The following is an 882,094-nucleotide window of genomic DNA, read 5'->3' as shown; positions in this document are numbered from 1 at the left end:
CTTATCAGAGATTCGATAACTGACCCCGTGGTTATTTAATACTTTCCCAGCTCAAAACCAAACCTCAAAACCAACACCCAAGGATGACACAGGGCAGCACCAGCTGCACAGCTCGAGCTTTCTTCCTGCTTTTTCCCCACCATTTTTGTGCCAGAAATGAGGCGCAGCACGTGCGGAGAGCCCTCCAGCCCCTTGGGGCGGCTCAGGACCAACCTTGCCTTGCTGGCAGACATGAAACATGTTTCTTTTTTTTCACACAAGATCAGCCCCAGCTGGGCTGTGTGCATGGAAGGGGCTTCATGGAAAGGCAGTGTGTGCCCTGCTCTGGAAGCACCAGCGGTAGAAGGTCCCTGCCTCCACGGCCGGCAAAGCTCAGCTGAGCTTGCGGCATGCACTGTGGGCCCTACCTGGTTAAACGCCCCCCGCATTTGCTAAATAAAGCAATAATAATAATGATAACTGGGAAACTTGGCTAAATAATCCTAAGAGGCTTACAACAGGCTGCGCCGATTACGGCTCCCTGGCCGTGCCGCGATGCCGGTGCCCCGGCCCCCACTGCTCCTTGGTGTGAGCCCGGCCCGAGGTTATGTGCTCACCCAGGCCTTGCTCACGGCCATCACTGCACCAGATTTATCCAGCAATAATTACAAGCTGCGAATGAAGTCACAGTGGTAAAACACAGCCCATGTTCTATTACACAGAGCAGACACAAACAAACCATTTCAGAAAGCCTGCGAAGGGCAAATGGGGTTGAGAAGGAGCCCTTGCCCCCCAGAATAATGTTTAAGGTTCCCAGAGAGCTTATGAAACACCCAGCTAATGGCAAGGGTGGATGGCAGCCTTCTTGCCAGCACTGTGCTACCGCAGCTGAACCTTCAAGGATGCTTCCGAAAGGACGGGAGGCGGCAGGAAGGCATCTGCTCTCTGAGCATCTTCAGTGCCTTTCAGGATGGGCCCAGAATAGCTAAACTTTCGGCAGGGCCTGATGTGTAATGCGCAGCATATGTTGCCATTTCGATGTGAATCCCAAAATAGTTGGGTGTTTTGTTTTGTCATTTTAAAGCACTGGGTTTTGGAGTCCTGCGAGGCGCGCTGGTGGGCAGCAGCGCCCGGGTTGGGATCACGGGGCACGCCCCGGGATTTGGGGTCAGCCTTCGGAGGGCTTTGCCATCAGGAGGCCAGGCAGAGCCATTTTGGCCATTTTGGCCCCACCAGCACCCACGTTTTCCTAGGAGCTTTCACGTGGCCAGGCAGAGCCACCTGCATGCACCACGCCAGCTCTTCTCGCTACGTGCCTGCAAGCCGAACACAGAGCCGATCCCTTGCTTTCAAGGGAGAGGAGAGCTCTGTGCAGCATCAACTCCTATTAGGCTAATTTTATCTGCTCTCGGTGCCTTTCCGAGCTAGAGTCAGTGTCCTCTGAGATTATCCAGCCGACTTGTCTTAGTACTTTTACCCTTTTACCTCTTCCCCAGCGGCAGGATGTCAGCACCACTTCCCAGGAGCGAAGCCCGGTGGCGATCCTGCAGCACCTTACCTACGGCTCGGGCACGGCGCCCAGTGCGGCTGCCTGCCCACACGCCCGGCAATTTGGGCCCCGGAGATGTCCAGGAGCAGAGTTAACATCAGCATTTGGGGCCTGGCCCTGTTGCCATGGAAATTGATAGACTTTCTGCTTGCATTTTGGTGGGAGGCGGCGTTTTGGGAGTCACCACCAGCTTCCAGAGTTAACACGTGCGAAGCCAAGAGGAGGCAGGGAGCGACGGGAGGGCCGCCCGCCCCGCGCTCCCCAATAACCCACAGCACCAACGCTGCACGCCGAGCTCCGGGGATTCGTGAAATAACATCTTGGTTTTGCAGAATTAAAGAGCAATTTGGCTGCATTAAGGAAGCATTATAGCTGCTCCTCTCCCACGTACGCATCAGGCTAACGACATCCTGCCAGGAGCAATCCAAGCGGAGCCCCCGGTCGGTGCTGGTGCTAAGCCAACGTATCCATCGCAGCCCTGAGAGCTCCGGGCCGGCTGCTGCCCGGCTGTCCCCACACTGTGAAGCTCGTCCAGCCTCGGGGCCCCGCCACCAAATCCCAGCATCACGCTGAAATTTCAATAAGCAGCACACGTTAAAAAATGCAGCGCAAGATGTGCGGGCTGTCTAGCCGTGCAACCTCACGTCGCCCAGCCCAAGGCAGCAAATTTCCATTTTGCCGTGGGGAAGCCCTGGCACTTCCCAGCCCCGCGGTGAGCCAGGGAGAAGAAAACAGCAGAGAGAAAAACAAATGGGAGATGGAGGGAGAGGAGGACAGGTTTAAACCCCAGCGTCGTAATTACTCCCATCTGGGGGGACACCTCCCAGGTCATTAAGCAGCCAGAGGAGTCACTAGATGGCCCTGCTAGTCCTCTTCATCTGATCGCAGCGATGGATGTTCAGGATTGCTAGTCTAGCTGCTCTGCAGGTTTTTTGGGAAGCCTGCTCCGAGCCTCCCTCTGGGGAGAATGGGGTCCCCGGCACCTCGGCTGGACCACACAAGGACGTTCCCCAGGGACCTTCCTGGTGGCCCCTGGACCTGGGTGTCCCCTTTGCTCCCTGACACCGGCTCTGCTCGCTGATGACACCGCAAGTCTCTGCCTCAGCATAATCATGCTGACAGTGATGGGTGTAAGAGCCAGGGAACCATATTAATGAACATCGTGTCACCGGATAATCATGACATTAGCATTATTGGATTAGAACATTTGCATAATTTGGGCACGAGTAGCTACCTGCACCGAGACATATGTTTACATGAATTTACATCTATTTGCATCCCGATGAAGCTCTTCTGACCGCATCCTTGACAGCTTTTTGGGTGACCAGCCGTGGCCATTGGCAGCTCAGCCCCACGGCCCATCCCCTGCTGCCAGGAACAACGCCGGGCCACCCCGATGCCAACACGAGAGCAGCATCCCTCCTCCTCACACTGCTCACACCCGGCCGGGGACAGGGGCAACAATTTGGTGGCACTGTCAGCTCTGTGCTGCTGTACAAAACAAGCAGTTTGCACCCTGCCCTCCTCAGCAGGGCTCGCTGCACCATCAGAGTGCACCTCTGAGCGCAGCGCCCTGCAGCCCACCCACAAAATGACAGGGGGAGAGCCAGGCAGCGGGCAGCTGCCTCCAGAAACATCCCTGAGTGTTTTCCTAATGCAGCACACACGGGGAGCCTCTTTTCGCAGGACCAATAATTATGTGCCAGGACCAACTGGGAGCTGAGTGCTCGCTCCCCAGGCACCTCCAGCCCCCCAGATTGCCACCACACTCCTTCCAACACACAAAAAAAAAAACAACTAGAGAAAAGGCATTAAAACACTGCTCGCCTGGGGAATGTTGCCCCTGTGCTCCCAGCACGGCATTGCTGGAGGAGTCCCTGTCCGTGTCCACCAGTGAAGCAGGGAAAGGAGAGGAATTTGGCCGGTCCCAGCCTCGCGCAGCTCCCATGCACCTTCAAAGCCTGGCATTTAGCATCTCTCTGCTGTAATAACCCACGCTATTAAGTGGGTACGTTTCAAAAGTTTAAAAAACCACCTCAAGACCACTGCCTGGAGGGCAGCTGAGAAGCTCCACATGGCTTTGGCGAGCTGTTACCCTGTGCTTTAACTAGCGCACGTGGTATTTCACACCGAAGTGGAACCTTCTGGACTCAGTGCGTGAGAAATAGAGACAAACCTGGCTGAGAGGTCGGAGGGACCCGATCTCAATGGGAAAGAGAGAGAACCAGAATGTCTGGCTGACAAAACCCCACTCAGAGGAAGACCACATTTGCCCATGATTGTGCCATTGGGTGCCGATGCCACGCTAAAGCTGACTAACCCCATGCCACGAGCAGCAGAGGCAGGAGCCCAGCGCTGCAGCAGGAGGAGGGACGCCTCACGTGCTGCTGCTGGGACTGGGGACGCGCTGACATTATTTGTGACCACGCAGATGGGACGCTGAATGCAGACCGCTGAGTGTTTGATCAGCCCCGGGGCTGTCAGCATGGCTCACAGCTGGAGGCACCAGATAACGGGAGAAAATTAACCCCCTTCCCTCCCTCCCCTGCCGCTCCAGTGGGCATCTCTCAGAAAAGAAAGAGGCAGGGAAGCAAGCCCAGTAAATCAGCTCTGCTGCTGTACAGCCTCCAGCCCTGTTCCTCCTCGTGCACTGCCAGCAAGGGCCTCAGGCAGAACCCGGGGGAAGCAGGGGTGAGGGCTGGGGGATTCAGTCCCAGCTCTTTTTTCTGCTTCCCCACAAGCCCTGTGTGGAACCAATGCAAGGCAGCACAGTGAGAACAGAGCCAGTCCCAAATACACCAACGAGGGACTTGGCCTGGGCTACAAAAATCCAAGTCCTGTATCCTTCCCTCCCCACAGAGGCAGTGAAGTGAGCAACATCTGATTTCTTCCTCTCCTTTCCCATCTTTTCACCCTCCTTTCCCGATATTTGAGGAACAGATGCACCCATTCATAACCATGCAAAGGAAAAGTGCGCGTTTGCCTTTCCGACTGCAGTGCAGCTGGTGAGGCACAGGAGGGAAAATTATGTTTGGTATGAATACACAAATTATCCGCGCTGATCTTATTACACTTGAATGGCAAACTGACAGAAAAAGAAAACACGAAGGAGAAAGGCATTGTTTGGGCTGTGCCGATGTGACACCGTTATTGTTTATCCTCTCCAACCACTCCATCATCCTGATCCTGCCACACACAGCACGGGTGCAGACGCTGCCGGAATGAACCCAGGCAAGACACGGGGCCTGGGAGGCAGCAGCACCGCCGGACACCTCGCCTGAAATCCCCCAGCAGGCCTAGGCCAAGCCTCCAGTAACTCTCAGGCATTATCAGCGTTAAAAATATTCATGTTACAGCGGTGCCAATTAGCGTCAGAGCGCGAGAATACACAGGGGTGATATATAAACACGGGCGCAGGGACTCCCTAGCCCAAATCCTCGCAGAGATGTTCTTATTCATCGCACAAACAACTCCCCAAAGCCCAGAGCAGAGCTGTGCAAGAGGAGACGGAAGGAGAAGGGCAGCTCCATGCCCTGGGACCGTCCCCAGAGCAGGACCAGGCTCAGCACCTCACACCAGGGCCCTGGCTTTTGCTTTGCTGAAAGATCTTTGCGGTCCCTGAGGACCTAGGAGCCACAACACCCAGGTCCGCAGAGGGCTGGGGCGGGATGGTGCTGGCAGCTCCTCCCCGGTGCAGCAGAACAGTCACAAGGTGGGAATACAAACAGCTCGCAAGTCACCTGCTATCGAAACAGGGAAAATTTGGCAACTTTCCTACTTAGCACTTACTACACCAAGGCTGCTCAATGATGCTAATTAAACAGGTACCTCCCAGCCACAGCCAGAAAGATTTATATCCCCCATTTGCATTTCTCGGTTTATTTTTCCACCCTCCAAGGCTCCATTAGGATGTCCACAGTGCGATTGCTTGGAGGAGCTTAATTTTGCATGAGGATCATTTGTCCATCGTTGACTTGACTGTGGCTCACCCAGGGCCCAGACCCAGCAGACCCTTCCCAGCTCCTCGGAAAGATTTTCTCAGTCTCTTGAGCTTGGCTTCACCAGCAGAAAAATAAAATAATGAATGTGCTCCCAGCTCCAACCCCAAAAACCAAGCCCTGAAGGGAACAGCTCCAGGGCAGCTCCCACACAAGAGGGGTTGCTCCAGTGGGACAGGACAGAGGGGAGGTTTGTAACCGCAAACTAGATGAGATAATGACTCAGGGCTACCTCAGAAAGCAACAGCCAGTCCTGATGGGGTGGTGGGAAGGTCCCCTTACAGCCCCTGTGCTCAGACAGCCCCGAGCAGCAGAGCTCCAGCCCCCAGTGACACCCATGCCTGGCACTGCACCAGGTGGGAGACGTGCTGAGAAGGGGCGGAGGTGCTGCCCCTGGGCTGCATTTGATAACTGCAGGGTACCAGGGGTGCTTCAGGAGGAAAGTGGGGTCTGGGGGCGACGGAAGGGCTCAGAGCACAACAGCTGCTGTCCGACTGATACAGGCCACAACAAAATACTTTAAAACCCCAATCCATCTCTCCTGGCAAAATATAAACACATCATGTACAGCCACTCACTGCAGAGAGGGAAAACAAGAGCAATAATCCCTCCAAGATTTTACGAACAGCTTCCAGTGCCAGGCAGAAATCAGCAGAAGGAAAAAGAAAGGCAATGGATGCCCTCAAGTAAATGCACGAGACCTCTGCAAAGCACCAGGGACTCAAATTCATTTCTCAGAGGTGCAGAGCAGCACCCTCTGTGCCACACGGCTGGGCTGGCTCCTTTTCTGCTTTGCTATGAAGACAGTAGGAGGAAATTTCTGCAGTGCAAAGGCACAGAGCAGGGGTGCACGAGTACGTGGCTGCCTGCACACACAGCACACATCGTGCTCCCGTCTCCGTGCTGCTGTGGAGGGACACGACATTACCATCATCTTGTGCCTCCTGAGCATCGCAGGCATTTCCAGGGCTACCTGAACGCACTGCTAATCAGGCACGCCGGCCAGGAAGGAATGTGAATCAGCTCAAGGCAGAAGTCTCCCCCGAGATGCTTACCTGTCACCTGCCATCCTGCGCCGGCTCAAAGTCTCCATATTTAATTGCAGCACCGGCCCTTCCAAACAACTTCCCCATCTCTCCTCCCATCACACCCACCTGCAGGGGTGTGAGGAGGAGGGAAGAGCAACCTCTGGTAGGTTTTATTTTACAAATGAACATCAGAGATCCGCAGAGATTATCTGGCGTTTTGTGCCAACATCCAGGCACTCTGATAGTCTGAGGCCATCCACGTCCGATTCATTAATGGCCAGAAAAACATTGTCTGAACACCAGCTGGTAGTTGATTTGCTTCAGGTGCGCTGAGCCACTACACAGGGTTCCCACAGAGAAAGGGCCCCCTTTCCCCTCAACCTACAGCTGTAAAAAGTAGGTAAAAAAAATGTAGAAAACTCGGCAGGTCATGGCCAGTGTTGCTGACTCCGAGATCCCGCAGCCGACGTTCCCCTACAGCGGCTGTTGTCATGGCAAGCGGAGCGGGAAGGAACAGCACAAGAGGAGGTTAGTCCTTGACGTGCTCCATCCTTGGACTAATGGCAGCTCCCCAGCAAAACAATCCCAACAGCAATTATTGAGGCGCTTTTAAAAACGGGAAAAGCAAAACAGATTAAAAAGCCATTTGAAACCTTGAAGTTGAATGCAGAGCGGAAGGGAGCGCAGAGCAGCCAGGGCTGCACAAGCTGGGTGAACAATGCGAGAAGCAAAGACCCCGACTGTCACACCGGGATGAGACGAACCTTGGGAGGCTGCAGGGACAGCACATGACAGCATGACAGCCAGTGCTGTTTCATGCCTAGTGGTTACAACACTAAAAACCTTCCATGGAGGGGCTAAGGAGCAGACCTGTGTCCTCTGCTGAGGTACCAAAGAGGGGCGATAGACAAATGACAACTTTTGAGCGCAGAATTCAATTACGCTCCAGCCGTGTGAATCACCATTCCACTAGCTGGATTATTTTCTTTCCTCGCTGGAGCCAGCCCAAGGATTTGGAGAGTATCTGCAACCTGGGAATGGAAAAAAAGTTTTTACTGTGTCAAGAACGGTAAGCAGTTGTTACAGAGCCAAAGCTTTATTGTTTCCCGTAGTAAAACACTACATAAAAGTTGTAAGGGATGGAGAATGAGAACAACAAAATAATAAAAGCAACACAAACGATCAGAGTAGACTGAGCACACAGAGCCCTTCTTGCCCACCCTGAGCCAAGTGAAAAGGCCGTCAACTGGTGCAGGTTTAGGATTATATTCCAACCAAAGCTACAAAACACAACCAAGAGAGATGCAACAAAGGGAAAGGAGATCTTTAATAGAAAATATGTGCACAGAGCTAAGTACGTTTATCTATCACATTTGAATGTGGCTAGATCACATTCTCCTGGGCTAGAGACTTCCCTTGACCCACAGGGAGTTTTTCCATAGACAGCAGAATGGTTCTGTTCAAACTCAGGTGGAATTACTCCATGGAAGTAAAATATAGAGATAAGAAAGCATCATTTCTAGTCTTGCTGGTACAAAATAGCAGTCCCAAATTAATCTGTTTTGTAAAACTTGGTCTCAGTAAAAAATCAAAACCATGCCTTAAAGCAGCACAGTAAGCCAGCAGAGATGAACAGGTTCTTGTGTAGAGCTGGCAACCCACAGCTTGGTAAACAGACCTAAGAAGTGAAGATGAGGGTGAAAATATGACTAACCTGCCTGCACTGTCCAGGAATGAATCATAAGAAACACAAGGAGAGCTAGAAATGACGCGTTCAATTTTAAAAACTCTCTCCGACTCAGTGTAGGGTTTTTGATGAGAAAGTAACAGGTTTTAAGAAAATAGAATCATTTTTTTTAAGTGTCTTTTTCCTTCTCCTTCTTTTAAAGAATTAACTTAGGCTGGCAGACCAGACTGTCTCAGGCACAGCGGCAATGACAGAGCAAGAGAGCCTCAGTAGGACTGTCAAAAGCTCTAAGGCAGCACAGGATTTTTCTGGTGGCAGCACACTTCTGAAATTGAAGACCCTGCAACTCTCAGAAGAAACAGCATGACTTCAGCTCTGAAATCATACCAGCATTTCAGGAAAAGCTGACTTTTTTAATTTTTCAGAAACTGCTAACAATTTTGACATCACCCCTTTCAGCAATGTGGCTGATCAGAGCCTCGATGGCCAGGTTTAAACAACACAGACCACAACACTAGAAGCACCCCTCCGTGGAGAACAAGCTCATCCCTTGCTCTCTTCAACACTGACGGTGTGAAACCCACGTTCAGAGGCTTCTCTTTAGGCCACCTCGAGGAGCCCACATCATCCAAAGGCTTTGTTTTCGCTTGTCAAAGGGCAGAAGCAGATCACGGAGCTGGAAAGATTTTCTCAGCAACCTGCCATGGTGTGTTAGCTGGAAAAGCAGTACAGGAGCAGTGCTCTGTTGGACCGTGTTCATTTAGAAAGAAAGTCAAGGATTGATTTCCAATCTCCTGTTAGAGCATTCCAGTGCCCAATCTCATTTATCTTCTTACTGCAGCCATTTGTAAGAGCATATACTACATGCACACAAAGCACCCAGCAGCAAAGGAGAGCTGAACAAAAGAGTAATAACCAAGGGAACAGGCTGACATTAACAGGCATGAATTGCTTTTAAATCCACGACTCCGGAGGGGACTTTTTGGAATCCTTCATTTCTTCAGCAAAACACAGGTCAGATCCAAAGCATTTAATAAAAATCCACAGACTCCCACTTGCCTAGCGTGCGTTTTCGTTCAAGCCTCTAAAGATCTAATTGCTCTGGAGATGTCAGCTAATTTGATTGTTCTCATCTGCCAGGCCTTGGAGGGAAATTGCCCATCCTGGAGAAGAAGCAGGACATGGGCACAGAGCTTTCCACAGCCTGACTCATCATGACACCATCACGGCCGGCCAGATGCTCAAGACTTCCAGGAAAATGGCAAAATGCAGGCCCCTGCTCATGCAACAGATTATAAGGTGAGCATGTGGGAGGAGAATCTGCAGAGCTTAACGAGATAAAGTAATTGGAAAGCTTTTAGCTGACTTGGGTAATCGAAGGCAGCCAGCTGGCCGTGGGCTGGTAAGCGTTCTCCCACCCAGAGCCGCAGCGCACACACTGCCCATGACCCCGCCACCAAAGCATCACCCTTGTCACAGGACACACAGGCCAGCACGCAGCCAGGAGGACTGAAAAAGTCATTGCAAACGTCTCCAGGTGTTTCTTTACTCACTGAAGTGCCTCCCTGAGCAGACAGCCCTGTCTGGGAGGGATACCTCAGGGGAAGGGAGCTCAGCTTCAGCAGCTCGTTTGGGATGCCTCCACCAGACCCGTACCACCTCAAACCAGAACAACAAGGACAAGACATACAAGGAGTGACAACCCAGGCACATGGAGTCTAGTGCAAATCAGAGCCCCCTCTCACCCTCGGGGCTCACAGAGAGAAAATCACCCTTGGGTGAGAAGCACTACAGGGGCTGTGGTCTCCTCACACCCTATTTCAGGAGCACGGGGTGAATTCCCCTTTCCCCTGAAGAAATCAAAGCCAGGACTGTGAGGCCAGGAGCAGAACCCCGGGCTGAGTTTGGCAGGCCAGAAGAAGCAGCACACATTTCTTCAGCCCCAGTGAGCACTTTGCCCCTTCCAGCAGACACACAGCTGGGCCCCACGGCACGGCACCCTTCTCCCAGCATATGTCACGGGTAGGAGGGGAACCAAACGAAACCAAACCAGAAATCAGGTCAGCAAGGCAGGGAGGACAGGCCAGCACTTCCCCAGGTGCTGCTAATGTCTGTACAAGAGCCAGCGTCAAAGAAGTCCCTGCTGGTGGCAGTTGTTGTCTGGAGTGAGGTCTAAAGGAGTGGGCAAGTGTTGGATCCAGGCAAGCAGCTCCGTCTTCACCTCCGTCAGCAGCGGGTTCTGGTGTGAACGTACCGTTTGCCTTCAAAATAAAGACAGACAAAAGTTTTGTGTGAAAAGAAGCAAAGGGGAGAGACTTGACAAAGTTATTTTAAATTGCTTTTACCTCCTCGGTGCCATTTTAAGAGCTTCCTAAAAATAATAATCAAGAGAATGTCTGTGCATCATTACTCCACGCTCTGTCAGCAGTCAGGGCCCATTAAACTTTATTAAAGAAAGAAAAGACAGACAAATTGGGAAAGGAGGAGAAAGAAAGAGCTGTGCTGATGGAGCTGGTCCCCTCAGACTTCCAAGTTAGACAGAAAGCCAGGCCTCAGTCCCCAGAGGTTTCAAAGACAGGTGACAGCACCCACACACCACAGAGCAGGTCCTCCCCTCATCTTCCTGCCCTCTGCGTGCCCAAGGAGGCAGCTTTTTGACAAAGAGGAAGCCCTTGTACTCCCAAAGGCTCACGGTGACCACAGGAACCCGAGTGATCACTTCAGCAGAACTCGCTGCCTGCCAGACATGCTGCTGCCAGCGCAGGGCTGGTGAGGTGGAGGCCTCGGTATTCGTCCCTCTTCTGCTCCTCTGAACCGAAGGGGACACAAATTACATTGGCTCCTGACACTCTGCAGTCACCGCGTTCATGCAAAACGTTCAAGGCACGGGGAGTCCTGCAGATTCCTCCTACCAGCTCCCGGCAAATATCCCAGTTCAAAGATGACCTCCTGAGCCACAAAACCTCTCAATCTGTTTACAAAGACACCAAAATCCAGATTTCTAACTTCCATATTAGACTCCCATGCTCCTTCTTTTATGTTTTGTTTTGAAAGATTACATCAACTATTGCCCTCGGTGCTTTGTGCAAAATGCTCAATAGAAAGCTGGAAGCGTGAGGAGTAAACGTATTGCAAAGGGCAGAGAATAAGTCTAAGGACATGGGGACAGGAGGCCAGGCAGACTGTTTGATCAAAGACCAAAGTACAGACCTCTGCAGAGTGAAAGAAGGCACAAAAATAGGATTTTCATCCTCAGCAGCAGACTTGTTTCCAGATATATTGAGTGAAAGAGGCAAAAGAATGAGTCTTTGTTATTCCTCTATTTTCAAGGAAGAAGCCTTCAATTTTAAACTCCATGAAGAATTACAGAAATAGTGAAAGTAATTTATTTTATAGGTACTCAAGCCTTTATTCACTTAACTTCAAGGCAGACTCAAAGAGACGAAAATGTTTTGGTTCTACCACTTGAAGATGAAAATATTTTAATTCCTTAAAACATGGAAGGGGGCATACGCTTCTTCTAAGATTCATATTTACAAACGTATTGTACCTAAAACGCAAACCTGAATCATTCCTAACACCGTCACTACTGGAATACGTTTTATTTATAAATACAGCAGGATCATTTGGTGCTCTGCAGTACCGACACGAGAAGGCAGAGACAGCTCTGAGCCTCTCAGCCATGAAGGCACAACTCAGCTCCTTCACTGGTGGAAGAGGGACGACTCATCCTCATCCTCCGCAGAAATCTCAACCCTGTGGCAATGACAGCGAGCTCTGAGCACACGGGGGCAAACAAGACAGACCAGCAGTGGTGGGAGGCAGAGGCTGTGGGTCTGTCCCCGACATCTGACTCCAAAGCCCCCCCCTTCTCCTGTCCTGCGCCCTCGCTGCAGGCTGAGGCTGAAGGCAGAGGAGGAAGAGCTGGGGTTGTGAGCGTGGCTGCCAACCCATTCTGTCCCGCTGCAAAGCCAGCACTGGAAGACGATGCTGCCTGGCTGGAGCTCTTGTTCACGAGGGAACGAGCCGTCTGAAAACATTTAAGCAACCTTCTTGCCAAACTTGCAAAACAAAAGTCACCTCCCCAAAGACTGCCATGAAGAAAGTCATTAGAGAAATTACTATCTCATTCAGAGCCTAATTGCTGTTAGGACAATTTTTTTTCCGACATGGAACGGAGTAGTCAGACCCACTGAAGCAAAATGTTACCTCTTCAGCATCCCTGAGGGAGCAAAGCAGACATCTGAGAAACAGAAGGGAAGGAGAAAAAGAAGTTAATGCTTCAACTTCAAAGATGCCCTGAGAATTTCCTGCCATGAAAATAATGCAGGATGGCTCTGCCTGTCTCCTGTATTAACAGCTTGCATATTTATGAGCAAAAGTTGATGCCTACCCCAACCAGAGAGACACTGAGCCACGGAGAGAGTGACACCACCTCGCTTCTAAATCTAGCAAACTCCTGAAAGACAGAGCATAAATCTCCCCACATTAAGTGAGCTGAAAGCAGCGTTTCCTGCCCACCTCTCTCAGCTCCAGACCCTCTCCCTCAGTTCTGCTCGGCTGCTCCCAGCACGACAGCCACCAAGACAGCAGCCAGAGGGATGTAGCTGAAGCGGCAGCTCTGCCACCCTGGGAGAAGGGCCCAGGTTGGACCTTCGGGGTCCCTCTGGCTACCCCAACACCTGTGGCTGCAGCCACGACGTTTCTTACACCCCTGGGTGCTGCCGTCGCCGTCTCAGCTCCCAGGCTCAGAGACATCGCTGTGTAATGTGGCTCTGTTTAACTGCCAGCTGCTGCACCACTCTTTAAGTATTAATGATTTAGACAACACATTGGCACACAGGCAGAGATGGGGAGACTGTGATTTGCGCTCAGATGTATGCTACTCATTAATTAGCTTGTCTTGTGGCTGTTTTGCCAATATCCCCTTTTATGTCCAAACTACAACTTTCTGCACCCCCCCAGCCCACGCCAAGCCCCTCTCACCTTTCCTCCTTGCAAACTCTTCAGGTAGCCTGACCACACCTTGGCTGTTCCTCGGATAAGGTCCTCAGGAAACACTCTGTAAGGGGGACCCACCGAAGCAGAATTGCAGCCCAGCTGAGGGGAGATCCCCTGCGCTCTTAATCGCCCCCCTGCAGGAGCCAAGCCCAAACTCTAAGATGTGATTTCCACAAATAGCTCTCCATGGGCTAATGAAAACCACCATAAAGCATTGCTGATTTGTTTAATTCTGCTTAATATTCCCTCTCTTTAATAAAAATGTTGTAATTAAGAACAGCGAGGATTTCGCTCGTCTCTGATTGAGGCACCTCTTAGCACATCAGCTGTGCAGCCAGAGCAAAAGATTCACCTCCCTAGGTGGGGGAAAAGGAAGATCGGGCTTTTCCCATGTGCAATTTTCATTCTCTTAAATGGATAAAACGGATAAAATGCTCTCCATCCAAAACAGCGCATGGCCTTCCTATATGCACTACATCCACCCCATGGCACCCAGTGGAAAGAGGCAAGAGCCAGGGAAAGAGGGAGAATTAGCAGCCTCCTTAGCAGCCATCGCCTCGGAGCGGACACAAAATGGTTAAGGTTGGAAGGGACCTCTGGAGGCCTTCATCTGGTTCACCTCCAGGAACTGGAGCTTCAGAATGAGAAGGAAGCTCAGGCCCTCAGAAAACGACACTTTTGAAACCGTTTGAAAGCAGGTGGTAAAGAAAAAATAAAAATAAAAAATTGGCATCTTCTCAGCTCCCTGCTCTCTTCTCCAACTTTGGCTCACGGGCTGAGGTTGCCTAAATCCCAGTGCAGCACTGACAATGAGTCATTTCGTGACAAACCCCAGGCTTCATTATCTGCCTCACCAAACCCCAGCCGGAGCTGGAGCTGTGTGCTGGAAACCTGCAAGCCTCTTCTTAATAGCTCCTTATTTTCCCTTGGCCGTGCAACCATGCCATCGTCTCAGCCTTCGGGCTTAAGGAGCTCAGGACTGCGAGCAGCTGCCTTTGCAGTACCGCTCCCTGTGGCCCTGGATTTAAGGATGCTAAATCGTTCTACACAGTTAACTTGAGAGCTGAATTAGAGCAGAGGTGAGAAAAAGACAGAAAAAGAAAGCCGGTGGTAGAACAACACCTGAGGTGCTAATATAAAGCAAAAAATTGCTCCCTGTATGGCGTTAGAAAGTTTCAGAGCCTTTTAGAAAAGCTGTAGCAAAATCTCCCTTCTACGTCCTCATCCTGCCACTAAGGATCAGCTATTAAAAGGAGAGAGGATCTTTGCCCCTTGCTCTGCCCTTCCCTCCAGACACAGCAGAGCACGGGCACTGTCCCACAGCCAGGGAGACGCAGCACTGCGTTCTGCTGGCCTCGACACACAGGGCCCATCACCTCCAGCACCCCTTAAAGAGCTGAACAGCAGGAGCAGCCTCTGAGTTTTGGCAGAAAGTGGCATCCAAAGGGACCCATGGTGGAAAAAAAAAAAAAAAGCACAGACAGTGAGAAGCTCGGACCTATCTAAGGAGGGGGAGAGGCACCCAGGCTCCCAGCTCATCACTGCTGGAAGCATTTGCATGCCCCAGACCTCTGGCATCCCAGGGCACATGAACCCCTCCACACAGCGGCACGCTTCCTAGGGCACTACGGAGCTGGGTTTGCTCTTCTCTTTATTTTTTGGACTTGCTAGGCTGCTGGCAAAGCACCGGGGCATTCACTGCTGCAGCCTCCTGGACGTCTGACCTGCACAAACCACCTCGCTGCGCCACGCCAATTACCGAATTCCTACAAAACTCCTACACCACTGCAGCCCCTCTCCAGCTGGGCACGCTCCATGCTGACACAGCAAACAATTACTGATATCCTCACCCCCTGACACGTAACCTCCATCACTTCCCAGCCCGTTCCTGACGAAAGCAACCCCCAGCCCGGGCAGAAGGCAGCTTGCAGCCCTCCTGCCTGAACAGGACAGCCCCTGCTGCGGGGAGCCTGGGAAATAAGCAGCCCCAGCCGTAATGAAGATCTTCACAGGTATCCTCCAGTCGGCCAACCTGGCTTAACCTTTTTCTTAGCAGGATCCTCTCTGCGTCTCGGGGACTGTTTTAACTGGGCTCATGAGATCAGTGCAGTTCTCGTTTTTCAAATGTGTCCCCGCACTGCCTGTCATTTTCAGCTCTCTCCTGCCTAGCAAAGGGAGATCCACTGGAAAGCGTTGACCCCTTGTGCCAAGCTTTGCATAAGAGGTTTTTGCTGGAAAAAGGCATTTTCTGCCTCTCAGATGCTGTTTGCACCGTCATGGCCAGGTGGCAGCTGCTTCGAGTGGCTGGCAGGAAAGCTCCCAAGTGCTAAGCCCTGTACGAACACGCCATGCAGGATGGCCATCGCCTGCTTCCAGCCAGACTTCAGCACAGCCATGTAGCATCAACACTGGGGTCACACAGACCCCTTCCATCCCACAGAACAACCTGCTGCTCCACTCCAGCAGGCAGCAGAGCCAGCACACCACGGGAAACACCCATCCCTAATGCCACAGCGAGCAGAGGCTTAAATATAAACCCCCCAGGCTGGGGCAGCACTATAATCCAGACAGAGGACAGGCAGAGCAGAAGTACCACTCACCTGATTCGCTTTGAAAAAAAAAAAAAAAAAAAAATTAAAGAGAACTGCAAATCCACAGAACCTGTGGAGGGAGGGAAGAGCACAGAAACGATTTTATGCTGGCTATTTCCAGCAGGAAGCACGGGGAGGGGGACTGTGACTCCCTGTTGCACTGAAGGATAAACCTGCTCTCTCTAATCCAATTTACGCCTCAACACGCACAGCACAAAAACCACTCGGGAACAAAAGGAGTGGCAGATCGCAGGGCAGCAGGAACGCTCTGGGGGGAGCGGTGCTAAAGGATAACTTAAGGGGTTATTGAATAGATTAGCAAGAACCGAGGAGAGAACACATTTGCATCTCTTTCAGCTGCTCCAGATCAGACGTGATAGCAGCCTCTGCTCTCACAGTCACTTAATTGTTCCAAGGCTGTTGAGGGGGAATGAGTATCTCTATTTTGTTTTTGTCACTGCAGAGTTCTGGGAAGAGCCACTCTCTTTGAGAGCCACCTAACATTAGGAAAAAATTGTATTCAGTCTCACGAAGCTGCTGGGCTTCTGCTTTGCTCCACTACCAGCTCAGATCTGTGCTGCTGGCTCCGCAGGGCACGTGTGAGCTCCGGGCCCTCGTAAGGGGACAGACCCAGGCTGCTGCGGCTCCCACAGGCGGCTGTGGGCAGCTCCCACCCCAGACGATTACTCATGTTGCAGAATAGGTTCTGCACAAGGGAAGGAGTGAGCTGTAATGCTGTGACAGCATCTGCCACCAGCGAAACAGCAGGGAAAGTTGATGCTGGGCCACGGCATTGCCAGGTGCACTCCTGAGAGCCTTCTGCTTAGAGGGAGGTCAGCTCCTGCCCAGAAGAGGGGCGTCAACTTACCGGGGACTCTGCTGCCGACGTCGCTGTCGTGCCCCTCCGGCGGGTGGTCGCTCTGGCAGCTCTCGGTGGCGCTGAGGGCAGCCCCCTGCTCGCTGCCCAGGCCGCTGCAGCTCCCCGAGAGGGCAGGGGGGTGGGTGCTTGCCAGCACCCTGCCCGCGGGCCGGCTGGACTCCCCACTGGGTGCTGCGGGGACACAACAGAGAGAGGCTGCTGGGGGAGGGAGAAGCGGGTACAGATCCCAGACCAGGTCCTAAGAGAGCAGAAGTGTCCCTTCCCCCATCCAGGCACCTTTGGGAGCAGGACCAAAGCCCAATTCCCATGCTCCGCTCCCAAAATGGCACCAGTGATTCTGGTCAAGCGTGAGGAGCTGGCTGCAGATGTGCTGCCAGGCAGCCAGGAGCAGCTCTTGACCGCAAGGACAGCCCCTGACAGGCTGCAGGGAACAGTGACCCACCACCAGTTCGACCCATTGCTGCTATCTGAGTGATAACGGAGCAGACCCCAGCTGGAGCCACCGGGCTGCACCAGCACAGGGCAGCCAAGTTGGGGGCAAAACCCCCAAAACCAGGAGCCACATGTTCAAGCACTGCTCACTTCCCACCCTCCGGCCACAAGGAACAGCAGCTCCTTACCCAGTCCTGCTTGCTGCTTTCTGTCCTGCGAGCCTTTTGACCCCACAGGCGAGGGCTTCTCATCCAGGCTGGAGGAACTGAGCTCCGAGTCGCTCTCGCTGTCACTAGAAACCACTGCAGGAAAGATTGGGGGGGAGGAGAGGAGAGAGACAGTTATTCACAATGTTCATAACACTTGCAAAGAGGGTGCCAGATGGATCCAAATAAAACATGAACAAATGCTGACTCGATGATCATGTTCTCCCTCTCCAAAAAGAGCCCTACCTGCAGTTCCTCCACAGCTGTTCATGCTTCCTCTCAAACACGATGTGCTTTTACTTTTTCCAGGTGATTTGCAGTTGAGCTGCACACACCCCAGCAGCACCAACACCTGGAGCAGGTGCACGTACCACCAGCACGTCTCTCCCAGGCCCCGCTGGGACCACAGGGAGCACGCTGCTCCTGCTCTGTGCTTTACTGCCTGAAGCTTCCTGCTGGGGAGCGCAGTGCCCTGCAGCACGGCCAGCTGGAAGCCGGGGTTCTGCTACTGCCGACCTGTGTGTGTGCACACCAGAGCCCCTTCCTCCTGCAGTTTGCTGCCTCCTGCACAAAGCAATATGCTAAAGGCTGGGCAGGGTGCAAGGCAGGGTCCTGGCTCCAGAGTAATAGGATCCTAATAGGATCCACGTTTGAGTAATTCGGGAAGAGGGACTGGCTGCAGGTCCAGCCCTGGTCTCCTCTTCCAAGTGCAGCAGGACCCCTTTGGAGGCTCCAGGATCTCTGAGGAACACACCAGATAAATACGACGTGCATCAAGCAAAAAAGCCCTGCAGTGACTACGCAAAGAGCCAACCTTATTAGCCCATCACCCGTTCAGCAGATGCTCATCGCTATCAGCATGCTGCCTGGAGGTGTATTACTCCTATGTCCCCAAGGCTTAATAGGCAAGGGTCTCTCCATTTCCTCAAGGAGACTGTTCTCCACTTTCAAGGCCTCTTTATTTATCGTTTTTTAATTATTTTCCCCTGAATCTTGGCACTAATCCTGCTGCTTTCCACTCTCACAGTTTTCACACAAGCTGAGCGAGCCTCATTTTGCCAGACACAATCCGAGGACACTCCCCAGACCGGCAGGCTGTTTCCACTTTTCCATGCGATTATGCAAGCACCTCTCCTGCTTACGCCATTCGAAAAGGTACCTGGGCTGCCAACTGCAGCTGCCCGGCCTCACGGCGCTGCCAGGAGCAGGAGGGACGTGAGCGTGGTGGTATAAATAAGGTGACAGCACTGGGTAGCAAAGTCAGCTGTCAGTTCACCTCTCTTCACCCGCGTTAAAATTCACTGCACGCAGTCAGCAGTGCTACAAACCCTTTAACACTGCCCAGGGCACGAGGGCTGGTAGTCTTCCCCTGGCACAGGCAAGCACAAGCTGTCCAACGTTTCTGCCAAGGACCTCCGCAGACGCTCTTGTATTCAAGCAGCAATCTGTACTACACAAAATATTTTATAAAAAAAATAAATTAATACTTAAAATAGCTCTTTTCTGGAGTTAACATCTCTGAGGATATTAAACTGGCTGCCAGTGTTATTGCAAAATGTTCCTGAAGATGCCCTGGCAGGCAGCTCCCCACGAGGCGCTGTCTTAAAGACAGCTTCAGTACTTCCCCAGAGCTTCCCGGGGTTATCGGTAAGCACCATTAATAACAACCCACATGTACCAGGCTCTTTGCTACAAAACCCGAATCTCAGCTGCCAGAACCTTTCTGGCTGTCCAGTTGCCCAATTCCCTTGGCAAATACACTCCTGTCCCACTTGGTTATTTTTCTTTTTGTCCTCCTGGATTCACAAAATCCATCGCTTTATAACGGCTCCTTTCTCCACGAATCCTTTAAAAATGCTGGAAGTCAGGATTTATTTGGAGAAGGCCCTGATGACTCAATGGAGGTGACTTTAGCTGCCTTCCCTTATGCCACTCAGCAGTTCAGAGAGGTCCAGCACAAGAGGAGAAAGATATTAATGACACAGAGGCACTCGCACCACAGGAGCAGCCCTGTCTGCTCTTATTTCCTCTGCTCCCAGTAAGAGCGTGTTTTACCCACTGTACCAACGTTTCCCTTTAAGGTAATTTTTCTCCCAAAGCTCCCAGACCTTCTGCTGGCACTTTCCAGAGCCCAGAAGTCGTAAATCTGGTGTTCCAGCAGTTGCTGATATATCAATAAGAGTCGTTGGACGGCTGTACTTTCAGAGAACGTAACAGATTTATCCCTTTCCATCTCCAGCTGACTGAAAAAGCTCATAAAAAAAAAAAAAAGCCAAGATCAAGCTTGCAGGAAAAGCAATATTCCCATGGGGCTGGGTCACTTCTCGGGGGCCCGAGTGCCTCCGAGCAGGAGGTGCTGGAGCCCGGCAGTACGGGGAGGGCAGAGGGGAGCCGGGCTCCCCCCACAGCTCAGGGTGAGGGGAGAAATTGCCTCAGGGAAGGGAGCACTCAGCCAGGGCTCAGCTCTAATATTAAATGCATCCATCTGGCACAAGTGTGGCTGCGATGAGGATGGGTCCCTGGGCACCCCCCCCCAGAAACCCGACCCGCAGGAGGCTGGCAGCTCTGGGTCACAGCAGGCAGGAGGGTCACACACGAAGGGTTTTGTTCCAACCAAAGCCTCCTGCAGAGCGCAGGGATGTGTCCAAGCAGGAGGAGGGCACCAGGCACCTGCTCTCCCCTTCAGCAGCAGCACTTCAGCGCTGCCTAGGCTTGTAGAGAAGCTGGATAACGCTGTGGTGGCCTGCAAGGCTCGTGACCTGCCCCGGCACGCTGTCTCTGCTCCAGTGCTTGGGGATTCGGCCTCCAGCACCAGACAAACCCACTGCGTCCCGTGGCAGCCGCTGCTCCTGCACCTCCAACAGCACCGAGCCCAGCAGGCTGCACCGCCTGGCACAGCGTGACAGAGAAACTGCCGGGGACTGCTCGGAGCAGCAGACAGCCCTAGTGGCAAGCAGCACGAGTTTCAGGATCATACTTCTTTCTTCCACCCAGTTTCTTCCCGTTTTACTGCAGAACTCGGAGTTCGGAGGAAGCAGAGCCCTGCTGCTTGCTGCTCCCCACCCCCTGGGGGCCCCATCCCGCCCGACCCGGTGCAGAAACCCACCCACGTGCCACCACATGGAGCAGAGCTGTTCCCCGGCACAAGAAATATTACTGCTGTTCTCCCCACGACAATACATTTCTGCCTTAACTAATAACAGGGTTCCCATGGCAACTGCTTGTTTATTACAGAAAAACTAAAGGTAGCGGCAAATCCCAGCATTAGCGAGCGCGAGAGAAATAATGGGTGTGTAAAAATAAAACTTCTTCCCAGTGGGTTTGGCTTTCCTTCCATGAGGCACGTTCCTGCGGCCCCTCGGTCCCGCTGCAGCAGGCACAGCAGTGGCCCCACACAAACCCCTTCTCTAAAATGGACGCATGGGGGTTGTCCTGCCCCTGTTGAAAGGCAGGATGTGGAAGGGACGCCTGCTGCTCATCTCTCCTGGGCTCTGCAGGGGACACCCCTACGCATGTGCTGGCCCCACCTGGCTCGAGGCCCTCAGCCGCTGCGAGCCAGCTGCCTGGCACCTCAGGAGCGGAGCGGTGGGGTGAGACATGGCCGGCCAAGACCACAGGAACCCCACTGAGAGCAGATGACCAGAGCCCAGCACGTTAAATACCATCGCTCATTCCTGAGAACACCCTGCCAAAGAAGTGGCAGGGAAGGGATGCACTTGGTCGAGGGCGTACGAGGTGTTAGCTGGCACACGCCATCCACCACGCGGAGCTGAGACGTGGCCCTGTCAGCCAAGGCCTTGCCAAGCTCTGCCCAGGCCCAGCCGTGATTACGCTAGCAATATCCCGGCTACATCACGTCCACGTTGGGAAGGCCTGCCATGCACGGCACAGGGGGGTTCGGATGACAAACAGCAGAAGCCCCAGCGTTGGCAGGTATAAAAGAGTTAAAACAGAGGGGTGAGATGTCCAAGCTCCCAGCTTCAGGGATGAATTACAGCCAGCAGCGCCCATTGAAAGCCGTCCAGAGGACAGGCAGCCTAGCAGAGAACGACAAGGGAAGAAAGCACCAGGAAATAAAACTATAAATTGATATTATCCCGCCCATAGAACAGCAGCCAGCCAAAAATCAGAGTACAGGGAGAAAGGCAGCTTACAACCACATCATAGCCTACCGACAGTGGCTGCACTGTCCTCCACCTGCTCCCGCCGAGGCAGAAAGCACTCCCACAAAACAAGGCTCAACGAAAACGCGGGAAGTGTCCGGGCTCAACCTCTTTGACTCATAGTGTTTTCTGTATCGTGTGAATACCCCATCAATCAGTTCATTTGCTAAGACAGCACCTTCCAAGCGTCTCCTGGAGGGAAGCACAACCATCTATTCTTGATCTAATTTGTCTTTAATTACAAAAGTTACAGTCAGGCTGGGAGTGCTTTCCTGGGGCCTGAAGAGAAGACTTGTAAACCCGACCCTCCTGAGTCCTCTTTATTAAAAGGTTATTTCCCCCTGCAATACGGATAAGATTTAGCTTGAAGTGGAAGAGTGTATGCTGCTGGTACACTGGAGAGGTCTTCTCCAACTGAGGGGATCTAATAGCAAAAGACAGAACAGGAGAGAGGCCAGACAGATCTGCTAATCCACACCAGCAAGAAGTGAAGAGAAATCAAAGCAGACCGGCAACTGTTTTAATTCTGCAGCATCCATCCACTGCTGTGCTAATGACCCTGAATGCTCAGCTCCTCAAGGCTGTGCTGTTTCCCCCCAGTTCACTCCAGGCATGGCACTGGAGTGGGTGTATGAGCAGTGACAGGGAGGACAGATGGAAGAGAGGGGAGAAAAAAGCCCTACAAGGCAGCCCTGTGAATGGGATCTGATACAGCAGCGATCCAAGAAGCCACATGTGATACATCGGTCTACTTCAATCAAGGTCTACCTCAAAGAACAAGGATGTGAGCGCTGAAGCTGATAAATCTTCAGGCTTGTCAGTGCTCTGGCCCAGCTCTGAGCAGGGCTAAGTTAATGAACAGCTCCTCTGAGACTCATTTAAAGCACAACTCCCGCCTGAGTTCTCCATGCTGCAAACCCCAGCACCCTCTCCAATGCCTAGGGAGGGAGCTTCACCCTTTTCCAGCCTCAACTGGAGCACACAAGAGGACACAGCCAGCATGGGCTTGCTCCTGCCTACCCACTGCAGAAGAGCACCTCGCTTATCTCCCAGCAACCCTCCCCTGTTAGCTGCATCCTGCTAGCAGCAGCAGAAGCCAGGCCCTTTCTCCCCACTTGCCTCCTGGGCAAGGAGCCCCCAACCAACCTTTGCCCCTGGCCCAGGTGAAGGAACGGCTGGTCCCGACGCCCTCAGCCTCCGACACGGCTGGCTCGCTCTGCCGAGGCTGTGAGTGCACCTCGGTGGGTTTGCTGCTGCTCTTCAAAGGCGTGATGTACTTGGGCAGCCCCTTGTAGAACCACGCGCCAGACCTCTTCCAAACCTGTGGGAGACACAACCAACACCGTAAGTGTGGGTAAACAACTACTGCACCAGCTGGAGGAGCACCAAGTCCTGGCAGACCTCTCTCCCTTCCTGGGCCAGGTCCCTCAGCCTCTGTCCCTTTATCTCTCTGTCACTTATTTTTGTGAGGGTCAAAGACCTGCAGCAGCAGGCATACACAAATGGTCACGCTTGGACACCCAAAACACTGCCTTGTGAGGTTCTGAGCAGCACAACCTTGGCATTCACTTTGTGGAGCCAAGCCAGATCTTCAAACGGGTGTGCTTGAAACCCCCAGAACAAGAACAACACTTAAATAACCTGAACCTGCAGCAGGAAACGGACTGAGAGCACTAAACTGTAATATCTCCTGAAAGAACGCCCTCTACTCTTCAATTTAGTTTTAATGCAGCTTATGATGAAGGAGCTCTATTAAGTATATTTAATATAAAGCCTGCTGTGAGCCAGAGGAAGGGGAGAGGATGGCAGCTCAGACAAGGAGAAATGGTTTCTAAAAACCTCATTCTTTTATGCCTTCCAGCAGTCTAATAATGAGCTAATGAGACCGTCAGGGCAAAAATAAGTTAATATAATAAAAGTATTACTTTGCATTTCATGTAAGGGGATAGAAACCTTGCACTTCTGTTCAGAGTGAAGGAGATTGTAAGTGTCTGTACTCCAAGTTCCCAAAGCATTTTACATGTAGTATCACCATTGATGGCAGTGGGTGCAAATGCAGATTTCCCTAATTACAGCAATAAGCTTGCGACTTGCATTTTAACTACTGGGCTTAATCAAAGCAGAAGGCAGTGACAACACCTGACACTCATGACAAGCTCTTATGCAGGCACAAAAAGCAGGACACCACTGTTGCCATTTCACTGGTGGGAGGAGGTCTCTCTGCAGGTTGCCCGGTTCCTAATCCACAGCCATGAACGCAGATAGCTAAAATCTCTGTGTTCAGGGTCTTGAAACCCAAGTGAAGGCAATCTGGGTTCAGGGGGGAGCCTGGCAGTATGCTTTTAAAAAGAATAACACCCAGCAGAAGACAGCAGAGCAGCACCATGACCCAGCACACGTTGCAGTTACCGTAAGAGTGCAAGTCAGGAGCTCGCCTGCACCACAGCAGGATCTGGAAACCAAGAGGTGAGCGTGCCCTGCAATTACTCCGTTTCCCTGCTCAGTAGCAGCCCAGCAGGACGGTAAGGCTGCCATGCAAGCAAGAAGCTGGGAAGCCATTTCCTCAAGGGGGAGAAGACAGCAGGTTTTTCTTCCACAGGGGGTGCTCGGGCAGGCAGAGCACTTGACCCAGCCTCTGACCAGCATGCCAACAGCCCAAACAGCGACCCCACACAGTCCAGACACAAGCTGACACGGCTCCCCCTGCCCCCTCTGCTAGCACATAAGAACCACGCAGCGTTTGGTACAGCTTGTTCAACAGCACTCATCAGTGCCGCATAGAGACCTCGGAGGAACGAGCTCTGCTATCCTGGCAGAACCCATAGCTGGGAATGGCAACGTGTCTTAACTCCGGGACAGGCAACCCTACGTGGAGCCCACCCCACTGCAACCCACGTAACACGACGCAGCAGCTGCTGGCAGGGTGAACCCCAGGTTCCCTTGTCTCAGGGAGGCACACGCCGGGTACAGCGAGCAAAAGAGAGGCTCAGAGCAGGGGCTCCTGCAGCCAGGGGAGCTGCACCCCGCAGGGTGGTCCCCTGCTGCTCGAGGGGTAGCTGGGGCACACGCAGCTCCCACACACAAGCTGCTGGGGAGGAAGCAGCCTTTCTTTTGCAGTCGTTCTCCGAACAGACCTTGCAACATCTGTAATTTAATTTGAAGCACTGAAGAGACCTATTATCTTCAGGCGAAGTACAATTTAGGCAGACCATAAAACCAATCAGACACAGCAAGGACTGCGGTAAGAACAGGCTGGTCACCCCCAAGTTTCTCCCATTACCCCCACAGCGAGCCCAGTTAGAGAAAGAGTTAAACAATATAACACACCCAGCCCTGATGTAGTAATACCAATAGAAAATTGATGCTATGCATACATATTCACTTCAAATGGGTGCCTCTGATAGAGTTTGCTCTCACTGCAGCAGTACTGAAGTTGTTTTGAGACCAGTTCTAAAATAGCTGCAGCTGCAGGGGAGATGTTCTCCCCTGGAATAAACACATACATCTGCTCCCCCCAGGTTACCTGCACACTCCACCCAAAATGACCCACAGTTCACGTTCTGTTCTGCACTCGGGCACGCAGGTTGGCTTTAGCATCCCTGCATCAAAACGGATCGATGCTGCTGACTGCTCGTCATGCTAGTCTCATTGATTGCAAGTGGCCCAACAGCAAAGTTCCTGCTTGATTTTAAATTAATAAATCTATAACAGTGCTTCGCAGATAAAACTCCTCCTTATTAGCAGGAGTTCACTCTTCCCAAGAGGAAGAGTTTTCCTCCCACCAGTCCTGTTAGCACATTAGGAGAAATCCTGTCCCAGAGCAGCCTGAGTTTGGGCGGAACTGGGATCTCATCAGAGAGAGCAACAGCCAGCCACTTCCAGCCCCTTGCAAAAAAATAAAAAAAATCCACCTACTTTTAAATAACATTCAGCATCCCCTGCTCTGAGAGTGCTTGACAGAATAAAGAACTGCACCAGCACTACCCCAGACCAGGATGCAGAGGCCCAGTGCCTGGAAGGAACTTGCTGCAGTGGCTCGGGAGCAGTCCTGCTGCTGCTCCCCACCAGCCCAGCAAAACACAGCAGAAATCCATGCCAAATATTGACTACCTTCAGGCTCCTGTCCTTCTGCCTCCCCTGACACCTCATCTACGTGAAAGCAAAGCGGAGGAGGAGATCGGGGAGAGGAGATACTTGAGCAAGAGGCTCCTCTTTTTGTTATTTGAACCAATTTAATGGCTGTGGCCATGACAAGTCCAGAGAGCTCAATGCATTTTGTAACCCTGACAATATCCCTATTAAAATTGCATCAAGCCACCAGTACAAACACAGGATGAGACTCTATTCAGACAGTCAAAAGCAGATGTGTATTTTATCCAGCACATTCAAGTGCAGCCTGTTAACGTGACCTAAAGGAAAATCACGGGGCCCAGGTGAAACACATTACTGCTCAGGCTTCTCTCTCCTCTTTCCCTCCTCTCTGAGCACAGAAGTGCCAAAACAAGCTCCTAATCAGAGACAACATTAGGACTCGCTGATTGAGAGAGAGGAATCACAATGAACACTCGCAGCCCCTCCAGCCAGCTGCTGCTAGCCCCCCAGGAGTTCGCATCACCAAGCCATGAGTCCCCCAGACAGAGAGCCTTGGAAAGCCTCTTCCTGCAGAGCCAAACGCTGCTCTGCCCTCCACTGCTCGCCACGCAGCAGCTGTACTTATTCTGCAGCCCAGGTTGGGCTGTGCAAGAGGAAAACAGCCACCTTCAGCTTTCCATGCCAACAAAAGCGCTATCAGCTCAATCCCCCAGCCTCAGGGAGCAAGTTCTCATGGGCTCGACGCTTGATGAAGAGAAAGGCACCTGCAAAGGCAGCTTCTCCGAGAGGACTTTGTTGCCATTGCCCTCACGCAGCACATGCCCACACACTCACTTTGTCCCAGCTCCACGCCGCGGCTCTGGCACGCTGCAAACCACTGGCTGGGAAAAAGAGCGAGCGCTCCTCGGCTTCGTTATTTGCATTCATCTGCTTTTCCATAACACAGAGATTTCCAATTACATTATTTACAGCAATCTGTTGTCAACTCCCACATTCAGCACTTGAGGATGAAGAAAATTAAAAGGCAGTGAAATTGCTGTTCGGAGCTTTGTTTCCGGAATAGCAAAATGTATTGCACCTCTGACCCCAACGTTTCTCAAGCTGCAGTGGCTGCCAGCCTTCAACGATTTATCATTCCCCTTTCAATCAGGCCTTCTTTTTTTCCTGTGGCTCTATTCTAGAGGACACTATTTTGAGTCTAACCGCTTGCTACCACCCCCCAAAATAATATGGTAGGCTATTGATGAGTTCTCTGAATTGCAAACAGGTGCACATCACTTCGATTCAATCCAGAGTCACCCAAAATAAACACTCCCCTCCATCAGCACAGCATTTTGCCAAGAAATCATCATGCCAGGCAGGAATAACCCTGGGCTATGCTGGTTTATAATGTTCAAAATGGTACGAGCGTACATGCGAAAAGGGAAGCCCTGGGGGCAAAAAAGGGAGGAGACAATTCCATTCTTCCAGTGCGGTAATCTTCCTCTGCATGGTTTATTTTGATAAACCAAGAAATGCAGCCAGCCATGAAAATGTCATTTAGCGGAGAAGAAATTAAAGGGAAAGTGAAGCAGAGGGGGCAAATTAAAACTTTAGCAGGTCCCTGATAGCTGACATACTCTTTCATATTCGATGGGGTTTAAAAAAAGCTATTTATCTCCCCCCACCCTACTTTAACTGTTTTCATTATCACTACAATTTTGGATGTGTCAATTCAAATGTAAATGTGCATGAACGCTTCCAAGAGGATTTTAATTACGATGATAGCATCGCTAATTATGGATATAAAAAAAAATATATATATATATATAAAAAGTGGTAATTCAGGGAGGTACTTTGCACAACCTGGTGGTATCAGTCAAAACAAGACTGTGCAGAGAGTTACATGGGCGGGCAGGGATCAGACACAACGCAGCAGGGCAGAAGGTGACGACAGACTTCAGCCACACGCCACTGATTCAACGTGGGCATTGCTGCCCAAGCTGTTCTCCTGCTCACGTGCTCTGCCAGAGGCCTGGCAGCAGGGAATCATTCCTGCTGTATACATGTCGCTACAAACCCGTGGCCAACGTTTGCTGCAGTCTGGGATCAGCCTCCCCAGTCGTGCCACGGGATTTGATATGCATGCACTAACAGGCCTGCTCCTGGAAGGATCTGCCCACTGGCCCTCCACCTCAGTCTCCAGGAAGGCTCTGCAAGACGCACAGCTGAGCAAGGCAATGCAGTACAATGGGGAGGGAAGAAGGAAGGTTCTTGCCCTTGAAAGTAAACGTGAACTTCACTGAATTTGCTCCTAGCCTCACTCACATGAGCAATACAACACAATCCACACCTGCTTTAACTCCACCTCACTCAGAAGATGTTGCAAAAGGAAATGTCCACAGAAACCTGGAAGAAGAAAAGGGTTTTTTTCAATAGATGCCTCTGTAAACAGATGGGATAAGTGCTATCTCCAAAAGGCCAGGCTTAAAGCAGATCGGGTCTATCTTATTTCAGTAGGAAGAGAGGCACTTATCATGCAGGCGTGTCTGCTGGCCCTCGGGGATGTTCCCTTTGCCAGGAGGAGCACCCAGGCTCTGCCAGGTCCCAGCGATGTGACAATGTGTGACTTTCCTCCTACCACATCTCTGGCAGCTCGGAGACCCCCACCCTGCACACACACATCACGCTGGGCAGCCCCTGTGTTGCCGAACACGCTGCTTTGCTTCTGGATGCTTGGGACGCAAGCAGCAGGCAGAATCCATTAATCACCTCCACTCTCCAGAAATAAGACAGTGTCAGAGCAACTTGCTGCTCATTGCTATGCAGCACAGCCTTCCCAGAGGAGGTTTTCAAGGAAACAGAAAGCAGCAAAGAACACTTCTGAGTGGCTGAGGCTGGGATTCCCGAAGGGATCTATGGGCATCAAGCGTTCAACCTCCACTGAAAAACTGATGTAAACAATAGCTTGCTCCTTGGTCTTCATTTTGACCTAGGCACACACAGATGACTTAGTCATGACTGAAGCCAGCACAGATTTTGTCCACACAGCAAAGGAGCAAAGAAGATTACCACACCACTAAATTGTCAATAAAATTTCAAGCTTACGGGGATAAACAATGCCAAGGAGGGTGGAGGGATGAGAGCTTTACCATGTGTGCATGATGCTGCACACTTTGGCTGTTAGCTACTATATGTGAATGTCCAACCCCACCATGCTGGCTTTACATCCTGGTGGGCCACAAGACTCGCTCACTGAGTGCATAGCAGGGGCTAAAGGGGACAATTTCAGTCCCAGGCCCTTGTCCCAGCCAGATGACACTCATTAACTCTAGCCAACATCACTTAGTCCACCCAGGTTTCTGAATGACCTCCCTATCTCACTTCACTGCCTGGCAGTCTCTCAGTAACAGAGTTGAGAGCTTCATAAATATCATGCCCAAATAGCTAGGGCAGTGGTTCAGAAAATTACAGATTGCAAACACGGCCCTGATGCGGCAGAAATCACCTACCTTGGAAACATCACATCTCATCACACCTGCTGGGGGCTCACGTCTCTTCCTGGCAGGGAACACCACACCAATTACTGCCACCTCCACTCCGGACCAGCATCAAACACTCACCCACGAGAGCTGGCCAAGGCCAGGGCCCTGAGCACGGCCCTGCAAGCTGGGAGGCATTGCCTGAGCTCTGTGGCCTGGGACAAGCCTACTTTAAGCATGCACTTCATTAGCATGGGCTAAAGGAGAACTTTGCTTCATTACCGTGCTGTGCATTGAGAAGGGGCGAGAAGAAAGGTGATAGTGGCTGCTGGTGATGTTACTGCATCAACAACCAACGGGGTTTCGAAGCTTCCCGTCTGGATCCCAGGAAACATAACAGGGCCAGTACCTATACACCACGTACATCTCTGGTCAGAGCACCAGCACCACCACAAACAGGAAAGGAGACAGACCTGAACTGACCTTTAAAAGAATCAAGAAAAAATAAAGATGAAGTTTAGGGTTGCGAGGTAAGATGAGGCTATTTTTTAGGTAGTCTCCGAGGGAAAGTTCCATCCATTTTCATTAGAGAAGCACGTCGGCCCTATCTCAGGTTTCACGGAGAGAGTGATCTCTGAAGGTTACCGTTCCCTCACACACTGACCGCACGTAACACTTATTGGACAGGTTAATGTTCTTCTCTGTCCAGTGACCATGGCTCCTCATTATTTTTATAAGAAATATACATCGGCGGATGAGAAAAAATACGAGAAGAAGAGAAAAAAAGAAATGAAGTCAATTTCAGTCCCATACCCATCTCCCCACAGAACACAGAAACTGCCTTGACCTGCCACACTCCCCACTTTGGGACTGCCATCTGGATTTCAAAACACCTGGATGATTCAGTGCATCAAATTATTAGCAATACCCAGAGAGCTGAAAGGCTCTCTGCCTGCCCTAGTCACACTGCCACTCAAAAATTAAAGACAGAATCCATCATCTCACCCGAACACAAACTTTGCAAGTACTCGCACACAGATAATCCCCTCCTACTTAAAACCCAAGCAATGCTAAATCTCCACAATTAATACAAAAACATTCACCATCTCAAACACCTACAGAAACGCTCTCACTGCACTTCAAAAATTGACGGATCAAGCAGAGCACCCAGGTTTCACAGTTGGTTGCAGTGGTCGGGAATAGCTGCACTGGATTGATGTTCAAGGACCACAAGCAAAAGCTCAAAATAAATTGATGGGAACAAGTGAAAGTCCCTCTGTAATCACTGAACAAATTCACTGGCTTCACGGCACAGCAGCAAGCCTGAAGTTGGTGGATGCTGGCTGGCAGACAAGAACTGAGGCAGGCCATTACTTTTTGCAGTGTAAAGTCAAGAATAAAGGATATAAAAATTTAGAGACCTGCATCAGAAGTCTCACACGCTGGCAAGTTATGGAATTTGACAGGCAGCGGGAGGGGGGAACAGAGTTAAAAGCTGCAATCCTGGTTATTTTTAGAGGGACAAATATTGAAGCTAGGCTACAGATCTTTCCAGTTGTATTAAAGAACCAGCGTTAGCCAAGTTTATTTGCCACAGAGCTAGGAGGAAAACAGCAGCAAAAGGTAACAGTCTCCTTACAGCCATAGCTAGAAAAGCCCCACAAAACAATACAGGCTGGAGGGGCTGGTGGATTTTTTTTCCCCTCCATCCCATCACAAACCAAAATTGTCACCACTGTGAGTATCGGCTGAGCCTGCCAGGCCTCCCAAACCCCATATCCGAACCTCCCCACCCCATACCCAGGCAGAGGGATGAGCCCGTGCACACTCAGCACAGACCTAGGGCAGGTGACTGGGTGCTGCCGAGCCCCTCCTCCCCACAGTTAAATTTTACCTCTCTCTGTTCGCTGCAGATCTTGCACAACCAAAGAGGACGTTTCTGGGTTCCAAAGGTTTCTATGCCACATTTGGTACAAACTTTCTGAAACAAGGAGATAAAAGAAAAGGCTAGTGTGAGCAGCCCCCAGCAAAGAGAAGGCTGAGAAGCATCTGTCCCAACAGTTCTGGTTTGCTTTCCTTAAAAATATTAAACATGGCACAATTCTCTTATTTATCCCAGAGATACGCTGATCCTAAGAAGCTGCTTCAGGTCTATAAGGATGTTAAGACAAAGGCAAATCTACAGCATGGTCCCTGACTCCAGGGTGACAAGAGAACTGGACAGCGCAGATCAAAGCACACAACAAATAGGTATTTCTGGAGTGGTTTTTTTTTATTCTTCTAAATCCTAAAGCCCAGTCACCGTGGCACAGAAAGCAGCTGTAACCAAGCACAAAACGAGTGCGAGTTTGTGCAGGACTGTAAATCCTCTCCTCCCTTCCCTCACACACGTTGCCTGAAACCCCACGGCTTCCCCTCCATTTCGGCGAGCACTTGGCAGCTATTGATTTGTGGCTGCTTAGGGAGCGGGCACGACCGTGCCTACGTGCACGTTTCCTGAACAGAATGCTTGATAGCACCACACGGCATATATCCCTGCACGAGGGAGCTTCCACGTCTCCGCTGGCATTACAAGCCATTTACAACCCGAATCACCTATTATATAATGAAGCTGATGGGTATCAGGCTTGGCTTACAGTTGAATGAGAAATGGGATGAATGCTTTGATCCTCACAGAGCAAAAGCCACTCACAAGAGGGCCCTGGAGAGCAAATCCTTGCTTAGACAGACATAGGAATTTAGTCTTCCCAGCTGGGTTCCACCCATCTCCCCACCGAGGCTGCTCCCCCTCTAAGCCAGGAGCTCTGCTCTGCAGGATGGAGGCTCAGTGCTCACTCCGCCCTCAGTGTGCACACTCAGAGGAGACGAACAGCAGAAAGACAGTACCTGAGGAATGGCTTCACTGCATGAGCAAACGCACCTGAATATTTTGGTCAGCGCAGCCCAGAGGCAGAGCTCTCGGTTCTGCTAACAGCTCAACAGATGGCTTTTGTCAAGGATTTTGCTCTGTCTACGTCCCAATGGGCAGTTTAATGGTATTTTGGCTGGGATGCCTACAGTTTTTTAGGAAGGGCAGAGAAATAAGAAACAACCTGTTTGGTCTCGTGCATAGTGATATTCAAGATGGTGCTACCCAAGCCAAGAGGGACTGCAGATGCAAGCAGCAGGCAGTACCGCAGTTGGGAGGCACCTTCTGAAATACCCCAAATTCTCCCTTTTTCAGACCAAAACCTGAGGGAGTAACTCTGTCGTAAATACCCTCAAAGATCCCAAACCCCACATATATAGCACATTCAAACACTCCCCCTAGTGGAAGTTTCCCAACAATTTTACTCCTAGCCATAAATTTTGAAAGCTCCAACACAAAACAGGGCTCTCTTCCTCCCCTTCTCTGCAGACTAGCTGGGAAATCGAGCATCACCCACAACCCCTCAGAAGACATAAAAATCAAGGATGCTGAACACAGCCCTGTTCTTCATTAAATACAAGATAAAGCACTTTCTTCTCCTACTTCTATTTCACCTTTTATACATGATCCTGATACCCTCCGCATGGTAAATTGCACATTATGCTTCGTCTAACTACTGCTATTGTTAACACGGCTGTATTTGCATACATCTTTGTCTTGCCATAATGCATTTATTTCTAAGATAATAAAAACCAATATTAAAATCATTCTTCATTTTGACCTATAAATGCTAAAACAGAAAGTGGCACTTAGAAAATCCATCAGGCTACAAGAGCTACAGAGCCTCTATTCAGCAGAAGGGACTTGCAGAAGGTAAGTCCTCTGCTACATTTCAGATATATCATTACAGCAATCCCTGTTATTGAGCTAAAAAGGGCCGCAATGACTTTCCAATGAGATGGTAACAGAGCAAAGCTAGCAAAAAAAATATGAACTTTAAAAATCCATAATTCCCTGACAAGTCGTTGCTTATCACATTCAATGCTGTACAAGTGATGAATATCCCTGGGGACAAGCTTAAAGTAACTGCCCCCTCTGTGTGCTCTGCTGAAGGATCAACTGTTTTTGGGTTCACACCACTGCGTTACAAAGCAGGAAGGGGAAAAGCCCAGGGCACCCACTCAGCATTGCCCTGAGCTCGCACATGGCTGAGAAGTGCAGCCAAGCCGAAAGCAGCTGCAAAACGCACACTGGCAAAAACAGGATCTCACCTTAAATCAACCTCAGTGTGAATCCTCCTGAACTGCCCAACAGACTAAAAAGAGAATAATGAAAAAAACCCTACCCCAAAACCAACTAAACAATCCCCAAAAGAACCAGCCCTTCTTCGGGGCTTTCTGGTTACAGCCCCCCAGGAGCCTCAGGCACTCACAGCCTCACTAGCTCTGGGGGTTACTTCTGCAACTGCAAACGGGCAGAGCAGGGAAGGGTCTGCACCAGCTTTGCCTCCACGTGCTAGTGTATGGGGCTTACAGGAAGGAGGTTAGAAAGTGCTGCAGCACTGTGACCTAGCTGGCTTCAGACAAGGTGAGAGCAGAATCGCCAGGGGAAGGAGGCAAGAATACAGCACATCCTGTTATTCTGCATGCTTGAAATGCAGGAAACAGCTAGCCGCCTCCTGTCTGCCAAGCAGCCCTTTATTGTCCACAGACACGTCTGCACAGGGCCCGTGCTCCCCTCTGAGAGAGTTGCCCTGCAGCTCCCCTTTAAGCCAGACCCTTCAGATACTTCCCAGTATCTTCCTGCTGCTTCCTTTCCCAGCCCTTCCTAAAAGAGCTCCTTTCTTTCTGGCTGAGGACCCAGGGGCTCAGAAATGTGCGTTCACCTTCCCAGTCACTGCCTTACCCGTGATCTCTCGTATAACCCCTGCCTTGGTCGAGCTGCTTCTGAAACAGGAGCCGGTGGAGCAGCCCACTGCACAAAGGCAGCACTGCTCATGGCAGCTCCCTGAGCACGGCGGAGGTGTGCTGGGCCCTCGGTGCTGACTGTGAGACCTGCAGCCCACCAACTCCACCAGCGCCAGCGCAGAAGGTTCATCATGGCCTGCACAGCTGCACAGAGCTGCCAACACACGCCCCTACGTGGTAAAGGAGCGGGATTTACTCCGTGCTGCCCTGTGGGACTCCATGGGACAGCTCCGCAGTGATGGGGTGGGTGGCACGAGCAAGGGTCCCCTTGGCTCTGGTGCCCGCCAGGGACACCAGGCTGCTCCCTCCCACCCTGACACCAGCAAGTCAGAAGCACTCCTGCACCCACTGGGTACCCTCACCTCTCCCCAGGCACCGCTCTGAGGCGAAGGCACTCACACAGACATCTCCCCAGGGAAAGATGGGCTTCAAGTGCACCAGAAGCAGCCTCCCAGCAGAGGGAGGATAAGGTGGTTGCCTTGGAGATCCTCATCTCCGCAGCAATGCAGTTTAACCCCTGCTTGTCAGGGAGCCCAGACAAGCAATAATCACCCCACAGGGATGTAGGACATTATGTAGGACCTACACATTATGTAGGTCTCCCTACACGCCTGTGCTCCCTTCCAAACAGCACCCGTGCAGTGCTGCCAACGACACAGAGTCACTGATGCACAGGGTAATTTATGTACCATCAAGGTTGGAAACCTTACACTGGTTTGGAACTTAAAGATGGGTTTGAGCCTTTATTTCTCTGTAGAAACATGTTACTGGAAGGTCTAAGGGCAGACCTTGCAGGAAGGAGCAGTAAAGCACACAGACGTTTCTGTAGGTGCCTCTGACGGACGTACATTTCTTCCCTGTCTCTGGAACCCCGGTATCTACCAGGCTGATGCACACCATCTCAGCAGTAAGTGCAGATTAGGCACTTTAGGATCACAAGGAATAAGGTAAAAAGAGAAAACCCTGTGGATTGACAGCACCAACCCAATCAAACAGGACTAAGTTAACTCTACAGAGTGATCTACTTTCTGAGAGCCCCGGTGGCCTTGCCTGGGCAGATCTGCTACCAGGAACAGGCAGGAGCCCCTGTGCAAACCCACCTTTTTGCAGTCCTGACAGAAGACCGAGGTGCTCCCCAGCAGCCCGAGCAGCTCCCCGCAGAGCAAACACTGGGAGAGGCCGTTTCCCATCGCGTTCTTTCTCATGTTCTCCAGCCGCTCCACCAGGCGCCTGCAGGGAAGAAGGCCAGGCAGAGGTCACAGCAGGTCCTTGGGCACTGCAGAACGGCTCTGTGGCAATCTCAGATCTACAGGAAGAAGCTGTGCCAAAAACCTGCAGGTGTGTGCTCCAGCCTCAGCCTACCTGTGCCTCTCCTGTGCAGTTCTGAGCCCCTTGCTGGGACCGTATGTACTTTCGCTTCAGTCTCTGAGCTCAGTGTTTCCTATTAGCTGGCTCTTGGTCTTCAGGGAATAAAACCCCTGTAAGTCCACCTACTGGTGCTCACCGAGCCCAGAATAAGCAAAACTGGGAGCACCACTGGCAGGCATGGCTCAGCCAGTGGGCACAGGGCAGACAGCTCACAAGAAAGGCACCCAGTACCCTTCAGGAGCTCAGTGCCACCTTGGCAGCATGGTCTCAGCACAGTTATTTCCTGCCTGGGGAGCAGGAAAAGGGTTCAGTGCTCAGATCAGGGCAAGTCAGCACATGGAAAGGGCAGAGAGTTAGACTGTTAGACCTGCCAAGCCCTGCTCTGTTTTCACACGCACTCCCTGAAAGCAGCACTGCAGGCATGCGACTTACATCTCATTAGAAGCAGGAAGGCCAGACTGAAGCCATCAGACCAAAATGAGCCTGGCTACGGTACAAGAATGCCAGAAACTGCCCCCTGCTTCGTTCGACAGCCTGCTTGGAAGACAGGAAGCACATATGTATGCGCAACGTCCACAGCAGCAGGACCACGGAAGGGAAGGAAGGAGGGATAAGCAATTCGGATGCGAGATGCGGAGGGCATGCAGAGCGAGGCTGCTGTCGTGAGATTGCTGCGTGGCCATTGTCAGGCATCGATGGGGAGGATGACAAACAGCCAGCCCATTTCTCAGAGGCAGCAACCAGCCGCAGCCACGCGTGTGCACGTGGCTCAGTCCTGTTATCCTTGCATCCCCCTTCTCATTAGCGCTAATGTCCCACCAGCCAAGCCCCGCGCTGCGAGGACGGCAAGGTCTGTTTGGAAGAGGCACTGCCCGCGGTGACGAGGTCAGACAGCACAGCCAGGCTGAGCCATCGTTACCGGATTTATGATCCTTGACTTCAGCACAAGAGAACCCCCTGGAGTTAACACAGGCATTTCGGAGAACGCTTCAGCAGGGGAACAGCGAGGCTATCGCTGTGCACAGCTACACCAACATAGGAGCCATCAGCCCCTCGGGGTCGCTGGCTGCTTCCGGGGCTGCTGGGGTCTCCCATGCAACACACAAACAATCGCTGCTCGTCCTCATCAGCACTAACGTGCACTGTGCAGGGACAGAGCTGAGAGCAGGGGCATGAAGCTGGGCCTGCTGGGAAATGCTGCAGGACGGCTGAACTCTCCTGCTTTAAAGACCGTCAGCGCAGGTCAAGCACAGACACAGCTCAGGCCAGATCTCCAGCAGGACTGAGAGCAAATAGAAATCTGCAGCAGCAAAAAGGAAAAGGATGCCTGTAAATCAAATAATTCAAGCTAACAAACCCCATCCAGAGAACTCAGCCAAGTAGAACACAAACCCATTCACTGCTCCAGGCAAAATCCCAGGGGGCTGCTGTGGACAAGGGAAAACCTAACGGCACTGCCAGGAATGGTCTCTGAGCCGTGCCGTCCACCAGCAGTGGGTGCAGCTGCACAGCTTGGCGTCTCCCCAAGGCCCTTCCAGAGCCACTGGGGCAGCTGCCTTAGCACAGGCTGCATTTACCAGGGACTCTGTCAGTAGCTGCAACCACAGAAGTCCCAAGGCTCAAAGAAGGCATGAGAAAGGCCTGCGACATGGGAAGACGGAAAAAAGCTAAATCACATCCTTCCCAACATTCATCACCTCCAAACAAGCAACATGGGAGGGGAAAAGAACTGACCTAAGGGATGCTCTGACTGATGGAGGCTGAGCTCAGGCAGCCAGGAGAGCCACTTCTCCATCTGCACTGACCTTTCCCTCTGAAGGAAGGTGACAAACGAACGTGACTGTACCCTATGCGCTGCTGCTCGACGACGTCCAATTTCTCTGCCTTGCGGATGACTTCCAGAATGACCTCGAGTTCCTGCGGGCTCAGAGCCTGCATCTTCCTCTGCTTCTCCGTCTGGAACGTGTGCACTGACCAGCCCGTCTGGAGCCTGGGGGAAGGGGTGGAGGGAGGAATTAAGCTGTGAAAGGAAAGCACACTCCTCCATCCAGATCCCATGTTCCTAAGGGCCTCAGTTCAACCACACAAATCACCAGGCATATCTGGAAATAAACAGAAATTTGGAAACTTCCTCCCTTGGTCTACCCCAGGCCTGCAGGAACACTGTGGCAAGCCACTTCCCTCTATGCCTGTGTAGAACAGCTGACATTTCTCCTCAGCTCGCTTGGGGACAGGAGGGAGCTTTCACAGCTCAATTAATTACCATTCAGTAGGGGTTTAGAGGTCACTGGATAAACTCACGCTTGCCAGCAGAATCCAGGGCACAATCAGGCACAGCTGTTTTAATGAGGCTTTCAGGTGAAGGCAGGAGAAGTGGCAGTGGCATGCACCGTTCCCACTCAGCCAGTGCCCTCCCTCTGACACTGGGTGATCCCATATTTTCTAAAAGCCCGCAGTAGGCTGACCCCAGAGGTTCAGCCAGGAGCAGAGGTGGCAGGAGCAGAACACTGGCTGCCAGAGAAGGAAAGCATCCAAGAAACAAATGCAATTCCAGTGCTTGACTCACCTCCATCCCCTTGTCTTTAGGTCATGCGGTAATTGAACTTCAGTGGAAAATGAGATCAAATGACAAATTCCTAAAACAAAGGAGCTCTGGCAGCTGGGGGATGCTCTCAATTATATATAGGGTGGTGCAGAGATACAGCCTGCCTCCAAGCCCTTCCGGGAAGAGCTGGTGGAACACACTGATGGACTCCTAGAGGTACCAGCAGCACTGCACGCTCCCCTGCAGCCTGGCAGCTCCACGCCGCAGCCGAACACCGAGCCCCAGCTTAGCAGGCTCCTGCCCCGTCCACGCAGCTCACCCCGAGGGTGCAGAGGGGTTTGTGTGACAGGCAGCAACTCCTGCCTCGCAGCCAGGCTGCGGATGAGGCTGGTGCCCCACGCCACTAACTGGAAAGCGTTCAGGCCAGCGCCGAGGCTGGAAGGAGAGGAGGGCGACTCACTTGGCACGCAGAGCCAGCTGCCGGTCATTGGGGCACACCCACTGGCCCGTCCCGCTGCCAAAAATCGTGTCGGCCATGGCACCAGGCTGGGAGGAGGCAGGGGTCACACCTGTAAGAAGCAAACACCAGCATGAAGCGCAGCAGGGAAGCCCAGGGCAGCGCCTGGCACAGCCCCACCAGTCGTCCCCAAGGGATGTTGTTCCCAGCAAACACGATGGAGGTGATCTGCCGGCGTCACACTCGCTGGAAGCAGACTGACTCGCACCCACAGACAGCAATAAAAACATACCATCATCCTCGTGAAATATAAGCCAATAAATACCTTCTGATACTACATTAAGACAAGCCTGGAAGTTTAGATTTTATAGCACTGAAAAAAAGGCCGCAGACTCTTTGTCAGTTCCATTATTATTTTTCATTTCCAACCAGAGAAAAGTGTTGTTTGCAAGAACAATCTCTGCCCCATCACCTCTGGAGCCCTAACGCTGCAGTACTGACAGAGAAAGCCACTCTAAAGAGCACAAAGAAGCTACAGTTGCTGGGTTTTTACCTCCTAATGGGGTAACAAACAAAAGCCCACGCGACAATCAGAATGAATAGTGGCAAGTCACTTCGTTCATTAAAACTGCCTCCATAATAGCCTGATATTTATAACTACAGCCTACAATAGCAGCTTGTTTGCATTCGCTGATGTTTAAGACAGCACCTCTTTCAGCAGATCTCCTACTGGGGCTCCTGTAACCAGCACGGTCACACCAGTGATCCCCTGCGTTCGGTGACAGCTTCACCGTGAACCGCCTGCTAAAGGCAGCCAGAGCTGACTGCCACACGTTCACGGGAGAAACGCATCCCCAGAAGGGACAGCCTCAGCCCTACCGGCAGCTCAAATGAACAGGAAGCACCAAGGGGCAGAAGCAGCCAAAAGATTTCAGCAGAGGCAAACCCAGTCTTGACATACCAAGCTTTCTTCCAGCTGGATTTGCTCTCCAGCAGAGCAAGTGTCTCATGAGCCTTAATGCATAAATTTCTAGGTATTAATACTTACCCTTCCCAGAACAGACATTTGCCAGCTTTGAAACCATACCTGCTGGGCAGAGATAACGTGCTTAATGCTGTTTGGCAAACACAAATCAGATACAATAGCAGGCAAGTTATATCACCTGCCAACAGTGCAGTAATTCCCAAGAAAACACATGTTGCAGTCTCAATTCACAGCACACTTACCCCCGTGCTGCGGTTCAGCGTGCTGCACCTCCGCCTGCTATCTGCTGCTGACACACAGAGCCTTCTGCTTCTCTGCCAGGCACAGAGGCTTCGCAAGCTGCACGGCCTTGGCCCTTTTATACTCGGGCAGCTTGTGCAAATCGATCTCTCCCCGCGCTGAGCTCACATGTGCCACATGTGCCGCACTCGCTCCCCAGCGCAGAAACGCTGACCCGGGCTGCAGCACTGGCAGCTATCCCCTGCCAAACCCACGTCAGCCTCCAACCAGGGTGGCTGCAAACCACAACTCAGCAGCCTCCTCTCTGACCATCCAGCTTCTGGAGAGCCTGAAAACCCAGCTCTTACACCAGGCAGGAGGAGGAATTCCAGGCGAGGCACAGACTTCTTTCAGTGGAGGGGACAGACGTGTAAAACAGGTGAAGGCTCCAGCAGCTCCACACAACGCCCAGCAACGTGGCCTGACTACAGCAAAGCGAGGCAGGGATGCTGCAGGAAGGTTCAGCAGAGAAAGAGGTCAAAGCAGGAAGGACAGAGAGTTGTCACACAGTTTTTTAAACCTTTACTACATTAGCTAAGGGGACCACTCTTGAAAGGAGTCATCCCTATACGAAATCCTTGAACCCTGGCATCTTCTATTTACCAGACACTTTCCTCGCTTTCACTTATGCCTGCATTTCCATTTCGTACCAGAACACCTCCTGCTCGTCAGCCCCTTCGTGATCTCAGGCAGGGACAGAACACAGTCCCCGCATGTCCCACCGCAGCTCATGCACCTGGGAGCAATCGAGCATTAATGGCAAAGGAACACAGAGGCTCCCAACCCCAGGCCAGTGTTAAGAGGCAGAGAGAAGCTAAAATTTCACACAGCACAGCCGACCCGGGATTTTTCAGAGATTTTCCAAGCCTGTGATGCGTTGTTACAGGATTATATGCACATTTACCCCCCACACAAATGCATATATTAAATTACTCCTCAGCTGTACCACATTCTCTTCCCTCCCACTCAGGCACACCTGAAGAAAAGCACAGCCCACGCAATTGATGGCCACTGGCAAGGCTGAATGCATGCAACCAGACCGACGTGACCAGCACTTGGCAACTGTGGGATGTTTATCCTAAAACCTAGAGCTGGAGATCTGCCCCACAGCGCGGCCAGGGCAGAGGAGTTTGCTTTGCCAGCAGCTGTGCCTTCAGGGTGGACAACGGTGCCGAATCCATCCACCCCTCCTCTGCAGAGCTTTATCTGCTCTAACAGAGCTGAAGGCAAGTCAGAATAGAGCACATCAGCTAAGCATTTTTCTCAGGAGAGACCTAACCACATTCTCCAGCCTCATACCACAGTGCGCTTTTCTCAGCATGACTGAACAAAAACAAGCAATGTCATGCTCTTTTGCCTCTTGTTACTGAGCATACGCTTTCTGTTCTCCGCCATTCCCTGAGCAGCATCTGCAAAGAGAGAGGGAAAACAAAACAGCCTAGAGATCCATCATATCCCCAAGCAGTCTTCAGAGAGATTATTCCCTAAAATATTTACAGGAGCATTTTCTTTCAGCAGCAGCGAGTATCTGCTGCTCCCTCTGATGTACCCTGGCATTGCAGACGGCGTTGCACCTTTGCCTCTGGAAAAAGATCGAGGTGGTTTGACACAGGTACCTCCGAGAAGGCAACGAGAATGCCATGGGACTGCAGGCCACAGTCTGCTGGGGTGGAAACTGGAGCACTAACAGGGCTGGAGAGAAAGGAACATCTTGCACGGCCCCAGGACTGATGCCAGAGAAACGGTACCAGGAAGACATGAAGCACCCTCCCTCTTATCTCTGTACAGGACAAGAAGTACAGGGGAATCAGCCTCATCAGAAACACTGAGATAGCAAAACCTCGGCAGGCTGAGGAGTCATTTCTGTGGGCTGCGGTGAAACAAGCAGCCCTCTTGCAGCCAGCCCTCACTGCGTTACCTTTTAGAGACGCTGCAGTCAGCACCCACCTCCCTGAACATTCCCTCCCTGTCCTCCTCTCCTCTCCCCAAGGCAGAGAGTAGGGAAGCAGCTGGCCTCCAGCAGCGAGAGCAGGAGAAATCCACAGCTCTTGGCACTGCTGCAAGTACACCACATACAGAATAGAGGGGCAGCACAGGCACTGAGTGGTACAGACAGAAACGTTCCCACTCCACGATTCTGCTTTTTACTGGAATTAAGAATTACGAGGAAGCCCTTGTCTTGCCGGTACGAAATGACCTGCTTTAACAACCCTCCACCTGTTCGTTCCTTTCCTGCGATGGAGGAAGCCATGTGAAACAAAACCTCATTAAACCCGAGTCCACCTGGCTGCGCTTGGCGGAGAAGCGGTGGGGAGCGTGGCAGGGAAGGAGCGCTGCCCCGCCGTGAGCCACGAGCGGCCCGGGTATGTGTAGCTGAGCTCATCTCTGCCTGCTGCTCTAATAGAGAGCTGCTTCTGCTGCCTCTGTGACAAGACCTGGACCAGCCAGAGAACAAGGTGCCTGACAGCAGGGCCTCAGTCTGTGAGGGGAAATCTTCTGGCAAGGTCTGTGTGGAGGGAAAAGCAGCAGGGTCGTGCTGGTGGCTTGGACCCACAGCCCTGCGCGGTGACCGCAAGGCAGCGAAGGAGGAGGCCCTTCCCCTGTGTAGCCCCACTGAAGAAGGTGGTACTGCAGACACAGCCCTGTCAAAGCACTTCAGGCCCTTCTGAGAAAACCGGCCTTTCACGGCACAACAGCAGCCTCAATATAACTCATCCTTACCTTAATAACAGAAAAGAGCCTTGGCAGGTCATGCCAAAGGTCCAGTGAGCACGGTAGCTGCTATCTGACCAGCCCCAAGAGCAGATGCTTAGAGAAGAATAGAAGAACAGAGCACAACACAGTGATACTTTTCCAGAACATCCTCCCAGCCTCCAGAGATGCCTGCATCATGCACTCCCTGAGCCAGGCTGTAGCTCCGTATTTAACGCCCTTAACGCTCTTCCGTCCCAAATTTATCCACTTGCTTTTCCAGCTCATGTACGCTTTTAGTACTGTCTTGCTATGCTGAGCCCCTTCCCCGCTCCACCTTGAACACATTTTGACAGTACCTTGACTGCACCAACGTTAGAAACCGAAGGGTCCTGTTGATATTGAGGCAGTCACTGCAGCAGGCACCAGCTCCTCACGGCAGCGAAGGCACAGCTTGCACAAGCCCTCCTGTGGCTGGGCTGATTACAGGTGCCCACGAAGCATGAATCCCTTGGAGCCCTGCAAAAAACAAAAACGTCCTACACAGGCCCATAAGGAGCTCCCCAGCCGGCTTTCACTTGCCTGGTTATTTCGGCTAAGCAGCTCGTGTCTGTATTAATTTGTTTTTATAGGAAATTAATTAGGCAATTTTTTTTTTTTAAATACTTCATTAAAAAAAAATAAAAATTAAACAGTTGGCCAGAGCCGAGCTCCTGATCCCTGAGCTGAGCGGTGCCGGTGTAATTAACTCGCCTGCTCTGAGGGCGGCACTTCCCCCAGGACTCCCCGCTCGCATCAGGTGCGGTTCTGGCCTCGTTTTCCTTTTAGCTGCTGCTCCCTCAAAGACGCGGCGTAATTACTCTCTGCTCCGCACACCAGACCCCATTAGCCCCGGGAAACCTTAGCAACTAAGCGAGTGCTTGCTCTCGTTGCTATGACAGGGGATCAGCGAGGACGGAGGGAGATAAGGGCAACCCAGCGCCGCCAGGCCCGTTCCTCCCGGGAGGCGAGGGAAAGGCTCTTGGTCCAGACGCGGGTCTTCCCCTCGTGTGCTAAGGATCCTCGTGCCACTGCTGTATTTCAAAGCACGTGGCTCTTTCAGGGTGACAGAATAACCCCTGGGGCTGCAGGAGCGTGGCAGAAGACACGTAGGTCACTCTCAAGGTACAAAAAGTCTGAGAGTCGCCACTGGGCCTCTACAAGCACCGGCCTGAGTCGGGGCTGTACTTGTGTGCTCAAGCCACTCTGAGCTGCCCCCTCAGGCCCACAGCCAGCAGTCCCTCAGCCCTCCCGGTGGCCAGGAGCCCGCTGCAGGCACAGCCGCTTCCCAGGGGCTCATCAGGAAGCCAAGCAGTCCTCACCCTCCTGCTCTCGGGAAGGGACAGAGCCAGCTGGAGCACAGCACCCCGCGGTAAGGGGCTTTCTGCAGCGTCTTGCTGTGACAAGTCCCCGCCGTCAGTGCCAGCCCTTTGCAGCAGAGAGCCACACAACACAATCTGATCAGACTTGACTCGTGTTTCTGCGGCTTGGGCCAACAAAAGAACACGCAGCGTCCAAATAAGCACCACAAAGCCTTGGCAGGCTCAGGGACAACGTTTAAGGAACACACAGAGACACTTTCTCTCGGTCTGTCCCACTGCGACAGCTCAATCCAAGCAGTGCCAGCGGAACGGGGAAGACCTCGTTCAGAGCTATCTATTGGGTTCCGGCTGGCCCAGCTCTGATAAGCACAAACCAGTCTCAGCACACAGGAAAGGAGAGAAATGTTAGCACATAAGGCTAAGTGGGAAAAGGAGCAAGTGGGGATGAGGTTTGGGGGGGGGGGGGGGGGGGGGGGAGAAGGTTCCCACGCACCAGAGCTGCTTCGCAATCCTAGCAGCAGTGGCAAGAAGCCTAAGTGCTTTAAGACGGTGCTCGTTAAAGAGATTGTAAAACACAATGCCCTGGAGGTCCATGCCAGTCCTCTGAGTGGGAAGATAAAATCAGCTCTACAGGAAAACCGACATACGGTACCAACAAGCCCGTATTAATGAGAGGCACTTATTAGCGCGGCTACTTGATATATGGTAAGCTATAAAGAACCAGTTTTTGCCCTCGCAAATCAGTCTTCTGGCTCCCCAGCACCCTGCAATGCCAGGGAGGGAAGCCAGCGCTGTTCCACCTGCCAAGGTGTATCTTTATTTACCAGACTTTGGCCCCGGTTCCTTCTGATCCCCAGCCAGGCAGGTGCTCTGCACCAAGTGAATAATTCATGAAGGCAGCAGGCTCTGCTCTCTGACTCACATTCTGGGGCAGGTTGATCTGGCGTAGGCCTCGGGAGAAGCAAATTAGCATCTAAATGGCTAATTAGAGAGACTCGTTTCACTATTCTGATATGTTAAAAAGCTCAGGAGGCCTTATGTGGCGGGTGGCTGGCAGGGTGGAATCAGCACCTCCCAGCCTCCAGAGGAGCATCAAGTTTCTTAGAAAGAATTGGACGGAGCAAGGAAATGCTGAGCACAGGCCAGCGTTTGTCCAGGAATCCCTTGCAGGAGAACCCCGTGCCAGCCTGTTCCGCTGCTACAACCTCAAGTGAACCAGGAACAGCACTTCCATAGCCGGCGGAGAGACGGCTGCTGCGCAGCCCGGCCACGAGCCTCGCCAAAAACCTGCTACGGGCATGGCTCTGAGCTGCAGAGCAGCCATTCCACCTGGAGGGTGAAAATCCCTTTCTCAGCACCCCGAAGCTTTAGGCATCCCGGGAAGCGTTTGAGCCATATGTGGGCACGGCAGCAGTGCCTCCACGTCCAGCCCTGTTGTTGGTACGACCAGGAAGGAAGCCGTGGACTTTGACCGAGCTGCAGCAGCCCCAACACCCCGCACACTGCTGGGCTCGCTGGCACCCGGCGGCGCTCCCAGAACCACAGGGAGCACCCAAGGGCTGCAGGATGGATCCACGTAGCCGCTCCGTGCCAGGCACACAGCCCAGCTCACCAGGACTCACCACCTCCGCGAGGGGAGCCCGTCCAGCCCCGCACCGCTCACTTCTTTCCCCCGCACCTCCGCCACTTACGCTCGGTTCACCTGGCTGGGGAGCTTCCAGCAGCGTGCCCTCCCAACGGAGAGTCCTGGGGTGCTCCAGGGTGTTCCCAAAGGGGGCGCGGGGTGTCCCCAAAGTGGGTCTGGGGTGTTCCCAAAGGGGGTGCTGGGCTACCCAGGGGGAAGGGACCGGGAGCCCTGAGCCCCAGCAGCCACCCAGGGCCACCTGCCCTGAGCTCCGGGGCAGGGCACGGCGGGGCAGAACCGGGCAAAGCCCCACCGCCCTCCTCTTCTTCTTCTTCTTCCTCCTCCTCCTCCTCCTCCTCCCCCCCCCCCCGGCACCCACCTGCGCCTCCGCCGCGCTCCCGCACCGAGCCCCGGAGCCGCCCCCGGGCGCGGCGGAAGCGGAGCCACCTGCACCGCCCGGCCCCGGCCCCGCCGCTCCGCGCCCCGCGGGCCGGGCACCCCCTGGCGGCGGCAGCCCCCGGAGAGACCCCGCGGCCACGGCCCCGAGCGGGGAGGGGAGCGGGGTGGTCCCCCCTGAGCCCCCCCTCCCGGTGCGGAGAGAAGGGGACTGGGGATTGGGGATTGGGGATTGGGGATTGGGGGGGGCGGGCGTTGGACGGGAGGAAGGAAAGAAGACGGGAAAGGGGAAAAAAGGAGGAAAACTACAATAAAATAAAAATAAAAACAAAACAGAAATCAAACAGAACAAAACTAAACGAGAACAGAAAAGCAAAACCTCACGCAAACCCACAGCCACACACAAAACGCCAAAACAAACAAAAGACAAAAAACCACGCAAAACCAAACACAGAAAACAAAAACAAAAATCCCCAAACAAAAACCACACAAAAACAAAAACACAGAAAACAAAAACAAAAACCCCCAAACAAAAAACAAAAAGCACACACAAAAACAACAGAAACAAAACAAAAACCCCAAAACAAACAAACCCCAAAACTAAGCAAAGCAAAACCTCCCAAAAAAACAGCAAACCCAATAAACAACTCACATTAAAAAAAAAAATAAAAAAAAAAATCAGAAAATCTAAAAATCGGGGCCCAAAATCTGTACACATGACTCTAACAACAGGCACCGGCTACAGAAGGTGACCTGGAACCAGCAGCAAAATGTGGCTTTGGGAGGAAGGTGCAGGGCTGCTGCTGTGGGTTAGCGCAGGGAAAACCCCAATCACCACTGAATGCTGTGCTGCCTGCAGCAGGCTCACTCAAGCCGGGTGCTCCCGAATTAACGATTGGGGAAACAATCTAACCACCTCCGGTCTTCCCTGTGACGGGGAAATGCAGCCACGAGGACCACGCGATTGCTCCATTCCCAGGTCTGGAAGCCACGGCACTGTCTGGGCAGGAGGACAGGGGGTTGGGACCCACGTGCTGCTCTGGGCAGTGGCACTGGCTGCGTGTGATGCTGCTCGAGTGGCTCTGTGCAACCCTGAAGTGCCCAGGGGGCTGTAGAGCAATAGGTGACCCCAGGGCGGGCCGAGATGCTTGCAAGGAACTGCTGTGACGGCTGGGGGTATGCTCCTTGCCGTGTCTTGGAGGCGGATCACACCACAGCAGACAAGACAGGCCCTTCCCTAGGCTCTGGGAGTTAAAGCGATGTTATTTCCTTTTGCCTTCCCTGTCAGGACTGCTGTGAGAGGTCTCCCCGTGTCAGCAGAAGCTGGGTCCCCTCGAAGGACGGCACGGATGCAGGGCAAGATGGGGTGAGCCAGGCTGCTCCGCTCACCTTAGCATGCAGCTCTCCTGCTCTCCACAGCTGCTTCAAGCCCACTCCCTCATAGTTCATCACCATAAAACTTGTCTTGCCTCACATTCTGAAGACTCTCACAAATGCTAATTACTGCCAGAGAAAGAAAAAAGAAGAAAAAATAAATCCTCAGTCCATGCTTTTACTGCCTGCTCAGAGCCTGCTCATAAAAAGCCCAGCAGCCCTGCAAGCCCCATCCCTCCATACGTGCACACCTCATGGAATAAGCTTAGGCAACCTAAATTAACTTTTACATAAATCAAGCTCAAGTCTGAGCACATGCTTTGCTTTCTTTTGGGGTTAGGCAAACGTTGAAAAACATATTAGAGGAAGCAGTGTTTGCATTAATACAGAGCCTGTATTTCCATGGAAGAAAGCGTTTGAAGATGACGTTTCACACCAGGGTACTCCTCCACACAGTCAATAACATAAATAAATCAAACACACGGTTCAGCCAACTTCAGGAAAAAGATAAATTACCTTATTTAGCAAGCAGTACTGGCAGGAACAATAGGCACAGGAAACGACACACATCGCAGAGCCTGTATCCATTCTGCTGTCAAATCAGCTTGTCGAGATCCCCACAGAACCACGAATGCTTCAGAGTCCGACTGCAAAGCTGGGCCTTGAGAGCTGCAAGTCACAGGGAAAAAATATGACATTGCATAAAAGATTTAGAAAGGCTAAATATGAGTTTTATCTTGATAGCACAAAGTCAATTTTTAATACACTCATCTCTCAGAAAGCCGGCACTTCCAATTCCACCCAAAGAACCCTTCAAAACCTCTCTTTTATCGATGATGGGTTTCACTGAATTATTCACCAGCCCACAGCTGCCAAAGGTTTTAACTGTACACACGGCCGGGACTGTAGCGGGCAGCAAGCTGCTCCTGCAGGGCTGTCAGCGATGCTGTCAGAGCACTGCAGACGCCCCAGCTGATGCTGGCCAGCACTGGCACCTTCCCCTGCAACCCCCAGGCGGGCTCAGAACACCCTAAGCAATCCAAGGCCAAACCAGCTGGTTGCTCACCTCTGAAAGGCCACCTCCTAGGGACAGGCAGCCAGGAGGTGTCACACTCAGGGGACATTTGATGCTCCCTTCCTCGTCACCCTGACTGCTCCAGACCCATCTAGCTGCTTTGCAATTCACAGCAAGGAGCCCTTTTTTTTTTTTTTTTTTTTTCCCAAGCTACTGTTACTCTGATTGCAATTATTCAGTCCTCAGCAATTCAATTTGTACTTGTCCCTCTAATTATTATTCCTAAGCAAAAAGGTCAACGATTCAGTGACTAATCTGGCAAAGAAAAAAAAAAGTCTATAGAACACACCTGTTCAAGAATAAGACAAAGGAAAAGTTTAAAAAATACTGATGCTTCATAGCGAATTAAGATACTTCTTTACCCATTTTGAAGACAAACTCCCCACTTTGATCCACTGTTTTTATCATTTGCATGAACACATCTCAATTCTAATTCTCATTTCCCTGTTCAAGGTAAGTTTACAGCACCAGCTTTAATATTCCACAAGAAGACTTCCACGTTCACCCCAGCACCTGCAGCAGGACGTTTGTCTTGGTCATTACAACACATTACAAAATGATACTTATTGGGGTCTTAAGCATTTATATCCTAATAAATATATACATCACATTTGTGAGGATCTACTTTCTGACATTGTCTTAGGGCTTTGTATTGAAGGCTTGCCAATTTTCTTGCTTGTGTCCCCAGATCTATAGACTTGCTTAAAGAATGACTAACTTTTCCAGTCAGGATATAGGGCACACTCACACTTCTCCTCTGAGCAGCACTGGCCTGTTGCATTACCCAGGTTTGGCACCAAACTGGGGTCATCATAACACCCCTATCTCACCTGAGGAAACAAGTACAGCACTACCTTCACTTCAGGTAACACTCACAACATGGACAAGCTAAAACCAAAGAGGACAGTGAGAATATTCAAGCAAACTGAAAGACAAATCTCACAACCCTTACACGTACAGCTCTACTGCTTGAACACAATTACTTACTGGCGAGGGTTGCAAACTGGACTTTATGAAATCATGCTGTATTTCCTTTTAAAATACATATGCCTCCAAGACACAGTGAAATTCTCAGAGGACAGTGGAAAGTTTATTCTTCGTATTTTTCATGTGAATTGCATGTCCACTCACTAAGACTGGAGCCTGGCTTGAACAGAAAAGGGGGGGGGAGACGAAAGGCACAGAGAGCAGTAAGGGGGTATGGGATCTGCCTGGGGACAATGCACCTTCAGAATACACTTACCTGCTGCTGGAGAGCATCTTGCCACCCAGCTGCCTCTCAGCCAGCCTCAGCAGGGGCAGATTAACCAGGAAACGCTGCCGATGGTCCTGCCTGTCCGACATTCCAGGTATCAGAAGATGAGTCTCCTTCTGTGTGGACCAGGCCAGCCGCGACCACTGGGCTCTAATTTGGCTGGGAAGTCAGATTTTTGGCATAATAAAATGAAGGATGGCCACCACTACCTACAAGTAATCCCCTTCTCTCAGTCTGCAAAAATATTACACTCACTTTTCAGCCTGGATGAATTATTTACATCCCATCACTGCCGTTCCTGTTTGCCTTGCCTTTCTGCCCCGTGTCACCGTCCCTTTCATCTGCACGCACGCTCTGGAGACCTGCTGGCTGCTGTACAGCATTAGTAATAACCATCACTGCAAAATCCCTGCTGGTGACACTTTGAAATCAGACCATTAGCTGCAGTCGGAGAAGTGCTGCCTGCAGCCTGCGGAGCCTCTGTGGGAGCAGCCTCCTGGGAGGCCGATTTCATCACAACCTGTCTGAATGCAGCTGCGAGCATCTGCCAAATTTCACATCTAAATAGATCAGAAGGAGAGAAGGGAAGAGGAAGAGAGGAAGGGGGGGAACGCAACAAAACCAGAACTAAACCTCCCATTATATCCAGGGGCAGGAGGACAAATAAGGCGGTGCATTACTTTAGTGACTGCTGCAAAAGAGCCCGCGAATGCTTTTCATCCAGGCTCACCTCCCAGTTAAGTGCTCTCATCTCTCTCCCCAGCGAGGCTGTTAACAACTCGGCTCACCTCACAACAGGCTCACAGAGTGGCAGGAGAGCTGCGTGTTGCGCCGAGCTGAGCTCTGTTCCCCTCAGCAGCCATCCAAGGAGCCCGGCCATCGCCCTGCTTGGCGAGGTGGGCTAGGCAGAGGGGTTGAAGGGGCAGTTTCCCTTCAGGCCTTCATTGCTAAGTCTACGGTACCTCAGGGAAGCCTGGGCTTTCTGCCACAGCCAGGCACAGGGGGACGCAGTGATCACGGCCAGCACTGGGCCCTGGCCAAGCGGGCAGGCCCGGGCCGGCCCCCGCGCCATGACTGCCCTGGAGACCTCGCTGAGGCAGCGGAGGGGAAGGGGAAGGCCCTGGTGAGATGGAGGGGAAGGTGCCGAGAGGAGGAAAGGAGGGAGCAGGTGAGGAGAAAGGGAAGGTACTGAGGGGAGATGGGGTGCTGAGGGGAAGGGGAGAGCACTGAGAGGAGGGGAGATGGAGGAGGAAGCCGTTGAGGGAAGGGTAGGTGGAATGGCAATACCTGAGGGGAAACGGAGGGGGAAGGCATGAGAGGAGGGAAGGGAGACGGGGTCAAAACCTCAGGGGGATGTAGGGGAAAGTGCTGAGGGGAGGCGGAGGGTGTCACGGAGAAGGAGGGGATGCTGGGGTCACCGACTCTCCCACCCTCTTTCCCTCCCCAGCAGGCTCGGGGGCAGTGGCACGGGGCCATGCTGGAGCTCCTGCAGCAGCCATCGGGCAAGAGGGCAGCAAGGGCAGGCGGCGGGGGGCCAGGGGCTGCCCACAGGCCCCAGGTGCGAAGCCACCGCCGCCACCAAGCCAGAGCACTGCTGCCATGCGGGCAGGTGAGCTGGGCCAGGGGAAGGGTGCATGGGGAGAGGCGCCATGGGGCTTCCTCAGAGCCATCTGTGGCACTCGACATCTCTCAGTGTTCCAGTGCCTGTGCAGGGCTTTTAGTTTAGCCATGCAGCTTCATTTATAGCTCTGTGCATGCATACCTACACACCTATAACTAAAAGACTCAGTACATGTAACTGCACAGCATAAACAGTAGGAGGCATATGGCACCTGTCAAGAAGTTTCAAGAACTGCCGAAAATGCTGTAAATACCCAGCAGTTTTCTGTTGGTAGCTGCAGAGCAACTCCAACGCCCACCATCCCATGGGCCTGCGTTCAGCAGCAGCATGGTTGCGCCCCTCTGGTGTCTCAAAGCTTCCAGAAATGGTACTAAAAAAATCACATTGCTTGCCCTACGAATGGATGACAGCTTTGGAAAAATCCCTGTCAACAAAGATTGAATTTCCAGCGTAAATCAGGTTCAGTAAGCACAGTGAACTCGATGCCAGTGCAGAAGTGCTATTAATGCATTAATGGCCTCAATAAACACATTTGACAGGTGAGAGAATTGTTAGGTTAGCCAATCATATATATAAATATATTTCCCACTTGAAAGTAAAATTTTAGGCCATTAGTATTTTTAGTTCCTTATTACTGGGCATGCACAGGGCACAGCAAGCACTTATCTCATCATCCTCATTACAAAAAGCAGAAAAGCCTCAGTGACAAGGTAGAATTTTTTGCTGATTTATCACATTAACAGGTAAACACCATCACAAACCCCGAAAGCAGAAGGCTCGCTCCGCTGCACCGCCTGAAATCGTAAGTCATGGGAGGAACCCTGACTCAGCCCAAAACTACGCCAAAGGGATTCAGATGGAGGCAGAAGTAAACAAAGTTTTAGCATCAACTTCCACCGTTCTGGACTCCGGTCAAACAGATCTAGGTCTTTCTGCTCAGCTTAACGAAAGCCTTCGATGGGATGGGATTCTTGAGGACCCTGTGGCAGAGGAAGAAAGGCTGCGAATCTACAAGGTGAACAGGAGGAAACGGTACAGGTTGTATATCCAGCAACATTTGCCTCCTGAGCCATGCCCGACTGTCGGGCATTCCCCATTACTTCACGTCAGGGCTTCGTGCACAAGCAGCGATCAGACAGAATGCGAAGATTGCTGCAGTTATTTTCCAGGGGAGCAAATGTGAGCTTGTCCTGAATAGCGAACAACCCAACAGTCTCCAGGCTGCAATCAGAGCCGTCAAGAAAATCTCTCAACAAGCTCTGTAGTTCGGCGTTGATTGCTCGCTGTTTTGTGTCTGCGTGGAGAACAGAACATTTGCATTTTAAAAACAAACAAAGCAACCTGCTTGCTAAAATACAGATGCAACTTAGGCTACTCCAACAATTCAAAAGTGCTTCTGTCTGCCTATTTGTCTTGCAGGATCACTAGTCAATGCTACTTGTTTATGTCAAAGTAATGCTCATTGCCTGACACCTGAGCTTTTCAGGTATTCAGACACATTGTGAAATTAACAAGCATAGTCCTTGTGGCAGGCGCGGAAATTGCGCATGAGCAGCTGAAATGATGTTATCTTGTTTGAAGGCTGAAATCATCTGCAGGTACACAAACTTACTGAGTATTTGAAACTGAGCAAGCTGTGGAGTTTGGGAGTAGAATCCAGCCCTTGTCTCCTGGCTTGAGGGTTAATTGTTAAACACAGTCCTTTGTTACAGAAATTCACTGAAAGGGCCCCCAGATTTGACATTCTGAAGCATGGCATATACAAGGAAAACGGAATAGATCTCTAAACATGGGTTTATCCTCATCACTGCACATAACTAGAGAACCATCTGGCCGGTATAAATTAAACACATCAGGAAGCAGGCTGCTTTGTACCCACCTACTTCAACTTCTCATAGTAAAGCAACATCTATCATACACAGTGCTACTATAATATTAAGATAAATAGCCAAGAGTACACTAAAGGAGGTATTTGGAAGTTAGATGGCACATACAAAAGGGAAGTTTTCCAGTTTTCTGAAGCCCTCCTAAAAGATACCACTCTGATTTTTAAACCTTTTCGTAACGTCTCTTTGAATGCGTGATGTTTGAATGCAAGTGATGTTAATATATTTTTTCCTGCTGTTTAATACTTTAAACACTGCACGATGCTCAGATGCTTTCACAGACTTTCCAGGAGCAGGGATATGCTTCAGGATAGCTTCAAAGCTTCCTAGATCCCAATAATGTCATTACATGCAAATCTGGAGCTTTTGCAAGCAGATAACCAGATGAACAATAAAAAACAAGCAAAAAAAAACAAACTATTATGATTTATCTCATATTCTATTGCATCTATTTCTACTCTGCCAGGGATACCAATGAAATGAGCACGCCTGCAAATTCAGAAGGATTTAAACAACAGATTAAGTGTCTATAAAAACACCACAGCATTTCACTCAAAACAAGTTTGTCATCGTCTATTTCGTTTTTATGAAGTTTAATGCATAACACATTCTAGTCTTATTTTTATGCTGTATTTACTAATATAGCATTTGAGCATCTACACTTTTATTCAAAATGAACAAGAAATTCCTATCTAGTTAAATACTTGTTATATTTAAAAAGGACTACTGCTTCCACTTGTAGGATATACTGAAACCCATACCAGAAACTGTCTTTGGAAATAAAACTGTATCAGATGAAAGACACATACTAGAGGGGATTTTCAGCTGTCCTCAAAGCGCTTTTTCAAGTCTTACTAAACTGACAAAACCACATTTGTAATTTTTAAATACAGATGGTTTTATATAGGAAACGCCTTCCTAGAATATGTAACAAAAGTAGCCCATGATATAAGAGAAACAAGAGTGGAGGTTGTACTGGCAGGATATATTACATATTTATTTCTAAGTAAATACCGAAAACACCGAAAAGCTTTAAATGAAAAAAATGAAGAGACTTCCCTCTGTTACAGTTTTCAGATCATTTATTACCAGTAAAGTAAAAGACAATTTGAAAATTAGAGTGGGAAGACAGTAAACTTCACAGACATCAGTACACTTGCACAGAGCTAATCAGAGCTTTGCAAATGTTGGAACATAAATAATTTAAAAGGTATCTCTACCAATTAAAATATCTTAAAAAGCACGTAATGAAGTTTGCCTTATAAAAATCATGTGTTTTATCCTAAAGCCATACTGTAAGGATAATTTCATTTCTAATTTAACTAGGAATAATTAATGATTACAACTTAAAATAATCTTCTCTCAGATCTCCTGCAAACAAATTCATCGGAAGAACATTGTCAGAGCAATCCAGGGTCCGTGTTCTTCCTGGGTCCTGTGTCCAACCGTGGCCAGCACCACATTTCAGGAGCAAGGTACGTGAAACCACGAAGCGAGCAATGTTGCGATAGCTTTCCCAACGAGCAGTTTTGTCCGTTTGAAACCCGCACGCTTAGGGGTTGGGTTGTGCCTTCTCTTACACAAGTCTATCTTGGGGCAATGTTTAAGGGACAATCATGACGTGGACTTAAGACACATCCCCTAAACAGTGTAGTCTGAAACCAGTACATTTAATGACAAGACCATGCTGCTCTTAATAGTTTTGGAGCAAAGCCTACCTGAATTTGGCATCCTGTGTCACCCTGGAATTGTTTTTGGATCTGGTTTTCTGAGGCAAGTACCAAAGATTAAGGACATTCTGTTCTGAGCTAATAAATAAGTAAAAAACAAAACAACAACAAAAAAACAAACCATAACAAACTCAAGTCTGGCTTCTTGCTGCATTTTTAGGCTCCCAAATCAGTTCACACTACAGTATGCTTCCACACCACTCACCCCACGTGCACTTACATGCGCTAAGTACAGCTCAAGAACAGGCTCGTGAGTTTTTAACTCACCACAGACAAAATTCACCCTTGGGGCTACATGCTAAATCCTTGTTAAAAGCAGGTACAGAGCTGACATTGCACCAGAAGGTGACCTGCACCTCAGAGTTCTGGAATCCTTGAAAAAGCCACGGCCAGCTGAGTAAAGCCTCTGAGCTGCTACACCACCCTTGCCACCAACACAAGGCACACAACCAGAAACAGACGCTCTCCATACTACACCGCTCTCTGTGAACGCAGAAAAAAATATCTGGGTAAACTAAGAACTCTCCCCATTTTATTTTCATCAAACTCACCATAAACTAATGCACGTAACATCTGGGTAGGCTTTCATAGTATCTGAAGTTACTCCCTTTGGCCCCAAACCACTTCTGCCTCTTGCACGTGGGACTGGTGGGGTTATCCAGCAGCCTAAGGATAGGCAAATGCTACCCAATCCCACTGACATCCTGAGTACCAGAGGGGACATGGACCTTTGCAATGAAAACCTCAACAGGGAAGCAAAGCTACAGCTGTGGATTTTGCTACCCAATTAAAATTTGACTGACCTTTGTTACCATTTACCTCTTTCTCAGAAATCCTTTACAACCACCACCATGACAGCATCTCATGTCTGATCCCAACATCTCTGCCCCACTAGTTTCCTGTATACGCTGCACATTTCCTGAAACTTTCCTAATTCCAACTCCATTAGTGCAGACATGTTAGCATGGCATCGGTAAAAACCAGGCACTGGAGTTCTTCCAACACCACACTGTCAAGACCTGACTTTCCAACAACACAGGGATAATTTCTGGCCTGATAGTCTTCATTACCAGTCCTATTACAGGCACACAAATGTCAGCATGTTACACAGACTGCAGTGCTGTAGATGTCATTACAACAAGAAGTCATTACAGAAGATACATCGTGCCATTCATCTAAATAACTAGAATTACCTGATCCCTTCTCAAACTGCTTTTGCAGCTCCAGGCAGTGATCTCCTGTTCTACACTTCTTCCCAAATCACACCTTCAAACCAGACATGAATGCCATAGGATAAGGTTTTTGTATCTGTTAAATACAGAATTCCAGATTTTCTTTTTTTTTTTTTCCTCCAGCAAATTCCAGAGATTGTTCATCTGGAGGAAAGAGCCCCGTGATCTAAACCAAAATGCATGACAGCTCTGTTTATATATCATGAAACAACCCGGTAGATTTTCTGCAAGAGAGTGAACTGCCCTTATTTTTGCACATCCCCACAAAGCATAAAATACACTTCCACCTGCCAGACACTATTCCACATTCTTCCTCACCTGTAGTTTTTTCTCTAGGAAAATACTTCCCCTTATTTTCATCTGACTACTGCGCTGCAGGGTTGGGTAGGGGAGGGAACTCACGACCTTAAAGGTGAAGAAACAAGTTCCTTACAAAGTTACGTCCCAACAGAAAACTGCATTCAGGCCTTTCTGGTGCTTAAAGCAGGAATTATTAAGAGCTGAACAAGAGGTGGCGACAGGTAAGGTTCCCTCAGCCTGACTGCAAAGGTACGGACGGGCAGGACGTTAGGTGGGGCGGGGACGGATCGCAGCGAGGGGGCGGCTGGCAGTCAGCAGCCGTCCAGGACACAGTCGTTCCCGAGGTACTCGGCGGTTTCCAGCTCCACGCTGGAAAGGAACCGTCGCATGGACTTGCGGCAGTTGTAATCCAGGGTGGTGGTGTACACAGTCTTGGCGTGCTTCGGGTAGACGATGGTGGTGCTGGTGAAACGCTGGGGCTTGTTGCGGGGCTCGAAGTGGACCTCTGCTTTGTAACTGCGCCACGTGCAGTTAGGGACGCAGATGACCGTCTGACTGCAAGAGGAAACGCTCAGGCCCACCGGCATGTAGACATCGTCGATGAAGTGCTTCTCCGAGTCGTACTTGACCGAGGATGTGTACCTGAAACGTGAGAGGGAGATGTGAGCGAGCTCTGCTACGGAGCAGTGGGCTGCGGTTTCTGGAAAATGGAGCCATCGAGCATCTGGGTTACTCCTCGGCTCTGCACCTGGACACACAATGCAAAAACTGTCTGCTGGCGCCTCACTCATTTATGGGAAGAGAAAAAAGCCTTATGTTAGCAGCACACCTGGCCCTGTTACTGCTTTGCCAGCACCGTGAAACATTTTCTCAACCCTACCGTCCATCATTTTAAGGCTGAGGTGTATAAAGCCTAAGGACATCTTTCAAACTCCAGTGCCTAAATCCAGAGGCCTAGACTCGTGTTTAGGCTTTGCACACAAGCATCCTAATTCCTTGGAGCGCCGAGTCCATTGAAGCACACGTTATTTTCTCAGTTTTCCTCTGTCAGCAGTCACACAGGAGCTCTCTGCTATCACTCCCGGCATGGGGCACTGTCTGAAGGAAAACTTTAAAATTCAACCAACGGGAAAAATTTACACATCAAACTCCACCAACAAGAATATCCTCCACGTCTGGTCTACAGAGCAAAGCTTTCATCCTTTACCCCTCAACAGCTCTGGGTCTGCTTTCACCCGGTGCTAAGCGCCTTCAGCTCCAGCCCCAGGTGGGCTCCTTCCCCGCAGCAGGGCGGCCGGCGTTTTTTACCCTCTCCTGCCCTGGGCTTCCCTTTGATTGCAGCAGTAATCGACTGGGAACCTTCACTTCTCCTAACCATAAATCGTAACCTTCAAAGGAGTAACTCACGAGCTGCGAAGCGATGCAGTAAATAAAAAAACGATACACTCTCTTAATATTAACTCTTCTTTGAGTTCACACAAGCAGCCACAGTTGATAAAAGTACTTAGTATGAGGTTGGGAGAGCAAATCTTTTCCCCTAATAAAGCATTTCTAGAAAGATGGCTCTGAAGACCTCTCGTGACTACCTCTGGTTAATCAGTTGAGAGGCAACGTTTTGGAGCAGTGCAATGAAGTAAAAGCAGGACAGTAAAATACAAGAAGTCTTCCTGGAAAAAAAACATATGGGATTAAAAAGAGGCTGAACACTCCTTTAGCCTGTGCAAATGTCCAGGTCCAGGAATGTACAGCTGCATGAGCAATAGCTCTGCAAATAAATTAACTTGACTCACAGACACTGATAAGGCCTAGCTACTCCTTTACATGCTAACTCATTCCAAACTAGACACCTGTAACGTAATATTTACCTTATTTCCTTCGGTGGTAAAGGGTCAAACTCAACTCCTTCGCCAAAGGATAAAGGACACAGTCTTGGAGGGCAGCTGGCGAGAACAGGGCTGGGAGAGAACACGGAATTCTGCAAAAATGCAAAAATAATCCCTTTTATGTCCCAATTTGCTATATTCTGTCAAGGTTCGCGTTATGTACAAGGAAACCTGCCAGTCAGGGATGTGCCTACGGGCACCGCCTGCAGGATCCAACTCCACACACCAAGGATGGGGGCAAGGTAAGGATTTTGAAGACGAAGTCCTAACCCTGGGAGCTGACTTCAGAGAAGCCAACACTGGAAATGGAAAGGAAATAAAGTCCCTAGGTACAGCGTAATTTTCTGTAGCATAAACTACGACAATAAAACACAAACGTTCACATTTATGAGCTCACCTTCAACGCATAGTTAATGCTGCATCAGTCTAGGAGATAGCTTTTTGCCAAATTCACCAGACCTCCCCCCAGGGAGACCACAGCAGAGGATTACTACAGGCACCTCGCAGCGAGCAAACTTCAACTTGCAGCTGTGCCACGGCCCCCACGCACACCAGCCCAGTTCCCTCCCGGCCGCCTGGGCAGGATCTGCTCACCCTCACTGAGCAGGGTGCACCGGAGCACCCCTGAACCCCCCTGCCAAAGGGCAGGGCCGGGGGGCGCTGAGCCCACCGCCCTGTGGCTGGAAGGGGCCGGGGGGTCCCCAGGGACCCTGCAGCCGCTTCTGCGCCCGAGCTCCAGCACACGGCCGAGGAGGCTGAGGGGCAGTTTCCTCGTTCCCCCGCACAAAAGGAACGTGCCCCCCACGCCTGCGGTTCCCGAAGCGTCCCCCCCAGCAGCCCCACCCCTCCCAAACCCCCGGCACAGCCCGTGCGCCCCTGCCCGAGCCCCAGCGGCTCCCCGGCCCCCCCCGGGGGAAGCACCGGCGGCTCCTCCCCGAGCCGGCTGCCGCGAGCCCGGCGCCCCCCGGCCGCTTTCCGTCTCCTTTCCACACCCCCCCCCCCCCCCACCGAAGGCCGCTGCGGGGCCGCTACTCACCGCGGCGGGGGGCGCGGGGGGCTCGGGCTCGGCGGCGCGCTCGGGGCTGCCGGCGGCGAGCGGCCAGGGCGGGTGGGAGGGCCCGGGGCTGGGGGGCAGCCCGGAGTCGGGGCTGTCGAGGCCGGAGTCGCCCCGCTTCCTGGCGTCCGGCAGCTCGGGCACGTCCCGCAGGCTGAGCCGCCCCACCATGGCACCGCCACCGGCACCAGCACCGCCGCGGGGCTCCGCGCCCTGCGCCCGGGCGGCGGCGGGGAGGGGGCGTGGCCACGAGGAGGGGGCGTGGTTACGATGGGGGGCGTGGCCACGAGGGAGGGGTGTGGCCGCCATGAATGGGGCGTGAGCGCAGTGAATGAAGGCGGGGGCGTAGTGAAACGGGGCGTGGTTGTAGCAAAAGGGGCGGGGCGCGGGAAGGGGGCGGGGCTTGCCCCCGGCTCTTTCCCGCGTCCCTGTGCCGCAGCCCGCCGGGGTCAGCGCCCCCCGGACGGAGGGGTGGAAATGGGGCTGGGAGCTGCTGGGAGCTGCTGGGAGCTGCTGGGAGCTGCTGGGAGCTGCTCCCTGCCCGCACCCAGAACCCTCATCAACCCCACTCCCGGTGGGCAAGGGGCAACCTGTGGCCAGGGCAGACCCCAGCCGCCAGCACCGACCCCGCGGTGCCGCTGTAAGCAACAAATGCACCCAGTGGGTGCTGCAGGCTCCAGGTGCACCCACACCTGCCAATGCCGATGAGAACGTCTCACACGAGGCCGTGGATCTGCACTCACCAGAGCCTCGGAGCAGCACAGTGGGGCCATGTGTCGCACTATGCCGCCTCTTCCAAGTGCACGAGCCGCTGCTGCCAGCTTTGAGCAAACCAAGAGCGAGGCAGCGGCTGCTGCCAGGGCAGGAGCAGGACGGGAGCAGGGCCGTAACACTGCCTGGACCCCAGCAGGCAGCACACATTTGGCAGCACTGGTTGCAAACAAGGGCCTGCAGCAGGCTGTGACGCAGCAGCTTTTAGGCACCGGCTTGGTTCACCCCATGAGCTGACCTGGCCAGGCCACGTCAAAGCAGCTTGGCACGTCCAGAAAACAGTCGCAGGATCCAGGGCTGCGATAACTTGCCCTGAGCAAGCTGCAAGGGCTGAGTGTACACATGCACATGACCCCTTTTAAATAATTTTCCTACACAGATAGGATAGAAAACACTGAGCTGTGTCCCAGAGGTGGGGAAATGAAGACAGACTGAACGTTTGGCTGAAGTTTAACAGCGCCCTTCAAAACCCCCAAGTTCCCCCCCGAGCTGCTCTTTCTCAAACTCCCCTTGAAGATTTGGGCCCACGAAGCCGCGCTGCCGTCCTCAATCACATTTTTTTTTTTCAGGCAATGCTGCAGAAGGTGAAACAGGAAAACAAAAGCGGTCTTTTCTAGTGCTAGATGAGACTAATGGAAGGGTTTTTGGAAAATCCTAATGAAATAATTGCGCCATGTCATCAGATTCAGTGGGGGAATACTCTCGTGGAGGGAAAGCAAATGTCTGCAGCCAGCCAAAGTAAACAGTCCCCGGTGCAGTAACAAGCTGTCTGGCCTGATGGGCCCAGCACAAGTGAACCCAAACCCTTAAAAAGAATTCCTCCGCTGCCCCAAAATTAAAAGCAGAGCAGAGCTTTCAGCCGTAGGCGTCTGTGGTTTGCAGCTATGCGGTGCTGGGAACTCCGGATACTTCCTCCAGGAATTTACATTCCTTTGAAGAAATACTATGAGGCTGTTTGTCTTTGCTGAAAAACGCAGATGGAAACAAAAAGAACGTTAAGATTTTTTGATTGAAATCTTTGGGGTCTGAGCAAATGCACCAGACAGGTGTTTTGTTCCTTTTGATTTAAATACAATCCCCCCGAAAAGAGGGATTTTTGGTCTCCACAAGCAATGGGAAAGCTGATCGCTTCTCGCTCCAAAATCTCCCATAAAAACCCTTGATGAAATTAGACGCCTCAGAAGGCGCTGCAGCAGTTTCCAGATGAACGCGATTATTATTTCAGAGCTGCCACGGAGCTCCTGGGCTAAAAACCACTCTGCCAGTAATTGAGTTAGCGCAATTTAGGGGGGGAACCTGCGGTGTCTCCCAGCAGCTGCTCCTGCAGGGATCGGGGCCGATGCGTGCCGCAGGGATCAGGGCAGCGAGGTCTGAGGGTGAGGATCTCAGCGCCTGGGAACTGCACAGGACCATGGCTGGGATGCTGCAGAGCCATGCAGGCTTCTGGAAATCTTGCTGCTCTTTACTTACTAACCAAAAGACTCCCATGCTGGCCTGAGAGAATTTTTTTCTGCCCTTCCTGCATCTCGTTTCTGGGCTTGGCAGCTGAAACTGAAGTGTTTGGGCAGCCTGAGGTGGCTCTGCAGCCAGCTCTGCCTCCCGTGGTGCCAGTGTCCAGAGCTGACAACTTGTTTGCTAGGGCAAAAGCGAAGGGTTTAAGGAGAATTGTAGCTACCCGATAACCGAGCTACTCCCCTCTGAAAGCCTGTCTCTCTGTAAGCCTCCCATACAATGCGGATCTGTACAAACGCTGATGGCATTGGAAATCTTTTTCCCTGCCTGTTTGTCCACATTATTTACTTTCTAACTACCTGCACGCAGCTGGGACAGAGCAGATATGATACCTTATCAAGATCCTTCTTCCATAAAGGACTTTCCACTGGGGCTGGGCTCGCTCGGTTTAATCAGCAATCAAACAATAGCTACATTGACGGTGATCAGGGCTCCATCACTGTGTGCAGGGTGAAACAACTCAGGAGGACCCTGTGTTACTCGATAACGATGGAAAATTATTTCCAAATGATGGGAAATACCAGGCTGCTCCCGTGGGTGCCGACCACAAACCCGCCAGGCACCGACTCCTGCTCACAGCCAGGCTTTGAGGCAGCAGGATTAACACCAGCCCTGGGAGCGGTTCCGGTTCCTGCAGCTCGGCTGGAAGGACACTGAGGGCACCGAGCAGCGCCACCACCCCCGGCTGGCAAAATATCCAAGTCCACGCGCTCCCACCTGGACTCGGGCTCAGCACCAGCAGAGCTGTTCTGGCTGAGATGAACGAACGAGCGCAGGCTTTATACCGAGCAATTCTGGGTGACCTTAGCAATCGCTGCTGTAACCGGCCCCACCTACAGCGAGCCCACGGAGGAATGCATTCTGCTGAGCAGCTTGCAGACACAGCCCGAGCATGAAGGCTCCAGCTCATTGTCCCAAGAGCAGCGCGGCCACAGCACAGCATCCTGCCACCTGCCAAGCCGCAGCCAGGGAAAGGCTCGCGGAGGCTCAGACGTCGTCACTCGGATGCTCAGATTCATCGCTGTAAAATTTGGTGAAAGAAATAAACACCCACGTCACCTCACGCAGGCTTTCTCCTGCCTGACGATGGAGGGGGCAGGACCAGCAGAGCAGCAGGAGCAAAGCAAATGAGTCACTAAGTCTCCAAGCTAAAGGAACTCCTCCAGCATTATGTATCGTATGGAAAAAAGGCACTACCTCTTAATTAATTTCAAAGGAAAAAGTTGAGATCCCTCAGAAATCTTTCCAGCAGTTAGTCATCACAGATGATCCCATTCTTTATGGGCACGAGGTCAGCTCTCCCAGACTGCCTCCACCGTGCCGGGAGCTGCCACAAACGCCAATGCTGCCCGTGCCGGAGCTACAGAAGCCCCCGAGGTGGGGAAGCCAGGAGAGAGAAGAGCTATGAGAGAACTGCAGGCAGACAGCAGTGGCTCCCTGGCTGCAGCACGTTTTGGGAGTGGTGCGGCACGGCCCCATCCTGGCCGCTGCAGTTGTGGGACAGTCGGACAGAAAACGCCCAGCGGCTGAACGTCAGCAACCATTTAATTCATTGCAGTGTCACAGTCCAACGTACAGCCAGAATTACACCTCGGCCAAAAAACATTAGAAGTGGCATTTTATACAGAAAAAAAAAACTCTCCTTTATCCCACAGAGATGTAAATCCCCAAAAGCTAACATATATACATAGAGACGTGCCAAATCCGATAAATACCCAAGAGTCAGGGGGACGATATCCTTAAACGTGAAAGTAGAAAACTGCCAAGTTGCCCTCTAAAAGTAGAACTCGACTGTAACAGTCTTCAAAGGTTGAAACTAAAAATCCATTTTTTCTTTTATTTCTTATCTCCAGAATGAAATGCAGATAATGAAACAGGAGAAGCCTTCAGGGGAAGATATGTGACGATAACTTGAACATCATATTCAGCTATTCATAATTTAGTTAGAGAATCATCTAGAGTCATAGCAAAGAAAAAAATTAATCTAAAATAAATTATTTAGCCCCCCCGGGGAATAAGGAATCTCTGCAAAGCCGTGTTCCCTCCGCCCCAGCTGTTGTATCTGATAACGTGTGAGCCATCCTGCACACGCACCGTGAGATAGCGCGTCCTCTGGGAAAGGCTCTTCATAACCCCAACGCTCTTCCCAACACCCTTCCTTCTTTTGTCACCCGATGTGAAATCAGGAGAAGAAATAAATGAAGCTCAGCCGGACTTGGGAAGATTTGTAAAACTGGAGTGACGAGAAACTGCCGTCCCTCATAACTGCTGCTGGGGCATCACCGCAGCTGAGCACCCGCACGCTGCAGCCAGGGTCCAGACCTGGGGAGACCCCTGAAAACGTATCATAAAGAGACGGTGTGGGTGTACCTGTTAGCACACACCTCCCTGAAGCAGCAGATCGGTGTTAGGAATACCTGACTAGTGAGGATTTCATCTCTGCAGATTTATTCTTTCTGCTTGAATCCCGTGATCAAGTCCTGACTGTTCGGGCGCAGGCTGACTTGCTGGCTGTGCGGAAGGAGTACAGGGTTTTACCGAGTCAGGCACGAGATCTGCCCGCCCAAAACCACCCAGCCGAGGAGAGGGAAGGGGTGCAGCCCACACCCCTGCCACCACCCAGCCCCCTGCCCTGAGGGTGCACTGGGACAGCACCGAAACACAACCAGGTAGGCACAGGAACCTCTCATTCCCCCCCCCCCCCCCCCCCCCGGTTCTGATGAATCTCTGGGTGCACACAGCTCATTTTCCTGCAGTGTCTCACCCCTTCCTCCCTTCCGGATGTGCCACGGTGAATATTAAAATGCAGAGTGACCACAGCCCCCTAAAAACATAGTCCTAAGGCCCCAGCTTTATGTGGGGGGGAGCCCTCCTGAGAAGGCAGCGATTCCTCCCTGACAGCGTGATTACTCCTCACCTCCCAAACTGTTACACGACTTTTTATTTCCTGCAAATCCAAGTGAAGCTTGAGTTAAAATAAAGCAGGCACAACTGGTTTATCTGCCCCTAAATCCACGTGGGATTCAATTGTTTACCGATGGGGCATATGCCTCCCAAGAAAAGCACACAGAGGAGTTTAGGAAGAAATCCAGCGTCACTAACGAGGAGATGACATGTCCCTGCCTGAAACTCCCCTGGGAGGCTTACACAAGGGTCAGGGGAGGGATGCTGATGTCCACAGACCCCAAGCCAGACCCTGCTCTGTGCTGGCTTTGTGGCTGGGTGCCAGCATGAGCTGGACCCCCAGGAAGGGGGGCCCAGGTTATCTGAATTATTTCACCTCTGGTACTCCTCCTCTCCCCACGCAGAGGAGGAGAGGAAGGCCTTTGAAGTCTGAGGCTTGCGTAAGCATCCTGTCCGGGGAAGAGGCCCTGGCAGCTGCAGGCTCCAACATTTCCAGCATCTCTCCATGCAGGGCAGCAAAGGGGCCAAAGGGGCAGACCCAAGCCCTGGCCATGCCCCTTGGCATGAGAACCAGGGCTGGTGCCGTACCACACTTATCCCACTGGTACCGTAACACACTTACCCCATGCACAGCCCTCTGTGGATGGAGGGCGAGATGCAGCATGGGACCTCCCATCAGGGACAGGGGCCGAGCCCAGCACATGCGACAGAAATAACAAGGAGCTGGAGATGAGCTCCGCGGACGTTTAGTTTGGCCTCTAGGGTATCAGCCAAGGCTCAGAAGGCATTCATTCAGCCCTCTCCCCCTGTTCTGAAAAGGAGGTGCCTTGCTGTTTTCCTGGTGGTTTATGCGTGCCTGTTCTGGGAGCAGGGGTGAAACCTGCACTGGGCATTTCCAATGGTTTCAGTGGAACTGCAGGTGCCTGGAGCCCAGCTGTTAAAGGTTTTTTAGTCCCTTTAGTTTTTTTTTGTTTTGTTGTTGTTGCCCTCCCACCCCCCCCAATAAATAATGAAACAGAGGAACAGCTCTGAAAGCAGGGAGTGAGCAGTAACACCGAGTTCTTAGGCAAAAGCCTTAGTGCTGCAGCAGCAGAGCCTGGCCGGGCTGATGGCTGGGATGCCAAGCGTATCGCAGCCGGATATTCTCTGAATCCACCCAAACCGTGTCTGTAGCCGCTGACTTCCAGGTACCTGTTTTCTCCACCACACAGGGTTTCATTCATGCTAAGCTACCTAAAGGCAAACACCTTGGTCAGATTCTCCCTCGGTCTGAGCAGAGCTGCAGCGCCACGGTGTACGATGGTTAACAGATCACAGGGCACGACAATCACGGGACACGAATTTTTCAGCAGCAGCATTCTGAAAAACCTAAGTCCGAAGAGCTTTGCTCCTAGCGACTGCAGCCACTCCTGAGCAACAGCCCCTTCTTCTGCGGGCTTAGAGTCTTTTTTTGATGAGCTTCTCCAGCTTCCGTATCCGAGAGGACTCCTGCTCCGGCGTAGGAGTGCTCAGCGAGAGGGAGCCGGTGCTCTCCGCTCCAGAGGGCGGTGCCGGGAGGCGCTGGCGGAAGAGGTCCAGCATGCTGCTTTGCTCGCTCCTCTTCAGTCCCTGCGAGAGCAAAGAGCAGTGAAGCCATGAGGTTAGATTTCCCTGATCAAGGAACAGGCGTGCATGATGACAGCCACGGCAGAGCCTGTTTCAAACCTCGATCCTTTGTTTGCCCACCAAGTGCAGATCTCTGGGTGAGCCAGAGACAACTGAGCTCAGCCCCAGCATAGCTATAAGCAAAGTAACTGAACTGAGGAAGTATTCTTCAGTAGCAACTCTACACACTTTCACAGTACAGAGGATACACTTGCCTTAAAGAGTGCTTTTCCCACTCCCAAACCCCTCTATATTTCTACTGAAAAAGTCCCCAACAATCTCAACACTGCTCTAGCAAATGCAGGATTGGTTCTACCTTCATGTCTAGTATCTTCTGGAAAGTGTCTGTGCTGCAGTCAGCAAGGAGCTTGATGTAATTGTCAACAAATACAACCGGGGGCTCGTGCGGAGCCATGACCACCTGCCAAGACAAGAGGAAAAAAAAAGGATCAGATAACTTTTAGGAGTTAAAGCCACTGCTCAGTTCAGGCACAGGAGCGACAGCAGGACTGGTTTGTCATAAAATAAAATGCTTAAGGAACAGGAAAGATGTTGTATGTGCTGACAGTGACCGAGAGTGAAGAACAGCAAAGTAAAGAGCAGCCTAGGAGCAGAGAAGGGGTCTCCTCCTGCCCAGCCAGCAGCTCTCGGACCGAGGGGCTGCAGGAGCTGTGCATCGCATTGCAAAGAGCAGCAGGACTTTGTCTGCGTGCTTGTCAGCTGGCAGGCACTAGCGTGTTGTCAAAGCTCAAAATTCTATCTCGTTGCGTGGGGAAGCCTTGCTGGGCAGCCGGTGGTTGCTTGGGGAAGAAAGGCAGCGCTGGTGGCAGGGGGGCGCTTAGGGAGTCCCAAGCCCACCGGCAGATCGGGCAGCAGGCGGCTGGAGGCCATCCAGACCCTCCCTTCGGCTGTGCCTCCCTCCTGTGCAGAAGCAGAACAGACACAGCATCTCACAGGGTAACCTGACAGCGCTCTTCCTGCAGATGCTCCCTCCCCAGAACAGCGTGGGGCAGAGCGAGCTGCTTCGCAGCCCTCCTGCTTCGGAGCCGTACGTGTGCACTTGGCTGCTGCGTGCTTTGGGTGCAGCCCCTCCTGCACTCGCCTCTGGGGGGCTGGGATGCAGCGTGCACCCCTGCTGCCTTCTGCCGGAGCCCTGACCCTCCCCATCCCAACAACACGTCAGGTCAGGAATAAAATTAAAATGGGGACCTGGAGCTACGAAGACGATTACTGACTCATTGGTGTATTTTCCCTACACGAGCCGTGAGTTCCACAAAGAACACAGCTTTAGGGAATGCTCGGGAGCAGAAGCACCTCTCTGGGAAGTACGTACGCACATGCAGGGCAGAAACAGCCCAGGACCAGACTCTTCCCTGTCTCTGAAAACATTTCCATATGTTTCCACTGACCCATCTCACCCCACGCTGCGTTCTGTCACCGAGACGTTTCTTTCTTTCGCTGCACTTCAGACCAATGAAACATCATAGCCGTGTGTACACTTATAAAGCCTTAATTTACAGCCCTTGTAAAAATCGTATGCCAAGATGAAAAGCTGGAACTTCAGACAGCGGGGCCAGAGGAGAAAGGAAACAGCTCTGTGGGATGTGCGCGCTGAGATTCCCTCCTCCGTGCTCGCATCTGCGCTTTCTACGGCTTCAATGAAATAATTTGTTTGTGCCATCTACGGGCTTAACGATGCTCCCGCTGAATTAGCTGCGCTGGTACAAGGCAGGACACAGCACTGTGCGGTGGCACTGTGCGCAACGCAGGCATCGTTTCTGAACGGCCTCTGTACTGTGCAGGAGCCCTGAAAACCCCGAGGAGGAGGGCATTAGGCCGTACTTTGTGAAATGGTTCTTACAAAAAAGACTCTTTAATGGACAATTTGGAAGCAGCAGAGAGAGTCTGAGCACTGACAGAAAGAGACGACCCGCAAGGCAAACAGAGCGGACAAAGACAAACAGTCAGCTCCGGGCTCCTGCAAGCAAACCATCCTGCAGAAATACCGGTGGCCCAGCACGAACGGGCACTTCTGAGAGGCTCTTCTACCCCATAACCAAGAGACTGGTGCTGACACTAGCCCCAAGTGCTGGGCTGTGGGTTACCCAGACTTCGGGCAATCATGTTCAGCCACTACGATTAACAAATCTGCATCAGCCAACCATTCAGCCTGCTCGCCTGCTGATTATATGGGGCATTATTTTGTGAAATCTCTCTGCGGAGCATTGAACGCTACGAGCGTATCGCTGTTTAATTACTACCTGCTCTGACACCGAGCCCTCACTTGGGGCCGGCAGAAATGCTTTATGCAGCAGCACGGCAAGGATGGGATGTCTGAAAAAGCAGCCGTGCTGCTAATGCAGAGCCTGGGAACCTGCCACGCTTCCACCACTTGTGCTCGCTGCCCGAGGCCCAGGGCTCAACAGCAGCAATCCATCTATGCTGCCTTCACATCAGCCCCGATGAAGCCAGGGTGACATTAAGGGGACAGAAATTACTTCCACTACTTTTCTGATTGTGTATGCAAGCTTCAAGGAAAGACCTGATTGTGTATGCAGCAGACACCCATCTTCCTGCTCCTGTTAGCAATAAAAAGGAATTTTTCTCCAGGTCATTTCTACGAAAAATTTAGACTTGCTTTAACTCATCTACTAACACCTCAGTCGTTTTATTCCAAAAGCAGAGAATTTCAGAACTAATTTATGAAGTCAGAGTGCAAACTGACCAGTGACACTGCCTAGGGAGCAGAGCCACACTGAGCAGTGGGCAAGCAGAGGGAGCCCGGCCTCTGCACCCACAGAATCACAGAACTGTAGGGGTTGGAAGGGACCTCAAGAGATCACCGGGTCCAACCCCTCCTTGCCTTGGCCATGGTTTGTGCAAGGCTCTCGCTGCTGGCTGGCCATCCTGTCTGACACGGGGTGCCACCAAGTCACATCCCCACGGTGCTGAGAGCGAGCAGGGGACAAACCCCCTCTGCTCAGCAGAGCACTACTGCAAAGCTCCCAGGGCTTCCCTTGGGATCAAGCCTGACTTCTTATTTCAGAAACACAACAGCAGGGGGAAGGGGAGGCAGGGAGATCGCTTTGCTTGTTACGCTTTAAGAAGACAACACACTGCTTTTGGGTCATTTTCCAGGCACCAGGTCTGGAAAATGAAAAAGGACTCTGGTGAATACAGTAACCCAGACATGTTTGCACTGGCTGTTACACTAGACAGTAAACAGGTGACTCAAGCACGGCTTGGCTCCCCTGCGTGATGGAGTCTGCACAAAGGCCTGGAGTAACCTGAACTGGAGGCTTTGCCCTGAGGCAGACACTTATGGATGTTAGCTCCGATTTTCACGAGCTCCCAAGGAAATCTGGTGCCCTGACTCTTCTAGTAAGCAGAACTTGAGCGCTCAAGTTATCTTGAAAAATGAGGACCAAAACCCAAAGGCTAGGTTAAAAGGGAGCGGCAGCAAAACCAAGGCAGATCAGCCAGGTCTCTAGAACAGCTGGCAGCACACCCGTACGAGCACGCATACATTCACATGCGCTCTGCAACGCTGCGTTCAAAGGAAGGGCCCCCTGGAATTCGCTCGCTCCGGTTCCCAGCCCAGCAGTCTGGCTGGCAGCTTATCAAAAGTCTTGAGTTACCTTCAGGATCATTTCAGCCCGAGTCATGCCTTTCACCACTATCCGCGTGTAGCTGGCGGGAGCCTTCCTCACCACCTGGGACCCAATGGAGGGCAGATCCAGGAGAACCATCTTCAGTGAGTGGGTGTCCAGCAGCAGCTGCAACAGCAAATTGCACCCTGTTAGCCAGGCCCCCTAAACCAGGCTGCCTTAGCTACTATAATCCAACAGGCTTAAAAGTTTAACACTTCTCACACTGAAAACATCCTGGTAATTGGGCTGCAGGAGCAGAAGGAACCGACCCTTGTCATGGCACTTCAAGGAGACAAGATCACCCTCGGCTGTTTATCCCCACGGCTATTTATCAGCACCAGTTGTTGATTCTGACAGAGCGCTGCTCTGCTGCTTGCAGTGACTTGTGGCTGCAAAACACCTGGCACAGACGGATTTCTCCATCCTCTTCCCTTTGACAGCATAAACTGAAACACCTTGATTACCTGTAGCTGTGCCATTATTTAAATATCAAGGTCAAATGAATTAACACCATGCTTTCTCTTGCACCTAACCAGCAATTATATCAGGATTTCTGCATTTACTCAACCACTTGATTTTTTTTTTTTATTATTTTAAAGAAAACTGCAACGCAGAACTACACAATATCCTGTGCTATCTGACACACGAAGCTCACAGCCTGCTGTATGGTAGTTTTTACCAGACCAGCAGCTATACAAGCAGCAAACAGCAGCCACTAAATTCAGCAGAGTGCTCAACCACCGTCTGATAATGAAGTGGGTTAGAATATCATAGAGCAAGTTACCCCAAATACTGCACCCCCCTGATTACACTGGGTGTGTTTAAAGAGATGAGAAAAAACCGGTGGAGGCTAGAAATCTGAAAGTAGCAGCAAAGGGACTGAGCGATTACCTACTTTGAGAAAAATGGGACATAAAAACAGTCTGAGAAGGACCCGGGAGCTTCTTGCAGTAGTTTGTCATGAGCAACTTGCTTTTCCTTTCTATGATCACGCTGAGGACGATCTCACCATGACACATTAGGCAGGTGCTTAGGAGGTTTGTTGTTAGGGTGCTCTTGATACTTTGACTGGCAAAGGGAGAGCTCAGCTGCCTGGGGAGGTGCCTGTGACCTCCTCCCACGTTACAGGGTCAACTGTGGCCACACCACTACACACCTGCTTTAACCCTGCCCTCCACCAGAACGTACCCCTGTTGCCTTACACTGACTGTACAATTTCCAGACAACCACAGAGCACTCAGCTGTACCAAATTCAGGCCATATAACAGTTCTCGGCCCCTTTTTACCAACTGCCTTTTACGTCTGGAGCACAGAAGTGAAATACCACTGCCAATGCGACTGCTTGTTCTTACCTGTTCTGCTCCCACCATACTAATGGGTTTGCACTTGAAGAGGTGGTTAATGAACTTGGGAATGAAGGAGCTGCAGAGAAGAGACAAAATGACACAGATGTCAGCGTTTGGAGTCGTACAATATTCTGTGGTAACAACGCATGCAAAAACAGAACAGCACGGCTTTCCACAGAGACACAGTAAGCGCACGGTTCTCCATCTGACTGGGCACACTAAGAATACTAAATGCAAAAGAATTGTACCTGATTGTTTTTTTTTTTTATCTATGCTGATCTTAGAGTTGAGAAGTTGCACACATACTCTGTAAATAAATTCCTAGAGAGTACACATGAAGTATTACAGTACAAGTTCAAGAACAAGCAAACTATTGCACATGACAACTACAGCAACACACCAAGATTTGTACAGCTATTCATGGATTGGAAGTATCTTGATTGTATCCAGGACCTACATTTCACTGCATACTAGTAATTCCATAGCATGCACACTACAGACTGGACTTGAGGTCCAGCCAAGGCTGGAGGTCTGCTGGGCCCTGGACATTCGCACAGCGCGGCACTCTTCCAGACAGCTCCTAGCCAACGCAATCAGGACAATGAGAAGTTTTGTGAAAAGGAAAACACCATTACCCTCTTTTATTAACATGGGCTTTAGACTCCAAAAGATTATTAAATTACATACAAAACGGTGCAGAATTTGGCAAAGATAGAAGCTAAGCCCAACATTCATCACCTTGGGCAACGTCTTCCAGAACATCAGCTTTGGTTTTAGCCTTTTGCTTCTTGATACTAGGCTTGGTGGTAGCTTCGCCCTTCAGTGGGAAAGCCAATGCTCCCTTTTAGCAGAGGGGCTGGCAAGACAAGCTCCTGCCCTACCAAGCTGCAGCCCCAGGAAAACCCAGAAGTGAGTGTGAGGAGTCAGAGGCAGCAGTGCAAACCCCTCCGGATCGGGTGAGCCATCTGTCAGGACCACAACACCAATCCTGTTGTCTTCCTTTTACTGTTTTACTTCCTTTTACTTTGCTTTTACGACGTACTCTGACTCTTTCACATGGCCTTTGTTGGTTGAATGCCTGCAGGGCTCACGTTGTTTCCAGGGCCTTGTCCACGATCTGGTGGCAGGTCTTGGATTTCAGCATCTCCGTCCTAAGTTCTTGCAAGCTGGTCTGGTTTTTGTCCTCTTGAATGAGGTGCTGCGTACGGTGATGATCTAATTTCAGTGTGGTTCCCCCTTGCATCTGTCAAGCTGTTTCCTTTCCATGAACATGGGAGCATGGACAGCACCTTGTTTGTCCTGCCACCTGTTTTCCAAGCCAGGACTTTTATTTTTCAACCCTTTCTCATGAAAGAATGACAAAAGCGTAACTCAGGCAAGGAGTGTGCCAAGCTGCTAAGCAAATCAAAAGAAATGGCTCAACAAAGAATCTTTCCAAGCAAAGGCTCCTTCCCTCAGACACAGCCGCGACCTCTCTCACTGAATCATCTTTTCCTGGAAAGGTGTCAAGTCGAACGATTTCAAATCATTGCTGAGAACCAGCTACTGGGCTGCCCCAAACAGCTTTGAATTTGGCCACCAGAGAGACAACCTTGGCAACAAAAGCTAAGTAAGAGGAGGAAAAAAAGCCCCGTCTCCTCTTGCACTAAAGCATTAAAGCAGAGATATAACCTATCTTACAAGTCCATTTTTCAGGTGTATAAATAATTCCCAGAGGGCAATTAGAGAGTGCCAAGCACAGCTGGAGCTTAGGCAATCCTGCAAAGTGAACAATTGCCAGCAGTTCCGGATGCAGCAGCTTGCTATGAGTGGAAGAGCACAAGAGGTTAATTGTACCTTTGATCTTGCATGTGGGTCCAGCTCTCTCTCTCTGTAGGGTCAGGCACGGAGCTAACGCTCATGTTGTGCAGGAGAAACAGGGAGAGCCTTTCTTTCTGCAGGGTGGCAGACTGGTGGGCAAAGGAACCCTCCTGCTCTCCTCTTTTTCTATTTTTTTTGTGCTATATAACAACACGGTCTCCCACAGACAGCCCTCTCTTGCCTGAAACAATTCCCAGGCCTTTTAGGATGGCCACCCACAAGCACTGCAGCAGGGTAAAGCGACCTTCCATCCCAGCACGCCTGTTATTTCACGCTGTCTTATTGGAAACAGCTTCTCAACTCCGGCAGGACAGACAATACAAAACATCAGATCCAAGGACTGCTCTGGTTTTTTGAGGCTTTTTTTTTTTTTTTTTTGTCTAGCAAAGACCATCGAAAGCAGTTGCGCTTAAGTGAAAAATTTGCTCGAGTTTCTTGCCTGGGCTGGGCTCGACGTTTGGCTCTCGGAGCGTACAGCGGGCGATCCTGACGTGAGCAATACGTGCGTCTCCAGCGGTAAATGCTGCGCACACGGTTTTGTACTCCGAATGCCTTTACTCCCTGCACATCCACGGAGCTCGACTGGATGCCAGAAATCATTTACAGTTTCAGCTATAAAACGGAATCCAGCAAAACCTTCGCCATAGAAGCAGACAAGCCCCCAGCGTAATAATAAAGCAGTGCAAGGCAGAGCAGGAACCTAAAGCACAGAAACCCCAGCATCTGAGAGGCTTCCATCCAAGGGTGTGGCTCTGCCAAAGCCTGTGTTTTCTTTATCCCCTGTGCTGATGATGCATTTAACACAATGCTTTGCTACTAAGGCAGAGATGCAACCACAAGCTGTCTCCCCGGCGGGAGATGAGCTACTAGGGGATATCATTCCAGGCATCCTGGTGTCACTGTTTGCTTCACGCCGCCCTCGAGGCGGTGGCCAGCCCTCGCAGACTCACCCAGGCTTAGAAAACCAGCAGGAGCCTCCTCACTGCAATCCTTCTCCCGACTCCTCTCACTACAAGCAGGAGCCAAAGGCCAGGGTGGTCGCAGGGAGGTGCACTGCAGCTACCCACTGTGTTTAGCTGTTTGTGATTAACGCCCCGCTGTTCTGGCAAAGGGGAGAGCTGTTTGTTTTTCCTGCCTCTTGGATCTCAGCTCTTCGTCCCCGAGGTCAGGTCACCGAGTGCCCAAACGCACAACAGCAGAGCAGCCCCAGCCACACCGCTGTGGTTTCTGATTTCAGAGGATAAGGCCCGGGCTGCAGGGGAACAGAGCCCTTCAGCAGCCTGCCAGCACCTCCGGGACACCGGCTGCTTCAGCTGCTTCTCGCTGTTTGGAGGAGCGAGGGCTGCACGTTGGTCACAACAAAGCAAAAGCGACAGATTAGGTTAGAGGATTGATGCGATTTCGGGTGGCAATTTTTCTTCTCCCAGACTTGGCTCGGATCCCTCAGCTTTAAATTTAGTGACTTTCGATGCTGTCTCCCCTGTGGTCCCGTAACTCAATACTCGCCCTACACACAACCCATTAGAGCTGAGAAGCGGCTGCCAGTTCAGAGACACAGGCATTAACATACGGAGAAGCACGACGCCTGCTAAAAGGATTTTCAGTGTGGTGGAGCACACAAAAGGCCAGGTATTTATATGAGACAGACCAGCATATTCCATAAGAATTCAGAGCCTCAAACACATGAATTGTGTGCACATTAAAACATCAGAAGGATTTTAAGTAGATAACACACTCTTATCACTGTGATAGTTCTCCTGAAAAGCAAGTGGCACAGAACTCTAAACACTGTCTGGCAAAACCCCAATATTTAGGGATTGCTCTCATCGAACCCAATTTTCACTTCTGCACTTGATCTACAATGCAGTGAATTCTGGACTGTCTCTTAATTTTCATGTACCACCAATCAGGGCTGTAGTTCTATTAAAAAGATTTTAAAGTGAAGCAGCAGTTTTGTAGGTTTCTGTGGTCTTCCGTGGAGCAAGCTCTGAGGAAGGCCCTCAGTTTAGGTTTCAACGCTTCTCGAATGTGAGAGTTGGGTATTTTATCCGGAGTTTACTCGGTATGTGCTTAGCAATAAAGTTAAAAGGGAGACAACTAAGCTGAGGTATTAAGAGTGTGCTGTGAACAGCTGAGTAAATGTTTTTTTTATATTATTTATCACCATGTTAGCGATACAAAATTCAAGCGTAACCACACAGAAGGCTTAAGTGCAATAAATTTTGACTGGGACACTATTTCAAACAGTGATTATGGGCAATGTCATAATATGATTTATCAGTAACTGCTCCTTAATGCAAACTAATGAGTACCCAGAGATAGAAAGGGGGAATGAAACTCTCAGGCCAGCCTCCCCGCTGCGAAAGCTAACGGTTCTCACGAGAGCCTACTGCATCTTTTCCTGCTGAAGCAGGAACTGAGCTTCTGGTCTCAAACCCACACAGTAACTGCCAGGCCATACAGTTTATTTCAGGATGATTAGCTTATTAGAGATGAATGAAATGTTTAAGTATTTTAAAGAGTGACATATGATACGTGTGGTACTGCTCCCAAGCCTCTACCAGGACAGCCCCATGCAACCAGTTGTACACAACCGGCCAGCTCCTCCCGAGGCTTTTTCACGGGGCACTGGCATGCAGAGCTCAACTGGTCTCAGGAAAGCAGGAACGAGTTCAAAGTGTATTCCCAAAAAAAAGAATTTTGGTTTTGGACACAGCTTCCAAGTTTGGACCTCACCCTCAACCCTGATTCCAAAGGCAAGGGGAATTCCCGTCTCATCTTCCAGTTCCTTTCACCCTGCCCAACATCAAGTGACTTGCCAGGAAGACATTTGGAATAACCCTCAAAATCTAAATGTATATTTCCACTCCTTTCTGAAACATTTTTGCACAGAAAAGCAGATTTTAATCTGTTAACTTAGAATTTATTCATTACGCTTGCCATCCTTACAGTCCTACAATTGATACATAAGTTACTTTAAGGCAAATGATGCACCAAAATTTATGTGCTTGAAATACTTCAGCCTCTTAGCACTGAAGGATAAGTAGGTTTCCATAACAAGAGTTGTCAACTCCTCAGTAATAGTCCTCTATATTCCGCCTTTTTAAGATGTCCAGCCCCAAACCTTCCGTACTTGGCAAAAACTGACCACTGATCATCAAAATATTTTATGGAATGGTTTAGGCACGCAAGAAGGAACCAATCAGTGCAAACGTTTGAGAAAATCTGCCTCAGCAAGAAACTTGAGACAAGAAATTCAAGTGTCTTTCAACCTTGCCAGCAGCTGCTGGTGTTTGCTGCCCTGCCCCACCTCCCTCTGTGCTCTCCCTGGGTGGGAAGGGTCTTCGCCCAGGCACCGAGAAGGCAAATCGTCACGCACAGAGTAGTGAAACCAGAGGCCCTGAGGAATTCTTTACCGTGTGGGTAACTTACTTTGCAAACTTGATGCAGAACTGAGTGAAGTACTTCCTCGTGGATGCCAGGTTGTCGCGGATGATGGGGACGTTCTGCTTGATGTGGAGGATTACCGAGGTGACGTAAGGACTCTGATCGCCAACGTGTTCCACGTTCTGCCACTGCATCTGCACAAAGAGGAAAAAACAACCAAAAAGACTGCGTAACTCATTAGGGTTCAAGCGATATGCAAGGAAAACTGTATGAGCTTCCTGCCAAAGGATCTCTAAGGAATAATCAAGAGACTGCTTCTGCAATTCACCACTACCAAGGTCACGTTCTTCGTCACTACACTGACTGATCAAAACCATTCCCAGAACAAAACACAAAGGAGGGAAACCCAAAATGGCCCTTTTTGCACCAGAGCGGAGAGAGATTCTGCCTGGTAATGGGAAACATTAGCAGTAAAAAGGCTTTTGGAGCACCCTACACTGCTTCAATATGTAACAGTTCCCAGTTTTTTGGGATGAAGTGCCCATATAAATCCTGATTACAGGCATTTGAGAAAATAACTGCAAGCTTGCAAAGTCTGGATTCCTGTATGGCAGCCAAGACTTTAATACTGGTGAGACTGATGACAGATAGATGGAAGAGGTAGAAATAGTCTTGAAGTCCAAAACACTCTACACCAGCGTAGCTCACACTGAAAACACTTCTGGTGTACCAGCCAGCATGCCAACTTCACCTCAGCCCAAATACACATTAAAAAATAAAATGAGAGGTTGAGTAATTCCTTTCGTATTTTCATTTACCATCAGCAGAAATGCAACAGACTGTTCCCTGTTAGCCAGATATGTGGCTCCTTTGACTTCCTCAGAGCTTTATTTGAAAAAATACAGTGAGCACACAGTACAAGTTGTTTGAAAAAAAAAACAATTGGGTAGGGCCTTGATGTCCCTGGCAAAACATCTGTGTGTACAAAGTCTGCTGGATGTTCATGTTCCCCAGTGAAAGTGCTCTTAGCACCGCTACTGTTAGAGACGATGCACTCTGCAATGTGCTTCGTGTAGCAAGGTGGAGATGCAACTCCTCATCTTGGAAATGAAACAGGAATAAAGTGAATATGAAAATCAGGACAGAAAACTGTGCAGATGCAGAAGATGAGCTTTTTTCTTTTGATTGGGTTTGTCCTCCAACCTTTCTTCAAAAGTTCTGGATTTTGCATGCAACTTTTTTTTAATTCCCGTCTTTAATTTAGAAACGGCTACTTTGCCACCAAAACCCAGCTCGTTCAATTACACCCAAACATGCAGCATAAGTCACTTAATGGGAGAAGAAGCCAAATTCTTTGCAAAATCAGTGTCTGCCAGAGTCTACACACATCCTCTACCACAGCTATCCTTATCTAAGCCAAGCAAACAAAACCCCCAAAGTGCTCATCTCGCAGTAACGGGGTAGCTAGCAGGGAGATTTTTCATCATCTGCTCTACAAGTTATAATTCCGTCTTACTTTCAGCTGGAAGATTGCTCGGAAGACAACTGCTTTTCTACTGCTTGTGGCAATTTTCACAGCAGAAGAAAAGGCTCTGTGCCTGCCTCCCTGATGGATTTGCACACGGACTCCCAGCGCTGGCCATTCCCAAAGGAACGGAGCGTCCCCGTACACAGGAACGGCCAGAAAGTGGAAAGGGGCTGCTGAGCCGAATTATTACAACAACAACAAAACAGTAGCCTTCTCATTTTGTTGCTTTTCGCTCCAAAAGCAATACTTTACAACCAAGCCTTTAAAGCACGAGCAGTAAAAATAGCCCTTTGTGTGCGCGCGCGTGTGGGTGCGTTCCACCAGAAAAAAAAACAGTAGCTGCAATGAAAGAAATAGCACACATACTGAAAAGTCATCAGAAGAAATATGAGCCCAACTCTTCTGGTAAAGCTTTGTTCCTGTCATTTTAAATTTATTCCCCTTTTTCCCCCATCCTATGTTTTTCTTGGGATATCCACATAGCCTACACACAAAACCAGCCCAAAGGACAGAAGCAGGACAGGAGCAGAGGCATCGTGCTCAGCAGCCCAAGGGAGAAGCCTGGTGCCCGGGGAGCAGCCCCAAGCACCCGCATGCCCCAAGGACCTGGGTGACATGGCTGGCTGCACAGCAGGGACCCGTGATACCCTCAGAGTTGTTTTTCCATAGCACAAACACACAACCCTCAGGATTTTAGGGTGCTTTCTTAAGGAAGGAGAGGAGAAAAGAGAAACCGTGAGCAAAACTGGAGTGGTTTGGTATAAAACAAGAGCTGTACAACGTCCTGCGCATAGTGGAAGCCCTAAAGTGCTCCCAGGTCCATCTGGCTGTGAACCCGATGTCCCCACGTGTCCGTATGTCCCCAGAGAGCTGGGAGTGGGGTGAAAGGGCCAAACCAAGAACCACCAGGTCCCTGTGACATACCCAGTGCAGACACGGGTCTCTAGCTAAAGGGGTTGCTTTGTGGATTTAACCAGGGACAAATCAGTCTCCAGGTCTCCCCAAGCACAACAGCAACCCTACTCGTTAGAGTAGGGATGTAGAGAACATCGTTAGAGGCTCTGGTACCAGGCACAGGCAGCATCCACACCACCAGGCCAGTGCCTTCTGCCCTGACCTCGTGTCACAGGCAGGACAAGGTGGGAGGGTAGAGGAAGGCCAGAGGGTGATGCAGGCAGCAGATATCGCTGCCTTTGAAACCATTTTAGTTTGCACTCTGCTGTATGCTGCACCTTGTCTGCTGGCTGCAGTGCACTCACACTGACTTTTAATTAGCAGCTGGCAGCTCCAATCGCTCTGCTCTTGGGTTTTCCTTGGATGTTGTGGAGAGATCATTAAAGCTCTGTGCTTAAGCACTTGCTGTTGTCCACTCAATTGTAAGGAAGTGGGAAATTACAGCTGTGCCAGAAGGTTTTTTAGCAAAATATAAAAAACAGCAAGCAAGCTACATAAGGCACTAAAATATCCCCCAGTCCCACTTACATACACAGTTTTACATATAAATTGATGTTTAATTCAGCAAATAAATAAAACCTTATCCAGTGCAATCCATAAACTTAATTGGGGCAAAAATATCTCATGCAGCTTAGCAGTTCCTCTTCCCAACAATTAAAAAGCACACCAGGCAACTTAAATGCCACAACATGTTACAGTACTTTGTTATCCACAAAAAGTACTGTGCAGCAGCAAGTGATTTGCTGTCAGCACCCAAACTTCCCCAGTGGCTGCTGCTCCTTACCTCCAACCCTCCAGGTGCACACGCCAAATTCTGCAACCCCCAGGACAGCAGGGGAATTGCGTGTGCTCTGTCCCAGGGTACCACACCATTAGCAGTGGTACTTGTACCACACTGGTAGCCATGTCACCAGGAGGAAATTGTCTACATATTTGTTCTTCCCACGACAGTTTTCATGAGCTTGCTACTGAGAGCTACTGAGCCCCGCAGAGCAGCAGAGAACAAGGCCCCTTGGAGCTAACACAGCTGCTGGCTCTGCATCGGGGACAAACTATAGCTATCTGTGCCATCAGCAGCTCCAAAATACAGACATGCCTTTCTGGGAGCCCACGTTTATTTCAGAAGCAGCTCTGATATTGAAAATTGTAGTGAACAACTTTCACAACCAGCGAGCAAATGACCACAATCACTAAGCGACAAGAGCAAACCTCTTCACTTAGACATGGGGTGGTGCAGGTGGCAGGCTGAAGTGAGAGCAATGCACTTGCATAAAAGTACCCTATGAGATTTTTTCAAATACAGAATATGGCACCAGGGGTTTAGGGCAAACCCCTCCCCTATCCCACATTCCACTCCTATGGACATGTTTAATCATTCTACACCTGTTGTAGAATTTGAGTAAAGATTATCACCTACAAATTTTGTAAGACGGAGGTTTGTCATCACATCATTTACCCATTTCTTCCAGAACACCTAAGTTCAAGAATCAGCAAAACTGAGCACCATTGCCAGCTGAAAGCAATATCCATGATGCTGTATTCCCTGTTAACTCTCTCAAAGTCACCTGAAGCCAAAGCAGATTTAGAGGTGTAAGTATTTCTTAATTTACTTTTATAGTTACCAAACATTTTTGCAAGAAAAAAAAAGTCTAACTCACAAAGGATCAGCAATGTTCAATCTTGGAGAACATCAGAGTGAAGTAAATGAAAAGAAGGTAGTCAGTGGAAGGGCTCTAATGGAGCAGTGGTCTTGAGACAGACGTGCCTTCACATCACAGGAAAGTCGGAATAGATCAGCCAACCAGCATCGACTCCTTTAATATAGACTGAAATTTCACACTTCCAAATACTAACTGTGTGTTTGAATAATTATATGTATTTCTTACTCAACTGTCAGAATAATAAGCCAGACCTAAAGGAAAGGCTAGAGGAGGGCGAAGGAAAAAACTCCTGCACCAAACCCAGGTCTAGTAAAGATCATATAAAGGGACTCTGTCTGATGCAAATAGTGGAATGTGTGCACAAGTGACAAGTATTTATTTAGTTAATTTCACAGCACTTAACTTGTTTATATATCATCAGTCTCATCACATATGCTGCATTTTACTGGTGTTCCAAAGACAAAAATAAATGGCCCACCAGCTGCTGCTTTCTCAAGGCTGTGGTTTACTTGGGCGTAAACAGTTAGAGCTGAGTGATTCAAACACTGCTACACTAGGTGGGTTCAGGAGGAGATCTAAGGAACTGTCACAGCAAACAAGTGACACCTGCAGTGCCAAGCCTTTCCTAATGGTGATATTTTACTGGGAAAAAGAAATCCTCTTTCCATTTGGGACATGTACAAGCTCTATTGCTAGCTGCATTCCACTTCAAATATTAGCTGGGGGTGGCGGGGCTAGTTACAGCTGGAGTACATCATAAAGCAGAAAGTTATTAAAATTCATGGCAACAAGACAGTGTGTTGATCTGACAAAAACAGAGCTCTGTGTTTAATATTTCTAATTAAAAAAAAAGTTCAATCCACTTTTGTTGTCTTCACCTCTGTCTAAAGCAGTCTGGGTTTTCACAATACTTTGGCAAGAAACCACAGCTCTGCATTTCAAACACATAAAACCCAGCAGCGTAACTGCAACAAAATCCTTAAGCACTAATCACATGGGCCTCTCTAGGAATGGCTCCATATGTCCTCAAGAGGATCACAGAAGCAATAGGGCTCGATCCCAATTCCATATTACCCTTCAACTACCTCCATCTAACATCTAAAATTCCCCTCTCAAAGAAAATGAAGATAGCAAATGAGGTGTAGCATTTGAAGTTTCATGCTAAAAAAAAAAAGTTCTCCCAATCCTAAAGACTCTTGCTAGCATTAGGATTGGAAAGTCTGAAATAGACACTTGCAGAAAGTATTCTACTGTCTGTGTGTTTTAATGTGCTGCAAAAGAATGAAAGCTCTAACGTCAATTATAGTTTTTGGAGTGAAGGATATATTTATAGCTACAGCAATTGCTGCTCTAAGAAGCAATCAATATATTGATACATCTTAGGGCAGTGTAAAGAATATGTCAAGAGTGAAATCAAGCCATCAGCAGACTCTAAGTGTTACCTCTCCCCAAAACAAATCCACCCTTACCTTGCTCATCGCAGTCAGAGCAGGGTCACAGGCAGCATCCAGGTCCTGTACTAACAGCTGTATGCTGTTGGAGATCACGCTGAAAAAAAAATAAATCAAGCACAAGTTTTAGAACAGTATTCACACAGTATCAGAACTATCTTATTTGACCATGGAAGGAAGAAAATCCACTAGACGTAGCGTTACGCTGTGAATACACATGGCTAAAATTGCACTGAAAAGAACCCTGGAAAATCTGTATGCTGTTCATTAGGAAGCCACACAACATGCTTCAGCACAGAGCATATTGTTATACACACATTTTTACAGTTGACCTTTTTCTGTTTTGACATAGAAAAGGGGCTGGAGATCAAAGATGTCAGACTGGGCAACCCCCCTGCATCAGGAAGAGGAGAAACCCCTGAGTACTGATTGGGCCCAGACGGGAATTCTGCTTAAAATTTAATCCAGTCTGGAAAAAAAAAATTAATCAGCTATCCAGTCACAGTCAATATTCTACTACTTGCAGAAACTTGCAAAGATGATTTTAGGAAGTGCATCTATGTGAGTTCTGAGCGTGCCTCCCATTTGCGAAGATCAAGGCAGAAGCCTTATTTACGCTATGTCTAGGACTGCAGCCATCCATTGTTTGAGGTTCTCAAAGATATATACCAGACTAAAGGACACACTAGTCAAAGATTTCTTCTTTTCTATTTAAACAGCATAATGTTGCTTAGATATATTTGATCCTACTATGTAAGACTTAGAACCTAGTGATGTGCCTAAAGGTGTAACTGATCCTAAGGCAACGGTGAAGGAACGTGGTCTGCAGCAGCTCAGACCACCCTCAGGGGCACGTAACCCAGTGCTTGCACTGGAGACAGCTCCTGTTAAAAGCAAGAAGCGAGTGCATTTCACGAAGTATAGTTTTTAAACACAACTTAACTTTAAATCTGCTGCAGACGCCTGTTTACAGCTTCAGGATTATGTGCATAAAGCCATGTTTTACTCCTGCTCTTTCTCATGATGCTACCACAAATAGGAATTCCAGCACCAGTAGGAAATCTGATCAGTGAAATCGGATCCTTCAAACCAGCTTTCCTCCCCATCATCATCTTTGTGAAGGTCTGGGTACTAATCTAGAATTCACCGTTCAAAGTATTTTTAAGTGTCCAGCTCCTCGTGGAGACACGGTATCACCCGCTCACAGCTTCACGGCTGGCATCTGGCTGGTGCTCTTCACTGCAGCCCACTGAGCACGTCTGTTCCCTTTCCTAGGGCTCTAGCACAGAGACTGGAAGAGAATCCTAAATGTAAGACTGTGCCTTCAGAACAATTTGTTTGTAACGGCAAACTCATCCAAAATTAGTTGGAAAAATTACTACGGGAGATTAAGCAAACATTAGCTTCGAGTTTCATGATCCAAAACTTCCACTGGGATAAGAAACACCTGTGGCCATTTCTACTGGTGCCTCTGCTGCGCACCGCAGGGTTTGCTCCTTTGGGGGATTTCACCAGCTCAGGCAATGCCAAGAGAGGCAGACTGAAATAACTGGTCTCCTGGGCACAGCTGATTCCTGCAGGGCGGCTGCTGTCAGGAGGCTGTAGGAAAGAGTTGTGGTTCAGCACCAAAATGAAACACAACCCACTCCGTGGAAGGAAAGTGACTTCATAACTAGTCTCCACATGCCAGGAGTCAATCTAAAGCTGGGTCACCAAGCTCAGGCTCTTGCCCCAAAACCCACAAGATCGCAAACAGGGACAGAAACCAATTTGTCTACACTTCAAAATAAACACACCTGCTGCAGAAGGGTAACACCGCAGCAAATGCGTTGCAAATGCAAAACATCATGACATGCCAACAGAGCTTTGATCCTGGCTATGTTAGAAGCCACACAAAACCTCTGCCCCAGACAGTATTTAACAATACTTCAGCAGCAGCTAATGAATCCCCATACGATTCTGGGCAGATACACAGAAATTTGAAGACAAGGAAGCAGAGGCCACAAGCAAGCTGTTGGGGCTCTAAGAGAGCCCAGCGAGCTCAGGATTTCGGGGTCTCTGAATACTATCCATAACTTCAAAACAGATCAAAGGGGGTGAGGTGGGAAAGAACCATGGATTTCTGGATTTAAATGACCATAATTCTCCTTCTGTTGAGCTTCAAGAAGAGCCCGAAGAAAACGCCTAACCTCCACAGCAGTAAAACCCTCCCAGTCAATTACTTTAAAGGTGTTCGTGGTAGCTCTGCACTCTGTGTGAGGAAAGAAACACTTCCCAGGGTATGTAAGCAGCAACATTTTATCATTTGCTTTATGACCCTGCCTAAAAAGACATCAAATCCCAGAAGAAACAACTTGTTTGATGTTGAATGAGCAAATGCCAAAGAGAGTTTTATAGCTATGACTTAAACTGACAGGAGACTGAAAAAGTGCTCTATACTGGAACAGACTGAAAGTCAATTAAAAAGTCTTTTGTTACAAAATACATCAGGCCTGATGGTTTGCCAGGTTTGGACATCTTTAAAGTTAAACGCGAGCTATACAATGGAAGTTTCCAAAACACATGGTGTTAGCTGTCCACGACCGACCATCTTGAGGCAGCCACTGTGGAAACTGAGCAGTGACACAAGATAGCATCGCAACCCGAGCTTTCAGTCAGGGATTCAACCTTAAAAAGGTCTGAAAAATATCTAAAGGAAAGGGAGTCTCTGCAGCCTGGGATGGAGCCCAAGACCATGTGAAAAATATGGATGGAGATTCAGTGGGATCCTGCCCACTGGGGCAAGACAGGAGGTATCACAGGAAGGAAGTCTGGAAAAAAAAATCTTGCTGCTATCTGGGCTGAATCTTAGCTTTAGGGAGAATGAGAGTTGGTGATACAGATTATTTTCCCATCTTTGCCAAGGCTTTCTTTTGTCTGGCATGAGGCAAAACAATTTTTTTTTGCCTCAATTTCCTTCTCTCAAAAAATATTCTATATGTTTGTTAGTGGTGGAGAGGAGATGATGTTAGAGGGGAATATATTTAGCATCAATACATAAAAAGTTATTTTAATGAATGATAATCTTCTCTCAATTATAATCCCCAAATATAAGATTGGATCAGTCTTTTATGACATCTGAAATGGGGTTTGATCATACTGACAAGGCTGCTGATTAACAGTGGGAAGTTAGAGCAGGAAGGAATGTACTAAAATAGCTTCCTTTCTTGAAATGTAACAGCCACCTCACAGAGCTGCCAAGATGCAAATGATGTTTCAAATGGAAACTCACTATTTCCTTTCCTCTTTCCAGTGCTCTTGTTCCTTTGGCTAGGACGGTGGGGAACAACTACATCTGAAGTCTGTACTACTGCTGCTCCTGGACCAGCCAAGGAAGGACCATTCCTTCACCAGGCAAATGCCTTTACCTAGGCTGCATATCTGGGTGGATCCTACTGCTGGCTGGGATTTTGTGGCTGTATTACTCCAGCACCATCTGGCTGACAAACTAGGATGTTTGATATATTGTGGGAGGATGCATCTTCTGAACATACATGCTGAAAGTGTCTGTCTCTCCCGTCAGGTTGATCCTCTCCACTAGACTTGCATCCACTTTTTCTTTGAGTTTCTCTTCCAACTGTTAGGAAACAAAAAAGCAACAGAAAGGTCAGATTTCTTACTTGAAACAAACATTTTTGAAAACTTACATCCTGGAAAAGTCAGCTTCTTAAAAACTAAGCTGTGCTCAGACTGCATCCACAACTCAGCCAGTGGACAACGGAAATCTCTCCTTGCTGGACCCCCTAGACACACTGATCTGCCAGGATGGCCTATGGTGGCAGTCAAAGAAGTAAGCCTCCAACATCACATACGGAACTGTAGCATGACATGCTAATGTACAAGCTTAACACCGTGGCACCTGTCCTGCTAATAAAGATGTAGTCCAACACCCTGTCTGTGCCCAACCTGCAGAGAAGCAGGATTGCCAGTTCTCGTGGTGAGAGGCCTCGATACAGCCAAACATCACAGCTCATCTACTATCTGTGGCATTTTGAAAGTAACTGGATGTGAGGAGCACTGTGGCTGCAAAGCGTATCAGCATAAATACCTTCTCTCCTCATTCCACCTTGCCCCAATATTTCAGGCGAGCATTTCCCCAAGCCTACTTTGACTTACTGTTTTTCTTGTTCTTATAAAACAGAAATTATGAACCATGAGCAAATCCTTTTTTCCTCTCAATCCCATTAAAACGAACTATGTAGCAAGCACTGAAGGAGAGCATCCAAAACTGTGGCTACAGAGTAAGATTAAAAACATATGACTTCTCTCAGGTAGAAACAGCAAAATCAATACTTTTTTTTTCTATGAAATACTGATTATTGAGCTCTACATTCTTAGAACTATGCGATAATATGCAGAGCAGACACTACTATGCATATTTTAGTACTCCTGATTCCTCCAGTCTCCATAGCAGCCTATCCTAGCCTAGAGAGAACAGCACAGCATCTCATGACAGAAGAGGGACTGCTGCTGGGCATCATCTGAGAGGTGCTGTAGAGGAAAGCTCACCTGCTGGGTGGTCGCCAGGCAGTACTCTGCTGTACTAAGGATGCTGCAAATGAGGCAGAGTTCTTCTAAAGTAAACTTCGCCACTTCAGAGCCTTCCTTTTCTTTCAGCAAACTAGTGATGGTGAGCCCGCTACTGCTGCTAGTTGTCCTGGAAAAAAGAAAACCTGTAAGGCTTTTGGGTGTACACAGACACACATACTGCCAAAATACTCCTAGATTTCAATGCCATAAAAGGTCCTTATGACCACCAAGTCCAATGCTTTGTGCAACGAAGGGCAATGATCTGCAACCAAATTTGCATCAAACATGTAATTACTATTTTGGTTAGGGAGTATCTTTTAGAAAGACAAATGGAATTTGGTATTAAGTCTTCAGGCAAAAGGACAATTCACTCATTCACAACATGTCAGGTTAGGATGCCAGCTGAGTACAGCTTTCCCCAGCTAACTTCACCTTCACTGTCAGTTACTCAAAATCTAATTAAAATTTACACAAAAATCTCAATAACTAATCGAGCAACTTGTCGTATTTATCTTCTCAATACCAAACAGATGTCAGCATGTATTTGAAACTTTGGTAACCCATTTTAAAAACTGATGATATCAACATAGAAAATCATAGAAGATGCGGCTTCTTTCCACTGTGCTCCAGTGATTAACTGCTGTGTATCAACAGAGAAAGAATTAGAACAGTTTAGAGTCAGGAAACTCCCTACCTCTCAACTCTTCATAATCCAAAACCATTAAAAAAATAGGACAGTGATATTTATCTTGGACAGCAAAAATGGAGCACACAAAAAAAACGTGTACAAAGAATGCAACTGAGGTCTGATGGAGAATGCACATAAAATTTTATCTTTCCACTTCTCTGGATGTAACCCTCTCCCCTTCCATCTGTGAAAGATTTTACTGGCTTCAGAAACTCATTCTGCTGCTCCTAGGTTTACAAGGAAAACAAACTGAAGATGGCAAATAGCATACAAAATTATCTGTAGTTAAGTTGGCTGTATCTCAAAGACTTCCTTTAGCTTGTGCACTCACCTACATTAGTGTAAACCTCTAATGATTTCCTCTATTTTCACTGCATTTCCATCTACAAGTTTTATTCATGTATATATAAAATTTTACAAAGCAGAAAGTTACAGGTAAGCACTCCAGCATCACACAAATAAACCGCCTTCATTATAAGTTATATCTATGGGCAATGTTGAGCTTATATCACAAGGGAGCTAAGAATCAAAGCATGAACCTTTTCCCAAGCAGCAGGGTATGGGCAATATTGAAAGACAGATCTTTCTGACAAGACTTGGGCTGGCATTTCAAAAGGAACTTCAAGAAACAGTAACTCTGACTGTTAATCAAAGCCAAATATGAATTTAGCTTCCAGGGACCCTTAAAAAAATAAAAAAAAAATGCCATGACAGACCAGTTGGTCTCTTGCTGTTTCTCATAACAACAAACTGAACATTTGAGAAAATTGTGAAGTAAATGTAGTCACACTGCTGCTCTGTGCTTTCTTTCACAGTGAAAAATAAGCGTTAACAAGTATGTATTTATTAATTATCTTCATGAAGCATCTGCTCCTCACTGGAACGTCTCACCAGACTGTGTTGAAGCATTTGGGAAGCTAAACTCACTTGGGCAGGTTTCCAGACAGAATTTTCCAGGCATATTCCCTAAGGTACTTCTGGAATATGGTGGTGAGGGCTATCATCGGTTCGCCCGTGCTGAGCTGGGAGCACTGCACCATGCACTTCTTGTAGTAAACAAAGAGGTCGGCACAGCTGGGCAGGACAGCTCCTCCTTCATCCACGTTGGGCTTGGGAGGACCTTGAGCCTTGAAGTCAGCCACAAACCTGTCGATCAGCTCGCTGAGATTTCTAACGCAGGGAAACAACGGGAAGATATTTTAGTATGTTGGGGGAGGAAATGGATGGAAGAGAGAGTAATGCCTAAAACCAGATGCCCTGTCTTGTGACACCAATAAACACGTTTTAGCAGTTCAATAATCCAGCCCCTTCTCATCTCCACCCTCCCAGCACAAACCTCGTGCAGTAATGAAGACTGGGCGGATGAGTAACGACCCTTTGTACTCAGAGCTTTAGTGGCAGCTTCAATCTGTTCTCCAGTCACATAGAAAAGCTCGCAAGTGTGCCAGGACTGGGTTCAGCACATTCGATGCAAGTGCACAAAGCTTATGCTCGAGTTTCATTCCTGGCGCCGGCAGAAGGAGCAGTCGGACTGCCCATATCAGCGGCCTCGGGGATTGTGGCTTTCAAAAGGATGTGCTCAAAATGGTGTGCCACTTGCCACTGCTGGGGCCCATTTGGAAACCACCTGGTTTTGCATGACGTGACACATCCTTTACAGCAGTTTTATTTAGCATGAGCACAAAGCACACTTCCTACTTAAACTCTTTTTAAAAGCACAAAAAGCCCCACTATTGTCTCCAGTGATTCATTATAACCTGGTCCTTACTCAAATATTTTGGTCTTTATACAACAATAAACTTTACTCTGCTGTTTCATCTTGACAAAAAGGCTTTTTAGCATGGCAGAGGGCCAGAGCATACACAGAACAAACAGAAGCCCTCTGATCTTGGGGAGTTCTGCTGGTCCTGCTCCTCCAGAAGCTGCACATCTCTGTCTCTGGAATATATAGACATTTCAGATGACAAAATATCACTCCACTGACCAACATGAGTTGTGAAGCTCACATATTTTATACTCCTGTTTCCACTACAGTCTTGGTTCCGCTTCTTCCAGCTCTCCCTTTCCCGTGGCACAACCAGACACTTACTGCTGAGGGTTTATCACCAAAGCTTCTGGCTATGCTGTGCCATGATCCAAATTAAAAAAAAAATAATAGCCTGTCAAAGAGATTTAACTTAAAATATTCTCCCAGTCTTAGGCAAGTTCACAGAGTACCTAGCAGAGCACAAGAGTCCATGCAAAGGGACTGCATTAAGGCCTCCTGGGACGGGTACAGCCTTACTGACAACACTCTCACTTATTTCTGCCAAGGAAAGGGGAAAGAAACACCTACAAAAAAACTTCTCCCCACTTTCTATCCTTTCTTTCTACTCATCTTGTGAAAGAGAAAAAACATTCCCATTCCAATTTACCAGCAAATCCCACAACACTGCACAAGGGGAAGAGGTGACATGGCTCTTCTCCAATAAACCTACAGACTGCTGCACCATGGATGATCTGCCTGGGCCCAACTGATCTACAGAGCTGTGCTTGTAATGCCTGGGCTTTAAACTGCAAAGCAAGGCTCTTCGGCTTAAAATTGGCTCCTTGGCTATTCAAGTAGCCTTTCTTGATGCTTGTCGCTTTCTGCTTCGAGTACTTCACGTAGCTCTGATTCTACAAACGCAGTTCCTCAGCTTTGTTACAAGAACTGTAAAAAACATCAGGCTTGTCAACCGATGTGATAAATCTCTACACTGGCATGAGCGATTGAATGCTGAACTGAAGCATCAATTGGATTCGACCACAGCGGAGCAAAGCCCACCTCCCCCCCGAGCTGTACAATAGCCAAACAGACGGCTGCTGCAGGAGGGCTCCCACGTGCTACGAGCTGCAGCATTCCTCAGGTTCTCCAGCAAAGCAGACGTGGCGTGCTGCTGTCAGAAGTCCCGCTGAATTAAACAGCTGCATTTCCACCTCTGCATCTGTGCTTTGCTCCATCTGTGCAACAAAGTGGAGCTTTCTTAGCAGTCACCGGCCGCTTTTTTTTTTCCATATTCTAAAGGCAAAGTTAGGAATGTCGATGGCTTTTGTTTCTTTACGCTTCCTCCACATGTTCTCCTCCACTCCAAGGCGAAGTGAAACAGGTCTGCATTGCCCTGGTCCCCAAGGTCTTGTCAACTGGGGTGCGGGAGCAAACGCAGCTGTCCAAAACAGCCGGGAGAGGGGTGCTGCAACTTCGTGCTCGTTCTGATCCTAACCTGGACAAACTGCCTCTCAGAGGCAGGCCAAGAGGACCGCACTTATTTTAGCACGAGATGGACACAAGCAAAACATCAGGATATTGTTCACTAAGGGAACTAATATACTATTAATGCACCACTATTAATGCACACCTCAGCTGATGTCAACAAAGCTCTCATTAGTTTCAGCTGGCCCAAACACAAGATGAAGGCTAACAACCTTTTATGAACATGTTGGTTATACAATGGGAGCACAAAATTTGGCAGAAGAATCTGCTTGGGAGAAGAACCATGAAGAAGGCAGGAGAGCTACAGAAAACAAACATTTTCTCCATATAGGCTCTGCAAAAAAGCTCAAAGCAAATTCTCAGAATTATCACATCTGTGCTACCAAACTGTAGCATATTTACTGGGAGCAAGACCTGTCCTAATCTAACCAAGAGAAAACCTGAAACAAAATCATACAATTTTATTCTGGTTCTCAAATCCTTTCATTCCTCTTCTTATTTTCTTTCACTCAGCCTATTCAGAGGTTTTTCTGCATCTCTGGCAATCACAAGAGGAATTAGGCAGCACCTCAGAAACCAGCACGAGAGAAGAACACAGTGCTTAGTAAGTCGGTCTGTTCAGTGGTGTGAATGGCACTGAGCTATCTGGATTGTTTGCAGGATAGTTTCCACTGACTGAGTATTTTGGAAGTCCCTCTGCTCATGTGGCTGCAAACACCCACTGCAAAGTGTCAGTTTGCTGAACAATCTGAAGGACGCATGCCTTTTAGCACACTTAAACACAGCTCTGCATATTCGCAACACTGCAGACCCGACAGAGCTATTGCTCCTGCAGAACTGCTCAGCTCACTCATGTACACGTCTGTGGCTCTGACACACCACAAAGAAGAGCTGAAGACACATATCCCAAAGGGAAAGAAATGAAATATGCTTCGCTGTTAAGAAACCTGATATTTACATTGCAGTTAAGAGTGGAGAACAGCATCTTTATAGTCTTTCTTTCAGGTATCTCCTCTTAAATTGCTGCAGATTTTGGCACTGTGCTTCTTTAAATGGGTATGGAAACAATTTTTCAGAAGAAAAGGGCCAGGCTGGTTTCTGCCCCAAACTTAACACAACGGTGAACGGTGGGAACTGCCCCACTTCTCTCTCTGTTCAAAGCCCAAGCACACAATTATCTAAGCAACCCCTCATTTTCAGACATCAGTAACAGATTCCTCAAAAGTTCAATCAAAGGGGGAAGAAGAGCGAAAATCAAAGAAAAGCAACTTTGGCAGACAGGACAGCATGGGGAATACTGTGGCAGCTCTTCTTTGAACTTCTTGCAGCCTGTGGCTATAAAGCTAATATAAAACATCTCGGAACTGTAAAAGAAAAGGAAAAAACCCAACTGAAAGGAGTAGGAGCACACTGGGGTAGAATTACCAAAACGGGGATTAAAATGGCCCCCAGTGAGATGGGAAGAAGTATTCAAACAAGTTAGTGCTCAGATCACTGAGGTGGGAGGAGGCTAGGGAATCTGCTTCCCTTCGTTTTACTGCAGAGCGAAACCTAACCTTGGCATGACAAACCACTGCGCGAGGTTTTATTTACTTACTTACTTTAAGGCATAAAAGATTTGAGGGACATGGGAAACCTTTTTCAAGATTGCTATCTTGGAGTTTGGACAAAATCAGGACGCTAACTTTGACTTATAATCAAAGTCCACGTGGAAGTCCATGGAAGACAGAAGGGCATAAGATAGCTGAGGTACATGAGGCAGATTCTTGTTTTTCCTTTCTGGCCACTGACCTGGACTAAAAGACTATCGTCAACATTTTTTCAACCATCTCCTCTCCCAGCTGACAACTGCTGTTGTCAGAGTTGCTTTTTAAAAACCTGGTGTGAATAAAGGTGCACAAAAAAACGTGGGTGAGAGCTGTAAAAACTTCCCAGAGTTCTAAGCTGAAAGTTCGCCTCATCCAAGTTATTTTGCTGTAACTCAAAGAGGAAGATGAAGAAGGGTTCTAGGGATTAAAACCCCTAAACAAAGCCTGACAAAGTCCCAATCTGTGACCGATGATAATGCTATCTTACTGCCAGCTCATCTACAGCAGCTTTCATCTGAGGATCTCAAATAACTTATTTCTATAAAGCAAATCTTGAAACTCCTCTGCCATGAAGCCACTTGTGTATTTTACAGAAAAAGCAAACCTACTATTTGTGGAAGACATGAGACGAGAGAAAGGCTTATGTCTGCAGTGAGAATTGCAGAGGCAACAGAAGCAATTTCAGAAACACTAAGCCTCTTCCGCAAAGGCAGCGGGCATCATTCCTACAGGCTTTTGCAATTACAGATGAAACCAACATCCACAACCCTCTGAATGCTCATTTTTGCTTAAGCAAAGGCCTTACTCATTCTAACTTTCTTCAACCACGAGTGCTGCTCGTAATGAAATCAGAAATCAAATTTTCAATAAACTTCATTTTCTGGAGACAGAACCTCCTACAATGCAACAGTAATGCACGTCCAAAAGCAAAACTAAAAGAGCACACTGGCTACTCACTTGTCCTGGGACTCGATATACACATAAAGGTGAGGCTCAAAGCACTTGGAAACAATGCCATGGAAAGGATTGTCAGGGGCCTTTGGCTTCTTTGGCTGTAAGAAAACATTGAGAGTGTTAGTTTCCAACTTGCTCTGTAAACCTAGAAGAAATTGTAATACAACAGCACGGAGGATCTAAGCTCTCAGAAATACTACAACACTAAAGTTTGTTGTCAAATAATCAAAGGCATATAATCACCAGTATATACAAGGTCAGTGTGTCCCAGTCTTCCCTTGCTTTTACAGAGCTGTCAGTATTCCAAAGAATTATCTTTTCACTTTTAAAATACTATTAGCCTTCAAGGGAAGGCTGCTCCCTACTAAAAGACTTCAGTAGAAAAAAATCTTAAATGCAGTAACAGGACTCCCCAGGTCACCTCTGAAACGAAATGCAGCAGTTATTTGGAAGTAACATTGAAAAACCTCTACATTTTAGAACATTAAGGATAACAACTTGAAGCTATGGACTTCATCTGGATGACTTTTATTTAGATAAACAGAGTGTAATTACTGGAGCTGGAATTATACAGGCAACATTACAAGATTACTTTCACTGTAAAACATGTTTCTGGGGATGCAAAGACTTCTATTTTAAAAATCACAGAGTGTTAAGCACAGACGCCGTTTGGGAGTCATCCAGTTTACTCTCACTTTAGTTCAGTACTGTACTCTACGAAGTGGCCAAGCACATCTCACTGTAGCCACTGGGACTACTCATATGCTTAAATATGTGCATGTTTAACTATCAGGCCGGACAGGCTCTTTAAACTTGTCTTTGCCCTACAGCTAGATTTCATTTTATTTTTGAAATAATTTTCCTTGTTGCTGTCTGGCAAGCTGACAACTTTTCACTGCCTGCAGAGAGCTCTGGAATGGAATTCTTGCCTCTCTCCACAAAAAGCCAGGATCAGCTCCTAGCCAATGAAGATACAAATTTTTCCAGTTGATTTTTTTTTTTAAGCATAAAAAAGCAAAACAAGAGAGCCTAAAGGACGTTCTCTCCTATATAACAGAGATGATGGCACTAAGTCATCTGCAGAAATTGCTAGGCAAGTATTTCTCAGAAATAATTAAGGCTCAGAGACGTGATGAATACGAACATATGGCTGCAAACTTAAAGTGAGTGAACAGTTTTATGGAGGCCAGACCACCTCTATGAGACTGGCTTCATTAACCTTTTCACTAACAGCAGGGACGGAAAATGTAAGTTTTTTACAGCCTTGGGAGAGAGCCACTGCCCAGCATCCTCTACCCCAGCCGCTTTGCCAGTGCCTGCCCGTTCCTGCCGGATGCACACACTCATCAGAGCTGGGAGAAAAACAATAGGTGGTAATTACAGAAGCCTTCCAGTCGCCAAGGCTCCACAATGGCAGCGCCAGCACAAGGTTGCAGATTCATCATGTTTACGATTTACCAGGCTGGAAGAGCTGAATCCTAAGGCATAACTGGTTTTTTGCGTGCATGTGCCTCTGCATCATGCTGCTCCCAGCATGTCTGGTGGAGAGAATACTAAATCTTTTAACAGTAGCAGCGAAGCTGTATTTCTGAGCGTGCAATCCTGTCCAAAAGCTGCAGATGTTTAAGCTATTTCCTCCTTGAGTTTGATGGAAATAATAAAAGGTTACTGTTGTCACAGTAAGGAGGTCTGCAGCTGGCCCAGTTTCCTTTCATTACTATCCAAAGTAAACAGATTAAACCTAACTGCTAGGATCACTAAAAGAGGTTCTTTTTAATATGGATTCCTCCCCCCTCACTCTTAGGCTCCCTCTTACATTCACAAGTGTCTTGAATTCTCAGAACTGGTGTCTTGAAGGAGTTCTACCACTCAACCCTTCATCTTCAACCCTTCCTTTCCCTTCTCTTCTCCACCTGCTGACAGCAGAAAATGCAACCTGCAACCTGAACTCACTGGCACTAACCAATTCTTGGCATTTTGAAACAGAACTGTTGGGGCCTGTGGTGTCATGCAGGTGCTTCCGGCCAGGGCAGAGCGTTCCACTGTTCACTAAAACCAGCCCTAAACCACCTAAAAAGGCTTTGTGATTTATCTCTTCACTTGCATTCTGGCACTACTGCTTTCTCCCAGGATGTCCCCTCATCTCAACGCTGCATACCGGAGCCAACCTTCTTTCAGCCACTACAGAGAGCAGAAAGAAAGCTCTTCACAAAAAATACATCACACATGTCTCCCTGAGCTCCCAATCTCATTCTTCTAGATCACTGACAAAGTCTGGCCAGTACCAGCTCTCCACACTGCATTTTAATGGAAAAAACAAAACGTTGCTTTATCATTCTGCTTCAAGACTACTGTGTGGTGAGGCCAGAGGGCTGCCCTCCAGAGGGGATGCACTGCACCCAGCTGTGCTGATGGAAAGCTACCAGCCCACAAATTATTTTGGGGCATGGAAATGAGTAGGTCCTAGGTCCCCAGTCACGTATCAGGCTACCACCTGTAAACGGCCCGTGAACTCACTGAGCGAAGGGAGGGTACCTATCCCAAGCAACATATAATTGAATGCTTAGAAAATATCTGTCTGGTGAGTAAAAAATAGAGGGCTTGCAGACTTTGATACTGGTGCCAATTAAAACAAAAGTGCTTACTATTCACTCCTTTATTGTTTGCAGAGGGCTTTTGAAACCCAGCGCTTTTACAAGCAGTTAGGTGTTGCCAGCAACGCAGAGGTAATGGATGAAAAACACTACAGATATAAAAATCCCAGCAGTAATATATTTGGAGTGAAAACCTAAAACTGACACTTGAAAGTTCAATGAGCTGTCTGATGACTCCAGACTTAGTCTGCTTGGCTGACAAGGCAAAATATGAATTGCAACTCCTTGTAGTGGGAGCTCCTCCTGGGATCTGAAAACCCAACTATGCTAGTTCATCTTTCTTTGACAGAAGTCCTCCAGTTACATTTGAGCTGTTGCTGCATGGGCTAGAACTGAATCCTGCTTGCTCTCATGTGACTGGATTGTCTCTGCACTATTAACTGAAATAAAGATTGCTTTGGTTTCAGTGAAGCGAACCACAGCAAACCACAGTCATACTGGGAGCTTGTATGCTGCACAGAGAAACAAAACCGTGCTAAATGAATTGCTGCAAAAACAAACCCTTCGAATCAATGTCACAGGAAAAGCTTAGGTACCACCAGAGATTTTGACACAGAGACTGCCTCACTGGGGACAGGAGAGCTTCAGAAACTTACTTTTTCTGCATCACTTTTTTCAATTACAATCTCATCTGTCTCTGTCCCAGCTTCATCCTCGAGAAATGGGTTGGTAGAGGGAGGAGGCACTTCTGGCTTTTTCTGTGTTAAAGGTTAAAAAAAGGACACTCCTTAGAGAACAGTCTGTTTTGACCCACAGTCCACAGAGCCACATCCATGTTTTGCTTTACTAAGCCCTTCAAAGCACTGTACAGCAGTTTGTCTTCTCCAAGCACAGTGGTGACTGCAGACTTCAGTGTTTCACCTGTAAAGCCTACTCTTCTTACACCTACGCTCACCCAACTCTACCTCAATCATCCCTGGAAAGGGCATTTTGATCAATGTGAAATTCCCATTCTCTCAAACCCCATGCTCCAAAACACGTGGTCTCCATCAGGAAGACCCATCAGGGCTCCCTGCTGCTTCAGCAGCTCTCAGATGCAGAGCCCAGAAGGGTACAGAGAAGGCTCAAGCAGAGCTCAGAGTGGTTCCTCCAGCGGCATTTTTCTTTGTGTTCTCTTAGAGAGCCATGTGTCGTCAGGAAGCTTAGATGAGGTGGCCCCTGTGGTCTGACCATCCCCCTCTCTCCCAAAAAGAGGTTTCTGCTCAGGTTTTATTTAACTTGCAGGTAAAAGCATCTGAATTTACAATTCTAGCTGATGTCTTTCTCCTACGCAAGTAGAGGCACACGTGTCAGGGTGGCTCTTGCTCAGCTGTGACTTGCTCCTAAATCCTTTGAAAACACAACATGTAACTGCAGGACTGGTGACACCACCCCTGACAGAAGGCTCCAAAACTCTGCTGCTGCTGCAGTAAATCCTACGTTATTGCTCCCATGACACTGCTCATCCCCACTGTGTACTCACTAGATAGCCGTTTAAAATTATGGGCTTCATTTTGTGTTTAAAACAGGTCAGATGACGACATCTCGAGTGTCATAGCCTCTAGGTACATCACATAGACAGGAGGGGAAACTTTTTTTTCAAGCCGCACTCTCCCCTTCTGTCTATTTCATTTGTAACAGATTCTGTGCCTACCTCTTCCACAGGGATAACAACCCAGTGAAGTCAATTTAATTAAAGCTGCAAACCTTGTATGAAATTCGTCAGAAAAACAAAGCCAATATTCTTCAGAGATCTAAATTCAGCCAGGAAGAAATCCTTACAGGACTTCCCTTTTTAATTAGCAGCACCTGCTGATCCACAGCAAATTACAAACAGGCCCAGCAGGCTTGCCTCATAAACTGAATTATCACATCCAAGTAGGCTTTGAGAAACCAGCTGGCCAGAGCAGTGAACCTCAAACCAGTGGCTCCTGAGCCACATGTGGGCTCTGTGCTCCCAGGGCACTTGGCTGGCAGAGCACTTAGATGAGATTTCAGGCATAAAAAGCAGAGAGATGACCCCAGAGGTATTCACCGAGGTGTTTCTCTTGGCTCTGCCTTTACAGCCTACCAAACAAGACACTGAAAAGTGGAAGCTATCGACACCCCTGCAAGATAAATTAACCCAATGTGAGACTGGAAGTTGTTACCATGGGGTAAACGTGTGGTAACTAGAAATGAACAGAGGAGACGACTTTCAGTTATAATGTGTCATCGATATGCAGAGAACAAATATTATAATGCAGTCACCGTGCCATAATTACTTCGTGGTTCTCCATACCAATGTGGCTTCAGCTGCAAACAGCAGCGTCCAGGAGAACCAACAGAGTACACAGTCAGTGTAGTTTCCGTCTTGTGAGCCCTACACCATCCCCTCTACCGTAACTACAAGATCAGAAATCACTTTCTCAACTACAATCCACTGAATACAGTCACACTAAACATTCCACCTCCAGTGGATGCTGTAGCTTTTTGCAGCTTCCCATTACCATAGCTATGTGTAAGATCAGCTTTTTCCCCCCCAGGAAGACGTAGAAAGGGTTGCTCTTGCTTACCACTGTCCCATCACCTAGAGTGCAACCTGAGAAGCGTTTAGCCAGAAGCCCTTCAAAGTTGGTTGTCCTCTGAATTGCAAACAAAAGCAATTTGACCTCAATCTCCTTTGCTCTTGTACGCATTATCTTTGAGAGCTCAGTCCTGAAAGAGTGAGAAAATGGGGAAAATAAATGTGGTTTTCTATAAAGAAAAAGATCCAAAACCTAAGAATGAAATTCATTTTATTACCTAGAGGTGCTTTCACCACAAAACAAGCTAATTCCTAAGATGCTCTCTTTAACAACAAAACTGCTTTATAGATCACACATCAAACATAACCACAGTTGTTAAGAGCTTTGGGTAGCAGGACCCTGCCTCCAAACACCCAGAACACACTGCAGGCAGGAAACTCAGCAGCACCAAATCTTGGGAAGTGCAGTGACTAAGGAGGAACCCAGAACTCCTGCTGGAACCTTCCTCTGGTCCCCTGCCTCTGGCTTTCAAAGAACATAATCCAGAGCACTGACATCACAGTCTGCTCCCACCTTTTTTTCCCCACTTTCTTCTAATATTACTGATTTTTACCTCTGTACACTGAAAATCCATTTCCATACTGTCTTGCTCTCTCAACAGTAAATACAATTTTAGGGTTACTTCTGGGGTTGTTCACTCTCTACTCGCTTTTAATCACATGCAATTTACATACATATATATATACACAAGGAGATTGCCTTTAAAGCCCCATGACTATGTGATCAACCTGGCAAAAGACGTGCCCAATCTTTTGTTTCAAGGAAGGCGATGCTGCAAGGAAGCGCCACAAGCCCCCCTGCCCCACGCTCACCTTGTGACGTGACAAAACTCCACAGCGATGCGCTCTGTCATGCACCACTCCTGGGGAAACATGCGCCCATATTTCTCCTCATAGTCCACCAGCTGACGTTTTATCCAAGCATAGCGCCTGTCAATCTTATCCAGCCAGGCGACCTGAGATGGAGAGCAATATATTTAAGAACAGTACCTTTAACAGCAGCAGCTGTTAATACTCAGCCCGACTGCTTAACTGTACTGTTGTAGTTTCACAGACGAGCTCGGGCTACTGATCACAGTTAACTTGATCACTTTTAATAATCCTGAAGAATGACTTCTAGCATTTGAAAAGTGCCAAAACACATGCTAGACTGAATATCCTATCTTGTGAGAATTAAGAGCAAATTCTGTTGAACTGTTATTAAGGGTTTTGGGTTTGCAACTATTAAAATATGTTTTCAACACTTTACAGGGCAGAAAGTGTATCTAACTTGTATTTATTTGTTACAGTGCTGATCTATGAACTTAAAGAAGTTCATAGAAGCTCTAGAAGAGGAGGAAATCATCCTCGCATAAGACAACATTGCCTCCCAACTTATCAGCCAGTCCATATCGCACCAACAAGTCACTGCTTCCAAGCCCTCGGGTCAAAGACACTTTACCACAGGAAGCTGTGGAAACGTGAACTTTGCATCTTGCTCTGCAGGAGCATTTACAAAATTCAAATGTAGCTCGCAATGCTTCCCTTACATCTTGGTTCTCTTGGAAAAGGACCAGATACTCCGAGAGGTGTTGTTTAATAAATTTCTTGATGATTTCCTGTTTGATTCTGGGATCCAGGACATTTGCGACTAGACACGCATCACGCAGGACGTTGCTGGGTCCACCAGGCCTCTAACAAAATAAACAGGAACAAATGATTTAAGGTTGAATAGCTGAATGGGTGATTACAAATTGTACTGTATCCAAGTTATCTCGTTTTTATCCTTTCCCATTATTCTTCTCTTTTTGATGCTACTCTATTATTACTGAGGCATCTTTCTACCGTTGGATGAAATTGAGCTCCCTCCATTTCACTGGCCAAAAAGTTCTTCTGTTGCTCAACAGCCAGGAATCCGCCTACTGCAGAAGTGCAGCAACCTCCTTTACAGAAAAGAACCATAGTCCTAGCACTTCTGAAAATTCTTTCATTGTCCTAGATATTCAGAAGAACAGCTAAAGAGAAGTGGCTGACATGGAACAAGAAAACTTATTTTCTGCAAAACTGAAGGCCAAAATAATGGGGAAAAAGCAGTCTAGTGATGACCAGCAAGCAACACTTAAAGGAGAATCTGCTGGTCTGTATTGACCCCTATGATGACGTTAGGGGAAAATACAGAAAATTTAGAAGCATTAAAAATGCTCTTTTGAAGCTGCTTCGTGTGTACGTAGATTTGCCCTTCATGAAGAACCTGCTCCAAGTAGTTTCCTCATTTCTGTACTTCTGCTAGTTTTATGAAGAAACCAATAGAGCCGGCACTTTGGAAGACAAAACCAGTGTTTTCTTTAGAATAAATTCAAATTCACACCTACCCCCATGTTGTTTGCAAACATGTGGATGCATAATTTGGGGGAAGCACATTTGGTGCCTTAGCCCTAGCCCAGATTTGTATCTGTGCTGAGTAAACAAGAGACAAACTTGGTGGCAGTAGCATGTCAACAGACAGCTTGTGCTTGGCTTTCCCTGCATACAACACAGACTTTTTGTGCCCAACAGATAACCACAAACACAGGTGAGGAACACCTGGATTACATGCCAAGGGTGCAGGACCCCACTTTGGTCTATAGGGCCACACAGTGCTTGGTGTAATCCTTGACTGGCTCGCAGATCTCACTGCAACTGCTGTGTTTTAAGAACAGTCTGACTTTGAAAGTCACCGTGATGGGGTTCTCACCGATCAGTGCTTTTTCTGTCTGTGCAAATGATCAGTGTAACAGCACTTCTCAGCTAGACTCAAGATGCAGCGTTGACAGAGGAAGGGTGTTATTTCTCTCACACATTCGCTGGAGAGAAACAGTGAGAAATGTGTTCAGCACCCTGCAGCCTGGGAGACTCATTTGCTTTCTAAATTAGCTCCTGAAACAGAGAGATCAAGCCTAGATGTAAAATGAGATAAAAGCTGATGACAATGATGTTGGCTAGTTTTCAGCCACACTTTTCAATGGGAAGAAGAGGGGAAGAGCTTTACCTTTGTACCTTGAGAAGGAAAGGCTTCCTCAAAGTCAGCCAGGATCTGCTGTCCTAATTCATTTTGCGCTGCCTTCACCCTGATGAGGACAGAAGAAACAACTTTTGTTCCATTTTCTGCAAACTTGCCTACAAAGTGGACTGAAAACTAACAGCTACATAGGGTTCTCTTAAGGGACGAAATAAAAAGTATGCTAAAGAAAAAAAATCCACATTAAGAAGGCCTGCATGTCAAAACTGGGAAGGTATTTCCTCCACGAATGACACTTGGAAGACAGCTCCATCTGCACAGCATCAGCCCCTGAACTCTACTGGAACGAGTCCTCGATGCTCTCGCGCTGCTGCAATTTAGTATTTCAATAATGGCCACTTAATCAGCTGAGAAATCAGCAGGGCTCCCCTTTAACACCAAGGTGATCGATTTATAGCAGATCTTCATACTTGTTTCTGTTGATCAAGTTTCAAAAAGTATGAAGTTCTTGTGTTAAAAGCACAGAGTCTCAATCTTCATAGCGAACCTTTCACAGCTCCAGGTGCACTGACCTATTTTTAAATGCATCCATGTGCATGCTGTTGGCCGTGGTTTTATCCTATAAATCTTCTGTCTTAAGCAGCATAAGAGCAAAGGTATGAGACGGGTGAAAAAGTCCAAACAGATCACAATCTCGCTCTTTATTTAGCTGAGAGAATAAGGCTTCCAATTTCCAGAAATAAAAGTCAATATGGCTTAATTGATACTTCTAGGGAAATGGAAATGCCTACACGTACTGGAAGGAGCCAAAATAAATAGTTAGGCACTTACATCCCTCTGCAGCCCTCACATTCTTCCATCACTTTTTATTATACTGGAAACACTTTAAGGGCTAAATTGATTATTCAAAGCAGTGGATTTTTCCACTGAGATAGATATGTTAGAAAGAACGGCTACATTTACTTTTGTGAAAGCATTTCAGACTGTGGGAAGAATTTGGGTATTTTTTTGTTTACGACTCCTCAACTTCATCAAGGAATGATCTGTTTCTTTAATCTTCCCCTTTTAGGTCCATTAGTAGCGGAAATGCTCCGCTCCAAGCTGACCTGACAATGCTGGAGAATAGTCTGGATTCTTTAACGGTGCCAAATGCCAAAAATTCTAGTCCTTTAAAAGTCATGGCTGAAATATAACTTTGTATCTGTGATTTAACTGTAAGTGCGACCTGCCTTATGCAGGATTTATCTGGGGGGATCTTGCTTGAAAAGCTTCCTGCCTGCGATGTCAAACTTAATTCTCACTCAAGCTTTCTGTTTCACAGGATGTTTAGAAATCTTTCACCCTTCCAGGTACAGATCCACAGTTAACACCTTCGTAACTGTAAAACAAAAGGGATTCACTAATGTGCTGAAATAGATGGAGCAGAGAATTTAAGCGAGGAGGAGGAACTCAGCCAAGCAACCACAGCTACAGGCATACAGTAAGCATACTAACCCTGGGTTGAAAAATTTCATCTTTTCCGTGATCAACAAACAAAAAGCCTTTAGTTTTAGGAGTCACATGAATTAATGAGTTTGCATAAACACTGGACCCATGAGCTGTGGTATTTCTTGCCTTGCATACAGCAGGGGCCTTCCTGTTAGACAACAGCTGCAGCACGAGTACAGTGGGAGCACTGGAAAGAACAGCAGCCAGATTCCTCAAGCCTCAACAAATTTAATAGAGGCACTGTCAGGCAGTTAAAAGCTCTGTCCACGGGCTTTGTTGTTTTAGGCTTTGATTCAGGAAAGTACTTAAGGGTATCCTTAATGGGGATTCTCATATCCTTGAACTAAGAAACTTGCATGAATGCCTTGCTGAGCTGGGATGTCAAAGTAGTATTTTTTTAAACCTGTGCTGCTTAAAAATCTCTTGAAAGCAAACAAGGAAAATGAGTTTTTTATTTTTTTTAATGTTTTGAGAGATAAGGATGGGGCAGAGAAACCAAACCGGCCAAGGGTTTAAGCATGTGAGCAACAACCGGGTGCCTCAGCACCCTCCCAGTAATTATCGCTCTTTCTGTAAGCACACAATCCCACACAATTATTTTTTTTCCCCACCAGCACATGCAGAGAAACAAAAACATTTACGCCGTGTTTTTCCAGAAAGACTGCTTTAGGCGGAGAACACAGGACAGCACTTGCTTCAGCCACTGGAGCTTCCTGCTCCCCACGGAAAGCTCAGAGCCCTTCTGTAGCTGGGGACAACCTTCCTGCAGCAGGAATGGAAACTGCCGGGGTAAAAGCCTCAATCCCGGGGCGAGCTTCACTCATGTTCACCGCTGAAGGACCATTTGTGCGTGTCTAACAGAGCTTGTGTTCAAATACTTACAAGAAGTGAATTACCCACTGAGGCTCAGCAAGCTCAGGCACTCGCAGCTGGTAACAGATTTCGGATCTCTCCCCAGGCTGGTTTTGTACACATCTCCTTCCCTGACTGGATCCCTCCCGGCAGCCTGCTGGGGTGCCCAGCAGCCATCCTGGCTCACCGCAGCGGGGAATTGCTTTTTCCTGGGGTCGCTCACATGTGCCAAAACGTTTGGTTACACGAGCAGAGATTTTTGGTTTTCTGACTTTTGTTTTATTACTAGTGGCTTCTTGTACTGTTTCCCCACCATAAAAACAAACAAAAAAATCCTCACACTTATGCTTCAAACGACAAAAATTACTAGAAACCGCAATCCCTTTAGCCAAAGCTACCAGAAGTCTTAAACTACGCCTGGCAGCTCACTGAGATACAAAGAGGCTGAGCTAGCCTGTTCTGCTGGGGCAAACTTATAATCTTCCTTTTTCCCCCCAAATACTTTCCAAGCTTTTTTCCACTATCTGCAAGGCTTTTTTCATGGGTGGGTTTGTGACCACTAATTGTAAGCTCCCCCTACAGATAGGGAACAGAAGAGAATTGAGAGATAAAATTTTGCTATTTACTACAACAAACAACCTCCAATGCACCACAGCAGAAGTAGTTTTAGGAACACGATTAGGAGAATGCTCACATTTGGATGCGAATTATGTCATTTTTACATCAATACTCAACAGAATCTCTCCAAGAACCCAACTGAGAGCTCAGTCAGGTTTCCAATAAATACTTGCAGTGGGATTTTGCTTGGTTATTTTCAAGCAGCTGGAACAGGTAGAAAGCAACCTATAAAACTTAAGCAGGAACTTAGATTGAACCCCACATGACAAAGATCACATCTAACAGCGCTAAGCATCTAACATGGTCTCCCATTCATATTTGACTTCACTCCATTCACGCCGAGAAAGAGAGGCTCTGTATTAAATAAAGCAAGAGAATCCACTCGTCTAGCAGTGTATATAATAGATTTACTGTATGTGATACTTTGGTTACTGTCACAGTCTGCGCCAAAATCCACTAAAGCATTTCTTGCCTTCACAAACATCCAAAAGGCTTCACTTGTGCTATTAAACCAAATCCATGAGATACCAAACCCCAGTAATTTCAGCCTAAAAATAGCACTGCGAGAAGCCAGGCAAACTTCCTTTGATGTTTCGTGAATCGTGGAAGTATTTCCAAGCAACGAGAGAGAAGTCAACTCCAAACTGGGCCCCAGTAGGTAGATGGGCAGTCCAACTGCAGAGCAGATATTACCACGCTGGAGACCTCCCTGTAGTAATTTGCTGCCTGGATGTCAAAGTGGTAAAGAGACCCCAGCAACACCCTGGGTGCAGCTCTCCTCTCACCCCACAAGCAGCCACTTCTATCACTACCAGATGGTGCGACTCTTGCTGCGTAAACACTGGGAGGAAAGCCCCACAGAGGCACTGCTAAAAATAGGAGGAACAGCCTTTCTTGAGCTTTTCAGATCCTTATCTTGAAAGGAGAATAAAACAAAGGAAATTCTCCTCCGTGTCCCTGCCAATCTCTCTGGTGTGACTTGATACCACTGTGCCTTTTAGCATTGTGATGAATTGTTCTCTTTAATTACCAACAACTACAAAAGTAATAAATAATCATCCCCTAAAAAGCAAAAGCCAGCCAGAGTTCTGCACCAAGGCTTAAGTTGTACGTGGCTTTAAAACGGCCAGTGACAGCAGGTTTCTGTCATTACCAATCTGGAAGAAAACGAAGCAAGTTATCTTTCTGAGCATGAGGCTGGAATAGACAACAACCTAAATTCAGAAGAGCATTGACATATGTTTCTCTCTCTTTGATGTTCATGTTCATTTCAACAAATGCTTACGGTCAAATGCTTTGTTAAAACAAGGCTCCATCTTTTCTCTCTCAAGATTTAGGGTCGATCTTTATTTTGATCAGCTTCATTGATTCCATCTGGGTTTTCTGGAAGATGTATCCATACCATATAGAAGGTCCAACAGATTTACATGGAATTATTACAAACATATCACTCAAACACTTTTTCCCATCACTAAACAGCACAGGCAGCCAGCTGCCATCTTAGCAAAGGCAGTCACCACAAAATTAATTAGTCACCAAAACCCTAATTAATTAGAAGACTCCTTGAACTAACTCTATAATGAGCAAAGTAATCTCAGGCATCAAGAGGATGGTGGTGACAGATGTGTAATTTTCAAACTGAAAAGAAATGCTATCAGATACAGTTGTATCATTAAGAAGGTTCATCCCAAATGTTAATAGGCTGTTTGCACCTCTGAGCTGTGCTCAGCACTACTACAAGCTGCTAAGTAAACATCATCTGTGTGGTGCAAGGGAAAATAAGCCTGCTGTAAAGCAGGAAAAGTAGGTTTGGGCCAGGGACAGCAAGGTAGCCTAGAACAGGGAGGACCTTGTTCTCTTGACGCCCAGCTGTAAAGTCACAAGTGAGGACAGTAGGAAAGCTGGTGGCTTAGTCACCACTGAGCCTTCACATGCCACTGCCGAGAATGGTGGGCACTTGCTGCTGGAATTGCACTAAAACTCACCAAATTTAAATGCATAATTCCGCATTAGAAAATCAGGACTGTACAAACTCAGCACAAACGACTACAGCAGTCAGGCGTGGTGCATGTGATTTTGGGAGGATTCGCTACATGCCTCAGATCTCAGTAGAACTGGGCAACAGTGGCAGGTTTTGGCAGCAGAAACTCAATGTATGAGAAAGCACCACCTCGGGATTTACAACAAACACACCTGTATGTGAAGATCACATAAAACAATTTGCTCTTCCATGCATTACTCCAGGTAAGTAAGTTAAAAGCCAGTCAATGAGAAGCCCAGATCATTCATGAATTGCATCCATATTAATTACTGTTATTTAACAGAACAGGCTGCTCAAGATTTGAGCAAACTGTCCAGTTTTAACCTGTTTGTTTTGGCTGGAAAGAATTTCAAAGGGCCATGTCCAGCCTTTACATTCCTGAGGAACTGATTCTCTCTTGCATTTTCTAACTTTCCTTCCCAGCAGGCATGCAAGTACTCAGTGTTTGATGACTTTACCTTTCAGAAAGCTGCCGAATCTGAGGAATCCCCATGTATTTGTTGAAGTGCTCTAACACATTCACAACGCCTTGGAGGAGGTTGGCAACTTCCCCATACTGTCTCCTCCTGGTCATAGCCCTGTAAAGGAAATTAAAGATTCAACAAAGCAAGTCTGAGGAAAATCTTGGGTGGCAATTCCACAGGTTACCTCATCCATACCGGGTCATGCCAGTTTCTACTGACATTTATTTTTCTAAAATACACAACTCTTCATTAACATTCCAATGCAGCATTAAAATTTCACTTAACTGATGCTAAAATAAACCAATGCAGGACACATCTAACAAAGCTCCAGAAAACATAAATGTCAAAAGCAACATTTGGCAAAGAACATGTAAACTACTGAATGCATCCACTTCCCAGTATGGGTCCGGAGGCAGTAAATGTTATTTTACTATAATGACCTGAGTTAAGCCATTCGTCATCACACACAAAGTGTGAGTTAAAGCTTCACAGGGAGGAGAATCATTATGCTGAAAAGCCATTAGCCTTGACTTTTTTGTTAATAACTTTCACAGGGAACTTGCAGAAAAAAACAACTTTATTTTTATTTCATCCTTTAGGATCATTCCAATGGAGACAGCAGCCTAAGTAAAATTTAATTCTGAACACTTCGCAATCCAGCGTTCGTGCAGAATTTGCTACAATCCAAGAACAGGCTGTGCTTGGGTCTCACAACTTCACAGATGCAACATGTAAAAACTGAACTCCCTTAGCCCGTGTTTCTCAAGCACATTAAAAAAAGAAAACCACAAAGAATTATTAGAACCATCTAACCCCACTTCATACACAATGCAAGCTGTACGGCTGCTTTGAACTCGTTCTCAGAATTAGAGCAGACCTTCCAGAAAGAGAGATCCCATTCCAATTTAGGAAGAGACCGCTAAGAATCCCCCCAAACCCCTGAAGAGCACATCCCTGATGACGATACCTAACTGGACAGACTGCCTTACACTTTCATGAAGCCAGACTCTCATTCCCAACCTATTAAGTAAACTTCCCTCCAGAAAAATAAGCAGCTGTTACAGACCTACTCAGAGCACTGCACTGAAATTAAGAACTCAGCAGTGGTGTCAAAGTGCCACTAAAATTCATGTGCTTACTCCAGTGAGTCCACTCCTCCTGCCAGCATGTGCAGGTGATTGAGGGTGGTGATGGAGGTGGTCAGATGACGCTTGGCATGATCTAGCTGCTTGATATCCCGCGTGATATCTTTAACCTGGTGAACAAAAAAAACAAACAAACAGGAGTCTGGTTAAATATCAAGCCACTGCAACAAAGTTTTAAGGAGATGAAAAGGGCTCTCCCCATTTTAGCTCCAGCCACGTTAATGCAAGGCCAAGGGTACAGATGCAATGCATGCTTGATGGCAAATTACAAACCAGGCAGCAGCAAAGACAAAAATCAGTGCCCCCCTCCCCTTCAAAGACTAAGACGAAGCTGCCACTCACCATTTGTTCTGATTTTTCAGCCTTGTCTTTAATATCCTTAATTTTACCAAAGAGTTGCTGGATGGCTTTCTGAGCTTCTTCCAGGGCCTGAAAAAGAATCAAGGTCAGAGCAGAAAGAAAACCTGCAAGCAGTTTTCACCTCTAAGAAACATTCACGTGCCTGGTCTCAGTCAGTGGAGGGGAGCAGTTTTGTTACAAAGAAAATAATATCAGCCCAACAAAAGCTGGTGTACAACGATGCGCATAGTAGGATTTTATCCCAGGTGGACCAGTGCTTCAGTATTCATGTTACAACAATGTGCTGGCAAAATCTGATCAAGACATTCTGTGAAAGCACCTCTGTGACATGACCTGGAGGTTTAAGGTTACCGCAATAAATTTCCGTTCACTAAGCATAGAAAAATATGTAGTTACTCCTGATTAATATGCATTTAGAGTAGGGAAATGAAACCTCCACACAAAACCCCAATGTTCCATCAATCCTAAATCAAAAATACACATCACATACAGAACACTGAGTACTTGCCTAAAAACCTCGCTGAATTAGCAGGATATTATCCTGTTGGGAAACGCCCTGCTCATTTGGCAGATTGCTTTGGGGTGGGCAGTTCAGCCTGCCACCCACAGGCACGAGGAGCGGAGGCACCCGTCCCACGCACAGAGGTTCAGCAGGACCTACGGAGATCCAGCGAGGGAAACGGACTTGGCCCGCATTTTTTGTGCTGTTTTACTGCAGGTTGCTTTGGGGATCTGGTTGTCTTTATACAGCCATGGCGCATCTGACCTCACACGAGCAGCGTGAACCACACGTGGATGCGATGAGCGAAGCCACATGTCCGAAATCACATGTCCAAACTCTGACTTCTGAAGTAACTCAACACTTTTCGCCTTCCCGGCCTGATAACATTTCCAGCTCCAGCCCCGTTTTGTTTCCCCGCTGTTAAGTAGGATTCTAGTCCTCTTTTTATATCCAGCCCCATGACCAGGGTTACGGGGCTAGCTACAAGCTCCTTCAGCAAATAAATTTAACACATCTTCATTCTGAAATGTAGGAGCAAGCTATCTGCCAGGAGGTTTTGCTGGAACGTAGCTGCGTTATAATAAAAAGTATAAGAGTTGGAAACGTTTTATAATTCGTTTTCCAGAGGGGAAAAGTCTCTTCTGAAATATCTTCGGAATCATGTGAAAGTTAACACTTCACCCATTAGTGTCACACAGCTGTCAGATGGCATGTTTGGGAAGTGAAGTGAACACAAACGTGCTACAGGGACACCTCTATTAGAAATGACCACCACCACCTACCTTCTCATTTGGCTCCAGACTAGTCACCTTTCAGAATGAAGTTTTCTGTCCTGCTTAAAGGCATGTGGGTTAAACCCAAACCAAAGACCTGAAGAACACCCCTTGCCTCGTACGTAACTACAGGCTCTGCACCAGCCCCAGGGCACGGCTGCAGCACATCGCTCATGTGGAGCATGAAGCATGCAGCAACCACCCTGCGTATCCTGAGATGTGGATAGGTTTGGAAAATAAATAAATCAGTCTTCGATTCTTCACAGATGCCAATTGCTCGGCTTCCCTTTGATTCCACACCAACAATAAATGCTAATTTCTCTTATCCCAGGGAATTCAGCGGAGCTGCTGAATTTTCCAGCAGGAGAAGTGAGGATTTAACCCACCCAAAAAAAGATTCCCTGAGAAGAGACATTATCCAATTATCCTCCTTCATAGCCAAAGCCAAGGCAACCTCACAAAAATCATTCAATCTTTAGATCACCTCAAGCCAAGGTGCAGCAATAGGTCCAAGTCAGGACCTCAAGCAATCTGAACGGGGGAGGCAAGGTGAGAAGCCTGGGGAGGCCATGCATGCAATGCAGCATGACAGAGCGATCCTGGCACTCTGCAGGACCACTCCAAGTTCCCAACTACCCACGCACTTCTTAAACACATCTCGAATACCATTCCCCTCCCATACGGTTCTTTTTTCCAGATACAGGCTCAGACAGCGCCGCAGCTCTCCTTGCTGATGCACGGCTGCCAGCTGAACTCCAAGACCTTCAACCATCCTCTGCAATCCTTCCACGGCAACTCCAACTTGCTCTCCAAGAAAAGCAGTGCTCGAGCTGCTACTTTAAGCATCAATACCTGGTTCGAAGTCATTTGCTCTTGACAGCCTTCAGCAACTTCAGAGTCAACAAGACCATGAGTGAGGATTTCCATCTCAGGTCTTCAGAAGGGTTTTTACAAAAAAAATCCCTATCCACAAAGGAAAAACTATCTTATCTGTTTTCTTCATGAGACAGAACATCATCTAGTTGGATAAAAGGGACCTTTTCCAAAGTTCCTGCCCGTAATTTATCCTCAGAGAATGTCCCGATCCAACGAAGATTTAAAGCTGTTCGCATAGCAACAGCGAACAAAAGAGAAACCACACAATCTATTTTTCTAACGTACTATTAATAATGCTGTGACAAAAAAACAGCAGACTTTTTTTTTTTAACAGAAGACTGGTTTCTGCCTGAAGCCCACGTTCCTGCTGCTGGCTGTCCTGCGCTCTGGGGGCAACGGGCCTGCTCCCCTCCTCGAGGCTGCCCCTGGAGCAGCAAGCAAATTCAAGTGGGATTTTGTTCTTGTACGCCAAAAACTGCCAAAACAAGGTGAACTGGTGTCATCACCTGGTCCTGACACTTATTGCTTTTACCTCCTTAGAGTCTCGGGAAAAACACGAGAGACAACACATGCTCTGCTCCAGCCTGGTCAGTTAAAGATGTGAGGCCTCCTGCCGCTGTGCAAAATGGCCTGGCTGTAATTTGGGGAAAGACACGAACAGCAGCTGCCCCTCTGTCCAAGTTCTATGTTTCGTCTCTCAGAGAAGGGTATATGTTCCTACAGCTGTTAAAAAAACAACACAGAACTCAACAGCAACATTAACAGACCTGAGTAAACCAGAATTGCTCATAAACACTGCCTTCATTTCTTAAAACCTGCTTACAAACATTTGCTTAGCCATTAAGACAAATCTTCCACTAGTTCGAGGGCTACTCTCCTAAAAAGAGATGCATATTTGAGCTAGAAGAAACTAATTCATTGATGTGCTTGTTTTTTTTTAATGTAATTTACATAATAGAGATGAAAATATTTTTCTTCAAACACAAATAAGATTTGTTCAAAGTAGCATCGTGTAAAAATTTCTTTTTAGTCAGAGGGGCGCTACCAAAGAGATCTGAGGGAAAGCTCAGAACAAATCCAAAGTGTTATTTGTTGCACAAAGTCTACAATTAAACTTTTTTATGGTTCTTCTTATGGAAACCAATGAAAATTTTTTGGCTGTAACATTCCAAGTGCAGCGTCCAAAAGTAAAATATTGCACATAAAGGAAGGAAATAAGTAAAACCAATAATGGGGAAAAAACAACTTCACCATCCTGGTCACTGTGAAGACAGGGGAAAGAAAAGCGCAAAATCACCTCATGTTTGATAAATGGTGTTCATTATTAAGAAATATGAAACTGACATCTAAGGCAGGAAAGCAGGTCTAATTGTTCAAGGAATAATAAATAGATTTATTACTGTGCATAACGATTACTCTTTCGCCTGTAAAACGGGAGATGGGAAACTACAGACACGTAAAAAGACCACACTTGAGATATGGTAAGAATGCATTTCCTTCAGTAAATTCACACTGCTCCCATTAAGACAGCGAATCGTGAATTTTAAAAGCCTTTTCTTACTGCTTTTGTTGTTGTTTTATTAATAGAGGATTTATTGTGGACAGAAATTCTAAAACCAGAAGCGTATCAAGAGGAAAGGAATTGCTCTTTCTCTGACACAGCTGGTTTACACGATGAACAACACCCACCAATCTTGCTGTTGTGGCCTGACACAGGGGTCACCTTGCAATATTATTTACTGGTTTCCTCACCATACATGCAAATTTATGGCACTCCCAACTGGCCTGCAAAAGCTACGTTATTGTATTTCCTTCCCTAAAAGGGCAGTTCATTTCAAGGGCTGAGGACCACTAATAAATAAAGTGGATACATGATCTGTTATGCTTATAATGATACACGGATGTCAAAATTAAGCTTGCAATGCCCTGGACGAACACCGTATGACTCTAATCAGCAAGCGAGCCTGTAAGCTATGATTAACCCATCAGCATTATTTGTTAAAGCTTCGTGCAACCTCTGTGGTCCCTGGATGCCAGACACCAGCTGAGAAACACAACTCTGGCAGGACTCTGCCCGAGAGGGGAGCGATCAGTCATGGTGCCCAAGTGCCTTTTGCTGAGCTGTTTATCCCCAGGGCACCCCAGCTGCTCTGAAACCAGTGAATTTAGGAAGAGGGCAGGACCAGCAATGGAGCAAGATGGAGCGTGCGATGCAAGGCAACAGGCTTGGCTGCACATCGCTTGCCCCTTCTCTGGCATGGGGTGTCTCACCTGCCTGCCAGGCATGGGTCAGCACAGCCCCAGCACCTACAAACGAGGGACTGCAAACAGGCTCCTCAGCCAGTTCTTGCAGGGGGAAAGGGGTCTTCTAATTTAAGAACTGGATGGATTTTAAGCAACCCCATTTTCCAGCCAGTCTGTGTTTATACAGTGGAAACTCCCCTGCTCCTGCGTTAACAAAAGTGATTTAATGCAGAATGCTGAGAAGACGCACACAGGACTTGGAAAACCCAACTCTGTAGCACACGTCACCCCCAGGTAAGCTGGACAGACCTTGAGCTACACAGGTCTTCATCATCTTCTCCAAAGCAGGAGGGAAAAGCACAGCACATGAATCAGCTGCAGCTCTTTAACCCTCTTCACCTTGAGATGCAACAGGAAAGGAGTCCATCGAACACCAGTATGAAACAAGAGGGAGCAGTTAAAGCATGAATCACGAAGAAAAAGACGGCCTAAAAAATATTTCCTTGGCATCGTCCCAAGCAACTTCTAAGGTCAGTCTGCACATCGTCACTTGTGGCACCTTTTTATCTTGATCTTCCAACCAGCAAAAGGAGGAAATAAAACAAGCCAAGTGAGAAGCGGGATGAGACCAAGCCTAACGGAGCAATACTGGCACGAATTTAGAATTCAGCATTTCGAAGTGAAGCGTCCTTTGAAAGTTAACGTTCCCGCGACTTACAGTACGAAGTTCACACCACCAAAAACAGCATTAGCAACAGTGTTCGAGCCTAAAACCAAACTCAGTGAATTACAGCCTCTGCAAATCCCCAGAGCTGCTGCAAATGGGCATAGCATTCTCCTTCCCTCCCCACCCCAGGCACAGCTTCTGCCCCCTGCTACAGAGCCACCGCATCCCTCCAGCCGAGCAGCGGTGTCTCCTTGGTGGGTGTGCTGATTTCTAGACATTCATCCCATCAGGAATCTTGCGCAAGTAAACAAATACTGAAGTGCTAGAAAATATGCAAACAGAGGAATTAAAAGAGCGTGTTACTACAAAACATTGTTTATTTGGGGAAAGAACAAATTTTCAGAGGCAGTTTGCTTGCTTAGGAAACTCTGAGCTTTGGGACAATCTGAACCAACACTGTTCTGTCCCCAGCAAGGGTTTTAAAATACCTTGATAGGTTCCATATGCTCCCTGGTGTTGTTCTAGAAACGTGCTAGTTTTATTTCCTTCTAGCCAATATACATTTCAATTGGATGTCGCTACTCACATCAGAAAGCTGCCCTCTACTAAGTATTTTATAGACGCCTGACACATCTGCCAAATTCACAGCATCCAAATGTATTTTTAATGCTACAAATTGGGCTGTGGTCAGGATGCTGAGAATTTAACGCTCCTGGATCGGTCCCCACTCTTGAATACAGTGTGTTAATGCTTCTTTCATTTGCTGCCACACTTACAGCCCAGATCAATGAAAATCTGGACCATGACTAAAAATAAGTTCCCATCCCTGATTCTCAAAGGAGCCTCAGCTGCAGATTTCAAAGAAACCCTTGCATAGTGTGACCAGCCTAACAATTTCTGCCACTAAAATCCCACACAAATGAGTCCCTCCAGACCGAGAAAGGCTAGAAATACACTTTTATTCTCAGTCTGATTTCATTTTAGAGAAAGCTCTTAAGTTTTACAGCGATGGATAAACTGCTGCAGCTAAAGCCAAGAGGGCTTGTCCATTAGAGCACTGTGACAACACACCACAGATACCCAGATAATTCCCCTGAGCAGACAAACCTGTGAGACACTCATCACCCTTGGTTTTGATTTTAGCAAATTTCCACCCTAGGATTCATCAAATGCTATGTAACCACCACAATCGCCGCGAAAGAATGTAGTTTTCTGTCATCAGCTCTAGTCCTAACCTCTACAGCTGCACAGGAGGCTTTAAATCAAAGCAGATTACATCCAATACTGCACCGAGCTTAAAATTGCTACTCTTGTCCCTTCACTTAACCCTCCAAATCATACTCAGGAATCAAAATCCATGCTCTGAGTAGCTGCACGGACACTGGCAGACAGCAGATGTGAAGCAGGAGGCGATGTCCCACGTAGTGAGGGTTGAAACCTTGCAGCCCAGCTCCTGAAGCTCACTCCCGCGTTAAGCCAGCGCCCTTTTCAGCTGTCAGTTGTATGGCATCGCCCAGTCCTGCACGATGAAGAAAGGTGGTGTGCTGTAACTGACAGCAGTTTTATTGGTCTCTCTCACTCAGGTGACTAATTTTACCTGTCGCAGCAGCACAGGTTTTACATCCTGCAGCCAAGTTCAGCAACCCGTCGAGCTGGTGCTGCTCAGACTTCGCAAGGTGAATTCATAGTCAGGTTTAGACCTTAGGAGGCCAGATCTAGATGGGGAAATGGATGACTGCATCCCGAACCCTACAAATTGGGATTTCGGAATGGAAATGCTGACAGCTCACCTGCCACAGGCATGGAAACAGCACAGCTGGAACAAACACTGCCACTCACCAAAAATGGGAGACAACAAAAAAAAGGGGAGGAGGAAAAAATTCCATAGTAAGACAATCTCCTGCCTGTTATTGGGATTTCTATTTTCAGGCTGGGCTTCTCGCTTTGCTGGCACCCAAAACCAAGCAGCGCTGGCTGGGGAACAGCCCAGGCTTCCTTTGCAACCTGCCTTTAACACCATCACGAATAAAACATCTCTTACCAGCACAAAATGTGACCTGCTCCCCAGCCTCGGACAGCAGGACGACACGGCGCATTCATTACCTCTTGACCCAGAAGCACGAGGCAAGGTCACACTCGGACCCGCCTCGAACCAAGCTCTGCAGCAGATGGCAGAAGTTATGCCTGACCTCTTCGGGCAGTTGCAGATGCCAGTTTTAATGGCCAGTAGCCAAAAGAATAATAAACAGCACTATTTCTTCCTGGCGTGCCGTTCACCTGAAACCCTTTTCAATAAATATGTTCTGGGCTAGAAAGAGCTCGCCGTGTCTCCTAGATGGGAAGGACATTGTCCAGCTGTCATAATTCACTAGGGAAGTGACTCTAAATGAATATCACATTTGATTTATTCTGGCAGCTCAATTTCTGTTTATTATTCTCTGGTTACAAAAGAATATTGGGACTTCAGTCAGCGGGCTGGAGCCTTACAGAATCTGTGGCACGACTTTTTTTTTTTTTAATCTATAAAATTACATAGCCTCAGACACAGTATTTAACCCTCATCCATTCATCACCTTAAAACAGTGAAATCTAACATTTGCTTGTTTGTATTTCAGAACACTGAACCGTTCAATAAAAAATGAACAATACGGCTTAGCCCTGCGGGAGACAATAGGCCAGAGTCGGTGCCTACCACATCAGGGGTGGTGACACAGAAACGCCCCCAAGTATTTTTTAGACATAGGTTTAATTAGTTATTGAGCTCTCAAGGTGATTTTCCTTGTCTGCTCTCAATGCTCACACAAACAACCCCAGCAGAGCCCGGGCCCCTCATCGAGACACAGCAGCAGCACAGCAGTGCCGGCCACGAGCCAAACCTGCAGCCAAGGAAGCAGTGTGCACTTTGATGCCTGGAAGAGAGCACTTATTTAAATAAATGCAGAAACAAAATCAAAGTACCTACGGCAGGAGATCAGAAAGCATTGGCTACCTTAGCTGAGAGCCAAACACAACCTGTAGCCCAAAAAGCCACCTCTACACAAACAGGTGGAGGTCGGAAGGGAAGCTGAAGCAACAGCGCTGTTTAATCAGCGTGTTTATGCAAGCGCTGCACAAAATCAACTCTCTGCCTGCCAGGCTGCTGCTGCCTGTAAGCCAGCACTCGGAGCAGGGGAGGACAAGCTCCGACTCCAGAGACACCACCCACCGGCTGCCCTGCAGCTGAGGACGTGCCAGCTAAATGGGAACCCAGCAGCCAGGCTGACACCACCAGCAGGGGAGGGCCACGCTCCCTGCTGCTGCTCTCTGCCACTTGCAGCATCTGCACATCACTTTTTCTGCTCGCCGTCCGTCTTCGTTTCTTTTCCTCCCATCTTCATCTCTTCTCCTCTCTATATTGGTTCTGCAACACATTTCCTGATCACTATGGAAAACAACAGCCACATTTTACTGAATTCCAGCTATGACCTTGTAAAACCCAATAACCTGTGGGCATTTTTCTATGCCAGACACATCCTTCCCCTCCTTCCACAGCCTTAACGACCGCCAGACGCTGCAGCACGCGGGCAGAGAAGGCTGCCTGGGACTCACCGCAGCTGCAGAGCTGAGCCGTGTTTATTTTTACATGCAATGAGAAAGGACAGCAATGGTTACCCAGCCCGGGATGGCTAATTAAGCTGTCTACTGCTGCGCCGGGTTCAGGCTGAGCAACAAGAATATATTTGTATTCTTTAACCACAGCAGCTGCCACCCCTTTTTTGCACTGCTGTAGTTAAGAAGAAAACAACGTATTACTGTTCTCATGGAGCAAAGCAAAGAAGCAGGAGCCAAACAAAGCAATCCCAGTTATCAACTCGTATCTCCAGCCATGAGAAACACGCACAGCTTTTCCCAGCCCAGAGCACATCCCTTTCCTCTTTGAGTTAACACTTCACTCTGGTCTAGCACCGACCGAGGCAGGACCCTACCGCTCCAGGACACACCGAGTGCTAGGAGGCGTTTGGACACAGCCCTCATTAATAGGCTTTAACTTTTGGTTAGCCCTGCAGAGGTCGGGCAGTTGGACTACATCTTCAAAGGCTCCTTCCAACTGAATTATTCCGTTCTATAAGCAAAGCTTTTGTTTAAAACAGCCTTTACCCATTGAAATTCAGTTATTTACTTTGTGCGTGTGCACACGCACAGGGCAGGAAGGGAAAAATGGGCCACAGACAAAGAGGTTTTGTTTGTTTTAAGAGTCAAACTATGAAGCCACAAAACCACTGGGGATGTTGGAAAGCCCCTTGAGGTCTAAGTTCCTACCAAAACAGACTTCACACAAAGCTGCCTCACCTTTATTGACGCAAGCCCCTGTGCCCTGCTTGACACTGTTAAGGGTTAAACCAGACTGAAAATGCAGAGACTGCTTCATACAAGGGCAAGAGCAGGATAGGTGAAGCAGCTTCAGCCAAACAAGCAGTAAAGGCATGTCAGCTGCTGTCAAAAAAATTACAGCCAGTCCATGTAGAAGGTTCAGCAATAAACACAACTAAAAAGAGTGACAAATAGAAACGCACTGAGCGCGTTACACATCCAGTGGAAAAATCTATGGGAACTTTTTATACTACACCCTGGGGCGAAGAGGAAATTATACCACAACTGGACTGGAGCTCCTAGCAAGGTCAGCCCAGACTCCAGTCCAGCAGCAAATCTGAGAAAAACCTTACAAGAAAAAAAATCGGACAGCGCTGGCTCCCCAGAAAGTGCAGGCACAGCTCGAGCCACGTATTGTTACACCAGAACTACGGCAGCTCCTGCATTCCCAGCCTCTCCCAAGGCAGCAGAAATAGCCCAAGTCTGGGACTCCCAAGGAAAATTTTGTTACACCCTGCAGAGGAATGTTCCACCCACGGCTGTTGTTTCCTCCCATAAAAGGATCATTAGTGAGATAATTTCTGAAGTTCACGGCATTGTCTGCAGGCTCTACTGAAATACCGCACCAGGAAGGGGAAGCCAAATGAGCCAGACTATTTTAAGGCTCTCGCATTTGGAGGAAATTCTAGGGCAAAATTTCAAAAAGGCAGATGCTTTGAACTGAGAAACATTACGCTCCGTGGAGAGGAGAGAGCATTCTTGTCTTCAGAACTGCTTCAGTAACTCTTTTGGGGCCACATCCATTTGATTACTTTAGTTTTAGGTTTAGAACTTGCTTTTTCAGAGACCTAGGTACTACTTGCTATGAACTTGTGTATGTGATCAAGACGTTTAGGCAACTGCTTAAAGGTTAACGACTGATGACAAAAGCTGCATCCTTCACACACCTACGGTTCACCTCGAAGGCCCGCTCGCTCATCTCAGCACGCAGATGGAGCACAGACGTCATCCCCGGCGTTACAACCACCATGCTATCAGCCAGAAGTCTCAATCACAGGCAGTATCAGTGGCTGGATCTGCAATTAACATGTTGAACTCGCTAACCCTGAGGTCTCCTTTTCTTCACAGAGCACATTTCCATAGCCACATACAAGATACTCACCACTGTGCCTGACGGGGATTTCAACTGCTCCAGCTGGGAGAACAACACGCAGCACTATTCAGGCACCTCACCGGCAGAGCACTGCCCTGCCTCAAAAACGAGGCTGGGCTCCCCCCTCCTGGACAGCCACGAAGGTGCAGCTCTCAGCAGGGCTGAGTAAAAGCTCTGCTCCTCAGCACGAGGGGAAGGCGCTTTGCCAGCAGCTGCTTTGCTAAATGACCCCATACCCAAAGAGAAACCAAGTTGTGATGGGCTACACAGCCTCGGTTTGCCTTCTAGGAACCTGCTGGGTATCAATGGTTTCCAAATATGCTATAAAAATAAAGATTAGTCAGTAACAGCTCCCTGGCCCTTGAAGCAACAGCCTACACGAGATTCCCAATCCCCCGTTTGGCAGCTAAAGCTGCCAGGAGATGGAGAAGCCAAGGCTGAGCTCCCTGAATCAGCTTCTCCACCCACGGCGTGTGCTCTGCGAGGACAGCAGGGACGGCAACTGCTGGTGTGCGCAGCTCTGGCTGCCCCCCACGCACCCAGCACCAGAGGGGCGCAGCTACTGTGGAAAACGGAGAGAAGGGGACTCGGCAGGGAACCCTCTCCTGGCTTGCTTTGGCTCGCACAGGAACGTTTCTGTTGTTCTACCACTGGAGCTGAGGTTTGTGTTTCCTTGGGAAGGAAGTCAGGGATTGAGAGGATGTTTATAAAAACCGTGCTACTTACTCTCCAGACAAAAGCAGCTCCTTTAGCTCCGATATCAAGCGGTCGGGCAACCCTGGCAGATCCTGGTTACGGTTTGCACCACGTGGGGTTAGAAGAGAACACAACTGAAGAGGTATTTGCAAAACACCTGCCAGATCCAAGCTTACAGTAAATGCACAGGACCCTGAGCTGCCACTGAAATCCAAGCAGCTGTAACATCAGAATTCACAGGCACTTTTATTTACAGCACACGCTTTCAAGGAAAGGATGGATTGCGCCGTCCTTGGGTTTCAATGGGTCAATGGATGGAAATATGTCAAAAGCCAGGAATGGGTTTTTCAAAAGCTAGGTTGTTGCAAGTACTGCATCCTATGGGCTACGGACATCTCGCGGTAACAAGCCATTATAAAGGGAAAGATGTATTAAACTTCTTGCTGGGGCTGCTTCTAAGCTTTATTTCCAACCTATTGCAAAAGCTGGTTGCCACCCACTTCTTTATTAATTAAGGGTGTGGTAAATATCATAAATTGCAATAATGATCTTCACCCTGGGCTTCCTAAGGAGACGCTCACAGGATGATGACACTATCCATGTGTACGCTCCGTGCCAATTTCACAGGAAATATTAAAATCGTGAAGATTACAGTTTCCTACAAATTGAATGAGATCTGTAGAAGAGAGAACCTAACGTTACTGTAAGACCTTTCAAACTACAAACTACTACCAGAAAAGACAAAAAGGAAAAACACTTCAGATAGCACTGACCTCCTTCCTAGCAGAGCACTGTCTTGTCTTAAGGGCACCGTGCTTTCAGCTCTATTCAGACTTTCTTACCATGTATTGTAAAACAAAACCTCTGCCCTGAGTGGGAGAAGACAGGCCTCTCGCTCTATAAAAATTTAACGCCCTGCTCAACAGACACACCACAAACACATTCACATTTGAAGTTTTTTTTTTTTTTTTTTAAAACTTGGACAGAAATTTAATTGGTTCCTTTACAACCAAGCTAAACGAAGGGCTGCACGGAAGATTTGCCTCTCAAGTCTTCAGAGCAGGATACTGTCCAAGTCTGTCTCAACAGGCTTTGGGGACTTCAAAGGGATTAAAGAGTAAAAAGCACAGATGTACGGCAAAGCTCTAAACAACACTCGCTGCACCTCCGTAGCACAGGGAGGCTTTTGTCACCCTGCAAGCACCGCTGACTGTGGCACTGCTTCTTTTGTTTGTCTCTCACCCGGTGCATCCTTTGGACCTGTGAGTCCTGAGGCACTTTGGGCAAGTTGTACCCACAGCTCTACTTGATTTATTTATTTTGTTTAAAGCCTTCTCTGAATTTGTAGCCTTCTGAGCCTATTTGAGGCAACAGCTGTAGCAGCTTTCCCCGTCGCCACCAATCATATCCACACTCCGCAAGTGCTGGAGGAGTTTCCAGTCCCTCCTCAATCTCTGCAGTTGCTGCCCCCTTGATTTCTTGTCTCATCCCCGCAGTGACTGCGGGCAGCACTACTCCAAGGTGGGCTACGTCCCAGGAGTGTCCCCAGTTTAACAGCATTACTTGGGAAACCATGCAAACACCGAACTGGTTCTGCTAGGAGAGCAGACTCACATCTAGGTACGCAGCTCACATTTGCCCGAGAACAATACAAAGGCGCAGATAAGGTAAATAATTCACTCGATGCCAGACTCTGTGGCAGAGGCAGGATTAGAAACAAAAAGTTTTTCACCCCAAGCCCCGGTCTCCGTGTGTTCTCCGATGGAGTAACCTCTCTAAATCCCTTGGAGCACAAGGCTGCACACACGGCCTGTTGGAAGCCAGCCAGCGATGTACGTTTTCGTATTGGTCTTTTTCTGTTCTCCACGCAGAGCTCTTTTCACCACTTCCTGCAGGGGCTTCATGTCCCGTTTGCCCAGAACTTATTCTTTCAACACAACGGACTTTATAGGGGGGAAAAAAAAGTGAGAGTGGGGGCAGCGCTATCACAAGAGCAAATATGCGCCAACTGCTACCGCAGCAAGAAGTAGAATTGCTGGAAAAGCCTTGCTGGGGAGGGAACGACTATCCCAGCCCAGCAACCCCTTCTTAAATCCGGTATTAAAAAAGATCAATCAACAGACAGAGGAAGTACAGCCGCACCAAATGATACCTCACAATCAGATAACACGCGGACCAAGCTCAGCGTTCACAAACACCGTAGCCATGGCCGTGCTGTTCAATACTGCACTCCGAGCAAACACGTCTGTCAAGAAAGAGACAAATGGAAAACCTGGTGGCCGAATAAGGCACACAAGATGAACTGGCAGTCAGTCATCAAGCTTAGTCACTAGCTACTCGGGATACTTCAGCAAACAGCCTAGTTAGAAGGCTAAATAGCCTCTTATTGATTCTTACTCAATGGCAAATGTGTTTGTGCCTGTTTAATCCTGTTAGTTTATAATTAGCTTTAGAGAGACGCTACTGCAAGCCCCCTGGTTTTGCTTTTGATTTTTATAATCGATTTCTCATTCACTTCCCTTTGCAGGGTGATCAGAAGGCAGGACAGAACAGCTGCTCAGAAAGCAGCTCGGGAAGTCATTAGCGTAAAAGAGCAGAAACACCTCCCTAACGACGAGAGCAGGTTGCTGCTTGTCAGAGCCAAGCCTCAATTTAGCAGCACAAGATGAGAACCACTGGCTTTGCTCGAGATGAGATACACATACCTGCCTGCCATCCTGTCCCACGTTCGTCTGTCCCCTCACTACAGTTCGAATGTTGTCATCCAACCTCCTGCAGAAAACAATTTATAACGTCAAATCCATTCTCGATATGCCCGACCAAAATAATATCTGGGAACCTTTGAGAGCTACAAAACTGATTTAAAATCCAAAAGCTGGTGCTCCCAATGCTGAACTCATACTTCTTTCTCCCTCTCTCTGTAGGGCAATATCTTACACAATTTAAAGCTCCTGTTGCAAAAATAAAGAATTTACATAATCTAACTGGGGCTCCTTGCATTTCTCTTCCCTTAAGCAATATCACACATTCTCCCTTGTCGGTTTTCATTTCCACTTTTCATATATTAAAGCGCTGTCTCAACCTTTTTCAGGCTGCTGGTGCCAGACTGTGGAGAAACTTAGGTTTTCTCCTGCAGAGTTATTTTTATTTTACATTTACGATAAGAATAACAACAATAAAAACATAAAATGAGAGTTTTCACAATTGCTACTTTGACCTCACCAACAAAATAAATTCTCAGCAAGCAAGTATTCTGGGTAGTTTGTTCTCTCAGCCTTCAAATTGTACTAAAATTTGGTACTCATTGATTCCTAGTTCGTTGCAATCCACCATAAAACAACCTGAAAGGCAGATATTACACAATAGGGGCAGGATATTAAAAAAAACCCTCTAATTAGTGATACATTTTTGACTCTTTCCAACTCTATTAGGCTTCAGGTTGATCCTGTCCTTATCTTTTAAGCAAATTAAAAGCTCCAATTAGCCACAGCACAGGCTGTGCTTATGAAGCCTTGGTAAGAACCAGACTACCGCCCATCAGAGGTGCAATGAAAGGGAGAAACATTTACCTTATTTTCAATCTGATTTTGTTCACAACTTCATCGATGTTTGCCAAAGACTACAACATGAAAAACACAAAGGAAAGTTAACAGGTTTTCCCTCTTTACTTTGATACATACCAGCTGTGATACTCAGCACTTTCTCATACATCTTACTTCACAAAAAGGAGAGCACGACTTTGTTTTACAGGTGGAGGAACAGACACAGGGCAACTCAGAGGCTCTTCAGGTCACATAACAGCAGCAGAAGGCAGAGCAGTCCAGCCCTGCAGGCCCCTCTCAGCCCAAGACAAGCAGGGTGCTCCCTGCAATTCTCTTTTGGTGCTGCCGGGAGCCTGCAGTCAGGAGGAACAGCCCCAAAATGCCGTGGTGACAGTGACCTCCAGCGGGCAGTGCCGTGCAGAGCTCTCACCTTCCCTGGCCAGGACCCTCCCGCAGAGCCCAGGCACCCAGCGCACGGCTGGAGGAGGCCTGGCTGCTGCTGGAGCTGCAGGGGGGGGGGTTCGAGGGAGAAGAATACCTTTCCACCAGCAAAAAGGAGAAAGGAGAAGCCAGCACCACCAGCAAACTGAAGAGAGACACCGGAAGGCCAAAAAGCCAACCCCGCAGAGGGTCTTAAACATGGTAAAACCTGCGATGGAGCTGCCTCACAACCCAGTCCTCAGCCACGGAAACACCTTTTCACAATAGCTTACTTCAAAACTGCCCCGGGGCTGATCTGGGGAAGACCGAGTATGGATAATGACCCCACAGCAATCTCCTTCTTTACATCTCAAAAGAAACAATGGGTTACACACACAGATGACTCTTCAGTGACATTTCACACGCAACACCTGCCTTATGCGGTTAAACCCCTTGAGGATTCACTAATGATTAACACAGCACAGTTATGAGGTGTGCTGCTACACAAACCTCTGTGTATAAAGCTAATTTATGTCCACAGATCAAAGAACTTTGACTCCAGCAAGCACTTTGGGTACAAAGAAGATGCGTAACGAACAAACCTCATTAGATGAGGATTTAAGAAGTGATTGTTGTCACAGCATTACTACATACGCTATTGTTTGGAAGAAAAGGCTTTACAGGTTTAAACACTCCTTCAGTCGTTTACTATCAGGCTACTCCTTGCACCAAGGAGAGGGATTTACTGTGAGCACTACTTACTTGCTCAGTGGGAAAGAGAGTGTTAATGTACTCCACAGCATTGAAATCTGCTCTGTCCAGGGGATCTTGGCTGGGAAACACCTGAGGAGAGGGAAGGAAAAGATACAATCAGTAACATAAAATACAAAAAATACAATCAACTTTAATTTCTGTAACTTTACGTAATACCTGCTACTTCCAATTACTTCAGCACCCACTTCAGGTTGTGTTCAGCAGCACCGTCCTAGCAAGCCTGCACAAACGGCAGTCAGGCCTCTCCCCAGGAGTAAGATCTCCAGAGATCTCCGACCTACCAAAATTCCTGGGCATATCAGCCTGGGTAAACACAGATACCATCCGCGCGTGCTTCCACATGCAGGCCAAGCACAATCAGCCCCGTGCAAGGAATTCCCGAGACACGCGAGAGCCATTAATTATGCATCCCAAACCATTCTGAGCTTTGCAGTTGCCTGGAAATGATGACCCCTGCTGAGGCCTTGCCCTTATCTTCGCTTGACCTTTGCGAGGCCCCATGGTGAGAGGCAGAGGATTTGGTTTTCACAGCCATGTAATATGAAATACGATGAATTAAGAAATGGTTGTACAAGTTCTCTGGAGACTTGGGGTTTGCCACTCGCACATGAAAGAGAGGGAAAGAAATGGAATCGGCTGGATGATTCTTCCTACGCCCAGGAAAGGGAAGAGAGCAGCTGTGGTGCAGACAGATCTGTCTTCAGAAGTAGCTCAAACGATGCAAGTACAGCTGGCAAGCTTTGCTTTTTGTCTCCGCAGACTGAAACACGCTGCGTTCCCTTCTCTGGTACCGTATTTATTTCATATTCATACAGCCATCAGCTCGCTCTCAGCGGTCAAAACCACGCCAAGCGAGCACGGCGGCTCTCCCCATCACACTGCAGCACCACCTCCGCACGTCACCCCGGTCACGAAGCCCTCACAAAACCCTGTTTTAAGCGGGCGCGCGCGCCGTTCACTTTTCCGCACCTTCTCCAGAGTAAAAGCAGTGGTTGGGTCAGAGTCTTTAAACGAGAACAACTTCGCCCAGGAACAGGCCTCTTCAGCAGCTTTCACCTAGGGGCAGAGCTTCCCAGGCACCCGCCCAGCTCCACCATCACCCCCAGAATCAGAAAAGCTACGGCACGAGACGAGTAACGCCTCCACGAGACATCTCCACCGCCAGGAGCTGTCACACGCTGCTGCCGAGGGGAGGACAGAGCCGCAGTGCCACCTGCCCCTCCGCTCCGCAGCCGCGCTACAGCCCCCTCCTGCCCCGCCGCAAGCCCGCACGGCCCCCTGGGCCCGAGGCAGCCCCTCCTCCGGGCACAGCACAAGCGAGCAGACCGCCACCGCAGGGCCTGAAGGAGCCCGGAGGCCGCAGCGGCTCCGAGGAGGCTCCCAGAAGCCTGGGAGGGGCGACCCGAGCCGGTCAGGAGCCGCCTCTCAACGCGCAGGCGGCCGCACGAACCGCGCCGGGCGCTGCTCCCAGGGCCCCTCCCGGCCCCCTCAGCCCCGTCCCGGCCCCCCGGTCCCGGTCCCGTCCCCACCTGCTCGATCGCGGCCTGCACGGCGGGCGCCAGCTCCAGCGCCGCCTCCAGCCCCGCCGCCAGCTCGGGCTCGTCCTCCTCCATAGCGACCCGCCGCTTCCGGGCCGCGCGGCACGCCGGGAAACAGGAGGACCGAGGGGGGCGGGGCTTTAACGGCGAGGGGGGTGTGGCTTAACGGAGAGGGGGGCGGGGCTTGTGGGGGCGGGGCGGGGCGGGGGCGGGGCCTCGCGGCGCGCCCCGGCGGCGGGCGGTGGCGGCGGGCGGCGGCGGCGCGGGCCCCATGTGGCGGACGCTCGCCCTCGCCTCCGCCTTCTTCCCGGGGCTCTTCGCCCTCTGCACCCGGGCGCTGCGCTGGGCGGCCCCGGCATGGAGCCTCCGCGACCGCGTCCTGCTCAGCGGCAGGTACGGGGCTGGGGGGCTGGGGGGCGGGGGGGGGGGTGGGGGCCGAGCCCCGGTGCGGCGGCGGCGGTGGTGGTGGTGGTGGTGGTGCCGCCGGTGCCCGGCCCGGCCCGGTCCGGTCCGATCGGGGCCCGGCGAGCGCCGTGCGCGGCTCTGAGCCGCCTCCTCTCTGCCGCTTGCAGGCTGGTGTCGACGGTCCAAGCCACGATGGCGACGGTGTCGGGGCTCACGGTGGTGCTTAGCTGCGGGGATGTGGTGCGAGACAGGTAACGGGGGGGGCACGGGGGGCGGCACGGTGGGGGGGTCCCCGTTATTGCGAGCCCGCAGCCAGCCGGGGGTGGCTGGAGAGGGGCAGCCCAACGGACCCCGGAGCAGAAAGCCCGGGAGGGCGGCCGGCGTTGCTCGGGGAGCTGTCGTGGCCCTTCTGGGGTTTACGGGGCGGCCGCCCCCTGAGGAGCTCCGAGCAGAGCCACCCAGGGCAAGAGGCTTGAAGCCAGAGCTGAGAGCAGCAGAGAAAACGGAGGCAGGGAGGAGCCTTGTGTCGGATTTTGGCTTTTCGCGGTGTAAATCAGCGCAAAGGTTGGCGGCGAGAGCACCTGCACGGAGCCCGGACACCAGGTACACGACTGAGCATCCTTGTGCCCGCAGAGCATCGAGGGCCATTCAGGACGGCGAGCGGCCCCGGGTCACTGCAGTGCCTCAGGCACACGGGTACAAAAGGTCTCATCTCACTGCAGCAGGATCCCGATGAGCTAGACCTCAACCCTCTAAAGCCCGCCGTGTGGTCGGGGGAACAATCCCAGCCCCGCGGCGAGGAAGGCGGCTGCCAGCAGCCCCCGCGCTCAGGGCCAGCGGCTCTGTACAAAGACGCGGCCAGAGCCCCAAATTTTCCGTGTGTCTGGGGGAACCGCAGCACAGCGCTCGGCAGGGAAGGTCTCGGAGAAAGACAGCAAGACAGAGCCAGGAAGCACCACAAGGGCTGCAATAAAGCCTGCCGATTTATTTACACAGGCAGACAAGCATTGTACTGCTGGCACTGTAATTGCCCTCCGAAGCCCTGGGCGAGTTGTACCAACAAGGGCTGGTCCATCCCCCTCCCCGGGATATCCCCACATCTTGGATATCTTCCTGTCTGAAGTAAGAAATAATTCCTTGCGTGTGTTCCTGAGGCAGCAGGAGAGCAAGAGCGGATTTATTCAGGCCCCGAGCTATGTTTCTGTGAGCAGCAGCAGATTCCCTACTGGTGGTGGTTTCCCTGCCCCTGCAGCTCCGCTCAGTGCTTTTCGAGGAGCCCGGTCCCCGTGCCGAGCAGGGGTTACTGCAGCCGGGTTGTGCAACCGGGATTCCGACATAGTTTGGGAACATGCATCTGCGTGCAATTATTTCCCAACAGGCAAACGTCTCACAGGGATTTATCGCCTATATTAAACGTCTTGCACTTCACTCTCCCGAGTCTGAGCCAGGCATCTCCAGTTAACTCTGAGGTCTCCAGCTACGTTCGGACACTAACCCGGGCTGGGCAGCCGACAGGATGGGCACGCAGAAGGGACCCAGGCTCAGCATTTTATTCCCACCAGGTGTTGATTCCGGATGTCCCGGGGGGGCATTGCGTGCTGCAGGGCTGGCAGACGAGCCCTTGACGCGGGGAGGTGCCGTGCACCTGCCCTGCGCAGCTCTCCAGCCCTGGCACACACCTGCCTGCCGGGCTAATCGCTGTGTGTTTGTGCTTGGCCCTGCGGCGCCTGGCACAGCGAGCCACGACCGGGGCAGTGCCGAGGAAGTGTCCTTGGGGAAGGGGGTGCTGGGCCCCCAAATACTGCAGGGAATGGCTACGGTTCTGCAGACCAGACCCTGAGCAGCACTGGGCCCCTGAGCCCCCGGGTTCCTCAGGAGCTTGGGATCTCTGTCACTCGCCCCTGTGGCTTTCCTGCCTGATGCAAGGCTGATTGCGTGGCCCTACCAGAAACCTAAAGTCACCGCCTGGATAAACACGTCGCTTTTAGAGCACCGCTCACCTGCTGCCTTCGGGAATTACCTGTCGCTCCCCCTTCACTCCAAGTAGCACGGGTGCAGCAGCACAACCACCTACTTGGGCTCCGGGGTGCCCTCGGGCCGTGCTCTGCCTCGACTCCCCCTCGCTGCAGCGGCAGGCGTGGGTCTCCTCCACCGCCACACCTCTTTGTGCTGCTCCCTCCCCAGGCACTGGCTGGCCGTGGAGTACATCTGGGTCCTCGTTCCCTACATGACCTACGACATCTACGTCATGTACCTCTGCCACTGGCACAAGAGCCTGGAGAAGGGCGTAGCGGAGAAGAAGCACTCCCTGGCCAGCGTGCGGAGCTTCCTGCTGCGGGAGCGGCTCATGGTGACCCACCACCTCTTCATCCTCATCGTGCTCACCCCCGTCGCCCAGGTAAGGGCTGTGAATGCAGCCCCGCAGGGGGGTCCCTGGGTGTCACCGCGGATGGTTGCATCACAGCGGGTCCTTCCCTTGCCCAACGGGCCTCGTTCCCTGCGTCACTGCCTGTAGCTGCTCCTTGCCTCCTGTCCCCAGATGTCCCTGCCCTGGAGCACGGGGCATGAAGCACAGCTGGGTGTCGCCGCGTCCTGCCCCTTGCTCGCAGACAGGGCAGCGTCCTCCTTGCACCCTGAAAGCTTCCCGCGGAGGAGGGTGCCCACCTGCCCCAGAAGGGAGACGCCTCAGCACCTGCTCAGTGCTTTTCTCCCATCTCAGACCGACCTGCAGAGGGTCTCCGCTCGCAGGGTTACTTGGCTGGCATCACATTCAGCACCCGTGCAGCCGAGGCTGCGTCTGGCAAAGCATCGCTGGCAGGAGCCCTGAGCCCAGGGAGATGCTCAGAGTTAGCTCTCACCCACCTCTCCTGAAACCAGCTGGGCCCTGAGCGCAGAACATGCCACGGCGGGGAGGGCCCCGTGCTCACTGCTGTCTTTATTTGCAGCACTTCAGGGGAGAGCTGGGGGACTTCTTCGTGGGCTGCATCTTCACGGCAGAGCTGAGCACTCCTTTTGTATCGCTGGGCAAAATCCTCATGCAGGTACGCGAGGGGGGACGGGGCTCATCGCAGCCACCTCGGGGCCGGGCTCACCGGGTGGATGGGCCCCCGCTGCCCACGAAGGGGTTCGCAGCCCTTCCCCACCCCGCAGCGCCCCTCTCCCTCACGCAGCAGCATCCCATCCCCTCCCACCTCACCTTCCTGTTCCCTCCAAAGTGCTCCTCCCCATCCGCAGCCACTGGCTGCTCCTCCCCTGCTCCTTCCCGCAGCACCGGGGTGCAGGGGGCTGCGTTTGGAGCCCCTTCCACTCCCCCGCACCCAGCTCCTGGCCTGTAGGGCTGCGGGGCAGCACCGGCTCCTGCTGCTGCATCTCCACGCTCCGAGCACAGCCCTCACCTGCGCGCGCCTTCTTCCTTCCCCAGCTCAAGATGCAGGACACGCTCCTGCACAAGGTGAACGGGATCCTCATCCTGGTGACTTTCTTCCTCTGCCGCATTCTCCTCTTCCCCTTCATGTACGCGGCCTACGCCAGGCAGGCGGGGATCCCCCTGTACCTGGTGCCTTTCCGCATCCCCCTGCACTGCAACATCGCCAACGCCTCCCTCCTCGCCCCGCAGCTCTACTGGTTCGGGCTCATCTGCCGCAAGGCCGCCCGACTCTACGGCCGCTCGCCCGCCGACAAGAGCAGGTAATGGCCGGCAGAGGCAGCCGAGCGCGGGGGCTGGAGAAGGGCTGTGTCCCCCCCCCGCTCTTCTGCCTCCACGGCCAGCGCTGCAGGGACCGGTGCGGGGGCTGAGCAGCAGAAGCATCCATACCACGAGGCTGCTCTGGCGTGAGGCAGCCTTGCCAGGCAGCGCCGGCCGCAGCTGGGGGGACTTTCTGGGGGAAGTTTCCTCCCACGTTGCTCCTGCGCCTGGCGTCCTCCCGCCCGCAGGGGCCAGCGAGGAGGAGCTCTGCCCCAAGCACGACATTCCTTCTGGTCTTCAGCGCTGTGGCACCAAAGTAACGGTTACACGAGAGGGGCTGGTTACAAATCCCCCCTCTTTTGGGACTGACGCCAGCACAGAGCGAGGCGCGGCGCAAAGGGGCCTGCGGAGCAGCCTGGAGCGCGCCCAGCCCCACGCAGCAGCGCTGGGGCCGGGGGGAGCCGCGTGCTGTCCCTGCCACTGCTCAGAGCCACTCCTCCAGCTCCAGTTTACAGCCTCCGGCAGGGAGCAGAGCCGTGGTTCTGCACAGCCTGTGCCCAATCTTTACCAATGTTGCCCTTAAGCTACAGCTGCATCCAGCCTCCCACACGCACCTCCCTGATGCAGGGCTCAGACTCACTTCGGGCTCCCCGCTTACCCCACAGGGGCTTCTCACTACAACTGCCTGACGTGTGCGGCTGGCAGGTGGGGATGGGGTGGCTCCCGTGTCCCCAGCAGGGCTGGAGGGAGAAGTTGACACCGGGATCCTCAAACGGTTGCTCCTCACCCCTGCTCACCTCCAGCTGACACCAGCAGCACCCTGCGGGTGCCAGTACAGCCTGAGCTCAGGGTGTAGGGTCCATCCCTCCTGCCCCATCCTGTCCCCCCACAAAAGGAGGCCTGCCAGTAGCAGGGAAGGAACTGGTCAGTGCAAGAGGAACCAGGAACACCAGAGCAGGGTGCTGAGCTGTGTCCTTGATTGGTTCAGCTCATTCCTACCTTCAGTCCCAGTGGAAACAGGGAAAGGCTTCCCTGCTCACCCTGCACCATGGCTGCAGCGTGGGGTTAACAAGCCCGGCAGCTGCCCTCCCTTCCCTAGGCACGGGGCAAGCCAGCACAGCCCGCTCCTCCCTGCGGCTTCCTGCACACGCCTGCGGTTCCCTCTGCTGCAGGGCAGCTGAGAGACCGGTGGCCACTCTGTGCCTTTCATTCCGTCTAAAAGCCAAAAAGAATGGCTGGAAAGGGCTGGCACTGGGAGACCCATTTCTTTGGGGTATCAGGGCTTGTCCCAGCCATGGCTGCACAGGCTGGGAAGAAGACAAGAAAGGGCCTTTTCCAGCACGCAGTCGGTTATTGCAGAAACACTACTGCTACGTTAACTATCGAGATGTTATAACCCGCTTGCTACCCATTACAAATATTTGTATCTTGCTGGTTTTATTACAAATAACGTGCCTTACGTAAAGACAAAAAGGCCAATACGGCATCTCAGTTTGCACTAACACTGCCCTGTTTACTACTGCACCAACACTGCCCTGTTCACTATTGCACCTATCGGAAGAGACCAATAAATAAAGACTTCTTTCCTCAGTCGCGCCACCGGCTGCTTCTCCCCAACGTGCCATTCGTTGCTGGGTGGGGAGGCACCAAGGCAGCAGGTTACCCACACCTGCCCCGGGGCGGCCCACACCTACTGCCAGAGGTACCTGCCAGTCCCGCAGAGCGCTCGCCTGACTCGCTTTCCCCCCTCCGGCAGCATACAGCAAACACGGCAGCCTGCCCGCGACGAGGAGAGGGCTGGCGGCAGGGGAGCCGCAGGAAAAGTGATTTCCCTGATGCCAGAGGCTGCGAAGTCGGAGGCGCAGGACTGGCAGCAGTTGTGTTCGCAGCTATTCACGCTGGAAAAAAAAGAAAAAAGAGCTGCTCCCAGCCATCTTCATATGGCCCCTTCGTTGCTTAGGTTAGGAGAGAACACAGCAGGGGGGAAAGAAGTTCAAAAGAGAAAAATAGACAAGGTTTATTACAGATCTTACAGCTTTCCACATAGCAGCTCCCCTGCGGCAGGGCCGATGCTCTCCCCTGTTGCCCTCATTAGCTCCTTGTGCTGCCCCTGAGCGAGAGGGCTGCCTAAGCTCCCAGCTTGCTGAGCTTCTGCAGGAGGGTGCCGCGCAGCTCCTCGTCGCCGACGTTGTCCGTGATGGACTCCAGGAAGTGCCTCTCGTTGGCTCTCCGCAGCACGTTGCTGGGGGACTTGTCGGCGGAGCTGAACGCCTCGTACTGCGAGAGGATCTCCAACGCCACCACCACCAGCGGCTCGCTGCACCCGCTGTCCGGCGGCAGCATGGCGGCGACGTGCAGGAGGTGGCAGAACATCTGGATGCAGACAAAGGACACCTCCTCCGCGGGGCTCCTGTCCTCAGGGGGCTGCGAGGGTGACCCCGCGGCGCTCTTGATGGAGCTCAGCAGGTCCGTGAGGCTGCCGCAGTACAGCTGGACCACGTGGAGCCAAGCGTCTGCCGGCAGCCAGGTGGAGCAGCTGGAGCTGCAGAGGAGCTGGAAGCCCCGCAGGAAGAGCACGGAGAGCTGGAGGTAGCAGGCAAACGGCCGGAGGTTGAGCAGGGGCATGTACTGCACGTACTCCAGTGTGTAGGGCACGTGCAACACTTGCCTCGCCAGCAGGTTTGTGACCACGTGCACGAGCCTCTTCCATTCACTGTGGCTGCACCAAGGGAGGACCTGTATGAGGGCCACCAGGAAGCCTTTGCTGAAGAGATTCACCTCTTCAGGGTTGTCCACGTTGACCGTGAGGAGCGTCAGCATCGTCTCCCTGAGCGCTGCGGACACGCAGCAACACTCCATCCACGCCAGGAGCCCGCTGCCCGGCCCATAGGCTGACAAAGACCGGAATGTCCACTCGTCTTCGGGGAGCTTGCAGATCTCAAACAGCGTGGCTGGGACTTCGTTCTTAAAGTGGTCTCCGTAAAACTTCTTCAGACGGAGGCCGACGGTCCAGTCCAGTGACGCCACCTTCCTGTGAAGCCACGCCAGCGACTGGACCCACACCTCAGGGGAGGGAGCAGCTTCTGGTCTTATCGCCTCACAGAGCTGGCCAAGGGTGCTCAGCACCAGGTCTTTGGTCTCCAGTGAAGGGAAGGGCTGGTCCCTGGGCTGATGCCAGTACTTTGTGTAGCCATCTAGGAGCTTGCAAAGGCTGAGGAGAAGCGGGAACGGGTGGCAGGACTTGATCCAGTCCTCTTCTGGATAGGACTGTATCCCCAAAGCTTTACTGAGGATCTGCAGGCTCAGCTCCGTTTGAGCACAGTCTGATTTCAAATAGGGAAGGACAAAGGCTTTGGTCACCTCTGCAGGTGACACAAGTGGAGCAGCTGAGCTTGGCTGCATGAGAAAGGCCAAAAACTCAAGGAACTGCTCCTTCTCCCTTGCAGCGGAAAGCTTCTCCCATACTGCCTCCTTCAGGCACCGCACCACCAGGCTGTGTGGCCTGCCTGGATCGTCGTGTGTCTCCAGGAAGCTCAGCGCTGGGAGGGAGCAGAGGATTTGCGCAAGGAACTGGTGTGATCCTAGGTTGACAACGGCAAGACTACAAACCTGCTTGATAGTGGCCTCAGGGTACAGCAGAGTGAGCCTGGCCACAGAAGCCACAGCCCTGGTAAGGCCTTCGTCAGACGCACTCTTCGTGATCTGGTTCAAAGTCACATTGAGATCCTCCTGGAACCCCTCCACAACCACCTGCAAGTTCAGGGACAGACCTGGTCCCCCCCAAGATGCCAGGACGCCCGAGATCACTTGGTTTTTGTCAGTCAATGAAAGCTCGCTGTAACATTCCATGACGGCTTTGGTTACTTGCATCTGCATCTCTCGGGCCTCCCTGTCTTGGCAGGATTTGGCAAAGTTCACCAGAGTCTGCAACAATTTCAGAACTAGCTCTGGCTTCTGGAAGAGCTCTTTGTTTTTCACAAGGCAGTCAACCCAGCCCTCTGAAAAGACCCAGGTCTCTTCAGAAGCAAAGACGGAGCACATCTCTGCGTGCCGATGCAGCTTTTGCTCGATGATTGTCATGGCAACTGAAGACACGAGGCTGGTGTCTGAATCCTTGCTCTTCTGGCTGGTGCTGATCTCCTTGAGAAAGTCCTCGATGGTCTGTGGCAGCTCGAACGCTTTGTGCGTCTCATCCTTACTCAGGCCTCCATTCTCAGAGAAGCAAACCAGGTTCTTCCTGAAGGTGGTAAGCGTGTCGAGGAGCCGGTAGCTCTCGTAGCAGAGATCCTCCGAGCTGTTCAGGATGCCCTGCAGCTCCTCTCCCCAGGCATGCAGCAAGCTGCAGAGAAAGTCCAAACCCACAAAGAGCTCCTCACGCGAGAGCTTGGCCATGGACGAGAAGCTCATGCTTCTCTCAGCCTCCTTCACCTTTTCATCCATCGCCCTGTGGTGGTACTGGCTTTCAGCGTCGCTGCTCCAGAGGCTGACCACCGAGCTGACCTTGTCCAGGTACTCCGTGACAGGGAGGGGGCTGCCCTCTGCTGCCAGCTCGGTGAACACCGACAGCAGCTCCACCAGGTTGGCCAAGGCATAGCACTTCATGCGGGGCAGGGCAATGCTCCTGTAGGTTTCCTTTAACCCCTCTACCAGGGCCATGAGCAGGCTGGTGGCAGCAGGAGAGCCACTCAGAGAACCAGGGTCACCCTTGAACCGTTTTGGGGGCTGAAGACCATCGTCCGGAGAGGACTCACCCCCATGCTGATGCACGAGGGTGCTGAACGTGGAGATTGTTCTGTCTTCCTGCCCCTCCTCGTGTCTCATCATCTCCCACCAGACGTCCAGGAAGAACCTGATGTCCGACTGGGACGTCTCGTTTGCGACGTACTGCACCAAGCGCTCCAGCTCGTTCTGGCGCACAGCGTGGGGCAACGCCAGCAGCAGCTGCACAAAATGCCGGGGCTCGCCGAGGGCCTTGACCAGCTCGAACAGGACGGTGCGGTTAACGTCGGGGATCATCCTTCCCACGGAGAAAAACGCATCTTCCCTCCACTCCTGGTCCAGCGAGGCGGCAGGGGGGGCAGGCAGCAGCACCTTGGCCCAGACGACGGCCACAGCCTCCTTCTTCCAGAGGCTGCCCTGCGGCGGGGAAGGGCAGCGGGCGCCGATCTCCTTCAGGGCGTCGGTGATGGGGGGCCCCACGAGGGGCCACTCGCTTTTGCGCAGCTCGCTCAGCGCCCGCGGCTGGACGAGCCTGGAGGCGAGCAGGAAGGCGCCGTGCAGGATGGCCATCTCCTCGCACACGCCCCAGGGCCCTGCGGAGACACGCGGCGCACCGTTAACCGAGCCCCCCGGTACCCCCGGGACCCCGAACCCCCCGGGATCCCCCCGGGACCCCCGCTCCCACCTGGCTCCATGGCGGCGGCGGCGCGGGCGGCCAACGCTGCGCGCTCCGAGGCCGGTGCAGGCGGCCCCCCCCCGGCGGCTGCCGGCCCGCAGCGGCCCCTGGCGGTGGGGAGGTGGCGCTGCCCGCCCCCCCCCCCCCCCCGAGATTTTGGTTTGCCTCAAGGCGTCGAGGCCGAATTTAGGGGAAATCTGCCCTAAAAGGGCGCGGCGGGGGGCTGGAAGGACAGGAGGCGCACCCTCGTCACGAATCACCTTTATTCATGTAAAGGCCGACTGCCAGCACGGTTCAGGCTCAGCCTGATCAGTCTGTGATTCAGTCAACTGCATCAAAAAGGTAAACCAAAATCACATCGAGGGCTTTCCTCCCCCCCTTTAAACTCAGCCCATTCGCTACAGGCACCGACATGTCTCAGCGATTGCTCATGCTGTTGATTTTGCCTGCTTTTTCTGTGAAACTGAAGGCTTTCTCCAAGAAAGGTTAAAAACCACACCCGACATGCACCGTGTGGGTAATCACCCCCCACACCCCCAATTCTTGTTCCACTAGCAAAAGCCGAGTGATTTCATTCTGATGGAATAACCCTTGGACTGTTATTTCCGAGGGTAATTCCACATCAAAGCTAATTACAAAACCATTATATACTTATTTCGAGCTGCCTGCTGGCGCCTCGGCGGAACGCACAGCGCGGTTACACGCCCGGAACCTGAGACGCTCCGCGTGCAAGAGCCCAGAGCAACCTCGTGCAGCACGATCCCAGTGAGATCCACCACAGGCTTCTCGAGCGAACACCTCACCTTGAAAGCTGGGGAACACCTTGGCATGGAGCTGCTGTTTGTTCCAGACCAGCAGAGCTGCATGCTTCAACAAGATAATGACAGGGCTCTCAGGGAGGCGTTCGCTCCGACAGAAGCGCTCGAGTGGTCCACGAGCAGCACCCCCCTTCACCTGGCACCTCACCACCAAAGCGGGGTCTTTGCAATGGCTACCTGAAAGTCCCTGCCCTAAACCGCAAATCGGGACAGCTAAAGCCCATTAATTACACAACTGGATACTCTAATTAATCTAGCAGGCTCTTTTTCAAGCATAATCACACCAGGAATACGTAAGGTTCTCCTCTTAGCTGATGGCTCCTGTTTGGGAGCCACATGCCCAACCTATTCCTTAATTTTCACCCACATATGAAGGAGCACGTGACATTTGCTTGAGAAGAGAGAGCAGCAACAAGAGATACAAGCGTAAAACAAACAAAAAAACGCATGGGACATTACTGTGCCCTCCCACTGGAAGGGGCAACGCAACACGTCACAGATGATTGGCATTTTGCTCAGACAAAAACCAAGGCACGAATGACCAGCCAGTCCTGCCTCTTTCTCCAGCTAAGCAGACGCCTTCTTCTTCTTTTGCGCAGCAAACCACGAGTCACTCTTGTCTGCTTCCATGGCCTGCACAAAGAAAAGCACGAACATGTTCAGAACTGCAGCTGAGTCAGCCAAACGCCTGGCTGCCCACACTCGGTCCTACAAAACCGGATTGATTGTGAGAAACTCTAATCCAGGGGAAAGCTATTCTGATGGAGAAACTATTTTGTACATATACTAGCAATGAAAACGGGCACTGAAAACCAACATTCTCTGCTGCTGCAAAAACAGATGATTTGGTAATACAGCAATAAAACAGGAAGAGTTTCAACATCTTCCCACAGAGCTCATGCTCTACCAGAGCCCCTCAGCAGGGTGTTCATCTGCACTGATGTTACCGCTGCAATTCACAAGTCATTTTTCGTAATAAGGTACACGTGAGTGCTGCTGGCAAGTCCAACAGGACACACCACCGCCAGCTGCCCTGAGAGCGAGGCCGGAGAACATTGTCTAGCTGGGACACTGAAGTGAACTTTAAAAATTGATTTGTTTTCTTCAGTAGGACAGCAGCCCGAGCTAAACCACTGTATCACTTGCTTCTCATAAAACTCCAAGTGGAACTAAAAGGAGCCTCTGTGGCAAGAAAATTAGATTCTACAAGCATCTATAATCAGGATGAAAATAAATGTCAGTCTATTACTTACATCATCTAACAGTTTGTCACCATTAGGATCCACCTTGGACAGATCTCTAAACGCTTCGTCTCCCACAAAACAGATTTCATGGCCATCCTACACCAAATTTGACAGCAGGTAAGTTAGAAAACTGGGAGAGTGAAATTTGAATTGAGTTTATTATTATTTCCAGTACTACTCACAGGATCAGCCAGAATAATCACTTGCACTGTAGCTTTGCCGGGTGTGTCCAAGCTAACCAGAGGTGTTAAAATTTTCTGATTCTCCTTTTTCATCAGTGCTTCAATGTTTGGCAACTTAAACAGAAAACAAACAACATCAACCCCAGTCAGATGAAGCTCACCTGCAGTCAGGTTGTTCTCATCTACAGTTTCCTGTTACGTGCAACTTAATTGCATTCCTACCACCAGAAATATAACCAAGTATCTGTTCAGTGTTATTTTGTGCACATCTGAGATACTTTGCTAATACTAGAACTTAATCTCTCACTAGTCAGCTGGATGACAATAAGAGTAAGGGAAGTGTGATTACTACCTCTTCCTTTGCACAGGAAAAGGCAATCCGCCCAAACGCTGTCCCGTGATCCACTGCTCCTCCAACGGTCTTCAGCTCCAGCTTACACTGAAAGAAAACAAGAAAGCCTAACTTGCACGGACCTCCAGCTTTTAACTGTGGCAGACAATTTCAACGTTGCCCATCCAAGTATTACCCAATGAGTCAGAATTACTCAGAGCAAACCCTAGCTTTTAGCTACAAAATGCAGTTACGAGCCCCAGTGATTTAATTTCAGTGCAAAGAGTTAAGTTCACAGTTGCTTTTATCTAGAGATTTTCCTTTAAGACTTTGTTTTCACAGAGTGAGAGATTCCTATCACACACAACTCTTAAAGAATTGGAAAGTTTTCCAGGACTAACCTGGTTATCCGCGTAGCCTAGCAAGACCCTTTGTTTTTCCTCATCCTTCTCATATATTTTCATCCCAAGCAAATCAGACCAGTAGTTAACGGACTTATGCAGATCGGAGACGCCCAAGGTTACCTTCAGCACAGGATCTGTAAGATTGCAATAACTGAGGATTAGTTACAAATACATCGCAGTTGTAAACTTGCGGTTTTACATTCTTGAGAAGAAAAGTAACCGAGAAATAATAAAAATACATTCCTGTTCCATAAAATGCCAGAGACAAATGCACAGCCAATTCTAATACCCCACTCACAAATCTCTTTAGAACACAAAGGAGAGCGACTGTGTACGTTTCACCTTGCTTTAGCTGTTCCTTGTCTTCCAGGTAGAACTTGTAACCACCAGGTGCTTCGGTTTCAAAAACACCAGCTGTGACTTCCTTGAGGGGCCACCCCATCTTCTTTGCATTGCTTACAGCCTGGCTGGACACAAGGGTTATGCCCTGCCAAGAAGAGAACAGACATGCACAATTCCCTGGAGCAACAACGGCCGTGGAGCCACTTCTCCAGCCGCACTAACACTGCGCCTCCCCGTCACGTGCATCTGTGGGGAGAACTCGCTCTGCATCGCTTTCACCCTCGGGGCCCCATTGGCCACAATCGTTGCTCCAACCTGTGCTTGTGGTCAAGGAGATCTGACCATCGCAGACAGGGTGGATAGTGCGTAAGTCCTGCTTTTCAATAGTCTGCCTCTACAAATGACCAGAAACAAACCGGATTACTTTCTATAGCAGATGGACCCCACAATCTCCTGAGAAGCAGATATCTCGCTCCTAGAAAATAAGCTTATTCTAAGCTTGCACCTCCCATATACGTGGAATGCATTACTCTACCCCTCTTTCAACACAAAGGGAAATGTAAAGGAAAAGGAATTTAAAAGTCTGAGTCAATGCATTGTACAAACTGGGGGAAGAATATTAGCTCAGGGAAAACAATAAGCAAATACACTACAAAAATTTGTAGAAGAAATGAGATCTTTGCTGGCTATCAGCTATTAAAAAAAAAACAACAAGGAAATATGTAATAACAAATAGAAGTGTGTTTTTCTACAGCATGATCCTTCTTAGCGAATCATTTCAGGTTGGATCTGCCAGCAAACATCAGCTGTCCTACGCACAGCAACCACGAATTGGGAAGTGCTCAAGGAAGCCTTTCCTGGACCCTAAGTGAACACAAAGCTGCTCTACTTTTTGCTCTTCCAGCTTGGAGACAACTACAAAAGCAAGAATAAAAAGTGTCAGTATAAAAAACAACTGTTACAAGCTATATATGGAATAGACTCCTAAACAAAAAATAAAAAAGCTTATCATAAGGATAGAGAGTTTGCTTAGTTTAGCACTTACCAAAAAGTCATTGCCAAGGCGATATTCTCCAATACCATAGTTGTAAGTCAATTCTGCAACAAAGTGATTGTCTTCTGGTCCGTAGCCCACCATTGTTTTGCTCCATTTTCCATCATAAGGGCTAGAACATCCACATTTATTTTTAGTGAATATGAGAAATAAACACCAAGAATTGCAAGCATTAATATTTCAACAAAGAGCTGCATTTCTAGAACAAAGGCCACAGCCAATCTGGTGCCCCCCCCCATTAAGTGAGCAGGAGGTGATGCTTTGAAGAGTTCTTGAGGCAGCTTGTGGCGACCCTGCAGCATGCAGCAGACACGTTCCCACCCCCAGGAGCCGTACTCTTCGGCTGTTGCTCCTGCTCGGGTGACAGAGCCAATTCTACCTGCTAACACCTCACATGCTGCTCGTGCCTGCTTCTCCTCGGCTGGAATGACAGGAGCACAGAATCACAGAATCATCTAGGTTGGAAGAGACCTCCAAGATCATCTAGTCCAGCCTCTGACAGAGCAGGAAAAGAAAGCAGTGACGGGCCGCAAGAGCGCTGTCATCCATGGGAAGGGGGCTGACAGAAGCCTCGGGGGCTGCCAGTATGGATTTTTCACTCAAGCCTTGTGTCTATAAGGCAGTAGATAACTGAGTGTAATTCGGAGTGTAAGTTCAGGAACAATTTTACGATGGAGGATCAGTGTTACATTACAGATGTAATGCGGCAATATTTGCGTTCCAATGTAAACCCTCTATCTACACACAAAGCAGCACTACCCATTCCAAGGGAAGAATTTTTTTAAAAACCCCTAACTTACACAAAAAGCACTGACACGTAGCCGGCCACGACTGACAGAGGGCTTACGAGAAACGAGACCTCAGCGCTGGGGACGCGCGGCACTCACCCGTTGCAGCTGGCCTTACAGCCCTCCTCGAACTCCTCGTGCCTCAGAACCTGGCGGGGAGGAAACAAAACGGTTAGAGTGGGGCCTCCGGAAGGAGAAAACACGGCTCGGAGAACACACGGCTCTGCCCTGCCCGGGGTGCCGGGCAGGCGCCGTCCTCCCGTCAGGGGCCGCTCCCGTCAGGGGCCGCTCCCGTCAGGGGCCGCGCGCGCTTCCCGCCCTCGGGGGCCGCGCGCGCTTCCCGCCCGCAGCGCCGCGCGCCCCCCGCGCTCACGCTCATGCCCAGCAGCTGGCGGTAGAAGCGCGCGCTGCGCGGGCGGTCGCCCACTTTGAAGACGAAGTGCAGCGCCCGCCGCGCCCCCATGGCCCCGCCGCCGCTCCCCGCCGTCCCCGCGCGATGACGTCACGGCGCAGCGCTGACTGGGGGTGGGGGTGGGGGGGGAAGGAGGCGGTGCCGCAAGATGGCGGCGCTGGGGCTCGGGCGGGCGGCGGGGCGCGGCGGGGCCGTGGGGGCGGCGAGGGGGCGGCGCTGGGTGCGGGCGCTGAGGCGGAGCCCGGTGCGGGTCCTGCCGCCGCGGGAGGAGCCGGCTGAGGAGCGGCGGAGCCCGGTGGGGCCGCCGGCCGTGGAGCGGAGCTCGGCCGGGCCGGGGCTGTGGTACGAGAAGGCGGCGCCCGGCGACAGGAGGCTGGGGTGAGGCGCGGCCCGCGGGCGCCTGTGAGGCGGTGCCGGGGTCCCCGCCGCCTTCCTCCCCTCACGCTTTTCTCCCCTCCTCACCCCCAGGAAAGTGGTGACCGTCGCCAAGTCGCGGAGCTTTCGGGATCGCCACGGGAAGGTGCTGCTGGAGGGGCTGCGGCTCGTCAGGGACGCGCTGGAGGCCGGGGCCGTGCCGCAGAGTTTGTTCTTCAGCGCGGCCGGGCACCTGAAGGAGCTGCCCGAGGCGCGGCTAAAGCGAGCCAGCTTGGTGAAGGTGAAGTTTGAGGAGATCAAGAGCTGGTCTGACCTCGTAACGCCGCAGGGGGTTATAGGTGAGTTGCCTTAGGAACCGTCACAGCAGCGCTCAAAGGGAAACTTATCCTGCGCTTAATAAGGGGATAACAACCATCTCTGCACTGGCCTCCCCTAGGCAGGCTGGCACTGCGTCAAGAGTGGCATGGTTTGAGAGTTCTCTTCTTTTCGGCCTGCTGCAATAACTGAAAGTGGCTGCTAGAGTCAGTGGAGGTGCTAATGCGCATTTTTAATAGCACAGTGCTCACGCTCCGCTGGGAAATGGTTCTCGCTGTGAAGTGACAAACTCCTCACAAACTTCCTTTAAGCAGCGTTTTCCTAAGGCTTTCTCTATCTCATCTTCAGGGAAACCTGGGTCAGCTAAGACACAGTCCTCTGCTCAGCATGTATTACCCAGAAGCTCATCAGCACTTTGTCTCCTCAGGGATCTTTTCCAAGCCTGACCCTGCCAAGATGTCTTACCCTGCTGCTCAGCTCGCCAGCTCAGTGCCGGTGGTCCTCATCTGCGACAACATCCGGGATCCAGGAAACCTGGGCACCATTCTGAGGTCTGCAGCCGGAGCAGGGTGTGAAAAAGTGCTGCTCACCAAAGGTGAGAGCCTTTCTCTGGGGGAAAAAGTGCTTAGTGTGACAAATGTGGGGTAGGGCAGGTGCTTGAAGATGTTATTCCATGGAGTTTCTAAGCAGTGTCCAGCACAGACAGGTTTCACTGTGGGCAGCAGTTACTGAGTCTTTGTCAGAGCTGCTGCACTGTCCCTGTTTTCCTCCCCTCTTTCTCAGGGTGTGTGGATCCATGGGAGCCAAAGGTGCTTCGTGCAGGCATGGGAGCTCACTTTCGCATTCCCGTCATTGCCAACCTGGACTGGGAATCTGTCCCCAGCAACCTCCCTGCCGGCGTCCAGGTCTGCGTGGCCGACCACAAAGACCCGGGCGCTCAGGCTGAGGCAGAGCCCGTGTCGCAGGGAGCTGGCAGGTCTGGCTCCACTTCTGGCAACCCCGAGGCTCCTGTAAAATCCAAATCCAAGGCTGCTCCTCCCGAACACGAGGATGGGGAGGGAACGGCGGGTGGCTGCGCCCCAGAGCTCGCCGCGCAGTATTACTACGAGAGCTGGATCCGGGCTCCAGCGGCGGTAGTGGTTGGCGGAGAGACCCACGGCCTGAGCCCGGACGCGCTTCACCTCGCAGCCAGCACGGGTGGGAAGAGACTGGTCATCCCCATGGTGCCTGGCGTGGACAGCCTCAACTCTGCCGTAGCTGCTGCCATCGTGCTGTTTGAAGGGAGGAGGCAGTTGCTGCAGAGGAACAAGCAGGAAGACAAAAGGCAGAAGTTCCCCGTAGGGGGCTGAACCGCTGAGACTTGGGTGCTGAAGCAGCATCTTTTCCCTTTGGCACTCCCCAGAGGAGTTAATAAAATAGCACCTTGGTCTGTTTGGTTTGTAATAAATGAGTAAATTCTGTCAATAAATAGCTCTGGCAGAGGTGGAGCCAGCCCCACTTGCTCCATGCGAGTTCGAGTGAAACGTGAGCGGATTTGGGGCCCCAGCTTACCTGTCTGTGTGCTGAGGGTGGGATGAGAGCTTGCCCTGTGCCTCCCCAGGGTGGCAGAGGGGTTAAGGCTGTGCTCACACCAGCCCCACACGGCTCCGTCGGTGCCAGGATGCTGCTCCTCTCACAGCCTCAGCGCTGTGCCCCCTGGTGCTCCTGCGCTGCTTGTCGGGGGGCAGCGGGGCTGGCTGCAGGTGGTGTTTAGGGGTCGGGAAGGCTGCGTGGTGGCCACCAGAGCAGGTCCTGCCCATGCTTACACAAAGCCCGTGCCCTAACTGGTGCCAGGAGCTGCTCACCAAGCCCGGCTCTCCCTAGGTCTGGCTGCAGGGTGTCCGAGCTCCGGCACTCGTGCCCGTGCCGCTGCCGGGAGGTGGCAGTGTCTGGCCCCACGCAGCTGCCTGTGCGCCGCTCCGCAGCTGGGCCTCAGCGCGGATGAATTATGAATGAGGGACGGGAAGGGTGGGAAGAGGGAGCTGCGGGCACTGCTGCTCGCCCCGAGCGCCCGTCGGAGGGGAACAAGGGTCGGGGCGCTGGGAAGGAGCCCCAGTGGACCGCCCCCCCCACGGATGCAGGAGCGGGGGCTCCCACCCGGGGCTGCACAACGCTCAGATCCGCTGACAGCTGCGCGCCGATGGACGGCTCCTGTGGCAGCGCTGGCTGCCACCTGTCTTGCTGTGCATTGAAAAAAGCCTCCTCGGCACTGGCTGTGAGCCGCACAATGAGCTGCTCACCGCCAGCCCGCTGTCTCTGCTGGCTCCTGTTTCCCGTTACCACACCGAAAGCATCGATGGCGTCGTGTCCGCTCGAGAGAGACCCGCAGAGATTCAGCCTCTTCTGTGCCTGAACCCTGGTAGCTGAGGGGCTGAGCAGGCATTAGCTCAAGACTGAAACTGCTCCAGCCAACCACTTTTAGCTCCAGAGACCAGTTCCAGCTCTCTTCCCATCAAGCTGACCAAAAATGACCCAGTTCTCAGGCAGAAAATTGCTGCTTCGCTCCAGTTCCAGCAGCTACCGGCGCGGCTGTGGCATCGCTGCCGCTCTGCGCTCACGGCCTCTCTGGGAGCCCGAACCACAATGTCCAGAGGGGAGCGAGTGTGGGTTCTCCCTGTCCAAAAAAATCAGCCGCTGCTGTATGACCAAACAGCGCAGACACCGCGGTCCCGGTTCCAGCCTCGCTCTCATTGTCCTTCAAACCACAAACACATCGAGATCGCCCCCAAACCAGCAGGAGCCCGCGGCGCACAGACAGCGCGCGCTAGGTGGCAGTGGGGTCTGGAGGCGCTTCTGTTGTGCACAGCGTGAGCCGAGGCAGAGATCGCTCCGCACGCTCCCTTAACCCTGAGGTGGACCTGAGGTGGACGGCAACTCACTGCAGCTCCCAGCTCGGCCCCGCTGTCGCCGTTGTGCTCGCACCGGCTCCTGCCCGCAGCTCGGCCCCACGCGGCCTCCCTGAGCTCACCCTGCGCCGCCGGGGGCTGCCGCTTCCTGAGCGTCTCACGAGTTAATCGCCACCGAACGCGAGAACCTGAAACGTGCAGAACACGGCACGGTTTATACGATTCCTGCCCTTCCGCACCGCCTGCTCCTCCCAGCTCCCGCCAGGGCAGGTTACGGCGTAAGGGTGATAAAAGGGGAGAGGCTGTACGCCTGCCACCGCTGACAAACGAGCTGAAAGGAAACGCGGCGGCTCGCACAACACCCGCTATTCAGCACGGCTCCAGGACACCGCCCTGCCGCAGGACACCCATGGAAGCGGTCGTGGGGGGCCAGGCAGGCGCGGCGAGGCTGCGTCCCCCTCCCCGTGCCTCTGAAACAACAGCTCACGGGGGCGCGGAGGAGTCACCGGCCTCGAGTGAAGGTCCTTTGCGCGGGGCATCCCGCCCTCACCCCGACAGCAGGACGCGGCAATCGGCACCTCGGAGGTCTCGGTTATTAGCTCAGTTTTATTACAAAGTTCCAATCACCATGTACAGTTTTTACAATGTCACTTTTCAGGGGCTTGGCTGTGCTGCTAGGGACTGGGGAGGGATTTTTTTGTGTGTGTGGTTTTTTTCTTTTTTCTTTTTTTTTTTTTTTTTTTAAAGAACAGCACCATTAATGTCGGGTTTGGGACACGCCTACGAAAAAACAGCTCAATCAACTAACATAGAGGGGCGGACAATTCATACCAGAGAGAAGGAGCGAGAGGGAGAGGGGACAGGGAGAGCACAAAGGTGAGACCACGGGGAATCAAGGGCAGCCTGGTGGGGTTCCTCCTCCTGGCTCAGAGCAGGAGGGGGACATCCGTGCGCCACGGAGGGGTGGACTTCCCCCCGACGTGCGTGGCCAACGCTTCGTAAGGCTGTCGGTGTGCGGGGCGGGAGGTGGGAAAACTACCCAGGAAGTTCTCACCCCGAGGAGGAAAAGCTCGGCTGCGCTGCGGTCTTTCAGAGGTTGTCAGCAGTTAAGACTTTGTCTTGGCCTCGTCAGGGCACTGTTACTTGAGTGGGAAGGAAAAGTGGGGCAAGGGACAATTTCCTTATTGCTTCCTTAAAGTAATTTAGTCAGCAGAGATTGTAGGAAAGGAAAGAAGTGGGAGAAGGAGAAGAAAAGAGCCCCGAGAACCCCATCCACTGCCTGATGCATATGTTGGGAAGAACACCATGCAAAAAAAGATTTGCCTGCTAGCTAGTGCCGTGTATAAAATAAGGATACGGTAACAGTTCTGGCCTGGTTATTAGAGAATATATCACCATGAAGCACAAGCGAAGTCTCCAAACGCCAACGACTCCCTGCTGAAAGTGCATCTCAAGGAGTTTGCTTAGGAGAAGGATTCACTGCGTAAAACAAGGCACCACAAGAAGGTTGGATACTGGGTCGGGCGTGAGAACACGCTGGAGAATCCATGAGCGGCGGAAGAGAGACCTAGTTTTAAATAACGTCTGTTGGCGCAGAACCCCCCTTAGATGGGCTCGGGTTTTAGCTTGTCTGCTAGAAAGTCGCTGACAAAGGCTTCCACGATCTCCGGCGTGATCTCCTCCACATCCATCACGTACTTGGCCCTGGCCGACATGTCCAGGATGGTGAGCAGGGGCGCGGCCTCGGGCAGGTTGGTGTAATCCCGCAGGGAGTCGGTCATGTCGTCCTGGAGGCCAAAACGAGAGGAAGAGAGGAGCCATCAGCGGAGCCAGGACAACCACAAGGCGCCCCTCCAGCCCTCCCCACGCAGAGCCCAGCCCCGGCTCCCCACACCGACCCCCCCGGGTGGGGGAACGCGTTTCGGCTTTCACCGCTGGAGACTGTTTCCCCATCACAGCCACGATCTCACGGGCTCTGCAGTCACCCGCCTCCAGTCACCGCTCCCCGCAGAGCCCCTCTGTCCAGCGCAAGGGGTTCAAGGTCTCAGCAGCAACGCCACGACGGGGCCGGCTCTCCCCACCGGCACCAACCGCTGTGCCCCCCCAGGCAGAGTGGCACCGGTCCCCTTCTCCACGCTGATCCCTGCCACTGCCCAGAGAGTGAACCCACAATCGCCCAGCGCTGTTTCTCACCCCTCTCCGGCCCCTTTCCTCCCCTCCTTCAGGCACAAGCACCCCCAGGCACCCCCTCACCCTCAGCCCCCCAAGTCCAGAGGAGCCAGAGGCCACCGCGGCCCCTGCCTCACCCCTCCCAGCAGCCCACACAGGGCCTCGAGCGTGCACACGGGGCAGATCAGAAAACGGGAACAACACAAAAAGCGCTAAGTTTGAGCCAGCAGCGGGACTCCAAAGGCAGACCCATGGGGTCTGAGGGCACAAAGGACGGAGCACACCTGAGCAACGCGCTCAGCACCAGCTGCCTTCACTGCGGCCCCACAAATCGCAGCTCTGGGCAAAGGGGGAAAACTCATTTGTCACTGCCGGGGCTGTGGAATTCAACCGCCAGCGCTGGGGTGATTCGTCTCCCGCAGCTGACACTGACCACGGCGGGGAGATACAGGGGGATGCAGACCAGGGCTGACCCCAGAACGTGTGGCATTCGGAACCAGGCATTTCTCCGAGCCGTTTTCCAACGGGAGCGATGGAAATAAACGAATCCAGAGGCAGCTGGTGGCTCTGCAGCGCGAGGCGGTGGCCGGCAGGGTGGTTCCTATCGCGCCTCCCCTTCCACTGCAGGGGTTTCTGGCGCAGGACCACGTGGCGGGGAAGGGAGAGCGGGGCCGGGCCTGGGACCTCAGTGCTGGGGCGCTCGGCCGCCCCCGACGCTTCCCACCTCTGGGGCCAGCCCGGAGCCGAGGTGTTGGGACGCCTCGCCCTTTATTTGATCGCTGAAAAGCAACTGAAACGTTTTAATCAATGCAAAACCGGCCCGGAAGGCGCCGGGAGAGGAATGGGAGGCGCCTGCTCCGGCCGTGGCCAGGCTGCTTTGTGCGCTGGGGCCGGCGGAGACCCGGGGCCAGCAGCCAGGGCTATTGAGGTGACGGATGAATGGGACGTGCCGGATGCTCCCCATTCTTCGTCCCCGCTGCCGCAGGGACGTCGGGAGCCGCATGAATAGCAGCAATGTTTCAGCTGCAGCCGGCGAGCGGGAGGAAAACGCTTCGCAGGCTCTGGGGGTGGGGGGCAGGTCCCGGACCCTCCCAAAGCAGCCTTCCCAACAAGGGGCTTATTCAGGGGCACGGGGCCGAGCTGGGATGCTCGGAGACCCGTCACGGGAGCGGGAACGCCCGGGCGGAGGGGGCCGAAGGGGCTGCGGGTGGCAGTGGTGGGGGGGGCTCACCTCGCGGGGGGAGCCTGGGTGCGGCATCGCAGCCCCTTTGTGCACCGGGCGGCTGCGGGGGACCGCTCGCACTGCGGCGGTGACGTGAGCGGAGGCCGGCCGTGCGCGGCAGGCAAGCAGGCGCGCGGCAGCTCAGCGGCTCCCACCTGCCTGGGTGCCGCAGGAGGGGAGCCAGGAGCTTTCTAGAGCCTTGCACAAAGCCTTTCGAGTTCTCAAGCCTGCGGCAGGGCAAAGGGCTGCATGGGAGACAAGAGCATCCCGTTCCCCTGAAGGCCAACAGCAGACCCCCACATCGATACACGCACATCGCGACCACCAACCCAGCTGCCAGCAGCGTGGCGGCTCAGCACACTCCTCGTTCCACACGGGGACAGGCCCAAGAGGAGGGAGCACTGCCACAAAACACCCAGCACCACGGCAGCCAAGCCCCAGGGCTTGCAGTTCTGCTCTCCGGGCAGCCCCTGGCTGTCCCCACGGGCAGTTTTGTCTGGTATCATGGCACAGAAACCAGCCCAGCCCATGGGATCGGGGCTGCCTCCCGCTGCAGCCCATCCTCTGCTGGAAGCAGGCAGGCACCGGCACGCTGCAGGATGCCCAAACCAGCCGTGGGCCAGGCTCCCCCACAGCCAGGGGCCACCCCATCAGCCAGGGGAGTGCACCCCGAGGTCCCTCCTCCTCCTCACCGGACAGCCGGGATGAGGAAACCCCCTCTCCAGCAACCCGGGAGGGCTCTGCCCTGGCAGCCTCTCCCCCTCCGGGCAGCCCGGGCTGGCCTGGCCCGGCTCCCGGCAGAGCCCACGCCGCCTGCTCGCGCTGGCACCGCCGCGCTGACTTTGGGCGGCTGCCAACCCATTAGGGAAGAGCCTGGAGCGCCGGTCCCTTCCCACTGCTCGGTCCCTTCCCACTGCTCAGTCCCTTCCCGCTGCTTGGGGTGGCAAGAACAGCAGCAGCACGGCAGCGAGGAGGGAAGCACGGCGAGGCCGACCTGGCCGCCAGCACGGACTGAAGGCAGAGCCCGGCCGGGTTTCCTGCCCGCGCAGCCGACACACAGAGCCCAGGATTTGAAGCGGCCACACGGGGCTGGGAGCCACAGCGTGGGAGCTCGCTGCTCCCTCCCGCCTCCCAGGGCCTGTCCCTGCCTGTCCCCGCTGGCATTGAGGCTCTTCTGCCTCTGAACAAGCGCAGGAGTCAAAGTGCCGAGGATGATCTACAGCAAAACCTGGGAAAGAGCCCCTCAGCTGCTTTAATCCAAGGCAGGCTGCACGGGGACCGAGCCAGGACTCAGGTCCAGCTTTGCTCTATGTCCCCGGCTGGCTGCAGCAGCTCCGTGCCTCAGTTTGCCCACCTGGAGAGCAGGGACAACACCACCCAACACAGCTCGGACCTGGCAGGAAGCACAGCGAGGCTCCAGCCCAGCGGCTACCAAGAGGCCTGGCTCGGCAGCACGACTGCCGGAGATTGCCCCGTGTGCCCCGGCCTCGGAGGGGCAGGACGCAGCCCTGTGCTCGCAGGGAGCTCTGACATTCTCCTCCCGCTTACCTCGCCTGCCACAAAGAAGAGCAATGGTGCCTCCTCGTCTTTGGCTTTGTACTTGGCAATGATTTTTTCGGCTATGGGCTGAATCAGTTGTTTCGCTGCCTCCGACTCTCCGTCGTCCTCTGAATCTGCAGGGCGCAGACGTGGGGAGACGAAACAAAGAGAAGACACAAAGAGGAGGTTAGGATCAAATGGATGCGAACAGGCCGGGGCGCAGGCAGCTCCATCCCACAGCAGCACCACGGAGGAAACAGGAGCCCGAATGCGCAAGGCCAACTTCAAAGCCAAGCGGCTGTGTAGCAATTAGGGAGCCGCTGAAACGCACTTTTCATGTGAGACAGGGCAACATGTCACAGAGGAGCAGCTTCTGCTCCCAAATATTTTACCGCTCACTCCCCTGGTGCTGCTGCTGAAGCACGGGGACAAACAGGCGCAAAAAAAAAAAAAAAAAAAAAAAGCTGGCCTGCAGCTTGAAAAGCATCAGGATGTTTTGAAGACCAAACGAACGAGCTGATCTGAGGCTGCCTGCCACCCCTGCCCGCCACCCACCACCCCTCCACCTTGGGACGGCTGCTCGGCGGCTTTGCTGCTCGAGTCTCCGCTGCAGCGGCTCTGTGAAGGCAGCTTTGATTTGACAGAGGTAGAGTAGAAAGAGATGGAAACATCAATCAAATGCCAGCCACCACTGAAGTTCAAATACCGAGTCGGAAAGAGGAGAGACAGCGTCCTTGAACAGCACCTAGATGAAACGATTTCAATTTGGGGACAACTTTGAGCATTAAAAAGAAAATAAAAATAATAATAAAAAGCAAGGAACGGGCTCCCGGTCCCCCGGTAGCGTGCAGCTTGTGTGGGCCTCGACGCAACCACCCGGCAGGCGCTGCCCACCACCAAAGCTCTGCCTGCGCTTCCCTCCCTGGAGAAGGGGATGCCGAGGACACCGCCCGCTGCCTCCTGGGGTCTGTCCTGCGTGGGTGACAGTGATAAATACGCAGAGCTGCGGGGCTTAGGCAGTGATTGATTTTTCTGCTAACAAATGCTGCTGGCTGGGCTCCAGGCCAGCCCTCGACACTCTGGCTAACCTAGCCCCAAACTCTCCCGCGGCGGACGCACATCGTTCGTGATTTATCCCCGCCCGATGCTCGTTGAGCCCGCTGACACAGCCCCGACCTCACACGCGCTGCGCTCAGCGCATCCCGGCTCCCTCCCCAGGGCTTTGGGCCGCTTTCTGCTGGGGGTGCTGCTGCCTGCAGGCATCGCCCCTGCTGGGCTCCCCGCAAAAGCTGGGTCCGGGCTACCCAGGCACCAGCCGACCTCGGACTTACGGCCTCAAAGCTCAGGTAGCAAAGTGGCACGTGCAGCTACAAAGAACGAGTGAGCTCCAAATTGCCACCAAGAGCAACGATGCCCCTGGGGCTCTCCCAGCAGGGCACAGGCTGGCCTGGAGCCTCCGTCCCCACGTCCCCGGTGCGTGCCTTGGTGCTGCACCAGCTGTATCTGCCTGAGCACAGCGGCTTCCACCAAGGCTGAGCATCCTCTTGGAGCTGAGCGAGAGCTACTCTAGAGCCCTCTCCCAACAAGCTGTTTGCAGAAAGGTGATAGAAAAACTTCGCTCAGAGCAAGCCGAAAATAACCCTTTCCAGAGGCCTGCAGCGACGGCCCCCATCAATCACACTCAGCGTGGCGAGCCAGTCCTCCCAGCTTGAGGAGAGTATTTTTGGCTCTGTGCTCACATCCCCTGCTGGGTTCTACTGAATAAATAATCAGGGTCAAAAGGAAATCTGAAAGGGAAGATGGGAAAGAGTAAGAGCCACTTTATAAACGCTGCAGAAAAAGGGGGTTTTGCTAACAAAGGGTGTGTGAGGAAGCAGGACGAGCCCTGCCTGTGTCCCAGCAGCCCCCGCATCCCGATGGGCAGGCTCAGGGGGATGCAGGCTCTCCAGCAAAGCCCACCGCGCTCTGCACAGCGTCCCAGGGACAGGCACGCTTTGAGAATCAGGGTAATTGCAGCTTCTTGTTGAGCACCCAGAGCTCCCTTGCTGGCCGGGCCGCTGTGCCTGGAGCACACGCCATCAAAGCCAAAGCGCTGGCGGGATTTCACCATCTGTTGCTGGAGGGAAGGGGCCGGGACAGCCCAGCTGTGCTCCAGATGAGCTCTAGGCCCATTTCCAACCGCGGCTGAGCTTCATGGGTGGGTTAGCAGTGGCAGAGGGACACCAGCTTTCAGGGGGAAGCCTGCTCTGTCCTGCAGCCAGCTCCCCACGGAGAGGGGATACCCAAGAAGCAGCAGAGCCTGCAAGCCGCCCTCCGCCACGGCCTCGCTCAGCCCAGGAATTCGAGCCCTGAGCTGTGGTTTCCAGCACAGAGCTGCAGTCCCTTCTGGAGGCGCTTCCCAGCCCATCCTCTGCCTCCTCCGAAACATCCCCCGAGCCTGAGGTCTCAGCTCCAGGAAAGGCCCTTCTCGTCCCAACCACCACCAGCGTATTTCCAGCGCTCTTCAACGCTAATCAGCGTTCCCCACCGCAGCCACCACCGAAGCGTCTTCTGTGACAGCTCCTCTCGGCTGCAAATTGCTGCTCCGCCGCATCCCTCGCACTGCGGGCTGGAGCTGCAGGAGAATTATGGAGACGAGGCCGTGCCACGAGCATGGCTCCGGCAAATCCCTGCGAGCTGCACCAGCTCTTACAGGCCAGGCTGTAGGACTGTCACCCTCTTGAGTCCCTGGAGGGAACACAGCGAGCTGCCAAGCCCCCGGGTCACCCAGACCCTTCCCCGTCAGGATTCTGCTCCGACCCCAGCGCGGCTCCGTACCTACGAAGAGAACGAGGCAGGGCCCCTCGTTCAGCTGCACAGCGTTGGAGTCCGTCAGCTCCAGCACGGGCTTGGGGTGCCAGGGGAACTCTCGGCACTCGACGTCGTTCAGCACCTCCACCCGCCCCTGCCGCGTGATCACCTCGCCCTGGGAGTCCAGCACGATGAGCGTCGGGATGCCTGCGACGGGAGAAAAACACGGGGTTAGTGCCAAAGCATTAATACGGGAACGAGAAGGCGTGGGGGGAAGGATCCGTCCTGTTGCCTCAGGTCTGGCAGAAGCCCAGTTCAACGCTGCCATCACAGCTCGCGGGGTGGGAAGCAGGGTCCCGGGATCCTGTTTCTGTCCGAGGAAAGCACTGTGACTGAGGAGGCAGAGCAGGAAGCTGGGAGACGGCCTCTGCCATCGCCTTCCCTTCCCTGTCTGAGTGCGGGGAGAGGTCACTGCTGCCTGACGCCGACGTTCCTGCATACAGGCAGTGGCTGACCCTGCCCAGAAGCACTGGGCAGAAACCTCCTGCGTGCACGGCAGAGCTGGCACGTCCAGGCACCACCACCCCTGCTTTGAGACACACAACTCACAGCAACACACACAAACCTTCTCGCAGGGCGGACTGCACGCAGCGGTGGCCAGAAAGCATGGCGAGTTCGCTCCCAGTAGAAACCCCCACGTTTCAGCAGCCGGGAACTCCTCCGCGACCCTCCCACCCCCCTTCTGACCCTCAGAAATAATTGCCCAGTCATTTTCACAGCACGCAGATGTGTCTGCCCGGCCATGGATGTTACGCGGCTGGGATACCGAACCGCACTGGGATACCGAACCGCGAGGCAGACACGGAGGCTGCAATTACCGACTGCACCCCCTCCGTCACCGGTCCTTGACCTGCGAGGAAGCGGCACGCTGAGCAGGAACAAAGCCAGGGAGCTCCAGTGGCTCTGCTGGCACGGCTGGCCCCAGCCCGACGCAGCAGGGACGCAGTACCCACGGTACGGGGCTCACGGAAAGGGAATTTTGCTGCAGACAGAGCCCCGGTGCCCTGGTCGGCAACCTTGTGCCTCCGGCACGGCAAAGCCAGCAAGCAAAGTGCCCGAGGCAGCTGCCAGCTCCCAGGGAAGCACTTCTGTAACACATAGGCAGGTTAAAACGTTTCTCGGGAGAAAAACAACCACCACGGGCTATTAAACACAAAGATGCGGACCTCACCCCAGCTCTGCAACCCCCGAGCTGCAGCCTGCCAGTGGCTAGGAGTGGGGGAAGCCAGACCCGGTGTCATTTTATTTGTGCTGCTCTTTCCTTCCCTGAGCCCCCACCGGACCGAGAGCCTCCCTCTGACGACAGCCCCGGAGCCGCTGGCTACCTCCCGCACTTCAAATCCATTTTGCAGATAATCACTTCACCTTTTATTGCTTTGGAGCCAGCTCCTAGGTTATTAGAAATGCCGTCCTGACGGGTTTGCACATTGCAGTTCCAGCTGCGTGTGTTTGCACCAGCAGCTGCTCAGAGCGCAGAACACCCCATTACTGCAGTCCCCCAGATGGCACAGGGACTACAGGGAGCTGTGCCCTTAGCCAAAAAAAGAGCCTGAAATCTAGGATGGAAAGCAGGCATCCAATAAACGGGTGTAGGTGTGCAGCAGAACAGCAAGATTCAGGGTGCGTGCATACGCGCTGACACCAGGAGACTTTGCTGAGTCTTCCCCGGCCGTGCCACCAGCCTGCAGGATGACGGCAGCGCCTCTGGGCAGTGCCACGTCCCTGCCGGGGACAGCACAGGGACAGCCAGGGGAAGCTGAGAATGCCTCGCACACCGGTGCTGGGCTGCAGATCGCTGGCACACAACCAGACTCGTTTCCCCAGCTGGGGCCCGGAGCACAGCGTGCCTCCTCCAGCCCCGGCACCGCCTGCCTGTGGGACGGAGGGCCCGGGTTCCTTCCTTCTGCAACGGCAGCCCCTGGGAGAGGGAGGAACACAGGCACTCTGCTTCGTTTGGGAAAGAAAAAAGAAAAAGGAGAGATAATCCGTTAAACATGTCCCTCCATACAAAGAGGGACAGGGCAGAGCTGCCCCAGCCCTCCCAGGGATAAAGAGGCTGTGCAGGATCCTCCAGGACCTGCTGGATCCGGCACTGCGCAGGATGGGGCTGGGGGTGTCTGAGCGTCCCGGCTCGGGGCAGAGCACCATTCTGCCCCAACGTGGTAAAACAACAGCCTTGCATTAAAACGAGCACCTGGAAACGCAGCCAGGGTGGGTGTGGGAAGAGGAGAGGAGAAGAAGGGCTCCCAGCAGTCACTAATGGACGTTTTTTCTTCCTGGGATTACTGCAATTTGGGTGCAGTGGGCGTAGCGTTCATTCATCCTGCCTGGCTGCAGCAGACGTCTTAAGAATGGTCTTCCAGGCAGTTTTAAGCACATATTTTAGTGCTACGACAACACAGCAAAGGCATGGGCCAGTTCTGCTTCTAATCCTGCCTGAAAGGAGCCCTGTGCTGCCCTCCCTAGAAGGGGCACTCGTCCAGCCACACCGGGCTCTCCCCTCTGCAATACCTGGGCAAGCATCTCACGCAGGACGACACCTGCGAGTATCAGGGTGAGCCTGGCCGTGGCGAGGGGCCGAGCCAGGCACACCGAGGCAGCGGCGCAGGGCTGGGGTTTGCAAACACGGGGCTCATTTTTGGAACCAGCTGGATTTTGCTCAACAAGCCCGTGTTTGTCTCAATTGGAACAGATGCAACGCGGACCTGCTCAGAACCATCACTTTTCAAATCAGGACCAGCAGCAGCGGCGCCCTAAGGAAGCCCAGGTCCAACTGTTTGCCTAAATGGGATGCTTCGAGTGCACGGCCTCAGCCCCGGGGCTCACTGGGTGTGACAAAGCGAGGAGAAGGTGCTCACAGCTGAGATTTAGCACAAGGCACCTACTGCCAACCGGCCGGGCTGGCACCATGCAGCGGGGACACCAGCTGGTGGCCGTCCCATCCGATACCGCCCCGAGGAGGCTTTCAGGATGCACAGCCACAGTTGTGACAAGTCCCCATAACGCGGCTCCAGGGAATGAATGGTGTTGAATGTCAGGGGGATGCCGCTCTCAGGACGTGCCTGGCCTTTACGTGGAATGCCTGGGTTTGCACTAACAGTGCCATCAGCTGTCCCTGACCTGCACGAGGCTGCCCCGGCCGCCCCCCAAACTGCAGGAGTGGCACTGAAAGTCAACAGGAGTGGCTCACGCTGGTGACTTCATCTGGAAAACACACCGTTCCTCCCTCATCGAGGGGACAAAAAAACATCCCGAAAGGAAGGAAGAGGGAGACAATTTGATATCAGGCACCGAGAGCCAGGGGTCAAGCGGCCAGCGTTACTGCCAGGCTCTGCTGTCAGATCCTCGTCACTTGGTCTTTGACCCAATTGCTGTCAGGCATCACCTCACCTCCTCCACCCAGCAACAGCCTCCGAATCACAGTCAGCAAACTGAGGCAGCTCAAATCCTCCTACCCTCACCTCTCAGCACAAAGATTAATTTTAAAAACCGCATTTGTTAGCAATACTCCACCGGGCTGTTTTCTGTGCAGGAGAGACCAGCGTGCTCTTCCCCTGCAGCTACTGCCAGCTCCCAGCACTGCGCTCCTGTGTTTGTACAACAGTGGGTTACTCACGAGCCCTCTGAATTCGAGGCATTTCTCTAGGAAATACACGGACGTCTGTCTGGCCTGGCCTGCCTGCAGGTCCGGGCGAGCAGCTGCATTCCCCTCATTCCAGCCCAGACAGCGCCGCTCACATTCCTCCCCATGCGCGGGGCTGCACGCGCCGGCTTAGCTGCGAGAGCCACGCAGGAACAGCGTGATGGCTGGGCTTGCAAATCCTAAGGGTATGCCAAGAAAGCGATTTTCTATCACAGAAAGGCTTATTCATTACCTGCTGGTATTCCAAATAGCTCTAAGGCAGGGAGAGGTTAAACAGACTGGAAGGAATTGGGAAATCTCACGCTGGCCCTATCCTGCAAGGCACAAAGTATCACGAAATGCTACTGCAGCCAAGACAAGCACATGATGATCAGCATCCCACATGATTCGGATCTTTATCCTTTTATAATTCCCACCCCTGTCCCAAACGCTTGCCTTTCAGTTCTCCCCAGACCCGCATCACACATCCAGGAGACGCAGCCAGCCTGCAGCGCTGGGACCGTGGGCTCAGCTCTCAGCGAGGCCACGGCCACTCCTGCACCTCCTCTGGCCAGCCAGCCTGGCAAATCCGGCACACCGGAGTGGAGATTGCAAACGAGCTTTGCTGACTTGGGAAAACTCAGGGCTTGGTTTAGACACGGGTTGTTCTGTTAGACCTATCCCACAGCCACCAGTGATTTCATCTGCTATGTGAACCATTTACTGACCTGATTTCCATATGCACATACACACCAAAGCACCCAGCCACCGAAGCTTCCAGCTGCAAGTACAAAACTGACCCAGAAAACAAAACTCTGATAAATCACCCTGGGTTTAACACGTTTGGGAAATGCCAGTAACACATCAGAAAACTTGGGGCTGATTTCGTGATTTTCCTTCTGTTAGGAGATGGGCGACGTGCTGGATCCGTGCATTTCACCTTTTCCCTGGCACCAGAAGCTCCCCACAAAGCTCTGGCTTCGTTTCTGGTCCCGTGTGGTGAAGGCTGAGGCTGCTGCAACACATCTGCCCCTGCTGCCACTGCCGCCCTGTTCCCGAGCATTGCCGAGCGCTCTCCCGTCTTCCCAGGCTCCGTCCTTAAACACCTCACCCACACCTGCTAGCCCTGGTATTCCCCCCTCCCTCCTCACCTACAGCCACCACTTGTTATTTTAGTGCCTTTTGGGGGCTCTGGTAATTGCCGTGAGTCATAACTCCAGAATTTCCTTATCAAGAAGAATCACAGATCACACATTCCGCAATGAATATTGTATAAGCTTTAGATGAGAATTAGCATAGACGGGCTCAGTTTGACTTTACGCATTAGAAAATGGATTCGGTTCTCATGGGGCTAGCATCTTATGAAAACACAGGGGCCAAATGATTTGTTACTGAGCCTGGTAACACCTTTATTTATTTATATATTAAAACCCATATCCGACATGGAAATCTCATCTGCATTAAGTCTGTTGGCGGAGCAATCTAAATCACCATGAACAAAACGCTCAGAGAATACACCACTGGGTTTTATTGCTGTTTTTTCACCTCCTTAGAAGAAAGCTCCAGAAACCCGGTACAGGAAACCTCTGCTGGCAGTGACTTCCCAGTCGGGCTGTGGAGCGGCCGCCGGGTGTCTGGAACAGAGCCCAGGGCAGGGGTGAAACAACAGGTTTTGAAGTTCCCCCGAGCAACTGCAAATCCCACAGAACCTCAACAGAGCCCACAGGAAACTTCCAGGAGCCCCAAATCTCTCCTAAGACACACAACATGGGGCAATTCCCACCCGAGCACAGCGTTTGCTACTGCTCCCGGTCCCCCAGGGAGAGATAGGGGACTTCATCCACGGCAGGCACCACGCAGCCCAGGAGCAGCGCACACAATGGAGAATTATTTCCAAGCAGCCACGACACAAGAAACGACTCTCTCTCAAGATAGTGCTGCACCCAGCGGCAATTTAATATAGGTGGGTATGGCACAGCCCACTGACTGCACGGGGTTATGAATAGAGGCATTCAAGCAAACCCAAATAAAGGCCAATAACTCAACTGACGTCTTACACTAAGGTTTTGAATGCTGTAGGGGCCAACGGAGGACTAAACCAACACGAGGTCTGACCGTCTTGCTGCTTTCCCCGCTCAGCAGCTTAGCGCTGTGCAGGAAGACAAGTTCTTTTGTTGTCCCAGCTCCCGGAAAAGCTCCGCCAGCCTTACAAAAATGAGAGGAAAACCCACCCTGCAGGCACAACCCAAGGCACGTGCTCCTGCGCAGAGGCTGCCCGGCGCAGGAGGCCAACAGGGAAGGCAGGGCTGCACGGACGCGCGGCGCGAGGACCGAGAACAAAGGCAGCTCCGGGGAGCAGCGCGGCGTTGTCCAAGTTTCGCAGGAAACAGGGAAAGCCAAGCAGGCACTCGAAGAGCAAAACCAGAAGCACAGCAACAAATAAACCGAGGGATGCTGGAGGTGAACAGTAGCATTTTTAAGTTTTACTGGAGGTTCAGGAAAAAGACAAAGTTAGCACGGCCATTAAAAAGACAGAAGAGAGGAACTGCAGGAAGTTGTTTCTTTGCATCAGGCAAAGACGACCGGAGATGAGATCAGTAACACCGATCTGAAAACCCAGCGCTGTGTGAAACCACCACGATGGTCACTTGGACGTTTAACAGGTTACACGCCGCTGCTGGCATGGAGTTGCAGCTCCAAAGGGGGCACCCAGAGGTGCAGTTACAGAGGGCTTAGATGATGTTTGGCAGCATGAGAGCCACCCGTTTGAGGAAAGGCAGATCAGATTACATGCAGCTGATTTTTCATTTAGGTGGAATAACCACCAGTGGTGATGAGACGAGCCCGTGACATATAGCTCTGCTTGCAGAAAGCTTTGGACACGGCCAGCGTGGCAGCATGCTGCGGCAGCCCAGACTGCAAACCGGCAGGCACCTGCCTGCTGCTGCGCTCCCACAATCACTCCAAAATCAGCAGAAGATGAGGAGTCATTGCCTGTGCAGGGATAAACAACCACCCAGAGCCCCCAGGAAGCAGCACAAGGTTCCCCCCAAAGCCTCCTTCCCTCCTCTCCCAGTGCACAGGGTAGGAACCGGTCCCCTTCCGTGTTTCAAAGTGACTCTGTGCGTCGCGCTTTGTCCTTGCAGAGAGGTTCCTACTGCATGGGAAAACCGTGACAGTGAAGCAGGGCTTGCAGTCAAACATGCCCAGATCCCAGGGTCAGTGTCCCTGGAAAAGCACCCCTGCCGTGCAGAACCAGAGGGGTAATATGGGAGCTGTGCCGGCGAGGAAGGGAGCAGGGCACAGGGGAATAGCAAATATTTACATTTTCGGGTCAGCACACAACAAAGAGAGACATTTAAGGAGACAGCGGCTGGAGTTAAAGGGAAAGCTGTTGTCACTGTTTCCCTGGCTACAGCACACTCAGTGCTGAAGTATCCGTGTCTGGACACCTTATTTACAGAAAGTCCCAGTGAAACTGGCAGCAGTCCTGCAGAGCTCAGCCGAAACCGGCACTGGAGAGGTTTGTGAGCGGGCCGGGAAAAAGACAGATGGATTTGGAAAGCTTTTGCCTCATGGGAAGGTAATTAAGAAGCAAACTGATGGCTATTTAAAGCTTCCTAACAGTTATTCTTGGTTTGAGGTCAGAGAACAGAGCGCAGCGATGGCACCTGAGCTCACCCCAGAAGGGGTGTTCGGGGAGGGTTCCAAGGAGGATTATTTCCCCTGCCCACTGGGCTTCAGCCAAATGCTCATATCAGCAAAACTACCCCAGTTAAGTCAACGCGGATGAATAACCTGAACTAAACGCTCAAGGGTTTGGTCACTCCGGGACCCTTCTGCTGATGAGGCTTTGCAAAAGCAATACAGGCAAATAGAGAAGGGTGGGACCACCGGGAGGGTCCCCAGGCCCTGGGGCACCTTTGGCAACACTCCTGCTCCTCTGTCCCGCTCACCGGCGTTGCACTGAAACATTTGAGAAACGCACACACTGCAGCAAGACCAGCAGCTCTTTATCTTCCAGTCCCTTAACCGCAGGTAGAAACTCTGTGTATACGTGGAAGGCTTCCTCGACAGCTATTTACCTTGCGTGTCTCTGCTGTGCAGCTTGGGCCTGCGTGAACAATGCACTGGTCCCCAGGAGGGCTGCTGGGAGCTTTTATCATATTCAGGACACTTTGAAAACACCCAGACAGAGTGAGCCTCTCCCCTGCCCCTCCGTGCAGCCGAGGCTGCTGGATTCTGGCACTGACACATACAGTAAAGGCAAAGCCATGGTTTACATCAAACATGCGCTCCTCTGTAATTCATGTTACTAACATAAACCAGATGCCATCTTCCTCAGCCTCTGCAGAGAATGATCGCCTGCCTTTGCGTTACATAAAACAGCAAGAAAATGAAATTTAAACCTTCAAGAAAAAGCAAAATAAATAACTCAGCAATTAGGCAAAAAACATCCAAGCCAAAAACAGCTTCCAAGTTTCCAGGAAGAATTAGGTTGTTTATGGAAGTCCTGTTTCAACTAACAGCCTGCCTGGCAGGTGGTAGGAATGTGAGTTTGTGGAGAGCAGAAACATGAGGCAGCTCTGCCTGGGGCACTGTGCTTTGCTTTGCTGTTTTCTTGTTTTAGTTAAACAAGAGGAGACATCACAAATATTCAACAAAAGCAGCAGAAAGGAGAGCCGCAGGGGCCTTTCCTACCTTGTATGCCGTAGAGTCGATTCAGGCGTGATCGTCTGGCCTCATCAGCATACGGGACCGCTACCCAGGGCATCTCGCTGAAATACTGCTTGAAGGAGTCCTCTGACCTGTGCAACGGGAACAGCACAGGGGATCCTGAGTGCAGCCCCTCTCCCTGCCACACTACTTTCCCTTTTCCTCGTTAAAAACCTGGCCAGCAAGGGCCTTGCTCCATTTCATCAAACCCACCAGGCGAGGGCTGCTAGGAGGCATAAACCTGGGGAGAGCCAGACTAAAAGCCCTCAGTCCCTCAAGAAGGGGTCTGCACTGCATTTTTTTTCTGATATTTCAAACCCTCCAAGACTGGTTGCCGTGGGGCGGTCAGCTCTGCCTGCACCAAGCGTTACCGCTCCGTTACCTGTCTGCACTAACGAAGAGGATCTCAAACTTCTGGCCCGCCTCCTTGATTTTCCGGTAGGACTCCACCAGGACCCTCGTGAGGCTTCGGCAGGGTGGGCACTGCAAAACAACACGCACGTGAGGACGCTGTCTCCCACCTCGTTCACGGGGCCAGGCTCGCACCCCAGCAGGTCTAGACGATCTGGCCATCCCTGAAAGCCAGACACGATCTCTTCTCTTCTGGAGCCAGGAAGCAGCCTTGAAAGTGGCCGGTGCTTATGGTAAGAGGTCACTGACTGCTTAAATTGCCAAGGAAACCTCTCCCACTTTTAAAATCTAAAAATTCTTTCCCTTCTGAAGGGTCAGCTGAGGGTGACCCGCAACTGCAATGCTGCTGGCTTCTCCCAAAAGGACCAGGACATCTTAACTGCTTAAACACCAACCAGCCCGAGGTCTTCACCCTTCACCTTGCCTGAGGGCTGCAAAAGGGATGCCCAGAGCTCCAAGTCTGCCCTGAGCTCACTGCAGTTGCTCTGCAGAGCACAAACCACTCACCCAGTGTGCGGAGAAGTAGACCCCAACGTGAGAGCCCTCCAGGGCGCTGCTGTCTAGCGTCTGGCCATTGTTCCTTAGCAGAGGCCCGGCAACAACTTCACTGAAGGGTTTTGGCCCCCAGGGGAACTCCAGACCTAGAGGAGGTTGGGATGAGGGTGGAAAAAAAAAAAAAATCACTCCACAAAATAGCAAGACAGACACGCAGCATTTACAGTTTCGAAAAGTTCCACTAAAAAAAAATAAAAATCTGCCTTTAACAGATATGTGGGATGCTATCTGAGGCATCCTGCCAAGGTTCATCCCCATCTGAGGGGGATGCAGAGCTGCTCAGCTGCCTGGGCACCACCACGACCCTCCCCCAAGCTCAGCATCACACCCGGGGCCACCTCTTTTTCACAGGTACCTCTGCATCCTTGCCCAAGTCAGAGCAACTTCTGCTTGATGAAGCCTGCTCTGGTTTTGTGCCCGATAATGCATCTTTGCCTTATCCACAGTGTTTGCTTTAATAACAGGGGCAAGGTGGTACGTGCTCAGGAATGCAGTCAGACTGTTTGCCCCTTCCAGATAAAGCTGCTTTGCCGATTCCAGGCCTCACACCCACCCTGCCTCCCGACCAGCTGCCTTTCCACGCAAACAGGGAAGCAGATGGTGCAGGACACATCCTCACAGCCCTCATTCCTCTGTATTTAGGGCTTTAATCGTATCGATTACCCATATCACTGGGCTGTTTTTTTCTGAAGTTGGACGCAGGGACTTGTAGAACATAAACTAATCCTCTGCACCCCGAAGAAAGCACGTGTGCACACGCAAACACACGTGCTCCAAATCATCTGCTGCCAGCTCCCACGGCAATCGATCCAGCCATCGAGCCAGAGATGAGGAAACATCACAGATGGCTCAGGCCACAACTGGTACTTGCTGCACAGTTTCTGCCACCGGCCACCACGTTCAATATCTACTGCATGGAGAAATGATGGCTGTCATGTGAGGTAACACGTTCGACTGGTCAGGTTAACAGCTGAACGTCAGGCTTGCAGAATCTGGGAGTGAGGGCACACATCCTGCACATCTGATGCACATTTTTGCAAATTTGAAGAAGATGGATTTAATATTAACTCCCAACCCACCTTCACAAACTGAGAATGGTGACATTTTTCTGTCTTGTTTGTAAATAACGGGGAATTCACTACCCTACCAAAGCTCTGGTGTCAATGATAAGCGCCCACCCTGTATTTTGGAAAGATTTGGCTCCCAAGGTATGGAAAGTCTGGGCGCTCGGTCTGTCTAGCCATGCACCTCCATCACGGAAAATCTAAACTTCATGTTTCACTTAGTCTAAATTTTTCCTCATTAGCACTTCAGACAAAAATCCTGGAGGGGAAGTCTTTGTTCTCTTCAACAAGCAAAACCAAAACACAAGATCTGGCAGGAACGATGCAGAAAATGTTACACTGAAAATAATACAGTGCCTCGATTAGTTGAGTATGACAATAGTTGTTTCCTTTTTTTCTTTTTTTTTTTTGTTTCTTTTTAAACCTCCAACGCAATTCTGAATGAACCAAAATAGCAAGGCAATTGCATGCCAGTGTTTCCAGGGCACATAGGACTCCAGGTCTTACCTTCTGGGTCATCGCGGATTACCAGGAGGCCGTTCCTGCAAACCACCTTCCCGGTGGAAGCATCGATAAATATCAGGGAAGGAATGTTGGAGACTCTGTACTTGTTCCACAGCTTCAGCTGTAAAAGAGATCAGGAAGGGAGAGGAAGAAAGGTAAGCTTGGCAGCATGAACGGGAAGATCTCGGGGCATTAGCATCTTTCAGACAAGAGGTCAGAGGTAAGCAAAGAGATGGAGCTGATGCTTCAGCAATATATTTGGAAGCGTCTCTCCGTGGCCCCTGGCACAGCCTGTCCTTCCAGCTCCTGCAGAGCCGTGCCCCATCCTGCCATCCCTCAGCACCGCGGGCTGGGTGAAAAGTGCCGGGAGCCACGACCGCGCCGTCTCCCTCCTGCTGCAGGCTTGCACAGGGGCGTAGGTAAAGGGCTTCTCCTCCGACCACATCTGCCTCTTTGCAAGTAAGATGGGGCTAATACTTACCAGCCCTGTTCTGTACTTTGAGGTCTTTGTTTAGAAGACATGGTAAGCACAAATGCTTTTAATGCCACTGCTCTGAAGCAATTTGTAATGCTTCCCTGGCTGCTTCCTCCTCTCCCATTTCGATGTTCATTAAACAAACTTAACAATCCCTGCCAAGACACAGCCACGCTCAAAACAAGGCCAAAACACAGAAACACGACTCTTCTGCAATTGGGGCTTCCCAGTTTTGTTCCCGGGAGCTGCTTAATAGGTTTGGCATCGGCCTGGGGGCTGCACGGCACAGCTCATCTGTAACGCACTGCCAGCCTCACCGCAGTCCTCCGCCGGCCACGAACAAAAGCCCTGCATGCGGTAACGGTCTCGTGCTGCACGTCCTGGGCTAGATTTTGCTGTTTCCTGGTCATTTTGGCTGAGCAGTGAACTATCAAACTCCTGAATAAATCTAAACCGTAGCACGGTGCCCGAGGGGAAGGAAATGAATCACTCCCTTCCCCTAGCATCAGGCAGTGCTCTGCAAAGCCCAGAGGCTCCCGAGATTTACACCACTGGCATGGGCCAGCAGGGAACAAAAACCAGCAATGGGAGAACTGCAGAGACCATTTCAAGTCCCACCAAACGCCACAGGTAGTGACACTGCACTGGCATCACCCGACACTGCATCAGGCCTGGAGAAACCCTCACCACGCGTGCTGCTGCTTACTTCAGCATCTTACATGGAAAATGGACCCACATCTCCCAAAGAGGCCACAATGCTGCAGATCGCTGTCTCTAGCTTCCAAACAGAGGCAATCCCATTTCTTAAGATATAGATGATTTTGGGAACAAGACACATGAGTGCATGAAAGGGATGCGGCGTTCAGGCAAAGCAACCTGACCTCTCTGCACACTCTCCAGAGATCTGGTGAAGGGGAAAAGTTGCACCCACATTGAGGTTTCGATGGCACTATATTAAATACTTTTTTTAACATCTCTTTATAAAAGATACCTGGGTGAGTTACAACAGTTAACCTACTTCCAATGCGGTGTACTCAAAATCCTCTTGGGTCTAAAGGAAAGTGTTAACACTGATCTAGGAAGACGCAATTGATCTCCAGCTACTAGGACCTGGAGAATGACTGGGTTTTGCGCTCTACCCACCAGCATTAGGTTTCTGACAGACACATTTCTTGGGACATATCAACTCATTCATAATGCTGATTCACAAACCAAATGGCCCTGGGCATAAAAAAGAACAAAAATCAGACTAAATGCAAAACAGCCCCCTTGCACTGAGTGTGGTCAAACCACAGAAGGTAAACCCCAGTTCTGTGAAGTTTAAAGGGTGGGGAAAAGCTCTTTATAAGGATCACAAGCACTTAAGAGGGTGCTGCAAACAAAGGGGAAATTACAGCTAGCAATTGGATAGTTCTCCTTAAATAGTTGCTTACATTTCACTTCATTTCGCCAAGCCCTTTGTATATGGAAAGCAGCTCCCCGTAGGGCACCGCGGCGTTTTGTAGCAGTTCAGCTTGGCTGAGGGAGCCGGCAAGGACTGCACATCACAGCCAAGCAGGCAAAATCAGCTCGCTGCCTCGAAGGAATGGGGCTGGGGCAGCCCAGAGCAGGGGATAAAAGGTTTTACCTTGCATCTGCACAAAAGCCGCAACTATCGCACGTCTCTCGACACCACCACGCAGCAATCCTGGGCCGCCCCAAACGTTTCAGAGCTTCGTCCATGCTGAGCAGTGCTAACTATCTGCAGCAATTTGAAACCACACCAATGTCCCGAACAGCTTCAAGTGGGGGATGAAAACCTGTAATAGCACCCTGCTCCCTGCCTCGATGTGGAGATCCAGGAGGTTGGAGCACTTCAGGTTGCTAAAAAGCACTGCGCTGATTCTCGGAGATCATCCCCTTGACGGAAGGCGCTCAGCTGCAGATACTGCCGGGGCCGTCATTTACACCATCACACGACACGGATGAACAAACGCGACAATTGCCTGCAAGACAACCTGAATTGGGTTGCCATTTTAAGGCTGGTTATAAAAGGCTTGAATTGCAAATTGGTGGTCTTGAAGCACTAACCACATTAATTTTGATGTCTGTATCAGAAAGCACACGAACGCGCTGTTTAAAGTCAGAGCAGTTTGACTCGATGATTCTCCTGTGCATTACGAAAGCTGATTGGAAATGAGAAACGCATGCGCCGAAGGACGAGCGCCAAGATTTACCACCAGTCCCGCGGCGAGGGCCCCTTCCTCCAGGCTCGGCTTTCCAAAGCACATCAGGCACTACTGAGGAGCGAACCCAATGGCTCCTGTTCCTGCAGGTCTGACCAGGAGGAACACAACCTTGGTAGGAACTGGGCTTCGTGACTTTCTCCTGTATTTACTAGTATTTATGGAATTCACACACCCGTTCATTATTCTCCCTCCAAGCACGCTTTAAGGAGGAGACTGCTCAGCGTTGTGTTGGAGGCGCCCGCTGCCACCTCTGCTTTTGCCCTTGAACCAGAATTTTAAACATTTTGTTAGTCCCAGAAATCTATTTGTTAATATCTTAATGGAATAACCATGCTACAAAAGATACTTGAGGTACGCTGGCAGCATTTAGATGCCTTACACAACAAAAACTCAGTGAGCTTCTTACAAGAGACCCTTTAGCAGGGCTTTTGGATAAAGCAGCCCTGGATATCTCCCCTCGAGGATTCCCACACCAAGCCACTCTTTTGTGGTCAAGCTGCAGCTTCCAATAAAGACACCCAACCTCCAGGTAAAGCCTCTGAACAAAAGGACCACCTCTCAGTAAGTTACTCTACCAGTTAGGTGTCCTCGGAGCACAAAGCTGAGGATTTTCACTCACGCAATCAGGAAAGAAGCCTGAGCTCCCTGCTCGGCCAGGTTTGCCTCTGTGGTGTCAGCCGGCCGTGGCGCTGTGCTGAAAGGTGACAAGGGCTGCAAGATGTTACGTACTACGAAAGCCAACCACAACATCAACTCCTCAGCACCAGCAAAGCTTGGGGTGCAAGGAGCAAGCGAGACGCGAAGCCAACGCTTGGGCGCACCCCCGTACAGTCACCATGCGGCGCTTGGCAAGGTCCTGCCCAACACTCGGCTAAGTCCTCAAGGGTGGCACACGGGAAGGGAGGAATCCGGCCACTCTCCAAGCACCACACAGGACACCAGCAATGCTCAAGAAGGCGAGCCCAAGAGAAAAAAGGCAGCGGTTGTGCAGGTACCTGAGCAAACGCACGCAGACGCACACCTCTCCGAGGACCGCATGTCGGGCTAGGCGTGGGATGTGGAACACAAATTACGACTCGCTCTGAAACCACAGGAAGATCGGATGATAGCTCGGGCAGCAGAGCTGAGTGCTGCCTCAGCAACTTTCCAAAGCTGTTTTTCCTGTCTTGAAGAGGATGACATAGAAATAACACACTCCACACTCAGAGGATTTGATCATCCATTTAAAGAGGGGATCTCTGCTCTGCTTCCCAACAGCTGTTGCAAATCTGCGGGATCAAGCCAAAGCTAACACAGATGTGGAAATAATCTACAGACTATTCAGCCCCAAATCAGCTGATGCTCTCTGAGTGCTCTTCAGTCCTGATCACGGTGCACGCCTGCTGAATTCGACACTCAACCCCAACCGCCTGCTGGAGAAGGAGTGGGGAAACGCAGCCCCTCTCAAGATGCCATGTAGGCTGATTGGCTTTACAGAAACCAATCTGGCTCCTGTGCAGGTGGTTAAGTCAAGAAGTCCAGTGGAAAAAACAGAGTCACCAGATTCCTCTGGTAACCTTATTCATAACGCAAAGCATCGCCATGCCGTGCTGGAGGAGCTGGAAACCACAGCCCTGGGTTTCTCTGCGACTCCATCCACAAGCAGCTGCAAAAGGCTTTAGAATAACCATTTATTATTTGAGGTCTGAGGGTCCTAACCATCTGGGACCTGAGAAGCGATGTTATCAGCTCCATTACGTCCTGTCACCTCCGGCAGGTGACGGGCAGCCCCAGACCACAGGCACTACAGCAGCACAAAGCATCCGCGCTGGTTGTGAGCAGCTCAATGCACCAGCGCCAACTCCTGCATCCCTGGAGGACTTGGGAATACCTCACCACGAGGCACATTTCAGTAATTTTTCCAAATAAAGGTGTCAAACTAGAGGCCACCCCACCAGCAAACCATTGTTTTCTGTGCACAGCAGAAGACCGGCTGGAATCCGGCCGGGGCAGACAAAATCCCCTCCTGCTCAGCGCGCTGCTGGGAAAGGGAACCCCTTCTCCTAACAGCTGCGGGTCGCTATTTCTGGGCGTGCTGATTGATTTATCAGCCCTGGTCGCATTAACTTACGAGCATAAATCCTGAGCTGTAGCGGTTAACGCTGGCAAAGATAAAACACAACTGTTCGCAGCGTGGCTGAAGGGAGCAGGATGCAGCAGTTGCTGTCACGGGAGGTTTGCTCGCCAGCGGCCGCTCCCCTAGGAGCTGAGTTTCTGCGCCGCTGCGGGAAGTGGGACTGCAACAGATGCCACCCCTCCATCCTCCCCTGCATGAGGGGCTGCCTCCATCCAGAAGCGAGGGATTCCAGAGGTACCTGCCCGTGCCAGCAGCAAGGGAAGCATTAATTCTGCACATTTTGCAGCCCTCCCACAGCTCTTATTTGTTGCAGATACCGTGACTGATCCTGTTTGGATTCCCCCCTCTCCTCCCTCAGTGCAGGGCACGGCAGCCCCGTCACAAGCACACGGAACAGGAGGCAAGGCTGACCAACACGCATCAGTCAAGGGGCACGAAGCTCCCGTGGCCAACAAAAATAACCAGCAAATCTGCTTCAGCAGGGGGGAACGGGGGAGGCCGCGAGCCGCTGGGACCCGCACCGCCCTGCTCTCACAGCCCCGCGCTGCAGGGACCCCTCTGTCCTCACTCGCTCCCCATGTTAAATCGCAGCTTTCACAGCGCTCCTGACAGGGCTTACAAGTGCCAGGGGCCACCCAGGCTCCGCGAAAAGCAGGCACAGGGCCGCAGAACAACAGGCTGCTCCCTCGCCCCATGGGTTTAAATCCAGTTAACGCCTGTCCTGGCGATTCAGGCTGAGCTGAGGAGAAGGCCTCCCCTCCAGGCCGCCCTCGCCTCCCGCAACAGGAACCCCTCGGCAGGAACGGGGCACGGCGAGGGAGCAAAACCCAGCCCAATACAGGGGGGAGTTTGGGGGCAGTTGGTGCCTGCAAGGTCTGACCTTGTGCAGGAGACCGAGCGAGCGGGCTTGATGTGAATTCCTGCCTGTTGTGCTGCTGCTTCTCTCTGAAAGGAAATTAAAATCTAATTACAAAACACAATGGTGAGAGAGATGCTGGCTCCGTTAATAAGCTGAGGAGGGAGGATTTGGAGTCGCAGTAAACACAATTGCTGTGAACAACCCGTCGCACGCACTTCCCCCCAGTGGCCACGTCCCGACTGCCTAAGCTGTACAAGAGAAAACCCAAAACGAAGCCCCAAAGGTCGCTTGTCACAGCTGCCTCCCTCCTTGCTGTGGGGCTGACCCAGGCCCACGGGCCCGTGCCCCTCACAGGCTCCAGAGAGCCCGGCACTGCCACGCTTTCGGCCGGGGCTTTTGTTCTGCCCCGCCGCACACAAGGACAAATGCTTTGGAGGCGAAGCAGAAGGAAACCCTCTCAGTAGGGTTTTCTGGCAAAGCCCCTGCCAGCGGAGGACTGCTCTTTATGTATTTCCAAGGAGCTTCGCAGCCAAAGTCCTCAAACGAGGGGACCGGGGCCAGCACAGTCCCCTGCTCCCAGGACGCCATTTCCCTCTCTTATCACCCGTCTCCCAGTCATGCTGCGCACCAGCTCCAGCACCACTGGTACCAGTAAGGGGAATAGGAACAGGGGTACACAGGCTCTGTCCCCACCACAGCCCTGTCGGCCTCATCCCACAACCAAGTGTTTTTCTTTCTCCATATTAAATCCCATTAGGATTTGCACCGCGACTCCACCCGGACCCTCTGTCACCCTGCTGTCCCCCACCAAGGTGACAGCACGTTTATTCTCCTGATGAAGTGCCCCAATTACTGCTCCCTGCGATTTAAAGGATTAAGCAGGCAAGGCGACCGCGAGCTGAGCATTTTATTTCGGGGCAGCAAAGCATATGGCTGCCAGGCCCTGGCGCGCACGCCAGACTCGGAGCACAAGCTGCCTTATTTCCTCCTGACACACATTCAGGCTGACAGACTGGATCTTCCGCAACCCACATCTGATATGAAAACATTTAATTTGAGCAGGACTTAAGGGCGGTTAACATGATCTATGGCGAGCAGAGCCCCGGGGCCTGGCGCAGGAGGCGGAGGTGGCGGGCCTGCCTCGCATGTGCTGGGCTGGCGGCTCCACTGCAGCCGAGGATCGGGGCAAAGCAGCGTCTGTCTCAGCACCCAGGTAACAGCACAGGCAGCAAATCACGTAGGGAGGATGCTACAGACAGGCTGGTCTGTCAGTGATACAGAATATGTCCTTTATAAAGCCCCTTTTTCCAGGTGATCCTCAGTTGTTCTGAACAGCCTGAAGACGATGCAGAATTTAGGGACAGAGTCACAGCCAGCACTAGGAAATAAACCTCCACGCATTCCTGAGAAATGCCCTTTTTTCTCCAAGCACATGACTTGGTTTACCTCTTAAAAGGCCATTTATACGTAAGCCTCTGAAGACACTTTATAAACAATCCCGCAGTTCCGCTTTGGGTTAAGTGATTTCCCCTTACCCACAGGACAACAGAGGCCTGGGGCTCACGCAGAAACCCACAGCAGAGATGGGTGCGGGACCCAGGAGGCCTGTCAGCACCTGTAACCCACCTTCTGTTACCTGTTTGTCACAAATAATTGTTCAGGGTCTTCGGGGAGGTCCCAGCGCAGTTTTCAAGCAGCTCACCTGATTCAAGTCCCCTCCACCAGCCCGAGCGGTGAGAGGATCCCTCAGCACCCAGGTGTGCAGTACGTAGGCACCGCACCACTTCAGGGGCTGCCTCCAGCAGGCAGATACACCCCGATGGGAAGCACCAGCATCATTTCTGGCATTTACCAACACCAGCTAATCAGCCACAAAATCAAAACCTGACTGAGGATGAAGACTGAGCCACCCATCACCCCCTCCCAAGCCGTGTGCCAGGACTGGAACCCAAAGGGTCTGCGTGTCGCTGCTTCGTGGGACACAGCTGCTGGTAAAGCCCTGCTCTGCCTGCACTCAGTCGTCCCCTTACCAGAGCTCTGGAGGTAAGACAGCAAGACAAACACATAAAAAGCAGTGAGGATGGAGGGAGTTCAAGTGTTTGTGGGAAAAATTCAAGACACATGTAGAAGTGTATCATACGTGGCCCCTATAAATTATGCCCGCAAATGACTACCACTGAGTAAGAAACAGCTATGTAAACACTAAGGTAATAAGAAAAAATAATAATTTCTCTCTCTCTATGGGGAAGGAATATTTTTCCATCTATTTAGAGGAAAGGCAAGAAGTGGGGTGGTAGTCTGGGACGTTGAATCGAAGTTCAGGGTCTCTCCTGGTCCCAAGTCTCATCTGTCATCCGAAGCGGGCTGGCTGCCAGAGTTACCTCACTGCTGCAGCGCGGATTTCCTATCGGCCACGTTTGCTTTCGCTGCTACCGTTCGCTTGAAGGTAGCCAGCATCCAGTGCTGATAGTAATCTCGAGGTCAAACGCCTCGCAATCCCAGATCACTAAGAAAGAAACTCGTTTGAAAAGCCCCATGTTTAGACAGAGTTCCCACCGAACACAAAAGCCTTTTAAATCTGCAGGGAAATGGGGATTTTTTTGTTTTGTTTTGTTTAATACACACAATGAGGTATTGGTGGTTTCTGTTTTGTTTTCAGTGGTTAATCCAAAAGGGAACCTTACACAATCAGATAAAAAACAACTAAAAACACCCTCGCTGAGAAGACAATAGGGTATTTGTTAGGACTGCAGTGAACCCAGGGGCAGCGAGGGCTTCAGGACGCCCCAGCCGCGGGGGCCTGGTGGGCAGTGAGCGCCCCAAGCACCACAACGTCCCGCGGACTGGCCTCCACCACCGCCCCAATCCCACGGCCTCTGCAGAACGAGGATGCTGCCAAAGCAAGATATGGAGTGTTTCGCTAGCATCTTCACCCATGCTAATATCTAGCCAAAGAGTGAGCTGAAAGTTATTTTAGACTTGTTTTCATTTAAATATACACATATATGGCTTTAAAAAAGTGTAACACTGAGGATGTCAGCAGTATACGTATGCCCTAAGCAAATGAAGTCACATTTCAAATATAATAAAAATTAGCGCATTCAGCCAACTCATGTAACATCTTCAGAAATCCAAAGGCAAGGAGACTCGAGCGGCGTGGAAGCTCACCGCAGCTTGGACAGACAGAACTGGCAATCGCTTGCATGAAGTTTTGGTGCCCACCTAGCTGTCACTTTGCTCAAATGTCTTAGTTTCTTCCTTTCCAATTCAAAAACCATGTAGAAACTTAGAAGCTCCTCAGACACCGTTAAGCTTAGTACAGACGAGCAGTCTGCAGTTATTTTAGCACCGAGCATCACTGGAGACCCTTGTAAAACCACCAAGGCATCTGCCCACTGCTGCTGACGCTGTGAGCACATCCAGGGGATGGGAAACCTGCTCATTCCTTGCACAAAACAAAGCACTTATGTAATTACAAACCCTCACGCTACTAAAAGCGATTACTTTCCTGCAGGTGGATGTAGGAGAGGGTGGATGGTTACAGCACGCCGGGCCGGCCCCCTCTGCAGCCACGTCCACCCCAGCCTCCCAGGGATGCCAGCACTGACTCCAAGGCTGGCAGCGCTCCCGGCGAGCAACCCAAGGAGCCTTTTCACGCAAAGGCTACGCAGCGGCAGAGCTAGGAAGGGACTTACCGCAGCCCTGCGCGTTCTCACAGCCCCAGCTGACCTGAGCAGCGCTGGGGTCTGCGTGCAGAACTGGCACCGAGCTCTCATGGCTCAATGGGGTTTTACGGCCCAAGAGACTCACTCTGTAACCACACTCTGATCTCAGTCTGCTCGAATTAAGCAGCCCCATGGGCTCCCAAACACCGCTGTGGGAGCGGTTCCCCCCCATGACAGCACCGGGATACCCGGGGGCTTCTCATCGCCTGAAGGCAGCGGCAGCTCAGGGCCCGCCACGCCACGTTGCCGTGCTCCCCTCTTCCTCCTGCGTCCCAAACCGAAACTCAGTCCTTCCTCAGCAAGGCTGCGGGCTGGAAATGGAAACCCAATGGGAGTGACGTCTAAATATGAAAATGCAACTGCGAGTCCAGCATTAGCAATTAATCGACTGCACATGTTAAAAACCAGACCTGAATAACCCTAAACACGGCTCCAAGGAAGCCAACACCAAAACAGCAGCAAAAGCCAGTATGGGAGATGAGAGAAACCCTCTCCTCATGTGGCTGCTCCCTTATGGACAGGCTCACTGCACTCTCTTCTAGCTCTTTACAGGATTAAGAGCGAGTGACAGGGAAACAACGCGGGACGAGGATGGAGCAGAGCTGGGCGCCTGGCTGAGCTGCCCACACGCACGGACCCAGGCCCCTCGGGCAGTGCCCAGCAGTGGGGTCCACAACCCCACATCCATTGTTGGTAGGTCAGGGTGGCCCCATCTTCATTTTAAGCCTTGAGCGACGTTTTGCAACTGCTGAAGCAATTAAAAAAAAAAAAAAAAAAAAGAGGGTGGTGATAAATCAGGAGAAGGGTCAAAAGCTCCAGCTACATCCTGACTCGACTCACAGAAGTCACTAGATATACGGTTTCTGAGAGCAGCGGGAGTCCATCAGTCAGCGTTCAGACACGATGTGACATCTGGGAGGCCACCACCGACCCCGCCGAGCAGCCTCCCTGTCCCCGGGCTGCTATTTCAAACGGAGACACGGCCCGGTGCGAAAGCAGCCGCAGCGACCCGCCATCAACGAGACGCCGCTTCCAGGAACCGATGACAACGCGAATCCCACGGGGGCAGTCAAAATGTCAGATAAGATGCAGAGTATTCATTACCTCCTCCGACAGCCAGAGCCAGCTGGAGGCTGGGAAGCAGAGGTTTCCCCGTGCAGAGCCTGCCCGTCGCCGCTCTGCCGTGGATCAGCTTTGAACCCGGAGGTGCTGCGGGCTGAACGGCAGAGCACAGCCTTGGCTTCTTGGAAATAAAGAGGATTCTGTGCACAAGAAAGAGCCGAGCATGTGTTCCTTTATAAACTGCCCAACGCTGCTGTGCACTGGCAGCAGCCTTCCTCAGATGTGGCTGACTTTCAGCTGTTACTATATTCAGAGCTTGTAAAATGCTTTGGGATGATAAAAATCACTGCAGAAATGGTTACTGAAACTGTTTCCAGGAAATCGATCTGTGGAGACAGCGAAAGAGAAAGTCTTGGATTTTCACAAAAGCTTCGACTAGACAAATACCGCAGCTCAGGAAGTTTGGTTTCCTTGTCTTTTCGGCAATAAACATGAGCTGCACCGGGGTTTTATTCCATTCGCAGTGAACAAAACGAGCTAAGTCACGGAGCTCTCCGCAAAGCTACAAAGGCTCAGCACGTCCACGGCACCGCCCCGGAGCTCGAGCAGACGCCGTCCCTCGCCACCGAGCTGCCCACCAGGCTGCAGACCCAACGGAGGGAGATGAGAGGGGCTGGAGGACAGTGCTGAGCGATTTGGGAGGAAATCCCCAGCTACAAATTCCCATTCATTTGTGGAACACGAGCGTGCCTTGTCCTGGCACAGCCTTGGCCACAAAGACAGGGCGAGCCACAGAGCCGGCCGGAGACGAGGTGAAGGAACTGCCTTGAGACAAACCGGGCGACGCAGGAATCTCGAATAGTTTGCACTTTTCAACACAGCCCAACCCTCAGATCGAGAGGGAGCCTGTTCCAACAGTGGCAGAAAACCCCTCGGGGTCACCTGGAGCTGGGGGCTTTCCGGCTCAAGCTGTGGATTTGTTTGGGTTCCTGCTTCGCCCCATTGGGTTTTGTGATTACTGATTGTCTGGATCGAGGTCCCAGGCTAACGAAATGCACGCTGCAGGAACAGTGCTTTTATACGTGGAAATAACGCAAGCCATCTTCAGAGCGTGTTGAGCTTCCTCCTCCTCCAAACTCAGTGCCAGGAAGCAGCGTGCTCGGAGTTGGACGAGCTACAGGAAACACAAGCAAGTCATCTGCTTGCGTCCCAGCGGCTTCCTCCAAGGATCTGCCGTCAAGTTTCGGGCTGGTCACCCCCTCTCCACCCCTCAGTCAGAGCTGATTAGATGCAGCCACAGAGTCAAACTCCAACATATTCATCTCATTTGGCAGCTCTGCAGTTAGACTATTAGCTCCAAGCTTTTTCCCTCTCCCTCCTTCTTGTTCAATTATCTGGCTTCATCTTTATTCCGTTTCCAGGAACACTTAGCAACAGGCTCTTGCAATCAGCCGCCAGCAGGCGAGGATCTGAGGAGCAGATTCGGCAGTTGCTGATGACCTTTTACTACACTCATGCAAATTTTAAAGAAAGTATGTGAACAATTTGCCTTTTAAGTATCCTCTGGTTCCATTCTCCACGAGTTAATTCTCCTTCTGTTTTAGAGGCATCGCAAACACCAGATCTTAGGATTTTACACTAATGAGAACAAAACCCGCGGCTTAATTTCCGTTTATTTGGTGGAATTTTGTTCCGTATCTCACGTGGGATCAGACATTGGGATCAGACCTCGAACAGGCGAAAATTCGTCGGCACCACCTACCCGACCACACCTCTGAACACCAAACCCTGGCTGCGACCCCAGGACTCCTCTCCGCAGCAGGACAAAGCACGGGTGCTTCTCTTGGCCTCTGGCTTTTACTGGCAGAAATCTGAAGCCTTCGCTCCAGGACACCCCAAGGGTACGTCTGGGGCCTGGCACAGCCTGCGGCGTCCCAAGGAAAATCCAGCAGCTGTGATCTCATGGGTTAGAGCTTCTCAGCCAAGGCAGAGACAAATGAGCAGGTCGGTGGTGACAGACATTCCCAGGGGACTCGCCGTGGAGATGCCAGGGGAGCTCCTGCCAAGTCCGGGGACTTAGGCAAGCGTTTCTGAGGACCTCTCCACGTCAGAAACAACGCACCAAACACCGCGAGGCTCCCAGAGGCTGGCAGCACCGACAGCCCTGTAGATGGGAAGCAGGTAAACAGCAAACCTGGCTCTGGCAGATCCCAACACGCAGCAGTCTTGGCAGCTGTGTCAACTCGTACCGGCAGCTGACCAGGCTGGGCGTTCAGCGGACGTAAATCCCAGGAGCTTTCCTGCATCTTCCCTGTTGCTCGGTGAGTTTCCCACGTATACAAACGAGTTTGCAGACACGCAGAAAGCACGCACGAGGACAGCCTGCTCAGCAGGCTGCACAAAGGGGCATCACTGCATTAAGTCCCTTCTCCTTGAAATGAATTCTTTCTATTCGTTTGGTGCAAGAATTCCTCTATTTCTGGCAACGACAAGGACCTGGAGGGACCAGGAGCGTATCGAGGAAGACAGCTTGCTTCCTGCTGCTTCCTGAATGGCGTTTAGAAATAGGGAAATCATCTGCAGTCATCCCCTCTGAAAAGAGGGGGAAAAAAGGCTGGCAGATTCCTGATACTTAAGATGATCTTAAAAAGTATAATCTACTTTTTTCCTTCTTTAAAAAGCTGAAAAATCTGAATAAGCATGTCGTTGATCTGCTTGCTGGGAACAGCATCTGGAACATCAGGCTCTGCCTGAGACTGCAGAAGCTGCACAAGAGTTCAAAGCAGCCAAGACTGCTCTTGAACCAGATGCTGCTCGCTCTCAGAGAAACGCCTGTGGATCTGTGTGAAAATGATTAAGCAAAACTGCTCCCTCTTTTTTTTTCAAATTTGTAACTCCAATCTGTTTTCTCTTAGGGGGCAGATGCTCATTACGCACACAGAGCACATCAAAGGGCAGGAAGCGCAGGACAGCCGCCCCGCCACCGCACCCCGGGGCACGCGTACCGCCGGACCTGGCTACGGCCGCCCGCTGCGCTCGCCCCGATCCTGCACAGAACAAGAGTCTGATAGCGGCCCTTGAAGGAGACAGAAATCCTCAGACCTGAAGGCTTGTGGTCTGGCAGCTGCTGCAGTGCCACATCTTCACCTCCGAGCTCCGGCGTGGCTGCAGAGGGAGCCCAGCAACGGGGTGAGCCCGAGGGGGACGCCTGCCCTCGACCGAACGCTGCCACGTGGGCCGAGTGTCCAAGCAGTGCTTCCAGAAAAAGGTGAGTTTCCGGTCCTGGGAATCGGCCGAGGGGCTCCCGGGCTTCAGATCGGGCTCCCACCCTCTCCAGTGCCACTGGGGACTCCGGAAGATGAAGTGCTCTGGGTGCATCCCCACGCGACCTGCCACACGCCCCAACAAAACGTCACCGCAGCAGCGGTGTCAGCAGCAGATTAAACGAGGTTGGGACCCCAGGCTGCCCGTCATCATAAAACACCACCCTGTAACCACCAAGGACTGTGAAATAGTGAGACATGTCAGGCTGCATTCAGGGAACAAGCTGATGCTGGGGCTTACTGGTTCTCACTGGTAAGCCAGCCTTGAGAGTCAGGCTGTCAGAAAGGCCTCTGCCTTGCCAAAGCTCCAAGTCTGCTTCCAGTTCTGATCTTCAGAAAATAAACACCACTGAGAGGTCCCTTTGAGCCCTGTTTCGCCACGTGGCTTCTCCGAGCCTCTGTCCTCTCTCAGTGACACTACAAAGGCAGGCAGCCAGGGGCTACTCCAGCAGCAGCAGTGACAGTAAAAACCGGTAATGTGTTTCTGTAGGGAAGTCTCTTGATGCTTCACGATTCAAGTCCTGCTGTTACAGCATCCCTGAGGAGCCCCACGCATCGGGTGCAAGCCGAGCGTCTCTCCAGGATGGGAAATGCGCTTCCTCTCATTAACTGAGCCCAGGCTTGCTAAGCAAAACATGAGAGACCCGCAACTTCCCCAGCCGGCACCGACAGCGAGCCAGCACCTTCCAATAAGGCCTCTTCAGAGGCTCATTAACGAAATAACAACATTAAGAGAGCATTGCGCAAAGAAATCGGTGCCAGGAATCTCTCAATCATCTGCAAGAGGCTGATCCAAGAGGCAGGACAGGGAGGACTTGCTTGCACAAGCCGGCAGGCAAGGAACAATTTATCCAGAGCCGGGCTGAGCACTGCTGACGGACGGCTGAGAGCCGGCCCTGCCCCAGCTCCTCTGCATTTCAGCACAACAGCTCGCTAAGTGCGATGCGAAGTGAATCCTGACTGCACGTGGGTACCAGTGAACTCCATCATCGGTTCTCCAGACAACGCCTTCCCCCTCACCTCAAACAGGGCCTTGTCCTCACAAACGGGACAAAATGCTGGGGCTCCGGCACAGCCGTTTCCCCGTACCCAAGGGTCTCGCATCTTCAGCTGCGTGTTTGCTCTTGGCGATCAGCTGAGCCCCTCTTTAAAACCAGAATTTGTTAAATGCCTACAAGTGCGACGATGCCACGGCACGTCCCCATACTACAGACGCACCACGTTGACCCGAGCGCTGGCTTTCATCCCACAGGTGCCAGCCTGAAAATCGCCTTTCCCAGCAGCGAAGCCCCTTCCTGTGCTGCCCACCTAAAGCACGCTGAATGGTATCCGAAGAGTCCTGAGAAACTTCTCCCCGGAGGTTCAAATCTGGGATGCAGATGAGACACATCCCAGTTCTGTGAAACCTTGCACAACGACGCGCAAGTGAAGAACCTGAAATCCTCGAGCCTGAACCCAAACACAGCATCGCTTCTTACCCAAAGCCTGCTCTGCCCCTTCTTTACCCTCACATTGCATGGGGTGATGCTCAGGTCTAAAACTGCTTTCTCAGATCTTAGCCAGCCTCTGCAAACAGCAGGCAGCTTCTGCAGGCTGATCAGGACGTGACCCGAGGGGCACCAAACTTTGTGCATTTAATCCCTCACCTGACTCAAAGCCTTGCCCTAAGAGGTGAGAGGTGAGCGCCTGATCAAAGGCCTCATCCCCAGAGCCTCTCATTTATCCCAGTTCAAAGAGCTCAGCGAACTCAAGGCAACAAGTCGCCGGCTCAGATATTTAAAGAGGAGCTCGGGGAAGGGCGCCTGCGAAGCAGGAAGCACAAAACTTGTTTGGGCCTGGAGCTACATTGCTGTTAAACAGCATCGCGCTCAGGCAGGGCTCTGCAGCGACCGTGCTCAGCCATTAAAACAAGCAATTGAGCAGAATTCGAGTTAAATGTGCAGCACAGGAAATGCCCGAGTGCACACGTACCTCCCGGTGAAGGCGATGCTTGGGATGCTTTCCTCCCCCCGCAGCGCATCCGCAGCCCAGCGGCACCGAAGGATGGCCAGGAAGGGGGGGGGGACTGATGCAGCAACGTGCAGGCGGAGCTGGCAAGCCACGAGGAGCCAGATCAAAGAGATGCTGAGTTGTAACTTCTTCAAAAACAGCTACCCAACAGCTGCGCAAACTTCTCTCTCCCTGGCAAATGCTGAAGAGGCACAAAAGATCTCTAGCTGTGCTGGTGGCACGGGTTTGCAGTAGCGACTGGTTGCGTTCTTCCACCCCAAGAGGCTGCGAGCCCGGCACAAAGCCTGGGGTGCGTCTGTTTCTGCTGCGGCTTTCTGCAGGACACAACATACAGCCTTAAAAAACGAGGCCTGGATGAGAGGAGTAAGGCTCACCTCATGTCAGTAAGCACCCGGACGGGCACAACGCCGTTGTCACGGTCCGGCTGCCCGAGCGGACCCCTTCCTTCCAGCGTAAGGACGAGCAGCGGTGTTAAGCAGCCCGAGGACAGGCAAGCCTCCGTCCTCCCGTGTCCCCTGCCCTGGGTGGGCGTTGGGGACGAGCCCCCAGCCCACTGACCACCTCTGTGCCCTGTGGCTGAGACCAAGGCTGCCAGGAGGCAACGCCACCTAAGACGCGAGGGAGGTGGGATGCAGCTGGGCTCCTCTTCAACTGCTTCTGCCAGGCAGCCCAGCGCCTCATCCATCTTAATCTCTGACCACTGAGAGATGAGAACAATTTATCCTCATTCCCTGCTCTTACTGAGAAGTTACAAGAAATAAAAGTAAAACTAAAACAAAGATCAATGTTATCCTCCTTCTCAGGCAATCCGTTAGTGACCTGGTCTTTCTCAGCATCCCTTTTATCTAGCAAGGTGTTTTGGCTAAAGCTTTGCAGAGAAAAGCCATGTGAGCAAGCCAGTTAAAAACCTGGTACTTTCATGTTTATACAGCCAACTAAGCAGCACAGCACAAAGACTTTTATTCCAAGTCTCTACTGACAAGCCAGCATTGATAAACTAACAAAAATCACCCAAGAGCTAAGAGGTACAGGGGAGGGGAAAAAAGCAGTTCCCTAGGTGTAAGGGCTCAGAAACCCAAGACTCAAGTGAACAACAAGGAAAAGCCTGTACAAAAACCACCCTGAGATTGGGGGGACAATTTGTTTGGACTAAAAGCGGAGAACGAACACCACTGAAGATGCAGACAAACCCATCGTCTCCGAGAACTCACCACGTCCAGAGGTGAACCCGACAGATTTCAAAGGTCTAGCTGCATCTCCTCTCCTAGATGCGCCCCCTTCTAGATAAAAAATAATCTGGAACAACCCCGTGAGCGCTAGCGAGCGGCTGGGGACGTGAGAGGAGCCGTGCTGCCCAGCTGCGGAGGTGTAACGCAAACCACAGGCACACAGCGATGAGTAAACACCGACAAAGGAACGCAGCGGAAACTTCCCAAAGTCCCCCATCGCGGCGGACTCGGTGCGCTGAGCCGTGTGCTGCATCCTGTTGGTTTACATACTGTAAATGCGAGAGCCAGGAAAAATCCATCTTCTTTGTCATAACAAACCCTAAGGTAAACAGAAAGGCAAGGCCAAGCGTATTATCCAATTAAACAGGCATGTGAAGGAGAACGAGTGCGCCGGCCATCCGGACACTCCTGATTTTTGCTGTTTCTCAGCGAGTGCAGACAAACAGACCACGGCACGAAGGGTGCGGGGGAAGTGGGGTGTGCTCCCCCCACGTGGCTGAACCCGCTTCTCCTGAGCAAAAAGCAAAGGAGCTCTGCGAGAGGCACCAGCGTTTCGCAGTCGCTGCAGCATCGCTCCCACCTGCCCTGCAGCAGGCAGCGAGCGGGCTCTGGCTCCCTGGCAGACGCGTGCCCCAGGGGCTGCGTTGGGCTCGGCAGTTTGTATAAACACCCAAACCCAGGAAATTCCCGGAGCAACCCGAATGGAGCCGGCTGGTTTGCAGAACTCAACTCCTACTCGGAAACAGTTTGCGAAGCCGGTGGCGCTGCTCTGCGCGTCGCGGTTTTGTGAGGCGGTGTCGGGGGGCCCAGCTGCCAGCTCACTGGCGGCACCGCTCGCCGGGACAAGAGGTCCCCCTGCACTGACCCGGCTGCAGGGACAAACGGACACGCAGGACAAAGCTCAGCCACTGCTGGCCCTGTCTGCTTGGTCTCCTCCAGCAGGGCTCTCTCCATGGGGCACCATTGCAGACTGGAAGCTTACGCTCTGTGCACAAATGCACGATGCTTCGGATTCCCGACTTCAACCAAGAGGTGGAGAAAAGCGTTCTGGGGTCACCTCTTGCTCCCCGACAGGCACCGGGAGCCAGCAGCTCCACTCGATGCTCCCAGACCCCCTGGCACGCTGGGTCCCAGCCCACACCTCCGCCCCAGCAGAGCCCCAGGTACACGAGATCCGAATTTACAAAGAAATGACGGGGAAAGACTTAGAAACTTCTACCGAAAGGTGCTTCTAAGCACAGCACAAAACCTCTTCCAAGCCTGGACATGCTTACAAAAAGAGCAAGGGACTTAAACCCAGCCCATTAGTGAAAAAAATAGGTACACGTCCCAAACTCCGTTCTGAACTGCGCTCCACATCTCACACCTCCCAGGGAGTCAGCAGGTGGTGGATTGCTGGAGTCTGAACAATGCTATTGCAGGTCTGCGGGCTGAAATCGCCAAAGCATCCCCCTTCCCCCTCTGCAGGTCTAAGGAGGGCCACGGAGAAGATTTAGCACGCGCAGCGAAGGCAGCGGGTTGTTGCGGTTACCTTTCATTCAATTCAAAAGAATACTGCAGCGCGTCCCCAAAGGGAGGCCATAAATAGCGAAGGATTCTGCTTTAATCCCCTATCTATTCCTACCTGGATAATATGGCATTTTGACAAGCACTGCCAAAACGCAAATTTATGGCAAAGCTGAGATTTTTGCATGGCCAGCACATGCTCCGCGAACTCTGGATTCCAAGAAATAAACACAAGCCTCTTGCAGGAGACGTACGGCTTTTCGGATTCGGAAGCCTCACGCAGCTACGGAACTGCTTTCGCGAATTCTGCCTCCCTCCTTCCATCCCAGGTGGAAGCACGTTTTCACCACCATCTTCCTCCACACCTGCCGTCGACGACCGACTCTGACACCACCACGTGCTTTTCTGCTCGCTTTTCCTTTCCTCGCTAACACTTTGAAGCCCCACTTCGGGCACCCTGCAAATCCAGCGTGGTTCAGACCGGCGAGCACCCAGAACACGGCCACGTCACACCTGGAGTGCCCCCTGGAAGGAAAACGAGCGGGTCACCATCATCCAGCCTCCCACCTGGCTCTTTGCTTTCGTTCACTGTTCCAGGCGAGGGGTTTCCCCACGCCTCACAGCCCCCCAGGCTTCGGGAGCATCACCCGTTATCAGACCAGCTCCCGACTTCGTTGCTGACAGCAAAGAATGTGCTGACCACAGGAAAAAGGGCTGCAAACCCACAGCTGACAAGCACGACAGTCGTCACCGCCATGCTGCAGACACCCAGGAGTTGTGTGTTCTTAAAAGCCCCTTGATGTACTTCAAAAAATCCCCAAAGCAGCAGCTTTTCAAACAACGCAGTGCTGCTGGGACCGGTTTTCGTAATGGAAATGCTGAGAAGCACCCTAACAATGGAGGCACTGTGCTGCAAGGGGCTGAGTGCAGCCGGCCCCCTCCCCACCAACACCTCGCCTCTGGGGAAGGAGCCGGTGCCGGGCAGAGCCGGGCACCCCGGAGGGGCTGCACGGGGTGTTTGGCCCGGGCAGGGACACCAGCGGGCACAGGCACTTCCACCCGCTGCACAGGGCTGGGAGTGTGGCCGCAGAGACAGCAGGTTGGAGGCGCGCTGCAAAGGGCATCCTGGAAAAAAAAGGGAATGTCAGGATCAGAAGGAAGGGGGAAACCTCCTGAGAGCTTACCTTCCCCTGGGAGATGCATCTTAAAACCAGGCACCGAAACGAAAAGGAAAACGGTGGAGGCAGAAATTCAGTGCACGTGCACGGTAAGTGCAAGCGAATACATTTTGCCCAGCCAAAAAATCAACCCTGGAAATTCACGTCCATCCCCACAGGCACCAGGCAGGATTGTTTCCTGCTCTGTGCTCTCCAGGTGTAACTTTAAATCACTCGCCGATGCGGATTGCTACACACCTCCCCTGGGAGCCTACGCCACAGCCCAGCACAGAGCACGTATCCTGCTGGCCTCAGCGATCAGAGCAGCTAGGTACAGCAGCAGGATGGGGAAAGTGCACACCAGATTACAAAAAAGACACAAAAAGCCATTTCTGACAAAGGGGAAGTGCTGCATCCTTGCCAAATAGCTGTTGTTGGCCACATACCCCTAGGATTCTGTCTACTTGCAAGCAAAATATGAAGTCAAGGATATTTGTTTGAAACCCACAGGCGGACACTGCAATTCTATTAAAAAAAAATACAACTGGCATTAATTCTAAAAACTTCCCAGCACTGGGACTGGGATTCAAAACCAGCAATGGACAGCGAGGCCAAAACACACTCGGAGCAGACGCCTGCAAAAGATTCCAAGGGAAATTAGTTGTGTGGTTTTCATAACAAAAGTAAAATAAAATCCAACGTTCTAAAAAGGATTAAAAAAAAAAAAAAAAGGCAGCTTCTCTAGCAGACGGTGCCGCAGCACACCGCGCTGTTCGGGGATCGCTCCGGACCTGTCGAGGTGGGAGGCTTGCTGCAGCCCCCGCGTGTCCCCGTGCAGCTCTCAGACGGTGCAGCGAGGGGAAAGGCAAACGTAAAGCCCCGAGCGGGCAGCAGGTCCTCCCCGTCCCCACGGCTTTTACAGGGAAGAGCACAGCTCACGAGGCAGCACCAGCTCTTCTGCGGCTGCAGGAAGGCCCCTCGCTGTCCGTCTGTCTGTCCCCACCAGCAGCCGGGAGCTGTCACCTCCCAGCTTCTCCCAGCGCTGCTCTCCCCAGACAAGCGCAGGGTGGGCTGGGGCTGGACGACCCGCGGGATTTACAGACGGCCCCGACTTCCCTCGTTCTTGTGCGCTCAAGTCAGCCTTATGCCATAAACCTCTTTTTTTTTTTTTTTCCTAAGTCATTTTTTTGTAGCTGAGTCACACTGAGCTTCCGCCAGGAATTTTTATAATTAGTGAATGAGAGCAAGGTTTTGCCTGAGCACGCCTGACAACATCTGCTGATGGAAGAGAGCTGCGCTCAGAACCTCGCGCAGCCCCGAGGAGCGCGGCTGAGCCCTTCCTCGCCGCGGCACGGCTGACGGGGCTCTTCTTGCCGGTGTGGCATGAAACGTGCCGCTTCTCCTAATCCACATTTTGAGGGGATGGAGATAAACTGGAGCGAAGTCCAGAGGGTAAGAGAGAAGGGAGAGAAACGTGGGCTGCCTCTCGGCTTAGCAAGCGCCTTGCGAGAGCATCCCTATGACAGCGTCGGCAGCTATGCGCCTCGCCATCGAGCTGCATAGCTGCAAAGCCATCGTGCGTCACATCTTCCTTAGAGACAGGCGACGGTATAAAGTTCCAGAAAACCACAGAAAAAATAACTTCCTTAACCTCTGTCTTCGATGGACACGGGAGCTGTTTTGCAAGTGAAACTCCAACCTAAAGATCAAGCAAAAGCCACGTCCGATAAGCCAAAAGCAGACATCTGGCGTCAGCAGCCTCAGCTATGCACAGGATCCTTCCTGGGCGATCCCAAACCCTCAGCTTTCTACTACAGGTCAGAAAAGCAAACGAATTACCACCCTAAGGATGAAGTCTCCCTGTAGGGTATCCTACAGAGCGATGCTTGTACCCTCCACACACAACTCCTTCCTCACTTGGTCCTGTCATTGATATCGTCTTACATCTGTAGGGCTGCATTACAAAAATGTGAAGGCTGCCAAACCAAGCTCTACAAAGCAAGGATGTGCTGGAAATACATTTTCTCTGTAGCTTTGATCTGGTCCACCTGTGCATGGTCCTTACCATACGGACACATACCACACGTGCATGAAGTTCTGACGCAGATGGTACCAAGAACAGAAGATGCTCCTCGGGTGAGGAATTACCCGGCCGTTCACTGCGGTGCTGAGCCCTCTTCACTTCACACTTCTCACGTGCTGCTCCAAGGCAAAAGTGAAGGCATTTAGCCGCTGCCAAACTGGGATACTTCTCAAAGGATGTGAATTTATTTTCACAAAATCCTAGAGAGCTATGTTCCTAACGCCTCCATTTTGTAGCTGAAGAAAGGAGGCATAAAGGAGCTTCGGGCATCCAGGTCCAGATCAGCCTACAGCTCGCTTTTTAAAAAATAAATAGCGGTGAGTAGCGTGTTACATGTTTGACGTGCCACTTCCCGTGAGACCATCTGCAGCAGGAGCACACCAAACGTCTGTAAACCAGCCCTCGGACTGGGACCCAGGAAATAAAGGCACCAGTTGTGCAGGAAGGGCAACAAACGCCATGCGAACACGAATCCTGCGGCAGAAGCGCAGCAGGACGCCCATCTCCTTAACCATGACTTTACCCTTCCTGGCTTTCCACAACTCTCCTCGCTCTGGATCCCGTGCCATACAGGGCAGAGGTCCTACATACACAACTGGCCACCTCCATTTCCCTCGCTGAGCTCTGCCCGTCCTGTACGAGCAGTGAGGGCAGGGATGCCACGGAAAAACACAGCCCATGATCCCATAATTAGAAACTGCTTTGTAACGCGTACAGGGGGCTGAATTAAGTTTGCAGAGGAATACTGTAAATTGGATGCACATTTCTTGTTCCATTTTACTGCCTTTTTTTTTTTTTTTTGCCCTCCCCCTTATTTGGCTTTGGCTGCACTTCAGATTAAGCTCCTAATAAGGGCTGGAGTTGGACGGGGTTTTTCAGCCCATCAGATTGCAGCCTTCCAAGCCATTGAAATTAGATTCAAGCTGAACTTGAATTTTCAATAGTTTGGCCTAAAGGCAAGGGTGTTAACAACAGACCTGCCAACACCTTCTCTATGAGAAATGTCTGAAAACATGTCTGCACATCAAATACTGCTCAGGCTCTGGTAGACAAAAGCCACAAAGCTAACATCTCGAACCCACTGCTAACTTGCTCAGCCAGTTCTCCTGTCCGTACAGCCCATACGTTTTCTCTGAAGAAGCAGAGGACCTCTATATTCTCTCTAGGAAAACTCTTCCCCACCGCCAACAGCACGAAGTCCTGCCGTAGTTTCATTATGACAAGGTAAGAGGGAATGAGGAGCGGTCAGGATATCCCAGTGGACGTGCAGGAGCAGACAGATCCACACCAGTTCACCCAGTGCAGGATCCTTCAATCACACACGTTGCTGAGATCGAAGCTATCCCACCAACATCCAACTGGAAGAGCCATCAGGAAACAGCACGTCCTGCAGCCAACTGCTCCTACAAGCAGCAGAAGCTAAGCGTAAGCTTTCTTTTCCTTGCTAAACACACTTCTCTTTTTTTAATCTACACTCTCGGATGGCATGAAAAGGTTAGCCCAAATCCTAAAACCAAGGCAAATGTGTCAGGAGTGGAACACGTCCCTAGTGTTAGATGAAGTGTGCGCCTTCAGATCCTGGCTTCCGTGGAGGAGGGTTTCCAGCAAGACCTCTGCCGGTATCCTGAGCAGGTTTTGTTTCATGTTTTTTAAATTACTGAAGTATGTTTTCTTGAGGACACGGAGGCTTTGACCTCCCTATTACCAAGATCTTTTCAAATTCACATTGCTGGTGTCATGGGTCTGAAGAGCAGCCCCGGCCGGCTGCTCTCCCCAGCTCTGGAGGCAGCAGGGAAGCAGAGCACTCCTCTCGCTTTGATGATGAACGATAAAGAAAAGGAACGATGGTTTCTTGAACTGCATCCAAGGGAAAGTAACCCTGCTAGAGTGCCTGGCAGGGCATCAGCAGCAATGGAAATTTCAGCTTTCAAAGAACAGCAATAAGACTCCAAAAAGGGGGCGGGGAGACCCTGCAGGAGCTGAGGTGCCACTAATTCCACAGATTGTTTTACAGACCCCTGCTTCTCTCCCATGAAATTATATCCTCGGCAGGAAAACCATCTGGCTCCGAGCTCTTTTGGTAAGTGGAGCGTAAACGGCATGGAAAAGAGCTCATACCTGAGCGAAAACAAGGCTTGGATGGGATGCGCCAGGCTGGTCCTGGACAGGCAGGAGGCCGGAGGGAGGGCAGCCAGACCACCAGGACTTTGTTCCTTTCTTCCGATGACTGCGGCAGGGGCTTTGCAGCCCCCGAACAGGCAGAGCTCGTCCATCACAACAGGAGAGCGCTGGCTGGGATGGCACGGTGCAGCGCAAAGAAGAGCACGGCGACTCCTGCAAAAATGCCTGGGCTTGATTAAATTTATTTTCTTAGTAACATTCGGTTCAGCAAGGTGAAAAAACCTGCTGTGCTCTTCAATAGCTCTTAACAGGGAAGGCTGGAGCGTGATCATTCATTCACACGAGAGCTGTGAGTGCAGGATGTGTTAGCTGAACAACGGGGTCTGTGCTGCAGCCGGCACTGGTCACGTTAATACCCGTTTCTCTGTCAGTACGTGCTTCCACCGGTAACAACGAGGCACCGAAAAAATGCACGTAAACGGCAGTTCCCAACTTTGAAATCAGGAGCTGCCTGGCAGCTTTGCATAGCATGGCATGACCTCGATGAGAATTACGCACCGTTGCGTCTTCGCCCTGCTCGACACCCCTGGTTTGTATAGCTTGAAGCTCCGGACGAAGCAAACGCTCTGAGTAATGAGAGAGGAAAACAGAACAAAAGCACAAGAGATGCGGCTGCCCAAGCTCGGGCGAGGCAGAGGCCGTCCTCTGCCACCTCCCCGGCAGTGTCTCATTCGCTCAGTTCCAGGAGTGTCATTTTCTTCATCTTCTTGTTCACAGAGCACGAGTCGTCAGCGTCGCTCCAGGAGCAGGGGCACGGGCAGCCACGGCTGTGAGCGCGCACCACCAGGAGCAATGATTCACATCGTGCTACCTCTTCAGCCTGGGCTTGTGCTTTTGCATAAAGCTGGTTTCTTCCCATGGCCAGCAAACCCTGAGAAGCACACACGGAGCAGCAAAGGCAAGGCACAATCTGTAACCGCGCTAATTGCTGGAATAATTACAAAGTGAAAGAGCAGGCTAAATACCAGAGGGCTGAGCATCAGCACAGAATCGCCTTCCTTCTCAGGAGCTGCCTCACACACACGACCTTCCTCACCACGAGCTGTACCTGCTAAGCCATTTCCCTGGTTCTGAGCAGATGACAAAATAAATAAATAAATAAATCGGTAATTCTTCTTTTCAATAGATTTGACCTTAGTTTCTCCTTAGTGCGGCAGGATGAAAAGCCATTCCTATTGAGCAATTGAGTTTTTCCTGCAACAGACATGAGCGGGCATGTTCTGAGCATTGAGGATTTCAAACTCAATTAAGTAAAATAACAAATGCTGCACCTAAGGGTTTCCCAGCCCCCAGGAGGAAACGCTTTATACATACCCAGATTTTTCCTAACTTCACCACCGCATGCCTGAGACGCGGATTGAGGGATGAATCACGTTTTCAGATTCTTCACTACAACGCTGAAAGAAACCCTGAATGTCCTAACCTCCACCTGTGCCACCAAGCAGCAGTTCGACTGCGTCACGCTGGGCTCTCCTGCCTTGCTCCGTGTCACCCGGCGTCCGTCTGTCCTGGAGGCGTGCGGCTGGGGGAAGGATTGGCTCTGGATAACCCACGATGGCCATCAGGAGTTGCTTTGTTTGCTGTGTCACTTCCCAACAGCAGTAAAGGGGGAGGATGTTGTGCCACATGTTGCAGGGGGTCCCACGGAGCCCCAGCTGGGCTGCTCCCCGCCTGCACAGCACCGACACCCCCAAAAATAAGCAGCTTTACCCCAAGGGCTGCCTCTCCTTGTGTGTTTGTGCATACATGGCCCAGCACAACAGCCCCGAGCCCCAGGTGGGCCCGCAAGCTGCGCCCAGGGGTGTTAATTCAGTAATTAGAGGGATGGCCACAGACAGAGGTGGCGTTCGGTGGCCTCTCATCCTATCAAGTTTTATCCTAGCAAGGCTTTCACACCAGCCGCGCCGCTTTTTCAGCTGTGAAGCCTGCAGTAAATCCTCACGGAGACCAACATCAAAAAGAGGACGCTGGACGGGGCCCAGAGCAGGGCGGCCGGTCAGGCAGCCCGAGCCAAAAGGCACGGCTCACGGGGCATTTTATTCTTCAACAGACTAAAATCTGGATCACTTCTGCAATTCAAAGTCAAGCTGCCTGGAGCGCGGCGCCTTCCCAGCCAAGGCAGCGCTGCTGCTGGTCCTGTCCTGTCCCCGTCCCTCTGCTCACCTTGCCCCTGGGGACGAGGCTCCTCCTGTCACCACGCTTCCACCCCGAGAGACACCGGCAGGGATTTGTCCGCAGGGAAAGGCAGGGACACCCACGTCCCCTTCTGTTTTACAACCTGGCAATTAACTGGCTCGAAAACTGCCTCTCTAGGCATAAAACCCATCCTGGGAGCGACTGGGGCAGCAGACGCCGCTGCGCGCACAGCTCAAGCCATAAACACCTCGTGCCAAACGGGGCCCTGGGTGCTCCCGTCACACAAAATCATTGAACTTACGGCCAGGAGGCGTGAGAGCGACTGTCAAGAAAGCACTGCAACGGAGGTGGCCGACAAGGCTCTAAGGACAAGCGTGTCATGAGGGGAGGAAAAACTGCTCATCAGCAGCCCTTAGCTTTTTCCATTCCTTTAAAAAAAATAAAAAGGAATCAAAGCTACGCCATACGTTAGCGCTTAAGTAGTCCCTGCCCTCAATTTCCAGCCACCCGTACCACTCTCTGGAACCCCCTACTCATTAAATGTATTTCTGTGCATCTCCACCAAAACCAGAGACCTAAATGTCAGTAACCTTGGTGGCAGGCACCCAGCAGCTCTGCCCCATCGCAGGAATAAAACCTATTTGTGCACACTCGCACCGTGAAAGCCAGGCAGCAAATCTTCCTATGAAAAACTTCCCATGCTTTCAGATTAGCAGATCAAGCTCAAGGCATTAAGACCTTTCCCGTTACGTGTCTGTGAAATCCAGCTCTGAGGACACAAAACCGGGTCTTTTCTAACCCTGGAACGAAGCGATTTTGGGAGCGTGCAGCGCAGCGGCGGGGGGCAGGCTGGGCTCACGGCGCACGGGGCTGGGAAGTCACGGCGGGGCTGGAAAAGCCGCCGGCACCCGGCAGGGGCGAGGAGGCTGCTGCTCTGCTTCCCTTCCCTCCAGACAACAGGCACGGCAGCTTAATTTGAGCTCCAAATAAAAGCGTGGAAAACAAACTCTCAGGACGGTGCTCTGGCCATACCTGTCAGACGAGCAGCGTCGCATTTGTTTAAGATGGGGCTTTTCCTTCGTGCACAGCGGAGGCACGACGCTGCTCCACGCCAGCGATCGCCCGTGCTGCTGGCAGCCTGCACCCGGAGCAGCCACCGCAGGCTCCCCGGGCAGCCCCCCCAGCACCAAGCCCCTCTCCTTCCTACCTGCCAGGCCAAGGCAACGCCATCAGCACTTCCCTAGCACGATTTGCAAAGCTCCCCGAGCACGGAGATGACGGGGAAGAGGTGGTTATGAGCAGCTGGTAATGGAGCAGCAATGCTGTCTCTGTGCTACTGCCGCGAAGCAGAATTAGAGAGGGAGCAGCCTGCAAAATAAACGTGGGGAGTCATCAGCTTAGGATGCAATCAGCGTAACTCCTCGCCCTGTTAAACAGTAGCTATCAGTTGATAAAGCAGCGCATTCCTGGATGCTGAGCGCCCAGGCAGTACTTGTACGGCAGGATTTGTAACCTGGTGCCCTTCAACCCGCCCTAAAAGCACCAGAGCGGCATCCAGAAAAACTTGAAGAAAAAAAAAACTCCGACATCAAGAAGACTCCTAAAGCGCCGGGGATCTGCCGTCTCACCTGATCACCGGAGCCGTCCAGCTGGTGGAGGCTGAAATAAGGGCTGCGGGAAAGCCACGTGCAAACCACCAAATAATTCAGTGCTCAGGCGGGCACGAGGGCACAGGGGCCAGCAGGATCGCCCAGCGCCCACATCCCCTCGACGAGAGGCCACGAGCGGATGCCTAGCTCCAAATAAAACAGCACAACCCACACACAAAACGCCCCACGCACACCTCCAGCCTAGCACGCCATCTTGACTAGCAGCGGGCAGGAGGGGATGGAACTGAAATCACTGGCAGCCCTACTAAAACCACGATTCCCCTCTTTTTTGGGAAGGGTCACACTAGTCCTTCTGAACCATCACAGAGGGCAGGGGAGAGCCAACGTCACTTCAGACTCACCCGTTTGGATCTTGCCGTTTCGGCTCCCCATCCTTCCCAACGGGTGCGAAAGGTCTCCAGCCTTTCTTTGGAGACTTCGCCCTTACGCAGGGCCTTTCAGCGGAGGATCTCGGAGCACCTTACAACCATTTAATTAAAGCTTACGGCCCGGCCCTGCCAGGGAGCCACGGGAACAGCCTCCAGCTCACACGGCAGCTCAGCGGCACAAGCAGCTCTTTCTTCTGCACTGCCGTGACACCCCGCTCAACCGCGAGTGGGACCCCGCAGAGCTGGTGAATATGGCCCGAGCAGCACGCAGCCTTTGGCAGGACGGAGCGGGGGTCTCTGGGGGCAGGAGGGGAGATAGGGACCAGAGGGGGACAGCACCCAGACCCAGGAAGGGCACAGAAAAGCGACCAGAGTGCAGGGGAGAGGAAGGCAGAGCCGCAGCAGCGAGATGGGGGCTTGTGCTGGAGCGAAGGCTGGTCCGGTTAAACTTGTGCCCCTTTGTCATTTAAATACCAGACATTTCCCCAGCACAGCATCACCAGGGACCTGTCCAGCCACCTAACAGCCCTGGAAGGCAGGTAAAATGGAAAACCACACTTTTTTTTTTTTTCCCCTGCTTACCTATGGGGTGAGACTTTTGCTTGTTGACATAAATCCGTTTAAACAAAAGTAGGTTCAGACATCTGCCTGTGTACAGTGTCAGCTGCAAGAAATGAGCTAACATCCAGATGCAGTGGCATGTCAGGATTAGCCCGGGCTGGGGCACGAACGCTTCCATGTATGGAAAAATATTGGAGCACTGAAACCATAAGCTTGGAGCAGAGCAAAGTGAGAGGCCCTGTCAATGAAGCTGTGGGCTCAGGTTTAGAGGATTTAGCAGCCCAGATCCGCCACGAGATCCTCAGCACGTATTACCATAAATTTCACACTTTTTCCAAAAGGGACTCCCCTAGCAGTGCGGCGAGGGGGAGATCCTAAACCCGTTTGTTTGCTCTGGAAGCGGGGCTCACACCGCTGGGTGCAATTACCGCTCCCCGCGCGGGGCACGGGCTCGGGCGGTGATGGAGCAGCTCTGGCAGCTCGCGCTCAGGCGCCTACAAGGCGGCTGCTCGTACCTGCCTGCCCACCCGTCTCTGCAAGGGGGCAACGTCCTCTTCGGCTGGTCCGGCACGAATCGAGAGGGCTCATTTGTCAGCACGCTGAGTTCCTGCTCGTGAAGTAAGGGCTATGACTTCATCTTGCCAGTGGAAGTCTCTCGGGAACGACGGAGAAGTAGGACGTCTCCCTCCGGCTCGCTCGCACAGTTGCGATTAGTTCCAGTTGTGTCCTACTCCCTCCCGCAAACATTACCTAATTCTCACCCAGATTCCTAAATCCTTGCACTGAAACGTAAAACAAGGCTCCTTCCTCAGCTCCCTCCCTTCTGGGGCTGCTGCTGGATCCCGCTGTCACCGCCGTGTCACCCCGAGCCAGCCCGGCCACCACACCTGGGCACCCCAGGATGCCACCAGCTTTTTTTTCTTTTTCCTTTAATGCCTTGGGCACAAGCTAAAAATCTGGTAACTCTTGGCAAATTAATTTTAAATAGATAATAATTTAATTTTTAAATTCCTCATCCCAAGCACTCCGCCGGTTCTGAGCGAGCTCTGCGAGGTTCGCTGCGCCCCGAGTTTGCTTTCCTGCGATTCCACCGAGCAGGCTCCTGCCCTCGCTCTCCTACGGGGCTGGCAGCACAGCTCGTGGTCCCCACGGCTCCTTAGGGGCACACTTGGGGCTTCGCTCTGCGGACCAGCTTCTCCCCGACGCTGTCTCCACCGCTCGCCGTCCCGGCGCAGGCAGCAGGAGCATCCTGGGGGCTCTCCCGTCTTTGTTTTGCGAGCAGAGGGGCTCGCTGTGCTCCGGGCAGGGGGCTGATCCCGCTGCAGCATGTCAGCCGATGCCCTGACGCGACAGCAGCAGTCCGTCAGTCAGTCAGGCTAAATAAAGCCCGCAAATTCTTTGCATATTAATTGTCGGTTTCGATTGTTCACGGTGTTGAAAGACGGACGTGAGAATATGCAGAAAACATTCCTGCATCTGTTTAGTTCCACCCTTTCATTAATTCGGCGCGCTCTGAGCCCAATCAACACGACACTGCGTTTTCTTTGGAAAACTTACGATGATGATCTGATGAGCCATCGTACAGCGGGACGCACGCACAAGGCGCCCGTGTTGTAATCTGAAATACTTGCACAAATTCTCTAGTGGGAAAGAGAATTTAACGTATTTATGTCTTTTTGCTTACTCATCACCTCCTCGTTTCACTGCCAGCTTCTCCACCGGCCTTATCTTTACTTCGGGACCTTCGGATTTAACCCGCAGTTGTATTTTTTGGCTGTGTAACTTTAGCAGTGGGACCCAGCACGAGAAGGAAGCCGCACCGAGCAGAGGAAGGGACGGCAGCGCCCCGAGCACAGCTCACCACGATGCCACCACGCGGGGAGCTCAGGCCCCCTGAAGCCAGGCTGCCCACGCACAGCTGGGGGGACAGAGCCCTCCTGCCCCCCTGAAAGGGGATCCCAGAAAGGGGACGATGCCGGGCTGCGGGCACTAGTCTGGAATTTATCCGGATTTGGCACAGGTTTCGTGCACGGCTTTTCCGGATTGTTAATCTCCCCGTGCCTTTTGTTCACGTCGCCTGTTCAAATAACAGGCTCATCGAGGTAGGAGTCTAACACCTGCAGCAGCACGGGTTTGATTTTTGCAGCCTTGGACAGGTCCCCGAAGTGTCTGCGACTGCAGCTGCTCGCCTGTGAAATACATGGCTGTAATGAAGCGCGTCCCAGAGCGGGGCTGCGCGACGTCGCCGGGATTCGAACGCATCAGCCATCCCCTGCCGAAAGTTCAAATAAAAGCCCAACGCGGCGGCGTTAAGGCATAAAGATCAGAAGGGAGGGGAGGAAACGAGAGGAAATTACTGTATACAAAGCACAAGTCACAAGGAAGCCAAACACCCTCACGATGTTTGCGGTGCTCTTCCCTTCCCGACTGTCAGCGCACGGCGGTGGCACTATCACAAAGCGACCTGCCTGGAGAACGCATCGAATACCTCGTGTGTTACACCACGACGTGTTACGGAGCTGGCTTAAAGGACACGTACAGCTAGAAAGCCGCGATTATTCAGTATTCAAGCCAGCCTGAAAGCTCAGGAGTCAGCTTGTTATTTGCTGAAAGCAGGGGGCCTGAAATTATCCGTGAATAGTTCAAAGCCGCAGTTAATTCAACATCTCTCCTTTCAAAAGCACAAAAATCACAGATTCCTGGAGCGTGTAAGCTTCTTAAAAATGACAAACTACCAACTGTCAAATCAAAGCAGCAAACAGAAATCCACATGGCTGATAAGACACATAGTTGCATTTTAAAGAGTAATTAAATATCACTTCGGAATATTTTGCTTGGAACTTGTTTCCCTGATAAAAAATGGGAGGGGAGGGAGAAAGAGGAGGAGGAGGAAGCAACCCATGTGCACCAAGGAGCTTTTTGCAAGGTAAATGCTCAGGCAAATGCTGCCCAGCCTCATTTCTTCAGCCCAGGGCAGCCCCTGGCACCCCTTGATGCTGCCTGGAGCCCTGCAGCCCAACTCCAACAGCTCGCCCTGTCCACCCTGCCCTGTCCCCGCGTGGGGCAAGGGCGAGCAGCAGCCTGGGCTGATCCCCCCCCCCGAAGTATCTTTTGACTTTGCCGAGATTAAAACCATAACCCAACTTGTATGCTGGGAACGTTGCTGAAAAAACAGGAATGCAAAACACAGAAGAAGTGAAACCTTATCCCAGGCAGCATTAGCTGACCTCGCCGTGCGCCGCTTTGAAACATTAAAAGCGCGTCCATGAGAAGGGATCAGAAACCTCCAGAAAATCCCTCGACCCTCTCAGAAACTGTAACATTTCACACAAACTGCCCCAGGACTAAGAAGCGCCTACAGACAGCTAGAGGTGATGGCACAAAAGGCTTGTTTCGAGTCCTGGAAAAGGAGACGGCTTCGTGCGTTTCAAACCCCAGCGGTATCGAACTGCTCCAAAAATCTGGAGCGGGCTGAGTCACGACCCAAGGCCTAGGGCAGCTTTTTTGGGCAGGACCTGCAGAGGCCAGCTCCCGAGCCAGCTGCACGGCAGAGCAGTCAGAGCTCCTGCTGCTTCCCCCTGCCGTAAAGCTGGGAGGACGCGAACAAAGCGCGGGCCTGATCCAGATACCCCCGAGGTCTACGGAAAGACGTCCAAGGGCTTTCAGAGCAGGGCCTCGAATAGCTGCAATTATCAGCCGAAGGACGCAATAAACAACCCGGCAGATGACACACCAGCGAGACACGCAGAACATTAATTTTCCCCCGGGGAAAGCGCTCAGGCGGGCGGCGTTTGGGATGTATGGGGAAATCCAGCCTCCGAGGACGTCGGCGACGTTATTGCAGGACCTGGATTTTACACCCGGACTTGGGGGCTGCTCATCCTGGGATTCCAGTGCAAGACTGGGGGCTTTGCACAGGAGACGGCTGTTAACTGCACGGAGGGTCACTGCAGAGCTGTACGAAATACGCTCAGAAATCATCTGGAAAAGCGTCATCAACACAGGTTAGAGAATGTTTTGGCTTTGGTGCTGTCCTCACAACGTGCAAATACCGCGTAGCTATTCCTCGGCCATATTTAAAGCTCTCTGCTGCGCCTCTCCAGCATCGCCCTGTATTTTGCACCTTCTTTTGTGAAAGAGTTACACGCTCAGCTTGCGAAAGAATGCATTGCTGGGGAGGAACTGCGCTGAGCGCTGTAAAGAAGAAAGTTGCTGTGCTTCGTTCTGCAACCTGAGAGTAACAAATGAAACGTCAGCCGGGCATTTTTCAATGGACGTTTTCATTTCAACATCTGGATTAAGATGCCACAATGAAAAACAGCATGCAGGCTCCCCTTCGCTGCTTTCAGAGATCTCCCATTCTTCTGTTTCAGAACCAGTGAGTTTCGAAGCAAACAAAGAATCAGTTGGTGCTGCTAATGCCTCGCTCCTTACTCAATAGCCTGATGTCATGAGAAGACCAGATTTTTCAAATCTACATCTCCTCGAGCCAAAGATTTCACATACATTCCCACCCCAAAAACACCAAGTCAGGAATACAGCTGAAAGTGATTACCTCGATATTTTTATGTGATGAAACTCAAAAACTGCCTCGACTGCCTTACAAAATCCTCTGTCAGACAAATCCCCCATCTGTGCTGACCGCCTGCCTCCCAGGGCTCAGCAGAAGGCGACTGCAAGAAGAAAACTTACGAGTCCCTGAAAATCTGGGTGTAACCTCACCTGTAACCAAGGGTTCGAGCCCTCCTCCCCCCAGTAGCTAATACCATCTAATTTAATGGTGTTTCCACCTCCTCCCCACCGTTTCCTGCACAGACCTGGCCCCCACCTGCTCACCCAGCAGAGCTGCAACGCCGGCATCCTGCTGCACACCTGCAGCACCTCACCCATCCGTCTGGGGTGTCCTACTAGCAAAGCTCCTACAGCTGATGGCCTTTTTAAGCAGAGAGAAAAAGCCTTTTTCTTGAAACGACAGCGGGCTGAAAGCATGATTTAAAAAAAAAAAAAAAAAAAAAAGGGTATTTGTAGAAATCTTAACAAGAGGTCGGTCACATTTCACCACCCTAAGACCAACTTTTTAGCTGCAGCGATGAAGACAAAGTGCCCCCAACTCACAAGAGGTTCTTCTACCCACGCCCAGCTCAGATCACCCATCGCCTTTGTCAAGCAACTGAAGCGACACCGCCAAAGCTAAGAACACGCTCCTCTCCCTCTCCGTAGGGTGAGACGGAGCAGCCGTTTTCCTCGCACACAGAGAAAGACCGCATGCCCCTCTGTCACTGAGCTCAGCAAGAGACACGTTTTGTATTAGTACGGGAGATGATACCCAGACCAGGATACGCAAATCCAGCTTTAGGATAAAGGAAAACCACTCTCTCCCAAGCAAAACATATTTACCAGCATGAGCAAAGAGAGATCTTAAAACTGTTTTCAGAGACTTCACTGAGTAATCACAGAAATGTAATAAACGTGTTCTGCATTCGTTTAAAACCAGAAGAGAACTATTTCGGCTCCAGTGGAAACAGTTTGGCCTTCCCAGGAAGCATCTGGGCAGCGTTCAAGCAGATGCATAAATGCAGTGGAAAGAAAACAGAGAGTGCAAGGCGAAGCACACAGCGCTGCGCACGAGAGCGGCCACACCAAGAAAGAGGAGTTAGGAAAATGGGGATTAAAAAGAACGAGGAAGGTGACTGAGCCATGTAACAGGTAGAAACAAAAGCAAGGGCAAATAAACAGCAGCAGCACATAAACTGCTTCTCTCCCAACGCAGATCCTTTTCTCCTCCAGTGCAGGGACCCTTCCTGCACCCTTCCGTATGCAAGGATGCGTGCCAGCACCTTCTCAACCCAGAAAGCGGCCAGTTTCTTAGCGGAAAGCACCCAGATGGCACATAGCACCGCAGCCAGCAGGGACAGCACGCTCCTGCGCAAGGCTCCGCGCCACCAACGCTCCAACAGCCCCCAAATGCCCCCCATGGGCTGAGCACCCGGGAGCTGGGGGATGCTGGTGCTCCCGTGGATGGGGCACACGGGGCACATAGGCAGCTGGGGCTGTTGACATTGCCGAGCTCCTCGGTGCCTTGGGCAGCCGTCAGGAATTAATGCCGTCATTAAAGCAACCCTCCAAAACTTGAGCAGCTGTTCGTGCAAGCGGCTAACGACAGGGTGATGTTAAACCAAAACCCCAACTAAAACAAAAGGGACGGCTCGACATCTCTCTCTCGTGCTCCGCTCAGCAACTCCAGGCTCTATCGGGAGACAAATCAATTACCAACAGCTGCGCATAGCTCCCCAAACCCCGGCCTGAACGCCTTAATTGAGGGATGTGTACCAAAAGTTGAAGGCCTCCAATCTCATTTGGTAATGGTTTTGTTCTTGAAAAAAAAACAACAAATAATAGGGCTGTCTGTGGCTCAGACAGAGGCACAGCGCCATCCTCCTCGTTAATCAAAGGCCTTCCCCACGTCCAGATGTTTGCTGACTTCTCTGGCTCTTTTATTACTGGTTTGGAGACGGAAATCTCTGCTAAAGTTACCCAAATTTAACCGGTTGCTGCAGGACGCACGGACTGCTACGCCCTCGGCCCTGCAACCTGGCATTCCTGAGCTCCCGAGGAATTCCGTGAGAGCGGCTGCTTTCTTGGACAGCCCACGCTACTCGCACCAATATCCACGGGAGTAAGAGGTTATTTTACTTTCAGGACTGTGGGAATTTTACTGCAAGCCCAGAAAGGAGGCTGGTTTTTCAAACCTAGCAACGTTCAGTGCCTGGGCTTTGGAAAAGGGAGAAAATTGAAAAAAATAATAACATGGAGTGCACCAGGGAAAGGTGATGGGTACACTGATAAATATTTCAGTAGTCTGACAAGCAGGAAACTGTAATAGCTGTATTATTCAGTAATTCTGGGCAACAAAACTGATGCTACAGCCAATACGGGACAGTAAGTCATCGCCCCCCAAAGCTTTCACAACCTCAGACCAACTAACGAGCCCGCAGAGGTCACTGCTGGCTGCAGGGACCTCCGGAGGCCTTCCAGCCGCAGTCACCAACACGAAACAGCCGCGGCTTCGCCCGGCCAAGCTCCGAGGACGAGAGCCCACAGCCCCTCCGGGCCGAGGCTGCAAGCTCAGCTCAGTTCCCTGCCTGATTTTCCCACGTCTCTCCCTCCCTTTTACCCCTCTTCTGTATCTACACGATGCTTTTCTTCCAGTAAATCTGTAATTCTCTGGGGCTTGTCTCACATCGGGTTTAAGAATAGCTTTTAGAGCAAAAGAGCCATAACTCAAAAGGACTGTCTACATTTTTCTAATGCTTTTGTTTTAAACAAATTAAGCCTGCAAGGTACCGAACATATGCTAGACATCCCCAGCTCTTGCTGGCATGTAGCTGAAAAATAGAAAGTTTGTGCTTTTCTGGAGAGTCAGGTCATTAGCCCGACTATTTAAAAACCAGACTATTATACAAGGAAACTTCTATCTGCCTGAACTACAGATTATAAATCTCCTGTTTAGAAATCTGATATCCCGACATAATTGCCCTTATAACTTACAAATAGGTTCTCTGTTATCCATAGATTAAGCTTCCTCCAAAGCCACATCACATCTGCTTAGTTTTGAAAATATACAGCACAAGCTTCAATTACTTTACACTCTGCACAAAAATAATCCTGAATTTAACTCAGGGTTTCTTGAAATAAGAATTTAAGACCCTATAATCTTTTTATTTCATGTTTTCTCGCAATCTAATAGATGGAAGTATTGGCCAGAACGTAAAATTAATGCCACCTTCCACTCCAACTACTTCCCAACAATTTAATTATGTTATAGTGGAATTTTTAAAGCAAATACGGCGAAGCAAAAAGCCCCACCACCTAAATAATCTGAAATGTTCTGCAGGGAAATGGCCAGCTACTAATTGGAACCACAATCTTTTCATGCCCCTGTAGTAAGAGGTTTGGGTTTTAAAGGCACCGGCATTAAAACCTAATTCCTCTGAGGGACAAAGCAACTCGCCTTGTTAAGCAAACTGACCACAGCCTGTGCTCACGGCTCCCACTGAGACGCGCCTTGGGTTCAAGGGGGGAAGCTGGGGGTCTTCAGCAGCAGCACCCGGGTGCGTCAAGCTGGACATGAGGAACCTGAGGCTTAGTGACAAGAATGACAGCAAACAAGCCAAAATCACACCACCTATACTTCTCAGAAGAGGGGACATCCAACAACGAGCCCAGATGACAGAAAACGTTTCCAAAGATGACTCCGGTGCCTAACGCGCCACGCCGATGCAGACAGCGGAGGGCTCGGGGTCCTGGTCAGGAAGGAGAAGCCTCGTCCACCCCAGCAGAGCCCACGTTTGAGAGGGTTGCCCCCCGGGCTCCCGAGGCATGGGATTTAAGCCCAGCTCCAGGCGAAGGGCTGGGGGCGAGCCCACCTCCTCCAGGGCTGAGCAAGCGCCCGCTTGGCCGCCGCCAGCGGCTGACAAAGAGAGAGGACTTCGCTCACCGCGCAGCCCAGCAGCACCCGTGGCTTTCAAACAGCCAGCTGCAATTACGCTCCAGAAAGATGTTTAGAAATGACACTGTGGGGCTCCATCTTTTTAATTATTGCTCAACAGCTTTCAGAGAAGATTACGTTTGTAAAGACTTTTTTTTTTTTTCCCTTAAACTACCAACACTGAGAACTCGCTGAATCTGAAAATCTGGTCTTTGCCCTTCCGTCCCTTGCAGCCTTGGATCTCAGGGTTTTACAGAGCTCTTTTTGTCTGGTATTTTTCAGTGTTTCAGATGAAACTCTTTAGATTAAGGACTGTAACATGTAGTACACCAAAAATATCAGCTGTTAAATAAATACGAAAAAAGAACAGCACCAATTCAGCCAGCTGCTTTGCCAGGAACTCCCAAACTGGCTCCAGTCCTCTTTTAGACCACCAAATGTCCCCTTACAGCTGACGGAAACCACAGACCCCATCAATGCTGTCCCCAAATCCTTGCCAACATCCCAAAGGTCCCCTGGGGACGCTGCCTGGCGCTCCCAGCGCCGAGCTGCCCCGCGTCCCTCGGCCGGGCAGAGCCACCCGCCAGGTCCAGCCCGTAGCACAAAGTTTACGTCTCGAGGAGCAAATCGCACGGAAGCCAGACGGCTACGAGCACCCCACGCTCACATCGCTTACAAAAGACCCGCTTTTACCTAAGAACCGGGTTCCACACCCAGCAGACGCCCCGTTCTTCGAGGGGCCAGCCAAGGCCGGGGCACGGCCAACACCCGCCGGCCCCAGCCACGGCCTCGCGGTCCCACCGCGGGCTGTCCTCGGCCCCGGGCTCGCTCCCCTTCCCTCACATCCGTGACTCAAGAAACCGTCCTCAGCAGCTCCCCTAAGCCCGATTTCAGCCTCAGCATCCCCTATGAGCGTGGCGAAACCCAACAGCGACGAACGGCACAACCCCAGCCACCCGCTCGTGGCCCCCCTCCGCCCCCCGCCCGCTGCCCCGGCCGTGCCCCGGCCCCTGGGGGAGCACAGGAACTTTCTGGGAGGCTCCGAGCCCGCAGCCCCACCGCGCCCCCCTTTCATCCCCCCGGGACAAACCCCGGCACGCCCCACCCGGGGCCGCCCCCCCCCCCCCCCCGACCACCACCACCACCACCACCGGAGCTCCCCGCTCGCAGCCCCGCTGCGGTCTCACCTTGCGGTGCTTGTCGGCGAAGGGCAGCGCCAGCCAGGGCATGGCCCGCACGGCCTCCTGCCACTGCTGCTGCTCCTGCTCCGCCGACACGAAGACGATCTCGAGGCGCTGAGCTCCGGCCGCCGCCGCCTCCCCCCTGAAGCGCCCGTAGAAGGCGGCCAGGCTGGCGCCGAGCTGCGCGCAGGGGCCGCTGAGGCTGCAGCCGAAGTAGAGCCCCACCAGCGAGACCCCGCGGGCCGCCAGCGCCGCCACCGCCACCTCCTCCCCGTCGGCGGCCACCAGCACCTCGCCCAGCACCTCCGACAGGGCGCCCGCCATCCCGCTCCGAGCCCTCCTTCTCCTTCTTCCCCCCCGCAGCCAGCGCCGGCCGAGCCGAGCCCCGCTCTGCGCCGCGCCCGGCCCGCCCGGCCCGCCAGGGGGCGCTGCCGTGAGGCGCGGCCTCCGCCCGCCCCCGCCGCCTCCGCCGCCGCCGCTCCGGGGCCCGGCCCGGCCTCCCCGGGGCCCGTGAGGGGAAGCCGGGGTGGGGCGGGGGGGGGGGTTGAGGCGGATGGGCCCTGCCTCGCCTCACGGGGTCTGGACGGTCTCAGACAGTTCCTGTCACAGCCCCGCTGGCCTCTCGGCTGTCCCCTTGGGTCGCTGCCCGAGGCTCGGCCGAGGGGGAAAGCGCTCTTTGTTCGCAAAATTGCGGGGCAAGGTCTTGTTTAGCCCGGCCGACGGGCGGACCCCAAAACCCGAAAGCGGATCCGGAGGTGTAAACACGAGGAAATGTGGCTGCGTTGAATCACGCCGTCTGGCTGGGAGGAAATAAAGCGTAAACGGGGACATGCAAAGCAGGCTTGAAAACGTATCTCCTCTTCATAACCAGAGCCTGCAACCTGCGAGCACGCAGAATGCAGGGCAGCAAGGTCACCAGCAGCCCTACACCCATGTCACTGCTCTGAGCCCGAGCCACACACTTTCGAGCGGCCGCCCTGCGAGGCCACGGCCAGCCCCAGCCTCCAGGGGCCTGAATCCAAGACTTCAGCTTCAGAGCATCCACACACACACGTCTCCAAACGCACAGAGCTCCCCTGGTGCCGCGCAAGCACACTTTGGTGAGGAAAGTGTGCTTGTGCAGGTCGGCCCCCTGCTCCCGGACTGCTTTCCTAGGAGAGCCCCCAAACAACAGCCCTACATCTTGCTGGCTACTGTAAAAGACGCTTATCTTTACAACCCTTCCTTACTTGGCTTTTCGCTTGGCTTCTTGTTATTGCTGCTTTCAATTGTATTTAAAATTGTTGTATAGCATCCAGAGCCATTAGGGGATGCTTTACAAATACAATTAATTATCATTATTATTATTACAGCATTACAATCTCTCTTTTCCTTTGCCAAGACCTGCTCCCTAGAGGTGGTTCAAAGCAAGAGGCGTTTTGTCTTGTTTTTATTTGTCCTGCCTTATCTGCTTTAATTAAGCATTTGGGCTCATTAGGGCAAGGAATCTGTTTTTTAAGTCGGTGGCCCTGAGCTCAACAAACCTATGTGGCAATATAAATATTCTGCTGTAAAAATGATATTTATAGCTGCAGTCAACTAAAAATGACCTCTTTTTTAGCGAACCAAGCAGAAATAAGATGCCCTGAAACACAGAACGAGAAAAAGTGAGGGAGCAGCTGGACCTGTCCAAGCAGCATCCCCAAGGTGGGGCTGCCCAAAATGGGGTGAACCTGTGCGAATTCTGGTAGGTCCGGCTGCGAGTGGCCATCAGCTCACGCACAGACCCCGCAGCATCACCCTGAGGGGCCAGAATTAAAGAGGCACAAAGACAGTGAGGGGCTTTCACCCAACAGTTTATTGTCTGCAAAGCGATATTGCCAATCTGCTTTTTTCTACTATTCATTTTTAGAGCCACCGCTTTTAAAACTGCACCGCCCGCGTACCGTACCTTTCTCTAAAGTATTTGGCAAATATTTTGCCAAACTATTTGGCAAATAGCATTTGGCAAATATTTCTACTGGCCTTGTGGTTGGTTTCCCCACAATCGGTGTTTATTGGGGTCTTTTCCACAAGAAAGGAAATACCGAACAAGTGGTCCGAAGGAGGGTGAAACCGATGAGTCCCAAAGTGCCAAACAAAGAAGAGAAACCCTGGGGAAAAAAAAAAAAAAAAAAAAAAAAAAAAAGGATTTCATCCCCGGCTCCCTCCTGCTCGTCTCTGCTCTGCATGGAAGCGAGGAAAGCTCGGCGTGTTGGAGGTTCCCGAGCCTCAAGTGACACCTACCGGCAGCGGGGCTCGGGCTCCTGCGGCCCCGGCGGGCGAGGGGCAGCCGGTGCCAGCCGCTGCCCGGTCCCCGGTATCCCGGTGGGGCAGGAGGGATGCAGGTTGGGCTGCGGGAGGTGCAAGCCCAGCTCAGCTCACGCTTCCTGTCTCAATCGGAGAAGCTCTTCACGCTTTATGGCTTCTGCCCAAAGTCGGTGATGCGAGGGCGTGGTGGTAGATGCTCATCAGCCCGAGAAAATTAAGCCCATGGCATTAAAAAAAAAAAAAAAAAAAAAAAAAAAAGGTGTGCTCAGGGTGTTTCCTTTAGCAGCAGTAGCCTGATTAACCTAAAACCATAGGTTAAAGAAGCCACCAAAGAAAACTCCTGTCCACCAGCAGCCTGGTTATCGTGGGAAGTGCTCCAGCAGGGTTCCCAGCATGCGGGTGGCAGCAGCACGCGGCGGTGGGTGCATGGCGGTGCCAAGGCAGGAGGACTCGCGGGTGCCAGCGGGACTCTGGATTTCTCATTGCTTTTGTGAAACAGGCAACTGCCTTTTGGAGAAATTCCATCCATTGTGAACAGCAGCTTCCAGCCTCTCTGTAACCCTTCTTACAGAGGCATGTCTGCACTGGTGATACGGGACAACAGGGTGAGCAGTTCTTTTGTTGTGACCCCAGAAATACAACCTGCCCGATACCCTCTTGAACATGAGAAGGCTGATTGCATTAGAGATCAGGTGAGCATCCTGAGCTGCAACAGGATGTTCCTGCCATCCCCCCTTCTTTTCTACTCCTTCAATCCTCTTTCTTACTGATATCTCTCCTCTGAGATCAGAGGACGCAGCTACAGGGCACAGCTCTGATCACGTGCTCCCGAGGTATGGCACTTAAAAACTGATTTCATTGCAAAAGGCTCCTTAGTTTTTAATTTAGCTGTGTTCTGAACTCCAGATGACGCAGGGAGGAGTGGATTTTCCACGGTATCTGGACATTAGCCAGTAGCCAAGTCTTTTAAAAGAAAGGGGGGGGGCTCTTCAAACAGTTGAGCATTTGACACAAATCCATCGTGTTCTGAGATTTTTCTTATTTGGTAACTCTTAATCTTAATGGTTCCAGACACGGTACATTTGTGAGGTTTATTTTAGTAACGTGATGTTGGCTGTATTTCAAAATACGGACATATATATCTAGAGAAACCCCTGGGTAGCCATCCTGCTGGAAATCTGCAGAGAAAGGGCCTGATTCTGCTCTCCTGACGATGTGTGCAATTGCAACCCTTCTCCCTTCAGCTGCATTCTTCTGGATTTACATCAGCATTGCTGGGAACGCCACGGGGGCCCAGCTGTTGAAACCAGCTCCAACAGGGCAGGCCATCTGTGTGCTCCAGACGGTTCGTAGCCAGTCACACATTAACTCCTTTAAACAGGTCTGTGCTGAGGTACCGGGCTTCCTCAGCACGGCTTCACGTTGTCTGGAGGTCTACACTGAGCGAGTTCGACGATGTTACACCCCGAAGGAATTTGACCCTTCAAATTCTTCCAGCCGGTGTTGCAACAGAGTTAACATCCGGATTGCTGGGGGCAGCTGGGGTCAAGGCTAGCCCTACCTTTGACCCTGCCCATCTGTATGGGGCTCTGGCAGAAGAGCCCTGCTGAACCTTGCGGGGCAGCTGGCAATGTCCTTGTGCCCGTGATGGAAAGGGAAGGAGCAAATGTGCCAGCACGAGGCTCAGCTTGCACAGCCCCTCGTCCTCTCCTGCCGGCAGTGGGACAGCACGGTCCCAACCCGGAGATGTCCCTGACCCTGCTCATCACACCCAGTCTGCTTCCCAGCAAGATCAGGATCCACATGTGACCATGAAAACAGAACAACTCTTCTGAAAATAAATACTTTATTTCAAACAGCAGCAGCAAAACACAAGAAGTGTGTGTGTGTGCATGTGTGTGTCCATCCGTCCGTCCATCACAGACCCTCTATACATGTTTGGCTCTGCAGAGACTAGCCCAGGACCTGGCTCCTGGGGCTGGAAGGTATCATTTCCCCCCCTAAGCCTGAAACAAAAGAGTTTTATTCCTCTCATAGTCCTTTTCCCCAGGTTTCTGCCTGGTTCTCTCCCTCCTCCTTGCCAGCCCTGGGTCTTGATCTCAGCAGGGTCACCAGCAAACTTCAAAGTGACTCACACTTGCGCTGTTTGTTGAGGACTGAATGGCACCATCTGAGCCTTATCTGTCCCCTCCTGCCTACCGGCACCGCAGGAACCCTCTAGCCATCAGGCAGCCGACTTACAACTGCCAGGCAGGATGCACCTTGTTCACTGCCAACAAATTCTATTTCTTCATAGCTGCCAAAAAAAAGTGCTGCCTCGCAGGCAGCACAGACTCCTGCACGAGCACCAAGTGATGTGAACACTGCCTAAGGAAGAGGAAACTGTCCCAAGAATTAAAATAAACTTGGGAACTTTACACTGAACTTTACATTGTTCTCTCCTCATTTGTGAAAAGGTTTTGTTGATCGGTGAACGAAAACCTCTGCAGTGAAACACGCGTTTCTTGACGAAACGAATTCAGGTGAATTTTGCAAGGTGCCTTTTCCCCCTTGAGTACCACCAAAATCAAAAGGAACTGGAGGACCAGATCACAGCAGGATCAGACACTCCATTGTCCTGCAGTGCCCGGATTTTAACATGGCACATCAAATCCCCAAGGCTGTGACTCACCACCGCTACAACCCAGCTTTCCATGATGTCACGTTATAGCTGAAGCAGCAAGGGGGTAAGTGACACATTAACAAGGTTTTACATTTCTGGTTGGTGGCATCACAGCTGTAGGGCACTGAGACAGCATTTAAGCAGCTCTAAAACACGCCTCACTTTCCACTGTAAAATTCCACACATTGGAAACAGATTTTGTTACAGCTACTTGGTTACGAGCACCTGTGCAGAGGTAAAATCTCACTCACCTAACGGCCCAGATCCCACCCAAAGCAGGGCCCCTTTTCTCACCAGGTGCCAGGCAAACACAGCCACGGGCACCCCAGCCCAGACGTGGTCCCACCTTCAAATATTTACTCCCCTGCACCACTGCTGAAGCGTTTCAGCGCCTGACTGGTGGACGGGAAATCCCTGTTTTGGAGGGTGATTCCCCAGGTGCCCCTACAGGTGAGATGTCCATGGGATGGATGGAGCAGCCTAGGGCCAGCTGCCCTTATCTTACTGCTGATGGCAGAACGAACATCCCTGGAGGATGCGCTGAGAAATCCCTGCCTTTGATGAGCAAACCTTGTTGAGGGGCTCTCGGCAGACCCGCATCCCCCTGTGTGTGTGTGACCTTGGGACATTTTTACAGGGTCCCAGCCCTACCCCTGAGCTGGGGGAGGCAGCCCACGCGTGTCCCCATCCCACAGACGCTGCTTAACAAACCCACGCCTAGGGGGCTCCCCAGCCTCCCCAAACCCCATGCTGGGCTGCGGCCAACACCTCTGCCTATGTGGAATGCCCCCCTCAAGCTCAGCCCGGCGGGGCCCCGACTCCAAGCCCATGCAGGGCGGCGAGGCCCCAGCCCCCGCCGTGCCGAGCCGAGCCGTGCCGGCCCGCACCGCCCACAGCCGGCACCCCCACGGCCCCGGGGGCGGGGAGGCGGCCCGGGCCGTGCCCATAAGGCGGGCGGGCGGCACCGGGGGAGGGAGATCGGCGGCTCAGCCCATGGCGACGGCGGCGGCGGGCGGTCTGGCGGCGCGGTGCCTGCGGGGAGCCCGGCGCCTCCTCCCCGCGGGCGTCCGGCGGGAGAGCCGGGAGCTGGCCCGGCTGGCGGGGCCGGTGGTGAGAGCCGGGGGCCTGAGGGGATGGAGGGGGCCGCCGAGAGAAACCGGGCGCGGGCGGGAGGGCGGGTAACGGCGGCGGCGCTGAGGGGAGCGGGGCGCTGAGGGGAGCGGGGCGCTGCCCGCCCTCAGCCTGCCCCGCGGGGAGAGGCAGGCTCCGAAGCCTCCGTTTTCACCTCCCCTCGCTCATGCTCACCGGGGCTGGCTCGGCTCCGTGCTCCTCTGCACCCGGTGGGCTGGGATTAAAGCATTAAACCGCCACCATTTAGCCCTTCGCTGGCACACGGGTGCTTGCTTGCTGTCACAGGGCTTCCTCATCCTGCTCGCCCCGTGGAGCCAGTGCTGGCTCTGGCAGCCCCTTCCCATCATCTCCCAGCCCAGGTCTGGCAGCACAGCCCTCAGCAGGGTCCTTGTCCAAGGGCAGGAACAGACCCCGGCCTGAATCCCTCAGACACGAAACTTTGTAACTGAAGCCTTCTGCTCTACGTGGTAGCTAAGGACCAGCTTCAGGACATCGCTGAGATGCCCTCGTTGACATCTCACACCGACCTGGTGCAAAAGGACAGCAGAGGAAGTAACGACTGGTTTCTGTTTCTGTAGCAGAATGCATCAGCCCTAGTCCCGTGCCCCCAGCGCTTCTACCTTTGGCACAGTGCGCTGCTCTGTGGGCGTCGATAACCTCAAAACCAAACCTACAGCTGTCTTCCAGGTGTAGGTCTTCTTAGTTCACACTCATTTCGTGTCAAACCCTGCGCTGGAGCAATCTGTACAGACCTCTCCTGCGGGGATTACTCACAGCCTAGACATGGCGGGGCCTGAGAGGATGCTGCATCTGTAGGCAGCAGCGGGAGGTCGGGGCAGGAGAAGGTTTTGTTAGGTTCTTCCTTGGGCCCCACAGGAGCTGGTTCTCCAGCGGTCTGGGCTTGCCGACTGCTGGGAGGAAAGGAGCAAGAGCAGCCCCATGGTCGCCAGCCATGCCCGCCTGTCAGTGGGTCTCTAGCTCTTCCCATCCAATCCTAGCTGTGCCACAGCTCTGTGCCTCGCGTGCTGGAGCGGGGCTGTCCTCTTGCCAAGGGAAAATGAGGGCTCGAGCCCAGTCTCTGCAACAGCATCGCCAAGTCTTGCTGTAGCCCCTGGCAAGGAACAAGCAGGCTGGACTTAGCATCTCTGCAGGAGGAGAGGACAGTGTGGTTTGTGGAGCTGAGCTTTTCCCAGATGCATGGAAGCACTGGGATTTTTTATTTTCTTTCTACTTGGTTTTCATGATGGAAAAGAGGCTTTCTAGGGGAGCCGTTATGCCCCAGCTAAACAAAGACATCTGGCAAATTGACTGCAACACCAAAATACCATTGGAGGCAGCAGTCGGTGTTGAAAGACAAAACCACTGGGAGCCTGTGGGAGGCATACAGCTGTTGGTCCAAACCTGACCAGTCATGGTCCAAACCCGAATGACTGGTCATGGTCCAGCTGCAGGGGAGGGATGGTGCTCATCAGGTCTGAATGGGTGCTCACCTCACCGTTCCTCTTCCCACCCGAGTTTGTAGCCCAGCTGCTGGGGTTCCTGATCAACGTGGTCAGCTCCATATTCTGCGGCCATCTGGGAAAAGCCGAGCTGGATGCCGTGACGCTGGCTGTGTCTGTATGTATTACTCTGCTTCTCCTCTGATTTAAAGCATGTAAATTGAGACATCAAAAAGAAGTCTTGTAGGAATGTTTATCTGATGACCCTGTGTATCAGCACGGCCTGATGCAATGCAAACATTGCATCCACCAAATTGTTCCTTCCTTTGCCCTGAACAGAGGCAGGAGATGGGAGCTGAGCAGTAATGACTGTGCTGGTGCAAGGCCAACAGCTGGTCAGGGAGCTGGAGCTGCCAGACCTAGGTGTGTGTGCGCTGAGGAGCAGCACTGTTTGTAGTCCTTTAGATATTCACCCTGTGGTAAAGATTCCTTTTCACATCAGAACAGGGAAGAGACTATTTAGGTAACATGAATGTGTTATTCTGAGAAACAGAGAAAGACTGGAAACTTCCCAAAAACCCATAGCTGAACTGTCTCCCCACCCAGCTGGGAGGGACACAGTGCTTAGGGACAGGTCTTCCCTTGCAACCCAAGTCACTTGTGTCTCCTCCAGGTCATCAATGTGACAGGCATCTCCATCGGTTCTGGTTTGGCCTCAGCATGTGACACACTGATGTCCCAGGTAAGTTGCAGCTCCCCCTTTCTTGTACCTGGTGGGGTTGGGTTGGGAACATCTCACCTACGCAGCGTGGTCTGGGTACAAAGGGTGGGAGGATGGCAGCTTCCAGCCAGCCTGGGGCTACACGCACTGTCTGGAGCGTGCTCCCTCTGCATGGGGCAGGAGGGGTACAGGCAAGGGATGGAGCTGAGATGGGCTCCCAAGGGAGCACTGGGTCATGCCTGGGTAGCAAAGGGAGGTGCAATCCATCTGAGAAACAGCTAAACCCAACCAGCCTGGTGCTAGCCACTCCTGGGAGCAGGGGGGAAAGGTATTTAATCAGTCTATTGCTCCAGTCTTGAGCACTTGCCCAGATCCTTTGGCTCTTCATAACTCTCACCTTGGTCCTCTGTCCTCATGCAGACGTATGGTGGCAAGAACCTGAAACAGGTGGGCACCATCCTGCAGCGAGGGATCCTCATCCTGCTGCTGTTCTGCTTCCCTTGCTGGGCACTCTTCATCAACACAGAGCGGCTCCTCCTGCTCATCCAGCAGGACCCTGAGGTCTCCAGGTCAGGGGTGAGATTGAATCCGATCCCTCTTTGGTCAGCAGCGTGTCAGGTCTCAGCCCTCCAAGCCCCTGGCTCAGAACAGGGTGACTTCTGGGACCTTGCTTGCTAGCAGAGCCAACAGAAACCCCCATTAACAGGTGAAAGAGTCCCTGAACCTTCCCTGGGCCAGTCTGCCTGGGATTTGAGGCCTCTGTGTCCTCTGCAGCTGGAGGACTGCAGTGGGTGCCCATCAGCTCTCCGCTTGCTAGCAGTGGCAGTGGCTGATGTATCTCCTCCAGCCCTCCTGGGCTGGGCATTTGGCTGTGGCTGGGTTGCTGGGTAGTCTTGAAGTCAAGGCTCCGTGGAGCTCAAATGCAGTGCTGCTTGGTTTGGCTCTTGCTTTCCTGTATCGTTAACTGAGTAAACATCTTTCTTTCCAGGTTAACTCAGGTCTACGTGATGATCTTTATTCCAGCTCTTCCTGTAAGTTGCTGCTAAAGCTATTAGAAGCTCTGTATCCCTTTAACATGGGGAAAGGAGGAAGGATCCTTGCACTGCGGATCACAGGGCAGCATGATTTCAGGTTTTACAATGTGCACCTTGATCTTAGGCCTTAGTGGATGTGCACCGACCAGTAGCTGCTGGACCAGCAAACATGCAGCCTTTCATCTTAGTGTGCAGAGGCTTTTACTACAGGCCACGTCTCTGCCCAACAAGTAACAAGCTCTGGACATTGGAACCAGCGGCTGCAGGGCTCACTCAGCTCTGTGATAAAAGCTGCAGCTCACTCTTAGCACATGCAGCCACTGGGCTCTTGGCTGCTTACTCAGCCTCTCTGAAGAGGCTCCTCTAAGTTGGAGCAGTACCCCTGGAGAGTAAGTGCCAGTAGGTTAATGCTTTCTGCCAAGGTTTCCAGACTCTGCTCTCCCATGCTGATGAGGAAGCATGGGAGATCTCCCGTTTGGAGGCTGATCTCTGTGCCTAGCAGGAACGGGACTGGTGCCTGTTGTTACTCTTGGCCTGTGGTGCATCCAGTACCAGCAGACACCAAACTTAACACAGAGCACAAGGTTTCAGGCATCGTGCTGGGCTGTGGCACCCTGACACGGCCGTGTGAGAGCCCTGGGAAGGACCTAGCTGCAGGTGTTAAATTGTAGCTGGCTGCTGAACCATGGTATGGCAGTGCTGATGAAATGAATCCTGACTTTTACAGGCGGCGTTTCTGTACCAGCTGCAGACAAGATATTTACTAAGTCAGGTATTGTGTAACTAACTGGGCTCTGGGCCATGGGTTAAAGGTATTCCTAGCAACATGGATAAAGTTGAGGATCTAAATTCTTCCTGTCGTGGTGAGAGCTGGGCTGAGGAATGTGTGAACCACAGCCTCCAGCTGGCCCTGCGGGACAGGGAGAGCTCATGGGAACCACCCTTGGGTTGCTCCATTCCCCCACTGCTTCCTCCCAGCTCTGCACCAGCTCTTGAGCCCTGCATGCTGCCTTCTGTGTGTCTAACACAATCCAGCCTTACCTGAAGTGAGAGCCACCTTCTTGGCTTTCTCCTTGAACACTGCTGAAGGTCTCCCTAGTATTCCATGGGTGGTGGCTGCAGGTTTGGGGGCTTGGACAGTGCTGGGGAAGCAAACTCCAAAGTCTCTCCTTGGCTTCCAGGCGATCATTTTACCTCAGGTGGTGACAGGAATTGCAGCCAACATCCTCAATGTGGTCATGAACGCCTTCTTCCTGTATGCACTGAAGCTGGGCATGGTGTAAGTGTGAGCAGAGGTGGTGACAGCCCCTCTGGGGGTGCAGGGGTTTGCTCAGGGCTGTAGGGGTTTTTCTTTGGGTGCCCAGTTCTGCAGTGTTCTGCCCAAAGTCAGCCAACTTGGACAGATAAGGCAGGGGGGTGATTTTGCTCCGTATCTGCAGTGAGACTTACATGGGTGCCACCAGGTCCCCTGCTGGAGCTGAGGAGTGGCTGAGGGCGGTGTTTGTAATCTGCCTGTTTCTCTCCCCAGGGGCTCGGCTTGGGCCAACACTGTTTCTCAGTACACCCAGGCCATTCTCCTCTTCCTTTATGTGCGGTGGAAGAAGATCCATATGGAGACCTGGGGAGGTACTGTTTGTGGGTTAGGCCTTCAAAATACCAGCGTCTGGCCCTGGGGATTTGGCACAGTCACCAGCACCTGAGGTGTAGGTCTGACAAAGGCATTACCACCCCCTGACTGTGAGGCGAGGCTGTAGACATGATCGTAAGGCCTTTCTGGGGAACCAGGTTCATTCTTGATCACCTTACCTACCTCAGGGATGCACTGCAGTACAGCAAGACTAAGCTGATGTGCTGGGAGCTGTGGCTGGGATGCTGTCCTGCAGCGTCCAGAAAAGTGTGTGGCTCCCCTTTGGGGGATGAGAGAGAGTGCACTCACGCTGCTTCACTCCTACCTTGCAGGTTGGACCAGGGACTGCCTCCTGGACTGGGGCTCCTTCATCCAGCTGGCTGTGCCCAGCATGCTCATGATGTGCATTGAGTGGTGGACCTTCGAGATCGGGAGCTTCTTGGCAGGTGAGTCCCAGTCCTCTTCCTCTGGTGCAGCAGGGCATCCTCCAGCCATGCCTGCCCTAGTGGCCACCTCTTCTGTGTCCCTGAGCATCTCCTGCCAGCAGCGTCCTTGTCTCCAGGGCTGATTCTGTAGGATGCTGCATCTATGAGATGGGAACCATGTAGTCACTGCCTCCTTGTCAGCAAAGGAGGAGTTTTAACTCTGACCTAATGAAGGAAGTGCTGAATCTTTTCCAGGACTGCTCAGTGTGGTGGAGCTGGGTGCGCAGTCAGTCATCTACGAGCTCTCTTCTGCAGCTTACATGGTAAGGGCTGGGTGCATTAAACTGGGATCAGCTTGGGAGGATGCCCCAGACAATGGTGCTGCAGACCAAGGCTGGGGAGGGAAGCAGGAATCAATACCAATACCAGGCAGGTGATAACTCTCAAGCCTACTGTGTAGCTGCACATCCAGGGCTGTGCTGGAGATGAAAAAATCCCTTTACTGCATCTGCCCGTCCTTGCGCAGAGAATATCCAAACTGCTCACACTGATGTCATTGTGTTCGTGTGTGTGACTGCTTCACCGAAGTGTGTGTGTGTGGGGGGGGGGGCGGGGGGGTCTGTTTCAATTCCAGCCTGCTCTGGTGCTTCCCAAAAGATTCTGCACATTGGGCAGGGAGTAGTGTGGGGGTGGGTGTTAGCAATTTGCCCCAGATTCCCTACTGGGGAAGAAGAAAATTTGGTGCAGGCTTTAATTGCCACTCACCTCCTCTTTGTCTCCTGATACTCAGGTGCCTCTGGGCTTCAGCGTGGCTGTGAGTGTCAGAGTGGGCAATGCCTTGGGATCAGGGGATGTAATGCAAGCCAAGACCTCCTGCATCACTGCCCTGCTGTGTACAGGTCAGCCTAAGCCCCTGCAGAGGGGAATAAAAGACAGATATCAGCACCGGGTTCAGTTCACCTCTCACAGGGCTGGGGGCACCCCACCAACAACCCCAACCCACTTGCCACTTGCTTGGGCCCTCTGGGCAGGGTGGGACCCTGGCTCTTCTGCTCTGTTAAGAACCTGGTGCAAAGGCTCCAATAAAAAATGCAATTTAGCATTCTGCCTTCCACCTCTAGAAGGTGGATGGAGCATCTGGGCAGAAAGTGGAGAAAACAGACTTGTCTTCTATTGCAGTAACAGCTGGAGGTCAGCCAAGCCCAGTTCCCATCACATGAAGCCCCGGAGGTCTGGGCCTGGCCAGGAGCATGCTGCCTTTGAGGCAAGCTGTTCCACTATTTCTTTTTCTTGTAGAAGTTCTTGCTGTGGTGGTTGCAACGTTACTGGGAACCCTAAAGGACGTGGTGGGCTACATCTTTACCAATGACAAGTGAGTTAACAGCTTTTGGAGTATTGGTAACTTTCCGGAGAATGCGATCTGCCCCGGAAGCAACTCAGAGGGATACAGTTCATAAACATCCATCTGGCAAATGTGTTCCCCAAAGGTTCCTCCCCACCACCAGGTGTCATTGGGCAGCGTGGATGCTGCTGAGGGTGGGACGATACCATACCCAAGCTGTATGCACTCCCCACAAGTCTCGTGGGCCGGGAGCAGGCTTTGCAGTGGGCCAGGAGATGTGTCAGAACCAGAGTTCCTTGGGACCAGGCATGCTGCTTTCCCTGATCAGTACATACATCGTCTCCACAGGGAGATCGTTACCTTGGTGTCCAAAGTGATGATCATCTTTGCTCCGTTCCACTTGTTTGATGCAGCAGCAGTGAGTATTCCAGCACATGGAGCGATCCCTCTCTGCAGACTGGGGTGCAATGGATAGCACAAGGCTGACTTAAGCTCTTTCTTGATCTGTTAAAATGATACAGAGAAGCACTCTGAAAAAGCTGTCACAGCAGCTACTTGCATTACCTGTAGCACCTCAGTGTCCCCTGTGCTTGCAGATGCCTACTGGCATTGCTGCAGAACAGCCCAGTTCTTCCTCTTTTCCTCCTGTCAAGCTTTTTACTACCTTTTCAGAGCAAAACAAGCAAACTTCTGACATCTCTGAAGATCCAGCTCTCACAGCACAGTGGCAGTGCTCGTAGAACTCATTAGAAAGCAGCGTCAGTCTGCTTTCTTCTGTCGTGTCCCTGGGAGGGAGATGTAGGCAGTGTGGACAGCATGCTGAAGTCTGCCGCTCACCCCTCGGTGCCTGCAAATGGCTCCGTGCTCTCTGCCTGGCTCAGCAGCCGGGAGGAGAGGAAACCATGCTGTCTGTGACCTGGTTTTGGTCCCTCTGGGCTCTGTGGGACGGTTCTCTGGGCTCCCCTGTTTGCAGGGCTGTGCCAATACCCCAGCTGCCCTGTGGCGGTACCAGTCATGACACGTGCTGCCCATGTGTTCACCCTCTGCCTGCTTTCCTTAGGCGACCTGTGGCGGTGTGCTGAGAGGCACAGGGAAGCAGAAGCTGGGTGCCATCGCCAATGCTGTCGGCTATTATGCCATCGGGCTGCCCATCGGCATCTCGCTGATGTTTGCAGCTAAGATGGGGGTGTTAGGTAGGTGCATCCTGCGTTTGGCATCGGGAGTCTGGCTGGGTAGGAGCTGCAGGGCCAAACCCTGCACCTTGAGCAAAGGTTCAGCCCTGGGACTTGAGATCCTCCCTCGGGTCGGTGGGGCCGAAGTACACACTGATGTGTTTTGCTGAGGCAGGCTCTGCGTTGCTTCCAGCAACTGGGAAATCTGAGCTTGCTCCCAGCACAGGACCTACCCAGGCGTTGCTCCTCCTCACTGCCTCTCAGGGCAGCCCTGTTTCTCTTGGGGATGATGATCTCACCCCACTGAAGTCCTAGGGCCTTTTAGCAGTGATTGGCAAAAGCTGGGTTTCCTCAAGCCCATGCTAAAATACCTCTCCATTTTTACAGGTCTGTGGGTGGGGATGATCGTTTGCATCTCCTTGCAATCCCTGTCCTTCTCAGCTTTTGTCATCCGCATGGATTGGAAGAAAGCTGCAGAAGAGGTGAGACTGGTGCTTTCCTGCAGCAACTCTTCAAAGGTGTTAGGCTGGCTCCTGCCCCAGTATGGTACAGCTGTCTGGGGGGGAGCAAAGCGACACAGGATCTGTCCCTCTGCTGTAGCACAGGAGTAGTTTGGTGCTGAGCATGGTTTCTTTGAGAGGGTGGAGGAAGGAGGCTCAAGTTTGCTTGGCTGGGCAGCACATCTCTGCTCTGAGAACGACAACTCTTCAACGTGTTTTTAGGCTCAGATCCGAGCTGGACTGAAAAAACAGCTAGAAGATGTGAACTCCAACGGCACAGCTGCTAACAAAACATCTGCTGTGGGTATGTAACCAGGCCTGACAACAGGGAGGGAGCCCTAATTCTCCACCCATCCCTTCCTCTCCTTCAGGGTCATGCCAGTGGTGTCTCTCCTGTCAGCCCCTATGGCTGGAGAGACCACAGTGTCTGGCACCAGTCCCCGTTACCCTTGTCACCACCCTGGCTGCTCCAGGGAAGAGCCAGAGCACACCTGTCCCTGTTACTGCTGCGTGTCCCAGCCTCCGTGAGCCTTGGCAGAGGACCCTCAGGACTGTCACTGGTGCTCCCAGCTTCAGACTTGGGAGCTCCTGACTGCACCTTGGCTTCCCTGCCACACTCACCTCTCTTGCACAGATTACATCTCCGTGGACATAGACACCTTAGACACCGTGGTACTGCCTGACACCATGGTGGGAGGTGAGAGGCACCCCGACCACGAGCTCATCACACAAGAGGAACCTGCGGCCATCTCTGCTCCTCCTCCTGTGGCGTGGAGGGCCCTGATCGTCCGCCGGGTGCTGGCTGCTGCTGCTGCCCTCGCTGTGCTGCTGGCAGGCGTGCTGGTCCGGCTTCTGACCGCTAACAGCTAGAGGCAGCACCAGTGTGCCACTGGGAAAGTGGCTGCGTGTGCAGGAGGGCAGGTGCTAATGTCCCAGGGGGACGGTGCAGGAAGGGATTTCCCCCTCAGCACCTGGTAGAGACACTTGGCTCCATCGCTGGTTAACTGAAAATATCTTACGCTACATCTGTAGTTCTTAAAGGAGGTGAGCGTGCAGTACCTGGGCTGGACGTGTGTAAGAGCTGGTCGCTTCTCCAGCACTGCCTGGGGGATGTCACTTGGGGGAGGCTGGAGCCTGCCTTGGGGCTGGCCAGGGATGGAGACAGGGACCTTATGCTGCTGTCCTGCTTCCTCCTGGGAGCATTTGTCCACAGCATTTGCTAATAGCAGAGGCTTGTGCTGCCTGCACAGCACCGTCCCTCACACACCACCCTGTGCCTGTGTCTCGGTGCGTCAGAGCCCACTCTCTGTTGCTGCAGCAGTGCTGTGCAGGGCCAATTGTGTGGGAAAAGGGCTGATGACTCTGCCAGGTCTCTGACCCTGTTCTACCTGGTGTGTGACAGGCACAGGGCCTAAATCAGCTCTTCTTTGCACTTCTGTAATGTGGGCTTTTAATACAATAAAGTTTTCTGAATAAACCTTGGGCTGTTAATGTGGTATGAACATGACCTGGGTGGGTCACTGGCACATCCAAGCTCTTGGCACAGAGACGCATGTCGAGGGGGTGCTGAATGACCAGTTTTCATGAGAATAGCCCTAAAAGCAGCCTCAAACTCCTGGTCCAGGGGCTTGAAGCTGGCTTTGGCTGTAGCCACAGCCAGGACCTTGCACACCTTCCTCACTCTATGTTGCTGCTGAGCCACACGGGTTGGGTGGTGTCGTACCCCGCTGCGGTACTGCCAAGGGAATGCCTTGGGTCCTTGTGCACTGCCCACCCCCCTGACATTTACACCGAGCCCTGTCCCACGTTCCTGCTCTTACCTGGAGCTGTGTGGAGCAGCGATGCCGTAGGTTCTGCAGCACAGCCAGTACTCAGAGATGGGCACCACATCCAGTGGTGGATGGCGTCACCCGTCAGGCTGCGCTGGGTGCCTGTGGATGAAGAGAAGAGGCCATGCAGGAGTTCAGAGCAGGTGGTAAACACGGTCTTGCAGTGCCCGGGTGTTGGAGGATGCAGAAGGCATGCTCGCAGTCCTGGTAGTTCTGGCAGCACAGCCCTGGAGAGCAGGACAGTCCCTTGCTCTGCCACATGGGCACAGAGCCCCCAGCTTCTCTGCGCCAGAGAGGGTCTGCACCCATGGTGACAGCTTCTGAGCCCCCCCGGCTCCCTGCGCCAGGCTGAGGCAGGATGCTATATTTGGCCTGGCAGAGTGGTGACGGTGAAATCTGACGCTGCCGTGCTGTGCGAGGCTGACAGCTGGAGCCAATGGGGCCGGCTTGTCTTGGCCACCTCTGCTGGGATGAGAGGGGCCCAGCAACTGCTGGCAAAGCACTTGGAGTCAGGAGCTGACAGCAGACGGACCCATGAACCCTTCATCTCCGCTGGAAGAGGAGGCCGACCGTCTTGCTCATGGGCCGGCAGAGCCACAGCGGAGCAGGGTATGAGCACTCACAGGGGTGATTTGGGAAGTCTCAGCCCCTACCCCAGCTTAGGGCAGGCTGTGAGCACCTTGCACGGCATGCCTGGGCTCCTCTGCACTGCCCACAGTGGGACGCAGGATCCGCGCTGCTCCCAGCCCTGTGCCCTGCCCTGACCCTACCTGCGCTCCCCATCGCTGCCAGCCGCAGGGCACACGCAGCCAGCTCGCCTGGGTGAAGTTCACACCCCGGGTTACACATTGCTCGCCCTGGAGGAGCCACGGCACACGGCAGCATTAACAGAGCGCAGAGGAAGGGGTCGTTTCACTCCCTGGCAGAGCGGCAGCATGAAGCGGGTGAGCCTCCCGGAGGAGAACGGCTTCAGCGAGCCGATGGCCACCGGGCAGCACGCGCTCCCAGCCGGTGGCTGCAGGAAGAAACGCTGCTGGCTTCAGCGCCTGGTACCGGACAACTTCTGGGAGGACACGAAGAAGCTGCTGGTACTGGCAGGGCCGCTGGTAAGGACCCCGGGAGGCGAGCACCGGGGCTGCACCGACCACAGCCGACACAGCGAGGAGCAGGGACCTCGGCCAGCGGAGCCTTCAACAGCTCCTGGATGAAATGAACCCCCAGGGCTGCTAAACACACTGCCCTCCTGTCCCCTAGCCCTGAGGTGTCCCCCGCAGAGGCACCCCTGCTCACCTCCGCCTCTTCTCTCTGCACTCAGATCCTGATCCAGCTGATGATTTTCCTGATACACCTCGTCAGCTCCATATTCTGCGGCCACCTGGGCAAGGTCGAGCTGGCCTCCGTCACGCTGGCCATTGCGGTAAGAATGCTGCAGGGCTGCCCCAGTGCTGGGTACCAGCCCCGACCCGCTAATGCTGGGGTGGGATATGGGGACAGAGCTGGGGCTGCCTGTGACCTGCAGGGACAGAGGAGACCTCAGACTTCTCTCTTTCCTTTTAGCTGCTCTCCCTCTCTCCCTCCCTGAAAGCCTTAAATACTCCCCTGTTGTCATTTCTTATTCCCTTTTCCAGGTTATAAATGTTACTGCCATCTCTGTAGGATACGGTTTGTCTTCAGCATGTGACACCTTGATATCACAGGTGGGTAACACTGCCACTTACCCTAAAGACACAGGGGTTTCTGGCATTACCTGTTGCTGCCCAGGCACTGCAGAGCCCCAGCAGCCACCCCATAACAGGGAGTGCTGAGCTCCCAAAGAAATTCCCAGTCCTTCCCAGGCAGTGCCCAGCGTGCTCAGGACCAGCACTCACTGCCATCCTCTCACCCGCAGACCTACGGCAGCAAGAACCTGCTGCGCGTGGGGGTGATCCTGCAACGTGCCACCCTCATCCTCCTGCTCTGCTGCTTCCCCTGCTGTGCCATCCTCATCAACATCGAGCAGCTCCTGCTCCTCCTCCACCAGGACCCCGAGGTCTCCAGGTCAGGTGGTCTCCAGGGGACCCTGCTTTGTCCCTCCCCAGCATGATGGGGGGATGGTGGCCATGGTCCCTCACTGACCGTGGCTCTCGTGTCCCCCAGGTTAACCCAGCTCTACGTGATGGCATTTGTCCCCGCTCTCCCGGTAAGTCCTGGGTGCTGGCCACACATTTTCCACTTCTGCAGCCCAGCCTGCACTCAGAGCCAGCCCTGGCTCATGCACCCCTTTGCTTTCCAGGCGGTTTTTCTGTACAACCTGGAGACAAGGTACCTGCAGAACCAGGTGGGTCCCGCAGCCCTGAGCCCATGGAGGATCCTCCCAGCTCAGGGATCCCTCAACCACACGTGGATTTTCATCCACGCCACTCCCCATGGCAAGGCAGCATTTGTCTAAGGCACCACAGAGCAGCTCTGCCCTGGACATCGCCCCATCACACAGACAACTGCATCCCTCTGCCTGATGAACTTCCCTTCCCGTGTCCCCATGTTGGGATTTTACGTTCAAAGTGCTCATTTTCCAAGCTGGCGACAACATCAGAAGTTTCCTCTCTCTGGCTGTGAAAGCTGCGGGGATTGGGGTTGGCGAGGGCCTCCCCGCAGCTGCTGCAGCCCCATCCCCTCCTGTTTGCAGATGATCATGTGGCCCCTGGTGCTGAGCGGGATCGTCGGTAACATCGTCAACGTGATCGCCAACTGCATCTTCCTCTACGTGTTCCACCTGGGAATCACGTGAGTAGTGCCCCTGGGGGTAAAAACAACACAAAAAAAGTGATTTTGTGGGGAAATCAGCACCACAAGCTGTAGCTGCTGCTCATGGGGCATGGTGGGACCCTGGGTTCCAGCACCCTGCTCCTGGGGAGGTGTGAGTGTGATGCTAACGACCGTTCTCATTTCCTTTCCAGGGGCTCTGCCTGGGCCAACACTGTTGCTCAGTATTCTCAAACCATTTTCTTGTTCCTGTATATTGTAGGCAAGAAGCTCCACGTGAAGACGTGGGGAGGTAAGGCATCGCTGACCGGTTCCTGCTTTACACACGTTCCTAAATCTTCCAGCAATTCTTCTGAGTGACTGATGTTAGTCCTGGAGGGGAAACATTAACCCCAGCCCAGGAACGCAGCGCCGCTTTGGTGGCAGCTCGTCATGTGAGCGCTGGCCGAGTGCCGCGCAGTAAACATTAATTCTGGAGGAAGGAAACCTCCTGCCGAGGTGTTGAGGGTTCAGCCCCAAAGCCGGATGAGCACAGACGTAGGCGCGAAGTTGTCCTCAGATGCTCTGCTCGGGGAAGGCTGAGCTGGGCGTTGCACTGCTCCGCTCCACCAGTGGCGCTCCTGAGTGCATGCTCTGTGGCCGGAGGTGCCACGAAGCCCACAGGTGTTGTGCTGGGGATCTGCAAACAGGTCCCGGTGCGAGTGGCATGTCCAGCTGCCTTGGGCACCCTCAGGGGTGACACTTTGTCACTCTGGTCTCCATCGGGTGACGTGTCTCCTCTCCACAGGCTGGTCCAGCGAGTGCCTGCTGGAATGGGACAGCTTCACCTCCCTGGCTATCCCCAGCATGCTCATGATGTGCATCGAGTGGTGGACCTACGAAATTGGGAGCTTCTTGATAGGTCAGCGGGGAGGGGGGCTGCCAGGGTGCGATGGGGCACCACAGGCAGCGTGGGGGCTGAGATGGCACTTTGGGGGTGCCTGAACGCGGCGCTGAGCCCTTCTGTCCCCAGGGCTGCTGAGTGTCGTAGAGCTCTCGGCGCAGTCCATCATCTACGAGGTGTCCGTCGTCGCCTTCATGGTAAGGGTTGGGGGTTTTTAGTTCAGACCGGGCTCCCTAAGGGGAATCCCAGCATGGATACGCAGCCAAAATCAACTCCAGCCAACTCCGGTCTCCACATCTCCCCCCTCTCTCCTTGCTCCTGCCTCCCCCTCCCACAGAGATATCCTAAATTAAACCCCGCTCTCCTTCTCCCTTTGCTGCTGCTGTCGTTGCACTGGCCCCATTACCTGGCCAAAACCCTGTGGTTGCAGATCCCGCTGGGGCTCGGCACAGCTGCCAGCGTGCAGGTGGGGAACGCACTGGGCGCCGGCGACGTTGAGACATCCAAGAGGTCCTCCTCCACCAGCCTGCTCTGCACAGGTCAGGGCTGTGCCGCGGCTGGCACAGCAGGAGCAGGTGGTGGTGCCATCCCCTGATCTTTCCCTCCACCTGCCCCGGGCTCCCCGTCGCTGTCAGGATGCTCTCACCTCTTGGCTCTGTTTTCCAGGGTTATTTTGCGTAGCCATGGGGGCCATTTTAGCCGCCACAAAGGACGTGCTGGGATATATCTTTACCAGCGACAAGTGAGTGTCCCCAGCTCCTGGCCCCGGCGCACGGATGTTTGTTCCTAAAAGCAACCGCTGGCTCTTCTCTGTCCCCAGGGAGATCGTTGACTTGGTGGCCTGGGTCATGCCTGTCTACGTCGTCTTCCATTTGTTCGAAGCCATGTGTGTAAGTCCCCGGGGACATTGCTACTGTCACTAGGGGACCTCGGTGTTGAAAATCAACTACCTGGGAGTACCCATTAGAAAACACCAAGCTCATGTAAAGATGCCATCCCTCAGGATGGGGCAGAGACACAGAAATAGCCATCAGAGGCATGGGAAGCCTTGTCCTCAGGGTCTGTTCAGCACCCTGGGGCAGCAGCACAGCCCCGAATTCGGCCCCAGGTGCACCACATGGCCCCAGCCTCCCTCCCTCTCCCCACAGGGCGCCTGCAGTGGGGTGCTCAGAGGCATAGGCAAGCAGAAATTCGGCGCCATCCTCAACGCCGTGAGCTACTACGGCATGGGCCTGCCCCTGGCAGTCGTGCTGCTCTTCGTGGCCAGGATCGGTGTCATAGGTACCAGCCCCAGGGGTGGGAAGCTCTGCACCCCCAAAATCTTCTCCCCTCGGATGGATGCAGCTCCCCCTGCACCACCACTAGCTTGCCATGACCCCTGCCTGGCTCTGCAGGGCTGCTGGGGACTGGGCACACTAGGGCGGACTGGGATGGTCCCTGCAACTGGTGGGAGCTCTAAATCACACTGGGGAAAAGCATTTCTGCTGGGCAGCCCCATCCCAATGTCCCTGCTGACCTCAGTGATGTCCCCGTTGGGTTTGTCTGGTGGTGGTGCCCAGCTGATGCCAGCATGCCCTCGCAGGGCTGTGGCTCAGCATGCTCGTCTGCGTCGCCATGCTCTGCACCTGCTTCATCGTCTACATCTCCCGCATGGACTGGAGGAAGGCGGCCGAGGAGGTAACCGCACACCGCGGCAGCATGCCCACCCTGCTGGATGGTCCCCAGCAGCCTCACTGTGATTGTGGCGGGCTGGGATGGCAAAACCCAGGGTTCTGCATCCGGGACCACAGCCACTTCCCTGCGCTCGGCTGTTCCCCCAGGCTCAGCACCGCGCAGGAGTGACCCCGTTGCCACTAGAGGAGCTGCACCCGGGCCCCGAACCCCCCTGCAAAGCACTGCCCTCTGGTACAGAACCGACCCCACCACCCCACGTTCACCTCCCAGCTGCTGCAGTGCGGGGCTGCGTAGGTACGGCTGAGGGCTGGGGCTGTCCGCGTGCCTGCGGTGCTCGTACAGCACTGTCAGACCTCAGGCAAAACCCTCGAGCCCAGAAGCCTTTGCTGACCCCATCCCCTTGTCGTTGCAGCGGGGGTGGAAGCGCAGAACGGCGTGGTGCTCACGGGCATCACCAGGCTGGAGGGAGCCACCTTCCAGCCGGAGCCCCAGGGAGAGCCACCGGGCAGCGCCATGTCCACCAAGGAGCTGATCGTCCGGCGCGGGCTGGCAGTGGCTGCAGCCATCACCGTGCTTGCGCTCGGCATCGTAATAAAGCTCATGACCAGCAAACACTGACTTGCACCTGGGACTCCAGGGACTTTCCTCTGGGGACGGAGACCCCTCCTGACTGATGGATGCACAAAGCACAGACCAGCCAGCAAAAGAATCCAGCACCCGCATGTCCCATCAGAGCAGATGTGTTTAGCCTTTGGCAGCATCTCCTCAGATCCTGCTTGGGACCGAGCTCTACAGCTGCTCCAACACCCAAAACACTGCTCTGGGCTGCCCGACACACACCGAGCATGCGGGTAGCCCCTTCCCTGCCCACACTGCCAACTGCTGCCTGCCGACCGGAGCTGCACAGCCCGGCTCACACTGCTGCTCCGACAAACGCCAAATAAAGAATAAACCCAGCCGGGCTCAGGCTGGCTCCTTTGGGTCCTGTGCCTGGCACCTGCTGCCCTGCCCCTCATAGCCCCAGGCCCCACGTGGCTTTCGTGGTAAAAGAAAGGTTTTATTCAGCAAGGGTCAGGCTTCCAGTTACAGTCTCAGAGGTAAAAGACTACCAGTACACCAAAAATCAGAAATGAAATTATGCGCAAGATCACCAGCTGCTCAGGCTCTTCCTTAGAGCTGGGTCACAGCAGCTCCCCCTTGCTGGTGCCCAGCACCAGATGCTGTGCACCAACAGTGCCATGTCCCTGGCGCTCCTGCGGTCCCCATCTGTCACACTCATTTTGTCAGGCTTCCCGCTGCTATGAGACAGCTTTATATAGGGATCACAGGAGACACGTTACATAGATGATGGGCTCAGTAACATGTGGCTTTCCTTTGATGTGCTTGTGGCATGATCCCCCCCATGCCCAAGAGCTTTTCCATGGGCTCCTATTTGGAGAGCAGGACAGAGACACTACCTCCTTCCCACCTGCACTGCTGAGGCAGGACCGATGGCTTCAGTCTGCATCAGTCCAGCAGACCGATTACCTCTTCATTAACTGGGGTTCATTTGCTTCTGCCTCATCAGTGGGTCAGATGCCTTGGAAGAGAAGTTGCAGCAAGAATAGGAATGCAGGACGAGAATGCTGAGTTACGGGCCCGATGTGCAGCTGAGTACAGAGCACCCCTCATCACAGGAACATCACCTAAAGGGGCACAGAAATGTGGCTGAGTCCCACAGAGAGGGAACAGAGCCCTGTAGGGCCATCAGTGAGGCCCGAGGCAATGGTGGATGGAGGCTGGGACGTGGTGAGGCTCAGGGGATGCAGCTGGGAACACACTCAGGTAGAGAGCAAAGAGCCAAAGCTCACCTTTATCACCACCGCTGCCACAACCCCCAGCAGGGCCAAGAAGATCAGTCCCAAGCGGACCTTGTTAAACCGCTTCAAAACGAAGAACTTGACCCAATCCAGCTTCTTCTGGCTGTTAGGCGGATACCGGAGTTTGTTCATACCCTCCATCTTCAGGTCCTTGATCAAGCAGGCACGGTGGTGGGAGAAGGTCTCAAAGCTGTGCTTGCCGTGGTAGGCGCCCATCCCGCTGTTCCCTGGGACACACAACCCGGCCAGGTCACACCACAGGTTTGGCAGGCCAAGCCTCTCACTCATTATGACAGCTGCATTTCTTAACTTCTGTGTTGCAGCCCCAAGGACACAGGGAAAGCTTGCTCACTGTGCTTCTCACACTTGAGAACAGCTGCTGTGCTCCCCTAGGGCAGAGAAGCAACAAGCAGCTCTAACAACCAGCCAGAAATAAGCGAGGACAGCTCGCTGCCTTGAACTGCTGCTGCAGCTCAGGCTGGCTCTGTGCACACACCCTTGAAATTACAAGGTCACCAGCTCTCTCCTCCCAAGGACGAGTCCTGCATTTCCCACTAAATCTATGCTGGGGTGCGGGAGGGGAGGGACGGAGGCTGTTCTTTCACACGGTGGGACGTAAAGAGGACATACAGCAACCTGCTGTCAGAAACACCCAAGAGCTCAGCCCACTGCCCACAGCCAGGTTGTCTCTGCCACAAAGCCACGGAGGTTCAACCAGCTGCTCATCCCTGGGCAACTTCACCCTGCATGGGGGAACTGGAGCCACGCAGATGTGCCAGAGTTTTCCTCTCAGGGCCAGCACCAATGCTACTCCAACCACTAATAAGCCATTTCACAAAGGTACCCACTATGGAAATGTATTTAATGGAAAATGCAGCTAAAAGATCCTAAATTGCCAAATGGGGATGACAGAACTAGGATCAGACACTGCCACTGGGGCACGAAAATCAAGTACGTGTAACGGGGGCTTACCCACGCCGCCGAAGGGCAGATCCAGGACCGTGGAGTGCATGAGGACGTCGTTGGCAGTCATACCGCCGCTAGAGGTCTCCGATATCACTCTTTTGATCAGCTAAACCAAAATGAGAGGTGGCACAGAATAGAGGAAAATCAAGACAGGCCACCATCCCCCGTGCTCTTACAAAGGGCACACGGGTGTCAGGGTTGTGCTTGTATCCATTCACACCACATCAGGTAAATATTATAGCTTCAGCAGCTGCTGCTGTCGTATTGGAGAGCCAACAGGGCTGTCCCACCAGACACAGGAGCCATGGGTGCCTACAGAAAGTGCTCTGTGCGTGACACGGCTCAGGGCAGGCCTTGGTGGGATACCTCAGTCAGATGACACCTAAAGACACGGCCACACGTGGCGGACTTCTGCCAGCTGCAGCAGCAGCCCTAAAACATCGCCTGGCTCAGGGCCAGTGGACAGGGAAGGGGCTCAATGAAGCAGAGTCAATCACGGACACTGAACACAAACCCAGACCCAAAAGGTTTTGTTGGGGGTACCCTACGTGTTGTTGACTCAGTTTTACATTACTTAAGCAGCAGATCAGCACCAGCTGGGCAAAGCTCAGCCCTCCCACACACCGTGCGGTGGTGTTGTGTCAGTGCCGATCCCTGACCTGAATTCCTGAACCAGCACCTGATCCTGCATGGGGTCAGGGGACTTGTGAGGAAGCAGCACCTAGCCGAGACATGGGGAAAGGTGCAAGACCAGGGCCCTTCGAGCATGTGCCTGGGGGGCTCTGGCAACTCTGGGGACACATCTGACCCAGAGGACACAAATGCTGCAATCCACCCACAAACAGCAGCCAACAGGGCCCAGCACTGAGCCATGCCTGGAATGGCTGCACCCAGCATCGAGCCACACAGAGCCTCCTCTGGGGGAAGCACATCCCTGACCCACCTTCTTGTCATTGGAGAAGACATAGAGGGCAAGGGGCTTCTCCCGACTGTTGATGAACTCAATGGCTTCGTCCACACCCTTCACTGACAAAATCGGAAGCACCGGGCCAAAGATCTCCTCCTCCATCACCTTGGACTCCGGAGAAACGTCCGTCAGGATGGTGGGTGCTGAGGCAAGCGGGAGGGCACAGGACACGCGGTCAGCAGCACAGCAAGCAGGATCCATCACAGGGCCCCTGCCCAACACGCGCCACAGCTACCTATAAAGCAGGAGGCCTCATCCGTCTCTCCACCATGGGCGATCTTCTGGCCTTCCAGCAGGCTCACGATCCTTTTGAAGTGACGCTTGTTGACGATCCTCTCGTAATCCGGAGACTTCTTCACATCTTCCCCGTAGAACTCCTGACAAAGGGCAGAGCAGAACCAAAGCCCTTCACGCACCTGCAGCACGGCCGCAGCTCCGGGGCCACCATTTCACAAACTCACACCTCTGAGGTAACGGGGTCGGTGGCCACAGCACAAGAGCCTCCGCGCTCACCTGCAGAGTCGCCTTAATGTACTCCACCACCTGGCTCTGGATGGACGGCTCGCACAGGACATAGTCCGGGGCAATGCAGGTTTGCCCACAGTTCATGTACTTCCCCCACGTTATCCGCCTACAGCAAGAGGGAGACTCAGCCCCTTCCAGTCCCCAGCACCACCACAGCATTACCCATGGGCCCACAGCGGCCAGGACACATCCACCTGCCCCAACCCCACCGTTCAGCCCCTGCCCTGGGACCGTGACAGCCCAACCTGCAGGCGACGGCCAGGTCGCAGTTCTTGTCGATGTAGCAGGGGCTCTTCCCACCCAGCTCCAGGGTGACGGGCGTCAGGTGCTTGGCAGCCGCTGCCATCACGATTTTGCCCACGGCGCTGTTCCCGGTGTAGAGGATGTGGTCAAATCTCTGCGTCAGCAGCTCCGTTGTCTCAGGCACTCCTCCCGTGACCACTGGGTACAGCTCCTGTGGGGACAAGTGACAGCCTTATATCAACCCTCACAGCCTCACTGCCCATAACATGAAACTCCACTTATCACACTGCCCCATGCAAACTCAGAAGAAACAGAGTTGGAGGCCAGGGCTGAGTCAGGCTGCGGAGCTGCTTGCACACTTTGAAACCTACAGCACAGGTGACCACCAGGCTCTCCTCTTCCTCAGCTCTCCCTCCTCACCTAGAGAACACGTTAGTTCCTGAGAGCAAATTGTACAGCAGAGCCGTGCTGTAAGTGGAACAGCCTCACTGGAACAGGGCAATTGATGTCAGACAAGTGGAGAAGAAACAAAGCTCTATGCTCTAAGCACAGCAGGATGTGAAAAGTGAAGGTTGACAGCCACTAAGCAAACAGCCCCTGATTCTCAGGAAGAGCTAAGCACAGCCAGAATTCGACACAAAATCATGCTTACCTACAGGCCAGCAACCCATACAGCAGCTATTGCAGTGAGAAACACCTGCACAGGCCTTTATACTGTGATGTACGTCAAAAAGACAGGAAGACTATGTAGGCCCAATAGGCTACGTGAAAGCAGGAAGAATATATCAGTGCATCCCTGTACACTAAGACTAATTCAACCCTTCCCACATCTCTCATTTTATGCCCTTTTGGAGATAGCAGGCAACTGATTCACCTCTAAAAAAAATGGGCCCTTGAAAGCAAGGCAGGTGTTTCCTCAAGACAGTCCCAACATCAGGCACAGAGCCACACTCACCTGGTCCAGGTACTGGGGGAAGATATCAGCGATCAGCTGGGAGGTGTGCTCACTGACCTCCGACGGCTTCACCACCACTGCATTGCCTGGGAGACAAACCCAGCACGGCTGCTCAGTCTTTGCACCCTTCTCACCTCCCACAGCCCCCACACAGACCCCACAGAGACCCCACAGGTTACTTGGACTTGGGCCACACGCGGGTCCCCACCTGCTGCGATGGCCCCGATCAGCGGCTGCACAATCAGGGTGAAGGGGTAGTTCCAGGCCCCGATCACCAGCACCACCCCCAGCGGCTCGGGGTATATGTACGCCTCGTCCCGCATTGTCAGCAGGTTCTTCTTCACTGGCTGAGGGGCCGCCCAGGACGGCAGCTTCTCCATGACCAGGGCCAGCTCCCACAACACGCCTAGGATCTCGTGGCTGTACGCGTTGTGCCCAGACTGCAACGACAGGCAGCTCACTGAGGGTGTGGACAACAGGCACCCACCTCCCGAGCCCACCATATCAGCCAGGAGAGGCCACTGAGCTCATCCAGGTCCATGTGGGACATCAGGAGAAACCCAGCAGGGCAAAGGCCGCCCCAGGGGTTGCTGCTTTTCCCTCAGCCGGCAACTGCCCCTGCCCACAGACCTTGTGCAGATCCGACTGCAGGGCCGCCAGGATCTCCTTCTCCTTCTCCCGCACCATCCGCTCCAGGTTCTTCAGCTGCTGCATCCTGAACTCCAGCGAGCGGCACCGTCCCGAGCTGAAGGCCGCCCTGGCCCGCCCCACGACCTGCTGCATCCTCTCCATGGCTGCTGGGCGCTGCGGGGAGAGCAGCGAACTCACCACACCGCAGGGCCCCAGGCAGACTGCACAAACTGCCAGGAGGCAGAGGCGGCTTCTCCAGTGCTGGGAACGCTCAACATGGGGCCACCACTGAGCAATGTTGCACCCAGAGCAAGGCTGGGATGTGCTCACCTTGTTGGGTGTTCTCCTGCTCCTGAGGCAGCCACGTGGAGCAGCCCACCCTCCTCCTCAGCCTGAGGGCTCCTCTCACAGCAAGCTCTGAGGACAGCTGGTGAATCTCCCTGCAGGTGCTTTCTCCTGGCTTAAATTACCCACTGCCCTCCCCTCTGCTCACAGGTGTGTTCTAAGGAGCCGTATCATGGAGATCACTGTGTCCTGCATGGCAGCAGCTGCAGTCTGAGCTGTGTGCCAGCAACCAGCCCACTGCGGCACAACTGTGAGGCCCTCACATGACGCTGCCATTAGGTAACATCATGGAGGCTTCATCCTGCCTCCCAGGGCAGCGTTTCGGCTTTAGTTGGGACAAGAAGTCTGCTCACAATCCCTGCCTCACAAAATGAAGTTTTAAGGTTCCCTTGCACCCACTACAATCTGCCCTTCCCAATTCTCTTCCACCGTTGCACAACACCAACCTGAGGCCAACCAAGAAAGGAGATGACTCATTAAAAAAAAGGAAAAAAGGAAAGTTACCTTCAGAGCAGCTTCTCTCCCAGCTGGTCTCCCAGTGCAAGCACGAGCAGGGACAAGCCCTTCCCCTGACACAGCTGGAGCGCTCTCCTCCCACAACCAAATATCTGGCTCAGGCCCAGGGCTCTTGCTTAGATACAAGGCACCCTTTACCCAGATATATCCTCGTGCTGCGAATACACAAGCCTTGAATCACAGCTCGTTGCTCTGCATGGGAGGAAGCACTGCTCCTTTTTGTCCTTTTTGTCTCGGGTTCGCTGAAGGATCGGGACGGGCAGCAGGGACCCTCGATGGCCTCTCCAGCACAGGGCGCAGCCACGCTACTGCGCGTTGTTTACCAGCAAGAGGCACACAAGCAGACGTGCTCGTCCCAGGAGGACTGGCTGTGCTGCAATGGCAGTGTTTCAGCTGGGGCAGTGACTCAGAGGCCTGTGCCTGATTGTGAGACCACGTGGCTTTGCTCTGATTCAGAGCATGAAGCCAGGGGATGTTTTCGTGTGCTGCTGCAGCTGTCGGGAGTCAACAACACAGAGCCTGCGCTATCGTTCAGGTGAGAGCAAATCCCAAACTGGCATTTGCAGGTGGGAGACACCGGATGGATGGATTTCCACAGGGCAGGAACAGAAATGGTCCAGCCAGTCATACCATTCATTCCCCAAGAGCAGGGAGACCACTGCGCTGAGGATCTGTGTTCCTGTCCTGGGGCACATCTGTTGATCAGCTTGACACCTTGCAACACATCTGTGATGTTTGGCCGGAACCAGGAGTGGCAGAGGACAGGCAGGATTCCACAGGAGACTGCAGTGACTTACCACACTTACTTCATTATTTAAATTCAGAGTTTATTTTGTACTTGCAAAATATATCATTAAAAATACTTATCATATGGATTTTCACCAGACATGAAGAAGTCCCACCTCTTGCACAGCGAATACAATTTTCTAAGAATTACATCCTCTTCCTCTCATCATTTTAAATTTTCTTTAAACAACATTTACTAGGTCCTTTCATCTCAAGTTTCTCCAATATTGTCTCCCCAAGCTAGAACAGGTCCCATATTATAACCCAGTGCAAGATTACAGCAGACCCAGAAGCTCAAATACAAAGCAGTACACACACTTTCTGTAATTGTTTTCCCTTCAAGGACTCTGACCAGGAACAGGTTTTTCATGATTACCACTTCTCTCTACAGGCCACAAAGTTGTTTTTTTTTTTTTTGTACAAGCATAAGATATTCTTATTAGTAAAACACAAGCAATGCATATATCTTCTTTGTTATTTTCTAATTGTCAAATAATTGTTAACAGGCATGCGATGAAAACTAGAGCCCCAAAAAGGGTGGCAGCCTACATCACCTGACCAGCTATGGACGATTCTCGCTCATAGGGATCCAGGAATATTTCCCCTCAATTAGAAGGCAAGCTTGGTTTATTCATAACCATCACTATTGGCACAAATCATTAGCCAGCACAGCAGGAGCACAGCCTGTCTCAGACTTGTCACTAAGAGGGTGGCTCTTTGGAGCACGACAGAAGAGCAACCATCCCAAAAACTGCAGGGAAAACAATGTCAGCCCAGCTACAGCTGAAATGTGAGCTCTTGTTTGTCACTGAAGGAAGCTAAGCAGTTTGGTGTAAGACACAGGGTGTATGTTCCTGGAAGCAGTGCTCTGCATGGCACGGGGTGGTGGTAGGTACTGGTATTTCTTGCTCTTCAGTTTTCCTTTTGAAAGCTTGTACCCAAAGGTCCCTTTCTTTCATTATGGCCTTTTAGTAAACAAGAGTCCAAGGCTTCTCCCTGTTTAGTGCCTTTCCAGGGCTACTCTTTGTGCTCAACAGCTCACTGAAATAACCCAGCTCAAAAGGAAAAAAAAAAAAAAAAAAAACAGACATGAAGAAACAGACACAAAGTGAGCACTCAAAATATCTTGCACACGGGTTATGGTGCCTTCTCCTCTCTTCAGTAGTAAGCCATCTGTGAAAGCAAAACACAACACCACCATCCTGTGATGAAGTTGCTGAAACAAAACCATTTGTCTTTTTAGAACAGCATGAAGCAAAGCCCCTTCGCTCCCCTCTGCTTCCCCAGGGTGTCACTGGCAGCAGCTCACCTGCCTCCTGTTCCCTTGGCATGCACACACTGCTGGTTATCTTGGACACTGAATGAGCTCCGACTGCTGCCAGGGAAAGCATTGCTCTCTGGTGCCAGGGGGAACCTCTCCAAACCCCACATTCACTACTCTAACAAAGTTTCACCCAATTTCAAACCAGGTCTGCACACAGGAAAAGAAAAAGATGCCTACCTCACTGTAACAGCAACAGCAGTGCTCTGAAACCTGCTTCTCCTTAACACCCACTGAGCCAGCCCAGCCTCTGAACAGCCAGCACAATCAAGAGAGCTTTTCTCTTCAGCACAGACTGGTGATTCTGAGAAAACCCAAATGATTTCAAGATGCTGTGAGTTCCCCCTCTTCACTGAGGAGTCATTCACCTAGACAGGGCTTGCTTCCCTGGCTGTTACTTCAAGGCCTGAGCCAGTTGTTGGCTCTTGCGCTTCCTCCTGCACTCAAATGTGGAGACTGGTCATTTCCTCCTGCTGGTTGGGCTCCTGCACCTCCCCTCACAGCAGTAACAACAGAGAACAACGAACTGTCATCTCCTTTTTGAGCAATGGCTGCTCCCTTAAGGCTACTAAATCCCCAGGGCAGGGCCAGGAAGGATGCTCAGCTGAGCTTTGTGAGGAGCAGACAGTGCAGGCACACATAGTGCCTGCTCTGCCAGCCACAGAGAACCAACAGGAGGCACTCTTGGAGTTTCAGATCCTATTGCTCCACCTCCGGAGGCACCCTGAGTCCTCCAGCTGCAGCTAGCAGGCTTCTGCTTCCTGCACAGACACGAGGACATCCAACCCTTCCTCACTACCCAACTGGAAACAGGGGAGGAAAGAGAAATAACTGAGCTGAGGTCAGAAAGGGACTGCAACCAGGCAACGAACAAGAGCTTGTTATAGACCTCAGCTTTATATCACAGCCTCCCCTCTGCACTGACCTGCTGAAGCAAGCCCTGAAAATGAAATCACACCTGAGAGACCTGTCCAAAATACACCAACCTCCGTGTACCTCTGCAGGGAGTTTCTCAGAGGTGTCACCACCCAGGGCAGAGCAAGAAATAGTACAGAAGCCTACCTAGGAGATATCTCTAAGGACATTCCTATTCTAGATACCATTTGCAAGAGTGAACAGATATTAGTAATTACAGATAGGCCAGATATCGTGTCAGGACAAAAAAAAAAAAACAAAAAAAAAAAACAGGCCAGGCTCTAAGAAAGGACTGCAATTGCAAAGAAAGAACTGGCTACAGATAAGATGAATTGCACATGCACTCAGGTAGAGAGCAAAGAGCCAAAGCTAACCTTTATCACCACCGCTGCCACAACCCCCAGCAGGGCCAAGAAGATCAGTCCCAAGCGGACCTTGTTAAACCGCTTCAAAACGAAGAACTTGGTCCAATCCAGCTTCTTCTGGCTGTTAGGCGGATACCGGAATTTGTTCATACCCTCCATCTTCAGGTCCTTGATCAAGCAGGCACGGAGGTGGGAGAAGGTCTCAAAGCTGTGCTTGCCGTGGTAGGCGCCCATCCCGCTGTTCCCTGGGACACACAACCCAGCCAGGTCACACCACAGGCTTGGCAGGCCAAGCCTTTGGCTACTTGTGGCCACCAGCACGGCAAGCAGAAACACAGGAAAGTTTCCATTGCTTGCCAGCTGCAGTGCAAGTTACCTATCGGGATTTTGGCTTGCTACAGTTCTAAAGCATAACTTTTCCCCTATATTCCTGCAGAGAGGATGTGTCCTTCTCCACAGAACTTCTCAGTCCCTAAGATGTCCATCTGCATTCCATTTCTCCTCTTCCCCACCCTCCTTTGACTGCACAAACTCCAGGGTTTCAGGGTGTCCCTGTAGGTGCTGTTCCCTATGCATCTGAGCCATGCCCAGCACTCCCCTGGATCTTGCTTCCTCCCTCAAAACACCACATGTGCCTCTGAGACCCAACCTATACTGAGTGAAAAGGGTTTCTCTTGAGTTCCCTTGCAGGGTACACCTCTGCTTCTCAGTCCCAACACAGCACGTGATGGTCACAGCAGCAGAACGCCGCTGCCTCACCATCAGTTTGTGAGCACCGTAGCATCCAAACCTTTTTCTGGAAAGCTCAACTAGCTTTCTGGAAAACTAATAAAAAGAAATTACATGAATCAGCACTAAATGCTTCAATCCTCCCAACAACACGTACCAAACGTATTTCCCTCTCTTGGCCCCTCTCCTAAGAGACTTGTAGAATTTGTTGTTGTTATTGAGACCTGCTATACAGAGGTCCTTCACATGTGACAGGCGCAGGAGTACCCTCCTGCACACAGGACAGCCACTGCAGTGCCATGGCACAACAAGCAGCAAGTCACAATGCTTCAGGAGCCCCAGCAACTTACCGACACCACCAAAGGGTAAGGTTGAGAGGAAGAAATGCATGATGACGTCATTTACAGTGACGCCCCCACTGGAGGTTTCTGAGATGACTCTCTTGATTACCTGACAGAAGAAAAAATGACAACAACAACAAAATTACAAAGGCCCAGCAGAGACCAGACGTCACCAAGCAGCACTGGGAAGGGAGCCATGGGACAACAGGCTCTCACATTCACTTTCTCTGTCTGACACCTCAGACAAGCCCTCTCCACACAACACTAATTGAAATGAAAAAGCTGGAAACACAGGAACTCTCCTCCACAGCAAAATATTAAAAGTCCCTAGGATCACCTACAGCTGCATGGCGAGCTAGATCCCAAGCAGGAAATTCAGCCTTTTATCCACCCCTCTGTTTCGCGATGCCATATAGATGCTGAGTGCTTCAGCATGTGCCTGGGAGGTTCTGGCAACTCTGCCTGCGGACACGTCTGTCCCACAGGAGACAAAAACTGCAATCCTCCCACAAACAGCAGCCAACAGGGCCCAGCACCAAGCTGTGCCTGGGGAGGCCGCACCCAGCATCGAGCCGCACGGAGCCCTGACCCACCTTCTTGTCATTGGAGAAGACATAGAGGGCAAGGGGCTTCTCCCGACTGTTGATGAACTCAATGGCTTCGTCCACACCCTTCACTGACAAAATCGGAAGCACCGGGCCAAAGATCTCCTCCTCCATCACCTTGGACTCCGGAGAAACGTCCGTCAGGACGGTGGGTGCTGAGGCAAGCGGGAGGGCACAGGACACGCGGTCAGCAGCACAGCAAGCAGGATCCATCACAGGGCCCCTGCCCAACACGCGCCACAGCTACCTATAAAGCAGGAGGCCTCATCCGTCTCTCCACCGTGGGCGATCTTCTGGCCTTCCAGCAGGCTCACGATCCTTTTGAAGTGACGCTTGTTGACGATCCTCTCGTAATCCGGAGACTTCTTCACATCTTCCCCGTAGAACTCCTGACAAAGGGCAGAGCAGAACCAAAGCCCTTCACGCACCTGCAGCACGGCCGCAGCTCCGGGGCCACCATTTCACAAACTCACACCTCTGAGGTAACGGGGTCGGTGGCCACAGCACAAGAGCCTCCGCGCTCACCTGCAGAGTCGCCTTAATGTACTCCACCACCTGGCTCTGGATGGACGGCTCGCACAGGACATAGTCCGGGGCAAGGCAGGTTTGCCCACAGTTCACGTACTTCCCCCACGTTATCCGCCTACAGCAAGAGGGAGACTCAGCCCCTTCCAGTCCCCAGCACCACCACACCGTTACCCATGGGCCCACAGCGGCCCAGACATGTTCACCATCCCCATCCCCACTGTTCAGCCCCTGCCCTGGGACCGTGACAGCCCAACCTGCAGGCGACGGCCAGGTCGCAGTTCTTGTCGATGTAGCAGGGGCTCTTCCCACCCAGCTCCAGGGTGACGGGCGTCAGGTGCTTGGCAGCCGCTGCCATCACGATTTTGCCCACAGCGCTGTTCCCGGTGTAGAGGATGTGGTCGAATCTCTGCGTCAGCAGCTCCGTTGTCTCAGGCACTCCTCCCGTGACCACTGGGTACAGCTCCTGTGGGGACAAGTGACAGCCTTATATCGACCCTCACAGCCTCACTGCCCATAACATGAAACTCCACTTATCACACTGCCCCATGCAAACTCAGAAGAAACAGAGTTGGAGGCCAGGGCTGAGTCAGGCTGTGGAGCTGCTTCCACACTTCGAAGCCTCCAGCACGGGTGACCACCAGGCTCCCTCTTGGCCTGGGGCAGCTGCACTGGAGGAGCCACAAGATGTCAATGAACAACACGCCCTATGCAAAGCTGCACTCACCTGATCCAGGTACTGGGGGAGGATATCGGCGATCAGCTGGGACGTGTGTTCGCTGACCTCTGACGGCTTCACCACCACTGCATTGCCTAGGACACAAGCCCAGCATGGCTGCTCAGTCCTCGTGCTACTCTCACCTCCCATGGGCTCCCACGCAGACCCTTCAGGGGACTCGGGCCACACGCGGGTCCCCACCTGCTGCGATGGCCCCGACCAGCGGCAGCATGACCAGGATGAAGGGGTAGTTCCAGGCTCCAATCACCAGCACCACCCCCAGCGGCTCAGGGTAGACGTACGCCTCGTCCCGTATCGTCAGCAGGTTCTTCTTCACCGGCTGCGGGGCTGCCCACGATGGCAGCTTCTCCATGACCAGGGCCAGCTCCCCCAGCACGCTCAGGATCTCGTGGGTGTACGCGTTGCGCCCAGACTGCGACGACAGACAGCTTGCAAGGGGTGCTGACAGCGGGCACCCAGGGGTGGCCACGGAGCTCACCCAGCCACACAAGCGCCATTCAAGGCCAGGCCGGGTGGGTCCTGCCCATCCTGATCCCGTGGGCGCCACCCTGCCCACGGCAGGGGGTCGGAGCTGGATGACCTCTAAGGCCCCTTCCAGCCCAAGCCGTTTCGCGATTCGACGACCAGGACAAAACCCGGGGGGGTTTCGCTTTTCCCCCAGCTGGCAACCCGCCCCGCCCGGCGGAAGGACCCCATCCCGCTGACCTTGTGCAGATCCGACCGCAGGGCCGCCGCGATCTCCTTCTCCTTCTCCCGCACCATCCGCTCCAGGTTCTGCAGCTGCTGCATCCTGAACTCCAGCGAGCGGCACCGTCCCGAGCTGAAGGCCGCCCGGGCCCGCCCCACGACCTGCTGCATCCCCTCCATGCCCGCTGGGCGCTGCTCCCCGCTCAGGGCAGCGCGGGGCCGGACGGGGCCGTGCGGGCAGAGGCCGCTCCCCAGACGCCCCCCGGACGCCCCGCCCCGCCCCGGCTCCTGCCCAATCGGCGCTGGGAGGGCGGCGGAGCGGCCGGGCCCATCCCGTACGGGTGTGTGTGTGGGGGGGGGTACAGCGGGGCCGCCCCCCTCCGGCCGGAATGGAAGCGGCGAGAGGGGCGCGGCTAAGGTAAAGGGGCGTGGCTAGGAACAACGGGGGCGCGGCTTTGGGCACGGGGGGCGGGGCCAGGGCGCGGCGGTTCCCGCGGTTCCAGGTCCCCGCGCCCCGCTGGAGGCCGGCAGCCGCTGGCAGCGCCGTGGCAGGGGCAAAGTCCCCCCCCTGCGGGCTCCCTTATCTAAGCAGGGGAAGTGGCACTGCGCGGCCTTTCCCCCGGACTCCCCCCGGCACCGCGTCTCTGAGCCTGGTGCTGCTGGAAGCAGCGTGGGGCCCTTCCAGCTCCCCCTGCTCGGGTGGGGGGGGGGGGGGGCGGACGCAGAGGCTGCGGTCACAGTGAGCCAAGGGAGAGCAGGGCGCTGAAAACACACGTGGGGGATACGGAGGCAAAAGAAGCAAGAGCAGGAGGCTGATCAGCGTAACCTTGCCGCAGCACTCACGTGGTGAACGCGAGTCACACATCCAGGGAATGGCACTGACACAAGGCCGGGCTAATTCCAGTTAAATCAGTCCCGCCCCAGCTTCCAAGAACTGCAGCGGATTATTGGGAACTTAGCGCAGAGCTGTTACTCGCTATCATTTCAGACACCGCAGTTCCTCAGGCAGCATACCCAACGCTCTTACAGGGGCCATACGTATTACTCCAAAGCTCCTCAGCCAAAACCATGCCCAGCTAATCCTGTACCTGGTCACTCACCTCTGTGCCGTGCAGGGCCACCAGCCAGGTGCTTGTGCCCCTGAGATGGAGATGGAGCCAAGCACGCACTGCCCCGCAGCTCCCAGGCTGCCCCAGAACCCTACATCCAGGCCCAGAGCCTCCGTGGCCCCTGCTCCCCTCACATCAGCTCCAGCTCCATGATGCTTTCCCAGATCAGGGTCTCTCCCAGGGTCTGCCCCCTGTAGGGGGCAAGCTTAAGCCCAACGCGCTGTGCCTGAGCCACCGCTCCCCCAACACAAAGCCTGGCTGTCCTGCAGCCGGGTGGCTTTGCAAACAACTTGCGGGTTGCGGCTCAGCCAGCACATGAACATTTCACAAGTGATTGTATAAACCTCAGCAGTAACCAGTCTGCTGTGGAAAAGAGTGATGAGCAACTGCCCCTACTTGCACGCAGCAGGCACTATGTAAAGAAAAACAGGCTGGGCTTGATGGCTCCCTTGCACTGTGATACATGAAAAGGAGCTGAGTTCACACTCAAGACGACACAAGGAGGAAAAGCGGGAACTTTTCTCATAAGAGCATCACCTTGTTAACATGCTCTCCTTTATCCTATTTAACATGCTTGCACACAGGTTATGTCGAAGCTCTGTCCGCATGCCATGCTGCCTGAGAGTCCAACGAAAATTAGACAAGGGGCTCATGCTACTGCAGCTAGAGGAAGAGTCTGTGAACTCTTGGAGTATTACATTGTGTCCTGGGTGTCAGCACTGCAACGCATTCTCTGCAGTCAGCACACCCACAAGAGGATGGCTGCAGGAACATCGAGACCGTTACTTACCCATGCTTTCCACAGTGGCTGATTTCCAGAGTCTGCTCTCCTGCTTGAAAATTCTCACCCTTCAGCCAGAGGATTTCCATGCCATTGCAGTGCTGCTTGTGCTTGGCAGCACACAGAGCAGGCAAACGTCCCAGCTGCGTCTCATCCTGGGGCCAGGAGACTGCTACCGGGCCTTGCTTTCACAGAAACCTGAGGCTCCTCTGTATTGACAGGAATGACAGAGCAGCACCGTGATGCCAGCCTGGGAGATGGCCCCTCGTCCTTGGCAGGGACATCTTTTAGCCAGCTATGGACCAGAAACAAGCTGAGGTTGCTTTAAGTGTTGCAAAACATCAGCTGAGTCACCCCAGAGTGGCGCTGGGTGAGAACTTCCCTGGTGACAAGCATTTCTAAACAAATAATGCCGACTTGCATCCCTGTGGTACTAGCATAAGCAAAAAAAACCACCCAATGTAATAGCTTTATTCCCCTTTGAGCCACTTGTTCTCTTTCTATTTTATATAGAAAATATTATGAAATTCATTAGTTGGTTAAATGACAAATCTACCCCGTCTGTTTAGGTATTACATGAACAGGTAAACATCCCGATCAAGATTCACATTTTCCAGTATAATACAAGAAAGATGTCAGGCACTTCTGATGAATATCAATTCCATTTCAAACTAGCAGAAACTTTGTCTGAAAAGATGTGGCAAAAAGGGGCCTTATTAATAACCATGCTGACTGCAAAGATGCAATAAATGTTCATCTCCTTCACGTGGTATCTTTCGTATCTAATGAGCCACAAACATGAAATTCACAATAATCACTTCAATGACAGTCCAACTCGAACCTTGTTAAACCGCTTCAAAACGAAGAACTTGGTCCAATCCAGCTTCTTCTGGCTGTTAGGCGGGTACCGGAATTTGTTCATACCCTCCATCTTCAGGTCCTTGATCAAGCAGGCACGGAGGTGGGAGAAGGTCTCAAAGCTGTGCTTGCCGTGGTAGGCGCCCATCCCGCTGTTCCCTGGGACACACAACCCGGCCAGGTCACACCACAGGCTTGGCAGGCCAAGCCTTTGGCTACTTGTGGCCACCAGCACAGCAAGCAGAAACACAGGAAAGTTTCCATTGCTTGCCAGCTGCAGTGCAAGTTACCTACCCGCATTTCTGCTTGCTGCAGTTTTAAAACATAACTTTTCCCCTACATTCCTGCAGTGAGGATGTGTCCTTCCTCTCCACAGAACTTCCCAGTCTGTAAGGTGTCCGTCTGCACCCTCCCTCCAGCAGTTACTGCTGATCACCCTGGTTGCAACTAATGGTTTGAAAACACCTTTCACATTAGTCTATGCTAAATACTTCAATACTCCCAACAACACATACCAAACATATTTTCCTCTCTTATTCTCTCATATTTCCCCACTCCTAAGAGACTTGTAGAATTTGTTGTTGTTATTGAGACCTGCTATACAGAGGTCCTTCACATGTGACAGGCGCAGGAGTACCCGGGCGCAAGCCAACCACTGCAGTGCCATGGCACAAGAAGCAGCAAGGTACAATGCTTCAGGAGCCCCAGAAACTTACCGATACCACCAAAGGGTAAACTTGAGAGCAAGTAATGCATGATGACATAATTTCCAGTAACACCCCTACTGGAGGTTTCTGAGATGACTCTCTTGATTATCTGACAGAAGAAAAAATGACAACAACAACATTACAAAGGCCCAGCAGAGACCAACAGGCCCTCGCTTTCACTTTCTCTGGCTGACACCTCAGACAAGCCCACTCCACACAACACGAACTGAAAAGGAAAAGCTGGAAACACAGGAACTCTCCTCCACAGCAAAATATTAAAAGTCCCTAGGATCACCTACAGCTGCATGGCGAGCTAGATCCCAAGCAGGAAATTCAGCCTTTTATCCACCCCTCTGTTTCACAATGCCATACAGCTCCTGAGCGCTGCAGTATGTGCCTGGGGGGCTCTGGCAACTCTGTCTGGGGATACGTCTGACCCACAGGACACAAACGCGACAATCCTCCCACAAACAGCGGCCAACAGGGCCCAATGCCTGGGACAGCAGCCACAGCACGAGAGCCTCCGTGCTCACCTGCAGAGTCGCCTTAATGTACTCCACCACCTGGCTCTGGATGGACGGCTCGCACAGGACATAGTCCGGGGCAAGGCAGGTTTGCCCACAGTTCATGTACTTCCCCCATGTTATCCACCTACAGGAGGAGGGAGATGGTTCCTCCACACTCAGCCCCTTCCAGCCCCCAGCACCACCACAGCATTACCCATGGGCCCACAGCGGCCCAGACATGTTCACCATCCCCATCCCCACTGTTCAGCCCCTGCCCTGGGACCGTGACAGCCCGACCTGCAGGCGACGGCCAGGTCGCAGTCCTTGTCGATGTAGCAGGGGCTCTTCCCACCCAGCTCCAGGGTGACGGGCGTCAGGTGCTTGGCAGCCGCTGCCATCACGATTTTGCCCACGGTGCTGTTCCCGGTGTAGAGGATGTGGTCAAATCTCTGCGTCAGCAGCTCCATTGTCTCAGGCACTCCTCCTGTGACCACCGGGTACAGCTCCTATGGGGACAAGTGACAGCCTTATATCGACCCTGACTCAAATGAATTACATCTAGTGAGCAGCTCTCCACAAGGCAGACTCGCTTGTGGGCTAGTCTGCAAGCTCTGCTCCTTCTAATAACATGAAACTCCACTTATCACGCTGCCCCATGCAAACTCAGAAGAAACAGAATTGGAGGCCAGGGCTGAGTTAGGCTGCGGAGCTGCTTCCACACTTCGAAGCCTATGGCACCAGGCTCTCCCCTTCCTCAGCTCTCTCTCCCCACCTAGAGAACGTATTAGTTCCTGAGAGCAAATTGTACAGCAGAGCCGTGCTGTAAGTGGAACAGCCGCACTGGAACAGGACAATGGATGTCAGACAGTGCTACAGCTCCTGGGGGTATACGAGCATGTTGGGGTTCCACTGGCCTGGAGCAGCTGCACTGGAGCAGCCACGAGATGGCGTGGAACAACGCGTGCTATGCAGAGCGACACTCACCTGGTCCAGGTACTGAGGGAGGAGATCTGCCAACAGCTGGGACGTGTGCTCACTGACCTCTGACAGCTTCACCACCACTGCATTGCCTGGGAGACAAACCCAGCACGGCTGCTCAGTCTTTGCACCCTTCTCACCTCCCACAGCCCCCACACAGACCCAGGCCACATGCAGGTCCCCACCTGCTGCAATGGCCCCGATCAGCAGCTGCACGACCAGCATGAAGGGGTAGTTCCAGGCCCCGATCACCAGCACCACCCCCAGCGGCTTGGGGTAGACGTACGCCTTGTCAGCAGGTTCTTCTTCACCGGCTGAGGGGCTGCCCACGACGGCAGACTCTCCATGGCCAGGGCCAGCTTCCCCAGCACACCCATGACCTCGTGGCTGTACGTGTTGTGCCCACACTGCAATGACAGGCAGCTCACTGAGGGTGCTGACAATGGACACCCACCTCCTGCACCCAGGGGTGGCCACGGAGCTCACCCAGCCGCACAAGCGCCATTCAAGGCCAGGCCGGGTGGGTCCTGCCCATCCTGATCCCGTGGGTGCCACCCTGCCCACGGCAGGGGGTCAGAGCTGGATGATCTTTAAGGCCCCTTCCAGCCCAAGCTGTTTCGCGATTCAATGAGTAGGATAAAACCCGGGGGGTTTCGCTTTTCCCTCAGCTGGCAACTGCCCCTGCCCACAGACCTTGTGCAGATCCGACTGCAGGGCCGCCGCGATCTCCTTCTCCTTCTCCCGCACCATCCGCTCCAGGTTCTTCAGCTGCTGCATCCTGAACTCCAGCGAGCGGCACCGTCCCGAGCTGAAGGCCGCCCGGGCCCGCCCCACGACCTGCTGCATCCCCTCCATGCCCGCTGGGCGCTGCGGGGAACCGGAGCCTGCCCGTGTGCGCCTGCGAGCCCCCGACACCCCCAAGTGTGCGGGACCGGCCAGGCGCGGGGCCGCTCCCCGCTCCCGGGGGAATGGAAGCAGCGGGCGGGGCTCGGGGGCGGGGCCTGTGGGCTTGGGGGGCGGGGCCAAGTGCATGGGGGCGGGGCCAGAGGGTCAAACTCGCGGGAAAAGGCCCCGAAGGAGGGGGTGCAGGGGCAGCGCCCCCAGCCCCCGGCGGCTGCCGGTCGGGGCCCGGCCTCCGGTGCTGCCGGTGCCGGCTCCCCGCGGGCTGTGCCCGGCTGGACGAAGGCAGAGACCCCGTCTGGAGGCCGGCAGCCGCTGGGCGAGGCTGGCAGCCCTGGGGCAACGGCAAAGTGCCCCCCCGGTTCCCGAGAAGTCCGGGGTGCGGAGGAGGAGGAGGAAGGGGGGGGGGAATGCCCCAGGAGGCAGCAGCGAGACGCGTGGGTCTCAGCGTGCTCCTTCCGCCTCGGAGCTGACAGCGTTTTCTATTTTTATTCGGCCACTAAGGAACAATGAAGGAGGGAACTATTTATGGGGAAGTCATTACCGCCAGGAGAAGCGGGAGGTAAGCAGTGCGGGAGGTGCTCTGATCGCCAGGACTTGGCACAGAGCGGCAGGAGATGTTTGATTGAGAATCTGAGCTGCTGCCGCCCCTCTTCTCTTCCCTCCTTGCCTAGCAGCCTCTTGCTCCAGGTCCCCTCCTGGAGTCAGCTCTAAGCAAGGCACCGCGGTTAATTCCCGTCCCCAACAGCAGCCAGTAGATCCTGGTGAAGGAGGACTTCGCCTAACAGGATAAGATATGCGGTATTTGCTTTCAAGAGTCCACCAAATAACGCAGCTATTCTATACATACACACATAGCTCACACGCCACCCGGACATAACCAAGTTTTTAGCCAGGCTGGCAATCCTAAATTTCTGCTTAAATGCGTATCCTGTGTACGGCTCCAAGTGTTTACTCCTAAATCACCTAATCTGGGCAGTGGCACAACAAGCCAGGTAGATACAAAAGCCCAAATAGCACTCCATCAGAAAAGCGGGTGCAGAAAATTAACAACAGGGAGTAGCTTTAAGGAACCTACAAGAATAAATGCGGCTCAGTTCATTTATGGCATCACTTGTTTTGAAAGCTGAGGCTGATCTCACATTTGCAAGAACAAGATACTCTGCAGTACAAAGCCGTGGTCTGTGGGCTGCGTTGTAGACATAGCTGGAGCACGGAAAATGTGAAAGAGCCACAAAGAAACAATGAAAATGATTGGCACGAAGACTGCAACAAGACTCAACAGCACCACTGGCATTTAGTTTGCTTTCAGCTAAAGAGGAGGGGGGAGCCTGCCACATACAAAAGGCTATTGAAAAGGTGTTTGTCCAAAGCAGCAGTGCCAAGAGTTAGGGAGACCGGGCTCCAACCGACTGAAAGACTTCAAGAGAGGGGTTACTGAGATATACTTCGCTGACCTACAGAAAGGAGGAGCAAAGCATGCAGTTATATTAAAAAGCCACAGCGAGGGTTATGGCTCAGGTTGGACAGCCAAAAAAAAAGTCAGTGACAAGCAGAGTTCCGAGCAGATGACAAAAAGTCAAAGGATCAAAATTAAAAAACCAATCAAACCAAACAAACAAAAACAGAAGAAGCAGCATGAGTCAAACAAGAGGCAGGTCACAAGCCAGATCACAAGTCAGCCTGTCTGAATTTCAAAGCCTCAACAAGCTCTGAAACCAAGTGTCCAGCTTTACTTGATCTACAGGAAGGAGAAAGCTTCCCTTTTCAGTGCCCCTGGACTGTACACTGCACAGTGCTGTGGTACCAATGGATCACAACAATTACTGCCTCTGAACCCATAAGGTGACAACAGGAATATCTTGATGTTGCTGGATAAAGTAGCAAGAGCAATGCAGAACCTAGCGAGTCCCAGGACCAACAACTCACATCTCAACTGAAAAATGTTTCTTAAGTAATTTGTAATAGATCAGCTGTGAGTTACATCAACTAGATTTCATCCTCTGTATCAGAGGAAAGGTCAAGAATTAATCTTGCATATAAAAAGCAGCAAACGTCAGAATCAAGCTACATTTTAGATTTCTCAGTCAATTGTACACATCATGGAGAAAGTGAAAATATGGAAGTACAGAAGAACATGGCGCTCTCGAGTAGATGCTAGAGTTGAACTAGAAAAGCGGTACATCAAGTATCTCCTTTCAAGTTCTATCTTTCAAAAGGCTAAAACAACAACAACAACAACAACAACAAAAAACAAACCAAGCACCTGCTGTTCAGTGTGGAGAGCTGAAGACAGAGGACAGCTTCAGGATCTCTTTGGAATGAGCTTATGCAGAAAGACAGGCCATGAGCATTGGCCTCCTCCTGCTGAAGACAGCGAGCAAGAATAGCCCTTTTCTTCTCCTGTTTGCACAGCTGTAGTCTCACTGGCAGGAGTGAGGAGAATGAACTCGAATCCTGAGGGAAAAAAAAGAAAACCAATAAAAAATCATGAGGCTGCTTTTCCCAAGAACTATCTCCTAGACTTGTGCTTTAAGGCTTTCACTGCGTTCCTAGATTCATGTTCAGATATTTCATTAGCATTCCCTGCTCACTCACTCCTCATCTTTTATTATGTGCCAGTCATAAGCGCAGGTTTTATTTTTTTAATAAAATGGAAAAAAATGATAGTACAACTAAGAAATACAACAGCTGTATACCAGCTATCACAGCACACCTCAGCTGGGGAGAGGATATTAGCTACAAGCTGGAGGAAACCTGCTTTTTGTAAGGCTTGGACAGAAATTGTAACTTACTGCCATTTTTTTTTCTATCACTATTTATTTATTTTTAGTTCTATACGTGCTGTTTTGGCAGCCCAGTCAGCTCCTCTTTGCTAGAGGCAACAAACAAGCACCTCGCTGAAAGAATGTACAACTGTTACCTAAGAATGTACTTAACATATTTGTTTTCAAAGCTGTTTAAAAAAAAAACACAAAAAACCAAAAAACCAACCACCACCAAACCCCACAAACAAAAAACCTCACGACAAACAACAAAGCAAGGTAAACTGTTTTCCCAAAGCAACTGAAAACAAACTTGGGGACACTTTGTGCCAGGGTTATCCAGAGATAATGAGCTCATTGCCCCGTCGCCATGAGGTGAGCATCTCTTGACCCAAGTAGATTCAGCTTCCAGGCAACATTCAGCAATTGATTTAATGAGCCAAGTACAGACAGTTGGTTTTGTTCCCCCCCCCCCGAATTAACACCACTGATCTTTGGTTACAGACACACACAAACTCGACTTTACCATAGAAACACTTCTAGTGTCAGTATTTATTTTACCTTAATATACATTTATACAGGCCATAATAAAAAGGCTATTACACAACAGTTCAGTGAGTTATTACCTAGTTTCAAGAATAATGCATGCAATTACAAAGGAGAGGTAGAAACACCGTATTAAAGACCTAAAAATACAAACATTATATAAACAAACACTTTCAAATTAACTGTTGGAATTTCATACAGATAAATAAGGTAAAAAGTACATTACTCTGTCAAAGTAAAGGAAACACATGGTTATCCAAACACTGAAAGAGTATTTTGATGTGTAAGCCCTGTACAACTTTGTCAAATAGTTCAGACCACTGTGTTTAAGAGGATTAAAATGATTTTGTCCTGGAGAATGGTTTATTCAAGTATTCAAGCAGTTGAGTAACAAAAAAGTCCCAAAAATAAAGGAACCATTTCCAGAGAAGCTGATCTGCTTAAATACTTTGCAAATCGCTGTCCTGATAATCTCATGGGATGCTTGAAATGATAATGCCTATAAGGCTAAATGAAGCTTCCCACCTCTCCCCCAAAATGCACACAAAATAATCCTGATTCTTCACACACACTATGTAGATATTCTACATCAATTTATCAGCATCTCAAATCCCAACATTATTTTCTGGTTTTGCATGGTTCCTTGCAGAACCTCTCAGTTTACAGTATTTCTTGTAATACTGCCCAAGAAGCAAGACTACTGAGAACTGTCATTACACCCCTAGAGACTGCAGGCATTAATGCACATTTCGCATGCACAACAAAAGATGCAACCAAATCTATATAAAAAGCAAACAACCAGCAACTCAACATTGCTATCACTGAGAAAGTCCAGAGCAGTAGTTACTCAAGTATTAGACAAATAGGTATAAAATGGAAAGGTTCACATGAATACAAGTTTTTACAGTTTGTTTGAAAGTCTTCTAGAAGCTACATTTGAAATTCTGAAAAGAATTTTATGTACACTGAAATGAAATTCAGCCAAGTCCATTGTGCCTTCTCTCTCTTTTTTTTTTTTTTTTAATATAGTTCTTCAAAAATGAATATACAGTTGCTTTAGTAAATTAGTGCAAAACAAAGTGTTTTGGAAGAAGATCTTCAAATTGTATCCACATCAGCTGAAAACCCACTGAGGATTTTGCACAGATGGAGCGCAATTTCTTCCATTACCATTTTCCCCCCCAATAAAAGAACACTTTCTCACCATCCCTTCACAAGACAAGCTGAGCCATGTTTACAACATGCGAGCTCAGATACAAGCCAGCTTAACCCCAAAAGCTTTGAACAGCACTTGCACATGGTTAGGGCTTCCCAGATTCAGTCAGATACATTTTACTGACTATTTTAAAACTTTTTTTTCCACAAACTTTTGAGGGACTCTTCTGAGGGAAATGTCTTTTTGTACCTGATGCAGAAGGATCCAGTCTCTATAGACCTCATGAGGAAAAAAAACCCTGATCATTCAAGTCAAAACACACGTACAAGGATCTGTTTGAAATGTGAAGACAGATTCTTTTAAATTCTGTTGCTAGGAAGAAAAAGGAGCTGCTGGATCTGTAAGGCAAGTTTTCTACAAATGTACTTTTGGAATTTCTCCTCTTTGAGTATGCTGCTGTTTCTTTGGTAGTCACCACAGAAATGTAAGAATCATCTTCCACGTGGGGCAGAACAAGGACAACAATTAAGCTGTAGTGAAAAAGTGCAGTATCACTGAAGTGGTCCCTTATGTTCACACCATCTGGTCCTTGGGATATTCCTACTGCTCATATACAGCCACTGTGCTATAGCAAAGTGCAGAAAGCCTTCGCTCGATGCTAGACTTATCTGAAAACAGAAAGGTCAAAAACAGGAAAAAAGTGATGAATTCAGTGTTATAATTAAATTCTGTATAATTTTCGATATTTTCATCATTCAGCATAAACTTACACTTGTGTACATTTTCTATATCTGCAGGGTCTTGCAGTATTTTAGTCAGTCCTTCCAGCAGCAAGGCTGCTTTGTGGTATCGATATGTAATATCTTCAGTTTGCTGAAACATCTCATCTAGAGCTGCTGACTGAACCTGGAATCATTCAGTAGATTCAGTTACATAAATTGCTTTAGGCAACTACTGAAATGAAAAATTCAGAATGGATTACATTAAAGTGCCATTAATAAACTATTTTTGAGCCTTAATTAAGCTGATCTGTTTTTATGACAATAAGACAACAAAACGCAGTCAGAAAACAGAGCCCCTGTGCTGTATTAGCAAAGGATGTTCTGCACATAAGCTGTAAAAGCACTTTTTGATCTCGTGTGTTTGTGTGTTACAACATATTTTAAAATTACAACAATATATGAATAAGTAAACTCATTCTCATACCTATATTCTCTTGTAAAGAAGTCAAATTAATTGTGCAAGACCACACCATTATCAGGGTTAAGCACAATATTTGCTGGTACCTTTTTTGTGACACCTGTGGTAAAAAAGACTTCCCTCTCAACAAAAAAAGCTTTTAAGTTTCTAGTATACTTATTGTACCTGCTCTCTGGCAGATATAAAGTTTCTCAATTACATAAAAAAGCTTCCACATGTTTGGTGCCATATTTGCTTTGTATGAACAAGGCCGGTGTTCCTCAAATCGACCTGATGGACTGAGAAAGTTTCTTCTGTTGTTTCTGTGCTTTAGTAAACCATACTGGATAGTATTTCAGCATACCGGGCACTTTTAGAGGCTGCGTGGCTTAGGAGTTCATTTCCTAGTGTTTATGTATCAAATGTGCTGATGGAGGGGAAATACCCCTGAGGAACAGTATCTGCTTTAGCCACAGTTAAGGGAGGGCAGGACGGAAAGTGAAAGACTAACAAAAATTACTATGAACAGAAATCTGGAAACATACATTTTATTTTCTGGTTACGAATAAGAGGTATGTGAGAAAAGGAATCAATGTGTTATTGATCTCAATGTCCTATCATTTAGGTAAAAGGAGTGACTTACCATTTCTACAGCACAGCTGTAAATGAGTTTCTCTGCAGTTACACTGTTGATTTCATCAATGAATCTCTGCTTATCCGAAAAGAAACGATTCAACTTTTCTGTCAGTTTCTTGCACATGCTGATACAGAATTTGTATCTCTCATTGAGGCTTTTCACAACTGGGAAAAAAAAGAAATTAAACAACAATAACAAAACCACAAACAGCTTAAGTACAACTTCCCCAATGCTAGGCAAAATTAATCTGTTTAATCTTGTGTTTCTAATGTTTACTTACTCTGCTACTAGTACGAATGAAGTATCAAATATATCAAATCTTAATGCTTCAAATTAAAAACCATCCATTTCTTAACAGTTGCTAGTTGTATCTGTTTACTATCAGAATTGTGCAACTGTACAGATCTACAATGCTCTTGTACAGAAGACAACAAAAATGCTGCAACTTCAGCTTTTTGAGTGACATATAACTAAAGAAAATTCACAAGCCAAGAAAGTGAGATTATATTGCACCTACCTTGCTTAACAGCAGTGGATGGGTTCAGTTTCCCTGATTTGACCTGTGCTTTGGCAAGATGCAGAGAAGATGCCAGTAACTGGGCTGCTTTCATATACAGCACAAGCTGCTCTACTTGTCTGGGGGAAAATAGGTGTAATTATATATCAAAAAACCTCTCTCAAACACATCCAAGCCTTAGGCAAACACCACTTTTTATCACAATCCTACACAAGACCCAGCAGCAGCAGAAAAAACAGATGTTTTAAATGCAACTCCACCCCTCCTTTCCCTCCACAAACACCCTGTGTCACGGGTTGAGAGTACATCTGCACATCCAGTAATTGCAGCAGCAAATACAAACTGCTTTAACGTAGACATTTTTAAAAGGAACCCTTCTTCGAGGGGACTGAATGCCTGAGGTCAAGGTCTTACCACAAGCAACTGGCTGTGCTTTTCTTGCAGTGTCATTTCCTATGCCCCCAGTATTCTCACAGTTGTGAAAAGCAAACATTTTGCAGGGATTTTTTTTTCTTTTCCTTTTTTTTTCCCAGAAAGGCAGAAAGTAGAACTGCCCTTTTCCACTGCTCCAAATTTCTCCCATTTCTCCTTGTTTCTGATTTTGTATTAGGTCTGATTTGCTACACTGATTAAAGGTCAAAGTTGGACACTCCTTCCCAACCTCCACCTCAGTGCTGCTGCTACAGCTTGGTCAACAGGATCGCAGAGGACTTGGATTTGAAACAAGATGGTACATAGATTTCTAGGTTCAGAAAAAAACTACTTCAACACAAGTTTGCAATCCTCGCCACTTTCCCCAGCTTATGTGGCAGGCCAGAAAACATGGTCCTCATCTATCTATTAGCATATCTCTCTCTATCCTTTGCTGTACCTTTCTCATGTCTTCACTTGTTAAAAATGTATTCCTAAATAACATTCTATGTAGTAAATAATCACTCCAAACAAAAAGAGGGCATAGGTTGTCCAAAAACATTTTTGATGCATCTGGTTTTTACTAATTCTCTTGATACTATTTGACCACATACTTACCCCCACTCTTTGCTTAGTTGGCTAATCTGATCAACAACTATGCTCTCTTGGATTTGGTACAGTGATACTGCAGAAGTACACAGGTCTGGGTTCCCTCCCCGTACTGCTGTCAGATCCAGAACACATTCTGTAAATGTCAGCATCATGTTCAGATGACGCAGTGTATCTGTATGTTCTCTCTGTCAGAGGAAAAGGAGATGACAATTTAACCACTATAAGCCATAAGGCAAACAAGTACACTTAAAATTCTTTTTAAGCACTCGAGGATTTTTTGATATGTTAATTTTATGCAGAAATCGCATAGTAGAGTCAGCACTAGAGACTGCAGAACCAAATGGATCCAAAACGATCAACAGATATTAATTGGTTCTTTCCTAATGATTTCAAGATACTGTAAGCTTATACTTCAGAGTCTTTCGACAAAGCCAAAGGAACTGGGACATGGACTTCTATGTTTGTTGAAACCTGAGCAACTAAGGGAATCACAAGTGAGACGTATTACTCGTTATTATATTATCAGCAACCCAGAAATATGCTTGGTACTCATATGAGAAGCCAGGAGGAATGTTTGGCTTTTATTATATAACAGACTTAATACCTACAAAAGAACTGATCTGAAGCTTCATGCTTATCTGCTTCATTCCAGTTTACACTTAGATCTAGAATTAAATTCTATTAAAAGGTGGCTGTTGCCAAAGTTTGCCTTTTAAACCAAACAACTTAAACTGGAGTTAACAACTCACTGGTTGTTGGTGACTAAAACAGACACTACATGCATAGTCCCTGCTCAGAAAGAATATCAGCCTTCAAAACTAAACAAACACATCTTAGCAATATTTATAATCTTTTCATTAGTAATGCAGGTCTAAATAAATTTTAAACTCTATCTGTGGGAAGAATACAGTGCACTGTCAAACATTCATGTTATAACATATAGATTCAATAAGTAACCAAACACCTTCCAGCTAGATGTGAATGAGAGAACGGAACAGCAATCTGCCTTGAGAAATTTATAGTCCAACGATAGCATTCTGGTGAAGGACCACACCAACATGTGTTTTTAAAGCACCACTCCTCCACACATTTAAAAAAATATAGGACACTCTTCCCACAAGTAGGATTTAATGTCATCTACTGACTGCGAAGAAGCAGTTAAATACAATGCCTAGAACGACATTGCTTCTGTCAGCACCCACGTCCAAAGTCTTGGCATTAAAACAGAGGCCTCTTTGGAAGGCTCTGGTGAACAAAAGCAGTCATGTTCCTTTGGTTACCTATTCATATACAAGAAATGCCAGGAATAACTATCAAAGAGAAATGGTCACATTTGCTACAGGGATATTTTCAAGGTCTTAAAAAGGAATATCTGAGATAGTGAAGAGGAAACTACCAAGTGCACTGAGCAGTCCTGTTTTTACCATGTCTCTGTTTTAGCAGCATTAAACATTATAAAACATTAAATTATTTTTTTTATACCTCCATTAAAGTTTCCTCAGGCAATTCGGGAGCTTCAAAAGTGATAAAGCCCTCTAAGCTGGGAGGCGAAGTACCATAAGGCATGTACTTCAGACTTGGAGCTGCCTCGGCTCCCGGAGGAGAAGAACCCATATAAATACCAGGAGGGGAGCCCATATATACACGGCCACTAGTAGAGCAGAGAGACCCTCCAGAACTGTTTGATCCAACTACAAGAAAAATAACACACACATTCAGTCTAATAGGTTGTTCCATTTTGTAGCTCTGGGGCTGCACACGATAGCAAGTGACAAATCAGTAATCACCACAGATTCACTCCTGGGAGGATCTCTTCTTTGCTCCTTGCATCACTCTGTAGAGAATGCAAGGGCTGCACCTTAATACAGCGACGATTTATAAAACAGATTTTGGAAACTGGCTGACAAGGATTCCAAGGCAGGCAGCCCAATAGGACAGACCAAAGGTTGTGCTATAGTTCACAAAAGCACACTGCTGCAAATATAGACTCCTGCTCATCCTGAGCAGATGCAGGCATTTACCTTGGGATCTTTGATATTTGACAATGTAGCCAACATGCTAAAATGCAGTCAGCTCATTTTGGATGTTGCTTCTGGTAAAATGCATAACAGTGGGCAAAAATGCAGAATAAGAGATCTAATTGTTCCTCTCCACCTTTGTCATAGGTGCTGTTAAATCTCCCTATGGTGGAGCAAAACAGTGTACACAAGATGTTATACACTGCTGGACGGTAAATCAGTGCCTCTGGCCTTCTCTTTAGTAGAGAAAAGGCAGAACTCCAGGATTTATCTCAACTTTACAAAGCACTTTTTTGTATGGGCTAGAGGACCTACTGTGCATGGCAGCAAGCAGATTACCATCTCAAGAAGTGGGCAAGCCTGAATATTGTTTGATAGCAGTCCAGAGCTGCCAGGGAAGTCTTACCTGAGGTGGTTCTTGTTCTGAGGACCATATGGGTGCAGGTAGGAGGGGTGGCACTGCTTGGAGGAGACCCAACGGTAAACATGACAGCTCGAGAACTTGCCCCACTTCCCATGGAAGGAGGTGCCACTGCAATTCCATAGGCCCCTGCTGGAGCTGGGAGATAAAATTTTCACACGTTAGTCCCTATTGCATACAGTCATACCGTTTTGTAATTATATGCAGCAAACTGGAGTACTGCAACACAACATGCTTTGATGTAAGTCCAAGAATAGTTGTAAGTTCTGACAACAAATAAAACAAGCTGAGTGGACAATCTTGGCGATACAAAAAAAGAACCAAGATGCGGCCTGCATACATCTTTTTATTTTCCATCTCTCTACCCCTACCTAAAGAAAAACAACAGGGGCTCTCTCCGAGAGCCTGAGAACATCAGTCCTTCAGCAAAAGACAAAACAGAAAAATTCTAAATGCAGACCATGGCAGGTCTGAAGGCTAAAGACTAGCCCCGTCTGCAGAACTTCTTCCATCTGCTCAAAAACAAGGTGAGAACTCCTGTTGGCCACTTGTGGCAAGGCAGTAACTGTGGGGGAGGAGGAAGAAGAGGAAAAAAAAAGTTGAAAAAAATGAACATGAAAAATGTAGAAAAATGAACATGAAAGAAGTCATCACATAAGCTGACTTTCAGATGAAAACGAGCTGGAATTTTGAAATGAAGCAGCCACAAATGTGGTATTAAAAAAAACAACACACACACAAAACCCTCTAGCTACTATAGGCAGCAGCGATGTTCCTGTATTTAGCACAGAGATACTTTCCCGTCTCACTTATTTTTAAAGCTATGTTAAGGAACTGGAACATATTCCCTTAAAGATAATTTAAAAAAGGCTTCTGTACTGACACTAAAAATTATTGCAACCAACTACTGAAGTTGGAAGCAGAACAAGATCTAGATGGCACTCCATAAAAAAAAACTAGCACATAAAGTCCATTTGAATGTATCAGTCTGTTCCTTACCTGTATCCATTGGTCGCTCTGTATTGAGGCTGTCTGTACTGCCTTGATATAACTGGCCGCCAAGGGTAGTCTTTACTTGTTGATCTGAGAGCTTCCCGGTACTAACAGATCTAGACAGGAAAACATGAATGCACAACAAGATTTTTCAGTAAGTTCCTCCTATCTAACTCACAGCAGAGGCTGGCTTTCAGATTCTTGGTATTATATTGGTTATAGAGAATTCTTCAAGAGAAGTACAAAAAGCCTTGAAATCTCACTGTTCATCATGGCCCTATTGAAACAGGGCCAACCATAAAGGGACCTTTTTCCCTTAAACATTTATATTACAAATTTTGCCATATAGATTTTGAAGCAAAACTGAACAGGCTTCACAGAGGCAATGAGACTTCCTTATTCAGATAACCAAAACAACAGGGAACTAGACAGCAACACAAAGTGCTTCAGGAAGTCCATGCTATATTTATACACAGTACTGAGAGTTTGTTATGTACAATAAACATCAGCATATCCTCACAGCTCATTTGCTGCATGCTCTGCCCCTCCAGATTGCTGTGTGAAACGTACATTCTTCTGCCAAGTTACCTACCCAGTTTTCCAGGTCATAAATACTACAATGCCTACCTGCCGAATGTAGCTTTACTGTGCTGCTCTCCTGCTTGCTTTTCACTTCCTTGCGTCAAGTGGAAATGTGTGAAATCCCTTGGTTCGCTGATGTCTTTAGGCTGCAATGGTGCATCTACAGACCCTTGGCGATTAGCCAGAGCCAGCAAGTTTGAGGATGCTTGTGTTTTAGGTATTTTGAAAGGAGCTGTAGCCTTAAAGAAACAAAAAACAAGAACATATATAAAAAATAAGGTTAGCACCCAAAAATATTCTTGAGAATGGTTTCAGACAATGTATTACCACTTCACATTTTACAGACATTGGTAAACTTAACAGACCTTAGTAGGAGAGCCAATGATCGTTGGTAATGGAGTTTTGAACAGCCAGTCTGAACTCCTAGGTGACGATCCCATATGTTTGGTAGGTGATGTTCCCAGACTACCTGGCCTACTTGGTTGTGGAGAATGACTGTATCCATACCCAGCATAAGATGGGCATACTGGGTCTGAATGCTGCTTTCTGAGCTTCTGCTTGTTTTGGTAAATATCTGTGAGAGTTGGAGCACTTTGCAACCTAGCTCCCATCAAAAGTGACTGTGGAGACTGAGATGGTGGTATCGGAGAACCTGTAAGGACAAAAAACAATCAAGTAAAATGCTACTTGCAGTGCTTGGAAATGTAGCAATGAAACCCAAAACACTAGAGATCAATGTTAATCTGTAAACAGATGGGGCTGCAGTACTGTGAGATATGTTTGATCATCAACTCACTAGATGGCAAAGAGAATGGATTTAGCATGTCGGCTATTTGGACTAAGGCTACATACACTGATGAGATGATGCTTGTGTTCAAGCTGCCAAAAAGGAAAGATTTCAGGGTGACAGCTGTACTGGCAGCTGCAGTACTTCTGGCAACCTGCATCAAGACAAATAAAGTATTTGGATTCAGCAGGAATGGCATAAACAATACTGAAATTTCAAATGCAGCCACCAAGACTCTAGGTTGAATAGAGGTTCTCAAGTACTGGAATTATATTCCTGCAAACAGCAATATGAATGCAACATTGCATGTTAACGACTTGTTTTGTTTGTAATAATTTAATCTGCAGGCTGAAAAGACAGCTCCTCTCATGGCTTTTGCAAGAAAAGTAGGTATTAAAAAACAGAAAAATATTTATATATATTCAGATGAAACAGTTTGGGATCATTACTTAGGGCAGTCATTTATTTTTAGTCTGTCAGAACATGTTTTTCAAAAGTTCATTATGTACAAAGGAAGTCCACACTTGAATATGAACTCAAAATTTCTCCTAAAGCACAAAGTCTTGGAAGAGCTATAAACAGTCATTTAAGCAGAGGGCTTTAGACAAACATCTCCTATGAACATCTCACCTACTCTGAGATACCGTTCCTCTTTCAAAATAAGGAACCTGAAATTTGATTAAGTGGTCTCTTCTCTGTGATAGTTTTATTTTTCATAATGAGGAACTGTGCAAAGTTACAAACACCATGCAAGACTTCAGTTTTGTAGACAGCTTCCCAGATAAAACGTGTATCTTTGTAACCTCAAAGAACTGACATTGAAGTGACAATTTCACTCGCCTTTAAAAAAAATGGCAAAAGTTTAAATAAACTATTCTAACTAGTTTTTCCCTAAGCTGTGCTGTAACTTAGTATATAAGATTCCTAAGAGCTGGCCAAGGCAATCTTTTGATATCGATTCCATTTCATAAATGTATGCTTTAAAAACCATCGTAAACTTCTTGCAGTTTGCTCAGTAAAGTGCCCAGCTGTTAAGACACATCTTCCAGCCTTCTTAGGCCTGCGTTTTTCTAGTTAGACTTTGAATAAGAGCCACTTCATCTTGATTCCATTCCTCTCCATTTAAACAATGTGCTATAGAGTAGCCTTTCTGCCTGCAGCTCCAACAGAGTACTCGTCTATTCCTCACTAAATTCCCAGCTGAGAATTTGCCTGTTTGAAATCAGTCTACTTGTCTGTCTCATAGCATTGAAACCTGTCATTTCAGAAAGCAGTCTTAAATTTCTTTGGTGGTTGTTCTATTGTCAGCACCACCACTGGGAAGGGTTCTCAATCCAAAGTTTCTTCCCTGCTGTCACTGACAGCAAGAGTAACTCAACTCATTCAGAAGCTACATTAAGACAGACATCCTAGAAAATCTCAGTACAGATTATCTCGCTTCACCCAGAAGCAAAGAACTTCCCATATCCATTTAAATGCTGAAAAACAGACATGCTGCGATTTGTGATATTTTACAAATAGAAATACCACTGCAGTCGTTTGAAATTTAGAAACAATAAAGTAGGAATAGAATGCAGGAAACAGATGAAGTGAAACATTCAGAACTCTGCAGAAGCTTTACCAAAATCATACTGGTTACTTTGTCCAGTCTCTCACCTGAGAAGTTTCTGCTCCTCGATTCATGCCCTTGAAGCTGTCCACAACAACAGTGTCCAAGCTGCTCAGGTATTGTTCCAACTAAGCAAATAAAATCAAAATGTGAATTTATGCTTCATACTTCATCCACAAATGAAGGTGAAGGAAAATAAAACCTATTTATCTTACTTCTACCAGCCATTTTAACAGAAATGGATTGCTGTATATGTGACTGCTTGAGTGTAAGAAAATCTTTGCAGAGGGATCTGGATAAGTTAGATCAATGGGCTGAGTCCAATTGTGTGACATTCAACAAGGGTGTCGGGTCTTGCATTTAGGTCATAACAACCCAATGCAGTAGTATCGGCTTGGGGAGGAGTGGCCGGAAAGCTGCCCAGCAGAAAAGGACCTGTGGGTGCTTGTCAACAGCCAGCTAAACATGAGCCAGCAGCGTGTCCAGGTGGCCAAGAAGGCCAATGCCAGGACTAGAGAAGTGCAGCCAGCAGGGCTAGAGAAGAGTGACCATCCTCTTGTATGCAGAACTGGTGAAACCATGATCTAGTTGAGCAGATTTCAGTTTAAGGCAATTTCAAGCGAGAATTAGTGTTCTGAAAAACTGTTCCAGATAAACCTTCCTGAAGAATTTATGGGCTTACCTAGTGGTGAGGGAGAATATGGTCTTGAAGATCCTGTGGATAATCGGCGCCCAACACCCTGCGCAGTGTCAGCTGGTACTGGAGAACAGGAACCCATCTTCATGAAGCCCATCGGACTAGTATTTGAGCGTCTCACAACCCCAGCTCTAACAAGATGAAAAGAATGGTTATGCATGCTATAGCAACTGTGGATCCCTGAGATGAGGTTCAGAATCCCCTAACGAGTATAATGATCAATTAAAAAAAAGATATTTTCAGAGAAAGCCATGAAGCTGAAGCTTATTAAGGTAATAACTTAAGCTAAGCCTTCCATTCAGAAAACAAGAAAAATAAAATTCCTTTTGTTCCCACTACGATTGTAGCTTTCAAAGCCATAGCAGTCTGTTAACTGGAGAAATTAAAAACAGATATATCCCTTAGTACATGAATTACTGATATTCAGACAACTAGGCATTTAATTTTGAATTTTACAACTGAGTGAAATGCATTGACACAAACGTTCATTTTTATGGTTGGAAAAAGAAGGAACCTACAAAAAAAGATTAGGACAAAGTTTTAAGTATTGGACCTGGTGTAAAGTGCAGCTACTGAGAACAGTTTATTTTAGGGAAAGGCATGCCCTCAAGTGTAGAAACAACTGTAAAATCAAAGATCTTGAAAAAAAGCAAGGAACCATGTTTTTTTTTTTTTTTTTAAAAAATGATTTCCAGAGATCTCAGAGTTTGAGTCTTTGACCTTCACCATCCCAATCCTGTAGATCACAAGGCATAGAATAAGTCTAGCACACTAGAGCCTTGTATTAAGGCAAGCTGGTTAACTAGTATGCCAAAAACTGTTTCCTTGATATTCTACAGAACAACGCATTCATCATTGCATGTGTGAAAACAAGATTTATTACTTTCTAGTTTATGATGTAACGCTGCATAATACACAAAGGAGGGAAAAAAGCGACACCGTCTTTTTATCTTCTTTAGTTGCAGTTGCCTAAAAGAACAAGCTTATTTTGTTTTAGTGAAAAATTTCAACTGCCCGTTCAACAACCTTGAGATTGCGAAGGACTATTACTTGTTATCATTAAAATGCCTCCTTAGTATGGTCTTGTGCAGAAAAAAAGTGACATCAGTAAGAAAGCATGGACATCTGTGAAGGTACAAATACAAACTAGAACCAAGCAAAAGGAGTTAGAATACTCACCTTGGTGATCCGTGGGGGTTTGACACAGGGCTGGCAGTAGAGGAGAGGTTCTGTTCTATACGCTGGTAATTCCGGAGCTGAGTGGGAACTGGGATAGGTGCTGTTTCACTGCGTGGGGATACTGAAGGCTGACAATGCCTGAAGTAGAAAGGTATGGAGAGAGGAGATAAATAGAGGTAGACAGATCTCTCTCTAAATTGTACCATTCTCAAAAGTTCGAGAAAATCCGTGAAACTGGCAAATAAACTGATTCTAAACTCCCCACATGCAGTGTGATCTTAGCTTGTCCTAATCTAACTCTGACACTTCACAGAGGAAGACAAAGAACTGTTCATTACTACCTACCTTTCTTATACTGGCTAGTACCAGATCGAGCTGAGATTGCAGTACTAGCTGAAGCATTTCGTCATGCATCACAGCGATCTACCGATCCCTCCGACTTCCTGCCAATCAGCCCGCTCTGTTTACCACACTTCAAAATAGCGTTCTAGGAAAACCCACTGTGCTAAGAACAGGAAGTTCAGCAGCAGGGTTGGAATGTGTACAAAAGCCACTAAAGCACAGAGATATCCCATGAGACACAGTGAACTTGCAAAAGGAAAACATGTTATGTAACCAACCCTTGACAAGATGACCAAAACCACACACCTGAACATTAATCCACAGACGCAAACTGCAGATTAGCATTGCCCAAGTTCAACCAAGTGTCAGTGACCCGGTTTACCTCAGTGTACTGCCTGATAAGGGAATCAAACCACCGCAGTGTAAGCAGCCACCAACACTTTTAAAAGAATTAGACCGAAAGAATTTCGAACTAAATGACTTTTGGGAATATAATCAGCTTAGTATCAGGCCCCTTATTGATTAGTTTTTCAGAAAACAGGCAAAGATTAGAGATTCTCAGAGGAAATGTGAAAGAAATCCTACCACTCCTACTTAAAAGCTCTAGAAAACAAGCCGTTACACCATTTACTGCATGGATACAGCTGAACAGAAATCTTGGTTTCTGACTCTGTATCACATCCCTTTTGCAACCTCTGAGAATGAAATACTACTTCCTAATATGCATGGTCCTTTCTTAGCAAAAGAAAACAAGTTTGTCCTTTTATTGCCACCCAGGTTCTAGAGACTACTGAGTAATTTTGAAAAGCAGCTTGAACAAGCCTCAATAGATCTGTACCAACATTTTTTCCGCAGCCTCATCAGTTTCACTGAATTTAAACCCATGCTCACTAAGTTTCTCAGCTGTGCCTGACAGAAGTCCTAAGTCTGCTGTGCCACATGGGCCAGCCTGGCAGAAGATGGGACAAATCTGCAGCTGTGACCACACAGGCAGTGGAAAGCCTGAAAGCTTCCACACAAGGAGAAGGTCTCACAAGTAGAAACCACACAAAGGCAGTAGGCAGCCTGCTATGACTAACACAACAAGCTGAGGCAGCACAGGGAGGCTCCCCAGGCCTGACCTGGATAGGGGAAATCCAAACTGTAGCAGTACCACTGAGGAGGCCATGAAGGCACTTCAACTTTTAAAGTACTCAGCATGGAATATGCCTTCCCCTGCTGTCACACAGCCTTACAGGTAGGTCCTGTGAGCTAAGTGCCATGTTAGCGTGGTGGTATAGCACTTGGCCTTCTTCAGGGCTCCCCGGCTCAGGCCCAAAGCCACGCTCTGGTTAGGCATCCCCTAGTCTTATGTGGTTTGCTACTGGTTAGAGAAAGGGGCAATACAGAAGCGTGCAGAGTTGCATGCAAATCTTGTATCTGTGGGATCTAGAGAACAAAATTAGGAATTAACCACAGAAGAGGGAACCGCCTCCACCTATTGTGCCGGTTCTGGCTGGAGCATGAGAAGCATCACAGCTTCTTCTGCTCGCCACAAAACAGCGTAACTATGGGTACCATTCATGCAGTTCTATCATATAATCAAAAAAAAAAAAACGCTGTATCACAGGGCATAACATTTTGTAAAAAAAAAAAAAATCACGCGCTATGAAAGAACACTTTTCAGCAGCGAATAACCAAAAAAACAAAGCAGCGTCTGGTAGATTATCTGCTACCTTGAGACAATGTCCCAAAGCAGTCAGTCACTGAATTTACTCAACGAATACCTAAATCAAACTTTCGCAGTACAAACTCTGACTGTGTGAACAGTAGGCACCTGTTTCTAATCACACAACCATTTAGCTCTTAACTTACTAACATACAGATAACGTAACTGGCATATTTTCATAAAACCTGTAACTCTAAAAACCGTGACACATGATGATATAAGACAGGAAATTACCATAACTTATAATATTCTGTACACAGCCAATCCATAGCAAACAGATCTTTACAACCAAACCATTCAAACTGGCTGCCCTTAAACACAAAAGTTAAGACTACAGCTTTATTGATAGCCCAGGTCAGCAGATTTTGCAAACTGCAACAAGATCAGCACAAAGTAGCAAACTTTCCTGGTGACAAGCATTTCTAAACAAATAATGCTGACTTGCAGTCCTGTAGTACTAGTATAAGCCAAAAATACACCCAACATAACAGCTTTATTCCCCTTTTAGCCACTCGTCCTCTTTCTATTTTGTATCGAAAAACTTTATGAAATTCATTATTTGGTCAAATGACAAATCTACCCCGTCTATTTAGCTATTACATGAATAGTTAAGCATCCTGGTTAAGATTTACATTTTCCAGTATAATACAGGAAAGATGTCAGGCACTACTGACAAATATCAATTCCATTTCAAACTGGCAGAAACTTTGTCTACAAAGATGTGGCAGAAAGGGGCCTTATTAACAGCCCTGCTGATCGAAAAGCTGCAATAAATGTTCAACACTTTTATGGGCTTCTTTGGGTATCTTGTGAGCCACAAACACAAAATTCACAATAATTGCTTGCACAGAGGCCACATCCAGTTATTGGATGCAAGATAATCCAGTCCTGAGACAAATCCACAGCAAACTGTGCTTTCTAAATCCCTCTTTTCAAGACGTAGTTGTGTGAGAAGTAAACTGCTTTTAACATCTTGACTCAGTAAACAAAGAACATGCTGTGCTTCATAACACAAAGAGGTCAAGTTAGTTATGTGTCTGAAGTTTCTGCCTTTAGACAGTTCAAAATTTAAGCAGACAAAAGAATGCTGTCTTTCCTTAAGGAAATCTTCTTGGGATGCATCCAAGCAGAAGTTAGCTACGCAACCATCAGCTATTACAATGCACAAAGTGTAGAGAGCCTGGAAAAAACAGGTCTAGCTTCTATTTCAATTCAGTTTCCAGCAGTAATCTAAAATTAAAACAAAACCAAAACAAAACAAAAAAAATACAGTAACAGAACTTTTTTTAAAGAGAGGAAATACTAAGCCTTCATCATGCACCTGTTAGTTGTAGCAGAAGCAGTACTTCGAGAAGAGGCTGAGGATGGCTTCTGTACAGTTCCTGAGCTTCCAGAAATAGTTAATGGTGACTGCCTGTAGGAACAAGAAACATTGTCAAAAGACAGTTCACATCAGAAACTACCTGCTTTGCAGCAAAACTTTCTGAATTCAAGCTGTTTACATATTCATATTAAATTCAACTTGTCGTATTAACCTTTAAGAAAAGTTCACTCACAGCTGTGTAAACCCATCACTGCCAAAAAACCCAACCACCTCTTCTATAGCATCCATTTCAGAACATGAGACTTCTTTTGGATAAAGCTCAGCACACCTACCCTCCACACATCAAGAACTCGCTTGAAGCACGCCTGCCAGCTGCTCCCAATGGTATATCATCTACAGTAAGCAGAAGAACACATTGAAAACCCACATCATGAACTAGAATCTTAAAAAAATAAAAATGAAAAATCTCCTATATTACTGTTGTAGAAATAATTGCTTCTGACAAGCTTCTGTGAATATATACAAGTTTTATACAAGTTTTATACAAACTGTTTTGTGTATGAAATTACCTCAACAAAAACAGGGAAAGTAGTTCTTTAACATTTTTCTTTTTGCTATACTCATAATAATTATGAAATTAAATCTACTTTTAAGAGTACAATGTATCAGCATTGGGAAATTTATAATAGTGAAAGACAGAAATGCTTCAGAGATCAAGGTGCTAATTTAGCCAAATATATAACATGAGTTGGTGGCACTGTACAGAAGTCAGATAACTAGCTTCCTAGTGGCAATTCAGGTTTAGAAAATGTAATATGGCAATGTGCAACATCCGAGTCTTTCTGCTGTATAAGCCCAGTCTGATGCCTAACCTTTCATGTTAAACATTTTGTATGTTTTTACCTCCACTTGTTTATTATCTAAAGCTCTATAAAATGGACTAAACATTCAGTTAGTCTGGATGTGACTTTCTCATTAAGAGAATCCTTGGGCTTCTTATCAGCAGCTGTTTACAATTGACTCTTTTCTTCTACTGCCAAAATCCAACATTTTCCACGACTTTAAGTGACCTTGGTGTCTTTGGCGTATCTGGCCACTCAATTGCAGGTGAAAATGTCCCAGATGGACATGTACATATACCAAATAGTCTCCCTTCAAAAACTAACTCAAACTGATGCAATTAGTTCCAAGGTGAACTGAGACACATTTAGAGAAAAGAGAGCCAGATAATAACAATGCATGGAGGTATGCTATGAGTGGGAAGTGTTTTAAAATATGAAAATAAGGAAGGTTCTTACATGAGTGGTCTGAAGAGATGTTGTGTGGGACAAGAACAAAGTCATCTGTGTCACAAGAAGAGTTCTTGCTACTGGTACTGGCAGAGTCTTTAGACACTTGAAGATAGTTTGGAGGACCCAATGGAGGGGAAGACAAATTTTCTTCTTGAATATGCTGCATGTCTGGAAGAGACTAAAGAAGAGGGGGAGGGGAGTAAAAAAAAACACTATAAATTCAGTGATTCAGAAGGTAAAGTTGCTCTTTTAACTCTGAAGCCTCTAACGTAGGAATTATCACTAACGTACCAAATAAATAAATAGATGAATTTATATTTCACACTGTTTAAGTCTTTAGAAATATAAAATATATTTGATTTTTGGAAATTTTAAATGCCAGATAACACTGTCATGTAAATTTAGGCAGTTCTATAGCACCATAGCAAATAGGCTGTGAATATAATTGACTTAATTTGTTCAGTCATTCACGATGATACAGATTCAACTCTTCCAAATACCTTATAAAATTAAAATCACCAGTTCATACCAACATAAGGAGTGTCAACCAAAAAGGCCAATTCAAGAAATCTTGGGTAAGCATTACAGAAAATATTTTCTAGAGATTGTTTTGAAAAACAGAGAACTTACTGGAGGAGAAGCAAAACGGCAGGAAGGGGAGCTTCCACAGGAACTGCCAGAGACTGAGCCAGCATATGTGGGCACTGGTACAGGACAAGCTAAAAGAGGAAAACCCAGACAGAAAAAAAATTAAAAAATGCAACTAACCGTCTGAAAGGCTGAATTGCAAACAAACTAATTTCCTCACTGCTTTTCATTCATAAACCCTTATACTTATAAGCACAGCACATCCTTAAGCACACAATAGTATTTAAGTTTAGTTGAAATATGAAAGGAATTAGCAAACAAGCGTCATATCTCAGTGATAGTTCAAAAAAGGATTCAACTCTAAGGTTCACAATAGGATAGAACAGCCAGACGCAGGAAATTGTCTCATGAACATTTAGCATGATACTTGGCACATTTTTCTTCCCCACTAGCCCCCAACATTCATCATTTACACAAATAGATGGAAAAAAACAAACTACTTACACTTTTTGACTGTTGAAACCTGATCCAGGAAAGGGTGGTTGAAAAATGCTTCTGTAAAACAAGAAACAACCACCACTGTGAATTAATGTACAAATAACACAGAATTTGTAGATTACATTGCAGACAGTGGTAAATGGTTGCCTTCCCAGAATCAATATTCACAGCCAGAGGATGAAAAGCTTACAACATGGAAGGCTTTAATCTCTTATATGTTGCTACAGCATTTGGAAAGGAAACAAAATCAATTTAATAAATTCCAAGAACAGCCTGCAAGGCAAATCAGACAAACTTATTAAAGGACATTTTATAACTTGATGATAACATGAACTTAAGGATCATATACATAAGAAGCTTTCCTATATACATCATGAAATTATGTTTGCAATGTACAACACAGTACTTGTACAGTTTTAATTTGCTCTTCAAAATGATGAGCTTCTTTTACATCAAACATTGAAAGTATTTTCACTTCTGCCTTTCCCACGAACAGACACTTGTTTTTTGAACCCATTAATGCTACTCCTTCCGTGGTTGAAGATCACAACAAAGCAGCAGCCATTCTCCTTCCCACTTCCCAACAGAACACAACCTGCGCAGCTGGTTCAGTTTAAAGCAGAAGTAAACATCGCTCTCTTTAACAATTTCCTCAGCTAACTTGTTACTGTTTCAACAATAGAAACATTTGCTTTTGTTATAAATGGATGTTCTCAGATGGATTTAATTGACCTAGCATAATCAGTTGGCTAACAGTGTACATGTAAAGTTCTCTTTTACAAGAGACCTTCATATCATTAGGGAAAACTGATGGTTAGTGGAAACTAACTGCTGAACTTTGTGAACTTCAATGTTCTAACAGTTGAGGAAAAACAATACTGTTCATCAGACCTAACCAAATAACAAGGAAAAAAAAAAAACTACCACCACCAAAAAAAACCAAACACCTGAGGCCTGCACCATCTCTTCTTCCTTCAACAACACTTTCTTCCACAACGTGATAAGGAAGGGAGGCTAGCAATAACACAAGAACAATATAATGATTAACTTTAACATGAGGATCAGGTGTTCTTGAGCTTTTGTACAACACCTGCTGTTCTACTTTATATTACTAAACGATCAGCAAGATTTCCAATGCTATTTTTATTTTAACAACAGGCAACTGGGCTCAGTTATACACTCTCCCTTTCACTCCCTTTGCTAAGCACATTCCAGAGCAGCCCCTTTGAGGCCCTTCGAACGGCTCAGCCAAGGGAAACATGACTTTCACCACTACCATTCTGCTTTGTTTTTTTCTTTCTTAGCAAAAATGCATTCTCACACTACCACAATGTTACAGCGAATTTCCCACGTTTGAAGAAACTGTGGAGATCAGCACACTCAGCGTGCAGGTGGTATCAATTACTCAAAGTCCACATTTGAGACATATTGATTCTTCTATAAAACAGATTTAAAAATTAACATCTGAATACTGTCAGCATCATCTGGACATTTTACCCAAATATCCTGAGTTTTCTTCTATATCTGATTTCTTCTCAAGTTCCTACATATAGCAGTTAAAGCACATTATTTCAGTCACATCTACACATGCAAAAAAAACCATGCCTGGTTATCAGAACAGTAATTATTCCAGTGTCAATGCTTTAAGTGTCAAATTATTAAAAAAAAGTTCAATATCTGTTGGAGAAATATCAGAAACTGAAAAGGAAAAAAAATGTAGTCATAAGAAGTCCTGCACTTTAAGTAAACAACCCAGATACCTTTTGAATTCTCGTCTCTCCACAGCCCATTGAATATAGTCTTCTTATCACAAATGCACAAGAACCACATGTGATGAATGAGTCAATTTGTGTATTTCAGTACTGCGTCAAAACCAAGCTTGCATGCATAACTAAACAGGAACGTGAAGTTTCATAAGCAGAAGGGAAACTGAGCATGTCTCAAGGTTGTAACTCACCCTTAGATCTCAGCATCACAAGAGCTAATAGTTAATGGTAAGGAAAGAACTCTCTCGTCTGCAAGGAGCGTGAAGAGATTTTAAGCATTAAGCTCTTTCTCACTATTCCATAGATTAAACTTGATGGATTCACCTATCTTGCTGCTAAAAACAAATCTCAGTATAAAACACATTGTTATTTTCATTGTGTTAAAATTAACACGAAGTTAATTTTACTTAGCTAAGCTAGCTTTAATTAGCTAAAAGATCAACATTTCCTCGGATTTATGATAAAACTGCAATAACAAACTGTTAGCTAACCAAAAAACTACCAATAAAAGTCTTTTCAGTACTGACGTAAACAGACAATCCAGTCAATACAGAGCACACACAAACCTAAACTATACTCCTGACTAATTTTGAAGAGACAGCAGTTGCAGCCATTCTGAGTGATTCAATAGCACCAATTGGAGGCTTTGAAATCTTAAGAAGTTAGCACAATGTTCTGCAACCAAAGACCTCCAGCTAAAAAGGAAAACCCAAATGCAGCAGTAAGCTGGGACCAATGCAGCAGCCACTGGAGCCACAAGTTCATTTTTTTAAAGCAGTATCAACCTGGTTTGTGCTAGGCTTAACTTCCCAAATAATTCAATGTGCAGTCCTGTGCAGACTTTGCAGTAATCTAACAGTATGCAAACTTCAGTCACTACACAGTTTAAATATTCTAAAATTTTAGGATTTATGAAATATAAAGATACAACTGTTGATTCTATTGATTTTTGACTTTAAAAAGCAGTGAAAATATTTCACTAAAAGAAGTCTCTATAGCTAGCAGCACCTAAGCACAATACTAGCAATTAATCTTTGTAAATATGAGGAATTTTGATTTAACGTTACCTCTCTCATTGCCCTCCAGTAAACATACATACAGCTTTCAATGTCAAATCAAATATACACAATTTGTACCACCATTAACACAGTTAGGACCTTTGCAGTCTGCAGAAGAAAGTAATGGCAAAGAAACAACTTAAAGCAACTTTGTTTCCAAAGTTGGTTATTCCATTACTTTGTTACATTTCTGTAAGCTAAACCACACACAGATCAGAGATGTCTGCTCTTAGACAGAAGACAAACAGCAGTTAAATGAAAATACTGTGACATGAAATTTAAGGCATGTCAATAAACAAGAGGGGGAAGCCACAGCTGAAAGCATTAAGCTTATCTATATTTCACTTCTCAACAAGAAAGTCAGATTTTATACACTTAATACTGACAGTAATCACCTAATATTTTTTTTTTGGCTCCTTTATGATAACACAGAAGAAAAAAAAACTTCACTTTTCATGTAATTGCCTACAGATAGAAGGTCAGGAGAGTTATTTTGGTCACATGTATACAATTAACAGGTCAAGAAATCAAAAGGAAAAGTTACATACCAAAGTCCATTCTGTCTTTTTGGTTTCTCTGAAGCAAACCCAACAGCAGGTCAGCCAGATAAGTTGACGTTTCCCTAGGGATACTGCATATAAAAGGAAGCAAAGCATGCATTAAATTTCACACGTGCATTAAAAAATGCATAATGCATTAAATCTCACGAAGTCAGCATTCTGCCATGTCCCTAAGTCTTGACTACACATGCTCCATAGCCTTTGTATAGGACACTCAAATCAGCAAGATACAATGAAGGCAAGATGCAATGTGAGTCACTGGTATCATACTATTTTCTTGTCAATATAGCAACATCAAATATTTTTATGAATCCCAGGCATTCCCAAAGATGAAAAAGTGTTCAATCAACAAATGCAAGTAACAGGAAAGGCCACGGTGACATACCTAGGAATCAAATTCCTGTTCTTTTCATAAAACATTCTCAAATCTTGAGGACTATTGGCCTGTCAAATAAAAATGTACATTAATTAAAGCTCAGTTTAATGGAGAAAGTAGCTATTGTACCTATGCACACATACAAAAAAAGGCTTTTGCATATGGGCATTAAAGGAGAAAACACCGAGCACAGCCCTGACTTCAGTACTGAGTATTCTTATACATTTGCCCTGGATTCAACACACTGATGTCAAAGACTAAGTACAAACAATTTCTCCTTTGGTATCCTCAAGCTACCTGGCCTTTCAAGCATCGACACTCAGACATCACTACTTACTTCTGTTTTCATGCCTAGAAGGAAAAGTCTAGGAACTTCCATTAGACTGTGAAGAGTAATAGAAAGAGGAAATGGGAAATAAAGTGTTACCTGAAAAGGTGGTTTGCCAACAAGACACTGATAAATCACTGTTCCTATGCTCCACAGGTCTGCTTTAGCATCGTAGTGTTGAGACATAATCACTTCAGGGGCCTGGAAAGTACAGGAATATCTCAGAAGGAAAAGCAAAAAGCAAAGCCATGGGAACAGAAATTACACACAGTGGTATTAATAGACAGCAACTTTTTGTAAAGAGTAAAATATTTTAATACAAAATATTTAATAGAAAATGCAAGAATTGTAGTCTGTCATTGCATGACTTGAAAGGTAATAGTATAAGACTATCTGAAATGAAAGTTACATATCAGAAACAGAAAACTAGAAATACTGATGTTCTGAAGAAAGAAGTTCATGATCTATACCTATGGGAATAAGAAGTAAGCATTATTTACTTGGTTGGTGCAGTCCTTCTGTGGGTAAGTAGCCAAGGATTTCACAATGAATATAATTATCACCATATTAAAGTATTTTACATATTAAATATTTTCATTTAATATTAAAGATTAAAAAATAAGTTTATTTTAATATTTTAATTTTAATAAATTAATTTAGTATTTAAGTTTTACAAATTAAATATTTTACATATTGAAAAACAAGACATGGGAAAGCAAAATGATTTTCCCATGACCACACTGCACAGTAGTGGCAGTGCTAAGGACAGACAGCTCAGTGCTGAAATGACTACCACACTACTTAAAAATAATGGCAATTAACTTCAAATTGTTTAAAAAAAGGACAAAAAAAGAAGGAAAAAAAATAAATGAATAAATCAAACCCCACATTTGAGAGAATATATATAAAAGAAATGAAACAAAAACATTTAGTAGTTTTTTTTGTTTGTTTGACACTACTGATGTAAAGATCTTATAGAAAATTACCAAATACAGGCTATTTCCTTAGAAACTTGGAAGGGGATAAAAAAAGTATGTATGTGGGAATGAAACTACTTTATGAGGCAAAAAAGTAACGCTAAGGTGTATTGCCTTTTTTGATTTTTCCTCCCTGCAGCACTAAGAAATGTTTAATGTCTCTCATTCCTTTTCATTTCAACCATTGCAATCTTCAAATCACAAGAAAAAAAGAAGCCAGTAAAACTACGGAAGGTGAATTGCATGCTGCCCCTAATACTTCCAATGCAACATTAGGCATCTGCCAATCTGCCAGCCATAAATTATTTTGTTCTCGTAGTAGAATATTTGAGATAAGCCACAATCTGAAAAATGCTGCCACTCACCATATACATAGGTGAACCACACAGAGTTGCGGCCATCATGTTGCTATGCAGATAACGAGCAAAACCAAAGTCAGCTGTGTGAAGAAACATTTGTCAATGAAAAGAAAGAATTTTCAAACTTTTGTAATATAGGAATGATCTTTTCTGATGGAAATCTGCTACAATCATCAGTTAGAAAACAAAAACTAGGCATAATATATAGCCATCTTCATGGAATAGCAAAATCTATGTTATATGCTGAAAGAATTATCTTCTAAACAGCAAGTCAAGAAACAGCGGTGGCATCATTTGTACAAACTGCTGCTCAGCCATCTCCACAGGTGCAGAGCATGCTGTCTGGCAGCAGTAGGAAAGGATTAAAATCAGTGGCTAAATATAAACGGTTCATTAAGAGTGATGAATATACTATCTGCTTCAGTGAAATTACTTCAGGTAGAAGTTTTAGATATCCAACTTCAGATGCCTGAGCTTTCCACGTAGGCAACATCTGAAATTATCAAGTAAGGGCAGTAAGAGAGGAAGTTTTCTGTGATGTTCAGAAGATGGACTGAGTTGGAACTGACCTCAGAATTTGGTTAAGCAAAAGCACAGACAAGAAACTTGCCAAAACCAAAGTCTTTTCATATGGACACTTAACAGGGAGAGCAATGAGAGATTAAAACCCCTGAAGTCTCCCACAAGAGGAGTTCGGTAGTACCCTGAACAGCTGCCACCTCTCCTCAGTTACAATGCCAAACCTCCTTCTGTCAAAAATAGGTCATAACCTACATTTTCAAACTTTTCAAAAACCCTTAGGAGGGTCTACAATAAAAACAGCCCAGTTAGAACTGTGACTGGAGTCTTGCATACAGTTTTGAAATGGGCTAAAGGCTACTCAACATTTCAAAGGTTACAGATTTGTGTCTAATTAAAGTAGTTTAATATTAGAAACATCAGCTTTATAGTGGCAGCTTTTTCCTACAGATTTAATCAAAAGGGTCTTTCTGACTTTTTTTTTATACTGAAAAACCACATTACAGCATAAAGCTCATTCTGGACTTACTGACTTGATTTACATCAATTTAATACACAACATAGACAGTACACCCTCTGCGTTTTAACTACAAAGACACTTCTGAGCAGGGAAATGACTCAGTAATGATGATTTACCTTCAGATCAGAGAAAAGCACATTTACCTATTTTGATGCGTATGCCACTGACACTTGACTTCCTACGACTGGCATAAGACAGTAAAATATTCTGTGGTTTAAGATCCCTATGAATGATTCCTTTACTGTGCAGAATACGCATAGCTGCTGCAATCTGCTGGAGGAACACTCGGATGGTATCTTCGCTGAGAGTTCCTTTAGCTGAAAATAACACACACAATAGCAGACGAGAAAATATGCATCATTATTTTGGGGCAAAAAGCAACAAAATTCACAGAGATAAATGTGAAAACAATAAAGGCAATCAAATCATAGTGAATTATATTCAAAATAATCCAATTTCTATCTTTCTACAAATGTATATTATTTTAACAATATATCCAAGTTTTACAATAGTTACTGTACTCTGAATTATCTGCTTTTACAATAGTTTATTCAACTCAGTAGCATAATAATTTTAGAACATTCTTAACCACTATCAAATCCTAAACTCTCTAAAAAGAACCACAGGAGCCAGTGAAATTAAAGAACTCCCACAGTTTATAACACTAAATGTATCTGTGATCATGCTACAGCCTGAAGCTGAAAACCTGTTCTTTCTTTAAAGAAATTGTTATGGGGACACAGACAACCACACTGCTCACAGATTTTATCCACGATAAAATTTATTTTGAGGGGAAAAAGGTATACTTTGGAAAGTCTCTTCAGAAGTTATTAGCTCATTCTTCAGTCTGAAAATGTACCGAATGCAGGAGCTGGATTATACTGTATGAGTCTTTCCAAGGATTTTAATGGGAAGTAAATTAGGCTTTTAATATACACGGTTACCATAACAATAGCAGCTCACAAAAAGATTCCTTAAACACACCGCTGATACAGAGGCAAGCAGAAGAATATTTTCATCAGAAAAATGTGGAGATTAATATATCTCCTCAAAATTTTATTTGTAATAAGGATTAGTTTGAAGGGTGGCACAGAAAGCAGGTGGAATCAAAAACCAGGAGATGACCTTACTACCTCTGAATGCAACATTCCCAGCATTGGTTCAAAACTGTTCCTATAAAGCAGCTAATGTAGAACTGATTAGTGAATTCAATTAATCATATAAAGAGGTTACTTTAAAAGCACACCAGAGTAAACAAGCACTGTGGATTCACAGACATTTCATAAACAGGAAAATTTTTAAACCACAAGCAAAAATTTCAGAGAAACTTCAACGGATTATACAAACATAGAATATAAACATGTAATGCAATAGCTTCCTAATAGGGAAATACAGAAATCAATTACCTTGTAAGTAATCTGCCAAATCCCCACCATTGCAGTACTGTTAAAAAGAAAGGTTTTTTATTCAAAATACAAGGTCTGAAACACTTGCTGTGATGATTTTTGCTTTCTAATCTTTTCAATAAAATTAGAAGACCCTTTCCAGCTGTTTAACTTTGTCAATTATTTGTAATTACTAATTTGAGGTGTAACACCTTCATTGATGCTTACAGTATCATAAAATAAAAATGAATTTATGGTACAAACACTGCTGATAAACTTAGGACTGCAGAGAAAATTAATAATCTAGCTTTCAGAATTACCTGTTATTTTGCAGCTATGCAAAGGATTTTTTTTTTTCTAAAAATCATTTTTTAAAATCAACCAGAAAGAAACACATACGCTAACACATACCTCCATCACCAAAAAGACAGAATTGGGCATTTCCTAAAAGAGAAGAAAACTCAGTTTAAGAATGTGACAAGACAGAGCCTTCAACACCTGCATTAACCATTATATAAGATGAGATTTTTCAAGTCAGATGAGAGATCTTATGTTAAAGTCACTGTGGGTAACAAATAAATATGTTTACTAAAAATCAATTGCAGATACAGATATTCCTTAAGGTTTTCGAGTTATCAAGAATATATATTGAAATCAACACTAAGTAAAGCCAGTTTTGTCAGGCAAAACTAGACAAACATAAAACGAGCATGAAAAAATGAGAGCCAAATGGCTTCACAGCAAAAATTCTCTTTCCTGAGAGGGAATATTACACTCAAAACCTGCTGAAGTGTCAAGTGATGTTATTTTATAAGAAGGAAGACCAAAAGTTTATGAGAGTTTTGAACATTAACTCCTAAGCTACTGCCAAATATTGCTGCTGTTCACATGATTGTGATTAAAACGACACCTAATGCACACACAACTGCATGAATAAGTAGTTTAAGATGAGCCAGATGCGTTAAGGTTAATTCAAGACTACATTAGGCTGTTTCACTTTCTGGAAGCGTTTAGTTTAGCCATTCTCATCTGTGTTACAGAAAGGCACTTGAGGGTTTTTCCAGCTCAGAACATCAAGCACTTTACAGATTTGTTTACATTTTGAAATTAGTTTCAAAGAAAGCATGTTTCTAGGAACGTTAGGCAAATCTGTTGGGAATGAAGGGTGTGCTCCAACCAACATAGAATATTAAAGCAGCAGTAGATCACATTTCAGGAAGTCCCAATTGTTCAATGTTTCTGTAACAGCTGTGGCCAACATGAACCATAATTTGAAATCCTATAAATGCCTCAAAACCTAAGTGCATTTTATCAGGAAGGGCATTTTATCATTAAAGCAAAATACACCACCACTACCACAAATACCTGTCCTGTAAATTACTGACAATACATAACTATAAATCTTGTTTCTTTCTACACTGTTCCTTTGCAACAATTTCTTCCAAGATAGAAACTGATCTTTCAGGAACTCAAGGATGTCAAACAGTAACCCATATCTGGAATTAGCTTTCAAGTTGTCTATCAGCACTAATTAAACTAATTGCAAACAACTTTCATCACTTTGCCCGCAAAGGCCAGTCTTGTGTTGAAGAAAAAAGAAAGAAGCCAAGACACCTGCTCCCACTCCCATCTCTGACATAGCGGCACTGCAAGTGCCAGTAAAGCCTCCCTGACGCCTTCCTCAGAGCTCGACAAAAAGACATCAAGCTGTAATCATGGGAAGAAATTCACCATTTCAGAATGCTCTGAAATCTTTGGAACAGGAATGATAACAAAATGAGCAAACAGAAAGCTATCACCACTTGTCATTAAATTCTCTTGTACTTCAGCCTGTAACCGACCAAGTGACACCCTGAGCTCCCCAGTGATCAAACCCCAAATTCTGCCAGCTGAGGAGCACTTCTCTTACAGGACAACTGCCATGTGTAAAATAACAACACTTCTAAGAAGCATGGAAATCGTCTGTTCTCCAGTGACAAGAAGAAAGCTCAGCTATTGGATTTCCACCCAAACATAGCAATCCCATGAATCAGAAATAGATGTTCCACAGCGTCAGTGCCTCAGCTACACAACACACTGTACAAAAACAGCAGCTTACTGCAGCATGTAGCGCTCAGCTCATGACAGACTTGCATTCATCACAGAACTAAGAGAATGTGTTGTCTGGATTGTCTTGGACACAAAGTCCTTTCAGATGAAGCTGCTCCCCTCCAAAACACAGAGCTGATCTGCCCTGTCACACCAGCCCTCACCTCTCCAGGCGAGGAAACCAGAACCTACAGGTGAACATATCACTTAAGTCAGAGCACGTATGTCACAGCACAGTTATTTTGGCCACCCTCAGGCAGCTGGAGAAGCACACGGGGCCAGAGAGTCTGTGTGAAAGGAAGATCACAAATGTATGTTCAGATTCGGCAGAAATGGAGCCGTGTCACATCAAGCCTGCACAGGCTTTCTTCTGCCAGCCACCCCCGAAAGCAGGCTCTGCTGACTCGTGTGTACAGGTAACGACATCAATTTGGTATTTGGGTTTGGGAAATCAGGGCAAACTGGCAACAGATTACAAACCCCGTATCAAATACCCACCTGTCACAAATCCTCTAAACAGTTTTAAATGAATGACTGAACTAACCCATCAAATCTCTGCTGCAATTTCTAAATCTGTCCAAATGAACCCCTGAATATTTAATTTCCATAAAACGTTGGTGTTCAAAAATCTGTATATATCACATTAAAGTTTTAATTAAAGCCTTACCCTGGCTACAGTATTATCAGAGTTATTTTGAGAGTGTTAACTAAAACCAAATACTCGATTAGGGTGATTTGATTGTATATATATCAATTCCATTTATAATGAAAATATAAAACGTTTACTATAATTTACTCTAAAAGTTTAGATTTTTATTCAAATATTATCTGCTTACACCATGTAAAAATTTACCCACCATATTCAAATTACCCATTCTAGTCTATTCTCCAAATACCTGGGACTTGCTCTACAACTTACTAGTCACTGAACAGATCACCAAGGCTTTTAAAGCCCAACATGCACCATTCTTAAAAAAAAAAACCTAACTCATTTAATTATTTCATTGTACTATCGTGGTTTTATCCTTCATAATTGGCATTTTCAACTGGAAAAGGGAGCTTCTCAACAATACCACTTAGGAATATGAAAAACAACCAAGATTACATACTGTTTCCAACTGCTGTTTAAAGAAAGTCGTTCCTACAGACTACACCAGATTTTCCTTGGCTAGCATTACTCAGCTTTTACTGATGGATATTATTGATTAACAATAGTCAAGTCATTGGGTTAAAGTCATAGTAAGAAGTAGAGTGTTTTTATTGTGGATTGGATATAAATCTTTTTAATTTTTATTTTTGAAAATATCAGGTTAGAGGTTTCACAAAGACATTTTCCTAGCCTGGTCAAAAGCTGTATCTAATTGGTACTGCAGAAGAAATATTTTGTGCAGTACGGGTACCAAGCTCCCCAGCCACACTTGATCCCAACTTTAACTCATAACTACATGCACTTTTCAATATCCCACCAATGCAAGCAAAACAGCTTCAAAACAGCTGAAGTTTTTCATCCCTTCACAGTTGTTCACATTTTGCATTCCTGTTCTTGCCCAGCCTGACTGGGAACATGATCTCTGTTTTGGGAATACATTCAGAAAACACAAGTCAATTCTGTAGATGCATTTCTCCCTAATAAATTATTTTGCTGAAAAATAAAGCGATCCCTATCATCACATTCTCCAGATGAGCGATTCCTGTTGACTAGCTAGGCAGAGAAAAGTGCTCAAAAAGGGAAAGATAAGTAAACCACCACGTTTCAGATTTAACATTCAGGAATAAAGCTGACCTAGCAAGCTATTTTAAACTGCTTCTTGAAACAGATAGCAACGCTTTCAAAAATTTACATTCACATACATGTCATAAAATCACAACAGCTGGAGCTGCTCTGGCCTACACTTCTACCTAGAAAAATAATCAAGCAAAACAAATGTATGCTGTGTTTAAACAATTATGGAACATTTTCCCAGCATACCTTGCCTTATTTACTCAAAATTTTCTTGACAAAAACCTACTTTTACTTCTTATTCTGAATCGAAGTTTACTTGCAAGATAAAGTAGAAGATAACAAACGTTAATAGGAAACCATTTTACAACTCTGAAAGCTAACAGGTAAACCTACCAGACAAAGATTAGGAGGCAACATATTTGCCAAAAATTGCCGTGTTTTAATTCCAGACTTCCACAGTTGTCTCAAGGGATGTGAAGTTCCAACCCAAATCACAGGCTCAGTGCAGTAGTTCCATTTAAAAGACATTAATTGAAAAAGAAGTCAAAACATTCATGGTTACTTCTGACAGCTGTTTTTAGAACTCTAGCACACTGGCAGAAACATACCCGAGATTTCTTTTTGGATAGGAAGTCCTCCTTTAGAAAAAGATAAAAGTCTGCAGTGAGTATTTAGTGAGCTGCCAAAGGAGAAACCGTGGCAAGTAATTAGTTACTCTGCTTTTGCTCAGTTTGTAGATTCTGTTTAGCTGCAGTTTATGATCTGAGTCCCAAGAGCGTGCAAGTTAGCCTGACAGCTTATGCATTGCTGTTATCTGATTTTCTGACATGTTAATTTGTGCTATATTTGCTTATTTATTTTTTGGCCAGGAACACACTCCTCATTTTTTGGAGCATTAGATACATTTGGCAAAAGTTCTAATGATTTAGTGAAAAGGGACTGGTCCAGATCTTTTTAAGGCTATTTCTGACTGCATTACAGACACTCTCACTTTGCTTTACAAGTGCACTGCACCGGCAGCTTCTAACGTGTTCAGCTCCGATCACGTCCAAAGGCCTGAACATTTTGTTAGTTCTCACTAAATGTTAAGTCTCGGACTAAATGTCAGTTGACACGTGCCCATAGGATTCAAATAGCGTGCACGCTGCCAATTATTCACATAAAAGAGCAATCAGCCATGGGATATGTACCACAACAGCAGTACCACTCATTTGCTGGTATGTGAATTGCTGTACTTAAGTAATATGTATGGGGGACAGTGAAAGAGGCTGGCGACTGCACAACACAAAGGAAAGGCAAAATTGTTCATGGCACACCAAGCACTTAACATGCTCAAATACTTAAAGATCATCTGAAACAATTTTGAAATACAGATTACAGCATCCAGGCATAGCAAAGGAGTTAAGGACTATGTAGCAACTCCAAACCTTTGGTTCTGGTGGTTAAAACTAACTAACTGGCTATCCCTAACCTTCAACACCTAGGCTAGTGTCATTCCTTGCAGTCTGATATTGTTACCCGCCTTCCAGTTTGCACCAACTACACGGTGGTATTTCAGAACCTATGCGTTTTCTAAAGGGCGGGATTTTCCTTTTTGTTTAAAAACATTTGTCACGTGGCGGGGAAATACAAACCCAGAAAAATGGTCTGGAAAGCGTGTTTTCCTATGACTACATCCATGCACAGTAAGGATGGATGCTGTCAAATCAAGAGGCCTCAATCAAACAGCTGAAGAAAAAAAAGACATTGAGACATCCTCATTTAAAAGATGATGGTTCAGAAACAGCTATGATGAGAGCACAGAGGCAATCAAAGCTGTGACACACCAAGATCAAGAGCACACACCAGAATGCCTGAAGCCACCGCCTCAGGAAACATGCAATACGACCAGACCAGCTGGAGTCCTTGAGTAACCCAGACAGGAGCACTTAATCCCTTCAGTAAAACAGGAGCCATAGATAAACACCATTCCGTCCACAAGCATCCCTAGTAGGAACTGACGGGCACTTGTATGGGAAAGGCCGAGGAATAGGTACCAAAGGATCACTGGCTTTGTTCCCACTAGCTTTCGCTGCTTTCAAGGACAGGAGAAGCAGCTGCAGTTATTTTGTCTGCTCTGCGTCAACGAGCTAAGACAAGAAACAATTTATGGTCAGATACTCTTTCTCCAGTAACAAACTAGAAATTCGTTCTCTCTATACTAGTGCTCAAATCGCAAACTTCAGACTCCATACAGCGAAGACTAATTCATTCTTCTAAAGCGCTATCTCCAAGATACATTACAGGCTTTCATCCTGACGGCTGACACTCTAAAGAGGTTTTGAATTAAATTATTTGCTAAAACAGGCACTGTCTGGCACTGTGTGAGATTAGTTCTACTCGGCACACACTTGGGATCATGAACTGCAGAAAACCGTAAATTCGTGGCCTAAGTATAGCACATTCCAAATAACTTACTGATACCTTCGGTGCAGTACAATATTTTATCCCAGGACCACAATGCACTTCATGCTGCTGAGTTAGAGGTTATTGTAGACTCCTTTTGCTTTTGAGAAACAAGGCTCCATTTTCCCAATTAATGTGATCCAAGACTCTCAGATCTTCTTTTGCAGGATGAATGATATCTCACAGCACCACCACAGGACAAGAGCTGCATTCCTATACCGTTGCAGTGACTCAGGTGGTTTTTATTTTTGAAAAATACCAACCTCCTGCCCAAGAATATAAGTAAAAAATGTCTCAACAGGTTACGTTTTAGAATCCATCTATTGCACTCTGCTTTTTGCTTCATGAAAAAAGTAATTTCACCTTGACAGGTGAGCTGCATTTTTTTTTCCAAAGCCCTCCTACAGCAAAACATTTCCCTCTCACAGACTGAAAGCTCATATTTAAGCATCTCCACAAACGCCTTCAGTCTTAGAACCATTCATCTCCAAACTCAGTTTTGTGCAGCTCCCTGGACTTCTGAGCTGGCACAAAAAACATACTCTGCTTACATCAAATGCATAACTGCAGACCAAACCTGCCAGAACCGCACGTGACCACCTTATGGAAATTGAGGGCAATTATTGTGCTGGCAACAGAACAAAAGATTTTAATGCTGACCAATACATATTCAACTCTAATGGCACACCAGTTCTTTTGGGGATGTCTCCAGATGAACGGTCATTTCCAGTAATTTAACTTAGTGGACCCTATATATATTAAGGAATATAAAAAATGGTGTTCATAAGAAACTGAAGCAACAGCACTGTAGGTTTTCAAGTGTTCATATCCTAACGTTAGAAAGGCTCACAAGTTCTCCTTAGATCCAATCAAAGCCTTAACAGTGTATGTCTTTTTATTACACTCACTTGTGTGACTGGTCGCAGGTGCAACAGGAACACAACCATAAATGATCAGAAATGAAAGAGAAGGAATGTGTGTAATTACCTCATGTGAAAACAATTCTAAATGAAGCCTTTTGCAATATGTAAAATATTAACTACCCTTTCTTTCTAAAGCTTAAAAGATATATTTCAAATTGCTATGCAGGCTTACAGCTTTAATCTCCAAGTACCACCATTGAGCACAAATAATTTCACTTAATATTGTGAGATGTAAAAAATATTTATTATTCATTGCAATTAATACACCTTTTTTTCACTTATTTTTGCCACTTGCATTGCACACCAGCTTTTTTTTTTTTTTTTTTTATCTGAACACTTGGTACAACAAACAGTTCTTCAATTATTCAGATAAACGGTCTGCCTAGGAGTGCATTTGAAATGTGAGCATTTAAGAAAAACTTCAGACCAGCAGATCTATAAAAATAAAACATACTCCCAGTCACACTGAGAACTCCCTACTATGACACAGACCCCACTGGCTCCAGCATAGAGTAAAAAAAATAGTTTCTATAACTTAAATATTGTTTAAATTCCTAAATTCTTATCTACTATACTGTATGTCCATGTACACAATACTATGACAAACAAAAAGAGCAGTACATGCTAGAACATGAAATGCTAGAGAAAATTAGTAGGTGTAGCAGCCTACTAGACATGTGAATGCCTTGCATAGTGTTCATTCTTGCTGGGTTATAAATTAATATAATCATACAAGTTAATGACGTATAATATTTCACAAACAAAGCCCTGTGCAGAAAGGGAAAAGCTTATTTGTGCAAGTGTCACATCCTCTGGACCATATTTTGCACAGCAATTTCTTCTATAGAAGTAGCATTATACTGCCAAGCCTTATGTTTGCCATGAATGTATTTGAAATATATCCAAGGTATGAGACACTTTTTCCCTTCTCTCTGCTGTAGCTGTTCTTTTTATTGAAGCGCAATGGCCAGTGACAAACAGGAACATCTCAAAAGGAGAATACAGGGCTGACCAATCATAAAGTACTGTCACTTATAGGGGCACCCTTTTCTGTGGTAGAATATAAAAGCATGAAAAATGTGTTTCTAAATTACTTTTAGGTGAAGAAATAAACAAGTATATAGCTCTGTCCTTTCTTCCCTTTTGAATGTTCTGTATAGAAATAATAAGAAACGAGAGCTGCTCCAAAGCTTCAAATTAGAAGATGATGTTAAATCATCACAATACATTACATCTGGTCAACTACCTTCAGGTGGAGCTGCAAAGCTTAATAAGTAATCTTCACATGAAACAACTGTAAATGATAAATCCAAAATTCAGCTGCTTACTCACACGCCAACATCCTCCGTCAACAACTCCAGTTTCTTTTAAGGTGTGCGTATACACTAAATTCAGGATGCTGACAGATTATTTCCATTTAGCATTACTGAGGAAAGCCTGGTCTCTTTGAGAGACTGCACTTTCCCTTTCAGAGCAGCTAATATCATTCAAAATGCAGAGTTCTGAAGTCAGGACCCAAAAAGGGAAAGGAAAGACCTCAGGAAAGAGTGTACACATCCAAATGGGAAGTTTTGAAGCATAATCTGTTATTACTTGAAACCATCACTTTGTATCATAGGTCAACGGAAGCTGATACATGTCCTGCAGTACTAAACACAATAAAACCTGACTTTACCTGGCGTATATCCTCTGAACACAGATTTCTGTAGCCACACAAGATAACACATCTACACGTAAGCTGAAAACCTTTTAGGATGCAAACATGTAAAGACAAAATAGTTGAATACTGTAAAAATTTCTATTTTGTACTGCTTTATCTACGCCATGCCCCAAGGGCGGCTCTTAATAATTTTATTCATAAATGTAATTCTGTATTTAAGATTAGAATTGAGGCCAGGAGACAAATGTATAGTTCTTATTCAAGTCGAACAAATGGCTGCACACCTTACATCATCTCATATTTAGCCATTACTCAACACTTGCAGGCCTTACAATACAAAAAATGTACTTCCTGCTAAGTAGAATGCACTACTCTGGATAGGCTAGAAAAGAAACACCTTCACCTTGTCAGGCAGAATCCTGGGAATAAAAAGAGGAAGACAACTTGAAGCCACCTAATCCTTATTTCTCCTAATCAAAAAGATCCAAATGTCTGGTTGGCTTTTATACTTTATCCCCCCCCATTGGAACACAGGTATGTAACAGCAACATACCCACATGATGGTGATCTTCTGCTTCCCTCAGTTCTCCCTCACCATGACACAGGGCTATACAATATATGTCTTTGCCACAGATGCCTCAAAAACACTGCTCCTTTTCTACAACAGTATTTTCAGTTATGTTGACTTCTTAATGTCACTTTGCTTCATCCTTTCAGATCAACTCCTACTAGCACATTTTCCTTTGGGTGTAATCAGTCATTAACCGCAAACATCCACTTTCCAATTAAATTAGAGGGCCAAAGAAACAATGCTAATTCAGGAGAATAGTTACTGCCACTGATACAGCTCCCAGCCCAGCCAGCTGATGCTTCTCTCTGGAGACAGGACCAGACTACACAAACAGTCTCTGCAGAGATTATCAGGCTTCCATTTGCTCCCGTGCCTGGAACTAAACCAGATTCCTCACACATTTCTACCCCAAAAAGAGACAATATAAAATAAGTGTGTAATGTGTTGAATATGAGAACATCCCCCCGCCACTGCCAGGAAAATGGATTTCTTTTTCTAAATACCGCATTGATTACAGAAAAAAAAATATGGCTACTTTGATCTACTTGATATTTATAGGCATTATATTTTAATAAATAAAATTTAAAGAAAAAGGCATCAAGGTATATTTTTACCTGGACATCATACAGAGCTACAATGTTCTCATGCTGAAGTTCCTGTAAAACAAAATATTTATATTATGGCAATAGCCTGATATTATTTTAAATTTAATATACCAGGTAATAATAAAAGATAGCCAAGTTTTACAAAGAAAGGTAGTATATTTTTAGACCATTCGATGGAATTTGGAGGAAATCCCAGCTATTTAGTCTATATATTACACTGATAGAAAATTAGACAGTATCTTCCGAGGTCAAAAAACATCTGGTTCAAGAATATATTTTCTACATCTTGTTATAGAAAATATTACAACACACGATCCTTTAACAAATACTGAAAACTAAATTTAATTATAGTGTCAAACAATTTCTTGTTTAGGGGAGTAACCAACTATGCTATTTTCAAGCCAACCTTCTTATTTTACAATAAAGTGGAAAACAAGCCAAATAACATCAACTACAACTTGCATGACAACTCACGCAATTATTTGTAACTGTTCAAAACAAAAGCAACTCTTTGCTAAGCACTTGCAGCACACAGACCCAATGCTGCAATTTCTAGTGTGTAATATATAAACTAGAATATATACTCGCATATAAAATAGAAATATATCTCAAGAAAGTTGGAAACAGCACTAAACTTGACAGCAGTATTGATTATTACTGCAAAGGTACATCAGATGAGATGCAGTGAAGTTCAGAGAGCAGAGTGTGATAAGACACTATCCAAGCAGACATTTCTATAAAACAGCACTGAAGAACTAAATGATGCTCTATTTCCTTCATTAAAGCCACACTACACTTTTGAAGTGAATTAACTCAGAAGTGGGAAGTCTGCCCCAGGAATCATATTCAGCATGCCAATTTTAGTTTTCGAGGCATCTTTGAGGAGAAAAAAAAAAAAAACAAAAAGGATCAAGGACCTGTATTTTACCCTCTGCTGTGACTGTACAGCTTGGGAAAGGTGGTGCAACACTAGGCATCCTGAACGACAAAGCTTTCTGTATGTGCAATAAAAGCACATACTGGTTCTACAACAGTTTTTCACTTATAACAACAAAAACATGCCCTTAACCTGTTCTGAGAGCATTTCCAGAACTAAAAAAGTATCTCTTCTTTTTTTGTTTTCTTAGTTCTGAATTTCTTCTGGAACTAATAAAGATGCAAAAGGCATAGCAACAATTACTGTGATACTGCACATGACCCAGAATGAACTGCGTCAAAAGTCTCTTTTCCTTTTCAAGTAAAGCAGCTTTAAAAATCACTGCAATTAACATACCTTTAAGATTTTTATTTCTTTTCCAAGTAGGATTTGTGACTTTGACAAGTTCTTTTTGTTAATACTCTTTATGGCTACTTCCCAATCCGTTTTCTGCAAACAACCAAAAAAGTATTGTCAGTTTAACATATATATATATGTTTTTTAATTTTATCCACTAAAAAGTATCTAGTGAAGCACAAGAGAAAGAGCAGAGAGATCACCCCTACTCTACCCACCGGTGATTACTACATCACATGACACCATTAAGAACTATTTCATTCCACAACAGTGAAGGCAGCTATTAAAATCCAGCTGCAGCTAGACTGCATTTTCATGGATTTAAAAGCATTACAAAAAAATATTAAAACAAAAATAATCATATCCCATTCGTTCTTCAGTCCCATCCCCATGACGAAGTCACTTTTATTCTCTGTTAGACTTCCCAGTTTTGACCTTCTTGAACTCCACAGCTGAAAACTATACGAGCATTTGGTTTTTAAGTAAATATATAGTTTATTTATTGTATGTTTATATACTGCCTAAAAATAAATTGTCTTTGGCATCATCTCCATTGGCCCTCAAAGCTTCTAATGCCTTTTTTTTTTTTTTTTAAACTCAAAAATCTCTGTGGTGTGCCCTTCCAAGTTCTTCCCCGATGCTCCCGCAGGGTCAGCGTGAAGACTTATTTTCTGGAAAGCACAGCACTTCAGGCACCAGCCCCAGAATAAACTCTCGCAGCATCAAGAAACCATAACCCAACTATGAATATCCGGGGTGATCGGCGAGCCACGCCAGGAAACCAGACACCTCTGAATTTCAGAAATCTTCCTCCAGTCCCCCAGGAGACAATTTTCCACCGGGTCCCTCGCTCCCCAGCGAGATAAACATGCCCCTCCTGACAAACAAAGGGCTCGGCTCCCCTGCAGCTGCAACTCCCGGCTCGCCGTTATGTTAGGAAGCTACCAAACAGCAGGGAGGAGAGGTGAGAACAGGGCTTAGCCGAGCTTTTTGTTGATGTTTTATTAAACCATCATCATGATAATAAAAGAGAAATCGCTTGGCGAGGCCGGGTGACGGCGGCTCGGCTCAGGCCGCCGCAGGGCCCACCTCTGGGCTCCACCGCCCCCGGCCCGCTACCTCAGAGCCCACTCCACACCTTTTTGTCTTTTTGTCTTTTTTTTTTTTATTTTATTTTCCCTCCCCCCAACCCCAGAAGTCCCCGAAGGCCCCCGGTAGCTGTCACCCCCCGGCACGGGCTCCTCAGAGCCGCGGCCCCACCGAGCGACCCCGGCCCGGCGGGGGTTGTGTAACCGGCTGCGGGCCGAGCCCGCCGCTGTGGTATTTACCTTGCGGTGGCGACCTTTGAAGACCACAGCAAAGGCTCCGTGTCCTATCAGGTCCTTCTTGCTGTACTCAAAGTCCCCCACCACCTCCATCATCCCTCAGGGGGGCATGAAGCCCCGGGAAGGGGTTGGGGGCGGGGGGGGGGGGGGGGAGGAAAACAAAGGGGCTCTTCCTCCAGCCGAGGCAGCTACAGCCGCCTCACGGCAGCCGGCGGCGGGCTGGGAGCCTGCCCCTCTCCTGGCTGCCCCCGGCGGCCGGGGCAGCTCCTCTCATCCCGCGGGGGCAGCCGCAGACCCCCGGGCCGGCGGGGCTGCTGCAGGGCGTCTCCGAGGCGAGGGGCTCCGTCAGGCATGGGGAGGGGAAGGGAGGCTCTCAGGGGCCGGCCGTGAGGGGACAGCTCGGCATCGGTGCCGGGACGCGGGGGCTTGCTCAGCGGGGAAGGGGGCTCGGCGCCCTGCCGCTGCCCGCCCCCATGGCCCCACCACAGCGGGGGCTGCCGGCGCCGCGGCCCCTCTCAGGGAGCGAGACCCAGAGCATCCAGCGGGGCGAGGGGGGGGAGGCGCGGCCCGCGGCTCCGAGGGGGGCTGGCGCTGTCTCCTCGCCCCCCGAGGGAGAGGAGCGAGCAGGGAGGGTGCAGATGGGGGGCTCTCAGGCCGCCGCCACCGCCGCCTTCCGGGGCTCCCGCCGCTCGGCCAAGCGCCTCCTCTTCGATCCGCACCCCGCCAGCCCCAGCTCCGACTGCCCGCAGCTCCGCGCCTTTTATAGGCCGCATCGCGCAGGCCCCAGCGCTCGGCTTCTTCCGCCGGCGGCCAAAAAGTGCCTCACCCCGTTTAACCCGGCGGGAGCGCGAGGCGCGGTCCGTCCGCCGCCATCTCCTCAGGAGTCCGGCGTCGCCTCAGGGCCCCACCGCCATCACCTCAGGGCTCCGGCGGCGCCTCAGGGCCCCCCGCGCCCCCACACCCGGCGCTGGGGGAGCCACGGCTGCTGGGCACAGGCCCCCATCCCCTCAGGGAGCACCGGGGCCGCACACACGTCCTCGTCCCGGCACGTGGGAGGGACCAGGCTGAGGCCAAACTCGAGTTTCAGCCCCTGCCTTCCCTGGAAATCGCTCCTAACGCGAGCTGCGTTCCCCTTGGGCCACTTCCTCAGCCACCTCAGGCCTGCCTGAAATGAGGGACAAAGCTGAGGGGCCACCAGGAGAGGGGGGGGCCTGCCCACACCACAGATCGAGGCAGGGTGAGGAGCCACATTGTGAGGCAGCAGCAGAGGTAGGAACGCAGAGGTTAGCTCATCCCACCCAGCACCGCTGCCAGGATGGCGATACTGCTTACCCAGCACCTCAGGGCTCACCCTCAGCCCTGACCCTGCTCCATTAGTAAGCAAGATTCTACATCAGAAGAAACTTAAAGGAATGGAGAAGCAACTGAGGAACACACAGGCAAAATGCTAATACAGGTAAGTGCCCTAAGCCAAAGACACTTCTCATGTTGCTCGCTCTCTTCATGCAGAGAACGGCCACTCTTAATTTGCACCCTCTTCCCCCCAGCACTTCTAGATCAGCCTTGGGCAGTTTTCAGCAACAAATACAAACAAAAAAAAACACCCTCCAACAAAAAAAAACAAACAAAAAATCACACCATACACCAGTCACATGGAGACTTTGACCTTCACCTCCAGATCTACATAATTATGCTCCTTTCCTTTCCTCACTGTGCTCTTTCATTTCCTCTCTGCATTTTCCATCATGCCACCTCAGCATCCAGGTTTCACGTGTACGAGACGTTTCAGGCCACCCAAATATCCCCATCTGCCCCGGATCCCGTTGGCACTCTGGTCACTACACATGGCAGCAGCAATGATTAACCCTCCTGGCTGTGTGCCGTCAAAGGGGCAGCAGGCAGCTGCCAGACACAGCACTACTTGGGATTTGGGCACTTACAGACACCACAAGGTGCGCTTTGGGATCTTGTTGGGCCAGAGCTCAGACCCCACACACCTGTACTGCTCCTTCTCTCTTGGGATCTGCTTTCAGTGCTGCTAGATGAAAATAGTGACCTAGCAGAGAGTTACACAGTTGGCCCTCTCATTATTCTTTACTTATCTCCCTTCACTTTCTGTAACTCAAAACCAAGAACTACTAGAGTGGTGCGCCGTGTCAAAAACTCCACAGCTAAAGACTTCTCCAAAGATAACACACCTGCATAAGAAATATTTAGCAAGAGATGAGGGAATATTGACAGCTTTATGAAGGATATTTTAAGCTCTAAACATTACATAGAGGCATCAGAAGAATCCTAACACATCTATTTTGTGCCACAGAGAATTAAGAACTTTAAAAAAATCCCTCAAGATCAAATTCACCCTTTATTTTCTGCAGTTCTGAGCACCTATGCAAAATTCCTTTGTGGCACTAACCTAACAAGTAAACAAAAAAACAAAGTGAAGCTGGCCAAATAATTTCAGCAGCTCAGAACACCACTGTGGAAGGAATAAATGAGATGTAAAAATATTCTAAGTTAATCATAAATTAAGGTGTTGGTAGTAACACAAGCACTTTCTAGGATGTATTCACAATGCCCCTTTAAAACCAGGAAAAAGCCCACAAGTCTCAATGTGTTAAATATTCTGACTCACAAAATAATTTCCCTCAGAACTGGCTGTTTATTGCCATCCACTGATTCTCACATTCAGTATTAATCCTCTCAGCATCAGTGTGTATCTTCACCCCAAAGTCTAAGTCACAAACTGCATTTTAGGGAACATAAAAAAACAAAAAAATAGAAAGATCCCTTCTGAACTGAGAAAGCCACTTTAGGAATTTCTAAACCACCTGCTCTGCATTACACTTCAAAAATGAGACACGTTTCCCTTTGGTAGCAGCCTGTCTGATGTCCTTTTGTCCTCATAACAGGGCTGGAGCCCTCAAGCAGGTTTATTTCAGCACAGCAAGGACAAAACAGCAAGGAGATTTGACCAGAATAACTAAATACACTGGCGTAGCACTGGGATTTGAACAGGATCTGAGGGGCTGAAATCTGAGAAAGCACTCAATGAAGGGCTGTGAGATTTGCATGCAGGTCACTCATTTGAGCTGTCTCCTTGATAAGTCTTTGGGAGAGTTTCTAGGTGTCAATATTTCCAGCGTTATGCCTACAACAAACCTATTTACAGACAGCACCTTCCCTTGCTTTTGCTACTGCAAGAGGTTGGAGATGAAGCAGACTGTATTTGCCCGCCTTTCCTAGAGAGCCTTGTTGCTGGAGATGCTGGGAGAGCAACACATGACAACCCGCAGGGCTCGTGCTGCTCCTCCCTCACCCAGAACACACGCAGAAATTCACCAGTTAGCACTATCAGGCAGCAGCAGCCCTGCAGCACTCGGAGGGATGCAGCTTTCTGCTCTGACAAAGTCATGCAGCAGGACAATAAATTACCCAGTGCACTCGAAAGGCATGGCTGGGCAGTGGGCACTAGCACTGCAGTCTGAGAGGCCATGGTGATTCTTCAAAAGCAGAGTACTGCGTGCCGAGTTTATTTCTTTAATATCATTGCCTGGGCAATGGCCGGACTTACACAAACTATCAGCCAGCTGCAGCTCAGCAAGGACAACCAACCTTCACGGTGAGGGAGAGGAAAACAGAAAATAACATTACTGGAGAGGTATTTGTGGCTTTCTCCTGGCTGCACTACATTGGTTTGGCCAAATTAGCCCCTCAGATGTGAGCTGGGACTCGTGATCACGAGGCACAGATCTGGGAAGGAATTAGCACCTTCCACATTGCTTGCCTGAGCACACAAGAGAAGTGTGCTTTCATCTGGCAGGAGTTCCCCACTATACAGACATCACTGTTTTGAGTTTCTGTAGTACTTTCATCAAAAGCATTGATGGCCTTTATGGTAAGCCCTTTTCTGCCATACCGCCAAAATGCAGCCATTTCTGAGGGAAACATTGCCTGAATGGTGCCTAGGTTCACCCAAAGAAAAGCAGAGAGAAGATTGTTTCTCCTAATACTCATGCAGAATAAAGATGATGCTGATTTTCTTCCTGTTCATCAAAAGATCTTTTTTGCATCTCTCTCCAGACAATAAGTATGCACATGGAAGTTAAATTACTGATCTGGGAAAATAATCAAGAGATCAGCTGAGTCAAGCAGAACATGAACGCGTGACTGCAAGGAACCAGGATCTCGGGAGCACAACTTGCAGCACCACTTCACCAGCTTTCCTGCCTGGGTAAGCAGAACACACAGCCCTGAGAATGATTTTCAGAGGGATGCTAAAGCCCCACTTATCTAAATCTACCCCCAAGGGACAGGAACCTGCCACCTTTCCCACTCCTCTCAGCTCTATCCTGGTCTGCCTGCTTCACTCTAGGTGCGCTCACTGTTCTCTTCTCTCCTTCCCTCCCTCCATCATACCCAGGAATTTAATCAAGACAGGTAAGCCTTTCTCAGCAGACTGGCATGCTTCCCAGTCCTTATCACCACTGTCCTCCCTACTGGGGATTTGTAGTAAAATTAATGGTGGCACAAGCTGAGTTATCACAGCTTTTAAAGGAGAAAGTGTCCGATGGCTCTGTGGCAGAAGCACTGTATCAGCGGAATATGCTTTAAATTATTCTTACAGTATCAGTGAAAAATAAGGTCCTTTTGGTAGAGGCATACCTGTGTGGTATGCTTAATAAGTAACCTGGGTGAAACTGGATTGAAACACAGCAGTACATCCTGAGTTTCCTATTGCACTGGGTTTGAAAACTTCAGGTGTTACAGCAAGTTTTTTGGTAAGTGTAGCTATAGGTACAAAGCCATTAAAGCTCATGCTTGGCCTTTGACAAAAAGTAACATCTTATCCACTAATAACACCATCAAGCCAAATCTGCAACCGCAACTCTAAAAATTAGCTAATTAAAGCTCCCATCGCCAGGAGAGAGAGGGTGATCAAGTGCTACTTTGTCTCCTGCCAGAAAGGAGCCACCCCCGAAGCAAAGGGCAGCAGCTGTTTCCCAGCACACAAGTCAGTAAACTGTAGAGCGCGGCCCGAGAAATGCCACTTCCAAATAAAACGGGGAGGAGTGTTATGGGATTGCTTGGGAATACAGCTGGAAAGGGGCCAGCAATTAGTATGCATGAAGGCTGGTCCTGTATGAATGATAGAAACGGGAGCAGCTGCTTAGGATAGGAAAATACGATTTGGTCTCTGTGAGAACTCATCACATGGTGTGGTTCAAAATCGACTCACTATCAGGTCAAAGAACGATTAAGGTAGGTTTGGTTTTGTTTTGTTTTGTTTTTTTTCTTTGGCGTGAACTTACAGGCCCTCTCTTCAAGAGTTCTCATTTTGCTTTGGAAAAGGTTTGTGCCCCAGCACAAAGTGGGTTTTAGTCAGGCTCTGCTCTGTGCCTAATATTACAGAAGTAGAGTCTGAAGGGATGGCAGGAGCTAACCTATGTCAGAGGGCACAGCAATGGCTTTGCTTTGGAAATCAGTGGACAAGGAATTGGTCTTTAAGTACACAAACACGGGCGAACCAGTACCTGCAGGATCACTTCCCCCACCTTGGAAAAATCACCACTTCCAACACAAAATGCGTCGCAGATCAGTGGGGCACAGTGACCCTGTGCAGCCCAAAGAGAGTAACACACTACCAGGAGCTGCAGAGGCTCCTGCTTGCAGCAAGTCAAACCACAGGACAGAGCTGAACTCCAGAAGATGGGTTGTTTCCCCTACAAAACTGCACAACAAAGACTTTTCGTCTGTGACCAGAGCTCTGCCACCTGCATGCATGCTCCTCTCCTTCCCAAGGGCATAGCAGTCTGGAGGGGACAGAATTATCAGCTACAGTTTTAAATCATCCTCTGCCCTAACGTTTACCTTAGCAAATTACGAAAGGCTTTGTTTATGCAGATAGACGCAACATGGCCTTCAGTGTCAGCAAGAACCAGCTAAAGGAAGCATATGAATGAAAGAGCAGGTACAGGATATTGAGTCCTTCTCAAAAGATCCCATGAAGATAGAGCCCGCTGATTTGCCTGGCTGAGAAAGACACTAACAACAAAAGGAACCAGTTTGTGTTCTCAGTTGTATTAAAGATGTAACACTTCGTTCCAGTGCTTTGCTCATCTGAACACTTCCAGACAAGCAAACAGTCATGACTGCACCATCCCCTTTTAATTCTCCAAAGAAATCCTGCCAGCAGGAATAAAATCCTAAAATGCATCTTCTGCAACTGGGAACTCTGTTCTGAGTGGCAGTTATCACTGAGTAGCAACCACAGTATGAGGGTGATGCAGAATGTTTTGGTCTTCATGCTAATTTGCTGCAGTTAAAATCTGACAATATAGTCTCTACTCCTTATTAATCACCTCCTGATTTTCACTGTTTTATAACCATCCTGGAAATAAAAACTTAAATCCAGATCTATTTGCCTCATGACTGTTGGAAGCCTGAAGTGACTTATAAAAAGGCTCGTAAGCAAGCTTACAAATATATAAAACTGACAGTGAATCCCTCTCACCCACTGGGCAAGTAAACACACTTGAGAAACTCCAGAAGGAGCCAACTCTGTGCAATAGAAGTTTTGCCATTTACTGTGACAACCCCAGCCCTGCTGTCAGCACGTATCCAGGGCAAGGGCCATGCAACAACCAGAATGCCTGCTCCATCCTTCCCCCTCTCCATCCCTTCCTTATTTCCTCCCTAGCAGTGGATGGGAAATGAGCACGCTGTTCAGAGGCACAAATGTCTCATTTTCTCATTTCCAAGAGCCACTGAGACCTGGAAACTCAGCACAGCTCTAGCAGTAGTTTGCAGTTCATGCCTGTTGCACCCAGGCCTGAACGGATGAGCGAATAGTTAGCTGTTGTCGACGAGGAGGATCACTGACAGATAATGCTTGGCACAGCTCATGGGCATGTAGGCTGAGTGGAAAGGCAAAACCTTACTGGAATAACGAGGAACCCCCGAGACCTTATTCTCAGCAGATCTTTGTCCCAGGCAAGCAGCAGAGCACAATTCTGCAACGTAATGATGTGCTGTATTTTCCCCTTCCTCTCCCTCACTCTGAAAGCCACACAGATAACCCTTTCTGTTCCCACCAAAAGCCTTCATGCCTGCAGGATTCTTCACATGGCAAGGAAGAGCATGAGCTGTCCCCACCCTTTGCTTTTACCTTCAAGAGGGCAGAACACTGTAAGGCTGAAATTTCAAGAAAAAGCGGGCTGAGATCGAGACAGATGAGATATCCCTCCTGTAATGTTCAGAGGAAATAATCCCACAAAGCACAGCTCTTAATAAGAACCGGAATTAAAATTTCCGTAAATAAATATAAGGAAACGGTCCATGAGGGAGAGCAGGTAACAGGAACAAGGAGATGTGCTCAGGTCAGCCCCTGCTGTCCATCACCTTCTGATCTCCCAGACGGATCGAGCCGACGGGCAGGGCAGCTTAGGACAGGAACGGTGGCTTCGTGTCGCTCCTCCTATCTACGCCATCTGTGGACAGAAAGAGCTGTTGAGTCTCTGTGGTCTGGCACCAGTGCTGCTGCACGGCCCAGCAGGTGCTGGACGAGAGCAGCACAGCAAGGACCTTGGGACCAGGTTCCTTCGTCAGCTGTGCTCAAATGGCAATCGGCTCACAGGAATTTGTCTGTCTGCATAACTGGGAGACACAGCAAGGTGAGAAAGGAAGGCTCTGACCGATTGGTACAACTGCTCCTTTCCCCCTCCAGCACTCTGCGGGAGGCAAAATATCTGAGTCAAGTTTCACCACTGACGGCTCGGTTGGAGGGACTCTGCTTTCTAGTCATCTCCCAGGGGACAGCAGCAGTCCCTGCACTGAGGCAGGTCAGGTCTCTGAGCTGGGATGTGGCCTGCGCTGTACTCTCAGAAAGGAGAGAGCATGCCCTAACCGTGCAGGTCTCTGCAACGGAACTGCAGATGTGGAGTGGCTGTGACTTTCGTCATGAACGGACCACAGGTTACTTACATCCGCAAACACTTATCCTTCCCTCCGCTCGCTACTCTTTGTCCGTCTGGGCTCCAATCTGTTGCAAACACCTAGCACAGGGAAAGACCCAGTTAATTCTGCTGTCCCTGGAGGAGTCAACATTCCTACCCCTCTCAAGCACCTCGGCTTGACCACTCACCTCGTCCGCATGGCCAGGAAGATCAATGGCCAGTTTCTTTGTCTCAGCATCCCAAACCTTCAGCGTGCTGTCGCTGCTCCCGCTCACCAGCAAGCGGCTGTCGGCTGACCAGGCGATCTGATACACAGCCGAGACGTGTCCCCTCAGCGCCGTCAGGTACCTGGGGCAGAGGTGGCATGACCAAAAATTGAAACAGATTTGTTTCAAACCTGCCCTTGCCTTGTCTTCATGCTTCTACCCTGGTTGCAAGCAAGTGCTTTGGAGCCCAGAACACTCCGATCCATCTCACACTTTGCACACGTAAGGCAGTCAATTGCAAAGTCAATTCAATCTGTCTAAAACTCCTCCCAGACAGGCTCAGAGCCTTCTTGAAGACAGGCCCTTCATCTCAACTCCTCCAAGAAACCTTTATCCAGCTGCAACATTGCAGCCTCACTGGACAGGTAACTCCTTCCTCTCTATCTGAGCAGAAACATGCCTGGATGTAGAAAGACCATTAAATTACTGACGTTAAGCCAGAGCTCATCGGTACAAAGGAGAACAAGGGAAGGACTGCTGCCCCACGGAGCTCACCAACACTCTAGCAGAAGGTTAAAAGCTGGATTACAGGGACATCCAAACACCAACAGCACCACTTGTAACTACATGAATTTGCATCATCCAGAACAAGCTGTTCCCTGGCACGGGCACTGTTTAAACTGGGTCAGTCTACAGCGTGCAACGCACACATCTTCAGGAGAGCAGCCGAGTGGAACATCCCACCCCATCGCAGCTGTGCCTGCCCCAGAGAACCGGCCCTGCAGCAGACAGCACATGCCACATGGGTGCCAGGCAGCACTGTGGCTGAGTAACAGCAGAATCCCATGCACTTGGCTAAGCACAGGCCCTACAACATGAGGAGCCCACCAAGGGACTTCCCAAGGGCAAAGAAACAGGAGTAGAATTTTTTTGTGTGAGGTTAAGGCTACAGAGATGCTGAACACAGCAGGGAGCTGCTGACAATGACACTGGGGCACTGCCCATCTCTGTGTAACCTGCACATCACAGGCAGACCCAACACAAAAACCACCTCTGTAAGAGGACAGAAAAACTCACTTTCCTGTCCTGCCATCCCACAGCTTTATTGACTTGTCAAAGGAAGCACTAGCTATTATCCGCGTGTCTGGTGAGAACAGGACTTGGTTAATCAGTGCCTGGTGGCCTGTCATTCTCTCCAGTGGCTTCTTGTCTTCTGCTGGCTTCCAAAGAAACAGCGTGAAATCATCTGACCCCGAGACGAGCCTTTCTGGTCCTGAGCCCTGAGAAAGGGATGACAGAACCCAATTCTTGTAAGAGCCAGGTGTGGAGTGCCTGGAAACACACCCAACAGCCAACTGTGCGCATTTACTGCTTCCGCCAGCACTAGTGTTAAAAACCACGGCAAGGGCAAACTTTGCAATGGGACTTACCCTGACTTTTTCATACCTCTGCTGTGCCTTTTCCTTCAGTTCTGCCACTAAAAGAGAAAGGGAGAGGACTAAGAAGAAAGACTTGAAACTGTGGGGAGAAAAGCAACATTATAATCCTATGATGCCAATTCCAGTCCTGACTCTGTGGGCCAAGCAAACACATTTGTGACTGTTCAGCCTCTTCCTCTTTGCCAAGGACCACACTGGGAACTGAAGCCCCTGAACTCAAGGTGGTCTTCTCATCCCCCAGACTGCTCAACTCCGTGCATGCACAAGGAGTATCACAGCTGTCAGCATGACCGACACCGGCACAGGGTCTGCTCCCAGCTCTGAAGACTGCTTCAGCTCCTGGCAGCATTAAGAGACACCAGGTCTCGCCACCTCCTCCACCCTACAACGCAGCGCTGCACTTACAGGAGCCGCTCACATCCTGCGGGTTGATGGTGGCTTCAGCAGGTTCGAAGGCACCGGTGCGGAGAACGTAGTCGGTGCTAAGGGCCATGGTGTTCACCCAGTGAGCGTGGCCCTGCAGGGTGCGGCAGAGGACGCCCTGGATACAAAACCACATGCTTAGAGAGGGACGGGCAGCACAGGGCCAGACAACCCATGCCAGGAGGAGCGGACAAAGCTCCAACGCTGCGTGCGGCCCCCTTGGTCAGCAGGCCACATGGCTGCCCAGCCCACTTACGTCCTGGCTCCTCCAGACTTTGATGGTTCTGTCCTGGGAGGAGGAGTAGAGCAAGCCATCGCCACCCCACTTCACGCACGTCACCGACTGCGTGTGGCCCGTCAGGATTTTGTCACACCTGCCCATCACCGTGTCCCAGATGCGGACACTGCCATCTTTGGAGGCACTTGCCAGGTAGCGGCACTCCGGGTTTCTGGGAAAAAAAGACCATCAAACCCATTTGCACTGCAGGCACAGCTAAGATCTTACTCCATCAGCCTCAGAGGATTTAAGAGCCCCAAAGTTTCTAAAATACAACATTCTCTTTTGGCTTAACACCAGAGAGAGGCCAGGCAGAGGCAACTACAGAGAACCTGATCCCACAGGCAGGGGATCAGCAGACAGATGCTTCCCTCCAGACCAACTCTTGGGCTGAAAATGACACTTGCTGGCTCCTGCTACAACGCTGCTCTCAGGAGTTTCCCTTTTGTTTCCCTTTATCTGGCTGCTGACAGCAAACCATCCTCAAAGAAAAAGCAAAAACAAGCAGCACACTAAGCCAAGCAGTCTGGAGACTTAGTAACAACTGACAGCACCACTGGCAGTGCTGGGGTGAGGAAGAACACAGCCCTTCCTCTTGTGCAGCTGGCTGGAGACAGGGAAGTCGAGCTCTGGCAGGGTTGTCTCCCTGCTCTCCATTTCCTGATCCTCCTTTATAATCAGTTTTTGCAAATCCAATTAATTGTTTGCTGGAGTTTCCTACCGGCAAATTCAATTTGCAGGGCTCTGCTCTGAAGGGACCCTTTTTTTCCTTCTTTATTTCTACAATGTCTTGGATTATTGGCTAATAACTGTCCCCCCTCACCCATCTCTCCCAGACAGAGCTTTAGCCGATCCAAGGGATAAGGAGATTGCAGAGTTAATCAGCCCTCAAGATAAACAAACAGAGGCAATCAGGATGCAAGAGGGCAGAACAGGAGTGCTCTGCAGAGGCTGAGCTCAGGCTCCACGCATGCAGGCTTTCCTGCTCCCATCTCAGCACGCTGAGCAGCTTGTCCAGCACTGTGAAAACATTAAGCCCTTTCCACTGGCTGGTACCTCAATTATTTGGGGTGAGGGGAGCAGAGGCACAGCCCAACAGCAGCTTCCCCAGCGCCCTCACAGGGACTGCGAGCAGCAGCTGCGACTCCTGAGCTGGATGCATTTTTCCTGCCCCACCTCACAGGACGTTCTGCTGCACACGCTCCCTCTGCGCACCGTAACGAGAAAAAGGCAAACAGGAGAAATGCCCTTCAGGTCAAGCTGGTCTTTACCTTAAAAGTAACAGGGAAGAAGGGCTGGGCTGGCCCCTCACTTACATGTGGAGCGGCTCCCAGCACAGGCACGTGATCCATCTGGAGTGGCCGGCGAGAACCCGACCGATCTGATTGCCGGTGGCTGGGTCCCAGAGAAATATCTGCCCGAGAGAAAGCAAGAGGGTCGTGTCAGGCCACACATCACATGAATCCCAGGAACGCTGAGGCTCCATTTAGAAAGGATAGGTGTCCCCAGTCTTGCGGGGCTGGGATTTACGTTGGCAGATAGAGCAGAACGGGAGGAGAGCAGGAGGACTGGATGCCTTTGCAGATCCCAGCAGCAATCAGCTGATGTCTCAGAGCATGAGACCTGATCGCCCTCCTCTCTGCTTTAGATGCTGCTGTTACAAAAATATCTGCCTCAACCCAAAAGCAATCCAGGTCTCCAGAAAGCCAGCCTGAGCCTTTGACACTCTGCACCAGAGAGTTGGTGAATGTTTAAAGAGCATGATGAAAGCCAGAGAGTGCTAAATGCTACTTATTATCGGATTCTGTGGGCGGGACACATGCTAGTTTTCTGTTGTTTTTTCCCTCTCTATATAAATGCTCATCCAAAGAGCCAAGGCATTAGTCATCTGCTACTTAAGAACCTGGGAAAACCAGAGAACAAGCAGCTCCCTGGGTTAAACTGAAGCCACAACCTGCCTGTTTCCTTGGGCTCGTGTCACAGTGGCCTTCCAGAGCAGCTGCGCAGAGAGCGAGCCCGGGACAGCGCCGCTTGGCAGCTCTGCGGCCACCCTCCGTGCTCCCAGACCGTCCGAAGGTCAGAGCAAGCCAAGGTCCCGCTGCAGCCCAGCAAGTAACTGACTTGCTTGTAATTGCAAGCAAGTGCTCCCGCTTCCCCAGGCATTTCTGGAAGCTGCTTAGGCACATGTATTTTGCCCCATAGCTGGGGAAGGGTCCCCTTTGCATTCCTGTAAGAGGGAATTTGTCTGTGTCTGAGCAGGAGCAGTGAAACAGGCTGCCACTGCATGTCTGGGTCATGCAAACAGCAACCCTGGCTTGGCCGCGCAACACCCTGCTTGCTCCAGACACCTCCCTCGTGATGGAGCCGTCTGCCAAGGGCCATGTCCAAATCCTGGACTCTTTCCTGTACAGAGGCAAAAGCATCTGCCACGAGACAGCAGGGCTCGGCGGCGAGACTGCTGCAACAGAAACAAAGCCCTGCCTGGCACAGCTGAGGCACAGGCCAGCTTGGAGCCACTACTTGCAGCCACCGGGATGCATCCACATGCACAGCTCCTCCAGGGCATAGGAAATCCTGCTACGAACAACCGGACACTTGCCTTACCCAACCAAGCTGCCAAAGAAAACAAGTCTTCGCCCCTAAAGCCCCCAGAGCCCACTTGGCAGGTTGCATTTCGCTTCAGATCAGACCTGCGCAGGGTCTCCTGGGCAAGGCCACTCCGCACTCCCCCAGATTCCCCCCAGCCCAGCTGCTGGGGCACCAAGAGACCATGGTGCCAGCACCCACCTGGCTGTTCTTGCAGCCTGAGGCCAGCTTCTTGCCATCAGGAGACCAGGCGATGCTGAGCACCCAGTGTCGGTGACCTGGCAGAGAAAGGGTGAGCAAGAGTGAGCGGAGAGCTGCACCGACCTGGCCCCAGCACGCCACACCCCCAGGACAGGGGAGAGAATCCTGCACATTCCTTCTTCACTCTTTACTTCAGTAGTGGAAGAGAGCAACTCCCCTCCAAGGGAGGGTGCCATGTGGCTGGCACAGCACCCGAGGGCTGCTCTGTGTCCCTCTGAGCAGGCAGAAGGATCCCTGCGGGCCTTCAGGAACTGCTCCCCTGGCACACCCCACACCCACCTTTGGCTGTGAACTGCGGCGTCTCCGTGCTGAGGTCCCAGAAGCGGACCGTGGTGTCTCCAGAGCCGCTCGCCAGGTACCTACAACAGAAGAAAGTCAGGCTCAGCACGGTGACCGTGGGTGGGCCAGTGGCTGCTGCTGAGCCCCCCGCCTGCACCCAGCCCCTCGTACTTTCCCGTGGGGCTGAAGGCGACGGAGATGACGGCCTCGGTGTGCCCCTCCAGGGAGCTGGTGCAGCGGGTCACCGCCCGCACCCTGAACACCGCCTGCGGCTGGTAGACGATGTCGAGGACCTTCTCTGTCTCCACCGCCTGCCCCGCCAGGGTCTTCTCCAGCGACACCACGATCTCGGCATCGCGGAAGAAGAAGGCCAACGGCACCGGGTCGTCCTGGAAGAGAAGGGGCAGGAGCGGTGGCGCGGGGCAGCCCGGGTGCCAGGACGCCCGGTGCCCCGGGGCGGGCGGCCTCACCTCCTGCAGCAGCGCGTTGCACACCAGCTGCAGCTCGCCCGGCGTGATGCGGAGCGGGACGTCGAAGGGGGACCCCAGGGGCTCCCCGGCCTCATCGCGGAACTGGATCAGGAGCCGCTCCACGTCCTCGGGAGGCGCCGTGCCCTGCGGGACAGCGGGCTCAGCGCCGGGACCCCGGCAGCACAGCCCGGGGGCACGGCAGGGCCCAGACCCCCAGGGCCGGGCCGGCAGCGGCCCCCCTTAGCGGGCACCCCACCGAGGGGAGGTGCCCTACACGGGACCCCCACGGCAGCCAGGAGGCCCCGGAGCGCCCCATCCCGCCCGGTGCCGCTCCCGGTGCCCCGCTCACCGCCATGTGCGCGCTGCCGCCTGCGTGCGCCGGAAGCGGCCGCGCCGCCGGGGCGGGACCGGGGGGCCCGGGAGCGGCGCTGCTGCCCCCCGGCGGCGGCGGCTTGGGGGAGCCGCGGGTTCGAGACCCCTCCCGGCGCCTTCCCCCCACCCCGCAGCACAACCCCGGCCCCCGCCGGTCGTGGCCTTTCCTGTAGTGGCCACCGAAATTCTTTTTAATACCTTTCTGAAATGAAACGCTGTGAAAACATAAGGAGGTTCCTAGATTCTCACATTGCCACGTAAAAAAATAAGGTAATGCTGCAGCCTGCGCCTTGCCCGTGTTAGTAGGAGGGCTGGGCTGCAAACTAAAGTGTTTTATCTGCCATATAAAAACAGTCAGGGAGGGAGGCAGGGAGGAATGTACCCCACCAAGGACAGAGACTCAACCCTGCTATGCAAATCTGAAATGTAGCAAGCAAGAAATACAGCCTCTCCTGTCCCACCCGGCACAAACCAGTGACAAGCATGGCAAGCATCAGGTGTCCATAGCCCCCAGCGATCAGCATGCCATCGAAATTCAATACTGCCTACGCACAGAAGAGGGAAACTAAACCAACCGCGGAATACTGCTTTACCAGTTTGCCACCATTCAAACAAATCAGCTTAGAGAAATTACCCAAAGCAAGGGCTCGACCTGTCAGTGACTGGCCCCAGGGCCATGCCTGTGCCCTAGAGGAGCAGGCTGGCCCCGTGAGGGAGGTGGGGCCCTGTCAGCCATTTCTCCCTAGTTTTTGTTCCACTTTTTCTGATCAGGCCCTAGAATTTATAGAAATGATTCTTAGTACACTACATCTTCCATTTAAAGATTAATTAATGTTTGCAAATGTATCAAGGACAAACATTTCAGATAGTTGTTTCTTTTATGAACCTGTAAGGAACACATTTAGAAAACATGTAAACTCAAATCCCATCAAAACAGAAAACTGACACAAGTTTTAATATTTATATATTTTAAATCAAAACACAATTAAATATAGTATGCTTTAAGTACATGAATACTTGGGCATGAGAGAAATAAGAGGTGGTACATAGTACCAAAAACCTATACACAGCCTTTTTTGCTTTTTTTTTTTTTATAGACAATACGGTGTCTCTATACAATCAAATATTGCAACAGTATAACACTTGCTAGTCAATCAAGATACTCTGAACATTGGAGATGATTTCTTTGCAAAGTGATTTTTTGCACAAGTTCAAGGAAAAAAAGCAATCATAAGAGTTAAATAAAAACCAAAATAGAAGTGTTGTATACTAAAAATGCAGCGATAACATAACAGTGACACACTGAGTGTTTTTGATACTCTGCAAAATCAATTCACTTGGAAAAATAGAGGTGCTGTGTCACACCGTGGCTTTTTACTTAAACTAAGGGTTTTGCAAGTTGCAAGTGTTGACAACGTCAGGAAAAAGGCGGCCGAAGGTCATTAAAAATTATTTTTCTTTGTAAACCAAACCTCTGGAATTAGATACTATGCTGGTTTGAGGACAACAAGCTATGGAGAATGGCAGCAACACATGGCAGTAATCACTTTTTTCCTTGCTTATGGGACAGAAAGAAAAAAGATGGAGCAGGCTACTGGCTACGATCTCCTCAAAGCATGGGCTGCATTCAGAGCCAACGCTCAGGAACAGAGGGCTACACAAGCACAAGACTGGCTTTCAAGTCTGCTCGAGTCGGCCGTGTGTCTGAAGCAGGGGATGAGTGAATGCAGGTGTAAGAGCTCGACAAGGAAAAGTTACGCTGTCCAGGCTTCGCTCCTGATCATTCTACACTGCCTTCAAGGTTAATGGAGTTATGAAGTAAAATACATTTATCTTACAGTTGAATGCTCATCTATTTCAAGTAAGGAAAAATAAAACTTAAAACTTTTTAGGTCATTCACTGCCAATAAATTCACCATTTCAGGTTCACTTCTCCAATGGCCAATGTCAGGGACACATCCCATGACATTTGCAGTTATACAATTAAAAATTACAGGTAGAACTAGAAACTACAGCAAAACCTCCCCCTCCTTGTGGCTTGTGTCCCATTCCAGATATTTTGCTTAAAAGTCTTTTTGAGACAGGGTCAAGTATTTGTGAAGTTGATTACAGTTACTCAGTGACGCGTTCATAAATGGTGTCTTCCTCTCTAAAAACCATCATTGTGAATGCCACATACAACAGGAAAAAGTGTTTCTTCACGCTCTGCAGTGGAGGTACAGGATTGCTTCTTTTTAATTCTTCCTTATCAACGAGGGAGATATCAGCGGTTGGAGTAACAGTGCTTTGTTTTTATTGGCTGTGTTAAAGAATCCACCCAAAGGGAAAGTTCACTCATTCTCAAAGCAGAAAGCCAGATTTCCTGTTCTGGCATTTCTAAAATCATAGCTGAAAAAGGAAGAGAACAGGGTTAGAGTTCATCTTACCCTAAAACATACACATCAATCACTCAACAGAAAGACATTTTGTGTTTACAAGTGATGAAGCCAGGTATGCTTATGAATTTGGGAGAGAAGAAATGCTACTCTCAATCTTCCAATTATAGTAACTATGCTTGCTTAATTGAATCCAGAACATCTGCAGCCACTTGACATTTCTAAATATTGTGCTGAGTGACCTTTTCATCCAGTCAGACTGGAATTATAGAATTAAGTGAAATTATTATAAGTCATTTAAATATAACTATTCAAAAAAAAACTACAAAGAAACTATGGACCATCCATTCAAGCCTAGTCATTAGGCTTTGGCACACGTTTACTTTCAATAATTAAGAATAAGTAACTTGAAAGAGTCAGATGCGCAAATGCTCAAAAGCCAGGAGTATCAGATTCTATACTTGATAAACTACTATCTTCATTATTTCACAAAGTTTGGTACATCAGAACTTTTTTTTTTTTAAATGACAACACGTAAATTTTAGTGGTAATTTAGGCAAATACACTATTTTATGGTAAAGAACGCTGGTAAGCGTGAACTCAAAGAAGGAATTGCAGTACTGATCCTGCAGCACATAGCACCTTTTTACCTAATAAGGCAGTTAGTAAATACTCGAACAAAGACAATTTCAAGATTTGCACAGGACAAGCACCACAGGTGGTACAGCAAGAGCTCTGCTCTTCCCACACTGGCTCAAGCCAGATAAAGGCGCACAGCTTTTCCACCCTCTTACCTTTGTAATCTTCTCTGAACGCTGTTCACATTGTGCCTGCTGCATAACATCATTGACTATCATCTTTGCTATCCTCCAAGCCATCTCTTCTTGAGCCTGCCATAGCAAAAACATCCCAAATACAGACGGTTTGAAGTTCGTAAAATAATGCAGTGCCCTCAACATAGTTCATGCAATCAACCTTGGGTACGCAGTTAGCTTTCACAACTCAGTGACTTGGAGTAAGCATATCCTCCCTTGATGTAAATGCACCTTGGTTTCCAAGTACAGCATTAACTTCAATTAACATGAACATTTACTGCTTGATGCAATTTCCAAGACATTTGGTAAAGTTTTTAGACTTATCCATTAGGAACACGTCCAAGCCCCTCCAGAGGGGAGAAATGCAGCCTGCAACCCACATACAGTGGTCACTTCACAGTAAAACCAAAGAACAACAGTACCTCCACACTTACTTGTGGATCTATCTTAAAACACTATAATAAGAAACCCCTTGACTGCAAGCACACAATTAACCATTTTATTAAACTATCCAGCACTGGCAAAAAAAACAAACAAATTGTTTCACAGGTGCATGCAATTTAATGATACTTATCACAGAGTCACAGTTCTGGTTGGTGTGTCAGAGCTATTCAGAATCTGAACACTTCATTTCCCCAATCTGTATGGTAAAGTATGTCACAAGGACAAGATAAAAAAGAGTACACACCTCATCTGTGTTTCCTTGAACCCATTTCTTCATTGCTTGTGAAAACATGGACCCTAGTTGAGATAAAAAACAGCAAACAAGGTATATTAGCAAGCTCTGTGGCACATCTCTACAAAAGCTACTTCCTACTATCCTTCTGAAGGGTTTGCACTGCTGGTGTTAGAGAACACAGAAAAGAGAATAAAAGACAAGGGATTACAGGGAGCCATGGTTCACTAGACACTGACTCCAAATAATTCATTTTTACCAGAAAGAGTTGAAAAGCAGCATTAACAGCAGATCCCAAACTGAGTGGGAAGCACGTGGAGAGCTGAAGTTCTTTTTCATCTTGAGACCAAATCTTTCAATGTTTGATCATCAACTCAGCTGCTAGCAGCTTTCATCCCTGCCAGGTTCCATTGACAGCTCCAACCCCCACAGGCTGCTCATGTTCCCAGGAGTCCAGCTGGACCAGAAAAGCACAATTCGGCTAGGGAACCAGGCCAGGGATGGGTTTTGCCTCAGTACAGGACAATTCCCTAAACATCTCTATTTGTCTTTAAACAGAGCTGGAAAGAGACAAGAATCTTGCTTATCTTGACTGAAGCAAGGAAGAGAAAAGTTTTGCAGATGTGTATTGAAATTGAAAGAGGAAAGCAAACCTTTTGATTTTTTGACATCAGGCTCAGGTTCAGATTCTCTGATAAACTGTCCCAGGTCACTGACTCGTCCGAATGTCATCTTCCTGCAGAGAGAAGAAAGAAAGGGACCACAAAGGTTATCAAAAGAACTTTAGTACTAGGGAAAGTTCTCAGAGAAACAAACAAACAAACAAAAAAAAGAGTCTACAATACAATAAAGACTCTAGTGTCAGAAAAAATGGCATTTTACCAATTACAACCGTTTCCACCTACAAATGATGTACTGGGAAAAATTTCCCGTTCTCCTTGTGTATCTGAATTCAGAGTCTATCTTAAAAATTCTAGAAACTACAAGTAGGCAAATGATTCAACTCAACCATAACATCAACAGGCAGAGCTAGCAAGTGCTCTACGCTATTATAAAACACATCATTAGGAGAAAACAGTTTACAGTACTTAAAGGGACAGAAGAGTAGCATGCAATAGCAAAGCAACTATAGAAACAAAGAATTTCTCTGAGATCCACAGAGCAGAAGAGCTTTATAACAAAGAGCAACTTAAGAAACAGGAAAATAGCAGTGCAGTCTGCTAATGAAGTACAAGCCCTTCTCTACCATGGAAGTAGGGAGAAATTGAAGATGTTCATTACAGTATCAAATGCACCTGAGCTTATTCTTTTTCTTTTGCAACCCCAAAGAGGAACTACTTGGCTATATTTTGGAGTCAGAGGAATAATAGCTAGGAGAAAAAAAAATCCGTTGGAAATATTTTTCTGGCTGCCATTCTGGTCAGAGAAACGTTCACTATGATGTTGGTATTAAATCACACTAATGAAATAAAATTACTTTCAAATACTAAGATGTACTATTAATGCAACACTTAGTATTTATGCATACTTTCAGCGCAGAAAGACACAGCAAAAATGAAACATGAGAAGTACGCTACAAAGAATGAGATGCACTGAATGAGCCTTACCCTGCATATGTTCGTTGATACAAAGATTCTGGATCCAGACTTGCAGCATCTACAATTATTGCTTCATCAAAATTTTTCAGGATTTTAACATTAGCCTTTTTGACATTGGACTACAAATAAAAATTCTAAGTATTAGCGCCCAATGCAAACAACTTGTAGCTTAACAAAATTACTATTTTAGTGCTTTAACATTTAGATAAAAAACTCCATAACGTCCATGCAAGCATAAAAGAATTATAGAGCGTCTACACAACAATGAATTGCTAACACAGTATGACATTGTTTTGAAACAGAGGATGACAAAGTTGCATGACCAGAGCCAAAGACAACGTGCAGGTCAGCATACATACATGTAAAGACTGCTGTCTAAACATTATCAACTGAATAGATCTGTGTGTGCATGCATATTATTTGTTTGAGTATTAACACTGAACTACCTCAAAAGCTGAAGCAGCTTCACTCATCCCTCTCATGCACCTGGTAAGCAATTCCTATTAAATACTCTATGCGTTCCCCACAAACAGAGAACAAATGTTTATCTTTTGGCCTGAAGTATTCATACAGGAACATGGAAAAACAAAGAAACGTTTGAGCAACAGCAGGGAGAGCACAAATGCATAGCAATCTATTAGCACCTTAACTCAGAACAGAAACATTTATGGCAGCTGCCTTGCAAACACCTTTCCTGTTGGTCTGCGCAAGTGCTGTTCTTTATGCAAAAATATGCAGAGATCTGACTAGGAGCATCTCCAGTTCAGTAGGAATGCATACCACAAAATGCAGCACTTCCTTCCCAAACATTCCAAGCAGACCAATTACCAGAAGTTTCTCCTCCTACTACTATCAGGAGACAGGATAGTTCAAGATGTCAGAACAGATTTCATTCCCCACTTTTTAACTTGGTTGGGAGGTATAAAAACATTACAAGCAAGTAGTACAGCTTCCAGGTTGCTTGAAACGCAGCATGTTGGTATTGTTGGTCTACATTCCAGATTTAAACCCCCTGGTAACACTGCAGCATTCAATAAAAGCAACTCAGCAGAAGCAGTTCTCGCTTAGCTTTTCTGCTCTCAGCTGGGCTTGCAGTTTGAAAGCTGAGCTGGTTACAGATAAGCTAGAATCTGCTTATCCTCTCCCTCAACCACATTTGAATCAAGCAAAGCTGGAAGTTTTGGAACAGACAACTCTTTGTTAAAAAACATCTCTTTGATGTTGCTTGCATGGTTACCGAATGTCATGTGCTCCACTGCCCACGTCTGAGACTAGGCCCACACAGGAACCCAGCAACACATAAGGCAATAAAAAAAAAAGATGCTGGCCTGTGACTAGGGCACAGAGCAAATAGCCAGTGAACACCAGTGAAACTGGAAAGGTAAGAGCCAAAGAAACCCAGCCACATTCTTGTTTCTACACAGTACTGCAAAGGAACAGCCACAGAGCCCTAATCATGCTTAATGAATGAAAAGAATGCCCTACCCAGCAATAAACTGTTTTTTTATTGCCAACTTTACATCAAATGATAGATATGCAAACAACACCCCCCAAATCACTGCATCTCGGTGGAAGTAGTGTCTGAAGTATGTATTTCTATGAAAATACAGTGTCAAAAGTATGTATTTCCACCACCGTGCAAGAGCTCTCGCTTGATAAGGTCAGGAGTCTGCCCATCTTCTACCAGACCAACTCAACCAGCTACCCTAAGGATTACAGTATGGAAATGTCTGCTGAGGCAAACTAGTGAACACCAGCTGGGAGAGATTAACTGTCATTACTCTACGTGTGAATTGAGAGATGACTTAAACACTAGAACTGAGGGAAATTCTTTGTATAGAGATATGTCACTTTAATGACACTGTGCGCACATTTGAATGTTTGTATTTAAATTCTATAATATATTCTTGTGTCAAATTTGCCCAAAGTTGTAACTGGGGTGTTGTTCCCCCCATATGCCATTTTTAAACGTTCTTTAAAATGTTTATAAAGAAAATGTTTATTTAAAATGTTCTTAAGTGTTACAGCACTATGAAACAGTCTTCAGTGAATATTAACAACTTAATGAAAAACATAACTTTGATTCAAAGAACTAAAAGCAGTGCAAGACTCCAAGGACAACGAATATGATAGATACAGTCCCGTGCCAACATTGTGTTTCAACTTAGGGCATGTTTAGTCTGCCTCCTGCTAATATAACACAAGATTTAGTAGCGTTTAGTAATGAAAAAGAGAATCAGGAAGCTTACAATTACAAGAAACCCTCACAGGGGATGAACTCATATCAAGACAGGAAAGTGACTGCAGCGTTTACTAGAACAGAATTAAACCAAGACAGACATACCTGGGAGGCAGAGCCATCTGGGCCCCCTATGGAATCACTATCAGGAGAACTGCCGGGCCCTTGAATGTTCAGTGCAATATTCCCTCCTGGAAATTCATCTCCTCGTACAGAATGGATGAGATCATTCAAGTATTTGTAATAAAGGTTGCTGGACAAGAAACCAGGCAAAAAAACCTGAGAGACAGAAGAAGTCCTCTTTAATCACGGCAGGCCTGCATGACTGCTGTAGATCATTTGTAAAACAGAAGAGACACACAAACATCTCAGTCCTTGTGCAGACGGTACACAAGTAAAAGCGTCCAGGTATGGAACTATTCTAGATTAGCTACTGAATTGTTTTCAGGCCTACTGCAAAATGAGACAGCAAAAAATAGTTATGTATTAACTAAATTCCCCACAAACTGGAACTAAAGTTAAGATTTTTCTTCTTCTAGAAAGGCCTGATAACCCCACAGACTTAGAGCTATCTTACCATACTGTTCAGAAACCAGCAGCAGCTCAAGAATCAAGCCATCAATCTAGTATCCTGTATCCCACAGTTACGCTGTTATCCACAGCACTGGTATTACACCTGCAAACAACTACTACTAGCACTTGCAAACAAGTATTACTAGCATGAAGGAAAGTTTTCTAAAAAATGTAAAATAAGCTGTTGATAACAATTCACGCATGGGGGAATTCTGTTACTTCCATTAATATGCAACAATTTGCATATTAACCACTTTGTGGTATCTTTCCACAGTAGGCTGGGGAAAATACCAAATTTTACTAATTCTATTATTCAAATAATAATTCAGTAAATTTTAATAAGAGGACAAGTCAGAGATGACAAATGCAATGCCTGATGCTACAAGATCTTCCTGTTATCTTTACTAACTGCCAAAACCATTCTGAAGAGGGTGTCTCACCGTCTCCATGGTAGTCCACGCCTGCCGTAAGGGAGTAGTGAAACAGTTAGGGAGAGGGCCACCTTCCCTGCAGATGTTGGATTCAATCTCTAACCTCACAGAGTCATCAAACCCAAGAGGATGCGTGGCTTGAAGGGAGAAGTACCTGCAGCACCAGACAGGGGAAGAAGACAACAAAAAAAGGCTTTGCAAAATTTGGCAGTGTCAGTACCTACCCTTTTCCACTGGATGCCATTAACCATGCTGCAGCCACTAGATGGTGCTGGCTTCAAAATGTACGTACAACTGACAGTAACTAAGTGCAGGGAGAAAAAAGTCCCCAATTCACAGAAACATTTTTTGATAAAGCCTTGCCCTGAAGATACAGATAAAAGAAACAGAGCATCACGTGATTACTGATGAGCAGAATTTTACACAGCTTTGTAACAGAGAAGCAGGAATGAAGCAGAGGACACCCAGAACTCTGAAGCAGCATTTGCTCATCATTAAAAACAGAGTTTGACAATGAAGGATAACAGGGGTGTGTGACTAACAGAAGTGAGTTCTTTGCTTCCTCTCCAAATTTTATTTCCTGTCAGGACAGTAACTCAAGAAGCTTATGTCTACAAGTCTTACACTTAAGCTTCTGGAAGCACTTATGTCCATCTTCCAGTTGCACTGTTGGTAAGCTGAAGCACAAAAAGGAAAGAAGTTACACTACTGAGAGTGAAAATGACCATAAAAGGGGTCTGGTTGCTTCCTTACCAAAATAACAACCATCTTTTGAAATATTAAGAACAAGCTCTATGTGGCTTTTACTACGTGTGGTAAAAGCACTTGTAGCCTACGTTAAATGGCTAAGAGTACCTGAAATTAAAGATTTTTCTACGCTTACACTTCTGCTATAAGGTTTAGAACTTACATGTTTTCAGATAGCAACCAAGTGGCTTCGGTATTTCATGGCCAAACATTAACTCAAAAAATCAAGCCCCGAAAATTCTGATTTTTGTTTAAGAACAAAGTCTTTATAAGGATCTATCTAAAAAGGAAACATTCTAAGAGTTGTTGTACATACACACATACACTGGAGGTCACCTAAATAAAATGCATTTCAGCAAAACGATGCAAGACTGCACAGCATTTGAAAATTAAAAGTTCCTCTTGCACACCGCAACACAGAAGTGCAAAGACAAAATTAGAGCTTCAGAAACATAATTGTTGAACTCCCTCACTTGTCATATAAAATCATGGCGTCATTCTGTGCTTCTTGCCCATCATACTGGCCTTTTTTGGCAGCAAGTTGAGACTGGAAGTTATCTGCTGCCAACCAGAACTGCAATACATTAACTGCTTCTTCTTTCTCCATGTACTAGAAGGGAAATTAAAAATAAAGTTTTAGCAAGAAAACACAACAAGCACAAACCAACTTACTCCATCCCACTTAAAGTAAGAAACAGACCATAAATTTGTGACAAAAAGTTATCACGAAGGCATATAAATACTTTGAATTGTCTGATAGTGCTGCAGACAGAATTAGCTTGTTGCATTCAGTTTGTTAAAAAAAGAGCTCATGAAATTTCTTTTTTGTACAGATTTTTGCATTTAGTTTCCAAACAATTACTTGTTTATATCATAGTGAAAGACAGAGGAAAAGCCATTTTCATGCTATACTTAGTTTACAGCATGTCTCAGCTTCCCAGCTTGCCGTTCCAAACTATATTGGCTTGTCAGACTATCAGGACAATTATCTTACTCCTGACAGATGATTCCCTAGAGGTACAGGACCCCACAGCTGTAAAACCTTACATTTATCCTACCATACACGAGGCTGGTACCCTCTCTAATTAAGACAAGACTTTTTCTTTACCTGTGCTTAAGGCTTTCAAAGTCAGTGCTTCATTTGGCAAGATTAAGAAGTCTATGTCAAAGCTTCTACAAAGCGAAGAGACACTTAGAAGCGCTCTCTAAACTGGAGAAGACATGTGTGAATACTCATCTTACAATACGGTGTACAGGTTTGAACATTTGAAATTTTTCCACACAGGGGCAAGAACAGTTTAATGCATTTAATCCCAGAAAAAAACAGATACACCTCATCTCTTTGGTTATATTTAAGGTGCTTGGTTATATTTATTTTGTTATATTTAAGATATTTTCCATGTGATAGAATGGAATCAAAAAAAAAACAACAAATCACAACCCCAATACTGACCTCAGAGAAATAGAACAGGGCTGATTCACAGAAAAGTATGTCAGCTAGATAAACAGTCCCACTAGTCAGCACCTCGATCTGATATTTACAGAAATGATGACTTCGCAAAAATTCACTAAAGTGCCTGCACACAAAATAACAATTAGTCATTAAGGGCCAACAGCATTCAACACACTTTGTGAACCTATTAGTTCTTGCCCCAGAAGTCTTACTATTTCAGTCCAACAAAAGTAAAACGGGCAAGAAAAAAACAGGCAGGTAATACAAATGACATGGGAACAATATAAAGAACGCAGTAATAGCATGCAAATACAATTTCAGCAAGCAATCACAAGAACAGATTTGGAGGAAGAGGTCTGAGCACTGTTTCAATTATAGGAGGCTATACAGAACAGCAATTTTATGGTCGTCTTCATAAGCATTTTAAATGAACCACCTTTTGCAAAAGGACAACATGAACAAGAAGCCAAACCATTCCTTCAACTTACTCTTGTTCCATTGCATTAAACACTATTGACTGTGCTGTAACAAAGCAGTTAGGATCCACTTGTCCATCTTCCCCACAAATCTTTGCTGCAAAGAAAGACCGGGTTAATTTTAACACGTTTGGTTTATCAAGCTGAAAAGACGTGAGCAATGACTAGTTAATGAAAAACTGCAGTTCAAATCTGCTAGAATCAGCTGGTCCTGACTGCACAAAAAAAGCTGCTAAGAGGCACTAGCACTGCCTTCTTCACACTGCAGATAGCTGAATGATACTATTACGGCTAAAATATTTGATGAAGACTCAGTTTGGATTCCTCCTATAACTGCTACGAATTCTTTCACTAATTTAAGCAAAGTTTCTGCAAGTTCTTACGTGGATATTGCACAAAATTACTGAAATTTTTCAGGGGGGAAGCATTCTGCAATAATCAGGTACATGTTTAACTATCTTTTTAAAACTAACTTTAAAATTCAGAAAAATAAGCGCGTGTGGTACTAACGATACCTACGGTGAAAGAAGCAGCTCTAAAATGAGCAGGCAGTATGCATTCTTACCAACTATGTCATTTCTCATCGCTTCTGTAATAGGTATTGGTTTAGCAGCATCTGGAGAAATATATTTGGTAAAAGTACTAACTGCATCCCGTTCTATACCTACAAGGAAGAAATACAGAGTCAAACTTTGTATCCATTGGTACAGGTTTAAAAAGAAGAGTGAATAACTTGCTTTCCTGAAGAGCAGATGTTTGTATCTAATTAACAATGACAGTCTGCTTCCCATGAAGCTTTCAGAGTTTCTTGCTCGATACTTTGCTATCAGCAATCTAGCACGACTGTTAGCTCCAGCCAGGTCACAATAAGCCCAGCATGGACCACCTAGTGAGATGGAATACAGGAACATAGCTCCAAATCCCCCCCACTGAACAAGACAGCACCCTCTGCCTCAGCTGCACACCTTAGCACCAGTAGTAACACCCATGTGGCATGAACTGCAGTGAAGTTCCCAGTTTCTAGCTCTCATCATACAGAACAGAAAACACTTGCATTATAAAGGAATTAAAGGGGAAAAATAATCAGAAAATGGGATTCCTCAGAACAAGTTGTACACTTTGCATGTCACCTTCCAAACAAGTTAGGACACTGCCTCATAGAGAGGGAAAAAATTGTACTCCAGACTTTCCAGATTTCTCAAAAAGGACCTGGTCCTTTCAAATTATTTTAATGTTAGAAATCAGAGGTGTTTTTCATGACTATAGTACCATCGTTTGCTTATGATATTTTGGGGCTGAGGTTACATATTCTGGAGACATATGATAAATAGCTATACAAGAAAGGCACATAGCAAGAGAAAAGGATGTAACATAAGGAAACAGTTGAGCAAACAAAAGGAATCGATACGAAGAAAGGAGTGCTTCCTTTTTGTCTGTGTACTTGCACAAATGAGGGCGGACTGAGTAGATGCAGATTACAGAAACAGGTGCATGTAGCTCACTATCAAAAATAAATATTTTAATTTCATCCTTATTTCCAGTCGCCTCTGAAGAGGTGGACTCCGAATGAGAATAATCAGTTACAAGGGAAGGAACTCTATCAAATAAATCCAAGAACAGAAACAGCACATTCCATACAAAATCTCTACAAGTCTTTTGTAACCAATACTTACGCCATTTTACGTGATACAGGATATTTACCTTCCACGGGCAGTTTATTATCAATTCTCAGCCCCATCATCCAAATTTTCTGCAATTCTTTTAAGTTGTGGGGTGGGATGGGTAAGGGAAGAACGGGACATTGCAATGTTCATCTTCGTTTCTTAAGATTACACATGTAGGAACAGCATATTTATTTTTAAACAACCAGTCAAAACAAATACATAGCTCTTAAACTGCCTATCCACTTACACAGTAAGTTACCAAAATACAAAATGATTTTCCTCCTCACAGCACCATACCAAACTTACTAAGAACACATGAGAACCAAGGCAGCTCACCATAAAAAGCAAGCAGTAGCTTGTATATTCCCCATCTGCCCACCTTTTTCAAGAAAGGGGATACGTGACACTTACTTTTCATTAGTTTTCCTGACAAGTCCTTTAGTGCAGATGAGGGGCTGTTTCTATTTGATACTGTAAGGTTGGAAGATTCTTGCTGATCAGCTGCAACAGAATGCATCCCTGTCTCAGATTTTCTTAGACAAACAACACTGGTATTATCCCTCTCTTGACCCAAGAGCACGTGGTTCTGGCTGTTGCTAGTTCTGTTGTTCTTATCTGGAGCCACTGATTTGGTCCTGAGCAGACGCATGGTGCTAGAATCCTCCAGTCTCTCCTCAAGCAATCCAGGCGGAGAAGATGCCATTTCCTCCTGCTTCGAGGGTGACACCGGCTCTGCCAACGAACTCTGCTTAACTGTGTTCAGGCTGTGCGCTCTTATGCGGGACCATGTTGTGGAGTGAAAGCTTTCAGCCTCTAACCAAAACTTAACCAAATGTTCCATTCTGCGCAGTTCCATAAACTGGATAAAATAAGGGAGGGCTACATTGTCCTGCAGAACTTGTTCAAGGGTCTTTGAAAGGCTTGATTTGGTCTCTTGAGCCTGATAATTCAGACACGATCTGCCTAAAGGAAAATATTAAGAGAATAACTCTGTATTGTGTTATAAACATTTCAATTGAATACAAAAATGTCTTGGAATGCAGCTAGTGAAGAGATTATTCCAACCTAATGGTGGTACACAAGACAAAGGAATCTCTTTTAACCAAAACCAAAGAGGCAATGAATTTACCGCCCATTCAAAACCCTTCCAGGCTATAACAGATGCAACTGAAATGGCAGTATTGATTTTTTTTTTTTTAGTTACTTAATTTACTTGACTGAAAACCAACAAGTGGTGAGCATACCAATAACATCCATAGGGGGAAAAAAAGAAGAAAGGAATTGCTGATAGTATTACAGAGCAGATAAAGCCTTACCTAAGTCTCCAAAGTGAGCAGCTTCCATGTGACTTGGCTGCTTCTTAAGAGCAGCTGTCCGACTGCTAGAGAAAGAGTCCATGTTGGCAGAGATGGCATTAATTGCCACATGGCTTGGTCCTGCAGCCTCCAGCAAGGCATGATTTCTAGTGCTTCTTTGAGGGGAATGTACAGGTATTGGAGCTGGAATCAAGACAGCAGTGATTAAAAGAAAAGGATCCTCACACCATTCCTATGTATTATTGAATGGTGAGTGCTCCCCAAATAAGCCAGAGGTTGCACGAATCAATCTTATTAAAAACCTTATGGAACCACTGCACGTCATCTTGGATCAAGGGTCTGATATGATTTAAGATTACAGAAATAAACAAGTTTTATGGCAAGAATAATCTCGCTTCCAACAGATCTGAGTGGTACCCACCCCCCTATATCCTCCTTATTCAGTAGCTAATCAAAAGCCAACAAATATAAGTGTACATGTGAAATATTCCTGAGTCTTCCTGCTTCCTTTATAACCTCTACAATGACAGTTTCATACTTTGTCAGCAATGTAGTATAGTTGCACTATTCTTGGCAAATTCACTTCCTTACCTTTTTAAAGGTTTAAATGCATTAAAAAAACTGAACTACAGAACTGAGTGTTTTAACAAGAATATCTTTCAAAAATATTTTGTCTCTACCCAAGTTTTAAGAGGGGAATAAAGCAATAAGGAAACATCTGTGATGAAACAGATTATAAACCTTAATCTCCCTTGGCCATTTCAGAACATGGCTGGCTATTTGAGCCTAAAGAGAACAAAGAAGAACTTCCTCATGCAAAACCATCTGTAAAAAAGCATCAACTGGTTGTTAATTGATGACAAAGCTGGAACAAAACAAAACACAGCAATACCAGTTTCAAAAGCTCTCAGGAAATTACATTTGATTAGGACGTCACGCAAGGACATCTTACACCTCTGACGGTTAAAAATAAAGCGAGTCAGATGACACTATCTCAGCACACTGCTTCACAATGATGTGTTTCATCAAGGTGTTAAGAAAGTTGTTTTTTTTTTTATGACTTTCATGCTGCGTAACTTTATTTTTATGCACAATTTAACGTGATGACAGAAGCTGGCGATTTCACACTTGAATATCATGGTAGCAGATACCTGGAAGCAACAGTACAGGTGAGCTGAAACGTTGATGCTATCCTAAAGTGTTTCTGCAGTTAAAGTATTTGGTACTGAGATACTGCTCACCATCTTTTACAAAGCCTTTATTATTTAATACCAGAAATAATGGAAAACCTGCAGTTTTCCCCATGCCAATGGATGGTAGCCAGACACCTGGCTGATGACAGTAACTGAGGGAAACCGGCTGGAGGCTACTCATGTAGAACCAGAGCCACGCTGCTCGTAATGGTTTAAGCTTTTGTGAAATAGATTCAAATTGAATTTCGTATGACAAACATTTGAAGCAAAATTGTTCTACTTAATCTAAGCATCAAGCACTTGTTCCAAGACCTCTGGATAGCACTAATCTCTAACCTAACATCACACGGACTGTGGAGCAGCTGTTTGCCCAACTCGAAGGATGCTCCCTGTTTGCAGCAGCTTGTATGTAATACAGGAAGTTTTCAACTTTATCTTTACTCTCATGGTGACCAAACCGCAGCCTCTCCCTGGCAGCCTCTGTCAGCTAGTCCCTGGGAACCACACTTGCACTAAAATAATGGGGTGCACTATGAAACAGATGCAAGTGTTTCCTATTTTGACTTGAGAGAGACACCACGATGAAATAATCCTTTAATTTTCTCTTGTTATCCAGATAGCACATTCACAAGTGCAGAAACAGGATTTTGTCTGAGGACATAAAAGTAACAGGCCAGATTTACACGGACTACCTCAGCTCCTTTTAGCGCTGCACTAAAAACTGATAGCATAAATAACCTTGTTTTCCCACACTTTATAAACTTCTTTCCCATCAAGACTTTGTCTCCCAACAGATTTAGCAGCAAGACTTCTGTATCACATGGAGAAGCATTAGAATAGCTATTCATTCTGAACAAGATTCCCATCTGCAGTCTCACAAGACACATCAGTCAGAGCTAGATCAGACACTGGCACCCTCTTTGGCCAATTAGACAGTTAAGCTGCATCTTCAAAACCACAAAGGACACTACAAATAAGCAAGAAACTTCACAAGCAACTCATCGTAGATAAGGAATAACCACTGTCTGCAAGGTGACCGAGTTTTACCATCCCTTTGAATTAAAGCTCACGTCTGACATAATTTAATAACCTTCTGTACTTACAGATTCAGCAAGATGGCTAGAAAAGATTAGTTGCTATAAATACTCAGGAACAGAATTAACTTTTGGTTCTGTTTTGCTTTTAAGGCTTAGATCAGGTTTGCGCCCAATTGTAAGGAAATTATTCCACTAGTTACAATAAAAATGTCAGATGATATTAGATAACTGAATTTACAAACAAAGTATCGCTCTTACTTTTAATTGCTTTCACATCTGTGGTCTTTTCTTGTTCTTTACCTTTCACTGTAAAATATAAAGGAAAATGTTGACGTTATTTTGGGTGACTAATGACTTACCAGAGAAGGAATATAAAATTCCCAACTTCAGCAAGTATCAAAGAAGATGCACACCATCGTTTTGTTAAAAGTGATCTCACATTTAAATCCGCACAACTAGTAACTGACAGATTTTCAACGCTTCTGTGTTGCTTTCCTTTCAAAACCAAAACCTTCTCATTCACGAGTTAAGTTCAATGAAATACACTACGTTAGAATTAACATTCAGAAAGACGCTTGCTGTCTATATGATCAAAGCAAGGCTACACTCAAGGTTACTTTAATAAACAGCATTAACTGGAAAGAAAGGGATAGATGTGTTCTAGGAGCAGGACACTGGCAGGTGCTCTCTGAACTACAAATTGCATGCCCCAAAACAAGCAGCAGACCAGTGTAACGTGGACGGCTGGGGAGGTGCATGTGGAACCTGGGACAGCCTGTGACTCCTCCACCGTGCATGGGTACCACAGAAATGTTCTGGAAGGACACCGAGAAGAGTTAATTACCTCATAAATAATATTGCTCAACTATCACCAAAGGCTATGGCAAACAATTGATGGGAAGATCACAGTTAAAAAAACAACTTGTGATGAAAAAGTGCCTTTTAAAAAAATTATTCTTAAAAGAAGCTCCTAAAGGAAGAGAATGAGGAGATCTATTTAAAACAAAAATAAAGAGACCAAAGGAGTTCATAAGCAGGATGGCACGAGAAATTAACTGGTGACATTGCAGAATACAATCTACTAGAGGAGCGTTCCACAGCCGCTACAGGCTGGGATTATTACTACAAATAGGTCATCTCTGAACACCGATTCTGGAGTCCTTCCAAACATAACCACAAATCGTAGCTGAATAGAATCAAACATTTGCATTACGGAACACCGGTAGATTAGAAAATGCTTCCTATTTGGACCTAAGCATTTTAAATATTTTAAAGGGAAACTTCAAGCTCTCATTACATAATTGCCTGCTCGATCGCGGCCGCAGCGCTGCCACGCTGCCAGCCTTCCCTGCGAGCAACACGGATGCTGCAGATCTCAACTGGCACCTCAGCGATTAAGAGTTAAGCTAGCAGCTTCCACGCTCTCCCCGAGACAAAAAGGTTTAAGCCTCAGCTAAAAGAACTGGGTTCCTTTTAAACTGAGCTCTTACAGCCAGATGTAACTGCACATGAATGGTGAGAACAGCCCAGCTTTTACATAACTGACTGCGTGCTGATGAGCAGGAGAGAAACCACTGAAAAAGTCTGCACGCCTGAAATAACCCTGAGCTACAGCAGGCACGAAGCAATTCCCTTCATCACTAAGCCCACAACCTTAGGAACTCTGCATCTCTCTAGAACGATTCCAACAGTTTGCTCAACTGATACTTAACTACTGGCAACAGTTCCCGAGCTTCAGCAGAAGGGCCCTCCACACACCTATTTTCTGTTCCAATGTACTTGTTCCTTCTCACCAACTTGTCAGTTCCTCACTGCCTTACTACCAGTAATACAAACTCCCGGGCCACACCGTAACCTCTTTGTACACCAGCTTCTTTTGTCACTGCCAGCTTCAAGCAGAACAAGATTAAGGAGCACCAGCGGAGAATAAAGGAACACTGCTGTACGTGAGGAGACCACGTTACGGAGGGTGAAGCTCCACTGAAGGAATTTACTTTCACTTTCCTCACAAAAACGGATGTCATTTGGTCTGCGTGAAGCCAGACAGATAACTGCGGTACACAACTACCGAGACCCAGAGGTCTGTGACAATTTCCAGTAGCGTTGCCCTGTTGTGAATGGGGTTTGCATCAAACCAACTCCAGCTGACCACAAGAGATTTGAAAATGTTGATTCATTCATATCTCGAATGACAGAAGGATGAATGAAAGACAGAAGGATGAACGAGCCCAAGCTGCTCATGCATGTACGTGTAGGAAAAGCAACACAACTTCAGAGGTCAGCCAGCTGGTAGGACAGCGTACATCATTTCCAAAACATCCCCCATGAATGAGCATGGAGTCCGAGTGTTCTCACTGATAACGGTTCCATAATCTGCCCTCAAGCCCCCTGGCTCCTGGCCCAACTGTTATTATTTCTCTACTGATTATCCAACCTTAGTTTTATAGACCTCTTTTTTATAGACCATTCTAAAAGATATGCTTTGCTGTATTTTTGAGACTTTTCTACATGTTAGTAGCTCTAGCATCCCTGCTATGATTTCATTTGAAAACAACTGTTATAATTTTTACCCAATGTTGTATCTGCTTAAACAAGAATAATCTAACCCAAAAACACTGACACTTTTGGCCAGTGTTGGACTGCATGTGTCAAGTCTACAGAGGTTTATCATAAGCCTTTAACTGTCACTTTTCTCCCAGCTGCAGTTTAAGATCTTCTCTAAAAGTCAGTGTCTATAACGGAGATACACAAAACAGTATTATTTATGTACAACCCAGATGAGAGCTTACTTTTCTCCTTCCTTCAGCAGTGCCTCTGTTGGGCATTCAGCTCTGACTGTGCTTCTCTGACCAAAGATGCTGTAATCAAAGCTCCAGACAGATACCCAGTCAGATACTTCACTACCTTCACAAGAAAGTTTTCACCAAAGCTCACGCTGTTCCTATGGTTAAGCATCAGGAGGGAACATCAGCTCCATGACTCTTTTCATCTACAAAGCAGCAGAAGCTATTTTTGAGCAGTTTGTTTATAAGCAGCGTGAAAGTTTTATTCTGCAGCTCCATATCAGTACATAAACAGCCTGAAAATCATTAAACACTTGCAAAACCCTCAGCGAATTTCAGGGAGCCTTCATCGCTGCTAGTACGAACAGAAGCTGACACTCTCCACCAAAACCGAAATTTTCAGCACTGCTACTTTGGCTCAGAAAGCTTACAACAGAACTTGTCAGCCGAGTGCAGAAAGGTCGGCTCAGACGACGCATTATTCCCCCCAGCTTACGGCCTTATCTCCCAGGACGTACAGCTTGACTTGCAGAAACCGAGAGAGCGCTTTGGGAGGGCGTCGTATCGCTGCAGAGCGGCGGTCACAGCGCCGACAGCAGGGCTGCCTTCCCAAAGGGCCCTTCCTAAGTAGCGCCGCTTCCAGCGAACCCCCGGGGACCGCACACCGCGCACCCGGCAGCGCACCCCCGCGCGTTTCATCGCATCGCTGCCGCACCGGTACCTTCGGCAGGTCCCGCGGTCAGAGACCCGCGCCGAGCCGCGCCGCAGCACCGCCCGGAGCATTCGGGGCTCCTCACTCCCAAGCCTCCCCTCCCACCCGTGCCCCTGCAGCCACGCCGCAACCGACGAACCCCCTGCCGGCGCCTCCCCCGGCGTTCCTACGAGGGGCTGGGCACGGCGCGGCTCCCCTCGCGGTTCGGGCTGAGGCCCCGCAGCACGCGGCCCCCCCCCAAGGCCCTTCCCCCGCCGGGCCGAGCGGCGGCTCCCGGCCGGCCCCGACGCTGAGGGCCCCCGAGGGCCCCGGGGCCCGGTGCCGGCCCTACCTTTCCGCCTGAAGAAGGACATGGCGCCGGGCAGGGGGCGAGGCGGCCGCCGGGCGGGGGCCGCGGGAGCGGGCAGCGAGCCGGGCCCCTAGGAGCGGGGCTGCGCCCCCCGCCCGCCGCCGCCGCTCCCTCCGCCTCTTCCTCCCGCGGGGCCGCCAGCGGCCGCCATGTTGTCAACAACCGCCCCGCTCCCTCTTCCGGCCGGCCGGCGGCGCGCGCGGCACCACGGGACGCGGCCGCGGTCCCCGCCTCGTTCGGCATGGCCGCGGCGGCGTCAGCCCGCTCGGCCAATCCGCGGGGCGCGGCGGGGCGGCCCTCTTGGGTGAGGGCAAGAAGCTGCTGGGGGCGCGCGGCGGCCGGGAGTCATCTTTGGTTAGGGCGAGGGGCGCCGGGCGGACCGAGGCGCCATCTTTGGTGAGGGCAGGAGGACGCGGGGAGCTCGGGGCCGGGCCGGGCAGGGCCGTGCGGGGCGCCCGGGGGGCTCCGGTCCCCTGCGGCCATCTCGGGCCCGCGAAACGTAGCGTGTGGTACAGCTGCTTCACAAACGCTGTCGTTGTAACTTCTGGTTCGTGTACGGGCAAACCGAGACACGGCGCCAGAAAGCAGCCGTCCCAAAGTCCCGCAGCCACCCCAACCCGCGCGGCGACCCGTCCGGCCGCCTGCCGTTGGCGTTGCTGTGAGTGCGGGGGGAGCGGCTGGGAGCAGCGAGGGGCAGCGGCGACGAGCACGGAACAAACGCAAACCTCACCCGCTTCCCTGCGGGCTGCGGCGCGCCGTGCCAGCGGGCAGGAATGGCCTTCCCAAATACACGGCTCGGCCCAGTTCCTGTTCAAACTCCCTCGTTCCGTGACATTTCTGCCTCACCTGGGCTGGATCCCGGTGGCCTTGTTGCATGGGGCCCTGTTAGCAAGGCAGCACCACGAGGGGCCCGAAACGAACCCCACGGGTTGTGCAGGGACCGCGGGAGGCGGCTGCACCTCTCCCGTTCCATCGCCGTGTCAGGATGGATCAGTGCAGCGCCGTCCCTCTGCGCTGTAACTGTCCTGCTGCCGGTGTTTGGGCCATAAGGAAATTATGTAGTCAATAATCACCGTGTGGATTCCTGGAGCATCTTTCATCCGAGTGCTCCAAAGCTCTTTACAAACACTCATTAATTAAGACTCGTAAACTGCATAAAGGGTATGTGGGGATCTCTTTGGGACTGAGATGAAGCCATCTCAGGGGCACCATGTTGCAGCTGATTAACACCCTACAGCAACTCCATTATGTCTTTTAATATTATTTTTGCTAACTGATGCTCTTTGATACCTTTTTGTACACGTGCCCAGAGGCTGGTTTGAGGAAGTCTTTTTTTTGCATAATGAGCTGAATTATTTAATTGGCACATACCCTAAGAGGTTGATAAACTAAAATATTCAAAAGGTGAGCAAATTTGAAAGAACGGGCTAAATCACATAGGGGACATTAAGTTAACATCTTCTGTCAAAAAATCTTTGCACCCAGACCTCTACAAACGTGTATAACAACCTGCAGTACAAAGGCAGCGCTAATACGACCGGTCTGATCCTCCAGTATGCTGCACACAGACTTCTCCTTTCTGCGTGACGCTGTGTGATTAAAGGGTCAAGTTTGCAGACCAGGCTGTAAGTTTCAATTTGTGTGCAGGGGTTGAAGCAGAACACGATGTATTGCAGAATCCTGGTCTCACATGCTGGCTGAGTTGCCATCAGTGGTAAATTTCCTGTGGAAGTCTGATCCTTTTTCTGACCGTACATACAGGTCTTCTACCGCCAAGCCCAAACATCGCAACCAGCATAGCTCCTCTGGCTGAGCAATGGGAGAAGGAGGCAAGTTTTCTACAAAACAGGTTTGTTTGGCTATGCGTATCTGCTTCAATTAGCCCAGACCCTTTCATGCCGGGACACGCAGTCTCAGGAGAATGCACTGCCAGCTGTGAAGTGGCGATTGCTACCATCGATAAGGCGAGGCTGTCAGAAACCTGGCCAGCTGGCAATGTGATTTTTGGGTGGGTAAATTGAAGGTATCCCTCATCACACTCAATGAGAAAGACCTTCTATTTTGCAATTAATTTTCAAGCAGCAGCTCCTTTTCCAAAAAAACTAATCCAAAATCTGTCAAAGGCTTTGGGATAATTCAATTATCTTTGTATGAGATCCTAGATAATTGATGAAACCTCAAACTACAAGTATGTTTGGCATGAGTTATGTTTGCTGGACTGAAATTATGTCTCCCTTTTGGGAAAATGCAGAAGGGCTGAAGCTCCAATCCACAGCTCATCACAGCCTCAGACCGTAGAGATCTGAACCGGAAGCATGAAAAGATCAGGTTCTGGAGTTTTTAACAGATTTTAACAGAATGTGACAGTTTAATTAACTGAGTAATCAGTTGAAATATGACTTCAGGACACATAGGTTGGCTGACATCAGAGAAACTGGAAGACACCTCCCTAAATTCAGGTATTCAAAGAAAAAATGCTTCATTGCTTGGTGATTTTCCCCTCTCCATAGATAGGAAAATAAGCAGACTTTGAAAAGCTTTAAATGGGATGCACTTGTTTGGACAGAATTAATAAAGCAGAACAAGACTTTTTTGAAAGCTTGGCGTCTTTGACTCACAGATAATTAATCACAGGGAACTGCTCTGCTCAATTGCAGCATTCAAAAAAACCACAAATGTACAAATCACGTTAGAGACTTTCTGGTGCTCACATCTTTGGGACAGAACAGTCTGTTCATTTATTTACACACGTTTACGTGGCGTTGGATTCTATCTCATATGTAGACTTCTCACTACTTTGGGAATACAATAACGAAAATGTATATCAATATGGGGTTTAACAGCCTAGATCTTATTCTGCAATCAATAATAATGCCCAAATTTTTTAAGGAGTCAAAGATGCCTTTACAGTAATACAGAACAAGCTTTAAAATCACATATTCTAAATATTACCATTAGTATTGTTAAAATTGTTAATTCAAATGAATTAGATATCTTAGATGACTTTGCAAAATAAGCAATACAAATATTAATCACTAAGAATCCAAGAATTAATAGTGAGGAAGAGTGGGAAAGATGCTGCACTCACATATAATGGTGCACAACAGGACTCTGTAAAAGCTGTAAAATCAAGAAGACACGACTGATACAGCAACTTCAATTACAGTCTTGTCTTTTTCTTTCTTTTTTCTTTTTTTTCTTTTTTAATGGGAAAACAAGTGGCTGCATGCGCACATAAAATTCATTGCAAATTTCAGTGTGGCTGACCTCAGTCCATTAGCCTTAATGGGAATGGGAGGGTTGATGCTGCCTTCTCAGATGTGCCGACGATTTCAAAGAAGGGAATTATCCTGTATCCCAGCCAGGCAAAAATTAACCGATTTTATTAAAACATTGTAATCCCTCCTTGTCTCCTTTCACTGAGTGCATGCTCAAGGAGGAAGCCTCGCTCCTCCATGCCTGGAGGTTGGGTTGCCCAGAGGGACTCTTTCACAAATACGGGGCAAGGGGTTCCTGCCTGACTTGCAGTGGGTTTGTGGGTGGTCAAAGCCTGAACCATGAAGTGTGATGCAGAACACAGTGAAAAAAAATAAGCATCACTCACAGCAGGATGAGCTGCAGCAGTGACTTGCTGATGAAGATCTGGGCATCTGAGCTCTGGGCAAGGAGCACTGCACAGAAGCAAAGAAAAGGGAAACAGAGAAGCCCTCACATCAATTTCACAGCTTTTCCCAGGTCCAACACTGCTGCATCAGTTTGTTCCTTGATGGTTTTGCTAGGCTTTCATCCCACTCTGGAATCATTCTGCTTTACTGCAAACAAACTGGATCATTCCTACCTCCAGTCTGTCCAGGCAGCGTTGCCATCACCTCAGACAACCTTTCTCTAATTTCAGTTTTATTTCCAAATTCGTGGCCATTTATGGTGTCATAAATATTTGAATAAAAGCAAGTAAAAAATAAAATCTAGGTTTAAACCTCTGCCTCTGGTTCTCCATTTACGCTTTTTCCCCTTTTGTTTTCCTAAATGCCTCAATGAGAACGAGAAGTGCTGAAGTACGTAACAGTAGCTGGGAACTTCTGCAAACCTGGGATACGAGGACAAGAAGACTTGGTGTGATTTTTTGCTCCTTCTAAACTTTCCTAGAAGTTAAAGCACGCACCTTTTTAAACTCGAGGAAAAGCCACGCTCGCGGGCTGGAGGCCGGTCCCCTGCTCGCCCGCAGTCCCGGCGCGCAGCGGCAGAGGGAGCCAAGCCCCCGCCTGCTGCGCCCCGCTCGCTGCCCCCAGCGAAGTCCCGGGCTGCGACTGCCGCCGGAGCGCCGAACCCAGACCGGCAGGGAAAGCTCCTTTTTCTTTTTTTTCATTAAAAAAAAATATGCCCAAACACCCTTACCTCTGTTTCAGCCGTATGGGCAATAACTGCCTGAAGCCCACCTGAGGCAGGATAAATAATTTGGTGCCGTATTTATACAGGCTCTGCCTCCCCGTGCTGGCGTTTGGGGCCGTGGGCACCGCTGGGAGAGAGCCGAGCTGCTGGGGCCGGTAAAAGGCAGCGACATCAGCAGGACACGGGCACAAGCCCGTCGCTTGGCGCTGCACAGCGACCGGGGCAGAGCAGGAACAAGACCTGGCTGACCCACCAAGTTTCCGAGCGACCGCTAGAAAAGCTCGGCGGCGCCGGGCGGCGCAGCTTTTCCGTTTAAATAAGCCCAAATTCCCGGGCAAACGTTCTGCGTCGCTCTTCAGGCGGCGTTTCCAACTCGATGGGGAAACCTAAACCTAGACGATTAAAGGGTAAAATTAACATCGGTCGAGCGATCGGACTCTCACTAAGAGGTGTCCAGAGGCGGACACCGGCGGCACCCGGGGCGCCTCTCCCCCAGCCGCCGCGCTCCGGGTGCCCGCCCGGTGCGGGCGGTGCTGACCCCCCGAGCCGTGCAGGGCGGCAGAGCGGGGAACCCCTGCCCGGGGAACCCCCGCCCAGCTCCAAACCACAGCGCTTTGGGGTGCCGCTCTCCGCCGCCCCCCCCGTGTGCGTGTTTGGGGTGAGACCCCCCCCGCTGCCGCCCGCCGCCGAGCAGCTCCCTGCGGCCACAGCCGGCCGGGCGGGGAGCCCCCAAAACGTGCGTGCAGGTGGGGGGGCCCCGCTGCCCCCCTGCCCCCGCGGGGCTCCCCCGCCCCACCCCGCCCGGCCTCAGCCGCGCCCCGCGGAGGAAGGGGGGGGGGGGGGCGGCGCGCAGGCAGCGCGCAAGGAGCGCGCAAGGAGCGCGCAAGGGGCGCGGGCAGCGCTGCCGGCCCCGCGCCCGGCCGCGGCGGCTGCGCGGCCGCGCTGCGGCGCCGCCGATGCTGTCGGTGCCGGTGGCGGTGCCGGTGGCGGGGGCGGCGCGGGGCGCGGGCTCCCTGCCCCGCCGGCGCACCATGTGCAGCGGCGTCGGCTGCTTCTGGGCGCTGCTCTCCGCCGGCCTCTTGGCCGCCTGCGCCGCCGCCTTCCTCTCCCCGGCCTGGCTGCTGCCGCCCGGCCGAGCCGCCGCCGGCTTCGGCTTGTTGTGGCGCTGCGCCGGGCCGCCCCGCGGCTGCCACGGCTCCGCCGGTCCCGGCGGCTTCGGAGACATCCCCTCCGGCTCCTGGCAGGTGAGCGCCTCCGGCCCGCCGCGCCCCCCGCGACCTCCCCCGGCCTCCCCGGTGTTCCCCCGTCACCTCGCCGGCATCCCCCCGTCCCTCCCCGGGCCCTCCGGCAACCCCCCAGCACCTCCCCGGCATCCCTCAACCCAGTCCCGGGCTCTCCGGCATCCCCTCCATCATCCCTCCTGCATCCCCGAGGACCTGCCCCATGCTCTCCGGTATTTCTCTGCCCTTCTCCTCGCCTCCCTAAGCTCCCCCTGTTATCCCCCGTTTGGATCCAGGCTGCCCAGCATCCCCTCACCCTGTCCCCCAGACCCGCCCCAGCATCTCTGTCCTGCCCTGAGCATCCCCGACATCCCTCATGCTTCCCCCGAGCATCCCCTGCATCCCCCAATGCTGCTCTCGAGCATCCCATCCATCCCCTGCATCCACCCAGTCCTGCCCCTGAGCACCCCCCCAGCACCTCCCAGGTGTCCCTTGGACCCCGTGGTGCTGCTTCCCCCCGGGGGGTTCCTGGTTGTGCTTGGCATGCTGCATGGAAACCTCCCGGGTGCCTTCGTGCAGGTGTGGCAGGCAGTGCAGCCCGAGTGCTGCTGTGCTGCCCATCCTGGCCGTGGCCCCAGCGGTGCCACAGGTCTGACCCTGCTGCCTGCCCCTTCGGGGCTCCCGGCTGTGCCTTGCTGCCTTGACCCCAAACCTTCCTGACCTGCCCGGGCGAGCTGCTGCATAACGTGCGGGATGGAGTCGGGGGTCAGACAGGTCAGGTTTGGTGCTCCCCAGCGGGGCTTTGAGCATCGCGTGCCAGCTGAGTTTGCTAAGTGTAAAGGGAACAGGGAGGTGGCCAAAACTGCTGCCTCTGGGACACGCGGCTCCAGAGACTGAGCCTGGACGCAGGGACTGCTGCCATTCCCCGCCTGGCCAGCTCCAGGTGATGCCCTTGCCAGGTTTTGGGAGAAGGAGGCCAAGGCCTCCCTGCTTGCCCTCACCAGCCCCAGGGCCCAGGGTTGCTGCGGTGTCCTGGTGTGACAAAGGCCGCCTGTCCCTGGTGGGTGTGCACCAGAACCACGCAGCACACAAAGCCCGGACCTGGCGCCTGCTGGCCGCTTGCCCTTGCCCCTTCTTCCTCCTCTCCTCTCCTTTTTTTTTTTTTTTCTTTTACTTTTAGCTTCTTACCCTGAGCTTTTATGATTTTGCTGCTGCTGCTGCCCAAAACACACGAGCTCTGATTTGCTCCAGGTTGCTATGCTGCAGAAATCCCAATATGGGGGCTAAATCCCAGCGAGGTCGTGGCTGCACCCAGCACAATGGGTGTCAGTAGTTGGATTTCTCAGCCTGTTGTGGAGCTGCGCTGCTCGCTCTCCAAGGATGCCAGGTCTGCGTGCGATTGCTTAAATCCTGTCACGGTCCTTAAAACTGTCATTAAAGACAAATATTGTGAATTGCAAAGAAAAGAACCGGCTGCTTAAAATCCTTCCTATTTATATAAAAACATGCAAAAATGCTGTCGTTTCCATAAGTTGGCCTTTGTTCAGATGTTTTTGCAAATGTAATTCAGATAAACACTTCCAAGCAATAACAAACTTTCAAGATAAGAATGAAGCTCAGCAGTGACTCATTTGAACAAGCTTCAGCTACAGCCTCAGCCATCTAATAGCCTCTGAAAAGCCTTTAGATCCAGAATATCATGTAAAGCAAAGCCTCTGAGCTCCCGAGGTTGGGCTGTGGTTAGGATGAACAATGTCACGGTATTGTGTGGGGTTTACAGGGGATTTTGGTGACACATCTTTGTCACCTTAATTAATACCACCCAAATAATTGACGAACAACAAACAGTGCAGTCTGTTTCAGGGAAAAGTGCTCCCCTACCAGCTTTCTGCCATGGCAAGGATGCGAATACCTGTTGTGATGGTTATTTGATGGTGTACGACGTAATGAAGCACTCGTGGCAGCTTTGCTAAGGCAGGCGACAGCTTTGGCTCCCTTGCCTGCGCAGCCTCCTGCACCTGCACGAGTCGGTGCTCAGCACGGGGGAGCTGAGCACTGTGAGCCCTGCCTGAGTTCAAGCAGGAGATTCTCCTTTTTGGAGAGATGGGGGAGGTCATGAACTGGGGAAACCATGGTTCTTTTTTCTTTGCTTTCAGAACATGTGACATTCATTTCCAATCTTTCAAGGAATCTTGTGGGCGGCTCCTTTAAATGAAAGCCAAGATCCTAACGTGGAGGAGAATCTAAGAGCTTTTGATAGCAGCCACCAGCCTTTTGATGAAGGGTTTGAAGCTGTGGCTGTGGGGAGTGAAGCAAGCAAAAGCTGACACAGGGCTCAGGAGCTCTTCTAGTGTGGAGCTGGTGGCACACCCGGGGAGGATGCTGAGAGCACACCTGGGGTGGACGCCCACCTGCAGAGCACAGGGGTGGGAGCAGCCACAGCCAGGATGTCCAATCCTTGGGGACGAGATTCTTTTTGTTCCCTGAAATGTGCACGGTTACCATGTGTCAAATCACCCCCTGCTCAAATGTGCTGATTCGATGAAGGGGAGGGGAGCATTCAGCCTGGAGAATGATCGTTAATGCCAGTTTTGTGTTTGCACTTGGGGGATTATGTTAATCATGCTACAAATGATTCTTTGAATCATGTCTAGAGGTTAATTAACACGCCTTTTTTCTCTTAAGAGGGCCTTCATGTCTGCTTAGAGTTGCTGGCTTTTTTCTGCTTCCTTTCGTAATTACTTTGCAGCTTTCTAATATCATGGGTACCTTTAATTTAACCCTCTCGGTACTCAGGCTGCTCGGGTTTTGCACTGTGCTCAGCATCACTGGTACCCGGTGATGTGGCCGACACTCAGGCAGCTCACACAGGATGAGACCCTTCAGGGGCAGATGGAAACTGGGCAGGGGCTGGTGGCTGCCAGGTGAGGAGAGAGGACGGTGACACTGCCCAGGGGCCAATGCTGATTTATGAGCGAGGCCCTTACACAGACAACTGATGGCAAGGAGGATCTGTCATGGGAGGACCTGGAGCTGCCAGGGCATCCTGAGGGGTGCAGGCGCCACGGGGAAACAAGATTGTTCTTGGGAGCCCAACTGCTAGAGATGGGAAAAACAGGCAAGCTTTGGAGCTCTGAGCTGCTTCATTGCATCTCACCGTTTCTTTTTTTGGTGCCAGATCCCTGTCTGCGTATGAGAGCATGCAAAATAGTGCTTTATGCTGAGCTAATTTATTTTCTCTTTCAGTGGGAGCATTTGGCTCATGGGTTCGTATGTCAGTGCTGCACTTCGGAAGCTAGTGCTGCTTCATTTCAAATTACTATTTTTATTTTTCAGATAGTCTCCAATTATTTTCAGGCTTTGCCAAGCACATAATCTAAAATAACAGGAGCTGATCAGCCCATGATATTCAGGTTGAAAACACATTGACCATTTGCTTATGAAGCCAGTGAGTGCCCTGCTGGAGCACAGCACAAAATAACCCACCTAGGATGAGGGTGAAGGTTTTGCACAGCCCCATGAGGTACCTGGGTGGGTCTGTCCCGGGTTGCTGTCCATAGCAGGGCTTGAAAAGATTCAGTGAAGCCTAGTGAAAAGGCATAGTACACCTGCTTACCCTTGTATTAGAAGATGCTGAAAGGTTTCATACACCTCCACTGCCAGTTTATTGTGGTTTCATTGTCAGTTTCTTGTTCAGTTCAGCCACTGGGTTCCCAGTGTGATCTTAGGTTTGTTCATAGGGGTCAGATTTGCAGAGCTGTGCAGTAGCTCCATTCCCAGTGAAAAAGCATGTGGAGTGCCCCTCTACATGGGAAAGAAAGGATTTTAGAAAATGCATTGCTCCTCTGTTAGCACAGGCTCTGGCACAAGGAGGAGCTGAGCATCTTGGGCGTACCTGGGTTGCCATTCCTGGGCAGAGCCTGCTGTTCCTCCGAGGGCCATGTATGAGGCCGACATGTTAATTTGGGGTTATCAGGAAATCAACTTTCAGCTCCTCATCAAAGACCTTCCCAAGAGAACAGATTCTTCCTGGCCTACTCTATCAGATAGTTGATTTTTAATTGCATTTACACAGCCTTGGCAAAAAGCATAAGCGCTCAGCAAGTCTTGAAATCACCATCTTCCTCTTCATGTGTGTTACTTTGCAGTAGACTTTATCTCCTTTTGTTAGCCACCCAGAGCTTTTTGACCCATATTAATATAACAGAAAATACCCAGTGCTGGGGAAACCTGTGACTTTGGCTCCACGCTTCAATGCCCGAGTAGCAGATGATAGCTAGGACTTACCAGCCAGGGAGCCGCTCACCAGTAAGCAGGGCTGAAATGCCTCCCCAGCTGCTGAGACCAGAACTCATGGGTGGGCCATGGAAGGTCAAGTTGACTGAAAATACATGCAGCCTGCTCTAGGGATTATTTCTAACTGCTCCAGTCTCAAAAGGAGGCAGAAGCTGCTTTACTTACACAAAGGCACGGAGAGGTGGGTATTAGCTGCAACGTCGCTGGTTGTGGCTGGGCAGCAGGCAGGGCTTAGCTGAGAAGCGGCCACTCATGACGGTGATAACTAGCTCGTGCTGAGTCACTTTCCCCAAAATGCTCTGGACAAACAAAAACAGGGAGCCCTGAACCCTGCCCTGAAGGGCAGGGCCTTCACCTGTGTGCTCTGGGCACATTTTGGGCTGAATGTTGCTCTTCTCCTTTGTGGGACCCAGAGCAGAGTCGGGTGCAAGTTGGTGGGGACATGGCAGGGACATTTTGGTGGCACGAAGTTCCCTCCATCCCCCTTGAGGCTGCAAGTTCCGCTGGTGGCTTTGTAGGGAGAAGCAGATGGGAGAGCTGGGAGACCTGAGGGGAGCTCCACAGCCCCGGACGATGAGCCTGGCTTTGTCATCAATGCCAGAAAAGGGCTTATCCCGAGGAAGAATAATGACTGAGTGCGGGTGAGAAGGTCTGATCTGGTACCCGGCGACAGTGCACTGCTTGCTGCCTAATTAAAATTTCATTAAGTTGGTTCGCATCCCTTGATGGAGGTCACAGGCACACCATTGATGTGCTAATGTCTTACTTCTCCCCCTTTTTTTTATTTTAACCACTATCCATCATCCTCTTAGATAAAGCAGTGCCATTAAGAGGTGCTTTCCAGCGTCCCCAGATGCAATGGCACTGGAAGAAAGACAGCCATAATTCATCAGGCGTATTATCTATTTTCTCCCTAATTAAAATGATGCTTTTTTTTCTTTTTTCCCTTCAATCAGTTTGGGCATTAACCTTTCTGGCGTTCATGTTGAAAACACCGATTAGCTTGAAGGTGGGAAAGTTACCCGAAAGGCCAGGACTGGCTGAGCTGTGGCTACAGGATTTTTGCTGAATTTTGTGTATGAGCAGCTAAATCTGAGCTGGTGAGGAGCACCCCCTGTGCATGCTGTGGTGCTGACAGGTCCTCATTGACCAAAACCTTCATTCAAATGGGAAGAAAAGAAGACTGGAGACTCGTTGCCTCCTCTGTATCCTTGTGCCCCAGCACACACGTCCCAGCCAAAAGCACCCCAGCTCAGGGCACTCTTAGACATCAGCCACCCCCATCAGCGTCCTGCCTGGGGCTCCACGTTACTGCAGGGCTGGTTTGGGAGGTTGCACCTACTCCCATGTCCCCATCAGATGACACCTGGCACTTCCCAGTGCTGCTTAGCAGGGAACAGCATCTGCATGGGAACAGGATGGGGATGGAATATCAAACAGGAAGGTGAAAGCTCTCAGATGGTGCCGAAAGGAAGGTAATTGCTGGGGAGGAGAAGATGAGGACGTGTGGGATCCTCTTCCCGGCCGCTGCTATAATGCCGACCAGATGGCGGATGTTTGTTTCTGTGACTTGTGTGTGGGAAATACGAACAAGCTGCGAGCCTTGATCCACCCACCCCTCTGCACGCAGCGTCTCCTGCAAAGACAGATGCCTCTCTCTTGCACCCAGGTGGATATTCGTGGTTTTCTACCAAGATTCCCTCCTGTGCCCTTGCCCAAGGAAAAGGCGCTACTATTTCAGGAGCAGGGCGGCCTCACCTAGTGGGGTCTGGATGAAAAGCAGTGATTATATGGTTCAATGCAAAACTCACGGAAATTTTTGGGAAGACCTTGTGGCCGCATGGTGCCGGCGGCTGCAACTCTTGCATGGTGCAGGTGTGTGCACAGACCCCTTGGGCACTGGGTTGGAGAGAAGACAGCTTTGCTGCTGCCCTGCAGATAGACACCAGTCTGAGTATTTGCAGCCAATCCTCCCCAGCCCTCTTCCTTCACCCTCCAACAGCTGGTGGTGATGGTTCCTCCTCCACCCGGAGCCCAGCCAGGGGCATCTCAGGCCCCGCAGCAGGGATGAGCCCAGCTGCCAACATCTGGAGCCACTTCCCAGTATCAGCTCCCAGTGCAGCCTCCTGTGTTCTTGCCAGTGCTGCTGCAAGCCCCAGACCCTGCACTCCCAGCCAGCACCTCTGCCCAGCGCTGATTCATTTTAACAAGGTTAAAACCCCAGTGTCCATTTGGTTTCTGCCTCCCTAGGCACAGCGCTACCCAGTTTGACCCCAAAACATCTTCTGCACATGAATATTTAATCACACAGAGCTCAGATGGGAAGGGACTGCATGGAAAAAAAGAGAAGGGTTTGATAAATTTTGCCCCCTTTTACTTGCTATTGCTTTTCAAGCCAGTGTTCCCCCGGCTCATTCAGGGTTTTCTCAGACCTTTTCTGCCTCAACAGATAACCCCAGAAAGCCAAACGGGCTCTGACCTTCACTCTTTTCCTTTTGTCAGTTAGCACCTGGCTTTATTTCCTAATTATTTAGTGTATTTACTTTCTGCCCATTTGCAAAGATGCTTGAGAATTTCAGCAGGGCTGAAACACCCAAGCAATCCGTAACCTTGTCTTCAGCCTGCTGCTCTGTGTACCACGGGGCCCATCTGGGATGGCAGCTCTCAGGGTGGTCAAGCTGCAATTAATAAATTGCATTAATAAACTAATGGGTGGCGTGGTGTGACCCAGCATGCAGGACGTGATTGTGGGAGCTCTGCTCAACTTCCATCTCTGCAGGAAAGATCCCAATGCAAGGGACAAAATGGTTTATCTCCATTGAGCCAATCGCCAAGTACCACTTCCCAGCACCAGCTCACTGGATTTTTTTTTCTCCCTTTGCTCTTTTCATTTTAAGCAACAAAGATCATGGATGCTGGATTCAAAGGATGAGTTAACTGTTTTTTAAACTTTTCATTAGGGACATTAAGTGATTCTCCCCAGGGTGGTCGTTGTGTGATGTTTTAATTTTGATTTTTTTCGTGAATGGAATGGTGTCTTCAGCAGATTTATTGCTTAGTGAATGGCATAGCTATGGTGCGTGTCAGACCTGTAAAATATTAAAATAATGGGTAGGGGATTGTTGTTAATCGGAATTTACTACGCTACATAAAGACAAATTTACAGTCCCACCAGGGGACTATTAATTTGTTTGGGGATAAACAATTAATCTCTCCAGGAGTGGGAGCAGAAAATGTGACACGGTTTTATGTCTCCCGGCACGGCAGAGGCAGGATTGTTCACAGCCCGGGCAGCAGCAGCCACAGGGCACGAGGTCCTGCTTCTCCACGGCCAGTTTTGCAGTGGGAGCTGTGCCTTCTGTGTGATGAATGGGCTTTTTCCTGCCCCCGCCTGAGCTGGGCCTGATGTATCGTGATTGTTTCCCCCCCCATCTATTTCTGGTTTTCAGCCTTTGCATCCTGTTTCCTGCATCCTCTCCTTTCCGCTCAAGATGCAGCAGGCACAAACAGAGAGAAGAGAGGGAGGTGCAGTGCAGCTGGCAGGAGAGGCTTTATAGCTGCCACTATTTCGTACCTTTGTTCCATGAACTTTTTCAAACTTAGGGCTTGTTATTTTCCTTCGGAAGAGGCTGTTGATCTGCAGGTGCAATTCCAGTACAGGGCAGGAGCGTTTGTGTTTAATTTCCAGACAAGTTCCTGTAAAGAAAACAAAAAAAATCTGTTTTACAGGAGTGTATCCAGGGCTTTGGGAGGTAATGCCAACATGCTAGGGAAAGAAGTTTGCACCTTGTGTTTAAGCAGCTGTGTATATTGCATACCAGGATAATGTGGGAGCCAGACTAAGACCAGCAGCTTGCAGTGGGGTCTCTTGCCATCTGCACTGAAACACCCTGTGCCTGCACCTTTTGCCACCCATTTCAGGGCCAGCAGCGCCACTGCTGTCACTTGTGCCCCATGGCAAAACCACTCAGCTGTTACCCACCCTGCCCCAAGGTCACTCGGCAGCTCAGCATCCTGTGCCTCCGTCCAAAGCTCACTGTTTACCTACTCCTCCTGCCCACTGAAGTTCTATTCAGAGCATGACCTCAGATCCTCTGGCAAAGGGATTGGTTGGATGTTTTGGCCACCACTGTGTGCACCAGGGTGCTGCCAGCACCAGGACTCACATTCTTGCCTGTGCAAACCCCAATGTCAGGATCTGAACCAGTCTGGCTCTTCTTTCAGTACAAGACTCACCTGCACTGATCCTATTTGTGCCTTTTCTCCTGGCGCTGTGGCCTGAAAAATACTTTGTCCCTTTGCACCTTTCCACGGGGATTAGCAGCCTGAGCAGCTATAAGGTTGCTTCCAGCAGGAGCTGCAAGTTTTTAGGGGAGTTGCGCCAACATAATTATGATGAACCTTGATCATTAAAAACAGTATGCTTCACACGGGAGAGGAGCAGGCCTGCTTCACAAGACCCCTTTCTGCTGAAAAATTCATTGCTCTAAATAATTAATGGTTCCTGCAAAGGAGGATGGTTTTGCATGTTGCTGGGTGGAAGGTGAAATTCAGACGCCAGCTAGAGTATTTTTTTTTAATGGGTACACATTTCTTTGCCATGCTGCCGCTCTCTGGGTCCTTCAGGGGCTACAATGGGGCCAGGGGCTGGTCACCAGCAGGCTGTCCCCTGTCCTGAGGCAGCACTTGTCTCTGGTGTCTCAGTGTCTTGAGAGGCAGCAGAGAGGAGCAGATTCCACAGTCCCTGACTAAGCACCCTCTCCATTTCTTTTGGCGGCTGCTTGCACTGCCGTGCCTTTTCCATTGCATGTCAGGAATTAATGTATTGCCGGGACAGCATTTGCATTGCTTGTGTAGTGTAAAAATAGCCCATAAATTAAATGCTGATTTTTAATCACTGCACAGCACTGGGGGAAGCGCTCGCACTGGGGTGCCAGGGTGGCGCCCAGCAGCATCCTCGCCAGCGCCTGCGTGTCCCTGTGTGGAGCGGTGGCAGCTCCTGGTTTGGCCTGGCAGGCAGTGGCTCTGCTGCCCCAGCACCTCAAGGATGGCTCAGGTGCTAAAAAAACAGCTCAGTGGGAAGTAACACAGGTAGAGGCAGGGCAGCATCAGACCTGTGGGGCAGCACCGCTAGTCACAGGGGGACAGGGAGATTTTCTTTGCTGTTTGGACCCACCATAGCCATCAGAGGGGAAACCCAATTCCTCCTCACCCCCCCCAGCCCGCCTGTGGTTCCTGCAGCACAACACACATTTAATAGGTTATACTCCTGATTTATAACCTCTTTGGTGAGGGGCACCAAATGGAAATGTTTATTGGGTTTGTTTCTATAGTAACCATGGTTGCCCGAAAGCTTGACTGTTGGGGGAAGAGTAAAAAAAAGGAAAACTGCATTTCTAACCAGAACATCTCAGCAGGGTGAGAGGGCTGGATATGAGCGGGTGGAGGTGGACCTGAGCTCCTTGTGGCTCCCACATGGGTTATGAAAATGAGTCTTGTTAGGAAAACTGGGACAAGACCCGTCTTACAGGAGCACTGCGCTACGGAGCCAAGGCACGGATGTTACTGCTGGGTGACTCACCAAAGCCAGAAACATTTCATGGAATTTGCCATAAAATGCTATGAAATAACAGGACTTGATGTGCCTGCAGCAATGCCGGGACTGAGGTGCCCTCGCACTGTTTGAACAGTGCCAGGAGCTGGGTGCTGGAGGAGGAAGCACCCATCGTGGTACCTCCCCACCCAGCCACACCATGCTGCTGGCCGGGCTGGCACGCGTCCCCGCCGCTGCCAGCACCATCCCCTGGGCAGAGATGGAAATGCCACCTGTAACGGGGACAGAAACTGCAGCAGTGCAGCTAGCAGGCACCCATACGCACGGGTGAGCTGGTTTTGCTGTAAATTAATGCTCTTCTCAGTTTTAGATGCTGATGCAAGTTGTGTGTTATGGCCAGAATATTAAATAGCAAAACTGCTTCCACACCAGCTGGGCAGTGGCTGAGCCAGGCTGCAGGCTGTGCTGGCCTCCCCTTCACCTATCCAGAAAATGCTGCCACTGGGCGCTCCTGGAGCCACCAGCACCCCAAAGCATCATCACACAGCATGGGCTGGAGTTGAATTCCAGCCTCAAATGACTGAGTTTTGTTGCTGAAGAGGCTAAATCAAAGACCAGGGAGCAGCCCGGTGTTTTGGTGGGAGCCAGCTGCAATTAAACCTTTGCAGCAGTGGGCTCCCCACTGCGGAGCACTGGCAAAATACCTTCTAATTGCTGGGCTTGCAGGGGCAGGTGCCGTCATGAGATGTGTTTCAACTCTCAGTGGAGGCACTGACACGCATTGCAGGCATCTAATGGCACTTGTATTAATGACGTAGCCCTTCATGCATGTAATACATTTGCTATTATCACCATTGCCCGAATACTAATAACCCCCGGGACCAGGTGACGGGTGAACCGTGGGCTCTAGATTCAATGGTGAATTTAAACAGCAGAAAGAGGAAGAAGTGGGAGAAGGCACCCGTGCGGGGCCCTGCTCCTCACTCCAAGGAGGGAGAGGGGGAATTCGTGGGGAGGTTTCAAGGGGGTGGCAGGGGACACTGCCTCACTGACTGCCCTGTGTCCTTCCAGACGAGCGCCGTGCTGTGCGCAGGTGGCTGTGTCCTGCTGGCCCTCAGCTCGCTGCTGGCCATCGTCGCCGTCCTGCTGCCCAGCGGAGCCTGCGAGAGGCGAGTGTGCACCCTGGCTGGCTACATGCAGACAGCAGCAGGCAAGTGACGGGGACTTGGCTCTTTGGGGTGGAAGGACAGGGTTTCCCTGGGGTACTGCTCAGCTACCCAGGTCTGTGTAGCCCACAGCATCCTGGCTCCCAGCAGCAAGAGGCTTTGGCAAACCCTAACCAATGCTGGGACAAAAGAGAACAGAGAGAACAGCAATTGCCTTCTGTATTTGTGCTTATAAAACAGGCCACCTTTGAGGTTAAGCCTCTGGAGGCATTTTCTTCCATATGCTTTATACCCAGGACTGGATGTCACCTTTCCTAGCCCACATTTCCCGCTGGCCTCTCCAGGCACCCTACCTGATGCCCTATTAGATTACATTTCCATTGCATTCTTTTATGTGTCTGCCTTGGAGAAGCACTAGCGTGGAGGGGAAGGGCTGTCCCCGTGCTGTGCTCCCTGCAGGGCACAAAACCCACCCCAAGCCTGTTGGCCCTGCAGGGAGCTGTGTCTTGGGTTCTGAAGCACTGCACTGAGCAGCCCGAACGCCCCAGCGCAGCACCAGCCATGAGCTGCAGCAGGGGCTTTAAAGCACCCCCTCGTGTCTGTGCCCAAGAATAAACTTCTTTCCTTGGAGAAATCCTCGGGGCCAGCCAGGCTTCGTTATCAGCCTGCCAGCATTCAAGCAGCTTTTGGGGGAAATCCTGTTAGGCGCTTTCCTCGCTGCGACTCATCCCACGGGAGCCAATCTGGGGACAGATGGAGGGGCCCGGCCTGACAGCGACGGCTGCTGGAGCTCAGCCACAGGCAGAGCCAGCTGCTCGTGCCCCTGTCCCATCGCTGGTGACCAACGCGTCCCTTGGAGGCCACAGTTTGGGGGTTCCCATCACCTCCGTGCATCAGCTGGTGGTGTGGCCAGGGTGGGTCCTCTGAGTACAGGACAGAGGGGTCTCAGCCCCAACCAGGACACGGCGCGGGTCACCTGGGACCTGGCTCAGAGGGGTCTCCATGTGGGAACAAAGCGGGATGGAAAGGGGTCACCCTGCATCACCTTTGCCCAGCGGGGTGCCACATCTGGCTCTGCAATGAGAGGCACAAGTGGGTGTAAAGTGAGGGATGAGGAAGCATCCCTGGAAAGGAAACCGACTGTGTTAGATAAATACAAATCTGAGGGGGCTTGGTAATATTGAACAGGCTGTAAATAAACTGTAGGCTTTAAGCATTATTGACAAATGAAAATTTACTGTGTACATTTGAGCAAGCTAATGCGCTGCTTTAAACCCTGGTGGTGCCTTGCTAAGCATTTTGTATTGCACTTTTTAATTTTGGTTCACTGTAGATTAATTCCTATTCAGAGCAAGGCAGCCCTGAGTCAACAGAATTAAGTGGTTTAATGTATTTGGATTCAGAAATGCTGCCCCCCTCTCCCTTGTAATTTCTCTCCCTGTTCTCCCCCCCTCTCCAGGAGGAAGCTCTTCATTAGAGATCAGCTGCAGCCCAGCCAGCAGCTGGGTGACAGCAAGAGAAGCTCCTCCTCAAAATTACATTATCTCAGAGAGAAAAAGCAGGTTTGGGGGAAGACAGATGAATTTATGTGGAAGAGAGGGTAAGCAGAGCAAGCCCATGAGTTTTGGGAGAGCAGCCTGCTGGTGGGGTCAGCTCTGTCCCTGTTGCAGTGCCAGCTCTGCTGGGGTAAAGCCCTGTCAGACCACCACGAGATGCCAGCATAGCAGTAGGATGGAGGACGGGGCCACATTTCTCCCAACCCCAGGTTTCCCTGCAGCGCAGCAGGTCCCACAGGTGTCATCCCTCTGTCTGCCCTGACTTCTCCCCCCTGAAATCAGAACTTTGCTGCTGTTTTCCCATGCCACAACAACAACTCAGGGAATTTGGCAGAGTACCACAGGCATGAGCTCTATACTACCAAACACTGAGCCAGGCCACCACATTTTCTAGTAAAGGGCCAGGTGCATTCAGCCAGGAGCACAAAACCTGCCATAAAGTGCATGAGCAGCGGCATGGGCAGATCCAGGAACAGCCCCTGCACCACATCAGACCAGCACCCTGAGCCACACTCACATAACCCAGGTACAGAGACCAAACCGAATGAGGCCCAGTCCTGGGAGCAGCCCACAGCAAGTGGCAGGGAGGCTCAGGCTGCGTCTTTAACATTTTCCTGCTATTTTTAGAGAACCAAGTCATGCCTTTTCCAGCCCCAGGTGGAAGGAAGATAGAAAATTCGTGCAGATAGAACAGAGCACTAATTGCAGACACAGACATGTCATCAGGGTTCAGAGTTGGGCTAATTGCCAGCATACGTTGAACACATGATTCCTGATGCCTGGCACCCACTCTATAGAAAAAAAACACACATATCCACACAAATGACAAGAGGATGATCCCTAACGAGAGTAAACGAACAGCAGAGCAATAGAGGACGAATATTTGCTCAGCTCTCACACCCTACAAGAAAGGCAAAACTGCCTCTCAGAGATTAGAGATATGGCTCACTCTCCAAGCACAGTGCCATCTCACTAAAATTACCTTTAAATTACCTTTCTGCTGTAGTGCCTCCTCAGCAGCCCACATCACAGCACTCCTGGGGTGGGGGGGGACACAGCCTAACTGGCCCCATTTATATATTGGGCAGCAGGGCCCAGCTGCAGCCCATTGCTGAAGGTGGAGAGGGACAGGGCATGCAAATGGCTGCACAGCTGAAATCCTGCTACGGTCCTTTTTCAGCAAAAGCCTCTTTGCTAGTATTTGTAAATCGGGAGTTAATTCCAGGGGGAAATGTCTCCTAACAGGGGGCTGTAAGGGAAGGGCCAGGGATGTTCTCCAGGCTGGCTGTGGCTGCACAGCCTCTCCAGTGGCTTCCAGGTGCTGTGCCAGGGGGCCTGGGGCTCACAGCTGGACATTTCGGGTTACCTCTGCAAAGCTCTCAGACCGGTTTTCATGTGATTGCCAGTGGCAAAGCTGCTGGAAGGAGCGTGGGGTGATCGCAGTGTGTCAGGCACCAGCTTCACCCATGGCACCCATCGGTGATGCCCCAGGGAGCCCCTGGGCCCCACTCAGAGCCATGACAGCCCACACAATCCCCAGCTACATTGCCACATTGGGGGAGAAGATTAGAGCCATATGCCGCTGCAGATTGGCAGTGTTTTTATGTTTCTATCCCCACCGCAAGCAGGTTTTGCTCTGCCGAACACAGCCCCTCGGCAGTGCTGAAACCTGAGGTCCTTGAGCTGCAGAGTGGTGCAAACCACGGGGTAGTGTCCTTACATCACTGCTAGGGGAAAATCCCCCAGGGAACTTGCTCCTGCGGATGATGTTCATCTGCCAGTGGAAACAGGGATCGCAACCAAGGCTGAGTAAACCCCATCAAACAGCAAATCTGGGCAGTTTTCTGCTTTGGGGGCTTGGGAGACTAAGGGAAGGATTACAGGCCTGTTGCCGGATTAAGCTGCTGGCAGATGTGCTCTGGCACCAAAGCGGATTGCATCTGCTGCTTAGGAAAAGCAACAGGTCTTCAAAAGTGGGCAGCAGGGACCAGCAGCCTCTACCCAGAGCTCCTTCTGCTCCCCTAAAAGCCTTGATAAAAGCCAGGATTGTTGCTTTTTGGAAGCTTTCCATCATACGCTTCTCAGGCAAAGGGCTCCTGCTTTGCCGATCCATCAGCAGTTGGTAACTGGCTGCCCCCTCTGCTCCCCCCAGCCTCTCCCAGACGTGCTGGCCCCGCGTGGCAGGAGGAGGCTGCAGAGCTTTGCACCTTGGCGAGGGCACAGGCACGGCTGAGCACGAGGGAAGCCTTTGGGGAGAGTTTTGCTTTCACCCCACGCTGCTCTCTGTCTAATCCTGCCACCATCAACTAACTGCTCAAGACAAGCCAAGTGCTGAGGGCAAATGATCCTGACCTGCCTGCGCCTTTCTAAGGTTCTTTTAGTTTCAAAGAGCCATTTCCCAGCATCGCTATGACAGAATCAGAACAGTCCTAAGACTCCAGTAAGACAGGCAAAAGCCCCCAGTTATGCAATTCCCTTACTTAACCTCATTTTAATCCTAAGTTTCATGGTAGTCCTGAGAGCTTCCTCCTACAAAATTTGATCGCATTTTGCAGCTGAAGTCCCTCTGGCTGGCACAAATAACCCAGTGGCATTAGAGACGTAGCCACAGCTTGCTTTTGGTTAGTCAAGCAGCAAAGCAAAATGCAGGAGACCTTGTGCTTTTGGAAGTAGCCTCTGATTACTTAAGACACTGATCATCGGGTAAGAACACAGAAAAAGGAAGAATCATTCATTTTCCAATCAGAGTGAATCTTTTAAATGCATTGCGTCCCAAGGGCTGCAAAGCAACCAGGACCAAACAGGCTGTGGCAGCACCCAGGCGTGCTGTGGGATGGGCAGGAGTTTTGCCCCAGCATCAGGGTGCAGGTGTGTGCTAGGAGGCAGCACGGAGACGGCAGGTCCCTGGCCAGGAGGCTGGCCTGGCAGCGGTGTCACAGAGTTATTTAGGAAGGCAGTGTGAGCTCGCTGCCCCCATCATGCAGCCTGGCCCTCCCTGTGTCTCAGCCCACCTTTGGGATCGATGGTGCCCTGATTTTCGCAGCTTGTGCAGGCTCTGAATGGCAAACAGCACTGTCCTCCACGTCCCTATTGATTTCTCAGACTAGTATTGATCAGCCTGGTGACATATAGGTAATGTGTAATTAGTAAGTTACATAAAAATAGTACCAAGAGAGCGTATGGCCAAGCTGCCAGGGTACTTCAACCTTCCTAGCATCTCCAGGGTGGCAGCAAATAGGGGGGTCATGGCTGCCTGCTAATTGCTTAAAAACACCGTGAAGGTCCCCCCTTTCCTGCTGCCATCGCTACCACCCAAGGTGGTTTTGGAGCACTGCCTGATGGGGTCTGTGATGAGCGGGCCACTGGATGGAGGGGATGTGCCCACCAGTCCCAGAGCGCAAGCAGTGTCACGGCATGGCCCCCGCAGCACCTCTTTGAGGAGACATAAATGGAGCAAACAACTGTCCAAGGCAGTTGTCAGGTTGGGTCTGGGCAACCAAAGCTGTGACCAATGTTAAAATGCTCAGGGCTAAAAATGTCCAAAAAGAGAAAGGTCCAAGACCATACAGCCTTTCCCATCCTCCTTCCATGCAGCCCAAGCCAGAGCCAATGCAAATAGTTTCCTGATTATTTTTTTTTTGGCAGCAGTGGCAGAGGGGAGCAGCACCCTGCTGTCCAGGCACTGATTTGATTTAAAGTCACCCAAAATGTCTTTATCAGTCCCCTATCCCTGACATAAAAAGAGCATCTTGGCTTTTACCACAGAGCCCTGGCAACCCCTCTCCTTGAAGCAGTAGTGTCTTGCCAAGACCTAATGAGATGACCTTGCTGGCTGGCTGGGTCTGACCACCAGGGCACCATTTAAAAACTGGTGTCATAAAGCCGTTTCCAGCCATCCATAAAAGAGTTCCCCAGAACTGCAAGATTTGGCTAAGCAAGAGGAGAAGCACCAAAAATAAAGCAGAGTTCAGCCTTGTTGCAAGGTGTTTAGGCAAGCAAGTAAAAAGCAGCAGCTTCACACGTGAACCCAGCTCCTGTGTTCCAAGGGCACCTCTTCTGCTTCTCCCTTGTCTTTTGTTGGAAAGAGCAGTGCTCCCATCACAGCTGGAAGTAATTGCATGGTCCTTGTCACTGCACAGGTCCCCATTGCCAGCTTTACTTTCTCCCTTCCACATTTCACATTTTGTCCTTGCGATAGTGACAGTAAGCAACAACATCAAAAGCTCCGGTTCCTTCCCTGTGCAAGGCTTTTTCCCCCTGCTTTCTTTAATTACATTAACAACGTCAAAAAACTGCCTGTGGCACATTATTATTCAGCCAGTGAACTCTCACTAATTCCTGACACAACCAATAAATATCTGTGGGCAGGCACCCATGCCACTGCGCCAAGCACTGCCACTGGGGCGCTGGAGAGGAGCCTCCGCGGCAGCGCAGCCCACGCTTTGCTCCGCTCCGGCGCCGGCATTGCTCACGCCTGACTTACACCTTCTCATGTTTTGCTGATGCAGCCCTCTGATTTGCTGCATTTTTTGCCAAGTCGCTCTGGAATTCAGCTCAGTACAAGCAGGCTATAAAGCCCATGAACTTGCCTTGTTTGCCCAGGGTGAGGTCCCACATCTGTGCCGCCATCTCACTCACGTCCCCACCATCCTGGGCCGGCGGCTGGCATGTCCTGCAGCAGGGATAACACTGAGCCCTCTGGGGATACTGGGCACCAGCACCATAGGCCAGATGATGTTGTTCCACCAATCTCTGCATTTTTAAGAATGTGATGAACTTCCTTGTCAAAAAGAACAATTTATTTATTTTTTTAACTGGCTAACTTCCAGCTGTTGCCAACCAGGAGGATGTTGTGGGACAGCAAAATGATCTTGCCAGATCCTCAGACCGATGAGCAATGAAAGTGGGACCACAGACATTGACTTACGTTCAGTCTTTCACTGGAGAACATTTTCACTTGTGCTGCAGGAGAAATTTCTCCATGCTCACTTTGGTGTATACAGTTGAGTGGCAGATAGTGTTGGTTTGAGAGCCGCTCTGTGATTTTGCTTTCAAAACCTAAAATCTTCAGCACAGAGCCAGGCCATTAAACTTAGCAGTAAAAGGGAGAGTGTCTGGCAGCTTTCCTAATGGCCAGGCTCCCGGCCACAGGTTAAGTGTGGGCTCGTCTTCCCCCCCAAGATTTAAACACATTTCATACAAGGTGTAGAGCTGCTGAAGGAGAAGGGGCCAGATCCTGGCTGTGCTACAGAGCAGCTGAGCCCTACTCCGTCCTCAGCGAGGGAAGCTAGGGATTCACTTCCATCCGACATTTGGACAGTTTCTTTCCTCTGCTTAGATCTCAAACTCTGGTTTGGTTTTCTCCACAAACAGTTTTGCCATTTGGCGCCAAGATGCTCACGTGGTGCCTTCGGGCTGGGGACACAGCGGTAGCAGTGTGCCTGGGCTAGTGCCGGGAGCAGCATATTTCTCAGTAGCCTCATTTAAAGAATAAACCAGCCATATCCTTTCATTGGTTTCTTAGAGAGGGGCAATACATTTCCAGTGGCATCAGTGACAGAAGCAATATCCTTTCATTGCTATCATTGGAAAAGAGCAGTTTTATACTGTAAGAAAGAACAAGTTCACTTGTATGAGACATATTTTCTATTCCCTTAAACCTGGGGAAATCCTAGGGTTATTAATACGTGGTAGAATTGCTTCTCTTTCAGCAGTTCTCCTAGGGATTTGAGTTTAGACTAGTTATTGCACATGAATGCAGTAACTATACATAAAATGTATGGTTTGTAAATAATAACAGTGCTTTGTAATAAATGGGAACAACAAATAACCAGCTCCCCTGGGGCTCCCAAGCTGCTTCCCCCGAGGAAATACCAGCCAACCCCAAGGAGCCCAGCACTGTGCCAGGCCCCTTATTTCAGACAGGAAAATTCACGCTTCATTTTCCAAGGGAGTTTGCTTCCCTTTGCCTGTGCCTCTCCATTCAGCCGTTTGCTCTCAGAATTCTGATATTTTCAAGGTACCAGTGATGCTCAGGGAGCTCTCCAAGCCATGCCTTCCCAAGCAGGCTCATCGCATGAGTTTCTGGGAAGAGATGGCTTTGATTATGGTTTACATTTCATGGACATTAGCTGTGCTTGTTGGCTGTTCCTGGAAGGGTCCTTCCTCTGCAAGTGCAGGTTGCTGGTAGCACAACTGGGATGTGATAAACCAGATCCTGCAAAGCTTTGGAGCATCTATCATTTAACAGCTGTCATTACTGTCTGCACAGCCCACCTTTTGCATGCCCACAGTGTTGAGAAGGAGCACATCTTATCTCCCTGCTATGTGATTAGGTGTTTTGGCTGATGTTTCTTTTCATAAAGGGGTTGACTTTTCCCTTTTTTCCTCTGGCTTGGCTCACATTTGTATCTGTTGTTGCTGGGAAGATGGACACAGACCCTTGCAAACCACCTCAGGGCCACCTGAATGTGCAAATGTCCCTCACTGTGCAAATGGAGCTCCTAGCTGAATTTCATGCATCCTGAAGCAATTGTGTAGAAGTCGCATCATCTTTACTGACTCATCCATCTCGACTGAATGTATAGTGTAAAGCTGGGGAAAAAAAAAAAAGTCCCCATTCTCTCTGATGATAACAGGGAGCTGGGGACTGTCATGGGCAGTTTCCAGTTCAGTTTGCTCAGTAGAAGGATGCTTGCACTTTAGGGGGGCATTGTCAACCTAAACATCCAGCCCTCCCTTTCTGTCAGTGTTGGAAGTTCTTGGCCTTTTAGTATGATGTGCTAAACTGATAGTAGCAGCATGGAAGACAGTCTCTAGCCTTGGTGTCAGACATATATGTCTGGTGAGATCCTGGCTGTAATTTAACAGGCATCTGAACATGGGGACAGGGAGCTGTCAGTGCACAGAGAGGAGCAGCATATAGCTGTGACAGCAGCATGTACACTCATTTACCAGCAGCAACATGCTGCCCCAAACATGAAAGTTGATATCAGATTAGGTTGAAGCCCCCAAATGCCTTGAAATTTGTTTTCTTGAGATTAGATGAAGCTCATGCCATCTGTAGATCTGCCTGGGAAGTCATTACTAGACCTTGCACTCTTGGTGCACAGCAGAGAAGCGTTGGCTGGACTTGGTGAGCAAGGTGATAAATCTGGGCTGCAGCTGCTCACTGTCCTTTGTGTTGCAAATTGCCTAGGCAGTTAGAATTGGCTGTGTTAATGCATCAGCCAGTCCTGCTTTAAGAGAAGGCAAGCACAGAGATAGGATTTCTCTGAGAAAGGTGCCAGGAAGATCTGACAAACTTTCTGGTAGCTACAGCCCTGTCTGACCTGCACAGCACAGCCCCGGCTGCGTGGCTCAGACCCTTCGGTGGGACACAAGATGTTTCAGTCCTGCTTCGCTTGCTCTGGATGAATGCTTGGCTTCAGCATCCCAAGTAACTGCTCTATGATCTGGGTGAGCTGGGAAGCCAGCCCTGAGAGCGGATGTGTGAGTGGTGGCTCTGGGCCAGTTGCAGCTTCCTTTTTGCACAGTCTGATAATGCAGTTTGGTCTGGCAGAGGTCTCCATCCACGTGTGGGCACGTAGCACAGCTCCCAAGTGAGCACTGTTCAGAAATGTTTTGCTCTGCTTTCTAGTCTGAGTCTATGCTGAGTTGTATTTCCTTACTGGTAAGGAACAGATCTGCTAGGAGGAGAAATTTACCCTGCAAGGAGTGTAAACACAGATGGAAACATGGTGAAGCCCTTTTCAAAGTCAAGGGAATAAATCTGCTTAAATATTGAACATCTGGGGCAGTGAGAGAGCAGGTGGAGAACTGACCCAAGAAAGGGCAGCGGTGCTAAAGGAAGGTTGTCTGTGGAGAGGGCACAAACTGTAGGATAGCGGAAGTGTCTGTAGTAGGAAAATTACCACAAAGAGCAGCAGAAAGCTCCAGCGAGGTTACTGCTTTTGATCTTTTAAAGACTCCTTGATTTTTTTGAGGCCTGCATCCCAGGCACTTTAGATGGAGCAAGTTGGCAGGCTTTTCCACTGAACTAATCTCATCTGACCTTTCTATGGCAGCACACAAGGGATGCAACCCTGCATTTCCTCCAGATGCTGGGATAAGCAGGATTTTGCTCCTAGTTAGGCAGCCATCACTGTGCTGCAGAAACCGCTCTGTGCATTGCCCTGGAGGGGCAGGACTGGCACATTTATGCCACTGAGGATCAGCCTCATGCTGATGGTTTGGCCTTGTTCTGTCTTTGATTTTCACCTGCCACTCTGAAAGTTCTAACTGGAGAGCCAGGCTCTGAGTAGCCATCAGGGAGGGGAGGACTGACCATGCTGGTCAGCTCTTCTGTTCCCAACCAGAGCATTTGCTACGCTCTGCAAGAAGAGTACTCTTGAGCAGGGGTTTGGGAACTGCAGCTGGCCCAGGGGCTGCACAGGAGACACTAGCAGGAGCTGGCCCTTACTGGTAGCTGAGAAAATGTTAAATTGTGTTCTTCTCCCAGCCATGACCTTGGCGGAGGCACAGCCCTGGCTGCTGAAGCCCATAAAATGAACAGCCCCTGTTGCCTCCTGATAGGGGTGTAAAAATATAATTACTTGAAGAGTGACTTACGATTCAGTGAAACAAGGACCTTCTCCTTTTTGATTGAATTACGCAGCGGTATTCCTAGAAGACTGGAAGCAGATGGCGAGCTCTGGCCAGGCATTTAACAGCCTGAGTTACTGCTGTGTAGAGGGGATGGAGCCGAGCATGGCTGCAACGTGCTGCTCCTATATTACCACTTGCTTTGGGCCACCATCATGGTGCATTCCCTAAGAAGAGAGAGGCTGGAGGATGGGGCAGGATAGTTTGCAGCAGTGGATGGAGATGTGCAGTGTGTCCAGTAGCAAAATACTTGTTTTGCAGCAGTGGCATACAGCTCAAGTAGCAACAAAGGGAGGCAAAAATTGTCTTTCTGTAAACCCAAGCTGAGTGCTGCTGTGGTTCCAGGTAGGCACATCTTGAGTGTGTCAATAAAATCAATCCAACTATTAGCAGCTTGTTGTGTTATCAGCTGTGGACAGCGGTGTGTGTTAGGCAGCCGCAGCCGTGCAGTCTGCATTTTACGAGGCAACCTGCTCATACCACTGCTGGGGTTGCAGCGATTATCACATCCTCTCACAGCTGGGGCATACTACAGCTTTTATGAGCTCCCCTAAATCAAAGGCCCTGTCTTTTTACAGCCAAATTAACAACTCTCTTTTTTTTTTTTTTTTTTTAATGGCTTAACAGCCAGCTGACTACCAGGTGAGATGCAAATCTTGTTGTTGAGTTGCGCCTACCACATTGTCTTTTTGATTATTTTTATTGAATAAGCAAATGTTCTTTTGGAGCTCTGAAGCCCTTATGAGGGAGACTCATTTTCTGCTGCTGTGATCTCTTTGTTGCAGGTGGGTGATGTATGAAAAGGAATTGCAAATAGCTGTTTACAGCAAGCAAAGTCACGGAACAGCCCACTTTAATTTCTGCTATCTGTCGGAAACCGTTGTTGGTGATGGTCAAAATTAATTAAGCAGGAAGGAAGAGAGCTGGGAGGCACTGTGCATCCAGTTCTGACATTGAAATATTAATGGTGAGCTAATCAAGAAAGAGTATCTATGAATAGCTAATCAGCTTACAGTTTGCATTTTTAGTGATGCAGTGAACTTCCGGGCAACGGCCCTTTGCAGGAGAGTCAGCGCGGAGGCGGGCTGCCTGCTGCCTGATCGCTCAATTTGGAAATAAACAAAGAGCTCGTGCCTGTGTTGGGGCTGAGGCATGTTTGCCTTTTGCATCTCGCAGCGCTGCTGCTGCTGGATGCTGCCAATTGGCGGTGGCCTGTATCCCTCCCACTGTCGCCTGTGGCAGCCAGGTCAGAGGGTCCAGCCAGAGTGACCCTGGTGCTGCGTTCCTTCCTCCCAAGTGTCAGAGGGCTCAGCTCCTCCAGGACAGAGCTGCAGCATCTGTCCACCAACAGGTCCTGTGCAAATGCTCAAAACATGCCTTGAATGTGGGAGCTTGTCCTCTCCTTCCATGCCCAGCACTGGGTACCCCATGGGAGGCAGCAGCCGGTGTTCCTGTGTCTCCTGCCGATGTGTGACTGGCATTGCTAAGGCGAGTTTCCAGGCTGTTCTGGGGGATACAGAAGGTGATGACTGCGAGGAAAATTATGAGGAAACGATCCCATGACAAAGCTGGGCTGATTCCAAAGTCACAAAAGTAAATGTCACCTTTGGGTGCCAGAAGGAGTCAAGCAGCATTTCTCCCTTTGACGTCAGCATAATGAGGACTGTGGCTTTAGAGATTTGTATTGCTGTGTTTCTGCAAACAGTTCCCTCCCCTAACCTCTTGGAAATTGGATTTCGTGGGGCTGAGCAGTTTGTGTGCAGAAGATAGCAGCGGGACTGATAAGCAGAAACCTGTTTACACACTCATAGCTAATGCTGCAATTGGGCAGGAAACTGCCTGGATTTGTTTTTTTTTTGATTTTTTTTAAACACTCAATCAAATGTAATCCTTGTGGCTGAATGTCTCATTGCTGCTTAACAGGGGGAAATATGAACTGGGCAGTTTTAATGGGTAACAAATATGGAATTGGCTTCACATGAAGCAAAAGGACAAAGGCAGTAACTAAATGTTAAATGATAATAAGGGAGAATCAAGTGGTGATTGGTAAGGAATAGCTTATCTATGCTCTCCCATGCGAGGCTGTATTTCACATGTTGCCAAGTTAGCAGGAACGACCCAAAATGCAGAAATGAGAGAGTCCTGACATGTCACTCTCGCAGCAGAGGGGATGTTCTGGGAAAGGAAAATGGAAAGATGATGGTGTCAGTTAAGAACAGCACGAACGTCTCAGGGATGTCCAGGGGCACGGTGGAGCCCAGTGGTTGTGTCTGGCTCCCGTGTCCCACGGGAGGTGAGGAACCCCCTTTGCTGCAGGAAGGCAGGTGCCACAATGCCCAGCTACAGCTCCCAGGGGCTGGCGGTGGAGTGAGCAGCAGGGTTTTCTCCAGGAGGAGCACTCTGACACACGCTTCTCTGTTGCTCCAGTGTAACCCAAATCTGTCAGCCTTTAGCGCTTGCTGTGAAGGTCATCTGCGAGCAAGACTAATTATTTCAAGCAAAGCAGCAGGTTAATGCTACTAACCTGCTCCCAGGAACCAAGCTCTGCCCTGTGCCTTGACTGTGTAGCTGCACATGAGCTACAGGGAATTACAGATGCATGAAGGTGTACATTAAGCCCACAGATCTAAACAGATCCTACTGGTATGTACCTTAAGCACAGAGGGAAACATTTTTCATAGCTGATTCATTCAGTTGTCATGAAAATGCTGTTTCCAGCTGAAAAGTAGTAGTATCTTTTATTTCTGCTGCTTAATTTTCTTTAATCTGCTCTTGACATTTATTGAAAGGAGTGTTTTGCGCACATCAAAGCCAAAGGTTTCAAAACACCACAAGAAAGAAAAAAATAAGGTCTGCTCAGGGGAGGATATGCTAGCAAACATGAGATGAAAGGCTCGGGTTTCTACAAGGAGGGTCTGTGCAAAACAAGAGGTCATGCTGATCCGTGGTCTGAGGGTGCTTTGTTGGCACCTCTGACACTACCTGCAAGTGCTGGGTTTTGTATGTTGTGACACGCTCAGTAACATAAGCAAGGCTGTCCTTACTAGGAACAGATTTAAAAGTACAGGATGCCTTGATAACTTGACTCTTCAGGAGCCTCTTCATGTGGGCAAAGAGTTTCCCGTGACTCTGCCCGGCACTGTCCCAACTCGCTTTGCCCAGAGGCAGAGCTGCTGGCCCCAGGAGCAGCACAAAGCTCCCAGGGCTGCGGGTGAAGCTGAGCCATGCTTTGCATGCACTCTCCATAAGCGAGTGTCACAAGATTAAATGAGCACTTGAGAAGCTGAACAAGCTGCTGAAAACAAACCCAGTGGTGGGGCTGACCCTGCAGGACACCTCCCAATGTATTGAATGGTCCTGAATGCTAAAACTGAAGGAGAAGTATAAAAGATCCCTAGAAAACTTCTGGTTTTGGTTCATTTTACACAGGTAGAGGTAACAAGATGACACAGGTTAATGTATAGCTCAGTTGTATGCTGATTGCAAAGTACACATTTCCATCCACAAGTCATTAGTAAATTACTTTCCCACCACTTCTCTTGGCATGTAAAAGAAATTTCTCTCTCTCTGACATTTAAAAAAAATCCTAATAAGTTATACACTCCATGACTTTATAGCATTTTTAATATTTAAAAGAAGGCTAGAATCTATAACCTCAACCTTTAACAAATGTACAATAATGTGATAACAAATTTGCCTCGAACAGCTGCTATCTTGGTACCAACTGGCATGAAGGAGGGAAGTAATTGGCTTGTTTTCAGATAATTACCATAATTGTAGTGACACCATTTGGATCACATCTAACTGTGTTCCTGCTGCAAGTTGGATAATTTAATAATTGGCAGAATTTAGACTGACAGTAAAGGTAAAGTCAGCGTATGGTGGGGAAATTGGCGCACACATCCCTGCGTTGCTAGTGCAGGCTCTGCTGCTCTTGCTATGAAATTTTTATTTTTTTTATTTTTAGATCTTGCTGCTTTTCTTAAACCCTGTGACCAGCTCATGTCTTTGTTCCTTTTCTGATGCTTGACCCGATGAGACCATGTTTTACACCTTTTGATTTGAGATAAATCACTTGGGTTCAGCCCTACCCAAATTATTATTTTCTCCATGCACTGAGTATTTTTAGCTGTCCTAGTTCTGCTGGGGGCCTGTCAGAGCTCTGCTCTGAAAGTGGATTAAACTGTAGTCACGTGCTTACAGGCAGCAGCCAAATGCCTTTCCTGGAGGTTGAACCCCGAACCTGTGGAGCAGCGCTTGTTTCCCTGGCCCAGGCAGCGGCTGTGGTGGGCTGCAGAGCATGCCGGACCCAGCACGACGCACTGGAGGGAACTTGTTCCCCTTGCGCCTTCTTGTGCTTGCTGCTTGTGGCCAGTGTGAAGGGGACTTTGCATCTCCTGTGACTCCAGTCCTGAGAGCTGCCCTGTCACTCTCAGGAGCAGGGGGACTGAAAGGTAAGGCTGAGAGATGGCTGCGGCTACTGGGGAAAAGACAGAAAGGTTTTATCAGAGATCAACTGGGTGCTTTTGCCAGGGAGTTGCAAAATGTAGCAGAGCACTGAGCTGCTGCCCTGCAGGGTTTGTGTGGCTACTGAGAACTCTCCTGCAGCACCTGCCTTGCTTTGCATATGTCCATGGCCTTGCTCACCACCAATTCCACTTTGCAGAGCAGAGGTTAAGACACCCAACAGCAACACTAATAGTGCCTGAGAGGTGTCTCTGGAGTTTTTCTAGGCCCCAAACAAGAGATACTCTTTAGGCACATCTGCTTATTTTGCTTCATGTCCCTGCGGCTCTTTGTGGCTCTTGTGCTTTCCCCAGTCTGAACCCAGACACCCTTGTCAAACAACAGAGAGGTCGAGGAGGCTGCACCAGATTTGCAGGGTGAGCGGAATTAATGCCCATTGCCAGGGGCAAAACAGAGTTCACATCTTTCCACCTGCACCAGTTGCTGGCAGGGCCGTGCTCTGCCACAGCTTGGGCTGAACCAGGACCTCCAGCCCATCCCAGCCAGCAGGTGAGGTGCCTGCTGATGCAGGAGCTGTAGGTCTGCGACGCAGCCCGTGCCTGGGGGATGCCCAGCTCATCACACGCTGGGGAGGACTTTGGCACAGAGCAGGCAAAGCGCTCATCTCTAATAAACCCATCTGCCGAGATGAGGTTGCCAGCTCTGTCCCAGCCTCCGGTGTCTGGGCACACGTGCAACAATCACACAGAGCGAAGGGGAGGGGGGTGACTAAAGCAGCAAATCTTCTCTGTTTCCCTGGCTCAGGGAGGTGGTCTCTGGTGTGGCTGTTGGAAGGAGCAGGAGTGCGTGCTGGACCGGGTTTGTGATGCGGGGGCTACATGCCTGGGAGCGGCTGGCTGATCCCACACATCCCATCTCCCTACCCCTCGCACAGAAACTGCAGGGTAACCATTTCCTCACTGCATTCCCTCCCCCTCTGTGATTTATTGCTGCCAGGAGGCTGTGCATGTGGAGGTGGCATAAATCTCACCTAAAAGAGAGGGAGAAGGAGGAAATTTGCATTCACTCCCTTGCTGGCATATTGAATGCAGCTTTCCAGTTCACTGCTGAAACCCTGAGCGGGTCCTGGGCAGGAGGCCCAGGCACTTCCCTCAGGATTAAACACGGTCAGTGCCGGGGCTCCCTGCCCCACCAGGGGAGGTTCCCACAGCCAGCAAGGAGCAACTGCCCCCACTCAGCCCAATTATACCTACATTAATTTCAATCTGCTCGTATTTATATTCCACAGCATCACCCTACCTAATTTGGTGATGTTTGCAGGCTTTGAGCATTCACTGTGCTCCCCTCTACCAACCACTACAAGCCCTTTAAATAGCTTTTTCCTCACTCGTGGCTGCCCATCCCCCTAGTCACTTCTGCTGTGTTTCTCCCACCACTCTCCCAGTTGCTCGCATCCTTCTCCCTTTGTGCAATGCCTCCAAAGCACTCCCTGGGCTGACAGTCAGTGTGCTGCAGTTAAAATCCTGTGAGCTGCTACTGGCGAGCAGATTGAAGGAAATAACTGGGGAGATTATAGAGAGACCATGGTCACACTGCTGCAGTTGGTCTGGATGTCCTGTCATGAGCAGCCTGTCTGGAGCAAGAGGCTTTCAAATAATAGAACATGAGCAAAGAGGGAACAGTGGCAATTATTGTCGCTGGGATTACGTTTTCACTGGAAGTCCATCAGTGTTTTCATGTGTCAAGAGTAAACTGGCGACAAAGCAAACCAAGAAATGTAAGAAAGGAAGGAGGAAGAAAGGTAGATACAAGGCATTAATCAGCAGCAAAAGTTGAAGGGAGTCTGCTCACCTCCGCTTCTGCATGGGCTGACAGCTGTAAATAGCATACTGAAGCAATGGAGGAAGTAAAAAATTAATTACAGTTCTGAGACCCAATCCCACTTCCAGCCACAGACAGCATTTATTAAGATCTCACTGAGGCAGGAAAGATTGAACAAGGGACTCAGGGGACTATGAAGGAGAAAAGAATTAATCAGTTTGTCTCAGGAGACTGGAGAAGTCAGATTAAATAAAAACTAGAGTGAAATGAAGGGGGGAAAAAGGTAGTTGGGAACCTGGACCTATTTGAAGTCTGCTCTGGAGGCAGTCTGGGAGGAGTCCTAGGAGTCCTTCACTATGGAAGCTGGGAAGCTTTGGGGATAAAGGCTAAAAATATACCTATTCAGGGACTCAAGGCAAAGAAATCACATATTTAGGGCTCTTGCATCTTTTGCTTGTCAGAAGACCACACAAGGCAGCCCCAGCTCTCCCACCTCTGATCCTTGCTCCAGTGCATCATAAGATGCCTGGCTCCCCCACACCCTAATGCCACTGGGACCTGAAGGCCATTCCCCTACCTGCGTGAAATTCCCTGGAAGTGGGGGATCAGGAGGGAAAGCAGGAAGGGGAGCTGAACCCGGGTAGATGTCCAAACCCCATATGTCCCACAACCAATGCTCTAAAAGGAAAATCTTTGTCCATGCCTGTTGTCAGCTCAGTGTTTTCCATCACAATAACATTCAATTATTTCTCTTCTGAAGTGTACAACATTTTCTTCCCTCTTTTGTGTAGCTGCTTTTCTGCCTGTCCCCCTGGGAAAGGTCACCAGGCTTCCAGGTTCCTGCTGGGTAATGAGCTGTGACAAATACTGCCGATAGTGACCAGTGCTGAGGTTGGAGTTTTAGTGGGTGTTGAACACCAATGTCACGGGGAGGGGGCCTGTCTCTGACCTGCAAATGGGCATCCCATTGCTGAGCTCCCTCCCCTCTGCTCAGCTCAGTGGCAGAAACTTCATGGAAGCCAGATGAGATACTTTTGTATTCTCCCCCCTTGAAAATCCCAAGCCTGATAGAGAGCCATAAATAAAAACCTCTTGTGTAATCAAGCAGTGAATGAGGGAACACATTTTTTCCTCCTGAAGTTTTTGTCTACAGGAAAGCATTCCTATTTTTCTGGTATATCCATATCTGATATATGTTCTTCAGAGAGAGTCCTTATGGAAATGCAAAGTGCATATCCCAGAGGACTGTTTCTTCAAACCCAAAGGGCATTGATTCAGAAGACAGGCACCAAAGACCTCCTTGGTTATTGGCTGTTACTTTTAACACCTTCCTGATAAAACTACTGTCTAGAAAGTTTATGACTTTATCATTTCTTTAGCAGAAGGCTGCTTGAAGCATGGCTCTGTGCCTTTTTTTTTTTTTAGTAAGTTTCCAAGTTACTGGTAGTAGTAAAGCACAAAACTTAGCAGGTTGCAATGAAAAGAGGCTATCTTAACAGCTGCATTGGGTAATATCCTTAGGATATTAGAAAGCTTCACAGCAGGATGTTTTATTTTTGTATTATGCCAAAGAGCAGTCAAAGAAAAGGTATATTCTGCTGATTCTGTAGTGGTATTTCCTAGCAAAACCACTAAATACTGTTTGGTATGTTAGCTGGAGCTTAATATGTGAGAACAGTGGTGGGGAGGGATGTGCACAGCAAATTTTTATCCTGGACCTTCAAAACCAGGACTACCTATAAAGATACATCTCATCTATCTGCCAGTGAAATAGGATGTTTTTCAGCATTTTTTCAGTGTATTTATTTGTCCAGTCCAGTTTTAAATATATCAGTATATCAAAGGACAAAGTATTTTTCACAAGGTGAGGCCAAGATGGAATAAACACCACACTAAAACCTGTACGAAATGTGGGGACGCTAGAGACTTTATGAGGGAAAGTCCAATGAACTTCTGCATTATGATTTTCATCACGAAAATCACTGAAAATAATAAATCATATTGTGTGCCTCTCATATTTTGGGTATTTCAAGCAAGAAAGATAGGGAACAGCAGCTATTAATTAAGAAAACGAGACTGCCTTCTCTGTACAGGCAGGAACAAGTTTAACAAATTGTTTAAGGTCACTAACTCATCTCATGGATGCAAAATAATGAAAGCAACCAAAAGACATTTTGACAAGATGTGAATCACTATATTATGGCTAATAGTTTTTGAAACCTGGCACCTGAATGCAGCATATGCATCTTAGTGCACATAATGCATCTCTGCCATCTCAGCTCCCTGGTGCCCAACAGTGGCACAGCCTAACTGACCCTCCTCAGCCTGACTGGGCCCTAGCACCTGGCAAAGTGGTGTCAGCCCCTTCCCCTCAAGGCAGATTTGACCTCAGTTTTAAGGTGAATGAACCACCAAGCTGCAGCTGCAGGCAAGACTTCAAGGGAAAAAAAAAAAAGAAAAAAAAGTATGTTTTCCAACACAGGCATTATTTTTTCCAAACAGGAACCAGAACTGAAATACGAAACCAGAGCAGAAACATGTTTTTCTCCTTCAGAAAACTAGTGAAAAGAATGCTAGCTTGGGGTTACGGATAAGACAGGACATTGTTTATATTCTATTTACCCCTAGATTGGAGGTAGAACCTGAAAGCCAGAGCAGAAACAGCCTCCCTGAGCCATCTCTGCCTCCTATGGGCCAGAGAGGCCCCCGTTTCAAGGACACGGAGCCAATTGCACCCATCCGGTTTTTCTGCAGTTGCTGCTGTCCGGTGATGCTTCACACATAAACCAAGATGTCCACGGCCATTAGCCAACCAAGAAAAGTCAAAAATCTTCCCATCACTTTCCAGGCATGTTTTTCACCCATGATGGTGAAAGATCCAAGGCATGCCAATGTCCCTAGAGTTTGACGGATCCCAAAATTAGAACAGCATACCCAGGCAGGCTCAGAAGTCTAGCTAGGCTCATTACTTTAATGAAACGCTAATTGCTGCTTCTGCAGTCTAAAAACGTGCCTTTGGTCCACAGCAGTTTCAGCTAGGCAGTGCTAATTGCCAAAGCTAACTATCTTGCTGTTGCTCCTAGATACTGGTTCGGGTTAGGTCTACAAACACCAAGAACAGCAGCCAAACTGCCACAGCCTAGCTGGCGTGAGCTGCGTGAGGCTGCGGCTCTGCACGGGGCCAACTGAAGGCATCACCCTGCTCTCAGTGCTGTTTGTGCACAGCTCGGCAGGGGACAGGGGCTGCGTCCCAAGCCAAAGCCACCCACTCGGCAGGACAGGACCAAGGAGGTGACAGATTTCTAGACGAGAGACCCCACTGCAAGTCTTCTTGCATAAGTTTTAGGATTTCCCTTTTGAGGGAAAAAATGCTGAAAAAAACATTGGATTTCCTCATTTCCATAGGTGTAGGTTTTATTAATCTCTTTAAAGAGCTGTTCTAAAAGGGCCTGAAACTTCTTCTGTGTTGTAGTTAGTGCAAAGCAAGAAGTAAACAGAAAATTTAGCGTTTACCTCCAGAGAAAGAAGCTTCAAACACCCTTTTGGTTGAACCTCACGTCTGTTTTCATCTATAAAATTCCCACCTGAAAAGGGGCGTTAAATCAGTTAAACTACCAGAAATTTCTAGTACCTTTCTGAAAAACAAGGCTACTGTTAGGATGAAGCATTTGCTGGTTAGAGCAGCCCCAGCAGCCTGGTGTAATTGCTCCAAAGGGGTTACACTTGGCCAGGCACCTTGGAAACCACTGCTTTGGGAATGGAGGCAGAAACAGCCCTGAATTGGCAGCTGTGCCGCTGCTGCAAAAAACAGCCCCAAAAAATTCACCAAAACACTGTCAGCTCAGAGCTGATAGCTGGACAGGAGCGACCCAGAAAAGCCATGAAGAATATTTGTCATGGGCTTGGCCAGGCTGCCTTACTGCTCTCTTCCATGGGGCAGGAGAGTAGCAAAACAAATAGGGCAATGCTATAGGGTATTGTTCTGGAGAGGACCTTCCAGCATCCTGCTTAGGGAGCATGCGGGAAAATAGATTTTTATCTCAGATCCAATTAACAGCTGAGTTACGGGACTCGAGTGAAATAAAGGGCAGTGAGTCTCCAAGTCTCTATTTACATGATTTATTAGAATATGGTTGTCTGCAGGAACAGGAGGCAGCCGTTACGCTTAATTTATGAGGACACAAGGGGGAAAAGGCTCAGCTACCAAGCTGTTGAGGGGTTCCTACCCCAGCAGCACAAAAAACTCTCCTCCTGCAACAAAGGCACGAAACCCTCCTCGCACAACCGGCACTGGCTGCTCACAGGACTAAGCAGCAACATCAGCTGTGGTTTGCCAGCCAGGCTTGGCAGACCGGCAGGTGGAAACGCACCGTTCATTTCCTCTGACTAGTTTTAAGGTTTGTGCAGAGGGAAGAGCCAAAGCTTGGAGATCGAAAGGAAAAAGATAGCTGAATTCCCAGTCTTTCAGCTGAACTGCCAGCAAGGGGCAATGCACATAGTGGGAGTTTTCACAGCAAGCGTGAAGATGGTGAAACATGAGTCCTCTCATCTCTCTCTCTCTCTCTGAAACTTCTCATTTTAAGCATCTTCCAGGCCAGAAAAGGATATCTGAGCTGTCAGCCTTGGAAGAGCTCCACCATTTGATGTTTGTGTTTGTAGAAGAAGCACAGAAGGATTTTCAGTGACAGATGAAATCTGCAGTCCTTCTAACACACCAGTTAAAGTGATTTTGCCTCTTGAAAGCCAAACTATAAGGTTTCTATCAAAGAGATGTTTGATACCAGGAAACTAAGTATTGTGAGAAAAATAAGGCACCCATAGTTTTCTCACATTGCAATCAGTATTCGTATAAAATAGCTGCCTTCTCTGTCTTGCATAGCAATGCACAGTGATCAGACCAGCTGCTGTTTAATTTTTTTTTTTTTAAAGAAGCTGCTGATGTACAATAGTAGGGAAATACAACCACGGATAATGTAACTGTCTACAATTGGCTGTTCTCAAGAACAGCATGAAGTTATTTTGCTTTTTTGTTGTTGTTGTTACACTTCAGTGCGGTTCTGAATGTCTATTAAGAAGAGAGGCTCTGATGCCCTGTTGTATCACTATTGCAAAATTGGATGCTCCAGAGAGAAGGAGCCTAATTAGGTTTATTATTTATTGTTAGAACAGCCTTGGATTTGGCAAATCCCCTCCCAGCAAGACTGTGTTCAGTTCTAGCATATGTTGTTTGGATCCATAATATGAACTTAAAAGCTAAAAGTACTTTTTTCTAATGGGTAGATGTGAGCCTTCTTCCAAATATCTACAGGAGGTGGAAGACTCTCCCAGGGGGGTTGCCTTTTTCTGTTAAGTGTTTCTCTAATGGGTTCAGTGAGAAGCAATACTGACACAGAGCAGAAGGATCCCAAATCAGCATTACAGTCGCAGTTTAAAGCCTCTGCTCCCAACCACCTTCTCAGCCTCTCTGTACACCTTATTCACTCAGTCTGATCTCTCATTAGAAAAGCAGCGGCCTCCCTTGCTTCTTTCCAAAAGCCGACTTAGATAACATTTTTTAATGTTCATAACTACAGTTTAAATATAATTTACAGAGTAAGAGGCATCCAATAGAAATGAAGAAATTAGGTTGCTACATTTAGTTTTCTCCTGCCAGTTAGGGAGCCAAGGATGCTGTCAGGCTGCTTGTAAAGTGAACTTCAAGTGAGACCAAGTTTAACTGAGTCATTTGTGCACCTTGCTACCTAAAATGCAGCCATACGAGCATCTCCAAGCTTTGGTGTTCCTGAATGACTGTTAACGCAGCTCAGAGGCACCCGAAACACAATGCAACAAGAAAAATGAGCCGTATGGGGAGTTCTAGGCAATTGCTCTTGCTGCCAAAGATGTGATTTCTCATGTCCCAATTTAGCGAGCACAAGAGAAATGGCAGAAAGCGTGGCTTTAAATGAAAGGCAAGAAAAACGTTACATAAATGCATCAGTAGCTAAGTCTTTGCCACAGAAAGCTGCTGCAATATTTTTCTACCAATATTTCATCCAGTTCCTAGGTCTAAGACAATAAACTCTACTGTTCATAATAAGCACGCTTATTTTAATAAGGGATCTGCTTCTGATGGAGCTTTGGTATAGACCCCACTTACAATTCCACTATGCTGAAGTAGTACACACTTATTTTTACTTTTGAGAAAGTGGCAGCACACAGTGCTAACCCCCCAAAAAAGCAGAAATGGGTACGGTTGCCTCTTTCAGGAATGGTAATGCTGCAGTTTCACTAGAAATCAGAAGAGAGAATTAAGCCTCTCAGGAACATAGGGCTGTATTTGGAATTAAACCCAGGTCTCCTGAGCCACAGGCAATGCTATGCCAACCACTCCATATTAGAAAGGGTCATTTTCTCATTTCCCTCATCCAGATTCATAACAGCAAGGGAGATGATGCCTGCAAATTTAGCTAAAAGCTTCCAATGACATTCCCAGGAGCACCAGTTCAATGGCTGTTGCACACAGGTGCCAAAAAAGCGTGATTGGAAATACAGAATGTTTTCAGAGTACAGGACAGAAAGCAATTTGTTTTAATACCTCCACAGCCCTCTCCCCTTCACTGGCCCTTTCAGTGGAGATCCCGTAGGCTTTGGTGGACCCAGATGGGAAGCTGCTCTCCAAATATCCTACCCTGCTCCCTGGAGAGGAGAACTGATGCTGTTCTAAATGAGGGCTGGGCAAGGAGCTCCCCTTCTATCCTACCTGAACAATTCTGCCAGCAAGGAAGCATTAGGAGCAAAATAGCTCCTCTGGTGCCTTTTCAAGGTCTTTATTTGGTCACAGAAACCACTTTATCATATCGCTTCAGGACAAAGTCAGTATTCAATCCAGAGTGAGTTCTAGAAGAGTCGGTGCAACACGTCAGGGTTTCAATTTTATCAAGTTATTCAAAGTTTGGCAGCTGAGGAGTGACTGTGAACAAACAGCAATTAGCACTGTTTTTTATTTACTATCCCTGAGTGTCCAGGATTGCACAGCCCACAGCAGAAGGGAGAAATAGAAAGGCACAGCTTAGATTTAGCCAATAGCAAGAACATAGAGCATTTCCTACGACCTCCCTCCCATCAAAGTCACTGTGAGCTCCGATAGGTGCTGCTAAGAATGTAAGCTCTTAGTTTGAGAACAGAAATTAAATCCTTAGCAAGAGCAAGCCCAAGGCACCCGAGTGCCACCTATGAGGCAGCAGAGAACCTGGCTCAGCTCTCCCAAGCAGCTTAAGCTACCACACAGTTAGTGCCAGGGCAGCTCTGGCTGACTTGTCCAAGGGGCAGGTACCATGACTCAGATGACAAGCAGTACCACGACCTGGGATTGCTTGATGACTTGCGATCATCTCTCCATGCTTATACAGCCACACACAGCTTTGAGAACCCACAGCAGCTCCTCTCCCTGACTTAGCACCTCTCCTCCCCTGCCCCAGCACTCACAGCTTGCTCCTGGGGTGCTCTAAGGGGTACTTGTAAGACCCCCAGCTCAATTCTTCATCAAGCTCCCCCCACCCCGCCAATAAACTCATTTTTAAAAATTGTGTCAGCTGCGAGGATGCAGATGGTCGCATTTGCATCAAACAACTTTTAAATTATCATTCAAATTAAATTAAATTGAAATGCAATGAGCTGTTCCTGTAGATCTAGGCACACAAAGACGAGTTAATGAAGGTCACGTTTGTAACCAGTGAAGAACATTTAAACTGTATCATGCCTTGCATGGAATGCCATTAGAATAACATGCCTTTCTAAATAAGGATAAATTACTCTTGAAGGCCTTGTGCAGGATTGCTCCCCACCCCCAGGAAAGGCTGGTCTTTGGGAACTTTGTGGTTAAAACAGGGAGGAGTTGTGCTGGGTCCAGCAGAGCACCAGCAAAACTTGTTGGCCTTGTGGTGCAAGGCCTCTAGCATCAATTTGGGCTGTGCAGATCCTGCCTACTCTCCTCCTTGCCTGAATGCAAAACCAGGCAAGCCTGGAAAGCCCTGCATAACGTGGCTGAGAGGCACGTCTTCAAACAAGAGAGCTGTAGTTTTGCAAATATGCGCCCTGCATGCCTCTGGTTGTAATTGACTCATTTACACACACAAAACTGTGTCTTTTGCCTTGTGCTGTGTTTGTAGTCATCTTTGACAAACTGCCCTGTAATGGCTTTTGTGACATCCGTCATCTTCACAGCTCTGTGTTGTCACAACGATGTCATACAAATTAACCATACCATTTCCATGTGCTGAGATGAAAAATGAAACCCATTCGGCCTGCAAGTGGCAGAGCCCACGCTGCCTCCCTGCTGAGGCTTCCCATGGGCCAGCTGCTGCTCTGGCACCAGGTCTGGCCCCAACAAGACAGTGTGCAAGTGCAGGAACTGGCCGCTGACCGAGTGACCCAAGTCCAGGCAACCACCGAGCCATAACCAGAGTAACCCAACGTGAAGCACAAATTTTTAGGCACTGCTCTTTCCCTCTCCTTTGCATGATACTGCACCTCACCTACAGCTGCTGTGAACCACGTTACACATTTCTTCCTGAGAAATGAACTATCATTTAGTATAAGGAAATAAATAGCAAAATTACATACCAAATGCTTCTTAGCAACAAAGCTCTTGTTTTCACACATTGTCTGTTCCATACTCAGGTGTGAAGTCAGAAGCTCAGAGATCAGAGAAACCTGTGAAACGGAGAGTAATAATTGGCAAGATTTTTGGCATCTGGCGACAGTTCTTGCAAGCAAAGGCTTAAGAGCTGCAGGTTTGCTTCAGTGATAGCCTGTTCTCTCACAGGAAAAAATTAAACACCTGCCATCAAAAGGGGACTAATATACTTGCTTTAATTAGTCACTGAGTTTTAGTATATCCAACAACACGGTTGCTTGAAAATGACTGGGTGCATCCAAAATCTTGGAAAGCAAATGTTACAAAATCTGCCCAGCACAAATGGGGCCATGTTTCTGATGTATTATTACTAAAGCAGTCAAATCACAGCTGAATACACTTGATAATCCCTTGCAACAAGAAGCACCAGGTTCAGTTACTGAGCTGAGGACACTGGATAAGTGAGTTAACCCCATCCTCAAAGTGTGCTGCTGGGAGGTGGTGATGCACACTCTGAGAAGAGCATTGCTCAGATTTTTTCTTAAACACTGATAATGGTTCTAGATCTGAGGAAAGCCCTTTTGACCTCAGTGAGTGATGGCTGAATTTGTATCAGCACAATTGAGAACAAACTCTGTACCTGAGTGTTCTACTTGGAGAAAGCTTTTGTGTGATGGCATCTGAGAAACTGCAACAACTGGAATTAAAGTATTTTACATATCCATTCATAAGACACAGCCCATAAATAATAGTAGGAAAACAAAATGTCAGCCAAACTGATCAAAAAACAAGTTTGAAAACTGCCTTACAAATGAAAGGCACAGTAGTAGCTTAGTGGTGAATGGTGATTTACTTTCTGATTTGTAAACCATTTTACTTATCAATAGTTGAAGTTAAAAGATTATGCAAAAATAACAAAGTCAAAAATATGTGACTAGAAGGAATATATTATTGCTGCTGCCTGTCTGGATTCAACAAAGGAATTTTAGCCTTTGTCTTGTTTTTGATCACTGCAGGACAACTCCCCATCTAAAAACACAGTTGCCGTCTAGGCATGGGAGCAGACTTTTAGCCTCAGTTTCTGCACCCCCTCTTCACCAGCTCTAGGGGATTGAGTTAAATGGCCCCGATTAAGGAGGTCATCGGCTTCATGGGGTTTACGGGTGCAGCAGTACGTGACAAGCTTATGGTGCGGACACGGCTCAGTTACTAACCCCTGAAAATTCAATGACTTCTCAGAGAAGCCAAAGACTTTGAGTCCTGCCATTTTCTCTTGCACAGCATCAAAGTGTTGCAAATAGGAGCCTTTGCACTGTCAGTTCACTTTTTCCTAGGAATCTCTATGGGAAAGAAATTTTTCCTCTTTAACTGTTCCATTAGAAACTGCTGATGCAGAATCCATCAAACCCATTAAAAGTCCATTAAGTCTGCAAGGCTGCTTTTTGTTTTCCTGTACTGTCTAAAGAATTTGGAAGGCTACAAGCCGTATGTTGCCTGTGGCAGATTAACCCGCGCTGGCTGGATATGGCTTATGGCTGCAATATCCTATATGCAATATGGACATGTGGTTTTGAAAGCTGAGAGGATACAAGGCACTATTACTATACCAGGATTGCTAGGCCAGTGCCTTTGAATTATGTTACAGAAAAATGACAGCAGTGTATGACAGACAACAAATGAAGGCCAAGACATATAGCCCAAAATACACCATGCCACTGTGCATCAGAACAACTTTGAATCTGAGGCATTTGCTCTTTAGTCAGCTGTGAACTGTTCACTCTTCCCTGTCTTCAACAAAGGACACAAATTATAACCATGCATATAATAAAATAAGTTGAAGATCAATGGTACTGAGTATGACAACTATCATGTATCTTAGCCTGAATGAAAAACCACATAGGATGAATGTCCCAGAGCATTTTATGAACTTGTATTAACGCATCAATTTCAAGAAATATGCAAAGGCTAATTTCAGGTAACACCAGGAAATAGCTATTTCTAAAATAAACCAAAGCACAGAGATCCTGTGCAACCTAGAATGGCCAGGGGCTTTTGGCAGAGCAGACTTTGGCTAGGACACAGGAATAATCTTTGTAAGCCAGTGTCACACCGTATGAAAGGTCTAAGCCACGGTTATCCCAGCAAGCACTATGCAGTGATGATACTTTGATGAAACCTCATAGCAGCCTGTTGTGACCTGGTGATGTTGAATAAACATGCAGCAACTCAGCCACTTGCAGTAGCACGCAGACACACCTGGTAGAGCGCAGAGGTCAGACACCAAGTGTGTGAGATGCTTGTCTAGCTTGTTACGGCCTCCTGGGAAATGTGTTTGGGTTTGGTTAACTTGACTTTTAAATGCAGGCATCCTATGGAAGGAAACTTCCGTGAATGACAAGTCTGATGTAGTTAGACAAAACCTGCATTTTGAAACGCAGAACTCCAAATGTGATTAAAATGCAGGTTTTCCAATGTATATTTCATTAAGGCTAACCATGAGCAATCCTTTTAAAATATTTCCTTTGATGGCTGGCTGTTTATATGGATTCAATGAATGCAGGTTTGGTGAAAGAGGGTGTCAAACAGGTCAAGAGGCGAGACAGACACTGTGCCCTGGAAATTCAAGCCTTTATTATCTGGTCTCCATGGGATTTCCTTTCCTACATGGAAAAATGTGTGGTAATGCCATAGCAACAACAAAGGCACAAACATAGCAGGACATGTCTTTGCTGTTTAAGGCTTAGTAGGCTGGATTTTTTAAATGACTGCATTTCCACAACAGTTATTTTGCTTAAAGTAGTATAAACAATGAAAATCTGAACTAAAAGCACAAGAAATAAGGATGAACGGCTTTCCATCTTCTCTTTGAGGATCTGTCTGTGAGGCAAAGGAAGCCCTATAAATGCTAAGGACAAGTTGAAAAATCCTTGTTTTAATTTTAAACTGATTCCTCCTCCTCATCTCCTCCCAAACTAATGAAAGAAGCATCCTTAAACCCAATGATAACCCCCTCACCCTGTGTGCGTAAGCACAGCTGCCTGCAGCTACACGTATTCTCTGCTAGCCAGTTCCCACAGACAAAATCTACTGCCTGCTTGCTGTGCAAAGGGACTTTGATTAAGGATTCAGGGGCTAAATGGCTGAGGACATCTGGGATGTCTATGGAGACTCACAAAACTGGAAGAGGCTCCACACACTATAAAAATGGAGAAAAGCCTTCAAGTGCCAACCCTGAAGGCTGGGCAGCTCCCTAGGGGCAAAGTCCCTCCCTCAGATGGCAAAGGCCAGTTTCTGTGCAGTATATATGCCAGCAGGACATGTAGGAAGGCATAAGCTGTTTTTTTCATATGCAATTCATCCAGTATTTCACAGGAATCCATGACTCACAAACAGCATTTTGAAGCCTTTGCAAATGGTAGAGCAACATGATTTATCAAAATCAGGTAATAATCATGACACAGATCTGTCAGCAGCTCCAGAGGGAAGTTTTGCAGCCCTCCTATAACCTTTAAGATCCTTGACATGAAATGCAAGGCTTCCTGAGCTGTTTCATAACCTTTTTCGTAACCTTCCTTTCACAAGCCATTATTCTTCACACAGCAAGCCCAGATAGCAGGGCCCATCAGCACCTGTCACAGAAGAGGTCTCAGCTTAAAACTCACAGTTTAGCTGTCTTATTTCAAACCAGCTCTTTATCAGAGGAGACCAAAGTCATGCCAAGATAAGGCATAAGATGAATGTGTGTAAGAAAGAAAAAAAATCAATTCAATTTTCAGGAAAAACTACTAACTACATTTCGTAGAGTTACTCAGTTTGTGCTGGAGTAAATCCAAGACTAGATTCCAGTGCCTTCATTTGCAAATCTATTCTACATACTCGTCATGGTCTCTGCAATACAGTTCCTCTGACGTCAACTTCTGCCCACTCATTCTGGTCTGCCCAGGAACCTCAATTAGTCATTGGATATAGCGCTGTAGTAACTGCTTAGTAGTTTAACTGTTTCACTCAGATCACCCCTCAAGGGAGGGCACCGAGCATCCAAAATTCCCTGCTGATATGCAGAGGGGACAAGTGCTCAATATCTTCCCAGGACCAAACCCTTCAATCATCTTCTTTGAAGCCTAAATCTTAGTTCATTCAGGCTCTCATCACAGAACGCCAGTGTTTAATCTGTAATTTACCTAGGATGTATTATACTGCCTCTGATTGCACTATATGCTCCTTTGAAAAGAATAGCCGAAGTTGGGCAGTATCCAGAGCCCGTCAAAAAAGCCAATGGCAAGAGGTCCTAACATGCCTTGATGTGAGCAACTGACCGACAAACTCACAGATAGGGTTTCGTTCAAAAGGTTCCTTCATAAAGAATAATAACTGCACTAATAAAATGGATTCTCTAATAGCTCAAAACATGTTAAAATTGTTTCAGTAGGCATAAAAAGAAATATTGTGAGATTAACACTTAACAGATTGAAAACATCTGGGTTTAGAAAATGGATTGGTGAGACAGCCAGCTTTTGCAGGGCTTTGCAGGGTTATTTCCCCCTTTGGATTAATCTACTTGACTACAGAATAAGTATTTTTCTGACCTGCCAGCAGAGACAATATTAATAGTTTCTAATTCTTTAGTCAGCAGAACAATAAGGTGAATGCATGCCTGGGATTGGGTAGAGGGGAGTCTTTACGATCCTCCAGCATCCCTTTAAATTCTCCTTCTGTCACTTGCAACAAAACAGGCACTTTTTGGTATGGAAAACACATGGTACACAAAGAAAAAGGAAAAATAAGCCTGCCAGCTTTAAATGCAGAACTGCACTCAGATTTATGGGGTTATGTCTCAGAAACAGAATAACAGTTGATATCTTTTTATGGGTGATTGGGAAAAAGTAAATGTATTTCATGCTATAATACAATGGTTAGTGATCTCGGAGAGATAATAGATGGATTTTTTTTCATTAAAATGCCATTTGCAAATGGAATAGGTGGGTGGAGTCATTGACTTGATAGTGGTAAATGACCTGATCACAGGTGAATAATAATAATTGTGCACTGGCAATGATTGGTGCCAACTTGACAGATAGCTCGGATCTGACCTGTAATATTTGGCATCAAACCTCATTTCTATGCATCCAGCTTCATGCCTTCTATCTTTATTACCCAGTGCATTTTCTTTTCTGAGAGCAGTCTGATTGCTACTAATCTTCTAGCCTGTAACCTAATGCTCTCTCCCTAAATGAAGTCCCCATATTGTTGATAAAGAGTCATTGTGTTCGCTTATCTCCCTCCTCTCCAGAAGTGATAGCAAGAAATCTGACTTCTCAATTAACCTGTGCTGAATTAGAATCTTTATGATCGAATTGGTTGACGTGATTTTTTTTTAATCTGGATTGCTTGAAACTCAGTGAGAATTAGGGCTTGTGAAACTCACCAGAGCCTCTTTCTGTGTGTCAGAGCGCTGTGGTGTACACAAATGAGAAGCCATTTTTCTGTCATTCTTACAAATTGCTTTTCTTTCCGAGATTTTATAAGGAGGAATGAACATGGCACTGTGTTGCAGGGAAAGCAACAGAAATGAGATCACTTACACAATGGAAAAATAATGGATGTTTTACAGATATAGCAAACAAAGGTGAATACAGCATAAATCTGTCTATAAGACAGACCCTCCACAAATTAATTAAAATGATAATTTAGAAGGTATTTTTCTGGGGTGCAATATATGTTGGCATGTAAGAATGAAGACATTCAAAACCCAGTGTGCTTATGTCACCTGCATGTTTTCCGAAATATTGTTTTCTGATTAAAATAATCTATGTCTCACAAATGCCACATCACATTCGGGAATCTCATCAAAGGTTATGTAAAAAGTAAACAAGTAATTAGCCCAGAGAGGCAGGAGTTTCCAGCTGAGCCAGGCCAGGAGGCACATGGCCTGCTGGGCTGGGAGCACGTCCAGCCCATCAGCCCTGACACAGCACAAATGCATGGGCTTTCCTTTGCTCTGCCCCACTGCAGCTGCATGGGCTCTTTGGTATACAGGCATCCTTCTGCTCTCACAACTGCTTTATCAGATGAGACCTGGCGTTAGACGCTGTCTTCCCTGTGTGTCTTTGAGCTTAACCTGCAGGCATAAGGCTTGCTCTAATTCCTTGGCATTTTACATAGATAAACCAAGATGTTTAACTACAGAATGTTTAATTAGAGACTGTATTTAAGATCATCAAAATGTCTCCTACATTAAAAAGCATATTAATTCCATTAAAATATGGATACCTAAGGAAAAAAAAAAAAAAAGATTTAGAGGCTAAATGGAACCTCTCTCATTACAACTTCTCTTTATTGATGCTGTTTGAGTTTTGACGGGAAGGGCACTGGCAGCAGGTCCAAGTCTGATAAATACATTTCCATTTAAGATTCCACCTGTAATTATCCACTGTAGGAACACGAGGACTTAAATCAGCGTGTCCTGGATAACTCCTCTTTTCACCAAGTAGATACTTCAAATATTTTTCTTGTTCAAACAGGGATGCGTAGCTATAGCTGCATGGAGGGCTCATCTCCATTATTGTTAATCTGGTGAGAGAAAGCCTGCACTAATACACACAGAGGTGGGTACGAATCAGATTTTTCCATATCTCCATGGCAGATTGAAGCTCAAACTGAAACTAATGCCATAACACAAAACAACAACAAAAATAGGGACACAACACTAAAGTTTAGTCTGTATTTAAAAAAAAAAAAGTGAGGATGTCACAGAAATGTGATGGAAAGGACGGAAAGAGACTGATGTGCCAACAGAAGTCAGAGATCATAGAATCATAGAGATAATCCTGAGTAAGTCACAGTATAGCAGCAGATGTAAAACTAGAGGAAAGAAAACATGAAAGCCCGTAAGAAAGAAAACATCGGAGTGGGATTGCATAGGTGTAAGATAAAATTAAACACAGGATTATGTAGAGCTTTGAAGAGGACTGGAAATCGGTAAAGGTTTTTGACATTTGCTTCAAAAATTGAGACACTGCCTTGAAAAATTAGCTCTTGCTTTCTGAAGATTATGGCTGAATAATGACATTGCTTTGCAATGGTTTTTAGGTAGTCGTGATTGTGGGTGAAAATTCTTACTAATCTTTACACTTCGTACATAGATCTCTCCATCAGGAATTGGTGCCTGAATACACACTCACCCTGACTCCCATGCAGAATATACCCTGTAAAACTCTAGCTTAGAAGTGAATATTTTAATAAAAATACTACTTTGCCGAAGATTTCAGCAGATTTCAATGAATGCTTTCTCTTCCAACCAGGATTTATGATTTCTGTTTTAGATCCTGTTTAAATTCACATTATTTCAGGATCATTTTATAATGTTTGCATAGCATTTCAAAGCACCTCCCAGTAAAAAGGCATCGAGGTAATCTATGGCACTATAAATAAGAACCTTTTTTAAGAAAGTCCTTGAGTCATTTTGCTGTAATGACAGCAGGCCTCATTAAACAGCTGCATATACGGCACAGATTGGGGACATTTGAAATGCTGGTGTGCCTGCATTTTATAACAGCCCCAAATGTGACCCCTGGGAACACAGCAGCAACAGAGATGCAGGACTCAAATTTGATTGCAAAAGGAGCAAAAGTGTCAAAGTTGGCCTCTCCCTGTGGTGTGGGATAGTCTGGGCAATGGCTAGGTGCTGCTTCCCTTCACCTCTGCTTAATGCTTCATTACTCACCTCCCCCTAACCCACTGTGCTCAGCAGGGTGACATTGTCTTGTGTGTGACAGCCACACAAGGCTCTTTTCCTAAAGGAAATCCCATAGCTGTTTTGTCCAGGGTCTCCCAAGTGGTGCGTGTCAGTGCCTTTCATGCAAGCACTTAGCTCTGGACGAGCACGTGTTTCAGATGTGCAGTTTTTGCGTAGTGACTGCTGCAAAAAGCGGGCTGCGGGCCTAGTGTGTAAAGGTGCACCTTACATCTGGCCTTACTGCTTCTGTGAAATGAAGTGTCCAGTTCACCTGCTTATCAGGAATAGTAGGACCATGCTTGCTCTGAAGGGCATACTCCAACTCCCGATACGGGTGCTCACGGCATGTACCACCTTCCTGGCATCCTCCTCATGGGTCAAGGTGTGCAGATTATATAGATATAGATGCAGAACTGAGAGAAAGGATCTAATCTTTTCTTAAATTGGTGAAATTTTTACATTTCTCTTTGACAGTCTCTTTCAGTCTTTAGAAATCCAGGGCTGTGCTAGGCTCACCGTGGCAGCCTTATACATGTATAATAGTGCTCAGTGCACTATTTATTTATTAACAGTATTTTATAAACCATTTCAAAGAACACAAATACATGGAAAGTCAAATCACCACTGGAGGTCTTTTCCAACCTTAACGATTCTACGATTGCTATAGAAACTACTTGATAAAAACAGCTGTCTGCCTTGCACACAAAAGCTGACCTACTCCCAGTGCACAGGTTGTCCTGGCACTGGCCCCAAAGCCAGCAATATACTGCCTCACTCGGATGAATTCCCTGGAAAAATGGTTTGTGTCAATGCTGATAAGGGAAGTGGTGTGAGGGGCAGGCAACAGATGTCACAATTTAAGCCCCTAAATCCTACTGATATTAGTCTGGAGAGAGGAAGGAAGTTTTTCTGACTCAGTGGTAGGTTGAGGCTTTAAGGAGAATACCAAATACACCTGGAGCTGTGGCACACTCAATGCAGGGTATGCAAGATCATGGCATGGATACAGCTGTGTACTCTACACTGCCCATATCTCTTGCCCATAGAAGGAGCCTGCTCAGTCATCCTGCTCTGAAGTTGTCCAAAAAGCAGCAAGAGCAATGCAGGTGCTGGATTCACTGATAATTGTTTGTGTATTCTAGCTACGCCATCCCTCAGCAAAATAACTGTTAGGAAAAAACTCGTAGAAATGTAAGAACAGGAGACCACAATTTTAAAATGCAGTTTGTTGTATACGTGATTGAGAAATCAAGCTTGAGAGGATCTTATGAGAAGAGGCCGAGAGAATCCAGTCAAGCACTTGTTCACTTAAGCTGCTGAAAGTTCAACTCTTCATTCTATGGCGGCAAAACATTTGAGTCCGGACATCCAGGGGATTAACTTTGTAATTTGGCACTGGGCAATCTGGACTACAAATTTATCTGCAAGTCGTTGTACAAGGGCTGAGGGGTTTGATCCTCCATGGGTCACTGAACACAGGTAAGTAATTTTATAAAATAATGTTCCTTCACCCCTTCACTGTGTACAGAATACCAGGCTTCCAGACTGTTGAATTAAAGCTGTAAATTTGAACTGTCAAAGCCAAAAGATGTTGGACCAGGCAGCAGGTACTTTTATGACATTTTCTTATTACAAGCACTGAGATGCAATTGCTCAGAGAGAGCATTAAATCAAATCGTGGACGGAAGCTGCGACAGAAACACCCCAGCTTCCTGCCTTACCACAGGCACTGCCAAAATACTTGCTATTAACCTGCGGGGCCGGGGAGCTGGAAAGTGAAGATGCTTTTCTTTTGGATGGATTTCGCTGTTCTAAGTTTAACAGCGCACTTGTGTCTAACCAGTTACACGTATCTTGATGAACTTAAGCCTATGAAGTAACTACTCAATCACACTTTTAGAACAGCATCTCCTGCACTGCCCGGTCATGTACATGGTGAGAGACACTATGCTCCCAAAATAGCATCAGCCATAGAGGAGCAAGCATGGCTGCTAGCCATGTTTAAAAACAAAGCAGAAAGAATGATTTGACAGAATGAATGATGCAGATACTGTTAGAAGACTATACTGTGCTGAACTGACTACATTTTGGTTATACAGCTATGGGTTTGTAACTTCCGCAATCCAAGTAGTCCTCAATAGCCGCATATAGCAGAGCACTGTTGTTGAGAGAAGTTTAATTGTTTGCATGGAGTTAAAGTTTTTCTGTGGACACATCTCTTGGGACAGCAGAGAGAGATACTGTGCTATCAGCATCATTCAGCCAGGCCTTGGGTTCCCAATCAAAGGAGTTTACTTGCGTTTTGTTGTTAATTGCTCCACTTGTTCCTTCTTTGTAGTCAATCAAATTTACTTCTGTCTGTAGATCCAGTAATTACATGTTCTTGTTTTTATGCAGGGCTAATAGACCACCTAAGGCTTTGTGTAAATTAGTTAATGTTTTCTCCTCCAACGCTGGCATTTCTCCTGTATTATGGTGACAGGTGCAAAATGTTCCTTGTAAAAGCATATGGCAAATTGATGAAGTACAGCAAATGCTTATGGGTTTTTGAAGGACAGGGTTAAAGAAGCACGTTCTTCATGATATCAATGAGCACAGTGTTGATTTTGTAGTTCTTCAGTAGCCTGAAATGCCTTAAAGTTGCTGCTGCAAAAGCAGATATCTCAGGAAAAAATGTTATAACAAACATGGAGGGGAAAATAATTTCAAGAGGTGCTTAAGCCAAGTGGGAGTGGCCACATTGGGCAAACAGGCTAAAAAGGAGCATGGATCAGTATCTGTCTTGCATTAAAAAGCAAAACTGTGGAGCAGAGTTTTTAAGCCATCCAAATAAAAATAAAGTATTGTGTTGGGGAAGATAAAGTGTAAGTACTTTGTCACTGTAGCTTTGAAAATGCCTGTTGTTGTTGAATATTAATCTGCTAGTCATGTTGCAAGAGAACTGTGGTTCTCTGTAGATATCTGGGGGCAAAACCTGGCCTAATGAGGTCAGTGGCAACACTCCTGTTGACTCAGTACAGGCAGGATTTTATTCCAATTCTTTAACTGTTTTTATTTCCTGTAAATAATCCCTGCTCGAATTGGAAAAATTTAAAGTGAGGTTTTATTCCTGAGTGCATAACTATAATGCATTAATAAATCAGGAGCCAAACTAAATATCTGCTGTTTTCCAATTATGTTTCAGCCTTCCCATTTATTTCTGTTTTTCCTCTTTCTCATGCTATTTTGAAAACAAAAAATCCACATTTTCTGACAGTTTTGGGATGCCCATAAGGGGGAACACATACTCCTTACTCCACCAAAAAAATCCCCACTGTGTGCTCAGGCAGCACTGGATTCAAAAGTACAGCTTTTTTTTCAGTTCAGCTTTGGTTCCCTTCATTTTCTGCTGATCCCATGAAATTGAAAAAGCAAGTGGAAAAAAGCTGAAAGATCCCATCACATTTTCTCCAATTTAAAGTACTAACTATCATGTTATGTAAAAGCCTGAGGTAAGCCTCAAAGTTGGATCTCTTACACAGCAATTTCCTTGAAGAGTTATTGGATCGCATTTTCATATGGCTTTTTTCTGCATACAAGTATTTTATTGCATCTGTTTATCCCAGTGACCTGGAATTCATTTATTTGACAAAGACATTTCCACAGCTGAGCTTCCAAATGTACAGAGAAAAGTATGACACATCTGCTTTTAGCTTGTTCTCTCTGTGGCTCATTTGCAAATGAACACTAGAGAAATACGTGTGCAGCACAGAGGTTACACATCGTTACTAGCAAACACCAGGTAGCAAACTTCAAGGTGGCAACAACCGTGCCAAACCACAAAATTAATATGACTGTGATGGAGTGTGGGAAGGACTGCAGTCAGTTGGGCATGCAGTGTTTCTAGGGTACTAAAAACCTGATGAAAAATCCTTTAAATCTTCTAACTTGTTCCCAAGACCCTTCCACTGTAATCAGATACTGTAGTGGGGACCTTATGTCCTCCCCCTCTCTAAGCAAGCAGCAGCGATTTCTTAGTTTGGAAGTTGACTCGCATACATTTACAGCTGCTGAAATGAACGTGGGGCCTCTTTATGCCTTCATGAGACAAAACCCTAAAGGAATTAGGATGGAGAACAAGTGCCATTATATCCCAGCGCTGTGCAGAAACTTATTCCTTTCTTGGAGGGAAAAATAGTTAAACGAATGGAAACTTTTGAACCCTGACGGCTGCTGTATGCATTTAAGATTCATCATTTGCCTTGCCTTGATGCACATCACTTCTGGCAGAACAAATGAGTATTTCCTTGATTAATCAGCAGTCCTCAGGGAACTGCTCTTTCTGCACATACATTATGATCATTAAGAAGTCATACTGTCCTGTGCTTTTTGCAGCATATGGAAAATGCAAAGTAAATTGTGCAAAATATACTACGTTTATTAGATACATTTCTCTGTATCTCTTTCAGTTACAGTGTAATTTGGTATCCTGAGATGATGAATGATGTAATTAACTTAATTTTTTTCTGTGCTGCCCCATAAATGTTATTAACTCAAACATGCAAGAAGATGGAGATGCAACGGAGTTATTTTTGTCATCCCTGAAGGAAGCCCTTGTCACGCACTAACCAGCCCAGACACAGTGCCTGCCTGGGGCATTTCTCCTTGCTGTGTTGTAGGGCTGGCAGTGCCAGTGCTGGTGCCTGCAGCAAAATGGGGATCCCAGCTCTCAGCAGGGTGGCAGGGAGCTGGGCAGGCACAGCTGAGCAGGGATGCCTGAAGCCAGGCTGCACTCACCTCTAGAGTCAGGAAAACCCAGCTGCATCGTGGGCGTTCCTCCCAACAGCATCCTTACACCCCCCACAGACACACAGCAACCTGCCAAACTCCAGCACAGACTCACCAAAGGCTTTGCCAGGCTCCCACTGCTCTCCTGGCTCAGCCAACCCTACCCACACCTGAAATCCCCCAGGGGACAGCTGTGATTGGCAGCATCTTTGGCAGGACTAGCATAGCTTGGGCCCAGCTGTGACACAGGGGCAGGGCAGAGGGTAGAAACCTTTACTATATTGGAAACAACTGCTTTCACTTTGCAGGCAAATTACTGGTTAAATCACATTTGACAGACTCCAGAGTAATTGCTGTGTGAGCAGCCCGTGGATTTAGGAGGCAGGCGCGATGGTATGTTCAGCTGACAATTAGGTGGCTCACCCCATCAAAGGAAGCGTCTCTTGCCATTGTATGGTATTGGACACCTAATTAAATAGCAAATGAAAGTGAACAGGTCCCCCTTGCACTAGCAAAACTACCTAATTCTGGTACAGCACAAGGCTTGTGCTACTGAAACATAGATACTTGCTTTTGGGCCATGGGGTGCATCTCCTGCCTGCCAAGCACATGATCACTTCTGAAGAGGAGCCATCATGCTCTAGAGAGCATGGAGCAGTTCTTTTCTTTCTTTCCTTTCCTCCATCTTCAGGGTCTGCTTTCCATGGAAAGGAGACTCAGGCCTGCAGGGCGAACAGACACATTTCAGTAGGCACTGATGAGAACAGCCAATGCAAGGCTGTTTTCTGTGTCCTGGGCTGAGACAGATGGAGAGAAAGGTGTCCCAGGGCTGGCTGGCAGCAGGACCTTTTACTTTGCTCTGTCTAACACACGTGAGCATCAGCAGATCCTGCTGCCAACAGTTATCGCTTGCTGAGACTGAGCTGAGAGGTGGCTGCACAGGAAAGCAGCCATTAAATGCTGCCTGCGTCTCCTCTGCAATCACAGTGCTTGAGTGGCCCTGCCACTCTGAGCTCTGCAAGGCACTTGGAACCAAAATGAAAGGAAATGGGAAACTGCGGCTCCATTATTTCAACACAGATTGCACAGAAGTTAGTGTGCTGCTAGAGGAAGAGCTTTGGTCCTTCCCAGCTGACCTGAGACCTGTGCTCATCTGCAATCATCTTTTGTTTTAGGAAAATGAACAGAACCAAACCTGCTGACAGGGAGAAACTTCCACAAATCTTGTCTCATAGAAGAATTTCCACTAATGCTTTTCTCACATGAAAGAGAATTCGTCTGTGTAATATTGTTCCCTGATGGGCTTATATTGATTTCTTTTTTAAAGATGAAAATATATGATGCAATATTTTTGAAAAATTAGAAAAACAAATCAGTCTGTAGCTCAACATAATATATCACTTAAAAATGCTAACTAAAGATCAAGTGAAAGGGAAGAGAAGTACGAATTTTTTATTACAAGCTAAAGACTGAGCTTAGAAATTAGCTTCACTTCCCTGACCTGCTGGACTGGAGGGCACTGCATTTCTGGCGCTCATATGTTAACAAGGTCATCTGCACTCCCAGGAGAAACTCAGAATTCATATCTGAAGTTTCAGCAGACAAAAAAAACAGAGCAGAGTGATTTGCAGTTTCTCTACATACAAATATACTCAGATTTCCAGTGCACATGTCCCTCTCTATGATCGGGGGGGCGTCTTAAGTAGTTTGTTTATTAAGAAAGGTCAATGCTTGTTTTACTTAAGCACTTCAGCTCCCCTTAAAAAAGGAAGTATAGAAAATAAATACATTTCAATGTCAGAAGATCCATAGCAGTGCTATTCTCTGTATTAATAAAACAAAGGGAATAATACAGATGTCCTTGAGAGTAACTGTTTCTTACAGAGATAAGATGGTGATTAATGGGAAATTTGTTCTTGCCAGAGGTGGCTATCAAGTAAAGTAAATAAATGGTATGGTTCTATTCTTGCAGTCTACCTATCATAAATATTATTACTCTGGAAATAGGAAACTGTAATACTACTGGCCAATCAAAGGTTCAAGATTCTGAAAACATCCTTGCCCCTTAGGTTATTCTATTGGTGCCATCATTTACCATGATGCCACACGGAAAAAAAAATGGCGTGGCAACCAATTCAATTTAGTTTTAAAATAATTTCTAGGATATAATGTTATTTTCTGATGGTGTCACTGCACCTTGTCAAAATTAGCTAAATATGTTAACCTTAAGAAATGGAACAGCCTTTATGAAGCTGGATTTTAAACCTGATAAAGTGTTAAAAAAATAATAATACAGGCTATGTCCCTTCTAATGCATTTTTAAGAGATCTGCCTATAGAGTCCTGCGGCAGCTCACCTTCTTCCTAAGCACTCAGCAGGATGCAGAATACTGCTAGGAGGCACCAGCCTCCTGCAGTTCTTCTCAGCATTTGTCTGAAGTTACTTGCACAAGAGACAGAGGATTTTCAGTGCTAGCTTAACTGGAGATATTAAAAAAACCTCCCCCACAAAGAGGGGGATTCAATCGTCCTCATAGTTTATTTATAGATTTTGTATTTCATGGTCCAAATATATTAACTAAGTTATTCTGTCAAGAAGTATAAATGATGATCATTTGTTAGCTGAACCACTTGAATAATTGTATCAAAGTGTAATAAAGTTATTGAAGGGATTTATTAACCTGATGAAGTAACTCATTAAATCCTTCAAATGCATTAATGAAGGAGGAAGCATGGGTCCTTTCAGTATAACTGAAGATGGAAAATTGTGCAGCAGAGCCAACCTGATAAAAATGGTCAGATACCCCAAATCACTTTTATTTAGCTAGTCGTTTTGGGCATTTCTATCACTACGGTGGATTTCTATATTATTTTTCTAACCTAAGTATCTCTGCCTCAGAACTCAAATACTTCTTTTCTTTTACTATGACCTAAAGTTACATAAATTGTGTCTGCAGTGGCAGGTAAAGAGTCTGGAGGGCTGGAGCCAAAATGTTAGCATTAATTCATTTGCACAGCTGGCAATCAGTATAAGCAACCTCTGCTCAGAAAAAGCTGGACAGTAGAAAGAGCGTGCATTGACTGAAGAAGGACAGGTCAGAGTGCAGCACGCTGGCAGACTTTTCTGAGGATCGGACCTGGGATGACCTGCAGAGTTGCCAGGCTGCTCTCAGTGAATTAGCAGTTGCATTCCCATTTCCTATCTGCTGAACATCTAGGGTTAAGCCACAGGTGATTCTATTTATAACAGTTTTAAAGATTAGGAAAACCACTGCATTGATACAATCTGCACTTTTCAAGTTTGCAGCATTCCAAAAAAAAAAACCTTCCAAGTACACAGGTAGTATTTACTGTTGGAGGTGCAGCTATAACTGACTTCAGTAGGATGTAGCCAACCATATGGCTACAGCTGTGGCACCTGGGCTGTAAAAAGAGGGGAGCTCTGGAGAAGACAATTATTTCCAGCGTTACTTGTGGTGCTGCTGATTTATTGTGTGCTGGAATCAGTAGCGTGAAATGAGGGTTGTTACAGAACTGTTTTTTATGGTCAGGTGGCAGTACATGTACTTCTGCTGAGTGATGACATTCACAGGACTAGGATGTCTGAGAAACAGAAAACTCTAGTTTCGACCCCCTGTCAAAGAGTTTTTATTATGAGATACGAAAACATGCAATTTGTGTCTTCCTGGCAATTCCTGTGTCCTGGGAAAATGGAAGCTGATCTTTGTAGCTTAAATCAATTAGAAGAAGGATCTAGGATGCCTTTTTTGTTTTAAGCATGTATTTTTCATGGTTGCATTCCATATAAAATGCTGTTTTGTCAGGGATTCTGATCACCATTCAGCCATTTATGTAAAATACGTCTCTGAAAGAGGTAATGAATGCGATATCCCTGAGGCTTGAAGACTGTTGGGATGTAAAGTGCAACTGTAACGAAGTGAGATGTGGGCATTACTCTCAGGCATCAGGCCTCCTGCTACCACTGACTCAGCTGCCACATCGTGCATCTCAGTGATGTGGGTGACAAGATATAGAATGTGCAAAGTCAAAATAAATTCACTGTATGATGCCTTTACAATAAGGTCACCTCTGATGTAAGGCTAGCATTTAATGGCTACCAGCTTCATTATAAATCTGTTTTCATGAGCGTCTGCTCTGCTTAAATTGTGAGTCTTGGAAGAGGTGAAAAAATTGATTTAAAACAGACCTGTGAGGTCTGAGCAGGTTGGGAAGAGAAGGGAGCAAATGTGTCATGTCGAATCATGACATTTCAGGTGATCTACACATCACTGCCCATCTTTTGGACCTCATCCCCTCCTCTAAATAGCTATTTAAGAACTTGGAATTGACAGCCAGAGCAGGAGCCAAGACCTGCTGCATGTAGGCTGTGCAGAATCTCCCCTTCCCAGGCAAGCTGGATACTTGGGAGAGACAATATGCTACAAGGAGACGTGTCCGCTCCCCCACTGCTTCCAGCTGCACATGGACCCAGGCTGATACTATTTCTTGCTAGGGAATGCATTGGATGGTGAGTTGAAGCTGCATTTGTTCTTAGCCAAAAGATCACAAGAAGAAGTATTGATTAAATTTTCAGTTATCAATTTCATTGCCTGCCTGTGCTGGACAGCATGCTAGTTCTGGCATGGATAGGTTAATTAACAGAAGCAAAGCATTTGCCACCTTTATTTCTATCAGTAGAAATGGAGCTGAGCAGCTAACCAATGTGCATTGCTTAGAAAATATGTACCATATTATGTTTACCTAAAATAGAGCAACTGAAATATGCATTTTTTATTAGAACTTCTTAATTGTTGAATAAAATTTAACATAGATAAGGGAATGCAGGCACATTGCAGGCACAATACATTCTGAGCATGCTGCTCTCATCTAAAGGATCCAACACTTAAATGTGTCAATATTATATTATTACTCTGCTTCTGTGTTTGGTGTTCTGAAAGAGATGAAGTGAGCATGACTTACACGATTTCCAATAAATTAAATAGAAAATATAAATATTTATTGAAGCAATTAAAAAAATAGGAAAATTGTAATGGCTTCCAAATTAGAGTGCCTCTGACAGTCCCCATTTCTTAACTCTCTGAGCCTTGTAAAATTCTGTGCAACAATCTGCTATTCTGAGAACCACTAGCTCTTGTCTCTCCCTTTTACAGTCTGCTAAATAGGCTGTATATCTTCTAACCTTGCTGATGACAAAATGCACTCCTTCACCATAGTCCACACAGTGCTAGATCATTTCAGCCTTTTTGAGTAAATGGCATGCAACTCTATAACTGCATGATTAGGCCCGTAGATTACCAGATTACAACAATAAATCTTCACCATAGCTACCACTCACTTGGCAGAAATACTGAAGTTTCATCATTTGTTCTCATGTAGAAAACATGCTGTGAAACGCAACCTCAAAGGTCACTGGGATGGCATTTTCTTTTGTGGCCCTTAATAAACTTGTAGCTAATGCAGCAATTACCAAGGCCAATTACCTCTATGTTGTCTTCAGAGAATTTCTTTTCCAAAGTCTGGATAGTTAGATTCCACTTCCTTCAGTTAAAATGTGGGGTAGATTTAGCTACACATTTCTGTAACAGGCTGTTTGTGCACTAAGGGCCTGTCTGCATGAGGAAGCTATGCCAACAGAACTTGAGTGGGGTATTTAAGTGGTACTAAAAAGATTTCTGCAAAAAAGGTGTGTGGACACTCTTATTTCAGTGTTAGTTTTATTTAAAATAACCTCTTCCTGTTACACCTCAGCTAAATACAGATAAACTGAAATGCTATAGTAATATTGTCCAGCTTTTTACATACATATATTTCTCAGTAGTTTTGCATATATATACATATATAAAAATATAAGCTACTATATCTGATGCAGTACCTCAGCCTGTGAGCTGTAGTAACATACTTAGCATTTATTTATACACAGACTGAAACATTGTACAAACCAGTACATATCCTTTGTTAGCTAAGAAAGGATTTAGACATGCTACGTAGCTTTCTTTATAACCACATTTATTTTATAGCTGAGAAGTGCTAACTTGTGAGTTGCACCATTTAGAAAAGCTAGAAAAAGAACTGGTATAATCTACTTATTTGGCAGCAGTCCAGGACTGATACATGTTCTTCAAATCACAACATGTTTGACTGAAATGAAGCCAATGAAATAATTCTTTAAAAAGGAGAAGAGCTAAACTGTAATATGTTAGAAGTGACTGTATCATTATAACTAGTTCCAGGTCTTTTTCAGAGGAGGACAGCTTCATTTTGATACCAAGTATATGGATATTATTATCACTTTTCCCTTCTCTCCACTTTGCTTTCTTTGGAGAAAACAATTGCTAGGGCTGTTTTCAAGAGTTTGAATTACGGGTACCTGACTTGCACCTGGGATGGCATTTAATGGTGGTCCCTGTTTGCCTCACCCCTCAAATGTTTTGTTTCCATAACAGCAAGATTTTGTCTGCTTTAGTTTTATCTTTAATAAATCACTTTTCCAACCATTTTATTTATACTTAATTGACATTTAAAATGAGGCCTGCTGATCTTAGATGTATTTCAGCTTTCACCAAATTTAGTCTAGGTAATTCCTCCTCTTCTGAAGTAGCCAGAGAAAATTGCTAATCTGTGGATAGCCCCAAAATGCCTCTTGTTTCTGCTTGTACACTCACGTGCAGCTATTAGCATGGAGAACAACAATTGTGACCTTGGATTTTATTTAGCATTGTCTTAAGGCTTCCAGTTGTTAGAAAAGACTTAAATATATTTCATTTTTGTACAGGGGAACTTGCACCATGTACGTACAAAATATCCTAAATGTAGTGACCCTTCAGGCATGCTATAAAAATACTTGCTAGGGAAGACTGCTGGAAATTACTAAGAGTAGCTTAGCCAGTGCAGTAGGAAAAGAGATGATGCCTTTGAAGATTTCTGGCTGATTTACTGGTTAAAGGTTTTTCTCAGTGCAGCTCAGATATTAGCTGTATTTCTGGCTTTGTGTTAGGGTGTCTGTGGCTTTGGATCAGCAACTACCTTCTTATTTAAAATTATATTAGTAAAATCAAATAAACATAAAGAAAAAGCTTAAGAGAAGCTAATAAAATTATTAGAGAACACTGTATAAACCTGAGGAAATGTTACTCAAAGTCAGCTGAGTGTGCCTAAGAATTGCCAGCTTTAAGGAGAGAGAAAATGGATTATAAGTAAGAGGAAACTCCTTGATGAGATGAGTGAGAAAGTACAGCTGCTTTGGTAGATTAAGTTTTGTCAATAAAAATGTTCCAAGAATAGATAAGATGGTAAAGTAATCTGTAACACATTTGGAAGAATACTCTTACTGGCATACGATTCAGCCCTAACTCTCATGATTGATGAGAAGTCCTACACTCTTGCAATTAAACCATCATAGTTACAAGTATCAGGAATATAATTTACTCCTAAAGTAAGCAAGTAAGCAAAAAGAACTTCTAAGACCAAATAATCTTCTTACAGCAGGTAATTCCAGGAAGATAATTCAGGCACACAGCGTATTTTACTACTAGTAATCATTGTTACACATCATTTAAACACATTAACAAATACAATAAAATAAAACAATACCCCCTACATGGTTCTTTTTGACCCTTATATCTGTGGACCATTTCTGGATTTTCATCTCCAATTCTTTTCAGAGTTTAAACATTTGTATGGAAGGATACACATAATCTTAACCAAGTTTTCACACTCCTGCCTCATGATACAGAAAGCTGTTAAATTGTTTCATATCTTGAAAACTCCAGCAGTCTTGGGGAAAGAAGTGGAAATGGAAATAGCCATTTTTTTGTGCATGGTATTTAAGACAGTTGTACATTAGTGCCCTCTGCACATACTCTAGAGAACTGCATTACTTTGGTTTGTCTGGTTTAAAATTAACAGGAAAACACATTGTGATTGATTTAAATACTTAAATAGTACTTCAGAAGATTAATAAAATGATTGAACCTGTGCAATGACAAAAAATTAAAATTTATTGTATTTTAAAATAGCAGAAAATGCTGCTTTTCCCTGAGTAGCAGTGATATTAACTCAGTATTATTTCCAATTATAATTTACAACTTTTTGTATAGAATGCTCTGTTTTCCATAAAAAGGACTCTAATGATAACCTGTTCCTGATAATAAAGTTATTTTATTTAGAAATTAACAAACTCAGGTAGCTTTTTTTTTTTTTTAAGAGGAAAACATTTTTAAAGCCTTGGGTCTGCAACAGGGAACAAGAGCACAGCCCAGGGGTACTGCCTTGTTCAGCAAACCCTTCAGAGGAGAAACTGTCAGTTACCATCTGGCTGCAGGACACCAGTGAAGTACAGAGGACAAGAGAGGAAGAGAGTGAGACTGTAACTTTTGGCAGGGCAGAAGGTTAGAAAGCAGAAATTAAAAGTGACTTACAGCTGAATCAGTGCACGTGGACTTGACTATAAACTGACTTGCATTCAGCAGTGGCTGTGACATTTGGTGGTGGCCTGTGAGAACTCAGGTGATAATGTCCTAGCAATAACAAATACCATGTGTTAGATACTAAAACAACAACAACAAGAAGCATGTTTCTAACAAGACACGGTAGTTTATGGCAGATAAGTATCAAAAAAACAGTCTGAGGAACCAAATGATCAGTCAAGCCATGTTAAAAAATGAAATCCAACCATCCATTTTACCAGCAAGTCTGCTCTACACTCCATATGTTTCATATTATAGAAGTAGCCCAAATATGTTGTCTTGCCTTCTCATGATCTTCTATGGCAGTGGGATTACACTGCGTATAATGGTAATACACACACACTGCTGTAGTCTGACACCTTTCAAAGAGATGTTTGTTGTTGGAAAACTGCAGAGGCATAAGTGCTATATGAGGTGCCTAAATGGAGTCGCACTGTTTCTTTGTGTGTTCTCCCAGCTAACTGCACTGCTGATAGACAGCACCATTAAGCAGTCATTAGCACCATGTCTGAAAGCTTGGCTTCTGCTGATAATAACAGGCTATTCAATATTTTGAGCCTTTGTAAGAAGGAGGGCACCTAAATGAGAATAATGAGGCCATTCTGTGACATGCCTGAGGATATGAAACCATGAGTAACTTTTTAGCCCATTTGATATGTGAACACATTACATTCGACTGTCACAGATTATTTCTATCCTAAAAAAAAAAAAAAAGCTTCTTCTATTAAATCAAACTATAAAAACAAAAACATCAGTACCAAGTAGCATTCAAAACATTAGTGTCACTGTAAAGCACAACCTTCAAAATAATTCTGTAGCTGGGTTACCCAACAAAAAAGAAAACATACATGGACAGATTTATGAAGTAGAGCAGGAGGGCTGAGATTCTAGCAGAAAATCAGCAAATTCTAACAGCAAAGCTTAAAGGGATTTTATGATAAAAAGATTACTTCCAATTGTGCATAATGACTTGTTTGGCTGAATGGGATGTGTGGATTATTTTGGCTTTGAAAAGGTGAATGAACTGAAATTTAGCTTTTAGACCTGATTCTTTCTTAGAATTAGATTTTCTTATATTCTTAGATTAGATTTCTTAGATTCTTTATTAGAGCAGTTGCTATTTCTCTTAAAACTCATTTGCTTTCCTTTGCAAATGGCTCTAGCATTTTACAGTTTTTCCACCATATGGCTGTTTCGAGATTCTTCACGCAGTCGTGCAGTGCGGGTTCTGAGTGGGGCTGTGCTGCAAATCCACTTTACATCACAGTCTCTTCAATAGCATGTTGTTCTACTTCCCGTATGAGCCCTCAAGCAAATGCTACAGCCTAAATAGGTCTATGGGTTGATACCAGTTTAGCATATGGCTCAGCTTAGACGTTTAATATTCAAACTTTACAATAACATTAGGAAAAGTCCTTCTCTGTTTGTTCTCCAAGGTTGCTTTCTATGTTCCTTTCTACAGAGATGGTGGAATTTTCTTGGGCATGCAAGTGTGCCACAACTTTTTACTGAACAAAGGAAGTGTGCTGGCCCTTAGCTCTTTTTCTTCTTTTGGGAAAGCTCAGTGACCTTTGCTAGATAAGAGGATTGTGTATATGTCTAGTTTAGCTTCATTTCGTATTAATTTTTTGTACTGTTTTAAGTGGTCTAATGTGTGCAGTTAAGGTAGCTCTGCATAATACAACTAATTTCTTTGTATTTAGCTTCTGTTTCTGTATGTTTGTTTAACAGTAGAGCCTGAGCACACAAGCACAGCTGCTAAGAACTGTACAGTGCTCAGCATCTTGGGCTCCCTCTGGTTAAATGTCATGGAATGCAAGGCATGTGCTGAAGATGTTGGCTGGGCTGGGAAGGACCTTGCATGTAGCATCGTCACCTTCATACACCTTAAGCCTGGAAAGAGGGGAAAGCCACTGTGTTCTTTCCTTGTGAATCACTGTAACCTTACCATTCACAAAGGCTTAAAGGGAATGAGAGTGGGTGTGGGAGCAAAGGAAAGGCACCTGCTCTCAGAGAACTCCACTTACTGGCAAGCAGTTTCTCTTTGTACCCTTACAAGAATTACCCTAGAGGGAAACAGACTTGCAAGTTTGCCTCTGTTCCAGTTTCTCTCCTTTTAATTTCTATTTTCTTGGTCTTATTGTTTTTTACAAGGATTAACTCAGTGGTTCCACTTAGACTAGAAGAAAATGTTTTTTTCAAATTATTAAGGGACTTTACAAGCTGAGCATGTTAAACCTTTTGAGTTCAAGTAGCCTACAAACTTAAAGTTTTTTTAATTAAAAAAGATTAATGACTGATTGTTGTTTTTAGTGGATACATCTAAGATTTAGCCTCTCCAATATTATAATTGGAGTAATATGCACATGCCCTACCTTAAAGGCAATTACAAATTCAGAGAATAGTATGTAGTGTTTGTTTTATCATCTTAATGTTTCATTAAATGTTTGCTGGTTATGAATTATCTATTAGCTCAAATGTAACAGTTAATTCTGATTACCACTATTCTTGGATTACTAATAATACACCTTGAATTTGAACTAAATGCTATTCTGGAAGAACAGGAGTTTGGAATAGGGTCTGCCTCATAATTATCCTTCTAAAAAGCATAAAATAAAGCCTTTTAAAATACACTACAGATTTTAAATACAGCAGTAATTCATTAGCACAAAACAAACAAAGAAAATTAAAATAATAATTTCTCAGTGTTCTTTTAAACAAGAAGTATATACAATGGCTGGGATGGCAAAAGCCTTCATATCAGCCTCGGTCAGCCCCTCTTGACTTCCAAGGTGGACAAAACCAGGTCCTGAGCATTGTACCTGGAGTATTTTAATGCATCTCTATCAGAGCCATGATTTACACCTTGACAGACTTATTTTCAAAGCTGGAAAAGTAGTTCTACTGTTCATTAATTGCATAAACCATGTTATTTAAATAAAAAAGGTATTCATTAAAGACTAAAATCTGTGAAGTTCTATTAAAAGCTAACAGATAATACACACTGTAATTGTGAGTGGCAAGTCTGGCTTTCAAACATCAAGATGTAGCTTAAGCTTTGCTTGTATTTTAGATACATTTCCTCATTATACGCTGAATTAATCTGCTAGTGTATTTGGCTTAAGGGAATAAAAAACTCACTGGTTTCCTCTTACTTTAAATTTGTGCATTTACACTGAAACTCCAGATTCTACAGCACGTCTTGTTATCTTCATTCTATGGTTTTAAACCCAAGCTGTCAAAACTAGATAATATGGGAAATTTAGGTCTTAATTTTTTAGGTTACAACCCTAGGTTGAAAATGAAAAGTTCTCATGAAAAAATATCCCAATGCCACCTTGCTGCCATGTTATGACACTGCTGTCCATCAGAGGTAATTATGAAAAGGAAAACAATATGACAATTGAAAGGTTCTTTTTTAAGCTATAACTTTTCCCATTGATTTTAATGTAACATTTGCCTTTCTAAAACAAGGATTTTTTTTTCAAAGGAATTAAATGTTCAATAATAACTGTGTTTTTCTCCTCTTCTCTAGTGTTCATAATGGCTTCTGGGCTTTTGGTTTACCCTTTTGGTTTCAACTCTGCTACTGTGAAGAGATTCTGTGAGAATTCAGACATCTACTATGCAGGAGACTGCCAGATTGGATGGGGGTATATGCTGGCAATTGTTGGGGTCATGCTGTCTGTCTTTTTACCATTCTTTGCAAAATATGCACCAAAAGAGCACATATCTCCAACTCCAATACCTACTATTTTATAGTATTTTATTACTGTATAAGAACAGAACATTCCTGTCTACAGGCAATGGGCAAAAATTATTATAGCACTTCCATTTAGCTGTATTGCTAAAAAGAAGGGGAAAAAAAAAAAAAGGAGATGGGAGAGAAGGTCAGATCCACAAAGACCAAAAGTGCATTGATAGTCTTCCGTATGTATAAGTAGCGAACACTCTGGAATTGAACTAAGATTAATCAGCAGCCTTTTTACTGCTCTAAACATACAGTGGCATAATGCCTTAGACAAAAAAAAAAATCTGTTTATCCTCAAAACATCTGTCTACCTCCCAAACAGTTTCATTTGTGTCTCAAATGCGTAAGTCTTTTAAAAGCTTCAATTCACTTTTTATATATTATTAAATGTCAAAACTTTTATGAACCCAATAGTTTTAAAACCGATAATGATATTTTGTTATAATTATTTTGATTAGTGAAAAAAGACTACTAGTAGCCATGGCCTAAAATTAAGCTTGATAACTAAAAAGAATTGTATACAAGAAAAAGTTTCTTTTTAGTCTATATGTATTAGTAACACTTCCATATTGTAAATTGTCAGCACACTTTTTAATACCAATCTAATCTTCAAGATTTACAGTCATCTTTATGAAGATAAATTTTAGATGACTTTTTTCAGAGAGACAGAGAGAGAAAGTGATCTAACTACTTCTAAGGGCTCCATGATGATATAACAGGTTACCAACAGAAAAAAAGAAAAAAAAAACATATTTCTTAGGATTGTAACTTTATGTGGAATTTTACAAAATGACTTGAACTATGACAACAGTAAGTTTTTTGTTGTTGTTTGTTTTTAAGGCTGTAAAGAAAAACCTGTGTTTACAAAATGTATGTGCCCTATGGCCCTTGTATGTAGTGACAATATAAGCCAGAATTAACTAGATTCTAATATTTCCATTCATATTAAGATCCCACTATTGTAAAAAAAACAACAAAAAAATGCTACTGAACACAACAAACGAGAAGAATCTAATTCTGTGTCAGAACTAGCACATGGACATATTTCATGGACTTATATGTGAAATCTGTCTAGTTTCCTCGGTAGCATCGGATTCATTACTGTCAAGGACTGAAATAAGTGCACTTGATTGTCTTAAGCAAAACATTGGGTTCTAATCTCACCCCACTGTTATGTTTTTCATTTAAAATAAAATTTGAATTTTAATTCTATTCTCATATTTTATATTTTATTATTTATTAACAAAAAGATAGATTATATTTAATTCAGAGCTGTACTTCTCAGTTTTGTATTTTGGCAAAAAACAAGTGATCAAATTTATTATTTTTCACTTAAGTGAGCCCAACTAATTCCTGAATTTAGTTTGCTTGTGTTTTTTTTGTGTGTTTTTTTTTTTTTTTAATGGAAAGTGTACATGAAGGGACAGACAGAGAGACATGTTGAGGATGTATAAGAAAATGCAAACAGATAGAACAATCACTGTGTTATTTTAATACGTCAAAGACTTCTATAGTCTAGTTTACATTCCTCACGCTTATAAACTTCAATGGAACATTGAGTTATTTTTCAAGATAACAGTCCGTTGTCACGCACTCTAAAGGCAAATTCTGCACATAAACTTAGTAAGTTCCATTACTAATCTTTGAATACAGATTTCAAAGTAGAATTAAGTACATTGAAAACGAGAGAGAATGAGAGCACTATGTGGTTTTGCTCTCACTAAGGAATTGTATCTTTCAAATATTTAATAAAGTAGGTTGAAGGAACGTCTCTAAAATAAGCAGAAGAGATTTCCATCATTTCTGTATAGTAATGTGCTTTTCAGTAATGTCTTAAACTTTTGTTTTAAAAGAATAGCTGAAATTGATAATTTTCATATAAAAGTCAGAAAAGTGAGGAATAACAAACGACAGGTAAGAAGATCATCACCACAAAGTAGAGAGAGACAGAGAGGCAGGCTTTTCTTTCCTAACCAACCTGTGCCTTTACACTAGTACCATTATACAAGACAGGATCAATATGGATAAAAAAAATCAACAACTGAAAAATGTTGAGTAATGTGTATAAACTGTATTATGTAGGGTTTTTTCTGTTTTGTGTAATGTTTACGACTGTCACTTAATGTTTCACTAGAAAAGTGATTTGTTAGTGTAAAATAGAAATATTTTTTTCTTGCAAAGATCTAAATACTGGAAGTAAAATTAATTTAGATTTTTATTAACATCCATAACATACTTAGTAGACACAAATGATCTACTCCTATCATTGCTTATTAACATAAGTTTTACATATGCAGAACTGGAACTATCAATCAATCAACTGAAATCATTAGGACTACATTTGTGTGACGTTGATTACACACACACAGGTCTGGTCCCATAGTTCAAGCTTCCTTTGTAACTTTGACTTACTGTTATAATGGAGTCCTACAATTTACAACACCGCTGTAACAAATCCTTTACTTCTTAAAACTCAAACTCTTCTGTTGTGAGTATTGTCAAATTCTACTTCCTGCAATATTCTTCACCATTTACAAGTTAAACTAATGCTTCCATTTGGAACTTTCTTTAATATTTTATAATATATAAAGGAAATCAAGTATATGTATATCACCCTTACAACTGGATAGACAAAAACTTTCCTTTAAACATCCATGCTCAGAACCAGCTTAGCACAGAACGTAGAGATAATAATGCAAGTGATTCTTACTACAGTTAAGAAACTAAGCTAGTGACTTTAGCTTCTCAACTGACAGATTTAGAGGGTGTTGCTAACAATACATGTGCTAACACTGACAGATCACTTTTTTAAATAAAGACTGCGAGTTAAACTGTGTAAAGCGTTTTCTTGTTAAAAGTCAAAAAAAAATTCTGGGATCAGGTTCAAGTTTTATTCTAAATATATATAATTTTTTTAAGTGTAACTAAAAGCTGTATTTTCCATTAATGTGTTTCTGCGTTGATTAGCTGGCTCCTTTTTAGAATATTAACTGTTTTCTGTATTTGACTTGTTGGATACAATATTTCAATTATTTTAAATGTGAAATTTCCAATTGCCAACACTGTATAATAATAATAAAAAAATCACACTGTTCAGTAATTTGATATCTTTTTTAAAAATAATAATAAAATAAAACAACAAACACACAAACAAAACACACACAAAAAACCAATTCCCCACAGATTTGGTAGAAAGCTATTGAAGTAGGGAGAAAAAGAAATAGAAACAGCAGGGATAATCTATGAAAGTCAATGTTTGAAGGCAAAGACACATAAACATGTACACGGTCAATCCCTCAGATGATGTTCCTATGGCAAAGGAAAGGAAGTTTTGTGTTTAAGTAATTATTTCTCTCCAACTTCCTATGTGCCCTTGAACAATGTCCCTACAGCTTCAAGGTATGTTGCTATTTTATACAGGTGTTATAATGATTCATAGTTTTTAAAGAAAAATATAATCTGATAACATAACAATGGCAACCATATGAATACCTAAAATATGTAGCTGTATCCTGTGAAATTTTTCTTCTGTGTCTATTTTGTTCATTTCTAAAAGATATTCTACACATATTTTTGTTATTCAGCAAAGGAAAGGGAACCCATTAGTTGGAATTGAAGTGGAATACACTGTCTTCTTACATTCTGCCAAAGAGTAATTTTAATGCAATTACACAGAGCCAAAGAGAACTTTGTTGATGTTTGATAGCTACTAAACTTTGACCAAACAAATACTTAAAGGAAGTATACAGTCAACATTTTGAAAATAGGTATTGAAGGAAATTCTAAAAATTGAAGATAAAAAGCAATAGTAATCTGAATTAGTTTTGATAAGATCATTTTTTAAGACACTTGAACTACTGAGAGAGTCAGGTTTGTGGTTTTGTTTCAATTACCTGCATTTGCAAATGGCCAGGTATTATAAAATTTAGAAATAAAATTTCACTCTCATCAAATTGTTGGTAAAGGTCTAGATTGATTGTTTCTATTCAACAAACAAATTAAAAAAAAACTACCAACAGTGGAAAACAGTTGTCTGTAGATGATTTACTTGGGAAGTCAGAGTTGTCTCAGAGAAGTAGGGGCTTGATGCCCAAATTTTCAATACGTATTTGAGAATTCCTGCACACTGAGGCCATCTCTGAAAAGGAGATATAATTTTCCATTCCCTTTAGCCACCTGTGATTCTGCCTCATTTCTCCTTCTCATGCCTCAAAGATAGTTCTACTGTTAAGTGTTTTCTTCACTGACTGGTCACTAATCCACCTGTTCTGCTTTTAATGATCTGAATCCACTAGGAATAACAGACAAAAGAGCTATGAATGGGGTATCCCTTATGATTTTCACAGTGAAAAAGATCCATGGATGGTGAGGGTTTTTTTTTTTTTTGATGAAATTGATTAAACAGTCCATTTCTTTCCAACAAAATAGAACTTGACTCATCCTAGTTAAGCAGGAACAGTTCATATAAATAAGTTATGTACATATAAGCAACTTCAACATTTTAATTCAAAATTTTTCCAGTAAAATCTAATCAGCTACATAACAAAACCTGCACAGATAATTAGAAAATATGAACTATGAAAAGTAATAGTGGAAACAAAACATTGTCATTAACATTTGTTGGATAACATAGCATAGTAATATTTGCAATTGTTTAATCACATTTTCAGTATTAGTTTGGCGAAATGCTTTAGGATGTCCAGCCTTTTTGGTAGTGAGTAGTGAGGAATGAAAATGGGTTTCAGACAGCCATTCTGACTGTTTTAAATTTCATTCATTGTTTTTACATATGCTGTCATCTCAACATCTGCAATTTTAACAAATTCTTGGAAAGTGTTTTGTTCTGGAATAGTTGCTGGTCTTACAGAGACGCACTTGAAAATATTCCTTTTTGTGTCATAGTTTCCCATACATCTGTGCACTCGACCTCTAATTAGTCTTGGGAGCTCGCGGTCCTTCATCAAAAGCATAATAAACAAAAAATTATATCACCTTTCTAACATGAAAACTTTCAACATGTCTGGTTGTTAATGTATTTCTGATGACTATATCAAACACAGAAGGAATTTATAACAGCTTTTTTGCTATTATCAACTATTTAGGAGTTGAACTGAAAGTCCCACCTGGATCATCAATATTTTTGGTGAAACAGAAGTCTGAAGATGCCTAAATAGTGGTTGCATTATTGCTCTACAACAGTTTGGAAACGATAAGGTATAAACATCTAGCCTTTCTTTTACACAGTAATTTTCTGTTTCATCAGAACAGCATATTATTAACTTCTTAAAAGGGATTGTAGGTAGTGGTGTTTGTGTTGTGTATAGGAGTGGGAATACTTACAATTTCATAAAAAACACAAGGCAGACTCTCCTTTCCATCTCTCAAAAGAAAATTCTTTGCTCCATATGCTCCAGATGTGACTGCAGAATCAAGTGTGCCTACAACATATAGCAATGACAAACTATGATGTAAACATCAGAGCAGTACTAAATAAGATACAAAAATATCACGACAACATTTCCTACACAAAACCACAAAGATACATAAATCAGCATCCTATCACAATTCGTGCTGACAGCACTGGAAGTTCCAATACGAGTTAGAGGCTTTACAGTAAGATTGTATATGAAGTCTGTCTAAACCGAGTGATAAAATGCCATTTTCACAACTGTCATAGTAAATGGGTTATTCTCCTGTTAATCAGAGCAAAACTAAATTCTCTAAGTTTTATTGATCCTCATTTAAAATCGTCTTTAAGCATTACAAATATTTGTAGCCTTGTCAAAATTATAGTTTCTGAGATGCCATTACATTGTATATTCTTATTCATCTTGATTTAGAGTTTGTCATCTTTTGTCATGTTCATTTCTCAGATGATGTCACTTAAAATGCAAAGTGAAACACACTAAAAGTCATCTTCATTTAGAAGCACTCCAGGCTTGAATTTATTCCCTGATTAATTAAAGATTATTGTAAATCTGTACCCCCCTACAGAAGGTTCTTTTTTAAATAAGAAAATGTATAGAATGTATTGTAACATGAAAAGTAAAGAAACAGGGTAGAAAGAGCTTAAATGTTGATGGATGACTATTTTAATAATTTTGCTCCTATTTCAATCACCTTTGATAGCTGAGTAGATCTCCCAGCAGGAAAATTAAATAGTGCCAGTATTTTGCGTTTTTAATTATTTCAGCTATTGTTCCTTAACAGTTAATAACACATTTTCTCTTGGCTGTTGTCCTACCATTATTATTGGTTGTAGCACAACCTATAACACTTACCTAAAACTTCAAATAATAGTACAGTTTTGTAAGCATATTGACTCCAGTGCTTCATACTTTCAATGACTGCAGATATGATTCGCAAAGAATTCCTTTTTTCTTTACGTTTTAATTCAGTTGATGAAACCTCCTTTCAGAGGAAGATGAACACTCAAGTTAGATACACACTTTCAGAATTTAAAAGGCAGATAGATGTTTATGTAATATTGTTATATATCTGACATTTACATTACAGTATTTGTTCAGACTATACAAATAACCCCTTCCAATCTGTACGATCATGCTGAAGACTGAAGGCTATTATAATATCAAAATCTCAGTTTCAAACTTTTAGAAACTTAAGGGTTTATTAAGGCTGCTAGGACTGCTGAAAGCCTCATTTTTCCTCAACTTTCTTTTTCTTTACGGTTTTCTTCATTGTATCTTTCTATTAATTCTCTCCAGAAATTTACCTGAATTTTGTCTTCTGGAACACAATCAAATTGTTTTTCATTCATGTTACTTTGCTGACTGTTGCAGTTAAATTTATGTGCCAGACCATGATCCTGAAGACTTCTTGGTACAGTGTTAGGTTTCACTGGCCATTGTCCTGTACGTGCATGTGGTTGGTTAGTTGCTCTTGTTTTGATATGCTGAGGTGAATTACAGTTATCAGGTTTTTTTTGCTGCTGAACAGTTTTCAAAGTATTTGAAGGGTTCTCAAACTTTCGAATAGTTCCACTATCAGATATTAAATCTGTTCTGTTACTTAGAGGAGTATACTCATTTCTGTTCCAAACTTTAGTACTAGGAGTCTTCTCTTCTGCCCTGCAGCGTAACATAAGACACAATTCAGTATCAGAATATCTATTCTGAATACTCAGACATGTAATTACAGTATATAAAAGCAACCTATGTATTGTTTCAGTTTTAAATATCTGTTAAACATTTAGACTCAATAAACATTTGAACATACATTTAAATTTATCCATATACAGAATAGTGATTACACACTTGCTTAAATCCCACTGAATTCAATGTGACTGAAATATGAATTTAATATGACTGAAAAATTGTAGTCCGAAGCTAGGAAATAAATTGTCCTACAGAGGGATCTTTCTTGACCTAAGATTTACTATTTTCCATAAATTTCATAACTCACAAGTTTTGATTGAACGTTTCCATATATAGTTGCCCTACTGTACACTGATAGAAACTATCGATAGTCTGTTGATGAATGATTCCTAGAATTCTCCTTCCGAAGTTCTCTCCTGGCTCTAAGTTGATCCCCCTTCCTCATACAATTATTCGTATGAATCCCAATTAAACCCAGAGATTTAGATACATACTTGAGTACTTTGTCAATGTGAAACCATTACGATAAAAAATAAAAAATTAAAAAGGCTATATATTAGGCCTCATTAGGTGCACTGGAAAGATACTCCATTTCAGTTGCTTTTGGCTCATAAGCAGAATGTAATTTTTTAGGACTATGGTGATGACCTGAGAATTAAAAGGGTCTCTCTGAATGCTACTAGAATATGGAATAATGCAAGGTGTATCACACCAGAATAAAAACAATTTTGGATAAGGGTAGTAAAAATTGAAGACTTCACTAACCTGCAGACATAGAAGTTTTTGCCAGCATTTGCTAAATTAGAATTTGATGCATTTGGTGGTTTCATAAGAGAAAGAGCCATCTCACGTTCTCCTCGGCTTTAAAAGATAAGTTAAAACATCAGTGACAGAGTAGCAGCTTTATTTTAAGACAGGCACATGGCTCATAGGTTGTGAAACTAATAGATAGTACCCAAATAAAATCAGTAAATAACAAATAATCCAGTTTTACATACCCATCGTTCACTGCTTTCTGTAGTTCAGCTACTTCTGCGTTTGCAGTTCCCCAGCCTAATTATCAAAAGACAAAGGATTGAATATATGTACAAACTGAAAAGATTGAAAGGTCTGCTTAGGCCTCCTACTTTTTATCTGCCTTATGTTCCACACATAGTCTCGCTCAGGAGGAAAAAAAAAAAGGGGGTTGCGGGGTGATCCTTTGATATCTATAATTATAAGGCAACTTCTAACAAGTTGCTTTTCTAGATAATGCTTAACTTACAAACATTAGACATTTCTTATTAGCACAGAGATTCTTACTTCAAGAAAAGCATCATGAAAATAATAAAGATTGAACTCTGCATAGTTCTTTCTAGGGACAATTTGAAAAAAAAAGTTTTCTTCTCAGTTACAAGAAAGACATCTTATAAATGTTTCTTCTTGTAACACAAGGCCTGAATTTTGATTGAAATAAACTGAAAACAAAAGGTCAGAGTTTCAAGAGACTCTATTTAAATGCCAGTGCTACTTCATTCTCTAACACACAGAGTTGACCTCCCTCTAGGCACAAAGTAAAAAAGCTCAATTGTATAGAGGAGAAAGGAACTTCCTGGAGGACATTTTTTACATAATGAACTTTTCAGAAATAAATATAAAGGATGCATATAGTTCTTTATAAATACAATATCTAGTTTAACAATAATAATTAAAAAAATAACATTTAATTAGATTTAGAGCCATTAAAAATATACGTATCTTATTTACAATGATGTGGGAGAAAAGTCATAAGTACAAGTCATAGAACTGGTACCTGTCTCATTTTTAAGTGGATTTGAAGTGAGGGGCTGTCTATTTCTTTTTTTCTGATTGAACAGAGGTACAGGCAGACAACCTAAAATTAAAATTCACATAATAATGTTATACCAACAGCAAAAGGATACACAATCTATACTAAAATATGTAAATAGTAATTATCTAGCAATTCTTTTATTTTACATCATCCATAGGAATTATACTTCATAAACACATAACATAGACCAGACGTTGCTTCACAGAATTTATATCTCTAGACCTCAATCCTGCAAATCAGTCTGTGAGTTAAACATTTCACTTAGTGACTAATCCCATTACTCCAAAATTTTGCACTGTGCTGTAATAACATAGAAATTCAAACAAGTCTACTCAGGAAATGGTGTTCTAGGATATAAGCATAAAAATGCTTGAACTGTAAAGCACAAAAGAATGAATAGTACCTGCTGTGGTGCGAGTTGAAGTGTCAGATAAACTCCTTTTCATTTCTGTGCTGTATTTTAATAGGCAACACTGTATTGATTACTTCAAATTTGCTGTATGAAAGGTAAATGGAAAAAGTAAACTAATTCATATTGTAAACACATTCAAATTTTACGTTACTTTATGGCAGTTTGTCTTAATTCTCTGTATAACTCTGTTATACACATCACTTTAGAGAAACCTATAATGTGTGAGAATTTGAACCAAATTTAGAAGATTCACAGGTACGCAAATAGCGTGCAATTGGTCTTTGCAGATTAATGACCCAAATTATTACATTCTTGCACTAAAAATTATATTCTCTGTTACTTGCATGCTGTAAAAAATACTGAATTCACTTTTGAATTTAAAAGTAAATATACATTCAAACATAAAAAACATTTCTGAATTCATGTAGATACAATGCTAATAAAAATAAATACTTAAGCATTGGTGCAAAACATGAAGACAAGGTATATTGCTTTGAAAAAAAAACACCTCATGATTTAACTACATGTGAGATACTATGTAGGTTTTTGTCATGCTTTAAAAAATAACCTTTTCTGTACTGTATTGTACAGACTTAAAATATTTCACCAAATTCCTCAGAGAAAGTATTTCACACATCAAAAACCATTACTGCCAAAGATTCTTTAAAAGATTATGACCAAAAAAATATAAATTAGTATCTTAAATATAGATAGTTTACTATATTTGCTTGCTGATTAAAGTACTTTTATAGTAAATATCCATATATTATTGCATGCATTGAAGATACTACATAGACAGTTGTGTGGCATTTTTTGCTATTCTATCAGTTAGTTACTGATTTGTATCACTTTTAGTGGTTCATGAATAATACCACATACTTATGCACAAATAACATAAAACATTGCCTTTATACTTATTTTGTTGATTTGGCAGTTAACTGTATGCAGCTGTTACATACCTTGATAAAAATTAAGCCCAAGTACCTATCACAGCTGAATCAATTTACTCTTTAATTCTGTAATACACACTAACTACACATGACATTGCAGCAGCTTCTACTTTATTGCTGTTACCTAATTTATATTTAAAATGCATTGGTAGCTCTATAAAGCTTAATGACCATCAGTAAATAATACACTTGTCAAATAAAATCCCATAAACCTGACATTTCAGCTTTTGAAGTCAGTTTTTGTCTTGTGTAAGATTTCAGATTATCTTGCTTTGCTTTTTGTCTTCTCCTGAAGATGAGCAAGCCAAAGCCCCGAGCTAAAAAAAAAAAAAAAAAAAAAAAAAAAAAAAGTAAAACTAAAGATGGGTAAGGGGAGATACCGAGATAAGCCTCCTCAGAATCTCACACAAGAGCAGCACCCCTCGCAGGCGAACAGAAACGACTGGCCAGGGGCTGACGGCGGGGGCTTAGGTGAAGCCCGCCAAAAGTAACGGACCAAACCACCACGCCCTCGCTGAGGCGCGAGGAGGCAAAAGGGCGGGAAAGCGCCGATTCCTTGCGACCGCCGCTGCCGGCGCCAGTGGTCATGAGCGGCTGCTACTGAGCGCCCTGGGGCACTGGCGGGCCTGGGAACTCATCCCCGTTCAGTAACAATATAGGAACAATAAATCGGTGTCTCTAGAATTTAATTAGGTATCTTTGCCCTCAGATATCAACCCACGTGTTTGGGGCTCGCAGAACCCTGGGCACAAGCTGAATATCCACAAATGGTGAACACAAGCACGGCTACAAATAAAGCTATCTCCATTCTTCATGCTGGGTTTTTAACACAGCTGTTTGCAACCGTGTAATTTCTGACAGGCTCCTGTGTTAAATTTTAGCTTTCAGATCAAAGCGGATTCAGTCTCAAATTGCTAGCTTTGGAGTGCTCCTGAGTTTTAGATCAGGTCACCTCAGCGGAAAGGGAGGGATTATTAGCAAATGTAGTGTTGTCATTAATAACTTATTTTCTCCACTCCTTAGTCATAAACTAAGTCAAAACTCTTGTTGCAAAAAAAAAGCAGTACTTCTAATATTGAATTTTTAATAAACCAAATATGTTCCTATGTAATTGTCAAAATGCAAGTATTGGCAAAGCATAGGAAAAAGGGAAATCAGAAAATTGAAAACATTTCAAGTGTCTACATTTATGCCACATATTCATGGGTGTTTGTAATGTCCCGGGAGACCAGGAGTTAAAAACTCTTTGGAAGTTAACTTGCTCTAAGGGTATAAAAGAAGCTTCCATGGCTTTAGTTCCTAAACTCTTTTGGAAATGCACAGTATCTGTCCTAAGAGAGCTCTTAGGAAACAAACTTCTTGCATGTTAAGTGAGGTAAGTGCACAAACGATCTCTGTATTTCATTCAACATTTTGCAAGGAATTATAACCATTTCAGCACCATCAGCAACGAGAGATAAAGTATGTGTACTAGTACTGCATATTTGAATTTTGCCGTTTACTCTTCAAACTGCTGTGGTGTTTAAATTCAACAAACCAAGATTCAGAGCACGAGTCATTTTTTTTCAAGCAGCGTGTAAATAGCCATTTTGGCACCTTCGCTAAAGAGACCAAGGTCAAAGGACAGTACAGACTGTCCAGTGCTGTAAAATAGAGCTTTACTGCTTTGCTTAATAAATTACTTACTGTGATTAAATAGCTGACAGCTTACAACAGTCATACAGCGACAAAGTAAGCAGTCTATCTATATTAACTTGCTAAAAGGTTCAGCAAATCTGTAGACATAAGCTGCAATATAGAGAATAACATTCGTAGGAAGTATATGACTGGCAGAACTTGTCTAGGTAAGTCCTATGTTTAGCTTTGTTTTCATAGACATATAATCTATCAACCTGGGTTATAAAACCTCTCACAGATACTAGCCAAATACTCTCTCAGTTACTGGAGTATATTCTTAATAAAATAGAATTGTTTGATAAACATTTTCTATTCCCTTACAGTTTAACATTTTTATATCTATTTTGTGTGCTGGACACTAGCTGTAAATAATTGTCATTTACAGCAATAAGACTTTGTTTGTTGTTATCAAGATCCTTCTTCTAAATGTTTAGCTGAAGTTTCCTTTCAGAAATCCTACCTGAATGCTTTTGGAAGTGGAAGAAGTTGTTGACTAAGTTTTTTGGGGGGGAGAAAACTATTGTCCTGCTGTGGTCTGTATCAATTTCCTTTTTTATAAGGGGTTGCAGATATTAGAAGGGGTCTTCACCAGGTCTTCACCAAGTTGTCATAGAGATCTGTGTTAGCAGATCCCAAGACACAACTAGAGCCAGGAATACTAGGTGACTTGTGGGTATATTGCACTTTAATTTCAGATAGTGTTCGTTCTGATCATTGTTCTTTAGATATTATAAAACAAAAAAGGTCATACAAGCAACAACATGCTTTGAGGAACTCAGCTGTTCTTGTTTTTTTAGATGGAAGTACTTGATGTTTCAGCATTATGTGTTGATCTAGAGCCAAGACATGATTCATATTTTACTATTTTTTTCTCATTTTAAATCATTCTGCTCTTTAAATCATTCTGCTCTGTATACTTAACGTTTATGTAATGTAAAACACACAGGAATATACTTGTTACCCATAGCTTGCAATGCAAAAATATTAGATGTTTAATTACATTCTCAAAGTATGCATTAAAAAAAGTTTCTTCATACTTTCATAGCACATTATTTACCTATATATCACATATTAATAGAGCTAGCCGGGAAAAAGTTAACTTTTGAACTGTCTAACAGTACCATTACCAGCCTTGGAGGTATTACTAAATATGGTAAATGAAGGGGAGGGCTCCTTGAGAGGGAGGAGAGTCCGATGAGCAACTCCCTGCCTCACAACAGGAATCTGAAACTAGTAGAGAAATGTTAATTCGCTTCGTTCACGTCTGACCTAAACAGGCGTAAATAATTTCCTATTAAAAAAAAAAAAAAGTTATTTTTCTTGGTGACACAAGCTTTACTTTACCATCATTTTCTGTTTTGCTTTCAGCAATTCTTATAGCTGCTGAAAAGCATGACTTCCTGTTCTGTTGTTCATAAACCTCCAGTCAGAAGGGTTGCTATCTTTGGAGGAACTCATGGTAATGAATTATCAGGGATATTTTTGGTCAAGCACTGGCAAGAGAATGGAGCTGAAATTCAAAGAACAGGAATGGAAGTGAAACCATTTCTTACTAACCCAAGAGCTGTGAAGAAGTGTACTAGATACATTGACTGTGATCTGAACCGTGTTTTTGACCCTGATAATCTTGGGTAAGAATAGTCATACTTTCTGTTGTTTTAATTTTCTCTTTTTTTAAATTGTAAAGTGCTTCTTTTCCAGATTAAACTGTTAACACAAGTTCCACTACTATTTTAACTGTAGAGTCACATAACTTAAATTATTGACCTTTAACCCAAAAAGAACAAATTGCGTGTTAGCAGTTTCATTTTAGATTTGTCGCTAGTAGAATGAGTCTCAAACCAACACATAGTCTTAAACATAGCATTTTAAATTAGTACGAGATTAGCTGTGTTTGTGTAAACTTAAGTATTGCTGTTCTGAGTTGTGAAGTCATTATTTCTCATGTCTTCTAGTGCAATGAAGTTCTGGAGCTCTTCTGAATATAATTATACTTGCAGTAATATAGAATATGTGAAAACATGAAACAATCTAAATGTAGACCCCAGTATCTGAAAAAATGGCATATAAATTGGGATACAATTTAATTTCAGTTACATATAATAAAAGATGAAAATTTGAAATTAGGTGTGAGAAATAAAGAAATCAATGGCAAAAAGATCAGCAAAAATTCAATAATTTAACTGACTCCTTACATTGGAGAAGTACAATCTATAATTACTGTACAGTAGTAATTGATTTCACATTTTTAATGGGATTTTATGTTTCTCTGCTTTCAAGACATCTATTCCAGAGGTGTACTTTGTGGTATGAACCAAACATTTTTAATGCTTGGTATAGTTGCATGCTGAACAGGTAATTATGTATCAGAAAGGTCTTAGTGGTGAAAATGAATATTACTGAAAGAAAAATGTATCACGTTTATTTTGTAATCAAGGTTATTCTTACCATGCATGCTTTTTCACCTGGTTGTCATCTAACAATTTTATTGCTGGTTATAAAATTAGATTTAAAAAAATTACACAGAAATGTTAAGGCCATTCTTTTATTTGCTTACTTAGGACAAACATATAAAAAAAAAGTTGTTTTTGAACACAGGAAATTTGGAAAAAAAAACAGATTAAAACACCTCCAGGTTGTCATCATTTTTAAAAATAATATTCCTTTGTATATCCTATTAAATTACTCAGTCCTTTTACAGCAGTAGTAAATATATTTGAATGATTTTCACCTAATCACTTTACTACTGAAAGGAACGGTGGGAGTCCTATTGGCTTCGACAAGAAGTATTTAACAGTTTTATGTGAAGGAACCCCAAATTTCAAAGATGGAACTAGAGAATACAATAATAGATTCTGTGATACACAGAATTGTAAAAATAGGGAGCTTGAGAGGCTCAAGTAAGAATTCTTACATCACATCCCACCAGTAGATCAAGTTCACGTCACCATTCATAACAGATTATCTTGCCATTTCTTTTACTTCAGCAGAGCTGATCCCATAATTTTCCTCAGCAACCTCTTCTGATGCTTAAATATCTGTGCAGTTAGGAAGATATTTTGCCATTTTTTAACAAACCTTTCTTTATGCAACTTAATACCAGTATTTCTTACATAATTAAAACCTTACAAAGCTTGAGCTGTATGGAGAAAGAAAACTGAATTTAGCACAAAAGATACTAGATGTTTCTGGATTGTACTTGGGTAGCATCCCAAGCCTGTCAACAATACCAAATCTGCTGTGTATGCAGAACAAGTCTGAACTGCAGCAGCTTTTTACACTGTTTATATGTAAGTAAGGTATCTTGGCATCGTATATCAGTTTCCTATACATCCCCTATAAAGACAAGAAGCAGATGATCTCAGACCATTCCTTAGGCTAAGACCATTTTTAAAGTCTACTACAGATATAGCCACCTGAGACTGAAGGTATTAAAACTTTGGAAGAACAGATTTGAGGTAGCAAAATCTTCTATGAGCTTTGAAGGCCAACAGGACTCAAAACAAGAGGCTGTAACAAAATCTGATCAGAACACAAGAATATATGAAATCGGGTTATGAAAGACCTTGTAACTGAGGTCCATGACAAAAGGGCACGAACCAATGTCCAAATACCATCTTCAGTAGAAGCTGGATTCAGGCTTGGAAATGGCTTAAGTTGTTGATAAATTTGGGGTTAGTTTTCTGCATGGAGGTAAATTTTGAGATGTATGGAATAGAAGTCAATGTAAAGAAATAAGAGAGAAGTAAATAGTCTATAGCTAAAATCAGATAAAAAAATCTGCACGAGATATTAATAGTAAGATCTGTTTTTCATTAACAATCATATTCACTTCAAGCACAAACACCATATTTTATGTAAGGCACTTAAATAGGCAATTTCAACTCCAGTCAATTATGGAATTAAAGTGAAAAGAAAAGGATATACGTATTTTGTTGACTGTAAAGCCATGGAATGAGTTTACTAATTTCTTTGTACTAATATTAACAGCAGGACAGTGGTGGAAGATATTCCATATGAAGTGAGAAGGGCTCAGGAAATCAATCATATATTTGGTCCAAAAGGTAGTGATGATGCCTATGACCTTATTTTTGACCTTCACAACACCACTTCTAACATGGGTGGTACCCTTATTCTTGAAAACTCCAGTGATGACTTTACAATTCAAATGTTTCATTATATCAAGGTAAAACTAATTTAAATGAACTATTAAAATAGATTATTGTTTGTAATGTATTACTATATATTATTTCTTAGTTTCTTTAAATATTCTATTTTTTATTTTGCAAAACTGTTTAAAATATTTAATCACTCAGGATTTTTAAAATCAGAGATAATTAATAATCTTATTATAACATCAGATAATTCAGATTTGACCTCATTCATAATCTTCATGTATTAAAGTGAGTCCTAGTAAGACTGATGGGCAGAGAGTAATGCTTAGAATAAAATCTATGAAAATACATGTAATTTAATCTGATGCCACACTGATCTGTCAGGAATTTAAATAAATTTGGGTCACACATACTAAATAGTTAAACACTAATTTTATGAAATAAAGACATGGAAAACTAATGGAACCAGGTAACAAGTAATGTTCCCCTTGCTGCTATTTATAGGAATAGTAATATGCTTTTGAAACCTATTTGATTCTGCTATTCCTGGAGCTGAAAAATTTCGGTGAAGTGAGGTTTGCAGAAGTGCTGGTTTAAGTAATCTGGTTGTAGCTATTGATGACCTAGACAATGAGTGAAGAAATAAAGGTTAGGTCAATGATGTGCACTTAGATGATGATGATGATTATTATTATTATTATTTACCTTAGAAGCAAGGCATATTTTAACATTTGATTTGATCTATCTAATTTAAATCTTAATAAAACATTTGAAGATATAGAACGTTTATGGCTAAAATTATATGAAGAGCAATGGTAGGCAGTAATTGGAATAGAGGCCTGAAATAGGATTCCATGTCAAAAATAGGATTCTATTCAAAAAAAAAAAAAAAAAAAAAAGGCCTAATTCACAATCTATGTCTCCATAAGAGAATTTAAGTGTAGAAATAACAACAACAAGATTTGCTTAGAAATCTGCTTTAAAGTATTTTGCTTATAAATTCTGCAACACTGACGCGTAGATTTTTCTTCCTGTTAGCAATTTAAGACCAGCACTATTTTCAGTTATATTAGGAGACAGCAAAGTTCAGTGGACCATGCCTGGCATGAGTTAATGGAAAGAAGACCAACAAATACAGCTTTGTATGTTTTCTAAAGATGTCCTACTTCTTTGAGCACGGTGAAATAAAGGCAACATATTGAACACATTGTGTAAATCACTTCTGCATCAGTAGTCTTTTGTGGCACAACATTTTAAAATATTTGCATAACAAAGACATTTTTAAACAATCTCCACAGAATGCTTTGGCTCCAGAATGCTGTCCTGTTTTGCTGATTGAACATCCTAACTTGAAATATGCAACAACCCGATCTGTAGCAAAACATCCTGTTGGTAAATATGAAAAATAATGACCATTTTTAACTTACCAGAAATTATATAAAAATGTCTGTTTCCAGATCAGTTCATTACATTATACAGTGTGCTCCGATCACCAGTAGCTATTTGTTTGACAATGTATTTTACCAAATCAAATGTTTATGATTTTCTCTTCTAAAGTGCACTGATTTTTACTTGGCTTACAAAATACAGAAACCAGATGGAAATTTATAAACTTAGTTAACCCACTGTTTTCAGAAAATATTTACAATATATGAGGATAAGGAAGAAGTAACAGCTTCAGAAAAGAAATGTTTAATTCCTCTAAATAAGCCTTGCCTGAAACACTGGGTGCTAGCCAAGAAGGGAAAAAAAGATGATGTAATAAAGGAAGGTGAAAATGATCTTCCACATGTAAGTTGTTAATTTTTTCATTTATGGAATCAAAATCATAACTATAGGTAAAAGGAAAAAAAAAAAACCACGTTATTTTGCCTGTCATACTAAACAGTGAATTCTCTAAAATGCATCATGGAAAGACAATTTAAAAAAAGAGTAAGAGAAATGAACATATGTAGTAACCATCTCCCTTACCTGAGGAGCACATTCAAAAATGTATGTATGGTTCTTTGAACTGATCCTTACTCATGAGCTAAATTTCCTGCTTGCCTTCCAAAATCATGTAACTGTGTAGTTTAAAGTTTGTCTTAAACATAAAACACAGACCCAATCAGACATGTATTTTTCCTTTGTAGTCTAAGTATGTGATATATTATGGCTATATTAATAATCTCCCTGATCTGTAAACAGGTGTGGAGGTGGGTCCCCAGCCACAAGGTGTTGTTAGAGCTGATACTTTGGACAAAATGAGGAAGATTGTCAAATATGGCCTTGATTTTGTTCAACTTTTTAATGAAGGTAGAGTAAGTAATGAAAGAATAAAACCCCCTGTGTCATGTCAGTGGACTATTTCAAGAGAGTAGTTTTTCAAAAAAGAAAATAGGTTGAGCTACAACACTTTACAGTTAAACAAGTAAAATTGAAGGGGATACAGAGGAGGTGTTGTCTAGATTACCTAATTTCAGCATCAGAAGAAGGTCCAAAGTATTCTTTATAGCACCTTTGGGTAGCTTTAAGGATATTTCCCCTTAACAAAGATTCAATATGTGTACTTGATCTTTAAATTGCTTTGAGAATCTGAAATAGCTAACTATTTGTGTAGCAGTACGTACATTGAGAACACTGTGTACGTAAATTAAGAAGGTGTTTAATTTACATATTTTCTGTGCATTATCTCAAATTACAGTCAAGAAATCTTGTAAGATTCTTGTTATTACTTGTGTACACCTGTGTACTATCTAAAACATACTGACAAAAATAGGTGTTGAAAATTCTACTGGAGTACATTTGTCAGTAGGCTATATTTGGAAGTTGAAGGAAAAGAATTTAATTGTGCATGTCGGAATCTACATTATTGTGCTGGAATTGTAAAGATTAAACAGCACTGACACCGTTCTGTATTATGCAATGCTACCAAACATAGGCCTTTCAACGGTATCTTCATCTACAAAATAAGTATTTTTAAGTATATAGTGAAATGCCACGTTTCAGCACCACTGATCAAATTTAGATCAGGGCTATGTATGCGACAATACACCACAGAATTATCTTTGTGTAACTTGGATTCTAGGGGAAGAAACACCTGGAACTAGACACGCTTTTGATGTTTATCAAATCACTAATCACTAGTGTGCAAACCTTGACAATGTACAACCTAATAATTTAAGTCATTCTACAGAGAATAAGTAATGCATTGTTCTTTTTAACAGTCAGTTGTTCATTTTGACATTAAACCACATTTATTCTTTCTAGGAAAAGAATTTCCACCATGTACAATTGAGGTTTATAAAATAATGGAGAAAGTAGATTATCCCAGGAATAAAAATGATGAAGTTATTGCTATTATTCACCCTAAACTGCAGGTAAATTCTATAGAAGTTTCCATTTACACCATTTTATAAGTATTCCTGTGTAGCTCCTGCTACATTATCGTATATTTTTAATAGTAAATAAGATATTTAATATGAGAATATTGCCAGTGGGTTTACTGAATACTTTAGATCTTCCCTATAGTAAGTTCTATCACTAAGGTCATACAGTATTTCAGTAACTGATTTGTAGATAACTGAATCTAAAATCATTTTTAAACATAAAACTGAAAAGAACATGACAATAGGATAGCTTATATTTTAAAATGTAAATCTAATTTTGAATTCTAAAGTGAGGGTCTTTTTCAATCAATTGTTACCATACATGGTTTCCCTTTAGTTCACCTTTACCAGTAAGTTAATTCTATGCAAACCTGAAAATGAAGGCCAGAAACCCAACATTATGTAATTAAAAGGAATTATTTTAGAAGCTTTTGCCATCAACTGTAGGGAATATAATTATTGACCATAAATTTAGAATTCACTTTCAATTTTTTTTAAATGTTCATGCAAATATATCCTATTTATTTTCTTTCTCTAAGGATCAAGATTGGCAGCCACTGAACAACGGTGATCCTCTATTTTTAACTCTTGATGGAGAAGTAATTGTATATAAAGGGGACTGTACAGTCTATCCAACATTTATTAATGAAGCTGCGTATTATGAAAAGAAACAAGCTTTTGTAAAAACAATCAAAATGGAACTCACTGCAGAACACATCAGATCCTCAGTTTTAGACCGGAACACTTCCTGAAAGCTTTTTACAAGTGATCCTTAAAAATAGTGGATTTCTTCTCGGTGAAATTCAGTGCCACTCAGTAGTTATTCAAGGACTAAATATATGCAGAATCTAATTTTAAATTGTAATTTAATTAACATTGTTGAGAACTTTTAAGATGAAAGATAATGTCATAATGCTAATTATGGCTACTATTTACTTGTTCTAATAGATTACTATAGATACAAATAATATTTTTATGAAGTTTGATAGTTCATGCTATATAAAATGATTAAACAATGTACAAGATATATTGATGAGTAGCTATAAAGCATCTATCCAGAATTACATAGAAAGTAAAAGTTAACCCCCCAAACTACATGATATAGAAAAAAATACAGCAATTTTTTACTTTATAAGCCCAAACATCCAGTAACCAACAGTTTTTAAAATGGGGTGATCCTTGAAAAGAATTGCTCAGATAAACTGTATAAAATGTGAGACGAAGGAAATAAGCTAGAGGGAAAGAGACATTGAAAGGGGATGTAAATTAAAATTCTTTTGTATTATCGGCATATGTTATTAACTCTTACTGCGCTGAAATGGAGGCCTTGGGTTTGTTTTCATGAAGACATAAAATAAGCTAAAAACACGATTTCAGAAAAAATATACTAAAATAAAACACTGTTTAAATTGAAACTACTACAAGATTAATTCAAGCTGTTTCTGACTTATCTTTAAAGACAAAATGGGGTTGGATTTAGCAAGTGACCAGTAGTCTGAAACACCTACTGCGTTAGGTGTCTCCACCTCCTGCCTGTAACATTTCCAAATAAAGTTTACATCAAGTGTTGTACCCTGAAAGGTTTCAAAGAACAAGGCAGGATTTAGGTAATTATGCAGGCTGTGTTGAAGAACAATGCACTAATCATACCTGACTATCTCAGAATGGAAATTAAGAAGAAATCTGTATGGGGAGACTTCTCAGAATTTCGAGACTGACTTGTTCTGTATTTGTAGAAAGAAAGCCTGTCATACTAGCTGAAAGAGAGAAGAAAATTAGGATTTAATTAACTTTTTACGGATGTTTTAAATGTATTTGACGATAATCAGAGACAGAAAAAACTTTAAGAACTTTGCATAAATTCTGAAAGCACACAATAATTAGCTGTTTACTAAACGATTCATTACCAACATAACCCCTAAAGTATATACTTCAAAAAGTGATGTCCTCCTTATTCGCTACTAAGCCAAAAACCTTTTTAGCTTCCTTTGTGTAACTTTACGGAAATAAAATAAAAATACAGGACAGAATGAGATGTTTATTGAAGTACATTTTATTTCTTTATGTTGAAATAAATATTGTATAAAAAGTACAGACGGATCTGCTGTAGTCATTTTTCAGCGTTCTTGATAAGAGCCTTGAGATAGGAGACAACTGGTATGTGGCAGGACTCTATGGCCACAAAGGCAAGGTATTTTCTCAGTGAAGAACTTTTAGAAACAATCCCGCCCACCCACCCCCTTCCTCATTACCCCCTTCCTCACATAGGTTTGTACCTGGACATGGCTACAGCACGTTCCTTACATTTTTTGTGTCTTCCCTGTTTTATGGCTGTGCCTACAGAGTGACCTCAATACAGTGCAGAGACATCTGAACTTGTTTTCAGTGACAAGTCTATCCATAACAATATGGAGTACAGCACAAACTCATTTATTCTGGTTCCTGAGTATATGTGACGAGGTATTTTTTTTTCATACAAAAACTGGCACTCAAAAGAATCCAAACGGAACTGCATAGTCCTAAGACAATATTCTTTGTTGTCAGTTTCAATGCAAAATCAACCAGCAGAGATGAAAGATTCTGGAATATAGGATTTTTTCTTCTCATACTCACATATCCTGCTAAGAAGGTCAAACAATGCTCAGATACTACATCGGTATATTGATATGCATGAATGTCCTTCCCCTGGAATTCCTATGCACTGTAAAAAAGTAACTGAAGATTTCAACTTGATCCCATCCATCCAAGCCATACACCGTAGCAAATGCCTGATAGGACATCTGTAGAAGACCAGTTTGGTAGCAAGACACATGTTCACCATCCCTGCAAATAGCTTTGCACTATTCTTTCCGATGGAGAGCTCCCTCACGTTCTCTTCTGTGTTAAGAAAGTTTTTTGGACCATTTTGCGTACTTCAGGCTTAGCTGTAAGAATCCAATGCAATTCATATTATCATTCAAACACAAAACAGAATTTACCTGTTTCCTAAATAGCACCTTTAAAACAGGCACCAAATGTATATATGACAAAAATCCAAGACAATAAAGATACGTATTGTAATAATTGAAATCTAAAGGTACACAGGACAAGTATTTCTTTTTATACATACACGAATAGAAAAATAAAAAATATAATTTATAGTACTAGGTCATCACAAGTAATGAAATAAAAAGTGCTACGGAAATGTATTACACAGTCCTCTGAATTAAAAAAATAAAAAAAAATTAAAGTCTGCAATTATATTGCATTTAACTTATTTTGTTTCTTTGGGAAGAAATATTGACTTTCATCTTTCTGAAGTGGTTGAATGTAGAAATTAATTTAATTAAACCTGAAAACTTCCAATGTGATAGCAAGATTCACCGGTATGGAAAAAGTAGAAACAGGAAAAATAAAGACATTGTGAGTTGACCAAACTCAGAAATTCTCCATTGTGAATTGTGTTTCTGCCCTATTATTTTATGGGAAATCACATATATAAATAATGAATAAAAATCCACATATGACCCACATGAATAAAGACCACATTTGTACCCTAGGTATTATACACAGGAAAACAGATCACAAAGCTAATGAGACCCGAAGGGGCTATTTTTCCACTTGAGGCTTTCTCCAAATTGTGGGATAAAGCTTTCAGTAACACTGACAGTCAATACAAAAGCTTCAAATGTTTCCAGAACATTGTTATTTCAAAATAACATTCTTCATTTAGTAGTCTTCAAAATTGAAATGCCTTTCTTTTCTCCATGACAAGAACTTAAGTTTTTTCAGAATACAATATGTTTCTCATGAGTTAAAGATTTGAAAACAAAAGATATCAGACTGGGAACACAAAGATCTCAGTTTTCCACAAAAGGAAGAAGGATCTCACATTCGACCTTTTTTTTTTTTTAACCAGTACACAGTCTAGGTCCAAGTTTGAATAGGCACACAAACTTGGACAGCAATGGTTTTTAAGAGGCTCAAAACTGAACCAGTGAAATAGTCCATTTTATTTCAGCTTAGCTGCACTGATTAAACGGGTTAAAGTCATCAGACCATGTCACTGAAAGTTTATGTTCCAGCTGGTTACAGCTGTCCAAAATATTAAAAAAGCTTTCAACATCAGCTTCTGATGCTTTTAACCTCCAAAATATCCACATATGAAATACAGAACAACTAAACAGAAGTTTCAGGCAAATCATCCATTTCTTCAAACGTATTCAGGGTTGTTTTGCTATTAGTTCTTGAATTATCTTGAACTTTGCTTGGATCTGCAAAAAAGTGCATTATAAACAAAACGGGATATGGTAGAAACTGTATATGCAAGACCAAATTTTTGCAAAACTAATTTTTTTTTAAACACATGCATTTATTTAAACAGTAAGTTGTCAGTTTGCTACCATATCTTATACAAAGTTTTCTGTCTGCCCCTTTTCATTGTTGCTGTTATCATTCTACTAAGCAATATAAATGTTAATTGACTAAAGAACAAACTGCAAAACAAATCTCTCAGATCCTCACATGCCCTTATCATACACTCTGATGTTTGTTCCCAGAAGGACATCTGACACCTCAAAGTTAGGTCATTTCTCTATTACACTTCCAACACTGTCAGCAGATTGGTATCTTGAATTTCCTGGTTAACATTTACAAGGAGCCATTTGTCATCCAATGTATATCGCAAAACAAACATGAATGTTCTAGGGCTAAAACATAGCAAACTACTGTATTGTTAGGTAGAATCAGTCTGATTTCTTGCTAAATTTTGCAATGCTATCTGTAACTATTCAAGGAGGAAATTAATGTAGTTTGTGACAGCTGTTTCAGAACAAAAAATATTTTGTCTGTTTAAAAGTTCTTCACTCTTATACCGTTCAAATACCTTAAGAAAATGTAAAACTTAGATCAAGTGTAACTGCTTAGAGAAATATAAATATGGTAACATCACCATGTTTCAGTACCAAGGCATAAATAATGAGAGTTGTAACCAAACCTCTCTCCAAATTTTTAAAAATAATTTAACACCCCTACCATACTAGCCATGAGTTTCCCTAGCAGTAAACAGAGTTTTTGAATATCTAGGTTACACAAGTTTATATTTTTTAAGGTATAAAACTACATCAAGGCATTTCTAAGGAAAAAAAGATTTCACAAATACGGCGGTGTAAAATTCAGCAGTACCTGTTGGCCCTGGATCTTCATTAATAAATGAAACATGCGTTTTCCACTCGGTCCATCTCACTTCATTAATCCTGTTTATATTGTATATAAATTATGTTATTAGCACGCATTCTCTCCTAGCTACATAGCTGCACTTCCCCTTTTATTTCCTCATTCCGTCTTGGGATTGCCATGGTTTACCATCAACACCTGCCTTACTAACACTAAAAAGCTGACTGTCTTTTGCAGTGTTACGCATTGTATGTAGATGGGAATGATACTCAGACTATTTTGTAATTCCATACGTTATGAGTATAGTCTTGAAACTCCCATTGAATATTTGAGTGTTTTTCATAAAACAGCATAGAAACATTTTCTTCAATATGCTAATCATATCTATTAGCAATTAATTCTAAATATAATTACTTTTAAGTTAACATTCAAAGGTGATTATGACAAAAATGATATCTCCTGCAAGCAAATCTGACACTTCTACATTAAAAACATATCTGAGGTTGAAAATCGGTTTTCTTATAAAACATTGTCTACACAAAAAACTTATGTGTTTTCCCTTTTCTTAAGCAATAGATCACAACTGAAAAACCCAAATGGGGTTTTTGTACAGTTAATGTATTTACTATTTCTTCTTATAAAAAGCTATGTATTAAAAGCAGAAGATATTTTGTACAGATGTATAAATATTTCAGTCTTTTGAAGAGAAATAACCTTGAAGAGAGATACAGAGCATAATCAACAGCACAATATTCTAACTTTGCTTTACCTTAAGCACACCCTCGTGTCATTTTCAGCCACTTTACACCGTTCTCCCAGTTGAAATTTTTTCCTCAAAGATTTTGGTAAGAATTTTTCAAATTCCAAAATGGTTCTAGCTCGCTATTAACAATAAATAGTAACATGAGTATGGTTAACTATATTCAGAAATGTCTGCATATGCAGTTTTTGAGCTCCATCTTTCCTTACAACATGTTATACCCTCCCATCCACCATCTATAATTGATACAGACATCAGCAGTAGTAAATAATATGTAATGTCACTTGTTATTTGGCATATGCAATTAGGTAGTCCACAACTTCCTCTAGTTAGACCCAGCTCAGGAGGCACGCTCAAAGTAGACTCAGTGGTTAGGGTTTAACACCAATACCTTCATACCAACACTCTGCCATAGGGCTATATATCCTTCAGTGGGATGCTGCCCATCACTGAAAGCAACTCCAGTCCTAATTCTGACTGCATTCGTGATTACAGTTTGGGACTCAGAAAGCATGCTTAGGTGAAATATGAGAAATCAGAGTGAACTCATGCATTGTGCAAGTTCAAGGGATGAAATAGCAAAGTATGCTGTGTTACAGATTTCTGGGCAGATAGTGAAACACGCCTTCCTGGTGACGTACCTATGGGAATGAAAGTCACAAAGCTACGTGACAGCACGTGGGATTGAAAATTCAAGCCATAAGATTACCTTTAGGATAGCTATTAATTCTGAAGTTATCAGGATATCCTTATACTAAACATACATATTTCCATTTTTTGTACACATATGCAAATGGAGATTCTCAGTGTCAATACCTGTCCCCTTCTATCAGCACAATAAGTGACCACAGATACAGCTTAGAAGATTTTGGCCAATGCATCAATTCTTCATTAAGCAAGCTAACTCACAAACAAACCTGGAGTTTCCAGATGTGCTCACTCTCTTTAGAAATATCTTCCACTGTTTCTCCCATTAATGCAATAAGCATGTTCAAGAGAAGAACAAAAGTCAACACAACGTAAGTTATGAGGAGCAGAAGAAATAGCACAGGATACTTTGAATTTTGCTGGATCTCCAGATCACCCAGTCCTAGAGTGAGCTTAAAAAGATCCATCAGAACAGGTCCCAGACTGCTGTTGGAATGGCACTCATTGCCGTTTTGGCAAGTTTCAATCAATGCAGCAAGAGCTGAGGAAAAAGCATGAGAAAATTTTAATCACAATAATGCTTTATTTATACATCACATTTTATCCTGAAGAATTCGAAAAGCACTGCATAATAAAGAGCTACAGCTGCCCAGCAACATACGCACCAGCAGCTAGATGACAGATTACCAAAAGGAAACAGAAAGTGCCCACATGCAAATGAAATTGCAAGCAATTGATCAAAAGCCAAATTACTTATCTGTTCAGATAGTTTCTAGGTAGACTTAAAATCTCTAAACTTGGCTTTTTAATGTCCAGAAGAAACCCCAACATGAGCTCTCATCATGACAATAGGGTTCTTATTCATAATAATGCCAAAATTTTTACTCACACGGAGCACCAGTGCTTTTCTCCAGTAATATTTACCTACGCCAAATCCCAGCAAAAACACGATATAGACAACTAAAAATTTTATCACATCTTGCAGGATGACCTAAAAATTAAATTAAATATTTATCAGGAATTAAAATTGAGAACTAGTTTTATGCTTATATATTCTGCCAGCATACATGTGCAGTACACACTGAAGTATCAGATTGTTTTCATTAAGCAAACTGATTGTAGCCTCAGTGGGAAGAGAAGACTTAGGTCTGATATATTTTTAATCTTGCAAGTAAGAGCCTGGTACGTTGTGTACTTCTAATTGTGACTGTAACTGCACAATATAGGCATTAAACCTATGATGAAATTAAATAACAGAACTCTTTTATTTGAAAATCACAAACACAAATTACTTGCATATTTAACAAAATAAAATCTTACTTTTAAGATTCAAGGTAGTCTCTGCTATTGAAGTTACACAGTAGATTATATACATTATTTCAGCAGAATGCAAAAATAAGAAATTTCAATATGAATTATAAAATACATCCAAATTGTTGAACATGCTTCATTAGGGTTATATAGATAAGCAATCACTGTAACAAGGCAGATAAAAAAACAAACAAACAACAACAACAAAAAAAACACAAACCAATACTTGCCTTTTGAATCATAACGCTGTATATTCCCATGGACTGGAAACCTCTGGTGAAATAGAGCATATTAGCCCATCCTAGGGCCATTGCCAAAACAAGACACACGAGGTGTTCTTTGTAGGAAAACAAGTACAAAAAGACAGAGAAGATCACAAGCAAAGCTTGTATAAAACTGTTAAAAAAACACACGTATGTAAAAGGGAAATTACTAGAACAAAACCAACAGCATCACGGAAAAATACGAAAATGACTTGTTTCTTATGCTTGAATTCTAATTTCATATTGCATTCCATTCCCCGTTATGAACATAACCTATATAATTTAACAATAAAATAGATGACTTAAGAAAGTGTAAGTATATTAATATATCATGATTATGTTTATTAAAGCTTAATTTAAGTAAACCCTTCTCCCCAGAATAGCTGGCCAATTGATTTTGCTGACAAGATATTAGGAATTCTTAATACCATCTCTTGAAGCAGCTTAATTAAAGCTCTAGTCTAACAAAATGTTTCTATGAAACTCTCTGCAAGGAAAACACTAAGAGAACACGTGATGCACTCTGATAGGGTATAGACCAGATCCTTGGAAGCTCAAGATTGATATTAGCATGATTGCAGAAAGAGAAAGAAGAGTATAGTTAAGACACCTCTTTTTACTGATCACACAATCTTATTCTAGAAAGGAGAGGGAATCGTCTGTGATCAAGACCAGCTGATGGGATACTCCCATCAGCCAGCTGAACCAGCTTTATGTTATTTTTCCTTCCTGGAGGAGTTAAAAACTAGATCTGGTTTATTAAAAAGATTTCTTAAACACATTTCTCTATATACAGCATGAAGAGATACAGCACCTGGAGGAGATAAAGACAGTCTGTACTTTGGGGAAAAATACAGCCTGTACACATCAACGCCCAGTATTGTTATTGATCAGTGAAAGCACTAGTGTGTGAATACAGAAAAGCTGCATGGAAGATTACATCCATCCCTCTGAAAACTAATAATCTAAAGAAAATTGAGCATCTGCTCCAGGAATCATTCTCTGTGACCACAGGATAGGTAAGTATTATATAGAGAGTATAAAATATATGCATGACAGACTTACAATGCAAAGTGGAACCACGCATCTGAGAGAATTGACTGCAGGTCTGAGGGCCTAAGCAGAAAGATGGCTACACTCTATGTAAACAGATAAATATAATACAGAAATGGTAGTAAGAAAAAGCAGGGCTCAAAATCATTTTTTTCAAAATCATGCATTTGAAGTTGGTCTTCTAAAAATCTATTGATAAGACAAGATGATAGCTTCTAGAATTAAAAACATTTTACGGGGCTGTAACAGCAGAGTCTCAATTTCTATCATCTTTGGCATAATTTAACAACTAGATACTGTTTTTAATTACTGATAGTATATGGTAAAAATTATGCCCTGCTTTTTTCTGTTATAGGTTCTAATTCAACACTGTACTTAATCCCAGTAATTAGACAACATTAGTGTCATATAAATATAAAATCTCTTTGCCTTAAGAATTCCAAAGGAGAATCCCTCACATATTTACACACAGAGCAATACAGCCATATTCAAATAAATATCTAGGGTCATTCAGAATGAGTGATGTATTCTGCCGAATACTTTTAGACATTACACAAATCATCAGCATATTCATAAATCTAGACAAGTTCTTTACCTACTTTGTTATGTATTTGTTATTTAAAAGTCTTACCTCTTTTATGGCTAAAAATATTGCTCCTAACATAACCATCACCTGTCCTGATAACTGCAGCCATCCCACACCACGCGTTAGAGCTAGTGGGTAAGGTGGAGCCTGCAAGATAGGTCCAAAATGAAAGACTGAGTTCCATATCTGAAGGGAAAAAGGCAAAGTAACCAGAAGCTTCATGTATTTAGCTCTCTGGGTACCCAATTTCTGCCATTACACTGAGAGTTTAATTCATGGTGGATTTACAGGGAATAGCAGAGGTTTCTTTCCTAAAAGAAAAGCAAAACCCCTCCCCACACTTCTAGAAACTTAACTGTTTTTGTATTATGTGGCTTTTGGGTCACTTTCACAAAACGCAAATATGATTATTTCCTCTGTTACGTCTCTTCCTTCCAGATGCAAAGACCTGATCTGGGAGAACCTGGTCTCACTGTAGCCAGATAATCTGATATCTGGTTCTGGTGTTTTTTTTGTACTCACCAGCATTTTAAAAACAGATCAGGAAGTACTATTGCATTTTAAAGCAGTAAAGTTTGTTAAGTTACTGTACTCACTTCATTTTCATTAGGTCTGTGGTAGGAAACTAACGTCAGTGTTACATTGTATAGGAAATAAAAACAACATGACATAAAAAACATGTGTCGTGCAAACTTCTTCCATTTCATTCGCAGCAGTGAATTCAGAGGCTCCAAAGTCAGCATTTCATGACGATTCTGTAGAAAACAAACAAACAAACAATTAAGATTTGAACTTTCCCCCTGGAAGGAAACTCAGATGATTTCAGGTATGTATTTTATAAATTTCATTCAGTATCTTGCTGATCTAGAAACACATTTGTACTCAAATATATACATCAGACCCTAAATTTACAAGATACAATGGGCCAACTCCAATTCAAGCTGTGATAACCTGCCATGCTTTGGTAAACTGTGATTGTGATAAAACTGTAGTGTGAACTTCTGCACTTGCTTTGTACAGAAGTTTTATGACAGTTTTTTTATTTAGCAAATGTCAAATTCTGGCTTTGAAAAGCTAAAGTTTTGTGATAAGGTTCTACCCTAGATGCCTAAAATACATATATGTGAGGTAAAGTTTTTATTAAGTAAATATACAACCCTATGGCTTCCATGACTGTTAATAGCACCTTCTTTTAGAACATCTGTATACAATACATAAGTTAATTGTAGTAATTGTATTAATAGGACAAAATAGGGTGTTGTTCTGACAGCCTAAGAACACTTCATATGCCATGAAAAGAAACAGTAGCACGGCAATAATGGTATTAGTAAAGACAGGGAACTGCTGTCCACAGGCTTTTATGGGTGCTAAGCATTTCATCAGGGCACAGAACAGAAAACACCACCCCTGCCTCCAAAACCTGATGAGACGCAATTTGCTGAGGACAGGTGGAGTATCCTGTGAATGCATTGCTGTTTGCTTGCCCTGTTCTCAAGAGCTTTCTTAGGCAGCTGCCAGTGACCAAACCATGGAGGAATTATACTAGTTTTGGTCTGACCATGCTTCAAATGTAGAAAAAGAAACACTCCCAAAATACTTAGCCAAAGTTTAAGGATCTGAATCCATATTCACTTACAGCTGAGAATCTACAGAGATATAAAATTAACCTTGCTCCCAATACAAAACTAAGAAGCAGAAGTTATCATTTACTGTTTTACAAATTCTTCAGTCAAATGTGTAGGCTAACGCACCTGAAATGAGTATACTGCTAGAAAATATATGAATTTTAGTAATAGACAACTTACACCAATATTCGTATTATAAACAATAATCTCCAATACTGAATTGTCCGTGGTGGTATCTAGTTCTGTCAGATCATAAAGAGAAGACTGAACGGGACCATAAGCCCAGTCTGTGAATTTTCTTGACAGGCTCCTGTTAGGCTTATCTCTTATCTCTCTGCTCAGGATGTATTTCAGAATCTAAAACATTAACATAATCATTCGTAAGCAGCTGCATTCTTCATGGGAAAGGAGAAAGCACACTGATATACTTGCTAAAACCCATACCTTATATATACTGTCACATTTGTTAGAGCAGTGCAATTCAATATATTTGTAATTCCGTCATTTAATAAGTGGTGTTAGAGGTTACAGACCTCCAGGAAATAAATATAGTATTTTAATGCCTCTGGCTTTTCTATCAGAGAGATTTTTCTACAGGATGAAAGCACAATTTTCCATGAGTTCACATTTCCCTTAACTTAATCAATTACTTTCTAAATTAACCCATTGTCAACTCTTTACCACAACACAGATGATATATGGGGGCCAAATTCCACAGCAGCCTAAGAGAGCAGTACTAGTGAGTCTTCTGAAATTATACGAAGATTTTATATTGTATAATAGTAGTTTTGTAATCAATGCAATACTTCTGAGTTTCAGTACAATAGAAAGGTTTGCAAGGCTGTTTTTAAATAGCATGGATACAGAAAGGTGTTGTCAGAGGAAAGCCTTGAAGAGCAGAAGCAACATTCAATAGAAATTTTTGCTTTTATTTTGAACAAAATTGTCTCACTGAATGCTACTGATATATAGTACAGCATAACCAGCATGTAAAACTATATGCTAGAGCACTAATGTCTGAGTACATGGTTGGCCTTGACTCTCTCTATACTTAATTTCTCTTAGATACTACTGAACTAATACTTACCTCTAATTTCCCAGTTTTTGCAGCTAATTGTAGTGGTGTCAAACCATCCTTGTTCCTTGCTGTTTCCAAATTTCTGTCTTTACTTTTCAACAAAATCATATCATACATTCTGATTACGAAGTCATTCTGAGTTTTAAAGTCCTCTGCAACAGTAACTAATGCATGCAAGATATTGTTTCCTCTGGAATCCTGAGAAGTAATATTAGTCCTGGTATTGTCCATTAACAGCTGAATTATGTCTGGTTGATTGGTACATGCAGCTAACGCCAGTGCAGTTTCACCTACAAAATTATAAAATGTAACATCTGTTCGTGTTTTATTATAAGAATTAAAATTGTATTATAGGATTGACTGTACTAAGAACCTTTGTATTTGAAAGCACATTTAAATATTGATTATTTTTAATTTGGCTCTTGGTTTAGAAAAACTTAATTTGCATGAAAACATTATTTGGAGAAAATCTTCAGATTCAAATCTGTGCCGTTTTATTTGCTATTCAGCATTTAATAATTGTTTTACAAGTATTTCTGAGGGTTTATAATACATTGTACTCTGGCAAGTTACTTTACATAAGGTACTGTGATGTTTTTATATCTTGTGATGTGACTTTCTTAATGTAGGTTTAGCTAATAGTAATGATCCACACTTGCCCATCTTCCATACTGTCTTACTTGTTTGGGTATTCCTTCCTGCCCTTTGGAGAGAGATCACGTTTCTACTTACCAAAATAAAAGCCTTCATGCTTATGTTTGGGATTAAAGAAAATACCCTGGGCGTGAGCATTGACATCAGCTCCTTTTTCTATAAGGCTCTGAGTGATTTCATATTGTCTTCTTTCAATGGCAATATTTAGAGCTGTCTGGCCTGAAACAGCAGACGCAGGTATTTAGTGTGAAATCTCTTAAGCACATTATGAAACATTAATGATGTTTCACAACAGATAGCACCAGTAACAATGAATAAAAGTTGTTTAAGGAATTTAAATCATTCTTAGAATGTTGGAAGAAAACATTACATTTATTGATGGTATATTTAACCATATGCCTGAATTGGTATAAGATGGCAGTACCTTTATACGCCTCTTCTGTGTATGCTGCATTGATAAACCTCTCCAAAATACCATTTTCTTCTGCAAAGGAGAGTAGCGTATTCACGATCTCATTTGTGTTTTGGTTGATGTTCAGTAGAGCTTTCATCAGACACGTTTTGCCAGTATCTGAAGCTGTGAATTTTTTCATCAGATAATCTGCAAGAAAAAATTTTGAGATTAGGTCATGTTAGGCTTCATTATTTAAGTGGAAGAAAAATAATTCTAACCTTTTGTTTATTTGGGGTGGGACCTGGAGGATATATATGATATTATTTAGCAAGCAATTACTTCTTGTTCACTCTCTATTTGAGCTACTTTGTGAGATGATACATTCAGAGATGTGGTACTGATTAATAAAGTAGCCAGTGTATTTGGTTTCTTTTTCAGATATCCCACTGCCATGGTAAATCCAGACAAACCCCAAACCCTTTCGTAACTTCCCTACCCACTCTGCCATGCTAACATATACATCACAAACCCTCTCTATACTGCAATTAGACTGACTACAGGGTGATAGAGACATCAGCTTTGAGTCTCATACTGCAAAAGGCTAACTTAGGTACGGCTCTGGGAATACTGTGCAGATAGACCCTCAGCATATCATAAACAGTGGACAAATATTCTCCAGTGTTGCCTCAGAGGCAGCAAGGAGGTAGCTTTTTGAGTATCTTAATCTTTCATTTAGAAATAAGAAATGGCATATATTTAATTGAAAACAAGTGACTTCAAATTCACTTGCAAGTAGCTGCTGCATTTCCTAGTTTTAGACTATACATATGCTGCCGGAAGTGGTATCAGTATTCCTTCAGGTAACTCCACTGCTTACCTGGCACAGTCATGTTTGTACATGCATTTGATCTTTCCTTCAGCTCTGCGAGCAGACCTTGCAATTCTTCTACATTCCCCTCAGATACTGCTCGAAATATGTATCTTTTCAACTTCTTCCGGGCACTTGTCTGCTCAGGACCTTGTGATATGTTAGCACTGAATTATCAAAAATAATAATGAAATTGCTGAATCAGTTTAGTTGGGTTTATTTTATTTTCTGCACAAGAGGAAGAAGAAATGCAATTACTTACACCAGACTACATATACTGGCCCTATTCCCATATATATGTATATATATAACTTGGCATAGATCTGTTTCTGTAGATTGCTTATTTGCAGAGAAGTGGCTATTGAGAGCTTTTTATAATGACAATGTACATTTTTCAAGTGATTTTGTTTTGCATTTTTGTTAGTTTGTCCATTTTTCTAAAACAAAGGCTGAGAAATACTAATGAATGTGGTTCTTTCCACTTTTCTTTATAGCGTCTTCAGTATTACTCCCCTCTGTGCTTCTCTGACCTGTCTACAACTTTATGACTTCAGTGCCTGAAGTTATCTGATGCTGCACTCCAGCTGCACCCAACCCACTCACAGCAGAAGATTGTTTTTAATCTCACATCTTCTTACACAACTTTCCTGGTCATACGTTACTCTGGAATGATTTAATACTTAACCCCCAGTCAGAAATACTCCCAGCTGATTTCCTTTGGAAGCCTCATTAATGCATCAGCTATGTATCTTCTCTTCACAGTGAGATTAGTTACCAGGATTACTAGTCCTCAGAAGTGTTAAGAAAGTACATTTTGTTCATTCCATCAAGCTAACAAAGATTTCTTAATACTGATTGAAATAGAGGGCAGTGTTTCACCTCTAAAAGAAATATTTTCTAGCTCATGAGAGTTGGCTTTTGAAGGAAAAATACATTGTACATTGTATGGTTGCTAAACAATACTGATTTCTGGGCATTTTCTCATGCCTTTTTGTACATAAGGGTTTGGATCCTGTGTTGTTATCTACGAAACGGAAATTATATATGAAGAATCCTCATACTAAATATGAGATTTGAGAAAAGCAGAAGTTAGAGTTGTTCACTTCAAAGTTTAATTATTGAAGATTAAGAAAGGCATAGGTATCTTACTTCTGAAAAATGTCAAACAAAATTGGTGATATCTACCCTATGATAGACTTAATCTGTAGAAAATGTACTACTCACCAACTGTCTACGTTAGGGCTATATTCAGTCACGTCATCCTGAAGAGACTGTGGGGAATCCATATCTTCCCCATTTCCAGATGCACTGCAGAAAACAAAAAGCATAACTGCTAAGTCAAGAAGATATTGGAAGACATTTTGCCAAATTGCATGAAGAATCAGTTAATACTAGGAAGCAGTATCTACAGTAGAACTGAAATTAATCTAATTTGACACTGACATTAATTTTATCATTTTATCTCCCTTGTATATTTTCGAATGAGTGGTAAGAAGGATGAGACCCAAAGGATTTTATTATATTTAAAAAAATCCTTAGGAAAGCCACATGTTTTGTGTTTTACTATGTTATTTCATACATTTTACTATGTTATTTTACTATGTTATTTCATTATAGATCTGTGGGAGATTTTTTCTTCTTTTTTTTTTTAAATGTTCAGTGCTCGTTATGCAACATCCTGAGTGCTGCACCTTGAAGCTTACATTCTTCCTTTTCACATCCTTAATTTGTCATCTGACACAAAACAAGTGTTAAATCAGTATGGGTTGCAAACAAACAACGAAAGTGATTTAAACATTTACTACGCAGTACACTGTAGGCAACTCAAGAACATTTTGCAGCTGACTGAGATGGAAGCCTCAGCTAAGAGAAATCGAAGACGGGGCTCTAAATACATATTTAGGTAATAAATTTAAAGGATCTCAGTGCCATTAGTATTTTGTAATTACTTATGCCATTTCCAGACATTCCTAAAGGCAGATCTGACTTAAAAATGAATTGATGGCAATTTTTTTTCACTTGTAATTTTGTTTTCTATAATGTTCAGATTTGATGAACTATCACCGGTTAATAACTCCGGGAGACTAAACTATTAGCTATTGACAAAGTGGATGTACGGACAAAAATGCAAGCATTTAACATTGCCCTGCAGATATTTATTTGAAACAAAGGTGGTCGCTCAGAGTCCATTCTTATTCAGTCCATCACTTCTCTGCAGAAAACCGTGAGGAATCCGGTGACAAAGCATATGTGTGTCTTGTGCAGGTTTGTCCCTGAATGAGAGGCAGAAACTTTGATACCCTTCCTTTGAAACCAAAATAAAATGGTCAGCTAATTCCAAGAAGCTGACCAGATATCCATCAAACACAAAAACATTTGATAATTCTGAGCTTATGCTAAATTTGATGCATTTTCCCTTATTCATAATCACTGGCTTTTAGTACCACTCAAATTTTTAAAAATTTGGTGCACTCTAGCCAGTCATATTTTTTCTCTATTCATTCAGTGTAAATGGCTGCCTTAAATATCTCAGACTCAGTATCTTCATGTTGTTTGGTAGTTAATGAGCAACAGAGCAAAGATATTAGCACACAGAGCTGGGAATGTGGTTTGCTAAATTAAGCTGTGGTTTTCACCTAGCAGAAAACACACAAAGGTGTGTATGGCATTTGTACTAACATATCCCAAATAAGGGGCTTAGAAAAAAATAAAAGAAGATAGTATTGATTTTAAATTAATTCAAATTTGAGGCCTGATTTATTCGCTGTAAATGATAGCAGTAGATAAAGGTAAATTATCTAGCAACAACTGACCTCCAATGGAGATCCGTCTTTGAAGTGACCAAAATCTATGAAAAGCCATGTGAAATTTTAGCTCTGAAGTATAAGGAGAAATATGGAGTAGCTGCTGAAAATAAAATAGATATATTTGCAATATGACTACTGCATATGCACCTATAACTTACCATGGACGAATATTTGAATCCATTGGTTTTGAAAACACAGGGGGAGATGTGTTATTTGGAGTTGCATTGCTTTCAAAACCATCGATCTCCAGAAAGAAGTGTGAACTGTTGAACACATTGCATTAAAAATATTAGTTAAAAAAAGCAAACTGAACCATAAAATAAACAAAGCAGTACATGTAAATGCCTGGGACAATGCTGACAGTTTAAATTTGCTGGCATTATATCTAATAAGATGATGGAAAGAGGCTTGTCTATTTTTGCCTGGGAGGATCCCAGACTCCAACATTTAGGCAGCGTCCAGTACTTACATGCTGGCAGATGGGCGAAAGATCCCAAGATATTTTTAGGAGGCATGGCATCAGGTCCTGACATGTCTAAGCAACTACACCATCAGCCTAAAAACAGCCTTGCATCTGACTTCTGTGCAAAGGGCTAAATGCAAAGCCATACATTTATTGAACAGACATACATATATGCATACACACACAGATATGTGAATATGCTCGCTCTTCTACTGCAGCCCCTATTTCTCCAGCCAGGAGCCATCAAATTACATCATTCCAAACCCATCAGCAGTGATAAACATTAAATCAGAAAGTTTGAAAGGTCACATGTTTAATGACATAAGACATTTTCACCCTCCAGAACTGAATCTTGTCAGTCAGTGCATGACATTTAACAATGTCTAGCTAACGAATAACTATTTATAGGAAAAAGGAATGAAATTTGAAACAACACAGAAAAGCGAATATGAGAAGAATTGGAAGATTTAGCCTTTTAAAAGCCTGCGGAGCTGGGAGGCAAAGTCAATGGGTTGTTATTACTAGATCTCATTAATCCACACTACATTTCATCTAAGACAGGGGAGTTTCGGTGGTGAACGTAGTGACTCCCACAAGGCTTCTCATTCAGAAACTGTCTTACATATCTAAAATGTTCCAGTAGTCACCTGAAAAATATCTCCAATTCACCTAATATACGTGGTTTAGTCCCTAGGGTATTTCTTCCTTTCTTTTAACTGCATCTCTCCCAAAGAATCCTGTTGAATCAAAGTACACATACTGATGCTAAAATGCAGTATGTTATTAGGACACTACTGAACAACCCATTGACATCTGCTAAAAATAGCACGATCTAATAATGGCCCTAGTTCATATCATTTTCCAAGCTCTTGGGGATCCCAGTGTTAATTCACTGTGTGTAGGTGTTTAAACTTATATGACCTTTTAACATTCAAGATGTGCCACTTCTGCCTAGCATGACAGTGTCCCTGAAATTACCTAGGCATAGAGTACTCTTCAGAGTACAGGAAAAAACCTAGACAGAAACAGGACCATTGCCATCACTTCTACCACACTCACCAGATTCGCAGCTGCTGTAAATCACTGTTGTTTCACTGGGATCTTGGCAGAGAGACTAAGGAGGGGTGAAAACACCATGGGTTCATCTTGCTTTTGCATTCCCTGGCTATGATGTGCAGGATCTGTCCCAACAGCTGTTGGAGACTACAATGAATCTACAGAAAGCCAGAAGTGCTGCACTTCAGGCTTAGCTGGACCATCCCACCTGCACTTGGCTCAGCACCAGGAGGAGATGGTGTGCTACAGGCTGATGTCTCTCCCAGGAGTGTGTTCATGTGCAACCAAAAGCTATACAACAGCTATGAAGTAGGCCCTGTTTTGGAGGCTGACATACCTAACCTATATTGGTATGTGGGTTATGTGGGGATAACATGGGAGGAAGGGGAGGGAGAACAAAAACCACCATGCAAAGTGGACAACTGCCAAAAAATAACCAAGTGCGTACGTGGCCATGGTGCATACTGTCAGGAACACTGCCCACAAACATAATCAGGCTCTGACAACGTTGGCAGCACTCCTCCCCAGCATGCCTGTTGGTTTTCCTGTGCTTAATTACATACTGCCAGTCCACCCAAATACCAGCAGCTTCAAGAAGGGGAAGTCACTGTCTTTTCATAAAGTACACATGGCCAATACATTTGCCAAATGAGAAATGCTACCCATGGAAATGCACTAGCTGCTCAGTGGCACAGTATACCAGAAGGAAGCATTTTGAAGCAATAGAAGTACAGCAGCATGGAAACATGTAATTAATAGAACACGTTAAACCACTGCATTAAAATTCACGTGATCTTCATTCCTTATACTACAGGAATGTTGGTGGTCACACCCTGAGCTGCTGGTAAAGAGATGGCAAAACCCCCAAGGTTACTGTTACTGATGCCACAAAACTGAATGGGAGATAGGAGATTAACTAAGTGAAGGGTAGTATTTGCCACTGTTTGCCAGTATTTGTTTTAACTATAAATCTTCCATGGAATTGCCCATTTTTGGAGTACTAGGTATATTGCAAGCTGTTCAGATACCTCATCTCCCCATTCTACAAGCAAAGTGCAGCAATTCAAATGAAGAGCTTCTCTTTTTAAATTTAATGACAGGAGGAGAAATTGGGCCACCCAGGCAGTGGGTCTCAAATAACTTACGACACCTTTTCTGTAGAAAGTGATTCCTCTGATTATTAAGAAATTATAAATGTCAGAACAGCCACAATTGCCTAGGCCTTCAGAGGTTCAAAAATTACTATAATAGCTAGTAATTAGCCACAGAGTGAAAAGTTTATGAATGAAAATCCATCCTCAGTCTACAATAACTTAGGTAATTTCAATAACGTAGTATCATGGATGAATTACTGCTTCTATTTCTCTATTCATATTAAATGCAAACCCTTAATCATTGTATTAATTCTCTAGCATAAAATACGAATTAAAGTGAATATTTTATAAAATAAGAAATCTCATTAATCAGAATTACGAAAAATAGACTGAATTCAGGTTTCTGTTTGTAATAGGATTTCCCAAACCTCCTGCTCTACCCAGCCCTTATTCTTTAATTCCACCTCTGTCTCCCCATAATCTTTTACATTCTCATGTGATGCTGAATTTGAAATGTCCCTTTTTTTTCGGGCCAGCATCTTTTATATGAAACCTGGTGTACCCTGCCATGTGATCACTTTACATTCTCCTATTGAAATGCTGACCATTAATAGACCACAATCTCGTAAGTTTATACAGGTATATAGATTGGATGCAGAAAGCCTAGCTGATAGGAGACACTAACTTAGGCTGGTGCTTGAGTCTGATGTCTCTAGGATAGGGGTCACGTATTTGTCCCATCAGGGTGAACACATTATACGTCTAAGTAAGCAGGATACTCTTCCACTTACAAACAGTATAAGCACACCATTTTTTGAAGGCACCTTCTGTTTATCAGGTCTATCTCATCCATATATGTAGCATGAATAAAGATGTTAGTGATACTGCAGTGCAAATATCTACTATAGTAGATATAACAGGGAGTTGTAATGTTTTAGAGTGAGCGAGAGTCCTACCTTTTCTTTGTGGGAGTGCTCTCAGTTGGCTTTTTCTCTTGCTGGTTTGAAGGGGGAATACCAGATGGATTTGTTTTCTTGCCCATTAGTGGAACAATTTCTTTGTTATCTTTAATCATATTTCTGCAGTAGATAGAATCACAGTTACTTAACACTTGTACATTTCAAGAAAGTATAGTGACGAAATCGCCTGTTTACAATCTCTTCACATGTGAACACGCAACTCTTAGTATTTTTTCATTTTTCAGTTATCAGGCACATACATGTTATTTTGTGTGTCAAGGCTGGAGGGTTATAGTCAAGACTGATTAAATTACATTCTAGGAGAAGTTCCATTACAAGTGGAAAATCCACACCATAAATCCAGGAGAACTGAAACTTCAAGTATGTGCCCAAATTAAACTGAAGGATGTTTGTCAGTCACAACGCCAGTATATCTTATATAGAGAAATGCAAAGAGCACAATGTTCTCTTTGGCTTTCATAAGTTGCCCTAAAATGGGTGCATATTTACAGTTATTCTAAGTAGTCAGTTCTTAAAGAATGTAACTTTAGAAAAGTGGCATATTTCAGAAAGATCTGTGCAGCAGGTACGATGTGGAAAGGGAGGTTTCATACATGAAGGGTAGTGAACACAGAAAAAAGCCCTGAAATTTTTGAATGCATGAGAACAGCAGAAGCAGAAGTCAGACTCTAAATACTGTACACAGCCTGAACTCAGCTAAACAAATGGTCACATGAATGACATCGAGGACTTTTGTGTGCTGTCAACATTTCTCAACATTTCTTTGGGGAAAAAAAAAAAAGTTATGACTCTGCTGTATGGAAATGATTGCCAGCACATAACATAAACAGATGTTAATGCATGTTATCTGCTTATAAACGCTCATAACATGAATTCTGTAATTAATGAAGAATAATTATCTTCCTGTTTCTCAACATAATACTCAAGGGCATCATTTTAAATCACCAACGATAACCTAAAAGCAAAAAAGGTGAATTTAGGATCCTTTAAAATTCACTGAATGTAGAAACAGTAAGTTTTGCGAGGTCATGGTTCCATTCCCAAGCAAATCAGGGGAGTGTCCTCCATACCCAAGGATTTTATAAAAATCATTTGCATGCAGGATTGAACAAAAAGAACTACATGTTCTTCCTTTCCTACATCCATTTCCCACAACGTGACAAATGTACATACAAACTTTCTACTTCTGTCTCAAGATACAGCAAGTAGATTGTGAAGCATGTTTGAAAAGACATGACACCTAGTGTGGAAAAGGAGACAGGCATATCAAATATTTGAATATAAATCCGTTAATGTATATATGATAGATGTTTACATATAGGACATTTTCCATCCCAAATACAGAGAACTGAGACTTTATAAGGCCCAAATACATGGAAGTGCAGTTGTTATTTCTTTTCACTAACTCAGAGAAAAAATCTGAAATATTGGAAAGTACTGCCTAACTTGAAAGGGTTGGCGTAAAAAACAATAATGAAAATAAAATTTTGTGTTTTCTACCACCGGTAGACATGTTTACAAGACAGATGTGATATCATACCAGTGCAACTCAGAAATATGCCACGTAGATGCATGTCCTAAGAACTCATATCACAGTATTCATAGAAATAATTTATAAAGGACAAATTTGATTTACTTAGTACACTTGCATACAAAGGAAATGGTAGCTTGCACCACAATTAGTGAACAGAAAAACTGAACTTGGGTATTACATATTTGAAGTAGGAAAAAAGTTTTGTCCATGCCTTTGAAAACGTAGTTCATACAGTTTTCAGACACATGTTGTATGAGTTAATAGACAGATAAACGTTTTATCTTAGCACAGCTAAAGCAAGTTATTGTTGTGCTTAGTTCATAAATAATTCTGCGATTTACTTCTTACCAAGTGATTTTAGAATACACAGCAGTTTATGAGCAGAGAAAAGACATTTCCCATCCGGAGGAAGAGGCAAATGTGGTATTTGACATAAATAAATTACAGGGGACTACAATAAGATGGAGATGGGCACTAAACAGCTTTACAAAAGCAGCGACTTCATAGGAAAAGAATAGTTGGAAACAGACCAGTAGGTCAAAAAATGTGTCAACAAAATGTGATGCCAAGTTGAGAGGGACACAGCTGGCACATGTCAAAGTTACAGGGGTCAGAGGGAGCAGTTGCAAGAGCTGGAGAAAATAAAGACCAAAGTTAAAATCTGTAAAACACAATGGACACAGGGAAGAGCCTTTGATTTGTGAGCAATGCTAGAGCTGCTCAGATATAGCACCACATTTCTGCATGGCCCACCTACAGGGGGAGCAATACAAAAGCCCCACCTGCAGCTAATTTTCACTGCAGACATTTTAGCAATGACTTGAGAGCAGGCAACATCATTTAAGAGAGGTGAAAATAGTCAAAGGTAGTACTGAAGTTTATTTAGGTGATGAAAGACTACTGAACCATCAGTGATTTAACGAAACAATTTAGGGAGGAAAAGAGGAAAGGTTCATTTTTGAACACATGGACTACTGCTTTCAAAGGTACATCTAAGATTTGACTCTCAGCCACAGAGACTATTTTAAATGAGATGTCAGAGTGCACACAAGTAAATAACTGCAGGCACTATGGTAGAAGTACCTTGCTACAGTGCTGAAGTAGCGTCTGCTTCTCATTTTTAATCACGATTAATTGCATGTCTAGATGAAAACTGAGCCTGGGCTTTTGACAGTATGTCCTACAGAACTCAGTTCCTGTTTTAGCTATACTCATGCAAATCTCATGAAAGTTAACAGAGCTTTTTTATGCTTATCAGCTTCTTCCCTCCCTCTGTCTTGTTAGTTTAATGACCAACTGCTTTCATCATCATCTTCCTGTGCACTACCATTTTATGTAATCTATGAGGTACGGAGAAAAACAGTGCAACAGTCTGGAGAAGGTCAGGTAATAAATATTGTAGCCTACGTAACCTGATACAGAATGTCATCTTTTGTTGTAACTTTTTTTTTTTCATAATCTGGTTAATTGTTGCTTACAGGCTGTCAAAGAAGCGGTCTATTTGAAGTGGGCAGTGAGACAAAAATACCGTGTTAATTTTAGTATTAAGAATTATTTTGGGGAGTATTCTGAGAACGCTGAGGACTCGATACGTCACCTCCAGTGTGGTGGGGATATGGAAAGGACATTTATCTGTAATGATGAATGGGACTCTGCCACTTTTTCAGTATGTTACGTGCTATCACAGACTCACCTTGTGCTTACCTGAGACAAAGAAAAATCATACATATTAGTATCTCTATAGATCAATGACAGTATAAACACAGTGGCTAAAAAGAGAATCGTACAAATAAAAAGAAACATTTATCTGTGCTATCATGGCACAAAGGTCTCTTCTTCCTTAGGAGCAGAGGAGAGGAAGTGATTACCAATAGCTGTTTCATTCACAGGACCCTTCAAACATCCACAGCACAGACCGTGATGCTTTCGAGCACCTATGAAATAATTCTTACTACCTCATAAAAAGAAATCCCCTTTCCCAGAGGAACTGTAGTAAAAGTCCATTTTGAATTTTGTGCGCTATTTATGGTATATAAATCCGATCAGCAGAAATCACACTTGATAAAAAGAGATTCACCTTTCTGTAAGATTTTCAAACTTTCTGTAAGATTTTCTAACTTTTGAGGGGCTGTAGTAAACCTCAAGCACTATGAAAAAGTCATTTTCTTCTTTGTGAGAATTTTTTTCTTTTCCTATGAAGGTTTTACCTAACAGGAATTTTAAAAGTCTCTGTGAAAAAACAATGTTCTTCTGTGTGGAAAGTCCTTTAAAATTATTTACCTGTTTATCTCCAAATTTAATAAAAAGAAGAAATTTTAGTGAGCTGAAATAAAGACTATTCTGCTCAGCCAGGTATTCTGCTTTTGACAGTCACAACAGTGACTGAACCTTTCAGTAGGAGATGAAAATGCTTTTTAAGGTTAGCCTGTATGTCACTATATTTTGGATCCCCTTACCACAGAAATTAGGAAGTATCACAATGCATCAGGCCGAGAAGTATAAATGAAATTAACTACATATTTCATAACTTCTGAATGCCTGAGGAGTTCATGTGGCACATCTTGGGAGAAAGACTGATTTATAAATTTGAAAAACAGCAACAAGCACAATAGAAAAGTATTCTCCAGTTGAAAGATATATTCAGTGAAGATAGTTTAGCAGATTTCATTCTCCGCAAAAGCATCACACCTACACCAAACACCCACAGAAGCTCTCAGAGAACTTACCCTGCTTACAAAACTTGCATTTCAGTATAAAGAAGGCAGCTCCAAATGGTACGAATGAAGTTCAGGTTTAGGGCCCACTGACGCTTCGACAACATCCAAAGAGACTGATCTGCCAAATGAGTAAAGCTATATTCAAGCTCAAAACTATCCTAAAAACGCAAAAACACCCTTCTTCAGTCATCCGGTTTGCTCAGCTGTTGGAAAGCACAGATAAGTACAGCACTGGAGTACTGCAGCCTTACAGGGTTTGTTACATCTGAAATTAGGCAGCAGAGAGAAACTTGCTAGACAACAAACTCTTTACTTCATAGCTGCCAAAGTGGGATGACACACACACACGCAATAATTATATACTGAAATATTACTAAAGCTGAGTCGCTTACAGATGACTTAATAGTAGCAGTAGAATATCTCAAACGATCACAGTGCTCTGCAGTTTACATACTGTATTCAAAAGAAAATGGTTATGCACATGCATTTGGGTTGTAAATGACATCCCTTAATGTCATGCTTAGTTTATTATATATTACGGAACTATTCAGAAAGCACAAAGCAAAAATGAGAAAATGATCCTGCTAAGTGCTCCAGAAAGCAAACATTTCTGTTATCACTTTGAAAAAGTAGAAATGGGCTTAGAAAATATTACACTTTCATAGCGATAATGTCAGTGAAAACATGGTGGGTGTGTTTAGATCTTTCCCTATCTGCATATTTTCTGATGAATGTGTACCCTTAGGGTCTGTGAGGATACAAACAGGCGTTTCACATAAACAGTGCTAGTGTTACTTCTTGCTATGCGAACTACGGGGAGTGGCGTTTTTCAGCTTTGCTAGTTTTGAGCTGTCGAGCAATGGTTAATGCAGACTCCTTTTTTGGGACATGCCAGAAGAGTAACCATAAGTTCTTCTGCTCTCCTAATAGAATATTTCCACTATCACCAGAAATAGTACACTTAAAATTTGTATGTCTTTGCAGTGAGGCCAAAGAGATGGATATAGAGCTCCTCTTTCCTTTACTTGATTAAAAGGTGTGAGTTCAAGGGGAACTGTGCAGGCCTGAAAACCAGAAATCTTTCTCCAGCTGTAAATAAGGTAAGAAAGAGTCAAGTGTATTTTTTTTGTGTTTCCCTTTTTTTTTTTTTTGGTAGGAAATGGATAGAGAATTTGGAAATACAAACATAAAATACCTTTAGGATGTTTCTGGTAATGAATCAGCTTCCACAGAACAGCATGGTGAAAAGGGCCATGCCTACGCCAGTTTGATTTGGCATTAGGAGAGCATTGGTTGGATGAGCTGAGCACAAATCCAGCTTTGCCTGACACAAATTTATGATGATATATTCCAAACCCTGCACTGGGTAAAGTTGTTCACGCCTTGTCAAATGACTGCCTAAGCTAATATGCTGCAGTCTAGAGTCAGTTGCTTTGATGGACTCTTAGCTGCTTGTCTAACCACCTGGAATAAGGACTGAATACTGGCATTTAATCTTGCCTGGGAGAACATCGGCTTAGTTCTCCACATAAACTACAAGAGACTGTTTAATTGAAGTCACTCTGAGCTGGAGTACTGCATGTGAAAATAGGCAAAGTCAGATTAAATCTGGTGAGGGTGCATTTAAGGACTCTTTGCTTTAACTCTCCTATAAACCACAGTAGAAGAGCAGTTAAATTCCTTTGCTATGGAGAGAAAATTAGTTTGGCAGCAAGCAGTACTTTGAACTTAGAAAGCTATATCTGAAAGCACCCAGACCTGTGTGGTTTAGCAGAATATAGGACCTATCAGTGTGGTCTATTTATAACATCATGGCAGTTATCCAAAACGAAAAACTGGGACAAGCTACAGCAAGAGTCAGAGCCCTGTATCAAACCTGCCTATGAAAAGGTGTAGAAGACTGTAAGAGCTGTAAAAATTCACACGCCCAAGAATTACACTTCACCCTGGCTGGTATACGTTAACAGCTTCTCCTTCCATTATGAGGACAGCCTTGGCTTGCTAAACCTAAGTGTGGCCTTTTCCATGCAATTGTCAGATTCACAAACCATGAGCACAGACTGTTTCTAGCTAATCTTCCTGAAAACAGGTAAGAACGTCATGTGCTACACATAGGTGTTGTGAGCCTGAACAGAGAATTTTTAAGGGTAAACTTAAAAGACAGGAAATGAGAGGCAGAACTATAGTAAGTCACATCTGTGCAACCATTTTCTTATAGTTTTAATTATTAACCCACTTAACCTTTATGTTCCCTGACCTGTTCCACTCTGAGATTTCTGACAAGCCATGAAACGTTTTGCAATAGTCTGTATCACGGCTATGCAGACCACTTTATAGAGTTTTACAACGGCTACCAGATGCTTCAGTTAGAGATATGCCATAAAGTTCAAGAACATTAATAACTAGGCACATATCTATGAAAAATTACTTCAAGACCTTAGATCTGGATAGTCTGCACAGCACCAATAAGCAGCAGACGCCTTATCTGGCATTCATTATTTTGTTTTTCTAGCAAGTGCTAGACTCACTAGAAAATAAAATGAACAAGATGAAGGAAGCCCCAGATGGGAGGGATTGAGCATTTGGAGAGCTGCCATTTGACACCAGCGAGTCAGAATTGCATTTTGTGTTCTGCTGACATGTGACATAATCTGAGTTAAACCTGAATTAGGAAGTTATTCAGATTTTATATTTAATTCTGTGATTTTCAGTACCCCAACAGGGAGTCACTACGAGGAAAAGTCATTGTCTAAAAAGCATTGTTAACATTAACAGGTAACAGCATGGATAATTGTAAATTACTTATTGTCAGCATTCCATTCCCCAAGCTCCTTAAAACCTTAAGTACTAAAACACTATGCATGCCAACTACCAGTAGCAGCCCAATTCCCCTGAGCATAGTGTTTAATTGATTCATAAGAGTCTTTCATGATTTTTTCACTGTGGAAAAAATGAACTTAAATTCTCTTTGTTTCTGTGAAAAGGGATTCAGAGGTGTTGGTCTGTTGTGGGAAGACTCCAAAAGATCTATGGTTTTAAAAGAATGTATGTGCATTTAATGCAAGTAATACATTTTATACTGAAGAACCACATGAAGATGTACTTCTGTAGGGTATGCTAAGAAGGGTAAGATACTATCAGTTTCCCACAGACTTTCCAGCTAACTTTCCAGCAGATGAAGAGACAGAAAGGATGTGGGAGAGAACAGGAAAATCACAAGTGTGGCCACGGTGCTACTCTAACAGAGCTCAGAAAGGCTGCTTTGCTGCTCACTGTGTTTTAAGGTAGTGTAAATGCTGCAGTTGTTCCAGGGGAAGTGATGCTGTAACAAGGCAGAGATCTGATCTCAGTGGCTTGCTTGCTAATATTGAACTCCTGATTTGGGGAGCCAGATTTTTTTAGTACTTATTCATTCCCCAGCCTTAATAGGATTCACGCTATTGATTTCTCTTCAGTCAGCTATGATAAGGAGTCAGTTGTCTCTCTTGCAACATCTTTTTTATATCACCAGTAAAAAGATATGTCGTCCCATCTCAAATTGACAGATTGACCTTGATCCTTAGCACCTTCCTTCAGTTTTACACAAACTTTATAAGAGAAAAATAATAAAACAGCTATTGCTTAATAGATCAGTGTTACTGTCCCTCATTTTCCCCTACAAAAGAATGGAATCACATAGAATTCTATGTGAATTCAAAGAGATGTTTTTTGCATTTTAAAGGCTGCTTTTTCTCTTCTCACAATACAAGTATCATCTCAGATGGAAAACCTCCCCTATATTTGCATGCCAGCATTTCCCCATTTTAAAGATAAATTCAGTCAGTTCTGTAAATGCTTTAGTCTTTTTTTTAAAAAAATTAAGAATTATACATGATTTTTCACCTTGAAAAATCATACCTTGATTTACAGATGTTGTTAAAGGTTTCTGTTCCTCACTTTTTTTTTTAAACTATTCTTACTCTGAGGAGTTGAGAATAAAGGACTATGAGGAACATCAGAAGTCTGTACTGACTTTGTACAGTGCTAACACTTTTGGACACATATTTTGCTTTATAAAAGCAACTAGTAATAAACATTTTCAGATTCATAGACTTCAGCTTGAAGAATTAAAATAGTATACTCCTGACTGCTCTTCAAGAACATAGCTTCAGTAATATTTTCATAAAATGTTCTCCCGTTCCTCCACTCAAAGTTGAGCTTGTTCCAGGATCATATCTGTGTGCTGCTTCACACACGTATGAAGAGCTTTGCCTACTGCTTCAAACAACTGAATAGCATTTGCAAATATTTAAGTAGCATGCTTACAAACCATGAGATAAGAGATTGTTTTGTGCAGCTGAGCAACAGAGAAATAAATTAGCCTGTAAGTGTTTGACCATCATCTAACAGGAAACAGCCTGGGGGAAGAATCCTTCCAGAAAAATACTGGGATATCGCCTGCCAGTTGGTACAGTCCAGACTGCAGGGGCAAGTCAGCCTCTTCAGCAATATCATTATGTTCATTTGCATAACGTTCAGGCCTGGATATTTTATTCCTCAGAGATTCCTGCCATAAAAGAGCAATCCCATTCCCAAATTGATAGAGAAGTTACTGTAGGCTCCATCACAAGTATACTCCCTGCAACTATGTCTCTGTGCATCTTATTTTTCCTTCAGGCAAACACGAGAGATGAGCCTGATGCACTGAAAGAACAGCATTATTGTTGGGACTGCCAGAATCACCGAACAGTCAGACACCCCATTTATTTCCTATTTCCCCAAACTACTTTTTATGGACCCAATTCAAGCAGCTTTCTCTAGCTGCAGTTCTGATACCCCTAGACATTCCTCAGCCAGTCTGAGTAGATCCTAGCACAGCAGTGCCCTGAACCATGGCTACAGCTCACAGGGGCTACTCTAATATAGAAAAAGTAGGAGAAGGAAAAAAAAAAAAAAAAAAGCAGATCCCATATCTCAGCTGCTACCCATTCCCTCATGGAAAGGAAAAGGAGGAATACCTTCCTTCCTCCCGCTCCTTATATTCTTTTACCACCTGCTAATGTGGTCACTTCCAGCTGAATCTCTCTAATTCCCCCAGCTGTGGCCCATTCTCTATATAGGCACGAGCTCAGTCCTAAATGAGTCGAAATCAGTGTAGTAAAAATCCACGTCATATGAGTAGCATTGGAATTTGACTTCAGGTCACGTTTATCCCCTCTCCTGGCAAAGTTACAGGGGACTACGTAAGCACAAGATAATAATAAGTGATAGGATGAATGACTTTTTCTTGCTCGTTTTCCTGTATCTGTGCTACTGGTAGCATCCCCTGCCACTCCCAAGGCACATAGTAACAGCGCAGACCTACAAAGACCTTTGTCAGTCGTCAGTCCATCGATGAGTGCTGTGCTGGGCACTTCTTGTGTCTGTCTTGTGTGCACGTGCTGTCTTCTGGTGCTGTAGGTCACAGGCTATGCAGGGTCAGTGGTGGAGGCTCGCTTGGGTATGAAACCTTCTGAGGTTTCTATTTGAGGAAAGAAATAAAAACAGTTTTAAGACCATAAAACAGGCAATTTTCCCTTCCACTGATTCTGACTTAGGGGTCACCCAGAAAGGCACCACATCTCCTACAGGAACCAACGCGTAACACCTCATTGCAAGCTTTCAAAGCACAAACTTGGCTGTTCTGAGCCTCACAGTCCCAACTAGGTCAGGGTTGTTCTACAGCTATTTCAGAGCGAGTCTGTACCCTTAGTAAATCTTCAGTTGTGGTGCATAGTTTCTGGTAACGCTTAGCAGCGCAGGGGAATTAAGCAATATGAAAATGCCTCAAGGAATACACCGTGAACAAAGCGTGCCACACCTATACGCTACATTTTTTTTGCTCACATCTGTTCGGCTGTTGTTTGACTTATTAGCCTTTCCAGGCTAATCATCAAAACTGGTCAGGAACCTTAATGTTATAATAATTTCACATTGAACTAGTAGTTTGGTCATTTGATGGTTCAGTCAAAGGAGCATCAAATCTCCTTCTTTAAAAGAAAAAAAAAATCATCAGTCTCATCCATCTGCATCTGTGGAATAGTTCTTTCCCCTTCAAAGATCTAGTTAGAGATTGAGAAAAAAAATGAGGGAAACAAAAATTCACCCACTCGCAGGTTATATACTGAGATCTAAACTTCACTTCAACTGTAGCAGCCTATCAGATGCTCATTAACAAAATAAAGTCCCTGCAGGTCCCTTCCACTTGCTGTCAAGCTCTTTCTGGGAAATAAGTGAAGCAGAATTCAAGGCGAACATTGACAAGTTGAAATAAATCCTCTGATACTTTGTTTCCCCAAAATGAGAGAGCTAAATCTGTAGGTCCCATGTTGCCATGGTCAGCATGACACCGGATGTATTTGCATACATGGCCTGAAGTTTGAATCTTCCAGTGTTTTCAAAGGGAGTTCTTTGAGAAGATACACATCGTATGTGCCCCATGGACAGATCACCTTGTTCAGGATACATTTTCTCTGTCCTAATTTCAAACGATTATTCTCATTAAAACCTCTTTCATTATGCAGATCATGTCCTCTCTTTGTCAATGCTTCTATTTTCTGTCATTCAGTCCTTAGCTAAGATATAGCTAACTGCTTCCATTTATCATTGCAAATCAGTCTCTTGAGAACCCTCTGCCCATTTCCAGCCCTAATCGTCACTGTTCTGTATCTTGCTGGTAATGAGGGACATTGCCTTTACTGTGTCCTGCTCTATACCAACTGAACACTCTTGGCTTTCCCCCTCTAAAGGAAACTGAGGACATGATCCCTTTTCTCTGAGTGGTTCATTATTCACATTCTCCTTTGGAATAAGAGGAATTGTCTAGGTTACACCTATTATATCAGCTTGGAAATAAATGGCTTCCATTTGATGACTTGGCTTAAAACTGCTCTTTCTGGCTGAGTGAGTAGGACACTTCCTTTCAGTTCCTGTAACTGGGAGTTGCTCTCCCTGTCTGCTCCACCGTCAGCTGACATGGCAATTCCAAGCGACATAACCTTTCATAGCAACATTTAGGGTGACTAAAACCTTCAGGGAGGTTGATTACAACAACAACAGAGAAGTACAATTCTGGACGATGACGGAATTTGAAAACCTCAGTGATTCTGTAAACGTTTATGTCTCCATACCCACTCATTGCCTGCATACTGAAACAGGAAGCGTTACTAATAGTGATGCAGCTCAGCCAGTTTCACAAACACACCAGAAAGGCAGAAGTCTCACAAGATCATTTGATTTCCTCTCCTTCCCGGAGAAATAACTATTTCTCTCCATCATCTATTTTGAAGTGTTTTGTACAGTTTAACATCTGATGTAGGAGAAATTCAGTCCATATTTTCTCTGTGGAAACTATTCCAGAGTCAGAAGTAACCCCAGTCTGCATGATGTGGGTGATGGGAAGCACTTCAGAGCCCTGTAACCACATCAGAAGACTCAGAATCTCTATGCTGCATCTGGCAATGTCAATTAAGACATCTTCTTTCCAGGCCCCAGTAAATCCATGCCTATTGCCTAATGGAGCAAGAAAGATTCATAAGAAGTACCTTCGTTACAAGAAGATTCTCTCTAATGCACCAAAAGATACAAGCTGATATTAAATATCCAAACACACTGGCCACAGGGGTTGTTCCAAACATCACCTTATCTGGGATTTTTAATGTACATAGATTCTTTTGAATTTGGCAGATTTACCACAACAGTGTTTTTTGTTTGTTTTTGTTTTTTTCTTTTTTTCCTAAAACATATCAAATTCCTACTGACAGTGTTCTGAAAACTTCCAGCATCAGAACCTGAGTCCACTGGCTTTATCCCATAAGGTTATGGGTTTGGCAGGACACCCTGTGTTTTGCAGCAGTACAGCAGTTGTTGGGCAAACACCTTGGGGATTTTTGAGTACCAGGGACTCCAGCAAAGATGCCTGATTGAGTAACGTGTTAGCGTGACACAGATGTTTGCCATGGAAGAGCAATGGGATTACCTGGCATTTGGCAAAGATAAAAATGATTCTGCATAATGAATCTGATTAGGGGCAGCAAAGCAGGACAAAGTGGTGTCAGAGGGAGAGCAGCATTCCTGGGGCAAGGCAGCTATGGGGTACTCCAGAGGTATTGGGAAGCATCCCTGCACATAGCTAGGGGGCCCTCTTGTGGGCTGTGGAGTTTTCCATGGACTTTACCAAAAAACTGCCTATATGCTGCCTGAGAAGGGATTAACATTAGTGTTTAATTAAGACAAGGGCTATTCAGGCTCCAATGCCAGCTGTTGCAAGAGGACACAGTAAGCACACTCTTAATACAGGCTGTATGGCTTCATGTTTTTCAGGTAGGATATATATTTTTCTCAACTAATTCAGAAATTACTGGAGCTTGAAAGATGCAGCAGCTTACATGACTTACTAGGCACAAGTCGTAGGTATAGCAGTGCTGTAACACACTGAGACCACAGTTTGGCTTTTACACATTCAACAGCCTGTGTTCAATTCAACTCACCTTAGTCCAACTCACCTCTTTTTGCTATCTCTTATCACACACACACATTTATGCTCATTACTAATTACAGTCACCCACAGACAGGAGATGTGAGCACATGAGCACCCTTCATTTCCTTTGCTTTTGAGCCAGTGTGGTTATTGGGAGCTGGCGGATATATACAGTTGTTGAACCTGGTCATCTTCTATTAAGCACTTACTGTGGACACAAATTAATGTGACTAATAACTGAGAGGACAGATTTTTACCACCCGCAAACCTCAAGGAATAGCATGGGAATAGAAGCCACGTGCTGCTTCTAACCATGTTGAGTGTGGAATAATTATTCAAACTTCAGACTGAAAAAATCCCCAAGTACTCAATACACAGATTCTGTAGGACCATGGCAAAATATGGCTGCCAAGTTAAGCAGAACGTCCACAAAACAAACCCCGCCCCCCCCCCCCCAAAAAATAGCTTAATTTATTGCGAAGCCGCACTCCTCCTCAGACAGTGGAGGTGTCTAGTAGTAGAAATAACAGCTTGCCGATTCTAGCAAAGCCATTCTTAAAGCACAAATACTTCCTGACAAGCCACGTCTCTTCCCTTGGGGTTAGTCGCAACCCTCCACCATGAGAGTAAGTCTGTGTGTTCTCTGTTCAGAACCAGCATGTCCCCTGTAGGCATCCTACTCAGTCTGCCTTAGCAGGGACACACCTTGATTTACAAAACAGTTCTATGCACGTAGGTGCAATGAAGATGAAGGAAGTAAATTGTGGCAAACAGAGCCGTGGCCAAGTGAGTCTAAATAAACGTGTGTGACACCAGGTTGGAGTGCCAAGCTATACTGGCCCAGCTCTGGGAAACAAATTTCTGTCCGTGGAAAAAAAATGAGTGATGATATAGACAGAAATTCTGACAGGTTGGTAATAACTTACTTTAGGAAAGTGGGATTTTTTTTTCCTCCCAAAGAAGGCTAAGGGATTTATAAAAAATACAACCAAAAAGCCACCAGCACCACCCTATCCCACAAATACAGGCCATTTACGTTTTCAACCACAGCATTATACTGATATATATTTTAACTCCAAATTTCAGCATTTAATTTTTTTTTCATAAAAAGTCCCTTGTGCTCTGGGTAATCCTGTTGGAACAGAAAAGGATAGGAAGGCAGAGATCAACATTCTGTTCAGGTTATACACCGCAGCTGATCAATCCTCCTGGACAGGCCCTTCATGTAAATGAAGGCAGAATTTAACCAGTAAGATTAGGTCTCTATACAAGCAGATAATTACGAGAAATGGATCCCTCACAGGGAATTATGAAACTTCAGGAATGCTTTCCAGATAGATAACATTCCCCACATGCATTTGTGCATAAATTTGCGCTGGCACATAAAGGCTTGGAGGCAATGAACCTATGTTTTTCTGGTTGGCCCCTTTCTACATTTATTATTAACAGTTGGAGTTTAGCTGCCTCAACCTGTCTTGTTTACTTAGCTGTACTTGTTTTATATACAGATTGCCTCTTGCTATGTTCAGTGCGGAGCATAATCAAGTCTTGCGTAGAACCTACAGAGAGTCCTGCCAAGTGCTTAGAGATACACCTTTATAACGGTATACCATTCAACATCCCAACTTTGAACATCTTTTGTGGTCTCCCTGTCCTCGAGAGACAAAGCTTGTTGGCTTTAAATTCTGATTTTTGTGAAACAATTATTTCAAATCCTTTAGCAAGTTTTTATGTGTATGCCCTGCAAAACTCTATCAAAAAAGTGACATTTGTCCTAAATGACTTAGTTAACAAAAGAATCAAGTATTATGAGTCCTCTAGATGGTGCTACCATTTCAAATAAGCTAAATGCTTTAAGATTTGTTGAACTCTATTGCTTTAGTACCCTGTCAAAAAGCAGCACTGTCAGAAATCCTGACCCTGGTAAAAGAAAACTCCAAACAACCCAGAATCCACCTAACAGTGTTAGCAGTGGAGGGCAGTCTGTATGTAAATACATTAATTGCTTCTCTTAAAAAATAGTGAATGTTTCAGTATCTTAGTAAAAGCAGAAAAAAAAAAGATATTTTGAAAATTATCTTTCAAAGGCTGACTCACTTTTCTACATCTTTGATTTCAAGTTTCCCAATGATTTGCTACTGACCCATCTATCGTACCACTTTTCAACCACAATGACTCATGAATGTTATCTGACCGCAAACTTTGGATGCGTCAGAGGCCAAGCATGACGGGCTCTCCCTGACAAAAGGCTGTGTGCACTCTGGCTGAATTTCACAGAAGTGCTTTAGCACAACTGTACTTTGAATGCAGCCAGAGAAACAGTGCACATGCTCAAACTGGAACCCGTGCTTAAAAACCTTGTTGACTTAAGGATATTTGTACACGCATAATCTACTTGGACATTAAAAGCTGTTAGGTCTATGTGTTTTAGTGATACATAACAAGTAAAGAAGGTAAAACAATTTACCTTTTCTTGCCCAACAGGATTGCACAGGTCCATCACTGGATTATTGGGCCAGTTGTCTAAGACAAATTTTCTTATCTTTACTTTCTGTCCAGTCACTTTTCACGAGGATGCCAAGTCCCTCCTATTCTTTCCTCTCATTCCAGGTTTCTATCTGTAGTTTCAGAAAATTTGCCTATTTTGCCTCTCAGACATTTTTCCTGATTCTCTTTGTAAGTCCAGCCAGATGGATTTGCAGCATCAGATTTCTTTCCTCCTGTTGTTGCTGTTAAAGTCAAGAACAAAAACTATGATTTCAAGATAATTATTGTTATATGCTGTTATACATCTGACCTTCGAAACATATATTCTCTATAACCACTGTCTCTTACTTAATGCAAAGTTAATCTGTTATCTAAATAAATGTCAAATTTGGGATCTTGTGAAGCCTTTGGCCTCAGTAACAATAACTGTGAATTCTGGAGTTTACTCAGACACTGTAAGAGAAACACTTAATTGATTTTGACTATCCAGCCTTTAAAATTTCACAGAGTATATTTATTCTTGTGTTATGAGAAAAGAGTAATATCTTTAGATCATTCATTTTCTACTCTTTCACTGTGTCCCCCCATTTATCTCCTTTACAAGGAACATTCTTCACAACAACATACCTCTGGTCTCTTGGCATTTTTTTACTGCTCTTTTATGAGTCCTTCTCCAGTTTTGTTATAGTATGGCTAGTTAGTTTTCAAGGCTGGGAAGTCACGAAATCGGGGCCTGTAGCTGCTCACAAAAACACTTTTTTAAAAGAGAATCTAAAAGCAGACAAAGTATGAAATCCATTATGTCCAGAGTGTTGAGTGCTAACCATTTTTCTATAGGCCTTTTGTTATTTTTGTATTATCAACAAAATACCCGCCATTATTGGCCACTTGCACCAACCCACAAAACTTAGCAAAGCTCCTGTTAGCTAACAATGAATATGTCAGCTCAGATCTCAGAAACGCATGAGAGCACTTTCAAAGAGCGAAAGAAATGGATGAAGACTGGGAAAAAACCTGCAGCAAAAAAGAGCTCACCATCTTACAGACAGCTCTGAATTGTGGGAAATTCTCAATGCATTTAATTAAAACAAACAAACCAGTAAAAAAAATACAGGAATTATTTCTAACACTTCATGAGACAGCCTAGATGCAAATATCTAGCCAAGTAAATACAAACCAGGTAGTAAATAGCCACTTTCTTGCAGATTCATATTAAAAATAACCATGAAGACATGAGCTTAAACAACAAGTAGTTTATTTAGCATACTTAATGAATCCTTGCACACAGTCATTTCCTTAGTCCTTTGATCTGTTTCAATAAATCTCTGTTCTTATGAAGGAAGTGCTCTAATTGCCCTGCTTTGTGAGGACCAGCACAGGCAACCAGAATTAACCTTCTGAAAAACAAAATAAGATTAGACTGACTTTGGAAGAGATTCCTTCAATGTCTCAGAATCCTCCGGCTCATAATACGGCTCCAAAATGGGTTTTAACTTGATTTCTTCTGGTAGTTTTTGTGTCTCTTCTCTCCTGCTCCCATCTCTTAAAAGCGGAACCAAAGTTTTCCAGTTTTTTCCTGAAACTAAAAAGGAAAGGAATGGTTATTTTTTTCTCCTCCATAGAAACAAAAGAAACACATGCAAGCAGTTTTTATAGAAAACTGATGAAAGGAGGAAGAAAGGGCCTTGTGTTGTGTCCTCCCACCCCCACTGTTCCAAGAGTTTTTCATATTTCATCTGGCAAGCACAGCAGAGACTGTCTTAGGGTTAAACACTCAGCTGGATTCCCCCAAGCTATAGGAAGCTTTATTTGTGGCCTCCAAAGTAGCTTGTTGGCTGTCTTTCTACCATCATACACTGTCCCAAGTCCTCAGAATTTGCACATATTATCCGCCTTATAAAAATCTAAAATCAGAATGATGAATCCATGAGACTTTTATTCCAGCCAGTAAAACCACCATGTGAATAATGAACCTATTTAGTCCTTTACACTTCATGTTGACTGAAAAAAAAAAAAAAAACACATTAACTTATCTACTATCCTTAAGTGTATAAATTGACTGTCCTCTAACAATCAATCTGTACTGCTTTTGTCACTAGAATCTAGGTCCCTGTAACACTCACCTCTGCCAGGCTTAATAGAGTAACTGGGATTTCTTTTGAGGTCTCCAGAGTATCCAGGATCTTCGTTGATTATGCCCAGATTAGTATTCCACGTGGACCAGTTCACTTCATCAACCCTGGGGAGAGAACAACAAAAACAATAACTATTCTAAACATTAACAGACAACTCCAGGATTAGTTTGTATCACATATTGAGACGGTGCTAGTACACTGCTTGTCAGAGGACTGCTCCAGAGGGAACGTTCTGCTTCCCAGTACCCATTATCAGATACCTTCATCTTGTTTGTCTATAAAAGATTGATCATTTGACATACAAGCAGGTTACCTAAAGCACCATCTGTAATCATCTTGGCCATCAGGCGTGACCCCCACCAAGACTTGCTTTCCAGACCGGAACGAGCGCCTCACACAGTTCAAGTAGCTGTTTTCAATATCCAAGATTGTGATGGCTCTCTAACAGGTAAAAGAAAGCAGACCACTGAGAAGCTGCTGTTTCAGTCATGCAAATCCTGAATTCTGCCTTTATAAAAAAACAAAAAACAATCACTTATCATTTTCATCATCTTAAAGAAGGCATTGCACCCATCTCTGAAATATCACCTCTGTTAACACGGGATTTAAAGTGCTGAATTACTGCCCTGTGGTTGGTACTATGAAGTTCCCTTTCTTACCCCCAAACAAAAGCAGATATGCCTTTGTCTGAGATTCTGGAAAAAAATGTTTTATTGTCCCTTGCATAATCTCTGTCTTCATACGCTGATCAGGATTTTCCATCATAAAAGCCCAAATAATTCTGTCTAATTACAGAAGTACTTTTCTTAAATTCCGAACATGTGTGCAACTCTGGGAACATCTGCTCAGACAAAACATCAAATATACATGGAAAAGGAACCGATATACTTTTTGAGGGGGGAACTGTTTGGGGGAATCAGAAAGAAGCAGTGGCCTATTATGTAGAAACATGTCAGCTTCTACAGATTCTCTCTTATGATTCCCCACACCCTCCTTCTCGGATAACCTCATAGAACCAATATACCTGAAGTTTCCAGATGCTCTTGCTCTCCTGTGCAATTTTGCTCACAGTTTCTCCCATGAGTGCGATAAGCATGTTGAGCAGAAGGATGTACGTAAGGATGACATAGAGAACCAAAAGGATGACAAACACAGACTTGAACCTGTAGTTCTCTGTGAACTCCAGGTCTCCCATCCCAATAGTGAACTTGAAAAGCTCCAAGCAGGTGTAATATAGACTATTATAGGATGTGCGGCCTCGTTTCGTATGGCAACATCGGGTATATTCAGAGGTATTGGCGTCCTGCCCCTCATTGTCATCTTCAATTAAAGTCACCACAGCTATTACAAAAGAAGAATACCATACAAGATGAAAATATAATTTGAAATCTTAATTCTCCTGCAAGCAATGAAAATAAGCATAAAGGTATCAGATATGACACACTATCTTCATGACACCTTGTCCCCAATGAAACCGCTCTATAAAATATTCCCCATTACTGACACCATTTCAGATGCGTTGTCTCAGTTTTGTCTACACAGAACAGGCTGACTTTTTCCATTCAGTTTTCCTAAGCAGTTTGAGATCCAAGTTACTACACATAATTGTTAGTCTGAAGAGATTTTTGTAATAAGGTTGATTTTAATTTCTAATTGAAAATAAATATTCTAAGCCACTTGAAACATATAATTTTCTGAGATTGAAGATAAAAAATAACCTCAAGTATTATATTACCTGTGGAAAATCCCAAGAGGAATACTAGATAGACAAACATGAAGCGACATAAATCTCTAAGGATCATCTGTAATGCAGAAATACAAAATTTATATATTGTAAAAACTCAAATATAAACTGAAACAAAAATTAGTAGAAAATACTCCTTCAGCTCAAGAAGACACTTGCTGTGAACTGGCTGCTCATGCATTAAACAGTTATTTATCCCACTGAGATAATCAATGTTAATAAGAAAACATTTTTCTGTCATTCAAGCAACAGTTTACACACATATGAAAGACATATGCATGACAAATAGTTTCATCTTCGTGAGTACAGACCACATTAAAACAATTGCCTCTTTCTTCTCCTCTTGGGCTAGCTGGCTACGTCATACATAGAGGTTTATTAGCCAGCTACTGCCTCTCAGCTAATTGCTGTTTGGTAAGATTTAAACTATTCCTAAGGAAACTTCCAGCTGGTAGAAAGCTGTGCCACTTCATACCACATGAGTCTGCACTATTCTCACAGTCTACTTAAATCCACATCTATCCAACTGTTATTTTGAAGTATAATAATAAAAATAGAATGCATCAAGACTGCTATAAAACACATGGATGAGGAGCAGGTGTTTTTTCTATGTGACTTAAAATGTGCATCTCTTTGCTCAGAAAATAAAGGCTGATTATAATAGACTGATACAGGCCTTCCCGTGGAAGGCAAACATGGAAACGTGGTGACTTCTCTCCTGGAAATGGGGCTGTTGGCAGCAGTTTCTGATCCGAGCTCTCTGGCCTCACCACCCACTGACTGACCTTTGCAATCATGACAGAGTAAATGCCCATCTGCTGGAAGCCACGGGTGTAGTACAGCATGTTAGCCCAGCCCAGCGCCAAGGAGAAGACCATGGAAGCCACATACAGTTCCTGGCCACAGAAGTACAGCACCACAGAGCTCAGGAGGAGCAAAGAGTGAACAAAGCTGAAAGACAAGCAAGGAATAGGAGGATGTCTGCACATCCAGTGCATACACTGTATTGCAAGTCCACCTTGGAGATCTATTTCTAACTCTGCTGCAGGACACATTCACCACACTTCTAAACACTTCATTTGCTTTACCTCCAAAGGAGGTTAGTGATACAGGTACACTTGTTCAACTGCTATTTTGTAAGGACCTATGAAATTATAGCAAAGTATCTTTAAAGGTCTAGAGAGAAAAACATACGAGGAGCAGCTGAAGTCACTTGGTTCATTCAACCTTGAGAAGAGGAGAACTAGGGGAGACCTCACGGTGGCCTACTGCTTCCTCACAAGTGGGAGTGGAGGGGAAGGCTCTGATCTCTGCTCTCTGGTGACCAGCAGTAGGACCTAAGGGAATAGCATGAAGATGCAACAGGGGAGATTCAGGCTGGATATTGTGAAAAGGTTCTTCATGTTTGGGCACTGGAACAGGCTCTCCAAGGAAGTGGTCACAGCACCAAGCCTGCTGGAGTTCAAGAAGCACTTGGACAACACTCTCAGACATATGGTCTGATTTCTGGGTGGTCCTATAGTGGAGCTAGGAGTTGGACTCTGTGATCCTTGTGGGTCCTTTCCAACTTGGGATATTCTATAACTCTATACTTATCAGGATTGGTTTAAGCCAAGCATGCAGATCTCACACACTCATGTGTTTCATGCCGGAATACAATCAGACACTGGCACTTACAAAAGAACCTCACTGTAGCTGTCAACTATCAGCGTCTTCAATGATGGGCGCCTCTGCACAAAATACTGTATCTGAAAGGGAAAAAAAATGGCATAGCAGGCTGGAGGGCGGATAAAGACCAAGTTTGCATCCAAGGAAGGGAGTAAATATCCCATGGGAATGCATCAACTAAGTGCTGGTATCTATACCAGGGAGCTGGTACTCGTTCAGCATCGCAAAAGAATAGCTCAAACAACACTTGAAAGATCCAGGAAGGACTCTTTTCATAACACTAGATTTCCTTCACATCTAGGGCCTCTCTTGATGACACCAACCTCTTCAAGTCAGTGGTCTGAGGACCTGTGATTCACTAGATACTATCAATTGGCTGCCAAGAGAAAGAAGACTGCCTTTAAGCTAAAACAGAATCTTTAATGTAGGCTTAGCTACTTGCAAAACCCATGCTTAAGGTTTGGCTAGCGTAATTACTCAGATGCCCATTGACTTCTTAAGGACTTCTTTTTTATACAATAGATAAAACTGTACCTCAGCCTGAGGGCTTGTTAGTAACCTAACCAGGCCAAGGAAAAAGCTTTGTAGCTCTCAGCTAAAATATGGATTATCTTGGCAACCAATTTTAATGAATGCAAAAGGCAGGCTTGGTTTTCACCTACACTTACCCAACCAGCAAAAAGGAAAAGTTTCAAAAATCTTACCCCTCTGAAAAAAAAATAGAGTCCTCCCAGTACACTCAAGATCTCTCCAGTCACTCGAAAATATTCTCCAGTGCTGTGACCAAACGTGAAGGGAGGCTGTGTAAGACAGAAGACAGAGATGTTCAGGAGAACTGGAGATAGGAAAGACCTGTCCTTGCCAGCAGCTGAAAGCAACTTCTTTTCTGAGGGAACAGGTTAAGTTTCTGAATGTACTGCACCAAGGGGCAAGGCTTGCCAGGAAAGCAAGCGGGGCCAAAATCTCCCTCCTAACTTCAGGAAAGGCAGAAAACTGACCCTAGGAGCACACACTGAAATGGGAGGCTGATCTGGGATAACACGCGCTGTGTGGTTCCCCTGATGTGTGACAGGAGTAACATACCTTTTCTTTCTTATCCACAGGTCTGTAGTAGGCAGCTGCAGTGAGAATGATGATATGCATGGTATAGACAAAGAAGTTGAAGTAAAATAAGTGTTTGACAAACCGGTCCCACTTGTCTTGCAGCAGCCTGTTGAGGGGTTCCACCAGCAGCATCTCATGACGATTCTGAATGAAAGGATAAAGAGAATCTTGACAGGACCAGTACGCACAGGGCTTTGAAAATAGCAAATGATACTCAACTTCAGCAAACGTTTTCTCTAATACCCTTAAACATAGGAAAGAAGATTGCTGTTTTACAGCAATGACACAAAGATACACTGTGTAGAACATGGAGCTCTTCCCCAGCAGTCCCCAGACTGCAAATAAAATGCCAAGGAGGTGCATACTTACCGGCGTTTCACTGCTGTAGGCAATAATCTCAAGCACTGAATTTTTCTCACATGTGTCTATACAGGACAGGTCATAAAGAGATGAGTGGACAGGCCCATAAGCCCATTCAGTGAACTTCCTAGACAAGTGCCTGCACTCAGGGTCTTTGATCTCTCGTCTGAGGATGTAAGCGAAAATCTAATTGCAAAAGAACAATACAAACAACATTTCAAACAACATTTCAGTGCTAATGGGCTTTTAGTTCCTCAGTATCTCTGTAAGAGAGGATTGCTTTAATTTAGATTAACACAATTTAACTATGCTGAAGTCAATCTGCTGGAGCACTGCAGAGATCAAAGTCTGAAGTAAACAATATTAATTTACTCACTGTATGCTAGTGGATGAAAAATATAAATGTGGAAGGAAGCCCATTTCTTTGCTTTCTACCACTTACAACTTGCCATTATCTGTTTCAACCCACAAGAAAAATACAGAGATGTACATTACACATCTCTTGGCGTACAGTCACACTGAATGGGAACTTTTGGTCAGTCAAAAGTACAAGACCTCTAGTTCAGGTAATAGCAGAAGCCCACTTTCTGTTTCCACCTGGGCTGTCTTGTATACTGCTAGCATGTACATAATGCCAGTTGGGTAGGTGTGCATGTGCACACACACACCCCTCACAGGCTTTAAGTACTATGCGGTTTTGCATGTTAAACTGCAGCATTAACTCCTCTTAACTGAAAAGCCCCAGCAATAAGCAGTGATAAAACCTGTCCTGCATAAATGTTTTGCATGTACTCTGTATAACTTGATGCAGTGATGGGACAGCTGGACACATTTGCTCACCTACCCCTATCTTCCCTGTTTTAGCTGCCAGAGTTAATGGAGTCAGCCCTTTCTTGTTGGTGAGTTCTTCTAGCTTCAGGATTGGATTAATTTTGGCACCAAGGATCAATATGTTGTTATACATCTTGGTAACAAACTTGGTATTATCCTTAGTATTGTCTGCAATCTCCACCAGGGTATGCAGGACCATATTGCCCATGGAGTCCTCAGCGGCAATGTTGGCAGCCTGGTACGGGTTCTCCAGGAGGAATTTCACAATGCAGAGCTGGTTGGTACAGGCAGCCAGGGATAGAGGCAGCTCTCCTATGGATAAGCAATGAGAATGAGTGGTCAGAAACCCCACCGCATTTGCAAGCCTTACTACACATCCAAAAACAGAAAGGAGACCATGTTGTTTTCAACTTTCACCATGAGAAAAAGAGGTGAAGAGGAGAATTTCTCTATCTAAAATAGCATCAATTCTTCTGATAGCTGTTTGAATCACATTTTCTTTGGTTTAACTGCACTACAGAAACATGGCTGCCTAGAAAAGCACCAAAACAAAGACCAGTGGAAGGTTACAACCTTTCAAAGGATATAATGCCCAGAAAACAAATGGATACATACACCAAGCTGACACTGAATACCATCAACTACCAACTGTGTTTCTTTATAATCTCAGCCTTTGGGAGTAAGTGTCTTGACTAAGCGGTGGATTAAACCATTTACGACTTCTGAGCCTCCAGTCTCACATGAACAGGATTATTTAACAGTTTGCACTTGGGATAATTCTAGGATAACTCAATCAATAAAGCCCATGCTATGCTTACTCTTACCGAAATAAAAACCAGGTTTCCCTTTGATTTTCCTGAAGAACTCCCCACAGGCCCTTGCATGAACATCTGCTCCATTCTGGACCAAGAGCTTCACCAGGTACATGTTCCTTCTCTCAATGGCAATGTGGAGTGCAGTCTGGCCTACAGAGACACTCATCAGAGAGAAATCTTAAGCATTTAATACAGACTGAGAGCTTTCAGGCACCACAATTCATTCAGCTCCATGTAAGATGGTAGAATCGAGAGCTCTTTAGACTGAAAAACTCTAGAATTAAACAAAAAAGATGGCACAGACAGCAAATGCAAGTCCCCTAACTTGCTGTTAAATCACTGTCACAAAGAGCAGAATACTGCACCTGTCTAACAAAAGACTGCCCTAGCATGAATGCACTGATTGTTAATCACACACTGGAACTTTCGATGCTGCATCCTCAGGCATAAGACCTCATGCAAAAGACCGTTTGAGAGCCCTGCCTTACCCTATCTTCAGTCTTATCAGCAACGGTATTCACAGTATTCACTGCTCTCTTACCCTTGTAGTAGTTGTCGGTATACTCTGCATTAACAAACTCTTTCAGAGTTCCAGTTTTCTTTGCAATATCCAGCAGCAAGGGAATGGTATCATTTTTCCCATCATGTAGATTCAGCATGGCTTTAAGTAAGCAGGTTTTCCCAGTTTCTGGTTCTGTAACAAACAAGATTATAGCTACATAGAAGCGACTAGAAACCCACCATCTACTTCCAGACATATAGCAATTAATGAGATTGTTATGAAAACACAAGAAAACCCATTCAGAATTTCACAAACTTCAACTTTTCTGATTCCTCTTATAACTTTACAATCAATGGGCTGCTCAGTCAGTAGGGATATACAGGCTATTAGAGGACCTTGTGCAGCTACTTCACACTTAATAGCAATGTTGTTTTGTGTGTTGTTTTTTTTTGTCCATCTGCCTTCTTCCTCCCCCCCCCCATCTCAGTAGTACTACTGGAAGAAGACAAGGGCAACTTAAGGTATGTGACACTAAGTGTTACCTTTGAATTCATCATCTGTGAGATGCTTCAAGGTCCTATTAAGATAGAGTAGCAGATCATCCAGGTCCCTTGTGTTGCCTTGGGCTACAGCATCAAAGATCCTTCTGCGGTCATAAAATCTGAAAGCTTTTTCAGAGCAGCCTGTGATGGAATCTGTAGATAGGAGCCTAACGAGAGAAAATTTCAGTTTAAGTCACATATTTAGCAGTCTTTTTATGAACTACCAGAAAACTATTTTCCTTTTGCTTGTATGAAATAGCAACCACTGCTGATTAGTATAGATGGGTCTGCAAAATGTACAAAATAATGTCTGCAAGCAATTGTCCTGACAAAGTGTTTACTGCTGAAAAGCTGAAAACAAGACTTAAAAGATGCACTGAAGTATGACAGTCTAACTGCAGGCCTGGGTGCCAGGCAATCCTATGTTATTCTGAGTGATGTCCACTTACTGAGCAGCTTTGAGCATGTGAACTAAGGCTAATCACTAACTTTGGGCAAGACAACCATGGACTAAATTTTCAGAGATGCCAAGAGACAACAGCTATTATCAGTTTCAGATAAAACACTCCTTCCTTTGGGCACTAAAAATAGTGAAACTGAGAAAACAGGTATGCAAATGCAGAGTGAATACATACTGCTCTAAGAAGCACAGACTACAACTGTCATAATACGTCCAGTACAAACCACACCTTACAACACAAACTTACTTGTGAAGTCTCCCTCTCTCCAAATTGGTGTGAAATTTGATGACAGAAGGTGCCATCAGGTGATCCATCTGGTAGAAGGAATCCATGGGAGCCATGTCCTTGTCACTATCCCCCATAACAAACCGCCCACGTCTTGCAAAGATGTTGCTTTTAGGTGGCTGCACCTTGGTGCTGAGCGTACCCTGGAGGCTGTCAGGTGTTTCCAGTGCAGAGTCCTCACCATCCGTGTGTTCATCTGTCACTTCAGATTCCTCCAGGTCAGAACTGCCAAATTTCTTCATCTTCCCAAGAATGGAAGACATGATGAACAGGCAGTCTGTGAGGAACCACAAAAACACCTTAAGTAAGCACTTCAGAGCACCATCTATTTTCTGTTTTGTGCCACAATATAGTCTCAGGATTATATCAGGCCTTTAAGAAAAGCTTGATATCATGGTGCCATAACCTCATTTTAACGATCATGAGCAGAGGGCTTACTGCATACAGGAAAATTATCACTTAATGGCTTTACCAGAGTTACAACAGTGCTAGATGAAAGTTGGGGCATGTGATTTTTGTGAGATTAGTGTCACCTCAGACATGAGACTGGAAAACAGAGAGGAAAAGGTTACCACAGATAAGAGATTACTGTAAGACCACAGGTCTGATCATGTGTGATTTACAACCACAAATAATTTGACACAAGTTAACAAACAGGCCATACTGAAGGTATGAGCAGGGATTTTTTTTTCTGCCTTCTTATCAAACTGCTTTGAACAGCCAAATGTTTGCATTCATATCACTGAATGCAAAGCATTCTGTAACTCCAGCAATGGAGGCAGGAATACTTCATACTGGAACTGCTACATAGCTGACTTTTAGAAGGAGCTGAACAGCTTTAGAAACACATTCCAAAATTCTAGATTGGTTCAGAATCTTACGGCTCTGAACACAGGAGCGTTACAAAACCTTCAAAAAGCCTTCAATTATAAACCAATTACAGTGGTCCATAATCATCTCTGTACAATCAGTTTGAAATCAATGTCATAAATAAGCGTTGAGGTTTTTTCTCTTCGCAAAAATTTTCTGAGGGATTACCTGCAAACCTACATTGTATATTAAAGCTAGATTTTCAGTTCTCTGGGACTAGTTAATATTTACATAAAGGATCACTTACATTTTCATGTGCATGTAGGATGAGAAAAAGTCTTTTCTTACGCATTTGCACTTTCTGTAGTTTTGTATAACACACATGTAAAGAAAACATCAATTTGCAAATTTGCATATTTACGGTAACCGAAAGCAAAATAGCATAGTATAGATGAAATACTAAAGGCTGCAGTTTAACTTGCTGTGTCCTCTGTGCTCACCATTCAAGTTTTTTGTGTACAACCACTCTGAAAGAATAACATAATACCTTATAAACTTAATTGTTCTATAATAAAGAAGTAATCTAAAGAAAAATACTCTCATTTGGAATATGATACTAAAAATATGGAAGAACAATTACTTTAGGGAAAAAGTTACAAAAACAACTTTTATAAAGAAATGGAAAAAATACACTGGGAATACAGCCATGTTTGATTTTCATTTTTGGTCTCATTTAAATCAATGTGGATTGAGCCAAAAATGTCAGGGAGATGGCTATGCAGAATGGAATAATGTATTTTCTACAGAGTAAGTACAATATTAGAATCAGCAGAATGGATTTAATCCTGTCCTCCTGAAAATCTACTCAAACCTCTTTCAGTTATAATTATTATTATTCAATTTATTTCTAATGTCCATTGGTAGCATCTTTGATAATGAGGACAAAACTGCATTTCCTTGTACGTATGAATTTGCACACAAAATAATCTTTAAATTCTATGAAAAGATTCTTAAAATAAATTAAAAAACAATAATAAAATAATATTATCTATCCTGGAAAAACACATAAACCTACCTAACTCTCGGAATCCTATGTACATCAAAGCTTGATTCAATAAATGAGTAAATATTTTTTTTAAGAAGGTCTAACTGAATCACAACTTATAATAAATACTTAAGAGTTTACAAAGAACTAGCAAGCATGCTATTCAAATATACATACAGAACTTACAAATATTGTAAAAAAAATCCTGTCTTCCACAAAATAGTCCAGTCTCAGTTAACAATCTCTGTTCTACAGGAATTTGGTGCCAGAGATTCTTCCTCCTAGGTGCCTGGGCTGCAAAGACCTCAGAGCTTGCTTCTCCACTTCGTCTGGAAAATTGTTCTATGTGTTGCTGACTCTTTAGAATCAAGGGAAATTCACTAGAAGAACAGAAAATAGAGTAATAAAATCATTAAGAACAATTCTGGAATGAGAAGCATCAGTAGCTTCTATTCCCAGGAGCTTAGCAAAGCTCTTTACAAGAATCACAGCAAGTTGTTTTTGTCCCCACCACCACCATCACGCTAATTGCATTTAGTAATGGATCCTCCTCTACAGATTTCCTCTTTGTAGATACACTCAAGCTTTTTAAAAAAAAAAAAAAAGCAATTGTTTCTGTGGGCCACAGTTTCATTTCACTTGACAAAACTTTGTAAAATATGCCACAGCCCTTCTCTGAGATCATTCATCTTTCTGGACACTCTTGGGTGGCTGCTGTAAAGCCCCACGAAGTATTTTAAAGACAAGCTGATTCTGAACAGAGTAGAAGGAGAACCCAACAATAATAGTCTTAAGGACATTTTATCATTCCACATTCCTACTATGCTTTATTTAAATAATATATATGTAACAGAAAGCTTTTAAATATTAATATCATGAGGAAAAAAAGTCTTATCTAATCCAGAACTGATCTAACACAATTAAAATGAAGACCTGTGTTAAATGTATCATTTATGTAGTATCTTTCTAACAAAGACTAGGCTAGAGAGAGAAATTTCCACAAAGCTAAGCCAGCAGACTATAACTATTAGGCTAGGAGAAACCACCAGACCTCTAGCTCCTGAGGTCTGGAGTTAGATATGAAATTATTCAATGAAATTATCTGGTTTATGTTTTGCAAAAGGTAACTATAGGATCATAAGAGATCTTTCTAGTCTTTCCATCTATCGATATATAAAAGAATAATATATTTGCCTATTTAATAGCAAACTAATTATACCACTTAAAACACCTTATGGCATTATACTCAAAAGAAATAAAATGCCTGTTTATTAATGCATAAGTATGGATTACCAATAAGTCAGGTCCTTGGCTGACCCTCCTGGAACTTTGCTGCGCAGAGAATCTGCTTCAACATTACCATTAACTCCTTCACCACTTCCAAGGCACAGCTCAGTAACAAAACCATAAAGCTCAGAGGAGAGTCTCCCGTATTCAGTTTCTAGCTTCTTCCTTGCTGCTTTTGCTGAATGCTCCTTCTTTCTCTTCTCCTGTTCCTGGCATCAGCTCCTCTCAGTCTTCCCATGCTCTTGTGTACACAGTTTGGGAGCTTGCTGTCGCTTTCTGAGCTTTGATGTCTTTCATCAGCCTCCTTGGTATCTGTTTCTTGTGAAGATGTTACTTCCTTCTTACCAGCAGCAATTCCGTTACTTTTTGCTACAGTTGTTGGAGATATCATATTCTGCTTCAGCAGGGACCTCGTTTATAGGTGTGAGCTTGTAAGAATGTGTGAATGCTTATCAAAACACACCAACAGCATTATTCCTTTTCTTGGGCCGGCATCCCATAGCTTTCCATGGTACATAGACTTCACACAACTTCTGTGCTCAAGAGTGTTTAACAACTAAAAACCCTCTCCATTGCTGCAAATGGAAAAGCACCAGCAAGGAAGCATGCTAGAGATCTTTAAGATGTATCCAAGACTACTCTGCAGGTCAAATATATTCTTGCCTTTGCTAAGAGAACCTAAAACCAGGCCACAATTTTACCAGTTTCTGGTAAATACCCTGTGAATGCATTTTCTGCTACGATATAAGCCTTGCCTACCAGGTATTGCAAGTCATTTTACTGTCCTAGTCATTCCTTTGACCTTAGTCCACTCCAACAGACCTGAGTAGTCACAGAAATAACATTCTATGGTTTATTTTGATTGTTTTGTCGACACACAAGCCAAGGCTGGATTCCATTTTTACGGAGACAACACGCAATGCATGAGAACTGGCATTCATTTTGTGAAGAGCCACCAAGATCCTCAAATAAAACTGGTATCTTGGTCTGTTGCCTGTATGTATGTATACCGTGAGAAACCATAAAGACAAGAATTCTCTAGTGAAAGCATCAGACTAAGTTACAAAAGCTGCCCATTTCTCCCAGCCCTCCTAAACATACTTCCTACCAGGAAAATGAGCCTCCCATGAAGTATCATCTTATGCAGAAAGTTAATGGATTTTTCCTTGTCACTCAGTCAAATTTAATGTGATAATTATGTCTCATTTCACAAATGGGAATGACAGAGCAAGGAAATGGAAGACCCTGTGTATGCCCAGGAGCAGAAACAGACATTAAATACAAGCTGTGTTTTCCATTGTAATGAGTAAGATGACACACTGAATACAACTCCAGAAAAAGTGAGGAAGTGAAAGGAAACACTGTACAGCCAATAAAAACAAAAAAAAAGGACAATGCATCTCAGGCCACTCTAAACAATAACTTTATTTTCTGTGGAACATCACCATGGCAGCCCCCACAGCAGCATCGACATCCTTCCCATAAACCACAGGGAATGGAAAAATCCTTTCCACTTCCTGCCTCAGCACCTCATTCCTGGCGAGGGCACTCCCACTCCCCAGAATTCTGCTCACTCCTGTCTCCATCAGATGTTGCACCGGTAACATGGAACAGAGGTTTTGAACGATGCCGCGGCACAGAGCTCTGGTTACATGACCCAAGGAGAGCTCAGAGACAGCAATACTGGTCACTGAAGCCAACTGCTCAGGAACGTGTCTCTCTCCAAATATGGTTGGGTGGATTGAGAGTTTGCTGTCATCTTGGGCCAAAGCTGCTTTGATTATCTTTGCATAGATGGCAGACTCCTGAACCTGAAGTCCTGCAGATGGGAAATACCATGTTACTCAGCTGAAGGGATCTAGTATATCTTACATGTGGAGACTTAAAATAGGCACTGATCCACTTGTTCAGCAAAATACTGGATACATTTTTCCCCTGTATCAAAGGTAATTGTTTTTCCAGGATTACAAGCCCCAGTTCTCCCATCCAACTGTATCTAATATCTGTAATACTAGAAATCTTTTTCTGATCAGAACCAACATCTCTAAAGGTACTAATGACAGACTTCGTATGCAAGCCAGCTACCGAAGCTGAACGCAGAGTTCACTTCAAGAACTCACAGAAAGAATGATTTCAGAACTTATTTCTGCACTGCAAAACCCAGGAGATTTTATATGTGTGTGTGTGTGTGTAAAACACTCAAATTTAATGTGATAATTACTTCTCATTTCACAAATGGGAATGACAGAGCACAGAAATGGAGGACCCTATGTATACCCAGGAGAAAAAATAGACATTAAATACAAGCTGCTTTTTCCTTTGTAATGAGTAAGATGACATATCAAATACAACTCCAGAAAAAGTGAGGAAGTTATATAATAACAAAAACAAACAAACCACCATGAGTGCAAAGTCCATGTTTAAAGCACTTAGAAGACACTATGTGAGTTTTAGCCTTAAAATCCATTAGACTGCTGCAAAATATGCAGTAAAAGGCAACTGATACAATCAAGGGACACTTTCTGATTGCAGTCACAGGAAATCAGTGGCTGTCCTCAAATTTGCTGACCTTTCCTTTTAAAAACAACTTGCAAAAATATTCTTGTGTTCTTAAAAAAAAAAGAAAACCCAAAACCTAGAAGCAAAGTGAATGTGGAGTCCAAGGACGACTGTCCCAGCATGTTCATTAGCTTCAGAAGGAAATTCTAGACATCTGGGAAATATGACCCAGGAATTATATCCTCATTCCTTCTATGGCATGAAGAAACAGCTCTATACTTGTTCCTTTGTCTGAGCTTCCCTTCACCTTGTTGATCAACCTCAATTTTAAGCCTTAACAATCCTTAACGAGCTTACCCAGCTCTTCCATCCACCGTGACACCATGTCCACAAATGTTGCTAGCACATTGCCTCCATTAAGTGATGCTGCCACTGCCAAGTAGTCACCGTTGAAGTAGGGAAAGTAAGTAACAGCCGACGAAGGATCTGGCGTCTCTGGAGGCTGGAAACCAGGGGGCATTGAGATGGTCAGCTGAGCAGAGGTACTGATATTAAGAACTAGAACACAATAGAAAAAAAAGAATCAGTGTTTTACTAGGCTACCCTGAAGGTAGACAATGAGAAAACAAAGAAAGATACCAAAATGATCATACCTGCATCAGTCCTTTCAGTCAGACAGGAATAAACAGAGCACTGGAAATCTCCCAGAGCAATTCCTACTTCTGTTCCCTTGGGTATTCCATGCCATGCACAGATTGTCTTCCCCGCAATACTGCCAGGGTCTCCCACCTCTGGTAGCAAGTGAAGAGGAAAGCCGGACTTTTTCAATCTACAATCAGAACAATATTGTTGCAGGAAAGTAGTACAGGAACATGCAGCATGGCTACAAGGACCTCTCTGAAGTCGCAGACGAAGCTGGCCATATATCTGCGGCTGCTGGATTTATGGATGCTTTCGCTTCTCTAGAAAGTTTTGTCTTGGGCAGCATTCCAGTTCAATGGGCGGGGTGCACTAGAATATTCTGGAAGAATAAACTGCTTTTCGTGGTATGCAATCTGATTACCTGGGATTATACAGGAGTACACGTTCACCAAGTTTAACCTACTGATGTCACACGGACAAGCAGTTCCAAGGTTAAGGGACAACCACAAAAATTCAACTTTTAAGCGTCAAAAAACTTTGAACTGTCATGCAGTTAGTATCTCAAAACCAAATCACAGAGGTAAGTCCAACAAACTCCTTACACAAACTGCAAGATACCATATGTTGCTACAGCAAAAACACCAGATTAGTGAAAATGCAAGTTTCTGTCACTCTTAAGGCATTGGATAGTAAATTACCTTTATGAGCAGATCTTGGAATTCTGGCCTAACCTAAACTCTGAAATACATACAGCCTTAGGATTCTGCCCTGAAAGAGCAAATCGTTAAAAATAAATAAACAAAAACAGTTTTCTGTAAGACTCCCTGTAGCCTACCAAACTTTAATAAATCACAAGTAAATCGTAGCAGTTACAAAGGAGCTCAGCCAAAAGAAGGAGACAGTAGTAACTGTCTTTTGCCATTGCAGCCTTGGCTACAGCATTCACTTCCCCATCTCCTCCCACCATCACACCCCAGAAAGGGACAAGAACGGTTTGGTATACAAGGCCTCATTGATGAGCCTCTCAGCTCTGCTGTCTTAGGTATTTCTAAAAACATAGTGCTAGATTCTATACAACTTCAAATATATTTACCTTACAAACCAGAGCAAACGCCCAAGAGTCCTTCAGTACAGACCACACCACACAATTGATTAGGAACAACTTTCGATCACTTCCTATCCGTAACACATTCATACTTAGGGCCCTAAGAGATGTTCACGTTGCCTGACACAAGCAAAGCATAAAATCCATGGAATGACCTCAGCACTTACACATCAGTATTCCAGCTTTTGTTTCTGGCATTAAAATATCCCCAGCTGGCGGCATTCTGGACGGACATGAGTGGCTTCTTCAGGTCACACAACATGGCAACCACATAGTCATGGATAGTGCCAGCTGCATCGTAAGACTTCAGAAAATCTGGACTTTTAAACAAAACATTTTAAAAACAAAAACAATGAGTGGTGCTTTAAGACAGGCAGAGCAAGTTTACGTCCAGTGCTATAGGGAACTTTAGATGTGTGTGGCCTCACCTCCTAAAAACAAAACTGCAAACTCAGTGTCTCAATGATCAACTTGTATTTTGTGGGTTATTATTTTTTTTTAATGGGATTTATTTTCCAAGCTTTTACCACAGTAGCAATTCTTATCTGCTCATGGAAGACAGAGAGACAGTGGCTTTAAGGAATGAGTTATCTGGATTTGAAAGCATACCACCGCAAAACATGCCAGGAAGGTTGTAATTGTTTGTACAAAAATGTCACTTTGTTGATTCCGGAGCATTTGAGAAAAATTAGTCAATTCCTGCAGTCGCTTTAGGATTCACAGGTTATATGAATGGAAATGTACCAAGTGGTGAAACGGAACAGAAACAAACCAAAGCAGCTTGGACTCATGAGCTGTACAGCTCTAAAGCAAGATCACGTCACATTCTAGGTATCTGCTGAACATATGTTGAGGGAAAACCAAGATGTAGTAAGTTTTTCCCTACTAATTTAACTTGAACTCACTGCTGAGGAAGATAATGTCTCTGAGAAACATAGCATGCTACAGATGAGACCAAATCATGCTGATGCCAAGTCATAAGTGAAAAATTACATCCTCTGCAAAAATGCCACAGCAAAGCAGAGCATCAGTAACACCTCATAAGAATCCAGTGTCTAAAGAAGGAAGAAACTGAAATTAATTTAGGGATTGTTTCTTTCAGCATCTGGCAGCAACCAGCCAAAGCAACTCTGTTACTGTTTTAGGCATGTTTGTACTTTCCACAATCTGCACAAGCCAAAATTATAGCGTTCAAGCTACATTAGCAGACCTCCTCTGAGCAGCAGATTGGACTCGAATATTATGATACTTTAAAACTTCTGTTTCTATATGGTCAAAAGATTTTATTTTTATTAAAAAGATCTGTACTACTTTTATGAGGTCAGAGAGACTTGTGTGCTGTTACACATTGCTTACAGAATACTGCCATTATAAACATTCTTTGACTAATTAATATTATGATTAGAGAGAAAACGCACACCCTGAGCTTGTAGTTGTTTTACCATGCCACAGGAATCCTAATTGTCACACAAATTCAAGAGGAGAAACTGACAGTGAAACAGCCTGATATAACTGCCCATTTGAGAAACAATGTACCTTTTCTTTAAATACCAGTAGACTGTGGCACACCCAAATCCTGTAGCCAGGCTGATGTGTGACTGGGGCAGTGGAAGAGAAGCGAGGAAGGCAGGACTGCAGCGGCCGTCCTGCCACGTAACCAGATGACTGACCTCCTCTGGCTCAAAGGTAGGGCCAGTACCACACTCTGTCCACCTGCAACCTGAAACACAACAGTGCCTGAGAAATCCCGTGATTCCCGTCATTTTTCCTTACTAGACACTCTGATAATTTGTCAAATATATTGGGAAAAGAACAGAAACGGAGCCAGTAGCGGTTGTAATTAAATTAACTAGTCATAGTTTCAGTCTCAGATAACGTCATAATTCCAGTCATCCTGGAAAAAAATTGCAATTCTGCTACGAGAGGTAAGGAGCTGACATGACAAAACTTGAACAGCCACATCATGACCACGAGCACACAGAATTTGTAACGACTGTCTATGATGGATAGGGCACAGTTTCTTCCACCTTTTGACTCAAAGCAACAGGAAACCTGTATCTGTACGTATTAAGCAACAGACTGCAAACTAAAGAATATCCCTCACCTGTACCTTGCAATAAAGCTTCACCAGAAGTAGAGAAGGATTTAATTCAGTTTTATCAGTCTAGCACATTTGCTTTGAACAGAGGTTGCCACACCTTTGGTGAAGCCATCACATGCTTCTACGCAAAGGCCTCAGCTAAATTAGGGCAACCTCTTGGTGCTGCACGGAGCCTTCTCAGCAATGTCTGCTACTGCTCCAGCCCAGCGCGCTGCTCCCTGCCCTGACATGCTTCCCACAAGCAGTTCTGCTAAGGCAGGTTACAGACCTGCCAGAGCAGCAAACTGAGCAGATGCTGAGCTCAAGCACTGGCCCGTGATATTTGCTGGCACACTCTACAGCTCAGCTTCAGCCTCTGACAACTACTGCTCTCCCAGGTGATGCAGGGCCACAAGATAGGGATAGGACAGGCCACACACTGTCTGCAGCTGGCTCCATTTCTTTTTTTAGTGAGGGGTGGCAGGAGAGTTTCAAGCTGTGCTGTGCCACTTGTCCTACAGGTCAGAGTAGAGACCCAGCTGCTTAACTGACTAGCACAAATATGACTAAAAGAGTCTTTCTTGGGCTGCATACAGGGATTTAAAGTCACACACACAATAAAAAGCAGCCATGAAAGCAGGAAGTACTATGTGAAACACGCAAAGCAAACATACCTTTGTTGTTCTCTTAATTCCCTGTTCTATCAAGTCTGTTTGAAATGATTTTCAAATTGGCTTGTTTTTCTAGTTTTGAATGGTTTCAAAGAAATATTATTAACCATAAATCCAACCCTAAAGGATGCTATTAAAAATCTAATTTGTGTCCCAAAGCGCATGGATTCATTTAGTCTACTCAAAACAAATGAGAGCAAACACCCTCTTTCACTGGACAGAAATGAAACAAAAGTGGTGTGTGGCTTTGGGAAATAAAATATTAACCAATATCACGTAAGGAACTGTCTATCATGAACCCATGAGGCTTTGTTATGCAGCCCTTGGGACAGCTGGAAAGCAAGCAACAGCTCCTTCCCATCAGCCTTTGGATTTCTTTCTTTGCAATCATTTTTGTGTTTAAGGTAAAATTACAGCCAGTAATGAATAGCCCTGTGTCTCTTTAAGCAATTAAGACCCCGAAAACTTTTGATAGGCAGTGACCAGCACTTCTGGAAAATCTATTCTGCAGTTTACAATAAATCTTTGCTTAATCTGTAACTTTTATTATTATTTTAAGATCTGTATAATTGCTCAGATGTGCACACCGTAAGGTAAAGAGAAAAAAAACACAGAACCACATTTTGAAACCTGAACCTTGGACTTTAGAAGGTTTACGTCAGCTTAGCCAAGAAAAGAATCCATACCTATCTCACAGAGCTAGAAATCCAAGGCTTGAATTTTTCAAACATCTTCACTGTCACAATCAAGCTCCATGTGACTACCTTACTGTGGCTGACTTTGTTTCTGAGGTCTTGGCCCTTCAGTCTACAAGCAGCTGCATATTCAGAATCAAGACCACAATCCTTTTCAGCTCCTAACAGAAGCACAAGCAGGCAAGATGAATGCAACATGCCAGTCTACAACTTACTAGAAAAAAATGCTTTGAGATTTTCATAAAAGATAACAACAAAAGACTGAAATAATATTTTACTGAACGTCATTTTTTCCTCTTACTGTACTTTCAAACAGCGTGTCAGATTAGCATAGCAATGTTCATTACTGGATAGCTACTGCTGTACACATTCTAACATAAAGATCAAGTACAGCTTATTTTTCAAGGCATACATAGAACTGCTAATACTACTACTGCAGAATCACTGGAAGGTATTGAGATACTGGACACCAAGTAGTTAAGTGCTTTATGAGGTGAGTAACATTTAAGAAAAAAGGAATTCACATGGTCTCCGGAAGTTCTTTCAACTGGCAGCAGATAGCATATGATGGACAAACAATAGACAAGCCACAGATATGTAATTCCTCCTTCATACTATTAACTGTGCTCACTCTGCAGGGATCTCACAAGACCAAATCCTTCAACTGATATGTGTAAACAACATGGTTAACTACTGTCAGTAGCTGAAATTCCAGTAATTAAAGCAAAATTGACACACAAGATAATCTTGTTAATTCTGTTTTACAGAAGATCAAGGTGAACATGCAGCAGTTTCCTACAGATCACTTCAGTGCTGAAGATTTATTTTTCTGTATCATGGTACTCTAAACAGGAATGCCAAAAAATTAATGTTACCTTGATCTCTTTTCCAAAATACAATCCCGTGCATTTGCCCTGAAATTCCAATGTGACTGACTCTTTGAAGCTGCTGCTGAGGTAGAGCAGCAAGGCATTCGTTCAGTGCTGTTATTATTCTCTGGACATTCTGCTCCATTCCCTGTAATCATGAAGCATTATACCAAGATGAAGCCATTAGGACTCACTGTATTTATTAAACAAGGCTACTCTAGTCAGAAGTGAAGAACAGAATTCATTTAGGTAAATAACATGCATTACAGTAACATTCACTACTAAATTGAAAGAAAGTTTGCAAAAAAACCAACAGAACACAACACACACAAAACCCCCAAAACAATACTAGCATGTTGAGAATAAATAACAGCATCTTAGGCTGAAGGCCGTATAATCCTTGACTTATTTTCTTAAGACACTACTCAAACACACCTTTTAAAAAATCCATTAACACTCACCACATACTTTCATTAGTTCAACTTCTGCATTGCTCTTTTTTTTTTTCCACGGAGGATTATCCACATGTTCTCAGTTGCATGCAGATTCATGTCTCACAACCTCCTAAAGTCTCACAACCTCCTAAAGCCTCTACACACTGTTGACTTGGATGATGCTGATACTTCATTTCTAGATACTCTTTTCCCAGAATTGCCAAGCAAACTACATAGATCTACTCAGTAAACTGACCAAGCCCTGCCACAAGATAAGCTGCATTACAGCTTTCACCCTTTTGAAAATTCAGACCACTTTGACAGACCAGAATAAAGATTATAAGCAAAAGTATTTACATATATCCTACACATAGCTGTGAACTGTTGTGGGCATGTGTACTTCTAGCTGCATAAATGTGACTGTAGGGAGAAGCATTGGCCTGTCCAGTATCTTCGCTCAGAAATGAGTCCCTGGAAACACTACAATACTAGGCCACAGGAATGTTGATACATAATGTTTATGATTTTGATTCATTCTTTATTTGATTGAACAACATAATGAACCTAAAGCCCTTTAACAGGAATATACATTCCTGGTTATTTCCACAGGGAATTTCCAGTTATGATTCCATCTCACGTTAAAGTGCAACATACCCTTTAAGTTGGCAAGTGGTTGCTGTTTCCTGAACTGACAGCATCAAAGACAAAGGCATTGTTCGTGGAAGAATAGTTTTAGATTGTCTTGTGACATCTCTGAGGCCACAATGGAAGCACAAGCAGACTTTCTGCAGGTCTGTACGTTCTCAGAAGAGAAAGTTGAGCTTGGGCTGCCATCTCAGAAGCGTGGGAGGCTCCAGCAGTGGCAATTAGTTTGACTCAGTGGTGCCACTTACAGAATGTTCCTGGCAGCTGCCTCCATTTTGAAATGAGGTAAGAAAAGAGGGAACGAGTTCCTAAGAGTTATTATTCATCTAACAAACCCATTGACTCCACTACTATCCTAATTTGACATGACTATTTGAGTACTTAACCAGCAGCTTTTCAAAAGCTGTGTCTTTCTTAAAACAGTCAGCTTTACTTGGCTTTCTTGAACAGAAACCAGATAGCATTTTAATTCCCATTTCAGACATCCAGACACACATAGCAACCATCTCTGTCACTCTACGCACACACACAAAACAAGCCCAAACAACCAAAAAACCAACCAAACAAGAAATCCGTCAAAATCAACATAACATAGCAAGACAACCCAACTGCTACAAGGCAATGCTGCTATCCTGAAACCGCCGGCAGTGCTTTCTGCCACCCCTTACCTGCGGTCCAGCTTCCAGGCTGCTGGTGTATGCCTGTGTCTCCCTGGAGCAGCTCTCTGCCACCACATGCCCTCGCTCTGTCCCTACCAGCAGGGCAGCCTTAACAGATGTCGTGCCCAGGTCTATGCCCAGCACGCAGGATGCCTCGCTGCCCGCCATGGCCCTGGCGAGTTGCCTTCACCTCCCTCACACACTCTAGTCTCTCTAGGCGGTACTCTGACCAACATCCACTGTGTTGAGCCCTTATGTTTTTCCTCGCTGCCTTTGAAGGAGCACCTGCCCCGAGAGGGCACAAACACCACAGGCTACTGCTCCAGCAGCATGCAGGGACTGGGGTGAGTGGCCAAACTGGGCCGAGAGAGAGCCTGGACTCTGCCCTCTGACTGAAAATGTCTCCCTTCAGCACTTGAGCAATGCCCCTCCATCTTGAGAGTGGCAAAACCATCCCTTCCCCAGCCCTCCCCAGCGACCTTTGCAACTTGGAACAAAACTCCAGCGAGCAGCTGAAGCACCGAGTCCCCCCTCCCCGGCCCTCAGCGACCCCTCCTCACAGAGCCGCCGGCCCCAGCCCGGCGCCCGCCCCGCTCTGCCACACCCAAGATGGCGCCTCCGGGCGGCCACAGCGGCGCACACGCGCGAAGGGGGCGTTAGGCGGGGAGGCGATAGGCGGCCGCCTCACGTGAGGAGCTGAAAAGGGAAGAGCTCGGGGTGTGTGGGACGGAGTTGCAGTGTTGAGAGGAGGTAGGTGTTTTTTTTCCTCTTAGTGCCGCTTCCTTGGTATTAGCGTGCCCTAAGGTGTGGGATGGCGCTGCCTCACCGTACCTTCTGAGGGGAGAGTGTTGGGGACTACAAGTCCCAGCGTGCACCGCGCCCCTTCTGCTACAGGTGGGGAGGGTGGGGGGGCGCAGTGGTTGCTGAGATTTGTAGTCCTGCAAAGGGGGGGGATACCTCAGGGGACGGTAGCAGAGTGGCAGGAGCAGGATAAGCTTTGAGGGGGGAAGGCTTTGTCAGGGGAGCGTGGGCAGACAGAGGCTGAAAGCCCAGTGTCCTTTGGAGGGTGCTGAGGGCCCTTCAGCTAGGCTGGGCCAGGGGCTGTGGTGCTGAGGAGGGAGCCATTTTGCAGTGGGGAGCAGGCTGGTACCCTCTTAAAGTTTGTAGAACCTGAGCAAGGCCTTCTCGTTTTTTCTGCAGCTCTGCCACCATGAGGATGAGATATCTGTTCCCTCCTCTACTGTACCTCATGCCTGTGCTGCTGGGGAGTGGTGGTGTTTGGTCATCCCTGCTTGGGCCTGCAGACCAGCTCCAGAGTGGTAAGAGGTGAACAAGGGTAGCTCCTCAGTATCCCTAGTCATCCTCTGGGGAGATCTGTGCCATGTTGCCCATCAGCTCTTCTTTCACATGCTGTCTTTGACTTCATGTGCTCATGCTGAGGCACTCTAGTGATGGAGCACTAGGAGAGTGCAGACACTCCCCTCAGTTGAAGGAGGTTAAATACTGACTGGTACAGTCAGGGATGAACTAGGGAGCTCTCCTGCATTTAAATAACTTCTTAAGAATGCTGTGTAATATAAGGTAACAAGAAAGATGCTCGTCACTGCAGATAATGCCTATGTAACTTCCTGCAAGAAGCAGCTTTCATATTTGATTCTTATAAAGAAAATATTTTCCACTTCTTTCCAAATATGTCTGCTTTCAGAAGGTAGACAGTACTCAAAACTGTTATGTGAGGATCCTGGCAGTGTAGGGATTCACAGTTATTCTTACCTCAGAGGCTAACTGCTGGCGTTTGCTACTTCACTGTATCCAGCCCATGTATTTCCAGTTCATTATTTCAGTTCTAGCTTTCTTGAACCCTACAGTTCAGGAGACAAAATAGGGTGTCCATTACTAAACACAATATTAAAAATAATAAAAAAAAAAATCAGGACAACCTCTATTGCTCTTTTTCTGGTCTTAAATAGATTTGTTGTTCTTGTCTGTCATTTTTGACCTTTAAACTAAAAAACTTTTTAAACTTTTAACTAAAATATAGGAAAAGACTTGGATTCCAAAATTGATGATGCACGACTGGTTTATGGTTTTGATGTCAATTGTATTGGCGTTGTAATATGACCCCCTCTCAAAACATGACACGCTATACCATAGCTGTACTGTTGCAAAGCGTGCCCTATAACAGCAATGCATCTGACCACTATAGCAAGGCACTTGTGATTCTTGAAGTATTATAATTGTAAATATACATTATTTGAAACATCTGGGGACATGAAGAATTTGTCACTCAAGCAGTAACTTTAAATTTTGAGTATTGTGACTTCCAAGTTGCTGGGATTGTATCAAGAAACAAGTAGCGAGTTTTAAGTATTCTATAGCTTTGTCTTGGCACCAACTCTTGCTGCAAATCAAATATTTAAATTGCTTCCTTGTAACTTGTTCAAGTGGCGGTTACTTAGTTCTCCTTTTAGGTTGTTTAGTTCCCTTGAAATAAGCTGTACTCCCTTTGCTGTTTGGTGAAAGTGTACTGGCGTTGTGTTGTTTTCTGTTTTTAATCTGACACTCCAGGTAGTAATGGACAAATTTTTGTTTATTTCCTCCCAGATGGAGTCATTGTATTGTCTGTCCCAGAAGTGGTTTTGTTAGAAAATGGAAGTTCAACAAATGTCACGATATCTCTGAGGTAAAATCATGGTTACAACTTTGTTTTCCCTTTGAAATAGGGAATAACAAGAGGGTAAAACGTAGTTATATAGTTAAATTTCCCTGCAAACTTGGTTAACTTTTTTTATACAGAGGGACTTCTACCTGTGTGTGACTGGCTACTTCTAGACCAGTAAATCACTTAGTACCAGTTTGGACCAAGACAGTGCAGCAGTCTCTGAAATGGCCTTGTATAGTTGGTCTCTGGTAATATCCCATGCCATTTTTATGGGAAGTCAAGCAGGAAAAAACATTTTATACTGTCTATCTTGTATTAGCTTATTGAACTGTCTCCCATATGTGAACCTGCAGCTTCTCTATTTCTAAAAACTGATGCTTGAGAGGAACTTGCACTTCTTAGAAAGATCTCAAAAAATTACCAAGCAAGCAGAGCTCACTTTCTAGCAAAGAAAGGCAGCTACCCCAGAGTAGCAGCTGATGCATCTTAGTCATATTGTTTAATACAATGCACTGCTTAGCTGTGTTTTTGTTGTCAGCCTCTTGCCAGGAAAGAAGCATTAAATACTTAGACTTTGTCATCTGACTGTTCCCTTCACACACACCCCTACCTTTGGGATCTCAGTGTAAGAATTGTGACGAAGGGGAAAATAGCAAGACATGGCTGCAACAGTCCAGAACTCTTAATTCTGCAAAGTAGTATGTGGTACTGTGATCTCCTTCATGGACAAGTACAGGCATTTGAACCTTATGATAATCTACGTACTGCTGTGCAGCTAAACCTCCTGGACAAATGCTTAGTGGAGCTCTGGGGGAAAGCTTTGCAGGGCTATTTTACTTGTTTGTTTTTAATCTTGCATCATGCCCATGACTTCTGCCTGTCATCACCCCAGTACATGTCCATCATTTCTGCCCCTCTTAGTCCCCAGAATCCTACCATTGTAGGATTTTGCTGTAATGCTCTTCTCTGCCATTTGTGTGGGGTACAGGGAGGCAAAATGTGGGTATGTAACTGTTTAATGCCAGTTGCTTTTTCAGTTAAAAGAAATAGTATAGTGCTAACAATCTGGTGTTGGTGTTCCTCTGAGTACTACATAGGTACTGTACTGTTGTGTATGGACTGCCCACTACATTTGCTGCAGCTGTGTGGAGTTAGTAGATACTTTCCCACAGCCCTGAAGCAATCTTTGTGAACTCAGGCACCAGTCTAACTTGGCTCGTCTGTCTTTTCAGGGCTCCATTAAATGAGACACTGGTGATAACTCTTAATATTACACACTCATCAAAACACAGCACCATTGTTGAACTACCTGACAAAGTAAGTGACAGAATAGACTGCTGACCTTATGCAAAAGCCTAGAGCTGGTATGGTGCAACTCTCCTTTCTTCCCTCCACTTTGCCTTGCAGGTGCATTTGCCTGCAGGTCACACTGAGGCAGACTTCCAAGTGAAAGCAGATGATGTTGGACAAATAACAGTTTATCTTTGTACCAGTAATTTCAACTTAACTGGGTGAGAAACTGGTTTTTAATTCTACTTAGTATCCTACTGCTTCATAAACTCTGGCGTAATTATTTCCTCCCTATAGTTAAGTAGTTGCTGGGACATGGACAGTATATAATTGAGAAGATGTAGTGACCCTCCAGTAATCCCCGAGGTATTCAGATAAACATAAAGTATGGAAGCAGAATGGTAATCTTGGTATTTTAAACTTATATCTAGATGACTGTGACCTCTTATGGCTCCTTAGTCTGGTTTTAATAGCCCTTCTCCAAAGTTTCAAAACTACGTGTCCTGATCCAGGAAGCATTTGGTTGTCAATGTCTACATGGATGCTATTCTTATATTCTTACTGTCCAGAGCTTGTTCTGGAGTACTAATAGCCTTGTACAGCTGAGTACCCACATCCTTGTCAGGAGATGCAGGTGTTTTCCTCCCTAGTTAGCGGAGCCATCTGTTCACCAATGCTAGTCCTCTCTAACAGGAAAACAGTCTAGCAAGATGGAGAAAACTGGATTGTATTTCCTTGTCCAGATGCTACTCATCAACAGGCTACTCCTGTATTACTTCCTCATTTCACTTCTCTTTTTAAGACTCGCAGGAATTGCAGAGGTAACCATATTTGTGAAGTGATCAACAGGACAGGCCTGATCATGAGGCTTTGCTGGCAGGGCATGAAAAGTGAAACTGCTCTTGCATAACAGACCCCGTGCTATGACACTGGAAGCCATAGGCATGAGATGACCTTTTTGAATAATAATAATAGAAATGAAGAGTGGAACAGGAAGAAAAGGCTAGGTTGAATGGCAGATGTTTAAAACTTAACAGGGACACTAAAGAAAGGGAGGAAAAACTCAACTGAAACCAACACTGAATCTTTATCTTGTCTCCATGCCTCAGTTCTGTTTTTTCTCAAAGCAGAACAAGGCAAATGGTCCTGAAAATAAGTGTGAGCAGAGAAAATAACTCTGTTTGCATTAACCTTCAGACCTAGGATTCAATTTCAAGTGATTCACAGCATCATAGTGAAATATGCTGATGAAGTGATTGGCTGGATCTATTTCCTGGCTTGGTCTATCTCCTTCTATCCTCAACTGTTTGAGAACTGGCGACGAAAAAGGTAAGGAGACTTAAGATGTGTTTTCAAGTCCCTTAAGCGCATCCGAGAACAATATTCCTGGTCTCACTTTCATCCACCTTGGTTCTTGTGAATTATGTATGGAAAAACTGGGGCAGGAGGAGAAGCAGGGCAAAAACAAGGCCTGAATAAATGCAGCCCCAGTGCACTTTTTGTATGTGCAGGTCAGAGGAATTTACTTACATTCTACAGACACCTAATGCTAAGGTTTGGCATCCAGTAATAACTACTGATGGAGGATGCTTTCTGCGTTCCCTTTGGTGTTATGTTGTATATCACCTGACCAAGCCACTTGTGCTGACACCTTCACAGTTGACTTACCTTGTGAGCTGCTTATCAGACAGCTCCTTGTAGTGTTATCATTAGACTAGCTCCCCTTAACCTAAACGACTGCAAGTAGAAAGGTTATCATACATGAAAACTAAAGCATTCACTTTGGCAAAGATGCACTACTGCTACGGATTTAGGCTGGCATGGCTTTATCAGGCTGGCTGAGCTCATGGAAGGGTGAAGTTAAACAGCAGCAACAAACTTGGCAGTGAGAACTGTTGTGAATGGCATATGAAGGATATTTCACCTTCCTTCCCAAGAAACTCCACATCATGTTGTCAGAATGCCTACAGCTTTGGCTTGCATCAAAAATTGCCTATCAGTCAGCATGTTCTAAGGATAAGCCATCCCTGGAGCTGCCTATAACGCTCTCATTTCTCCTACTTTTTTTTTTTAATTCTCTTTCCTTCTCTAGCGTTGTCGGACTAAGCTTTGACTACATTGCATTAAACCTTACTGGCTTCATAGCATACAGCGTGTTTAATGTTGGACTCTTCTGGATTCCTTTAATTAAGGTAAGCACAATTTTCCCTAATATTTTTAGGGGGCGTGGGTGTCTACATAAGGGAGTTATAACACTTAGCCTGTTTTGGTTTACCTTATGCTTAGGAGGAATTCTTACTCAGTTATCCCAGTGGAGTGAACCCTGTGGCTATCAATGATGTTTTCTTCAGCCTCCATGCAGTAGCTCTGACACTCCTCATCATAATTCAGTGTTGCATCTATGAGGTATGTCTCAGTGCTGGCCTGACCTGGTAGCTCTGGCAGAGCTCCCTCTGCTGGATGCCTCACCTCTCACTGTGCTCAGATCCACTCCTTTTGGGCCCTGAAGTCATCTTCACTGCTTCTCTGTTCCTTGACTTTTCTAGAAGCCAGGCATCACAGTCCAGCTGCCTTATCTTTCTTGAGCTAATAGCTGCTCCAGTAAGCTTTGGTACTTCAGCCTCATGGATGTTCTGAGCTTATAAGTAGACTCCTTAGACTCAAAATAACTAAGGTAAACAGCCAAGTTCATAAAGTTTTCGAACAGATTTCTAGCCAGCACATGGATTACAGTTCTACACAGTACAAATGCTCATACATGCTTTCTGTTTCCTCACCTTTTGAAGATGCCTTGAGCCAGGAGATGTCCTTAGTGATTCCTTACAACTCAAATATTCAGCTTTTGAGTGCAGATGTATTTAGTGGGTAGCATTTTCTCTCCACCTCCCCACTTTTTCTTACCTGAAACAGCTGCAAAGGCCTATTTATAATTCCCACTCCCTTCTCAGGTGAGACTGATTGTTAAGTCAGGTGCTCATTGTAAAACCTCTGATCTGAACAGATCGTTTGTTCTAGATAGCAACCCAAAACAGAAATAAATACTTCCTCTGATAATGCTAAACCCAAAACTCTAATAGCATATTTATCAACAATGAGTGTGATAGTCTTTTCTAGTAAAGAACAGGGAGACAACTATGACTTTTACCATAATGGTCTCAGCTCAGCAGCCTTTTGCATTTGTGTTGATAACTTCAGACTAAACTCAGGAGATTGTTACAGATGTGGCACTGAATCATAGACATCATAAATCTTCAAAAAATACTGCAGCAATATTTTTTTCCACTTGCTTATGGACAATAGTATTCTGAACAAATGCTTTTGAATATTGTACATAAGCTTTTGCAAACCTGCAGCTGATTGCTTCAAGTTTCCTTGTGGTATGTACCTAACTGGTACAACAATGGGTGAGGACTAACCTTGCATAGTACTGAGCATATTCGATACCTTACAATGTGCCTGGGGACATAGGGCCTAGATTGGTCCAAGTATATCTGCACTTCTCTTTCAGAGAGCAGACCAGAAAGTATCCAAAGTTGTTGTTGGACTACTGGCACTTGCATGGATCTTCACATTTACAACACTGTTTCTTGCTGCAGCTGAGGAGATGACATGGCTACAGTTCTTATTTTGCTTCTCTTACATCAAGTTAGCAGTCACGTTGATAAAATATTTTCCACAGGTAAGCCTGAACTTTTCTCGTTCTATGCTATGTTACTGTCACTCTAAGCCTGAAGTACGTTCTCAAAGGTCTGACTAGACTAAACCAGCAATGGTTATTTATTAGTTTTTCACAGAAAAAACAGTATAAAGCTCCTATATAGTTTAACAATTAAGTCTTCTGTATATCTCAAAATGTTTACTTTTTGGGATTGCTCAGGGTACTAAGAGGTATCCCAACTAAGAAAAAGCCCAAGTGAACATAGACATCAACTGTGAGCTTTCTTTCCAAATTGGAGTATCTTTACCTCATTTGAAGACTGGAACAAGACTTCCACTAACTAACATGATACCACAGTAGAAAGCAGAGTCCTGTGTGGTCTTAGTCCTGGCTAGGTGCTGAACAAACAGGTACTACAACACATTAAACTTCTCATTATGCCCTCAGGCATACATGAATTTCCGTCGGAAGAGTACTGAGGGATGGAGCATTGGAAATGTATTACTAGACTTCACTGGTGGAACCTTCAGCCTCCTGCAGATGTTTTTGCAGTCATACAACAATGGTAAGGCTGGAACTGAACTGGTGGGGGCTTAATGGGGTGGGAGAACTTCATTACAAAGCAAAAACCCTGTAGGTTATCTTGGGAGACTTATGCTACAGCGTGGGTAGCTGTCTTTATGCTAAGACTAAAAGTCTATTTTGCTTAGAGATTGAAAAATACTTAGCTATTCTGAAGAAACCACAGGAACAGTTATTAGCTTTGCACAAGCTGTACAGGTCAGTCTCAAGGAGTGTTTAAGTAGTCTGGGTAACAAACACGAACTTCTTTAATATGTCTATCATCTTGTAGTCTCAAGATAAGACTAACCTCTTAGTCATAACACTCTAATCTTGTGTTTGACAGATGAATGGAAATTAATCTTTGGAGATCCAACCAAGTTTGGCCTGGGTGTCTTCTCCATCATCTTTGATATTGTTTTTATGGTTCAGCACTACTGCCTTTATAGGAGATGGGGGTATGAACCTTGTGAATAACATCTCTGAAGACAAAAACTTTTAAATTGAACTTGCCCCTATCCTGGCAAAGGGATTTCAAGATGTCTACTAGCAGCTATCAGAAATACTGACTCTGATCTCTGTTTATTCTTTGATCTGCCCTGGTATGGAATACAAGCTGCCTTGCCCAATGCTGATTGCCAGGTGCCTTGAAGGACATCAAGCTATCTAGCCTCTACTTGCAGATGGAAGGTTCGTGCCTGTTGAAGCTGCAAAGCCAGCTTAGCTTGAGCTGTCCCAGCAGCATGTGGCTCTCTTCCACTATCAACAGGAAAGAGACCAGAATTGTCTTTTTGATTGTGCATCACTTCCAAAGAGCCAAAGTTCTGGCTTCCAAGAAGTTGAGATCATGTTGATGCAACCACTTAATAACTAAAGCAGGTCTGTGAACTTCAGTGCTGCTGACTCCTTACAGACCAAACCATGCTGTAACATCAGTCATGTTGGCTGGCAACAGCAATAATGGTACCTGAAGGAACAATGAAGTTCCTAGCAAAAAAAAGACAAATACAAATGTTAACTCTAAGAGGGAAAATAAAAACACTGAGAATAACCTGAAAATATATTCCTAACTCACTTGAAGCTCTTTCAGAGGTGCTAAGACAAGTGCTCAGATAACTGCCTGAATACTTGTGGTGTACTATCTTAATCTTTCTAGGTTCCACTGACATGCCTTGAACCCTAAACTGTGGATAGTAAAGATCAGATTGTCAAAGGGATTGTTTCAAAGTGGATCATGTTCATTAACAGCCCATTAATTAAAGGTCTTAAGCACATATTTTTGTTTCTGTGCTACTTTCTAACTACATGTGGTATGTTGCAGGTAGAAATCAAGGTAAGCATTATAACCTTTTAAAGTAACTTGAGGGGAATCCAACAAATACTTGAATGCTTTGTGTTCATGTAGACCACAATCCACTATGAGCCAGAAAAGAGGTCTCAGGTGGAGGCATTCAAGTGATATGGCCTTCCTTCAATGTAAAGAGGAACAGCTCGGGTAATCCAACTCTTGTTTATTGCGTGTAAAATCAAGTGAAATAGCAGTACAAATAGGAGTATCTTTACAGTAACAAAAATAACTTCAACTTGAAAGCCTTAAAACTTACCACTGAATTCTTAAGTTACAAAATTCAAAAGCAGTACTGAAGTAATTCAAATAGATATAAAAATGGTAAGTAGGTATCTGCTGGTGTGTACAGAAGTCTGAGATTGATACAACATGTAAATGGCACAGCAGTAACATACTGAATAAGTTAGACTGCCCCCTTCTTATGTTCTATTTACAAGCTTACCTGAAGACTGCTTAAGGAAAGTACAGATATGTATCAACTGAGGTGGATTAAAAATGCCAGGTTTTAGCTAGTTAAACCACTAGGAAGCCAGATAATTAACTCAGTGGTGCAGCAAAAATCTTAAATCCTGTGGCATGTTGATTTAAACAATGTAGTAGCTTACCAGAAATTTAAATTTGGTTAAGAGGCACTTTGACAAGTTACTGGCATATTCATCTCTTCAATCAACAAATCAGTGATTTGAACAGTCTTATGGAAAAGAGACCAAAATCTACCCCGATAGTCTGATACAAGTGGAATGAAGAACTGAAGACTCTGGATACAAGCAGCTCTCTTGGTAAGTTTAGCAACAGCACTTTCTCTACCTGCTCATCCTGGTCCATAGTGTTTTTTTAAACTTGATTCATTTGATGTTACAAATTACTTTTGAACAAAGAGAATCAAGTTCTCTGACAATGAAGCTGAACTGTACTGTCTAGAACTCTTTAATACCTGTGAAATGCACTAAAACTATCCCAGGTATTAATAACTGTTACTCAGCTTTTTTTGTCTGAAGAGGCTGCTCTGTACCAAAAGTCTTTGCAGTAAGCCATAATGCCCCAAACCCTTCAGCAAGCTCTGTCTACCTAACACACAGTGTGAGATTAGTACAGTGCTCTTCCCCACAGCAGTGTGCAACTTTTAATCCTGGCATTTTAACTTGATAGCATAGGAGGACACAACAGCTCACTTCTATAAGTGTAAACACAGCAAAAGCCTCTTATCGTCCTTGGTAGAAACCAAATTCCTGTTGAAACAGAAAACCTTCGTGCTCCAGAAAAATCCTGTCAAAAGTGAGGCTTCTCCAGTTTTTTCCTTAAATAAAAGGGTTTGTCCTGTCTTCCTGAAAGCCATGACTATTATAAAGCCTTCCCGTGTACCTGCAGGGAAGACTTTAGTCCTCTCGGAGTGCTTCTCTAAAGTTTAACTATTGTCAATTACACCAGAGAAAATAAGAGTAGTGTTTACCACAGTTAGGAACGTATATTCCTTCCAGACAATCTGTTCAGCTCTAGCCTTTGCTCCCTTGCTTGATATCCAGTCTATGCATCTCCCTCCCCAACCCCTCCCCAACTTCATGATTGATTAGGACAGCATGGATTGCTGCACAGCCTTCTGCAGAGATTGCCTGGTCACCAGCAGCCGCACCACTTCTTCATTTCTTTTTGTCAGCCTCTTCCTAGCTTGGTCATGGGTCACCATTGTCATATCCCAGCCATTCACCTAGGAAAGAACATAAAAGGCTTCAACAGGCAAAGAGCAAGTCTTAAAGCAAGCTAGGGCAAGGCTGTATGGACTCGGTGTCCTGTAACTGTCCTGTAAGTATATCTAGTACATCATTCTTATGCCACAACTCTGTTTATTTGTAAGCCCTACAAACTGCCCTGGAAAGTACCCAGAAGACAGAAGTTCTCCCAGCAGAAGCTTATCTGTAGTGTGTACCTGGTACTGGATTGGTACTCGTCTTAACTTGGCATTTACCTGCATGATCTTATCACCGATCTGAAGTCCTGCAACTTCTGCTGGGCCTCCTTCTGTCACCCTTGTTACATAAATGCCCTGGAAAAACAAAAATTGAGTGTTACAATGAATAGCTCTTATGGAAGGGCTGTTCTACTGGCAATGCAGAAATGCTTTGTAGCACACTACAGGATTTTAGTTAAGAACAGGTTTGTGCAGTGTTGGAGAGAATAAAAGGTGGAGAGCTGGGTAAGTTAAACACAAGCTTAGCCTGCAAAGGATAACAACAATAACTTTAGTCAACTGTGTTAGAGGGCAGAATACAGATGCACTCCAGTAGTGCTTGCTCAGCCTAATTGCTATAAAAAAAACACTGCCTCTGACCTTGTCAGTCTTATCTTCAGAGAAAGGATTTTGAGTAGGATCCTGATCAATGCCACCTCCAATGCTGAATCCCAGAATCAAGTTGTCACCTTGGCGAAGCTTATGTATTTCAATTCTTTGCTAAAAAGAGAAGATAAGAGTACTGTGATCACTGAAATGAATTGCAAGAAATCTTAAGACCTAGTTACACTGAGCTATCAGAGATACCATAAGCTTCCAGTACCTCTACGAGAGAAGGCTGTATGACAGTTTTGTAAGAGTAATAGCCATCCATCAAACCTGCACCCAGGGTAAGCAAACAGCTCTAAAACCTGCTGGCAGCACATAACTATCACATAGCACTTGTCATCTGTCAGCTGCATGCAGCCTTGAAGTGACAACAGTTGGTTCTGATCTGTTCTCAGCCCTACCCCAAACACCAGAACAGGAGGGGATCTGCAAGTACAAGGGCTGTCATGCCATTGTATGGCTAAGTGCCTAGTCACTGTATTACCTCTGCCCTGAGAAACGAGGGGGAAAACATTAAAAAGGAAGCAGATCTCCATAAACACAAGTCAGGTCTTGCTGACGAATAGTCACTCGTATCTTGAATCATCTCAGGGTTTTATCAGAGTGCCTCCTGTTCCTGCCTCACCCTGTCAGTGAGAATAGCAGCCTGTTAGTGGGATGGATAACTTATCAACACTGCTGCAATCCAGAGGTCGGTTCCTTGCTGTCTGGTGACCGCAGGCATCTGACAAATGCTACCCACTGCCTAAGCACCATACAGCTGCCAGCTCTTACAATTCTTGAGCTGACATAAAAATCCCAGGCCTTAACTCAAACAGTAACGACTCAGGGGGCTCTTCTTGAACACCTCCATCAGGGTGCAAAGTGTGGGGTGAGGCGGCTGCCCCGTGCCTGGGGGCTCCCACACAGACAAGTGGTGCAGCAAACCCTGGCTGGGTTAGTGGTGAAGCCGCCCGAGGCGGTTACACTCGCTTACATCCCAACTAGGGGAGGAAACACCAAAAGGCCTCACTCGCGCTGCTCCCATTAAGGCAATTACCGCGCTGTAAAAGACAATTAATGCACCGCAGCCGCTCTCCTCCACCACCCTTGGCCAGCCGCTCGCCCAGCCCTTGCCCGCAGCCCGGCACAAGGCTGCAGGCCCGGGGAGCGCCGCCCGGTGCCGAGCTGCCGGCACGGGCACAGCCTCGCCGGGGAACGAGAAGCGATCGCGTCGGGCCCGGTCCCGCCCGGCGCCCAGCAGCGGGGTCTGCCGGGGCCGGTCCCCCTCGGGTCCCCCCCTCCCTACAGCAGCCCCCGCCCCGCCCCGCGCCTCACCACGACGGCGGTGACCGGCTGTCCCGGCACGTACGACATCGCCCCGGCCGCGCTCCCGGTCCCAGCCCCGCCGCCGCCGCCCGAACAAAAGCCTCGCCCGGCTCCGCCCCGCCCCGCCCTGCCGTGGGGCCCGGCCCCGCTTCGCCCCGGCGGCCCCCGCGCTAAGATGGCCGCCGGCAGCTTCCGGCGGGCGGCTCCAGGCCCCGCGGCGTTGAGCGCTGAGCTCTGACCCCCGGCAGGCCGCGAGCCGTGAGGGGCCGGCCCGGCGCGGGGCCCCGCGGAGCAGCGCGGAGCCGGGCGTGAGGTACGGGGGGGAGCGGGAGGGCGCTGAGGGACGGAGCCGGGCCCCTGAGGGCGGCTCCTGAGGGAGCGCGGCCTGAGGCGGGGCGCCCCGCGCCGCTCTCGCTGTGTCCGTGCGTCCATCCGCGTGTCTGTCCGTGTGCCCCCCCCCAGCCTCGTCCCGGAGCCCGGCAGGGAGCCATGGCCGCCCCGGCGGCGGCCGCCAGGCGCGAGGGGCCGCAGTTCATCAGCGAGGCGGCCGTGAGGGGCAACGCGGCCGTGCTGGACTACTGCCGCACGTCGGTCTCGGCCCTGTCGGGCGCCACCGCCGGGATCCTCGGCCTGAGCGGGCTGCACGGCTTCGTCTTCTACTTCTTGGCCTCCGTCCTGCTCTCCGTGCTCCTGGTGCTAAAAGCCGGCCGCCGGTGGAACAAGTACTTCAAGTCGCGACGGCCGCTGTTCACGGGGGGGCTCATCGGGGGGCTCTTCACCTACGTCCTCTTCTGGACTTTCCTCTACGGCATGGTGCACGTCTACTGAAGCGGCCGGGAGCCGCGCTAGCTGCGGGGGTTTGTAACGAAGCGGGAGGACCGTTGCCAAAAGTCACCCCCACGCCTCGGCCAGCTCACCTTTTAAACCGTTGTTCATCGCTCGTGTCGTCAATACCGTCAGTAAATTATGTCCAACTACAAATGAATCGGTAGTACTGTGCTAATTAAACTGAATGTGAAAGCGCTCGGATGCCTCCCATGGATATTTGGTGGCTGAAGAACAATTTCTGTCCTTAATTGCAGTCACATCTGCAGATTCTGATTACTTTAGTTCCTTGTATCCTCAGCGTTTTGGGTAAGAAATACCAATTACCCCCCGCCCCTTCTCTAGTTGCTGCCTGCCCAGTTATAACAGCACTCTAAAAATAATCCACTGACACAGGGAAATATTTCACAGCAGCATGTAATTAACTGTATGTAAAGGTTTGATACAGAAATGTGTTTGAGTTGCTAGTGCAAATGTTATCTTCCACAGTTGCTGTATTTACACCTGATAAATAAATGACATTGTCATGGAGACTCTTCACCGGCATGGACAAAAGTCGCTAAGTGATGCTCTCACAAGCCAAACACTGCTGTGTTTAATGCCATTGTGTCCAGTGAAATACAGGCACCAAAATGCACACAGTGTCTTATTGCCTGTTAGCTTTGCCTTGTGTAAGCAGCAGGATTCCTGCAACTGAGTGGTGTGTTGCGGTGCCATGTCTGGTAGGGACAGAAAGGACAACTTGATCACCCACTACAGAGGTAATGTGTCTTTGCTCTAGAGCTGCTTGTGCAAACAGTGCTTGGAGCCTCTCACCTACAACTAGCACTCACGCTTGCACAACAACTGGGTTTTGTTGTGTACTTTCTTCTACAACCCCACATTGCTTCGTCTGGTTAACTGAGGCCATCATTGATTCACCAGCCCCTTATAAAAGATTAACTGTTACACAAAGGTTTTAAGACATTAGATTCTGTTTTCAAAGATACTTTACAGAAAAGTCAAGTTCTGGTGAAATGCAGGGTTATACAAGAAGGTGGATCTGAAACTATAAACACTGCTTAAGTCATGTATCTTTTTTTGGGGGGCGGTCACATTCTCAATTCCCTCAGTTGTATGCTTTGACAGATTCATACCATCAGAAAACAGCCACCACTTTTCACGCATTAATGAATATCGTTTAAACATCTGCACCACTGAAATACTTTCTAGACTCTTACTTGAATTGCTTAACGTAAGTACATGTGACAAAGAGAAATGGATATGTGCAACCTAGAGAACATGTTTTGTAGAGGCATCTTAGAGAGCACTGCCCTAACGTGACACAGTTTATTGCTGTACATCAAAGACAAGAAAAAAATCAAACTCAAGAAACGAGCTCCTAAGGAGAAGTCTGGTTGTTTTATTAATCACAACTGTTGTGCAAATTGCATTAAATGAACGGTATAAAGAAGGGAAAAACATTCTAGTGAATTTTGGGGTGCTAAAGTCCCCTGAAGACTTAAATTCAGGAAATAGCTTTGGTCTGTTTTGTCACGTTGAAGCACTGGCTTCAGTAGAACACAGCTTTACTGTTAGGATGAGCTATTTGGTCTCAGTGATGCCTTGGCCTTCCCCATGTGTTTCACCATCTAGAAATTATTTAAACAGAATGAAGGCCTGACAGCCAAAGTTTGAGCTGTTTCACTGGCATGGTGGTTTCAAAAGGCCTGCCTAGGGCAGCCTGTCCGTTGTACACAGGGTGACTCACCTTTGCCTAGAGAGATTTTGGCTGTAGCTATAGCATCAGAGGTACATAGCTCATCCTAAATTACTTTATCTTCAGTGCTTAACTCCATTTTTAGCTACATGTTAGACTAGTTAATATTTACTTGCAGCTGAGCAGGAGCAGAGGGAGTGAATGAGACTGGGTGGGGTTTGCTACCAATGACTGAACTCAGACCTTGCCACTGCTAACACAGGTGAGTTCTCATTTAGAGTCAAACAGTCTCAGAGTAATCACTTCGGAGAAGTTAAAGCAGAGGTAGGTGGGGCTCGCTGTTTCCCTCTGTGTGTAACAGATCACAGCAGCCTTCTGTAATGCCATCCTCTCTACACCTGTCCTGACAATACATGAGTGTGCTGCAGCAGGAGTCCTTTAAATCCTGATAGTCAAAAGAGTGGATGGAAACACTATCAGAACAACTGGTTAACAGTGACCAGTGGCATTTACAGAACACTGATCAGTTTGTGCCAAGCCATGGTGCAGAGGCTTGAAGTGAAAGGACTAATATGTCAGGGACAGGAACGGTCACCTACCGTCTTCAGGAGCTGGTGAGTCAGTTCCTGCTAGCTCAAACAAACACCAACTTTAAAAGAAAGCAATGCTATTATTATTAATTTTCATCTTAGAGTAGTTGCAGCCCCACTTGAGCATAAATTCACAAAATGGGCTGCCGTTACTTAGTTTTATCCTGAGAAACAACAAACCACAAATGATTCTTGAAAGATACCGAAGCGTTGAAATAGTGGACATCTGTCTTCTATTTTTTCTTCCTGTTAGTATATTTGGAAGAACCTGGCAAAGTCTGTTTTACCTGACAGCTCCCCTTTTCAATCTCCACAGTACTACCAGTACTTTCAGGGTACTACAAAAAGGGCAGAAGCACGAAGTGCCCCATCCAGATCTCTCTCCACCATGAGCAATTAGTAAGTGATACAGAAAGCATAATCACTAGCAAATGAAACCAGGCACTAAACAAAGAAGGGAGAACCTAGCACCATCTCCATGCACATATTGCCAGCACCATGTTGTTTTTCAGTATGCTGAAACCCTTTTCACTAACCACAAAAGCACCTGTCCCTGTCTTGCTTCAAAATACCCCTCTGCACGTGTTACCTTCTCTGTGCTCTGAAATACTGGTTGGTTATCTGGTTAACTACAAACAGAGAATCTGGGTAGCAGATGAGGTAGCTGGGACCCCGCCGTGGCTGAAATCAATTCCCCGCTCAGAGCTGTGGCAGGCTCAGTCTCCTGACATTCCAAGGAGAAAGGAGCAGAGCACTGTGGCAGCTGTTGTAAAGGCTTTCCCTGGAGGAGCTCTGCTTCCACCCCTAACAGTTACAACACAGACACAGCAGTGAAAGCAATTGCCCTCCAAAACAGGCCCACTTGGTGTGGGTGGTGTAGGATAATAAAGCACTTTCTTCTGGCCTCTGAGAGTTGCTGAAATGTTGCATTTCCTTGCACTTCCTAACAAGAGCAGTCCTGCTGCTTTATATCTAATCTTGCAAATAACAAAAGCGGGAGTTGGAAGCCATGGCTGCAAGCCAGTGGAGCAGGAGACGGGTTGATTCTTGGCCTCAGCCCTCCTCAAAATGTCACTGGTGTTTCACATTACCGCTCTTTCACACTTAAAAGCAAAGCACGGCCACAGGAGAATGCTGGCTATTAACGTAGGTACAGATATATCTATCAATAAATATAAAAACATTCATTTGGTGCCTTCTTTTTCCTCTTATAAAATAGTCTTATAAATCCATAGTGACAACACAGGTGTTGCAAGCTCAGGATACCAGAGAACATCTCAGGGAAAGACGGGTGTTCTTTAAAGGATTTTTTCCCTCTGGGAATCCCAACAATAGATCGTAGATTTCATCTGGGTATCTCCACTTCCCAGTCCCAGTGTCATCTCACACCTGTGTGGTTTTCCTGGAACGTGATTCCAGTTGACGGCCCCATCACTGTGCCTAGAGCCCACCGAGTTGGTCAGGGCTCTGATTCCCATTCAGAGTAGGGCTAGATAATGATTTCCTGGAACTGGACCTGAGGAGACAAGCAAGGATGACAGAAAATGCAAGCAGGCTATTTCCGTTTCAGGAAGCAACACAGAAGAGGTTCCCAGCCAGGCCTTACCACACCTTATCACAAAGGCCATCACACCTAAAGCTCCAATTCTCAGTTTCATGAGGCTCTGGAGCCCTTGGAGCTGGCCCAATTCCATCTGCAGTCATTACGGACTGACAGTGCAAGGCCATTTATAGACCAACCATGATACAGCAGCTTCCCTTGTTTCCCAGCTAACTGCAGCGATGAATGAGGGAGGGAGTAACTTGGCTAAACTCATTTGGAGGAATATGATTTCCTGGAATTGGCCTTTGTTTGCCATTAAAGTTTACTGCATTCCCGTATCTCCTTCTATTTCTATTAGTCATAACAATAAAGCCATTACATTTAAAACACAAAAGCCAAGCCTGCTTACTTTACTTCCTCATACTTTTTGCCTCGATAAAAATTACTCTTTTTAATCAGATACAGCAGCACCAGGTCACAAAAGAAAGCTCCCTGCAAAAACAGAAAGAATTTGTCATGGCCTGTAACAACGACATTTGTCATGGAGCAAACCCATCTCCCCACAGGGACACTGCTGTCCTCCACCCCAAACTCTCCCAGGCTGCATAACATTCAACAAACTCTCCTCCTGGGTAATGTGCTGGGCCTGCAGTTACTCATCCTTGCTCCAAGTTCTCTTTAATGCATTTGTTTTCTCCCTAGGTGCTTAGATCTTATGGTCTTTGCACCAAATTTGAGGAACACTGTAGCCACCAGGGACAGGTTAGACCTGCCGTGGTACAAATACTTCATTTCCCACCTCAATCTTTTCAAGTCATCAGTCACTTCTTTTAGAAGAGGCACAATGCAGGCAGAGCTGACAGGTGAGCTACTAAACACTGGAATATCTCACTCAAGAGCTAATGCATAATTGGAATTGGAGGGCAGGCATGGAGAAAAACTCTGCTTGAGGTATTTTATGGCCATCAGGGTGTAGTAATTGAGCACATCACAGTCTTCACAGTGTTTGCCCTTTCCATGGTAACAGAGCTGAAATCAGCCAGCACAGTTCAGGTTTTTTACACTACCATGTTTTATCTTTAAAGTAGAGAAGGATATGTTCAGATCTAAATTGCAATGAACATTAAAGAAGAATAATTTGTAGGAGACTACAAGATACAAATGCCTTTAGGACAGGACACAGACATACACCTGACTGAGCAGCCAAAGTAGCAAAGCCTCTGCCGGAGAAAACACAAACAAACGGTCCCATTTTATTCTCCTAACAGCTAAGTGACAGATCTGGGTCCCAATATGTTACTGTAAGAAAATACATCAACTTACCGCCCCCATGAGAGCAAGCCCTGAACCGATATTGATAACGGTGGGAATGATGTTAAATTTCCCTGCCTAAAAGAAAAACGGGTCATGAAATATTCAGTGAAAGCACAATCCAAGAAACAAACTTAAGGGTGTGGTATTACACAGGGGAAGCTACTAGTGCCTGTGGGTGTGTTTTGTTAGCAACCAGCAAGCATAACCACAAAAAGATTTGCAGTGAACAATCTTCGAGGCTAAAGCTCTGTCTGTGTCTCAGTGCCAACTGCTCATGGCTGCATTTCTGTGCTTGCGTCATCTCTGGATTAGGCTTCTCTTTCTCCAGCACATGCACATGGAAATCAAGTCTCTGGGGCATATTTACATCTGCTGGATGAGACTGTTTTTAGGTGTAAGAGATGCAGACTGCTGACCTTTACCTCGTCCGCACCCCAGGTCACCTCCTGTCTTATGCAGGGTTAGCTCCACATAGATGAATGGCAAGAGCTCTTTCCTACAAGAAGCCAGAGAGGCTGTTCTCACCCCAAAGCTGCCTTTTCACTGAGTAGTGTCTCTCCCCTTCTTCCACTCCAGGCTAAGAAATACTCTGGCCTGGAACCTCACCTTGCCATTCACCATCACATCAAAACGGATTCCATATGCTTTAAAGAGTGTCCGGTAGTCAACCCCTTCAGCATCCCGGTAATATTTGGCAAACCTGGAATGGAACAATGCTGATTTTAACTCCATCATCTGTCCCCACACACAAGAACCTATCCAAGTTCACCCATCTGTTCAAATGGATCTATTCCTCTATCAAAAGCAGCTTTATCTTTCAAGCCTGGTTCCCACACCTAGGTGTTTCTTAGCTGATGGTATCTGAAAGCCACTCAGATTGGGAAGTGTCTGCACGCGGTTATAGCAGAGTTGCAGCTTCCCTGGACATTTATTTCTCATTGCCACGTGGAGTATGGAAAGGAAACGTACTGCAACAGAGATATCATGGCCTGAACCTATGGGTCTTGCCTGCAGTTAATTGACTGGGAATCAGGCAGAGGAGCAGTGGGTAGTACCAATTATGAAGAGACTGGCAGAGGTCATAAATGATCTTGGTTTTCAAAGCTGGAAATTACAGCACTTGTATCAGGAATGTGGTGCAGGCAGCACACGGAGGGTAATTGCTTGGGCAAGTGCCTGGGAAGTGTGCAGCTTGCCATGGGCATAACTCCCTCCCTCCCTCCCTCCCCTGAAGCAGTGTGCCTGGCTGGGGCAGTGCCTGGCACAGTCCAGTCTGGTAGTACCTCGCTGCCAACCTCCAGCACCGGTGAGTCAGACCAGCTCAGCCTGACTGTGGGTACTGCATCATATTCTCCTCTTTACTTACCTGAAGTTGTACCCAGAAGAGATAGACTTTTCTGCAAACTTGTTATCCAGCCGGCTAAAAGAATAGTGAGGATTACATTCAGAAGGGGCTTTATCAAGATCACAGTTCCATTCAATCTGAATTCCTATCACACCACCCTTGACGAAAGAGAGAGACAGTGTGAGTTTTTAAGCTTAGTTCAACCAGTGTGTCTTCAACTTTGTCAGATCCTAGGGCAAGTTCTCCCAGGAGACAAGGACAGATGCATTTCTGAACACACGACTGTGGACAGACTAAGTTTATGTTTATGACAATAATCACATTACTCTTCACACAACCCTAGTTTTGCTTGTGCTGGGATCCCATGAGGAGGCTTCCCATCCTGATTTCATTAAGTGCCTATAACATACTTCAGTGGAGAAGACACTCTTTAACGCGGGGATAAAGTTCACAAGTGCAAAAGCCAGCACAAAGCCTGCACTCCTCACCCCATGCTTCCCAGGATGCCTCAGACCGACTCCAACTCCCTGCCCTGTGCTACAACCAGGTTGCAGCCTGGTTGGCGCTGCAATCCCAGGCATCCCTGCAGAAACGTGTCTGTTCACCTGACTCTCCCCGCAAAGGTAATCTTATGGGGTGTTTTCAGAGCAGGGGGAGCCCAACTGACATCCCAGAGTTCTGTGTTTAAGCCAGTGGTTTAGTAATCTTAAACAGCATTTTCTAAGCAGCCCTAAATAACAGAAACCTGACCCAAACATCTCTTCCAGAGGACCTATGTTGCCCTGTCTCCCATTCCCTGGGAACAGGATAAATGGGACCAGGGTGATTTTAAGAAACAGCATCTACTTTTCTGCAAGCCTGGATGGGAGGCAGACCCCTGGGCCTCACAGCCACCCAGTGAGCAGTACAGTGAGCTGGAAAAAACACACTCCTACCTCCAAAGCCATTTCATGGAAGTCGCTCCCGGCCCATCTGACAATGTTCCCCAGGAGGAAGATGGGGCAGTAGGGATGCTCCGTGCTGTAGCGGCAGCTTTTCAGGTAGGACTCATTGTCGGTTGCCAACACATTCATCCTGCATGTGGGGAAGAGGGGAAGCCACCTTGTGTCCCTCTTTGCTTGCCTACACAGCCTACACCCCCAAGGCTGCAGAGACAAAAGGTTTCTTCAGCATCCCACAAGCAGAACAGAAATGGCACCTTGCCACCAGCTTTTCTTTTTTTTTGTCACCCTGCGAGCTTCTCTACTGCTGCCCTAGGGAAAACAGTCAGCTCACACAAAAAAGACCTGCAGCCTAGATGGGGACTTGGTCAGCTGAATCTAGGCTCAAAGAGGGACTTACGTGGAGCAGGCTGATAGAGTGCTCCAGGACCATTTACTCTTCTCCAGTTAAAAAAATAAGGATACTAGAAATGTCTAGCTGAGCCCGGCAGAACAGCAAAACCACACTTCTTTCTACACGCTCTTTCTTTCTGTCTTATTGTAGCAAGAGCTGCAGCAGCAAACACAAACGGATCTTTAAGTTTACATTTTCCCAGCCTTCATTTTTATGGAAGAGGAGGAATATCTGGGAACAGAAACAGCTCAGAAACCTGACTATGTACTGGCTGAGGGACAGCTCCATTGCCTTAAGAGCATTCCCCAGCTGCATACCATGCTGTAGGAGCCATCACAGACCACGTTTGGTGATGGATAGCCTTATCAACTTACTCTCACACAGTCTGTGCCTCAGAAGAGGAAACATTCACTTCCCCATCCCATTCCTCAGGCAGGAGAAGGACAATGGAGCAAATCAGGATTACTGGCTCTGTGATGGAGAAGATACAGGGACCTCTGAGCACCTGCACTTACTTGGAGAACTTAAACTTGGGGAACCGGATCGAATTCTTGATGTAAACAGTGAAGTTTTCTGCACTGGCAAGAAGTGGTTTCCTGGAAGAGAAGGGTTTGTTCCACATTTTACGTTTGTACTCTGCGCACATGTTTAACTGGAATTGCCATTTAAGAAACAGCTAGGTACCATCCTGTGGTGCTTCTGCAGGTGCATCCTCCGCTCAGAGCTTAGAGCTTCAGCAGCCAGATTCTGCACCTCCACAGCCAGATCCCAGCTCTGCCCTTTCCTTGGCAGACAAGCCACTTACTTACGCCACACTGCCAGCAAGGTGTTAGTGAGGAGCATGCAGGCTGAGAGGGAGCACTGAGAGCTGGACACAGCCCCGGGATAGCCAGTGAGCCAAGCAGGGGGAGCAGAGGACCAGTCCTGCTGAGGGCCAAGCAGAGCTCCCTCCTGCACCGGAACAGCTGACATTCAAGCAAACATCCAAGCAGAGGGAACCCAGACACTGCCCTGAATGACACACAAGCCAAGCAACTTGAGCTTGGAAACAGCATAGGACAGCCACATACTTGGGCTTGGATCTTTTCTCCACTGGGCACCAGGCCAGTATCTCGCAAGTCCCTCTGATGCTGTCCCTTTCTTTCAAACAACGGCCAGTCTTAACTCCTGCAGCACAGACAGCACAGAAACGGTCACACAGAGCAGCTGCTGCCTCGCCTTGCCTATGGGGTAAATGAAAATCATGCTTTTCATCGCCACCCTAAGCCCTCCTCCCTGCCGTGAAAGGGCCCCTCGGCTGGAACAACCACTCTCTTGTTGCTTCTCTGAGCAGCCTGGGGTTCTTTTGGTCTAGCCACCACAGAGCTGTAAACAAGGCAAAAATCTTAATGAAAGATAGCAAAGAAAATAAAGTTATTGTTGCTTTCTGAAGTCAGAGATCTCTGGGGTTGTAAACCAGGCCGATGTCTCCGAAGAAGCCTGTCTCTACCAGAAACAGTACAGAAGGAGGGCCCTTTTCCTTACCATTGCCAGCCACCACTGCTTGCCCTGCCAGGCAGTCCCCATCCTTGTAACACAGGGCATCAGGAATGCTGACACTCTGCGAAGTGGAAGAGGACAGAAGTGAGACCTGTGACAGGACACAAGACAGCAGCAGAGCTGTGCACATTTCACTGCACAAACAAGCTGAGGAGGCACCTGAGCAGGCAGGAGAGGAGAGGGCAGGCAGCCACACAGAAGGGCTGCATCAGACCTCACACTGCTCATGCATAACCTGGCTGGGAGCAGGTACTTGATCAGTGAGCAAAGCATGGGGATGTTCTCCCCAGCACTGAGGGCATAAATCTACAAACTCCAGGAAATCCTAGTCTCACTCTCCAGGCTAGTTCAGTTCAGTGATGCTCCTGAGACCGACTCAGAGCGGTAATTAAGTACCACTGTTGTAGGGTGAATCAGGATGGTGAACAGTGAAAATGTGCAGCTGAAGCAGTAACTGCAGGCTGGGTGCAAATATCTTGGCAGTGGCACAGCGCCAGCAACACGACACTTTAGCTAAGATGTCCTGCTTTTGGCCTCTGCTCAATCTGTAGAGGGACAAGCTGTGGAAAAAACCAGGCACCACTTCCCACCAGTCACCAAAAATAAGCAGGAGACCGCAGGACTCCACCTTAAGAGATAACTGTATCTTTGATTTAAGCAACAAGTTCTGGGAGCCCAAGACTGCCCTTCTCTTGGCTGCATGCTGGGTTAATGCAGCCACTAGAGGACAGCCGTGTCCTTAACGAGCTCTGCTTTTGGGCCTGTGTTACCCCTGTGCTTGTGATAAGGAAAATTAATCATTGCTACATGCCGACAACACTCCTTGTATGGCCAGCATCCTCGTCCTCCAGGCTCCAGCCCATTCTGAACCATGTCTCCAAAAAGGTCATTTAAATATGACAGGGTTTAAAACCTTGTGCTTTTGGCCCGTAAGACACATTCTGGAAGGTGCTAAGCATCCTCACAGTGTCCTAAAAGTAGTGAAAGCCTGAATGTTCAGCCCTTTGCAGGATGGGACTCTTAGAAAGTCTCCTCTACCAGTAAACAGACTGAGTCACCTCCAAGTTGTTTTCCCATGGCCTTTTCTGACCCTAAATAATCACTATTCTGGTCTCATCTCCAGCTGGGCAGGCATCCAACACCTTCAACTAAAGTCAAGCAAGACTCTACACGATCAGTGCCTCTGGAAATCAAGAGGATTGAACCTCCCAGGTTTGCAGTAACCAGTTCCACTTTCCCAACTGAGATATACTACAGAGAAAAAGTGTTCGCCTTTTATCCTTCCCGTGTTCGCTGCTCCCTGGGTGTCCTCTGCCAGTTCTTACCCCCAGTTTTGTAGGGGTCTGGGGGCCAGGGGGCTCAGTTCTTCCTACCTCAGGACATGTGGCTTGCCTCTGGTTTGGGGTCACGATCAGATTCGTCATGACAAAGAAGACGTTTTCACCCTAGAATAAACAAAGTAAGGCAAGAAGGGTCAGAAAACCTATTTTAGAGAACCTCTTACAAGAAAGATGCAGTTCTCTGCAGACCAGTAACACTTCCCTCTCTCCTGGTGCTTTTCAAGCTGGGATGCAACAGAGCTCTGTCTGAGTATTTGTTTGGATGAGTTTAGATATTGCCAGTCACTCACACAGCTGGGGAAGCTCTGGCACAGGGAGGTGCAGTGATCTGTCAGTTACAAAAAGCAGGCGAGGGCTGAAAACACAGCAAGCTGCAGCTGCCTCAGGTTAAGGTGCTACATTGGCATTCACAGCCCACTGAAGTTGCTGTGTTTCACTGGGAGCCCAGGGTCTAACATCGCCATGGTTGTGCTGGATTCCACATTGTAGCCTGATTGCCCAGCCACATTTGAGTTCTTGGTGCTGTAGCCCAGATATCCGTGTTATCTGGGCACACCAGCCCAGAGGCAGAGCTGGCTATATTTACTCAGCGTGCCTCACTACAAGGACTCCCAGTAAAAAGACCAGTGCTTGAGTCACAGAAGAAACATCTGGCAAGTTAAAATACTGGTCAACACCAGCATTTAATTTCTGGGTATGCACAACCAGCCACATGCTAAGGGTCCCATGGCTCCCACGTAGCTTGAACAAGAGGCACTGCAAGCCTGCTGCCTGGCCTTCCAGCTGCACAGCACATGTTGGTCAGAGATCAACAGCTGGCAGCGAGGCTTTGTGTTAAAACTGGTGGAGATGCAGAGCACAAATCTACAGATCTGAGCAAACAAGGGATGCAGCAGAAAGAAGGTGAAGCCTTATTCTTACGTACAGACACGTAAATTGTTCAATTTACAGCTTTCTGCCTCGTCAGCACAGCATCACGATTTCCCCTCATGCCCTTTCACACACATATGGCAGATGCTAGCAGGGGAAGCACACAAACAAGCAGCCCCTAGCAAGCACAGTTCAGCAGTTTCCAACATGATAGCAGGCCCCATCTGCTGTTCTCTTACCCTTAAGCGGCAGCTATACAACTCACTGTCCAAGCCAACGAAGCAGCAAGGCAGGTTTAGCCATGTGCATGTCAAGTATCATTCAATTTCCACCACATTTTTTTTCCCCCCTATCTCCCACCTCCTCTGGGCTGCCCCATGCACATCTGCTCTAGCCCAAGAAAGGAGGTTCAGCTGAGCAGTCCCACTGAAATCCATGGGACTTCTGCTGACGGGTTGTGTTTGCCAAGTATTGTCCTTTGTGAGATAGACAAGGTTGCTCTCATATTTGCAGGGAAGTCCTAAGAGTAGGCACAGAATTACTCTCTTCTGGCCAATCTCCTGCTTATTCACAGGAAAGACCTGGGCACATCACTTCAGCCTTTCCACCAGCACCCACACTGGAACATGCCTTTCTACCTGATTGGTAGAAGCGGGGTGATGCCAACCTGCGGTGGGATAACGTAGTCTGCAACATCCCACAGCCTCTCCCCCAGCTCCGAGGTGTTGGTGAAGGCCACCCCCTTCAGCTTGGTGATGACAGAGCTCTGGAGGGATGTGTCTATGTCCTGATAGCCTTTCTTGACAACAAACACCCACCTGCAAAGAACACAGCAGGCAGCAGCATTAGCGAGTAACATCAGAAAACAAGTTAGCTAGAGGTTTACACTAAGGCCAAACACTGTTCAAGGGCAAATCAAAATATTTGAATGACACCAAACCCTCTGTAACTACTACTGCAGTTTCAGAATGAACTAGTCACAAGCTGCTCTTATCTACAGCACTGGAGGAAGAGTCAGGACTAAGACCACCTGCACAGGAAAAGGTGCAGAAACTGGTTAGTGGGTGTAAAACCAAGCCTCGCACCTCCATGTCCTGCGCTATGCTCAGTGACCTTGGTGGGAAGAGGGGAGGACAGTGCTCTGTGTTCCTCAAGGTGAAAAATAACAAAAGCTTTTGCAAGTTGCAGTGAAAAATGTGGTTGGTTTCACAAGTAAATGATTCAATCCCATTTTAACAGCTTGCTGTTAGGCTATGAGTCCACCAACAGATCACAACTGGTGAGATGCGATGCAAGCAGGTGAACTGAATATCGCTGAGATCTGCAGGGAGTATTCTCAGCTGGAAACGGGATCTGTTGTAAGCCAGTGCAATGGTAACAACATGACTGCACCCGGGGCTGTGCTCCGGCTTCTCAAAAGCACACCTGGAAGAGCTGCTTCCTCTCTAATCAGCCCACGGAAGGACTTCACTCACTTCTTCCCACTGGAAGCGGCAAGAACTCCCTGTTATAGGGCGAAAACCTCTCTGGCTTGAATGAAATGTTTCCTGTTTCTGCACAGTATTGTCAAAATCACCTACCAAGGCAATAAATCACCAAGACCCTTGAAGAAGCTAATGGTGCTGGGGCAGGTTTTGAGGGAGGGACACAGGCTGCATCTGCTGGCACAGCTCCCCTTTGCAGTGCACAGACCTGGACTGCACTATCCCAGAAAGCAAAAGCAGCCATCTCAGGAGCTGAGCAGCACTGACACACGCTGCTCGTGACAAACCTGAGTAATAACATTCACCACCCCTATTAAGTTTCCCACTTTCCTGTTTTTCCAAGAACACTCTTCTTCTCTCCTAGGAAGGCTTAAAAAGAGACTCTTAAGTGTCCCTCAGTGAATCTGGGAGGGAATGGCAGCTACATGCAACCAGTCCAGAGGGGTTGGATGAGCACAGCTGCCTAGCCAGCCTCTGAACAGGTACAGGTACATAACCGAGCAGCCACGCAGCAGGCTAATGCAAACCACCTCTGGGATGAAGCTGCAAGCCCCAGCCACAAAGGAGGCACCGCAGGCACCGCCGGTGACAGTGCCAAAAGGTCTGCAGAAGGCAACACATGCCTGTGAAAGAAAATAGCCTGTATGGCCCAGACAGTCTCTGAACATTCACAGTCACTTCCTGCTATATCCCTCTTGAATGGAGGACGTGTGCTCAGCAACATTATCTACAGGACTCCTCCTTTAGCAGCTAATACATACCAGACTGCTGAGACTCCATCTCTGTCCTGCTAACTAAAGCTCTGAAACTGTACACCTTTCTATAAATAAACCCAGCATGCTAAAATGACCCTACTATATTTAATCGATGAAAACATGAGGCGAAAGAAAGGTGAGGGGACTCAAAAGCACAGACAGTGAGGGTGAGGCTTACGAATCACATTCTGAAAAGCCCCAGAAACGCAAAAAGCAACGTCAGAGGCTTCATGAAGGCTGGATAATTCCACATCTCAGCCTGCAAGCTGCAAGGAGTACGACTGTGTTCGTTACATGTCACTTCTCTGGCAGAACTGGGCCTTTTCTGAGAGGTGCTCTAGCTATCTCCATGCCAACCTGCCCAGCTCAGAAAAATGCAAGGCAGCTGACATTCACGCTGCCTCATCCTCCACGATCCTGGCTGCTGCAGCCCACTCCCACAAAGAAATTTGCCACTTTGTGCTTGGTTCCCTCCCATTTAGACTTGGGCACGTTATGCAGCCGTGCAGACAAGCCAGGTTTGTCCCAAGACTCAGCAACCATGGCCCTAAATGCTATTGTCTCCTATGAATCAAGTATTAAGGTTTGGCATCTTTCCTACCAAATACAGAAATAAAGGCGTAAATAATGCAGTACAGAGCCCTAGTGCCATTTGATCTATTTTTAACACAGCATTAATCTGGAAGGTAGAGATGAATCTAGCAATCCCTAGCAGGTGAAAAATCAGATACGAGTTCATTAGACATTAAAAAACAGCAGTTATAAATAAACTTAACTATCCGCATTGACATAGCAAGCTGTCACCGTATGCAGAGCATCCTACATCAATCTTCCTCACTACACAGCAAGCAAAGGCAACCACAGCAGCACATTAAACACAGAGCGATTCTTACCCCACCAGGTAAGCCAGGATGGAGAGCTGCACCACTCGGTAGAGAATCCCCACCTTCTTGTTCTTTGCAATGACGTATTTCTCTGTTTTATAATCAAAAAGCGAGAGGAACAAACCCTTCCAAGCCACCTGCCCCATTCTCCCAGCTCACTCCCTACCGGTGGCTGAAGCAGGGAGCAGCGTTTGCAGCTTGCATTACCCACACGTGCTCTGCATGGCAACCTGACACACCAACCCCTCTGAGCGAGAGGCTGATCTCCTCCCTCCTGTCAGCTGCTCGCTGGCAGCAGCACTCAGGTTCGAAACTGGCAGCTGCAGCAACACGATATCCTCCCCTGGCTGCTTTCCAGATGAGTTATTCTCTGGGGAAGCCCCCACCTCGGTTTTGCTCCTGTGCTTCATTCTCTCCCCCCAGTCAGCAGGTGTTTATAATGACACGTTATAGCATGAAGCCATGTTAAGGCATTCAAGGTGACAGAGCCACAGTATCTCACTGGTAAGAATTAAAGCCTGCCTTCAGCCTTCGCATGATGGCAAAACACCTGTTTAAGTTTTTAATTTCTTAAGCATTTGCATGAGCAATGAGAGCTTGGGTCCTTAACAGCCACCCAAAATACTTGCCTGGCTACTGCATCATCCCACAAAACAAACAAACAAAACAATTTAAGAAACTAATAAATAAATTCTGCATGTAATTAAGGGATCAATCACCATCGAGTCTCATCCAAATGCACAGCGAGTGCTGAGCTAGGTGCATTTAGATACAAAACATACCACCTGATGCAATACCAAAGGGAGAGGAATAGATTTTGTCCTCACTGAGATGAGAGTTGTTTACTAGCCAGTAGTACAAGAGATGATTCCTAGTCAAGGACATGAAATGACCATTATTTAAACCAAGGAGGGAGGATATAGAATGAGCTTTGAGGAGGAAAATGAAGTTAGCCAGCATCTTCCAGCAGCCCAGCTAAAAGAGCTGACCTTCCTCACCAAGAGAAGCTCCAGCAGCACGCGGGGACCTGAACTGGAGTGTGCCCTCTCCAGGGGGATCCCATACACATGCACTGATGGGAGATGTCTCCCAGAGGTTGCTCTGAGACGGGACTGCCCACAGGCTGGATCTATTACAAAGTGTTTGTCAGAGAGAGGAGGTGGTGTATCAGGCGTAAACTGCAGGGTTTACTGCATTCATGCACGAGCACCTAATTAGCTCAGACCTGAGCACTCAATTAGCTCAGGGGGATCTGTCAGGTCCAGAAAGGCCCTTGAGATTTCACAGCAAGTACCTGTGATACACACCTGGACAGAGGTCAGGAGAGGGGGTCATAGCCACCCACTGGATGTGCAGAACACTGCCACGTTATCAAGGCTGCAGGCAGTGCAGCGGGGTGATCTGCTCCAGCACACACACGTCCTCCTTGTGCAACTCATTTCCTAGGGAGAAGCATTTCTCAAGATCCCAGGTTTTATGGAATTGTAGAAATTTTACCTTTCATTCTCCTTAAATTCTGTATCAAACTTAAACAGATGGATCAGACATTTAGTGAATATGTGCCAAGACTGCTCCAAATCACAAGAGAATCACGAACAGTTTAATAACGAATATCCTCATAATACCTCATTTTGTCCCTCATCCTACAGCCATCCCTAGAGTTTCCTACCACAAAGTGAAAGAAACCTTTCTCCAGCAACTGCAAAACTAGAACAGAAATCAGCCGGTGAGCTCTTTTTAACCCAGAGGCTGCTCCACTCTCCTAGTGCCAGCCCCATGGCACAAGATTATTTCAGCACCCAGCTCTCCCCCGAGGAGGCTCCTGGGCAACACGCAGCCCACGGGCACCCTCTGAACTCTGCCCTCTGGCTTGGGATTAGCCCCAAGCCCCCTCCCAAACTTTGCAGCCACCCTTCAGCCTCAGCAGAGGTAAGAGGCTGCTCTTGCTCACCTCCCACTCGCCAGGACCCCTCCTTTCCCTATCTGCACACCCCAAATGGGCAGTATCTTTCTACCTCACACCACCAATCTCACAAAACATGTTTTTTTGCTTCCCAAGCTCCTCCTGGAACCCTCTTTCTCACTCTAGAGTTCATGGTTTCCCAGTTCCTCAAATGGTATCTGGTGATTGTATCTACTCCTCTTTACCAGATGCCTGCAGACCAGGCTGTCACCGCTGGCAGTTCTAGAGATCCTCTCTGTGAAAGCCTGAAGCACAAATAAAAACTCTTACAACATATAGTAACCCAAGGAAATAAAACTCTCCAAGAACACACACTTCTGCAGGGAGGAAGGAGACCACAGCGGTCAGAGGGGCCAGAAACAAGTACGGAAGAAATGCAGGCTGAAGGAGCCACCACCTGATCTTCTGTTCACCTGCTCCTAAATCAGACAAGTCCACAAGCACAAGCCACTGGGTGACAGCTAAGCCCAGCCGCACAACAGCAAGTATACCCCGTGTCTCAGGGCTACATGCCATTGGATCATGACTGCCTCCAGCACTGCTCCTGTTGCACTAAGAATATTCAAAGTCATGAACAAAGAAAGTACTGGATAGTGAAGACAAGTCAGCCCTTGGTGCTGTCTAGAGACCCCTCTCTCCATCCTCATCTTCCCTGGAGGCACATCCTTATCTGTCTGGGTGACTGCACAGGCTACAGTCAGACCAGGAACCACGCTAACAGTTAAATAGTGTGTTGCCTCCTGGCCTGGTTTAACTCAGTGGCACAGACATAGGTCTGCTATGAGTTTTTCCAATTACTTTCCAGGTTAATTAATCTGAGAATGGATTTACACAGGTTAGAAAAAATGCTGCTTAGAGAGAGAAGTGTTCCTGTTACAGACATGACCTGAAGAAGATGTCAACCACACTTGATCACTACTGAAAAAGAGCATGAAAAACGACTTTGTTTTGTTTTGTTTTTAGAGCCATCAAGTAGAAGCATAGTTGCAACTGCTCTTTTTGAATAAGAAGTTTCAATTTTTATCAAATGTACCTGAGAATATTCTGAACTTTACTTGACACAGGAAAAGATTTCTGCTGACAACAGTGCTGCTGGCATGCTCTTGCAGATATTGATTTCATCACCTTGTAGTTCTCACAACCTTATTTTTTTCTTGCTTGGAAAGCAAGATGACTAGCGTGTTTCCCAAAGTATCCATGGGCTGTTCAAACATAAGCAGTTTCATGAACATGGGGGGGGGGGAAGCAGGAAGTAAATAACTTAAAATCTAACCATCAGTTACAGACAAAGAAAAGTAGTTTCTCTGTGTCCTTCTCAAGGGACTCAGGCTGGTTCTCTTCTGCAAGATATCTCCCTTCTTGAGTCCAACATTTTGGACAGCATTGGACTTCCATTTCCCATGGAAAAACAAACAGTTCTGCTCCTTTCCCATGAGGGCTATTTACTCAGTCTGGAGATTCTCACAGGGATGATTTATCCTCCACTACTGAAACTCTCCCATTCTCTCTTTTTATTCCTGACATACACCTGCATGTAACTCCTTGTACTGCGCTCAGTAATTACTTTCTCATTATTCACATGTAGGCATAAGACACATCTCGTCTGCCCAGACTGCTACTCACCTACGTTTCTCTCCATCTGCCAGGAGCTCTTTGGTGTTAATCCACCCCACAGCTGATTTCAGTCCAGTCATGAGCCCGTAAAGGCCACGTGCAGGGACTTTGGAAATTTAACTTCAGACCCTTGCCCTGACATAGTGACATTCAAAACGTACAAAGGTCACATCTGTCTCTTTATGGCACTGTAGGATAGAAACATTTCACATTCAACCCAGTAACATGGTCTAGTGCTACCTTTAAGTGACGCCCAAAAGAGACCACGTATTTTCCAAGCAATAGCAGACAACCCCGACGAGTACAGACCTCAAGTGGCTGTTGGAGGTACCCATTTTAGGCACTTGTGTTGTCCTCTTTCAGTTCCAAATGATCATTCTCCAGGCATTACTGCTCTCTGTGATCCCCAGTCCACCCTTTACTGGGCTACCAAGTGCAACAGAAAGCATCAGCTCCCATATGCATGACAGCTGACTCACAAAACACTCAGACATTTCTGAAGCACTGAAAATGCTCCTGCAGCAAATGCCTGAGCAATGCAGATGCATCATCCAGAGAGGCGCCAGACCAGCTACTGAAATAGAAAGGAGGCAAGGAGCAGAGGACGTAAATAAGAGATAAACTATTTTGGCAAGGAAATGAACAGTGAAAAAGGGAGAGGTCAGCTCTCCGTTAACATTTTGTTTTTCTTTCTCACAGTAATCATACCTTTAGGTCAACATCGAAGGAAAACAAGGTGAAGAGTTTAACAGGTTGAAAGAGGAAATTGCTTCTAAACCACAGCACATGCACACTGAAACACAGGAAATCAGCAACATCAGCCACAAGCTGCATTCTGAAAACGAGTTTGAGAACAAAGAAACGTGCAACCTGCAGTGAAAAATGTTCCATTCAACTTCCTTTTTAATCCTTGCTGTGACTTTGCAGTGTAAATAAGAAATAGGTTAGTACTTGCCAGTGAAAAATTGACAGAAATCAGCCTCAGTATTTGTGCTCCTAACTGGCACTTCTGCACACCCAGCCACAATGGAAAACGAAATCTTTCTTTCAGGAGTTACTAGAAAAACAATCAGACAAACTTTTTGCTTCTTTGCCAAGGTGCATCATCCCTGGCCTGGAAGGGTATGAACAGGTCCTGGCTGGAGAGCTGTTACCAGAGGCTGCCTGCCTTGCAGCAAGTGCTGAGGAGAAACCTTCATCCCCTTTGGCCAGCGGAGAATTTCATCACGTAAACACCCAGAAAGTCGAGACTGAGGCCTCTGCCCTTCCCTCTCTGGAATTACCAATTGGCAACTCTTTCCAGTTGTAGGAAAACATGCATGGCACTTAGACTTGACCCACAAAGGAAAAGGTTCCAATAGCAACACCCTCAGCCAACCAGCCCGGCACCCGACTTTGCCTTAGCTCTGGAGGCTGATGGTGCTCTAAGCCCTTACCTGTTACCACAGCTGATGTGTCCCATGCACACTCAGACAACAGAGCCACACCACACAGAGCAGCGGAGCATGGACATACCGGAGCTGCTCTGGCCAAGCTGGCAGTGTCGAAGCAACCCCTAGCAGCTGCACGGCTCCATTCCAGCTCATCCATCCTGTTATAATAAGAGACAGGAAATTTCTTTTTTGAGAGCGTAATCCAATTAACCTCCAAGTAAATGTGCCCCAACAGGCTCTCAAGCCTAACAAAGCACTTCATTGCTCCTATCTGATGCTCTTACGTCAGCACCCAGCACTTAATGAAGAACTACTTATGCCGTTTTTCTGATAAGCTTTCCTGAACAGCAGACTTCCATTTTACTTACTCCTGCTAACCACCAAGCTGCCCGCACTCCCAGAGTCCAATACATGAACCTGCCAGCTTCTGACCAGGAAGGAATTATAACCCAAGGTTTGTGAATCTTCCTGGCATATGAGAAAGACATAAGCAGCTGATACCACTCCTGATTAAGATAGCATTACAAAATGTATCCATCCTCCCCTTCAAGATAAAAAAATAAAAAGCTACTTCAGATACAGCAATTCTTGTCAGCTAACACCCACTGTCATACCTCCTACTCCTTGGCTATATATCACAGCAAAAAATAGCCAAAATCTGTCAGGCCGAGCTGACCTACTAGAAGATAATATTCAAACCTGGAACGATTTAGAGCCAGGACCAGAGCTAAGACAGCTGGTGTGATGGGGATGGGTGATCAGCACCCATCAAAGGGTAGAGAACAAACAAATGCTCTTGCTTTCCTGGGCTACCAACAGCACTGAGAGTTGTTTCTCCCCAAAACAGCAAGACAAATGAAGAATAACAAGTCCCTCCAGCCTAACGAGTGCTGTTAGAACATACCTGAACAGAAAAGAATTTAGGACACAATCCATTCTAGTCTGTATGTCCTACTCAAGAGTAAAGATACCCTCTCTCCCTCAAGAAGCTTTGGGTCTGCAGACACTCTTCCATATGTGCGTGATGTACAAAGATCATTCATTAATGACCCTTACAGCTCAGAAGCCTCCAAGATGTCTGCAGCAGCTTCTCCACCGTCACACCTGGACCCCAAACATCCTGCTAATGCGTGAAGCTGGCAATTAATGATTCCAAAGGAGGCACTTGCAAATCTTTTGTCATCCAAGGAGATGGCATAACTGTGCCACTGTCAGAGTGCACTGAAGTCAGGGCTATACAGCAGGGCCACAATGTTGACAAGGCTTTTGCACAGGGGATTTTATTCAAAACGCAAATCACAAATAAATTTAGAAGCAGACACAGCAAGACTTCCATGGAAACAGCACAAAAACCCAGCTGTGGCTTGGATGACTGAAAAATCTTGGCCGTCTTCACTAATCCCTTAAGTGCCATCCAATTACTGCAAATGTGTTTGGCATCTACTACAGCAATTGTGAAGAATTAAATGATCGAATGGCACTCATTGGAAATTACAAGTCACAGAACACTGTAATGCATTTAAGAAAAAAACATCTAAAAAGTAAAATAGCATAACCCACTGCAAGAACTGACCTCTTTGAGAGCCTTAAGGGACAACAAAAGGAATCCGAGTAATGAGGGATAGTTAATTCAGAGAAAAACCTAGAAGAAGAAGAAAAAAAAAACTGAAAAAGAGGGAGTATAACAAGATTGGCTGAAGGAGCTGGGCTTGTTTAGCCTCAAGAAGAGAAAACTCTCCTTGCAACTCCTTATTCTTAGCACAAACTTATACAATTAACAATCTTTCCTAAGGGAAAGTAATCAAAAAACTACCAACAGCTTTTTTTCTGTGCAAAACCTTACCAAGTGTGATCTGACTGTAGATATCTCTAGGTGCTTCAGAACAGATAGGACTTTGGTATGAAACAGTGAAGGTCTGTTAGGGAGGATGGGCTAGACGGCTCCTAGGGAGACTGGCAGCAAAAGCACGGCTGCTGGTATATCGCAGTCCTTTCACAACAGCACAGCTGTCTGTACCAAGTGTCGCTCAGTACAAGACCTGTCTAGAGCTGTGGAAAAAGCAGACAAATTTTCTTCTAAGAAAAGCCAACATGGCCCACAACTTAAAAATAAATTAGTAAGTGAATAAATAAGGAAGCTATGAAAAAGTAGGTGGCTTCTTTACAATGCCGCCACCTCAGTCGCTACCATGCTCAGCTGCTCTCTTGCCTGAAGCTCTTCAAAGGCATTCTCTCTCCACCCAGCATATTCTGCTTTTCATGTACTTAATGCCTCATCGAGGTCCATCCACTCAGGAACATGCAAATTGTTCTACCAAAACATGGACTGAGAGATGGACAGTAGCTCCAGAGACGTGCAATGCTACCTGGGAAATGGTACGACAAAATAGACAAACCACCTTTAATCATGAAGTGTTAAACACAGGCAGGGTTCTTTTGAAAGAATTTATTTTAAAAAAGAAAAAATAAAATATTACAAAAAAAGAGGAGTACCACAGTTAGGGGGGACAGTAAAGCCACTCAAACCAGACAAAGCACGTTCTTTCCAAATGGTACAGAGCTGTTATGATAAAAAAACCCTGCCATAAGTGATTCTTTGATTCAGATGAGACTTTTCTTTCTGAACCTATTAAGTCTCAATCCCTGACACTTGTAAACAGACTTGGAGTGACTCACACCCTGTATGCAGCTCCAAGGAACTCTACAATCAGCCAGAGGAGAGAAAAAATCAAGAAAGAATGAGTTGACTGAGCTGGTCCACAGCACAAGTTCTCACCACCTCTCTGTCTTATACAGCTGAAACTGACATGGGGGCCTTACATTCCTCAGCTAATACCTTCCTCTGGTTGTTTTTTCTTTTGTGCTAAGCAGGCAGGCCAGTGTGCTTAGCACCTTTAACTTCCACCTGTTTGGCAGCCAAATTTAGAGGTGGGACATATCCAGAGTTGTACAGCCTGCAGAATGCCCAACGCATCATGAAAGTGATCTCTGTAATAGCTTTGAAGAGATATATTAATAGCACTATCCAAGTACTAAACACAAATTACACAAGGAAACTGAAGGGCAGACCACAGCTTGTTAACTTTAGTTTTCCATCAGGCAATACTGGTTAAGCCAAAGGAGATAGTGAACAGTTTTGCCTTCTGAAGGTCTGGACAAAAATCTGTGTTTATTCTACTGCTGTGTGTAAATACATATTAGATTTGTGAGGTTTTTGGTTAGCCAAACATGACAGAAAAAGCCAAGAGGAGACATTTCATACAAGAGGAGACAGCCTAAATTGACAATTAGGCCCATAATGCAAATTTTTATTTGTGACCATATCAGGATCTGAAAGCAACTGAAAATGCAAAACCAGAAATGACCCTGTAAAGTACAATACCCAAATCACCACATATATACTTATCATTCCAAGAACCAGAGATATCAAGGAACATATTCTACTGTATTAAAATAGACAAATTTATATATATATTCTCATATATAAGTATATACACTTATATGCAAAATGCTTGTCTCTACATTTTCATTAGCAATAGCAGAATAGGAAGCTTCCACTAATCTATTTCTATTTTAATCTATTCTGAAGCTACTCAGTATTAAAATCATTTTAAGAACCACTCGGCATCACAATTAAGACTATAATCCAATATAACAGGCTCCAAGCTGATTTTTTCCTAGCATTTCTACATTAAAGCAAAATATGTCATGGGGAGTCTAGTTTATCAATGCCAGACAGCCCTTCTATGATGAGTGGTGAGCTCAAATGAAACAAGCACACAACTAGATTGCCCAAAAGCGCAGGGCCCCTATGGTCAGAACAGGAACTTGGAGGAGTCCCAAAGTCTGGAGTCCTATAGATCTATCCCAGCTCAGGGAACAAGAATCATTTTGCATCTTAGCCAGACTTTGACTCTGGTATTTCCAAAAAGACGGTGACAGAATGCAGAGGGTTCTGCTTTGGCCAGCTTAGTCTTCAGGAAGTATCTTCTTGCTCCATCATGATCTTATATTTTCTTTTGAAAAAGCCAAGCTGAGGAAAAAAAAAAAAAAGAACTTGTTAAGTCTTTGTGAATGCACTGATTTTTCCCTTTTCTTAAAAAGAAGAAGAAAATTCCAAGTTTTTCCCTGTCAGAGTCGCAGTAAGTGAATGAATAAATGCAGGATGCAACCCAGGTATGACTTCTGACAGAACTATAAGCCTAAAGGCTGACATTGTTCAAAACTCTTCAGAACATCTATAACACCTCAAAACATTCAAGCATTCGGGAAAGCACTTCAAAATAGGTCTTTAGAGGCTATACTGCAACGCTTAAAATAGCTCAAAATGTAAGATCGAGGTCTTACAACAGTAAGTGGCAGAGGTCCTTCAATGAGCATTTGAGAAAACTGCTTTCATACTTGGAGAAATCTTAAAAACATGCATGCATCTAACAAAACAATATCTGTTTTGTTGTGTATGCGTGAAGGATACCCACCTTCCAGAGGAGCAGAATAATGAACAACAGCAAGAGAAGTCCACCAATAGAGCTTCCTATGACAGTAGGTACAGGATCAAACACTTCCTCTTTCAGGAAGATAAGAGTTATCTGAAACAGAATCAAGGCCAAATTATCACACACTGAAGCCCAGTTATCTTTTTCTCATCAGCTTTTAACTGAGAAAGCTATTTAGTTTGAGCTAGCATTCAAACTTTAAACTCTATGCTAGATGCCTCATTAATCTACCTCTGCAGGTACTTTGTAATACAGTATGAAAGGGTTTTGTTTGTTTGTTTTTTATTATTATTCCAAGACTAGTCAAGGGAATTAAATTTACTAAGTCTTCATTATGAGTTTACAGTGATTACAAAAGTCACCAGTGACAATCTTCAGAATAAAAACCATGAGTTTCCAAGGGAAAGAGGAGGATTATTCATGTTGAAATCCTTGAGAAGACAAGAGGTCTCTGTGTTAGCCAGACATGTTAGAGGACAGAGTTCAACATAGAACTTCTCAGATTGTTGACACGCACTAGCAAACATCCTCCCTTTGTTTTTGTCCTATGATCAAAACCTGATTTCACTAAACTCAATAGTGGAAAAGCTGTTTGCTTTAAAGGTCCCAGGATTTAATTCTGGGGACTTCATTGGTTCTCTGGGTTCAGCAAAACCAGCTGGATTTCTCACTTGTTCCTGCCCCTAAAGAGGACCAAGCTGCCTGCACAATGCTCAGATACCTCAGCATTATGTTCCTCTTCTTTCAGCCCCTGATATAGTTGCCTGTTGAAGGTGATTTTTCCAGGGATCAGGAGGTCAATTCTTCTTTTCAAGAACTATGGAGTAAGAAGTAGAAGGAGCAAAACATGAGTTACTTTTCAGTCTTTTCTGGAGGGGGGAAAAAAAAAAAAAAGCATTGCATGTTGCAACAGCAAATCCCTCTTCAGACTGTGAGAACTACCCTGTATAGTGCTGCCACCAAGCTGAACACTGCATACATCTCTTTCCATGCAACTATCAGTAATGAGAAATTGTCTAGACCAAAGCTTGTGATACTGAAACAATCATTTCACATGCAGCAATTTCTGAAGGAAGTAAGGAGAATGCAGCAGCTCTTTTAAGAGCCAAGTGCCTCCTGGGAGGCTCTGCCATGAATAAAACATCACTTTTGTTCCACAGGGTCAGAAAATAGCATCATATACAGAAGAGCAAAATCTCTGCTGGGATGCAGAAGAAATCCTTGCATGAAACCCCTGGCAGCTAGCAGATTTTAGCAAACAAACCCAGAGAAGTGCAGTCTTTCGCATATACCTGGTCTGCGTTAATTAAGGACAATTCAGCTGCCACGGTGATGTTTTCATTATCTGCTTGGATGGAACAATACACGCACTGATACTCCACGTCCTGTATGACCTGCAACGAGAGGGATGTCAACCGCGGGTAAACTCCCTGGATGCCACGGGTACCCATCCTGTCACCTCGTGGTAAACTGCTGCAACAGCAGCAGGGACCAACCCGGCTCACCTCTAGTTCTGCGCTGTTGGAATAGTCCCTTAGATGAGGCACCAGTTCATCGCTGACTCTGCACTCTGTTGTACCCTGAAGTTGAACAGTTACAGCTCAGTGCCTTGGCCACGATGCCGATGCGTGTACAGAGCAGTGTGGTGATGCTGCGAAGGCTGGGACAGCCCCAGCCCAGAGGAATCACAGAATCATTAAGGTTGGAGAAGACCTTCAAGATCATCTGGTCCAATCATTCCCCTACCACCAATATCACCCACTGAACCATGTCCCTAAGCACCACGTCCAACCTCTCCTTGAACACCCCCAGGGCCGGTGACTCCACCACCTCCCTGGGCAACCTGTTCCAATGTCTGACTACTCTTTCTGAGAAGAAACGTCTCCTAATTTCCAACTTGTACCTCCCCTGAGGCAACTTGAGGCCATTCCCTCTAGTCCTATCACTGGCTATCTGCAAGAAGAGGCCAACCCCCAGCTCCCCACCATTTCCCTTAAGGTAGATGTAGAGAGCAATAAGGTCTCCCCTGAGCCTCCTCTTCTCCAGACTAAACGACCCCAGTTCCCTCAGCCACTCCTCACAGGACTTGTGTTCCAGGACCTTCAACAGCTTTGTGGCCCTTCTCCAGACACGTTCCAGGGCCTTGATGTCCTTCTTGTACTGAGGGGCCCAAAACTGAACTGAGTTGTGGCCTCACCAGAGCAGAATACAAGGGGACAATCACCTCCATGCTCCTGCTGGCCACACTATTCCTGACCCGAGTCAGGATACCATTGGCCTTCTTGGCCACCTGGGCACACTGTGGGCTCACACTCAGGCGAGCACCGACCAACACCCCAGCTCCTTTTCCTTCCCAGCCACTCCTCCCACAGCCCATAGCACAAGAACTGGGCTGCATTTGGAAGAGTGTTGCTAGCAGGCTAAGGGAGGTGATCCTACCCCTCTACTCAGCCCCGGTGAGGCCACACCTGGAGTGCTGTGTCCAGTTGTGGGCTTCCTGGTACAAGTAGGGCATGGAACTACTGGAGTGAGCTCAGAGAGGGCTACTAAGACAATTAAGAGGACTGGAGCACCTGTCATATGAGGATAGGCTGAAAGAACCAGGCCTGTTTAGCCTGAAAAAGGGAAGACTGATTGCAGACCTCATTAATATACATGAATGTCTGAGGGAAAGGTGTTGAGAAGATGGAGCTGGTCTCTCTTTAGTTGTGCCCAGTGACAGGACGAGAGGCAACAGGCACAAACTGAAGCACAGAAGGTTCCAGGTCAACATAAGGGGGACACTTCCTTCCTGTGAGGGTGACAGAGCGCTGGGACAGGCTGCTCATAGAGGCTGGGGATTCTCCTCTGGAGATATCCAAAACCCGCCTGAACACCACCCTGCGCAAGGTGCTCGGGGCGACTCTGCTCAGCAGGGGGCGACCACCGTACGATCTCCGCAGCTCCGTTCCACCATCCGCCATTTTGAGCCTGTGGCCGCCCCGCCCCGCCCCGCTCCCGCCCGCCGCCCTCCCGCAGTCTCGCGAGGCCCCGTTTGAAACGGCGGCGTGCGGGCGCCGCGGCTCCCCTCGGGCAGGCCCAGCCAGGCCATGCCGGTACAGCCGCGGCTGCTCCGCACGTACTCGCGGCGCGGCGGCCACCTCCGCCTGCTGCCGCAGCCCGCTCGCTGGATTTCGCCGCCTCAGGACCGCAGGCGGCTCTTCAGCTCCACCTCGGCCGGCTCCAGCTCCGCCTGCTCCAGCGCCCTCTCCGCCGCCTCGGACGACCCCGACTTCTCTCCGCCCGGGAAGCGCCGCCGGCAGCCGCTGTGCGAGCGCCCCGCCCGGGCTCGGTGTCTGCGGAGCCGGCGCGGCGCCGCCAGCGAGGAGAAGGATGAGAAGGAGAACCGGCCGCCCGCCCCGGCCGTCCTGAGCTCCCCGTCGCCCTCCCCGCTGCCGCCCGCCGCCGCCCGCCGCCGCCGCCGCCAGGGGCCGTCCCACGGGGCTCGGCGCCCCCTGCTCTGCAGCACCCCGCACTTGGCGCCCCGCCGCAGCCGCCGCCCGCCGCCGGCCGAGCTCAGCAGCAGGCTGGAGGGAGGCTCGGGGCTGCAGGGCAGCCTGGAGCTCTTCTCGTCGCCCCGAAAGGGGCGGGACGCCTCGCTGGGCAGCGGGCCCAGCACGCCCCAGTCGTTGAGGGGAGATGCGGAGGAGGGGGAGGCGTCGCCGAGCGGGAGCAAGAAGGGGAGGGGGCTGGCTTGGTCCAAAGCCTTGGGTGGGTGCGGTGAGAGGGGCTTGTCACAAAGGGCCAGCAGGGTTCTGAGGGCGTCCGTGCGGGGACCCCTGTTCCTGCAGCAAAGCACAAGCACTCCTCCCGCTAACAGCGAGCCCCTGCACTCCACCCCGTATGCTGGTGCCAGGGCTGAAGAACCACGCGATGATGTAGAGAGAGATTCAACGGAAGGAAGCCTGAGCGGTCAGAGAGGCAAAACCAAGCACCAGCCTATGCCAGTGGTGGTCTTGAACCGTCAGGAGGTGTCGCTGTGGCTGACAAGCATGCAAGCTGACAAAAAGGCAGACGCTCAACCTTCCTGCCAGAAGCCAGTGTCGCCTTTGGGCCCTCAAGGAATGGTAGAGTATAAAAATAAAAACACCAAGGTCAGTTCTGCAGAGGGAAGTGCCTGTAGAAGAGCTTGCATCAGTGGCTTCAGTGCCAGGCGGTGGGATAGGCAAATGAGGCTCTGTCCCCAAAGACTCAAAAATAGGAGACAGCAGCACACTAATAACTCTTTTTTCAGACCACAACTGAGACCAAAAGGAAGGAAGAAGGGTGGTCAGGAGATGCCTGTAGATACAAGAGACAACGATTCTTCATTCCTCAATAACTCCCATACCTGGGGTAGACTTCGAGCGTCTCTGTCCTTCCATAAGAAAAAGAAAGTTACTGCAGACGAGTGTTCCTACAATAGCATCCTTTGTACCCCTTTTGTGAATTCCGAGGTTACAGGGCACCAAGAAACCCCAACTTCTAGTATGACTCAGTACTGTGCTTTGTCTGCTTCTTCCATGGTACTGCTGGCTCCCAGGAATTCCTGTTCAGTCCTGGAGGTAATGCTTACGGATGCAGAGAAGGTGTTTGGGGAATGCCACCAGGAGAGACCTATCACTTTTGAGGAATGCATTCCCTTAGATAAGATGAAAGATTGCAAGAAAATTGGAGAAGGGGTGTTTGGAGAGGTTTTCCAGATTGACAGTAAGAGAGGACCTGTGGCCTTAAAAATAATTCCCATTGAGGGGACTGAAAGAGTGAATGGTGAATCTCAAAAAAGCTTTGGGGAGATTCTACCAGAGATAATAATTTCAAAGGAACTCAGTCTTCTATCTGAAGAGTCTGTGAACAGGACTGTAGGGTTCGTTAGGTTGTACTCCGTGCACTGTGTTCAAGGGGCCTATCCTAAGTATCTCTTAGAAGCTTGGGACAAATACGACAAAGTAACAGGATCAGAAAATGATCGGCCAGACCTTTTTGGGAAAGAGCAACTCTTCATGGTTCTGGAGTTTGAATTTGGAGGCAGTGACTTGGAGAACATGAGAAACAGCTTGAGTTCGGTAGCTTCAGCAAAAAGCATTTTGCACCAGGTGACTGCTTCCCTGGCTGTGGCAGAACAGGAACTGCACTTTGAGCACAGAGACTTACACTGGGGGAATGTGCTGGTAAAGAAAACAGATGTCAAAGAGCTTAATTATGTGTTGAATGGGATGATGTGCACAATCCCCACAAGAGGTATCCATGTCAACATCATAGATTATACCTTGTCTCGGCTGGAGAAAGATGGGTTAACTGTTTTTTGTGACCTTTCCACTGATGAAGAGCTGTTCCAAGGCACAGGAGACTACCAGTTTGATATCTACAGGCAAATGAAAGCAGAGAACTCCAACAGCTGGACTGACTATCATCCACACAGCAATGTCCTCTGGTTGCACTATTTGTCAGATAAACTTTTGAAAGATATGGCTTACAAGAAAAAAGAATCAACTTCTGCCATGAGAAAAATAAAGCAGCAGCTCGTTAAGTTCCATAAAGAAGTACTGACCTTTGGGTCTGCCAGTGAAGTTTTGCATAGCAGCAGCCTCTTCCAGTGAGTAAAGGAGCACAGTGCTTCCAAGAACTAAGTCACCGATGCCCCTTTCCCCTTTGTCATTTTTCTGTATGGTCTTTTTAAATGTTGGCACGATGAAGAAATGTTATGATCAGTTACCAGTATGTAAAGTAAGCTATGAAAAATGTGTAAAAATGCACAAAAAAAGCCACGTGCTTTAAGATGTTTCCGTATGTACTTTTTTGAGGGGTAAGGGTGGAAGGGAACAGACTTGACAGTGGAGGTGGAGGGAAAAGATTTCTTCAGACTTAGTTCATGTCCTGAATTCCACTTAGATTATTAGAAGTTCTTCCCTTACTATATTTATTTCTTACAAATTAAAACAAACAAAAAGATGGACAAAGGTAAATATTGTTAGCCCAGTTAGGGATACAAAGGGAGGAAAAACCTACCTTTTGACTTAGTTTTTAAAATGAACTTTTGCTCAGTTTGGTCCAACATGTACTTGGAATAATGCTATAAAATGTAATTTCCTGAAGTTTCTGTAGTGTAGCTTTAAAAAAATCCTAATCTGCAATAAACAACCTTTTTTCCTCTGTAAGGGCCAGTGAAGAGGTATTGTGTTATGGAAAAAAAAAAAAAGAAGTACCTGTGTTCCTGATGCATTTTTGACAGTTGCTATGTTCTGACCTTGTACACTGACAGGAACCCAAATCTGTAACTTGATGGTAGCATTAAAGGGGTTTTCTCCATTTATCTACGGAATAAAATGCACAAGGTAAGTGTTCTTTCTTCCTGATTGCAGACAGATGAGATGAACTAAATTTGAAGCTATACTTACATTAAATTTAAATTCTTTGTTTTCAAGTAGTCCTTGGCGAACGTTCATGTACATTAAAGAAACTGGCCTGTAGAAGAAGATAAATTAAAACTAAGTGAACATTGAATTTAATTATTATTGAACATTAGTATATCCAATGACCCACATGCATTAAGTAATAAGGAGGTAGCATGATCAAATTTGTTAAACAGGAATGTTAGCTACACAGTCTATATACGGGCATATATACAGTCTATCAATTAGATGCATCTTTGAGGCAGTCTTGAAGGTATTTTTTAATCAGTTAAATAGTTAAGGGTTTATATTTGACCCTAGTTATCTCCCTATGATGTTTTGTTGTTCCGTCTTCCAGACTCTTGCTGTCTTATACCACAGAAAGCAACTTGACAATCTGCAGTGCTTGAAACTATTAAGATGGAAATTGTGCTGGAATCCTGCCAGGCATCCTCTCAACCCTTTTTCCTCTAATTGACTAAAGTAATATAATGCAATTGAATATTCTTAAAACTTACTTGGTAAGAACTGCAGTGAACGCATATCTGACATCAAGGACATGTTTTTCAGTCAGAATGGTGCTATTTTCATTTATGCTTTAAAAGAAAAAAAAAGGATTGATGAAACAGCTTTATCATCTGCCTGCTTTGGTTTTCTATTTCTATGGTTTCCAAATTGTGGATACTGGCTATACAAGAGGGATGGAAACACAGAGTGCAGTAACTTATGAAAGGAGGGGTGCCATCCTGCTCTCCTATGGGTTAACGTACTGAAGGGCTACTCCAACATTACTGCATTATTATGGATTTTGGAAGCTGCCGTTGCCTTGGAATATTTCCCCACAAAGCAGCATTAATCTGTGAATATGTAATAATGCTTTAATTAATCAAAATTTAAAAGCTTCTACCCTTCAAAAAAACTGGACATTAAACTCATGTATAAACCTTTGCCTTAAAGTGTGCTTGCAATGAAGTTGCCAGAGATGAGTCCTCATTTCCTTTTTAAAAATGCTGTTTAATAAAGTGCTGTTTGCTAATCAGTCCCATTCAAGTTAATGAGAGGAACGTGACAAGAAAGGAATAGTAACTTCCCCATACTAGAAAGCCCCGATCGAGAAAAATAATATGAATACATCCTCATCCTGACTATTTGGAATAATAGTTCTACTTGGAACAGAGCTGGATTATGTTACTTGTCTGTTTTCTCTGATAACAAAGGAGGATGTCAGAACCAAGTTTTCTAGTTCAGGAAACACAAGGTTTTAAATATATACTATACTTAAATTAGGAACTTAAGGGATATTCTATCTTTTACTGAAATAAAGTAAGAGCAAAGCTAAAATAATAAAGGAAAGATTTTTTTTATATGGGTCCAAACACTTTAGAAGGTCGAAAAGGACAAGTACAATTTTGTGAAGCCAGTGACTGATAAATAGTATGGATACTGAATAGGAATTATAGAATTTCTTTTACAGTGTATTTAGTGGTGAAAATAGCAATACTCACTTGGTGATATTAACAGTGATTGCAGACTTATTTGGGAATACACTTTCATCTAATTGCCAAATCACAGAGAAGTTGGCCTATTTTGAGGAAAGAGAAAGATATAACAAAATATTGATTACCCTGTAAATACAGTCTTTAACTCACCAGGATACTGTTAAAACATGACGGCTAATGTATTTTCTGCTCAGCATTCCTCTGTGGAAGAGTTAATGTACAGGAATTTGGAAATTATCACTTGTCTTGAGAAAACGCATGTGGGTGACAAGCTGAATTTGAAAGCAGAGAGGCTATGGCCTAACTGTAAAGATAGGGGATGCCAGCACAGCTACTCAAAGTACCATTTAGAGGAAGGGAGAAATGAAAATTATCATCTCTACTTACAGTTGTCTTCTTGAACACTGGATGCCCAATTCTGCAGTTCAAGGATAACTCCACAGAAGTGAAGGGTATTGGCTGGCCACAGTGAATAGCAGGAGAGGATGGCTGCCAACAGAACAAGGAGGCTTTTGTTGGGAAATTCAATTCTGTCTGCTCCCATAAAACAAATTAGGTGCAAGTAGCCCAATAAAAGCTTGGGAGTCTTAGATAAATCTAGTAATTCAGGCTGTATTTCTGACAACTGAAATACTGTCCCTCCCCCAACCTTGATTCAAGATTTACTTAGGTAGTAAATGAATGGGAGGCTGAGTTGTGTTTTCTTTCAGCACTGTTTTCTTTCTGCAACTAGCTGAAGAGTTGTTCTATGATCTTACCTCGGCTGTCACCTTCTTAAAATGGAGATTTTTAGGATAGTTCAAGACCATAGTTGTCATGTATGAGTCATCTCCACTGTTATTTAGTAAAAAATTCATGGACACTTCTTTAGTGTAGCCCACCACTAATTCTCTTCTAGAAGCAGAGAGAAAAATGTTAGGTTACATGTAATTTCCTAAGCTTTGTTAGTAAATAAGAGACCCATTTTGGTTCTGGTAATTACTCCCTTGAAGTACTTTCACACATAGGATAACACAACAGCCCAATTAATTATTCATTATTATTCAGGGTGTGTAGGAAAATGCTTTCTTCTTAATAAATAAATAAAGCAGTTATCTCCAAACTTTAGGTAACATTTTTTCATTTCTCTTTTACATGAGCAGCTTTTAAACATTGTTCCAGTTGATTAGCTTTCCAGTGAATCTCCAGGGTAACTTTTTACAGTGAAGCAAACAAAATGCCTTATGCACAAAGATGACCTGTCATATGAATGCTAAATAAAAAATCCAAGTAATACAGCTACATTGACTCACTGGATCTGACTTGTCAAAGTTAAATGAGCAGTACAGATGGTCTTGTTGCAGTCCTTCTTGTAAGGCAACTGAAAGCAAACACAGATCAAGTTAAAATTTAACAGTCCTGATTTTTCCAAGGTAGCAGGTTTAGCAGATCTTTACGTATGCACATACATACGGGGGTCCTTCTCTGAAAATCAAAATTCCCATGACCTCGATTAAGGAGAAGTTGGACATAAAGGACCCTCTAGTGATGTAGTAAGTAGTGAAGTTTGTAATTTAACTCCCAGGAAAAGTTCTGTTTTCATTAGGACATGAAGTCTTCAGTGGGGGTAAGGTCTTGTTAAATAATTGCCAGCTGTTTATACCTTGGTTGCCACAGGACAACAATGTTAATTTCTATTCCAGGGACAATGTGTTTTTCTTGAATAAACATTTTCATATGCTATGCCATTTTACAGGCACACTATTTTGTAGCGATGAGGTTACTTCCTTTAGCAATAGTTTTATTAAATAATAAAAATCTACTGTCTGTGGCTGATGTTTCTGCAGAAGTTCAGTGAAAATTAATAGTTAGCTGTTGGGTGCACAAGTAATAAGCAATACTGACCAACAGTCAAGAATATCATGAATTATTGTTAGGGTATAAATGTATCATCATAATCCCTAAGACTACAGCAACTATGGTGATTAGTGTTCATTATTGCTCAGTGCTAAGTTATACTAACTTTTCTGTCCTATGCTTTATTGACTGCTAATTAAATATTGAATTGTGGTTTAAGACACCTATTAAGTAGCAAAAAGATGCGTCTTTACAGAGCTTTGTGATTTGGATTTTAGACTAACTGTGAAAAAGAGCCAGATTAGCTTGTACTGAACTGCAAGTGAGGAAACAGGATATCAAACTTAAAGGTTCAGTTTATTGGGAGTTTGCAGCCTTCCAACTATTGCTTTGAAACAAGTAAACCTAAACAAATTATATATGTATACCTAATTTTCATTATTTTTAAAATCCATTCACTCAAAAGTTTTGTAGGTGTTACTACTAAATACACCATTCAAATAACGAAAAGTACTTCACAAAACATAAAACCCATCTGCCTTGGTCACAGGTAGCATCTAATCTCATTTTAAACAGAGGCCCAAGAGGAATGTGGTCAAAAGTAAAGGTTGGATCTTAGAGAGGAGATTCTCTTAATAGTCTAAGAGTATCTCTTTTGGGGAAACCCCAGCCTAAAGTCTACCTGGAATACAACAACAATAACTAGAAAAGTTAGCAGAGGGGAGAAGGCAACATACAAAGGCTAAGAAAAACATGATTATTATTTTTTTAATAGTAATTACTTTGCATTCTGGAAAGAGAAGAGCTCTTCAGTATTTTATTACCTGAAAATGCATTTCTGATGGCTGATATTTATCAAGCACAGGAACAGCAAACTCCGTACTATCGTTTTTCTCACAGAGCTCATATTTAACTCTCAGATAAACATTGGAAAAACAGTCAAAGTCACATGGCTACAAGAAAGGAAGAACATGAAACTGAGAAAATATCTGGGCATTAAAATGCAAAACAGTCTTCACACATTATCTCTGTTTCAGCTTCCGTCAGGTGGCATATTTAGGGACCTTCTGACTCAGATGTTGCCTTTGGGCCACTGATTTTAGTAGCCATCAGTGGACCATAAATTTGTCAAATGTTTTTTGAGGGATTTTATACATTTGGATCCCATGACATCCTCTGGGTAATGCGTTCCTCGATTCAGTTATACATTGTAAAAAATGGTTTCCTTTATGTTTGTTTTAATCCTTTAGAGCTTCATGACTCTGACAATTCTTGCATTATAAATACTTCACACATACCCAAAAGGATGACAGTTTGATTTATAGGAATACAGATCAAAATGGTACACATCCCCCTCAGCTATAAAACATGCTCAGCAAGTCTAACACCCAAAAAACCACCCAATTATAGTAATTTTGCATTTCAAGGAAGATTAATCATCGTACAGATTCCATTGAAAATCCTTTCCTCTTAACCCTTCTTTCTGTAGTAAGTCTGACCAACATCACCTACCAGCGTGAAAAGCTGCAGCTCAGAGCATGATGTGTGCTCTCTGACTAAGAGCTTTCCACTTGTTGTGGTGTTCTGATCCTTAAACTGTAATCTCTTCTTTGCCATTTTCACATCTAAGTCCACCGTGTAGAGAATGTATAACTGTGAAAACACTGGAAACACAGATGGGAATTTCTTGTGTGCTCAGAACAAAGCAATTGCAAAGAGTCAGTGAATGAAGGGGAACAGAGTTCTGATCTGTAGCTCCAGCATTCACAGAGGAGGAAAAAACATGGTGATATATTTCCAACATCTTCCCACAAGTCAAGCAAAACGGAAAAGCTTTTACATTGACCCCTACATTGCCTACTCATGCACCCTACAAAGGATCTGAAAGTTTAGACTGAGATACAATATGCAAGATTTTCAAAATTTGTTAGATGTACCAGAAGTTGTCTACAATGCCAAGTTTCTAATATGGTGTAGGACCATAGATTTTAGTCTGATCACAATTCCCATTTATTACCTTGTTGAGACACTGGTAAAGCTGAGATTATATTGAAACACAGTTTTGCTGTAACAATGCTGCTGTTCTGGAAAATTAATATTCTCTCAGGGTTGAACCTCATACTGGTGAGAAAGTGAACAACTGGTCTCGAGCTAGTCAGTGAAGAACAAATAAGAAACAGAATTAAATTTTTGAAACATTCAGGAAAAAAATATTTTAAGAAATCCTGGCAGCAAGCTTAAAAAGTGCTCAGCTTTTCCATGATATTTCACCTGGACCAAGCTAGCCTATTTACAGAAGTTCCAGTTTCTGCTGGGAACATTGAGAATGTACAAAATCCCATGAGCCTGAAGGAACAGACAGCCAAAATACACCAATATAGCTAGAGTTTCAGAATTAAACTCACTGTTTATGTTTCCATTAGATGAACTCATTATCTAGTGGTAAAAATTCTCTCTTTATCAACAATTTGTTTCCAAATACAAAACGCAAGAACAAAATCAAATCTGCCCATCATGTCTTAGCCCTTGCAAACTCCACAAGTCATTCAGCTACCAGACATCTGATTGAAAATAAGACAAGGTCTGTCAAGAAGATTTTTTTGTCTAAATGACAAACCATCAGTGCTGAATTGCAGATGTTAACCAATTAACATAGATCTTAATGTTCATATCTCATACTTGCTCAAAGCCTTAGGCATTCAAAGGCAAAAGCCTTTGCAACTTGAGCTAACAGCTTTACATTTTATATGATTTCTTCTAGCACTGGGAAAGATTTTTTTTTTATGTCCGTCCAATGCCAAATTAAAAATAGAATCATTACACAGTGCTTAGAACACAGATTCTAAATTTGTCTTTGAAACATTTCCCCAACATACTAAAAAGTAGCACTCATTACCTACCGGAGTACAACTACATTCTCCAGTGATCCTACTGCAATATCTTGGAGACCATCATTAGTGAAATCAAAGCCACCATCAATGGATTGTCCAAAATACTGGAGTCCTGCTGATATTTCAGAGGCTTTTACTCTCTAATAGGAGAGACACAACAGCAAATATAAGTCAGGATCTCCCTCCTGTCCTTTGAAAAATACACTTTCTTTCATAAGGCTGTTGTGAGGTTGATTTTACAACACTCCTGACACCAAAATATTGGCTATTAACTTCCTGTAATAGATGGGCAGGCTTGCAAAAGAATATATTTTTCTATAGGCAGCACATGAATCCAGGTCTAATCCAGGCCTAAGCAGACAAGTGAATAACTGCAATTAAGGAGCAGGTCTGCTGCAGAAGCCTGTGGACTTACATAAACCATTCAACACCTGCAAATTTCTCACTCATCAATGGGAATGTAATGTGAAAGTCCTTCCTCCCAGCCTGTTGCTACAGAAATACAAGCTTTTCCCTCCCATAGTGGACTGGTGGCAAGTCCCAACAAGACACATACTTGAGAAAAAGAGCTCTTGATCTTGTCCTTTTCACCATTAAAGATGTAAATGCTGCCAAAAGAGGAACTGTTTGAAAGATGATCTTCAAGGGGGGCTCCAACTGCAATATCCTCATATCCATCCCCGTTGATGTCTCCAATGCTGGCCACAGTAAACCCAAATCTTGCAAACTGAGTGGTCACCTGCACATTTAAATGTCCTTCCAAGGTGAATGAACCAGTCTGAAATATACCCAAGAAAGAAATCCCTTTAGAACAATTGTAACCCCTAAACAATATAATAAGAAATTCAAGATAACAGCTAATTTTCAGACCAAAAGCTTGATCCAACTGCATGCAAATTCTCCCACAGAAGCAGTGTCCCTGGACAGCCCTATGCAAGTAGACACACTTAAGGTACTATCTGTTTTTAAATCATGAGCAGATTGAGTTGATCCACTGCTTATTTCGAGACAAACTTGTTTCTCCACCACGTTACAGAAATAAGCCACAAGAGGGTGCAAGTTGTTTGAATTCTCATGGACGCCCAGACTGTTTTCTGCTTCCAACAATTTGGTATGTTCCCTGAGCAAATGTTAGCAGTGCACCAACGAGAGCTTACCCTGGTCTGCACGTTAAGTTCTCACTCAAAATGACGCAATTAACTTATATCCTGGATATATGCATCTGGTATACTGGATCCAGTAGCTGGGCTCACAAAACATTTTGTTTTCTGCAAGTCCTGGGAAGTGAAGTTTTAGCAGCTACCAATGTATACATTTATTGCAAACATTGCAAAAAACATTGTTTGGAAGAGCAAAGTGTACACCAAAAAATTGCCTATGTACAGGCAAAAGACATGATTTTATCACACTGTGATATCAGTGTACCTTAGCTACAGAATGGTTTTATTTATTTTTTTCTCTTTCATATTCTAATGACTAAGACAGGACTGCTGGCTTCATCCTGCAGTCCTCTACCATACAGGGAGCGCACACTCAGTGAGAGCACAAAGGAGGAATGTTTTATTTGTCACTACTTAGGCATGGTTGGAAAATCCCCAACATGGAGGTTTACGCTACCAGTGTTTTTACCTCTGTCTCCAGGCGATAGACGTAAACCCTTCCTTCTTCCCCTTGGATGTGATAAAATGGAGCTCCAACAAGGAGAAGATCTGTCTCCCCATCACGGTTCACATCAAGTGGGCAGAGCTCAGAGCCAAAATAAGATCCGACCTGGGCTCCAGAAAAAGACAAGCAGCTCTTTCACTGGAATTCTCTATATATAGCTTTGTAGAATTAGCGTCCTTTGCAACAGTAAGGCAATTTTTAGAACAAAACATCACATATCTACTTATATGTGGATCACTTCACTATTATTTATTACATTACTGCCATCCTCAGGGACAGATCCTGTAACCAGCATAACAGTACCAAAATTATTCAACAATGTGACAGAATAAAAAGCAGAATAACACAGTTGATGACGTCTTTCCCATGAGCCATGAGAACAGAACATAAATATAGTACACCCCACTTAGCTAAATGTCTTCCCAGTCTTTTTCCAAATTTCATGATTTCTTCTGGTATTCCCAAAGTATTATGGAGTGAACTAAGACTGTGTAATCCACAGCTAGCTAAATCAGATGCTTGGCAGTTCCCTGATTCCTACTTGTGAGACCTCTAACCAATGAAAACATGGTGAGGTGAGTGCCAGTACCCTCCAGCAGCCTGCTGTGAGCAGTTGAACTTTGATAATTTCCCCCAGCTGAGCAACTTGTCCCAGAAGCTCAGACTTCAACAGATCTCATTTGAAAAAATGAGGCTGCCTGACCATAGTGGGTTTAACAGTATAATAAGGCTAATGGATTTATTCAAACATTTATAATGGCTTTACTCTTGCTTCAAAGGATGTAAATTTGTCTGGAGAAAATGAGGCTGTTGCTTGAGCAACCTAGATGTATGCTGTGCCCCTGACCCCTACTGACCTGCTTGCCCGTGTGAGTGAAGCACAGTACCTGTTCTCCTTGCAGGGTTTGTTTCAAGTGGCCATCCTGAAACACCAATACCTTCCCTGTCATGCTGTGCCGCGGAGCTCCAGCCACATACAAAGGTCCGTAGCCTGTGCGCACCACTGCCACGCTGTATCCTGGTGCATTCACACGAGGAACAAAAAGATCATACATGTCAGTACCATACTCTACGCCTGAAGGAAAAAGCCCACAGAGCTTGGACTTAGACATGGGCCTACATATTTCAGTGAGATCCAAGAGTTTGCACCACGTCAAGTTGTTGTGGCCCATGTTTTTGATTACAGACCAGCTCATCAGAATATTGATTAGGAAACAGCAGGTAACTTTCCTGAGAGAAAAGCCAGCAAAGCTGAGGTTTTCTTCTCTTAACAGCTTGTGAGGTAATTGAATAAACTGCTGCTCTGAAAAACCTGCTTGAACTCTTGAGGACTTTTCTTAGCATTTGTCACAGTTCCTGAATGCTTATCCAATATACACACTTTTTTTTTTTCTTTTTTTATTATCTCTGCAAGCTAGCAGGCTTAGAATCCTTCATAGAAGTGAAGGAAACATTATACTCCATATAAAATGCAAAAATAGATCTGTTACGGGGCTTTTGTAACAGGGAGGTAATGACAGAAGGATTATCCTGACACAGCCAGTCCACAGCACCTCATATGACCTAGAAGAACTTTAAGACCAAGGCTACAGTCAGGAGATACAGGGACCGTAAGGCTACAAAGCACTAGGGTGAATAAGCAAGGTCTTATTTGTCACTATGCCAAGAAGAGATTGATTCACAAACTGTTTCTTCTCCACACTCACAGCAAGTCAATATTATACTTATCAGCTCACAAAAATGCCCTTCACTGTGTTCTTATACTGCGAAACCAAATGGATGTGTTAACAGAATAGCACCACAATGCATCATAACTCATAAGAACAAATAGGCTGTACAGGGAGACAGTGTTTGCATTAGAATCTCTGTCCCTGTTATGGAAAATATTAAAAATTCAGTTAGATGCTGCAGGAGATGATCTTCACATAAATGCTGTCAGTGCCAGAACACACTGCCCTACTATAAACAAACCAAACAAAATTGCAGCCAGGTTGTCACTGATCTCAAGAGAGGGAAAGCTGCTTACCTAGGTAACTGTACTTTGCTTTTTTGGCTTCTTCTTTTGATTCATTCAAGAAAACAGCTGTCTTGGTTGCCAGATCATACAGCAGAATTCCACCAGACCAGTCAAAGGCACCCACAGCACCAAACATTAAGACTCGCTGCAGAAATAACATAGTGCAAATTAAAATGGAGGAACACAGGGCAATTGCCAGTGCTAGTGACCTCTATCAGTCTGCAAAGCTGCTTAGTAGGTTGCAATGTTTTCTGGATTACAACTCCTGCATTCTTTCCTAGACCATGTAGCATGGACATTTTTACTAGCTCCTAGTATTGAAGGTACAAGATGACTGCCCAACATCAGAGAAGCAGCTGTACATCTCCCAGTTCTCTACATGTCATTGTTTGCAAAATCCAATTACTGTTATCCTTACAGCCAATGCTGCTAAATGTTCATTAGCTTCCTCAGTTTCCACTGTTCTCCCCTCCTGACAAGGACAGAGATCATGCTTGTCTTGGATGGACCAGTGTTTTAAGCCAGAGGATTCTGAAAGAGCAAAATTATTTTATTTGCAACATGATGGAGTCCCTGGACTTGTACACTGGAGACACAAATGCCAACTAAATCAAAGCTGTCAACTGAAGTTAGCTCTTTTGTGCATTAGAATGAAAAGGATCCAGTAGTTATAACAGGGGTTATGTGAGATAGGCCCCATCCTAAAATAAAATTCACAACCGACATTTAAAAAGTGGTATTTTTTACTTATCTAACACATTCAAAGCAAGCAATGGCTTGCAAATGAGATTTGACTACATAGTTCTCAAACTTCTGTATCAGCATCATTTCTTGTATAAGACCTTCTGAATCCTTACAGGTATTAAAACAGCAACAGCATACAACCATTTAGCAGGGTTAAATACAGAACACTTGCCTTATCCAAAATCTGCACACTGAAACCAGATTGTGCCAGTTCATATTCCAGAGCATCACCTTGAGTACCTGACGATGCAATAGAAATAGGGTGAGCCACTTTTTCCTTATTCCTCAAAAGATAGCAATGAAATAGAAAAGCTTCTGTTTACCTTCTATCCCAATAATACTCTGCTGCAGGGTTGAAAGCAGCCCATCTAATGCTGAATAATTGGTCACCTGAAATACATTAGTGTCATCTGGACCAGATGCAATTAGCCGCAACTCATTCAGGGCCTTTGGTTTTTTGAAGGCATCCCCCACCTGCAGAAGAGATGCAAATAATCAGAAGAAGCAACCTTTAGAGTCTTCTTATTCCCACGTACTTAAGGATGGAATCACTCGAGTTGGTGGTAAAAATCTCAGCTTCAACCACCCTATGTAAACCCAGAAATACTAATTGATTTGGAAGTCAATGAATTAGACAATCTGAGTGTCTCCTGGAACCAGACCTTTACAAAACATCTTCATGTAACTGGCTGGTGCAGTATTTGGTGTATACAACTTTGTTGTACCCAACAACTAAGTTTGGAAATCAGTAAGTCACAAGGCATCATAACAAAAAACATCTTCCTCTGTAAGAGAAAGAATGAGAAGATAGCTGAATGACATTACTAGAAGGCAAGGGTGATAATGTGAGAAGAAACCTACCAGAGACTTGAACTGAGAAACTCTCATGCCTGACATACTTTTTGATCACATTTGTTTATTCTTTATTGTTTAACAGTTCATCATAGCTTTATCTTTCATATATTTATTTTATATGTGCTCATTCCCTTATTTACTGGAGACACACATGGTTCAGTTCTCCTTTTCTTCCCCTGCCCGGTGCTACCCAGAAATGGAAGGAAGATATGATCCAAGTAGGTTCCCAACTCACCCCAATAGCATAGCGCTCAACTCCTGCCATTTTGGGCGAATTTATCACTGTTGTCAAGTTCATTTCATCCAGGAGTATTTCCCCATCTGTAAGCACAATCATGATCTTGGCTGCATCCTTCCGGGATCCGTGACTTTCAATGAAGATAGAATCCCTGTTAAAACATCAAAAAATGAAACATTTGCAGCTAACAGTCATAGCAAGGAGACAAGAAATTTTCTTTCACATTCATTTATCTTAAAATCGCCAGGTGCTGTCTCATTCTATAGCTTCCTGAGCCCTGTCATACCAGAAATTACACACTGACAGATGACTTTTACAACCTTCTAAAATATGGCACAGAAACTGCTGCCTGCCATTCAACCTCTTCCAAATAAACAGGACTGCTTTCAGGACCTGAATGTTCATGGAAGTCCCTCTCCCTTACTGATGAAATGCCCCAGAAATCACCTTCATTATTTCTTGAGCTCCTTTTTTCTGTTACTTACAGGGCATGTTGCATGGCAGATGCTGTTTTTGTCACATTGCACACCTGCACAATATCAAGTACTTTCTGGAGGGTGGCATTTGGATTCCAGTTTTCTCGCAGGTCAAACTCAGTTTTGATTTCAAAGCCATACTGCACCACTGCAAAATCACACTGGAAGAAAGCAGCAGGTAAGCATCTGCTTGTGACAACTGTTGATTCAGAGAATGAGAGCTCTCTGCAACAACTAGCCCATAAACCCCAAAAGAAAATATTATCCAGACTATGTAGAAAGAACATATTTTTCATGAGCAAGTGGCTTTTAAATATGTGTATTGCAGAAACAAGGATTGTTATAATATATTATAGGCGAGGAAAATTAAAACACTGTCAGTACAGGCAGAAAAAATTGGTTTGGGAAACGCTAATTTGTATTTAAGTACTTGCATTTTCCTGTTATGTTTCTGGCACATGTGCAGGTTTCAGAGAGGATTATCTGTGATATTACTGCATTGTTCCTTCATTTTCCAGGATGATCTGATTATCATTGCTTTTGTGCTTGTGGGTATAGATGTTAACGATACAGGAACAGAGACAGGAAACAACAAGAAAGTCATGACTGTCACCTCGTGTGAAGGGAGAGATGGTGCTCACTGGGCTCCAAGCATGGCAGTCATAGCAGGGCTAGGGATTTCTAAGCAAACAAATCACAGACTTTTCTCTCTACAGTGCTGTTAGGATCAAGACTGAAGATGTACTGCTATGTAAGCAAAATTACATCAAGAACACATGCAAGTTATGGAAGTGCTTTCCCATCCTAATGGAAATTAACCTGCACAGTCCCAAATTCTGGTGAAAAGGCAGCTTAAATGAAGCACAGCACACTTTGTACTTTTAGCCTGCTGAAGAGAGTAGGGAGTACCTCAAAGCACTTCTCATACAGTGTTTTCATCATCTTGTGGATAAATGCTTTTGCTCTTTCAAAATCGTCTGGTTCAATGCTCCCTGATCCATCCAAAATAAAAGCAATCTCTGTCCCAGAGCCTGCCAGGATATGGAAGATAAAGGAGTAAGGAGAAGGCTCCCTGGAGCTCAGTAATGTTGGTCAGGACCAAGTTCTTTATCCAGTGCTATCAATCAACACACAAATAATCTCACTCCAACAAGCAACTGAATGGCACCAAGACTGCCCACTGTCATTTCAGCGTGAGCCACAGCTCAGCTCTGGAAGCTTACAGCACAGCAACCCCCCAGATTTCATCAGTCCATGACAGTCCACAGCATGATTCTGTTAAAAGATACTTCACTACGTACGCAAGCCATTTTCCTCCTCCTCCTCTTTGTCGCTCTCCATCCAGGAAGGGAGCGTGCTGCCACCATTGTCATTAATGTTTCTGTGTCCTGGTGTCTCAGTTGGAATATTTTCAGCTGAAACAGGAAAAAAAATTGAATGTAGGTGACAGGGAACAGGGAGAGAAAACAGTGAACTGAAACCTTGCATTATTGCCCCATACAGTGTTCCTGCACCTTGCTGCCTGATAGCTGAACTCTTCCTCATCCCTGCAGTATGTAGCGGATCATACTGCTTTCAGGTTCAAGAGTATGAGTGCTATGGAAAAAATTGTGAGTTTTGAAGGCTGTGGGGATCAGGTCTTCATCTTAAAAAAACAGCTACAGTTTAATAGAAATAAACTGCTCCAAGTACACACAGAATTATAAGTATCATAACAGAAACACTGAAGGGAAGGTGAATGTGTACATTTTAAAGCACCTATTGCAGTCCATCTGTCTTTCCATACTAATGTTTTGGCTGCAGGTCACAGATACAGAATATGACCTCTTATCCTCCTGGTTGGCTGGCTAAGGAGGACTGTTATGAATGTAACAGAAATAATTTTTTTGTTTTACTGTTGCTGGGCAGGTGACTGCAAGAACAGGCTAAGACCTGGATGGATGTATTTACATTCCTTAAGCCATGAAGCTACCCACCATCGCAGATCCACTCTATAAGTTACAGTGAAGGGAGATGTGTGAGGAGTGGAATTTCTGCTACCGGACTCAATCAGAGTGTCTCTCTGCAGCTCTGAAAGGAAACTGTCAAAATCTTCATATGGCAGACGACATGAACCAGTCACTTCTATCCTTCTGCAGCTCTTCTGGGACCAGTGGTTGCTAATGAACTCTCCAATCTAGGGAGAAAAGCCAAACAGCCGTGGAGACTGCATGTTTCATACACACACACACAATTGCCTTAATAAAAACTTGACAGCCTGAAAGGGAGTTTCTGAAAGCTTGGTAAAGCAGCCCTGATCCTAGATTGCACAGTAAACCTATTGCAAAGAAAAAGCTACAAAAGCTCTAGAGCCACAAGATTATACAAGTCAGACACTTTTATTCTATAAACTTATCCTTAACACCCTCCAAAACAAGCTCTCTGGAATCAAGACGACAGAGGCCTGGGCAAGCAAGGGAGCCACCAGAGCATCTCAGATGGACATCCTGCATGTCTAATGCAACACTTTTTCTTCCACCCACTGCTAAAGCATTGAAGTGGACACATGGGTGGATGGAAACATCTCTCTCCGACATATGAGCTTAGAAGCAAAAAAATGTAGCTTTGACATTTCTTCCTACTCACCTTAGGAGCACAGAGTTTGACCTTAGCCATTTTGAGAGAGTTCATCACATTTCTCAATTGATGGTTTTCTAAAAACACTTGTCCAGATACCATGACAATGATTATCTTGTCAGTCTGTCTGGAGTCATGGCTGTCATTAAAGACTTTATCCCTGTAGAAAAACAAGCCTAGAGGTATTTTATGGGAAAAACTATGTCTTCAGAGTCAGAAATCTCAGTGCTACTGGCAGGGTGCTGATGTTCATTGAACTCTCAGCACACGAGAGTCTGTACAGTACAGACATGCAAAGCAAACGCGCACATTATACTTCCAGGGATGTTGGCTATCCACAACTGGTAGCTCTGCCTTCACAAGTAGCACACGGGGCATTTTTACAATGAAGTTCAGTATTGTCAGAGTCATGCTATTGGGAAGAAAATAGAGTCGAGGAAAGCAAGACTCCCAGGGAGACACAGCAGATGGGTGAAAAAGATGGGAAAGGCCTCAGGTGTACAAACAAGCACATGCTGAAAGCAAGACCCAGGTGACTGCATTTTCATGCTGATGCCCCTATGTCAGCAGGAAGGACTTCACACTTTGCCTCTTGGCAATTTCTCCTTGTGAAAGCCAGAGTTAGACCTGACAGACCCCCAGACAGATTCATTCACGGCCTCTGTTGGCAGAGTCTGTCACTAAGAGGAAGCATTGGGAAAGTGATAGTTGTGAGGGTGTGAGAACAAGAAGAATAGAGAGGAGGTGCAGGAGGCTGTATTGATGTACATGAAATGCAAGGAATCATTTGAGTGTCCCAGGAGCTTCCTGAGACACGTGAACTCACAATACATGCTGCAGTGTGGCTGCAATGTCAGTCTGTGAACTCTGCTGTTTCATATTTGGACCTTGAAGAGAGCAGTTAATCTGTTGCAGCTTTCTTGCAGGCTCAGTTCAGTTTGGTCTGTTCTCCATACTGCACACCACAGCAAACCTGACCTGGAGAAAGAAAATGGCAAGCCGTGTTGGTTAGACAAGATCTAAGGCAGGATCCCTAAGTCCCTCAGAGTGTCAAGTTTAGTCCCAAACTTTACTGCACAAACATGGAAGGCCTACATTGCAAATGGAAGGCAGATCACCTATCTTTATCTCTCCGTCACACATTTGTATTCTGGTGATCCCTTTTGGATCAACTCCAGGAACTGACTTCATTTTCTTTGGCTTAAAATGATTTCTCTGTCTGAACTTTCTGTATTTATCTGTCCGGCCAGATCTTTCGAGACCACATGGCTCAGCCTCACTTTGTCCCCAAATATCAGGCTTTATTTAAATCATTCAAAGTAATGGCTTATAAGCCTCACTCATTTGTATGTCTACTGTTTCAAGGTGTCCTGAGAGATTTGTCTGGTAAAATATCTAGGCATGCTACTGGCGTGAAAACTCACTCCTAGATCTTCCACTCCACTCTTCAGCTACTTCTCATCCTTGGATCACTAACATTTAACTCTTGCATTACAATATGTAGAATTATTACCAGCATCACTGCGAGTAGTTTAAACAGCAGTAAGTATGAGAACTGGGGGACTCTCTCCCATTCTTTGTTAGAGCTCTGGTCATCCTGCCTACCAGAAAACAAGACTAAGCAGTTTCACACACCTTTGAGCATTTCTGCCACGTGACTTCATCATATTGATGACTGAGTTCTTGGTGCTTTGGAAATCATCTGACTTGGTGTTCTCTGATCCACCCAGAATGACAGCAATCTCTGTTCCCGGTTCTGTCAATGCAGTTAAATATAAAAGAACATTTGAAAAAGCACCGAAACATCTAACATTTAGCAAGAGTTCAAGAACATTGACATAAACAACAAATTAGAAAAAAAACAACCATTTTTTTACCACTTCCAGCCATTCTGAAAGCAGGTCTAGCTGATGATGTAGTAATAAGTTTGATTTTTAAAAATTCTCAGTTAATGATGATGGTAATAATCACTGAATTTTACCATAACCTTCAAAACCTCAACCTTTCCCTCCCTGTCTTCCCCACATGAATACAAGCTGCTTTCAAGGAAGTAATGTTTGTTCATGTCCAGTACTTACCTTTGCACATGTGGTTGCTCCATGCACTGCCAAAGTGCTCACCACAAGTAATGCTGACGTTGTTTGTGCTCATAGAGCTGCTGGTGGCAGTAAACTTGCCTTTGCTGTTTCTGTTTTGAATGCCGCTTAATTTGGTCTCAACTAAAAAATGTAAAAAGCAAGAACAAAAAAGACAGTCTACATTTTAAAAATACTCTTCTAATTAACACACCTTAAAATCAGGATCTGTTTCCTAGTGAAGATGAAATGAGACCATATAGGTTTCTAATGTAATCTTCTCAGCTTCTTTACAGTGACTGCAAGAAGCAGAGCAAGGCCACGCAACCAGCTCTCTGCTACCTTGATTAAATGCCACAATAGCTCAGTCAAGTTGGAATGAACAACCTTGACTGATCGAGCATTTTTAAAAATCCCAGTGGATGTCTGTCATATCCATTTGCTAAGAATATAAATGCTTTTCTAAATCCAGGCTTAAGAGCTGGATCTTGGTACGCACGGGACACCACAACAGAAAATCCCTGGTGCTTTGTGCTAGCCTTCAAGGCTGAACCTTGTAACCCTGTTGAAGTCAGTATAATACATCATAAAATTCAACTCTTAAGTCTCCCCCAGCGGACCATTGACCTTCCTGGTTAGGAACTCAGAAGGCCCCTGCTGTTAGGTCAGAGCCTCATGCTGCTATTTCTGTCCCTCTGCAAAGGCACTATGCTGGCTGTGCTCCTGTACCCATCTTGGTGAGGTTGAGGAAAGCCGTGCTGCGCAAGTCGGCGGTGAGCAGAGTACAGACTCCATTCAGGTCCTCCGTAGTGGTGAAGGCCCGGCGATGCTTCTTCTGCAGGCAAGCCTGTGTGGGTGGCAGGGAAGGCTAATGAATAACGAGCAGAGCCATAGACAGAGGATGAATGAAGATGCCATCTGGTGAACGTTCAGTATCCCCTGCACAGCACTAAAGGCCTCCTAGCAAGAGTCAAAAAGCAAGCGGTGACCCCCTTCCCTGCTGTGACCCCTGCTGCATCAGGTTAGCCAGGACCTGAGCTCCACAAAGTGTGAGGCTGGGGTACCACCAGGCTGAAGGTGTCAGTCTCCAAGTCAGTGGCTCTCAAGCCTTCCCTGCCAATCTTCCCTTCTCCTCTGAGTGGGGCTGGCTGCAGTGAAGTACAAGGTCCACTGCAGTCCTTAGCTGATGAAAATGAAAGGGCCTTCTGAGTTTTCTCTCTTGGCTGGCAAGGCACCAGCTGGCTTTCCAACCAATCAGTATCCAGCCAAGAGCTTTCGGCTTTTGTCCTTCTGTTATGTCTGCTCATTTGTATTTCCCTGCAAACATACACAGTGTTTTGGAAAAATCCAGTCATTCCCAGCCATGGATGTTTTCGGTCCCTTACCAGGATCCAGTCGGAATTCCTGTCAATAGCTATGCCACCATCCTGGATGTTTTTGGAGCCTTAATTTTTCCTGAAATTGAATGAATGATTGAATGAATGAGGGAGGGAGGAGGGGAGAACAGTGTGGGTGAAAAAAAATTGAAATGGATATGGTACTTATCAGCCTTGGGCAGACAGAATAAGAATGTTATCAGCAGTTTTAGCAGTAATGAATATGTCGGAAACAAAAAACTTTGCCTCTACTTCAGCAAAGATTAGGCAAAGACCTAGGCCATGGCAGAAGAGGTCTTGCAGCCCCCAAAGACATCACTCCAACCTCTGGGACAATGGGTTTGCATTTCTTGCCAAGAAGTGCTGAGCTAAGGGACCTAGCAATGTGCTCAGTACTCTCTGAAACACCTTGCTTCCGCACATCCTCATGCCCATGTCAAATCAAGTATTGGGAAGGGGAAGTAGGACTGTACCTTGCAAAGGCATCTCCTTGCACTGGATCTTGTCCTGCAAAACAGTGCACTTCTCAGCCTGCCCAACCCCTTGTCTACTGAGGAAGTAACCAAAATCCTGTGGAACAAGAGAAAAAAAGCGGAAAAGAGGGAAGGTGGCACAATCAGGAAGAGTCCTTTGATACTGAAGAGTGCTGAAAAAACATCTGTGGGCTAGGGTGCCACACCTTATCCTGACAACATGTCTCTTAATTAATTGGACACTGGTGTGGTTTTGAGCTGAACCAGCTACTAAGAAACACTTATTTCCTCCTACAAATCTTCAACCTTCCCATTTGTTCTGCTAAAGCCTCCAAACTGATAGTACTCCAAGCTGGTTGCACACCCAGACATCACTAGAAGACACCACTAGCAAATTTCATTTTCGGAAATCGGAACATACAATATCCACACCACCGAGTTTGTTCAGTTTCTCTTCCAGATCCTTGAGGAAGGGAAGAATGAGGTTCTCCCTCATCACACTCTGCTGTCCCAAACGGGCTCTGTCTGGGCTGTTGGCAGGGGAAGTTTCCACCACACAGCCAGCAGCTCTTCTGCAGCAATCTCTGGTCACAGCAGACAGGAGTTTTGCCACTGACTGAACTGGGTTAAAGAAGGGGTTTACTCTCATCCCCCACTTCTCTGTCACTGCAAGTAGGATTTGATCTGAACAATGAATTCAGGAAAGCTAGCCCAGACCAAGGGAGAGGTCTGGAAGTGACTTGTCCATAAAATGTTGGAGATAAAAGGAGGCTAGAATGCAGTAAGGAAGTCCAAACCCCATCCTAGGAAATGGCAGCACTGTCATATGAAATGGAGACTGCTCTGTGAGTCAGCCGCTTTGTGCTGACAGGATAGGAAAGGTTTCTTTACTCCAGAGCTATCTGCTGCACAGCCTTACTACTTTGCTAAGCGTAATATAGGTTATCTCTATAGCAACCACTTGTGGTTGGCTTCTATTCACCAGCCTAGCTATCCTTTTCTGTCCCCCTACAAACCCCACAGTCAAAATATAGCAGTTTCTAGCTCTTTATGGTCTTCAGACTAAGCTCACAACATAACTTTTGGCAGCTGGTGGGCAGACATGACTGCTGCAGCCCCCGAAACCACACGATATACCAGGGAGCTCTGCAGAAAAACAGTTGCTTGCTTCTGCCATCTGGTTAAAAGAGCAGATAGCCTTTTTTGTACAGTGCTATGACTTAGCAGAGGGTGAGGGGAGAAGCATCATGAAGGCTAACAAGCTGACAATGGACACCTAATGCTGATGAAACTTTAATATCAGCCCCTAAGAACCAAAGAACAGTTCTGGGTCCCAGGCAGAGGAACCTGTGATAACAGTTGTAGAAATGAGAAGCTACGTGAGCTCGGACCACAATCATTCACAAAGACCTGGGAAGCCTGGATATGTTTTTCTTTCTTCTGTTCCTTACATGGTTGTGTTCCCATCTGAGTGCTGAAGAACCTTGGGCCACAACAGAGAGTCTGTGTGTGGTGTGATCCACTTCTTGCCAGTGTCAACATTAAAGCTCCTCAAGGACTTGATCACTGAAAATAAAAATAAATGAGCACAGATGGTGACCTGTAGAGTCCTCGTTACCAGCACAAGCTCTTGAGCCAGCTGTCCCTGAACCCTACCCATCATGACGGCACAGAGACAGCTGGTGGGAGGGAGAGTTACCAAGCTATGGAGATTTCATTCATTTAGATTAGCAAATAATTTTCTTGCCCAACCTAATGGAAGATAAAGTAATGCAAGTCCTGTTTTGGCATCCAAGGTCAACCTTTATAACAGAACAAAACATTCCTACTACTGAAGCTCAAACACGCATTTAGACAGGAGAGGAAACAAAACTCCATGGCTTGTGGAAGTGACATGCCACTTCAGGATGGCACCAGTGGAATCATGTCTTGTAAAGTTGATATTCAACAGACCAGGACACAGAAACCATCAGATTAAAGAAAGAGCTCTTCGGATAGCAGCAGGGATTATTCCCCACAAGATTAACATTGCTGTAAACATGGTAAAGAGAGGTGAACATAGATTTTTTGTTGTGTTTTTTTTTTTAAACAAAAAAAAAAAGCTTTGCAGCAAGAGAATAAATTCGTGCCTCATATGTGATGGATATTCTGCTGGGGATGCAGCTCTGCTACAGTCCAATAAATTCTCAAAACTGATACAAAATGGCCATCAAAAAAGAGAAACTTCTCATCCACAGAGCTGTAACTGAACTGCATCCTAAAGGTTTTTGTTTTATGAATGCACTTTCTTTGTGCAAGGCAGCCCACAAAAATGGGGCTGATATATTGGTGTTTTAACTGTCAGATTCTGTGGCAAGCCAACCTTTGTTGCTGTTCACATCTCAGCTCTTGATTTCTTGCACAGGCTGGGAACAAGGTGCTTTGATAAATGCTGTGAGTTCCAGCACTGAGCTGTGCTGTATAACCAAATCCCTGTCAACGATGTGACGGCCTAAGGGTTTGAAAACCTTGTACTAACCTCAAATGTCTGTGGCCACAAACTCCATGCCTGACTGAAACTAGTAAAGAACAAAATGCGAATTGTATCCATCTAGAACCTCTCCTGATTCTAACTTCACTCAGAGCTGAATATGAGGTTATTCAGTTAATTCCATATCATTTCCCAGCCTGGCTACGAATGCACAGGTGGAAGAAGTAAAATACCACAGTCAGGGCAAAGACATGCAATGTGCCCTGGCTGCAGTGCATTTTCAGTCTGCTTCTGCTTCCTGAAACATCCCATACTTCAGGGCCATGGCATGCATCCCTTTCAGAGGGTAGGCAAACCATCCTGAACTGCCTCCTTACTTTGCTTATCTCATTTTACCAACTAAAGGCCTAAATTAACTCAGAGATGCTTCTAGACATCCGTATATGCTTTCGCTGTAATAGTCTAAAATTCCATACATTTACAAAGGCCTCCAGTAAAACTTCTTAAAGCAAAACTGAAATGGAGCTCCAGATATGCTGGAACGAGTTCAGCTGTCTTTGAAGTAAGGGACAACTCTCAAGCAGATAACAAAAAGAAAAAATGATTGCCACAGATGATCTCACTCCTGAATATTCCTGTGCTCACACGGTATTTGGCCTGGGAACAGGACTCTTCAACTCTGCACCTAGTTCTCCTGCTCTCATGCTGCAAAGTCACGTTATTTAAACTTTTTGCTCCTGACTCCCTGTTCGCAGGGATTTCCAACACAAATGACTCAGCTTTCAGCCATTCAGGTATTCGAATTAAGTGTACTGTACTTAACCTGAGGGGAAAAAATGTGTGTAATAGATTAACCAACTATACAAGCAAATTATTTGTAGTTTACATGCTTACACCCTCGGCACAGATCTTTCAGATAAGGTCCAAGAACCTAACCGAGACCCACCAAGACAGACAACTGCACTTTGCTGCACTGCCACTTTCAACAGCAAAACCCACAAAAGCTAAAAAGCTTGCTAAAGGAGAGTGATAGAAAAGAGCAACTGAAGCACACAAGGAGGGAAGCCTCCACCAATTACTCCACCTTACTTTTGCATAACCCAGATGAAGGTAGATCAAGATTTGAAAAAAAAAAATTAGTAAGTTCTGTGGGCACCTCCGTTAATAATTTATATGTTTAACAAAGCTGGGAGCTACCTAAGCACCTTACGATAAACACAAGAACAGGGGTATTAGCAGAAATAAAACATCATCATCTAACATGTAGAAGTCAAACGCAAATAAGGAAAATAGTAGAGCATAAACCCTGATATTAAATCTATAATCACAGCAAAACAAGTTACAGAGAACTTTGATTGACATCTCATTAAACAAATAAAATTAATAGCATATTTTTTCCCAAACACATTCGAAATACAAAGCTTGCCAGAAAGTCTGTGATGCTGATCAGGGCATGAAATGAATACTTAAACAATATTCTTTCTGTACAGATGGAGTAGATCTATACACTATTGAGTCTTTTGAAAAAGAAACCAGACAAACAAATTCTGCCATACAGGATCCAACTAGCATTTACTTGTGCAGTTGCTGGAAGTGAGGCCGGTAACATGCCAAGTGCAGTTGTCAATTGCTGGAGCTAACAGAGCAGCACCAGAAGGGTGTCACCCTTTCTGGGACAAGCAGCTAGAGACGACTTCATGACAGAATTGTCCCCACTGGGCTACAGGACAGAACGCTGTGGATACTGATGCTGACTTGGGAAATATTCCTAACTCATCTCATACCTATACCTTACTTTATGCATTCTTATTCTCACACAAAGGTTCTAAATTTTCTTGTAAAAAAATCCTATTCTAGAGCACTTATTAAGGAGATCAATAAGCCAAAACTCATGGGAAGTCTCTCTGATAGCACACACTGCTTAATCCACAGTGCACCCACCTACTTCATGATGAGCAAACATCCAAAGAAATAAAAAATTATAGAAGGCCAGACATTGCTTCTTGTTTTGTATTTGAGTGGAATTTCACCCAACAGCCACTTTTCTCCCACTAAGGATGAGCACTATAAAACTCTCTCCATCCAAACATGCAGATTTCTGTGAAAAAGTAGAAACCCACGTTACAAACTAAGGACTTTTATTCCATACAAGTCCCAAACATCCTGACCTTCCTACATAAGAATCATTTTATCGGCTCACATGAAGGGAGTGATCCAAGTCTCCAGAAATTACTTTGTTTCTAGACTAAGATTTTTCATTTTCTAATAAAGACTTTTTAAGACTTTTATTTTCTAATGCATGGAAAATAAATGCAGAGATAAGACTCACTCATTAGGAAGAGCAGGTACAAGAACAACCTCATGGTTCCCAGCTTTAAGATGAAGTGAGGAGGAGGACTGGAGGTACCAGGCAAAAGCAGCTCTCTTCCTCTGATGATTCTCCAGATCTGCACGTCTCATTGTGCTCGCTGAGACAAGTGACTCTACTGTAGATTGCCTAACTGAGGTTTCAAGGCGTACACTAGTGACATTTTAATAAAACTGCAGATACAAAGAGCTACTGAAAGGCAAACTTATGTTACTGAAAGGTAATTTTTAGCATTTCCATACGTCTCTATCAGCACCCTTAGTATACCTAGCATGATAGGATACATCTGGAAAAGCCTCTAGGGCTTTTGTACTGTTCGCTTTCTCCTTTGGTGCTTGCTACGTGGACATGTCACATAAAATAGAAATTTGCAGACAGATCCACTTGAGTGAACTCACAGCAATGATTTAAGAAAGATATCAGCTCTCAGATGCCCCTCATCATATTAATTTTTTAATGCAGAAGTTAAATTCCCCCCATCACACACACACGGAGAGCACTGGTGTTCCCTTTTTATTTAACATATTATTATTAACAGAAATATTGACACCTTGTGGCAGGATGTCTGGGGTATGTATGATCCTGCACATTTCTACTTCCTGTACCAACAATTCTTTGGCTTCTATTAATCCCTCAACTCTCTGTATTGTTGCCCCTAGTTTGGAGCAGACTAGCACAAAATTAATCCCAGATAGTTCACACTATCATAGTACTGCACAGCAAGTAGTATTTGTATGCAGGCTGTTGTTATTACAAGTGCAATGGTGAATGTTATTCACCGGTGAAGTAGTAAATAGTAAATATACATTAGTGAAATCGAAATAGTAAATGTTAAGCAATCAGAAGAGTTAACTGCACAGAAAATCCTTTGCAAAGGTTGGACCAGGGAAGAGAAGAAAGCCATTCCAGAGACATGGTGCTCTTTGCCCAGGAAGTGTGAATTTTCCAAATATTCTTAGAAAATAGTGCAATGTGTACTTTTTCTAGCCACCTCCAACTCCCTTCCTTTAAGGACTCACTGTGTTTAACAACATGCAACAACCACCAGAGCCTCACGGTCCAGAAGGGCCGTTAAGTACTCCATATTTCACATACCTGAATTGAAAAAGGTTACATCAAAACAAGCAAAGAAAACACTCCTTGCACTCCGATTTTAATAACAGTTAGATGCCAGCCATGAGGCAGCCACAGTCACACCTTTCTGATGCTTTGCTGCCAAAGCAGCCAGGAGGTGGCAAAAGTGAACAGTTTTCTTTAAAATGCCTTTTTTTTTTAAATTTTATTTTTAGTCCCAGAGCAACAAATGATATTTCTTTAAGTAGAGCAAAGAACAAAACCGATCACTAATAACGAGAACAGTCCAGCTGAGAAATCGGCCAGCCACCTTGCTTTGGAAATAGCTCTTTGTGGCTGATGTAGACAATATATAAAGCATCTGTTCTTTGTCTCAGCCCTTTTGCTTGTCACATTTTAAAGACTCCTTTAGCCAGCTACAGAGGCAATGGAAAGTATGCTCAGTTGCACATCGGGTCATGAAGAGATGAAGAGAGAAGGAATCAGCCAGACAGATACATACACCTCCTCATACTGGCTTCAGCCTCAGAGCATGCTTTGAAAAAACAGGGAAAGGAACAACAATAAAACATGCACAGCATTTGAGTGACAAGAAAAAACTGCTTGAAACCTTACCCCTGAGGAAAACAGCCTTATGGGGAGTTAGGAACTATACAAACCGGGCATGAAGCTTATTTTAAGAAAATTACTCAGATAAGCAGTGAAATGGATCACTGTGCAGTGGGAGACATTTGAAGCTTGGTAGAGAGGCCACAGGAAGCAACGACCTGGCAAAGTGTGACTGAGAAGTAGTTTGGAAGCAATACAGTCTTGCATTCATCTCCCAACTGTACCAGGCACCAGGCAACTTAGACCAAATTACACAGGGGAGGATTTGAGCATCCATAACCCTGCAGGGGAGGTAATGAGAGCTGCTGGTGTCTTTTCTCCGTGGCATGGCTGGGCTTTCAGTGCCTTTATGGCTCATACATAGAGAAGACAGAGGAGAGAAACTGCAGATATACATTCACAGAGGTTTGAGATTATTTTTTTTTATGAGAACATTGCAAAGCCTCCCACTTAGCACAGGGACAGATATAAGACAGGTTCCATGTAGGTGTGTAGGTAAATACAAGAGGCAGAAGGGAGAGGACACTTCACCATTTGATAATTTCTTGAGTAACGGACTGAAGAGTTCCTTGACAAAACATTATGATCTCTTAGGAGTGGATCCCAGAACTCTGTCGGGCCTTCAAATCCACGAAGTTGCTTGTAATTCCTTCCTCTTCCAAGGAACAGCAGACATCCCACAAAGTAAACCCCAGACAGCCTACCTGTTTGTTACGTGACCAAAATGGGAAGTGGCTTAGATGGTGAAACCAAAGGGAGCCTCGTGCATTGATTGAGGATACAAAAAACCTAGGAGGTTACTGATGTTGATCTCAATAGTACTGACTCACCTCAGCTTTGTAGGAGGACCCCACTGCAGAAAGGGAACTCCTCAAAAATCTCCTTTTTTTTCCATGAACACAAATAACTGTACAACAGTCTGGGCATTGCTAAGCCTTCTGACCAACTTGATGCAGTTGCTTGCTGCAGCTGCCTGTCCCTGTCTACTGTTCATCATCTTTCGTGAGCTTCAGAGGGCTGGGACTGGTGTTCTGCGCAGTGACTGTGAAACACGAGGAATAGCAAGCTCCTGTTTCACAGTAAGCATTACAATTATAGATTTTTTTATTATTATTATTTTTTTTTGATGCAGATCAAAATATTAGCATGCTTAAGAAAGTGATTTAAAAAGAAGCAGGTTCAAGGAAAGTTTGAAGAAGCAGGTAATCTTGAAAGCAAGCTGTCACAGCCCACAGCTATCAAAATCACTGCCAACAAGCACAATTTCTCTCTTGTTGTATTAAGACTCCAGGCACAGATGGCATATCTGATTCTGCATTTCTTGAGAATCTCAAAGTGTCCCTACTACAGCAAAGCACCATGCACAGCAATAGATTACCATGTCAGATGATCCTTTTGTGCAATATGAGCACCTTGCCAAATCTTGGGAACACTTAGGACAAAGCCATAGATGGAAAAAGCAGCTGAAGGTTTTACAAAGCAAGAAGACAGCAGGAGCTGGAGTGAGAAATGTTAGTTACAATTCAGATACCCAACAGAGTGAAGCTGCAAAGGGAATTGCCCAGCACAGGGGAAGAATCTGTTTGAAGTGACAGGGAATAAACTGTAAAAGCAATGCTTTTGCTGCCAGTCATGTAGGTGTAAGTAAGCAACAGGATTAAAATGGTTGTCTCCAAAAGAGAAGCCTCCTAGGTTCGTTTGCTCAGAGTAGAAATGAGAGACAGGAGATCTTGACTTGCATAGTTTATCTTACTGAAGGAAAGGTGCTGCCAGCATTTGTAGTCTGCAGCTTTTTCAAGTTTATCACTATCCATTCCTCCTACGAAGCATGCATCCAATGCAACATAGTCTGTTACAGTTTCAGATGTGGCTGCATAAACTGGCATGAGGCATGGAAAACAAGAATTAACCTGCATGGCAGCGAGGTCATCACAGTACTGAGTGAAATATAACAAGGAATTTGGTAACACCTAATAGTCCACACTGATCACATCTTCTATTTCTTTTTGGAAGAGGCTGAGGCTCTGAAAATACATCCAAGGATGAACACTTTCAATTAAATAAAGTTGCTATACTGATAGTTTACAGAAATATTACGTTATTTTTAAATACAGGCTGGAAGTGAGACAGTTTCTTTTTTTTTTTTTTTTCTCCTCTCAGAGTTTAAGATGTTACCCACCATGAAGTGGTGGGAAACAATTAAGTTCTTGTAGCCATTTACAACAGGGTAAGAAACCCACTAAGACTGACAGGAAATGTTAACCACATGAAGCATTTTGGCCCCTCTCTCTCTCAGAAGCGATGTGCAGGATTCTACTGCTGTTTTCTACAGAGAGAAAGCAATCTCTTAAGGGCAGATGTTTCAGAAATTCACCTTATGAGGTTACAGTTCCAGAAGATTCACATCACTTCTGTGTTTTTAAGTGATGTGCACATCGTGCAAATGCTTTCAGTACCATACCATAAAACGGGAAATCTGATGTGGTCTAAACACCCAGCTCTGCAGACACTAAGACAAAGACTTAGTAGGTACTAAGACAAAGATTTAGTATGGCTCTTGATGACTGAAGCTAGAATATTTGTCCATTCACATCTCACACCAGTAGTGTTTTGCAGAGAAACCAGCTACATCCTTGGCAACTCTTGACGCCTCTAAAATACTCTTTATTCCAAAGCACTTCAGTGCAGTCTTTTGTGACAAAAGAATAAGTCAACCCATTCTTAGGCAGGTCAACTCCATCCTTCACTTCTTTATGGCAAACAGCATTATTTCTATGCAGCTGACAAAGCACTGCCCTCCCAAAGGCCACTCCCCACTGCCACTATGATCTTGCTCTTGCACCTTTAAACATAGTAATAAGAAAGTGTCAGGCAGAGAAGGTTGAGATAAAATGGCTTCTTCAGAGGAAATTCATAATTAAAGTGCATGAAAACACTTAAAGCCACAGGCTGAACCACAGTCTTCGGTGAAATGCACTTTAATACTGACAATGCCTTCAATTCTTCAAGCTGCTATAGGAAGACTACTCCTTTGAAGACGCTAAAGATTTCTGGTTTGTCCCTCTAGAGGCATCATCTCAGTTGCTGATAGCTGGGGCTGCAGTAGTGACTGCTCCTCTGAAACAGCTGATCTCAGTTGTTTCTGTGGCACCTGTTTCCTTGATCTTGTCTCTATAGCAGGAGACATAAAAACAGCAGCCCTTTGTCAGCAGGAAGCTGGCAAAGGGATCCAGTTTTTAGAAGAGTGCAGGTTTAGGGAAAACCCAACACATACTAGATAAATTACTTTAAGTGCTGTAACCTCCCCATTCCTAGAATACCAGCATCAAGGAAGAACTTTTGCTGAAGGAGCAGGAGGCTGTGCTTAACTCCAGTAGAGATTCTGACCAAGTTCCACCACTGAGTAAAATATTTCTAGTGAAATTAACAGCTCCCCATTCTCCACAGAGAGCTGCTTCCCAGGTATAAGGAGGGAAGCAAACACAACGATCTAAGGCAGAATTTGTCAAAGTTGCCAGCATTAGTTCCCTGACTTATGTTGTAAAAGCTTTGATTTTTAACATTTGCGGTATGAGTGGACCTAAATTTTACCTTTCTTACCAAAAGCAACATGCATTTTGGCTGCTGATCCAAGTCAGAGGGAAGAACACCTCTCGTATCTCTCAGCAGCACTTCCACCAGGGATAAATTGGAATGGCATGTCCTTCGTTCTCATTGTTTTTTCCTGAACTCCAACCAGGCACATACCTACTCTGATTCTTTATTTGCTCAGCTCACAAGTGATGCTACTATTGAGGGATACTTTGAAGCAATCTCAGGAGCTGGCCTGCCTAAAATTTGTTACCGAAGACATAACATGCAAAGAATAGTTGCCGAGCAGGAAACCAAAAGGATACTGAAGAACTTTCTTCATGATTTGGTTTACCTTCTGGATTTATTTCTGAATCACTGGTGTTTCCAGGGTCCTCCTTAAGAACTCCCACCTCCTTTGCCCAATTTGTCCATTTAATTTCCTCTACTCTGGAGAAACAAAATGCAAAAGACACTGATGCATGGAACACAGCATTTCAGCCCAGATCTCATTGTCCTGCAGCATCCCAACCCAGCTCCATCCTGCCAACACAGTCCCAATGTAGCAATGGCACCTACAGAGCTTTTCCTTGAGTAAAGATCTTCTGTAGTCTAAGCTCTGTGAGGTAAGTATCTATCCCCCTGCATTTGGTATGCTGGTCTATGTAATTTGGTTGTTTTAAAGTACTCCAGTTCCTCCCAGGGAATATACTTAATACAAAGGAGCATCTTAGATTCCACTTGCTATACTCGTTTCACAGCACATAACGCCCTCAAGTTACAGAAGTGGTGCTAGCGTTTTGTTTTGCTGGGTGGAAAAAAGTTCATCTGCTCTTCCAGCCCCCATGCGAGGGGAGGAGTGCTGCCCCCTCGTGTTGCTCTCATGTTGCATGCTCCTGAGCTAAGGGGCTACCAGCCTGCAGACCTCCCACTACAGCCCGCTCTGCACGCGGCTTTACTCGCAGCAGAGAAGAAAGCATCCTTGCAGACACCCAGCCACCATAACCACCTGCACAGATGCAGGTTAGGCAGCACACGTCTTGGTGACTTGCTTTTGAACTTCCAGCGCTGCAATCACCAGCCAATTTCCACGTACCCAGGAACATGTGATTGGGTCCCTCTGCCAAGTCAGCCCTGATTGATGTTCACTGTGGTGGTTCAGGGGAATCCATTACTAGGCTGGAGTTTAAGGGGTACTGGTACATCTGTCTTACCTGAAGCACCATCTCTCATCTTTCTTATTGAGGCCCACTGACATAAAGCAGCCAGATCTCCTCTTCCCACCTTGGCGCCACAACCAGGCCTTCTCTATTTCCAGAATAGCAATAGCCCTCTGAAAGAAGAAGTCCATGTCAGGGAGAAAACAGGGCGTACAGAGCCCAGCCCCTCATTTTGATTAAACTTTCCTGAATCAGCAAGTACTTTGACTTGGAAAATCACTCAGCTCAACCCCAAAGTGTTCCTTAGCTTAACATTATCAGACAAAAAAATATAATTCTCTCAAGTTTATTATGCATGTGGATCTGAACAGACTAGTAGTCAGGCAAACAGTATGAATTTCAAATAAAATGATGTTAGGGTTTATCCTCCCAGTAGTAAATTTATATAAAAAAGAGAATTTTATAACTGAGGTTCAGGACAAGGTACTGTCACCTCTAATTTTATGAGACTCAAGTAGGAGTTTGGACCATGACAAAACTGCTGAGCAGCACTGTCTCTCACCTGCAGCTTCCAGACGCTTTTGCTATCACCAGAAATATCAGTGACAGTCTCACTCATGAGCGCAATCAGCATGTTGAGCAAAAGAACATAAGTGAGGATCACGAAAAGCAGCAGCAGAAGCATGACGAAGTATCTGAATCTGGCATGTTCCTGGAAATCCAGGTCACCCATCCCAATGGTGATCTTGAAGAGCTCCAGGGAGACGCTGAGCAGCCCCCCGTACATAGCATGGCTTCCAGCATTCTCCATCTGAGCAACAGACTTGTTCTGAGACAGTGAAGGAGCATCCCCCATCAGGGTAACCAGAGCTATGAGAAAAAAAAAAATTAATCCTCCTTAGAAAAACGTTACTTCTTGCAGCCCAGCCTATAACATGATGTTGATTTAAGTTGTTACCTGCAGCAAAGCCAAAGAGGAAGATCATATAAACCAAGAGGAAACGCAGCAGATCTCTCAGGATAGTCTAAAATAAATCAGAAGGAAACGCCATTCTTTATCTCACATGAAATCACCAAGAGTATCTCCTGTTCTCACAAGTCATAAAACAAACCCCTGTAACAATGCCAACACAAAAAGCAAGCAGAAAATGCCTTTGTTCAGTTTAAGAAACTACCAGCGCATGTTACTTCCTCATGTAAGTAACAGTTTTGAGAACTTAACCTGAGAGCACTACAAGAACATATTTGTTTTTATATTTGTATGAATAGGCTCTTTGAAACTAATAAATAATTGTGTCAATTCCCCAGTACGGCTGTTTCCAAATCACTTCAACGCACATGGCTCTTTCTTTTCTATTTCCATTGGGTTTCACACAAGTGGTGATTAGAATCCTTCTCTGGCACCTCATTTCACTTCTGCTCTACCTTGCCTTTCTAATCCCAGACTCCCATATAGACCTGAAAACACTTCTCAGCCCAAGCGTAACAGTTCCAGGGAACTCATGCTGACTTTGACTGTTAGTTTTGAATCGCTTTCTGACTAAAAGGTAAGTGTCAGCTGCTCTAACTTGCTATAATCAAAGATAATAAAACTAGTGGCTTGCTACAACTATGCTTCCTTGAAGAAATCAATCTAATCTCCTTCTGCAACTTCTTTGTTTCCAGACTCAGTATATCAATTCTATTATGGTTTTCATGGTCCTGAGAGAATAAACATAATTGCAGCACTTCTATTAGTTCTCCACACCTAAAAGTTTTTCACAAAGTTTCTTCCAAGTACTGACCTTCTGTATCATGACACTGTAAATCCCGGTGCGCTGAAAGCCCCGAGTGTAATACAGCATGTTCACCCATCCCAAAAGCAGGGAGAACACCATCACCGCCACGTAGTTTTCTGAACTTGCACCATACAGGACTGCTGACAACAGCAATGAGAAAGCCTGGATGAAGCTGGAGAGAAGAAGAGTGAGTGACACACTGACTTACTTCAACAAAAAGGCCCATTTGCAGATCTGTTCTGTTATGCAAGGAAAAGCAAACACATTTTTCCAGGCTACGTGGAGCATATAAAGTCACAGCTAATCAGACACATAGTTTATATAAGCAAATCCTGTTATAACCAAACCCATACGCTGTTGCAGTTTTGTTATGAACTGGTTAATCTCACAGTACAGAAACTCTTAACTGTTTGCTATAACAAATGCAACTACTATGAAATACAAAAGAATTTTCACGTATGAATACATGCAAATATACATGCAAACACATGCATCTGAACATTTCTCTACAGGAAAATGAGAAATTATCTCCTTTTGATGAAACCTGAGCCACAGAGGCTGTGCGATTAAAAACTTGAGTTCTTTTTCTAACTTTTTTTTTTTAACTGTCAAATAATTGAAGACCTGGCCTTTACTATGTTCTGACCAAATCCAAAGACAGACCCTACCCAGAAAAGTCCATTACAACAAAGTATCGGGTTACGACAAGATGCAGCAGGTAGGAGAAACAAGCAGGGTAGGGATGGAAAGAGGAGACAGTGGCAGAGAATCAATCTTTCCTGCTCACCATCTCTCTAGTAATGTTAGGGCAACTTAGCTGCACACAGCAGAGAACCAATTTCACCCGTGCTTTCATTGCACTAAAAACCTCAAGAGACATACATCAAGATCTCAATACAGCTGTCAGAACACATAGTCTTCAGGGACTGGCGTCTCCTCCGCAGGTACAGACTCTAAGAGAGAAAAATCAATGGTAGCCATTCATTAGAACAACAAAGCACGTTTGAGGTTGATTCCTGCCTGGCATAGCTTATTGAACAGGAGAGAGACTTGCTCTATAAGCTTCTCCTCAAGCTTTCATTTTCAAGATCCCAAATTTCCCACTCTTCCAAGATGAAAACAAGGCCATAATTTATAAAAGATCAAGGACAAACAAGGGCTAACTAACGGCTCAGCCCTATAGGTTTATCAATAGCATTAATAGCATTAAATGCTAAGGATGCATTTTAGTATTGTAAATCACAAAAGCCCCTCCTAATTATTTACTGTTGTGAGCCTATTTTTCCTCTTGTGCAGGAACCTGGCTTGTGCCACCCTGTCATTGCTAGATCCCACTGATACTGTGTCTCAGAGCAGGATCCTCTCCTGCCATCCACTTGCACATCCTAATGTCAGGAGAACCAAATCTGTTGCCCTTATGTCAGTAATGTTTCGTTTTGTGTTTTCTTTCTTACAATGAAACTAGATGAGAGATCCCAATACCTGAGCAAAAATTAAATAAATGCCTCCTAGCAAGATAATTATCAGTCCAGAGACCCACAGGAAGCCTCCGGCCGTGAACTCCACTGGAAATGAAGGCTGCAAGAAAAGAAAAAAAAAATACTGAAGACAGACAGCAGTAGTGATGATAACCACCCCAAGCCTTTTAAAACACATCTCCATCCATCCAGGCCTTGCTAGATAAAAGAACACTGGGCTTACCTTTACCCGTAAGGGCTGATAGTAGGCAATGGCTGTAAATATGATCATGAATGACAAGTATGAGATAAAACTGAAGTAGAATCTCTTGGAAGCAAATGTTTCCCACTTTTGCTGAAGCAATTTGTTCAGTGGCTCCAAAACCACCATCTTGTACCGATTCTATAAAGAAGAAAAAAACAATCAAACCAGAAAAACACCACCACCAACAATAAATGCATCTATGTGTCAACAGGAATGCAAATTCACCAGTTGATTGTCTTTTTTGGTGTTAGAGTTCAGTGGCTGCAATTAGGGTATCCCTAAGCGTTTATTCAATCAGGCCTTTCAGCATGAAGAAAATCAACCATTCCGTAGGAATTTAATTCTGCTTGGCTTCACCATGGTATTTGAACAAACGTCAGCTTAGGACAACCAAAGGATCAAAAACACCTCTCATTTTATAGATTATCAGAGGCATTCTAAACAAATTACAAACAATAAGATATGCAAATACTTCACCATGCATTTGTTTTCCAGAGAAATGACCATACAGAAGATCACATTAACTTGAAATTTGCATAATTAAATAGCAACAATATAAACAGGTAGAAAAAAAATGTTGCTGTCTTCAACTTTTAGTAAAAAGCACTCACCGGCGTGTCACTGCTGTATGCCAGAATCTCCAGCACAGAGTTTTCCTCAAAGCTGTCTAGAGAGGACAAGTCATAGAGGGAGACGTGGATGGGCCCATATGTCCATTCGGTGAACTTGCGTGACAGGTGCCTGTACACTGGGTCTTTGATCTCTCTTTGGATGATGTGTTTGAAGATCTGAAGAGAAACCAGACTCATACCAGAAAAATGTGTATTTGAGGAAGATACAGACTAACCCAAGCATACACAAATCACCTTCAAACAAAGAATGTCTTGCTTTTTGCATTATACACTTTGTTGTATCCAAACACCAGACTGGCTAAAAGCAGGCAACCTAACTACACCTTGTATTAGCTCTTCCAGGAGCAGAACCAATTTCAGACCAGACTGGCTACCTTGGCTGGGACACAGCAGCAGCAGCCAGCTGGGGCTCAGCAGGACACTGACTGGAGCAGCCAGGAGGAGGCCTCCTTTATGTCTCCTGTGGGACTGCCACTATCAGCAGCTTTACGACAGGTTGGGTGCAAGGCAATGCTACATCAAACTGCTAGGCTGAGTATGTGTGCTACAGTCACCCTCGTTTCTCAGCAACCCCAGGAATTCCCTCTACTTGTCTTTACCTCCACTTTGCCTGTCTTGGCAGCAAGCTGCAGAGGATTTAATCCGTCATAATTCACTATCTCCTCCAGTTTCCATGTTGGGTCAACCTTCACACCTGCCTTCAAGATCTCAACGTATACTGTGCTCACAAACTTGGTGTTCTCCTCAGTGTCATCTGCAATCATCACCAGGGCATGCAGAACTGTATTGCCCTGTGTATCTTGCTCCTGGAGCCTGGCTTTTTGGTGAGGGTTGTTTAGAAGATATTCTACCACCTCAAGCTGGTTGGTACAAGCAGCCAGGGAGAGGGGAAGTTCACCTGAAGAGATTAGGACAGTAGTTAGAGGGGAAGCAGGAAGGGCAAAAACAAATTTAAAGCAATAAAAAAGCAATCCTGGGAAAATATAGCCTGCAGTTTTACCACTGGACCACAGAACAAATTCTTTTCCAGCATCTCTAGATTTATTAAGGATTCTACAGTAAACAGTTACTCCTTATTTTTGGGAGCATTTTCCCAGACTCTTAATTTGACTGCACTAACCTTGCATTTGTCTCTGTCTGAAGCCCCTTGGATGAGATTAAATACATAAAACCAAACATGATGTCAAATGCTCATTGGACACCTTGGTCTGTGAAATCCAGCCATTCAATTAAGTGAAGAGCTCCTTGATTGCAGGACAGTGAAGATGGTAATTCATGCACAGAGGGACAAACCCAGCTAGAACTAGTGTCATTGAATAAGGCATTAAAAAAACAAAGGAATGTGTTCCACACTGACTCACCAAAATAAAAGCAAACTCCCTCTTTCTTCTTCCTGAAGAATTCGCCATGGGCTCTGGCATGGACATCAGCTCCATTCTCTACCAGAAGTTTCACTAAGTCCAGGCTCCTTTTTTCTATGGCAATATGGAGTGCTGTCTGGCCTACAGAAACAAGCAAAACCTGTAACTCATTGCCAATACCCGAGGGAACAGGCAAAGGACTCTTCAGTAAAACACTGTTTCCATAGCTGCTTTATGTTCTGCACAGCAATCCTACAGTCTCAGTGCTGGGCAGGGGGTGGGTGACAACTGATAACTTTCAAAAACTTTATTGGAAGAGCACACTGCAAACACAGAGCTAGAAAACAAGCCCCAGGACTATCAGGAATTCAGTGCAAAACCAGACAATTCCCCCTGTCTGGTACTAAAATTCCAAAGAGCTATGAGAGGAGGATAAAGACAACCATACATGTACATGACTATGTTGCATATCTGCTATTAAAAGGATAACCTAGCGAGCAGAACTCATTCTTTAACAGCTATACAGTATTCCTTTTTCACTTTTAGAAATGCTTTCTAGGCTTTCCTATTTCCTAAGCAAATCCTCTCATTTGTGGGTTCATTAAACATGTATCATTTCTGTTTTATAGACTAAAACCAAAGTTGTAGAATTGAAGTGTGTAACTCAAGGCTGAAAATGACAGTACCAGAACCAGAAATCAGATCTAAAGGGTGAGCAGGCTGTTACTGTAATTGCTCCAGAACTCTGGAATGGCATTGCACATAAACACCAGTTCCCTTTCTTTTCGTTGTATTGGCACATCTCACCTGCCTGATGGGAAGACTCAGCTGACACAGCATCAGCAAAACCTTACCTCTGTAGTAACAGTCAGAGCATGCCACATTGACGAGTGGCCTGGGATTCTGTGTCTTTTGGTCTATTTCCAGCAACAGTGGGATTGTGTCATTTTTTCCATTTTTTAAATTCAGCAGGGCTTTCATTAAGCAGGTCTTCCCAGTCTTTGCATCTAGTAGGAAAAAAAGCAAACAGTTTATGGATGTGCTTCACACACACCTGTATTACCTGATTCAGTGTGCCCTGGACTTAACTGTCACTGTAGGACCAAACACAACAGTTACTTTAAGGGCCTCAGTATTTTCAGTCTGCAGTAGAGCCGTAGGAAATATATAATTAATGGCATTCTCCGACCTCAGATGGACATTAGGAAAATAAAAGAATAGACAGAAAGCTGGAGAAAGTAAAAAAAAAAAAAAAAAAAAAAAAAATAAAGCAAGAGCAAATTGCCTTGCTTTCCAGTCCTACATTAACAAGTGCTACCTCTGCTCACCCATTTTATGAAGTACTGAGTAGGAATCTACCTGTGTATTCAGAATTGGTGAGAAATTTCGAGGTCCTCCTCAAGTACTCAAGTAAGCCGTTCAGTGCCTCAGGGCTGCCTCTCGAGACTGCGCTGAAAAGCCTGTCTCTGTCAAAGCGATTGGGGTCCTTCTGACTGCAGAAGAGATGCAAAGTGTTAAGAAGTTCTGGAGAGCACAATACAAGAGTGCGCAATAAGTTTTAGAGGGCTGGTATAAGAAAGGAGGGAGGCAAAAGAGTTTGACATAAAAACAACTATTTTATTTTTGAGTTAAAGGAAAAATAGAGACAGTTATTTCCCACAATGCTTTTAAGTGACTGCTGTTTCCATCAGCTGGAGCTCGTCCCAGACCCAGTCTGATGTGCAACCCTGGAACATATCCAGAGCACAGAAGGAGAAGCTCAAGATAGCTACAGGATCAGAATCAGTCCCATCACAGGGTGTGAAGCGCTGTATAAGCTAGCTAGTTTACATCCCTCCCCGGCAAGAACAGTTCAGTTGTATAGGGCTCCATGCTAAGTTGCTCTTACACCCAACTTGGCTTATTTGGTACTATTTGGTTCGGATAAACCCCAAATACACGACACACACCATACACTTACCTTCCAGGTGCAGAGGAAAAAGGCTGATATGTTCCCTTCTACCTTTTACTACCTCCCACAAGATGCCTATAATATTCCTGAATTGGCAATTTTACTTTCCATTTTTGTAAAGCTTATTGGCAAGGGACAGGATATATTATATCAGCACGGGTCAGTACAGATCAACAGGAATCCCACCCTTGTCAAATAACCAACAGTCACTCACTTGCTGACAAGTCCAGGCCGATAGTTCAGATTAATCTTGACTTGAGGAGGGAAGTCACTGCTTTCCTTCTGGTAAGGTGTCTCCAAGGGCTGAGGCTCTCCTTTCTTTCCATGTAGCCCTGACCTTTCTTCCTTTTTACTAGATGTAGGTTTATCTTCAGGGATACTGTCATCTGTTTCTAGCAACCCCATCAACCTGTTCCGCTGACCTGGGCCTGGCTGCCCGTTTGTGAAGTTATCCATTTCTAGCAGAGATGGTCTTGCAGATCACCAGACGTTCCCCACGGGGAGATTAAACCTGTAAGGGAGTGGGAGAATTTACACAATTTGTTCACAAACCTAGAATGTGTACTGTGTGGCAAAGACATACAGAAAAGCATGTTTCCACATCCAGTGTTCCTACAATTGGCTACGTGTCTCTTGAGAGAGATATTCAGTAAAACTCTGCACAATTGGGAGTATTTGAGTAAAGGATCAAGGTCTTAAACGGGGTACCCCTGAAGTAGTAGTCCAAAAGCAGTACACGAAATACAGGCTATTCATCTGCAGAACATCTGAACCCCCTTTGTGAGATTACCTCACCTGTTGGCAACAGCACAGGTTCCTTACATAAAAGGCAAAGAGAGTGGATCTTTAGGAGACCATGATCGTTGTTCTTGTCTCTGTGCAGCCAATGCAGGCCAGTCACCAAGTGGCTAAAAAGATAAGACTAACTGTAGGCTTCCTTTGGAACAGAGTACTAAGTTTGTTCATGTTTCCTGCCGGTCATAATATGCAGTATTTCTACAGGGAAAACATATGCACAAATTATGTTCCTCTCAAGTATTTTTACAGTGCATACTGGAGCAAAATGTGAGAGATCTTCCCGGTGTTGGCTATCCCTGTGAGTGTGGGTTTGAACTTTCAGCTCCACAGCACAGGAATATACACACCCCAGGTGCTGCATGGATATTCGGAGCCTTAACACAGCTCAGCACCCACAAGAGCAAAGCTGGACCCAGATCTGCTGTAAAGACTGCCTCAGTATTCACCAGAGCACCCAGCCAGCCCACTTGTCTTGTCTAATATGGCCTGAACTCCATTTTTACCCTTTTGAAACATCTCCTCATATTTATCTGGGTACATCTCAGGTCCACACCCAACTCAAGCTATCTGCAGTCAGGATATGACAAAATATTCACACAGTTCATGAGGCAGCAAGGAAACATCCACGATTACCAACCTGAACCAGAGCTTAAGAACTCCGTCTTATTCGCATGTACTCCCTCCAAATGGTTAACAGATTTTCTCTGAAGAGAAATCTCCCTTGCTGGGACTACAGCCAGACTCCATAGCCTATACCAGCAAAGAGGTAAACGGACACAGCATAAGCATTCTGTCTTAGATTAGGATGCAGGGAAGCATAGTTAGATTTAGGCAGAAAACAGCTACAAAACATCTTTATGCAGCTCACAGCAAGAAATCCAAGGGCTGATTCCATGACGAACCATTATAAGTCAGCCATTCAGTTTAGTCTGTACTCTAATGACAAACATTCCTCTGTACACACAAGCATACACCCTACAATCCCGTTTCAGTCTTATTTTCTCCGCAGAAACACTTACTGGTACATTTGCCAATCCTTCAGAGGGCTATTTGTACTTCCATAATAGTTTGCTTGTGGTTTTCTGTCTTCCTTTCCCCAAAATCATTTCTCAGCTGCAGTTTCCATTTCTCCACAGCGCTCAAGAGAGTTATTTATTGTCAGTCTTTTACAGACAGAATGTCTGGTTTAAAAGCAAGAGCAAGATGGTTCTTGGAAAAAAAAAAAGACCCCGTAATATATACATCCACTTTGTGTTTTCCTAGGAAACAGACAGCTCACTCTGTCAGCTCAACTTTCACTTCTCTACTCAAGAGCTGTTTCCTTCTGCGACTTTACCAAGCCATTTTGAGTAGTGCAGCACAAAAAAAGCCCTGCTGTCAAAAGAGGAAGAGCACAGCACTTACCCCAAGTTGCTGCAAGCTCCACCCAAGAACTGATCTGACGGGGAATCCCAACTGATCCTTCAGAGGTTAAATAATCTCTCCGTAGAAACCAAGTCAAGTAAGTGTTAATAAGCATGAAAGCAGACCCAAAATTATTTACATCCATGGGTGAGAGCCCTCTTCTTCTGCAGAGAAGACCACGCTCATATTAGCATTCTTTTGATGGTGCAGCGTTGAACTTCTAGTTGGTGGTGGTCCATGAGAGAATCCAGGCTGCCTGTGAGAAGAAATAACCGCTGACTGTTATTATTTACTCAACTGTATAGCTTTTTGCAAAGTGAAGAAGGGCTTGCACAGGAAATGACTAGATAGATTTCTCAGTAAAAGAGAGAGCCAATGAGTGCAGTGCTCTTATATGGGAAAGCTGGCTGGCTATTGCAAATTCATAATGCTTAACCCCTGCCTGCACACACAGAGAGGCGACATCTTGTGGCTTTCAACAACATCCCGCTTAGATCTCAAGGCAGGAGGCTGACTGGACCCTGACAGTGCTAGAGCCTGCGGCTTAGCTGTGAGGTTTGTCACAAGACCCTCAGCCCCAGGGCAAGAATGCAAAGAAACATGTGAAGTCAACTGTTTCTGTGGGAAGTCAATTCTCACACAACGTCACACACCACAGTTACGAGGCACAGGAAACCATGGCAGCCAAACTAGCCAGAACGTTAGCCTAAGCATCAGCTGCTCATCACAAGGACAAGAGAATTCATGAAGCAGCCCCACTTCCTAAACACTTCAGCTGCTGGTTACTTAATTTGCCACTGGTGCCCACTTCTTAACTTGCTGGTTCTCCAAAGGAAGGGAAGTTTTGGAGAGGCTGCTTCTGGGAAAACGGACATACAACTGGTCGTAGTTGAGACCATGCATGCAAACTAGCACCCTTTCACTTATCACTCCCAAAACAGGACCCCTGGGCACAGAAAACCTCAGACCACACAAAGTGTCTTAGCTCTTTCTGTCCTACTTTTAACTGAATTGAGACCTGAGGAAACAGCATGATCGTTATTTCCAGCAGCATTGAGGCAGGGTGACATTCAGCACCTTCAACGGCCTTCCCCAGAACAAAATGGCTGAGGAGTGATTTCTCACCCACACTCTGTAGAGGACTGGTGGTTTACAAAGCCATGTATGTGATCTAGAGCTCTTCTAGAAAATGTCATTAACTAACAAAACGGTACCGAGCTCTTTTAATCAACAGCTTGATAACAGGGGCACATCCCACAAGAAGTTTCAAAAACTTCGTCAACAATTGGTCCAAAAACATTGAGAACGTATGTGCCACATCATTACATGCTGAACTCTGCCTACGAATTTCTTCTTCCAAAGCTACCACAAGCCCAAACAGAACCCAAATCAATTCGCTTTTGGCAGGACTGCAGGATGGTGTGGGGTCTCCTGGAATGTGGCCACGTTGCACTTAATTTACTTAGGTACCAGACATAAAATCAGGCCTGGGAGTTTAGCTCAGACTTAATGGATTTCAATCCTCTTGGGCTTTTCCCCCAGCTTTCATGAGAGTCAGCCCACCATTCTAACTAAGGAATGAACTCAGCCCACAAAAGTGCACCATAACAGATTTCTTTCTGCGCATCTGGTTTTAATAGCTTACACAGAGGAAGGGGAATGTGCAGCTTGCTGGGAAAGGAGTCACTGCCAGCTGAGAGGTCAATGCAGCAAAACAGAAACATGGAGCTGCTGGGAGAACACAGAAACCTTGGTATGCGAGCACACATGCGCACATGCTTTCACAGGGAGGACACTATGGTAAACACTCCCATTTCCATTTCAGAGGAGGGAGAAGCAAGGCATAAAAACCACAAGATCTGTCCCGATGCCTACTTGTCAGCAACTGAGCATTCTGAGGCCAGTAACGTGATTATGTCACTGCTGTGCACTAGCTAGGTGAGCTAGTTATAATGCTTTAAAAGTATCTTGCCACCAATATTTAAAGTCCTGATAGCTGTTAGGACTCAGGAGAAAGCTATCCAAAGCTACATATGAGGAGAATAAAAGAAGCAATTTATTTTCACCTATGTGCTCGCATGAATTTTCAAAAGCAACATATGACCCTCTTGCCTTCTGAGGCTTTTATTTGGGGGAACAAGGAGGAATCTTGCAATTGATCGGTACTTATTCCACTGATGAAAACAATTCTGATGTCACATAAGTTTCTCCTAACAGGAGATACATTCTGTGGAAACCCTGAATCCAGGAAGACAAAAGTCAAATTTTAAACTTCTAAGTGAAATTTTAAGTCAAATCAAATGAAGCATTTCATAATCATAATTACAGTAAAAGTATAGACATCATACGCTCTATGAAGAAGCACAGTAATCCACGGCAGGAAAAACAATGACCAGAACCTGCTTAAAGAGAAAGCAACAGGAAGCATAAAGAAGACTGCTTTCTGCAAAGATGTGAACACGCACACCTCCTAAAATATGTATTCTCTGTTCACCTATGTGCCCACCAAATACTGAAAAATGTAATGCTCTTATGGTCAATACCACATTTTCTGTATGCTGTAAATAGAAAATCAAAGGCACTTACAGATGTTTGCAGTTTAATTCCAGCATTGATCTAGCATCACCATCTTCACAGGAGAAGGAAGTCTGTAATAGCAACATGCAGACCAGACCATTAATGTTTTCTCCAGAACAGGTGGGCAAACACTTCATTCAAAACACATGCAGATCACAGGGCTAAAAGAGAAGACTGTTTCTTTTAAAGCTGTACTTTCAGGCCTGGAGAAATATCAGTTATTTTTGCAATGCCAGACATTTTTTCTTACAACTGTTATGGAAAACCCACACTGAATTGAATGAATTTTAGCAGCTTGATTTATTATAGTTACAGATGGAATCTTGTATAATTAGAGGGATCAGTCACTGCTCCATTTAAAATCTAAATATTCCTAAATATAATACCTTGTCAAAACTTGTCTGATGGCCCCGGTGACTCAATTTATTTACATGACAGTATTTTGTCAACCGCTAGACTTATATCATTATATTTAAACGCTCCCATCTACATACTTCTCAAGCCTTTGAAGGAAGTATCCACTTCTTATATTCTTTAAATTGCAGTATCTTTGTACTCGATTCATCCTTTTCTGTAGGATTACAGCCTGAAGAAATAACTATCAAAAACAGGAAAACACGAAATCCAACAGGAGTGTCAGATGACACTTTTGTGGAGCAATAGTGACACCCAGTGGTCACCACGTGAACCTCAATTCTTGCTGCTTAAGAAAACAGCCTCTACAAGACATGCTTGAAAAAAGCAAAAGTAGTTGTAGGCATGCACTTCTGAGAAATAGTCATTCACTTACTCTTTATATTAAAATAGTTATCAGTAACTTATCTAATTTAGAAACTCAAGTTCCAAATAAGGCTGGTTTTGATGTTACCTGAAGAACTTTCCATAAATACAAAATTGTGCAGCCGAGCATCTTTGAATGCAGACACTACACAGTGACTTTGGAACAGGAGACAACACAAAAATACCGAGGTATTTTCAATGTTTCCTTGCCTTAACCCTCGTTTTCGCTATAGAAAGTTCCCTTTGGGGCACTTGCTAGCACAGGACACCACTGAACATATCCAAAACCCAGTATAACAGCATTATCTCATTTGTCTTCTTAAAAGAGGTTGAAGGTAGGTTTGGTTTTGTTTTGTTTTGTTTTTTTTAAGCCCAAAGAACAAAAAACATGAAGTCCTGGAATTAAAGCGAGTGCACACAGAGCTAGAAATTAACTGAAGCATAAGAAAAAATGCAAAGGCCAGTCACAAAGCTCAAGTTGCAGCAGGATAAAAGACGTAACCGGAATCTGTAGTCTATGTGGGGGCATTAGGATTATTCTATTTTAATAGCACTTACATTCTGGCTAAAGCCTATTAAACTCTTAACTTTTTATATACATTTCCCTAATTCACATAATTTAGGATAAATTTAAAGTGTTTATTATTATTATTATTATTATTATTATTAATGAAGAAATCCCTTGCAGTCTCCTATTCCACCTAGTGAGATCCTAGTTAGCTAGCTGGGAGACCAGAAACCACAGCTCCTACAAGAGAAACGGGAACTCCAACACAAGCATCCCTGCGTTCTCGCAGTGAGCCCTTTCAGTCTGGCTCAGACTGCCCCTCCCTCATCCAGAGTAGCACTGCAACGTGACAGCATCTCTGAATTTCACTTCTTGTCATTTTGCTGGTTCTGTGCCATTTCTAGTAAACCGAATGCAGAGCTAGTTAACTTTCAGCACGGCCCTCACTTAAGGAATCTTCCTAGCAGGCTGGGGAAAACAGCCCATTGCCACATTCATAGCTGCACACAACCAGTTCAGGCTGCCTACACCAGGCCCGAGCTGCTCCCCAGTCACAGTGTCTCAACGTTCCTCCCTCACCACATGGCCTAGTGCCTTGGGTGCAACAACAGCCTGAAGCAGGATCTGTACATGGGGCTCTGCTGGTGAGCCATCCACTAACGGCAGTGCCAACGGCTCAACCCAGGCTTGGCTTGGGCTAAATAAAGGCAGAGTGAGCATACGCTGGGGAAGCTGGTGCAGACCCACTCTGGTATCTACAAATGACGTTCCAAGGGTCTCCACTCTTGCAGAGGATGTCTGGATTCTACACTGCATTTGAACAACACTTCAGCAACAGTTCTCATTTAGTAATTGACTCTGGAAAGAAAGAAAGAAAAAAAAAAGATACCTGTCACTTACTGAATTCTGTCTAACCAAAACCAAACAAAATACCCTTGAACCTGCAGCCTCTATTATTTGATTAGTTAGCAACTGCATCTGTTACCATACAGCATAGTTTAATGATTAAAAGAATTGAGAAAGGACATCTATTAATTATGAGCCATGAAAGATAAAGCAGCTGGTTTTACTATGGAGCAAATCAGTAGCAGAAAGAGATAAGTAATGTAAATTTATTTAATGCCATATCTCCTCTGGACTGTAAATTGCTCACGGAATTTGTCCACTAAGGACAGCTGGGCTATTAAAACATGCTGAAGTGTCTAAAGTCTAAGAAGCAAAAAAATAAAAAAAATATTAAAGAAAAAGGTATTGCAGGAAATCAGTAAATTGAAGGAAAGCATCTCTAACGATAGAAATACCAATTGTTCTTTGAACTTAGGTTTCTGCTAGCACAGCTACATACAGCAGTCAGGGAATCAAATGTTGCTAAAAAACTATCACCACTGTAACCAGCAATACTATGCTTAACTTAGTTACAATGGGTAGTTTAACTTTTTTCTTTCCCTATGATTGCATCCTTATTAAGAACACATTGCTAATATGGGAGCATTACTACACCAGGCATCTCCAGTAGATGCTCATTAACATTAAACTGAAAATTGAAATTTAAGTGGAACAAGCTAGGGCACTAAAGTGGACAAGAAAGTCTAGATGGTGCATAACACAAAGTACCAGTAAGGTACAAAGCGCATCAGCACAGCACTGCACACACAGATACCAAAACTCAATTTGAACAGCTAAGCAGCTATCAAAATTCAGTAAATACCTTGAAAGCCACAATCCTTACAACCTTGGGAAGGCTCCATAAAAGAGCACATGAATAACTACACGCATTTTTTAAGACCCACCATTATACATTGAATCTAACCAGTCTCAACGTCACCTTAAGTCTCCCAACACCCATTTGGACGGAAGATTCCTTGACAAACCCATATTCAAAAAGCATTTCTGTGCTAACTCCCTAGCTTTCAGCATTAAATATGCTTTTGTAAAATGCAACCCAAGGAAACCCTCTTGTACCCAATGCTTCACTTTTCAAGGAAACCATTTTCAGAGCTCAGTATATACGCATGCCTCCAAAGTGCATGCAACACAATAGTGCTTGCTGCAGTTAGTCCTTCCCCAAGTGTACCAGATGAGTCAACAGCGTAACACCCCACCTCCATTTTATACAACTCACTTTGAACAGGTTACTTCTGGAACAGACACACTACAGTTTCTCTCCATTAAAAAACACCTAGCTAGCAAGTTCACCTACATAGCTTACACAAAGGTTAATGAAGTGTGAATTCACCTTATGTCAGTGTCAGGCAACATAATTACTTACTTCTCAGAACAATTAACCCATTTAAAGATACTGCAGTTTACAAACTATGGTAAATCCACCCTATGGAATTGAGTCCTACAACCTTTGCTTGGTTTGGTAGCAGCTTTCTGGAGCCTTTAACAGAATGCAGTATCCTTCCTGGAAATAAATTGTGTCAAGTTCTAGGTAGAATTAATAAAGTATTTCTGCTTAAATTAAGACTTTAATCCATGTATGTTTCATCTACGATGTCATTATCCATGAAAAGAGGCTTAAACCACCATGGAAATAAGCCAACATGAGCATGTCACTTAAATATACTGGGTTTACTAGCTTAAACTGAGACAAGACTACAAATTGTGATGTGCAACAGAAAACTTTATTAGCATTACAACACACAGTTCAGCAGTTACTTAAGCTTGCATTAACTTTGCATTTAATTTAAGACATTAGAAGGACTACAGTGCAAACACAAGTGCTATCAGCAATCTCATCAAGCAAGATGCACAGCGACTAACAGCCACCCCTCAGGCGCAGCACAAGGTGCAGGGTGGATTCCTTCTGGATGTTGTAGTCAGACAGCGTGCGCCCGTCTTCCAGCTGCTTGCCAGCGAAGATCAGCCTCTGCTGGTCAGGAGGAATGCCTTCCTTGTCCTGGATTTTGGCCTTCACATTCTCAATGGTGTCACTAGGCTCAACCTCAAGCGTGATGGTCTTGCCAGTCAGGGTCTTCACAAAGATCTGCATGCCACCCCTCAGGCGCAGCACAAGGTGCAAGGTGGATTCCTTCTGGATGTTGTAGTCAGACAGGGTGCGCCCATCTTCCAGCTGCTTGCCAGCGAAGATCAGCCTCTGCTGGTCAGGAGGAATGCCTTCCTTGTCCTGGATCTTGGCCTTCACATTCTCAATGGTATCGCTGGGCTCAACCTCAAGAGTGATGGTCTTGCCAGTCAAAGTCTTCACGAAGATCTGCATGCCACCCCTCAGGCGCAGCACAAGGTGTAGGGTGGATTCCTTCTGGATGTTGTAGTCAGACAGGGTGCGCCCGTCTTCCAGCTGCTTGCCAGCGAAGATCAGCCTCTGCTGGTCAGGAGGAATGCCTTCCTTGTCCTGGATCTTGGCCTTCACATTCTCAATGGTGTCACTAGGCTCAACCTCAAGGGTGATGGTCTTGCCAGTTAGGGTCTTCACAAAGATCTGCATGCCACCCCTCAGACGCAGCACAAGGTGTAGGGTGGACTCCTTCTGGATGTTGTAGTCAGACAGGGTGCGCCCGTCTTCCAGCTGCTTGCCAGCGAAGATCAGCCTCTGCTGGTCAGGAGGAATGCCTTCCTTGTCCTGGATCTTGGCCTTCACATTCTCAATGGTATCGCTGGGCTCAACCTCAAGAGTGATGGTCTTGCCAGTCAGGGTCTTCACAAAGATCTGCATGCCACCCCTCAGGCGCAGCACAAGGTGCAAGGTGGATTCCTTCTGGATGTTGTAGTCAGACAGGGTGCGCCCGTCTTCCAGCTGCTTGCCAGCGAAGATCAGCCTCTGCTGGTCAGGAGGAATGCCTTCCTTGTCCTGGATCTTGGCCTTCACATTCTCAATGGTATCGCTGGGCTCAACCTCAAGAGTGATGGTCTTGCCAGTCAGGGTCTTCACAAAGATCTGCATGCCACCCCTCAGGCGCAGCACAAGGTGCAAGGTGGATTCCTTCTGGATGTTGTAGTCAGACAGGGTGCGCCCGTCTTCCAGCTGCTTGCCAGCAAAGATCAGCCTCTGCTGGTCAGGAGGAATGCCTTCCTTGTCCTGGATCTTGGCCTTCACATTCTCAATGGTATCGCTGGGCTCAACCTCAAGAGTGATGGTCTTGCCAGTCAGGGTCTTCACAAAGATCTGCATGTTGAACTGCAAAACATACAGAAATTTCAACCTTAAGTAGTCAGTAAAATACAGTCTCAAAACTGTGATTTCTAAATACAACAACTTCTGCCGTTTTGCATTACATAAATAGTATTTAGAGTTTTTCTATTTTATTATTGACCATACGAATTCTATAATCTTTCTCTAACTGTTGCTGTTAAAGTAACGATCTTTTCTAACCGTCTATCTCCTCAGGACAGACCTCTGATGCGGTCCCCGGGCGGATGGCCCCCAGCTGCCAGCCCCTTCCCCTCCCAGCCGCAGCAATGCGGCAGAGGAACCCAGCAGGGGCCGCAGCACCGCCCCGCGCCCTCCCGCGCAGCTGCCGCAGGGCTTCAGGCGAACAACCCGTGACAGCAGCGCGGTGCCGCCGCCCGCTCCGGCCGTGACTCAGCGCCTGCTTCCGGCGCAGACGGCAGGCTCCGCCATTTTCCCTCAACTACTCCCTCTTCCTCACCGGGCGGTTACGCGGCCACCCCCCACCCGTTTGTAACATCGATCAGGCATTTAGAGCCGCTCCCTACCTCACCGCCACCAACCAGGAATACAGAAATACCGCCCGACAACCCCCCGGCTCCGCTTTCTGCCTCTCTGCCCACAAACGCAAGGGTTTTCCCCCCCCGATTCCCCCCTGCCGCCCGACTCACGTCTCCGGCCCTGAGCGCCGCTCCCTCCGAACTCAGTTCCTTTTTCTCTCCAGCTGTGATCTGCGCGGTGACGCGCCCCTGCCCGTATTTATGCAGTTCCTGTCAGGCAGGCCCCGCCCCCGAACGTTGACGTGTCCATCCGCCTCTCAAAATAGTCCCAAGCAAAAGACCCCTGTTGATCGAAGCACCCGCCGTTGTTCCTCGGCCGTCCCCCTTACATTAGCGAGGGGGGTCCCGGGCTCTTCGCCTTAGGCCCCAGCTCCTCAAGAATCCCCAAATTTTTGGGAGCGCGGATGGATCTGGAGGTGCGGTGAAGCGGCCACTGCCAGTAACGAAAAGCTCGGCATTGATTGGTGCAGCAGGAAGAAAGGCGGGTGCTGATTGGCTGACCGGAATGGAGGGTGGGGGTGCTCGCAAGGAAAACTCTGGAAGATTCGGGAGCTGCCGAGTTCTGATTGGTGCGCGGTGAAGTCAGCCCTGTTGCTAGGGCGGCCCCTGTGGCGGGGCAGATTTCGGTAAGGGCGGGGGAGAGCGCATGCGCATAGAGGGTTCGTGGGCTTGGGGTCCCTTTTGGGGCCGACTTTGTGGGGTCTGCCTCTGTGGGGTCGCCTCGCCTCCCCTCCCCCATCAGTGCCTAGGGCCTGGCAGGGAGAGGGGGAAGGTACCCCGGGAAGGGACGGGTTACCTCTGGTGTCAGCCTTCTGTTGGCCTCTAGAGTCCCTGCAGTACCTCGCTGGCCCTTTCCCTGAAGGACACAAAGCGTTTCTGTCAGGGCCTGGCATAGTCCCATTGCGTGGGGCTGTGAGGGAAAGCCAGGGAGAGCAGAAGTGTGTTAGAAATGCTGGAAAATGCTGGCACTTAGAAATTTGGCAAGTGTTTGTGTCTCCCAGTGCGTCACATGCTATGGGCTGAGTGTGCGCCCTGTCATGAGGCCACTTCCTGAGCTGCCCTTTGAGCCAGTTTTGGGCAGCTGATGGCTTTTTAACACGAGGCTGCAAAGCAAGCCCTCTGATGAAATGCTGACGTTTGAAATTGAAATGGCTGTTTACTTGCCTTCAGAACAGGAAGCCTTGAACAGGTTATGGAATAACTTCCTGCTGCAAACTGATGTGGCGATGTGCTTCACGTTAATTAAAGCTCATTAGACCTTTCAGACTGGCTCATAACTCAATTTATATCATAACTGGAGTATGCAAAAACAAAAAAGGTTTTTGTGTTGTTTCATTTGCTGCTAGCTCCCTCGGTGAACCCAGATGAACTTTCTGGTAAATCCTCTACTCAGGAAGCATGAGCATGCATGTGAATAGGCAGGATTTAATACAGAGCTATGTGCTATATTTCCATTCAAACAAACAAACAAAAAAAAACCTTTGGTTTCTTCTAGCAAGGCTTGTGTCTGCTAGCACTTCCTGTTTTACAGTAAAAAGAAAATAAATCTTCTTAACAATTATTCACAATGTAGAGACAGGAAGGGAGGAAAACAGTAACTGGAAAATTCAGAGACTGTTCTGTGGCAATAACCAGCCTCTGGAATATTATTCAGCTACATAAACTTAGAGCAAATGGCAGACTTGAGCAATACTACATTTGTTTTCATTATGCTGCCAGTTTTGCTCAGTGTTTCCAATAGGTTCTTTTTGTTTGCATAGTGCCAAGGTGGAAGATGTTTGATCCAGAGCAGCCAAATAATACCTTGGAGCCTTGAGAGGAACTAAAAGTAATATTTACAATTGTGAAAGGCCACGTCTGCTAAACTGAAGATTAACCACATGCTAATCTTAAAGCCTTGAACTGTGTTTGTGCACATCAGGCTTGCATTAAGGATTTCACTGTGTATTTCCAGAAAATACTGGAGCCCTTCCCTCCTCTGTTTTTTCTAAGTATGGCTCAAGCCTATGACTAAACAGCTTGTGAAAGCAGTTGTTTGTTTTCTGGTTAAATATTCAAATCAATAGATAAGAATAAAATCCCAGCAAGATGGCTCTACCACAGGCAGTTCTTTAAATATGTTGTTAACAACGGCTCCTGAAAGTCATTCTTCAAGGAAATGACATTACCCAAGGCAAGCACAGGCAGCAAAACGCTGCCATTGAATGTAGGCTCTGTTTAGAAACAACAATGGATTGTATTTGTCAGTTCCATGCAAAAAGTCTCGTTATTTTCCTCAGGTATCCCTCTGTCAAGAGATAAACAAAAGAGTTTGGCTTTGTCTGCACAACTCCAAGGCCTAGCAGAATTAAACTAATCTCCATAGCCTGCTGGCAAGCTACTCTATGCAGGCCATCGTTAGCATTTTTCAGCCTCCACTGATTGGATTTGTTTAATTCTCCTAACTATTAAGCTGGGATAGACATCTACGTGCCTGTACAAACCCCACCTCTTTTGTTTCTGGGACAATACAGAGATCTTAAACATCTTTTTTCCTGCTCCTTTGCTTTTTCTCTGTGGTAAATCCATGTACACTGACAGTTACACATTTCCTATCTGCACAGATTCGTTATTGTACTTTAATATTTTATCATCAGGCTGAAAGGTACATTTTTTTTGAAGTCATAATGCAGTTTTTATACATTGCAGGCCAGATTCTGCCTCGTTTTCACACATTATGTGTACAGAACAATCTCCCAAGCTGATAGTAACACTCTCATGACTTAATTTTACTGAATTTCAGCATTACGTCAGAATTTCTTCAGAAAATATTTTACTACCCAAGCTTGATACAGAGGAGACATGTTTGTTCTTAAATGGTGTACTGTTACTGTTGTGGTTATTCAAAGCACAAGTATTTAGCATATATACTGCCCTTCCTTCAGTTCTAGATGAGTAAGAATCAGCAAGCGGCTGACTGTGGACTGCATATAAATAAATGCAAACCTGAAAAAGCAGAAATCCGTATCTTGTGACTGGCCTGACTGCACAGGTGGTTCCAGCCTCTGCCAGGGTATGGGGCCTGCCTTTGGGGACACATATTTCTTGCTGAGTGGTTTCAAAAGTAGGTCACTGGGCAGTAGTATAAAATAACCTGCTTTCAGAAGAGAAGAACCGGGGGTCAGAGAAATGTTTCCAATGAATCTGTACATTCTAGAACACAATGTCCGTTTTTTATGTACACTACTAGGTCTGTTTTTATGTACACTAATGCCCTAGCAACAGCATAGCATTTCGACGTGAGCAATGTCAAATGAAGCAATCTGTTTATCTTTAGCTACAAGGGTTTAACTTGGGACAGCCAGCAAATCAGAGGATTTGAGTAGGAGTAGCAAGTTCAGTACTTTTCCTTTGTTCAGATAAAAATAGGGCTATTTGCCACCAGGAAAAGCAATGTATTTTTCTACCTCATAATATTACTCATACCTATGTCAGGTCTCTTTCACTGCGTATGACGCAGGATAATTATACTTACCTATTTATGCTTATGGAGATAAATATTTTCTCCCTAAACCTGTAACACTGCAATAAGGCCCAGTCTGCTGAAGTTCCAGTCTTCAGGCAAATAGAGCTGTGGCATGTTACTGCTTGTCCTTGTACTGCCAAGCTCAAGGGTTATAAAAATAACGAGTCACAAATTCAAAGTACGGTAAGATTGACTGTAATATTGAGATTACCAAAAAAAGACAACTCTCCGAGTTTTGTTTTTTTTAAGCCTTATGCTAAAAATACCTTAATAAACAAAATCCTTAACAAGCTACCAACTTCAGGAGCTGAAAACTTAAGAAAAACAAATAGCTACATTTGTAATAAAACAGGGGAAATGGGCAATACTAATTTGTTTCTTTGTTTAAAGCATAGTTTGACTGCAAGACACATGGATACAGCTTTGCTTTCAGATCTGTGCTGCCACCATGAACATGTTTGGGCGCGTCCTTCTCTGTAGGTCTAAATAACCCAGGGAAACGTGTCAATTCACATGCTTCTGATGTAAGGAGACTTTTGAAGGGCATCTTATAAATACATCATCAGCCTAAAATCACAGGTTTGTGCCTGCACGTTATGCCAGTGAAAGCAACAATAACTAGGTCTATTCTAAAAATTACGTGTCTGCGTCTTTGCAGTCTATCTCCTGCTTATGAGTCTCTTGGATCCGATCCAAACTGCACTGCAGTTGAAGGAGCTCTCTTTGTTCCCATTCTCTCTGCTGTGTCTGAGCTGCTTGAGCATGTGGTTTCTGGGGTGAGGATTTTCAGCAGTATAGCAGAGAAGCATCCTGACAAAACAGAAAGATAGAAGGAATAATTCTACAATGCTGTTAATAATTATTAATATGTTTCAATTAAGCCTCTCTAACAGTAAACAAAACCAAGTATTGTCAAGGCCATTCTGAACAGCCTTCCTCCATCAGCCCCTTTGTCTTCAGATCCAGCTTGGATCCCTCGATGGTAAGGAGAATGGCCAGAAAGCTTCCCCTTTCATAATATTGAGACTAAAATCCAAGCATGGCTATTTTTCTCCTCTGTACAAACTATGTGGTACTAACTACCTTAGTTCTTTTAAATATGGTGCTAGCTATAAACTGCTTCTAGTTCCCTGCTTGTTAGATGAAAAGCATCCACAGCTCCTAATTTACCTTAAACCCACAAACATGTAGGTGCTTTTAGTGCTGCTTTTGCTGTGAAAATGCCCTCACAGACAGAATCTCGGTGCAGGCTGCAAGCCAGGTCTTCATAGCTGAGTCATTGTTATACAAGCAGAGCTGGATGGCACAGAAAAGCACCTATGTACTTTAACACTGAAACACGTCAGCTGTTGAACTTTGAATATCACAATACACCTAAAGAGACAAGTGATTGACTAGACTTTTCTTCCTCTTGTCTTTCCCGTCCTCCTTCTGAATAATTCTTCTTCTTCCACTTTGTCTCAGAAGCTTAAGAACAAAACATTCTTCACCAAGCTACTTATTTCTACTAAAGTTTGGCAAGCCTTGCATCAGGTTTGGAAGTAATCAATATCCTAGTGAAAGCTGTTAACTCTTTGAGCAATGCCCAACACCCATGTATACTGACAATACAACATGCAATGACTGTAATTTAGGACTTGCAGTCAGAATACCAGTGAAATTTATCATCAGCCAGAGACCTACTAAAAAGCTCTTGTATTGTTTATTTATGTGACACCCAATTTTGAGCTTTAAGAGTTCTTTGTAATAAAACATGAAACAAATGAAGAAGTAGAAAGAATATTTTGTCTATAACTTTCTGAAACAAGACTGCATTTTGCTCGTCCAGTTTTGTCTTGTAGTTCTTTTTCTTGAAACAGAATTTGCCTTCTCGAAATGCCTTCTACATTTAAAATGGGGTGAACTAGTTGTGGAGGTGAGCTGAGAGCGACATATTTGCATATATTACACAGACTCATTACACATTCACTCTGGTTTTCACACAGGAACTGCTTTTTCAGAGCAGACAAATTTTAGTATTTGCTCATCCTGCAGACAGGAGGCCATTTGATCAGCTCCTAAAATATGCTCTGCCTTTCAGTTCAGTGCAGGCCCTATTTTCAGAGGACAGAGCATGGTACGCTGAAACCTGCAACTGCTGCGGGCCATGCCCCGCACTGCAGGCAGATGAAGCCATGGTGCAAACTACACAGAGTCAGTTTCAGCTCACGATCTCCAGTTTCATCTCAGTGACTTTTCCTCCCAAAATATAAGGTGATTAACATGAAATCTAGCGTGACTAAAGGAGATCTGGGAGTGGCTCAGATCAGGAGCTACAGATGAACATGCTGGCATGGACGAGAGCTTGTCACGTACAGTGTATTTAAAATGGTTCCATTAGGATGAATAGTGAGTACAGAGGTTCACATGAGGAATAACAGGAAATTGTAACTCAGTACCCTTTCCTATCATCAGAGAAGGGATGTGCTGAGCCACAGGATTGTTATTCGAGTCCTGGTATGTGCCATCTAAGGAGGCAGCCTACACACTATAGTCGCGTGTTTTTAAAGCTGTTTTCCAGATCAGAGAGTGCTGATGGTTGCTTCATCATCGTCCAGTTGCTTTGCTGTCTTCGTGGACAAGACAGGGCCTTCTGCCCCATACCAAACTGGCAGCTCTCTTGTTTACATCTCTCCCTGTTCCTCATCTTGAGAAGAGCAAGACATAAAGAACTGTTGAAAATACAAGTTATTGATTATAACTCAGACAAAATAAACTTCCACTCGTGCAGCACTGGGCATTCAGCCTTAGAGTGATTTTATTTTTCCTACCAAATGCAAATTGAATGCCAACAAGTTTTATACTTCTCCTCTGCACTGAACAATTTTACCTGAGAAGCAGCTTTTTCCTACAAGTGTGCAATAATCTTTTCTAGGTTATTTACCACTAAAGAGGTGCTTTCAGAAGTGGTGGTTGTTGTTGTTTCTTTGTTTTGTTTTAAGGTCTGTACTATCTTGAACATTTCCTTTTTTAACTTAAAGACTCTGGTGACTTTATTTCTGAAAAGTTGTCTAGTGGGATTCAGGTTAAAATCTGTTTCTCTGTGAGGCTGCTGTAATGATTTCAAACCTTAAGGAAGGACAGGGACTCAACGAACCTGCTTCCAAAGGTGCATACTGATACACTGGAGCACTGTTAAATAGCAGCCTTGTTTTTAAATGATGGTGGGTGCATTGCAGAGATGTGAAGCCACATAGTTTTAATAGCACCTCAGATGTGCAAAACACCTGAATACATGAGGTGAGGCACATTATGTTTATAATTAAAGACAAAACCTCACGCTATCACTTGTGAATAACTGGCGTTCCTACCATTACAGGGTGTTCTACGAGCCAGCAGGCACACTGAGCTCGACACCCTGCCGCTCTGAATCTTCACCTCACAATATTCATTGGGGCAAGAGGGAGCACCCTGGGGCTCGGACCTATGGCGGCGTGAGGGACTTTTGTCCGCCCGCCGCCCCTGCCCCCTCAGCTGGGCCTTTCCTCGGCTGCCCCCTGGCGGCCGCGCCTCAGCCGGGCCGCGGGCCGCATGGGGCGTGCCGCGGCGGGCCGGGCGCGGCGGTCTCGGGGGGGCAGCGCCGCCGCCGCCGCCTCCCCCGGGGCCGGGAGCCGCGGGGGGCGAGGGAAGAAGGCGGGAGGCTCCCGGGCAGGGCCCGGGGAGAAGGAGGTGCCCCCCGGGCCCGACGCCTTCGATCTGGGGGCGCAGAGCGGGCGCTGGGCCGCCTTCCGTGAGCGGCACCGGCTGAGCTGTGAGGAGGCGGCGCGGCTGCTGCTGGACGCCTTGTGAGTGAGTAGGAACACGGAGAGCTGCCGGGCAGGGGGATCCCCCTCACGCAAAAAGCGGGTGTCCTGTGAAGTCTGCAGAGCCTCGGGGCCCTCCTTTCACAAATGCCCTTGGGGCTGTGCGAGGCTCACCTCCCAAATCTCCACCCCTGCGCTGCCGTTGCGGAGCACAGCACAACATCACCAGGCTACCACCAGCGGCTGGCTTTGAAAGAAAAATTTGAAAAGAAAAGGGTTTTCCTCTGTAGTTGGCGTTTGACCTGGCACGTTCGTGCTGCCGAGTTGCTATGGAGGCGCCCTAGGGGAGAGGGAGAAGCGCAAGCTCGGAGATTCCTTGATTCCATGAAGTTCCTCTGCAATCAAAATACAAAATGTGTTTGAAACGCTATGGGAGCCGACTGATCTCTGCTCATCCCAGCTTTTAAATGGAGGAGTATGAGTGGTACTGGAGCAGCTGTGGAAAAACTGGGGGAAAATTCCTTTCCCAGTTCCAAGAGGGCTGTCTTGTGATAATACCGCTCGTTTCCATGCATTGCTGATTGTGCTGCAGCTGAGGTCAGCATTTTGACCTGGACTGTGGCAGGGTAGCACATGTTCTGTATTGCAGGCAGAGCGTACTCTACTTGAACTGTAGTTCTTCTTTCCTTTTCTTATCGCCGTTTTAATTAAACCAGAAATGCAATTGCTGCAGAGGACAAAAAACCATTCTCTACCTCACTCTGGAGCTTTTTATTTAAATGCATTTGAGTGGATACATTTCCAGTTGTTCTGCAAGCGCTCAAAGCAGAATTGAATAATTTAGTAGGCCATCAAAAATTGCATGCTTACATAATCTCTCTGTTGCTTATCTCTCCAGTGAATACAGAGGTTTGGTCAAACACACAGGAGGCTGTCACTGTGGAGCCATCCGCTTTGAAGTCTGGGCTTCAGCAGATCTGCATGTTTTTAACTGCAAGTGAGTTTTTTTGGTTCCCTATTCTCATAGATGAATACAAGCTCATACGCTTTTCCAATCAATGCTTTACAGCGAAAACAACATAAAACAACTGCAGAACATCCTCTGATCTGTTTCCATAGAGTGGATGCCTAATTATGTCCTGATCCAATATGGGATCAGTGCTGGAGATTTCAGATGCTGCATCTGTGGGCTGGACTTCAGGTCTCACATCCATGCTCATGCAGAAAGCGTTGGGAAAGATCTGATGACTACAGGTGCTCAGCCATCTGCTTTATGTTTCCTCTAAGTACAGCGTACTCAAAGCACATCAATCCTTTTTTTAACTTGGTCTTCTCAAGTGAACATTACATTTCTGACCACATGTGCTTCAAACTACAACAGTGTCTGATTTCAGCAGTGATTCCTCCCCTTGCCTGCAATTAGTTTGCATCCAGCTCACGAGTAGGCTCTGTATCTCACTTCCATGTTTGCAAGGTAATTAACGTTGGCAAAGTTGGCAAACTCTGGTATAAAAGATTAAATGGATTTCTCGGGGCTACAGTTTGTCCTTGATATGTCTACTGAGAATTGCATATGCGAATAAAAATAGCATATAATGTTTGCTCTGAGCAAATACCCTATTGGTTTACCTGCGTAGGGTTAGTCTGTTCCATAGGCATGCTTAGCCAAACACTGCTACCTTGAGTCCACTTTTGCCACTTACCTCTGATGCCAACAAGGAGCCGTTTTAGCTGTCAGTGGAATTTCAGTTGTCAAGAGGTCTGAGCTAGATCTGATTGCTGCACTACAACTTGTCTGCTGCTTCTAGAAAGGTCTTCTCTTTCTTTTACAGCTGCAGCATTTGCACAAAGAAACAGAACAGACACTTCATTGTCCCAGCTTCGCGTTTCAAGTTGCTGAAGGTAGAGTAAGTTTGCAGTAAGAACATGGCCATGAACACTAGCAGAAAGAAACTATCTAATCCATCTAATCCAGTATTATCCTCAAAGATGCAAGTGGCAGCCAGTTTTCTTGTCCTAAATTTGCCTTTGGCTGACTGGGGAAAAATATATGGATTTTATGCTGTTTGCCGTTAGTGTGTTAGTGCATCTTATTTACTTAGCTGACATTAAAGCTCTTGGAGTTCTGAGCCTTGACCAGGATGGCCATGTGTATACACAAAGCACAGGGGTTCAGGAATGGAGCATGAATGCAAAATTCTGTATCTCAAGTAAAGTCAGGAAGAAGGTGGTATTTTTAGTTTTACATTTTTAGCTACAAACCCATAGAAAGTAATTAATCTATTTATGTAGAAAACCTATATTGCTTTTCATTTCTGCTTAGGGTGCTGATAATTTGACAACGTACACCTTCAACACACATCGTGCCCAGCACACATTCTGCAAGACCTGTGGTGTACAGAGCTTTTATACTCCTCGCTCTAATCCCGATGGTTATGGTAGGTAGAAACAGTAAACCTGGCAAACTGCAGTAACCAAAGTTAACCTCCAAGCAAAGCTTGGATGAAGACTCCACTGGCTGCTAACATGACAGCAGTGAGCAGGCATGGGCCTTCAGAGTTTTTTCCTCAATTGATAAACATCTAGAACTGCAGCCTGAACCTGCAGCTGCTCCATATGAAAGTCTCACCTATGATTTGTGGGCTTCAGTCCATGACATTTCTCTCAGCCTTTTAGCAACAGCTAGACTGACAGCATTAACTGTCAGTCCCTGAGATGCCCCATCCACAGAGTGCAGCCATGCAGGCATCTCCCGCTCTTTAGCTACGAAAAGCAGGTTTCTATGTACTCTCTCTTTCTTCAGGAATAGCTCCCCATTGTCTGGATGAAGGCACCGTGCACAGCATTGTTACGGAGGATATCAATGGCAAGGAATGGGAGAAGGCAGTGAAGGAACATAAGACCATAAGAGACATGTCAAAACCCTGACATACCCTTCCAGCAGCTGAACTTGGAGCACTGCCACGGAAACGTAGCTTGGGCTTTCCTGGGTGGTGACGTTACCTGTTTTTTGTTTCTTAAGTAAATCTTTCTATGCTGCCTGTCCCATTCATTTGTGACTTTCAGTTTTCAAACTACCTCTGTTCCATAAACTACCCCAGGGGTGGTATTTTGGTAGTTTGCCTTCAGCTATGGTAAAGTTTAAATCAAAATAAACAGAACAAAGTTTAAAAAAAAATCTAGTCTTGGTTTGTATGCATATTTCCTGTGTTTCAAGTCTGGCTTATAAAAATGTCCTACGTAAGATAATCTCTTGCTTAGAACATAATACTAGCTTACACCACTTTTTCTCCATTGACCTGAATGAATTTATAAAGATTTAGAGTTAAAGGGGATTAGAAAGAGCTTACTAGGCCCAAGTTCAGTAAAGCATTTATACAGGTGCTTAGCTGTGTGCCACAGAGGGACCACTGATGTTAGTCATGTGATTAAGTACTGTTTTGCTGAAGCCTGGACTCGCTCATGGTTTTAAGGCTGAGTAGGGATATGCTTAGGCACTGACTCAGGGCCAGGGCACGTAATTCATCAATGTCAAACTCTTATAACAACGGACACAGGCTTTAGTACAACCAGGAGCTCACCTGTTGTCTTCAGCAGGAGGAGGGGGATGCGCTCACAGCAACAGATCAGGATCTGCAATCTGGGCTCTAATCTTGACTATGCAATGACTAGCAGTGCAGATGCATGGAAGATGCCTCCTGCAGATATGAGCCTACATTAATGAGTGCAAAGGCCTACAGAAATGTGAAGCATTGCTGACTTTGCTATACATAGAATCCCAAATCACTAGTAAAATCTCTCTATAATCTAAGGAATTAAATCACTGAAAACTGATTTCTCCTTCACTTACCTTTTAACATGAAGGGAGAGGATCTTGCAGTTGTCTTTTAGGTAAGTTGAACTGCTTTTGAAACATCTCTTGCAATTTTTATATCTCCATATATGTTCTACAAAAGGTCTCTTGCAACTCATTCTTACATCGTGTTGAGACTTTTCTGAGTTGATCTCAAGCCCCATGTTCTGAAGCAAGAAGAAATGCTCATGTTTTGTGAGGGAAACTCTGGGAAGGAAGAACCTGCAACACAGTGTGTCTGAAAGAAGCAGTAGCAGCTTTATGAGTGCAATTAGAGAAAATTGAGTAATTTCTGATGCTTTATTCATAAGCTTTGGCTTTTTGAAGTTCTGACTGAGTAAGACAGGTCTTGTGGTTCTGGTTTTATCAGTGGAGATAGCATGATACAGAAGTCTCTCCTGATATTTGGACTTTACAAAAGCACCAAGAGGAAAAGTTCCCAGCCATCTTTGCAGCTGTATCTTCCTGGGGAAAAACTGTGTGCGCTATATCTTCTCTAATGCAGAATACTCCTGCGTTTGACTCTTAACTAGGTTAATTCAAATTTCTTATCCTATTTAAGCTTCTGCAGTGAGAAAATAGAGCAGCTGTTAAACCCGCTTCATCTCAATGTATCAGGCGACAAGATATTCAGGAGAAAGTTTATACAAACTGTTTTTTGTAGTCTGAAAGAATGCTACATAGAGAGAATCCTGTCCTCTTGAGTATGTAACAGTTGAGTTTCCTCCAGTAACCACTGGCACAGTCTTTTTTGGCTCATTCTTTCACTCTTGAAGTTGTGAGCGTCGTCTTTTACAGAAGACGGAGTGAATTGATCACCATATAACGCGAGAAAAGCATATAGACACGGCGAAACCAGAGCAGCTGGCTGCGATGACACCGCATGGCTCTCTAGAAGGACAAATAGTTGAGAAACCATTAAAAAAACATTCCTGACCTAATGTGAGGGCAGTTTTCAAAGCCTCCTGTGAAGTTCACTGCCAATTTACAGGACAGCTGATTTCAATGAGCAGGGAAGTTTTAAGAGGCAGAACGCTGCCTGCTCTGAGGCCAAAGGGCAGGGAGAGGCCTGTCTGCCCCAGAGTAGCTGGTGTGCTGCCTAGTGTCCAGAGAGGTCCTGCTAGAAAGGATGTTATCAGCTGCAGATTGGTGCTGTGACAGTTTTGTCCCGTAACTATTCCTCCCTACATGGTATCTCATGCCCGGGTGTTCACATGCTGGGGAAGCAGAAACGTGATAGGTGTGCATCTGAGAACACACAGTGTGCTGCTTCCGATCATAAGCTGCCAGCTGAAACTTAATCTATTTATAGTGCGCCAGCTTAAAAAGTTCAGATTTCAGAAACAAAAACCACAAGGGAATAATGTCACCCTTATCAGAGCAATTTCCATACATAACACTGGCTTTTAGCAGCCTCAAAAAGCAGGCAAGTTTCCCTACATCTTACATCCGGACCCAGCGTAAAACTCAGCGCACTGAAGATCTCTGACCTGTAAATCTGCTCGGCCCTGTCCTGCGATCTACACAGCACTTGAAGCAACCCGTCTTGTCTTTTTGCGTTTCACAAATCACTGAAGATTATTCACTAATGACACTTATAATCCATGTATGTAATTATTTGTGAAGTTCTCTGTGTATACAACACTTCTGACTAAAGCTTTCACAATGACGATGAGCTATTCAAACAGGCTAAGCAGGTATCAAGCATCTCACCCTGGCTTGCTCAGTCTCCTCCTCTGTGAGTATGAAGAGTGCATCGCTGGGCAGGAGGCAGGACAGGGGGACATCCAGGACCGAGAGGTACTTTCGGAACAGATTTACTGACTCAAGTACAAGCACACGGCACCCTAGACAGAGAAAGAGGAGAAATATTTCAAAAACAATGATATTGCTGTGCACATCGTAAGGTGCTCATCTCTCCGGGCTCAGCAGGCCTTTGCAGGCTCCTCTGTGTTGCTGGTAATACGGATCCTTTCTGCATAAAAGGGGAGTAAATGCTACTCATGCTTCTGCCAGGATTGTGTGGAGTGTGTGTCCATGACCATTCGTACTTGTGGTCTGTAAAAGGCACAGCTAGCTCTGAAGAGCAGAGTGGTTTTTTGCTTATAATTTAAATTATTTCTACATGTTTAGGCTTCAAGGAAAAAGCAGAGGATGGCTTTCTGAATGCTGGTACTGTATCTTATAATGAAAATTTAAAATAACTGTCTCTGGTTCATTGACAAAAATGGCATTTCCTCTTTCTACTCCAATTCTTAGCTACAGAAAAAAAATAATTACAAGATTCAGGAATTACTGTATCAAATATTAACTCAGGCAGGCAGTTACAGTTTAACAGAATTCCAGGATACATTGTTCAGATGTTTGTGCTGAAGCAGATTAAGCGAATGTATATAAAAATTCTACTGACATTTACTTTTATTTTTTTCTTTTAAAGAGCCTCTTGAACTCAAAAATTGCTTGTTTGTTTTTCTTTTTGAAACTATGGCTAAATTGTCTTCACTGATGAGCTAAGAGCTACTGATGGTATCATTAGGAGCCTGCAGCTCTTGAGGGAAGGAGCTGCTTTGGGACTTCTTAGGGCTCAGAGGCTGCTGTCATTATGCTCCACACTTCAGACGTTAAAGACAGAAGAAACCAAAGTCACAGTTTACACAGGTGGTCAGATGTGCAATTAGATTTGCAATGAGATTTTTTTCAGCCTGCCCTTGAACAGTGAAATTGTACAAAGGAGACAAAGAACAATGCTGAATTGCTACAAAGGCTGCCTAATGGACCATTTCAGCGGGAGCCTATGCTCACATCCAATACTGCTTAAGCTGTTACGTCCCAAGCACAACACGCATTGGTGACCGCTCAAATCCCTCTCGGCTCTAAAATGTAGGCACAGCTTGTGTCACCTTAAGGGAGAAGATTCTCCAGGACAGGGGCAGAAGCAAAAATCTTCTCGAAGAATAATTATGCAAGGTGTTTTTTTGAGAGAGATGATGGTGCCTTTGCTAGGAGATGTGCGTGCAGATCAGCTTCTGCTCAAGAATCTTAACCCAGGAGGGTCTGAACAGTCGACGTGCTGCTAACCTCCCTACTTTGGATGTTTGGTAGATCCTGCAGTTTAGCCTTTACAAAGAACGAGATAGGAAAACAAAACTTACTGCTCTTATGGTGAATGAATTTCCTGGAGACACAAGGGAAGAAGCTACCAGAGGTCTCCATGGTAGAGCATGGTAATCAAAGATACCCCACCAGCATCACTCCTCTCCCAGGCAGGGCCTGTGACACACTGCACCCAGGAGCAGACAGCGTACACAGGATGATCCCCCACAAATCCCCTCGCAAGTAATTTGTGCCCCCTGCCTCTTCCCAGTGACACTAACTCACTTTGCTGCAGTGACAAGCTTCGCTTTTATTCAGGCCAAAGCCTGCAATAGCAGGACAGGGCAGCCCTCATCGACTCCCTCCAGCACATCTCCCAGTCTTTCAATTCCTTTCTTCTCTCTCCTTCAGAAGAACGACACACAATTTGTCCTTGCTTTCGAACAGCCTTTTCCACTCATAAAACTGGTGACTTTTTTTTCCCCAGCACCACGGAGGGTTCCAGGACCACGCTCCCCTTCCAGTCCTCTTTTTGGACTGATCCTAGACCACGAGTCCCCGGCAGGCTGGATGCAGCAGAGCAGGCACTCAAAGTAGAGTGCTTTTCTCCTGCTCTGGGCACTAAGGGGCAGGGTCAGAGGAGTCCCAGGACACCACTGGCACTTCCATACTGCCAGACTCCAACACTACTAGCCCGTGCCGTGCCAGGAACCGGAGGAAAACCCTCCTGCAGCCCCCAGCAGCTGCTGCAGCCCCGGGCTGCCGGGAGATGGCGGTGTGCGGCAGCTGCGAGCAGGCACCGGGCTGCCCGGGCTTGGCTCGCTTTTGGCACCCCTCTGCCCTCCTGCCTTATCTGTGTCAGCGCTGCTCCCTGCTGTGGCCTCAGCCGTCCGGCCCTTGCAAGGTCATCATCTCCGTCCCTGCAGAGCAGCAGCTGTGCGACGCCATCTGGAAGGGCCGGTGGCGGTGCCAAGCTCCCTGCAGCGAGTCCTGGGACGTGCAGGAGCGCAGGCAGCGTGTGACCTGCACAGCCTGGGCTGCTTTCTGACCTCCTGCTGCGCTCCGCCTCAACACGTGAGTTGCCACGAGGGTCCAGCTTGCTGCTGTGAAGGATGCTCTGCAGTCCGAAATGTGCTGCTGCTGCACACAGAACTGCCCTGGCAGTTCTCAGGCGCTCACTAAAGACTCTTCTTGCTTCCAAGTAGCACACTTGTCCTCTTTTTACCCTAATGTGCCAATACTCACACGTGTAAGGCTTGTAGGTCGTGTGCCTGCTGTACACAGACCTAGGAGAAACCGAACCTGGTGATACGCCGCCAGTAGGGCTGTGGCAGGGACTGTTCTCTCCCATCACTGCAGAGATCCTCAGGGCTGCCCAGCAGCCGCCTCTGCTCGGTGTGTAGTTTCAGAGGGTTTTTTTGGTGCTGCACTATGGCTCAGCAGAGGAAAGGCACTGACGCTGATCCTCTTGCTCTCGTAGTCGGCATTCCTACCTGCTTGCATTTTAGTCTTTAAGCGGGGAGGACAGAATTAGAGCAAACATGGTGCAATGGGTCTTGCCTTTCCTGGACCCTGGCAATGCCTCATGAATTCCTGTTTGCAAGGCCTGGTGTAGGGTTATCCACCACCAATCTTTAAAGCCTGGGCTGCTCTGTTAAACAGAGCTCTGTGCTCTCTGCGCTCTCTTTCCTCACCATTTTTCCCCAAGAAATACTAATGCATGCAGCAACTGCCCCCTTCAGTTCCCCAAAGCTCAGCAGTAAGGCCCCAAAACAACTGGAGGTGAACTCGGAATTGATCAGTCTGGCTTTCTGGGCCCCCATCAGCCAGCCAGGCAAAGCAATGGGTATTCAAGCTGCACAAAATGACAGGCACCGTGAGAGTCATCTGTGCTAGTGATATGACAAGGATCTCCACGTGCTGACAGCAGAGGCTGCTCTGCATGAGAACGTGAGATGAAATGAAGCAGGGAAGGAATGTACAGTCCAGCGAGAGATGGAAAAGGGTTCAGAGAAACAGGCTGCTCCCTGCCAACCAGGGTAAGAGAAGTGCTGCCATTGATGAGTCCACTCCTGTGACACCAGCAGGTGAAGCTTTTTGGAGCCTGTTGTGCCTGTGACCTGGGCAGGATGGGATTAACAGTGTAATACAACCTCTCTAGGTTGGCAGAAAGGGCAAGATCAATATAGCTGGTGGATTAGGCCTAGAATAGAAGTGCATGAAGCCTGAAGCCTATTTGGCTTGGCTTTCTACTTCCAAATCACTTATGCAGCAAGTATGCCTAGAATGAGAAGATTATTAACAGATCTGTGTGTGCTAAAGGCTTGTACTGCTCCTGACAGGCGTTAGCACACCAATTCTTTTGAAAGAGTGGTGGTTATAGCCGGACAGGGCCAGCAGTAGGGGTGGATGCATATCCAGCAGCTGTCTCGTCTTCTTGAAACAAGCCTACGTGCTCACCCCTGACCTGGAGAACTTGATTGCAGATTATAAAAAGCCTGTTGTCTTTATGCTGGCTAAGGGTATTAGAAAGCAAAGCAGGATATTTAGGGTGCTCATTTGCATATCAGTGAGGCAATGCAATGCTTAGCTGGTTTTGCATTTGCAGAGAGATTTTCTCTGGATTCCCCGATCACATGGGCTTACACAGGTTCACCTGCAAATACTTCCCTCTTACCAACAAGAGAGCAGGACATTTCCATGGCCTGAACATGCCTTTCAGCTCTCTCCAGACAGCCTCAATCCCAGCATCACTCTTGTTTCATTAAGCCCCTCTGATGCACAGCCCTGCACGCCTGCCAGATCAAATTATAAATACCAGGAATTTCAATGAGACTGGAACTATATTTGGAAAGGCTTAGCGTAAGCAGCAGCATGGGAGCTCCCCGTTCCTTTGGCGTTTGTAGGTCATGTCAGATGTGATGTAATCAGAGCAGCAAGGCTTTCATATAGCTTCAGGAGTTTCTTGATGCTGCTGGAGAGATGGAAATATTATCTGTATGTGGGTCTGTTTCAAACCTGAACCAATTTGATGCACAGCCCATCCAGCACCACAGTGCATCTACCAGACCAGCATGAACAGAGCATGAAACTGGTTCAGTCTAGATAAGGCCTGACATCCAGCAGTGACATCCACCACTGCAGTTCCTTGTTCCTTCTCCTTACTGCACACAGCACATACGCAGCTCTTTGCTGCATCCCAAAGCTGAACAAATTGAACTTCCTGGGAAATTAGTTGGCATTAATATCCACGTTTCACAGACGGGGGAATTGAAGAGACTAGAGTGAGAATTCAGTCAGGGCTTTGTGCCATACTGGCTCCAGCCCTCTCCACTAGACCTTGGCCTGCAATGTGTTACTAGCAGGGAATTAAAACTGATTTTGGACTTATATTCAAGCAAGACATCAACAAACATAGAGCAAACACTGAGTCACACCACTGACACAACCCCAAAGGACAGGAAAGACACCAACTCCTCAAACCAGACAGCAAAGTGACTGTGGAGGAGCCTGAGCTGGTGAAAAGCTGCAGGGATATAAAAGAGCGAGGAAGAGTTCAGCTGTGGGTTTCATTTGCATTTCAAATAGAGCTGAGTTAGGCACATGAAACCCTGGACAGAACATGCATGTAAAAGGTTGCTTAATGCCTGCAGGGTCATGGATGTTTTGTGTGACGTACCTTCAGGTAACTTCTGCTCTGAATGCAGGTACCTGTGAATGAAGAGATAAATGTAGGTAAATAATCAATGAAGTTACTCAAATCCTGATTTTACAGGTATGAACTCTGTATGCTAAATTAATCCCTTTCTCTTAATACACACATTTACAATGGCTGATCTTAAAAGAAAGTTCAGGAGCAGACACCGGATGCATATGTCAGGTAGTGGTAAGCCTCATTCCCCACAATTCTGCCATTACTTTTCTCATGCTGGCTGCTGGGACACAGCACAAATAACTTCCATATATCCAATTCACTCTCAAATGCCTCATATTGTACTAAGGGAAACTGTAGGAGGCTGCCAAAGGCTATTCATCTCTGAGAGCATTTGCTCTTTAAAGTCCTTGCTTACTGCCCAGGGACATAGCTGACAGTTCCTGCTTGGGGACCAGCTTCCTTTTGTCTAACCCATGTTGGCACTGGAACATCCAAGAAGCTCTGACTTGTTGCTCACTAAGACTTTGATCTTTTCATTACTTTTTCCTGGGAAGTTTCTGTATAAAAATGTGTTCCGTGGAAACAGAATGAGGGGTCAAGCACAGGACGCGTGAAAAGTGATGGTACTCCCATTAAGAAGTGTAAGCAAGTGATCCTGATACGCTGAAAGTGTCTGAGGGTGTTAGCTTCAATTCCTTTTTAATTTTCATGATTTTCCTGTTCTAGTCTGTGGTTTGTGGCCTCAAAGCACTTAGGCTTACATCACCACTTGCACTGCCTCCAGATTTGGCCCATCACAGGGATGGGAGGAAGCAGGCCTCCAGCAGATGGCACTCAGAGCTGTCCCACACCCAGGCTTGGTCTTCCGTAAGAAGAAAAATCCAAACAATGGAACATTTGCCAAAAAGAGAAAGGAAATAAAAAAAGGAAAATTATTTAACCCTGTGTAATATTCAAAAAGATTGTTATCATCTTATAGTGGGGTATTTAACGAAGGACAATGTGACAGTTCATGTGTAAATCAACCAGGATAAAACATACATTATATGTAAACTGTTATGTTTCTCTAGTCACTTTCAAACTAGGATTATCTCTGGCTATTGGTTAAGTTCAAGGAAAAGGATTAGCTACACAGGTGTAGACAAAATAGGAAGCACTGAGTAATGAATACCCAAAGCAATTCAAAGCAAAAGTCAAGCCAGAAATGCAGGTCATGACAGAACTCAAACAGCAATCAGAAGACATATGCCTTAAATAGATTCTCCTGCTGATGCTCTCTTCTTCTCCAGAGCCAAAGATCTGCAAGCAATACCATTTTACACTAAACAATGGCCTTGTAATACTGACTTGGCCACTTTCTACCCCACTGCTGAAGCCCTACTGTTCAGACATTGCCAGCAATTTTTCAGGGCTGGGAGGAAAGGTTTAAGAATCTCCATTAATGTCGGCTCTTCTCTTCTGCTCCAGGCTTCTTTCCCCCCAGCGAGGATGTGGCCACCCAAAGAGGTGATTCAGCACTTGGTAAAGCTAGCAGGGTGGGAACTTTTTAAAACAACCTTGAAGAGAGAAAGCAGTGAGAGGTTGTGAAATTTGGCTAACTATCCCAAGTTCTAGTACCTGTTCTATAGAGGGAACTTCAAAGCACTAACTGACAACAAAATAAAGGTTGTGAAGAGCTGCTCGATCAGTGAACAAATAATAACTATCCCTGCCCACTAGAAACAGAAACAAAGAGTTTCCAGTCCATATGGAAAAGTTTCAGCAGGAGCAGAGGGTATCTTCAACAGAAGGAAAGTTTTTATCCAGCAGAAAATTAAGGAGCTTGTGTTTCTATAAAGGTTCAGAGAGACACAAAGTATTTGGTTACTGAAAGGTCCTTAATGCTACAGCCAGGCAGACATGACACTGATCTGGAAGAATAGGCACAGAGAAACTCTGGTTCTCTCCTTATCCTTTTAGTCCTGAGCCAAATGCTTCAGTACTCGGCAAGGCTCCATGCAGAGGTCTGGGAATGGGCTCCACCCAGATGCAGAGGAATTGCAGCCTTGTTCATCTGTATTTCTCAGGCTAGAGATGGCAACGAACTGTGGTTGCAGAGAGAGAGAGAGAGCACAACACAAAACTTTTCCTCCTGCACACATTCATAAAACTAGCCAATCCTCTCCCAAATCAATCTCTTGCTCCCATCTCCACCCTGCTGGAGCTGTCTCCATGGGACGCTTCCAAGTAGGGGAGAGGTTGCAGCTGTCTGTTGTTGCCATTTTGGGAATGTTGTTTTATAGATTGGACTTGCTGTGGTTTGGGTGAAATGAAAGAGTTTGGCATAAAATCTCGACAAGTCAAACACAAACAGGCTCTTTTTCTGGAGCTTTTTCCATTATTTTTTCTTCCAGACAGACCTTTTATAAATTGTTTTTCTTTTTAAATACAAAGTGATCTAAGGTGGCTTGTTCCCACCCACCCACCAAGTGCTAGAGACCAGCCAACTACAGGACACCTCCCACTGCACCCCCTTCACTACACCTGTAGGAGGTTTCAGACCCATGTCTGAAGGGAACTGAGACCCTCTGCAATGAGCTCTAAGAGGCAGTGAGACCTGCGATGGCACCCGCCAACTCTGCACTGCAAGGACTCAGCCCCAGCTCCCCCCTTCAGGACCAGCAGCTATCTGAAAGCTATTGCTGTCTGTAGCTATTACCTGTGTCTGCCCAGCAGAAAAACTGCAATGGTCCAACGACCCCCCTCCTGCAAACTGCAGAGCTGAGTCAGCTCCCAGATTCCCTGTCTTTATTCAGTCAACCTCAAGGAAAGCTGTGAGCAAAGCGGGCGGGCTAGCTCCCAAGTACAGACCACTGGTACCTCCCCGTGATGGCAAGAAGGAACGAGTCGAGATGGAGCTGAGACCTCGGTGCTGGGGAACGCAGAACTCCTCCGGGGTAGAAGCAGGACTGACGCCCTGGTGGGTGGACTGCAGTTTTGGTGATGTTCTCCTCAGGGAGAAATTATTCACTGAAATCAATGACTTCACTCTCCAATTAGTCTCCTGTGCCAAAGGCAAAAACCTTCACTGTGCTGGGCTGGATGCTGTACAGCAGTGGGGAAATGCAGTTTTCAAAAGCATGGCAAAAGAATGGACAATCTCGAAGTTATCTTGGGGCTCCATTCAGGATCCTAACCTCTAATCTGCCCAATTAATCTGATGAAACAGATGTGAAAGAGGAAGAACAGTCAGTCTCCTAGGAATCTCTGAGACATGAGAGGGATATACTTGCCAGATGTTGAGTGTTTACTATCTGGAACGCCTCCCCCCACCCTAACCGGACTTTCTGGCTGCCTTTCCGTGCACCCTGAAATACACCAAGTAACAACATGCAGCTTTTTAAACACTGTTCAGGCACTCCGTACTCATGTGTGCTGCAGCGGCAAAAGATGGTTCTGCCAGTCAGAAAAAAAAGGAGGCGATTCAGAGATTTTCCAGTTGACAGAGCTTCTCTTTGGCTCTGTGCTTTGGTCCCTGAACAGTCTGGGAGAAGAACATGCAGTGTCACTGCTCCAGTCATGCTGCTAGCAGCCTAGTGATGCTGGGAAGGGCATTCCTTGAGGCTGTTTCTTTGGAAAAAAAATACTTCTTGGAGGGGGGAATCCCTGCTGACTACCAACAATAGGATGCCCTGAGCTCAGCTTTACCCTAATGGCTCTCAACAAGATCACTGAAGGGCACTGGGGTGAAGGAGCTTAGTCAAATTAAGGAAGGAGGGAGCAGGGACAAAGGAATGAGATAAAATCTAGGAGGAAATACCCAGCTAGATACCAACAGAATGTATGCCAGGCATGGGGCGGTCACACAAGGGGAAAGGACAGAGAATCAGATGGTAAAAAGAGGAGGACATTTCTGCCCTGACCTTATGAGCACAGTGTGGGTGCAATCCCAGCCACCATTCATAAATTCCCCTATTACTTAAGACAATTAAGACCATTAAAACAAACACCAGGAGTGAGCTGGACTGTCAAAGGACAAACAGAAACATATGATACTGGAAGCTGTTATTTCTTCAACACTGCTCTTTATTTTGCAGAGACCCTAAAACTCTGCCAGGGCCTAAACAATCCCAAACACACACGCCAGGGACATGGGAAATCCTTTTCCAAGGTGGAACAAATAATAGTCAGTTTGGAAAAAGGATTTTCTGGGAAAAGGCAAGGGAAATGCAAGACTGCAGTCTGCTTTGAAAACATAAATGAGATGTCACTGATTTGAAATGCGTGGGCTACAGCTGCTTAGAAGGAGTGAGAGCAGAGTCCCATTCTAGCCCTGCACTGTAAGAAGATAACCAATAAAAATGGTAGATGGTGTCCCATTCACTATCATCAAGCTAATCATTGAAGAAACAACTTGCTTCTTGCTCAGTGTGTCCTTGACCTGACCTTGGAGACTCAATCTGAGCAGAACTGTGCTTTGTAGGGGTGTAATCCGGTTGCTGGCTTTTGAGAGCTGTACCCACTGAGTCTGTGGGATTTGTCTGGACAATGCACTGGTCATTGTTTTGATATACTTACATGTAACTGGCATTTAACCAATCCTCCTCTTTCAAGGAGCCCTGGTGCAACCCACCTGCGTGACGCTATGTCCCATGGCATTCATAAATGGGGCGTTCAAAAGTCAAGCTGTCACACCTAAGTGCAAAAAGGCATCGGTGGCACTCAAGCTGCATCATAATCAACTCAAGAGAGATAAAGCACTAAGCTCACAAATATCACCTCTGCACAGTCTTATTTACAACCTACCACTGAGCTGACGGATGGTAAGAAACATCCTGCAGGACTGAGAGGTGTTTTTCCAAATGGAGTTGACGAGAATAGGCTCAGCTAATGATTCTTTGATGTAGCTTTTTATACGGCATCGTTGATATAAGATTTATGGATGCAGTTGCTATAACAACATAATGCACAGTGGTTAAATATAGCACCTCCTATTTTCCACTCAGTTTGCTCTGCCCTAAGCAGACAAGGACTATTCTTTACTGTTCTAGCTGGGCTGAAATGGATTTGATTGCTCACTGAAGAAAACAAGTGGTACGGTCCTGCCTCTCCCTCACAAAGACCATTCCTCTCCACCTTAAGCAAGCCAACAACAAAATCAACAGCCCTCCATTTGCTAGGCTACTGGGCAAGGGGGCTTGTATAAAATCAAAATGCACGATGACGTGCAAAATTAAAACTCCTTGATATTACATGTGATCTCAGTGCAAAGACTGTCATTTCAAATAGCAGGAAAGAGAGGTTCTCAAATATTCCTGTCACGTAGTATTTACCACGCTTATTATTGTAGTGCCTAGTTACTGACCCAATGCTGAGAAAGGGAGTTAAGTGACCGTCATGTCACTCGAGACCTGCTCTTCCTTGTGGATGTGTGTACAGGGTCCAGCCTCTCTTGGCTAGAGGGAAAGCTCCTGTCGCGGGGATAAGAGAATGATGTTGCCAAGTCAAGGCCATGGGGAAAGAAACAGAGCTACAGAGGCCTGTGTCCAATTCTCCCTTCTTTGCTGTAGTGGGTTGTTTGTTTTTTTGGTGTTCTTTTTTTTTGACTTTTTTTTTCCAGTCTGGAAGGCAGAACTGAAATACTCCCAGGGGAGAATGAAATCAAATAGAAATCTGTTCCTCAGCAATCCTCCTCTTTTTTTTTTCCTTATTTTTCCCTTGCAAAGGAACAAATCCACCCTCGAACTTTGGCATGGCATAGATCTGAAGCCTAGGCACGTAACAGCAGTTGGACTCCCCACAAGGTGTCAAGAGGATGTTTAGTGCAAGTGTAAGGCACACTGATTCCAAATAGTTCCTGCTCCTCTGAACACAACCTCTGTCCCAGACCCTAGGAAGGATATTTACACCCTTAGCAGATAATGCTGAGTATCTGCTCGGTTATGACCATTTCCTGAACTGTTTTGTTCCTTGATGCTGTTCAATAATTTCTAACTCCTGAAGCAAGCACTTGCAGGTTGGATATGTCCTGTTGTACCTCTGCTCCTGCAGCAAGAAACCTCTTAGTGGACATAAGGCAGATCCCCCATAGACTGGGAGCATCCCAAAGAGCTGAGAATCGCTGCACCAGCCCTCTGCTTCACACTTTCCACTTACAGCCACAGTGGAGGCAGAACCCTGCGGACCTTGTTTAAAGATGGTTAATAAATACATTGCACATGATACCGGGAGGGAAGAGTTCATTTGCCTTTTTCTTGCCATGTAGCACTGGGGCCCTGGGGGAAGCAAGCACTGTTTTGCAAAGCCCTGCTAGCAGGGAGGTATGTGAGAAGCCTCAGCATATGCTCCCAGTGCTGCCTGCACTAGCTGATACGCGAGAATTCATCAGGGTACTGAAAATCAGGAGTGATACAGTCACGCTCTACTTCCTCCATGACACAAACTGAAAAATAATGAGAGCAAGCAAGCCACTAAAAATAAACTTAACCTTTCAGTGGCCACAGCATCACTCCTGCCAAATGCAGATGACTGGGCTGCCACGCTTATTTCTGCTGATTCAGGACCGGAAAAGAGACAAGACACAAACCAGCCCTTAGTTACTGAGAGCTGCTTATACCCCAGTGGCCATTATCAGCAGACATCCCATCTGCCCAGGACAATATTCTGCTGTAGACTAAGGACTAATACAAAGATCTGAGCTCAAGGTGCTTGCAGATAATGAATACTTCCTAGTAACAAACTCTGAGACAAGAAAAAGGTTAATAGCCCAGTGCACACTCAGGAAACCTGAAGTACGAAGGTGGGGAAGTGATTTCTGCACAGCCACAAAGCGAGACAGCAGAAGAGCTGGGATCAAAATTGAGAGCTCTTCCTAAACATTTTCTACACAGTTCAGCTGCTAGCTTGTTTTCCCTGTATCTCTTCAGGATGTAGGGGAATACCTCATAGTCTGTCCTCTATTCCTATTTGCTGGCTGTATGGCAACTGACTAGCAAACACTAAGGTCCAGGCAGCTGGAAGCTCTCTCCTCCCTCTGTGCCAACGGTGTGAGCATTGGCCATCAATCTTTGTCCTTCACTCACTCCACAAACAACATTGTGCTGGAAAGCATCTCCCTGCTTAACGCAAACACACACACTGTTTGCTTTAACTTCACCTCCTTTCTTTCCGTTAGGATATTTCAGAAGTTGCTGGAAAAGGACATGATCTAACACTGAGTTCTAGGCATCAGATAGGATCAAAAACTCTCAGCATCTTCCCAGAGGAGCTCCATGGGTCACATAAGGGTTATGTGGCACTGCCGCTTTCGTCAGGCAAGCGAGAAAGGCAAATGACTGTGATGTTGCAGAGCCAGAGTTATTTGAATCGCACAGATGATTCAGAAAACAAATGGGTGCTAAAAATACAAGATATACTTGCAAAGAGTTCTTCTCATACCTGGAAAAGGCAGGGGCAGCTCTGGGGGAGATCTCTCTAGGACACAATGAAGTCTGACTGAACAGACAGTTAAAATACAGTTGTCTTGCCAGGAAACATTTGGGTGATTTTAATACAAGAGACTTTAGTCTAGCATCCTTCCTACATCACAGCACAGAGACAGAAGCTCTCAGAATTTAAAGAATAAAGCGGTAAAACAATGAATTGACTTATGAGGAGCAGTAAATAGGAACTGCTCTAGTGAAAGAGCAATATCCTTGGCCCAAAGTGGTAAATGCAGATACCCAGCTGGGATGGCAACATCCTCTGGAACAATGGTGCAAACCTCTCCAAAATCCACCAACTAGCCCCAGCTCTGGCATCAGCTATTCACACACACTACTCAAACCAGAAATGCAAAGTGATCTGTTGCATATTTTAGTGGAATTGCATCCACTAAGCAGTGCTAAGAATCAGAAGGTCCTGGAGCACTGGGACCAAGAACAGGAAGAGCAAAAGAGGCCCCAGGGAAAGGAATACTAGCAAAGCAGCAGCAGGTGGAATAATAAAGGATGCTGTGGGTCATTTACAACACTGTGGGACTTCCTCCAAATAGTATCATGTCCCATGGCCTGGAACTCAGGTGTAACAGCGAAGTTAATACTTCTGTTGGCTCTAGCTAGTCATTATCTGCTGACACAAAAACACCCTGTTCACTTGCTGTAATGCTACAGCGAGGCCTCCAACGAAACACGCAGAACACTGTACCTTAAAGCAGTGTAAAGAGAAATGTGGTTAGCATGACCACTCACTCCTCCCGCATCAAAGCTTACCACCTGCAAAACAAAACCACAGAAACAATAAATGTTTTGAAGAAGAAAGAGCGCAGTAACCAACTTCAACATCTAAAGCAGCACTGCCCCAGCCCATTGTCTCTAAAGAGTTGTTTTCGTGTTGCACAACAAGGCCTTGTGTGTGAACTCATGCTATAGAAACACAACTAAACAAGCAAGTGAAGACACTTTGGAACTAATGACTACCTAGTCTAAGAGCTTAAACAACAGGAAAAGGAGAAGGATCATGTTCCCAGCGGCAGGATGCACTTGTTACTTATGGTCCGAAGGCTACTTTCAGAGTGATCTGATGCAAACTTGGTCTTGACCCAAGTGGTCCAGCTCCATAAATCACCCTCTCCTGGATCTGAGAACATACCAGAATGCCTGTGGATTGCAAGGTGAAGGCTATAGTTTGCTCTGTTGTGAGTCAGGACATATTGCTCTAACAACAGGAACACAATTATGTATTACTGTCCTGATTGTAACGAGGTTTCATCACAGGATAACATAGTGATAATCTGGTATGAGATGAAGCCTTTTTAAAGAATTGTCTGACTTCACTTTTTGTACAACCAAGTCAGGCTGTTAGCTGAATGTGAAGATCCTGTTGTTTTTTTGCTTCTCTGCAGGGAGAAATGGGAACTCCATAATGCAGAAGTAATGTGCGAATACAGCATTAACAAGTCACTGTCCAAAGCACAGAGTACCCTTGGCTCCCTGCCCTCAAACCTACCAATAATGTGTTAGGGGTGAAGCACCCACCCAAAGGGCTCACTCTGCCCAGTACTGTGAAGACGGTATTTAAAAGCTCCTGCTCCGAACCTGGAAGACAAACTGGCAGCACAGAGTGTAGAGCAGGCAGGGTATTTGTGGTGCTACTGGTACGCTTTCCAGATGGTGAACAGCCTACAGTTAGGTTTTCACTGAGGGAGAGGCCAAGCAGCAGAGTTCTTCACAGCTCCCTTCCCTGTGACCAGGAAGAAATTATAACCTCCCTACATTTCAATCAATATCTGCTTCCTTGCCAGCTTGTTCTCTCTTCAGGGACGGAAATGCTATTGCCTTGCTTAGTCACCACAGCTCCCTTCTCAAAATCTATTCTTTAAGCAGGGCCTGAAGTACTGGGTTAAAGATCAAGGAAGATCAAAAGCTACCCTGCCCGTCCTGCAACTTTCTACTCCACCCTCCAACAGGAGAGGCCCTCAAACACAGGAGATACTGTGTAAAGAGGGAGAGGAAACACTGAGACAGTGATAAGAAACACTTCAAAACCAAAAACTCCAGACAAACCTGCTTATAAACCCACCCACCCAGTACAGGTCCACAGTTAGACTTTCCACTTTGCTCAGTGGCTGTAGCAATGTTGCCACCAAGCAGCAAGAAGTCAGGGGACCCAATGTGGTTTTGTTCAGGTACTAAGAAGCATTTCCTGGTCATCCCCTTTATAAGAAAAAATATGTCTTCTGCTTGGGCTGCTTTTTTTTTTTGTACCTCAGCATTACCTGAGAGGCTCTCTGCAGGGACTGCGTGGTCTGGCATGGTGCTTGGGCCTCCCTAGGATTATCAGCTTTCTGAGCAACTCATCTGGGAAAGATGTTATTAAATCCTGCACAGTTCAGGGAGCCAGCATAGCACCCTGTATTTTACAGATAAGAAAAGACATGCTTGAAGTCACTTCTACCTAGAGTGGCACTCTCCTAAGATGCCAATGTATTCATCTCACCGCGCAGAATAAATTCCAAAGCAGGTGATTAACAGTGCGAGTCTGCTCCGGGTTGGGCTTGTGCTAACCTTTTAACTTAACAGGGACAAAGAGAGGTTTTGTCTCTTCTGCCTGACCATTTCTGTCCATGTAACCTGTACAAATACAACATCTTTGAGATTACTACTCTGCTGTCAAATGTGGTTGAAACTGGCTAATGGGCTCTGAAGTCTTTTGAAACGTGCACATGCACACACATGTAAATACAATTGCAAAACTCTTGTTTCCTTGGGAAACCAAGCTGAAAACTCAAGCCAAAGTACACATTTTCTCTTCTACGGGGAACATGAGAGAACAAACCAAAGATCAAGATAAGAGACTGCAGTGAGCAGATGAAATAAGCTTAACATTGTTTTGACAAAACTGTCTCAGGCCAACTTTTGGGTTAGGAAACTTCGTGTTGGAAGCATGAAGCTGGGTTAGTAAATATTCTTGACGTGGAAATTATCTGTTTAGAAACACCTTTGGAGGTTTTCCTTCTCCACATCTGTTTTGAAATAGGAGCTGCTGTTCTTAGTGCTGCTGCAGTTATGTAACGTCTGAACCAACTAAAGGGATCGCATGAAGTTAATTTTCAAATGATGTTGTCTAATTTACTGTTAGGACATTTGCAACTGAATAGCCTCCCTCCTCAGGTATACAAATCTGTGCGCACAATTACCTGCACACTGACCTGGCCACAGTGGCATTCACTTTATCTGCAAAGAGGTCATCTCTGAAGCACTGGCCCTTGCCCTTAGATCCTTCAGGCTGACTCAGACCAAGTCGTGATGTCCCACCTATCCAGTGTGGAGCTTCTAGGTCTGTGGTCTAATGAGGCACTGATTCTGCAGCATCCCTGTGGTACTCCTGACTTAAAGCAGGCAGCAATCACATGGAAATATATTCCTCTGGCTTCAGGGATTAATTTCATTGATAACAAATCTGAATTTCTTTCTCACATGCTAAAGATATTTTCACATGGGAGCATTTGCTTCTTCCACATGGTGCAGCTAGCTGGTGTGCTTGCTTTGAACATATAACCTGAACCAGGCTGCTGAGGAAATCAAGCAAACAATCAGGCCAGGATGAAAAAACCTGAACATCTTGAAACTGTCTGGGTTAAAAACAGGCTTAGCCAGTTCTGGGAGCAAAAGGCTAGGATAGGAAATACACTTGATGTGGAAATTATTGCTCAATGAAATCTTCAGGGCAAGAGGGAGTTCCCTCCCCGCACCTGTTCTGAAATGGGAGCTGCTGCCATTGGTGTTGCTGGGTTTTCTTCTGGGTGACCTTGGTATTCAGGAAATAGAGCTTTCACTAGTGGAAACTAGAGCAGCAGCCAAGACAAACAGGTCCGCAAATCCCTTCCGGAGGGGGGAGAGCACAGAGGAAATTACTCAATTGCGAGCAGAAGAGAAAACTCCTGAGAGGTCTGTAGTCCATGATCCCTCCACATACCATGTGTATTGGAGAAGAAAAGCACTCAAAGCTGTGGGTCTCCTTCACTCTTTCTGGCATCATCTAGTGCTTCAAACAGAGAACACATCTGCTCAAGTACACTGGTGGGGATAGAAATGTCTTTCCTTCTCAAAATAGGCCATCTCATAAAATGCTACAGCAAGAAACTCCATTTCTAATAGCTTTCCTCTGAACATCATGTCGTAGTCCCAATTTACATTGCAGAGGCCAGTGACATTCAAGCTCCCTTTGATCCTTGATTGTGAGGGTGTTTTTTTTGAGTTGTTTCTTATTGCTACTAAACTAGAGAAGCTAAAGATTAAAAAGAATGGACAATTGGATGACAGAAAAAAAAAATGAAACACTATCAACAATCTAACGTCCATTGTGTTTGAACAGCAAGAGTCAAACTCATGTATCAGCTCTTAGAACAAAAGGTCCTGGGGGTCTTCCACTCACATATCCCAAAGCGCAATTCAGGATACTGCAGCATAGGTGAAGAAGGGAGGAAACGGGATACCAAAGTCTGTCCCAGCTTTGCTGCTTTCACTAGGCAAACGTCACATGCTACACCGCATATCCGCTGTTCTGTAAAAGCACTGAAAACTGTGCATAGACATCAAACATTCAAATGCTCCTGAATTTTAGGGCAGTGTGGAGTCCAAGATCAAAAGCATCAAAGCTGAACTCACCCTCTAAGACACAAGCTCTTATCTGAACGCGATTTGTAGAAAAGCCTGGCTTTCTTGACTGATTTGGAGCTGACCAAAGACAATGGGACTCTTTCACAAGCAGTTGAATGGACGATGTTTCCCTCAATCCATAGCGGCCGGCATCTTACAAGAACGTGGTATTGCTGAATGCTGGTCTTGGCACTGCATCTGCTCCAAACACAGTCTGAATGTTACTTCCTAATCTAAGCTCTGCTATCACCAAACCTGAGATCCTGAAGAGCAGAATTTCATAGTCCAGAGGCTGCCTGGGGCCCGCACTGCACTACATAACTTGTTTTTAACACACCAAATACTTTCTAATATGGACTGAGACACACTATCCTTGGCTGCCTCTCCCAGCAACACTGGGTTTTGCTTAGAAATACTGCAGGCAGGAAATAATTTCCAAAGCCTGTAAATTAGTTTTGGCATTGAGTACACCACCCGTTAATTTCCATGTCTGCACTATTTAATATACAGCTTGGATGAAATATGTCCCTGTAGCTCTCAAAAAGATTGAGTTACCCTTGGACTTCCAGGGCAATTGAGGAAATGAGTAACTATGCAATGGAACAAAAATATGCATAGCATGGTGTAACTCCATGCCTTGCAATCTTTCCAACACGTTGGAATTGCAGCCTGCTTCTCCACTGCCAGATGACACACGTGTTCTGTAAATAAAAGATATCATTGTCTACGATAAGACTACAGGGAGAACTGGGGAAAGTTGTCCCATTGGGATAACTAAGACAATATGTATCTTCCAATCATGTTAACTCCACTGTTAGCTTGCTGGGTTTGAAGCCCTGTTAACTTACATTTTGACAAGGTTCTGTTAACATTTTTAGTTAATTCTACCAATGTCAACATTAGTGAAAAATAGACTCAGTTTACCCTTCAAGACAAGGCCGTTGTCTCAGAACAGCAGAGATGCTCAAAGACTGGCAAACAGCAAGTTCTGAATTTTGAAAATGCGGAATGTCGGACAAAGGCAATTAGGTGCTTGCTTTCCATTGTTGGCAGACTAGGTCTGTTCCTTCCTGAAAGGTATTACAGCAGACATCTGAGACCTGTGTGATTATCTGTGACACTTAAAATAATGCAAGTTTACAGAGTGCTTCATTACCATCACTCCCATGAAGATGCTTCATGGGCCACTGATGCTGCTGACGTGTTCTGCTACAGTAATTTGTCCTCACTGCTGCTCAGGGAACTGCTGAGGGGAATGCAACGGGCCCTGCCACAGTGCTCCTCATTACTAAAGCTACACCCTCCACCAGCAGCACAGCAGGGTGAGCACTAGTGGTTGTGCATATTTCTTGCTTTGAAACCCCCACACCGGATTTTTCAGCTCACTCTATGTAAGTACCAGACTCCTGCCTTCCCAAGCACAAACAGCTTGAGTTTAATTTCCTCTGAGGCAAAGATCTAACCCTCTCTAACCGTCTAGAGAAAGTTTAAGTGTTTTCAGAGTTTCTGCTGGGATTCTGGTGCACTTGTCCTAGTGCCCAGGAGAGTCACAAACATGCAATACAAATCCTCTTGTGTTAGGAGCTTTCAGATCAGATTAAAACTTTTCTATTCACTGGATCAAAAGGCACAAAAGGACTCCAGGAAAACTGGATTTTTCTCTGTGCACAGCAATGTATTTCATGGAAAATTAAACATAGAATCAATACAGAATTGGACGCATGTTGCTGTTTTTCGTTCTTATGGGGCTTTCATGCTACAGGAGATGTGGCTTCTTGTTTTGTAAATTGCTGCAAGGCTTTAAGGGTTTTGTGATTTTGCTGCTAATCAGTGTGTGACAGTGACATGCATGATCACAGCAAGGTTCAGCAGAAAAGAACAGAGCGCAACTTTTTCCGTACCTTTTCCCCGTTCTGTGGAAAAAACTCTATTCCTAGGAACTGTGGTTCAATACCCTTCAATCCTGACCGATATGCCTGCTAAACTAGCCCTCTAATACATGACTGCCAATGCACTTCAAATCTAAGCCTAAACCTAAGCCTAAATCCCAGACAGACCTTCTTCATCATCAAAAGCTAGCAACAGTGGCAAAATACTGCTTTAAAACATTGAAAACATTTGAGGAGTTACTAAAGCAAAGAAGCAAAACCTTAACTTTGAAGATTTCAAAGAAAGCTTTCAGAGTGAAGGGAAAGCCTAGAACACTAGCTCAAAAGTGCTGTGGAAACTGCCCATGAGGTAGGGAATTTCACATTACCAGGTTGATGTTATTGTCTTCTATATGCTTCAGCACAAAGGCAGCGAGGAGCTGTGCGTCCCATTCAACAGAAGGATTATCTGGAAGATCCCTAAAAAATGATAAGTGCAATTAGTCACTTAACTCCTGAGAACTTTATAAAGACTATGCCAGAAAAGAGAGATCCTCTTATCAGAGACTGAAATCAAGAAAAATTTATTTACCATATAAAGCCACCAAACCTTACGTAAGAGTCTTACAAGCTTGTATACTGGGGGAGTTGGAAGCGAAACAACAGAGAACACCCTTCTCATAGAAGCTCTCTCTCGTACCATTATGGTAGACTTTCTGACTGCTTTACTTCAAGCAACACCTATTTTGTTCAATAATTCTTGTTCTCTGTTCATTCCTGTCAAATTTCTCTCTATATACACAAAGAAATAACTACTAGATCTTTATTTAAAAGCCCTTTCAAAACTCATTTTCCCCAAAGACTTTCCAATTGTAATCTGCTGGTGAATTACATATGAAAAGTAACTATCAAAGTGCTACTCCTTTGTACAGGAATAATCCATTAACCTCAACCAAAGGACAACATAGCTGTAATTACATTGCATGGATTTGATAGTAGTTCTTCATCCAATTTTTTAATCTTTGCATACCAACTCATCTGTGACTGAACACTCTGCCTGGGTATTTCAGATTGCAAGCTCCTAGGGGCAGGGACCATGAGCCAAATGCAAAATAACACCAGGAAGCCAACAGAATTATTCCATATTTACACAACTGAGAGCTGAATTTGACCCCCCCAGTAATTATGTATGAATGATGCCAAGAAAACACTGCTTGCAAAGTTAGGTTATTAGTAACAACAGCATAACGTGCAGCTGCTAAACACCAATGATGACATGTTAAACTGACTGGTCTTTTTCTCAGACCTTTTCCGTCCTCTGATAGTCTGATAATTGCTGTGAGGTGGTTTAGCAAAAATGACTACACAGCCTTCTCACACAGACACACCGGGTTGGACTCTGAAGTGATCCAGCTGTTTGCTGCAGCGAGCAGCAGCACCACTTCCCAACGCTCTTAGTGCCTTGCTGACTCCCCAGATAGCAAGAACTTTAACATCTGCAACAAAACAACAGGAAAATGTCTCCTTGGCACATTCCAAAATAAAGCTCAGCCTGGGTTTTCACAAGAGGTCTTCTGGCCACAGATTTTCCCCCTGTTGTTAATAGTAATTGTAGTAAAAGGAGGAGCCTAAAGTACAAACTGGCCATTAGGATATTAACCACTGTATTACATACCCATGGTCAGCATGGGCCAAAATAATGTGCTGTTAGAAACCTCTGCAACAAGAGACGGTGTTTCTACAGTAATAACATTATACCATTCTAGTTATGGTCCCAGTAGTGACATTACCAGCAACAGAAATTTTTCTTGCTGTTTGCCATTCCCTCTTGTGCAGACAGCATCCTCGTCTGATGTATACAAGGCGTAGATTTTCATCACAGGAAAGGTTCTTTGGTACATCTAGCGGCTGTCTTATCAGGTTAACAAATCTGCATCTAATCTGCTCGAGACAAAAACTTTCACATCTCGTGTTTGAAGATGAAGTGGCCCTGAAGGTATTACAAGTCCCACCATGTCACAGCAAGCTTTGAACAGAGCACATTTTAAAAATGTGCTTCAACTAAAATACCCCAAGTAATGTGCACACTGAGCAGAGTCTAAGTGCAAGTCTAAGACCGCTCCAGTTACCCGAATGGTACCTTTGAGGTTGTGTGAAGGCTTAATCAGATAATATTAAAGTGGTAAATTAGTCTAAAAGGGATTCTCCACTGGCCACTTACAATGCAAATACCATGCCCATTTTGGACAGTGGATATATGGAGCTGTGGAAGAAGCAAAGAGTCTCATTAAAGCAGGAATGGTGTTCCAACAGCAAGAGGTCAGAAAAAAAACAGGGCTTGGAATTTATGATGTCCAGGAGGCTCTTGGTGTCAGAGCCACTGCACTCAGCTTTATTGGGCTGTCTCCAAAAAGGCTGTCGGGTAGTGGAGCAGGTTTTAACTAGTTTAGACAGATAAAGATCATCCTCCTTCAATGGAAATGAACAGCTGGAGGCAAGGGTTTAGAATCCCTGGAAACAAAACAATCTGAAGGCATGAGCAAATTAACTCCGTGAACACCAAACTGATTAAGCAGGAGTATTCTGCAAGAAAAATCTACTTCTACCCACTTTCTGCTGCTCACTCACTCCCAGTAAGGAAAATATTTTTTTCCTTGCATTGTACCATTTGTCAAGCACCAAAGACAGAGTAGCTGATCCTGCCAAACCAGACACACATGTACATAAGCATATTTATAACTCATTAATAGCTACGATGGCCCACTGATGTATTCTTAGCTCATTCTGCAAACATGAAAAGTGGCATGCAGGTTAAATGACATGCCCAAAGTCACCCAGAGAAGCCAGGAGCGGAGCAGCCAATACATCAATCTCACTCCTCCAGAATTTTTATTTTTATTTTTATTTATTTTTATTTTTTGTAAGAGTTTGCATAATACTTTGTAAAGTCAAAAATTTAAGCGTTACCATGATAGTAGGGACCCCACGGAAACCAAGAGACCAATGGCTTTCTGCCTGTGCTCTGGAGATCAATAATGGAGCCCAGCTAAGGACAAAAAGGTGACAAAGACAACCAAGTTCACATACACCGTATGGCAATGCACACAGATGTTCTTACAGGAGGTCTCTGCATGCTCTGGGAACTTTGTAGGTGCATACAAAGTTTGAAAACTGTTGTACTTCACAACTCACCTATTCAGTAGAAATATTTTTTCCTAATATTCTGAATCAGTGCTCGCCAAACCCGAGAAGTCCACTGGTTTCCTGAACTATTCAAATAAGTTGCATCCGTAATGCATATACTTTCAGGACTTAGTATCAGAAACATTCAGCATTTCAATGGTTAATTCCGCAGGCTGCCTTTCTGGCTAAGGCAGATAATGCTTCAGAGCTGAAGGTCGAAGGGCTGAGATAAAGGACTACAAAGGAGTGAAAACTAGCACATTCCCTGGAGCAGACTGGAGCTTGTCCCAGGAGACAGCATTCCCCACGCTCTCCCTCCCCGTCCTCTGCCCCAGAGAGCTCCTTGTTGCTGCTGTCAGTCACCGAGACAGACAGAGATATAAATCCTGCATGGGAAGGCCTCCCAGGTCACGCTGCTGGGGGTGCTGGCGGGAAGGGTACAGAGGTTTGGTCACTTGGCTTCATTTCCACCAAACGCTTACGGCCTGGGAGCGATGTTTATGGGATTCCACATGAGTGACAGTGAATGCAGGTGGCTGCTTGGATCCAGCCTGTGTTGACCTGGGAAAAATAGGGAGATGCATGGAAGAGGCAAAAATATTTTTAATGATTTCATTAGGTTTCTCTCCAGAAATGTTGCATTTTTCCAGCTGTTTTCAGTGGAATGCATGTTGTGCACAGCACAGGGAACTGACAGCTTTGCCAAGGGATCTACAGACTATAGGGAGAGAGAAATGGAGAAATATGAAGCTGCAGCTTCTGCAGCATGGAGTAGTGTCTGTCTCTGCTCACTGATTTCAGCAGACCCAGTCACAGGAAACATTGTGCTTCTGAAAACAAGAATACTCTAGCTTTCCATTGATCCACCCTAGGCAACACCACCATCGGCGGTGAGAACCCCACGGGACTCCCTGGTTTCCTCCCTCTCACCTCCTTTCTCTCCTCCTTGCCAAGCTCAGCAGGCAGAGCAGATGCTGGTATCTGCAGTTCCCCTCCCCAGGGTCTGCATAGGAAGAACACCACAGTGGGGAGCCACAGCAAATCCTATCAGCAAGTTAAACCAAAATTCAACCTTGTGCAGATCTTGCCCAGCAGTCTTACAGCTGGCTGGCTGAAAGAAACATAAAAAATCATTGCTTGATGCCAGCTCCTCTCCAGGCCTCCTCCCCTTGCCTGCTGGGGAGCGTAGCTCATCTTCTGCCTCAGCCTTGGCCATTAAAACACTGCGCATGTTGCCAGTGATGCTGCCCCCGCCAGTAGCCCTGACGATTCGTCGGGTCATCTTTCTAGGAATGTTTAGGCTGAAGACAGCTAGATTCCTGTCATTGGGAAGGCTTCTTTCGGCCAAGACAGAGTTCTAAAAACCTTCACAGAGATATATTACCAAGTGACAACTGTCTTTCATGATATACTGCTTACTCCGTGTCCAATTTTCCACTGCTTATCTTCCACAGGTCTTCTAGCAACAGCCAGTGCATTTATACAATCTTCTTTCAAAGCCTTCCACGGAATTTATTCTGCTCATGAACTAAGCTCTCATGACTACCCTAAAGGTTAAGTGAAATGAGCGGTCCACGTGATGTCCACGTGCCTTGACAAGGAGCGAATGGGCTGTCCTACACGGGACACTTACAGTCAGAGATCTGTCTGTCCTGCAACACGTTGAATCGGGCAACCTCCAGGCCCCTGGGTGCACTCGGAAGCTGTGCGGGTGATGTTTACCGTGGTGGAAACTGGCAAGCACCATCTCTGCCTTGACATGAAACCTTTATAGGTTACAACTCTATAAGGTTCCTTCTAGACGGCACCTAGTTCTACATCAATACATTATGAAACACCACAGCAAACCTTTCAAGGTACTAACAAGATTTTCTATTCCGCTACACACCAAAAGGGTCAAGATGAAAGAGCTTTCCTATTTCTTATCGCCTTTTTATCCTGCAGCATGATCTTAATCAATCCAAGGCTGGGGACCAGGAAACATTTTTGCACAATTTCTCCTTAGCCCTCCTCTCCCCATTGAACGATTTTACATTAAACCAGCACAAAGGTCGGGAGATGGATGGCGGATTACATAGGAAACAGGTGAAGTGCTGTGCAATAGGTTCCCAGCTGAGAACAATGACCGCAATGTGTTTGCTGGAACAAAGGATGCCCTTTGTATAAAGTTAACTGTATAAAATGAACATCTGGGCAATTGAAACTGGATCAAAAAGCAAAAGATCCCACAGAACAAAATGACGTGAGTGCACAATTAGTGAAAAAGCCATGTGATGACTAGAGGCAATCAGTGACCTTTATATCATAGCATCAAAGTAATTGAAAAAAAACGAGTAAACAGAAATTATTTCATGCTCCCTAAAGTAGAGCAGAGAACTTTTATTTTTGAGATTATGCTAAGATAAGTTAAGACACGCTAGCCCTAGGTCTTGAAGCAGAGCCCCTAAATCCCTCCTTCAATAACTATTTATAAATTTCTCTTCCTATAATGGACAATTACAAACAGGAGGGAGGCACTGCTGTTAGGCTGCATGTACATCTCAGATACAAATGAAACAATCCCACTTAGACAAACGAGCAGCATCTCACGCCATCATGCTGAACAGAGGAGAGATGCTGTGTGCCTGTTGGAATGTAACCATCTACAATTTAGGAGAGGGAATAAAGCGGGGTGCTAATTGTCAAATGATCAAATTAAAGCCACCTAAGACAGAGAAGCCCACGGTGCAGTTTTTACACTGGCAGCTTCCTCCCTTTTCCCATAGTAGGGAAACCCAAATTATTCTGAGATTTGTCTTTTAAGAATGGAAGTAAGAATCTCAAGTTTTTGTGTAGGTAGAGGACAAAGGACGTGGAAAAATGTCACTGACTACAATATTTCGAAATTCAATGCATTTTAAATATTTCACAAAAGCAAAAAAAAAGCAGAACAGACATAATCCTTTTCTCCCATTCTTAACTTCTGTAATGTATAATTTTGGGCCTACTTTACTCAAATTTCAAAGGTAAGTTAAGTAAGTTTAGATGCCTACAAGACAAGTAAGTGCTGACCTCACTAATGTGGCCATAGCAGGCAAAAGTCATGCATAAAGGGAAAGCAGACAACGAGAGCACTTCATTCAGCTTCCTCGGGTGTGCAGGCAAGCAGTACGCGCTTCTCCACTGAGCTACGTAAAAACACAGCGCAGCTCCTTCGGACGGTGCTCCACGTCCCTCCGGACCTCCCCAGAAGTAACAGGTAATTAGGGCTCTAGGGAACAAACTTTTTGACGTGGGCACGATCACGTTTGTCTGAGAAATAATCATAGAACCATATCACAGAATATCCCAAGTTGGAGGGGACCCCAAGGATCACGGAGTCCTACCCCTGGCTCCGCATGGGACAACCCAAAAATCAGAACCCATGTCTACTTCTTGAATCCCGGCAGGCTCGGTGCCGTGACCTCTGCCCTAGGGAGCCTGTGGCAGTGCCCGACCACTCTTCTTCACCCAGTAAAGAACCTTTTCCCAGCCTGAACCTGCCCTGCCGCAGCTCCACGCCGCTCCCTCGGGTCCTACTGCTGGTCACCAGAGAGAAGAGACCAGCGCCTGCCTCTCCGATCCCCCTTGTGAGGAAAATAAGCATCCTTTCGGTTTAAATTCCAAGGAATTATTACAGAACACAGGACCGCTTGTTTGCAAGACCCATCCAAATGTCCCTGTACTCATTTATTTTTGTAATGAATTATTGATGATTTCTCAGCAGAGTTTAATGTCTATTCACAGAGATGACACAATTGCTTATCATAATTTGAAATCTGGTATTCATTTGACGTCTGTGCCTCAGTGCCCTGTTGATAAATTACAGCACAAAGCTCTGTAGGAACAAGTTCATATTCAGTGTCTTTAAACAAAAACAATTGATGGTACCTTTCAAGAACAGAAATGCATAGAAACTACAGTGGCTAAAGCTAGTTTAAAAAAGTAACTTTTAAAACCTAGTTTACAGGTGGCATCAGGCCCAGCTGTGTAAGGCAGGAAACAAAACTCAGCGCAACTAAACCTGAGCTGATCACTGATTTAGTCGCAGCTTTCCTATCTTCTACTTGTCATGCCTGTGAAATAGAAATAATTATTTGTTCAAACCTATGTAAAGCAGTTTGAGATCCTTCGAAGAAAAGTGTTATGGCCCACAACATACGAAAGTCCGCAAAAAGCTCCAAAATATAGAGCACAGTGAACAGCTCTGCCCCTGTGGCGCAGAGGAACTCTGCAACAAGGGTAATGTCTTCTGGAGCAGTTAGCACTTCCTTAGGGGCTGGCGCCAAACAGAGAACAAACTCCCAAATCAGATGTCATCACAAATCACTTTGCTCTCAGCTGCAAATACCAGGAATACTCCCTGGAACATATCCTTTCTAGCAGAAACACAGCAATATTTAAAGTTTAAAATACCCCAGACACTGGGCCAAGTGTTATCCCAACAATGGAGACCCTGCTCGCCAAGGCACGTGGCGGGGATTTGGGTGTGTCACCTGCTGGGCGCCTTGCTCTGGTCATGTAGCAAGGTGTCACCACGCAACGCTGCAGCTAAGGAACAGATTCCCAGCATACATCTCCAACTCCAAGGTTAGATCCTTGGTCTCACCCAGCAAATCTCATCTCTGCCTCTTGAGAGAGCCACCAACGCCATGCTGCAAACATGCGACAAGAGGAGAAACATGACTTGGGAGTCTCGTGCAAGTGCCGCACTCGGGTGTGACACTCATGTTATAACTGTGCTGCTGGAATGTGCTCAGCGACTGTGTGGTCATCGCTACTGATTGATCAACTGCCCATGGCAATGAGCACCACACACCTCGGTGTCATGCACAGCTTTGAATTCAGCTGCCAGTGAAAGGATAGGCCTCTAGTTCAGCTGCTTCAATCCACGCTGAGAAGCCCCAGCTTCAATTTAAGCAGAAATCTGCAGTGGATGTTTTGCAAGAACCATGCAGTGCCACAGCTTGTGTCAGGAACCCTGGTGAGACTGGTAGTAACAAAACAATCAAGTTCAAGTCCCTAAAGAAAACTCAATTATGGAAAAATAGAGCAGGTCCTCTCCCATACCTTTCACCCTCAAGCTGGGTGCTGTGTTTTCAGCTACGTTCCCAACTTTCTTTCAAGTATGAGTTGCATTCATTTTGCACACCCACTACATGCCATGCCAAGGCCATTTACAGCCCTTTTTCCCTGACAGCCGTGATGCGACCAGAATATACTGTGTGCACCTGGACTGAGTGGGGCCCAGAGGTGCCACACCAGTGGCCTGTTTTCAGCCACGCACCATTTAACATGTTTCTGCAGCACCGCAGACTCACCAGCAGCGACTCGCCAAGTGCTGGGCAAGAAGCCTCCCTTTCATTTCATAGAAGCTGGACTTCTGCGTGATTTGTTGCGGGCCATTATAGAGTTCACTGAAAATATGTCAGAAGCCAGACTTAGTAGTCTCGGGAGGTTTGGGGCTGCCATGCTGAATTATGAGTCAGCACTTCTTCCTCTGGCCCACTGAAATGTGGTTTGGGCAGCAGACAATAGCGCAGTGTGAAATCAAACCAATTCCTTTTACATCTCAGAGAGGTACACAGGAAAGCAGATCACTGAAGTTCCTAGCTAGTTCAGAAAAACGTGCCAGGAAAACAAGAAGTCTCCAGCATTTTTGTGTCTGTTGGTAAAGTGCATTTCTGGCATTTGTCTCAAGTGGCTGACAAATAACATCTATCAGCATTATCTGGCAATCTCATCTGCAGCCTTCCAATAAAAGAAACATCTTCAGACACTCAGTTATCTGGCATGCTGGAGCACAACTGCTGGGCAAAGGCATACCCAAAACAGCACTTCAGTTCTATGCCTTCCTATGGCCAAGACGACGCGTGATGGAAACACTGAGTGGAGAGCTTGAGCAGCACGCATGGACTACAGCAGTTGGTAGCCTTTGGCAACTTTGCTGCACATTCCCAGAACAATCTGCTCTTGTCTGTGTCAGCTCTCAGATGGGGGATAAACTGATCTGAAACCAAAAAATGATGGACTCGCCTCATCAATACCTAGCTCTTGGACCCAATTGTTGACTACTTCAGCATGTCTGTGCACACTCTGGTATTTCTGACAGTAATGGGGAAGAACATGGACCGCATCTCTCCAAAATCACCAACTGTACTGTAAGAAATGAGCATCGTAAGGCCTAGATGGAGTGATCAGGCAGCTCCCGGAATAGCTCACAGCAGTGCTCACTTCCTCATTATTAATACTGGCTTTACCATAGTGCCTAGGAATTAATCTGGGGCCTGACAGTCTAAGCTGTCCCGAGTGAGAACAAAAAGCCAGGCAACCTTACAATTAAAACTTATGTTTTAAATTTGAAATACAAATCACCAACAAAATTAGGACTCTGAGGAGCAGACCACAGGACTTTACTCTTCCCTTACTCATTTCTTTTGTTTTGCAAAATGCTTTGAAAGAAGAGCAGAGCAGCATGGCACAGCCTGGGACATAGCACATTAATCCATGCACAGAGAAACTGTCTCCCACCACCAAGAATTGCCTTCCCCAGTTCTGGCACCACTGGTTCAAGGACAGATGCCCAGTTTCAGAAGGCAGGGCAGGAGGGCTCACTCTCCTGGCAGAGATGCAGGAAGCAGATAAGTGGAACGGGAAGGCAGTGTGTTCTCCCTAGCTATGATTTTACTACAGTACTGGCACTTGAAGTTCCCAACGCACATCGTAACGTGCCCAGCGGAAAGGGTACAAACCCATGGGCAAGGAACAGAAAGTCTCTCACAACAGCCAGCAAAATCCTTCAGAGGCAAATGACTGAAATACCACAATCTGTACGTGCCACTTCATGGTAACAACAATAGCCAATCTTGGAATAATAAATACATCATACTGTACAGGAAAGAACCGCAGTTCCGATCCTGCCCCAGGTAAGTCATACAGAATGTTGCTGCTGACTCAATGACCTGAGCCAGACCCCCAAAGAGAAGAAAAGACAGAAGTGTAACTGTCTCTACCAAAAATATGGGCCTTGGTCAATTTCATGTAACACGCAAATGCTGTCAAAAGCCTTTGGAAAAAGCCTGTAGCCAAGTCAATTCCTCGGCCATTTCAATTAATCATCTAGGAAAAGAAAGTGCAGAATAGTCACTTCGTGGACATTTATTTCTCATGCCAAAACTCACGTAAATGCAGATGCAACTTCAGCAGAGATCTCAACAGGATGATGGCCTAATTCCAAACGCAGCTTCCCATGTCATATTTCAGCTTCCCTGTACCAATTCCATCCAAAGAGAGGTTTCCCAAATCCCCAAACTCCCACAACAACCATCTCCTGCAATCCATTTGACCTAAGTAATGAGAAAGGAGCATTATTTCTTGAAAGCACGGCATAGCCACCCTTTATAACGCCGAGGTTCTGATGCCCTGAGCTCTCTAGCTAGGTGCCAATTTTGTTATAATCATCAAATCACTTCCTTTTATAAGACAACTTGTATCTAGAAGTTAAACATCTCTCTCAACTGCGAGCTTGATCCCACAAACTTTACTGACATGCAAAGTTTCTACTCATGCAAACGATCCTCTGCAGGCACTGTCTTGCCAGCCCCATTCATGTGAATGCCCCAATTAAACGATTACATGAGCGAGCTCCAGGCCAGGTCCCGCTCATTCCCTGGAGCCGGTGAATAGCTGTGCTGCCTTCCACAGCAGCCCAGCCAGAAACTATGCTTGGAACTTGATTTGCAACAGCTAAGTGGGACTCAGCAACAATGCACAAAACGAGTACAACGCGACGACCTTTATCGGGTGGCCTTCCTCTCCTCCTCGCTCGGATTTAATGCGAGCGTTATGCAATGGCTTTGCTATAGCAACAGCTCCGGCGATCGGCAGTAACCCCGGCGCTGCCCGGCGCTGCCGCAGGGCCGTGATGCAGCTGCTGAACTTTGGCCCACTAGCGAGCCTCCCACTCGCCTGGCACCGCGCTCCGGCCTGTTTACACTGCTCACATGATGGGAGGCTCCTGGCAGCCTTCTGCAGCCAGCAGGATTTCTAGGACCAGGCCAAGATTGCCAAAGGCTTGAAACGATTAACTCTTGCGAGCAGGGGCTGCACGCTCCAGCTGCTGCCTGCGAAGGGCCCAGGAGAAAGGAAGCGGCGCAGTGGGAGGGGAGCTTCACTCTGCCAACACCGCTGGATGCTGAGTGCGATGAAGACACTCAGAGAGGGGAGGAGGGTGGTAAGGAAATCAATAAGCTTTAGAGAAAGAACAGGATCTTTTTTTCTTAATGAGCAGCAGATGAGCGAGGATAATGAACTGGAGCTGGGAACTTAATACCCTCGTCGAGCACCGCATGCTGCGAATTGCACGTACCTGGGTCGCACAGGGAGGGGCATGAAACTACCGGTGCCCAGCTGTGATCCTGCAGGCTCTGAGCCCTGGCCTCTGCAGCGCTGCACATACCGGGGGGCACAGGGAGTACCTGGGAGGCAGGGAGGCTGTGCTCTACAAATGCCTTTAAAATGGCTGTTAGAATCTTACAGCACAATCCCGTACCAAAAGGCTGCAGATGACCAGCCTGCAGCCACGCCACCACTGCACGAACAGGAGCACTGACACTTTACCACTTCAGCAGCATTTCTTTCCGCACAGTAAGAACTCATTAACTAACCCCCCTAGAAGTCTGGCATGGGGAAGTAAGCACGTAATAACCTCCACATTTTATAATGAACGAATAAAGAGCTCAGGTAGCTCTCCCTTGAGAGCCTGAGGCAAGAGAGCAGAGTCTGGAATGGAGCACGTGAGTCCCGGAGCACACGGCCGCAGCCCAGAGCTGCAACACCCACACTCACTCCAGGAATACACTCGCCTGCCTGGGGCAAATAATTCATTTTTCAACAGGCCTCTCATAGGTGCTCTGCAGAACCTCAGGTATTCCTGGGCACTTGGATTGCACAGAAAATTCCTTAACGGCCACACGTTGACAGCTGCAAATTATCCACCAACATCATAGAAGCTGCTTAGAAGAACCCTTCAAAACCTGCCAGTGGTCAAAGTGTTGACCTCTGTCTGCATCACCTAACTGCGCTCTGGACTGCACTGAGAACACAGCGCTGGATGACTACTTCTGTCAATATTCTTGGCCACTTTTTCTTACGTACTTGTTAGTTAGGAGTAGTATACATAACCTCTTGTATGCAGTATTTTAGGGCATTTCTCCAATAAAATCTTGTTCCCAGTAGAAGGTTGTGTGCATTTCTCTTCTTCGCTATGATGACAAGTTCATTATAGCAAGACTGGACTCTGCAGAATCAGCACTATAAAGAGCTCCCTTTGACAGCTAGATGTTCATCCACGGTTATATCTACATCTAAATATAACTGGTTCATAAAAACTGAGGAAGGGAAATCTGTTAGGTCTGGCTAAAAATCAAAGCACTGCAAAACTTCGAATCTTATACTGAGAGTCGGTGACTCAGTCTCATCTTTGCAGCATGAGGATCATTGCAACAAACTTCTCTGCCCCTTACTGGTATGGCTGGCTGAATTCGCTGCTTTTCATGGATGAGCTCTGCATGTAGCACTCCCATTCAACCCTCAATCTATTAGCACAAATTCTGCAAACCCTTCTCCTCTCTTCCCCACAGATCAAACCTCCGCCTGCCAATGTTTTATCTTGCAGTATTATAGAATCTTCTCCAAGACAAATGATAAACCAGCCTTGGCAGCCCTTCATGTGGCTACTTACGAGAATAAGAGAAATGCTGAATCTTTGGCTTGGGAAACAGAAATGCAGGAAGAAAATATTTATAACAGTGCTACTGTTTAAATGAGAGACCATAATTTATTACAGATGTGACCCTTCCTTCTAGTACGAAGGTCTAATCTTGCTGATGCCGTGTAATGACATGAACTAGAATGGACTTAATGAAGAATACATCCAACTTAAATTGTGAATTGCCCCCTTCTATTTCCTGCCATTTTGTACTCCAAAACGAGCACGCTTTGCTCCTTTCAAGCATCATTTGCCAGACATTTCAGTGCTCAGAAGACCTAAGAACTGATTTACAGGAAAACATTCATCTGAAAACAGACTAAATACTTAATACTTTTAGCAAAACTCAGTTAAATATTAACAATTAAAGAAGATAAAATGGCACATAACTCAGCCAAGATTTGTTAAGCTTACAGTGACAAAAAATACACGAAATGTGCATGGAGGGGAGGCTATGTAACCAGCTGAATGGTTGCAACACAAATATTAATTGCAGAGAACCTGACTGCAACACTGAAATGAGAGAGTATTGAAACTACTGCATAAGGAGCATGGCAGGCAGAATGAGATAGTTAATATGTGACTTGTTAAAGGGGGCCATGACTTGGCATGGAACTGTAATCAAACTGTTTTCATTTAATGGTTCAGTTGGTACAGAAGGATCAGATAACAAAATCTTCAGCCCAAATCCAAACCCCATTTCAGCTTTTAAAAATCTATTTCAGTTTCCTGCACTGCAGTAAAAAATATATTTTTCTTCCTTCTAATCAAATCTGATTAAAGAAGCTACAGCAGGAAAAATACTCAAAGATGTCCAGCAAACAATCATTTCTCACGTTCCTGATATGTTGTGCAATAAAACTAAGGTCATGTATCTTAAAACACCATCACAGATTTGCAAAATTTCATATGCATTACGTATGTGGCAAACAAAAACATACACTTCCTATTTGCAACAAGTTCTGTTTTCTTCTTTTAAAAAAGCTGGTGTTGCATCAGCAAAACAGCCACGTTTTTCCTACAGAACAAATTGTGCAAATGCTCAAAATTGGCTTTAATATCTCCCCCAAGAACAACAGCAATACTCCATGAGCAAACTAGTAAATCCCACCCCACTACTCTGACATACTAAGCATCTTTTATACAGTTTTATTCATAATAATGAAAACACCTATATCTTTTCTAACAATTTATCAGCACTACTTACCTCCTCACAGACTATCTTGTTCTATTCATAGCTGTGTTATGTTGGGAATTCTGGATTGCTGGCACTCTTTGGTGGTGGGTTGGGTTCTTTTAAACAAAATTCCTATTTGGTGGTGGGGTTATGTTAAACATACTCCCAACCTAGCAACTGTCCCTTTAAGGAACTTTTTTTTTTTTTATTAGTCTGCTCTAATCTGAAGTACCGCGCCCACCAATTTCTATTTCAAGCTTACACTGGAACAGAAAAACTTCTTAATTTCATGTATACTGATTGAACTAAGGCCAAAGGGAATAAAACCATTTAGCTTTTCACATGAACTCAAAAGAAGAAAGGCCTCCTTGGCAATATAATTACACAGCACAGATCTTCTAAGAGGAAATGAATGACAGGGATTTATATGATTAGACTTTATTTTTCCCCTTTTTTATGATGGCTAGGGCTCTCCTTCGCTCACCCCTTCCAGTCTAACAGCATACAATAAGGAAACTCTTACCAGGCAGAACTGGGACTGTTACAGAGAGACGTTTCATTGGGTTGGAACACTTGGTTCCCTAGAGAAGGGTGAGCCCTTCTCATGTTGCCATACAAACGCTGGCAACGCTCAGGCCTGTGGCTGGCAATGCTCAAGGGCGGTGACCAGTTTACTGAGCTGTGCTGGCAACGCTGTGGTTGACCTGGGTGAGACTAACCCCCATCGGGCTGACTAAAGCATCCTAAGCAGAAGGAAACCATTGCAACAAATGGCAGAGCTAATTAAAGTAGGTTCCTCCACTAAAAGGCCTTTATCAAACTTCTGCGTCTCACGTTTACAATCTTGGGCCTACCTAAGCATTCAACCAAGTAACTTATCAACATTTCCTGTGTACTACGTGCCATTGATCTGTACATCTTTATTACCTGCAGGCTCCCTAGGGCTTCCACAAAAAGCAGTCAGGTGATAAACACCTACTTTCACTGTGTCACAAGCCCAGGATCTCCGCTGATGGCCTGTCAGTTACAAGGTACAACGTGAAGTGCATGTTTTACCTGTTAAGTTAAAGTGGGTTTAAACCTGCTAACTTTAAAAGGCCGCCCTTATATATACAATAATGCAGCTGTAGAGATCATTGGAGACACTAAACATAATGGCTCCCTGAGGTGATCTCAAGGGAGCTGGATAAAGGGCTTTTTTGCAAGAACCTGGACAGCAGAACCTGCTTCTGTTTGGCTTTTAAGCCTGCCTTGTTCTCCTAGGAGAACCAGCAGGACAGCGCTCTGCAAGGGATTGGTATCGTACGCCTGGCCATCGGCCCTAAACAGTGCTGCTTGTCTTTGTAATAATTACACGGAATGCTCAATGGAGATGTTTTATAAATTGAAATAAACAGTATCAAGGCTTGAGTTAACTGCACTGTCACACAGCATGAATAAAACAGTCCGATGGATACTCTTGGCAAGTATTCAACAGGGATTTGGTCACTGCTATTGCTATGCAAACTGCATTTTGAATGGCGCACCAGCAGTTTAAAAATCTCATTTCTGTCTACTGTTATTACAAGTAACTCCTAAGACTCCTCAAATAGAAAGAGCTGCATTATGTATTTCTGTCACACAGCATAAAGGAAGAAAAAGAAACATTTCAGAAAATAGATACGTTCTGCTGTAAAGCCATAACACTGGATAGGGCTCTAGGGGACAAGGTACTACATAAAAATTACTCAACACATTTTTAAAAGTTAACTTCACATTATCTGAATTTTGTTTATGCAATTTTCTAGCACCAGACTATCCCTCATTTTGCATGCTGCATGATGAATTTTGATATAGCAAATGCCTGGACTTCTATTTGGCTTTACAATTTATATATCCTTTAGAGGATTTCACAAAATTATGACAAAATTTCTAAACATGGTCATTTCCCTTGTCATCCCAAACAGATGAAGGTTGTTTCAGTTCACTGCTAAGGCACTGAAGCATGTACAGATCTCAGCTGATTACAGAGAGCCTGTAACGCCCTGAGGCAGGAGAGACTGTCAACACAGCTGTCCTTGTGTACTAAGGCAAATGTCCTGCTGGGCAACCTCTGAATCAGAATGGAAAAGCATCTTCTGAAATGGATTAGGGGCAAGGGCAAAGACTGTAAATGGGCCAGGCAGAAAAAAAAAAAATATATGGAGTTTCTATTGAGTTGTTAGAAAGTACCTTGACCCTGGTACTGTTTTGCCAGTCTAAGTACTCTTAAGTATTTTATTTCTCGTCACCTGTTGCTAGCAGAAGTGTATCTAAATGAACATCCCCTGAGCCTGTCTTGCTTTAGACACACAAGACTACAAAGAATACATAAAAAGCTGAAGAGATTCAGAGAGAATAAATCAGATTCAGAGAAATGAAGAGAGATTCAGAGATCTGCATGCTAATGGCATCATTAATTCTTGCAAGACGAGCAGTCTTGCTGCATCAGTGCAGAGCAGCTCGCATACCTGTCTGCCCAGCCGAGAGGCAGGGATAATTCACCCGCGCGGGGCCGTGCTCATGCAGCAGTACTGCTCGGGGACCCCCCTCGTCACTTACCCCCACGTGGCAATATTCTGGGGCACACCCCCATGCACGTACCTGTCCTCATCTCGGGGAGGACAGTCCCTCTGTCCCTCTCTTCCTTCCCGCCTGTTCTGCTAAATAAGAGATGAACAGAGACCGTTCTAATGGAAACGTGCTGCTCTACCAAACCTTTCATTGAGAGATCTCCAAGTCTTAACAGCCACCTCGTCCTCCTTTTGAGGTATAGCAGAGATTATGCATGGCACTGTATGGCAATAACGTGACTTGGAGAGGACAGAAAACCTAGCGCTGCTGCAGCCAATGGCAAAAACCCTGCTCCTTAGTGGGGCTTTGCTTAGGGACTCGTCTCACATGACACACTGGGCAGCAGAAGCAAACTGGAGTAATCCTGTCTTCCAGTCTGTCTGTAACCATTGAAGAAGAATATCTCCTGAATTTAAATCCTGAGGGTTAAACATCCCGAAATACATTACTGTTAATGAAGATCGTTTTAAGGCCAAACTAATCTGGGCTACATGTTTAAACATTAAGTTCTGTAGGTTTACTTTCCTAATCTCTCTCTTTTTTCTTTTTAATTAATTTTCTGGTCATCTGTGACTTAGAAAATGATTGATTCAGTAGATATCTACTCCCACATCTGGGCTTTCTTTAAACAAAGTCACAAAAATGACGAATCTTCCCCTCCATAATACTTTATTGCTTCCTATGTCCACGCTTTCGGTATTTAATCATAACTAGTGGATCACACACTCACATCTCAGCAAGTACAGTTCACGGGATAAGCCAAAAAGGATTTTAAGTTGAAGGCTTGCCCAGACATCTCTTATCACAAAAATATGGAATTTTCTTTTGCTCCAAGACACTGATAAAAAATTTACTTCATGGAACATTTGAAGAAGAGGGGGGAAGAAAGAAAAACAGCCACTGTAAATCAGAATCTCTGAAACCAGGCAAAAGACTGGCAGGGAGCATTTCAGGTCCTCTGCCCTGTCTCTCTCAATTAGGCTGCTCAGATGGCCAGCGACTGCCCCTGACATTAGCGAAGTGGGTGCCTTACAGGCAATTTCCAACAATAACGTGAGAAATGCCCAACATGGCAACTCAAGCACCTTAAACATCCCATTATTGGGCCTCTTTTCCACATCTGTCATCATTCTGGTGGCTGTTTCCCAATTATTTTTCAAATGTCAACATCTTTTTTTTTTTTTTAAAATATAGGCTTTAGACCAAGATAAGGAACCTGAACAAGAGACTCCCAAACAATATGTGAAGAGGCCATAACATCTCCTGACTCCTGTCACTCCCTTGTTCACACAGTCCCATTCACATTCCTAGCTACAGATTTGCCCTGGGTGATGATGTTTAACTGCCTACCTGCAGTTATTCCCTGGGAGCTTTTCAGTGTCACTTCACACAGTCAGCATGCCCAAGAGCTTCACCTGGAGATACTTTAATGACTAACTTTTAACAGATGAATGAATGACTTTGTATTTGACTGTAAATGGTTATATACATTTGTCAATATAGTCACTTTCTCAGAATAGTTTTTGCTATTTGTAACTCACTAGTTTGCTGATAGGTTCCCAGGTTTTGGGTTTGGTTTTTGAAAACTGAGAAATACATATGCACAGGTGAAGAGATTTGTTAAGTGACACCGCAAAGCATCCACTGAGCCAGGCTTGGCTTAAAATAAAGGAATCTTGGCTCTCATTTCCGTGTTCAGGTTACTGAACACACTGCCTCAAGCAAATGAGTGTGTAATAACTACTTCAACCCCTTCATCTGTTTAAGTAGTTGTGGGTACAGATGAAAACAGCTCAAAGATGCAGCATCAGCAGATCAGACAGGTACCTCCTGCAGCCATCAAGTTCATTTGCCTGGCGTGATAAAGAACTGATACCCCTGCATCTGCCTGCAGATCTGCCTGCAGGTTCTGCTGAGAGGGCAAAAAGAGCCATTGGCCATTACCTTTCCACTACTGAACCAAAGCACGTGAACTCACTCATATGGATTCAGTATTTGCCCTTGAACTGGTGTGGGCTGCATTTGGCACTCCGCTGTTAGATCAATATATAACCCAAGCGTAATCTTATCTGGCAGGAACGGGGATATTAGGGGGAGGAGCACAGGCTCTAGAGGTGAGGAGAGCAGCTCTTCTAAATGTTAATGGGTTAAGAATAGAAAGGTCAAATGCCTGCCTTATCAGAAGGCCCCATGTGTAAACAGGCACCGAGCTGCAGCAATCAAAGCACAAGCTAGATATAAATGTCAGGAGTTAGTTACTGTAGCTGTAAACAGCAAAAGCAGAATGGTGGAACTGGGAAACCTCCGGAGACATTTGTAGCTAATACAGGTCAGTGGGAAAGACCAACTGCCCAGACTGGCTGGAGATCACTTGGGTATAGTAACTGCTGCAGAGCCAGACATCACTTGTGAGCTGGGTGAAGGCCCCAGCAAGGATACTGTGAAGGGAACAGTATCAACAGAATGAGCCAGTGTAGAAGGGGGTATCGACATCCTGTGCTGGCAGAGCATGGCTCCAGATTGCTCTTGCAAGAGCATATCCGTCCTGGAATAAGGATATATGACAATGGAGACAAGAAGTCCTTCCCTACCTCCTTGTAGATACAGAGAGCACTAAACAGAGCAGAAGCTGTATGAGGACTCTGCACAGAGGGTCTGCAGAGCTTCAGCTCCGCTCTGCAATACCACTTTGAGCATAATGCACAAAGGATTAGGGTGGAATAAGAGATGACACAGCACAGGAAAGGATATATCTCCCTTAACTACAATACATTTTTAGCCCTGTTCTAACTAATCCTCTTAGTGGCATCCAAGGAAAGAGGCCGAAAGTTGCATCACATTGGACAGTAATCTTCTTGCAGATACAAGCAATCAATTTGAAGCAACAACAGAATATACCAACATGCACCATTGTATAAGAGCTACACCCTGGGGAGTAACGCTGCCTGGGACCTATATCTACAGTTCACCAGTACTTTCAGTCTGGCACCTTTTGCTTGCAATAAGTTTTCGTTGAAAGCAATCAACCAGCCACCTTTCCTTCTCAGAAAAGCTCAGCAGTGAGCAGCCATGTTTAAGAGTGCTACTCCCTCTGTCCTGGTACAGGGATCGCCCCAGGAGATGGCTACCTGGGCTTGGGAAACAGATACAGGATAGCTACCTGGCATGGTTCCCTCCTTACTGCAGAACAAAGAGCACCATTCTTCTTAGCCTGTTCCCAGCTGTAAACAACTATCAAAGGACATGGTTAATTACTGGTTAAAACACTAAGAAGGAATAATAACTACAAATAATGCAAGGCTAAATATATTTTATCCCACAAAAGGGATAAACAAGGTTTGTCCTCATAGCTCAGAGATCATATTCTAATAGTTAGTTTAATTGGGAAAGATAGTATTACATTGAAGAACAACAACAAAAAAACACACGTATGAAGCCACTGCTCACTAAAATACAATTTTAGTTCAGTGCCCTCATGTTTGTTCCACAGAGCACCTACTCTGCAGTTAACTGGACTAGCCTCTAACCCCAGCCATAGGAGAGAACATCATAACCCACTTAAATTTGCAGGCTGCATCCTTTCTGCAGCAGAGCTCCCAAATGGGCACAAACGGCTTATTTTGTGCACCAGCATTACTCGGCATCTGTTTATCCTGCAGTCTTCTGCAAGCATCTGTTCATTTGCTGACATAGATGCTCTGCTCTTCTGCATTACCAACCCCATTTTCTGTCTCAAAACTTTACAGTTTATTAATTTGAAAGAGCGCTTATATACAGCAGCAGACATTTTTCATACGCCTGGTATTACTGAGTGCTATTAACAGCTGATGTTTCAACCCAGAGGCTATTGTATTTTCAGTGATAGCTCCAGTATGCTAATGATTTGTGACGTTTTCAGTGGGGGGACAAAAAGCCTTTGTAAATATGGAGGATTTTATGCTTGTTACTCACAGCAAGAATGACCAGCCGTCTTTAGTGTGAGTCACATCCCAAAAGCTTCATGTGACTGACAGCCTCAAGAGACGTAACATACGTTCTGGAGAGTTTCCACAGGAGAAGAAGCTCCAGGAATAGTTCACAGGTGGGAAACGGAGTACATTTTGTTTCTCTGTGGAAGGCAACAAGAAGGGAAAGTGCCCGGATGCCAGGGATCTAGCCCTTGCACAGAAGTCCCGCTGGAATTGTTCTGCTCAGATTGAGCCACTCCTGTGGCCCAGGAGCCTGATATTAACTTAAGCCCTACCTCCTCTAAGATTTACAGTGACCTAATCTGAGAAACTCCTACCAACAACCCATCCTCCTCATGTAGGAAACAAAATAAATCTCGCAATCTGAAAAGTGTTAGTGTTTTTCTTTGATAAGCTCCATGTTCCTGTTCTAGACTCAATATTTTTCTTTACTTCTGAGCCTGAAGGCTGCAGTACTTTCCCATTTCCATAACCAATCATATCTGTGCAAAGTGAGGCAAGAAAAAAAAAGTGCGTAACTCTTATTTCACTGTGCAGAGGAAGATGTACTGAAAAAGTTCACAGGTGCTGCACAGCCTATTGCTTTAAGAGTCTGTTCTCAGCAGGATGAAGACCACTGACTGTGCAGGAGTGGATTCAAGATAAACAGTCCAGGAAGTCACTTCTAACTCTCATTTCTTGAGCTAGGCGTTTAATTCAACTTAGTTCAATTCAGAGAGTAAGAAATACAATCCAAGCCTTCCAGCAACCTAGTGACATTTTCTGAGTCGCTACAAAGTTGAATGAAGGAATTCTTCATCCCTGGATGAAGCTATGGAGATTCTCCTACAGCTCTTTCTGTCTTCATTATGTAGAAGGCACTATTCAAAATGCTGTGTCAGCTCAGATCTTTACTGTGAGTACGTGTCTGCCTGCTACAAGTCCTCTGAATGCCTCTAAGTCTGACGTGCGCTGTCATTTTCTTGGCTCTCAGTCCCAGATGCCAACAGTGTAAGAGCACAATGGTATTACAGAACTTTCTTCACCCCCATTTAACATTGCACATTTCAAAAGACGATTGTACGAGAGTATTTATTGCAGCCAGAAGTGTTTAAAGATTCAAAGGCATTGGACAACTAAAACATCCAGCCTAGCACAACATTAAAAGCATGCTCAGGGGAGACAGTATGCAATTTTCTGACCTGTATTATTTCCATGCTGTCATTATTTTGAGGCATTGGATATTCTGCTCTTCAGTTTAAACCCAAGAATGGCACTTGAAATTTTACCATAATAAACTTTTTCAACAGACTTTGCATTTTCATTATTCTGTCCATGTAAGCCACAAGGATATTTTTCCTCCCTAAATGCCCACTCTGCAGGGAATGGTTGTGAAACTCCATTATTTCCAGGAACTGCTGGCAATCTACTGCTGTCTGTTCTTCTCAGTATTGCCTGTATTTTCCTTGTTCAGCTTTAAAAGCCAAACTTGGTTTGCAAAAATGTCTGGACTTCTCAATGCCAGAACTGAATAAAGACTAGAACAGGACAGAATTAGATGTTTTTATTATGCTGAAAAGCCTTTCAATCACATTAAAGTCCATAAAACAACATGAATATAAAACTGGAAATCGATGCTCAGCCTTAAATCCTATTATTCAGAAATTTTTGTAGACTTTACAAATAGCCTTTCTAAGCTCCATCTTACCTGAGCCCTATGACCAGGACGAAGTACAACTTTTGAAGTTATAAGCACTTGGATTTTGATTATTCAGTAAAGTCAAATTAATTTGCAGAGAGAGGCTGCTTGAGTTCTCCAACATGCATGATGTCTGCTACCATTTGGTCTTCAATAAGCAGAAGTAAAGAACGTTGAAATCTATTCTCAGCTACCCATGAAGAAAATACTCTCCAAGGTATATGGTAAAGAAAGCTGTGAGATCTGAAAAAGATTCTGGATGATTCAAATCTTTTATCAGTCATGATCTGAAAGTTATAATTGAAAATTCCCTATCTGTTATCTGTCACACTGTGATCTCAGCCACACACTGCAGTAGCTTCAAAGAATACAAGGGCTTTACTCCAAATTTACTTCAGCAGGACAAAGATTGGAATCTAGCCCCGTCCAAACAAAAACCAGACAATGGTACAGACTAGAAGAACAATCATCAGTGGATAGGGTCTAAAAATAATGGAGACCTCTGTGATTCTGAAGCGCCTCAGTAACTGAAAAGATTCCAGCCCTATTGTTCTTCCTCTCTAAAATATCTTGGACTTCATTCTGTGCTCCTGAGGCACTCCTGACAGCTCTAAAAACGAATCTAAGAAACTCACAATTGCTTGAGTTCCTATGGCTAAATATTCTCTTGATTTCAATTTGGGAAAGCTATAATGTATGGAGAGATGTCTGAGGCCTGCTTTCTGGGAAGAGGAAATCAACCATACACAATGTCAACTGAGTTCATTCCTAAATGCAAACCACATTGGGCTGTAGAGCACGATAATAAAAACCTGCTGACCTAGTTTCCTGCAGAACAAAATCCTCTGTCTCCCTCCTCCCATTCCAAACCTAAATCTGATCTCCTTCTTTGGCAAAAGAAATTAACCCTTTGGCTAGAAAGGAAAACTCTAATAATGAGCTTTAACACTCACACAGCATTTGACACTATTAAAATAGCATATAAACAGTAACTGGTCCATCCCCACAGCTCTGCAAAAAGTTAGGGTTATTAGAGGGTGAAAGTGAGACACACGCAACTTAAAATTTCTCTTCCTTCAAAAGGATTTTGTAGTGTGAAACTCCATGCTCTAAGCACTGCTTGGTAACCCATCTACATTCTCTTTATGCAAAGATAAAACCTTCATTCATGATGTGGCAAAACAATAACGGCACAGCTGAGCTTTTTCAAAAGCTGCTCCATCAAACCACTCAAGAAAGGACTATTGTCCTTCCCAAATTCTGCACTGTCAACTTACAAGTCCATTCTGGTAGATGAGAGCTGACTGAATTTGCTCCAAGTGTTTGGCGAAAGCATTCACTTTTAATGGCTTCACTTCCTCAGTGATGCAATGCTTCATTTAAAGAGATGCCTGGGGGAACTTCAGAATGGACACAGAATGCAAAAATAACTGGGCATATCGCAACAAACTCAGCCAAGAAAATACAGATGGGAATTCTCTGATAGGATGCTTCAAAAGGCAGCTCTGGATGACGCTGCCGCAAAGCAGCAGTCAGCCAGCAGTGTTTGGGGAGCCTCAGATTCTAGACTGCTGCGAACACCTTTACTACTTCACACTGAAATGGTCAACTGGAGCTTTCAATCGCCTGTCAAACTGGCTTTTATTAAAGAAAGAACAGAGATAAAAATGCTATGCTTAACTGCTAAATAGCTTTACAAGCAGTCTTTTACAACGAGGTGGCAAAGTGCAACCTGCAAGTGAAATTGCTAACAGAGCTCTGTACTGCAGCCAGGGCTTTCATCATCATTCTGAGCAAGGAAACGCTGCAGTAAGTACAGTTTCATCACGCCTTGCTCCTTTACAAAGTGAGATAGCTTCGCCAACATCCAGACAGCACACGATACCCCAGGACCTGAAACCCCTCCATCACCACACGCTCCACTGGCATCTGTTCCACAAAAGGCGCAGCAGCTGAGTTCCTGACGAGCTTCCAAATAGGAATCTCTGTAAGGCAAAGTTTGGGAGTCTCTGCTTTAGAAAGCAAGAAGACAGCCTCATTTACTAGCATACCGCTGGAGAAAAGACTGGCAAGTGGTAGCTAACAGGCATGCTAGCAGTGCCTTTCCACCTGTGAAGGTACTGTCTCTCTCACTTTGTCAGGCTGCAGGGAAGCTGTTACGAGAACGGCTTGCAGAGCACAGACAGCGCTTCACATGGTGCACTGCAGCTATGCAGTACCCTTCAGGTAGTTTGAAAGTAAAGGACAGAGAACCTGGATTAAACAGCTCTGCAAAGGTTGTCGCAATTATGTCTGTTCTCTGGCTGCTGCATTTTCACAAGTAAACACCATACAAGTTTCTGCTCCAACTTTGAAATGAGGAAGGCAAAATTCTGAGTTCTCATTGAGTCATTACTAACATTGGTCAGGGTTAGGAATGTGGTGATGGAAAAAGAGCATCTTTATTCATCATATCTGGCCCCTGAGGGGTTATGAGTTGTATATGCTTATTTTATTGACACAAACAAGTTTTAATTTCTATTGTCTTGCAGAGGAAGAGCAGGCTGAATTCAATTCTGGCTCACACATCATCTGCAATCCTAGCCAAATCCCAGACACACAACTTTTATTACTGGGAGGATGTCAGAGGCAAAAGACACAGCTGGATATTCAGATCCCAGTCTGAGTTTTGCTGTGTTGGCAGTTAGACAAACCAGCTTTTGATTTGTATGTAAACAGAGCCAATCTGAACTGGAAGGTCATTAAGAGAAACCATATTTTACACAACATCCATTGTACAATTGCTTTTCCAACTTTCCCCATACTAACATTTTTTTAAAAACATCTTTGTCTTCTTTTGTTGACTGTTTCAGTGCCAATTTCTGGTCCTACTGAAGTCAATGGCCAACTCCTACTGATTTTGATGGACCAGAAGATTGCCCTCAGGAAAGAGAGAAACAAGTCCAAGTTTCTACGGCTCCCATTCTACCACCTATGCAGAAGAACTGAGTTGATGTAGACCCAAAACAAATGTTTTATAAAAAACAGAATTTGTAAGTCTACACAAACAGAAGCATCCTCACAAAAATTCCACTGAGTTTTTACAGTGTCTGCTGTCTAAGCATTGTTTACTTTCATCTTGATTAAAGTCTTTTATTTTTCATAGGAATACCGATCTCGTTTTATTACCCAGAAGCGACATCCACAAAGAAAATCTTTTTTTCTGTCCTGACTCCATCTCTTTAAGTAAAAAAAAAAAAAAAAAAGAAAAAGAAAAAAAAAGAAAGGTCCCACTGAATGCCCTGAAATTTTTAAGGGAGGTGCAAATTCTCAGGAATTTCCTTCATGCCACAATCCTGTCCCTAAGCCCCCTATATTGAGGATGCCCTTCTGCAGCACATCAACTCAACCCTTTGAGCCTGTCATAGAAGGGGATGCTTCCCACCCATCCCTCCGGCACTGTACGTACTACTTCCCAAGTTCTTTTACCAGCTGTCAGCGTAGGAGATGCCCTCTGACTTCAATGGGAATTTTGAAACTGAAGTGAAGAAATGAGGATTATACTGCTGGCATTCAGCAAGACAGCATATCGTGGCATTTAAAGTGGCCCAACAGCCTTTGACACTACGCCTTGTAATCGGAAACATTCTGTGCTTAACCAGCCTAATAAAGGCCTCGCTCACAAGGCTCAGATATTGATTATTCCATAATTTTTCTAGTGACTGTCTGAACTAGCCAAGTTAGATGAAGGGAATGGGAATAAAACAACTGTTTTTAATGTCATAAGGCCCTTGGACACACTGAAACTTCTTGTCTCCCAGAGACTGAGGCAATTCCAGGGAAGTTACTGCAACTACCTCCAATTAAAGTGTGAACACACACACACACACTAGCTGCAAGTGCTACTTAGTACACCCAGGGTACTGGCCTTTAGGAAAATCAGGAATTGAGGGAATTGCCCTTCGCTAGACTGAATCCCAAAGGGGAGGTTTGACCAAGAGAGGCTGCAAATCCCCTTCCTCTGTTTTCCTGCACAGTAACTATCTTACAGTCAGAAAATGCATGTCCATTGCAAATGCAACTGCATGTTTCCAAACCATGTCATAGCCTCAGATCTCACAGCCCTGTTTCAACTGAGGCACTCAGCGTTTTGTACTTTAGCTACAATTAAATTAAGATTATAAGAACACAGAAAGAAACCACACAATTCTTGTGAACAAGGCGTTAACGCCCAGTCCATTATTGTAAGAAGGCTTTTAAGAGTGTTCCCAGTATAAATCAGAATACATTTTCCCTGAGTAAGCTGGGTGGAATGCAGAGATTCAAAAGCTTAAGTTCAATCCGTGCTAGAATTTTTTGCTTGTTCCTCCCTTTAATTAACTTACTGTGACTACTTGGTGTAACTGCTACTCTTTAAGGAAAAGAGTTAACCATTTTCTCTTCTCTGATAAAAGACCCCAGCCTGCCTCTAATTATCAGCAAGGCATTTGCAGCTCTAGGTTAAAATGAGCGACTAGCAGAGATGCTGCTGGGCATCGCAGTATGGATTACCAAAGCAGTGAACCTTCCAGGGGCAGGGAGGAAACGCCTGTCATTCTCCATTAGTCCCCCAGAGTGTCTGTTAGCAGAACATGCTGCATTGTTCCACTGGCAAAATAATTAGCTTGTTATACTTTGTCATGCTTAAAAGGCAACACTTGGGCATAACTGTTAAAAAAATAATCTCATGACTGTATCTTTCTAAATTGGTAGTTTACTAGCATCATAAAGAAAGTCCACTCCAAATATTTAACTCTGAAAACCTTACATTTTATACTGGAAACCAGAACACCCAAAGACACTTCTTTCTGCATGGACACAAGTGGTCTAGTTACAAAATCGCTCCAGTCGGCACATCTGTGCTAGCAGGAGACATCAGCTCAGGATGTGAACCACCAGCAAATGCAGAATGGGTCGCTGACGTTATCTTTGCTCCAAAGAAGATGCCTGTCTTTAACATATGTGGAGCACTTCTAAAAGCCATGAATGAGAGAATAGTAAAAGGCATTTCTGAGGGTACAAAATATGTGAGAACAAAAAAATGATTTCTAGTGGATTGTCCTGTCCTAGTGCATTTCCCTGTCTTCAGCCCTAGCCAGTTTTGCCAGACTTCTGAAACACTGTCATTATACACAGCCTAATTTATTTTATTTTCTTACTATCAATGTACCAGTGCTGATGGTTTTTGAGTCGAATCAAGATTGCATCAGTTTAGTGGGATGACTGGGATCCCTATTCTCATATTTCATGTTTTAGGATAAGTATTGAAGTCTATTCTGCTAAAATAATCTTGAGCGTTAAAAGTATAAATCTCGAAAGTTTTTGATCTCAGTGTATTTTGATTAGATTTCCGTAAGGACACATACCTAATCAGTACTTCTTCACTTCCCCCAGCATTTATTCATAGCCCTTGGAGATGGACTACTGCTCATTGCTCTACAGAGGTAAGCTGGGGGACACGTCCCTTTAGCATTGAAAAGATCATTTCCCCTTTCACCACAGACCCTTCCCCCTTTTTGTACAGCAAGAAAGTTATTTGTGCTAGAACGCTGAGAAAGGACCTGATTCACAGAAGCCTCCGGGAAGCAAAAAGGGCAATTTTCCTTATTGAGGAAAATGGCTTACTTACATCAAAATAGCTAAACCTACTTACTGCAATACAAGCCTTTGTTTCAGAAAGCAGCTTTCCTAGAGGGCAGACAGAAGAATTTCCAGAATTCAATTTCAGAATTTCAATCCCCAGAAGAATTTCCTCTTAAATTATTGCACAGAGCAACACTTACAATAGCAGAAGCCTGAAAGCAGATTTCGATGTAAGCCTTTGCATAAAGTGTTCTGATGACCTAAAATATCAGTAAAAAGCATTTGTATTCAGGATGATTATGGGTATGCTTCATTCAGAAAATGCAGATTGATTTCAATGTAACACACACTGAATGTGCAACCAATTTTCATCTAAGATTTTCTGTTCCCCCTGACGTCATTCTTAATTAGAGAAAACTCTGCAAAAAAATGAAGAACTTTATGGCATGGCTGAGATGGATAAGAACAAGGGAATCCCGTCACTCACTAATGAAATACGCAGCGCTACTAGAAAAATTGCACCACAGCAATTGCAATCAGCACATAACTCAGTGCTTTAGAATTAGCAATAAAATAAAATGTCAAAGTATAATACCAGGAGGAACATAGGAAAACAAAATGCAACTAATTACCACAATTACTGTAGCAGAATAAAAGCTATTAAACACTGGTCCCAAAGCACAACGTACAAGAACCGGGAAAGAAGAAACATCAGGAAATAATATAAACTTTCTGATTAGAAACATGTAAGTAAAATAAATGCATTTAAAAGAAAAATCTCAGATACATTCAGCAAGATGCCAGAGGTCTGCATATGAGTGAGTTAGAAACTGGTATGAAATCACTGATGGTTTTCCCACCAGGCTTAGCAGCCAGGATTTTGTTGTTGAACTTCTCCTGGTGCCCTCAGTTTTCAGGCAAGCTTTCATAATTGCAGTACGTACTCTCACTACACAGCTCACGTATTCAGCTCACATGCACTCAGCATGTTGCATTCAAATCCATAAAACCATCAAAGAACAACCTAAGTACAGCAAAACCAAACTGGATCAATTGGACCTACTCCTTAACTGTCTATATGCATGCTTTTGAATTCTAATCCAAAGGTTTTCAATTATGTATTTCATTCTCCGAAGGGTCCAACTGTTTTTATATCTTTCTTATTGTCACAGTCAGATACATACACTATTTATTTAAGGATATATTTTTCCCATGACCTTACAGACACGTCTCTGACATGGAGAGCTTGGGGAAGGAAGTTTGTTGCAAGTTAAACGTGAGGAAGTACAGTATAAGCCTATTTACCTTGTATGGAAAAAAAAAAAAGACCACCTACAAAGAATAATTATATTAAAAAATAACAAAAAATAGCTTCTCTGCTGTCTCAAAACTTGCAGTTAGCCTGTGAATCTGCATGGGAAAATGTCCTCTCTCCAGAGCATTGTCTAACTAGAGCCCTTTTGGACTTAAGTGAAATAATAATAATAAAAAGTGTATGCAATGCAATTTCCATGGAAACTCAGAAATAGATCTAACATTACTTGCAGTAAGTCTTTGTACTGTGAGTGGAAAATTTTCCAGTTTACACAAATCCCAGCTATTATTTTCTTTGCAGTGCAAACACAGGCCAAATATTTTCTGTCATATTAAAGATACAAATGGTCAGTTTTACTTTCTGTCCAGTACAAATGTGCACAAAAGGTTCAAAAGCTGCAGTAAAATTTCTGATGCTTATCTTTCCATTAACCCAAAACAGATATTAGGAAAAAAAAAAGAATAATTTTGGATTTCTTTTCACTTGTTCTTTTCAGAAAGTGAAAACAGCTTAAAAAACATCTCCTGTTTACATGCAACATTACAGACTGGAAGACAGCCAGAGCATTGGCAGATGTGCCCAGCGTTAATGGGAGCTTAACTAACTCTTCATATTAGATCAATTAGATGCTAATGTTTTCCATATACAAGGAGAGAGAGCTTGCTAGCTCAGGAGCATCTATTCAGATTAATTACTTACAGATATGTATCAAAATCGTTGTATTTCACGAACTTTAACTGCTCATGAAAAGCTAATGCAATAAAACTACTCCTGATAGGCCACCTTTCTATGCTGCCAGCCCCAGTGCTGCCATCACTGAATTAAAATCTATCATATAGATGATGTTTGTGCTCACAGTATTTTTGCTATCTTTGGAGAACCTACGGCTTTACGGAAATAACGGGTATTATATGAAAGTCCCATAGCTGACATATACTTAGGACTTTCAAATAACCAATTCTTCCTTTCTTTTATTATTGTACTAAGCACAGACACAGAATCAATGACTGTGAATTTACTGGACTTTCAGAGGTACTTGGTAGTTTGCATGCAAAGAAAACAAATGTACTAGAAGATTATAGCAAAGAGTGCGTTAAAGGCAAGTTTGTTTCTGTTTTCAAAGTTGGAATTTTCATAGCAAGACAAAACCCTTCTCAGTAGTATTTTGCGAACTGGAAAACTGTAAGTACTACTGACTGGGCTAAATGATAATGTATTTCTGTGTTGTATTACATCTCCTTATACTCTGTTATCTGCGAGCCTACCCTAGAAAAGCAATGAATTCAGAAAGGCAGTCTGACCTGTGAACCATATAACTGATAACATTAAAATTTGGCAGTCAGTGGGTGTGGGCTAAAAAAGAGGTATGTCTATGATTAGCAAGACTTTGTTAGGATGAATCAAGATTTACTTGTGAACAAGAGCTTACAAAGAAATCCAGTTTCAAAACACCATATTAGTATCCTTGTTAGGAAGGTAAAAGCGAGAAGCACACTGTCATACTGGATCCAGAAGGTCTAAATTGCATTTTAACTCACAGATCAAAACCCTTTGCTCTACACAACTGAAATGAGCAGGGGATTATGCACAACTGCTCTTTGTGACTGTTTAGAAAAAAAAAAAAAAAAAAGCTTGCTTAGATTACAGTAATTCAAACTGTAGTTCTCAAAGTCCTTAAAATTCCATTTACCAAAGACAGCGTTTTCAGGATGTGAGCAGAGGAAGCTGCCCATTGAGCCTGTAAAGGAAGGGCATGATATCTAAGGCACTGAACATCACCTGCAAAATGCTGAGTACTGCAAATCAAAGAGACCTCAGTCAAACTGGAACATGTCCAGCCTATCCTTGGGCTGGATTTTAACAAAACGTTCAAAGGAACTTTTTTGATGCAACCATATAATCTCAATTAAAATTGTTCATGTAATTGTTCATCAAGTCGTGTGATTTTTTTTCCTCCAATCTCATCTGTTCTGGCTTTCTCAACCAGAAGCGAACTCCCTACAAAACAGACTTTCAAGTCCAAAACCATTGCAATGACTTGTGACCTAATAAATGGTTTTGGAGACTAGAGCATTTTCTTTTCACTGTGTTCTCAAGACCAGGCAGAGCAACAACCATGAAAGCATGCGGGAGTGCCACATCAAAGAACAGCACCCAAATCAGCCCTTATGTAAACATTTTTATCCTCACTTTGTTACTGAATCATTCCTTCCTGCATATTCTAAAGTAAAAGAAAGGAAGACAAAGCATCTGTGTGTTTTAAGGTAAATGAGGACTTGCTTTTTACTTGTGGAAGCTCTCTTCTTGCTAAGCTGAACCTTGTCTTTGCCCCACATCTCACAGTAAGATCACTTACTCAGACTTGTTCTCCTAAAGATGGAAGGAGTTCTGCTCTGCTCAACAAATACTCATGTCCTTCACGCAGATCATTTGCTCCTGTATTACCAGAGCAATTTAAACTTTAAACCACAGCTGGCAGCAAAGCCTAAAACATGCCGAAAGAACGACAGAACTTTTGGCAAAACTTAGCTGTCCCTTTTTTGTTTGCGGTACAGTCAAATGCTTCATAAATTGGATCCTTCTGCAACCACAGAAATGTCCAGCACTGGAGCTGCCTACTATTTTAGACGTATCATGGTAGCAGATTTGCCAGTTGAGTTAGTCTTTGTGTTTGTAATAGAATTATCATTCTAATTAGAATAATTAGAATTATTTACCTTTCCTATTTTAGCTATATTCACTTTACCTTCACTGCAAATCTGCAGAACTACAGCAGTTTCTGTGAAAATCAAATTAGTACCATGCCACTGTAAGATAAAGCCATCAATCTTCCATTTTTATAGCCACAAGAAGGTCCGTTCTTGCAACACATAAAATGATCAAAATGTGCCAAAAGCACAGAGTTTACACTGCCATTTCTATCATTAATGAAGTGACTTTTCTCTTACATTTTTTCAAACCTCACTCCCTTGCTACTCTTCCCTCATCCAGCACCAGAAATAATTGCGGCAGTCCAGAAATTAACTCTGTACAGTGCAGGTCCTAGTTCTGAGCTGGGCTGCTCCATTTATTAAGCGTACTGTGGGAATGGTAACAGAAAGTGGGCTGTAAAACTTTTCTCCTGCAAAATCAGCTCTTCACTTGGTGTAGTGCTGGTGCTATGATAACTACACGCCAGCTCAGGAAACATCTCTGCAAGTGTGGTGTCTGACCTGTACTATTCACAAGTAGGAAGAGCCCAGTGCTCTAAACTAAAATAGTCCAAAACAGGCTGGCTGCACATCAATCTGCTCGTCTACAATAACCGCATGCTACACGGTCATGCATGTCCCTTTATGCTCCTAGATATGCCCACTACAACAAAAGGACTTTTCTACATGAGATTCACACGGGCCTCCATTATCTAGGGTTGAAATGTGGGTACGGTTTGTGACTATATTTGTGCAGATTTTACTTGTCTTTAACTGAGGGAACAAATATAGTAACTACATCAAATACACACTGAAGAATCAGTGCAAAGTAGTTGTCTGATAGAGACTGAACTAGCCCTGACCTAGGAATCCCGGCTATACTTGAGAGAGTCATTGTTTAAGGCAAAGGACTGCTTAATAAGGCTTTGGTCTTTAACACAGATTGCATCACAGATTGACTGACTGAAGCTTCTCTTTACAAGTTCACACACAACTCAAAATGTCATGTTGATTTTATACCTGCCTGGCCAAGTGAGATTACAGAGCAAGTCAATCACCTTGCCTTTCAGACAGATTTCCCCTTTTACATCTTGAAAATTCTACTCACTCACTTGTAGATTATGCAAAGAAAGAGGAAGCAGCATGACTCAGCTCCACACTACAATGGCTGGAGCAGATCCAGACCTAGCAATCCTTTGGGCTTTCCTTACCAAAATACAAGTCTGCAGCTTGGATAATGTAAAGCATGCAGTGTTTGCATAAGAAATGTTAGATGGCAGCATGCCAGCTACAGTCCTTAAGCATTGTGCTAGTGCTTTTCATTTATGGAACATTATCTTCTGCAGAGATAGGATGAGAACAAAAAAAAAAACAAAGGGGTCTGATTTTAAAGAGTGCCTATAGAAGACAAAACGCTGAAGAGGAACGGCCCTCTCAACCATATTCCCTCGACATGAATTTCTGTGGAAACCTAGTGGTAGACAACATTAATTTACCAAGTTTCACATCATGCCATATTGGCAAATATTTTTGCATATTGTGTAAATTAGAGAAGGGGAAGCAGAGGTATAGAAAGCTACTGACCTTAAGAAAACCAGGAACTCTGAGTAAGTTTAAAGAACCTTGAGTCCCAGTGCTTTGTCTAAACTACTGGAAAATACAGCTACTTCAAAAATTCAGTGTCATCTCAAAATCATTCCTGATCTTCTACCATTTTGCTAATACCTGATCCACAGCTGTTTTTTCATAAAGCGTGCCCAAAAGATGAGCTATTGCAGAGCATATAACGCACTGTAAACACACTTAGCTGCTCTGTATAAACAAGCTCTGAGCAAAATTCAGCAAGAACTTCAGCTGACTCCCTGAATGCACAACAAAGTTAGATGATTTGATGGTTATCTCACAGCAATCTACCATCTGAGATAAAGGCCTCAAATCTAAACTGTTTTTTCAGAACAGTATTTTACGTCCTAGTCCCATGTCCAAAAGCTCTGGGAAATGGCATGCATCTGTCTTTTCAAGCACTGCATCCGCTGGTAGAAATTACGTATCGGTCACTGTTTTCACAGATGTGCATCACAGTAGCAATGAAAGTAATAAGGAGGCATGATCCAAGCTATTTCTCTGGTATTACTTGCAGAAAGCAGCCCGCTGGACTGTGTACATTGGGGGATGATTGAGCAGTATCGGGAAACCTGCATCACATACTAACCAACCTCACATTGCATTAGAGGATGAAACGCCAGTAGGCTGCTGGGCACCGTGGAAATTTCAAAAGACAGTTCATTTAGCAAACTTTATGCTTAGCAAAGCTTAGCGGCTTTTCTCCTTATTCCCCCAGAAAAGTTCTGGGCATTGTCATATGATTGCACTACAAAACATGAAGTTATCCAAAGCCAGTTCATGAGAAGTGAGCGGAAACATCTCTTTTCGTTCCAAAGGAAAAACAACTCCTATGCTGTTTTCCTAAGTGAGCTGAAAACTTGGAGAGAAACCTAAAGCTAAAAAAAGCAAAGAACTCAAGAGGATTCATATTCTGGACTGTGGTTTCTGTTGCCTTAGCTCAAGGGAAAATATGTTCATGGGAAAAAGGCCTGCCTGGAGCCAGATTTTTTTCAACTCTGACTTTTCTAGTTGGCATGGCTTTAAATCAGTCTGTTTCTATTAAAGTTACTTCTTCATAACCAAAAATGTTCTTTATGGATTTTATGATAGCTGTTTACAATTGAAACAACCAGTTGTGTCTCCCCAAAAAGCACACACAGAGAAGTTTCTGCTGTCAGAGTGGCTTCTTTGACTGGACAGGACTACTTTTGAAAAACTGCTCTGTTAGAGTGGTGGCTATCAAAAATACACAGGGCACTGTATTGTTTTATAGTCAGCACGACAGCAGATCTGTTTATATTGTTATCTTATCATGGAATTCAGACTTAAGCATAAGTTATCTGTAACTACATTATAATCACGTGAGAGAATAAGTGCAACCTAATGATAGTGCCAATCCTCTGAACAGTTTTATTTTCAGCCACTGGCAATGCAGAGAAGACTTCTCTGTAAGCGTCTTTGATAACAATGCGAAAACTGTAACATAATGTGACCATATTGCCCAAACAGACCTTGCCAGACCCCTACAACTAGGGCTATCATTAATCAAAGTGCTGTATCAACACAGTTTACCCGAAGAACACCAATCCGCATTACACACTTGAATCGTCTTCTCTATTAATTAGATTTCCTGAAGTTAAGAGTTGACAAAAATTTATTATATGGTCTTTTTTTCAGATTCCTTGGAACTTTATAGAACGATACAGTAAGCTTTCATGGAACGTTAAAGCGAACTCCACCCCTTATTTAAAAGCTGCAACTAAATTATGCTAAAAATGAAAACTTCTTACCTGTGATCAACAACTGTTACATTGGAAGCAGGAATTCCCAAAAGAGAACAACTCTGTTCCAGTTCTTTCTTACGAATCTCTCCTTGATTGTAGTAGTTTCCTGAAAATAACAAACAGCAACATCGTCTAGTTTAGTTTAGGTCACCTCAAAACAGTAAGCATGAGCATTACATTAAATAAAAGGGCATAATTTCAGGAACGGCATCATTGAAGAGGAGAAACTCCATAAACTTTGCTAAGTAAAACCCAGCTCAATTCAGGCAAAAATGCTGAGGCAAACTTCTGCCAACCTTTACTACATGAGCTTGTTTGGCAAAGGCATCAGAAGCTGCCATGTCTAATCAGATCAGTTGTACAAGAAGCCCAGTATCTTCCTTCTAGTAGAGGCCAAAGTCATGCTTCTGCTAAAGACATGGGAGATCTTCCAAAAAACAACTCTGGAATAATCAGCTTAGGCAACTGCTTCCAACCACCTGTTTGATTAGTGGTATCTTATTCCTTGAAACATCAAAACTTCTAGCTCTTCTTCTCTTCTTTTTTTTTTTTTTAATTTGGGCTGTTTTATTTTTGTACATACCTAATCCTCTTCTGAGTATTGTTAATTTTCAGCAATATTTAATAGCTCTTTTGATGAATTCCAAAGGCTAGCTATACTTTGTGACAAAACAAGGAATCTTCTAACGGAGTATACATGGACTGTTTACACATTTGAACGCAAGTCACCAGTATACTACAAAAGAATTGAGCAAGATCTTTTCATAAACACGGGAGAAACGTCCTTTCTAGTGAGGTGACTAAAAGTTGTTATCACTGGCAAATTTCCAGGTTGTCTCTGTGAAAGAGGTCATTGGGCCTTAGTCCACTTTAAAGACAGGTTTATTCACAACAAATCAGTAATAATTAACCTTCTCAGGATGAGCCAAAGAGTCACTCCTCCTTCACCATTAGAGATGGTGCCATGAACTCCCTCCTGTACCCTTAACAGCACAAGCCCGCAGAGCCAAGTTGAACAGCAAGTCCAAAGTCCTTGGAAAAGAACTGTCCCGAGGTGTATTCTTTAAGTGACTAAAGTTTATAGTATATCCTGGACCACTGCTAATAAATAGAAGTTGTCATATAACACTAAGACATCACAACAGAAGACGGTGATGAAAATAAAGGATTTTAGGAAATAAGTAATTCCATCATAAAAATCTGTTTTGAGATAAGGATTTCTCAGAAATCTGCATCATTCACAGAGGAAATTCTGGCAGAAGCTATGATTGCAAAGAACTTATAGAACCAAAAAAAAAAAAAAAAAAAAGACTAAATTTAATTGAGATAAAGCACTTTGGAAAAGTTACAACATAATAATAGATATCCTCAGACCAACAACTAGTAGGGAAACACTTAAAACACTGCCTCCTTTTTCTCTGAATTCTTTTCTTCTCATCCTGCCCTCACATTACCTTCCCTTTTCTTTGTATCAGCCATGCAAAGTCCATGCCAGAGCTGCAAAGGCCCCTTCCAGAATGTTACCCCATGCAAAGCAATACTTGCAAACCAATTTTAACTTTGAAGTAAAAAAAAATGGAAATATACAGCAGAGTATTAATGTATGATTCAAGTCTGTAGTCAGCTGTCTTGAATTACACTAGAACTTTTTTTATTGTTGTGGGTGTGAGTCATCTAAATCTAGCATTTCTCTATAGCAGTGTTGCAATCTGAGCACTCGCTAGCAAGCTTTGTATAATATGCAAAGAGGTGAAAAATAACCAGAAAAACAAACAAACAAAAAAACCTCTTCTTGCAGACTGGGAGTGAATGATTTTACGAAACTATGACAATGATTATCTGTGGGTTTGCTGAAGAACACATCAGCTTGGTCTGCAGCAGGCAGCTTGGATCACAAGTTCCAGCTGAGCAGAGTTAATTTAAGTGTGCACCTTCCCTGGATGAATTACATGAGTCCTGCAGGGCTTATTTTAGACTGATTTCTTTCACGGCCTTTAATGACACTCGTGTTTTAAGATAATGTATCTTATGCTGCAATGCAGTGTAGTAACAGACTGCACGTAATATTTTATCCAAATGGTACCACTGTTCTCAAAATACCTAACTTTCACTGAACTCAAACAAACAGATCCGTGTTCCACAGTTTGATAAATGTGTTAGGACGTTACGAATATATAACGCTAACAAGAAAAAATGGGCAGCTATTGAGAGCAAAACCAGCTGAATAGCTGATGCCGCTGGACCTCATCCACGGAGCACTCACAATAGAGAGTCAGCTACTACAGAGAGCAAAGCACATTTATACAGTTATTAGTTCAATCAAAGATTACTCAGTGTGGAGAAGACTGTTTTCTTTCACAGGCCTGTAACTCTGATTCATTTCTAAGGCATTTTGATTGATATCTGAGAACTGCATTACAACGGATCCTAAGTAATGATTGTGTTTCAGTGTCACAATTTACAGAGTCTTTGATCAACTCACTTGTCATCATCAATCATACAAACAATGACAGGATGAGCCATCTGAATCACCCAAAAGACTATTAAGAGGCACAAGAAAAGCTGTTAGCTCAGTGAATGCATTTTCCTATATGGGCTGCTAGTTCCATTACGAAGGCATGCAAGCCATGCAATAGAAGACAGTGTCAAACATGCTTAATGTTTCATGTCACTGAATCGAGAGTGCCATAAAGAACAATAAAAAAGAGAATCTGAATAAAATAAGCAGAAGCACAATACTTCTTTGGAAAGTTTTCTAATTGCAGCAATGTTTTAGTCCTGAAAACTGCAACGGCAGAGTTGCACGTCAATAATCTCTTCATAGCTCTGAAAAATCCAAACAGGATCCACGGAGTTTTGTACCTCAGCAAAGAGGACTGAAAGCGTGCTCTGCTCTGCACTAAATCTTGAATAGGAGGGATACAGCGATCAGTAAATTCATTGCAACATCAGAGTTCAGCAATACCTTAATCTTGGTCTTCTCACCACGACAGTCTGTTACGACAGAAAGGTGGGGGAACAAAGAACAAGAGTTGGCAGTGAACAAGCTGGAGCTTTCCAAACTAGAGGTCCCTTTTCCCAAATACAAGTCGCCGTCACTGTGAGAAGGAAATGTTTGTAGCCTAAGATACTCCTCCCAACAAACATAAAGTTATCTTTAGCTTTCACCACAGACTTATGAATTCTGGTACAGCAGTATGGGTCTGAAAGATCATTTAAGATGCGGTTGCTTCCCATACCCAAAAAACTGAACGAGGTAATCATAATGAAATGCAGAACAGTAGCGTTGCATCAGGCACAACAGCACAACCTTGAATTCATCAGAAGAATAACTAAGTATCAGTTGTACATTAAAAAAAGGTAATCTTGATTTTTAGTAGATTATGAGAAGAACACAAGACAACGGTGTCAAGCACTGTGAAAGTCCCTTGTGATATTTGTCCTCTGAGAAACCCTCCATTCAATTCAGCCCCAGACGAGCCTCAGTGGGACTAACAATTTGACTCTTTGGTTACTGTGCTTCAAAAAAAGATGTGAGCCAACTGGAAGAGAGTCCAAAGGAGAGCAACGAGAATGACCAGAAGTTCAGAAAACGGGATTTATGAGGAAGATTGAAAGAAATTGTGTTGTTTAGTCTAGAGAAGATAAGACAGGAAAGGCAGATAACAGCCTTAAAAAAAAAAGTCGGAAGCTGCTATGGAGGGATACTCTGATTGCCACATTCACGGCAGATCGAACAAATAAACAAGCTTAAATCACTCCAATGATTCAGGAGAAAGTGATTTGAAGAAAAGCTAAGGTAGCACTGAAACAGACCACACAGACTAAGGAACCTCCCTGGAGGTACTGGAGAACATTCCTCTCCAAGAAACGAGGACATCACTGAGGCTGCCTTTGAGCCAGCTGATGGACAGCATGACCTCAGCTTCTCTTTGGGGCTGTTCTTCTCTGATTAGACTGATATGCAACTGGTATCTTTAGATGTGTTACTGTGAATGTATCGTTACGGTGTGTTAAAACCGGATCACCTAAAGCAAGTCCTCTACGAGACCACAGAATTACATGATGCAAAGAATAAAACAATGCTTTTATACAACTTAATGACATTTCCATGCAATTTGAAAGTGTGTCACTGCTGCAGCATGAGATTTGACTGCGGAACCATAATGATTTGGATACGTAAGGGGATTTTAACACTTCTCAAGCTACTAAAACGCTGCAGGAAGCAGCATTTTGGCCGCAGACACGTACACATGGTCACTCCAAGGGGTGGCAGGACAGGACGCCATGCCACAGCCCAGAATAGTGCCCAAACCCCAAGACGAGAGGCACGGCAGGGCCTTTGCTGCACAGTTCTTCCCCAGCAGCCGCCTGCTGCCATTGCAACGGAGGCCGAGAGGGTCAACACAGCAATGACGTCACGCGGGGGGGCACCACGATGACGTCACAGCCCTTACAGCCCCGCGCTGACGTCACGGCCGGGCCGACACCTAAAGGGGGAAGGTGGAGGGGGGGCAGCCGGCTGTCCCCGCCGCGTCCCCCCGTCCCCTCACCTGCGGAGCAGCACAGCACCGCGGGGCGGCCGCCGGCCCTGCCCAAGGCGAGCAGCGTGGGGGCGAAGAACATGGCCTCGTCATCAGGGTGCGCCGTCAGCACCAAGGCGCGGGCGCCAGCGGCCTCCCCCGCCGCGCTTCCCCTCGGGGCGGCCGCGAAATGGCTGCGCAGGCGGCGGGCGCCCCCGAGCAGCACCAGGACCAGGACCAGGACCAGCACCAGGACCAGCACCGGCAGCCCCCAGCCCCACCACCCCGCTGCCATAGCGACCGGCGTCTCACGCTGCTCCCCCGGCGGACCCGCGAGGGCCCGCACGAAGGTTCCGCGGCACCAAAGGTCCCCCCCGCCTCCACCTCCTCCTCCTCCTCCCCGCCCATCTCTGTCCCGCCTCCGGGCGGGGCCGCGCACCGGCTGCTCAGCTCCAGGGCTGGCCAGGGAAACGAGAGCTCAGGGGGCACCCCGGCTTGGTCCAGCCGGGGACAGGACCCCTCAGGAGGGGCTATAATAGGGGCCAGGCCCGTTAGTGTGGGAAGCCAAGGAGAAAGAGGCCAGCCAGCCCTGCCTGATCCTATGTGGACGTTAACGAGTAATAAGCAGCAGTGACAAACTCAGGCTGTGCTGCGTGTACCTTCTGTCCCTGTGGTGTGCGGCTGCAGAAGACGCACAAGCGAAAGCTCAGAAGCAGGGCACAAGGAGCACATCTTCAGAGACACTTTCTGCTGTCTGCAAATCTGTCGGCTATCCTGAGCGCAGCTACAAGGGAAAAAAATGTTTGGATATGTCTCAGAAGTGAAGTCAACCGCTGGAGAAGGTTACAGAGCAAAAGAAGGCAGGAAGTAGTAAAATAAATATGCAAAAGGCAGTCATACACGGTGGCTTGGAAGCTTTGCTGTTGAAGACAAATAGGCAACATGGAAGACAAGCACATTACCTCAGCCATGGAGCGTGGCAGCAGGTCAGGTTCAAAGAGTCAAATGGGAAAGCAATTTAGCAGAATTCAGCATCTGAAGAACACCTAAAACCTCTCAAGATGCTTGCCTGACTTGCCCTCATGCTTCTATTTGGATATCTATATCGTTAAAGTGAATTGAGGCAGTCATCCTGTGTATTGGGATCAAAGACTGCAACCACTTCGCCTTGGGGACGCCTCATGTCATACTAACGTAGCACTTAGCAGAGTGGAACTCAGCTCTGGTACTAACGACAGACTTCATAAAATCTATGTTTTATAAGTAAAAGTCACCTGTTTGCCACAGGGTGAGCCCCTGCTTTATTACTCTGAGCAAATAACTGTGCGGACGCACATCCCACGTGTAGGGTATGACTTCTGGTATTTAGTTGAAGCTGTAACGATACAAAAACATTTTCTCAGTGGGATGATTTAATCTCGTGTAATGGTATTTTTCCCATTGTAAACCTGATAAGAGAACCATTTGTGATCCCAACGCATCCAGAATTACACATTTGCAGATAAAACGTCGCGAGGATTTAAAAACCTTATTAAAACAGCTACCTGCACCACATTTTCCTCACTCAAGGAAAGGGAAAAAGCACCCAAGACATTCAAGATTTTAAACCTCTCCCGTTTTTCCAAAGCCAGCCATCGCTCGGGGCTGAGGCCCATCACGTGGGTGCCCGGGGGAGGGGGTCCCGGAGCCCTCCGGGCCCTCAGGCTGGATCCCACAGCCCCACTCCGAGGGTCCCGAAGCTCCGGAGCCCCCCTTCGTCCCCTCAGCCGCAGCCTGAGGGCTCGGCGGCCGTCTCCCGTTAATTGTGATTATTATTTTTATTCATTTAAACCGCTTCGCCCTTTTTTTCGCCTCCGGGCCCCTCAGCAGCACCCCCTGCCCCGCTCCCCTCAGCGCCTCCCGCCTCATGGCGGCCGCCCCCCTCAGATCCCCTCAGCGCTGGGGGGAGGCGGGGGGGGGGAGCGAGAGCCTTTCCCCGCCGCCGCACCGGCCAGCGGGTCCTGGAAGGAGCATAACAACCCGCCCTCTCACCCCGGGGCCCGCCCCCCGTTCCTAGCGAGCTGCCGCCACCCGAGCGACGCCACGCCGGCTGCACGTCGGGAGGAAGGGGCGAGTCTCCCTCCGCCGGGAGAAAGCGCCGAGGAGCGGCGCTGCCGTTCTCTCGCTAGCTGCCAGGACCTGGCGGGCCGGGGCGGAGCGCGGCGAGCCGGGGGAGGGGAGGCAAGATGGCGGCGGCGGTGGCGCTGAGGTTGAGGTGAGAGGCTGCGAGCGCCCAGCCCCGCCGGAGCCCGCCGCCGGGCCGCCCCCGCGCCGCGCCGTCGGTAAGGGCAGGGGGCCTGGCGGGGCGGCGAGCGGGGCTGGCAGGGCCCGGAGGGGGGGTAGCGGGGCCTTTAGCGCCTCCGCCGTGAGGAGGAGGAGAAGGAGGAGGAGGGGGAAGAGGCGGGGGCCCCGGCCATCCCTTCCTCCTCCTCCTTCTCCTCCTCCTCCTCACCGGGGACGGGGCCGCTCTCGGGCCCGAGGGGAGGGCGCTGGAGCCGGGGGGGTCCTGAGGGAGGAGGCGGGGGAGGTGGGCGGGTCAGGTGTGGCTTGGGGTGGGGGGTGCCCCCTGCCCCGGGTGCTTTTTTATTTTATTTTATTTTTTTTTCCCTTATTTTCCCCACTCTTTGTGCGCCCCGAGGTCCGGAGGGGCTGCGGGTGGGCGGCAAGGATGGCCCTTGAGGGGAAGTTTGGGGAGAAAGTGTGGAGCATCGCTGTGTTGGGTGCCTATCTCTTTCCTGTAGGTAGGAGAAGTGCGATTTAAACCAACAAACCAGTAATAATTAAAATATGTCCAAATCAGCCCCTTGGAAGCTTGGGCAGGAGTGCATCAGTTCCTGGAGATGTCCTACTCGCGGCCCCACGCTGGGGCTGTCAGTGGTGGGGAGCTGCTGCTGACACTGAGTTATCCATTTCAGACCCGTAAACATCCCCAGCTTCTGCCGTCCGGGCTGCTGGAGGGCGCAGTGCAGGGGCTTTTCTGGAGTTACTCTGACTCGATGGTAAAAAAGTTTGTTTTTCTGCACTTAAAAGGCTGTCAGTATCAAGTCAGTTGCAGTTGGACCAGGTTCCAGATGGACGTGTGTGCTCTTATTATTAGGCTCAAGTTTGTAAATAACGAAGTTGGTGATCTGAGCAGTCTGCTGCTGTCCAAAATACGCTTCTTCACGTTTAACATACCAATATTGTACCTGTTCATGACTGTAAATATTGGTGCAACATAATAATAATAAAAAGGATAATCTCCTACAATGACAGGGGTGTCTAGGTTTGAGTACCCGCTTTTGTAGCGGTATTCTTGTATTGTGCAGTATTTTTAGGTATAATAATAGAGCTACAAGCTGCTAGAGCTCAGGCAAGGCTCTTTATTTCAGGCTTTATGATTTGAGGGAGAAATGGTGCTATTGTAAAAGAAACATTATGGTAGTACATAGGATGACTGAGGGAACAGCTCAAGTGCCTGGATAAGTGGACACACAGCGTTGTGGCATGGTGCATAAGGACCGTGCAGATCTGTTGCAGTTCTGCACTGGAGTTTTACTCTGCTGAATGTTGTTATTCCTGATTAACTAAACAGCCTTGACATTTGGAAAGGAAGTATGTAATGTTTGATGGGGATTTCTAGTTAGCTGAAATGTAGTGTCTTGTGTTGGGGGATGAAAGACCTTCGTGCTCAAAAGTTCAGAGGAAACAAGCCAACTGCAGTGACCCTTCTTGTGATAACACAGTTAATTTTTTCTTGACATTGCTCTTCCATGTGATAGAATATAGGCTGCCTAGGAAACAAAATTGTTTTGTGCTTTATATGTAGTTTGATTTGTCTGCTGATAATATCCTGTTCGATATAGGTTGCTGAAATACTTGTTGCTGATGCAGGGGAAGGGGTACCATTTTTGGGATCTTCTTTCCAAGAGTTAAAATGAACATTTGTTAGTGTATGGAGAGGATATTCCAAATGTTTGCTTCCACAAGTGTTAGTTCTCTCTAGCTTTTTAGTAAGTGTACAAACCAATTAAAGGTAACTCTCCAAATTTAAATAAAATCTACAAAGTTGAGGTATATTCACTGTTCTATGTTATGCTGCTGCTGATTTATTCTGAATACATTTTACATGTACAACCACTCATTTTAGTTACTCTTTCCGGGCACACGTGTTCTGCATCATGAAGGGTCTAGAAAACTGAAAAACTGAGGTAAAAGTAGTGACAGACTTGAAAGCTTCTTTTCGATTTCCTCCTCTGGTCCCCTTCCCCAGTTCTTGTGGTTCTATTACTGCGTCTTCTAAGTTGCCTCATTTCTCAGTTACAGCATGAGCAAGTGATGCTTGCAGGGAGAGGAAGCTGATTGCTTCAACTACTGCTAATACTTTTCCAGTTACCTTTCTGCATTTCGGTATCAGAAAAAATATAATCTTTTTTTGTCTGTATTATGATGTTCTTAACAGTAGCATTTAATTTTTTCAAAGCTCTCGGTCAAAGTTTTGGTGAAATGCTTTTCTTCTTCTTCTGTGCTTATCTACAAAATGGTTTCAGTGAAGGTTTTCCTGTGTGATCAAAAATACTGTTCAGAGTTCTTGTGTGTGTAGCTACTTAAAGTTAAGATTTTAATAATTGTTTGAGTTGGAACAGATCTATGCCTCATGCAGGTGCAGTGCAACACAGTACAATCTTGAGAACAGACTACTAACCAGACAGTGGTTTCATAATGCAAACAAACGTTTCCTGGATGCAGTCTTGAATTCTTCAAGTCATTTGTATTCTTCAGTCAGATGTGAATTGGTGTTTCAGATGACAAGCAATTAACTGAACGTGTTACCTGGTCTCTGTACTGTAAATGTTCCAGCTAAAAATTCTGACCTGTGCAGACTGCTCTCTGTAAATATTTACTTTAGGCTATTTCTAAATTATGCAAATAGATGGGAATGTGCTGAATATGTCTTTGGTTTGAGTTTCTCTACCCTTCAGTGAGTCTCCATCTAGTAATGATGTTTTGTGACGTTCCCTTCCTCTTCTGTACCAGTTCAGCATTTATCCACCATCTGTTAAATGCTTACCCCAATCCGGGCCTACTGGGGCTTGAGTTTAGTGAGCTGGGGTGCGTGCAGGAAGCTCGAACTTACCTTGCAGCTAAGTTTCCTCCCAATATCCTGAGAGAGATTTCTGTGTCCTTGAATAGCTTCACATCTAAACCACTCGTGTAATGCTGCCACTCCCAGACTGATTTGATATGCAGTTTTCTCTTCAGGCTTAAGGAGGATGTTGGTCTATGTGGTTTTGAAGTCAGTGACATCACCTGCTCATGATTACAGAGGCTATTGCAAAATCGAGGTACTGTAGTGGTACAAAGATGCATCGCCCACCTCTGAAAAATCCTATTGTTCAAAACTCTCAGCAGTAAAAAAAAAAAACCTCAGGAATGAAATTTTTGTGCAGACATTATCTGGACAAACTGTTGACCAGGACTTAAAAATTCTGTGCGCGTGGACTGGTCTTGGGTAAAACCAAAATTACATTCATAAAGAGTGAGGGGAAGAAGGCCTGTAAATGAAAAAGGACAAGGCAAAGTACAAAATATGCTTAAACTAATATAATGTCTCTTTAGCTGTCCCTCTTGTGCCGTACGTTTAGCTGTGGCTTACCGGGAAAGTACATTCGGTCGATTCTGTTTGTAGCTGTCGTGGAGTCAGAGGCCTGCTTGTCCCGAGGAGAGCTGAAAACGGCCATGGTGCAACTCATGGAGTTCCCGCAGTGCAGGCACTCCCTGGGCAGTTCCTGGTGGGGATCCTGGGCAAACCTGGGGCTGCTTTGGGAAGTGGCTGCTCTCCTAAATGAATTAAAGTACCTTCGTGTTTCAAGGAAGGTGCCTAACAAATGGGGATATAAATCAACTCATGCAGGAAGTCTACTAGGAAATACACTTGCCACTTTCTTCTAATGAACCTGTTGATTCCGCTCTGTTAGTGTTAGAAAATTAAGCCCATGTAAGTTCATTACAAGTTCAAGTGCTGTTCTCTGAACTAGGTGAGTATGTTATTACAGTTCAGCTGTGGCCTTCACCTCAGTAATAGTGGCTTTGGGGAAAAATTAGAGGAATTAGTTTAAAAATGATATATATCTACTTGGTTATTTACCATAGAGTTTTGTCTCAGAGTCACATTCTTCACTTATGGTTTCTGCTCGTTATGCCATTTAAAATGCTTTGCCATCAGAGAAGGGCTGTGTGAAAGGTGTGAATTCTCCTACGTAGTAAGTGTAACTTCATGATTTACCTTTCTTGGAATGTTATTCCCAAAACCGTTTCACATAGAAGTGGTCACTTACCCGTGCCATCTATAGCAGTTATTTTGTAGGTGCTGATGTTTCACTGTGGTTTCATAAGAGTAAGCTTGTGTGCATCTAGAACCTTGACGTTTTGGGGTTTTTTACACCCTCCCCAAGGCTATTGAAGTTTCATTACACCATTCATAGTTTGAGATCCCTTCCATTCTTCACCATTTTCTGTGACTGAGAGGCTGTTGTGTAAGCTTCAGTGAGGAATTGTGTTTTTATATGTTGGTGCGTTCTGTGTGAAGTAGAACATCTCAAACTTAATCATAAATGCCAATAAATCACAGTTGCACATATGTCAGAATAAACTTTGCTTCCAGAAGGTGATTGTGCATATCCTGTGCAGTATCTGAATAGGCCTAGACACTAAAAATTGCTGTCTTGAAATAATACTTTATGCATAGCGTATAATATATATGTAGTTTGAGATCGTCATAATTATTTGTAATCATGGGTGAAATGGGAAGAATTAGGTGGATTCAGGTAAACCTCAGTGATTTGTTGTCACTGACTGGTGAGTGAGAATGACTCGAGGAAGGTTGTCTAGTTCTTATCACTGCTGTTGCGTAGCATCTCTGGAGCCTCTTGCATGCTACGAACTGATGAATTGGAGGATACTTAGTGTGGTTTCTGTTTCACCTTACAGCTTCGCGGGTTAAGTTTGAATGCTTCAGCTGATGTTTCATAACCAGTTGAATTAGCCCATGGCAGGGCTTGGGTTCTTCAAAAGGGGTAAGGTGAATATCTGGGCTGTGGGAGCTGCTGCACTTGCCTTAAGAGGGGGAGAAGTGCTTTCAACATTCAGTTCTGTAGACTTGGTTTCTGGTCGTTGTCTCATGAAAATTTTCTGTGGTGTACAGTAATTGTGTACTATTTGCTGTCTTGGGACAACCAGGAATGAGAATCTGGTGTTGCTGAGAAAAACAAGATGTTTTAAGTGTTTTTAGGAGGAAAGTAGATAGCTTGTATTCTAAAGACATGTTTTTGAAACCAGAAAACCTTGTGAGGTTTGTATCCTTCTTTGGTTTAAATCATTGCTCAGCAGTACTTTTAGTGAAGGAAATGTTTCCATCCCTCACTTCCATTTTTTGAATGGAGGACTTTCTCCTGCCTCTTTTGGATAGTTCTGGTGTTAGTGTGACCCTCCTTGGCAGAAGAGAGCTGGGAAGGTTCCTGCAGGATCAGGAAGTGCTGTTCCTCGATAAAACTCAGGAGCGAAAAGATTTCATCTCCTGGGGGACTCTCTGAATCCACTAAATGAGAAACTAGAAACTGACTCTTTCTCCTGCACGTTAGATTTTTAACAACTGGTGAGCAGACTCTGAAAATATTTACTTTTCTTTGAAATATATGTGCTCAGCACTTTTTTTTTTTGGTGAGGAAAGTGGGTAGCTGATTAGAAACTTCCTAAGATGTTAATGCAGCCGTAGTTTGTCCTGTTCTGATCCCCCGTATAATGGTAATGTTGTGTATACCCTAGGCCTTGATAACACTTGTTAGCAACTTTTCTTTAAGCTCATAAATTACAGAAGAGAGATTAAAATAGAATTTCCTGGAGAAGAGTGTCTTGTCAGCTGAATTTGATCGACCCCATTTGCTAGAGCACTAATTCTACAAATACAGTAGCTAGAAACAGGAGAAAGAGAAACTGTTATTTAAACATGAACTGTAAAAATGCGATCTTGAGATTTGGTAGCAAGTTTTGGTTGCAGATTGCACGTGCAATTAAGTAATATTTATCTTTTGGTATGGCAACAAAAATCCTTTGGAAGTACTCTTTTCTAACTTAATCAATATTTAGTGTTCCAAAAGCTATTACTTAAGTACCTTGAGGAGTTGGAAGGCTCTTAATGGAAACCTCTTTCTATTAAAATTTGAAGTGTAAAATCCTGTTTTCATTTTTGAGCTACCTTGATGCAGATGGAAAAGTCGTGCTAATAGAGAGTAAATGTGACATCTTGAATGGGCTGCTGTAATGCTCCTTGACTTCTGTCACTTCTGTAATTGGCTAAATTAAAGGATACCATGCTTCCATGTCATGTAGAATCTGAGTCAGACGCTGTATAGCATAATTGTAAGTTTATGCTGTGGACGTTCAGAAATAAAACACTGTTGTACGCTAGTAGAAATTTCAAGGTATGAGAAGGGGTCAAGTTCAGATGTTTGGGCATTTCTTAACCTTTTTCTTTCTCCCCCATTTTTTTTTTTTTTTACTGTATTTCTAGCAGGGTAGAAATAGCAATTTTCTACGTCAATAGCCTTGTGAAAAGAGGGAGTGCACCTACACAAGATTAAAATTCTCAAGAATTTATCATACATTCTAAACATCTTTTGCAGAAGAAGAAAAGCGGTTTGCATGCGTGGAATTGTCATGAAAATTCAACAGGTTGTTTTCAACTTAAAGAAAACATGTTCACTGTTTTTATTCACTCATCCTAATAGCATATGTCCGTATGCTTCGACTGTTAGCTTTGGAGTGTTCTGCAGCATAAAACTGAGTGGACGGAGATTTCAAAAAGGGTGGAAGAGGTCCCGAGCTTTGGGGGTGGTGTCTCTGCTTGTTTCCTAAAAATGGGAGGCAGTATATTCTGCAGCTTGTTTAAAGAGCTGTTACTTAAATTGTCATTCATCTTGGAGTTGACTTGCTACATTTTTGATTGCAGCATGTAAAGAATCCTTGTTTGTAGCATGTAAAGAATCCTTCATGTCTTCTGGGGTATCCCCAGCAGATTTTCATACTTACCAGCACACCTGGTAGCTTGGGCACTGTAGCTGGAATACGATTCCTTCAATTCTTGTTGTAAAGCACAAATTTATCATACATCTGCTCAAGTGTCAGCCTTCTGGAAGGTTCTTGAGTGAAAATCCGTTACGTTTGAGGGTTGTCCAGTCCTGTCCTTTGGCTGGTTTTCTCCCTTAGCGTTCCATCCCGTTACTTTGCAGAACGTTGTGTAGTTAGACCTGAAGGGTTAACATAGACCATGGCATCAAAAAGGTTGGAAAAGGTCTCTGAGATCATCAGGTCTAACCCAAACATTTTTCTTTGTCACTAACTCTTTTCACTGTTGTTTTTCTGAATAACTGTCTTATGACTGTGCTCATAGCGGGGCATTAAGGCCGTGACTGAGGGACTAATACCTGCTCTTGAAATGTCTGGTGCTTTTTTTAGTTGAGGCCGAGGCTGCTAAGTCAGTCCTAGCTTCTGACTGTTCTGTTAGTGTGCCGAGCAGTTAGGTTTTAGATGGTAAGTAAAATTTACCCTTTTACTGTATCTATTGGTTGATCAAATAGCTTTTTTATATGGAGGTTGGACATACTCCACTGTTTTAGAAATCTGTTGAAAATGTGCGTGTTAGTTTTCTCTTGTATATCCCCGACATGCAAATTTGATGTTTTTGGACAAGTGCTTAAACAGACTTATGATTATCTGACAAAATAAAAATACTAGGAAGGTTTGTTTTGCACATCCAGCAGGGTATTTGAAGGGCTTACTTGTGTGATTCTCAACTTGTGATTTTGTGTTATTGTCTGTGAGTTGGAGCGTTCACTGACTTGAAGGTACGAACACAGGTCTGTTTAGTTCATGAAATCTCTTCTTGTTGTTTGCTTTAATAGGTTGGTTGTTCAGTACAGCCTGTTTTGGGGTTTTGTTTTCCCTCGTAATACTCACTTTTTATGAAGTGAAATCACAGAACGGATTATTCACGGGTATTATTATCATGCTTCGGATAAAACCTTTCTAACCACTGCTGAAGCAGTCTCTTCACTGGAAGTTTCATTTTATGCTGGAGTGAAATTTTAATAAATATCCCCGACTTAACTTAGTGATGGGTTGTAGGCCACCCCCCGCCTAAGGCCGAGCCTTCTTTGTTTTGTTATAGGCTGGTTGCATCAGAGCTTGATTTACTGAGGCTGCTGATTTATTTATTTTTAGAAAACAACTTGATTTAAGCCTTCTTTAACTGTAATCTAACTCTTTGCACTCTTTATATCACGTAGTTTGCTCAAAAACAAGATGAGGAAAATCCCCGCAAAGGATGTGAAATTTAATTAGCAAATGTTGGTTAAAGGCTTCAAGATGGCACAAAAATTACCCTAAATGCAGGAGTTCTGGCTTGTTCTGTGCATGTGGAGAAAACCAGAACCCACCCCTGCACCTGGTCTTTCCCCACGGCGCCGAGCGTGCGAGTGGTAGACGGGGTAACCCTGCGAGGGGCGATTCTGCCCTCTGACCGCTTCCCTCTGCTGCTGCACACACTTGGGTGGCCACAAGTTGAGTGTTTTGGGGACCTGGCCTGCTAAAAATAGTTCCTGCTTTTAACCTGCCATGTTTTCCCAAGGGAAGAACTGCTTTTCTCTGTGGCAGCACTGGCTTTTGCCGGCTTAAAACGCCATGGATCCACAAGCTGGGGCTTGGGGACTTGAGTCTTAGTTCTGATTCGGTCGCTGACTATTTCCTGGGTAGCCTTTGATAGATTTCTTAACCTTTCAGTGACTCATTTTCCCATGTGCATGCTGAGGATAGCGCGTACTTACGTGTCTTTCTGAAGCATTTTGAGACCTGCAGATCAGGAGATGCTGTTCAAATTAGTATTGCCTCTTGGAACCAGATCTGAAATGAAGCTATGACTGTTGCTCTTGTAATATCCGCTTCTAAATGATTTGTAACTTACTCAATATTCTCTGCATATGAAAATGTAAGTGTGAACGGTAGCTTTTAAGGGAAAGTTTGAATCGGGTCTTTTCAGTAGTTTGAGCTGGCCAAAGAGACAAACGTCGTACATTTAGAAATAAACAATCGTTTCCTTGTCTGAGGAGCTTGAATTATCGCAGGACTAAGCGTGTCTTCCCACCTCCTGAAACTTATCACTGCTTTTTCTCATCTAGGTATCTTCAGACCCAGCATTTTCTTTTTTGGCTCTTTACTCCAAGTTCCCCTGTATTTTTTTTTAATATTATCCATTTAACACTACAGGGTTTCCCCATCCCTTGTATGATTTACCACAGAGTCCGGGAATGTCAGTCATGACCTGGGACACTGTAGGAGAAGAATGGATTGAGTTATGAAGCAGAGAATAAAAAATACTTATTTCTGCCCCTTCTGATTGTCTGTATTCAGTGAGACAGACGATCGGCCAGCATGGTTGGCAGCTGTATGAAAGAATTCGTGACCTAACTTTATCTTTGTCAGACATTTAAGGCAGAATTCCAAAGTCTGTAACAGTTCTTATAAATGTTTATATGAGAAAGCTCCGAGATCTGCAGAAGAACATGAGAAGATGGTATGAAAATACTGGTCTGAAAAAACAGTCTTGTCTTCATTGAGTGAGCAGAAATGGAAGCTGATTTCTTGTGTCGTAGTTTGCCAAGGATGCTAAAAATGAAAATGAGCAGCCTCTGGTCTGGCGTGGGAGCAGGAACTGGTGGAAGGATCGGAGAGGCAGCGAGAGCTGATAGCAGTGAGCTGTACAGGGAGATCCTGGTCGCATCTGAGTAGAGGAAGACAAGGTTTGTCATGATGAACAAAAAGAAACAGTGGTGAGGAAAGCCTGGATGAGATTGTTTACAGTCTCTACACACAGTTATAATTTGATGCAAGAAGACTGCCATATTTAAATGTAATCTGAACGTATGGAACATGGAGAAGTGACAGCAGGAAGGTGGCATTACCCTCCCTGACCAAGAAATAGATTGATGGAGAATATTCTGTCTGCCGGATGCACGTAAGCAAATGCTGGAGGGAGAGGCAGATGCTGCTACGTGTGAGGTTGGAGGGTGCCTGCACCTACGGAGTTGAAGTCAAGTGCATGCATCCACAGCTGCAGAGTTGGGTAATAAAGCAGAGATAAGCAGAATGGTGGTGGTAATTCTACAGGCAAATGCCAGCACCGCCACCCCCCTGCATATGACAGAATGTAAATATGCTCATACCAAGAGATCAGCAGATAAGATGGGATCTGCAGGGCATGTAAAGAGGTCAAATTAGGAGAGCGTGCAGGCACGTCTGAATGCCTGTGACAAGAATAGGAGGTTTAGAGGGGAGAGGAATGTTGCATTTCAGCGTCATTTTACATGCTCTTGTACCACAATGTCATTCGTGTCCTAAAAGGAGTGAGATCTTGTACAGGATCCCCATCCTTTAGCTCCTGCTGCACCTTTGCAGTGCCAGTGTGTAGCCACGTGCCTCCTCTGCTGTTACGCCCTGCTCTCTTCCTCCTGTCTTATCAGTGCCTTCCCGTGTGGCTGAGGGTGGGGGATAAGGCACCCCCCCACTTACAGCTTCATCTTTCCTTTTTTTCTTCACTTCCACCTCTCATTGACCACAATTATAGCCTCTAATTGTGTTTCTGTTGCTTTCTGCTGTTGGTAGATTTTTTTTGTTTGTTTGTTTGAGGTTATGGTGCTCCAAATGTGGTCATTCTCCCAGTTCTCAGAAGGCCATTAGACTAAATGTTTTCATGTGTATTGCATAGACTGAATAGGTTATGAGATGTGGGGCTTGCATTAGTGTGGTTGGATGGATGAAGGACATTCATGCTTGTGTGTTGTGTCCCGCTCCTGTCCCTCTTCTTTCTGCTTTTTCCACTTCTAGTACAGAATCTGGAGAGACGGTTAGGACCTCTCTTTGCTGCTGGATGAGTGGTGATATTTAAAAATTCAAGAAATATGCAAGTGCACATATGTTATTTTTTATCACTTCCTTTTGTTTTTAACTGCCTTAAAAAAGGATCTTATTAATCTAAAATTATATTATTTCCAGTAAAGTTGGCTATTTTAATATTTATTTCTGTTGTTACTACAGTTTGACTTAGTTATTCTCAAGCACAATCACAGGGAAGTAAGAATCTGTAGTTTGGGTCCATGCAGTTTGCAAATTTTGACATCTTTGTCTTGGTGATCCCCAGGGATCACTTTTGGGGTTGCCAGGGTCATGGAATGTGGAAGATGAACGTTGGGGCACTCTTGGTTTAAAGATGTTTGCTAGTCAAGCTTTAAGGTTTTAAATTGTTTCTAAGAAATTCTGAGCTGTTAAAATTTATGGCAGGTGTACAAGTATAAATTTTGGCTAGGGCTGAATACTGCATGAAGAATTTGAGTGATACTTGCAATGACCCGGCTGAATCACTCTTTCCTTCCTCCTTCCCTGGGTAAAACTTATTCCCTAGATAAGCAGAGGGATTTCAGGTGTCTGCATCACCACTGTCCAGGATCTATGATTTCCTAGCCATGGGCAGGTGTGATTTCAAGACTAACAATTGTAACACAGACGTAGCAACCTGCACACTGAAGCTGTTGTGAATGGAGAAAAAACCTTTGCAGCATCATACAAGTGAGCGTGGACTGAACTTTCAGCACCTGGGTTAATGATCAACTTGCTGGTTTGACTGAACATAGAGAAAAGAAGATGCAACGTGACAGAGATGAACTAGAAAGGACCTTGAATCGTGTAGTAGTTGGCCTATATTTATGTGTTATTTTCAAATGGCTGTTCCTCTGATCCTCTGCGTCTCCGGATTCCTCAGATCTGCCTGACTTGCCAGCATGCCAGGGAAGAGGAGAGGAACAGGATGAGTATTTACTGGTGCTCTCCCAGAATGTTTCTGGCTCCCTGTGCCTCAGCGTGGGCGCCCCAGAAATAGAGAAGATTTGGAAGTGGGTTGACAAGGAACAACTAAGCAGACTAGGGGATCAGTGTGGAATAGATAGGACTAAAGGGATATGAAAGAATTCTGTGGAATCACATGTGCAGTGGAAAAAAAAAATAAGGAATGAGATGTTTGGTCTGTTCCAATGCCAAAACTGGAGATAGCAAATGAAGGTAGCAGGTCCAAAGCAAACAAAAGCTGGTGGTTTCTCATGTGAAATGTCACTAAGCTGTAGAAGTGCTAAGAGCAGTTGTGAATGCTGAGAACTTAGTCTGGTTCAGAAAACAGCTGGACAAACCGATGGAAGAGAAAGCAACTAAGAAATGTGAAACAGAAGGGCTCCAGCTCCAGAGGTCCCAGAATCACGAGTTGCTAAAAGGCTGGAGAATTTATTGGGAAAGTACTGCTGTGTGCTTGCCTTTCCTCTTTTATATTTTACCCTAAATGCCTGCTACCAATCATTGTCGGTTACAGCTTATGGGGCTAAAGGAGCTTTGATCAGATACAGTATTACTGTCTGTATTCCTCGCTGAAGTTTTTTCAGTGTATCAAGCATAAATATGATATCAAATTCAGTTGGACATCTTCCACGTATTTATGAAGACTGCATATGACAATACAAGGCTGGAGAGACAGTACAAGTTAAGGCATCAACAGTTCATTAAACTAAGATTTGTACTCCTGTAAACTGAAATTGAGTATCCTTCTACCCTGGACCCAGTTACTCATTTAATAATAAAATGTTCTCCAGCCTTTGATGGGAGTGGTTATCACATTAGCAAACATTTGATCAAGCTGGCAATTAACTGTATGCCAAAATTTTATGTGGACTTACATGGAAATTGAGAGAGAAAAATCAGACGTTTTCTTTTTGCTGTAGCTTGGACTCAGGAATAGTGAACACTCAGAATGAGTGTTCAGGTAGCTTGCAGCTATGTAGCACGATATATTACCTAAAATTGCTTGCTTGCTGAGGTTTCTTATTAAATGGAGTACATACAACTCAGATCTATTAGACCATCACATAGTTTGTAAAGATGTACTCTAGTGAATGCAGTGAAGAATAGTAAATGTTAACGATGAATAATTCTTTATATTAGAACTTGTCACTCGGACATGAATTACAGGTACAGTATGAGATGTAGAAGTACTATAAAGCACGCAACTAGTGATTTGTAGTATAGCTTTGAAAGCAAAGCTGTAGGCTTTTCTTTAATTCTTCATGCCTGAAAATCAGGCTAAAAATTATAATCTATGAAATCTAATATCTGAAAAACAAGTAAATCTAAATTTGTCTCGTTATTCTGATAATCCAATCTATAAAACTGTTTCTTAGGTGGAAAAGAAACTTCTCAGGACAGAAGTGACAAAATATGTTAGATAAACTTTAAGACTTCTTTGTATAGCTTTCTGTGTCTGATCCTTCCCTGAGCTGATTTTGTCTATTGACTGTTAATGGAAAATGCAGTTCAGAAGTGTAACTTTACATGTGGTGTTTGTGAAAGGTTGCAATCGAATACACTTAGAAATGAAGCTACCTAGGCAGGGATCAGCAGGTACTTTATTTGAAGGCCTGGTGTGTCTGCCAGGCTCTGGACCAGAGGCGGAGACCAGAGATGGACCAGAGGTTGCTGCAGGTCTGATAGAATTCTGTAGTTAATACATAGACTCCAGGGGCTGCCTCTTCTGGGCTATCAGAGAGAACCATACTGTGCTTTAAAAAAACAAATAAAACAAAAATCTCACTCTTAGTTAGAGCCATTGGTCACTTGCATAGCAAAGTGCTCAAAGCACTGGTGGACATAGTGTGTAGGTAGCTGTCTTCTGGTCTTCAGCAGATGGTTTTGGCAGCTGAATCTATATACAGAGCTTCATAGATGTTTGGACTTTGTTAGTGAATGCTTTTTTCAGTGTTTAAATCTTCCTCAGATCAGTATACATTTAAGTGTCCACTGTTAATCTGCAGCTGAGAACGCAATAGAGGCAAATCATTCGTTGAATGTCAACTGAGCAGGATTGTTTTAAGGTTTCATAGTATATTCAGTTGCTGGCATCCCTATAAGAAGAAGTATGCTGTCAATTGTGCTAGTGTTTTTTCCTCTTAGTTCCTTTTTTACTAAGAACTGTCTTTGTCAAGTTGCTGTTAGATGGTGGTAATATTGTATGGCCTGACTAATGCATTGTGGTTTAATGAACTGTAGGCGGCATCGAGTCAAGCAACCCTAAGACTACCTGAAAGTAGGAAAGAGTTCATAGAGTCCAAAAACTGTAGAAGAAACGAAAGTGAACTTCATGTTGTGCTAAAGAAACTTACTGTAAATTGTGAGTCCATCTATAGACTATTATAACCTCTTTAACACCTATTTAAGTGACCTACTTTTCTTTTAAAATCCTATTAATTCAACTGGTAACTGGTAAAACGATGTTTTCTGACAATGTAATACTCAAATCTTTGTGTGGACAATGCTGACATATCTGGTTTTGAGCCCATTTAAGACCTGTTAACATGTTTCAGACTAGAGTAACCTATTAAATAAATACATCAGGAAAAGCTTTTACTGGTAATGGTTGTTTTGCTTAGGTGACTATGGCTGTAATGTATTGTGAGTACATCTGGTACTTCAGTGCTTATCAGTGATCTTTTTTCCTTTAGGCGGTTTCCTAGAAACATGATTGCTTGCTGGTCTTGATCTCACAGCTTTGTGAAGACTTCTTCTCTGATAATGTCAAGTTCAGGCTACCCTCCTAACCAAGGAGCATTCAGCACAGAACAGAGTCGTTATCCTACTCACTCTGTCCAGTACACCTTCCCTAGCACCCGACACCAGCAGGTAAGCAGTCATTAGGGTTACAATTTTTATCAAGAGTGTAATTCAGATGTTTGCTGTGCCAAATGGGATTTTTTTTTACCACTATAATACAAGTTGTTACACAGATTTCCCCAGTCAGTTTCACCTGGGCATATTGGTCTGCATCTGCTCTGTTTTCACATGAACAATGTTGTTTGTACCCTTGAAGTTTGGCTCTTGCATCAAGGCTGATGGGTGCACTTATTCAAGTATATTCCTCTTTAAATGAGGGTCTGACTATGGTGTAACTTCTGGAAAGTATAATCGGTAGTAATGTACTGCTCCCTGGCTCCTTCCTAAGTATTAACTTGAAAGGATATAATTACCTGTTGAATTATGCCTTCCTGCAGTGCTGTAGCTGAAATTACTAAAATCCTTGACTGCAATTTTGGCTTTTTAAAGTTCAGTTTTTGCTTGTTCTTTTTTCTTTCCCTCCCCTTATTTCTTTTTACATAGACTAGTATTAAAAAATACTCTATAAAATTGTGAAGGTACCCTAAATAAAACCCTATAGCTTGTTGTCTTGACAGTATTTCCTATTACTTAATATTTGTGAATCTAATAAAAATAGCTAGATACTTTTAAAAAAAAATTAGCCTGTCTTAAAGACTGTATGTTGATGCTCTTGTCTTCTCAATATGTTAAATCTTTTTGATTCTTTCTTCTTCTCATCTTTAATGTTGAAAAATGAAATGTAAAAACAAAAAAAAATATTGAAGTGGCAAAGGAAGTGTTTTGGCTGCTGAGGAGACCTGCTGCTCGTGTTGTTTAGATAAATAATTGTCTTCCCTGCCTCCCCTCCATCTTTTTTGCTAAAAGCACTGGATTTTATTTTTTCAAGTTTATATAAGTAACACCTCTTTGACTTTTTTGACAGAAAACTGAGTTTTGTAATTCTTTATCGTGAAGAATTAATATTGTGAAGAATTAATATAAAATTCATTTTTTTATCATTGGTTTTTCCTAGTTTGAATAAGTTCATTAGAGATTGTATTTGTAAACTTTTGTTTTAGCTTTGCTTTAATATAATATGTTTAATCATCATACTAAATGTGTTCAGTGTAAGTGTGGCTGAGTCTATGTGCATTGATAGCAATAATTTTCCAAGACTATGCGAATAGTCTGTCTACAGTCACTATGCGTTTAATATGAATGCAGAGTTCTGAGTGTCACAAATCCCTAGAGAGGGTGGGCTCTTAGAACATTTGTGGGCACTAAATTTGTATGTGGAATTAATTTCCTATCAGGCCTAGGAATGTTCCGAGAAGGTAAGAAGTAAACCTGTAGTTACCTTCCTGTCCTTTAAGGAGTATTGGGCTAGATTTTCTATAAGCTGATGCAGTACTTGATAAAATCTGTGTGCAAGGTGGAGAATGTGAATCTGAAATGTACAAAACTGTACACCCCAAGCTTTTTCTGAAGCAGCTGTTGTAGTGCTTCCAGGCAATTGTGTTCTGCTAGCCACAATTAGGGGAATAGAGTTCTAAGAATCTCCTGTTTGGTCGTTTTTACCAAGCATTTATTCATAGAATGTTTTGGGTTGGAAGGGACCTTCCAACTGCAGCCAATCCCACTGTCCATGTCAATGACAAAGACGTTAAACAGCACTGAACCCATTATCAGCCCCTGAGGATCACCACTCATCACTGGTCTCCACTTGGACATTGAACTGTTGGGTCTGACCATCCAGCCAATTCCTTATCCACTGGGTGGTCTGTCCACTCCAATTTAGAGACAAGGATGCCACTCCAATTTAGAGACAAGGATGTCATGTGGGACAGTGTCAAATGCTTTGCACAAGTCCAGGTAGAGAATGTCAGTTTCTCTTCCCTTATCCATCAGCGCTGATGATCTGTCTTGGTGTGTTTTTAACAGCTTGAGAAATGATCATTTCATGACACCAGACACTTCTGATCCTGTCTTCTGTACCTTTTGTTTCTGTTAACACCTGAACTGTGTTTCACTTAGGAATTTGCAGTTCCCGATTATCGTTCGTCTCACTTGGAAGTCAGTCAGGCAACCCAGCTCTTGCAGCAGCAGCAGCAACAGCAGCAGCAACTTCGGCGCCGGCCTTCTTTGCTTTCCGAATTTCACCCAGGCTCTGACAGGTTAGGATACTGTTTCGTTTTTTAATATGTGAAGAAGAATCTTTTATGAGTCTGTGTTTTCTGTAAAGTCTAATTTTAACTTTTGAATAGAAAGGTTTTTGGGTTTCACTATTTTTGCCTCTGTATTTGACATGATTAATCAGTGCTCCATCACTGAACACTGGAATTTGATTGTTGTAGGACTGCCTGGTATTAATCTGCTTTGTAATTCCTTAGTCCTTTGCTTTAACTGCATGTTTGTTTCACAGAAAGGAAACAAGTCAAGAAAGCACAGTTTGTTTCACTCTCCCCACAGAAAGCTTCTAGGACCCTATTGCATACTGCAAACTTCTTAATGTTTAGGCTAAAAGTGCGTAGAGTTTCTATCTTTGGATAATTTAATCTCAACAAAATTGAGGCAACAAATGCAAAAATCGTTACAGTGTGAATATTACTTGTCGTATTTCCTAGATCACACTGGGAAAAAATTCCTAGGTTTGCATGTTCTACAGGTAGTATTTTTGTGTCTGGGTAAGAAAAAAAAACAATGGAGCTATTTGGGTATTTGAGTTGTGAGAATTGTAGAAGACAGAAATGTGACTTTTAAGCACAGATGACTACCCTACTTTAGCAAGACACATGACATCTTACTGTTTTTTTGAAGTACCCTTTCTTTTGGTCTGGTGTACCATTCCTGTCTCTGTCTAAATAGATGCAACTGATCTGGGTCCAGTAGGTTAACTGAGGAGAAGTACAGTGGACAACTACAGTGAATTGTTGTCATTTAGTGTCAGATTGGTAATATCCTACTTCTCAGTAAAATAGGTTACTTTACAGTCAATATTGGTGAATGTTCAAATGTACTGTAATATTACATTACATATCCGCTAGGAGTAAATTCATATGCTGTGTGAGTGCTAGCAGTTTATTTTGGCTATATCTGAGGTTTACAGTTATATTTTTGAAGATCATACTTAAAAGCGTTTGTCTGCCTCACTGATTAGAAGGAGTTTTGCTAAATTGCATTTAATGTATATTTGGAAAGAGTTGATGAACAGAAAATGGTTTTACAGTGTGGAACGTGCATATTTTAATAGTTTATTTCTCTGTATACTAGGCCTCAGGAAAGAAGAACTGGATATGAACAGCAGTTTCATCCAGGTCCATCTCAGACAGATCATGATTCACTGGAATCTAAGCGACCACGTCTCGAACAAGTTTCTGATTCCCATTTTCAGCGTGTCAGTGCAGCTACTGTCTTGCCTTTAGTACATCCTCTGCAGGAAGGGTTGAGATCTGCAGATATTAAGAAGGTGAAGGCATTTTCTGTTATAATACTGAAGGTGTAACTTCCTGTCTTGTGGTGAGCTAATCAATTTTTTTTTTCTTAGGTAAATTTTACATTTCCTTATGTTCAGTCTTACAAATTTTGCATGTTACCACAAACTGTAGTCATGATTTGGGGTGTTACTCATTCATAAAAAGTCCGTGTTTTTCTTTAATGAATAATTGTACCAAACAGTCAAAATATATCCCTCCTCTCCCTTTTAAGCATCAGAAATGAATCTGCTAATTTATATAATGCTAATTATATCTGTCACTGTCTCATTTTGGATAAATCTAGGGCAATAAGGATAAGTCTAGTTTGCTGTGGATATTTTCTATTGTAGATATAAATGTATCTTAAATTAATACGGAATCTCTTCTCTCGTGCACTCACCTAAGCGGACAGGCCTACGTGCCAAAAAGGTGGAGTGCAGTGGGCATGACATTAAAGAAAAAATCTACCATACGGATTCAAAAGCTAGTAGGCATCACATTTTTAAAGTAGAATACTTATATTGCCTTGTCTTTACTATTCCTTCTATTGTGTAAGTAAACTATATGTGAAATAAAACAAAATTATGATAGCATGTGATTCTTAGTAACTTGCTGTACTGCGTAACAAAGATAAGAGCAAAGGGGGCTGTTGGAGAAACCAAATTAAGGTATGCAATGTTAACATGCTTGCATGTAACTGAATTTTTATGCAGGCGCTACATATAGAAATTTGCTGTCTCAATTTAGAAACGTAGCCCAGTGCTCTCTTGAGAAGTGGTATTGGGACACAATATTTTAGTCAAATTTGGCTTGATGGAGGAATGTATTTACTGAGCTAGCATTTGCCAGCTAGGTAGTTGTGGAGCACGATATTCTAAGGGCATAAACAAAAACAAGGTACAACAGTGCTGACATATTTCAACATATTCCATGTTCTAATATCTTTTGGAAACAGACAAATAAAAACATGATGAAAAAGAAAAGTCTTTGAAGTCATCACTCTGAGAGAATGCAAATAACCCAGAATGTACTCTTGACAGGCTAGTCGCAGTTATGTTGAAGAATATTCTCATCAGCATGTGTGCAGAGTATTGAGGATTAGCTCTCAACCCTATATTTAAAAATAAAAGTTACTATTTACATTTTTGAAGATATATTGTATATTGAAAGGGAGATGTTTTGGTCTTCTTTTCATGATAAATATTGAAATGTGCTGTTAATTATTTTTAAAGGTAGACTTTGAAATTGTAGTGTCATATATGGGATGTCAGTTAATTCTAAGATATTTAGAGCACTGATAAACTGAAGGTCTTAAACTTTCTCTCTGTTAAGGAGCTACCTAAGCTATAGATAACTGGAAATTCTTGTTTAATTCATGCATGCTAGTGTGGTTACTGAACACTCATTTGCACGTTATTAATATGACTGATTTTGTTCAATTCTGCCCTGTCTCCTGTCCCCATGAAAGGACCCTGCTTTTGGAGGAAAGCATGAGGGACCATCATCTCCAATTTCTGGTCAGCCTTGTGGGGAGGACCAGAATGCTTCGCCTTCAAAGCTGTCGAAGGAAGAACTGATACAGAGCATGGACCGTGTAGATCGTGAAATTGCGAAAGTTGAACAGCAAATCCTTAAACTGAAGAAAAAGCAAGTAAGTATAGCAGACGCTACTGTTGTTATCTGTCAGTGAAAAAGGTGTGGAAAAGCTTCTTGTGGTGGTGAATTTTTTGGTTACATGAACCAAATGAACCAGTTAAAAAGGGAAGGTTGTGTATGTGGTTTTGCTAGAACATTTAAATAGATTGGGAGTGATATAGTTTTAAACTTTTTTGAAAATGTGAGCCAAGTAGGAACACCAGAAACAGATGGCTTTATATTTTAAACTCTTGTTAGATGACTAGGGAAACAAGGGTGCTGTGACTGTAATTTCGGCTTTAAAGATGACTACTGTTTAGGGGATGGCTATTGTCTTTCTTCTTTCACGCTTCTGTGCAAGGGGATAATCTCTTGCTTGCCTCTCCAAAACCAGTGCTTGTACAAAAGTCCCTCAATCATCTTTCACAAGGGCAAGAAACCCTAATGTCTGGAGCAAAGGTCACCTTCAGGGAAAGTGTAGTAGGAGGAGTATAAGTAAACAGAGCAGAGAAATAAAGGGAGAAATAGCACTTCTTAGTATGGTCCTGGCTATGCCTCACGACACAGAACTGCACTTCAGCCAGTGGGTGCAAAGGCAATGTTTGTTGGCAGTATTTGTTGCCTTCCCTGTAGATGTTGTGGCTAACTAAAACCACTCTGCAATCTAGGCATCTGATACTCGCTGACTAAAACAAAGTCCTTGTTCTCTTTTTCTGACTTTCAAAGATCCTGATAGGAGTAGCGCCAGCTTTAAGTCTTGTTAGTGGGAACTCTGTAGGAAATGATAGTTATGCTGTACGATTTGTAACCTGTAGGTCCAGGGTAACAAATATACAACTGTTTAGAGCCATATATTTTTATGGTCTGGAAGCATTTAATTACTTCTGAATTTTAATGACCTGTAAAATGACTTTCAGTAGAAAAACAAAAAAGGATTTCACTAACTACCTGACTGTGTTAAGGGTGCTGGATATTTTTGTTTGCTTGCTTGCTAAATTTTCCACAAAATCAGCAAGTACTTTTGATTATGCATATCATCTGTGAAAGTACATTTGGGCACGTTTGTACTCTTACTGGACTTAAAGAATTACAAAGTTGCTGTTGTTTTCAATAACTAAGCCTGCTTATTATGGCATTCTGCAAAAAAATATTAGCTTTTGAATTCTTACGCAAGAGTATAGCACACCCCAGCCAGTACTGATCAAACGTTCATCAAACGTTCTTTATTGTATGTTTGTGGTAGGCATGAATGAAGGATATTTACAGTTAAAGAATGAAAACGTAACTAAGCTGTATTTATTTGAAGTGAAAGCAAACCACATCGTTATAACAGTTAGGAAAATTATAATGAGGCATTTTGCTTGCTTGATATTGTAACAATCTGTGAACTTCAGTACGCATGGAGTGATTCGTGCCTACTGCAAAGTATTTTTCAGTGATGTTTTCTGTTTTGCTAGAAGGATTTTTGCATCTTTTAAAAAATAAAACAGTGATAATGACACTTAGGTGTCTACATTGTAGACAAACATGTATGGGGCTTATTTCTTCTGTGGGAAGGCAGGCTTTCTCTGAAGTTCAAGTTCTTGTTTAAAGTTACATAGTGATAACATACAATGCTACAGTGGCTTTAAGTGTCAAGCTGAAGCAAGTCTGATTCAATGCAAGTGAATCTAATAAACAGCTGGTTTGGTTTACCAGTAGCACAGAATGGTCTTGTTACTATCCCCATGGGCATTAAAACCATTCAATTCGTACCTTGTCAGTTAAAAAAAAAGAAATAACAGGCAGTGCGAGCCGTTGATCGGATGCATATTTTATCTGGTGACTAATTACTGGTAAGGGTAGCATGGTGCGGATGGCTGATTTTCTTTCTCTCGTTTCTTAGCAACAACTTGAAGAAGAAGCTGCTAAGCCTCCAGAGCCGGAGAGGCCTGTCTCCCCTCCTCCAGTGGAACAGAAGCACCGCAGTATTGTCCAAATTATTTACGATGAAAATCGGGTAAGCATGCTTTTCAATTGAATGAGTGTAGTAGCGAGTCTTACCAAATGTACTAAAATTCATTAGTTCACTCCTGTGGGGCAATTTTTACTACTTGTATTTTATTCATTTTGGCCCCCACCCTCCTTTCATTTAAAGAAGTAAATGAATTTTGTAAATGAAAGATTCCTGCACAACATCTTTATTCTTGATCGCAGGATCTTCTATCTTACAAACATTCTAGGGAAATGCATCTATGGCTCTCATCCCTAGACCTCTGTGTTGATGTGTGTGCGTGTATGCATACACATCATTTATATAAATGTGTGTATTCAGAAAGTTGTTTTGAATTATTTTTTCCTCACATAAATACTAACAAGTTTGGCTGAAGACCCATCATTAAATTAGCCGAAGGAGAAAACCCGCCTTAAAATCATATAATCACCTTAGAAGACTGACTTAAGCTGAGTTTCATGGTGGGTAGCAGGCAAAATTAGGCTGTATTTGAAAAAGTCTTAATGGGCTGCTGTGGAACTCTTTCTCTACTAACCTTGTTTGCAGGTGGCTTATACAAGAGAATTTTGAAGTTACTGTTGCATTCTCCACATTATGTATGTGCCAGTAGATAGGGAAAAGTGTTTCTATATTAATCAAGATGGAGTAATGTGTCAGTATGTACTCATCTATTAGCTGCTTCTGTGTGGCTCTTCATATAGCAATCTATATAGCAAGGGAAGTACCAGGCTTGGTGTGTTTGTGAATCCACTTAGCAGTTGGTTTGAGCTCTCATTATCAGGAATTACATTTACTGTAGAATGGCAGTATCAATGGGGGTTAATACAAATATCACGCATCAGTACCTACTGTCTTATTTTAAATGATTATTAAAGAAATGCTAAGCCATTTGCGTACACAGTACTGGTTTGGTATCTTTTCTTCTGCAGTTGTACAAGAGGACAGTCCCCTTGGCAGCTTTCATCCTCAAACCATACAGTTTAAGATAATTACTTCTAATATTCAACTACAGTTGGCTAAAATTTGATTCAAGTAATAGGCTGGAGTTCAGTTTTAAATGTTTTCAGACCAAACAAACCATTCTAGCAGGGTTATAGTATAATATTGCCTTGATATATAATTATTTTGTACAGCTGTGAGTTCCAAAGAATATCTCAAGATTGAAATTACATGTAAAGAAGTTAGAACTTAGCAGAATGCTTTCTAATCACAACTGCTTTATGGATTAGTTTCTCCTATATTTTTTGTTTGTAGGCATCTACTCTTAGGCCTAGTGTGTACAGCTATTAGTGAGAAAGAAGCAAATTTGAACTAGTATCCTGGATCTTTTCAGATAGCCTTGTCTGCAGACAAAGGGCTTTGGAAGATCGTACAGGCTTGAAATGAATTTGGGCAAGCCAACTGTCTTATCCAGTGCTGCCTCCGTGAAGTTTGGAATTACTTTGGAGCATTTACGTAGTGTGAGGGAACGAAGATCTTTGGCATAGTTCTTCGTATGTGTATGTACATGTTGATTCACAATCCCAGACTTTGCAAATGGAGAATTTTAGTCTGTAGTTTCATTTTTCAGAGCTATACTCATTATTTTTTTCTGAATAGCTTTCCTCTTCTTAGTAACTTTTGCTATATTATTTATTAACTGCATGTACTTTTTGAATCATAGAGGAGGTCAGTGTTGTTTTTCTCATCTCCATGTTTTTAAATTGAGAGAGCATTGTAGTAACTGTAGAATTCAGGTACAGGTTTCTTGATTTGCTGAGGCAGCGTTGCAGAAGTAGGTTAAGAAGGATATAATACGGTCAGACAGGGCTTTAGCAGTTGAACTGAGTGAAAGAGTTCACTTGTACTTCTGACATCCTAACTACAGAGGATTTACTGACACTATATATATAAAAAATCCTTTTTTTTTTCTTTTTTTACAGAAAAAAACAGAAGAAGCTCACAAGATTTTTGAAGGTCTTGGTCCAAAAGTTGAACTGGTAAGTTGTCTTTTTTTATTCTATTTTCTGTGTTGCCAGTGTAGCTTTCATGTCTGTAATTCTGTTGTGGTAAACATGTAGTTCTGTGTTTGTGTATAAAAGAACATTATAGGGTGACTTAATCTTTTGGTTTGGGGAGGGAGGGGTTGGACTTCTTTTCCTTTTCACTTGGTGCCTGATATTTTATATTAGTTTTGAACTCCTGTGCCTGTCCGTTTCTCAGACTAAAACTTGTTTGAACGTCTCGGGTATTAAATACTGGAATCAGGTAGTGTAGCTATACATGAGAGAGTATAGATTAAATATACATGATCTTTTTGTCTTCCTGAAATTGTAAACAAGGCATTTTAAGAGCATATTTCAAGTAAAAGTTGCATTCATCCCTGCTTTCATCTTTAATACTGAAGAACACTGATAGCAATTAAGCTTGTATCTTATTTTCACAAGTTTATATTAGTGTGTGTTTAAATACACTCATGAATTGGGGCTTGAGTGAACTGGCTGTGCAAGTAAGTATAGCTTTTAAAAATAGATTTGAATCTGTTTGAGAGAACAGGGTTGAAATATGACAAAAATTAAATACTATTGTATACATAGTTATTACGATCTGATTTTAAATAATGAAATCTGTGTCTTGAGTATCATAAACTTATTGTCACTTCAGATTGCTGCATCTCAGTTTGAGTACATTGTAGGCAGAATGTTTTAATATTGTTAAACATAATACATATACTTTAGAATTAAAAAGTTGAAAAGTACTAAGTGTATCTTTCTAATCCAAAATTGTAGCCACTTTACAACCAACCATCAGACACAAAGGTCTACCATGAAAACATCAAAACGTAAGTGCTTTAGTATCTTGTCCTTGTCCATTTTAAGGAGTCTGGACTTAAAGTTTCACTCAGTTTTTCACTGCTATGGTTTCCAGATATGTGTGCACTTTAACTGTGTTTAAAACTTTCCAATTAATGTAATCTTGAGACTCCTATGTTGTAGAATAGTGCTGCAAGGAATGTGGTACATGTACTGCGGACAATGGGACACAATGACTTTCCATCGTAAATTAAAGACAAAAATAAGTAAACTTTTTTTTTAAATTAGTAATACTTGTGTTTTTTCAAAACCTGAAATACCATGTTTGACCTAGGTATGCCTTGTCAGCTTTTCAAAAGTTATTGCTGTCAGTAAATGGTAGGAGGAGTTTGTTTATTTATTGATTTTACCATGTACTCATTTTCTGTCATGGGCTGTGAGCAGAGTTACTATATGCTATGTTTACTTGTTATTTATGGCAAACAATTTACTGATTTGAAGTAAACTAGTTGTCTTCTGTAAAAACTGTGAATTTGGAGGAAAATTAATTTTTCTTTTCTTTTTAATATAGAACTCTTCTCAAATTTGAATTAGTTCTTCTAAGTTCACTGAAGCAAGTATTGATTATTAACTAAAATAATTGTTAATAGATTCATTTTTAAATGTGTTTAATTGAATTAATTTATGCCCAACTTTAAATGTTCATAAAAGAGACTACCTGTATGGGAAAATCATTGATAACATGGAACAAAACTTTAATTTTTAAGTGGTTATGCCAAGCCAATATTAATTTTGCTCTGTAGCAATGTTATAGAATACTGAAATAATGATCAATATTGCAACAAAATTCAACTTCTTTTCAAAATATGTATTGCCTCTAGACTTTGGTGAAAATAATTGCTGAGCTGTAATTACTGCAGAAGTACGTTTTTCTTACAAATTAGCTTTGAGGAAATCCCACTCAGCTCTGCTACGAGGACAGCTATGAAGACCGAAGCCTTTTCATGGCTTCTCTAGGATGATAACTGCGAATGCTTACTTTCATGTCTTGCTCTGCAACTCTGTTTCTGAGACAAACATGACATACTACTGCTATAGCATGATTACCAAATTTAAACCAGTATAAAGAACAACACTATCTTAATAAGACTCTTTTAATAAATCGATTTCTGCACTACCGGTTTTTACAAAAGAAGAAATAAACTGCTAGTTTCAGATGTGAAGAAATTAATAGTGAGTTATGTGCATATTGCTGTCATAACATTTAATTCTATTTTATAATTTTTTTGTAAGTACAGAAAAAATACTACTTTAAAATGCTTTTCATCAGAAAAAAGTACTTCTTATTCTTCTCCTTTAAATGTAGCTATATCTCAGTTCCGCAGTACTGAGAGGGTTTTTTTTAAGACAGTACCAAATTTTGAGGATTTTAGGATTGAGTTGCAACGACGCTTCTTTTTCTTTTCCAAAGTATAAGAACTTTACCAAATTTACTCATTTTAACATCTTTAGGAGAGAACCTAGCTTGAAATTGGAAGCTTTTATGTCTTTCTTGCTTATTTCAATCATCTTTGAGAATTTTTTCTCTTAGATAAAATACAGTATAAATTAAATGATTGTTACATTGGGAATTTTCCCTGTTTTTCTACATCTAGGAATATTTTTCACAATAACAATCTGGCATCTTAAATCTATGCGGGCTTTGTTGAGTAGATTTGAAGTTCCTGAATCTTATGTGGTTCACTTTTTTTTTCCAATTTTGTTTTCTAGAAACCAGGTGATGAGGAAAAAGTTAATACTATTTTTTAAAAGAAGAAATCATGCAAGAAAACAACGGGTAATACTACTATGTTTTTGTAAAACGATTGCTTTTTTTTGTTTGTTTGTCTGGATCCTTGATATAGTTTCTCAAATGTCATGTAAATTCAATTGATTAGTTAAATAAGGTCTTAAATTATGTTGAGTTGTTTGCAAATAAACTGCACGCTTATAACCATAGTTTGCTAGTTATCTGAAACAAGGAAAAACCTTTATTTTTTTCCTTTCCTTCCTGTTCTTTTCTTAGAATATGAAGAAAGAAGGTGAAAAATCCTTAACTGTCATGCCTGGCCCCTCCCTGAGCTTTTCTTGTATAGTAGCTATAGTATCTGAAAGAAAATGAGGCAGATCTGATTCTGAAGTCTGACAGCATTTTTAATCAAATGTGTGCATGTTGGATATCAGCATTAACTAAATTAATGCTTTCTCTTGCGTACCACTATATCAAGTGGCATACCTTTTTTGGGGGGTGGTATCCAAAAGAATATTTCAATTATTAAGAATAGCTGAAGGTTAAACATTGAATTCTACCATGAAAATGTAATGAAGTATTTTTCTTCTTACGGTCCTAGTCTTTTTTATGTAGGAGCATAATCCTCAAAATCTACATTTACTTTTCCCTCTGCTGAAAATTGGTTTTATGTTGTCTTCAAAATGTAAAGCCACTGCTGCCGGATATAAATCTGTCTATGAAATGCCTACGTTAGGTGTTCTGATCGCTTGGTATATTTGTGTTTAGTTAAAAGTTTACTTCCGGAATTTTAACAGGAACAGAAAATCTGTCAACGTTATGATCAGCTGATGGAAGCATGGGAGAAAAAAGTTGACAGGATAGAAAATAATCCACGCAGAAAAGCTAAGGAGAGCAAAACAAGAGAGTACTATGAAAAACAATTTCCAGAAATCCGGAAGCAAAGAGAACAGCAAGAACGATTTCAAAGGTATTCCCATGGATTTGAAACATACTTAGAAAGTATCTCTTAGTTTTTTGAAATTAAGCTGAAGCATTTTTATAAATAATGGATAATATGTTTATTCATATTAAGTAATTAGGTGTATTGTTCACTACATTTCATGGTGTTGAGCACAATTTTCAGTTCACATCCTAAGGATCTTCATTAACGTATGAACATTAGTATGAACGTTTCTCATAGTAAGTGGAATCATGCTGGTCAACGGCTTGCAATGTAATCCTTTTTTGATGTTGACTCAAGCATGACATTTTGCAGAGCCTTGCAAATTCACCTGTAAAACTGGGCAGTTGCTGGAAATTACAGTACATGGCAGAGTTTGTACTCTTTAGACTTCTTGAGAAAGAACAGTCCTAACTAACTAATTTGGTTAGTTAGGTAACACCATTTTAAGAATTTTGGAGGCTGTCATTGTTATGCACAAATCTGAAAATAATTGCTGTTTTCCACTTTATCCTTACTACTTCTGTTTTCCCCTAACTCTAGAGTTGGTCAAAGAGGGGCTGGACTTTCAGCAACTATTGCTAGAAGCGAACATGAGATTTCTGAAATCATTGATGGACTTTCTGAGCAGGAGGTGAGGCTATTGTCTATTCTTTGCTATAGAAGCATAACAAATGACTCAATATCCCTTTCCTGGCTGGCAATTAAAGGTCTCTTTCAAAAGGTTTGTTTTTTGAGAGGAAGAGAAACTTTTTTGGGCTGGTTTGGGAGAGTCTGTGTGAACTTTGGCTTGAAGTAGGTCTTAGAAATACTTCTCGTTTATGGGTCATGCTTCCTAATTGCATTTGTCCTAGATTTTTCTTGCGTGTCTGTTTCATTGCAGGTGTGTTGCAACCAACTTTCTTTTTACAGCTGTAAGAAATGTGTGCAAATTTTGTTTCTAAAGCCCTGCACCATTTTATTTTTTCGTAGTATGACACTATCTCCTGTTCCCTTTAGCTTTGTTCATTGGGATAGTGACAGCTTCTAGAAGAGTTAAGAAGTAGATAGAAAAAATGTTTGAAGCTACCTGTGAATGTATACTGTGGTGGAGCTTTAAAGCATTGTGTAATTCAACAAATGTAAACATTAGTAGCAACTTCTTGTATTCTTTACTTTTTGTTTTATTCTTTGCCTGTAGAATAATGAAAAACAAATGCGTCAGCTCTCAGTCATTCCTCCCATGATGTTTGATGCAGAACAAAGACGAGTGAAGTTTATTAATATGAATGGTCTGATGGAGGATCCCATGAAAGTTTATAAAGACAGACAATTCATGAATGTCTGGACCGACCATGAGAAAGAGATTTTTAAGGAAAAGTAATGGGCTTTCTTCTCTCTTATTTTTATTGCATTGCAGATAACAGTTAAACACCTAACCCCACAGTAAACATCAGTTAAATTAGAAATTCTGAAGGTTTTGTGCAGTGATATTTGATAATGTTCTTAGTTGGATGAATGAAATGTTGCAGAAGGTTTAGACTGCTCCAAATATTTTTGAACTGTGTAGGCTTGCATCCATTTAGTCTGTAGATAAGAAATTCTTTAAAATGCCTTAGTTTTCTGATAGGATAAAAATGTGAAGCGTAGGTATACAATCTCATTATATTAGTTAATTGCTAATTTTAAGTGCTTAGTTCTAAATTTGTTCAATTTGAAAACTAGACTTTTTAGACTAATTTCAATTGCAAAATCGAGGGAGTGCTGGTGGCACAGATTGTTTAGAGGACTGCTTTGCTTATTTGATCATGAATTATGTTGTTAAACTTAAATAATTTCTGATTTGTAAAAGGTTTGTCCAACATCCCAAGAACTTTGGTCTAATTGCTTCCTACCTGGAACGAAAGGTAAGACCTTTTTTAATATAAGTAGAGCCTAGGGTGGGATCCCTAACTTTCCAAATGTAAGTCATTTATTCCAGCATCATTTTACCTTCTTGGAAAAAATGTGTAATTCCATAAAAATTATTGCTTTGACAAAATTTCATAGTGCTTGATCAGTAACACCATCAGTGCATGCAAACATATAACAAAAGTTAGCGGAATGACACTATTGACAGCAGTAAAAGAAAATGACACTTCATTTAGTTTTGATCTTACTTTCTTTTTGAAGCAGGTAAGCTGCTTAACAATCTTACTTGTTAGATAAGGGCATAATTGGCTCTGCTGAGCCACTGTGTTACCTCTAAGAAACTTTGCCTCCACCTTTCAAGTCAGTGGGATCCTACTGCTGGCTAAATTAGTCTTTAGATCTGATTTTTTTAGTCTTTAGAACTGACTTTACAGAGCTGATGTAAAAAGTGATGGAGAGTTAGGATTTTTTTAAAACTTATAGCAGAATCTTGAATACATAGGACTATTATGATAAATAGAAGCTTTTGCGTTTGTGAATTGTTTATTATATGTTAAATCACACAGACTGAGGTAGCTGAGAGATATTATTAATATAGGAGACCTGTGTTTAACACAGTCTAATTTTATGCATGGTTATGTTGCTACGTTTGTGTATGACTTCGCTTCTCTACTGATCAAACAAATATACTAGTGTTTTATTTTAGTCTAGGGACTGAATAGTTTTCAGCATTAAATTAAATAATAAAAATGTATTTTTTTTGTAGGAGTGAAACTTTTTTTTTGCTTTTTCACTTTAGAATGTTCCCGACTGTGTATTATATTATTATTTGACTAAGAAAAATGAAAATTACAAAGCACTTGTGCGAAGGAATTACGGTAAACGCAGAGGAAGAAATCAGGTATCTAAAATGCATTTGTCACTTGAATATTATCATTTTATTGTTTCATATTTACAACTGTTCATATTTACAACTGTCTTGCAATCCTGTATAGAAAGCAAGTTATATGCATGAAGTGGAAAAAAAGGGAAAAGTAATTTTTCCACTAGTACACTCTTATCCCCTTTAAATATAAGGAATCCTGACATCGAGGGTTTTTTTTTGGTTAGCTAGTTTTTAATTCTGTGGAATATCTCCTTCCTTTGCACGTTTGTGACTTTTCTAACATGACAGCTCATTTTATTTGAGGATCCTGCCATAGACATGGAGGTTGAATCCATCATCAAATCCCATGGTGGAGCCAACAGAAATAAGGTTATACATGTGACTTGCAGTGGAAAAAATATAATCGCTTTATAATGCCAGTGTTTGTCAAAAAGCAGAAATTAATGGTGATCGTTATATGGTGGTCAGGCTCAAAGTCAAACTGGAACTTAACAGCAAGAAAAAAGAGACCAATTTAATGCATGCAAATTAAAAATTCTGCTGATTCAGGAAGAATTCATTTGGAAGTCTTGGAAGCCTTTGGAGGGGAAAAGAGCAGCATATTACAAGGAATATATACATTTGCTAGGCTACCAGGGTTAGTGTGGATATTGGAAAACAAATGTAATTTAAGAAACTCAGACTTTTTCTTAGTTAGGAAAATGGGAAGAGTGCTGTATGTTCTCTGAATGTGTCCCTGCTCTTCCCATTTTGATTTCCCCTTGCATCTAACAGCATTCTGAAAACAGAATAAAAGATACATTAGTAATGAGATTGGGAAGGAGGGTCGTATATGTAATAAAATACATGAACAAAGAAAAAGTTGTAAAGATGAAGCCTGCAGGTGTTTTGAGTTTGTATCCTTAAAACGAATTTAACAGCTACAAATCAGTATGGATACAAAGTGCTGAAGAAACATTCAGTATTTTGTTAGAACTGAAGCTTGTTGGGGGGGGGGGGGCGGGTACAGGAAAGGAAGGTCCTATAAAATTCAGGATTTTTGAAGTCCTTAGACCTTAAAATCTGAAAAGTTGTGATTTATTGGATTTAGTCATATCCCAGCAGCAATACTAAAGAGAAAATACTAAAGAGACTTTGAGTTATTGTGACTGCGCAAACCTGTATTGAACTACAAAACAGTGAATTAAGTAAATAATGCATTTCAGAATATGTGAATACTTTTTTTTCCTAGTAATGTAAGCTTTGTGAGAGTCCCAGTAAATGTATTAGTTATATAGAGTAAAATTACTGCATGACGACTTCAGCTGATGAGTTGATCCTGTTGGCTAAAACTGGTCAGCATGTTATGCTTCTATGGTGTTGTTGTACTTGAGCCTTTTGAGTTGTGGTCTGGTATTCTAAAAAAAGAGATTGTGTTGATGAAGACTTACTTCTCTGTACCCCCACAAATTATGGACAGCTTGGGTGAAGGTAATTTTCATTATGCAAAGGACTTTGCAGGTAGTGACAGTAGAAGTTCTGACTTCTGTAATGGGAGAAAATGTTTGCAATGTGTCCTGTATTTTGCCAGAACTTCTATTAGACTTTAAGTCTAATAATGCTTTCTTAATAGGAAAATGTGTTGTTGTGTGTCTGGTAGTGGTAAAAGATTAAACCAAGGATGTATGGTAAATACAAAGCAGATAAGTCTCTTTTCTTGTCCAAAAGAGACTTCTAGACAGTTGCTGTGAGAACTAAGTGCAGAGAATGTTGCTGTTTTAAGTGGCTTAGTTTTTATAAAATGAGATTGGCATGATCACAGTAAGTATATATATGCTGAGCAATATCTTCACCATATGGTGTTCTGTTGCAGCTGTTCTAAGAGGTAAAGAGACATAACTGGTTCAAGCTGTAACATAACGTAACTTTAAGTTTTGATGTATTCAGAAGATCGTAATTGTATATTTACATGTCTTTCAGCTTTGTTGCATTTTAGAATATCAAAACTGGTAGAATTCAAAATTTGGATGATTTCTCAACCCACAAATTGTTTGCTTTCCGTGAGTAATGATTTTAATCAGGGAAGATTTTAATTAGTTTTGTACAGAAGTGAATAAGACTTGTGAGCTTAGCTAACAATAAAATGAAACTGAAGGTGCTCTGCTGGGCTTTACAGCTGCTCTTGTGAATACTTATTTCTACATAAATAACAGTAAGTATGTGCGTAGGAGCACTGAAGTTGCTCTAGTTGTTCGTTGGACTCGGATCACTTGCTCTTTGAATTTTAAGAGTTGTAGGTCTTAGTTGCTAGTTGTTAATCCACAGTAAGTACATTGCTAAACTGTTCAATGGGCAACTGCTAGACTTAATGTGTGCTCTATGGTGAGGATGCAGATAAGTGTCAGGCTTCATAGATCTGAAGACTTAAAGAATACTTGCAAAGTCAAGGAAATTCTCTAAACAACCAAAATGGGGGAAATCTTACCATTTCTGGAAGTTTATATTCAGGAGTATTATAATTAGTGTTTAGTGATGCTATAGAAAGGAATTAGATGGTACCAAAAATTATGTTTAATCATTAATAAAACTAAGAAATACAATTAACAACATCTATGTAAGCTAGTCAAAAAAAACACTTGAGAGTGTTGAACTGTCTTGCTTGCCAGAACTTTTATCTTAAGGTTGCAGAATGTAATTCATTCCCCGTGTCCCTCCCTCACCCCAGCTTTGTTTGAAGCTGATATTTTTTGTTTCTCTGAGTAGCAATCTGAAACTTCCTTGCTGATTGGCAAATACAAGATATGTAAGATTTATGATGTGCTCCAAGATGTGCTTATGCCTGCCAATAACAGGTGCTTCAGCTTGAACTCGTAAGAGTTCATATATTTTTGTAAATTAGAAGGCAAGCAAGAAGAATGGTGCAGTAGAGAAGATATAAATTATGGTAATGATGTTGAAATGCTTAAGAGAATTTTTTTTAGTGAGTACAACTTGACTCAAATTTCAGCAGAGGCTTTTACTTTAAAGAAGCTAACTGCTAAATTAAGGCATATAAGGTTAAGATATGTAAGGCTAATTGAATTCTGGTACGCTTTTGTCCTTAAATAGGCTTAGAAAGGACTTCTTATTAAATGCTGCCTAAACTGTTATAGAATGCACACAGAGGCAACTGAACAGGTGTGTCTTAAACCAAATGTGACTTAAAATGAAGAGCAAATTTTTGACATAGTATTAAAAGAAAGCATGGCTATACAAAACACCGCCCACAGATAGTTTGTGGGGCTGTCACTTCGCAAGTTCGGTCAGTGAATGCTGGGAGTTCATGCAGCAAAGACATCAGTGCTTTTGCACTGGTTTCATTACAGATAATTGCATAAATAATTCATTGAGAGGAGGTTCTTTCTGCGTAAAGTTTCTCGTTGCAATTTGGTGGCAGAGCAGGAGTGAGGGGGGTGACTTTTTTGCAGTCTAGCTGCCTGGTCAGCATAAACCAGTGTCCGTGGATCAACCCGCATGGCTCTGCAGCAGGTGGGACAGCCCAGTGATCTGACAGGACAGAAATTTGCTGTACTTGTGGGACGGCCAATCGTGCTGAGCTCCCTGGGGATTACCTCGGGTGACCCCAGGGAGATTAAAAGGTTGTATGTGAGACGGGCAACTCTTCTGTAGGCAGCTTAAGTGGCAGAATGACACAATTTCCTGGAATAAACATGTTGCTGGGTCAGGCAGCTGCTGCTAAAGAGCCGTGTGATGTTGGTGCTGTTGTGGGTTTTGTCCTTTTGAATCTTATCCTGAATTAAAGCCCGTCCCCTTGCCTGGATAGTAAAAGTTTTAAGCAACAGATGAATGTGCAGGTACGTCGCTGACTGAGGCTTCAGCTGTTTTAAGGTTTGTGTTTAACCTGCCCTTGACCTATTGATTATGCATGTTCACTAAATTCTCTGTCAAACAGAGAATCCTGTTGTTTACAAAACGTAATGTTAAGGTAACCAAGCAAAAACAACAGAAGATTTTCAGCATCTGTTTTGTAAATGTAAAATACAGAATGTGAATGTAAAATACAGATTTTTTTTGTCTGAAAATGCATATTTTAACTCCTCAATTTGAGGCCAGTCTGTCTAGGACAATGGAAATAATTTACTTTAGCACGTGTCTCTGACGTCTTTATTGAAGGAATGTTTTGGATAACCAAGTAATGCAATATCTTATGTGCTAATAATTTGCAGGAAGATAATAGTGGTTAGCATTTGGGGTTTCTGCTCCAATTCACATTATTAAAATGTCAAAAACAAGTCCTTTCTGTGACTATTTGCAGGCTCAGTTTTGTTAATGAAATGGTGACACCTGCTGCTACACTTACAAGAAGGTTCTTCTGTAAAAAAGAAAGCCTATTTTGAGGAATTTTTCAGTGGGCTATAAACTATCTAGCGAACTCCTAAAACAGCAGTCTTCTGGATCTCTGTCCTTGTCTTTCTATGAATTCCAAGTGTATGTTGGGCATTTCTTTGGAAGGTAGCCTTATATAAATATTACGTGTATTTTGCTTTTCAAGGTTGATTTGCAGAGTCTTAAGACCCAGTAAGGAACAACTCAGTTCTGCATGCATCAGATTTGAGTGGATAGCATCTAGGTATGGCAGTTCTTCTGAATTGGTGACTCTGGCTGAAGCGGTTTGTTTAACCCATTCACGCTCAAGCCCCTTCGGTGTAAATCCCTGTGAATGGTTCCCTCTGCGTGGCCATGTCTGACTCTCCACCCTCTCTATGTACTGTAGTTTCTTTTGAAAGCGTATTTAAGGCAGAACTTAAACTGCAATCATTTATTTAAGATCTTAGGTGTTTTCAGAGGGGGGGAAGAAAGCTTTTTCTTCCTCCTCCCTCTCCCCTTGCCTTTGACTGGAGTTCTGCCCACCACAACTCGTGTGGTGTCTCCCGTTTTTGTTGTGTTGTGCCCAGTCCAGCAGGCTTGGCTTTTTCTGCGGCACTTGGAGGATCACCCTGTTACGATGCTTTTCAGCATGAATGGGCAAAATGGGTTAAGCTCTGCATACTCGGTGTGGACTTGTTGGCTTTTGAAGCCCATCAGAATTCATTTGCTTCGTGTAATGGTTCTGGGAATTTTGGGAGTTACATGATTTATTTAGTGGCAGCCTTACTGCTTGGTGCTTTACTCTGGAGAGGGAGGAATTTGCAAGCAAGCCATGGGCATAGAAATTCCGCAGTGTTGGGAAGTGTAAGATGTGTTTGTCGTGTGCAGGTTGATTTTTATGGATAGTAAACGGCAATAGTTAGGCTCCTTTTATGCTGAAAAGGGTGCGTGGCCTATGCTGCTGGACTGACCAGCCTTTTATCTGGTTAATAGTCAGTGACTTAAAAAAGATCCAAAGGGGAAGTATCCCACACAAATAAATACTTGCTATGTAATCTGTATTTAAGAGAATTTCTATTCCACATTATCTTTTCAGGCATAAGACCTGATTTTTTGTGTAATTAGTGCTTCCATGCATACAAACTCCCCAATTATGTTTGTAACACTATGAAGTGTAGTAGAGATTACAAAGCATCAGCTATGTTACCAGCTTGATTTTTTTTTTTACCTTGACTGGTCCATTTCAGAAAAGCTGTTTTGAGAGCTGAAGTCTTCAAAGTACTGGGAAGCAACACAGTAGGAAGAAAAAATATGCTAAAACGTAAACAATTTCTTCTGTTTCCATATTTGATGTAGTTTTCTCAAAATATAACTTTTCTGTGTGAATACATGTATTTTTCTAATGCTTTCTTAAAACGTCGCAGGATATTTAGCTTCTCTAATGCTAGGGTACCTCTAACAGCTAAGTCAGACAGCGAATGCCACGGGTAGTTTATTTTTTTGTGTGATAAGGAATAGCAAAAACAATGCCATGTTCTTGCATTTTTGAGACTTTATTTCCCTTCTTAGCAGTTGTAAGTGGCCATCCTGGTAATTCTTTGTGATTATATGAAGTAACAGAAATTCCTTGCATTAATTCCTGTTTGAAGTAGATCATGTCTTCTGGAAAGTTTAAGTCAAATTTATCTGCTTTCTAAAATGAGATATTTTTTCCACATGGCAGTCATCTGGATTCACTCTGAGAGATAAGGAGTGAGTGTCCCTTAACAGAGAATACGTAAATAGTATTTTGTGCTGTTCTCTGTAGGATAACAGTGGGTAATGGTAATTACTGTGTCTTTTGTTGGTACTTATATGCGTGCAGAACTATAATCTCAATACAGGCTATAGTGTATAAAAAAAAATAATCTAGGTTATAATTTTCCTTCTGCACAACATAAATTCACTAGAAATATAAATCTAAAATTCCTGACCTTTTTTGAACAATTATATTTCGTAATTACTAATAACAGCCTTGAGAAAGGTGGCTTAGATTTGGTCTTATTGTTCATGCTACAATATCTTCTGCTTTCAAGTTGTGAGCTGTCGTGTTTTGCTTTTTTCAAATGTACAACATTAAAAATGAGATTTGAGGGGAGCAACAACATTACTACACAAGATGTTAGACCTTTCCTAGGCACTTCTAATGATGTGGCCGTTCATTTTTAGTACAATGTACAATAACACATTTATTTGTTACCATGTACAAGTGTATGTTATCATGTCCGTGCTCACAACCCGTACCTCCATTGAATTTATAAGAGAAAATACAATATCTGAATAGAACAGCTGAACAGAAGAAACTCAAGAGAAAATAAGCTGATAGGTACTGAGGATATACAGCTAATATGTAGAAACTGAATATTCTGTGGCAGAGAAGATTTTGAATTCTGGGAAATATGCTTAATTCATTATAGTTCCAGGGTGTAGATAGGTATTACAGTTTTTGGCAGAGGTGTTTTACTGTTTTGTTGACAGATGTGCAGTGACTGTAACTTAAAATATTATTGCAGTGACTGCAACTTAAAATACTATTGGGTTGCAGGTAAGTTAATATCAGTGTTTGTGTTGCTCTTGAGTATGAGTTGCTGTATCTTTCTACATACTGTTGTTAAAACATGTAAATTCCATTTTATTTTAGCAACAAATTGCTCGTCCTTCTCAAGAAGAAAAGGTAGAAGAAAAGGTAGAAGAGGAAAAAGCGGAAAAAGCAGACAAAAAAGAGGAGGAAAAGAAAGATGAGGAGGAAAAGGATGAGAAGGAGGAATCAAAGTAAGTATATATGGATTGAAAACACACTAATTCATTCCTGATTGCAGCAACTTTTTATTACAAAGAGCAAAATGGAGTTGCTATTAGTCTAACAGTGAAATCTGGACTGAAAACTTTCTATTTAGGTTAGTTCTTTTGCATTAAGCTTTTTTTGATTTATAAATTTTTGTCTTGCCGATATAATCAGGCTGGTACAAAAAGCCAGTGTGTTTTTTCTGTTTTTTTTTTTCACGTGTAACACTTTGCATCTCATTGGCTTAGTTTTTTTTAATGTTCCGTCACAATGTGTGTATCTTCTTTACAGTTGATAATGTCATACATCTGTTATTCTCTAGCAATTCTGACTTTTGGGCAGTAAGTGAATTCTGTTTCACTGTTAAGGTGTCTTTTGGTGTTGTTTTCTTCCAAGTCAAAATGGGAAGTAAGATCTGATGCATAGTTTTTAAAATCGTGTTCAGGAATATCTGTCCATAAGGGCTATCTGAATGAGTCTGAATTACTTTTGTTAACTATTTTCAGAGAGAATACCAAAGAAAAGGACAAAACTGAAGTTGCACCAGAGGAAACAGAGGAAAGGGAACAGGCCACTCCTAGGGGCCGAAAAACTGCCAATAGTCAAGGTCGTCGTAAGGGCAGAATCACCAGATCAATGACAAATGAAGCTGCACAAGCAAATGCTGCTGCAGCTGCAGCCACTGAAGAACCACCACCGCCTCTTCCACCCCCACCAGAACCTTGTGAGTAGCATTTATAGGACACTTGGGGACCCATCTGGTAGTCAGGCTCTTCACTGAAATAAAGCTGTGCTCTGTGCATGGAGTGCATTTTGGGGTTGTTTTTTTTGTTTAGTATTACGTCTTTATCCTTAGGCCTGCTCATAATTTTGTGACTGGTACTGCTAAACTTCATGAATGTAACTGAATGGTATGTGTGTAATCAGATGAGTCTGTTAAAACCACGTGTGGGGCAGGGGGAGCCAGATAAGCGTTTCTGTGATAACTACTTTTTGTCTGTTTGCAGGGTTAATGCTGTATCCATAGAGATCCAAATGCATTTGACAAAGATTGACTTACAGGCTGTAGCTCACAGAAGTTGTTGTTAAATAAGTAGACCTGATATTTGAGTACTTTGGGGAGTTTCATAATCTGAAATAGATCCTAGCAATTAATTTTTGTTGTTGTTTCTGTATTAGATGGCAAGAGAATTCTTTAAAATAGAAGTGTTACTCTGTTGGCATGTATTGTTAGATAAAACTACGCTATCTCTAGCTGCATGTCTAAAAAGGCTGACATAATCTGTGGTGGCGCAGAAACACTATCATACAAAATACCTTGTGGCTAGTAAATAATTATTTAGGGTGGTGTGGCAATTTTTTTTTCCTGCAGTGCTCTGCTGTAGCAAAGTTTATTGCTCTTAGCTCTTCAGCTGTGTAGTTACAGGCAGCTAGATACTCTTACAGACGTTATAACAACTTTCTATTACTCAAATATTCAGGAAGTACAGAGTAAGTGGGCATGGCAGTTCACCTGTAGCTTAAATTATCAGAAATGGACGTTTTGCTCAGTTGATAAACTTCTTTGTCAGCTGCTGAACTAAGACAATAGTTTTTTTCTTTATTTTGATGAGATTTTCTGGAAATCCAGAATAGCTTTTGAGTGCATCAGATATTTTATAGTGTCCTACTTGTATTGTTTGTTAATGGAAGTTGTTGAATACCCACTAATTGATAAGTAACCATTTCAGTCCTTTCTGCAGTAGTCAGTGAAATAGGATGGAACTAGCTCATAGCACACTGGATTGTGAGAAAAGTGCAGAACTCCTTTTGGAGAAGCTACTGTGTTTTGCCTCCTTCCCTCCAGTTGTGAACAATATTAAAATCAATGAAATACTGCTGTGTTTTGTATTTTACCCTGAGTTGATTACATACTTGCTATGTAAGGTCAGGGTTAAATTACAGTTGAGAATCAGTTTTATTTCTTCAGGCCCCATTGTAGTCAATGTACTGATTAAGACAATCATATGGGCAGTAAGAGCACAGAAAGTTCTTTTGTGATTTTTAGAAGAATATAGCATGTTTGAGTTACAGTAATATCTAAATTTAAGGAACCTTGCCAGATACATAGAAAAGAATGGATCACAAGGGAGAAAAAGGGCACTGCTGAGAATGTACATTTATATCTTGGTTTAAAGGAGGCTGACTATTTCCCACTGACAAGAGCAGTTTTTTCTGAGTGACTTGAATAAGCCTTAATGTAAACAGGATAATAGATTATGGGATGGTCATAAAAGTGGCTCTTAGTCTTTTCTCTGATCAGTCATTGTTTTTCTTTCAGCTTCTGCAGAACCTGTGGAGACATCCCGCTGGACAGAAGAAGAAATGGAAGTTGCTAAAAAAGGTAAACCTTGTAAAACTTCTATTTTACTTCAGAATACTTGTATTCACTGAATTATTGAAAACATATTTACTTCAAATTCTACAAGTCCAAATTCATTGCAGCGCTACACGAATGAATAACTTGAAATTTGCTGGTTTTTTTTTGTTTTTAACACAAACATCTTTAACAGAAAAATGCATTTTTTTGGGGATGTGTTGACTTATTTCATATGGCCTACTTAGAGCTATTTGATGTTGTACTTGGTCCACAGAAGCCTGAGAAACAGATGTGAAGATATGTATGTTGTATGTAAATCTTCAAAGTAATGTGTTTAAAGTTTAGAAAATGTCCTTTTGTATAAGGCATTCTTCAAGCAGAAAAGTTAGTGTATTTTATAACTTGTTACTTGGTAGATACTGTCATCTGTAAATATTATGCATAAAATAAACATTTTAGCAAAGGCGTTATGTATTAGCAACAGCAAAGAGTTGAGTTGGAAGGCTTTATTAGCAGACATTTAGATACTCAGCTTTTTACCACCCCATAATTAGTGGTCATATACGTTTTCACTGAGAATTATTTTAAAGGACGGCAATACTTGTGTATTCCCTTCCCACTAGTTCCATTTATTAGGGTTTGGGTAGCTGAATTATTTATCATAGTAAATATCTGTTCCTATACGTTTGAACAGGCCTAGTAGAACATGGACGCAACTGGGCAGCAATTGCCAAAATGGTTGGGACGAAAAGTGAAGCTCAGTGTAAGAACTTCTACTTCAACTATAAAAGGAGACACAATTTGGACAGTCTCCTTCAACAGCACAAACAGAAGGTAAGTGCAGTGGGCATTGACTATTTTACAGGGAAAAACTTGGCATCTCTCTGAAGTCCTTCATCATGCTTCACTAAGACCGTGTTGCAGTAACCACTTGTTTCCTTTTCTACTTGTTTTTGTGTTGCAACATATATCTCCTAGAAAAGGCAGCTGATTCTCACTGACCTCTGATACTAATCACTTCATACTTCAAAATGCAGTAGAAATTTTTCTATCAGATAGCACGCTCAAGCCTGAAGAGTTCCTTAGCTCTTTGAAAATGACATTCCTTATCAGTACACCAGCAAGTAAAGAAGTTCAGGTCATTGCTGTAAAACATTTACCTTGAAACACGTCGTGTCACTCAGTAAGCACTAACCTTACAAATCAGAGCAAAAGAATTAATAGAAGACAACCAGGAACTGAAAGTTCTGGGGCATCTAAAATAGAATACTGAGGGCTGGAATCCTCTAAGCTGTGGTGTCCTTGTCTTCTCTCCACTGAAGTGAAGAGCTTCAGTGTCTGTGTTTGCTGCAGTAGTTTTGTTCTTCCCCCAAATACGTAAGGAGTCAGTGGTTTGTTCCCAAACTTATTTTTGGTCAGAAACAGCAAAAGCTGGACAAAAGTTGAAAGGGTATGCCCTTGTGAATGAATATGTGCTAAACAGAGATTCGGTGCCTTTTATTTTAACCTGAGATTAAGAAACGGAAATGCATGTTAAAAACAAAACAAAAGCTTGTAAATGTTCAGTATGATATAAATACCATATATTTATCAGTCTTCACGAAGGCCCCGTGAAGAGCGAGATGTGTCACAGTGTGAGAGCGTAGCTTCGACTGTGTCAGCTCAGGAGGATGAAGACATTGAAGCATCTAATGAAGAAGAGAATCCAGAAGACAGTGAAGGTAACTGGCAGGGAAGAGAACTCCTGTATGCACTGAAAGAGAGGGACGGACATGTTTAGTCTGTGTCAATGATACGATCTGAAAGTTTTGTTCCACTTCCTAATGTGGTGCTCAGATACTGTGTTTCAGTTGGATTTTAATTGTTTGAACTCACTTCACTAGTTGTATCTGAAGGGGGAAAAAGCATTTTCAGTATTGAGTGGCCTGAAAATACTAATGCTTAGTATTTTGAGTTATTTTGATTATTCTGTTTTCTAGAGGATAAATTAACAGCATGTGGCTGAAAAATTGTGCATGCTGAAGCAAGTTGAACCAAAGATGTGTAACCTTTGTTAGTTAATGCTCTCAGTAAAACAGCTGGGCAATTATCTTGTGTTTTGAGACAGCAGACATGCATCTGATTATTTTAAAAAAAAAGATAAAAAGCAGCAGTTGACTGAAACTTAGTTGGATCTCATTAAGTCGAACCTTTATTCTAAAACTTTTTTCAGGCGCTGAAAATAGTTCCGATACAGAAAGTGCTCCATCTCCAACTCCAGCAGAACCTGCTAAACCAAGTGAAGAAACTCCACCTGACAATGCTGCCTCAAAAATAACCACTGAGGCAGCAGCAGAACAGGAATCTGTAAAACCTGCAGCCAGCACATCTCCCTCCTTAACAGCCCAAAGTGTATCAACAGCTGAAAGTCAGACCTCTGAGCCACAGGTTAAGGAAGAAATAAATAATGAGGCAGAAGAACCTATGGATGTTGACAGTAGAAGCCATGCAGTTGAAGCTAAGCCTGTGCTCAATCTTCCAGTACATACCAAAGTAGAACCTGTAGAGACGGAAATGAGGCTACCAGAGAATATTCAAGTAAAAATAGAGAGTGATACCAAAGAGAGGGAGATGGAGAAAACCAAGGAAAAGTCGGAACCTGAGGAAATGGACTATAGTCTGTCACAACAGGTTAACTCAGCAAGACAAGAATCACATTCAGATAATGATTCGAGTGCTACCTGTAGTGCTGATGAGGAAGTTGATGGAGAGCCTGACAGACAAGGGTGAGTTTAATTGTTTAGCATTCATAAATTGCCATCTGTAAAAAGTGGTTTTACTTAACAGTGGTCAAAACCTGTCATCAGTAGCAATATTTTTGTTATGAATTTTTACTATAGAAAGAATTTCTAAAGAGGCTTTGCCGGAAGTGCAATAGAGGGAAATGTTGATTAAAAAATCTGATGAAAAGCCCAAAGAAAGCTCTTCTAATGCAGAGCAAGGCAAAATTCTATAGTGATTGACTGGGTAGTTAGCAAACTAGCACAACTACCTGGAAAGCTAGAGAATAAGGGAAACTGAGCCATTTAGGATCTGTTCAGAGAATGGGAACCATGTTAAACAGTCATCTGGAAAGGACAGCAGCTTACTAAAACACTGAAAACTTGCCAAAGCATGAAAAAAGATTCAAGATGCTCCTGGCATGAGTGTCCAAGATGAATAACTGGTATTTTCTGGTGAGAAGGGGAAGCTTTTGTTGCTGCATGATTGTCTGGTACACAGACACTTAAAAATAAATTACCAACTCAAAAAAAAAAAAAAAAAAAAAGTGGGGAATTTTGTAAATCCCACCATCTATCCACTAAGAAAATCATCAGTGATTGTGTAATTGGATCTGTACTAAATTTCTTTGTTTTTTTGTTTGCTGCTTTTGCACAGTGCTTCTGTACAAGTCTACACATTCAGAAGTACACATTCTTTATAGTGTGATTCACTCACTTGGGAAATCTTGTGGGCCGTCCATTCCCTTTAGAGTAAAACTGTTTGAATGCAGAGCCAAAAATTCAGCATGTTTTAATTGATTCTTATTCTCACAAGTTCAATTTAGTAGAATGTAGCCAAACCTCCTTGAATTTGATAGGAAAAACAGCCTGAATATGTTTTAGTAGATGACAGTAACTTAAAAATAAAATAATAAAAAATCTAAGGGCATAAAATGCTCATATTTTAGTTCTTTTTACATTTCACATTTATTTGCTTGTATACCCTCTAGAGTCCTGTACCCAATTACTGCCATTGAACCATGTTATATCAGCTGATAGAACAATCTCTTGAAGACTATTATTAATAGAGTCGTGGAAGGTATTTCTCACCCCCTACCAGCCTGTGTCTGTAAACTAACAGACGAATGCCCTGAGAAGTAGATGACCTCTTTCTTCAAAGTGTATAGTAGTGTCTGCATGCATCTAGTCGTTCCTGGGAACTCGGCCCTAAACAGCGTGGATAACCCACACGAGCAGATAGGCCTTTAAATGGACAATGCTGCTTATATTTGGAACCTTTGTAACTTTGGGGGTAGATGGTTCATTCCACTGATGATAAATGAAATCTTTTAATGTTCTGTTGGTGCAATTCCTGTGTAACCATAGCGTAGCTTCAGAGCCAATGCCCCCTCCTTCCCAGTGGTCTTAATATACACACAGTACTGAGGATAGATGTTAAATGTCAGAAGTATCCAGTATCATTGTTCCACATGTGCTCTTTTGAAGAGGGCAGTCAGTGGTGTTTCTGCACCCTCTGCCTCTTCAGACATCTTTCCACTTCAAAAATGTATTAGCCCTCCATGTGGAAATAGGCTGTTGTACGCTACACTACTGTTTATGTATTTCCTATGCACTAAATATATCCAGTGCTTGCCATCTATTTTTTCCCCAAGGCATTCTTTATAAAGAAAGTTGCATTGTGGTAGTACCGTATATATAGAAACTGCATACGTGAATTTCTGGTTTTCAAGATTCTGAACAATTCTTTCGGTATTTCTTTGTATTTTACAATATAGCAGTATCTGTTGCTTATTCTACCAGATGTGCTTTGGGACAAACAAAACATGATTTTGATTTTTTTTTTTGACTTTGTCCGGTATGTTAAACGTGTTGTTTGTTTTTTTTTCCTTTTTGAAGTTGAGAGGCTTACTTTTGCCTGTAATTTTTAAGGCGTTTTATCTTGTTCATTTTGGTGATATTTTTCCCTTCCTTCTCTCTTTTTGCAGTATCTTCAGGGAGTCAAAGCCCTCACTGTTAAACCCCACTGGGTCAATACTGGTGTCGCCCACAATAAAGCAAGGTCAGATGGACCTACAACAACTTCACCACCGAGCTGCTGTCATACCACCAATGGTATGGGGTGTTTTAAGTGATGTTTGAAGGAACATGTTGTCCTGAGAACTACCTCTAGTACTAAAGCAGGAGAAAAAAAAAAAAGGAACAAAGAAATGTATTGTTTGCTTTGTTATAATACTTTTAAGGGGTAAATTAAGTTAAATACAAACAAATATACAAGTGTTAGCCTAAAAACAGGCACAGACCACTTGAAACGCTCATACATACACTATATACCTGCTGAAGTGGAGCTGTTGAACAAGACAGTTACTTTATAAGTACCTGCATTAATGTACCCAATGTTAACACCTTCCCCTCTTTGTAGGTTTCTTGCAGTCCCTGTACTGTTCCTGTTGGAACACCAGTGAGTGGTTATGCACTCTATCAACGACACATTAAAGCGATGCATGAGTCAGCACTGCTGGAAGAACAACGCCAGAGGCAAGAGCAGCTGGATATGGAGTATCGAAGTTCTGTAAGCCCATGCAGCACTTCCAAGAGCCCTAATGTTGAGTGGGAAGGTAGGTGGTTTTACATCTGTCATGTCATGGAGGTAACCCTGCATTTTATGTCAGCATATTCCACTGTCTGCCTCGTTTAAGAAGGAAAATTTAGCATACTGTTGATTGTTACCTTCTGATAGGACTTGATTGAAGGAACCTCTCTATTATAGCAGATGCTGCTGCAGTGACAGTGTTGGAGAACCACCTTATAATCTCCTTAGATAAAGCAGAACTGGCTCCATTGGGGTGAGATCAGAATTTAGTTTTTGGAAAGTAAAGGTGAAGTTGGGAGAGAATTACTAAGGGACAATGAGCACAATTAAGAGGAATGTTTTACTGCACGAGAGCCTGGTGAATTGAGCCCTGGAATACTGCACAAAAGAATGGTAGAACTGTCATGCTGTAGCCTGTCAGACCATGAAGGGCTGTGTGAAAGGATTTTCTTCTTGCAAATATGGAGGCTGGTTGCCTTTGCCTAAATAGATGCTGCTTGGAGGCATGATTTGAGCTGAGCTCTCGGATCTGGACCTTTGTTTCTAGAATGTGACTCTTGTGTTCTGTGGTACAGAACAAATCCAGAGCTGTTCACAGAACCTGTCAGGGTTCCTGAGTAGGGATGTTTCTATTACCATTGTTGGTTACAGGAATGTGATTCAGATGGGTAATTTATATTTCTATTTAAGATGCATTTAGTAGCTTTCATAGACACTTGCATTATGTTTTCTCTCAGCGTAAATTGGCTATTCTTTTATTCTTTGAACTGAAATTATTCTAATTCTCTTAACAACTTGCAAATTGCAAACAGCTTAGCAGATGATTGTCTTTATTTATGCAAGAAAAGCATATCCTATGGGAGGTCCAGCTCTTTGCTGTAACTGTTACCTCTAGATACCCAACTTTCTTTCCTGGGAAATTAATAAGTACAGAAACAACACTGTAACTGGGAAATAAAACCAGTGTGGCTAATGTGTTGAATGTTAGTGTTAGAGATATCATCATAGATGCATAATTCTGCATTGTTTGATTTAATATCCTTGTGCATTGTATCTGTTGGCTCCGCAATGTTAGCAGTATAAACTATCATGGTCTTTGAAATTTGAGTGCTTTGTACTTAACATGCTCAACAATTTTAAAATTATGCCGTGAAAACACTTCATCTTAATTACTTCTACTGAAGTGAAATGAAGGAAACATACCGTTTTTTTGCCTGTTAAAATAGTGAGAAGGGAACTTGTGGATTGAGGGGGGAGGGCGTAGAGTTGCTGGTTTTGGAAGTTGCTTCTTTAGGTAGAAAGTCTGGGGATGCTTAAAAGTACCGTTTAACTAAAATATTATCTGAATAACTCTTGGCATTAGCAGTACTGTATTACAAACTGTGGGAAAGTTTTAGCATCAAGTCTCCGCCAGCAAAAATCAAGGGTTTTACTGAAGCAGTGAGGAGGGATAATGTGGTTAATGTAAATGGGTTCTACAAGTCTGGACATCTTCATCTGCAGACTAAAGAGGCTGACATGCCATCAGATCATTGCAGTAGCTACTTCCTAACATACATTGTGCATGCCAGCTTGTCCATCCACTCGTGTATGTAGGAGAGAGCCCACAGGCTGCTTAAAAATCTGGTATTGCATACATTGGAATATACACATCCAGTGACTGTATTGCAGGGCATCTAGTCAAACTGAAGGGCATGTCGCTGATTGGCTTATAACAAACTACAAAATACTTCATCATTAAATATAATAGTAAAAACCTTCTTTACGAAGCTATTATGGGATGACTAGTGTCATCTTTCTTTAACCATGGAGGTAAAGATGTAGTTTCCCAGCTGCAGTAGACTTGTTCTGGCTTGTAATTTTTAATACTTAAATTGTCTATTGCCAAACAGAAGGAATTTGAAGTTGTGGTACTGGATTTTTAGTTTTCTAAAATCAATACAAATATATTTTCCCTTTAAACACAATTGACGGGCAATACTGGTATTTGAACTTTGATTTGTTGCTTCTGTGGGCAAACAAACAAGAAAAGGAGGCTTTTTGTCTGATTGAATTGGCATGTAAGTCTGGCTGAACTTGTATGTAAACCTGGCCAATGCACAGTATTTAGAAAGAAATCTTTAAATTAAATGTTTTCAGTTGTAGAGCTTTCACTTAAAGGACTTAAAGGAACCAGCTACTGTTTTTCACCAGCAAAGCATGAAAGAGTTTATACAAATAAGTTTATACAAGTGCGTAACATAATTTTAAAAACTGCAGTCTTTGCCAGGGAGAGTATTCAAGGATAATTATGTATGTGTGTGTGTGTTACAATCACTCACTGATTTCAAAATAAATGCATGAATCTGGATTACTCAAAAGAGTAGGAGGACTAAATACTTACCTTCCTCTGGTAGCACTGCGTGCTATTGTAAGAGAGGAAAGTGGTACAAAAATTGCTATCCTTATGCCTTAGTATGCAGAACCGTTTATTCCTTTCATTCAGAGAGAGCCTACATGCCTGACCTTGGCATTTTTCAGTTACTTCAGTGCCAAGTGATATTTCGAATTTAATTCTTTCCTTTCTGGTCTAAATGTGTCTTTGTAATTAATTTTTTGTACCTGATGAGTACAATCTGATATAGTAATAAGCCCTTTGTTAAAACTCTGTGGTAAACTGGACCTTTTGACTCTAATTTCTAAACTTAGGGTTCTTCTTTCTTTAACTGTCATAGGAAAACCGGTAGCCTATATGCCTTATGCTGAGGTCAAACGAGCAATAGAACAGGAAGCGCAAGTGCAAAATACAGCAACGAGGTCAGCATCACCATACAGGCTGTCTCCAAGAGAAGTCAATAAAGCCTCTCCCCAGCCTGATATGAATGCAGCTCGCTACAGTGTCCCACCAGGTAAATACTTGCTTTAGTATCATAGCAATATACAGTCTTTGGAAGCTAGGCTTTGTTACTTTATATAGTATCAAATTATTCTCTAAACATTTTTGTCAACAAAGGAGAGTAGTATGTTTTTTGTGTCTGTAGATAGATGTTCTGTATTCTTGTTCGGTTTTGTTTGCTTTATCAGCTGCCTAACATGCATTTTATTAAGCAACTAAGATGATCCAAAAAGTGTTAGAACAGCATGGGGACAAAGCAATCCAGAGTTTTTTTTTCAACTCAGTGAAAATACTGTCACTTTATGAAGGAAGAATTGAGGAAAAAGAGAGCTGCTGTTAAGCTTGACATAAGTTTCTGAATAATTGTGTAATGTTATATATTGAATGATTTATAAAATAGTGAAATAACTGGCAAATCTTAGTTCTGGAACTTGGATTATTGCTTCTGCCTTCAGAGTATAATGTCATGCTGAGAAAAGACAGAATCAGTGAAGCTTAGATTATACTTGCCTCAGTTGTTCTTATTCTTTAAGTAGAATACTTTATTTAAAAACAGAAAAGCAACAACAAAAAATGAATGTACCCTGTATTGTCAGCTTTAAAAGTTTACTTTTCTGAGTTTGCAGTTTTACAGTGCAGATTTTACTGTTTTTGAACTTCATTGCAAGGTTAGATATTACCTAATAAATTTCTAAGCACAACATATATGTGGACATAGTTTCAGAGCTGAAAATACAGCTAGATAGCTTTTGGGTATTGTGAGGTTATTCCTGTTGGAAATTGTCAGATGAGCTGTGTTATTTCAGTTCTTCTTGTCTCTCTAATGACTAATAGAGCTGAAACAGACTTTGTTTAATGTACATTCTTCCCTAAGTTCTCCAGCCAGCTCCTCACCAAGTAATAACCAATATACCTGAAGGAGTCCGCCTTCCAACTACCAGACCTACCAGACCACCACCACCCCTCATTCCATCCTCCAAAACAAGTGTGCCATCAGAAAAACCTTCGTTTATCATGGGAGGCTCAATCTCACAAGTAAGAGAACTACTTGTTGAAAATCTCTGCTTATAACATTCTTTCTGCCATTTCACCAACTGTCAATATCTTGTACTCAGTTATATGTTCACAGCATTAACAGTTAAGACCTGTACGTGTCACCACTAAAAGTCCAGGAGTTACAGGTGCTTTATAAAATAGAACACGCTGCAGTTGTTTACATTAGTAGCACAGGTGAGGATGTCCAGTTTAGGTGAACTGCATCTCTGAACTAACAGTGACACTGGAGTCCTGTTGTTTTGCACTTCGATATTTTGCAGTGGTGTTGTGTAGCATTTTGGGATTATAGTAGTATTTGCAGTCTCCTTTAAACATAGAAGTAAATCTGCATTCCAGAAACAAGAATTAACATAATATGTTGTTTCAGGGAACACCTGGCACTTACTTAACATCTCATAGTCAAGCTTCCTATACCCAAGAAACGGCAAAGCCATCAGTGGGCTCTATATCTCTTGGGCTGCCAAGGCAGCAGGAGTCAGCCAAAGCTGGTAAGAAAAGAAAAGCTGACGTGCATTTTTTTTATAGACTATTTAATAACTCATAATTAAGGAGAGATTTTCTCTCTCTATTTTTTTTTTTTTTCTGAATAGCTTCCCTGCCCTATATCAAACAAGAAGAATTCTCTCCCAGAAGTCAGAATTCCCAGCCTGAGGGACTCCTGGTCAGGGCACAACATGAAGGTGTGGTTCGAGGTAAAGTCAGTCATACAGCTTAAGAAAGAAACTTTGTCAGAGCCTGATGAAACTGAGAGAACTGGAGCCCAAACTACTGAAGTGTTGTTATTAAGTATTAAAGGATTAATCTGCTCCCTCTTTTCCAAGGCATGTGTACATGTGTTTTTGTAACAGCTCCTCCTGTCTGCATGTCTCATTTAAAAACATTTGTTTCAAGACATGCCAGTTTCAAAACTAAATTGTTGGGCATACACATAGCAATACTTCTGAAAGATATAAATACATCAAAAGAAAGGAAACTAAATACCATGGATTAATGGCTTCGCGTGATGTAAAAGGCTAAGTCAAAAGGGGAAATAATTTAGCTGTCTCAAATGCATACCATTAACAAGCTGAAAGTTTCCCTGTATTTCAGTATAAACTAACAGTTCTCATTAAAAAAGAGTTTATGTCAAGTAAAGTAGCTGTATTTTTTTGATTCCCTTATTTATCTGGATGTCTTTTTTTCAAATCAGGTACCACAATACAGGAGGGAAGTATAACACGAGGAACTCCAACCAATAAAGTTTCTGTTGAGACCATTCCTTCTTTGAGAGGCTCCATAACTCAGGTATTTTTCATCTTACTGAGAAGGCTGTAGCAAAATAATGTATTTACACTATCACCGTGAATGTATTTGCATGTCTAAAAACAGTAAATTAAAGTCACAGAATAGGAACTGCCTTAAAGAAGTTGAAATACAATCAGATGGTTAAATCCTATAATCACTGAAGTCAGTGTTGTCAGGATTTCATCTTTATGTATTTGAATATTTTTATATTTCTAAAATAAAACCACCAGAGCTTTTAGTTACAGCTAACTGAAGGCTTATTAGCAATTTCTATGAAAAATAACATCACACCTGAGTTCAAATGTTACAATCAGTTGTAACCAGTCTTGCACAGATGCTGTTTAAAGCCGTTTCATCTCATCATATTTTAAACACTAGTGTTTTATTTATTTATTTACAAAGTGTCAAAATGCTTACAAATAATTATGTTCTGAATGATATTTGATTTAAATGCAGGGTACACCAGCTCTGTCCCAGTCTGGCATAGCAGCTGATGCATTATTGAAGGGAACTATTACCCGGCTAGCTACAGAAGACAGCAGCCCAGAAAAGTGCCGGGAGGAAGCTTCAGCCAAAGGCCATGTTATTTATGAAGGCAAAAGTGGGCATATTTTATCTTATGATAGTGAGTATTTATATATTCTACTTGATTAAAGTCAAGACTGCAGCAGGCTCTGCTTTTATAATCCATAGCTGAAGTATATCTGCTTCTAAATGTATAAACATCAGTCACTGGGGTGCCATCCTGAAGAAGTACTGACCTACATGTACTTTTGTGGGTATAAGAATTAAAATGATCCAGAAACTGTCTGTGTTCTGATGAGTATCCTGTACTATGTAGTTAAAATACAGTTCAACTATTTAATTTCTGTGCCATTTATTTCCAATTTTTCCAGGAAAATTTTTATTTTGAAAGTTTAAGCAACCAAGTTTAAAATGTTCTGTATTAAATTCAAAAGAAATACGTCCTTTACCTTTGAGCTGCAGTCGAAATACTGATACATGAGTAACTGAACAAATCTTTTATTTAACAAACCATGAAAGATCTTTTTAAGGTTGAAACTTAATGTTTCAGTATTACATTGAAGTTGTCATTAAAGCATTTGTGTTTTGTGGTCTCATTAAATTTAATGCTCGTGACTTTTTTTATTGTCCACATTTTCTAACCACACTCCTGTAAATTTTACCAGCTATTAAAAACGTTCGTGAAGGAACAAGGAGTCCAAGAACTGCTCATGAAATTAGTTTAAAAAGAAGTTACGATACAATGGAAGGAAATATAAAGCAAGGAATGTCAATGAGGGAGTCTCCAGTGTCTGCACCACTGGAAGGTAAAAACAGCTGCTCCTAAGTTGTTTTGCATTTTATTCAAGTCTTTTGCATTACTTTAAGATAATCTACAGTTGTTTATGGGGCAAACAAAAAGAGGAATTAGATTTATATCTTATGCTGTTAACCAAATCTAATAAGATTTAAATAGTCTTTAAATCTATAATAACCACTACAATAAAAGCATGCTGGGATTATTACTGGAGTAGACGCTAGTTTTCCTATTTCTTTTGTTGGTGGATGTTCCAATAACTGCAGGTGATTCAGCTGGCACTTACATGTGTCAGATCTTCAAAGAGGAGTAACTGACTCCTCACAATCCCAGTGGATTGTTGCAGAGCTCAAACAGCTCTGAGTCGTACTAGCATGGACACAGCCATTGAGTCAAATACTGCTTCTCAGCTATGGCACAGTAACGTACATACGTTGGTATGACCTTTTGCATTCCTGCAATAAATCTCATAGATAATGCCAAGCAGAAGACTTGTACAGCTGCTGTATCCTGCTTCAGGGCATCCCTAGTATTATTTTGATTTAATAAACTGTAATCAAATTAAGACTGTAAAGGTCAAGTCGGGCCATTATACAACTTTTTCTGATTATCTTAAAAAATACAGATATCAAGATGATGTTTCTTGCCTAAACTCTGGAGTCTTACTCCTAAAGTGCATTTTGTCCCACCCTTGGATAGCCCTTAAAGGATATTTTGTGTAAAATTTCATTAGATGGAACAACACAGTTTAGAAACCTCTTACTCATATATAGAAATTCAGTGCTGCTTTGAAGTTGCTCGTGCATTCGGCTTGTCTTCCATCTTTTGTGGGCTTTTGAGGCAAGGCTCTCTGGGCACTACAGATAGTATCTGTAATGTATGTAAGAAGGGTGGGTTTTTTGTTTTGTTTTGTTTGGGGGGGGGGGGAGTTGAACACATGTTGTTTTAGTTCTTTAAACTATTTTCTCATTTTTAAATTTAGGTTTAATCTGCCGTGCACTGCCTAGGGGTAGCCCACATGCTGAACTTAAAGAGAGAACAGTGTTGTCTGGTTCTATAATGCAAGGTAAACTTTTGCTAGTTTAGAAGGCAAGCATTAATTACATTCCCAAAAATCTGGATTTCTGAACCTTAAAACTGTTACTTATTAAGAGTGGTGGCTGTGTTAAGGATAGAGCATGTTTCATTAGGCTGTTTTCAGAGCATAAATTATCTATAAGCAGCTTTCAGATATACTGTATATAAAGCTAAATGTGTAAACATAGCTTTTTCTCTTTTTGGAAAATAGATACTTTTTAATATGAATGCTTGGTAATTAGCAACGTTTTTACTTTTTGTTTTTAAATGAATATTAATACTTCCCCAGACCTCTGAAGATGTATGCTATTGCCTTTATTTCAGCATCTGAAATAACCTGGGACACTTTCAGTAACTTGAATATTTCTTCACTACTATTATAGTTATACTATAGACTACTGCAAGTCAAAATTCTAGTAGTTAGTTACTCTGTTTACTAAAAAAGAGACTTAGTGATTATTAATACACCTGATGTGACTTTCTTCCTATAAAAGGCACACCAAGAGCAACATCTGAAAGTTTTGAAGAAGGCTTGAAGTACCCTAAACAGATTAAGAGAGAGTCACCTCCTATAAGGACATTTGAAGGAGCCATTACTAAAGGGAAACCATATGATGGAGTCACTACTATAAAAGAAATGGGTCGTTCCATCCATGAAATCCCAAGACAGGACCTGTTAAGCCAGGAGAGTCGCAAGACTCCTGAAATGGTGCAGACAGCCAGGCCAATCATAGAAGGCTCCATATCTCAGGTAAACATAAAAAGCACGGCTACACTCATACAGTTGCTTACATATTCAGTAGTGAATCAATTCCAGATATTTGAGTAGTGTTAAATGTGTGGGTGTTTTGTCTGTTTTCTTTTTAAGAAATATACCAATGTATGAAATTTAAATATATTCTGTGTATTAGAAAAATCCTGACACTTCACCTGTAAGGAATACACTCGCAAGCCTGTGTGAGAGAACTGACAAGTAATAGTGGCTAAGATCCAGTTGTATTCTGTGCTGATGTGATAGCAGTAATGAGTTACACGATCAGTCAGGAACATGATTTTTTAAATCTTATTATTATTAATTTTTAAGCAGTAGTGAAACATTGACATCTTACCTGATCTTTTTATCCTTTTTTTTTTTTTTTTTTTTTCAGGGTACACCCATTAAATATGAAAGCAATTCTGGCCAGTCTGCCATCAAACACAATGTAAAATCATTAATCACTGGACCAAGTAAACTACCCCGTGGAATGCCTCAGCTGGAAATGGTGCCAGAAAACGTGAAGGTGGTGGAGCGAGGAAAATATGAAGATGTGAAGACCGGGGATGCAGTACGTTCCCGTCACACGTCAGTAGTCAGCTCTGGTCCCTCTGTTCTCAGGTCAACTCTTCATGAAACTCCTAAATCACAGCTGAGCCCTGGGATTTATGATGATACCAATGCACGGAGAACACCTGTGAACTATCAGAGTCCAATGTCCAGGAGTTCACCTATGATGAATAGAGTCAGCGAGGGTATGTTATTTTGATCCAGAGTAATACAAGAACTTCGAATACTTTCATTTTAAACTTATTATTTTAACCGTTTTCTGTAGTCTCTTCTACTTTCGTTTTACTTTAATGGTTCCTCTTCATTTGGAAGGTGGTTAGAAGGAATTTAAGGCCTTAGCTGTTAGTTGAAATAAGAAAATGAAAATCTGCCATATCATAACGTGGAGGTAGGGAAGTAGTTCAGTCTCCATTTGCATTTGATTATGGATGACACTGAAAGCGTTACCTAAGATCATAATGTTTTGAGGGCAGAAGCTATTCCTGTGTTATATAAGCCTCTAGAAGAGAAAAATAATATGTGCAAACAATTGTAGTTCTAGGATTTACATTTTTAACCAGTTTTTGATATAAAATGCTTTCTGTGATTTATTGTAGCAAATTACAGGGTCCTCTAGAACCTGCCTTGTGAGCCAGTGTGTACTTGCTGCTGAATCTTCTATTGAAAATAGGTATTTTCAGGGTTTTTTTCCTTGTTTCTGTTAGCTGGAATATCTTCTGGGAAGCCAGCAAATCATGAAAGGAAAAACACACTTACTCCAACACAGAGAGAGAGCGTGCCAGCAAAATCTCCAGTCCCAGGGGTTGATCCTGTAGTGGCTCACAGTCCTTTTGACCCTCATCATAGAGGAGCTACTCCTGAAGTCTATAGGAGTCACCTCCCTCCTCACTTAGATCCTGCTATACCATTTCACAGGGCTCTGGATCCTGGTAAATATGTTTGTGTCTTGTTTTTGGTTTGTTTGGTTTTAGAAATACTGTATGCTTTGCACAGAAGAGATGCCTTTAAAAAATAATTATTGATAGGCAGTTATAAGGGCTTGTATACGTTGTTGTGGTTTGATATCCAACCGAGCCAAGATAAGGAAACTTACTAAAATATTCCTGTGTAATACTGTAGCTTTCTTCTAGAAGATGCCAGGTCACTTCTGTTTAATTTAAAAAAAAAAAAAAAAAAAAAAAAGACAACAACAGCAAAAGATTGTTTTTCAAATAAGTATTTGTGAAGTGTATTAAAATATTTCAGGAAACCAATGCAAAAAGGGACGTGGAAGATCCTACAGAATGGAAGTGTAATTTTGATCCCTCTGATCACAGAGGGATTACCAGGTTATCCCTGATTATATTAAATACAGTAGACTTCCTTTTAACATATCCATCAGTCTACCTTTGTAAGGTATTTTAACCTTCTTTAGTTATTTCAGAACTTTACAATTTTATTCAACTCTCTTCTCTCGGAGAATAGATTGTTTAGATTTTTCTGCCTGTGTACAGTGCATAAATTCAGTAAAACATTAGTATTAAAATGCTATTTTTGATCCATTTGGTGCTGGCTAGAGAGAACTGATAGTGCTTTCCACTGAAACTTCAGTTCTGTATCTTGAGTACTAAATCTTTTTTCTACTTCATCCTCAGCTGCTGCTGCTTACCTGTTCCAAAGGCAGCTCTCACCTACCCCTGGCTACCCAAGTCAGTATCAGCTTTACGCAATGGAGAATACACGACAGACAATCCTAAATGACTACATTACCTCACAGCAGATGCAAGTCAATTTACGTCCTGATGTAACCAGAGGATTATCTCCTAGAGAGCAAACTTTAGCTCTCCCATATGCGGGAGCAAGAGGTACACCTGTGTTTTTCTGATAGTCTTTAAAGCGTATTATAGATAATGTGGTATGGCTTGGCAGAGAAGCTGAAGAAGCTGATAAATGATCAAAACTCAAAAGTAATGCTTTAGAAGATAAGACCATTGCCAAAAAAAAAAAAAAAAAAAAACCCACCACACATCCAAACAGCAACCAAAAAAAAAAAAAAAGTAAAGCAATTTTTTGCAACTCTGTTCACTGTGGAGAGGTTTAGGAGAGGTTTAGACTTCTGTGAAGGGGTTTTCTAATGGGACGTAATTTTGAAGAGTTTCACATTGAAATGTCCAGTGCAATATTGGAACAAAATAATAAGTGAATAGTTATGAATCCCTGGGGTTACATGGCATTCTCCCAAGAATAACAAGCTTAACAGGAAGTAGCTGAGCTACCAGTTTAGTTACTGGATGTGATAATCTCTCTATCATTTAAATCAGTTTTGGTAGTTATTGGAAGAAAGGAAGATGATAAAAGTGAAGGAATTAGTCCAGTAGGACTAATTATCTTCAGGATATGATATTAGTTATTTAATTGGTTGAAAAGGAAGAGATAAGCGTGTTTTTCATAGTAGGAGAAGTTATATTGGAGTACCAGTGAATACCTGTGAATTTCAATGTTACTTTTTATTTTATAAATATAAGAGATCTGGAAAAGGGAGTGAATGATGGCATGTAATACTATTTTGCTAATAGATGGGATTATTCAGAAGAGGTTTAGTGTATCTTTTTATGAAGGACAATTAAAGGGATTGCTACGAATGCGAATTCTCATTTAGTGTGTTAGTAAATTGCTGACTGCCAGATATATTTTCCACTAAGCATTATTAATGAACAGAATATATAATGTGTGGACTTTTGGTCTGTCCTTGAAAGGCTGTTCTTGTGTGTCATCTCCTAACAGGAATTATTGACCTGAACAATATGGCTCCCACTATATTAGTGCCTCATCCTGGAGGAACAAGCACACCACCCATGGAGAGAATTACTTACATCCCTGGTACTCAGCTTACGTTCCCTCCCAGGCCTTACAATCCTGCTTCTCTGTCACCAGGTACAAGCTGTTACTATTTGATTTTATATCTTTAATCATCTGACATACTGAGATAGTTGACCAATTTATTCTTTATTAAGCTGTCATTAACATTATGGCTTGTTTTGTCAGGAAGTGCTATTTCTTTGCACTTCTCACTTGGATAGCAAAGTTTTGCTTTGTTTTTTTTTTTTTTTTTCAAATTATAATCTGTATTGTTGCAGTAGCAGCTGAAGGAGCACTGACAAATTCAGAATTTGCCTCGTTCTGTCAGATCATCATTAATAGTAATTTAGTTACTGGTTCACTAACTTTATACTGTGTGTTAAAGACTGGAATTTGGGTCTATAAGCTGTCTAGTTTCTAACTATATAGAAACCACTTGAGTAAAAAGCTGTTAGTTGAACCTTCCACTGACACTGTGTTAAGCTCTTGCCTTCCTTAAATAAGTGGATAGACTTGACTGGAATGAAAATGTATTTGGGAAATTTGTTGTAAGTGGATGGCAGAATGTATTGGAGAATGTTTGCATCAAATTATGCTTAACTTTAGTATCTGTTTTTGCTACTTAAAATGTTTTGTCTTGTGGATGTTCCAGGACACCCTACACACTTGGCAGCTTCTGCAGCTGCAAATGCTGAAAGGGAACGGGAAAGAGAGAGGGAGAAGGAACGGGAGAGGGAGAGGGAACGAGAACGAGAGCGGGAAAGAGAACGTGAACGAGAGAGGGAGAGAATAACTTCAGTCCCTGCTGAACTTTATCTTAGACCAGGTGAGTGTACATTGTTACATTTGGAACAGTCTCATTGTAGACTGTAACTATTTTCTATATCCAATATATATCCACATTTTCTTTATCCTCCATAAGCAACATGCAGCTTATTAACACGTTACAGAGTATTGTTTGATTTAGCCTACACTTAAGGAAGGTTTCTAGCACTTGGCAGTTCTGTTCCTAATTGAGACTTCAAGTTTCAGGCTTCTTCATCTTTCTGTCATAGTGATGTAATACCTAGGGAATGGTGTGAATCCCAGTCATGCCTATCACTACTTGCATCTTATTTAAAACATTGTAAACAGAATGCTCCTATTTAAATCCTTAATATATACAATTGCATCTAGAGTGCTAGAGACAATTGGGAAAGGATGTGGAGGAGAAAGCATTGATACGTTGTTATACATATCCTACATTGTTATAAGAGTGATTTATATGTGTATTTGTTTTTTTTTTCCTCCTCTGCTTTATTTTCTGCAGGTACAGAGCAGCCTGGCAGACCTGGCAGTCATGGATATGTTCGGTCCCCATCCCCTTCAGTTAGAAGCCAGGAAAACATACTGCAGCAAAGGCCTAGTATTTTTCAAGGAACCAACGGGACAAGTGTAATCACACCTTTGGATCCTGCTGCTCAGCTCCGTATCATGTATGTTTCTTATGTTACTGTCCCAGAAATATCTGTACTAATACTTGAGCTTATTAAAAGGTGCGTTTAGTCTGAGGAAGATCCTAAGAAACTAGGATATACCACAGTCATCTGGCTCTTTAATTTATTGAAAATGATCCTATGCATTTGCACCAAGTCCAGTTTGGATTGAAATTAGTATCACAAAAGCTTTGCTTTGTTTTACTCAAGAAATGGCTCTGGTCCTTTTTCATGTGATGTAATTCAGAATATTCAATGTTTGTCAACAGGCAGCTCACCCCTGGAGCTCCCTCCATAACTCAAGGGTTGCCTGCTTCGCGCTACAATACTGCTGCTGATGCCCTTGCGGCGCTAGTAGATGCTGCAGCCTCTGCTCCTCAGATGGAAGTTGCCAAAGCAAAAGAGAACAAGCATGAAGGAACCAGGATAGAAGAGAATATGGGACGCAGGTCAGCTGTGGTTACTGAGCAGCCGCAGATGGAACAGAAAACACTGGAGGTAGAAAAGAGGCCTGTCCAGTGCCCCTATACATCTGCAAATTTTTCTGGTGGCAAGTCCCAAGGACAGTCTTCATCAGTAGTCTATTCAGAGGCTGGTAAAGAAAAAGGACCTCCTCCTAAATCCAGGTACGAGGAAGAGCTGAGAACTCGAGGAAAGACCACAATTACTGCTGCTAACTTCATAGATGTGATCATCACTCGACAGATTGCTTCAGACAAGGATGCACGAGATAGGGGCTCTCAAAGTTCAGATTCTTCCAGTAGTTGTACGTATCTTAGTAACTACTTACTTCTTTGCTGTCTTAGCCTTTTAGGGAGATAACAATGTGAGATGATTCTGATGTTTAATGATAAAATACTTAGCTCTGCACAGATCAGATGCTGGATAGGCAAATACGGTTTTTGAATACAGTGCAGTGACTGAAGATTCTTGTAAAATTTAGTTGATCGCTTTATTTAGGTTCCATGCTGCATTGTGAAATGCAGGGTAATAAAACTGACCATATCAGAAGTCAGGAGATGTAAAATTACTGAATTTACATTGGAACAGTGTTTTGTGGAAATATATTTCACCGTGATTCTCATGAGAAAGACGGACAATTTTGACTTCCATTTCACTGATGTCATTTTAATGGAAAGATAGTGTTGTTACATATAGGCAACCAAAATCTTCAGTGATATTCAAACCTTATTCCACAACTTTTGCTTGATATACAGTATCGTCCCACCGGTATGAAGCTCCTGGAGATGCCATTGAGGTGATTAGCCCTGCAAATTCACCTGTACCTACTCAAGAAAAGCTACAGTCCTATCAACAAGAGACACCTAAACCAAGCCAGGCAGAGAGTAAGTTGGTCTACTTATGCAAGTGTGCTGACAATTATTTTGCTGATATTTACCATGAAGTCAAAATATAGTTAAAATATATCAGGAGTCTTTAGGCCACTGTTTACCACGTTCTTAACTTTCAGAAACTTTTGCTGGAATTATGTTGTTGCAGGATCTGTGTAAAAACTTGAGCAAATGTATTGGAACTGTCACTTGGCATTGAACAGCTCCTTTACATTACAGCCTAGCTGATTCAATAAGAAATTTATTTTGAATGTATTATTTAAAATTACTGCATGTTGGTGTTGATGTCTGCATTTTTTTTCTCTCTTAGTAAAGCTCAGACTACTACAGTACCATTTGCAGATGAGAAATGAGCTGGAATTCCCCAGCATTGTGGAATTATGCTTTATGCCTTTGATAGTCCAGGGCCTATATGTGGAGGGGAAAAGGTGTTTATTACACATGATGCCTAAAATTTATTATATAAAATCCACTATAGAAACATCTATTGTTTTATATTCGTAAGCACAGAACTTTAAAACCTTGAAGCTTCAGTAATACCTTCATAAGAAACTGTCCTTTTGTTCTTCAACTAGATGACCCAAACAGGCAATATGAGGGGCCGATTCACCGTTACAGGACACAACAGGAACCTCCTTCACCCCAACAACCTCCACCTCCTTCCTCCCAAGCAGAAGGGATGGCACATGTGCCCAGAACCCATCGACTTATCACCCTTGCTGATCACATCTGTGTAGGTTTATTTGTGTACATCTTTTCAGATGTGAAAAGTTATGCTTTGATTATGAAAACAAGGTTTGGAACGTTAATAAAACTAATAATTACAGAGTTGGTATTGGAGATATTATACAATAATGTCTGAACTTATTTTCTCATTTGTTGCAATTAGTCTCATATTCATCTAGTTCACAAATACTGAACACTGTGCTGTAGCCGATGTCTGACCAAAGTTTCCTTTCTCTTTTTTTGACCACAATCAGCAAATTATTACACAAGACTTCGCTCGAAACCAAGCAGCTTCTCAGGCCCCTTTGCAGCCTCCCACCACTACATTCCAGAACTCCACCCCTGCTCCAGCGCCTGTTTCTACCCGAGCAAAGACATCAAATCGCTACAGCCCTGAGTCACAGTCGCAGTCTGTCCACCATCAGCGGCCAGGTGCTAGAGTGTCACCTGAAAATCTGTCTGACAAGTCCCGGGGAAGGTAATGCACGTATTTGGTTTAACTGTAAATTTAATTAATTCCCAAGTACAATATTTACAAAAGCTAGTGCAGTAATCTTTATGTAGATCAGAAATAGTGGTATCCTTTGGTCTTTTTTGGGCAATGACTTGCACTGTTTTTGACAATTGCTTGGCTCCATAATATAAACATTTTCCCTTCACTACTAATACTTAATTTCCAATCCTTGGAGGAGTGAAAAATTTTTAATCACTTAGAACTTTGATTCTGTGGATTTCTTCCACACTGTGGACAAATCAGTGTTATCTTTTTGAGATCATCAAACGTACTAAAACATGTAACACACATAACTAGAAATAGTTTTATAACTACTGGAATGCAATTATATGTGTTAACTACTCTGTTACATGCAGTAAGAATACTTACCTGTCTCTGAATTCTAAATGTAGACCTGGAAAATCTCCAGAGAGGAGTCATGTTTCTTCAGAGCCCTATGAGCCAATCTCACCACCTCAGGTCCCAGTTGTACATGAGAAACAGGAAAATGTTCTACTGCTTTCCCAAAGAACTGAGCCTACTGAACAGAGGTATGTGTAAAACTGAAGTTTAAAAGCATTATTCTAGATCACTTGGCTGCAAACAGTATCTTTATTAAAAAAATCATTTAAGCAATCTTCCTCTGTTATCAGAGGCAAGTTTTTAATCGCTGTTCATAATAAGGAGGATGAAATTGGAGGAACAGCTGGGATGATTATTTGGGCTTCTAGCTTAAAAATGTAGTCACCCATCAATATATAGCTAAAACTTTAGCCAGCATGCACGTTGCAGGGCAGAAATAGACACCCCTGAAATGTTTGAGTGCATCATCTCTGTACCACTCTCCAGCACAGGCAATGACAATCTGTGAGCTTTAGAATCTTGAATCTTGAAAAAGCAGGTGTTTCTGGACAGTCATTACGTTGGTCTAGTCCCTAAAAAACAGGTTGAGGAAAGATAATCTTAAAGCATATGAATGTTGGCAGTATCTGCCATTGATTGCTTTTTGAAAGGTTTAAATGTACAGCGTGAAAAATGTTCTCTGACTTCGACACGTGTTGGTCTTGGCAGGACTGACTCTCGCTCTCCAGGTAGCATAAGCTACCTGCCTTCTTTTTTCACCAAACTTGAGAATACGTCACCAATGGTAAAGTCCAAGAAACAGGAGATATTTCGAAAGCTGAACTCGTCTGGTGGAGGCGACTCAGACATGGGTATGTAGGACTTTTCAATGAATTTTTGCAACTTAAGCTCTATGTGACTGCTGTCCACGGATGTTCTAACATAAATGTTTCAAATAGCATGACTGAATATTAATCTATTAATGTAAAAACATATTATGTATGACTGAATAGCTGTAAGATTTATTTTTTTATGCTGATGTATGTAAATTGTTGCATTTAAGCATTTTAATATTTAATTTGAGAGATGTAAATGTTTAGAAGAAGCATATAATTAATGAGATAGTGTGCTTCATATCAACATTAACTACAGACACAAAGTTAACTAGAATAGTGTCAGGTTTTAACAACTATTACACCATTTCCTTTTTGAAAAAGGCATCTTTTAAGCTGGATTTTTTTTTCTTGGACCATATGATTATGACTATTAAAATGACACATTCTGGATATTTTAATGCAGTATCAGTAATGGATACTGTCCCAGTGGAATATGATACTAGAACTGTATTTTTTTTTCTCTTAGAAATCTTAATATAAATTTATATCAAAATTATCAGTAGTAAGAGTTTGAGCTGTTAGTGAATTCAGTACCTAATAGGAAGTACTTAATTGAAAGTGAATGCTTTTGCAGATTCATTCTGAGAAACAAGGCTGAGTTAGTAAGGGTTGCAGTATTCTTTTTATTGGATTTCCACCGTGTGCACAATACATTTTGCTATGTTGAACAAAGTACAGGAAATAGTTCAGAGTAATTCTATCATATGTATTAAGACTAATAGGGTTCACTTCTAATGATCATCAGTACCCTGGAAAACTCATTTAAATGTTATGTTTTAATTACAGCAACTGCTCAGCCAGGGACTGAAATATTCAATTTGCCAGCAGTCACTACATCAGGTAAGTTTTTCAGTAAAAGGAACTATGCATGTTTCAGAAAAGGTAAACTAATGCAATATATTTAATGTATGTGCTTTGGGCAGTGCAGTAAATGAGGAAGAGGATATAAAATTTGAAAAGTAACACCCCACAAAAAAGGTTGTTTCCTTTGTCCTAAGGAAAAGCAAAATGATCAAAGGAAATTTCAAATAATATTTAAATGGGAACTGAAGCAAGAATTGTTTTATTTCTCTGGTGTCTGCAAATCTTAGAGGTAGAAGTCATGAAATTGGTTAGCATCTCACTTACATAGAACTTAAATATAGTGTAGTTCAACAAAACTAGATCTCAGTTCATCAAATGCAATTTACTTTATAAACTGGGGTATTTAAAATACTTGCTGTTTTTTTCTATGATAAATAACACTTAAAAAAATCCCAATTTCCTGTCAGATGAGGAAATTAAACAAAAACCCATACGTTCTAATGACAAAGGCGAATGAGGCAGAGAAATTAAGTGAAATATGGGAGATAACTTCTAAATCTGAATCTGAGTTGTACTGTAGATTGCCTCTACGTGGTTTTAGCCAGTTGCCTCCCCTTCTGATGCAACGATTCTATCTTTAATTGGAGAAAGTAGTGATCTCCATCAGATGAGATGGAAGGGTAGGCTTTTGGAATTAAGTATTTGCCACAAATCATACTTTGTAAGATGAATTAGTATGGATCATTAATATGAGAAGTATTCTTCTGGTTTGTTCTCTTACAACTGATTAGTAGCAGCAGATTTTACTTAATATGCTATCACAATCAGCATGTTCAGCTTCCTTTGCTTTTTTTTTTTTTTCGCTTAATGTACAATTTACTCTATTGCAGAGTCTGACATTTAGCGTTTGCTGGCACATATAACTTATAGCTATTGTGAGCTGCTTTGGAGCATGTAGCTTTGCATTTTAAAAAAACATCATCTTTTTTTCCCCCCACTTCCTGCCTATCTCTAAAATCTTTGTTCACATCCCTTTGTAATTTCTCTGAGATACGTTTTTTGCCTCCCCTCCCACCTTTCCATGTATGTTTTCTTTTATCTCCCAGGTGCAGTCAGTTCTAGGGGTCATTCCTTTGCAGATCCTGCCAGTAATCTTGGTCTAGAAGACATTATTAGGAAAGCATTGATGGGAAACTTTGATGACAAGAGCGAGGATCATGGAGTTGTAATATCACAGTCCATTGCAGTAGCATCTGGCAGTTCCAACGCTGCAGTACCTGCAAGTAGTGAGACGCGTAGGGAAGAAGCTAATCCATCGCCTAATTCAGGTGAGGTATTTCAGCTCCCAAATATTTCATGGTTTAAATAAAATAAATAAACGAAGGGCTTGAATAAATTCAGTGTCACTGAAAGTCATTCCCTTTCCTCTGGAAGTGACAGAGAGATGGTGTTTCTATTCCCAGTAGTGGTCCTGGCTTTCAAAACGGTGCTGGTGATTTCAGGAGCACTAGCCAATATTTCTTGGAGAATGACAACACGGATGAAACAGGGAAGAGATAATGGGTTGGCTCGGTGGCTTGATGAAAAATACATGTGTAGTACATCACCTATAGGGAACATGCACTGATGGGAACTAGCTTGAACTGAAAACAGCTCCCTTCCTAAAGTTGGAAATATAACTCTCATGGTAAGAATAGGGATTTTCTAGCAATAGTGTCATTAGTGACTGTATAGGCTAGTCTTCTAATTGTAGTAAATCAGCATTGCAGAAAGCATCAAGTCAAATCCTTGTTTGGTGCTAAGCGATAATTTATAGAAACAAACCTAGAGGCTAAAGTGTAGTGTAATATTTTTGGAAAACCTGTCCCTTCTATTTCCAGGAGGGGGAGTCAGCAAGCAGAAGTTAATTGGCAAATCAAATAGTAGGAAGTCTAAGTCTCCAATTCCAGGACAGGGATATTTAGGAACTGAAAGACCTTCTTCTGTCTCATCTGTACATTCAGAAGGGGACTACCACAGACAGACTCCAGTGTGGGCCTGGGAAGATAGGCCTTCATCAACAGGTGAGAAATGGGGGTTCTCTTTCCGACTTAATGAATTAGATGTGTTACTTGCGGAAAGGTCAGATGCAGACATATAACACTGGCAATTATCAAAAGATTACATCATCTAGATCTGTGGTGCAAGGATTTCCTGAAACAGATTTTCTGCTAGTTGTCACAACCAAAACCATACTATCTTTACTATAGATCTCTTATAACCTCTTAGAATGGCACATTTTTGACTTCGAGAAACTCTTTCATTCAGGTTCAACACAGTTTCCTTATAACCCATTGACAATGAGGATGCTCAGCAGTACACCGCCAACATCAATCGCGTGTGCCCCACCGTCCATGAGCCAAGCAACCACTCACCAACAGAACAGGATATGGGAGCGAGAGCCTGCACCACTGCTTTCAGCACAATATGAGACTCTGTCTGACAGTGATGACTGAACTATGCAGATTCTTTTTTTTTTTTAATTTGCGGGTCAAAATAAAAAAGTTATTTTTGACTTGTGCCCAGAGAGACTTTCCAAGAGAGCAAGGGCCACACAATGAAGAATTAATGGAGAGTCCGTTAAATGCCTTCTGCACAGGCCATGTGTTGGAGGATTGTGATCAAGAAGGTTGACTTACTAAAGATAAATATGTAAAGAGTTTTTAAAAATGTGGACTATTCCTGTTCTACATCTATTTGTAAAGAAAACCATAATGTCTTTAAATCATTCTTCTGTAAATAGAGAGTACTTTTTGCAGTGTTTTTTCCCTTGCTATAGTATCTGGTGTACTTATGTTCAAATCATTGCCTAAACTTTGGGGGTCATTTTGTAATTTTTTTAAGCATTTTCTCCAGTGTAGAGTACTCTTCATAACCCTAGCCTCCCTACCAGCCTAGTCTAACCATACCCCTAGCCTCCCAATCAGCCTAGCATCATTGCCTGTTTAATGCCATGCCACTTCTTGCAGGCATTGTGCTTTTATATATATTTTTTTCCCCTAGACACTTCTCAGTGGTGTTCAACTCTTGTGAAAATGTTGATTTTTTTTTTTGACTGACCCCTTACTGAATTGTGTACATTAACATAGCCAGTTCGCTGGAATAAGATGATATATTTCTTTGAATTTTGAATTCTGCCACATTGTAAATTTTTGGTGCAGTTGGTTTTATTTAGCAACACTGCAGAAATATTATTGCATGGGTATGTTATGGTTCATTTTAAAAAGGATAAAAATCAAAACAAAACAGAAAGAACAGCTTCTGGAGGCATACCTCACTGTTACGCACACTGGGAATTTCATCTGTGCCCCAAACGCCTATCTTAGTGTTTTCTGTTTCTGCATTGTATGCAGTTGAAATAGGCTACTAAATTTTATTGTCATGGTTAACCACAACAAATGGCTTATCTGAACAGAGGCTCTGGGTGGGTTGATAAGTCCTTTAAGAAGAAAAACCTCTACATCCTGAGTTTAAATAAAAACAAAACGCTTTTATAGAATAATTGACCAACACGAGTCAACTACTTGGCTTCTGTTATAACCAGTTTGAAATAGGTACTGCAGTTTTTACTTTCCTTAGTCTGATTCTAAAATCTTTATGTAATAATTATTTTAAAGCCTGTGTCCACATCCCAGTCTCTAATCTTATCAGAAAACTTTTGGTAGAAGTCCTGAAAAATGCTTGGCTTAACTCCTAAAGTGTGCAATACATATTAGGGTGAAATTTTCTTTTAATTGTATATGGTACTAGAGAGTCATCTTAATCATCCATCTATCAATGTCTGCTATGATATGCTTGTAGCTCTGTATATGTGCATCTGGTTAGCAGTATCACAGGGTCTCCTGCCATCCCTCTTCAGGAGCATCTTATTTTTTGCTGCACTAACCTCAGGAAAGTGAATCTAAATCTCTGGGGTAGAAGGACTGATATACAGATAGCACTGAGCTGTGGGGGTAGGATGGTCTGTCAGATTCCATACTGCTTTTGCATCTCATTGAACAATCCTTGCCTAGAGTCAAAATCCTTTCCAGTCAAAATCTTTTAAATTTAACCCTGTATTTGCAATACATTGTATGAAGGTATAATGTAGCTATGTAACCTTGAGTCCATGTAAGCTCTACATTTTACAAAAGAACTGTGATGGTCCAGTAGTACAGAATTATTTATCAATAGCAAACATACTTTTGAATACTTGCTAGAGAAAAGCCTTTTTACCCTAAGTGTAGGAAAGAGAAATGATAAGGGAACTCATTTGGAAATTTGACTGTGTTGTAAATACAAAATTACTTTGCTACCGTTTTTCTAAGAAAACATTGCATCAGCATAGAGCACTTGACAGTCTTAAAGCTGCCTGCAGTCTTTCTCTAAGAAAGACTTTCTCACCTTCCTGTCCTTTAACCTTCTGGCTTAAAGTAGTGTTTTTTTCATCCTGTTTTTAGGTCTGTGCTCTTATTTGTAACTTTTTTGTTCCTGTGCAACACATACTGGAAAACAAGTTCCTCTGCCCTTTTTGTAGCCTTTAATTTGCAGTGGACAGTTAAGTTTCTTTCTAAAACTCAATTATTAATATAACAAAAGAGGCATGTACAGACAAAAGTCTTTGCTAACTGTACTGTAAGTATAGCATGTTCATTGCAAAGCTTCATGTTACTGCTGTTGCAGCAGCAAGATATCCAAAGTAGGATAGTTACTTTCTCCTAAGATGCAGCGTGAGTGGCATTTGCATGTAAAATGTTGCTGCTGCTTTTGTTTGTTATCTAAGTTCTAACTTCTCCCATGTAAAACCTCTCCAGAGCCTAACTTAGGGTTTACCACAATTCCAGTACTGTTCAAGTATGGAGCTACATCTGACCTGTTTCAAACGGGAAGGTGTTTATAAATCACATTTACAAAGTATAGTTTACTACAGATTTTTAATGATTTCCGATCAGCGCTTTCACAATGCTGTCATCTTTGGTTCATGATTCTGATATGAAATCATTTAAGACTTGAAAAACCCCATGCATCATAACTCTATTTTTCCACACAATGTCTTCAGTGTAGATAGTGACTTCTGGATTCAGACCAATCAATAAAGGGGATCAGTTCTCCATTTGCTTTTCCTGTGTGTCCCTCTTGTTTTGCAGCATCGAGCTATGTTCATGAGAACAAGCAAAACACTTCCCTTAGGGGGTGCTGCAGGGTTCCTAATTGACACTGCTAGTGTTTAGTCTGCCACTTAAAACCCAACTGAAAAAAACCACCACCAAAACTCAAAGATTGGTTCGAAGGTGTTAGAGCCTTTTTGTTGGTACAAGTGTGCCTTTATCAGCCCTATCTTTAATTCCTAGCTTGCTGAGAACAAAGCTTTGTGTGTGTGACAGTTTCTCGCTTCAATGAACATCTAACTCTAGGAAATCTGCATGTGCCTCTTCTTAGCTCAAAGTAACAAAGAGCTTAAGCCACTATTAATGCTACTACTGTAAGCAAACTAATAATGCAATTAACATTGAGAGTTGTACTAAACACCTGAAGTTCTTACAAATGAGCAGTTAATGGCTTGATTAGTGACAGTTATATCTAGTTCTACTCTCATGGAGAAACATGGATTTAGTAACTTCTGGTTTAAAACCTCCTTTGTCTTTAGTGTTAGGCTTCCTTGCAGAGAAGAACTGAAAGTTTTTGTTCATACATGCCTTCATGTGAATTTAGTAACTTACAAACCTGATAGTATGTGCCAAACTATCTTTTTCCAACAGGAAGCCTCAGCATTCTAGCACTGACAGATCATGACCTGTCCAAGAAGGGAAGACAGCTTTGGCAGTTAGTGTGCTCTGACTGGGGTAAGGTAGCAGAGGGTTTTATTTCTGACAGCAGCTCTGTTTAGTAACATAGCCTTACCCCTCCTTCAAGAAGAGGTGTTCTATCTTTGGATAGACATTTTGAAGCCACACCTGATCTTTGGCAACCTCTGAAAATGACACAGGGCTGCAGCTCTGTCATAGTACAGGTACATTCTGTGAGGTGTTCTACTGAAGCTAATGCATACTGAAGTGCATCTGACAAGTACACCCTGTTGTGCTAGCCAGCATGTAAAGAGCTAAGACAATTACTGCCTTAGTTTGGATCCTCCTTCCTTAATCTGAAATTTAGGCAGTGCTACCTAGTGGCAGGCTGTTTTCATGACCTAGCTTTAGGACAGCAGTGTTTTGAAACCAAATACTCTGAAGTCAGGAATAGCAAGTGACTACAGGTATTAGTAACAGGCTCGGCTTGCATTTTGCTGGCAGTCAAGACTAAGTTCACTCATTAGCACAGTAGATCACTATAACCATAGACTACACCACAAACTGAAATACAGTTATGATTTCACAACTTTATTTTGGACTATATGGGCAATAGCAGCCCTTCTTGTTAAGCAGTCCTTAAGTTCCTGATTGCTCTTCCTCTGGAGAATTGCACCAGTCCCAGCCTATTTGTATTGACCCACCCTTGCTGCTGTCAGACACCTGCAGCTTGGACTCTGGCCAAACTCAGGTGGAGCCCTTTCTCCTCTTGGCCAGTTCAGCTAGTTCTTCCTGGATGTGCTGGACAGAAGCAACATCTCCCTTCTGTTCTGCCTGCTTCAGAGCTTCTTTATACACTTGTCTTGCTTGCAGAAAGTCTTCTGTAGCAAGAGGAAAAAGGGGCATGGCTAGCCAATTACACCACCCATTTTCAGAATCCCCTCCTGAAGGTGACCACAGGCAGAGGACAAGCAAAGGATGGAACACGTTAAGAACTAGGGAGGTCCAGAAACATGCAGCATAAAGTGCCAACTGTGAGAGCTAGACAGGAGCTATGATGACATGACAAGGTGCTGCTTCAGCATCACCATCTCATTGAAACAAGTCACAAGCAGTATTCTCTGTCATTTTGGAACAGCTACTTAATGTACAGGACAAGGGAAACAAGATACCCGTGGCTGACATTCAGATGCACCAGTACTGCATTCATCTTGGACAAGATCCTTCAGCAGCTGAATTCGGTTTGAATGCAACAGAAGTTGCCTACACCAAGTCAACAGACCCACTAATTAAACTAAAAACTGTAATGCAGACAGTGACATAGACAGCAGCACGTTCACTTACTTTTGTGCATCAGAATTGCTGCCAGGTTGTTCAGCACCATGTGCTCCTCGGGGTGTTGAGTCTCCTTTGCCAGTTCAGCTGCCTTCTTCACATAGGAGTATGCCTCATCATAGTGCCCCTGAGCATCCAGCACAGTTGCCAAGTCATTCATGAGGACCACAGTCTGCACAAGGACAGAAAAGGAATCCTCAGAGCAAGACTGACGCAGAACTTCAGGCCAACTGGAGCCCCACATTCATAGACCTGTCACACTAGTAAAAGTATTTCCCAGATAAGCTTTTAGTAAGAAAGTGCCTTATCTATCAGCATGCCACACACTCAATTCTTCCTGGCAGGAAAGCAGAACCCAATTCAGTGCTGTGTACGTTCAACACTAGCAAAGCTGCTTTTATGGCTGTCTCCTTCCCTGTGAGATCAGTTAGCCTTTCTTTCCCCAGTAGTCCAACCACCACTGTACACATCACCTGTGGATGAGTCTCTCCCTGAACATCCTTTGAGATCTGCAGAGCCTTCTCATACATCTTTTGGGCCACTGGGAGCTGGTTAATGTTTAGGAGATAGCGAGCATAGGAGTCTAGGCTCATCCCCAGCAAGAGACGGGTGTTGGCTTTTTCTTCAGCTGCAAATAGAGAACAGTGGAAGTGATCGCTTCATAAGATCAAGCATCAGTTCACATCCTACAAGAGCAGGAAACCCATGCAGTGTGAAGACAATGGATTGATATGAAGATGGTGCTTGGGCAACATGGAAGATAACAGCAAGGACAGAGAAACAAAGATAATGAGAGAAGCCTTTGGCAGTTAAGGCACTCCCACCTGACAAGACATCCTCAGGCATCTCCTTTTGCTTGGCAATCTTCTCCTCTAAGGTCAGGATGCAGAACTCATAGCCAGCCAGGGCTAACTTGTGCCTGCAAAGTGCAACAACTCATCAACGTGAGGCTTCTTCCATCCCTGAAAGGATGGATGTGAATACCTTCACCTCCTTACTCTAGGTGGCCTGTGAGAAAACATTTCCTCTCCACCAGACCATTCTTGCCTTCAGTGCTCTATCCTTGATCATGTTCTAGACCCTTTTCTTGACCCGTGCACAAAAGGGTCCAAGAGATGGAGAGGGCCCCCTCCCCCCAGACAAGGCCAGCTAAGGCCACCCATGCCAATGCTCCATCTCTTAAGAAAAATGAAGGTACAAGTTACCAACCACCAACTGCAGTCAAAAGCCTTTTCTCCTGAATGCACGTCTTGTGAGGTGTGGATTTAAGGCTGGAAAGCTATGTCCTCTATAACTGCTTCTGCCCTAAGCCAGACAGGTCGTAACAGCAATCACTGCGCTGCATGACAGTGAGCAGGCAAACAGCACGCCTGTGGGTGCTTTTATGTTGGTAGTATCTCGTCACAAAGCTTCCCCAGGCACTCTGTTCTCAGAGGTAAGAGCTTCTGCTTGGCCACCACTGCCACTATGAAACTGAGATTAAAGTAAAAGATGCCTTTAGCAGAAAACTCACTGTTTCTGAGCAGCATAGATACTGGCCAGCTTGAGGGACATCTCGAGGACTGCATTGTCATCCTGCCAGGAGGACACAATGCAACTGTTACTCTTCTAACGTCTTCCCAGTAGAACCATTACTTTGCCACAGAACAAGTTTACACCTTGAAATTGCCCATCCTGTTGTCATCAGAGCTGCCATCCATTAAAGCAAGTTCCTAAGAAGCCCACCAGCGCATAGCTGGTATTGCCAGTTCCAGGAGGAAGCATTACAGCACAAGAAATAGACCAAAGAACTGTGCGCCACGCTTCGTATTTCCGCTGGAAAGCCTTTATCAAAAGAACCTACCTCCTTTGTGTCTCCTGCTAGCAAAAAGCTCATAGCTGCTTTGTAGAGCTTTTCTGCCTGAAATGAGAATTTTGAAGAGAACACTGAGGAACGATGACACTTCAAACATCTCTACTCTTTACAGAAGGAGACTGTTGGGAGAAAACTGTCAAACTTTGCAACACAATTGCTATCAAGACCAGTGGAAAGTGAAAGGCCAACCAGAGCCTGATGCTAGTGTTACTTCAGGACTCCTACACCAACAACGAGTTTATCACATCTGTGCTTCTTCACTGCTTTCCTGTGTTCTCCTTGGGATAGTCCTCTAGATGTTTGACCATGGCTTTTGATATTAAGACATACACCTTCCCTCGCTTACCACGTTGGAGCTCACAATCCAGCTGGGAAAACACTAAGCAGCATGGGACTGCAGTCCCAAGACAGATGATTTTGCTTTAGAATATGAGATCCCTGCCTCACAACTCTCAGGATGCAGCAAGTCAGCCGTGCATTGCACCTTCGAGATCTTTGGCAATACTTCATGTTACGTATCAGACTCTTACAAGGAAATAAAGACAAAACACCAGCGTTACTCACATTGTCCAGCTGCCCCTGCATGAAGGCCACGTTTGCCATCTGGAAAAGACAGGCGTTGCGCTGAAGCTCCACCGCTGGGCCCAGCCTCACCACCACCTCTTGTCCTTCCACACACAGCTTCCCAGCACCATGATGGAAGTGCCTGGGCCCTCCGGCACAGCCCTGCCCCGAGCAGGATGGCACCGAGCAGGATGCCGCCACCAGCCCCGCTCAGCCCTGCCGGGGGATTACCATGCTGTAGGTGTAGACGATGGCCCTCCTGTCGTCCGACTGGTGCGCCAGGCGCAGGGCTTGGTGCAGAACCCTCTCGGCCTCCGCCAGCTCGCCCTTCATCGTGCTGAGCTGCGGGGAGAGACAAAAATGGAGATAATAGGGGGGGAACAAGAGAGATGAGCGATAATGGGGGGAGGGGAACACCTCAGCCCCGGCCCCCAGCTGCCGGGCCCGGCGCCCTGGCCGCCCTTTCCCCCCTCACCTTGGCTCTCTTCAGCAGCAGGACGATGGCGGCCTCGCCGTCCTCCTCGGCGTCCCTGGGGAAGAGCGAGAGGGCTGCGGGGCGAGGCTCGCCGCTCGCCGCCCCCCGCCGCCCCCCTTCCCCTCCCCTCACCTCCTAGGAAGCCCAGGGCCGGGCCTGGCCGGGCCCACCGCCACCGGGCGGGTCCGGGTCCCGGTCCCGGTCCCGGTCCCGTCCCGCCGCCCCGCTCCTGCCGGGCTCCCGAGGGCCGGGCCCGGGGGAGCCCCGCGGGGCAGCGCCGCACGCCCAGGGCCCGCCGCAGCCCCGCCGCCAGCATGGCCCTCGCCCCCCTCCACGCGGGCCCTTTAAGAGCTCGCCCTCGCCACGTGACGCGGGGCCGCGCGTCACCTGTTGCTATGGCGACGAGGCCGCAGGCAGGCCCGGTGAGGCCCAGGTAGGCCCCGCTAGGCCGCGAGGTCGCCGCCTCAGCCCCCGCCGCCCCGAACGGCCCCGAGGCGGCTCCCCCGGGCTCATTCCAGGTCTGCCGTCGGGCGCTGCCCGGGTGAAGGGGCCCGGGTTGCGATGTCCGCGGTGACCTGAAGGACTTCCCGCTGCCTCCCGGTCCCTCCCGTCTTGCTCCAGCCCTGAGGCGGGTGCCCAGGGGATGGGCAGCACCCTGCCGGCTGTGGCGGAGGAACTTCTGAGGGAGATCAAAAGGGTTTTTCAGGAGACGGCGCACGGTACGTAACGGAAACGGCACCGTCCCTGCGGGGGGTGGGCCACTAATATTGCTGCTGTCAAACCGGCGGGGAGCAGCGGGTGTTGGTGTCCTCCCCTGGGCTGCACCTTCTGCAGGCTGTCACACAGCTGGTGGCCTTCAGTGTCATGAGGCAAGCTGTGTGGGTTGTTTCCAGCTCCTCTGTTTCTGTCTGGAGACAACCTAAAGAGCTTTGACGTACAGATAACAAAGAGCAGCCCCCTTCTAAAATCCATGCCCTTTCAAAACTGAGACCAAGTTGGGCACTTTGGGGACCTAGAGGAATTCTGCTTGCTTGTAGTGCAAATGGCTGCATGTGAGGGATGATAATCTCCACACTTTTCTATAGTTTTTTTTTTGTTATGCCTGCTGTACTGCTCCTTTTATAGACTTGCTAATTTCAAAACCAGAGTTAAAAGGGAATTCTTCATAGAAATGAACGTGTTTCATCACTGACCAGCAGAGGGTGTTGTGTTAGCCATCCCGTGGCAAAGAGCTGCTTTCCATTGCTTAAGTGAAGAGGGCAGAAACTACCAGTTAAATCCTGGCCAATTCTAGCAGCTAGTTAAGAACAATTATATTCATTTTGCTCTGGATTACTAACATAGTTCTGTAATCTGTGCAAAAATCTGTGTAAAAGAATATTACTATTTGTGTTTACTGGATAAGAAGTGCAAAATGGTTCTTGCAAAGGAATGTGTCTATAAGGAATATTCATACCTGCACTAAAACCAACCCAAAAAACATCCAGAGAAGTCTGTCTGAGTGCTACGTTTGAGTGGGACATGGACAAAGACTTAATATCTAAACTGAGTGACCACCTGGATAGCTTTTTGGCATACTTGCAGTATGGCTTCTGTCAGGTTAGAGTAGATCCAAAATGTACATGTGACTTTTTAAAAAGCTTTATAAATATAAAGCTTATATAAGCTTTATATAAAACTTATCCCTAAAGCACCGAAACAGTATGCTGGGACATAACTGTGAAAAGAAACTGATCAATCACCTTAGAGAACTAAATTAGAGGAAAGTCGGAAAAGTCAGACCAACGGTATAACAGTCATAGGGCATATTTTGAGTTGCTGGAACAAAGGACTTTAAAGTCAGAAGACCTAATTTTCCAGTGGAATAACAAGGCATAGTACACTGTGTCCCATTAGTGATAACAGAAAGATCAGATTGGATGATCAGAGCGTCAGCTGTCAGCTAAAACAAACAGACTCCTTTTCCGAAGTGTAATTTTCCATCTTAACAAGAAGTTCTAATAAATGAAGATTTTTTTTTGCGTGTGTACTGTTTTAAAAGCCATAAACTAGTGGTGCCCTGAAAGACTATGCTGGGAAAAGAACAAGATTGTCAAAGTTTCGATGCCACAAAGTTCTCTACTCACGCCAAGAGAGTTTCAGGGAAACCAATATATGTATTTTTAACCAGCTTCTTAAAGAGGCAGGGCAAGACGTTGAAGCTGCGTGCTTGTAAAAGTAGGATATTGTAAAAGTAAGTGTATCTGGACTTCCACATTTCTTTTTAAAATTAATCCCCGTGATCTGAATGTATGTGTAATGTGTATTTAATTGCTGTGCTTGATAAATGCCGTAATAACAAGGAGTCGCACTGAAAGTGTGAGGGTTGTGGCTCTTGGAACAAGTGGGATTGATGATTTTCTTGAAAAGGACTGAGGAAACTTCTGCTCCTGCATTAACTAGGAAGAACCCAGCTTTGGCCTGGGAGTGGGTGCACGTTGAAGTGGAGGTGGTAGAAAGGAGGGGGCTGGAGCCTGGTGGGGTGCGTCAGGCCCGGTGTGGGGGGCGGCAGCGCTGCTTTGAAGAGGGCCCAGGCCCAGAATGGGACGTGGGAGGCTCAGGACTGGAACAGAGGGGTGGGCAGTCTGGTGGGAACAGCATGGCACTGGATTGTTTTCAATTCTAGTGTGGTTCACGCAGCAAGGAACTTAAGACTGATAATGACAGCGTTGCCTGACTGTCAATTCTGCGTGCCGTTGGGTTTTGTGGAACTTGAGCTGTTTGCCCTGGTGTGCTCAGCCAGAGCTCCGGACATGAGAGGTGGGGAAGGCAAACTCCCACCCGCTTTCACATCTCCTATCCCCTTACACTGTCACGACTAAAATTTTCTACCATGGCAGATCATTTTGCTGCTCCTTGTTTCTTTTTGGTGACCAGAAGGGATGGCTAGAGTCTTGTTTGGCCTCTGGGGTAGATTAGGGATACGCTACCCTCCCTGGGCTAGCCTGTGATCAGCATCCTAGCCTGTGGTGTTGATGTTTTATGCAGTGGGGGAGTTCAGCAAAATCACCCTTCGTTTTCTTTTTATTGCAGTCCCTGATGACCTACTGCTGGGGTAAGTATCTTTTCCTTTGCTTCTTGTCCAAGTGTCCTGTTAAAGGGCAGTTGATGACTTGCTGTCATCGTAGTGCTGCTGGTTTTCTTCTGCCTTTGACCAGTACATATTTCTCAGGCGCAGTTGCTAACTAAGTGTGTGCGCTGGTAGTGGGAATAAAAGCCCTTGTCTGAAGGGTTTTTCCAAATTCATGAAATTATCTCTGTATCGCTGAATCTCCTGTGATGACTTGCACTAATTTGGGTGGATAAAACATGCAGAAACCCAGAATGTTTAACCTGAGCTGCGTCCGCCCTCAGATCCAGAATGAGTTTTCTGTGAGAGTGGACTGTGTTTCAGTGATTCATGCCACTGGAACGCTGCGCTCCACTGCGTTCCTATCAGTGTGAGCACAACGGCGTCCTGAGATCCCTTCTTCTGCTTGAGTCACGCGTGTGTGCTGGAAAGGGAGAGCTGAACATATCTCTGTGCACCAACCAGGTAACAATTCCCTTGAACGTTGTCCTGAGAGTTTTCTTCCATTTAGTGTAATTGTCAGGTCAGCTTTATAACCCTTGCATTGACTGAAGCTCGTGAATATGTCAGCAAAACATAAGAAACCTCCTAAGAGATCCAGGTTCTTCAGCTTCTGCAGTCCTCACTGATTGATGATGAAGGTAGAGAAAAGGCACCATCGCAGTGAGAAAGTCTTTTTTTTCAGATTCATATTTAACTTTGTGTCCTTGCCTGCCTGTAATTTAGCCAGGAGAGGCGATTACCAGGAACCCTTCAGGCCTTGATGGCTTTGTGTCTAAAGTTACCTAATGCAACACTTGTGAAAGGCATGCTTGCTGACTCCTTCTTCTGGACCACAATGGCCTTTGAAGGGTAGGATTATATTTGACAAGTCTCTTTTTTGCTTCCTTCTCGTCAAAAAAGAAAAGAGGAGAGAAATTCCCTTGTTAAGTTTAGTAACACTTGGGTGGTAACTTTTGGCAGTCGGATTTCCATCAGTTCCCTGTGACCGAGGGCTCTGAAGTATTCTGATTTAATTTCTGAATCTCTTCCAAATATCTGAAGAACTTCAATTTCCTTTGGGCATTCCCCTTACTTATTTCCTGTTAGACTGATCAAATTATGTACATGAAAAAAGAATTCCCCAAATTTGAAAGAGTTACTGAAACTCATTAAACTCAGGCCTATTATAGTTCCAAATCTAATCATTAAGGAATGCCTTACGTTGAGTGTTCCCCCACCCACCTCCTTTCGGTCTGTCAGATGAAACCAATCCTTACTGCCTTGAGTTTGTGCAACTGAAGTTTTGGTCTTCCTGGAATAAATCTGTCTTCTTGGCTTGTTATCAATGAGATTGACTCAGACGCATAGGTCAGCCGTGCTGTTGAGACGCCAGGGCTCTGCCTTGGCTCTTTGTGTCTTCACTGGAGTTGGAAACGTTCCTCTGCTTTCTCCTGTTCTCCTGCTCATGTTTTGTGCTATCTTTTCATCACTGCTGATTTTCTTCTTGTTTACCCTTGCAACTAATCTAGACTACGCAGATTTTTCTCAGTGGATAAAAGGTCTGTAAAGATTAGCTCAGTTGCCCCTGAGCTCTTTGGAACTCGTTCAGAGTGGCCGGATGTACAGGTCTAGAATAACTTTTAAGCTTATGAGCTGTCTGGACAATGGACTAAAGGTACAGCTCTCCAGGTCTGACGTATGGCTTATCGTAAACCCTTACACGGCGTCAGCAGGAGAGAAAATCCTCCTTGAATGGCACTAACTCTGCAGACAGGGAGTATGGTGATGGAACCTGCTGTGCCCTCAGGAGTCGTAGCTCTTTTTTTTCCCACTTGCTGGTGTAGAATTTTACAGCACCAAGCGCAGCAGTGGCCAGACCCCAGCACGTGCCCCAGTGGTGCTGCCTTGCAGCACTGAGACGGAGGAGAGAGTTGTGCAGAGGCACTGCTTTTCTGGAAGCAATTGTGTACCTGAGCAAATCTGGCTAACCACGTCTCTTCCCCATTCCAGCAAGCTGCCCCCTGTAAATGCCATGCAGTGGTGCGTCCCGGCATGGTGACGTGTCCTGCTTGGAAGGGAAGGAAAGGGAAAGTTTTTTAGGGAGCATGGAATGACATAAGGCGTGTGCTGTTCCTGGGCGTGTATCAGGAATGAAGTCGTCCCTGGGCCTTGGTGGTAGCTGGGTTATAGACATAAAATTACTGCTACGCATTGGCTCCACTTGCAGTGTAATGCCTTAAGTATTTTCCAGACAGTCCTTAGCTTCCTATTGCTGCAATTTTAGGTAGAAAAAGAATAATTTGTACCTCAGTTGTGACTGTGATCAATGAGACATAATCACTCCAGAATGGCTCATTCGTCAGGGTGTAAACCAGTTTTCTGGGGATCAGGAAGGAGTCCTGTTACTCAAGGAGTTATGTATCATCGGTGCTCTTTGCTCTGAGGCGTGATGTGTGGCCGAGACTGGAGGTGGGATTCAACTGATCGGTAAACTGACCCAGGGGAACTCAACCAGGACTGTCACGCCAGATGCGCTGCCCCAGAATAACTCCTCACCTACATAGCTAACGCTGCCTCACAGCCACGGAGACTTCTGTGTCTCTGATGCACTTTGTCTCATTTTAGTTCAGGACAGGAACCACTTCATGTCCTGTTTGTGCAGCAGGCAGCCAGAAATGTGTTTGGGTCATAGTGCTGAAGAAGAATCACATAACGTCCTGTGTAAAAAATAAAAATCCTTAAAATGCCTTGTAATTCAATCTGAGGTGGGTATTGCAAAGAGATGTGGGACTGCTTGGGAGCAGCTTGGGATTTTGGAAGTTCTCAAGAATACCCAACACCGTGTAGGTGCTCAGAATAGCTGTCAGAGGGAGGCTGTCCTTGAGGACTGAGTCCCCCGAGAGAGGTCGTCATCTGGGGTTGTCTCAGAGAGCTGGGCAGGGATTGGCAGTCACTCGGTGAAAGTCAGCAAAGCTGAGAAAGCCAGGTGGGCACATTGCTTGGTAGCATAGTTAATGGAGCTGTAACTGGTGGGATTTTGAGGTGCAAAGGGAACTTTTGGCTACAGGCCTCCTATGGAGTAAAGCTAAGCCAGGTGGTCTCCTTTTGTGACGTGACCCAGCTGGAGACCCTTTCTCTTTCAGGCTGAAGTTCGTATTTGGCCCATCTGCTGTCCCAGCCTTGGATTTGGTGGATCACCGTTCTGTCACCCGAGTCGTGTCCCCCAGTGGAAGGACAGCATACCAGGTATGCGCGTTGTTTTTCTCCTCCTGTTTCACTATCTGATGGTTTCCAGTTGACACTTGACCCAATATCCTCCTAACTTGCAGAACATGGAAGTGCACTTGGATAAACACAGAGGCAATATCAGTGTCTTACAAACTCGCTGTTGCAGCAGCCAAGAGGAACATTTCTAAATACTGTCCCTGCAAGGGGCCTTCCCTCCTTTTCTGGAGGTGCAGAGATGCTTTGGGGTGATCTAGGGTAAGAGAATTGCTGGGAAACCAGGCCTGGGTAGCGACACAAACATTTTTCACGTGTTCAGAGCTTGCATTGCTTGGTTTGCACGTGGAATCTTCATCGCTTCTGGGGCCTTGGAGAGGAATTCTGCCCCTCCGAAGAGGCATGATTCATAAACATAAAGGGCTCGAGAACACAGGCTCCAATTTGAGGTGAGGGCTTGCCGGTGGGTATTTGGTGCAGCCTAAGAAGCACTGCTTCCAGGACCTTTAGACAGCGGCTGCCTCACTAATTGAATGCTTAAAGGCTTTTCCTTTTTTACTGTTGCTCATCTGAATATGTCACTGGGCAGAGAGTGGTCACATTGTCCTTGCAGAGCTTTGTCAGGCCTTGTGGGCTAGGACAGAGCATTGCAGGCCGGGATGCACAGTCTTCACTTACCCCCCTTTTGTGTGAAGGATGAAGGGGACACTCAGAGCCTCTGGTCAGCCCAGGGAGCCTCAATGTGTGCTCACCCACTGACAGTTTATCTGCAGTGTGGCAGTTATCTGCATCTCAAGAGGCTTGATATTCATCTCTTAGATAGAGGAAGCCTAATGAGATGGGGAGGAAATCAGAGCCATGACAAGAGGGTGTTGATGCTGCAGGGAAGGAACCCCTGGACATGTTGGTCGGGGCTGGTCATCAGGAGGTAATGTGGGACAGGCCCAGCCTTCAGCCGGGTGCCGTGTAGCTGAGGGTAGCTGATGGGATGATGTGAGCTGCTCCGGCAGCGTGTGCCGGTGTCCTCCCGCTGACAGGCAGCCTGCAGGAAGCAGTCCCTGCCCGCAGCCGCATGTGTCCTTCTGAGCAGCATTCCTCGGTAGTGCAGCTCCATTGCTCATTAAGGCCATGCTGATGAGTTCATTTACAGAGGAATCTGAAGAGCTATTTTCTCTGGGGGCGTGAGGCCGGTCCCATTGCGAAACCCTTCCTCAGCACAGCTGTCTGAGAGGCAGAAACAGAGCAGAGCCTCTCTCGAGGCCGCCGGCTGGAGCCTTGACGGGAACACAAGCTGGGGCTGCAGAAACCAAAGCGCTGAGCGGGACACTGCACTCAGGGTGGCTGGGTAGTGTCACTGGCTCTTGATTCATGCCTGTGTGTGGTGCAGGCGCTGGTCCCAGCTGTGTGCGCTTGTGCAGCAGAGAAGCACGCCCAGTGCAGTGGGGACAGGGGTCATCTGTGAGCGTCTGGACGCAGGCTCAGTCATCCCTCACTCCAAGGTCAGCTCTGCCCTGCCGTTTGCACCCAGATGTGGGTGAGCTGGAATGTGAAGTGGTGCTTTCACTCACAGCTGGATCTGGAGAGCTCTTGTTGTAGAGACCATGAGGTTGGTCCTGTTGTGAAACTCCTCTGGGTCCTCGTAGCCAAATCTGAGATGTTGATACTTCCCAGGCTAAAACGCTGTTTGTTCCGTATCACTCAGCACATCTTAGGCACTGCTTTGGGGGAAAATGGCTCTGCTCAGGCCGGCCTTAGGACTGCAGCCCGTCGTGTAGACAGTTTTTGCCCTCAGGAACCGAGATGGGAGAAGAAGGAGCCCTCAGTCAAGTGAAAACCATGAGTTATCTTTTAATGCCCAGGCATTAATGCCTTTGCTACTTAGTACGGGGGTGGCGCTGACAGGGTGTTCAAGGGCTAATGTTACCTTAGGGTTGTAAATCATCCCAAAAGAGCTTGTGTAATATCTGCCTACACTGCAGGCTATAGCCAACCCTGGTAATTCCAGGTCAGGGATAAGTCCTACCTGCTGCAGAGGTAGCAGATAGTCGCTGGCGGTGGAGCTTGCTGGATGGTAAGTGGTGAGCAGGGGCGGCTGGGGCACCTCCTTTAGCTGTGCCTGAGTTGCAGAAAAGCTGTGAGCTGCAGGAGTGAAGGCAGCTAGCAGGGGGAAGGGTCAGTGCTCTAGTCCTGCCACCAGCTGTCACTTCCATTGCTCACGTCCTGCATTTTTATTGGTTTATTCTTTTATAAGTCTTTTTACATTAATTTCCTAGAACTCTGGCAGCCTGGCCCAGCTTGAGGATGGTCCCGGCGCAGGCTGGTGCTGCCTAGCAGTACACTGGTGCCAGAGCTGGCTCTTCTGTGTCCCTGCACGCTGGCAGGGACACCACCACCAAGGTTATTTTTCCTCTCGGTGCTGCCAACAAGCGCCTGGCAACAAGGGCAGCGGAAGGAAATCTCAGAGCACCTCCGGGTCAAAAAAGCACCCCAGCGCCTGGCTTGGCCGCAGCTGCCCAGAAATGGAGGCACCTTTTTCTCTTGGTCTTTGGAGTTTAGATCCTGCCTTATTAGGCAGAAGCTGCATTCTTGCCGTCTAGGTCAGGATGGGGGATCTCTAAGCTCAGCCCAAATCTGGCAGTCTGTGACTTGCCCCCCTCCTCAAAGGAAAACACTTCTGAAAGAAAGGCACCATCGGAATACTTCGTCTTGGAAAAAACAATCAAAGGGGCTAGAGAAAAACAAACTTATCACAAGTGAAACAAACAGTCTGGAGTATAAGAGGGGCCAGGGTAAAGGCCAGACTCTGAAAGAAGTCTGATTTCCCCTGAAATAAGAATGTGGATCTTGTGTCCTGAATCTGCTGGGAGAGATGAGGGATAAGAGGTGTAGCACTTCTGGGGGAGAGCTCAAACCTGCAGGCCTCACCCACCAGGCAAGGGCTGCAGAGAGAGCTGCAGGGGACAGGGGAAGTGTCCTTTAGCAAGTACAGCTCTGGACCGTGAGGGATGATGTTCTTCTGGAGGGACTTCAGAGTGCCAGGGACCTCTTGGGGGAGAGCAACACCCTGCAGACCTCCACTTTTTCCTTTTTTGAGGAATCTTTACATTTAATTGTACTTGTGCCATGAATCCAACCAGAATCTAAAGCCTGGTGTGAGAGGAGCGTGGTGTGCCATCAGAGCCCGGAGCTTGTGCACAGGAGAGAGCTCTGCTGTGATGAAACCCATGTAAAGCCCCACCGTTCTCTGGAATGCGCTCTAAGAGTTAGTGCTAGCCACTTGCTCTCGCTGTGGCACATACGATACACATCGTGGCACATGGTCTGTTGTAACCGCATTTTGGCCATGGGATGGGTTCAGTTTAAGCCTCAGAGCATCAGGGAAATCCATACTATTCGGTGCAGGTTTCGGCTCCTAGTCTGTGAGTGTGTTCTTGCAACAGGAGGAGGGCAGAGCAGATTGCTCTTAAAATAACTTTCTGAAACTACTTCCCAGTCTTGAAGAAGGCAGAAGAGAATTAATCCCTAGGTTGGCTTTTCTGTGTCAGGCAACCAGCTCCAGCAGTGCAGTTTGCCTGTCAGCTTCACGCTGGAACGAGCGCGTCCCTCACCTGGCTGCCCACGTCCTGTGCCCGAGGAGGAATGTGACTCAGGGCCCGCCTTGCAGAGGAGCAGCACGTGGGAAAAGGAGGCAGTGCTGTTCCCAAACCAGAGGTGAAGCAGGGAGGCTTCTTCTCTGGAGACTTGAACTTTTTGTTTATTCAGTCAAAACTGGATTCCAATAGCTGCAGCTGTTTTTGACAGCAGAACAGCGAGAGCCTTTGCAGCCTCCAGCCCTCGGTGCTGGTTAGAAAAGGCCTTGCTGCAAGTGCTTACTGCTGCTCTCCTTCCATCCTCAGGTCAGTGGTGGCCCTGGATTCATCAGTGTGCTTTCTGTGACAAGAGTTTGGGTCATCTGCAACCACCCAGGGTCTGCCAGTATGGGGCCTGGCTGCAGGGAATTTGGGAGATTGAGGTGGGGCCCTGTGCTCGATGCCTCAGCCCTTTTCCTGATCTCTCAGCAGCAGACAAATCACTGGAGCCAATGTCTGCCACAAACACGGTGTACATACAGGAGCTTTCTTCTCCTGTAGGGAGAGAAGGATGTAGAGATACAGAAAGCTGAGGAGTTTCAAGCTTAATGTGTGTCACTGCAGTATTTGGGGCCCCTTTTGTATTGCAGCATCTGCTCGCCTGCTGCATGCTGTGAGTCACTGTGGAGAGGATGTCAGGCCAAATACAGGCCAGGAGTTAAAGAAATTGAAAGCGAATGTTCTCTCTGACTCCCACACCCTCTGAATAACTTTGTTTCAGGTTCTTGGGACCTCGGGTAAACTCTACACCTGCTACAGCTCCTGCCACTTCTGTACATGTCCTGCTTTTGGTTTTACTGTATTGCAGAAGAGCGAGAGCCTTCTGGTAAGTTGTCTGCCTTAACTTGGGGCCAGGACGGTGTGGGGGAGAAGGCTGTGCTGATTTCTCCTCCCCGAACCACAGCAGCCTGAAGTTTCCAAGGGAGCAAATATGTGAGCGTGGACTTGGCCGTGCAGGCTGTGCCTGACCCAGTGCATAATCTGGCCTCCAGGAGTCACAACGTTTAGATGGAGCTAGGCCTACAAGGGCTGGGAAGGGCTTTTGTTCTTAATTACGTGTTACTTTTCAAGAGATGAATAGTTCCTGGTCTCTTGGAACAAGGGCCACTGCTGCACGTATGACTGCCGCGTAGAGGCTGGCCGATGAAGTGGGGTTCACCTGGTGCCAGTGAGGAAGGGCTCAGTGTCACTAACGGGTCTGTCCGCGCACCCCTGTGCCAACCACCCCTCCCTCGTGGGAAGCCCGCCTGTTCCCGGAGCTCTGTGAGCTGGGCCTAATGCTCTCGCTTCCTAGAGCTGTGCAGGGTATGCGAGGGCTGCCAGACAATGCGAAGCCAACTCTTGCTCTTTGTGGCCTGGACCTACCTGCTTCTGCACCTGGCGTGCTTGTGGGGAGGGCAGCAGGATCCAGTAACACTTTGCCGTGTGTCAGACCCCTGTGTTTGTCCTGATTGCAGAGACCTGGGGCAACTCGAGCTCCAGGCTGTGCCGGGGCTTGGTGTGACAAGAGGGAAACATGTTCCTGGGGGGTGAGAACTTCCCTGGACACATTTTGGTGCGGATGCTTTTTTGTGGCTGTCAGATAGAGCACGGCATTCCTGTGTTGCTCCTGCTGTTAACTTTTCCATGCTGTTACTTGCAGTGCAAACATATACTTGCTGTCTACCTCAGCCAGGCCATGGGATCCTGTCAGGAGCTAACAGTCTCTGAGGAGCAGCTCACAAACATCTTACTGGCTGACGAAGAGGACGAAGGATGAAGGACTTGGATCACATGCAGATGTGCTTTCTGTGTACCCTCCTGGCTGCATAGCCAGCATGTCTATGAGGCTGCCATTGCAGCTGCTAGGTTTCTTCCTGTGCTGTAGCCAAATGTGGCATTAATTAGCAGCTTTGCACTGATTAATTAATTAATAAATGTTAAGAAGCCTGTGCTGACTTCGGTTTCATTTATTTAAGCTATTCTTGGGATTTCTGAAGATGTTTGAACTAATCTGTGGCAATGTGGAGACACAATCAGTCCGGCAGACCTCTGGGTGACCACGGAGCCTCAATAACCGCTCTCACTGTGACTGCCCCCAACCCCTGTCCAGTACCACAAGGTTTTGGGGACTCGGCCTTGCAACGAGTGAGCCTGCAGTGGCTCTTGGCAGCAGGCTGCTCAGGGCAATTTCCAATCCATCGCTGGCAAACCTGTACCAGGGACTGGGGAGGGGATCCCTCAGCACCTCCAGGCTGATGACAGCTGTGTGCTGCGTGGGCCTCGCTTCCGTGCTTACTGTAACACGGGGTCTTTGGAAGAGTCACTGGTGGCTGTGTTTTTAGATCGACCCATTTCAGACAAGCCGGCCACCTCCTGCTGGCAGGCAGGGCAGGGCCGTCCCCATCAGACACGGGCAAAAGCGGCGACTGCTGCTACCCTGCTCCACACAGCAAGTGAGCCTGGAACCGGCTCCTTCCAGCTCCGTGACTTCCATGCTCTGAGACTGGTCTCCTCCCCATGCCCAGTGTGTGGGTTTGTATGATACACCGTGTGAACACAACACCGCACAAAATGATGGGGCACAGGCTGAGCCAGGTTGTGTAGGTGGTAAATTAAGCATTTTGTACGTAAATAACAAAAAGTTAATACAAAATCTGAGCAACATGAGGAAAACACATCCATCCTATGTACATCAGAGCAGTAATGAGTGACAGCTGAACATCCCCAGCTGCACTCTACAGAAAGTTCCTCTGCCATTTTCACTTCACATTTTTATAGAAACTTTCAGAGCTTTTTTTTGAGGAGGGGTGAGAGGGTGTCCTAGTTTTATTTTGCCTTGAAATGACTTTGGCTCAGATCCACGAAGGCACTTAATGTGCCTAAATGCCACGGTGACCCAGGTCATAGTTACCGGCTAACGATCTGATGGCACGTTCACACAAAGGAAATGCCTTGTCTGTATAGAGGAATTCTGGCTCATGAGAGGCATATGGAAGGTAGCAGTAGTGGATGCTGCTCTGCAGTGCTGTCACACACAGGTGAGTGCTCTGGGACCAGCTCTTTGTGTGGCGGTGCTGTGCACTTCAGTCTGTTCTGAGCTGTCCAGAGTTCGGTTCATTTTCGGCGAGCAGGAGGCGAGGGATTGCGTTCTTTGTTGTAAGGATAAATGTGGCTTGCAACCACTTTGCAACACTGCCAGACCTGCAGGTGAAACCCTGCTTGTTTCCAGCCACGATTAACAGAAGGAACATGGCCAAAGATAATACAGAAGGGAAGGAATGAAAGGAGAGCCAAACCCTGCCTAAATGGTGGGAGGCGGCTACATGTGTTAGCTGGACCATGACCAAGGCAGATGCAGCAAAGCTGAGTGGGGATGTTAAAGGAGAAACCCTCTGGACAGTAACTTTGTTCAGATTCATCTTGGAAGTGCCAGGATCTGCGATACCGAGCTGTGGCTGAACTTGGGCATTGCCTAAGCATGTGCTAACCCCACCAGAGCTTCTAACCCCACCGGAGCTCACCGGTGCTTCACCAAGGCCTGGGTCTGGCTATAACGGCTCAGCTGCTGCACACGGTAGTGAAACCCACCACTTCCAGCAACCTGTGTGCGTGGTGGGCCCTAGGGCATACCTGCAGCCTGCAGGTCACGCAGCTGTCACTGCAGATGCTGCAGGAGCAGGATTTCTTCAGATCAGATTTTCAGAGCTGCTTTTCAGCTGATTTGAGGCGGTATTTGTCATCCATGTATGCCAGAGAAATGGAACTTGGGTCTTATATTGCCCCCTCCCTCCTTCTAGTGCAACACAGTTGAAAAAATAGCCACTTTCTGTATGATTCAAGTACAGTTTATCAGGGACAAACTGCTCCAGGCATCACAGTCCGTCCACTGGGCCTGTTCTTCAGGAACTGGATGTGTTTAAATTTCCTTCCCTGTCACCTGGCTCTGAAAGGGCTGCTCCCCACCTCTGGCTCCCTGCATGGCTGAGGAAGGCTGGTGTTCTGGGTTACCACTGAAAACTCCAGCTCCTGTTTGGTGATTTCTGACTCCTTTCCTCACCCCATTCCTCTGTTGTGGAATGGAAATGCCCCGCTAAATAAAAGGCCTCCCAGAAACACCGGGTTGCTGGCAGCAATCTGGAGACGTGGCGCTGGTACTTTAGAAAATACGGCGCTCTTCTTCCCACCTTTGTGTAGCTTTGTGTACCACAGTTACATATTAAATCAGCTGCAGTAATTACTGAGCTGTGGCTGCAGCGTTATTAACTTCCAGCCCAGACTAAGACCGCTCTGCTGCTGAGGGCCTCGCGCTCTGGCAGGCCGGGGCTCTGCGGCTGGCTGCAGCGTCAGGGCCCCGCAGTGCCAGGCCAGCTCCGGCCCCACAGAGCCTGGCCAACACCAGGCCGCGAGTCAAAGCATTCTCTCAAGCAAGTTAGTTCCCTTCCAGTCTCTTCTGCTACTGATGCAGGTCAAGATTAAAAAATAAAAAAATGAAAAATGACAATTAGAGCACTCACAGCTTCTGGGGCTTTTAGGAATCAGGCGAGCCGCAGTACCCAGCTATCACAGCTAAAACCTGCGCTTCTGAAACACTGCAAGTCTGTCAAGTTTTGATGTGGAAGCAAAAAAAAAAAATATAAAGGGGGGGGTTGGGGGGGAGTGTTGCCACAGCTCTTGGAGAGTTTGGACCATGACGGCCAGGGCACATCTGCCTTCTGCATTTTGATAGCAGGAAACAGATTTGAAATAAAACCTGAAGCGTTGGGCTGCACAAGCTAGTATGTCTTGTAGAACAAAGTCATTTAAAGGCAATAAAAGTGCTGTTCTACAGCTTCAGTCAACCCTTTTTCTAAAGTTTTCTCTTTTAGTAAGTAGTGCTTCGATAATGGGACCGGAATACATGGCCAGGTCTGATCTTGTTTCCCCATCAGCACAGCCGCATCTCTCAGAGCCTGGAACACGGATTCAGTTTCACACCAGCAACTGGGCTAAGAAAGACTTTTTCCCATCGGAGAATACTAGCTGCATCAAACAATTGATGGAATAATTAGGGTATTACCAAAGTGCTGTCAAGTATGAACAACCCCAAAACACAACATTATTACTCCTATAACAATAAAGAGATTAAAAAATAATAAAAATAATTAAAATAAAAATCCGAGGACTTGACATGAGCAGCACAATCGGGGAAACACCCCCAGCAGGTGGGTCCTCCACAGTCAGTGTCTGACCTGGAAAGGAAGTACAACGCGATCAGCAGCGCTCACGCAACCTGGCTTTACAGTGGAGGGTGAACTGCACTCAGTCTCCCCAGTCAGGTTATCCCTCTAGGAGGCACTATGTTAATTACAAAAATAAAAAAATACAGCTGCGTAACTGCATAGTGGTCATTTGTGAGCACTCCCGGAGGAGCTGGCTGTAACTGTCACATAGGCACAGGGAGGAGTAGTGTTGGGGACAGGCTGCAACGCCCCGGGAGCAGGCTGTGCAAGGTCAGAGGGTCCCAGGGGCTGCTGGAGTGTTAGCGTTGGTGACAGTCAGGTGCTGCTTGTTGTCAGTGGTGCACTTGGGGAAGTCGTCCGTCTTACAGAGGATCTTGGAAATGATTTTGCGGAAGGTGTAGCGGAAGTCCCTGATCCTGTAGGCATAGATGATGGGGTTGATGACAGAGTTGGCATGCGAGAGGATGATGGCCATGTACATCACCCACTCGGGCTTGGATTTGGAGAACTCCTCATGGAAGTGAGTGATGCAGTTCAAGATATGCAGGGGCAGCCAACAGAAGGCAAAAAGTCCCACAATGATGGCCAGAGACTTGGCTGCGTGGACCTCCTTCTGCAGTGTGGTCCGGGAGTTGCCCATCAGCTCGATCTGATGCAGCTGTTTGCAGGCAACAATAAATATCTTAATGTAGATTCCCAGCATGATGACGAGTGGAAGCAGCACGCAGCCAAAGAAGTTGAAGTACACCATGTAGCTCATAGTCACCACGTTCTCAAAGAGGCACGAGATGAAGCAGCCATGGTGTTCTGCCCCGGAGTCAGGCCCCGTCTCGTTGGTGGAGTTGGGACAACCGCTCATGGCTTTATTCCAGCCCATAAGCGGAGTCAGCCCGATTGCGAAGGACAGGAGCCACAGCACAGCGATGAGGCCTCTTGCCCTCTTCCCAGTCACCAGACTGTTATACCTGCAGCATCGAGATGAGAGCCGAGATAGGGGCATTAATTACATGAGCGCTCGTGACTTCCCTGCAGTTCAAGTCATTGGCATTTTGGCCAACTCCACAAAATCCCCATCCACACCCCCATGGGAACCTCACCTCTGTGATCCCCAAGGGGAAAAAATCTCACCTCTGCTCCACGCCTACGCGAGGTGATTTGGGGAGCTGAGTCACGTACTATTCCCGTGGGCTGCCAGGCACTGCCCTGGCCCGCGAGCATCAGCCCGGTGAGACTTCAGTAGGAGGTTAAGGGCACAGAGTCTTAAAAAAGGCTTTACCATTGCATGAGCCTAAACCACTGACTGCACGGATGGCCAGCACACGACCGTGGAAGACTCACTCCGCAACCAGCACCTGGCTCTCCTGGCTGAGCACCCACCGCCGGGCACGCCACAGCGCGCTGCTGGGCTACGTGAACTTCTGGGCTGACCAATTCCAGCCGAGCCAGTGCTGGCTCCCACTTGTACGCTGTGATGGGCAGCCAAAGGCTTAACCAGCATCGCCCCACGCTCTTACAGCCTCTACGCCACAGGCTACTTGCTTCAACTTGGGCTGCTCTTATGCCTGCAGCAATGCTCGCTTTTACTGCAGATTGCAGCGGTCCAGTAACGTGCTGGCAGTCCCCGTGCTACCTCGTACACCAACGTGGGAAGTACACATGTGTGTGGAAACCATGGATCCTACCAGTTTCCCAAACAGTGCAATTGCTGGCTCACACATGCCAGACTGCAGCCCACGCGAGCTTGTTGTGGCTGGATAACAAACACCCTGGCAGAACTCTGAGCCAGCATCTGCTAATGATGGATTGCTTAGGAGATTTACAAGCTAGGGTTTATGTCTCCATTCTGAGTGGAATGCCAGAACCTCTGGGCTGTTCTCCCTCCTTTCACCTTCCCTGCTTTGTGCACCCTCTGACAGTGCTGATGGGGGCAGCTTCCCTTAGCTCCCAGGGCTGGCATCAGCCTCTGCTGCTGGAGTACGTGACACCGCAGCTGGATGTAAAGACCCAGATTTTAAAGCAAACGCTTTCCTTGGGCTGCTCTTATGAAGAATTTCAGCAAGGGCCAAACTGATGCAGTACAGGGAGACGCAGAGCCCCACACCTCTCTGAACCCCAAGGACTGGGTGCCTGCATGGCCAGGAAAGCCCAGGTGCCCCCAGCCCCCAGACGCCCAGAGAAGCAGGTGGTGCAGGCACCTAGAGAGGGAAGGGACAAGCTGGTCTGGGTGCGATGAGAACAGATGCCAGCATCAAAACACCACTTGGCTCTCGTTTTGGAGATACGAAGAACCCAGCGATTGCCAGAAAGACAACATGAGAAACCCATTCCCGTCCTGCCCGCAGCCAGTTAGCGTCCACTGGCCCACGGACGTGTCCCCCCTTCCCACACCCTCCTTTCACTGCTTGTTTACTCTGGCTTCGCTACCCTGCTCCTCCTTTCCTAAGAACGTTTGTTCTGATTTTCTTCCGGCCCGTGAGGCAGGGGAGGGTTTTTATTCCCACAGAACCACAGCTGTGCATCTGAATCACGCTGGCGTCGCCTCCGTGCGCGCGTGGCCGTCTCCTCCTGGAAGCTGCAGAGGCGGCGGGGCCAGGCTGGGAGGAGAGGCCAGGGGGCTCGTGCCAGCTCCGAGCACCCGGAGGAGGCAGCAACCCAAGGCGCAGGTTTGCTTCTGCACTTCTCTCTCATTATTACTGAGCCTCGCTGCCTCGGATCAGCAATTATCGGTCGGGGCATCAGCAAGGCCAAGCCCTTCACTTTCAGAATGCCGTGCCTGCTGTCAGGAGCCCAACCTGCTCTGGGGCTGTGGAGCCTGGAAACTTTAAGATGGGATTCGGAGCAGGATCCCAGCAATCTTGGCAAAGTCGGAGCCTCGAGCTACTGCTGGCCTTGGCCAGGCTGAGTCAGTGCTGCAGAGAGGACCAGGGACCGCTCCTGACCTTTACGGCTCTGCACGTGGGAAGAAAAAAATGTGGCCATGGGAGCCCACAAGCCATCTCAGGCTCCCCGGCTTGTGCTGTTCACTCTTAGCTGACCGCTTTTGTTGCTGCTCCGCAGCCTCAGTCCCGTCACATTACAAAAACCATTGCAGCAGCCATGGAAAATGCAAAAGCGAGCCCAGCTCAGAAAGAGAAAGTGAAGGAGTCGAGGCTTTGTCTCGCCGGAGGCTCTGCGCAGCTGAACCAAGAGGCACAGCCCTGTGTGGGCAACACGGCGCAGAGCAGCCATGGCTCAGCCGCATCCTGCACCAGTGACAATGGTGCTGCCTCTTGCTGAAAGCACATGGCCCCAGAAAGGCTTTTTTCCTTTTTTTTTTTTTTTTTTTCCTGGTCCCCTCTGGAAAGATAGGGCCCAGCTCGCAGGTTTGCAGAACCAACTGAGAAGCCACTTAGCTTCCCGGTGCCTGTAATGGAGGCCTGTTCATTCTCACTGCTCACTCTTCCCTCGCATGCAGAAGAGGAGTGAGCTGGGATCGAGGTGAAGCAGGAGCCCCCCTCGGTGAGAAGGAAGAGATGGAAAAACGTGCCGTGCCACACCACGCGTGCCTCCAGCAGTGGGTCCATCACAGGTGGATCACGGCCGCTGTGCAGGCTGACTGGAGGCTTCTGGTGGTGGCGAAGGCCCTGCAAAAGCTGCTCACTGAGAGGAGGCCCACATGAAGCCAGGGACAGTTCGGCGTTCTAAAAGTGTTGGCTAATTACCCTCTTATTACAGCTATGTGGTGAGAAACTGCCCGCATTGAGTTAGCAGAAGCTAACCGTGCACTTAAAGGCGTGCAAAGCCACCACGCGGAGCCACCGCCACAAAGCAGCGGCAAAAAACCCTCCTCCCTGAGCACGTGGAGCTGTGAGGAACCAACACATTGTCACAGCTCACAATGCGCCAGAAAACCACTCCTTCACTCTTTCAGGCTTAATGTTATCAGGCAAGAAACTGTTAAAGTAAATTTACTCACCTAAGTCCGCTCAATTAATGCACAACAAATATTGAATCTCCTCTGTGTTTCTGCTTAGAGGCTTCAAATGTTGCTTTAGTGTAAATAACAGCTGAATATTTAAAAATGATTTATTGAGATGAAATAACCTGGTGATGCATTAGTTCCTTTTACACAGCCTGGCAAAGTCTCTTTACTGGCATAATCATCGCCAAACAGCTAATTATCTCAGCTCCCACCCAGTGGAGAGGCTGCAGAAGCACCGATGCCATCCCCAGCCACCGGCGCTGTGCTGTGATCACAAAGAGAGTCAAGTTTCTGTTTTTCCGACAAAAATAGCGATGCACTGGCTGTCAGTTAGCAGCCACGCAGCCCACGTTGTGCTGGACCAAATATTTCCCAGGGAGGCTGGAGGAGAGGTCCCCTGAGCTGGCCGCGGGCTGGAGGTAGCAGCCTTCCCTCGGCATCGTCTCTGCTTGGTAGGATGTTCGAGGTTTTGCGGGGTTTCTTCCCCCCGGCAGCTCTCACTGCACTCCCAACGCTGTTTGCTAGAGCTGGCCACGCCAGGACACCCCGGCAGGCACTGCCGAGCACAGCTGGGTGGCAGGGATGGGGCTTGGGTGCTGTGCGGAGGCACCGAGTCCTGTCCTGCACGTACCTGGCATCTCCCCCGTGAGCTCCTGCAGTGTCCCCACCCCGAGATCACCCAAGCAGCGCCGCTGCTGTCCAACCAGGAGCAGCCAGGGCATAATTCAGCATTTGGGGGCATGAGATTGGGGCCACAAGGCAGCAGCGACCTGGGGGAACAGTCCCAAAGGGGCTGTACCCAGCCCAGGAGGAGGCGGTCAGGAAGCCGTGGTGCCACAGCCTTTCCCCATCCTCTGCTACTGGAGACACAAAAATGAGCTCCAGAACCTCCTGGAGCTCACCTGGGGGAGCCAGCAGCGTCCCAGCCGTGTCCTGGCACCTTCAGAGCCTCTGGGGTTGTATTTTGGGGCAGGCAGGCCCTGGCTCCCTCCCCGTTTCGCCCCATGCCCAGCGTGCCGGATGCAGGGAGCCGAGCAGACAGGGAGCTCGCAGCACTTGCACTCCGCAGGTGCTCTGCTACAAACAAGCAGCGATAATTTATAGGTTTCTATTTTAAGGGTGAAGAAAAAAAAAAATACAGACACCTCCATTCACAAGGGGAGAGAGCCGTTTGGCTGCCAAGCATTGTATCGTTGTCATCTACTTGCAGCTGTACTTTTCATCATGCTCCTTTTTTTTTTTTTTCTTTTTTCCTTTTTCTTTCTTTTCAGTGTAACGACACAAACTGCGCACCAGTGCTGCCGCTCCGTTTGCTCCACGCACAGCCGCGGAGCAGACATCACATATTAGACGAAATATCCTGGCAGGACATTTTAAATGAATCACAAATTGCACCTTAGAGAGTAAGAAAGAAAGAAAGAAAGAAAGAAAAAAAAAAAAAAAGGCAAAAGCTGCGCTGTCTCCCCAGGAAGGAGTTGGCGGCGAGAGTGAGAAATCTGATTAGTGGCTACAGCGCGGGCTGAGGAAGCAGGACATCTGCGTGCGGCCGCGGCCAGTCGCAGACAAATCGCTTCCTCCCTGCATCTGCCCCCGTTGTGCGCATGGGGAGGCAGCGGCGGCCCCCGTGTGCTCCCCGCCTCCTGCCCTTCCTGCCGGGGGCACGGAGCCGGGGGGGGGGCACAGCGAAGGTGAGCCCGGTGGGCACCTGGTGGGGTTGGAGGTGTCTCAGCATCGCCCGTTCCCGGCTGCCACCCTCGGTGCTTTGTGTGCTCGGGGGAGGGCCAGGTGGCAGACCCCCAAGTCGCTCTTCACGGACAGGTGTTGAAGCCCTTCCAAAAGCCCCCAAACCACCGCGCTCCTCACCCAGCAGGGCACCACGCCGCAGAGCCCCTGCAGCCCTGGCAGGTCAGCACGAGGCGTAAATGTGATGGGGGAGAGCGAGGATGTGGCCATCGCCCGGTCCTACATGTCACCTTGTTCCTCACAGAGCCCGAGCCACGCGGGTCCAGCAGCTCCCGCTGGACCTGGCTGTGGTGCTCAACACCCGAGTGCTTTCCCAGCACCAAACCGGTGCTCACAGAGCACCAAAGGGCACTGGCGGTGCCACGGGCACACCCAAGGGATGTGCTCGCGGGTTATTTGTGGCTCATGCCAGGCCTGATGTCCTCAGGAGGCTTAGGGAGATAATCCCCTCTTCGGTGTGTGCGAATTCCCTGAACCAAGCCGTGAGAGCAGAACGGGGAGGGGGCAGCTCCGCACATCTGCAGGCACAGCTGGTGTCACCGACCCTGGCATCCTGCCGAAGCTGTGCCAACGCACGGCAGCAGCAGCCTCAGCACCCTCTGCCGAGGGCCAGGGCAGGACGGTCCTAAAAGACTCAGTTTTACAGTGTGTGCTCATTGCCACGACGAACCGCAAACTCATAATAAAAGAGGTCTTACCTCTGTAGCAAAAATTCTGCCAGATTTTCTGCTTTTTTTCCATTTAAAAAATAACATACTTTTTTTTTTTTTCCTTCTCCTTTTTTACAGGATGACCTGACTGAACCAGAAAAAAGCCCCGAACCCCAGAGCTCTGGGTCCTGGTTCAGCCCAAGGTCCGTGCCCCGAGCCGACCCCTGGAAGCAGCTGCGTGCTCCTCTCCCCGACATCCCTGCTGCCCCTGCAGGAGTTGCAGAGCTCCCAGGGACAATTAACATCCTGCCGGGATTTTTGCTCTTTGCCAGGGAGGGAAGTGGCCCCTGAGATATGGGAAAAGTATAAAAATTTGGGACATGCATATTTAGGAAATCGGACTGCTGACACCTAAAAATAACTGCTGCTTCCCGCTTCCAGTTTACGACCGTAAGAGCGATTAGCACCGATGTTTTTTGTACTCAGAGAGGCTGCATCCGGAGGCAGCTGCGATGCCCAGCATTAGCTGGTGCCTGCCCCAGCCCCAAACCCCAATGCCTCAAGCACCAAAAACTCCCGAAAGTCATGTCAGTCTCATTGCTTAGGCAGACGCCAGCCCTGCCCATGGTGCTGGGCATGTTTTCTGGGTTTGCTGAGCACTGAGTTAATAAATCGGTGCTAACCTCACGCCGACGGTGCTGCTTGGGGCCTCGGGGTTGGGCACCACGCGTGTGAGCTGCACGCAAACATCAGGACATGCGTGTGAGTCCAGACAAAGGGTAGTGCAAGGATTTCCCCTCCAGAAAGGAAACGAAGTGAGGGCAGAAGGAAGAGCAGCTGCAACTCTGACGCTGGGGCCCGGCAGGCACACAGAAATGGCAGAGGAAGGCCGATGCTCTGCAGAGGATTTTCTCTCCTCCCCAGGGCTCCAGCCCTACCTCCCCATGACTGCTCACCTGTTTGCTCGGCTGAGGAACAAGCCGAAGGGAACTGGGGAACAATTCCTGCAGGGCAGCAGCCTTCCCGAGGGGAGCAGCTCGGCGGGGAGCTGGCCTGTTGCAGCGGCAGACGCAGGGCAGCGCAGCGGCACGGGGCGCCCGTGATCGAGGTGAGGATGCCCCGGCGGCAGGAGACGAGGCGAGGGCACCCAGCGTGACGTTGGGCAGGGTTTTTCACTCTGCTTTGGCACTCCAAATACAGATATTCCCCCGTCTCGCCCCAATTCCTTACACATTTGTTCCAGGCTCTTACCCCTACCTCCAACAATGAGCCGCGCCAAAGGATTTTGGTCGAAGCGACTAGAAGGGAACGGTTTTATTCCACCTACAAATCTTCTTTGGCTCGCAGCGGCGAGGCTGTGGGGTGAAATCCAGCCCTGGGGAACGCTGCAGAGCAAAATCTTAGCCCCGTTCCCGTGCCAGATGCTCTGTGGGGTGGATTTGCTGCTGCTGAGACACTGCTGCCTGGCCCCGATACTCTGCTTGCAGCAAGCGCGGCGGGGAAGGGAGCGTTTGTTCGGGGGCTAAGGTGGGAGCAGAGAGCTTATTTATATTTATATATATATTTATATCTATATCTATATTTATATTTACATATCTAAAGCACCTATCACCATACTGATAAACACCCTTTGGAACCACTCTGATGGCAGGGGTAAGAACAGGAGTTGGCCTGTTGGTACCTCAGCACTTCTGCTTCCAACCAAATTAAAAAAAAAAAAAAAGCCACAAGACTTTTGCCCCAGGACGGGTGCCGTGTGTTCACAGTGGCACTGACTGGTGCAGGGCAGCAAGGTATGGGCAGGATGAGGCCAGGAGCTGTGTCCTGGAGCTGGGAAGGGGCTGGGAAGGGGCTGGGAGCCGCAGGCACAGGCTGGACCTGGGCAGGAGGGGGGTGCCCCAGCAAATAGTATATTTGTCAAACCCAAACCCAAACAAAAAAACGGGTTTCAAGGGACAGAAAGAATTCACGACTTCGTGGCCAAATTCAGCAAATATTTTTAGCCAGGCGAGGGAGGGTTCCAAAACACCACTTTGAGATTTTATACAATATTTGTTGTGCTCTTCGCTAGCTGGGGACTCATTAGTTCCTTCCCAGCCAGGATGCCTCCGTTTCTAAAAGCAGCAGCTGCAGGAAGGGTTAAGCAGCTCAGCAGCAACCTGCCAGGCCGGTCAGGATTGCTGTGTTTCACTGAAGCTTCCAAACCTCGCTGCTTCGATTTGACTGAAACAATTTGCCTCTTCCCCCGTGGGATTTTTGGGTTCAGCCACAGAACTGAAAAATCCATTATTAGCCTGGCTGCAATGCAAACTGCTGCACCGCCTGCAGGCCTGCCCTGCCCGTGTGCTTAAATATCCCTTAAATAACAAGAAATAATATGGCAGGCTCCACCCTCAGTGTCCCTGCATGGGTTTCCAGAGGGAGCCACGGTGCACGGGACGCAGGCTGCAGGCTGGGTACAAATCATTAAACGCTCGGTGCCGTGTGGCCCGTTACTGGTCCCTGCACTGGTCTCCAGAAGGAATTTTTTAGTGCAAAAGAAACTTTTCCTACAGCCATCGCTCCCACCAGCAGATCGCCAGCCTTCGCTTTCCGCAGCCCAAGTCTCCCGCTGGGAACAGCGCCTGCAGCCTCCGAGGGCAGCAGCGGGGCCGGATCCTGCCCGCACCACGGGCAGTGCTGGGACAGGCTGGGCACGGGGCTGCTGCTGAGGCTGCCCCAAAAACCCCGGGCTGGAAAACCCGAGCGTGGCAGGGAAGTGTTTCGCCAGCAGAGTTTTATAACATCCTCCCCCCAGCCTCCTGTGTCCTCTTTTGATGCTGGCTGTACAAACAAGAAGCCTTTCGGTGCCAGTCCCTAAGCCTCCTGCTGCTGAAGCAATGGCCTGTCCCGGCCTTTCCAAGAGGTTTTCCTTGCTGCTCACCCCAGGAGCAACGAAACGCGCCTCGGTGCCAAGGCGAAGCTTATTCCAAACCTCGCACCTTGGAGCAGACTAGGATGGGAGTCCTGGATGGCGATTTACAGCCGAAGGGCTGGACGTGTCCGGCTAGGAGGCAGTCACAGGAATATATATAGATGCACAGAGCAGATGTCCGTGCCAAGGGAATACAGGATTTAGCCTAAGACGGGGTGAAAAAACAGCGCTGGGAAAGTATTTGAGCAAGGCAACCCCCCTGGGGCTTCAGCCCACGCAGGTGCACGGACTGACCTAACGGAGAGTCCAGCAAACCTGCTAGAAAGCCGTGTCAAAAGAGTGGAGGAAACACTTGCTGCTTTGTCGGTTGTCAAACCACTTCCCCTCTGCGTACGTTCGAGCGATCCCTCAAAGCGCCCTGACCTGCCGCTCTCATACAGATTCCAGCGAAGCAGAAACCCCGCTCACAGGGCTCCGCTGCCGAGCACTGCAAAAAGCGTTGGTGGTACAAAGAGGGAAGTCGCGGCTAACAGCCCGAGCCCGACACCGTGCTGGCGGTGGGTGGTGTGATTAAACTGAGAACTAAAAAATCCAAACTGCTCTGGAGCTGCTGCTGTGCCACTGGACCCCATCCCGAGAAAGCCCCAGAGCACACAAACGGAGCAGGTGGCGAGGAATTATCCAAGCCGGGGCCAGTGCCGGCGGCTGGGAAGGATTTATAGGACAGCAGCCGCTTGGATATTGCCTGCTGCTGCCCGCCCGGCGCAGGGCTCAGCCCCGCTCCCCCTCGCTCCGCGCCCCAAGGAATTCCCAGGTCCCACGACACTCGCCCCGCTCAGCACCGCGCGTTTCCATTCCCCGGCTGTATCGTCTGCCCGGTGCCTGAGCAATATCTGCCCAATGCATGGGACTTACAAGGTGCCGGGATAGCGTGAGCGGGTGGGGTTTTTAAGTCGTTTTAGGAAGAATTTATTGCTTAAGCAAGGAGACGCCAGAGCCAAGCAGAACCTGGGGAAGCTGCAGCCCCCGCAGTTCAGCCGGGGTCCCCGCTCCGAGGCTGCCCTGAGCCCCCCAGACTCTGCTTGTGGCTGCTCCCCGCAATGCCAGACCCCCCCCCCCGGGGGCTCCATCGACGCACAGTTCCCGGGGAGGGACATCAGAGACAAGGAGAGACCAGATTAACAGATTCAGGTCATTTGTAATGCAAAACCTGGGGGTTTGGTGCACTTAAGGAAGCTGCTGCACCTACTCGCTGTGAAAGTGCCTGTAAAATATATTTAATGCACTCATCCCAGTATAACACAGCGTCCTGTGAATTAGAAGGAAGGCAGCGAAAATTCTGGATGAAAGCCTGAACTGTAAACTTGTGCAAACTGAGGTGTGAATCCTTTCTCCTTCCCTCTCCCCGTCACCGTGTATGCACAGAGCTGACACCTGACATTTACCGAGGTATGCACCCGCTCGTGGCACGCACTCAGAAGGAAAAGGTGTGCATGCGAGCTGGGAAATACAGCACTTGTAAATGCAACAAAACGCACTTTCAGTCCATTTATCATATCTATAAACTGGAGGACTGCCTAGTCAGGCTCTTCTCTGAGTCGAAAACTTGAATTATGCCCAATGTCACATTAAAACCCCTTTAAGATGACTTTCAGCCTCCCTGAAAGTATCACAACCCGAGCTCAGTGGGACAAGGGCTCTCACAGAACAGCCTGCACAACTCTTTCTCTCATGGGCAGGGAAGTAGGAGAAAGAGTGGTTGCTCTTGTATTCATTTATCTGGGAGATGCCCCGAGCCCCAGTAATGGAGGCTGTATAAATACCTACATAGATTAGCTCGACCTGTCCCAGGCTCACTCCTGCATCACTGCGTAGCCTCTGCAGGAAGCCACCGACCCTCCCAAGACAAATAGCCTCAAGACACTGAGCTCCCAAGTAGATCTTTAAGCAAGAGGCAGGACGCTGGGAACCTGATCCCAGTCCTGCAGCAAGTACAAAACTGCTGATATCTTCATTATTGCCACCTGCGAGCAGCAAACCTCACGGCACCGCTAGAGACGGGACGTTGCAGGGAAAGGCACAGCCCTGGTGGTCAGGGGACGGGGCTGCCTCACGTCTCTTACCTCAGCGGGATCTTGATGGCCAGGTATCTGTCGATGGCCACCGCCAGCAAGCTGAAGATGGAGCTTTGGGTCAGCACCAGCACGAAGCAGGCGAAGAAGAGGCAGCTGTGAAAATCCACCTGGAAGCCGATGCTGATGGTGATGGCGAAGGGGATGGCCAGCAAGCCCACGGCGATATCGGCCACGGCCAGCGACACCAGGAAATAGTTGGTGGCGTTCTTCAACGTGCTGTTGATGGCCACGGCCCAGCACACGAGCACGTTGCCGGCGATGGACAGCACGGCGATGATGAGCTCCAGCACGATGTAGGTGGTTTTCAGAGTGTCCATGGCGAGGAGCCGCGACCCTTCACCGCGACGAGGTGCTCGCCCCGGGGCTCGCGGCTACCAAGAGGCCACGGGGCAGCGCTTCCCGCAGAGAACCACCCATCGGGGGCCTCCCCGCAGCCTCCCCCCGGCTCCCGGGGGGCCGGAGGGGCGCGGCGAGCCCCGGCCCGCAGCCCCCCGCCGCCGCCGCCGCCCGCAGCGCCCGGCCCCGGGGGGGCATCCGCGGCCTCCGGGAGCTCCGCGGGGACGCGCTCAGCGCCCGCCCGCCCCCGAGGCCGCCCCCATCGGCGGGGACGGGGCTTGGACGGCACCGAGCGGACGGGAGCGGCCCCCGCTGCCCGCCGGGGGATGCTCCGCAGCCCGGCCGCTCCGCGCGGCGAGCTCCGGCTTTTTGTGCCCATGGGGAGAGCGGGGCGGGGAGTGCGCGGCGAGGCCGCGATTGGACGGGGAGGGCCGGTCCCGGTGCCCGCAGCCCCCCCGCAAACCGGCCCCGGTCCCCCCACCCCTTCCCGCAGCCCCGGTCCCGGTTTTGGGGTTCGGGGAGCGGCGGGCGCGGAGCTGGCCCCGGCCCCCGGCGAGGGCTGGGGATTGCCACAGAGCGTTGGGACACCGCCGGGGGGGGGGGGGGGGATTGCCACACCGAGAAAAGTCCCCCCCGGGCCGGCCCACGAAAGCAAGGCGGCTGTTTCATAAAATCCTGACGGCCGCCCGTGGCACCGCGTAACGTTTCCTGGCGTAACGAGATGGCAAAACGCCGTGGATCAGCACGAGCTGGCTGCTAGCCACGGGGCTAGCGTGGTCAGGGTGAGTTCTGCGGGGTCTGGAAAGAATTAAACCCTGATGCAGACACTAAAAAAGGGGGTTCCGCAGCGGCGGATCTTAAAACCAGCAGTGAATTTGGAAATAAATTATAATTCAATAGCTACTTACCTCTCGGTCACACCTTTCGTGCGTTATATTGTGTTCGCCATCCAAACCCGAGCAGATCAGAGGCTGAGCATCACAGCGGTTTTGTGGCATCCAGCAGTGCTAAATAATCCAGGGCAGAAACTGGAAAATAACCCAGACAGGCATGCTAACAATCCCCCCTTCCTGTAGCAAACAGAAAGTACAAGAAACTGCTGTTGCTTTTTAGAACAAACTTTGAATTAAAAACCTGTGCAAGGGAAAGCTTTCTGGGGATCCAAAGCTAAGGCAGAGCAAAAACACATGGGAAAAGTAATACATAAATACTTTTTGTGGACCTGGAGTAAACAGAAACACTCCCAAGGACTAGAAATGCTTTGGATCAGGCTGATAGGAGGGCAAACTGCTGGTTTGTACCGAGTGAAGCCATTTTCTCCAGGGCGGGCAGCTCAGAAGCAGAATGCTTCAGGACAACTGGGATGCTAAAGGAAAGCCACATCCGTGGCACACTTAATTCAACAGGAACGTACAGCAAGGTTCCCTTTGCTCCTCTTCGGTAAAAGGATCTGCCTTTGGGGGTGTCGCTGCCCCTTGCCCCCCCACCTGCCACCTGTGCACTTCACACCCTGCAAGCTGCCCGCAGGGAGGGGACCACCTCGCACCGCAGCACCCGGGGCACGCACACGCTGCGGTGCCTCCAGCCCCGGTGCCTGCCCGGTGCCGCACGTGGAGGCAACGGCGGAGCTCTGCGGAGCCCCGGGGCGGCTGCTCCTGCCTTCTCAGCCCTGCCTGGATCCTCAACTTGCCTGCACTGGTTTGGTGTATTTATTATTTTGGGATGAGTGGAGCTCCCATCATGCAGGGCCTGTTAGGATCGTGTAAGCGGAGGTAAACAATGATGGAAAGGCACTTTTTACCCCAAAGTGATGGATTTACATCAGGGTTTTTACACATTGTTTTCCTAGGTCTAAAACATGTGCCAACAGAAGCCTTTTGCTGCTTTATGGCACTTCGGCACCATGTGAATGAACTTTGCAGAGGATATGTTTCATTAGAGAAGAATCTGCTGTTGTGATCATGGAAGTAGGTTTTACAGGTTGAGGCCATGGAAATTTTGGTTTACGAAGTCAGACATGAGCAGAGAAATAATCTATTTCAGCTTTTGATGAATAGCTCGTTCTGGACAAGGTCTGTCTCTGAGACAGGCAGTAAGGCACTGCAAACACTATGGATTTTGCATTATGCTGAGATTCATGGCTCTGCAAAGCACAGGCACCTTTGCCAAGGTCCGGTGGTTTATTTCGGCATTAACTGAAGCAGCTGAACTCATTCCGAATTCGACTTAGCTGCCAGTGTAGGCAAGGAGCAGTGTGCTCACTCTGCTGTACCACGCATGGTTAAAACCTGCTGGCAGTTAGAGCAGGAGGAGCCCGGCCCTAGGTCCCAGCCAGAAATACGGAGCCTGCCCTCCGGCTGCGTTCTTTGAGCCCTGCTTTAAATTGTGTGCCATTGTACAGCCTGCCATTAAACATCACCTGTGTGTGCCAACCTTGTAAAGCAATCATCGGGGAAGGCGTTGTGAAACTCTGCACTCCCTGCGGCTCTGAGGATGCTGAGTCCCGAGGTGACAACATGCGTGGCTGTATTCTGCCGGCTGTAAATGAGCAAGGACGTCACGCACTCAGCAAGGTAAATATAGTCCAAAGCAGCTTGTGGAATCCATTCAAGAAGTGGAACACAATAATAACATGGCAACAGGTCATCGGAGCACTGTTTGGTGCGAAGATGTCACATACGGTGACAAATGAGTCATCATTACTATTATTTTCCGGGTTTTTATGTTACGCTAGGGATTTGCCTCTCAGCACTCTTGGAGGAAACAACACCAGCCCCGACCTGCTTCTTTCAAGTGTAAGGACTCATCTGGCTCCTTTGTTCGGAGGGAAACAGATTTAAACAGCTCCCACGTGGTGGACAGCGATACGGTGGGGGGCAGGATCGGCACCCTGGCGCGGCCATAGCCCGCAGCTCTGCTTTGGCAGAAGCCCTCCAACCTCGTACGTGCTGTTCCTCTGTCGCTGCAGTCCCTGGGGGAACAGAGCTGCCGCTTTGGAGGCAGTGCGCTTCCTGCAGCCCTCTGTGATCTTTTGTGTGAGGCCTCTCTGCCTCTGCGCAGGCTCGGGCTTCGCTGGGACTTCCCCAGCCAGCTCTGCCTTGACACCTTCGGTTCTCTTGGCTCAGCCACAAAAAAGCAGTGAGAGCCCCCTCCTACCCCCGGCACACACCAAGCCAGGGCCCAGTCAGCCCTCGGGACCAGGCTGCAGCTGCCACGAGATGCTCCTGAGCCACTAAGGGCCGAGATGCTGTCGCTGGTCCTGCAGCCGGTTCTCTCTTCCTGCAGACCTTGCCACCTTCAGCACAATTCCCCCGGCATGTCTCTCCCCAGCAGGCCCTTCCATTTCTAACCTCTTTTCATTGCTCATCTCCTTGGCGAGGGCTGTCGGCTGCAGGATGGACGAGCGATGGCAGGGCTTTGCAGGGTGGGTGTGAGGAGCTGGCCCAAGAACCTGCTCCTGTGCGTCTGTGGCTGCCTCTGCCAGGACAGCAGACCTCAGCCCCAACGCGCTAAATAGGAGCCACTGGCCTGGCAGAGCTAGCACAGCCTGGGGAACTGAACCCCATTACTGCTCAAGTCCTCACTAGCACTTCTGAGCTGTTTTGCAGGACAGGACAGAGCTTGTCCTGAACCTGACTCCGCGAAAGGGTTCCCAAGACACAACACAACCTGCAAACCATGCAGCAGGTACAAAAGCCCTCTTCAAAGCGGTGCTTGTGATGACGGTCTGAACTGCACGCTGTCTGCACAAGCCGGGCGAAGGGAGCACGATTTTTGAGGCCAATTTGGTAGGCAGGCAGGTGAAAGAAGTACCCAGCGCTGCCGGAATATTCATCGCCTGCATCCCATGCTGGCTGAGCATTAGCATGTCAAAGATTGCAGACAGCTCTGGAGTAAACAACTGTGGAGGTGAGTGGTGCAAGGTAGGGTTTGCGGCTGCATTGCTGGAGGCGTTTTTCTGGAAGAGCCAGGGAAAGGAAAGCAGAGAGTGAAATTCCAGAGAAAACTGTTTCCATACTGGAGACTTCACTAAGTCCGAAAAATGCCTGGAAAACAAAGCAGAAAAATTATGGTAAGATCGTAAACTGCAGATCAACAAACGTGGATTTTCCTAGTCCTGGGGTCACTGCCAGACAATAAATGTTTAGTGCCTAAACCAGCTGCAAGAACTCATCTTGTAACAATGCAGGTGTGTGAATTCTTTATACATTGTGGGTTATATCTTACACCTTTCATTAGAAAATAAAAAACCACCGCAGGACCAAAAAAAAACACACTATAAACAGCAGTGAAATTAAAAAGGAAGGCTTTTGGCTGAATGGAGGGCAAGGCAATGAGGATAGCATTTTGAAGACATTTTTAATGCGTCTCTGATTTTATTTACTAACCACCCTCTATGATGAAAAGCAAAGTACCTCTTCCAGCAGTATCTTTACAGGAGAGCTGCAGCTGCAGCCAGACTGCACGAAGCCACGCGGTGCTCAGCCCTGCCCGGGTCTCGGTGAGCGCAGGGGCCGGCTGCGTCAGCTCTGCTGGTGGAGCAGGTAGAGCCGATTTCCCCAGAGAAATCAATAGGAAGTGGCGGTGTGTTTCCAGGCCAACACCAGGAGTGGAAAGCCCGGGGTGAAGCCAGACGGGCAGCGATGCTGCTTGCAAGCCAAACACCCTGCGATTGCTTCATTCACAGCTAGAGCGGCTTCCTGGGCAGAACCTTCACAACTTAATGCCCCTAAGAAAACAGGCTTGCTAAACGTCTGCTCCACAAGTGTGACTCAGAAGTTCACTCCCCATCAACGCTTCTCAGCAGCAATAAGGAGAAGTGATTCTGTGCCGTGCCAGATCCTGACAGGGCAGAGAAATGCGGTTATGCCATCCTGCTTTACGCAAAAATGCAATGCTTTGAGTTCCAAATCATAGTATCATTAAGAGCAAGGAGACTTGAACTGGTTGCAATGCAACTATTCTGAGTGCAGAAATTTCTCTGTGCAAGATGGAGCCAAGAAATGTAAATATCTGTTATTACTGCTATTATGATTATCTCCAACTTTCAGAGGAGAGCTATAGCACACAGAGAAAGCCGTGGTGTCCTAGGTCCCAGCTGGAGCTTGGGGCATCTTTGCCCCTAATTCCTAGCCTCATTTCGCAGGCAGACCTGTGCAGGCCACTAAGGGGTTAAAGGGCAGCTGAGCTCTAACAAAAGCTGCAGAATACACCCAAAAAACCAGGTCAGGTGCTGCAGAGGAAGGTGCCAGCCTTCCTGCCCCACTGTCTCCAAACTCAGCTTTCGGCAAACACTGAATTTGCACTCCAAGGCTGTTTGAACCCAAGTGTCATTATTACAGACCCTGTTGAACTTCTCCATCACAAAGAGAAAAGAATGCTCTGGAACCTGCCTGGTGCCCTGCCCCAGGACAGTGACACACCAAACACCAGCTTCTTTCACGGACCAGCATCCAGAAACCTCACTGCCTATCGGCTCGATCCAGTTTTGTCCATTCTCTGTAAGTACTGGCAGAAGTGCTATGTAAACCTGCTGCTGACCGCTTTTAAAGCCCAAGGACCTACTCGGTGGGGTTTCCATCCCTGCCACTTTTTCAGACCCTCCCTGGCTTAGCTGCCAGGAGTCTTAATCCCAAATGAAGGGGAGAACCTGGACCGCACCGACTGATGGCGTGTTATTTATTAGTGATATTATGAGTCCCTTTGCAAGCTTCAGGCTGAACTCTTCCTGCCCAGAATGGCTCTCCAGGGCCTTGGCAGCACAACTGCTCTCAAGGGCCGAGCTCTGCTATGATAGCGCTGTGCTGTTCAGGCACGTCGGGTTGTGTGAGCCAAATCCCAGTAGCTGCCTTACAAATAAGCAACAGATTATGCTCATGGCTTTCACTGTAATGCCCTCCAGGGCAGAAGGGCATATGTGGAGTCTGGATTTTTGTGGGTTCTTGCAAAGAGCAGGGCTGGGCAGCATTGTCCCCGCAGAACCACCTCCCTGGGGGATGATTTCTGCCGGATCTTGCTACCTGCAGGTCACGCTAGCAATGGTCACATTGCAATCGTGGTGGTATTACCGTAGGTTCCTCTGTGCTGGGCTGTTCGCTGTGGTTTTCATTTTGGCAAGGAAAACAACAGGCATTTTATGTATAACTGAAAAACAGAACTGCTTGAAATATACTGAAATATACATACCTGAAAAGGCCAAGCAGAGCGATGTCTGCTGGTGGTCGCCTGGCTCCCCAGGAGGCTGACCCCGCTGGGAGCATGGCCGGTGTGCCCCGCAGGACCACCAACCCCAGCAGTTGTTGCCTTCTGTGATCAGAGTGCGGGAGCAGCTTACGCTCTGACAGAAAGGATGAGCTGTCTGAGAAGATAAAAGCTACAGCACATCAAGGTGGAACAAGGGTTTGGGTTGCTAATATGCTTTTTTTTTTTTTAAAGTCAGGAGAAGTGGCAATACGGAGCTTTACACTGAAGGTGTACAGCTGTCTGTGCAGAGCAGGTTAGGAAAAGCACTTGCTCCCATTTTAATTCTCTAATCTTGTTACTTTCTCTTTAACCTGCTTAAACTCACGATGTGCGGGTAAGGATAAAACCTTGGTCATTGCTATGTACTTAAGAAGGGACGGAAGTTCATATTCTAGAAATGTGGATAATGTTTACCCACATTGGCATTTTACAACTTTCGTTTTCCTCCTGCTGTGCTCAATAAAAGACACTGCTTGTCCCCACGGTGTGACTGCCATCGTTTCTGGGTGACATTTACTTCAGGGTCCTGCTACCCACGGTTTGTGCCAGTTGTTTTTCAGCATCAAATAATGCAAAGCTGTACCTATGAGACTGGAGCCACCTGGTTCCGACCCTTGAAGACCACCAGCGCCCCATATGGAAGACTTCTCATGCTATTTGTATTGCTTATGTTTCTCTCACCTATTTATGGCTTGGATCTCTCAAGCAAATGGATAACCAGGACAACTTCTCAGCTAGGGCTCACCTGCTCTGCCTTCCTGCCCAAGCATCTCTACATCTATTGCAGCCTAAAAAGAGGGCAGATACCGAGTAATTATTCTATATCCACACCAAGAAGATGCAGTGTGCCACTTAACCTGACTCTAGGAGCTGGTCACTATAGGGGCCAGGAAGGAACTGCTTCCTGTGTACTGCAGCTCACTTCTCATTTCCTTTCTCCCCACCTACACGTTCCTTACAAAGCCAAAGAGAAAGCATGGCCGTTCTGAATTGCAGCACTGCTGAAACTTCTGGTTCTCCTAGAAAATTTGTGGTGACAGGCTCTGGACAGCAAGGTGTCTCTGAAGATTTTGAGGCCCAGTGTCTGAGGGAAACGGAATGGTTACTCAAAGTGAGCACACAGGATGGTTCAGAAATTGTACCAGAACCACGGGCTGAGGTCCTGTCCATTTCGCTAGCAGCAGCCTGGGAATTTAGGGTAAAATTCGCATTATTAATGTCTAAGGGAGACATGAAAGCACTGGCTCAGAGGTGTGGGAGACTGAAAAATACGCCAATAAGCTTTTCCTGAAACCAAGATTTTCCTTTTCATCACATCTCATGGCACCGCAAATGGGTTCACAAAGGTTCAGACCCTGTTTGTGAGTAGCACACCTGCCTCAGTTCCCATGGGAGGTCTCTGAGCAGTTGGGGAACGCAAACCAAGGCTCCCAGCACTCACAGCGGGCTTTAAACTTCAGGCTACACCGAGTGCGCTATCTTCAGCTTCAGATATAGATCAGGTCACAGTATTTCGCTTTCATCTGCCTGTGCCAGGGGCTGCAGCTGGATATGAAGCTCAGTCTGCTGGAAGCCAGGCTTGGAGCAGGTCTGTGTTTGCAGGGAGGTGCAGGTTCACGGCACCGTGGTGACACAAACAAACCCAGACTGCTCCATCTCACATAGACGAATACGCACCAGTCAGGAAGGGAATTTTTCCTTCCACCCCAGTCTCAGCTCTCTAAGCACTAGGAGACACTTGGCAGCGAAACCAAACTTAGCAGCAGAGCAGTCCTAAATCTTGTCAGCTCACCCCATCTACAACCAGCCACAAACAATCCTGGGAAAACATTGGCCTGAACTCTCGTTTTCAGTCTCTTGCTGAACCACTTGCAAACATAGCAGCATGGATTACTCACTGACATTCTCCACAGAGAACCCGGCTTTTTCCAACAAATAAATCAAAGCAACTGGAGAACATTGTGAAAAGAGCTGAGGCAGCAGAGCATCTAACAGCTTACTTCCGTGACAGAAGTACCAAGTCTGGCAGTAAAGAGAGCAGGGCTTCAGCATCAATTGCTCCTATGCAGGATCTATTTGCTGAAAGATAACAAGGGAATTTGCAGACATTAATATCTGCAAATAATACGCAGCTGGATATAGTAAATTCTGACAAAAATAAGAACTGTCTTACATCCTCATCTTATATCCTCCCCAGCTGTAGATCCTGGACTGTTGATTTTTGCTGGATTCCCAGCGTATGCTTACCTGGCAAAGGCCCTGGCACCAGTTTACTTGACCTGCTGAAGTCAAGTGGCAGGGTGTTGTCTCCATTTTAACGTAAATATTATTTGTGTGTGATTGTTTGGTTTAAGCTTTGAGATGTAAACTGTAATTGCATGATTTTGTGTTTTGTAGCAATTCCAGTTCAAGTATGTAATAAGGTGACGGATTTTTAAAAAGCCAACAAACAGAGATAGCTTGTTTGATCCCTTGCTTAGAAACAAAGCAAACATGAACTAAGGTATCTGCAATAACATATATCTTGCTACCATTGGTATCTCCAAAGTGTACAAAGAATGGATTAACTCTGACAAGAAGTTACCAGGAGGTTTGTATTTCTTTATAGAAAGAGAATGGAATTGAGGCTCATTACATGGTTGCATTTTTTGCTCACCAGTGTGTAATGTAGAAAGGATTTCTGCCTTTCCACATCCCAGGACTTAAATCCACGCCCATCAAAAAATTATTGGCTAATAGACATGAAGGATAATATCCTACCAGCACATTTAATAGTTTGACTTACGAAACAAACAAAATGACGAAACAAACAAAACAAAAAAAATGACCCTAAACCCCTCGCTTATTGCAATTACTGCAACATGCAGACAGAAATTGCTAACTTTACATAAGATGGAAAAGGGGAAGTGAGCCACACAGAGCTTTGAATGCCACCCTGTACCCAGGTCACCCAGCCCATGAATGCGAATGTTCAGAGTCCTGTTCTTTACACATTAAGCACAATACGAGCCTGCATTCCTGGTGATGGGGAGATTTCCAGACAGCAAGATGGGGCTGGTTCTGAGAACTCCTTTGCAAAAGACGACTGAGGTGCGAAGATTGGGTCTGGTGCTTTCTAAGTGAACTACAGCAAGTCTTCAAAATCAAGCGTAGTGGCAGCTTGAGACAAACTAGGAACGCTAGCTTGCCATTTCGTGTGGTCATACTGTGTCCCGGAGGTAAAGCTGTCCAAAGTAAAACAAATCAAAACAACATTGCTTTCCCTGTGACATTGCCACAAGGACAGACCAGGCCAGCATTAAAAATTCAGGGCTGAAACATGATATTTAGGTGGGGAAAGGCAAAGTAGTTTGGATTATGTAAATGAAAACTTTTTTCCACAAGGTTTCATCTACACAGCTGGACACAAATGTACCTGAGAGGCTGGAAGAGATTTAAATGCCCAACCGTATCTTTTATTTTCTCATTTTCTTTGCTAATTCAACAATTTCCTTTTTCTAATATTGTCACTACCACCGTGAGATAAAAAGCAGCTTCTGTGAGAAGTATGCTGGAATTTGAATGCACTGGACCTAGCTTTATCTGTTTCCCAAGTGAATTACATACATTCTGAGGCACTTCTTCAGACATGTTTGTAACAAACCAGATCCCAGCGTCTCTGAAAGCTCATAGATTGGATATGGGCTGCAACGCAGCATCCATGGGGCTGAACTCCTCAGCAATAAGGCAGAACTCCACAGCCCTCTTTGTCTGTGCAGCGTGGAAAAAGGAATTTTATCCAGGGAGACAGTCTAGAACTCAGGAAGCCCTCCTTTACTTCATGGTGAAGGTTTACAATAAACGTCACCATGAGCATCATTGCTAGGCATTCTGGTTCTGACAGAAAATCATTATTTTTGCCCTTTTTTCCCATAACTCAGCCCTACCTGAAGTTCCAAAACAAGCTTCCTTTTCCCTCCCTGTGCCACTAGCCAGATGGTGATGGTTGATCTGCAAGATGTGGCTTCCTTTCGAAAGATCAGCAACTGCTAAGTCGTCTCTGTTGTGGGAAAAAGAATAGCGACAGGTCTGGTCACTGGCATGACAGTAGGATTCATCTCACATTTGTATCATTTGTTTCACAGACCAGCAGAGGAATGCGTCTTTCCAGCACTATGCACATACTTAGCCTCACCTCTAACATCCTGTCACTACCTACCAGGTGGAGGGTTTTTTGCAAGCTCTCATTTTGCCTCCTAACTTACTGGTGACATACATTTATACTTATTCCAGTCACGAGTCCTTGTTTCCACTCTGACTACTTCTTTCTTAATCCTCTAGTCATTTAAGAGCTCCTACTGCAGAAACATGCTGGCGTCTCGTGTATCCTTCCTTGCCTTTGCAGCAGGATGGTTTCCTACTGTGTCGTCAATATGGTTTGTTTCAGAAACTGACACTCCTTTATCCCCAAGACAATCTTCTGAAAGGCATCCAAATGCATCTGTTACTTAAAAAAAATGGAAATTGATGTATTTATGAAAAGAAGATTCTGACAAAATTTTCTCTGCTACCAGTGTAGGAGAAACAATGAACCACGAGGACCTTTTAAAACCTCTCCTGGGAGTCCTGCTTCCCAGCAGTCTGCAGAAGAATCAGCTTTGCATGTAGATATTTGAACCATTACGGCAAACATCAGAAACAGAAAAAGATTTATTAGAAATATTACACAGATTTTTGCATCATACATTTTAATAATGTTAATCTTTAAATATTAGCATGTCCAAATTTGGCAATGCCTAGTATATACATTCTAATGTGCTCTTTGTATAAATTAGATTACGATGTAACATCTGTATCCAACAGAGAAAGCTAAAAGAACTTGACAGTTTAGAGATGGTTATCCTATATGACAAACTGGAGCCTGGACCAATAATCAATAAAAACATTGTGTCCAGCCCTGCCCAACGGAACTTGGCACACGTGCAAGTTAAAAATGTAGAGACCGTCAGTTGTGAAAAATGTTAACCCTGGTTAAGTTATAAGCTTGATTCTACACCACATTGGTGGGTGAGTCTAAATGGCACTGGAGTTGATAAAAAACATCTAGTCTAGCATAGTAGAAGTTATTGCTGGGTTTAAAAATATGTCTTAATGCTCAGTGCCCTGAGTCTTTTTAGGCAAAAGCCCTCTTCTGACAGGAAAATGCATAATCTCATCCCATACAGACTCTGCATCTGATCAGATACCCAAGGCACAGCTTTGCAAACAGCTGGCCCCGTCAGATACTTCCTGCTGGAAGACCTGGTACCGTAAGCAGAGAAAGATGAGGGAGGTACAAACAACCTACAACTGGATGAGCCAACGCTCTCATTTTCATTGCCAAGGAAGTGAGACAGAAAAATCAGCAAAGCCAAAAGCAAGATTTTGAAGAGCTCCAGGTCAGGAATCACACCGGGCAGATGCAATCATTCTGCCAGCGTGCACCTATTTGGTTTGGACAGAAAACTTGCACATACTGTTTGCACATATAAAACAAGAACAATCACACAGAAAACCTGAAAAAAAATAATAATTATGAAAACCTGCCAAAACTCAAGGAAGAGAATGTGCTTCACGGAGAAGAAACTGGAGAATCTGCATAAGTCAAAAATCAGTCTGCTTCGTACGGCTGCCTTGCTGCAGCACAGGAAAAACAGGGAAGTCTTTGGCTCCTGTGCATTTTCTTGAATATCACAGGCACAGGAGGGCAAACCTGGTAGAGGCAGCAAGCTGTGTGCTCTCTTCCCTCCTCATCTTCCAAGCTCCATCCCAGGCTGCACTCTTAGGAGAAACGCCACTCAAGATGACAATCAGCAAGGACTCTCAAGCTGAAAACCTACAGACATCCGCATCCTTTGCTGTCCACAAAGGCGCAGGCATACATTTCCCATATGTGCCCCCTCTCCTCACATACTGGACTTTCACTCCATTCAGTTTCACTGCGTACTTTCAGGAACAGCTCATCAGCCTTTCTAGAAAACCTTCTCAGAGAGCTGACTCTGGGCTCGCTTCTCAACTCCCCTGTACCTTCCCAAGCCATGAAATACTTCGCACCTTCTATGAACCACCAGAAATTCTGGGAGTCAGATCATACACTTTTCATACTTCTAATTTCCTTCCCTCTCTAGCAGCTCTAGTACAACAGCTACACGATGCAATACCCCTCCCTGGAACTTCACCGAAATCCTCATCTTAAACATTCTTCTCACGTGCTCAACCCAAACCATCTCCATGGTTTCTTGCAGTCTGATGGACTACCCAAGCACACACACACACAGCTGTGTGCAGGTGCGTTTTAGAGTTAGGGTATATTTAGGGAACACATGGTGAAGAGATTTAATCAGCCTGCATCACGGAAAGATCCATTACTCCTAAGAGGCAAAGCCAGGCAAGCTGTCAGTAATACCACACATCATACTATCCATGTCATATCATCACATATTCCAATCTAGCACATTTTCAGAGGATTCTTAAAACTTCTATGAAGATTATTCCTATACACTGTAGCTTATCTTAATTAACAAGCTCTTTAATATCAAAGTCAGCTAGAACTTTCATTTTGCAGTTCCAATTGGAGATGTCTAACAAGAGCCTGCAGATGCTTGGTATTTTCTGAAAACCAGGCTGGTTTGCAGCATCTTGTACAGGACAAATTCTTATTCAAATTTTTAGGCAGCAACAAAAAACAACACTTACTTCTGAAAATCTGGGTCTAGAAACGTAACTGTGCAAGATTCAAAGGGAAGGAGAAATATGCAATATAGTAACAGGTAAATGAACAAATAAACACAGTCCTTCATCTCAAAAATAACCTGGAAGAGCATCTCAATCTCAAATCATCAGCATTTCACAGTGAGATGCTTTGCAGTTTTGAACACTGGAAAGTAACACTGAGCAACTGGTAAAACAGAGTATCTTTGTTCCTGCTGACAGAGGACAACTTGTTCTAACTCCCAGGCAAGTAAGATTATTTTTAAGAATATACCATTACAATTGGGTAGAATTAGTGTTTGGACTATTTGGGGGTATGAGAAAAGCTGCAAAGAGACGACAGGAACAGTGCTTTGCAAAATTGATTTAAAAAATCAAAAGCTGCTAGATCAAGTGGTGGAATGGTTTGTAAAGCTAAAATCAGTCTCAGAGAAACAGATGAGAATAGATGTCAGAGCAGTGCTCGAAGCAAACGCAACTGACATATTAGATAAGGTATGTACACAGTGTACATCTGGACAGGCATCAGGAACACAGGCATTTCCAGCAACAAAGGGTTAAGGTTATATTTCTTTTTTAGATCATGTGGAGCCCTCTGACTTTGAAATGTTTTCCAGACTCTGGGAATGAAAACAGTTTTTCTCATCTCTCCAAGTGTCCAATCCAAAGCCCACTGAGGAATATGGAATTTTCTGTGTTGACTTCACCACGCTTTGAACTAGAGCCCGTTGGAGAGTTAGGATCTCTGCCAACGGATACCTCAAGGGAAAAGAGCCTGCTGCATCCACAAGGCGAAGGAGCTGTGCAGTGTGGCTCCCTTCCTAAATGAACTCTGCTTAGCAACTATTTTTCTCTTCCCTCTTATCACATAATGGGAAACTTATACTTGAGAACACTTAGAGCAACACATCCTACGTTCTCTAGGGATGCCAGAGTGTACACCAAAAATTACTGAGGACTTAATTTAATCTAGAAAGCACTCTCTTGCAAGGAAATAACTCTAGCCAGCATTTACAACTGCTTTCTCAAAGTATAGGATGACACCAAAGAGTCCAAGAGCACTGTAAGTGCGTGCCACTTTTTATCACATGGACTCTCAAAAGATTGGAATCAGACCTTCCTGGGGTGGTGGATTAGAATAAATGTCAGACTCAGGAACAAGTGATGCTTTTCTCCTTCTGTGAAACAGGCATACGTTGTATTGCTCCAGCTTCCTTCCTGTTCAAGGCACTCACTGACCTTGGCTGCTGTCATCTATCCCCTAGTTCTCTGTTTTGCTGTGAGAAAACCAAAGTTTGAAATAGGTTGTTTACTAATTAAATGGTATAGAAAAAAAACCAAACAATATCCCCCCACCAAAGTACTATGGGGAAGCCAGAGGCTGAGATCAGCCACCTGCAAAGCCCCAGAAAACCTGAAACAACAAGCTTCCTCTGCGAAATCACCTGTTTCTATTTCATGAGCTTTCTGTTCAGGTGCTAAGAGCAGTAAGCACATGCTATTATTTTCTTCTTCAAGATACCTAGCTGCCTATGATTAACTTCCACGATGCATTCGGTCAGGGTCCCAGGGTTAAACAACCTAACTAAACAACTCCTTTCTTCTACCAGCATAATCTAAAGCAGCTAGGCAGCCTTCTATAAGATCCTGTACACCATCCTCTCAAAGACCTGCTCCTAGAACAAATTAAGCAGCCTGCTCGATCCTGCTCCCACTGGAGACAAACAGAACATTTAACTTCATGGGGTGAAATAAGAGAAATGGTCTAATGTAAATTAAACAGTATCTTTCAGACATTTTACTAACAGTATTATTGAGCTGAAAAGCCATTCTCTGGCGCCTTGGAGATTTCTGTGATGCAGAGAGGGGAACACAGTACTACATGGCAGCTTGCAGAGTGAAGCTTCAGCTGTCATTGTTACCAATACAGTACTGTGTTCCTTTACAGCGTAACCCCACTTCTAAGCATTTAAGAGTTTAACACAGGAGAGAAGTTACTCCACAAAATATGAACTACTGAGATGTCACTGTATTGCTCAGAGAGGCACCACCTGATTACTGGCACCTTGTAGAACTAAAGCTAGTAACTTACATTTGCAATATTCCTATGGTAAGTGTCTGTACAGCCAGCTGGGTAATAAGGCTCTGGCTTCCTTTAACAGTGAAGCTATAGTAATGAAACTGCAGTAATAATGCTATTTTTCTCTGAGATTACTTCAGTTTGATCTGAAATGGAGTCCCAGCACCTAACTTGTTCTTCTAGAGTTCTCTCGCTAACTGGTAGTTGAACACAGCGTGGTTCCCAAGTTACAAATGACTGTGGTATTATCCTGCTGGATAAGCTACGGCAAGCAACCTAGCAGACTTACTCGGTCGGATGTGTGAGAATAACTCCGGTTAAGGTTTTACACACACAGGTTTGTCACAATGTCTTATAAAATATATGGAGGAAAAAAAAAACTTATTTGGGATGAGTTAAACATGTTTTGGCAAGAAGAGCAGTTTTGTGAGCTTTTGTATTAACTTCCCAGCTTTCCTTGAGTGCCAGCATAGTCCACATTGACTTAAAACTTCATTTCGTGGCAGGTCTCCTGTTGGTAGAGCCTGGTTTGAGGCAAACATTGTTTAGCACAAGGAATCTTCTTCAGAAATAACCCAGGCCTCTTTGAAAACATCTTGCAATTTTCATGTGAGAATAAAATCGCAGATGAATTTGGTTTGTATAGATGGACAATGGTTATTTATTTGGTTGTAGTCCCAGATGTAATCAAAATTATGAAAAAGCTTTCTTTCAAACTAAGAGCTTAGGTTGGTTGTGGAAGAGGAGCAAGGGGATTTTTAAAGTGATCGAGTGCATCTGTGGCATTCTTTGTTCTCTTCCCCACTTCTGTCCACCTCTTGCTCTGTGTCTCAGGTCTCAAAGTACTTGTAAATCTGGGCGACGTACTGCATCACACTCTGCCAGTCTGGCCGGTCTGTGTACATCATCTCACTGAGTTCCTGTATAGGACAAATTGTCAAGATTTAGTCAGGCACCACCACAGGGAACATCACTTGGTCCTCTGAGCAGCTGTGGTTATTGAACACCGTTACTTCCATACCAGAGCATCTTAAAGCCACATACAATATAGAGGCCCATGGGAGAAATCTACTGGCCTACTGCAACTGTAAAACTCATGCCAAAGAACAAACACTAGTTAAACGGCCATATGTAGTGTACATCCTGAAAAGACCTCTTCCATCTGTAATCAAAGATTAATTCTCTACGTAATTTCATTTTATTTAAATTACTGCTTCTTTGCATGTCTTTGGTTCTGTAATTTAGCTCATGAACCCCGTAATATTTCCTCCTTCATATTAATCTTATATTTCTTGCCATCATATTGTCGATTTTAGCAAATGCTTTTTAAACAGTTTAACAAGAAAATTATCCTTCTGTTTCTTAAAACACTAAAACAAAAGGAAAAAAAATGATCTAACAGGCAGATATAGGGCTCTGCCCATGAAAATAGGAGTCATCTTCTAGAATAAGCTTCCGAGGGGAAGACATAATCGATACTGTCATTTCAATACCAGATGATCTCCAGAAGTTACTTCAAATTATATCAGTTTTATGATTCTACAGATTTAGTCTGCTGGAAGTTCTCAGAACAGTGTGAACTTTCAGAGATGATGGTGCAGCCTTCCCTAGGACCACATGAACATTTCAGTGCAAGTTGACTGACTGGCCACATGACGACAAAGGTTTTGGAATGGTGCAGGCAGCAATTCCTCCGTTGTTTAACATACGTTACTCACCAGGCTGGGTTTGATGCCTACACTTTCAGCAGCTTGAAATGCTAACAGCAGATTCCTCTTCTGTAAAAATAAAGCAAAGGTTCAAAAAGATTATCAAAGTATGATTCCTGAATCCTATCTTGCATCTGGCTAATCAAGGAGTTTAAATGAGCAGGTATATTTCAAAACTGAAAAACATTAGATTCGATATTTTCACATAGACAAACAGCTAGATCTAGGTCCCAGGTTAAGAAAAGCTAGGAACATGAGGTGCAAAAAATCTCCTTTCCAACTAAAGCTCAGGGTTCTAAGTGTGTTTTGTCAAAGTTTGCAAAGACTTTTCAGAGTGGTTTCCTTAAGAAGCTGCCAAACTCAAACAATTTTTCTGTGACTATGGTATTCCCCCACTTTTTTTTTTTTGTATTAGTGAGGTATACTTACAAAGAACCCCGTTGTCTTTGAACAGCTCATCTACTTTTGCCTAAGCTACAGTCCTGCTTTTCACAAATAGGTTCTTGTGAAACTAAATAAACAGGGCAAAAACCCACGACCACTCTGAGCTTTATTACGAGTGAGAGGTGCTAACTAACATATGAGGCATTCCTATACATAGCATAACCACACACAGCATAATTGATATTGTAATAGATACTAGCTGTCTGAAGTAAATCCAGTAAATAGTTTTCGCCTGTTTGTGAGGGTCTTCGTAACCTACCTGGAATGTACTGACATGGTTTGACTGCTGTCCAAGTAGTTCAATAAATGACCTGTCTACCTAGTGATCCAGCACTTGAATTTGTGCTGCCTAACTCAAAGAGAAACGCAAGGCAGATCTAGAAATCATAACAAAATGAAACTGATGAAGTTTGATTGGTAAGCCCTTGATTGTCATACATTGAAACTGAAACCTGACTGAAGAACCTGCAGCATCAATATAGACAGTGAGCCAAGTCTTCCACTACTTTTCTGCCTGTGGTATTTGTTAAAGAGGAAATGAAGCCACCCCTAGAAAGCCGTGTTCTTAGGACAGCAGGAGCAGCAGGAAATGTCTGCTGCAGCCTTTCAAAAGGGATGCTGTCTTCATATTAATATGCAGCAGTCACTAGACTCAGACTCTTTATTCATTAGTCCCTGAATTTCTCCCTAGAAGCTCACTGTTGGTTTCCTTCCCTTTTAATCCAGTCTGCTTGCTGAGTTCTTATAAGGCACTTGCCTCTTACTGTTATTTCCACCTTTTTATTCTGAATGAATCAATACCAAGATCTTGCAGCACTGCATCTTTACCACATGCCCATCAAAACAGATAACGTTCACTGTGAATTCTGCAGATTGTTTAGGGACAGGTACAACAAAACTTACTTTATCCTGGCTGTTGAGCTCCTGGTAAGGAATATGTGCAGGCAAATACGTGTGCAGCAGAGCACAGAAGGCAAGCCCATCACTCCAGCTGCTGCTGAAGTTGGTAATATCAATATTCTGAAAGAGGAAAAACAAACCAGTCCTGAATAGTGCTACATGAAGAAAAAAAAAGGCAAAAAACAGTTTTTATGCAATCATGGAATGAAAACTCAGGAGTATTAAAGGAACATGGGTTTACATTTTCCATTCTCCCCTTCTTTTTCATGGCAAGTAAAAAGACACCAAGTAGTATGGAAAGTTTCAAAATCCTGGACAAGGGTTTATTAAGACATTAAATGTTTTTCACACTAGGCCCCAAATGGGGAGATGCTCTCCAATGCTTTCTAGATGGTGAGAAACACCATGTGCAGCACATGCTGCAGCTGCAGTTTTCCCTTGCTAGCAAGACAAAGGATTTTATCTGCTCCCTTTCAATCACAGCACAGCATAAATATGATTCCTCCAGCACTTAGAACAAAGTAATTGATACTTAAAAATGGTATTTCCTAATCAATTCCATGCTGCCTTGTCTTAGCATGTCTGTGGGATGGACTTGCAGAACAATGTGGTAGTGTAATCTGTTTCAAGCACCATCCAGACACGGTCCTGAGCAACTTGCTTGAGCACATGGGTAGGTCCAGATGACCTCCAGAGGTCCTTTCCAACTTTAACCATTCTGTGATTCTGTGTATTTGACCAGTGTTACCTTTCTGATATTACACAGCAGATTATGTGCTGTAACGAGAATGTGTAATCGATGTTTATGACCTGATCCAGCCCCTTATCAAAAGCCAAATTGAACCGGTAAAAACCTAGTACTCAAGACCTAAATAATGCACTTATTTGTATGATAGGGAGGCTTAAACTTGGCAACACCAACAGCTGAATGGGCAGCTTTCCAAGAGCTGGGCATACGTGCCCAATCTGCACAGTCACTTGCATGAATGCATGTTTGCATTCTCCTATTCTCCTATCAATGCAGCAGTTTTCATCTGCACATCACAGAGAACTTAGCAAAAGGCAGATAAAGAACGGGAAGTTTGAGATACAGAATTTAATCATCTACCCAAATTGACAAGATAAGCCCTAAATAGTTGAAGAGAGAACAGAAGTTTCCTGATGCTCACTCTCCATAGCCAATGACAAAAAAGAGGTGGCAGTGTTTCTGGTAAAACCCTTACAGAACAGAATCAAACAGAAACCTTTAAGCATTACCTACACACATTTCCCAATGACAACAATTCTGAGTTTGCTGTGGAAGCAAAGATTTAGTGGGCATGGATGTATTAATGAACACTCTGCTGAAACCCCAGAGTGAAGCCAGAAAAATCCGACTAGTCAGGAGCAACACTTCCACCTCTGCCAGCTCCAAGAGAAGTGCAGTGAAGAGAAAACATTTTGGAAGAAATAATCTAATATGGTTGCAAGTTTAAATGGTCAAAACCATCTTCCCTTGTCGCCAGATGGTGGGATTCTTCTTTGCTAGTCACATAACTCACTGCAAGTGTGCATGCAGGTGTACAGAGAAAACCCAGTTTTCCTACTCAAGACAACCGAAGGATTTTAAAATTATTTACTGGCGAGAGTGAAGTTCAGAACATGATATGGTCAGCAGGCGGATTAGAGTGATTACAGGAACAGAAAGGGATGTTTTAAAGTCAGCCAATCTAAAAAGACCACTTTAAAATACAAAGATCATGGGGATACAGACTGCAGCCAGGGCTCTCCACAGGGATGCTCTGTGAGGCAGAGCTGTGGTTCGGCATGCACTTGGGGCCCAGCTCTGGTTCTGTGAAAGAGAGGTGACCCTTCTAACTTCCCTGTACACACGGACGTAGCCATGCCAGCATGCTCAGGAATCCTGGTGGCTAAGCTTTGGTGCTCTAGTTTCAAATACCAGCTAAAAACAAAACACCAGACTAAGGGATAGTGGCTGGAAACACAGCTCCAAAGATTTGCTGCAGAGCACAGACGGCTCCAGGACACGACAGTACCGCACCGTCCCTCACGTTGTGGCAGGCATGGAGCCACCCTCACACCACTTGTTAGCTGTACCTTCAGGGTGCTGCGTTTCAGCTCTCACTCTGCCACTTAACCTTCTTTATTTAGCTATTTTTCAGTTTCTTTCAACATTCCCCAAAAGCTTTTGCTGCATCTCACACCAAATCTCATGCAGGCACACTAAAAGCCAGGCAGGAAGTATTTCAGCACATGCTCTTCACTTATGCCTCATTGACTGGTTGTCCAATGTGGACTTTGTCCAGCCAGACAGGATTTCAGATTAGTAATAAACGTCTACAATAAAATAGGACTCAAACTGAAAGAGTACAGAATATTTCGGGGTAAAATATTCTGGCTGTAATAATTTGACAAATGTAACAAGCTTAGAAAGCAGGCCACGAGCAGGGGTCATTGCTGCGCTGCGCTAGCACCACGCTGTATTTTAGGCTATAAACATCTGTCAGTGGAGATAAAAGTACTTGAATACCATCACAAGAAAAAACTTTTTTACTCTGAAAACTGTCTTGGCCTGAGCCATAAATTTGCACCAGGAAGCCAAGCTTCAGATAAAAAAAGTGACTTACTGTTTATCAATCTTCAGCTAGTGAGAAAGGATTGACAGCCTCATTACCGAAGTGTTGAATTTACTGAGGGCAATAAATTTTAACAGCAAATAGCCTATCAGCAAATGCCAATATTCTGATTTTATATCGTATAATAAAAATGAAAATGGAGGGGTTTTAACTCGCTCTGCCAAAGGCCACAGAGGCAGGAACAAACAAAGCCTTAGTTAAGCAGCACGACTAAATAAAAAGATGTCAGGTTTGTGTGGGAACGTTATATCCCATCCTCATTTCTGTGATGCTATTATGAGACACAGCATACGAAACTGCTCCATCCTACAGTACTTCACCAGCCCAGTGCCAGCTTGATAATTTTACACATCTTTGTGGTCTTAACTATACCTAAAATGCTTCTCCTCTTCCCATGTAACAATACCTAGAGAAGTGCTAAAATCAGCAGTAAAATGAGAACGAGGTCCAAAAATCCTCACGTCTCCAACAGCATTGTCCAGCCAGTTATCTTCAGTAATTCTTGGATCCCTGTCTTACAAACAAGCGAGAGTACAAAGATCGGGTTCTGCTGACAACATTTAAACCACAGATTAAATCTACAGCAAAGTGGCATGCCATCAACACCAGGGAAAACGAACACAAATCTGAATTTTTGTCCTAAATGAAAACCCAAAATAAATGTAAATGCAGAGTCAAAATGAGTATCTGAAGGTTCAGCTCAGCTGTTCAGTTAATAATACAACAACATACACTTAGGCATAACCAAAAGCACCTAGTTACCATTCTCACATCCAAAAAGCATCAGTGAGTTGTGTTTTTCCCCCTGTACAAATGCATTTCCATTTCATACATGCCCCTCTGGCATTCCACCTTTAATTCTGTGTTAACTCCCTTTCATTTTGGGATATAAGGACGTGGCAAATGAAAAGTGATCTTCAGTGTTTGCCTACACTGAAGCTTTATTTGCAATACTTCCCCACCATGCCACACCGAGAGCCATTAACTCAAACGAGAGGCACTCTGATTTCTCAGAAGATCACTGGCTCCACTGAAGCCATAAAAAAAGGGAAAACAATTTAGGGAATGAACACCTTGGAAACTATTCACTGCTTTTGATTATTTTGGCAGCGGAACCCATCCCAGCGTTTCTGCCGCACCTCTCTACTCCTCAGCACGCAACCCATGGATATGCCGGAGCTATTTGTGTACGTGGTGGTTGTTAATGCACACTTCCAAATTGCAGGATGGAGAGCCTGGTGATTTCCTTCTCTCTCAGTGTGAAACCCTACAGCAGAAATCCTACCCCAAGCTCTGAAAAAAATGCACGTGGCTTCTTATGGCAGACCTAAAAGTTAAACCATGTAGGATGGCACACTTTAGGAAGAAGATGCACCATCACAGCATGCACAGAATGAATGTAGGAAGAAACAAGAAAATGGAACGGGTGCTGCAGATTGAGTTATAGTGCTCAGAAGTCAGGATGAAAAATCTGCCACCTTACGGTCACAGAATATCCGGTGTCACTAGTGTCCCAATCCTTAGCATGCCATCAGTGGCTTCACACTGCTAAAGGCATTTACACCAGAGATCAACTCCTGACCCATGGGCCAAGGGTGCTGAGCAGCTCAGGTCTGCACCGCTCAGGGTTACCAGCATCCTCTGGAGCAGACACGCCATATCCATATAGCGCAGCACCTGACCTGGGTCTTCTGCAGTGCTCCTAAGAAAGTCATTTTTTGGGTGTTGAAAACCTGGGAGGAATATGAAAGTCTCACTGCAGGCCACAAGAGGTTTGGTTTTCATAGAAAGATGACATAAGAATCTTTGCGTGCCCTGTGGAGTTACGTGGAAAGATTTGAGAGTACAAAGTTTCAGCTGTCTGAAAGTACTGGAGTACTCAGTATGGTTCATTTCTATGCATATTAAAGTATCTGACATTAAGCAAAGTTAAAAAAAATAATAATCCATGTTATTTAGAGAGTAAATACATTACCTATAACATTAGTGACAGGCCAAGTCTAAAAGGACACTGAACACCTGCAAGCCATTAACCTCAGCCCCCTGCCCCAGGAACAGGACCTTTGCTTGCAGATAACAGCGCTGAGAGCACCGCGGTGAAGGCCCACAGGGAAATCCGTGTGATCTGTTCTCACTAAAAACAACTTCTTGTTTATCCGAGGAAAAAACAACCACCCCATTAGATTTCACTAGATCTTTGACTCCAAGCCTTCAGCACAAAGCAACAATGACATCACGGGCTCTTCATTAAAACACCGACCCCAGATATTCCCGCTCGGCAGACGTTCCTGCGCCTGCAGCAGTGGATCTCTGAGTTGTAATTTTCCTTGTAAGACCCAGAATTATAAATTATAGACGTGAGTCAGCTCGAAGCCAGGCTGGAAGGATCTCTGTGGAAGAAAGCCTGCAGTAACTACACCCTTAGCATCATTCTCCCCCTCCCTCCCCAGCACACAGCGTGCCTCTCGGAGTCACTGCTACAGGGCAGCACGCTGGGAACACGCTGGAGTGGCTCATTGTTGAGTTTCAGCCCATAGAGAATAGGAACTTTAACAGCAAAGAGAGAACTAGTTAAAATAAATATACAGAATAATAGAATAAGCAGAATATACAGAATAAGGAAAACCAAAGGGAATTGCCTTGTTTTTAAGAGCAGCTCCCCCTTAACCAGCTCAGCTTCTTTTTTAAGCTTTAAGACCCACATGTTCTCACAGAGCAGAAGCCTTACAGTTCAGCGATTTTTAGTGGTTATATTTAGACACAGGTGTCTGGACAGGAACCTCTTTCATGAGCTACATCTCTGCAAAGCTGAACTTTCTAGCGTAAAATCTGATCGAGGTACCTTGAAAGGCAACTCCCCAGGAGTACCTCCACCCATCCATCTTCAACAATAGCTGCAATAAACTGCTAATCTCATTTGGATTCATCACAACCTAATTGGTGGGGGACGTGTTGGTGGGCTACAGCCAGAGAGGTTCTAGCAGAGGAAGCATGTAAACTGCGAGCTCTGGTTGGGCAAGTTGTAAAACCTTCCTAGGAAGAAATACAAGAGAAGAAGGGCTCCTGATAACACGACCTAACCTGAGCAAACAAAACGCTCCAGTTCATCTGAAATGCTCTGCTGAAGATATGAAACATTTAGGCAATCTACTGGAAATGTGGGTGAATTAGAAGTGTGGTTGGGTCCAGTTAACATGGATGAAAGGCATGAATGCCTAAAATTAAAGACTGCCTGGATTCTTGTGTAATTACAGGGTGCACCCAGATGACTTGGACAACTGCACTCAGCTATTTTCAATGGGTAGCGGCAAGTCTAAAGCGATTTGCATATCACATTTAGTCAATCCAGGAAACTTTCTGAATTCCCTTACAAACCTTTTTCTCTGAAATGGCAGACAAAATAAACTAATGTCTCTTGATTTAAAAAATAAATAAATAAATCCAGCATAATTTGTGGAACAGCAATACTGTTTATTGTATAGAGATTAAGTGGCTAGCCAAGATTGGGAAGGAAGCCAAACGACCTTTTATCCTCCAGGCTGTATTAATATCCCCAGTTCAAATGGTTTAGGCAGCTGCAGTCTCCATAACGATTGTTTTTAACCTCTCTTTGAAACTTTGTGCTTCTATCCCCACCATCCATATTTCTAACACTTCTACCGGACAGTGCCATGCATCTTATTGATTATACATGGATGAAACAACCTAGCTCCAGATAACATAAAATGCCATGTGAAAATGCTGTTAAATTGCATAATCACAGCACAATGAAATAAGGAAGTGGAGTCAGCTCTTTAAAGGTTATCCCATCTAGTACCTTCCTTTTTATAAAGAAACCCCATTTCCTGCCACATTCCTAGGTACTCTTCATTCCTTTCTTCACCGCTGGTTGTTGCTGGGTGTTGCTTCAGCTTTACTGCTTATCATTTGCTTTAGCAAGTGTGAATTAATGACCCTTTTTAGCATAGCCAAGGCTAAGATGAAACTGAGTTCGTGACATTTCTTTTTTTTTTTTTTGGCAGAAGCATCGCTTGACTAGAACAGTCACAGGGAGCAGGGACATTTAAAGAGGACATTTAACAAGCTTATTGTCGTGCACTCCACACAGAGTTTTCAGCTCCCAACTATTTCAGTTTCTCAAAGCCAGAGTTCTGGGAAGATATCGGAAAGTCAGGTGTGTCCCATGTTCTTCATTACCTTTCCTCGTTTGGTCAGACTGGCAAGAACAGGTAACATGATGCTCTCTAAAGCTCTGCACTCAAAACAACCTAATCTGACATGAGTTGTCTTAGAAACATCATTCAGAGTAGACTGTAAAGCGTATTATAAAATAATCCGCATGCTCTTCAAGCTCAGCTCTTCCTTCCTGAGGTACTGAGGAGGTCCATGACCTCTACAAGGCACCTTGGTTCCGTCATTTTGATTACAAGAGATGTGGTGCTGCTATAACTAAAATTGTCGTAAGAATAAAAAAAGGAAGTGGTACCAAACGGGAGATATTTATGGTAATATGTGATAATGTAATTATGTGACCTCCCATTTCCTTTGCTTGCAAGGCAAAATAGAGTTGCTACTGACATGGAAATCATCACTGTAACTATACATACAAGTAACCGCCTTAATAAGCCAAACAGCATCTGTTCATGGCCAGCAGGTCTGTTGCTCCCAGCACTGTGTGGACGGGTAAATATTCCACCATACTTTGTCCACATTCTTTTTTTTTGATTGGAATATATATAAAGACCAACTTTTAAAAACGAAAACAAATTCTGATAAACCAGGGAAAAGCTTGAGAGACGGTGCTGGCACGGTGCTCACAACACACACAATGCATGTGAACTTTTCCTAGCAAACAGCACAAGCTCTTTTGAATACTAATTACCCTATGAAAACATTCTCATTACTAAAAGTCACCTACTTCAAAGATCTCTCTAGCAGCTAGTAAAGTAGTAGGTTTTTGTACATATTTCTCATTTTGGACCTTAATAACTTTGCACCTCAGCTTCTGAGGAGTGGGGCAGAGGGAAAGAGAGGCTAATGCTGAGCTCACAGCGAGCTAGCTTTTTACTATACAAACATACAGGACCAAATGAGAGCTGGCATAAGCAAAACCTATTTTATAAACATCTCTGGGCCATTTCAGGGGTGAAGCAATGGTTACAAGAGATACATATCAAGTGTGGGTGGTACTTTTGTAACTGACACTACCGTCCCACTCAGTGAGTTGGACAAAATGTGTTCGTTATGTCTGGAGAGGCAGAGGTGGGTGCCACAGCGAGGCCAGGAACTAGCTGGTGCTCCTCATGTCACAATCCCACCAAATCATTGATGACTTCTTATTTTTGCAAGAGGGAAGATGCAGCAGCACAGCTCCAAGGACCACACAGATATTCTGGGGGAGAACGGAGGGAGCAGAGGGAGGTACTAGCTCCCCTCTGTGTCCAAGACAGCAGCTTAGCTACTTCCTGCCTGGAGCCCTGGCACAGAATCACTAATGACCACAGCGACGGCTCCCACAGTTATTTCTAATTATCTGCGGGTATAGCTCAGAGCTTAGCCACGTCCTGGAATTCCTGGGAAGAGGGGTAAGCTGCAGAGGAAGGCAGGCTCACGGCAAAGGATGGGGACAACTGAGGGAGAGGTCTCAACGGTAAAGAATACTCACGGAAGAGGCAGCAGGGCTCAGCGCTCTCCCAGTTAAATTCATAGTTTGGAACTGTTCCAGCTGGTGGGCAATCAATTCAGTGTTTTCCCTGATTGTCATTGCATCCAGGCAACACGAGGAAAGCGTCTTGGACTTTGGGATGGATAGAATGTAAATGCTATTTTTAAAATTACCCAGCAGGATAGAAAGTTACGCATGAGAGAGCTGCATGGGCATTTAATTTACCCCTCCAATCAAAAGACTTGTATTTGTTTACAGGATAAAGCCCCTTGTGTGAAAAAGGTAGAATTTGCCTCAAGTTAGTTGGCTACACTGAAGAAGCACATTTATGAATTGGCATCTCTGTGAAGGAGACCTGCACATTAGTAATTAAACTGATTACTCCCAACATGCCATGATTTAGCTGCTACATTTATTTTCCAGACCCAACCCTGGCTTCAGCTGGGACATAGAGAAACTGCGTGTACCCACTGGACTGTAAGAGTTTTTATTTAGAAGAAGAAAAAAAATGATTCTGGAAAAGAATTGGGAATATCTTGAAATTTCAAACTTGTATTTTCAGTAATTAAAATTCTCAGTACTACCCTTTTATCAAGGTATCTTTCCAAATCTTACTGAAACTCATCATCATCCACTGAGATAAGATGATCTATATTTAACAGCCAAGGAAATCAATGCAATGGCATTATGCAAAACAGCCAAGGTCACAGAGGTGGTCCAAAAGAGACTTGAGAGCAAAATTCCTGATCACCCTAATGTCAATTTTTATTTAAACACAGGGTAGCCCCTCCTATCTCAATGGCTTTTACCAAGACTCCCTCTGATCACTGCATAGATAGGAAAAGTCTCTTTGAAGTGAACTACAATGTTTCCTGCAAAAATCAGAGAAACTCAAAGAGACTGAAATTTTACCCAGTTCTCAGAAATACACCAAATACAAAAATAACTTCCTGGTAAAACCCCATTGCACATATGTTCCACTTCTAAATGTCAAAATGCTTTAAGCAATGTGGGTGCAATGCTATTTACAAGCGTACGCACACTCTCCTACCAGAGCAGATATGCTGGTCTACGGTACTTTAGAAAATGTCACCGTCCACCAGAGAAGAATTTTGAAGCGTTAATGGCATTTGTAAATATTAAGACAGGCAGCTTCTTTCTGTTTACTCAGCAGGCTCTGGCCATTAGCTTCTGATCTCCAGCACACAGGTTGGTGTGGCAGAACGGAAATCTTCCCACTCCTCCCCAGAAGAAGATGACTCCTCCATGAATGCTGTTCAGAATGTGTAGATGGCTGCCGTTTACACCTGGAGGGGTTTTGTTCAGCGTTTTTCTTCAGCCATATCACACAAATTGGGAGTTATTTGTTTTACTGCTGATCATTAGTAGAGAAGATGATAGCACAGCGGGAACCCAGCCTTTCCAGAGCACACAAACAGTGTGTAACAGCAGATGGATTTACCTCCTGTCTCCGTTGCAGAGAAAGACCTGGCTTGGAAAGGTGGCCAGATAATTTCCACGTCCACTCCTCTGTGTTACTGCTGAATTATGGAATGCCACAGCTTACCGAGTTCTCATGACTAGTCAAATACTTGGATAGAAAGGTGGTAATGCTGCTATGAGAGAGAGAGGCTGATACAATTTGGGAACACACTGAAGCAGTTCTATGCTGCTTGTTGACACAAACACAAAAAGTAAGGTAGAAAAGGGTAAGAGAATCACTACTGTATCCACAGGCACATCTTTTGATTAAACAACTGGGTTCCTTCTGATCTCTTTAGGACAGCGCACAGCTGTACCAGGATTCTCAAGGCTTTAAAACTAAGCCCCATTATGTTAGTGTCAATGGAAACATCTGATTTGATTGTTTCACAAGCCAAGTCCCAGGAATTACATTCTGCCTAGGTTCAGAGGTTGAGAGGGTTGATTCTGGTTTTTGTTCCATTTGGTTCTTTGATTCTTTACTAGCACTGCCAGGCTGAGCACCAAACCTGAGGACAGCAGTAGCATTTGCAATAGTATCTGTTCCCTTTCTATGGTCCAAGACAATGCAAAGCTAAAGTGAGGCAAAGTGCTCAGTCTAGGCTTAAAAAAAAGATTGAGACAGCAGTTGCTTAAGAAGATAGTCAGCTACGCACCCTAATGACGTACGAAGAAACGATGGACTTCTTGCTTCTAAATATAACGCTTGGTTTCCAGAATAAGGAAGAAACTGTCGAACACAGACATGTTAATGTACAACTGGCCATGACGGAGCTTTTGGATCTGTTATGAAGCAGGACCCGACAACATGCAGCCCCTGAACCTGCCTGCTTGCTGCACCAGCAGCCAAGGAACCGGCACCCAGGCTGGTGGGCCTAGCAGCAGAGTTCTCCCTGATGTGGGAACGTTGGCCTTATGGCCATGAGACCAAAGGGAACGTTGTAGATCCTCATCAGCCTATCTGCTTTTGTATGTCTTCGGGCAATACTTAATGTGTGCTGGATCTCATCCAGCCATCAAACCAATAAAAAAACATGGGAAGAAGCAGGGGATAATACCATGGAGTAGGGCTCGAGAACAAAGACGATATGGCAGAAATACTATCCAGTGCACAACAGAAAAGGAATGCAAATTCCTGTGAGAAAAAGAAAGCCACAAATTCATAAACATAGAGCTAGTATTATTCCGAGTTTAAATTGAATACAAAAGGGTAAAAAGCTTTATATTATATCTGCTGCCAAGCCACTAGATTACTTGACAAACAACAAATACTGACACAACCTTTATTTTTCTCCCTAAGCTTTTGCATCCTTGCTACAAGAAGAATGTAGTATCATGCAGATGCTGCCATTTCTACAAGGTCTGATATACCAGTTTTATGCTTCTAGTAGCAAGAGCACTCAGAATTACACTTCATGACTTTCAGGTTATGTTTGGAAGTAATTTTTTTCCAATTTCTGTCTCCCAGGGCTGGAATCGCCATAATAACAGGAATACTTAGAGCAGATATTTTTCTTCTTTTCGAATAGTTAGCTGAGGCACTACATAGGAAAGGCACTTTTATTAATATATTCAGCAAAGACTAAGGCTCAAGTGTTGCAGACAGCATCAGGATATTTCATCAGAGCCCTAAAGCTATCGGTGTCTTAAGAAAAGGAAGCATCAAAAAATTCACAACTTTCCAGACAAATATTCAGAATGACTGAGGGTACATATTTTAGTACTTTACTAATCCAGACTAAACAACATAATGTTGGAGATTATTGCCCTAAAAATAGTTCCTATGTACTCCTAAGAATACTTTCTAATACTGCACAGTGTTCCTGGGACCTGCTGCAGAGGTAAGTGACACCAAATAAAACAGGGAAACAAAATTCTCTTCTAGCTTTGCTCATAGTTGCTAGAGTATTTTAATGCAGGATAATGAAAAGGAACTCTTGTCTCCAGGAGCTGCTTGATGATGTGAAAGCTAGGTAAAGGTCATGCTACCTAGTACTTACTGCATGCTGTTGGGATTCCTGCAGATGGTGTGAAATCTGATCTGAGGTTAGTCCTGTGAAAACCAAGACCACCAATACCAATTTGTCGGCCACCTGCAGTCGTTGTCAGTGCTAATGGGGAGCACTGCCTCCATCCATGAGAAAATGGACTCAGACTGTGATAGTCATAAAGCAATGGCTTGTATGCATGGGTAGGGAATATATGATACAAAAATCTTTGGAGGTACAGCTACTATTTCCCCCTTGTCAGTTCCACAGCATTTCTTATCTCCTCCTACTTTCCATTCCTTCCTCTAACAACCACACAGACAGATTCAGTATAAAAGATGGTGGTTCTTCAAGAAGTGGATCCCAAATGGTTCCTGTTAAACCAAGTGTAACTTGATAAAAGGAACAACCATGATGGTACGTTGGAAAAAAGACTCAGTCTCAAATTCTCTTTTCCTCTGTGCCATAGGATGGATGCGTAGTAGTTGGAAGAAATGCAAAAACAGTTCTTTTAAGCAAGCCATCTTCATTAACACGGTAGCAATTCCATCTCATCTCTGAAGAGGGTATGTGGCAGAAATAATAATCCTAAATTTTAATGGTCACGGGTTAAGTGCCTCTTGATGTTCCGTGTTTTCACAATACTTCTGTGGATAGCAACAGACTTAATCTAGAGAGATTTGGCCCCTTGACAAATGGTCTCCACAGAGAGCAAATAGAACCAGAGCACTTAAATAACACTAGTCACTAATGATATGATTATGGAAGGTGATAATGCAACAACAATGACTCTCAGCAGCTTCCAGGAGTTATGACTCATGGGAACAGAGCCTATTAGAAAAGAGGCACCAAATTTCTACTTCACACTGTTCCTATGATGTATAATCTTTTTAAATAGATGAGAAAAAAACACAAGACAACAGAGAAAAAGCTATTTTAACATAAATAACTTACTCTCAGCAGGCTTTGTGGTTTAAAGGACTTGTGGTAATTGAGCTGCAGAGCCACAAAAGCAGTTCTCAAGTCTGGTCACCTCATCACCCTACATTATATACCATGATGTCAACAAATTCAGAGAGGCAGGAGGAACAGTCTATGCGTGTCTAGCAAAAGAGATGTGGCAGTGTACATTTCTCATAGGCAACCACACTTCAGATTGAGTTGGGTTTGTTTTGTTTGCTTGTTTGTTTTTCAAGCTGGAGATTTTCCTCAAGGAAGTGTTGCAAAAAGCCACTAAGCCCAAAGCCTTATTTCACGGCAATTCTTTTTGATGCTGTGATTTCTTTGCACTTCCCCTGAACAGTTATTCAAAATTGATGCCCAAAATGCCAGAAAACATTGATCTAGGCATTGAAACCTGACAACTGATATCATGTGCTAGAACATACCATAGTTTATGAAATCTCACTTCCATATTTTTTTCCTCTTAGTCATTAAACTGAACTTCAGTTTAACAGTAAGAGCTTTACCTCCATTCTCATACTTCTTTCTCCATTTTCTAAAATATTACTTTCTCCTTAGTGTTCATAACCTTTTGATATCAAATCACTGTTTAAATAGGGATCTTAGAAATGACATAGCAGATTAGAGACGCGTAGACGCTTTCATGTTTCCCCTCAGTTACTGTAAACTCATGCAATTTCTTTATTTAAAAAAAACAAATCAAACCCTCCAGGCCAACATTCATTTATGTTGCACTTCTCTCAACTCGTTCCCATGTCCCTCTCTTGTTTTATGAGATTGCCTCCTAGGGAACACCACACTGAAGTAAAAAGCCAGGGAATGTTCCCTGTAGTCAGTGTAAGGATATATGCCAGGAGCAGGATGTAAATTTCTATCTATAGCATAAGCCTTGTATGGATTAAAGCATTTGAAAAGTGGAGCCTTGTGCACTGGTCCCTAGGTCTTATCCCCAGATACTCTCCTAGGTCACTAATCCAGCTTTCTTCAGGGAATGTGGGACATGGGTAGTAGCTGCTACTGAGAGAATCAAGTTATTCTAATCCGTTTTGTTCGTATCATTTAATGAAATCAGGTTTCTGCCTAATTTAAACAGAAGGGAATCCCCCTCCTCTTCCTCAGCTCACAGAACTGCAGACAGACTTATATTAAACCTCAAAGGCAGCACACTGTGATACTGAAAATAAGAAGTTAGGCAGCCAAGCATCAAGTCTTATTTTCTCTCATTCCACTGCGTCACTGAGCTGAAAATAGTTTGCTTCCCAAACTACTTGTGGTTCTGGGCTTCATGTTAGAAAGAACATAGCAGTATGCTGGGATTTGCACAGATGATGCCTCACAGACGGGGGTCTTACGTATGAAAAATAAGCGATGCACGTCATCAGGTTCTGCTTGCTGGAGTTCATTACTTCATTCCCACCAGTGCAGTGGCTAAGGCAGGAAGGAGGATGATGTTCTTTACTCCACTCCAGCTCTCTGTACTCAAAAATGATAAAAACTCCCTATGGAGCTTAATATCAGCCTTATCGTAAGAGTGCAAGGGTCAGGGAAAAGCTAGTTCACGAAGAGTCAGTGAATGCACCACAGCGAGCACGATGGGAACGAGAATCTGGGGAAGACTGTCCAAGAGATAACGCCTCTAAACGAAGCAATGAGGATAGAGAGGCAAGACTCTCACCATAAATAAAGACATTGTTTGTCCTTTGATACGTCTGATTTTAATTTTTATTCTGAGATCTTAACACTCTGGGCAATAAGCCCCCCAAACACATACACACACCCCACAGGCTGAACTTCTCAGCTTTTCCTGGCCCACGCAGTGTTTGTCAGTGCCAGTGCTGTACCTGCTCTTTTTGAAAACTGCTGAAAGTTCATTCTGCTGTTTTAGACTAACGACAGAGGACGGCCATCAACCGAACAAGAGCCTCAGCAGAGCAGGAACCAAAATGACAAAGCTTTTTCTGAAATATCAGCTGGACGGTCATGTTAGTAGCAACAGCACTCCAGCAGCCATATATAAAGCAAAGACTTCCATTGTCCTCTGAGCCAGGGACATGCTTTCCTCCAGAGACTAATACTAAAAGGAAAAACAAATAGACCCGGGCTGCTCGCATACCTCCTGGGTGGCCTGCTATCCGATACACTGTTAGCTCCACTACTTGGGTTCAGGATAGAAAAACAAAACTCCTTCTCTGTTCTATCACAGAGGGAATACTTGTCACTAGTCTGGTACCTCCCGCATCAGGGCAGGCCTTTATATCTGCAAGCGGTACAGTAATTTCTAAAAGCAGTACCTTCAGTCCTACCTGGGTGTAATCGGACAAAGGTAACTACAGGCTGCCTCTCAGAGAATGCTTCCCACAGTGAACTCAGATGAGTCAGACTATTTTAAAAGAAGTAGAGGAAGTTCCTATATCTGACATTTAAAACAAAAAAAGGCAATGCTGTCAGGAGAAAGTCTTACTCAGGGGTTGGGCTTTCTGGCTTAACACAAATTAGACTTGGAAAAGTTGTATTTCACCAATCATTTTCTGAGGACTGGATGGAAATGTTTCATGTGTCCCCCCCATCCCCTCCCCCTCAATACCTTCTAATCAAAGACCAGGAGAATTTTAGAAGATGAGATACAAGTATAAATTCAACAGAGTTGAAGATGCAACTTCACAGGACACTACTTGAGCCTTTTATGCAGTATCACATGATTGGAGGCTAAAATCTAACCCTGGCTTTATTGCTTCTAAGGTGTGTCTAAAGGCAAGAGCTTTCTCTGGTACTTGTCCTTCTGTGAAGTTCGTGCAAGTCATTTATGTGCACATGAATGTGTGCTATGTGCTAAGAAACAACTCACACTTTCATAGATGAGCTTATTTAAAGAGAACGCTACTGTCTTTTCTTCCAAACTCTTGTGCCCTGCAGCTAATGCTTCATAAAGAGCCAGTTGTGAAGAAAAAAATGTTATTATTTACTTTAAAAGATGGGCTCTGCTTTGATTAAAGACTTGCTCCAGGGTGCATATCATGCGGTGATAACTGCTTTGTTCTTCTGCTCTAAGTAACAAACAATATTATTCTTAAGAAAAAAAAAATCTCAACATTATATCAAACTAAGTCTATCCTGCACACCCAGCATATATCACAGGATGAACTGTTGCCTGTAACTGCCTTCTACAGCTCAGTTACAAGCAGAGCCCAAGGTCTAACTCAACTGTATACAAACACCAGCAATAGCTTTATGAGCACAGCAATGGCTGTAAAATAACTGGAGAAATTATTATGCCTGTTCAGCAGTGGAAAATCACTCCATAAAGAAATCACACGTTCTCAAGCAGTCAAAACTTGCTTTGTAAAATTCAGTGAAACTCCTGTAGATTAGAAAGAGCAGGGCCCTAAATTGCAGTTTGGTCAAGGTCACACATAGAATCATTTATTTGGTTTTACAGAAATGACCAATAAGAAAACGCTCATAACAACATGCCACCTACAGAAGCCTATAGAAAAATGTTAGAATGTCATTTCAAAAATTGATACCAAAGTGAACCACTGCTCATATACACTGCTTCTCACCATCAGTGACCTTTGATGCAGCAAATACTTCAGCTTTTACATGTGAATTACTTACGACAATGCAATATTGGGATCTGCAGCATTAAAAGAAATCTGAAGGAAGAGCACAGAAAACACCCAACAGAAGTAAACATGTAAAAAGCAGAAGACTGAATACATTTTTTTGAAGTGACATTGCTTACTGAACGTGTGTAAGAAAATGATAGAACTGTTCTCTAGAGAAAAGTAAAAATGTACCTGGTAGCCCTCTGTCTTCTTTTGGCACCATTTCAACAGAGCGTTCCTCTTCGAACCACCATACTCCCGGGCAAGGGCTGCCAATGGGTCTTTTCTCTCCACACTAATCCAAGACGGCATAAGGGAGAAGAATACATACAAATTTGCAATCTGTTTTTTTTTTTCTTCCAGTGTATAAATAATATCCATATGACAAAGCAAGACAGTATACAGAACCTAAATGGAAACCAAACTGTAATAGCTTTCAGAGCACACCTTCTATCTAAAGAATCTGTGACAACAAATTCACATCCAATTGAGCTGCTGCAGAATGAGTTCTTGAATGAACTGAAATATCTGCAAACTGTGTTGCAGTCAAGGCCTAGAGTACAGTTAAAGGCCATCAGTCAAAACACTCACATTGCCTCCACCCTACAACTTTTACTTCTGTGAGTAATGGTGGAGATGAGAGGAAAATGATGTGTCTGGCTTTCTCCTAGACCTCAAAGTCTCAAAGTTTAACTCGCCATAATGTGCAAAGCTACAGCAAGATAATGATGGAATTTTGGCATGCAACAAAGTGACTCCTGAAAAGCTGCTATCCTCGTTTTGTCACAATTGCTCATCTTACAGATAATTGTGGTTATTATAGCCTGAATTTTGATATTTGGCTCTGGTGTAGTTTACACAGCCTGGTAATTCAGAACTGGATAGAGTAGCCAGCAGACTTTCTACTGGAGACAAGAAACCACTGGATTGAAATGTTCATCTTGGTGGCAGGTAATGCTGTCTATCTTTCCAATGTGCTGTTTTTCCCAGGAAACTTAGCTGGTACCTGAGTTTGCTTTGGGGTTTCAAGCTGCTGGAGGTTGAGGTAAGCATTCTGCTGCTGAAGGCCATAGGGGGTTTGCTCAGGGATTCCAGGGACGGGCTTTTACGGAGGTAATGGTCTGGTTTCAGCTCTTCATTTCTCCCCTTCAGAAGGTCTGTGGGAATTAAAAAAAAAAAAAAGAAAAGCTGTCAGTTTGCAGTCTGAGGAATTCAATTAATCACTGTCCTGCCACCCAGCACACAATATGTAGTCTGTTGTTTTGATTCTAAACAAATGTACTCATTTGTTCATTAAACACACATGGGACTAGGAAACCTTGAGCAGATTAGAGGTGATCATAACAACGAATGGCTTTGATGATTTCAACAATACAGACTGCCTGGTTTCCTGTGATTGATACTCCTGCTGGGGGGTAGGGGCCTCAGGTGAATGAGGGGAAATACCAAAATCCACAGACTTAAAGGTTCAAAAGCTGATCACCAGATATCTTCACCAGATGACTGACCAGCCCTAGTATAATAATTTCTTTTCTTGCCACTAGTATTCATGTAACAAGACGACCTCTTGTCTTCTGAATACAACCCAGCAGTAAAAGGCATTTATTACCACATGATGCTTGGCATCCTATCTAACATGACTTTGGGAAGTCTCAATATGTTCATAGCAGATGCATCTGTATTATTATGACATATATTAAGTATTTTTAAATATTACATATTGGTTTTATGATATATATTTATGTGTGTGTGCATATATATTTAAAAAATCAACAAAATTAGTAGCCATGGAACCCAATGCTGATAAGTTTTTGAACAGAAGCCAGAGATCATAGAAATCAAATTATCTCCCCAATGCACATCAATTACAACTGAGAGTGATGAATAACAGAGTTATCCATTTCTTCTCTGTAGACAGACTGTCAACAAGCCAGGATCTATGAGCAGCACATTATGAGGTATCAGAAATTAATTGAATGCAGAACATTTAACTTTGTCTTTCTTTTCAGCTACTTCCCTATGTTAATTACTAAATAATGTCAGATCTCCTAAACGTATGAATTCCTTCTTATCTCAGCTTCAGCAAAGGATAGTATCAGTGAATCGCTCCTAAATTTCTTTTCAGCTGGGGTGTATCAGCAGTTGCCAGACAAGCACATCCTTCCAAATGGAGCGTGGTAACCATAGGCATGCAGCTGCCCTTGCTTTGGCTCCTGGAAGTCATTAGACTAACAGCATTTATAGCTGCTGAGAGCTATAGGCATTCCTGCACCTTCTTTCCACAGCAGAGGCGGCCGCTAAGTTCCGATCTATTAAGTCATCTTGATGGAAAAGGACAGAATCCAGTCCTGGGAGACTGTCTTATTCCAAGAATCCTGGCTGTTGGCAGAGCTTTGTTGTGTTTGCATACACCTTGCTCAGTCAGGATCATCCTTCCCTTCACTCTTCTGCCCTTTCTTCGTGTACATCATAAATTCGTAACAAGAAATAACATGCAGAATAATGCTTTAAAATACCGCATACTAGAAAATGCAGAACAGAAACCCTAGACTTCATTTACCTCCCTGAAAAGGGAGGCCCTCTCTTCCCAACCAGCTGAGCTTATTTAGAAGAAGTAACTCCACATGTCTGTCTGTGTATGAATATTTGGATATATTACCCCTCTGTCATTTGAAGGCAATACAGAAAATCTGCTTTTATGCCTTTTGGTGGTTTTCCACCGTACGGTCCACATGCATATGACTCTTCTAACTCCTCTTTAGGTTGAGTTGATGGAGAACTGCCAACGGTTTCTCCCAGTTATCTCAAATTTAAATAGCCATGCCAGTCAGACAGGCATTCAACGAATGATTCTTGATGTTTTAAATTTAAAAATATTTTGTTTAGAGAAACAGATTTACAACAAAGGGCCTATCAATAGGTAAAATCTGAACATTATAAAGAGGGATGTAGGGTTCTCACTAGCCTGCAAGGGTGGCAAAAAAGCACACTGTTAAATTGTCATTAACATAATTGGACTTGGCTAATGGCATGGTGCAATTAGGAAGTGCTGTGCCAATCATTCAGGACGCATTCATGTGTGGTACAAGAAAGGGAAGGATAAGGAAGGCTCCCAGACAGGAATAAAAGCTATTGGAAGTACTGTGCTATATAACTGCAAAGAAAGGAAGAAGAAGACGAGGGTATATTAGGAGCCATTTGGAAAAAGAAATGAGATAATAATGATTAAGGAAAATCACATCCTGTTAGCACAATCTGTTTGCACTATTTAAAGAAACTTTTTGGCTACTGGCTTGAATTACACGGTAGTGCCAAAGTGGTGCAATACTGGTATCCACCCTTGTACCTTGAGTCTCTCTTGCATGAGTAATATACTTCCTCTGACTTATTTCTGGCTCCCAGACACTCCAGGACAGAACCAGTAAACCTATGATTCTAACTGAAAAGATCATGGTCAAAAACCTGCTCTCTCTGTGAAGTAATCCGCTCTCCTCTGCAATAATATAACATTTGGGTCAGATTAAGGACATCACAGAACCCTGCTATGATATTAGTCAGATGGAATCAGCCAGAAGATTATTATTATGGAGACTACTTCACTCTGAATTTCCTTGGGGATATTTTTTAATTCAGCCTTGTTTGCATAGGACTTGGATCAACTGCCTTCTAGGATTATTTAGATTGGAACCAGAGCTATTACAACTTTATAGTGAGTAAGCATTTGCTATAGATTACTGGAACTAAATCAAACCCAGGTACAGAGAGAAGTGGTACATGCAGGAACTTGTTAGATAAGTGACCATAAATTTTTACCATACAATGGCTAATAAAATATCTGTTGATTTAAACAGATTTTCATGGAACAATTGTCTACGGGTAATACAGCAATTATCCACAGCCTGAACTGGGATACTTATTATTAGGGAACAGCATTATATTATTATATTATAGCTGACAGATTACTTCACCGTACAGTAAATAGGCAGAGACTAAAATGGTTTTATGTTCTGTTCAGGATCAGAGTACACTCTCCTGCAAGACATTTTCTGGAAATCAGTTGACACATATAAGGAAACTGTCTGTTCCACTAATAACTTCTGTTTGCTTATCATTTACTCTTGTAGGAGAAACTGGTAGCACAGACAGGATTAATGGTTATTTATGTTGCCATCCACCTTATAAACTGTTTTACTGTTCAGATCCAGTATCTCTTCGCTTCTGAATCCTGGAAGGGGCATCTTAGCAGATTATTTGAAGAGTTTAAAAGGTAGGCAGGTTCTAATTTCTCTCCTGTGCTAACAAACTATTGCAGAAACTGCCTCCAGTTTCATTGAGGCCTGACTACATGAATATAATACTTCATCTGTCCTTAAAAATTCAATAATCTATTGGTACTAGCTTTGATTCCAATGCAATAACTACATCCAGGACTAGACAAGCAAAATAAAGGGCCCTAGAGAAAAGGGAAACAAACACTGGTAGAAAAGAATATTAAATGACAAGAGAACAAAAGCAAAGTGTGAAAGAAAAACAAATGCCTCTCTTGAGAACTTACAAAACAAACTGCTTCAAGCCCAAATATGACTGCTCCTAAAACAGTTGCATCTGTATCTGAAATGTTTCATGTATTTCAAATGAAGCCCAATTTCAAAACAAACAGACCCCCAGAAGACAGTGCCCTGGGTTTATTCCAGATACATATATGTTGAACAAAATTCAGTCCTTTTCAGCTCCACGGTATGGATTAAAGAGGTGCCATGGATACTTTGAAATACAGACGGCAAGTTTGTGTTGGCAAACCATATTGTATCAGCTTTTTTTTTTTTTTTTTAATTTTCTAAGGCTAAGAGCAAGATGGAAACATGACAAAATTAAAAAGCTCTCTAAAACAGAGACACTAAAGACACTTCTTCATGTTTCCTTTGACCATACGTGAAGAGGAAAAACGGCCCAGAAAGACCAACATTTAATGATTAGCTTTTGCTGGCCAAAAGAGGCAGCATTTGTACATTTACTGCAATTTACCTGCAAGAGGAAGGTCTGAAAGTTCTGCGTGCTTGGCAACCCCTTTGCTGGCTGGCTTTGTATTGTTATAAACAGAATGTCTCTGTGAAACAAATGTACAAAAGGATTAAAAAATACTAGACATCACACTTAAACAGGCTAGCAAAAAGAAGAGATGCTTCTGCTATCTCAAGATCACAAAGCAGGTTGAGGAATACAGGAAGCTTTCTACAAGGTATCAGCTTGCACCCAGAGCTGGATAAATAGTGGTGAAAAATAAAAGGACAAAGGGCCAATATTTTTAGGTGGCGAGAGATCAGTTCATGAATTATTTCACATTCTTATTTGCATGTTTTTCTCTTGCCAGACATAATCTAGTGCGAGTGTCTCCAACCCAAAGTAAGAATGTCTGTTCCTAACTGTGTCTCTGTTCACAGCACCCTGGATCATACATCAGGATTCTCAGCTCCAATTTTCAGCATTAACCCATGCATTCATAGAAAGTTCTCAGACCTCTGTTTAATCCCCTTCTTTAATCCTTTGCTGATTCTTTGAATGAAATGTGCTAACACACAGCATTTCCAACAACATTATACCAAAGATCTGGAAATTGCTTACAGAAAGTTAATTGATGCAGTGACTTCGGAAGTACTATATTCCACAACAGTTATGCTCCATCAAGGGAAAAAAATCAAACCATAAGAGTTCTTCAGTCAGCACTGCATGAACTCACTGGATAACATACATCTTTGAAACTTATTACCCCTCATCAATTCACATGCCTAGCTTAGGCTGATGTTTCTCACTACCAATAATCAAAACCTATTTTCTGGTTAACAGTGATTAAAGTTCAGAATTGTATTCCAAAGAGTTCATATCCGTCCACTGAAACCTCTAAACTGAGGTCAAATGCAAACTCGCTTTGATCCTTTTTGTTAGTACTATAGCATTTGATGTCTCACAGCAAATAAACAGATGAGTTTCCTTTTCCCCTTATCAACATATGTATGTTGGCATGCTGAAGCAGTGTCATGCAAACACTGCATCTACCCATTTCAAAACTGCGATGATGGAAAGAGTTCCTTTCACCTGCATGGGGGAAACAGCAGCTGCGGGGGCTGTCCTCACTGGAATTCCACTTAGAGGGCTCCTGGGGACCTTGTGAACTGAGATATTTTGTCCAGTGCTACCTGTAAGAGAAGAACATGGAAACAACTGCATTTCAAAGCCAACTATCTTCTCATCAGAACAGTGAACCAACGATGAGGTGACATTCCATAGACACTACTGAACCAAACACTGACAGAAAATTTACACTAAGCAATTGCATCACAAAACGACAAAAAATACCTATTCACTACTCAAAAAAAGGTTTATTACAAAATACACTGTACCTGAACATCCTAAGTCAAATGATTTTATCAGCGACTTCACAGTGGCTGCAGATTCTGATGGCGTGGGAGATGCTCTGTTAATGCAGACTCCTTGCCAGCGGTTGCTTGTATCTGCCTCTATAGATTCTACCTCTTCAGCTGTCAGCCTGCGAAGCAGAAAGCAGATCAAAGTCAGTGGCAACAGGAAGTGCAAGCAGAGATTAAAGGTCTTTATATGTAGTAAGGCAAATCCAACGATGCACATCTTTAATTGTAACGCCCAGAACATGTACCCACTATTACAATGTTCATGCTCCTGTTTCGGAGTGCCTAGCAGGTATTAAAATCATCGAGTCTTAATTTTTTGTGTGTTGTTAACCATATCATCTCCATTCCCCATCCTGTCACAGGATAGAAAGTTATCATGGAATAAAAGGAGTTTTATGAGACTTGGGAGTAATCACTAATAATCACCTAAGATGGGCCTTCAATACAGCACAAGGGCCAAGGACCTAATGTGGTCCTCAGTTGACTAACGAGGAAAATAACCAAACAGAAGAATGTTATTTTACTCTCTGTGTTTTTAATTGGTGTGACCACTGCTGGCGTAATTGTTAGCAGTTAAAATACCATAATTGAAAGTAAAATAATTAGCTGGACAGGGTTCAGCTAAGAGCCATGAAAATTAAACTAGAAAACTTGCTTCATAATGAAAAATACTGAAACTCAACTCTTACAGCTTATCAACAAGGACGTCTGCTGAACAAGTAAACCCTCAATCACAATCCATAAAGAGTTATATAGGGAATAAAATTGAAAAGTGTTTCATCCTAACAGACAAAGGAACACCAAAATTCAATGGCTGGAATGAAAATAGACAAACTCAAAATAGAAATAAGGCCCATATTTTAACATGGATCATTAAGTTGCTTCATCAACAGGAAATTTTAAAGTCAAGATTAGGTGCTGGACTTGCAAGGAATTAGTACAGGAAAGTCCACATTTGTGTTAAACAGCAAATGTAATCATGTAGTATAACCATTGCTTCTAGTCATGCATTTTATGGATCTGGCTGAAATTGCACTGACACTGTACTTACCCAGTAGGTCTCATGTGGACTTCGAGTCAATTACCTAGCTTTACTTTAGGAAAGCTGCAATTAGATAAAGTCTAGTGGTGTAAAAAGAGAGTCTTTATCACATTGTTTTCCCAGTCTCCTAGCTGCTTAATAAATGCATGCTGATCTACAGGATTTGAGGCTTCACCACTTTCCCCTACTCTGAAGTAGGGTAGGCACCAAGAGCTTCATGTCCAAAAAAAAACCACAAAAAAAACCAGAAAATATTTCATAAGACATCTGGAAGACTCTATCAGGAAAGTGCCCATGAGATTGAAGAACTTCTGTTCAGCTAAAAATATAAGTCAGAGCCCTTTTTCTTTCCTTTTTGGCATCAGAGGGGGCTAAAGGGTGTCAATGAATATGAGAATAAGAGTGACTCACGCTTCTATTTCTGGCAGAGCTTAAGGAGGTGCTGTCTTTAAGCAGACATTTCTTTGCTAATTCATTCAAGCTACTTGTGTGCCAGGGGGGCCTGCAGAGGCAGATGGCTATAGAAAAAGCCATTTCAGTTCCATTCTCCATTTAATCCAATAAGGAGGAAAGGCAGACTGGATAAGATCCACTGAGCTCTGAGGGAGCCAGTGTTTTGCTGGCTAATTTTAAGCACAGCCCTTCACTTTTTTCTTCATGGCTTCATAAGACATAAGCAACAAATCAACAGGTGATAGTGTCTGCACTCCATTCGTAAGACAACACACAAGCTGAAGGAGCCCTGCTCCTAATGAAATACAGAGAAAGGACAGATTTCTGCCTCAGGACACCAAGCCACCCAACACAACCCAGTGTATTTTCAAGAATTATAAAGAGTTCTGTCTGTTTAACTAGGCAAAGAGCAAAAAGCACAAGGTTTGTGGGACATTATCATAGTAGGAAAGGAATGGTCAATGCCTGTAGGCCAACTGGTGAATCTTGAGAATAAAATAAGCCAAAGGTATGCTCCAGGCAGCCATCACTTCAGCAGGAAAGGGGTCTGGCTCAAGATTTCATTTATTCAGAGAGGAACTATACTAAATGGCACCACAAGACACTGCAAAGGACTGATGGCTGCCAATACAACTACCTGGCTCAGCAAGGCTACAAATCATGCCTCAGGATTTAACTCCAAGAAAAGCTCACACCCCACAGACTAGTCTAGCCTCTCACTGCAAAAGGATGCAAGCATGTTAAAATAAAGTTAGTGTACCTAGACCAGCCTGTGTGCCACGCCACAGACAAATCCACTGAGAAATCACACGCCACTCTTCTGTCATTGTACAGATTAATTATGAATATTCAAGCACTGGAGCTGCTACTGGGTCCAATTTTGTTAGAATGCTTCTTGTAACCTTAAGTCTGTATATTTGTAACAGTCTCCTAATGCACCCTGAAACAACCTCCTAGATTAAACACCATCACAGCAGAAAACAGAGGCCTCTCACATTGCAAACGCTGGCATGAAAGCAGGTAGAATACTGCTGAGACCTATTTGCTTCATCTAATGCCACAGAGAACAGCCAACAAACAATGAAAAATTGTGAAACCCAGTGAGTACCTTCCATTTTGGAAGAAAAAATTCTGTAAAAGGGGATGCACCTTTGTGTACTTACATGGGTTTCTTGATAGAGAAGCAGAACTGAACTTGCAGTAACAAGCTGTGGAGGACAGCGTAGGAGAACGAGTTACAAAGATTAATGTTGAGCCCTACCTTCAAACCAAAAATGGCTCCTCGTTCACACATTTCATTTAGCTTAGCATAGTTTAGGCCAGCCAAGAAGACTAAGCCCTGTTACAAAGAGGATGGAGTTAAGAAATGTCATCTACTGCTGTATGCTTTCCTTGAAACAAGGATGAATGGTTTACACAGAAAAAAGCTGCAAGCGCAGCTGGCTCAAGTGGAGCAGCTCCAGGAGGAAGCAGAGCACTTCAGCCACAAAGGAATTGTAATGTGCAGAGCCCTTTTCACAAAACCACTGCTTAGTTTCATTCACTGGTGAGAGAAGTAGATGCAGCGAGCTCTTCTCTAAAGGCAAGAGTTAGTCTGCTTGTTTTCTGGGTTTAGAATATGTGGACAAAAACACGGTACAAATCTTTCTGTGCTTAATGTATAGATTTTGGCAATAGCAGCCTTCATGGGTTTGAAAGTTTAACTGCTCTGATCTCTCCATTACAAGTGGCTTAGGACAACAGAACCACATTTCAGAAATAATTGCTCTGCAATCTAGTCTTTGACACAGTTCCTGTCGTGAATCCTCCTGAATTCCAAGGGACACAGAGACACACAGCTGCTGATACACAGAACAGAAGAGATGCCAAGAGTAGGCAGCAGACAATTCCGGACACAAACATTTATTTGGCACTTCAATATATATATTTCTTAAACATAAAAACTGACATTCAACAGCTGCCAGCCCAGTAAAGAAAGGCAACACAAGTGTGCATATATGCATACACTCCAGTAGCATGGCACATAGGTGAAGGCCGTGCCAGAGCCAGGATATGCCGCAGAATTCTTTAGCTCAGCCTGCTCTGAGATCAGGCCCCTGCTAGGTCTTCGCATCCAGGAGAAAAGGGCAGGAATCCCACATCCAAAATATGAAATTCCAGTCCTGGAACGAACTGACGATCTTCTGGCACAGATGGTAACTTCTCAGTTTCTTGTTGGTATCCAACGAAAGCTTTCTCCAGGTGTCTCCAGTAGCAAAACTAAATTGAAACAAGTTCTCCCTGATCATATACTTCACCTGAGTTGGTTCACTGACAATACGGGCACGAGAAAGACACCTTCTGAGAGGATATTGATTAGGAGCTTAATATATTCACTGCTTTGTCTTCTGGATCTATCCATCTGCAATTCTCAGCCAGGACAAACCTCACGTAGGACATATACTGTCAAAGTCGGAGCAGGATATGCTCCTTGAGCATCACACTGCTTCCTACACACTGAGTGAGACATGCCACCAAGTGGTGAGTGCATTGTCAATGCAATATTAAAAGCCCCAAACAAAACAGCTGATATCAATTCAGTAACTTAATGTTTCTATTCAATTTTCCTGCTGGATTTCAGTAACCTAATTTCCATGAGCAACTCACCCAACTGCAAAGGTGGGAATCACTTGAGTTTGTGTGTATGTATACGTACAGATCTGTACGCATGTGTATTTAGACACACACAGATCTGTGGATATAGTATTATACGGAGAACACAATGTGTATTTTTACAAATTAGACATACACACTCAGTTTTATTTTTAAGCTTAAAATGGCACATTTGAACTTCTGTTCCAGGAAAAATACCCCCATCCCTCCAAAAGGACTGTAAAGTAGTTCAGTCCCCCAAATCTCCGTGATTACGAATAGTTGGTTTTAAGCTAATTCAGAACGTTTTCGGCCTCATGGAGTCTTCTGAAGATAGAAGCCTTTTGAAACAAAGAAACAGGCTCTTGCCCATGGGGAGAAGGTAGACCAGAGCAGCATTCACACTTTGCGATACACTCGACTTTTGCAGGGCAATAAAAAACTGGAGTTGCTTTTCTCCAATTGAAACTTCCCTTTTTCAGCTGCAAGTTGAAAGCATGTCCTGAAGTGTCTCACAGGCCTGGCTTTGCATCCATCCAGGGCTGTGTTAGCTGGTAGAGTTCAGGCACCTACAGAGATACAGACAACAACGGGGGACGTTATAAGAAGCAATACAATGCCCATTCTAGTTAATCATCCCACCATCACTAAAAAAAGGGGAAAGGGGGAAACGCTGGTGGTGGCACAAAGCCCATCTCTTAAAGGAGTGCCTTAACACTCCACCACACCAGCTTAGCTTTGGGACACTATGAGCAACCATCAATAAAAATAAACCTATGTTGCTCAGATAGGAAGAGATTAAATTCTCAGAGCCAAGGAACCAATTTCAAAGGACAGAGATGGTAGCATTCCTGGCTTTCCTTGCCTATAATCATTTAGGACTATTCAATCAAAATGGGCACATGAATCTGCTCAGGTAATTAGAAACGTGCTACCTCGGAGTTTGTTTCAGGGTCCTTGCACCAAAGGGGCTGGAACAATCTCCATTTGGTACCAAAAATTCTGAGGAGCGCCTAACTAGAGCAAACAAACAATACTTCAAGGGCCCTGCTGCGACATTCTACTTTGCTTACTTTAAGTGAGAGCAGAATGAACTATCGAACCTCCGTAAGACAGAACAGCTGCAAAACACAGGCACAAATGAGCAGTACATCAGCACATACAGACTGACAGCAGGTTTTAATACACATAGAGTACAAGCTTATTTCCAGAAGAAAAAGCATGTAACACTGCCATGCTGCGGCATTTGAGACTTTAGGAGGAAGAACAGAAGCAAATTAGTGGGGTACATCACAATTTTCACTTAACACTTTTATTTGAGGACTTGGTTAGGTCTTTCTTTGTTCTAGGAGTGGCTCATTTAATTACAGATATAATTTCTTTGTCTTCTGAATGCTGCTCCCAGCCCAGCTATCTTCCCTCCATGCTCCTGGTTCAATGCATATAATATTATAATGCCAAAATAATTTTGAGAACTTGGGAGGGAAAGAATCAAAGGAAGACCTTAAAACTTTCACTGCTGCTAAACACTGTATTGCTAGAAAGGCTTGGAAACACCTGTGTATGAAGCCAAAAAGGGCCGTGTGAAATTTGGGTGCATTCAGGAGTAACTTTGTGTTACAAACCCAATGTTTTTACCAACAATGGAATATCTGATCCTAGAATAGCTGCAAAAAGTGAGTTTATTTCTAAGGCAAGTTTTTCTGAAAAGATGAGATTTGCTGCAGGATCAATAATAGGATAATTCAGGTTGGAAGGGACCTCAGGAGGTCACCTAGTCCAACTGCCTGCTCAAAGCAGGGTCACCTATAAGACCAGACCAAGTTACTCAGGATCTTATCCAGTCCAGTCCTGAAAACCTCCAAAGATGGAGACTACATTATCTCTATTTCCACCATGCCTGAGAAAACAGTTATGCAACAGTGGATTGTAACCTTTTACATTTTACTGAATAGAAATAGCATTAATTAGAATGTAAAGTATCATAGAAGACTGAAACATGGGTTAATTAATTTGTAGGTTTTAATCAGTACTAACTTGGGACAAGTGAACTCTTTTCCTTATTCCATTTGTTTGATGTCCAACCTCCCCCCAACATTCTTAGTCATAGAATTAGACATTTAATCTGTGTTAAAGATGCCTTTGGGAGGCTCTTACCTTCATTCAGATGAACTCTGATGACCTCATCAGGATTTTTTCTGCAAGTTCTTTGGCTCTTCCTGAACCAAAAATGACTTTTTGTCTGATTAGAAGAATGTAATGGTGAAATCAAACTTGGAGGCAGGAATTCAGGCAGCCACAGGCAAACATTAAAATGGCAGGATGTCGTAGGAGATAAATTGGCTTCAAGATCAATTTATGAGGTGGAGTCTACTGACCCTCAAGAGATAGATGAGGTTTTGCCAAAAAAAACCTTTGAGTAGCAAACTACTTGGAAGGTACATTTTCCAATCAGAACTTAAAAATAAGACAGGAAACACTCACTAGGGACTCTCAGACATTCAGCTGAATGCACAGCTGCTCAACATTAACAAATATGAGGGATACTTTACAGACTGTGTTAAGGTATCATGCTACAAACTGTTTCCACCAGTGCTGAGCATGCATTTAAAGTCACCACAGGCAGCAGAATCTACTGCTGATTTTGAACAGTAGCATTTGTGAACACTGACTAAAAGCAATGATGAGAATATCCCCAGAACTTTCTGGGTAGAAGAAGTTGAGGTGCTGGGAAGACAGCAACCTCAGGAATGCAAAAGTAACAGTGTAGAAGTATAGAACTGGCTCTCAGCAGTAGCTTTGGCAACTTCAAGATTTTGTTTTATAGGTCAGTACAGCTATAAAATTTCACTGCTTTGCTGTCGATCAGTGGGTTGTTTAGGCAATGACTTACATAGACTTCATTATTTTCTCCACACCACTCGGTACTGAAACTTTGCCTTAGTACTCTCTGCACATACACTGTGATTGATACTCAGTCAAATTTGTTATACCTAAATTGACAGATGCAAAATTGGTCTCGTTACCTGCCTTTGAAAGAGAACATATATTGTCCACTGCAGACAGTACGACTGGCTCCACAACCAACATAAATAATACTCAAAGAAAGGTACACAGACTATCAACATGACGCAAAAGACACACATATATCTCTCTATATGTATGAGAAAGAGTGAGACACAAATGTTAAAAGTGACTTAAACACATTTCTGAATGCCTCCTTCTGAAACTATGTATGTGTGAATTCCCATGGTCTAATTTCAAAAGTGACATGTTCAGCTCAGGCTTCTTATGCCAAAGGACTGACAATGCAGGCATGTTCCTGATACACGTAAGATAAATATCCCAGTTGACCAATTAGTGGGTCATCTTCCATTCAGTTTAAATATTATTATATACATCTTTAGATTAAAAAACAAAAGAATAAAGAGGGAGACTACAAGTAAATGATTCCTGCCCTTTTATATACATATATATATGCATATGGATTAACATATAAACTGGGAAAAGTGGTAACGTACCTCACCCGTGCTCTGAACAAGAGAAATTTCATTAAGAACAAATTAAGAATGAAAACAGAGCCCAGAATTTAAGCACTGGCTACTAATCATTTTGCCTTAATACATAATGCATAACAGCTTTTCTTTGCATCCACTGGGGACTCTGATAATGAACCTGGAACTTAAACGCATTCTTTTCTTTTTCTCGAAAAAAGGAAAAACGAATTTGTTCTTTCTATCCATCAGTTCTGAACTACATGCCTCCACATAAAAGCCACCCCATCTTTGTACTTCCAACTACTGTCCAGCTCCTGTGGAAACTTCTGAATAGAAAGCAGCGAGAAAATACAAGCAACATTAAGCTGGACACTTACTCCACCTGAAATAAATGAGCGTTTGCTGTTTTCCCATGGCTATTCTAACAGAAGCCCTGGACCTGCTATGGGAGACATTAACTGGATAAATCCAGAAAAGCAAAGCTAATTTGGCATGTTTTTGGTAAATGCTATTACTGTTTATGTTATTTTGTCTTTCTTCATTCCCCCTGCACAAATTTTTGTCCCTGAAGCTCTGGTTCAGCTTGTGCAAATGCAATAAGAGTAGCGCATTCTTTATAGATTTTAGTTCCTCCTTCTAATACATCTTTTGTTTTCCATCTTTTATTATTTAGTACTTCAATTGTAGTATGACTTTTGGAATAAAAGGTCACACATAAAACATCCTGAACTGAATAAAAGCCACATTGTAAGGCAGCTGTACTGATTCCAAATTCAATTGTGTAAGTCACTTGTTCTTACCATGCTCCCCCAGAGGCTCACCATGCCAGGGTATATCTCTAAATAGTTCGCATTTACTGCTCCCCCCCCCACAACCACAGACTACAGCCACTGAATTTCAAGTGGGTCCACTGCATGACAAATCATTTCTGGGATAAATGTTAACCCAGGCCACAGGCCAGACCATTTAATCACACAACAGGTTTTGATTTAAGGACAGGAGATCCTAGTGCTTGCATTGATCACTCAATCAGCATGTATCAGACTTGCAGACCTACAAAACAAAAGTCCAGCTAGTCCTCATTTTAGTTTGAAAGAAATTCTCTTCTGGATGTCCCATATGTAGCCAAAGAAGCTTTTTACAGATGGTTTAATACAGCTGTGCAGAGTTATGAAAGCAATAAAACACAGTGGAATACAGTAGTGAGAACAAAGCTATGAAAGGATATTAGCAATTGCTATTACTTAATATTTGCTTATTAAAACCTTCATGGCCTAGGTGACAGAACTGGATCATCAAAAATAAAAAAGAACAGAAACATCTTTGAATAAAAGACCACAAAATCCGTCAGAAGAGTTAAAAACAGACAACATGCACATCCAAGCCAATGAATAGTTATTGACAAAGCACTGTTTGCATGCACGTTAGCAGTCACAGAGATCAAATCTTGGCTTTTGTAAGTAACCAACCTGTTGTTGCCCTTCACTTCATCCAGCTCCTTTTGCAGTCTAGCACTCTTCTCCTCTTCCTCCTGAAGCTTCCTCTTCACTACACGGAGCTCCTGCTGGGCTTCACACTTAATATCATTGGCTACAACCACTGCAGTCTGCAGATCGGCTTGAAAACGCCTCCATTCTTCTGTATCTTCCTAGGAAAAACAATTACAACCCCAAACTGTTTGCTGTAAAAATGCACTTACTTGAGCACTTTGTTATCAATCTCTCAGTGATCATAAGAGACCAGCATTTCACCACGATTTCAAGACGCTGAGGTCAAACTAAACACTTGCCTGTTTACTGTTTTGACTAGACTGCCAAAGAAGAAACTGATGCTTAGCTCTCCATTCCAATACAAGTGCAGTCAAGGTTCTTCCTATAGCCATTGATCATTCAGACTTGTGATACTACTACAAGTACTGTTGCTGAAAACAGCTCACTGCTACTCATGAAGCAGGAGCAGATGTTCCAAAGTAGCAGAAGTTCATAGGTACAAAAAGCAAAAGTAATTTGCAAAGGATATATTATAGTTTCCATCATAGGCAAAGAATCAGCTATAAACAAAGAGGACAGAGAATGAAAAGATGTAGAAGCTTCTACAATTGTTCTAGAAAAAAATACAATGCCTAACTGAAATCCAGCATTACAATAAAAGCTCAGCATAGCTTTGCCATGGTGTCTGAGTCTTACCTTCATTTGCTTAGTCAGAGTCTTCAACTGCCTCTCTATATCTTGTTTTTGCTCCTCCAGCTTCATTGTTTTACCTAAAAATGGTTAAAAAATGAAAAGATTATTAAACACAAGGGTAATGTGAAAAGTGAAAATGGGAGGGCAAAGCACCCTGTTTGATTTTGCCTCTAGTAATGCCACTAAGAGATGTAGTGGAAATTAAGATACTGTCAGTGGATCAGGAATGGAATCAGCAACAGATTTATCACTCAAACACCTCTAAAATGGTTTATTATTTTGAGGCATTTTACCAGACTTTTAAATTTACAGAACTGCATGTGTAAGATCACTTGGTCTGTACACCCGCCCATAAGCACTCAGTGTAACACTGGTAAGAGAAATGAGCAACTCAATCCACCAGGTGGCAGCTCCCCTTCCACACTGCAGCTGCAAACTCGACTTCCCAGCTGTTCCTAGCAATTTTACCTAAAAGCATTTTAAAAGGCCAGTTATTCTAGTTCTCGAATGGGCGATACATCATTCGTTAAAGAATGAGCTTTGGAGTCTGGCTTTAATTTTCTTTCTGTAACACTAACTGCTAAAATTGTGACTTGTGTGTATGAACAGGAAGGATTGATCAAAACAAATCATTCTGAAGTGAGGCTCTTGTCACACACCTCAAGACATGCCTTCTCCTCCCGGTTCTGGCCACAACTAAGACTCCAGAATAAGTTCACTTAAATCCTTTTTTCAGCTCCACCTACTTTCTAGGTCACTGATGAGCTGGTTGTTGTGAAGTTTGATAGCACGATGTTGTTCCACCTGGTCCTCCAACTCGAAAATGGTCTCCTTCAGGTTTTTGATATCTGCTTCGTTCTCTGATGTTTTTTCCTGCAACTTCTGGCTGGTTCTGCTCAGTTGCTCAGCCTGCCGGTCACACACCTCCTTCAGCTGACCACACTCATTCTCAGCCTGGAAATGCGGAAAGAAAGCTGCAAGGCTGCCTTTTATTTCTTAACAGATACCACTCAGATTTTACTGATTACTAAGAGAACTGAACCTCTGTTCTGTGCATTATAGAAACTGAGTTTCAATGCTAACAAGACAGTTTCAGGAAACATACATGAGTTATGAATGTCAGCATTCTTTCCTGGTCATAGATAACAAAAGAAGATGCTAGGAAGAGAATTAAGTTTTCTATACGATTACCATAATTCCAAACCAGTCTGTGCAGGTAATGAACAGAGGAACGATGTTCCTGGAAAGCTCCAGATCTCTTCCCCTTTATGAGAATGAAATAGCTGCCTTAGGGCCAAGATGGTAATCAATTTGGCCATATTAACAACTTTGCTGGTTTTACCATGCGCGTTTCTGATGGATTGTGAAAACATATGTAGGAGAGCTAGCTACTGCAGATAAGTATACTTTCTGCATATAGGACATCTGGAATTACTGAAGGGGGAACTGCTGCACTTCAGTTTGTTGGCTCAGGCCTACCTACAGATCAATGCTTTCAGGGTGGGGGAGATCCCTGAGTATGACCAAGCTACAGAAAAGCAAGGTGTAGGCTGCCAATTCAGTGAGTAGCACTGGCACAGGCTGACTCGAGGGCAGCCTTACAGAAGCCTGTGGTCTTGTTTGGGTGTCATAAATAGCCAATGATTCAAAACAGCTTAATTCAAGGGAGAGGAAGAGTAAAAAGGAGGAAATCTGTGGTTTCAAAACCAAGCAATAAAAGTTTGGTGCAGAGTCTGAGCACTCAGCAGTTTTTCATTTATTCTTCATACTCTGCAGCTCCAGCAAGCACTCAAAAACATTAGGGAACTTCCTCTACGAACTCCATTTGCTGTGGTCACCTATTTAAACTGAAAAGACACCTGGATTTTCTAAACTGCTCAAATCACAGAGGTGAGTTTTGGCAACGCTCTCTTCCTCTGCAGCTAGCCAATTCTCCAGCTCTTCCCATGGTCCCTTCCCATACAGGAAGGGCTGCACACACTGCTTATCACTCCTTCTGCAGAGATGGGGCATTAATCACTGCCCGGCACTGTATTAATGCCTGTCCTGTGACACCCCACATTGCAGCTCTCTTCTGAGCACCCCAGATCAGACAGCAAACAGAACCAATAATTGATCTAAGCTTGCTTGGAGCAAAGCTACAAACTACCAAATGAGGGAAAAAAAAAATAGTTCTAAAAATATATATATATTTGGCAATTATTTTACCTATTTCAAAAGAGTACTTTTCAGTTTTGTAAAAATACTTTAGTTTCACCAAAAGAATCTCATCTGCAGCTTGACTGTACATCGTAAGTCAAGTCACTGTAAATATCAACTTCTCTGAGCATGTTCGCATGTTCTTGTACCCAGTGACATCCATAGTTCACCACTTACTAATCTGTCTGTCCTTCATGATTTATCAAGGATTTATTATTTGCTGATAAATATTTATGTCCTTCTCTTTACCTGGATTACAAAGTGATTTTCACTAATCTTTGTTCGCATAATATCAAAGTAAAGTTTTATTAACCTGTTCTCTTGCTCCAATTTTGATAAATACCTTTCTGTTTGCCAAAATGGTAAATTCTGCAGAAAACACTAGGGAAAATAAATTTTGAACTTATAAGCACAGCTGTGCTACCAGTTATTCCTGGAAAAACACACACATATAGCAGAAGAAACAAAAAATATCACATGGCCCCAGCTTCCACTCAAAATTAATGAATGCAATTGAAATCATGGATATTTATAATCAATTGCTGAATACCAATCCACAGACCATTTGTGGGAAGACAGATAAATTATATTTTACAACTGTTACTGCTTTACCTTAGATAGCAGCCCCTGAACATGCTTCAGTTCACTGTTAGCCTTCAGCAGCTCTTGCTTAAGCTCGGTACAAGATGCTTCTAACTGATCCTTTTCTGCATGGGCTACTTTCAGCATCTCTTGCACCTCCGAGGTGTCAGTAGTACATCCCATTGCATTGATTTCGGCAGCCTTTTGTTTTTCACTCTCTAACTGGGTTTTTAGAGACCCATTCTCAATTTTTAGACCTTCCAACGCAATTTTACAGTCCTCCAGAGTTTTTGTAACTGTGCTGTTGCTCTGCTGTTCCACTTCTAGTAGTTTAAGCAGCTTCTCATTTTCACCTCTCAGGCCTTTAATCACCTGCTGGGCATCTTGATGCTCCCTTTCTAAGCTTCTCAGGCTGCTGGTTAACTGTTGCTGAATGTTAAGCAATTTCTCTCTTTCAAACTGTGCTTTTTCAAGAACTTCTGCACACTTCTGTTCCAGTTCAAGGACTTTCCCCTCCTGAGCTCTGCTTTCTTCATTCTTGGACCGCTCTTGGAGGAGAGTCACTAGCTTTTCATTTTCTTGACTCAGCTGTTCTGCTCTGTCTCTATGTTGACGAAAGGAAGTCTCCAAGAGAGCTTTCTCTTCCACTAGCTTCTCATTTTCTGCTGTCAGCTCCTGCACCATTTGTTGTTGATCTGACAGCTCCTGCAAAGTGGCTTGTAGTTCTTCTGCTGTGCTATGGTGATTCTCCTCCATTTTCTGTATTCTCTCTGTAAGAGATGCAACAGAAAGGTCGCTAATATTGTTTGGAGAACTTCCTGTAGTGGAGCATTTGGAACCTTTGACGTGGTTGCTGTTGGAGGATGTTGGCCTGGAAGGTATATCTGCTATATGTTCAAAATCTGACGCATCAGGTGACAAGGAAGCTTTAGTGACATCGCTGCTGGAAGAGCCTGAGTTGCGCAGTGCGCCCCCATTCACTCGCTGCCTGTGCTCATCTGTTTCATTTCTCAATGCATTTTTTGATGGGCTTCCAAAACTGGATTCTTGGGTAGTTGGGGTTGGGAGGCTGCTGTCACCTCCACTGCTTGTTGTTGTGTCTGAGAGAGGAGAGTTCTCTAGATAAAGCAATTTTTCTTTCAAAACACGGTTTTCTTCTCCCAGGCTGGCAAGCTCTTTTTGAAAAGTCCTGTTTTTTTCCTGAAGGGTCCTTATTAGTGGGTCTATGTCAACAGGTGACGATGGTTCTAAATTTTGGTCTGAAGGTTCAGGGTTAAGCAACCCTTTCTCTTTGCATTTCTTCAGTTCACAACGGAGCCTGGTAATTTCAGAATCTTTTGTCTTTGCTTCTGCCAGGAGTTCTTTAACCTGAGATTCCAAAACAGCCTTGTCACCAGTTTCACTCTCCTGCTTTGACTTGCTAGTGGGACGCACATGTTTGGTAGGAGTCGGTGTACCAGAAGAAGTGGGGCTGGGCTGAGTTTTCCTAGTGTTGGCTTGACCACGCAATACAGCTCTCTCTCTCGATACAGATGATGATATTTCCCGGGGTGCTGGAATCCCTGTGCGCTTTGCAGCTGAGACCGCTCCTTGAAGAGAGAAGAGATGAGGCAAACTGAGTTCATAAATGAAAACACGTCACAGGACAACAACACTAGATCCTAGAGCAGGCTTAGGAAAAAACACCTGAATGTTTGAATAGGTTTAGTCATGACTGAGTGCGTGGATTCATGTTTCACAAGGGCTCGTGTTATTTTGCATTTCCTCCTCTCCCACCCCCTGCAAAGGGACACAGTCTGCTGAACTACTTCCCAGCGTTATATTATTAACATGCAGATGCTGCGATATACAAACTGCAACCTCCAATACTGGGCTATTAATTATCTGAATATAGAAAAATTCTTTAAGCTACCTTGTGAAATGCTGAATTTACACCTATTAATTTCTGAGGGAAGATTCAGTAACTTGAGAAAAGATACAGTCTTTGATGATAAAATGTAATTTACTTTTTTAAAACCACATGAGTATTTTAACACACAGGAAACCAGTATTTGCATTATACTCAACTGATGAAGAATAGAAGCATAAACAAGGCTTGAAATACTTATTCTGTCTGCAGATTCAATGAAATGGAGCCTCAAATACAAAACGGTCTCCCCTGGCACTTTGAACACTAAGACAATTGTATTGCTGCTGCTCTCACAGAGACGGACAAAAGATTTTTCATGTTATAAATTCCATCCTCCATTATGGAGGAAGAACAATAGGGGGTTAGAAAATTGATGCTCTTCCTTTTTCATTTTATTTATTATTATTTTTTAAACCTCATGGCAAAACATTATGTGATTACAAGGAAAAATTTCTGAGTAGCTGATCTTCATTTTTCAAGTCTTTTGGAAGATGAAACCACGGGTACTGAAGAAACAATAACAACCAACCTAACCATGAAAGTATTAACAATCCAGTTAAAGAAGAGAAGCACATTCAAATTTCTGCTTTCGGAAATTTACTCAAAAGGGAAAGCCCTAAAGTACAGAATAAAGTTTTGGAATATGGTACAAAGAAGAGATTTTGTCTGATGTAGCCACACAAACAGGATGCACGAGTCAGTTAAGCAAACAAAGTGCTACTGATCCAGTGTTTGGAGTAAAAACAAGTTCCAGAAGCACTCTGGGGGTAAATCCTAGAATCAGCCACCTCTCTCCAAGACTGGAAGTCTCTCTTTGCTGACACACACAGGAAAAATTCACAGAAAATCAGATGTCTGCTAAGACCAAAGGGGGAGCAGACTCCCTGCTGCCCAACTGCGTGCCTACTGCCTTACACAGCCAGGCGACTTCATAAGCATCCCAAAACGTTTTTCGCACAATGCGGGAATCTCAGTCCAGTTCTGCAATCGTCAGTAGCGCAGGGTACTGACGGGTTAATGTTAACAACACCCCCTTTGCTCAGCATCTCTTTTGAAGACTGCCCGAGGTTTATAAAACCCACACAAACAGGGGCCCCTCCTCCTCTCTCCCAAACAAACACCCTCCGCAGCAGGCACAATAAACACCCAGTGACAAAGAGCAGCTGAAGAAAAGCCCCCTGAACACAGAGGCGCTGTGCTAGGATGAGAGCACAGAAAGGGCTCTGTGATGGCAGGGGCACGATAAGGCCAGAGACAAAGGGTCCAGTGTTTATGGGAAGAGATAGCAGGGACAGGCTGGCCAGAGAGCGAGCAGCCCACACAGTTTCACGTTGTCATCTACATCTGGAGGCGCCACTGTATCAAGGCAGCACGGGGCTCCCCAGTGAAAAGTGCAAGGCAAGCAGGGACGGGAGTGTTTCTACTGCAGCTCAAATGGTTGCTGGTGCAGCTCCAGACCTGAGAACGCATTTCTCTTGTCACATCTGAAGGCTCGGGCTCGCCACTCGTCCTGTTCCTTAACCTGGCACCTGTAAGCTGTACTCACTGAGCTCAGCAGACAATCAAAGCTCTTGGTGCTGATGCAGCTAACACCGTAAGATGATGGGCAGGAGGGAATTGCATGGACTGATGCGACGTGTCGTTCCAGCAGAAGTACAGCTCAGCACAGCTCCTTCCTGCTCAGAGGGAAAAGGTTCACGTGGGGATTCCCAGGAGTGCACGACAGAGAGCAAGGGCATGTGTCCATTGAAAATGCAGCAATATGAGAGTCCTGAGTGGAGGAGCAGTACTTGCACAAGCTATAACCATGCTACAGGCTTAAGATGTAAAATATGCATTACACGTGGCCATAGATGTTCTTTGATGGAGCCCAAGGTGTGCTTTTACGGCCTTCTGCTACGCACTGGACTTCTATTCAACCTGAAAGGTTTTTCTAAAGTCATAACGAAATCCCATGACAAAGCAAGTGCCCCAAATAACTCATCCGGTTTTTTGCACTGCTGAAACTAACGCAAGGCCATGACTGTCATCTGGTCAGCACATGACAGGGCAGCGTTGTATAAGCAGTGGGTAGTGTTGACTGGGCAGTATTACACACATCACAACAAAGAACGATGCTGCTGCACGCTGGGACGAATTGCACAGCACTAAGGAAAACACTTGTTTCTGAGAGAAACGTAGCAGTTCTGGTAGCGATGCCAGTGTGCCTCTAATTGCCATCAGCTCACAACCACAACACGATCCGGAGCAAAGGAAGATGTATACATAAGGATAACCATCAAGCATATTTAACTGGGATTATTTAACTGGGATTATCTGTACTTCACTGAGCTTACTCAACCTGCCCCGCGTTTTGTGACTCCATACTCTGCTGAGTTGTTCTGTCATAAATCACAACGCATTTGCAATCCATCGGGAACCATTAACCAACCTGCGTGGTTTTTCATGCTATAGAAGCATGTATGTATTTTCCTCTCTCCACCCTGCACAGTGCCATAGAGTATGAAAATGCCAAAGAGAACCCAGAAGAGAAATAGCTCTCAGCACATGCTGATTAGAAAGCACCAAACCAAACATAGGCACTAATATAAAGTCTATTTTATGGATGGCTCCCGCTTGGAACGACCTTGAAATTGAGCAGTGTAGCTGTTATAAATGGAACCGGCAGCCCCACAGCCCGAGGCACCCACTCTGCGGGAGCTGAATTTCGGGCTGCACAGTCTCCCGGGTGACCTGATTAGCTCTGCACCCCGCTCTGGTTAAGGTCCAAGGGAGGCTCCAGACAGACGCATGTCTGCCAAGCTGCAGAACCCAATTTTGGGTTGATTTATGATGTTTTTTCACGTGGCTGGAATCACATGGAAATGCATTTTCGAGAAGGTGCTTGCTGTTTTGAGCTGGGAAGAGAAAAAAATAGCCTACCCTGCATCTCTAGGGCGACACTTGGGAAAAATACCCAACCCCTTAAATATCTTCCCATTTGGTCAAAATGGTGCTATGGCACCTCATTCCTGTTTTCACCATTCATCCTCCCTGCCCAGACTGTTATTTTAATTATCCTCTTGACAAATTTGAGTACAACCTCTTCCTCACTACCCTGTTAGTCCAAGCTCAGGCCGCCTCCTTCAGCTCTGCCCAATAATATCCTTCCAATTCCCTTGGCACCATATTTAACCTCCCATTCCCCCAGTGCTGCACCCAGCTTGCGTTCCTCCACTTCAGGAGAACAGGGAATTATTCCTGAGTAATCCACTGGGAGTTATTTCCTGAAAACCTGTTTTGCTCAAACTGAGGTCACCTTACCATCATACTCCTCTCTTTGGAGCCCAGGCGTAGTCCTTAGAGCTCCTCCATTCTCAGAGCCTGCCATAGTATTCAGGTGTAAGGGATTAAACCTCAACATTCACATAATACTTCTAACCTTCACAGTGGTTTAAAATCAACAATGATTTAATGCTCAAAGCCACGGATACAGGCAATTGTTAACTCCAGGTTACAGAACGGAGACCCACAGAGAAATGCCTTACCCAAGGTCACACGGTAAGTTGGTAAGGATTAGGACCCTGGAGCTCCTGGCTCACAGCCTGCTGTGCAGCTTTATTGCTTGCGCTGCTTTCTGCCAGGGGATACTTGCTGCCTTTCAGCTGGTGTCAGAAACAAAGTGGGACTTTAATGAGATAAAAGGTGACACCTCATAATGCTCTTCAGCCATTTTTAATCCCATTTGCTGCACAACTACATTGTATTTTGCAGAAGGATGGATCAGGACTGCTCTTTGGTTTTTCCACATAATGCCTCTGATCTATATTTGATCTAAGCTCTCAACACCTGTTACATCAGCTCCCATAGGGGCATCCACAAGCAGAAGAGAATGGAAAAAAAACATGTCCTAAACCCCAAAGTGGAACAGGTGGGACTGCTGTTCAGAAGTCAAGTCGTGGAGGTTGGCCGACGTAGTTACAGCCCTGGCAGAGCAGGGCAGAGTAGGTGGCAAACACTTTGCCATAGTCACGGGGGGGGCACAGGTGACATTTTGGAATGAAGATTCAGACAAGTGTCTCTGCCTTCACACTTCGTGTGCTCTGAGGTAACACATTAGCACTGCCTCTTCAGTAAAGCACTAGCCTTGAAGTTAAATTTATTTTACTTGACTCTTAGGTAAAATTAACAGTTCAAATACTTGCTTCTCCACTCCCAGGCAGAGGAAGAATCTCAGTTGGGAAGCGACTTCATCTGACCACAGGACCACCTTTCAAAATGTTCTGCATCGAATCTGTTTTTTAGACCTGGAGTCACTCTGCAACTATTTGCCTCTGGTCCGTGTGTCATTTGTGTCCCACAACCTGCCCTTTTCTTAATCCTTCTCTCCATCGACATATTAATAACCCAAAGGTTAATACCATGGGCTTCAGCTCTTCCAGGGACAAACTAATATGGAATGTTCCATTTTATACTTCCTTCCTAAATTTTAATTCTGGCAACTCTTAAGCTAAGAACAATAAAAGCACACTTTCTTCTCTAGCATGTTTAAAAATCCATGTTAATAAATCATTCTTTCAAAGTTTAAGTAGGTAGTGATTCTCCTGCACTTACAGTTCATCTGTGTAATTCAAGCATGCTGACCGCTGATTCATTTCAGAAAGCATTTCAGTCATGTAAGATTAAACCATGAAGACAGACGCATCTTGGGTGTGATTTCTTAAAACAATGGATACCTTATTTGAATTGCAAGGGCAGCATAACACGAAATAAAAGAAAACCATTCACAGCACTCTGCAGTGTTAAAGTCATATGTTTCAAAACAGGCAAGTTTGCCTGCAGACAAGTTTGCACTCTCATAATCACCTGCTGCACTAGGACAGGCACATCTCTTTCATTCTAGCTCCCACATTTGCAACAAATTATTTCTCTGTCTTGTGTTTCCTTGCCATCCCTCCCACTTCAAAATGGTTCTAAAGAGATAGAGACACAAAAGACGTCACAACAAGAAATTACGGGCTAATTCATAGCCTCCCTGCCAACAAAGACGACTGTGCTTCTTCTGTTGTTCTGGAATTCTGCTCCCATGAGCTAAGATTTTTTAAGTACATTTTCCTACCCAAACATAACTCCCAGGTCTCAGATAGAAAGGTGATTACTGTGAAACCTTGAGGGAAGGTGTTATTATACGGGCTGCAAACATTTAGAATAGCTAAATCAAGACAATAGTATTAACAGCCCATTTTTGTACAGCAAATAAGTTATTAAAGCTCCCCGTACAATTTTACTTTGCTCTATCACACATGGTTTAGCTGAAATAGGTCCTGCTCATCAGTTTGTTTTTCACCTTATCCTCTGGCTGTGACTTTGGTAGATCCTGGACTTAGCATCGACTGCACCTACCCAGGCTTTGCCAAGATCGTGCTGAGAGTCCACAGCAGAGTGGTACCATACAGTAATGGACAGGTAACACAGCCAGGTACTCGTGTTCGTTCTTGCTTGGAGAGGTCCTATCACTACTTTTAACGTATTATATACCTTGCTAAGGTCCTATCACTATTTTTAACCTAATTGGAGTTTCTTATGCAAAACAAACCTGAGGCACAGATGTACCCTAATCCCACTGAGTTTATGACACCTTGTGTAGGAAGTCAAAATGCAGATGTCTGTCACTTCAGATGCTCTGTAGGTACATTTAAAATACCTTCACTGACCTGAAAGATTTGACAGTACCTGTGGGAGACCTGTCCTCTGCTGGAGAGGCAGGAAGAGCGCAACAGATGGCTGAAGACATCTGAAATGGCACTGAACATTGACCTGAACTGTCAGACTTTCACAACAGATTTACCAGCTGGTGTTACAAGACGGGTAATAGCAGCTTTTAGGTGCTGTTTTCAAAATTACTCCACTACCACTTAGGTGACTTCCAACCACACAATGAACTACGACTTCGCACAATGCGTTAACGTGGGACTTCGTGACACCATCAATATGAAATTAGTGGCTGTTGAACCACAAAAAGACAGCATTGGCTTGAAGCCACTGTACTCTGTTGACTCCCTGCTGTAAAGTAATACACATTGCAAGGAGCTGAGCCACATTTTCTGTGGCCTCATGAAAATTTTACTCTGAGTTGACAAGAACCTGATTAACCCAGGTGCTTAAAATTACTTTTCCAAAAGTGGCTAAGCCAATAACAGCTCAAACTTCAACTGAAAGCCCAGGTGAATTTGCAAATTACTTTCACCTTTCTTGCTCCAGCATTGCTCCTGTCTGTGACTGACACTGAGATTGATTAAGCGTGAACTAGGTACGTCTTTGGGGAAATGATGACTACACAGCACGAAAAGAAGGACTGGTGTACATTTGACTCTTAAGTACTTTTCTCATTAAAAGATTTCGGAGTTTTGCACAGGAATCTTGTGCAAAATGCCTTATTTTCCCCTGCCTTTACATTGCTTTGCTTGAAAAAAGTTAAAAACCAACTTTCCTGCTAACCAGTTATCTTCCCATATCCTAATTAACAAGAAACAGTTTCCACATGAGAGAAATATTAACACATCTCATGGTGGCATGAGAAAAAGCAGGCAAAACTGCTAGAAAGGAGGGCAAACATATCAGCAATCCTCTACTGTTCTGGTTTGCTCTTTTTACAGATACCCCCACTGAGACAAAATCCCTATATGCATTCTGTCAAGTTATTTAATGTTCTTATCCTTAAACCTCTGGGCATGCTAACAGCAAGACAGCTTGATAATGAATACTGAATGAACGCATGTGACCCAATCAATTTATGAGGAAGATCTGAATCAGTTTTAAGTGCTTCTTGAGGGTTAGAATGAGAGCAGGACTGGATGCAGAAGGCCAGATTTTCAGAGAGCAAAATGTCTAAAACTTTTGGTTCGCCACCAACCTAGGTAAAAGTCAGGATAAAGAAGGACGCTATTGTACAGCAACAAACAATTACAGCTTGATCTGCTTGATCAAGGGAATTAGCTGAGTGGGTTACCTTGTCAGCATTTTCCAGTGACAACATTGCTAGACACTCCTTTGGATATTCCTCAGTAACGCAGAAGAGCATGCCATTTTCCAGTTCTTTCAGGGTTTCCCTGCAGAAAGACAATGCTCTCTGCCACCTTTATGCAACAGCGAACAAAGCAAACCTAGGCTTGGCTAGTCATGGTTCTCCTGAATGAGTCTGTTTGCAGAGTATTAGTCATAGAGCCAACACCTTTGCAGGTCAGCAAATCTTTGGGAAGGTTCACTTGGACTCCACCTCACCTTGAAAGAGGCAAGAAAATGGCTGCAGAATAACAAAGGTGGTTTTGATAATCTAACGCTAATTATATAGAAGCATCTGCTCAAATAACGCCTTCCACTCAGTACACAGAGACTAAAGAGTAATTATAACGTGCACTTGCTTTCCTCTTTATGGGCCTGATCACATAGAGCTCCTCTCTGAGGAACTGTAGTAGGAAAAATCTCCTTACCCTGACAGACATGCCGGTATGCACACAAAGGGAAATTCCTCTGAACATTTCTCATGTTAGTTGCTTAGTTTTTCTGGAAGTTTGTTAAGTCTGAAGTGAGAAGTCAAGCTTGGATATGCTTATTTTTTAATATAGCACATTTTTTTTTGCACTACAAAACAGTGCAGGTTTTACTGTAAGAGCAAACATTTTTGCTTAGGAGAAGCCTAGGGACCAAAGATACATTTGTGAAATACATTGGCAAAACTGACAAGATGCAAGATCTGTACTTCACATATCTATCCTTAGCTAGTATTTCCCATCTTTTGCTTTCACAAATAAAAATTTCACTTCCAAATCTGCTCGGAGTCCACAAGGCATCCAAGGGGCTTCACCATGCCATAAGCCTCCTGCGTAAAGAGAACCATGAGGGTACCACTGTATTCACCTCTAAAATAAAGTACACAAAACCCCATGAAATCACCACGTTTATCGTTTCTGGCAGTTTAGGTGCAGATTATGAGAGCGTAATTGCAATCCACCACTGCACTGCTTAGGATTTTTAGAGTACCCAGCAACCTGGCATAACAAACACAGAGACATCCAAAGCAAGTGGTCTAGCAAATGCTGAGAGAAACTCTATATCATATGCTTACTGGAATGTCCTCCTGTAAACTCAAGCCTACTTTTTTGGGAACTGTTAATACCAGTGGGTCTGCCAAAAACTTAAGTCACCTGCTGACTGTACCCCTTGTCTCCCCCTCAAAAGGATGATTAAAACATTCTGTATGTAACATTATCCCAACATTAATCTGGTAGAATTTACAGAAATCCAGCTAATTTCTCAACTGAGATGGCTGCAATATAGTTTTCCCTAGGATAAATGACTGTCAGTTGGACTAAGAATTCCAGGATTTTCCTCATTTCTAGCTTGCAGACAAGTAGATAATTCTCTTCAGCTCCAAAAATTACCTCCCTGCTCATCTAGCCCAGAAGTCTATTAGTCGGGCATTAATGGGTTAACAGTAGGGACAAGACAGCTCTACTCCCATTTCTGGGAAAAACCATTAAATTAGACAGAATACCAGCTTTGAGTGTTTCAAGAAGTACAGGAAATTAAAAAAAAAAAAAAAAACTCTTAATCCAAGTAAATTCAGTTAACTATGGTCATCACAGAGTAGCAAGTAGATACATTCCTCTGCATACAGTGCATATATGATGGCTGCCACAACTGAACATAACCGTCTGATCTGTGTCTGGTGGGTAATGAGGAACAGTTACCCAAGACCTCCTGGTCCAAGGATCCGACAGGAAAAGTGAAAAGAACCCTGCTGCTTCCAGACACGTTGGGTGCTGTGCATCACAAAGCTACATGACCTACCTGATGGATCTACAGGCACAAAGGGTAAGCAAAAAGCGATCCTAAGTAGGAAAATGTTTGATATTAACATTTGCACAATTAGAAGGCTAACTTAGTCAACCTGTTAATTTAACTGTTCATGAGGCCATGCTGTGAATTGAATCAGGGTACTGATTTGGCTATAAAAATTATCTACATGCTTTTTTCTCCTTCTCCTTTCTTCGTTAAAAACAGAACCTGATCTAATTTGTGTCCTTCCCACGAACACTTGAGCTTATACCAGTAAGGGAGCAGCAAGCCACTATAGGAGGAATGGAGCAGCTGAAAATGCTTTTAGACAGCACTGCTGTAGAGTGCTTTGTATTAGGAAACCATGACCTGAACCCTCCCGTTCAGGAATGCTGCCCCACGCTTGGCCAAAAGGCCATGGCTGACTGAGCCAAAATAATTTCTTTCCTTGTGAGTTCTCGAACCCTGCTAAATCCAGATAGAGGGAGGAAAAAGTGGATCAAAAATGAGAACATGAAAGAAGGTTCCTCCTTCTCCTGTAAATCAGAGGGCAGGACTTAAAAGCTAAAGGCCACTTTTTTTGTTTGCTTAATATTTAATACCAGTAGACATTGCATTGGTATTACAACTGACTTTTGTTTACTAAAATGTGATGACCACATAATAAACCCAGTTTTATTGCAGTTTCCAGGCTGCCTCAGTGAGGGGGTGGGGACAGATTTGCGATTTAGTTTCCACAGCTCATCCAGAGCTTTAGCTGTGTCTGCCGAGTAGAGCAAGAAGGGAGCCAAGCAGCACTGTCCTGAATAGCTGACACTGGGAACTGGGCTGAAATCATTAAAACTCCATCAACACAGGATGAAACACATCAAGGAATGAGACAGAAGGAGGGAGAGGAAGAAATCTCTAACATAATGAGATGTTTATCTATAAAAAGTTGCCCACTTCAAAGCAGGAAGAGCTTCGACTCCTCGGTTAAAAAAAAAAAGCAGCTTTTAATTAAAAGATCAGTCAAAGATTTTCCACAGTCAAGCAGCCTCAAAGAAACTGTGCATGGAGGAGGCAGGGAATAATTTCTAAGTTGATTAGTCCATTCTTCAAACTCTACAAGGTTTTATGAAAGCAAAATTTCTCAAAAATAGATAAGAACTGTGGAAATACCTTCAACTCCTCAAAGAGCATTGTCTCTTCCCTTCTGACACCTCATCAGCACCAGCTTTTACTCAGGAAGAATATTATCAGAGCTGTGTGAACCTTTGAATGAAACAGACAGTAAGCCCAGAACTGATGGACTGTGAGATGGATGCTCAGCTTTGGGTCAAAGGAAGCTATTGCCATGTACTAAGAGTCCTGCAAACATAAAACGAAGTATGTCTGTACGTATGTCTGTACACTGCTTTAGCCAGATAAAACAAGCCGTCTTCTGCACACAATCTTCCCTTATATGAGGGTTTAAACACCTTTAGAGATTTACGTCTTCTGCACCAATTTTCTGGAGCACTATTTCTGTTCAAGAAATGGTATTTGCAGATAGAAATGAGTGCGACACCACTCTTATCCCAGCACCACAATAGCAGCATTACTGCTGACATTACATGGGAACAAGACAGACGTATTTCTGTCTGGTCATATATATATATATTTTTTTATGCCTTTCATTTTGTTTTCTGAGAAAACAAGATTTTGACAATTCTGCCTAGAATAGAGAAAATGTTACTTCTGTTCCACAGGCTGCAGTTTACCAACTATTTTATTGTGGCACAGAGAGGACAACAGCAGAGCTATCACAGTCACTAAGCTGGTGCTGTGAGTGCTTTCCCCAGCTGGGGAATACCAAACCCCACAACGGCTGGTGTTCGTGACAGCTCAGTCTCATCCCCACCTACCAGCTACTAATTGTGACTAATGGAACTATCATTGAGCTGGTTCTTTTCTGCACGAGCATGGAGAATTACCTTTGCTTTATTTTAGATGTATTTTTTTTCCTATGAGAATAAATATTCAGATATGCTTTGGAAGGTCTTTCCCTTCCCTGTCTTGCAGAGAACTAGGTTCCTGCCAACAAATTCATCATTACCCACACCCTTGTAAAACATCCCCTACAAAAGTGATTACATGAAGAATAATTATATGGTATTATAAGCATTTCTACATCTTCATTATAAATGCTGCAATGTGAAAATGGCAAAAGACCTTTAGGATGTTAAAAACAGGGAAGAAAACCCCTCTAGATACAAAGAAGTCACCTTTGCATTTTAGTTTGTTCATGTTAATTTGTACAAGTTTACTTTGTACATATTTACTTTGTACATATTAATTAAAACAGCTTTCTATCCTTAGCATGGTAGGGGTCTTCTCCAGTTGGCTGGACATGAGACAGTTGAAACTGTCAGGGGCAGGACGAAAATATGCTCAGTCTCTACCTTCTCCTCTATGGCATTACAAAAGCATTGACTTGGTGCATTCACATTTCCTTTACGCACCCTTATCAAAAGAGCCATATGTCAGGATGGTTTGCACAGACCTATCTAAAGGTAAAAGGCGAGATGACCTTTTACCTATAAAGGGTAAATAAATCAAAACTAAAAGGCTGTCAGGAGATCACAGCATCTTACAGGCTCTTCCACTGAATTCAAGATGCCCACTGCATCCTGAGGCAGAAGCTGTGTGGGAGGGCCGTGTTCTCGAAGATTAAGTTTGCTCAATAACCATTTTGAGTAGCCTTTATGTTTCCAGATATCATCTTGATTTAGAAATGGATCAGATCATAGAAAGCAATCAATTTCTTAAATTATAGCCAATTACCATTCAAATTACGCGTGCAACTACTAGCTCATTGCAAGTTGAAAAGTAAAGCAAATTACTCTGAATATTGTTCGCAGGTTGTGGCAAAGAAATGTGAAAGAAGGGTTAAGGATAAACTACAGTTCAGCAGGGGAAGAAAGAGGAGTCAGCCAATGTGAGTACAATATATATCAAACTACTAACTGAACCCTGTCCCTACAGCCCCTTTCAATTCAATAAATATGACTTCAGTGAAGTAACTGGTCAAATTCTTACTTGGTTCAGTGGTGTCCTACTTCCACTGATCATCTTTAACAGCACCAAGCGTCCAGAGGGACAAGAATGAGGGGGAAATAACTCTTCCCACAAGATACTGACATATTTACTTAACCTCTAATAATTTTCCTAAGCAATTGAACAAATTCAAGCAAAAACTATGCAGTTCTTACAGTTTAGTAAAAACCAGAACGTATGTCCCTGCAAACTCATGTTAGCCTTATTTTTTCCCCAAGAATATATTTTTCCATTCACAGGCAAATTTGCCTCTAACAGCCTTATATTTAGAATTTTGCTCTTTATAAATATATACAGCTTGTTAGTTGTGATTAAAAGGATGGAAAACTGCAGTTCTGCCGTAATTCTGTAGCCTATGAGAATTGACTGATGAGCGCAGATCATACAAGGACAGAGTGCTCTGCTTCAGAACACGCGATCCATATCTATCAATGCTTATGGAAAAACATTACTGCTCCATGAAAAATAATAGATAGAACATTGCAAGAGGTATTTGTGAACACAAGTTTACTTTAGATTATGGGAGAAAAGAAGCTGATGCATGGAAAGTCTAGCAGTGCCTGTCATCAGAGATCTTCAACTTTATATAACCTTTAACTGTCACACTCAAACGGTAAGGAAAAGTATGAAAAAGTAAAGGAAGTACCAAAAATTTGTCAGCCTGAGAGTAGCAGTCTGTTCACACACAAATTAAGTCTTCTTCAGCAAATACTGGGCCAATGACATCAGATGGGTATTTGCTTCAGTGTGGCAATTTTGTGTTGTTCTGAAAGCTACATTCCCTGGGGGAAATCAGGAGATTTTATGAAAAATAAATTAGCAAACTAGGGGAGGAATTGAAAAAGAAAAAATGCATTGCTTTGCTGAATTAATAGTAGAAGCTCCAAAACGCAGGCCTGCTTTGCCACGAACTCATGAATACCTTCAGGGCTCTGCAAGCTCTCAGTAGGAAGACCAAGATGCAATCCTTGCTCAAATTTTTTTTGACTAGCTTTGTAATTTTAAGATCTTGAGGAGCCAAATATAAACAAAAAGTAAAGTTCGCTTTTTCTCCAAGGCCAACGTACTCCCTGCTCCCCTCGCCCTTTCCCCCACCGGGGTCCTGCAGCATTGTGTCCGAACCACTGCACCACCACAGCCACCCGCTACATGTCTCTAAGGAGACAATTGCAGCACATTAAACCAATAAAATAGTCACCAAGAAAGTTAGCTTTTACCTTTACTATTACCCTAGATCTACTATTCACAGACTCTAAACCACCACCGGCACAGAGGCAGAAGCACAGACTGCAAAGCTCTGACCATAGAGGCAAGCCATCATAGACCAGCTCACCCAGTAAGGCTTCCCAACTGCAGCAGCAGCTCTCTGCTTTCCTCCAAGAATGGTTTTAATTTTCAACAGCACAACAATCTAACACAGACCGAAATACATAAACCACATCCTGCTGCCTGCCATGCCCTAGAAGTGCTTTTTGTAAGAGCTTTGGTCCTGCCCCCAGAGCAAGCGCTCCCACTCAGCACATCCTCCCAGCCACACCGACTGTCAGAGCGGCCCTCGCCTGAAGTAGGAAACTTAACGATGCCTTCCACTAATTCAGCATTCATTGGCCTCTCATCTTGGGATCAGGAGATCAAGGAACGATGCCTTCCACTAATTTAGCATTCATTGGCCTCTCATCTTGGGATCAGGGGACCTCTGATTATCACTTAACTCTGCCTCAAACAGAATTTCAGAGGCAGCTAGTTAGTCACAGTCATGACTAAATTCCTCTAAGAGGTCCGTCCAAACTGTGACATAGTCTCTTGGCTGTACTCGTTTCACTGGCCTACAGAGCAGAAAACACTACTGCTATTTGACATCTGTTTGTCAGTATTTCTGAAATGATTTAATAATGTCACCCCAGTCGAGTCACATCACAAGACTAATCAACAGAGCTGGCCCTAACTGGCCTTGGAAGAGAGACTTAAGTCAAGCAGAAATTACCCTCTGGGGGAAAATAAACTTCTTCAATACCGGTTTAATCAGCAGCGCGTTACTGCTCCGAAGACTGAAAGCATTTGTAAAACTCTCGTGCAAGGATGACTTGTGGGAGGAAGAGGTGACTAACGAATTAAACTATCCGCTGGAGAGCAAACTGTGGTTTGCTGGCTCTGCTGGGAACAAAAGGTCTACGGCTCGCTGCCTGAGCTCGAGGAGGACATGACTTGCCGTCGGTATTTCCATGAAAGCTGTTGTGTGATTCATTAGCTTTGCTGGCCCCGCTCTCCTCCCTCCCTTCCCCCCACACCATCATTAAACTCATCTGTTCTCTGGAGTTCTCGCTTGGCAGAAATGGTGTGCTGACATATAACAGAGTTAAAAAGAGTGGCTCCCATGTTTAAAAGGAGAAAGGAAGAGAAGCAGATGACGGAGACTAAAGGCAGCATCCAGAAAAGACAGAAATGGACTCCCAAAAAAAATAAAATCAGAAATCACTAGAAATAATATTTTTCTGCAATACACTCTATATCTTGACAGAGTGTGTATGTTTTAAAGACTACATACCCTACACTGAAGAATACCTTCCTCAAACATAAAATGCAGCCACCCCTGAGCTAGGAGAAAACAGACATAAGAAAACAGATCAACACTGGCTTCGTGTATACACTGACATTTGATATTCTCATCCAAGCCATGTAAGCATGTTTTACAAATAAGCACAGATCCAAAAAAAAGTCTAACCCTTGGATAACCCCACCCATTACCTTGTTCCAACTAGAGAAGTTAACATTTCCCATTTGATTGCTTCTTTCAAAGTTTTTGTATGTATTGAGTCACTTTTTCCACCTCTTCCCGAAGATATTATTAATCACCACATCACCTGCAGATGTTTAGAGGATAAACAAAACCCCACCACCACAGAGTCAACCCCTGTCAAAGAATCTTAGCACTCCTGTTCAGAAGAACAGGCTGCCTCACTGCTTCCAGGCAAAGTAATGTTTGAAAGTAATGTTTGAAAGGCTTCTCTCAATAAATACTCACGCACTGGATAATATGTGCTGCTTCATACAACTCCCATGGAACGTTCCAACAACTTCACAGGTGCTCTGGCCTGTGTTTGTATATATTAATGGGTCCTTCAGCTCGGGGCAGCCAGTCTCAGAAGCAGAAAACTTTCTTCCAGTGAAGTGCAGGAAGTAATTCACTATTGGTTTACATCTTTTTCTGTACAATTTTATAGGTGTTTTCATTCTAAATAGTCAACACACTTAACAAATTTGAATATTCAGAATGCTATAGCAGGAAGAGGTGCCACTTCCCCACTGTGCAAGTAGGAGAGTTTTGGCAAACACGATGCAAACTTGGGTCACACACACCAAACAATGTTCTTATGAATGACTGTAAAAATGGCTTAAACACATTTTAAATTAGAAGTCAGGAAAAGCCTGTAGGATATAACATTATTGCAAGTAATCTCCCTGACACCTTTTTAGACACTCTTAGCGACAAGTAATGCAATGTAACAAGAGATACTTGGCTGTTAGAGAATCTCATAAACCTATTCAAACCAGAACCATTAGACACAAGGAGCGGATTACTTTGCAAGAAACACGTAATGTATGTAACGTTCATTTTCTGTCTTCACCTCTCTGCAATTCCTTCCTCATCTAACTACTTTTCCTTCAGATTCCCCTGTACAGACATGTCAGCTTCAAACAGCTCAGTTTGGGACCAGTGATTTCTTTCCTGTTCCTTGGCAGCACTGACCAGCCCACCCAGAACTCGGGGTTATCACAGCTGTTTCTGTACACCCTGACTCCTGGCTCTCAGCTGAATAGCCAGGATCATCCACATGGGCACTGTCAGGCTCTGAAACTGTTGCTTCTGGACCTACCTTCTTTTATTTACAGTTTTTAAACTAAAATAGATCTTTGTTGTACAACTCTAGCCACGTTAACCAAAAGCTGTGTGCGCCCACATCTTACTATTTGTATGTACACTCAACAGGAAAAGCTGCCAAAATGCATCATGCTCCCATAAGTATATGGAAATAAGTATTTTATTCTAGGTTACACGGATGCATTCAGGGTCAAATTTTTAAAGACTTCCGTGTCCAGTGATACCAAGAGAAGGAACAAATGTTTAAAAATCTGTCCCTTGTAACCCAAGATGATAAGTTTTGGGGTGAAAGACTTACAAATGAACCACGCACTGTCTGTAAGATTTCCTGAAAAGAAATAAACAAGATGACTCTGAATATCATAAGGGGAAACCCAAGTCAAGACTTGATTGTAGTTAAAGATGGAGCACGAGTAAATACATCAATAAAGAGGCCCATTTCTGGGTCCTATTTTAGTTATTCTAAGCGGACCAAATTTAGAATAACCACAATTATTCAAGAGTTACGTATTTCTGAATAAGAGCTGAACTAAGCTCATCCAAGCAGAAACAAAGCCAAATACATACACTGTCCATCTATCACACTCAAACGATACAAAAACTTGTTTTTCACTTATTTGTCAAAAATGAACACAAATACTACTTCAGATGTCATCACATTATCCTCTGACTTCCAATGCCTGAGCTCTCACACACAACACAGAATACGTTGTCAGGTTTTTTTTCTGTCAGCAGTGATGGTCCTGAAACTTTTTTCATAATTAAACCAAGTTTTGAGCATGTAGTTCAATACAAAATTCTCTCTCAGTATTCATACCTTATGAACTGTGAGAACATATTAAAACCAGACTTGGTATAGCCTACACTTAAAACCTGAGAAAAGTTCTAAAACTGTTTAATGCAGCAGAAATATAACCCTTTCCCCTTCAAGGAATCACAGGACAAGATAAAACAAAGGATGAAAGATTTTCAAAATGCACAGGGGGTCTGTACACTCATTTATCATCTCCGTTAATAACCATAAGCTGTTCAAATTCCTCCACTGGCCCTGAAAAATCATGGCCAGTTTTCCCAAACTCTGGCTAGAAGTTAGCAGTGTATTCCCATGTCATTATCCATCTCCCCCTTAGTTTACATCAGCATTATCCCTCCTCAAATGAAAGTAACATGTTTAGTTTCAGCTGGACTTCTCTAGCTTGCAGTGGGATGACTGCAGATCCCGGGTTTGTAACAGCCGTACTTCCTAGCCTGAAGTTAAGGTTTCCCTTAGGGCAGCATTTCTGCTGGTGACTGGATACTGGCAGCATTTGTGTTCTTCGTTAGCCTGCTGATTAACATACTGCTAGAGAGTTCTCCACTACACCTAACTGCTGTGCCAGCACTCACGGGCAGATCTGTTATGAGATCCTAGAGCAGCAATGCAGTGGTGTCTGCCCCCTGGTTTTCCTCACAATACTAGAGATCAGGTACGTGTGTTTGCTTTTAAAACAACAGCTACATATCTAAAAGTAATGAAGAAACCCCGATCGAGCCATAACAACTTTAATGAAATTTTGTGAATGGAATTCCCATGGAAACACTAAGGTACAAAGTGCCAGGAAATCCAACCGATGCCAGCTTTCTGTATGTTAGAGCATTCTAAGCTCGAACAGAAACTAACTGCAGAGATCCGTGGGCCTACTGCTTTTCCTCACTCAGTATTAGAGGAGCAACCAAATTAAATCGAAGGGCAGCCAAAACAGTACTTCAGCATCGGGAACAAATTACTGTCTTTTCCTAGCGTATCTTATAGACATCTGGCACAAAGGGAAATAGATATACCTGACGCTAGCTCTTGGCTTTCTATAAAATCTGCTACTGTTTAACATGCAAAGCACTACACTTCTGAAAAGACAATGGTGGGAAGACTTCCACAAAGGCATCATTTTGAATTCTACCGCCTGGAAAATTTCAGGGCGCAGACCACAAGCAATTGTAAAGGCTAACACGCCAACTGCAGATCCTAGCAAGTTGTATGTACATCGCAAAATAAGCTTTGTAACTTTTTAGCTGCATCATGCAGGCTATGTGAAATAATATGTCAGGCACCGAGGTCCCTCCCTTGTAGGCATTCTGTTCTGATCAGCAGAGGATTTCTTTCAGAAATTCCCTAAGGACGATGCTGTGAGCTCAGGTATGGAGCAGCAATGAATACCATTCACACGGTAAACAGCCATAATTTTACTAGCAGGCTCGAAGCCCTCAGCATTATCTATGACAACAGCCTCTTTTTCCGCTCGGTAGGACGCTGCAGTTAAGCCCCCCGAGAACAAAACCCCAAGCCCTGCGGTTATAGCCCCGAAAGCTGCAGGCAGCAGCCCCGGCATTTCGCAGGGGCTGGCAAGGCAGCAGCCCGGCCCATACAGACCTTGGTCGTGCTCCTCCGCTCGCCCAGGCTGGTTGCCCATCTTCGGTCCCTGGCCAGCTCTTCCCAAGGCTCCTCTAGGACCCCGGCACCCGGCTCATGCTCTCGGAGGCAGACCTGCCTTTATCTGCTCGGAAGGTCTACGCTTCAGTCAACTTACAAAGGGAAAAAAAAAAAAAAAAAAAACAAACCCTCAGCTCCTTCCTAGTTCCTGGCACCAGGAACAGAGCCTGCTGCTCATGCTGGAGCAGCTGTGGCTCTCCCTCCTACCTCATTACAATATTATGCACTGAAGGCCGGCCTGTGCAGTTAATTAGCTGCCTGACTGCTGGAATAAGAGGAGGGGAGAAAGAGAGGCAGAGAAAAAGGGAGCTTGCTCGCAGAGAAAGAAAGAGCGACTCACCGAGCAGTGTAGGCCACTTAGAGGCAGCAGGAGCAAACTGCAGGCGGCTCAGGGAGGCACCGACTTCATCCAGCCCCTCTCCGGCCAAAAACCAAGCTCCACCACTGACCTGAACTTGCCTTGGAAACTTAACAGGACTTCGGTGCCCCAACACAGCCATATGAAGGGGACCCATGGCTGCAGAGTGGTGACTGGCCAGAGTATTTTTTGAGGCATGTACTAGTGAATTTCATCACAAATACAAACTACGTACCATATCTCTATCATCAGTATCTTTTGATCATGCCTTGTAGTGCAAGAAGAGGTGCATGAGGCAAGTCCATCCCCAGGGACTTTCAGGGAATTGCTGATCTTCCAAAGGAAGAACTCAAGATGCTCCTCACTACCGGAGGAGCCATGGTGTACATGGGAAATGAGAACACAATGACTCCAGCAGTTTCCATTGTGTGGATAATTAACAGTCATCTTCTTCAAGTCTTGGTTTCAACAAGAGGGTTAAAACCAAATTGAAATAGCACACCAATGTGTCTTAGGCTCAAACCAGACTGAAAATAAAGTATGCAGAAATTAAGACAGCCTGTTGTGAATCCAGTTTCAAATAAGAAAGGAGATTGTTCGGTAAGATAAAACCAGAATTTTTCTAGTATTTCAGTGTAACAGGGTGAGTTAGTTGTCAATTGTAATTTTTCATCGTTCTTGCTCTGACACTTTATGGATGAAGCTAAAAGCTTTCATACATCCGTCTGTATTTGGATGACATTAAACAAAACTCCTGTCTACAATATTTTATGACTTGTCAAGTACAAAATGCTTTGTTTAACGAATAAGTCATATAAGTTCTGTAAAAAAGGATGACTGATGATGCATTATTTTTCTAAAAGTCATCTTACGGTCTCTTAAACTTTGCATCCTACTAGGAGGTATTAAACACACCACCAGTTTTCTCAAGGGTGCAGATCTAAATGTCCTCCAACCACTCTTGATATATATCTCCAATGCAAAGATTTTCTTCTATTAGAGATTAAAGTGTAACTTCTGCTTTTCTTCAACAGGATTCTCCAGAAGAATTGCATTAGTCAATATAATCTTGGGTTGATATATCCTGCCACTGACCATTTATTATTTCATCAGCAGCTTTCCACTTCTGTAACACAGAGGGAATAGGGTATCGTGGTCCCAGTACAGTGTGGGATACAGTGTGCAGCAGTTATAAAACGTAATCACCGAGTCAGAGCAAACACGCTTGAAATCTGAACACTGTAGAAGTGTCCTGACTGGAAGAACCGATCTGCTATTTTTGACAACAGCATGAAACATGAGTCAGAAAATTCTGACACCATGATAAAAAGAATTACGTCAGGCAAAAGACTGCAGGGCCAAGCCCATAGGGAAAGCTAGAGTGCAAGCTTTAAAATAAAGCTAGCCTGAGCAGAAACCACAGAGGCCAAGATCACCATTTTTGAAGCCTGAAACTCAAACTGAGGATAACGAAAAAGGGATATGGCACACAACTTCCACCATATTACATAGGTAATGAATTATGACAGACACATGGCTCAATCTTTAAGCAACCATTTATTATCTGAACATTTTACGAACAAACAATTTCATCGCTATAACGTAGATGAGCTGGTTTCTTCCTAGGCACAAAGACTGACTCATCTTTTGCACTATCCACTCGTGGGACTGCCAAACAAAATACACACTAACATGCCTTTTCTATATAGTAAGAATAGGAATGAATTACTCAAGGTATGATATACTCAGCTTTTAAAAATGACTAGGTAAATGACAGGACTTAGTTGGCAGACATAACTCTCCTTGCATCCTGCTCTCACAGCACAGCAAGCTAGCATAACTACTGAAAGTTCAAACTATAATCCACTGTCAAAAGAAGGGTGAAAGCGCTGCAGAATGTTCCCAAATTTCTAGCAACCAGATAACTGACAGCCTCTTCGCAAGGCTACAACCTATAGAAGTTACAGAGGCTGAGCAGGACCTCCAGAGGTTGGACCTTCTCGTCGAGACTGACCTAAACTGAATGGACCCTAAGTGTGGACAGTGCCCATCAGTACCAGTGTTCACACCACCATGCTCTACTTCTATTAATGCTGGAGACTTTACGAGCACTAATATTACTTGTGAATCCATCTGAGATGTAGCTGTCAAACCCTCCCTTTTACTTGATAATATTAAAATCTAGTGTAAGTCACAAGCTGCTGAAAAAACAGTGAAAAAATAATAGAAGGAATACCAAGCCCTCTCCCGATATGCATACTTGTTAAACCAGGCCAGCTTTGCATTCCTTTCCTTCCCTCCCTCCCATTCTCAAAGTGCAAACAGAATGGCACTCCGCCAAGGCAGTTTGGCTGTGAAACGTTTAGGCCTAGAGACTGTGTGCTAGGGATCATTTCTCTTCAAACCAGCTGAAGGAAAAGCTGATTATTAACCTAAGGCAGGTAGTCAACACCAGGTTGTGTTGACTTTGCTGAACAACTTCAGCAAAGAAGCCTGAAAATGAACACAAACCAAGAGATCCTAGATGCATACTGTTCTAGGACTATCCAAGCATGATCTCTTTTCTGTTATCTCTAGCAAGGCTCTTGTGATCTTCACAGTTTGCTTAGAGCTGTAATGGATCTTCCCTGTATGTGTTGGCTTGAGCCAATTAACTATTAACAATTTAACGAGTCATTACAGCCTTTAAGATTTTGCATTTCAGTATCCCTGCCGCACACTGAATCCTCTTAACTGGCTCAGGTCCTGGGGTTGTAAACATGTGCCAAGGAAGTCATTCTCAGGGAATATACAAAAGAGAAAAAAGCCTGTGTATTTCACAGCCTGCTGTAACAAAAAGTTGCCTGCAAAACATTAAAATGTTTTAATACAGATTCAGTGCAGTAAATGTAAATTGTGCAGTACATTAGGACAGCAGCAAAAATGACAACGGAACATACTGCAGACTGCACTGTCAGCACAAGTTAATTCTCACTCGTTTAATAATGCAGGATGACTGCAGACAGTCTGTGAATGCCTCTCAAAGAAGTTGTTATCCTTAACGGAATCAGGTATCAGAAATCCCAGCAGTCACTGTAATGAACTGCTCTCACTCCATTCCTGGTTATAGAAGGCGGCTCATAATACGCCCAGTGACAGAACAAAAGAATAATTATGCTAGTCAACCTTCCTATTCCACCTTTAGAACAGAAAGAGAGCATCAATCAATAGATCTCCCTAATTCAAGGAATCATAAGTCTGAGATCTTGAGCCAATGGTTACCAGAGTTTAATAACACGACTCCGATTTTTTATTAAAGAACAGGTGAGCTCCTTCTGCCCTACCGGAATAAGTGCCTTTTCTCATTAAGATATCCTACCACGGTATTTATCAAAACAGAAAAAGAATCCTGAAGAACAGCCACGTGAAGCAGTACCCATTCCAAGCAATGCTAAGATGTAGAATTGTCCATGGGCTACAGAAAGAAAGAACAAAGATCAAAGGAACAGGGAAATTTAACATGGCAACAAATGTTGTACAGAAACTTTTTCCAGCAAATTATTTAGAGGTGAACAGATGCACTTGAATGTGCAGGCTATCATGAGGGAAAAATCATTGCAAGAAGAAATAAGAGCAATTTGATAAGTAAGAGACATCTAAGAAAACTGCAGATTTCAGCCCTTCTCTACGCAGTGCACAGACTGTAACACATCCTAAGTCCAGTTTCTGTACTTGTAAATGTGAGGAGCTAGCTCCTTGGCCAGCATAATCTTTTAAACCTTCATTGTAGGAAGTATGAAACAGCGATATTCCAAATTTTTCAAACTACTGACACAGTGGAAGCATGCGGAGTGAACAAAAAATGCCTGAAGAGACTATAAAATACAAATCTATCAGATGCCATAAACTGAATGTGGAATGCCAAATTTCATTTACCTCAATTCTTGACCTTTCCATTTGCAGGTTACTTGGTAAAATCTCCTAAAATTGTGCTGAAACTTAGCCTGATTACTTCCTACCTAGGGAAATCACAGATAATGTTTTGTAACATGAGAGGTTAAGGTTCAGATTCACAGTTGCACCAGTACGTTACAACCAACCATGCAGATGTGGATGTCAGTATGTGTGTACAGATACATGGGAGCTATGGATGCAAATGCAGACGTATATTTTCACATTGTTTTGCATGCTAAATTCCTGCAGTACTTCTTGCCTACTTGAATGACATCTTGGCAAAGCATTCCCCTCCCCCAGTCCTCCTTTCCTTTTTATATCACTTCACTTCTGGAGCTAAAATCTCTTTTTTTTTTTTTATATATGAAAGAATTATGCAAAAGCTGTCTCTTGTACATGGAAAGGGTAGCAAAATGCAACCAGCTTTCCAGAAGAAGTTTTAAAGCATATTTATTGTTCCTGGGAAAGCCCAGATGAGATCAGTCATTTGGTTTCTGGTGAAGCCTTGTGGAACAGAATGCACCAAGCTCATTAATGTCTCTCACACTTGTCTGTATCTTTCACAAAAATGAGACAGTAACGAGACTGAATGCAACGCGCAGCAATCCTCTACAAACCTACAGTAGTCCTTTGATCTGTCACAGATCACAAAAAGCAGACCCTGTCAAAAACTGATGTATGGGGGAGTAACAAGGTCCCAAGGTCAACAGAGGGCTGTCCTTCAAAAGAAATCACTTTCCTTTTTCCCTGTTTTAATTGGGGTCTGTTAGCATCTTAGGAAGAATTAAAACTGTCAATTAGATTTTGCATTGAAATTTTTTAAAAAGCATTTATTAAGATAAATACTTTTGCTTGTTTTTTTTGACCACGTAAAAAAAGGCTTTAGTCTGGATTAGCTTCACCTGAATCTAAACAGTTACCCCACAATGGAAAAATGACAAACACTGGCCAAGCAGACAAGTAGCATAAAGAAAGGCAGTAATGTTGATGGATTCTGTGTATTATTCTCATGTGGGAACCTTGAAATGACAACTCTATAAATGTGCAGGAAGCTCTGAAATGTCTAGTCTGCAACATTTTCAATTTTGATGGGAAAGAAACATATCTAATGAGTGATATGTGCAATACCATACACCATTCTCCCTTCTAAAATCAACCATGATTGAATTTTTCTTGTCCAAGTTTCCCAAGTGAGTGAACTTTCCCAGCACCAACGCTAAGCCTGGTAGCAGCCGGTTATCCTCATTTAGTTAAAGGCTCTCTTTTCTGAATACCATCACTACCACCACAGAAAACTACATTCTACAGGGAAACCAAGACTTTTCTTTTTACATAAACTGCAGGACAAACAATGAGCAATGAACAAACGGACTTATGGTAAGTGTTCTCCTAGACCCAGGAAGGAATTGAAGGCACAGGTATCATATTTAGCCATTGGCACATTAACTCTGACAGCTTGACAGCAATATGAATGACAATTTACAAAAAAAAAAAAAAAAATCAAGAGTTGAGGCTTTCCTTATTTGAACTGAACACTCTTTAAACCAACCAACCAGTCCTCTGACAGAATATATTCCTTGGCTCATTCTGGAGCCTTCGCCTATTAGACCAAATTTCTCAGTATTTTCCTTCTACTGCTTAATTTCCTGGCATTATCAGCATGCTTTCAACAGCTTCATTTCTTATGCTGGCAACGTTCCTTTCTAGGATTAGTAGTTTTTGTCCAGGTAACCTGCAGTTCAGATTCTCAACACAAGATGATTAGGAGATAATTGAAACTCTTAATACCTTTAGAGTTTGCCTTCCCTCTACTTCTCTATTGACACTGTCTCCAGCCATTAATATTAATCACCCCGCAGGCCTGCACAGAAAGCAACACACTTTTCTTGTTGCTCTGGCTGTCAAAGCACGCCAATTATTGATTTTCACATTTAAGGCATAAATATAAATAGCCATTTCTGATGGGGTATGGGATGCCACAGAAGGCCAGCTCTAACATTTCCAGCTGGCATCTTGGCTTCTCCTGGCCTCCACCCCACTCTCATTGCAAGATGATGAAGCGGATGTCTGCTAACATGGATTGAGCTTTAGAGAGATCCTGAGCTTTTCCATAAAATGCTAAGGATCTCTAGAAATAGTAAGTTAGATGATTATAACATCGTCATTGATTTCCTACTGTTTCTAAGGCAAATTAAACAGTTCTATATAGATTTAGGCTTTACGTAGGATTAAAGAAATAGGCTGATGAAGCAGACGGGGAAAACAAGTACAGCTATCTGCTATTTACATTTCAAGGATAACTGATACTTCATGTTGTAGCTGGCAGAGCTTGATATAAAAATCAATACGGTTGTGTGAAATGGGGATGCTTTCATACTACCCGTTCACAGCACCGCCTAGTCACAATTCCTGGTTCTTGCTCTTTTCTAATGTCCAGAATACACAGCACAAGACTTTTTCCCCAGTTGCTGAACCTGACAGATAATAGCTGCTGGCACTGAAATAACAGCAAGGAAGCATATGAACATGATTAAACTAGACAGCCTTGAGGGAAATTTTCAGAAAGTGCTTGAATCAGGAATTTGTAAGGAGTGAAAGAGAACTGACGGACAGGATTTGGAATGACTTCTAGGATCTATTGAGCAAGTGATTTCACCTTTCTGAATGTCAAATTCTCTATTTGCATGCCAGTACTACCATGCAACACTCTTCACAAAAAGTAAATGACCATATAAGAAGCTTTGAAATTCTCAGTGAAATAGCAGAGTTTAAAGTTCCTTGGCTTATAAACCTTCAAGGTTCAGAACCTGAAAAGTCACCGATGGCCTGTAGTCCTGAAACTAAAGGAGAAGAAAGTCCTAGTTACTTATGGAGATATACATTTCCATATTTAAACATTTTAAAACAATTTATAGCTTCATAGATTGGATGGCTTTACAAGTACATGCATTAAAATAAACATTTTTCAAGATTAGCAATCTCTTCCTTTTCTTCCTCCTGTTCTGCAATTTTTCCAGCTCTTTCTTCTCATGACGCATTAAAAGCGATGCAAGAGCTCTGTAAGTGTTTTTTTAACATAAAAACAAATTGATATCTCAGGACATTGTATGGACAGACATATAACACTGTGGATAAGGAAGCTGAATCCAAGACGTTTCTCCCTGCTTGTCATTTCCCATTACTTGGGGGTTTCAAAACTGCCAAGCAGTGACAAAGCCAAACATCACAGAAGAGAACCCCCAGCCAGAGCCCTCCTCCAGTTCTTTTTACTCAACTCCACTTGCCAAGAACGGAGACATGAGAGTGGCTTCATCTTCCTTTAAGTTGCTTATGATTTACTGCGTTAGCTTCCAATGAGGCAGACAAGGGTAGCACATGTCAGCAAAAGGCAAGAATGAATAAGTTAAACTGCAGCAAGGGCAGCATACAAACAGCCCTATTTAAACAAGCAATCTTGGTGTCAATTATTTATTATCTGCAGCATTTGGAACACGTGCTATTGCTCAAGGCCACACAAATACCAGACAGTCACACCCAAAGAAGAAAGAAACCTAAGCAACTCTTTTTTAATTTTAGTTGCCATACCTGATTTTTTGTTTTTCTTTCTCTTACACAATACTGAAATACCAATTGAGTACCACCAGAACATACCTGGAACTAATGTAATATCCTTTCAGTAAAGTAACCAAATCATTCACTTGAATAACAAAGAAAGTCCAACCCAAAAAAACACGTCGTCTGCGTTTAAGACATTAAAGGAAAATGCAGAACTGATGAAGGCAGTCAGAGAAGCCAAAGAAAGTGGTTTCAGAACAAAATTAAGATTTACTCAGTTGGCTGTGTACACAACATCTGCATTTCCCAACTACAGGAACATTCCTACTTGGGTCAGTTCCACAGTCAGTTAGCATTGCAGTGCAGTCTTGATCACAATCAGAGATTATTTGGGATGCTGTTTCAGTGAAGAATAGCAGCTGAATAGCTGAATAGCAGCTCTCTTTCTGCTTAATGTTTCCAGGAACATGTTCTGTCCTCTGTCATATTTGATTTTCAAGTTTTCTTTAAGCAACAATATATTGTATGGAAAAAATACCAACAGGAATTTTGTAACAGTGAAACCATCTAGAATTAGCACTCAGCCTTGTAACCTTGCTCATTAATATCTAGCACCTTTTACTGGCTGTGATAGTGACAAATATTCTCAGACTCTGCCTAGATTTCCAAGCACCCTTTTGGACCATGGAACCACTGTGAAAATTAAGATATGCAAGATAAAGCTCTTTTTGTACATACCCCTGCGGCCAGCCCCTATAAGATCTGGGCCAGTTCCCTCTAGGCTAAACGAGAATTTAGAGAGAGGTAGCACATATATTGTTAGTGTTTATCTGTGCAATATATATGTAGCTCCATACTCAGACTCTTTTTGCTCAGGACTAATATTCTCATTCATATTTCTACAAATGTTGATGCAGAGCAACATATGAGGTCAGTTCTAACAATACAATTTAAACTGAGAAAACAATACCCTGGTGTAACTTGACCTCCATAAACCATTTTACCATTTGTATTTAAAGTGGTCATCATCATGAATCTTATCCCTCCCCCATCCCATTATTATCCACACATGCAGAAGGGGGCTCTCTATTCCAGTGCTAGTACTTGTGTATCTGACATATGTATTCTATTCCGTACTCCCTGCAGTGCTGTCTCCTTGGCTGTATTCCCAGGATCCTATGCTGCATCATCTGTGCAGGTTTTCTTCTCCCCTTGTTACTCCTCCCATGCCTCTTTAGCTAGCATCTTGCCTCTTTATTGGCTGGCAAATCTCATATATCTTTGGATGCGAGTAGTCACTATTAAATTTGAGGATTTACACGCCGATTAACTACAGAACAGGATCTGTCTTTGGGTTCCTATAAGATGCTCTTTAGGGGGTAGAGGGAAGTATATAAATATTCCCCCTCCCCCCAAGAAATCCCTTTCTGTTTAGTTTCATTGTTCTGTTACACAGCCAAACCCTGCAGAGGCTGTGACAAATAGGGAGGTCACGATCAAATTTAATAACATCTCACATTCCCCTGGAAATGCCACCAGGGAGCAGACAAAAGCAAGCATTTGCTGAGCTCCTGGGGGAGAGAAGAGTATTTGCACTGAAGTCCTTGGTATGCAGATGGTGTCGCTCCCTTTAGAAACAGGCTTAGATTTGAAACCAATAGGAACAAGCTGATGGGCATAACACTGAGGGAGAGAGCGTGCCACGACACAGCTCAGGCCAAGCTATACATCAAGTGCTGGCTTTTTGGTTTTGCATCTCTGCTGTGAAGATTGCTAACTTCTCTGCTCAATCAGCAGAGGGAGAGCAGAGAATTCTATAGATGCAGGGTGGAAATAATAAAAAAAATAAATAAAATCACTGAATAAATGAAAAGGGCAAGCCTCTAACTGGCCGCGTCGGTTTGTGAGCGGGGAGCTTCGCCCCCCGGTAGGAGCACACGGGACAAGGGCACCCCCGTGTGGCCGCTCGGGGCTCGGCTACCCGCTGCTTCTCACCGAGCTGGGGCTGGAGGATGCCCCAAAAGGTGAGGCTGCAAGGCACAGCAGGTCCCACCGGCATGCTGAGTATTGCAGGGGGATGTTAGAGCTGTCACCACCTTACAAGGAAGGCTCACCAGGTTCTCGGCAAGCCAAGCAGTTTCACATAAAGTAGACACTGGTCCAGGATCTTTGTACCTACCTGCACTGTGTTTCAGTCGGCTCTCAGCAAGCTCAGAAATGGCTCCGGTTGTAATGGTCTTCTTCAGTCTAGAGACTCCAGAAGCTGCTGTCACCCCTGGTTTTGTAAGCATATCATCGCTGCTTGCCCTCTTCAGCTGCAGGAAAGAGATGTTATAAGCAACCAGAAGATTAAAATGTTGACTATTCCTATCAAGATGTTCAAAAGGCCAGGTTCCTGGGTGGAAAGGACTGTTTCTGTAAAGTAACCCAATGGAAACATTGCTTTGATAACACTACTAAATAATTTAATTAATTCTTGCATTATTTGTATTGCATTCCAGATTTTTATGAAGTGGGTTATGAGACTACTGTTCCAATAACAAAGAAGAAAACCAGGAAAGACTGTTTAAACTAGCAAGTAACTGAGATGGTGGGAGAAATAGCTTACAGTAGTAGACTACTGGGTACCTCCAGCTTCTCAGACACTGCCCCGAATAGCAGTCATCAGATTTCCTCAGTGGTTTATGTTTACTGAAGTAATTAGGCCTCTGCATGTAAGCGCCAGCTGCAGAGCCTGACACACAGAACAGGTCAAAGCTGCAAATAACTGGCCCCACACTTAATCTGTCTGTCAAAAAAACAGGATCCTAACAGGATCCTGCTGGCTTTTGTCTCGCCATTCAGGATCATTCACTTTTGCTCCAGTGGTGACCTCAGACTTTAAAAGAGGCATCTGAGCTATTCCAATAACTGCCATTTTCTTTCTGTGTTTCTCCCAAACAGGAGTCACCAAACTTTGTGGCAACATAAACAGGATTTTTTTTTATTTTTTTTTTTTTTTAACATGAACAAAGAACATGCTGGAGACTGAGCCAAAACCCCAAAATAATTTAGCTGAGAAGCTCAGGCTGCCACAGTAACATGAAACAGCCAGTATAAGATCTAGCACAATTACAAATTGGAAATCCTTTATCTTAAACATGACATAATTTCAGCTATTTAGGCTCCTTGTTTATTGAAAAGCAGTGAACAAAGCTGGCCAACAATAGCATGATGGGGCCTAATGCTCTTGGTATTGCGAGGGACTGTAGGACTCAGTACAAGAGAAACCAGAAATCTGTTCACAAGAAAGCATTCCGTTATGTGGCCACCAAGGAAATCATTCACAGCAAAGAAAAGCATTGTTCTTCAGGACAGATGAAATGTAGAATTCTGAAGATAAATACTAATACATTTCATAAGCTTGGAAGAAGGGGAACTATCTGCTTTACTTGTTATTTTATAGTATGTATCTTAAAAAGTAGATTACATATCACTGCTTATTGGTAAGCCTTATTGTACGTGAGAAAGCAAGGGGCCATTGTTGCTGCGCTGTTGTTTTTGGGAGGGGGATTTGCTTTTAAAGCAAGTTTACTCTAAATGCATACTTAAAACCATGTAATTCAAGCACGATGAACTTAAGATCCAAGGAGAAACACTTAAATGATGTTGCTTCAACAAGCAGAAGTAGCATTTTATCTCAGAACTTTTGGTCAGCTCTTCCCCATTTGTGGCAATCTCCGTAACAGCCTGCGTACCTCTAACAACAACTTCTAAATAATTTCAAGAGAAACATTTCAAGCATTTTAAAAGACCAAAGCTCTAGGTTCTCCTTAGAACAGTATTTTTCCACCTTGTTTCAGTCTGTGTACACCTAAACTATTTTCACAAATCAAATGCCCTTCTTTAGAAGTTGTCCAGGGTCACCAAGGGAGTCCATGAACCACGGGCTGAAACCACTCCTTAGGTTAAATGAAAAAGAAAGAACACACACAAGCAGAGCTCTCTCTATTTAGAAGTTCCTAAATGTAAAATCTTTAAGCAAAATGAAATTTATCTCTCAACTCCAATTCCTTCTCCCTTTCATCTCTTCCTCTTACTCAGAGTCTGTGGTTTCCTGGACCCCATGAGCATGCAAGTTTCAAAAGCTGGTGTTGATCTACTCCAGGAAACCGAACATCTAACGTTTTGCTTTCTGGCACAGGTTTTGTCAGCTCCCTCCTGCTAGCAGAAAGAAACAATCTGAACTTTCTGACATGTAGAAACCCCTGCAAACTATCTGAAGTAACTTATTCAGTGCACCCTCTTTTAACAGCAGCAACCGTGCTGCCTTTTTCTGTTTCTCCAGGGAAACGACATTGATCATCTTGCATTTGCAGATGTTCAACAATTTGAAAAATATTACCTGTAATTTGGAAGAAAATCCTCTACATTTAACACCATACACAAATCAACCACATCATGTTTCCTGATTAGTCTCCTCAGTAGCATTCCTTCAGAGATGCTTGCCTCAGCCATAACACAATACTCCAGTGACATAACTTGCCTGGAGACTGAAATACCCTATTGATAAGATGCTTGGGGCATCTAGGAGTCTACAAAGCAAGATAAGGAAATTAACCCTACACATGAGTGGCTGTGAAGATCGGTGATGCTTAGATCTCCTGTTGATTGAGGTGCTGTAACATGTTATATATAGCTTGCTAAACTTGACTATCGGAAACAGTTATAACCAGGAAGCCCTGGGCTCTTTTCATCACTGTTATCTTGGTCTGTATTTGGGCCACAAGGTTATTTTTGTTTGCTAATTACAAGAGTACAAATGTAGAGGCATTTCAGGTGTATTATTGTTTTCTCAAATAGCAACAAATTTCTGGCAAAGTAGGGTTATTCTGAAAGATACCCATGAAGAAAGAAAGATTTCAAAAAAAATGCTTGTGTGCCATTGCAATCAACACGTTTTGCTAATATATTTTGCCTTGAAGGAAGAGAGGCACAGATTTTTAGGAATTCTAGAAATCTATTAATGACTTTCAATTAATTTACATATGCAACAATATCAGCTGAGCTAAGAATTTGCCATTTATTTTTCTCAGTCTTTAGAATTAAGGCAATTCCCTGGCACAGAGATGGTGTAAGAGAAACCTGCTCACACCTGCTCACCTGGATACAAGGTCTCCACCACCACATGCAAAGCATTTTCAGAAATGTGCATTAGTCTAATATACAACACAATTATAATCTCCCTATGCTTAACAGAGTGGCCAAGGCTACTCTAAATCTCAGGCTGTGATAATGTTCCAGGACTAAAGCAAAGCTTTATCCTGGAGTGACTGTAATGTTTGCACCGTCCCTACCGGTTAGTACCTTGCTGAGCCGAGATTCAAAGGCCAGTGAAGTCGAGGACTTGGATGTCTTCATTCCTGTTGAGGTGGTGGTGGAAAGCGACTTTCCTCTGTCAACCCCATGACTCGCTTGTTTTGCCACTGCATTCCAAGGCCTGGCAGTACTCTTCATTTTTTTCCCCCAAATAACTCAGTTTACAGCCCCTAAAAAAAAAGAAAAAAAAAAAGACTTTATATCAACTGAAAGATAAAGAGAGAAGCAGAGATATCTAACACGTTTAAAGGGCTGAAAAGGACAGGTCAAGCTTAATTCCTTCTCTTATAAAAATAAAAACTCCACTTACTCAGCACAGAGAATCCTTCAGAGCCGGCTGCAGCCACTTAGATTTTTAGTGCTGGCTGGTAACATGAAACAACACAGAAGAAACAGTGACTTTTGTTTGCACTGTGCAAGCCAGAAACCTCTGTCAGCCACAGAACACCTACAAATGCTGAAGCACAACAAAAGAGAAACTGAGGACACCGACGTGCAGAAATCCACAGCAACTGATGACAGCTGTGGCATAAAAAGAAAACTACTTCTCTTACTATTAGATTTAGCATCTAATAATCACTTTAAGAAAGTCACGAGAAGCAAGTTTCCTCAGTTGTACAAAGAATATCTTTAACTTCGAGTCATCCAGAGAAGCAGTTGATGTTGCCACAGTGATCAAAAAGATGTTTCACAATACCAAGATTTACAAAACATGGTAAAAATATCAACTTCCTTGCAAAAAAGAAAAAAAAAATGCAACCAAAACCAGATCCCCTATTCCTCAGAGATAAGCTTCTGCAAGAGAGAAATCCTGCCAGGAATCAGCAAATAGAAGTCAAATTCTTTTTTTGGATATAGCTGAATAAATTTAATCTGCCAGCAAGAACAACGAGCGTTTCTCTCAGTAAGTAGACTGCTGCCAATTAAATAGCTAGCTCAACTCTCATAGATCTAAATACATACATTTTCAACCAGCCATTGCCCAATCCAAACCAGGAGCAGAATAAAATAATTATATTTAAAATCCCACAAGCCTGCTGGGCTGCGAGTGGGAGGGAGGGGAGATTGCCTGGTATCTCGTCGCTTCCCCCACTTCAGCGTGAGCAACATTAGTCTTCTGCAGCTTCAATTTCTAAAATAGACACAGGATGTATTTGCACACCAGTTTTGCGTAGGCAGAAGCTAGCTTGCATCTTTCTGTGCCAAACAGGTACTGAAGATCTAGAGAGAGATCAATATCTACAGTCTCAGCGAGGGGAAAGCACCCAGTAAGCAGTAAGTACCCGCTGTTTATCATGTAAGAGTCCAGCCGGGCTGGCGTGAACTCAGACAGCAACCCTCTGAGAGAGATGCCAGAACAACTTCTCCCTGGCTGAGTCAGTAGAAGGGGTTAGATCACATCCCACATCGTGCAATTTGCTTTCTGCGTTATTTCACGTTCACAAATAAGAACACTCACTGAGCACAGGGAAGAGAAACCACTTTGGGGCCAAGTCATGCTGGGCACTGACGGCACCGTCCGGGTGCCACGATGGGCTGCTTCAGGAGCGTTTTGCGCACAGAGGCAGAAGGGCATGCCAAGGGCTCTGCCGCTGTCTCACAGAACAAAGCTAGCAAGTGGCAGGTCCTGCTTATCCTCGATGCCTCTTGCAGGGAGGGCTACCTACTTTCTGCACAGCTCTAACCTGCCAGCTCCTAAATACAGAAATAGAAAAGTTAGTGTTACTAACTACAGTCACTCCTGCATTAAAATTCTTAACGCACGCAGCACGGAGCCATCACCGATCTCATTAGAGGCGAGAGCAGTACTGTCTTTGTTGATGACGATGCTGATCGCTTGGCTCCTTATTTTTATTGAAGCCTGGACAGATCTGTAAGCTACACTACAACAGAAAATATTTAGCATTCTCGGAGTTCACGATCTACCTTAACAAGCTTTGGTGCTTTGCACATATTTAATAAGCCATTTTATAACGAGCTGTATTCACTGTATTTATATGGGTGAACAAGCAATTACACATGCAAACTATCTTCCTGATTAATCTCCAAATTATGCAGATTTGGGGTTTTGTAGAGTCAGTGGCTGCACATACCCTCTGGATTTCTTCATAACTATCTCATACTTTCCTGCCTTAAGCTGCACAGATGCTTTCTTGATATCCAAAAGAATTTAATTTTGAGTCACTCGTGGCATTTCAAGCTGCAGTGGAGTGATATGCTCATTAGGCCACGATGCTGGAAGTGAAAGGAGGAGGTACTAAAAAAAAAAAAAAAAAAAAAAGGCAACAAAAACCACACACAAGAAACCCAGCCAGTAGCCTGAAGCAAACCAGCTTTTTCATGTAATGATAGCTGAATTGTGCCATGTGGATTTAATAGGATTGCACCACATCAAGCAGATAAAACTAAAATTGAGAAGAGGACATTTGGATTTGGTTTTCCACGTATTTATATGGGACTCATCATCTATAAAATATGGAGGCAATGCTTCTGATGTAATTGGCTAACCTGAACCTGTGCCGCAGATAAAAAGGTTTCAATCTATGAAGTAGAATCCCAATACTTTCCACAAGCCTTACTTCAAAGAATAAAGCCGAGTTTCACACATATTAAGCTGCTTTCATTCCTAGACAGGTGACACACATTTATTAGAAGTACTGCTTTGGGAGCAGTACAAAATAAACTACCTCCCAAAAAAGAAAAAAAAAATCCTACTGTTCTTTGATGAGAGCAGGAAATACATTCTAAGAGTCAACCTCAGCTTTTTCTACCCTCAAAATCCAATTTATTGCATAACAAGAAAATAAACCAAAAAACCAGTTTTGTGGATGTTACAGGCAGTTGGAGAAATGGGAAACCCCAGAAGTTCAGTATCATACAATGGCTCAGCAGGAAGAATAAATGTGCTGAAAAAAAGCGTAAGGACAGAGTGCTACTAATATAAACTACTAATCTATCCTAATGCATAGCAGCAGGAGTTTTTGAAGCAGCCATTAAAGGACACCTGAATGCACCCTTCCGTCCCAAATCTTAAGCTGGGCAGTCTTCGCACTGCTCAGTGGCAGCCTCTGCTTCCTGATGTGGTTTTCAGGGTGAGGGTGGTAGCAGCAGCTTGTGCAGGCCATCCTTCTGAGCTGTGAAAATGACTTTGAAAGCAGCCGATCGTCATAAACTATATCATCAGAAACTAGCCTTGAGTGAGAGCTCGGGAACGGGATCACCACTGACTTCCCATCACAGCTGAATGAATCTCGAAAGATTGTCCCTTCCACAAGTCAGGGCAAACGCAGTGCTCAGGTATGTATTCATATCAGAACCACTGCAACAAAGGTGATTGTTCGACACCCTTTGGCACCCTACCTTCCAAACCTTGTACATCTGTAGTTCCGCATGTGTGGAACTGCCAGCAGGTAACGGCTCCCAGTTAGCTTAGAATGTATTGATAGGGGCAAGTCTACTATATTTTAAAGAAATAACAGCATTCCCCTTCAAAAGAACCCCAGAGAGATTAGACATGATCTCTAGGCTACCCACAAAGAAAACTGAAAAAGAGAACAGCAGCAAAAAAAAAAAAAAGCAGCTTTACACAAGGGATGCAGCCAAGTTGCTTCTGCAAATACAAAAATAAAATCACTACTTTTACACCCATTACGTCTCAATATGTGTCAGATGAGACATGCTTCTGCTCACTTTCCTGGAAGATGACTCCATAAGCAAAGTCTGGAGCTCTACAATTTCAATTCTTGTTTCTTTCCTAACGTTTTACAGGGACTAGTGGCCACAATCAAACCCCTGTCATACACTCTGCTTGGAGCTGCGCTCTGAAAATGGGTGGAAGCTGGAGATAAGCAGCAGTCCCACGTCGAAGTAAGTGGGGGTTCGTGCCAGGGACATGTTGCTTCAGAGCAGCAAAGTCAGTTCCATCACCAGTAATTTTCAGAATTAGAGTGCAGGCGTTTCATTTGAAATAAATCTTTTGTATTCAAAACTGCTGGTGTCTGAGTGCCCCTCTCCTCCGAAACAGGTGCTGCAAATGAAATAATTGGAGGGTTTATAAAAATGGAAAGCTGGTCCTGACAGAGCCTTTGCTCTTGGTAATCCTCAGAATTCCCTGCAGGCATCAGGCTTTAAAAATTCAGGCCATAATATATAGCTCATCCCTTCTCACTTGTATTTTTAAAAGGTCTTTGGAAATTTTTGATGTGGACTATTTTGGCAGTTGTCAGAAGTCTTGCAGTGGAAAGACGGTCCATTTTACTTCAAATTTTATTGTTTTATTAAAGATGGAAAGCCTAGACATCTGTTATTAGTCAGTCCACATGAATATATTAATAAAGTCCTGAGAACCACCCTGGAATTATTCCCATTTTACGGCTAGAAAAACTGGATTAAGAATTTATCCTGACTCTCGCAGGCAGGCAGCATCAGCAGAAACAACCTAGGTCTCTTGGATCTCAAGGCTTGGCTATCCATCAAAGGAGTAACTCACCAGCCTCGTAGAACAAACTAGGGAACACTCTGCTGGCCGCCAAATGCTGCTTTACTCTGAATAACTAAAAAAGAATAGATAGGTTGAACTGAGCGATGACAAGCAGTATTATTTTACGGCCAAGAAACCTGGCGGTTACACTAGTAAGTAAACAAAAATCATTAACATCTGCAGAAATTAATTTACATATTAAAATCCCTCAGAGGGACGGGAATAGGCAGAGTTTGTCTGTACCCCACGTATTTAAAGAATTTGGGTTTTGGTGCTCGTGTTTGTGTGTGATGCTTCTCAACAGGAGAGTGAAATTAGAGCAGAGTCATTCAAGTTGCTGTGGCAAAGCCAATGAAAAAAGAATGATGAACACATTACTAGATCTGGAGAGTAACGTACAGATGGCAGGTTCACCAAGACCTGCGAATGCCCAGCGTTTCTGACGAAGGAGGTTGGAGGCACCAGCTCTGCAGGCCGGACTCTCCAAGGACAGACATCTGTGACTTCGCTGGGTTAAAAACCCCGGTCCCCAGTGCCATTTTCCCCTAATTCTGTTACTTTTGTTACATCAAAAGGTCAGACTAGTCCAGGACATTTCTTAAAAATTCTCGTGAAATCAAAACAAAATTCTCTTCCTTCCTTTTTTTTTTTTTTCCTCTCTCTCTCTTTTTTTTTCCTTTTTTTTTTTTTTTTTTTTTCGCCACGTGAGACTTGCATCATGCTTCCACTGTCTTCCTTCTGACCTGATCAAACTCTTTTCAGACAAACTACCGACTGGAACACAGAAACACCCAACAGGTTCAGGAAGCCATACAGCCTTTCCTAGCAGCCAGCTGGAAGCTCTGTGGCAGGACAGGCACCGATGCTAAGACAGGATGCTTTCCTGCCTTTCACATCAATCCCTTCTAAACAATGTTCAGGCTCGACCGATGCTCCCGTATGAGTCATCGGGATTTCGTAGCTGATACCAGGAATCAAGCCAGGGCCACAAACCGGGGAAGCTGACAGTCCCGTACAGTAATTGCCCATGTGGAGGTAGCACACAAAACCCATCTGGAAATAAGACTGGGCTAACAATTAATAACAACCCGCTTACTCCCTTGTGGTCATCGTTAGCAGTTTTCCCAAGGCATCATTCATTTCAGCTCCACGTGTATATTTCTGTACCTAACACATCCCCTTTTTCCTCTAGTTGCTGTTAGCATGGAAGACACCGAAAACAAGGTAACTCAGTGCAACCCTCCTCCATCACTCTTCCAAGCAGAGACACTTGCAGGATTTTTTCCTGGTACAAAGCTTAGCTTTCATTAGATTTAGGTTAAAAAGCCCACGAAAAATCACAAGCCAGACCACCCTCTTCCACCCAAAAGCAAACCAGAGGAACAGACAAGATACGTCTATTCCCCAGCACCTCCTCCCTAACGCTCTCACTGGCCACAGAAACAGAAAATCAATTTCAAACCTGACCCCAATCATCTGGGCAGCTGCTTCCTCTGGCCTACCTCAGCAGACTTGCTTTCCAATCTCATTTGCACCTGAATTTTCATGTTTCGCTGGTAAAGTACAAGAAGACAAGACAACACTTGGAAATTTTCATGTCCAGGCTGCATGTTACAGCAGGGAAAACTCTGTTGGTTTTATGCATGCCTCAAGCAAAGGTGTTTTCATGGTTATTATTTTTAACTTTCAAGAGTGGAGAAAAATGTAGAGTAATAATACAGCCAGGCACTTAGAGCATCCAAGTGGTTTTGCAAGGAGTTAAAAACGTAGGTGAATTTTAGATCGAAAACAACTACACAGAGACGAAGAAACAAGCCCAAGGTCACCCAGCTAATCACTGGGGGAACACAAAACAAGACACCAGCCCAAGGATTTAACCAGCAGTAGTTCTGATATAGCTTATGGGGCACATCTTCAGCATCTTCTTTTAAGGTTGTCTGAAGATTGTACCCTCATATGCAACATGCCTTAAAAGAAAACAAAACACACAGTCCTGCTGTCCTGCAGGACTCCTAAAAAAACTCAGAAGAGAGCTTCTAACATGGCATCAGATGAGAATTTTCTTAACAGAGCACAGGGCTCCCCTTCCTCTACATTATGAGCAACTGCTGCTCAGCCAGTCCTTCTCCCTCCCCTTCAGGGTGGCAGATGGAAGGAAGCACACAGCCCATGGAAACTCCCTTTATCTCCAAAGGCACTTTCTTTACCTGCGGTTACAGTGGCAAGAGAATCTCTCATTTCTGTGTTATTTAAAGCGTTTCTTGCTTATTTCCTTAGCATTCCTAATTTTCTAAATGGATATTTATTAACCAGGATATAAATACACCAAATGGTTACGAGCACCTGTAAACAGCAGCAGAAATGGTCTAGGCAAAGACAGCTCCAGGTAGCCACAAACGCCAGCTTTCTGGCCATCAGCTTCCCAAAACCATCCCAACCAGACTGCCAGGCCCCAGGTCGGCCGCTGCAGGCCTCCAGTTCTCAACATGGCTGAAAATAAAATCCTCTCTTCCCACAGCAGCCATTAGGGTCACTGATGATTTTTCCAGGCACGGACGGATGAGAGCAGCACGAAACCTCCTGTCCATCCTCCCCCACAGAAGTTCTCCCTGGAGGTTTAATTTGCGAATTTTTTATGCTTAGTTAGATCTCAAAGAATGCAGAAATCACAACAAAACCCTCGTTGGGTGCATATGGACAAAGAATATACTTAGCTGTATTTCCCTTGTCCTCGTTCTACATTACTGGCCGTTCAGAAGACAGGAAAAAATCATGCAGCTTTGCTACTTCTCTAGCTAAAATACCCAGGAATGTCATCCAGCAGTGATTGATGCTTAAAAAAAATAAAAAAATCAAGCGGAAGCTGTACTCTGAAATGGCTGGGAACCATCTCCCGCAGTAATTTAAATGCTGGTTGTACGTGGATATTCGATTTTCTCCTCCACCCTCACACTGATTATCTAACCAGTCCCCACCACGCATCTCAGAAGAGAAGCTATGCTTCCTCCCTGCGACCCCCGATCTTACAAACATGGGGATAAGGAAACAAAAATACCAACTGATCTGTAATTTTCTGTGCTCGTGAAGCCCTCCAGAAGACAGCAGCAGCTACCAGCTGGATGGGACAAAACCTGAAGAAGTTGTGAAGCACAGCAGGGTGCCGGCCATCAGCAAACCATCCAGCACGGTTCTCTGGTGCACGGGGCTCTTGTCTCAGTAAGGCTGAAATGACAGAGGACTGATAAGATCTTTCACTAACTTCAGGGCAGAGACGTGGACTTGAACGTGGCAATTCTGAATCATGCACACCACGTTATCGATGGCTGCGTGCAAGGGAAGAAACTCGACCAGAAGGGAAAGGACGGGAGCACGCATTCGTGGGCGGCATGTTCTCAGGCTGGGGCAGTGTAAAGGAAAGCATGGAGCAGTGCAATACTGCGTAGAGGTTTTATGGTCAGTGTATCGCGGATGGGAACAAGATGGTTTAGAACCATTCCAAGGTAGCTACTACCCAGTAATCCAGGTTGTCTAACTGCTGTCCCAGGGAACACAGCACAAAACGAGTGACACATCTGGTTAACACATCTCGTTTTGCCAACAAGGAGGAGGAAAAGGTTTCATTTCAGATAGAGCAAGAGCTGCGTAATTGCTGAAGAAATGAAGAATAATTACACGTGGTTGGCTGGGTAATTACCTGCCATTACATTTTCCTGTAGCATAGGGGGTAGCTACAGGTACAAGAAAGGGAAGGAAGGATGCTGTTTTAGCATGGCAGACATGCCCAGCATGCCGCTATGCGGTTATCCGGCCCGGTGCGTGCACACACACTTGCAGGTCCCCTGTGTTCTCCAAGCATCCGTGGATGACACCGCGGTCAGTGCACTAGCTTGGGATTCCACCCGATTCTATCCTCAGCTCCATCACAGCTTTCCTGTACTACCTCAGCCATTTCCCATTTATAGAAACAGGCTCACTCCCCACACAGCAGGTTTATGAAGACAAACACATGAATGAGCAGCATTCACGTGCCTTGCAAAGAAACCCCACTGAAAAACAAAGTAAAAATGAGAGATCAACATCTGTCACAGAGTGCACGACAACCCTGCAGATTGCCGCATGCTGGGATGTTTCCCTGACTCCCCTTTTCCATCCATCACGATGAGGAGAAATAAAGAGACCTGGAAGCTATCCCTAAAGGAGATATTTATCCTCCATTAAGTGCAGAGTGGGTCACTTATTAACTGCAATAAATGGGCAGCTTCTGAACTTCTATGAGTGGTGATGTGAACTAACTGAAAGGTTTCTTCAGGAAGAAGACAACAGCAGCAAATTCCAAAACTGCAGGAGAAGCTAGAGGACTTCTGCATTTTAGAAATATTCACACTGAAGAGGAACAGAACAGATTTAAACAATGGTATCCGGGGATTATGACTATGACTTACAGGACCGCTGAGGGACTGGAAGGCCCACCTTGGTGCACTGCATAATGAAATGAAATTTTAGAACTGAGCAAAGACAAGAGGTTGCACACGTGCACGTTAAGATGAGGTGTCCCTCTGTTAGTTAGCTGTCAAGTTCTGTCAGCAAAAACCAGTACATTTCAGCAAATCAGCCATCCTCTCTCCAGCTGAGCTTACAGGGACAGAAAGTACCTCATAATTTAGAAAGGGTGGAAGAACAACGTACAAAACAGTATTTGGGAGGTGAGACAAAGTATTAGGAGGGGACATCCAGAAGAACTTAAGACAGCGTACAAAAGAAAGGGGTAGAGAATCCCTGCTTTCAAACCAGTTCTACCAGTAATCCCTCACTGCTCCATACACAGGACTTAATTAACATCTCTATAACTCTGCAGAGCTATGTTACCTGCTATACAAACGCTGTTATTATCGCTATTGTTACTACGATCGAGCTTCAGCCCAGAGACCAATTTTAAGGCCAACTGTTAGGCTGCTACATGTAAAGGTCCTGCTGAGAATCCCAGCAGCTCTTTGCTCTGCTCTCACAAGAGGGGACCCGCCTGGCACGCTCCCCGGGGCTTTCGCTGCTCCCCTGCAGAGCAGCGAGCTGCCAAAGCTATTTGCTTAGCGGCTTGTTCCTTTCTGCCCTTTCCCGACTGGACTAGGTGAACATGCAGTAGCAGAGGCAAGCGGGCTTGTGCTCCTGCTTGTTTAACTGTTGGAGCACAACGCTAAATTCCCAGAGAAGAAAGGAGATGTAGGCACAGAAATCGCTTCTTCCCCTCTGTCTCTAGACTCCACGTAGCCGAGCAGAAGCAAATACAGTAGGCAGCTCTCCAGACTCACTTTTATGTTGTTGTAATGGCTTTTACATCACCCCCAGCACATTTTCTGCTAACGCAGAATTGTTTGCACCGTACATTTCTTGTTTCAAGCAATTTAGTTTTAATTAGTCAGATATTACGAAAAAGCGTTGCTGAGCAAAACAGGTACATTCACTCCCGGATTACATTGCTGCTCCCACAACCCCACTAGAGATGATACAACTCCCACCTTAAAAAATAAAATACTTACAGTAAAAGCTTGTCCTCTTTTCTGCATTAAGAAGAAAGCTGTCTCCCACTAGCTTCTGACAGCATGTGCAAGCCAGACTGAAAATTCAGGGCTTGAGTTCTTCCCTGAGAGGAAAACCACATTGCAGCGAGACACAGAGAGCTGCTTGAGAAATGATTCACATACGGAAGCAAGCTGGCTTCACCAGCGCTTTGGCATTCAGCACACACGCGCACACATATGCACACTTGCTTACTCAGGGGAAAGAGAAATATTATATTTTCATCAAAGCAAGGAAGATTTATGCAAGAAAGCCGTTTATATCCACTCCAAAACCCGAAGGTGCTTCAATCCATAAAGCAGGCAGTTTCTTTCAGTATCTCCTCATCCCGGCAGCAGAGCTGGGCACTGGGCAGAGGGCATAAGCCCCAGCCTGGTCTGCGTGATCCAGTCAGCTAAAAACATGCGGTAACTACAGCGTAGGAAGGGCAAGGAGGTGGCCATAGCAAGAAGGCATTTTGCAGAGGAAATCACAGGGACAGCTTCCAGAAACTTTTATATTCCACACTAAATCTCTCCCACGGAATGCCAGCAGTCACAGCCAGAACAGCTCACGACATTTCCCGTGCCTGCACCATTGTTACAAAAAAATGAAAAGGTGTGCGTATGTGTGTGTACGTGTGTGTGTGTGTGTGGAGGGAAGATGCATTAAGACAAAGTCTTCTGCAAGAAGAAGTGGGTAGAAACAGTCCTGAGCAACTTCTCGTGAGCTGACCAAAAAGCGTCAGTCTGTTCTTCATTTAGAAGAGAGCGACTAAGGGACAAGGGGAGCAACGCTCAGGAATATCCCACTTGCTTAATCTGAGGAGCATTTCGTCTCTGACAACGGGCAGGGCCAGAGGTTCTAACAGGGTTAGATCAAGCAAGGACAGCATCAAGTTAGAGGAAGCAGAGAGGATGCAAAGAAAAATCAAACCCAGATGTACATTTCAACCGAGAAACCTGAGGTGTTTAGAACAGGGATTTTTGTTTGAGGCTGTGCAGAGGGAGATGTTTGCTCCCCGGGGGATGTCTCTCACCTAAGACTGAAACTACAGATCAGGAACCTCCTCCTGGGCTGCAGCAGGGGCTCTGTGAACCACCAGTGAGAACCGAACATACCAGCAATGCTGATGCTACGGGAGCAACCTCACAGTAACAGAGGCAAGATTTACAACACGATCCTTGAACAGTTGCTGCAGCTGAATAGTTCAACCTCACCGCACCTTTTGGAACTCTGTATTCTAAGTTCCGAAGGGACTGAAAGGAAGCTAATGCTATGCCATGGGTTAATTTACTTTTCAATTCAATGTTGGCACCATTATTGTTATTGCAGAGCAACCAGACCTTAAAACATAGACTGAGTCCAAGCCGAGTCCCTTCTAAACATTACGATTTTGGATCCAACTTTGAGATATCCCTGAGAGTGGGAACTCTTACCTTCAGACCTTAAAACACCAGAACAAGAAAAAGACCACACCATGACTTACTTCACAAATGATAATGGCAGGTGCCAAGCATACCCTATCAGCTCCAAACCCCTGAACACTCACCCCATCGTGCCGGCTGCTACTGGAAGTTCCCACCTACCTGCAACACCAACCCTTCTATCCAGCCTGCCTCGCGCCGGTACTTCACTACCTGAGGACGGACTGCGTGATCACAGGCAGAACTTACCCATCCCATATTTCTATACCTCTAATATTTAGATACTATTCACAGCTCAGATAAGACAGCAGTACTTTCTGTCATTCCTATTAACCAAATTCTGGTAGATAGTGATCTACGCGAACCGTTTCTCCTCCCCAGGGAAGCAACACTACGTTCAGTGCTGTGTGCACAGACAGTGAGGTCGCCCAGGTACGCAGCTCAGCACCCTCTGCTGCGATGACGGACCACCTTCAAAGCTGGGCAGATACAGCTGGAAACTACTGACAGAAGATTGCAGACCCCTGGACCTGAGCACGTAAACGAGAGGGCCATCAGCTGCACGCACCCTGCCACAAAGCCTCCTTGTCTGAAGAAAACAAGCACTGGCAGGACCGCAGCACGCTGTCTCTTTGCCACTGCTGGTGAGTTCTTGTGGGCTCGGGGGGAGAGCAGCCTTGTCAGCTCGGTAGGTTTTCAGGCCAAGAGAAATAAACAACTGAGATGAGGGGTGTGGGGAGGAGAGAGGAGCTACTATATTTCGTTCTCAAAGATTTTTTTTTAGCTTTGATAAACACAACTTGACCAAAACCTAAACATGAAAATGTTTGGGTGTGAGGGATAGTCCCAGCATTTACATGCTGCAGCTTTCGCAGACAGGCTAGAGTAGTGCCACACAACTTCCCCAGACCCAGCAAGACCAGACAGTACTTGTTTATTTAGGTTTTTTGGTAGCACTTATTGCTATAATTATCTGATGTCTTTACTTAGACCAAAGAATTATTCAACACAAAACCTTCTGGATTGAAAAATTGCCTTTCTGTTTAATGAACAAAAACAGACAGCTCAAATGAGTTGGCTAAGGTCATAAAGAAAGGCTGTGGCCTGTCCAGGGCATTAACTGTAATTACTTTCACACAGCTGGGATGAGAAAACAATTTCAAGCAGCAATATATATATTTTTGTATATATAAATCTGCCAGGGTCTCACTCAACTTGTACGTTTGGTTGATAGCCAAAAGGACAGTTAGCATATTGCTTGCGTGGTCAACCCACTGCCCCCGTGACTCTGCAACAAGGGACAGGAGTCATACTAAACCCCGCTCATCAACGCACCTTCAAAATTCTGTATTTGAGGAATTTAAATGCTTTGTGTTGCAACCTGCATCGTCTGGGCAGTTTGACAGGAACGAACACGGATGACACACAACTTAATGGAGTGGGCAAAGGGCAGAACTTCTGGTGGCACAGCTCATTTGAGATTCAAATGCACAAAGAGCGTGGAAAAAAAGGGCTCATACACGGAACAAGATTAAAAATATCTTTGCATTTACAGATATTTATGCTATGTTTAACTGCTTTTGTGCACGCAACAGCCTTAATTACAAAGAGAGAGATTCCATAAGCAAGGCTATTATGTCAATAACAATGTCTTCTTAAAGCAAGTCTCTAATTCAGTTAGAAGACTTGGAACAGCACTGTCTGGAGTTATAAAACCAAAAGTAATTACAGAGGAAAGGCTGCACCAGACAGTGGGTATTAGTGGAGCCAGGCCATGGCTTTACTCCCTCTTTCCTCCTTTTTGTACATAACTGATACAAACTTCTTTATTTTCTCAGTCCCACTACAGATGTCAGGAAGTTCAAGCAGCCAGTCGACATTTGCAGAATGAATCATGGGGCACCGCTTTCCACTCTGACAAAAACAACTGCTGTTCAGTTAGCGAGATGATGCTGATCAAATGGGTGGATAGAAAAAGTGAGCTCCCGGAACCGCTGCCAAAAAGGCTCCGCCAGCACAAGGAAGCTGTGCGCACTCCCTTGAAGAACTCTGATTTTTTCCTGTCCTTATTCTGCAGTTTCATTTTCCCATTTATTTACCTGCAGAGCGCAGCCTGTGGGACAGCTACCAGCTTTGTCCCCTAACTAGAGAAAACACTTTTGCTGGAAGAAGCTAGAATCGTTAAAGCTGGAGGAAAGCAGATATGATTTATGGAACACGGAGTGCTACAGGAGACAGAAAAAGCAGCTTCCTTTGTTGCCTGTTGCCAAAATTTCAGAAGACCAGACAACAACTTTCAAATTTCCAAGGGAACAGCCACTAAGTACGTCAAAAATAGAGTTAGGAAACTGCCTGTTTCAGAAGTCAGAGTCTGTAAGAGGAGCCAGCATTTTTCAGTATTTCTGTCATTTCCGACCAGATCACTGAAGAGTTAAGAGACATCTATCTACCAACAAAACCCAGCCCCCAGAACATGACAAAATGAGGAAGGAAATCTACGTGGCAAAGAAATATTCACGTATTCACTGTCATTCAATTATTTAAAATAAGTCTCTCGTTATTTTTGCACAGTTTTATCCAGAGAAGTTATTTTTCCCTCTACAGTTTTCAAACATCTCTGCACTTTCTTAGGCATAAGAGGCACAGCAGCAGACCAGGGATAGCTTCACTACAGTCACCCTTCTGTTCAAAAGCAGATAAATCTGAATGTGTGAAAAATGCAATACTCGATGCTCTTCTCTGAAAGGGAGAGATAAGACTTCCCATGTTCTTTCTGACTTAACTGAAAATTCTGATTTCAATGTTGAAATGAAAGAGTTCGAAGAGGGGGAACATCTCCATTCTTTATTATTCTTCAGTGCTCATTTTCTGGTGCATAGGCTGTAATACAGCACTCATTAACACTGACAATTACCATATTCAAGTTGCACAGCAAGTTCCTTCTACCTACACGGGAAAAATACAGCACAACCCTATTTGCTCCCTTTGCTTATTGTCCGAGACGGATCACGTGCTGGAAAAGCTAGCGTTTGATCACCTAACAGGAGAGGAATTGGGACAGGTATCCATTAGAAACGCTAACGAGCCTCCAACAGAAAATCATTTCATTAAGTTTTGGCTGATCGCTAACAATAGAGAGCTGTGCAGGAAAATTAAGGACTGGAGAAGATGTGTGCTGGAGGCTGCCTGAGAACTAAATCCCCAATGGGATGGGGTAGGAATGCCCCACTGCTTTGAACTTTTTGGCGCATTTGAGGGAGATGCAAATAAAAGACCTGAGTTGCCAGCTTCATTTCAGAGGGACTTGCACTAGAACTGCTGACAGCCCTGAATGGAGACAGAACCGCGGGGTACGCCTGGGTGCATGGAGAGCATCACAGGGAGCCCAGCAGCAACAAAAATTAGGACAAATTAACACAAAAAGGATGAAGCACAAGGAGTTCAAATCCCAGGGGACAAACAAGCCCTCTAATGTAGATCAGGATTTCAGAAAAAAGGGTATCTGTAAGGTTTGATACCCTATATAGTAATATCCTAGAGTTTCCATTTGTTCTTACTCTCTGCATTTTTTAATAGGTTATTTAAACGGAATCAGCTAATCACTGCAGCAGCTTAGGAACGCTTACCTGTTTTAAAGGTAGGAAAACAAAGGCAGCTAAATTATTGGCAAAATATCAAGATCTAGTAAGGATCTATGGTACCCATTGATTTTAGGTCCTACATAATAAGAAGTCAGCAGTTTCGCAAAAGACAGGCGTATTGGTATAGATTAGGCACCCAGAAACGGAGCAGAAAAGTTTGGCTTTGGTGGCCCAATCAAAGCCAGGAAAAGGGAGAATCTAAACTACAGCAATTCATCGCTTCCAGACGGCTCGTATGAATGAACGTTTGCTGCTGCTTCAACTTTTAAGTCAGCTTAGCACACTGCAGAACTATGCAGCTGAAATGTGAAGTACTCAAACACTGAGATCCCTCCAATATTAATTGTCATGTTACGGAGTAAGTGTTGAGAAACACGCAGTGATATAATGCAAACAAATCCCATTCTGAGATCCTGGCTCTGCTTTCAAGATTCCTTACGACAGTTAGGAGCTCTCAGTTACCAATCATAATTACTTCAGATTTGGAACTCTCAGTCCACATTTGGCACACTATAAACATCTTATTACAACTAAAATCAATAGTGAGCATTTTTAAACGCAGCAAAGGGATCTTCACGTGTGGATCATGTCGCCTAAGAGGCAGGTAAGGACAAATATCCATAGAAGAGGTGGAACTCTTTCGGCCACAGAGGTAGTAGGCAGCGCTGCCTGCTCTGGCTCTGGCATGTCGGTTGTCCCCACACACTGACCTGCAAAGTGAATGCAAATTGCTCCTCTCCTCAAGGTCAGCCTTCCGCGTTCTTGTCCGGCGCAGCTACACTGAAGAGCCTGTTACATGAACGGACCTCGCTCGCCGAACGGTGAAAGATGGAAGGCCAGAAGCAGCAGGTACAGCCACAGCTAACGAAGTGGGAGAGCAGCAGAAAGAGGTGCTCAGCTTTCCGAGTCGCTATAAAAGCAAATGATAATTTAAAATCTCCAGCAGATAGCGAGATAGGAGGGTAATGATCCAAGATATCAGTGCATGAAAAGGAAGTATCCTATGGAGCCTGTGACCAGTCACCATAACCAGTTTCATAAATAAATGAAAGCAGAACAACCCCTGAGGTCACAGAGTTAGCGTGAGGGACATGAGTGACCGGCCACTTGGAGAAGCCTGCAGAAACAACTGGCGTTACAGAGCAAAAGGACTGACTGGCCAAGCACGCAGGAGCTTGGGAGAGAAAGCTGATAGGAGGGAAGGAGGGGAAGATTAGGGTATTAAAGACAGCAGCAAAGTCACTCTAGATAGTAGCTAACTAGCACTGCTAGCCTGGTACGCAACAGCTGAAGGCCTAGGGCAAAAAGCAGCAGTTTGGGAATACAAAGAAAGAGGAGAGAACATAAAAGCCAGCTCATTGTTTTTCTACTCCAGGCCGAATCAGCCCAAACACCTCTGCCTGTTTCTATGGCAGAGCACCTCAGTTTTGCATCCTTCATGAGGAGTAATTAGTTCACTTGTTGGCAGAATCAATAGAAAGGCCAAGTGTTGGACTGATCAAGGAAAGCGCCATTCTTCTCTTCCTGCAGGAGCTTGCTGGTAAAGGCGTGCTTCCTAAGGCAGGTTTGGTCCCTCGTTGCATATTTAACTGTCCTTTTTCTCCAGCCTGAGGACACCAGATTCCAGAATCATCAATCCAAAGACCTTCCAGTACCGTTAACATCCACTGCTATTAAAAATAAGAAATACATTACATTTCCTCTTCGATATTGTGGCTGATCTCATTGAAACCATGAAAACAACAGCCTAAATACTTTGCCCTGTGGTATCTCAAGGAGCTGGAAGCCTTCTACCAGCGAGAAACTCTTGCAGCAGTTACCATGGTGACACCCGTAATAGATATTTAAAGGCAGCTCACCCGTAATCACACCTATTAGGTACCAAGCAGCTTTGGTACGAAAGACATAAAAAGCTTGAAACCAGGGAACTGGGCCTAGGGATGGTGTAAGAGGACGGGAAATTTATGGAGAGGGACCTGCTTATACCGCCGCTCGGCTGGGCACCAAGGGCTCCTTCTGTTCAAATCTGAAACAGCGCTGAAGTTTGCAGAATGAACTGTTTTTAGCAAGTCATTTAAAATTTTATTCTGACGGCCACGTTTCAATAGCAGGAGCTCTATAAACCCTTACAGGGTTGCCCTGGCCAGAATAGGAAGCTGTGCTACGGCTCACAGGGCTGCTGGAGACCACTCTGCCCATCACAGCCACCCAACGGGGCTTCCTCCCAGGAGGGGAACATCACTGTGGGCACTGCTGCTCCCTGCACCCGCCCAGGGGCCGACACCACCAAACCTGCCCGGCTCCGGCCGGGTGGGCAAAGGAACGGGGCCAGGCTGCTTTTTGAACACCACTGCGCATTTGGAAACACAGATCCGGATAGATAAGCAGCATCCTTGGTGAACTAGAAATATAAACATCAAATAATTTCTTGAGGATCGAATGTAACAAAGAGAGTCCGCAGGATCAGATCTCCAGCTATGGAACCACTTCATCACCAAGCTGGCTATGCCTATGCAGCAGTTATCAAATTGAGACTTCCTTTCTCTTTTTGCTGCATATTTCCATGACAACTTTCCCCCCCACCAGTACCAACTTCTTTCTATTGGAAAGGTCTCTCAAACGAGAATTTAGGCTTCTATAGCAACAGCTAAAATCCCTGGGAGATGATGATGTCTGAAGCCTTATGCAGATCTTTTTTTAGACCGTGAGTTACAAGGCAAGTGCATTTTGAATTTCATGGAGGAAAACAAAAGTATGCTTAATATCAGGGAGATGGGAAGAAGGGAACAAGAAGCTTGCTGAAGTGGGACAAACACCAAGGAAGCACGTTACTTTCGAAAAGGATGTGAGCTTTGAGATCTAAAACGTCAAAGAGAGAAGAAAGACGGGATCAAACAGCTTGAAAACCCACATCCTGCTCCTTCTCTCAGAGTTACAAAGCAGAGTCACAAGGAACAGTCTGCTGATTCTAAAAGGAGATCTTATTTAAACACACATATCTGTATCTCTGCAGCCTCACACATTGACCTGGAGAAAAAAATAAATAAATCAGGCTGTCCTTTCAGTTTTAACTCCTATATAGCTGCCATCTAGCTACAGTCAGATCTTTTATTAGTACTTTAGTTTTGGCCATCACAGTGACAGGATTCACCAGCATGGAAAGGCTTTTCACCTCAGAAAAAAATAACTGCACTCTCAAACATAAAGTTGGTGAAATTCATAGAAGCCAAGGGAAGTATAGACATTAAAGCAACTTCCAGTCACTGAATTTAGGGATATTTCACAAAGCACTTTACTTCTCTAATGCCCTTTTAAACCTAAGATGTTAAAATCTTATTAAAAAAATATTACATTCACAAGCTGGATGGGAAGTAAGAAAGCACCAGCCTAAATTTATAGCTGAGGGTACTAGAATGGAAATGTGAAGTGGTACTTGCAGAACCACGCTCAGAGCCCAGCAGGCTCCCACACAGCCCCTTTACAGCCACTGGAAGCCTCTTTGCTACAGGAGAGGCAAGGTCTGCAGCGTGACCAACTAACACGATTGCAAAACAGCCGTATTTTCTTCTGCTTGTGGTGCGACTGAATGCTTCTCCTTTTTCCCCCCCATGAAAGCATCAGTTAATCTGTCCTCTCCTCCTCTCATTTGCCTAGGTCATCGTAGTTCTGGTAAAGAAAAAGGCGGCAGACAGGTAGGTGTAAAAGTGAAAAAGAATGGATTAAGCTAGTTATTTTTAACTTCCATCTTCAGCCACCTCCTGCCCAGTTAATTTCACAAAAGACTCTGGGAACCGTCCATGTTTTACAAAAAGTTGAGAGCTATGAAAATTTTTTGTTTTTAAATGGCAACGCTAAAAATGACAGACAAAGCTTATTCAAAATGATGGAGCTCTACAACTAAGAGCCATGCACAACTACGATTTCAGACAAAAATGTTCTTTCCAAGGTTTAGACTCTCTGCCCTTTGGGATCTCGTTTGGAGAAGTGTTGGATGAAGGCTGGATCACTGTACAGGTCAAGTGGAATAGAATTATTTCATATCCCTACGTGCTGCCCTCTGCTGAAATGCTGAGCACATTCGTGCATTGGGTCCATCACAGGCCAGTGAAAAACTAATGATCAGCTGCACCTAATGCTGTCGTCACACAGGGGAGAGCTGCTCACACAAAATGGAGATGTTTCATCTGGGACTAGGCGAGGATAAAAATAACCTAAGCTCACCTGTAATAACCTGTACTGGCCTTGACAGTTCCAAGATGAAAGCGTGACTTCAGGTACATCGGTCAGATGGTAAGAGCCTGGTGAAGGAAGAGGATCAATGCCCTGGCTGCACACGTCTGTAGTGATGAAGGTTCACAGGTTTATGGAAAGTTCATACAAAAAGAAGAAACAGATTAAAATTCCAAATGAATAACTTATCAAAGATGTCTCAAACTCGCAGATTCTCTCTCAAGGGCTTAATGCTCCATCTGATTTCACTCACGTGAGAAGTCCTTTCAGGCTGCTGAGATTATCCAGTCAAGGACATGTGTTTGTTCATACATGGAACAGAAAAGAACGTGTATGGGAACAGGAGAAAACTATTTCAATACCTAATGGGATAAATTATATATATTTAAATCAAAATGTGTATGTATAAATAAATATAACTATTATAAACAAATATTTTGTAAATATATTTCTAGGAAAAAATAATAATATTTCCAAGCAACTCTAAAACCGTGATTTTGTCCAAAACCCAGGAACAGATAAAAGAAAGCAAAAATAATATTCCAGCTATACATGGAAACTCTCAGAGCTCCAATTCCAGATCCAACACATCTTTCTTCCCTTTACACCTCTGGAAAATAGGCTTTGCAGTGTGACTTCAAGATCAGCCCAACTAGGTTAGTTTAGATCAAGGAGAAGATTGAAATCTACAGTTAAGGGCCCCTTAGGGAGATCATCCTGCCAGCAACCTTCTCTTTTATGTAAAGGTAATGTTTTAGTAGACTGTAACAGCATGCTTTTCAACAGCTTCTGACCTTAAAAAGAAAAAAGGGACCAAGACAGTTTAAAAGGAAAAGGATAGAGATGGAGAGAGGGAAGAGCACCGGGCAGGTCTGACGGTCCAGCCAGTAGAGGGCACTGGAATTTAAGAGGAAAAGAGGAAAGTTGTTGCAAATGAACTTCATCACTTCATTTGAAGTGGTAAAACCATCAACTTAAATTGTTATTTGATCCTACATGTCCAGCCCTAAACTGAGGCATAAACAAGATACAGTGAAAAGCATTAAAAAAAAAAAAAAAAGAGTGGGTTACTTCAGGATCTCTAACGAGGCACTTTTCAGGGTGTTGCATGCTGTCAGGAAGATTTCGTACTTCAATAATTCCTCTTAAACAACGAATTAACCTTTTACATCATTTTCAGTTAACGAAGTGGAGTAATTTGAAGCATCCTATTGAAACAATCACAGCTGTTCCTCAAGGGTTAAAAACTTACAGACGACTTTTAAAATTAACACAAAAAAAAATATCGGAGAGAAGTCAACAACGCTTTTTTTTGAAGCGTACCTATCCACACGTGTGCTCGGCTCTGCGAAACGCTGGCTCTAGTGCAGAAGACACTAAAACTGGCTAAATAAAATGAAACACAAGCAAGGCGGGTAGGAGAATTTTCATCTTGGCGGCCCCTTGTTCGCCAAGGGTAAAAGGCGGAGAGAAATTTCTCACCCCGCTACCAAGCAGATCGAGCACAGCAGAGCTGAGGTTTCTGTGCGACCTGACGTGAGCTCAGTGTGCGTTTTGTGACAGAAAGACCAAGTCTGTACCTTCTCCAAGCACTCCTGACAAACGGGTCCTGAAGGAAAACCGCCTCCTTCCACCTGAGGAAGCAAAAGGCGCAGCTGACAGGCGATGCCCGCTCCCCTGAGCTCCCACCTGAGCACCACGGACGATGGAAGCGCTCCGGGATCCCTGCCCAGGGCCCCCCACAGGCCGCCCCCCGGGGCTCCCCCCCTCCCGGGCCCCTCCGGGACCCGCAGCCCCCGGGGGGGGGCCGGGCCCTGCCACCCCCACACGGCGCCGCGGGGGCTTCCCCGGCACCTCGGAGCCTCCCCCCGGGCTCCTCACCCCTCAGGGGGGCCGGAGAGCCCCGGCCCGGCCCCTCGCAGCCCCCCCGGTCCCCTCGCAGCCCCCCCAGGCCCCGCAGCCCCCCCCCCCCCGGCTCCCACCTGCCGCCGGCCCCGCTCCGCTGCCGAGGATGCTCCGGAGCCTTCGCCTCAGCTGCACCGGCCCCAATCGCCGCCAGGGGGCGGCCGCGAGGCACGCTGGGAAACGTAGTCCTTCCCCCTCCCGCTGTCCTTCAGGGAGCCTCACGGAGCATGACGGGAAGTGTAGTTCTCTGTGCCCGCACGGGGCGCGCTGGGATGCGGAGTCGCAGCACCGCGGAACTACAACTCCCGTCACCCCCTCTGTGTTACGGGAGCGGAGTGGCGGCCGCCTGAGGGGGCTCCGCGGTGATGGCGGCTGCCCCGTCCCCTTCGTCGCCGGGCGGCCCGGAGCCGGAGCCGCCGGCGGTGCGGTACAGCGAGCTGCTGCAGCACCTGGTGGGCGAGCGGCGCCGGCCCCGAACCTGGGACCCCGCCGCCCTGGGAGGCATCCCCAGCCCGGCCAAGAGCGAGGAGCAGAAGATGGTGGAGCGGGCCATGGAGAGCTGCGCCTTCAAGGCGGCGCTGGCCTGCGTGGGGGGTGCGCGGGAGGCTATGACGGGATGTGGGGGGCCTGTGAGGGGCTGTGAGGGATGGGGGGGATGTGGGGACGGGGGCTGGCATCGGGGAGAGGTGAAGGAGCCGCCAGGGGACGAGCCCCAGGGCACGGGGCGGGTGGGCAGGAGGAGGGGCCGCCGAGCTGTGTCCCCCTGGGTTTTCCTCAGCCCTCAGAGCACCCCCGGCCTGTCACAGGGCCCAGGAAGGGATCTCCGTCCGCTTTCCCTTCTGCACAAGGAAGAGGTGGTCGTGGTGCTTCTCCGCACAGCACAGGCCTGCAGCGGGGAAGGTGTCAATGTCAGTGCCCGCAGCATCACGCTACGGGCCCTTCGTATCACTCTAACCCAGCAGAGGTTCATTTTGTACCTTTCCTCTTCCGCAGGATTTGTTCTTGGAGGAGCGTTTGGTGTCTTCACAGCTGGCATCGACACCAACGTTGGGTTTGATCCCAAGGATCCCTATCGCACGCCAACTGCGAAGGAGGTGCTGAAGGACATGGGGCAGAGAGGCATATCCTATGCGAAGAACTTCGCCATCGTTGGCGCTATGTTCTCCTGCACTGAGTGTGTGGTAGAATCGGTGAGTAAGGACTCCGTAAGCATTATGAAATATTTTTATTATATACTCGGTAATCTCCTTTAATGGATTCGGATAAGTATGCGTATCCCCCTTGTAATGGGGTGAGGGACTAGGCTACTTTATTTTTGCTTCTTAAGTCATTGAAGCTTTTCAGCTTTGAGACCTGCCTTCAGAACTGTAGTTCTCTGATGGAATAAGCAGAACTGCACACAACAGTGAAGTCCTTTCCAGTTCAAGTCCCAACTTTTGGCGAGTATGGGCATTGTTTTTTGAAACCCTAGCTACGAGTAATCTGTTCTTACTTTAAAACATCAAACTGAAAGTTGCAAACTTGCAACGTGGTCATTTGAGCCTGTAAAAATTGCATATGCAGACAGGGATCCTTTGATCAAAGTTCTTAAGCAACAGGCTTATTTCCATCTTGAGCCTACAGGAAGAAATGACCTCGTGCAGCTCAGCGGTAAATCTATCATCCATTTTCTTAAATAGGAAAATGAGCCTGTTAGGAATTTCAGTACTGTCTTTTAATTGAAAGACAATTATTTCTTAAATCACGTAGAAGAAAAGTGTATCTGCTTGCACAATAAAGCAGAACAAACAGATCTCTGCACTGGTGAAAAACTGGTGTGCTTTGGCTATGGAAATTGTATATCATTGTCAGCAGGGTGCTGTGGCTCTCCAGGTTGCACGGCCAGGCTCAGTGCTGCACTCAGGTGCCTGTAGCACCTTTAAAATCTCTGAGCTGGTGCCAGTGCACAGTGCTGCCTTCTGGGGGCTGTATCGGCTCACCTGAGAGTCTTTGTTGCAGCTCTGCATTGCACCATATGGATTTGTCTTACCTCTCCTGGTGACCTGCACCTTCCCCTCCTCCTGGCCCTGCAAGGCTTATGTTTTAAAGTGCAGGGGGCCATCTGCTGAGAACAGAGGGAAAAACATCCTCATCTGAGACAGGGCTGGAAGGTCATTCAATCTGTCTTGGTATTAGTACAGGCACTGAGTTTTTATCTCGTATTTATTTGTTGACTCTGCTTTTTAATTCCTCAGTATCGTGGAAAGTCAGACTGGAAGAACAGCGTTATTAGTGGCTGCATCACAGGAGGAGCGATCGGCTTCAGAGGTTGGTGGTGCCTGCTATGAGCTATTTCTGTGATAAGGCTGTAATTCGGTTAGGTAGCAAGCAGTATTTTTAAGGCAACACACACTACAGATCTCTTTGCATGGGGTTATGGTTATGTCAGCATCAGACCGTGCTCCAAACTGACAGAACTGCCATCTCTCTCGCTTTCCTGTCAGCTTGAAAGATATGTGTGGGTAGGGAAGGCTGTTGTACAGGACAGCGAGATTGGAGAAAAATGAACAGAAGTGACTTGAAAGAAAATCAGGAAACGGTGCTTGCTATCCACATGCTTCTGTGGTGTCATCGGGAGGGATCCAAAAATACGTGCAGAACAACTTAGTGAAGTTACAGCTCTTGTGTTAACAGAGCTGTGCTTATATATACTATTTCACTGGCAGGAACTCTGTTAACTTGCATAGCGTGTACAATGCTTCCCTCCTTTCTCCTGTATCAAATCAAACAGGCAGTTCTATTTATTGCTCCTGTACAGGAGCAGGAGCGCGGGGATTTTAGGCCAGCAGGCACTCGTGGGGACTTTTTGGGGGAAGCCTTGAATGCTAAGAACACCCAAGGAGGAAGAGCTGCGCTGCTTATCAGAAATATCAAACTTCTCTCACCTATCCTTAGGAAAACAAAAGCAAAATAACAAAACCAACAAAAAAGCTAACAGTTCACAGATCATAAAAGAAGCAAGAGTGTTCTTAAAAGAGCTTTTAATTGAGCCTGTTAAGTTGTGTCTGTCCTGGGCCTAATCCTCTTAGAGCTTTCCAAGTAGCAGCTGCTTTTCCTATCCATCTCTTGTCCAACAGCAAAGTCACCTGCAGTGCTCAGATCAGAGCACACTGAAATCATTAGTGGCCAGTGGTGTTTTCTCTCCTAACCCTTGTAGGGAAACTTAGGACCACAGCACACAGTCACTGTGTCATGCTAGTCCAGATGTGGGATTTTAAGACCAGTGTGTGCCAAGTTCCCCCGTTCCATCACCTCGAGCAGTGTTCCCTGGTAGAGGACCGCCAGGTTCCTGCAGGTGTAAGCTTTCCAAGCGCGTACTGCATAGGCTAGTTACTGGGAGGAAAAATTTCTTTCCTATTTTGTCTCATTCTTTCCCATCCTTTTACGTTGCAGCTGGTTTGAAGGCAGGCGTTATCGGCTGTGGAGGATTCGCCGCTTTCTCTGCAGCAATTGATTACTACCTACGGTAACAGTGGGATCCCTTGGGAGCAAGTCTTCCTTGTGTTCCAGTGCTGCTGCGAAGAGCCTGCATCACAGCAGAAGAACCGTCGAGCTTACCTTTCCACTGCTTTGGAGTCCTGATCAGTGCAAGCTGGATGGTGCTGGCTGCTTCTCCTGAATGACTAACAATAATCTGGCGCTGAGCCTTGGCATGCTGCTTCAGGCAGACTTGCAGGAATATGCAAGGATGGAGCCAGGCGCAGTGAGCAGTATCACCAGGACGGATCAGCTGACTGTCAGTTTCCAGGAAACAAGCCTGGACTCTGAGCTTTCTGGATCCTTTGGGTCTGATTTTGATTAAGTCTGTTGCTAGCATCAAAAGAGGCAGGAGGACAATTTCGTAAAGAAATGCAGTGGTTTAGATGACCGTGTATTTGAACGTGCTGCAAGTGTTTAGCAGTTACCAGTTTGCAGCTTGCTGTTCTGTTGGGGAGAGGTAAGATCCTGTGGAGAAATAGTTTGTTCCAGGCTTTTCTTAAAATACCAACTGAAGACAAACCACCATCTGTACAACTTGTCTTATTTCAAGTACAGAATGAGAGCCAGATTTCTTTACCATTTCTTAAAGGGAAAAGCAAAAAGGAATCCTTAGCCTTAGAAGTGTGTGGTTACTGGCAGATGAACAAAACAGTTTAAGGGTAAAAAAGAGGTTGTTGCAGATGTATAATTCTCTGTAGCCACTTGGCTAGCCTGATTTAACCTCAGCATGGGAGTACTTGCTACTGCTTTAACTGCCACAGGCTCACACCATCGGTTCCAGCAGTTTGATGGCTGGACTTTAAAGCAGAGTTGTGAGTGTGTAACCACCGTTAGACAGCTAACTAGACATTCATTTAGCACACTGTTTCCCCTCATGTTCCTGCACCACCCTCTGAGCACCCCAGTGTTAAACTGGGGGAAAGTGAAACATCACTTCTGCAGAGCATTGGTACTGAAGTCAGGACACCTGCTCACGAACCTGGGGAGCTGCTCCCTTTTGGATTTGCTTTCTTACTAGCTGTCTTGCTTTTCTAGCCACAGGCTGTTCTTGGACCATGGAGGATAACTTTTATACTCAAAATAGTTTAGACTGGGTTTTAACTGCCGTTGAGCTACTGTGCAAGGGGGAATATATTCATAGTCATAGAATGGTTTGGGTTGGAAGGGACCTTAAAGATCATAAAATTCCAAAGCCCCTGCCATGGATATTGACATCTTCTGCTAGACCAGATTGCTCAAAGCCCCATCTAGCTTTGCCTTAAACACTTTCCAGGGATGAGGCTAAACACTTCCAGGGATGGGGCATCTGCAGCTTCTCTGGGCAGCCTGTTCCAGTGCCTCACAGCAGTATCTCAAGTTCAGCGCAAAACATCTTCTGGGCGTTTTCTCACCTACTTCCCCTCCTTTGCATTCACGGTTTGATATCCCAGAACACTGACAGCACTTGCTTACCTGGGAGAGCAACACCAGCAGGGTAGTTTAGCTGATAAGGTGGTCGGTTTGGAGATGTTTTGTCTCCCATGACCGCACGGAAAGAAGCAGGGCGACAGCTCCATGTGATCCATCAGATGAGGTTTCCAGATCGCCTCATCTATCTCCCTTGCTGTGCCTGTTCAGTGTCCTCAGGCCAGAAGCTCTGCAAGTCAGCTGAATTTGAAGCTTGAGTAATTCTGGGCTGATTAAACAAGCTGGCTCCAGACAGTCCAGGTTTTTTTCCTCCAGAATGTACTGAAATGCAAGGATGTAGCCCAAACCATAAGATGTCTCTTAAGAGATTGCCTGGCACAACGCCCGTGCTTATACCACTGGCTTGAAACACAACTAGCAAGATTTCCACGGCTGAAAGAGAAGAAATTGCAAAGCCAAGGTGATCAGTTGGTGCAAACAGCAATACCACAGGGCTCCTTTTGTGCAAACGTTGGGGCTTTGCATTTTTATTAACATTTTTTTTCTTCACATGGTTTACAGCCAGTTAAAGTTTATAATCTACAGAAAATTGAAACAGAACACAAACAAAAATATATCCTTAACAACTTCTGAAAGTCAAATATTAATTAACAGTTCTATTCTACCTGTAGCTGCAGAAGTCCACCCCCCCGCCTTTCCTTCCTGCAGGAGCAAACAAAAGCCCGTCACGGGGATTTTGGCCGCAGCCTGTTGTGCCGGGGCTGCGCGGCGCGGGCCTCCAGCCACCGTCACGCGGGGGGGATTTTGGCTGTACAGAGTCTCCATCTGGAATGACACTATGGTGGACAGAGACTTGGACACATGTAACAACTCAGACACACACAGGGATCCGTTGTGCAGTCAGATCTTAACGCTCGGCCTCCTTACTGGGTCCAGGGCCAAGACAGACGCCTGGTTCTTTTCTGCGCTGCTGTTTCCCTTCTGTTTAGCTGGTAGTTGAGAGGAGCAGGGTCTGGAGTGTGAGCCCTTTAGAGGGGGACTGAAAGGCTTCCCCTCTGGTTGTTGCTTTGCTGGTGGGGGGGCTGGCAGGTGCTGCCTTCCCCGAGGATGTGGGCTTAGGACATACCTGGAGCATCGGCCAGGCTTTACCTGGACCAGTCTGCTGGCCGGGTGGGTAAAGGCGACGCCGCCGGCAGCAGGGATACGCTTGGTCACTTCTCATCATCTCCCTTTGGCACAGGAGCGCACAGGGCCAACGCAATCGAGGAGGGGGCTTTTCCCACGAGAACACAGACTCGGCTCACAGAGCGAAAGGTTTTGTGTCCCAGCAGGTACCAGCAGCTCCCTGTCAGCGTGGGAGGGCAGGGGACGGAGCCAGGCGCTGGGGCAGCTGGGGCACAGCCTCGAGCACGTGCGGGCACCCTGCCACGGGACATGGCGCGGCCGCCCCGGCCGTCAGCCTGGGGTCAAGAGCTGGAGCCATTAAACCACTTAGCGAGAGCACTTCTGCCTCCGGTAGCGAGGGCCAGGCCAAACAGAGCCCACCAGGGCTTTCCTCCCCCATCCCTGAGCCAAGGAGGGAAACAAAACCTCCCCGTTCTCGTGCCTGCAGCAGGAGCGCCGCTGCCCCGGGCAGCTCTGCCGTGGGGCACCGCACGTGGCGTGCCCAGGAGTCAGCAACTGGGTGGCAGTGCTTGGCTAGAAGGGGCACACGGGGAGCTAAGGCAGGGACACGGATGTACAGACACAGCAGGGCAATACTCCAGTCTCTTGCTTGGCAAGAACAAGGCCGAGACCCTGTTGGGGAAATGGGAGCTGACCCCCCCAGCCCACGGCTCTGCGGTCAGCCCGTCGTAGCGCCTCGTCCCAGCCCTGCTTTAGTGGGTTACCCCATAACACTACTCGGCGATGCCAAACAGCGAGGGAAGCGACCGCCCTGCTGCACCCACACAGGCAAAGCGCGGGGTAAGAGCGACCGAGGGAGGGGACTGGCCTGAAAGCGCCCGGCAGCGACGCGGCGAGGAGGCAGCGGCACCTTGCTCCCGGGCTCTCGCGGGGCAGAGCAGGATCCAGGCAGCGAGGCAAAGCAGGGCTGGTCACGGCCATCAGGGAGGGAGGCCCACGAGCTCCCAGCCTCCCAGCGAGGCTGTGCCAAGCGTGTAGGCGTGGGGCAGCGGCCGGGCACCCGTGGGATGCTGCAGGCTTCGAGCAGAGCGAGGCGAGGGGTGCCGGGTGGGAAGGAGTCCAGGAGAAAACGAGCCGAAGGGGAAGCCTGTGTCCACAGCCCTTGTCAGTCACTACCTCTTCGGTTGAACAAATATACAGAAAACAATTCTTGAACACGAGAAGGGACATAAGACACGACTACTTTACAGAGCGGCACGGCGCCTGGGGCGGGACCGAGCCGTCAGTATGCGATTGTACAGGAGCTGCAGGCAGCACCGTCCTGGGGCCAGGCCGATCTCCCTGGGGGCCTTGATCCGGTCCATGGCCCCCAGCAGGGAGCTGGGAGTGTTTGCAGCTGGTGCCTCCTCCCTGCAGGCTACACGTCCGTGGAGAAGTAAAGTGTGTTGCGCTTCAGCTCAGTGAAGGAGATGGGAGGATGCTGCAGGTAGTAGAGGAGGACCTGGACCTGTGGCAGGCAAATTAGGGGTGTTAGGGCCAGACGGGGGGAGCTGCCAGGTGCCAGCTTGCCCCGTGCAGCCACCTCCAGCGAGGAGGGACAAGTCCGCCCGGACAGGCCGGTGAAACCCTCCAGGTGCCAACATGGGCCGGGTCCCAGCACCACCAGCCTGGCTCTCACCTGGGCCATCACGTCGTGGGACCAGATGTCGGAGGCCAGGGTGAGGTGTCCTTTGCTCTCCCCCTCCGAGGGTCTCAGCAGTGTTGGCCCGAAGACTGTGGCCAGGTTGTGGAGGGACATTTTGTTGATGGGCTCCTTTTCCGCTACCCTGGGGGATAAGAGGAAAGCCACGAGCATGAGATCCCAGCGCCTCCACCCAGAGCAGCGCAGCCACCGGGTGCCATGGGAGGGAAAAACACTGACCTCCCCCTGCCACCCTCCAGCCCTGGCAGGATAGCTCCGGCTGCAGCAGCCCCTTGTGGCCCCGGCAGACCCAGGGGCAGGGCAGGGAGCTCTGCCCCCTTCATGGCCTCTGCAGGAGCCGCCGGGCCTGGCTGGGAGCCCTGGGAGTGATGTGGCAGCGACCGAGCCCTGGCTTGCTCGAGAGCTGCAGAGCCTCCGCCCTGCCCCAGCCCCTGCAGGGTACGGAGGGCTCTGCACCAGCCCCCTGACCCCGTGGGACCCCCAAGCAGCCCCCACCAAGGGAGCAGGGCCACAACATCACCGTGTTAGCAGGCGGCCGCACTCCCCGGCTAAGCCCCAGCCAGGGGAGCAGATGTGGGAACTGGCTGTGCCCAGTTCTCAGGGTGGAAATGGATTTTCCTTCCCCACCCCCGGCAGCAATCACTTTTTCTGTTTGCTTGTAGCCAAAGCAGAGAAAAACGCGTCACGATGCGAGTAACACGAGCCGCCAGCCCCGTTCCCAACCTCGTGGCACGCTCTGGCCGAGCCCTGCGTGCCGCACCGCGGTCCTGCCACCAGCCCTGCACCCACTGCGGATTTTGGGGTCCCTGCGCTGCCCTTCCCCAGGCTCGGCCAGGCTCTCCCAGCTGCAGATGGAGCCAGGAGCAGCTGAAATGGAGCGGGCACAGGAGCTACAGCTGCTGCCATGATGGGGAGCTGCACGGTGCTGCTCTCACTGCAGGACAAGCTGCACAAGGCGCTGAACGCAGCTTTGGGACATTTCTGCAGAGCTGAACACCCCCAGGGCTCGTCCGCCTGCCGCAGACAAGTTGCAGGGATCAGAGCAATGTGCTGGGCACGGGCTGCTCCTGCACCGGTGCGGAGGACGCAGTGCTCAGTTTTCCTGCTAAAAGGGCACCGCACGGTCCCAAATTGATTCCCCGCCCCGTGCTGAGGCCAGCTGGTCCCCACAGGGAGCTCATCCAAGCAGCTGCACGCAGGCTAAGGCAGCCAAGAGTTGCCTCGTGCCAAAGGATGCGTGCTCCCTGCAGAGCGGAGCTGTGCAAAGGGCCCCGTGCTCTACAGGGTCCCCGCTGCCACCACCACCAGTGACCCCGGGCCTCCAGGGGCTGCTCTCTGTCACAGTACAGCTCCAGGATCCCACAGACCCCCCCAGTGAATGCACCGCAGCCCAGGGACGCAGAGTTGTGCTCACTCCTGGGGCTGCACCCTCCAGAGGGGCCGGGAGAAGGGAAAGGCCACTGCAAGCTGCCCAAATCCCAAATCCTGCCCTGCTCTCCACCAGCACAGCATCACCTGGATAGGGACCAGCCACAGCCATGGGGTGTGAGGGCACCCCCAGCGGCTCCCCCCGTGCTCAAGGCCCACCCCCAGGCAAAGCAGCGAGACAGATGCTGCCCCCCTGCCCTGCCCTGCCCTGCCCGGCCATTACCTTTTCAAGTGCTCCAGCAGGAAGAGGAAAGTGATGAGGTTGGGGTCAGGCAGCGAGCGGAGAAGGTGCATCATGCAGTTCTCCTTGGCAGCAGGATCCGAGAGGGCTGGAGGTGAGGAGAGAAAGGGCTCAGGGCAAGGACCAAGCCCTGCGTGAGCGGGGCAGCAAGGAGGAAGGTGCTGGCAGCATGGCCAGACCCCTTAACGGTCCCCGGGCCCTTACCGATGCCCTCCATGAAGGCGGGGTACAGTCTGTCAGTGAGGAGGGGCTCGGGCAGCTCTCGGAAATACAGCTTGAGCGTGCCGGCGATGGCGTTGATGTCCATGTCGCTCAGCATCACCAGGATGTCCTTGTTATCTGTCCAGAGAGCAGCCCCGTGTGACACCTCCTGTTCGCAAACACCCCAAACAGCACAGTCCCCAGCCCCATTGCACCACCAAGGGCCCCTCTGGACGTGGTAGCCCCAGGAAGGAGATCTGGGGACCCTTGTGAGCATTAATCCAGCTCCTGACCCTCCTGCTGCCATCGGGAGTGGGCAGTTTGGCCATGGCAGTGTTGGGCAGCAGGCCGCGGAACAATTTGCAAATCCATCTGCAACCTTGCCCTGACTCAGTGTCTCCCTGGGAGCCGGCCAGGTGTGGAGGCAGATCAGAGCCATCGGCACACAAACACCACCGAAAATAGGTCAGGGCAGAGCGGGGCTGTGGGGCTCCCTTGCGGGGGCTCAGGGCCGGGGCTGCCCGTGCCCCACGCACGGCAGAGCAGCAATTCCTGCGGCACCAGCTCCGAGCTTTTACCTCCTCGTCCCCAGCCCCTTCAGCACCCACCCGTGCACCTCGCACGTGGCGCAGTGCGGTGGGCAGCCCCCGGGCTTGCAGCACTAGGGGGGTGCTCGGTGCCCGCGGAGGGGACAGGCGGCCGTCACTCACTCGCATCGAAGACTGCCTTCAAGGCCTGGATGTCCGTGGCGACGCCGGAGATCCTGTAGATGCCGACCTCCTCGATGCCCCTCTTCTCCACCTCCTCGATGCACTGGCGCACGATGTAAGGCACCTTGGAGCGCTCGCGCCTGGCTCGGAAAGCAGAGGTGTCAGCGGCGATTTTCGGGGCCCCACCAGCCCCGAGATGGGGCAGGATCCACGTGCAGGGTGGGAGGGATGGGGGCAGGTCCCCCGCGTCCCCAAACCCCACGGCCCGCAGGGACAGGGAGGGAGCAGCCACCCCCAGCCCCACACGCACTTGGTGACGACGCTGATTTTGACTCCGAAGACACCGGTCTGCTTTTTGGACGGCGTCCTCTTCAGGCTCATGTCTCTGCTCGTGAACTTCATGGAGAACTCCACCTTGATCTGCGGGGACATCCTGGCTGTCACCTCGGCGTCACACAGAGGTACGGCCCCGCAGCGCACCCGAAGCTCGGGTCTACGGCTTGCCCACCCTGCTGCCACCCGAGGAAGGGGCTTTGGGCCCCGCTTACCCCGTTCATCTCAATCACGTCCATGTGCCAGTTCTTGGTCTGCACGGCCTGCGGGTCCAGCTGCGGGGAGAGACAGCACAGCAGGGTTGGACACCAGTGGGGACAGTCTGGGGTCCCTTGGGTTGGGCGCTGGACCTGGTGGGATCGGTCCTCCGAGCCCCTGGCTGAACACACACCCCAGCAGCAAGAAATTTCCAAGAACTGGGACTATTTCTGGAGGCAGATTGATGGAACAGAACTAGGGCAGTGTTTTCCATGCAGAAAAAAACAACATCTCCCAATAGCCAGGGCTATTTATAACCCCTGGGAATGACAGGCTCTGCTATTTCTGGCTTTCGGGCTAGCAGGGGACTCGGTGACGCTTCCCCAGGGCCACAGCGAGGTTCTGGTGTTCCCAAGGCCCCAACACTCACGGCAGCGAGGTGGCACAGAGCCGTCCCCAATCCTCAGTGACACAGGACCGGGGCAGAGAGGACAGCAGTGACCCCAGTCCCAAGAGGGGATGGCAGTCGGGGGCCTCAGCCCCAGGGATAGGACGATGAGGACGCGGCACTGGGACGAGGAAGGCTGGCACCAGCTCACCTTACTGGGGGGCTGCGGGGGTCTGCTCCCACCCGAGGGCATGGGGGCTCTGCCACAGCAGCCAGCCCTCGCTCCAGCTGCCTTCTGGGGCTTTTTGGTCCCCAGCTGGTGCCATCGATCCGGCCCCATCGATCTTCGTAATGCACGGGGCAGCGCCTGGCACTAATGTCCCCTCGGGGAAGGGGACGGGATGCGGAGCTGGCGGGGGTCCTGGGGCTGCGAGTGCGCAGCTGCCAGGCGAGGCTCGTGCCACGTGCACGGGGTCACTGCTCAAGGACGCGGGGGTTTCCTTTAGCAGCTGCTGGCTTGGGGGATGCTCCGGGTGAGCACAGAGATGTCCAGAGCTGCCGCTCCGGCCATGGAGCTGCCATTCCCCTGCCCCAGCTTCTGGCCACTCATGAAGCCACCACATATCATGCTGGGGTCCCTCACGTCCCCTCCTGCACACCGAGACCCAAATTGCCCTGGCTCCCAGCACCGCGGCATCGCCTGAGCTCAGCCTCAGGCAGCAGGAAGAGGGGATGTGGAGCTCAGCCAGGGGACGTCTGCTGAGGACAAACGAGGCCCACGATTGTCCCAAGCACCACCTGGGCTGGCTGAGCCGAGACGGCCGGACCCTGCCCAGCACCCAGCTGCTGTCCCCAGCGCCATTCCCACGAGGCCGGGCAGCTCCTCCGCCCCCCGCTGCCACGTGAGGTGCTGCGGTTTCCAGCAATGTCTCCTGATGCCGATCCCCTCCCCGGCGCCCCAGCACGGGAGAGCCCGGGTGAGCGCTGTGATGCCTTCACCCCACCAGCCCCGCGGCTGCTGGGGACAGAGCGGGGAGGAGGAGGAGGAGGAGGAGGAGGAAGGCTGCAGCTGCCCCAGGCTCCCAAGGGGCCCCACAGCAGGTTTGGACGCAAGGATCACGAGGCTGCAGCTGGACCCTGGCCAACCCCAGCCCTGCCACTGAAGCCCCTTGTGTCCCCCCACCAGCTCCAGTCCCCCCCCCTGCAGCACCCGCTGCTGGGCACGGGGCATTGCCACTGCGCACCCACCGCAGCCACGGCCATACCCTGTGCAGCAGCAACGGGGCTCTGGCCAGGTCCCAAAGGGCTTTCACCCCTTCTTGTACACGCAGCCATGTCCCCCTCGTGGCACCGATGCGGAAGCTGCCTTGTCACCGCAGCCCCAGCAGCGAGGAGCAAAGCGTCCAGCCCCAGGCAGCGAAGCCGTTCGTTCCTCAGCCAGGTCGGGAGCCGTGGGCCTCCCCCTCCACGGCGCGAGTTTAATTGGAAACACCACACATCTTCCCCAGCCCCGTCCCATGGGTCCCCCGTCTCCGATGGCCCTGGCAGCGCACATCTGGAAGGGCTTTAGCAGGCTCCGAACAAAGCCCTAATAAAAGCCAGGTTGGCTGCCACGAGCACCGCGAACCTCACCCTGAGCACAGCGCGTTCCCCCAGCCGCCTGCCGCACCGTGGCCCCCCAACTTCTGTCACTGCCCCAAATTTGAGCTGGCTCAGCCGGAGTCACCCCAGCTCCCCTGCAGCTGGGGCTGGTCCCCACGGTGCACCGTGCTCTGAGCTGGCCCCGGTGCTCTCCAAGCCCTGCCCGCAGCCCCGGTGCAGCCACTGCCACGTCCCCACGGGACACAGCTCCCACGCGTGGGAGGACGGATGGGAGCATCTGCCCACGGCGCCAGAGGCACCTCCTGCCCACATGGCGCTGGCAAACACCCAGGCTCAGCTACTGCCACTGTCACCATCTCCTCCCCCTGCACCACAGGGAGCTGCCACGCTCCAGCATGGCCCAGGGATGGCCCCGAGCCGGTGGGGAGGATGGCATGGCTGGGGAGGATGGCACCCCCAGCTCCGGGACACAGAGACTCACCTTCAGCCTCTTCTCCCACGTTACCTGAAGGTGTTTCCTTGCACAAGGCCCCTTGTCACACAGGGAGAGGCGGCAGTGGGACAGGCAACAAGCAGTCCTGCAGGGCTGCGTGCGTCCTGGGGGCTCTGGTGGCAGAGGAGCCCTCGTGGTGGCCCTGGGGGCCCCAAGCACCGGGATGCCGCCGGCACATCCCTTCCTCATGCCTCTCACCCATGAGGTCACCCGATGCATCAGCCTGGGTGAAGCCATCCTGAGCAAAGCGGTGACTCAGCCGGCGTGGCTGTCTGCCCCTGTGTCACGCTGGGAGCGGGATCCCAGGGGAGCTGCTACAGTTGGGGTCGCTCCCCACCAGCACGGCCCCCGTGGGCACCCAGCCTGGCCAACAGCAGCGGCCCCAGCAGGCAGGGGATGCTCCGGGTCCCCACGCAGCGACCCCCTGCCCAGGCAGCACACGGTGTCGGGGCCACACTACAGGGACAGAGCAGCACCAGCACCAGCCCAGAGCAAAGCAGAGCCCAAAAAAGCAGCGATTCAGAGCCCCATCCGACAGCGACCCTAAAAGCAGGACGTGCCTGCTGCACGCAGGGACCCAGGCACGGACTTGCTGCAGCCGAGCTCCTGCGCGGGACAGCTCACGGTGACACAGTCCCTGCTCGCCCGTCTGCCCCACGTCCTGGGAAGCAAAAACCTCCTCGGGTTTTGCCCCAGCAACAGCCGCTGGGCAGCTCCCGCCGCAGCCCTGGCGGCCCCTAATCCCCTCTGCGAGAGCGGCGGCTGCACGGAATCGAGGTTAATGCCGCTGCGTCACAGCCAGCCCTGCTGCCACCGAGCCCCCCTCGCTGTTGACAAACTGAACCCGCACGTGTCGGGGCAGCTCCTGCCTTTCATCGCTCCGAGCCAGCACGGGAGGGAAGCCCCCGGTGCCCCCGAGTCCCCCAGGACAGCCTGCGATGGTGCCGTGTCCTCCCGTCACCCCTTTGAGCACCCCTGCCCCTCATCCTCCCCGCAAAACAGGCAGCACCTACTGCTTGGGGCAGGGGGGGCAGCACCCAAGGGTGCACTGTCCCCTCCTGCTGCCCCAGCACCCCAGCTGCACCCCGTGCAACACAACCAGCCTGGCACAAAGCAGCTCGGCATCCCCCGGGGAAGAAGGGGAAGAGGAAAACAAGCGCTGAGCAGGCTGCTAAGTATTCATAAAGCTCCCGAAGCACCCAAACGGCACACGCAGAACCCCCCCCAGCCCTCTCCCCAAAGCAAGGGGGTACCGTGGCACACCCGTACCCGAGCCCCCCCTCCTGAACAAAGCCACCGGGTACGGAGAAGCCAACTGGATGCACCCCACCACCTCCACGTCCCCCCGAGCCCCCCAGGCACCTTCTGCCTCAGCAGCTTGCTGCGCACCCGGCCCCAGAGGCGGGCGCCCGTGGTGGAGGGCCGCTTGCCCTCGGGCTCCTCCGGGCCAGGCTCCAGGCGCTCGCCCCCAGGACTGGGGCTGCCGTCGGGCTGCACCAGCACGTCCGTCATCATCGCCACCGCTTCGGCTCCCGGGATGCCAGAGGAGAGGCTGGGGGACCCCAGGGTGGCCGGGGGGGGCTTGGTTAGCAGAACGCCGGCATCCCCGCTGCTGCTTGGGCACGGAGGTCAGCGGTGGCCGGGGACAGCCCGGCTCAGGCGGCGGGCAGGCGAGCAGGCTGGGCTCATCTTCCAGGGTGTGAGCCAGGCTGGCGAGAGGCAGCTCGACAGCCCCAAAGCCTCCCTCCCACTGCGAGGAAGTGACTCAAAGCAGCCCCCCCGGCGTCCCCCACGCGTTAACTCCCGCCCTGCCGCCCGCTGCGCCGCTCGGGAGGGCTGCGCAGCCCCGCACACGGGGCCGGGGAGGCACCGCCGGAGCATCCCCGTGCCCCCCTCAGCAGCCAGGCTGGGCACAGCAAGGGGCTGGCGCTTTTGGGGTGTCCCGCCACGGTCTGGGGAGCAGGGGCCCCCCTACACCTCACCAGCCTGCCCTGGTCCTCGTCACCTCCACTGGCAGTGGGGTGAGGTGGGGACAGCGTGGGGCAGAGGGAGGTGGGGGTGCCCTGGAGCATCACCACGGCTCCTCCCGACACACACGGACAGGGCAAGGAGCCAACAGTGGGAACTGCACAGCACCCTGCCTCCGCGGGGCTCAGCACCAGGCAGGATCCAGCCCCCAGGCCTGCATAGGGCACCCTGTGGGTCCCTGCAGGTCCAGGACAGCCCCGACACCACAAATCTCCCCCTTTTCGGAGCCTTTGCCAACCCTGTGCAAAGGGGGACTGGCCGGGGAGCGATTCCCTGCGGGGATGGCAGGCAGCGTGCCCATGACAACACAGCCTCCGCTTCCACAGCCGCGTCTCCTCCCCCTGCACCAAAACGGGGCTGCACGGCCAGGAGGGGCTGCTCTGCCCTGCCCCATCACCCCTGGCTCCGAGACCCCCCCTCCCCATACACCCGCTGCCCGTCCCCTTGCCCACCCCAGGGCACCAGGGCCAGATGCAGGCTCTCCACTCTGCAGCAGGGCACGAGCACTCGCAGGCTGCCCTGCACAACCCCTGCCATCACCCACAGCTGCTGGCAGCCCCCGGGGACAAGGACGGGCTCGGAGCTGGGCTTCCCACCCACAAAGCCACCAGGAGATGGCAGGGCCCCATAGCAAGGGGCTCCCTCCGCCAGCCACGGGGATGGGGTACGAGATGGGGGTCCGATGCTCAGCACAATGCAAGACGCCTCGGGGCCTGCTGCCAGGATGCCCGGCCTGCCAGGTTGGAGCTGGGCAGCGGGCACAGCACAGCTGCAGGATTTTGGCCAGCCCGGCAGCTCCCTGCCCATCACAGGCCTTTGCCAAGCTGCAGACCCCAGTGCTCCCAGTGCCTCCCATTCCTCACTGCTAACTGGAACCAGCAGCAGCTCTTGGGGAGCCCAGGGAGCAACAGGGGTAGGGACTATCCAGGGCAGCATCTCTGCCTTAACTCAGGGCACAGCCACAACCCAGTCACCCACGAGTGGCGGTGCCAGTCCTGCCCAAACCTTTGCTGTCCCTTGTCCCTGCCTGCCACCACCCCTATCCTGCTGGGGCCAGCCCTGCCCCGAGCAACGGCGCCAGGTGACAGCAGGACAGCCCCACAGCCCCGCTCCTAATGTCAGGGACACCGCTCCGTCCTCGGGGTAAGCAGCCCCGGGGACCTCCTCTCTCTCCCTTTTTCCTTCCCAGACTTTCGCACGGCAGAGCCAAGCTGTGCTGTCCCTGCCCCGACCCCCCGGTCTCCCGGCGTGACTCATGTTTGTTGACACGGGCTATTTCCAAGCACACAGCTGGGCTGAGCCCCCGCGGGGCACTGAGCCCCTTCCCCGGCCCCCTGCGTACTGCGTGGCCTTGTGCCACCCCTGCCCCACGCCAGGGAGGGCAGCAGACTGGCAATTTTGGGTACAACCAAGCCCAGCCGAGCCCCATCTCCCATCCTGCACCCAACGTGATGCTGCCCCACATCAGCACCTCCTTCCCATCAGCGTTTCCGTGCTCCTTCCTCCTCCCCGGGGACCTGCCCTCAGCTACTTTCCCATGGAGCAGGCAGCCGGGTGCTTTGAAGTGGCCTCAGGCGGGGGGGGACGTGTCCCAGGCATCCCATCACAGCGGGGGGAGGCAGCCAGAGCAGGGGTCCCGCCAGGAAAACGGGTGGGCATGGCCGTCCTGACCCATCCCCGCTGTCCCCTGGCCAAGGGGGGGGTGCTGCGGTGTGCAGGGTCTGGGGGCTGCCGGCCCCCCTCCCACCGCCCTGCTCACCTGGGAGCATCTCGGGGCAGCCCCGGCCTCCATCCCCCTGCCTGGCAACGGCCAATCAGAGGCGGCCGGGCCGTTGCCCTGGCAACCCCCCGTTGCCATAGCGGCGGCGGATGGAGGCGCCGGGGATGCGGATGGTGGCAGAGGGGACAGCGGCGGCCAGCGGGGAGGGAGCGCTGGGCCGGCGGGGGAGATGTGGGGCTGGATGCTCAGAGCCCTCCAGGAGGCGGACAGCAGGCTCGTGGCCCCCTCCTTGGCCAGAGCGAGCCCTCCCCGCAGCCCATGGGGTGAGCTGATCCCAAGGAACGGGGCTGGGTGCATGCCTGGGGGTGGCCGTCATCTTTGCCACCTCCCTGGGATCCCCTCTCACTTTGTCCCACCTCTGCTGAGGCCATCACACCCCAGGATCGTCGCCCACGTGCCTGATGCTCATCCTCCTCGCTGCCTTCAGCCCTGAGCCCAGACCCCTGCGCTCGGCTCCCGGCGTCTCCCAGCACTGCACCCCAGCAGGCTGGCCCCAGGAGGTACGGGTTGGGCAAGAAGATGCCCGAAAGCCCCAGCATGTACCTGGATCTGCCCCTTGCCCATGATCTTGTCCACGATTTCGTTGTTGTCCTTGTTGAGCTTGGTCTTGTCGTAGCATTTCTCGTAGCAGAGGATGCGCAGGGACTGGGAGCCTTCCAGCTCAATCTCGAATTCCTGGGAGCAGACGGAGGGTGGCTCAGCCCCAGCACCCAAAACTGCTCCAAAACCAGGGCTGGAGGGTGGGCACAGTCCCTTCCCCGCATCCTCCAGCCTCCTCTCACCTCGTTCCACTGTGGCTCGGTTGTGTCCCGGAAAACCCTGGTCTTGGCTTTGCTGACGAAGTAGCCGAAGGAGTCCACCTCCAGCGTGCAGTAGAGGTCTGGAGGAGGAGACACCGTTGAGCGCCCCCGTAACGCGTCCCTGTTGAGCTGCTGGGACCCCCGGGGGCTCACGGGGCCACGTGCTGGACCCAGCTCTCGCCCCAGCCCCTCCAAGCGAGGGTGGGCGCTGCACTTACTGGCCGACTGCTTGAAGCCCTTGGCGGAGTGGACGATGACGTGCAGGAACCCGTAGAGCCCGGGGGACTCGTCGTCTGCGAGGCAAGCAGCAGAGGGGTCATTAAGGCTCTGGTTTTGACCCCCAACTGCCCCCTTAGGCAGGATCTTCCATAATGAGCCCCAGCACGGCCCCGAGGTGCCTGCAGTGACACCCCCTTGTCCCCAACCCCCTTGGAGGGCTCCTCCTGAAGGTCTGGAGAAGGACAAGCATCCCTTGCTGCCCATCAGTCCCGCCGGACATCCCGAGCTCCCCGATGCTGGGGGTGCTCCCAGTGGGGCTGGCTGGTCGTACTGGGGTCACCCTGCTCCTTCCCAGCCCGTGGGGACATCACTGGGACCCCAAAACCAGTGCCGTGTCACAGCTGGGAACGCTGTGCGTGAGAGCCCAGCTCTGCTCCGGTAGTGCCACCTGCTGGGGACACGTCCCCCTGCACAGCCGGGGACCCCGCTCGAGGTGAGGGACCCCGCACACCCTCCCCATGTCACCCCCATGCCAAGAGGGGCCAGCAGCCCAGCAGACACTCACCGTCCTTATTGCTGGTGACCGGGATGTTGTGGACGGTGCGGAGCTTGAAGCAGGATCCCGTCAGCACCTGCAGCTCCACCGAGCTCAGCACGAAGGCCTGGAGGTCTGGGGCAGGAGAGGAGCTTCAGAGGGACACAGCCACCACTGGCCCCGGGGACCAGACAAGCTGGAATCCCATGGGGCCGATCCACGGCAGCACCCTAGGGGGAAGGAGTCCCAAGGGGGCCTCAGCAGCCCGAGACTTACCCTTTTTCTGCAGTTTCTGAATGGCCTCCCTCCACTCAGACCTCTCGTAGTCGGAGGACAGCAGGAATAGGTAGCTCTGGAAGAGAGAGGGCGATGCTGCAGGGCTGAGACTTGTCCCTCCCCAGCCAGCACGGCCCCATCCCCTCCAGCCCCCCTCACCTTCCCGTTGCGGTTGTGGATGCGGAAGGGAATGGCGGGCGAGTTGAGGAGCAGCCAGAACTCGTTCTCAAACATCTTCTTCTTGAGGCGCTCGATAGCACGGCTCTGCCCCTTGTTGGCTTTCTGCAGGCAGGGAGAGGACACGGGGACTGGGTCAAGCAGATGAGATGTCTCCGGCACCCCCAGCACCCCTGGGTGCTATCTGCCCATCCCCAACCCCACCGGGATGGTTCTGGCAACCCATGGACACCCCACACCCTTCCCAGCCCTTCTCACCTCCTTCTGCACCTCGCTCTTGATGGCAGAGATCTTCATCTTCATGTCCTCCAGCTCGTGGTCGGGGATGACGTGCACCTGCGGGCAGTGCTCCGACTCCTCCGGCGAGGGGAACACCAGGTCGGCCAGGGGCACGTACCACTTGCAGTCGTACTGCTGGTGCTTCCTGCAGCCGGGGCGCAGGTGCTGAGCATCCTCAGCATCCTCCCAGCCCTCCCAGTCCCCCGTCCCCCACCCCGTGCCCCTTCCCGCTGCAGGACAGGGCCTCCAGCGCCCTCCTTACCCCACCGCCGTCTTCTTCAGCTTGGCGCAGAGCAGCACGTCGGTGAAGAGGAAGACGTGCCGCAGCTTCCGCGAGCCTTCTGACAGCTCCACCAAGAAGCCGTCCTTGATGAGCTGCCGGGTCTGGGGGGAGCAGGGCTGGCGTGAGAGCAGGCAGAGAGCAAGGGCCAGCACCCTGTGGGGTCTGGATGTCCCTGTCCCACTCCACGCACCCAGAACTGTGTTGAGGACCCCCCCCCTCCACCTCCTGGCCGAGCACCGTGGAGCTCCTTGGGGTGGAGGCACCACCGGGGGCTTGCAGAGGGCTCTGCCACCACCCCGTGCCACCCTGCCCGCCTCACCTCCCCCTTGGGGGTGGTGACTGCCGTCCTCCGGGGGTCGATGTCCTCATTGATGCTGGAGAGGAAGTTCTGCGAGATGCGGAGGGCGTCCTGCAGCAGCGGGTAGTCGGGGTGGTCGGCTGGAGTGTGCTTGAGGAGGTCCTGGATGGGGTGGGCACGGGTGAGCGACCCGAGGGTGCCACCCACCCCACAGCACCCACCAAATTGGGGTGCCCCCCGCGGCGCTCCCCAGGCTGTGGGTGCCCAGCAGCAGCAGGGCATGGCTGATCTAGCACGAGGGAGGGTCTTCCTGGGGACACAGCCGTCACCAGCCACCTGTCCCTATAGCCCCTCGGTGTCCCCATCCCGCCCCGGGGTCGGCATCACACTCACATGCAGGACGAGGGTGCTCCGGGTGACGCGGTCAATGGGTTTGTACAGCAGCGCTGCGGGAGACACGAGGGGTCAGCCAGCACCACCCGCGGGGTCTCAGCCCCTCATCCCCACCCCAGAGCCAGCACAGCACCCACAGAGGTGGCAACAGGTCCCTGCTGGCTCCCCCAGTCCCTGCTGGCTCCCGGTGAGAGACCCCCGGTGGCCCCGCACCCCGCCGTGACGTGGTGGTGGGGCGGAAGAGCTGCTTGGCACCACCAGCGGCCTGGAGCTTTTTCAGTTTCCCTTTTTGCTCCACGCTGGGTCCCGTGCAGCTCCCACCGCAGCCCTGCTCTCACTCACCCCATAAGATGCTCTGGGGCTCCCTTCATCCTAATAGCCAGACCTTCCTCCTCCTCCTCCTCCTCCTCCTCCTCCCCACCCCCTCGCATGGGGTGTGCACGCGGTGCCGGGTCCCAGCGCCCCTCGCATGTCTCTCTGGGCTATTTATACCCAGACTGAGGCATCTGGATTTTCCCGACGATTCAGACCACTTCCCCAAACTGCAGGGCCCCGGTGGGGACGGGCTGCAGGCGGGAGGGGAAGAGGGAAACACACCGACCCCAAGCCATGGTATGAGTCATGGAGGGGCTCCGGTCCCATTCCCAAGGAGCTCGAAGGAGGGTGCTGCCTCGTAGCCCCGCGTCACGAGGGCAGGACCCCTGCATTGGGGCAAGACGGGGTCTGGACATGGGGCTGGTCCCCACACCTCGGTGGCAGCACAGAAAGCCAGAGCCCCTGCGGCACCCAGCGAGAGCTCCGTGAGGGAAGGGACGCTCAGGGCATCCTCCCACCCCACACGCAGGGAGGATGCAGCCTCCCGCTGCCATCGCTACAGGTACATGCAAAGCACTTGGGAGCCCGCTGCGTCCCCAGGAGGGGGCTGATCCTCCATCCCCATTCCCATCAGCGTGGCCACCCAGGGGCAGGCAGCACAGGATGACAACAGGCAGGGAGGCAGGAGCTCCTCCATCCCCACGGAAAAGGGCGTTGCAGCCCCGAGCTGCTCGCAGCCTGCGGCGAGCAAGCGGGGACCCCTCCCCATCGCCACCCCGGCGCAGAGCCCCCTCGAGCGGGGCTCCCCCATCGCCGCCACCAGCACGAGCCCCAGCCCCGCGGGCCCGGCGAGCGCGTGGCCACGCGTGCCCGAGCCAAGGCGGCTCGATGGAGCCGGGAACAAAGACGCGCCCAACTTCAGGCTGCGGAGCACGATGCCGCCTCCACCCAGCAAGGACAGCGGCCGGCACCCCCATGGCAGGTGAATCACCCCCAGCCACATCCCCACCGCACCCCCAGCCCCTCACCGTAGGTGCAGTTACAGCACAGGCGGACGATAACGAGGATTTCCATGGCAGCCCCGTCTCCACGCAGCCATCCCTGCCTCCCCTCGGCGGCTCAGCCCGGCTGCGCCGCGGCATCGGCCCTCAGCACGGCTCCCAGCGAGGGAGGAGGGGGTGGGCAGGGGGTGGGGGGCTGCTGCACGCCCACAGCATCCTCACGAGGGGCGTCCCCCCCCCGCCAGCACCAGCACCAGCGCCGCTCACGGGAACACAAAAGGGCTCCGCTCCCGGGAGCCGCTCGGTAATGCACCCGCAGACAAAAGGCTGCAGCCCCCTCCCCACGCCCACCCCGCGCATGCCGTACCCTCCATGGTGACGGACGTGTGGCTCTCCTTCGAGTCCTTGGGGCCCTTCACCTTCAGCTCCTAGGGAGGAAAAGGCCCGTCAGGGAGGGCCGAGGGGGCTGAGGGCTGGGGCAGGTCGTTGCTCAAGGTTGGGGGGCTCCACACCCGCCATGCACCCAGACATCCCCCCCCCCCCAGCCTCAGCCTGGCCATGTGCGGGTGCTGGGGCTGTGGTTGTACCCCACAGAGCAGCCCCCATGGGTCACTCAGGTCTCCCCGGAGCAGCACTGCAGCGCTGGTCCCACTGAGGGACCCCAAGCATGGGCCAAATCCTGAAGGATTCAGCACAACACCGAGGCCACGACCATCCCGGCACAGCTGCAGATGGCTCTGCCCCACGGATGGTCCCCAAAAGTCCCTCGGGCAGGGGAAGCCCCTCTGTGGAGTGCACATGGTTGACTTGGCCATGAGGACGATGTCCCCTGCCCTACCCCGTGGCACATGCTCTGACCCCACGGCGCAGACCCGGCCCTGCTCACCTCTGAGATCTTCTGGAACTGGTAATTGCTCTGGCTGCACTTCTCAGCTGTCTCCAGGGCGATTTTGTAGTTATCCACAAAGGCCTTGTACACCCCAAGCTGGCTGGCCTGTGGGCGGGGGGGTGGGGGGGTCAGCCAGGTGCCCCTGGGGCCCCCTGCACCCCCAGAGGCCAGGCAGGAGCCACGGGGCCAAAACTTGCCACGGGCTGCCCCTCGAGCCGGAGGGGAGCAGAGCAGAGCCCCGGGGAAGGCGCGTACCAGCTTCTGGAAGAGGTGGCCCATGGTGATGTTGCTGTCCCACTGCTGCACCTTCGGGCACAGGCTGTCGTAGAACTCCTTGTGGATCTCGTAGATATCCTGGATCTTGTAGAAAATGGTCTCAATCTGCTGGAGGGTGAGGACGGGCTGCGACGTGGTGGCCGTGGCCTTCAGCGGCTTCATGGGCTGCCGGGCGAGGAGAAGGGAGAGCGTCTGAGACTGGGGCGCGGAGCGGAAACGGCCCCAGAGGCTCCTGCAGCCCACCAAGGGGGACAGCTCTGGGACGACCCCGGGCCACCCTGCACGAGGGGCTGTTGCTGCGTGTCAGTGCTCCTTCACCCCTGGGACTTCCCCGTCTGCATCAGCAGCGACCCTCGCGTTGTGCAACAACGTCCTGACCGCGAGGGCCGGCGTGTCCGCGGGAGGAAGCGGGGCTGGAAATACTTCTGTGCCGGGCAGGCTGGGGGGGGGGGGGGGGGGGGCTGCCCCAGCAGAAAGGACCCCATCCACCCGTTCTGGAGGACCCCCCCCGGCTGTGCTCACCAAGAGGAGTGCCTCCAGCTGGTTGATGTAGATCTCCTCGCTGGCCAGGAAGCCGGAGAGCACCAGCTTCCGCATCTCCAGCCCTTTGCCAGTGTCTCGCTCGCCCTGTGCGACACAGCAAGCAGCCCGGCTCAGTCCCACCGGTGCGAGACGGAGCCCCCACACCCCACCAGCCCCGGTGTCCCTGCATGGACACACGGCCCTGCCACCACGGGGACACCATGGCGAGGGCCAAGCACGTGCCGGCGGGGCGGCACAGCCAGGCTGGAGCCAGCTGGGGAGCCGGGGCGGCACCGGTGGCGCTGCTCTCCCTGCTCCTTGCTGGCCCGGAGCCCGGCGCCGCGGGCAGCGCTCCAGGGCGGCATGGCACGGCACAGCACAGCTCTACCCGGGCAGAGTCCAGAGGCACCCCTTGGAATCACACCCAGCGGCGCCATGTGAGCCGGCACCACCCTTTTCTCCGCCTGGGGCTTCCTCTGGGAAAGTGCCACCCCACGCGGTCACCGCCGGCCCCTACGCAGTGGCAGCAGGACAGGTCTGGTGTTGGGAGGGCGGGTGGGGGGTTTGGGAGCTGCACCCACCCAGAAACTGCTCCTTGGCATGCCAGAAGCCTCCGCTCTGCTTGGTGGGACACACGTCCCATCCCTGACACCGGCACGGCCCTGAACACCGCTCCCAGGTCCTGGACTACCTTGAACGCCCGCCGTGCCCAGAGTCCCAGCCCAGTACTAAAAACCACGCTCAGGAGCTGGGCTTTGCCACTGAGAGCAGCATCAGGCAGAGCCACAGCTCTGCAGCACCGAGATCCTCGTCTCCTGCCTTAACCCAGCCGGTACAGCCCCTTTTGGAGAGGATCACAACTCCCACCTCGTTGCTCCAGGCAATTTGGGACGGTTCAGAGACCGCCAGGCCCTGTCTGCCCCCATCCCGCACTGCCTGCGGAGACCCCTGTGCCATCACTCAGCTCTGCTGGCGCCAAATATCGCACCGGGGGTCCGGCAGCAGCAGCCACGCATGGGTGCAGTGGGCGGCACAAGCACCCCCCCTGGATGGGAGCGCAGCCAGGAAGTGCATGCTGTCTCTGGGACCAGCATCGCCCGTCCTGCCCCGCTCGGTCCCGATCCTCAGCTGCCACGAGCCCGGTGCCCCCACCCAAAGCTGCAACTTTAAGGCCAGGCTGCGGTGAGCAGCGGGGGGGTGCCCAGGGAGTCCGCTCGGTGCTGGCGGGCTCGCTGCCACCGATTAGTCACAGGCTCTTCCTGCTTCCCCAGAGGCTGGGCCCTGCGTGAGAGCTGGGGAGATAAGGGGCCTGTCCGCGCCGGGGACCCACAACACCACCGGGGACGGTGCCAGCCTGACCCCATGGCCCCGAGGGGCAAGGAGCCCACCCTCCAGCAGGGTCCAGCCACCCTGTTTCAGAAACTTCGAGGAGAGGAGGGATGGAGACCTCCCCAAGCCCTGTGCCAGTCCCCACAGGGCACCCAAGCAAGGTGGGCGAGAGAAGACACAGGGCTGTGGCCGGCCGGGGGCGCGGCCCTGGGGTCCAGCAGGGTTGGGGGCACTTTAGGGGGGGTCTGCCTGGGGCTGCGTGGTCAGTCAGCGGCACAGAGTGGTCCAGCTTCATCCCGGGCATCCCAGCTCTGCCAACACAGCATCCCACCCCAGCAGGCATGCGCAAGCACCGGCTGAGCCCTTGGCACCCTCTCCCCTCCCCACCGCTGCCCCAGGAAACCTCACACCCAAACCCCAAGACCTGGGCCGGCAGCAGCGAGGTGCCCGTCTCCGTCCCCACCCTGTCCGGTGCCAGAGCGGGGTGCCCCACGGGTGCCCACCTTCTCGCTGGCCGAGAACGGAGACCCGGGGCTGGTGGGGGTTCCCGGCTCAGAGTCATCTTCATCCTCCAGGACTTTATCCAGGTACCCTATGGCCTCCTCTTCCTCCTCCATGGCCTGCCGGGCACCGTTGGGGGTGCACGGGGACCCCGCAAGGCTACGGCTGGGAAAGCTTACGCGGCCGAGCCAGCCCGGCCTGACTCAGCCCTGGACGCCGGCCACAGCCTCTGGATGAAAGGAGCCATTATGGGATCCCCGGTGCTCCCGCCTGCCCCGGCTCGGGCCGTCGGCCCCTTTGCGAGGCGCTCCCCGGGCAGCGGCACGGCCACGCGAGCGTGACCGCGGCGTCGGTGAGGACGGTGGGACCGCCGGAGCTGGGGGGCCGAGGGGGTGCCCGGCTCTGCCCACCAGGCCAACGCTTCCCCCGGGGGGGCTGCCGGCGGTGGAGGGCCGCTGCCCGCCGTGCCGCGCTGCTCGCAGCCAGCCCCGCCGCTCCGCCCTGCGCTCTCGCTACAGGAAATGCACGTCGCGGCGCTGGAGGTGGGGCTGCTCAGCGCTCTGGTCAAGGCTGGGGCGCAGCAGCCCGCCACCCGCTTTTTTGGAGTTACGTGGTGCTGGGCGGCGGGGGAAGGCGTTGAGCTGGGGGCACCCCATGGAGAGGGGTCCCCCACCCGCATCGCTGCCTCCATCCCGACCCCCCCATGGCCTCCCAGGGCTCGCCAGGCAGAGCCACGAGCGATGGGAGAGCGCCCATCCTGCCTGGGGTCCCCACGGTCCCCCCATGCAAGGAGAGAGCTGGACCACGGGGTCTTCCATCGCCTCAGAGGGCAGCAGCAAGGATCAGGTCCCATACAGGCACCTGGACCCCCAACCTCAGCCCCCCCAGGAAAAGGGTCCCGGACCCCTCCCTGCTCCGGAGGGAACCTCAGCAGGGAAATGCTGCTGATGCACGGTGCTTCCCGGAGCACCCACACTGCATCCAGCGGGGACCAGCACCCGGCTGCTGCCCCAGCCCCAACGGCTCTGCGGGGCCTTGTGGGCGCTGCCAGATGGGGCAAGCAGAGGCTGGAGATGTGGACATCTGCACGAGCTAACGCAAGAGCCGTTTCAGCTGTTTTCCCCCTCTCTTCAGCAGCAAAAGGGGAACCAGCGGCTGCTCAGTCCCTACAAGCCGCTCAGGCTCCCCGCTCCTCTCAAAACCAGTAACAAACCCCACGCTGCAGCTCAGGCTTCGCACGTTTTTGGTAGGACACAGACACCGGATGACCAGAGCAGCTACTGTCAGCACGAAACCCAGCAACACCCAAGCCGAGGCTGGGCCACCACCCTGCGCTGTGACCACAGCCCCTGCCAGGATGCTCACGGCTGTGGGTGGGACGGGCTGGTCCCCACGCAGGGCTGGGGGGCTCCAGGTTCAGCCTCAGGAGCACACGAGACGAGACACCCTGCCCCAATCCTGCCAGCCCCCCAGGCTGGAGATGCCACCTCTGGCACCAGGAGGACACCAGGGGAGGCAGACACCTCTGCAGATGGGCTGAGCCAGGCGCCCTGTGCCACCCAGGCACCAGCTGACACGCGTGTGCCCACCAGGAGGCTGGGGGTACCCCAAGATTTCAGGTGCCGGCACCCAAAGGGCACTTCCGTGAGCCCCAGCCCAAGCAGCTGCAGATAAAGAGATCAGAGGCAGAGCCGGCGCTGAGCTCTAAAGCTCCCAATCCTGTTAGTGTCGGGCCAGCACTGAGCTAAGACGGCCACTTGAGACGGCGTCACAGCCTGCATCCCCCAGGGCCACCCACCACCCCGCTGCCCCCCCCCCCCCCGGACCACCCTGCCAGGGGACGAGACTCAATTGCAAGCAGGGTGCCGGGGAAGGGGCTGGCTCGATCCCCCACTGTGGGACCAGGGGACCGTGCCTGGGGTCACGGCAGCTCGGTGCGGGGTGGTGGGACGCACAGGAGGGCCCCGCGGGACCCCCGTAGGGCTGGGCGCCGAGGATGCTGCGCAGCACCCTGGGGGAGGAAGCCACACCTCTGTGCTCCTCCGCCTCAACATCCGGGTTAAGGCCTTAACTCCTTCCACGGCAAAAACGTCCACATTTTCCACACCGCCTCCTCCCGTGCCCCTGCCATGCTGCAGACACCCCCCCCCAGCTCAGGCGCTCCCCAGAGCAGCCCCTGTGCTGGGGAGCAGAGGCACCCAGTGGCAGCAGCCCCCAGGTCCCCGGGCCAGCACGGCACCCCCTGGGCTTTTGGGAAACCTTGATTCTGGAAAAAAAAAAATTAAAAAAAATCACATTTTCCGCTTTTAGTTTCCTGTTCCGAAGCTCTCCAAGCTCCCCTCCTTGGAAAGAGGATGGATAAAACCCCGGTGGCTCGGCGAGGATGCTGGGGTAAGAGCCCAAGGAGTTAAATCTAAGTTTCCCTGCAAAGAGGAGGGGACGGACACGGTGTCCCTCTGCAGCTGGCAGGGTGTCCCCAAGTGCCGCTAGATGGAGCCGGCAGCGCGGCTGCGCCTTGTCCCCAGCCTCCCCAGCCCGAGGGGCAGGGGACAGGGTGGGTCCCAGCACCTCCTGGCTGGGCTCCGGCACCCAGAGCCTGCTGTCCAGGTCAGGGACACCAACATGTCCCATCATGGATGGGCGCAGCCCCTTTCCAAACAGCATCCGGACAAGGAACCGGGTTCAGGAAGCAGAGGGGACATCCACCGAGGTCACAGCACCACCAGACCATCGCCAACACCGCAGACCCCTCCCAGCTGGGCACCCCCAGCCCTGAATTTTGCAGCCCCCGGCGCCCAGCCCACCTACCCCAGTGCCGAGGCCATCAGTGGGTGTGGGCGAGACGCCGTCGCCGCTGTCCTGGCCCCGGGCGCTGAGCTGGGGGGACATGGTGGGCGACTCGTCGATGTAGGGCATGGTTTCCGAGCCCTCCGGCAGCGCCTTGGGCTCCTCGTTGCCCTCGGCATCGTAGTCGTCTGCACCATAGTTGAAATCTGCCAGAGGAAGAGAAGATCGGGGTGAGCATCCAGGAGATGCTGCCTACCAGTGGGCTGGTGGCCGGGGCAGGAGGGGACAGGGACACAAGGGGAACCCTGCCACCATGCCAGTGGTGGCTGTGCACCAACCTGTAATTACCGGGGGACTAATGAGCCCGTTTCCAACACATGGAGCCATGCGGGGACACACACACACCCACCGGCTTTCCACCTGCCCGCGGGGCAGGCAGGGCACAGCGCGGGCACCCTTCCCTGCCTCTGCATAATTCATGGAGCCGGGAAGCCGCAGGCCTCATCTGCGCGGGGGCTGCTGCTCCTCCAGACACCCCGGCCCCTCGCCAGCAGCTCAATGCCCTCCTCGCCAGCCCCGGGGGGGGCGATGGAGCCGGGCTGGCAGTCGCCATCCTCCCTGTCTCCTGCCCGGCCCATGGGGGCAGCAAGGGGACATCGCCGCCCCACCTGCAAGGGGATGGTGGCAGATGTGGTGGCAACGCCAACGTGCCACAAACCATGCTGAGGTGGCACAAGGGGTCTGCTGTGAGGGGACCGCCACCACAGCAGGCCAGAGGAGTCCCCGCACTGCCCCGCAGCCCTGGGTGCAGCCATTTTGGGGGCCCGGAGCCCTCGGCATGGCGTGGGGAAGAAAATGGGGAGCCGGGAGCAGCCGAGCAGGGGCTGGGGGGGCGTGGGGCCTGCGGCGGGGCCGGGGGCACAGCGGGGGCCGGGGGGGCCTCCTAACCTGTTCCCATGGAAACGGCGGCAGCTCGGCGGTGGGGAGAGGCGGCTGCAGCAGCCCTGAGATGCTGACAAAGGCGAGGGGGAAGGGAGCCCGGCTGCGGCACAGGCGGCCGCGGGGTGCAGCTGGCACCCCACACACAGCCCCCCAGCCCCAATGGACCCCAACCAGGCCCCAAGATGTCCCCTTGTGTCCTGCCCAGGTGTCCCTGCAGCCAAGACCCCCACACAAATGGGATGTGTGACCTGCACCCGGCCCAGAACAAACCCTGTGCCGCTGACGCTTCACCCCGCCGAGGAGTCCCCTGCTCCCAGCGGTGTTGCTCATCCCATTAATATTGCACTCAGCTTAACGTTTAAAGTGGATAAATCTGTAAATCAAGGAGTGCTGCGAAGCTGGGAGCCGTGCAGGTGTCAACAGGGTGTAGGGAATCTCTCCTGCGCCCCGGGGGCAGGATGGAGGAGAGCCCCAGCACGGCCCAGGTGTGTCCAGCTCTGCCAGGACAGCCCAGCTGCTCTCAGACCTCTCCTCATTAACAGTTAGCACCTAATGAGCATCCCCCTGAGGCCTGTCACCAACACCCTGCTGGGGCAGGTGCCCTTGCCATGGTGGGCAAAGCCCCCCAAAAAAGATTCAGAGCATGGATGGGGAAACCCCAAGCTCCTGTTGACCAGGCCCAAGCTCCTCATCTCCAGGCTGATGTGCAGCCCAGCACCCGATCCCCTGCCATCCACCCCATCCACTCCAGCATCCATCGACAGCGACATGGGGACAACCGAGGCCACGCCAGACCTGCCAAAGCCACCACCTCCACACAGCCCCCATGCCAGGGACAGGGCAGGCAGCCAGCAGCGGCCAGGGAAGCCCACGCTGAGACCAGCACCGGCACTGGAGGGGACCTGGCCACCTCCCCGCCCCATTGCCAAGCTTGGGAGCAGCTCAGGTAATGAGAAACAGTTTTAATGAGGCGGCTGGGGACCTTGCCACCTGCCAGAGGTGACACTGGCAACGGCGCAAGGGGAGGAGGTGGTGTCGATGGCACGGAGGCACAGAAGGGAAGGGACCAGCAGGAACAACCCAGTTCTCAAGCCTCCATCGCTCCTCCCCAGCCTCAGCAGGTTCACACTGTGCAGCCCCGTGCCCACCCAGGGGCACACGTCCCCATGGCCCCAGGTGTGCCCCCAGCTGTGCCACCTCCTGGCACAACCCTGCTGGCTGAGCCACAGCCATGTGTCATTGACCAGGCTCTCACGCAGGGAGGACGGGCAGAGGTCTCCCCCACATCACAGCTCTAACATGCTGCGGGGAGGGACCAGCGCATCTCCGAGGCCTCCTCATGCTGTGCCCACATCTTGTCCTGCAAGCAGGGACCACTCTGACCTCCTCAAGGCCTCTGGAGCAAAGCCCCCGGTCCCCATGGAGCAGGAGCAGCTCCATCACCGCTCTCCCTCCAAGGGCAGGCAGACACACGCCAGGACGCGCCGCAGGCAGAGACCCGCAGGGAAGTGCCATCGCTTGGCACACAGACCTGTGCCTGATGCCACCAAGGGAGGGAGACCCTGCTCATGCCCAGGGGACACAGAGGGTCCGTCCCCTCCACCTCCCTGCCTGCAGGGCCCAGCAAGCCCAAATCTCGCTGCCTCTCTCCTCCCCCCGCAGCTGCATTGCCCCTGCAGCCTGTTCTTGTGCCCATGCCAAACCCAGAGCTATTTTTGCTCCAGGCACCCGGGTTTTCACAGCAGTGGAAACCCTCCTGCTCCACCCAAGGCATGGGGACAGAGGATCAGAGGGAGCCTGGCCCAGAGGAGCCACCTTCGGAGCTTCAGAGCCCTGCACCCAAAGCAGCCCCTGGCCCAGGCTCCCCCCGCAGCGCTGCAGACCCCAGCCCCACATGCACCGAGGGATGCCAGCACTAACGGGGCTCCTGTGGGCTGGCTCACAGCCCTAGAGCACAGCAGGACCAGGAACACCTCCCCAAAAAGAAAATCACATTTCAGCTCTGCCACCCAAGCCAATGCCAGTGAGATGATGCTCGAGAGGGAGCGCAGCCAAGGGCGGCCACCAGCTCCTCCCCAGCGCAGGCAGGTGACAGCACTGTCACAGCGACACAGGGTGGCATTTTCTTCGCTTTCCCAGCTGGGCACACACTGCTTCCAGGGCTCTGCACACCTCAACGCTCACCCGCCTCATTTCCACAGGAGAAGTTCAGCATCCACACGGGGAGGGGGGAGCAGATTTTGCTATTCCCAGCCTGCGAGCTTTGGGAAAATGCCACGTTTTTACTGGGGCTGGGTGAAAATTCACCATGACAACAGGGATGCGTGAGCTGGCCTCAGACCTGCCTCCACGGGCCTCGACACAAACAGCATCTCCTCCGCACCCCGCGCTGCCTCCTCCCCAACCACCGCAGCATCTCGGGGGGCTCACGAGCCTGGCACGGTGCGGGCACCGCTCCCAAGTGCCCCCGTCCCCCGGGCACGAAGGTCCCCGGGGCTGGGTGCCCAGGAGGGCGGCGTGGCCAGGCACCGTGGGCTCTGCAGGGAGGCAGCTGCTGGGAAAAAGGAGCGTGCGGAGGCTGGGTCTGGATGCAGCCTCCGGGCTCCAGCCTGGCTGTCCCCACAGGCTGGCACAGCACAGTGTGCCCGGCTGCGAGTGTCTGCTTTAGGGGATTTAGGATGGAAAACTCTGGGGGGGCACAGCCACACGCATCACACACACACCCCTGACCGACCCCCGCTCCAGGTTCGTGGGCACAGCAGATTCCAAATTCAGGAAGGGAGCCGTGCCCCCTTCCTGCACATCCCCATCCCCGTTCCCCACGCAAACCTGCCCCACAAGTGCTGGGCTCCAAGCCCAGACGCTTCCCGGCAAACACCCCAATGGGAATTCACACCCTGAAAGCCGCCCACGGGTGCACCCAGGCAGCTCAGTGCTCCCCAAAACAAACAGCAAGGACCCTGTACCGAGCCCCCCAGCTCCTACCCATGCCCCAGGCTCCCTCGGATGCTGCCAAGCCAGCCAGCCTGCGCCAGGTGCCCCGGGACCGGCACCATGGGGGGGCTCAATCCTCCTGCACCACATCCCAGCTGCCCATCCACGGGACTAGGAGGGATTCGCACCCCCAGTGCTGCTGCAGCCCCCCCAGCTGCCAGCCCTCGGGTCCCAGCACCATGGGACCGCTTTTCCACAGCACCCTCAGCACCGTGCCTGCTAAAATCACTGCTGGGGGAGAGGAGAAGTCCTGAGGCCACAGAAGGACGGGGACAAAGCCAGCACCCCCCTGTCCCCAAGCACTCCGTGGGGTCCCCAAGCACCCCGTGGGCAGAACGAGCTGTCACTCCGCTCCGGCACCCATGCACCCCACCACGCCAGTGCCACCGCCACCCAGCCCACCCGTGCAGCCCCTTGCAGCGGCCACAGGTCCCCTGCACCGACCCCGGCGAGCGCCTCCATGGCGTGCGGGATGCTCGGGGAGGGGGGAACGCGGCCCCCGCCAGCATCACCTGCCCCCTGCCCGCCTCGGGCTCCGCATCGCCGGCGCAGCACCCGTCCCCAGCGCCACGCAGCGTCACCCAACAGGTAGGGGGGGACCCGCCGCCCCGAGCCCTCCTGGCCCCCCGCCCAGGGCACGTACTGCTGTAGAGGGTGTCGATCCAGGAGAGCCGCGGCAGGCCGCGGTGGCTCAGCGGCTCCATGCTCGGCGCTCAGCTCCGCCAGCCGGCTCTCATCGCACAACAAAGGCGGCGAGGGCGGGAGGCGGGGGGCCGCAGGCCCAGGCGGGGGCTGGCTGGGAGAAGGGGGCACACGGCCGCCTGCCCGGCAGCACCGTGGCTCTTCTGCCAGGGGCACCCAAGGAAGGAGGTGCTGGCTGGCAATGGCAGCGCGTCCCGCCTCCCGCCTCTGCCTCGCCGGGGGGAGCCGAGCCCAGCGTCCCCCGCACGCAGCCACGCCAGCCCCCCACGGTGCCTGGGGACGGGGAGGTGGGGACGGTGGCAGCATGGGCTGGGTGTGTGGGGGTCCCCAGGCTGCGCCGGTGGCACTGGGGGGCAAGGGGGCACCCAGCTGTGCCACTGGCACTGCTACCGCCCCCTCCCTGACCTCATTCTCATCCCCTCCCTATGCCCTAGGGACGCCCAGGCTGTGCCCCTACCCGGTGAAACCTCACCAGCTGCTGCTGCTGGATGCAAAGCACGCAGACCCCTCCCGGTGCCACTCCCCAGGAGGAGCCAGTACCCGGGGAGCCCCTCGTGCCCCCCCATAAAGGGCTCGGCTCTGGGGCAAGCAGGGGTTAAACTGCCCTCACCATCTGCTTGTAGCCAAAGGAAATAATATAAAGTGCCAGAGTCATCAACCCCGATACGTCAGGAGCCAGCCAAGCGTTCAGGCTGCCCCCTCCTGCCCGTGCCCACACCGCTGCCCCCTCGAGCAGGGGGTGCGGGCAGCACCCTGAGCCGCTGCCCTCGGCCGCATCCTGCCCTGCTCGGGGATGGGCTTGGACCTGGCGCCAGGGCCAGATGGGAGCCGTGCGGGAGGGCTGATGTGCAGGAGGGATGATGCTCCACCGGCACGCGGGGAAGGCAGAGCACCGGGGCGTGAAGTGCCAGGACGGGGGGGGGCACCGGCAGCCACCATGCCTGGAAAACCCAGGAGGGGTTGGGGGGGACACTGCCCCCAGGGATGCCGCAGCCCTCAGAGGTGGCCGATGCATTTTGGGGGAGCGCAGCTTGGCACTGCCACCAGCACCCGCTGCCGCCTGGGCGCAGCCCTGCTTCCCCAGAGGGCCGTATCCAGCCCAAGGGCCCTATCGAGCCCTGGCACGGCCCCCCCCCTGCCTGCAGCCCCCCCGGCCGTGAGTCAGCACACACTGAGTCAGGGCAGGAGGTGCTGCCGTCCCCCACCCCTCGCACCCCGCTCCTGGGCACCTCGGAGATCCCCAGCTCAGGATGCGACCGGGCTCCAACGCTCCCCTTGTCCCCGAGCCATCAGCACACGCGGTGCCAAGGGGTGGCCATGGGGTGACAGCCCCCAGACAGCACACCCCACGCAGGGCACAGCGTGTGCGTTCGCCACTCTCCTGTCTCTGCCAGCCCCCATTTGCACCAGCCCAGGCTCTGGCTCACCCCCAGCCTCCCAGCCCAGCCCCCGTGCCCTGGCGGCACCCTCAGAGCCCACGCAGCAAGAGCCAGCGCCAGGGCTGGGGACGGAGGAGGAGAGGAAGAGGAGGAGGAGGAGGAGGAGGAGGAGGCGGCAGCAGCTGCTCGGGCTGCAGCAGGGAGCACGCATGCAGCCAAACCAGGGCCCGGCTGAACAGAGAGGCCAGGAAGGCGCCGGCGGTGGGGCTGAGCGCATGCATCCACCGCTCGCGGCAGGAAACCGAGCGCAGAAGCAGCAGCACCGGCCCGGGGCCCTCTGCAGCAGCTGCAGCACCAGCACGGCCCCTGCAGCTGCAGAGCAGAGGTGGGGCAGGCAGCTCTCAGCCCCCCCGGCACGGCGGGGTGTCTGTGCTTGGTGAATCACCCTGTCAGCTGGAGGGCGAGGGAAGCCCCCGCCTCCCCGAGCAGCTCTGGGAGGGCCAAGAGAATCTCCCCTGAAGTGGGGACACCCTGGTGTCCCCTGCGGCGTGCCAGCAGTGTCACCAGCAAGCATCGCAGCCCAGAGATGCTCAGGGAGGAAGGCAAGGGCACAGCGCAGCTCTGCTGTCAGGGCAGGAGCTATTTGGAGGCCACATGGAATCATCCCATGGATTTGGGGTGAAGGAAACCCCCTGCATGCACCACGCACCCAACCCAGAGCCGTCCCCATGCCGCTGCCGATGGCTGCACACAGCAAACCCAGGTCCTTTGCACAGCCTGGAGCAAAGAGCGGCACCAAAGCCCTCTGCTTTATTCTGGCCACTCTCTTTCCATCCTCTTTTCACCTTTGCAAGCAAACAAACAACAACACAACCCTGCTCAGCAGCTCCAGCCCGCAGGGCACATCAGCACCTGGCTCCCAGCAGAGGTGCTGCGTGGACGCTCAGCACCCAGGGCAGGCGGTGGCACAGCCACTGAGCACCACGTACTCCAACACCCCGACTGCCCCTGCCCATGGCTCCAGCCACAACACATCTCTCGGAACCGGGAGCATCCTCACGGAGAGAGCCGAGGCAAGGGGGCGGCCGGATCCCCACCACCACCCTCCGACCTCGTGCAGCCCGCCGGGTGGCTCGCTGCTCGCCTGGCATCTGCTGCGCCACGGCCGGGCAGCCCACGCGCTGCTATTTCTGGGCTCTTGTGCAAGAGGCTCCTCCGGCTGCAGCTGCACAGCCCGGGGGTGCTGACTGGGAGACGGGCACCCCGGGCAGCGTCGCACCCTGCTCCGAGCGGGGAATCAATGGGGACGTCCCCCAGCCCCTAACCGAGGAGCACGGTGCCGAGGGGAGCGCAGGGCAGCTGCCTGCAGCCTCCAGGAGCCTGTGAGGTGCTCGCCCAGCCCGTGCCGGGACAAGGTTGCCGCAAGGCTGGCAACGCACCACCGAGCCCTGTGGGGAGCAGCGGCTGGGAGGCAGCAAAACCCCACCAGTGAGTCCATGGGGACGGCCCTGGGAAGCTGCTGCTGGTGGAGGATGGCATCTCCTGAGCAAATGGCACTCCCACGGCTCCTGCAGAGCCCGTTCCCTCAGCCTGACATGGGATTTTTCCTGCTCCAGGCAGGCAGGAACAGGCAAACCCCAGGAGTGTCACCGTGGCGGTGCAGAGACCTGCTGGCACCATGCTCCCACAGCCACGTGTCCTCATGCCGCCAGCTCATGCCCTCCTCTGACACAATTTCCTGGCAGGGAGAGGGAAAACAGCACCGGGCACAGGGAACACCCAGCCAAAACCAGGGCGAGCGGGGCTGGAAGAGCCCCAGCACCATTCCTGGGGGGGCCAGGAAGGAGAACGAAGAGGTGGTGGTTAGCAGGATCCAGATTAAAACCGCCCAGGAAGAAATCACCCATCCTGAGCACAAAGGTCTCCCTCTGTGCCAGACCTCGCCGCGATCCCTGAACTTTGCAGCTGCGCCTTATCGCCAGGCAGATCTGCAGGCAGCCTCCCTCTCTGCTCAGCCCCGGGGCCAAGCTCGGCTCCTGAACTAAATCCAAGGGAGCCGTCCCTGCTGCTCATCTGCATATGCAAATCACCCTGCTTAGCAAACACTGATAAAGAGAGGAGGGATGGAGAAGCCAAGTCTATTTTGAGATGCCTCTTGGAGGGGAGGCAAGGAAGTGTGTGCGCTCCCTTACGGCAGCGCCTTGTGCCGCGGCTCCTGGGGATGCTCTCAGCAACCTCTGCGGGAGGAAGCTCGTGGTGCTGTGAAATGGGGGGAAATGCTCCCTTGTGCCTGGACGGACGCACATTTTAGCCCTTGGCTAATCCAGGCTCCCTTTTCCAACCCAAGGAAAAGGGTTCCCTGCCACCAGGGGGAAGGGGGGGTTCCTCCATTCCCTTCTCCGGCTGGGCAGGATGGAGGGGAAGCTCACCAACAAAGAGCCCGCCGCACAGAAGTGTCTTTCCAGCCAAAAAAAAAGAAAAATAACAAAACAAATTTCACGGCTGTGGTAGGACTTACAATGCAAATGTATTCAGGCCCCGCAGGGCACTTCTGGCTGCAGCCAGCACCTAACGAGGGCTTCGTGTGGCAGGAGGACCTGGGGCTGACGGAGCCCGGCACGGGTCGAGCCCTGCAGCGGCCACCCGGGATGCTCGGGGCTGTGGGAGCTTGGCATCGCCGCTGAGCACCAGGGGCAGGCACCCCCTGGAAAGCCCACTGGGACCCCCAGCTCCAGGGCCATGCCCAGCCCACGGGGCTCTTTTAGCTCCTGTACAAGCCCTCTGCTACGTGGCTGGCACGGGGAAGTCGCTCCCCAAACCAGTACTCACCACCTGGTTTTTGAACGGGAACTGTTGTGCCCCAAGGCTTTTGGGGCACTGTGTTCACCTCATGAACTTGTGCATGTATTTGTGCTTTTCAGGGAGTGCAGTTCGGCTTCTTGGAGAAACACCATGTCCTGCACCTCCCGGAGCATCACGGGGCCCCAGAGCAGATGGGGACAGTTCAAAGGTCCCAGCCAGGGCTCGCACACGCATACACGCACACACACACACACACACACACGGGCGTTTTGTTCCCTCCTAAGCAGTTAAAATTAAACACTGCAGCTCTGCATGTCCTTCCTGCACCAGAAGAGGAACTTGCAGTACATTCAGAGCCAAACAAGTGCTTTTCCAGCAGTGGGAAAACACTATAAAGTTAAAAAAAAATAAAAAAAATAAAAAGCTAAGGACACGGATGTTGCAGCCAGGCTCTCGGGGACAGCAGCTGCCACCCACGCACCTTTGGCTTCAGCACTGGCCCTGAGGTCCCCTCCTTGCTCCAAGGGAGAGGAAACGGGTGCACAGAGAAGGCAGCAGTGTGACAACGAGACATTTCACTTTCCTTCACCTGTTGCATGCCACCAGCTGCCCCAGACAGAAAGAGATGCGCCGAGACAAACCTTGGACTTGGCTCACTATTTCCCGTTCCCCTTCTCATTGAGGCTTTTGGGGTTTTTACAAGAAAGAACGGCCCGAGGGTGATCAGGACAGAACCAAGCCTACCCCTCAGCACCTCGGCGCCACACTCAGTGCCATGGGCACCCTGCAAGCTGTCCCTGCTTCACATTCCCAAGGCACCAGCAGACAACGCCAGCATTTTGGCCCAGACCCGCACCTCCACAGGCAGTGCCCAAAGACAGAAGTACCCCCGCCTTGGCAGCCTCCCCGTGCACCCAACGCATCCTCGGCTGCGAGGCCAGCTGCGTGCCCAGCCGCAGGGACAGGTGACGGCAGAGACGAAGGGAAGTTCAGCCCTCTCTGTGCTCCGTGCTAGCCATCTGCTCGCTGACACTCAGATTTTGTCGGTCCTGAGAGAGCTGGCGAGGTGTTATCTCAGACGCCAGGATCATGTATCTCACTGTCACAGGCACTCTTCTCACGCAATAGCTGCAAACGGAGGCATCTCGCAGATATCCTCCCCTTAAATCAGATTAATCACAAGCTACTTAAAGGAAACCACTGTGTTTCCCTGCTAATTCCCATAAAGATGATACCCAGTGCTCCTGCCCCTGCTGTCCGGGTAGCGCCGCGTTGTGTTACGGGGAGCTCAGCTGGCAGCATGCCCACCGACCGACAACGCGGAGCTGCACACACCGAAGGAGAGCACCGACAAGCCCAAAACTTCATGAAAACATTGAGGGAAGGACCCCCAGGCAGACCAGCACTCGCTGAGTTACAAACCACGATCAGGAATTTGTAGCTATAGCTGAAAAATAAACAGAAGTGAGAAAAAAAACGGGAGCACTAAATGAGCCACGTGTAACCAGAAAGGGGGATCCAGTCAACGACCGCATGCATTTATTGCATGCTCAAATTCTGCTTTTAAATGTCAGCGCCAGCAGGACACGCTGGCTCTCCTTTAAGGCACAAGAGACGGATGTGCTGATGCCAAGGAAACACTCAGGACAAGCCCGGGAAGAGCCCGACCCCATCACTGCCACTGTCACTGTCACCGTCACCTGGTGGCCACGCAGCCCCCGACTTGGGCAGCCCGCTGGTCCTGCACGCTCAGCAAAGCCTCCCATGGGGCTGGTGGCAATCAGACGAGGGCACACAGTGGGACCGCGGCCCCTTTTGGGGGATGAGGAGGAGAGGAAGCCAAATTTAACCACAGCAGACAGAGCCTTGGGTTTCAAGGTGCTGCCAGAAAGCCCCCCTGGTGGCAGCGAAGGTTTTAACTCAGCGCCCCTGGGGCTGGAAGACCCCTCCAGGTCACAATGCCCTGGAGAGCTGTTTCTTACCCCACGCCCCAGGGAAGCCCCTTTAGCAACCCACATCTTCCAGCGGCCCAAGAGCAGCATTGCACAACCCTCAGCGTGGGGAACCATTCAGGAGCACGCCCGAGACACAAACACAGCACGGGACGTGAGCGTAAACCCAAAGGCACTGCCGCACGGGCACTTGGCCGCTCCGACTGCTCCTACCCCTTGGCCACCACCAAGAAGAACTCCAAAAACATCAGAGCATCGCCGCTGGTGGGGCTGGCTGGGAGCTGCGTGTAGATGATGTGCCTGGCCCCACTGCAGGGCTAGGACCCGGCTCCCACCCCGGCTGTCCCCACGGGTCGCTGACCGGAGCTGGGGAGAGACAGAAACGCAGGCAGGAGCGAGCCCAGCGCAGCACCGAGACACGACGCCGTCCTTTGGACATGTCACCTACAGACAGCTGGGGAAGGTGAAACGGAAGCTGAACTGCTCTCCAGCCCTGTAGACTAATGTGATAAATATAAATTAAACTAAGCATTAAGCACAGTTTGATGCTGGAGTGTTTGCTTGTGCTTAAACCACCGCTACGCAGCTTTCTTACAAACCAACCCCAAACAATTGAGCAAGAACCAAACAAATTCAAGGCAGCTGCAGAATTAGCTTCGCGAGAAGTGCCATTCCCTAGCTGTCAGGACGGTGTTTGAGCCCGGATTAAAGCACACGGGATGATGCAATAACAACTTCCAGGCCGCTGGAAGTAGGACAGCGTGACAGGCGACAGCGCTGGCTGTGCCGGCAGTGCCACAAAGCAGCCAGCAGCTCGCCAAAGGACATTGTCCTCAGCGTGCTTGGACACCTCGGTGCCCCAGCGTGCTCCTGTTTTAGCAGCTCCAGGACTTCCCCGGGGTGACTGCGGGGTGTCACCCAGCAGAGGCGTCCATGTGAACCAGGTCACACCTGGAGGAAGTGACTTTTGTGCGGTGTCCCAGCCCCAGAGGCAGCTCCCGAGCCGGTGGCACATCCCCAAGGGCTGGCTGCACCCTCCCTCCTCACGTGCCCAAGGACGGGGCCTTGGCACGGGGCACCCCTGGAAGTGGGACAGGGAGAGGGACAGGGACAGCACGGGGGCTTGAGGTGACATTAACTGATGGAATGAGGGCTTGGGGTGGCCTCGGCTGTGTGACAGCGTGGGATGCCCTTGGGCGCGTGATGGGGCTGTTGTAGGGAGACCACCAAACCTTTGGCCGCGCCACCACACAGAGCGTGCCGGCCACACACAGGGGGCTCAGGATGGGGTCTGGGGGCGCGCTCCCTCACGGCACCCCTCGCACATGTCCCCGGGGGCCGAGGACACCGAGCTTGGTGTGGCCGCTCCTACACCACGGGGCACCCCGACGGCACGCCGGGGCCTCTCCGCCCCCATTCCGCGGCTCGCCCCCAGCCCCCCCGGGGAGCTGCCGGTGCCGGTACCCGCAGCCGTGCCACGGCACCCACCTGCCGAGGACGCGTCCTCCGCCCCGGAGCTGCCGTCGCTGCCTCCCTCCGGGGAGCTGCCGCGGGGGGCGGCGGCCTGGGGGCGGCGGCGCGGGGCGGGGGCGGCGGCGGCGGCGCCGGGGGGGCGCGGGGGGGCGCGGGCGAGCGCCGCCTCCAGGTACAGCACCTTGAAGCGCTCCTCGGCCAGCGCCCGCTGCAGGCGGCGCAGGTGCCGGCGGCACCGCTCCAGCTCCCGCTCCATCGCCCGCACCGAGCCCAGCTCCATGCGCGGCGCCGGTTCCCCCGGGAACTCCTCCTGCCAGTGCCGGGCGAAGTCTGCCCGAGCAGCCGCCGCCGCCTCCTCGTTGCCCGCCGCCATCCCCGGCCGGCCCCGGGTTTCCCCGCTCCGCCGCCGCCGCCGCCGTCAGCCTTCTTCACCTCCTCCTCCTCCTCCTCCTCCTCCTCCTCCTCCGCCTTCCGCCCCCCGCCGCCGCCGCGGGGCCTGACGTCGGCTCCCGGCCGGCCCCTCCGGCCCGCCCCCGGCCTCAGCACGGCCCCGACGGGGCGGGGAGCAGCGCTGCCACCGCCCCCGGCACGGCCCGGTACGGCCCGGTGCGGTTACTGGCAGCCGGAGCGCCGGGGCTGCTCCCGGTGCCCCCCCCGGTGCCCACCGGAGGAAGCCGCTTCCAGGCTGTGGGGCTGCGGCGGGGGCTCCCCGGAGTGCCGGGAGGATGCTGAGGAGGGCAAGAAGCTCCCGGTGCTGGCAGCGACCCGAGGTGACGGCACCGACAGCCCCCGGTGCTGCACGAGGCCGGTACCGAGCCAGCGAGAAACGAGCCTCGATGATGGGGAGCACTGGTGGCACGGGGCTGTCCTGCCTCAGCCAGCGTGTGCCCGTCTCCTGGCCCTCATCGTCATCGGGACGGTGATGACCGGACAGTGGCACGTGGCCTGGTGATGCTCTGACAGTGACACTTGGCCTGGTGATGTTCTGATGGTGACACTTGGCCTGAAGATGCTCTGACGGTGACACTTGGCCTGGTGATGGTGACACCTGGCAAGAAAGGCTCCGTGCCACGGTGCACATTCCCGCTGCACTCAACCCACCATACCCCCACGCCCCACGGGACAGGTTTTGTTCCCCACACCCCGGGCAGGGCTGGCATTTTCCCTGTGCCATGTGAGGGACGCAGAGGGGGTGACTCACAGGTGGGTGACTCACGAGCCCGTGTCCCTCGTGGCCACCTGGCCGTGGCGCAGCAGGAACAAAGCACCCTCTATTTATGCACAGGCCCCGACGGTGTCGCAAGAGCCACCACCTCCATCCTTGCTGTGGCTGCTCCCTCGCCACCCAGCCGGCCTCCGCGGGCTCCCTCCAGCACTGCCTCCCTTGGAGCCCCCCAAATCACGCCTCTGGGCTGTGGGACCAGACAGAGAGGTGACACTGGTGCCCAGGTGAGGATGGGAAGGTGCCCGGTGCCAGCAGTGCCCTGTCCCGTGTGTCCCATCCTTGGGAGGTGGCGTGTCCCCGGGGCCTGAGCCCCTTTGTGGAGGCTGGTAGGAGGAGGGCGTGCTATGAGCGGCCTGATTTATGCGTGGCAATGGATAATTGCAGCCCTTTCATCAGCTGTCAGACAGACGGGCCGGCAGAGCCTTACAACGGATTGCTGGCTGCCTGTCTCAGCCCATAAATCTCCCCGGAGCAGGGCGATAAATCAGGGGGGGCTGAGGGAGCAGCCCCGGGCGGGCGTCCCTCCCCGCCTGCCCACCCGGTAATGGGCACGTAGGTAGGAAATGGCCAGGACAAGGTGGGGACGGCCCGGCGGGATGCACTAATTACAGGCAGCAGGTGGCATCCAAAGAGCCGTGATTTACGGGGCGACCTTGCCTTCTTCCGAGGGCTGGGGCTGGGTCCCCACGGGGCCGGGGCCAGTGGAGGTCCCCAGTGGCTCCCAGGGCTGTGGGCAGGACGGGGGCACTATGGGGGCACCACGGGGTCTGCAGGTGGGCACGGCCCCGTGTCTGCTCCGTGTTGCATGGGC

General features: G+C 46.1%; 38 protein-coding genes and 9 long non-coding RNA genes across 170 annotated transcripts; 20 read left to right on the top strand and 27 right to left on the bottom strand.

Moving 5' to 3' along the window:
* Positions 1 to 7,639: 7,639 nt before the first annotated feature.
* On the bottom strand, positions 7,640 to 45,738 carry RPH3AL (rabphilin 3A like (without C2 domains)). 7 transcript variants are annotated; one of them, XM_040532399.1, is made up of 10 exons: positions 45,632 to 45,738; positions 42,627 to 42,786; positions 38,316 to 38,424; positions 37,157 to 37,300; positions 35,043 to 35,172; positions 30,962 to 31,048; positions 22,661 to 22,835; positions 17,334 to 17,447; positions 16,702 to 16,884; positions 7,640 to 10,502 (listed from the first exon to the last, which is right to left on the bottom strand). In XM_040532399.1, the coding sequence occupies exons 3-10, from the start codon at positions 38,390 to 38,392 to the stop codon at positions 10,468 to 10,470; spliced, it is 945 nt and encodes a 314-aa protein (XP_040388333.1). In that variant the 5' UTR covers positions 38,393 to 38,424; positions 42,627 to 42,786; positions 45,632 to 45,738; the 3' UTR covers positions 7,640 to 10,467. The 7 variants fall into 7 exon arrangements, with proteins under 7 accessions (XP_040388333.1, XP_040388335.1, XP_040388336.1 ...); XM_040532401.1 differs by lacking the exon at positions 45,632 to 45,738 and adding an exon at positions 45,251 to 45,564; XM_040532402.1 differs by lacking the exon at positions 45,632 to 45,738 and adding an exon at positions 45,331 to 45,564.
* Positions 45,739 to 46,343: 605 nt separating this feature from the next.
* LOC121057693 lies at positions 46,344 to 49,691 on the bottom strand. Its single transcript, XR_005813891.1, has 4 exons — positions 49,608 to 49,691; positions 49,341 to 49,511; positions 47,539 to 47,691; positions 46,344 to 47,151 (listed from the first exon to the last, which is right to left on the bottom strand). It is a non-coding gene; the product is annotated as an uncharacterized LOC121057693 (long non-coding RNA).
* A 740-nt stretch (positions 49,692 to 50,431) lies between these two features.
* Positions 50,432 to 52,595, top strand: C20H17orf97 (chromosome 20 C17orf97 homolog). The gene is made up of 3 exons (XM_040532198.1): positions 50,432 to 50,520; positions 50,803 to 50,961; positions 51,717 to 52,595. Exons 1-3 carry the CDS (start codon positions 50,481 to 50,483, stop codon positions 52,154 to 52,156), a joined length of 639 nt encoding a protein of 212 aa, XP_040388132.1. The 5' UTR covers positions 50,432 to 50,480; the 3' UTR covers positions 52,157 to 52,595.
* Positions 52,596 to 53,923: 1,328 nt separating this feature from the next.
* On the bottom strand, positions 53,924 to 59,283 carry RFLNB (refilin B). The gene is made up of 3 exons (XM_040532199.1): positions 59,041 to 59,283; positions 57,987 to 58,096; positions 53,924 to 56,763 (listed from the first exon to the last, which is right to left on the bottom strand). The coding sequence occupies exons 1-3, from the start codon at positions 59,227 to 59,229 to the stop codon at positions 56,433 to 56,435; spliced, it is 630 nt and encodes a 209-aa protein (XP_040388133.1). The 5' UTR covers positions 59,230 to 59,283; the 3' UTR covers positions 53,924 to 56,432.
* Positions 59,284 to 62,868: 3,585 nt separating this feature from the next.
* On the bottom strand, positions 62,869 to 125,579 carry VPS53 (VPS53 subunit of GARP complex). Its single transcript, XM_040532197.1, has 22 exons — positions 125,429 to 125,579; positions 123,888 to 123,968; positions 122,733 to 122,782; positions 121,869 to 121,935; positions 107,885 to 107,971; positions 107,537 to 107,652; positions 106,392 to 106,511; positions 100,965 to 101,043; positions 99,487 to 99,630; positions 98,771 to 98,913; positions 97,947 to 98,088; positions 96,009 to 96,110; positions 92,762 to 92,856; positions 87,911 to 88,153; positions 86,275 to 86,422; positions 85,260 to 85,342; positions 81,745 to 81,823; positions 76,178 to 76,326; positions 70,892 to 70,961; positions 69,528 to 69,665; positions 66,206 to 66,310; positions 62,869 to 65,853 (listed from the first exon to the last, which is right to left on the bottom strand). The coding sequence occupies exons 1-22, from the start codon at positions 125,510 to 125,512 to the stop codon at positions 65,683 to 65,685; spliced, it is 2,496 nt and encodes an 831-aa protein (XP_040388131.1). The 5' UTR covers positions 125,513 to 125,579; the 3' UTR covers positions 62,869 to 65,682.
* Positions 111,721 to 117,007, bottom strand: LOC121057694. The gene is made up of 3 exons (XR_005813892.1): positions 116,553 to 117,007; positions 114,562 to 116,385; positions 111,721 to 114,483 (listed from the first exon to the last, which is right to left on the bottom strand). It is a non-coding gene; the product is annotated as an uncharacterized LOC121057694 (long non-coding RNA).
* Positions 125,580 to 125,646: 67 nt separating the features above from the next.
* Positions 125,647 to 131,117, top strand: TLCD3A (TLC domain containing 3A). 2 transcript variants are annotated; one of them, XM_040532305.1, is made up of 5 exons: positions 125,647 to 125,830; positions 126,010 to 126,093; positions 128,027 to 128,240; positions 128,788 to 128,883; positions 129,264 to 131,117. In XM_040532305.1, exons 1-5 carry the CDS (start codon positions 125,709 to 125,711, stop codon positions 129,531 to 129,533), a joined length of 786 nt encoding a protein of 261 aa, XP_040388239.1. In that variant the 5' UTR covers positions 125,647 to 125,708; the 3' UTR covers positions 129,534 to 131,117. The 2 variants fall into 2 exon arrangements, 1 of the variants encoding a protein (XP_040388239.1); XR_005813906.1 differs by lacking the exons at positions 128,788 to 128,883; positions 129,264 to 131,117 and adding an exon at positions 126,839 to 126,964 and having other exon boundaries at positions 128,027 to 128,163.
* Positions 130,946 to 135,046, bottom strand: GEMIN4 (gem nuclear organelle associated protein 4). 2 transcript variants are annotated; one of them, XR_005813905.1, is made up of 3 exons: positions 134,932 to 135,046; positions 131,561 to 134,839; positions 130,946 to 131,425 (listed from the first exon to the last, which is right to left on the bottom strand). XR_005813905.1 is itself a non-coding variant. In XM_040532300.1 (2 exons), the coding sequence occupies exons 1-2, from the start codon at positions 134,939 to 134,941 to the stop codon at positions 131,655 to 131,657; spliced, it is 3,195 nt and encodes a 1,064-aa protein (XP_040388234.1). In that variant the 5' UTR covers positions 134,942 to 135,046; the 3' UTR covers positions 131,520 to 131,654. The 2 variants fall into 2 exon arrangements, 1 of the variants encoding a protein (XP_040388234.1); XM_040532300.1 differs by lacking the exon at positions 130,946 to 131,425 and having other exon boundaries at positions 131,520 to 134,839.
* Positions 135,047 to 135,167: 121 nt separating this feature from the next.
* On the bottom strand, positions 135,168 to 140,615 carry GLOD4 (glyoxalase domain containing 4). Its single transcript, XM_040532304.1, has 9 exons — positions 140,459 to 140,615; positions 140,185 to 140,234; positions 139,289 to 139,409; positions 138,244 to 138,388; positions 137,899 to 138,035; positions 137,519 to 137,605; positions 137,167 to 137,280; positions 136,994 to 137,080; positions 135,168 to 136,373 (listed from the first exon to the last, which is right to left on the bottom strand). Exons 1-9 carry the CDS (start codon positions 140,546 to 140,548, stop codon positions 136,308 to 136,310), a joined length of 897 nt encoding a protein of 298 aa, XP_040388238.1. The 5' UTR covers positions 140,549 to 140,615; the 3' UTR covers positions 135,168 to 136,307.
* Positions 140,616 to 140,630: 15 nt separating this feature from the next.
* MRM3 (mitochondrial rRNA methyltransferase 3) lies at positions 140,631 to 142,627 on the top strand. 2 transcript variants are annotated; one of them, XM_040532303.1, is made up of 4 exons: positions 140,631 to 140,839; positions 140,966 to 141,210; positions 141,615 to 141,782; positions 141,971 to 142,627. In XM_040532303.1, exons 1-4 carry the CDS (start codon positions 140,646 to 140,648, stop codon positions 142,534 to 142,536), a joined length of 1,173 nt encoding a protein of 390 aa, XP_040388237.1. In that variant the 5' UTR covers positions 140,631 to 140,645; the 3' UTR covers positions 142,537 to 142,627. The 2 variants fall into 2 exon arrangements, with proteins under 2 accessions (XP_040388237.1, XP_040388235.1); XM_040532301.1 differs by having other exon boundaries at positions 140,631 to 140,875.
* Positions 142,628 to 144,660: 2,033 nt separating this feature from the next.
* On the bottom strand, positions 144,661 to 201,494 carry NXN (nucleoredoxin). 3 transcript variants are annotated; one of them, XM_040532331.1, is made up of 8 exons: positions 201,089 to 201,494; positions 162,728 to 162,845; positions 161,109 to 161,242; positions 160,573 to 160,673; positions 160,176 to 160,282; positions 151,820 to 151,999; positions 149,012 to 149,136; positions 144,661 to 145,859 (listed from the first exon to the last, which is right to left on the bottom strand). In XM_040532331.1, exons 1-8 carry the CDS (start codon positions 201,404 to 201,406, stop codon positions 145,677 to 145,679), a joined length of 1,266 nt encoding a protein of 421 aa, XP_040388265.1. In that variant the 5' UTR covers positions 201,407 to 201,494; the 3' UTR covers positions 144,661 to 145,676. The 3 variants fall into 3 exon arrangements, with proteins under 3 accessions (XP_040388265.1, XP_040388264.1, XP_040388266.1); XM_040532330.1 differs by lacking the exon at positions 201,089 to 201,494 and adding an exon at positions 178,484 to 178,867; XM_040532332.1 differs by lacking the exon at positions 201,089 to 201,494 and adding an exon at positions 172,213 to 172,275.
* On the top strand, positions 172,425 to 176,703 carry LOC121057747. Its single transcript, XR_005813940.1, has 2 exons — positions 172,425 to 175,510; positions 176,105 to 176,703. It is a non-coding gene; the product is annotated as an uncharacterized LOC121057747 (long non-coding RNA).
* Positions 186,849 to 192,358, bottom strand: LOC121057748. The gene is made up of 2 exons (XR_005813941.1): positions 187,644 to 192,358; positions 186,849 to 187,549 (listed from the first exon to the last, which is right to left on the bottom strand). It is a non-coding gene; the product is annotated as an uncharacterized LOC121057748 (long non-coding RNA).
* Positions 201,495 to 206,801: 5,307 nt separating the features above from the next.
* On the top strand, positions 206,802 to 216,901 carry SLC47A1 (solute carrier family 47 member 1). The gene is made up of 17 exons (XM_040532700.1): positions 206,802 to 207,143; positions 208,680 to 208,781; positions 209,277 to 209,345; positions 209,745 to 209,893; positions 210,313 to 210,355; positions 211,086 to 211,130; positions 211,540 to 211,637; positions 211,887 to 211,984; positions 212,318 to 212,431; positions 212,666 to 212,733; positions 213,201 to 213,309; positions 213,707 to 213,782; positions 214,101 to 214,170; positions 214,813 to 214,945; positions 215,312 to 215,406; positions 215,647 to 215,728; positions 216,059 to 216,901. Exons 1-17 carry the CDS (start codon positions 206,817 to 206,819, stop codon positions 216,292 to 216,294), a joined length of 1,914 nt encoding a protein of 637 aa, XP_040388634.1. The 5' UTR covers positions 206,802 to 206,816; the 3' UTR covers positions 216,295 to 216,901.
* Positions 216,902 to 217,692: 791 nt separating this feature from the next.
* LOC121057928 (multidrug and toxin extrusion protein 1-like) lies at positions 217,693 to 223,579 on the top strand. The gene is made up of 18 exons (XM_040532701.1): positions 217,693 to 217,862; positions 218,180 to 218,359; positions 218,569 to 218,670; positions 218,882 to 218,950; positions 219,142 to 219,290; positions 219,390 to 219,432; positions 219,526 to 219,570; positions 219,919 to 220,016; positions 220,190 to 220,287; positions 220,783 to 220,896; positions 221,008 to 221,075; positions 221,309 to 221,417; positions 221,545 to 221,620; positions 221,699 to 221,768; positions 222,027 to 222,159; positions 222,461 to 222,555; positions 222,699 to 222,846; positions 222,965 to 223,579. The coding sequence occupies exons 1-18, from the start codon at positions 217,788 to 217,790 to the stop codon at positions 223,168 to 223,170; spliced, it is 1,878 nt and encodes a 625-aa protein (XP_040388635.1). The 5' UTR covers positions 217,693 to 217,787; the 3' UTR covers positions 223,171 to 223,579.
* Positions 223,580 to 223,588: 9 nt separating this feature from the next.
* Positions 223,589 to 242,375, bottom strand: ALDH3A2 (aldehyde dehydrogenase 3 family member A2). Of its 13 annotated transcripts, XM_040532707.1 has the most exons (12): positions 229,547 to 229,971; positions 229,028 to 229,114; positions 228,698 to 228,871; positions 228,276 to 228,507; positions 228,068 to 228,153; positions 227,115 to 227,323; positions 226,858 to 226,975; positions 226,580 to 226,721; positions 226,321 to 226,487; positions 225,384 to 225,483; positions 224,403 to 224,638; positions 223,589 to 224,237 (listed from the first exon to the last, which is right to left on the bottom strand). In XM_040532707.1, the coding sequence occupies exons 3-12, from the start codon at positions 228,857 to 228,859 to the stop codon at positions 224,223 to 224,225; spliced, it is 1,467 nt and encodes a 488-aa protein (XP_040388641.1). In that variant the 5' UTR covers positions 228,860 to 228,871; positions 229,028 to 229,114; positions 229,547 to 229,971; the 3' UTR covers positions 223,589 to 224,222. The 13 variants fall into 13 exon arrangements, with proteins under 13 accessions (XP_040388641.1, XP_040388643.1, XP_040388640.1 ...); XM_040532709.1 differs by lacking the exons at positions 229,028 to 229,114; positions 229,547 to 229,971 and adding an exon at positions 236,744 to 236,835 and having other exon boundaries at positions 228,698 to 228,851; XM_040532706.1 differs by lacking the exon at positions 229,028 to 229,114.
* Positions 230,026 to 230,750, top strand: LOC121057934. The gene is made up of 2 exons (XR_005814023.1): positions 230,026 to 230,093; positions 230,209 to 230,750. It is a non-coding gene; the product is annotated as an uncharacterized LOC121057934 (long non-coding RNA).
* Positions 242,376 to 245,700: 3,325 nt separating the features above from the next.
* On the bottom strand, positions 245,701 to 285,475 carry ULK2 (unc-51 like autophagy activating kinase 2). The gene is made up of 28 exons (XM_040532699.1): positions 284,736 to 285,475; positions 283,408 to 283,500; positions 282,144 to 282,185; positions 272,531 to 272,563; positions 272,141 to 272,177; positions 270,878 to 271,051; positions 269,702 to 269,775; positions 268,459 to 268,560; positions 268,041 to 268,099; positions 267,644 to 267,726; positions 264,278 to 264,328; positions 263,816 to 263,904; positions 263,192 to 263,363; positions 262,226 to 262,286; positions 261,891 to 261,983; positions 258,520 to 258,657; positions 257,326 to 257,471; positions 256,691 to 256,771; positions 254,613 to 254,899; positions 254,293 to 254,486; positions 253,672 to 253,781; positions 252,658 to 252,810; positions 251,716 to 251,924; positions 250,240 to 250,418; positions 249,211 to 249,329; positions 248,700 to 248,857; positions 247,648 to 247,783; positions 245,701 to 247,545 (listed from the first exon to the last, which is right to left on the bottom strand). The coding sequence occupies exons 1-28, from the start codon at positions 284,826 to 284,828 to the stop codon at positions 247,478 to 247,480; spliced, it is 3,234 nt and encodes a 1,077-aa protein (XP_040388633.1). The 5' UTR covers positions 284,829 to 285,475; the 3' UTR covers positions 245,701 to 247,477.
* A 182-nt stretch (positions 285,476 to 285,657) lies between these two features.
* LOC121057933 lies at positions 285,658 to 291,938 on the top strand. Its single transcript, XR_005814022.1, has 2 exons — positions 285,658 to 286,188; positions 288,816 to 291,938. It is a non-coding gene; the product is annotated as an uncharacterized LOC121057933 (long non-coding RNA).
* Positions 291,939 to 291,957: 19 nt separating this feature from the next.
* On the bottom strand, positions 291,958 to 299,037 carry NLE1 (notchless homolog 1). Of its 3 annotated transcripts, XM_040532717.1 has the most exons (13): positions 298,978 to 299,037; positions 298,629 to 298,772; positions 298,330 to 298,547; positions 298,159 to 298,238; positions 297,820 to 297,896; positions 296,349 to 296,446; positions 295,012 to 295,204; positions 294,738 to 294,873; positions 294,324 to 294,370; positions 293,971 to 294,173; positions 292,876 to 293,035; positions 292,716 to 292,786; positions 291,958 to 292,222 (listed from the first exon to the last, which is right to left on the bottom strand). In XM_040532717.1, exons 1-13 carry the CDS (start codon positions 298,981 to 298,983, stop codon positions 292,210 to 292,212), a joined length of 1,446 nt encoding a protein of 481 aa, XP_040388651.1. In that variant the 5' UTR covers positions 298,984 to 299,037; the 3' UTR covers positions 291,958 to 292,209. The 3 variants fall into 3 exon arrangements, with proteins under 3 accessions (XP_040388651.1, XP_040388649.1, XP_040388652.1); XM_040532715.1 differs by having other exon boundaries at positions 298,330 to 298,772; XM_040532718.1 differs by lacking the exons at positions 296,349 to 296,446; positions 297,820 to 297,896; positions 298,159 to 298,238; ... (1 more) ...; positions 298,629 to 298,772; positions 298,978 to 299,037 and adding an exon at positions 296,089 to 296,202.
* A 910-nt stretch (positions 299,038 to 299,947) lies between these two features.
* AKAP10 (A-kinase anchoring protein 10) lies at positions 299,948 to 319,618 on the bottom strand. Its single transcript, XM_040532795.1, has 15 exons — positions 319,420 to 319,618; positions 315,852 to 315,899; positions 313,364 to 313,546; positions 312,459 to 313,010; positions 310,949 to 311,047; positions 310,396 to 310,480; positions 309,908 to 310,031; positions 308,928 to 309,064; positions 307,717 to 307,861; positions 306,809 to 306,982; positions 304,474 to 304,583; positions 303,520 to 303,602; positions 302,879 to 302,931; positions 302,170 to 302,265; positions 299,948 to 301,388 (listed from the first exon to the last, which is right to left on the bottom strand). Exons 1-15 carry the CDS (start codon positions 319,439 to 319,441, stop codon positions 301,383 to 301,385), a joined length of 1,917 nt encoding a protein of 638 aa, XP_040388729.1. The 5' UTR covers positions 319,442 to 319,618; the 3' UTR covers positions 299,948 to 301,382.
* Positions 319,619 to 324,768: 5,150 nt separating this feature from the next.
* On the top strand, positions 324,769 to 386,065 carry TMEM211 (transmembrane protein 211). Its single transcript, XM_040532840.1, has 3 exons — positions 324,769 to 325,070; positions 335,968 to 336,106; positions 385,689 to 386,065. The coding sequence occupies exons 1-3, from the start codon at positions 324,783 to 324,785 to the stop codon at positions 385,913 to 385,915; spliced, it is 654 nt and encodes a 217-aa protein (XP_040388774.1). The 5' UTR covers positions 324,769 to 324,782; the 3' UTR covers positions 385,916 to 386,065.
* Positions 331,259 to 396,698, bottom strand: SPATA22 (spermatogenesis associated 22). 12 transcript variants are annotated; one of them, XR_005814036.1, is made up of 12 exons: positions 396,593 to 396,698; positions 395,254 to 395,346; positions 394,812 to 394,892; positions 394,018 to 394,072; positions 393,785 to 393,880; positions 392,638 to 392,992; positions 392,186 to 392,315; positions 391,245 to 391,342; positions 382,106 to 382,204; positions 361,154 to 361,243; positions 332,917 to 333,038; positions 331,259 to 331,274 (listed from the first exon to the last, which is right to left on the bottom strand). XR_005814036.1 is itself a non-coding variant. In XM_040532820.1 (10 exons), the coding sequence occupies exons 3-10, from the start codon at positions 395,294 to 395,296 to the stop codon at positions 390,668 to 390,670; spliced, it is 1,050 nt and encodes a 349-aa protein (XP_040388754.1). In that variant the 5' UTR covers positions 395,297 to 395,346; positions 396,425 to 396,529; positions 396,619 to 396,670; the 3' UTR covers positions 390,623 to 390,667. The 12 variants fall into 12 exon arrangements, 7 of the variants coding, with proteins under 7 accessions (XP_040388757.1, XP_040388754.1, XP_040388750.1 ...); XR_005814034.1 differs by lacking the exon at positions 331,259 to 331,274 and adding an exon at positions 331,711 to 332,431; XR_005814035.1 differs by lacking the exons at positions 331,259 to 331,274; positions 332,917 to 333,038 and adding an exon at positions 346,053 to 347,767.
* ASPA (aspartoacylase) lies at positions 390,946 to 407,461 on the top strand. Of its 4 annotated transcripts, none has more exons than XM_040532827.1 (7): positions 390,946 to 391,118; positions 399,258 to 399,520; positions 401,880 to 402,075; positions 403,303 to 403,396; positions 404,192 to 404,299; positions 405,254 to 405,363; positions 405,912 to 407,461. In XM_040532827.1, exons 2-7 carry the CDS (start codon positions 399,282 to 399,284, stop codon positions 406,122 to 406,124), a joined length of 960 nt encoding a protein of 319 aa, XP_040388761.1. In that variant the 5' UTR covers positions 390,946 to 391,118; positions 399,258 to 399,281; the 3' UTR covers positions 406,125 to 407,461. The 4 variants fall into 4 exon arrangements, with proteins under 4 accessions (XP_040388761.1, XP_040388759.1, XP_040388762.1 ...); XM_040532825.1 differs by lacking the exon at positions 390,946 to 391,118 and adding an exon at positions 397,494 to 397,587; XM_040532828.1 differs by lacking the exon at positions 390,946 to 391,118 and adding an exon at positions 397,616 to 398,056.
* On the bottom strand, positions 406,714 to 442,556 carry TRPV3 (transient receptor potential cation channel subfamily V member 3). Its single transcript, XM_040532793.1, has 21 exons — positions 442,029 to 442,556; positions 441,382 to 441,643; positions 435,768 to 435,917; positions 430,427 to 430,535; positions 426,143 to 426,265; positions 422,732 to 422,836; positions 420,991 to 421,074; positions 419,776 to 419,933; positions 418,929 to 419,105; positions 418,583 to 418,723; positions 417,860 to 418,140; positions 416,953 to 417,129; positions 415,744 to 415,902; positions 415,193 to 415,294; positions 414,574 to 414,647; positions 413,476 to 413,641; positions 412,859 to 412,925; positions 412,204 to 412,475; positions 411,296 to 411,408; positions 410,536 to 410,606; positions 406,714 to 409,625 (listed from the first exon to the last, which is right to left on the bottom strand). The coding sequence occupies exons 5-21, from the start codon at positions 426,259 to 426,261 to the stop codon at positions 409,531 to 409,533; spliced, it is 2,361 nt and encodes a 786-aa protein (XP_040388727.1). The 5' UTR covers positions 426,262 to 426,265; positions 430,427 to 430,535; positions 435,768 to 435,917; positions 441,382 to 441,643; positions 442,029 to 442,556; the 3' UTR covers positions 406,714 to 409,530.
* A 45-nt stretch (positions 442,557 to 442,601) lies between these two features.
* LOC121057949 (transient receptor potential cation channel subfamily V member 1-like) lies at positions 442,602 to 459,539 on the bottom strand. Of its 2 annotated transcripts, XM_040532769.1 has the most exons (18): positions 459,404 to 459,539; positions 458,830 to 458,899; positions 453,890 to 454,083; positions 451,810 to 452,125; positions 451,103 to 451,269; positions 450,600 to 450,752; positions 450,068 to 450,208; positions 449,257 to 449,555; positions 448,422 to 448,598; positions 448,032 to 448,196; positions 447,653 to 447,748; positions 446,958 to 447,028; positions 446,066 to 446,231; positions 445,272 to 445,338; positions 444,561 to 444,877; positions 443,850 to 443,977; positions 443,525 to 443,640; positions 442,602 to 442,983 (listed from the first exon to the last, which is right to left on the bottom strand). In XM_040532769.1, the coding sequence occupies exons 4-18, from the start codon at positions 452,109 to 452,111 to the stop codon at positions 442,817 to 442,819; spliced, it is 2,532 nt and encodes an 843-aa protein (XP_040388703.1). In that variant the 5' UTR covers positions 452,112 to 452,125; positions 453,890 to 454,083; positions 458,830 to 458,899; positions 459,404 to 459,539; the 3' UTR covers positions 442,602 to 442,816. The 2 variants fall into 2 exon arrangements, 1 of the variants encoding a protein (XP_040388703.1); XR_005814033.1 differs by lacking the exons at positions 442,602 to 442,983; positions 458,830 to 458,899; positions 459,404 to 459,539 and having other exon boundaries at positions 443,625 to 443,640; positions 443,850 to 444,044; positions 453,890 to 454,503.
* SHPK (sedoheptulokinase) lies at positions 456,392 to 472,690 on the bottom strand. Of its 3 annotated transcripts, XM_040532797.1 has the most exons (8): positions 472,019 to 472,690; positions 467,063 to 467,151; positions 463,558 to 463,699; positions 460,773 to 460,956; positions 459,404 to 459,556; positions 458,143 to 458,318; positions 457,847 to 458,047; positions 456,392 to 456,809 (listed from the first exon to the last, which is right to left on the bottom strand). In XM_040532797.1, the coding sequence occupies exons 3-8, from the start codon at positions 463,694 to 463,696 to the stop codon at positions 456,415 to 456,417; spliced, it is 1,248 nt and encodes a 415-aa protein (XP_040388731.1). In that variant the 5' UTR covers positions 463,697 to 463,699; positions 467,063 to 467,151; positions 472,019 to 472,690; the 3' UTR covers positions 456,392 to 456,414. The 3 variants fall into 3 exon arrangements, with proteins under 3 accessions (XP_040388731.1, XP_040388730.1, XP_040388732.1); XM_040532796.1 differs by lacking the exons at positions 467,063 to 467,151; positions 472,019 to 472,690 and adding an exon at positions 465,299 to 465,886; XM_040532798.1 differs by lacking the exons at positions 467,063 to 467,151; positions 472,019 to 472,690 and adding an exon at positions 464,640 to 465,264.
* CTNS (cystinosin, lysosomal cystine transporter) lies at positions 465,892 to 474,734 on the top strand. The gene is made up of 11 exons (XM_040532812.1): positions 465,892 to 466,039; positions 466,490 to 466,608; positions 467,894 to 467,972; positions 469,184 to 469,268; positions 469,359 to 469,462; positions 470,439 to 470,570; positions 471,334 to 471,433; positions 471,528 to 471,647; positions 472,750 to 472,920; positions 473,347 to 473,464; positions 473,807 to 474,734. The coding sequence occupies exons 2-11, from the start codon at positions 466,500 to 466,502 to the stop codon at positions 473,935 to 473,937; spliced, it is 1,149 nt and encodes a 382-aa protein (XP_040388746.1). The 5' UTR covers positions 465,892 to 466,039; positions 466,490 to 466,499; the 3' UTR covers positions 473,938 to 474,734.
* A 222-nt stretch (positions 474,735 to 474,956) lies between these two features.
* Positions 474,957 to 478,619, bottom strand: TAX1BP3 (Tax1 binding protein 3). Its single transcript, XM_040532837.1, has 4 exons — positions 478,461 to 478,619; positions 477,135 to 477,254; positions 476,772 to 476,849; positions 474,957 to 476,513 (listed from the first exon to the last, which is right to left on the bottom strand). Exons 1-4 carry the CDS (start codon positions 478,497 to 478,499, stop codon positions 476,376 to 476,378), a joined length of 375 nt encoding a protein of 124 aa, XP_040388771.1. The 5' UTR covers positions 478,500 to 478,619; the 3' UTR covers positions 474,957 to 476,375.
* Positions 478,620 to 478,625: 6 nt separating this feature from the next.
* Positions 478,626 to 479,816, top strand: EMC6 (ER membrane protein complex subunit 6). The gene is made up of 2 exons (XM_040532843.1): positions 478,626 to 478,764; positions 478,914 to 479,816. The coding sequence occupies exon 2, from the start codon at positions 478,941 to 478,943 to the stop codon at positions 479,277 to 479,279; it is 339 nt and encodes a 112-aa protein (XP_040388777.1). The 5' UTR covers positions 478,626 to 478,764; positions 478,914 to 478,940; the 3' UTR covers positions 479,280 to 479,816.
* Positions 479,817 to 482,410: 2,594 nt separating this feature from the next.
* Positions 482,411 to 501,400, bottom strand: P2RX5 (purinergic receptor P2X 5). 10 transcript variants are annotated; one of them, XM_040532808.1, is made up of 16 exons: positions 500,828 to 501,400; positions 500,558 to 500,626; positions 498,988 to 499,142; positions 498,260 to 498,344; positions 497,861 to 498,125; positions 491,519 to 491,669; positions 489,967 to 490,086; positions 488,627 to 488,702; positions 488,173 to 488,269; positions 487,618 to 487,698; positions 486,703 to 486,841; positions 485,789 to 485,925; positions 485,029 to 485,122; positions 484,432 to 484,497; positions 483,518 to 483,600; positions 482,411 to 483,081 (listed from the first exon to the last, which is right to left on the bottom strand). In XM_040532808.1, exons 5-16 carry the CDS (start codon positions 497,884 to 497,886, stop codon positions 483,006 to 483,008), a joined length of 1,146 nt encoding a protein of 381 aa, XP_040388742.1. In that variant the 5' UTR covers positions 497,887 to 498,125; positions 498,260 to 498,344; positions 498,988 to 499,142; positions 500,558 to 500,626; positions 500,828 to 501,400; the 3' UTR covers positions 482,411 to 483,005. The 10 variants fall into 10 exon arrangements, with proteins under 10 accessions (XP_040388742.1, XP_040388741.1, XP_040388740.1 ...); XM_040532807.1 differs by having other exon boundaries at positions 497,861 to 498,344; XM_040532806.1 differs by lacking the exons at positions 497,861 to 498,125; positions 498,260 to 498,344.
* Positions 501,401 to 502,270: 870 nt separating this feature from the next.
* Positions 502,271 to 534,128, bottom strand: ITGAE (integrin subunit alpha E). 5 transcript variants are annotated; one of them, XM_040532764.1, is made up of 36 exons: positions 533,451 to 534,128; positions 530,103 to 530,217; positions 528,652 to 528,748; positions 528,188 to 528,257; positions 527,532 to 527,649; positions 526,806 to 526,946; positions 526,363 to 526,483; positions 525,554 to 525,705; positions 524,737 to 524,887; positions 524,152 to 524,287; positions 523,413 to 523,526; positions 523,021 to 523,142; positions 522,121 to 522,272; positions 521,633 to 521,786; positions 520,866 to 521,016; positions 520,715 to 520,782; positions 519,808 to 519,943; positions 518,669 to 518,799; positions 517,746 to 517,886; positions 516,673 to 516,894; positions 516,126 to 516,256; positions 515,243 to 515,376; positions 514,738 to 514,889; positions 514,050 to 514,178; positions 512,682 to 512,749; positions 512,148 to 512,283; positions 511,777 to 511,878; positions 511,396 to 511,472; positions 510,409 to 510,486; positions 509,897 to 509,963; positions 509,705 to 509,812; positions 504,986 to 505,060; positions 504,773 to 504,874; positions 504,202 to 504,297; positions 503,463 to 503,573; positions 502,271 to 503,017 (listed from the first exon to the last, which is right to left on the bottom strand). In XM_040532764.1, exons 8-36 carry the CDS (start codon positions 525,604 to 525,606, stop codon positions 502,961 to 502,963), a joined length of 3,354 nt encoding a protein of 1,117 aa, XP_040388698.1. In that variant the 5' UTR covers positions 525,607 to 525,705; positions 526,363 to 526,483; positions 526,806 to 526,946; positions 527,532 to 527,649; positions 528,188 to 528,257; positions 528,652 to 528,748; positions 530,103 to 530,217; positions 533,451 to 534,128; the 3' UTR covers positions 502,271 to 502,960. The 5 variants fall into 5 exon arrangements, 4 of the variants coding, with proteins under 4 accessions (XP_040388698.1, XP_040388699.1, XP_040388700.1 ...); XM_040532765.1 differs by having other exon boundaries at positions 528,652 to 530,217; XM_040532766.1 differs by lacking the exon at positions 533,451 to 534,128 and having other exon boundaries at positions 526,806 to 528,257; positions 530,103 to 530,733.
* On the top strand, positions 504,779 to 509,446 carry HASPIN (histone H3 associated protein kinase). Its single transcript, XM_040532768.1, has 3 exons — positions 504,779 to 504,872; positions 504,984 to 505,059; positions 506,602 to 509,446. Exons 2-3 carry the CDS (start codon positions 505,019 to 505,021, stop codon positions 509,096 to 509,098), a joined length of 2,538 nt encoding a protein of 845 aa, XP_040388702.1. The 5' UTR covers positions 504,779 to 504,872; positions 504,984 to 505,018; the 3' UTR covers positions 509,099 to 509,446.
* A 3,692-nt stretch (positions 534,129 to 537,820) lies between the features above and the next one.
* LOC121057950 (transient receptor potential cation channel subfamily V member 2-like) lies at positions 537,821 to 554,277 on the bottom strand. Of its 21 annotated transcripts, none has more exons than XM_040532786.1 (19): positions 554,161 to 554,277; positions 552,135 to 552,196; positions 549,549 to 549,804; positions 548,782 to 548,894; positions 547,561 to 547,857; positions 546,755 to 546,888; positions 546,250 to 546,402; positions 545,396 to 545,536; positions 544,634 to 544,932; positions 544,014 to 544,190; positions 543,382 to 543,540; positions 543,163 to 543,258; positions 542,563 to 542,633; positions 541,687 to 541,852; positions 540,861 to 540,927; positions 540,465 to 540,772; positions 539,957 to 540,075; positions 539,098 to 539,192; positions 537,821 to 538,388 (listed from the first exon to the last, which is right to left on the bottom strand). In XM_040532786.1, exons 5-19 carry the CDS (start codon positions 547,800 to 547,802, stop codon positions 538,378 to 538,380), a joined length of 2,238 nt encoding a protein of 745 aa, XP_040388720.1. In that variant the 5' UTR covers positions 547,803 to 547,857; positions 548,782 to 548,894; positions 549,549 to 549,804; positions 552,135 to 552,196; positions 554,161 to 554,277; the 3' UTR covers positions 537,821 to 538,377. The 21 variants fall into 21 exon arrangements, with proteins under 21 accessions (XP_040388720.1, XP_040388716.1, XP_040388715.1 ...); XM_040532782.1 differs by having other exon boundaries at positions 537,821 to 538,343; XM_040532781.1 differs by lacking the exon at positions 554,161 to 554,277 and adding an exon at positions 549,164 to 549,353 and having other exon boundaries at positions 537,821 to 538,343; positions 552,135 to 552,281.
* A 1,744-nt stretch (positions 554,278 to 556,021) lies between these two features.
* Positions 556,022 to 559,010, bottom strand: UBC (ubiquitin C). 2 transcript variants are annotated; one of them, XM_040532799.1, is made up of 3 exons: positions 558,902 to 559,010; positions 558,217 to 558,538; positions 556,022 to 557,554 (listed from the first exon to the last, which is right to left on the bottom strand). In XM_040532799.1, exon 3 carries the CDS (start codon positions 557,546 to 557,548, stop codon positions 556,175 to 556,177), a length of 1,374 nt encoding a protein of 457 aa, XP_040388733.1. In that variant the 5' UTR covers positions 557,549 to 557,554; positions 558,217 to 558,538; positions 558,902 to 559,010; the 3' UTR covers positions 556,022 to 556,174. The 2 variants fall into 2 exon arrangements, with proteins under 2 accessions (XP_040388733.1, XP_040388734.1); XM_040532800.1 differs by lacking the exon at positions 558,902 to 559,010 and having other exon boundaries at positions 557,772 to 558,461.
* Positions 559,011 to 561,792: 2,782 nt separating this feature from the next.
* On the bottom strand, positions 561,793 to 631,878 carry PIGL (phosphatidylinositol glycan anchor biosynthesis class L). 9 transcript variants are annotated; one of them, XR_005814039.1, is made up of 10 exons: positions 631,425 to 631,838; positions 631,155 to 631,255; positions 630,540 to 630,664; positions 625,364 to 625,463; positions 576,018 to 576,049; positions 570,959 to 571,092; positions 569,243 to 570,136; positions 568,974 to 569,090; positions 567,096 to 567,224; positions 561,793 to 562,420 (listed from the first exon to the last, which is right to left on the bottom strand). XR_005814039.1 is itself a non-coding variant. In XM_040532829.1 (9 exons), the coding sequence occupies exons 1-9, from the start codon at positions 631,533 to 631,535 to the stop codon at positions 570,038 to 570,040; spliced, it is 861 nt and encodes a 286-aa protein (XP_040388763.1). In that variant the 5' UTR covers positions 631,536 to 631,815; the 3' UTR covers positions 569,532 to 570,037. The 9 variants fall into 9 exon arrangements, 7 of the variants coding, with proteins under 7 accessions (XP_040388763.1, XP_040388764.1, XP_040388769.1 ...); XM_040532829.1 differs by lacking the exons at positions 561,793 to 562,420; positions 567,096 to 567,224; positions 568,974 to 569,090 and adding exons at positions 584,157 to 584,224; positions 590,367 to 590,457 and having other exon boundaries at positions 569,532 to 570,136; positions 631,425 to 631,815; XM_040532835.1 differs by lacking the exons at positions 561,793 to 562,420; positions 567,096 to 567,224; positions 568,974 to 569,090; positions 569,243 to 570,136; positions 570,959 to 571,092 and adding exons at positions 575,163 to 575,309; positions 584,157 to 584,224; positions 590,367 to 590,457 and having other exon boundaries at positions 631,425 to 631,864.
* Positions 565,160 to 568,570, top strand: CENPV (centromere protein V). Its single transcript, XM_040532838.1, has 5 exons — positions 565,160 to 565,434; positions 566,291 to 566,389; positions 567,225 to 567,294; positions 567,716 to 567,830; positions 568,196 to 568,570. Exons 1-5 carry the CDS (start codon positions 565,181 to 565,183, stop codon positions 568,318 to 568,320), a joined length of 663 nt encoding a protein of 220 aa, XP_040388772.1. The 5' UTR covers positions 565,160 to 565,180; the 3' UTR covers positions 568,321 to 568,570.
* On the top strand, positions 600,335 to 602,411 carry LOC121057969. Its single transcript, XR_005814041.1, has 2 exons — positions 600,335 to 601,411; positions 602,075 to 602,411. It is a non-coding gene; the product is annotated as an uncharacterized LOC121057969 (long non-coding RNA).
* A 74-nt stretch (positions 631,879 to 631,952) lies between the features above and the next one.
* On the top strand, positions 631,953 to 698,523 carry NCOR1 (nuclear receptor corepressor 1). 9 transcript variants are annotated; one of them, XM_040532757.1, is made up of 48 exons: positions 631,955 to 632,201; positions 646,090 to 646,210; positions 646,542 to 646,719; positions 648,706 to 648,845; positions 649,942 to 650,137; positions 651,613 to 651,795; positions 653,665 to 653,778; positions 655,695 to 655,751; positions 656,541 to 656,593; positions 658,335 to 658,401; positions 659,151 to 659,323; positions 659,840 to 659,930; positions 660,477 to 660,655; positions 661,128 to 661,182; positions 661,986 to 662,087; positions 669,100 to 669,230; positions 669,750 to 669,967; positions 671,564 to 671,626; positions 672,297 to 672,436; positions 673,197 to 673,323; positions 673,815 to 674,367; positions 676,350 to 676,476; positions 676,784 to 676,979; positions 679,669 to 679,842; positions 680,704 to 680,864; positions 681,253 to 681,373; positions 681,476 to 681,577; positions 682,075 to 682,169; positions 682,626 to 682,794; positions 683,360 to 683,500; positions 684,473 to 684,556; positions 685,062 to 685,318; positions 685,716 to 686,076; positions 686,596 to 686,820; positions 687,526 to 687,735; positions 688,655 to 688,804; positions 689,382 to 689,555; positions 690,039 to 690,204; positions 690,474 to 690,970; positions 691,422 to 691,550; positions 692,132 to 692,289; positions 692,537 to 692,760; positions 693,189 to 693,326; positions 693,847 to 693,989; positions 694,800 to 694,853; positions 695,924 to 696,145; positions 696,698 to 696,880; positions 697,125 to 698,523. In XM_040532757.1, exons 3-48 carry the CDS (start codon positions 646,612 to 646,614, stop codon positions 697,310 to 697,312), a joined length of 7,599 nt encoding a protein of 2,532 aa, XP_040388691.1. In that variant the 5' UTR covers positions 631,955 to 632,201; positions 646,090 to 646,210; positions 646,542 to 646,611; the 3' UTR covers positions 697,313 to 698,523. The 9 variants fall into 9 exon arrangements, with proteins under 9 accessions (XP_040388697.1, XP_040388696.1, XP_040388694.1 ...); XM_040532758.1 differs by lacking the exon at positions 631,955 to 632,201 and adding an exon at positions 632,834 to 632,918; XM_040532760.1 differs by lacking the exon at positions 646,090 to 646,210 and having other exon boundaries at positions 631,954 to 632,201; positions 695,957 to 696,145.
* Positions 698,524 to 701,191: 2,668 nt separating this feature from the next.
* On the bottom strand, positions 701,192 to 705,370 carry TTC19 (tetratricopeptide repeat domain 19). Of its 2 annotated transcripts, none has more exons than XM_040532815.1 (10): positions 705,238 to 705,370; positions 704,851 to 704,905; positions 704,607 to 704,717; positions 704,376 to 704,414; positions 703,800 to 703,856; positions 703,470 to 703,531; positions 702,781 to 702,875; positions 702,430 to 702,584; positions 701,966 to 702,128; positions 701,192 to 701,502 (listed from the first exon to the last, which is right to left on the bottom strand). In XM_040532815.1, the coding sequence occupies exons 3-10, from the start codon at positions 704,706 to 704,708 to the stop codon at positions 701,369 to 701,371; spliced, it is 807 nt and encodes a 268-aa protein (XP_040388749.1). In that variant the 5' UTR covers positions 704,709 to 704,717; positions 704,851 to 704,905; positions 705,238 to 705,370; the 3' UTR covers positions 701,192 to 701,368. The 2 variants fall into 2 exon arrangements, with proteins under 2 accessions (XP_040388749.1, XP_040388748.1); XM_040532814.1 differs by lacking the exon at positions 705,238 to 705,370 and adding an exon at positions 704,983 to 705,181 and having other exon boundaries at positions 704,851 to 704,924.
* On the top strand, positions 705,344 to 716,723 carry ZSWIM7 (zinc finger SWIM-type containing 7). Of its 2 annotated transcripts, XM_040532842.1 has the most exons (7): positions 705,450 to 705,569; positions 707,923 to 707,944; positions 708,471 to 708,600; positions 708,686 to 708,811; positions 711,085 to 711,187; positions 715,514 to 715,618; positions 716,435 to 716,723. In XM_040532842.1, exons 4-7 carry the CDS (start codon positions 708,723 to 708,725, stop codon positions 716,549 to 716,551), a joined length of 414 nt encoding a protein of 137 aa, XP_040388776.1. In that variant the 5' UTR covers positions 705,450 to 705,569; positions 707,923 to 707,944; positions 708,471 to 708,600; positions 708,686 to 708,722; the 3' UTR covers positions 716,552 to 716,723. The 2 variants fall into 2 exon arrangements, with proteins under 2 accessions (XP_040388775.1, XP_040388776.1); XM_040532841.1 differs by lacking the exons at positions 708,471 to 708,600; positions 708,686 to 708,811 and having other exon boundaries at positions 705,344 to 705,569.
* Positions 716,724 to 717,366: 643 nt separating this feature from the next.
* Positions 717,367 to 731,927, bottom strand: ADORA2B (adenosine A2b receptor). The gene is made up of 2 exons (XM_040532824.1): positions 731,385 to 731,927; positions 717,367 to 720,958 (listed from the first exon to the last, which is right to left on the bottom strand). The coding sequence occupies exons 1-2, from the start codon at positions 731,711 to 731,713 to the stop codon at positions 720,265 to 720,267; spliced, it is 1,023 nt and encodes a 340-aa protein (XP_040388758.1). The 5' UTR covers positions 731,714 to 731,927; the 3' UTR covers positions 717,367 to 720,264.
* A 3,996-nt stretch (positions 731,928 to 735,923) lies between these two features.
* On the top strand, positions 735,924 to 758,824 carry LOC121057943. Its single transcript, XR_005814029.1, has 3 exons — positions 735,924 to 737,233; positions 756,496 to 756,702; positions 758,397 to 758,824. It is a non-coding gene; the product is annotated as an uncharacterized LOC121057943 (long non-coding RNA).
* Positions 742,650 to 839,933, bottom strand: SPECC1 (sperm antigen with calponin homology and coiled-coil domains 1). 24 transcript variants are annotated; one of them, XM_040532722.1, is made up of 20 exons: positions 839,857 to 839,932; positions 839,357 to 839,508; positions 839,198 to 839,260; positions 837,866 to 837,981; positions 820,003 to 820,238; positions 818,854 to 819,000; positions 818,532 to 818,713; positions 815,365 to 815,500; positions 785,219 to 786,777; positions 783,154 to 783,361; positions 782,411 to 782,484; positions 781,694 to 781,872; positions 772,575 to 772,720; positions 772,270 to 772,370; positions 771,202 to 771,283; positions 767,183 to 767,333; positions 766,369 to 766,471; positions 749,841 to 749,957; positions 748,503 to 748,562; positions 742,650 to 747,704 (listed from the first exon to the last, which is right to left on the bottom strand). In XM_040532722.1, exons 7-20 carry the CDS (start codon positions 818,679 to 818,681, stop codon positions 747,615 to 747,617), a joined length of 3,156 nt encoding a protein of 1,051 aa, XP_040388656.1. In that variant the 5' UTR covers positions 818,682 to 818,713; positions 818,854 to 819,000; positions 820,003 to 820,238; positions 837,866 to 837,981; positions 839,198 to 839,260; positions 839,357 to 839,508; positions 839,857 to 839,932; the 3' UTR covers positions 742,650 to 747,614. The 24 variants fall into 24 exon arrangements, 23 of the variants coding, with proteins under 23 accessions (XP_040388656.1, XP_040388663.1, XP_040388661.1 ...); XM_040532729.1 differs by lacking the exon at positions 818,854 to 819,000; XM_040532727.1 differs by lacking the exon at positions 839,198 to 839,260.
* Positions 829,087 to 836,708, top strand: LOC121057944. Its single transcript, XR_005814030.1, has 2 exons — positions 829,087 to 830,647; positions 831,842 to 836,708. It is a non-coding gene; the product is annotated as an uncharacterized LOC121057944 (long non-coding RNA).
* Positions 839,934 to 840,087: 154 nt separating the features above from the next.
* Positions 840,088 to 843,821, top strand: TIMM22 (translocase of inner mitochondrial membrane 22). The gene is made up of 4 exons (XM_040532753.1): positions 840,088 to 840,373; positions 840,773 to 840,969; positions 842,014 to 842,086; positions 843,212 to 843,821. Exons 1-4 carry the CDS (start codon positions 840,145 to 840,147, stop codon positions 843,286 to 843,288), a joined length of 576 nt encoding a protein of 191 aa, XP_040388687.1. The 5' UTR covers positions 840,088 to 840,144; the 3' UTR covers positions 843,289 to 843,821.
* Positions 843,822 to 845,203: 1,382 nt separating this feature from the next.
* ABR (ABR activator of RhoGEF and GTPase) lies at positions 845,204 to 880,092 on the bottom strand. 7 transcript variants are annotated; one of them, XM_040532746.1, is made up of 23 exons: positions 880,074 to 880,091; positions 867,836 to 868,020; positions 863,198 to 863,302; positions 862,655 to 862,840; positions 862,397 to 862,504; positions 861,878 to 861,938; positions 860,195 to 860,247; positions 859,823 to 859,963; positions 859,483 to 859,604; positions 859,200 to 859,365; positions 858,924 to 859,046; positions 858,765 to 858,840; positions 858,519 to 858,623; positions 857,953 to 858,027; positions 857,717 to 857,814; positions 857,478 to 857,609; positions 850,661 to 850,720; positions 850,423 to 850,532; positions 850,113 to 850,252; positions 849,406 to 849,540; positions 849,184 to 849,289; positions 847,509 to 847,656; positions 845,204 to 847,337 (listed from the first exon to the last, which is right to left on the bottom strand). In XM_040532746.1, exons 2-23 carry the CDS (start codon positions 867,941 to 867,943, stop codon positions 847,248 to 847,250), a joined length of 2,448 nt encoding a protein of 815 aa, XP_040388680.1. In that variant the 5' UTR covers positions 867,944 to 868,020; positions 880,074 to 880,091; the 3' UTR covers positions 845,204 to 847,247. The 7 variants fall into 7 exon arrangements, with proteins under 7 accessions (XP_040388680.1, XP_040388684.1, XP_040388679.1 ...); XM_040532750.1 differs by lacking the exon at positions 880,074 to 880,091 and adding an exon at positions 872,394 to 872,595; XM_040532745.1 differs by having other exon boundaries at positions 862,397 to 862,840; positions 880,074 to 880,092.
* Between the last annotated feature and the right edge of the window lie 2,002 nt (positions 880,093 to 882,094).

The sequence above is a fragment of the Cygnus olor genome, chromosome 20 (genome assembly GCF_009769625.2).
Source record: "Cygnus olor isolate bCygOlo1 chromosome 20, bCygOlo1.pri.v2, whole genome shotgun sequence".
Taxonomy (NCBI): domain Eukaryota; kingdom Metazoa; phylum Chordata; class Aves; order Anseriformes; family Anatidae; genus Cygnus; species Cygnus olor.
This window is presented reverse-complemented; position numbering and strand designations above follow the sequence as displayed.

Bases quoted from the DNA above. Each gene is read 5' to 3' on its own strand.
- RPH3AL (XM_040532399.1), bottom strand. From the start codon at position 38,392: ATGGCCGACACGATTTTTGGCAGCGGGACGGGCCAGTGGGTGTGCCCC. The intron at 16,885-17,333 runs GTAAGGAGCTGC...GTGTCCCCGCAG, and splicing joins AAAGCAGCAAGCAGGACTGG to CACCCAGTGGGGAGTCCAGC. The intron at 10,503-16,701 runs GTAAGTTGACGC...TTTATTTTGAAG, and splicing joins CGTCGGCAGCAGAGTCCCCG to GCAAACGGTACGTTCACACC.
- C20H17orf97 (XM_040532198.1), top strand. From the start codon at position 50,481: ATGGAGGGGAAGGTGCCGAGAGGAGGAAAGGAGGGAGCAG. The intron at 50,521-50,802 runs GTGAGGAGAAAG...CCTCCCCAGCAG, and splicing joins AGGAGGAAAGGAGGGAGCAG to GCTCGGGGGCAGTGGCACGG. The intron at 50,962-51,716 runs GTGAGCTGGGCC...TCACATTAACAG, and splicing joins CACTGCTGCCATGCGGGCAG to GTAAACACCATCACAAACCC.
- RFLNB (XM_040532199.1), bottom strand. From the start codon at position 59,229: ATGGTGGGGCGGCTCAGCCTGCGGGACGTGCCCGAGCTGCCGGACGCC. The intron at 58,097-59,040 runs GTGAGTAGCGGC...GCATTTTTGCAG, and splicing joins CCCCCGCGCCCCCCGCCGCG to AATTCCGTGTTCTCTCCCAG. The intron at 56,764-57,986 runs GTAAATATTACG...CTCACGTTTCAG, and splicing joins TTACCACCGAAGGAAATAAG to GTACACATCCTCGGTCAAGT.
- VPS53 (XM_040532197.1), bottom strand. From the start codon at position 125,512: ATGGAGGAGGACGAGCCCGAGCTGGCGGCGGGGCTGGAGGCGGCGCTG. The intron at 92,857-96,008 runs GTAAGTTTCTGA...GTTTTCTTACAG, and splicing joins AAAAAAGTGATGCAGAAAAA to CCAAAGAAGCCAAAGGCCCC. The intron at 85,343-86,274 runs GTGAGCTTTCCT...GTTTCCTAACAG, and splicing joins GCCTGGCGACCACCCAGCAG to TTGGAAGAGAAACTCAAAGA.
- TLCD3A (XM_040532305.1), top strand. From the start codon at position 125,709: ATGTGGCGGACGCTCGCCCTCGCCTCCGCCTTCTTCCCGGGGCTCTTC. The intron at 125,831-126,009 runs GTACGGGGCTGG...TGCCGCTTGCAG, and splicing joins CGCGTCCTGCTCAGCGGCAG to GCTGGTGTCGACGGTCCAAG. The intron at 126,094-128,026 runs GTAACGGGGGGG...CTCCCTCCCCAG, and splicing joins GGGGATGTGGTGCGAGACAG to GCACTGGCTGGCCGTGGAGT.
- GLOD4 (XM_040532304.1), bottom strand. From the start codon at position 140,548: ATGGGGGCGCGGCGGGCGCTGCACTTCGTCTTCAAAGTGGGCGACCGC. The intron at 140,235-140,458 runs GTGAGCGCGGGG...CCTCCCCGCCAG, and splicing joins GCCAGCTGCTGGGCATGAGC to GTTCTGAGGCACGAGGAGTT. The intron at 138,389-139,288 runs GTAAGTGCTAAA...TCTTCTTGGCAG, and splicing joins GCCTTGGCAATGACTTTTTG to GGCATAACCCTTGTGTCCAG.
- MRM3 (XM_040532301.1), top strand. From the start codon at position 140,646: ATGGCGGCGCTGGGGCTCGGGCGGGCGGCGGGGCGCGGCGGGGCCGTG. The intron at 140,876-140,965 runs GTGAGGCGCGGC...CCTCACCCCCAG, and splicing joins CCCGGCGACAGGAGGCTGGG to GAAAGTGGTGACCGTCGCCA. The intron at 141,783-141,970 runs GTGAGAGCCTTT...CCTCTTTCTCAG, and splicing joins AAAAGTGCTGCTCACCAAAG to GGTGTGTGGATCCATGGGAG.
- NXN (XM_040532330.1), bottom strand. From the start codon at position 178,852: ATGTTGTGTCCTGCAGAAAGCCGCAGCAGAAACAGACGCACCCCAGGC. The intron at 161,243-162,727 runs GTAAGACCTGGA...AACCTCCTCTAG, and splicing joins AATCCGCGATGACCCAGAAG to GTCTGGAGTTCCCCTGGGGG. The intron at 160,283-160,572 runs GTAACGGAGCGG...CCCGTTGCACAG, and splicing joins CTCTTCGTTAGTGCAGACAG to GTCAGAGGACTCCTTCAAGC.
- SLC47A1 (XM_040532700.1), top strand. From the start codon at position 206,817: ATGCCCCCCTCAAGCTCAGCCCGGCGGGGCCCCGACTCCAAGCCCATG. The intron at 209,346-209,744 runs GTAAGTTGCAGC...GTCCTCATGCAG, and splicing joins GTGACACACTGATGTCCCAG to ACGTATGGTGGCAAGAACCT. The intron at 209,894-210,312 runs GTCAGGGGTGAG...CTTTCTTTCCAG, and splicing joins CAGGACCCTGAGGTCTCCAG to GTTAACTCAGGTCTACGTGA.
- LOC121057928 (XM_040532701.1), top strand. From the start codon at position 217,788: ATGAACCCTTCATCTCCGCTGGAAGAGGAGGCCGACCGTCTTGCTCAT. The intron at 218,671-218,881 runs GTAAGAATGCTG...TCCCTTTTCCAG, and splicing joins CCGTCACGCTGGCCATTGCG to GTTATAAATGTTACTGCCAT. The intron at 219,433-219,525 runs GTAAGTCCTGGG...TTTGCTTTCCAG, and splicing joins CATTTGTCCCCGCTCTCCCG to GCGGTTTTTCTGTACAACCT.
- ALDH3A2 (XM_040532703.1), bottom strand. From the start codon at position 242,365: ATGGAGGGGATGCAGCAGGTCGTGGGGCGGGCCCGGGCGGCCTTCAGC. The intron at 236,297-242,203 runs GTCTGTGGGCAG...CTGTCGTCGCAG, and splicing joins TGCAGTCGGATCTGCACAAG to TCTGGGCGCAACGCGTACAC. The intron at 234,125-234,608 runs GTGGGTCAGGGC...TTCTTCTGTCAG, and splicing joins TCTTCTCCAATGACAAGAAG to GTAATCAAGAGAGTCATCTC.
- ULK2 (XM_040532699.1), bottom strand. From the start codon at position 284,828: ATGATGGAGGTGGTGGGGGACTTTGAGTACAGCAAGAAGGACCTGATA. The intron at 263,364-263,815 runs GTAAGTTCTCTG...CCTCTTCTTTAG, and splicing joins GCCGTTTTGCTTCTCCTCCA to TCTCTTCCAGACATGCAGCA. The intron at 254,900-256,690 runs GTGAGAGACTGG...TTGTCCTTACAG, and splicing joins GAGGAGCAGAAACTTCTCAG to GTTCTCCGATACCACCATCT.
- NLE1 (XM_040532715.1), bottom strand. The intron at 295,205-296,348 runs GTAAGTGAGGGG...TTTTTTTCCCAG, and splicing joins TGCTGGGAGCCGCTCCACAT to AAACCCGGAGTGCCGCTACC. The intron at 292,787-292,875 runs GTGAGTGGTCAA...TCCCTGTGCTAG, and splicing joins TTCCTGGCCATGCGGACGAG to GTGTTTGCAACAGATTGGAG.
- AKAP10 (XM_040532795.1), bottom strand. From the start codon at position 319,441: ATGTCCTTCTTCAGGCGGAAAG. The intron at 315,900-319,419 runs GTAGGGCCGGCA...TATATTTTACAG, and splicing joins GTCCTTCTTCAGGCGGAAAG to TGAAAGGTAAAGAACAAGAA. The intron at 302,932-303,519 runs GTTTGCTTTCCT...TATCTCAACTAG, and splicing joins TGATGTCAAAAAATCAAAAG to GGTCCATGTTTTCACAAGCA.
- TMEM211 (XM_040532840.1), top strand. From the start codon at position 324,783: ATGCTGTCGGTGCCGGTGGCGGTGCCGGTGGCGGGGGCGGCGCGGGGC. The intron at 325,071-335,967 runs GTGAGCGCCTCC...GTGTCCTTCCAG, and splicing joins TCCCCTCCGGCTCCTGGCAG to ACGAGCGCCGTGCTGTGCGC. The intron at 336,107-385,688 runs GCAAGTGACGGG...CCTCTTCTCTAG, and splicing joins CTACATGCAGACAGCAGCAG to TGTTCATAATGGCTTCTGGG.
- SPATA22 (XM_040532816.1), bottom strand. From the start codon at position 395,296: ATGAAAAGGAGTTTATCTGACACTTCAACTCGCACCACAGCAG. The intron at 391,343-392,185 runs GTAAGTGTTATA...TATATGTTGTAG, and splicing joins ACTATTATTTGAAGTTTTAG to GCACACTTGATTCTGCAGTC. The intron at 390,860-391,244 runs GTAAGTATTCCC...CTTTTGATGAAG, and splicing joins CTTGTGTTTTTTATGAAATT to GACCGCGAGCTCCCAAGACT.
- ASPA (XM_040532827.1), top strand. From the start codon at position 399,282: ATGACTTCCTGTTCTGTTGTTCATAAACCTCCAGTCAGAAGGGTTGCT. The intron at 403,397-404,191 runs GTAAATATGAAA...ATCTGTAAACAG, and splicing joins TGTAGCAAAACATCCTGTTG to GTGTGGAGGTGGGTCCCCAG. The intron at 405,364-405,911 runs GTAAATTCTATA...TCTTTCTCTAAG, and splicing joins TTATTCACCCTAAACTGCAG to GATCAAGATTGGCAGCCACT.
- TRPV3 (XM_040532793.1), bottom strand. From the start codon at position 426,261: ATGATTAAAGATAACAAAGAAATTGTTCCACTAATGGGCAAGAAAACA. The intron at 418,724-418,928 runs GTACTGCCATCT...CTGCTGTTTCAG, and splicing joins CACAGAAGAGGCGTATAAAG to GCCAGACAGCTCTAAATATT. The intron at 417,130-417,859 runs GTAAGTATTAGT...TTAATGTTTTAG, and splicing joins CAAAAACTGGGAAATTAGAG to ATTCTGAAATACATCCTGAG.
- LOC121057949 (XM_040532769.1), bottom strand. From the start codon at position 452,111: ATGTCTTCCATTCTTGGGAAGATGAAGAAATTTGGCAGTTCTGACCTG. The intron at 450,209-450,599 runs GTAAGAGAGCAG...GTGTCTCTGTAG, and splicing joins TACCGACAACTACTACAAGG to GCCAGACTGCACTCCACATT. The intron at 447,029-447,652 runs GTAAGATTTTTG...TTTCCCTTTCAG, and splicing joins TCTATTTTTTTTTCAGAGGG to ATACAGTATTTTGTGCAGAG.
- SHPK (XM_040532796.1), bottom strand. From the start codon at position 465,457: ATGGCGGGCAGCGAGGCATCCTGCGTGCTGGGCATAGACCTGGGCACG. The intron at 458,319-459,403 runs GTAAGTGCTGAG...TTCTGATTGTAG, and splicing joins AAAAGCTGGAATACTGATGT to ATTGAAAAAGTCCGGCTTTC. The intron at 456,810-457,846 runs GTAAGCTCGTTA...TCCCATCTGCAG, and splicing joins ACGGTGGATGGAAGAGCTGG to GACTTCAGGTTCAGGAGTCT.
- CTNS (XM_040532812.1), top strand. From the start codon at position 466,500: ATGAGGATGAGATATCTGTTCCCTCCTCTACTGTACCTCATGCCTGTG. The intron at 469,269-469,358 runs GTAAGTGACAGA...TTTGCCTTGCAG, and splicing joins TTGTTGAACTACCTGACAAA to GTGCATTTGCCTGCAGGTCA. The intron at 470,571-471,333 runs GTAAGGAGACTT...TTCCTTCTCTAG, and splicing joins GAGAACTGGCGACGAAAAAG to CGTTGTCGGACTAAGCTTTG.
- TAX1BP3 (XM_040532837.1), bottom strand. From the start codon at position 478,499: ATGTCGTACGTGCCGGGACAGCCGGTCACCGCCGTCGTG. The intron at 476,850-477,134 runs GTCAGAGGCAGT...TTGTTTTTCCAG, and splicing joins CTGAAGATAAGACTGACAAG to GGCATTTATGTAACAAGGGT. The intron at 476,514-476,771 runs GTAAATGCCAAG...GTTCTTTCCTAG, and splicing joins TCGGTGATAAGATCATGCAG to GTGAATGGCTGGGATATGAC.
- EMC6 (XM_040532843.1), top strand. From the start codon at position 478,941: ATGGCCGCCCCGGCGGCGGCCGCCAGGCGCGAGGGGCCGCAGTTCATC.
- P2RX5 (XM_040532801.1), bottom strand. From the start codon at position 494,178: ATGCAAGCTGCAAACGCTGCTCCCTGCTTCAGCCACCG. The intron at 491,670-493,983 runs GTAAGAATCGCT...TGTTCTTTGCAG, and splicing joins ATCCTGGCTTACCTGGTGGG to GTGGGTGTTTGTTGTCAAGA. The intron at 484,498-485,028 runs GTGAGGTTCCAG...TTTTTCTTTTAG, and splicing joins ATGTGATGGTGAATGGCAAG to GCAGGGAAATTTAACATCAT.
- HASPIN (XM_040532768.1), top strand. From the start codon at position 505,019: ATGAGGCACCAGTTCATCGCTGACTCTGCACTCTGTTGTAC. The intron at 505,060-506,601 runs CCTGAAGTTGAA...GCTCCGCACGTA, and splicing joins GACTCTGCACTCTGTTGTAC to CTCGCGGCGCGGCGGCCACC.
- ITGAE (XM_040532765.1), bottom strand. From the start codon at position 525,606: ATGAAACAGCAGAGTTCACAGACTGACATTGCAGCCACACTGCAGCAT. The intron at 515,377-516,125 runs GTAGGTAATGAG...TTCACTGACTAG, and splicing joins GAGAATGTAGTTGTACTCCG to CTCGAGACCAGTTGTTCACT. The intron at 503,018-503,462 runs GTGGGTATCCTT...TTTTTTCCTCAG, and splicing joins TTATTCTGCTCCTCTGGAAG to CTTGGCTTTTTCAAAAGAAA.
- LOC121057950 (XM_040532770.1), bottom strand. From the start codon at position 547,802: ATGGATAACTTCACAAACGGGCAGCCAGGCCCAGGTCAGCGGAACAGG. The intron at 542,634-543,162 runs GTATTGGGATCT...TTTCTCTCTTAG, and splicing joins TTTATTTAATTTTTGCTCAG to AGTCTGTACCTGCGGAGGAG. The intron at 539,193-539,956 runs GTAAGACAGATG...TTGTTTCTCCAG, and splicing joins GATGAGAGATGGTGCTTCAG to AGTAGAGGAAATTAAATGGA.
- UBC (XM_040532799.1), bottom strand. From the start codon at position 557,548: ATGCAGATCTTTGTGAAGACCCTGACTGGCAAGACCATCACTCTTGAG.
- CENPV (XM_040532838.1), top strand. From the start codon at position 565,181: ATGGGGCGTGCCGCGGCGGGCCGGGCGCGGCGGTCTCGGGGGGGCAGC. The intron at 565,435-566,290 runs GTGAGTGAGTAG...TTATCTCTCCAG, and splicing joins CGGCTGCTGCTGGACGCCTT to TGAATACAGAGGTTTGGTCA. The intron at 567,831-568,195 runs GTAGGTAGAAAC...CTCTTTCTTCAG, and splicing joins CTCTAATCCCGATGGTTATG to GAATAGCTCCCCATTGTCTG.
- PIGL (XM_040532829.1), bottom strand. From the start codon at position 631,535: ATGGGCCTCAGCCCCGAGCGATGGCTGGCTTTGGAAAAACGGGAGAGG. The intron at 584,225-590,366 runs GTAATGTGAAAT...TTTGTTTTGCAG, and splicing joins AAGACAATAACATCAACCTG to GTGGTAAGCTTTGATGCGGG. The intron at 571,093-576,017 runs GTACGTCACACA...TTCTCTGTCTAG, and splicing joins AGAGCAGAAGTTACCTGAAG to GGTGCCGTGTGCTTGTACTT.
- NCOR1 (XM_040532756.1), top strand. From the start codon at position 646,612: ATGTCAAGTTCAGGCTACCCTCCTAACCAAGGAGCATTCAGCACAGAA. The intron at 674,368-676,349 runs GTGAGTTTAATT...CTCTTTTTGCAG, and splicing joins GGAGAGCCTGACAGACAAGG to TATCTTCAGGGAGTCAAAGC. The intron at 693,990-694,799 runs GTATGTAGGACT...TTTTAATTACAG, and splicing joins TGGAGGCGACTCAGACATGG to CAACTGCTCAGCCAGGGACT.
- TTC19 (XM_040532814.1), bottom strand. From the start codon at position 705,166: ATGCTGGCGGCGGGGCTGCGGCGGGCCCTGGGCGTGCGGCGCTGCCCC. The intron at 703,532-703,799 runs GTAGGTTCTTTT...TCCTCCTGGCAG, and splicing joins TAGCAGGAGACACAAAGGAG to GATGACAATGCAGTCCTCGA. The intron at 701,503-701,965 runs GTAAGTGAACGT...CTCTTGCTACAG, and splicing joins AGCAATTCTGATGCACAAAA to AAGACTTTCTGCAAGCAAGA.
- ZSWIM7 (XM_040532841.1), top strand. From the start codon at position 705,494: ATGGGCAGCACCCTGCCGGCTGTGGCGGAGGAACTTCTGAGGGAGATC. The intron at 705,570-707,922 runs GTACGTAACGGA...TTTTTATTGCAG, and splicing joins TTTTCAGGAGACGGCGCACG to TCCCTGATGACCTACTGCTG. The intron at 715,619-716,434 runs GTAAGTTGTCTG...TGTTACTTGCAG, and splicing joins AGAAGAGCGAGAGCCTTCTG to TGCAAACATATACTTGCTGT.
- ADORA2B (XM_040532824.1), bottom strand. From the start codon at position 731,713: ATGGACACTCTGAAAACCACCTACATCGTGCTGGAGCTCATCATCGCC. The intron at 720,959-731,384 runs GTAAGAGACGTG...TCGATGCTGCAG, and splicing joins GCCATCAAGATCCCGCTGAG to GTATAACAGTCTGGTGACTG.
- SPECC1 (XM_040532730.1), bottom strand. From the start codon at position 818,681: ATGAAGAGTACTGCCAGGCCTTGGAATGCAGTGGCAAAACAAGCGAGT. The intron at 782,485-783,153 runs GTAGGTGGAGCT...AACCATTTTTAG, and splicing joins GCTCATCAGTGACCTAGAAA to GTAAAACAATGAAGCTGGAG. The intron at 771,284-772,269 runs GTGAAAGGAACT...TTTGTTTCACAG, and splicing joins CTGCTGTTTCCCCCATGCAG to AGACATTCTGTTTATAACAA.
- TIMM22 (XM_040532753.1), top strand. From the start codon at position 840,145: ATGGCGGCTGCCCCGTCCCCTTCGTCGCCGGGCGGCCCGGAGCCGGAG. The intron at 840,374-840,772 runs GTGCGCGGGAGG...CCTCTTCCGCAG, and splicing joins GGCGCTGGCCTGCGTGGGGG to GATTTGTTCTTGGAGGAGCG. The intron at 842,087-843,211 runs GTTGGTGGTGCC...TTTACGTTGCAG, and splicing joins AGGAGCGATCGGCTTCAGAG to CTGGTTTGAAGGCAGGCGTT.
- ABR (XM_040532748.1), bottom strand. From the start codon at position 872,454: ATGGAGCCGCTGAGCCACCGCGGCCTGCCGCGGCTCTCCTGGATCGAC. The intron at 850,253-850,422 runs GTGCGTGTGGGG...TTTCCGAGCCAG, and splicing joins AAAATCAGCGTCGTCACCAA to GCGCGAGCGCTCCAAGGTGC. The intron at 847,338-847,508 runs GTGAGAGCCAGG...TGCCTGCCACAG, and splicing joins CCCACGACGTGATGGCCCAG to GTCCAGGTCCTCCTCTACTA.